Below are 1153433 nucleotides of genomic sequence, written 5' to 3'. Positions count from 1 at the left end.
TTTAAAGCAGCCTACGCGGTCTTTGCCGACCTTAATGGCCACTTTGTCGCAGTTTGCGGCGGCTTCCAGTTTTGTGGTGAATACCGCAAAAAATCACAGCTCTACGCGATCGGGGAAGAGTCCGATTGGGAGGGGTCCAACGCCCGGCGATAGGACTCCCCTGGGTGGAAGATACACTTCGTTATCTCGGGATCTGGATTGGACGGGACCAGTCTTCCTTCTTCCAACACAATATGGGTAGGATAATCCAGGGTCTGAAGGGGAGTATCGCCTTTTTAGAATACCCTTAAGCTCTCCGTGATAGGGAAGATCGCCCTAATCAAAATGATGGTCCTCCCGCGCTGTCTGTATACAATGCAAGGGTCCTTCTATGAGCTGCCGCACCAGGTTTTCCGAGACCTGGATTCCTTACAAGTTCTCCTATTATGGAACGGAACGGGAAGCGGTGTAGGGTGAGTCTAGAGGTCCTAAAGCGTAGATGGGGCGCTGGGGGTTTGGAAGTCCCGCACCTGGAACTTTATTATTTTGCAATACAATTACAACATGCGATCGCATGGCTGGATACGGACCCCTCCTGGGAGAGGTCCCTGATGGCCGGTACATATGGGAACCGACAGTTCGGAGCGCTGCTCTGGCAGCAGGGAGGGCGACGAGACTTGGGCCCTCCGCTAGCGCGGTTGGTGGCCTCGATATGGGACTGAGTAGTACGGTGCTTGATCCGCAACAGACCGTTTGCCCCCGACATGGATCTTTGGTTACTGCCACCCTTTGGCCAAATTGAACAGGTCATGTCCATGGACAAGTGGAAGGAGGGGGGCTGCCTGATGTTGGCTGACCTCTACCCAGACAGTAGATTTATTACCTACCAGGAGGCAGTGCCCTCCTTTGAGTTGGGTCCGGGACAATTCCTTCACTACGCTAAACTAGCGGCGACAGCGTCGTTTCCAGAGGCTCCAAAGCACACCCGCACTCGTTACTATGTCGGCGATGGCGGGGGGCCGTAAGTTTATGACTCACTTATACAGGGCACTGCGGGAGGACAAAAAGTTGCGGCCTTTGGCGGTGGAGGACAAATGGCAGCAGGATGTCTGCAGGAGATTACCTCCAGAGAGTGGGAAAAATACATGAAAGTGTGAGGAAGGTGTCAATGAGCAACCGCTTTAAGCAAATCCAGTATATCATACACATGACGTACCTCTCGCCCAAACGGCTTCAAGCCATTGATAGCGACAGAGACTCTCAGAGACTCTCACTGCCCAAGATATCGTAGTGCACAGACCATGTGTCCAAGTATACATGGTCTGGGCATGTCCCGTGCTCCAGTCGTACTGGGGTTTAGTTTTGGAGGTTCTGGCAAGGGTGATGGGGTGACTAGTGGACATGGACGCGCGTGCTTGCCTCCTGTGCTTGCTCCCCCGGGATCCCAAATGAAAAGTAAGCAGACAATTCCTAATGTTAGGCCTGGTCACAGTCCGGCGTCGTATTGCAATCCACTGGTTGTCCCCACAGGACCCGACGTTGTTGAAATGGAGGGCAGACCTCCGGGAATGGGCATTGGCTGAGGAAGGACACATGCGCAACACTAGGAGGGATGGCAAACTACCTGAGGTCCTGTTGGCTTGGAGGGTGATGCTCCAAGAATTGGTGGGACGGGACACTCAATCAACACAGGACAGCTCGGAGTCGGAGCTCATAGAGCGGAGAGAGGCTCCGGATGAAGGGACACAGGGCGACTCACCATAGGGGATACGAGACCCGGACCTTCACACCTTCTATCCTTTGTTTTTAACGGACCCGGCAGCAGGGGGGGTGAGGGGGTGGATGTGGGGGGACGGGGTTGGGGGGGAGTTTCCACATAGTTGTATAAGGTTTCAGATCACATGGAGGCGAACAACAAGACTTTGAACAGTAACGGCGTCTGTGGTGGAGGGAAGACTTCTTCAATGACAACTGAGCAGCACAAGATGTCAGTCCATGACAAAACGTGCGAAGAAGGCGGACTGATAAGTCTATATGCGGCGAGGGGTTGCCTGCTTCTTGTACTGCGGTAATACTGACTGTGATGTATTGGTATAAGTTTTGTCAACCTACTGCAATTGATGTAGACAGCATGCACTGGAGATTATAAATGTTGTTGCTTCTGAGGCGATATGTTTAACCTGAAAAACCAATAAAAACATTTACAAAAAAAAAAAATTGTGTTTTGCTCATTAAAACACAGAGTTCAAGTGCTATTTGACCTAAAGTGTGTTTTTATATACTTGCAAATACATTCTTTTTATGGATAATTACATTGTTTAGCCTCAGTCTTGGGGGCTGCATTGGTGTGAGAAAAAATGGTATATGTACATACATATATGTGGAGCTAGATATATATGATTTCCATATAAAATGGGTATATTATTTCCGGGGTCCCTGCACTTGGGCAGGAATATTCAGTGCTTATGACTATTGATGAGGATCCCCTGGAAGACAACCTCACTAGATGAAGGGAGGGATAATAACAATTGTAGCTAAAAGTGTACATTGTGGCTTTTAGATACGGTGATTCCTATACAATCCACGGTTTGATATTGTGATGTATATTTCATGTTTGAAAACATTAACAAAGATATATGGGATAAAGTATCCTCTTATGATTCTCAAATGGTGATGGAATGCACACCGTATTTTCTATTTCTTTACTTGTCGATTTACTTATCAACTGCTCAGTGGTGAAGTTATAGAGTGCTGGCTCGATTTATGCTCTGTCCTGGTCGCACAGCGTAGAATTACCATACCAAGTTGTTGAGTCCCAAACTCATGCCACTACTGCTAATCAAATATCAGATTTTAATAATTCAACATCCATGCACCGAAATTTGTTTGTCTCATTTAATCCGTTTTGATCCAAAATTACTTTGATTCTTTTTCGTAAACAATGTGAATCCATACTATAGATGCTGAAGAAATGCCAATCCAGGCCTTATCTGTAGGCCATTAGTATTTACATTGAACCCTTGGAAATTGTACATACATAAACCCAATGCATTTCGGGTTTTGTAGCCCTGCCTCAGGGGTCTGAAAAGTGAACAAAGCCCATCAGTCATCATACTTCGAGACGAATAAAAAAGATATAAGAAATATATAAAAAAATATTTTTTTTCAACGAGTACCACGTGTGACTCTACCCTAAAATATGAAATAGATCAAAATTATATAAACAATATTCTATGCTCTTAATATGTCCTTCTCTCATTCTGTGACTCCAGCGTGAAAAATGAATTACAAATGGGATTACCTTTCCTAACAAAAATATATGTGCTCCCTGTGTACACTCATGCTCTCGTTAAATCTGTGGCTACCCCTTTTATTAGAACAATTAACTCACTCTGATATCCATGTGCAATTAGAATCTAAGGTGTAAACCGCTACATTCGGTAAAGTGACTTATAGTTGCGTGTTCACCCACTTGTTGTGCCCGTAGTAAACTGATTTTCAAGTACCATTTATCTGACCCCTCAAGTGAAAGCAATTTAAATCATAAACCTCCCACATGATTACTGTGACCGGTACCTCCTTATAAACAGAGAAAAAATTGAAACTTTCTACAACCATAATACACAAATTAGTTCAACACGTACTTTTTGTTTGAAAAGTAAATAGTAAAATAAAAACATAATGATCGTAAGCAAAATGTCCTTTGTTTTCTCCTATTTTGAATCTGATGTGCTTGAGATGACAGAACGATTCCCAAGTAACCTCCTTATCCTTCACTTTCCTTTTTCACTTTAGGGGCAAACCATTGGGAAGGACAGTCAATTTATGATTCTCAAATTGTGATGTAATTCACACCATATTTTCTATTTCTTTACTTGTCGATTTACTTATTATCAGTGGCGAAGTTATACCCTGCTGGCGCGATTTGTGCATGATCCTGGTCACAAAGCGTAGAATTACTATACCGAGTTGGTGAGCCATCACCCTCTCAAAATCGAGCCGCTACTGCTAATCAAATGTCAAGTTTTGAATCTGCGGGAGTCACAGGAGAGAAGGACATATTAAAAGCATAGAATATTTTTTATACATTTTTATATACATCATATTTTAGTGTAAAGGCACACGTGGAACTCGTTGAAAATTTTAGTTTTTCACATTTCTTATATCTTTTTCATTCAAAGTATGATAACTGATGGGCTGCGTTCACATTTCAGTCCTCTGACAAAGGGCTACAAATGCTGAAATGCATTGGGTTTACGTGTGTACAATTTCCAAGGATTCAATGTGAATACTAATGGGCTACAGATAAGGCCTGTATTGGCATTTCTTCAGCATCTAAAGTATGGATTCACATTGTTTACGAAAAATCATTGAAGTCATTTTGGATAAAATTTTGATTAAAATGGATGAAATGAGACACAAATTTCTGTCTATGGATGTTGAATTATTTAAATTTGACATTGATTAGCAGTAGCGGCTCGAGATTGGGAGGGTGACACCTCACCAACTCGGTATGATAAAGTATCCTTCTCCAAACAGTATAAGGATTTTGCAATTGGAACCCCTGGCTACAATTCTAAGGGCCCGGGGAGCTGAATGGGGGATTCCACTAGTAGATGGCCTACACACAGTGTCATTGTACGCGGACGACCTATTGCTGTATGTCAGAGACATAACTGACATCCCTGCCTCCCTAACTGACGTCTTTCGGACCTTCGAAGAGATGTCAGGATTGCGGGTCAACTGGTCCAAATCGGGGGCTTTTTCCTTTAGCCCGGACACGCCCGAGTGCGATGTGCGCCTGGGCGGGGGCAGGCTGCAGTGGCATCCCACTATGTTCCGCTACCTGGGGATACGAATATACCGGACTCCAACAGATATCCTGGAGGGGAACCTCCTGAGGGCCATTGCCTCAGTTTGAGCGCAGATCAAATTCTGGAACACCCTGCCCCTCAACGTACCGAGCCGTGTAGCTCTCACTAAAATGATAGTACTGCCTAGGCTGTTGTACTATTTTGCCAACATACCCACGTACGTACCGAATAGAATATTTCGTGATCTGGAGATTATGCTGCGTAACCTCATCTGGAATGCGGGCAGGCCCCGCATGGCGCTGACGAAACTTTACATGCCCACGGACTCGGGCGGCCAGGCGGTTCCTAACATGGAACTGTATTACCTCTCAGCACAGATGCAATGGGTGACGGGATGGCTCAGCGGCAAACATCTCGAAGACACTGCCTCAGATACTGCTGCCTGGACACACACGCAAATCTGCAGGCTGTTTCACCCGATGACCCGCACCCCCTGTCCCACACAGTTACACCTAGCTGTGGCGCGCAGATGTTTCCTGCGGTGTCTGCGACTCACACGGGCAACGACGCCATATGCTCCGGCACTACCCATTCTGGGCACTCCGGGACCAACGGACGCGCTGACTACGGCCCGCCTGGCTAGCTGGACGCAGGCAGGAGTCGACACACTAGGAGACCTGTATACTGACGGTACACTACTCACCTTTGCGGAACTGGCTGACAATACGGAAATCCCAGCTGGCCAGTTCTTGCTACACGCAACTCTCTTACGCACGCTTACGACTTCTTGGGGCGACATGACTGAAGAACTGCCGATGCACAGCTTCATACAATATCTCCATGTTATGGGTAATGGCTCACATGTCATCCATTGGCTGGCGCAGGCTCTACAGACACACACACAACCATCCACGTTGCCGCTACGGGAAAAGTGGGCGACAGATAGGGGACAGGCCTGGACTGATAGAGAATGGGCCATGATCTTAGCCGGACCGACATATATCCCACGCAACCCCCGCTTCAAAGTTATCCAATTCTACATCTTGCATCGTGCTTACCTCACACCCGACAAGATAAATAGATACTGTGCAACCACTGACGCCGCTTGCTCACTCTGCTCTCTGATTGATGCAGACTTACTGCACATGCTGTGGCACTGCCCTGACATACACACGTACTGGGAAGAGGTCACTACACTACTTGCACGCAGCACTGGTGAGCAATTACCCCACACATGGGAGACGTGCATCCTGGGGCTGTACAAGCGCACGAAATCTACTAAAGTACGGACGCGCTTCTGGGAAATGGGGCTTATAACGGCCAAACGCTTGATTACCAAGCACTGGAAAGCTACAACCCCCCCCCCACGCTCGGCACTGGCGCGCTTCCTTTACCAATTGGGCACGAGCGGAGAGCACAGTGCTCCTACGGGAGGAAACGGCGGGGCTTCGCAAGTTCCCTATCACCCAACTATGGGACGATCTCCTCAAAGCTTTCCAGCGCACCTGCCAGGACCAAGGGATCACATGAGACTACAGGCTCCATAGTCCTTACAATACACAACACCCCTGGGAACGGAAGCGGCTCTGCTGCCCCCCTCTCCCCCGCCCCCTCACCACTTTAGACCTCACATCCTACACTAATAGATGCAGATATACACTGCTCTCGGCCCTGCACCAGACGCCCACGCAGCGCTACACGCCCACAGCTGCCCCAGCCCCAATCTGCCTGCGCCGACTGCTGACGCTGCCGGGGAGCTGCCTCCCCCCCTCTTCCTCCCCCCATAGGAGGACGACCACCACGCCAACTACTGGTGCGACCACCCCGAGCTGCGCTGCTCTGCCCCCTGACTATACCACACGGGCAGCGCCTGCCAGCCCCGGCTTGAGTGCAACAACCAACCCCCCCCCACCGCCTCGACACGCGCTTCACGCTGCTGGATGACCTGCTGCGCCCCGCCCCGCAACTGCTGCCACAAGTGAGACCCCGAGATGATCTCTCCCTTTCTCCCCCCTCCCCTCTCCCTCTACCCTAGGTTTTCCCTGCCATTGTATAGGCTTTGGGAACAGTTTGTTCGCTGGTCAAGTTCCCCGACCAGACCTACCTCTTCACTACATTGTGGACACTAGATACGCTATGTTCCTCACAGGAAGCGGTATTTTATCGACCTCATGCACTCCTCATTTGCAGAGCCACGATGACGCTCGCGCGCTGAGCGAGACGCGGACTTGCACTCACCCTCGCCCGTGTTAGTTACTGGCACGCGGCGCGGAGTATTAACCACCAACGCGCCATCCGCAACCACCCTTTACCAACATAGGGAAGACACGCAGGCAACACAATGCTGGCCATCTGAACCTTGAACCGGAACGGCTGCAGGCTGACCCTGCCACGCACACTCGCCTACTACTGTGCCTCAGTGAGCTATACCAGTACACGCCTTACCTATTCACAGACAGCATTATGGATACGGAACTGGTGAAACACCTATTGCTAATCCCCCCCCCCCCTACCACCGGCTAATTACAACTGCCTATTCAGATACTTGTGGGGACTTAGGGAGATAGATAACGTGGCACTAATGCTGGGTGAACACTGTATGGCTACTCATGACAAAATAAGACAAAATCACAAGAGCTGCCGTTTATGCAATTAGTTAACAGATGACTGTGTTTGCCTTTGCAAGAGATTCGCCGCCGGACCCCCGGGTTGCCGGCTAAATGGCTGTGTCACACAATTGAAGGTTTACCTGCTTGTTTACTGTTCAGCTAGCCCCAGTGAGCCGATGAAACTGCTTTATATGTTGTACATCTTCTACATAATAAAGGTCTTCTAAAAACCAAAAAAAAATAAGGATTTTGCAAGTCTGAGATGACTTGCAATCCTTATCATATACTGCAGAGGTTCCTTATAATATATGATCACACCATCACCTTTCCCACAAACCACTTACATCCTTGGTCTGTAACTCTGGCATATGGAAGAGAGATCATGTTTGCAAACATGAAGAATAAAAATAGAATCTCAAGTGCAAAATTAAACGCTTCAAAAAAGCTGTTACCTAAGTAGTGGAAAAAATGAACATGTTACCATATGCTCCACAGTGTGCCTTGTTACATTTGCATTATATTTACCTGTTTTGGAAAGCAGAGAGGATGAAGATTTGATATATCTCTTGGTGTCATTTATAGGAAAGTATACTTTCACAAATTCTTTGGTAAAAAGTTTTTATTTTTTTATTTTACATATTCTCTCACTTAAAAAAGAAAATCAACCGGACCGTACAAACCCAACTGTCACCACAACCAGGTTATAAAAATATAACTATATTAGACATGATGGGGTATATTAAAAACATATTTATATTTGAATGTAGCTATGTGCAAAAGTAAAATAAATCACTAGTATTGTGGGTGTACACCTGTATCCCCTAAAGAGTAATACCTAAACCTGTAGCCTGTAAAGAAAAAAGTCTAAATGCAAACAGAGTGAACTGGATAATAAGGCATATATACATTGAACATTATCATAGCAAGCAAGCCCAGACTCAGTAAAAAGTTTCATTCCCACCTTTGCCTATATCAGTGCTAATGTAGAAATGGGGGAAAAAAAATGTTAGCCCCTATTTTTAGTACGCTATCATCAAATTCATTATGAAGGCCTACATGTTTGCGCTCACTAATGATATTTTGTTTCATTGAATTAAATATTTGCATTTTGTGAATAGTTGTGCAGTTTAGGATTCAGTCTATGTTCAAGTCCACAGTTATTTATTTATTTTAAACTTCATTTTTCTGGTTTTTACACAGAGATACAACAATAATGATACAGTGCAGATAGTGTAGACAGCGATGATGGAGCGTCACCGTGGTAGAGCAGGCAAAACACATGCGCATACAACAATATCAATGGGGAATGTGATGCAGGCAGCAATAAAAATATACAAAATACAGCAACACACTATAGCACAATAACTAAACAAAAATTGAAAATGAAGCACCAAGACTACAGTGCAAGGGGTAATACCAGACAACGGGAGAAATCAGGTTAACATAAAAAAAACCCGTGCAGAGGCTTTCATACATATATAGAAAGACTTTCACTCCACCCCCTCTGGGGCAAAGCTAGCCACAACCTGCGTGTCTTGTGATGTCTTGTACCTGATTATGTAATCTTTGTAGGGGCCCCAAATGTTCACCGGCTGGGATGAACTGGGGAGCAAGTTACAGAACTCCTCACACTGAACATTACAAAATGCCAAGCTTCTCAGCCAGGATTTAAGAGTGGGAATACGCCTCCCAGGGCAGCCAATTTTCGAACCTTCCAAGGGAAATTAACAACATAACCCAGAAGTGCAATCTCCGGAGTGGGCAGAAGTTGAATGGACAGTATGTCCCCTAACATAGAGTGAACGCTCGTCCAGTATTGATGAATTCTAGGACATATCCAGGTAAGGTGGGCAAAGTCGGCAAAGGGTGATAAACATTTCTGACAGTGGTGTGGCCTGGAATTGTCTATTCTATGGGAGTGGGCGGGAGTGAAGTACATCCTTCGGAGAAACTTAAAATGGAGTAGTTTTGTCTGCTGTTCAGGGAAATCTCCCCGGTGGCCCTGCAACACTGCTTCCATTGGTCGTTGGAGATAGGTTTGCCCAGATCGACCTCCCAGGCCGCCCGCACCCTGGAATCGTCAACTGGCCGGATTGCGCTACATTGCCTATATAGTTTGGAAATTAAATGGGCCCCAGCCGGGCTCTGTATCAGAAGCGACAGGGGAGAGACAGGCTCAGGGGCAGAGGAAAAAGACGGGAACGTAGCACGAAGAGCGGACCGCACCCGGGACAGGACAAAGGAATCCATAAAGGTACGCTCGCTGAAGCGGACCTCCTCCGACATCGAAAAAGCATGCCCGTCGGGAAATAAATCCCCGAACGTACGGACTTGAAATTTCTCCAAGGTGCGTTGAACTAGGGCCTCCCCAGTGATCGGGAGCAAGGAAGAATTGGGCAGAGGTAGGTCAGGCGAGTACAATAAATCAAACCCCAACAATCGACGTAGTCTGTCCCAGGCACAGCACGTGGTGGAGACCGTTTGGACATCTCGTGGGTCCCGAGGGCAGCCCGAGGGCAGAAGGGTCAGGAGCTGGCACGGGAGAACCAGATCAGCCTCTGGTTTTAGATATGGAATGCGAGCGTCCGGGTGGAACCAGGCATAGGCGTAGCAACACTGTGCCACCAAGTAGTAGAGATGAAAGTCCGGCACTTCAAACCCACCTCTGTCATATGGCAGAGTAAGAACTTTCCAACTGACTCGGGGAGTCTTGTCCCTCCATATTAACCGCAGCAACAGGGAGCGCAACTGTAAAAAGAATGTCTTGGTGAGAGGGATGGGAAGGTTGTTAAAAAGGTACAGGAACCGGGGCAGAATGACCATCTTAACAATGGCAACCCTGCCAGCCATGGACAGCGGGAGACGTAACCATTCCGTGACCTGTGATTCTAACGAGCTAATAGTTCTGCCATAGTTAAGCCTAATCATCGTGGCAGTGTCAAGGTGAATGTAAACTCCGAGATATTTGACCGCATCGGTGCACCATTCAAGCGGAAACTCACATGGCCAGGCTGTGGTGCCAGCAGTAAGAGGGAAAATAACGGATTTATGCCAATTAATACTAAGCCCAGAGAACCTTCCGAACCGCACAATCTCTAAAATCAGGGGCTCAAGGTTCATATGAGGCATACTGACATAGAGAACGGTGTCATCCGCGTACAAGGAGATCAGAAGAGGGCCTGTTCCGAAACTGCAAGCTGCTGTGCAAATGTTTCTCATGGAATTGGCGAACTAAAGGGTCCATGGCAAGAATGAAAAGGAGCGGAGATAAAGGGCATCCCTGTCTCGTCATGCGAGACAGGGGGAAAGGATCGGAAAGAGTACCATTGAGGCGCAGCCTGGCAGTTGGTTTAGTGTATAACAGCGTCACCGTGGCGACAAAGCATTCAGGCATGCCCATGCGGCGCATGACCGACAGGAAGAAGGGCCAGTAAGTCCACAGTTATTAACAATTAATCCAATAATCAATTTAGGCTGCACTTCAGAGTTGTTGGGCATAGGTGGGGTTCACGGAGACGTAAGACAAGAATCATATTCAAACCAGTTCACATTGTTTCCAATTTCACGCTTGTTCCTTTTTAACAACTCCAGATAGACAAGTTGTACGCTATAAAAATACATGATGAAATTATATTTCTTTAAAAATCAAAAGCACTGAGATATAGCAAATTGGTGTAATTTTACTAAACATAGAGTTAATGCCTGCATCTGGCGAATCTGTTCTATGAACAGGTCCTAAAATAACAAAAGTAATTGTTTGGCTAAAGTACTAAACAATATTCACCTACAAATGTGTAAATCAATTTAGTCAGTGATTTAGTTTAGCATTGTTGCTGTCCAAACAGTCGCCGTTTCTAGACCCCAAAAAAATTAATTGCCCTTTACTTGCAGTAGATTAAAAACAATTGCAATGGTTGGTAATTTGTACATGAGACGTATTCAATAAATCGCTTTAAAAAATGCAGTTTGGACCCAAATAACATAACTATGTTTATCTCAAGCTTAGCCTACAGTTCGTCTGCTTATCAAATGATTAGCAGTTATGCTTACCATGATGTCAACTACAAAATGCTTCTTTTTAAATGGCTCTCCTCACCCAAAATGTAGAAAAAATCTAATGGAGGATGGGAATATGTGTATATCTAATGACAGACACTTGCGCTGAGTATAAATGTGCAATAATTGCATATGACTGGACTCTGTCTGGAGTGCGATTGTGGACAAACAAAAAAAGAACAGTGAGCTTGAATAATTACCAGTGGCTGAGATTAATTAGGCATGTGACTCACTGCACTTTAGTTTTTTTAAGTTTGGAAATATGAAGATAGCGAGTCATGCTGCAAATTGGGTTTGTGATAAAAGTCTATTTCATTTATATGTACAATATCAAGGCCATCATTCTGAGTTTCTCAGATTTGGCCAGTAACAGAATTTACTACCTGAATTAGTTGTCCAAGATGGGTTGTAATTTCTGCATGCCGTATCACCATACCCTCTGGCTTTTCCAACGACATATTTGTAAGCAACACTGATTTATTTTCAATAATCCCCCATTCTAGAGGGGAAAACTCTTAATGGTTTGGCAAATTTCACATAATGCAATTAGTGTTTTACCAGAGGTGTTTGGAATTGTGTAAGAGGTGCAATTTAACATAAAGGGATATGAAAAAGGAAACCAGAAACCCTATCCCTGTGTAATGCACAGAAGGGAAGTTACACTCCCTGTAAGAGGGCCAGCCCTTAGCGTGTGCTTCCTGGGCCCAGGCCACCGCCCCTCCTCCCCCATCCCAGGCACGCAACGCCCATTGGGCTCAAAGGGCTTCGTCACCCCCCCCCCCTGCTGTGTGAGGCAGCCCAGGCTGAGACAGCTTGCCGGGCACAAACACAGCAGCACCCGAGTACTTCACAGGTCTTTAAAAGACCATTTGCATGTTAATGAGGTTCTGTCGTTTGTTTCACCCCTTCTTAGAGCCCCTGCATCTCCACACTTCCTACTGCTGGACGAATTAGCCCCCACCCGGAATTTTTTCTTAGCCCCCCTGAAATTTGGCTCTTGTTGCGCCCTCTGCCCCACCCCATAGGGGTGTAGAAGCTGACTGCAGAAGGCCCACTCCAGCCAGGGGCCCAGAGATACTTCAAGAGGAGGAGTGCCAAGTGTGGCTTCGCCCAGGAGTCTACCAAAGGCCAGCTGTGCATAACAGGGACCTTTATCACCCTGAATCCAGGCCTCAGCAGCGGGTGAGTGTCAGGCGGCCTCTGGTCCGGCCTCGGTTGGTGCCAGGACGTACAATCAAAGGGTCCATCGATCTGGTACCGCGGTGCCTGCCCCCAGGTGCCTCACACGCGGCTACTGACGTCAGATCGCTGGGTCAATACTACTGCATTACACAGAACAAGGAAACCATGTGGAGGCCAAATATGCAATAACCTCTCTTGAACAGCGTCAAATGAGGTAAAACCACGAGCAGCATCCATCTGGCAGGAACTGCTTGGGATAAATTTACGTAAATTAAACAGTGATCATTGTCAGGCAGTATTTTTGAGCGGCGTTTATACCTATTTATTGTCGTCAGCCAAAGAGACACAAGCCCCCTCCCAACACCACAGCATGCACCTCAAACAGCCGCCTGCCCATCCTGGAGAGGCGCTCCCACCAGGGAATGTCCGCCCCTACTCTGGGACAAGCAGGAGGCACAACACGGGCTAAACAGGGACACAGCTGCAGACTTCATAGGTTCATGAAAAGGCGCCAAGAAGCGCACAGGGCCACCTGCACGCTCGCCGATCATAAAATCGATGCTTTCTATTACAAATATTACTTAATCGTGCCACGCTCCCTTCCGCCAATACAGAAAAGGGGGGCCAGGTGGGATTAAGAGCTATAAACTGCATCCAGAGAGCACCAGAGCAGACAGGGACAGAGAGACCCTCCTAAGGCGTCCAAAGCCCTCATCATTAACCCAGGCCAGATGCTCTTCCCATCAGGCAGACACCGCACCTGGCTCCTTATAAACATTAGCACTGGTTGCTATCATACAGCTTAATATCACACAAGCGCCTCGGAGCCGATGCAAGCTGGATGGAGGAGCCACTGGTGTCTCACCCTGCTGCCACACACAATTAACCCTACTCAAGTATGTGACAGGCCCCAAGGTTCAGTCACCCCCGGGCCCCGATCACCCCATCACTGGGGGAAAGTGGAGGTGCTCCACTGGGAGTGGGGCCCCACCACGGTGAAGGATGCAAACTCGCGCTTTCCTCCTTGGTCTGCGGTGCAGCCAACGCGGGCACAAAGGCACTGCATGTTCAATCACTGACAAAGCTGGGGGTAGAGTAGCCATCTTGCATGAACCCCCCCTTCCCAAACTGCCCAGCCCAAAGCACCCCATGGCCGCTGGCACAGTGTTCGCGGCTGGGGCTCCTGGTACTGTCAGCCAGGCCCGCCCGGCAGTGACACGCACTGCCTCCTCTGAGAGCCATCAGGGTAGATGTCGCCCTCTGTGGCATGAATGATGGACAGCTGTACCTCCCACTGCAGCCTGGCGCATGGTGTGGGCGCCAAGAGGAGGAGGCTGAACGTGAGGCGTTCGTTCCCCCACTGTACCTGATTAAGAAGACCCCCTGGGTGGCCTGCCTGGTACCTCCACCCCGAGGAAGTCTTGCAATAGAGGGGCTGCTGGAGGTGCGTGGTGCGAAGAGGAGGGTGGGAAGGGAGGCGGGGAGGGAAGAAGGAAGGCGCGAGTCTGGAATGTAAAGATAAACAAGGAGGCACTGCTCGCTCCGGCAGGAAAAACGCTGTGGGATGCGAGGAATGCAGCTGACACCCTGCTCGCTCCCGACAGCAAAAGGCTGTGGGAGTGACCAGTAAACAAAGAGGCGGGACATGCGCCCGCCTTCATTATTGAAAGCCAATCGCAAAGGCCAATCCAATATGTGGGAGGAGTCAGACCCACAAGAAGAAGTTAAGAGTGATTACAAGAAGCCTCCCCATAGAGCAGCGAATGCGCGCTGCGCTATGCTCGACACCTAAAATTTACCCACCTAAATGCTATGTTTACCAAATTATCATAGCCTTTGTATTGTGAATTTTAATGAAGATAGGTTTCCCAACTTTGCTGTTTTAATATTAGTACAAGGGTAGTCGTCCTACCCCAGGAAGTGCTGCAAGAGTAATAAAGAACACATTATGTTTAGTAATTTGCTTTCTCTAGTGTCAGTATATTCTCCAAATGCACATGCATTAGATTACCATAAAGAATGCATATAAATCAAGATCATCCCTATTCAACTATTTAGTTTCGCTACTGTTTCAGAGTGGAGTGGGTGGGCGGTACATTTGCAAAATTGCTGCTGTTGGAATATGTCCCGTTCTTCCATCCCTGCTCAGAGGCTTTTGTCATCTGGTTTGTTTGACCACCACACTGCCTTTACCACCAAATCCGAGAACCCGCGGGCTATAATGTAATGCAGAGATAAGGACGGACGTGCACATTGTGCAATTCTGCTTTTGCCTTTTTTTTTTTTTTTAGATGTGGCCGCTTCATGGAAGCATGTCAGTTATTCCTTCTGAATTACATCCTACTAGGATGAACTCTCTTATCAAAATGATTTTGAATCACCCTAATTCCTAATACATAGGTGTGTCCTCTTACCAAACCTGCGGAGTTCAAATTTTGGTCAGACAGTTTGTTATAGCCTGATCTACTCTTCTTGAGTCAAAGAAGTGCTTGTAGGTTTCTTAAAAGCCAGAAATGCTCCTTTCTCAGTGTCTCCCTGTGTGATCAAATGTTTCCTACGTTAAAAGATCCTGGCTGCTCTTTTTTTCTCCCAGCTTCTAGATTTCCTATAAATTCCTCTACAATCATCTTACTCCTTTGAGCACAATAAAAAGCTTTTCTCCTACTTAGGGTCTTGGGTGTATACACATTAGAAGGAAATACAGTAGGCAATATATGTATTTTTCATTACCTTCCAAAATTTATTTTTGGAAACAATTTAGATGAAATTTAAAATGGGCCTTTCTAGTCAGGCACTTGTGGAATAGGAGAAGAAACCAAATGTGACTGAACTGAAAACCTAGCAAATGTTCAAATAATTCTATGGGGCACCTTCAACAAATACATTTGAGGACCTGAAGCAGTTGGCAGTATGTAGGGATCTTCCAGCAACAGTGTAGAACTGATCTGAACAGCTGCCAAGAGAATATGGTGTCTCTCAAAGCTGTTGGGGCCCCCACCTGGCCGCTGATCCCTTATTAGGACGGAGAGCTAAAAAGTGACAAGAGATTTGTGTTTTCAGAGCTCCTGGCTCGGAAGTTATGCTTAAGCATGCAGCCCTGGAGAGTAACTCATACTGGTGATATCTGAGCTTCTTCCATATATTTTTAGCTGTGGATATACCTTCCAACTAACATCTTACAGCCCCTTGTGTGAAATGCAAACATTTATGAGGAATAAAAGTGACCTGCATATCAGGTGACTTCATTACCACATAAAAATGAGTCTCCAAATAAAACACAAGAATCGTTTCGATAGATTTCTTCCTGAAAGGTTGATTTCAGCGATGGGTACATTCATTCATTTGGTTGTTACTCAGAAGATGTTTGTTCCATGCTTCCAGCAGAGTATTCAAAACTTCACTTGCCCAGTATCTCATCCAACATTTGCTCTTTTTGGAGCAGGTTTGCCTTTTCTCTTTCTAGGGCTTCTTTCTTGTCCTTTATTTCTGTTTAAAACAAAAATATTGGGTAGTAAACTGCACATTGCATTACTGTAACAGCCTCTCCCTGACACCAACTCTTATGAAAAGTTACAGTTGAAGTAGTTAAAGAAACTCCACTGTCATTAATACATTTAGTAAGGTAAAATACATTTCGTTAGAATAATTCTTTATGATTCCACAAACATTTCATTCCCGCCATTAATGTTAGGATTTTAATTTTTTTAATCATACCCAACAGCAATACAATAAATACTTTACATGGCTTTATCTATCTTGAAGGATCGAATTCATTAGAAAATTAGATATTTTCATGATATTTCTGCATCTATTTTCATCTTACCTAAATATCAACGTGAATATTTAGAAGCATGCTTACTTGTTCTGTACGGTAGGTAGCACCGAGCAGTGCAAAAGGCAAGCAGCCTCTGAACTTTCAGATGAAGCCTGTCCACATTATCATCACACAGAGATGGATAGGAGACTATAGCTACTAACCATGCTGTGAGGTACAGTGTGGCTGAATATATACGTATGAAATGCATATTAAAGTGAACATGTGCACAGTAACTGGCACCCCACACATAATACTCCTGTAAAAGGCAGGAGCAACTGTACTTTCAGCATTGGAAATCAAAGGGAAAACAACTATATTTCATAGCTGAGCTTGACACACCTTTGCCATACAAATGTACACATTTTCCAAACTTGCTCAAGCACATTGTCAGGATTAAGTCTATTGAACGACGAGGGCCATCGAAATCTATAATTTGCATTGATTGTCCATGAAAAGTGCTCACAATTTTCGGCTATCATGCTCCTTTGACTGTTTAACCATAATACAATTAATATCTCATCCAATGTCAAAATACAGAATTCGACTTTGCTATGCTGGAATCCTCTTTTCTCTGCTTTCAGCATAGATTATCTAGGCAGACTTTTTTTTACAGCATAGTTCTCAACAGTGGTATTTGTCTCATTTATATTCATCCTTTTTTTTTTAGTTTTTTGGGGAATATTATTTTTTCTGTCAAAATAAGGAGCATATCCAAGACAATATCTGATGTACATCCTTTTCAATTACAGTAGAACTATTTTTTATGATCTGGCTTGACAGCACAGCTGTCACCAGACAATTATGTGAGAAACACTAGAGAGGGATTTTGACTTTGCCCACTTGCCAGGAGTACATACTTTGATTGGGCAGAAGTTAAGAGCGTCCACAAAAAAAGGTGCTCGCCTTCCACACAGCTGTGATCATTTTGTTGATTTATCCAGCTGTCTGAGCTTGAACTTTTAGGGGAACACACATGACATTGTAAAGCTAATAAAGTGTCTTGGGTAACTAGAAAATGTTTGGCGTTTTTCTTTGGTAGCAGCACAGATGGGCAGTCATTAACCTACATGGATGTTCAGGGCGGGCTTGAAAGTTCAACTGTCACTTGACCTTTTAATCTTAACCAGTATTATTCTACAATTCTTTGCTTCCTAACAAATATATATCCATTCCCATGTTGTTTACTTGTTATGCTTTAATTTACCATACATGCAGACCTATTGGAACTGCCAATGCTTCTTTACTGTGGAAATCAGTTTTGTGTGTTCCCATCAGATGAGTTAGAACTTGTACTTTTTCTTTCAATACATAGTTGTATATTATCATTCACCTGCAATTTCAATTTCTCTTACACTCAAATGGGCGACGTTCAATGTTGTAGTTCGTTGATATGAAGTCCCTGCTCCTCTTGTTGTGCCAATGGACGGGTAGATGAAAAAGTGTTATGTTATTTTAATTTGTATCGGGCACAGATACTCGTAAGTGTCCCAGCGCGGAGCAGAAAGGGGCAACCATCAGAGTGTTAGGCAAAGAGATAGGTTTTCAAGTTCTTCTTGAAGATCAGAGGGACCTGGATATTCCTAAGTGTGAGAGGGAGAGCGTTCCAGGCACCAGCAGTTTTTCGCGCTAAAGAGCTGCCTCCAAGCCTCTGACATTGGAAGCGGGGTACCAGAGCGAGGCGCTGGGACAGTGAGCGCAGATAACCCGCTTGGGTGTAGAAAGCTTAGTGTTTCTGCAAGTAGATGGGACCAAGCCCATGGAGAGCGCGATGGGCCATGACCAAGGATTTTAATGTAACCCATTCAACCACCGGGAGCCAGTGCAGAGAGCGCAGGTGAGCTCTCATGCTAGTCCTAGACGGAATTCCCAGGAGGGGGCTGGCTGCCGCATTCTGGACCACCTGGAGTTTTTTCAACCGATGGCCCGGAATACCCACATACAGGACATTAGCGTAGTCCAGTCAAGACAGAATAAGGGCGCAAATGACGGACTCCTTCACCTTCCTAGGCAGGAGAGGGAGGAATTTTCTCAAAGATTTCAAAAGACCAAAGCACGTCCTGCAAGTTTCTTAATCTGTGTGGCGAAGGAGAAATTTTCCTCAAACCACACCCCCAGGTTCTTAGCTGGCTTCCCTGTAGAAGTGAGGCTGGGGACCTCGGGGGGGGGGGGTGGGGGGGGGGGGTGGGGGGGGGGGGGTCTGGGGGAAACTTTCCATAGAGGAGAATTTCGGATTTATCTTCATTGCACTTGAGTTGTGCAGCGGCTAGCCCATGAAAAATAGAGGACAGACAGTGTTGCGCAGAGGAGACCGAGTCCACATTCTTATCCCAAGTGAAGAGGAGTTGGGTGTCATCAGCGTAGGCCATGACCTTAGCCCCAAGTTCCTCTGTTAGGTACACCAGAGGTGTAACATAGATGTTAAAAAGTAGGGGGCTAAGGGAGGACTCCTGCAGAACTCCTGTAGTCACTACCTGGGAAGAAGAAAAGGACGGTGGAAGCCATATTTGTTGAACCCGTCCTTCCTAGAAGGATCTGAGCCATCCCCACACCGCACCCGACACCCCAATCTCTGTTAACTGCGATAGGAGGAGGGAGGAGGGAGTGGGGGATAGTGTCGAACGCCGCCGTCTGGTCAAGCAAAATTAACGCTGCTTTCCCGCCAGCGTCCAGGCCTTCCTAATTGACTCTGAAACCTCCACCAGGGCAGGCTCGGTGCTGTGGGAGGCTCTAAACCCTGACTGAGCTGGAAGCAGCAAGCCCTCTCTCTCTACAAACTCCGTGAGTTGTCTGTTCACCACCTTCTCGCATACCTTGGCCAAGCTAGGTAGCAGGGAAATGGGCCGGTAATTCGTTAGGATAAGTGGGTCGAGGGACGGCTTTTTTAACAGAGGCAACATCTTGGCCTGTTTCCAGGCCTCTGGTACGCAGGCAGCCAAAAGAGACACTTTGATGATACCATTAACCTCGTTATTAATGGTCTCGGCAACAGCTGCCAACATTCTAGCCGGGCAGGGATCCGCGGGGGAGCCCGGCTTCAGGCCTGTGAGAATTTTAATGCCACTGTTCGGATCTTGGCCAACTCTAGGAGGCTGTAGGGAAGCTGGTAGTTGTCAGGGATTGCATTAGGCTTCAATAGAAACAGTGCAATGAAGTCATGACTGTAATCCCCTATAAGGCACATTCAGCTTTGATTGCGGTCACATGGATATATGCTATTGATACTGCCCTTGTCCGAAAAGGAGATTTCAAGAATTACTATCTTGTTTGTTGTACACCCCCCATCTAAATATGATCTCCAAAAAATTCATGACTTACTCTTGACATAGGATGTGGAGTGGATGTGGAGTATACATTTTTTCATAAACTTGAGAGTCAGAATGGTAACTAGCCAGTAATTAGACTGCAGAGGACGTTTTTATAAGGAATTTAGTCTTCCCTTTTTTGCTTCCTTAGGCAGAAAAACAGTTTCAAATAAGACTGAACAGTCTATGATATGTGAGGGAGAAAAATGATGAGGATCCTTAAATAGCCATATAGACACTGGGACAAAGGACAAAACTGTGAGTTTACAGGGCCCATCAACTCAGCCAGTTCACATGCTTTTATAGGTTTAAATGTGAAAAATAATATCCTAGAGCAGAAATTCATAAACTGTGTGCTGCAGCACCCTGGTGCACTGTCAAAACTAGCCAAGGGTGTCGCAATTTTCTAGTAGGTACAAAAGTTGCAATCTTAACTTACTACTGTGAAGATATGTTATGTTATTTAGCACTTATATAGCGTGCAACATTTACAAGTGTGACATCATGACACTTTAACTGTCCAGTACAATTACTAACAGCTCTGTATGACTGATAGGAGAGGTATCTTTGTTTGTAAGGGACCCATGTGGGAAGAGCTATGTAAGACAAGTTGGGCGAGGTGCATGACTCAATCATCTTTGTAGATACGAGATCCAGAAGGCGGCTTAAGAGGGGCCCATACAAGAAATATTTGTATTTCTGTTAAGTGAACCAAGTATTTTTGTGTACCCTAACCTAAATCTCCCTGGGCCACCAGGACCACTTGAAATAGAATGGACTGGTACATATGCTATCAAATAATTTAACCATTGAGAAGTTTTGGGTGGTTTAACAATAATCATACAGAACCAGACAAGCTTACCTTGTTTTACTTCTCTAGCAATATTTTGAAGACATCCTGTAGCTCTCAGGACATGAAATGCTTGCTCACAGTCTGAAAATAAAAAAGTTCTTATTAATAGGTATACATTCACATACTATTATAAAACCATGAACAGATATTGTCTCCACGAATTGCCCTCTCTTAACTTATTCCTTTATTTCCCGCTCTTTCCTCCCAATTTCCTTTTCCTCCACCCATTTCATTACTGTTTTCTCCTGACCTTTCTTTCCATATTTCTTTTAATCTTTCTTTCATTCTACTTTTTCTACCCTTATTTTTTCCCTTCTATTACATTTTTCTTTTTCACCTTTCTTTCTTCTCCCCCTTTTCCGTCTCTTTCAGCTTTATTTTTTTTGCTTACCTCCTTAATTAACCCCTTTAATTTTTTTATCTCGTCTTTATTTCTTCTATCTTTTTTAATGTTTTACTTTTCTTTCTTCTCTTCTTTTTTATCATTTTTCTTTCTTGTCCCTTTTCTCTCTCATTTTGTTTGGTTTTTCATCCACTTTTCTGTGCTCCTCCCATTTTTAGCTTGATTTTTTCTTCGGTTTTGCTTTCTTTCTTATTTACTTTCTTTAATGTTTTGTTCTCTTTCTTTTTTTGTTCTTTTTCTTTCTACTTTTCTGTCATCTCCTTTTTGGTCTATCTTCTCGCTCTTTTTTTCTGCTCCCCCTTGTTTCACCACATCTTTATTTCTTGTACTTTCCACTTAACTTTTTCTTTATATCTTTTTTGGATTTCAGGCCAATTGACATTATTCTTACTCCATCACTATACTAGCTTCATATGACAACCTACAGAAGGGGGCCTACAAAAGGTATTAATCAACATCCTAATGAGACCAGTCTGTCCAGCCCATTGTACCTAGTGATAACTTCGGCTATGGCTGCTGAAGTGGGGAGTTCACAAAGCCAGAGCCTAGTAGCCTTTATTTGTACTAATCACTAACATTATTGATGTATTGTTAATTCAGTTTTGCAAAAGAAAGATCCTAAGAAGCACAGGAAAAGCAGAAACTGAATCACACAAAAAAGAGAATCTTCATGATTAAACTGCCATTTAACCTCACATTAATTATGTAGGGAATCCAGGGAGTAGTCGAAGGTTTTAAATTGGTTATGTTACAGGCTGTTATACATTGCCGCCAATGCCATATTGTAAACCTTGTAGAGCTTTTGGAAATGATATGGGACAATACAAATTGTAATCCAGATCCTATTGTCCCTGGGATTTTTAGGGGCCCTCACTTAATGGGTGCCCCTTGTATTTGACAGGCTGTGGATTATCCTAATAAACGTCTCAATGGAAGAGGCAAGTTATGTGATCTTCAACCAACCTATGCATCATACAGAGGATGTTAGTGTTACTTAATAGCATTCACCTACTTTCTTCCAAGAGTACAGTAAGTTGCACCCTTGAGGCTGATTTGTGATCCATAATTCGTAAAGTGCTGCTAAAACGTAGTGATGGGATGTTGCTGTTGCCCTGGTAAAGGCAAGGCTTTGAGGCTTGTAGAATATTAATTGTAGATCTCTCAAATCTTTTTTTGTAGTCATTCTCTACACAGTCTAGCAAACCGGGCTGGCTTTAGGGCAGGACGACTGGTGCAGTCGCACCTGAAGCTGAGTGCAGGGGTCCTGTGTTTAGAAATGACATATGGGTTTAAAAGCACCTGCTGCAGAATTCCTTGTGTGCTCACCAGTTTTCAAGCAACAATAAAAATGTCAACATAACTCTAGCTTTACATGTTTCTGCAGGAGAGACATCAGAGTTTTGTCTAGTGGCAATTTTGACTCATCATAAAGTAGCACAAGAGCATCATATGCCTGCTGGAAGAATATGTACCATGCAGATATCAGAACTATATTTGATGTGGATAGCTCAGTGGGTTACTACTTTTGTCACAAAGATCCTTTTATTACTTGCATTTCATAAATTACAATCCTGATATAGCACAGTAACCTAAGAACTGTAATCAAAAAGCTGCATGCAAACTGCAAGAAATAGGTTAAAAACATTATGAGGGTTATTAGGATGGCAGTTGGAAAGCCTCCGACCTTTGATGACCTCCATCATCAGTTTAAATTCCGAGTGGCTGATTATGAATCAGCTGACTGGAATTGTAACCGGGCGGTCATTTCGGCCAGCTTCCAACGGGCTCAAGGAGCCCATCAGCCAGTCGGAAGCCAGCCCGTAAACCCAAAGGGCGACCTTTTCCCCCTTGGGATAGCAATGCACCGTTTTAGGCAGGATTTCCATGATGGCCTTTCCTACATTGAAACCCTATCGGAAAGCGTGTCTGAAGGCCCCTAGCAGGTCCCCCTTGTGTGTGCTGCCTCCGGTTGAGGGCAAAGGGGGCACCTATGGTGCCCCCTGTTATTTCCTGCACCCCGTGGCAGGCACTTTAAGATTAACACCACCTCCCATTTCCCTATGGGAGCATGTACTACGGCCGGTTTACGGCCCTAACACATCCTCCAATATGGAAACATTGAAATGCGACCGAACAGGCGGCTGGAACCGCCGACCAGAGGTCGGTCAGTCCCGTTTTCAAGATGGTGTCAGGCGGACGCAAGTTCGCCTAACATCGTAATCAGCCCTATATTTTTCCACAGTCTTTCATAAACCTCATATTGCTAAACAGGGTTAGTTTGGGAAGATATACATTCTTATTAGTAAAGCAAGCCCTAACTACTGTGGCAAGCTCTTTTATTTCTTAGTGCTTCGCCATGTCAAATATTGTTAAAATATATTGTCTACATTTAGGTTCATGCCCCATCGAGCCACTCAGCATAACACTAGGATGTTACACAATGTAATTGCACTAGCTGATGGGCTGCCTGGAGCACATGCCTCCAACTAGCAGGTTTTTGACTCAGTGGGGTGGGAATATCTATTCACCCTTATGACCAAAATGAATTATGGCGCTATAAATTCATTGGCTGGTTTTGAGTGCTGTACATAGGTAACACAGGTGAAAATAGGAACCTCGGCATCAGACATGTTCCCTGTGCAGAGGGACACCCGGCAGTGGAGACATGGGTGATTGAGCCCTTGGCTTAATTGCTCAGGATAGATACCCAAATGCTGGCCTTTGAGTGGACAGCTGAAACATTGACAGTGTGGCCCTACACACAGATGATGTTCTGATATTTCTTGCTGAGCAGCTAGACTTGGGCTCCTGGGACCTTCAGCATTAAGCATCTTGGGGAAATACTCAAGACTTTCTATTAACAAGGCCCAATCCTCTCTTGCCCCATCAATTGTATAGGCGGCAGATGTGAGAAGTTGGCCTGATATATGATGCTCACTAGTTCTAGTGATCACCTTGTATCAGTCCAAACAACCCTTATGGTGATTGGTTGTAAGTCAACCTTATAGACCAGCTATCCTAATGGTAGCATGGACAAAGCAGTCTTCGGCTAAACTCTTTTGGCATGTGAAGCCAGCTGTTTTACCACAATATAACCCCTTGAATACCAGATGAAAGGACACCACACAGGTTGTTATGAAAATAAGCAGTATATTTATTAATAACAACACCTCTGAACTCTTTATGAGGTCAGAGGGCTAAGCACATGACAATCTCTTACAAAAAATACTACAAGTTGCACAAAATTACAATGGTGCCCTAGGGGCACGACAAACCATATACTAAGTAAGTGGAATGTGAAAGTCGATAATAGGAATGGAGCTGTCCAGAGGCTGTAGGATCGATGGGACCACGCTACACTAACTTCAGGTAAGTAATAGGAGGCCCACGGAACGCGTGTGCAGAGTGTGAACTCACACACGAGATGCGTAACAACGTCTATGGACAGTACAGTTCAAGTTAAAGGTGAGTACGGACAATCCTGACTAGGTAGGACTAAAACGACTGTGGAACTGGACACTAGGACAGTTAAACTACCCTTGAGCACCGAAATGCTCTTGTTACCTCACCCACGGGCCGCGGTTGCATAGGTGTCAAAGTGCGTCGGGTTCTCGCGTTGAAGTCAATGGAGCCTGAAAGAAAAGATGCTGCAGGCGACCAGGAGGAAGATGTCCGGTGCAATCCAAGGGTGACTTGTTGAAGAAGGAGACCTGAAAGCATAGGGGACAATGTTCACAGTCACTAGCCAGTGACTGGAGTGGAACCAGGAAGGAACCAGATGTCGTCGTCGCGATCAGGTGAAGAGTGGACGCTTGACTCTGCAGCCACGTGGACCAGGAGGTGTCTTCGACGACCAGGATGGAGGCACGAGCTGTTCCACACAGGCTCTCGTTGTCGGCGGTGTTGGATCCGGAATCGGCGTCAACAGGCCTTGGCAAAGGCAACCCACGCGGTGAGTGAAGAAAGCGTCTGGTGCGGACTAGGAGAGTCCAGGGTGCCCCTCTTTTGGAAGGGAGCAAGGGCCAGTCTGGAGCAACCAGACCAGCAGCAAAGATTCAAAGGTTCGTCGTCTAGGAGGCCACTAGCCAGCAGGCAAGTGACCAGACAACGCGTCGAGCAGCAGACAAGGGCCCCACGCAGATCTCGTGGAGGCTGGAGGGCTGATCTTCGGTGCAGGAGCTGCTCGGGGTTGGGGCTTCTCAGTCCCCAAAGCACTTGGTCGAGTTTACCTCGGGAGTCGTGCTGGAAGCGAAGTGCAGGTTCGTTCAAGATGGCCGGTCCCACGTGTCTCGTCGCACCCACGGGTCTCAGCTTTGCTGCAGATGTGAGTTGAGGTCGGAGAGGTCTGGGAATCCGGGTCTCGTCAGGCTCTGAAGTCTGGATCCTCAAGGGAAGACGACAAAGTGAAGCCGCTGGACGCTTGATGGTGCCTGCAGTTGCAGGGTGGACACTCCTTGCCCACAAGGGAGATTCTTCAGTCTTCTGTGGAGCAGAACGTCGAAGGCCAGAGTTTCTTCTTGTTGAATAGTTCAGGATAATCTAATTTGGAATGGGACCAGCTCCTACCTTTATTCTCCTAAAGCGGGCTGCACTACTGACTAGGTCCCTCCCCTGGGTGGGACCAGGAAGGGGGTGGTTACACCCCCTATCCTTTGTCCGGTTTCCCGCCAGAGCTGGGGCTGGGATGCCCCAGCAACTGGTTTGAACTGGTGTATGCACAGGGCACCTTGTGTGCCCCAGGTATGTCTCATTCCTTTCAGGCCTCCCTACCTCAATACACAAAATCCTGTCTGGGGTGGTGCTAGCACCTCCCAAGGCAGGAAACCCTTTGTCCAAGCCACCCTCGCTGGAAGGACTCCCAGCAGCAGGAGGTCAGACTTGTGTCTGTGGTGGCAGCATCCATTTTGTGATGCTGAGGCTCGAGTTAACTTTAACCGGGGTTCACAGTTACATACATGTCGTGTCCCTCTAGAAAGGGTGGAATGCTACCCCCGTCGCCAGAATTGGCGAGGGGGTAGTATTCCAAATCGTAGGACACCTTACTCGACATGTTTTGATAATGTTATACCAGAGTTAGCATTTAACCGCGAGGATTATAATGCACTTAAGAGTATATGGTATAGCGTTATCATGGAACAGCTATTAGGACTTGGTTCCGCAAGCTGCAAACGGGCTCAGCTCATGCCAGAGCACCATCTCACATAATTCCAAGCACTCTGCCTTCAGGATTGATAAGGCCTTCCATAGGAGTGACTGATAGGAATATATGTGTCCATTTTAGGGTTAGATATAGGTATACTATATCTACAGCAAAGGGTGTTTACACCACCTTGCCCCAGCTGTCATGCAGCCAGTTGTGTCAGATTTAGATGGCCAGCCAGGGGTGGCATAATACATGCTTCAGCCCCTGGTAGGCCCTGGGTACACCTATGCCCTGAGTACAGGGACTGATAAGGTGGCCCAGTACCAATTGGTAAATGCACCTAAAGTACATGGTTGTCAATTTAGAGAGAGAACAGCTAGGCTGTGGGTCTGATTAGCAGGCCCACAGCCAGGGAAAGTCGTAAACCGGTGAAGCAAAAAGCAAAAATCTGGGGTGACCATAGAATTGCAGACCCCACTCTCCTACAGCAGACATCAAAACAGAAATCTTAGATCCCACGTAGACCAACTACAGAGAGACGTGAGCCTTTAAAAAGCACTTATCCTTTTTGGAATGCTTGGCTATTTGCAAGATGGTGTCCCTGCTGTATCAGCTCCAAAATTACCCACGCCCCATCACATCATCTTTTTTTACAATGCTGCAAGCCTCATTCATTGCTTTCCTGTTCAGAATTTCCAAACTCTGGAATGTCATGTTGTGTGAAAGTGTCATCTTTCTTGCATGGTATGCCCCCCTTTTTGCTGAGTTGCTGATGTACTTTGACTGAATGAGCCCTGGGTTTCTGCCAATCAGGTACCCAGGGCCTGTGTTCCTTCCCTAAAACTGCATTGAAGCCTAAACCCAATTGGCATCTCTGGCCACATGTCAGCCCCTGGTAAATGGCACCCTAGGTACCCTGGGCACTGTGACCAGAGAGGACCCTTAAGGGCTGCAGCACTTATTGGGCCACCCTTAGGGGCCCAGTACCCTGACACACACACACACACACACACACTGCCATTGCAGGCTGAGTGTCTTGGTGCAGAACTAAACAGAGTCGACATGGCACACATCCCTGTGTACCATGCCCACAAACATACTGCCCTGGCACCCCTCTAGCTGGGTGCACTATGCCAGTGGTGTGGGCACAGGTGCATGAGCCCTGTGCCCCTACAGTACCCAGGGCCATTCCTGGGCACTGTAAGTGCAGTGATGCCATTAAGAGTATATGGTGCTGGGAGGTTGTCATTACGAACTCCACAGCACCATGATGGCTACCCTGAAGACTGAGAAGTTTGGTATCAAACTTCACAGCACATTAAACCCGCACTGATGCCAGTGTGGGATTTAATGCCAAATGCACGACAGAGGGCATCTTCCAGATGCCCCCTGAAACCTAACTAACTCCCAGTGTCCTGACTGCGTGGCTACCGAGGCTGCCACCACCAGACATGTTTCTGGACCCCTGGGTCGAGGGCTTGCCGCTCTCGGGGCCTGAAACAATGCACATCCTGGGACGAGGTGCCAAGCCTCCTTCCACTTGCTGTACACTCAGCAACTGGCCCCCACCGGTTCTGACCCCCACTCTGGCAGGAAGACAGGCGGGAAACCCTAAGTGAGGAAAGGGGGCGTGCCAGCCTCTGCCAACCCCACCCCTCAGGTGGGAGAGGCGAGGTGAAGCACAACATCAGGCTCCCGCCATCTTGAGGATGGGGAGCCCTACCCAATCAGAGCTAGGCTCCTGCCCCCTCCCACTGGAGAGTGGCAGGATAGGGGGTGTACTCACCCCAGGACAGGGACCCATTGGTCCCTGCCCTTACCCTACCTGTAACGCCCCTAAATTTAGTATTTACAGGCACCCTGAACCTTCCTTCCTCAGATCCCGATTTTGAAACAAGAAGAAGAACAAGAAGAAAGAAGACATGCCGTGCAGCTGCTAACAAGAGGATGACATCAACTGACTTGGCCCTAGCTCTACAGGCCTGTCGATCCTTGAACCTGCACCTGCTAAAACCCCGGCGTCTCCTGTGGTCAGCAACCTCGAAAACCCTGGAGGACCTGACTGCCTTGCTCATCTAGAGACCGGGACTCCCACGATCAGTAGTTCTGCTCAAACAGCATCAACCCCTGGTGCCAGCCAGGAACCGCAAATCCAGCACACTCTGCACCCGTCGAGCCCGGCCCGTGTCCGTGTGAACAATGACCCTGAGGACGTCCCCCAGGCGATTGTGACCACCGATCCCGTGCCCAAAGACCCTCCTCGACACTCCGGACGTCGCCTGCAACCGTACAACAAGGGACCCCTCCAACCACGACCAGCTGAGGGTAAGATTTCCCGATGCCAAAAGACACCCCTGCACCTGGTGCCCAACGGCCCCCTGTGCCCAACTCCTAGGTGTCTACCTATCCTCCAAGATCCCAACTTACCTCTCGAAGTGGTGGTCGCACCTGAAGAATCTCCGTCCCCGAGCCTGCAGCCTTTGTTCAACTTCCAGTCCTCCCATTGAAATACATTGGACGCCCGAAGGTCTAAAAGCACCCTGCACCCAGCCGCCCGAGTGCCACTGGGAGTGCAGCATCTACCCCACTCTACTTCCCCAAGCGCCCTGCGTAAGTGACCAGGAGCTCAGCTCCCACAGCCACGTGGCCTGCCTGCTAGCAGCCACCAACCGAAGGCCCCCTATCCTCCATAGGATAAGATTGGGCCTACTCACTCTGCACCCGGCTGCCCCTGTGCTGCTGAGGGTGTAACAACTGTACTTACCTGACACTGGGAGACCCCTGAGTCTACCCCCGGAACCTTAACTCTGCCAGCCAAGTACTTACCCAAAGACACCGATAACTTGATTTTCTCCATAGGGTAATATTGGCTGGGTTTCACTCAGAATTTCTTCTGTCAAGTTTTGCAACATTAAAAAATTCACTAAAAATCAGCCGATCAACGAAAACAAAATTACTCACCTGTTATCAGCAGAGATGCCAGTGCTGTATCTGAGCCCAGCACTGACCCTGAAAAGTAATTATAACCGTGATTTACTGTTTACTCAATTTTCCTCCATAGGAATACATTGCCTGGTTTTTGCCAGAATTTCTTCTGTCGATTTTCAAAACTTACAAATATTCCTTAAAAATCGCCTGTGTAACAAAAACGATTTCTCTCAACTGTTTAAAGGAAATGCAACAGGGCTGAATCCAGGATCCAGCCCTGAGTAAGAAAAACATTCGTAAAGTGATTTTATTGCATTTACTTAAAACTTTCCATTGAGCTCAATGTTATTTTGTGTTTAACTTTTGTTGCATATTGCAACAACTGTAACTATTGCATTCTAAAAGTCTATTGCTATTTGAAAGTATTCCCTTACAACGTCTCACTCTGAAAAGTAACTATGATACCTACTGTGGTTCTAAAATAAGCAACTATATATTTTTATATACAAGACAATTGGCCTAGAGTTCAGTTCTTGAGTGTGTGAGGCCATCTGCTGACTGAGTGTGTACAACAAATGCTTTACACTGTCCTCTGATACTGCCTTACTGCTCGACCAAGCTACCACTTTAAAGAGTAAGGTTATAACTAACTTTAGCCTCTGCCATACCTCTGGGGACTGTGGACTCTATGATCTTGATACAAGTTGTTTTGTTATCGACAGCTCCGTCACACTCTCTCTCCCTTCAGAACGCGACTAGACGCCTTTCCATAGTACAGTCGACTGGAAGCCAAGATTCTTCTGACGAACCAGACAGACCTTACTATCCAAAGTATAGAAGTCCCTGGTGATTAATACCCCTGATATTCTGGCTGCCTCCAAGAGGCGCGGGAGGGGGATCTAGTCCCGCTGACCGACAATGACTGGCAGGATGCTTGTGTCTCCCCTAGGGAGGCTGTAATCACCTCTCAGTTTAGGGCTATCCAGTTGATATTCCTACATCGGGCTTACTATATGAGGGAACAACTTGTGATAATGGATATTCTTCACACAGCAGACTGTCTGAGACACTGCAGTCAACTGGCAGACTTCCTCCACAATACTTGGTCCTGTGGGGCATTCGCCCCTTTTTGGAACGGTGTACTTGACCGTCTGGGAGAGGGGCTGGGCTGGTGGACCCCTAGAGAACCCAAGGTTATTTTCCTTCACATACCCATAGTCTAAGATGGCAATAGATATCAATTGACCCTCCTGTAGCTAGGTCTTGTGGTAGCTAAAAGTGGTAGAGCCATGGCAAGGAAGGCCATAGACCCCATCCCTGGAGCACTGGAAACAGGGTTTGGAACGCATGATCTACAAGTCGAGGGCTTGCCTCCAAAAACTGTTTCGAACCTACAAAAAGGCCACACTAGTCTCTAGAGGATGAGATATGAAACTTTAAAGAGTGATTTTGTATGCGGGGGTTGGTCTGGAGCCAGTTAGGGACTCTACACCTTGATGAAGGCCAAACATGACTTCACCTCTAAAAGCCTGGCTCTACACACTTGAGTACTGCCTGCCCAATGGGATGATTTTTTATTTTCATTCTGTTAATTTCTGTGAGAGCTTTGTGTATTTTCTATTTCGCATATCTGAAAAATCCCCCATCCCAAAAAAATTCATAAAAAATATATATTGCTTACTAGTATGGATTACATGATTCTTACCCCTTGTAATCCTCATTGTCTTTCGGATCCTTTCCTATAGACTCATTTACACATGTTTGAGTCTTTGTCTCAATATAAAGTGTATGTGATGTAAATTGCTCATGACGCCCCACACGGGTATGAGTAGCACTATAAAACAAGTCAAATGCATGTCAGAGAGGGGCTATGGAGAGATGAGGGCACTGCTAAAGGGTAGTAGTGGGGATTAGAGATATAAGATAAGAGATTACTGGGATGGGGGCAAGGGTTGTCAAAAAAGATTGTCGCTACTAAGGTCAGCCCTACTAGCAACCATTTGTCATTGTGGTGTTAGAGAAGACTTTCCCAAGAGGTCTACCCTGACCTCTGGAAAACTAATTTGTCTTCTTATAGTCTGATTTCAACATTTCTGCTTGTCATCACCTCCTGTACAACCTCAGCTACATAAGATTTTTTTTTTAAATTCCACCTAAGGTATAAAGCCTACATTGTTCCACTTAAAAATCAACTTTTCTCAATTTGAATTCCAACCACGAGAAAAACCTCAAACCCCAGTTAAATCACTAGCAACAAGCTCAGAGCGCCCACAACCATTTGAGCAACTGATCATTTGTTTTGAAAGAACCCTGCTATTTTAAGTTAATGTCATAAAGTCCTTCTCTTAGCACTAAGGAATAGATCTGTAAAGCGCTCCATTAAGTCCAGAGGGGCTTTCTGAAAGTGGCTGTGGGGGCCGAAGAATGTGTTGCTTAAAAAGAGGTTGCCACCGACTTTCTTAAACTCAGTAAATACATATGTTCACTTTTGTTCCTGAGGGGGTTGAGCCTCTCTAAATAAAGGGCCCTTTAAAGGGGTCTGTATTTTTTCTCATGCCTCTCCTTAGTTGATTTGAGAAATAGAATGTTGGTTCCAAGACTTTGGAGCCTAGAGTTACTAGAGATTTTTCAAAAGGTTTTATCTGTAACGTTTAAAAAATGACAGATGTCCGTGTCAAGCTTCTTCACAGCCTTTTCATGACCTCATGAAACTTGACAATGTCACCCACTGCAGAGATCCTTGACAGTTTGGACTAAGGTCAGACAAGGATATGCTCTCCAATGCTTAACAGTGCCATGGGTGATCCTTGCACTCAGCTCTAGCTCAACATTGACAGCGAAAGGACCTCAACACAAAAAAAGCTGAGCAGAAAAGCCATTGATGCCAAAGGAGAGCTCAACATTGAGAGGTGCCTCGGCATCCAATCAAATCCTCTCCTGGAAGGTTCTTTCCTTTTCCCAAGAAAGCCAAATGTAGTTCTCCGGCAATCTTGCTGCCAGTCTTTTAGTCACTCACCCTTCTTATTGGTGTGAGGATAAAAGTTAAACCACATAATCTGTATTCATCAGTATGAAGCTTCTTACTACTAACTCTTATGAAAGAAAAGTAGACTAGTACTTGAAAAAGACAGCTACAAAAATACCCTACTTTGACAAAAACTAAACTCCATACTCTCCAGAAAAATTGCCAATCAGGCAGTTTATGCCCTAAAAATTGGAGATACGTCAAAAACATGCTTCATACAGGTTTATATGACAGAAAATAGTGCCAACAAGGCACAGTTGTGTTAAGGGTCTCTTGCTCCACAGAAAGGAAACATGATTTGCCTAGCTGAAACTGCCGCAAAGTGGGAACAGTGGAGCTTCTAGAGTCCTTAGTAAAGAGGAATGTGATACTGATTACTTTTTTCCCTTTTTTTGATGGGATCCTACAGTGGAGGGTTTCAGTAATATGTATTTTACATTGCAAAAAGTTAATTATACTTACTTCTATTTAACAAGAAAAAGGGAAATGACCCATCTTATAGGCATATTAACTTGATCAGTTCAGAAAAAGAACAACAAATCTATGGAAATAGAAAATGTTTCGAAGATCCTGAGCATGCATACATTTTCTAATGTTTCTAAGCATCAAAGAAGATCTGATGATAAAGTAACATCAAAGTCATGTTACCCTTCGGAAAAGCTAAGAAAATATACTTGATTCACATAGCAGCCCAAACCATCCGGCGGAGTAACCCTGTAGTTTACCCACGCACATTTATCTATATCATGGCCAGAAAAGGAAACTAGTGGATGGAAAACTGATATTTATAATGTCAGCACTCATAGCTTCCTATAGCCATTTTCTACCAGACTTATAGATCACAAAGCATTCAGTTGTTACAATCCGCACTATGCATAAATATTTAGTCGATCAGAGGTGTAAACAATTAAAATACTGTTTACTTTACCTTCATCTGATGCAGTTTGATGCAGAATGTTCTGTACATTGGATTCCACGGATTCTTTCATTTTTTTGAGCAACGCTTCCATGCAGTTCTCTTTTTTACATAAATCCCAGAAATCTCTTCCTTTTATCACTGCAGTGGAACATTAAAATTATGAGATCTGTATCAGTCAAAATACACCTTTTAATAGTTGTTGAAAGACCCATGTTCAAAATAAGCCTTCAGAGACCTTTTAAACACTACAATGCAGCATGCTTCGAATTCAACAACCAAGCAAGTCAAATGGCAAGATATGTTTCTAGGAGCTAGCAAACTTGGTGGCTGATCATTTAATTGAAGACAACAGCCTAAAGTTTCATTTCCAATCAGGAACAATCAGTGACACATCTTGTATGCGTTTTCCAAGTTCCAAAACTACTAAACGTAAATAATGCAAAATAAACAGTACTCTCCATAAAACAATCTGCTGAAATAAATAAATAAGTCTATCTCTTTAGCTAGAGAACCATCAGACCCATGAGCCCAAACATATTTACAAACATCCTCCTCACATTGCTTCGCATGCTATCATTCAGTGCAGTACAATCGTTACCTCTTACTCGAAGGGTTCCCCAATTCAGAATTCTACATTTACCCAAAACGTAAGAAGCAAGGACTTAATGGGGGAGGAGCCAAGATGGCAATCGAGACAGACTCGTGGTGAAGTAACTCCACAGCTGCCGAGTGCCGCCATGTATCCTAGCCGTGCGTAACACTCCCTCCAGGGCACAGTGGACCGGGGATCACCCGCCCCTCACCCAGGACGAAATGAGTCTGTCAGGACAGAGCTGCTGCCCCTTGAACAGGCGTCTGAGGCAGCCCCGGCTGAGAAGCTGAACCCAAGGCCTGTTGGGCCAAATCAATTGGTCTGGGCCCGTTGAGAGGCAGAAGGGGCCAGGCCCAGTTACAACTGGAGGCTCCCCTGTGGATTGAATCGGCATGGCTGGGCTACCTCCATGGGGCGACATGCAGGTCACCACAGGTCTATTGAGATTTAAAGGCCCGGCATGGGAGCAATGATACCTGGAGGTCCCGAGAACAGTTGACTGTGAAGTTCTCCTGACCACGCAGCCAGGACTACTGAGTGAGCAGGGCAGCACGTGGGCGATATTGTGACCTTGGCGTGGGACCTATTGACCCAAAGAGGGAGCCCCCACTGAGCCTGTAAGGCCCACCGAGCCTGGATGAATTATTTGAGATTAGGCCCGTCCTCTGTGACCAAGGAGGCAGAACTGTGGAGACAATGGTACCTAGGGTGTGCCACTCAATTCAGAGGTAGGCCGGGTGGGGGCCCAGGTGCAGATTGTGTGGAGGCAGACAACGATATCCCACCTTTGTATAGGTTTTAACCCTGGGAAGGTTGGCGTTTGCATCCTCGCCTTGAGGCTGCGGCACATGGCATTAGTAGTTACGCAGAAGTTAGATTTTACTACTGCTCCCCTAGTGGTGTGCACAGAAATATGGTCATGCATGGCAGGGTGGGGCAAGCAGGCCGGCGACTGGATGACCACACAAGCCCGTTTAGCGAGTGAAACATGCAATGGTGTACATGAGCTGCTCCCGCAAACTGGACAATTTGAAATCTGCTGGAAGATATCCGAGATGTTAAGGCCTCCTTGAAACCAAAAATAGATGCAATGGCAATAGACATCGGCCTAGTACGGGCTGATCATTCTAAGCTGAAAGACTGCATTGAGAGTTCCGAATCTACGCTCACCACAATCGCTTCATCTAAGAGACAGCCTTCAAAAACAGGTCGGTCCCTTAAAGAAGAGGTAACTTCCTTAAGGGCAAACAGAAGAAGGATGGTCGAGGTGCAATAACATACATGTAGTGGGCCTCCCGGAGGGTGTGGAGGGGCCTAGTATGGAACTGCTTTTAGAAAACTGGCTGCTTGCAGAGATTTTAAATGGAATTAGGTCTACCTTCTTTTCAATTGAACAGGCACACAGGGTACCAGGCAGGCGGCCCCTACCCGAAGGCCCATCAAGACCGGTGGTGGTGCATCTTTTCACTATCGAGACAGTGATCATATGCTGAGAGTGGCCCGAACCAAAGTGCTGTGGCAGATTCAAAATGAGACTGTCAACATTTACTTCGACTATACATCTGAAATGCAAAGACGCAGAGAATCCTTCCTGGCTGTAAAAAGAAAATGAAAACTTGAACTTAAATATACACGTATGTAACCGGCCAAACGTCGGGTCTCCGATGCCACGGGGACGCATTTCACACCAAAATCTGATTGGGAATTGCTCGAAACCAAGGGTGTTCTGCACTTGGATTCTGGCGACACATCGAAGCATGAATGGAACTCTAGGCGATCTGGAAGACAACAACACCGGGTACTACAGGGCAGACCCACAAAGGAACAGACAATGAGGCAGAGAGCGCAGATGATTGCCGAACTGACATGCTGTACTAGTTGAGTTGAAACAAACAGGAAGCGCTACCTGGTCCCCTAAAGGATCCATGGATGAGCCGCATGTGGATATTGCGCTGGAGTTCACCGATGGTCCAGATTTCATCCTAATGTATATCCGCCATTCGTTGAAACCTTTCCTCATTTTTGCAAATAAGCTGTTCCTTAATCTTTCCCTCCCTCTTCTTCCCTTCAACAGATTTTTGGGTTCCAGGCTCTGCCTCGCCAGTTCTCATGCTTGGAAGAATGGTGCTGTCTCCTAAGTGCTCTGACATTTCTGGTGAGGTTTGTTCTGTCTTCCTGGAGACTTGAGGTGAGCTGCAGTTTTGGGAGTATGAGAAAATCTCTTTCACAAATGTAATTATCATCAAGCTCTTCTCAAAACTGAATAGAAGAGAAGTTCCTCAGCGCTCAGTAGGGCAGTGTCGGACTCTTCAGAATTAAGAAAAAGACAACATGAACTATGTTGGGAAAAAATTGACTTTTGGGCATAAATACAAAGGCTATTATTCAATAACTTAGCAATTGATCCTTGATACAGAAGAGGAGCTAAGGCCTTCCGATAATTGGGTATGTGGTGCGGCAAATTGTTATATAAAAGAAAAGTGAATAATAAATGAAGATTGTTTGAAACTGTTAATTGCAATTTATGTATGCTTCTATTATGTGTACTCAAGCTTATTTCTCAGGACAGAAAAAAAGCAGAAGGGGAACACAACTAAAGCTAATCGTATTAGCAGAACAGATCATATAAGATCAGGAAGCAGTCTCTTCTCTTTTCCATTACCAGGTCCCCTCTCCCAGTGTTTTGTTGATTGATCCTAGAATAATGTTTTTGATTCAATCTTCACGTAAAGAATGGCATTGGGAGAAAGCATCCATCTGCTCCTGGGGAAAACCTTGGTATAAAGCTTGGTTTGCAAAACGTACCACTACCTAACTGGACCTTATTATTTGTACCCATTAATTGTGAAATCTCATTCCAATAAACTTTTTTCAATTGTCTCAAGTTGCTCTTCTAAGATTGCCAGCCTTCCCCACACCTAACTAACATGTTTTTTTCACTCACATTTGGGTACCTAATGAACTATTGCGCTTGTTATACTTATTTCTTCTCTGTAGGATAATTATTATTCCAGGTGTTATGGGAACTTGCAATTTGGATTTCTAGTCAGAAAATAATTGTCACCAATACTCTGTGGAAGTCTTTTCTGAACAGCATGGCATGTTTTTGCCATATGCTATTTCCCGTTTTTCCAAGAAATACGAATATATTTTCTTTAGCTTTCTTTATGCACCCAGCACTTCGGGGTGTGCTTTATTTAAAACCCATGCCAAAGCAGACGCGCAACGGGCGTGCCGCTGGCACGCCAATGGCAAGCCCGTCTACGCCCGACCAGGGCCAGAACCCCTGCTCGTTTTTCCTCGCAACCTCTGCTTACTTACTCCTTTCAAGCCCTTTCTAGTCTTAAACCCACCCCTAATACTGGTTGCCAGGTCCTTGCTCCTGATTCTAGCGTCAGGTATTGCTCTTATTGCTTGTTTGACAATATCCTCCCCACTCACTCTGGGCCTGACCCCCACCTTCCTTCTGATGGGGAGGTCCTCCACACCTCCGTAGTTGACAAATCTGTCCTAAGTCCTCCCAAGGTTTTTCGCTGTTTCAGTCTTAACTGTCACTCCCTTTCCAAGCATCAGTTGCACCTATTTCACTTCCGGGTTGACATGGATCCAGATGTGTTTTTGTTTTAACTGAGACCTGGCTTCACGATGGGTCAATGCCGGATGTAATTGCAGTGCTACCACAGAACTTTGCACTACTAGGCATCAATAGACCTCTGAAAACTGGTGCAGGTATTGCCATTGTTTTTTAAAAACTCTATAATTGCAAAATTGAGGCCCTCGCGATCCCTAATTGTGAAGCCCTGTCTTTTTCTTTTCTGCTCTCCCATAAGTTCACCTTTTTGGTGCCCTTATTTACAGCTTCCCTGGGCCTCCTAACAATTGGGGCTCTCTGCTGACCGAAATACTTAACCTCCCATGTTCTCCGTGTGGCTAATTTCTCAGTGCTTGGGGACTTGAACTTTCATTTCGATGATCCTAGTACTAAATCAGTCCGAACTCTCTTAGATGATCTGACCACCCTAAATCTCTCACTTATCCATTCCTTACCCACTCATGTAGCAGGGCATATTATGGACCCTATTTTTTGGAATCTCCCCACACTGTCCCCTGAACCTCCTATTCAGCTTGGCTGGTCTGACCACCTTGCTATTCCTTTTTTCATTGATTCCTCTTTGGCTCTCTTGCCTTGTTGCTCTGTCTTGCCACAAAAATCACAGAATTGGTCGCAACTCGATATGAAAGCACTTAATGAGCAGCTTTTTAAGTCCACCCCCTGCATTACATCTCATCTGCACTCGGATCAGCTCCTTGTAGATCACTAGTTGTCAGAGGCTATCAATTTTATTCTTCCTCTTTCCACCAAATCTCAACCTAGAGTTCTTACCCCCACTCCGTGGTTTACTGAATCTCTTATACTTGAAGAAAAAAACAATGTAAAGTTTTGGAGAGACTGTGGAGAAAGTACTACGCACCAGAGGCCAAAGTCAACTATCAGGAGGCGCTAAAAAAATACCATGCACTATGCAGATCAACCCATGCCTCCTTCTACACGGATAAAATTATGACCGCTAAAAACTGCCAGAAAACCCTATTTAAAGTTGTGACAGAACTCTGTGCTCCTAGCACGTTCTTGCCATCCCCCTCCCTTTCATTATATCACTGCAACAAACTTGTGTTGTTTTTCTACAATAAAAGCGTCTATCCACCGCAAGTTTGAGCTGGACTCCTTCCCTCAGGACAACTTCATCTTTCCTACCTCTCAACTTTTTGAACAGGTCAGGAATGTTCTCCCTGACCTTTCCTCGGCTAAGTCCTGTCAAGTTAATGCCTGGCTCCCACTTGATTTTGATCACTCTGAAAAATCTTCTGGGTAACATCAAGTCTGGCTCCCCACTAGACCCACTCCCTCCATCTAAGCTCAATCTTTCGAATGAGTCTGCCCTTGAGGTGATTCTTAATCTCCTTAACTCCACCTTAAATCTTGGGCAGCTGCCCCGTAACTGGAAGCATGCTCTTGTGCTCCCTTTGCTGAAAACGAATGGCTTGGATCCCCTCTACTGGTCAAAGTACAGGCCTATATCTCTTCGTTTCACCTTTTCCAAAATATTGGAAAAACACATTAATTCTCAAGTTTCTGCACATGGGACAGGGCATATGCTATTTCATACATCTCAGTCTAGCTTCCGCCCTGATCACAGTACGGAATCAGCTTTGCTGGAGGTCACGGAAGACCTTAGGCAGCAGCTTGACTGTGGGGGTACAGCAGCACCCATCCTGCTGGATTTGAGCGCGGCCTTCGATACGGTCTCTCACTCTATTCTGGCGGAGCACCTCAAGCCCTGCAGTGGCTGATCTCCTTCTCAAAGGATTGCTCCTTTCAAGTTTTCTCTCATACCGCTAAATCTAACTCTGTTGCCTTAACATCCGGAGTACCGCTGGGCTCGATCCTGAGTCCTCTGCTTTTTAATCTTTATGTTCTCCCCTTGGCGGACATTGAAGAAAACTCTGGGTTGACCATCTTTTCATATGCAGATGATACGCAGATCATTTTTTCTCTGTCACCTGCTCAACACCAGGATCCTTCACTACTCAAACTTGGCCTGCAGAAAATCTCCTAGTAAATGTCCAGAAATGCTTTAAGACTCAACGGTTCTAAGACGGAGGTTATCATCCTGAGGAACAATCTCGAGCTCTGGCGAGCCAGCCATTGGCCTGTCTCTCTGGGACCTTTGCCGGCTCCGGTCCCCAAGGTTAAGAACTTGAGCTTCACCATCAACAGGAAGCTTTCGCTCGCTGCCCAAGTCTCGGGAGTCACCACTGCCTGCTTCGCGACTCTCAAGTTGCTAAAGAAAATCCTCTGGCTCAGAGATCTCCAGACTTGATTGATCTCCAGACTTGATTACCGTAATGTACGGGAAACCCTGATGGGTAGCATGCCTTATTATACATAATTTTGATGCGCCATACACTGATGCAGCCAATGGGGCTCCAATTACTATTAAATGAGATCTTGTTCATTGTTTGAATTGTGACTTTCTGATATTGATTAATTGTACGTCTCCAGGGCTGACAACTGGCATATTGTGGAGCAAGAATTTACAATTTTAAATATTAGAGTGCATGTCCACACGATGCACTGAGCTCCTCTTTTTTTATGCTTTGGATTTTTTCCACTTTGTTGTGTAAAAAAGTATTTTCATTTACATGGTGTTCTTGGTCTTTCTTTTCCCTTTTACAGTTTGTGATTTATCATGGCTTCGCTGATTCTGGATGGATTAATTGCAAGTAATTTTGGACTAAATGATTAGCTGTTTGGAACATTTTTTATGTTGCTCATTATTGTCCAGATTCCATAGGGACTGAAGGGACAGCAAATGTTTAGTGTAATTAACACCCTACACATACGCATAGGTTGTTGGCTGATATCCTGAAGCGTGGCAGACTCGTGAAAGACACAAAGGTTTTGACGAGGAGACCATATAACCACTACCCAATTATTTTACTCCTAGAGTCCAGAACTGCTCTAACACTGGGGAATTGGCAATACAGGTCAGACTCACTAATTGACTTGACTTTCAAGACAGATAACTGGATACTCATCTCTAAATATTTTCAATGTGGGGTTGCTTTGTATCTGTCATTAAGACAAAATGGGATGAGTTCATGGTCTACATGATGGGTCTGAGTATTTCTAATGAAGCAGGAGTATTGATAGCAATCTGAGGCCAATTAGACTCTCCTGAGACCAAAATGTCAGATTTAGTGTTGAGGTGCGAATCAACGCATAGGGCAGCAAACTGCCAGAGATCAGCGACACTCTATAAGAAAGCCATGAAACTGCAGAACTGGAAATAGAATATTGGAGGAAGTGCACAGATGAGACAGTTTGACAAAGGGTACAGATCTAGTAAAACTCTGGCCTGGACCCTAAACAAAGCCTAACGGGCAGATTGTAATAACACATAAGCACCCCTGATGAAAAGATGGATTTCATCGCCAAATATATCATGTGCACTTTTGTCTTATACTACCGACAAACCTGTGTGCTCAGATTAATGGGATCAGATGCAAAGCTAACTAGTAACTACAGGATGTAGCACTGGTACTGCTAGATGATGAAGTCCAAGAACTGCTGAAAAACCCCCATCCCTGGAAGAGATCAAACAAGCAGTCAAGGCATAAGCTAGTGGTAAAGCACTTGGAATGGATGGCTTAACTGGAACATTCTGTACAGAATATAGATGTAATATACCCAATTTACTGGCGATGTACATAGACCCGCTCCAGTCAGGGGAGCTCCATCCTACTGTCAGGAAAGCAGTCATAACTATGCTAATTACAACGGCGGACTCCAATTGCCGCACTTTCCTCAACGTGATCCCCTAGTAGTAGATTATTTATATGATGGAAGTCGGTGTGCACACTCAGCTTCTGCACCCACCGTTGTAGGATGCCACCTGCCAGGCAGAAATACAGAACTTTGAGAACAATGGAGTGGTGCACTCCCAAGTCAATATCGCGTCAATAAAGTAGCTTAACCAGTGTCTTCATTGCAAAAATATATCAATCTTTATTTTCAACAATCCATGGGATGTGCAAAAACATCAGCCAGCGCGTTTCGTTCAAAGATTGAACTTCGTCAGGGCAAGCGTAGTGGAAAAATTAAATGATGAATATTAGGTAGGAAAAAGGGGGTTCAACGGGCCCAACCTGGTCCAGACCCTGTTCTGGAATAATATCAATGCCACTCAGTCTTATGGCTGCAAATGTTGCGTGAGCCTCCTTGATAAGGGCCAATGGAGTATTCCTGCAGTATCAATAACGGCGTCTCGGCTCACGGAACATTAGCTTACTGGATCAGTCTAATATTATACCAAAGCGGTCCACAAAGCATACTCCTGGTGCATTTTTTGCTGTGTTGTACCTTATTGGCCCATTGATCTTATTGGCCACTCTCTTCCTGGAATGTGAGAAAGCATTTGATTCCTTAGGACTTTCTTTTTCAAGAGTCTGCTCTCTTACGTGATTGGAGATTGCATACTTAGATGATCCAGTTACTATAAGGTGCCCTAACTGCCCAGGTACTAGTAACTGGATGGCTATCTGAGACAATCATGCCCTAACTGGCCAGGTACTAGTGACTGGATGGCTATCTGAGACAATCATGGTGGGCCGTGGACCAGACAGGGCTGCCCCTGACTTTTTTTGCCTCTGCAATGGAGCCACTGGCATGTGCAATTAGAGAATTCCATTCTCCTGAAGACATGAATGTCAGTAGTAAAGCACAAACAGTTTCACATGACCCAGGTGATAACATACTATATACTAATCTAGAGGCAGATACAGGGCCAATAACACTCTTTATTGCATGTTGTGAGGACTTGCTACCGAAATTAACCTTTTAAACAACAACTGGGATATCTCTTACTCTTTTTTCAGTGAGATGGGTCTTTAATGTGAGCTCCCACTACAGTCGTGACTGGATTAAATTAAATGTATAGGTATACCGATAAGTAGAGACGCTGGGGTGTATGAGTCACTAGAACTACAGGAGAACATTGGATAAACTACAAACCCAGATTTCCTTGTCTGTCTCAAAGATGGGGTACATAGTTACTAGTAAGATGGTAGCTCTGCAGAAGTTTCTGTATTTGTTTTTACATTTACCATAGGCTGAGAAGGACACTTTTATGCTTGTTATGGTCATGGAGGCGGGCTCAACTTAGATGGGAACCCTCACTATGCATCTAGAGAAAGGTGGCATAGCATTGCCAGACCTCTACATTTACTATCTGACAGTGCAGGCTCGATTTGCAGCGTACTGGTTTCTCGTTCCTTTGCATTGTAAGCATGTCGTGATAGAACAAAGACTTTTGGATACTGGCTCACTGTTTATATTCTCTACACACAAATTACCCGGCATAGTGTTGACTGGCTCAACTCACTGGGTTGCAATACATATATTCCTCAATGTTACCCCTTACCAATAACTCTAGTATTCCACTCACATTTGAAAAATCATAGAAACAGATCTTGATCAAGATCAGCCTGCTGACATTAGGAGATCAATTCCCAAAAAGGCACCTACATAACCATTCAAAGTTGAAAAGAGGGGGGGGAGAGGCACCTCATTAGTTGCAGCACTCTGTTGCACTACCGAAGCAGAGGTTTCCCCAATCCCTATATAAATGTGAGGTGCAGAAAAAGTTAATCATGGGCGATAACAGAAGACGTATTGTATCATATCTGTATTAGGAGGGCAATAAGACCGGATTACGATATATACTGGCAGCTAAACATCAATGGGGAACTTATCTGGGGACATATCTGATGGATGAACATTGGGTTGTGTGCAATTAAATAAATGAAGTAAATCAGTATGCATCTAGGCACTGACTAATTATTTTTCATGCTGCTCCCAATTTTAGTCTATGTTTTACTGCATTTTCTGTATTTTGATTTATGTTCGAGTTCGTCTTTATTAGATTCATGTACCACTTATTTTATAGATAGATGCAGCAACTCAGATTTTCACTTTTGGAGTTCCAGTGGATTTGACCACCGCTCTCTATCTCCTTTTGGTAACTGGCCCTTGTCTCTTTTTGGTACTTGGCCCGCTGGCTTACAATGGCACAGCAAAACACACAAGATGATGGACGGAATGTTGCACAATGGCAAAACATTCACCCCCAGTCACAGATCTGGATTTAATCCATCGTTAGTTTGCTTACCAAGCCACCCCAGTTCAGACATGGTCATATGCAAATCAGTCTTGACCCTGTGCCTCATGGGAAAAGTCCAGACCGAGCTGCCAAACCATTTCTTCCCTGGACTGGAATCAAGCATCCTAGGACCGGTTTCTGGCTATCAGCCGTCTTCAGCCAGGATAGCTTGACTCCAGTGGCTTAGTGAGCACGGGACCCACGTCTGGGCATACCCTTCCCACACAGGGTGAACAGCAAAAAAAACAAGATGATGGACGGAATGTTGCACAATGGCAAAACATTCACCCCCAGTCACAGATCTGGGTTTAATCCATCGTTATTTTGCTCACCAAGCCACCCCAGTTCAGACATGGCCATATGCAAATCAGTCTTGACCCGGTGCCTCATGGGAACAGTCCAGACCGAACTGCCAAGCCATTTCTTCCCTGGACCGGAACCAAGCATCCTAGGACCGGTTTCTGGCTATCAGCCGTCTTCAGCCAGGATAGCTTGACTCCAGTGGCTTAGTGAGCACAGGACCCACGTCTGGGCATACCCTTCCACATAGGGTGAACAGCAAAACACACAAGATAATGGACGGAATGTTGCACAATGGCAAAACATTCACCCCCAGTCACAGATCTGGGTTTAATTCATCGTTATTTTGCTCACCAAGTCACCCCAGTTCAGACATGGCCATATGCAAATCAGTCTTGACCCTGTGCCTCATGGGAAATGTCCAGACCGAACTGCCAAGCCATTTCTACCCTGGACCGGAATCGAGCATCCTAGGACCGGTTTCTGGCTTCAGCCGTCTTCAGCCAGGATAGCTTGACTCGAGTGGCTTAGTGAGCACGGGACCCACGTCTGGGCATACCCTTCCCACATAGGGTGAACAGCAAAACACACAAGTTGATGGATGGAATGTTGCACAATGGCAAAACATTCACCCCCAGTCACTGATCAAGTTTTAATCCATCGTTATTTTGCTCACCAAGCCACCCCAGTTCAGACATGGCCATATGCAAATCAGTCTTGACCCTGTGCCTCATGGGAACAGTCCAGACCGAACTGCCAAGCCATTTCTTCCCTGGACCGGAATCAAGCATCCTAGGACCGGTTTCTGGCTATCAGCCATCTTCAGCCAGGATAGCTTGACTCCAGTGGCTTAGTAAGCACGGGACCCACGTCTGGGCATACAATGGCACAGCAGTTACATTTCTGTTCTTGATGTGCCAACTTGGTCCTATTTAGTACCCATAATCCTCGCCGTCCACTTGGGCATGATTTGCTTTCCCACAAAGGGTAGATTTTGTATACTGACTTCAAGATATATATATATATCTTGTTATATCTTGTCACAGAGGATCCTCATCCTACTGAAGGAAAATAATGTGCTTTTAATGACAAACAATTTCTGAACTTACTGAAAGGGAATGGTTGCTCGCAACAAGGTGACTACATGCCCCATCAGACACTGCAGCAGCACGAGTTGGGAGGGGCTGTTGCAGGGACATGTGGTGATAATAAAAACCGAGGAAGGAGTAATTTTGAGGCTCAGTGTTGTTTGTAAGCAGCCCAGGAAGAAGGGGCCGAAGTGCCCTGAAACGCGTCGGCAAAATCAATTAAAGGAGGTGAATCGCGGCGAGCCGCAACATACGCCGGCTGTCTGGGGTGATGTCGTGTGCCCTGTCAAAGCTCAGGGCATCTTGGTGATTTATATTGAATATGCTACTTACCAGTATGCATCTGTTCTTGGCATGTAGGGCTGCTAACATTCATATCTTATGCATAGATCGCCGCCTAGTGTTGGGTCCTGATGATTGCACATTGTTGTCCTGGAAGAGTCTTCGAAGTATCACGAGATAGGTGGCTCCTCCCCTGGACTACAGTGCGCATGGGCATCGACTCCATCCCCAGATTGTTTTTAGCCATTGTGGTAGAGATGGAGTGAAATAGTGTAAAGGATGTCCATGCTAATGATGAATGCAAGAGAGTATCTGCAGCCGCTACGGGCACCGGGGAGGAGGGCGGGCGATATGAATGTTAGCAGCCCTGCATGCCAAGAACAGATGCATACTGGTAAGTAGCATATTCAGTTCGAGGCATGTGGGCTGCTAAATTCATATCTTATGCATAGAATACACAGCAGTCCCTCCATTAAGGGCAGTTGCCCATGCCAGCTGCAGAAGCTTGAAAAAGTGTCTTGAGAACAGCCTGTCCTACAGCTGCCTGCTGTTTGAAATGCACATCTACACAGTAATGTTTGGTAAATGTGTGTGGTGTAGACCATGTGGCTGCTCTACAAATGTCTTCCAAGGGAATGTTCCCCAGGAAAGCCATGGAGGCCCCCAATTTGCGTGTGGAGTGCGCCTTTGGGGGTATTGTTAAAGTACGTTTAGCCTTTTGATAACAGATTTGAATGCACTTAACAATCCATCTGGCTATTCCTGCTTTGGAAATGGGGTTGCCTTTGTGCTGTGCTGAGAAGGCAACAAAAAGTTGTTGTGTCTTCCTAAAGTGTTGTGTTCTGTCAATGTAGTACATTAACGCACTCCTAACGTCTAACGTATGAAGCATTCTTTCTGCTACTGTTTGTGGGTTTTGGAAGAATGCAGGCAGGTCAATAGTTTGGTTGATATGAAACTGTGACACCACCTTAGGAAGGAATTTGGGGTTAGTGCGGAGCACTACCCTGTTGGAATGTATTTGGACGAATGGCTCTTGGATTGTGAGCGCCTGCAGCTCACTAACACGTCTGAGCGATGTGATAGCAATGAGAAAAGCCACTTTCCATGTTAGAAACTGAATTTCGCAGGAGTGCAGTGGCTCAAAAGGTGGGCCCATCAGCCTAGTGAGGACCACATTGAGGTTCCACACTGGAGCTCGTGGTGTTCTTGGAGGAATGACTCGCTTCAGTCCCTCTAGGAAGGCTTTAATGGCAGGCACCCTGAAAACAGAGAGGTGTTGCCTATTCTGGAGATAAGCCGCTATGGCGGATAAATGTATCCAAATGGAAGCGTACGCTAGATTGCATTTGTAAAGATGTAACAAATAGCAGATGATGTTAGGAATGGATGCATCTAGCGGGTTGATATTGTTGTCTGTACAGTAAATGACAAACCGCTTCTATTTTGCTGCATAGCAAGCTCTGGTCGTGGGCTTCCTTGCCTCCCGGATGATGTCCATGCATTCTGGAGGCAGGTTGAGGTAGCCAAATTCTAAGACTTCAGGAGCCAGATCGCCAGATTGAGCTGTTGCGGATCTGGATGCTGAATGTCGCCATGGTTCTGCGTCAAGAGCCTGGACGTGAGATGCAGCCTTTGATGCGGTACCATGGAAAGTTCTAGAAACGTGGTGTACCATGGTTGGCGTGCCCCTGTTGGAGCAACCAGGATGAGAGTCATCGAGTGTTGCTTTAGCTTTCTTGCCACCAGCAGAATGAGAGGCGCTGGGGGAAAAGCGTACGCAAATTTGCCTGACCAGTTCATCCATATCGCATTCCCCTGCGATTCCGGGTGAGGGAACCTGGCGACAAAGCGTTGGCATTTTGCGTTTTCCCTTGTGGCAAACAGGTCTATCTCTGGATGACCCCACTGCTGGAAGTACGGGTGGAGTACTGATGGATGTATCTCCCACTCGTGCATTTGATGGCTGTATCTGCTGAGCAGTTCCGCCATCTGATTGTCCTTGCCTGGGAGGTGTTCCGCCATGAGAAAAATGTTCCTCTGAATGGCCCACTTCCACATGCTCTGAGCCAGATGAGACAGCTGTGGTGAGTGAGTACCTCCCTGTTTTTGGATGTAGTACATGGCTGTCATGTTGTCCGTCCGGATCAACACGACTTTGTTGCACAAATGTACTGTGAAGGACTTTATCGCCATGAAGATTGCCATCAATTCCAGGTAGTTGATGTGCAACTTCTGCTGCTGGGTGGACCACAGTCCCTGCACAGTGTAGTGGAGCACATGAGCTCCCCACCCTTGGAGAGATGCGTCCGTTGTTAGGATTATCTGTGGCACTGGCTCTTGGAACTGTCGTCCCTTGCAAAGGTTGTGTGGATTCCACCAATGCAGAGAGTTGTATGCCCGACCGGTCACCAACACTAGGTCTGTCAGTTGTCCCCGAGCCTGTGTCCACTGATTTGCCAAGCATTCTTGGAGCAGACGCATGTGCAACCTCGCGTGCGGGACTATGAAGATGCAGGAGGCCATCATGCCTATCAACTGCATGAACACTCTCACTGGCAGGGAGTGTTGCGGTTTGAACTTTTGGATCAGCAACTGAATGCTGTTGATTCTGACTGGGTTTGGCTGAGCCATAGCAGTCAGGGTGTTTATTGTTGCGCCCAGATACTGCCGCACATGGTGTGGTTGAAGGTGCGACTTTGGGTAGTTGAGCGAGAACCCCAGACTGTGAAGGAGTTGAATAGTGTGGGACATGTCTGCGGCGCACTGTTGTTCCGACTTTGCTTGAACAAGCCAGTCGTCTAGGTACGGGTAGACATGTATATTCTGTCTCCTGAGGTGCGCCGCCACTGTCGCCAGACACTTTGTAAACACTCTGGGGGCAGTAGTCACCCCGAAGGGTAGGACTTTGAACTGATAGTGCCTGTTTTGAATGGTGAACCTGAGGTATTTTCTGTGAGATGGGTGGTGTGGGATGTGGAAATAAGCATCCTTGAGGTCCAAGGTTGCTAGGAAGTCCCCTTGATTGAGCAGGGGAAGAATTTGTTGCAGTGTCAGCATGTGAAAGTGTTCTGACAGTATGTACATGTTGAGGGGGCGTAGATCCAGAATAGGTCTGAGGGATCCGTCCTTTTTTGGGATGAGGAAGTACAGGGAATAGACTCCCGTGCCTTCCTCTTCCACTGGTACGAGCTCGATTGCGCCTTTTTGCAGCATCACCAGGACTTCCTGCTGCAATAAGTGCAAGTGCTCTGCCGACATAGGCCGGTGTCTTGGGGGAATGTTGGGAGGAGTGGATGTTAACTCCAAACAGTAACCGTACTGGATAAGTTTTCTCACCCACCTGTCTGGGGTGATGGATGTCCAGACTGGCAGGAACTGCTGGAGTCTCCCCCCGACAGGTGTTGTATGGTCGGGGGGCAGTGACAGAGAGTCACTGTTTGTTGGCGGCAGAGGAACGGGAGTTGTTGTTCCCTCTGCCTCTGCCCTTGGCACTGTTACCTCTGTAACCCCCTCTACCCTGCTTGGGGTACGAGGATTGTGCACCAGCCTTTGTGAATTGTGTTTGTTGACCCAAGTGTCCTCTGGTAACACCACGTGCTCCTGAGCGACGAAAAGTGCTGCCCCTGAATTGTTGTGACTGAAGCGCCCCCATGGACTTAGCAGTCTCGTTGTCCTTCTTAATCTTTTCAAGGGTGGTGTCTACATCTGGACCAAACAGTCTGTCAGGATTGACGGGCTGGTTGAGTATTGTAGTTTGAATGTCAGGCTTAAATCCAGATATACGAAGCCAAGCTTGTCGCCTTAACATGACGCTAGTGTTAATTCCCCTTGCCGCTGTATCTGCCACATCAAGTGCACACTTTATTGCAGCGTTTGAGATAAGCTTTCCCTCTTGTATGAGCATTTCGGCTGCTTCCTTAAACTCATCACCCTAAATCTCTCACTTATCCATTCCTTACCCACTCATGTAGCAGGGCATATTATGGACCCTATTTTTTGGAATCTCCCCCACTGTCCACTGAACCTCCTATTCAGCTTGGCTGGTCTGACCACCTTGCTATTCCTTTTTTCATTGATTCCTCTTTGGCTCTCTTGCCTTGTTGCTCTGTCTTGCCACAAAAATCACAGAATTGGTCGCAACTCGATATGAAAGCACTTAATGAGCAGCTTTTTAAGTCCACCCCCTGCATTACATCTCATCTGCACTCGGATCAGCTCCTTGTAGATCACTAGTTGTCAGAGGCTATCAATTTTATTCTTCCTCTTTCCACAAAATCTCAACCTAGAGTTCTTACCCCCACTCCGTGGTTTACTGAATCTCTTATACTTGAAGAAAAAAACAATGTAAAGTTTTGGAGAGACTGTGGAGAAAGTACTACGCACCAGAGGCCAAAGTCAACTATCAGGAGGCGCTAAAAAAATACCATGCACTATGCAGATCAACCCGTGCCTCCTTCTACACGGATAAAATTATGACCGCTAAAAACTGCCAGAAAACCCTATTTAAAGTTGTGACAGAACTCTGTGCTCCTAGCACGTTATTGCCATCCCCCTCCCTTTCATTATATCACTGCAACAAACTTGCGTTGTTTTTCTACAATAAAAGCGTCTATCCACCGCAAGTTTGAGCTGGACTCCTTCCCTCAGGACAACTTCATCTTTCCTACCTCTCAACTTTTTGAACAGGTCAAGAATGTTCTCCCTGACCTTTCCTCGGCTAAGTCCTGTCAAGTTAATGCCTGGCTCCCACTTGATTTTGATCACTCTGAAAAATCTTCTGGGTAACATCAAGTCTGGCTCCCCACTAGACCCACTCCCTCCATCTAAGCTCAATCTTTCGAATGAGTCTGCCCTTGAGGTGATTCTTAAACTCCTTAACTCCACCTTAAATCTTGGGCAGCTGCCCCGTAACTGGAAGCATGCTCTTGTGCTCCCTTTGCTGAAAACGAATGGCTTGGATCCCCTCTACTGGTCAAAGTACAGGCCTATATCTCTTAGTTTCACCTTTTCCAAAATATTGGAAAAACACATTAATTCTCAACTTTCTGCACATGGGACAGGGCATATGCTATTTCATACATCTCAGTCTAGCTTCCGCCCTGATCACAGTACGGAATCAGCTTTGCTGGAGGTCACGGAAGACCTTAGGCAGCAGCTTGACTGTGGGGGTACAGCAGCACCCATCCTGCTGGATTTGAGCGCGGCCTTCGATACGGTCTCTCACTCTATTCTGGCGGAGCACCTCAAGCCCTGCAGTGGCTGATCTCCTTCTCAAAGGATTGCTCCTTTCAAGTTTTCTCTCATACCGCTAAATCTAACTCTGTTGCCTTAACATCCAGAGTACCGCTGGGCTCGATCCTGAGTCCTCTGCTTTTTAATCTTTATGTTCTCCCCTTGGCGGACATTGAAGAAAACTCTGGGTTGACCATCTTTTCATATGCAGATGATACGCAGATCATTTTTTCTCTGTCACCTGCTCAACACCAGGATCCTTCACTACTCAAACTTGGCCTGCAGAAAATCTCCTAGTAAATGTCCAGAAATGCTTTAAGACTCAACGGTTCTAAGACGGAGGTTATCATCCTGAGGAACAATCTCGAGCTCTGGCGAGCCAGCCATTGGCCTGTCTCTCTGGGACCTTTGCCGGCTCCGGTCCCCAAGGTTAAGAACTTGAGCTTCACCATCAACAGGAAGCTTTCGCTCGCTGCCCAAGTCTCAGGAGTCACCACTGCCTGCTTCGCGACTCTCAAGTTGCTAAAGAAAATCCTCTGGCTCAGAGATCTCCAGACTTGATTGATCTCCAGACTTGATTACCGTAATGTACGGGAAACCCTGATGGGTAGCATGCCTTATTATACATAATTTTGATGCGCCATACACTGATGCAGCCAATGGGGCTCCAATTACTATTAAATGAGATCTTGTTCATTGTTTGAATTGTGACTTTCTGATATTGATTAATTGTACATCTCCAGGGCTGACAACTGGCATATTGTGGAGCAAGAATTTACAATTTTAAATATTAGAGTGCATGTCCACACGATGCACTGAGCTCCTCTTTTTTTATGCTTTGGATTTTTTCCACTTTGTTGTGTAAAAAAGTATTTTCATTTACATGGTGTTCTTGGTCTTTCTTTTCCCTTTTACAGTTTGTGAGTTATCATGGCTTCGCTGATTCTGGATGGATTAATTGCAAGTAATTTTGGACTAAATGATTAGCTGTTTGGAACATTTTTTATGTTGCTCATTATTGTCCAGATTCCATAGGGACTGAAGGGACAGCAAATGTTTAGTGTAATTAACACCCTACACATACTCATAGGTTGTTGGCTGATATCCTGAAGCGTGGCAGACTCGTGAAAGACACAAAGGTTTTGACGAGGAGACCATATAACCACTACCCAATTATTTTACTCCTAGAGTCCAGAACTGCTCTAACACTGGGGAATTGGCAATACAGGTCAGACTCACTAATTGACTTGACTTTCAAGACAGATAACTGGATACTCATCTCTAAATATTTTCAATGTGGGGTTGCTTTGTATCTGTCATTAAGACAAAATGGGATGAGTTCATGGTCTACATGATGGGTCTGAGTATTTCTAATGAAGCAGGAGTATTGATAGCAATCTGAGGCCAATTAGACTCTCCTGAGACCAAAATGTCAGATTTAGTGTTGAGGTGCGAATCAACGCATAGGGCAGCAAACTGCCAGAGATCAGCGACACTCTATAAGAAAGCCATGAAACTGCAGAACTGGAAATAGAATATTGGAGGAAGTGCACAGATGAGACAGTTTGACAAAGGGTACAGATCTAGTAAAACTCTGGCCTGGACCCTAAACAAAGCCTAACGGGCAGATTGTAATAACACATAAGCACCCCTGATGAAAAGATGGATTTCATCGCCAAATATATCATGTGCACTTTTGTCTTATACTACCGACAAACCTGTGTGCTCAGATTAATGGGATCAGATGCAAAGCTAACTAGTAACTACAGGATGTAGCACTGGTACTGCTAGATGATGAAGTCCAAGAACTGCTGAAAAACCCCCATCCCTGGAAGAGATCAAACAAGCAGTCAAGGCATAAGCTAGTGGTAAAGCACTTGGAATGGATGGCTTAACTGGAACATTCTGTACAGAATATAGATGTAATATACCCAATTTACTGGCGATGTACATAGACCCGCTCCAGTCAGGGGAGCTCCATCCTACTGTCAGGAAAGCAGTCATAACTATGCTAATTACAACGGCGGACTCCAATTGCCGCACTTTCCTCAACGTGATCCCCTAGTAGTAGATTATTTATATGATGGAAGTCGGTGTGCACACTCAGCTTCTGCACCCACCGTTGTAGGATGCCACCTGCCAGGCAGAAATACAGAACTTTGAGAACAATGGAGTGGTGCACTCCCAAGTCAATATCGCGTCAATAAAGTAGCTTAACCAGTGTCTTCATTGCAAAAATATATCAATCTTTATTTTCAACAATCCATGGGATGTGCAAAAACATCAGCCAACGCGTTTCGTTCAAAGATTGAACTTCGTCAGGGCAAGCGCAGTGGAAGAATTAAATGATGAATATTAGGTAGGATGTGAGAAGTTGGCCTGATGTGCAGTGCTCACTATTCTAGTGATCACTATATATCAGTCCAAACAACCCTTATTGATGATTGGTTGTAAGTCAACCTTATAGACCAGCTATCCTAGTAGCATGGATACGAGCAGTCTAAGGCTAAGACTCTAGAGGGCGTGTTAAGCCAGCTGTTTTACCATCACATTACCCCTTGAACACCCAGTGAAAGGACACCACACAAGTGTTGTGAAAATAAACAGTGTATTTATTAGAATCACAACAACCCTGTACTCTTTATGAGGACAGGGTGCTAGGCACACAACAAAACTCTTACGAAAATACTTAAGTTAGCACAGTATATACAAATGCCCGAGGGGCACGGAAAACCATATACTCTAAAAGTGGAATGCGAAATTACTAGCAGGTAAGTACAGTACTAATAGGCTTTGGAATCGCTAGGACTTGACTAGGGAATCGTTAGATTACTTGTAGGAGACCTAGGGGACTCGGGTGCAGAGTGTGCACTCTCACGCGGGATGCGGGACAAAGTCTATGGAAGCTAGTAAAGGCAAAGTTAGTGTTCACGGGCGAACCCGACCTGGTAGGGAGAAAACGACAGTGGATCCTGACCCTTGGATAGTGAGGCTATGCTGGGACACCGAAGTGCCGAAGTTACCTAGCCCAGGGGCTGCAGCTGCATAGGTCTCAAAAGACGTAGGGAATCCTCGTTGCCGGACCAGGAGCCTGGAAGAAAGATGCTGGCAGGCGACCAGTGAAGATTGTTCGAGTTGATCCAAGCCTGGATCTGGAAGAAGGATGACACCTGAAAGCAGAGGGGACCAAGTTCGTGACTACTAGCCAGTAGTCAGTGGGCACCAGGAGGGCACCGGATGGTAGTCACCTCGACTAGGTGAGTGGGCGACGCTGGCTCTGCAGATCTCACGGACCAGGAGGCGTTGTCGGCGACCAGGATGGAGAGGCGAGCTGTCCCACGATGGATGAAGCTGTCGGCGTCGAAGTTACCCAGGATTGGGCAACAAGCCTTGGCTAATTCAAGCCCACGCGGTGGACTCAAAATGGCGTCTTGAGTGGACCAGGAGGGTCCGGGGTGCTCCTCTTCGGGAAGGGAGCAAGGGCCAGTCTGGAGCAACCAGACCAGCAGCAGTGATGTCGTCGGGCGTCGTTCAGAAGGCCACAAGCCAGCGGGCTAGTAGCCAAACAACGCGGTGAGCAGCAGAAAGCAGAAGGGCCCCACGCCGATCGTGGAGATGCTGGGGGGCTGCTCTTCGGTGCTGGAGCTGCTCAGGGTCGGGGCTTCTCGGACCCCAAAGCACTCACCAGGAAATTACTCGGCGGGCTTGCTGTGCAGAAGTCGTGCAGTCTTGAAGATGGCCGGTCCCTCGAGGTCTCGTCGCACCCACGGTTCTCAGCTTGGCTGTAGAGGTGGGTAGAGGTCAGAGGTGCCAGGGAAGCCGGTTCTCGTCGAGCTGGGCAGTCGGATTCCGGAGGAAGGACGTGCAGCAGACCGCAGTGTTCTTGATGGTGCCTGCGGATGCAGGGTGACTACTCCTTAGCCACAAGGGAGAATCTTGAAGAAGGAAATCTTGAAGTCCTTTCGTAGAAAGTCGTGTCTTGATTCCAAAGATGATCTGATTTGGAAGGGGGCCAGTCCCTACCTTTATCTGGGAAAAGGGGGCTGGCACGCGACTAGGTCCTGCCCTAGGGGTGGGACCAGGAGGGGGGTGGTTACACCCACTTCCTTGGCGGGCTTTTCCCCAGCACAGGGTCTGGAGTGTCCCTGGAACTGGTTCAAGCCAGCCTATGCACAGTGAGCACCGGGGTGCCACGTGCAGTCACCTTCCTCTGAAGCCCTGCCTACCTACAATACACAAAATCCTGTCTGGGACGGTGCTGGCACCGCCTCTGGCAGGAAACCCTTTGTCCTTATCTCCTGCTCTGGGAGGACTCCCAGCAGCAGGAGGGCAGACTTGTGTCTCGGTGGCAGCATCCATTTTGTGGATGCTAAGGCTCTGTCTGACTTTAACCGGGGTTAGGGGTTACATACATGCCGTGTCCCTCTAGAAGGGTGGAATGCTAACCCCGTCGCCAGAATAGGCGAGGGGTTAGTATTCCAATTCGTATGACACCTTACTCGACATGTTTTGATAAAGCGATACCAGAGTTGGCATATAACCGCGAGGATTATAATGCACTTAAGAGTATATGGTATGCGATATCATGGAAACGGCTAAGGGATAGATCCCGAAAGCCGCAGACAGGCTCAGCTCATGCCAGAGCACCATCTCACACGATTCCAAGCACTCTGCCTTCAGGATTGTTAAGGCCTGCCATAGGAGTGACTGATAGGAGATCTGTGTGTCCATTTTAGGGTTAGATATAGGCATACTATATCTAAAGCAAAGGGTGAGTACACCACCTTGCCCCAGCTGTCGTGCAGCCAGTTGTGTCAGTTTAGTTAGTCAGTCCAGGGGTGGCACAATACATGCTTCAGCCCCTGGGAGACTTCTGGGTGCACCTCAGCCCTGGGTACAGGGACTTGGAGAGGGCCCAGGGCCAATTCAGTACCTGAGTACAATTTGGATAGAGAGAACAGCTAGGCTGTGGGTCTGATTAGCAGGCCCACAGCCAGGGAAAGTCGTAAACCAGTGCAGCAAAAAGCAAAAATCTGGGTGATTATAGGATTGCAGACCCTACTCTCCTACATAGGAAAAAGGGGGTTCAACGAGCCCAACCTGGTCCAGACCCTGTTCTGGAATAATATCGATGCCACTCAGTCTTATGGCTGCAAATGTTGCGTGGGCCTCCTTGATAAGGGCCAATGGAGTATTCCTGCAGTATCAATAACGGCGTTTCGGCTCACGGAACATTAGCTTACTGGATCAGTCTAATATTATACCAAAGCGGTCCACAAAGCATACTCCTGGTGCATTTTTTGCTGTGTTGTACCTTATTGGCCCATTGATCTTATTGGCCACTCTCTTCCTGGAATGTGAGAAAGCATTTGATTCCTTAGGACTTTCTTTTTCAAGAGTCTGCTCTCTTACGTGATTGGAGATTGCATACTTAGATGATCCAGTTACTATAAGGTGCCCTAACTGCCCAGGTACTAGTAACTGGATGGCTATCTGAGACAATCATGCCCTAACTGGCCAGGTACCAGTGACTGGATGGCTATCTGAGACAATCATGGTGGGCCGTGGACCAGACAGGGCTGCCCCTGACTTTTTTTGCCTCTGCAATGGAGCCACTGGCATGTGCAATTAGAGAATTCCATTCTCCTGAAGACATGAATGTCAGTAGTAAAGCACAAACAGTTTCACATGACCCAGGTGATAACATACTATATACTAATCTAGAGGCAGATACACGGCCAATAACACTCTTTATTGCATGTTGTGTGGACTTGCTACCGAAATTAACCTTTTAAACAACAACTGGGATATCTCTTACTCTTTTTTCAGTGAGATGGGTCTTTAATGTGAGCTCTCACTACAGTCGTGACTGGATTAAATTAAATGTATAGGTATACCGATAAGTAGAGACGCTGGGGTGTATGAGTCACTAGAACTACAGGAGAACATTGGATAAACTACAAACCCAGATTTCCTTGTCTGTCTCAAAGATGGGGTACATAGTTACTAGTAAGATGGTAGCTCTGCAGAAGTTTCTGTATTTGTTTTTACATTTACCATAGGCTGAGAAGGACACTTTTATGCTTGTTATGGTCATGGAGGCGGGCTCAACTTAGATGGGAACCCTCACTATGCATCTAGAGAAAAGTGGCATAGCATTGCCAGACCTCTACATTTACTATCTGACAGTGCAGGCTCGATTTGCAGCGTACTGGTTTCTCGTTCCTTTGCATTGTAAGCATGTCGTGATAGAACAAAGACTTTTGGATACTGGCTCACTGTTTATATTCTCTACACACAAATTACCCGGCATAGTGTTGACTGGCTCAACTCACTGGGTTGCAATACATATATTCCTCAATGTTACCCCTTACCAATAACTCTAGTATTCCACTCACATTTGAAAAATCATAGAAACAGATCTTGATCAAGATCAGCCTGCTGACATTAGGAGATCAATTCCCAAAAAGGCACCTACATAACCATTCAAAGTTGAAAAGAGGGGGGGGAGAGGCACCTCATTAGTTGCAGCACTCTGTTGCACTACCGAAGCAGAGGTTTCCCCAATCCCTATATAAATGTGAGGTGCAGAAAAAGTTAATCATGGGCGATAACAGAAGACGTATTGTATCATATCTGTATTAGGAGGGCAATAAGACCGGATTACGATATATATACTGGCAGCTAAACATCAATGGGGAACTTATCTGGGGACATATCTGATGGATGAACATTGGGTTGTGTGCAATTAAATAAATGAAGTAAATCAGTATGCATCTAGGCACTGACTAATTATTTTTCATGCTGCTCCCAATTTTAGTCTATGTTTTACTGCATTTTCTGTATTTTGATTTATGTTCGAGTTCGTCTTTATTAGATTCATGTACCACTTATTTTATAGATAGATGCAGCAACTCAGATTTTCACTTTTGGAGTTCCAGTGGATTTGACCACCGCTCTCTATCTCCTTTTGGTAACTGGCCCTTGTCTCTTTTTGGTACTTGGCCCGCTGGCTTACAATGGCACAGCAAAACACACAAGATGATGGACGGAATGTTGCACAATGGCAAAACATTCACCCCCAGTCACAGATCTGGATTTAATCCATCGTTAGTTTGCTCACCAAGCCACCCCAGTTCAGACATGGTCATATGCAAATCAGTCTTGACCCTGTGCCTCATGGGAAAAGTCCAGACCGAGCTGCCAAACCATTTCTTCCCTGGACTGGAATCAAGCATCCTAGGACCGGTTTCTGGCTATCAGCCGTCTTCAGCCAGGATAGCTTGACTCCAGTGGCTTAGTGAGCACGGCACCCACGTCTGGGCATACCCTTCCCACACAGGGTGAACAGCAAAACACACAAGATGATGGACGGAATGTTGCACAATGGCAAAACATTCACCCCCAGTCACAGATCTGGGTTTAATCCATCGTTATTTTGCTCACCAAGCCACCCCAGTTCAGACATGGCCATATGCAAATCAGTCTTGACCCTGTGCCTCATGGGAACAGTCCAGACCGAACTGCCAAGCCATTTCTTCCCTGGACCGGAATCAAGCATCCTAGGACCGGTTTCTGGCTATCAGCCGTCTTCAGCCAGGATAGCTTGACTCCAGTGGCTTAGTGAGCACAGGACCCACGTCTGGGCATACCCTTCCACATAGGGTGAACAGCAAAACACACAAGATAATGGACGGAATGTTGCACAATGGCAAAACATTCACCCCCAGTCACAGATCTGGATTTAATTCATCGTTATTTTGCTCACCAAGTCACCCCAGTTCAGACATGGCCATATGCAAATCAGTCTTGACCCTGTGCCTCATGGGAAATGTCCAGACCGAACTGCCAAGCCATTTCTACCCTGGACCGGAATCGAGCATCCTAGGACCGGTTTCTGGCTTCAGCCGTCTTCAGCCGTCTTCAGCCAGGATAGCTTGACTGGAGTGGCTTAGTGAGCACGGGACCCACGTCTGGGCATACCCTTCCCACATAGGGTGAACAGCAAAACACACAAGTTGATGGATGGAATGTTGCACAATGGCAAAACATTCACCCCCAGTCACTGATCAAGTTTTAATCCATCGTTATTTTGCTCACCAAGCCACCCCAGTTCAGACATGGCCATATGCAAATCAGTCTTGACCCTGTGCCTCATGAGAACAGTCCAGACCGAACTGCCAAGCCATTTCTTCCCTGGACCGGAATCAAGCATCCTAGGACCGGTTTCTGGCTATCAGCCATCTTCAGCCAGGATAGCTTGACTCCAGTGGCTTAGTAAGCACGGGACCCACGTCTGGGCATACAATGGCACAGCAGTTACATTTCTGTTCTTGATGTGCCAACTTGGTCCTATTTAGTACCCATAATCCTCGCCGTCCACTTGGGCATGATTTGCTTTCCCACAAAGGGTAGATTTTGTATACTGACTTCAAGATATATATATATATCTTGTTATATCTCGTCACAGAGGATCCTCATCCTACTGAAGGAAAATAATGTGCTTTTAATGACAAACAATTTCTGAACTTACTGAAAGGGAATGGTTGCTCGCAACAAGGTGACTACATGCCCCATCAGACACTGCAGCAGCACGAGTTGGGAGGGGCTGTTGCAGGGACATGTGGTGATAATAAAAACCGAGGAAGGAGTAATTGTGAGGCTCAGTGTTGTTTGTAAGCAGCCCAGGAAGAAGGGGCCGAAGTGCCCTGAAACGCATCGGCAAAATCAATTAAAGGAGGTGAATCGCGGCGAGCCGCAACATACGCCGGCTGTCTGGGGTGATGTCGTGTGCCCTGTCAAAGCTCAGGGCATCTTGGTGATTCATATTGAATATGCTACTTACCAGTATGCATCTGTTCTTGGCATGTAGGGCTGCTAACATTCATATCTTATGCATAGATCGCCGCCTAGTGTTGGGTCCGGATGATTGCACATTGTTGTCCTGGAAGAGTCTTCGAAGTATCACGAGATAGGTGGCTCCTCCCCTGGACTACAGTGTGCATGGGCATCGACTCCATCCCCAGATTGTTTTTAGCCATTGTGGTAGAGATGGAGTGAAATAGTGTAAAGGATGTCCATGCTAATGATGAATGCAAGAGAGTATCTGCAGCCGCTACGGGCACCGGGGAGGAGGGCGGGCGATATGAATGTTAGCAGCCCTACATGCCAAGAACAGATGCATACTGGTAAGTAGCATATTCAGTTCGAGGCATGTGGGCTGCTAAATTCATATCTTATGCATAGAATACACAGCAGTCCCTCCATTAAGGGCGGTTGCCCGTGCCAGCTGCAGAAGCTTGAAAAAGTGTCTTGAGAACAGCCTGTCCTACAGCTGCCTGCTGTTTGGAATGCACATCTACACAGTAATGTTTGGTAAATGTGTGTGGTGTAGACCATGTGGCTGCTCTACAAATGTCTTCCAAGGGAATGTTCCCCAGGAAAGCCATGGAGGCCCCCAATTTGCGTGTGGAGTGCGCCTTTGGGGGTATTGTTAAAGTACGTTTAGCCTTTTGATAACAGATTTGAATGCACTTAACAATCCATCTGGCTATTCCTGCTTTGGAAATGGGGTTGCCTTTGTGCTGTGCTGAGAAGGCAACAAAAAGTTGTTGTGTCTTCCTAAAGTGTTGTGTTCTGTCAATGTAGTACATTTACGCCCTCCTAACGTCTAACGTATGAAGCATTCTTTCTGCTACTGTTTGTGGGTTTTGGAAGAATGCAGGCAGGTCAATAGTTTGGTTGATATGAAACTGTGACACCACCTTAGGAAGGAATTTGGGTTTAGTGCGGAGCACTACCCTGTTGGAATGTATTTGGATGAATGGCTCTTGGATTGTGAGCGCCTGCAGCTCACTAACACGTCTGAGCGATGTGATAGCAATGAGAAAAGCCACTTTCCATGTTAGAAACTGAATTTCGCAGGAGTGCAGTGGCTCAAAAGGTGGGCCCATCAGCCTAGTGAGGACCACATTGAGGTTCCACACTGGAGCTCGTGGTGTTCTTGGAGGAATGACTCGCTTCAGTCCCTCTAGGAAGGCTTTAATGGCAGGCACCCTGAAAACAGAGAGGTGTTGCCTATTCTGGAGATAAGCCGCTATGGCGGATAAATGTATCCGAATGGAAGCGTACGCTAGATTGCATTTGTAAAGATGTAACAAATAGCAGATGATGTTAGGAATGGATGCATCTAGCGGGTTGATATTGTTGTCTGTACAGTAAATGACAAACCGCTTCCATTTTGCTTCATAGCAAGCTCTGGTCGTGGGCTTCCTTGCCTCCCGGATGATGTCCATGCATTCTGGAGGCAGGTTGAGGTAGCCAAATTCTAAGACTTCAGGAGCCAGATCGCCAGATTGAGCTGTTGCGGATCTGGATGCTGAATGTCGCCATGGTTCTGCGTCAAGAGCCTGGACGTGAGATGCAGCCTTTGATGCGGTACCATGGAAAGTTCTAGAAACGTGGTGTACCATGGTTGGCGTGCCCATGTTGGAGCAACCAGGATGAGAGTCATCGAGTGTTGCTTTAGCTTTCTTGCCACCAGCGGAATGAGAGGCGCTGGGGGAAAAGCGTACGCAAATTTGCCTGACCAGTTCATCCATATCGCATTCCCCTGCGATTCCGGGTGAGGGAACCTTGCGACAAAGCGTTGGCCTTTTTGCGTTTTCCCTTGTGGCAAACAGGTCTATCTCTGGATGACCCCACTGCTGGAAGTACGGGTGGAGTACTGATGGATGTATCTCCCACTTGTGCATTTGATGGCTGTATCTGCTGAGCAGTTCCGCCATCTGATTGTCCTTGCCTGGGAGGTGTTCCGCCATGAGAAAAATGTTCCTCTGAATGGCCCACTTCCACATGCTCTGAGCCAGATGAGACAGCTGTGGTGAGTGAGTACCTCCCTGTTTTTGGATGTAGTACATGGCTGTCATGTTGTCCGTCCGGATCAACACGACTTTGTTGCACAAATGTACTGTGAAGGACTTTATCGCCATGAAGATTGCCATCAATTCCAGGTAGTTGATGTGCAACTTCTGCTGCTGGGTGGACCACAGTCCCTGCACAGTGTAGTGAAGCACATGAGCTCCCCACCCTTTGAGAGATGCGTCCGTTGTTAGGATTATCTGTGGCACTGGCTCTTGGAACTGTCGTCCCTTGCAAAGGTTGTGTGGATTCCACCAATGCAGAGAGTTGTATGCCCGACCGGTCACCAACACTAGGTCTGTCAGTTGTCCCCGAGCCTGTGTCCACTGATTTGCCAAGCATTCTTGGAGCGGACGCATGTGCAACCTCGCGTGCGGGACTATGAAGATGCAGGAGGCCATCATGCCTATCAACTGCATGAACACTCTCACTGGCAGGGAGTGTTGCGGTCTGAACTTTTGGATCAGCGACTGAATGCTGTTGATTCTGACTGGGTTTGGCTGAGCCATAGCAGTCAGGGTGTTTATTGTTGCGCCCAGATACTGCCGCACATGGTGTGTTTGAAGGTGCGACTTTGGGTAGTTGAGCGAGAACCCCAGACTGTGAAGGAGTTGAATAGTGTGGGACATGTCTGCGGCGCACTGTTGTTCCGACTTTGCTTGAACAAGCCAGTCGTCTAGGTACGGGTAGACATGTATATTCTGTCTCCTGAGGTGCGCCACCACTGTCGCCAGACACTTTGTAAACACTCTGGGGGCAGTAGTCACCCCGAAGGGTAGGACTTTGAACTGATAGTGCCTGTTTTGAATGGTGAACCTGAGGTATTTTCTGTGAGATGGGTGGTGTGGGATGTGGAAATAAGCATCCTTGAGGTCCAAGGTTGCTAGGAAGTCCCCTTGATTGAGCAGGGGAAGAATTTGTTGCAGTGTCAGCATGTGAAAGTGTTCTGACAGTATGTACATGTTGAGGGGGCGTAGATCCAGAATAGGTCTGAGGGATCCGTCCTTTTTTGGGATGAGGAAGTACAGGGAATAGACTCCCGTGCCTTCCTCTTCCACTGGTACGAGCTCGATTGCGCCTTTTTGCAGCATCACCAGGACTTCCTGCTGCAATAAGTGCAAGTGCTCTGCCGACATAGGCCGGTGTCTTGAAGGAATGTTGGGAGGAGTGGATGTTAACTCCAAACAGTAACCGTACTGGATAAGTTTTCTCACCCACCTGTCTGGGGTGATGGATGTCCAGACTGGCAGGAACTGCTGGAGTCTCCCCCCGACAGGTGTTGTATGGTCGGGGGGCAGTGACAGAGAGTCACTGTTTGTTGGCGGCAGAGGAACGGGAGTTGTTGTTCCCTCTGCCTCTGCCCTTGGCACTGTTACCTCTGTAACCCCCTCTACCCTGCTTGGGGTACGAGGATTGTGCACCAGCCTTTGTGAATTGTGTTTGTTGACCCAAGTGTCCTCTGGTAACACCACGTGCTCCTGAGCGACGAAAAGTGCTGCCCCTGAATTGTTGTGACTGAAGCGCCCCCATGGACTTAGCAGTCTCGTTGTCCTTCTTAATCTTTTCAAGGGTGGTGTCTACATCTGGACCAAACAGTCTGTCAGGATTGACGGGCTGGTTGAGTATTGTAGTTTGAATGTCAGGCTTAAATCTAGATATACGAAGCCAAGCTTGTCGCCTTAACATGACGCTAGTGTTAATTCCCCTTGCCGCTGTATCTGCCACATCAAGTGCACACTTTATTGCAGCGTTTGAGATAAGCTTTCCCTCTTGTATGAGCATTTCGGCTGCTTCCTTAAACTCATCAGGTAGGTGTTGAAGGAGCTGTTCTAGGGTGTCGTAATGCGCCCTATCGTAGCGTGCCAATAGTGCCTGTGTGTTTGCTATCCCTCTTGCCGGATGCCTCAAGCACTTTCGACTCCTTGTCTGGGGGAGGAGCTTCACCCGTCGTTTGGGAGTTTGCCCTCTTGCGGGCATTGGCGACCACCAACGAGTCCAGAGGCAACTGTCCTCGAATATATGCAGGATCTCCAGGTGCTGGCCTGTATTTTTTCTCGATACGTGGGTTGACCACTCTTGCCCTGGTAGGTTCTTTAAAGATCTCTGGGGCATGTTTAAGGACACCTTTGAGCATAGGAAGTATTTTAACTGTTCTTTCTGAGACAGAGAAAGTGTCGAACAAAAAATCTTCCTCCACCGGGTCAGCATGCATGTCCACATCATGATTTGCTGCTGCCCGCTCTATTAAAGCATTAAATGCTGCAGAATCCTCTGTTGGAGATGTACGTGTCCCAAAACCTTGTGGATCTTGTACCACCTGATGTCCACCTTGGTCCCCAGTGTCGTCATATGAGTCCTGCTGAACATCAGGGTCATTGTCAACTGGGAAATTGTATTGGTCATCTTGTTCACCATCCTCTCCTCCTGATTGGTTGGGTGAAGGAGATGGACTTCTTCTTGGTGGTGGCAGAATAGGTTCAACAAGGGCAGGAATGTCCTGTGCCGGCCTCTTCTTCTTTAGTGGAATAACATAGGATTCCAGTGGTTGGGAAGTGATTTTCCTCTTGTAGAGGGTTAATTTCCCTGTCTGGGCATCGATGTAATGCTCAGATTGTTCTTCTGAGGCTTGATGTTGATCCGAGCGTCCCTTTTGCGTCGAAGGATCCGACGTGTTAGGGATTTTCGGCACCGATCTCGGTGCAAATGCTTTCGGTGCCACCCTAGGTGGCAGAGTGTAGAGAAGCTTGGTCGAGGTCTTTGGAGGCGAAGCCGTTGACGACAAAGTCTTCTCCCGAATACGTTTGAGGGAGTCGGTCACCTGCTTTGTGAAGGAGGCCGAGGGTTTGGTAACCGACGGCCGATGTTCGGTGGCGTCGGAGTCCCTCGGTGTGGACGAGATTTGCGTCGACGAATCTTCGGCTGCAACGTGTCGCGGCTCCGTTGGAGGCTTTGGCGCCGACGCCGGTGCTGCCGTAGTGCCTGCGGCCTTCGGGACGCGGCTTTTAGTCGACTTTGATTCGACTGCGCGTTTACTTGATGGCGCCGTAGGAGCGTCCGAAGGCGTGTCAACAGTCTTAGATGTCCGTGCCGGAGCAACCGTGCTCGACACTTGATGGACGTCCTTCTTTGAGGATGGCTCCTTGTGCACCTTTTGCGACGCTGTCGACTCGACAGCCTTCTTTGACTTCGGTGGGCCTGAGGGCGACGGAGTCGATGAAGGAGCAGGCTTCGATACTTTGTGTTGGACGCCGGCCATTTTAGGTGTTGTCGAATCCGAAGGTTTCGGTTTCGATTTTGGCTGGACGTCGGCCATCTTTGGTGCCGTCGAATGCGAAGGTTTTGGTTTCGGTTTCGATATCTGAGATGGCGGCTCCGCATGAGTGTCCGTGGCCGGGCCAGAAGGCGGGGCCGGGGATAGCGGTGCAGGGTCGTGGGTAAGGCCGAGTGGCGATCCCGTGACCTGAGCCTGAGAAAAGTAGACTTCGGGGCATAGCTCTTCCTCTGAGCTATCTTCCGCGGCCCCATAAACTTCTTCGTCGTCCCCTACCTCCTCGACGTCTTCAAGGTCTTGGCCCTGTCCTTCGACATGTTCCTCGGGATCGGCCTGGACCTCCGTCGATGGTGGTGAAATCTGTAGATGATGGCTAACGCCTTCTTCCGCGGGGTCGTCGAATATGTCGTTGGGTGCCGGCGCCGCTCGCTGGGCCTCGAGGCGCGCCGCGCGCCGATGCTTGAGCGTCTTCTTGGACCAGAACTTTGAGCAGGCCATGCAGTTTTCTTCGTTGTGGTCCGGTGATAGGCATTTATTACAGACCGGATGCACATCGATATGTGGATATTTGGATCCACAGACGGGGCAGAACTTGAACGGGCTCCGCTCCATGTTAAGTTCGTCGGGTCTTGCTGCGACGAGAGGGCCTTGATCGAAGAGTTACTCGACTCCGTAGATGCCCGGCTCAGAGAGTCGGACGACGGCCGAGACCGTACGCAAACAATACCGACGCAGGTAAAGAAGGCCTTTTGGCCTTAAGAACAAAGTTTTTTCGGTTCCGACACGGAGACGTCGAAACCACATCCGAACCCAATGGCGGAAAAAAACAATCTGGGGAAGGAGTCGATGCCCATGCGCACTGTAGTCCAGGGGAGGAGCCACCTATCTCGTGATACTTCGAAGACTCTTCCAGGACAACAATGTGCAATCATCCGGACCCAACACTAGGCGGCGATCTATGCGTAAGATATGAATTTAGCAGCCCACATGCTTCGAACCTATATTTATATATATGTGTGTGTGTGTGCGTGCATATATATTTTTTCCACATGACATTCATTTCATTTGTTGACCATTCATATAAATCTTGATTATTATTATTGAGACTGAACCATTTCTAATATTGACACAACACTGGGACACCCACCCCCCCCCACCTCCCCAGCACCCTTTTTTGGTTGTCATCCCATTACAGTGTATATTTCGTATGTTGTCACTGTTGATGCTTGGCAATTTTGCTTACTTATCATGGATCCTACATTTTCAGCTTTCTGGTTACTCATCCCACATGCATGGTGCTCTTTTGCTACATGTGTATATTGTAAGCTGTTATCTGAGTCATACAAAGTATCCTTTGCATTACCTATTGTCTCCAGTGGACTGAACTAAGAGAAACGCCCTGAGTTTCAATTACTTGCACACATTGCATTAAGTACTACATACTTAATTGTGCTCTATTTTATGTGAATTGAATATGGATATTCTTGTTAGATTGTTTTCATGTATTTGAAATATTGCAATCATATATAACCACGTATTCAGCGCACTCCAGGATGGGGTCAATGTGGAGTTGAATGCAATTTGAGGCTCAGTCCTTTTCATTTGTTTGACAAGTGGTTACGGGAACTGCCTATATTTTGGTGATGGTGCCGAAACACGCCAGGTAACTGTTCTTTCGTATGCCACCTATTAAATTTGTGTTTGCACTGCAATCCCTTGAGTGCTTAACATTTGGACTGTGCCTTGGCTGCCATGTTTGATGTACATCAGTAATTAAAAAAAATAATAATAATGGAAAATTAATGTAAAACCAATATGGGCAGTGTAAAACCTTTAGGAGCCCTATTCCTAAAGAAAGTTCTAAAGCGCACCCGCAGATCTAAGAGCTTATATTGTGGCAGATTTGGAAATTTCAGGAATTCACAAGAAATTATAGATGTAGGCATGGAAACCAGCTATTGTTGCAGGCATATGCCTATCAAATTTGATTCCATTTTCATATAATAAAATATACATGTGTAATCTGCCAAGCAACTGCAGATTTGCTTGCTAAAACATTTTTTTTTCTCCGGTGCGAAAATATATTCCCCCACAGAAACTTACTTTCCATCCTGGAAAAAAGTGCTACTCCTGCACTTGGAAAGGGAGTCATTCCGATCTTTGCCTGATTTGGAAGCCTTTTGACAGGAGTTGGCAAAACATGTAAGTTTGTGGAGGTACACGAATTCAAAAGAAATTCATGCCTGGAAATAACCACATCCCCATGAGATTTATTCAGCATTCCACCATTCACTTCTTTGTTTGTGATTATCTTTTCACAGCATCCGTAGCCATGAACCTGAGTTCATCCACAGACTGCCACACAAGTTTCACTTCGAGACCTAATGCGTTTATTTTTTTAATGATCGGTTTATAAACACCTAAAATCTAGCCTGGATAGTTCCGTTACCTGCTGCACCACTCCTTGCCTATCTCCTGCATCGTGCACAACAGTAACATGTAATGTTTATGCCGGTACTGCCAAATTGTGCTCAATTAGTCTGATATTTAGTTTATGCACCTTGACCCCTTTCTGTTCTCTCTAAGTCACCTTATTAGTAACCTTATCCTACACATGAGAGGACTTATTCCCAGAGCAATACCCTGTGCTAGATTACTGATGGGAAACTCACCTGTACTCACAGTAGCTCATCAGCAACATATTAACAATATATCATGCATGGGCCAATGTCTGCCACTGTGATTCGTTGCATGCTGCTACCAGGGGCCAAGCCCACGTCAAATTGTCCGTTACAGTGGCGCGCACATGCATGAAAGGCATACACAGGATGTCGCGGATGACTCCACTTTATTCATGATCGCTACACAGCGCTGACCCTACAAATATGGACAGAACATTCAATCACGGAAGCGGGTTCACTGTTTGCAAATGGTCACCTGCTTCATTTGCAGAGCTGACGGTCGACACCGACCTTCCCAGAGGACAGTTTCTTATGTATGGACAGCTGGAGGCTGACTGCTGCCGTACCTGGCACATGACCGATACCGAGCAGTCTACACACCCCGTCCTTCATGCTATCCTGCAGATGGGCCCTAGGCGTCACGTAGTGACTTGGATATATAAGGCACTCCGAGAATTTAGTGTAATAACACTCGTCCCCCCTCCGGAAAAAATGGAAGACTGAAGTTCAGAGGCAACTCCATGCCAAAGAATGGGCGCAGGGTCAAGACTGATTTGCATATGGCTGGGTCCAAACTGGAATGGCATGTTGAGCAAAAAAACGATGGATTTAGGCCCAGATCTCTGTACTGGGGTGAATGTATGACATTGTTCTGCATTCTGTCCATCAATTGTCCTTTTTGCAATTGTCACCCTGAGTGGGACGGGTATGCTCAGACGTGAGTCCCGTGCTCGCCATACCACTGGAGTCAAGCTATCCTGCTTGATGAGGGCTGAACGCCCGAAACTGGTCCTAGGATGCAGGAAGGCCACCTTATAGCACGTAACACGCAGGGCATTATGTAAATTTCAACTGCTAACAATGTTGTCCTTTCACATGTGTGCAATGACAAAAAAATAAAAAGAATATACAAAAAAACAGCAATATATCATGCATTATATATGTCACAAAGAGAAGCAGTCCCTGCTCTTCGCTGTGGGCCAATCACTGCACAGGACAGGTGTAAGAAAACAGCTGTGAAAGTTTACTTCAAAATGCCTCAGTGGAAGTTAAAACTTTCTAAATTTAACCTCATAATAATATAGAAAGGTGCTGTAAAATTAACATAGATAATGCATATCGAAATAGCAGATAGAAAATGTGCTTTTATTAAACATGCAAAAAGTAAAAATGGTGCCTAATTTTGCAGAAATCTCCCATTTCTATTGTTCCTTCACTGCTAGGCCTCAATATTTTCTGGATTTTTTTCCTATCCTTTTAAGATAAATAAATGCCTTTTGTAAAATGATGATTTAACATTATAACTGAACTGTACAACTTAACATATTCATGAAATGTGCGGTTTCCTGCAAAATGTATTTCTTTCCTTACTCACACCATATGACTTCATTGTATTTGAGATAGTTTCCTATGCCATATGCTTATAATGACCAACTATGTTATTAAAAGAAATGCTCATTGTAGGTTTGGATTTCATGATCTAACCATGACATGCTAGATATTAATGTTTCATGTCCTAGAGCAGACCACACAATGGGACACTTAACAGCTAACAGAGTAGGATTGCAAAGGTTCTCTTGAGAACCTTCCTAGATGTATCATTTAGTAATACGCTGTAGCCACATTCGAATAACTACGTCGACATGGACGTTTACCGTGGGAATTGAGGGAGAAGGTGACAGACCATCTGAGGATCCTTGCTCATTGGCTATAGATGACATAACCAAGTTAAGGCATTCTATGCACCCCTACCCTGCAATGTCCCTTAGCACTTTGTTTTACTAACCTGAATTGCCATAGGCTACTGCTAACAGGGATTACTTTGTTTTCCTTACGATTTTTACAAGACTTTCTATCTTACGCCGATCATAGCTACTGCTGTGATTAATTCCTTTTATCTGTTTTAACAGTTGCTATTGCAGCTGTTAGGGAACTCAGCTGAGTTTCCAGAACTACTTTTCATGAGGAGTTCAACCATTTCATAGTTATCAGCCTTTTGCTCCAAAAAGTTTACTTGCTCTTTTCCAAAAAGAACTCTCTATGGGTTCTTGCTAGGATATGTTAGGTCCTTTAGATTAGAATAAGGACTAATTTCTTTATGGAACACGCCCTTACTTTGTATGCTTGTTCTAACCAATTGTTCTGGATATTTTTTGTAAATGGATTTATTTTACTAATCAGAATAAAAAGACAAAAATACAGACTAATCTCTTAATGAGAAAATAACCCTTTAAAACTTCACCAAACGTCTTATTGTTGACTGAACATCTAATGTTGAAGACAAAGTTTCTTTTAGAGATGTGTTTGGGCTGTGCTCCATTCTAGTTCAGTGGCAAAGATACATTAACCCAAAGAGGCGTGGAAATTGGAGGTTCGCTTAGTAAATGTGAAGTGGAGCTACTTCTAAAGTTTTTATGCGAGTTCTGCACTTGCACCTCTTTGAACAATATGTCTTCAAAGTATTTTGCAGCACAACTGTTTCAATTACACTGGACATCAATCTAACATGGCCAGTGACCATTCCTAAACAAAGGTGAATTAGTCAGACCAGCTTCTGTACTTCTTCAGTGCAAGATGGTCACTCACCAAGCAGACACCTCTGTTTCTCCCCTTAGGGTGTGTAGGAATACTTTATTGCTCAATCCAGTCTCCATGCCATTTGTAGTAATGGAGAAATACTAAATAATTCATCACTCAGGAAGGACATATCTCTATTCCCATGGAGAACCCCAACCAACCCCTTGGGATACAACTGGAAGCATGACCATCCGCTCCATCACGGCAGATGGTGTAAGCAAACAGCACACTGATGTTGGTCTCACACAGCAACCCCCAACGGGGGCTACAGGCTTCTAAACAACCGCACCGGTACATGTAAGAATCTGCCGCAAGATATGGCTTCCAGCAGAGGCCACAGCAGACCCTTAAGCCGTCTATGCCACCCAGACAGAGTCTGTGGTGGTGACAACTGATTCCTCACCTTTTTATGAACAATATCCAGAATCAATTTAGGGAAAAAGAGGAGGCCAAGGATCTGTAAAGTCTAGCAGAAGACTAGTAGCTTAGCTCATAATATGGTGGCCGTATTCTAGTCATTAACATTCGTAGCTCCCAAATTGACATCTCCAGAGGCAAAGTCCTCTCCCCTACACAAATATCTGCACAAAAGCAGATATTAGTTGTCTTGTGAAGTTTAATTGTTTTTAGAATCATGTTAAGTTTTGGCAAGCTGCCCAAACAAAGTAGCTTTCATGAAATTACCCCATTCTTTATAACTGAAAGCTTTTTCATAAAATGAAATTATATACTCCCAAAAACAGGGATGCACAGAACCTTGAAGCCAAGCAATTCATGCCCAGCTCAAATAATGTAACTTTTTTTCCCAGATCTATGCCTTGCCACCAATCGCCTTCCATTTCACTGTAACAAAGATATTTTCTTTATGGCATATCGCACAACAAAAACACTTTCTGAACATTATACTGTTCTTCGTCCCGATTGTGTATCCTAGCAAGTGGAAGCTGTGGCAGATTACTGTGTGCACAGTCCCTTAAGATAATATCTGCTTACTTATGAACTTGTGTGTTGTGCTGTAAGGTGTTCTCTTGCATCTGAAACTAGGTTAATGCTTCATAAATAAACAAACCAGTCTTACTATTTGTTTGTCCATCAACATCACTGGGATGTTTTATCTGCGAATAACATTGAGAGAGGAGCTTGATCCACTGCGGGCTACTGTCCTTAACCTATAGAAGAATGGAAAGAAAGAACACATTAGAGCATTTCGTCAATCTCTTTATTTTTTATTTATTAAATATAAAGATAATAAATGATGGGCACTGAATACAATGGATGAATATGTGCAAAAATAATGTAATAAAAGTAACAAGGTCTAAATACCTTGTATATGCATACAAATAAGTTGCATACGCTGGTGTGTTGAAAACTTAATGAAAATCATTTAAATGATGGCAAAAGACATGAGGATAAGTTCCACATGAAGCAATGCTGAGTTAATTAAAAGATGAAGATTTATTTTAATACCAACAGAATCAAGTGAGAATGATTGCAAGGATTTGACCAAAACGTTATTTTAAAGGATCTATAATGGCGCTATACTCGCGGATAATTAAAGCCTGTGCCTTTATATTTTTTGTTCTTTAACATTTAAGTAAATACTTTAAAAAAGTAATTCTGAAAACATTTGAACACTTTGATGTTCATCATCCATTCTCGTTCCCTTTTGCTTTCTAATATACACGGAATTGCTCCTTTTTCTCTTCTTTTTGTTACTTTCATTTTGTCAGACAACATAAAATACAAAGGTAGTATTTTTAATTTACAGATTTTTTCCAGTTATCAGCAGATCAGAAGGGTACATGGTCTCACGTGAAGTCTGTCACAATGTACACACTAAGGAGGACTTCAGGACCATCTTAATCTGTAACCTAATAAATAACAGACCATGAAAGAATATTATGAAATACCAAAAAGATTTCCAAACAACCCAATATTGTGGGAATTGTTGTCTGCTATAGGCAATATCGTAGTAATCGCTACCAAGTGCCTCTATTTCTTTTCGTGTAGTTTATTTTTAAGGTTTTATTAGTTGTATCGTGCAGTGAATATTCTTTCTGCAAGTGGCATCCATGTACATTAATAAAACTCCTTCCGCATGCTGAGAGAACAAATAGTGTGAAACCACAGATCTGAGGAATATCAATATGTAATATCAATCCTCAACGTGTTCCAAGAGTCTGTGTGGAATTTAGCGAAAACGTCCACAAGTCTTTGCCATAAATTGCTATATAAACAAGCATTTGCAATGCACTAGGTCTCGCATTAATTAAGTTTGAGCTATTGGCATTGCTAAATATTGCAACACCAATTGCAACAAAAGTCTATAAATTGTAGGCCAAAAAAATGTGTATTTATTTTTGTAGCAATGGTGGCATGCTGCGCTTTAGATGAATATGTTTAAAAGTATAGTGCGCCATACTGCGATTGCTACAATAGTTAATTGTGGATGCATTAACAATTGGTGTGTGCACTGATGGCTGGTATGTGTGTGTGCCTGTAGAAATTGTGCACTGATGGCTGGTGGTATGTGTGCCCGGTGAAAGTGTGCACTGCCGGCTGGTGGTGTGTGTTCCCGGTGGAAGCGTGCACTGACGGCTGGTGGTGTGTGTGCCTGGTGAAAGTGTGCACTGAGAGCTGGTGGTGTTTGCCTGATGAAAGCGTGCACTGAGGGCTGGTGGTGTGTGTGCGCCTGGTGAAAGCGTGCACTGTTGGCTGGTGGTGTGTGTGTGCCTGGTGAAAGCGTGCACTGACGGCTGGTGGTGTTTGTGCCCGGTGAAATTGCGCACTGACGGCTGGTGGTGTGTGTGCCCGGTGAAAGCGTGCACTGATGACTGATGGTGTCTGTGCCTGGTGAAAGTGTGCACTGACGGTGTGGTTGTGTGTGGTTCTATGTGTGGTTGTGTATGTGGTTGTGTGTGTGGTTGTGTGTGTGTGGTTGTATGTATGGTTGTATGTGTGGTTGTGTGTGCGGTTTTCTGTTTGTGATTATATGTGTGGTTGTGTGTGTGTGGTTGTATGTGTGGTTGTGAATGTGTGGTTGTGTGTGTGTGTGGTTGTGTGTGTGTGTGGTTGTGTGTGTGTGGTTGTGTGTGTGGTTGCGTGTGTGTGGTTGTGTGTGTGTGGGTGTGTGTGTGTGTGTGGTTGTGTGTGTGTGGTTGTGTGTGTGTGGTTGTGTGTGTGGTTGTGTGTGTGTGGTTGTGTGTGTGTGTGTGTGTGGTTGTGTGTGTGTATGTGTGGTTGTGTCTGTTGTGTTTGTGGTTGTGTGAGTGGTTGTATGTGGTTGGTTGTGTGTGGTTGGTTGTGTGTGGTTGGTTGTGTGTGTGGTCGTGTGTGTGGTTGTGTGCGTGGTTGTGTGCGTGGTTGTGTGCGTGGTTGTGTGAGTGTGGTTGTATGTGTTGTGTTTGTGGTTATGTGAGTGGTTGTGTGTGGTTGGTTGTGTGTGGTTGGGTGTGTGTGTGGTCGTGTGTGTGGTTGTGTGTGTGCAGTTGTGTGTGTGGTTGTGTGTGTGGTTATGTGTGTGTGGTTGTGTGAGTGTGGTTGTGTGTGTGGTTGTGTGTGTGGCTGTGTGTGGTTGTGTGTGTATATGTGGGTGGTTGTGTGTGTGTGTGGTTGGGTGGTTGTGTGTGGTTGTATGTGTGGTTGTGTGTGATTGTGGTTGTGTGTGGTTGTGGTTGTTTGTGGTTGTGGTTGTTTGTGGTTGTGTGTGGTAGTGGTTGTGTGTGTGGTTGTGTGTGTGTGGGTGTGTGTGGTTGGTTGTGTGTGTGCTTGTGTGTGTGCTTGTGGTTGTGTGTGTGTGGGTGTGTGTGTGGTTGTGTGTGTGTGGCTGTGTGTGTTTGTGGTTGTGTGTGGTTGGCTGTGTGTGTTTGTGGTTGTGTGTGGTTGGTTGTGTGTGTGGTTGTGTGTGTGCTTGTGGTTGTGTGTAGTTGAGTGTGTGGTTGCGTGTGTGGTTGTGTGTGTGTGGTTGTGTGTGTGTGTGGTTGTGTGTGTGTGTGTGGTTGTGTGTGTGTGGTTGTGTGTGTGTGGTTGTGTGTGTGTGGTTGTGTGTGTGGTTGTGTGTGGTTGTGTGTGTGTGTGGTTGTGTGTGTGTGGTTTTGGTTGGGTGGTTGTGTGTGGTTGTGTGTGTGTGTGGTTGTGTGTGTGTGGTTGTGCATGAGGTTGTGTGAGTGTGTGATTGTGTGTGTGGTTGTGTGTGTGTGGTTGTGTGTGTGTGTGGTTGGTTGGTTGGTTGGTTGTGTGTGTGGTTGTGTGTGTGTGTGTGTGGTTGTGTGTGTGTGGTTGTGTGTGTGGTTGTGTGTGGTTGGTTGTGTGTGTGGTCGTGTGAGTGCTTGTGGTTGTGTGTGTAGTTGTGTGTGTGGTTGTGTTATGGTTGTGTGTGTGTGTGGTTGGGTGTGTTGTGTTTGTGGTTGTGTGTGTGGGTGTGTATTGTATTGTATCAAATATTTTTATAGCGCAAAGCTGTCACCCTATGTGTATCCTGGCACTTGAACTTCAGATAGTTTGACATTTGATCAGATCCACATTGGCAACAAAAGGTCTAAATAGCCCCCCTAGGGAATAGCCAGGTTTTCACAAGCTTTCTAAAACAGGTTAACGAATTAGCCTGCCTAATGGACTGGGGAAGGTCATTCCAGAGTCGTACGGCGGCCATGCCAAAGGTTCTGCCCCCCATCCTAATTCTCTTAAACCAGTAGTCATTACCAAGTTTACATTGGAAGAGCGGAGTTGCCTTTCCAGATTGTACCAAGTGAATCTCACCCGTAGTGGAATAGGGCCCACGCCATGTGCTGCTTTGTACACAATACACAGGGATTTAAAGCAGATTCTCTCTTTAATAGGCAACTAGTGTAGATCTTTCAGGGCTCCGGTCGTAGAGGTCCTGTGTTGCCTATTCAAAGCCTATTTTGCTGCTATAGACTGGACTCTCTGTAATCTCTGTACGATGTACTGCGGTGCTCCCAAATACCGAGTGTTACAGTAGTCCAGTCTGCTAAGAATTACAGTCTGTACCACAAGTAAAGTGTCCTTAGGCAAAAGTGGGAGGATCTGTCGTAACATCCGCAGCAACAAAAAGCATACATTTTGCACAGTTTTAGCTGGAAGCAGGGGTTCATCCTCTGGTGTGAGCTTAAACTCTGGCATTAACGATTGATGCACATTAGAGGATGGGCAGAAGAGCACCTTGGTTTTCCGCCCATTAAATTGCATCGAATTTTTCCTGAGCCAGCCTACTGTCTGGCGCATACACTCTTGAAACTTTTCCATCGACACCGCCTGTTTCCCTTTCAAGGAAAACACCAGTTGAGTGTCATCCACATAGTTAACCAGGTTGATGTCGTAAATCTTGATCAAAGAGAGTAAGGGGCACAAGTAGATATAAAAAAGGATGGGACTTATCGCCGATCCCAGCGGAACCCCATACACTACTAGAGACTGACTTGACTCATATGGAGGCAGAGACACTACCTGTTGCCTCCCAGTTAGATAGGAATGTATCCACTGCAGAGCTCGTCATTTTATCCCCGTAGTTTTTATTCTCCAACAGTACTGTATGGTATGCGGCCGACATATCTAGTAATACCAGGACAGATGATTCTCCCTTGTCTGCTCGCATCCGAAGATTATCCATAACAGTGACCAAGACAGTCTCAGTACTGTGGCCCGGGCGGAAGCCAAATTGATCCTTGTCTAATAGGAGATTATCCTCTAAATATCCGGACAAGGTTTTGCTGACTATTTTCTCCAGAATTTTAACCGTGTATGGTAGGAGGGATATAGGTCTAAAGTTGGCTGGAACCAGGGAATCAAGGGAGGGTTTCTTAAGCAAAGGAGTGATTATCGCCTTCTTCCATATTTCCGGGACCACTCCCTCTACCAAAGATTGGTTGCAAATAAGCGCAACCAAGGGAGGGTCTCCTTTCCAGATGTTTTCCAAATTCTATGAGGCAGGGGATCCCAGGGGGAACCTGAGGTGATACTTTGAGTCAAATCATTAAACCGGTCCTCAGAGGAGGCCTGAAAGTTTTCCAGACAGGAGACGGCTATTGGCTCTTCTCCTGATCTTCCAGTCCTATTGTCATCCCAGTTGTTAATATTATTGGGGCCTAACTCACCCACAGTTTTACAGATTTTTTCTTCAAAATGTACGGCAATCGTATCACAGAGTTTCTGTGAAGCGACCACCTTTTTGCTTGTACATGTTGGATGTGAGAGATTCATCACAATACTAAAGAGTGATTTGGTACAGTTCGGGGCATGCAGAATAGAATTGGCGAAGAAATCTGCTTTGGCCTTGGCTATCTCTTCCTCATATCTGGCTTGAGCTTACTTCAGTTCCTTTCTGTCTCTATCTCCTCCATTTTCTCTCCGCCTTCTTACAGCTAAGTCGTAATATTTCATTCCCTCACTAAACCATAGAGCAGAGGCTTTCTTCCTGTTTTTGAGTCTCTTGATTTGCACTAAATTATCCAGGGAACTACCTATAAAATTACAGTAATCCTGATAGTTTTTCTCGACGGAGTTGGAGGAAACAAACAGATTTTGATTCGGTGGTATCAAATATATCTTATTTTTAGCTAGCTTAGCACACTCTCTTCCCTGTCGGTAAGTAGTCCGACAGTTATTGCTAATCTCCGGTCAGGGTATAAAAATATGAAAGTGAACTAAGAAATGATCCGACCAGCTTTGGGGCAGTTTGTCCATTATCTTGGTATCTGTCTGATTGGCAAATAAGAGATCCAGCACATGTCCTCCCTGATGTGTCGGCTTTTGTACCAGTTGGCACAGATTACAGTTCTCACACGTTTGGCTCAGCTCTCTCAAGTGATTGCCTAGAGTCCCATTATCCCATAAGTTGAAATCCCCTAATATAATCATTCTGGAATGAGCTAGGGAGAGGTCAGTAATGATGTCGAAAAGTACTTAATACTGAGTATCTGATCCAGGGCGTCTATAGCAGACCATACCCGTGACCAACCTCCCCTTAGTCTCCTGCAATGAAAAGCCCAATATTTCTATCCCCATCACCATCTCTATCTCTAGGGGTGTAAAATCCCATTCTTCCTTGTATATCACCCGAACTCCTCCTCCTCTCCCCACCACTCTAGGTTTGTGAAAGATTTTAAACCCTTCCGGGCAGGCAAGGTCCAGTTCTACCAAAGAATCTGTGCAAGTCCAAGTCTCTGTGAGGAATAGGACGTCTAAGTCCAGGTCCTCCAACATACTTGAGATCTCTGTGTGGTGTTTTATCAAGGCTCTACAGTTCAGCAGCCTGCAATTTAGGATACTCTTATCATTCCGCGAGATTACTGGATGTTTGGACACCCCCGCCCTCCCTCTTACCAATACTAAGCAAGCTCTCCCTAGAGTAAATTATCCTACCTTGCTCTAGATTGAATTAGGCAGCTTAACTGGCACTTGGCACGGCCGGTACGCGGACGGGCGCAGACGGGCTTGCCTCTGGCGCGCCATCGGCACGCCCGCTGCGCGGTTGCATTTGGCAGTTTTAAATAGGCCTACGAGCGCAGGTGCGTAGCTCAGCACTAGCGCGTGACCCCGAATGGCGCCGCATAACGTGAGAAGAGCGTATCCCCTCACTCAAGATGGCGACCAAGGATTTATGGCAACACAAGCTTCTCACTAAAACAGCGAGTGAAGTAATACAATTTTAAGTGCGGGTGTGCGGAACGAGACAGTTAAAAAAGGTATGTAAATCCCAAAATAAAAATAAAGTCAGTAAGCTATTTCCAATATTTTGTTTTTTTGTAAAGCATCAACAGAGCAAGATACAAGCTGCGTTAATGTAGCAATCCGCGTCCAACTATCTTCAATTCTATGTGCGGTTGTGTGTGTGGTTGTGTGAGTGTGGTTGTGTGTGTTGTGTTTGTGGGTGTGTGTGGTTGTGTATGTGTGGTTATGTGTGTGTGTGGTTGTGTGTGGTTGTGTGTGTGTGTTGTTGTGTGTGTGGTTAGGTGTATGTGTGTGGTTGTGTGTTTATGTGTGTGTGGTTGTGTGTGTGGTTGTGTGTATGTGCGGGTGTGGTTGTGGTTGTGTGTGGTTGTGTGTGTGGTTGTGTGTGAGGTTGTGTGTGAGGTTGTGGTTGTGTGTTTGTTTGTGTGTGGTTGTGTGTTTATGTGGGTGGTTGTATGTGTGTGTGGTTGTATGTGTGGTTGTGTGTGGTGTGTGTTTGTGTGTGGTTCTGTGTGTGGTTGTGTGTGTGGTTGTGGTTCTGTATGTGGGCTTGTGGTTGTGTGTGTGGTTGTGTGTGGTTGTGTGCAGTTGTGTGTGGTTGTGTGTGTGGGGTTGTGTGTGCTGTGTTTGTGGTTGTGTGTGTGGTTGTGTGTGGTTGGGTGTGTGTGCTTGTCGTTGTGTGTGTGGTTGTGTGTGTGTGTGGTTGTGTGTGTGTGTGTGAGTGGTTGAGTGTGGTTGTGTGAGTGTGGCTGTGTGTGTGATTAAGTGTGTGTGTTTGTGTGTGTGATTGTGTGTGTGATTGTGTGTGGTTGTGTGTGTGATTGTGTGTGGTTGTGTGTGTGGTTGTGTGTGGTTGTGGGTGTTTGTGTGTGTGGTTGTGTGTGTGTGTGTGTGTGTGTGTTGTGTTTGTGTGTGTGTGGTTGTGTATGTGTGTGTGGTTGTGTATGTGTGTGTGGTTGTGTGTGTGTGGTTAAGTGTATGTGTGTGTGGTTGTGTGTGTTTATGTGTGTGTGCGTTTTTTTTTCTTCTGTCCTCATATATGCCACCAGTATATACTCTAGATGGGAACCCCGTATGCCTTTCACATTGTCAAAGTTGATACCACCCTGGACTCAATGTGTAGCAGTCAGGGGTCACCCAGAGCTAGGCTGTTTCCTTGTCCAACTCTCCTGTCCTATGATGGAATACCTCGGACCTGGGGAGGACAGGGCCGACACAAACCTCTGGCATAATCATCGGACCGTTATATCGACAACCAGGCCACCAGTTCCGACCACACATTGTCTGTATTCTCTACTTGGCACGCCATGTCCATCTTACTGACTTCTATGATGTTTCGTAAACAATCAGTAAACCTGGGAGGGGCCGCTGACTTCCATTCTTTACAGATCTCTCTCCTTGCTATAACCATCACATAGAATATGAATTGTGAGGAATAGTTATTAACGTTGTAGCCAGGTGGTAAGCCAAACAAAACTAACCTCGAGAGCATGTAATAGTGGTTGTTAAAACCTTCCCCAGGAAGTCCACGATCTCCTTCCAGTATTCAAGAATCTTTGGACATTCTAAGAATATATGTATGTCGTCGGCTGCCAGGAGTTTACAGCGAGGGCAACAATAACTCCCAAGTGTGACCCTGGACAGTTTAGCAGGGGTCCAGTACACCCGATAGACCGTGTACAGATGGTTTCTCCTTAGATTGGCTGGTTTTATTAGGCTCTGGGACAAAGAGAAAGAATCTGTCCAGATCTTACTAGTTACTTCGGGACTATCTGATATCAAATTACCCCAAAGACTCGCCAGCTCACAGTTTAACATTCTGTTGCCCCCATTAATGCCCTATACCAAAATGAAACCTCTTGTTTCCACCCTCCTCCCCTGCAGACAGAATCAAGGATCTCAGGGTCCCTCTCTCGCTGTAACGTCTGTCTTGACCACCAGACGGAGAGTTGGTAAAACTTAAATCTCGTTAAAGATCCATTTGTCAATGACACTAAGGAATCCCAATCCATAAGACCAGAGTTGCCCCAGAGGTCTCCCCATCTCCTCACGCCTGCTGTTTTTAAAGGCTGGGACAGCTGGTCCTGAAGGCACTCCGAAGTGCCCGGGGAGTCCCAAACTGGGGCAATAGTATGGTAATATGGGATTCCCAGAGCTCTCCGGACATATACCCAGTTCCTAAGGGCAGCCTGCAGGATCTTCAGGCGGACTTTTTTATAAAATTTCTGGTCGCCGAATTTGAATAAAAAAAACTCCTGTCCCTGTGGTAAATCGTGGAGCAATGCCTGGAATAGGCGGCCCTGCGAAGTTGAGTCCAATTTATTGGCCAATAATCAAATTTTTTTTTAAATGAAAGGCATGACAATACATGAGTAGGTCTGGTAAGGCTAGACCCCCGATTTTTAACCCCCTCCTTAGCTTTTTCCAGGCTATCCTGGGAGATTTACATGCCCAGATGAAGGAGCCGATCTTACCTTGAAGGCTCTTAATCTCTTTCTGTGGAAATGATAGGGCGATGGAGTTATACAGAAACGCTAATTTGGGGAGTATAGACATTTTAATGAGGTTAACTCGTCCGTAAATATTTAATGGCAGACTACCCCATCTTGTTAATGTTTTTGTAATTTCTTTTGCTACTGTCTGCCAACTAATTTTCGGTATATTTTTCAGTTCATGGGTTAAATTAATTCCCATGTACCTCATTTTATATTTTACATTTTGTATAGGCGTAGTGTTATTCCAATCCATTATTTCGGTCTTCTCCCTATTTATTTGATATCCCGAAAGCCTTCCAAATTCCTCAGCTAGATGAAACAGCCTAGGTATGGCGTCCGCGTGATTGGAGGTATATAAAAGAAGGTCGTCTGCATACAGAGCGGCCTTAAGCTCTAGGTCTGCTATTTTAAAAAGTTGAATTTCATGATCAGCCCTAATAAAACAAACAAAAGGCTCAATATAAATGTCAAACAAAAGAAGGGATAGGGGCAAGCCCTGTCTCGCGCCGTGAGATATTTGGAACCAATCGGACAGGCCGTTATTAACCAAGACTTTGGCTCTAGGACCCTGATATAAAGATTTAATTCCCTCTATAAAGATTGGAGGAAACCCAAACCCAGCCATAGTAGCCCACAGGTATTTCCAGTTTACCTGGTCAAAGGTCTTGGCCGTGTCTATCGCAATTAAAGCTAACGGCAGCCCTCTGTCTTCAGCATAATCTATGGCTCCAATCGCCTGGAAGGTCAGCTCATTCAGCTGCCTCCCCGGGATAAACCCTCTTTGATCCGGGTGAATTATAGATTTTATAATTTTGGCAAGCCTAGTTGCCAGGATTCCCGAGTAAAGTTTCAGATCTGAATTCAAAAGAGAGATGGGCCTATAGGACTCGATTTTTTTTGGGTCCTTATTGGGTTTTGTGATAAGAGTAATCGTAGCTTCAGCCCAGGTAGGGGGGATGCTGTGACCGTGAATCAATAAATGGTTAAAAAGTAAAGTAAGCACAGGTACCAATTGCTCTGAATAATCAGTATATACTTCGCTTGGTAACCCGTCTGGGCCCGCTGCTTTCCCCCCGCTTTATTCTCTTAAGTTGAGATATTACTTCCCCCTTCCATGATCTCACTCTCTAAATACTTCCTGTCTATTTCTGAGATTTGGGGTAAATTTCTCTGACTTAACCAAGACTGAGCTTCCTCTATCTCAACACTCTCATCTTCCGTATATAGACCTTGCATAAACCCTCTCGCTTCCTCCCTGATGTCCCCATCCTCCATAATTGATATAGCTGTCTCCCTTTGTGTTAAAACTTTAATATTGTTCCTAGATCTTTCCTCTCTAGCTTTCCAAGCGAGAAGGGCCCCACATTTCTTCCCATACTCAAAATTCTTCAGCTTACTGGTTTCCCATTTTTTCCTAATGTTCTTTTCATCACTGACTTTAAGAGATAGTTGTAGTTCGAAAAGCTCCTTTTCCAGTTCAGAAATCTTCTCTCTACCTGAAACAATGGCCACTTGTAATTCAGAGTCTTTTTCAATAATTGCTTTCAAATCATCCTGCTTTTTTTTTTAATAATCTTTCTATTGTAAGCCATTAGAGAACTCAACACGCCTCGTAAAAAAGCCTTATATGATTCCCACACAATCTGAATGGTGGAGGAGCCAATGTTGATATTTAGGAATTTGATTGTTTTTTCCCTCACTTCTACCTTTACTCGATCCTCTAAAAGCAGTGTCCTCTCTAGTGTCCATCTAGTAACCGGAAGTGTAGAACTTAATGAAAAGACCATTTCAACAACCGCATGATCTGATATCCCTACTGGGATATGGGAAAGAGAGGTTATGTCTGTGAGCAAATGTTGGTCTACCAGGAAGTAATCTATTCTCGAGTAGTGTTTATATTTCTTACTATAAAATGTGAACCCCCTAGTAGGACCAAATTTAGCCCTCCAGACATCCAACAAATGAAAGTCTTTCATCATAGATCCGAGGACAGAAAGTGATTTAGTAGGGGCATGGTATTTAGCCTTTGAGGTCCTATCCAAATTAAAATAAAAAATAAGATTAAAATCCCCCCCCAAGATCACAGGACCTGGGGTCTCTAGTAGACCTGCTGTCAATTTCAAAAGAGGACCAGGATTGTCGTAATTTGGGCCGTAATATACTGCGCATGTGTAGTGGATGCTATGAATGGAAAGGGCCGCCACAATCCATCTACCAGTTTGATCTGTTTCAGTCTTTATCAGCCATATCCCCCTATTTGCCCTAACAATTATCGCAACCCCCCTAGTTGCCCCCTTCTGTCTGGAACACACTATTTCCTGCACCCACCCCAGGTTCTCGAAGAGTGGCTTACATACGTTCAACTCAAGGTGTGTCTCTTGTATTAACATAAGGTGGGCATCGGTGTTTCTTAAAAATTCACAGACCCTAGATTGTTTCCTCCTTTCACCCATTCCATTCACATTCCAGGAGAGGGTGTTAATACTTATTGACCTACTCATGACCATAGTCTGCGTTTTCTCTCATCCTGGGCTTGTGATTTTTCCTATATATGAGGACTATTTTATTTTGCTTTTTCGCCCACCACCCAACACACCACCCCTATCCCTCCCCTGAGGAACCCCCCCCCCCGACATACCTGACGATGAAAACCACCTTTAGGACTCCGGGAGAGCTGCCTTTGAGTCTACATACATCAGCTGGATATTTTATTATTGCTCCGACTATAAGAAAATTTAGTGAATAAGTGTAAAAGTGCTACGTGACAAATTAGGGTTTAAGTGCTACGTGATTATAAGTTATTATTTTAGAGCTATTTATTTTGCTTTTACTGTTCCTTTCTTTTCCCCCTTTTTCCTATTAGTTACGTAGGCTCCATGTCCCACGTACCCCTGTGTGTCCCAGTATGGCCTGTTTTACCTCCAATATTTTATACCTTCTTTAATCCATGCCTCACCCCCCTCTAATTCCGTGTTCACCGGGTTCAATTTCCCCCTACTCTGTCACTTTTGACTCATCAAAGTTAAAAGATCATCCACATCCGTGGTCTGGGTACAGTTGTACATTTTATTGTTCCACATGATCTTTAGAAGAGCAGGGAATTTCATTTGTACTTGGGCTCCAAATGAGGAGGAAGAACAGTCCAGAGGCAGTGGGAGCTAGGTACCAGAATGCCAGAATTAAGATAATTTGGAGCCCAGGTACAAATGAAATTCCCTGCTCTTCTAAAGATCGTTTGTGTGCGGTTGTGTGTGTGGTTGTGTGTATGTGCGGTTGTGGGTGTGGTTGTGGTTGTATGTGTGGTTGTGTGTGTGTGATTGTGTGTGTGTGTGGTTGTGTGTGTGGGCTTGTGGTTGTGTGTGTGTGGTTGTGTGCGGTTGTGTGTGTGGTTATGTGGTTGTGTGTGGTTGTGTGTGTTGTGTTTGTGGTTGTGTGTCTGGTTGTGTGTGGTTGGTTGTGTGTGTGCTTGTCTGTGTGCTTGTGGTTGTGTGTGTGGGGTTGGGTGTGTGTGGTGGTGTGTGTGGTGGTGTGTGTGGTGGTGTGTGTGGTTGTGTGCATGGTTGTGTGCATGGTTGTGTGTGTGAGTGAGTGGTTGTGTGTGTGTGGTTGTGTGTGTGTGGTTGTGTGTGTGTGGTTGTGTGTGTGTGGTTGTGTGCGGTTGTGTGTGTGTGGTTGTGTGTGTGTGGTTGTGTGTGTTGTGTTTGTGGTTGTGTGTGGTTGTGGGTGTGTGTTTGTGGTTGGTTGTGTGTGTTTGTGTGTGTGGTTGTTGTGTGTGTGGTTGTTGTGTGTGGTTGTGTGTGTGGGTGTGTGTGTGGGTGTGTGGTTGTGTGTGTGGTTGTGTGTGTTTATGTGTGTGTGGTTGTGTGTATGTGCGGTTGTGGGTGTGGTTGTGTCTGCGGTGTTGCGTTTGTGGTTGTGTGTGTGGTTGCGGTTGTGTGTGGTTGTGGTTGTGTTTATGTGGTTGTGTGTGTATGGATGTTTGTGTGTGGTTGTGTGTGTTTATGTGGGTGGTTGTGTGTGTGGTTGTGTGTGTGGTTGTATGTGTGGTTGTGTGTGGTGTGTGGTTCTGTGTGGTTCTGTGTGTGGGCTTGTGGTTGTGGTGTGGTTGTGTGTGGTTGTGTGTGGTTGTGTGTGTGTGGTTGTGTGTGTTGTGTTTGTGGTTGTGTGTGTGGTTGGGTGTGTGTGCTTGTGAGTGTGCTTGTGGTTGTGTATGTGGTTGGGTGTGTGTGCGTGTGTGTGGTTGTGTGCGGTTGTGTGGTTGTGTGTGTGGTTGTGTGTGTGTGTGGTTGTGTGTGTTGTGTTTGTGTATGTGTGTGTGTGGTTGGTTGGTGTGTGTGGTTGTGGGTGTTTGGTTGTGTGTGGTTAAGTGGTTGTGTGTGGTTGTGTGTGTGGCTGTGTGTGTTTATGTATGTGTGTGGTCGTGTGTATGGTTGTGTGTGTGGTTGGTTGTGTGTATGTGCAGTTGTGGATGTGGTTGTGTCTGTGGTCGTGTCTGTGTGGTTGTGTGTGTGTAATTGTGGTTGTGTGTTGTGTGTGGTGTGTGGTGTGTGTTTGTGTGTGGTTGTCTTTGGATGTGTGTGTGGTTGTGTGTGTGGTTGTGTGCGTGATTGGTTGTGTGTGTGGTTGAGTGGTTGTGTGTGTGTGGTTGTGTGTGTGTGGTTGTGTGCGGTTGTGGTTGTGTGTGTGTGGTTGTGTGTGTTGTGGTTGTGGGTGTGTGTGGTTGTGTGTGTGTTTGTGGTTGTGTGTGTGTTTGTGTGTGTGTGTGTGTGTGGTTGTGTGTGTGGAGTTGTGGTTGTGTGTGGTTGTGGATGTGTGTGTGTGTGTGGTTGTGTTTGTGGTTGTGTGTGTGGTTGGTTGTGTGTGTGCTTGTGTGTGTGCTTGTGGTTGTGTGTGTGTGTGGTTGTGTGTGTAGTTGTATGTGTGGTTGTATGTGTGGTTGTGGTTGTGTGTGTGGTTGTGTGTGTGGTTGTGTGTGGTTGTGTGTGGTTGTGTGTGTGGTGGGAGGGAGCAGTTTAACTGCGGCATAGTCTTGTGGGCAAAAAAAGCAGCAAAAGGCAGCCATAAATTAGAAGAGGCAAAAACAGAGAAAGAATGGTGCAAAAGAAGCTGTAAAAAAAGACAAAAAAAGGAGGCAGAGTGCAAAACAATAAGAGTGTGAATGAAAGTAGTTTGCATGAAGAATGAGAGAAAAAAAGAGACAAAAGGTGCAAAAAAAAGTGTGTAAAATGGCAAAAGAAAGACAAATACAAAAATGGGCAGAGAAAGGTAGAAAGTGAAAGGAGGCAAAAAATAAAGAAACGTGCAAAGGGACCAAGATATGAGAGCAAAAGAAGTGAAGGGGGAGAAGCAGGCGGGAGGTTGGTGGGCCTCAGCAGGTCAGGTGGGGTCAGAAATGGCCGAGCCAAGAGGTAAGGCGGTGGGGTAGGGACAGGCAGCGCCTTCTCAATCAGTCGCAAAATTCAGCGATAAACAAGTACCAAACGTGGAGGCGGAGCCAGGGTAATTTGAACATTGTGCTGCCATAAATCGTGGGCCTTAAAATGACCAAAAGTACTTTTAAGACCCTTATTTTTCAGTGCGTATTTTGCTTTTTACTGAATTGTTTATGTAGAGATGTTGCTAAAATTTACATTTATGAAAAGACAGCTGTCTGTGGAAGCTTAGCAATCAACACTGGTAGATTTTTCAAACCCATAAAAAGCACACTGTCTTGATGGTAGATGAAGAAAGCCAGGTCCATCCACCACCTGCCAATTTCGCTTCCTTTACGCAAAATTAATTGAATGAACACCCCTCGTTCCCCTTGTTCCTAGGCAGTGTTTTCTTTTTACATTCTGCACAGGTTTCAAGCCCTTCAGATATATGCAATGCACATTAGAGTTGTGCTGTTTTCGTTCTTTGCACATTTACAATCTGTAGTTCGGTGTCTCGTGGTCTCTTACATGCACATCTTTCATTCTAAGCCTCATCGCCTCAGTTGAATGAGCGAGCATTATTTAGGGGCTGGATTTGTTTGCACCTACAAGAAGCTCTAAGAAGTCTTTAGAAGGGTATGGGGTAGAGAGACAGTATGATGACAATCCTGCAGGAGTCTGCCAGCCGGCTGTGCAAAATTCAGCAGCGCCTCTAGGCGTTGCAATGCACGGACTTCACACAGAATTTGGCATCACGTTCAAACTCTCAGGACGGCCAAAGGAATCAATAAAATAGTATAGTACACAATAAAATATTTCTTAGCACATAATTAAATTAGAAGCTCAAAAGAACTCTTTCGGCATCTCTGTCAAGTGTGAATGAACAGCACCATAAACCTCTAAGAAACGAGACCAGAGCGGGTAGGAATGCGTACAGTGTAATTTCTGTAAGACTTTCCGAAAGTGACCCTAATCAGGACATAACTAAACCTTTCATGTCTATTTTACAACATCTAGACAGCAAAAGACAGGGATCCAATGATGAAAGTGGAGGTGACACCGAAGTTGCAGGAAGCAACAATATAATTTATGGGTGCATTACCTCGGCTGTTTAATCGGGTGTGATCTTGGGCATGACAGCCTTCAGCGAGCAAAGCCAGAAACGGCGGGGGAGCGGATTCCTTTGAAGTGTTTGAAGTCTGATGCCGGCTGCAAGCAAACCAGCATGAGTGCAGAGAAAGGCTCACAGGCTGCCAAATGGTGTGCGATGTGCCCGCACACATGCACTGTAGGCAATCCGCCTGGAAAAGCCTTTGGGAGTACTTTTGAAAGTCCCCACTTAATATCTCCCCAAAGCATCGATAATCCGATGGCTTAGGCGAGACCTAAAAAGAATACTGTAGATAACTTTACGGATCCTTTAAAAAATCTTTTCAAGATTCTGCCATATCTATTCCACACTAATTCTTGTTATTTTAGGTCAATATTGAACAGATGCAGTGACATATGGTATGTCTAGCTTCTTTTTGTACATAGCAGTACTGTGTGAATACCCCACTGTGCTTTGTGCGAAGTTAAAGCACATTAAGGCAATATCACATTTTCTGGACAAACCATATCCTCTGAAGGACTGCAGTTAAAATATGTCAACTCAGATTGTCAAACACATTTCTGTATCTATAAGGATTACCATAGCATTCCTCTTTTCTTTCTATTTCCTCTGAACTGTAATGTCGGCAAGTTGGATGTTTTAATGGGCAAAACTACTAGATCTTTTTCAATAATTCCTTTGATGCTCATTCTCAATCTAGTCTATTTAGTCAGAAGACTGACCGCTAAATCTAGCAATTAAATTGCAGTGTAATTGCTATAAATATATGGGTCTATCATTTGGTGCAACTGTAATATTAGATTTCTTCATCCTTCTGCGGAAGTGTTTGTTATCTAAGTTGTTGTTAAACATATTACTAAACATTGGGGATATTTCTGTACCAAATGTACATGCGGTAATTCCTGCTGTTTAACTTTGTATTACTTCTTTAATCTATTCTTCTGTATTATTTGCATTTAGAGAGGCATTTTCATGTCACTAATAGTCAATAATGTAATCTTCTTCAAACATTACCTACTTTCCCCACTCCTGCTTTACACAATTTACTATAGAACCCCATGATTTTTTCTAAAGCTTTTTTCTAATCTCTGCATTCTTCCATATCAAATGTCCTATCTTTGTCACTAAGACACATTACAGTTCAATTCCTAACTTGCAAAACTAGCTGTCCAAACTTCTCTCCAGAGTCCAAGTATTTTTAATGAAGGTCTACAGTAACATGTAAACAGTTCTTGAATAACAGCTGTGCAATTTTGAACAGAAGGGAAAATGCTGTTCTATTGGATTATTTAGTTTACAAATGTCTTTCAAACCTTTTAGGCTAATTTTTATTAACAGACTTGCAATAATGGTTTATGTACTTCTCATCTCTTTTCCTATTCACCAAGAAAGGTTCCAGTGCTAAATTAAAGTCTGCAGCTACAAACATTTACTTTCACTCCAACAAAGTACAAGCTTCCTACATAATTCTTCAGATGAACTCTTCAAATTATGGACTGGACAATAAGCGTTGCATATTAAGAAAATGCTGTCATCAACCATGTCAAGAATGTGTCTCTATTTGTCTCAATATTTAATGTTTTCTAAATACAATATTCAAACTTTTCGAAATGTTGAAAAGCTAATTTGTAGTTCATCCACCCACAATTTTTTCAATGTTTCTGCCTTAGCTCATTCAAATAGGTTTCTTGTAAAACATCAATATCTAGCTTACATTTTTTGATATGATCTAGTACCTTTCTTTTTTTTACTGGATTATTCAGCCCATTGGCACTTCAGGTGATTACGTTTACGTGTTTATCTACTTTTGAAGACTTCATCATTGTGAGTTTATCATTCATTTTAGTTAAAGTGCAACTTTTAATACAGACAAAACCAAGTAACAATGTGTGAAAGGGACACTATCTTTACAGTCCACATAGGAGTAGGATTTCTGCCACAACGTTTACACACAAGGTCAAATATTAAATAGGACTATCAACTATTATAAAGCTACATATACATTTTAATCTAATCTTGTTTCCCCATAATATTCAGGAATCACCTTAGAAAATATTTGGACTCAAACTATGATCCTGCTGATAAATAATAATAACAATTAGAATAGTAATTATGATATAGTAATATAATGTATTAAATGTATATGCACAAAATGTAATGCATAAAATAAAACATTAGCTAAGCTCAAAAATAAAAATACATTATTTTAATTGTGCGCTTATTGTTCTAGTGAAACGTAAAGGTCACTGCCAGAGCCCTTCTAAATATTACCTGAATCTACAATTAAAATATTCAAAGATGTTCTTCAAAAGAGAACTCTTAGCCCAGATATATTTCTATATGTCACCTGTTAGTTCAAAAGCCTCACTGACAGTAAAAAGTTCATATATACTCTCAGTAAGTAAAGTGCTATGGTGCCAATGAGAAAAACATGCTACTCAATCAGAAGTTAAGTATATTTTTAAATTCTATAAATGATCCTGTATCTTGTATCATCACCGTATTCATTCTGTCATTCATGTTATCACCAAGTGTGACTTCTGTAAATGTTCTGATAGTTCCTTAATAGTGTTGTCACATTTGAATGCATGCACAACACACTAGAAACTCTACAGAGGTAAATCATGATCAGCAAATACCTACTGCATATCCAGTATACTAATTAATGTCAAATTTGTATATCTTTATAGGTAGGCACTGCTGACATCCAAATTTATTTTTTGTAACACCGGTTTCCTATACCAAAGTTACAAGCTCAAATGCTAGTGAGTCTGTATTCAGTATCAAAAAGAGCTTAATCTTTCAATATCATCACAAGTCGAAGCTAGTGTGGATATCTTAAGATAACAAGTCAAAGTTAGCATATTTTGAGGCACATATTTCTCAGCAAAATGCTTGCTATGTACAAGATCCACCTGAAACAGCCGTCAAGTGAAATAACCTTAAAACCCGAGGATTGTTCATCAAGTGATACATATCAAATATAAATTTGTCAATTATATTACATCTAGCAGCATGTATCAATATATTTCTGCTCAACTAACAAAGGCTCAACTAACAAAGGCTACAACAGATAAGTCTCTACTCCCTCTTAAACTGTTATGTGGTCCCAAGATGCTGATTGGTATTGTTATCCTCAGGTTGTCTAATATGACCAGATATTTGAAAGTCATAGTATTAGCTCTGGTCTTGAAGAAAATGTATTTTCTTGTGTGTAAAAATCAATAAAGCAGAAAAACATCCAGGCACAATGTAGAGTGTCTAGAATACGGGGGAATCTACCCTGCTCACCTGATAAACAATACTTGTTTTAACTTGCAAGTTTTAAAGATAAATTGAGGTAGTGCAGGCCTTAACATATTAAGTCAATGAGCTCCAAGATGTTTTGCATATTAGCCAGCTCAATGATAAGCATCCGAAGAACCTTCAGAACAAGCATCAAAACTTCCTGTTTGGTGCCCCCTGGGTCTACACCCGCTCCATTAAATTTGCAGTAACGTTCAGTGGTCTAGTCATCTTCTCTACATTCCCCCTGCATGGACTAGACCAGTACTTAATACAAGTCAGTTGTCTATTTTCAGAAGATGATCTGGTGAAAAAAATTCAAGCTCCCGCTCTGTGTTTTTTTCTTTTTTTTTTTAGCAGCAGCATTCCTTCCTTTGCACCACTAGCCATATAGGCTAGTAATTTCCAAACTCTCTTCTGTATAACAATGTAGAAAGCATAGTGCAAAACAAGTATTATCACTCAAATCCTTTTATCTGTAGGTTAAACAGCAGTTTTTAACAAGGGGTCCACAAAGCTTTCTCAGGAGGTCTGTGACTGAGTAGAAAATTGAATAATTTTAACAGATTAATGAAGTTTATATAAATAAAGAAGCAAAACGTAAAAATAAAAGGTTTTAAATGTTCTGTTAATGTGTTGGAATTTAAAATAGGGGGCTAAAAGTTAGGTGGTTGTCCACAAGATTGATTCGCGGGAGCATTGCAAGTGCTTGAAACAGAATACAATATGAACGATTGGTGGCCTTAATTGAATTTAGAAAACCTCTAACCTGCCCATTTAAGTTAATTTGTTGTCTTTGTTTGTTAATCAAATAAAATATGTAATCATTAGTGCATTTGATGAATGCATGTCTGTATTTTTTGTGTATTCTTTTGCGGTTCAGATCATCAAAATTGGTTACACTGGGGTCCACCGGTGCCACTAATGATTCAGTGGTGGTGTCTGAATTGCAATGATGATTCAGTGGGGGGTCCTCAGATTCCAATAATGATTATGTGGGGGTCCACAGAAGTCAAAACGTTACGAACCATTGGCCTAGAACATCCATGTACATATTTATTGTGTTTCAAAAGAACGGGACTTATGAACATGCCCAACATAAATGAACTGCTGTGCCCTACTCACTAAGGCCTCTCCAGGGATCATTGCTGGAAGTTCTGTAGTCACATAATAACAATGATAGATAGATCTGTATTGTGTAATTGAAAGAGACATACAGCTATTTGATTTGGACTGTCGCTCTACTGTTGTAGGGGAAACTGGTGAAAAACAAACAAAGTGAAACCCTTTCAGTCAAACTGTTTTCCCAGTATTTTTACACCGTGAATGGCATTCAGAAGGCTGAATAGTTCTTCCTAAATGTGTCCCTTTTTAAGTGGGTGACCGTAGAAGCGCATGGAGTTCCAGCGAAATTGCTAATAAAGGGATGAATGAAGGCAGCCCTATCTTGTCTCAGGAGCATAATAACTTCACTGTGGAGTTATGCCGGGTGACCATAATCAAGCACATATAGCAATTGTCACAACCTATGCTCTCAGTGTGTACTCCATAAGGACCCATTCCCTCTGAAAATGCCTTTTTGTAATAGGACTGATTAATTTCTGCGACATCTGGCAATATCAATCAAGTGGAACATGTTTTGTGGAATTGCTAACCTGACACCATCTGATATAGGCAGCTTGGTAAAGATGTACTAAGGAGGGCTTCTGGCGGTCCAGTTTGGATGCCAAAATGTTCATACAGTGCGCATCCACATTGAGCAGAGAGAGCCGTGTGTTTGAAATGTACAGCGTCATGTTCCGCTGTTAAAACTCTTTTTTGTCATCCTGATTTTCCGTGACATATGTTTATATTTGCCTGGCCTTTAGATTAACAACTAGGATTTTACCCACTTTGTTGACCCTTTGTAGTACTTCATGTCTAATTTCTATAGGAGGTAGTCCTACCTGCCTGTTTATAATGTTTACATTCGTATTGTAATAACATTTTCCCATAATCTCTGGGGTTAGAATGGTCTATCCTTGGCTTCTGCTGCACAGAGTTCTGCTTAAGGTTTAGAAGCACAGCTGCCCCCAGTTTGTGTTGAACTGCTTCAGCAATTAAGTATTCCCTTCTGAAACCTCAGGCCATCCCACTTGATACCCTGATCCACTATCCTACTACTGTTGGTTTCTAGATACAGGCAGTGTTTTGTAACTCTGAGCCATTTAGTTCTGATGCAACTCTCCACCTTTTTTTAAAGTGTAAGTCCCACAATAATGTGCACATAAGTGGGCCATGGAGAGATGGTGTGATGGACTCTCATCAACATCTCTAATATTATTAGTCAGCAGTTTGTCCCTAAGGATGAGATAAATTCTTGCATAACTCGTACCTGCAGGCGAACACTGTGGGTAATCAACTTGCAACAGACGTCTGTGGTGCTATGTGTCAAGAAATCACTTTTCCTCAAAACATTTTCTTCTCTCTGTCAAAAAAGCAGCAAGTCCTTAAAATCTGTGGTGCAAATATCTTTTTCTTTGTCCCATTAATGGATTGAGGTCCCATCACATAATGAGCGGACCTGCAGCTAGATTTCCTATTTTTGGAGTGTAATGCTTAGGAACTCTTCCTAGAGCTGATTTGGGACATATCTCAAGATGAGCATAAGAGGAGAGCCTTGGAGTCTGCCATTTACAAATACTCATCAGCCCTCTTTCTCCTTTTAAAAGCCTTCCACTATGTACTGTACCACATCTTCTGCAACGTGTTGTGTCATCCACTTACTCGAATTTGTTTGTGCTTAAATCATTGGACATTACTACTACTCCAGGACTAGGCTTTCTGATCAAGATGACAACAGAGCAGCAGCAAAAACAGCAGGGCTTCTGTTGCTGAGGAGCCCTACAATCTTGCCGGGATCTCATGGTTTGGGATGTGTGGAGCAAGGTAGTGCTGAAGTTAGGTAAACAACGTTTACCATGAAACATTTTCCCCGCAAGGAATCACAACGTGTTTGTTACAACGACCGCGTTGTGATTACGCATACCATTACTCCGCAAGCCGAAACAACGACTTGCGGAGGGGGTGGTGTTGGATTTAAAATCCAACACCTTTCCTAGTGTCCGCACAGACTGGAGTTGGAATAGTAAATTATACTATTCCAACATCCAGCACCCCCCCTCCGCAAGTCTTTGTTCCGACTTGCGGAGTAATGGTATGCGGAATCACAACGTGGTCGTAACGACCGCATTGTGATTCCCTGCGGGGAAAAAAACTGCAGGATATCGACATAGATTCCTGAAGTTAGCGTGCATCCAAGGCAACTAATGGTGACCTGTGAAATGCCTTCCACTGTGCATCTGTGACACGCTGTAAATCAAAGATGGCAGTGGGATCTAATGAGTGGCAGCTGTTGGGTTATCTCCTTTTTCAGCATGGATTACTGCTGAACGCATCTTGCAGGGGTTTCGTTGATAGGGCGCAGGGATTCAGAGTCAAAAACCAGAGGAGCGATGGTACCAGCATGTGCTCTTCTGCCTATGTGTCTTTCACAGTGGAGTAGCTGTATGGAGAGAGGTGGCCATTTCCACCTTACCACTGCCTGTGTGGCTTCCTCGAGTTACGATCTGTAAACTATTGTAAAGCAGGGGAGGACCTTCACCTGCAGGTAAGAGAACTCTTCTTTTTTGTCTGGGCTGGGAATCAATACAACTAAGATGTCTTTTACTAGCAAAAGATGCTTAAAAGAGACGCAAATGGCTGAGTTTGAGCCACTAAGAGAGTCCACTCACAGGCAGACATGTAGGGATGAGAAGCAAGGTGGTTCGTCCATCGCATCCACCACCGAGTGTTGGTTTGCTGGACATGTTACAGAAGATCGACAGAAATACAATCAAGCTGTACTGTTACATTGATGTGCTACAGATACTAGTGAAAGTATTTGATATAACAGTTACTCTTTTGGAGACAACAGCTCCCAAATGCTCAGTGGAGATGAATACACACAGCTACAGCCGACAGGGAGCGGAGACCGCAATAAAGCAACAGGGCAATTCGAACAGCATATCAGGAGCGATAGGGCGGGCAAATGGGGGGCCGCGGAAGCAGATATCATATGTGCAGAAGAGGTGCAGGGAACACGCAAACACCCCATCTCCCTGGAATACAGTTTAAACAGGAGACGGCCCCGGACGACGCTTCGGAGCCATCCCCCTGTCCTGCGCACGCCTCCCCACAATGCCCTGACTCCCCCCCGCTGCCCACCCGACACTAACGTCCCACCCCCCCGAGCTATGACAGATTGCCCTCATGCCTCTTCAGTGACGTGGCCCACTGCTTCTGGTCGGACTGCATGCCCCTACGCCCTCGACCCATCGAATCCATAGACCCCCAGTCAGCCGGCATCGCATTATCCCCCCGCTCACGCATCTAGGTAGAGTTATCCCCATGGTTCCACGTTTAGTGTTCAGTCGGTGGTTTGTCACCGACGCACATGTTACCTTTGTTTTTAACTATACTTGACACGCTTGTGAAGGTTTGCATGGACACACACGGGGTCGACATTCCCACTCACCCCCCCGCCCGCATGTTGCCCGGGGACGACTCGGATGCGTTCCTGTCTTGATACCATCCAGTCCCTGAGCCACATTTCCGAGCGTCCTAAGGTGCAACTTGATTCATCTTTTCATTTTCTGGGGCGGGCGAGCATATTCAGTCTACAGTTAATCTCTCATGCTGAATTCTGTATGACCCTACTTTGTGTGTAAACTTGTGTACATGACTGATGAACCCCCCCCCCTTTTTATGGGGGGCTTATACCTGTAAAACTTCAAAAAAAATATTCAAACAAAAATCAGGAGCAATAGGGCAATATGATGCACCACCTGCACTGTGACATTAAGATAAGTGATAAAAGAACAGATCTGCAAGTAGATATATGTACTTCAGGGGAGGAGGGTGATCGCACGTGAATCTACTGCACTGCGCGCTATGAACAGATGCTTATAGGGTACGTTTTTTCATCATAGCATGTGTAGCTGTAGATACACATGCACTGCACAGACTGTAAAGCAGTACCGCCTACAAGCGGTGGCTAGCGTGTGGATGATGCAGATGTATGAAACAAAGTATTTAGGACTGTCGAGCGAACCATAGTCTAACAGTGGGCTAAGATATCCACATAATAGCGCTTAGTGAATGTGTGGGGGGGTTGATCAAGTGACTGCTTCACATATGTTAGTTAATGGAATGTTACCAATCGAGGCTATGGCTGCTGCTTTCTTGTGTATAGAGTGAGCCCTGGGGGTATCAGGGAGAGCTCTCTATGTTTAATGGTAGCAGGGTTGGAGGCCTTCAACTATCCATCTGGCAATTGTTGCCTTAGAAATAGGCTGGCCTTAGTGAGGTTTTGTGAATCCTACAAACAAGTGATTGGACCTGCGGAAGGGTTTGGCCTGCCGGTCTAATTTGTAAGTGGGCATGAAGGGCTCCGTCCACTACTGAGTCTGGATGAGGGAAAATGTTTGCCAGGTCTTGTCTGAGGTGGAAAGAGGAAACCATTTTAGGAAGGAACTTTGGGTCAGTTCTGGGACCAACCCTTTCCCTGTAAACCTGAATCAAGGATTCTTAGAGTGTGAGGGCCTCCAGCTCACTAATGTGTCTGATGGAGGTTAAAGATACGAGGAAAGCTACTTTCCATGAGAGGAACTGCAAAGAGCAAGAATTCAATGGCTCAAAGAAGGGCAGACCCATAAGCCTGCTAAGGACCACGTTGTGGTTCCATTCAGGATCAGGAGGGATTCGGGAAGGGATGACTCTCTTGAGGCCCTCCATAAAGGCTTTGATTACTAGGATGCGAAAGAGGAAGGAGTGTCTCCTGTTTTGCATGTGTGTGGATATAGTAGCTAGTTTTGTAGGCGAGGCCTGAATTTTGCAGATGGAGAAGATAGTGCATAATGTCCGGGATACTAGGCTTAAGAGGGTCCAGGTGATTGGGGATGCAATAATGGCACCTTTTCCACTTTTCAGCATAGCAGACCTCCGTGGCAGGCCTACAAGATTCATGCAGGTAATCCATGCATTCCTGCTGGAGACATAAGTAGCCAAACTCTATGATGTTTTGAATGAAAGCCTTGAGAGTGAGGCGTATGGCCAGCAGCTCAAGATAGTTCATGTTCTGCCCTCTGTGATTGGGATGGCACACCTCTGTATTGTCATATGGTCAAGATGTGTTAACCAGCTAGCGAGAGAGGCACCCATGGTAATGGTGACTTATAAAATGGGGTTTCAGAAAGGCCAGCACTGCAACAGGTTTTTTTTCTTTTACCCAAACGTTTTATTGCCATTTTGGTAACCGCATTACATCAGTATCTTGGAGTGTCATTTACAACAATAACCGTTTACATGCAACTTTGGTTCAATATAACAAGCAACATATTTCTGTCGTAACATTTCTTCTACCCCCTCCTCCCCCCACCTTCCGATCATTGGTTAGCTTACTTCTGAGTACACGGTCTTCTACCCATTGCAATGATGTATCTATGTATTAAAGCCCACTCAAGTCCTATGTACCTTTCTCCAGTCCCCCTCACTTCGGGGTTTGTCTAGTAGCATATCCCACCTCTGCTGGATTCTAAGAGTCTCTTCTGGTAGATCATCTCTAAATGCTCTGTGTAGATGGGAGACCAGTCACCTCCCCCGCCATATACAGCATAACTTTCAGGGTGCTAGTAGTGGAGGGTTCCTCTGGGAACCCCGGCCAGAGTTCACGTCCGACACTAGAAATGTTCCCATATTACAGGAACTGGCCTGGTACTAGGTTGAAGGTTTCCTGTGCTTCTTCCCGGGTCACAAACTTTCTGTCTATATAAAGGTCCACTAGAGTCTGGTAGCTGCAATATCTCCGGCGGCGGACTGACATGGAGTCTGCGATACTGGCGAATAGGCGTAATTCCCACAGGTGCATATCAGGAGCGATAGGGGCATGCTGCACCACCAGTCTCACCACATTCTCCCACACTACTGCTACACGTCTTACAACATATAGACATTCGTTGGGAGCACACCCCCCTCCCCCCCAAAATCAACAGCTCCGTTATTGTGTGGTCACCGTGAGTTCCCGCCAACAGACGCTTCTCCCAGATTCTCTTGCTGTCCAGCCAGTGGACCGCATGCTGCAAGTGAGAGGCCATGAAACAGAACTCCAAACGGGGTACCTCCAGCCCTCCCTTTCCCATGTCCTCTGCAATGTTGACAATAGCACCCTTCTACGCTTTTTTTCCCCCACAAAAGGTCTATCAGCAGACTTTCCAGAAAGTGGAAGTAAGATCACAGGATTATGTAGAATGAATGTTGTGGCAAAACAATCATTTTAGTAATCGCAATGCGCCCCATGAGCTACAGTAGTAACTCTGTCCAAAAGCAAATTGACACCCCCAAATGCTTCCACCACCCGGCCAATGTTAAGTTCAAGGTAGGCAGCAGCTGTGTTTGCCAGGCGGATGCCTAGATATCGTGTCCTCTCTTCCGCCCATGGCAATTCAATTTGTGGTCGCTCCTCCTCCGGTACTGCAGCCAGTTTACCAATAGGAAATACCCTGCATTTCCCGGGGCTAATACGAAGTCCCGAGACCTCCCCAAATTTTTGCAACTCCATCATAAGTACAGGTATGGAGCTCTCTGGGCGAGTCAGATAAATCAATGCATTGTCGGCATAGAGTGAGACTATAAGATTGGTCTCCCCCAGCTTCACCCCCAGGTGTCCATTGCAGTCCTCATCTGGGCCACCAGGGGCTCCACGGCTATTGCAAATAGTAGGGGAGAGCGTAGAGGAGAGAGCAGGCAACACTGGCAGGTGCCCCGCTCAAGCGCGAAGTGTCCCGACACCACCCTACCTGCCACATATAGGAATATTCTACGGAATCGAACGCGTGTTCGATATGCCACAGTGCTATGGCGCAGCCAGTCTCCAAGATAGCTGGGGCATGCCACACATGTGCCAACTGACGCAAATTATGAGACGTACTCCTTTTCGGTATGAAACCCACTTTATCCGAATGAATCAGCTGTGGTATCTTGTGTTCCGCCAGTATCCTGCTGAGTATTTTCACATCAATAAATATTGGCCTGAAAGAACGGGCCTGTAAGAATTAGGCAATTTGGGATCCTTGTCCTTTTTCAGAATCATGGCCACCAGCGTTTTTTTCTCATAGAGGGTGGTAGAAAACCCATTTCCAGCACCTCATTATAGACTTCCAAAAGTCTATCCGTCAATAAGGGGGCAAATTGTCTATAAAACTTGTCCGGGAGTCTGTCGGATCCTGGACTTTTAGCCGCTTTTAGTTGACCTAAAGCCCGGCTTAATTCCTCTTTGATAATCGGGGCCCACAAGGACTCCATTTTCTCAAGTTCCAACCGAGGAAGCTCAATTAAGCTTAGGTATGCCAGAATTGCCTCTAGGTCTGGGCTGAATTGCTCCACATTTACTGCCCGTACGTGGCTTGCTAGCATGTCTGCAATCGCCCGCTGTATATACACCATCGCCCCGTTAGCGGCCCGGATCTGCATAATTGGCAGCACCGAAGCCTCTTGCCTCACAAGTCGAGACAGCAATGCCCCAGTTCTGTCTCCATCTCTGTGCAGCCGTTGCCTATAAGCCGTGTGCACGTGCTTTTCTAGTCGGCCAAGGTCAGTCAGAAGGGCCTCCTTCAATTTCTGGGGAGCCGTGCCAACCTCGGGCTCTAGCCTACTTAGGGTGGCCTCATGCATAGCCACATCTCACTCCAACTGATACCGGACCCCGTATGATGTTTTGATACAGATTTCTCTCATGACCACCTTCATGGCCTCTCATTCTGTTGCACGACAGGAGGTCGATTCCCAGTTCTCCTGAAGGTACTCAATTGTGTGGCTACAAACTGAGATCTGTTAAGGCTTAAGTATTTAGAAGCCACAGGGGTATCTCCGATCTAACCCCTCTCCCCCTAATTTCATCATGACTGGGGAGTGAGCTGATGGATATCTAGGAGGGTACGTCGTGACCCCCCCACACTCCATCCAAGATCTGCAGAGAGATACCAATTGTCTAGTCTAGTGGAGGTTCCTGTGGCGGGCATGTAACACGAGAACTGCCTAATGGCAGGATTATGTTCTCGCCATACATCCCGAAGATGCATATCCTGTAGCAAATCTTTTAGTGCCCCAGTCATTTTAGGCTTAGTGTGTGCTCTCAGAGGTTCACGATCCAGAGTGCCATCAATGACACAGTTATTATCTCCTGCCAGCAGGATTGGTGCCCCCAGGTATAGTGTAGCCGCCTCCACAAGATCAGGAAAAAAGGAACCACTATCTTCATTAGGGGTGCATACATTAATAATGCACACTTCAGTGCCTTCTAATCTCCTGTGTAGGATCATATATCTCCCTTCTGTATCAACCACATAGTGTAGGTGCTGAAAGGGAACCTCGGGTGCCACCCATAGCAGAACTCCCCTAGCAAACCCAGAATATGGGGTGACATACATTTGCCCTCTCCATCGTTTCCTTAGGCATGCTATAGTGTCTCCCTAGATGTGGGTTTCCTGGGACAGGCTATAGCTACTTTCTACCTCTTCAAGTATGCCAATATATGCCTATGTTTTTTCAAAGGCTGCAATGCCTCAGACATTTCATGTTATCAGCTTACTCATGGTGGTCGCCATACGGTGCATATTTCTCTCCACCATGTACTCATTGTTGCAAATTCTGTCAACTGTGGCTTGCGAAGGAAGGACCCCTAAAACATCCAGAAACGTTACCAACTCCCCCACTCCTTGGGCAATATCATATTTACCTCCCCTCAATAACATAACAAGGTGAAGGCATGTAGATGTCACCCCATGTCCCCAAAGAGAACCCCTGAAACTGTAATCCTTATAAAAAGGAGAAACCCACTACCATAAGTAGCGCCTCCCACCCACCATTCCCAACAATAGTGGCTGGCTAGCCGTGAGGTGCGAAAGCTGGCCTCCAGCTCCCTAACCAGATACCTGCCTCTGGAGGGCAAGCCTCCGCCAGCTTGTTCAGTTTGTGTGATAGAACTCCCAAGCATATATGTCCTGTTTCTCCTCGCCGCCACTTACCTGTTCCTTTCTTACAAAATATTCAATTTTAGCCGTCACCACTGCTTCAGGCAAGGTGTCTCTCGTTTCTCTACCCCCACCACATCTAGCTGTCTGTATCCTCACTAGGATTACTGTTCAGGGGTCGACCTGGTGATGTAGCGCCTGAGTCCAGCACAGTGTCCAAAGCCTGTAGCATTCCGTCTGGACAAACCCTGATACAACCAGGGTTCTTGTTTCTGTTGCTGTCCTGTTAGGGAGCTTGTTGGCGTTGGATTCTGGGTTGCCTGCCCGATCCCGTTTTCCGGGGTGTCACTGTGGAGGGCACCAAGCAAGCACCCATGGAACCCCTAGCATCCAGCCATTCACTCGCCTCCACCACGAAAAGTAAAACAGTGCCTTTCCTTTGTTCTCAACCCTCAGATATTCCGGAAAGTGGAGACTGTACTAGAAGTTTAGATCCCGCAGATGCCGTTTTACTGCCAGAAAGGATCGGTGTTTTTCCTGCACTACCTATGTGTAATCCGGGTAGATGGAAATCTGGTGCCCTTCATATGTCAGTAGGCCTTGGTTGCGGGTAAGTTTCAGGATGGCATCGCGGTTGCGGAAATTTAGAAATTGTGCAATGAGAGCCCTGGTTGGCGCCCCTCCCCATGGATTTGGGACTAGGGTCCTGTGCGCCCGCTCCACTGTAAAAAACTTGTAGAGCTTCTTGGGGACAAGCACAGCGACCAGCCAGTACTCCAGAAAGATGTCCTCAGCCGGCCCTTTTGCTTTTTCAGAGAAGCCAACAAAGCGGAGGTTATTCCTATGTGACCTTCCCTCTGCATCTTCTGCGCGGTCATCGAGGCACACCACCCACTTTTGAAGGTCGACAACTGTCTCCCGTAGAGTGTGAAGCTCCGTCTGCAGAATATCCATCTTATGTTCAGTGGTGGTCACCCTGTCTGAGACCTTCCTTAGATCGCATTGAAGCAGGTTGGTGTCTATGGCGATGGCATCAATTTTATGGGCCATGGCGTCCCTCGTGGTGTGAATAGCAGTCAGCACATTCGCTATGGAGGGGGCTCAATTGTCGGTTTGCACCATCCTGTCTTTGCACCCGGTCAGGGCCATCGCCTGCGCCTCTGGTCTAGTGGGAGTGGGAGCGCATAGTTGGAGATTTTATTTGTCTGTGCTGCCCTGCTACTTTTTTCTTTCACCATTTTAGAACTGTGGCCCCCTTGTTCCTCTTCTGTTACTTTCATTACGTCATCAGGCAGGAGCAGGATCTAGTTTCCACGCAATGAGACCACTTTTACGCTCCCTCTGGGCCTTGGCTGGACCACCCCATCCGGCTTCAAGTCGCCAAGATAGCTGACGGTTTCGTCTATCCCTTCATTGCTCCCCATCTCACACGTGCAGCCTGGACTGCAAGGTAAGGTCAGGTCTATGGTGTATTCCAGGATGCTCATATCGCCTTGTCAGTGCGTGTAATCTTCTTCTGGGAATTTCCACTACTACTGGCAGTGTACCCTCACCCAGTCAGATGTGCTCGCATCTAGGTTCAGACTATACAGTCCCACACTTGTGGAAATCCCTCTGTGGGAGACCACAGCTTATGGTGAATCACTCCGGCTCGGTCGGTTTCCTTTCGTTAGAGCGAGCCCACTCCAGGCAACACTGCTTACCTCCCCAATGACAGGCCCCACGGTTGGTTTAATTTCGTTAGTGCGAGCCCACTCCAGGCAATGCTGCTCACCTCCCCAATGACGGGCCCCACCTCGAAACTGCGAGATGACTCGTTTCCACTGTGTTGTGCGGCAGCTTTACACGGGGCCGGGATCACACCCCTCTCCTGTGTCACCAGTCGCTTTCAGCCGACCTGCCTCCTTTCACCGGCACTGTCACTCGCCGATCCAGCCGCCATTCACCTTGCGGGCCTCTTTCTGTATCAGCAATCTGGCCATCTGTCCTGGCCGAAGTCCGCCCTTGTTGGCCGCGTTTCTGCTGCGCTGTGTTGTGACTCTGCGTGTGGCCAATATCACACATCTGCATGCAGCCAGATGCTCTCTACTGCTCCGTCTCCTTTCACCAACACAGTCACCCACCAGAGCAAGCTACCATTCACCTCGCGGACCTCACTCAGCACAGGGAATATGGGCACCCGTCTCGACTAGCCGCCCCTCTTCTCTAAGCCCCAACGGCTTTTCATGGCAACGGCGCCCAGCCAGCTGATAGAGACAGTGGAGGCGAGGAACTCCCAGAGTCTTGTCGTGTCATGTATCGCTGTTCTGTACACTCCGGATAATTCAGGATAATGCGTTGGCGAGAGCTCTAGGAAGGCACGTCTACACTACCATTTTCAGCACTGCAACAGGTTGTTGCTGTTTCACCACTGCAGACAGTGATAGGTGTTGGCCTTTACCACCAGTAGATTTTCCCAGTGACCTACTGCTTGTGATCATTGAGCCAAGAGGCATTTATGTAAAGGGTGCATGTGGAGCCTGGCGAGGGGTACTATGGTGATGCAAGAGGCTATCATCCCTAGGAGATGCATGACACAGTTTTGACTGTGAATTGACAATTGGACTAAAAAATAGGTAGCAGCTGCTGTAATACCAACACCCTCTGCTGGCTGGGGTAGGCATTGCCTGTGACTGAGTTGAGTGTGGACCCCAGGAAGGGTTGTACCTACAGGGGTTGCAGGTGAAACTCAGTGACATTCATAGTGAATCTCAGGCCGCGAAGCAGGTATATTGCAACTTTGGTGTGAGCTAGGCATTATTGCTTGCTTGCACTCTTGATCAGCCAATCTTTGGGGTAAGGGAAAACATGGATGCTCCCCTCCTTAGATGAGGGCTCCACTATTTATAGCCAATTTGTGAAGACCTTTTGGAGCAGTTGTAAGCCCAAAGGAAGGCAACATGAATTGGTATTAATGACTACTTACTACAAATGGAGGTAACGCTGGTCGGATGGATGGATGAGGATGTGAAAGTAGGCATCCTTCAGGTCTAGCTGTTTCTATTTCTTGATACCCTCTGCCGACTCTATCCTTTGTCAGTCAATTATTTCATGCTATCTCTAGTATGTCTCAAGTTTCACTTTTGCCATACTTGTGAAGGCCCAAAATGGAGAATTCTCCATCCAAAGATTTTTTGTGATGCAAACAATCATTAAAAGAAACACTGCTACACATTCTAATTTTAGGAACGACGTGTTTTGTCTCATCAAAAAGTGCACCCTTGCCAGGGGAAGTTCCTTTGTGCATCTATCTGGTGTTGCCTCTTTTTCCGGACTATTCTGACTGTTTTGACACTTGAGACTTCCAAAATAGAGATGAATAGGCCTTACACTTAAAACTTTAAGCTTGATGGAGGAACCCCAAATCTTCAGATGTGTTCTTCAGACACTAATTGACAGATTTCCTCTCAGAAAGTTTGTGCAGGGTCAGAGCTGCTCATGATCTAAAGAGCTCTCATTTACACTTTTCCTTAAACAAATGACCTCACCAGACTCTGAAAAATCCTTCTATGTTTCCTATAATAATGTTTTTGAGGTATGCGTTCAAAGTATTTCTCCAGGAAACTCTCTGAGACTGTTTCATCTCTTGGGATTATAAAATGTATTAGCTCTGGAACTGGACACACTTGAGTCAATCATCTTGGTATTGCCTTGATAAAGTAACTACTGTAGGGATCTTTCCTAATTTTCTTCTGATGCTGAAATATTGCAAAGCATATAACAAATAATTTTTTATCATTTAGGACTTAAAATGCATCTTACAGGCCAGTGGAAACCCACCTAGAACATTTTCAAGCCACATAGACCCACCTAGAACACTTTCAGTTCCCTGCAGCAGGCAATATTTGTCAAAAGTGGACTGCCAACATAGTGAAAGTTCTTGTGGCTAAAATGCAATGTAGGCTGGGCCACAATACAATAAGAGGTATAGTTGGCCCACCATAACCCCGACGCACAAGGATTGTCTACCTGTGCATTGTGGACATTTACACATTTGTTCCTGTTTGTCATTGTAATGGTGGTCATGAAGAAGAAAAATCAGAACTAGAAAGCCAGCAGTAATTGAAAAGGCCATCAGAAATTAACTCTGGTGATCTTGTAGCAGAACAGCCGCCTACTAAGGGTTTACAAAGGTGGGGCCAGCTGAGGCTTTGTTTTTGCAACACTTAGAGTGTCCCTGAAGTTAAATGTTATATTGAATTGTATGGCAAACTAATCACCCATGAGGGTATCTAGTCGCTGGAGCAGGTGTGTAGGCCAAGGTGTTTGGATGTTGGGTTGGTGGTTAGGTGTCACACCCCGCAGAGTTAGCTTGAAATCAGCTTATTGCTAAATTCAAGAAGTGAGAAGGAGGCCCTGATGTGTTGGGGGAGGTTGTTTCAGGTCTTGGGTGCGATTGAGTAGAATGCTCCGACTCCTGTTCTGCTTTTGTGAATGCAGGGGTGTGTGCTAGTGAGAGACTGGCTGAATCAAGGTGTCTGGTGAGCTGGTGAAACTGCAGGCGGTTGTTTAGGTATGCAGGACTGATGTTGTGCAGTGCCTTAAATGCGTTCATAATGAGTTTGAATTAGCTGAGCTTGTGGCTGGGAAGCCAGTGGAGCTTTGTTAGATGTGGTGAGATATGGGTGCGCCGTGGGAGGTCAGGGATGAGTCTTGCTGCGTTGTTTTGGATGGCCTGGAGATAGTAAATGAGATGGTTGGAGATCCCAGCATAGAGCGTAATACGATATTCTGATCTGCTTCCATGACGGTGCTGGAGTTCTGGGGTAGCCATTTGAATAGGTTGCGAAAAGTGCATAGAATGTGGAAACAGGAGAAGCGGACCACGTTAATCTGCGCTGTGATTTTGAATTTATCCTCCAGGATGATTCCAAAGTTTCTGCAGTGGTCAGCCGATATGTGTGTTAGTCCAAGCTCTGATGGCAAACAGGAGGAGTCCCATTGAGAGTTCTTGTTACTGAAGATCAGCACTTCCGTCTTGTCCCAATTAAATTTTAGGCAGTTAGATCTTATCCAGTCTGCTACGTTGATCATGCAGTTGGTTCTGGTGGTGTTGGGTGTCATTGGTGTAGGATATGATGGTGATGCCTTGGGATCTAATGATGATGATGGTGAGCAGAGTCATGTAGATGTTGAACAGGATTGGGCTGAGTGATGAGCTTTGAGGGACTCCACAGATCAGATTCTTGGATTCAGATGTGTAGGGTGGTTGTCTGACTCGCTGTGTTCTTCTTGTGAGGCAGGAGCCTATCCATTTGAGCGCTGGTCCTGGATGCCTATGTCGTGTAGTCGTTTGACAAGGATGTGGTGGGAGACTTTGTTGAAGGCTGCGGAGAGGTCGAGTAAAATGATGGCTGCAGTTTCCCCACAGTCCAATATAGTGTGGATGTTGTCTATGGCCATAAGTGCTGCTTCTGTGCTGCGGTTGCTCAAGAATCCTGATTGCATGTGGTCCAGCACGCCTTTTCCATCATTTTGACTGGGTAAGGGAAAAGAGAGATGGGACAAAGGTTGTTCAGTTCTCTTAGGTCGGCCAAGGGTTTTTGAGGAAAGAATGGACTGCAGTTTGTTTACAGTCTTGTGGAAAGGTGGTGGTTGTGTGTGAGGGTGTTGCTGATTGATGCTCCTTCCAAGCTGTATAGGTGGTGGGGCCCCAGAGCGTACAGTTTATATGATTGCTGCAGTGGCTTCTTCAGGGAGAGTTTTCTATTATGTCAGGTGTCAGTCTCGGATGGTGGCGGTCAGGTTGGTGATGAGATCTTTGGTATCTGATTGTTGTTTGAAGTTGCTGTAGATCGTTTCTATTTTGCAGTGGAAGTGCGGTGGGGACACAAGAGGTGTGTGAAGTGGAGCATCCAGGATAAACAAAATATGTCCTGTTACTATCAACCTCTAAATGATGCCCTTAGTTATCTTTGAGGCCTATTATGCACATCTTAGTCACGTATTATTCTCTCTTGTGAATCAAAAACATTCACCTGCTGAGTCTTCCAATACACCTGCTTTGAAAAGTTCAAATGCTGGTATCTATCCTCACCTGATGAAACTCACTCTTTCAATCAAAAAGTAGATTGCTCCATCCCCCAAACGGCACATCCAGCCTCTCCTCCCCTGGATAAAATCCTGTTCAGGGGAGGAATTAATTAGGGTAGAGGATGTCGCCTAACGGCTAGAGCGGTCAAACTCTGAGCTGGGGAACCAGGTTTGAGTCTCGGCAGGGATGCTCAACATCCTGTGATTCTGGGCAAATCACTTTACCTCACCGTGCCCAACAAAAATGAATGTGTCCGTCTGTAACGCAAATGTTGCTCATGTAAAGCGCTCCGATACCTTCAGGTCTAGTTCGCGCTATATAAAACTCACCAAAAAAAGTGCGGGTGCCTTCATTCTTTGGACCACCACCATATCTGGGTGATGATAGCGATGGGACGTATAATTCCTTTGCATATTAGCAACACTAAGTTGATGTGCCCTGTATTGTAACACCGCATGCACGACCTGGCCAACTACATGTCAGACCCATGCACTGAAGTGTTACTTACAGAAACGGCCCTCAGGGAGGTAAGGGAACTTTTACTCAAGCACTGATGTACAGACATCTGGCAGGGTTGAAACAGTGAGGCCACAGCTGCAACCTCAAAACATGTTGGGATGCTGAGGTCGAAATATACCAATTCCACAAACAGCAAACCTTCTGACCAAATACCATGTACAAATTCAGGAAAGGGTAGATGGACCACACAGAAGGAAGGTGGGACAAAGGCTTTTTTGTTTTATAAAAGTTATTAGAACATTGGAATGCCGGGAGCTCCATTGAAAACAAAGGAGTAGCTCAGAGGTTATAATGGCTGGTATAAGCCCGGAGCTCCAACATTTCAATGATTCTTTGTTCACAGCTGTGGCTGTGAACAAAGGCTTCAGGGAGCCTGAGAGGATTTCAATCCCCTCGCGCTCCCTGAAGCCTTTGTTTTATTTGTTAGAACATTCTTCCCTCTAGTGGCAGAATGTTCTAATAGCCTTATAGCCTTTCGTAGCTGTGCTATACAGGCTATTAAAGTTCGCTCCCTTGTTAAATGCCCGAGCCGAATGCTGGAGCGGGCCTTTAATAGTCGGTATAGCCCGCTATGGCGGGCTATAAGGCTTTAATAAAACAAGACTAAAGGAAATAGAACAGAAAGACTCAAATGCCAACTCTTCATACTACTGTGCATACTAAGACCAACAGACAGTTAACTTTCTCTTGAAACTGTCAATTAATGAAGGAGAGTGGTTGCTCTGTTATATTTTCTGAGCTCCTGTCTAGTATGAATTGTCTCCCACATATAAAATCAGCAACCCACATTAAGGGTCACACTTTGGACCAGGTTTGGACCTCCAACCTGGACATATCTGCCCCCCTCATCTCACCCTGCTTATTGTCAGACCATTTTATAATCTCCTTTTCTCTTACGGCTACCCTCTGCCCTAGCAGAACTTTGGAGGGCAACCTCTCGGCCCGGAATTGGAATAGGGCCGATCTCAGTAACTTTGTCACCTTACTCAGAACCTCCGACCCCCCCAATTTCGGCTCCATTGACACCCAAGCTTCTGCCCTCACACACTGGTTGGAATCAGCCAGTGACATTGTGGCTCAGCTTAAACAGATTAAGCTTAAGCGCCTTCACGACGCTCAAAGGTGGTTCACTGAGGACCTCAAAGCCCTGAAGCTGGGTCTTAGGCAGGCCGAGCGCCGCTGGCGATGCGGCTATGCTCCCGACATGAAGCTGCGGTTTACGACCCTGCTCAAAGAGTACAAAGCAGCGGTCTTACAAGCTAAGACGTCTTATTTTTCAAAAAAGATTGTTGACTCCGCCACCAAAACCAAAGATATTTTTTCCATCGTGGAGGAGCTGTCAAACCCAGATAGGGTCACTATTAAACCTCTCCCTTCCCGTGCACTTTGTGACTCCTTAAATCAGTTCTTTGTGGAAAAAATCGCCAATATTAAAAACAGCATTCTGTCTCTGGCCCCGCTTCATCCCCTTAGGCCTGACTCCTCCCCGCCCTCTCCCAACCCCAAGCAGCTGACTCAGATTCCTCCAATCTCGGAGATGGAGTTTCTAGCTCTCCTAAATAAGGTTGCCTCTGGATCCCCTACCGACTGTTGCCCTCCCTTGATCCTCCGTGAGGCTTTCACAGCCTGCCCCTCCCCCCCTTTGGCGCTGTTGAACAATTCTCTCTCCTCTGGCATAGTCCCTAGGTCATTCAAAATCGCTGAGGTTGTGCCCATCCTCAAAAAACCTACGGCAGACCCTACGGTCATGAGTAATTTTTGTCCCATCTCCCTCCTTCCCTACCTCAGCAAAGTTCTTGAGTCTCACGTCACTAACATCTTGAGCACTTTTATCGAAGACTCTCACTTTCTCGATTCCCAACAAGCCGGCTTTAGACCCGCTCATTCCACGGAATCTGTTATACTCTCAGTCATGGAGGAACTGCGGAGAGGGGGGGACTCTAACATCAGTCAGGTTCTGGTGCTCCTGGATTTGTCGGCCGCCTTCGACACGGTCGACCATGATATCTTGGTCGGCCGTGTCGGGGAGGCTGGCATCCGGGGCACCGCCCTTGACTGGGTTTGCTCCTTTTTGAGCAACCGCCGCCAGGCGGTCCGTCTCTCTCAGTTTTCTGCTGACGGGGTCGGGCTGACTTGCGGCGTCCCACAGGGCTCCTTCTTATCCCCTCTTCTTTTTAATTTATACCTGACTCCCCTTAGTCGATCCTTACGAGGTAGCTGTGTCACCGCGTTCAATTACGCGGATGACATCCAGCTGGACTTCGATATTAACTCCGCGGACCAGTCCATCGACAACTTTCGGTCTACCCTCTGTCACATCAGTGACTGGATGGGGGTGAATCACCTGAAACTCAACCCCGACAAGACAGTTGGTGCTTGTCGGGGGGGCTGCCAATCCATGGAAATCCACCTTTTGGCCCACGAGGTTGGGTCCTCCCCCAAATCCTGTCAACACAGTAAAAAGGTCTTGGGGTTATCATCAGTAATGACCTTACGATGCAGCCCCAGATCAACGCGGTAGTTTCCTCCAGTTTTTTCCAGTTAAAGAAAATCCGAAAGATTGCCCGCTTCCTGACCACTGAGGCCCTTACCCTGGTCCTGTTGGCTTTAGTCATCTCTAGGATAGACTACGCCAACTCCCTTTACGTTGGTATACCGGCATACCAACTGAAGAGGCTACAACTTGTCCAGAACCAGGCCGCACGGCTCATTTATCATCAGCCCAAACACCAACATGTCCGTCCTTTGTTAAAATCCCTCCACTGGCTCCCTGTCTCTAAGCGCTGCAAATTTAAACTAGGTTGTATTATTTTTAAGTCCCTTGCTAGTATAGGCCCTTCTTTTATTTCCTCACTACTGCACCCATACGTCCCCTCCCGCAATCTCCGTTCCTCCCATTTGGCCTTACTTCAGGTCCCGACCTTTAAACGCAAAAAACAGGGAGGACTGAGGTTCTCATTTCTTGCCCCCCTTCTTTGGAACGCACTCCCTTTGGGCCTAAGACTTGCCTCTCCTTATACCCGTTTTAGGTCCCTTCTTAAAACCCACCTGTTTTGTAATGCCTACAATTAACGCTCTTCGCCCTACGGAATGTCTGTCTCCTTATGCTTTAGCGCCAAGAAACCGTTGGGTGTTAGTCGCGCTTTATACATTTTTTTACATTACATTACAAGGAGTTCAAAGAGACACATTTGGAGAAAAGGCCTAAACACAAATAATCAAAAAGATGAGATACTTGAAATGTTTATCAGAACTAGTGGGAACCAAAAGTTGGCTTTTATGATTCAATTTAGGCCATTATTTTTATATAGTCTTACCGTGGAAGGTACAGCACTGTATTCTCCAAGGTTATTTTGTGCAGGCCCTGCAGAAAAAAAAAATATTTATTAACACACACACACCTGCCCCGATTAAGGGATTCTTGCCAATGCCAATACTGCAGCTAAACAGGCAGCACTCGAGTCATCTCTATGGTCTACGAATGATCAGTCGCATTCTCATGGTTAATAGTTTGAGCTAGCAGGGTTTTAATGGGGAACTTTGGAGGAACTAATATTTATTTTTTAAAACAATTAAATCAGTACTTAATGTACTTCCCTAGGATTATTATCTTTCATGCCAGTGAGGATAGCAATGCACTCTCCAACTGTTTCAGTGTGGCATTTGCACCCACCATATGTTTTAAATATTTTCAGTCTGGTACCATGCACCCCCACTATTCATGATGACAGCAAGCAAATGTGCAGATACCCCTAGTATGATAGCCACGGTGCACTCTATTCACGACAGCCGGTGAATGTGCGAAGGGCACTAGCCACAGAGCATTTTAAGGCTATTTTAAGCATCATAAGGTCTAATAAAAAGAAATTATCAGAAATAGCATATTTCTCTACAACTCCACATTATAATAATGTACATGATGCTCAACATAATGTGTAGCTATTCATAGCATCTCAATTTAAAGATAAACTCTTATCAAGACACCTCAAGAGTTCTTAGTCGCGACCACGCTCCTATGTTGTGTACCATTAACCTGAGATAAGAATTTGAAATGGGAAAGCTACCACAGCTAAGAAAAGAAGACAATCATGTATTCTCTAATACCAGTCTAGTGACTACCTACACCAGATGGAGTACCCAAAATATTACATGTCAGATCCTTAGTTATTTTAGAAGTCACAGTGCACAGGATTTTTACATTAGGATTTTCAGGCATAAGGACTGGAAACTGTGACTGCTAATTTAACGTTAAAGTAAGTCAGCACAAGGCCTCTGCAGCCCACTCAGTTGGAAATGAGGCACCCCATAAACGACCACTACATCAAGGTATGCCCCAGTTCTGCTGATCAAAAATCTGCTGCATCAATAAAGCACGCCGTGTTTGGAGCCAGGAAGGCGGAGAGGGTGCTGGTAAATGCTTGCAATACTACAGACCTCAAAATATTGGTTGACACCCTGCATAATGAAGACAGATAAAACACATCACTACGACAATAAAGCAGGATGCCCCTACCGCTGCCAGTTTTTTGTATGCTGAATAGTGCAGAAGCAGAATGCTATATTAACTGGTTTTTCCGACCATGATCCAGGAAAATACTTGCCCTGTAGTACATGGTATCCACCATTACAAGAAAAAGTCTCAAATGTCAGCATGAAAATGATGGTCAACATGCAAATTCTCCTGCTCTTACACCCCTGCATGAATCCCAAGTGTGTTCTTGCTTCGTGCTCTCACTGCCCTATAGAAAAGGGTGGGTGAGTGGCTAAACTGATACTTTAGGATCTAACTTCTAATCATGGCTTTGGCACTTGACCAACTATTGTTTGTCACATTAGGTCTTTTACTTGAGCTTTTAGTATTCCTACCATACTCTTCATATTTTAGGTCCATCCTTTTACTAACGCTACCGGGTCTGTCACCATCCTCACGGCGGGTCATAACAGTCCTACACCTGCATCAAATCTTGCCAATCTTTACTTTCAGGATGTTTCTGGCATCTAGCACTGTCTGCAGAATCTCCACACTCTTGCCTTCAAAGCTGCAGAGCCACTTGCATTTTTCTTGTTTTCATACCAAATCTGCAGGTATATCTAGGAGCATCGATGAAGGTATTCAGCAAGGACTGGCACTGAAATATGTAAGCGCAGCAAAAAGGGGCCAGGTGCTTAGAGGGCCCACCTAGATACCTAGAGGTCACATTCATCAGTATGTCAAAGGGTATTTGACTCCCTTCTCTCGCAAGGTAAAGCCACTGGAGGAGTAAGCTGCAGGTTAATACGTTCATCAACACAGTCTTAAGCCAGGATCCAAGATGAAACCAGAGGAGAGATGGCAGAAGGCCCTATTTAAGCACAGGAGGATAGGAACTTGCCTGCTGCTTCAGAATCTGCAGTTTATTCCTACAGATAAATATATTAGGATTTAGGGGGAAAACCGTCTTATGAACTAACCGCTCCCATTCAGATTTGTTGGTAGACGGCAACATCTCTGCTTTGGTCAGAATTGTTATTGAGCTGTTTTTCGCTATTCAGTGCATGAAAGAGTGAGTGTAATGGTTGTGCCAGCAGAATTGTATCTGTGCGTCTAATTCGTCTGTTTCGAGGTGTGGTTGTCTTTTATAATTCTAACCATAGCTCAGGTTAGTAGAAGAGTCCATTTATTATTGCTCTTTGTACCTTTTGGTATTGAGTTGTCAATGTGTATGAATGTCAGGTTTGTTATTGAAGATGTGTTTTGTTTAGGTTAAATTTATCTGTATTCACTTTAAACATTAAGGAAGTTTGTGAAGATGCTTATTCTGCCTATGTTGATAGTGAAATACACAAGTTGGAAGGATATCAGATCATTGCATTGTCCAACAGTGTCACTGTGTAGACCGCTGAGGATTACACAGAGTTCAAGATATCTTAAAAGTGTAATTTACAAACCACAGAAAAAAGACGACTATGGCGCATAGGGGAAGTGTGTTTTCACCTCCTTATCTGCTTGCATTATCAACACCCACTTATTTGCAGCTTTTTGGAAGGTGAGAAAACAGAATGTGTTAGGTGAGAGCCTATAATAGTTTATGACTTGAGGGATCATCCAGGTTTCTGTCATAATGAGAAGGTTGTAGTTGTAATCATGGTTGTTGTGGGCATGTGTGTACTTACAATTGTGGAACAGGCATTTGAAGGATGTGGTGAGTGTCACTTCTTTGGTGGTTGCAATGTGTAGCTATTGACTTGCACTAAGAATTCGTGGCAATGTTCTTTTGCCGGGTGTTTTTGTTTTGGAAAGCCGTGCTACCGTCAAAATTAGGCAATGATGTAGGGGAGAGAATAAACCTTCATTATGAGCCCATCCATAGAGGTTTGTGTTCTAATTTCTACTCATTTTGGGTTCTGCCACCAAACGCTGGTCTTCTGAATGTCCTGAGTGCTAGGATCTTCTTCGGCTTTAGATCAGTGAACCCTCATCAGCAGCTTTTACTTTTATTTCCTATGTCACGTCTACCTTCTGTCTGGCCAATGTTTTAAATGCCTGTCCTATTTCTAGCTGTTGTGTTATTTTACCATGCACTGCGATAGCTGCTTGGTCCTTCTAAATGTGATAAGGGGTATGAAATTTCTGAAGCTTATAATCTAAGATAATGTGTATACACATCCATCCACACACAAAAAACATTAGTGGAAGGGATATAAGAGGGGTGGGAGAAGGCTCTAACATTAAACAGGAAAGGTGCAGGGGTTGGGGGGGATGGGTGAGAAATGGGAAGACCCCCTCGAAAAGTCTTTTTTTTACTGTGGGATCCATGGTTCCAAACCTGGATCCAGGATCTCTAGAAACCTCCAGGGTCCCGCGTATCTGAGTTAAAGATGAAGCCTCATTTTGGATCCATGGATTCCTTTCACATTTTTAAAGAAACACTTAAAAAAGAAGCCCACTTCAGCTCAGGAAATTTAACACTGGATGTGGCCTTACTCCCATTATTGCAGTGCAAGGCAGAAGACCAGTTATGGTGGGTTCTTGGGCTCTTTTTGGCAAGGGCAGTTTGTGGTCTGCAGGGTACGTGGTTACAGGGACAGAGTACATGACATGGTCAATAACCATCCTACACCAAGATCCACTGCACACGGCTGAAGGTTGTGCCAGTGGTTCTGGGGAGACAACTGATGGGTGTTTCTGGGGCTCCAGATAGTGGGTGCAGGGAATGGATGATGACACACAGGTCCTGCTGTGCACAGTGGAAGGTCATATGCAATATGTGCGGGGTGCACACTGACTTGGTGGACAACATAGCTGAAGCCCAAACTCTGCATCCTGCGGTGCTACAGACATCTACTGGCCATCTGAAGCAAACTCTGAATCACACCGTCACTCGAGTGACACAGTCCAATGTGCACTGCCTTTCCCCTGCTCTGGGGACTGTGTGCACGATTTTGCTTTTGGACATGCCTGTATGTACAGAATATGTACCTTTTTTCAGAACAATGCAAATGTTTATTTATTTCTTACTTTCAGCCAGTTCCACGTGAACATTAGTAAGATTAGTAAGCAGGCAAAACTAAAAACAAATAAAATCATAAGCATACTTACGAATGTCAAATTTTGAACTTGATGATTCACTTGAGTCCGAATAATCTATTCTTTTCCTACAGTGGCAGAACAAAATAACATGAGCCTTTGCATCTCATTTGATGATGATAAATATCACTGTACTCGGACTCCTGAGTGTCCATTATATTAACAAAAAGGTGAAATACAACATATGTGTGTTTCATAGCAGTGTATGCATTTTGGACGTTTTCCTTAAAATGGTCAGTTCTGAGAGACATGCAATTCATCGCGCAGCGCAGTGACGCAGCTGTTGGTCAGGCGGTGCTTCGACATTTGCTCCAATAAGGTGAGCCTCTTTAAATGTCGGTGTTTGTGTAACTTGCATTATATATATCTAACTGACTGATCCTACTAGTTACTTGTACTAGTTATTGTTCGTGCATTAATGTCTCATCTCAGTGTCATGTTTAATGATCTTTATGCTTAGCTATGTTATGCATGTAGTAATACATTTTATATACACATGTATATTTCTAGGTTTCATTCTGAAATGTATTTCTCAGGTAATGTATATTATTTCTACCCAACTTCCACTAAGGATAGAGATATCTCTGAGACACTGCTTGCTATTCTGATTCAAGAAGAAAAGGTTGAGAGATACCAGACAATAATCTATTCTACTTTCGTAGCCTGGTAAACTAAAGGTAGGGTCCCCATTGAGATCAGAGTTAGTTCTCCCATTTGTGGCTCTCAAATCATGCTGCATAGTAAGACCTAACAACTAGGCACCACTCTTGGACAACCTAGCGAGGGGGAGATCTAGTTGTGGTATTTGCCACTCTCTGTCCCACTCATCAGTCAAATCTGAGGGGATCGGGGCAAGCGGTTCAAACATACAGTTGAAGTCACCTGCTACTAATGAAGGGGTGCTGTATGAATAGTGAGACAAAGCGAGGTCAAGGGTACACAGTGTATTGGTCTCCGCCCTGGCCCGCAGCACTCTATTATATACATTAAATATCCTCGTTTTCTGTCCACTATGAAAAAGTAAGCTCCAGCACTAAAATTTCTTCGGAGTCAACATTTAAGAGTTTAACTTTGACCCCTAGTTTGTTTTATACCCATACCGCTAGCCCTCCCGAGGGTCTGCCCAGCTCTTTTCTCGTGGCATTAGTAGCGTAAGCACAAAAGCCAATTCTATGTGGACAATGCAGACTCCAAGTTTTCTGGTATAAAATTACATCGAAGGAGCCTACAAAAGAACACCAATCCGGATCAGCCAGTAGCTGTGAAATCCCAGCTACATTCCACACAAGAACCCTCAATGGGCAGTTAAAAGAATCCTCCCTACCACATCCCCAGAAATTGGGGCAATCACACCCTCACTTTCGTCCACAGAGACGGGTTCACAAATTATCACTGAGCCAACAGCGGGGTCAGGTGGTGCAGGGGTATTAATTATTGAGGGGCTAAATGGTGGTGTCACTAAGGCACTTACAAGCCCACCCTTGTTTACTGATTTTGTCTGCTTCTCTAAGAGTGGTCAACTCTTCCCTCTCCAATCGCCCCTATAAAAGATGGGCAGTTCTAATGGGACTGGTCAGCAAGAGGTCAATGGTGGCATAGTAAAGGTTCCAGAACAGGACGAAAGCAGAGGCCTGACGGCGTACTAGCTGGGGATCTGTATCTAATGGAGATACGGGTAGGTGCTTGAGAGATTATGTGTGAATCAATTGACAACATTCCAGAGAAAATGCCCTTGTCGTAAAAGCTATCCTCAATCATGTCCCAACTTGATTTCTGCATGGGAACTCTTTTTACCAATTGTATATCGTCTCTAATGATTGAATAACAATGTCGAGTAGACATAAACCAATAGATGACCTGGTCTTGAGATAGTCTTGGTCTATCTCACGGAAGTTTTGGGACTTCCGTGAGATAGATCACCGCTTGATTGTGCCATGCCCAGGATCTCATATAAACACCATCCCTTACTATCTCCTTATCTTGTGCCCTTTCATAGTCTTGCTTAAACACGTTTTTTTAATCTAGAACAACTACTCCTCTGTCAATCCCGCTACCTTGGACAAATCCTGATGTATTCCTCAAAATTAAGCTGGGAGTATCATTAGAACTACCGTACTCAGTGGTGTGTGTCAATAAATGAGTACATCTAGTTTGTGTGGGATCTTGGGTTGAGTTTGCATTTGCCAAGCTACTTACTTCAACTCCCCTGGAGGCCAAATTTGTTGGTTGTTTCATGGTTTCTGATAGGGCCAGGTTCTCACCATTTATCCTCGCCAGCAAGCTGGCTACCTTCACTCTTAGGAGTAATTACTTCATCTTTCAGTGACTTAATTTGATCTTTTAATAACCGGATTTCAACAGCAGAGATTGAGAATGACTTTTCGGGGTCACTACCACCCGCCCCTATCCCATTTTCCTCAGTTGCAAGTACATCAAATCTATTATGGCATTCAATGTGTACAGTCGGTATTATACTAGGCGCTCTTTTTGAAACATTACAGAGTGGAGTAATAGATATGCTAGGCTCCGCTTCAGAGGGTCCAATAACTGCAGCCTTGATGCGCCTTTTGTTATGCTTTTTAAACATTTAAAGATATCTGTTGGCTAATTTTTTTGCTAGAGGAGGTTCAGGAGAGGTGCCTATCAAAGAGCCTGGGGCATTCGGCGGGCTAGTGGGACTATCGGCAGAGAGATGGAGTGTAATGAGCTGGAACAAGCTATGTCGTGGCACTCGGTTAGGATAGTCTCAATCCTGTCCAATGACTTGTGGCAGACCACACTAGAGGGCCTCTTATTATGTGATTCTGGGCCCTGAGCTTTTCTTTTACCCACCTTTAAACGTGTGACTAATAACTTTCAATATCACTAAGGGCACCAGAGATGCTAATTCAAAAACCAAAGGGAGCACCCTCCACCGCAAAGTTCCCAGAGAGGTACTGTTAAGTCACAGTCACAGGTTTGGAGATAACACAAGGAGATTTTCAAAGAGCACGTGGCCACTGTTACAGTCAGTATAATAGGTATATCAGGAGAAGTTTGTGGTGGTCACTTACAGGTTTGGCGACAGCGACTAAAACGGCCTAGGAGAATGGCCCTGTCACTGATGGGCGCAGCCTGGGCATGCCTGGACGCGTCCCGCCACTGCCTTTATGTGCCTACGGGCGCAGGGATGACGTGGCAACGGTCGCCAGGGCTGCTGGGGCTTGTGGTCCTGGGCCTGGCCAGTTGACTGCCCTCTCCTCCGCACTCCGAGAACAGGCTACCTCTCCCTTGTCACAGCACCCAGTGCGTGGGAAATCAGACTGCATGCAGTTTCAGTTTTGCTCTAGCATTAGCAGCGTTTTTGCATAACATAGCATCAGTTAGGGATCTCTTTCCCTTATTATTTCCCCCGTATAGGAGTACCTCCAAGAAGAGAAACAGGTTCCCAATACTGGCCCGCACAAAGGTCCGGGATCTTCAGGCAAACACTCCACAACAGTATTTGTCTTATTCCATGCAACTCGCAAAGTCAGGCCTCAAACACTTATCCATCCAGATCCACCTAACAGCAATGCTGAGACACCCCAGTCAACTTAAAAAGTCAACCTTCTTTTCATGTGCAGTGGTGAATAACATCATGAGAGGACAATAAAAACATGTGTAACCGTTTAAAGGCTCTAAAGCTCATTGGGAACTAACCATTAAACTGTCAGCCCTTCTCAGAGCACCTTTCAAGGCCATTTACAAAGCTTCCATCCAGTACTTATCATACATAGTAGAGAATTTCAAGCAAGTGAAACATTTCAGTGTTTCTTCGAAGACAATGGGTCCCTCAGAACAAACCAAAGGGTCATTCCTAAAGGGCCAACCTCCTTTCATTTAACCTTGATGAGGGACAGAGCTGGAAACTAAATCTTCCAATGCAATAGTTTTCCTTAATAGATTAGAAAGATCCGGATTAATCACAAGTTTTAATGCTTTTGATTCCATTTCATATTGTTCATCTAGAAATGTGACTTAAACAAAAAGACAGCCAAAACATGTTTTGCCCCTTTCTGCGCGCAGGCCTTGTGCTTTCTTAAGCCGTGAAAGGTTGGTAAGTAAGGTAGTTGATAAATCACTTAATAGGACAATTATTAGGACAATAAGTTTACGCACCGTGTACACTGTTCTGAAAATGTTAAAGTTACTCTTGGTCCAAACTGAACCTGAGATAACAGGGTGGGTAGAAACACTTGGAACTAGAAACACAGAGCGGGCCAGTCCGAATCATGTTTCCACTGCCTCTAGTGACCTGAAAAGCAGAATTTAGAGATGGAAAAATCTGATTTCTTCTTCTATTTCTTACAAGTATCACCTGCTCCACCGCTTGAAATATGATCGTGCCTGCTGGCAGTTTTTACAGGTGGGTCCAGAGATCTGAGCTCTAGTTTTCTGTCTCTCCTCTGCCCCCTCTCTGCAGGTTCTGGGTGAACAACAGCATTTTTTCACACATTCCTCAGAAAGTTTAGCTTTTCCTGGATTTTAAGGAATGCCTAGAGTTAAATAGGCACGTCACACAATCAGACCAGCTCTCCGTGTCATTTGATAATAAAAACAATGGCTAGACCTTGTCAAACAGGGTCTAAACAGATGGACTGAGGTTTGTATTACCAAATGTCATTCCAAGTCCAGCTAGTCCACTAGAGGAATGGCATTGACACCCGCTTGATGGATATATATAAGGTAGTACGGAGGAGGGCAACACATTCCTTATCAAAGCACTACTATTTTGATTTTCAGAGAAGATGAGATTGTTGACGTTAGACAACAGACAGAAACTGGTTTAGTTCAAGTGTCAAACAAAGGGAATGCTGATTTAGGCACACAGACCAAAAGAAAACAATGGAAATTTTAGGCGTGTAGAACCCCAAATGTATATTTATCTAAGATGTGTAGAACCGACAAAATATTCAAGTACAGCAATTACTTTATTATTGAAAAGCACACATTTTATAGTATGCCTGCTTCATCCATGAATATCATGCCTCATGGTCGCAAATTCTCATAACACACAGATCCAAGATAGGTGAAATTTGATGATGTGTCCTTATATGAAATAGTAGTAGCTTTTCAAAATGTTGGGTACCCAGATAGAACTGTTGCTTAAATTCTACCATAAATAAACTGGAGGTTAAAAGAATTTGCCTTTAGCAAGTACTGAAAATCTCTACCTCACACCACATTTACATCACTGAAAAATTGTTGTGTGAATGAGATTAAAGGAAATTTAAAAGTGTGGTCTGGATTCTTTCTGAGGCTAGGAACATGTTTTCACTTGTGTGTGTATCTGTGCCCCAGGGAGGAAACAGGCCCTGTTTGGATTTCATCTTAGGCTAAAGAAAATCCAAAATAGAGGCAGGCTCCTTTCTGGGGCATAGATACACAGTTCTTACGTTTCCCAATGCTTCTCTTGAACAAAGAAGCACTGGGAAAAGACTTGGGAGTTGTTTGAAATTGAATCAGAAAGTGGGAAGAGGGAGGGGGTGAACTAGGAACAGTTCTAGTCCATTCCTTTACAGACCACACCTTGTGGTTCGCTTTTTCTGGTGGTGGCGTGAATGGGTGGGTGGTAATGACTAAGGAGTCCCTCCAAGGCCCATCCCATATGTGTGACATCACTAGTGATGTCACACATATATAGACTGACTGGTAGTGAGCACTGAGCTACTACATTAAGGAGTTTAATAGTACCCAGAAAGGATCAAGCACTGGCAAAGTTTGTCCCCCTACCCTCAAAGCCATGAAGAGTTTGTCCCTCCCCCATTAGTCCGGCAATTTTCTTTTTTTTTTTAAAACAGCTTCTTGGGGCCAGGGGAGGCATATTACTTGCCCTAAACATCTATATAGGTCCCACGGGTGCCCCCAGAGACACTCTTTAATTATATATATATATATATATATATATATATATATATATATATATATATATATATATATATATATATATATATATATATATATATATATATATATATAGACAGACAGATAGATTGATATACCATTAAAGAGTGTCTATAGGATATGTCCATAGGCTGCCAACCGGTTGCAGGATGCACCTTGTTTTATGAGCAGCCAACACACCTTTTGTCTCGCCAATGACACTGGTCAATTATTTTCACCCCAGAACTTTGACAGCAATACTTTGCATCACTTATAATTTAGAAACTGCAATGTCCTAAAGGACTACTGCATTACTCAATGTTTGCCAGTACACAGGACAATGTGATCTGTGCTTGTGGTGATTTTGGTAAAAAGGGGATAATTGTTCCTAGCAGATCGTGTGTAATAAAACAAAAGGAGGATACCGCTTCGGGGATGGAAGGCCACCTAGAAGACGGGGCAAACAGAGTCATGGTTGGGTATTTCTTTTAAGAGCTAAGCCGCACTGATGATCCATTTCACAAAACTGCTGCTCATCCACTGCAGGATGGTAGAAAGAAAGTTTCATACTCTGAACAATTACTGTGATGCATTCTGATCAAAATGCACAACCAGTTGGCCCTCATCTGCATATGATATTGTTGAGCGGCCAAGTCTTCCAAGAATTAGGTCACTATCATGGGCATCCCTGCTTCTCCAAGCCTAGTTTATGGTTTAAATATTTTATTTATTTTATGACAGGGTAAACAAGATCACCACCTACAACCATTGGACGGTGGGAAGTGATCAAAGGTATGAATACTTTATAGAGAGAAAAGAAAGAGAAAAGAAAAGTATCCAAAGAGATGGAAAAGAAGGGGTCAGATCAGAGGTCTAGGTACGGTCTGAATCCCGACCGAGTGAGCCTCTAGCCAGTGGGAGGCCTCCCCATCTACATGGGCTTGTTCCTCTCCGGGGGGAGTCACAGTGAGGGAGTCTGAGGACTTGCAGATATCTTGGGCAAGTGAGTTCTACAAATTCGGAAGTTAAATATGTAACAGTGGAGCCCCATGCCTTATCAAATCTGGGTAATGTGTGAGAGAGCCCTGCTGTAATTCTCTCCAAGCCCACTACCTCCCAAACCCTAGTTGCCAGTTCAACTTCATTGGGATATCCTCCATTCCCCACCTAGACAACAACACTTGCTTGACGGCACCTAATACTAAGGTGATCGCTCTACCCCGACACGATCTAGGGGGATATGTAAGGGGATTGGAGAGACCCAATAGGGAATCTGGGTATTTTGGTGTGGTGGATATCACCGATGTCTGGTAAAATGGAGTCCCAGAAGTTCTGTATCTTAGAGCAATGCCAGAGGATGTTTATTAGTGTGCCAAGCTGTCTGCATCTGCGCTGACAGCTATCATAGCCCCCTGCCTTCCATCGTGCAATTCAGACAGGGGTATGGTACCAATAGTGCGCTATCTTTAAAAACATTTCCTTACCAGCAGTGCTGCAGGTGGAGGCTCTGGCCCTATGGATAATGTACCGCCATTCCTTTGGGGAAAATTCCCATTCTAATTCAGATTCCCACCTCCGATGAGCCGGAGATTTAGTATTGTTCGTGGGCTTGTTCAAAAAGGTGTGAATGTCTGACAGTAAATGTTTGTCTGAAGTGCGGGTGATAAACTAGGTCTCGAATTTAGTGAGGGGGCGACCTGAATGGGGATGCACCTGGGGTTGGGTAACCTAGTGGCGCAGCACCAGGTACTGCCAGTATGCATCTTTGGGGATCCCAAAGCCCGACACCAATTTGGGGAAGTCCATGACACCTCGCTCATCGAAAAGGTCACCTATTCTCTTGTAATTGGCCTCTTGCCAGTTCAAGTAAACATTCCCTTTGCTAGCTGGGGGAAAGTCAGGGTTGCCGATGAAGGCGGTCAGGGGTGACATAGAGGATGATAACCAGCACTTCTCCTGCACTCTGTCCCAAACCACGAGGGGAGACCTCAAAACTGGGGAGACATACACCGCGACTGGTCAGTGTTGTTTGGGGAGCCAGGAGACCTTTAAAATATGCATGCCCGCGATAGCACGGTCAATAAAGCACCAGTGCTTTTTTTTCCGATTCCAGTTTGTACCACTAAGTCATGTAGCGTAATTGCACTGCCTCAAAGTATCGCCCCAAGTATGGGACCTTAAGTCCCCCGTCTTCCTGCTTCAGGTACATCAGGAGGAGAGCCATGCATGCCTTCTTCCCTCCCCATATGAAGCCCCCCATGAGTTGCTGGAGTTGAGCCACTGGTTTAGGTGGAGGCTGGAGTGGGAGCGTCTGCTTTATATATAGGATACAGGGTAGGAGAGTCATTTTGATAGCAGACAGCTTACCCAGCCACAACATCGTATTCTTCCCCTAAGTGAGGAGCTCCTTTTCTACCTTAGCTAGGAGCTCGGAGTAGTTCACCCGGACTATTTTCTCGACAGTGGGGAATATCCATAATTCCAGGAAAGTAATGCCCCCGGGAGGCCCAAATGAACGGGAAGGAGTAGTTTCTTACCTGTAACTCCAGTTCTCTTGTAGGGGTATTTCCGTGATAGTCATAATCATGTGAATTGTCCCGCCCATGTGAGGAAAAAAATAGCTAATGTAACTTTAAATTGAGCAATTTAACGAGTTTTACACATAGAAACCACCCTTCACAAAGCTTCTTTTTTCTAATATAGAGATGAAAAGGAATGGATAGAGTAGCCTCCATAGGCTGCCATTATATGCCTGCAAATGGATACTGTGCCTTTAAGAGTCTCCAGAGACCCCCAGTATCCCATGATGCACAGCCAGAGGCATTTACTTTCAGTTCTTTTTTGAAGGTGTAAAGAAGCAGAGCCTGCTGAGTCTTGGGGACATCTGTGTCTGCAACCGGGGAGGAGGGCGGATTGCTTATGACTATCACAGAAATACCCCTACAAGAGAACTGGAGTTACAGGTAAGAAACCACTCCTTCTCTTGTAGGGGATTTCCGTGTATAGTAATAATCATGTGAATAGACTAGCAAGCCCATCCCCAAAGCAACTCACCAGCGGTGGCAGAACAGAGAACAACCGCACTATTGTGCAAATAGATTTCGAAGTGAAGCCTGCCCAACCTGAGCATCTGCCCTAGCATCAGTGTCTAGGCAGTAGCGCTTAGTAAATGTATGGACTGACTTCCAAGTGGCAACCTTACAGATTTCTGAAATAAGTATGTTACGAAGTAAAGCAGCAGTAGCTGCTTTACCTCTAGTAGAGTAATACCTAGGCTAACTAATCAAAGGCTTGTTGGCTTTCTGATAACACAGCTGAATACAGGAAACAATCCACCTAGAAATGGATTGTTTGGAGGTTGCTAGACCAGTTCGGACCGAGCCATAGTTTACAAACAACTGGTCTGATCTACGGATCTCCTTGGTCTTGTCCAAATAGAATTTCAAGACCCTCCTAACATCAAGGGAATGAAGCGACCTCTCAGTAGGAGAAGAGGGATTCTGAAAAAAATGTAGGCAGTGTAATAGTTTGGTTCACATGAAACTCTGAAACAACTTTAGGGAGGAACGTTGTGTCCTCAAAACTATCTTAGAGAAATGAAAGACTGTATAAGGCTCTTTACAACATAATGCCTGAAGTTCGCTAACCCTGCGGGCAGAAGTTATGGCCACATGAAAAGCTGTCTTCCAAGACAGATGCAGCAGAGAAGCCTTATATCTGGGTTCAAACGGTTCCTCATCAGTCGTGAAAGGATCACAACACTTTCTTCAATCCTTCAAGAAGATGTCTGATGACTGGGATTTCAAAAAAGGAAGTTTGTGAAGGACATTTCCTATAAGCAGTTAAAGCTGCCAGGTGAACTTTGATCGAATGAAACTGAAGGCCAGATTGAGCCAAATGTAGTAAGTAATGAAGGATGACATCTTCCTTACAGGAGGTAGGATCCATGTCCTTCGAGGCACACCAGATGCAAAATCTCTTCCATTTATCTGCATATGACGTGCGTGTAGATGGTCGTTTGGCATCCTTCAATATCTCCATACAGTCCTGAGGGAGATTCAAATGTCCGCACTGTACTAACTCTGGAGCCATGCCGCCAAATTCAACGACGATAAATTGGGGTGCACCATCTGTCCGCCGAACTTCGTCAGAAGGTCCCGTCGGCATGGAAGATGGAGATGTGGCAGGAGAGACCTGTGGAGTAGGGCCACTATACTGTCTGTATCAGGGGAATTGGTGGAAAAGCATAGAGAAAGCCACCTGATCAGTTGATCCATAGGGCATGCCCCAGAGTCCCTGGTTCCTAAAACCTGTAGGCGAAGTTGCGGCATTTGCATTTTTCTGCGGTAGCGAACAGATCGACTTTCGGAGTACCCCATCTTTCGAAGATGTGTCGCACCACTTTGTCGTTTAAGACACACTCGTGATTTTCACGAGTCTGCTGAGCGCATCTGCCTGAGCATTCTGAACACCGGGCAGGTGAGTTGCTGTGAGGGTCAAGTTCCTGACCAACAGCCAGTTCCAGATGGACTGGGCTTCCCGAGACAGCACTCGAGATCTTGAGCCCCCCTGCTTGTTGAGGTAGAACATCGTTGTTGTATTTTCCGTCTGAACAAGCAGGGAACTGTAGTGAAACGACGGATGGAAGGCTTTCAGCGCCAAATGGACTGCTCGAAGCTCCAGACAGTTGATGTGGTACTTGGTCTCTTTTGGGGACCACGTGCCTTGTACATGAAGGTGGTCGGAAAGTGCACCCCAGCCGTGGAGAGAAGCATCCGTCACTATGGTTTGCTTTGGTATCTCCTTGTGGAAGGGAAACCCCCGGAGGAGATTGACGAAGACCACCCCCATCGGATGGACTGGAGAGCCTGCTGCGACAGCTGAATTCTGTCTTCCCAATCCCCCAGTGTCTGGTACCACTGATCCTCCAGACATTCTTGCAGAGGTCTCATATGGAGGAGTCCATTCGGAGTGAGGAAGATACAGGAGGCCATGGAGCCTAAGAGAGACGATACCTTCCTCACCATCGGGGAGGGCATGGTCATGAGAGCTTGAGCCTTCCGAAGGATCGATAAGCGTCTCTCCTCTGAAGGACACACGTTTGCGGTGCGTGTAGCGATGGTGGCTCCCAGGTACTGTAGACATTGGACAGGAGCCGATACAGTCTTCGTGAGGTTGATGTAGAGCCCCAAACAAAGTAGGAGATTGGAAGTCCGGTTGAAATGCTGTTGCGCTTCCTGAAAAGTAGCTGCCTTGATCAACCAGTCGTCCAGATACGGGTAGACGAACACCTTGTTCTTCCTTAGATGTGCAGCCACCATGGCCATGCATTTGGAAAATGTCAGAGGAGGACTGATTATGGTTGTTGCCCACGGTGAAACGCAGGAACTTGCGGGTTTCTCGCTATGGGCATGTGAAAATAAGCATCTTGCAGATCTATTGCGCATAGCCAATCTCCCCGATGAAGTTGAGGGTAGATTTGATGAAACTTTTCTCTGCGAACCCATTTGTTGCCCTGTTGCAAGTCCAGGATGGGTCTGAACTCGTTCTTGTCTTTCTTGCGGACCAGAAAGAACAGAGAGTACAGTCCTGTTCCTCCTTGAGCCCGAGGAACCGGTTCTATCGCCCTTTTTTGTAACAGGCTGTTGGCCTCCTTCTGCAACTCGCGGAGTATGTAACGTGATCGAGTTGGAGGAATCGACAAGGGAGGACTTGTAAAACGTAGCGAATATCCACTGCAAACAATATTCAGCACCCAATTGTCCGGAGTTATTTTCTGCCACTCTGCCAGATGGTTTTGAATACTTCCCCCCACCGGAGTGGATAACGGACGAGGGGGAAGAAACCTTTCAGGGCTTGGAACCAGCAGGAGCCTTGTTCCCTTGTCCAGACTGCTGGTTGGATCGTCCCCACTGTTAGCATTTCTGAAACGGCTGAAAAGACCTCTGAAACTGCAGTTGTTGGTTGGACTCGGATCCCTGAGACAGCTGAAACCTCTGAGAGGAATAACACCGCTGGAAAGGTCGGAAGGTCTTTCTCTGTCCCTTAGGTTTTTCTAAACCTACAGCCTTCAAAGTCTCCATTTCAGTCTTCTTGCGGGCCATCTCGTCGTCCGCATGGGAGCCAAAGAGAGTCGTGCCAGAGAACAGGAGATTTGAAATGCGTTGGTGCGCCTCCTTGCTTCAGAGAAGTAAGGCGAAGCCAAGCATGTCGCAGTAGAGCAATTCCGTGGCAATACCCGTGGGCTGCCAGGAGCGAAGTATCCGCTGCAGCGCTGATTACCTGATTCGAGGCCATGAGGCCCTCGTTCTATCTCAAGGCAGGAACCATACCTATCGGACTGAGAGTTCGAAACATCCCAGGTCTCTTTGTTGAGATTAGACAGTTCCTGGAAAAGTGGGCCCTTATCTCTAACCGCTGCTCCAGGGACTGGATGATGCTCATCATCGAAACCGCCCGGGAGGTCATAGACATCCTCAATAAAGAAATCGAGGAGCTGGAGGACTAACTTAAACAAGAGAATACGGTCGACCTGGGAAAGAAAAAACTAGAGGAAATTGAGGCCGAATTGGACTCGTTTTCAGACTATCTATTGAAGAAAAAAAACTGAGAAATTCAGGAACGGACATCCGTTTTTTCTCCCAGGAACGGGCTTATCCCTATCTAGCGAGCAACTTTTACAGTTCCTCAGAAGGCCTTAACCCAGCAGGTGCCCCTCCCCGATGGGGGAATAGACGTGTGACGACCTTTTCGGACACCACTGATTCGGAGGGTAAAGGCCCTGGCGGTTATGACCCTAATTATGATCCTAATGTCAACTATCAGAACAGGCAGGAACAGTTTGATAGACCATCCAGACCTAACCATTTTTTAGGGAACTTCAGACCAAGAGCCCGGAATCTACAACAGGGCAATCAGCATCAACATCAGGGTCAGGGCCAACCCCAGATATATGTTCAAACCCGACAACATCAGTACAGGTTAAGGTAAAAAGCATTCCTGTCTTCAACCTGTCTAATATAGAGGTGGAACCGGAGACGGTAGAACTTCAATCTAGGGGTTTGTCCTTTGTCCCTACAACAAATGTTAGTAAGTTTGAGTTCCTTAAGGACTTATATCTTTTCTTTCGAAAGATCAGATTAAGAAAATTCTTTCAATTACGGCCCCCTATTGAAGCCTCTGAAAATAAATCTGGGCTCAAGCCCCCCTCCAACTTCACCCCCTCGTTGGAGGAAGTTGGAAATGAGTTTGGCATTTTTGAGAAGGTAGTCACCGGTAAACTAACCAAAATTCTAAAATATGTCCCCAAGGCCCCTGACAATTTGTCTAGGAATGAAGAGAAGACCCTTGAGTCCCTGAAAAGGAACAACTCCCTTACCATCAAACCCTGTGACAAGGGCAGGGGAATTGTCATATTTGACACCCCTACCTACATCAACAAAATGAATCTACTTCTATCATCCACAGACTACTATGAAAAAATCCTGAGAGACCCTGAACCGGCCCTCAAACGCCGTATTCTCCACATGGTGGAAGAGGCTGTTGAAAAAGGTCACATCTGTGAGAAAGAGGCAGAATTTCTTACTCCCATCTACACGAGGATGCCCATCATATACGGTGTGCCCAAGACCCGCAAAGATCTCTCTGACCCCCCCTTGAGGCCCATCGTGTCCACGATAGGATCAGCAACTGAACCTTTGTCCAAATACGTTGACCTCTTCTTAAAACCCTTGGTCACGTCATTGGACTCTTTTGTAAAGGACACGGGCCACTTTATATCTAAAGTGGAGGGCACACCCTACCATGACGACAGGGAACTCTTGGTCACCCTTGACCTGGAGTCTTTATACTCCAATATCCAGCAGGAGGAAGCGATCAAAGTAATGCAGGACATCCTTACATCTAGACCTGAGATCACTAATGCACCCTTTATCATTGAATGTTTAAAGGTGGTTTTGTTTGAGAATTACTTCGAATTCAATAACAGTTTCTTTCATCAGATTCGAGGTGTCAGCATGGGTGCGGCCTGCGCACCCAGTATAGCATGCCTGTATATGGAAACCTTTGAGCGGGTCCATATATACAACGAGATGGCCCCCTTCCATGAAAATGTCCAGGCTTGGTCCCGGTTTATTGACGACATCTTTTTCATATGGAAGGGGGACCAGGAAACCCTGCTTGAGTTTATCATGTGGCTAAATTCAGCCGTCCGACATCTTAAATTCACCTCGCACTCCAGCATTGAGATGATTGAATTTCTTGATATTTGGGTGGAACACCTTAACTGGAAGATCTATGTCTCCCTCTTTACGAAGCCCACCGCTCGAAACACCCTTTTGCTATACAGTAGCTTTCACCCGCGCTGTCAGAGGGACAGCATCCCCTTCAGTCAATTTCTCCGCATCTGGAGAAATTGTACTGATATGAAGGATTTTTTACTCCAGGGCGACATCTTGAAGGAGAAGTTGATATTACGAGGCTATCCTTACAGGCTTGTAAAGGACTCCTTCAAACGCGCCAGGTATTATAATCGGGAGGCCATGTTTGAACAAAGAGACAAAGATCCCTCTGAGAAGATTGTATGTATCACCAAACACTCCAATCTTAACAACAAACTCTGACAAGCTATCAACTCCAGCTGGCACCTCCTCAACCTGAACCAGGATCAGGACCATCTGCCTAAACCCATATTTGCATTCAGGAGAAATAAAAACCTGAAAAACCACCTAGTGAGAGGCAGACTATTTTAACCCATGGCCATGTCCCAAAGCTCCATCTTAGGTAACAAACCTGTCATGGGTAACCATAGGTGTGGCAATTGCCAAGCGTGCCCCAATGCCATAATAGGGACCTCCATTACCACCCCGGAGCGCTCCATCTCCCTCACTGTAATGACAAACTGTTGCTCCTCGAATCTAATTTATGTCATCATCTGTCCATGTAACCTCACGTATGTTGGAGAGACGGGACGAGAAATTCGCACCAGTATCGGAGAGCATAAATCTAATATCAGGACAGGAAAAGTGGGTGCCCCCATCGTAGCCCATTGGCTATCGAATCGCCATTCTGAAAGGGACTTGAAATGGTCAGTACTTGAAAAAATTCATGTGCGTCAGGGATCTGACCCTACATCCACACGTAGAAAAAGAGAGGTCTTTTGGATCTTTTATCTCCAAAGTGTGGAGAAGGGCCTCAATGAGGAATGCCCCTGGGCCAATGCTCTGCTGTAACCTGGATTTTCTTGCCCTTTCCCTCTATCTCTTTCACCCCCCCCCCCCGATTTTATCCCCCCCTGAATTCATGGCACCTTCCCTTCTCCATTTTCCCTTGTTCATCCTTTATGGTCATTTTTATCTCTTATTTTGTTATCCTCCCCTTGCTCTGCAGTAATTGTAACTGCTGCCTTTGGAACCAAAAGAAACTGACATTTTTTTAAAGAAATGTTTCCTTTTCTTTATTCCGCCCCTTTTTTATTCACCTTATTCCTTGCTTTCCCTCCGTCTCCTGGGACCTAGTATTTATATCTTCCCAGTCGGCTCTTTATATATATATATTCATCCAGACCATACGTCTAAGATGGCGGACTGGTCGATTTTGGAACTCTAGTCCTTTCTTTATGACACTTGCAGGGTGCTCACTCGGCTTCCACACGTGATTACGTCACGTGGTTTCCCTCCCGAGTCCCGATCCCTTTAAATCACCCGGCCCTCAGCTCCCGCCATCTCTCCGGCCTTTGCCCGAGGAATCTGAGCACACTTTGCTCCGGGGAGAATTACGGCCCTCCTGTTGGTATCCTTCCTACGTTTCTACGGTAAGGGCGATATTGCCACCCTTCTGCTATTCCTGGTTCAATGTTCCCCGAGACCTAGGGCGTCGGTATCCCCCGCTGGCTCTCCCGCCTAGACACTCCATTTATGCCTCACTGCCAGTGTGTTGTTGTCTTATCACCCCGTGAGCTTTTTCCTATTGTTGAAGTTCTTCCTCCCCTGTACGTCGGACCGAGGAATGTTTATAGCATTACCCTGCATATGTCCAGAGGTGTTTTGATTCCCAGGCATATTGCCCCCTGAATTGGACGCACAGCGCTACTGTGGTTTCTATGCGCTGCTTATCCTGCCGGACTGTAATATCAGACTCCTTGGCAGTTCCCGCCCGTTAACAGCACGCCGCTTTGCTAACACCCTGCAAATGTGTGAAACCACCCCTAGTTTAATTAAAAAAATATACATCCGGCGATTCCAGCTTGAGGCGGGAATCTTCCTATATATTCCATCCATGGTACTATTGTTTCATTAATTGTTTCTTACCCCTACCTAGGTTACTTGGACCCTGTAGCCTTTAGGAAAATATTTTTATCAAAACGCTGGATTTGCTGAGCGTGTCCAACAGTGAAAAGATGCCAAGTACATAGAGGAGCCCGGATATGGATCTCATCTAGGTATGAAGCTAATGTCCTGACATTTTGTCTCACTCTATTTCCTGAAACGCATTAATTAAGTATCTGAATCTCTTATTCATATCATCTTCTACCCTGTAGTTCCCTGTTGAAACTCTCCTCCTGTGAGTGTGACTTATTCTAATTCCGACCCGCTCATGCCCTGAGTCGGTCACCAGGGACGCCTTCATAAGAGAGGTATCAAATCTCCTCCGGTGTGCCCCACCTTTTGCACCTTAACTACCACGCTTGGGCTAACCCGAACCAGAAATTAAAAGAATTTCTTTTTTGACACTGTGCATGCTGGTGTATCTAAATCTTGGGATGTTGGTATATTCTCTCTCCTTTTTCACAGCACTTATCAACCTGATATCATTTTCACATGGAGAGGTCATGTCCTCTCTTGGATAGACTGACCTGCTCGCTCGGCCCTAATCACGTTTCTCCCCAGGAAGTCTCTTTTTAATGTTCAGTTATTAATTCAAGTCTGTCTGTTACCGCACTAGATGATTCTTGACTTGTAAAATGTATATACTTACTCTGTTTTTCAGACGTTTTTTCTCCCTGTGCCCCCTATCTACTCCTGCCCTGATGAAGTTGGCATTTTTACTATCTGAAGACCAACCGAACCACTTGGGAAAATATTACAACTGTTCCCAATTGATCACTAATTAGAACATTTCTGCGGAGTGTTTTATGAATGTATTAGATACACCAGTGTTGATGTGAGAAGTATGCATGTGTATGTTTGCTGGTATGAGAATGTAGTGTGTCTTGCGGGCTATGTTGAGGATTCAATAATAATGTTTGTATATATTTTAAGTATGTTATTTCGTTTGTAGAACAGTTATAAATCATCTGCTACCAACCCATGTTGATCAAGTGTATGATTTGGAAAGCACTATCTTGAAAAATAATAAAATATTTATATTTCTAATTTTCTACTTTCTGGTTCAAGAATCTCTTTTGCGGTTCTAGGCTGATATAAATTTACTTGGACCTCTATTGAGGCCACCCTCTATTTTATAGGCAGGTATTTTTCCCCCCTGACCTGAGCCCTCGTTTACTATCTCTTGAAAATCTTCCCGGTGGTCTCTGGGTAGGAGATCCACAAATTGTTGAAGACACTCCCACAGGGATCTATCATAACGGCCCAGCAAGGCAGTAGCGCTTGCCACCTTCACGGATGTTGCTGCGGTGTTGCAAACTTTTCTCCCCACCGAATCCAGCTTACGGCTCTCCTTATCCGGTGGCACCGTGGAAGTCGGAGGTGTAGCATGCTGTTTCCATGCCGCCACCACTATGACAGAGTCCAGGGTGGGGTCCAGTCGGAAGAAGGCAGGATCCGACTCCGGTGGACGATAATTCTTCTGTACCCTGGAAGGCGCAGACTTTATAGAAGCTGGTGTCAAAAACAGCTCCATAGCCAGTTCCTCTAAACCCAGCAACAACAGGAGCAATGGACGCGATGATTGCCTCTGCTGTAAAGTTTCAAATATCACCGATGTCGACGGCACAGGAGTAGACAGGGGACTGTTCAGCTTTGAAGCCCGTCTGACCAGAACTGCCTGGAAGGTGGAGATATCATCAACAGGAGGCACCCTCTGAGGGGGAGAGTCCGTGAGAGCAGGCAAGTACCTCCCCGAACTCGTGGAAGACATAGCCCTGGTATGCCGGGATCGAGATATATCATATCGATGACGACAGGATCTTGTGGAAGACCGGTGGCGTCTATGGGAGCGATGTCTCGATTGAGAGGGTGTTCTTGGTCTTCGAGGTTCCGCAGGACACGTGGGCCCGTCTGACCAGAACCGCCTGGAAGGTGGAGATATCAACAGGAGACACCCTCTGAGGGGGAGAGTCCGTGAGAGCAGGCGAGTACTCCCCGTACTCATGGAAGACATATCCCTGGCATGCCGGGATCGAGATATATCATATCGATGACGACAGGATCTTGTGGAAGACCGGTGGCGTCTATGGGAGCGATGTCTCGATTGAGAGGGTGTTCTTGATCTTCGAGGTTCCGCAGGACGCGTGGGCTGACGAATCATGGGCCCAGGCTGAGGAGGAGGCGGTGGCGGAGGAGTCGGAGGTGGAGGACTTAGCGGTGTCGGAGGTATAGACGAGGAGCAGGAGGCATCCTAGATGGTGAGTAGGTACGCAAGTTCTCCGAACTTGGAGAAGAGACCAACCTCCTCCGCTTACGGGCAGAGCGTGAAGCAGGGGCCCTGGAATCAACATCAGACATCCTCCGCGATGTCAATCCACGGCTCGATGGTGAGGGTTGACACCGTCTGGAGCGCGAACTCCCTGCGGCGACGATAAGCTCACCACAGAGCGAGGCCCAGAACGGGACCTCGACGTCAAACGTCGGTATCCCCTCGACGTCGACCTTCTTATCGTCTTCAATCCTCCCCTCGACGTCGACCATCTCATAGACGTCGATCTTCTCCTCGACGTCGATGGTGATCGGCGGTGACGCTTCGACGGCGATCGCCGCTGCTTGTGAGACTCCGATTGACGGCGATGATGTCTCGACGGCGATTTTCTTTGAGGCGACGTCGAACGCGGGGAAACCCGCGACGGCGATCTGGTCCGAGACCTCGCTGTTCTTCTCCTTGACGTTTATCGTCTACGTCGCTTGGACCCAGAGCCCTGGATCGACGGAGAGCATATCATCGTTGTAGGAGAGTAGGGTCTGCAATCCTATGATCACCCAGATTTTTTGCTTTTTGCTTCACTGGTTTACGACTTTCCCTGGCTGTGGGCCTGCTAATCAGACCCACAGCCTAGCTGTTCTCTCTAATCCAAATTGTCCCAGGTACTGAATTGGCACTGGGCCCTCTCAAGTCCCTGTACCCAGGGCTGAGGTGCACCCAGAAGTCTCCCAGGGGCTGCAGCATGCATTATGCCACCCCTGGGCTGACTAACTAAATCAGACACAACTGGCTGCTTGACAGCTGGGGCAGAGTGGTGAACCCGCCCTCTGCTGTAGATATAGTATTCCTATATCTAAACCTAAATGGACACACAGATCTCCTATCAGTCACTCCTATGGCAGGCCTTAACAATCCTGAAGGCAGAGTGCTTGGAATCGTGTGAGATAGTGCTCTGGCATGAGCTGAGCCTGTCTGCGGCTTTCGGGATCCATCCCTTAGCCGTTTCCATGATATCGCATACCATATACTCTTAAGTGCATTATAATCCTCGCGGTTATATGCCAACTCTGGTATCGCTTTATCAAAACATGTCGAGTAAGGTGTCATACGAATTGGAATACTAACCCCTCGCCAATTCTGGCGACGGGGTTAGCATTCCACCCTTCTAGAGGGACACGACATGTATGTAACCTGTAACCCCGGTTAAAGTCAGACTTAGCCTTAGCTCCACAAAATGGATGCTGCCACCGAGACACAAGTCTGCCCTCCTGCTGCTGGGAGTCCTCCCAGAGCAGGAGGCAAGGACAAAGGGTTTCCTGTCAGGGGCGGTGCCAGCACCGTCCCAGACAGGATTTTGTGTATCCTAGGTAGGCAGGGCTTTAGAGGAAGGTGACTGCAAGTGGCACCCCGGTGCTCACTGTGCATAGGCCGGCTGAAACCAGTTCCAGGGGCACTCCAGCCCCTGGCCTGGGGAAAGGCCGCCAAAGGAGAGGGGTGTAACCACCCCCCTCCTAGTCCCACCCATAGGGCAGGACTTAGTCGCGTGCCAGCCCCCTTTTTCGGGATAAAGGTAGGAACTGGCCCCCTTCCAAATTAGATCATCTTTAAATCCTGAAACTACTTTCCACGAAAGGAACTCAAGACTTCTTCCCAAGATTCTCCCTTGTGACTAAGGAGTAGTCACCCTGCAGCAGCAGGCACCAACCAAGCATCGCGGTTTGTTGCCAGTCTCTCCTTCGGATCAAGACTGCCCCAGCACGACGAGAACCGGCTTCCCTGGCACCTCTGACCTCAACCTGCATCATCAGCCCAGCTGAGATCCGTGGGTGTGACGAGACCTCGAGGGACCAGCCATCTTCAGAACGGCACGACGCTTGTCCAGCACGACGCCTGAGTGACCCTCGACTGAGTGCCTTGGGGTAAGAGAAGCCCCGACCCTGAGCAGCTCCAGCACCGAAGTTCAGCCCCCCTGCATCCACGAGATCTGCGTGGGGCCCTTCTGCTTTTTGCTGCTCACCGCGTTGTCCAGGTCGCTTGCCCGTTGGCTAGTGGCCCTCTCACGACGCTCCACGACGACAACTACTGCTGGTCTGGTTGCTCCAGACTAGCCCTTGCTCCCCTCCAAAAGAGGAGCACCCTGGACCCTCCTGGTCCACTCAAGACGCCATTTTAGGTCCACCGCGTGGGCCTTGCATTTGCCAAGACTTGTTGCCCAATCCTGGGTCCAGCGACGTCGACAGCAAGAACCTTCGTGGGACAGCTCGCACCTCCATCCTGGTCGCCGACAACGCCTCCTGGTCCGAGAGACTGCAGAGCCCAGCAGCGCCCACTCACCTGACTGCGGTGACTTCGGCCGGTGCCATCCTGGTGCCCACTTAATCACTGGCTAGTGATTCAGAACTTGGTCCCCTCTGCTTTCAGGTCTCCTTCTTCCCTGATCCAGGCTTGGATCCTCACGAACTTCTTCACTGGTCGCCTGCCAGCAACTCCTTTCTTCAGGCTCCTGGTTCATCAACGGAGAAACCCGACGACATTTGAACCCTATGCAGCCGCAGCCCCTGGGCTAGGTAAACCGAGTACTCCGGTGCTCCAGCATAGGCCCACTCTCTAAGTGTCTAGATCCACTTTCGTTTTTGTCCTACCTAGTCGGGTTCGCCCGAATACACTAACTTTGCATTTACTAGGATCCATAGACTTTGTTCCGCATTACGCGTGAGAGTTCCCACTCTGCACACGACGTCCCTAGGTCTCCTGCTAGCAATCTAAAGGTTCAGTAGTCCAGTCCTAGCGATCCCAAAGCCTATGAGAGTAGTACTTACCTGCTAGTAATTTCGCATTCCACTTTTGTAGTATATGGTTTTTCGTGCCCCTCGGGCATTTGTGTAAATTGTGCGACTTAAAGTATTTTCTTAAGAGTTTTGTTGTGTGCTTAGCTCCCTGACTCATAAAGAGTTCAGGGTAGTCTTGTTATAAATAAATATCTGTTTATTTTCATAACAACTTGTGTAGTGTCCTTTCAATGGGTGTTCAAGGGGTAATGTGATGGTAAAACAGCTGGCTTAACACGCCCTCTAGAGTCTTAGCCTTAGACTGCTCGTATCCATGCTACTAGGATAGCTGGTCTATAAGGTTGACTTACAACCAATCATCAATAAGGGTTGTTTGGACTGATACAAAGTGCTCACTAGAATAGTGAACATTATATATCAGGCCAACTTCTCACATTGGTGAGCAGCGGTTGGGATTTGAGCTTGCTGTTGTTTTACCACACATATCCTAAGAATATCTTGTGAAAGATCACATAAGTACTAAAGGTACATATAACTTAGCTTAGAATACTCTGAGTTCTACTGAACCAGCTGTTGTAGCTCCTAGGGCCTAGCACACCCTAAACTACAACTCTAGCAAGGGATCAGTAGGTAAACAAATAGTGTAGGTAAGTGCACCACTTACACCTCACTAGAAAAGCATGTCTACCCATGGAGAGTCTTCAGAGACTCCCCTTGTGGTTATTGACCCTCCACAGGTCACTTCAAGATATGCAGCTCTCAGTTTCCAGGAGATGAGACAAGTGTGTACCTCCAGGAAACTGAAACAGGTGTCTAACCCCACCATTCCCTTTCTGATAGGTCTCTTAGAGTCATATGATGCGAGAAAGATTTCTCAGCTAGATGGGAATATGCCAGCCTTAGAGGGTACCACTGGGGATCCAGACCTCCACAACACTGTAAATGCAGTTGGGGAGGAGGATCCTGAGGAACTCTCTGGGGACGAGGTAGACAAAGGTCTTGAGGTAGTCAGAAGGCTAACTAGGGCCAACATAGACTTGCTTGGGCTAGGATCTGGGGGACCCCCAGTACTGACCCTGAGTAGGCCTACCATTGGAGTTAGGAGAGATAGATCTCTTTCTAGGGACTCCAATAGATCCCTGCACTCTAATGCCTCTTCTCAGAGGAGAAGGAACTCTCCCCAGAGGAGATTGACTTCCCCTCAGAGAATAGAGCATGAAGCCAGAATGAGACAAGCTGCTCTGAGGATTGAAAGGGAAGAACTTGCCCTGGCCAAAGAAAAGCTTGCATTTGCTAGAGAGCAGCAGATGAGTGGGTTAGCTCCCACTGGTGGCAGCAATCTCCCAAGAGATAGAGAGAAGGGTTAGACACTAAACACCTGACAAAAATAGTGCCCCCCTTTAAGCAAGGGGATGACATCCAGAAATGGATGGCTGCTTTGGAGAGGGCCTGCACTGTGCAGGGCATTCCCCAGAGTCAGTGGGCAGCTATACTGTGGCTCTCCTTTGATGGCAAAGGTAGAGATAAGCTCCTCACTACAAGAGTGGAGGATGCTAACAATTACCAGGTCCTGAAGAATACACTGGTTGATGGGTTTGGTTTAACCACTGAGCAGTAGAGGTTGCTGTTCAGAGACACCCAGAAAACTCAGTCTCAGGACTGGTCTGACTTTGTGGATAGTGCCACTAAGGCTTTGGAGGGCTGGTTGCTGGGTAGCAAGGTTACTGATTACACAGGATTGTATAATCTGATGATGAGAGAACAAATTTTAAATAACTGTCAGAACCAGTTGTTGCACCAGCACCTTGTTGATTCAGATCTGACCTCTCCCCAAGAATTGGGAAAGAAGGCAGACAAATGGGTCAGAACAAGGATCAAGCAGAACCAGAACCAGAACCAGGGTGGTCAGAAGAAAGCAGACCAGAAGGGTAACACTAAGAGTGAACAAAATGACCAGAAGTCTTCAACAGGTCCCCAACAAACCAAAGAGGGTGGGGGTCAGGCTTCACAGCAGAAAGAGAAGACTCAAGAAGGCCAGTCAAAAAGGTGGTGCCAGTACTGTAAAAGTAAGTCTCACTGGTTTAGTGAGTGCACCAAAAGAGGAGGGCAAACCTCTACCACTCCAGCCCCTAAGGCAACTGCACCCCCTAGTACAGTCAGTAGTGGTAGTGCACCTCCCAAGGGATTAGTTGGGTTAACCTTGGGAACTGAGGAGTCTGACAACTTAGTTGGCACACTCACTCAGGCTGTCCTTGTCTGTACAGGGGATATGGATATGTCCCCTGATGTAAGTCCCAATACTTTGGGCAAATACAGGCAGACACCTTTAATAAATGGCAAAATGGCTAAGGCCTATAGGGACACTTGTGCCAGTGTCACCATGGTGACACCTAACTTTGTGGACCCTGGACAGATCATGGCAGGTACAGATTTCCTGGTGACCAATGCCAGCAACGTCACTACCAGTCATAGTATGGCGATTGTTGCTTTCTCCTGGGGAGGGGTAAGTGGCCAAAAGAAAGTTGTGGTTAGTTCAGACCTCCCAGTGGATTGTTTGTTGGGCAATGATTTGGAGTCATCCCTATGGTCAGAAGTGGAGCAGAGGACTCACATGGAAATGTTAGGCTTGCCAGCACATGTGCTTGCTGTGACTAGGTCACAGGCCAGAAAATGCCCCACTGAACAGGTGCTGGATCCTGGAAGAAAGGACCAGACACCTTCCAAGAAGAAGAGCAGTAAGGGTAAGGCTTTGCCTTCCCCCTTGCCCCAGGTTGAGGATCAAGTCTCTGAGGAGGCTGATCTGAGAGAGCTGAGGGAAACTGAGCCTAAAGAGCTTGAACTTGAACAAGTTGAGTTTCTGGGCTCAGGGGGACCCTCCAGAGAAGACCTGGGGAAGGCACAGTTAGACTGCCCTTCCCTTGAACCCCTCAGACAGCAGGCTGCTGCTGAGGCTACAGGGAATGCCACAGGTGCCCACAGGGTATACTGGGAAGATGGACTCCTGTACTCTGAGTCAAGAGACCCCAAGCCTGGTGCAACCAGGAGGCTGGTCATCCCCTTGTCTCTGAGAGGTTTCCTTTTCACCTTGGCCCATGAGATTCCCCTTGCAGGTCACTTAGGTCAGACAAAGACTTGGGACAGACTTGTCTCACACTTTCACTGGCCCCACATGAATGAGAATACCAAGGAGTTTTGTCGCTCCTGTGTCACTTGCCAAGCCAGTGGTAAGTCAGGTGGCACAACAAAGGCCCCCCTCATACCACTGCCTGTGGTGGGGGTTCCCTTTGAAAGAGTGGGGATTAACATTGTTGGTCCAATGGAACCCCAGACAGCATCAGGGCACAAGTTTATACTGGTGGTGGTGGACCATGCCACCAGGTACCCTGAAGCTATTCCACTTAGGACCACTACAGCCCCTGTAGTGGCAAGAGCCCTAGTTGGAGTGTTCTCCAGAGTGGGCTTCCCTAAGGAGGTTGTTTCTGACAGAGGTGCAAACTTCATGTCAGGATATCTGACTGCAATGTGGAAGGAGTGTGGTGTGAACTACAAGTTCACCACACCCTATCACCCACAATGCAATGGGCTTGTTGAGAGATTCAACAGGACCCTCAAAGGGATGATTCATGGACTACCTGAAACTCTTAGGAGAAGATGGGATGTCCTGATCCCCTGCCTCTTGTTTGCTTACAGAGAGGTCCCACAGAAAGGGGTTGGCTACAGCCCTTTTGAACTTCTGTATGGGCATCCTGTAAGGGGACCCCTGTGTTTGGTGAAGGAAGGATGGGAGAGACCTCTCAAAAAGCCTGCAACCAACATAGTGGACTATGTACTTGGTCTCCGCTCCAGGATGGCTGAATACATGGAGAAGGCATCTAAAAACCTAGAGGCCAGCCAAGAACTCCAAAAAGCTTGGCATGACCAAAAGGCTGTCCTGACTGTATACCAGCCTGGACAGAAGGTGTGGGTACTGGAGCCAGTGGCCCCAGCAGCCCTCAAAGACAAATGGTCTGGGCCCCACACCATCATTGAGCAAAAGGGAGAGGTCACCTACCTGGTGGACCTTGGAACCCCCAGGAGCCCCCTCAGGGAGCTCCATGTGAACAGGCTCAAGGCATATGTCGACAGGAAGGACATGAGCTTGCTCATGGCCACAGATGAGGGACAGGAGGAAGAGAGTGACCCTCTCCCAGACCTGCTCACTCAGAATCCTGATGATGGATCAGTAGATGGTGTTGTCTTTTGTGGCAGCCTCTCTGAACATCAGCAACAGGATTGCAGGCAAGTTCTGCAATCCTTCAGACATATGTTCTCTCTGACACCCAGCCAAACTGATTGGTGTACCCATGAGGTTGACACTGGAGACAGTCTGCCTGTCAAGAGTAACATCTACAGACAGCCTGATCATGTCAGAGACTGCATCAAAACAGAAGTGCAGAAAATGTTGGAATTGGGAGTCATTAAGCCCTCAGATAGCCCTTGGGCTAGCCCAGTAGTTCTAGTGCCAAAGCCTCACACCCAGGGTGGTAAGAGAGAGATGAGGTTTTGCGTAGACTACAGAGGCCTCAATGCAGTCACTAAGACTGATGCCCACCCAATACCAAGGGCAGATGAACTTATAGATAGATTGGCTTCTGCCAACTACTTAAGCACATTTGACCTGACAGCTGGGTACTGGCAAATCAGGTTAGCTGAGGAAGCCAGGCCCAAGACAGCATTTTCTACCCCTGGTGGTCATTATCAGTTTGTGGTAATGCCCTTTGGGTTGAAGAATGCCCCTGCCACCTTCCAAAGGTTGGTGAATCAAGTTCTCACTGGGATGGATGACTCCTGTGCAGCATATCTGGACGATATTGCTGTCTTTAGCTCCACCTGGGAGGATCACCTGGTCCACCTGAGGAAAGTGTTAGAGGCCCTGCAGAAGGCAGGCCTCACTATCAAGGCCACTAAGTGCCAGATAGGGCAGACACAGGTTGTATACCTGGGCCACCTTGTAGGTGGAGGCCAGGTTCAGCCATTGGAGAGTAAGATACAGGCCATCAAGGACTGGGCTCCTCCAATCACCCAGACTCAGGTTCGAGCTTTCTTGGGCCTGACTGGGTACTATAGGAAATTTGTCAGAAATTATGGGTCCATAGTGACCCCTCTTAATGACCTGACAAGCAAGAAGATGCCAAAGAAAGTTCAGTGGACAGAAAGCTGTCAGAAAGCATTCGATGACCTAAAGCAGGCCATGTGCAGAGCACCTATCCTAAAGAGTCCAGACTTCTCCAAACCATTCATTGTCCAAACAGATGCTTCTGAGTTGGGTGTGGGAGCTGTTCTATCTCAGCTGAATTTTGATGGCAACGACCAGCCAATTGCTTTCATTAGCAGAAGGCTGACCCCCAGAGAGAAAAAATGGTCAGCTATTGAGAGGGAGGCCTTTGCTGTGGTATGGGCCCTGAAGAAGTTGAGGTCCTACTTGTTTGGAACTCACTTCACAGTTCAGACCGACCATAAGCCCCTCTTATGGCTAAGTCAGATGAAGGGTGAAAACCCCAAACTACTTAGGTGGTCCATTTCCCTACAGGGGATGGATTTTACAGTGGAGCACAGACCTGGTACTGATCATGGCAATGCTGATGGGCTCTCCAGGTATTTCCACTTAGAGCAAGAAGACTCACCTGGTCAAGGTTAGTTTATTGTCCCAAAGTTTGGGGGGGGTCATGTAGGAGAGTAGGGTCTGCAATCCTATGATCACCCAGATTTTTTGCTTTTTGCTTCACTGGTTTACGACTTTCCCTGGCTGTGGGCCTGCTAATCAGACCCACAGCCTAGCTGTTCTCTCTAATCCAAATTGTACCCAGGTACTGAATTGGCACTGGGCCCTCTCAAGTCCCTGTACCCAGGGCTGAGGTGCACCCAGAAGTCTCCCAGGGGCTGCAGCATGCATTATGCCACCCCTGGGCTGACTAACTAAATCAGACACAACTGGCTGCTTGACAGCTGGGGCAGAGTGGTGTACCCGCCCTCTGCTGTAGATATAGTATTCCTATATCTAAACCTAAATGGACACACAGATCTCCTATCAGTCACTCCTATGGCAGGCCTTAACAATCCTGAAGGCAGAGTGCTTGGAATCGTGTGAGATAGTGCTCTGGCATGAGCTGAGCCTGTCTGCGGCTTTCGGGATCCATCCCTTAGCCGTTTCCATGATATCGCATACCATATACTCTTAAGTGCATTATAATCCTCGCGGTTATATGCCAACTCTGGTATCTCTTTATCAAAACATGTCGAGTAAGGTGTCATACGAATTGGAATACTAACCCTTCGCCAATTCTGGCGACGGGGTTAGCATTCCACCCTTCTAGAGGGACACGACATGTATGTAACCTGTAACCCCGGTTAAAGTCAGACTTAGCCTTAGCTCCACAAAATGGATGCTGCCACCGAGACACAAGTCTGCCCTCCTGCTGCTGGGAGTCCTCCCAGAGCAGGAGGCAAGGACAAAGGGTTTCCTGTCAGGGGCGGTGCCAGCACCGTCCCAGACAGGATTTTGTGTATCCTAGGTAGGCAGGGCTTTAGAGGAAGGTGACTGCAAGTGGCACCCCGGTGCTCACTGTGCTTAGGCCGGCTGAAACCAGTTCCAGGGGCACTCCAGCCCCTGGCCTGGGGAAAGCCCGCCAAAGGAGAGGGGTGTAACCACCCCCCTCCTAGTCCCACCCATAGGGCAGGACTTAGTCGCGTGCCAGCCCCCTTTTTCAGGATAAAGGTAGGAACTGGCCCCCCTTCCAAATTAGATCATCTTTGAATCCTGAAACTACTTTCCACGAAAGGAACTCAAGACTTCTTCCCAAGATTCTCCCTTGTGACTAAGGAGTAGTCACCCTGCAGCAGCAGGCACCAACCAAGCATCGCGGTTTGTTGCCAGTCTCTCCTTCGGATCAAGACTGCCCCAGCACGACGAGAACCGGCTTCCCTGGCACCTCTGACCTCAACCTGCATCATCAGCCCAGCTGTGATCCGTGGGTGTGACGAGACCTCGAGGGACCGGCCATCTTCAGAACTGCACGACGCTTGTCCAGCACGACGCCTGAGTGACCCTCGACTGAGTGCCTTGGGGTAAGAGAAGCCCCGACCCTGAGCAGCTCCAGCACCGAAGTTCAGCCCCCCTGCATCCACGAGATCTGCGTGGGGCCCTTCTGCTTTTTGCTGCTCACCGCGTTGTCCAGGTCGCTTGCCCGTTGGCTAGTGGCCCTCTCACGACGCTCCACGACGACAACTACTGCTGGTCTGGTTGCTCCAGACTAGCCCTTGCTCCCCTCCAAAAGAGGAGCACCCTGGACCCTCCTGGTCCACTCAAGACGCCATTTTAGGTCCACCGCGTGGGCCTTGCATTTGCAAAGACTTGTTGCCCAATCCTGGGCCCAGCGACGTCGACAGCAAGAACCTTTGTGGGACAGCTCGCACCTCCATCCTGGTCGCCGACAACGCCTCCTGGTCCGAGAGACTGCAGAGCCCAGCAGCGCCCACTCACCTGACTGCGGTGACTTCGGCCGGTGCCATCCTGGTGCCCACTTAATCACTGGCTAGTGATTCAGAACTTGGTCCCCTCTGCTTTCAGGTCTCCTTCTTCCCTGATCCAGGCTTGGATCCTCACGAACTTCTTCACTGGTCGCCTGCCAGCAACTCCTTTCTTCAGGCTCCTGGTTCATCAACGGAGAAACCCGACGACATTTGAACCCTATGCAGCCGCAGCCCCTGGGCTAGGTAAACCGAGTACTCCGGTGCTCCAGCGTAGGCCCACTCTCTAAGTGTCTAGATCCACTTTCGTTTTTGTCCTACCTAGTCGGGTTCGCCCGAAAACACTAACTTTGCATTTACTAGGATCCATAGACTTTGTTCCGCATTACGCGTGAGAGTTCCCACTCTGCACACGACGTCCCTAGGTCTCCTGCTAGCAATCTAAAGGTTCAGTAGTCCAGTCCTAGCGATCCCAAAGCCTATGAGAGTAGTACTTACCTGCTAGTAATTTCGCATTCCACTTTTGTAGTATATGGTTTTTCTTCCCCCTCGGGCATTTGTGTAAATTGTGCGACTTAAAGTATTTTCTTAAGAGTTTTGTTGTGTGCTTAGCTCCCTGACTCATAAAGAGTTCAGGGTAGTCTTGTTATAAATAAATATCTGTTTATTTTCATAACAACTTGTGTAGTGTCCTTTCAATGGGTGTTCAAGGGGTAATGTGATGGTAAAACAGCTGGCTTAACACGCCCTCTAGAGTCTTAGCCTTAGACTGTTCGTATCCATGCTACTAGGATAGCTGGTCTATAAGGTTGACTTACAACCAATCATCAATAAGGGTTGTTTGGACTGATACAAAGTGCTCACTAGAATAGTGAACATTATATATCAGGCCAACTTCTCACAATCGTCATACCTGCTCTCAACGTCGTCGGCCATCTTCTACAACGAACAGACCGGCGTCGTTTTTCTGCCGTTTTACAACTGGGAAGTCCCCCAGAGGTCGAAGCATGGGTCTTGGTAGAGGACGTACCAACTCCTTGCCCAGAGGCTGAAGAAGCTGCCTTCTGTCTTCTCTGCCTCAACCCTCTGAGACGAATCTTCTCCCTGTCACGCAGGGTGCGCCTGGAAAAGGTCTTACAAATAGAACAGGAGTCAGGCAAACACAGAATACACACTCTGTGTGCATCAGATTTGGCCTTCTTCCTATCACAGTCAGTCCACTTGTCAAATAGAGATGCATTTTGACAAGAAAACTGCAGTAATTCTGCAAAAAAACTACAGCAGAAGGTAGATAAAGGCCAAAGACGTACGGTGAAACTGCAAGAATCCAAATATAACACTAAGATTGAATTTAATACCAAAAAACGTAGAGCTCAATGCTCCAGAGTCCTGCTATCAGGAGCCGGAAAAAAGAACTGAAAGTAAATGCCTCTGGCTGTGCATCATGGGATACCGGGGGTCTCTGGAGACTCTTAAAGGCACGGTATCCATTTGCAAACATATAATGGCAGCCTATGGGGGCTTCTCTATACATTCCTTTTAATCTCTATCATGAGAAAAAAGGAGCTTTGTGAAGGAGAGTTTTCTATGTGTAAAACTCAGTAAATTGCTAAATTTAAAAAGTTAAACTGGCAATTTTTTTCTCATATGGGCAGGACTATTCACATGATTATGACTATATACGGAAATCCCCTACAAGAGAACTGCGTCGCCAGTTGTTGCTGGTCTGCCTTGGGAAGGGTTAGGCTAAGGGCCTGTGTCTTCCGAATGTTGATTTGAAACCCCGAGACCGAACTAAAAGCCTCTATCTCGGGTAAAAGGGGGGCATGGAGAGCGACGGTTGAGTGAGAAAAAGCACCACTCATCTGTGTAAAGCGAAATCTTGTGTTCTCTGTCTCCCATCCGAATCCCGGTGATAGAGGGGTGCTGCCTGATTCTTTTGGCGAACGGCTCCATATGGAGCGCAAAGAGAAGGGGTGAGAGTGGGCACCCCTGTCTAGTCCACCTCCCAATCCTGAAGGGATGGGAAGCAATCCCATTTACTCGGATACGCGCCTCGGGGTCTCTGTATATGCAGTTCCCCCAACGTAAATATCGCTCCCCAATGCCGAATCTATACAGGATCTGTCTCAAGTAGGGACAGTGGACCCGGTCGAACACCTTCTCAGCGTCAACCGACAGGAGTATTGCAGGTAACTGCGGGCGCTGGGTCTTATCCAGGAGGTGGCATAGTCGCCAGGTCCGGTCACTGCAGTTACGTTCCGGGATAAATCCCGACTGATCCGGATCCACCAGCCCTTGCATATGGGGAGCAAGACGGGCTGCTAAGATACTGGTAAAAATCTTCAAATCTACGTTTAGAAGGGATATAGGATGATACCATGCGTAGTCCAGCGGGTCCTTTCCCGGTTTGGGAATCACAACCACCTCCACCATTTACATCGATGGGGCTAAACTCCCAGTGTCACTGAAGGTGTTGAACAGTCGGATAAGGAGAGGGGTGAGATCCAACTCAAAGACTTTAAAAATCTGACAAAAATCCGTCCTCTACCAAGGCTCTCCCAGAGGTGGGTCTCTGTATGGGGCGCAATACCTCCTCAGGTCCAACCAGGCAGCGTCTGGGGATGGGAGGGAGGACACCGGTGCCCCCCCCCCCCTGGCACGTGTAGGTCTCGGCCGCTGACAAATCTAATTGATCAGCTGTGTAAAGAGCAGTGTAGGAGGGCTTGAATTTGACCGCAATGTACTTGTCTAACCGGAGGGTTTCTCTGTGATCGTTCCTAATTGTTGCAATGCGGCGAGTATTTGTCTGGGTTCAAAGCAGATGTGCTAAAAGCTTCCCAGCTTTGTTACCCCTCTTGTAGTAGCACTGCCTAGTGCACGAAAGGTCATATTCAGCCCAATCAAGATTTGGGCTCTAAGTTGCTTCCTTGCTGTATTAAGTTGCCTCCGCATCTGGACCGCCCATGTCTGGCGGTGAACCTCCTCCAGCTCCCTGATCTGGGCCGCCAGGTGCTCCAGCTTAACACTCCTCTCTTTATTCAACCCTGCCGCAGTAGCTTTGAACCCACCCCGTATGACCACCTTCAGTGCATCCCACACCAAGGGGCAGCGACTGAATCGTTGTCATTGGTGGCTAATTAGTCTTGTATAGTGGCCCGTATCTCAGTGACATTAGAGTCGTATGTGAGGAGTTTATGGCTCAGTCTCCATACTCTCTGGTGAGGAGATCCCCCGCGGAGAAGCAGCGTAAGGGAAATAGGGGAATGATCCAAAAGTGCTGCTGTCCTGATCACAACGTCCCCTATGGCCCTCGTGACTCTGGGGGAAGTTCAGAACAGGTCAATACATGCATAAGTTTGGTGCGCCGTGGAAAAGATGGTGTATTCCCGAGCCGTTGGGAATCGGTGTCTCCAGGCGTCTGTCAACCTCACCTCCCCCAATCTATGTATCATGAAGTCTGAGAGAGACCCAGAGTGACCCACTCGGTGAGCTGATCTGTCCTTCTGAGAGTCTGGAGCTGAATTGAAGTCCTCCCCCATCACCAGATCCCCATCCGGTCCGGAGACCCGAGGATATTATTGAGCGAGTCCCGAAAGAAGGTTTCCTGCTGTTCATTGGGACTGTAAACAGAAGCTATAGTGTATGTGTGATTTCCCAGTGCCACCCTCATGCTAGCATCATGCCTGGTGTTTCTGCCTAGACGCCCAATACGGTCCCCTGGAACTGAGTTGCCAGAAGGATGGCCACCCCCGCCTTTTTCCCGGCCACAGATGAGAAGTACTGTCTATCGAACCATTTCGATCTGAGTCGCTTCCAGTCGGCACGTAAGAGACGCGTCTCTTGTAAGAGGCAGATATCGCACTTAGCGCCTCTCAGCATTGCAAAGAGCGCCCGTCTTTTAACGGGTGTGTTCAGTCCCCTGACATTAAAACTCATTATTAGGACCTTAAGGACCTTCAAAAGGGGATATGTAGGCATAAGCTATGGCAAGTCTTAGGTGGGTGACAACAGACCTGGACAGACGCCCCCTCCTATCTCCACCCCTCAGCAGGATCCAACTGGTGGACCTTCCACCCCAGCAAGGATCCTTCTCTCCCCCATCCCCGTGCCATCCCACAGGGCTGAGCTCTGTGTGCATTTGGTCGTGAACCCCTTAAGGGCTTAAAGGCATGCATTGGTTGGTTGTAGTACCCACGGGGAAGGGCCCAGCAAAATACGCAGGATGTTGAAGCGTATCCCCCCGCCCCACACTCGCTATCGAGGTTGTGGTTCAGGGCCCCCCAGATCTTGCGGTGGAATGTATAATCCATTGGATAGTGATGTGCCGCTATCTATGTAAGTGGAGACCTCTGATGTCAAGGTGATAGAATGAAGAGTAGGAAAAATGAAAAATAGACAGAGCAAAGAAAACAAATTAAACCGATGATCCGCCATCCGGGGGCGTGGACCGCACCATCGCGCATGGGTCCATGTGTCCAGTAGTCGGTCATTGCCTCCAAAGGGTTGGGCTCCCCCTCTAAGGCCGAAGTCGCTTGCCCCAAGGCCAATTAGACAGATTTCTCGGTCCGAGTGTCTCAGAGAGGTGCACGAGTGGGTTCACTCGATCCGGGGACCGCCAGTCCTCTTGCAGTTCTGTATCTGCCGCAGCAGATCTTACCTTTTTTCTGGCCTTCCTGTACAGAGGGTTTTGTGTTTTTCTCCCTTCTGGGACCTTGTCTTCGGTTTGTTTTAGGTGGTAACTTAGAGGCAGGGTCCTCCTCAAGCGACTCGGAGCCTCCTTCATCATTCAGTTTGATTCTGAGGGCTTCCTGTGCTTCTTTGAGTGATCGCACCACTCGTAGCTCTTTGTTCCAGACAAAAGATAGTCGAAACAGGTGGACTCATCTGTAGCGGATCCCATGGTCTCGTAGATAAGACGTGAAATGGCACACCTTTAATGCGTATATTGGACTGCCTAGAGCGGTTTTCAAGATCCTCCAACTTGAGAGAGAGCTCCTCATTGCTTTCATGCAGGTTTATCAACTCCCGGTTTCAATTAATTTGTATAAGAATATTGTTACTGCAACAGGGGTCAGGCATACCCAGCTAATAATCCACAAATCTAAACCAACATACACCACTCATCTCCCTACCAGTTCAGATTTAGCTCCTTAGTTGTACCTTTACCTGACCAAACGTTTCACTATCATAACGAGAAACCATCAGCCTCATTTCTCATAAGACACTTACACCTTGTTGTCATCCACTGTGTATTTGTATCTATTTAGCATACCCAGAACTCTCAGTCTCTTTGGGCCCCTGAGCTCACTATAGTCCTGGTTATGGTAGGTGATTATCAGATCCCACAATTTGCTAAACAGCCATTCCCTAAAAGGAAAGGATCACTTGCTTGCTTAGCAGCCATTAAAAGATGCAAGATCCCCTTTCCCCATATCAAGTGGAGTAGGTAGGGTTTGCAAAACAGCCTGCCTCCTTGGGCATCTCTCCACTTAACTTCCCATCACCTATATGATGCTGTTGTAACCTTCCTAGTTTCCCTCCCCGTCACACACCCCTCTACCCTCTTCCCTCTTGGTATGGCCCGCTCTGCCTCTGAGAGCGGAGCGCAAGATAGAATGTTGATTAGAGAGTCTGCCGCCAAGCTGGGAGCACCTGTTATATTCATTATTAATAAAACTCGTTTTGAACCCTCATCGAGTAGTGGTCGTTTACTACATTTTATGGCGACGAGGATGGGATGCTGAGCCAGGGTCAGTGTGGTGCCTCCCCCCTGGATAAATTTGAGGCTTGAGCGGAGATAAGTTTACAAGGAAGACTCACCAAGAGAAGGAATGAAATTCGGCTAAATGAGTTGCCGGTAATGAGCGTGCGACAAGAAGTGAAACTGTCGAAGTCGATGTGAGGTGACGACTCTTGGCAGTTGTGTTCCGCTTCTGGTTCTGAGGAAGTGCCCCTTAGCAACATGCTTAGTCCCCTCCGGGGTTTGTGAGGACTGACATGCTGTCTAAGAAAAGCAGGGAACTCTCGTGAGAAGAAGACGGAGCGGGTCTTGGCACGAATAAACACAGAGTTGTCGACGGGAAGTCCGGTCCTGTAAACGTGTGTAAGAAGGAGGACCTCGCAGCCTAAACCATTTCCGGTGTGAATTTTGAAGTAAAGACGGAAAGGTGGAAGTATTCCCTGCGGTTCCCGAGGGAGTTGCACTAGTTCATGAGGTGAGCCCTTTGAAGCTGCGTGAGGAGACGGGAGCGGTTCAGTATTGAAATAATTCTTACACGGAAAGAAACAGATTTGAGGTGAGCGCCAAGTGTTTGAGGCATGAGTGAGTTACAGCTTGGGAAAGCCACTAACCCTAACCTTCAGAAGTAAGGGTGGCGAGTAAATTAAAAGTCTCAGGGAATCCGGAACTATTCTTATCCTATTTGGGAGGAAGATTGACCGTGAGGAACCAAGCTGTACTGCATAATTGTGTTGAGCCTTCGAAACACTGAGAGAAGCGTTTAACGGAACTTATTGTGTCAAAGACCAATTAAACTGTACGGTAGCAGTGCACTGTAGGTATGAAGAAATATATTAGGGACAGAAAGTTTAGCGAGCTTGAGTTCCAGTGACTGAAGTATCACCGTGGCAGCTCTTTTAGTGACATATTATCTGAGATTATTGAGGAAGGGAGCAAAGGAAAACTGTGCCAGGGGCAGTGGCTGTCGCCTTCTTTGTCCGAATTCATGTCTGTCACGGACGAAAGAAGTAAAAGAAATATTATTGGAGCCAATAAGGTGATGTGACAAAACTGTGAAAGTGGAAAACTAGCACCTCCAGTGCATTACTCAGACGCAGTGAATCTGTATCCATACTAGTGTATTGGCATAAGAAAATCTGTCAAGGAGGTTGGGGATAAAATTCGGGTGTCGTGCCGGGCACCTCGCTTCCTACCAGCCCATTAGCTTTGAAGGGAGTTGCGGTTCGATTCTAGGATCAGATTGAGTTCGTGTGTCTGACCGGGCACAGGTGGCGCTGAGGTGAAGAGCGCGAAGGTGAGGACGACGTGTGGGAGGCGATCGCATTAAGGGCAAGCGGCTGAATTGGTGAAAGAACCGGACGCATGCTGCACACTGCTCATCTACTGGTCTAAGTTGAAGGATTCATAGCTTGCAGCGCGTGAGTGAGAGAGAAATTCCACACTCTGTGAGTACCTCAGCGCGAGGCAGTGCGCATTTCAGTCACGCCTCCTCACTGTTCACGAGCCACTGTCAAATTGGGCGTGTGGAGATTCAAAAGAACTGAGGGAGCTTTGCGAACCTCAAGGCTCCGTGAAGCAAACCCAACCGCAGCAGTGTGTAGAAGAAGCGTGTGGAAACTTCGGATCTGAGGCAGCGCTTAGAAACAGGGTGTGGAGACTTCCGATTTCAAACCCATGAGTTTCGAGAAGTGATTGAGTTGCAGCAGCGGGGAGAAGCTGCGTGAGGAATCCTCAAGAAGGGGCATAAAGTGCAAGAAATTCTGGTTGTGGAGTTAATACAGAGGTGAGGCTGCGCGCCTCGTGAGGGACACTTATCTCATTGCAATCAGTGACGGTGGATGTACACCCACAAACGGCGTGAGCAAAACATATGAAGTGATCGAAAAGAGCCTTTAAGGGAATAGTAAGCGGTTTAGGAAACGAGACCTCCAGAGTAAGGAACCCCAGTCGCCACAGCCTGCACATTTCTTTTATCTTATGGCAGAATCAATACAGTCGTGAAGCAGCACGATGTGAGAGGAGCAAGTATTGTTGCAAAAGTGAATAAAGATTTTCTAGGGTCCCAAACCCACTTCGACGTGAGCAAAGCAGATTTTGAGATTACAGAAAGTCAAGCAATAAAACAGTAAGCGAATTTGGAGAGTGACTTTTAAAGTAGAAGCCCTGTGAGTCCTGTGCACATCTCTTGTGACTGTCCTGGGGACGCTAGTGTGTCCCACTGAGCTCTCTACATCTTTCTGAGTAGGAGGATAAACGTGGTCACGTGTGTGCTAAAAAATACTGTGACGCATTCAACATGGAGTGGGGCCAGAAGCACAATTTTCTGCCACCAGTGCCGTTTATGGAGAAGGATGATGGGAAAATTGCAGAATGGGGTGAAAGGAAAGAATATTTTGAAAATTACATTACAGTTCTTGAGGAAGAGGCAGTATCCTTTGTACCTAAGGAAAAGGTTGAAGTTTTGCTTTACAGTTTAGGAACTGGAGGGCGGAAAAGGTGCCTCAATATGGAAAAAACATTCGTGAAAGGGACAGTTTGTAATATTTATAAGGACATCTTGAGAGTGTTGGATGAATATTATGCACAGGCATCTTTGGAAAAAGCACAAAGGGAAGAAGTCTACAAGGAAGTTATGAGTAGCAACGAGGAGCGAAAGCTACGCAAAATAAACCAGGGGTGTACTATTTGCATTGAAGGAGTGATGACAGATATGTTATTAGATTCAGGATCGCCTCATAGTGGGGTAAGCAAGAGTGACTGGAATAAAAAATTTACCAAGAAATGTGGAAACGAATTGAAAGAGGCCAACTCATCCCTGGAGACATATACAGGGGAGGACATTGATGTAATAGGATACTTAGTTATGGAGTTAATGTACAAGGGAAAGTATACTAGAAGTACCATATATGTTACAGAAAGAGGACCCACCGTGCTAGGGTGGAAGGACCAGAAGAAATTGGAAATATCCCTCCATGGGAAAAGAAGGGGACAAATGAAGGAGGAAGCACTGAAACGAAACATGAGTGTAACCAAGGGTTGCGCATTGGTTGCCCTCAAGCCGCCCTCTAAGGGGGCTGGTGGTTGTGAAGGTGCAGCAAGTTTTGGAGAACGTGTAGAAAATACAGCCATGTGCGAACTGATAGAAAAACGTGGGTGTGATGAACGTGTGGAAACTACAGCCAAGTGCAAACTGAGGAAAAAACGAGAATCTTACCAAGGTTTGGTAGATGAGAGGGAAATACGTAAGAAACACGAGGAAAAAAATGGTGAAGGGATAGTTAGTGAAGAAGGAGATTTCGAAAGAAAAGGAGTAGGTGTCAGGTCCACAGTTAAAGAGTGGGAAAGGTTAATAGGTAAGAAGAACATATCCAATTGCAAAGAGACAGGTTCAAGAACCACGTCGCGCGAAATCAAGACAAAAATGAGAGAGGAGTACGTGGCCAAATATGTACAAGGAAGAGAAGAAGACGCTAGTGGGATTGGACCGAAAAATGAGAGAAAAGATAAATACATAGCAAAATACTACAGTGGGAAGTTGGAGAGAGAAAGCAAGGAGTTGCATAAAATAATGAAAGGGTTCCCACATATGGTTCAGTCAGGTCAGAAGGGCTCACTATATGATTGTAGGAGTGAGCACCAGTTTAGGGTCCCAGAAATCCCTACTGAGTTCCCCTATGGTAGGTGTGTGAAGAAACAAGAGGATGGACTCAAGGCTGAAGAGGCCCATGCGGATCAAAGGGAGCAGATTGACAAAAAAAAAATCCGATAAAGCCTGGGAGTCGGGTAAGGGCCAAGGGAAAAAAGACAAAAGGAGTCCCAGACCAGCCACCATAGATGACGTGGTAAGAAAGACATAGTGTACCTGATGGATTGGCCGTTCTGGATCCTGGCCCAAGTACTGCTCGTAATAGTAAATTTGAATTACACCTCCATCTTCATCCTCCCCTGAGGATGTTTGGAAAGTCTAGTAGGAGAAGAGTGGGACTCGCTGCCATAGGTTCGTCATTTAGACTGCCGAAGAGTAAAGAGGGGTGGCACAGGAGGAGTCCTAGTATTGCGAAGATCCTGCCACCCCAAACAACTCTTCCCCTTTGTGACCACAGCCAGCTTTTGGGGCAGGACCATGTGGAACTGGACGCTTCCGTCCAAGCCCCTTGCTGGGCCCATTGGAGATGATTGTGGGTCACGGTTATTCTGTTACGGTTGCCCCTCCCCTATTCAGATACACCTCTTGGGGATTTATTTCTGGGGTCTGGGGTGGTAGGCACACCTTTTCCTCCATAGTTGCTTGTTTGGAGTCACCTAGCGGGGGCTCGTGTTCCTCACTTTTCCCTATCTCATGTTGTGTTCCTTTCCCCACCTCCCTTTTCTCTCCCTCGTGCCTCTGCTTTCGCGGTCCAGCCCGCAATCTCTCTCTCTCTCTCTCTCTCTCTCTCTCTCTCTCCCTCTCCATTCTCTTTCGCCACTCTCCCCTGCCTTTCCCCGGGGAGTTCTGTCCCTCATTCCCTTCTGTTCCCTTTAGGGGGGAAGGTGTGTTGTAACCTTCCTAGTTTCCCTCCCCGTCACACACCCCTCTACCCTCTTCCCTCTTGGTATGGCCCGCTCTGCCTCTGAGAGCGGAGCGCAAGATAGAATGTTGATTAGAGAGTCTGCCGCCAAGCTGGGAGCACCTGTTATATTCATTATTAATAAAACTCGTTTTGAACCCTCATCGAGTAGTGGTCGTTTACTACAGATGCTCTCTAGAATAGCCACCAAAAACGGATCCAGCTTTAGGCTGCTTCGATAAAATGTAGGATAGTACCCACACAGCATATCTTTGACTTTGTAAAATCTACTGTGTGCAATCTGGCTGGTGTGTAGCAACATCTATTGATAATTTTGTACATAGGATCCTTTGCCTATATGTGCCTTGCATAGTTGTTGGCTCAGTGGAACATTGCCTCCCACTGCTTAATGTCTAAGATGTTATTAAACTCTTTTGCCCATTGTATTTGGTAAGGACATTTGGTAAATGTTTGCCGTGAGTTAATGACTCTATGGATTTTAGAGAGTAAGTGTTCAGACGAGAAGAGCAACTGGAAAAAGCTGTGAGCTCTCTTGTTCCTCCCCTTTTCACAACTGGCTGGAGAGCCCAGTGCTTCACTTGCGGTTAGTGAAAACATTTGATTTTGGGGATCCCAAATTCTGTCTTGACATCCTTCACATGACCTAATTTTACCCTTACTTGAACAGGTCCTACATCCTAAATTGTCGGTGGTCCCTTCAGATCTGAAACCTGTGTCTGTCTAATCCAGGGAGTAAAGTCATTGTTGCTGAACAGTGGTTAAGGGGGAAAAAGGGGGACCGGTGGGGAAGAGAATCCCTCCCTACAGGTCAAGTAATATCACACTTTCAGACTGAACCTACTGATTGGAGATAAGGATTATGTTACGTACCCTGTAAGCATCTGTTCTTGGCATGTAGTGCTGTAGATTCCAATGCTTTGCATTAGTCCGCCATCTAGTGTTGGACTTGGATGATTACAAGTTGTTTTTGTTTCAAGAAGTTTTCTTCAGTTTTCTTCGAGTCACAAGGCTGTGTGACTCCTACTCTTGGTAATACTGCACATGGTCACCAACGCCATCTTCAGAATGTTTTGCAGTGGGTAGATGATAATGTAAGTATGCTATATATGTAAGCAATGAGATGTCCATGTGTTAGTATAAATAAAATTATATGACCGGCAACCTACACAAGATTTATTGGGGAGGCGAGTTGGCAAATGTGAATCTACAGCACTACATGTCACAAACAGATGCTTACAGGGTAAGTAAGATAATCCGTTAAAGGCATGTGTGCTGTAGATACACATGCTTTGCATAGACTGTAAAGCAGTCCCTCTCCCTAGGCAGTGGGGGTTACAGTTGTTTGAAAAAGAGTTGTTAGTACTGCTTGTCCAACATTTGCTTGTTGGCATGTGAATACATCCACACAATGTTTTGTGAAAGTGTGTGGAGTAGACAATGTTGCTGCTTTGCAAAGATCAGCAATAGGAATATTCACATAAAAAGACATAGAGGCTCCTATTTTTCTAGGCGAGTGAGATTTAGGAGGAACAACTAAGTATTTCAGCTTTTGCATAACGTTTGGATGCATTTCACAATCCATCTTGAAATGAGTGATTTAGAAATTGCCTTTCCCATACCAGGAGGACCGTAGGCAACAAACAATTGTTTGGTTTTTCTGAATTATTTTTTCCTGTCGCTATAATACATTGGGGCTCTTTTAACATCCAAAGTATGGAATGCCCTCTCTGCAACTGTCTCTAGTTGCGGAAAAAACAGGTAATTCAATGAATTGATTAATATGGAAGGTGGAAACTTTGGGTTTGTTTTAAGTACTACTCTGTCTCAATGTATCTTAAAGAAAGGCTCTTCAAGAGTTAATGCCTGAATTTCACTTACCCTTATAAGTGAGGTGAAAGCTATCAAAAAGTCAAGTTTCCATGAGAGGTACTGCATTTGACATGAATTGAGTGGCTCAAAAGCAGGACCCATAAGTCTTGTTAGGATAACGTTTACATTCCATGCTGGAGCAGGTGGAAGTCTAGGAGGAATTATTCTTTTAAGTCCCTCCATAAAAGCTATAATAACAGGTATTTTAAACATTGTTAATAGTAGTCTATTTTGCAAATACGCTGCAATAGCTGCCAGATGTAATCATATAGAAGTGTATGCCAACCCTGTGCTTTGTAAATGCAATAGGTAAGAAATAAGTATTTGTACCTTTGCCTAAAGAGGGTTGATGTCTATTTTCCACTCCCAAAAGATTAATTTGCCTGCGTTCAGACAGGCCCTGGCAAAAACTCGCCCAAAATCTAAGCCGCTTCTGGTCGATGCAGTCTGCGAATTTAATGAGTGGGTACGGCAGGCGGCTACTGCCTCCACGAAGCAAACCACGCTGACCAGAGCCAGACGCTCCCCCTCTCAACCTTGGTTCTCCCCTGAACTGAGGGAGCTGAAACTGGGGTGCAAAAAACTTGAACGAGCGTGGAGACGTGTATATAGCCCTGAGGCTAAATCCGCCCTACGGCTCGCCCAAAAAGATTACTATGCAGCCATTAAGGTAGCTAAGGGGAACTACTATGCAGGGCGCATCGCCAAGGCAGATAACAACAGCAAAGAGATCTTTGCTATTGTCAAAAGCTTTGTGGCACCTGTTGCTGAGGCTGTCTCCCGCCCGCCCTCGACGCAATGGTGTGAGGAGTTGTCCACCTTCTTTATCACCAAAATAGCGAGGATCCAGCAAGACCTTTTAGCGGCTCTTCCCGCGACTGCTCTGCAGCTGGCATGTGTCCCTCCCTATGCCCATGTTCTGGACAGCAATTTATGAACTTTGCGCAAATTACGGAGGGTGTTACTCTCCCCCTACTCCAGTCCCTGAAATCCGGCTCTCCAGCCGATCCGTGTCCAGCCCGGGTGCTTTCGGAGGTAGCAGAAACAGTCTGCACTGAGATCACGCAGATAGTGAATCTCTCCCTGGCTGCGGGCGAGGTTCCTCTTGTTTGGAAACAGGCCAAACTTCTGCCGCTTTTGAAAAAACCGGGACTGGACTGGTCGGCTCCTGGGAATTACCGTCCAATCTCCCTTTTACCGGCACTCACGAAAATCTGTGAGAAGGTGGTATTTCAACAATTGGAGAGCTTTGTTGAAACCTCCAACGCCCTCCACCCTGCTCAATCGGGCTTTAGGGCTGCATACAGCACCGAGACGGCCCTGTTGGAGATGAGCGAGGCCATTCGGGACTGTTTAGACGGAGGTGGCAGAGCGGTCCTAATTTTATTGGACCTCTCTGCCGCGTTCGATACCGTCCCTCATGAGCTTCTCCTTGGCCGGCTGTCTGCCATAGGCATTGGGGGGGTTGTGTTAGACTGGCTGTCCTCTTTTCTTTCTGATAGGACCCAGCAGGTCTGGATGCCTCCCCATGCCTCTGAGCCCAAACCTCTGCTTACAGGGGTCCCGCAGGGATCCACTCTTAGCCCCTTACTGTTCATTGTTTACATCACCCCCCTGGTCTATCTAGCGGAACAGTTTGGGGCTAAGATCATAGGGTATGCAGATGATACCCAACTGCTGTTCACTTGGCCAGATGATAACCTGGATACGTCTACAGTCCATCTGTGTTTGTCCTCTGTATTTCGCTGGTTAACGCAGGCCCAGTTGAAATGCAATGAGGGCAAATCCGAAGTGCTTTTTTATGGCTCTTTTCCCCCCTCGTTTATGAGCACTCTGTGGCCTTCTAACATTCCCAGTCCGAAAGAGATGGGGAGACCTGCCAAAAATCTTGGCATCTGGTTCGCAGAGGATCTCAGATTCGAGTACCACATTAAAAAGCTTACTGGCACTTGCTTTGCCACTCTAAGAATGCTCCGCAAATTTTTTCCCCTGCTCCCGAGGGATGCTAGGGAGTCTGTTGCTCGGGCGCTCATACTGGCTAGGTTGGACTATGCAAATGCACTGTTCAGTGGCATTCCCTCATATCTGGTGAAACGCCTGCAAATTATCCAGAATGCGGCTGTCCGTCTATTATTTAATATCCCCAGATGGAAGAGTGTCCGCGCTGAGATGCGCACACTCCACTGGCTTCCTGTTGCACAGCGCATCTTGTTTAAATCTCTGGTGCTGGCGTTCCGTGCTACTCATGATCAGGGTCCCCTGTATCTGAGAAAAAGATTCACTAACTATGCCCCTGCACGCGCCCTGAGATCCTCCACTTTGTTTAAATTGTCCCTTCCCCGCTTTAAACGTGCCAGACTTGGCGGCCAGTCGATTTCTGTGGTTGTGGCTCGCGCCTGGAACGCTCTTCCTCTCCATCTGCGCTCCATGCCAACAGTAGCTGCCTTCAAAAAACACCTGAAAACTCATTTATTCAAGAGTGCAATCTAAGATGCTTTTCTCCGTGCTCTGTTGTCTGCCTTTCCTTTTCCCGCGCCAGGATACTCCCCAGTAACGGAGCGCGCTATAAAATGGTTTATACATACATACATACATACATGTCTTATTTGTGACAGAAGATAACAACCCTTTTCCACTTTCCTGCATAACATTGCCTTGTGGTATGTTTGCGAGCCTCTTTAGAATGTCCAACCATTCTTGAGGTAAATTTAAGTATCCAAATTCTAAGACCTCATGAGCAAAATTTCAAGATTCATTTCTTTGGGTTTCGGATGTCTTAGTGTTCCTAGATTTTGTGTGAGAAGTTCCGGGTTGAGGTGAAGCTTCTTGTGTAGCACTAGGAATAGGAGTGTTGAAAACCATGGTTGTCAAGCCCATGTTGAAGCTATTAATAGCATGGTGAGACATGTTAGCCTGAGTTTTCTCACCACTAATGGAATTAGTGGGAGAGGTGGAAAATTGTACGCAAATATCTCTGACCAGTTCATCCATAGAGCATTGCCTCTGGATTGATGGTGTGGATACCGGCTTGCGAAATGTGGGCATTTCGCGTTTTCTTTTGTTGCAAATAGATCTACTTCTGGAAACCCCCACTTGTGAAAGTATGGTTGCAGAACTATAGGGTGAAGTTCCCATTCGTGGACTTGTTGTTGCGTCCTACTTAGAAAGTCCACAATCCGATTGCTTTTCCCTGGGACAAGTTCTGCTAGAAAGTGAATGAATTCGTACTTCTATAGCGCACTTATACCCTGAGGTGTCTTGGCGCTGTACGCATATCGCTGTGGAACCCTTCCTGGCTTTTCCCTGTGAAATGCCCACTTCTGGGCACCCCCAAGGTGAAGCCAGGCATCCTAGCGCTGTTGGGGCCGTTGTGGAGATCAAGCAAGCTATTCCCCAGAGTTGCAGAGTGGGACCCATTAGAATAGGCACCGAGGCGAGAATTATCAGGTCCGAGGAAATTGAGCCCAAGACCCGCCAAGGCGGGAATTGAACCCTGGTCCCGGGCCAGACCTCTGCATCAGGGTCTGCCGCTCTAACCATTGAGCCACACTTCTCCATGAATATTGTGATGTATTGCTACTCTCCATATTTTCTGTGCTGAGATAATTGGAGAGTGTGTGTCCCCCCTTGTTTTTGTAGATAATACATAGTTGTCATGTTGTCTGTTCGAATTAGGACAACTTTGTGTTGCAGGTGAGGTAGAAAAGCTTTGATTGCTAGATGAACAGATTGCAGCTCTAGGTGATTGATATGTAGATTCTTGTGTTTGGAAACCCATATTCTCTGAATAGTAAGGTTGTGGAGATGTCCACCCCAACCTGTTAGGGAAGCGTCTGTTAGAATTATTTGTGGGACTGGGCCCTGAAATGGCCGCTACTTGGATAGATTTTGTGGATTCCACCATTGCAGACAGTGATGAGCGCGACTGTCTACCAACACTAGATTGTGAAGTTTACCCAGTGACTTAGTCCATTGGTAAGAGAGACATTGTTGTAGAGGTCTCATATTTAGTATGGTGTGTGGAAGAAAACAAGTTACTTACCTGTAACTTTGGTTCCCCAGTATTGGTAACTTTCATAGATTCCCATGCTTTGTATCATTCCCCGTCGTCGGAATGGGAGTCTCGGTAACAAAAATACCATAGCTGTAGGTACAAAAGACCAAGGACAAAGGGCTAGGCCTCATTCTCTTTTGTAGCATATCACCATCTTTGTGTAAAAGAGACCAAACTTAGGCCTCAGCCAATCAGAAGTGCCTCACCCCTTAGAACCTTCCTGAAGGAACCTCAGTGCCTCAGATTTTCGTAGCCGTTGTGTACTTAGACACCATATCTGTTGTAGGCTGAGCTGTCCTCGGGGAAGTGTGTGGGCGCATGGGAATCTATGAAAGTTACCAATACTGGGGAACCAAAGTTACAGGTAAGTAACTTGTTTTCTTACCCCAGTATTGGAACTTTCATAGATTCCCATGCTTTGTATCAGAGTAGCAAGCAGTTAGCAACAAAACCATATTTTGCATCATCACATTATAGCAATAGGCAACATGACAAAGATACAAAATGTGAAATACGGAAGGTGGGAAAGAAAGGAAAGCTCACCAATCATTGGAAGAGGTTCCTCAGGACAGCCTGTCCTACTGCCGCATCATCTTGTTGTAAGGACTCCAAGCAGTAATGCCTGGTAAAGGTGTGAACGCTGCTCCAGGTAGCAGCTCTGCAAATGTCTTTAATCTGCACCCCCGCAAAGAGGGCTGTTGGAAGAAGCCACAGATCTCGTAGAATGTGCTTGAATCTTTCCAGTCAGAGGTTTTCCTGCAGCAGTGTGACAATGCAGAATGGCACTCGTGATCCATCTTGAAACACCTTGTTTGGATAGTGGAAGGCCCTTGCTTGGACCCCCTAAGGCAACAAATAACTGTGAGGTTTTTCGAAAACCCTTAGTACGCTCCAAATAGAATTTCAAGCACCGTTGCACATCTAGCGAATGCAATGCTCTTTCTGCTGGTGTAGCCGGTTGAGGAAAGAACGCCTTCAGAATGACCGGCTCATTCAAGTGGAAGTCCGAGGGAACTTTAGGCATAAACCTCGGATTAGTTCTCATGATTACAGTGTTTCTCTTGAATTGAAGGAAAGGTTCTTGGATAGTCAAGGCCTGCAATTCTCCAACATGCCTAGCCGACGTGAGAGCGAGGAGGAGAGCCAATTTCCATGAAAGGTATTTCATGTCAGAATGATGGATTGGTTCAAATGGGCCCTTCATGAGTTGAGAAAGGACTAGATTCAGCTGCCATGTCGGAGGAGGCGATCTCACTGGTGGATAGACTCTGAACAAGCCCTTTAGAAATTGCTTGACAATTCTGGAAGACCACAAGGAGGGCCCAGACCCAGTCCTTCTGAACCTTGATATTGCCGCCAAGTGGACCCTAATCGATGAATGGGCTAGTCCCGACTTAGCCAAGGACAGCAGATAAGGAAGGATCTGATGAGGCTTGGAAGCGAAAGGATCAATGCTTTCTTTCCTGCACCAGCAACAAAATCTTTTCCACTTAAGACGGTAAGTCCTGTTCGTAGAAGGAGCCCTTGCCTGGGAAAGGACCTCCTTAATCTCTCTTGATATGGGTAGGTTCATAAACTCTCGCTGCTCAGGAGCCATGCAGTCAGGTGTAATGACTGTGGATCTGGGTGCCAAACTTGTCCTTCGGACATCGTGAGGAGATCTGGTAGAACCTCCAAAGGAAGAGGAGGGGCTATCGACAGCAGATGGAGTTCCATGAACCAGAACTGCCTCGGCCAAGCAGGGGCTATCAGGATCATCCTGCACGGCTCCACCTTGGTCTTCCTGATGAGCCGTGGGATCAGAGGTATGGGAGGAAAAGCGTAGACAAATGTCCTCGACCATGCTATCGAAAGCGCACTCCCCAGAGAACCTCGATGGGGAAGCCTGCTTGCATAAGACCGGCATTTCTTGTTGGTCGGAGTGGCAAAAAGATCGATCTCCGGTCTGCCCCACTGGCTGAAGACCTCCTCCAAAACTCTCTGATTCAATTCCCATTCGTGGCTGACTGAGGATGACCTGCTCAGTCTGTCAGCGTTTTCGTTTAGGACCCCTGGCAAGTGTTCTGCCTTCAGCGATATCCTCTGAAGGATCGCCCATTCCCAGATCTGCTGAGCTTCTTGCGACAATGGACGAGATCTGGTTCCTCCTTCCTTGTTCACATAGTGCATGGCCGTGGTGTTGTCTGTCCTGATAAGCACTTGTGAACCTTCCAGGCGAGGAAGAAAAGCTTGCAGAGCCAGTCGTATCGCCCTTAGCTCTAACAGGTTGATGTGGAGACGTTTCTCCTGGGGCGACCAATGACCACTGACATGCAGGTCTTGCATCACTGCTCCCCAACCCTCCAATGACGCGTCCGTAGTTACCACTTGTGGAGACGGGTCGCTTACGAAGGATAGACCTTGGGACAAGTTGTCTTGATCTGTCCACCATAAGGCCGCTTCCTTCATCATTGGAGTGACCGTCACTCTGTCCTCGAATGAACCGTGGACCTGTTTCCACTGGTTGTCTAGTTGCTCCTGCAGAGGACGCATTCTTAGTCTGCAATGGGGAATTAGTGGGATACACGATGAAATTACTCCCAGTAGAGGCTTGTAGCGGCGTACTGAAAGACACTTTTTTGCTTGTAAGTCCTGGGCCAAGGTCTGTAATTTCTCCCTCCTTTCCGGAGTAGGGAAGGCTCTTGAGAGCTTTGAATCCAAGATGGCTCCCAGGAAGCGAGCCTTTCTGGACGGAACCAGGGAAGACTTTTCGTTGTTCAGAGTGAGTACCAGATTCTGAAACAAATTGGTACAAGCTTGAACAGCCTCCAGCGCTGCCTCCCTGGACGGAGCTTTGAGTAACCAGTCGTCCAGGTAGGGGAAGACTTGAAAATGGTTCGTTCACAGGAAAGCTGCTACTGGCGCCAGCACCTTTGTAAAAATTCTTGGGGCTGAGCGGAGTCCAAAGGGTAAAACCCTGAACTGAAAATGGCTCTTGGCTACTGTGAATCGCAGAAACCTTCTGTGTGCTGGGTGAATCGGAACGTGGAAATACGCATCCTCGAGATCGAGCGTGGCCATGAAATTCCCCGGGCTGATAAGCTTCAAGATGTCCTGGAGAGAGACCATCCGGAAAGACAGGGAAATGAGATAGGTGTTTATCTCCCCGAGGTCTACAATGGGGCGCCACTTCTCTAGCGTCTTCCTCACCAGGAAGAACCTGGAATAAAATCCTTGCCCCCTTCAGTTTGAGGGGACCGGCTCTATTGCTCCCTTCCGGAGCATCTGTTGGACCTCGAGCCGCAGGAGACGCTGGTGTTTCGATGGAATGGCTGCGGGGGTCTTGGGTGGAGGGACCTGTGTGAATTCCAAGGTATGCCCTTTCCGAATGATGTTGAGCACCAAACAGGTCCGATGTTATCCTGGACCAGTTCTGAAGGTATTTGGTGACCCTGCCTCCAACTGATGATCTCTTGAAGGAGGGTCCAGTAGGAAGAACCAGGAGGCCGCTATTGGCGCTTGGACGAATCCCGTCCTCGTCCAGCCTGTTTTCCCTTATTGTTGGCCTGGAGTATGTTTGTAGACTGGCCCTGCCGCTGTTGATAAGGCTGACGGTATTGCTGGGAACCTGAGCCTGTGGTGGAATAGCGTTGTTGTTGAAAGGATCCTCTGTAGTTACTACCTCTACCTCTGGATCCCTTAAAAGGAGACTTTCGGTATTGAAGGGTCCCCAAGGACCTGGCAGTCTCTGTGTCCTTTTTTATTTCTTGAAGAGTGTCGTCAATGAGTTTGCCGAATAATGCCTCACCATCAAAGGGAAGATCCAGGACCTTGTTTTGGATCTCAGGCCGAAACCAAGTAGCCTTGAGCCATCCTTGGCGACGGAGGACTGCCGCCCCAGCCAAGGAACGGAACGCCGTTGTCGCAATGTCCATTGCACAGTCAATGATTTCCATCGACGTCGCTTCTCCCTCTTGCAAGATCTTCTTTGCCTCAGATGTAGACTCCGGAGGCAGCTGGTCAAGGTACGGGGTGACATCACACCAAAGCTGGCGGCCGTATCTACCCAAGATCGCCAGGGCATTAGCCGCTCGCACCAGAAAACTCGCCATCGACGAGAATCTCTTACCCGCATTATCCAACCTCCGCCCTTCCTTGTCCGGAGGAGTTGTTAAGGGAGCAGAGGGGTTACGGGATTTTCTCTGCGCTGCCTGCGAGATAACAGAGTCTGGTCTTGGATGACCCGTTAAGGCCGCCGGACCATCGTCGGGTGCCTTGTATTTCTTATCCAGACGCGGTAGCACAGGGACCACCGTCGCCGGGTTCTTCATAGCCTTTAGGCCCTCCTTCCACAAATGATCCACAGTAGGAATGGACCTAGTAGTTGATTTCCTAAAAGGTTCCTTGAAATCATATAGGAAACAATCTGTAGTAACCTTAGGCATGGCTAATTTGAATCTGCCAGCAGCTCTTTCCATCAGCTGATGGAAGCCCCCAATGTCCGCTGGCGGAGAATCCGCCGGATCCGGGACTGGTGATGAGGGATCTGGAATGATATATTCATCATATTCTGTATTTGAAATAGAGTCATGATCCGACTGCTGATCCTCATCCGAGGAATCATCATGGGCCTCTTGTAGCCCGGAGGAATCCTATTGGAAGGTTGTTTGAGGCCGAGGAGAAACTTGAGCCGGAAAATTAGGCGGCACTGATCAGGCCGAAATCCCTGTAGGCGTAGCAGGCGTTGTCGGAACCGGAATAGGCCTATTCGCCTTAGATTTATAGTCCTGCAGCATCTTATGCAGATCTTGAACAAAAGAAGATGGCACTGTAACCATATCCTGCCCAGAATGGTGTTGCGACTGGGCCGTCTGATGATGACCAACTTCCTTGTGGCCGTATTCGCCCTCAGAATCAGTCTCCTGGCATTTGACTAGAAGTTGGGAGGGACTATTGGCATAGCTATACGAGTCCTGGTCATCCTCCTCTGACTCCCCTTCTTGAAAAAGCATGGTTGGCAGTAGGGGAGACACACTCCTCGGAGAAGTCATCTGTGGCGTGATTCGTGTCACAGAAATGGTAATTCTCTTTTCAGAGGACAATATCGTCAACAGTTCTGTCGTCGACAATTGTAAACGCGTCGACGAGATCGGGGTCGAAGTTGTCGACGATGAAACCGTCGACGCGCCAGCTGTTGTTACTGTCAAAGTCGTCGTCGTCGACGCCCTCGTTGACGAGACCGTCGACGTCATCGTCGTCACCATCGTCGTCGGCGACACTGTAACTGTCGTCGTCGGCACCTTCGTCGTCGGCACCTTTGTCGTCGGCGCCTTCGTCGGCGGCGTCTTCGTCGTCTGTAAATTCTCTGTCGACGGTGACGAAACTGCCGTCGACGAAACCCCTGTCGACGGGATCGTCGACGACATTAATCTCGATTTCGATTTTTCCGTCGACGGAACTTCCGCCGTCGACGTCTTCGTCGTCGAGGACTTGGAACTCCTCTCAGAAGACTGGGATGAAGGTTTTTTGAAGGCTGAGGCAGTCTTCTCACCTTTAGAAGGCGTAGCAGGTCCTACCCTCTCCTTATCACCTCGGTGAGGAGATTTGCTGGGACCTGGGCTCTCAGACTCACTGGGGGTCTTTTTTGAGGCCTTTAAAGATCTTTCCACAGAAGAAGGGGAACCCCTACCCCTCTTAACTGACCTTCTTGAAAAAGACATCGACGCTGCATCCTCACTGTCACTAGAGACAGTCTCCTTCCTGGAGTTCAGCTTCTGGAGCCATGTCAAGAGTCTACCCTCACGGTCCCGGAGGGTCTTGGTCGAAATGGTGCGACAGATCTTACAGTCCGCAGCCTGGTGGTCAGGATAGAGGCAATAAATGCAGTCTTTGTGCTTATCCTCCACAAAAAGCTTTTTCCTGCCACAGGTGGAACATGGCTTGAAAAGGGGTTTTTTCTTCTCCATTTCTGACATCCTGGAAGGCAGCTAACAATCCTGAAGTGAATCTGAAAGATTCTGAAGAAAAAATCCTGAAGTAAATCCTTTGAAGAGTAGAAGTTGAGCAGAGCTCAAAGGAGACTCCCTAAGCACAACGTGCGGTAGAAAATCTGAGTCACTGAGGTTCCTTCAGGAAGGTTCTAAGGGGTGAGGCACTTCTGATTGGCTGAGGCCTAAGTTTGGTCTCTTTTACACAAAGAGGGTGATATGCTACAAAAGAGAATGAGGCCTTGGCCTTTTTCCTTGGTCTTTTGTACCTACAGCTATGGTATTTTTGTTACCGAGACTCCCATCCCGACGACGGGGAATGATACAAAGCATGGGAATCTATGAAAGTTCCAATACTGGGGTAACTATGTGAATACATGATGCCATCATGCCGAAAAGTCTAAGAAATGTTTTGGCAGGAATTTAATTTCCTGTTTGAAACTGTTGAGTTAGTCTTACTATGTTCTGTATTCTGTCTGCATTTGGGTACACCAATGCTAAATCGGTGTTGATCATGGCCCCTAGATACAACTGACTGACTGGTGGCTCGTTGTAAAAGGGATTTTTGAAGGTTGCAAAGGTTGAAAATGTTTGCTTTGATTAACCAGTCATCTAGATATGGGAAGACATGAAAGTTTTGTCTGCACAAATGTGCTGCGACCACTACTAGACGCTTTGTAAATACTCTTGGTGCAGTGGTAATCCCAAAGGGGAGAACTTTGAATTGATAATGACTTCCTTGAAATTGAAATCTGAGGTATTTCCTGTGTGCAGGATGAATGGTTATAAATGCATCCTTTAGATCTAGAGCTGCTATGAAATCCCCTTTTTGTAATAAAGAATGACCTCCTGAAGAGAGACCACATGGAAGTGTTCTAATATGATATAATGATTCAATGGCCCGAGATCTGGAATGGGGCATAGTGACCCATCTCTTTTGGGAATAAGGAAGTATAGAGACTATACTCTTGTTTCTTGAAACGGTTAACTGGTTCTATTGGTCCTTTATGAAATAGAGCTGTTATTTCTTGTTGTAGGAGCATTTAATGTTATGGGGATAGTTTGTGGAAGAGGTGTGGTGCAGCGGCCAGGGTGCCTGACTCCGGACCACAGGGTTCACAGTTTGATCCCCGACTCCGGCGGCAGGTTAGCCCAGCACCATGTGACTCTGGGCAATAGCTTGCTTAATCTTCCCGAGGGCCCCCAGCGCCGGGACACCTTCCGTCGGAGGTAGCTGTGCGCTTTACAAATGCTGGCATTTACATTTTGTGTTTGTGAAGTTAAATATTTGGAGGAGTTGTTATGAGCTCCAGACAGTAACCATATTGAATAATATCCAACACCCATTGGTCTGTTATTGATTTCCAAGTGTTGAGACAACCCCCGACTTGTGTCAAGTGGTCTGGGGGGAATGTAAGGAAGTTATTGTTTATTGTTGTTGGCATTTGAGGAATTGAACATTGATTCCTCTGCCTCTTCCCTTAAAAGTGTTGCCTCTATAAGAACCCCTGTAAAATGTCTTTGAGGTAGAGGGCTGTCCTCGATTTTTGTATGGTGACCCACTGGTTTAGGTGGTAGCTGGTCTTTCACCTTCTTTGTAATTGTTGTACGAAAAGAACTACGGTATGTGCTAGTTTGAAGAGCCTCCATTGATTTTGCTACCTTTTTCATTTTCTCAAGGGTTGTATCCACCAGAGGTCCAAAAAGATGCTCTTTGTCAAAAGGTATATCTAATAGCCTGCTGTACATCAGGCTTAAAACCTGAGACTCATAACCATGCATGTCTACGCAAGAGAACACTAGTGTTGATACCTCTGCAGCGAAGTCCGCTGCACCTAGTGCACATTTAATAGAATTATTGGTGATGAGTTTGCCCTCATTAACTATTTCCTGACCCTTTTTCTGTGCTCTTCTGGGGGGCGTTGGAAGAGCCCCTCCATTTCGCCCCAGTGGGCTCTGCCATACCTTGCTACTAGAGCTTGGCTGTTGGCTATACACGAATGATTCGCTGATTGTGCAGCAACTCGTTTTCCAGAGGCGTCTTATTAGTTTGGACTCCTTTTCATGAGGTGGGGCATCTCCTGATGTTTGGGAGTTAGCCCTTTTTCTTGCATTTGAGACTACAAAAGAATGAAGGCGTTAGTTGACCTTTAATCAAGATGGGCTCTTATGGTGCTGCTCTATACTTTTTGTCAATGCGTGGTGTTATTATTCTCACTTTGGTTGGGTCTTTAAAAATGTTGTCTGCTTGACGTGTCATACCCTTGACTAATGGTACGTATTGTGCTCCTCTCTGTGAACTAGATAAAGTCTCAAATTGAAAATCTTACTCTATTGAATCTGTGAGGCTGCTATTAGATCTTGATAAGCAGAGTCATCATCAGGTGGTGATGGGCAGGTGGGATACAATTCACAGCCTCAGCGTCTGTTTGAGGCTCAATGTCATAATCATTCAAAGTATCCCCTGGTTGTGTGTTTTCTGGGATGTCCTGATCTTCTTCACCTATTAATTGAGGGGACATAGTACCTTCCTCAGACAAATGTGGAGAGTGAGGTGGTGGAGGTGGTGTAGGTAAAGTTGGAATGGGAATGTGCAATGGACTAGTTGCAGCATCCTTTTTTTTTTCTTCTTCACAGGTTGAACAGAAATGTCCAGGGCCTACTCAAAAAACAATTGCTTCTTAGAAGTAAGTGTGTTCTCTTATGGGTTGGACAACTATTTTCTTGGTCCCGGGCTGAAATTGAAGTCTTTTTTGTTTAAGATCAAGCCGTTCTTGAAATTGTTCGAGGATTAGCTCTGGTGGGGATTTCGCTAGAGATATGTTCGGATCCAAAATGGACAGTCTCTCTTTCAGTGCTGAGACCGAAGATTGAGATGCTGTGGCCCGGGTGTGGAGGGGGCCCCTGCTGCAGGATGAATTTTTGGAGTCGAGCCGGAGGGTGGGGCTTCCGAATAAGTTTTTTGTTGCGCGCCATGGCTTTTTTGCAGTGGCGGCCCGTGAGCAGTTTTTTCAGTGGAAACCAATGATTTGGGCTTAGGATCAGGGGTAGAAGAACATAATGTCCAATGCTTCTGTGCCTGCTGAAGAATGGTGGGGCCCTCATCAGATTGGGACTCGGAGTCGGAACCATGGATGGAAAGGGATTCCTCCTGTGCCACTGAAGCTTCTTCCTCATCCTCTTGTCGACGAAGATGTCAGGGATTTCGTCAGTTTGCTTGTGCTGCATTTCCTGTTGTTGAGCACATCGGTCCCAAAGAGTCATTTTAGATCAAAAAGACTTGCAGGCCTCAACACTGTCCTCTTGATGATCGGGCGAGAGACATAGATTGTAAATAGGCAGATCAACCTGCAGGAATGTGCGGAGGACTTTGAACCCAGGTCCAGAAGAAATAACATTTTTATACAGGGGGTCCCGACAGCCGCAGAAGGCTCGGATCTGGAGTATGTTCAGGCCTTGTTCCACCTGATTTTGGGCTCCCCGATGGAGGATGAAATCAAACTCGATGGATGCCACTGAATGGGGCCACCACGTGCAGCGAAGCAACATCCAGCTGACATCCTGGTCTGTGTCCTAAATCAATCCTACGTAAAGCTTGTGATGCCCAGCTGTTGCAGTTTCAGAACCATACACCCTATCTGTATCAGGCTCTATCAGCGATCACTCTACAAAAAAGAAGGGACTTTCGCCCAGTCACAGCTCATCTGAGGAACACTGGCACTTCTTACTCTTGGGGCCACCCCTTCTGCCTTATATTCCAGCTACAGGGTAAGACTTACCAGCTACCTTCTTTGGCAAAGGCTTGCAAAGTCCTAAACATTGATCTCACAAAACAAGGGTCGCAATCTGCTCCAGCATGAGACTGACCGGCTCGACTGAACTGACACAGGACGCACCACAAATCAACCCCTACGGGCCATCGCCCCGACTTGGACACCATTGCATGGGAGCAGGCAACTGTGCTTCGCTCCTTGTTGGAAGACGGAATGGATAAGTCTGGATCTTTCCTCTAGGGAGTTTTAAACGATGGTCTGAAGACGGCGGGGCGGGTACATAATCGAGGAGGGCTTCGTTGAAGGATACGCCTAATGTTGTCACCCCCACCTTTATGATTCCACATTTGATGAACTATTTACCTATATGCTATGATTATTTTTTATTGCTGGGGTTTCTTAGGGTGTCTTCCTTCTAACACGCATGTAAACACACATGAAAGATACCTGGGGTGGTAGTCGTTACCCTACATTGCGAGCTGGCACACCGATTCCCCTCCACTGGCCTGGTTAAGGGGGCAGCCTGATCCTAGCGACTGTCTCCCACTTAGTTATTATAAAGATTAAATTGTTAAGCCTCAATGTTTGAGGCCTAAACAACCCCACGAAGAGATCAGCCATCCTATCACGGCTTGAAAATGCAAGAGGGGACATTTGTCTCCTACAGGAGACACACTTGCTACCCAAAGATGTCCATAGGATGCAAACCAGGCGATTCCCACTGCAATACTGGTCTTCCGGTACCATTAAGAAAGTTGGGTAGCCATTCTCTTCTCTAAACACTTCCCTGGGACGGTGTTAAACACAGTAGTGGAGGTTAAGGGCTGTCTCTTGGACTTTCGGCTGCGTGTGAGCACCTATCATTTCACACTTCCTACCGTCTATGCGCCTAACGAGCGCCAAGAGCCCTTCTTGATTGACTGTCTGGCTAAGGTCCTCCAGTCCCCAGATGCGGCTGTGGTGGTTGGAGGTAATCTCAATTTTGTGATTGACTCTGGAATGGGTCGCTCTGGGCAGAGATCCGGCCACAATGGAGCTTTCTCGCCAGAGGGTCTTTATTGGCTCTCTAATTGTGGTTTGTGCTAATTATAGCATTTGCGCCACCTGGGGGATAGGAACTGTACCTTTTTTCCGCTGCTCACAAGATGTATGCCCAAATCGATCATTTTCTGGCCTCACCTTCTTTGCTAGATCATGTGGTTGACACTACTATTGAGCCCTGCTCCCTCTCCGATCCTGTGTCTATAACTCTGCCGCTTCGCATGCCTCCCTCCGCCTCTCAGCCCCTGGGTTGGCGGCTTTGTGACACCATGCTTCAGTCCCCCATAACAGTGTTTGCAATCTGCAAGGTTCTTCAGGATTATCTAACCCTTAACGACAATGGAGCGACTTCACTAGCCTCGATGTGAGAGTCCCTGAAGCTGGTTACCCAAGGAGAGCTCATTGCTCCTGCAGCCACTGAGAATCATATGTGGCGTGATAAAAGGATGGCTCTTGAAAAGAGGGTCTCTGAACTAGAGGCCATCCATAAGAGATCAGGTGACCCTAGGTGTGGAGAGAGTTGGAGAAGGAACGGTTACAGTTACGACGATTAGACCTGAATATGCTATGCTGCGCCTTAAGCATAGATTCTAGCAGGGCAATAACCTGGGAGGTCGTATGTTAGTACACCGACTTCTCAGCAAACAATATGCGGGATCAGTACAGACAATCACTGTGGATTCCGGGAGCAAGGTCAGGGATGCTGAGAGTACTCCTGCAGCTTTTCAGGAACTTTACACAGCCAGGGCTCGAAAAATCATAAAAATTGCACTAGACTAGCAGGTCTAGTAACCTACAAAATCTCCTCGACATAACTGAAATGCACTTGACCTCTGGCTCTGAAAGCTGAGCAAATGTGATATCTTAACAAGATTTAAAAGCATTTTTATTGCTCATTTACTTTGTGCACAATAAAGATGCCCTTAAATCTTGCTATCTTGTCACATTTATTCTGCTTTCAGAGGCAGAGGTCAAGTGTCAGTTTGTCTTCCTACCCGCCAGAAAGGGCGAGTAGGACCTAAAAATAGCTCCTCCTGAATGAATCGGACTCTCAAATGCTTGCGGTCGAGTGGATTTTTCGAGCCCTGACAGCATTGTACTCTTCAGCGGGTGGCCCGTCTGCTGACTGCCAGGATTATCTTAATGGTGCAGTCCTCACTCTCCTTCCTCCCGGCCAAAGCCATAGGTAGGCCCATTCGCTTGGAGGAGGTGATCACGGCTATTGCCTAACTGAAACCCTTGAAATCCCCCATCTCGGACCGTTTTAGTGCCGCATTTTACAAAACCTTCTGCTCCGACCTGGCGCCTTTGCTCACACAACTTTTTAATTCCTTCTCTGACTTGTGTACTCTTTCAGAGTCTATGCTTGAGACGTCCATTTCGGTGATCCCCAAACCTGGTAAGGATCCAACTCAATATGGGTCTTAAAGACCCATCTTGCTGCTGACCATAGATGCGAAACTCTTCGCAAGCTTCTTGACAACGCCTTAATCCCCTTATGCCTGGGCTTATTGATCCAGATCAATCGGGCTTCATCCCGTCTCCCCAATGCGGAGATCACACCAAACGTATTTGTCATCTCATAGACAAAGCACACCAGTCACGCAAAGAGGCAATTCTGCTTTCTATCGATGCAGAGAAAGCTTTCGACCAGGTCCATTGGCCATATCTTTTTCAGACCTTGAAAAGATTCGGCGTTGGTGAGAGGTTTGGGAATTGGGTTCAGTGTATCTATAGCGCTCCCTGTGCGGCAGTCAAGGTTAACAGAGCCAAGTCCATTGCTTTCCCATTGAACAGAGCACCTGTCAGGGCTGCCCACTCTCCACGGTCTTTTTTGCACTTTACATGGAGCCACTGGCACAAAGGTTGAGAGCTAACCCAGCAGCATCTGGCATCAACTTTGGCTCTGGACGCCATTTGGTCAGCTTAAATGCCAATGACGTTATTTTTTCAGTCACACAGCCCATAAGTTCGCTTCTGGCTATCGAAGCGAAGCTCCAGACATTTTGGTTCAATTTCGGGATTTTGGGTTAACATGCAAAAGTCCCAAATTTTGAATCTTACAGCAACAGAGAAACAGAGTGCATTCTGAAACTGTGTTTTGGTTTTCAATGGGTGACCGAGGACTTTCCTTAACTCAGCCTCCCCCTGGCATGAACACTACCGAGGACTGTGGTGGCAAACCAGGGTTATCTGATCACCCAGATCGGCAAGGGCTTATCGATATGCACCCGTTACCCCTTTCATGGCTTAGTCGGATCGCAGTGGCCAAAATGTCCATCCGCCCCTTATCCTCTATATATTTCAAACTCTTCCATTAGCCCCGCCGCTCGGTGCAATTCGCTCACTTCAACTTGATATCCACAACTTCATAAGGGTGGGAAGAAACCTAAACCCCAGAAACATTTGATGTACTGAGCGAGCCAGGAGGGAGGACTGGTGGTGCCCTTGCTGTCGCAGTACTACCAAGCTACCCAGCTCCGCTACCTCATCAAGTGGAATAGGCCCCTATCTGAGAAGCATTGGGTATTGATGGACCAGGTGGTGGCTGGCAACCACATTTGGAAGAAGATGTGGCTGCCTTTCTGACAGAGGGCTTGGGGACTCTTTTCATCTCCTATGAGGTGTCGACCCTGAAAGTGTAGGATAGAGTGGCAGTTAAAGCTGGCCTTACCACTTTTCCTTTGCCCATGACTCCCTTTTATACTAACCCAGACTTTCCCCCTGTAATGGAACAGGGTAGCTTTCGTAGATGGGTGGACGGGGGCTGTAAGCACCTTAGTGGTTTATTTGATCTGGAGGATCTAATCTCCCTCGACCAACTTAAACTTGACTACTCCCTGTTGGAAACAGATCGTTTCTCGTTTCTACAACTACACCATTGGATGCTGGGACCCAACGTGCGCCCGAGTGCGAGTCGCCCAATGATGCAGTTTGAAAAATGGTTGTTTCTTAAAACAGATAAGCCGTTGGTCTCAGTGATTTACGCTTATTTGGGCGAGACAGGGCCCCAGCCGCGGACCCCGGGTCAGAGGCAGTGGGAGGATATTTTCTATAGAGTCCATCACACACGATGATAAACAACAAAACGGCATATAAGATAGTCACCTATTGGTACTATACGCGGAGCTGCGTCCAGAGGTGGAATAAGGGCCAATCTGGAGACTGCTGGAGAGGCTGCGGGAATCCCGGGACCCTGCTTCATCTCCTATGGCACTGTCACAAATTAACCAGGTATTTGGGAACGAGTCCTGGATGATATCAAAATTGCTTTCAACAGTGCCATCCAACAATTCCCAGCTTACACTATCTTGGGTCTGCCGAATGTGTTGACATTCCCCCTGTGTTCCCTTCAAGGGAGGCAGATGGCCCTCGCACTGAACGGAGATCATCGTGTAATACTCTCATCCTAGGGTACAGAGAAAACACCGGATCATACAGCATGGTTGTACACACTGTGGCTCCTCTTGGGGATGGAGAAGTTGTACATGGCACCTCCCTATATTTCAATTATTTCTAAAGAATTTAGGGAGTTGTCCTGCCCACTCCATCTCGGCATCCTGCCTTTGATTCCAGAGTCTTCTCCCTCTGAGCGCTGATGGGTCCTGGTTAAACTGGCCTTGGTGGGGTCTCGGATTGAGGACTCTTAGAACCTCTGCTAGTCTCCCCCTCTAGTAGCAGCTTGGAAGGAACGTGGGTTGGGGGTGGGGTTACTTGTTTTTCCTTTTGTTTTTGTTTCATCACTCTATTCAAATCTCAGTTGCCCTCATGCTAAACACTTTTACGGTTGACAGTGATCCACAATGTTGAGTAAACACGGCCGGCACGGCTGGGTTGTAGGCGGCTTGCTTGTGTTAATTTGTGGACAATAATCTGATTCATTAAATGACCGCGCTGCTCCAGTTGGATTGTAGGGGACAAGCTGTGTTCTTTATGTGTAGACGGTTAATAAACCGAATTGATCCTAAATTATTATCTGAAATACAAAATAGAATGTAAGTTAGCTGGGAGGTGCTGTTGAACTCAAGTCTCTGATCTTAAGCCTATGCCCTCAACTTCATTTCCATACTTTGTTTCTGTTTCAGAAGGAAAAATGAAGAGCCTGAAACCAAATTATTCTTACAAGCAAGCCACTCTCTTCTAGGGAAGAATGATATTCTTCTTTATGTCCCAGAACCTAAAAAATGACAGAATAGATGTCAGAAAGGAAGATGGCGGATTTGACTCCGCGCTAGAGGACACCTCCTTAGCACTCCTTACGGCTCCCTGGGCAATCGCTGATACCCCCACCCCCTCCTCTTAACAAACGTACTCATGGCCACAATCTAAACAATATTTTTGAAGCAAGCAAGTAAAGCAGTGGCACTTACAGTCAATGTGCCGGATCGGGCTGTGGGAGTGTATGTTCGTTGGGCGAGCGGCACAGTGGTTTTTGTTACGGCTACCGCTGCCCTCTGATTTCAGGAACTTTACTTCGGCCCAAAGTTACAAGCGGCGATTGGCAGCAGTGCAAGAAGGAGGAATGGCCCCGCAGCACACTGCAAGAGTGTGTGGTCGCATAGAGATACCCGCTGAATCTGGTGATGGAGGTGGTGGTGTCGGCGGTGCAGGGACCGTGGATCCGCTGCCTGCCTCCGATGTAGCACTTGGCTCTGGCTCAGATTCCCAGCTGGGAAAACAGATCCTCTGGTTACTACGCTCTGGCAGATCAGCCGGCTTGCTCCGATCCTATGGGTCAGAGACCTCCATCCCGGGTCTTGAGATGGCAGAGGTGCTCAGTGCAGCAGTCCAGGAGGGCTGGGAAGGTGAGGATAGTGCTGCTACCTGCAAAGCTGTGCTACAGCCGCTCTCAGTCTCAGAAGCCTGCAAAGCAAGTGAATTGGTTGTCAGGGCTCAGACCAATATGGCTAAGAATATGGAAATATGGAGAACAGGGAGAACTGGGAGAAAGACACTACTGTGAGTGGGGAAACTCACTGTGACTGTGGGACCAGCCCCTCTAATACTCCAACATTGCATGTACTCGGATTTGATGACCCCGAGGAAGTTGTTGAAAGTTCGACTCAGCCGCAGTATGGGTCAATTAGTGCAGGTGCAGGGGATAGAAACTTTTCAAGCAATGGCATACCTGAGACACTGGAATACCTGAAATTAGGCCCTATGGACTCTCGGATCAACGATGCCCCAAATACTGAACCACCCTTGGACACTGTGGAATCCAAATTCACGTAATGTGTGGGAAATGCACAGATCAATCGTCAGGTAGGGGATACAAATCAGCGAACCAGCCTGATTAGTTGCACAGTTGAGGCAAGGGAGCCCAACACTCCGAAATGTAGTACCTCAGTTGGGGGGAAAGGCACAAAGGCGAAAGGCCCAAAAAGCACCCGAGTAACTAAAGGAGGCAAAGGCCAGGATGGTGGCGCTAAACCTCAAGTTACTGCTGCTTTGGGATGGCTTAAGGAGTCTGAGGCAAATAGCACAAAGATTAGTACTGGTCCTGGGATCAGCCCCTTGCGGAAATGGGTGGCTTCCAAAGACGAAGTTGAGGCTATTATCTCAAAGGTATCTAATCCCGGTAATACGGAGACTGTAATAACGGGAGCTGGAGTTGAAGCTGAACATTCAGTATCTGCATCTAATTACGGTGTTCCATCAATTCATACTGAAGGTCCTGATGGTCCCGATGGGGAAGCAGGCAGCTTAAGCAGAGGATCTCATAGCCCCCCAGTTTTACCAGGTCTCCAGCACCGGTAACAACATCAGTATCTGCGATTCCCTCTTTATCTTTGGACCAGGTTTGTAGTTCAGTATCGTCACCCTTGGCCTCATTAGGACTGGGAAACCTTTTTAAAGGGCCTGTAACCGGCGGACTGTGAGGAGCCATCACTGTCTATAATAGTGCAGGCGTTAGTTACTCAGAGAGCAGAGGCTCAAGAATACTATCTACAGGCCAAGACAGACAGTAGAGAGCTAAAACAAGCACTGATTGACGTCACCTCCAAGGTCACTCAGCTTTCCTCTGAGGTCACTGATTTACAGGAACGTGCTGCAGCAGTGAAGAGGTTAATACGCACACCATGAACCTAACCAAGGCACATAAATCTCAAATGACGCTCATGCAGGCTAAGATTGAAGATCTGGAGCATCGTCATCGGTGCCAGAACTTAAGGATCTTTGTCATACCAGAAGGAAGGGAAGGCTCTGACCCTCGGGCCTGCATTATTAGCCTCTTTCAGCAAGCATTTCCGGACTTAGCGGACTGGGAAATGGACATGCAGGTCCAGCACGCGCATAGAGTGCCCTTGACTATTCCTCAGGGGAGCCAAGTTAAGTCAAGTTACTCACGGCCAAAATTGGTATTTTTGGGCAACTTCTTGCTGCGTCAGGCAATCTTTTTAAAGGCACTGCCATCTGCTCCTGTTAAGCTGCACAATATTTCTATGTTGGCACGGTCTGACTTATGCAAATCTACAATGGACAAACCTGGAGGCTGCTGCAAATATGTCAAATGTCAAAGGTTCTTATATAGCGCCTTATCACCGAAAGGTCTCAAGGCGCTTGCTTTGGGAACCCATCCTGGCTTTTTCCCTGTGAGACAACCCCTACTGGGCATCCCCCAGGAGAAAGCCAGGCATCCCGCCGCGGGGGGTCGTAGTGGAGATTAAGCAAGCTATTGCCCAGAGTTACAGAGTGTGAACCCGTAATTCGAGTAGGCACCGAAGCGAGAATTATCGAGTCCGTGGACATTTGGGCTCAAGACCCTGCCGTGTCGGGAATTGAACCCTGGTCCCAGGTCTGACCTCTGCTTCAGGGTCTGCCTCCTCTAACCAGTGAGCCACACTTCTCCACAAAACCTTATAAAGGGCCTGTAACCGGCGGACTGTGAGGAGCCATCACTGTCTATAATATTGCAGGCGTTAGTATTCTCGAGCCTCTGCTCTCTGAGTAACTATCTACAGGCCAAGACAGACAGTAGAGAGATAAAACAAGCACTGATTGACGTCACCTCCAAGGTCACTCAGCTTTCCTCTGAGGTCACTGATTTACAGGAACGTGCTGCAGCAGTGAAGAGGTTAATACGCACACCATGAACCTAACCAAGGCACATGAATCTAAAATGACTAATTGACTCTTTCTAGACAGTTTGTTCACAAGTGTTTTTGCAGGAGCCAGCTCGTCTTAAGATCATTAAAGATGGCCAGTCGCATTTTTCTTCACTGAGCAGGATGCCAAACAAGCATTAGCTAAATGGCAGTCTGATTCTAGAAAATGATTGCATAAGTAAAGGTGGCATGTCTTGGGCAATAGAGACGAGTACCTCTGTGCTAGCTCTGGGCAACCATTTTTTCTCTTTTATTTTTTTCTAGTTATGGCCACTTTTCACATTCACTGGGGAGGAAGGGGGTGGGGGTTGGCGGAACTCTGGGGTGTAAGGGGGCTTCTTCTTAGCGATGTCAGTCAGGGAAAGCAGAGGAAAGGGGTGATTCCTTTTCGCGGGTACGGGGGGCTTAGAAAGGGCGGGCGATACGCAGAGAATGGTAGCCGTCCGTCGTTGGTCGACCTGGTGGAGCGGCAGGAGGGGGAGGGGATTAGATAGCCACATTTTAGTTTGAATATCACTAGTAGAGCAAAAGGGAAAGGATTACGGAACAAGGGGGAAAGTGACCGAATCGAGTTTTCAGATATGGTTTAATGTCTGATTTTAAATATATGTGTTGGAACATAGCAGGGCTCAAGCATGCCATTAAGCGCTGGCTAGTAATGGAGGAACTTTGTGTATTTAAACCTCATATATTGGGCCTTACTGGGACACATTTCGCATTTAAGGATAGATCACAACTAAAACAGCCTGGTTTTGATTTACTAGTTTGTACCACACAGGCGGTCTCTATTTGAGGGGTAGCCATATTAAAATCTAAGAATTGTAGAGCAACAGTTTTACGTACACTAGCCGACTCTAAAGGGAGATGGGCAATTGTTCAATTGTTGAGTTTTATGTGTGGTTTACGGTCCTAATACCGATTGCCCCGAGGTTATCTATAATTTATGCTCTGAACCATTGGAGTGGGCTGCGAGTTGATAGTTATGGGGGATTTTAATTGTATTATTGATAAGAAGATCGACACTACTAACACTGCAACTCGGGATAGAATGGGCAGGACTAGAGCTGCTATCCTAGAGCTTCTCCATATACATCAACTGGAGGATGCTTGGAGGAGATTATGTCCAACTATTCTTGGGTACGTGTTTTATTCATCCTCGCATAAGGAATATGCTACTTACCAGTATGCATCTGTTCTTGGCATAGAGGGCTGCAGAGTGGTACATTTATGAATAGGTCACCATCTGGTGTTGGGCTCGGATGATTGCACTTGTTTTTCTCTTGGAGAAGTCTTTTGTCGTCACGAGACAGACGACTCCTCCTTCGGGTGCTAGTGCGCATGGGCATCGGCTCCATGCTTAGATTGTTTTGCCATAGTAGGGTTAGATGGAGTAGTATAATAGAATACAGAAAGAGTTGCCCATGTAAGTGTATCTAAATAAGATAGTGTTGGAACAGACACAGGTTTCCGGGGAGGCAGGGAGGGCATGTACCACTCTGCAGCCCTCTATGCCAAGAACAGATGCATACTGGTAAGTAGCATATTCCGTTCGAGGCATATGGGCTGCAGATGGTACATTTATGAATAGATTATACAGCAGTTACCTCCCTAGCGGTGGTCACCAGTGTCTGTTGTAACAGTTTGAAATAAAGTTTTTAATACAGCTTGGCCCACCCTGGCTTGTTGTGTTGCCTGCACATCGACACAGTAGTGTTTTGTGAAGGTATGTGGTGTAGACCAAGTTGCTGCTTTGCATATGTCATCCAGGGGAATGTTTCCTAAGAATGCCATAGATGCCCCTAGTTTACGTGTAGAATGAGCTCTAGGAGGAACAGTTAATGTTCTCTTTCTTTTATGTAACATAGTTGTATACATTTTACAATCCACCTGGCAATGCCTGCTTTAGAGATAGGATTGCCCTTATGTGTTGGGGAAAACGCTACAAATAGTTGTTTGGTTTTCCTGAATGTTTGTGTTCTTTCTATGTAATACAATATTGCCTTTTTGACATCTAATGTATGTAGGGCCCTCTCTGCTACCGTCTGTGGTTTTGGGAAAAAGACTGGCAGTTCCACTGGCTGATTGATGTGGAATGCTGAAATTACTTTAGGCAAGAATGTTGGGTTTGTTCTAAGAGCCACCTTATTCTGGTGTAACTGTAGGAATGGTTCTTGTATTGTCAATGCCTGTAACTCACTCACTCTCCTGAGTGAGGTAATGGCTATAAGGAAGGCCACCTTCCATGTAAGGAATTGTATTTCACACCTATGCATAGGTTCGAAAGGTGGTCCCATTAGTCTGGTGAGTACTATGTTGAGATTCCAGACCGGGGAAGGTGGTAATCTTGGTGGAATGACTCTTTTGAGGCCTTCCATGAAGGCTTTAATTGCTGGCACTCTAAATAGGGATAGATGTTGCCTGTTTGGCAGGTATGCTGCTATAGCTGCAAGATGTACTTTATTGGAGGTGTAAGCAAGGTTACATTGCTGTAAGTGTAGTAAGTAGCAAATAATATTTTTTGTTGATGCGTCCAGAGGGTTGATGTTGTTACTGTTACAGTATACAGCAAACCTTTTCCACTTTGCCGCATAGCATGCTCTGGTGGTGGGACGTCTCGCTTGCTTAATGATTTCCATGCAGTTTGGAGGTAAATCTAAGTATCCAAATTCTAGGACCTCAGGAGCCAGATCGCCAGGTTCAGTTGTTTGGGATCTGGGTGCATTATTACTCCATGGTTCTGTGTAAGGTGCATGGGTAAAATTCTTAATTTTTGATGTGGCACCTGTGAGAGTTGCAGGAGCGTAGTGAACCACGGCTGTCGTGCCCACGTGGGTGCTACTAGTATCATGGTCATTGAATGTTGTTGCAGTTTTCAAACCACTAATGGAATTAGTGGGAGAGGGGGTAAAGCGTATGCAAATTTGTTGGACCAATTTATCCATAATGCATTGCCCTGCGACAGGTGGTGTGGGTACCTGGATGCGAAGCTTTGGCATTTTGCGTTCTGATGAGTGGCAAAGAGATCTATCTCTGGTTGTTCCCATCTTTGAAAGAATGGCTGCAGTATTTGTTCGTGCAGTTCCCATTCGTGTATTTGTTCTGACTGTCTGCTTAAGATGTCTGCTATCTGATTTTGAACTCCTGGTAGGTGTTCGGCTAACAGATAGATGTTTTGAGGAATGGTCCATCTCCAAATTTCCTGCGCTAGTCTGGATAGTTGGAGACAGTGCGTCCCCCCCTGTTTTTGAATATAATACATTGCTGTCATGTTGTCTGTTCTGATCAGGACTGCTTTGTTGAGAATGTGCATTTGAAAGGCTTTTAATGCTAGAAACACTGCTAGTAGTTCTAGATGATTGATGTGCAGTTTTTTCTCCTGCACACTCCATCTTCCCTGTACTGTATATTTCTCCATATGCGCTCCCCATCCGGTGAGCGATGCATCCGCTGTTAGTATCACTTGTGGAATTGGTTCTAGGAACGACCACCCCTTGGAAATGTTTGTTGTGTTCCACCACTTCAGAGAGCGGTGTGTGCGGTCGTCTACCAACACCAGATCTGTAATCTGACCTTGAGCCGGATTCCACTGTGTTGCTAAACATTCTTGCAGCGGACACATTTGTAGTCTGGCATATGGTATTAGCAGTATGCAAGATGACATCATCCCTAATAGTTGCATGAACACTCGTGCTGTTAGTGAGTGTTGTGGTTGAAATCTTTGAATCAATGAGATCATTGTTTGAATCCTGACTAGATTGGGGTATACTTTGGCTTTGTTTGTGTCTATAGTAGCCCCTAGATATTGTTGAACCTTGTTTGGTTGCAGGTGGGATTTTGTGTAGTTCACCGTAAACCTTAGCTGGTGCAGCAACTGAATTGTCTTTTGTGTGTTTTGAAGACATTCTTCTTGTGACTTGGCCTTTATTAGCCAGTCGTCCAAGTAAGGGAAGACATGTATTTGTTGTCTTCTTAGGTGAGCTGCAACCACTGCTAGGCATTTTGTGAACACCCTTGGTGCTGTTGTTACCCCAAACGGAAGGACTTTGAATTAATAATGTTGTCCTTCTACAACAAACCTGAGGTATTTCCTGTGGGCTTTGTGAATTGGGATATGAAAGTAAGCGTCTTTTAGATCCAGTGTAGAAAGAAAGTCCCCTTTCTTCAGTAAAGGAAGTACTTGTTGGAGCGTGACCATGTGGAAATGTTCCGAATTTATGTATGCATTGAGAGGTCTGAGGTCTAGTATTGGCCTTAGAGACCCGTCTTTTTTGGGAATTAGGAAGTATAGAGGGTATACCCCTGTTCCCTGTTGATGTTGTGGAACCCTCTCTACGGCATGCTTTTGTAGTAGTGATAATACTTCCTGTTTTAACAGTGTTAGATGATCTTGACTCATTGGACGCTGTTTGGGGGGGATGTTTGGTGGGGTAGCTGTGAGTTCTAGGCAATAACCATGTTGGATAATTTGTCTCACCCACCTGTCTGATGTGATGTTTTCCCAGACAGGTAGGAACTGTGATAGGCGTCCCCCGACCGGTGTTATATGGTCTGGGGGGAGCTGTATGAAGTCACTGTTTTGGGGTAGGAGAGTTGCGGTTGTTGTTATATCCGCGGCCTCTACCTTTGTTGTTGTTACCTCTGTAACTGCCTCTAGAATTACCTTTGGGTGATGTTGGTGTAAAAGAGGTTGATTGCTGGCTTGTGCCTGTATTCTTTGATCCGCCTCTATAGGTGGACCTACGAAAGGAACCCCTTTGAGTTGGCTGTTGCAATGCTCCCATTGACTTAGCTGTTTCTGTATCTTTCTTCATCTTTTCTAATGCCTCATCTGTGCCTGAGCCGAAAAGTGTTTTCCCATCAAAAGGCTGATTCAATAAGGATGTTTGTACCTCTTGTTTGAACCCTGAGACTCTGAGCCATGCATGTCTTCTTAACATGATACTGGTGTTTATGGTTCTTGCTGCAGTGTCTGCTGCGTCTAAGGCGCACTTAATGGAAGTGTTAGTTATTATCTTCCCTTCTTGTATGAGTTGATCTGCCTTTTTTTGATGTTCTTTAGGGAGATGTGTAATGAGTTTTTCTAACTCATCATAATGAGCTCTATCATAACGTGCAAGTAGCGCTTGTGTATTAGTTATGCGCCAGCTGTTTGCCGCTTGGGATGCTACTCTTTTGCCAGAGGCATCTATTAACTTGGACTCCTTGTCAGGAGGAGGAGCTTCTCCTGTAGTTAATGAGTTTGCTCTTTTACGAGCGTTTGTGACTACTAGCGAGTCTAGAGGTATTTGTCCCTTCATAAATATTGGTTCCTTTGGGGCTGCCTTATATTTTTGATCAATTCTTGGGTTTAGTACTCTAGCCCTCACAGGGTCTTTGAATATCTCTGCTGTGTGATTGAGGAGACCCTTAAGCATTGGTAGTGTACCCAATGTTCTTTGTGCAGCAGGTAGTGTTTCCAAAAGGAAATCCTCTATTTGAGGTTCCGCATGTAAATCTACCTTGTGATATTTTGCTGCCCTATTAATTAACTGTGCAAAACCTGTATTATCATCAGGTGGTGAAGGTTTTGAGGGATACAGTTCAGGGTCGTTGTCATTATCTGACACTACATTATAATCTTCCCATGGGTCTGCGTCTTCTGGGACAGTGTCGTCATCATCCCTAGGAAGTTCCCCTTCCCCTGTGTCACTTTCTACATCTGTTTGAGGTGTAGATGGGCGTGATGTAAAAGGAATAGCTGGCAGAGTGTGAGGAAGAGGAGAAAATGATGTATCTCTAGGTTGTGGGGAGAAGGGAGGAGTTGTATTCGTCCCCATTGTTCTCTTCTTAGGAGGAGGAGCTTTGTCTTCCAACTGTTCATTCTTCCTCTTCTTAGGTAGTTTTGTCACCACCTTGCCAGTTTGCGGATCAATAAACAAAGTCTTTTGTTTTGGATCTGTTTGATGCTCCTGTGTCGGTACCGAAGTTTTTGGTTCCGAAAGGTGCTTTTGCTTCTGACTGTCAATTTGTGTTTTCGGCACCGAAAGTTTGTTCGAGTCCGATATTTTCGGTGTCGAGGGAGTCTTCGACGTCGAAGCCTGTTTCGGTTTCGACATGGAATGCTTCGACTTCGAGCTTTCCTTGGTATGGAGCTTCGGTGTCGATGTCGAGGTGGACCGCTTCTCGGATCCAACATGGTGGGAGGCCGAGTGTTTGGGTTTCGTTGCCGAGCCCGAAGGCGGGGCGTCGGAAACATTTTTCGGTTGTCTGACCGGGCTCGAAGGCGGGGTCGACACCGAGCGGGGTCGGTTTTTTGGTAAAGGGACGTCGTCACTCACGGTTTGATGAACGTCGATTTCTTCGACGTCAGACTCGTCCGCTTCCGACCCAGACTCGTCCTCCTCTTCTTCTTCCTCTTCGGGGTGCTGGGCCTCGAACAGCTCCGGGATTGCCTCGGACTGCATTCTCGATGCCTCGTGTCTTCGGGCTCGACAGTTTCTAATCGTCGACTTGGAGGAGAATGCCGCGTAGGCTTCACAGTCCCTGGATTCGTGTTCAGGTGATAAACAGAGGTTGCACACCTCGTGTAGGTCCTTGTGTGGGAATTTAGCACCACACGTTGGACATTTTTTTAATGGAGTCCTTTCCATGGACTCCGGGCTGGACTACGTCGAGATAGGCCTCCAGGTCTCGTCGACGTAGAAGTTGGAAATGTTGTTGTTGACGTCGAAGCGCGTTGTAATGGAAATGTACTCGCGCTCGATAACAATACCGTCGAATTGGAAAGGGAATACGAGCTGAAATATAACTCTTTTCTCGAAGTCGATCCGGAGCGCTTCGATCCTCATCCGAACCCGATGGCGGAAAAAAACAATCTAAGGATGGAGCCGATGCCCATGCGCACTAGCACCCAAAGGAGGAGTCATCGGTCTCGTGACGACAAAAGACTTCTCCAAGAGAAAAACAAGTGCAATCATCCGAGCCCAACACCAGATGGCGATCTATTCATAAATGTACCATATGCAGCCCATATGCCTCGAACACAATATTCCCGAATAGACATGATTTTTATTAATAGAACTATGTTGGGAAAAGTGTCTATAGAGGTCTGTCCTAAAATTACATCGGACCCACGGCACGTACTGTGATGGCAACGACCCAGGATATGGTATGGACCGCTGGCTCCTCCCGGGAGGAAACTTTGAGGCGGCACTATATTCCAGGCCTGGTAGATATCCACTGACTGGTCCCACCCTTCACACGGTGCAGATATGGCACCTAGTCCAGCGGAAGCTGGGTTGGGCAAACACACTCACTGGAGCCACCCCACTATGGGTGTCGTAGAGATTGGGTAACCTGGGCAATACTAAGGGGTTCCGAAATTGGGATCTGATAGGAATATCCCATATTCGGGATTTATGGGGTCGGGAAGGGGTAGTCTCCTTTGCCACCCTCCAACAATCGTACGAACTTGCACAGTCAGAATATTTTCGCTACTTACAGATTCGTCATTCCCTCCAGGCTAATATCCCGCCAGGGACTCCTCTCCGCTTGAGGACAGATTACTGGATGGCCACCTACCGGAGCACGCCATCTCCCTAACATACAAAAAGCTCATATGCAACTCCCCGGATCTTTTGCTGGGCCTCAAAGTAAAGTGGGAGCAAGATGGATTATTGATCGACGAGGAGGAATGGAGCTATGCACTCGCCTCCCCCAAGGAGGTTGCCATTTCCTCGCGCCTCAGGTTGATACAACTCAAGATACTGCATCGGATTTATATTTCGGGGACCATGCTGCAGCTCATGGGACGTAGTGATGACGGGCTCTGTAGGAGGGGGTGCGGGGACTTGGGTACGTTTTTCCACATCCTATGGGACTGGCCAGTGATTCAGGCATACTGGCGCCACGTACATCAATGTATGCGTGAGACATGGTAGGTGGAGCTCCGAGTTGAGCCGAAGAAAAGCTTGCTCAATATCTGGGAGTCGACTGACCTCTCTCCCCGCGGGAGATTGTGGGTGACGTTGGGATTCACCATAGCTAAGAGAAACATTGCCAGACTGGGGGGGGCGGTGTCGCAGCCGAGACTTTCCTCTTGGAAGACTGATATGGATTGGTGCATGCTGCAGGAAAAAACTGTGTATACAGCGAGGGGGTGTCCCCGCAAGTGGTGTGAGGTGTGGTCCAATTGGAATGAGTACAGAGGGCACATTTGTGAGCCCCCAAGGATAGCCCCTGTTGACGACCCACTTGAAGTGACGATGCACTAACCAATATATTGGAGAAATGTAACACGTGCGCAACTGATTCTTGTCATTTTCTTCATTGGTACGACTAAATACTGCTATGTATCATGCTGCTGCTCTCCACCACTGTTATGTTGGGATTTTACCTTAATAAAAATAATTAAAAAAAATAAAAAATTACATCGGACCACAATCTGGTGATGCTAAATGTGCAGATTCAGTGGGGGATAAAGAACCATTTTGGGAATTTTCATTTCCCAGACATCTCCTTAGTAATTTAGATTTTGTGAAATGTATGCGGGGTACATTAGGAGAATATCTAGAGAACAATAGGGGCACTGCGTCCACTGCAGTGGTATGGAATTGTTTGAAGCCTATGTAAGAGGGACCACGTTACAGTATATTTTAATGCAGAATCGTCAGTCTACCAGGGAGGTGGAGAAGGAACATAGGTTTTTATTAGATTAGGAGCAGCAACATGCAAGAGCTATTGCTCTAAAAGACGCAGCGGAACAGCCAATATACCAGGGACTGGTAGAAATAAGAGCTAAGCATAATCGGGGGTTAATGGATAAAGGAGCTGCCAATTACCACAAGTATAAATCCAAGCAATACGAATATGGGGAAAGGGTTGGCCGCTTGTTATCCACTCAGATAACTGACCAAAGGGCCAGATCTTGTATTAAAACAATAAAGGGGGGAGATGGTCTATTCTACACTCGATCAGTAGATATAGTTGAGCAATTTAGACTCTTTTACGCTGATTTATATGGCGAATCAGCATCCTTTAGCAAACAAACAGTTCTGGATTATATACAGGAGTGTGCGCTACCTGTTCTGAATCTAGTGGACTATGAGTCTCTGCAAAAAGATATTGAACTCGGGGAGGTTGAGGAAGCAATTAGCACCCTACCAGCAGGAAAAGCTGTTGGTGAGGAAACTATCCCATTGGAATTCTATACATTTTTTAAAGATATTGTGGCACCTGTCTTTACTACATTATTTAGGCAACTATCCCATTGGAATTCTATACACTTTTTAAAGATATTGTGGCACCTGTTTTACTACATTTTTAACAATATTATTCAAGGGGAAGAAGTCCCTTCCTCTTGGAATATTACTCATATTATAGTATTTCCTAAAAAGGGGAAATCGTTAGAGGACAAGGGTTCGTACTGCTCTATATCATTGATCAATGCCGATGCTAAAATTTTCTCTAAAATCCTTGCCTCTCGGTTGGCTCCCATCATCCACCAGTTTGTCTCAGAACAACAGCACGGGTTTGTCCCAGGTAGAGATATGGCAGCTCACATTAATAGAGCTATTGCTGCATTCGACGTCTCCGGTTAATTAAATCAGCGGATAGGGATTTTGATGTTTGATGCCGAGAAGGCCTTTGATAGAGTTGCTTGGGGAGCACAATGGCCGACTATGTCATCATTTGGCCTTGGTCAAAGGTTTATCTCGGCGGTTCAGAAACTGTATAACAACCCAACAGCAGCAGTAAAGATGAATGGCCTCTTCAGCCCATTTTTCTGTTTGAAGGGGTACGCGGCAGGGCTGTCCGCTATCCCCATTATTGTTTGTGCTCTATATTGAACCTTTTATAAGGCATTTATTGCAAAACGTCAGGATATCTGCAGTGTTTCTTAGTGGTTTGGAGCTAAATCTAACTACGTATGCGGACGACATCAAAAATTTTTCCTCTAGCCCATCAGAAGCCCTAGGCGAAATCATTCAAGAGGCACAGCGTTTTGGCTTTTTTTCTGGCTACAAATTAAACTTGAATAAGACCCAGACAATTCTAAATTATCAACCTGAAATGGCTCCACTATTATTAGGGATTACAACAGCATCATATCTGGGAGTCTGTCTTAGTAGCAGAGTGGACAATGTGGTCTCTCTGAACTATGAACCACTGCTTAAAACTGTTACAGCAAAATTACGCAGCTGGCACCGGCTCCCTCTTAGAATATACGGGAGGTGCAATAGAGTGAAAAGGAATATTCTCCTAAAATATTTGTATTTATACCGTACAATCCTTTAAGGGTTCCATAGACATTTTTTAAGCGTCTAGATAGTGTTGTAGGCAGTTTTATTTGGGTTTATAGACGTACACGGAGAGCTCTTCGGTATATTAAATTACCATACAAACAAGGGGGCTTTAAGCTTTCAAATTTCAATCTCTATTTTTGGGCAGCATTTGTTGGTCGAAATCAAAGCTTACTTAGTGGGCCTGACACTGGCACTGCTTGGCTCTCATATCAACTGGCATGTGGACCAAATACTGGGTTCCTGCTTTACAAAACGGCAGACTCTAACTTCTACAAACGGGTTAGGTTTAAGATAATTAGAGACATCACTAGGATATGGCAAGATATCTGTAAGGAATACTCTTTGCCAGTGCTACACTCATATACGATGCTGTGGGGCAATCCCATCCTGCCAGAGATATTTCACGATCATATTGGTAGATGCTGGCAGTGCAAGGGTATTTCTCAACTTGGTCAGCTTTATGACGGACAAGGATTTCGATTTTTTTTAGCCTTCAAAGATGAGTTTGGGCTGCTACAGAGCACATTCTTTAAGTATCTACAAGTATGGGACTATTTCTTACGGGATCAGAGGATATTAGAGATGGCAAGTCCCTCGGAAGTACTATCCGTACTCTTTCAGACTCCAGGCCGAGGAACTATTGGTATTCTTTATCAGACACTGCTAGCAGCTGCTAGCGATGACGGGATACAGGTATCAGTGAAACTAAGTCAGATTCTCCAAGCCGATATAACTAATGAGGAAATACAGGACTCACTGGATACTATAGATACAGATGTAATATCTGTTAATTTGAAACTCCAACAACACAGGATAGTATTTATGCTGTATTATACTCCTGAGCTTATTTCCAACAGGGCTATGACTCCATCATTTGGCCAAATCATTATGTCCAAAATGCCAAATGTATGCTGCAGATCTAATGCATATGTTGTCACTTGTCCAAGGATGAATTTATTCGGACAGAGGTAACTTCCGTACTTACAATATTAGCTGGCCATGATGTCCAGATTGCAGAGAAGGAAGTAGTTTTAGGGGTCATACAAGACATGGGCAGTTATATGAGACCATTAGTTTGAATTGCTATAGCATGTGCCCGTTTATGTATAGCTCGAGTATGGATTCAAAATACGAGTCCAAGTATTAATGAATTTTGGGTTTTATTTAGATAATCTATTACGTTTGTGCTTTGTATGGTCTACTCTTTAATATGGGGGGGGTTCGCACCTTTTGTTGTTATAATGTATTATACTTATGGCTAGGAAAATAAAAAAATGAAAATAGAAAAAATAACTTAAAAAATGACATTTCCATCTACCCACTTTTCAGTTATTTTAAATCTGTAAACATGACTTACCTCTTAAACGTGTTTATTCTGGACAGAAGGAGGTGACTGTAGTGATGTAGCCTGTCCGCCCTGTCCGAGAAATACAGCCATAAAAGAGGAGACCAGGAGTCGTTTTTTTAAACAGAGAACCTGGTAGGTTCCAATGTAGGCTTTTACTTGCTCATGACCAAATCCACATTTTTTGTTAAGCAAGTGGATCAATGAAAGAAATTGAGGTCTGCTACCTCCAAGGTGTGCGCTTCCTCAAGAAATACACTTCTTTGTGTTTCTGTGTACTAAACTCAAAAGGATCAATCAAAAGTAATCCATCCAGTCCTAGAGTTCTTAATACAGCTGGTCTCAACTACATATTTGCTTTTTTTTTAAACCACAGCAGAAGAGCTGGCAAAGCAGCCACATTAGGGCATTAGAGGACATGTCTTATATTTCATAATTTAGGCCAAAATGCCTAATAGCATAAATTCAACTTAATTAGTTATTACACTACAAAACCATGAAGATCTTGCAATATGACTCTATAACATGAAAGAAAGCTTACCGTTTTGATTCAGGCGTATGACCTATGCCCAAAACTCTGTCAGGATCCTGCAAAAACCAGCAATTGACAAGTATATTAATGTATGTGTTTTGATCACTGAATGGCTATCCAATCCCTTTTCATGCATGCCCTATTTGTATCTCTGATAAAATGAGGAGATTCCTAGCATTACACACTGTGAACGTTTCTACCGTAACACTCTGACCTATATAAACAGTCAGATAAGGTAAGGAAGAAAGGTAACATTGTTTTATTGCAAAGAAGACAGTTTATGTCAATGATAATTTTAAAAAAGCACACAAGCACACGCAAACACACTGGTACATCTTATTAAATCTTTATTTGCAGGATTAATTAAAATCTTTAAAAGCAAATACATAACAGATCACTATAACTTCTGTAGTCTAAAATACAAATCATTGAGAAGTGCATGATCTTTAGAAAGTATGTTATGCGTTGTACATGAGAAAGCTCTGCACTTTTTTATAATATAAACTCATAATTTGTTGTAAAGTGTATATTATAAAGGGCTTTTTAGCTAGATACCATTAAAATTAACATAAAATAAGTTTTGACCATAAGGAGTTCTCTATGACTAATGAATACATGAAATTGCAATCTGCCATGTATTAGCACACGTGTAGACGGGATCTCTACAACTTTTACAAATAAAACAACAGTTCACCATAAAGTGCATGATATAAAGGGCTATATACCTGGGAGCTATTAAGATGAACTAATTCATAATCTTTGACCACAAAAGTGATTTAAGACAGGGCCAGTATAGATGATCATTATATGCTAGCTTTTACTTGGAGTTGGGTAGAGTGCTGAAAAAAGTGTGAATTGTGCTTAGATAGATTTTCAGTAGGTGCCCCTGAAACGATGAGACGGGATAGGGGCTAGATAAAGCTCGTAGTTCCTAGCAGCCCGGCGTGTCTATAGACCCTTCATGTTGATGGTCTTAACTACCAAACCCTGCAACAGTGGGGCGGAATAGAGGCCTAACCACCCACCCATTACATCATCCCTTTCAGTATCTTCACTTAGCTAGTGGGGTTATCCTCAGAATGAGTTGCAAATGTCTCTTTGTCAAGGACTTTGAAGATGTCCATAAATGGCACCATTCGAATGTTCAGGATTATGTTCTGGGGATCAAGTAATTTTATTAAAGCCGATCTGCACGATCTAATCCCTTCTGTCTTTAACTCCCTCCTTAGCATGGTCCTTAGCATGTAGAATGCATAGAATGTGCAACAGCGATTCATTTGACTGATGGCAAAGGTGGCCTTCCATGTCCCCCTGATGATCTTTCTCCTGCTATGTTGGTAAAAAAATCCAGTGTGGGGATCTTCTCCAGCGTCAGTGACAGAAATTTCTGTTTAACCTTCCAAGAGTAAGTAGCTTCTAGAAGGCGTGAGGCCTTTTTTGAACATTGTAAGAGTTCAACACCAGCCATCTGTGTGAACGTTTGGCAGCTACTCCTTTGTCCTCGATCGGGCTTTGCAGCTTCTTGGATTTATTTAGCGTCCTTTTGAATACTTGATTGGTTGTAGCAAAGGCCCATAATACACCCAGCCCTAGTTTCTTTATACTATCATCAAGGCATTTTTTGTAGACATCATTTCCCCTTTGGAGGTTACTTTTAGACCATAACAAAACAACAAATAGGGGAATATTGAGGTAGTGGATAGAATCCGCCTCCAGTACAAAGTTCATAAACACAAAGATTCTATCCTTAGATATTTTTATATTTTTATTAATTATAATTGCTCACGTTATGTGCACAGAGGTGGGTGCTGTTACTCCAGGAGGTGTCCAGGAGAAACACTAATGTGTTTTTAAAATACCCCTCACACACTATGAATCCCATAGTGTCATGCTTCATCATGGGGGTCTTCCCGTCCCTCTACGGGGCGGGGCGTGCTGCGACCGACGAATACGTGGGAGCACTATTTATTGTGATAGGCTATGTGTGGTGTGATAGTGGGAGTGGTAGGGAGTGTGATGACTAGTGAAATAAACTTAAAACATTTCCTGGCTAGTAGAAAAAATATATTTTATTCGCTTCTCCAGCTGGAAAAGTTAAAAAGGGGTTAGGTAGGGTGTAATTAATAGGCCCTCCCTGGTCGACATGTTTCGTAAGCAGTCCCCCCTGCGTTACTCATCAGGACCATATGCGATCCCTACTACACTCAGAAAAATCTAATTATATGTAATATGCCTATTGTCCTAAAAGCAGATTGCAAAAATAGGCTAATCTATTTAACAAGGTGTTGATAATTCGCCCCTACTAAAATTGGCAACTAGGCCATATAGTTCCTTATTTAAACTGGCCTCCGGCGGTCAGCACGGAGGCCAGTGTGTAGGAGAGGACAGATCTCAGGTCATTGTTTACGATTGGAGATACCCTCCCCTCCGAGGCGAGCTCATGAGGCCAGTTTAAATAAGGAACTATATGGCCTAGTTCCTGCCCTTACTTGCTTGCTTTTGTTCCCTCTTTGTCTGGTGTATCAGTAAAGGGGCTATGTCCAAATGCTGAGGAAGAGTACTAGCGACGTCCTATTACGGGCTGTATGTTGTGACCGCTCCATCCCTGCACCCGCTAGCTCTTTGCTTGGCGAGTCTACTCTTCCTTCCCTTTTAAAGGGGGAGGCTTGATATAACATAGGTCTACTGGTTATATGGTGTTTGATATGAGGCAAGAGGTGAGCTAAAACATGGGCCCTTTGATGCGAAGTTAGTTTTTAATTCTTCCAGCATTCCCTCGAACATCACCGGGAGCTGTACCAGCTTGTCGATTACCTCCTCACAGGAAGATATGGTGAAACCATTGTTCTTATTTACTTGCACCCGTGTAATTAGGGCGTTTAGTTTTTTGACCTTTTCATCAATGCCCGATACAAAGACTGCCACTGTGTTGAGTAGATCCACTTGAATGTCCATTTTATTGGTGTAGTGATTGAGGGCCTCCACTGTCGTTTGCATGGAGATGAATATGGCTGCCCACAATTTGTTGCAGTCTGCCATCCTTTGTGCGGTGCCGTTATGTTCTTCTGGCTCTGTCCTACCCTTTTGGTGCAGAGTCAGCAGCATTGCGCAGTCTTCCTCCAATATCTGCATGGGGTAAAAATTGCTAGTTCAGTGACTGCCAACCGGCAGATAGGGCCCGCAGTTTTACTGATCTTGAACAATGGTAAAGAGCAGTAGGTGGGCTCGGGACATCCCGAGCTTTCTGGGCTGGGTTTGCAACACTGCGCTTGCACGTTTGTTTCTACCAGAGCACCTGGAACAGCGTTGCCAGTCCTCTATCCTCTCCATTCCCTTAGCAATATGGCTGCATGTCTCTACTGGAGTCACCTCTTTTGTGTTCAGCCATGGCAGTGGGTTACTGATAATTTAGTATGACTACACTGGCTGACAGGGGAATTCAAGAGGTCTTTTCACTTGGGGACACTATTCTTTCCACCCGTTGTGGCAGCAAATGCAGAGTAGCTACATGCTCTTAGGTTGACAACGGGTCACTCTCCTCACCAGGCTGACTGTCACTTATGCCAGTTGCGTCAGCTGTAACTATAACCATGCCGGCTCTCAAAGTTTGGAAAAAGTCTGTTATCTTTTTCGGCCGGTCGACATTGTCAGGCCATTAGACCATTCGAGATTTTGACTGGTTTCCAGGATTTCTTTGTCCGAGGGACTCCCAGAGCTCCCTGCTAGACTGTCCCTTTCTGAACCCGAGTCACAATTATCTAGTGAGGGGACTTTTAATGTTGCACCTCTGAATCGCCTTTTTTGCTGCTGCACCCCTTATATTTGGCACCTGCTTCCTTTTGTGGGCCTGAGGCCTGCTCTCTCATTTTGCGAGCCCTTGTCCTGTTTGCACTGCGCAAGCATATTAGATAAAGGAGCTGCTCCGGATAGCGGGTGCACACTTCCTTTGTCTGCAGTAGATGCGGTAGCTGTCTACAGTAAAACGGGGGATTTGATCTTTGGCTTTCTTATATACCTCTGGGCTTTCCAGGCCCTTGGGTGTCACTTGTCTCTTTACAGGGAAGGGGCATGAGCATGCTTAAGTCACTATCCTCCCAAGTGAAAGTCAGTAGTGTTGGTTAATTAGGGGCCTTTAATTTTAGCTTTTGTTATGTTTTCCGGGCCACCAGGCCTGTGGAGCGCCACATCACCCCCCCTGGATATCACTTACTTCTTACAGGGGGGGGGGGGCACAAGCACACTTGGTTGGTGTCTCACCTCCTCCAAATGTCGCTTAATTCCTTACTTGCTTCCTCTTATTTAGCATGGGTGTGCTGAAGAATATGGCGGTTGGTGGATGATGGACTGGAACACTCGCCCAGGGAGGGTAGGGGGTAGGTTGCCTCAACTGTACAACCTGAGGAGCAGACCTCCTCCAGGCGCACCAGCTACTCCTTGTTAGAAATCCTGACTGCCACAAGCTAATCGATATCAGGCCACAGTGCCAGTGGAAGCCCGGGGAGGCTCGGGGGGCTTTTGGGTGGGTCGAGGCTGTTATTGCTGGCTGACTGGGTGTTGAAATGTGGCCAGCAGATCTCAGCAGAGAGGTTCCGAGGAAGGAGCGAGTACAGTGCGGGAAAGAAAGGACGGTGGCTCTAGCTGTGTGGCGGGGGATTGGAGGGTATCCCCTGTGCTCCCCTTGCTCGTCCACTATTCACTACCCTCCGCCGTCCTCCGCAACTCGCAGTCTGTCACTCTCAGTCACTACACCGCCGACCGCCACCAAGCTGCTGAAACGCCATTCTCCCATCCGCTGCTGCCGCAGCTCCCCTCACGTCTTCCTCGTCACGTCGCACTGACTCCTTCTTCTACTTCTCCTCAATTTGCTTCCGCTGCCGTATACACTGAATATAATGTGTGAATCTAGTACAACATAATCTTGGTGTAAGAAACATAGAATTTATGCAAACACAGTATCTGAAACGGGATCAAGGAATGAACCACATTAAGGATAAAACGGTTTTATCATTCTATTCCGTGATGAATGTGGTTGATAAAAATCATTCTCTTTGATACTAGCCACATAAATGTTACTACTCTACTCACTGCAGAATTAATTTTGCCTCTCTAACAGTAATCAATTTCTGCAGGGATAGATCTAACACCGGCCATATTGAACATAGTACAGAAAATGTAAATTCCTGCCATGCTGAACTTCACATAACACAGCAAAAGTAAAGTCTGTAAGGGGAATAACTTTCAAAACATAATGCATATGCACACTGTATGATTGATTGTCTCTTTATTCATCCCACATAGGCTGCACAGATACACTGAAGGATAACCATAACATATCCCCTCAAATTGGAGAATAAAATATTTGAAAGTAAAGAAAGTCCACTTTTACCCTAACTGTAATTTTTTTATAACACTGATTTATTGATGTTCCTGAGACAGAACAAATGTGAAAATCGTTTCTAAAACAATAGGCATCATTGTACAGCTCAACAATAAGCCTCTCAAATGATACTGAACAATCATTTACAGAAATGAAGTGTGTCTCATCTAGACCCCTGCAGTAAAGGAATAATTCAGAAACATACTCCACAGTTTACTATGTTTTTGGGGAAATCCCATTATTTATAGAAGTATTCCTCTGCCCTGGCGCACCAGTCCATACCATGCAACTACTCTCATACAGGGGTAGCCCTCTCAGGGCGCTAATGCTGTGCAATATCCTATTTAACAATTCGAAGTCCCAAAGCCACAAGGAGTCTAATGGTGCAGGCCACCCATTCATCTATCAGTCCCAGGATTGCTATCTTGGGATCGGCTACGACCGTCCTGCCTACCACCTCAGTAAGAATAGACGGAATGTGTTTCCAGAACTGTTTTATGTTTGGACAGGTCCAAACTGTATGATAGAAGGTGCCCTGCTCAACTTTACACTGGAGGTAAGATGGATCAAGGACAGTTTTCATTTTCCTAAACCTAGATCAGCCATGGACTCGAGGGGCCAGCTCTGCTTCCACCCAATCGGCATCATAACGGGCAGACAGTCTGGGCCCACGTGTCGCACAGTGTCTCCAAGAGGTCATAAGAGTTAACTACCACTGCACGGGATAATCTAGGGATCGCCCTACCCACTGTGACTGATAGTGCAATTTGTGCCTCTAAAGGATTATATTCTGAAGGGTTAGTGTGGTCTTCTCAGCATGTAATGCAATTGAAAGCTTCGATAGAATTGTGTATGATACATATTGTACGTCCCCACCAAATAAGAATAGGGTCTAATATTACCTCCCTCCCAAATGTCTCCTGCGCCTTGAGATGTTAATAGGGTGCAATAATGCATCCCTAACGGAGTCTTCCGTCCCTTCGGACTGAAAGCATGCAATGGTCGTTCCACTACTACAAAAGCTAACGCTGACCCGGCGCTCCCCTCAAACTATCGCCCAATCTCTCTGCTTCCTGCCCTCTGAAAAATTTTGGAGAGACACATTAACAGCCAACTATCTAAGTTCATCGAAACAAACTGGCTTCTTCTTCCCTCCCAATCCGGCTTTAGAAACGGCTATTCCACTGAGACCACACTTTTAGGCGTCACAGAAATGCTCCAACAGAATTTGGATGCAGGTGACACGATGGCTCTGGTGTTACTAGATTTAAGCGCTGCCTTTGATACGGTTTCTCTGAGCTGGCTTATTTCCTTTCTCACTAACCACATCTTTCAAGGTCTTCTTATCCACAGCCAACTCTAAGATCTATTCTTCACCATATGGGGTGCCACAGGGATCTATTCTCAGCCCCCTGTTATTCAACATTTATGTTAGACCCCTGGCAGCTATTATAGAGGAATCTGGGTTGTCGCTAAGCTCTTATGCTGACGACACCCAGATCATCTTCTCCCTCTCAGCTGGTAAGACCACAGAGCATTCTGCCCTTAGGACAGGGCTCAGCAAAGTGGCGTCTTGGATGCACGCTAACCTCTTAAAACTTAATGGTGAAAAAACTGAGGTTTTGGTTCTTGGCAAAGATAGAGGCCTCTGGGGTTCCCAACATTGGCCCACAGAAATGGGTCCTTTCCCACAACCTTCCACTCAGGTTCGCAACCTTGGCTTCATTATCGACGATTCTCTATCTATGCGTCAACAAGCTACCAAGGTTGCTGCAACATGCTTCACCATTCTGAAATGGTTGAGGAAGATTGTGTGGATGTTACCTGGCCCTACCCAGAGAACCGTAGTTCAGGCCCTTGTTACATCTAGGCTGGATTATGGCAACATCCTCTACCTGGGAGCTAATAAAGATGTAACACGCAAGCTGCAGCAAGTACACAACTCTGCTGCTAGATTACTGTGTCGGGCTCCCAGAACCACCTCGATCTCCAGTCTGCTGGGGAATCTACACTGGCTCTCGGTTGAGAAACGGGGTAGGTTCAAGGCCCTGACATACATGTTTCGTGTCAAGCACGACAGAGCCCCTCGCTACTTGCAACATTTAGCTTGTCCCTTGTGTTCTGACTTGCCCAATAGTTTACCTAAAAGTCAGCTCGACTAGACCCCCCTCATGTTGGAAGGACACACATCCTGAATGAGGTTTTACTTACCAGCCCATAGAAACCTTAATATAGCTGTCTGAAGTGTTTCGAAAAAGGAGGATGTAATTTCGAATGGGAAATTTCGGAGGATGTAAAGTAGCAATGGGATGGAGCTCATCTTGAATGAAGTCATTCTACCCACCACATTAAACGGTAAGGATCTCCAAGACTCCATGTGCCTGTTTGAATGGTTAATTAATGTGTCTACATTCAAATTCTATGCCTGCTGACTACCAGTTATCACATGTGTGCCTAAATATTTAAAGTGGTACAAAAGGGGGTGGTGATGGACGGAGCATCTGAACCAATCAAACACTCACACCCAGTCAAAAGATCTGGGTTTGATCCATCACCGTTCTTTAGCCCACTCTGCCACCCCAGTTCAGACATGGCTATATGCAAATCAGTCTGACCCTGTGCCTCATGGGAACAGTCCAGCCAGAACTGCCAAGCCATGCCTTCCCTGGACCGGAAACAAGCTTCCGAGGACCGGTTTCTGGCATTCCAGCCGTCTTCAGCCCAGCTTGCTTGAATCCAGTGGCAAAGTGAGCAAGGGAATCACGTCTGAGCATACCCTGCCACACTTATGGCGGCCAAAGCGGTACAAAAGGGGGTGGTGATGGACGGAGCATCTGAACCAATCAAACACTCACACCCAGTCAAAAGATCTGGGTTTGATCCATCACCGTTCTTTAGCCCACTCTGCCACCCCAGTTCAGACATGGCTATATGCAAATCAGTCCTACCCTGTGCCTCATGGGAACAGTCCAGCCCGAACTGCCAAGCAATGCCTTCCCTGGACTGGAAACAAGCTTCTGAGGACCGGTTTCTGGCATTCCAGCCGTCTTCAGCCCGGCTTGCTTGAATCCAGTGGCAAAGTGAGCAAGGGACTCACGCCTGAGCATACCCTGCCACACTAATGGCGGCCAAAGCAGTACAAAAGGGGGTGGTGATGGTCGGAGCATCTGAACCAATCAAACACTCTCACCCAGTCAAAAGATCTGGGTTTGATCCATCACCGTTCTTTAGCCCACTCTGCCACCCCAGTTCAGACATGGCTATATGCAAATCAGTCTGACCCTGTGCCTCATGGGAACAGTCCAGCCCGAACTGCCAAGCCATGCCTTCCCTGGACCAAAAACAAGCTTCCGAGGACCGGTTTCTGGCATTCCAGCCGTCTTCAGCCCGGCTTGCTTGAATCCAGTGGCAAAGTATTTAAAGTGGCCTGAGGCTCAATGGAAATCTATCAGCGACCTAATCTCCGTACGGGCTGCAGGCACTGGGAAACAGATTGGCAATTGTCCCGTTATGGGCAGGCTGAAGGCCCGACATAGATTTGCAGTATTTGTATTATTCGGGGCATATATTGTAGAGGGTCACTGGTGGAAATTAAAAGGTCATCAGCATATAATAATATATCTTCCTGTCTTGCTGTGGCCCATTAGAATCCCTGTAATTGTTGTGTCCCGTCGGATCCATTCCATCAGGGGCTCTACTGTCAGGGTGAAAAGGAGGGGTGAGAGAGGACATTCTTGTCTGGTGCCCCTCTCAATGATAAATGGTGCAGATGGCGCTCCATTGAGCCTGACCCTTGCCCATGGATCTGTAAACATACTGCCAAAAGCAGCCCAAAGTTAGCCATTTCTAAAAGGGGAAATAGAAAGTGCCAGTGCATAGAGTCAAAGGCCTTCTCAAAATCAATGGAGACCAGGGCACGCTGTGTCTCATGGTCTATAAAACAGTAGAATCTTTTCCACTCTAAAGTATTATGTCCTTCTGACAAATAGTAGCCTAATTGTCTGAAGGAAGTTCCTACAATTTTCCAGGATAGGGAGTGCTCTAAACTAAACTGTTCAGGACTAAAGCAGTTAGGTGTAGCTATGAAGACCTGACCACCCTCCTCTGTCAGCAGGGTTGGATTAACTCTGTATCTGAATGGTCAGTCCATTGATAGAACTTAAACTTCTGAGTACAAGAGCTATCGTGTTCAGGCTGGGTCAATGACTACCAACTTGCATCCTTCCTTCTTCATGTTGGACAGCAACCTGAGACTAAGGTGAACTGGAGGAACAGCACAAGTAAAGATTCATGATGATTTCCTACATGTCACCCCACCAAGTGGCAGGTTGCAAGTCCTGTTAGCAAAGGTCTGGCACTTCTTGCTTGTGTTCTTTTTGAACAGCTCCAGCAGTAGAGTTCCCCACTTGTTGAAGACGTGGTGAAGCCGTTGTGTGCCCAATTGAAATAAGTTGTATGTATTTTCAACCCTGAAAAGGTTATCTGCCAGGGTGATGCCAAAGTTTGGCAAGTACTCTATCAAGATGGAGGTCTTATTCTGAATTGCCTGATGCCTAAATGAGTCAGGTAGATGGCTCCCTGTTATAGAACCTTTAAGAGTAACCGCCTTCTCCATGACTGCCCTTGATGTCTAGACCACAGTTTTAAAGCTCACACCACCTCCACTATGTTGCTCAAAGACCTTCGGTCTGTCACCATTTTCTAATTGACTGTTCAGTGAGGAATGAGTGGAATAAACAGGACATTATCCTTAATAGGAATCTGTGCTGGCCTACGGTGCATGCCGCTTCAGGGTTCTACGTTGCTTCTCTGCCCTAAACTGATTTGAGACATGCCTCTAGAAACATGCTTTGACAGGATGCTCACTATGTCTTTTCTTCATTCAAAGACATACCAAGTCCATGCCTTAGAGTGAGGATTGTAGTTGCTTTCCTCAATCACTCTGTCGCCTGTACATTCAGCAACAATGTCTTTGTTAGGCACTCTGTGATAGCTGAGGTGTCTGGGGTGTGCTGCCACACTGGCTTAACATTCCGTAAACACTGCTGCAACCTACTTGAGCTCAAACAGCAGCATCCAGAACTTGTGCTGTTAGCCTCTGATCCTAAAACAAATAAACCTCAGGTACTTGGTATGGATGAGTGTGTGGAAATGGGCATCCTGTAACTAGAAACTCCAATTTGAACAGGAGGAAAATTATGCCCTTTGAGGGTAACCATTGTCAATGGTTTCTCTTTTGGACACTTGTTCAACTGATACAGATCTATAATGGGTCTCGAGCTTCTAAATTTCAACTTTTCCTGGAAATATTTTCCTTTTTGGGTGAGCTTGTACTTATTTATTAATAAAATCCAATTAAGTGCCAATCTGAACAATTAAACAATATGTAGAACCTATCTGTCTGTAATAATCACATTTATATTTAGGGGTTGCAGGATTCTTCACCATACTAGCTTGGTAAAAGTAGGGGAGACAGTAAGAAGAGAGTTGTTCTTTTGGAGACTCCAGGGTTCTGGTCGGTAAGATCTGTGCCTCCCGGCAGATCTGGTTGCCCGACCTTCCTATTGTAAGCACTAGTACTAGTTGGATACTCTTGGTATGTTGGCTAGATTCATAGAAGTAGTATGATCCTCTGCTCATTGATGGAGTTCTTTCCCTGCCTCTTGAATGGACCAGCTTATTTTGGCTAGAAAGTGGATCCATCCATCTGGCCATCTCTATGTTCATTTTAAATAAACTAAAACACTATGTTAGTGTATTTGCTCTACAGTGACTTTCTGTCAAAATATAAATCAACAGTCCGTGCATGAGCAGTTTTCCTGCATTATCAATTCTGCACCCAGAATTCCTCATACCAGGGGTGCCAGTAATTCCGGTATGCAGAATTATACAGCCACATGTTTACAGTCGAATCAGGATTGCGAAGTTCGGATAACAAAGACTTTTTGATTTAGGACATTTTTGTCGGCTTCCAGAGACTAAGCTTAAACAAAATGAGCTGATCCTCAGTTTCCTAAATGGTCATTGGGGAAACTACAACAAAGGGAAGACAATGGATACCAGATTTAATTTAAAAAAATCTAGAATCTTTGTTCTACTGACAAACTGTTCAGTGACAACTGCCTCTGTACGGGGGTGGTGAGGTGGGGGGCAAAAGAGGGAGCCATGGTAAAAATAAATAAACGTACCTTTTTCGCTGCCACCGCACGTCTCTCCTCCCTCCTCGCTCTCTGCCACCGGAAGCACCCAGGCTCTCCCAGACCATCACAACGCTGCAGCAGCTGAATTGTGATTGGTCTGAGCGGCCTGTTTGGCCGCTCAGGCAGTACCTGGGAGGCAGGGCATGTTCTCCACTGGGCATGACTGCCACAGAGGGGAGACATCCGTTACATCGCGGTCTTCACACCGCATTACCTTTACAACGCAGGCATTACAACGCAAGTCATTACAACAACTTGTGCTGGATGGCGCTCTAAGCTAAGGAATAGAATGATTTACTATTCCAACACCTTCCCTACTGTAACATAGGTTGGAGTTGGAATAGTAAATCATACTATTCCTAAGTCCAGCACCCTCCAGCGCAAGTCGTTGTAACGACTTGTGTTGTAATGCCTGCGTTGTAAAGGTATTGCGATGTGAAGACCGCGATGTAACGTCACATATTCCCCCAGAGAGCCGGCCAAGCCATCATGTGCACTTAGGGAGTGCAAACCACTCCTGCTCCCGCTGAAGGCGGTGAGCCCTGCCCGGCCCCACCCAATCTGGCTGGAGTCCCACAAAGAAAAATACAATTATAATAACTTCTTGTTATTATCGTTTTATTTGTATTTTGCACTGCTCAACGAGCAATGGGGCGATGCTCCTCCGCCTTAGCGGAGGAGATGGCGCTGGGTGACTGCTATCTGTAAAGAAAGCTAGCCTGAGAAAACAGAGCCAATTGTTTCAGAGAAGAGATGGGATATCCTGATCCTTCTTCCCTCATCACAGTGTGACACTGTGGGCAACTTCCACCTTACTTTGTTTAGGTTTGTATCTGAGCCCCAGAAGGTGCTAGCTCCTTCTGCCTTGTTCTGCTGTCCATCATTTAAGATGCTCTTCATTTGCCAAGTGTCCAGGTATATGTGACTTGGGACATTGATTAGCAGCATTAACCTTCATGAAAACTACCAAATAACCATACACTGTCCCATAGTTCAGAAACAAACGGGCTCACAACTGCACAGTGAATTATCGGTATTATGTAACCATTACTTCATTCAGTTAGAAGGATAACAGAGCAGGGTCAAATACTTGAATATTTTGATTGCAATGTTCATATGTGCAAATGTGCGTCATATCATGCAGAGGAGTGGAAGTGAAAAGGTGGAGCAGTGACATACAGGTGTGATCGAGCTAAGTTCAATTTCTTTATATATGTGTATTTGTACGATTACGTACTAAAGTAACGTGGTTCAAAAAGTAATGCTTCGTACATTCGAATTACAATAGTGTAGCCGTGCAATAGACCATGAACACCATAGCCAATCGACGGGAACATTATAAATTCATAATAGCCTTAAATGTTAAACATAGTTACCTCTGATTTTAATGCATTACTTTGGACACTCGACAGGCCTGCGGCAGCAGCATTTCCACTGAAATCCAGAGGACGACAACTACCATTTGTTTCTTTTTCTAAAATACAGTAAAAGAAACCATCACAACTTTAATAGTACCAACCATTTTTTACCCTTAAATTCATTTTTCTATTTCAGTGATGTCATTTAGCATGTCATAAGTGATGTAATAAGTGAGATCATAAGCAGTCCATGGCAAGTTACAGTTAGTTCACAAAAAGGACTTTGCAAGAAAAATCCAAAACTATAAATTTGTTTTGCAGAAATTGCCCACCACAGAAAGAGTTCACGAAGTTGTGAAGATTGCTAATTTAAACACTCCTAGTAAAAAGGAGAAAAGAACAAAATGAATCCGTTAGCTGCAAAGTCTGGATTACTGCATAAGGGTTGCGAGGACAAAGTAAAAGTTATGTTTAGGTAATCAATCATTCAAGTTTGCAAAAATTATGAAGTCTTTTGCTTGGTTAAAAATACAAGATCTAATTATTCTTAAAATGATAGCTTGAGTTAGACGTGTGAATGAGCACGTATATATTTTGTGAACATTAGTTCACAATGTAGTTAATGAGGCACAATTTGGTGCTGTATATTTTACATACCAGCCACATTATTTATAAAAAGTAATATTCTGGACCAGACCCTGGCGGGATGAGGAATGGCCACTATCTTTTCTTTCTGTTGATTCTCAGAGCCGTAAACTGTTCTCGTGGCCACTTAAAACAACACCTGCACTGTAAGTGGGGCAGAACTGATGGGGAGGCAGGGGAAGTTACCAAACTAATAAATAGAGTGCCTGGTGGTTACACAGGAATAGGAATGGTAGGTGTGCAGGGTGCTCCCTGAAAGTGAGGAGTATACAAAAAATGTGGACGCAGCCATATGCAAAATATTCTTGACTCTGCTCCATTGGTGACAGTCCAGCCCAAGCATCCAGTACAGGTCCTCCCCGAACCGAAACACAAGCAATCCAGGGTCAAGACTGATTTGTGTATGGTTGGGTCCAAACTGATGTGGCAGGGTGTTCAAAATATCAATAAACCGGGACGCGGGCCAAGTAGTTACCTGTGGGTGAGATTAAATCAAGCATTCCATTCATCCCTTTTTTGTATACTTCACTAGTACATGGCACCAGTGGAGTGTTGATGCATCCAGGACTGTGACCGCGCTGGTGAGAGAAGTGGGCAAAGATGATCTTGATCGCTTTTAATCCTCCACCACAGTGGGGAGTGGGAACGCCTCCTGGAATGACATACAGGCCATGGCATTAAGGACCTTCATGGAGACGAGCAAGGAGGTACACCTTGGTTGGATCAGCAGTGGCAGCGGATCCCAGGGAGGATCTTTTCCTGGGTGACAGCAGTTCACTACAGGAGCCTTGTGCCATGACTGACAAAGGCCAGAAGCAAGAAAAACTTTCAATGCAACTCACTGAAAAGGGGTATCGGATCAAGAAGTCTGCACCTTATCCTATGTATTGTGGTTAGTAGGTTGATTGTGGGTGCTAGTTAGCCTGAAGTCAAATACCCCTAGACTTCCTTATAATTTCACACCGACAAAATGCTACAGCACCCCACACAATGTAATTTTCACAATGACGTAGCCTACGTTTCTCCTTTTTTATACTGGAAGATCATAAATAAAAGCAAGAAAAAGAACCTCAAGTCCTACTGCAGTTTTTCTTCATAACACTGTATTTAATGTCATTGTGAAAATTACATTGTGTGGGGTGCTGTAGCATTTTGTCGGCAAGAAAAACTTTCAGCCGGGCTCTAGAAGAATGGAGGTGAGAAAGCTAAAGAAATTGACATGACCGCTAGGGACCTGAGAGAGGGCCAGGGGGAAGATGAGGGCAGCTCTGAATGCTAGTCTCAGGAAATTGGATATGACGTAGAAGAACGCGGCTGCTGGGGAAACCCAGCTGCAGCAGGTACCATGCAAAGTGAGAGGGATGGAAATTACCATAACAAGCATTTGCAATGCAATAGGTCTCGCATTTGCAAGGGCTTAAGCTAGTGGCATTGTAAATGCCAATGCATTTAATTTATGGTTTGAAAACCAACACATAAATAAAAGTCATTGCCAATTACAATGTCAATAGCTCAAAGTCTCGTAAATGCGAGACTTACTGCATTCCAAATGCTTGTTTTATATTGCATGCACATGCCACATGGTGCAAACAAAAACAACAGATATCATGCTGAGACATACAAATGGTGGCTATATTCTTCCAATAAAAATGTTTAATTACAATAAAAATAATTCACCATTGGAAATAATTGTATTAATACGGTACAGGTGCTTCTTAGCGGACAAGTGTATTATGAGCGTGCATTGAAACCATATTTTAACTTTAAAGCACAGAACAGGAAAAGAGGATTCTTAATGATGCACAGAAAAAGAACTATTGGTTTTGAACCTTTCTGAAAATATAGGTTTTAATACACGAGACTAAAAAATAAAAATGATAAAGAATGGAGGCAGGGCTTTAAGTGGGCCAGGCCATGAGCACCAGCAGTTGCTTCGGTGAATAAAAAACATCGTAACTCTGCAGCAGTACCACCCTTTACTGCCTTTAATGTTACTTCAAAGACACTGGTTATAGTTCTTTCAAAGTCTCATCTTTTTAGAACTGAAGCATTTTCAAAATTATATACAACAAAGCAATAGTTGTGTTTTTTATTTTTAATCTTATGCTCCTAACATTGACAAAGCCAATAGTCCTGGCTTGTTGTAGGTGAAATGTTACTCGTTGTATTATATATGTGTATGCAATGACAGAACCAGCAAAATACAAGTCAGGTGGCACACTATGCTAAGCACAGATTTTTAGCTATGTGTTTTATGTGTTTTAGCTGTGTTTAAAGCCACGCCCTAATTACATCGGCACGCCCCTTTGAGAGACCCCCTAGTTTTGTCATCCCACTTATAGCCCTGTATGGAGGGAAGCAGTTTAAAGTAATTTATTGGCGCATCTACCTGGTTCTAAAGCATACATCTTTTTTGGCAGATGTGGACGTGTTGAGGCAACAGTGCAAGAGAGCCAAGGACTCAAGTGAGCTGACCATGAATTACCCCATGTTGCCCGCTGTGTTGGTAGAAGCAAAATTGTATTTGACACTTGAATAGAGCAATGAATAAAGAGGGATGTTCCGAAGCCACTCTATGGGGTCGATTCGAATTCGGGAAACTAAGCCGTACGACGATTCGAATTCGTAGCCCTTTCCGTACGGATCGTACAAATCGTACAAATCCGTCCGAATCGCGAAGTACAATCGGTAGGAAAAAAATAAGTCTGAATCTTTGCGTACCGTACAAAAAGCAAGGGTAAATCTGTACGACATGGACCCTCACAGTGAACCGTACGAATCGTAAACATGCCGTACAACCCGCCAAATACGATCCGGACCGGGGAATGAGTACGCGATTTGTACGGTAAACGTCGTGTATGAGCAATTCGTACGGAGAGCCACACAATCATATACGCACCGTACCCCTAAAATCAAGGGGTGTATGCACGTGGTGTACGCACCGTACCCCTATGATCCTGGGGTGTACGAACCGTACCCCAACGATCCTGGGGTGTACGAATCATACCCCTACGATCCTGGGGTGTACGAACCATACCCCTACGGTCCTGGGGTGTACGAACCGTACCCCTACGATCCTGGGGTGTACAAACCGTACCCGGGGGGGTCCGTTTCGTACGCACTTTGAGTTGAATTCTGCTTTTCCGGATGTGTTGAGCTCCCGTAGAAAAAGAGTCGTACGGAGTGTTGACTGGACAAATCATACTTGCTGGGTCAGAAAATGTTGCTTCGATCCGTACGGACATCGCGTACTGCATGTTCCAAATGCCATTTGGACGGATTATTGAGTTGTACGGGCTTTGGTACGATTCGGGCGGAGAACTGCTTTGGGTACACATCGTACTACATCGTACGTACGGGGACGTTCGAGGATACGATTCATACTGGAAAAATGCTCCGTACGGCTATTTGTACGGGATTTTACCGATTCGGAATCGGCCCCTATATGTCTGGTAGTATTTTTTTATTCATTCATTTTTTATTTAATTATACGAAGCTGGCTATCTCTGGGCTAGGACGAAAAAGGGTATGTATGAATACAAAAACCCAAGAAATACTGCAAGAGGCCTCTTGGTTAAATCCCTTGAAGAGAAACGGCACACCAACACACGCATCCGTCAAAACGAAGGCCGTATATTTCGATTTATCTACAACTGCAAATTATTCATAAGCTGTAAAGCAACAGTTGTCTCCAGATTTTCCTGCTTCAGCATCCTTAGAATCTCCGCCTGCCCCTCAAACCTTAACACCGCAACCTCCTACCCTAGTCATCACCTCCCCACGTGACGGAAACAATTAGGCTGTATGTCTAGCAATAATAACACTTGTCCCAAATGCGCAATACAATCTCCCGTTCTGTGAAAGGAAAGTTGACGAGCCAGCTTGAAAAAAACTGGAGCACGCGAGGAGGTGCGGCGGAAAGCTCTTTCCTTTAAACAGTTCATTTGGGATCGGTACAGTGCAGGCTCTGGTTGGTTCTAGGTTGGATTATGCTAATGTCCTCTACCTGGGCCTGCCAGAGTATCTGCTGCAGCGGCTCCAAGTTGCGCAGAATGCTGCTGCGAGGGCCATTTATGGCCTAAATAGGCGAGCCAGTGCTGCGGGCCTCCTGCAGACCTTACATTGGCTTCCTATCCGCAAACGGATCGCCTTTAAGGCACTAACCTTGGCCTACAAGGCCCTCCATGCTGTAGGAGCAAAGTATCTCCAAAGGAGACTTGCCTTTTACCACCCGGCCCGCTCTCTCAGATCAGAATCTCTGTTTCTGGCGGCGGTGCCGCGCGTAAAGAGAGCTCGCACTGGAGGCCGCTCCTTTGGACTGCTGGCGCCACAGTTGTGGAACACCCTGCCGCTGTCACTCCGTGCAGCCACCAGTTTACTAGCATTTAGGAAAGGTCTAAAAACTTGGCTGTTTGCCCTATAGGCTGTTTTTTTCCCCTTTTTTCTGTTATGCCTTATACTCTGTTTTTATCATTGTGTTGTGTTATTCTGCTGTAGGTCTCATTTTTAAAGCGCCGGGACACTCTTTTTGAGTAGCCGTGCGCTATACAAAAATAAATATAACATAACATAACATAACATAACTGAGGGCCTTTCTTACTAACGTAATGCACTCTGTTCCAGACATGTGAAAACAATGCGAAGGAACATTTGAGCAAGCGTGGGAGGTTATGCATGCCTCATCTTAAACACCACGGGAACGTGTCAGAGGCGATACGGGACTATATCCTTGAGGCTGGCAGAGGCGATACGACATGCGTGTGCACATCGCCTGTCCAGGCGCGCACATGGTTTGTCTCCCCAGTAGTCTTGCCAAGACAAAGCAGCGCATGCGCTGGGTTCGCTAGGCGAGACCTAAAAAGGTGGAGACCATGGACCATGAGCTGGAGGAAGAGCTGAAGATGCATGAAGAATATATTGGTTGGAGTGTTACTAACCATGCACAGCAGGGTTGAAACTCTGGAGAATCATAAGACCTGGACCCATATCAAAGTACAGGGGCACTCAGCAGTTCCCCCACATACGCATGCGAAGGAGGCAATGGTCGGAAATACTTGTGTCTTCTAATCACAAGGGGATCAGCTTTTGCAGAAGACATACTGGCTTCCCTCCAGAAGACAATGCCCCCGGATGGAAAAGGCTGTGGTACTATCATCTTAGTTTTGAAAGATCCAAACTTGGGGTATTCTGAGTAACCTTGAAGTGTTACCAACAGCTCAATGAGAAACACATCCTTTTGTCCCCCTCACACTGCTCAGTGACCCATGATACTGCAGGAGGTGAGGCTGCAATTGTTAGAATTAGGTGCCAGTGCATCTTTGTCCCGACAGAGGCCCTTGTGTATTACTGAAGGAAATTAAGAAAGGCTGTAATTGAAATGGATGTAGTGTGATACGGTGAGCGAGGAGGATCACGTTTTAATGATAGCTGCATGCTTGACTCCTGGGAGTGTTTTTTCTCTGGTGGTTTCTTCATTATGGACATCAAGTTTCATACCTTTTCCCTCTTTGTTCTCCTTACTTGCCTATCGGTTTGTTGTCCCTTTCCCAGCTATTGCCCTACTGTTATCACAGATACACAAACATAATGGCTTTTTGATATGTTGTATCATTAGTCAGATTCAGTGGTGTTGTAAAAGCAGGTAATGAATATGTGCTTCCGGAGCATAGGTTTCTATTTGGTGTGACCTGATGTAAACGCTTAACCTAACCAGAATTAAAACCAGCATTAGCATAGCCAATAGGTCTTGCTTTTGGGACCTTATAAGTATTTATTATGCAGCACAATATCCTTGGTGAAACAACATTAACTGTTGCATGGCTAAGCACTTATAAGGTCCCAAAGGCAAAACCTATTGGCTATGCCAATGTTTGTTAAATAATGGCATAATGGTGAGATCAATAAAAGTGGACAGAGTTATCTTATTTTATACTTCTTTGAAGGCAAGCCGATAACAATGAATTTTAACTTTAAATTATATTTTGTTGTTGATTTATTGTTTTTAATTTGTATTGTTGTCTGTATATTTTTATATGTGTGTTTTAATGGTTATGGACCGTCTTTAACTGAAATATATTTAAGTAAACTTTAAAAATCTGTGGGCATTCAAGTGCCAAAAGGAAGTAACTTCAGTACAACAGTATTGTGGCCATCGGAAACCATTGATAAATAACAGTATGAATATAGGATACTGCCTAGTCCGCCCTAGTTGCCCGAGGTCCCCATGAGAAGCGTGACCATAACTTATTGGATAAACTACTGTCTGAGGCCTGGGCCTGTGAGTGGAGTTAGCCAGTTTCGTAACATGTACTGGTTGGAATCGATGTTTCCAAAGCTCGTTGGGCCTTTCTGTGAGAAAAAAAGATCCCAGGACTGCATTTGTAATATGCTTTCCATTCCGAGTCCATCCCTGGCGGTCCCGTATAGTGTGGAAGGAAGTAGGTTTTACAGCGTGGCATGGGTACTGTGGACAACATTTATTTTTGGGATTCTGAGAAGCAGATTTCACCCCTGGGTGAGCGTAAACCGAGACATGGGGAGGCAGAGCTCCACTGAGACAGCAGGAAGGAAAAATGCCCATGGGTTATTATGGCAGTGTGAACGAATCCGCATGTATTTTGATGTTATGCTAAAAGACAAACGCGTGCGCCATGAAGTGTGTAGTGTAGGATAAGCAACAAAGACACAAAAAAAACACAAACACAGATACAAACATGTACACACATAGAAACTAATAAGCATCAGACACAAACAAGCACCCACAAAGACACACTATACCAAAATGCAATTAAACCCGCATATCAAAGACCATGCACACACTTAAGAGCAGGGAAGAAATTAAATAACACATCAATCAAGTGCGGTTAATTAACAACATGCATACTTACAAAGTGCAGGCAAATTCGTGCCATGGCGGAGTGGGGAGACCCCCGAAGGTGGAGGGAGGAGGTCGGGCAGAGCAGCAAATACTGGGAAGGAGGAGACATTATTGAAGAGGCGTTGCCGCCTCATTCAGGGAAACATTCCGTTTGTGCGAAGTGGGAAGGGGAAAGTAAATAGAGCTTTCAGGAGCACACCAAGAGCCATCTCTCTCACGGGCATGGAGCACACCACGTCGTGCATAAGAAAAGAAAGGTGGCACATGCTTTATGCCTGATGATACCGCAAGCCCGGGAGATGTGTGCGCGCGCAAAAAAGAAATTAAGAAAAACCACGCAAGTGGTGAGCGAGTTGTGTGCGCAAAAAGGAAATTTTTTAAAAAGCACGAAAGTGGTGCGCGCGCAGCAGCAGCAAAAGTGAAAGTGATCGGGCTCCAGATGGCGCCTCGGGCACTGAAAGCTGGCGGCTGCGTGCGTGCACACGTGCATACCCGCAAGCGCTAGGCCATCAAAAGCCTGTGGTAGCGCTTTTAAAAGCCCACTTACTAAATGTCTCGCCGAGCAGCACATGTGCTGGTTCAGGCGAGACCTAAAAAATTAATCATAAAAGACAGTATTCTAAAAATGAATCAGATGGACTTTTCTTTATATTTCTAAGCAAGGGGTATGAGCAAAAGTACATGAAAAAAAGACAACTGAGTATGGGAAGTGTAGGCAATTGAAAAGTTAAACATAGAATGGCCAATACCTAAAACTAGTGGGAAAGGAAAATGCACAATATAAAACTCATTAACAATGAAATAATCGGTGAATTACTAGGTTTTCCCAAATATCCCACTAACTCAGATGTACAAAACCCAAGAGGGAGACCATACACAAATAGAAGGATCAGGGCCTAGTACACTACGCAATGGCATTCGCCCAATCTGAACATGTAGGATCCAGTATGCATCTCCATAAGCTGTGAACGGTGTCCATAAGAGTCCTATGACTGGTCAGGCTACGAATAAGGTATCACTTGTCATCAAGAGTGGAACAAGAGGAGTGGGCCGTCCCTTATTTCTCCCACCCATGCGTATACTTTATAGACAGACAGCCAATCAGGACACAAAGGGTTACCCAAGAAGGAACACCCAAATTCAGGTAAACCCCAATACCTCTTATATAAGTTTCATAAAAATGTAGGGCAAACCACCACCCACCAACCGAGGAACGAATGATCTCTATGTTAATTGAGATATCATTTTATTTATTTATTCATTGCTAAATAGAGACTAGCACATGCATACAGTACTAACACACCCATTAATTCACTCAATGTGCACAAAAATACGTGGCTGATTTTTTTTGTGATAAATATTTTTATTGGCATTTTCTGTATTTACGTACATCATAGCAGTAATAATGGCATTGGTAGACATGAGAAATCTCATATTCACTTTGCATCTTGGCATGAGGGTAGGGAACATCGTGGCCTATGATCTCTCGCGTAGCCTCAGTTGATGATGGGTCTAAGGGACAAGTGGTGGGGTAGTGTCAGCACCCACGCGAGGCAGTCTTTGCTGTACGCTGGGATGTGAGGCGTGCTCTCTCTGCTAGCACTATATCATAGGGGTGGTGATATGCCAGTGGTAATATAAGCTTAAACAAACTTGGGGTCAGAACTGGGGTACACTGTGTCGTACATTGCTACAGTTTGGGGGTAATCGCCTGGTTGATGCATTGTGGCATTGCGGCTGGTTTGGCATGCGCAGGGGGGGGAAGAGTGCTGGAGGTCACCTCCATGGAAACATAGTTATGGTCCGCTCGCGGCTGCCATTTGCGACCTGCCGGGTGACTCGGCCCTCCGCGAGTCTCCCCAGGCGGCCGCAGGGGCCACGAGCGCCCCCGGAGAACCGGTAGACTGGGATCCCGGTGTCGTCAGTGTTTCTTGTGTGAAGGAGTGGAGTAACATGGCCCAAGTCATAGAAATGGGATGTTTACGAATTCTCTTAACCTCTTCTGTGCGGAGTATTCCCTCTTCAGCTGCGCCCCATTTCTTGACAGCACCCACCCATGCCGCACAAAAATACATGGCTGATATATACACACGAAGCAAGGTAAAAACGCTCCTTGACTGCAAAAATTACTTTCACATTAGGGAACACAAGTAACTCTACTACGCTCAACAGCGACACTGGGTAACTGATCCAGCAATAAAAGAGGCAGTAACATGCAAGACCACCCCCAAGGAGCATCTCATCAAATACCGGTAGCGCAACGGGGCCCACGCACAGTGCCCAACCAGCGCACATCAAAGCCCGGCACACCAGCAGACACGTTGGGGGCCGAGCCAAGCAGCACCTCCTCACCTCCAAGAATCGCAGCAGTCGGGCCTCCGCCAAGTCTCCACACAGCCCGGGCCTTAGGGAGAGCTCGCACAGGCAGCTTTCATTATGTTGCTTCTGTGCAGGACGGCAGAGTCGCATCTGCACCGCAGTCGCTGTTACAGATTGCAGGGTCAGGCCACCTGGTCTCAGCGTCTTTGGGAGTTCACGGTGGCGGCCACAGTCTCTCGCTTCCAATCCGTAGGTCACACTGATCGCCCGTCCAGTACAGCTAGTTTATGGGAATCTGTGGGACTCGTGCAGCTCCACCCCAGCGCTGCACTCCCAGGGCTGCCTCACGGGTCCCCATGTGAGTCCGCCATTTTCTCAGAGACGCGGCAAACCAGCTCAGATTTTGCTGCGTCCCAGATTCTCTCGCTACTTTCCTCCGGGTCAGTAGGTGCAGGGGTGATTTGCCTTCCTCTGTGTGTCTTTTGAGACCTCGATGTCTGCGGCAGGCTCGGCTTGTTGTCGTATTGACTTCCCCAGCCAGCAGAGCTATGCTAGAGTGCGGCCATCTTGCAGTGGGCTCAACAACGCCCCCCAACAAAGCATAATGTCTCTGAATTTTCACTGAACATCTGGATATAAATATTTGTAACTTATAAATCTCCAGTTTATGTAAAAATTGTCAATAGCACTACTTTAAAACTCTTTAATGTCAGCATGTGCACAGAAATCCATAAGTGAATAATGTAATGTAAAAATAAGGTTTCGTTTTTCTCACATATTTTGGCAACAGGACTTTGATTTAAGCCACAACCTATTTGTAATGTACGTCAGCAACTCACACTAGTTGCACCCATTCTCTACCATGTTTAAATTAAGTACTGTTCCCTATTAAAATGTTTCTAGTAGTTAAACTGTGCACCATATAAATTATTAAATCAGACTTATCTCCAATACTACATTATTTATATTTCATGGCTGTACCCATGTACAGTCAATGTAGGCTCTAAATATTTGTGGGCCTTTACTAATTACTTTCTTTTCTAAAATGATAGAGCGGTTTACAGAGTAATTTGAGGGGCAATAGCTTGGGTGATGTCATTAATTATGTCATTTAACATGTCATGATGATTTGCATTGTCATAAGCAGTGCATGGTTAGGTCACTGGACTATAACTGGCCAATTTCAGTGTTTTGCTTTTTTTTTTTAGTTTTTAAGCATTAGTCTTTAACTCATTTCAACACCTAACTAGAACGTTACTTTTACCTTTGTGTTTTTGTTAGTGTATTTCGTGGGTTTTTTTCAAATGTAAACTACTGCATCTAACTATAACGTCACTTTAACCTTTTTATTCCAGTGAATTTATGTTTTGTTTTTAATGTTAGAGAAGATCATATTACCCTATTACCATACCTATCTGTTTACTCTATTTAACCATTTTCTAATGTTTTTGGAGCATTTTCAGCCAACACCTCCACTGCACACAGCCTTCTGCAGTTCACAACAAAGGCTTGGGACAGGCCCACCCCCCTGCTGCTGGCCAACTCTCTGCAGTCTGCCCTCAATGGCTAGCTTGCTGCCATTGCCCCTTCTGACCTCCTACTTGCTCTCCCTTATTCCATCTGCGCACCTCTGCCGTCCCTCCTTTATCATGCTCATTCTGGAAGCTAGGTAATCCTTGGATGTTTATGGACATGGAGCAATTCGCAAGCTCCTTCAGAGCCTTTGTGGTCTTTTCTTGCCCTCTGTGCTAAAACGCCACCTTTATTTTTCTCAGTGGATTTCCCTTCTGGGTATTTCAGAGACCACAATCTCCTTTGTGCATGCCAGCATGGAGCGAGGAATAAGGAGGATTGAGGGCATGCAAATGCTCCTCGCGTAGCGACGCTGTCCTCCGCCTATTGTGTTTCCCCGTGTCTATTCAAAGTATTGCAATCAACGGAACCTGGTGATGGCTTTCCTCACAAGTCATTATATACATTTCTCCTCATTAGGCCCTTAAAAGGGCTGCAACAATTTTTGAACAGGGCACCGACCTAGGGGCTGCAGGTCACACCCTTCACTAACAACATACTGGGTCTATTAGTGTATTTAGTGTACACAAGTTGCACTTCTGAAGCCTGCTTAGAGTCTCCAATCTTAGCCTCTTCTCATTAGAGAACATTAATAGTGACGTCAGGTCCATGAAGGAAAAATTCTACCCTCAGGAATATGAGGGCTACGATGTATATGAGGGCCCCCCCTCTGACTTTCACACTGAGGAGCAACTAGTGGAAGCACTAGATAACTCAGTTGAGGACAATGTGAATAGAGATCTGATCCTAGCGCTCTTTACAAGACCCCTAATACGCAATACCAGCTGGGAACTGGGTAAAGAGACCCCAGCTTCATTTCTGGAGGTAAAATGGGTGCATAATTCCACTTAGCAAGGCCCCACTCTGAACGCTAGAGAGAATCTGGACCCCGGCTATGGGGCTTCTGATCCCCCCAGTCCTTTGGGGTTTCCCCCGAAAAGGGATCTAGTGCACAATGATGACTTCTCGCAAACTTCCAGATCAGACCTCTCCCATGAAGGAGCTTCAGCCCTCAGCACACAAACGTAAGAGAAAGACCCAGTGTCGTACGGTTTCCAATTTCTTGGCCGACTTGCATCCGATTAATAATTTCCTGCCCCAGTTGGCCAAACAAGGGTTAAAATACCGGTCCGTCAACAATTTCCGCTACAGTATATCAGAAGGGCATCACCCAGTGGATGGTAAGCCAGTAGGTGAGAATCCTTTAGTTTGCAAACTCCTACAAGGTATTAGGCTTGTGCAGCTTCCCAAGCCTAAATACGCGGTCCTATCCAATGCAGATGCAGCTCTTAGATTCCCAAGAGCCCGGCTTGTGAATGAGGATCTGCCCAGGAAACAGCTGTCAGCAAAACTGAAGGCCCTTTTGTGTCTCATTTCATGCCGAAGACTGTCGGCTGTGAAAACCCTGGACTTACCAGGTAGAGTTTTTTCACCTTCAGGGGTGACCTTTAAGATCTCTAATTGAAATAAGACACGCTGACGATGTGTGAGTTATCCAGCTTTCCCAGACAATCATTATTATTATTATTATTTAAAATCTTATATAGCGCGCAGTTACCCTTGGGCATCCCAGCGCTTTTCCAGACAAGATCAGATGTTACTGGGGGACAGAATTAACGCACTAAACGGGGAACAAAAAGGTTTTAAGACCTTTGCGGAAACGCAGTGTGCAAGACTCGGCGCGTAGTTTTAGAGGAAGCGAGTTCCAAATCTTTGCTGTATTAAATGAAAATCTTCTCCCACCCGTGCGGGCCTTTTTGACTCTCGGGACTAGCAAGAGATGTTTCCGATCAGATCGAAGCGTTCTGCTTGCTTTGTATGGAATAACTAGGTTTTTTAAAATAAGGGGACCTTTCCCTGAGAGGATTTTATGGGCCGTGCAAAGTGCCTTAAAGGTCACTCTCTCCCGTACTGGGAGCCAATGCAGCGCCTTTAATGCCGGTTTCGCTGATTGCGTCCTCGGGATATCCATAAGCAGCCTTGCCGCTGCATTTTGGACCTGCTGAAGGGTCTTGAAGGTGGATTCAGGGGCGCCCAAAAAAATGGCGTTACTATAATCGAGTCTAGATGTTATAAGACCCTGAATCAACAGCTTCCTCGATGTTAACGGTAGGAGAGGGAAAATTTTTCGAGCCGACCGAAGCAGGGCATAGCACACTCCTGCAGTTTTCTTAGCTTGGGTGCGAAATGACAAGTCTGGTTCTAGCCAGACTCCCAGGCTCTTCATTACTTCTTTGGGGGCTGGGAAAACACCCATACATCTCGGCCAGTGAATCGAAGGGAAAAGGGGAGTTTTGCTCCCCAGCAGCAATATTTCCGTCTTCGAACCGTTCAGCTTAAGGGAGGATTCTTCCATCCAAATATGAACATCCGACAGGCAGGAGTTCAAAGTGTCCGGGTTGTCGGCCAGATGGGATAAAGAAACCACCAGATGCGTATCGTCAGCATAGCTGACGATTTTGATGTCATATGGGGACACTACATCCTCCAGGGGGGCCATGTAAACATTAAATAATGTAGGGCTCAAAGAAGAGCCCTGTGGCACTCCACACTGGAGGGGAATTGACTTGGAACTCTCACAGCCATCCCGAACCTGGTAAGATCGTCCGGAAAGGAAAGATCTCAGCCACTGCAGGGCCACCCCTGACAATCATAAGTTGTGTGTGCTAAGATGTTTAAAGGCCTATGAGGATTGCACTACAGAGTTGTGCCAGACTACAGGGGGGGCAGTTACACATTGTATTGAAAAAACCCGTCAGTCCAGTGATGTCAGATATCCTAGCTAGGTGGGTTAGATGGTTGCTGAGTGAAGCAAGAATAGAAAACAACATTGTTTGTTGTTCATTCGGTTAGAAGAGCTATGGCATTCAAGTCATACTCACATAGTTCCCGTTTAGAGGCTATCATGGCAGTGGCTGACTGGTACTCTGATTCTACCTTTAAAATGTTCAAACATAAACGAACTCTAGCTGTGGCTTTTGTTGTAATGGGACAGCTTTGAACAGGCATAATCTGAGCCTCTGGTCGGACATAGAATTAAACTTTTGCTGAGTACTAGTCGGTAGTAGTGGTCCCTATTTGGGAAATCACTGCACCGCTTTTGGTATTACATGTTTGTAAGGTTGACGTTGTGTTTTGTGAAATGTTTAATCAGGCGTTCCTATGCTCAATAATGGCCGACCCGTTCATTATCCTTAAATATGGCAGTGTGGATACACTTTATCGCTCTTGACTCGTATACAAGTACATACTTATATCATGGCTTGACAACGCTTCATCACATGGAATGTGAGAGGCCTGCGTACTCCCTCTCAAAGATATGAGGTGTACACATGTCTCAAGCGACACAACGTCCAGATAGCTCTTCTACAGGAATCCCATTTAACACACTTGGAGACAACTAGACTGCATCATAGGTGGAGGAGACACATCATTGCCATTCATTATTCCACATTTGCATGAGGGGTACTGATCTGGATACCCCCGGGCACTCTCCTCCTAATAGAGGAGGAGGAGATGGATGTGGAGGGGACTAGATGGTAGATGTATGCTGCTAGGAAACATATGCACCAAAGATGGAACAGGGGCCCTTCTGGAGTATGCTGTCAACAGTACTCTCCAGGATTGTGTGATATGCCCTGGGTGATAGGAGGGGATGTTAATAACATACTGGATACAACCCTTGATCGAACATTCCCACCACTGAGGGGCACAGCAGCGGCTAGTGGGGCCTCGTTGTTAAGGAACTGGGAAGACGGTACGGGGCAGGTGGAGACTTGGAGACACCGTAATCCAGCCACACAGGTGTACTCCTTTTACTCCACTCCACATACCCTACATGTCCGCGTCGACAGGATCGTATGCACGGCCAACTTGCTACCATATGTGTTGCAGGTGGAGTATCTGGGATGCACGCACTTGGACATAACTCCCACTGCATAACATTAGAATGGGACACACAGCTCAACTACATAACAGTATAATGGGACAAACAGTGCATTTCAACTCCAACATGGCACCTGCAACCTGCCAAGCTGCGAATCTCTCCGCACTGCAGCTGAGGATTATTTTCTACATAACACAGGCACGGCGACGTCTGCCCTGAAAGAATGGGATGTATTCAATGTGACATTGAGAGGTGACTGCATGGGATTGGGCTGTGGTATGCGGAGGCAAGTGGAACGGGAGATCCAAGTACTGGAGCTCGTATTATTGTCACTAGAAACACGTTTGTCAACTGAAGTCTCCAGCTCCCAGGACAGGTCGGAAGCAAGAGCTAAACATACTCAATTGATAGAGGTTGAGGTGCCTCAACTATGCAGCACACTCTGCAAAAACGCACACCCTGGCTGATTGATCCGGGTCCCTACTGGCATGGCTATCAGGCAAGAGCAACCAAACTGTCCCATTACGGCACTACACTCCCCAGAAGGGTTGATAAAATATACTCAACACAAAATACATAAAGAGCTACTTCTTCATTTCACCTTGCTATATCGGGCAACAATGGAGGCCTGTGATTTGGAACTAAATGGTTTTTTAGATGAACTCTCCTTTCCTAGGCTTACTCCTGACCAGCTCAGGGAAGGTGGCGGTACCTGATGGCTCTTCCTCAGAGGTCTACAAAGCTTATGCGGACCTTCCGGCCCCCACTCTCAAGAAGGTCTACTAAGAGGCACTACACCGGTCTCAGTTACTGAACTCTATGTGCGAAGCCACTCTGGTCACCCTCCTGAAACCAGATCGAGATCCCACCCAGCTAGGCTCCTATCGTCCACTTGCACTACTGAAGGTGGATTACAAGGTATTGGCCTGCGTCCTAGCGGGCGGTTGGTACCATTAGTACCTTATTTAATATATGAGGACCAGAATGGGTCCATCCCGGACCGATCCACGTCTCTCAATCTGCGTCGGCTGTACAGGGTTATGTGGTATGCACCACAGACCTGGCCCAGCTCTGAACGTATAGTGCCAGATTTAGAGAAGGCATTTGACATGCTGGAGTGGCCCTTCATCTTTAATGTTCTGCCCCGGTATGATTTGGGACCATATTGTATCATGCTGATAAAACTACTTTACAACAACCCAGTGGTAAGGGTCAGGACTGGACGTATGATGTCATAGCCTATACCAGTGGGCAGAGTTACTAGACAAGGCTGTTCCTTCTCCCCCTCCTCTTTTCATTGGCCATCGAACCACTGGCCCTGGCAATGCGAGCATCTGCAATGTACTGAGGCATTCCTGAGGGAAGAGACATACACGCGATCTCCCTGTACGCGGACGACCTTCTTTTATATACAGGAGATGTTGGAAGGGTCCCAGATGTTATAGCCGATACACTCAGTCGTTTTATACGCTACTTGGGACAGTGGGTCAGTTGGGATAAATCATGTCTGTTTCCATTTGACACTAACGCACCTGACCCAAGGCTCAATAATAATGAAACCCTGGTTACTTGGCAGCAGTCCATGTTCCGCTACCTGGGTATCAGGATAGATCACAGTTACCAGGACCTCCTGGATGGCAACCTCACCAGGGCACTCACATCTTCGTCATCGCAGATGAACGTTTGAAAAACGCTTTCTCTCTCAGTGGTGGGATGGATTTCACTCATCAAGATGGTGGCTCTCCCTAGTCTCCTTTACTATTTTACAAATCTACTCCTGTACCTGCCGCCATCCTTTTTTCGGCCAATCGAGTGCAGGATCCGTAACCTTATTTGGAACACCTTGCACTGTAGAGTAGCACTCGCGAAGTTGTATTTACCGGCGGGTCAAGAGGGGTTGGCAGAACCTAACCTAGAGCACTGTTATCTAGTCTCTCAGCTACAATGTGTGGCCTGCTGGGTGGAAGGTAGATACTTGGCAGATACTACGGTACATGAGATTCCAAATACGGTGGACACAATCCTCGCTATGTTATACCAATGTGGCAGGGAGGATGGCTCACTCCCTCTGCTTCTGCAGGTAGCTCACTGCTGTTTCGCAGAGCTCTCTTCCCCACTAGACAAATAGGTCCCTACGCTCCAGCGATTCCATTGTTTGGAACACCCAGAGGAAACAGAATTACTTTTCCGCCAGAGTTGGCAGACTGGAATAAAGTGGGTATACACCCCTTTAGAGACCTTTACTTAGGTGGAGCGATCAGGCCATTTAATGACTTAGTGAGAGAGGAGGGAATGCCTTCAGGACATTTCCTTATGCATGCCTCATGGATCAGTCTGTTGCAAAGTAGATGGGGGGATATAATGCAAGAACTAAAAACAAATTTATACTCCAGTACATCCGTGTTATGGGAAACGGCAGTCACCTCACCCGCTGGTTTGCAGATGCACTGCGGCAACACAAAGCAATAGATTTGACCCCTTGCGTACAAAATGGGAATCTAATCTAGGTCGTTTGTGTACGGACACAGAATGGAATACAGTACTAGCTAACCCTACATATGTTCCTTGCAATGCTATGTTTAAGCTAATACACTACTATATAGAACACCAAGCATATCTCACCCTAGAGAAAATCAATTGTTACTTTAAAAGACATGATGCACAGAGCCCCCGGTGTTCCCATTCTGATGCCGATATCGTACACGTTAGGGTCATGTCCTAAACTACAACAATATTGGAAAGAGGTAACAACACATTTATCTGAATGTACAAGTAAACTCTCAAACACTTGGGAAATATGTATACTGGGGTTATTCCAGACAGACAAAACACACAGAGTCACGAGTCGGTTTTTAGATCAACTTCTTGTAGCGGCTAAAAGACTCATAACAAAACATTGGAAATCTCATGATTCACAGCCATTACTGGCCTGGTCCCGCTCTACTCTCTATTGGGCGAGGGCTAAGGGTGTGTCCCTTCGCAGGGAAGACATCCTGGGGCTACGCACATTTCCTATCTCGGATAGTTGCTACTCGATTCTTGAAGCGCTTCAAGCAAATTTACACCCTGATCTGGAATCGAACAATTCGTAGCATGTGGAACTGGCAAATAGTTGTATCAGGAGGTTAATTCTCTACTGCTCTGGGTTGAGGGGGTTGTTTTGGGCCAAGCGGTAATACATGAACAGAAGAATGTAATATTCAGGGAATGTTGGTCATGTAATAATACAGATGTATATAACACTTGGCTCGGGAAAGAAGCCGTATGATGTGTAAGGGTGTTATGTACATTTGTGCTTTGCACTCAGACGGTACAGTGTTTTCTGTTATGTCTAACTGCTAAAACAATAAACAGATCAAACAAAAAAATAACATCCCTGTAACCTTTGGGTTTTTGTTCAGTAAAAAATTATATATATATATATATATATATATATATATATATATATATATATATATATATACATATACATATACATATACATACATACATAAAATGAGTATGGGATACAGCATTAATTGGTGGCAAAACTAGTTTTTTTGGAATGTTACTTTCTTCTACTACTCCGTCTAAGCAATGCATGGACCTAGGAGGGGCCCCAAGAGGAGGCTTCTGGTCCAGGAAGTGGTGCGCCCGCCCAGTCATGAAGCAGCAGGAGAGAAGCATGAGCTCTACCCAGGAGCAGAGCCAGTGCTCAAGAAACTCGCCTGGGTCTGCCCTTCTGAGCCCTCTGGAAAACCAATAAAACAAATGTTATTGCACCTTGCCCTGTTTTCGGGGTCTTCAGTACAACCCTGTTTTTTTTTTGTCGTGGATCCAGCGCCCACCTCTGATGATAAATGCTTCATGGTATCTCCCAGGTAGCAGATCCTCTACTTCACTTCAGAGACCCTCTCGGCCATCTGTTGCAAATCCTGTCTGAGAAGGGAGACGTCAGACCTAACCTCTCTGATTTTCACCTCCAGCTGTGCCTTAGAGTCCTGAATGGCCTGAAGGATAAAGGCTGTGTTGTTTTCTTTTTGCTGTGTGTCCTGGCTTCCTCCCTCGCCCCTCTTGCCCCTCCAAAGGGAGCAGCATATTTGTCCAGTTTCACCTACGATGATGGGGCTTTATCCCGGCCCATTACGGTGTGGGGCGCTGCAGCCAGGCAGTGGGGGGTTCCACAAGTGGGCGGCAAATCAGCCAATCTGTCGAATCAAGACCCCAGCCCCCCGGGCCCTCAATCCAGATGGAGCTCCCGGGGCCAACACGCTTGCTCCAAGGGTAGGCCCAGACAGTACAGTTGGGCCCGATTCCCGGGGACCCTCCATCGATTGCTTCGGGCAGGAGGCTGAGAACGCGATCAGGGCCCTGATTTAGGATCACAGAGACCGACTCTCACCTCCAGGTAAGTACACTCCGTTGGGCCGAGGGGGAAGACGTGGGGTACAGGAGCAGGCAAAGGGGCTGACAACACCCAACAGTCTGGTGACAGCACTCCAGATTGCAAAGGGGGAAAGGATCTTCAGGCAGGGGGCCCGTGCACATTTCCCGCACAACCAGCTCTGCGATCGGAGAACCCAGAGCCCTCTGTACCAGCCGCCGACAGGCCTGGGACCACGCCGTGTTCCCCGCGCCACACTCCGCAGACCATGAAATCCCCTATCCGACAAGGCCCAGGTGTTGTGAGGCCGGGAAAATCCTAGTCGGCAGCCAGGTCAGGAAATCATCGCTGGTGTCCACCTGCCCCCAGGGCCACTGGGTGTCCTCCTCCTCCACCCCTGGCTCCAGGCAAAGCAGCCAACTGTGGCACCCAATCTGGGCACCCAGCAACTCCTCACAGGCCAGGGGGAAGGACGCTCAGCACTAGGCCGCCATCTTAATGAGGGGCCTAGAGTGGAGACCGCAACCGGTACACTCTACAGCACTGGGTCCCCGCTCCTGCATCAACCCACAGGATCGAGGTGGGTCCAGAAGACCAAGCTGCGACTCTGCCAACAGGATGGGGCATGCCAGCACCCAAACAACGCAATCTCCTGGCAGCAGCGGACAGAGCCTAGCAAGATGCGTCCGCCATGTTGGCCGTGCAGGCCATGCCCCAGCAAAAATGATTTAACATTATTTCCGATGGGGTATTATTTTAAATTATTGGTGCCATTATTTTCTATGAGAGGGTGTTGCAATAACACTGATTGACCAGGTGTGGTGCTGGACGTACTCCTGCTCTAAGACAAAGAACAATTACTACTGTTTTGGCCATGTTTTACTGTAGCGAGTTAAGAAGTACAGTTTGTAAATAGGAATGGGCTTACTGTTTTGTGAGCGGGCTCATTTCCTCCCCTAAACTGCTCCCAAACCCTCCTTCAACCCCTTCTTACTCTTCTCTCAACCCCTCCAATTTAGTAGTAAGCATTCCCATTCTCTAGCCACTCTCCCCTGTCCTCTCACATTTACTACTAGAACGTATTTGTCTCTGGACAGAGATCTCTGCAATCAGGGTAGAGGCCCCAGCAGATAAAAGATATGTGAGGGCAAGGCATAGACCTCTACAGGTAGGTTAGAGAATAGCATTGTGTAGTATGTAAATGCCACTATTGTAGTACTATTAACGTACTACCAAATGCAGTGTGTGAATAGGCCAATGGGTGTACACACCAAACAAATATTCAGCCTTTGATACTAGTGGAACATCAGGATTTACTGTGGAGTAAAGTGGCAAATAACATCGGCTATTTTGTGTTGCCATATGAAGATTGCCATTAAATGGGTTGTAGTATATTTTGTTAAGGAATGTATACATACATACATACAAAATTATAAATTTGTTGTTTCTCAGAACTAGGCATGAATCCTGAACAGCTAGTATCAGATAACGGTATACAGTTAAGGTCTGAAGAAATGTAAATATGCCAGAGCAAGAGGAATATTAAGCATAAATGGAAAGCCTTGTGCAACCCATCAGCCAATGAGCTTGTGGAAAGAATCAAGAGGATCATTAAGGATAGCTTATAATTGATCAATGCAAATTGTTTGTCCTGATAAGATGTAATGGGTGAAATATTAGGGCGTAGCCACAAAGGGCAATCTACATATGTAGCTCTCTGCATATGTAGATTTATGCCTATGTCTGGGTGGAACTCTTCATCCATATGCAATTAAATAACTCCTAAAAAAGATTTCTGCACAGTAGAAGAACATTTCTCCACACCTTATATGGGAGGTTGAGACAGAAAGACTCAATTTATAATTGTAAAGTTACTTCCAGTAAGTAAATTTCTACGCAGTGGTGGCAGAGATCTAAGCCTACACTATGCAGAGCGAGCAGTGGAATTCTATGTCAGGAGCGGAGGCTTCTGATTAGGCTGTCAACTTTCTCCTTTATTGTACTCCAGCAGCCATTAAAAGGTATCAACAATCTCAACAAAACCACATTTCCCATAAGCATCAGGGAAAATGGAAATAGAAAATGTCCCAGCAACTGTCCAATCCCGGACCAGGGCTCCTGATATCCTCCTCTGCTGGCGCTCTATCCTCCTCTTTCTTCGCTGCTCCAGCAGCATGCAGATGAGTGTTTTTTCCTTGCTTATTTTCTTTGATTGATTATTTGTCTTTAGCGATCTATTTTTGGTCTTCGCAGGGTCGCGTGAGTTCGCGCTGATGTGTTATCCCTGAGGGGGGTTGCGGCGGTGACTCTGTGTGTGAGCCGCGGGGGCGGTTTCCGCTCCTTTCGCGGCTGTGGTGACAGGCTCTGTGCACGGGCGGCCTCCCGCCGCTAGGGGACCGCGCGTCCTTCGCTGCCGCTCTGAGGAGCTCAACCTCCCGTCGGGTGCGCGTCGTTGAGCTCCGCTTAGTACACACGTCAGTAAAGCGGCTCAACTGACGCGCACCGCGGGGGAAGACCTGTGTATTGTCTTTGTGTTCGGGGCATCGCTGAGGCTTCATTTGTGACTGACAGAGCCCCTGCCTGGAGCCTGAACACCCGCGAGGCAGGTAGGATATTTGGCGCGTTGTGGGACCGGCCCAGGCAGGCTTCAGCCTAGTACCTCATAAGAGAGGTTGTTGGGTCCCTCTTTCATTCTTACTGACCCTGCTACGGCGGGAAGAGATTCTACCTGTGGACACTGTCCTACCATACCCCCTAATACACCTTGCTGTCTGCTGTGGCAGCGGCAGTATGGAATACGACGAATACTATGAGGAGGTGGAGCAGCAGGTCATGTACCTGCCGGTAGATGACCACTTCTGCCAAGTGATGGATTCCTCCATTTTGAAGGCCGTGACACGGGTCGTGGAACCCCTGGAAAAGTAGATAGATCAACTTCAGGCGCAATGCCAGCCTCTCGGGCAAGGGGCAGTCCCTGCGGGGCTACCGAGCTCCATTTCCCCAGACCAACCTTCGACGAGTGCCACTGACCCCAAACGCAAACGCTCTGCGGACGCGGCGGTGGATCCAGATGCCTTCTCGCGCCTAAAAAGGCGTTGTTCGACGCGAAAACCGCGGCGACTCCCGCGGCCTCACAGGACACCCCACCGGGTGCCGCGGGAGATGGTCCAGACACTGCGACCATTGTTGACCCAGATGAGTCACCCCAAACCTCGGATGGGGATGGGGAGCCGGACCACTCGTGGCCAGCAGCTGATCCCGCCCAGGCGCCCAGTTCTGACCCTAACTCAGACATGCTCAACCCGGATGAACTCCTCCACCCACGCTCATCGCACTGGGTTCCCGCCCCTCAGGTGGCGGCGTACATGGCGGCCAGGCTTCGCAAGCCGTTGGATCAGGAGGTGCGTAGCTGCCTTCGGGCAGAATGCCCGCGTCCGGACTTGGAGGGTAAGGTCGCGGTTACCCCAGAAATTGACCCCAAAATGTCTACCTTCCTCAAAAAGTTTGTGAAGGACCCCAAGAAGGGTATAGACCGTTCTTGGAGGGCCTGCCAAGATAAGCTCTTGGACACGGCGGGGCCTTTGGCGAAAATCCTGGACATGGCCGAAGATGCCAAGGCCTCAGGGTCTCTGATCTCCCCGGAGATTCTTTCTGGCTCGGCACAAAGTGCGATTATATTTCTAGGGAATGCGAATGTGGCTATTTCCACTGAGCGGCGAAGATCTATTTTAATCAAGATAGACCCGAAGTTGGGAGAACTGGCCACCTCTGAGGCAGGCACGATGGCGGAAGGTAACCTCTTCGGTGACCCGTTCGTCCGGGAACTGGGTAAATTCGTCAATACCTTTAATTCCCTGGACAAAGCCCAGGCGTCCGTGAAGCGAATCTTCACACCCCGTGTTTTTGGCGCAGCCAGTCGAGGAAGGGGCCGTTCGTCTGGCAGACCCTATAACAGAGGCTCCTTCAAGCAAGGCGACTCCCACAGGGGGCAATACCAAGACCCTGTGAAGTTCGGAAACTTCTACCAAACCAGAGGTTATCCCCGCCACCGCGGTGGAAGAGGAAGAGGAGACGGCGGCTACAATAAGCACTAAGGTGAGACTTCAGAATGTCATGGGCCTGAAAGTGGGGGGCAGACTCCAGTTTTTTCTTCAGGCGTGGTCTTCGCTCACCTCCGACGCATGGGTCTTGCAGATCGTCGGAGGGTTTCAAATAAGAGTTTTCGGGACTCCTCAGGCAGCCCGTTTGCCCCAGACCTATCAATTTCACACCAGACCAATGCTCACTGATAGACAGAGACGTCGTGGATCTACTACAGAAAGGGGCTATTGTGCGGGCAGAACTGCACCCGCGAGGTTTTCTCAGCAATCTGTTTCTCGTGGAAAAACAGGACGGGGGCTATCGCCCAGTGATAAATCTCAGGGAATTCAATGGCTGGCTTATATACCGCCATTTCAAGATGGAGGGTATTCACCTCCTGCGGGATCTGCTTTTGGAGGGGGGCTGGATGGTCCGGCTGGACCTGAAGGATGCCTACCTCACGATTCCCATCTTTCCTCCCCACAGGCGCTTTCTTCAGTTCAGTTGGGGTCCACAGGGGTACGAGTTTGCCTCCCTTCCTTTCGGACTGTCATCCGCTCCGTGGTGTTTTACCAAGGTGCTCAAACCGGTGGTGGAGCGCTTGCGCACGGAGGGCATTCGTCTTATCATTTATCTGGACGACATGCTCCTCCTGCATCAATGTCCGCGAACTTTGCTGGTCCATCTTCAGAGGACGGTCAACCTTTTGGAATACTTGGGATTCATAATCAACCAGGCAAAGTCGGACCTTCTCCCGTCACGGAGAATGCAGTTTCTGGGTTTCATGATAGACTCAGTGGATGCCACCTTATCCCTGCCTTCTCGGAAGTTGTCCAAGATCAGGCACGAATTGAGACGGACTCTGACACGCCCAACGATCCTGCTGCGGCACTTGGCCAGGGTGGTAGGTCTCCTGTCGTCCTCCATTCAGGCGATATTCCCGGGGCCCCTTCATTACAGGGCCCTTCAATGCCTCAAGGCTTTTCACCTCCGCAAAGGCCTTACCTATTCCCAGGTCGTTCCCCTCACGGAAGAGGCGAGAACAGAGATTCGATGGTGGATCGAGCATATGGATGCTTGGAACGGACGAGCGATCTTCGGCTCCAAGCCGGACTTGGTGATAGAATCCGACGCCAGCGGCCTGGGCTGGGGAGCACGTTGTGGCGCAGTGTCTACAGGCGGAGTATGGTCGTCCGCAGAGAAGGACCTTCACATCAATTGTCTGGAGTTGATGGCGGGTTCCTTTGCGGTGATGTGTTGGACGAAGGACAGGATCCAGTGCTGTATCCTTCTAAAAATGGACAATGTAGCGGCGGTGCGCTACATCAACCATCTTGGAGGCACCAGGTCCAGGGCCTTGTCCGACCTTGCCAGGACTTTATGGGAATACTGCCTTTCCAACGAAATATCCCTGTCGGCGGAGCACCTTCCCGGCTCAGCCAACCGGGTGGCGGACTGGTGGTCCCGTCACTGGAGGGACACCAGTCTATGGCAACTTCGCCTCGACGTGTTCAGGGCGATTGCGGACAGATTGGGTCCGTTCTCAGTGGACCTTTTTGCCTCCAGGCTGGACGCACAGCTGAGGCGCTACTTCAGTTGGCGTCCGGACCCGGAGGCGACGGCGGTTGATGCATTTTTACAAGACTGGAGCAGAGAGAGGGGCTATGCGTTTCCCCCCTTTGCGATGATCATGAGGGTGTCCACCCAGGTGAGGAGACAACGGGCGGATCTGGTGGTGATCACCCCGACCTGGAGATCGCAAGCCTGGTTTCCAGTTCTGATGGAACTTTCCTGGGATTTTCCAATCCCTCTACCCCACGTTCCAGATCTCCTCAGGAATCCTCAAGGGGATCCTCACCAACTCTTATCCACGGGCCACCTACGTTTGATGGCCTGGAGGGTTGCAGGCAACACTGGAAGGTCCCGGGACTTTCGGAAGACGCTGCCACGCTGTTGGCCACATCTTGGGCAGACAGTACCAACAAGAGGTACCGATCAGCATGGTCTCGGTGGAGTGGTTGGTGTCTGCGACAGCAGATTGATCCAATGGGGGCAGACATTGTCCATGTCCTTAATTTCTTAGCCTCTCTGGCGAAGGAAGGTTTAGCGTACAGGTCAATCAATACCTTTAGATCGGCTATCTCGGCGGGTCACATCCCGCTGGATAGCCACCCTATAGGGGAGCATCCTCTGGTCTGTAAACTGCTGCCGGGGATTCGGTTATCAGTTCCTCCGGAACCCCGCTATTCAGTTTTATGGGATGTAAATAAGGTTCTTAACTTGTTTCGGGAGTGGTCGTCCAATAAATACGTGTCGACTAAACAGATCTCAGCGAAGTTGGCAATGTTGCTCTGTCTGATATCGTGCCGCAGAGTCTCAGATGTAAGAACACTAGATCTTACGGGTCGTGTCTTGACCCCGGATGGGGTTACATTCCATATTTCTAGACGAACCAAAGGGGACTCCCGGTCTATCTCGTATCCTGCATTCCCGGAGGCCCCGAAATTATGTGTGGTTAGGGCACTGAAGGCCGATGAAGTGGCGACGATTGATATACGCCCATGGGGTGTCAAACAGCTGTTTATTGCTCTTACTAAACCACATGGGCGGTTTCATCCCCTACTATTGCGCGATGGGTGCGATGGGTTATGCAGGAAGCTGGTATAGATATTTCCCAGTTTGGAGCCCATTCTGTGAGAGGAGCAATGGCTTCCAAGGCTTTTTCCCTGGGGGCTCGTCTGGAAGACATTCTGAAAGCCGCAGACTGGTCTTCAGACTCCACCTTCAAGAGATTTTACTTTAAGCCGGTAGTCTCTCTGGCTTCACTGGTGGTGAACAAGCTTTGAACTAGCCTAATCAGAAGCCTCCGCTCCTGACATAGAATGAAAAATGTCCTAGCTAACGTACAGGAAAGTTTCAATTCTATTAAGGAGGCGGAGGCGAGGATTAGCCCACCCTGTCTTCATTCGAACCCTCCCAGAATTGCCACGTTGGGACGGTAAGTAAAATCTTTATGATGCAGTTTCTCTACTGGGCTGTTGTAGGCCATGACGTTCTAATGTCGACTGTCTTGCTCAATGATGATGCTATGTTCCTTAGTTGATTACTTTGCACAGTGATACTGACTAATGTGATCAGACGCTCTTTTCCTGATACCTTACCTAGTCTGCTTGTACCGTAGGTTCTGAGACGGGCAAACAGGACTAACGGATGAAGATCTGTGGCAGTGTCGCAGGAAGAAAGAGGAGGATAGAGCGCCAGCAGAGGAGGATATCAGGAGCCCTGGTCCGGGATTGGACAGTTGCTGGGACATTTTCTATTTCCATTTTCCCTGATGCTTATGGGAAATGTAGTTTTGTTGAGATTGTTGATACCTTTTAATGGCTACTGGAGTACAATAAAGGAGAAAGTTGACAGCCTAATCCTCGCCTCCGCCTCCTTAATAGAATTGAAACTTTCCTGTACGTTAGCTAGGAAATTTTTCATTGAGTGGTGAAATAGCGTACACCTAAGCAAAATCACACAGACCTGAAAAACATTAACTCTGGGAGCATATAAACGCAGTCCATTACAATGGGTGCAAGGGAAAAACCAAGACATGTAAATTAATTGAAAGTTACAGATGACAACAAAGACAAACGGAACATTACATTGGTGTCTTAACTACACTTGACGGTCACTGCCACCTCTGAAAGGCCCCTAGACAGTGCCTGTTGATCAGCAAAGCACTGTCTCCTGGAAGCAGCAATGGGGACATACCAATGGGTTGGGTGAGTTAACACAAAAGGGCTCAGTTGTGTGGAGACGAATGTCAACCTCACCCACATATTTTCTCAGTAGGCACTCTTTGGAGAAGGAGAGATGGCAGGTGATACAACTTCAGGCCTGATAGTAGAGGGGCCTGTTTCTAGGACAATACAGCTGTATTCCCCCATTATCAGTATTTTTCTGGCAAGTGGGGTCAAATTCGGCCTCCTCCAGAATAGTGTCCCAGCCTCCCCCTGGAGGCTGTACATGTGCGGAGTTCTCCACACTCATTGCTGAGAAGTCTGCACAAAAAAGATAGGAGTGGCGTAGGTAGAAAGCTCCGTCTATACCTTTTCAAATAGCATCTGTATGTGTATTACTATTACAGAAGTACTACTTTACCTGCTCTACAATGCTTTTGTGAATATGCCCAATCTGCACAAAGAGGACTGTGGAACATTGTGACTGGTCACAGTCAATCTGAATTAATGAGGGAAGGAAGGAAGTATTTCGGGTGTGAAACAATGATTAAATAGAAAATTTTGATTTTAGAAAAATAAGGGAATGTGCAGAAAGAAAGCAAAGATAATACAAGTGATGCTTTGATGTAAGTTAGGGTGCATTGTAGTTGAATGCGAAACGGATATATGAGAGAGAGTAAAGAAACCCAGAGAGGTCCAAAGGAAACTTCGATGTATTTTAAACCCAAGGTTGTTGGTAGGGTGGGTTTAATTACTGTCAAATTAGAAGATGTATGTATTTGGAACAAGGGAAGGTTGCTGGACATTCAGTTAGAGAGTAAAGGAGATGAAGCAATAGTTACTGATGAGGCTGGTGCGAAGAAAGATAAAACAATGCTTAGAAAGATACACATAGAGTACATGCATTTGAGAAAAATGCTAGTCAAATCACAATTAGTCATGAAAAGTTCACAGCTATGCCCAGCCCATGATCACTTTCATTCTTTACAAGTCAAATAAGGACCTTATCAACTACCTACAAATCAATTCTGAAATGTGAAGTTCGGATTATTTATTCATTAACATGGAGACTTACTCATAATAAAGACTTTAAACAAATAACAATATGTCTATAGCACACATCAGAAACAGAGTTGTCTACTGGCAATATAAACTGTGAACCAACCTCAATTTTATTCATTTTACTACCATTGATAGGATGAAGCTGAGTTGGTCCTGCTTGAATTCATAATTGAGACTAGAAGATTACAAACATATTTCTGCTATGGAGGTCTCAACTCACAACTCATTGAGGTTTTCTTCCGGAAAACTCAGACACGACTACACAACTAGGTAAAGGTGGTCAAATTTTTCATACACAGGAGAACCATTTCCAGGTTATGAATAATGAAATGTTGGACTTCAACAACATCCCTCATATCTTACCTTGGGGAGTACTTGACTTTGGTCTTTTAAGCATGTTCCTAAAAATTGATGGGAAAAAAATAAAAAAAAACAGTTTTACTATCACAACAAAATAAAAATGCATGTCTCGAGCACCCTGGGGAAAGATGACATGTTTGCATTGAACCACGGTAAATGTATGTGGGGATCACTGGGTGGAGTAGGATTGAGGGATAAGGGTGAGAGAGAAACGCTGAGGGATGAAGTGGAGGGAAAGGGAACGTATTTTCTGGATGGGGAAGGATTGTAAGCTCCTCTCTTCAGGAACAAACACAGGAAATGAGGCTTGGCTGCTGCTAATGAGATTTTTTTTCAGTCTGAATTACTGTGCAAACAAATCTGGAATGGTTCTCCCAGATTCTGAAAAAACGGGTGTGGAAAAACAAAGCCACTTGGAATTAGGTGGAGTGGAATTCATTGAGATAATTCCACTTCGCCAGAATCAGTCCAAATGTGTCATTCCTGATTGCATTGGTCAATTGATGCCAAAGCTGGTACAAGATTGACCTGAATCTGCCAATTTTACCCTTCAAAAATTGAACACTGTCCGATATGAATCTTTCATTTCATACCAGGACATGTTCCAGAAATGCTGTGTCATTACATTTTTAAAAAAATTGAAAGACACTTCAACAAAGTTTTGCTGAACTCTGCTTTGAAAAGGATGTAATTGAAAAGTATGTAGCTGAACATGTTTGACGGAAAATTGGTGTGAATACAAGAAAACTTCCGCTTTTTTTCTAATGTTTCAGAAATGCCTTGAAAACTGACCCCTTACTTCATACAAGCGACTTACCCTAATCTTTGCCACAGCACAAATCTGATCTAACCTCAACTTTTTTTCTAACCCATCGACTGACAATAAAGTAACCCTGATCCTAGACTTAACCTCGACCCTTACCTGTTTCTAATATAAATGCAGACCTGAATCCAACAAGCCCTAATTGTATGTGTGATTTAATTCTAAAGCAACTCTTCACCATAACCCTAACCCCAACATTAACACATGCTCATCACCCCTTATACATATTTTAACTTAACATCACCACTGACCTTTGCAGTAGCACAAGAAAAATGTGGGTTGATGTAAGAGCATTTTCTGCAGTATGTCAAGTTGACGCAAACAACAATGGAAACCAAGTTTCCATCTGCCCTGTAGGGGACAGAAACCTTGGCCATTCTGTTAAGTCTATTGTAGAGAGGAAAACTGGAGCACAATCTGTACGAGGCCCCGACAGTAAATAAAGCACTAAGGGCCCGATGTAGGTAGCCCTTTACCGATCGGAATCGGCCGAAAATACCGATTTTCGGCCGTTTCCGATCGGTAAAGGGCTATCGAGATGTAGGGGCACATTTTCGGTAATTTTACAGAATCGTTATCATTTCCAAATCGGTAAAGTTACCCAATCGGTAATATTTACCGATTCGGTAATGATGACGATTCGGTAGAACTACCGAAAATGCAATGTAGGTAGCCAATGTTCCATCAGCACATGGCCTACAGAATCGGTATTTTACCATGGAATACAAATCCATGGTAATAAACCGATTCCTGTGTACATGCACATCTGTGCATGTACACATGTGCCATGTGACAGACAGACGTGCCCTTAGGGCATGTCTGTGTGCCACATTGCACACATGCCCGTTTTGGGGGTGCTAGAGGGTGTCAAAGTGACACCCCCTGCACCCTTGTGAATTCTTTAATTACCGATTCGGTAAATACCGAATCGGTAATGCCTAATCATTCCTATGGGCTTCAAAGCCCATAGGAATGAATGGGCATTACCGATTCGGTATTTACCGAATCGGTAATTAAAGAATTGTTAAGGATTCGGTAACGAATCCAGATGTTGGGACCTACATCCCATTTACCGATTTTTGAATACCGATTCGGTAGGATTCGGTATTTCAAAATCGGTAAATGGGATTTACCTACATCGGGCCCTAAGACCTCTAAAATGTTAAACTTGGTCAAAAGTAGATTTCTGAGCAGGATTGGAAAATAGCTTGCTTGCAAATTTAAAAAAATCTTGAACACTAGGTCTGAATAGAACTTACCCAACACCATTGATGTTAGGGAGAAGCTACCTGGGGAGGCTGTCCTCTTGTACGAGATGCAGCCAGTGAAGGCTAACTTTCTCCATTTGGCCTAGTCTTGTCAGTTAGTAGAGAGATTCCGATCAGCTGTGATGGCCAAACTGTACCCCACAACAGGCAGCATACCCACACTCACAGTTAAACAGTGTCTTTGAGGTGTTTCTCTCACGCCAAAGAAGGGCAGAAGGGGATGTGTGCTATGTCTGTTAAGTGACGCTTTGCAATTTAATGGTTATTACCCCATGGACGTCAAAGAGAGACTTGGGAGAAGGACACGATTGAGTCCACAATAGCAGTGTATGCCAAGGTGAAGCTCGCAAGAACAGACAACAACTTAAGGGAGGATCTGGTGGATGGACAGTGGTGATACAGACGCTGATGCATCCTCTGGATACCAGGCTGCCCTACGAAAAAATACCAGGCTGCACTACAAAAACACAAAAAAAGAATACCACTTGTTTGTACAGAAAGTAGAAGACAGAAAGGTACTAGACATTGACAGATTTGCACTAATGCACAATATCATTTGTGAAACAACATAGGGCCTCATTACAATGCAGTTCAGACTGCAACTGACAGCTTGTCGGTTGCAGTCCGAACCGCATCTACTGCTGCGGTCCGATCGACGCATTAGGATGCGTGCGGTCGGAGGCAGCAGTCGGAGGGTCCGACCAACCGCCTTCTGACAGGCTCATGGAGCCTGTTTGTTGGTCGTAAACTCCTCATAATCCCTTAAGAACGGCATTTCCGCCATCAGGATTATGATGTCGTCTTCCAACAACCTTTCCATGTAGGCCTTTCCAACATGGAAAGGCTGTTGGAAAGCGACTTTGGGGGCCCCAAGCAGAGCCCCCCTCCCCTGGCATGTGGCCCTAACATCCCTGCCACATAGTGCAGGGATGTTTAAAAACTCATTTTTCAATGGGAGCTTGTACTACGGGCGGTTTTGGACCGCCGCACAAGCTCCCATTGAAAAATTTAAGTTTGCAACCGTACCATGTACGGTCACATTCTAATTGCAACCTCGGAACCGCCAACCTGAGGGCAGTCGGTTCCCAATCCATCAGGGAGTAAATGTGGTCTAGAACATGCTGTACCAGAGGACCGACTACCTGCAAAAACACATATGAAAGGTGGAGTTGAAGGAACAAATGGAATATATACCTGGTAAATGTGATGGCCTTTTCTGTTCTGTGAGAAGTTGGCCTGGTATATGATGCCCACAGTTCTGTGGGCACCCTGTATCAGTCCAAACAATCCCTTATGGTGGTGGTTGTAAGTCTTAGACAAGCTATCCTAGGGGTAGCATGGATTGAGCAGCCTTAAAGGCTTAACTCCAAAGGACATGTGAAGCCAGCTGTTTTACCATATACAATCCTGTAATATCAAATGAAAGGACACCACACAAGTTATATATTATCAAAATATATGTATTTATTCTTAGAATAATCCCCACTACTCTTTATGAGCAATGAAGCACAAGCGTTTAAATAAAAGCACAGTTAAACATATACAAGTTGCACGTTTTTGGACGCGGCCGGTGGCCACTCAAACCATATATCAAAAAAGTGGTATAAGAATCACTAATCGATTAGGGGTAAGGCCTAGGGCCTTGGGAATCGCTTGGACTACAGTGGACTAACAGCAGTTAGGACGGGAGTAGCCCGCGGGATTCAGGAGCAGTGCGGGAAGCACGGCTTTCACCAATGTAAAGTCAATGGTGCGTAAAAGTTACAATGTTATTGCAAAAGGAGTCTTCCGACTGGACTAGGACTACCAAACTTTAGAGTTAGGCACTAGAGGTGTGTACCAGTGTAAAAACACCGGCGATAGTAAGTTACCTCACCCACAGGAAGCGGGTGCATAGGTGCCAAAGTGTGTCGGGTTTCGTCACGCAGTTCGATGGTGCCTGAAGATGAAGATGCAGCAGGCATCCAGAAGAGAAGTGTCCGGTGCGATCCAAGGGTGGATCGAAGTTGAAGGGTACCTGGAAGCAGAGGGGACAGAGTCTGGGTCACTAGCCAGTGACCAGGAAGGAACCAGGAAGGAACCAGGCAATGTCGGGCGCAGTCAGGTCGTTGTCGGGTGCCTTGTCTCCGCTGCCACGTGGACTCTGGGGCACCGAGGATGTCCTGGAGTGAATCACGAGCTGTCCCACGAAGGCTCTCGCTGTTGGCGGTGTCGACTTCACGATCGGAATCAACAAGCCTTGGCAAAGGCAACCCACGCAGGATTCGAAGAAGGCTTAACACTCGGACCAGCAAGGTCTGAGCGGGTGCTCCTTTTCAGGGGAGCGAGTGCCAACCTGGAGCAACCAGATCAGCTGTTCAAAGTTAAAGGTTCGTCGGTTCAGGGGCCACTAGCCAACGGGCAAGCGACCGGACCAACGCGTCGAGCAGGAAAATGCAGAAGGGCCCCATGCAGCGCTCGTCGAGTGTAGAGGGGTGAGCTTCGGTGCAAAAGCTGCTCGGGGCTGGAGCTTCTCACGCTCCAATGCACAGCTTCGAGGGAGCCTCGGATGCTGCACGGTCAGCTCTTCGTAGTTACTTCAAGATGGCCGCTCCCACTCTTCAGGTCGCCTCCACGGGTCCCAGCTCTGCATGGACTGTGGATCGGGCTGTTGGAAGTCGGGATAGCTGGCTCTTGTCGATCTCTGTCGCACGAGTTCCAGCGGGAACTGCAACAAAGCAAACGTCGAGGTGCTGGATGGTGCCTGTTTGCACAGGGTGGTCACTCCTTGACCACAAGGGAGATTCTTCAGTCTTCTACGTCGAGTAGGATGTCGAAGGGTCCAGAGTTTCGTTTCATAAGTTTCAGTCAGGATAATCTGATGTGCATTGGCACTGCTCCCACCTATATTCCAAATCTGGGGGCTGGATTACCTGCTAGGTCCCTCCTATGGGTGGGACCCATGAAGGGGGTGGTTACACCCCTTTCCTTTGTCCAGTTTGCCGCCAGGACTGGGGCTGGATGGCCCCAGAACCGGTTTGACTGGAATCTGCCCAGGGACACCTTGTGTGCCCCAGGCAGTGTCTAGTTTCATTCAACCCTCCCTGCTACAATCCACTATCTCCTGTCTGGGGTGGTGTGACACCTCCCTGTGACAGGAGATCCTTTGATCAAGCCTCCTCTGTCGAGTATCGGTCATCAGCAGGAGGCCAGACTCGTGTCTGTGGCAGCAGCATCCATTTTTTGATGCTGGGGCTCTGGTTAGGATTAACCGCATTTGCAGTAAGTAACATGTCGTCTCCCTCTAGAAAGGTGGAATGCTACCCCCGTCGCCAGAACTGGCGAGGGGGTAGTATTCCAAAGTGTATGACACCAAACACGACATGTTTTGATAAAGCCAAACCAAAGTTAGCATTAACCGCGAGGATTATAATGCACTTAAGAGTATATGGTATGGCAGTATCACTAGAACAGCTATAAGGAAATGGTTCCGAAAGCTGCAGACAGGCTCAGCTCATGCTAGAGCACCATCTCACATAAAACCAAGCACTCTGCCTCCAGGATTGTTAAGGCCTGCCATAGGAGTGACTGATAGGCATATATGTGTCTAGATATAGGTTTAGATATAGGTATACTATATCTAAGCAAGGGGTGTTTACACCACCTTGCCCCAGCTGAGTGATCAGCCAGTTGTGTCAATTTAAGAGCCAGCCAGGGGTGGCAAAAGCTATGCTTCAGCCCCTGGTAGGCCTTGGATGCCCCTATGCCCTGGGCACCTATTGTGCACTGTACAGGGGCTGACAAGGAGTCCAGTACCAATTTGGTTATGCAGCTAGGGTGCATGGAGTCCATTTTAAGAGAGAGCAGATAGCCTGGGGCCCTGATTAGCAGGATCCCAGGCCAACTAAGTCGAAAACCAGCTAAACACTAGGCAAAAAGTTTGGGGTAACCATAGTCAGGCATCCACCCTCCTACATGTTCCTTTTAGTGAGGTATGTCTCACTGGACAGTATGACTGATATACTTTAGAGAATGATCTCACCAAAGAGTTCTGACAGCCCTTTTGATCTTGTTATTCAGAAACGTCTTATGATCAATAAACTTACACTGAACCTTATATAATCTAAATCCTGATCCTAACCTTAACTTTGACCCTTACTACATAATGACTCTAAACTTGCCCTCAACCCTGCTCCTAACTCGAACCTCCAACCTATCCATCACCTTGTTATCTTAACTTTAATAACATGTAGTTACCAGACTTCGTTATTCAACCAGACACAACATTTGCTTTTTTCATCTACTGTAAACTGTTAGAAATGGGATTTCCGGTTGGCTAAGGCTGGCACCAAAACCAGGCTGAAACCACCATTCTAGTCAGGGCAAGAGAGTTACACGCCAAGATAACCCCTGCTCACCCCCTTAGTAGCGTGACACGAGCAGTAAGGCTTACCCCGGAGGCAATGTAATTTAAGTATTTGCGCACACACCAACCAGCAACAATATCCAAGGCCCCCCACAAAAGGAACTCCAAGCAAGGTTATATAAAAATAGCCTTTGTATTATACCAAACACATTAGATAATGAAGACACACTTTACAATGTGCCATAGGCACGGGCAAAATTTACAGGGGATTATATACATGGGACAGGGCCACATGGACCACTGCCAGGAATAAGCACTTTTAGAACTAGCACTTGTTAGAAATAGCACTTTGTAGGAATAGAATACTTGTAGGAATAGCGCTTAGAACATAGAACATATAATAACTGGCGGCGGGTACGGACCGTACCTTCCGTTCTGGTTGCGCGGGACAATGCGGGTGATCTCCTCAGCAGGCCGGAGTGGGCGGGAGGCGGCCGGTACGCTACAAGCGTGCGGGCGTTTCTCGCCTCCCAAAGGGGGCTCTGGGCTTTTCCAGCGGCTGGGGCGACCCAAAGGTGTGCGGCTCAGAGAGGAGGGGGGCAGGGTGCGGGCGGCCCAGCGAAGCGGACGCGGCTCAGAAGAGAGCGGCGTGGCTCGAGGCGGGGGCAGCCAGGCACGGGCTGCAAAGGGGGGCGAGCGAGGCACAATTCAGGCGTGGCTCCAGCGGCACAAGGAGGTCAGACAAGTCTCAGCAACTTGGCAGGGATGGCACAATAGAGTCCACTGGTCCTGGGACTCTGTTCAGGGGGCGAGCTCAGTATCAAGCCCTTGGAGATAGTTTTAAGCACCAAATAGCAAATGTAGCACACAACCAGTAATCACTGGCAAAGGGTAAGTACCACCTACGCAATCCTAAACACCTTAGGCAAACATCACACAGGGAACCATGAACACACTAGTATAACCCATACTAGATAAAACAACCTCCTAAGCATAAACATATGTCAAGAGGTATCAGAACATGGTGCGCAAAAATTCTACACACAGTACATTTCCTAGCACCCTAAGAAGCACATAAATCACATTTAGCGCAGAAATCACCTTTAGCACATAACTCACATCAAAGTCCAGGTTGCGCCACTGCGCCAAATACCGAAACGTAGCAGCTGCCCACTACTTGCTGGGCAGCTGGGGACAAGAACAGGGCCTAAACGCTGCAGCTGGCACTAAGTGCTGCACAGCTGGGGAGGTTAAAGTAGGGGCGAAGGAGTGCGCCTCACTCCTGAGTCCAGAGAACACATGTCCCTAGAGAGAAAACCTAAACGTAGCAGCTGCCCACTACTTGCTGGGCAGCTGGGAATAAAAGTGCGGCATGGGCTCTCACTAGCCCGTAGAACAAATGTTGGCAAATGTAAGAGCCAAGGGGCTCTAGAAATAAAGCATGTCCCTAGGAGCACTCTGGCGCTATATAAAGAACTGTGCGCCAACTAGGGAAAGAACTGGCCCCCAAATACTGTAAGGCGCGCTGGCGCTAGCAATAAATATGCCCACGAGGTTGGAGCGGCCCGCTGCCATCCGGGGCCGCTCTAAAGGGGAAACTTGGTCCTGGGCCTCGAAAACCACCACCCGGGGCAAGAGCACGGGCCCCGGAGGACCCCACGGGGCTCCTTAATTAACTGTGGCCAGAAGGAAAGAGGACTTGCCCCCAGATTGGAGGAGCCACATGGGGCTCTAGGGATAAACCGGCCCCCAACGTGCACTCACCGGGACTTTGCAGGACCTCTGCAGGCGCCGTCTCCTCGTCGGGGACTGCTTGCGGGACTCGGCCTCCGGGGCTCCCCTTCGCTCACGGGAGCCCCGTCACACACAATGCCTCGTCAGGTACGAGACGCATCTTCACCCGGTCCCCCATCTCGGGACCGGGACGTTAGGCAGTGCCCGCGGGACGCTGTGCAGCTTCTCCCCAGCCGTGGGGAAACACGGAAATGACGCGCCCTTCCGGCCCGGCTGCAGGTCCCGCCTCTGTCACGGGCAGGAGTGCCTGGCTTCCGGGGCGGCCGAACGGGGCCGCGGCGGTGATCTTCTCTGCGCACAAAACGAGGGGTAGGCTCCCGATGGAATCATTAAATAAAAAGGAAGGCGTAGGGTAGCACCTGCGCCTAAATAATTAAATAAACGGGTTGGCACCCATAGGCAACAACGAAGGAACAACTGCAGGGTAGGCTCCTGCTCGAGTAGAACACACAATCCACGGACATAATGCAGGGTGGGCTCCTGCAACAAAAATAAAGCGCTCCTTTAGGGGAAATAAAGCGCTCACTAGGCTAGTATCTTTAAGGTAAAATGCAGCCTCTCCATGCTGCCAAAGGTCCTAGAGAGTCAAAGGGAAAAAGTCAAAAGGGGTTCCAGGGCAAAGCAAAGTCCCCAATCATCCCAGGAAAGGCAGAGGGGTCCCAAAGAGACCTCCAGGCATCCAGGGGCTGGGCAGAGCCCAGGGAGGCAAGCCTTCCCCATGGCTCCAGCAGCAGCACGCCCCTGGTAGTTTCAAGTCCGCAAACAAGAACATTTTACAAGAGGTCACAGCCTCTTTTTATACAGAGAAATCCTTTGTTGTCAAAGGTGCAGGCAAGGGGCGAACCAGATGCAACTGGTTCCTGAGCACTTTGCTTTGCTCAGCCCCTCTGCCTATTCACAGGATGGGTTAGGGACCTCAGACACACCACAGGGGGTGGAGCCAGCATTGTGGAGGGAAAGCCCAGCCCTATTCAGGTCCCAGGTGCACTCCTCCCCAGCCATCAACATGCCCCCGGGGCAGACCCATCCTGACTCCTGGAGCCAGGCACACCAGCAAGCTCCAGCCAATCACAAGCCAGACAGTCACTGCACAGACAGGCCAACTGCTAGAAGTGGCACTTCCACACTAGACACATGAATGCCGCACACATCATCGCGCAGCATTCAATCTCACGAGTTCGCACATACCAAACTCAACCTTGCGCTCCCCACGCATCAGGAATTACTATGGACACACACATTCTCCATGCATTCCTATGGGAGGGCAGGCCAATCTCACACACGCACTCAGAGAGCGCACGCACTTTACACTGCGCCACAGTGCTAAAGTGCGCAAAGACCAGAAATCATTATAATTATGTAACACTAAAAGGCAAAATGTTCAGGGGTGAACCTGCCAGAAGGGCCAAGTCCAACATAAACCTACTGCAACACCAAGAACTGCATAATCCTATTAAACTGCCCTTGCATCTTACATTACATTGGAATGACCAGGATCACAGATGTTCAGTGTAAACGTATCACCACCAAGATGTCGGCCCATTTTGTTAACAACAATCACGCCCCAGAAGACTTGAAATGGACCACCTTGGAAGCCAATGATCACTGAGACCAACAATCATTATTTACGAAAGAACAACTAAGTGTTTTCCGTCTCAGGAGCCATATACAGGGTTTGAATGACAACATCCCGTGGCTTGATTGCAATAGATTTTTGTGATGGGAAAGCACACACTAATAATATTCCATACAACCAGATTTGACTCGCCCCACAGAAAGTGCAACTACCGCATTAAAGATGGGGAGTATTCAGGTCTGACGAGAGACTCTGCGTACGAGATTGTGAGCATTGTTACCATTAGGGATGCTGGGCGCATGCAAGTACTGACAGTGTACTGTGGGATCCTTTCTCACTAGCGGCTCCTTTTTGATTGTTGCTCCAGATCAACCGCACTAGTTATGGGGTCCTCTGCATCAGCCTAAGGCACACGTAGGCCTACTATTGGGGGTAAGAGATGCCGGCAAGCCTTTTTTTAGGAATTCTTAATGTCAGCATTAATGTCTGATTACACGAGAAACAATGTATTGTGTGTTGTGTTTTGTTCTACATGTTACTATATGGTGGTCTGTCTTGATACACCATAAGTGATACACTCTCCTTTTGTTAATTCACGGAGGTGACACCAAGATACGTGGATACAGGTGGCACCCTCTGGTAAAAAATTACTTGTAATGCTTATAGACTAAAGCATGATACTGCACTATACAACAAAATGTAGAGGCAAGTCTCTTATTATGATTGTGTCTTATCCAGGACACAAAATAATGTATTATATATTATATATATATTATATATGGAATATGCTACTTACCAGTATGCATCTGTTCTTGGCATGTAGGGCTGCTGACATTCATATCTGTGCATAGATCGCCACCTAGTGTTGGGTCCGGATGATTGCACATTGTTGTCCTGGAAGAGTCTTCGAAGTATCACGAGATAGGTGGCTCCTCCCTCGGACTACAGTGCGCATGGGCATCCTCTCCATCCTCAGATTGTTTTTCGCAATTGTGGCAGAGATGGAGTATAGTACAGTAAGAGATGTCCATGCAAAGAGTGAATGCTACAGCTGCGACAGGCACCGGGGAGGCGGGTGGACGATATGAATGTCAGCAGCCCTACATGCTAAGAACAGATGCATACTGGTAAGTAGCATATTCCGTTCGAGGAATGTGGGCTGCTGAATTCATATCTGTGCATAGAATGTATAGCAGTATCTCCCCTAGCGGTGGCTGCCTGTGTCAGCTGCAGCAGTCTGAAAAAGAGTTTTGAGAACAGCCTGTCCTACAGCAGCTAGCTGTTTGGAATGTACATCTACACAATAGTGCTTGGTAAATGTATGTATGGTTGACCATGTGGCTGCTCTACCAATTTCGTGTAAAGGAATATTTCCTAGGAAAGCCATGGATGCCCCTAGTTTGCGTGTAGAATGCGCTCTAGGGGGCACTGTTAAGGTGCGTTTTGCCCATTAAATAACATATCTGAATGCACTTAACGATCCATCTGGCTATACCTGATTTTGAAATAGGGTTCCCTTTGTGTTGCGGTGAGAAAGCAACAAACAACTGTTTTGTCTTTCGAAATGCCTTAGTTCTATCTTTATAGGATAGCAGAGCTCTCTTGACATCTAGAGTATGCAAGGCCCTTTCAGCTACTGTCTGTGGATTTTGAAAGAACACTGGCAGTTCTATTGTTTGATTTATATGAAAATGGGATACCACTTTTGGCATGAATTTAGGGTTTGTTCTGAGAACTACTCTATTTGCATGTACTTGAATGAATGGCTCTTGAATAGTTAGGGCTTGCAGCTCACTAACTCTTCTAAGTGAAGTAATGGCAATAAGGAAAGCCACCTTCCAAGTAAGAAATTGTAGTTCGCATGAGTGTAGTTGTTCAAAAGGTGGTCCCATAAGTCTGGTTAAAACAATGTTTAGATTCCAGACTGGTGAAGGTGGGTGTTTTGGTGGAATTACTCGTTTGAGTCCCTCCATAAATGCTTTAATTGCTGGCACTCTAAATAGTGAAAGGTGTTGCCTGTTTTGGAGATATGCTGCTAACGCAGCTAAATGTATCCTGATGGATGAGTAGGCTAAATTGCAACGTTGTAGGTGCAAGAGATAGCAAATGATGTTTTGTGTAGAAGCATCTAATGGGTTTATGTCGTTTTTACTGCAGTAAATGACGAAACGTTTCCACTTAACTGCATAACATGCCCTGGTAGTGGGTCTACTTGCCTCTTTGATAATATTCATACAGTCTGGATGCAAGTTCAGGTATCCAAACTCTAGGATTTCAGGAGCCTGATCGCCAGGTTCTGCTGTTGCGGGTCTGGGTGTTGAATTTCGCCATGGTTCTGAGTTAGAAGACTGGGTGTGAGTTGCAGTCTTTGATGAGGCACCACTGACCGTTCTAGGAACGTTGTGTACCATGGTTGCCTCGCCCATGTGGGAGCAACTAGGATTAGTGTCAGCGAATGTTGGCGCATTTTGCGTGCCACTAGCGGTATTAATGGAGCTGGGGGAAAAGCGTACGCAAATTTGCCTGACCAGTTCATCCATATCGCATTGCCCTGCGACTGTGGATGTGGGAACCTGGCGGCAAAGTACTGGCATTTTGCGTTTTCGCTTGTGGCAAACAGATCCATCTCCGGGTGTCCCCACTGCCGGAAGAATGGTTGGAGCACATTGGGGTGAATCTCCCATTCGTGCATCTGTTGACTGTGCCTGCTGAGCAGGTCGGCTATTTGATTGTCCTTCCCTGGGAGGTGTTCTGCCATGAGAAACATGTTCCTCTGAATGGCCCATTTCCACACGCTTTGAGCCAGGTGCGACAGCTGTGGGGAGTGTGTCCCTCCCTGTTTTTGAATATAATACATAGCTGTCATGTTGTCCATCCGGATCAACACAGTCTTGTTGCATAAGTGTTTCTTGAACGCTTTTAGGGCTAGAAAGATCGCCATCAACTCTAGAAGGTTGATGTGCATCTTTTTCTGTTATATAGTCCATAGTCCATGGACTGTGTAATGCAGGACATGGGCTCCCCAGCCTAGCAGGGATGCGTCCGCTGTAATCACTATTTGTGGGACAGGCTCCTGGAACAGTCGTCCTTTGCAAAGGTTTTGTGGATTCCACCAATGCAGAGAGTTGTATGCACGACTGGTCACCAACACTAGGTCCTTTAATTGTCCCTGAGCCTAGTTCCAATGCCTTGCTAGGCACTCCTGTAGCGGACGCATGTGTAGTCTGGCATGAGGGATTATGAATATGCACGAGGCCATAATGCCTATTAGTTGCATAAACACTCAAGCTGGCAAGGAGTGTTGTGGTCTGAACCTTTGGATTAACATTTGCATTCCATTGATTCGCGCTGCGTTTGGATATGCCTTTGCTGCTAGTGTATCTATTGTTGCTCCCAGGTACTGTTGGACGTGGGAGGGTTGCAGGTGTGACTTTGGGTAGTTTAGCGAGAAGCCTAGACTGTGCAGGAGATGAATGATCTTTGACATGTGGCTGGCACATTGCTGGGCCGATGGCGCGTGTATTAGCCAATCGTCCAGATATGGGTACACATGAATGTGTTGTCTCCTGAAATGTGCTGCCACTGTTGCTAGGCATTTGGTGAACACCCGTGGAGCTGTTGTTACACCAAATGGTAGGACTTTGAACTGGTAGTGCTCTCCTTGAATAGTAAACCTCAGATACTTTCTGTGAGCAGGGTGTATTGGTATATGAAAGTATGCTTCTTTGAGGTCTAGAGTTGCTAGGAAGTCTCCCTGGCGAAGCAGTGGTAAGACTTGTTGGAGAGTGAGCATATGAAAATGCTCTGATAAAATGTACAGGTTGAGGGGCCTGAGATCCAATATTGGTCTGAGAGAACCGTCCTTTTTTGGAATGAGGAAGTATAGTGAGTATACTCCTGTTCCTTGATGTTGGAGTGGGACTGGTTCTATGGCCCCCTTTTGCAGCATACTGATGACCTCTTGCTGCAGTAATGTTATATGTTCCTGTGACATTGGACGGTGTACGGGTGGTATGTTGGGTGGTGTTGATGTGAGTTCTAGGCAATAGCGATGTTGGATAATTTGCCTGACCCACTTGTCTGTAGTGATGTTTAACCAGACTGGCAGGAATTGTTGTAGTCTTCCCCCGGCCGGTGTTATATGGTCTGGGGGTAGTGCCAAGAAGTCACTGTTTGGTGTTAGTGGAGGATCTATTGGCATTGCCTCCACAACCTCTGCCCTTGTTATTATTTCCTCTGTATCCACCCCTGTTTGTGTTTTCATTGTAGGTGGATTGCGTATAAGTTTTGTATGTGGAGGATTGCTGCGATGTGTTACCTCGCGCTCCTCCTCTATAATTGGAGCGACGAAAGGAGCCTCTGTGTTGTTGGGACTGAAGAGCTCCCATGGACTTTGCAGTCTCAGTGTCCTTTTTCATTTTGTCCAGAATTGAGACAACTGCTGGAACAAACAAAAAGTCTGGATTTATAGACTGGTTAAGAATTGTGGCCTGTACTTCATTCTTAAATCCAGATATGCGAAGCCATGTGTGCCTCCTAAGCAGTAAGCTTGTGTTGATAGATCTGGCAGCTGTATCTGCCGCGTTTAGAGCACACTTAACGGAGGCATTGGTGATGAGCTTTCCCTCCTGTATAAGTTCATCTGCCTGCTCCTTGTAAGGCTCAGGTAAGTGTTGGAGAAGTCCCACAAAACTATCATAGTGCGCCCTGTCATATCTGGCCAGCAAGGCCTGAGTATTGGCTATTCTCCATGTGTTTGCAGCTTGAGCTGCTACTCTTTTGCCTGATGCTTCTAAAATCTTCGACTCATTGTCAGGAGGAGGAGCCTTTCCAGTAGTTTGTGAATTAGCACGCTTTCGTGCGTTGGATACTACCAATGAGTCTAAAGGCAGTTGTCCCCTGATGTAAGTAGGGTCCAGCCCTATACTTCTTCTCTATTCTAGGGTTGATGACACGTGCCCAAGCAGTGTCTTTGAAGATGTCATTTGCGTGCTTTAGGACGCCCTTTAACATGGGGAGTGTTTTGACACTTCTTTCTGATGTTGCCAGCGTATCAAATAGAAAATCTTCTTCTATAGCATCTGAGTGCATGTCTACATTATGGTAGCTTGCTGCTCTATCTATTAAAGAGTTACAAGCCACTGTGTCTTCTGTGGGTGATGGCTTAGCTGGGTATACAGTAGGGTCTGTAATGGGTAGAGCCCTCTCAGTGTCTGGCTCACCCCCCCCCACCCCATGGCTGTGAATTGGGGTCTACATATGGGTTTTGTGGATATCCGAAACCCACATCTGCATCCTGATCTTCATCTGGGTTGTAGTCAGAGCATGCAGGTGAGTATGGGGCATATGGACTAGTAGGCATAGATGGAGAGATAGGTTGGAAAAAAATAGGAGAGGTTGCACAGTCTCTCTTCTTTTTGAGTGGAATTCTAGAAAAGGCTTCAGCAGGCACTGGTCTTTTCTTTTTTGTATAAACAGTCACTTTCCCAGTATTTGGGTCAATATATAGCTTGGACTGATCTTCTGTGGAGGGGTCTGGATGGATGATCTCCTCTTCCACAGTCTTTTGCCTTGGCGCCGTAGGTTTAGGTTTGCCCTTTTTCGGTTCGATGCCTTTAATCGGTTCGACCGCTCTTGGTGCCTGGATCGGTTTTTGAGGCTTTCCAACAGGTTTTGTCGGTCCGACGTCTTTTACAGGTTTCACCACTTTTTTCGGACCGAGCGGTTTGGTCGGTTTGGTAACTTCTTTAGGTTGTAGAGGTGTCCTCGGAGCCTGCGGCTTTGGCTCGATGCCCTTCTTCGGATCGATGGGCTTCGGCTCGACCGCTTTGGTTTGGTCTCCCTTAGGTTTCGCTTTCGGTTCGACGACCGCCTTGGGCGTAGCCCTTTTGCCTTCGTCGACAGGCTTCCTTCCTTTTTCGACAGTCGAACTCGATTTGGTCGATTCGACGGCCTTTGGCTTCGAAGGAGTATATGGAATGGTGGCCTTCGGGTGGGCGCCCTTTGGCTTTATCACCTTCGGTTCGATGACGTTCGGTCCGAAGACTGTCGTGACGATGAGTTTCGGTTTCGATGGAACCGGCCTTTTGATTACGTGTCTCAGAAGGCTCTTTTTGTATGTTCTTAGCCGGGCGGTATGGCGGGGCTATAGAACCAGTAGTAAGATCTTGGCAAAGGCCTGTTGGCGATGCCTCGACCTGAGTCTCTGATATAGGTGTAGTGTCTGTATGGGGCGGTGTACTCACGGTTCGCCCCTCGTTGTAATCGGAGTCGTCTTCGACAGCTACGATGTCTTGACCGTATTCTTCGACATCGACGATTTGTTCTTCCTCGTCGATGTAATATTCGGAGTCGTGCTCGGAGTATTGATCTTCCTCTTGATCCGAGTCTTCGGCGTCAACTAGTTCTTCCTCATCGTCGAAGATATTCTCGGGCTCCGGTACCGACCTCTGCATTTCTTGCCTTGCCGCCCGCCGATTCTGGATCGTCTTTTTGGACCGGAACTGGGCACAAGCTAGGCAATTATCTTCATTATGATCTGGAGATAAACATTTGTTGCACACGGGATGCTTATCTGTGTGCGGGAACTTTGAGCTGCACTGCGGGCAGTATTTGAATGGACTTCGTTCCATCGACCGTCGGTCCACGTGGCGTCGAGAAGGCCTAACGGCCCGATTCGACGACCGGAGTGCAAGCAAATGGTGAAGAAAGGTTATCGGTACCGATAGAAAACAATACCGACGAATCCGAAGGCCTTTTGGCCTTTTTGAAAAGTTTGTTTCGATTCCGAACTTGGAGTGCTGGAAAGTACATCCGAACCCAATGGCGGAAAAAAACAATGAGGATGGAGAGGATGCCCATGCGCACTGTAGTCCGAGGGAGGAGCCACCTATCTCGCGATACTTCAAAGACTCTTCAAGGACAACAATGTGCAATCATCCGGACCCAACACTAGGCGGCGATCTATGCACAGATATGAATTCAGCATCCCACATGCCTCAAACATATAATTTATAACAAATTATCTCTTTTTTCTCCTCTCTTTTTATCTCCAGGTTGGATTAAGCAACATGATAGGGTGAGCATACCACAGGTACTCTTTTGACCATTTGCTAACCACTAGTTATGTCATAAATTAATACACTTTAACACCTTCTCCGATTTACAGCAGGGTCCACACCTTAATTTCTGGTCCTGAAGAAACACCACAGATTGTTCCTGGACCGCAAGGGCGTGAAACATGTAGATCTGATTAAATATAAACCACCAGGTTATATTACTTCACTCACCAGACAGTCGTGTTTCATAATTCCGCGTCAACTGTCTTCATTTAACTTCTTTTAACCCTACCAAAAGGACCCCTGAATAAACTCATCACCGGGCACCCTTAGGGTAATTTTAGATCACTGAGACACTTACTTAAAAGCTCTGCACACCCGCATGCATCGTCACGGCTGTTTTATTATGAAGATCCCCAATAAAGAGCCCTGTTGCAGGGCCCGTGGGGCATTGCAGCGCTGGCCTCATGAGGAGCAAAAAGCCTGATGTTGAAGCATGACATCCACGTGGGTGTGTGAGGGCATCACATACTATTAAGGAAGATTCCCCCTCACCTTTTTCTAAATCATTTGAACTCCTCAATCCTATCCTGATAGGAACAAGTACCCCCTTTTGTTGTTACACATGTTAATCTTTCTGAGGAGCATAAGTACTGGACCTTGATCGCGCTTGTTGTCTCTCTCTCTCTCTCTATATGATACATGACAATAATGGTTAGAAAGTTATAGTGATTTTGGGAAGCATAGAGAAACTTAAGGGGGAGTGGGTCAGTATGCAGTGCATCTTGGGGACTCAGACAATGCTTAGCAAACATGAAGAATGCAGACAGAGATTGGAGAAGTGGGAACTTGAAACTTAAGAAAGTCTGCCCTCTCTGCAGTGATCTAGTTAGAGAGGAAGGTTGAGGTGTTGGACAATATCTTGGATGCCTTGTGCCTGGAAGTTCAAGGGGGTCCCTCATCTGGAAGAGCAGGAAGACATCAGGGAAGCGATACAGCACGTTTTAGAATCAGTAGTGAGGGGGACAAATGCGTGGCCATGCAGGATGTGCTGATAAGAAGGCAGGATAGGAAAACCATAGACACTGGAAAGAGCTATAGTTGAACTGTGATATTCACTATTGAGGGAGAAGATTACACATGCAGCCTGCAAGAATTGAAACTTGCCTAAGGGGGAAACAAAGTATGGATTTACCAGACCTGAGTAGAACCACACAACACTAGAGGGTAAAGCTTTAGTTGATTAAAATGGAGTTGTTGGCCTTGGGCTGCAGTGCTTCGCCATTCTCCGCAAGATTTCGTGTGAAGAACAAAGGCAGACACAATGCTGACACAATGCTATTACAGACCCTGAAGCAGCAAGAGACTTTCTGGGGAGCAATAATTAGAACAGGGGACTTGAATGATAACAGATATAGTGAAGTCTTCTTGAAGAGGGCCCCAGTGTAGCAGCTAGGAGAAAGAGACTAAAATTGTTCTTCACGTCAAGTCCATGTTGCTTAATTGTTCTTCTCCTTCCCCTTCTTTATCTTCTTTTGAGTGCTCAGCATGATTCTTTTAGACGTTTGTTTGGATTGGTTAACATGTCAAGTGTCTACCTACTGAGGTGTGCTACATAATGCACAGATCTGTGTTATGTAGTTGATACAATATGTGGAATGCAAGGTTGTTACATAACAAACATTAGAGAAATGTAAGCCTAAATTTATGGAATAGGATGCAGAACCAGCCTACACCAAGATTGCTGCGGCTCTTTAAAAGCATCGGCACTGCTCTCCAGTGACGGCTATATAATGTTGTTAGAAGTTGGTGCTGTACTAGCATTGGACAGCAGAAACAGCAGGCAGCAAGGGGACTCATTGTGGTAAATGGAGATCCGCACAGGTTCCATATTTTCCTGGGGTTGCTTATCCTCCTTCAATGCCACCATGGAATAATGCAACTGAGGCAGCATACGGTGTTTACTATTTGAACGTTGAAAGTGAAGCCCCTGTTGTACCACCATTGTGTGACTACCTCCATGCCCGAAGTAGTGTAGCAGCAAGCAGAGCCAGAGAGGTAGACACAGTAGGGTGGCAGAAAGACCCTGAATGACGTTGCAGTTTGTACCTTTACTTAGTGAAGACAAGCCACAGAACAGGCTCTTCAGGGGAAGACAACACTGAGGTGAGGAACAATAGTTGCATTAGTGGTGTTGATATAGCTCTGGTGGGAGGGTGGCACGAGTGGATCCCAAGGAGTCAAGCCAAAATAACAAGCACATTTACACCAAAAACCTGGACTTCCAAAGCTACAAGTGAGAGTAACCAGGGGGATCTGCCTCTGCTGAGGCAATTCCGCCTAAGAATGAATACAGGATAATAGCTGTCCTTACAGATTACAACAATACTCCCAACTGATTGGAAGCAAAATATCCTCACTGGAAATGTTCACTGAAAGCCAGATCTCCATTTCTGAACAGGTAGTGAGACATCTTGAGGAGTGAGATGTGTTTCTGGAATATGAGAAAGAGGTGGTGAAAATATATACACAAAGCACAAGGCAGTCTGAACAAATGCCTAACTTGCACTTTTGTGTATCTGGAAACCTAGGCTGACGTGTTAGAGGATGCAGCGAGGGGCTCTTTCCTGCGAATTCAGGGGGTGGCACGACAAGCTGGCTCAGAAGATCTCATAGGCACAATCCAAAGAGCCATGCAGAATAACTCTTGTCTGGTTCCTCAATCCAGCAGTTTACAAATGTTCTCGTGGGTGGCAAACAGATCTATCTGTGGATGCCCCCACCTTTGGAAGAATGGTTGGAGAACTTGTGGGTGCAGCTCCCATTCGTGAATCTGTTGTGACTGACGACTCAACAGATCTGCTATCTGATTGTGAATTCCTGGAAGGTGTTCTACTGTCATGTGTATGTTTTGAGGGATGGCCCATCTCCAAATGTTCTGTGCAAGTTGGGACAGTTGCAGAGAGTATGTCCCCCTCTGTTTTTGTACATAATACTTGGCTGTCATATTGTCCGTCCGGATTACAACAGCTTTGTTTTGTACTTGTACTTGGAATGTTTTGAGTGCTAGGAAAATTGATAGCAGCTCTAAATGGTTGATATGGAACTGTTTCTATTGTTTATTCCATTGGCCTTGTGTGGTATAATGCAAGAGATGGGCTCCCCATCCTGTGAGGGATGCATCTGTCGTGAGCACTATTTGTGGAATAGGGTCTAGGAACGGCCGTCCCTTTGTCAAGTTTTTGGTGTTCCACCACTGCAGAGAGCGATATGTACGGCTGTCCACCAACACCAGGTCTGTGAGCTGACCTTGAGCCTGATTCCACTGTTGTGCTAGACATTCTTGTAGTGGGCGCATTTGCAGTCTTGCGTGAGGGACTATGAAGATGCAAGACGCCATCATGCCTATTAGTTTCATGAACACTCTGGCTTGAAGAGTGTTGGCATTGAAAAAGGGAAACTAAGTTCTGAATTCTTTGAATCCTGGCTTGCCTGGGATACGCTAGAGCTACTGATATGTTTATGGTAGCTCCTAGATATTGATGAACGTGCGAAGGCTCTAGGTGCGACTTGGTGTAGTTTATTGTAAACCCTAAGTCGTGTAGTGTTTGAATCGTTTGTTTTGTGTGTTGTACACACTGGTTGAACGATGTTGCTTTTATGAGCCAGTCGTCGAGGTAGGGGAAGACATGTATCTGTTGTCTTCCGAGATGTGCTGCTACTGCTGCTAAGCACTTTGTAAACACTTGTGGTGCTGTTGTGACCCCGAATGGAAGGACTTTGAACTGATAGTGTTGTCCTTGTATGACAAATCTTAGATACTTCCTGTGAGCAGGATGTATAAGCACATGAAAGTAGGTGTCCTTTAGGTCTAGTGTTGAAAGAAAATCTCCCTGTTGTAGCAATGGGAGTACTTGTTGTAAAGTGATCATGTGAAAATGATCGGATTGTATATAATGATTGAGGGGCCTGAGGTCGAGAATTGGTCTCAGTGTCCCGTCCTTTTTGGGGATTAAGAAGTACAGTGAGTAGACTCCTGTTCCTTGTTTTTGTAGAGGAACTACTTGAATAGCATCTTTTTCTAGAAGTGCTAGAATTTCCTGTTGAAGCAGAGTTATGTGTTCTGCGGACATTGGGTGCTGTCTGGGTGTTATGTTTGGGGGGTTGCTGTGAGTTCTAGGCAGTAGCCATGTTGGATAATCTGTCTTACCCACTTGTCTGTTGTGATGGAATTCCAGACAGGTAGGAACTGTGATAGTCTGCCCCCCACAGTAGCGGAATGCTGTAGGGGAGGCAGAGGGAAGTCACTGTTTGGGAGTGGAAGAGGAGCGGTTGTTGTTATTACCTCTACCTCTTCCCTTGCTGTTATTACCTCTGTATCCTCCTCTAAACAAATAGTTTTCTTACCTGTCGGTGTAGTTTTGCAGCTTGAAGATCTTTCTGGATTCACTATGCTGTGCATTATTCCGCGGTCTTGTGGTTGGGTCCGGATTCGTAGTCTTTTCTTTGTTTTTTTTTGTTTTTTTTCTTCGTAGCCCAGGTGGGCGTCGGTGTCACACCTCCTTGGGTGCATTTCCGGTGACGTCGGCATGCTTCCTGCGGAAGCTCCCACTCTTGGGCGCCATCTTCGGGTTCTTTTTTTCCGTGTTTCTTTCGTTTCCGAAGTAATGGCAATGTTCTATTTAGGTGATATTTTACCGCTTTGTACTTATAAGTCATTTTTTTTTAAAACCTTTTTTTTAAATTTATTTTTTTATATCCACCTCTTCTCTCTCCAGCCTCATCTTTCTGGCGGAGGTGGGTGGGTTCGCTAATGAATCCAGAAAGATCTTCAAGCTGCAAAACTACACCGACTGGTAAGAAAACTATTCGTTTTGCAGCGTGAATCTTTCTGGATTCACTATGCTGTGCATAGATTTTGTAGCGGTTTCTCATCTCTCTCTGTGGCGGCTGGGTGGAAGATGAGCGTTGGTTATTGAATATGTTTTGAAGCACCTTTTCCGACTTGTGCTTCCTTGTTCATCTGTATATCCACACAGTAGTGCTTCGTGAACGTGTGCACCGAAGCCCATGTTGCCGCCAGGCAAATGTCTTGTATGGGCATGTTAGCCAGGAAAGCTATTGTAGCCCCCCTTTTTCCTAGTGGAGTGGGCACGTGTCCCCTCTGCTAGCTCCTGTCGTGCACGTTTGTGGCAGAGTTGAATTGTCTGTGCGATCCATCGTGCAATAGTCTTTTTGGTTACTGCCTTTCCCATGAAACTGTTGGCGAATGACACAAAGAACTGTTTTGTTTTCCTGTGTCCCTTCGTCCTCTAAATGTAGTGCATGACTGCCCTTCTGGCGTCCAGGGTGTGCAGAGCTCGCTCTGCGCTAGTTGTTGGTTTTTGGAAAAAACTCGGTATCTGTATAGACTGGTTCATGTGAAATTTGGATACCACCTTCGGCATGAAGTGTGGGTCAGTCCTCATCACAACCCTATCATTGTGTATTTGTATGTAGGGTTCTTGTAGCGTCAGAGCCTGAAGCTCGCTTACTCTGCGTAAGGACGTTATTGCAACCAGGAAAGCTGTTTTCATAGTTAGCATATTTAGGGAGGCCTTGTGAAGTGGTTCAAAGGGCTCTTTCATGTGTTCCGTTAGGACTATGTTCAAGTTCCATGCAGGTGGCGGCACCCGCTTGAGTGGTGCGATCCTTTTCGCTCCTTCTAGGAATCTCTTCACCACCTGTGATGTGAAGAAACTCCTGCACGTTTCTCCCCTTGTGTAGGCGACTATCGCTGCCAAGTGAACTCTTAACGAGGATGAGCTACGGTTCTTCTCCAGCAAGTGTGTCAGGTACTTTAGCACTGTGGAGTCCTTCTTCATTTTAGTGTGAAGTCTTTCTTTTCTGCACCACATTGTGAATCTTTTCCATTTCGCAACGTAGCACTTCCGAGTGCTGGGCCTCCGTGCCTCCCGAAGGACCCTCAGGGTGCTTTCTGGCAGTCTCAAATGTGCGAACTCTATGTCCTCAGGAGCCACGCTACTAGGCTCAGGCTCTCTGGCTCTGGGTGTAGCACCTCTCCGTTCTGCATGGAGAGTAGGTCTTTCCTCTTGCCGAATCTGTGGGGTGCACACTGTGTCATCTCCATGATCTGCGAGTACCATGTCTGTCTGGCCCACTGTGGCGCGACCAGTATCAGGGTCAAGTTGCTCGCTCTGCACTTGCTCAGCACTCTGTGCATCAGTGGTATCGGGGGAAAGGCGTAAGCAAATGTCCCGGACCAATCTATCCATAGGGCATTCCCCAGTGACCCCTCCTCGGGCTGTCTGGATGCGAAGTTTTGGCATTTTGCATTCCGGCGTGTGGCAAACAGGTCCACTGATGGTGTTCCCCATCTGTCGAACAGCCACCTTGTCTCTTGAGCATTGAGCTCCCACTCGTGGGATGCCGATGTCTGTCTGCTGAGCCAATCTGCTTGTATGTTGTCCTTCCCTGGTAGATGTATGGCTAGCAGGTCTATCTTGAGAGGGATGGCCCATCTCCATATCTCCTGCACCAGCGTTGAAAGCGGGGCTGACTGTGTGCCCCCCTGCTTGTTGATGTAGAACATCGCGGTGGTGTTGTCTGTTTGTAGCAACACCTTGTGCTTGTACAGTCTTGTTTGGAAAGCTTTCAGTGCAAGGAAGATTGTCTTCAATTCTAGGTAATTGATGTGCTTTGTCGCATCTGCTGGCGTCCACAGTCCCCTCACCTTGAGCTCCTCCATGTGAGCGCCCCATCCCTTCAGGGATGCGTCTGTGGTGATGGTCACTGTTGGCGTTGGGGGCGTTAGAGGCTTTCCCCTTGTTATGTTCTCCATGGTCCACCATGTCATCTCCTTCTGCACTGCGTGCGTTACAACCACTAGATCCTCTCAACTGCCTGTAGCTTGTGACCATTGCTCCTGTAGCCATTCTTGAATGGGTCTCATGTGGAGACGTACATTCGGTACCAGGTGGATGCATGATGCCATCATCCCCATGATCTTGCTCGCAGTCCTCACTGTCCGAGCTTGTCCCTTCCGGTAGAGGCGAGTTTCCTTCACCAGCGCCCTCGCCCTCTTCTCGCTGGGGAACACCTTGCCCTGTAAGGTGTTGATCTGTGCTCCCAGGAAGATCTTCACTTGTTCCGGCTCTATTGATGATTTCTTCCAATGGATGGAGAACCTCAGGCTTATGAGCGTGCTCGTCACTGTGTGTGCGTGCTGCTTGCATTTCTGGTATGAGTTTGCTTTCACCAGCCAGTCGTCCAGGTAGGGGTATATGTGTATTCCCTGCCTTCGTAGGTGCGCTGCGACTGCTGCGAGGCACTTTGTGAAGACCCTTGGTGCTGATTTTAGCCCGAAGGCTAGTGTCGTGAACTGGTAGTGGCTTTCTCCGATGGTGAACCTGAGCATATGCTTGTGCTTTCTGTTCATTGGGATGTGCAGGTAGGCGTCCTTGAGGTCTATCGTGACCATGAAGTCCCCGATCTGCAATTGCGGGAGCACCTCTTGCAGGGAGGTCATTTTGAATTTTTGCGTTCTTATGAATTTGTTCAGGAACCTTCGGTCCAGAATGGGTCTCATTGTCTCGTCTACTTTTGGTACCAGGAAGTACGTTGAGTATATTCCTTTGTTTCTTTCCTTGAAGGGTACCCGTTTTATGGCCTGCTTCCGCAGGAGTTCCTTTGCTTCTTCCTGAAGACACTCTAGCTGCTTGCCTGCTAGTGGTTTTCTTTTTGGTTTTCTGCTTGTTGGCCTCCCCTCCAACTCTATGCAGTATCCGAATTGGATGATGTTGAGGATCCATTTGTCTGATGTGATTTCTCTCCATTCTTGGAGGTAAAATCTTAATCTTCCTCCAACTGGTGTTATGTGGTCGTAGCTGTCTAGCCTGTCGTGACCCCTTTGTACGTGTTGCCCCCTGGGATCTTTTCTGTGGGTGGGCACACAGAGTTTTTTGAAGTCACTTAGAGGCGGGCTGCTGTCCCCCTCTTCTATTCTGTCCACATCCATTTCCTCTCCCTCGAAAGGACTGGCCTCTTTGTTGGTATTGCCAGGACTGCTTCTGCTGACCCTGCTGAGCCTGCGAGTCTGCCTGGTGCGTTTGTTGGAAAGCCTGGTGTGATGTACCTGGCTGGTTTCCACCTCTCCCGCCAGGCCTCCGTGACGGGGTGCCCCTCTTGTTGCCTCTGAACTGCAATGCTCCCATGGACCTTGCTGTTTCGTTATCCTTTTTTAGTTGACTGAGCTTTTCATCAACTGTTGTTCCGAAAAGCGTGTCGCCGTTGAACGGTGTGTTCAGGATGCTGTGTTGCACCTCTGGTTTGAAACCTGAAATCCTGAGCCAGGCGTGTCTTCTTTCAGTGACACCCATCATCATGAGTCTGCTGGAGGTGTCTGCTCCATCCAGGGCCGTCTTAAGGTAAGAATTTGCCGCGTTCTTGACTTCTTCAACCAGCTTTTCGGCCTTCTGTCTGGCATCCTGGGGCAGGTCCTTCACCAACTGCCCCAGCTCCTCCATGATCTGGTACATGTGCCTGTTTATCAGGGCGTTGGAATTAGCCATGCACCAGTGGGTCGCGGCGTTCCGTTCGATCCTTCTGCCCACCAGATCCATCCTCTTGCTCTCCTTATCCGGTGGTGGTCCAGAAGTAGTGGGTACATTAGCCCTCTTCCTTGCTGTGGCCGTGATAATGGAGTCTGCGGAGACCGTCCCCTGAATGTAGGGTGGGTCTTTTGAGGAATGTTTGTATTTCTTCTCTGTTCTGGGAGTTACTGCCTTGCATGTTGCGGGCTCCCTGAATGCTTCCTTCCCTTGAGCCAAGACGCTGTCGAGCATTGGCAGGTACTGGCTCCTTGTTTGTGTGGGGAGCAATGTCTCTAGAAGGAAGTCTGCTTTCTGCTTCTCTTCGTCGAGCTTGAGTTTGAATGCCGCTGCGGCAGACCTTATCACCGAGTTGTAGGCCCCGATGTCGTCCGGCGGCGAGGGCCTCGAGGGATATGTGTCGACCGCCTCCTCTGGGCTGTCGGTGTCGACATCTAGGTAATCCACCTCCTGTAAGTCAGAGGGGGCCGACTCTGCGTCCGTCCTGCTGTCCTCTTCCTCCCCATAGTTGTAACTATCGTAGGGATTCTCGTCCTCTTCCTGGTCGTCGACCACCTCGACGTCCGGGTCTTGTTCCTCGGCGACCTCGTCTTCCTCCTCGACCACCTCCACCACTGGTGGCTTGGTCTTGTGTGGGATCCTGAAGGTTTTCATCTTTGCGTCGAATTCTTTCTTCCGCTGCAAGATGTTTTCCATTTCGGCCTCGAGGCGCCTTCTCTTTTTCTCCATCTCGGCTGCGTGTTCTGCGTCGGATGGTTCGGCCGCTCTTTTCGGCGGTTGGCTCGGCGCCGTGCTTTTCGGTGCCGAAGTTTTCGACGTCGAACCGGATTTTGGGTCTCTGGTCGGCATCGGTAGTTTAGGGTCCTTCTCCCTCGGCGTCGATCGATCCTTTTCGGGGACGATTTTCGACGACTTCTGCTGTTCAACAGCTCTCGGCGCCGGGCACTCCTTCTCAGAGGATCCGCTGGGCCTGTGAGTACTCGCTGACGCCAGGTGTTTTGGCGTCGGCGCTTTCGGGGCCTTGCCCTCATTTTTTCGAGACTCAGAGTCTCTCGGGTTCTTGGGGGCCGGAGAGTCTCCTACCTTATCAGAAGTCTTCGTGTAATCGGTCTCTACGACCGTGTAGCTGTCGGCTTCGGCGGCAGCGTTGTCCTCTTCCTCGGAAGACATCCCCAGATCGTAGAGGGACGGAGTCGGGGCCTTCCCCTGCAGGGTGGCGTGCGCTACCCTCTGTCTCTCTCTCACACAAAGGGTCTTCGGGGCGAAGGCGGAGCAGGCGTTGCAGTCCTCGCTTTCGTGATTTACCGGTAGACAAAGGTTGCATACCGGGTGCTGGTCCTTCTGAGCGTACTTGTGGTGGCAGTTACGGCAGAACTTGAACGGCGTGTTGTCCATCATAGAGCGCTCAGGGCCTCCCTGGTCGCGTGTTCGTCGAAGATCTCGTTGAATTCTCCTTCTCCTTTGCTGACTCCTCGTCGATGAAGTCTCCTGGAGTCTTCTGATGACCTTTCTTTGCAATTTCTGTATTTTTCTTTCTTCTTTCTCCAAAAATGTCTGGAGCCCAAACGGGAACGATCCAGACCCGACCGCGGAAAAAAAGAATCTGAAGATGGCGTCCTAGAGTGGGAGCTTCCGCAGGAAGCATGCCGACGTCACCGGAAATGCATCCTAGGAGGTGTGACGCCGACGCCCACCTGGACTACGAAGAAAAAAAAGAAAGAAAAAAAAAAAAGACTACCAATCCGGACCCAACCACAAGACCGCGGAATAATGCACAGCATAGTGAATCCAGAAAGATTCATGCTGCAAAAGTAGCCTTTATTAGAGGAGGTTTGTGTGTGTGTCTTAAAAGATGATGTGTTATCTGTGCCGGTTTGCTTTGAGCCTCCTATATAAGAGGAGCGGCGAAAAGAACCTCTAGTTTGGGTGGATTGTAATGCACCCATAGACTTAGCAGTGTCTGTGTCCTTTTTCATCTTTTCCAGTGTATTATCTACTTCTGGCCCGAACAGTTGGTTCTGATTGAAGGGCTGGTTCAGGATGGTAGTTTGTACTTCTGGTTTGAAACCTGAAATACGTAACCATGCATGACGTCTGAGAATAACACTAGTGTTGACTGCTCTGGATGCTGTGTCAGCTACATTTAGTGCGCATTTAATTGAGGCATTAGATATTAATTTGCCTTCCTGTAAGAGCTCTGCTGCCAGATCTTTGTGTTGATCTGGTAGGTATTCCATTAACTTTTCTAGTTGGTCGTAATGAGCCCTGTTGTATCGTGAGAGTAAGGCTTGTGTGTTTGCTATGCGCCATATGTTTGTTGCTTGTGCAGCAATTAGTTTCCCTGACGCATCAATAATCTTGGATTCTTTGTCAGGTGGGGGGGGTGTCACCAGAAGTCTGAGAATTGGCTCTTTTACGTGCATTTGACAGTACCAAAGAGTCTAATGGAAGATGTCCCTTAATGTATACTGGATCAGCTGGTGCTGGTCTATACTTTTTCTCTATTCTGGGATTTAGCACCCTACACCTTACTGGATCTTTAAAAATGTCTGGAGCATGTTTAATGACTCCCTTGATCATTGGTAATATTTGAGTAGACCTTTGTGACTGTTCAAAAGTGTCTAATAACAAATCCTCCTCAATGGCATCAGAGTGCATAGAAACCCCATGATAAAGTGCAGCTCTGTTTAATAAACGATTAAACCCAATACTATCCTCTGGAGGGGAGGGTTTTGTTGGGTAGTACTGAGGATCAGGGATGTCTGGTGCATTGTGCGGTGCAAAATTATATGCATCGTCTTCCTTGGGATATTCTGGGTTGATATCCTCATCTAAAGGGTATGTATGTGGCTCTGTTACATCATCCCCCCCCAAATCATACTCCTCGTCAGTGTGGTGTGATGATGCAGGAGATTGAACAGGAGAGGTTATAGGTTCAATATATGGAGTAATAGGAGAGGAAGAAGGTGAAGGAGAGGAAGGGTGCATTAGAGAAGTTGCACAGTCCTTTTTGGCAGGAACCACCGGTGTAAGTGGTGTGTCTGCTGGCCTTTTTTATAAGGAATTGCTTCCACATGTCCAGTTCTTGGATTAAAATTGACTTTTTTCTGTTTAGGATCTGGTCTAAACAGATCTTCCTCTTCTATAATCTATAATCGGCGTCGATTTCTTTGGTGCCGATAGAGGTTGTTTAGTGTTTTTTGCCTTAGGCGGAGTAATTGAGTCCTGTGGCAATCTTTTCGGTGCCGAAGGTTGTTTAGGTTTATCTGGAGTCTTTGGTACCGATATTGGAGGTTTCGGCGTGGAGACAGGTTTTGCTGGGTCTGCGACGCCGGAATCTGGCTTCCCTTCTTTGTTTTTGGAACCGGAAGGTTTCGGAGTGGAAGCTTTCGGGTCCGGTACTGTCTATGGCTTCGGCACCGATGTGTCTTTTGGTTCGGGTGCCGAAGGGTCTTTGTCTTTGGGCACCGAAGGGCGTTTTGGCTTCGGTGTCGATGAGTCCTTCGGCGTCGAAGGATGTTTCGGTGCCAATGGAGGAGGTGGAATTGGCACATGTAATTTTTTCGGCGCCGAGGCACCGGAAGGCGTAGTTTGTTTCCTCGGAGCCGAGCCAGAAGGCGGGGCGTTAGAGGGTAAATTTCGGTCTCGACTGGGCCCCATGGGCGGAGTGCCGACCGTTGCCTTTTGTTTGGGTAGTGTGTGTCGTGCAGGGGCAGAGGTACTCACGGGTTGTCGAGATGGAATCGAATCGTCCGAGTCCTCTGCCCCCGATATGATCTGTAGATCAGGCGAGTCTTCCTCGGAGACGTCCTCTTCGATGATCTCCTCCTCAAAGATGGCCTCAGGTGCTGGTGCTGGTGCTGCTCGCCTCATCTCGTGTCGACGGGCCCTCCGATCCCGAATGGTCTTCTTCGATCGGAAGGAGGCACAGGCTGTGCAGGTCGACTTGTCGTGTTCTGGCGAGAGACAGAGGTTGCAAACCTCGTGATGGTCGCTATGAGGGAATTTTGCTCGACATACCGGGCATCTCTTGAATGGAGTTCTGTCCATGAGGCGTAGGCCGTACGGCGCCGATAGGACCAACGGCCCGCGTCGACTCACCGGGATGTAGCTGGTGATGTTGAGAAGTCTATTTGATGTCAAAGAAGTTTTATCTAAAGTTTCACGCTTCGAAAACTGCAGAAAAGTGTTTTCTAGCCGGAGCGGAAAACTTTCATCCGAACCCAGTGGCGGAAAAAAAAAATCTGAGGATGGAGTCGATGACCATGCGCAGTATTGTCCAAGGGAGGAGTCACATATCTCGTGACTACAAAGACTTCTTCCAAGAAGACAACAACAACCTGCAATCAACCGAGCCCAACACCAGGTGGCGATCTATTGCTAAATGTACAATCTGCAGCTCATATGCCTCCAACACCCTGTTTTTTTGTTTGGCAACGGGGTGAGGAAGGAGCATTCATTGCGTCCTCTGACAGAACTAATCTTTAACTTCCATTCCCTACTCTCTCTGGATCCACACCTGCACACATTTATCACCTGCTTAGAGCAGGTAGTACATATGTGTGTTGAACCCTTCAGAATAGGTAATAAAGTGTGGAATACCAAACAGTACTTCTGTGTCGGCACAATTATTCTTCATTCTGAGGGGTTGAACTCTTAATAAGGAGAATTCCATGCAAGAGATACCAACCAGTAACAGAAAATGCAGCCGCTGCTAGTCTCCACCAGTGGCAGCTGCCACCGAGTTGCAGGAGTGAGGCGGGGGGAATAGAAAAACTAATTTAAAAAATGACTTACCTTGTTGCTGAACTTGCTTAGAGCATGAAACAAACCCAGGCTCCTCTAAGCCAATCACAATGCTGCAATGCAGTGTTATTAGTCTGAGCACAGTGGTTCGGTACTTAGACAGGAAGTGGGAGCATGTGCACGTTCCTCACCAGTCTGTGTATTACAGCCTGATGGGGGAACATGCAAAGTGAGCATGACTGTTTGACCGGCCCAACGTGGACAGACAAACAATCATGCGCACTTAAGTGCCTACCACTCCTCTCCTTGCTGGCTGTGACGACAGCCAAGCCAAGCCCCGCCACACACAACTGCCTGACAACAGAAAAATAAAATGATAATAACGTAATGTTATTATCATTTTATTTAGATTTTTTTCACTGCTCAAAATGCAGTGGGGCGGCCGCTGGTCTCCACATGGTATTCCACTTAACTTGTAATGAGGAACTTAGAATTATTGATGAGTCCAACTAGATAGATTTTCCAGTCATCAAGCACAGGTATGGGAATGGATTCCAGGTCAGAATAGAGTTAAATGTTGCACATGAATCATTATCAGTGCTACCTTCTGTATTGCATGGAAAGTACGGGCAGTTCTATAACTCTTATACAAGTCAAAACACCGAAGTTCTATAAAACGAATGAGTTTGGATTAAAATGACGTGAAGAATGAGAGTGATGACGAATAAAAGTGAAAGTCATTGTTTCGCCACCCTCAGCTGAGGTGGAGTTTTACTGCATGGAAGAGCGCCTGCAATTAACTGTTAATGGCTATTCCTGAGCCCCAGTGTGCAAACTACACCTGAGAAGCTGGTGTGAAAGCACTATATTTGCCAAAGTACAATACTTATGTAGAACATCAATTCTAATGGAGTCATGGAATTCAGGCTGCCTAAACTCACCAGAGGGTGAAAGGATCAGGCTATCTTGTAATGGTCACCATTGCTCAGGAACCTCACATGACAAGCAGAACTGAGGCAGGAATTAATCATTCTATACTGGAAAAGAGGGACAGGTATAAAAGGGAGGGCAACGCTAATAATCTAACATTGCTAGTTACTGCTGTTGAGTACTCCATCCAAGCATCTCAATCACTAGCTTCAATTGGTAACATAAATATTTAAATATAGAAAGGGAGAATTCCATGTTTTACCTTTTCGGTGTATTCAAAACCTAAGGAAAAAAAATACACATGTCAATAGAGTAAAAGGCCCAGTAAGAAATCAAATAGCAAACCAATAAATTAGGAAAACAATTCTGTAATGGCAATTTTGGAATTCTATTTATTGACAACTTCCAAAGAAAAATATCTGCAAACTATTCAGAATGCAACAATGCAACTTGCGAAAACTTTTTTTATGTTTCTTTTTATTTAAAATATAAACAAGCAAGGCAAAAAACATGTTATACAAAGTACCAGTGCAAACGAGGAAGGAAAAGATAGTACAACAAAATCAGCAATCGTTATAAGGAAAGGGAGGGGGGACAGGGGCCAATTCAATAGACATACAATGAAATAGTCAGAACGTGGGGTCAGGGGGAGAGTGGGACATCAGTGTCATCGACTGCAGGCGGTGTACATATGTCCATACGATAACTATTCCAAGATCCCCACACTCTAAGCCACTTCCGGGGTACTTGCGAAAACTTGAAGGTGTATTTGCAGCTCCACTTGCTGACCATCTAGAAACCCATTAGGTTTAACACTGAGCATATGGCACATCGGATTTACTGCAATGCTGGCCCCGCACTTCACAACAAAAATGTGTAAAGTATGCCCCCTTATGTTCTCCGAGTTCCCAATATCAAGCCCTGTTTGTAGCCCCTAGAAAGAGCTAAAAGGGTTGAAGGCAGAACTCCCAGAACTCTGCAACAGTACCCCTTCAGACACGCGTTTTACGCCCACTCTGCTCAATTTAGGAAGAGACTAAAAACCTGGCTCTTCGTGCATTAAGTAAAGTCAAAGTAGCATATCCTTCCCCATCAAAGGGCTACAGCTGTGTTTTCAGATCTGCGAGGTAACGTCGCTGACAGCCGGGAGAGATCAGGGCTGCCGAACACTGAGTGATCTACCAGGGGATGAGATTCTAACCTATCACGAGCCTCTGGGCTGTCGGGCGATTCTTGCAATTTGCCCAGCAGCAACCAACCCCAATATTGCTTTAATTCTTCCTACAAATTCTCGTTTCCAGAACTAAAAGCCACAAAGGACTCAAAATACCCTGTTATTATAATTATGGAAACACTACTGAAGAAAGGTACAATATATCAAAAGGAATTATTTCTAACAGTGTGTTATGTGTAATCCAATATGTAATAATCAAAGCAACGCCTTTAATTAAAAATACAAAAAAATAACATTTGAATATGGTTCAATATTTAGCTTAATTACACAAGTAAAGATAATTAATCCAGGCACCATTTACAAAACTAGGGGCAACTATCACAGAATGAGCTGGGATAAGCGGTATTCAGCAATGTTTCGTTTGAAAAACTTTATTCGATTCAAGTGAATCATAAAGTACATAGTTAAAATGATCAAACTAAGCTTAAAAACATTCAATGCAGCATTTTAGACAGAAAATGTATCTATACAGTATATACAATTTCGAAACATAATATTCTACAAGATCCACCATCTTCTATATCAATCTAAGGATATCTGGATACATTTTAACCTATATTTACTTGGAGCCCCTTTTTCCCTATTTACCTATCGGGAGTCATATCTTTTCCTGATTAAAATAGCAGTTCTAATAAAATGTAACACAGCGCAAGTGACGGCATTGGACAAAGATCGTAAATGATTGAAACCATCCTGGTATGAGCAAGGGGAAATCTGGTCAGAAGGAAGCGTGATTGTGTATCAGTACCAAAAGATAGCTAGAATTGTTGGAGGTTTAGCAACCCAAGGGTTGAAGTTTCATCATCCATGTTAGATGTTCTTAGCTCGTTATAATAGACATTTTTAATAATTAATTTTATATTGGATTGTATACCATCAGGGTTTTCATAATAATTTCCCAGGCCAATCTTATTAAAAGCATTTTGAACATAGCAAAGCCAGGGAATGGACGATACATTTTCCAAGCTTAAATAGTCCCTTATAATCGCTCTGGTAAATGATAATTCCTCCGAAGACCACACTTTCCCCCATAAGATCAAGGGGAAATTTTAACTCTATCTTCAACATAATCCGATCCCAGTTCAGAGTGACAAAATGTTGTGGGAGAACTGATGGGGACCATCAACAATCTTTTTATAAACTTATTTTCCAAAATTTGTAACTGGCTGGTTTTTTGACTTCCCCATATTCCTGCCCCATAGGTTGTGACTGACTGGCATTTTGATTCATATAGTATAAGAATTTCTGCCACCGGCTTATGTCCAAATTTGGATGCAATGCGAAACAAGCCCTCTATAATTCTACTGGTCCGTTGTGCCCTAGTCACAATCGAGTGGTCAAAAAGTCAATTTATTGTTATAAACATTCCCTAAATATGTAAAAGAGGGCATCTTTTCCAATGCTTCTTCAATTTACCACGCATTTTCGAGTTTTTGTGTTTTTTGGGCCACAGTCCATGATAAAGGACTTACTAAAATTCACTTTAATATCCAATGCCGTCATGACATCAGTAAAAGCAATCAGGGCTTTTTGAAGGCTGTTAGCTGTTAAAGTCATCAGTACAGTGTTGTCAGCATATGACAACAAGGGAACCAACTTGCCTCCTATAATCGGATAGTCCAGGTGCTGGTCTATTAAGAATTTCTCCACCCCTTTTGTGTATAAAAGAAATAAAAAGGGGGCCAAAATACATCCCTGTCGTACACCCTCTGTGGACACAATAGGCCTAGTTTTCTCTCCTCCTGGTCCATAACATATAGAAACAGTGGTAGATAAATGCATCCTACGTAGGAGGGTAATAAGTGCTTCCTCTTTTCCATAAGAAGCCACAGCTTCCCCCTATTAACTGTGTCAAATGCACTGGATAAGTTCATGAAGGCCAAGTGGATTGATCCTCTCTTGGCATTTATGTACTTACCCATGACTAAGGACAGATTGAGGCATTGCTCATTCGTGCCCATTCCCTTCCTAAAGCCGTATTGTGAATGGGATATCAGGCCAGAATCATTAACCCACGACTCAACACGGGCAAGAATTACCCACCCAGGACTTTGCATGTTGCATCAATTAAGGAGATAGGCCTGTAACAAACAGGATCATTCCTGCTACCCTTCTTGTATATCGGGACCACCACGGACTCTTTCCATGAGACTGGAATGCGGGCCACTATTATTGATTTAAAAACATTTGCCAGCAACGGTGCCCAGAATAGTGGGTTACCTTCAAACATATCCAAAGGGACACCGTCTGGCCCTGGGGTTTTTGCAGAAATGCCCTTCGACAGTGCATCTTCAACCTCACAAACAGAAAGGAATAAGCTAAGTTGGTTAGCAGTTACGGAATTAACAACTATGTCTTATTTTTGGTCTTGCAATGATACACCTTTAGGATTAAATATCTTTGAAAAATGAGCTATCCAGACATCCCTGGGAATTAACGATTCCATGTTCCTAGCCTCATTTGTAAAAAGGGGGCGATTTATAACTTCCCAGAAGCCTCTAGAGTCCTTGAGGGCACTGGCTCTCTCCAGATCGGCCCATGCGAGTCTTCTTAACTTGTCCTTTCTCTGCCCGATTACTTGTTTATAGATTTGTCTTGCTTTCCTAATTAAATCCCCGGCACGGGGGGCCATATGCAAAGCCTTTTTAGGTCTTTTTGGGCCTTCGAGCACGCAGCATTAAACCATTTTATGTCCTGCGATTCTTTTCTCTTCACAGAACTAGTCAGATTGTTAGCCACGTCTTTACAAATGTCTTCAAAGCTCTGAATGACCACCTCCGGACTAAGAGCATCAGATAAGCATGTCATAACCTTGTCGATATTAGAACGCACGATGTTCTTTTCGAATTGAACAGGATTTATTTTACTCCATTTTAATCTCACCCCCTGGTTAGAATTATAATTCAAAGGGTAATCATCACTATTACTCTTTAAAGCCTTTATTTGCAAGCTGGCAACTAGAGGGTTGTGATCACTTGTGGGGTTGGGTTCCACCATAAAGTTATCTACAAAGTGGGAAAATGTCCTTGAAATCAATATGAAATCTATAGTATTTACCCTACCCCCTCCTTGGAATGTTGGATACTGTTTAAGTGGAGTGCAAACCAAAGTATCAGCAAAACATAGGTTGTTAATTACGATAATATCGTTTAGGGCATCACTCTGCACAGTGTGTTTAACATGGGAGAGTGATTGATTTTCAGTGTCAAGCACCCCACAAACCAAGTGCCTACTATACTGACATACGGTACAATTAAAGTCCCCCAGCCAAATTATACAAACAGGAAAGCATTTAACCACGGCCTTATTAATCCCCACTTTTAGAGTATTAATGACCCCACAATCATTTTGATCAAAGATGTTATAATACCAATTGATCAATAATAGTGGAACATCAGTTAGATTTGAGATCAAGATAATCAGAAATCAAGGCGAATCAAAAATATTCTCTCTCTTTATCGATCCATATTTTACAGAGATCAAGGTCACTAAGCCCCCCTTTGCCCTCCCTACATCAGATGGAATTGCCTGAACATTAAATGAACAGAAACCATCAATAACAACCTCATCTCTGCTCCATGTTTCTTTTAGGCAGATAATGTCAAACGTCTTAACATATGATAGCCAGGCCTCATCTAAGATTCTTGATCTAATGCCCGCGATGTTCCACGAGACCATTCTTAATACATGGGCATTTTGGGTATGTACATCTGCCTCTCCAACCCCAGCGACCACATTGGGCTGTATTGCTAACAAAATACTTGATTCCCCAATGGCCCTCTCACCAACTTCTAGGGCGATTGTGATGGATAATCTAAACTATCTACTTGGTCACTTACATATGAACAAGCCGCCCTACCATTAAAGGGATCGGGAGCTATCTTTGGATTACTATTTGTAATTTCCAATTTCTCTAGACCACTCATGTTTGGTGCCAGTCAGTCTATATCTCCAAGACCACTCAATGGCTCATATCGATTTGGGTGATACCATGGAGGGTACATAAGGTGTTGATTAGTTTGTCTGGGACTCACCCTTTCTAGATCAGTCCCCAGATCTCTCGGTGGCTGGTAAAAAAAACACAATGGTAGAATAGAGACTCCCCTTGAGCACAGGGACCAGGTGTTAGACCTTTCTAAAATAATTTTAACTAAGCCCGGGGATCTAAAAGATAGAACAATACAGTCCCCTGGTAGTTTCTTAGTGGATTCCCCAAACCACCCTATCCGACGTACCATTTTAAATTCTGTAAACAGTGAATCATCCATCCCAATCTTCTCACTCTAAAAATGAAGTGACTTATTTTTCAGTGAGGACCAGAGCTCAACTGAGCCAGAACATTGGCTAATATTACATGGATCCATATTAATGGAGGAACATTGGCTAATATTACAGTATAGGAGGTAGCTTCAGGAGGTAAATGGAGGTTTGTGTGTACACCCTCAAGGATTTTTTGCTTACCTCCTATTAAACTTGGGATGTGATGTCTTTCGTTCCCTGAATGGTTACTACTTGGAACGTTTGCTGGCCGGGCGTGAGTGAGGGCTAAGTCCTTTACATGTAAAGGATCCTCCAATCTATGTTGTGACAGCCCCCCCCCCCCACCCCCCAATTCACATAACAGACTATCCTGGTTGTCAGTAGCATTAGCAGGTATATTTTTATCCATATTCCCATTCATAACATTACTCTTCCCCAGGTTACATTTAGCCCTATTACGGTTGCTAATTGTCGTAAATCTTTCAAAGTCAAACAATCTAATTTTGATAGCTGACAACCTTTGAATCAGTGGATCTAGAAGGACTGCTACCATAGTTTCAAGCTTTTTCTAAAAGTCAAACTCTACAGTAGTTGACCCACCCGGAACAGTCTCAACGTTGGCTAAATTTGTCTCATGGGTGAGCTCTTTATCAGTAGACTTATTCCTGCGAAGCTTGGGTGATGGTAGATGTTGTTTGCCAAGGCTTGGCCCTTTCTTTTCTTTGTGGGTGATGCAAAACTGTTCACGTGATTGGTTTTAGATTTGGCTTTTTTGACCCAGAGTAACCACATTTGGCTTGATCGATGATCTAGGAGTATCAGCGTTATTCCGTGTTGTATGGACTTCTATAATTTCAGAATTTTGATTTGTTATGGGTAGTCTGTTGTTTTGGGATGCAGGGTCTTCCAGGGTTGAACATGAGACGGGGCAACAGGAGCTAGGGCCATAGGGTTGGTTCTGTTATCAATATTTATCACAGGTTCAAGGGAAAGTCTCCGCTCAGTTAGTTCTATTTGGTGCATAAGTACCGACTCTGACCTTAGTAAGAATGTGTCCAATGTCGCCACAACCCCCTGCCCAGTTCCTAGCCTAAGCTTACTCATAATGTCCTGACCTTACAGACTATAATGCTATTTATTTATGGCACTGTACCTTTATAATTATGTGTAGAGAACAAGGACCCCCTGAGAAAGTGGATACTACAAGTCCTAGGTCAGGGATAAATAGCGTGTGAAATAACAACCATGGCACTTGAACTAAGAATTCTTTCCAATCAATTAAATAAATTTAAAGAAGAAGTAATAGGTCTGTACTCAAAATTTATTATTGACCTTATCTAAAAACAAAAATCACAAAACATACATAATAACCATCAATTTAGACATTATCAAAATATTCATAAAATCCACAATACATAATCAATATACATTGAAAAATAACGAATCACAGTTTAAAAAGTGGCATAACAGATAGTTCTCTACGCGCGTTTTGGCGACCAGCGCCTTCTTCTGGAGTAGCCACGTATGACTCAATTAAGGTAGTAGACAGCGACCTGATTTCATAAAGCCTCAACATAAAGGCATAAAATTCTTACGTTCTTGCACGAACTTAGTTGCAAAATAACCCCAAGGGTAAATTATTATCTGATAATGCTTGAGGGGATGGAACAGGATAAGCTGAATTAATATCGCCAGACAGCTTCCTGTTTCTATGTTGCTAAAAATATCTAATCTGGACACTCACACGGATTCTGGTCTAAACATGTTTAAAATCCTGCCTCGCTTCCCAGTTTGTTTAGTTGATTGCGTGTTTAGATACTTAAATTGATATAAATGCTGCACGAATTGCAACAAAGAAGTCTTCTTGATATGTAGAGCCTTCCAAAGTGAACGTGGTTAAGATCGATAGAAACTGGGAGCGAGGCACGGGATTCCAAGGCTTCTGTTAATACTGTCAAGATTTGATATTTTTAGCAACATAGAAACAGGAAGCTGTCTGGCGATATTAATTCAGCTTATCCTGTTCCATCCCCTCAAGCATTATCAGATAATAATTTACCCTTGGGGTTATTTTGCAACTAAGTTCGTGCAAGAACGTAAGAATTTTATGCCTTTATGTTGAGGCTTTATGAAATCAGGTCGCTGTCTACTACCTTAATTGAGTCATACGTGGCTACTCCAGAAGAAGGCGCTGGTCGCCGAAACGCGCGTAGAGAACTATCTGTTATGCCACTTTTTAAACCGTGATTCGTAATTTTTCAATGTATATTGATTATGTATTGTTGATTTTATGAATATTTTGATAATGTCTAAATTGATGGTTATTATGTATGTTTTGTGATTTTTTTTTTTAGATAAGGTCAATAATAAATTTTGAGTACAGACCTATTACTTCTTCTTTAAATGTATTTAATTGATTGGAAAGAATTCTTAGTTCAAGTGCCATGGTTGTTATTTCACACACTGTACCTTTATAATACCTGTCTCAGGGAGGCCGTTGCCAATATAAGATGTTGATGATATGGCATAGCCTAGTCTCGGACGGGCTCAGAAGGGGCCGCCCTGTGTCCGGGCCTGGTCCGGGAACAGTCCAAGCGCGTGTCCCGCGTGTCTGCGGTGGTTTTTGTAGCGCCTCCAGGCGCCGTTAGGATTGCTGTCAGCTGTATGCCCCGAGCCTTGAGCGTGAGGCAGGCTAGAAGATGTGGTCCTCTGGGACCAGGCAGAAAGCAAAGGCAAGCAGGAGCGGCAGAAAAGTAACCCGTGCTGCAGGCGTCTGCTGTGGTTTTTGTAGCGCCTCCAGGCGCAGTTGGGATTGCGGTCAGCTGTGTGCCTCGAGCCTCGAGCGTGAGGCAGGCTGGAAGATGTGGTCCTCCGGGACCAGGCAGAAAGCAAAGGCAAGCAGGAGCGGCAGCAATGATTAACAAAGGTTGGGGTCATGAAGGAGAAGTCCTATTTTTGTACAGTGCACAATGCAAATCGATTTACTTCTAGACCCTTTGCCTGAAATTATGAGACACATTTTGTGTTGGTAGGAATGTGCCACACTTACAGCAGCTCAACATATGTGAAAAAGTACTCAACATCTCCTTCCACTGTTCATCAAACCCAAACAGAATTATGAGTAGTTAGTTCCGACTCCCGTCCTTGCCCTCTCGGTTGAGACTGCTGAAAATGGTGCATATAGTTTAGGTTTCATCTAAAAGGAAATCAACCACGGAGAGCTGCAGTGAGACCCTAAACACATTTAGTAGATGTTGCAGTACTGAGTATTGCACATTTCAGCTCCTTTCCTTCACACCTCCAGGATGCCAATCAGAGGTGCAATGAGGGAATGGAGTGCTTCTTCACAGATTTTGGCATCTCCTAAAGTCTTACCCAAAGGCTTCTTTTTCTCTGGCCTACGAGAAGGATTGATACTCAAAAGCAAGAGAGCAGAGACGGTAGGGGGTATAATAAAAATATCCACAAATAGAGCAAAATAAAGTTTGCTGAACATCTTGAGGCGTATGAAGTAGACCTGCAAGGGCTTCAACCAGCACTGACCACAGCCTATCTTAATTTTTTCAAATGACGTAAACCTTACAATCACACCCTCAACAACACTCTTGTATAACCAATATACTACCATCCTCACCATGCCCATCCAATGCTTAGTCTCCCTTTTCCACCTCAGTTTGCCTCTTATTTCTCTTCCAAGATCGTAAACATTAGCATTATCCTCACTACTCTTCTACGAACCCAGTCCGCTTTCTACTTGACTCCCGTGGTTCTCATTGATATCTTAATCCTTCTTCTGTCTTCCAGGCGGATAACCGCTATACTTGAACCTGCCGAACCTCTTACGCCCCTTGCAATCACTTCAGTCCTTTAAAACTGTTAAACCCCTTGCTCTCTCATTTAAAATCCTGTCTTACTTGACCTCAATTTTAACCAATTTCTTACCTTAAATAAATACCCCCCCCCCAACTTCAATGCTTCATATAAACAGTGATTTTAGCCCTTTAAAAAACCCTACCATTTCAAAACTGCAAAACTTACATCCAGTTTAACAAATTATTTCTTTCCCATAATATTGCAACGGCTTGTAACAAACGAAGTAACCTCATTTATTACAACTACCAACTTAATAAGGAATATGCTACTTACCAGTATGCATCTGTTCTTGGCATGTAGGGCTGCTGATATGCATATCTTGTGCATGGATCGCCGCCTAGTGTTGGGTCCGGATGATTGCACATTGTTGTCCTGGAAGAGTCTTCGAAGTATCACGAGATAGGTGGCTCCTCCCCCGGACTACAGTGCGCATGTGCATCCTATCCATCCTCAGATTGTTTTTAGCCATTGTGGCAGGGATGGAGAATGATACAGTAAGTGATGTCCATGCTAGAGATTAATTCTGAGTGCTACAGCTGCGACAGGCACAGGGGAGGAGGGAGGGCGATATGAATATCGGCAGCCCTACATGCCAAGAACAGATGCATACTGGTAAGTAGCATATTCCGTTCGAGGCATGTGGGCTGCTGAATTCATATCTTGTGCATAGAATGTATAGCAGTCTCCCCCTAGCGGCGGTTGCCCGTGCCAGCTGCAGCAGTCTGAAAAAGAGTTTTGAGTACAGCCTGCCCTACAGCTGCTTGCTGTTTGGAGTGTACATCTACACAGTAGTGTTTCGTGAATGTATGTATGGTAGTCCATGTGGCTGCCCTACATATGTCTTCTAAAGGAATGTTTCCCAGGAAAGCCATGGATGCCCCTAACTTGCGTGTGGAATGCGCTCTTGGGGGAATTGTTAATGTGCGCTTAGCCTTTTGATAACAGATTTGTATGCACTTAACAATCCATCTGGCTATACCTGATTTGGAAATGGGGTTGCCTTTGTGCTGTGGTGAAAAGGCAACAAACAGTTGTTTAGTTTTTCTGAAAAGTTTTGTCCTGTCTATATAGTACAGGAGAGCTCTCTTAACGTCTAGGGTATGCACACCTCGTTCTGCCACTGAATCTGGATTTGGGAAGAACACTGGCAGTTGTATAGCTTGATTGATATGAAACTGGGATACCACCTTTTTTTGCATGAATTTGTATTAATGGTTCCTGAATAGTTAGGGCCTGCAGCTCACTAACTCTTCTAAGCGATGTAATTGCTACTAGAAAAGCCACCTTCCACGTTAGGAATTGTATCTCACACGAGTGTAGAGGTTCAAAAGGTGGCCCCATTAGTCTGGTGAGAACCACGTTGAGGTTCCAGACAGGCGAAGGTGGGTGTTTTGGAGGAATGACTCGTTTGAGTCCCTCCAGGAAAGCTTTAATAGCAGGAACTCTGAAAAGTGAAAGGTGCTGTCTGTTTTGAAGATAAGCTGCCACCGCAGCTAAATGTATACGGATGGAACTGTAAGCCAGATTGCATCTGTGTAAATGTAACAAGTAACATATGATGTTTTGAGTAGATGCATCCAGCGGATTTATGTCATTATTTTTGCAATAGATGACAAATCGTTTCCACTTTGCCGCATAGCACGCTCTGGTTGTAGGTCTTCTAGCCTCTTTGATTATATTTATACAGTCAGGAGGCAGGTTTAGGTACCCAAACTCTATGACTTCAGGAGCCATATCGCAAGGTTCAACTGTTGCGGATCTGGGTGCTGAATGTCGCCATAGCTCTGCGTTAAAAGACTGGGTGTTAATCGCAGCCTTTAATGAGGCACCACGGAAAGTTCTAGGAACGTGGTGTACCATGGTTGCCGCACCCACGTTGGAGCAACTAGGATGAGAGTCATTGAGTGTTGACGCAGTTAGCGTGCCACTAGTGGTATGAGCGGGGCTGGGGGAAAAGCGTACGCAAACTTGCCTGACCAGTTCATCCATATCGCATTGCCCTGAGACTGCGGATGTGGAAACCTGGCGGCGAAGCTTTGGCATTTTGCGTTTTCCTTTGTGGCGAAGAGGTCTATTTCTGGGTGACCCCACTGCTGGAAGTACGGGTGCAGCACATAGGGATGTATCTCCCACTCGTGCATCTGGTGGCTGTGTCTGCTGAGCAGATCCGCCATCTGGTTGTCCTTGCCTGGGAGGTGTTCCGCCATGAGGAAGATGTTTCTCTGAATGGCCCACTTCCACATGCTTTGCGCTAGATGGGACAACTGTGGAGAGTGTGTTCCTCCCTGCATCTGAATGTAGTACATGGCAGTCATGTTGTCCATCCGGACTAACACAACCTTGTTGCACAAATGTACCTTGAACGCCTTCATTGCCATAAAGATTGCCATCAGTTCTAGCAGGTTGATGTGCATCCTTTCCTGTTGTGTCGTCCATAGTCCCTGCACTGTGTAATGGAGGACATGCGCTCCCCATCCTAGGAGAGATGCGTCTGTCGTCAGCACTATTTGTGGTACAGGCTCCTGGAACGGTCGTCCCTTGCAAAGGTTTTGTGGGTTCACCAATGCAGAGAGCTGTATGCACGACCGGTCACCAACACTAGGTCCTTCAACTGGCCCTGAGCCTGGTTCCACTGTAGTGCTAGACACTCTTGAAGCGGACGCATGTGCAGTCGTGCGTGAGGGACTATGAAAATGCAGGAGGCCATCATGCCTATCAACTGCATGAACACTCTTGCAGGGAGCGAGTGTTGGGGTCTGAATTTGTAATGTATTTACTATGGGAACTGTATCGATATTCCTGTTTCTGACCTTTGTCCGGTTAATAAATCACTAGTGGCCATACAACGGCACAGAAACCCGTTTTCTGATTAGGTCATAGCGCATGCTATCACATTAGGCAAGCACTATCCCTCCAGCCCCCCTAGAAAGCATACAGAGTTCTCAAAACAAATCAAACCTCCAGCAACCTGGGAAATCCCCCGCAGCTATTGTTTTGATTTAGCCAAGAACTCCAGTAAAGAATGTAAAAACGACCAGTTCTTATGACATCCTTATTGACGTATTTATGTCCATCCTTACGTCAATCTCGGCACCTTTCAGGTATAAATAATACCGACATTGCCCTAAGCAAACACACGGTGGTGACGAGATTGGAGCAGCGCGACTTGCCGAGGAGCCCAGCTGATGCAGAAAAAGCCCACGGACGCTGCCCCTCCCTTTTGACGCGCTGAGAGAGAGACGCTGCCTTTTCTCTTGCCGAGAAATCCAGCTCCGGCGTTTCCAGCCGCCCTCGCAGGCAGCTGGGATATCAAGTCCTGAGATAGAGATACCAGCCCTCCAGCCTTCTAAATCCCAGGTACTGAACTGAATAACCCCTTACAGAGAATTATTGAGTCAGACCCTTGGCAAAGCAAACTTAACTTAAACTGCTACTTATCTACTCCCGCCCACGTATTAGGCTTAGGTCAGGTACACTGGGGTAGGCCTAGTTAGAAGCACCAGTTGAGTACGATTAGTCAATGTATATATGTATGTATCTATTTTATCCATTTTAAAGTATCATATGGCTAAGAAACCATATCAATGCTTTTACAGTATTATTTTATAATTCTGCTTTTACTGTATGCACTGTACTTAACTATAAGTATTGCAATAATAGCCATTCATTTCTCTTGTATGAGAAAAGAGACTGATCAATAAATAACACCTTTTTATTGAACACGCCCGTCTCTTCCTTTTCTCTACAATCTGGTGAAACTAAGTATGCACGTACTGACTGAGTAAAATAGTTGTCTTTTGTTTTCACACGACTCTAGAGATATACTCTTGATTAGGGGGAGCAAAGTTGTCATGTTCTATGGTTGTCAGAAACTAAATCCCTTCTTGTCTATCCAGGGAGGTTAAACTCCTCCTTGCCTATTCGAGAAAGTTTCTAGTGAACTCTGAGCTAGCTGGCACACATAACTTTAAGTCTAATATCGTCAGTAGAAGACCTAGTTAACCACAGTCCTACGTCTATACTATTGAAGATATTATTCCAATGCGCAGAGCCTATTGGGATAATAGGAACTACACTACATGGCGCCCAACGGTTTGGATAGGCGATAAATCTAACGTAAGACATTAAAGTAACTCAGTCGTGCTTTTTCACACAGACCCTTTTTTCCCATAATACTCCAAAGACGTCTGGAGTGGGTGAAAGGTTAAATCCGCCAAACTTCGTAGGAGGAGACTCCTATGTATGGTTCTTGGTTTATTCAACGTTGAAGGATACACTGTTCCAAAATATTGTGCATCTAATCTTTGTTTCCGTAGAAACCTGACCTGCAAATAAACAAAATAACCTTCCTGTCAGTAAAATGTCAGACAGTGAAGAAGGAAGGGAGACAGCTAGAGTAGCAGCTCAACTCCTAGCGGATGACAATAGTCTCCTACAGCAAGACCCGGAGGCAATACTAATCCCGGTCAACATAAGAAAAACTATAACTTTAAAACTTATAGAAAATGGACTGACACCGAGAGGTGGTACAGTAATATTCGTAATTGAGGCACACGAATATCGGCAGACAGAGGTATTCTACTCATGGATAAACTTTCCAGCAGCAAACACTGTAACAAAGGAGTTCCACTACTACAAAATAGAGGAACCTCCGAATGAGTACACTCCTTTCGAGGAAGTGGAGATATCACTCAAATACCAAGAGCACCTGCTCTGGTTTAATGGCGCCCTAAAACATAATAATCACATCACCAGGCTCGGTCCACTAGGTAGACCAGGAGCAAAGTGGCCGGTCCTAGCCGGATACACACCACATCCAGACATTGAAGAAATGTCTGCACCAGATCTTTTAGCACAGCTAAAACAACTAATTAAAATACATAGACAATTAGTCCAATATGTAATGCGGACTTCAACAGTCCAACCAGCTATTAAAATTCCACAGCTGACCTCTCATCAGGGAAACACAAATAAAATTACACCACAGAACATACAGTCCTGTCTAGGTAAAGTACCCGCAAAACGGGAACAAATTCCATTCTGGTTAGCACAAAAAATCACTCAAATAGAGGCGGTATTTCCAGATACCACCCCTGTTGAGAAACACAGAATTCTGACTGTCTTCCAATGGGAATCGCACCACATGTGGAGGACTGTGACACTTGGGGTACAGTCTTTGCTTCCGTTTACACAAAAACACATGGTGTTCCATCCATGTCAGTAATACCAGATGTGCTAAAACAAATTCAAGATGAATATGGTCCAGAACCGGCCCTAACTCTGGGTATGAAATTATTGAAAGACTTCAAGCAGGTCTCGGCAATATTACTAGCCAATATAAAGGGAGAAGCAGCAAATGTGGCGATCCGCCAGAGGTTGAAAGAGACAGATATAGCAGACCAACCATTTGAAATTGCCAGAATCATGGAAAAATCCTATGAAGAACTAGGAAGAGATAGTTTGGGTGGAATACCGGTGAAACCCCAACTAATAAAAAATCCTGAAAAGGTATTTATTCAAAATAATCTAAACACTCAAAAAAAGAGCTGGGATGGAAATAAACAATCCACTCCAAAGGAAAAAAGATTCCAAACCAGAGGAAGGTCTCCTCGGCGGAGAGAAAGATCTCCGGACCAAGGACACAAGTCTCCCCAAAGGGAGCCCTCTGGGAAAAAATACAACCTTAGAAATAGGGATAATATAAAGAAACCTGATAGATATCAAGATATTGATACACGTCCCTCTCGATCTTTTCAGACTTCCTCGCAGAAATCGGAAAGAAGAGGATGATCAGAACACAGGGAAGAGCACGTCAAGTCCAAAGACAAGGAACCTGCTCATCAAAATAAAAAATTACAATTTCCAAAGAAGAAGGTAGCCAGTATTAAAGTAATCAACCATGCCAAGAATACTGAGGACACAGCTGAAAAACGGAGAATGGGCTCAGACAATGCTAGACAGCGCAGCAGAAGTGAGCATAGCTCGCAAGATCCTGATGAATCATCTGGAGACAGTGGACACGAATGAATACATTCAGGTGGAAACTGCAGATACCAGAGTTAGCAAACCTCATAAAATATATGAAATGACATTGCGTATAGAGGGGGATAAGACTAGGAAAATAAGGGGTCTATTTTGGGATAATCTCTCCAAGGGCTATGACATCCTTCTAGCTGAAAAAGACTGGCCACCAGAGTTTGTCAGGGAGTGCCCTCATGGCGAAGAAATAATTATGCCTGCCTTCTCAAATCATATTCCAATACATAAAAAATATACACTTGCAAGAAAGTGGGCAGTAGCCCAAGCTCCTGCATTATATAAAAACCATGTGGGGTGGGATGAGGACTCTCCTCCTCACAAAATCCAGTTAAAATCACAACCTACTGCACAGAGGCAGTACCCAATTAAGCAAGAAGCTAAAAAACAGGTAAAAGAGATCCTAGATCAACTTGAATACCAGGGGGTGATTGAAACTTGCACCTCACAAATGAACAATCCTTTGTTTCCTGTCTCCAAACCAGATGATTCATATCGTCTTGTTTTGGACTACAGACACTTGAACTCATGTTGCAAAACTTTTGCAGTGCAAAACTCACACAGTGCAGCACTAATGAATAACATAGTGCGCAAAAAACACAAAACAACATTAGACATCTCTAATGGATTCTTTTGTCAAAATATAGCACCAGAAAGCAGATATTTGACCGCGTTCTCAATAAACGGCTCGCAAAAAAAATTCTGTCGTTTACCACAGGGGTTCAAGAACAGCCCAGGATTATTCTCAGCGAGAGTAACAGAGTTACTACAAATATTTGATGATGAGGCATTATCTTATGTCGATGACATCTATCTAACAGATGATGACTTGGATACTCACTTGAAAAGAGTAAACACCATAATACTTGGGTTCGCAGCAGAGGGTTACAAATTCAACTTTAAAAAGTCAAGAATTGCCCATCTAACTGTCCTGTTTTTAGAATATGAACTATCAAGTGAAGGCAAAAGCCTGGCTGACAATTTCCTAGAGAAATGTGCTGTAATCCAAGCACCCAGAACACTAAAAAACTTACAATCAATTCTAGGTTTCCTAAATTTCGGAAGAACTTACATTATAAATTATGCAGAGAGGGTCAAACCCCTCTATGATCTAATAAAACCAGATTTTAAAAGAATCAACTGGACTCAAAAACACACAGAAATTTTGAGATCTTTACAAACAGACATGTTAGTTAAAACAAAACTACAAACACGCGACAACACACGCAACCTTGTGATTCGAGTCATCCCAGGAAGATGCGGATTCACATACCTGACCTCTAATGAGGGAGAAAAGGTACCAATTGCATACAAATCACACTTGTACACAGAAGCTGAAAAAACGTTCAGCATTAAGGAAAACATTGTTCATGCGGTTCAAACGGCTATAGCAAGAGAAAAATACCAAGCTGACGGTAGACGTATTACAGTCAGAACAGCAGAATCAGCTTTTGAGGCATTAACAAGCCCATGTAATTTACCTACTATGGCATTAAATCCAGAATGGATACAATGGGTAAATTCTATTGCTACAGACAAAGTGAAATACTATTTTGATCCAGAAATGAAAAAATTAAAACATCTTGAATATGAGAGAAAATACCCTCTGCCAATCGACATTCTGCCCTTACAACAATACGCCTGTGTAATCTATACAGACGGACATGCTCAACCCTCAGTTTGGGGAGAGCAAGCATACAACGCCACATGCGAAATTGTAAAAGACGTGTGGCGCGGAGGTAAACTGAGACCTCTATTTACGAAAACACACTCAGTGGAAAATAATTCAGAACAACAAACTGAAATAATAGCGTTAAAAATGGCGCTAGATAATGCCGATCGCGAATTCCCGACACTTATAGTGTGCGATTCGTATTACTGCGTAAAATCATACAATAACGATTTACAGAAATGGATTCAAAACGGTTACAAAGATGACACAGGTGCCACAATAAAGCAGAAAGCGCTTTGAGAACAAGTAGTTCTTTTACAGAAAGAACTACCAAAAACTCACGTGATACACTCACTGAGTCATCAGCGTGATGGCGTTCACGTTGCAGGGAATTCATTGGCTGAGACAGCCATAGCGGTAGCAACTAAATCGGCTTCCGTAGCTACAAAAAAGCGTTCAGTAAAATACATTGACGGTGAAACAGTGCTGGCGGTAAAAATGTCATCAAAAGGTGACTGCTCAGCGCTACCGATCAACTATCCACTCAATTATACATACATAATCGATGCAAACTCCGTTCCTTTTGCTCGAATCCCTGGAGTGGGGGATAGAGTAATTCCAAACATGGACAGGAGAGGCTTGTTAATAGCAGACGCACATATGGGTGAGGGTCTTAGACACCTTAAGCTTAAAGATTCTCTGGAAGAATTACAATCAATGTACTGGTGGCCAGGCATGAGCCTGCATCATCACACTTTTGTAAAAAACTGCCCAGACTGCAAAAGAGATCGCAGTGGCGACCGAGACGGTATATTACCATGCGTTTCGCTCCAGATTGGATCAAAACAATAAAAAATAAAACCCAATATGAATAATGCGTCACATTAACATGTAAAGACTATTTTCACTTATAATGTAGACCCCAACTCTCGGCTGACGTCTGAACTGTTATAAAAGATTTGCGAGTCTATAATGGCATATACGCTAGAAGCATGCTACGTTCTGACCAATATCTTTCCTTTAGCTCTCGAGCTTATGGGGGGTGCCTGGCCAGAATGAGCATTGCATTGCGGGACTCTTCTCACTTCCTTCCTGAGGGAAACGGGATGGTGTAAAGAAAAAACCAAGGCATAGAGCAATCTGTAATGGAGAAGGTATTAGGTTCGGGAGATGGGTGGGTCAAACATTTAATAGGTGTCCAACGTAGTCTTAATAATCTGCCAAGAAATTCTCTGAGAGGTCTCAGTCCGTACGAACTATTGTTTGGGACTAGAATGTTAGTCCAGGACCTTGATAGTCAGACTTCAGTGGTTAAAGAAAAATGCTTTGATATCAAAGATCGTTTGGCTATTTTGCAGGACTTAAATGAAACAAGAAAAGACCTGAGCAACATAAAGTTGAAACAACAGCCAACAACCACTGAAGAGAAACCACCTGTCCCAGCAAGGCCTGTCTGGATTCCAAAGATCGGGGATCTGGTCAGAGAGAAGATCGCGGTAAAGAAGGAATTTGGGCCTTCTTACAGAAAAGCAGTTCCTGTCTTGTCTGTCAACGGGACAAGATCAGTAGTACTACCGCCCCTTGCTGGTAAAAAGGAGAACCGAGTTGTATCCATCGACCTGGTTAAACCACAATCATGTGGCCGATAACAAGTAGTAGGCCAAGTGGACTCCCAAGAAGTAGCAGAACACCAAAGTTTGCTACAACCACAGAGGTTCAAACTGAAAGACTAATCACACCTGATAAACCTACAGTGATTCAACAAGGGCTATACAACAAAGCAATGGAACTTAAACCTCTTAAAACCCAAATCAAAGCTTTACATCAAGAAATTCTATTCTACAGTGATGTAACCACAGACTATTCAGTTGAAACAAAACAAATTCCTAAAGCAAAAAGGAACACAGAAGCAATTGGAACAATTGACAGAACAGCATCCGGCTACTTCATCAACTTCGATGATTTTTCTGAGGATCCAAGTGAACCAGAAGTACAGCAGACAACAAAAACTTTTAAAGACAAAGCAAAGGAACTTTTTCATCAACTCAAAGAAACCTATCTGATTTCTCCATGGATTGAAATTTGGGTGGCACTAGGGGCATTTGTCCTCATACTTTGGCTCATCATGGTACTATGCTTGGGACATTTCATTGAGGGAAAATATGCTAAAATGGACACAGCAAGCCAGAATATCAACTTGGTCCTTAAACCTCACACGTCTTCACACGTCGAGAAAAGAGAACTTTCTTCAGTAAACTTCACAGCCAATCCTATACCCGGCGGGGTAGCATGGGACAATACTGAATACGAAATATATGGCCCCGTTGAGATCCTGAAGTATCCACACCAATTTAAGATTTCATTGAGTGACTTTGTAAAACCAAGCACATTTGCTGATGATTGGGACTTTGAAAGTATTAATGATATGATGTCTGATCTAGTGATGTCAGCTAAATTTACAGAACATGATTATTTGCAAGGTTCATCTAATTATGATGAGATGTTTTGCTACAACCACTATGGTAACCATTATCTGCATAAATCTTCTCAACCTAGAAATGTTTTAAATTATAACCAATGGGAACATTGTGCAACTCCACCAAAAGGCAGTTCAAAAACATTTTATGATAAATATTCATACTTTTCAGGGTTTAACACAAGTAATGCAGAAACATTCTATTTCAAATTGTTAAATAAGACAGGAGTGAAAACCATGCTTACAAACACAAAATTGATATATTCGGACTCATTTTTTGAAAAAATGAATACATTTGGTTTTGATTTCAGGAACAATAACATTGATACGAAAACGATCTGGGGGACAAAAGATTGGCAAGTGCAAGGTGTAGAATCATTATTTAGAGCCTGCATGATCCCAGAACAAATTATATTTTTGAATGACACGATTCAACAGACTACCTGTCTTGGCCTAGCCAAAATCAAAGACTTAAATAAACCGTCTATTCCAAAGCCAACAACGGACAGTAATAGCACTACGGATGTTGAGATAGACGTAACCCATATTTTAAACCAAAACAGAACACATCCTGATTGGAAACAATGGTTGATCTGGCCCACAGACACAAATAACTGTCAAGACAGATTCCTGAACAAAATACAGGGGTTCACATTGACCAGGCCAGACCCTAGATACTCCCAGAGACAACATCCAGGGATTGTAACTACTTACAGTGTGGGGAAACTCTGCCTTCAATGGCTACATACATCCACACTGGCAGAAATTAAGCAACGCCTAACTTTACTTAAAGAAGGTGCTGACTTGCGTGATTTCATTATGGGACCACGCAAACAGCGTCAAAAACGTTTCATAGCGGCCTCTATATATGCAGCTTATAACGAAGCTTGGAAAGAAACTCAAATTGAGACAGCAGAAAAAATACGGGAAATTGACCGTATTAATTTGGAAAAATCACTTTCTGTTGTGGACAATGGGTTAATGACTGTCTTCCAGAATATATTCACTGGACAGTATTGTGTCTTCAGCAATCGATATAATAGAGCAAGACTTACTGATGTTACAACACGGTCAGTCTCAATTACGTTCTATTGTACAGCTTGGCTGGACGTTACAAAATCTGCGTTCAGGCTATGTGCCTTGGCGTTTAATCAACACAACGTCACTATTTAATATCTTTAACCTTACTGATAAACAAATCAGTTTGGCACAGAAGGGTGCTGACTATACAATTCTGAGCATTGAAAAACTTGAGAGATTACCATTGACAATGTCAGAACGACCTGTCATTGAATGGATAATACATGGGATAATAAATATTCCGATAACAACTTTCCAGTTTCAATACTGCCAAAAATATATACAGGCAGGCCAGTATGAAAGGTTGGGTAAAGGATACATTAAGTCAACATGGGACTTGCCCTATACACACACGTGTCAGTAATAAAGGACAGAATGTATTTCTTAGTGGCAATAATTGTGCAAAATCACTAAGTGGTATACTTCTGTGTGAGGGTATAAGTTTGCATGGGGCCTGTGAAGGGACTTCAAATAACCTTTCATGTCACCAGTTAGGCACACCTGCAACACAAATAGAACCATTCTTTAGAAGACTTTCGAACGGGAGTTACATTCTAATTGTAGATCACAGATGTTGCAGCCTGCTGCCAGGAAAACCTTATCTCGTAAGCGTGACTACCAGGGTCATGTGCTGTGAAAGGGTATTGTTCCCGAATGATGCTCCAGACAGGGAGGCAAGGTTATGGCCCAGTTTGAAAATCTCTTCTATTCGAATTGATACTTTAAGCAGAATGAAGACTGTGCTCCTACAGACGCCAACCCAGTTGACGTCATCAAAAGAAACGTATGATCTCCAAGTTGCAAGGACAACGGCAGAGATTCATTCACTGTTATCAACAAATAGCCCCCTACACTTCGCAGAAATACTAAACGAAATCTTAAATATTTCTGATACAAGTGGTATCGCAAGTGTATTTAAGACAGTTTTTTCAGGAGCTTTGACCCCATTCAAAGCCATCCTGGGTATTTTTCCTAACTTCGTCCATTCCATCTTTGGCGGACTTCCTCTCCTGTTGGGACTAGTAGCAGGCGTCCTATTTTTGCTACTTTTGCTTCGCTATGGCAAACCGTGTCACAGACATGACTCCAGCAACAATGGAAGAAACGATCCTAGCTATCCGCTACCGGGACCGCATACCTAAAGTCCTTGGATTAGCACGGCTACGAGATTTAAATATGACCTGGTTTCTTTCATTCAGACACTTGTGGCAGAATTGTGTTATGCCTGTATTAAGGTGCATGCTATGCGGCGAAGAATGCGTGTTGGACACCTGTCTCACACTACAATCAGAAGTACCATTGGATGCAGAGACTTTGTTGAGTCCAGTTAAGGCTCATGCATTGTGCTGTCCCCAGCGGCTACCTATCCTGATGACGGCATTCGTGGAGACTTCACCACTACGATTGAAGGGTAGTGAAGTACAAGATGAAAGCAGCATCGATCAGGTACGACCTTCTGTCAGCTATGCTGATCAAACCATCACTGAAAGCAATCATGCTCATGACTGCATGGTAGCGTCATTTTCCAACCTAGTCGAACTCTCACCAGAAGCTGTTGACTGTTTTTTCGAACATCTTAATGATATGATGTTTTCACCAGAACAAAAGGAATGACTTTAAGCAACGTGCACACAGCGTTCCCTGAACTCTGAATTTGGCCTTCTAACTTTGATAACAAAGCCACTAAGAATTTTTTCCAGTTTTTTGCAAGAAAAGTAGAACTTTTTTTCCAAAACCAAAATATTTACATTTTTTTTTTGGGCACTTATCTTCTGCTTAAAGTAAAACTATTCTTAGAGAACAGAAAACCTCTATTTTTAGGTAACTCTAGAAAACGTTACCTCGACCTCTAGGTTGTTTACAAGTAGAATTATATTTTATGTGATGAAGTGGTCTCGCAATTTTTCTTCTGTATTAAGAGCCATTTCATGTGTTATTTTCGCAAATCATTCATGCTGATATAATAATATGCATCCTCTTTGAATGATTACACTGCTTAAATGCATACAGTAGCTATACTGATTTTCATGTATTGCGCAAAACCATTTTTTAGGTACAAATTAATGTATTTTGGGGTGGTTTCGTGTACACTTACACTATTAAGTTATGTTTACTATGCTTAGGTTAGTAAATATGGACATAGATTCCGTGGAGTGGGTGTAATGTATTTACTATGGGAACTGTATCGATATTCCTGTTTCTGACCCTTGTCCGGTTAATAAATCACTAGTGGCCATACAACGGCACAGAAACCCGTTTTCTGATTAGGTCATAGCGCATGCTATCACATTAGGCAAGCACTATCCCTCCAGCCCCCCTAGAAAGCATACCGAGTTCTCAAAACAAATCAAACCTCCAGCAACCTGGGAAATCCCCCGCAGCTATTGTTTTGATTTAGCCAAGAACTCCAGTAAAGAATGTAAAAACGACCAGTTCTTATGACATCCTTATTGACGTATTTATGTCCATCCTTACGTCAATCTCGGCACCTTTCAGGTATAAATAATACCGACATTGCCCTAAGCAAACACAAGGTGGTGACGAGATTGGAGCAGCGTGACTTGCCGAGGAGCCCAGCTGATGCAGAAAAAGCCCACGGACGCTGCCCCTCCCTTTTGACGCGCTGAGAGAGAGACGCTGCCTTTTCTCTTGCCGAGAAATCCAGCTCCGGCGTTTCCAGCCGCCCTCGCAGGCAGCTGGGATATCAAGTCCTGAGCTAGAGATACCAGCCCTCCAGCCTTCTAAATCCCAGGTACTGAACTGAATAACCCCTTACAGAGAATTCTTGAGTCAGACCCTTGGCAAAGCAAACTTAACTTAAACTGCTACTTATCTACTCCCGCCCACGTATTAGGCTTAGGTCAGGTACACTGGGGTAGGCCTAGTTAGAAGCACCAGTTGAGTACGATTAGTCAATGTATATAAGTATGTATCTATTTTATCCATTTTAAAGTATCATATGGCTAAGAAACCATATCAATGCTTTTACAGTATTATTTTATAATTCTGCTTTTACTGTATGCACTGTACTTAACTATAAGTATTGCAATAATAGCGATTCATTTCTCTTGTATGAGAAAAGAGACTGATCAATAAATAACACCTTTTTATTGAACACGCCCGTCTCTTCCTTTTCTCTACAATCTGGTGAAACTAAGTATGCACGTACTGACTGAGTAAAATAGTTGTCTTTTGTTTTCACACGACTCTAGAGATATACTCTTGATTAGGGGGAGCAAAGTTGTCATGTTCTATGGTTGTCAGAAACTAAATCCCTTCTTGTCTATCCAGGGAGGTTAAACTCCTCCTTGCCTATTCGAGAAAGTTTCTAGTGAACTCTGAGCTAGCTGGCACACATAACTTTAAGTCTAATATCGTCAGTAGAAGACCTAGTTAACCTCAGTCCTACGTCTATACTATTGAAGATATTATTCCAATGCGCAGAGCCTATTGGGATAATAGGAACTACACTACAAATTGTTGAATCAGTAATAGAATGTTGTTGATTCTTGCTGAGTTTGGCTGCGCCTTTGATGCCAGAGTGTCTTTTGTTGCCCCCAAGTACTGTCAGTTGCCATTTCTGTCAAAAGTGTTGGAACAGCACGTGCTAAAATCTCTGTCATCCCTCCTGGAATCTCACCATCTTCTCCAGGAGCGGCAAGCTGGCTTTCGTGCCCACCATAGCACAGAACTGGTAATGTTGTCTGTGCTGGACGAGCTTAGATGCATGGCTGACAGTAAAAAGCCAAGCGCCCTGATATTACTAGACCTTTCAGCGGCGTTTGATACTGTCAGCCATGCATTGCTTTTGGGCAGACTGGCTCGGTTTGGGATAGGAGAGCAAGCCCTTGAATGGCTAACAGCCTTCTTATCTGGAAGGACGCAGAGAATCCAGGTAGCAGATCAGGTCTCCGATGAGGGTGTTTTATCTTGTGGAGTCCCGCAGGGCTCTGCGCTCTCTCCACTCCTATTCAACTTGTGCTTACAGCCACTGATAGAGTCCCTGGCAAATATGAACTGTAAAGTGTAAAGTGTAAAGCTGTTGCTGAGTATCGATAATACACCATCGGCTCAGTCTATGGCCCAAGACATATTACGATTTACAGTAAACTGGATGTCGTCCAATTTGTTGAAAATCAACCCAGACAAAACGGAGGTTCTCGTAGTTTCAACCTTGACCTCCCCCTGAAATGATTTGTTTTGGCCACAAGAACTCGGACCCACTCCAAAACCGTGTCCTAGCGTTAAGAGCCTCGGCATGAAAATCGATCAGGAACTCTCGATGGCTAACCAAGTGTCCGCTGTAGTTGGTTCTTGTACCAACTTAATCAGGAAACTGCGGAAGCTTGTTCCCTTACTCTCACGGAATATGCTGCGAACCATTGTCTCAGCTACAATAGTGTCGAGAATCGACTATGGCAATGCGCTATACCTTGGCCTCCCAAAAAATCTATCCAACCGTCTTCAGGTCACCCTGAATGACGCAGCGCGCCTGATATTTGGAGTGCCAAGGCGGACTCATGCCTCCCCTTTGCTCTATGGGCTTCATTGGTTGCCTGTGGTGCAAAGAGTTGAATTTAAGAGCATGTGCATTTGCCACAAAGCAATCCACGGACAGGCGCCAGCTTATATAAAAGAGAGACTGGAAATATACGAACCTAAGCGCGCCCTGCGATCCTCCGGTTCTTTCCTGCTGTCCTGCCCACGCTTTAAACTGGCAACTAAAGGAGGCAGATCCTTTTCAGTTCAGGCCCCGATTATCTGGAATAAGTTACCGGAGGTGCTTCGCAGAGAGTCCAACCTTCTCCACTTCAGGAAGTCCTTGAAGACTCTACTCTTCAAAGACGCATTTACTTCCTAGTATCTGGTTACTAGCTCTAGAATCTCTCACACACTTATCCTTCTTCTTGTTGCTGCACTTGGTTAGTAGCGCTTTGAGACCTGTCGGTGAGTTGGCGCGATATAAAACCCAGTACAAATACAAAATACAAATTGTACGTGGGCTGGCTGGAGATGAGACTTTGGATAGTTTAATGAGAATCCCAGGCTGTGTAGGAGGTGAATTGTGCGGGACATGTGGCTGGCACATTGCTAGGCTGACTTTGCTTGGATGAGCCAGTCGTCCAGATAGGGGTAGACGTGAATATGGTTTCTCCGCAGGTGTGCCGCCACTGTCGCTAGGCACTTGGTAAACACTCTGGGGGCTGTGGTCACCCCGAAAGGCAGTACCTTGAATTGGTAGTGTTGATTTTGGATGGTGAACCTGAGATACTTCCTGTGTGCTGGATGTATTGGTATGTGGAAATACGCATTCTTTAGCTCTAGTGTTGCGAGGAAGTCTCCCTGACTGAGTAATGGCAGAACCTGTTGTAAAGTGAGCATGTGAAAATGATCTGACAAGATGTATTGGTTTAGGGGCCTGAGGTCTAGTATTGGCCTGAGAGACCCGTCCTTTTTGGGGATTAAGAAGTACAGCGAGTACACCCCTGTGCCTTGTTCTTGTACAGGGACGAGGTCTATGGCCCCTTTTTGCAGCATGCTGATGACCTCTTGCTGCAATAAGTCTATGTGCTCTGCTGACATAGGACGGTGTTTTGGGGGTATGTTGGGTAGAGTGGAGGCGAGCTCTAGACAATAGCCGTACTGAATAAGTTGTCTCACCCACCTGTCTGTAGTAATGCTTTCCCAGACTGGCAGGAACTGTTGTAATCGCCCCCCGACCGGTGTTATATGGTCCGGGGGCAGTGACAAGGCGTCACTGTTTAGTATTGGTGGAGGATCTGGTGTTGTTATTCCCTCGTCCTCTGCCTTTGCTGCTGTTGCCATGGTATCCACCTCTATTATTTTTATTGTAGGTGGATTGCGTGCTCCCTTTATTATATGGGGTTTGTTGTGATACCTGTCCTGGTGTAGCTCCCCTGTTATTGGAGCGACGAAAGGAACCTCCTCTAAATTGTTGGGACTGCAAGGCACCCATGGACTTGGCTTTCTCTGTGTCTTTTTTAATCTTTTCTAAGATTGTGTCCACATCAGGACCAAAAAGAAAATCTGGGTTCACAGGCTGGTTGAGTAATGTGGACTGAATCTCAGGTTTGAATCCAGAGATGCGCAGCCAGGCATGCCTCCTGAGCATGACGCTTGTGTTGATGGCCCTGGCTGCAGTGTCTACTGCGTCTAGCGCACACTTAATGGATGCGTTGGATAGGAGTTTACCCTCCTGGATTAGCATTTCTGCTCCCTCTTTGTAGGCCTCAGGCAAATGTTGTAACAGCTGCTCTAGAGTGTCATAATGTGCCCTATCGTATCTGGCTAATAGGGCCTGTGTGTTAGAGATCCTCCAGATATTAGCTGCCTGAGCAGCCACCCTTTTCCCAGAAGCTTCAAGTACTTTGGATTCTTTGTCTGGAGGAGGAGCATCACCCGTAGTTTGCGTGTTGGCGCGCTTACGAGCGTTGGAGACCACCAGGGAGTCTAACAGCAGCTGTCCCCGAATATATGTAGGGTCCACAGGTGCCGGTCTGTATTTCCTTTCAATCCTGGGGTTAATAACCCTTGCTCTAGTGGTTTCTTTGAAAATGTCCGCTGTGTGTTTAAGGACACCCTTTAGCATTGGCAAAGTTTTAACACATCTTTCTGAAGTGGAGAAAGTGTTAAACAGGAAGTCCTCATCGACAGGGTCAGCATGCATGTCCACATCATGATTCAGTGCTGCCCTTTCAATTAAAGCATTGAACGCAGCAGTATCTTCAGTGGGCGAAGTTTTCGCAGGATAAGAGGGAGTATCGGGAATAGGTTGTGATTCCCCTTGGTCTGCAGGGTCTGTCCAGGCTTGAGTTTGGTCATCCTGATCAGTGTCCACAGGGTAATGATATTGTTCCTCAACATCATACCCTATATCCTCAGTAGTGGGTGTGGGTGAATATGCCGAAGTATCTTGGCCATAGTACCTCACAGATTCGAAAAGGACAGGTGATGTTGCAGAATCCCTTTTTTTAAGTGGAATTTATTATGATTCCAAGGTATTTTCTGACCCGATTTTCCTCTGATAAATAGTAAGTTTACTAGATTGTGAGTCGATATGCAATTTGGACTGGTCATCATATGAAGGTTCCTGGTACAGAACGTCCTCTTCCACAGGAGGACTCCTTTTCCTTAAAGACACCTGTGTGGGGGTTTCGATCCCAGGTTTCGGATCGAGCGCCTTGGGGCGTGCAGTCGGTGGTAGTCCGAATTTTATGGGCGGTATAGTGTCTTTAGACAGACCGACCTTTGTAGGCGTCAGCGTCGATGTAGGCCCGACCAACATCGCTTTTTCGGCAATACGTTTTTGGGAGTGCGTCGTCTTCGGAGCCTGTGGCGTCGGAGGCGCGCTCTTGTGCCTCGACTCGACGTGGTCCTTTGATGCGCCTTTGACCTTCGACTCGAGGCCTTTGACAAGCTGTGGTCTGTTGACCCGATGCTTTGGATTGAGACCTTTGATACTCAAGTCCTTTTTTTATGTCGCTGTCCATTGACGTCGACTTCTTCGGCTCGACGTGCTTAGTTTTAATGGCGGATGTCATCACAACGATCTTTATTTCGACACTCTTTACTTTTGACCCTGCAGGGTCGTCGACGCCCGATGTTCCTGTCGACTCCGATGGGTTCGAGGTTTTCGACCCGAAGGCTGTTTTGAGTACTTTCGGTTTAGTTATTGGGTCGATGACTTTCGTTTTTAGTAATGGAACCGATGGCACATGTAATGTTTTCTTAGCCGGGCCTTGACGCGGGGCTATAGAATGTTCTCCACGATCTTGGCTAAGGCCTTCCGGCGATGCCTCGACCTGAGCCTTCGAAAGTCTCTGAGTGTCTGTTTCGGGCCCAGTACCCTCGTTTGGGCCTGGTTCATCGCTGGAGTTGTCATCAACGGCTCCGATGGGGGATACGTCGTCTCTTACCTCGACGACGTTTTCAAATTGGACGTTGTATTAGTCTTCTTCATAATAGTCGGAGCCGTGCTCCGAACCGGGATCCGACTGCTGTTCTGGATCCTCTGTGTCGACGATCTCATTGTCGTCTTCATCAAAGATATTCACCGGGTCAGGCGCCGGCTTCGACATTGTCTGCCTCGCTGCGCGACAGAGTCTTAGCGTCTTCTTTGATCGGAATCGAGCACAAGCTAGACAGCCGGTTTCGTCGTGCGACGGTGATAAGCACTTGTTGCACACCCCGTGTACGTCGATGTGCGGGTACTTGGAGTTACAGAGGGGGCATCGTTTGGACGGGCTCCGTTCCATCGACGCTCAGGCCTTCGGCGTTGAAAAGGCCACGCGGCACTCTTCGACGTCCTGCTCAAGAAATACTGAACAAAAACTCGGCACCGATCGAAACAATACCGACGACCCCGAAGGCCTTCTGGCCTTTAAAAAGTTTTCCGAACTTGAGTAAAGAAAAGTACATCCGAACCCAATGGCGGAAAAAAACAATCTGAGGATGGATAGGATGCCCATGCGCACTGTAGTCCGGGGGAGGAGCCACCTATCTCGTGATACTTCGAAGACTCTTCCAGGACAACAATGTGCAATCATCCGGACCGAACACTAGGCGGCGATCTATGCACAAGATTTGAATTCAGCAGCCCACATGCGTCGAACATTATCTTCGAAATAGGCTCTAAGTTCTTCCTTCCAAGGAAACAGTCATCTCTCTATTAGCCAATTTCATCATCGGGACTAACCATTTGCCACCACTCCTGCATACTTATTAGGCCTGCACTATTGTACATCATTTGATTCCACCTAACTACTCTCCTTTGCAATCAGCACCATCACTCTCGGTGTCACAGAGCACTTGAATTGTTTCTGGCTCTCTAATCAATCTTTCTCTGTAATCAGTGGTATCTTCACCAACCTTTCCATTTGTCAGAAGTCCACGAGGTTCTTTTTTTTTAGGTCATTATCTTTTCTTTTTACAAGGCCATGTCCTTAGGTGACATAATCTTAGTGTTTGTATTCTCCTATCACCTCTAAGCGGATTACATGAGAATCTTCTATTCTTTTCACATATTAAACTCCTCACTGTCAGTTGGGGATGTATGACTACTTTTCAGCCACCCCCCACCGAATGCCAGTCAGTTACCTATGTTAAACTGATCGAAGTTGAAAATTACTTATTTTATTTATTTCCTTACAAACACAGCACCCACATGTCTTCCTGTCAACTTAAAGTTAATGGCTACAATTTAATTGAGAGTCCTGCTCTCTCTCTGTAGATGGGAGGCACACAAACACTTCAATCAGAGAGAATGAGGGTGCCATACTCCATTCGGGGGGCATATGGCAGACAGAGGCTACTGGGCCCCAACCATGGTGCCACCTGTGTCCTGAGGCCCCCCCTAATATGCTCTGGAAACATAGCTAAGTACACCCTTTCCGCACCTGAATCTAAGGGTAGCGAAGGCAAGAAGTTAAAGGCTTCTCAGTGAGGTAGTGTGGGAAACAAGAGACCACAACTCAACAGTCAACCAACAGACACAATAATGTATTGTCCAGTTTAGTGCTTATCTTATGAATTAAAGAAGAAAGTACTCCAATTACACAGCACAATGTAAATCTACAAACGGATCAATAAGGGAAATCCTATGAAGGGCTGTTATCCTGTTTGTGATCTTCCTTGAGGCGCAACACCCTTCAGTATCCACCTCATGCTGATTGAGAGAGACTAGGGCATCATTAATCCTTATCATAATATTGGACAAAGCACTGATTACGCACATGTGCAGTACTCTCAAATCATCCTCCAGGCACAGATGAGCTCAACATTTCAGTTCGAGTTCACCTCATAGTGGTTCTCACTGAAAGTCTTACGTTTGTTTCTGCAGACCTTGAAGGGGCCCCAATTAACAGCAATATTTAAACAAAAGGCCACAGTGGGCAGTCAGGAGGGCGGGACCGTAGGGGGCACAGCGGCTGGGGAAACTAACGGAACAGAAGGCAAAAGGGGCATATAAAACAAGGAAAAAAACGAGTAGGACAGAGGGCAGAAGGGCACAAAAACGATTGGGACAGAGGGCAGAAGGGCACAAAAACGAGTGGGACAGAGGGCAGAAGGGCACAAAAACGAGTAGGACAGAGGGCAGAAGGGCACAAAAACGAGTGGGACAGAGAGCAGATGGGCACAAAAACGAGCGGGGCAGAAGGGCACAGAAACGAGCGGGACAGAGGGCAGAAGGGCACAAAAACGAGTGGGACAGAGGGAAGAAGGGCACAAAAACGAGTGGGACAGAGGGAAGAAGGGCACAAAAACGAGTGGGACAGAGGGCAGATAGGCACAAAAAAGAGTGGCACAGAGGGCAGACGGGCACAAAAAACTAATGGCACAGAGGCAAAATACAGAATACAGAAATATAGGGGCAGCTAAGAACAGAAGGCAGAACGGGGAGAGAGGCACGGGGCAGCGAGGGGAACAGAAGGGAAAACTGGGCAGAGACACGGGCAGCGAGGGGTACAGAAGGAAAGACCGGGCAGAGAGAGCACAGGGACAGCGAGGGGAACAGAGGGAAGAAAAAGGGGCACGGACCACGTACAGGCAGCGGGGAAGACAGACAACAGTAGTCAGAGACACAACAATGAAAATACAGGCAATACAATAAATTTGCAAACTGCCTTTAAGACCCTTATTTCGGCTCTGTATGTGTGAAAATGCACCATCTTTTCACTTTTTAAAGTAAACGTTTTGAGTGGGAATCAACGCCACAGTGTAGAGGCTTACCGAGACGAGCAGAGCGCAGCACGCAGAGCCATCGGGCAAAGCCGTGAGGGCAACGGCAGTGTAGCGGGGCACCCAGCATTGGACTTCAGCCCCCAGCAGCACCAGGGGCGACGCGCCCGTGACGCAGGAGGGAGCGCCAGGAGGCGCTGAAAGGGAGACGCCGCCGGGAGCCTCGTGGAATCAACGCCACAGTGTAGAGGCTTACCGAGACGAGCAGAGCGCAGCACGCAGAGCCATCGAGCAAAGCCGTGAGGGCAACGGCAGTGTAGCGGGGCACCCAGCATTGGACTTCAGCCCCCAGCAGCACCAGGGGCGACGCGCCCGTGACGCAGGAGGGAGCGCCAGGAGGCGCTGAAAGGGAGACGCCGCCGGGAGCCTCGTGGAATCAACGCCACAGTGTAGAGGCTTACCGAGACGAGCAGAGCGCAGCACGCAGAGCCATCGGGCAAAGCCATGAGGGCAACGGCAGTGTAGCGGGGCACCCAGCATTGGACTTCAGCCCCCAGCAGCACCAGGGGCGACGCGCCCGTGACGCAGGAGGGAGCGCCAGGAGGCGCTGAAAGGGAGACGCCGCCGGGAGCCTCGTGGAATCAACGCCACAGTGTAGAGGCTTACCGAGACGAGCAGAGCGCAGCACGCAGAGCCATCGGGCAAAGCCGTGAGGGCAACGGCAGTGTAGCGGGGCACCCAGCATTGGACTTCAGCCCCCAGCAGCACCAGGGGCGACGCGCCCGTGATGCAGGAGGGAGCGCCAGGAGGCGCTGAAAGGGAAACGCCCCCTCTCGCCTCGCGAGTCGCGCGCGGGAAGCGCCCGGGAGAAGCCCGGGACAAGGGCGGGACAGTCTTAGACAGTCCTAGACTGGCTGGGACTGGACTGGGCTACCTCCCTTTATGGCTGCATCCAAGTAAGAAATAATCTTATTGTTTACCTAGTACTACGGGTGTTTGCAAAGTGGAGTCATATACCTTCTCTGGGTCATACAAATAGAGTAACTCTTCTTGCTGCCTAGAGATACTTTAGCTTTAGACCATTTCCTTGTTTGATTGCTACTGTGACTCCAGTTGCCACAACAGCACTGTGAAGTAGGGGTTTACGTGTATCACTTGTTTCTTGCCCAAGGAAATTAATTACGTGAATTTTTCATGTAAAAAAATATGTCCAAAAAACAGCCTCCACCGAATACTAAGACTATAGAAAATTATATGGTCCAAGTAGTGAGCAAAATCAATGACAAAAGGAGACAGTCACTAGGCTTAAGTCAGTCTCCGGATTTACATCCACTAAGCCCGACTCAAAGCAGCCACCAGTCAAACTCCATAGCTCCGGATGTTTCTACCGACCTGATAGATCTCATGGCCCATTCTAATCCAAATATGGATCAACAGAATACCCTCATACTAGATAATGAAGTAGATTTAGTATCTCCAGATCTAGAAGCTATTTCCGACTCTGAGCATGTGACCTTGGATCACAAACCCGATGAACTTTCATCTCCTGAACAGGAAACCCGACCTGCGAGAAGACATAGAAGAGTTCAGGAAAAACGGTCGGGTTTACGATCAGGAAATAGGAAAAAAAAAGCATCACCCACAGGGAAAAACAAGGCAAAACTCACTGAAGAAGGAGAAAACAATATCCTTGAAAAAAGCGATCAGGATAATAGCTATAATGAGGACGATCTGTTGCAGAAAATAGCTGACATCATTGATTCAAAAATTAAAACCATCATCAAGCCGCTAGTTGCCAAGATTGACAAACTAAATGCGGAACTAAAAAGAATGGGTGCTCTCCAGTCAAAGACCGTGGATGGGGTTGACAATTTATCTATTCTGGTGTCACAAATGGGAAAGCAAGCTGAGATCAAGGAGAGGAGTACCTCAGAGAAAGAGATTGGCTCGACACTCCCTGAATGTCCAGTCCAAAATGGGACAAATTCTACTAACCAGCCCGTGACAAAAGATGGTGTACCACTGACTATAAATATTCCGACAGTAACACGTCAGGATCTAGATCCCCTTCAATTTATCGAAGAAGCTTCGCCAGTGGTATTGGTGTTGGCCAATGTGCCTCCGCCAACGGACACTCAAATGGAATCACCAGCATCTTTGTCTAGCAAGGCACTGCACTGGTTAACAACCAACATGCAAATGGGCCCAGGAGGCAAACATCAGCTTGCATGTGAAATTAAGTCCGTGAAAAGGGTTGCTTGGATTGGGAATCGGCCCAAAAGGTTTAAAGGAGATTGTGTCATAGTGACTTTTTGCCACGCAGCCGTTTTACCCAATGTCTTAAATCATATCTTTCCCCCACAAAGAAGAGCCGGGTCTGTTGTTCCCCTTACTTTAAAATTCTTTTATGGGGAGCAACAGAATGTAACATTTCCAAAAACTCCTGGCCCGTTGTGGGAAACTGTGAGAAATAATAGAGGACCAAGGGCTCCTCTTAATGAATGGGGTGTGGTCCTAGGAAATAGATATGAAGCTCTATCAGGGCTAAATGCCTGTGATTGACTGGGTAGAAGTAAATTTGATATTGATTATCCTATTCCCAATGGAGGATGTGCAGGGGGGGAATTGGAAGCTCAGATTAATTCTGTAACAACTGATCTATTGTTAAATGCTAGCAGTATACAGGGTGTTTTAGGTGATACATGCAATGATTATCAACTTACTGGTCGCTTTGATTGTACCGATGGAAGTGATTTACATGTAAATGTATCCCCAGAGAGGGCTGTAAATGTGGATAATGTAGGTGTAAACTATCTCACCCAGGAACAAAGGGCTAGCCTACCTATTAGCATTGAATCCACCAACGACAAGGCCTTTGGCCAATATATTCTAACGTCCTGGAAAGTTGCAGGTTTGAGAAGTAAGATACCATCACAGGACTGGCAAACTTTCCTGGATTCAAAGGATGTTATCCTTCTCCAGGAAACTTGGCAATTAGATCCAGATCCGGTTGAAGGAAACCTACATTTTTATGTCCCGGCTACACCTAGTCAAAGGGGAAGACCTAAAGGTGGTTTAGTGACATGGGTAAAACAAAATAGTGACTATTCAGTTGTTCAATTGGTTACTAATAGCCCTGATATACTGTTGGTCAAGTTACAGCGACCATCCTGCAAGGACCTTTATATTTTTAACATTTATTCAAGGGGTTTACCAGGTGGTAAACCCACGGAGGCGGTTGATTTATTAGATTCCCTTCTAAAACAACATTGCCTAAACGCAAATGTTATTGTTGGAGGTGATTTTAATTGTTGTTTTGAACCCTTAGATAACCACGATGTAGATCTCATGATAGAAGAGGACTACATCTGGGATATCCCTCAGCTTTCCTTACCACCAATTAAAAAATGGTCTGAGGCTGCACTGCAGCTAAAAATTCTGTGTGTTGAGTCTGGGTTGCGGGCCACCAATGGAAGAGTGGTCTCTGATAAACAGGGTGCCACCACCTTTTCTAATGGAAATTCACAAAGTCGTATTGACTACATTTTAATTAACAAAGAGAATTGGGCCAGTGTTGTTGATATGTGGATAGAGCCTAGAGGGGAAAGCGACCATGATCCACTAATTCTGACATTTAAATTGTTTGGAGTATTGGAAAAAGACGTTTTGAGGGAAAATGTTCAAATAAACCTCTCAAATGACAACAGACGCATTAGATGGTCAACTTGTGCAGCCAATGAGGAAAGCATAATTGCTATGAGGGACTTAACAACCCAGGCCATCAAAGAAGTAAAGAGTATAACCATTATGGACACTCAGATATCTGAAGTCAGTAGGATCCATGATGACTTTTTTAATAGGTTAAACATTTTTTTGGTTAAAACAGTTACTAAGAAGCAACGTAGGCCAGTAAGAAAGGAAGACCAGTGGTACGACAAATCCTGCAGGGGTGCTTACAAGGCATTGTCTGATGCTGTGAAGACAAAAGATATAAATAAAATAAGGGATGCACGTGTTATGTATAAAAAGGTCCAAATAAGTGCAAAAAGGGACTGGGAGGAAGGCTACTGGAGGGATCTGCTTAAAGCAAGTGAGGAAAGATCTATGACGCCCTTTTGGAACATTGTAAAATGGGGAAGGGGGCCATAAGAGGAGAACCCATGAATCATGTGTCACCAGAAGCATGGGTATCCCATTATGTGACCCAGTTCGCTGCTGAGGACACTGATGGAGAGGAGTGTGTGGCCCCTGTAGATATCTTGGAGAGTCACCTAAACTTCAGTAAAGCTGATGTCCTAAAAACTCTAAATAATATACCTAAAGCCAGAGCACCGGGCCTAGATTCTGTTCCAGCAGACCTTTTTATGCACGATAAAGACCTATGGGCCACGTACATTCACTTGCTAGCAAATGGTATCGCGAAGGGCTCGCCTATTCCTGAGACCTGGAAGGGAGCCGAGATTATCCCCATCTATAAAAAGGGGGCATGCTCGGATCCAGGCAACTATAGGCCCATTAGCCTGATCGCATGTATACAGAAAGTTCTGGCAAGACTCTTACTCCAGCGAATCCATGGGTGGATAGATGAACAGGACATTCTGTCACCCCTGCAGGCAGGCTTTCGTAGCCATACAAGTAACATAGATCAAGTGTTTAGATTTGTTTTAATCTACTGGCGTGTAGTTTTACTTGGGGGGGGGATGCTTTTTGCTACCTTCGTCGATTTAAAATCGGCTTTTGATCTGGTCCCCCGCCACAAGTTGTGGAATACTCTCCAAAATCAGGGTATCCCCAATGAAATTCTGTCCTTATTAATGAGAATGCACGAAAATAATTTTGCACAAGTGCGATGGAACCAACAGGGCAGCGTCACTGATAAATTCCCTATTGCGAAGGGAGTACGCCAAGGATGCGTGCTCGCTCCAACGCTTTTCTCGCTATACATCAACAGGGTGATCAGATACTTCGAACACCAACCAACAGATGCCCCTAAGCTGGCAGGTAGACTGATCCCCCTGTTGATGTTTGCGGATGATACCCTGCTGATATCTAAGACACAACAGGGACTTCAGAGGGCCATTGGAGTTTTTGAATCATTCTGTGCAGATCATGGTCTTGTAATTAATACAAGTAAAACAAAATTTATGGTTTTGCATAAACGGCGACACATTAGAGGGAAGGTTACTATGGACGGGGTTCAGCTTGAACAGACCCAGGTTTTCAAGTACCTTGAAATTAACTTGTCCTATAATTTAGATTGGAAACATCACACTAATGAGCTAGCGACAAGACATGCTCAATTAACCGGAGCCCTTACTAAGGAATTGTTTACATCTCAGACTAAACCAATCAGACCGGTTTTAAAAATTTATAATGCCAAGGTAGGGGCAGCAGTTCTATATGGAGCTGAACTCTGGGGGCCCAGTAATCTTACAAAACTGACGGTAGCACAGAATAGATTCCTCCGTAACATTACTGGGTTACCAATGTCAACACCCTTGATACCCTTAAAATATGATCTGGGATTCCATAGCTTTGAGGATATGGCTAGATACAGATCTGTAGCCTACTGGAGAAGGCTTTGGGTAACCCCAGAACTCTCTCAGTATGCCCAAGGTTTTTTAGAGATTTGAACCCTGGATAAAGGTTGTAAAATAGTCTGGTTGAGAGATGTAAGAAGTATATATAGGGCGATGGGATTATCCCAATTGTGGGACGATCCGGTAAACAATGCATTTCCACCAAAAAAGGCACTTCGAGATTTATATTGGAGCATGATAGAGACAAAGTGTTTTAGAAACCGTATCGATCGATCTTTTACTAACGATTTTCTAGAACTTAAGCATGCACCGGCCCTAGAACTTTACTGGGACTGGATTACTGTTCCAGGGGACCGGAAAAGGTACCACCAATTGAGGGTGGGGACTTTACCTTTAAATGCCCTAACCGAGAAATGGCATAAGAGCCAAACCTCAAGGTGCCCTTTCTGCTCTGATCAAAATGAAAATATTGGACATGTGTTATTTGCTTGCCCCGAATATAGTGTCCCCAGACGGTCATGGCTAAAACCGATCTGTGCCCAGCTAGGCTTAAGAACTGCAAATGAGGCTGTTAGGGTTTTAAGAACTAATACATCTCAGCCTGTCGTCATAGCCATGTCGAAATTTTTGCACTGGATATGGATTATTCGGTCACGCAAAATGAGTCTGGAGTAATTATGGGATAGCCATTGTCTGCTGCTATTTAAATCCGCACTTTATTCTAATAAGTGATCAATTATGTACTTTGCACTAGTAACTGTTAATTTGTATTTTGGTATTGATGAATTCGTTTTTAAACCTGCTTTTATAAATGTCTTTTTAAAATAGGCTTAATTTATGAATATGTAAAAATGTAAATAGGATGAGTTAGGGTGTTATTTATTCTATTTTTATTGTATATTTTTATTCTTATTTTTGTATGACGAAATAATTCATTGTGGATCCTGTTCCTTTGAGGGACAGTGGGTGGGGTATCAAAAACAACCATTTTTTTTAAATTGTAAAATGTCTTTCATGATTGAAAAAATATCGAATAAAGACTATTTTGAACTTGAGTGCCATTTGGGGCCGCAGACACGCACGGTTTGGTTCCTGGCACACATAGCCATGGTTGCAGCGCATAGAGACCCTCCACTGCCGCACACAGAGGAAAAAAATTAGAGGGACCATTGCTTAGCGCCCAAAAACCCTTACCACCCAAAAACCCATAGCCACCCTAAACCCTAAAATTTCCCTCGCCACCCAAAATCACAAACCTATCATAAACCCTAAAAATTCAGGTACCATCCAAAAACCCAAACCCACCCTAAAACCTAAAAATTCCTACAACGCAAAAATCCATAAGCTCTTTCCTACCCTAAAACCCTAAAAAAATGCCCATAATATATAGACACACACATATATATACTTATACACACACACATATCTAAACAACTCTTAACACACTTAAAACCTTTAATATTTACATATAATTACCTTTAAAACATTTACAAGGACTATGCTTTTACCAATCATGCCTTTATAATGAAATTCTTCGTAACGGCATGCGTGGTACAAGCATACTTGTAATATCCTGTGTGGTTATGTCACCTGCGTGATAAGCCTGTGTGGTAAAGGCATGTGGGGTTTCGACTGGGTGGTAAAGGCTGTTTCCCCGATCCATGTATGGCGCCGTGAGGGGACAACTGAACTGAGAGACACAAACTGCAACCAGAAGCACTCCTGCACCTGCTATCCGAAGCAACACAATGCTTGGAGTTCTAGTGCTCCTCACCCTTCATCAGCTTCTGTGAACTGCAATTCTCCTGCATCTACAACTCACAGTGCCCATGCCAATGAAATGCACCGTCATCAGAATGCAGCCGCTCATGCTGCTCAGTGGTATAGCCAGTGACTAAAGAAGTGGGTAGCATACCAGTTATTCCATCACTAGATGGGTCTGGCTGGTCTCTTCACAGCAACCCTGCTCAGTTGGTTCACTGTGTGGGTATGTCTGGAGGGGGCAGCCAGTGGGTGTGAAGCTATCAACCATAAGGAGCCTTCTGCCCATTTCTAGGCTATAAGGAAAGGTCTCTACAAGCAAAATACTGTATGCAAATTCTGGAGTTGTACAAACAGTGGAAACGCTCCTTCTGCAGGGTGTCCACCCATCCAGCCATGGATTTCAACAGAGGTGTGTCCCTTCTGGATCCTTGCTGGCATGTAGTGCGGCCATAGAGAGGTCTGGTACCTACTATGTATGTGGGAACAGAGCATATGCCTGGTTACCCAAGGATTAATATGGATTATGCTATCCCAACTATGTTGTTTCTGCCATAAAACATCTTTTCACACAGCCTCTGGTACCATGGACAGACAGCCCAGTGACTGCCCAATTCTTTGCTATCCTGATCCCATGCTATGGAACGGGAGTATCTATCTTTGAGACAGGCCAAGTTGCTTAAGTATTGGAGAAAGTAACACGCTCAAGTGAAATCACCTTAAGACTGATCTCTGACAAACTAGTGGCTCATTAAACTTTGATTTTACAGAGCAGAATTTCTCTCTTTTGAGTCTTGGCTGCCAAAGGTGGAGTTTGTTCTATTTTAGGTACAGATTGTTGTACATTTATGTCAAAAGTCTGCCTAGGCATACCTGAGCAAACTGATCATGGCATTCAATGGTGTTTGGTCATGGTTAATAGGCATTTTTAGAGGCTGGGGTATTTACATTTTAAGAGTTTTGTGGGTTATGTATGCTGCACTCCTACTGATCTATATATCTGTCTGAGTCTCCATTGTTCTTGACATCAGCCAAGCATGGGCAAGGCTATAATCAGCATCTTATCCTTTGAAGATACTAAATGAAGAAGATTTGGATTGCAAATCTCTTTATGGACCTTTGGAGTGTTATGAATCTGAACAGGAAGTATCTATTGACATGCCTTAACCCCTTCTATGCGCATGACGAGCTGAGCTCGTCATGAGTTGCGCCGCTCGCATGCTCATGACGAGCTCAGCTCGTCATGTAACGCGGCTTTTCGTAAATAGCCGCACTGAGCAAAAATCGCGGCCGCACGCATGCGGTTAAGCACTGTGAAAATAAAATAGTCCAAGACAGCAGGATTTTGAAATAATAGGTTTATCTTTAGCATCATTGTAACCTGCTTCTGTCATGCTTTTCTGTTCATGCTAATAAATATTTAAAAGGCAGTTTCTGACATTTTGAGCCTCTCTTTCACATCTTGGCAACCAAAACAAGAAATTGTTGATTAGAATGCTCAGCCAAAATGTTAATATTCTTGTTGCAAACTGAATGCCGCCATCTTACTTTTTCATGGTTTCAGACTTCAGACACCTTTCTGCACAACGGTCTGCCCTTTCATTGAATCTATCACATATTCCCCACTGCAGACTTATGTAACAATATAAATATGTTTCTTGCCACTGCTCAAGGTGCATGCTCAAATTTAGTTTGCTGGGGATCCCTGTGCCCAGCTGAACATGCGATTCACAGGCCATGATTGTTTCTTTTTGATAACAAACCCTATCAGATTTCGATTAACAGGTAAGCAGATTTTCTTTAACAATGCCACTGCAGAATGCCACATGTAAAGGGGCTACCCAATATCCTTTGGGAACCTGGGCAAAGGTAAATCAAACAAAGAAAGGTTCCTTTGGGTTTATTTAAAGAAATTGTCTAGTCAAAGCCAGAGGCAAAAAGAATTTGCCTCAGTTGACCTATGCAGATTTGCACTATAGATTACCACAATATCTGTGCTAATTTCCTATTCAATGCACAAGTGCATTGCAAAATTTGGAACAGAAACACCAGGACAGGTAAGAGGGGTTGAAACCAAAGTAATAATACATTCACTTTTTACAAATACACAAATCACATCAATTATGACAGTGCTAAAGTGAACAAAAATGAAGTAACATTATAACACAATGAGCAAACCATGTCTGTCCATACGTATTTGAGGTCTTGTACTTTGGAGACACTGAGTATTTAAAGTCTCTCCCTGGATCCACCTCAAGCTAGAATAATTGCTGATGCTTCAACCCCAGATAGAGGAATGTGAGAGGGGTCATCATCAGGAAGTGGCTGGGGACAGTGAAGAAATTACTACTCTTATTTGAGGGAATACCTTTTTGAAAGAGGAATGAATCTCTTGGAGTATGCATAAGGGCTACATAGCATGCAGTTCCCAATTGAGGGGCATGTAGGTGTAGAAAATTCAAAGACAACCTCGTCAACAGGAGCTAAAAGTAATTTCAGGGTCGAGAAGCCGTACTGAAGTCACACAATATTTTGGAAAAGTATTGTAGTTGGAAGGGAGGGTCAACACACAAGAGTCTGAGGCACCTGAGGTAGGAGGGTGAGCCCAGACATACATACTGATTGCAATTTGCAACCAATATTTTTGCATCTGGAAATATTTTTGCAAACCGACCTATGTACAAATAGGTTACAAATAAAAGATTCGGAGTGGGATGCAATTTAGCTTACCTCATTGAAATGAAAAATTAAATGAAAAAGCATTTATATAGCGCAATGGCTACCCCGAGGCATCCCAGCGCTGCAGACGAAACGCTGACAAACAGAGAAAGGCCAATAGTTAAACGCAGTTGTTAAAGAACAGTGTTTTTAGAAGTTTACGAAAGGCCAGCAGATTAGGTTCCGCCTGTATGCGTGGTGGGAGAGCGTTCCATAACTTGACGGAGTTATAGGAAAAGGAGCGCCCACAATATCTAGCTCTCTTTATTCTTGGGAGTAGGGCGAGGGAAGAGGGTGCCGAGCGGAGGTTCCTGCTAGGTTTACACGGAATTATCATAGATCGGCTGATTGCTGGGCCATTCCTCCAGAAGGTCTTATGAGCAATACACACAGCTTTAAATTGGATTCTCTCCTTAACAGGCAGCCAGTGAAGGCTCCTCAGAGCCGGTTTTGCAGATTGCCGATGCGGGTTCTGGAGGAGCAGGCGAGCTGCACAGTTTTGAATGATCTGGAGCTTGTGTGTAGTGGATTGAGGGGCTCCTAAATAAAGGGCGTTCCCATAGTCCAAGCAGGACAGAATGAGAGCCTGGATCTTGATTCTTTTTCCCTGAAATGGGCCTGAGGCCTCTTTTCGTGGCCAAATAATTTGAGTAAGCTGCAGTGTAGCCTATTCCGATCCGTGTCCGGCTGGTGTGAGCAACTAGGCGAGACGTCCAACGAGACGTACACTGCGGCTTACTCAAATCATCACAAAACCTTGAAGATACTTTGGCCCTTGACCTCACTACCTGACCTGGGATCTCTCTAATAATGAAATACAGGGGGTTCCTTTGGGCCAGAGGCCTCTTTTCGTTCAAAAGACGTCCTCACATGGATGCTCCATGCCGACCACGTTCTATCGGTTTTGACTTCCTTGGCAAACATATTCCACATTTACTTATTGCCCTGAAGAAGCCCATGTTTGGAAGAAACGCGGTGGCTGTTTCTAAAGATGCACACCAAGTATATTTGAAATAAAGACATACAAAGACATCAACAAACGACTATTTCTGGTTTATCAAGTTGTACACCTTGCATCGTATTTGCCACTCGTGTCTACTGCCTCTCATCTATCTTCTGTGTATGTTTCTATTTGTGGTCAAGTGGCAGCTGACCATTTGAGGCGGGCAATACATATATACCACGTGGCTGACCTAGGTAGTTCAGTTGTCTATAACCCGGCTGCTTTCTCATATGCAGATTGTAGTGCGAAGTAACAAGGATTGTGGTACATCAGTGACCTTACCGGATGACTGGTGAAAGGAGTATGGATTCTGTGGGGTTAGCTAGATACCACCCCAACATCATAGATGGGATTGGCCTTACAAAGAAGACAGTTGTAAAGCATGCACTATGCCAAGAAAGGGGGCAGACAACAACACACAGAGCAGTATTTGTCATAATGCAGCAATGAAAGGCAAGAAAGGAGAAAATCAGTCATCACATAAAGAGATTTTTAAGCATTCTGCTGTACCTCGTAAGATCGAAAAAATACACAATCATGAAGCCTAGATGAGTCCTAACAGCAGAAAACCAACACACAAAATCAGACTGGGGAAGATCACACCATCAATATTTACATAGAAATGTCTTGAAATAAATCAGAAGTCAAAACAGCGCTAGCCAAATAGATCCGAAGAGAGACTTCCAAATATCTGTAAGGAGATCAGACGGATACAGGACAGAGTAATGGATCTGAAAAGCATGCTACAGAAACTGATAGTATCACTGATAACAAGCTACCTTTTTAGCAATCATTGGCAGTTAGTAGGAAATGGTGTTTGACTCAATAAATGCAGTATTTCTACCTCCTGCCCTCAAGATCACTTGTGATGGATAGAAGCTTTTTGAATGATTAGCAGTGGAGTTAGTAGCTGCTGCAACCAGTTGTTGACATATAACTGTAAACTGTTTTAATCATTGTATTTTTAACTACTGACTGGGTTACTTTTATCTCTCTGGGTTTCCATTGTTGCGCCTTTGTTATTAAAGACAGAACTGAGGTAGAACTATTGGTGATGCATTTACCACAGTTTTCAGATTGTTTAGTACTAAACATAGTATTATATCAATCTGACTAGCATGCTACTTTCTCAACAGACATGGCTAAATTTAGGTTTTCAATTGACCAAAGACTATCACAGTGGTACTAAAGTGGGAAATTTTAATTTCTGGGTAGGTGAAGCTACAGTTACTCCATGCACGCCCAAGATTATTGCAATTTATTAAATTATATGGCCTTTCCAAAGGGTTATTACATTCCCATAAAATGTGGGATACACTCCAAAGTTTGCCTTTGTCTCGCCTAAGTTGATTTCATACCCTGAGGTGATTTATATTTCATGGACGGATCATGTGGCGATTGAATTTTCTATCATGGCTTCCCTAAGAACAACTTCTTCCTCACCACAGGCTGCAAGATGAGGAAAAATTGATTTGGATAAATTGGGGTTTGCTTTTGATTCAGCCTTCTACATAATTTGTTATCCAATGTTGTGCATAGTCAATATCAGCAGTATCTCTTGATAAAAACAGATGAGAAAGTATCTCTTTCAACAACGTGTACCCGACTTGCGTGTGAAACCTTGTACCACCCGAGGAACTGCAGAATCACGACAGCATTTCTGTGCTTTGGTGTGTGACTTGAGAGTGACCTCTAGGGACGACATCAGGTACTGCAGGTCTGTGAATGTTTTGCCAGTAAACTAACATTGACATTTTGCTTCATCCTATCACATTACACAACATGGGGTTGTGGGCTTTAATAAGAACCTGCTATTACTGGTAAGAAGTATACTGTCAATAAAAAATAAGGTTGAATTCAGTTGAATTAAACAGTGACTGCTAGTATGTATGTATGTATGTATACTAGAAAGTCATCGAAATGTTTCATAGTAATCAAAACAATTTTTGAAAGTTTTCCTCGTCATCACAAATCAGCTATGGCATATTTGTTTATCGAATAGATAATGAACACAATGTATTAGGGTAGCATCATCATCATAATCTTTTATTCGATTGCCACATATTATTGCAACCATAAAAAGTACAGAGAAAAAAGCATTACAATTATACATGTTTAAAAAACCGTATAAAGAATTAATCAATCATGTTTAAAAAGAGAATAAAAACATAAGCTAAAATGTAGGTTACTCATAGTGACATCGATATTTGATGCAGGATTTAAAAAAATTAGCTACATGCTTTGCTGTGGTAGGAGAGTTCAGACATTGCAAGTTTGAAAAAGCAAGACGACAGGTTCTTAGGCCGCTTGATCTTAGTAAGGGCATAATCCAGACCTTCCTTGGGAAAACATAAAATTTGCAAAAAAAATAAAATATGTATTGTTGATTGGGAAGAAACATCATCACAAGGACAAGGAATAATAACAGGGGACCAGTTTTGGACATTTGGAAAGGTTACAAGCCGGAAAAAGGAATTAAAACGGAATCTTGTAAGGAGGTACTTTTCATAATTGTTCAGAGGGAAGGTCAGATATGGTTGTATGCCCAAATGAGTCTGTACGGCGATAACTTGTGAGTTTGTGGGTTTTGCCAATTCTGTTGCACTTCGAAGGGCTCTAAAATGGGACAAACACAGCTTTTTGAGATCTTTTCTTGAGATATCACTCATGCTCGTTGGGTCGTTGAAGAAATTGGTGCGATCCATATCCCTATAAATCACAATTGGAGCCCAGAGGGAAAACAGGCAGGGTCGCCCTCCACTCAAAAGTCATAGTACAATCAACAAGACCCTGTCCAGGGGCGTCAATATGAGTCAGTAAGGGAGAGAAACAGTCATATAGTACTGATAACCACTCCAGCATCACACAATTAGTGTGGAAGTGCTTTAACTGCTATGCGCCAAAATACACAAAAGACCACTTTTCCTTGACAGGAAGACAACGAACACCCAGTCGTGTGACCCAACTAGGTCTAACACACACCTCCACCTTCAAAGTATGGAGTCACATTCTCCTCAGGAAAAAATGTGTGAAGGCCAAGTGACACCTCACGGAAACACCACCAACGGGGTAACTGGTATGTAATTTCCAGACAAGCCCCTGTCTCATCATCGGTAGTCACTTGGTCCTCAAAGAAAAAAGGGAAAGAGTTTCCAAACACAAACAACACAAATATGTGACAAATTGTGAGAAGCAGAGACATTCTGCTAGTGACAAACATATAACATAAAAAAGATCGCGATCCATATCCCGACAAAGGTTCCTGATATATTCTAGCCAAGGTATTTTTTCCCAATTGGCAAGGGCTATACAGTCTGAGATTATAGAACGCGTTAGGTGGCACTCCTCTTTTGTCCAGATACGGTGCCACAGAAGCATAGGTTGGCAGCGGATTGTGTCTGTAATAACATCCATGCCTAATTCAGTTAACGAGGCATAGGTTGGGGCACTTTGGTTTAGGGCCAACAGATATTTAACAAACTCATTCTCGATCGTTTGGAGTGAATTTATCGGACCATAGCCCCATACCCCTGCACCGTACGTTGCCACACTGTGGCATTTAGCATAATATATTGCAAGTAGTTCAGGTGGTGCAGGTTTCCCTAGTTTCCTTGAAAAGGAAACTAGGGCTGCCTTCGCTCTCGTGAAAAGCAGTTTTTTGCTAGTCACGGCCTGCCGCCAACTCAGAGAATCGTCGACTGGGATGCCCAGATAGGGATAGACACGAGTTCTTTCAAGTTTGGTTTTATCAACAAAGATGGATTTAGGGTTTCTTATTTTCGGGCCAAGGTTTTTTATATTGATCTTGAGGCCAAGGGAATCCATATAAAGACAATATTTGTTGAGCTGTGCTTGTAGTTGAATCAGTGTTCTGGCAAAAATGACTGAGTCGTCGGCATATAGCAGCGTGGGTATGGGGCGATGTTTGATTTGTGGAAGATCCTGGCTCCCTTCTAATATGGCTGCCTCCAAGCCGTTTGTGTACAAATTGAACAAGAAGGGAGCCAGTACACAGCCCTGTCTGACTCCTTTCGTAATTTTGAACGAGGAGGTGAGTTCTCCGCTGGTTCCGTATCTGACTTTTGCAGTTGCGTCAGAGTAAAGTTCACGCAAAAAGGCTATCAGAGGAGGATCAACGCCCATTTCTTCCAGAATGGCCCAGAGTTTCGAATGCTGTACGCAGTCAAATGCAGCACTGAGACCGACATATACTAAAAATAGATGGCCTTTTTTTGCTTTCACGTACTTCCCTATCAAGAGAGCAAGGTTCAGGGCTTGTTCTACAGTCCCAAGACCCTCCTGAAACCCATATTGGAGGTCGGTCAAGGTGTTGTTGGTATGTGCCCACTCTTGAAGACGCTCCAGCAGCAAACGTCCCGCTACCTTACCCAGAGAGTCCAGGAGGGAAATGGGTCTGTAGCAGACCCGGTCGTTCCTGTCACCTTTTTTGAAGATGGGAAGGAGGATGGATGTAGACCAGGAGTCAATAAGGCCCAAGGTTGTTGTCGCGGTCAGAACCTGGGTGAGTAACGGGGACCATAACTCGATGTTGTGGGTAAAAATGTCCACCGGCACCCCGTCTGGACCGGGGGCCTTGCCTGGTTTCGACGTTTTTAGGGCCCTAATCACCTCTCCATGTTCAAAGTGGATGTTTAATGGAAAGATATTTAAGTTCATTGTAGAGACGGTGATAGGGCTTTCCTCGGTTGGATTAGTTGTGGTTTCTCCGAAAATTCTTGAGAAGGGAGATACCCATTCTTCTGCTGTTATTGCAACGTCGAGATGTTGGGTAGACGACGAATTTGACAAAAAGGGAGATTTTACCACATGCCAGAAGGATCCACTGTCCCTTGATCGACAGCTAAGGTGAAGTTGCGACCACAGATTGGCTTTGATGTCTTTTGTTCGCTTGACTCTTTCTGCCTTATAGAGTTTTTTTAATCTTGCTATCTCCAGGCGATCCCTCGGGATGGTCTGGAGAGCTGTCTTAAGGTTTGAAAGAGCTTTCCGACACCCGGAGTTAAACCAGCCCTCAGACGTTGGTTTCCGGGCGGTGGTACGCGTTAGTTCCTCTTTTATCGTTCCCAGAATCCTGCCAAAGCTGGCCAACACCGTTTGAGGGGATGAGCAGGGATCTAGGCAATCGTTGACAGAGCCGATAGCTTTTTAAAGAACTTTCTGAGTTACTGAATCGGGATCTATTTTGGCCCATTTCACAGTAAACCCGTTCAGTTTGTCCATACTTAGTGATTCCTGAGTTAAAAGGCTTCTAGCATTTGTGTGAAGTGACACTGTTTGTAATTGCAGTGTAATTCTGTTTGGGTAGTGATCGCTAGAGCTTTCTGTGCCTGTAGAAAATTTTACCAGTTGGCCCTTTAGATTCTGTGAGCAAAGGATGAAGTCGATTGTGCTAGACAGACCCCTACCGTGAAATGTTGTGGAAAAGTCGACTTGGGGGTGAACCAGCTGGTTCGCATATTCTAATTCCAACGTGGCAAGACTCTCATTCAGAGAGTTGCCATTGGAGCTATGAACAAAATGGGCCAAGGGGAGATCAAACTCGTCGTTCAGTCCACAGATTCCATTTCTATGGTTAGGGCAGAGTGGACTATTGAAATCGCCTCCCCATATGATGTAAAGAGGGAGAGACGATGGTTTGTTCAGCTGTAACTTTAGACAGATGATAATTTCATTCATTGTCTGCTCACAGTCTGTGGGTGCATGATTATTGTATAAGTTTACCAAAAGGAAAATAAATCTGTGGTCAATTTGGATGCTTAGAAGTTGGTAACACGTTTCTTCTTTTAGAATAGTAATTTGTGTAGAGGGTAAGATGTTAGTTATATAAACAGTTAAACCACCCTTAGGTCTTCCAAGCAGACCTTGGGTTGCTGCAACGAAGAAAGTTTTGAAACCAACTAGGTGAACGGGGACCGTTGCCAAGGTCTCCTGGAGACAAAGGATATGATTCTGGTTAGTCATATCCGCCCAAGATTGTAAGCTGGTCTTGGAACGAAGGCCAGCAATATTCCAATATAGGACGGATAGGCACAGATCGTTGGATAGAAGGGGGTTACCCACTTGGTTTTGTAGGGGGACCATGGTTACATTATCGGTCGAGGTTGATTGAGTAGGGTGTGTCCGGGTCACTGTAGGTGAGGGAGACCTGGAGCCCTCATTCGAGAGAGGAATCTGACCAAGAGGGATTTCAAAGTCCACCGCAGCAGGATCTGTACGGGCAGCGGGGCTGAGTACAGGTAGTGGGAGTTGGGGACTGTTAGTATTTGGGAGTGGCAGGGTTCTATATGATGGTAACTTTGCCGACACTTTCATTGTGGGCGGTGGAGAGATAGGTGACCTCCAAAGCTGAGTCTTATACTTTGGGGTAATTGACGGTCAATCGACCATTTCTAAACAGTCATACCTATTTCTTGTAGGGAGACCTTGCCAACCCGCCAGAGGAACCTGTTCTCTGTTGGAAAGCCAAGGCTGGGATTGCCATTTTCTGCTAATATTTCTCTGGGTAAGCCAGGGACCCTCATAGTCCCAGGGCCTCTCCAGTGAATGCTCCCAATTTGAAGCCATTGGATTTAGGTTGTTATATTGATTGATATGTTTCGGAGGGTAAAAAAAGGAAAGACGACAGGCGTCGATCCCCCCGCTCTTTGCTAGAGCTGGCCATGAGCAAATGTGGTCAACAGTAATTGGGTCTTCGCAATTAACTATTATGCAATCTCCCTGTAAGCTCTTAGGTTCTGTGCCTATCCACGATACTCTACGCACTGTGGATATTCTGCTAGTGTAGGCAGATTGTGTGGGTCTGTTGATATTAAGCCACTGTAGAACCTTGTTCTGGAGGGACCAAGATGGTTCCTTCATAGTTTCCGGGAGTTCCGGGACCCCTGTGAGAATGACGGTAAAGGGGGACGCTTCTCGTGGGAGGTGGAACGGGCGTCTGGACTTATACCCCCTTTTCCCGTCACCTAGTGCATTTAACAGGGCGGGCCAGGGAAATAAAGATGGAATTGGTCTCTGGGGTTGTGGCTGAACAGGACCTTTATCAGGAATTTGCTGGGTTGTTACAGGTTGGGGGGGAACTAGTTGTGGTAGGGAGTTGATCGGGGTTGTATCTGTTAGCGCACTGCCGGGGTTAGGATTGGGGGGGGACGGAAGTGTTAGGCTTCTTGGCGTTTAATTGTGTAGTATTAGGTGTTAGGGCGTTTACGGTTTTAGGTTCGCAGACATTTTTTAAACCGCCTTGAGCGTTGGAGCTTGAGGAGATTGCCTTGGTAGCCCCTATATTAGGTTGATTTATGGTAAGCTGGCTAGATGGTTTTTGAATCAACTTTGCCAGTTGTTTTTCAATAGCCATAATGCTACGTTCTAGGGGTTGGAGATGGTGTTTTAGGATTTCCCTAAAGCTAGCCAGGAGTTGTGTGTTTGTACTGCAGAGACGACAGGGTTCCCCACCGTTATCTCCAGTCATATGGGGTAAATTTATGTGTTGATCTGGAGCGTTTGATAAACCCTGCATATTTGAGGGGTTTGGTCTTTCTGAGTTGATGGGAGGAATCTTGGTGTTTTTTTGTTTGTCTTTTTTCTTCTTAGGAACGGCACCCTCCTTAACCCCCGTGTGCTGTGGACCTGTGCTTGGTTCCTGGGACTGTAATAGCTGAAGGTCAGGTGTAATTTCTAGATTTCCTAGGGTGTCTGTGTCTAGTGAGAGATTAGAGACAGAAAGATCTATTGATCTTGGGATTGAAAGAATCTCTGCTGAGACAATTGGCTGTGATTGCAGTGATTGTGTTAATACTGGTGATTGTGTTAACACGGGTAAATCTGGTGACTGATTGGGGGGAGATCGGGCTAGAGCTATGGGTCCCAATGACGACCTTCTAGCAATAGCGAGGTCGTATGAGACTCTTCGCTCTAGAAGAGATATACTTTGGTTGATAACTTCGTTAGTCCGTGTGATGAAACGATCTATAGGGCCTGTAGGTAGAGCATTGGCCTTGGCTGTCTTGCTTCTAGTCTCTCGGGTCATGATGGTTGAAACTAAGGCTCTGCTTAGAGGGATACACAGGTTCTACCATCAACAATAGCAGTTGAATTAGATTAAAGTACCTGATCCGTCGAGGTGAATATTGCTAGAAGAGGCACCACGGGGGGTGGACCAGCCCAGCCTAGATCGGTCTAGAACGGGCTAAAACGGGCCCGCCCTTGGCCCGGGCTTCGCCCGGCGCACTCCCGCGCGCTCCCGCGACGCGGATGACGACGGCAATTTGAAGCGCCTCCTGGCGCGTGCCTGCCGTGTCCGCCGCTATGCCCTCTGGGAAAGGTAGTCCCCCGCTCGGCGGCCGCTTGGTTGGAATCGCGGCAGCGGGGGGACTACAGGGCAGGACCAGCGTCAGGAGAGCAAAGTTGTGGCCAGAGTCTTTGGAGGAGGCAGCGAATGATTTTACAGCGGAGCGCCTGCTCCAACGCTGTGAAGAATGAAAGGCGGAACCCTTAGGGTAGCAAAAGTGCACATGTCAATTTCAATATTGAAGTCACACTGCCTCAGCTTTGTGAAGGACATTTGAAGCAATTGCATCTGACTCGAGAGCGACACCTAAATATGACTTGAGGTACACTGGGATGCCTCCGGGTAGCCATGCGCTATAAAAGAGCTATTTTCATTTCATTTAATTCACACGTTTGTGAATATCTTGCCAGCCTCAAGAAAAATCTATAATCATATTGTGCATATGAATAAAATAATATTTTATTAAATATCTTTATTTATTGGTTTGCTCAACGGACATTGACATTTGGTTTCTTCCTACCGAAGCATTAGGTAGTTACTTTAATAAAAATAATATTTTAATGGCACACATGTATAGTGCTACTCAAAAATCAGTTTGTTAAAAGTAAGGTTGAAAGCACTTGAAAATAACAGTGACTGCTAGTATCTATATATACAAGTATGTCATCACAAGTGTTCCCAAACTATAAAGACATTGGTTAAAAGTTGTAATATTGACTAATCATCATAACTAGGGTTGGCATATTTACTTATCCTACAGATACTTAACAGCTACTTTACAGATGTCAGCTATGGTTATGTTCCCAGAAAGGTATACCTGCCTTAGATATGGAATCACTTTATGAGGCTGTGCAAAGGAAACAAAAAGCTGCTGAGCTCTACAGAGGACTTTGTCCTATCTATGTAATACACATGAGCACGCCTTACGTCACTTTTATGAAGATCTCTTTCTCCTACCAAATTAGGAATGGTGAAGAAGATGCAATGGGCAATGCCCTGAAGATGTGGGTGTGAAAACCTGGAGGCAAAAGTTTGGGTGTGATGTGGGTGTGAAAACCTGAAGATACAGTTTGGCCATTTTGTGTTTTCGTGGGTGATGAAAAAGTCTATGTTCAGAGTCCCCCACCGACGAAAGTAAGGGAATAGGACTTGTAGGTAGAGTTTCCACTCATGGACTTGTTACTGCGTTCTGCTACGCGGTTCTGCACATTTGTTGTCCACCCCCAGAATGTACCCCGGTAGGAGATATACTCAGTGGTGGATGGTCCATTACCAAATTGGCTGGGCATGTCCTGACAACAGAGGAGAGTGTGTTCCGCCTTGTTTCTGTAGAGAAAACACGCTGGTCAGGTTGTCAGTTAGAACAAGTACCATCTTGCCTTCAATGTCTTGAAGAAAAACTTTCAGGGCTAGGTGATTGCCTGAAAAGTTCCAGATGGTCGATGTGGAGACCCTGCCGATGAGGTGGCCACAGGCCATCGATTGTCATGTCGTTGAGATGCGCCCTCCCACCCTGGGAGCGATGCATCCATGGTGACAGTCACTTGCGGAACTGGGTCTGTGAAGGGCCTGCCACACCAAAGGTTGTATCTATTCCACCACGGCAGAGAATAATGGGTGCTGGTCCCGATCAACACTAGATCTTCCCAGTGACCCTCGGCCTGTGACCATTCTGCTGAGAGGATATATATGAAATCTTGAGTGAGGGACCATGGCTATGCATGAGGCCATCATATCTAAAAGGCACATCACTGTTGGAACTGTGAAAGAACGGACTGCTTGAGAAAGAGGCAGTAACTGCCGGAACGACACCACCCTTTGCTCGCTTGGGTAGCCCATAGGAATGAATGGCTAGGTATTCCTTAATAACGAATCTCAATTACCGATTCGTTATTAAGGAATATTAAGAAATTGCTAATATTTTAGTGATTCCTACCTACATTCAATTAAGCGAGTCCTTAATAGGGATTCGGTCAAAATCTCTATTAAGGACTCGCTAAATTGAAGGGTGTTCTGGACTGAGGGTGTGTGTGCAGAGTGGGATATTTGTGGGGTTCAGAAAACCTCAAGGCAGCAGCCGTTCTCGATGATGGATAGAACCCACCAGTCTGTGGTGATCTCATCCCAGTGGAGAAGAAATCCCTGGAGCCTCCCCCGACAGTCATAGTGTCATCAGGGGGGATGCAGAGCAAGTCAATCCTTGTGTGGCAGGGTATGCTCAGACGTGAGTCCCTTGCTCACTTTGCCACTGGATTCAAGCAAGCCGGGCTGAAGACGGCTGGAATGCCAGAAACCGGTCCTCGGAAGCTTGTTTCCGGTCCAGGGAAGACATGGCTTGGCAGTTCGGGCTGGACTGTTCCCATGAGGCACAGGGTCAGACTGATTTGCATATAGCCATGTCTGAACTGGGGTGGCTGAGTGGGCTAAAGAACGGTGATGGATTAAACCCAGATCTTTTGACTGGGTGTGAGTGTTTGATTGATTCAGATGCTCCGTCCATCACCACCCCCTTTTGTACAGCAAGTCAATCCTTGGGGCAAAAGGTTCCCTTTGAGGGTGTGCCTCAGCCTCGACCCTTGGAGTTGTTACCCATGGAGGTGCCCTGTACAAATCTCCTACCTGCCTTTTGGTGGTACGTCTGCTGCTGGCATTGATATAAGTGCCTTTGGTCAGGGTAAGTAGACTTGGACCCACCCCTTGTCTGCTGTCAAGGAGCCCCTTGCTGAAGTAATCTGATGGACACCCATGGCCTCTGAAGCACAGGTGTCCTTTATCTTTTCCATCTCATCATTCTGGAGACAGAACAGATGTTCTCAATCGAAACGCAGGTGGAGGAGCTGTTGCTGGCCTCTGGCGTGAAGCCCAAAGTGGCGGAGGAGGATGAAAGAGGTGTTCATTCTTCTGGTAGCTAGATCAGCTGAGCCCAATGCACAACAAATGGTGGCTTGGAATATGGCTTTTCCTCCTCAACAACTGTTCTCTCCTCTTTTGATATCAGTCAAGGAGATTTTGGAGTAAGGCCTCCATCTCTTCCCACTGGGCCCTGTCGTAGCAAGACCGGAGGCTACAGAATTGGAGATGCGTCAGTGTGTGGCAGCACCAACCACTACTCTCTTGCCAGCCGCATCAATGAGCTTATTCTTCTCATCAGGCCTGATGCCTGTGTCTTGGGCTGCTGCTCTCTACCAAGCGGGGGAGCCAGCCGTGAGGACATGACCCCTGATATAGAGGGGGTCAGAAGATGTGTACACCACCTGAGATTTTACAGGATTCCTAAAACTCTCTGGGACAGATTTTACCATCCCTTCAGCATCTGGAGAAACTGGAGGGAATGCTCGGTTCTAAAGAGTTTTCCATCAAAAAGTCAATTTCCTCTAGGATGACATACATGTCCACCTTGTGGTAGGCGGCTTTTCGTTGAGGACACCGTGGTATGCAGTATTGTCGTATGGTGTGGAACCCCTAACCGGGACATGGTCATGGTCAGGGTCCCTTGGTGGGTCTAAGTCCTAGTCCTTCCAAGGATTGTCTGTAGGGTGTGGGCAGACTCGTGCTGAAGTCCTTTGCTGGAGAGCAAGGGCTAGGGCCACCTGTGTCTGAATAAGACTTCAGTGACCCATGGGAAGAAATCGTCGGAGGTGATGGAGTAGAAGGTGGTGGAGAAGGAGGTGGCAGTGGCAGAGAAGAAGGTGGAGGTGGTGGTGCAGGACATGGGGGAGGAGTGTCTGGTTCTGAAGTGTCCTTGAAGGTAAGTCTTCACTTTTCAGTCAAAGTCTGCCCAGTGGCAGAGAACATTCCTGGGCGTAGGTGAAAGATGATCCAACTCTGCGTTTCATGAAGCTCCTGTTGAAGCTTTTCAAAGAAGGGCCTCTCCTCTGATTCAGCTGTCCACCGTCTCGGAGCCAATGTTTTTTTCAGTGTTGACATGTGGTCTCAGACTTGAGGGTAGATGAGGGTCAACAGGCTTAGCTGGAACCCGCTTTGGCTCAGACACCTTAATTTGGTGGTGACCAGAGCCTAAGGGCGGTGGCTCAAAGGGTCACGATGCCCGTCCCTGGTGGGTGTGGGAAGGCAGTGATCTGCTTCAACGTGCGGCCATTTCACATGTACGCAGATGACACCCAATTACATCTCAAACTACAATCCCCCAATGACATTTTACTCCTGAACTCAACGATCAGAAGCACCCAATCCTGGCTTGCCAATAATCATCTCAAACTCAACGCTCTGAAAACAGAGTTCCTTCTGATCTCACCCCCCGCGAAGATCTCTACCACTCAAACATGGCTTAAACAGCTAACTGCACTCAATGTCCTACCCACCATCATGGACTCAGCAAAATCTATAGGCATAACTCTCAACTCCAATGTCAACATGCAGCATCATATCAGCAAGGCTACTAAGGGAGCGAACTTCCAAATCAATACCCTGAGGAAACTCAAACCCTTCTTACCAGCCAAAGACTTCCAAACTGCAGTACAAGCACTAGTAATTCCGCGAATTGAATACGGCAGCATCGCCCTCTGCGGTCTCCCGTTAACCACCACTGCACCCCTAAGAGCCTCTCTAATCCCTGCAGCGAGACTCCTCACTGGGTCAAAAAAACACTCGCATATCTCCCCTGACTTGAAATCCTTGAACTGGCTGCCTTTTGAAGCCAGAATACATCTGAAAATCGCATGCTCGACACACAAGGCTGTACACCTGAGCTCTCCCGGATACCTCACCCAGAAACTGTCAATCTCTGGCGGCTCTAGATACACCAGAGGCACAAACAATCTCCTGTTAAAACCTCGAAGATTCCGGAAGGAAAAGACGTATAAACGCTCTTTCTCAGGAATGGCACCCAGGATCTGGAACTCACTCCCTCCTGAAATCAGGCTCATCCCCTCCGTCACACTTTTTAAGAAGGAAGTAAAAGCTATTCTCATGGCCAAATACACTTGATCTATTAACATGAATCTGCAAAGTCTCTGCACCGATCTGTATTCTTCTCCTCGACCTCTACGACTATGTCTTTTTCCTGTATTATTCTGCTCGATCCCTACGATTATGTGTTTTTCATGTATTATTCTGATTGATCCCTACGACCATGTGCTTTAACTGTATTATTGATTCACTTACCTGACCATCTACAAGCAGTATTGATTTACCTGTGCTTTTATGTTCCCTCACGTACCTACCCATCCCACTTACTACCTATAATGTCCATATACTTAAGGACCTGTTACTCATTCTTTTGTTGGTATTCCCTACTTTGTAAAGCGCTCTGATATCTGCAAAGATCTTGTTCGCGCTATATAAAACTTTCAAAATAAATAAAATAAATTCTTTTACAAGACATCCTACTTTTGATAAAGCGTTAAGTTATCCTTACAACATACAACTTCCAAGACCTTCCTAAAGCATGTTGCTCAGGTAACTAGAGCACTACGTACATCTTGATAACAATTGATATTTGCAGTGGTATTTGAAACAGTCATATATTAGCAAACTAGTAGGCAGTGGATGAAAACAATTCAAAGATTATCTAGAATGTTCTAATCAATGACTAGGCCTGGTTGCTCTAGTTATTTGCAGCATAACATACAAACACAAGGGCATAAATGTCATACAAACTATGGGCCTTATTCACAAAGTTTTTGATACAAGTTACTTTTGCTGTATTCCTGGCTTAGTGATGAAGGAGTAGACCAGTGGCCCTCCTGACTTGCTCACTGAATTAAGTAAACCAGGAGTACTTCAAGAGCAAGTCACATCTATTCAAAGCAAAATCTTTATTGATCAGACCCATAGTTTTTTAGATGTTGATCTTCAAAACTGAATCCTAAGAGAAGTACCTGTGTTGAAGGAGCTGGTGGCTGCTCTCCCAGATTACTCTGAACCTCCTTAATGTTACTGCTCTGTAAAAACAGAAATACAGTAATGAATAATTTGCATTTTGAAAGCAGTAATAAATAAGATTAGCCTTGATAAAACTATCTTTAGTAATGGCAAAAAGTTTATGAACTTTAGGCACCCGGTTAAATGTCCTACCAAAGATAATAAACATTAAATAAAAAAGGAAGGATCTATCTGAAATCATATGCAACGTCACAGCAAAATAGTGTTACGCCTGAAACCATTTTGTGCTGTAAAATTTAACAGGCCAATGTAGAACTTGGCTGGTGGAAATTCTGCTTGCGTTTACAGCAGATTTACCACCACAGTAGGTACAGTGAATAATTATTTTGATTTAGAGTTCCTCGCCTATAAGATGCCACGTACGTGGATTTGCCTGAAGATGTTTGTTAAAAATGGCACACTTCAAAAGGAGTGTACAGGCATTGTGCAAATTGCCGCAAGAATTTTCTAATAATATCTAGTGTCACAAATTAATGTCTGGCGTCACTTAACACTAGACATTACCACAGAAGCAGAAAATCTCTCAAAAACTGTACACTGGCAGTACCATATGCCACATTCCATGATCTTATTTTAGGGAGCCCTGCATTTAAGAATAGCCGTACTTGAGGAGCTTCGCGCGCACCCAAGATGGTCGCGTGAGCACAGGGCTCCCAGACCCTCGCCACCCTCCATCAACTATCCTGTACTTTATCCTGGTTCGGACGACAGGTGTTTACTGGCGCAGTTCTACTGATCATTTATCTGTTCCCAAAAACTTTTTGGGACTTCGGGGTCCAGAGCTACAGATCGCCGCAGTTTTCTGGCCTGCTCCAAGGTGACGCCCCGAGCTATCTTATCTGGCCTGCCGTCCAGTAAGTGAACAACAACGGATTGCCTGACTTGTATGGGCTGGCGACCGCTTTTGGTTTCGATTCCTGTCCGGAGATCAACCTGACTTTGTTAGCTACGTAGACGGCCGGACGTGCCTATACTTTTGGTCTATCCGCTTCTGATGCCGATCTGTCGTGGCTTTCAGTTTTGAGACTGGCACCATCTTCGCTCTTTTGGTCCTGCATTTGCCACCGCAGTCACCATTTTCACCCGACAACAGGCGACCCGCACGGGTCCAGGATCTAAGATGGCCACCAAGCCAGAGAGCGAGAGGCGCAAGACTAAACCGGGCGTTCGAGGGAGTGCTTTGCAAACGAACATTATGGACCGGTACACCCTTACTAAAGGATCGCCGGGCGCAGCATCTAAACCCTCGACGGCAATGCCGGAGGACTCATCGATTGAGGAAGAGCCCTCGTTGCGAGATCTCATGGGCGCCATTACCGGTATGAAGGCTTCATTGGGGCAACAATATGAGGCCTTGACTCTCAAACTGGATACTGTGTCGATTGATGTCAATCTGATCAGGGCGGATTTGGCGAAGACAAACGAAAAGGTCAAATCCCTGGATCTCAAGACCACTAGCCTGGTCACTGACGTCTCTGACTTACAGGCTGAAGTCGGGAATCTGCGGAAAGCTAATGACTATTTCTCTGGGCGCCTAGAGGACTATGAAAGCCGTGCCAGGCGCAATAACATCCGCCTGATTGGGGTCCCGGAATCATCGACTGCTGCCTCGACGGACTTATTGGTGGAAGACCTGGTGCTGAATCACTTGGCGCCAAGGGTCTCAGCAAGTTTTTCGCTGTCGAGCGTGCACATAGGATCCCCGGCGGTACACCTAAATCGGGTGCTAACCCTCGACCCATCATTGCGAGGATCTTTCATTTCCGGGACAGAGACGCTATCCTGCAGGCTTCGAGGCAGTCTGGTCCCATTGCCTTTGAGAACTCAACTGTCAGCTTCTATCCGGACTTTACACAACAGGTCCAGAAACAGAGGCTGGGGTTCCAAGGGGTCAAGAAGAGACTCCGGGAAAGGTCTATGAAGTATGCCATGCTCTTCCCGGCCCGTTTGCGGGTGGTTCATAGGGATCGTACTTTTTTCTTTGACCATCCTGGGGTCGTGAGTGACTGGCTTGACTCGCTGCCTACGGATCAAGAACCTTTTGAGGACTCTGGCAGATCGGATCGGGCGGACGGTGGCCCGACGGAGCAGGAGTAGATGTTGACTTTGACCCCGTACCCTTCATGTTGGCTTTGAACTATGCCATGCTGTGTCATTAATGCTTGCAAGTAATAGTCCTTTTGGGGGTGGGTGGGGGGTGAGCGGGTCCTTTCTCCTCCTGGGTTTTCTTTTCGTAGATTAGTTGGGTGGTTGGGCGACAGGCACACTGCAGTTTATGGGGCTTTTTGGTCTTCAGCAGGGGTGCGGGGTGGGGGGTATAGTTGTTTTGGCATTGTTGGGGGGACTGGGTTGTTGGTTTGAATTTTATTGTTATTTGCAAGGCGAAGAAAAGGCAAACTCCTGTTTTATGCAGTTGCTTTGGGTGTGGGGCGGGGGAGGGGCTGAATTCGGGGATGGGGGTAGGGGACTTCAGATATTGTGTTGGAACGTGAACGGGTTGGGGGATGGGATCAAGAGGAGGGTGGTGCTGCAATTGCTGAAACGTTTGTCTCCTGATGTTGTCTTACTGCAGGAGACTCATTTGCTCGGCAACAAGTGCTACGCTCTGAATAGGCGTGGTTATCGCCTTGTGGCACACTCGGGTTTCACTTCGGGCTCCAGAGGGGCGGGCATTCTGGTTCGGACCTCCCTCCCCTTGGCCATTGATGATGTCATACTGGATGATAAGGGACGATACGCCGCCATTGTGGGGCGCTGGGAAGGGAAGGTTCTTATTCTGCTTTCCGTGTACGTGCCCCCGGGCCTCCAAGCCACCACATTCGCTGATCTGAGTGGACTTATCCTGGGTCTCCCCGAGGGTCTGCTTTTGGTTGGGGTGATTTTAATGCGGTGGTCTCGGGGATGTGTGACCGTCACCCTCCCAGGGAACTGCCGAAGGCCCAGACTTGGTTGAGTGACTTCCTCGAGACGCTGGGGCTCACTGATTGCTGGCGCTTGCTTCACCCGGGGCAGTTGCAATATACCTATCATTCTGGTGCTCATGGTAGTCTCTCGAGGTTAGATCATATATTGCTGCCCTCGGCCCATGCATCCCTCATACGGGAAGTTAAGCATCTGGCAAGGGGTATCTCGGACCATTCTCCGCTTTGGCTGGTGGTTGATTCACGGCAGGGTTCGGCGGGCCGAGTGGCTCCGATTAACCCCTGGTACTTGAAGGACCCCAGGGTCAGGGCTGAGCTGGTTAAAACACACGATTGTTATTTTGCGGACAATGTGGGCTCTGTTTCCTCCCCAAGTTTGCTTTGGGAAGCTTACAAGACTGTCATTCGTGGCCAGGCCCTCTCGTTGATTGGTAGCGTGAAGTTGGCCAACCGTGCTGAGATGGTTCGCCTTGAGGGGGAGGTCACAGCCCTGGAGGGGTGCTTGGAATCTGAGGTCACCGCTGAGGGGTTACATCTATTGGAGTTGAAACAACATGAATACAGGGCTCTGGTTACGGAAGCTGCTAAGGAAATGGGAAGGGAACAGCACGGCCGCCTGTATGACGTGGGCGATAAGGCTGGGAAATTACTTGCTTGGCTGGATAAGAGGGAGAATGCAAGTCGTGTCATCCCTGTGATTGTTGCGGAGAATGGAGAGTGTTGTACTGACCCTGCTGATATTGTCACATGTTTTGCCGATTACTTCCGCGAGGTGTATTCCCAGGTGTCTGATCGATCTGAGCAGGATTCCCACCTGCTATTGCGGGATATTGCACTTCCCCGATTGTCTGACATTGATAGGGATGCTCTGGATGCGCCGCCTACTGTGGACGAGATTGCCGCTGCTGTCCGTTCGGTCCGATCCGGCAAGGCTTCGGGCCCTAATGGGCTCCCCATTGAGCTATATAAACTACGCCCGGACACGCTAGCTCCACATCTGCGCTCTATGTTTCTCGAGTCTTTGGAGGTGGGTTCTCTCCCACCAGACCAGAGACTGGCCACTATAATCGTCATCCACAAAGATGGTAAACCTCGGGATCGCTGTGCCTCTTTTAGACTTATTTCGTTGATTAATGCGGAGCCTAAAATTTTGGCCAGGCTGCTGGCGACACGTTTGGCGACTGTCATTGGGGACCTGGTTCACCCTGACCAATCCGGCTTTATACCGCAACGCAACACGGCGCTTAACCTCCGAAGGTTGCATGGCGTCTTGGCACGAGCCGAGACGCTACGTGAGCCCGCCATCTTGGCGTCCTTGGACGCTACGATGGCGTTTGATACGATTGAATGGCCGTATTTGTGGGCGGTTCTCACCAAGTTTGGTTTCGGTCCAGAGTTTGTTCGGTGGGTCAAATTGCTTTACTCCGGTCCCATGGCTCAGGTGGTGGTCAATGGTCGGGTCTCTGCACCCTTTGCACTAGGCAGGGGAACGCGACAGGGCTGTCCCCTGTCCCCCTTGTTGTTTGCTCTCGCCTTGGAACCGCTGACGGCCTGGTTGAGGTGGGAGCCGTCCCTGAAGGGCATTAGATGGAATTCGGGGTTTGAAGACCATGTATCTCTCTATGCTGATGATATTCTGCTGTATCTCACATCTCCCCGTAAATCCCTCATTGTACTGTTCGATGTCTTAACGTCCTTTCGCAAAAACTCGGGTCTCGTCATCAATTGGTCGAAGTCCTGTGTATACGTCCTGTCGGGAGACGCCCCTCTTCTGCCGAGTGGTTGTCCTATCGCGATTGTGAGAGATGGCTTTAAATACCTAGGCATTTTTATCACTCTGAAACCTGAACTGCGGTTTGACCGGAACTTGCTGCCCCCTCTTCAGCGCCTTCGGGCAGATGTTGTCGCTTGGGGGAAACTCCCTCTCTCTCCCCTAGGTAGGGCGGCATTGTTTAAGATGATGTCACTGCCCCGCTTCCTCTATGCATTGCAAAACACACTTGACGCTGTCCCGGCTAAATATTTCCGTGAGGTTGAGAGTTTACAGAGACAACTGGTGTGGGGGGGTAGGCCCCGGATCGCCATCGCTAAACTGTCGCTCCCGTGGTACGACGGTGGAATTGCTTTGCCTGATATCCGTCGCTATTATTGGGCGTCTCAATTGGGGGCAATAAATCACTGCATGTATGGCCCTTTGCCGAATCCGGCCTTCGAGATGGACAAATGGTTGTTACCGGGGGGTGACTATAATAGAGCCCTCTACTCGAGAATCACCCCTCGAAACGTAACGGGCCCCACTAGGACGGCTGTCCAGGTGTGGAGACATGCTTCCATGGCGCTTGGGTGGACTGATAAATTGACTCGTGCCACCCCACTGTATGCATCCGATAGACTTGGCTCTCTCTGGCAGTCGAAGGGGTTTGATAGGTGGGACTTGATAGGTATCAGCAGGATTGATGATGTTTGGACTAAGGGGAGAATGAGGACGTTTGAGGAATTGAAAACCGAGTACGCTCTGAGCGATCGCGAGTTTTTTCGCTATGCGCAGGTCCGCCATGCGGTGCTCTCGGTCTTCCCTTCGGGTGTGGAGATTCTGGAGTCGTCCTCGCTTGAGGATAGGGTACTAGACGGACATGCTCCTGATAGTACGATTTCGCTTATTTATAAAAAACTGATCAACTCCAGGTCTGATCTCCTGTTTCGCCTTAGAGAGGTCTGGATTGGTGATGGGCTGGAGCTGGACGATGAGGACTGGCAGGCGGCGATCTCCTCCCCTAAAGAGGTGGCCATCCAGGCGCGCCTTAGATTTGTGCAACTTAAAATCCTGCATAGAGTGTATGTGACTGGTCCCCGTTTGGTACACATGGGCTTTTCTGTGGATGGTTTGTGTCGGCGTGGATGCGGTCTCCTGGGCACCTTTTTACATATCATTTGGGAGTGCCCTGAGATAGTGCGATTCTGGACCAGTGTGCACGAGGTGATGAGTGAGGTCACGGGGGTGCGATCGATGCCAGAGGCTAGGAGATGCTTGCTGAATGTATGGGAACCGAACGACTACTCCGTATCGCAGCTTCGATGGGTGACCTTGGGCAATATGATCGCCAAAAGAGACATTGCGCAACTGTGGGGCGCTCAGGGACCACCTGGGATTCGGAGGTGGAAACAAAACATGGACTGGTGCATGTTCAGGGAAAAAACTGTATATACTTCCCGAGGTACCCCCCGAAAATGGGGGAAGATATGGACTCAGTGGAACACTTACCGTGGCGATATATGTACCCCCCCTCTCCCTGACCCAGATGTTGAGCCTACGTCCCCGTAACCCGAGGGTTCCTCCACTTCTTACTGTGTATTGGATACATTTTGTTCCTTCTGCCCCCCCCCCATGCGAGACTCTTTCTTGATGGAAAATACGCTCATTGGTTGACCTTCCCCGCTCCCGCACCATGTAATGCAACGTTGTTTATATTGCTGTCTTCTCTTTTTCTTTATTCCTTGCAAGTTGTTTGTATTTATAAAATTAATAAAAAGTTTCAAAAAAAAAAAAAAGAATAGCCGTACTTACTTTTGAGCCCTCTTCATGTTTTCAGAGGTGAAGAACTAATTAGCATGGCAGATTTTTTTCTTGAGCTGTGTCAGATTAGGCTGCACTGAGTTCAGCAAACTGCTAGTTTGTGGCAATGACAGCAGTGTTTGCACCATGGAATTTCCAAGATTACCACAGCTCCAAATCTGTGTTTTTTCCGCTTATAGCGGAACCACTATTCACTATTTTCCAATTAATTTTCTGCTACCTTTTCTCCTCTAACTCAATCACAGAGTTGCGTGTTAGGATTATGCTGGAATTACTGCGTAACCCTTATGGATAAAAGGCCTTTTATTAGTTGTTTTGCTTCTATTTCCAAGAACTATACAACTTTTCTGTTCACCTTTACAATTCTATATGGCATCAGGAAATGAAAGCGAGATGTATGGTGACATTTACAGACAGTATTCACATTTTGAGCTTTTGCAATACATTTCAATGATGGATGCAATAGATGAATTAGAAGCATACTCCTTCTCTTAGAAATGTTCGGCTGAAATCTTGGGCAGCAACTACGTGCTTTGTGGACTGTACACTGGCAATCAAAACTTAGGCACGGGACCTCACGCCTAGGGCTGCCACAACTCCTCAGAGCTCCTCAGAGCTCCGCAGTGATGGAGAATCGCTCAGCAACCCCTCTCTCCCCTCAGGCCCAGATGGGAGAGCGCCCGGTTCAGGTCACCGCAAGCCCAGCGATCCGCTCTGCAGGCTGCCATCTCTCCGTGTAGGTGGGGTTTCTAAGGTGGCATGTAGTCACTCAGTAGTCAATGAGGAGGATGGGTATCCAAGCTTCCCAGACCCAGGAGATACCCAGCAAAGGTGGCACCACACTCGGCAAAGCCCCCTCAGACCACCAAGCTCGGCAGAGCTGCCTCAGACCACAGAGTCAATCTGCTACCAACAAACATCAATCAATCAGGGATTTATAGAGCGCACTACTCACCCGTGGGGGTCTCAAGGCGCTAGGGGGGAGTTTGGGCAGCTCTGAGGTCATCCAAAGAGCCAGGTCTTGAGGTCCTTTCTGAATATTTCCACTGTCAGTGCGAAAGGTGTTAGGCGAATCCGGGAGGCCAGACACTGACACTATGCAACAGGGATAACAATAGAGGTAGATGGCCTACTACACGTCGGATAACTAGCAAATTAAGAACCATGGCCATCTTAGCCACACGCCTCCTCAGTTTCCTGTTACTTTTCTTGTTTATTAGCACAGTGTCAAGAGAGTTTTCAGATAAACAAGACCAATTATACTGAATATGACAGGGTACCAAGAGGAAGGATGAACCTTTAATCCAGTAGAAGTTAACAGCATTCAGTGACCCAAAGTGAACACATGTAGGTTTGCACAATGGGCAATCCAGAAATCAACAGACCCACTGCAGGTGACAGCATGATCAATCAATCAGGGGTTTGTATAGCACGGCTACTCACCCATGAGGGTCTCAAGGCGCATCTCCCTCACAGCCTGCAGACTGCTCTATGGGTCTAAAAACCCAAAGTCCAAGCACTGTTTTCATACCTCTCCTTCCAACTTTGAACATCCACACTCCATACCTGGCTCATTGCCTCTGTGCAACCCTCTGCACACTTGTCCCTTCCAGTCTGTATATCCCTCTAGCCAGTCGGCACACACCTCCTCATACCTAACTAAGGAGTATGGAACTTATTTAGAATTTGGTGGAAAGGATATTCCATCAATAACGTGGCAGATATCGGTCTGCCATCTTACCAGTGCAATGGGCTATAAAGGACTTGTAAAACGGCTGACAGGATATTCGCCACATTTGTGATGAAATATCCTGTCTGCCAAACTCTAAATAAAGCCCTTAGGGCCATCCTCCTGGACCTCTCTGCAGCGTTCAACACTGTCTGCCACCGCACCCTAGTGCAGCGCCTCAGCAACATCGGAATCCGTGAGAAGGCATTCTAATTTTAGCACGGAGTCGGCTCTGCTGGAGGTCACTGATGCCATCAGGGAAGTACTCGATTTGGGGGGAAAGGCCGTGTTAGTCATGCTTGACTTGTCGGCGGCTTTCGACACCGTTCCTCATGATGCCCTCCTTGTAAGACTCTGGGAGTGTGGCCTTCGAGGAACGGTGTGGAATTGGCTAAAATCATTTCTGGCCGACCGCCGACAAACGATCTGGGCGCCTCCTTTTTCCGCTGATATGACTCCGCTAGAGGTGGGAGTCCCGCAGGGCTCCATTCTTAGCCCTATGCTGTTTAACATCTTTATGGCCCCTCTGGCGGAAGTCGCGGAATCTTTTGGCGCCCGGATCGTGTCTTATGCGGATGACACCCAACTCCTGTTCACATGTGACAGGGGTGGGTCATTTGATGGCATAAAGATCAGGGATTGCCTTGGTGCGGTGTTTGAGTGGTTCAGAGGTCATGGCTTAAAATGCAACTCTGACAAGTCAGAGTTGCTTTTTTTCGGTTGCGCACCGGAACATGACTGGAAATCTTGGTGGCCACAGGATATGTTTCCTCCTGACAAGGTTGCTGTGAAGGCCAAGAATTTGGGAGTGGTAGTGGACTGTGATTTATCCTTTGGACCCCACATCTTGTCCATTGTTGGGAAATGCTTCGGCATCTTACGGATGCTGAGGAAATTTCTCCCTCTACTATCACTCAACCACAGGAAAACAGTCGTTCAGGCGTTAATCGGGTCGCGACTGGACTATGCAAACGCTCTTTTTTTGGGTCTACCAAAATATCTCATGACCCGTTTGCAAGTAGTCCAGAATTCGGCAGCCCGTGCTATCTTTGGACTCCCGAGGAGAGCTGGCGCCACTGCCTTATTGAACACTCTTCATTGGCTACCTATCTCCAAGCGAGTCCTTTTTAAATGCCTGACTGTGGCCTTTAAGGCCTTACATGGTATTGGCCCCAAATATATTGGGAAACGTATCTCCCGGTATGTGCCAAGCAGGAATCTCAGGTCATCTGGTCTGTCTTTGCTTACTGTTCCTGTAATTCGTCGTGCACGATTGGGAGGTCGATCTTTCCGCTATCTGACGCCCAAGGCATGGAACGAATTACCATTGTCCCTGAGATCGGCTCCCTGTCTTCTGACTTTTAGAAAGGATCTCAAGACATGGCTTTTTAGGAAATAGTCTCTTTTTCTGTTCTTTTCTGTTGTGTGGTTGCTTTCTAGGCTGTCTTTCTTTGCCAAAGCGCCGGGATGCTCCTCTGGAGTCACCGTGCGCTATAAAAGAAATAAAGTAACATAACATAACATAACAAGGCACTGGAGTGGATCATCTCGTTCCTCGCCGGAACAACCCAGAGAGTCCGCCTCCCCCCGTTCAGATCCGAGGCCACCGAAGTCATCTGTGGCGTACCACAAGGATCATCACTCAGCCCCACACTCTTCAACGTCTACATGAGCGCCCTCGAAGCCATCGCACGCCAACACAACCTCAACATCATCTCCTACGCCGACGACACCCACTGATCCTCTCCCTCACCAACGACCCCGCCACCACCAGAACCAGCCTACACGAAGGGATGAAAGACGTCGCCGAGTGGATGAAAGACAGCCGCCTGAAACTGAACTCAGACAAGACGGAAGTCCTCATCCTGGGATCATCGCCCTCCACCTGGGACGACTCCTGGTGGCCCCCTGCCCTGGGCACCACTCCCAAGCCAACGGAACACGCACGCAACCTGGGCTTCATCCTGGACTCCTCCCTCTCGATGACCAGACAAGTCGACGCGTCTCATCATCGTGCTTCAACACCCTGCGCATGCTCCGAAAGATCTTCGAATGGATCCCCACCGAAACCAGGAAAACGGTCACCCAGGCACTCGTCACCAGCCGACTGGACTATGGAAACACCCTCTACGCCGGGACCACAGCCAAACTTCAGAAAAGACTCCAAAGCATCCAGAACGCCTTCGCACGACTCGTCCTGGACATCCCCCGACACAGCCACATCTCCGGCCACCTGAGAAACCTGCACTGGCTCCCCGTCAGCAAGAGGATCACGTTCAGACTCCTCACCCACGCACACAAGGCTCTCCACGACCTGGTCCCCAAGTACCTCAACAACCGCCTGACCTTCTACACGCCCACCCGCCAGCTACGATCGACGAGCCAAGCCCTCGCCGCCGTTCCACGCATCCGCAGAACCACCGCCGGAGGAAGATCCTTCTCCTACCTGGCTGCCAAGACATGGAACTCCCTCCCCATCCACCTTCGACTAACCCAGGACCATCTCTCCTTCAGGAAGCAACTCAAGACCTGGCTTTTCGAGCAGTAAACGTACCCCTCTCCCCCAGCGCCTTGAGACCCTTCCGGGTGAGTAGCGCGCTATACAAATGCCAAGATAGATAGATAGATAGATGTACAAAGCTTTTTTGCGGTCTCAAACGGCCGGATTGGCAGAATCGGGAAGTTTGCAACCACAAAATAGCTTTTTACAATGTACAAAAAGCAAATTGCAATTAGCTTGTTACTAAATATTGATTCGGTATTTGGAAGGGACGTCCGTTCAAATACTGAAGTGGTATGGTATGTATTATTTTTTGTGACCAAGGGGCGTGGCCACGCAAAATGGTAGACAGGATGCATTCCTGAGAGGTCCGTATAGAACTCAATTGATCGTGCATAATCCTGTCGCCTCATCGACGGATCAGCAGCTTCTGGATTCTTTGACGGGGCATGTCTGCACTCTGGATTTGAGCTCCAGGTTGGCGCCATTGCTCCTGGGCGGAGGATTCCCTCGGAGCGCAACAGGCCCCTGGTTGTTGGCGGCAGTCTGGGTGGGCTCACGCAGCTCCATGTGCTGGTGCCAGGTTAGGTAGGTGATGCTGCCGGTGGCCGCAATTGGGATACCTTGCGCTCTCTACCTGTCCCGAGCGGGTGAATATACAGCAGCAGCCGTGACTCGGTCTCCCTCCGCTCTCCATCAAATTTGTTTGTTGTCGGACAGCCTGCACTGCTCTGAACACATGGGTTGTGGCATAGTGGCTCCTTTGTATCCAGTTTGGCTACCCGAGAACCGAGCTCCTGGGACCTGCCTGGAGGGGCTGTGGGGCATTTCATCACTTAGTTTTGGCCTGCCTGGGGGTCCTTGCATTCTTCCCCGATCTGGTCTGGGAGCTCCATCGGGGCTCCCTACGTTGCTCCTGGATTGGTGAGTGCTGGCCCTGGGTGAACCTGCAGGGACTTGCATTCCTATGTGAATGTGGCTCAGAGTGGCCCCCCTCCTTTCGTCTGTAACTTGGTCGCTACTTGTGGGGCCCGTGTTTGACATCAGAGGGCCTCCGTTAGTACTCCTGCATTCTGCTGTCTCCCCCTTGGGGTTGCGCCGGGTCTTCTGGGGTGCCCCCACATAGACTGCGTCTTTGTTTGGACCCAGTTCCTGTATGCACGCCCACATTGGGCAACAAGGGAGTCTCAGGGGTACCCCCTGGATGGTAGCTGCCGGAGTGCGTTGCAGGAGGGTGCCTTGGTGAGGCCATGATGGTGGTGGCTGGTGCCTGTGTTGAACCTTGGTGTGGGGACAGGCGCAGGTGAGGCAGGAGGTGCGGTAGATCTGGGTGATTCTGCCCCAGCCCGCCAAGGGAATTGGATGTTTGGGATTGGGATCCCCTTGGCTTCTCACATGGGGAGGAACAAGCAATCCGGGCCGCCGCAGGGGAACTCTATACACCCCAGTGTCCTCCTCGCAACGGCAGAGTGGTGACTCGGTGACCTGGTACTGGACTTGTCAGTCGAGGAGCCTTTGTGTGCTGAGCTTCTTGCGGCTATCCAGAATTCCTGCGTGGAGTTGGATGGTAAAACTGAGACAGTAGCTCTTGAGGTAGCCCTCCTCCTTACCAATCTACAAAAGGTGTCAGACAAGGTCCAGAATGTTGAGGGATCCATTGCTGAACTTCAATCGAATGTGGCTTTACTCATGAAGCAGGTGGCTGCTGTCACATCCAAAACCGGGGCCTTGGAGGTGGGGGCGGAGGATACGGAGGGGAAGTACTGCCATAATAATGTTCACCTCCTGGGGTCCCCTGAGTGGGCGGAGGGGCAGGGGGGGTGCTGGGAGACTGAGAACTTTGTGGAACATTGGATCTGGGACATGCTATGGCCTCCTGTGATGTCTTCATTCTTTGCTGTTCAGAGGGGTCACCAGATGCTGGTCCCCCCTCACACGGCTGGGGGCGCTGTCACAAGCCATCATAGAGCGTATCCTGAATTATAAGGAAAGAGACTGTATCCTGCACGCTGCCCAGGAGACTGGCAACGCTCATTTTGAAAATCAAAAACTCTAAATCTATCCAGATTATACTCAAAATTGCTTGGGAATTGGAAAAGCTTCTTGGAGGTTAAGGGTAAGCTGAGATCCATGAGCCTCAGGTACATGCTGCTATACCCTGCCAGACGGTGGGTGATCTTGGAGGGCAAATCTTTTTTCGACTCGCCAGAGGACATTTGGTGGTGGCTGGAGATGTGTGACAAGGTCCCATGGGACAAAGTGGGCTCGTGGAGATCTGGACCCGTACTGACAGAGGGTCACGTAGTCTGAGTTGGAGATCACAAGGGGAGTATGTGGCTGTTGAGGCTTGAGGCCCTGACAGACAGGGTCCTGTGAAGATTGTTATACAAGATAATAGCACCATGGCGCTGTCCCCCTGAGGATGCGTAGGGACCGGATGGAGGACCTGTTGGCCCAGGCACTGGCCATGGTATCAGGGGACTCTGCTACCCGAAGGGGGTGTGAGACCCTGTGTTGTTCTTATGTTTATCCCTCTTTTTTCCTCTGGGGTGTGGGGGGTTGAAGGTATCCTGATGGGGTGTAGATGGAGTCATGCTAGACTGTTTGTATCTTATGCTGGTTTTGTTTTTGATGTGTCGATTTTCGAACCCACTAGGAATCACTAACAAAACTCAAAAGAGTTTCAAACATTAGGAATACTGATTTCCTAACTGAGATTCCGAGAGAATCACAATTAGGAAATCGGTATTCCTAATGTTAGTACATCTGGCCCTAAGTCCCTTTAAGATCTCCTAACACTTGCAAGTCTTTCATGGATTCCTCACTCAAGCCTTCTTCCCAATTTCTTTGGTTTAACCAATTCGCCACTTCTCCATCGTATTTATCTATTGCCTTGGTAATACACATGGACTATACATTGATGGCATGGTCATTGACCTATGCAGACAGCAGCGTATTCAGTACATGACCACCAAGCTTCTGCTACACCTTCGTAGCCATGATCACATCATTCCCACCCTTCCAGAAATTCACTGGTTCCTGGTTATTAGGTGTATCTCCTTCACAGCCCTCTGCATCATGATCCCAGTAAACCATGGTGTTGGCAAATTGTGACAAACTCTGTCCCTACCAACGAAGAAGGTTGCTCAGATCAAGAATGTCACAGCTTCTGATCATTCCAGATTCAGAAGGCGTTGCTTCCGTAGACACGGTTAAGCTTTAGGATTCTGTCAGCAATAAACTTCAAAGACCTTCTGTTGTGATCCTTTGAACCAGAACCATCAGAAATCACCTTCCACCAGTAAACCAAGTTCTAATATACAAACCCAGATCAAAGATGGACATGGGAAGTAGCAGCAAAGGTGGATCCATATACCACACACTTTTCTGTGTCACTGACATGTCCAAGCACAAGAGCAATTCCATAGACACATGACTGGAGCATCCCTCATTGATCATAACCAAGGCTGCATGCATAGGTCACACCATAAAAACATACAATTTACCAAGGATGCATACGACATAGGGTTGCCACACACCCAACATGTACTGGACAATGCTTCAGAGTCACATCAAAGGTATGAATGTGCTATATAAATGATAAAATACAACAAAACAGCGTAATAAGACCACACAATGTTATCACGACTAATGAACAACACAATATCAACACAAAATAATGCAATACAAACACAACCATGCAAAAAACAATACATGATATTTCAACATTCTTCAGAACACTAAGAGGCCCGATTACTCCATCACCCTGACGGAGGTGGCGCCCTCCAAATTTAGAAGTGTCCGCCGGCCCACAGGATATTTCTGGGATTGGCAGGAACCCCAGTCATTGCGGTTTCTGTTACAAAAAAACGGTGAAAGTGATGGACAGCTCAGTCAACATGATGGAGCAATACGGCAAATGTACATTATTTTGTTGTTTTCAAAAAGAAATTCCTAAAGGGTTATTTTTTTATTAAAAAAACAAGGCCCCCGCACCATGGGAGCTTTCTCCCATTGCGAAAGGGGCATTGAGCACTTGTCAATGCCCCTTACTGCCATTTTTTTCGTGGCTGTGACAGACTTTGAAAATCGTTTGTATGTCCACCCATGTAAATTAGGTTTGCGGACATGCCGATCCTACCACTCTCTCGCAATTACAGCAGAGTTCCCTCTTCGCTAACATTTAAATCAGGCTCTCAGTACAGAAGCAGAAACCTCCTGACTCTGGTACAACAGTTTTTGTCAAACGCTTCCCCTCCTCTGGAAATTGGGATACTCATCCACCTTCCTATGAGAGGAAAGTAATTTCTCACTTTCCCAAGTGGAACCGTGGAGGCTTTCTCGCCACTCCAGTGGTTCCAGGTCCCAGCGACTGCTTTCCATCTTCATTCTTTTTCTTGGCTTCCACAAGAGTTCATTGTCAAGGGATCACAAGAAACTGACTGTGAGTGCCCTTTCTGGTCTGTCTTCCCCCTTATTGCATCTAGGCCGTCATTTTTCATTACTTGTAGTCTTTTGTCATCTGCTACCTACATGCAGGTCTGCTTTACCTTCTTTAATTCTACCTCTATCTTCACCTACCTCATCTTTACATCTCTCAGTTAGCTTCTGTTTCATGCTCTACCCACGCTTTGCTTGACCAATCCTCTGGCACCCAGTGCCACATACAATAGTGTCCCTAGTTCAAAGTAACATCACTACATTTTAAACTTGCCTCTCTGCATTTGCTCCAGATAGAACGTAACTGTAACTTTTCTCCTCCAGTATCTCTGTTCTGGGCCTTCTCCCTTGTTCTGCCGTTCGCTGTAAATTGAGTCTCGATTGCTTGTCCACTCTCTATCCCACTGCCAGATGTGTTGCATTTTTCATGTTTCTTCAATATTGTTTAAGTGCTCTGGCTGGTGCCTGCATGCTGATCCACTATGGCACTCTCCTTGCCTCTTTGCATGAAAAGTTGACTGGAAGAGCAGTGGAAGGCATGCTCAGCGGTACCCTGATCTAATCCCTTCATTGTCTCCCCCACATGAAAAGCTATGAAAGGGGCTAGGAGGTGGGGTCAGTGTCGCAAACCCTACATACATTGTTGCATCATTCAAATGTCACTGCAATGGACGCCATTTTATTGTTCCTTACAATTTTGACTGAAAATAAGAAGGTCAAGATTAAGATTTCAGAGGAGAGAATACCACTTGCATGTACACATTTACTTTGACAGAGTCTTAGATGCATGTACTCACCTCCACATGCCCGAAGGATGTATCACTTTCAATGTCATCATCACAGGTACCATCATCATCAGCACCATCTAAACTAATTTCTTCGTCTGTACTAATGAGGACCCCTTTGGAGTCATCAGCATTCTCATCTGCTAGACAATATAAAATAGTTTTTTTCATTACTTGGTTAAACAACGGTGTACAGTGGGACTTTTATCTAACAATGTAACATGCTATTCCAGTTTCTCATGGATGCAACACAGTCTGAAATGCTTTGCATTTTCTCCTACCATAGTCCATACATAAGGCAGGTAACATTATAATTCTACATAGTACTATTCAGTGGTCATTACCACCATGTACAATATATAAAGACTCAGAACTATAGTAATACTGCATCATTTAGCTATCTGGATTATCACTCTACTGTCCTCTATTCAACACAGACATAACTACTTTGAGATTTTCTATCCCCGTGACCAGGCAACTCTTTAATATCCTCTGTCGACACGTGCTTCTGTCGTCATGTTTCTATTACTTGCTCTTGTCACCTTTGCCCCCTCTTTCTTACATTTGCTGGGGCTTAGTACCTCACTGCAAGCAGAGGGTCTCAACCCAATGTATTTGGAGACTATTTTGTTTCCGATAGTCCTCTTTTTCAGAAACTGGCACAGTGTTCTTTCTTCAAGACTGCAGAGGTTGTAGAATTTCTACTTCCTATATGTATGTGCTCTGAAGTGCTGGAATTTATGCTAAGTAAGTATCAATGTATTTATTAATTATGTACTAATCCAGAAGAATTGGAGGGTACATTTAACCAAGCTAAAATATATTTCAACTAAGGAGTACACAGATATAATCAACTTAACTACTTCCTGAAGACAAGTGGACTGAAGAGGGAAAAGGTTTTGAATGCATATGTTTTCTATTCCATTTTGAAAAACAAAAGAATAGGGGTCAGTTTAGACTTCATTGGTATTAATAGAGCACAGACATATGTAGTAGGTAAAGGAGCACTGTACAGAGTAGACATGCGGGGACTAATCAGGAAGATTAACTATAGGAGAGGATTCTTTCACTTATAGGAGCACTCGGGTGAATGATGTCATTACCAACCACAAACTCAAGAAGTAATCATCAAACAAAAAAGTCTCCTGAAATGTCTATTTTCGGTGATTGTTTGTGATGCATATCTGAGAAAAGAGAACTTTTTTATGTATGGCTTCCAATGGATACTATTAGTATGAATAATCTGACAGAAAGCCAGTTATTCACTGCTCCATACTGATCATGTTACAAAGAGGAGGGGGTCCCAGTGTGGACAGAGAACAATTTACACAATATACAAAATTCAATGAATTAATCCAAAAAACAACCGTTAGATCCACAGAGTTTTATTCACTGAGGGATCAAATGTAATGAATACACCAAGCAAATAATCAACTGTATTCAAGGTTATACAGTGCCCCGGGAGGGAGGAAGGAAGTGATAAAGGTGAGGATAAGGTAGTGGCGGGATTGTGTGACAGTAAAATCAAACATTTGAAAATACGTTTGGCTATAATTCATATAGCAGCAACGGCCAAAATGCTAATGGTGACCATGATTTAGAGAGACATATTCCACATGGTATAATAAATCTACACAGTTCTGGCGTGGAATTGCCACAGAAAGAAAAACAGTCGACGTTTCGACCCTCTTGTCAGTGCAGGAAAGGTTGAAATCCTTGCTGGCGGGTCTTCATCAGGACCAAAGGATTGGGGCAGGTAACCACAGGGTTAGAAGTCCTCCATGGGGTCAGTGATTTATTGTGGCGTCGTCAAGGTCGGGCGGCACCGGTCGCTGGACAAAGCACTCGCTCGGTGCTGGTCACGTATGAGACGTCATGGGAGTTAAATCCACTGTTAGTTAGGGTTGATTTAATCGGAGCGCTCAGTGTTGAAAGGTGTAAAAAAAAAAAAAAATCATGGACCAGTGTCCTCAGCGGCTCAGACATCTCTTTTTTATGGAGGAACCCCTTTTGCAGAACCTGTGGGTCAATATCAACGAGGAGAAATCAGAGTATTCGCCCACCCAAAAGATAACTTTTTTGGGGTTGTCATAGACTTGATTGGAGTGACCCTGAAGCTTCCCAAAAGGAAGGTGAGGTATATCAAAAGAACACAAGAAGGTTCTGAAGAGATCCACAATATCTCTACGACAGCTAGCCACCTGTCTGTACTCTTCGCTTCATTCATTTGGGCCATCTTTGTGGTGGAGCCACTCCACTATCTAGGGCTCCCAAGTTTGTAGGCTAAGGAGGGGTTTGATATATTCACAACACGTGGTATTCACAATAGATGCCATGGAGAAAATATATTAACGCCTACAGCACATCCAGACTTGGAAAGGGAGAGTGATCTTCAGATCACCTCCCGACCTATTGATAGGAGTCAGGTGCCAGCAGAACAGGCTATCGGGCAATATGGTGAGAACCATCTACGTACAGCAAGAAAGTGGTCAGAATAGATAGGCTTTCATATCAATTATCTGGCACATCTTTTGGGGTCATCTGTGGCACGTTCCTGAAGATGGACACCATCTCAGCAGTACATTACAAAAAGTACTGGGGACAAAAAAAGGTTGAAAGGTTTTTTTGTAACTGGCAAAGGATTTTGGGATTTCATGTCCAACTGACCTGTTCGCCTCTCGGCAGGATCATCTGCATCCAAGATAATTCAGCTGGAGGAAGCAGCAGCAACAAATGATATTTTTGCAGGACTGGGGCACAGAGAACAAACAAATATGCTTTCCCACTGTTTGCCATGACAGCTAGAGTGGTGGCCCAGTTGAGGAGGCAGATGGCAAGCTTGTTTCTCATCACTTCGACATTGCACGTGTTATTTTCCAGTTCTGATAGGATTTTCATGGGATTTACTGATCCTCCTCCTCACCATCAAAGTATTCTGAGGGATCCGCTATGGTGCTTACAACATCTGGTGCAAGAGCAATCTCACTAGCTTATAGACAATCCCAGGTCAAGGATCTTGGCAGCAATGTGTGGGACAGGGTGTGTCAGTATGCTAGGCGTCAACTGCAGAAAAACACATAAAAGCAGGAGATGGGACTTTTAAACAAGTATTTTAAACAAGTAATCTTCAAAGACACTGAAGAGAAATGAATGTCTTCTGAAGGATGAATTTGGTCAAACAAAATTGGCAAGCAATAAGCCCTCCACGGAAATGGAACAGCTATTACTGTTAAAAGATATGAGGTACAGAAATGTACAACCCCTGATGAAGAATTGGACAAAAGATGCAAGGAATGTTATCATCTGTCCCCTGCTACTAACAACTAAGAAGGAAGGGAAAGAATTGTTGAGAAACAAAACATACAGATCGTTAACCGATATACTAGGAAACAGTATTGTAAAGATTAACGATTTGCAGATTGTAAAATACCATCAAACCTGCACCGATAGCAACACCAGTTGCATCTTAGTCGATGCAGGAACTGGAAGTACACATCTATTTGAATATATATGCACAAGACCATGCCACTAACAAACCCCTTCTCAACCACCACAATTGTGCTTGACCAAAATTTAAGGCAGGGAAAACGAGAATAAACATTTGCAAAAATGTAAAGATCTATCAACTATCACGAAATGCCCCCAATAAGAGGCAAGACAATACATTTCAAAGCAGCAATAACACAGATCACCTATTTAAGAATGATGAGTCAAACAAGAAATCGAAACCATGCAAATACGCGGATTGCAATAAGTTAGCGGAGGCTGGGTCAGCAAGAACCTTAGATGGCCACAGAGAAGAGGAGCGCATAGCGCAGGAGAATATATTTATCATTCCACACACCATGCGCTCAACAAACCACATTAAATGAGACTGTCAATGTACAAGCCACACTACCCGGGTATTTGAACACAGAGGAACAGAACAGCTCAACCACTTCCTGGAATGCAGCAGGAATTCCTCAAAAATGGGCGATAGGAACTTTCGAAATTACTTAACATCCCATGATGTAATAATACTTCAAGAAACATGGTCCTCAGCACTGTGGCTCCTAACTGGATATATTAACAATTCAAAATGCGCAATCGAGTTGGAGAAAACAAAAAAAAAGCAGTATTCTGCAGGAGTTGTGCAGCACTAACAAATGTACTACAACTAAGAATGAGACAATGGCCATGAAAATCTTCAAGTTGTCGCCATCAGACTGTTGGATACAACTATCCTAAAAATAATAAATAGCTATTCACACCAGGAAAAGATGGTTGGTTTGACACATCCGTTAGCATTAGGGATGCACTACTTGTGCCATGTCATTCAAAAGTTAACACTTTAATTTGTGGTGATTCCAACTGTAAGATGAGAGAATGGGAGAATGATTTTGAATCACTAATAGAATTTGAAAAAAGCATGCAGCATCCCGTAAATTAGATATGGATTTTCAAATAAATATTCTAAAGGTAAACATCTGCTCCACTTCTGTTCAATTGAAGGTCTTATTACAGTCCACAATTCCTACGAAAATGAAGATTTTAATGAGCGTACCTATAATGCTCTTAGAGCATGATCTGTAATCAATTATATCTTGATTAAGTTCACCCATTGGCCAGGTTTGAAAACATGAGGATCCAAAGGAAACTGGAAAGCAATGTAACCCCATACGTCAGGATATACAAATAACATGTCCTTAGAGTCCAGAGAATTTCAAAACCCCAAATGCACAGAGATTTCGGTGGCCAAATCAGAATAAGATGGAATACAAACTTTGGATCCAATACTGAGCAATGGAAAACAGAACTATCCACAGTTGGCCTTCAAAGGCAGATACTGAAAGGTCCAATTGACATTGTTATATGTCCATTTTATGATTCATTAGTGAAATAATTTCTCAAATTGTTTCAAGAACGTGTACTTTATAAAAACCCTGTGCACAGCGAAATTCATTTCAAAAACAGAAAGTAGCAGGAGCTAGAAAAAGCTGTCTTTTTGGCATAATTTTGGGGAAGGCCTAGGAGCAAGAAAAAAAGTTATTTAGTAAAGCACTACACAAGAAGCATGAGTAACACATTTTACCCCCATCTTCAATACCATAGATTGATTGATTGATTGTGGGTTTCTAAAGCGCTAGAGTCGACTCCCGAAGGAGTATCTCTGCGCTGTAGACCGCTGGGGAACCCGTCCTGGCTTTCCCTGTGAGACGGTCCCTACTGGGTATCTCCAAGGTGAAACCAGGCATCCCCGGCGTATGTGGGGGGCCATTGTGGAGATGAGGCAAGCTAATGCCCAGAGTTGCCGAGTGTGATCCCTAGTTAGAGTAGGCAGCGAGGCGAGAATTATCGAGTCCGTTGACCCTTGTACAAGACCCTGCCGCGTCGGGAATTGAACCCTGGTCCCGGGCCGTCCTCTGCTCCCGGGTCTGCCGCCTCTAACCAGTGAGCCACACCTACAAGATGACCTTGTACAAGAAACACCACTCCAGATCACTAATGTGGGAGTCATGTTTAGGGAACAAACTGCTTCCCTGTTAGACGTCATTTCAAAAGACAGAGTGAAGGAAGCAATATAAGTCCTCCAAAAAGGAAAGGCACCAGGACCCAACATGAGATTAATTCAAGCATTCCATCCATCACCTTGTTGTTTTCGCATTTGAGACCCTAAGTGTGCCAGGTATGGCCAGACGTGGGTGCTGAGCTCACTGTGCGACTGGAACCAAGCTATACCTGGCTGAAGAGCTGAAGAGCCTTAAAAAGGGTGAAACCGGTGCTAGGTTGCTTGTGTTCGGGTTCCGGGAGGACCTAGCCTTGCAGTTCAGGCTGGAATGTTCCCATGAAGAATAGGGTTGAGGCTCATTTGTATATGGCTGGGTCCAAGTTGAAATGGCATGGTGGGCAAAAAAGATGGATTGAGATGAGGCCCAGGCGAATGCCAGAGGCTGAGCTTAATTCAAGCATTCCATCCATCCCCTTGCTGTTTTTGCATTTTTAATAAGTCTGGCAGGAAATCGAAGATTTTTAGGTTTCATGTGGAAGAACTTTCTTTAGAACCTAATGAGCTTTTAAGTAAGACATTTGCCATTTTTAATGCATTAAATAGGATAATCATCATCATTGTAGTGCATTTATAACATTTTAACTATTTATTTTTCTTTCGAAATGCTTGCCTAAAGGCAGCTATGTTTTTGAATTGTTGGCTGAAAGCACATTCAATACATTCAAATTCAATTCAAATTCAGTAGGAATGCTTGAACAGATAGCACGGTCAAACAATACACATCAGCTTGGGGAAGATGGGCCTCTTGGTGTCTTGGTGTCTTGAATGGGATCTGGTTCCTGTGGAGTCCAATATTGTCCATATCCTGAATTTCCTTTCAGAAATGGCATCAGAGGGCAGAACTTTCAGGTCGATAAACTCTTTCAGATCAGCCATTTCAGCAGAGTGTATTTTTGAGTATAGCTTGTCAGTAGAGGAACATCCGATGGTTTGTAGTTTAGAAAGAGGGGTCAGGTTGACAACGCCCCCAGGGCTGTGATACTCTCGCTTCGGGGATGTTAAAGCATAGAACCTGTTATCTGATATGTTGAGAAAGCAAAAGACACACAATTGATGGACGGAATGCAGAACAAATCAAAATATTCCCCCTAGTCAAGAGTCAAAGTCAAAAAGTCTTATATAGCGCACAAATCACCGTTAGGTCTCAAGGTGCTTGCAGACGATTCCACTACCTGGGTCCTAGTTCATTTCATTAGAGAACAGCCATGTTTTTAATTCTCTACGAAACGAAGGTAGTCAGAGATGGTAAACACACATTACAACGCATTTTTTACAACGCACTACCATTACAACGGGACTTTTACAACGCAAATACTATTACAACGCATGTATTTACAACGCAGTTTTTTACAACGCAGGTACTTTTACAACGCATACCATTACAACGTAAGTATAAGTAAGTATATAATTATATTTAAAATGTTATATGTTAGTTTTTTTTTAAAGGGGTATTTTTAGGGTTCAGGGTCAGTTTTGGGATTTTGGGTAAAAGGGTATTTTTAGGGTTCAGGGTCAGTTTTGGGTTTTTGGGTAAAGGGGTATTTTTAGGGTTCATGGTCAGTTTTCAGTTTTTGGGTAAAGGGGTATTTTTAGGGTTCAGGGTCAGTTTTCAGTTTTTGGGTAAATGGGTATTTTTAGGGTTTAGGGTCAGTTTTCAGTTTTTGGGTAAAGGGGTATTTTTAGGGTTTAGGGTCAGTTTTCAGTTTTTGGGTAAAGGGGTATTTTTAGGGTTCAGGGTCAGTTTTCAGTTTTTGGGTAAAGGGGTATTTTTAGGGTTTAGGGTCAGTTTTCAGTTTTTGGGTAAAGGGGTATTTTTAGGGTTCAGGGTCAGTTTTCAGTTTTTGGGTAAAGGGGTATTTTTAGGGTTCAGGGTCAGTTTTCAGTTTTTGGGTAAAGGGGTATTTTTAGGGTATAGGGTCAGTTTTCAGTTTTTGGGTAAAGGGGTATTTTTAGGGTTTAGGGTCAGTTTTGGGAATTTTAGATAAAGGGGTACAAGAAAAAATAAAATAAAATTAAATATAAATTAAATTAATAAAATTAAATTAATTTAAATTAAATTAAATTAAATACAATTACATTAAATATAAATAATTTTAAATAATATACAATTAAAATAATTATATATACTTACCAATACTTACGTTGTAATGGTATGCGTTGTAAAGGTACCTGCGTTGTAAAAAACTGCGTTGTAAATACATGCGTTGTAATAGTATTTGCGTTGTAAAAGTCCCGTTGTAATGGTAGGCGTTGTAAAAGTATGCGTTTTAACATCATATATCCGTCAGAGATGGATAGAAGGTGAACCGGAAGCATATTCCACAGATGGGGGGCATGATAAGAAAAAGAGCGGCCTCCATTACGCGCAGTACGGATCCGCAGAGGAATAGAGAGAGGTTTTTAACATTTTTCCTTTGTAGATAAGATAAGTGTTCATAATTTAAACACCAGATACTTAGTTAGATCACGCTGACGTAGACAGTTGCTCCTTTAAGATAATCTCTTTATCTAGGTCCTGAAGAATCGCCAGTCACTGTACACAGGCGAGAAACATGTCCTACACAGGCGACTATAACCTAACATTGGATGTCTCAACCGGATGTACAGCCCGCCGGGTACTGTTGTTGCCTAGATTCTCTAACCATTAGGTAGATGACGCGCAACACAGGTATAGCACACGGAGCATTTTTCCTTTGTAGATAAAATAAGTGTTCATAATTTAAACACCAGATACTTAGTTAGATCACGCTGACATAGACAGTTGCTCCTTTAAGATAATCTCTTTATTTAGGTCCTGAAGAATCGCCAGTCACTGTACACAGGCGAGAAACATGTCGACCGATCAGAGCACACACTAAACTGAGGCTCGGAATAGGAAACATTATATTCCAGCGAGTACTGATTAGAAATGCGTTTTTTTTTTTTAAACTCTTTTTATTGTACATAAAGAAAACGAACAAACAAGGCAAAAAGGAGCAGTACAATACAGGTGCGTTCATGTGTAGGAGGGAAAAGGCAATACAATTGTTATGCAAGTCAATTAATGAAAATTAGAGGGGGGGACAGAGATAGGGGAAAAGACTCAAGATTGTAAAACATGAAAATTACAACAAATAATGGAATGTCGGATCAGGGAGAATGTGGAACGTCAGGAACATCAGGAAGGGGTGGTGTGCATATATCTCCTCTGTAGGAGTTCCATTGACTCCAAATTTTACCCCATTTTTTGGGCCTACCTCACGCCACATATACCGTCTTCTCTCTAAATATACACCAATCCATGTTCTCCTTCCACACCGAGACCGTAGGCGGACGATGAGCGCCCCACAACTGTGCTATGTCTCTTTTGGCAATCATGTTGCCCAGGGTCGCCCATCGCGTCTGAGCCACGTCATAATCATTCGGTTCCCACACATTCAACAGACATCGCCTAGCTTCGGGTTGCAGCGCGACTCCGTAACCTCACTCATAACCGCATGCACTCTATTCCAAAACGCAGCAACGTCTGGACACTCCCAAATTATGTGAAGGAAAGTGGCAAGTTGACCACAACCACGGTTACACAACCCATCTACAGAATAACCCATTCGAATCAGCCGCGGGCCAGTCACATAAACACGGTGCAAAATCTTGAGCTGGACCAGCCGAAGACGGGCTGGTATCGTCATCTAATATTAAGCCATCTTTGGTCCAGGTCTCCCTTAGAAGCTTTAACAGGTCCGACCGATCATTAATTAATTTCTTATAGATCAAAGAAATCGTGCTGTCTGGCACATATCCGTCAAGTATTCGATCCTCCAACGGGGAGGATTCTGGAATATCAGCCCCGATGGGAAAGACAGAACTCAACGCATGACGAATCTGTAAATAGCGAAAAAATTCCCGATCACTCAACTCATATTCCGCCTTTAAGGCCTCGAAAGTCTTGATCCTATCCTTAACCCAAAGATCACCCACTCTACTGATACCAATCATATCCCATTTCTCAAATCCTTTCCTCCTCCACAAACTTCCCAATCTGCAAGAATCATACAACAGGGTCGCTCGGGTTAGTCTATCGCTCCACCCCATTGCCGCAGTTGCACAATTCCACAGCTGCACAGCTATCTTGGTAGGGCCAGTGAGCTTCCGAACTGTCGATCTAGAATAGAGCGCCCTGCTATAGTTCCCACCCGGTAACAGCCACCTATCCATCTCAAATGCGGGATTTAAACCCGGACCATACATACCGTGATTGATCGCACTCAGTTGAGAGGCCCAGTAGTAGCGCCTGATATCTGGAAGAGCAACACCACCGTCATACCAGGGAAGCATAAGTTTAGGGAGGGCGATACGGGAACGCCCATCCCATATCAACTGTCTTTGTAGACTCTCCACCTCCCGGAAGTATTTTGCCGGAATTGCGTCAAACGTATTCTGGAGCGCGTATAAAAACCGCGGTAAGGACATCATTTTAAAAAGGGCCGCTCGCCCGAGGGGGGACCGAGGAAGGCCGCGCCAGCCCACCACGTCAGATCGCAGTCATTGTAGCGGAGGGAGTAAATTACGGTCATACCTGACCACGGGGTCCAAAGTGATAAAAACTCCCAAATATTTGAAACCAGCCTGTGTAACCTGAATGGGACAACCACGCGGCAATACAGGGGCGCCACCCGCGAGTACGTATATACAGGATTTAGACCAATTGATCACGAGGCCAGAATTGTGTCCGAAGGAAGTAAGCACATCAAACAGCACATTCAGTGACTTTTGGGGCGAAGTGAGGTACAAAAAATATCATCCGCATAAAGCGATATGCGATCTTCAAATTCTGGGGTCCATTGTATACCTCTCATCGATGGTTCCCAGCGCAACCATGCAGCCAGAGGCTCCAAGGCAAGGGCAAAGAGCAATGGAGATAACGGACATCCCTGTCGAGTACCCCTTCCCAGAACGAAGGGGTTGGACACCCGACCATTGACCACCACCTGCGCCAACGGTTCCTCAAATTTCGCAAGAGAGGCCCATAAATACGACCACTCCACAGTGTCAAAAGCCATTGTGGCGTCAAGGGAGACCACGATGACCGACTCCCGAAGATACGGGGCTCTCGCGAGAGCGCCATGCAAGCGTCTCAAATTCAGTGCTGTATTGTGGCGTGGGATGAACCCGGACTGGTCCGGATGAATCAAGTCACTAATCACATTTATCAGACGGTTTGCTAATACCTTGGCGAGGATCTTTGGCTCCGCATTAAGAAGCGATATGGGCCTATAGGACGCACAACAATCCTGTGGCTTCCCCTCTTTGTGAATCACTACTATCGAAGCAAGACGTTGATCGCAAGGAAGGGAGCCATTATCTCTCGATTCCAAGAACATATCGCGAAGATAAGGTGCAATTCTATCCAGACGCAGCTTGTAGAGCTCAATAGGAAGACCATTGGGGCCCATAGCTTTCCCCGATCGAAGAGAGCGTATGGCAAGAGCTATCTCATCCACGGAAAGTGGCGCATCCATCAGCTCCCTACCTGAGTCCGATAGGCACGGCAGCAAAATATCCTGTAACAACTGATGAGAGTCTTCCTCGGGCCTATCAGAAACTGGAGAATAAACCTCCCGAAAATTATCAGCAAAGCACTCAACTATCTCAACCGGGTCGGTCACACGCATACCATCAGGTCTCTAAATCAACGGAACCACACGACTCGCTCTTTCCTTTCTATCCAACCATGCAATCAGTTTCCCAGCCTTATCTCCCACATCATATAGCCGCCCCTGACGCTCCCTACTCATGAGTTTAGCGGCATCGGTCACCAAAGCCCTGTAGTCAGACTGTTTGAGACCGAGGACATGAAGTCTATCACGGGTAACCCCCAGCTCCAACTCTCCCTCGAGTTCGGGAATGTCAGCCTCAAGTCGGACCACTGCCTCATTTCTGCTTTTCTTGGCACCAGCAATCAAGGATAATGCATGCCCACGAAGGACCGTCTTAAACGCCTCCCACAATGAAACAGAAGAAGACACTGATCCCTCATTCTCAAGGAAGTAGTGATCTAGAGATTTGACAAGTTCAGCACGGGTCTTAGGGTTCTGGAGATACCAGGGGTTTATCGGAGCCACACGACCCCCAGTGCCCGAATTAGCGTCCATATGAAGCCATACGGGAGAGTGGTCCAAAATTCCCCTAGCCAAGTGTCTAATCTCCTTAATCAATGAGGCCTGGGCTGCCGGCATCAAGACATAGTCCAACCTGGAAAGGCTACCGTGGGCACCGGAATGGAAGGTAAACTGTGCCCGACCCGGATGCATCACCCTCCAACAGTCAATCAATCCCAGCGTTTCCAGAAAGCCACTCAACCATGACTGGGATCTCGCGAGATCCCCCCGGGGGGATGGCGATCCTCCACACCAGAAACAGAATTAAAGTCTCCACCCACCACCAACATACAGTCAGGAAGTCCCAAAACCACCCTTCCCAAATCAGCAAAGGTCGGGGACTGCAAACCAGGGGGGACATACACAGAAAGCAACGTGATGGTCTTCCCCTCCCACCTACCAGTGAGAGCAGCGTAGCGCCCTCTATCATCACATATGACATTGTCAATCTCAAGGGGAAGAGAGTTTCGAACTAGAATACCCAACCCCCTGGAACCGGAGGTGAAACCAGCATGGACAGCAAGGTGGTACCCCCGCCTATTCATAGCATGACAAGTATTCCCAATCAGATGTGTTTCCTGCAATAACACTACATCAGGGGAAAGGCGTTTTAAGTATTGCAACACAACACCCCGTTTTATCCTATCCCCCAATCCGTTAACATTCCAACATAGAAGTCTCAACCCCTTACCCCCACACTCGAAACGGTAGCAGAACCCTCCAAACCCACAGCACAGCACCTGGATCAAAAAGTAAATCAATACGTTGCCTTGAGAAAGAACTAAAACACACCCCAAACACTCCCCACCCTCCCCCAACAATCTCCCAAAACGAACTCCCCCCACCCTGCACCCCTGCGTTAGACTCAGAAGCCACCCCAACTTGCAGTGTGCCTGTCGCCCTAAAATGAAACTAGTCTACAAAAAGAAACCCATAGGAGGAAAGAGTCCCATCCCCTCGCCACCTCCAGATACACACATAAATCATGTAAACACAGTAGACATCAAACCACAGTAACATATCGTAAACAGTGTCCGAGATCGGGGAGTATCCGCTCATTCCTGCACAGGTTGGCCGCCCTCAGCTCCACCGGAATGTTCTGTGCGATCACGTCGCTCAGGCAAGGCATCAAGCCAGTCACTCACTCTTTCAGGGCAATCAAAGAAAAATGTCCGGTTCTCATATTCAATACGTAGTCGGGCCGGGAAAAGCATTGCATACTTCAGTCCCATGTCTCTCAGTCTCCGTTTCACTCCTTGGAACTCCATCCTTTGTTTCTGAACAGATTGAGTAAAGTCCGGGTAGAAGCTCACAGTGGTATTCTCAAACTTTACCGGGCCACCCGTCCGCGATGTCTGCAGGATAGCGTCTCAATCCCTGAAGTAGAAGATTCTAGCAATAATCGGGCGCGGAGGGGCACCGGGTTGCGGCTGACCACCCGGAACCCTGTGGGCACGTTCCACTGCAAAGAATTTGCTGAGGCCTTCGGGAGCAAGATGGGTGAGGATGAGGTCCTCAACAAGGAGATCCATGGAAGAGGCTGTGGAACTTTCCGGAACACCAATGATGCGCACATTATTGCGTCTCGTCCGGCTCTCAAAATCCTCCAGTCGACGGGCAAAGAGGTCATTAGAGGACCTGAGATTACGAACTTCCGTTTGTAGGTCAGAGACATCCGTAGTGAGGCTGGAAGTCTTTAAATCCAACGATTTTACTTTTTCGTTGGTCTTTGATAAGTCCATTCTGATAATGTTGACGTCAATGGCCACTGTGTCAAGCTTGAGGGCAAGGGCCTCGTACTGCTGATCCATAGAAGTCTTCATACCAGTAATGGCGCCCATGACGTCTTGTAGTGTAAGATCAGCCAACATGGCGGGGTCCTCGGTCAATTCACCCCGATTCCTATTTGCCCCTCCGGGTGACACCTTAGGCTGGGTATAGCGGTCCATAACGTTCGTTTGAATAGCACCCCCTCGGAGAGGGGTCTTGGTTTTGCGTTTCTCGCTGTCGGGTTTGCCCGCCATGTCGGGCGGTAAGCCCCCAAGAAGCGCCCTGGACCTGGTGAAAATGGTTTGTGCGTTTTCCACCGAAATCACTAAAAGCAAATCTAGCGGGCATATGGCGAAACCACATACACGCTGGTGTATTGAGGCAGGATAGAGATGCGAGAGGGTAAAGACCCAAAAACGAAACCGAAAGTCAACTCGAGGCAGCAACCAAGACCCCGCAAGCCGTTGTTGTTGAATTACAGCCTGGGTACGTGGACCACTCGAGGCCCGGAGGAGTTCGTGGGGTAGGCCACCAAAGTTCAAGATGTCGTAGTTACGGTTCCCGGAGTCCAAATCGATTTCTGAAAACAGCTAGTATGTCAGCTGGGTTGTGTCTGCAATAGCCCGTCGACGTTGGCAGGATAATATTCAGGATAATTGCGGGAGGTGGCGAGGGTCTCGGGAGCCCTGGGCTCACGCGGCCATCACGGATGCGCGCGTAGCTCCTCCCAGAAATTCGTTTTTAATTAGAGCAGGGGACCCCCAGAATAAACTTGATCCTGGTACTCCTAGCTTTATTTTAATTCACATACCACGTCTACTCTATTCTGGCCCCACACCCTCACTTCACCCGACGGCAGTTGGATAGAAGATCTCCGCCAAAGTGCCCCTCTTTGAGGTGTCGCCCGTTGGGTATTGCACCACCGACCCAACGAGGAGCAGCCCAGATGATGAAGCATGACACCTGCAAGGGTGTGTGAGGGCATTACATCCAACAATATGGATGCCCAACTGTAGGACCCAACGAGACACTACAACATCCACTTACACCGGCGTGACACGTACATTCCTTAGTTTGAGGAACAGCTCAGCTTCTCTTGTATTACATACAGGTTTTAAACTAGACCTCAAGGTTCTGGCAGGCTGGTATTTTTTCAGTTTTTTTCCAAGATAGCCAGGGCCATTGCCATAGAAACTTTTATGTGATAGGCACAACATTTTATACTGCCCTCTCTTCCTAATTGGAAGCCAATGAAGGAGTTTCAAATTGGGACCGGATGGTGATCCAGGGGGCAGGTCCAGAATTAATCTGGCTGCTGTATTCTGCAAAATCTGTAGTTTGGAGAAAAGATCTTCGTTTATTGAGGCCAATAGGGCATTACCATAGTCCATGCGACTTACGATAAGGCCCTGCACCAGTAGCTTACGAGTTTCAATTGGTAGCCACTTAAAGATTTTACGTAATTTCCGTAACGTGGCATAGCAGGTGCCCAATACTCGGTTCACATGGGCTTTCATAGAAAGCTTATTGTCGATGGTAATTCCCAAATTGCAGACGGTTTGTTTTGGAGATGGACAAGGGCCGAGTGACTGGGGCCACCAGCTGCTTGACCAATAATCTTCGGCCCTACCGAACAGAATGATCTCGGTTTTACTGGTGTTTAACTGTAGTTTATTTTGACCCATCCAGCTGTCAATGGGGGTCATACAGTTTTGAAACCGGATCATAGTGTCAGCAGGATCAGGGCCAAATGTGATCAGCAGCTGGGTGTCGTCTGCATACGAGACCGTCTCAAACCCATAGTATCTAATTATCTTGGCCAATGGGGTGACATACAAATTAAAAAGCATAGGGCTCAAGATAGATCCCTGGGGCACTCCAATACATACTGGTCTACTACACGCAGCCAGTGAACCAAGATGCACAGTAGTAGAGCAATCCTTAAGATAACTATTAGACCAGTCCAAGGCCTTCCCTCGGACTCCCATCTCCCAGAGCCGCTGTAACAAGATGTCATGGGAGATGGTGTCGAAAGCGGCCGACAGGTCTAAAAGAACCAGCATAGCTGATTCTTTTACATCCAAGGCCTGCCTGATGTTATCCACCATTTCAACTACCGTTGTTTCAGTACTATATGCCGCTCGAAACCCTGATTGCGAAGAATCAAGAAGCTTATAGCTTTCTAGGTAACTTGTTAGTTGTTTATTTACCAGGGCCTCGAGGACTTTCCCGAAATAGGGCAGCAGTGAAATGGGGCGGTAGTTGCCTGGTTCACTGGCATCTAGAGTGGGCTTTTTTAGGATGGGTCTAACTTGCGCTATTTTCCAATTCCTTGGTACAACAGCATGTTCCAGAGACATATTAAAAATATCAGTTAGCCTTGGTGTCAACCATGAGGCTACTTTGCTATAGACCCGGGGGGGCAGGGGATCAGCAGGAGAGCCAGACTTAATCTTACCAATAACTTCTGATACCTGTTCACAAGTTACTGGGTGGAAGTTGGTCAGCAAAGGTGCCAGAGAATGGTTCTTCGTAGCTGAAAGCATGGGAGTGTTGTTTGCTTGTGGAAGGGATCTGTAGATAGCTTTTACGTTTTCGTAAAAAATAAAAGATTTTGTCGACCCAGTCCTGCGTAGGAACGAGGGAGGGTTGGATAGCTTGCGGAGTAGTGAACTCTTTCAAGATTTTATATAGTTCCTTGCTAGAATTGGCAGCTTTCTCGATCCTCTCAGTTAGATACAACTTTTTTACCAGTTTAATGTTATTTAAATATAAACAATGGCTTTCTTTATATTTAATTTGATCACTGGCAGTTTGTGTCTTCCTCCAGAGACGTTCTGCCATCCTATTGGACAGTTTCTCAATTTTCAGAGCTGAAGTAAACCAAGGAGATGGCTTACTCTTGGTCTTGACTCTTGACACCGGCGCTACTATATTCAAAGTAGATGTTATGGCATGTTCAAAGGCCATTGTAACTTTGTCTATGCTATCGGAATCAGACAGGGCTGTGGTGTTAAAATGGGTAGAAAAAGAGGCAGGGATGACCTTCCGCAAGGTCTAATGACGGCATTATCCTTAACACGACTGACCGTAGGATCGTCCATGAAAAGACTAAAGTTTAATAAATAATGGTCGGTCCAGAGAAGCTGTAGAGGCTGATCAACTAGAAGTTTAGTTGAATTTGTGAATAGAAGGTCAAGGGTATTGTCAGCCAGATGGGTCGGACCAACTACCAATTGCTCCAGTCCTAGTGTCTGCAATGATGTTATCAGTTGGTCAGTATCAGGGTCCAGCAATAGATCAGCTCTCTGATAAGATTACATTTTTTGCGCCCAAAACAAAAGCCGCAATAAGTTCTATTAATCCATCCACAAAGTTAACTTTGTGTCCTAGATGTCTATAAACTAAGGCTCCGGTCCACGTTTTGGATAACTGCATTGTAAGTTTAAAAATTAAGATTTCTGCTTTGTCTAGATTCAGATAATCAACAATAATAGCGTCTAATTTATCTGTCGTGGCAACTGCTTTTCCCCCTCCTCTTCTAGCTGCTCTATCTAACCTTATTAGCTTATATGGCGATGAAAAGGCAATAGCTATATCAGGAGACGACTGATCGTTAAGCCATGTTTCAGTTATGAAACAAATGTCTGCCTCCCCCTGATCTAGGAGTGTCCATAATTCCAAGGCATGCTTGGGGCTGGACCAGGCATTAAGGTAAATAGCCTTCAATTGTTTGGAAATATCGACTACAGCCCTTTCTCTTTTTGAACTGAGGAAGGATACTATAGGTGAAACCTGTTCTGAGGGGGAGGGAGGCACCTTTTTACATGTTGCAGACAGGGCTGCTCCAGTATAAGGAGGCTTATTGAAAAGTCTAAGCTCCGTACTTGAATAGTTGATTCTGGACAGAATGAAGGATGCTTCCCGAGCTTACCAGAAAATAAACGGACAGGGGGCTTGGCGGCGGTCTGGCGCGGATGGGCGCAGACGGGCTTGCCTTTGGCACACTTTCGGCGCGCTACTGCGCGCGTCCGCGCCCTCAACTGTGTTTAAGTAGCTGAGGGGAAGGTGTCGCAGCTAGACCGCCAACCGTTCCACAATGTCGAAGGACCGGAAGTGAGGGTCCCGAACTGCACCAGAGGTCCAACCGCAACAAACAGCACAAGCCGCGGCGGAACGGGGACCAGGACCACGAGAGAGGCAGGTCACAAAAAGAAAGAAGCCCTCACTACAGAGCAAAGTATTTAAAAAGGCAAAATAGTCAATCGCACAATGGATAAAAACAAGCGTGATCGCGCAATGTAAATAAAATTAGCACAGACACAAACAATGCCCATTTATATAAATTAAAATTCCGATCATATCAAACCAAAGACCAGCAGGGAGAGTGGTCTAGATGGAATCCGCGCCCTCAGCTGTGTTTAAGTAGCTGAGGGGAGGGAAGGCGTCGCAGCTACACCGCCAACCGTCCCACAATGTCGAAGGACCGGGTGATCTGGGTTAAATCCATCATACGTTTGCTCACCATGCCACTCCAGTTTAGATCTGGCCGTATGCAAATCAGTCTTGACCCTGTGCCTCATGGGAACAGTCCAGCCCGAACTGCCAAGCCAGATCCTCCCTGGACCGGCAACAAGCATCCTAGGACCGGTTTCTGGGTTTCACCTCTCTTCAGCCTGGATAGCTTGAATCCAGAAGCGCAGTGAGCCTGGAACCCACGTCTGGATATACCCGGCGCACTTAGGGTGAGAAAGCAAAAGACACACAATTGATGGCCTGGCAGTTTGGGCTGGACTGTTCCCATTGGGCTCTGGGTCAAGACTCATTTGCATATGGCTGGGTCCAAACTGGAATGGCCTGGTGTGCAAAAAAACAATGGATTTAGGCCCAGATCTCTGGACTGGGGTGAATGTATGACATTGTTCTGCATTCTGTCCATCAATTGTTTTTGCATCTGGTATGTTGGCCATGCTTTTATGCCTGATCTTGAGTAGAAGAGTGCCGAATGTCTGAGCTTTAAACAGCTCAGGTAGGATGTTTACACCAAGTGGAGACATGTTTACTGTGTCTAAATGTACAAAAGACAACACCAAGGTGATTTAATATCTGGAGTTCAGATCCACCTAAATTGTGCGTGGTGCAATGTATCAAGGCGTATAAGGCTATGGCATATACATTCAGACCCCAGGGGTCCAACAAATGTAGATTGCCTTGAAGAAACCTTTTTTTACCAGTTTCCTCACTAATATTAGTTAGATGGGTCTCCAGGTTTGGAGCACATCCTGCAAGAGGGGTGTAGCTTCCAAAGCCTTCACCTTGGGTGCTCGCCTGGAATACATTCAGAAGGCTACAGAACGGTTGTCTCATTCAACCTTTAACACGTTTATTTTAAGTTGGTTGGAGATATGGCTTCCCTTGTGGTGAGTAAGGTTTGAACTAGCATAATCCTTGCCTCCAACCCTAACACAGAATAAAAAAATTCCTAGCTAGCATGAAGGAAAGTTGCAGTTCTTTTAGGGACATGGAGGCAAGGGTTATACCTCCTGGCAGACTCATGGTGGGAACGCATTCAGACAGGGTGATCCACCCGATGGAATTCAAGCATACATTTTGTTTTGCTAAGCAATAATATGTGGACTATCACTTCATGCTATATTGAGGATGATGTGATTACTGTGGTTGGAATTGATGACACAATACACTTGGAAGAATGGATAGAATTCCTGTTTCTCGGGAACATAGCAGAAGCAAGAGTAACTCCGAGGTGTGGAAAAAGATAATTAGGTAGGAAGAATCTAGAGGGAGAGGAGCTAATGTTACATGGACTAAAATAGCCTGCGATTGCTTGTTTTGAACCACAAGATATTCCTAGTGCTCATGAAAAATGTGTATAGTGTTCATTAATGTTAATGTTTTGGCTGCTGGTGAATAGTAAAGTGAATTAGGCGCCATAATCCTCGCTTCCCTGTTCTTAAAAGAATTGGAGCTTTAGTTCACACTAGCTAGGAATTTCTTCATTATCTCAATACAACATTCTAAATCATAACCATGAGGAGCGGCCAGGACACCACTGAAACATTTGAGCAATATGTGACTCTGTTAGAGGTATACAGTGCTTCAAAAATTACATATACCTTTCAAGGAGTATGAAAAGCAGAATATATAAATAGCAATACAATACTTACCATTTGAAACTCTGTCCGGTCTATGGCGAGCACAGAATATTCTGCAAGAAAAAAGCAAGCCTCTTTCATTTAATGAAGGATTTAAAAAAGCAATTGTGCCAAATCACATGGTGAGAATTTAAAGTAAACATTGCTATTAAAAGAGTAAGAGAAGAATACCAATGATTCTAGGAAAAAGGAGTTGGACATGCATATGACGTAAGCACAGGATGGAAGCAAAGAGAGAAGAGACTAAGGGCCAGATGTAGGTAGCCACATACCGGTCGGTAACGGCCGAATTCGGCCGTTACCGACCGGTATTTGGCTTTTGAGATGTAGGTGGGTAGTTATTTACAGAATCGGTATATTTACTGATTCGGTAAATTTACCACTTCAGTATTTTACCGAATCGGTAAACATACCGATTCTGTAAATCCATATGTAGGTGACACTGCTAAGAGTGCCACAGGCCCTTAAGAGTCGGTATTTTACCACCCAATCCTATTGGGTGGTAAAATACCAAATCCAGGTGTGCATACACATCTGTGCATGCACACCTGTGCAATGTGACACACAGACATGCCCTTAGGGCATGTATGTGTGCCACATGTCACACTAGCCCGTACTTGGGGTGCTAGAGGGTGTCAAAGTGACACCCCCTGCACCCTTGCAGGATTCGGTATTTACCGATTCTGTAAATACCGATTCTGTATTTCCCATTGATTCCTATGGGCTTCAAGGCCCATAGGAATCAATGGGAAATACAGAATCGGTATTTACAGAATCGGTAAATACCGACTCTTACAGATTCGGTAATTTTTTACCTACATCTGCCTCCTTCCAATTTGCCGACTCTTAAATACCGATTCGGTATGAGTCGGTATTTAAGAGTCGGTAAATCGGAATTACCTACATCTGGCCCTAAAGGCCTTATTTAAGTTTTGGCAGCAAGGCTTCCAAACCACCCTTGTGGTGGAGGCAGTCCCTCCAATGCAGTACTGGCAGCTGAGGTGCTAAAACTATATCTGTCGACTATTCAGGTGGGCATTTTGTCCCCTGCACCAGATCCTGTAGGCATCACAGGAGTCTCTTTAGGTGAAAAAACAATGACTGAAGTTGTACAGTGACATGACAGAATTTCTGGTACACATGTGATGATTCATGGAGCTAGAGGACTGAAAGTGGGTGTTCATCTCCAGGAAAGACACACTTGATGTTCATCACTATGTCTACCTAAGAATGGAGGGTCACTTTTTTAATGAGGATAAATCTGCTTGAAGGAATAAAATGTGTCTAGTCTAACTTGAAGGCATAACAGACCCCATTCCTGTCGCCACCATGTCCACCTACTGACCTCAGTGGCCTCATGTACACCATTTCTCCAACAATAAAGAACCCATTTCTAAAGGGATAGAGCCTTGAAAGACAAGGTAAAAGAAAGGATTGGAAGTAGAGACTTTCAGCAGATCTCTAGCCAGCATGTTCAAGAATTGAAGATAATGAGTGTCTCTCCCAGAGTAATAACATTCATGTACTAGGAGTCCCCAAATATACTGAAAGTGTAATATGCAATTTTTGTAGAGAAGTTCATTTGAGATCCCATTCTCAAGGCTGCTCTATCACAGTCCTTCCTAGTAAAACAAGCTCAACAATCCTTCACTACCCTCCTTTTGGGAATTCTAACAGATGTAGACTCCCAAGGCACAAACTTGTACTAGCCATCTTGGGGCTGGTAGTAGCCAAATGGGATATAGCTAAATATTGGGGGGCCCTGCAAATTCCTACTCTTAACGAATGGAGGGCTAGACTTGACTTGTATATGGTTGCGGAACACGTGACATATAAGGCTCGGGGCTGTCCTAGGAAGTTCCGGAAAATATAGGCCCCATGGATAAAATACTACGATCTGGAGGTGGAGGGAGAAACAGAGGGTGGAAGTCCGCTGTTCGAAGGACCGGGGGGAAGAGCCTTGAAATATGTACTGTTTATTCGTACTGTTTGTAACCATGAGAAATGAAACTCAATGTAAATGTGACTAATTCCTTCCATCCCGTCTAACCTGTGCAGAGAACCCCGTCGCAATCTTAGTTGTAGTAACACTAACAAACTCACCTTTGTGAAGATCTCCCAGTCGTCCCCCCCCCCAAATCCACCCAGTCTTAAATGTATACTACTTAACTGCTGGTCAGCCAGTAAACATGTCACCGATATCTTCGACCTCATCCAACACAACGATTTAGATCTTATCATCCTTACTGAAACTTGGCTAACTCCAGCTTCCACTCCCATCTTAGACCTCCTAGTATCCCCCATTCATGACATAACTAGGCTTCACAGAGATCTGAAACTAGGTGGGTGACTACCATGTATTCACAGAAATACACTTTCGGTTTCTCAATCAGACTCCTTGACGCCTACCTCCTGTGAATACCTCTGTCTCACTATATCAAGTATGAACCTACCTGTCTGCAAACTTCACACCTTCTACCATCCCCGGGCGACAATCTCCCTTTCACTGAGCAACTAATGGAAATCATCTCTAGTAATGTCGACTCAGCTGTATCACAAATCTTCCTTGGTGATTTCAACCTTCCTTGGTCTAACACAAATGACCCCGCTGTATCTTGCATTAAATCTTTCTTAACTGATCAATATCTTACTCAGCACTGTATCCAACCAACTCATAACAAAGGTGAAACGTTACACCTCATTATTTCTAAAGAGCAGACTATCTCCATAGAGTCCATCAGCCCTTGTGACTGGTCCGACCACCAATGCATCCTTTACATCAACAGGGAAGTATTGATGAGAAAGGTTCAACCTTTAAAATCTAAGATCTGGAAAAGGGACATAAGAGCTATAAACTCAGTCGAACTATCTGCCCACTGTAAATCTGCCCTCTCCTCTCAAGCCGATATATTTGAGGTACAATCACTCACCGACGCCTACAATTCAACCATCTCCAACATCATGGAGAGTATCCACTCCAACTAAAAAATGCCTCAACAAAAATATCCAAACCTTGGTATAATGAAAACCTAAACTCAGAATGCCGCAACCTTAGGGTATTTGAACGGTCATGGCGAGTCAATCCCTCCTCGGACCAACTAAAACTCCTTAGAGATGCCAGGAGCCGATACAACAAACAAATCAGGAGTACGAAGGCGACCTACTTCAGACACCAACTCGATCAAGCGGCAAACCGCCCCAAGAAACTCTTTGAATTGGTCAAACAACAATCAGTTGTTGGGTCTAGCCAATCTGATCCTGGTGGCAACCCACCTTCTTGCGATGATCTTGCTGCTTTCTTCACGGAGAAATCTCGAACCATCTCCATTGACCTCGCCTCTAAGAGGCTTTACTTCCTTATCCCATTACTACCTCACCCATTGACTCCTCTGTGAGGTTTAAATCGACCTCCACGAATCCCAAGAACAATGCATCATGGTGCACCTTTAGCGAATATGATATCTTCAAGATTCTTCAGAATATCAACCCTTCCAAACACTTCAGCGACCTGCTGCCCCCTTCTATTTTCAAAGAAATCAAGAATGCTCTGATCCCCACAGGGACTAGGATTGTAAATGCTTCCCTAGCACAAGGCATGATCCCAGAATGCCTAAAAGCAGCTCAGGTAACACCCATACTAAAACAATCTAATACTGACAAATCTGATCTCATAACTTCCACCACATTTCCAACATCCCCACCTTAGCGAAACTATTAGAAAAATGTGTGCAATCTCAACTCTGTGCCCACATAGAGATCTACCAACGCCTAGACCAGCTTTAGGAAGTGGCACAGCACCGAATTGGCTCTCACTCACGTTTTTGATGACAAATTATGCTCGACCAAAATGAATCCTGCCTCCTGATCCTCCTCGACCTTATCCTCCGCATTTGACACGGTTAATCATGACAACCTGCTATCCATCCTGCAAAATAGAATGGGTTTTTCTGATCAGGTGTTACTATGGTTGTCATCCTTCCTTCAGCACAGAACTCAAAGAGTCAAGGCAAACCACTTTCTCTCCCAGCCCTCTCCCGTAATCATGGGGGTCCCCCAAGGATCCGCTCTATCTCCTATCCTCTTCAATCTTTTCTTGGAACCTCTTGCTCATTCTCTAAATTCCATGAACATTCTCTTCCACATGTATGCGGACGACACGCAATTATATTTGAAAATCTCATCCTCGGAAAACATCATCTCACTTAACACTACCTTAATGTTTACTCAAAACTGGTTAACAGAGAATCATCTACTGCTCAACACCTCTAAAACGGAATTCCTGCTCATCTGCCCCCCGGATCTTATTCCCAAGTTAGACCTCTGGCTGAGCCATCTCACTGCTTTCAACTGTACGCCTCTTATCCTAGACGCAGCCAAGGGTCTCAGCATAACTATGGACAAGCACCTGAACATGAAAGGTCACATCAGCAATGTATGCAAAGGAGCCAACCACTTGATGAGAACTTGATGAGAACTCTAAGAAACATCAAACCTTTCCTTCCCCCAAATGATTTCAAGCAAGTGGTTCAAACGCTTGTCTTGCCGAGGTTAGACTACAGCAGTGCTACCCTCTGTGGCCTTCCCAAATATGCTCTGGCTCCACTAAGGGCTGCACTTAACTCAGCTGCTAGATTGGTTATGGATTCCCTTCATATATCCCCAGTCCTAAAATCCCTCAATTGGCTGCCCATCGAAGCACAAATTCAATTAAAGATTGCTGTTCTCACACACAAAGCCCTTCACCTAAATTCTCTTACGTATTGTGGTAAATAAATAAATAATACCCTATTTTTGACTAGACATATATCATAACAGATAGCTCAATAAATAAGAGTCAAGAATCGAGGTAGTAGGAGTTTTGCAGGTTTAATACAGCATAAGGACAGGAACAGGACAACCTGCATAGGAATAGGCTGACAGGGCCCAGCAGCTGCTGGGGCTGGATCTGGGATGAGCGCGCCAACTTTTAATAACAATACATGAGCATATATACATAACGTGAACACATAGCATTACATTGCAGTAGGCGTAGCAGTGGGTGGAGCAGAAGGCGTGACGCGTAGCAGTCGCGAAAGATAAGGGTGAGAAGAAGGTGTAACAGGGCGTATACATAGACATGTGATGCAAACGTAAAAGAATATGTCATGTATGGGGCGGAAACCATGGAGGGGGCTACCTGAGGAGCCGGGACCTCTAACCTGGTGGTGCGCGCAAACTAGCAATGACGTATTACTAGGAGAAGCTGGGGGCTATGAACTCTGTGCTAGGAGCAGAGACTGAAGTCTGGAGGGTCGGAGCGACATGTACCTAAACAGTATCTAGTATCTGATGTTTAGAGAACATGTTGATATAAACTATAAGTCAAGAGAGGAAAGGCTAACTTGATTCTAAGACTGGACCATGCATTATTCTACATGTAGTGCGTGATGAAGAATATTAAATGACCATTAGATGCAGTATTTCTCTAACGTGGAGACGTGAAGGCTAGACAATGACGGAAACTATTGATGCAGTTCAGTAGCTTAGGAATGCAGAGAAGGAGGACTGAACTGATAACTGGAATCATAACATATTCTTGGCAGACTCAGAGACTGAGCCAGGCTGGGCCGGGCACTGCGAGGCAGGAAGTAAGTGAAGGGTCGAGGATACAGGTGGGGGCTGTATCCCTCCTCAGCGAGGCTTCAGGAGACAGGAGCTGAATCTGGTGTCCGGGCCCTTTTGAGGCCTAGAAACGGGGACTTTATAATGGAATAACGTGCACACTGAGAAACGTGGCAACGTAGCTTTACATAGGCCTGATATTCGTAGTATTCACGAGGACTGGAAACTGGCATACTAGAGGTGGACACAACTGTAATTGCGTCATTAATCGGACATGGGGAGTACATATGCATATTTAATCATGCACACATAACATATGATGGATGACACGTAGGGACACAGAACATGGCAAAATTTACTTTTCCACATTCCCTCCTTGTCACTACGTTTCCATCAGGAAACATCAATATTCATGATACCATCTATCATTTCATACAGTATCATTTGCTCATCTCGAATTCTCTTAGAACGGGATTTAGAACGGGACTTGGGACTAGGAGTTATACTAGGAATACAGGATGTAGCACACATGCCGCAAATCGCAGGGCCACATTGTATACAGAGGCAGCAGCTGAATATGATCGCTACTGCAATACCTAGAAAGGACAAGACTTTCCATCCCCAGGCGGAAATTATATTCCAGAACCAACCGGACCATGTCCAGGTGCCTGGATCTTGGTGTAACAGATGGGCAATTTTATGGAGTCTGGTTATAGCGGAATAGACAGACGGCGCGTTATTTGGAATAAAAATGCAGCAACTGGATCCGATGACTCTACAAGCCCCGCCCCTATCGGCCAGTATGACGTCAGGGACGAGACGATTCTGTAAAACGACAAATCTCATAGCAGATTGCTCTTCGGTTAGGTTACCTAGAGCAGAGGCAGTCTCATTTACTACAGCTTCAAGGGTTCTGGTTAATCTACGGATTAACTTACTATTCTGGATAGGGCCTATAAAAAAGAAGAAACCTCTATTGAAATCTGCATATTGTTCTAGAGCAGTCTCAGTATAATCGACAATCGGGGACTCGATCTCCCTTCTAGGTCTAATGTGTACTAGATGTGTGTTTCTATGATAATCAGGTGGGGCTAGGAAAACAGGTGGCAGTAGGAAGGCAATGTAACAGGTTCCCTCCCAATCGAGGGGCAGACGAACATATGCGGTTTGACCACAAATAAAATATGAATGACGTGAAGCTTTGAAAATAGATTTCCCACTGTCACTATACTTGACAATAGTAGTACAATCACTATGTCCTATATGTACGGAACCATTATTTCGGACACATAATTCGCCTTTGACTGGTAGTACTGAAATAGCGGGTAAGTCTGGAGTAGTATCAGACTGAACATTCAGGACCATAAAATTCGACGAATAATTACCTAAATTGTACACTTCATTTTCTAGATCTAACCCGGTTCTGTGGGGAAGACCTTGCTTGTCTGGGAAACATGTACTGTTAAGAAAAGACATATCTGTTGAGGATGACGTTAACGTGGACCATGCTCCACACGAACCATTATGTGAAAATGGATAAGGAAAGAGTGGCAGAACTCCCTTCGGTGTCTGGAAAGGGGGGAGTCGACCACACACCCAACAATTAGTGGCATTGCTGGTCTGGTGTGAGTAATGTAACATACGGATAAATGAGTTATTACGCATAGCGAGGCGGTAGGACAGCTCGTGAGGAGGCAGATCACTAAACGTGTGCTCTGCTGTAGCATTAGCAGACTTATTTACATGTGAAACTGGGAAACATAGGTAGAATGCATAACTGGTGCAGGAAATCATAAGGCTGGAAAACAATATGAAACATAGAAAAACGATACATCGAATTGAGTTTTGACTAACTCTCTCACTATGGGGGTCTATTTTATACATGTCAGAAACAGTCTAACCGTTTCACCTAGGGGAGGACTTAGACAATCAAACTGGCTGACTCATTTTACTAGACCTTAGTTTCTGTTTATACTCCTGCTGCGGAGTTTTCTCTAACAGGGGAGGGGTTGTAGCAATGTCTTTTGCGGGACAGTCCTTGAGAACAATATTCTGGCAATCCTTTGAATCCTGGGAAATGTTCTTTAAGGCAGGTTTCAGTCCTTTAAAAAGTTTAACATGAGAAAGGTGCACCCAGCCCTTGCGTCCTTCCAACTTCACGGCTGTACGGGTGGTGAGGAGGACCTGTCGGGGCTCTTTCCAACGAGGCTCCAGCGGACTTGATCTGTCAAAGTTGCGGACCATCACCATGGATCCTGGAACGATTTCATGCGGTGCCACCTCGGTATTGTCTGGAAATGCGGCAGCAACCTGTGAACGACATGAGTTGAGGGCAGACATCAAGGAAGCTAGGTAATCTGTCAGCATATTACTTGAAACATCGGTAATACTTCGGGGTCTAGGAGTACCCCACATATTAGGGGGGCGGCCGAAGACGACCTCGTACGGGGACAGACCTGATCTGGAATGTGCGACCATGCGCATGTAAAATAGAGCAACTGGCAGAGCTACTAGCCAGTCCACACCTTTTTCTTGACAAACTTTGGCGATGCGGATTTTCAGAGTCTGGTTATGTCTCTCAACGAGACCGGCTGCTTCAGGATGGCGTACACAATGGAACTTCCACTGGTACCCTAACAAAAGGGAAACGTGCTTCATTCATTCTGAGGAGAATGGCTGGCCGTTGTCAGAATATACGACTCTAGGGAGTCCATAACGAGGGAAGAATTCACGAACCAACTGCTTGGCAGTGGTCGCGGCTGTGTAATCTGGGACTGGATATGCTTCTGTCCACCTGGACAAAGCGCATACAACTACAAGGACATACTTGAAACCTCGACATCGCTCCATCTGAATGTAATCCATCTGGAGGACTTCAAAAGGGTGGTCAGGGGGCTGGAATCCACCTTGTTCCACCGGGACACTTTTACCTGGATTAAACTGACAACATATCATACAGGTACGGACTTTCTGCTTAGCTGCAGCTCGTAAATGCTTGTTGAACCAAATGTTCTGGATACTGTCTAACATGGCTTTTTCCCCTAAATGTGCTGGACTATGTGCGGTATTAATAATGACTTGAACCATAGAGTCGGGGAGAAACCATGTGGCTCTACCCTTTGTTAACCATCCTTGATCTGTCTGGACCCCTCCTTGTTCGGACCATTTCTTGATTTCATCGGGAGTAGCATGTAACTGGATATCTATGACATCTTGAGTAGGGTCCTTAACTGTCATGCATGTAGTCGGATCTGGAGTATGTGTCTGATTAACTTGAATGTCTGGAGTCTGTGCTGTAAGCTTGGCTGTGCGATCTGCTAGATCGTTACCCTGGGAAATGATGTCAGTGACCTTCGTATGTGCTTTGCACTTCATGATAGCGATAGATGTCGGTAAGTGTATGGCATCTAACAGAGCTTGAATAAGGAGACCATGCTGAATCTTGGTTCCATGAGAAGTCATGAAACCTCTCTCCTGCCAGAGCACTCCAAAGTCGTGTACGACTCCGAATGCGTAGCGTGAATCTGTGTAAACATTAACTTTCAGGTTCTTGGCGTGTATGCAGGCTTGTGTCAGAGCAACTAGCTCTGCTGCTTGAGCGGACAGCGTGTCAATACGGTGTGTCTTAATAACGTCAGTGTCAGTAGTCACTGCATACGCGGCGACTAGATCTCCTGTACTTGTTCTCATGCATGAACCATCCACATAAAGTGTCAGGTCAGGGTCTGGTAATGGAATATCTGTCAGATCTTGCCTTGGTTTTGTCGTAATGTTAACTACTTCCACACAGTCATGTGTGTCAGGATTTGAATTAGCGGATGGTAACAGTGTAGCAGGGTTCAGGACGTTGCAGCGCCTGATTTCTATGTGTGGCTGGAACAGTGTCAATTCATAACCTGTTAGACGTGCAATTGTCAAGTGCTGGGTCTGTGTTCGGTTCAGAAGAACTTCCACGGAGTGTGGGACTTGTACTGTCAAGGTATGTCCTAAGACTATGGAATCACTTTGTCTGATAGCTAGTGCTGTGGCTGCAACTGACTTGAGGCACGCAGGCAACGCCTGGGCGACTGGATCTAATGTGCTCGAAAAATAAGCACAGGGCTTGTTTTGTCCTGCTTGATCTTGTGTAAGAACAGATAATGCTGTACCTTCACGTTCTGTGACGAAAAGTGTAAAAGGTTTACTGTAGTTCGGTGTGGCTAGAACTGGAGCCTGGCATAAAGCTTTCTTTAACTAGTTGAAACTAAATGTATGTTCAGATGTCCAAGGGAGGACAGTCGGTGCGGCTGCCTCCTGTGTCGTTAACTGTATCAGTGGCTTGGCTAGAAATGCATACTGAGGAATCCATTGTCTACAATAAGAAGTAAGGCCGATAAAGGCACGTACCTCCTTCTGGGTCTTGGGCTGAGGAAGACTCGCTATTAACTGGATACGGTCTGGTGTCAACTGCCTACCCCTCTTGGACAGTAAGTGTCCTAAGTAGACCACTTGCTGGACACAGAATTGAAGCTTCGAAGGGGACACCTTGTGCCCCATCTCGGCTAGGAAATACAGAACTGTGAGGGATGCTCGTTCGCAAGCACGTTCAGAACGGGCTGTGATCAGTAGATCATCGACATACTGGAGCAGGGCAGTGTCAGTTGGCATGTGAATGTTGTCTAGTTGTCTCTTAAGTGCTTGACTGTAAATACTAGGACTTTCTGTGAAACCTTGAGGAGCGCGTGTGAACATATAGCTCCTTCCATTTAAACAGAATCCGAAAAGAAACTGGCTGTCTGGATGAATTGGAACACTAAAAAATGCGTTCTTGAGGTCGATTACAGTAAAGAACATGGCTTCGGAATCAATAGCTGTCAATAGGGAAGAGATGTCTGGAACAACTGGGTACTGCGGAATAATACACTTATTAAGCTCTCGTAGGTCGATCACTAATCGATATACTGGGGGTGCATTTGGATCAGTACGTTTCATGACTGGAATGATCGGAGAATTGCATACGTTGGAGTCAGTTTCTACAACTACTCCTTGAGCGATGAGCTCGTCAATAATTTTGGATAAGGCTGCTACAGCCTCAGGTGGCAATCTGTACTGTCTGATTCGTGGTAACACTACACCTGGTTTGAGAGTCACACGATGGGGTGTGATTTGCATATAACCTACATCAGTTGGACCTTGCGCCCATAAATGCTGTGGAACATTAGACAGTCTTGAATCAAAATCTCGTAATACATAGTGACCCTTAAAGTCACGTAGGAACAGACGTATTCCCTCTGGGGAACAACATATAACTGCACCTAACTCTTTCAGTGTTTTAATGCCTAATAGATTTTCTGGACATGACTTAGTAAGTAACAGATCAGTAGTACGGGACAATGGACCTACTTCTAGAGTAACTGGCTTTGAGATCTCATTTACGATAGGCTTTCCTGAAAATCCAAGGGAAACATTTCTAGAGCCTGAGAGCGGAGCCCCTGGAACTTCGGCGTGACTAATTGTGGTCCTACTTGCCCCTGTATCAATCAAAAACTTTCTGTCTTTCCCTAATACTTGACTATGAACATAGGGACCTTCTTGATCTACAGGTATCTCGATGAGAGGCAAGCCTACCTCCCTCTCTAGGCTGTTTCATGAATATGGCTGATACTCTGGATACTCAGACTGTGCATACTGGTACATCTGCGATGTAACATGCTGTGTTGCAGCGATAGGCTGCGGTACTGTAACTGTCTGTTGTGCATTCTGTGGCTGAGGAGTCTGTGAAACTTGCTCTTGTCTAGGCGGACGTGGTCTTTCCTTAGTCTTACCAGTAGCTATGTTGTGTTTCAGAACTGCACACTCATTTATAAAATGACCTGGCTGTTTACAATAATTGCAGTTCCCTTTAACGGGAGCTGCAGGATGACTGGCTTGATTCGGACCCCTCTTCTGACTGTCTTGAGGAACGGATTGTGCAACTAATACTTTCATTTTCATGTCTTTCATACGTTTTCTCTCGTGTTCTTGTTCTTCCCTGATTCTATTCTGGTGGTACTGAAGCATCTGCAACATCTGGGACGGGGTATTAGCTTGCCAGGTACTTTCGACTTTCAGAACTCGATTTTTAACTTGTAGACTTGAATTCTCGACTAATTTAGTAACAAAGAGATGAGGGTATGACTCGCTACTTGTCTTGAGGCCACTATTGATGCTAAAACATTTTTCAAACCTAGAATAAAAATCACTAATGTCCTCATCTTGCTTCTGTTTACAGGCTGAGATTGCATCCCAGTCTTCTTTTCTAGTTGTCAATAATCTGGGTAAAACTTGAATCAATAATTCTGGTAATTCTTTACATTTCTCTCCTAGACCAGTACCTGGTACACGTGACTTATCTTCTGCTTCTAGAACTGCCCAATCTATCTTTTTCTCTCCCACCTCCCATTCTTTTTCCTTTAGCTTTTCATACACCCCTGCGGGCAACAGGACCTTTAACATTTTAATGATATCTGGGTAAGTGTATTCTCCCATACGGAGCATGTCTTTTAATTCTCTATGGAACCCTGCTGGATCTTTGTCATGACAGGGAATTAATTTCTTCATCTCGAGGAGTTCCATCTTTGTAATCGGGGTGTAAACAAACACTCGTTGCATTTCACCGTCCTCTGTCTTAACTGGATGCACTTCTCGTAACGGGTTCTGTCTCTCCATGTAAAATGGTTTACTTTCTGGGGGTGAGACATGAACAAAATGCGGGTTCAGAAACGTTCTATATTTGTGGCGCTGTTCTAGAATAACACTAATCAGATCGGTACCTAGACCTCTCCATCTATACTGGAGTAACTCGTTCAGGATATCATGTAACGGACCTGGATCAGAGTGCTGACCCTCATACAGAGTAATGAGGTACTGGATCATATACATACCCACCAGTCGCTGTTCGGCTGGGGGCAATTTCAGAAACATTTGTGCCACTATTTCGTCTGGAAAAGTGGTAGAATCAGTAATCCATCGGACTGCTGATCGGGCTAGTTCTTGTTCATGCATGGTACTTAACTCACTGTAACCGATTCGTGATTTCAGAATGTGATCGGTAGCTTGAAATACTTGTTCTAGGGAACCTTGTTCTGGTGCTGAATGATGGAAAATTGACTTGTGTTCTAGGCGTAAATGGCGATCTGGAAATCTAGATTTTCCTACATACGCTATCCTGGCGGTATTCTCGTCGTCTTCCTCTTCAGGATCAGAGTTACTTTCTTTCTCGCTTACTTGTGCTGCTTTACGTTGTTCGTGTATCTTTATTATTTCTCTACGGATTTTCTTGTACATACTCTCCATGGCACTAATGGTATTGTGCTTACCCTCGGCTATATTATCACTCCACTTTGTCAGGATTTTCATTTCGGCCTGATCTTTAGACGGGTAATCTTGTTCTCTTATTAGACAGTTAATTAAAAACTTTAATATCATACGCTGGATCTCAGCTTTCCTTTGAGACATGGCATCACTAATACTTTCTGGATCATCCCCTGTACGGATGAAACGATATATTCTGTCTAGATCTTCTTTCATATTGGGTAGGGTGACTAGATACTCGGTCACCCTCCTTACGCGTACTGAATATAAAACCATATTATTCTCGCCTGGGACTGGGTCATAGGCACATTCGCTAAGGGCTTGCCTGATTTCTGCAACAGACTTATTACTCTTGGGAGTACGCTGTGATGCTTGAGCATGTAATTCGAGCGCTTGCGTGGCGGCGGGGTTTGAGGAGGACCTCCTCCTGCGGCCCCTAGACTAGAATCGTCGACTGATATTCTTCGTGGCGGAGCGGGAAATTGAAATGCTGGCTGGACCGGGGGTACCGTAGCAGGTACTGCATGGGGTGCCCCGGTGTCTGGAGGAGCAGGATGTGCCTGATTTACAGGGACTGGCGGAGCGCGAACAGGATCTGCATATTCAGGGACTGTGTCGTCCAGATAGGACGAAATAAAAATATCAGCTGCGGTCGGTTTGTGACGTAGCTTGGTCGGAACTAATGGTGGCGGGAAATTACTGGATGCCTCCGGGGTCGCTTTTGGCAAGCCCTCGGCAAGAAGAGGATACATACCCTTAATAAGGGCATTCCTCTGTCTGTCTCTCTGTTCAGTTTTGACTTGTTCACCTATCTCGATTAATTCTTTTTCTTGGGCTCGCTCTTGGGATTCTCTACTTAATTCTGACTTTCTGATTTCTTTTTCGGTTCTTTTATGAGCTTCTTTGCGCCATAACTCAATGGCATCTTTCTGTGATTGTCTGGCTTTCTTTTTCCATAATGCCTCTTCTACTCGCATGATGCATGCGGCATCCCATGTACCCGATACGGGCCATCTATACTTTTCTTCTAACTGTTTGGTATACTCTACCCATAAGTCTAGATACAATATGGCACTTATGCCATGTTTCTGATACATAAAGTGACCTGGACTGTCCCTGGGCGGGACGGGAACTGCTGCTTCCAGCAGACCCTTTCTAGTTTTTAACTGACGTAATTTCGAAAAGAGCGGCATGACTGAACTGTAATCTAGACACAATACAATACACAATGAACACGATACTTATTCCCCATTCATACCACGACATTTAAAATACATGAAAAACATTTAAAAAATAACAGTTCGAACAGAATACTACCTGGAAATACTGAGAACAGAACACATAAATTTTCTCGAGAACAGAAACTGACTAGAACAGGAACTAGATGCACTGCTGAAACAGTACGAAACTTACCGGTCTCATAAAGAGACACGTCAGGACCCGCATCCACCGAAGTGGACACTTCGTTTGTGGGACTGTGTACCACCAACCCACAGACCAGAGTCAATTAAATTGACCCTGTCTAGATACCACCCCAGTAACGGTACTCACCGGGCAGCAAGAACGGAGGGCCTCGGACTGGACTGGACTGCTACGACGACGGACGACGAACTTCGGACTTCGGACTTCAGTTACGGGTGGACCTCCGGATACCTCGGACCTTGGACTCTTAGCTTGGGCTCTGGTCGGGACTCGCCGCGTTCCTCCACCGTCTCGTCTGGATGCTGGACCGCCTCCTCCGTCTCCTCCGTGGGCCTGAGGGATACTTGAGCAGAAATATCTGCCACTGCGCAGAAGAGTTCCGTCACGACTGCAGAGGGTCAGGGGGTCGGCGTGGCTTCACCGACGCGTGGGGAAAGGGCAAGTCCCTGTTCGGGCGCCATTATGTGGTAAATAAATAAATAATACCCTATTTTTGACTAGACATATATCATAACAGATAGCTCAATAAATAAGAGTCAAGATTCGAGGTAGTAGGAGTTTTGCAGGTTTAATACAGCATAAGGACAGGAACAGGACAACCTGCATAGGAATAGGCTGACAGGGCCCAGCAGCTGCTGGGGCTGGATCTGGGATGAGCGCGCCAACTTTTAATAACAATACATGAGCATATATACATAACGTGAACACATAGCATTACATTGCAGTAGGCGTAGCAGTGGGTGGAGCAGAAGGCGTGACGCGTAGCAGTCGCGAAAGATAAGGGTGAGAAGAAGGTGTAACAGGGCGTATACATAGACATGTGATGCAAACGTAAAAGAATATGTCATGTATGGGGCGGAACTCATGGAGGGGGCTACCTGAGGAGCCGGGACCTCTAACCTGGTGGTGCGCGCAAACTAGCAATGACGTATTACTAGGAGAAGCTGGGGGCTATGAACTCTGTGCTAGGAGCAGAGACTGAAGTCTGGAGGGTCGGAGCGACATGTACCTAAACAGTATCTAGTATCTGATGTTTAGAGAACATGTTGATATAAACTATAAGTCAAGAGAGGAAAGGCTAACTTGATTCTAAGACTGGACCATGCATTATTCTACATGTAGTGCGTGATGAAGAATATTAAATGACCATTAGATGCAGTATTTCTCTAACGTGGAGACGTGAAGGCTAGACAATGACGGAAACTATTGATGCAGTTCAGTAGCTTAGGAATGCAGAGAAGGAGGACTGAACTGATAACTGGAATCATAACATATTCTTGGCAGACTCAGAGACTGAGCCAGGCTGGGCCGGGCACTGCGAGGCAGGAAGTAAGTTAAGGGTCGAGGATACAGGTGGGGGCTGTATCCCTCCTCAGCGAGGCTTCAGGAGACAGGAGCTGAATCTGGTGTCCGGGCCCTTTTGAGGCCTAGAAACGGGGACTTTATAATGGAATAACGTGCACACTGAGAAACGTGGCAACGTAGCTTTACATAGGCCTGATATTCGTAGTATTCACGAGGACTGGAAACTGGCATACTAGAGGTGGACACAACTGTAATTGCGTCATTAATCGGACATGGGGAGTACATATGCATATTTAATCATGCACACATAACATATGATGGATGACACGTAGGGACACAGAACATGGCAAAATTTACTTTTCCACAGTATCTTGCTAAAAAAAACGTACCTTATCCTATGGAGCAAGAGCCTCAAGAAGTGCCTCTTCCCTCCTCCTGAAACCACATATCCTTAAGAAAAAGAGAAGTTGCCACTGTGCTTTCTCCGGAACCACCCCTAAGATTTGGAACGCTCTCCCACCGGAAATTCGCAGAATCTCCTCATTGACGGAGTTCAAAGTGGAAGCCAAAAGATTCCTAATGAACAATGAATATGCTACTTACCAGTATGCATCTGTTCTTGGCATGTAGGGCTGCTAACATTCATATCTTAGCATTAGATCGCCGCCTAGTGTTGGGCTCGGATGATTGCACATTGTTGTCCTGGAAGAGTCTTCGAAGTATCCTGAGATAGGTGGCTCCTCCCCTGGACTACAGTGCGCATGGGCATCGGCTCCATCCCCAGATTGTTTTTCGCCATTGTGGCAGAAGATGGAGTGAAAAGTGTAAAGGATGTCCATGCTAATGAGTAAATACAATAGTATATCTGCAGCTGCGACAGGCACCGGGGAGGAGGGCGGGCGATATGAATGTTAGCAGCCCTACATGCCAAGAACAGATGCATACTGGTAAGTAGCATATTCAGTTCGAGGCATGTGGGCTGCTAAATTCATATCTTAGCATAGAATACATAGCAGTCCCTCCATCAGCGGCGGTTGCCCGTGCCAGCTGCAGAAACCTGAAAAAGTGTTTTGAGAACAGCCTGTCCTACAGCAGCTTGCTGTTTGGAATGCACATCAACACAGTAGTGTTTTGTGAAGGTGTGTGGTGTGACCCACGTGGCTGCTCTGCAAATGTCCTCTAAAGGAATGTTCCCCAGGAAAGCCATGGATGCCCCCAGTTTGCGTGTGGAGTGCGCTCTGGGGGGTATTGTTAAAGTGCGCTTTGCTTTTTGATAACATATCTGGATGCACTTAACAATCCACCTGGCTATCCCTGCCTTGGAGATTGGGTTGCCTTTGTGTTGTGGTGCGAAGGCAACAAAGAGTTGTTTTGTCTTTCGAAAGTGTTGTGTTCTGTCTATGTAGTACATCAACGCCCTTCGTACATCTAATGTATGGAGCATCCTTTCCGCCACCGTTTGCGGGTTTTGAAAGAATGCTGGTAAGTCAATGGTCTGGTTTAGATGAAACTGTGACACCACCTTAGGAAGGAATTTAGGGTTAGTGCGTAGCACTACCCTATTTGGGTGAATTTGAATGAATGGCTCTTGTATTGTGAGCGCTTGCAGCTCACTGACACGCCTCAGAGACGTAATAGCTATAAGAAAAGCCACTTTCCACGTAAGGAATTGGAGCTCACATGAGTGCAGTGGCTCAAATGGTGGTCCCATCAGTCTGGTGAGAACGACGTTGAGGTTCCACACCGGAGCTGGTGGTGTCCTTGGGGGAATGACTCTTTTCAGACCTTCAAGGAAGGCTTTAATGGCGGGCACTCTGAAGACAGAGAGGTGCTGCCTGTTCTGAAGATAAGCCGCTATGGCGGATAGATGTATCCGAATGGAAGTGTACGCCAGATTGCACCTGTAGAGATGCAACAGATAGCAGATGATGTTGGGGATAGATGCATCTAGTGGGTTGATGTCATTAGATGTACAGTAGATGACAAAACGCTTCCACTTAGCAGCATAGCATGCTCTAGTAGTTGGTTTCCTCGCCTCCTTGATGATGCTCATGCATTCTGGAGGTAGGTTAAGGTACCCAAACTCTAGGACTTCAGGAGCCAGATCGCCAGGTTGAGCTGTTGCGGATCTGGATGCTGAATTTCTCCATGGTTCTGCGTCAAAAGACTGGGCGTGAGGCGCAGTCTTTGATGCGGTACCACTGAGAGTTCGAGGAACGTGGTGTACCAAGCCTGGCGCGCCCACGTTGGAGCAACTAGGATGAGGGTCATCTCGTGTTGCCTTAGCTTTCTTGCGACCAGCGGTATTAGGGGGGCTGGCGGAAAAGCGTACGCAAATTTGCCTGACCAGTTCATCCATATCGCATTTCCCTGCGACTGTGGGTGAGGGAACCTGGCGGCAAAGTGTTGGCATTTTGCGTTCTCTTTTGTGGCAAACAGGTCTATCTCCGGATGACCCCACTGCTGGAAGTACGGGCGGAGGACAGATGGGTGTAACTCCCACTCGTGCATTTGATGGCTGTACCTGCTGAGCAGATCCGCCATCTGATTGTCCTTCCCTGGGAGGTGTTCTGCCATGAGGAAAATGTTCCTCTGAATGGCCCACTTCCACATGCTCTGAGCCAGGTGAGACAGCTGTGGCGAGTGGGTGCCTCCCTGCTTTTGGATGTAGTACATCGCGGTCATGTTGTCCGTCCGGACTAGCACGACCTTGTTGCACAGATGTACAATGAAGGACTTGAGCGCCATGAAGATTGCCCTCAGTTCCAGATAGTTGATGTGCATCTTCTGTTGTTGCGTTGTCCATAGTCCCTGCACCGTGAAGTCGAGCACATGAGCTCCCCATCCCTGGAGAGATGCGTCCGTTGTCAGGACAATCTGCGGCACAGGCTCTTGGAACAGTCGGCCCTTGCAAAGGTTGTGTGGAGTCCACCAATGCAGAGAGTCGTATGCCCGACTGGTAACCAACACTAGGTCTGTCAATTGGCCACGAGCCTGTGTCCACTGATTCGCTAAGCACTCCTGGAGCGGGCGCATGTGTAGACGTGCGTGAGGGACTATGAAGATGCAGGAGGCCATCATGCCTATCAACTGCATGAACACTCTCGCTGGCAGCGAGTGTTGTGGCCTGAACCTTTGGATCAGGGCCTGCATGCTGTCTATCCTGACTTGGTTTGGCTGAGCCATGGCCGTCAGGGTGTTGATCGCTGCACCTAGGAACTGCCGGACATGTGCCGGCTGAAGGTGCGATTTTGGGTAGTTTAGGGAGAAACCCAGATCGTGAAGAAGGTGAATTGTAGTTGACATGTCCGCGGCGCACTGCTGCTCTGACTTGGCTTGTACGAGCCAGTCGTCTAGGTAGGGGTAGACATGGATGTTCTGCCTCCTGAGGTGCGCCGCTACTGTCGCCAGACACTTGGTGAACACCCTCGGGGCTGTTGTGACTCCGAAGGGTAGGACCTTGAACTGGTAGTGTTTTCCTTGAATAGTGAACCTGAGGTATTTTCTGTGTGACGGGTGTAGTGGAATATGGAAATACGCATCCTTGAGATCCAAGGTTGCTAAGAAGTCCCCTTGGTTTAGCAAGGGAAGAATCTGTTGCAGCGTAAGCATGTGGAAATGTTCTGATAGTATGTACAGGTTGAGGGGGCGTAGATCTAGAATGGGTCTGAGAGATCCGTCCTTCTTTGGAATAAGGAAGTACAGGGAATATACCCCTGTTCCTTCCTCTCCCACCGGCACTTGCTCGATTGCTCCCTTTTGCAGCATCACCACTACTTCCTGCTGCAATAAGAGCAAGTGCTCTGCGGACATAGGCCTTTGCCTTGGCGGGATGTTGGGTGGAGTGGACTTTAATTCTAGGCAATAACCATACTGGACTAGTTGTCGCACCCACCTGTCTGTGGTGATGTTTTTCCAGACGGGCAGGAACTGCTGCAGTCTCCCCCCGACAGGTGTTAGGTGGTCGGGGGGCAGTGACAGAGAGTCACTGTTTGCTTGGAGTAGAGGAGCGGGGGTTGTTGTTTCCTCTGCCGCGACCTCTGTTGCTGTTATTCCTGTAACCTCCCTTGTTCTGTTTTGTGAAAGAGGATTGTGCCCCACCTTTTGAGAACTGGGATTGTTGACCCATTTGTCCTCTGGTGACCCCACGTGCGCCTGAGCGACGAAAATTGCTGCCACGAAACTGTTGTGACTGCAGGGCCCCCATGGATTTAGCAGTTTCCGTGTCCTTCTTTATTTTCTCTAGGGTGGTGTCAACATCTGGACCAAACAGACTATCAGGATTGACCGGCTGATTAAGAATTGTTGTCTGAATATCCGGTTTAAAGCCTGAGATGCGTAGCCACGCCTGTCGTCTTAGCATAACACTAGTGTTGACAGCCCTAGCAGCTGTATCTGCAGCGTCAAGCGCACACTTGATGGCTGCGTTTGAGATGAGCTTCCCCTCGTTAATGAGCAGTTGTGTGACTTCCTGGAACTGTGGAGGCAGGTGTTGTACAACCTGTTCTAGGGTGTCGTAGTGCGCCCTATCGTAACGCGCCAGGAGCGCTTGTGTATTGGCGATGCGCCAAAAGTTTGCTGCCTGTGCAGCTACTCTTTTGCCCCCTGCCTCTAGCACTTTGGACTCTTTATCCGGGGGAGGAGCTTCACCCGTTGTCTGGGAGTTGGCACGTTTCCTGGCATTGGCAACCACAAGAGAGTCCAGTGGCAATTGTCCCCGGATGTAGGCGGGGTCCGCAGGTGCAGGCCTATACTTCTTTTCAATGCGAGGGTTGACCACTCTCGCTCTTGTAGGCTCCTTAAAAATGTCCCCAGCATGTTTGAGGACACCTTTTAGCATAGGAAGTGTTTTTACTGTCCTTTCAGAGATGGCAAAGGTGTCGAAAAGGAAGTCTTCCTCAACCGGGTCGGCATGCATGTCCACATCATGATTGGCTGCCGCCCTTTCAAGTAGTGCATGAAAGCCTGCTGAGTCCTCAGTCGGGGATGCACGTGCATTAAAGAGCTGCGGGTCCTGGCCCACACCTTGGGTGTTCTGGTCACCAGTGTCATCGTATGAATCCGGTTGTACATCAGGTTCATCGATAGGGAAATTGTACTGCTCATCCTCATCATACCCCTCACCCACAGAGTGCTCTGGGGAGGGAGTAGGGCTCCGTCTTGGAGGAGGCTGGATTGGTTCCGTGAGGCCTGAGGCGTCAAGGGGCACCCTCTTTTTCTTCAGTGGGATGATGTAGGAGTCCACTGGCTCCGAAGTGATTTTCCTTTTATAGAGGGTCAGCTTGCCTGTTGCAGCGTCGATGAAATGCTCTGAATCGTCTTCCGATTCGAGTACCCGACGTGGAAGAGGGTCAGCCGGCGAAGAAACTTGTTTCGGAGCCGATTTTGTTGAAAACGCTTTCGGCGCCTCCTTAGGTGGCAAGAGAAAGAGGAGTTTTCCAGAAGGCTTTGCCGGAGTGTCCTTTTGCGGCTGCGGCGATGGTATCGGAGCCGACGGGGCAAAGGCTTTCTCCCTGATTCTCTGCAGTGACTCCGCAATGAGGGACGGTTCACTCCCCGTGGGTTTCGTCGCCGACAAGGATGCTTTGATCGGTCCCTCGGATCCGACGTCTTTGTGGGCCTTGTGCGCTTTGGGCGCGGAACCCGTCTTCGGCACCGCCGATTCTTGAGGCTGGGGCGCAGACTTCTTGTGCGTAGCCTCTTTGGAGCCGACCTTGGCGGGCTTGGACGGCGTCGTAGCCGCTGATCCGTGCCGACCATCTTTCTTGGAGGACCCCTCCTCGGGCGTCGGTTTCGATTTTGCAGCATCGGAATCGACAGACTTCTTCGGCTTCTGCGGACCGGAGGTCGACGGAGCCGATGGGGTGACGGGCACCGTTTTCTTCACCGGCACGGCAGCCATCTTAGGGACACTCGAGTCCTTAGGTTTCAGTTTCGTTTTCGGGTCGGCCATTTTAGGTGTCGTCGATCCCGACGGTTTCAGTTTCGTTTTCGAAACAGTGTGCCCAGCAAGTGAGTCCGTAGCCGGGCCTGAAGGCGGGGCAGTGGCTTGCGGCAACGGGTCCTGGGTAAGGCCGACAGGCGATCCCGTGTCCCGGTCGGTATCTTCGTAACCTTCGGGGCAGAGCTCGTCCCCCGAGCTGTCTGCCGCGGCCCCATAAATCTCATCGTCGTCTCCTACCTCTTCGACGTATTCGAGGTCTTGACCCGCGACTCCGTCGTCGTCTCCCGGATCCGCTTCGACCTCCGTCTCCGGTGGGGAGATTTGTAGATGGTGACCCTGGACCTCTTCGTCCTGGTCGCCGAAGATGTTCTCCGGATCCGGGGCCGCTTGCCTAGCTTCCAAGCGCACCGCGCGCCGAAGCTTGAGAGTTTTCTTTGATCGGAACTGTGCACAGGCCTTGCACTTTCCGTCGTCGTGGTCAGGCGAAAGGCACTTGTTACAGACGGGGTGTAGATCAATGTGTGGGTACTTGGACCCACAGAGCGGGCAGTACTTAAACGGGCTCCGCTCCATGTCCGAAAAGGCTTGCAGTCGTGTCGCGATGAGAAGGCCTCAAAGTTTAGAGAGCGAAGAAAACTCCGCCTATTCCGGCTCCAAGAGACGGAAGACTCGAGACCGTGCGCAGACAATACCGACGCAAGAAAATCGAGGCCTTTTGGCCGCTAAAAGTTAGTTTTACTTGGTTCCGACAGTAAGACGTCGAGACCACATCCGAACCCAATGGCGGAAAAAAACAATCTGGGGATGGAGCCGATGCCCATGCGCACTGTAGTCCAGGGGAGGAGCCACCTATCTCAGGATACTTCGAAGACTCTTCCAGGACAACAATGTGCAATCATCCGAGCCCAACACTAGGCGGCGATCTAATGCTAAGATATGAATTTAGCAGCCCACATGCCTCGAACATCCAAACCCTAATAGGGTTAGTCCCACAGGCCAGTTGACATTGCACTTACTGACTTTGTTCTTACTTTTGATACAGCTCCCCCTTGAACATTGTGTTTCACCCTTGTTACCCGCCTACACTTGTTTTATTGTATTACCCGCCTAATTGTATTTTGTAATGTATTTTCTTTCTCTCCCTTACTCTTATGGATATTGCCTACAGATATTTTTTTTTGTCCTTCCTCCCATCATATTCTAAAGTGCTCTGTTATCCCTCAGGATCTTGTTTGCGATATGAAAAATTGTATAAATAAATAAACTGTGATCCTATTTCTTTTTGCGCCCAGGCTGCTCAACCCCATTTGCAGATTCAATTCAGACAGTCATTTCGTTTCTATAACTGCCCTACACTGCCAATATGGAATGCCCTGCACTGTGTATTGTGTATTTATGCTTTGTTTGATGTTTAGTTTTAGTATAAAAAACGAAATTAAAATATTTATTTAAAAAAAAAAAAAAAACTGTTGCAGGTAACCCCCTAATTAAATGTATTATCATAACAATATTGAACTACGGAGACAGCAAAACCATATTAAAAGCATCTTCAGATGCCAATGTGGTCATGTTAAATAACCTTCGGACCCACTGTTATGCAAAGTTAGCTGTTCACAAACAGAAGAGGAACTTTAACACAGTGAACACAGCATTGAGAAACTGACAGGTTAAATATGTAAAGCTCCACCCTGCAAAACAGAAAGTTATTCTCAGAGACAAGGCACGATTCTCCACAGAGCAGAGGGTGTAGCTTTCCTGTTGAGCAGCGATATTCTCACTGCTGGTTTGTGTGAGGAAAAGGAGAGTTAGAACTGGAAGGGCCATTCAGATCCCTCACGCATGAGTTTTAACGTAGAATGTCAGAACAACATACATGAATTATTGTATTCACAAACTCCAAAAAAGATCGGTCAGGTGTCATTGGGGATTAGTATTTTTTCACACTTGCTCCTGCTAAGAGCGCAAAACTAGTTTTGCCTGTGGCTCTGGCTTCACACCTGTGGTGTAAGATCTTCTGGGCTTCTCTCCCTTCATCATTCCATGAGTCCACAGATTATGATTGGTGCGTTGATATTTTAAGTACATACAGCTCTACCTCCTCCTCCAATATTTCAACATGGAGATACATACTAAAGTGACAGCTTTTGCCATCGGACAGATTTTCTACTGTGTGATGGGATATAATTGCAGAATGATCAGTGTACCAATTGCAAGGGTGAACAGGTCAGATACAATCAAACTACAACGGATTCATATATCTTTCATCCGAGTTCTCAAAATGGCCCGGCCAAAGAATTTTGTTCAAAATCAAATCAAATTCAGCTTTATTCGATTTTACAAACTTGAAAATCATAAAAGCACAGATTAAAAAGGTAATTTCATTTTGCTATAGTTTCACATTTAAAACATCACAATTCTATAGGCAACATAGGTAACATGGTGATAGGTAATCACATTGTGTTTCTCAATTTAATGACACACTTTAAAAAAGAGGAAACTGCCAATAAAATCAGTTGATTTTCTAAAAGCTGTAGCTTCAAAAACGCTATTTTACATTGTCTTAAGCCCATTTCCCTCAGAATCGGTTTTAAAAAGATTTTCCTAGGTCGTGTATAAAATTTACAAAATAGGACACTGTGTAACGTTGTTTGAATAGAATATCATCGCACGGGCATTGGGTAGATTTCTTGACCAGTCATTAACATTTGGAAACGTTATCAATCTGTGAAAAACCCCAAAACGGAAACGGGTTAGGAGCATCCGACAGAAACTTCCCTGAGTCTGAATCAGATAACGTTGTATACCCCGATATGTTAACATTAGTTGGTTCTCCATAACAGTTTATTTTCTCTTTCTTTAAGCCAACGTTTGTTTTCCAGGTAAGTCTGGCAAACAGCTTTCAAAGATTTCTAGAGATTGTTTCCATGATCTCTGGCGCATCATAATATTCGGGGTGGCCAATGTCAATCGCCATTTTTTTTTATATAACTGAGCCATGGAACTTTAGCCACCTTCTCCAATTTAAGACAATCTTCAATTGCATCACGATTACAACCAGTCTCAGTTGATGCCCATATCTTATGCCAGAGTAAAAACGGATTTAAATTAATAATATCAGAAATGTAAGGGAGACCAAGTTCCACATGGCAGTTAAAAGTGGCAGTAGAACCAGGAACCGCCAGCAGATAACGTATAAACGCGTTTTCACAAAGTTGAATCTGGTCAGCCTCTACAAACCCCCAGATACCTACACCATAAGTTGCTGTGGACATAGATTTTGCTTTGTAAATAGCTAGTAACTCAGGGACAGGTCAACAGCCTAGTTTCCTTGAGAAATTAGTAACTGCACCAAGGGCTCTAATGAACATCAGTTTTCTTCCCTGCATTGCTGCAGTCCAGGGCCCATACTGATCAAACGTAATACCCAAATAGGAAAACTTATCTGTACTTCCTACACTACTGTTGTTAATAAAGATAACACATTTTTTCCTTGTTTTTTCCCACAACTCATAGTAAAAGTTTTACTAGTATTAACTTTTAAACCCCTGTCATGCATAAAAATTAACAAAGTTGGTGACTGTTTGTTGTAACCCCACCTGCGTCCGCGACATAATAACTGCGTCGTCCGCATAGAGTAAAATGGAAACTGGGGTATTCTAAATATTTGGGTAGTCCTGTCGATGCTCGGTCAAATATTTACCCAGGCTCTTTATATATAAAGAGAAGAAGAAAGGTGCAAGTATACAACCTTGCCTCACTCCCTTTTTTTATACGAAATTTGGCTGAGCATTCCCCCTGCCTTCCATAACGGATCCTGGCACCTGCCTCACTGTACAGTTCTTTGATAAATAAAAGCAAGGATGGGTCAATTTCCATGTCTTTAAGAACTCTCCACAATATTTCATGATTTACACAATCAAACGCTGAACTTAAGTCAACGAATGACAGAAAAAGTTTTCCCTCCTTAGCAACCGTGTATTTACTTATAATCAACATTAAATTCAGACCTTGCTCAACCGTGCCCAGCCCCGCTCGGAAGCCATATTGTAGGTTTGATAGGAGACCTGTCTCTTCGGCCCAAGATTGTAGTCTGTTAAGAATTCCCCTCCCCACGACTTTCAGAAGGGAGTCTAGCAGGGAGATTGGGCGGTCGCAACTTGGTTCGTTTCTGTCTTTCTTTTTAAAAATGGGGATCACTATAGCATCCGACCATGTGGAAATAAAACCATAATGACTACATCTATTTAAAAAATTAGTAAGTAGAGAGGCCCATAATTCAATATTACTTTTATAAACGTCCACGGGGACGCCATCCGGTCCTGGCGCTTTACCAGAGGCACTCTCTTATAAGGCCCTAGTGACCTCCTCTATAGAGATGCTAATATCTATGGGGAATACTTCCTTCTGCACTCTGTCGTTGGTGATCGCTACCAATGAGGCTATCTCATTTTGTCCCGTAGGATCCTCATTATAAAGGCCCGCAAAGAATTCGACCCACTTATCCTCAGTGATAGCGATATCTATCTTATCAGTATCCATCAGTATGAAGAATGGGGCATTCACTGATTTCCAGAAGGCGTAGTTATCTTTTCTAACACATGCCTCGTGTAACGTCTCCCATGCTTCTATCTTCAATTGAATCTTTCTCCTTTTTAAGGCCTGTCTTATTTCCTCTCTAGATCTATTTGGGCTGTGCAATGCCTTCTTCAAGAGGGTATGGGCCTTGCTACAATCTTTGTCAAACCATCCCTGTGGCTTATGCAAACCCTGTTTCTGCTCCCTCGTCAGTAACGTTCGAGCCTCGCCTGAGATATTGCAAAAAGCATTTAAAACCTCTTTATCCTCATTACCCTCGGCCAAACAAATTTCAAAATCATCCCAAGTACTGTTCATCAAATTATGTATAAAGGCCACGGGATCCACTTTTGCCCACTTTAGGAAGTACCCTTTACTACTAGCAAGATTGATCTTAAAATCATAGTTTGACTGCTCTTGACTATTAGTTTTATCTGTCCTCTCCAATTCAAGAGCCATGCTAACTGGATAATGATCACTCATTAAAAAATCATGTGTTGTGAAGGACAGAACTTTACGTTGATATCTACTTGAAACTAGGATGTAGTCAATTATAGAGTTACATCCCCTACCGTTAAACGTAGGCTTAAAGGCTACAGTTATTAATAATAATAATAAGAGATTTGTAGAGCGCCTGGTTACACCAGCTGGTGTGTCCCCGCGCTATGGTGAAAGGCGACCGCACAGAGCTAGACAGCGAATGCAGAGATTAGTAGTGACCTAACTCCACACGAAAAAGGTGAGTTTTCAGGTCCTTCCTGAACTTGGTTTCCGCTGCCTCCAGCCTAAGACTCGGTGGCAGTTTATTCCAGTGTTGAGGGGCCAGGCCAGGCCAGGCGACGAAACGATCTGACACTCATCCTGGACTTCGAAATCTTAGGTACAGTCAACAGACCCGATCCACAAGATCTCAGTTGCCTAGTGGGCAGATAGTAAGAGACCAAGTCTGCCAGGTATGCCGGGCTCTTACCTTGGAAGATGCGATGGCACACACAGAGTGCCTTAAACATCACCCTCTCTCTAATAGGGAGCCAGTGAAGCAACACCAGAGCCTTCTTCGAAGACTCCCTTCTAGGTAGCATGAGGACCAACCTCGCCGCGGCATTCTGCACACATTGGAGCCTATTTAAACACGCCCCCGTCGCACCCAGATACAGCAAATTGCCGTAATCCAGCCGGGAAGTTACCAGGGCGTGCATCATAGTCTTCCTGGCCGGCACTGGCAGCAGGTCCAAGGTCTTACGGAGGCCTTTTAAGACCCCAAAGCAGGTACCTGCCACCCGTCTGGACTGATACTCAAAAGAGAGTTTAGGATCAAGCCACATGCCCAGGTTCTTCACCTGATTGCTCGGTATGGGGGTGGGACCCAAAGTCTGAGGCCACCACGCCGACGACCAAACTGATGGAGTGTGGCCTACAATCAGCACCTCGGTCTTGTTACCGTTCAGCTTCAGGCAATTGTCAGACATCCAGGATGCCAATTCCTGCAGACATGCCGTGAAGTTGGGGGCTGCCGAGTCCAGATCCTGCGTAAGGGACACCACCAGTTGTGTGTCGTCTGCGTATGACACCACCCTGATCCCGAACCGCTCTGCGATGTTAATATGGGGGGCCACATAGAGATTAAAGAGGGTTGGACTCAAGGCCGAGCCTTGCGGAACCCCTTGACGTAGCCTAATGCTCTTAGAGTAGTGGGAGCCCTGTCTCACCTGAAATCTACGCTCGGCCAGGAAGGAACCCAACCACTTCAAGGCAAGACCCGAGACACCACCCGCCTCTAGACACTGTAGCAAGGTGTTGTGTGCCACAGTGTCAAAGGCGGCGCTAAGGTCTAACAGGATCAGGGCCACTGTCTGCCCAGCATCCACCCTCTGCCTGATTATTTCGACGGCATATAACAATGCCGTCTCGGTGGAATGACCAGCCCGAAAGCCCGATTGAGAAGAATGAAGAAGATGGAATTTCCCCACATGCGTCGTCAGTTGGTTATTCACTACCTTCTCCGCCACTTTAGCAAAGTAGGGAAGAAGAGAAATAGGACGCAGATTATCGAGTCGTTCAGGGCGGATATGAGGTTTTTTGGGTAGAGGCAAGACCGCTGCCTCTTTCCAGCAATTGGGTACCACGCCAGTCCCAAAAGAGATCTCCAAAAGGTGTCTGACATATGGTTCCAGGGCGGAGATACTCTCCTTGAGAACTTTAGGGGCCGCAGGATCCCTAGGAGAGCCTGACTTCACATTTGAGCATATTTGAATGAGTGTCTCAGGAGGTGGGGCCAGGAGGTTGCTCAAACCTTCCCCCTCCCACACACCTCTCACACACAGTCCGATGCCTCTGCCTTCCCTAGCTTCATCATGGAAGGAGGAGTAGATTTTGTCTACCTTATTAGAGAAAAAGTCAGCTATCCGATTGCAAGCCTCCACAGTACCCAAGACAGAGGGAGTGCGATTATCCAGAGAGGAGATTTCCTTATAAATCTTGAACAGTTCTTTGGCCGGGTTCTCCGCTGCCCCAATTCTCTCTTGATAATAGCAAGCCTTCGCTTTCCTAATAAGCCCATGATATGTGTGCAGCCTAGCATGGTATTCTTTCCCCTCCTGTTCCGAGAGAGCCTTTCTCCAACTTCTCTCCAGCCGTTTACATTCTTTTTTGGCGAGGCGAAGTTCATCATTGAACCAGGGAGCAGATTTTTGAGCCCTGCCCTGCATTTTTCTCCTTACCCAAGGAACTGTGCTATCCAGAGCTTGCGTTAAGCGCCTATTTAGGTTGGTGCAGGCGCTTTCGATGTCCATACCTCCCGGGGAGCCTCCCTCAATGAGGACGCTGTTGAATTGCGCCCAGGAGAAGCCCACCCAGTTCCGGGTTTTTACTGCCGACGATAGTTTCGTCTGGGCAGTCGGCTCAGGTATATGTATGTTAAAGTGGATCAAGAAGTGTTCAGACCACGGGACAGGAAGAGGGACCTTTGCTGCAATGTCCTGCCAGTTGGCAAAAATGGGGTCAAGGGTATGACCCCCCTGGTGGGTGGGGCGGTCCGAGACGATCCTTAATTGAAGCGTCAGTAATTCTTGACATAACGCGTCAACCGCACCACTCCTGGGCTCCTCAAAATGAAGGTTGAGGTCGCCCAGGACTAGAAATCTGTTGTGGCGTAGTGATCTCTGGGTGAGGCTTTCGATCAGACTAATCCTGTCGAATTGTCTGTCTTTTTACGTTCCTGCCCGTTGCCTCCGCTCTCAAGGTCTGGCCCTTGCGGTGGTTCCCAGATTCAGGCTTAGCCGCATGGGAGGCCGTTCGTTTAGGGTAATGGCTGCGTCAGCATGGAACTCCCTGCCTGTTGAAATCCGCTTGTTGGAGGACCTGCTGACCTTCCGGAAGGCGATAAAAACCTTCCTGTTTTAGCTGTTTCTTAGTCCCTGTTTTTGTTTTAGCTGTTTATTAGCCTTTTTCTGCCTCCCGTTGTGTTACGGGCTACCTTGTCTCTGCGCCAGGACGCTCCTTGGCTGGAGTATCTGTGCGCACAATAAATAGACGTAACATAACATAACTAGGCAAAAACCGTGTAGACGAACCAGGGGTCTGTAGACCAGGAGGCCCATCACTGTGAGATTAGCGTTCACTCGGATCGCGAAAGCCCCCTTCTCACTATAAGTAATGTCAATTGACTCTAGTGTGCATTGGAGGGTATGTTTGAAAATGAGCGCTATTGGCAACTGCCAGTTGTCTGATCCATCCTAGTAATAGCATACTCGCTTGGAAGCGCCTCTACAATCTCTGCCTCAGAGCCTGTGTCTAGCCAGGTCTCGGTGAGGAAAAGTACATCCGGCTGGCAGTCTATCAAAAGATCAAAAACTTCCAAGCTATGCTTCCATAAGGAGCGGCAGTTTAGCAGGCAGCAGTTCAGGTAGTTGTGACCAACTTCCGCGGGAGACGCGTCCCATAGGCAGTGCCTGCATCTCCAGCCGTATTACCCCCCCCACTGTACTATGCCTACATACCTCCGGTATTGGCCCACAGAGGTCGAGAAGTTCCTGGGCACTGTACCGTATAGATGTTAAAGTACACAATTAATTTGCATAACCCAGGTCAGACTGAAACGAGATTTCATTTAACAGGTCCCCCAATACACAGTGAGAAAAATGGGCAGATTGATCTTCTTTCTCTTTACCTAGACCACATATACCCCATTGGTTATGCTGGCACAAAAAAACAGTTAAAATCACCACCCCAAATAATACATATATCACCAGACATTTTGTCGTCCAAGCTACCCAAGATATTACATAGATTCTTGAGCACACTCATAGTCTGAGGTTTGGGAATGTTCTTATCAAAATTAATTAACACTGAACCATGTCCTCCTATCTTGTTTATTAATAAAATTTGATAGTAGTTACACTCACTTATAAGTTTAGTATTACATACCCCTGCCGTATTAGAAATATATGTACACAGGCCCCCTTTACTACGCCCGTGCTCACTGCTAGCTGCCGGTGTAAAAAAGGATCTGAAGCCAATAATGTGATGTTCCTTGTCTGACCAGGTTTCTTGTAGACAAATTATAGAGAAATGTTCTACAAAGGTTAACCACTCAGGGTTATTAACTTTGGTGGACAGGCCCGTGATGTTCCAATAAAGAATTTCACAAGCCTCATTGGTATATACCTTAGCTTGTCCCCCTCCTAGCTCACGAGGGCACATATTTCCACTAGGAATTTCCCCAATCATATTCGATGATACTACGACATCAGGTCTGGATTCAGAATTACCAACAGAGTTGGAATGATTATTAGTCGGCTCCATGCCCTCAGTAAGATACACCGAGAACAGATTTCAAACTATTCCACTCTCTCGAGGAGGAGCTTGACCACTCCCCAACCCTCGTAAGGGGACACCCACTGGCGAAGAAAGTTCCATCCTCACCTGGTCAACTCCTCTGTGTGTTGAGTTCTTGGTCAATCTATATATTCCAGAGTGGATAACAGAGCCCTGCAGTCCTTGGGTAAGAGTCTCTTCTACTGTGTGGATTCGCTCCTCAATGGCCCCCCCATCGCACCGGTCAAATAAGTCAATAATGATTGTTGTCCTCCCAGCGTTCCTGCTGTGCTCGGTGTAAGGCCCAACATTCTTTTACCCATGACTTTTTATAAATCTCACTTACGGTCTAGTCACAATAGGGTAAAGGAACAAAAAATCCCCCAACAGACCTAGAAATCACTAGATAGTGGCACACCCACCTTAGAGGGGTGTCCCAACCCGGCCTCTGTCGGTCACTGATGGGCTAAGACTGGCCCGTCTTGGCCCGGTCTTGGCCCGGTCTTGGCCCGGGCTGAGCCCAGGCACGCCCCGCGCTCGTCCAGCACTGAGAGTCCGCAAGCAGGCTTTTGTGACGGTTCTCCCTCTCCAGGGGTCGTCCCCAAAGTGCAGCGTGCGTCAGGGCTCAGGGACCAGGGATAGCAGCAAAGTTTTCAGCAGCCTTCGGTCTCCCGTGCTGCGGGAACGCAAGCTGGCTTTTGGGGCGTCTCTCCCCCTCCAGGGGTCGTCCCCAAAGTGCAGTGTGCATCAGGGACCAGGGATAGCAGCGAAGTTTTTAGCAGCCTTTACCAGCCTTCGGTCACCGGCCAAAGACTTTTATCGTTCTGAAGCACTTTGGGCCAATAAGATCATTACTTCTGGAGCAAGCACACTTACTGTACATGCACTAAATCCATGTGCATAACTTATGATATTATGGAATATGTGCAACCAGAAGGCTTTTCTTTGCATCACAATAACTCAAAAGACAAACTTACTCATTATGTTTCCACTTCAGTAACACTGCCCGCTGAATAGTAACTGAAATTTTCCAAAACTAAAGAAACCTGCTAGTATGACAGTGCTTAAGAACTTAAGAGCTCTTTTGCGTAAGAAAATACATAATGAAATAAAAAAAAAGCATGCAAACTACTGTAGAAGGCATAGCGATTAAGTGTTAATGGCAGGTAAAGATAGTTTAGTAAAAATGGAAAAAAAATTATTTCATACTCACTTGTATATTCCATTCTTTTCATCCTCAATCGCTGAGGCATCGCATTTCAATGCACACAAATAGTGATAGGACTTCTTGCAACTGGAAACATCACAGCCTACTGTAGCTCCTGACTGTTTACACAAATTACATCTCTGAAAATTAGACAAAGATATGGATCAATAAGAGGTGTACTGGGCTGTGTGTGCCACCTAGTTGCCACAATCCTGCAAACAGATTGTCTTATGTTCTATTGCATTGCATTGTGGCATTTCGATAATGTTATCCGACCTCTTGTCAAGGCTCCAAAGCGTTCATCAACAGGTCAAGTAGGTATTTACTCAATCATTTAGAACATCATTAAGGAACAAGCATCTACAATGCAACGGTCTGGCCTTTGCAAAAGTTAGAGCTATTGGAATTGTAAATGACAACATTTTTATTTATGTGTTGGTTTTGAAAACAGATAAATAAATGGCATTGTCATTTACAATGCCAATAGCTTAATCTCTCGCAAATGCCACACACAAACACAGAGCCCCCCACACACAGAGCTACACACAAACACAGAGCCACACACACACAGAGCCACACACACACAGAGCCCCCCACACACAGAGCCACACACACACACACACAGAGGCCCCCAAACACACACACAGAGCCCCCCACACACACACACACAGAGCCCCCCACACACACACACAAAGAGCCCCACACACACACACACAAAGAGCCCCACACACACACAGAGCCACACACACACACACACACACACACAGAGCCACAGACACAGGAAGACTTGCGGCTAAATAAAATGTAGCTCTCCTACGCTCAACACAGACCTACTTCTTTCCCTAAAAAAAATAAAACGAAATAAACGCTAGTAAGTGAGATCTGGGTATAGTGTGCAAGTTGCTGGCATAAATACAGACAGAGCCGTCTCAGCCTTTCACCCGGACGTGGTCAGTTGATAAAATCTGTGCCTAATTTGTTTAATTGCAATATCCGTGAAAAGGCGTGCTGTGCATTGCTGGATGGCTTGACACAATTTAGTGATGGGTGAAGACGACACGATCCCCTTAGGTGTCACAACGTTACACCTCTCCTGTTAGAAATCGGAAAATAGGAGTTCTTAATTTGCAACCAGCTTTGGGCGAGTCCACAGTAAGGAGTTTCTCTGCTATTATCATTAAACAGTCGAAAGAAACACTTCATAGATGTTACATTAACCGTCCGAAATAGAAATGCCACTTCATGTGGTGTGAGCACCCACACACAGTTCCTGCTTCCTCATGTTGTCTCTATTGCCCCCACCCTCCTCCCAGGTCTGCCTTCACCCAGATAGAAGAGTGGAGAGGTGGGGGGTGTTCGGTGCCTTGCGTGGAGCAGGTGAACCCTGGGCCCACCGAGTGGCCCCAGAGCCTGTGTGTTCCAGGGAGTGCACTGTGGAATGCGGCCCGGGCTCTCCTGCCTCCCAGCTCTGCGTTCCTTCTCGGTGGCGGCATGTCTTCCGCCTCCCCTTCCAGGACTTGTCGGGGCAAATCTGGTTCGCATTCTGCACACCGGCTCGCGGCGAGGCATCTCCCTGCCCCTCTTCCGGGTTTCCTCAAGCACCGAAGAGTGTCGGTCGGGCAGCGCACGGCGAATATGCAAAGTACCATTTTTTGCCTGCACGGCTTCCGTACCGAAGAAGCCTCCCGGAGGAAGGATGCCTCCCAGGCTCGCCGCCTCTCGTGTTAGTGAGCTGCTCGGATCAGAATTTCTTTACCTCACTCTGTTTGTCATTGGGCATTGCTCTTGCCGGAAGTCCTCCCTGAATCCTGGATGGGTGCAGGAGTACACCCAGAGTTCACGTTTTATTTGGAAGCGTTCCGCCGCTGCTCTTTTGATTGAAGTCTCTGGCTGGGAAAGAGCTTGGCGAGAGGTAATCGTTTTCATTGAAATTTGTGCAAGCTGATGAAGTGAAACAGAATGCGGAGCCCGGCGTCCACATCAAAACAGAAGACGCGCGTCGCAGGCTTTGTAGTTGTAGGAATTTGATGCAGACGCATGCCTGAACAATATGGATTGCTAACTTTTAGAACAATGTTGACTCCCTTCTAATGTAAAAAAAAGAAAAGCACCAAAATTAGTAAATCTGGATCACATGTTTGCTCTCCTACCACAGGGCGATGAAAAACAAACCTTCTAAGCACCTGCAAAATGTCTTGTGGAATGCGGCCCGGGAGTCCAAGGTCAGAGCGGGAACAAAAACCAGCCCTGGCAAAAAAAACAGCCCCGTCCTTTTCAGACTGGGGGGCGTGTTTTTGACTGTTGTTTACATCTTCTCCAATGGCTGGCCACCGTTTAGGAGGCCAGCCAATGGAGAAGAGGGGAGAAAGAAAGTAAAAAAACACGCCCCCCAATCGCAAAAGGACGGGCTTAGATGGAAAAAAGAACGTCACTGGGACCTCTTCTCCAATGGCTGGCTGCCGTTTAGGAGGCCAGCCAATGGAGAAGAGGGGCGGGGCTTAACCTCGCTACTCCAAATCATTTAATCTCGCCAGCGAGACTGTGCATGTGCGCAGTCTACCCTAGCCGAGACCTAAAAAGGTGTTGGCTGAAGCATCATCTATTATTGTGAAGTTTTGGTGCTCTGCGTGAGGCCCAGAATGTGTGGTCTAGACTTGACATGGCAGAATAATTCCATCATTATGACAAATTTCCGAAATTACAAACACATGCTAAATGTTACAAGGACGAAATATATGTTCTATGAAAATAGAATGTTTTCATTGAAAAGGAATGCCGCGCCTAGTATTGAATCCTGGGACTGGAAAAAAACTTGTTAGTAGTGAAGAGGAAGACTGAAAGGAAGAAAGAACATGAGGGTAAAATTAAGGTGAGTAGGGAAAACGGGGTGGGAATCGATGACTGGAATGGTAAGGATGGGCAGGGGGTCACTAGAAGGGAATTTAAAAACACAAGGATGAAGCCAGAAGTGGAGCGTACAAAGGAGTTACATTGAAAAGGGAAGGTGGAAAAGATTACAAGGGCTGTCAGGGAACCCTGGCACCCCTCTCCTAAAGTAGGAAAAAAACAAATAAGCGTTGGACTTAACACCTTAGGAGCTCGTAAACAAACCTCCCCAGTGCTGCGCTGTCCATTATCCAGTGCTGAACTGGACGTCCAGCGGTCGCACGCAGCACTGGGGAGGTAGTGCCCGTGACGACCGTTGGCCGACGGCAGCACCTAAAGGGTTAAAGGTGGAGAAACCACCTATTAAACAAAAAAACACAAACCAACCTGAAGAAAATAATTTTCTTCAATTCGTGTTTTACCGGGTTGGTTTATTAACCGGCTGAATGCCATTGTTGAAAAGCAATGCGTCAGAAATGCTTCGGCAAAAAAAGATTTGTCACCAGTGTCTTTAGAGTGGTTTTGCGTGAAGAACGCATACTAGTCAAAGCATTTTACTCTTGAAGCAGAATGCCAAGAAGCGGGGGATAGCGTTGCAGGCAGTATACACAAACTAGAATGAATGGAGGTCAGCTGTGAGAGTTTGAGAGGCTCCAAGTCTCAATGGAGTCTGATGCTGTGGATCATTATTCTCTGTGCAAGGTCCACCAGGCTTGAGTATCTGGACAGCACAGAGCTGTCCCAAATGTTTTTTTGGGTTGGAAAAAAATGAAAATCTAGATATATACCTACAAGTAGCTCTCATCACAAGGACTGTCCATGCAGCTTCTGCAAGGATCTGAAGTCCATCAGCTTTTCTATAGAATCCTATTTCCTCTCGATCACATTTTGTTATGTACAAAAATACCATTTACAGAGAGGATCCCTCTACAGTTTCTCCAGCAGTGTCAACTGAATTTCCAAATGTATGCAGATCACACCCAAGTCCATTTCCAGCTTGTTATTACACCTGGGAACCCTAATGACACCTTCTGCTTGACCATATACTCTACAATTTCACTAGATGAAGGACATTGTCCTCTGCATGAATGGATCTAACAAGGAGATTTTAGTATTGGGTGAAAATGAACACATCTGACTACCCTTTGTTTGGCCACAGCCTTGGAACCACAAAATCAAGCCTTCTCAAAGTAAAGAACCTGAGGGTAGTTTTTGACTCGGGAGTCGCTACTCAGATCAACATAGTGGTTCAAGGCTTTAAGCCTGCAGCACTTCAAATAATCCCACTATTCCAAACCGAGCCAATGAGCTCCCTTGTAATAGATTACTCTAACATCATCTACATTGGACACAAGAACAAAACTCAGCACCAGGTTACAATTTCTGAAACAGAATATGTTTAATACCTATCCACATAAAACCATATTACATCTGCCCTTCAGACACTCCACTGACTCCCAATAACACTATATCAAGTATCAGGTTCAAGGTTTACTGGTCCACACAGAATGCCCACTGGGACAAATGCCCAGAATGCTTGCAGAAACTGCCACTTTACTAAGTCTCACCCAGAAATATATAATCAGGGTTTGGCATTGCAGTGTTCCACCAATCAGGACCCCTTGCGCTGTCTTGTGAGTCCAACGCACAGAGCCAGTAAGACATGGATTCGAGAAGAGTGGAGAGACCCGAAACACCAAGGAGCCCCAATCGAAGCCCGCAAGAACATGGAGGTCTGAGCGGCAAGGAATCTCAGGGTAAATGTATATGTTAACATCACAGTTAACACTTAAGCCCTTATTGAGCCAGTCACATGTCTTTTCCTGAGCCTGAGCTTTCTCTCACAAGAAAACCCATCATGGGAGCTTGATAGGGGCTGCAGATATCAGCCTCGCTCCTCCATCATAGTTCCTCCCAATCTTACCCCCTGCTGCATATCTACACTTAAACCACAGTTACTCTGTTTGGAGGAGACCCACTTAACACTGCAAGAATCTAATAAATTGCATAGCCTAGGCTACAAGAAACTCACCAGATCTGGCTGTAATGTGCCATAGTGGGGTTGCTTCATTAGCCAGAAGTAAATACTGGTATGCAAGAATTGTCAAAGTCGATAAATCAGGCAAGTGGATCCTTGCTCAAATTAGGGAGGATACATTTCCATTCTCCATTCACCATTTGTATCCTATATGCTCTGAATAAAGATGATCCCTCAATAGTATTTCCCGTTATTAGAGCTGAGCCAGTGGTGCTGCCCAATCTTTATTTGTGGGTACTTTATTTTGACACTCGAACCTGGCTTTGACTCAACATCTTTGTTGCAGTGAGCATATGATCGCATGAAGAAGTTGCGGTCTGCACTAAAACAAGTTATTGATTCATGTGCCCTCTCCGACGTTTGGTGGGTGTGCCAGGGACTACTGCTGGGATTTACATTTCATTCAGCCTCATATCACTTGTTGTCCAGTATTGACATATTTCTTGCTACCAGTATTATAGCCCCGGCCCTTGCTATAAAACTGAATCGGCTGATCGTCTCAGACCATACTGCCACACCATTGTATATTAAATCTTGTCATATCCCTATTTCAGTCCCAGGTCATGTATGTTACTGGATGCCTTATATACTGCCTCATGTCAGATTGGTTGGGAGGATTTATTAGCTTTAACGAGGGCTGGCCCCCTCAACGGTTGTATAGGATGCATTGAAAGTCATTGTCCGAGGTCAGACTCTTTGCTATGTTGTACAGTGAGATGAAGCAGAGAAAACATTGGAGGCTCAACTTCGTACTAATCTCCTTCAAGTAGATGTTGAATACTTCTATTGAAACGGCAGTCAATAAGAGTCTGGATAACATTAAAACAGCTTACTACCACCCATGTTACTTAAAACAATAATGTGGGATAGGGCCTACTGAAAATGGCAGACTAAACAGGTCTCCTGCTCTGAGAACAGTGAAGAAATATGACATTTGCTATTATTTCAGCTTAGAGACAGCATAGCAAGAACTCAATTTCAAGCATTTAAAATTGTCTGGACAGATAATGGCAAGTACTGCGATCACTCGGTCAGCTTTTCCGAAATTGTATTTAACTTTATATCAAGAGGATTGCTCTCCCTCACAAGATTTGATCGATGGCCATCTGCAGGTGATGAGCTTACCTCAACCAACAGCCTTTCAGCGTGATATGTTGGATGTACCAGTTACTTTGAGGGAGATTAGGAAAGTACTTTTTCAGCTGGCTTCTAGTAAAGCGTTAGGACAAGAGTCTATTCCAACTGAATTTTATAAAGTATTTTCTGAAATTATTGTTCCTATTTTTGATGAGTTCGTTAATCATCTTTTTTCATGCTCGGTACCAGCATACTGAGGGAGACGTATATTGTAGTGTTTTAAGAAAAAAGAGAAAGGGCCCCTCTATTGTGGCATGTATTGGCTTCAATCCAACACGGGTCACAATATTTCATATTAATTTAGCCATCTTAGCTTAGGAGGCTGCGGTAGACCTTAGGGAGTCCACCAGGATGATCCTGTTGGATGTGTAAAAAGCATTTACAGGGTCTCCTATGGCTTTCTATGGACTGTCATGGCACGTACGGGTCTTGGTACTTATTTAAATAACCTGTATCAAGACCCTGTATATCACATTTATGATGTGGGTAGCTTGCATGGGTAGTCTTCCAGACAGGATTGTGATTAATCAATCAATCAATCAATCATATCATTTGTAAAGCGCACTACTCACCCGTGAGGGTCTCAAGGCGCTGGGGTGGGTAATACTGCTACTGCTCGAAAAGCCAGGTCTTGAGGAGTTTTCTGAAGGTCAGCAGGTCTTGGTTCTGCAGTAGGTGGATGGGGAGGGTGTTCCAGGTCATGGCGGCGAGGTGGGAGAACGTTCTGCCGCCTGAGGTCGCTCTTCGGAAGCGGGGGACTGTAGCGAGGGCGAGGTCGGCGGAGAGGAGCTGGAGGGTGGGGGTGTAGAAGTTGAGCTGTCTGTTGAGGTACGTTGGTCCGGTGTTGTGGAGTGCCTTGTGTGCATGGGTGAGGAGCTTGAAGGTTATCCTCTTGTCGACCGGGAGCCAGTGCAGGTCTCTCAGGTGGGGTGTGATATGGCTGCGGCGAGGGATGTCGAGGATCAGGCGTGCAGAGGCGTTCTGGATGCGTTGGAGCCGTCTCAGGAGTTTGGCCGAGGCTCCTGCGTAGAGGGCGTTTCCATAGTCCAACCTGCTGCTGACAAGGGCCCGGGTGACTGTTCTTCTCGTTTCAGTGGGGATCCACTTGTAGATCCTACGGAGCATGCGGAGGGTGTTCAAACAGGAGGAGGAGACGGCGTTGACCTGTTTAGTCATGGAGAGGGTGGAGTCGAGGATGACCCCTAGGTTGCGTGCGTGGTCGGTGGGTGTTGGAGCGGATCCCGGAGCGGATCCCAGTGCGGTCGGCCACCAGGAGTCGTCCCAGGCCGAAGGGTTGGATCCGAGGATGAGGACCTCCGTCTTGTCCGAGTTCAGCTTCAGTCGGCTGTTCCCCATCAAGGGACCAGACAGGGCTGCCATCTCTCTCCAATACTTTTATCACTTTATTTAAAGCCCTATTTTCAAGTATTAAAGTCCTTAAATACGATACCCTCAATGTGGGTCAATGCATTCAATGCTAAATTTCTTGTGTATGTGGATGATACAGCCATTTTAATAATCATCTCCGCTGATATCGTCTCTACTATCGAATGTGCTGCTGGCCAGTTTGGGGAGTTATCCGGTTATAAGCTAAAGATTGAGAAAACCCAGATTATTGCAAATCTAATTCCAGAAATCACAGATCCTCACTATCTTAGATCTGCTATCTACCTAGGGGACTGAATATCTTTCAGTATGAAGGATATAGTCAGTCCTAATTAGGTTGTGTTATACCTTGAATCGCGGCACTGCAGAACTAGGATAGACGTCACTTGGGACTAACCAGGAGATGCAGTTTAAATAAAATGGCTATTTTGCAACATTTTCTTTATTTGTTTAGATCCATACTGCTTTACCCACTAAAGCTTTTCTTTAAAAAGGTCGAGTCAAACTGGGAGAAATTAATTTGGCAGTATAAAAAAAACACTTCGATGTGTCATTAGCTATTTACAACTTACCCCCAAATGGGTGGGTGGATTGGCACTTCGTCACTTTGGCTTCACTTTTTCTCTCCTCCTTCGTTCTTAGACTTTCAGCCATTAGGGCCTCATGCAAATGGTGTTTTGTAGATCTGTTTCCAGACTGTCATATTTTGTGTCGCATGCCGACTCGCATCCAAGGTCTGATTGTCATTGGGTTTTTTTAAAGTTTTAAAACACACACTGTTTTGGATTTAAAAAAAACTGGCTAGTCATTAGAGCCTGGTTAATCAATATACTTCCCTAGGGTGCAATCCTTACATGCAGTTGTTCAAAAACAATAACTATATAAGGTCCTGGGAGGCATGGAGGACTTAAACAGGTTGGTCAGTTCTACTGAAATGGCATCCTCATGTTATTTGAGAAATTACAGAACTCATGTGGCATGCTTAGGTAGGATTTCTTAAGGTATTTAATGCTGAAGGACTTTCTCAAGCATTTTTCTACCAATGAGGTTTCTTTGGCGCATAATTGGTTTCTTGGTCGCTTCTGTTGTATTACTAAATGAGGTTCTATAGGGGTTTTTAATCAAATCCTTCTGAGTAATAGCAATGTTAACATCATATTTAGTACTTGGAGAGCAAGTGGTCTATGAATCTGGGTCGCCCTGTGTCTCTTTTGAGGATATTAGGCTAAGTAATATGCTCGCTCAATATACTCTTAATGTATCTCGTTTGAAAGCTCAATCATTGAAGGGTCTAAATAATCTGTATTACACACAAGCAGATTGTTTAAAAGGGGCTTCAGTAAGACTTCTAATTGCTTTGGATGTAACGGGCCAGGAGCTGATGTCCAAGCTTATTACCATTTTGGAGTGCCACATTTATTCAACTCAATATTCTGCCACAGATGGCTACACAGCAACCCGCCCGATTATAAAGAATGCAGGCAGGAATGTATCCTTTCTTGCAGCTTGGAATTACTATTATTTATATTAACCCTAGCAGACGCAAACTGATGAAAATATGGGCACCAGCTAGGGAACAGTTCTCCTTCGTTATTCTTAGCTACTCCCGTGAGATTTGGTCAAAATTACCTGGTGTATTATGGCTACTTTACTTTTTCAATAGAGGTATGACAAATTAATATTTATGGTTTGTAACTTATTCTGGATACGTATATGTTGGCTAAGCATGTGATACTTCTGTTTGATACTTTCCTAATTGAAACAAAACATTACAAAATCAGAATGGCATAGCTCACCAGTGCTCTGGAAAATGTAGAACACATTCCTCTATTGGCCACGTCCTCTGCAGGATGCTGTGGATTAGCCTGAATAAATACCCTGCACATATCACAACTAAGGTCCAATATATACTCTATTTTTATGCTTTCCCAGTGCGATGAAAACATGTAGAGATTGTACATCACAAGATTGAGGACATAAATATCAACCTGCACAAATATCACTCCATCATATCATCTACCACAGAATTATCAAGGAAAACATACATACTGAAAGGCAGATTCACTGTTACTGGAATCCCAAATCTACTTTTGTTAGTGGTGTAGGACAAGTCGATATTGTGGCGTTCATATTTGTGCAGGTCAATATTAAAAATTCAATCTTGTTACTTCCCATCTATTGGGAATCTTTCACATATTTGTATTAGGCCATGCTCATGGGATGATTTCTCTACACAGATCCACTTCCCATCTCCCGATACAGGGATTCACTTCTCTCTCAGTGGCAAAGGCTTTACTTACCCGATATTGCTTTCTTTGAGAATAGTTAGAGGCTTAGTGTTCCAAAGAAGGACACCTTTCTATAACCTTGTCCGGCCTAAACGCAATTGACTGACTAAATGGGGGTTCAATTCAGAATACCTTCACCACCCCGGTAGGAGCCGGATGCAGGGAGTTCAATTCTATCCCTAGCTTCCCCCATATAGAAGGATCAAAGAGCGAGAGACCCATTGCCCACCAGGCACGGGCCCTCGCCTGTACCTTAGACAGTTAAGCCCCCGGGGAAGGGTCCAATTTGAAGGTCCTCGACTTTCTTTCCTGGAATATAGCAGGGTTTCAGAAGAAACTACTCCTCCCTGAGTGGAATGAGTTCATCGAAAAGTTCGATGTGTGCCTATTCCAGGAAACTTGGATCCTAACACCTCTATACAAACCTGGCTTTACCACGTATTTTATTCCAGCAATAAGTTCAGGCAACGGTTGTCCCTCTGGGGAATTGCACACCTGGATTAAAATCTCGCTAAATTGGTCGATCGTTACACACACCTCCTCGTCACGAGACATTCTTCATCTGACCCTTAGTGGGCCAGCTAATAGCACAACTGTTGAGCTATTTAATATATATGCTAGAGGTTCTCCTGGCGCCCAAACATCAGCAACCATAGCAGCACTGGAGTGGGAGTTATCCAGCACTCCGCCTCATTCAACCACCATAGTAGCCGGGGACTTCAACTGCACATTTGAACCTCTGAGCGGGGAGAACCTCTTGGGAACAAATGAAGAAGATGCTAAATGGGCTATTCCGACACTTAATATAGCTCCTATCAAGAAGTGGTCACAGAGGGCCATCCAAATTAATGCCCTGACACTGGACTACAATTTAAGGGCGGTAAACGGAAGGACATGCTCGGACCAGAACGGGGCAAATACTTTTAACAGGATAAGCTCTCCGTCCCGAATAGATTACATACTTGCAGATGTGCGATTATGGGGGGGCCTCCTGGACATGGTTGTTAAACATTCTCTGGCTAGCGACCATAATACTTTATGTATGCAAATCAATAACGACAGGTCGCCCTCCGTGACAAAGGCACCAACTCTTTTTCTAATGTCGACAAGAGAGGTAACCCCCTCCAACTGCAATAGAAGCCTTAAATGGCACAAATTATCTCAGCAAGAATGTAAACTCCAAAGCATTAGGGAACTTCTTGATTTAAAGATTAAGGAGCTTGAAACGATCCATTGTGAAGCGGAGAACTTACCTTCTTTTCCTCTGTTTTATCGAGAAACTCTAGATAAGATTGGCTCCTTTTTTATTATAGATGGGAACAGGGCACGAAAGAGATGTTCAGCAAGGCCCCAAACCCATGGTACTCATCGGCGTGTAGGGAGAAGAGGCAGGCCTTAGCGCTAGCTGTTAGAAAGAAAGTCTCCCTGGCAATCAGAGCGGCAAGAAAGGCATATACCAGGGCATTAGAGGAGGCAAAACGCATTTGGGATGAGGCACACTGGCAGGAGCTTAAACACGCCTCCAAACAAAAGAACCCTACCCTATTCTGGGAGCTAATTAATAGTGGGAATAGAACGGGATCTGACCCAATCCCGAACCACATTACAGGGCAACAATGGCAGGATCACTTCTCCAACCTTTATTCTGGAGACAAAGCCCCCCTGTGCTCCCAGACTGAGACTCACATAACTGCCCCTGGTGCCTCCTTGCTACCTGACTGTTTTGATCTATATGAGGTTCAAGTTCAAGTTCAAGTTCAAAAATGTATATAGCGCACTACTCACCCACAGGGTCTCAAGGCGCTTGAGGAGGCGGGAGTACTTACTTATCGAATATCCAAGTTTTTAATTGCTTTCTGAAGGAGAGGTGGTTCTGGGTCAGGCGGAGGTGGGTGGGGAGGGAATTCCAGGTCTTGGCCGCTAAGTAGGAGAAGGATCTTCCCCCCATGGTGGATCTGTGGATGCGTGGAATGGTGGCGAGGGCTAGGTTGGATGATCGTAGTTGGCGGGTGGGGGTGTAGAAGGACAGTCTCGTGTTGAGGCATTCGGGTCCTAGGTCATAGAGGGCTTTGTGTGCGTGGGTGAGGAGACGGAACGTTATTCTCTTGTTGACGGGGAGCCAGTGGAGATCTTTCAGGTGACCGGAAATGTGAGCTTGACGAGGGATGTCCAATATGAGTCTGGCTGATGCGTTTTGGATGCGTTGAAGTTTTTTCTGTAGTTTGGCTGTGGTACCGGCGTAAAGGGTGTTACCGTAATCCAGTCGGCTGGTGACAAGTGCGTGGGTGACCGTCTTTCTTGTTTCAGTGGGGATCCAGCGGAAGACTTTTTTGAGCATGCGTAGGATGTTGAAGCAGGATGATGAGACGGTATTGGCTTGTCTGGTCATCGAGAGGGAGGAGTCCAGGATGAAGCCTAGGTTACGTGCGTGATCCGTTGGTATGGGTGCGGTTCCCAGGGCTGGTGGCCACCAAGAGTCATCCCAGGCCAAGGGGGATGATCCTAAGATGAGGACTTCCGTTTTGTCCGAGTTCAGTTTTAAACGGCTGTTCTTCATCCACTCGGCTACTTCTTTCATTCCTTCGTGTAGGTTGGTTTTGGCGGTGTTTGGGTCTTTGGTGAGGGAGAGGATCAGCTGGGTGTCGTCTGCGTAGGAGATGATGTTGAGGTTGTGTTGGCGCGCGATGGATGCGAGGGGACTCATGTATACATTGAAGAGGGTGGGACTGAGTGATGATCCTTGTGGTACGCCGCAGATGACTTCGTTGGCCTCGGATTTGAAGGGGGGGAGGCGAACTCTCTGGGTTCTTCCGACGAGGAACGAGATGATCCAGTCCAATGCTTTCCCTTGTATTCCGATGTTGCTGAGGCGTTGAATGAGGGTGTTATGACAGACTGTGTCGAAGGCTGCGGAGAGGTCAAGTAAGATGAGGGCAACTGTTTCTCCATTGTCCAGTAGTGTTCGGATGTCGTCTGTTGCTGCGATGAGGGCCGTTTCGGTGCTGTGTTTGGCTCGGAAGCCGGATTGTGAAGGGTCGAGGGATTTGTTGGATTCGAGGAAGGCGGCGAGCTGACTATTGACGGCTTTCTCAATGACTTTGGCGGGGAAAGGGAGGAGCGAGATGGGGCGGTAGTTCTTAAGATCAGTGGGGTCTGCTGTGGGTTTCTTCAGAAGGGCGCTGAGTTCGGCATGTTTTCAGATTTCCGGGAAGGTAGCGGAGTTGAAGGAACAGTTGATGACATCGCGGAGGTGGGGTGCGATGATGGAGTCAGCTTTGTTGAAAATGTGGTGGGGGCATGGGTCGGTTGGCGATCCAGAGTGGATGGAGTTCATCAGGCGGATGGTGTCTTCAGTGGTGATTGTGTTCCAAGCGTAAAGGATGTTAGAGGGCGGTGTTGGATCGGAAATGGGTGGAGTGGACATGTCTTCGGCCTGGTAGTCAAAGCTGTTATGTATTACGGCGATTTTATTGTGGAAGAATGAGGATAGAGAGTCGCAGAGGTCTTGGGAGGGAGAAATATCGTTAGTGCCGGCGGTGGGGTTAGTAAATTCTTTGACGATGTTGAATAGTTCTTTGCTGTTTTGGGCATTGTTGTCAAGTCGATCTTTGAATGCTGATTTCTTGGTGGATCAGATTAGTTGGTGGTGTTTGCGGGTGGCGTTCTTGAAGGTGGCTAGGTTGTCAGTGGTTGTTTTTTTATTCCAGGTTTTCTCGAGAGTACCACAGAGCTTCTTGGATTTCTTAAGGTCCTCGTTGAACCAGGGGGCTTTTTTGCTACCTTGCTTGATTAGATGGTTTTTCAGGGGTGCAAGTTCGTCTGCGCTATGGGTGATCCATTGGGTGAGGTTAGTGGCTGCTTGGTTAGGGTCCGTTCATTTGGTGGGGGGATTTTGGTGAAGCGATGTGAAGAGTTGTTCGGTGGTGATTTTGTTCCAATTTCTTCGAGGAATAGGTAGTGGGGGGTTGTGGGTCGTGGATTTTTTGTAGTTGAAGTGAACGCAACTGTGGTCTGTCCAATGGAGAGCTGTGGTGTGATTGAAGGAAATGTGCTTGCTGGAGGTGAAGATAGGGTTGAGCGTGTGTCCGGCGTGGTGAGTGGGGGTGTCTACCAGTTGTTTGAGTCCTAGATTGGCCAGGTTATCCAGAAGGGTGGTGGTGTTGTTGTCGTTTTTCTTTTCCAGGTGGAAGTTGAGGTCTCCCAGTAGAATATAGTCCTTGGAGGGGAGGGCGTGTGGGCTGATGAAGTCAGTGATGTCTTCGCTGAATTGTGTGCGGGGTCCTTGGGGTCTGTAGATGAGGGTGCCCCTGAGTGTGGTTTTGGGGTCGGTGTGGATCTGGAAGTGAAGGTGTTCGGCGGAAGCGAGGTTATCATCGGAACTGGTCGTAATGCGGATGGTGTTCTTATGGACGATGGCGATGCCTCCTCCTGTTTGGTTGGTGCGATCCTTTCGGATGATCTTGTAGGCTTCTGGGATGGCTATGGCGATGTCGGGCGCTGATGAGGCGTTCATCCATGTTTCTGTAAGGAAGGCGACATCCGGCGATGTAGTGTCGAGTAGGTCCCAGAGTTCAATGGAGTGTCTGTGGACTGAGCGGGTGTTGATCAGGATGCACTTTAGGTGGTTAGTGTCGGAGCTTTGTTTGGAGTTTGTGGATTTGGTGTGGGTTCTGATGCAGTCGAGCTTGCAGGAGTGGCAGGTAAAGGGTCCATGGGTGTGACCTGGGGCGGCTTGGTAGCAGTCTAGTTGTCGGCTGGGGTTAAGGGCTGTGAGGGTTGCAGCGTCATAAGTAATGCGGGTGGATTGGGAAATGCGGGGGCCAGGGGGTCTGGCGCTGGGCGCGGTCTAGGCGCGGACGGGCGTAGACGGGCTTACCTTTGGCGCACCTTCGGCGCGCATGGGGCGCGCATGGGGCGCGCATGGGGCGCGTGAACGCTGCGCGTAAAGGCATCTGTCATATGTAGGTTGTGGAGGGGGGAGGGGCGAGGGAGGGGCAGCTGGGAGGCGGGATCGGGGTGGAGGTCCGGGCAGGGAGGCACCACAACAAAGCACAAAATGGCAGCAGGCCAAAAGCGAAACTGGATTGGGGGCACAACCTGAAGTGAACGCTATGCACTAATGGAACTATTCAACTAAAGGCAGCCAAGCACAATAAAAATCTACTGACTGCGCGATTTCTGAATATAGCGCTACGATAATTATTTAAACAAAACAGCAGACAGGCACTAATGCGCGTTTAGGAGCTATGGCGCTAGGATAAATTAATTAAAAACAAACAGGCAACAATGATGTAGGAGCAATGCGAGAAGCGCTACGATCCCACAACAGTAATAGCGCTACAATAGTTTAGTTGAAAGCAAACAGGCAAGGCAATGCGAGTAAGCGCTACGATACCACAACAGTAATAGCGCTATGATAAATTAATTTAAAGTAAACGTGCAAGGCAATGCGAGTAAGCGCAACGATACCACAGCAGTCAGTGCGGGGAGCTGCGTGGGGAGCGACCGCTTATGAAGACTTCAGGACGGTGAGGTGGTCCTAGCAATAAGCTGCATCTCTCCTGGTAAGGCTGCCAGACCTGACTGTTAATGAATTTGATAGATGGGGGGTCTGGTGTCCCTGAGTCATGGAAAGGTGCGGAGGTTGTACTAATTTACAAAAGGGAAAATAAGGCGGTCCCTGCCAACTACAGGCCGATTTGTTTAATCGATGTGATTCTGAAGGTGGTTGGTAGGGTCCTCCTTATGAGGCTGAGGTCCTGGATGGAGGACGGGAATATCCTCTCCAAGCTGGCTTTAGACAGAAGGTGGGCACGATAGACCAGGTCTTCAGATTTTTCATGATTCACTGGAAAGCAGTGGTGATTGGGAAAGGTAGTTTGTTTATGGCGTTCATGGATCTGAAGACCGCATTCGATCTCGTGCCACGCGCCAAGCTTTGGCAGGTCCTGCATGAACTGGGCATCTCCCCTCAGATTCTCAATTTTATAAAACGTCTCCATGAGGACAATTTGCCAGAATAAGGTGGGGCTCTCAGGGGCAGCTGACGGAGAGGGCCGTGGTGAACAGGGGGGTGCGCCAGGGTTGCGTCCTGGCCCCAACCCTGTTCTCTTTATTTATGAACGGGGTGGTAGATCATCTTGAAGTGGTACCAGCTGACGCTCCAGTTCTGGCCGGGGAGAAAACCCCCACCCTCCTGTTCGCCGACGATACCCTCCTGATTTCCAAAACACCGGGCGGCCTTCAGAAACTTTTAAACAGATTTAGCCTTTTTTGCGACTCTCGGGGGTTGACAATAAATACAAGCAAAACAAAGTTAATGATAATCAACCCACCGAAACGTTTCAGAAACGGCATTACCCTTAATGATGTTCCACTTGACACCGTTGAGCCTTTTGACTATCTGGGAATCCGGGTCCTAAAAGGGATGAAATGGAGTTCCCACATGGCCAAGATGCTCCTTAGCCACAAACGGGTGTCCGGGGCTAACATAAGAGAGCAGCATCTGTCTGTAAGAAGTCCAGTTGCTCCGGACCTTGTGGTCTATGATGGTAAAGCGCTACCCTCGGCCTTATACGGACCGAGTTATAAGGCTTCGAGAACACCACTGAACTGGCAAGATCCAAAAATAAGTTCTTTAGGGATCTCGTCTCTCTTCCAACCTCCACCCCTCTGAAGCCCCTTTACCAGGATTTGGGAAGATGTTCCATCAAGGATATTGTACGTCTGCGCCCCCTACTCTTTTAGGCATGCATAAGAAGGACCCCTGAGCTGTCCAATTATGCTGCTGCCCTTGGCGAATTGATAATAGCTGACATAGGAAATAGGATCAAATGGATCACCAACCTCAGACAGCTTTTAATTGATATTGGGTTTGGGGAGGCTTGAGCTAGTCAGACTCCGCCATCCAAGCAGGACCTAAAAAGCGCCTACTGGCAATGGGTACAGGCAGAAGAGATGCATAAACCCATTTGCAAATTAGAATCCTTTCTTGATTTCATTGAAAGGGATAGGGCACTCTATCTGAAAATGAGAATAGGGACTCTTCCGCTAAACGAGGTGACAGCAACCTGGAACCGGCACAATTCTCCATCTGTTCCCTGCCCAGGCTGTGCAGCCCCAAATGAGTCCATTGCCTATTTCTTCTTTGCGTGCCCGTACAGGATGGCTAGAGCCAAGTGGCTCAAACCAGTCTGTAAAATGCTTGGCTCCAAGAACTACTGGGAGGCATTGCGCATCTTAAAAACTGACACCTCCTCCCTTACTTTGGATGTGGTGTGGCTAAATTTTTGGGTTGTGCATGGCTAACAAGAACAAAGCTCTTAGAGAGAAATAGCAGCCCGGCAGCCCATGCACATGTCACTTGATGTACTTACTTTGATCATTGTTTTCTACGTTTTCTATGGAACTTTTTTTTTTTTCACAACAAATTTTATTGGTAGGAATAAGCAAGCAATTTGCGTGGCTCCCCACAATCAGGAGAACACCACCAAGCATCAATTCTCCATTTTAGTACAGAACCAAGTGGCCAGCTAAGCAATCCAGAAAAGACAGATATATAGGAACATTATCATGCCTTCCCCCACCTTTTCAAACCCAAACTACCCATTCCTCCCAACTCCCTCCCAACATCCCACCCCACCCCTTAGCACGTGTGTATTAATCGCCGCTGTGTCACATCATGGAATAAGATTTGTAGCACAATGCAAGAACTAGCCAACAACACAAGTCTAGAGGTCTTCTTCCAGTGCCGCTGGAGGGTCAAGAGTCAACCCCCTATACTCGGCCCACTTCTTCCATATCTTGAAATGTTTGCGGGGGCAACCGCGTGCTTCAAAGATCGGCCGTTACAGGCCCATGCAAAAGTCCAGTTCGGCCCTCCATGCACCCAGGGGGGGGGGCCTCACATCCTTCCAGGCTCGGGCCAAGTCCCTTTTGGCCACTACCAGACCCAGAAGCAGCAAGTGCCGTTTATATACATTACCACCAACTCCCTCTAAAACGTGGAGCAGGCCTAGGCGATGGGTGCGAGGAAGAGTCCAACCCAATACCTCCGACAGGCAGTCCCACACACCGCTCCAGAAGCCCACCAACCTCGGGCATGACCATAATGTATGAAGCAAACTGCCCACGGCATCTCCACAGCGCAAACACTCCGGGGACTCAATCAGGCCAGCCTTCCACAATCGTTCACGGGTGAAGTAGGCCCTATGGAGAATTTTGAACTGAATGAGCCTAAGCCGCATAGCAATGGCTGCTCCCCTAGGGGACTCCAGAGCCTCCCTCCAGTCATCTTCATCGAGGGGGCCAACATCAGCTTCCCAAATCGCCTTTAACGGAAGAAGGGTGGAGGAGCAATGAGTGACCAAAGTCTGATAGATGCGAGAGACCTTTTTCTCTCCCAGATCCCCCATAAAGACCTTCGCCTCGATGGGACTAAAGTCGGGGAGGGAATCCAAGTTGGCGATGCTGGGCCACAATGCATGGCGCAGTTGTAAATACCGAAAGAATTGGGATTGGGGCATATCGAACTCAGCTCTAAGTGCCTGAAAGGACTTGAGCGTCGTACCGGACATCACATTCCCCAGTCGCGAAATCCCTATCGCATCCCAGCCATCGAATCCCGTCAACGCCGACAACTCAGGCAATAGCCCGTTACGCCATAGCGGCGTCTCCGCGGTCAGGCGACCCCACCAGCCCACACGGCGCAAGGCCTGTCTCCATATGGCAAAAACAAGGCATGTCACTCTCGGCAGATCCCGCCGCAAGCGGGCCGAGTAAAGCACTGTGTGGAGTGGGTTGTCGCCCATCAAGGAGCGTTCCAGGGCATAAGCCGGATCCCCCCTGTCGCTGTACCACCAGTCGTTCAGGATAAGCAGATGTGCGGCCTGGTAATAGGACAACAGGTCCGAGGTGGCCAGGCCACCACAATAGGTGGACAAGAAGCACGTACGAAGTGCCACTCTGGCCGTCCCCCCAGCCCACAGAAAACGGCCTAAGATCGAATTAACCTGTCGGAACCACTGGGGTGTAATCGGATACGGATGGTTCTGCAACTGGTACAGGAGACGTGGAAGCGCCACCATCTTAAAAATGGCGGACCTGCCAAATATCGAGAGGGGCATCCGAGACCAAGTTTTGACATCCGACTGTACTCGATCCCAAACTGGGACGACATTACGCTCCCAAGCAACGTCGGCCGATCTCGACAGGAATACTCCCAAATATTGCAGGCCGTGTGTAACCACTTGTAGTTCCAGCGCCCAAGGATCCGCCACATCACTTCCATCCAGCACCCAGAGGATAGATTTACGCAGGTTCAGAAAGAGACCTGAGACCTCTCCAATTCTATGGAACTTTTTAACCTAATTTTAATTGTAAATATATGATGTACAGTCGTTCTTATCTATTACATTGCATTATATGTTTTATATAAATGAATTTATGATGTATATGCTTTTATGATGAATTTGATCGAATACATTTTATTACTACTAAATAACCTTGTTTGTTTGGGATAACAATGTTAGACTATGTCTAGTGAAGTCCTATTAAGGTCTTAGCTGTATAAATGAAAAATATATATTTGCACTTATTTGAATCTAGAAGGATAGTTTGACTATCTAGTTGGCTCGGATAACATAACCTGACATTTAATGAACATTACATTTGGAGTCAACAGGAAGGAAAACTTAATGACTTATGTTGTTTAAAATACGTTTCACAATTATCCCACAGCAACTACTGTGAAGTGGAAAGGGGAAAATACCTTCATTGTGAGCTTTTGTGGAAGTAATGTAATTTCTTTAAGTGGAATACATATGCATTCTTGCTCAATGCAATGTACCCCACTGGAGCATTTCAACTAATTTATGAGCGCTTTTAATGGGCAGTGAAATTGATTTATGTTGCTTAGGATCAGCTAGACACCTGAATATGTGGGCCTGGATTTGGTAGAATACGGAACTATGGGTGAGGGGTGAATCTTAAGGAGTATAAATTTAAAAAGCAAGGAAGAAAGATTGTTTTTGAGCAGTTAATTTGCTTAGCTAATATATCTTCAATTTGCCCCGTCTGGGCAAATCAATAAAGTTGTGAGCAAATTTGGGAAGATGGATTTATAAAATATTTATATGACCTATTTTTATTAAACTCTTCTGATGTTTAGCATATTAACTTATAGACTGGGTCATGTAGTCGATGTATCAAAGGGGTTTACTCGTTCTGGGTCTATGGGAAAATGTTTTAGTACATATTAGTCACAGTTCTTAATGTATAATGGTAAATGTAAAGCCAACTACATTAATGAATGTAATTAGTTTTTCAAGTAAACAAGAGATGGTACCCACAGACTCCTCGCTGAGCACCTCAAATATTTTTTTAAAGTGCAATTTTAGATACATCCTGTATTTTCTTTAAACAATACAGTTTTCTAACTTTTGTGAGCCTATACAGACACATTACAGAAGCTATGAGGAATCTTTTGCGCATCACTTTATTTTTATAATTAGCACTTGTATAGCACATGCCACTCTAAGTCGGCTAGTAATAATACACTGGCCTTGCCACTTACAGCAATAGCGAAAAATCAAATAGATAACTAAAAATTTTTAATTCACATATAAAACCTTTTGGGTTGAGACGTAATACATCCTACATCTAATTCAGAACTCTTCCTCGAAATTGGAAAGGAGGTTGGATACAATCAAGGGAAAGCAACCAATATCACAAAGAATATGCATGAAATAGCAGATGCCTACTTCTGCAAATATTGTTGTGTTAAAGCAGAACAGCGGTGAGGTAATTAAGTGGAACACCACTGAATAACAGCTTGAATGCGTTATGGGTTAACACGTGTCTATTTCAGTTTATTTGTAACAACAAACTGAGTTCTTCTGCATTAAGTGGGAAGAGCTCACATCATTAACACTAACACCTTCATTAGATCAGCCACTTCTTACTGGGCAGTCTTTGAAATTAGAAAAATGTAGATGGCATGTCCAAAGATCAGCACAAGACTGGAATCAAATACATGTTAAAATGGAAAAACAGCGGACTATAAATTCTCTGTGGTTTGATCAATAAGTTCATATTTATCAAGATAGTTTGGAAAGGAATAGGCATGCAAAGTATACAATCAGATACTTTTGGTATGATTAGGTTATTCCATCCTTCAATCTTTTCAGACCCTAAAGACATTTCAAGCAATTTTATTAGAGGAAACATGGAAGCATGGGTGAAAATACTCATTGCTCCTTTGTATACTAACCTCTATCGGTTTGGGGCAAACTTCACACCATGGAATGGTTCTGTACCATGGCCAATACTCAAAGGAGAGACAGTATCAATACAAAGGTAGGAGTAGGACAAAGTATCAATACCTAAAATTATAGAACAGGGGTGTGGAATTCTTATCACCCAAAGTACAGGACATATTGTTTGGGGTTAAGGATAACTGTTGCATATTTATTTTTTCTAAATCACACAAGCTATAAAAACAGCACTTAGCAAATGTAGAATACTAAATCTGACTTTTAACAGGATTTGGGAACGTTTTGCAACAAGTGATAGTATTACAGTGCTGTCACTGTAGTATTACAGTGCTGTCACTGTTCCACACAGAGACAGGAACTTGAAACAGTATGTGTGCTTATGTATTACACTGCAGCCTCCGATAAGGTATAGTCCAGATCTTTGACAAAAATGAACCATTGATCACAGCTTTCTGAACTACACAGTAACTGGTGCTAAGAGGCAAATTGGATAACGTGATTGGCATTTTAATACATCAAAGGCCTCATGTAGGTAAATGGTATTTACCGATTCGTTAATACCGAATTTTACTGATTCGGTATTTACAAATCGGTAAATGCTATGTAGGTATTTTTACCGAAATACTTACCGAATCGGTAACATTCGATAATCACCGGATCGGTATTTACCGATTCGGTAATTGCCATTGATTCCTATGGGCCTTGAGGCCCATAGGAACCAATGGCAATTACCGAATCGGTATAAAATTACCGATTTTACAAGGGCGACAGGGTGTCACTTTGACACCCTGTTGCACCCCGGATTCAGGCTTGTGTGCCATGTGCCCTAAGGGCATGTATGTGTGTCACATGGCACAGGTGTACATTCACAGATGTGCATGTACACAGGAATTCATTATTTACCATCAATTAGTATTTGATGGTAAATAACGAATTATTAAGGGCCTGTGGCACTGTTTTCAGTGCCATCTACATCCCATATTACCGAATCTGTAAATTTACTGATTCGGTAATTTACAGAATCGGTAAATTGACCGATTCGGTAATTTACAGAATCTGTAAATTTACCGATTCGGTAAATTTACAGATTCGGTAATATTTTGGCCCCCTACATCTGAAACTACATCTGAAGCCCACTAACATATGGCCCTAAATGGCTTAAAACAATGTTATGGCCATACTATTATTTTCCCTTACACGACAAACCTTGCAACAAATTTAGGTAGCATTTATATCCGCTCTCCCAACCAACTGGGTGAAATAAAGATTAACTACAGCTGATTATTTGGCACTATGGTCATCAACAACACTAATTGGTTCACTTGGATTGCTAAACAACCTGCACATACACAACACAGAAACCTTCACTATTGTATATTTGCCTGTAATGAAAAACAAGCATTTTTGTCAAAATGAACAAATAAATATATTTCCAACAACAACGCTCCAATAGAAACATTTGGGAGCACACAGAGGATTCCAAAGACCTTCTATTGTGCGAGTACAGTGTTTTAAAATTCATAATTAGAAGTTGTCAAAATAAAACAATGAAGAGGGGGGCGTGGCTTGGCGCCCGACGCGTATGGCGGTGTCCGGGTGAAGCTCTTCGGGCTGTCCGGTGAACGGCATCTCTCCTGACTCGCTCAGCTCTTGCACAGTCTTCGTTCTGCGATGTGAGGACGTCGGATCATCTCTCCTCCATCCCTGTTTCTTGGCGGCTTCGCTGGAGTGCGACAATGCCGATTTCCGACTGATGTGAGTTGCGCAGCTACACGTCGCGATGCGACCGCCATTTTGATTTCTCACCGGCTGAGCTTTGTCGCAGTATCAAGGACTGCCTTTGGATTTCTGTGGGGATTCCTTCTTCAATCCTCCTATTCCTTTCTTCCTTTCAGGTATGCTGCAGTTTACGCTCATTTTTCAATAATTCCCTGCCTTTTTTGACTGACTTTCATTCGGCGGCCATTTTACCTCTTTGACGACCTCCAAAAGTTATTAACGCCGACTTCAGTTCTCTCAAGGCTATATATGGGTAAACCTAAAGGCAATACATCCGCTGCGCCTACCAAGCATATTTTCATTAAAAATTCGAAGATTTTCACCGAGTTTTCTCGGTCTCATTCTACCTTATCTTCCCTCTCTGAAGACAAGATGGCGGCGTCTGAGTCTCTACCAGCTCCCTCTGGGAAATCTCTTACAAAACGCCCCAGGCAAAACCCCCCTTCGCCTCCGAAATCATCATCTCCTGTTTCCATGGAGTTATTGTTGGAGGAAATCCGGGCTTTGCGCCCTTTTATGGAAGATACTAATGCGAAACTCCAAGTGCTCACTGATTCCTGGTCACAGCTTGACAGCAGGGTTACGGATGTAGAGCAATCCCTTTCATCTCTTGCGAATAACTGTGCGAAGATATCTCCTCTACATTCTCAAGTTACTACCCTTCAGCGTCAGGTGGAGCAGCTTGAAAATCGTAATAGGCGAAATAACCTTCGTATCTACGGCCTTGAGGAAGGACAAGAGGGGACAGATCCTATTGGTTTCTTCAAATCCTTCATCCCCAAAGTTCTTCATATGCCAGAGGATACCCGGTTGAACATTCAAAGAGCACATAGACTAGGTCGTCCTCCGTCCTCCACCTCCCCTTCTCAGAAACCTAGAGGGGTGATCCTGTATTTCCTGGAATACACGGACCTTTTGAAAGTTCTTTCAGCGGCAAAATCCTCTCAGCGCATTACCTGGTCCGGTTCTACATTATTCTTTGCACAGGATTACGCCCAGGTCACTGCTGCCAGGAGGAAGGCCTTTTTGGACTTACGACCTGCTCTTCGGGACATGGGTGCTCGTTATGGCCTTTTTCATCCGTGCCTCTTTAAAGTTACTTATAATAACAAGACTACAACGTTTGAGGACCCTCTTCGCCTTCGCAGTTTCATCAACGCTCACCATGCTGATCCTATGGAATCCTCCTCCTCCTCGTCTGCTGGCTGAATTTATATTCCCTACTCCTTGTTGTTTATCTTCTTGTCCTGCCACATGTTTTTCCCATCTTGTCGTATCTGTACTAACTGTCTCATGTTCTTTCTCCACAGTTATTCCATCCCCTTGAAATGATGCCTCCCGGCCCTCCGTCCTGTTTTCCCCGGTACTACCGTCACTCCGTCTGGTTCCTCCTTCCCCATTGTTTCTTTTGAATCCGTCATTCGTAGGTATGTTACGATTCTATGTTATTATTTGGTCACTGTGTCTTCTTTTTTTCTTTCTTTCTCCTTATTCTCTCTTCTGCTCCTTACATCTTCCTTCCACTTTTTACTTGCTTTTTTCTTCACCTCTTTACTCCTTTTTCTTCTTGACTTTATCCTATTTTTTCCCTTTCCTTTCTTTCATATTTTTCTCTCAATACAGCTTTCCTTTTTGCACTTTGTATTGCATTGTTTGCATTATTTTCTTTGATCATACTATTACCGTTTATCGTTCAGAGTTACATCATGGAATGTTAAAGGTTTAAATAGTCCAATTAAAAGACAGCGTGTTTTAGCTCATTTGGCTAAGTTAAAAACTGATGTTGCCATGTTACAAGAAACGCACCTTAATGATACTGAATCGTCTAAATTGAAAAGACTCTGGGTTGGTCATACTTTTTCCTCTCCCTCTTTGGGAAAAAAAAATGGTGTAGTTATACTTATTCATAAAAAATTTGCCGTTACTGATTCTCATTTTGAAATTGATAGTGATGGACGTTTTGTTTTATTAAGAATGAAGGTTGATAATGTACCTCTTGTTATTTTTAATGTTTATGCTCCAGTTACTGTTGATCATACCTTCTGGCCCTCTATCTCAGATAAATTAATTTCCCTCACTGATAATTATATTATTTTTGGTGGTGACTGCAACCAGATTCATGATCCCTTCCTTGACAGACACTCCCCAGTTACTTTTGTCCGATCCAAAATGCATAACCAATTTACTTCCGCTGTTCGTCGTAATTCCCTCACAGATATTTGGAGGCTCTGTCATCCTGATCTCCAAGAATACAGTTATTTCTCCCCTCCTCACAAAACTCAATCTCGTATCGATTACCTTTTCCTTAGTAAATCCCTTACCCAATGTGTCCTTAATTCTGAAATTGGTTCTATTCTCATATCTGATCATGCCCCTGTCCTTGTAGATTTTGACCTGATTCCCTTCTCACCCTCACCAGGCAGATGGCGTTTCAATAACTCTCTTTTAGCTGATCCCAAATTCACAGACCAGTTCGGTGCTTTCCTTTCTGACTTTTTCCTTACTAACTCTACCTCTGACTCTTCCCCTGCCATGATTTGGGATTCCTTTAAGGCTACGGCTAGAGGTTTTATAATTAATTTTGTTTCTAAAAAACGAAAAGGTTTCGAACGTCAAACCTCCCTCCTTTTAACAACGATCAAAAAATTGGAATATTCCTACTATCAGGCTCCTTCCGATTCTTCTCTTAAAGACCTTATTTCTGCGAAAGTTGCCTTTAATAAAGCTTCCACGGATGCCGCTTCCTCCTACCTTTTAAAATGTAATGCCCGCTATTATGGCGGTCAGAACAAGATGGGTAAACTTTTGGCCAATTATCTCAAAACACGAAAAGAGAGAACTCGGATTACGTCCATCACTGACTCGGAAGGAATTTCACACTTTAAAGATGAAGATATTTTACACAATTTTGTTTCCTTCTATAAGCAACTTTATACCCCCGAACAACCCACTCTTCCTGATGATTTAACTTCTTATTTCCATTCTCTTACCCCTCCTTCCTCTGCCCATGTTGACTTTTCCCTGCTTGAATCTGACGTTACTTTAGCAGAAATCTCTCATGCAGTCTCCATTCTCCGTCGTGGGAAAGCCCCTGGCCCTGATGGGTTTACTATCGAATTTTATAATCATTTCTCCAAACAACTCTTACCCCATTTGCATTCTCTTTTTAATTCCTTTATCTCTGATGGCTTTTCTCAAGGTACTTTTCAAGAGGCTATGATCTGCCTTATTCCTAAAGACGGGAGTACAAGGGGAGCTTGGCCCTAGTGGACAAGTGGGGAGGCTGGGCCTAGTAATACAGTCAGAAAAAGGAGTGCCTCTCCACAACTCAGTTACACCCCTATTCATGGGCCATTGAAAACGCAAACTGTCGTTTCCAACAAGGTACTTTTATTTATACCATTCAATTAAATGCTTATATTCAATTTGTCGAACAAAACATATTAAATGCAGACAAGACCTGTGTTAAACATAAGTTCAAACCAAAATGGGACTTTTGAATACACTACAATGTCAGCACACAATATATAAAAAACAATGTATGAAAAAACAGTGTATGAAAGAACAGACAGTGACATTTAAGCATACATCACACTAAATAGTGAATACGTTTTAACATTTGATTAAAGCAAAGCAGAAAAATGAAGAAAGAAAGAATAAAAGTTGAAAGAAGAGACGCGAAAAATGAATTCGAGAATCTTATAACACCAGTGGTAGCTGGTGTATGAATTGTCTTTTTCACATTAGCCGACGCGTTTCGAATCCTGGGAATTACTATCCGGATTCTCTTCAGGGCATGGTTATTCTGTCGCTATTTGAAGGAGGCTAAATCAGTGAACGTATGGCAGTGCAGGTTGTAGAGGGGTCCAAGGAAATGGAACTACCGTCATCTATTTGGAGATCGATGTTGGCGGTTGTCTCTAAGTTGAGTGCAGGTTCTTCGTCGCACTTTAATAAGTGAACTGGCCTGTGGCGCTTTAGATCAAAGTTGAGTCGGGGAAGTCCTAGTTGCTAGGAGGCATTGTTAATCGTAACCGGCGTGTTAGATTTCACACGGGGTCCGTTCCCGCTTCGTGTCTCTCGTTCTTGGCTCCCTGCGTTCTGGTGAATCCACAAGATTCACCAGAACGCAGGGAGCCAAGAACGAGAGACACGAAGCGGGAACGGACCCCGTGTGAAATCTAACACGCCGGTTACGATTAACAATGCCTCCTAGCAACTAGGACTTCCCCGACTCAACTTTGATCTAAAGCGCCACAGGCCAGTTCACTTATTAAAGTGCGACGAAGAACCTGCACTCAACTTAGAGACAACCGCCAACATCGATCTCCAAATAGATGACGGTAGTTCCATTTCCTTGGACCCCTCTACAACCTGCACTGCCATACGTTCACTGATTTAGCCTCCTTCAAATAGCGACAGAATAACCATGCCCTGAAGAGAATCCGGATAGTAATTCCCAGGATTCGAAACGCGTCGGCTAATGTGAAAAAGACAATTCATACACCAGCTACCACTGGTGTTATAAGATTCTCGAATTCATTTTTCGCGTCTCTTCTTTCAACTTTTATTCTTTCTTTCTTCATTTTTCTGCTTTGCTTTAATCAAATGTTAAAACGTATTCACTATTTAGTGTGATGTATGCTTAAATGTCACTGTCTGTTCTTTCATACACTGTTTTTTCATACATTGTTTTTTATATATTGTGTGCTGACATTGTAGTGTATTCAAAAGTCCCATTTTGGTTTGAACTTATGTTTAACACAGGTCTTGTCTGCATTTAATATGTTTTGTTCGACAAATTGAATATAAGCATTTAATTGAATGGTATAAATAAAAGTACCTTGTTGGAAACGACAGTTTGCGTTTTCAATGGCCCATGAATAGGGGTGTAACTGAGTTGTGGAGAGGCACTCCTTTTTCTGACTTTATTCCTAAAGACGGCAAAGACCCTACTTTATGCAAGAACTACAGGCCCATATCTCTTGTAAATACGGATTACAAAATCTTTGCCAAACTGCTTGCCCTCCGCTTAGATCCCGTTTTACCGGAACTCATTGGTCCGGAGCAATCTGGCTTTATCAAAGGTCGCTTATCGTCAGACAACTCGAGGGTTTTCTTTAACGTCCTTACTAAAGCTTCCACTCTCCCATGTCCTTTAGCTGCCATTGCTCTTGACGCCGAAAAGGCGTTTGATCGTATTAGTTGGGATTTTATGTTCCGTGCTCTTTCCTGGATTGGCTTTCCCCCAAAATTGATTTCCCTCATTGCTCTACTATATTCCGGCCCCAAAGCTTCTATTTTCGCTAATGGTAAGATTTCTGATTATTTTTCCCTCTCCAGAGGAGTTCGCCAAGGTTGTCCTCTATCTCCCTTATTGTTTATTGTAGCACTCGAACCCTTTTTAACAAAAATCAGACAAGATGCTTCTATTACTGGCTTCACCCTTGGCCCTACCCAAATCAAATTGTCAGTCTACGCTGATGATATCCTTTTGTACTGTTCCAATCCTGAATCTACTATCCCCTCTTTTCTTCGTCAAGTTCATGCTTTCTCCTTAGTCTCTGGCTATCGCCTTAACCGTGACAAATGTGAAATCCTTCCCCTTAATGTCTCTTGTTTACGACATTATTTTGATCAAACTGGTTTCTCCTGGCAACCCTCAAAAATTAAATACCTAGGCCTTTGGTTTTCCCCTTCCATCTCAGACACTCTAAAATTCATCTTTGATTCTATCACTAAGAAACTCTCAGACTCTATTACCAAATGGAACCCGCTATTTCTATCTTGGTGGGGACGACTGAACTCAATTAAGATGATGCTAGCACCTCTTATTTTATACTCCCTCTCTATGATCCCTGTTCACATTCCTAACTACTATTTTAAACGCTTAGACTCTCTTCTCTCTAAATTTCTCTGGCAAAACAAACCCCCTCGAATCGCGCTCTCCTCTCTCAAGAAGGAGAAATCTCAAGGAGGAGTGAAATTCCCTAGTTTTGCAACTTATCATCATTCCTTCTCCCTGAAGCAGACTCTTCGTTGGGTTTCTACTGATCTTCCTACTTATCCGCCGACTTGGTTATCCTTGGAAAAGTCCTTCATCTCTCCTTTTGACTTTTCTGAACTTCTTGCTTTTTCAGCTCATACTTCCTCTCTACGTTCTCCTATTATTACGCACTCGTGTCATGTTCTTTCCCCTCTTCTTCCCTCTACTTATCCGTCCTCTGCTTCCTTATCTCATCAACCCATCTGGCATAATAAACAGCTCCGTATTAAAAACCGCTCCTTCTGCTGGAAATCCTGGCATTCTAAAGGAATAAAATGGGTTTCGCAATTGCTTTGTGATGGTACTCCCTTATCTTTCCCTGAGTTACAAACTCGTTATCTTCTTCCCAACTCCTTTCACAAACAGTATACTCTGCTCCTCCCAGCACTTTTCTCCTTCCTTCAATCTCTCCCAGCTTCTTCTGACTTTCCTCCACTTTACCCTCACTTATCTCCTCTCTTAACTTCTTCTCCCTCTGCCTCTCGTATCTACTCATGCCTCTTAACGCCTTTGGAGCGACCTAAAACCCGCACTGAACTGGCCTGGGAACAAGACTTATCTGTCACGTGGTCTATTTCCTTGTGGGATAGGCTGTGGATCAAGATTCACAAAACTTCTCGCGCTGCCAATACAACACAAACCCTTTATTTTATCTACCAAAGGCTATTGTTTTCCCCTTCTAAATTAGCGTCCTTCTCTCCTGACCTATCTCCGGCGTGTTGGTCCTGCCCTTCCTCTTCAGCTGATTTATCCCATATGTTGTTCCATTGTCCCAACGTTACCTCATTCTGGCATGGAATTTGGTCACGTATCTCCGCTATTTTCCATTTCCAGACCCCCTTCTCTCCATCCGTTGCTTTCCTTGGATCTCTGTCCCCAGACTTACCTCACTCCCCCTCCCATTACAAGTTACTTGATCTCTTTCTAGCTGTAGCTTTCCACTTAATTACTTCCAATTGGAAAGACGCCTCCAATCTTTCTTATTCTGCCTGGTGGAATGCTATTTGCTTTAATCATCGTTTAGACACCAACTATGTATCCCCAGTCTCCCTTGCTATCAAGCGTGATCTTCTGTGGATTCCACTCACTACTTACCTTTCCTCCACTTCTCCCTCTTATCCTCCTCCAATCATTGCGGCCCCTCTCTCCATACCTGATGCAGTTCGTAAGCCACCTTGAACTATGTATTGTTGTCTTTTTGCATACTCCTGGTCCGATTTTTTTACTATCTCAACTGTTATTTACATGATTGTTTTCTTGTTACTAGTTTGCATTCAATGTAATCTGTGCTTTTGATATTGTAACCAAGTTGATTTTCTTATTTACTCTCATCCTCCCCCTCTTTTTAATTTTTCCCTCTCTCCTTCCTTTTTTCACGAACGAGAGTATATTGTTTATTGATTCCGCTTTGCAATTTCTTTTTGCATTACGTATTATTGCATTCCTATATTGTATTTCTCCGTACAGCATTTCATCCTGTATTTTCTGTTGGTTTCAATAAACTTGAACTTAAAAAAAAAAAAAAAAACAATGAAGAATACACAAAAACTAACAGCCTTAAAATGCCAAATGTAATATATATAGGGAGGGAAATAGCACAGATCTTGAATGCCTTTAAAGGATAGGCGCTTCCAATTTTGTTGTACGTCTCTGTCACAGTTGATAATGTTAACTCAATGATTTCAGAAGTAAATATGCTTGTAAACTTCTAAACACGGCCCGGGGCCCGCATGCAACCCTCTTGAACTTTACATGCGGCACCCGGGTCAACAGCAACACTGGGCGGCTGTTTCCTCGACATTAATAGGTTTTAAATAAACCGGCAAGCATGTATTTAGTAAAAGTATGTAATTTAAGTGAAAAAGGAAGTAACCAGGGTGTCAAGCACCTCTTAACTTTAGAAACACCTACATTTTTAGAGATATCTTGCAGCAAAATAGTTAAAGTACGATTAAGGCTCTTCAACATTCAAAAAGTGTGTTTGGTCTATCCGGTGAATTAAGCACCAAATCAGTTATTATGGAAACTTTTTGGGTAGCCTGGGTTCGTATTATTCATGAACAGGAGCATAGTTTATTAAATCAAACACAGGAGAAGGTTTTGTACAGTGCACACCCTCAAGTCATGTATTTTGACATCCTCTTATATGTGATAATGAAGAAAGAGGAGGGAGAGAAAAATTAAATAATTGCCTTGGACATATATCTGATCTGATGTTTTTAGTTTTGGACCCAGCATCAAACTAATCTAGCATGTGCACATAAGCCCAGCCCTTTCCCTGACTATGAGAATGTGGAGGACTTGTCATGTGATCTGGAAGGGTGCACCAAGCATGCCCTCATTTACTGCGAATGAACTACAGCCCTGTTGTGCAGTTAGCATGTGGAGTTCTGCTGGCAGAATACAATGTATTGAGAATTATTAGTGAGACAAGGCCTGTTCATATGAGCCAGGGAAGCAGAGGTCAACTGGCCCACTCATGAAAAGTTTGGATTCTACGCACTTACCCAGTGCTTAGAGTGAACATTCTGATTGGATGTTAAGCAAGATGATGTGTGCGGCCTGCGAGGTCCACTCATGGAGTATGCGAGACAGAGTAATGGATGCCAGTGGGATCCATGTTGGATACCCTTGGCCTTGCATACGCTGAAGGTGCTCCCATTTCTGCCGCTGGAGGGACATGACCTAGTCACTAAAAAGGAGGAAGAGACAGGTTTCCTTTAGATATACTTTATTAGCAAGGAGCTGTGGGCCAGGCAACCTGAACACTGCCTTTTGGTGATTTTCAGAAATGAGAGGTGAGATTAGAGACTCTGTGAAAGAAAGAGGAAGCCTTTTAGTGAGGCCTGCCCTTTTGTCTTTCCCAATTACTTCTTCAGTTGTGCTAATGGCAGCCAGGTGCAGAAACCTCATACATCTTTGCTTTGTGACTCTGTTGTCGGTGGCCCAGAATGGAGGTGACCCTGCAGTGGGAATGTCTGAAAAACAGCCTGGAAAGAACGCTTGAAAGGAGAACCACCCTTCCCTGGTTCTACAGTTTAAGACAGTAAATCCATAACTACAATCTGCCAGTTGTGTATACAAGTGGCGTATAAACGTGGGACACCAATTACCAGCATGTCTACTTTTTCACCCTAATCTAGGAATGTCACACCCATAGATACAACTCCAATATTCAGCTTCTTTGCAAGTATACTGGGCATAAAAACATTGAACGTTTTTCAGATTTTTTTTACTAGTTATCTTTACTGTGCCATATCTATCTTTAACCCTAAATAATTAGATAGTTCTATTTTTTCAGCCAATGAGCCTGCGGTTTACTGCACTTAGCCCCATTACCGCAGTAGTCAGCATCAAGCCAGAGTAAAGAAAATTAAACAGACATTCACCAAACCTTTTATACCTGAAAGACACAAAGATGACCACTGGGCTGGCATCATCTTTGAATCTGGCAGACGCTACTCCATCAGAGTGGCAGAGGTAATCTCCTTTGGCACTCTGACGGCTGAAGTACCATCCACCAAACCCAAAATCCGGCCATATATCCTCAAGAGGGAATTGTTCAATTTACCACAGAGATGATTTTTCTAGTTTTCATAGGAGCTTGATAACTAATTCCTCTGAGTGCAGTCTGACAGGTAAGTGCTCCATCTCTGCATATGTTTTGTTCCAGAGGTTTTTTAATTGGTTAATAGAAAATCTGCTCTGAAATATGCACATGAATACTTACAATTAACAAAACAAATCAAGGCCCCAAACCTTGCTCTAGCATACTGTTGGTTTACAGAGAATCTATTTCCAAACTAAATACAAATACAGAGCTTTCTGATTATGTTGGTATAAACAAAAGTACTTGACAAGGATCCCTATGTTGCCTATAGTTTTCTATCTGGCATTGGAATCGCTGGGCACATAGATTGGGTTAAACTGTAGCATTACGGGGATAAAGGCTTCATCCAGGGAAAATTATTAATGTTCATTGATGATGTGTTACTTGTTACTAACATTAGCGATCCAACACAATCACTAAACCCCCTACTATCTCGCTTGTATAGCAATTTAGGCCTCTACCCATGTTAATTGGATACATTCCAGATTAATGCCTATTTCTGAAAGAGTTGAATAAGTAGGAATACAATTACCTTCCATTTCTCCTCATACCATAAGATGATACCAATGCTCAACACATGAGAACAGGAGTTGGACAGATGCTTCTAAATTGCATTTTCATATTCGGGAATGATGCACTTTCCAGTCGAGAGGGCTGAATCAGCCAGCAGGGAGATAGATACCAGGGTCCTTTTTAGAAGTAGCGAGTTAACATACTTAGAAAGCCAGCACTTTGGAATTACCAGTACTGTGGGAATCAGTAATTGTTTAAGATACTCTCTTCATTACAAGTTTTTTCCACGGGAAAAAAATGTATAATAACTGTGGATATTAATGTTTACACAGACAGAAATTTCGGCAGTTCTTTCCCTAAATACTGATCCTATCCTAAGTCACATTTCTGTAAGTTCTACCTAGCAAAATGAGAATGAAGGAATTCTTTATGCGAACCTTTTTTTGAACAAGCCTCATATTCCAGAGTTGAGTGGAAACTATTGTTTACACCCAAATCAGATTTCCTCACAGCTTGTAATGAGTGGCTGGGTGGTATTTTTATTTTCAGGTGAACAAGATTATAATAATTCTTCAAATCAAAGACTACATATTTCACTCACCAGACGGCTTCCTCTTTTTATTTCTTTTTTCACATCCTCTAAGAGAAATCCTCCAAACGAATCAAAATCCGGTGTGCACTGACTGACAAGAGGCGGTGAAAATAACTGAGACATAAAAAATTATTTGTTTAAAATATGATTTCATATTTTTGTGTTATACTTTTTTGTGTTCAACAGAATACTTAACAAAATTATGCAGTTGCCACTTTATGTATATAAAGCAACCCTAAATAAAAAAAGAAAATGTTACTTGCCTGCAACAAACTTTTAGTGTTTCAGACACTTCTATATTCACATGCAGTGATTTTTTTGTCTACTGTAGTTGGGCTCGCCATATCGTGTTTATTGAATACCAAAGTTTTGGATATTGAACATAGACTTGGTCAGAATTGCAAGTGGTAACACCCATCCAAAACCCACAATTCCCACATTGCAACATCAAGTTCTTATTGCAATCCTCGATGTCATTTTGTATTTAGTGAGGCGATGAATGTAAAGCTAAGAAGTATAGGGGAAAAACGAAACCAGAAAGCTAGCCCATCTGTTCATCAGGAAGGTGGGAGGATCACATCTGAATGTGTAATTGACTCAAAATACAAAACTAGTTGCAGGTACGTAAACTTTTACCTTCCTTCAACATTAATCTATCCCCGACTCATTTGATGAGTAGCACTAAATACCAAAGAGATTAGATCTAATTATCTTTCCCATCAGTCACAGTTTCACTTATGCTTAGTAGAGGCACGCTGTCAGGTTACTTTTAGAAGCTTTGAATAATTGGATTCTGCAATTTTCCACAGGTTTATTTTAGAAGTACATTTATTTACATTATATTTGTAAGACTTATTTGTTTCTCATAAGTATCATGTGAGACGGTAGAGTATTTTAGCTCTCTTATCAGCCAATATGTGTTACACTTATGGGGGTTAGATAATACATGCTAGGCGTATCTATCTCATCCTTGGCAAAAGAAGTTTATTAGGTCTCGCGCCTAGCAATGCAGTGCGCAGTACTGTCCGTGCAGCGCGAGAGATTTAGTAGGTGAAAAATGGGGCTTGAGAGAATGAACTCGGAATCGCACACGCTCGTGCGTGTGCTTATCCTTTTGTGCCACGCAATTGGACTTTGCATGCTTCTTGTTAACAAACAGAGCACGCAATAGGACAAAGGTGGGCGCATTGATCCACCCATGGTCTATTGGTGTCTGTTACGTGCACCATGGCATGTGGTTTCAATTATCGTGCCCAGACACGGGCGCGATAATTGAAACCACATGCAGGTTTTGGCGCATCTTTCAACTGATGCAATTATCCAGAGGCTGATCTCTTCATGTTTTCGCTGATTACCCAATTATTTGATTAATTTCATTACGAGGAAATCTTTAAGAAGATTAGTACAGTTTGTAGAAGCTACTTTATCAACCTACTGCTTGTATTATATTTGGAACGGACCCTTACAAGCAAACCCCAGTTCAATACTATGCACTTCAGATCATCTTTATGGGTATCGGGCACCATCTTCTTGCCAGGGAATGGGCCGACAATGTCCACCATAACCAGTGCAATGATCCTGGGAAATTCTAGTGCAATGATCCTGGGAAATTCTATTTGTTTTTTCATGAACAAAATGTTAAAATCTAAAAATAACTTTGTTAATTTTATAGGAAGTAGTTCCCATTACTTACTAAAGGTGCTGCATATTGTGGTAAAATGTTGAATGCAGTGCAAAGGTATTTATTTTACTCCCGGTCAGTAATCAATATTTTGTTTGGAATTGAATGCAAGATCTTTTATTGATAATCAATCAATATTAAATATATCTTCCTTATTACAAATCCCATACACTTTATTTTGTGTATGCAGCACGCCCCAGCAGGATTCACGAATAAGAACTGAACAAATTCATGGGGTCACAGCCCCTCTACTTATACCAACATTTCCTTAGTCTGTAGGGTATGGGGGAACTCGATGCAACTGGTTATGGGGGGATTTGGAGCACTTTGTTTTGCAAGCTCCTCTTCCCCTTTGTCAGATGGGGGCTCGGTGATCAGACGCACCACAGGGGGCAGAGCCAGCATTGTACAGGACAGGCACACTCCTATTAAGAGTCAGGGGATTACTCCTCCCACTACTCCCAGCACATATGTCCTATTCAGCCCAGCACTGACTCACCCTGCCCCTTCTGGAGCCACACACACCTCCCAGCCCCTGTCACTCACAAGCCAGACATGCAATTCACATCAGGCAGGCAGACACATAGCACACAGAAATGCCAACTTCTAAAAGTGGCATTCCCCAAATAGTCACAATAAATCTGCACACACCATTGCGCAGCATTTATTCTCACAATTTCATTCATACTAAATTTGACCATGTTGCTCCTCCCCTACCATGAATTACCACTGACACACACTGTGCAGGGAATCCCCAATGCATTCCTATGGGAGGGCAGGCCAATCTCACTAATGTACACAGAGAACGCACACACTTTACACTGGACCACAGTGCTAAAGTAACCAGGGGCCTAAAACCACCAACACCAGTCACAGAAAAAGGCGAAAAGTTTAGGGGTGAACTTGCCAAGTAAGGGCAAAGTCCAACAGTCCAGCTCATGTTGGCGCATCTTCAGTAGCAAAGCAGCTTATTCAAGTTACATTGTGCAGGGATTCATCAAATGGCACCAAAGTTATTGTCAAAACAAAAAATGCTTTTCCTATGGAAACAAGGTCCTTATTATAACCACATACTGGCGACTGCCAGTATATATATATATATATATATATATATATATATATATATATATATATATATATATACACACATACATACACACACACACACACAAACACACACTGTAGTAGAGTTAGGATTACCAGAGATTGGAATTCCTCCGATTTTTAACCTTTTATAACCTAGCACCCACTTAAGGATTCTCCACAAACATTTTAAGAACTATTCTTCCTTCTATATTGAAGGATGATAAAAACTTTTGCCGCAATTGATCAATGGGGTTCAGAGAAAAAAGGGGGTCCAAAAACAGCTTTTGGCCCCCAATGCATTTTACATTGACTTTTTACATTGGATCTAGCAGCAAAACTGGTGGATGGACTTACATGAAATTTGACAGGATTAAACATGATGGTATGCAGATGATCCTTTTAGGTATTACAGGTAAGTAGAGCAAGTACATTTTAAGTAATAAGTAAGGCCCCCAGTTTTCCGTGTTTACTGATTTTACAGGTAAATACAGACAGAAAACAAGGTGTTTCTTGTCTGTGTTTATTTTAAGAGTGGAAAAATACTGAAAATGGTGCTTCTTTTGAGTGACGGTCCATGCTGTCTTTCATGAATCACTGGCCAACAGCAGAGCACATAGGGGCGTGGCCACAGCGGCGACTAAGATGGCCGCATCGGTGAGGCGTGGCTAGCCAGGCAGCGAGATGGCCGCTCTGTGAGCGAGCTCCGCCGGCTGTGGCATTTATCCTGAACTAATCCTTTTTCGGACGGACCTCAGGGCACCAAAGTACCTGCCTCGTGGTGCACTTGAACTGCAGCACCATCGGACCCAGTTTCGGCGGCGGGATTGCTGCTACGGTGCTCCGCCGCCGGATACAAAGCTGACCGGGCCTTGCTGGGGCGGGCCCCCGCCCTTACGATCCGTGTCGTGTCCGATGATCCGCTTAAAGACTCGCCGCTGGATCTACATAGCCCGCACTTGGAGAGTGATCGACGCTAAATCGGCAGGAGATTGGGCTGAGGTGAGAGCTGCTGCTGACTGCGGTGGTGGCCTGGACCGCGAGGTGGTGGAGAAGACGCGGAGGGAGGCGCTAGCGGCAGGCGACGACGGGAGGCAGTCCACGCGGCGCGGGCACACGGCTGTGACCGGGGCGGACACGGCGGCTGAGGAGGGGCAGTATTGGCCGCATCCCCTCACGTATTTGAGGACAGGAGAACGTCCCATGCTGCCGGAGATCTAGGCAAGGCCTTACCCTAAAACGTGGGTCACTCATTGCAGGCCTGTCGGTGCGGAGGCCCTGTGAGGGGAGCAACGAGGGGCGCAGCTGCGACATCTGAATGTGATGGTGCAGGGCCGGGGGGCTAGGACTCAGGCCCTGGCGGAGACTGAGTAGCTGAGTTAGGAGGGTGCCATTTTGTGTGGTGTGGCGCAGCCTGTGCCCTCCTGCGTCATATGCTGCGCCTCTGTTGCGGACGCTATCCGCCTTGGAGAGCTACATACGGAGACACGAGTGGAAGCTGCATAGACCCCAAGAGATCCGCAGACGGCTGCGAGCTACCTGTTCCCCCGGCCCCCCTGTTTCGGGCTGCCTGCCAGGATAGGCCTGCTCCTGTCAGTGGTGCTGTCGGGCGCCATTTTGAGAGGCGGAAAATCCACTTTCAGCACCTGGAAGATAAGACTGGCTGGTACGCTCTGACTGTACTTACCTGGGGGGACATTCGCCCGCTGTTGCCCCGCTCCGAGCTGAACGCATCCTGCCTGGACCGATACCGCTAACCCAAGGACAGCCCGCCCTGTGAGAAACTTGCCTAGGTGGGTTTGCACTTCTGCAGCAGAGATTGAAAGCCGGACACTCGACAGCCCAAGATCAACTTTGAGAATCGGCGGGGGACGAAGCAGACTGGCACTGAACAAGGTGACGTGGATGAGGCGAGTGGGGGTTCGGCGGATGGCGAAACTGGTGCTGACCTGCTGCAATTGATGTTAGAAATGAGTTCAAGTCTGCAAAGCATGGATGCCAAGCTGGACACCCTGACGTCGCAACTGGAGAAAGTGAAATCCCAGGTCTCCACACACGAAACCCGGCTGGACTGCCTGGAAAATCGTCATACGGAACAACATGAATTCCAGCAAGAAACCAGAGCGCATATTTCCAGTATGGATAAGCTGCTGGCTGTTATACAAGCGAAGAACGATGATCTAGAGGCACGTTCTCAGAGGAGCAACGTCCGCATTACAAGCATTCCGGAGACGACGGCCATTTCCAAAATGGAAGTGTATATCTCAGATCTCCTGCATGAGCTGTTTGACCCCCATCTTTCACCTGTCTTCGTTGTGGAACGAGCCCACCGAGCACTGGGCCCAAAACCACCCCGGCCGATTTTGGCCAAATTGCTGAACTTTCAGGACAGAGATACAGTGCTGAAGCTGGCAAGGGAAAAGGGTAAAATCACGCATAAAGGTAACCATATTTCGTTCTACCCTGACTTTACGCCCACAGTGCAAGCTGCACGACGCGAATTCTTGCCAGCAAAGAAGCTGCTAATGGAAGCTGCAATCCCCTATTCACTACTGTACCCGGCTAAGCTCAAAGTATCCAATGATGGCACGTCACACTTCTTCGCTGATGCCAAATCAGCACTTAAATTTGCTAAACATGTTTGTAGCTCCAAAGCCAAAAAGTCTAATGTAGGGCGGGACAGAACTGATGGCCAGCTAAGTGACAATGATTGATCTATTACCCATCTGCAGACTGTCTGATCTATGTCGCATAATGTTCCTCATTGTCGCTGTTCTCGACTGTTGCAGTGTTTGATTTGCTTGTTTCATAGCTCCCTGCTCTGTCTGAGGTGCAGGCCGCGTGTATGGACTCTTCTTACCCCGCCCTGCTGTGCCACATGTGTATTACTTTTGATGCTGTGCCGCTTACAGATATCTTCATGGATAAGACTGTGGTGGCCATATGCTAAATTATCTTGTTGTTAATACTGCTTGCTGTAATTTATGCTGTCGCTTACAACTGGCCAGGCACGGTTTTACTTTACTTAATTGTTACATTCGTTGACGAAGGTGGACGATTGGAAGTATGTAATGGCAGTGCACCATTTCCATTTGTTTCATTATTACATGGTTCCTGAGATGGGTCCACTACACTGATCCCAGCCACCCTGTGAACACAGGGGTGTATGCTGGAGCTCCCACGCCTCCAAGGGGAAGTCCCATATGTTTTGGTTCCACCACTCTGGAGTGGTTTTCGTAAGGGTATGTCTCCGCCCAATTGGGGGGTTGGAGCGGGTGGGGGTTGGGTGGGAGGGGTATGTTTGGTTTTATTGGTCCGGTCTTCACTGTTGTCCTAACACATCATGGTATATACTTGGGTCACCACTATTGATACATGGTTCATCCTGGGGATCCATTGCACACCTCACTGAACCTCCCCATGGGAGCGATTAAGATCCTTACTTGGAATGTGAGAGGGATGAATGACTGTAGAAAGGCGCGCTTGGTGCATGTATACTTAACGAGGCACAACATTGACATTTGCTTTCTTCAGGAAACATACCTGAATACAACCCCTTCCCCGAGACTTAAACACAGTAGATGGACACATATTCACTCAGCGATATACTCCAGCTATGCACGCGAAGTCGCTATACTGCTGCGTAGAGGATCGGATTGGAAAGAACACGAGGAACACTTGGATCCTGAAGGTCGCTATGTTCTCTTACAAGGGTCGCTGTGAGTTAAAAAAGTGTTTCTGGCTGCAATATGTGGTCCGAATGTTGACTCCCCGGAGTTCTTCCGCGAGGTTTGGGCGAAGATTTCGACAATGAATTGCGATAATATCATATGGGGAGGGGACTTCAACGCTGTGCTGAACGATACACTAGATAGGAAGGGAACTGCTAGGCCGTTACACCCACGCACTGGTGCAGCACTGCATGACCTGATGTCAGAGGGTGCCCTATTAGATATTTGGCGTATTCGACACCCTGGTTTGCTTGAGGGGACGTGTATATCAAATGCGCATGCTGCCTGGTCTAGGCTAGATTTTTGGCTTGTCTCCTCTACCATTGCTGCATGGGCGCTGGAGGTGGGCCATCTGGCCCGGTCCCTGTAGGATCATGCTCCCGCTCTGATAGTTGTCTCTCTTCCTGACTCACCACCCCGGGCCTTTAGCTGGAGGCTTCCACCACCTGCCTTACTGGATGAGGCATTTAAAGAAGAAATTCGTACTGACATTGTAGACTATTTTACTCTTAATGCTGGGTCGGTATCTACTGAGGCCACTTTGTGGGATGCCTTTAAGGTGGTGATCTGGGGTTAATGCATAGCTAGACAGGCCGGGGTGTTAAAGGCGGTGAGAAGTACCCTAACCCGCATTGAAGGTCAGATTCGAGAACTGAAGAAGCAGTTCGGTGCTGACCAAACCCCCCAGGTTGCGGCTGAATTGAAAGACAAACTTATAGAATATTCAGATGAAGCCAACCGTGAGGTAACATTTTTGGGGAAGCATGCTGAGGCCCGGCGATATGGTGAAGGAGATAGGCCGGGAAAAACGCCACCTTTCATACACATGATCAATAATCAGGATGGGGACGCAGTAATAGGCCAGGCTGAAGTTCTGAATGAATTTCGTGACTTTTATGCGCAATTATATACAGCCAAGCACACTGGGAACCCTGAGGGTCTTCAAGCCTTCTTGGACTCGCTTGCACTGGTGTGGTTCAACGATGCTCACCGTAGATATATGGACCTCTCTGTTTCAGTTGAGGACATAAAACAGGTCATTAAGAGCCTCCCGCTGAATAAAGCACCAGGCCCAGACGGTCTCACCACTGCATTCTAAAAAGCATATGCTGAGGAACTTGTGCCTAGGTTGTATGAAGTGTATGGTGAGGCGCTAGAAGCCGGTGTACTTCCAGACTCCATGAGAGAAGCCCTAATAATCACTCTACTGAAGCCCGACAAGGACGAAGTGTTATTAGACTCTTATCGTCCTCGGTCACTTATTAATGTAGACGTGAAAATGTATACAAAACTGGTGGCAAATAGATTACAACCGCTTCTCCCTATGGTGGTCCTGCCGGACCAATCTGGGTTTATACCTGGTAGATGTACTATGCATAACATTAGAACGATATTTGCGGTCCTGCACTATCTCCACCCTAGTGTAAAAGCTGCCGCCATTTTCCTAGATGCAACAAAAGCCTTTGACACCCTTGAATGGCCCTATCTATTCAAGGTGCTCGCAAGAATGGGTTTCAGCCACATGTTCATAAACCAAATTCGACTCCTTTATACCGCCCCGAAGGTGAGAGTGCAAGTCAATGGCATGATATCGGAATCCTTTCCTATTACCCGTGGCACAAGGCAAGGGTGCCCACTCTCGCCCCTACTATTTGCCATTGCCATGGAACCACTGGCTGCCAAGATTCGCCAACACCACACTGATAGAGGTATAGGATTCAGCTCAAGAAGTTTACTTATTTCAATGTATGCTGACGATGTAACTTTGTATATTTCGAACCCCTCTGAAAACCTTGACCCTGTCCTCAGGGAATTCATCAAATTCGGAGGACTATCAGGTGTGTCCATTAACTGGACGAAGTCCGTCATCTTTCCCTTGACAGAAGGCACACCCGAGGTGAAATCGGAATATCCATTGCGCTGGGAGCCGGAGGAGGTCAAATACTTAGGCATATGGATCTGCAGAAATATACAAGATATTTGGGGCATGATCTTTGGGAGGGCAGTGAACTGGCTTGAAGGTAGGGTGGAGATCTGGTCCCGACTGCCTCTTTCGGTGGCGGGTAAGGTGGCACTATCTAAGATGGTGGTATTCCCAACATTTTTGTATCTGTTCGCAAATATCCCGATCCCCCAAACGCAACATTTTTTAAGTGCCTCCGCACACTGCTGCTGACCTTGGTGTGGTCAGGTGGGCAGGTCAGAGTGTCATGGGCCCTCTTGCCATTGCGGCAAGGGGGTCTGGGCACCCCGGACATGCGGCTCTATGCGCTCTCTGCACAGGCTCAATTTTTACATTTTTGGGTTCACCGTACGCCATACCAACCGCATGTGGCGTTGGAAATAGATTCAGTCGCCCCAACTTCGTTGGACATCGCCCTTTATAAAAAATCGAAGCGCCCTAGAGCTGATGTAGACACTGCTGATATGCTAAGGTGGACTTGGAGAGAGTTGCAGAATAGAGCCCGCCTCCCACTGTTGTTTGCTCCTGCAATCCCCTTGAGGGGAAACCCAATGCTGGCCTGCTTGGAGGATGGTGGGGGGTGTTGGAACTGAATGGATCACAACTGAGAACATTTGCGGATTTGTACCCAGAAGGGCAGTTCCGCCCTCCACCTGTGGGAGACGGAGATGGTGAAGTGTCCTTTAGAGAAAGGTTTGAGTACCACAGACTGAAACTGGCTTGTACTGCACTGTCAATGTATTTTCCCGAGGCCCCTCCAACATTAGCTGCACTGCAGGATATACTGGCAAGGGCATCGCCACGGAAGTTGGTCACTAGATTGTACACTGCTATGTAGGAGCAGGCTCCAGTTGTGACACCTAGATCGTTTCAGTTGTGGAATATGGACTTAGACCCCCAGCTTTCGGATAAACAATGGGAGTTCTGTTGCAAACAACTACTTGAGCTATCCCCGAATTATAGATTGCGGCTAGTGCATTTCAAGTTTTTACATAGATATTATAGGACACCGACTAGTCTACGCCGCATGAATCTGAGACCTGACACACGATGTTGGCGATGCGGGTACGAACCTGCTAATTTTATACACATGGCATGGAACTGCCCCCAGCTGCTGGAGTACTGGCATGTGATTTTTGATGCTGTCAATCAGATACTGGGCAGAGCAGATACCCCAGCCCCGCATCAAGGGCTATTAGATTTTGTGTGGGAAAGTGCACCCAATGTGAGGAAGCTATATGCACTCCTGTTATTGTATGCTAAGAGACAGGTAGCTTTGTGTTGGGGGAGGAAAAATGCTCCTACATTTAAAGCGTGGCTGGCGGATGTGGCATATGGTCAGGTACAACTGGAAACATACTGGGAACTAATGCCAGCCACCTCTAGACCCAGGGATATTTGGGAGCCGTTTCTATCTTGGGCCAGGGTGGACTCCCCTGCTACTGGGGGCTCTATGGGATCACCATAAAAACTGAATAGATAAGATGTTTGACACTAAGGGGTGCACAAATAGATGTGTCAACGCGCTGCGACTGTACTCCGCTTATGCTTCTATACTGTATGTAAGATACTTGATCGATACCTTTAATGATATGAAATTCGGCTGTGTTGTTCATCCCTGAGGAAGCGAACTGTCTTAAAGTATGTAACCCTTGCTACTGCTGATGCCTTGATTGTCTAATTTGCTAATGGCCGATTTGTCGCTCAAGGTGTGTGACCTTTGGTGTAACTTGCTTTATTGCTTTATAATTTCTTTTTCCTTTTCTTACTGTGATGGATGGGGTGGGGGTCTGGACCGGACCCTGTTCTTTTTGGTTCTATTATAAATATCTGATCCTATGACCTGTTGAAGCTCATGTGTAGAACATCTGGCAATATATGTCTGTACAACTATGTGAGCTCAATAAAGACAAGTTAAAAAAAAAAGTGTGCTACTTGAACGCAAAATAATACCCTTGTTTGAGACACTGTTTGTTACAAATATCACTGTCAGCATTATATTATTAATAAAGCATTTTAAATGAAAAAAAAAAAAAAAAAAAAAAAAGATGTCCACCTCAGCCTGAAGCTCCGCCGGTCGTGCTTTGAAAAATACATTTTCCGCGATGCTTTGACGTCCCAAGATGCAGCAAACAACTTTCATCTGCTCCTGTTTAATGAAGTGGTGACCTGATGCCTCGATCGGCGCGATATTGGCAGGATGTCCCGGCGCAGAGCGGGACTGCGCAAGAGGCGGGCGCGGCCCTCTGCTGACGAAGACCCGGCAGACTGCTGGGTAGGTGAGTGCAGCCTTGGTGGGGCTCTGGCGCTGCCGACAGCTCCTACCCTGATACCTCAGCGGGCTATCCCCCCGTCCCTCCCGCTGCGGCTCCCGATTTGGTCTGACTACCCGCGGGGCGCTCCTGGGATTCCTCTGGCCTAGTGGGCGTCTCGGCACCGTAACCTCGATTGCTGCGTGCGGTGGGCGGCGAGACGGGCTAGTGAGGAGGCCCCTACGCTCATGCCTGGGGCGGTGGCGGCGCTGGGCCCTGCCGGGCTTCCTTGCTCCCTCTCCTTGCCCTCCCTGCGGGCCGGCTGTCCTCTGCTACCTGCGGCTGCCGGCTATGGGTGGATGCACGTGGACGTGTGGATGGTGGCTAACAATCTCCGCCCCACCGGGACTCCATTGAGGACGCCAGCTACCCCTGGATGCCTGGGGCTCCCCCACTGTCTACCAATCGTCACGGACATACCTACAGGTGCGGGTGGGCACCGCTGACCGCTCTGCATCTCACCACATCCGCAGAGGCGCTTTTTCACTCTTAGGCCTTCTTTGCCGCAACACTCGGCCCGCGTTGGGCCCAGATCGCACTGCTGCGTGGCCGGCTGGCTTCCTCCCCTGTGTGGTGCCTGGGTCCTGCCTCTGGGCCGACCGTGCCGATCTGGCGCCTTCATTGGTTTCCCCGCCCGCCATCCTCCATCTACCTGGCAGTGGCGCATTGGCCTCCTACCGCCACCCACCACATGCACTCCATGGCACTTTCCACATTGGCTGACCATCTCTTCTGCGCGCCTCCTTCGCCCTCCTGCCCTCTGGTTGTCGTGGGATCGCGTCCCGGCTGATCGCCATCATTCCACTCTCCATATACTGTGCCATGGAGAAGAAGGACCCAAACCAACGTAAGTTACAATTTGACAAGGCTCCCGGCCCCACCTCAGACACCCCGTTGGCCCTGCTGACGGGGCCATGGGATCAACCGACTCAGTGACTTCTGCCTCGCTTACTGCGGCCATGCTTGCCGAAATGAGAGACGGGTTCAAGTCCCTTGATAATAGATTTGACGTTCTTGACAAGAGACTGGCTGATATGGGTTCTAAGATTAGGGGGCACGATCGTCGGCTGGATGTGGTGGAAGCCAGGGTATCGGACATTGAAGATGGCGCTTCGTCCTCGCTGAAGCGCATAGATAGGTTGGAAAAGATCCTTAAAGACGTGGCCATAAAGAATGAGGACTTAGAAGCTCGCAGCCGCCAGAATAATATCCGTATCATTGGTGTTGCAGAGACGACCTCCACTGGGCGTATGGACGTCTTTGTGGAAAAACTTCTCATAGAGCTGTTTGGTAGAGGCACGTTCACAGAAGGCTTAGTGGTTGAGCGCGTACATAAATCGTTGGGGCCCCATCCCAGACCTGGTCTCCCCCCACGTCCCTTCATTGCTCGAGTCATGAACTTTTGAGATAGGGATGCCCCTCTACGTTTAGCTCGTGACATGGGGGGACGTCCAGTGGCAAGGTAATAAACGGGCTTATTTCCCTGACTTTACCATCTTAGTTCAGGACGCTCTGCGCAAATATTCAACGGAGTTAAAGCTACCCTGAAAAACCTGGGCCTCAGATATGGCATGCTGTACCCGGCTCGTCTGAAGGTTGATGTGGATGGCAGGTTTCGCATCTTTGATTCTCCCACGGAAGCGCAGGACTTTTGCAGAGACTACAGAAGGGGCGGCTTGGGGGCGCTGGCGCGCCGCAAAATGGCTCCCCCCCGCAGGGGGATTCTCAGGACAGCATCGAGCTCTTCTCAGATCCTGTGACTGGTTACTACACTTACATCTGTGTTTCGCTGTGTTTTATGCATTCATGTTGTCTGCTCTATTTCCTGACATCATATTGCTCTTTGCCCGACCGGCGTGGCGTTGCCATGCCCTATGGTGAATACTAGTGTTTTTCTGTTCTGTATGGTTTTTTTGCGATGTGCCCATTTGTTTTCTATTATAACTGCTATGTTAACAATGCACTCGTGGATGGCTAAAAAAGTTAGGGGTTGCCTCTTTGGTGGTCGAAAGGAGGCTGGGTGGTGGGTGAGGTATTTGTTTTATTTCATTGTTCATTTTACCATCATTGCTCAATTTGTGCGTTTGTGGCAGGGAATTTGCATACAGTACTACTTTAACGTGATTAAGGTTTTCCAATGGTTCAGATTCAGTGCTCAGTTTCTTTGTTTGTGGCGGAGGTTTCACATGCCTTGCGACTCGAATCTGATTAGCTTCTTCCAATGGTTCGGCTAGGACATCAGCCTGGTCCTTCCGGGCTCTCTCTCATGTGTTGGAATGTCCGTGGTTGCAACAATACTAAAAAACAGAGACAAGTCCTCAACTATATTCTCAGACACAACATTGATATTGTATTTATGCAAGAGGCCCACCTGTCCAGTTCTGACCACATCCCAGTCACCAGGGGCTGGGGCTCCCACAGATTATTCTCCAATTACAGCAGGTATGCTAGGGGTGTTGCCATATTAATTCATAAACGTGTCCCCTTTGCCCTGCACAAGACCTTGACTGATGTTGAGGGTCGAACTTTGATTGTCACAGGTACCCTTTTGGGAAATCAGGTTTCATTTATCGGGGTTTACGGTCCTAATGTAGACTCCCCATCTTTTTTCCATGAACTACATGTGCAACTTCTCACACTTGATCCTGGACTGTTGATAATGGGGGGAGATTTCAACTTACTGTTAGATCTGATCAAAGACAGCACTTCCACCTCCCCTGATACTAAGCCCTGCTCCAGGCAGGCCCTTTCCGACATATGCACCCACTTTTCCTTGATAGATGTTGAGAACAAACTACATCCGCATCGTCCGGACTTCACCCACTATTCAGGGTTCCATCATACATGGACTAGAATAGATTACTGGCTAGTTTCCCCGGGTATTGCAGGTTGGGTGGATGGGCTACTTACTCTCCCCGTATGCTTTCGGACCACTCTCCGATCGTCCTCAAGCTGAATGTTCCCAGACCGGGTAGCTACGAACGTCAATGGCGCTTTCCCGGCAAAGCATTATTAGATCCGGTTTTTAATGAGGAAGTCAGACAAGCCATTGAGGACTATTTTGACACCTGGGCGGTTCTATGGGAAGGATTCAAGGTCTACATCAGGGGCGTATGTATCGCAAAACATGCTGGAGTGCTGAGAGATTTGCGCTCTACTCTTAACCGCATTGAAACTGACATCGCCACTTTAGACTGGGAGCTGGTGGTCACCGCATCCAATACCGGAGAGGCTAGGCACCTGGCGCTGATGCTTGAATTTAGAGACACGGCGGACCGTGAGCTGCTGTTCCTGAGTAGGGCAACTGCGGCGCGTCGTTATGGTTAAGGCGAGCGGCCTGGTAGGTTATTGGCTCAGACTCTATGCCCCCCCCCCTCGAGACTCATCCTACATCACTGAACTCATTGGCCCACATAACACGTTGCTACATTCTACCCCGGACATTTGCGCTTCCTTTCTTTCCTACTATAAGGAGCTATATACGTCCAGAATCTCTGGGGATCTGCGGGACCAAGGGGACTATCAGTCAGAGATTACCATGGTCTATTTAGAAAGATATATGCAGGATTTTTCGGCTGTTCCCATTACTCAGGACAGCATACTAGAGGCTATCGATGCATTACGGGGCGCCTCTGCTCCTGGCCTTGACGGCGTCTCCGCCGAGTTTTTAAAGCATACAAAGATATCTTGGTTCCACGCTTGTTAGAGGTATATGCTGAGGCTCTAGAAGTGGGCCGCCTTCCTCCGACATTCTGAGAGGCGGTCATTATTCTCCGTCCCAATCCCGGCAGAGACCCTAAACTGTGTAGTTCTTATAGGCCGTTGTCTTTATTGAACCTTGATTATAAAATACTTGCCAAGGTTATTGCGATTCGTCTGTCCTTATTAATGGAATTCATAATTTCTCCGGCGCAGTCGGGTTTTGTGCCACATCTGTCCACTTCCCTCAATTTGAGGACCTTGTTTACTGTCCTGCATAGGATCGACCCCGCCACCCCTGCTGCCGCCATCCTTCTTGATGCGGAGAAGGCATTAGATTCCCTTGAGTGGCCTTTTTTCTTGTCCATCATGAGACGTATGTGTATGCCCGAATGTTTTGTCTCCACAGTGGCCTTGCTATATACCGAGCCGACTGCTAGATTACGTCTGAACTGCACTATTTCCAACCCTTTCACCTTGTCCCGTGGCACGCGACAGGGATGCCCCCTATCCCCACTGATTTTTATTTTGGCGATGGACCACCTGGTTCGCCACTTCCAAGAAAAGCACCTGCATCGTGGTCTTCAGTTCCGCACTGGCCCCCTCTTAATCTCGCTTTATGCAGATGATACTATATTGTATGTTAGGATGCCCCAGTTTAACCTCGAGCCTCTCATCTTAGAAATCATTCGATTCTGTAAATTCTCCGGGCTAAACATCAACTGGCACAAGTCAGTCACCTTTCCACTCACAACCAGCAGTACTACCTGGACATGTTCATTTCCGCTTGAATGGAGCCGGACAAGGTCAAATATCTTGGGATCCATGTCCATCTTGACACCACTGCCATGATTAGGCTGAACTATGGTAGGGCCATCAGTTCGCTTGAATCTCAGATAGTTCGATGGCTGCGTCTTCCTCGGTCTATGGCTGGGAGAGTCGCCATAATTAAGATGGCTGTCCTCCCGCGGTTCTTGTATCTTTTTAATAACATCCCCATCCCTCTCACCAAAACCTTCTTTACGCAGCTACCTTCCTTATTATTACGCCTCGTTTGGGGGGATAAGACTCCTTGGGTTAGCTGGCGGATTCTGATACTGCCGTATAGCAGGGGGGGCTTTGGAGACCCAGATTTTTATCTCTACTATTTGATTGCACAATGCTGTTACGCACACGCCTGGTTCCATCCGAACGCTCGCATCACATATTTGAAACCGGAGGCAGATTTGGTGCTCCATCGACAACTTTCCACTATTTTGCCTACCGGGTTCCCTTGAGACCCCCATGATATTCAAACGGTTTTGACCACGTGCTGGGCTTGGGACAGACTACGCAGACTACTTGGCCTTGACCAGCTGTACTCCCCGGCATTACCCTTACCTAATGCTTCTTGGTTTCCAATCACTGGTGAGACACTGATTCATCGCACGTTGGAAAAATTACACATTCGCACGATAGGTGACCTATTCCCCGAGGGCCATGCCTTCTCTGTGGTTGAGGATACCCGATTCTCTGAATGCTCGTTTATGGACATGTTTGTTTTGACACTTATACGAACCATGCTTCGGGCCACGTTCCCTTCCTTCCTGATGGCTCCTGAACCGACCCCTCCATTGACACTGCTTATCCAACATCCTACTGTCGCACATCTGGTCTCTAAATTATATAGACTATGTTGCGACTCCATTCCTGTTTCTGATATCAAGGTGCGTGCTGCATGGAAGGTGGATTTGGGTAGGCCCATTACTGATGACCAGTGGGAGCAATGCTGTAGGGGAACAAAGGAAATCTCTTTAAACAGCAGACACAAACTCCTGCATTTTTAGTTTGTTCACAGATTTTACCACACACCGGCACATTCTCACAGAATTGACCCCAGCAGGCCCCACCACTGCCTGAATGTGGGACTCCATTTGCTGATTTCGCTCACCTTTCTTGGACATGCCCTAAGATACAGCAATACTGGTCCTTGATACACACTACTCTGGGTGACATACTCTTCATGCAACCTGTTCCCACCACTGAGATTGCATTGCTAGGTTACACTGCCAATTTCCCTCGGTCAGTACGGAAGCTTGCTGCGCTGGGCTTCTTGTTGGCCAAAAGGGAGGTTGCTCTGTTGTGGGGCAGCAGGAGATCCCCAAAATTGAAGGCTTGGCTTGGCAGTTTGGCATTCTGTAATGTTAGCTGCGAAGAGTATTCCACTGATTCCTAGCTTGTCCCAGCCAGTGGACATTTGGAGCCCATACAGGGAATACATTGCCAAGAAAAGATCCGATCGACTGTCGCAAACGGTTGACAAAATTGTTCCTGAGGGGGGTCGGCTAGGTGTGGGTTTGGGCACATTTGTTTGCTTTTTTCATGCTCATCTCTCGACATGTTGCCACTGATGGGGTTGTGTTGCTTGGGTCGTCTCCGCTCCCTTGGGGATAGTGGTCTTATAACAATGCATATCTCTGTTTTGTCCGCATTTGCCTTGCCATTAACATATGCCTGCAATGTACGCCCATTTATGTCACAGGCTGCTATTGTTTCTAATCGATTTGACGTGTATGCTCCTTGTACTGATGCTGTTTTTATGCTCCGCACTGTGCTGATCATTTTACTCCTGTACGCTAAACTTGAGAAAAATAAAGTTAAAAAAAGAGCTGAGCAGATAGACAGCATGGGGATTTAAAAACAGGATAAGATTTCCTTAAAACAAGCAAATGTTAAAATATATATGAAGTATAATGGTACTTATTTACCTGTGAATGTAGTGTTTAGTAATATTTGGCTGCTTAATTTGCTAAAAATGAGACCAGCATCAAAGTATGAATGCAAGTTCATCAGTTAAAAAAATGTGGAAATATACCATTTTGCTACGTCTTTTTTTTCCAAAACAGAAAATAAATATGGATAAATATCAATAAGACGGACAAAAAATAAACATGGATAAATACAGATGGAAATGTTACAAAAAAAAAAAAGAAATTGCGGGGAAGCAAGATGGCACCTGATTGACGGCCGCTGTGATCGCTCCTTTGCTGCCAAAAGGCTTAATGGCTGAGATTCAGATGCTGGTTCGATACAGCTGAACTATTTTTGGTTTAAACTTCCCCTCACGGCTCACCCGTTGCTGTTAGATGATTTCGACCCCCTCGCGGCGGCCGAAGAACTCTTCTCAGTGGTATTGGCCGCAGCCCGAGGCGGGCTGAGCGAGCTTCGGAGCATTGCGCTCGAAAACAGGCACAGACAGAGAGGAGGGGCCATGATCACCGAGGCTGAGACGCCTGCAGGGGCCGAGCGGCTCACGACAGTGCGGCGCACCAAAACGGCAGAGGCTGCCAGTATGCCTCCAAAGGCGACTCACAGTGGACGAGGGAAGGGTCCCAATTCTGTAGAACAAGGAGATAACACCAGGATAGCGCTATCAAAAAGAACTAGATTGGTGGCACTTGGAGGCTTGAGCAGTAATACCCAGGTAAAGGACACCGGGACCCATGTGGACACTGTAGTGGAAGCAGAGTTAATATGGATCCCACCCTGAAATGAGACTATTCAGCTACCAGGAGTGTTTATCCAGATAATATTGGACAGGGGGGAGTAGAGGAGGAGGACGCTGCATCTTCTTTAAAGATGATATTTGACTCAATTAAACAACTTCAAGAGGATACCCAAATGGACGGAAAGAAGAACAGACTGGCAACAAAGAAACTCCAGGGGGCGGTTAGAAAAATGGCTAAGGCGTGCACAGACACGAACATTAGACTGACGCAGGTGGAAGACCGTACAAGTATTTTAGAAGACAACCAGGCGAGAGCCCAAGCACAGACGGGGACATATGATAAACAATTTACAGACCTACAATGGAAAAAGGAGGATTTTGAAAACCGACAAAGGCGTAATAACCTCTGGATTCTTGGTATTGAAGAAGGCATAAAAGGCAAATGGCCTGCTACACTCCACCCAGTCGGGTTTCCGTGCCCTCTACTCCACTGAGTCAGCACTCCTCTTGTCAACTGAAAGCCTGAGGAAACATGCGGATGAGGGGCAAACAGCGGCACTGATCCTGCTTGACCTGAGTGCCGCGTTCGACACCATGGCTCACCACACCCTGCTACGGTGTCTAAAGAGGGGAGGAGTGGTGGGCAAAGCATGGGAGTGGCTGGAATCATTTCTTGCAGATCGTAGTTTCCAAGTGGCACAGGGTCCCTTACGATCTAACAAAATTGATCTAAAACAGGGAGTACCCCAGGGATCTAGTCTCAGCCCGACTCTCTTCAATCTGTATGTAGCTCCGGTTGCAGATATCACTGACAGATTTGGGGTACAAGTAGTATCTTATGCGGATGACACGCAATTGGTGGTGACACTGACACAACCTAAGGAGCAGAGTGCCACCAATTTTAATGCGTGTATGCAGGAACTCGCCACGTGGATGGCCGAGAACTGCCTTAAATTGAACGGAAATAAAACGGAGGTACTGATCGTGGGCAGGGCCCCCTCAGTATGGACCTCGGCATGGTGGCCTTCGATGCTGGGTAATCTACCCATTCCCAGCAATCCAGTAAAAAACCTTGGTATCTGGCTGGACAATAAAATCTCGTTCGAGCACCAGACCAAACAAGTGGCAGGCACTTGTTTTGGAATGCTGAGGATCCTTAGAAAAACCCTGAATCTCCTACCACAGTCGGTTAGACAGACTCTAATCCATGCTGTAATTACATCTAGACTGGATTATGGAAATGTCTTGTACTTGGGAGCCAGTGCTAAGTGCTTACAGAGGTTGCAGCGCTTTCAAAAAGCGGCGGCCCGCCTGATTCTGATGCTCCCTAAGAGAGCGTCAGCTAAGAAAGCCCCTACAACCTTGCATTGGCTGCCAATCAAGGAACGGGTGGTTTTTAAAGCACTGTGTGTAGGACACCGGATCCTACAGAGGAAGGGCCCTACGTACCTTCACAATATGCTTGAACCTTACCTCCCGACGCGCCAACTGAGATCTAGTGGAACCGGGCAAGTCCAGATACCTAAGTTCACTAAAGCTAGAATGGGGGGGAAGATCCTTCAGAGTCATGGCTGCCACCCACTGGAACAAACTCCCACAGAGACTACGACTTGAAACTTCTGAAACGGGCTTCCGCAAAGAGCTTAAAACCAGCTTGTTTCCCACTAGCTAACTTACGCGCCAGGGGCCTCCCAGAACTCTGCTCTTCAGTCCGTCACTCAGTTTGTTCTGTCAGCGCGGGGACACACTAGCTAGTGTAACCAGGCGCTTTATAAGCTTCATATAAATAAATAAATAAATAAAATGTGAGGGCCTATATCCTAAGGCTGATGAAGGGAGCCTTCCCAGAGCTCCTCCACTGGAACTGGGAGGTAGAGATACAACATGTCCACCGCTTTCCTTTGATGCGAAGAAGTACTCCGTAACTGGGTAGAGATGGGTCAGCAATGCAGAGAGCAATTTTTGTTTATTTTGGGAATTTCTTGCTCCGCGAGGAGGTCTACTCCAAGGCTCGTCCGAATGCTAAACGGACCTTTGAGAATCAGTCTTTCTTCATGAAGCCAGACTATTGTCACGCCACTGTGGAAAGACGCTGGCGCTTGAGAGAGTTGAGCGAGCCTTGCCAAGCTATGGGTCTACAAGTTTATCTGATGAATCCCGCGAGGCGAAAGATCATTTATAAGACCACTCCAAGAGTTTTCACCTCTGAAATTCAAGCTAAAGCGTTTATGGACTCCCTAAAATCTTAAAGAAGGGCTTAATGTGATGTTTTATATGGTGTAAGCACAGGGAAGGATTAAGGTTATTTTTTTTGAGTTACTGATTCCTTGTTACGACAATGTAAGGGGGAGTTTACGGGTGGGCACGAGGGGGGATAAAACAGTGATGAATAATGGTACATCCAGTGATATATTAGATGGGGAGGCAGCAAAGGGGGGTCGACTTTCAGGCTCCATCACAGAGACCTTAAGTCTGCTTGCTTCAATTTATAGGTGGGGGGAGGAGGGTGGGGGATGTTTGTGGTCAGGGAGGGCAAGAGGGGATTAAGAGGGGGGTGTTGGGGAAAATGGGGAAAAAAATCACCATCTGGTAAGGAAAATAGCATTGGGACACATGCATCTGAAATAATGGAAGCTGGAACCATAGGATGCGGATAGTAACTATTAATGTATGTAGGTTAAATGATGCTGCAAAGCGAAGGACGGTAAAGAATATCTTAATTCCCTGCGGGTGGATATTGTCTGCTTACAGGAGACGCATATTGAGGGGTCTCGTAAGTTTCTCCTGGATCAGCTGGGGTTTCAATTAATAGCATGTACCTCACAGAAGGGACTAGGACCTGGGGAGTGAAGATACTTGTCCAAGAAAATGTGATATCAACGAAAAAACTTCTTTCAGACACTTATGGCCGGTGGGCTATAGTGGAGTGTCAAGCACAAGGGTTTAATTTTACGCTCTGCACAATTTATGGCCCAACAGTACATGATCCAGAAATGCATAATCATGTAAACACGCAACTAGCTAATTGGCCTCTTCCTATCATTATGTGTGGGTACTTTAATATTAATGGTCTAAATGGGCTATGGAGGGAGGATCTAACTAAATTTGTAGGCTGGAAAAAGAAAAGCCATAGGGCTTTAGTTCAACTGATGGACGATAATGGGCTTATAGATGTCTGGGAGCAACAAAATTCCCCGGGGGTTGGCAGCACATACCACTCTGCATCACATAGGGCTATAGCACGGTCTGATCACAACCCCCTGGTGCTAGAGGTTCTAAACTCGGTTAGGAAATCACAGGTAACGAGTTGGTCGTTCGAACGAGCTTTACTGCAGGATGTAAATTATGTTGTACATATGGAGAAATGGCTTAAGGATTTTCTTGAGGTCAACAGGGGGAGCGCTCAGTTTGGAATAGTATGGGATGCCTTGAAGGCTGGTATTAGGGGAGAAACCATGAGCAATTCCTTGAGACGGAATAAGCTGGAAAAAGCCGAGATGGAGGTAAAACAAAGACTTATTATGGATCTAGAGGAAGAATTGGTCCGAGCAATTGGCTCCAACTTTAATATTGATGAGATTGTACAGAAACTTACATTAGCAAATGCTGCGGCCAGGGAGATCATGGCTGCTAAAGCAGCAGGTAAATTCTTGGCCTGGACACAAGTCCATCATGAGTTCAGCGAACAAGCGGGTCGTATTCTAGCTGTAAAGACCAGACAGACAGCAACTAGGGGGGATATCTCTGAGGTTATATCAGAAGCTGGGGTAATTGCTACCACTCAAAAAGATATCTGCAATATATTTCAAGATTATTATCAAAATTTGTATAGCGAGGATATTGTGGTGAACAGCAAAGAGATAAAGGACTACCTAGAGCTGGCTCCAGTGGAGAGATTCTCTCTTGACGACTCTACAGCCATGGAGGGTAGTTTTTTGGATGATAAGATTCAGGGGGCAATTAAAGATCTGCCTGCTGGTAAGGCAGTTGGGCCAGATTTAATTCCATTAGAATTTTATAAGAAATGTTTACCACTTTTAAGGGAAGATTTGTGTTAATGTAAAGCGCCAAGTTCAGAGCGGACAATTTCCCCCCAGTCATGGGGAGAAGCCATCATGATCATTTTTTTAAAGAAAGGTAAATCACTTAAAGATCCAGGCTCGTATAGCCCAATCAGCCTTATGAACAGTGATACGAAGATTTATTCTAAAACTCTAGCTAACCGCCTTAGTTCTATTATAGGGAAGGTGATCTCGCCCAGGCAACATGGGTTCATCCCAGTGAGGGGTACGGCAGAACATATTAGGAGAGTCTGTACTCTGTTCGACGGCACCGCAGCCACACGGGACCCTATGGCGCTTATACTGCTTGATGCGGAGAAAGCGTTTGCTAGGGTCTCGAGCGGCTTTCTCTGCTCTGCAGATACAGGTCCACCGCTTTCCTTTGATGCGAAGAAGTACTCTTAACTGGGTAGAGACGGGTCAGCAATGCAGAGAGCAATTTTTGTTTATTTTGGGAATTTCTTGCTCCGCGAGGAGGTCTACTCCAAGGCTCGTCCGAATGCTAAACGGACCTTTGGGAATAAGTCCTTCTTCACAAAGCCAGACTATTGTCACGCCACTGTGGAAAGACGCTGGCGCTTGAGAGAGTTGAGCGAGCCTTGCCAAGCTATGGGTCTACAAGTTTATTTGATGAATCCCGCGAGGCTAAAGATCATTTATAAGAACACTCCAAGAGTTTTCACCTCTGAAATTCAAGCTAAGGCGTATATGGACTCCCTAAAATCTTAAAGAAGGGCTTAATGTGATGTTTTATATGGAGTAAGCACAGGGAAGGACTAAGGTTATTTTTTTTGAGTTACTGATTCCTTGTTACGATAATGTAAGGGGGAGTTTACGGGTGGGCACGAGGGGGGATAAACAGTGATGAATAATGGTGCATCCAGTGATAAATTAGATGGGGAGGCAGCAAAGGGGGGGTCGACTTTCAGGCTCCATCACAGAGACCTTAAGTCTGCTTGCTTCAATTTATAGGTGGGGGAGGAGGGTGGGGGATGTTTGTGGTGAGGGAGGGCAAGTGGGAATTAAGAGGGGGGTTGTTGTAACTTAGAAGTGGTTTCTCCCTCCCGGCCGTTCCCCCCTCCCCTCTTTCCCATTATGGTTCTGCCCAAGCTGTCAGCCTGGAGGCAGCCTTGGAATGTTGGTAAAACGATATGCCGCCCAGCTGGGAGCACCTGATGATTATCACTAATTAAACCTACTTAACTTTGCTACCGTGTAGTGTATCTTTACTACACTTTTTGGCGACGAGGGTCAAGGAGCTGAGCCAGGGTCAGCGTGGTGCACCCCCCTGGAGCAATTTATACTGGGACGGCAGAGCAGAAAACGAAGGTCAACTTACCCCTTTGTGAGAAACTTTGACGGGATCACAGCAGTGTTTACTCGCAGCATCGCATCACCACCACCAGGATTACTTACTGGTAAACGGAGATTAGAAGAAGTAAGCGGAAAAACAGGAAAGACCACAGTATGTGCCGCAAGCTGAGCGGAGAGCCGGTTGTGGCAGCGTGGGGTGCCGTGAGTGATTCCAGTTCACCCGTTGGAAGGTCCGACCATCGCTTTTTAAGGGACTTGAGTAAGGCGAGCTGCGGTATGCTGTGAGACGCTCACGCTGGCTAGGGCAGGGGATCCGTTATTGTGCGGAGAAGCCGGTGGCGAGTTGGTGCGAACAAACGGCAGCAAGCAGCGTCGGCTAAGGGGAACACAGTGTGGCCTTGTGAGAGCCGTGCGACTTGCTGTGGTAAAGGATTTGTTCCCGCTGATGTGAGGTGTGGCCGTGGGTGAGCTTGAAAGGAGTAACGGCAGCTTTCAGCGCTAGTGAGGAGGGGCCGTGCGGGGCCATCTGAGCAGTTCCAGAGTGACGCGCTTTCACCTCAGTCTCCATTTCGTTTAAGACAGGATTAGTCAGAAGCAGTGTTTCTCTCTCCCTCTGAATCTTCATGGCGGTTCGGGGGTGGGGGGGAAAAAGGCACTGTGCGAGGAGCTCCTAAGCGCAGTGGGTCTGTTTTCACCTCGGCGAGCATCAGGGAGGTGACGACGTTCTCCACAGGAAGTTTCCGCCCAGAACGAAGGACAGTGAAAAAACGAAGAGACTGAAAGAGGACTCGTGTTGTTTCCTCACCAAAGTGATAAGAAGGCCAGTACAAAGTTCTTGCCTTGGTATTCTCGTTTGTGTGGGAGGTGGTTACACACTTTCACTCATATTTAGATTCAGTGCCCATATAAAATTTTACCAATTGATCTTAAGTAGAGAAACTATTTCCTTATTTCCCCTGCCTCAGGTTTAATTCATTCATTCTTTAGTACAGTATCTGAAGTTTATCTGGTGAATGGCCATGGCAGGCGCAGGAATGAGCCAGCCCCCACCTTTCCTAAATGAGCTGGGGGAGCCGGAGATACCATGGAAAAGATGGGAAGGGATTTTCAAGTCCTATCTCATAGCGATAGGAGGTGGTAATTATAACAATGTAAGGAAACAACACATTTTGTTACACAATTTGGGCATACATGGGAGAAAGGTGTTCGAGGACATAACGGGTAGGCAAGTAGATGATGAACAAGAGGAAGTTGAAGGGGTAAATGTCTATGAGTATACCTTAATGAAACTGGAGGAACATTTTAAAATTAAACTAAACGTAGTGTTGGAGAGGCACAAATTCTACAAAAGGGCCCAAAAGAAAGATGAAAAGGTCACAAATTATGTAGCAGTTCTGAAGGGTTTATCTGCTACGTGTGAATTTGGGGCATTGACTGACTCTATGATAAGAGACCAGATTGTGAGGTGCACAAATGATTCAAGGATACAAGAGGAACTCCTTACTAGGAATCCTGACCTGGGAGAGGCACTGAGTATAGCCAAAGGGTTAGAGCACACTGCCATGTGTATGAAAGAGATGAAAATACATGAGGGAGCCATAAGGGAAAAAGTTGAGAGCAAAGGGGCACACGATGGGGAGACTATTTGTAAAGTAGGAGATAAAGCCAAGGTTAATCAGCGCAACAACCCTCAGGGATTATTTTGTTACAAATGTGGTAGCCCAAGTCACCTAGCAAACGACTGGAAGTGTCCTGCTAGGGATACTCTGTGTAGGAAGTGCAACAAAAGGGGGCATTTCTCTAAAGTGTGTAAGAATTTCAACACAAAAGTACATATGGTGGAAAATGTAGAAATTGAGGACGAGAGAGAGAAAACTTATATATTCCAGGTGGGGGATGATGAGGAAAATGAATGTAATGATTATCCAAAATGTGAAATTACTTTGGATGGGGAAAAAATTGTTGTTTTTGCTGATTCATGCTCTCCATACACACTTATAGACAAGAGGGAGTTCGAGGAGAGGTTTGCAGGACGAGGAGTAGTGCTTGAGGAAGCCGACATAAATCCAGTAGGATACTTCAAGGAGCGTATACCGCTAGAGGGTATGACAAAGATGAGAACAACCTTTAAAGATAGGCACACGGTAGGAAAAGTGTATGTCTCCATGAGAGGTTCTAATCTATTGGGTTGGAAACATCAGAAGGAACTAGGCATCTAGCTAGACCCAAACAACAAGGAACAAGTGCTGTTAGTAGAACCCCCTAGTGTAGCAGAAGACCTCACCCAGGAGTTCAAGGAGGTCTTTAGTGAAAAGCTGGGGGTGCTAAAGAACTATATGCACAGAATAACACTCAAGGAGGGGGCCGTGCCAGCTATACACAAAACACGTTCCATTCCCTTACGAATGAAAGAGCCTTTGAAAATGGAGTTGGACAAATTGGTCAGCCAAGGGGTGATCAAGGAAATAGAGACCTCTTCATGGTTGGCTCCGGTCGTTCTCACGACCAAGGATGGAGGAAAGAACATAAGGTTGTGTGTAGACCTGAGAGACTTGAATGCAAACATCCTGATAGACCGGTACCCCCTCCCGAGAATTGGAGAGATGTTGCGCACTATACAGGGGGCCAGGTTCTTTAGTGTGCTGGATTTGTCTTCGGCCTACTACCAGATAGAGCTACACCCCGAGTCACAGTTGCTGACAGCCTTCACTACACCGTTTGGCAATTTCAAATTTTTAAGGATGCCTTTTGGCTTGGCGTCGGCGGCAGCGGCCTTCCAGCGTGTGATGCAGCACATCCTAAGAGAATGCAGAAAAACAATGTGCTTCCAGGATGACATACTAATCTATGGCTCAAATGAGGAGGAACATTGCGAGAACCTAAAAAGAGTGTTAAGGAGGCTGAAGGAAGTAGGATTCACCACCAGGTTAAGCAAATGCAAATTGGGTGTGAGCTCAGTGGATTACTTGGGCCATACCATATCCAAAGATGGGATTAAACCAAAATGTGATTTGGTCAATGCCGTCAGAGATGCACCCACACCTACTAACAAAGAGGAATTGTTGTCGTTCCTGGGTCTGGCAGAATACATGGCGAAGTTCATTAAAGACTTTGCTATCAGAACTCATGCCATGAGAGAATTGGTGAAGAAAGACAGCATTTTCGGATGGGGTGAGAAGCAAGAAATGGCGTTCAGAGACATAAAAAATGCCATTATTCAGGCACCCTTCATTGGCAAATTTGATCAGGAAAAAGAAATAATAATAACCACCGATGCCAGCAACAGGGGAATAGGAGCAACCCTATCGCAGAGAGAAGAGAAGCAAGTAAATGTAATTGCTTTCGCATCAAGAACTCTTACTTCCCCGGAAGCAAATTATTCCACAGTGGAAAAGGAGGCACTTGCTGTATACTGGGCCATCAAACACTTCAAATTCTACGTGTGGGGAGTACCATTCGAGGTGCACACGGACCACAATCCGTTGGTTCCTCTGTTCACCAGGAAGAATATGGAGGAAATGACCCAGCGCATTGCTAAGTGGGTCTTGGGCATTCAGGGATATAACTTTCGAGCAGTATACATACCTGGACAACAGAACAGAGTAGAGGATTTCCTCTCAAGAGCTCCAGTCCACAGCGAAACAGATGAGAAAAAGGTGGAGGACACCATCTTGGAGATAAGTGTAGCAGCTGTGACGAAGGAAGATTGGGAGAATCATATGGAAAAAGATGAGACATTGAAGAAGGTGAAGAAGTACATTGTCACGGGGTGGCCACAGAGGTGCAAAGAGCTGGAAAGGGAAATCCAGCCGTATTGGAATGTAAAAGATGATCTCTCAGTAGAAGCGAACCTTGTCATGAAGTTGTGAAAACTGGTTCCGCCGGAAGGAGTGAGGCAGCAAGTCATCACCTTAGCCCATGAAGGTCATCTTGGCAGAAGCTTGTGCAAATCTAGATTAAGGGCAGACTATTGGTTCCCGGAGATGGATCGAGAAATGGAGGAGAAGGTGCGAGATTGTTACGCATGCAGCATCAGTGACAAGTCCAAAGTAACCAAGCATTCACCTTTGATTCCAGTGGAAGTACCTTTGGCTCCGTGGAAAAAACTGGGAATTGATATCACGGGTCCCATTCATGGTAGAGGCTCACATGATTTGTATCTATTGGTTCTGATAGACTACTATTCCAACTGGATGACTCACAAAATTGTAGTGAACATCAACACAAAGTCCTTGATACGTTTCTTGAAAGAAGTGTTCTCGAGAGAAGGGATCCCCGCAACGTTAATCACGGACAATGGGGTCCCGCTGATCTCGGAGGAAATGAAGGAATTCTTGAAAGACTGTTCTATTTCTCACGTCCGCACGCCGTTGTACTGTCCCAAGGCTAACGGAAAAGTGGAAAGGGCGAACCGCTTACTGAAGGAGAGCATCAAGCTGGCCGGGAAGTCGGGGAAAAATATGGAAGATGCCGTAATGGAAACTTTATGGGCCTACCATACCACCCCCAACTCCACCACAGGACACACCCCTTTCGAGCTAATGAGAGGAAGAAAGGCGGGATCAAAGCTGTCCCCACAGTGGATGCGGAGTGAAAGTCATATAGAAGTAGATCTGAAGGACATGCAGAGGAGAATTGAAGACAAACAAGACAAGTACAAAGAGTGGTACGACAGGAAGTGGGGAGCAAAAGAAAAGAACCTCAGTAGAGGACAGCTGGTGTACATCAGGAGGCCAGACAGAGTAGGGAGAAGTGAGGACAGGTTCTACGCCCCAGAGAGGATAAGGGAGGTCAAGAGCAATGTGGTAGTGATGCAGGATGGAAAAGTGTGGAGTCAAGATAGGGTGGTCCCGGTCACTACCAAGAGAGATGTGTTAGGGGAGGATATAGCAGAGTCTGGCGAAAGAAGGGTGGAACTGGGGCAGCGAAGGGAAAGTCACAGGAAAAGGACTACCCCGTCATGGCACAGGCAGTATAGCATGAGGTGAGCCCCCATGTTAGAGCAAGTTAGCCTTGCAGCAGTTACCTAGGCCTTGACCTAGGGACCAGTCCGCTCCGCGGACCTAATGTTTCTGTATTTCACTGTTTTCCCCAGTCAGTCTCTTTCCTTTCCTTTACTGTTCCCTTAGGGAGGAAGATGTGTTGTAACTTAGAAGTGGTTTCTCCCTCCCGGACGTTACCCCCTCCCCTCTTTCCCATTATGGTTCTGCCCAAGCTGTCAGCCTGGAGGCAGCCTTGGAATGTTGGTAAAACGATATGCCGCCCAGCTGGGAGCACCTGATGATTATCACTAATTAAACCTACTTAACTTTGCTACCGTGTAGTGTGCCTTTACTACAGGGGTGTTGGGGAAAATGGGGAAATAAATCACCATCTGGTAAGGAAAATAGCATTGGGACACATGCATCTGAAATAATGGAAGCTGGAACCATAGGATGTGGATAGTAACTATTAATGTATGTGGGTTAAATGATGCTGCAAAGCGAAGGACGGTAAAGAATATCTTAAGTCCCTGCGGGTGGATATTGTCAGCTTACAGGGGACGCATATTGAGGGGTCTCGTAAGTTTCTCCTGGATCAGCTGGGGTTTCAATTAATAGCATGTACCTCACACAAGGGACTAGGACCCGGGGAGTGAAGATACTTGTCCAAGAAAATGTGATATCAATGAAAAAATTTCTTTCAGACACTTATGGCCGGTGGGCTATAGTGGAGTGTCAAGCACAAGGGTTTAATTTTACGCTCTGCACAATTTATGGCCCAACAGCCATATAGCACGGTCTGATCACAACCCCCAGGTGTTAGAGGTTCTAAACTCGGTTAGGAAATCACAGGTAACGAGTTGGTCGTTCGAACGAGCTTTACTGCAGGATGTAAATTATGTTGTACATATGGAGAAATGGCGTAAGGATTTTCTTGAGGTCAACCGGGGGAGCGCTCAGTTTGGAATAATATGGGATGCCTATGGTGCTTATACTGCTTGATGCGGAGAAAGCGTTTGCTAGGGTCTCGAGCGGCTTTCTCTGGTCTGCATTGGAGAACCTAAATATTGGCAAGGGGTGCATAAAGGCAATACAAGCGCTGTATAGGAACCCGAAGATCCTACTCCGAGCAATGGGAGAATAGAGAGATCCAATTAATATCAGGCGAGGAACTAGGCAGGGGTGCCCCTGTTCTCCTCTTCTCTTTGCCTTTTACAATGAACCTTTTATTAGGAGAATTGAGCTGAACAGATGTATCCTACCAATACAACTTATTGGTTTTGAGACAAAGATCTTTGGCTATGCAGATGATTTGGCAATTACATCCGCAAATCCTTCTACAGCCTTGGATGAAATAGAACGCGAGGCGGAATGCTTCGGGCAGTTTCTGGTTATAGGCTGAATCGTGGGAAGACGCAAATTGTGGTTAATGACAATATCGGTCTGGCAGATCCAAGAGTTACAGAATCAGCCATGTACTTAGGGGTCATCATTACGTCAGACTTAACTAAAATAGTTGAAAAGAATTTAGCTCCTGTAATTCAAAAATCAAAGAGATCTTGACAGGATGAACAATCTACATTTGACAATTGTGGGGCGTTGCAACATTATTAAAATGTTATTCCTCCCAAAAAGTTTTATATTTGTTTAGGATGATTCCCTTGAAACTTGGTAATAATTGGTTCAAGGAAATGGAGAGTGTCGTTAACTGCTTCATCTGGGCTCATGGGAAGACAAGAAGGGCACTTAAATTTATGTCCCTCCCCAAGGACAGAGGGGGCTGGGCGGTACCGGACTTAAGGGCATATTATTGGGCCTTGGTCTTGCAATATATTCGTGGCCTTTTGGGCGGCTAGGTTACTGATCGGTGGAGGGGTGGTGATGGTATACCAGATGTATACGAGTTACTTTTAAACGGTGAGGCCCATAACTGGCTTCTAAGGTTTAGCGAGGCAAGTTATTATAAAAAAGTCACATTTAAGACTCTGGGAGCCACAAATAAGGTCTGGACCTCTATCCGGAAGAAACTGGGATTGGGTAGAATGAACTATTATACCCCCTTATTCAGGAATCCCTCCCTACCTGAGGTTTTCCATGACGGTGTAATGAGACGATGGGACGAGTTGAGAGTAAAAACAATTGGGGATATTATGGATCTTGATGGCATAATTACTTTTGAAAGAGCACAAAGTTTGAATAATTTGGAGCGTAGAGAATTTTTTACATTTTTGCAGATCAGGTCGGCCTTGGGAAGGAAAAGAGGGGGGAATAGAGCGTTTGGGAGAGATGCTGTTATGGAACGATTGCAAGATCCGGAGGGGTGTTCAATTACACAGATCTATGGTGAATTTAATCAATCTCAGAATGATGATCTGGAAAAAACTTCAGAAAAGTGGCGGAGGAAGTTGAATGTTGAAGGGAACGAGTTTAAAGTCTCGCTTAAACTGGGGTGTATGATTCTAAAGGTGGCCAACGTTCAAGCCCAACACTTTAAAACTATTTTTGAACTATATTTTACTCCAGCAAGAATAGCTCAATGGGGCGGGACTAGTGGCACTCGCTGCCCGCGTTGTCATAGCATGGAGGCTGACACGATTTATATGTTCGCCTCGTGTCCTATGCTGGACCCCCTGAAAAAGGCGATTGAGCTTTTTATGGGACAGACTCTGGGCATCCGGATAAGGCTAACCAATGAACTAGTGGTTTTGGGGATGACCAGTGACGGAGTCCAGTTAGCTCATGTGAGTTTGTATTTCTAGCAATGGCAGTTGTTAAGATTTGAGTGGCATCTGCATGGAAGGATCCTAATCCTCCTACTTTTCAACAATGGGTGTCACGACTTTTAACCATATATAGTTCGGAAAAGGGGCTATACGAAAAAAAAAAGGCTGGAAAGCAAGGCAGCTAGGGAAACGGATGTGGGCTCCTATAATAGATTGGAAAATTAGATTGGAGGGACCCTAGCTATAATAATTGAATCATGAATGAATTGTTTTATTCTTTTCCCTCCCATTAATGTCTAAAATGCACTCAGTATCTATTGCCAGCTATATATGATTAAGAAAGATTTGCATGGAATTGTATGTTTTTTCTTCTGTTTTTCTCCTTTTTTATATTCGTTTTTTGTGTAACAATGAATTAAATAACTGATGGTGATTAATAAAAAAAAAGGAAATGTTAAAAAAATAGATATCATAAAAGCAGGAGCCCTAGATATAAGTAGGGTTTCCAGTTTTATGGTATTTATTTTTTTGACATTTCTGTCTGTATTTATCCATATTTCTTTTTTGCTAATTCTATCTGTATTTATGCATATTTATTTTGGGCTTTGTGAAAAAAATTAAACTGAAATTAGTATATTTTCACATTTATTTAACTGATAAATATGCAGAGCTGTGGCATTATAAACTGTTATAGCATCATACGGAACGGCAGGTTTGGCAGAGAAAATGTTTAATTTCAACAACTCTGGGAGATAACATTAGACAGCCTACTGAAGGGCATACCAACGGTAAGGTAAACAATGGACTAAAGAACTTTTAATTCCAGCATACATTTCAAATGCTCCTTACTTGAAAGGCCCACCGGCATGGACGTCATTTGGGGGTAGCCATGGGTCACAGCAGTGACTTCTAGCTTGCTCCCTGCTACTCCTGGTACTACCTTTGCGACCCCTGGCCTCAGAGAAGGCAAACCGTTTGCCCCCTGAGGCCAGGTGTCGCAAAGAAAGTACCAGGAGTAGCAGGGAGCAAGCTAGAGGTTAGAGCTGCAACCCCTGGCTACCTCCAAATGACGTCCATGCCCACCACAGGGCAACACTGTGATTTTGCAAGTCTGATGAGAGTTCTGCAGAAATGTTGATGATTGGCAACATGTGAACATGGACTTGAGAAGTCCGAAACGTGTTTGGAAAACCCAATGTGTCCGATGTAACTCAACGGATTTGTTTCAGCCGTAATCAATAATTAAAGTAACCTGCATGGGAAGTGCGTCTGCGGACAGTGTTTGATGCAAGATTATATATATATATATATATATATATATATATATATATATATACACAAAAAAGGAGAGAACTCTGGGTAGTTTTCAAAGGGTTTTGTTTTGAGATATATTATATATATATATATATATATATATATATATATATATATATATATATTCTCCAACTCCCTTCAACAAGGGAAACAAGTTCGCACTCACAGAAAGGTTTTTAGTCCCAGTTTTTCCGTTTTATTTGTCAATGTTTTTCAGCATTCCAATTTACAAAAACCAACGCGTTTCGCAACCCACCGGTCGCTTGATCACGGTAAGTTTCACAACAAATGGCGACTCCCTCTATATTTTCAAAAGGAGGCGCCACCCCCATCATGCTGATGACCTCACTTCCTGTGTATACACAGGAAGTGTCTTGGGAAATGTATTTTTTTTTATTTTATTTTTTTAAAACATTGTTTACAGTTTTTATGCAAAAACGATCTGTGTATATTTAATACATTTTTCATCACTAATAAAGCGATTTAGCCCCAACACATATTAGTTTTGTTCGCATGTCAGCATTTTTGAAAATTATATAAACAAAACAAGTTTTGTGAAGTTTTGCCTGATCATGCCCTCCAGTGGGCTAATTTAAATAAAGATGAGGGGAGTGTCATCTAATTCATATCTTTCAGGGTGTGATTTATATCCCAAAACCTATTGGGCTAAGTATTTTAAACCCTTAAACACACGTTATCTGTATCCATTCGTGTGAAAAAATGTATTAAATATACACAGATCGTTTTTGCATAAAAACTGTAAACAATGTTTTAAAAAAAAAAAAAAAAAAAACTACATTTCCCAAGACACTTCCTGTGTATACACAGGAAGTGAGGTCATCAGCATGATGGGGGTGGCGCCTCCTTTTGAAAATATAGAGGGAGTCGCCATTTGTTGTGAAACTTACCGTGATCAAGCGACCGGTGGGTTGCGAAACGCGTTGGTTTTTGTAAATTGGAATGCTGAAAAACATTGACAAATAAAACGGAAAAACTGGGACTAAAAACCTTTCTGTGAGTGCGAACTTGTTTCCCTTGTTGAAGGGAGTTGGAGAATATAATTGAAGCAGGGCTCTGCTTGGAAGTTCGGCACCGGTGATGGGAGCGCCAGGGGATTACAAACAACTTTGAGCCAAATTGAAGAATTTACTCAGTAATCCCGGTGAACGCCAAACCTGAGAACAAACGGCTGAAAGTGACAGACGTCGCACAAGGAAACGCACGCGAACTGGCGGATCGACATCGGAAGGTGGAGGTAAGCACAGGGAGTGTTGCGCAGTACTTGGACTATGTCCGAAATAGCCGAATGACACAAACGAGGCTTGGCTACATTGCGAACTAACTGTCCACTTTAAAGTACTGGAATTAATATACCGCATTTCTGTGTATGAGACACAATAGCGGACAAAACCTTCAGGAGTAACTTTAATATATGTGGATTTCTCGCACAATAAGGCTTCCCAGGAAAACTCATTCATATTTAAAATATTTGGAGTTATGTCATTTCTGTCAATATAGAAAATATTTGCGTCCCAAAATACAATCACGAATTGCTTCTTTTTGAAAAACTAAACGGAAAAATGGACAAACGAGATGCTGAAAGGACAGAATTATTGGACTCTCGTTTCTTCGAACAAAAGGCTACAGATACCAATAAAAGCAAAAATAAAAATGGTAATTCAAAAACAGATACCAAAAGTAAACTCAGATTGTGGGAGAAGCTGAGCAAAAAGGAAATTAACAAATGGTGGGAATTGATCACCTTGAAGAAATATGTGGAGGTCCAAAGAGTACCTAGGGGCTTAAGGATCTCCCTGATGCCTAGTCAACAAGACGTATCGGATGAATTATTACAAGAATGGGGGGAATTTGTGTTGGAATCCTCTTTAGGATTGATGAAAATCCTTATCAAACATCTGGAAATTACTTTGACTAAAGTAAAGGAAGAACTGGCCGAGCTGGAAAAAGAATTAGCGATACTAGAATTAACTTTGGAACAAACCAAGTTAAAGGAGGATCTAGATAAATATGTTAAACACGAGGAAGTGGTAAGAAATAGAAAGCAATCGAAATTCCAACGTGACGAGGAAGACTACGCAAATGGGTGCATTTTCACATATGCAAGAAAATACGATGTATTCAAAAAACATGGAGGCATAGGACAAGCTACTCAAAGTGCTTCAAGTGCCACATCCCTCACATCAACTGGAACTAGTGAAGAGGGAACAGATATCACCAACCAATCTAACAAAGATTTTTTAGGGGATATGAGACTGGTACTTCAACAGAGAACGTGGGAATTCAGCCAGTCTCAAGGAACAAGAGGAAGAGGTCGAGGGCGCAAATGGGTGCCCAGATCAGGAACATCGTCATCAAAAAAACAACGAGAAGAGGACAAAGGAAAAAATGGCTCAGAAAAGGTGGGAACAGAGACAAGAGCAATGAGGCAGAAGAAACAGAAATAACAACCACAATGGAAGGAGAATTGGTGATTATGAACCTGTCTGACCGAATTATGGATAAAAATGAAATATCCCTCTTAAAGAAAGGAATTACATTCTGCCCAACGGAATCGATGAACTTGGCATAAACAAGGATTGATATTTACAAATATATTCGTAAAATCAAATTAGCAAAAACCTTTGAGGAAAATGAGAAAATGGCAAAATATGCAAAAACAAAAGTAAGATCACGACTGGAAACAATAGAAGAAGGACAAGGACTAACTACAGCCGATTTACCTGCCTTGGTAATTATAACGAATCTAGATTCGAATATCGAAGAAGACACAATTTCGGCATCCGCAGTGGCACCACAAAAAGGAGCAGGCTTAACTGGGATGAGAGTTCCCTCCAAGTTCTACCCACAGTTACCCCAAGGTAATAAAATTGATTTGTTTCAAGAAGCTGTAATCAAAGACATTTATAAAATCAAAGGACTGAAATATAAAGATAATTTGACAAAAGAAGAAAGGACTGCCCTAAAAAATCTTGCAGAGGACAAATCAATCACAATAAAAACTGCCGATAAGGGAGGAAACATTGTTGTTTTAAACACAAAGGACTATGTATCAGAGGCACACTCGCAATTGGATAATACTAAGTATTATAGAAAATTGGACACTAACCCAACCAAAATCTTCAAAGAAAAATTAGATCTAAAATTGAAAATCTGGAATAATCAAAATCTAATTGATCTTGATGAAATGAAATTCTTGAGCACGGAACATCCTAAAACAGCTACAATCTATTTTTTACCTAAAGTGCACAAGAACCCACTAAGACCACCAGGAAGACCAATTGTTTCATCAAAAGAATCATTATTGGAACCAATGGCTAACTATTTGGATTTCTTTTTGAACCCCTTTGTCACCAATCTGAGTTCATATCTTAGAGATACAACAGACCTCCTTAAACACCTGGAAGACCTACCTTGGCAACCTAATTTCCTATTGGTTACAATGGACGTTGTATCTTTATATACAAACATCGACAACGACATTGGCTTAAATGCATGTGCTTTCTTTCTCAAAGAACGTGATATCCAATTCCAAAAACACAATCAGATGTTGATAGACATGGTTGGAATGTGTTTAACACAGAATGTTTTTTTGTTTGGGGATGAAATTTATCAACAGATCCATGGATGTGCCATGGGCTTCTCCTTTAGTCCTGCATATGCCTGCCTCACCATGGGGTGGTGGGAACAACAAGTGGCGTGGCACACGGATAATGATTTTTTTGTGGAAAAAATTGCAAAATGGACAAGGTACATCGATGACCTTCTAATAATATGGGAAGGCACAGCCCAAGAGTTTGACACCTACTTTCAAATCCTCAATTCCTCAACTTCCAATTTGAGATTTACATACAAGATCAGCAAAGATAAAGCACTCTTCCTGGACACAGAAATACACCAGAGTAGAAACAACTCTTCACAGGAAGGAAACTGCGACAAATTCAATCTTACACTTTGACAGTTTTCACAAACCATCAGTGAAAGAAAATATCCCATATGGGGAATTTCTCAGATTGAGAAGAATATGTTCAGAGGACAGTGAATGGCAAACAAAAAGTGAAGCAATGTGCCAAAGATTCAAAAAACGAGGTTACAACAATCAAATAATAAAGAAAGGATGGCAAAGAGCTAACTCAAAAAAGCGTGGAGATGCACTAACCACAGATCGGGAAAAAGGAAAAACCAACAATGAGGACATAAAAGTGGAAGACAGAAAAGTAAGATTAATTTTGGACTATACGAGAGAATCCAAACAGATTACAAATATTCTGAGGAAGAACTGGAAACTATTACAGATGGATACAACGATTGGAAAAATAATGGGTAATCATCCTTTGATTACGTACCGAAGAGCGAGAAATTTGAAAGACAGACTGACACAAAGTCATTTTCAAGATCACACCAAAAGGAAACAAGCATTTGCAATGCAATAGGTCTCGCAGCATTCAAGTTTGAGTTATTGGCATTGTATATGACAATGTGTTGCATGAATTCTTTTCCAAACTCTGTATTGGCTGGTGGTGTTTGTGCCCGGTGAAAGCGTGCACTGACGGATGGTGGTGTTTGTGCCCGGTGAAAGCGTGCACGAACAACTTATGGCGTCTGTGCCTGGTGAAAGTGTGCACTGACGGCTGGTGGTGTTTGTGCCTGGTGAAAGGGTGCACTGGTGGCTGGTGGTGTTTGTGCCCGGTGAAAGCGTGCACTGACGGCTGTTGGTGTTTGTGCCTGGTGAAAGGGTGCACTGGCGGCTGTTGGTGTTTGTGCCCGGTGAAAGCGTGCACTGACGGCTGGTGGTGTTTGTGCCTGGTGAAAGCGTGCACTGATGACTTATGGTGTCTGTGCCTGTTGAAAGTGTGTACTGACGGCCGGTGGTGGGTATGCCTGATGAAACCATGTACTGATGGCTAGTGGTGTGTGTGTGCCTGTTGAAAGTGTGCACTGATGGCTGATGGTGTGTGTGCATGGTGGAAAAGCGTGCACTGACATGTTTAGAAGTAAAGTGCGCCATACTGCGATTGCTACAATAGTTAATTGTGGATGTGCTAACCATTGATGCGTGCACTGATGGCTGGTGGTGTGTGTGTGCTTGTAGAAAATGTGCACTGATGGCTAATGGTGTGTGTGCCTGGTGGAAGTGTGCACTGCCAGCTAGTGGCGTGTGTGCCCGGTGAAAGCGTGCATTGACGGCTGATGGGGTGTGCCTGGTGAAAGTGTGCACTGACGGTTGGTGGTGTGTGTGTGCGCCTGGTGAAAGCGTGCACCGACGTCTGGTTCTGTGTGCGTGTGGTGGAAGCGTGCATTGATCGCTGGTGTTGTTTAAATAGCAACATACTTGGGTCCAGCATATAGAGCACTCTTTTTAAACAGGCATTAAGAGTGAGACAGCACACAATGATCCAATGGTAATTACTAGTTGAAGGCAAATCGCATATAGAACATTAGGAACACTGCAATTCTTTACATTGATTCAGACGGTCCTTGCTGCATTCAGGACATTATCAAAAATCAGTCTGTTTCGTGAGAAGTAATACCTTACATCCTAAACAGCTGTTTTAACAGAATGTTCCCGACTTTAAAAAGAGAGATGACTAAAACATTGGCAGGGAGGCAGCATCCTGAATTTAGGTTGTATGAATGTTACTTTATTGTTTGACTGAAAGAAAAAAGCTCAACTATAATAAACTCCTAGCCAACGCTGCAACACCATTCTGCCAGCTAAGCAAGCCGAGTAAGAAGGGATGTGCGGACTTCACCCGAAGGTGTCAGAGCGAATTCACAATAGAAACAGAACTGATACATGAGAACATTACTAGTGAACAAAATACAAAGGCAAACGTTACATTACATGAGGCAAAAGTGACAATGATAACAAACCGTGCCTTACACAGTGTGTAAGGCACTTTTTGTTATCTTAGTCTAAGCCCGCCTGATTCTATGAAATGGCGGCGGGACGCGGGACAGGCCTTTATCCTTTTCTTTCACTTTCCGTTCCGCACTTCCGCCGCCGCGTATGCGCGTGCCGCGTGCGTGGGGGGCGTGGGCAGCAGGGCTGGCTGCTGCTGAGTGGTGGTGAGCAATGCCAGGCAGCCCCAGGGCACGCACAACATCATGCGGGCCAATAAGCAGTAAGCCCCTGTGCGTGGCATATGGGGCGCGGCAGGTGGCGCGCATAGCCAAAGAAGAAAAGAGAAGAACAACGAAAACTACGAACTTAACTGCCTTCCAAGTCCAAGACAAAGCAGCCAGGCGGCCAGGCCCGCCCACGCTGAGCTGCCCTGTCCGATTTCCGAATCCGAGTCCGAAGACCAAAGTAAGTCACTCAGAGTCTGTCACTCCGTCTCCGTCACCGACCGGCGGGGCAGGGCTGCTGCTGGCTGCCTGCCTCCAGGCCTGCTGCGTGCACTAATTAGTTGCTTTCCTGTCGCGCATTTGCCTGCTTCTTATTTATGTCCCAACTTGTCACTCGTGTTTGTCCCTCCTATAGAACATGCTTTCTCGCTTCTGTACTTCTTTGCTCCCGGGGCCGCACTCAGTGTTGCTCTCTGTTCTTGCCTGTGTGCCGCTTCCCTCCATATTGGGTTCGCCCTTGCACTCAACCAGCCCCCCAACCCCTGTTGCTTCCTCGCCTGCTCCATTTGCCCTCGGCTGCTGCTGAAGCAAGCAAGCAGGCAAGCCTATATTATAATAGTTACAGTGCGCAACGCACGCCAGGGACGGATGGTAACGGGCCCCGGCCTATAAACATTAATTATGGTGCCGTGGTGCGCACGCCCTACCGGCCTGGCCTGAGCCTTTTTAAAATTAATTAAATAGTTGGTAGTGGTACGCACTGGAGCCGGGCCGGGTCTTCATAATTAAAATCGTGCACGGGAGTGGCGGCGCGCAGAGTAGTGCTATTTTTATTTTGTATAGTGGTCATTTTCCTGCAGTTTTGCTCTTTTAGACTACTGTAAATAAAATGCGCTTTTATCAGCCAACGTAACGGTGTTCAATGCATTGGTCTTGTTAAGATGAATAGCTAAAATACTAGATTGTTATTCCATCATGTTTTTAAATGTTCAGCATCACATGCTTACTTTCGTGAGCTTTCTATGTACTTATGACATATGCATCATCGTTATAGTTGCTTCAGTCAAGGAAAAAATGCGTGTCTCTGCATCAGATGTTTGGTGATTAGCAGCTGTCCTAAGCAGGTGTTACAAAAGGAACCTTACATTATTAATCTAGTATGTTTGCACTCCGGAATTTTTCAAGCTAGCTCAGTTGGTTGATGCACCTGTTACAATGATGCAACTGCAACCTAATGGCCACTAGTTTGGAATCAAAGCAAGTTCGGCTCAGCATTTCATCCTTCTCATGCTGAGAAGATGAGCACCATGCCTCGAAATTGTTTGAACACCTTCTGGGGCCTAATCCATTTTTAAAATAAAACGTGTTCTAGCATCACTTCGTAATGGACATACACAGGTGATATTCACGTGGCTCCTTGCTCGTAGTGGGGAGTAGAATCAGGCCAAGCCCCTCTCCTGTGATAACAAAAACAACACTCGCAGGCAACAAAATACACATAAATGAGAGAGCTGGACCAAAAGCAGCAGAGTGCGGATCATCCTTCTCTTGCTCTGTCAGGGTAAGCTGCTGTCTGCTGAGCTACAAATGGGATCACATCTGAAAAGAACCCACCCGAGAGAGGAAGTGTAAACAAACACAGCGCGGTGTAATTTAGATTGATTATTGCAGTGGATTCTCGTGGATCGAAGCGCTCTCTTGTAGTGGGCTCAGGTGCACCAATTATCCCTAGACACCTGCGACTGACCTCTGTCTTTTGGGGTCATGAGACGATGAGAGAGAGGCAATGTGACCTGTCATCACTCAAAGATCTCTAAGCAGTTGCAAGACCTGGCATCCTTGACGTGTTTTCCTCTGTCTTTTTGCTCTACCACCTGTATTTTTGATGTTATGCTGGACTTCTTTTTTGCTGTTTTATGTACTCCGTACACTTTACCACTGCTAATCAGTGCTCAAGTGCAAATGCTACCTCTGTCATTTTTAATTCTGCTGGGTTCTCCATAATTTGCATATTTGATTTACTGGTAAGTCCCTAGTAAAGTGCACTGTGTGTGCCCAAGGCCTGTAAATCAAATGCATCTAGTGCGCCTGCAGCAGTGATTGTGCCAACCATATAAGCACCCCTGTAAACGTGTCTCCAGCCTACCATTGCAGTGCCTTTGAGTACAGTTTTAAACTGCCAAGTCGACCTGGCAAGTGCAGTCTCTTGCCAGGCCCTAAGCCTCCCTTTTACTACATGTTGGACACCCCTAAGGTAGGCCCAAGACACTCCCAGGGGCAGGGTGCAGTGTATGTTAAAGGTGGGACATGTGTAGGTATGTATTACATGTCATGATAGTGAAATACTGCTAATTTCGTTCTTCACTATTGTCAGGACTAGCTCGCCAATAGGATATTATTGGAGCTGCCTTGTATGTTTGCTGACTGGGAACACATTTTAAACCTAGATTGAGGACAGATTCCTCATCCCTTGTCAATACTTTCGTGGATAAATTGACTACTGTCGATGGTGGGATTTCTATTATTTGTAAAAGTTTCTGCGCGCGGGGCGCTGTAGAGTGCGGGGCGCTGTAGAGTGCGGGGCGCTGCGTTGCACTGTAGAGTGCGGGACGCTGCGGTGCGCTGTAGAGTGCGGGGCGCTGTAGAGTGCGGGGCACTGCGGGGCGCTGTAGAGTGCGGGGCGCTGTAGAGTGCAGGGCGCTGTAGAGTGCGCTGTAGAGTGCGGGGCGCTGTAGAGTGCGGGGCGCTGTAGAGTGCGGGGCGCTGTAGAGTGCGTGGCGCTGTAGAGTGCGGGGCGCTGCGGGGCGCTGTAGAGCGCGGGGCGCTGTAGAGTGCATGGCGCTGCGGGGCGCTGAGAGCGTGGTGCGCTGTAGAGTGCGTGCGCTGTAGAGCGCAGGGCGCTGTAGAGTGCGGGGCGCTGTAGAGTATGGGGCGCTGCGGTGCGCTGTAGAGTGCGGTGAGCTGCGGGGCGCTGTAGAGTGCGGGGCGCTGTAGAGTGCGGGGCGCTGTAGAGTGCGGGGCGCTGTAGAGTGCAGGGCGCTGCGGGGCGCTGTAGAGTGCAGGGCGCTGCGGGGCGCTGTAGAGTGCAGGGCGCTGCGTGGCGCTGTGGAGTGCGTGGCGCTGTAGAATGCGGGGCGCTGTAGAGTGCGGGCGCTGTAGAGTGCGGGGCGCTGTAGAGTGCGGGGCGCAGTGCGTGGCGCTGTGGAGTGCGTGGCGCTGTAGAGTGCGGGGCGCTGTAGAGTGCGGGGCGCTGTAGAGTGCGTGGCGCTGTAGAGTGCGGGGCGCTGTAGAGTGCGGGCGCTGTAGAGTGCGGGGCGCTGTAGAGTGCGGGGCGCTGTAGAGTGCGGGGCGCTGTAGAGTGTGGGGCGCTGTAGAGTGTGGGGCGCTGTAGAGTGTGGGGCGCTGTAGAGTGCGGGGCGCTGTAGAGTGCGGGGCGCTGTAGAGTGCGGGGCGCTGTAGAGTGCGCTGTAGAGTGCGGTGCGCTGTAGAGTGCGCTGTAGAGTGCGGTGCGCTGTAGAGTGCGGGGCGCTGTAGAGTGCGGGCGCTGTGGGGCGCTGTAGAGTGCAGGGCGCTGCAGAGCGTGGGGCGCTGTAGAGTGCGGGGCGCTGTAGAGTGCTGTAGAGTGCATTGCGCTGTAGAGCGCGTTGCGCTGTAGAGCGCGTTGCGCTGTAGAGTGCGGGGCGCTGTAGAGTATGGGGCGCTGCGGTGCGCTGTAGAGTGCGCTGCGGTGCGCTGCGGGCGCTGTAGAGTGCAGTGCGCTGTAGAGCACGGTGTAGAGTGCGGAGCGCTGTAGAGTGCGGGGTGCTGTAGAGTGCGGGGTGCTGTAGAGTGCGGGGCGCTGTAGAGTGCGGGGCGCTGTAGAGTGCGGGGCGCTGTAGAGCGCTGTCGAGTGCGGGGCGCTGTAGAATGCGGGGCGCTGTCGAGTGCGAGGCGCTGTAGAGTGCGGGGCGCTGTAGAGTGCGGGGCGCTGTAGAGTGCGGGGCGCTGTAGAGTGCGGGGCGCTGCGGGGCGCTGCGGGGCGCTGTAGAGTGCGGGGCGCTGTCGAGCCCGGGGCGCTGTAGAGTGCAGGGCGCTGCGGGGCGCTGTAGAGTGCGGGGCGCTGTAGAGTGCGGTGCGCTGTAGAGTGCGGGGCGCTGTAGAGTGCGGGGCGCTGTAGAGTGCGGGGCGCTGTAGAGTGCGGGGCGCTGTAGAATGCGGGGCGCTGCGGGGCGCTGTAGAGTGCAGGGCGATGTAGAGTGCGGGGCGCTGTAGAGTGCTGTAGAGTGCGTTGCGCTGTAGAGTGTGTTGCGCTGTAGAGCGCGTTGCCCTGTAGAGTGCGGGGCGCTGTAGAGTATGGGGCGCTGTGGTGCGCTGTAGGCTGCGGTGCGGGCGCTGTAGAGTGCAGTGCGCTGTAGAGCGCGGTGTAGAGTGCGGAGCGCTGTAGAGTGCGGGGCGCTGTAGAGTGCGGGGCGCTGTAGAGTGCGGGGCGCTGTAGAGTGCGGGGCGCTGTAGAGTGCGGGGCGCTGTAGAGCGCTGTCGAGTGCGGGGCGCTGTAGAATGCGGGGCGCTGTAGAATGCGGGGCGCTGTAGAGTGCGGGGCGCTGTAGAGTGCGGGGCGCTGTAGAGTGCGGGGCGCTGTAGAGTGTGGGGCGCTGTAGAGCACGGGGCGTTGTAGAGCGCGGGGCGCTGTCGAGCCCGGGGCGCTGTAGAGTGCAGGGCGCTGCGGGGCGCTGTAGTGCGTGGGGCGCTGTAGAGCGCGGGGCGCTGTAGAGTGCGGGGTGCTGTAGAGTGCTCCACTCTGCACTCTGAAGCTCCACTCTGAAGCTCAGCTCCACTCCGAAGCTCCACTCCGAATCTGCACTCTGAATCTGCACTCTGAATCTGCACTCTGAATCTGCACTCTGAATCTGCACTCTGAAGCTCCACTCTGAAGCTCCACTCTGAATCTGCACTCTGAAGCTCCACTCTGAAGCTCCACTCTGAAGCTCCACTCTGAAGCTCCACTCTGAAGCTCCACTCTGAAGCTCCACTCTCCACTCTGAATCTCCACTCTGAATCTCCACTCTGAAGCTCCACTCCACTCTGAAGCTCCACTCCGAATCTGCACTCTGCACTCCGAAGCTCCACTCTGAAGCTCCACTCTGAAGCTCCACTCTGAAGCTCCACTCTGAAGCTCCACTCTGAAGCTCCACTCTGAAGCTCCACTCTGCACTCCGAAGCTCCACTCTGAAGCTCCACTCTGAAGCTCCACTCTGAAGCTCCACTCTGAAGCTCCACTCTGAAGCTCCACTCTGCACTCTGAAGCTCCACTCTGAAGCTCCACTCTGCACTCTGAAGCTCCACTCTGAAGCTCCACTCTGAAGCTCCACTCTGAAGCTCCACTCTGAAGCTCCACTCTGAAGCTCCACTCTGCACTCTGAAGCTCCACTCTGAAGCTCCACTCTGAAGCTCCACTCTGAAGCTCCACTCTGCACTCTGAAGCTCCACTCTGAAGCTCCACTCTGCACTCTGAAGCTCCACTCTGAAGCTCCACTCTGCACTCTGAAGCTCCACTCTGAAGCTCCACTCCACTCTGAAGCTCCACTCCGAAGCTCCACTCCGAAGCTCCACTCTGAAGCTCCACTCTGAAGCTCCACTCTGAATCTGCACTCTGAAGCTCCACTCTGAAGCTCCACTCTGAAGCTCCACTCTGAAGCTCCACTCTGAAGCTCCACTCTGAAGCTCCACTCTGAAGCTCCACTCTGAAGCTCCACTCTGAAGCTCCACTCTGAAGCTCCACTCTGAAGCTCCACTCTGCACTCTGAAGCTCCGCTCTGAAGCTCCGCTCTGAAGCTCCACTCTGAAGCTCCACTCTGAAGCTCCACTCTGAAGCTCCACTCTGAAGCTCCACTCTGAAGCTCCACTCTGCACTCTGAAGCTCCACTCTGAAGCTCCACTCTGCACTCTGAAGCTCCACTCTGAAGCTCCACTCTGCACTCTGAAGCTCCACTCTGAAGCTCCACTCTGCACTCTGAAGCTCCACTCTGAAGCTCAGCTCCACTCCGAAGCTCCACTCCGAATCTGCACTCTGAATCTGCACTCTGAATCTGCACTCTGAATCTGCACTCTGAATCTCCACTCTGAATCTCCACTCTGAAGCTCCACTCTGAAGCTCCACTCTGAAGCTCCACTCTGAAGCTCCACTCTGAAGCTCCACTCTGAAGCTCCACTCTGAAGCTCCACTCTCCACTCTGAATCTCCACTCTGAATCTCCACTCTCCACTCTGAAGCTCCACTCTGAAGCTCCACTCTGAAGCTCCACTCCACTCTGAAGCTCCACTCCGAATCTGCACTCTGCACTCCGAAGCTCCACTCTGAAGCTCCACTCTGAAGCTCCACTCTGAAGCTCCACTCTGAAGCTCCACTCTGAAGCTCCACTCTGCACTCTGAAGCTCCACTCTGAAGCTCCACTCTGAAGCTCCACTCTGAAGCTCCACTCTGAAGCTCCACTCTGAAGCTCCACTCTGAAGCTCCACTCTGCACTCTGAAGCTCCACTCTGAAGCTCCACTCTGAAGCTCCACTCTGAAGCTCCACTCTGAAGCTCCACTCTGAAGCTCCACTCTGCACTCTGAAGCTCCACTCTGCACTCTGAAGCTCCACTCTGAAGCTCCACTCTGCACTCTGAAGCTCCACTCTGCACTCTGAAGCTCCACTCTGAAGCTCCACTCTGAAGCTCCACTCTGAAGCTCCACTCTGAAGCTCCACTCTGAAGCTCCACTCTGAAGCTCCACTCTGAAGCTCCACTCTGAAGCTCCACTCTGCACTCTGAAGCTCCACTCTGAAGCTCCACTCTGAAGCTCCACTCTGAAGCTCCACTCTGAAGCTCCACTCTGAAGCTCCACTCTGAAGCTCCACTCTGAAGCTCCACTCTGAAGCTCCACTCTGCACTCTGAAGCTCCACTCTGAAGCTCCACTCTGCACTCTGAAGCTCCACTCGGAAGCTCCACTCTGCACTCTGAAGCTCCACTCGGAAGCTCCACTCGGAAGCTCCACTCGGAAGCTCCACTCGGAAGCTCCACTCGGAAGCTCCACTCGGAAGGGGCAAAGATCGGAGCATCACGGAACTAAAACAAATATAAACAAGGGCTGTGAGTTACTCTGCGCATGCGCGGGGGCAAGCCTGTTCATTCCAAGCCAGCCTCAGCCAGCCTCGGGAAAAACGAAAGTAATAAAAAAGCGAAACTGACACTGCCACTGCAGACAATGCTGCGCGCTCCCGAGGTGAAATCCGGCACTGAAAACGCTCGTAACACTTTGGTGTCCACTCTCCTAAAAACGGATCACATTAGTTGTCGAGCTGACAGCATTCATGCTTCGCATGAATGCTAACGTCAGCTCGACCTAAAAAGGCATCCAATGGCTCAAGACCAAGGGATTTATTAAATGCCAACATTGCAAAGTTTGCCAAATTGCAGTAAACAAAAAAGAAGTAATGTTACCGAACAAAAAAATGTGGCGAATAAACCAACTAATTGATTGTGTTAGCACACATGTTGTATATGTATTGAAATGCCCGTGCCCTTTGAAATATATTGGGAGCACCAAAAATGAATTCAAAAAACGCATCCTGGAGCATATTAGAGCAACAACAAACAAAGATCGTAGTAACGCAATGGCGAAGCACATGGAAGTGGCACATAAGAGCGACTGGAAACTCTTAAAAACATACGCACTGGAATGCATTCTACCACATGAGAGAGGGGGTGACCAGGAAAAAGAATTGAGACGTAGGGAATCAAGACATATCCTGAATTTCCGAACAATGACCCCGTGGGGACTTAACCAGAGCGAAGAACTCTATGTTCATTTATAAACATTACTCTATTATTATAGCAAACTGCATAACTTGGACTGTCAGGTGGAGGGAGGGGTGTTTAAGGTTAAGTTGAATAATTAATTAATTTTTTGCCTTTTGTGAATAGATAACGAAAGTCTTTTTGGAGTGAACAAAGTAATCTCTTTTTATAGTTAGGAAAAACTGCAAAAAAAACAAAAATAATCACGATCTGTGTAAATTAACATTTATTGAAAATTACCCAATAGAGAATGATATTACTTATTGTATGAATATGGGATGGTGAGATTTTGCATATTATTGGATGGGTCAAATTTTGATATGAATTAAGGTCATAAATATCTGGGAATGGTCACTAATCCATAATTCTGAATTTCTATATACCCACTGGAGGGTTAGAATGGATACAGATAACGTGTGTTTAAGGGTTTAAAATACTTAGCCCAATAGGTTTTGGGATATAAATCACACCCTGAAAGATATGAATTAGATGACACTCCCCTCATCTTTATTTAAATTAGCCCACTGGAGGGCATGATCAGGCAAAACTTCACAAAACTTGTTTTGTTTATATAATTTTCAAAAATGCTGACATGCGAACAAAACTAATATGTGTTGGGGCTAAATCGCTTTATTAGTGATGAAAAAATGTATTAAATATACACAGATCGTTTTTGCATAAAAACTGTAAACAATGTTTTAAAAAAAAAAAAAAAAAAAATACATTTCCCAAGACACTTCCTGTGTATACACAGGAAGTGAGGTCATCAGCATGATGGGGGTGGCGCCTCCTTTTGAAAATATAGAGGGAGTCGCCATTTGTTGTGAAACTTACCGTGATCAAGCGACCGGTGGGTTGCGAAACGCGTTGGTTTTTGTAAATTGGAATGCTGAAAAACATTGACAAATAAAACGGAAAAACTGGGACTAAAAACCTTTCTGTGAGTGCGAACTTGTTTCCCTTGTTGAAGGGAGTTGGAGAATATAATTGAAGCAGGGCTCTGCTTGGAAGTTCGGCACCGGTGATGGGAGCGCCAGGGGATTACAAACAACTTTGAGCCAAATTGAAGAATATATATATATATATATATATATATATATATATATATATATCTTTTTTTTTTACGCAAAAAATGAAGCGCCGCACTCAGGAATCGTGGATAACTTGTTTATTCAGCATACTCCCACAATCAGTCTGTCACACCGACGCGTTTCGGGCACACGCCCTTTCTCACGGTGGGTGGCACTACTTTTGCCTCTGTTTTTAAAGGGCTATGCAAGTCAAAAACTGTCCCATGGAATTCTGGGATCAGTAGTTCCTATACATGTTTATCACAAAGTGACACCTTACGTGACATGAATCAACATGATTTTTTACACAGTTAAGACACATTATTATGATACACCTGCGCTGTAGTTATCTCATCATTTAGGTATAGTACCCATTTCTGGCAGTTATATTTGATAGATCATTGGTGCAGTAGTATCTGAGCCGATTTGCAGTGTCATTTTCAATTAGAATTACAAACCTCATTTCTAGGTATAGTACCTATCATTTTTTTAACATATTTATTTACTACACACTGATATCATCGACCTTGTGTCAACCCATTAGCTCAACAATAGTTAATACATATGTAGGTGGTTCATTTTGTTTACTCCCAGGGGGTAAACAGTGATTTTAAATGCTCCTTATTTCAAGTTCTTGGTTACAAATGTACAAAGAGTTCCTCATCAAGATTCATCCCTTGCGGGGGTTCTTAGTTTTCATGCGAATAATGTACTTGGATTCTAGCTGACGTAATCCCCGGGGGATTCCAGCTGTGCCTTAAAGAAAAGAATGCTCGAGCACATAAGAGCGGTCAAAAATAGAGATATGACATACGCTACAGCGAAATACTTGCTCGAATGCCAAGGCGGAGATTGGAAGAAAATGTGTTTCTTTGGAATAGACAATATGGAACAAAATGAGAGACTGGGGGATCGAAAACTCAAATTACGTCAGCTAGAATCCAAGTACATTATTCGCATGAAAACTAAGACCCCGAAAGGGATGAATCTTGATGAGGAACTCTTTGTACATTTGTAACCAAGAACTTGAAATAAGGAGCATTTAAAATCACTGTTTACCCCCTGGGAGTAAACAAAATGAACCACCTACATATGTATTAACTATTGTTGAGCTAATGGATTGACACAAGGTCGATGACATCAGTGTGCAGTAAATAAATATGTTAAAAATGATAGGTACTATACCTAGAAATTAGGTTTGTAATTGTAATTGAAAATGACACTGCAAATCGGCTCAGATACTACTGCACCAATGATCTATCAAATGTAAATGTAAATGTAAATGTAAAATGTAAATGTAGGTGTACTTATATAGCGCAAACATGTCACCCAAAGGGCATCCTGGCGCTTGCTTAGGGAACCCGTCCTGGTATTCCCCTGTGAGAAACCCCGGCAGGGTGTCCACAAGGTGAAAGTCAGGCATCCCGCCGCGAGGGGCCGTTGTGGAGATTAAGCAAACTATTGCCCAGAGTCGCAGAGTGTGAACCCGTGAGTCGAGGAGGCACCGGGGCGAGAATTATCGAGTCCGTGGAATTTTTAGCCCAAGACCCACCGAGGCGGGGAATTGAACCCTGGTCCAGGACCGATCTCAGCTTCCGGGTCTGCCGCCTCTAACCCCTGAGCCACACTTCTCCATCAAATATAACTGCTAGAAATGGGTACTATACCTAAATGATGAGATAACTACAGCGCAGGTGTATCATAAGAATGTGTCTTAACTGTGTAAAAAATCATGTTGATTCATGTCACGTAAGGTCTCACTTTGTGATAAACATGTATAGGAACTACTGATCCCAGAATTCCATGGGACAGTTTTTGAATTGCATAGCCCTTTAAAAACAGAGGCAAAAGTAGTGCCACCCACCGTGAGAAAGGGCGTGTGCCCGAAACGCGTCGGTGTGACAGACTGATTGTGGGAGTTTGCTGAATAAACAAGTTAGCCACGATTCCTGAGTGCGGCGCTTCATTTTTTGCGTAAAAAAGATTACCGGACCTGCGGTTGATCCCTCGCACGCACCCGCTGTTGAGCGCTCCAGTTTAAATCACCATTGCTTATATAGTCAGTGCACATTTTGAAAATCTGCATTCAGGCAGTTATGATATGTGAAGCTACCAACTAAGAGATTTGTGCAAAGATTGGGACAAAAATAGTAGATTTTAAAAAATGTTATAATGCACATTTTTTGTTTTAAATCACTCTATGACGCAATATAATTTTGGTAAACAGATTTGATTTGTTTCACACATTGTATCATTTTCTCCTGTTATGTTGTGTTCAAATTGATTACAACGAGAAATGCCGTCTGTTTGTTCATCTACAATCTAGCACCCATTTCTATGGTCATGTTCAATGTCACGTGATGTCCGACAGGAGGTATGGCCCTTAGGAAGGGTCAGGGAAAAAAAGCATATAAAAATAACAGGCTGACTGGTTTAACGGTGTGTGAACAAGAGTACATGGTACTCGAAACGCGTCATCTGAAAAGGTTTAAATAAACATCCTGCCTGACAACGCTGGGTCTGCTCTCTTCTTTCGCTGCGCCGACGGCGTGGAGGTTCGAGGATTTTGCTGTGCATATATATATATATATATATATATATATATATATATATATATGAGAATCAGCTCCTTACAGTTCCGCTTAGCGCGCCACACCAGCAACGAAGGAGACGGACCAGCCGGGTACAGCAAGATGGTAACTTTATTCACAGAGAACAGCTACGCTACATATATATATATGGTTTTGCATGACATGCGTGGTAAAGGCACAACGGCCCAGACATGCTACTTAAACACAATGTTTTATAAAAGACAGAAACCTGTGTTAAAAAAAGAATACAGATGATCTATATGTTTTTTTTAAATTATCTTTCTTCATTTTAATGATCAGCCAAGGATCATTACGACAGCTATAGAACCCGTCTAAAAGTGATTTCTTATGTGCCAAAGACAAATAAGTAGAGCTAGAAATTGGTATCAACCCTGAACACAGAAGGATTACATGGCAAAATCACTGACACAGGACTGCACCCACCCGCGGAGTTATAAGACAAGCTAAACATACGAAAGATACAAAACACCAGTAAGTGTTTTAGTGGCGGTGCACTTTTTTTTCAAGTTTTGAAAACACAAGGGAAAAAAAAGATACTGTGGATCTCCCATGTTACAATGTAATTGAGGATGCGGCCTAACGGCTAGAGCTGTCGACCTTGAAGCTGGGGGATCAGAATCCAGTCTTGGCAGGGATGCTCAACACCCTGTGATTCTGGGCAAATGACTCAATTTCTTTGTGCCTAACAAAATGAATGTGTCACTCTGTAACATAACTGGTGCTCATGTAAAACGCACTGATACCTTCGGGTCGAGTTCGCGATATATAAAATAAATAAATAAGCCTAGTATGGAATTTTGGGGGGTGTAGTCATGGTTTTCTAATGGCAAGCACTAGAACGTAAATTACAAAACATTTGAAGGAGGAGCTAGTGAAGAAATACATATGGAATCGTAAGGAAATTATTTGGATTGAATTTAAAAGGAAAAAACAGAGCCCTTTTTCAAGTCTTGATTTGCCATTTTAAATTATGTCATTTTTGTCTAAAGTGAGTTGAATAATGTATTGTGAATAATGATCTACGAAATAAACCTATTGCCTTGTGTATTGGGATCAGGTAACCTTGGCCTGAAGTACCATCAATTGCTGACCACAGCTCTTCGACGCCTGCCACAATGCTACATGAACGAGGCCAGGGACATCTGAAGGATTTTGGGGGCCCGGGCGAACATATTTTAGGGGCCTCGGTTCGGAACAGCTTTGTATTTATGATCCAATTTCAGCTCTTAAATGCCGTCATTGGCTAGGTCACTGACTGCGCAAAGGCGCACTTGTCCAAATTCTAAAGTTGATACACCTAATATTCCGGGATAGTAACGCGCATTTTCAATATTGAAACACAGCAGCAGCTCACTGATATTACTGCAAATAATGTCTGTGACACCCACTTATTTCTCATACCCGAGGTCCTGTTTTGATCTAAGAGAAGAAACTCTGTTTATGGATGTTGCATGAAACACAAACAAATGTCACTACAAAATGTCAGTAACAGAGACTCTCGCACATCACATTAAAAATACATTAAAGGGAAAGAGTATTTAAAACCATGTGTTTAAGAATTATTCCAGGGCAAGTGTATATGCAGAACAGGACTGGCACTATCGGAGGGCCCCTGAACGCCTGGGGCCCTGGGCCAGAGCCCACTTTGCCCATGCCTTAAAACGTCTCTCGAGGCAAGGGCCAGGAAGCGAAGCAGGGAATGCCTTCCAACATTGTGCAGTCCATTGTGTGCTTCGTGTTTTGAGAGAATGTGCTATTTTAACCAATGTGTTCAAAAGGTGTTGGCATGCCGGGAGCTGATAAGCAGGGAGTGTCCGGGACATCTGGTCACTCTAGTTCAGGTTAATGCAGCACCCGCCTCCTGCGCGCCCCGCACACCTCCAGCTCTTACCATGCAGTTGAAGTGGGCCGCCACCTCGTCGTCGGGGGTCTTGTACAGCACGCCACTAACCGGGGTCTGCTCGCGCTGGTGGCAGAAGCCGCAGGCGCCCTTTACTTTCTCCTTTGGCGGCCGCGGGGCCATGGTGCTACCTCAGGAGCACGGCTGACGGAGGCAGGTATGCAGCCAGGTGGAGCATAAAACACTATGCGGGATCTGACACCTCAGTGCGCAGCCATCTGCGCTGTGAGTCGGCTATTTCTGTCAAAAGCTCCCAAGTGTTTTAGCTGCAGGCACAGTTTCGTTTCCAAGGCAGAACCCAGATGCGCGGGAGAGCGAGCCACGCCCCCTGCCGAGCCCAGTCCCTCAGATTTAGGTTTCGGTTTTGAAGTAGGCGGGATGAAGCCGCGGCGCGTTCACATCTGCGATTCTGTCCCACAAAGGGCCGTGGTATTGATAGCTGACGCTTACGAACGCCACTTCGCTTGTTGCTTTAGGTTTGCATACATGCCAATGGCACTCCCATTTCTTGAAGTAAAAAAATTGCATTATTTTGTCGGTCTTCCGCTCGGATTACCTCGCCCTCAATGCATGTCAACGGGAGATGTACATTCTCCCGATTATTTTTTCTAGAAATATCCAACTTTCCTCGTCTGAAATATTGGCATGCTTGCATTCGGATGTTGCTTTATATGTGGACGTTCTCTCTGCCCCCTTGCTTCTCATATCAGTTAAATAGGGCCATTAATTCCGTTAAAAAGTAACAACAATTATTACATTGTATCCTCAATGGTACACCCAACAGGGCTACTCGGTAACCTGTGCTGAGGGGAAAATGGGAGCACCAGAAACCCTAGTTTTGAAGCATACGCCCTAGGCCTTGCTGTGGACCGCCGCAGTCAATAACACACTCGCCCAATTGGCATCGGTGCAGGACCGACCCTGTTGCATGCTGACGTCATGGCTCCTACGGGAGTTCAGTACAGCCCATACAAAGTTAGATAGCAAGGACCGTACCTACTTGGGCACAAACTAAGTCTTTGACTGGGTACCAGTTTGGGCCTCTGTCCGTATTGGTGACTCCACCTACTCGGCAGAGCTGCAGGCCCGTGGGGTAGTAATACCCATGACCTTGCTCCGCTGGTGTGGATCAATGAAATTCCCACTCACTGTCAGTATTTTGGTCCAGCGCCACTCTTCAGTTTCCACATAAAACTCTCCACTCTGCCATTGACTTGGGGCCACTGGTGAGTTGTTTTCTGGTGGTGTTGGATCTCCAACGTCAACAGGCATTCACAAAACTCTGTTCCCCAAAATGCGGGATCATTGTCCATTCGGATGGCCTCCGGGAGGCCATAGGCTGCGAAGGTCTTCTCCAGTAAGTGCTTGACATGAGAGAACACAGTCATTGCCACCAGCTCCACCACAGGGTATTTAAATCGATTGTTGACCATGGGGAACATCCCGTTCGAGAATCTCCCAAAGTCCAAACTGACTTTCTCCCATGCAGCCGTTGGCAAGTCCTCCAGGTCGATTACTCGTCCTTCTAGGGATTTGGGGATGATGATGCGATTCCCTCGCATTATAACGCCATCTGCCATGGAACTCAATTCATCCCGTATCATCCACAGATACCACAGCCTGGTCTTCTCTTTGGTGTAATCAACAACAAAAACACTTCCCCCACTTGATTACTGTGTTTTCCTTGGTTCTTACACCTCCATGTAAAAAAAAAAATTCAGGGACCCTCGCATGTGGTGTATTGTGCTTCTCTTTGGTGTGCCATTCTTTAGCATCCTGTAGGAAAATATTTCAGGAATTGTTGCTGAGGGCCTCCACTACAGTCCAGAGGCAATCATCAGCCAGCATGGCTTGCCAAATGTCCTCGATCGCCATCGCCCGGGGGCAGGCTGTTAGTACCACAATTCCTGCAAATTCCTTGGCTTCCTCTCTGTCCACCACATGCGATCGTGGGCCCAATCAGGGTATTGCCAGGATAAGAAGCCCTCTGAGTTGCTGGCCCCCGGTCTATATACTACACAGAACAAGTACGCCCACCATTCGATCTGCGAGTTGCATAGGGGGCTGTCCCTGCAAACAAACTCATCAGCAGCTTGTGGTCGATAATTACTTTGAATTCACGTCCGTATATGTTCAGGCGAAAGTGGTGACAGGCCCATTTAATCACCAAATCCTCTCATTCAATCTGGCACTGAGTGCACTGCTTGTGAATGTTAGAGGTGCCCACACCCCTGGTACTTGCTCCTGCATTAGCACGTCGCCTAGGCCTTCAGGGCTCGCATCCACTACTATTAGAAATGGGGTTTCTGGTTGGCTAGAGTATGCACCTAAGCCAGGCAGAACCCACCACTGAAGTCATGGTAAGGGAGGTACACTATGCCAATGCACTTTATATTGGCCTACCAGGATACCAGCTCAAGAAACTCCAGGTAATACAGAACGCTGCGGCCAGAGCTCTGATGGGCATCCCGGGCAGGTCCAGCGTAAAACATAATTTGCGGGATCTGCACTGGCTTCCTGTGGCCCAAAGAGTCAAATTTAAGGCTCTCACGATGGCCCTCTCAGCCCTTTATGGATTAGGGCCCCTCTATTTGAGGAAGCAATTTAGTTTTTATACTCCACGAAGGCATCTGCGTTCCGCTTCACAGTGCTTAGCTACCATCCCTCGCTTTCGGCGGGTAAGAATTGGAGGTAGCTCTTTATCCTTCAAAGCGACCAAAGCTTGGAATTCTCTCCCCCTTGAACTGCACAGGATTCACAACCCCTGCATGTTCAAGAAAAGACAAAAGACCCTGCTGTTTATTTAATCGGTAATCTCCCCCAGCTGCTTAATGTTTTCAATATTGGCTTTTTGCACCGGGATACTCATGAGTAGCAGCGCGTGCTATAAATCACTGTAACATAACATAACACACCCAAGATAACCCCGGCTCACCTCCTTGGTAGCTTGACACAAGCAGTCAGCCTTATCCCAGAGGCAATGTGTAAAGCATTTGTGCAACACATACAAACCAGTGACACGATAAATACACCAGAAAAGAGACGCCACACAATATTATATAAAAATACGTTTATACAAATAATCACTTTGCCAACCAGGCAATTGTCATAACATCACAATTAGTACAATAAAACAAAGGATTATATGTTGCACACGTCATAAAACACCCTGGCTGCGCATACATGGCAGATCCTGAAATAATACTTGTGATCCTGACACTGCAAGGTAAAAACGACACATATCATAATATCAGGAAAATAAATGCAGCAGTTAGGTTACTAAAAAACATAACACATAACAGACTCAAAAATACCTGTGCCTCTATTAGGCTCTTTACAGTAAATATTCAATGCAAATCAGGCAGACGTGGAACGTAGGCCACAGGAACACCTGCATGCCTACTACAGGTAATGTGGTTATTCTCAGCAGATTCCTAAATGCAGCAATCTTCCTACTGGGGAGCCTCCATTGAGAACTCAACTCGGGATTGCCACTAACGAAAACAAGTGCCCCCAATGGTCCCTTTTCCCACGGGAGTAGGGGAGCACCCACCTCGTAGATTATAGCAGGGAAGGCCTACCTTGGTCCCCTCCATGTGCATATCTGCAACAGGGCAGATGCCCCTGGTCAGTACAGCAAGCAAATAAGTCAAAAAGCCATTCTTCCTGGCAGCATAACAGTTTCTTCTGGCAATGGGCAGTCTGTAGAGCCAGCAGCATCTGATTACAAGTCCCATGCAGTGTCTAGAAATGTGGAGTCAGAGCCCCTGTACTTATACTCAAAATGTCTTTGGTGTGGAGGTAACTTCAAAATTAAATCTTAGAAGTGCACAACACCCCCCAGTCAATCCCAGACCTGGCTCCAGACATCCATAGGAGGTAAACAAGTCCTTTGTGTGAGCGCAGGGCCCAGTCTATACAAATGTAGGTGCACCCTACTTCCCTCTCAGCCAGCCCAGGGAGACCATTCAATATGCAGCTGAATGCAGATGCACCCTGTTACACCCAACCCTTCCTGTGTGATGGCTGTCTGAAAAGTATGCACACAGCCCAGCTGTCACTCTACCCTAGATGTTTATTGGAGTCGGGCTGCAAAGCACAAAGAGTCATAAGCACATAGAAATGCTCACTTTCTAAAAGTGGCATTTCTGCAATAGTAATAAAAAATCCACTTACACCAATAAGCAGGATTTATCACCACTATTCCAAACACACCAAACATGGCAAAGCTATTCCTTCCAGACCAGAAATTACCACTGAAAAACATATCAGGGAAGGAATTCCCAATGCAAACCTAAGAGAGGAGTAGCACTCACTGTAGTGAAAAACGAAATAGGGTGTTAGTCACTACCAGGACATGCCACACAATAAAGGCTCATGCCCTACCTTTTACCTACACAGCACCCTGCCCAAAGGGCTACGTAGGGCCTACCTTAGGGGTGACTTATATATAGTAAGAGAGGAGTTTCAGGCTTGGCAGGTAACTTTAAAAGCCAAACCACTGTGGCAGTAAACTGCGCATGTTGGCCCTGCAGTGGCAGAAGCCAGTGACAGGTTTGAAAGGCTACTTCTGGGGATGGTGCAAGCAGTGCTGCAGGCCCACCAGTAGCATTTAATTTACAGGCCCTGGGTATATGTGATACAATAGTACAAGGGACTTACAAGTAAATTAAATATGCCAAACACGTACAAGCTAGGAGAGGATGTGGCCTAAGGGGTAAAGTGGTCGGCCTCGAAACTGGGGAATTGGTTTCGGTCTTGGTAGGGACGCTCAACATCCTGTGATTCTTGGCAAATCATTTAATCTCCCGGTGCCTAACAAAAAAATAATATATTTTTTTGATAATCAATTTTATTATTGAAGTTTTCAACACAAAAAAAATCCATTCGTATCAAGTCACATAGTCCATTAAAATACCCCCCCCCATGACATCACAGAGCATATCAGCCTTAGCAGAATAAGTCGCTGGTACCCACCGAGCACATTGATGTATCAAGGCCATCACGATGGTAGTAAGCCAAACCATTTGCCCCATACTTTATGAAACAGCTCTGGACAACCCCGGGCCTCAAAAACGGCTTCCTCCTGTTACCCGCACCAATCCACTCCCCTCCTCCACCTCCGCAGAGCCGGTGCCTCCATCCGAGACCATTTGGCTTCAATGTCTCATTTCGCCACCGCCAGTGCCGTTCCCATGAAGCGCTTATCAGCTCGGGAGCCGTGCAGTCCATCAAACACTCCTAGAAGCAGATGTCTCGGGTCATGAGGAACCACCCAACCCACGCACTCGTAAGTTCTCTCTCCACCCCTCTCCAGAATGGTTCCAAGACCGGGCACAACCACACCATATGGTAGAAGTCGGCCGGAGTGCCAGCGCACCGGGCACAGGCCCGGGAGGATCTTGCACCTGCACAAAAGAGACGGGCCGGCATCAAATAGGCCGCGTGGAGGAAGTAAAGCTGGACCAGGCGTAATTTTGAAGACGTGGTTAGGGTTTTGGGAGCCATAAGGGCATCACACCAATCAGCTTCATCTAAGGGCCCCACCCAACCCTCCCAGCGCTCTCTAAGGGGATCCAAGGATGTGGGGGAGTTATTAATCAAGGCTCGGTATATTCGGGACACCCCTCCTCTCCCCAGATCTCCCATCATGACTTGGGCCTCCAGGGGACTAAACTCTGGAAGGGAAGTAGGTATGGGGAGGTGAGTGTGGAGGGCGTGGCAGAGTTGTAAGTATTTGTAAAACTGGAAGTGTAGGAGTGAGTGTCGTTGCTGTAGGTCAGAGAAGGAACGTATGTGGTCTCTCACCCACACGTCCCCTAGTAGGGTTATTCCCACCAGGTCCCAGCGGCGGAACCCCTCCAGGGAAGCGGTCTCTCCCAACCAGGTGCCGCACCAGAGGGGCGTTTGTCTAGTCAGTTTCCGATCCCAGCGCACCAGACGGAGTGCGGCACGCCAAGCCAGAAGGACCGATCTGGTGATGGAGGGCATGTCTTGTGGCACCGGGGAGCCTTAGAGGAAGCCCTGCAGTTGTGTGAAATCGAGGACAGTGAGTTCTACCCGGTAGGCAGGGTCAGACCAGCCACCCGCGAACCAGTCGTGGATCACAATGAGTTTGGTGGCCAGGTAATAGGAATAAAGGTTGGTGACTCCCATACCACCGTCAAAGGGGGGAACTTGGCAGTGGGACATGGACAACCGTGAGCGTCCCCTCCCCCATAGAAATCGGATGAGCATGCTATCCAGTTCCCGGAACCAGCCGCTTGTGAGGGGGATCGAGGTGTTTTGTAAAATATAGAGGAAGCGGGGAAGGATCATCATTTTAAAAAGGGCGCTTCGTCCCAGCGGGTTAAGGGGAAGGGACTGCCAATTTCGAAGATCGGTTTTCATCCGGGTGACTAGGGGGGTGATGTTGAGTGTCCACTCTAGTTCAGGCAGGAGGGTCACCCACACACCCAGATACTTGAATGACAGCCTACGGAGGGGGATCACCGCCTGCCAGTCAAAGCAGGCCAGCGAGGAGCGGAGGGGGACCAGTGTGGACTTTGTCAGGTTGAGGCGGAGACCAGAGACCTGCTCAAAGGTTGAAAGGGCTCTCAGGGACCTAGGGCCGGAGCGTTCCGGGTCGGCCAAATAGAGCAGCATGTCATCCGCATATAAGGCAATTTTGTCCACTTGGCTCTGATCCCATTGCCAGCCTCGGATCAAGGGGTCTTGTCGTATTAGCGCCACCAGGGGCTGCATCGCTAGCGTGAATAGGAGGGGGGAGAGAGGGCAGCCCTGGCGGGTGCCCCTCCGGATTGGGAACGGTTCGGAGAGTCTGCCGTTAACTAGCACACGGGCTCTAAAAAAATAATAATTAATGTGACCGCCTGTAACACAACTGGTGGTCATGTACAACACTCTGATACCTTCAGGTTGAGTTTGAGCTATATAAAACTCTCCCCCCCCAAAAAATACCAAGTATAAAGGAGAGTACGGGACCCTGCAAAACGCCCTGATTCACGACCTGGGTACCCCGTTGCTTTGGTTTGGAGACTTTAACTGCATACTTGACCCCGGGTTAGATAGATTCTCACCCGGGCAGGTACAAAACCCTGTATGACTACACAGCTTAAAGAGGTCATGGAAAACGTGGGCACAGTGGACGTCTGGCGCCTCAGACACCCGGCACAGAAGGTGTACACGTGCTTCTCCCTCACACATGGTACATATGGTCACCCAGATAGAGTCTTAGTAGCGAATGCCGAGCCCACCATGACAGTGGATATAACGCATCAAGCCCGTTTCCTGTCAGACCACTCCCCAGTGGCTTGCATGGTTCAATGGGAGTCTTGAGTTGTCCGCCCTCGGACTTGGAGGTTCCTAGAGGATATCCTCCGGGACCAGGTGGGAAAGGACCACGTGGGCAAAGCCATCGAAGACTATGTCGACATTAATTGGGGGGAGGGCAGCGTGTCCTTGGCCACCAAGTGGGAGGCCCTGAAGGCAGTGGGGAGGGGCGCTTGCATGAGACTCACTTATGGTGTCCGTAAACAGCTCCTCCAGGATCTCCAAAAGGCGGAAGATGCCCTCCTGACCGCCTAACATGTGGTGGACCCTAACGAACTCCAGAGGCTGGAGGAACAGAATGCCAGGACGCAGCTTCATGATACCCTAGATAGACTCGACAAATACACCCTGGGCCAATATCGGCAACGCCTCCACAGGGAGGGAGATAAGTCTGGGAGGCTACTGGCCTGGATTCTGAGATGGGAGCAGACCCCCGAGCGCATTGTCTCCCTTCGGGACCGTGACGGAGAGTTGGTCTATTCTGAGCAGGCCCTCCTGAGGGTTCTCCACTCCCATTTACGGCAAGTATACTCCGCGGACTCGGATATTTCTGAGGCCTCCTATCTCCCCTATTTACAGGGGTTGCCTGTGTCGACCCTTTCGGATTCGGATCGGGAGGAGCTGGACGCAGGCCTGACATTGCCTGAGGTTTATGGGGAGCTGGCCCACTTGCCGCGTGCCAAATCGCCGGGTAGCGACGGGTTTCCCCCGGAATTTTATCACAAATTTTGGGATAATTTAGCTCTGCTCCTTCTGCAGGTCTACCTGGAGGCGTTCGAAAGAGGAGACCTCCCACAGAGCATGGCTCAAGGGGAAATCGGTGTGATCCTTAAACCTGGGGGGGACAAGCACGACCCCTCCTCCTATCGGCCGATCACCATGATAAACATGGATATCAAAATTCTCACAAAACTATTGGCCATTCGGCTGCACCCCACATGGCGCACTTAGTACACCAAGACCAATGCGGATGTATCCCCGGGCGAAACACGGCCATGAACCTGAGACGGTTGGCCCACATTCAACACGAGGTACATAACAGGGAAGAACAGACGGTCTTGGTCTCCAAAGATATCGCCAAGGCGTTCAATACCGTCGACTGGGGCTACCTGCAGGAGGTCCTCTGGACATTGGGCGTAGGGCCCAACTTCGCCCGCTGGATTAGAATCCTCTATAGCTCCCCTAGGGCCCGGGTGCGTCTGGGTGGTGCGAGGTCGGAGGAGTGGTGGCTGGGTCGGGGCACGAGACAGGGGTGCCCCCTCTCGTCGCTACTCTTCACTCTGGCTATAGAGCCATTGGCTGTCAAGATCCGTACTGAGTTGCAGCATTGGGGTATTCAGGTGGAGGACACCTGCAATGTCCTGTCATTATACACGGATGACGCTTTGTTTTATTTAACGACCCCCAGGGAGGCGCTCCCAAGGTTGCTCCACCTCCTGGATCGTTTCGGTGAGGTGTCGGGCTTGCGCCTAAATCGTATTAAGTCCCTAATTTTCCTGTTATCCGGCTTTGACATGGTGCCTCAGGAGGACTTACCGGAGCTTGGACTAAGATGGTAGCAGACCAGTTTCCGTTACCTGGGAATACATGTGGCCTCGACGGAGGAACAGTCCCTCGCCCGTAATATTAAAAAAAAAAAAGAAAAAGTAAAAAGGAGAGAGCACATGCACCTTAGCACTGAATAGCAGAGGTAAAGTGCCCAAAGTCCTAAAGCCAACCAAAATAGGTAAGAAAAAGTACAGGAAGAAGGCAAAAAGTTTGGGGATAACACTGCAAAAAGGGCCAGGTTATACATCTACCACCTCAGTTGCCTTGTCCAGGTTGAAATATGCCATTGTGGCATCCGCCAAGAGAGCATCCTTCATACTGTCCAGTATCTCTTGTTACTACAGGCCCCTTAGCCATCTCGTTCCTGCTTTTGTGAGTGCCCAGAGCGACTTTGACAAAGTGGCCAAATTGGGCGGAAAATAGCCACAATACGCCATGTAACGATTGTCCAGATGTAGTACCAGCTGAGGCCACCCAGCATTCAAATACAATTTTGAAAACCATTTTGCACCATTTAGGTATGCTATTATGTCATCCATTGTGGGGGCAATATGAAGTTCTCTGCGGATGGCCCGTTTGGGAAGTCACATGTCTATGAAGAGACGAATCGCCCTTGGTTGCTTGGGTTTCTCTGTTATCACCATGGGTGACACCCACGGTGTGGTCCGGAGACCTTTTCGATTACATCCATCCACTCTAACTTGGCCAACTCAGCTTTGACCTGAGTGCACCAGTAAAATGTTGCCTGGATTGTCTTGTTAATGTGCAGTTTGACTGGGGTATTACAAAAGGAGAGGGACAGAGGGCTTTTTTATGAGGTCCAGCGTACTAGCCCTATCAATGTTATGTGCAAAGAGAGGTAGGAGTTCCTCTACATGCAGCTCCTAACCCAGGCACCCAGAAGGAGGGAAACCCTCTTTTCGGAACTAGAACCCTCACACACCCAGCAAGCTAGGTGTCATGCTTCATCATATGGGTTTTCTCCTCATCGGGTCGGCGCTGCACTACCCGACGGGCACCCATAAAGGGGCCCTTTATCGGAGATCTTTTGTTCCTGCCGTGGGTGTGCGGGCCCTAATATGCGTGTAGATGTTCCAAATTAGGGATGTTAAAACAAGAAGGGAATCCTGAGAGCAATGTTATTCTAGGTGGATCCCTACCTGGCTAGCAATAGTGAGGAGAGGCGACTAACAAGCTATCAAAGGTCAAGAGGCGCACTACTCCTTGATGGTCGACATGTTTCACGCCAATTAGTCCAATGGATCTGGTGGCGTTTCTTCAGGACCGTGAAAAGTGACTATCTACAATGTATGGGGTGTGTAAAGTGCCCCATGTATTAACGTGCAAGGGTAAAGTGGAGGAAATTACCTACCACTGAAGAGTGTACTGAATACTACACTCAATTCCTGGGACGAACCTAGTAGGTTTCAAGATTATGCCCCATCTGTTACAGCATGATGTAAAGACATCTATAATAGGATGTCACCCTCCGTTGGAAGCCGCACCGAGTGACCTACCCGTTCCTGCTGTAACCGGGATGACTGGGGCCCCCTCCCATATCTGAGCCCTCGAACAACTCTGGGAATTACTTGAGGAGGTGATGTACCTGTAGGTAATGGATTTCCCTGGCAAACAAAACTAGCCCCAAGCCCTCGGCTGTGTGACATCCAATCAACGCCCCTTCTCCTTGCACCATCACATGGAATACATTTTTTATTCCATGTGATGGTGCAAGGTGCAACCTCTCTTTCTCTATATCTGATTGTTGCATCCATTGTTCCTAATAGGAGCAGTGGCTCCCAGCCCCCATATCCATAGATCTTGGTGCAGGAGGGCAGTTGCACCACTCTGTATGCCCTCAAGACTCACACAGATTTGTTAACCCTTCACTGTGACCTTCCAGCTCTGCAGGCACCACATATATACCCAAGCCTTTGTAAGGAGCCTGCATCTAGCGCATAATTGAACACAACGGGCTAGTTCATTACACCCATGACTATGCACACTACCCCAGTATCCAAGTTGATGTCCAAAAATGGCACATTGATAAACATCTAAAATCGTAATTAACTCAGACTACCTGGTTTTCAATATGTGCCTTTAATTTCTTGTCCAAGATAAAAACGACCCTCCAAATAGCTCTCTGTTTCTCTACATAAAAAATATATATATATGTGTGATCAAGGCCTGTTCAGGCCGAAACGTGTCATGGTGGTATAACTGTTGAATAAATCAAAAATGTAACAGCCAATTCGAGTCTGTATTAGCTCTTCCTGGACAACGGGGATTTAAATGAGCAAAGGCTAAAGGAATATATATATATATATATATATATATTCACTGAAAAAACCATAGGTTAGAGACCATATATAGTTAGCTGGACATTTTATTGACATAAAACCAATGAAATTCCATATATAGTTAGTTGCACTAACTATACATCGCGCACCCGCAATCCACTGCTGATGATGTCACATATTACATCATTCATGACATGGTCAGTGACATCACTGATGACATCACTGATGACATCTCAAATGACATCACTGATGACATCACTGATGACATCTCAAATGACATCACTGATGACATCATCTAGTGTCTGTGTGTTTTTGTAAAGTTTAAATATGTTTTACATATTGAAGAATGAGTGGATGTATGGAAGACTGAGTGTGTGTGTGGCTGGCTGGGAGGGTGTGACTCTGTGCATATCAATGTGTACTTGTATCAGTGATTGTATAAGAGAGTAAGTATGTGTTAGTATATGTGTGAAAAGTATGGTGTTCTGTGTTTAACTGTATAGATGAGGAAATCGAAGTGTGATTGATTCTTCACAGGACTGACTAGGTGTATGAGTGCATATGATAGTGTTGTAATAATGAGTGACTGTATGTATGAGTGATTGTATGGGTGAATGAGTGAATGTGTGTGTAGACGTAGGAATCAGTGAGTGCGTATGTAGTAACTGGTATTGGTGTGTCATGATGTCATCAGTGATGTCATTTGAGATGTCATCAGTGATGTCATTTGAGATGTCATCAGTGATGTCATCAGTGATGTCACTGAAGTATGGTGTTCTGTGTTTAACTGTATTGATGAGGAAATGGAAGTGTGATTGATTCTTTACAGGACTGACTAGGTGTGTGAGTAACTCCATAGATGAGTGGCAGTGTGTGAGTGTCTGCATAGGTGTATGAGTGCATATGATAGTGTTGTAATAATGAGTGACTGTATGTATGAGTGATTGTATGGGTGAATGAGTGAATGTGTGTGTAGACGTAGGAATCAGTGAGTGCGTATATAGTAACTGGTATTGGTGTGTCATGATGTCATCAGTGATGTCATTTGAGATGTCATTAGTGATGTCATCAGTGATGTCATTTGAGATGTCATCAGTGATGTCATCAGTGATGTCACTGACCATGTCATGAATGATGTAATATGTGACATCATCAGCAGTGGATTGCGGGTGCGCGATATATAGTTAGTGCAACTAACTATATATGGAATTTCATTGGTTTTATGTCAATAAAATGTCCAGCTAACTATATATGGTCTCTAACCTATGGTTTTTTCAGTGAATTTTCAAGGTTTTGTAAATGCAAATTCCTAACTATATATGGTCTATAACCTATGTTTTTTTCAGTGAATTTCATTGGTTTTTTAAAAGCTAATATCTATAGCTGTAAAATATATTCTTTATTACGTGACGTATCACGTAGCCACGTGAGACGCCTCATGACGCGTCGCATAACCGTGACGTATCGGCTCTGCAGCGCAAACAAAACCCGTAACGTAAGCGTGCCGGAGCACGCTTACAGATATATATTTTTTTTTAACCTTAATTAGACAAAATCCACACGTGCACATATCTTGAGGCCTTGCAAAGGCACATCAAACAAACAGTCCCTACAATTTTGCCAAGTTTGCTGGAAATCTATTCCCTTAATTTTTTTTTTACTGTTTCTCTTGGTTTTCCCCTTGTTACGCTTACCGGGACGCTACCCGGTACGCGAACCGGACGCTCCAAAAACACAAGATGGCGGACTCCCGTTACGCTGCCGCTTAGCTGCCCGGTTCGCGTACCGGGAAGCGCCTCTTCCGCGAAAAATCGCGGGGGACTTTAATATCCCCCTCATCAATCCTAGGGGGTCAGGAGGGGTTTACCTTGCCCCCTTTCCTTCATTTCCCCCTTCTTTTTTCACCACATCTTGTCTCTCGAACCTACCGAGAGACAAGATGGCGGCCGCTCTGGACTGTTTAGAATGTTGACAGACACCGGAGAGCCAATCAGCTTCGCGAAGTTCCGTTACGCGTCAGGTACGCGAACCGGGGCGCTAACCGGAGCGCTGTCACAGATATATATATTTTTTTAAACGTTAATTTCTCAAAATCCACTGGAGCACCTATATTGAGACATAGCAAAGGCACGTCGGGCAAACCATATCTACAATTTTGTCAAGTTTCATGTAAATCTATTCAGCCGTTCGAGCTAAAAGTGAGTCCAACCGCCCTATGGAAAAATGAATGGGAAAAACGCGTTTTGGGACCCCCCTTTTTTCTCTCCCCCCCCTTGACGAAACCCCCCCAAATTTTCAGGGGCTGCTCAGAAACAAAATGTGCCATTTTCCTGAAAATTTCAGCCAATTCCGTCCACAAACGCCAAAGTTATTAGACATAGAATTTTCAGAAATCCCATAGAGAAAAAATTCTAACTATATATACCCACTGGCTATCGCCAGTAGGTAATATACATATATAAACATATATAATCTGCATATCTATATAAATATAAATGCATGCATACATATACATATATGCATACATATGCATGTTATTTACATGAAAGTTTTAAAAACACTAATAAAAGCAAAGCTAAAAAGCCACCTCATTACAAACAGAATGGCTTTAACTTAAACGAGGGCGAGATCTATTGCATTTTCAATGCTTGTTTACTTTGGTTCTATCAAGAAGGCATTCAGATGTGTCACACATTTGCCATAAATTCGGAATGTTAGCACTCTAGTTGCTCATTAGATCACTGTAGTAAAGCTAGTGCTCACCAGGGAAGTCTGCTGCTAATCATGGTTTGCAGCCATTTTCCCGCATTTTTTATCCCGCAGACTTTCAGTCCGCATACCATTATCCCGCAAGGTCATTGACCTCGCATACCATTATCCCGCATTTTTTTAAAACGCATGTGCATTTATCGCGCATGCCTTTACAAAGAATTACGTTTTAAAGGCATGTATGGTAAATGCATTTGCGTTGTGAAAACCACGATGACGAGAGAGGTAAGTGGGTTTGTGTTAATTTTTTCGTGGGTTAGTGATTGTGTAGTGTAGTGTAGTGTTGTGTAGTGTAGTGTTGTGTTAGTGTAGTGTAGAGTTGTGGTGGTTGTTTAGTGTAGGGTCATGCTGGGGGTAGTGTTTTAGGGTTTAGGGTTGTGTTGTAGTGTTTGCGTAGTGTAGGGTCATGCTGGGGGTAGTGTTTTAGGGTTTAGGGTAGTGTTGTAGTGTTTGCGTAGTGTAGGGTCATGCTGGGGGTAGTGTTTTAGGGTTTAGGGTTGTGTTGTAGTGTTTGCGTAGTGTAGGGTCATGCTGGGGCTAGTGTTTTAGGGTTTAGGGTAGTGTTGTAGTGTTTGCGTAGTCTAGGGTCATGCTGGGCGTAGTGTTTTAGGGTTTAGGATAGTGTTGTAGTGTTTGCGTAGTGTAGGGTCATGCTGGGGGTAGTGTTTTAGGGTTTTGGGTAGTGTTGTAGTGTTTGCGTAGTGTAGGATGATGCTGGGGTGTAGTATTTTAGGGTTTAGGGTAGTGTTGTAGTGTTTGCGTAGTGTAGGGTCATGCTGGGGGTAGGGTTTTAGGGTTTTGGGTAGTGTTGTAGTGTTTGCGTAGTGTAGGGTCATGCTGGGGGTAGTGTTTTAGGGTTTTGGGTAGTGTTGTAGTGTTTGCGTAGTGTAGGGTCATGCTGGGGTGTAGTGTTTTAGGGTTTTGGGTAGTGTTGTAGTGTTTGCGTAGTGTAGGGTCATGCTGGGGTGTAGTGTTTTAGGGTTTTGGGTAGTGTTGTAGTGTTTGCGTAGTGTAGGGTCATGCTGGGGGTAGTGTTTTAGGGTTTTGGGTAGTGTTGTAGTGTTTGCGTAGTGTAGGGTCATGCTGGGGGTAGTGTTTTAGGGTTTTGGGTAGTGTTGTAGCGTTTGCGTAGTGTAGGGTCATGCTGGGGGGTAGTGTTTTAGGGTTTTGGGTAGTGTTGTAGCGTTTGCGTAGTGTAGGGTCATGCTGGGGGTAGTGTTTTAGGGTTTTGGGTAGTGTTGTAGTGTTTGCGTAGTGTAGGGTCATGCTGGGGGTAGTGTTTTAGGGTTTTGGGTAGTGTTGTAGTGTTTGCGTAGTGTAGGGTCATGCTGGGGGTAGTGTTTTAGGGTTTAGGGTAGTGTTGTAGTGTTTGCGTAGTGTAGGGTCATGCTGGGGGTAGTGTTTTAGGGTTTAGGGTAGTGTTGTAGTGTTTGCGTAGTGTAGGGTCATGCTGGGGGTAGTGTTTTAGGGTTTAGGGTAGTGTTGTAGTGTTTGCGTAGTGTAGGGTCATGCTGGGGGTAGTGTTTTAGGGTTTAGGGTAGTGTTGTAGTGTTTGCGTAGTGTAGGGTCATGCTGGGGTGTAGTGTTTTAGGGTTTTGGGTAGTGTTGTAGTGTTTGCGTAGTGTAGGGTCATGCTGGGGGTAGTGTTTTAGGGTTTAGGGTAGTGTTGTAGTGTTTGCGTAGTGTAAGGGTCATGCTGGGGTGTAGTGTTTTAGGGTTTTGGGTAGTGTTGTAGTGTTTGCGTAGTGTAGGGTCATGTTGGGGGTAGTGTTTTAGGGTTTAGGGTAGTGTTGTAGTGTTTGCGTAGTGTAGGGTCATGCTGGGGGTAGTGTTTTAGGGTTTAGGGTTGTGTTGTAGTGTTTGCGTAGTGTAGGGTCATGCTGGGGGTAGTGTTTTAGGGTTTAGGGTTGTGTTGTAGTGTTTGTGTAGTGTAGGGTCATGCTGGGGGTAGTGTTTTAGGGTTTAGGGTAGTGTTGTAGTGTTTGCGTAGTGTAGAATCATGCTGGGGTGTAGTGTTTTAGGGTTTTGGGTAGTGTTGTAGTGTTTGCGTAGTGTAGGGTCATGCTGGGGGTAGTGTTTTAGGGTTTAGGGTAGTGTTGTAGTGTTTGTGTAGTGTAGGGTCATGCTGGGGGTAGTGTTTTAGGGTTTAGGGTAGTGTTGTACTGTTTGTGTAGTGTAGGGTCATGCTGGGGGTAGTGTTTTAGGGTTTAGGGTAGTTTAGTTGTTTAGTGTATGCTAAAGGCATATTCGTTCTAAAAGTTTTAGTTATTTTAATTTGCGGCCTAATAGTACATGCGGGATTTTTTTTGCGGACTGATGGTATGCGGGATTTCGTCATATATTCGCTAATCATACTTTCTATGGCAAAATGAACCCCCTCATTTTGTTCCTTTTTAAATTATATGTTTTAAGAGTTACCACTTTATTCCAATCAAGATGGCTTCAGGTGTGCCATACCTTTGTAATAAGTAGGACTGTTAGCACTCTAGTTGTTCTTTAGACCACTCTGGGACATTCTGTCATTGGGCTATAGTTGGGCTACATCTGGCTGATATTTGGGCTACATTTGTTTTTTTTTGTCTCTGGTGGCCATCTTTGGGCTACATTGGGCTACATTGGGCTACATTGGGCTACATTTGGGCTCCAACATATATATAGCCCAATGTAGCCCAATATATATTTTTCAAAGTTAATTTTCGTAAAAACCACTGGAGCCTATATCTTGAGACATAGCAAAGGCACATCGGGCTACCAGTCCCTACAATTTTGCCAAGTTTGGTGTAAATCCATTCAGCCGTTCAGGCTAAAAGTGAGGCCAACCGCCCTATGGAAAATTGCATGGGAAAAACACGTTTTGGGACCCCCCTTTTTTCTCGGCCCCCCCTTGACGAAGCCCCCCCAAATTTTCAGGGGCTGCTCAGAAACAAAATGTTCCATTTTCCTGAAAATGTCAGCCAATTCTGTCCTCAAACGCCAAAGTTATTCGACATAGAATTTTCAAAAATCGCATAGGAAAAAAATCCTAACTATATATACCTACTGGCTATCGCCAGTAGGTAATATATATATATATATATATATATATATATATATATATATTACCTACTGGCGGTCGCCAGTAGGTATATATAGTTAGGATTGTTTCTCTATGGGATTTTTGAAAATTCTATGTCTAATAACTTTGGCGTTTGTGGACGGAATTGGCTGAAATTTTCAGGAAAATGGAACATTTTGTTTCTGAGCAGCCCTTGAAAATTTGGGGGGTGTTCGTCAAGGGGGGGCTGAGAAAAAAGGGGGGTCCCAAAACATGTTTTTAACATTGAGTTTTCCATAGGGCGGTTGGCCTCACTTTTAGCCCGAACGGCTGAATGGATTTGCATGAAACTTGGCAAAATTGTAGGGACTGGTAGCCCGATGTGCCTTTTGTAGGTCTCAATATATGTGCTACAGTGGATTTTGAGAAATTAACGTTTAAAAAAAGATATATATCTGTAACAGCGGACCGGGCAGCGCTCCAGGACGCGTACTTTTCGCGCAACGGAGCTTTGTGAAGCGAAGCTGATTGGTTCTCCGGCGTCTGTCAACATTCCAAACAGTCCGTAGCGGCCGCCATCTTGTCTCTCGGTAGGATCGAGAGACAAGAGGAGGCCAAAGCGAAGGGGCAAATGACCATAAGGGGGAATAGTAGATCCTCGCTGACCCCGTAGGTTTGATGTGGAGGTTTTAAAAGTGCCCCGCGGGGCAAAAAAAAAAATAATAATAATAATCGAACGGCTGAATGGATTTGCACGAAACTTGGCAAAATTGTAGGGACTGGTAGCCCGATGTGCCTTTGCTAGGTCTCAATATATGTGCTTCAGTGGATTTTGAGAAATTAACGTTCAAAAAAAGATATATATCTGTAACAGCGCACCGCTTCGCGTACTTTTCGCGTTACGGAGCTTTGCGAAGCGAAGCTGATTGGCTCTCCGGTGTCTGTAAACATTCCAAACAGTACGTAGCGGCCGCCATCTTGTCTCTCGGTAGGATCGACAGACAAGAGGAGGCCAAAGCGAAGGGGCAAATGACCATAAGGGGGCATAGTAGATCCTCGCTGACCTCCTAAGTTTGATGTGGAGGTTTTAAAAGGGCCCCGCGGGGCAAAAAAAAAAAATAATAATAATAATCGAACGGCTGAATGGATTTGCACGAAACTTGGTAAAATATTAGGGACTGGTAGCCCGATGTGCCTTTGCTAGGTCTCAATATATGTGCTTCAGTGCATTTTGAGAAATTAACGTTCAAAAACAAGATATATATCTGTAACAGCGCTCCGCTTCGCGGAGATAAAATTATATCTGTATTACCTAGCTGTTGCTAACACCAGTTAGCGACAGCTAGTAGGAGATAGCGACCATCTTGGGCCCCACTTTGCATGTGAGTGATGTTTATCACTAATGACATGCAAAGTGGGCATGCCAAGATGTTAGCGACTGGAAACAGTCGCTAACATCGCTATCTCCTATTATCAACTTTTGGAAATATTCGAGATAAGCGCGAATATCTCCAAAAAGTAACAGCTGCCCTGAGCAGTTCTTAGCCATGTTATCCAATGGGAGGTGGATAACATGGCTAAGAGCATTAGCTCGGTAATGCATGAATATCGCGGAGTTTTCAGCGATATTAATGCATTGCGGTCGTTTTTTATCGTATTTGCGATAAACCTTGATAATAGCAAGGTTTATCTGCGATAATTTCTGACGGTAAAAAAATCTTTGCAATGCATCGTTAGGGATAAATATCGTTTAACTTTGGTAATATGCCCCAACGTCTGTTAACGTTCGATTCGAAGGAAATCAGGAAGTGTTGAAAAACATTGTCTGCGCCATCTTGTCTTTTTTCAAATGCCACACTTTTGTCGTGCACGGCAGCCATTTTAGATGCCTTGACCAGACCCACTCTGTGCACGCTGTCGATCCTTAGCATGGCTCCCCACCCTCGCAAGCATCTCACCCAGGCAGTGGTCACCCCCGCTGTCTGTGTTATGCATGGGTAATAAACCTCCCCCCATCTGCGCTGCTCTTCCCTGAGAATCACACCCTGTGCCCGCCCGACACCTCCCTTTCGCCCTATTCACTACCGCACCCTCTGACACTCCTTTTCCTCTGTGTCCGATTGTCCAGGCCGGTCCTAGGCTATCAGCTAGCCCTGCAGATGTAGTTTATGGCCACAGCTGTAAAGAATCACCCCTCTTCAAAGGAGTTATAGTAGATCAAGGTCCACACTCGATGAGATCCGTCACAGCAGAAGCGTTGCTATTATCTGAAAACCATCCTGTATTGTGATTGGGGAGGGGACCGAGCGTGAAGCGGAAGATTCCAGGGATGACTCTTTGTACATCAAAGTTTTTACAATTATGTGTCACATTAAAAATATATAGCACTCCGACAAAGTAGTAAGATTATAAAACTTTAATAATTTATAAATATATACAAGAAAACAAAAATAGTAATAACATATAAACATTTTTAGGGAAAAACAACGAAGTAGCGGTCGGCTGTGCGAATAGTCCCAACGCAGCACAACGTCCAGATTTCCGGCGTGGGGCGTCGCGGGGGGTGGGTCATCAGTAGCAAACTGTTGTGCGAATAGTTCCAAGGCAGCAGAACGCGCCGAAATCTAGATGACACGAAAGTGATGTCTAGTAAGTTGCCACCCAGCAAATAACGGCGTGGGGCGTCGCGGGGGGTGGGTCATCAGTAGCAAACTGTTGTGCGAATAGTTCCAAGGCAGCAGAACGATGGCACCAAGGTGATGTCCAGTAAGTTGCCGCACTGGTTTTGGTATCCTATAATGCTGCTCCGAATAACGGCGTGGGGCGCCCCGGGGGAGGCGGCGTGAACGGGCCTCTCCAGGTGGAGTCTCATCTGTTGTAGTGGGGCGCCCCTTTACCGTTTCAGTTGCCATTCCGTCCGTTTTTGGTCCACTGTGTCAAAAGCCGCAATTCAGCTGAGTTGCGCCCACTCTTGCGGTGCAGCGATAGGCGGCTGTCACAGGACTCTCAAAATGGCGGCAGGCTCTTTCCTTTTTGGGCCTGGTGCACTGAAATGGCCCTGGGACACCTTGGAAATCGGACGCTTGTCTGCTAGGTCTTGGACCCCATTCTCGAAAGCGTCCCCTCCGCCTTGAGAATTCATCAAAAGTTTTGGGGGCCCCGACTCCTGCAGGCTTCTGGTGGGGAGCAGCTGCCATGATTGCTCGCGGAATGACCACGACGGAGCTACGAGATGGTGGTGCTCTCATGCTGACGCCAGTTTAGTCTGAAACATCCAAAAACAAGGTGGGGCTTTCATCGTTTGGGGAAAAAAAAAAGTTTTCATCCAATGAAAAGTGTTGTTTTTAGGTCATATGATCAAGCCTTCCATCATTAGGAAACCAAAAGTAAAATGAACCAATGAAAAGTTTTATAAACAAGTCACATGACCTGTTATGCGGCATAGGGTATAAAATGCGGAGAAAATACGTTGGCACGTCAGGCGGCGTCAGTAGCGGACCGATGTGCGAATAGGCCGAAGGCAATACAACGCGTCAAGATCCGGATGGCACCGAGGTGGTGTCCAGCAAGTTGCAGCACTGGTGTGGCCATCCTACAATGCTGAAAGTCGGCGTGGGGCGCCCCGTTGGCCTGTGAGTTTGCGTCAGTAGCGGACCAATGTGCGAATAGGCCGAAGGCAGCACAACGCGCCAAGATCCGGATGGCACCGAGGTGGTGTCTAGTAAGTTGCCGCACTGGTGTGGCCATCCTACAATGTTGAAAGTCGGCGTGGGGCGCCCCGTTGGCCTGTGAGATGGCGTCAGTAGCGGACCGATGTGCGAATGGGGCCAAAGGCAGCGCAACAATATTTTCTGACTGACACCACAAGGCGCTGAGATGCCAAGATCCGGATGGCACCGAGGTGGTGTCTAGCAAGTTGTGGCACTGGTGTGGCCATCCTACAATGGTAAAAGTCGGCGTGGGGCGCCCTGTTGGCCTGTGAGATGGTGTCAGTAGCGGACTGATGTGCGAATGGGGCCAAAGGCAGCGCAACAATATTTTCTACAATATTTTCGGAGTAGAAGACACCACAAGGCGCTGAGATGCCAAGATCCGGATGGCACCGAGGTGATGTCTAAGTTGCGGACTGATGTGCGAATGGGGCCAAAGGCAGCGTAACAATATTTTGTGTATGGAAGATACCACTAGGCGTTGAGATGCCAAGATTCGGATGGCACCGAGGTGATGTCTAGCAAGTTGCTGTACTGGTGTGGTCATCCTACAATGCTGAAACTCGGCGTGGGTCGCCCCATTAGCCTGTGAGATGGCGTCAGTAGCGGACCGATGTGCGAATAGGCCAAAGGCAGCACAACGCGCCAAGATCCGGATGTCACCGTGGTGGTTTCATAGTTGAGAGGCACTTCATCTGCAGTGGGGCGCCGAGATCCGGATGGCACCGAGGTGATGTCTAGCAAGTTGCTGTACTGGTGTGGTCATTCTACAATGCTGAAAGTCGGCGTGGGGCGCCCCATTAGCCTGTGAGATGGCGTCAGTAGCGGACTGATGTGCGAATGGGGCCAAAGGCAGCGCAACAATATTTTCTGAAGAGAAGACACCAAAAGGTGCTGACATTCCAAGATCCGGATGGCACCGAGGTGGTGTCTAGCAAGCTATGCAGTTGAGTTGTGTGCGCACTTGCGGAGAATAGGTCGAAGGCAGCATAACAATGTTTTCTGAATAGAAGACACCACAAGGCGTTGAGATTCGGTTACCACCGAGGTGATGTCTAGCAAGTTGCCGCACTGGTGTGGCCATCCTACAATACTGCTCCGAATAACGGCGTGGGGTGCCCGAAGGGGGGGGGAGCCGGCGTGAATGGGCCTTCCTAGGTGGAGGCTCGTCTGCTGTAGTGGGGCGCCCCTTTACCGTTTCAGTTGCCATTCAGCTGAGTTTTGGCTACTCTTGATGCTACAGCGACAGGCGGCTGCAAGAGGACTCTCAAAATGGCGGCCTGTTCTTTGGATTTGGGCCTGGTCCACTAAAATGGCCCTGGGACACCTTAGAACTCGGACGCTCGATTTTTTTTTCCTTTCCTGTACATGCAAAAAAAGGTAAATGCCCGGTACGTTACACGCTTCATCTGCCACGATGAACTCTCCAGAGGAACCGAAAAAATATATAGTTGTGGTAACTATAACATGCATCGTCATATGGAGAGGTGGCACCAATTAATTATAGTGCTGCATAAAAGAGAGATTTGGAGGAGAACCCCTGACCTGCTAGTACATTCATCAAAGAAGTGGCACTGAGAGCTTCAGAGGCAAGGGAAACGGTCCCAAATATTTAGAAGAACTTTGGAAAGATTAAAATGACATGTTTAGATTGTGGTAAATTAATTTCATGTGGACAGATGAGTGTTACTCTAATAAATACAGCATATGAACATCATCATAGTCGATGGTTGGTAGAGACATTTTGACTATATCCTGGACCTGCCCGTCCTCGCCCAAAATGGCGCCGGAATAAATGGGACTCGTAACTCCTTGTTGTGTACTGGTTGCAGAACCTTGAAATCACGAGATACGTATGCAGTTTTGAAGCACATGGCGGGCGGGGACGAGAATTGATTGAATATTTCGACATCCCTATTGATATTAAGTTCTGATGTGTTATTGATTACTGTACTGTTGAAAGTTCGAATTAACGTCACCCATGGTACTTGCCCGCAAATGTATATCTAGATAATTTTATTGTAACTGGCCCTGTCGTATTTTAATTATAAAATGTACGTCCACCGATTCCGTAACTGTTAGACACCTTAGTTCTTGCAACCTAATGGCCCGCTCGTTACGTTCCTCTACAGTGTAAATGTCTATTCATCATATACGATTACAGTTTGCTCTGTGGCAGGCCCACGTGGTTATAGGCAAGTATTTGTATAATGAAATTTTCACAATAAAGGTTTTTAAAAGAAAACATGGTAGTAGTATATACATTGGTAAAGTTTTTAATAATAGTGACTGTTTTAGAATCATTAAAAGGCAAGTGAAATAAAGCAGACCAATTACATGAAGGGTAAAAGGTATAATACGAAGGAACGCAGTAAAGATAAATGGTCAAGGGCTGTTGTGTTTTCTATTCCTGCAACATAAAGTGATCGATAAGAATCTCATATTCAGGCGTATCGGCGACTAAGACAGCAGGTCGACCCTCTTTTGCTCAACGGCTCCGTCATGGGACGAAGAAACGCTCTTTTTCTCGAAAAAAGAATATATTTTACTTGCAGGACAGTTGTAAAATTTCCGGGAAAGTACATTAGCCTGGAACATTATAACATATATTTAAGAAAAAATAATGTTCGGAAGTAATGAAAAGCGTAATTTTTAGGTCATATGACCAAGCCTTTCATCATTACAATAAGAAAAGTAAAATGAACCAATGAAAAGTTTTATTAACAAGTCACATGACTTGTTATGCTTACGTTACGCGCTGCGCGCCCCGGATGACTTCCGGATGCGCTAACGCGGCGCGTCATATGACGCATTACGCGACAACGCAGGTACAGAATATAGTCAAAATGTCTCCACCAACCAGCGGTCGGAACACAACCCCTTTCAGCAGGCTAAATAGTTCTGTTAAATGACAACAGAAGGGACAGGCAACAAGAACCATCAGTCAAAGAGGGGAGGGCTAGTTCTTCTCTACCGGGTTACATTGGGGCGCTACCGGAACTGATCGAATTGGTAGTCTACAGTGTTTCTGGATGTTTCAGACTGAAGCTGGGGTTAGCATGAGAGCAGCACCATTTTGTAGCTCCGTCGTGGTCATTCCGCAACCAATCATGGCAGCCGTTCTTTATCGTTATTTTGGGCGGGGTGGGTGGCGGAGCCGAGCTGTTTTGCAGCCATCATTGTGTGGAGTTCAGTTCATCTCACTAGTTTTGTATTTGTCATGAGGGGTTGTTCCTAATGTTTCTATTTTAGCGAGGTCAAAAAGAGATCCCATTAGTGGCCTACTGATTTTGCTCGATTCCTTTTCTTTTTTTTTACACGATTTTTCGTTATCTGCAAAGACTAAACAGAGTATTGCGACTCTGTGTTTGTTTGTAAATAGAGAATGAACCAAAGAGAACTAATTCTAAAACAGTAAATACTTGGATAACAATCAATCAAATGGAGAGAGAAGCAGGCACGACGGATTACAACGGGGGCAAAGGCCTGCGTTAACTACCTTTCACTATCTGCAAAGAGAGAGTACTCCTAATAGAAATGAGGGGGAGGGGGGCACCATTCAAAGCAGATCAGTGTGCATAAACGCGAAAATGTTTTCACTTACCACGTACTTGACATTCGACAGCTTATGATATTTGCTATTAAAAAACCATTGAAATTCACTGAAAAAACCATAGGTTATAGACCATATATAGTTAGGAATTAGCATTTACAAAACCTTGAAAATTCACTGAAAAAACCATAGGTTATAGACCATATATAGTTAGGAATTAGCATTTAAAAAACCTTATTTTACTCACACAAAACCATTGAAATTCCATATATAGTTAGTTGCACTAACTATATATCGCGCACCCGCAATCCACTGCTGATCATGTCACATATTACATCATTCATGACATGGTCAGTGACATCACTGATGACATCTCAAATGACATCGTTCTTGTGCTAATACGATAAACCTCTTCAGACTCTAATATAACCTTAGATACACTCAGTGTATACAGACACTCACACACTGCCACTCATCCATGGAGTTACTCACACACCCAGTCAGTCATGCAAAGAAACAATCTCACCTCCATTTCTTCAACTATACAGTTAAACACACCTTACTTATTGAAACATATACTAACACATATTTACTCTCTTATACAATCCCTGATACAAGTTCACAATGATCGATACAACCACTCACTCATTCAGTGGCTCTCATGCACAGTTATTTATATATGCCAACTCTCACATGTACTGTGTTTTACATATGTACTTACTATGACATGTAGCATTGAGATATCCATTCACTCATGCACACAGTCAACTGCCTATGTAGCTGTTTCCACATGCACTCTTGAACTCATACACCTAGTGAATAAACTGCTCACACATCTATGCATAGAGTCACACACCTTCCAGCCACCCCCACACAAACTCAATCTCCCATATAAATACTTGGGCAACCAATTAATAACACATATAGCCTCTCGTATAGCTAATGATCAACACATGCAGCAGTTTACAGAGCAACAGACATAATGATGCACAAATTAAGACAGTTTAGTCACTAACCCATGCATTCAGTGAGACACATTTAATCACTCACTCATACAGTCAGTCACGCACCTACTAAATCCTTCATCCAGACACTTATACATCCACTCATTCTTCAATATGTAAGACATATTTTAACTTTACAGAAACATACAGTCACTGGATGTTGTCATCAGTGATGTCATCAGTGATGTCATTTGAGATGTCATCAGTGATGTCATCAGTGATGTCACTGACCATGTCATGAATGATGTAATATGTGACATGATCAGCAGTGGATTGCGGGTGCGCGATATATAGTTAGTGCAACTAACTATATATGGAATTTCAATGGTTTTGTGTGAGTAAAATAAGGTTTTTTAAATGCTAATTCCTAACTATATATGGTCTATAACCTATGGTTTTTTCAGTGAATATATATATATATATATATACATATATGTATATATATATATATATATATATATATATATTTTTTTTTTTTTTTTAACGCTCACTGTGTCACTTTCACCCAAACAGTGCACTTCCTTATGGCGGGTGCCGGTTGCGGTCGTGACTGACCGATTTTCAATCGAAGCTCGTTTCTCTTCCAATATCCAAGGAAAAAGATACTGCACTCAAGGTAGAGGGGCTCACTTTAGACTTTATTCGGCAGAGCGAGAAACAACAAACGTTTCGCGTAGAGCCTTCTTCCATGTTACCCATTGCATCATGAGACAGTGTATATAAAGTATTGTTGACAAAAGGAGGGGCTACGAAACAGAAAAGGGACACAAATTCCTCTCACGAAGTCAGCGCCATTTTGAAGAGGACAAAAGTCAATGTTTTTCTTAATAAAACATATTATAGACTAAAAACACAAATAATAAAGCCCTCAGACAAAGGCGGGAACGTTGTTGTCCAGACAAGATTAAAGTATTGGACTGAGGCACAACGACAACTATCGGATGTGAAATACTATGAAAAAAACACAGAAAAGGTGTATCAGAATAGTATTAAACTATACGATCAACTCATCAACAAATGCTATCCGTGTTCCATGTTAGGAGCAGAAGAACATCTTTTTCTTCGCATTAACCATCCAGTGATCCCCACCTTTTATCACATTCCGAAATTGCACAAAAACATTGTAGACCCACCTGGAAGACCCATAATATCCTCAATGGGCAGTTTAACAGAACACTTGTCGAAATTCATTGACTATTTTTTATTTCCCTTGGTTTCACAATTAGACTCATACACAAAAGATACTAAACACTTTCTCAATAAGATATCCTCCTTGAAATGGGATCCAAGCTACCTTTTAATTGTATTGGACATTACAAGCCTCTATACTTGTATAGATTACAATTTGGGTTTAAAAGCTGTACAATTTTATCTTGGGAAACGCCAGTTACAATTCGCTCTACACAATCAAATGTGTACGCCGAAACGTTTGTTGTTTCTCGCTCTGCCGAATAAAGTCTAAAGTGAGCCCCCCTACCTTGAGTGCGGTATCTTTTTCCTTGGATATTGGAAGAGAAACGAGCTTCGATATATATATATATATATATATATATATATATATATAAATACATTGAGGAAGGGCCCTGCATAGCCCCCTCCCCAGGCGATTTACAGCCCTGGAGACTGTCACCTTTGCGGGACAAAACTAATAAATTCAATAGTAGTTGAGTGGGTCCACAAGGAGCCCTGTCCAGTGCCATTTACGGCCCTGGGACCACCCCCGATGACTAGCTACCTATGTCCCAAGGAGCCAACCCTTGGGACATAGTAGTTTGCGGTCTCTTGGTGGGAGCTTTGACAGCTCCCACCAAGTGAGAACAAACAGTAAATCCACTCCCAGCAGGTGGGAGCAGGAAAACTGAGAGCAGACTTTTCATCTGTTTTCATGCCCCCTTCATAGTAAGAGGAAAAAAGTGGGTTTTCGTCCATGCGACGCCAGGTTAGGACGTATACTGAAATAAAAGAGAGACAACCTGGCTGTCAGGTTCTAGGCCGCTATTTATTTATGCCGACTCAAGCTAAGACTGAACCGTTCTTAAGCTCTGAATGCCAATAATCACATTCTTTTTAACATTTACAAGACATTTACAACAACATTTTCAATCATGTCTGAGTGAGGTACACTTCAAAGGACTTTATAATCACAACTTTTGTAATATTAAAGAATAACATACAAAAAATGTACACAAAAGTCAGAATTTTAAACAAATTAAATTGCAACAAGAAAAGTTACACCAGCTGAATATTCAAAACTGTTGATTATACAACGCAATTCCAAAGAAAAGCCCTATAACTTGGCCTGTTGTCAAGGAACTGCGGCCACATTAGGTAAATATTTATGTCTCTGTGGGGTAAATTAATTTCAGAAACCTTCATCAGAGCTCAGGAATGTCTTTTGTGGCATGAAGGATGGAAAATGCCGACGCGTTTCCAATCCCAGTATTCAAGCAGGGATTTTCATCAGGGCTACAGGCACGGTGTAACCTGAATTCTTAAGGGTAATTTGTAATGTGTCTTGAATATGGAAATTGTCATGTGTCCAGAACAGGCTATTTTTAGTTGGAGAGTGTTGAAAGGAAGCTTTCCTGTGGGTCCACCTTTTGTTTCTTCAGTTGTAATACACGACGCTAATGCTGCGTGTTTAACTGCAACTTAATCACACAAGCGCCCAAAGGTGCTGCTCTCCCAGTCTGGCCCTTTCAAAAAACGGATGCTATCAATTTAGTTCCTACTTGCCATCCATGCGTGAGTGCTCTGTTTCAAAGAGTCCAACCGTCTTCTCAATCAGTTGAAAAGGAGCAAAGGCTAAAGGAATATATATATATATATATATATATATAAATATATATATATATATATATATATATATATATATATATATATATATATATATATATATATATATATCAACAAACACATGGCAACTTCGGTACACACACGGGGCATTAGTGGGCTTAATCGTATCCGCAGACGCGTTTCTGGCTTCTGCCTTCATCAGTGCGGAAAAGCCATCGATGATTGGCCACAGTCTTTTAAACAGTCCTGCCATTTGATAGGTGTATCCTTGGCCAATGAACGGCCAGCAATGGGGCGTCTTCACTCCCGTTGTTTCTTGCCAATCGCAATGTTCATGGCGCACCCATCGCCGAAATCAAATGACATCTGCACTTGCTGTGGTCCTGTGTCCCCTCGCCTGCCGCTCCACACCTGTGAGTGCCCCACGTTTTAGAGAGACACTCCTGCTTTGTATAAGCAACGACCTCACTCGGTCGACAGTATCTGTTAGCGGCGTTTCTGGCAGCCCAAATTAATAGAAAGACACCATTCCACCCAGGGCCAGCCGAACACACGGCGGGTGCAACCGAAAAGCGGAGGTGGAACCGCTTTAAAGATCAACAAACACATGGCAACTTCGGTACACACACGGGGCATTAGTGGGCTTAATCGTATCCGCAGACGCGTTTCTGGCTTCTGCCTTCATCAGTGCGGAAAAGCCATCGATGATTGGCCACAGTCTTTTAAACAGTCCTGCCATTTGATAGGTGTATCCTTGGCCAATGAACGGCCAGCAATGGGGCGTCTTCACTCCCGTTGTTTCTTGCCAATCGCAATGTTCATGGCGCACCCATCGCCGAAACCAAATGACATCTGCACTTGCTGTGGTCCTGTGTCCCCTCGCCTGCCGCTCCACACCTGTGAGTGCCCCACGTTTTAGAGAGACACTCCTGCTTTGTATAAGCAACGACCTCACTCGGTCGACAGTATCTGTTAGCGGCGTTTCTGGCAGCCCAAATTAATAGAAAGACACCATTCCACCCAGGGCCAGCCGAACACACGGCGGGTGCAACCGAAAAGCGGAGGTGGAACCGCTTTAAAGATCAACAAACACATGGCAACTTCGGTACACACACGGGGCATTAGTGGGCTTAATCGTATCCGCAGACGCGTTTCTGGCTTCTGCCTTCATCAGTGCGGAAAAGCCATCGATGATTGGCCACAGTCTTTTAAACAGTCCTGCCATTTGATAGGTGTATCCTTGGCCAATGAACGGCCAGCAATGGGGCGTCTTCACTCCCGTTGTTTCTTGCCAATCGCAATGTTCATGGCGCACCCATCGCCGAAATCAAATGACATCTGCACTTGCTGTGGTCCTGTGTCCCCTCGCCTGCCGCTCCACACCTGTGAGTGCCCCACGTTTTAGAGAGACACTCCTGCTTTGTATAAGCAACGACCTCACTCGGTCGACAGTATCTGTTAGCGGCGTTTCTGGCAGCCCAAATTAATAGAAAGACACCATTCCACCCAGGGCCAGCCGAACACAAGGCGGGTGCAACCGAAAAGCGGAGGTGGAACCGCTTTAAAGATCAACAAACACATGGCAACTTCGGTACACACACGGGGCATTAGTGGGCTTAATCGTATCCGCAGACGCGTTTCTGGCTTCTGCCTTCATCAGTGCGGAAAAGCCATCGATGATTGGCCACAGTCTTTTAAACAGTCCTGCCATTTGATAGGTGTATCCTTGGCCAATGAACGGCCAGCAATGGGGCGTCTTCACTCCCGTTGTTTCTTGCCAATCGCAATGTTCATGGCGCACCCATCGCCGAAATCAAATGACATCTGCACTTGCTGTGGTCCTGTGTCCCCTCGCCTGCCGCTCCACACCTGTGAGTGCCCCACGTTTTAGAGAGACACTCCTGCTTTGTATAAGCAACGACCTCACTCGGTCGACAGTATCTGTTAGCGGCGTTTCTGGCAGCCCAAATTAATAGAAAGACACCATTCCACCCAGGGCCAGCCGAACACACGGCGGGTGCAACCGAAAAGCGGAGGTGGAACCGCTTTAAAGATCAACAAACACATGGCAACTTCGGTATACACACGGGGCATTAGTGGGCTTAATCGTATCCGCAGACGCGTTTCTGGCTTCTGCCTTCATCAGTGCGGAAAAGCCATCGATGATTGGCCACAGTCTTTTAAACAGTCCTGCCATTTGATAGGCTTCTATTTCACGTGTGTGCATAATCATCAGGTCTACTTAGGTTATGCAGCCTCCACCAGGAGGATTTTACCCAAGGTTGGTGCAGTAGTGAGCCAGAGATAAAAAGACCAGAGATCAGGAGAACAAAACTTTAATAGGTCTGATTTCGGGTCTGGTAAACTCAATAGTTGTGCATCCGATTTTACTTGTTTAGGAGTTACAGTTGCACTTTGAGTAACGAAGGAGTTAAAAGATTGGTCGACATGTTTCTGCCTCTATTGCCTTACTACTAGGACTTACGGGCATTCTTCAGGACCGTGAAATGACGTGCAAAAAAATATCATACAGTGTAAAAGGTGAGAAGAAAAGGTTATTGACCTGTTTCTAAGTCTTGGAGGTCTTATGGTACCTGTAATGAGTAAACACATAGTTGTAACACACACACACGGTCTTAGTGAGCTGATAACGCCGTAATCATAGGGGGCGCCATGTGGCATGCAAATGTTGTTTACGCTTGCGTTTACCTCGCGCATTGCTAATGCACACTTCCTTCAGCCGGTAGAGGTATTGGAGCGGGCTAAAGGCGGGGGTTAAACAAGAGGAAGCATTAATGTAAGAGCGGCTGGTTGGTACTTGCGGTTTAGTAGACCGGGTGAAGGGTATCTCCTTGCTACCTGTTTCGCCTCGTCCTCAGCTCGCTATTGTGCGCGCTGCTCTGCTCTTACCGAACCGGAAGTGGTTCCTGTCCCTTCCGGGTTACTTTTCTGGAGCGGCCTTGTGGGCGGTGCTAGCGTTCCCTGCGCATTCCTATTGGGCTATTGGTGTTTACTGTTACGTGATTGTGAATAAACACAGACAGTGTGCCTCTTTTCTCATTCCGGTGATTTTGATGAAAGTTTCACGGTTCAAAAAACAAATAAATTGATAGGCAGCCTTGCAAAATTACTGCACACCGGGGCGATGTTTTTATGACGAATCATATGTTTTTCAATCGAGTGATATATGCACAGTCTTTTTTGTTTACATGACGGGAGACTTGTAAAAGATCTTATTGCAATATTCATTGTTGCGCGTGGTCATTACTTTCGATAGTGCAGATCTCCACAGCATATTACTTGTTGGGATCTTTTTCTTTCGGAGTCTGTATGATATCAGAGGTTGTCATTTATTCCTGACATTGTTCTTGTTGTAATTTTTCGGCAGGTGGTAAATTAGTTCGCATTGGAAGAAGTACCAATAACTTTTCTCTCTATGTGATAAACTGTAATTTGCAATATTCAGATGGCCCTTTTATTTTCTCTAGGTGAGTCTCGCTGGGTCAGTCTACTTATTCCTAGAGTACAGAGTGGGGGCCCTATTTTCTTGCCACCGTGAGCCAGGGTATGTTGTCATTCAGCCCTTCGGTATCTGTCTTCAGTCTATGAACCCATCTCTGCTCCTTTTCAAAAAGGATTCTTTCGGCATTGTGGTCTTTATTTGGTAAGGTTTCCAGGATCACCCATTGCAAATCGAGTGTTGTGTGGCCCTTCTCCAAATAATGGGTGGCCATTTTTGTGGTGCTCTTTTTGCACTTCACATTGCTCTTGTGTTCGCATAGTCTCTGTTTTGCTTTCCTGCACGTCATACCGATGTAGTTCATCTTACATGGGCATGTAATCATGTAGATCACGTGGGTGGTATTACAGTTCGTATGGCTGTTCAGAGTCCATTTGAAATTTGGCAGGAGTTGCAGTTCTTTTGTTGCTGTTGTGAGGTTGCAAACTGAGCATGAGCCACATGGATAGTGTCCTTTCACGTGCGGATTGCCCCATGGGTTGAGATTTTCTCTCGGTTTTTTGGGGGGAGGTCTTGTATGGACCAAGATATCCTTAAGGTTTCTGCTCCTCTTATTTGCAAATCGTGGTTTCTGCCAGGTCAGATCTCCCGATGTCAATATGCGCCAATTCTTATTGACCATCTTTTTGAGATTGTTTGTCATAGGGCTGTACGTGGTGACACATGTAAGTATCTCTTCCACGGGTTCTCTTGGTGTGATCTCAAGGAGTGCCTCTCTGTTTTGATTTCTTGCACGTTTCTTGCAATTATTGATGATCTTTTTCGGGTAGTCTCTCCTCTCCAATTTCTTACAGAGGTCATTCGCTTGTTCTTTGTATTCTCCAGGATTGCTGCAATTGCGCCGAAGCCTGAGGAACTGGCTGTAAGGTAAGTTCTCTCGTAGCGGGCGTGGGTGAAAACTGTTAAAGGATAACAGGCTATTTTTTGCAGTCGTTTTGAAGAATGTTCGGGTGTGGAGAGTGTTCTCTGCAGCATAGACAGTTATGTCCAGGAAATCGATGCTCCTGTTGTTAGCACAGTGAGTGAACTGTAGGCATTCGTCCCTTTGGTTCAGCCATGTGTGGAACGCTGATAGAGTCTGATGGTCTCCTTCCCAGATTACAAAAATATCATCAATGTATCGTTTCCAAAAACGTATACAATGATGGTAGGGGTTGTTGGTTTCATTCAGAATGTGGGTCTCCTCGAAGGAGCTCACGTACAGCCCTGCCACGCTCGGGGCAAATGTACTGCCCATCGATGTCCCATGGCACTGTAGGTATAGTGTCTCTCTGTATTGGAAAAAGTTTTCCATTAGGGCCAACCGGCAACATTCTAGAACAAAGTGCCTAGGGGTTTTGTGTGGCCATGCGATGTTGAATAGTATATCCTCTAGGGTTGCCATGGTTTTCTCCTGGGGGAGGCTGGTGTATAGACTTTCAACATCGAAACCCACCAGGAGCATGGTCTCTGGTGAGTACTCGATGTTTTTTAGTTGGTTCAAGAGATCCCTCGTGTCCCTTAAGTAAGTGGGAGTGCTTTGAACCAGTGGCCGCAGATATTGGTCGGCGAACTGGGAAAGGGGTTCGAGGATCGAACCAATCCCCGACACTATCGGGCGTCCTGGTGGTGGTATTCGTACTTTGTGTGTTTTAGGGAGGGAATAGAAGTAGGGGGTTCTTGGTGTAGTGGTTCTCAGGTAATCCCCCTCTTTTTTGGAGATCCAGTTGTTGGTCTCCCCTTCTTCTATCATCATGGCTATTGTTGTTTGTAGTCTTGGTGTCGGGTCTGTTGATAGGATTTTGTAGAATTTGTCATTTGACAGAAGGTCCATACACTGTTGGTTGTACCCTATACTGGTTAGAAGGACTACCCCTCCGCCTTTATCGGCTGGCTTGATGACTATGTTGTTGTCACTCGTCAATGCATTCAACGCTAGTTGTTCCGATCTTGTAATGTTCTGGAATGGTTTCCTTGTTTCCCGAGCCAGATCGTCAATCCCTTTGAAAATGGCTTGCTCAAAGGTCTGAATTTCAATTGGGACCTGAGAGTTGAGGGGGCAGAAGGAAGACTTCTTTTTTAGGGATGTGTCTCCTTCTTCTTTTCTGGGTCCCTCTCCTTTGAAAAAAGCTTTCAGTTTCAATTTTCGACAGAATTCCGCCATTTCGCACTTGGTTTTGAAGACGTCCAGTTTCGGTGTGGGGACATATCCCAATCCCTTGTTGAGTACGCTTTCCTCATCTTTTGTTAAGGCTCGGTCTGTGAGGTTCACGATGAGGGATTCGTTGATGTTCCTGTTTGGGCCTTGGTTACGCTCCTTGTTTGTACCTGTCTCGTCTGGTCGGACCAGGTCACTCCTCTTCTCCGAGTTCTCTCGGACGTGCGGCCATTCCCTAAAAAAGGGAATGCGTGGTTGGAAATTTTGTCCACCATGAGGTTGCATCTAATGATTCATCATCTGTGGGCCTTGGAAGTATGGGTTCATCCAACCTTGAAAATGGGGATTGAACGGCTGGAAGGGCATCCCTTGGTTGTCCATTTGGAAGAAAGGTGGGCGCCAGGAGTTGCCTCCACGGCGGTTACCTCTTTTCCTTTGTTGGTTCTGTCTTGGGTTGTAGTTGTGGCCTCCTTGGTCAGAATTATTACTTGATGTACTACTATATGACCCATTATTGGAAGCATTGTCATCTGCCTTGTAGTCCTTACTGCTGTAGGGATGTACTTTCTCCAAGGAGAACTTTTTAAGTTCCTTGGCCAATTTCTGTAGCTTAGTCTGTACCAGGTACTCATGTGAATCACTCATTTCTTTATTGATTTCATCTAATTTTGTTTTATATATGGCGATGTCGACTGTGTTGTTCAGATTTGTTTCTAGGATACGGATTTTTATTGTCAATTCATCTGCCAGTCTTGAAGCTGTTTTAATAATCAGTACCAGGTAGTCTCTTGTGCATTTCCATGAAATTGCGGACCAGTCTTTTCTAAAAGCTAGATCTTTCAGGAAAATCCTTGGAGCTGTGGTGACCCAGAGGCCTCTGGGTGCCGCATTCACTCTTAAGTACTCCGTCATAATTATGCCGTGTACGGCGGTCCTGACTCTTTCTTTTTTTATTTCCGTCAGTTCATCCCATTCAGTTGAGCTGGACAGGGTTGCTGAGAGGTCACTGTTCGTGAACGGTGGTGGTCTTGCGAGTATTGCATCAATCTCTTCAATGGAATAACTTAATCCTAAGTTCTCTGCCATCTTGGAATGTCTTCGGCAGTCAACAGGATTTCTTGATCCGATTTGTGTAGAGACTCCCACAGCTGTGCGCTGCTAATAATCTTCTAATCAGAGGTGGGGGAGATGGAATATTGATCCATTCATTTTCCAAAGGATATCTTGTAATCAAGGGGGAAAGGATCACTTGTCCTGATCAACCTTAGGTCTGCAGGATGGTTGGCGGGGGGAATTCTGTCCCAATATAAAGACCCTCATGCACGTGATGGGTATGGTGGTGTCTGAGAGCGGTATATCTTGATTCTCCGCTTCTATTTCACGTGTGTGCATAATCATCAGGTCTACTTAGGTTATGCAGCCTCCACCAGGAGGATTTTACCCAAGGTTGGTGCAGTAGTGAGCCAGAGATAAAAAGACCAGAGATCAGGAGAACAAAACTTTAATAGGTCTGATTTCGGGTCTGGTAAACTCAATAGTTGTGCATCCGATTTTACTTGTTTAGGAGTTACAGTTGCACTTTGAGTAACGAAGGAGTTAAAAGATTGGTCGACATGTTTCTGCCTCTATTGCCTTACTACTAGGACTTACGGGCATTCTTCAGGACCGTGAAATGACGTGCAAAAAAATATCATACAGTGTAAAAGGTGAGAAGAAAAGGTTATTGACCTGTTTCTAAGTCTTGGAGGTCTTATGGTACCTGTAATGAGTAAACACATAGTTGTAACACACACACACGGGGTCGGGGGGGGGGAGACACACACCCACAGCAGTTTCTGCTGTCATTTTACAATAAACAACTAAAAAATGGCAATACTTTTAGACCGTTCGCGTCCATTTGAGTGTCAACTCTCGCATCCTCTCCATGCTCAGGCACCGTCCTATAGCATGCTTCCAGAGTGGCAGTGCTGGACTATCATAGTATCGTGAGTGTATTCGTTTGTGAACTCTCGTGACAATAATGGTCGTGAGTTTGTCGTTTCTATCAGGGCGGGTGATTAAATCAGCCGACATATATATTCGTGACATGCAAGGCATACTCCGCGTCTTAGTGAGCTGATAACGCCGTAATCATAGGGGGCGCCATGTGGCATGCAAATGTTGTTTACGCTTGCGTTTACCTCGCGCATTGCTAATGCACACTTCCTTCAGCCGGTAGAGGTATTGGAGCGGGCTAAAGGCGGGGGTTAAATCGGATGCACAACTATTGAGTTTACCAGACCCGAAATCAGACCTATTAAAGTTTTGTTCTCCTGATCTCTGGTCTTTTTATCTCTGGCTCACTACTGCACCAACCTTGGGTAAAATCCTCCTGGTGGAGGCTGCATAACCTAAGTAGACCTGATGATTATGCACACACGTGAAATAGAAGCGGAGAATCAAGATATACCGCTCTCAGACACCACCATACCCATCACGTGCATGAGGGTCTTTATATTGGGACAGAATTCCCCCCGCCAACCATCCTGCAGACCTAAGGTTGATCAGGACAAGTGATCCTTTCCCCCTTGATTACAAGATATCCTTTGGAAAATGAATGGATCAATATTCCATCTCCCCCACCTCTGATTAGAATATTAATTTGGGCTGCCAGAAACGCCGCTAACAGATACTGTCGACCGAGTGAGGTCGTTGCTTATACAAAGCAGGAGTGTCTCTCTAAAACGTGGGGCACTCACAGGTGTGGAGCGGCAGGCGAGGGGACACAGGACCACAGCAAGTGCAGATGTAATTTGATTTCGGCGATGGGTGCGCCATGAACATTGCGATTGGCAAGAAACAACGGGAGTGAAGACGCCCCATTGCTGGCCGTTCATTGGCCAAGGATACACCTATCAAATGGCAGGACTGTTTAAAAGACTGTGGCCAATCATCGATGGCTTTTCCGCACTGATGAAGGCAGAAGCCAGAAACGCGTCTGCGGATACGATTAAGCCCACTAATGCCCCGTGTGTGTACCGAAGTTGCCATGTGTTTGTTGATCTTTAAAGCGGTTCCACCTCCGCTTTTCGGTTGCACCCGCCGTGTGTTCGGCTGGCCCTGGGTGGAATGGTGTCTTTCTATTAATTTGGGCTGCCAGAAACGCCGCTAACAGATACTGTCGACCGAGTGAGGTCGTTGCTTATACAAAGCAGGAGTGTCTCTCTAAAACGTGGGGCACTCACAGGTGTGGAGCGGCAGGCGAGGGGACACAGGACCACAGCAAGTGCAGATGTCATTTGATTTCGGCGATGGGTGCGCCATGAACATTGCGATTGGCAAGAAACAACGGGAGTGAAGACGCCCCATTGCTGGCCGTTCATTGGCCAAGGATACACCTATCAAATGGCAGGACTCTTTAAAAGACTGTGGCCAATCATCGATGGCTTTTCCGCACTGATGAAGGCAGAAGCCAGAAACGCGTCTGCGGATACGATTAAGCCCACTAATGCCCCGTGTGTGTACCGAAGTTGCCATGTGTTTGTTGATCTTTAAAGCGGTTCCACCTCCGCTTTTCGGTTGCACCCGCCGTGTGTTCGGCTGGCCCTGGGTGGAATGGTGTCTTTCTATTAATTTGGGCTGCCAGAAACGCCGCTAACAGATACTGTCGACCGAGTGAGGTCGTTGCTTATACAAAGCAGGAGTGTCTCTCTAAAACGTGGGGCACTCACAGGTGTGGAGCGGCAGGCGAGGGGACACAGGACCACAGCAAGTGCAGATGTCATTTGATTTCGGCGATGGGTGCGCCATGAACATTGCGATTGGCAAGAAACAACGGGAGTGAAGACGCCCCATTGCTGGCCGTTCATTGGCCAAGGATACACCTATCAAATGGCAGGACTCTTTAAAAGACTGTGGCCAATCATCGATGGCTTTTCCGCACTGATGAAGGCAGAAGCCAGAAACGCGTCTGCGGATACGATTAAGCCCACTAATGCCCCGTGTGTGTACCGAAGTTGCCATGTGTTTGTTGATCTTTAAAGCGGTTCCACCTCCGCTTTTCGGTTGCACCCGCCGTGTGTTCGGCTGGCCCTGGGTGGAATGGTGTCTTTCTATTAATTTGGGCTGCCAGAAACGCCGCTAACAGATACTGTCGACCGAGTGAGGTCGTTGCTTATACAAGGCAGGAGTGTCTCTCTAAAACGTGGGGCACTCACAGGTGTGGAGCGGCAGGCGAGGGGACACAGGACCACAGCAAGTGCAGATGTCATTTGATTTCGGCGATGGGTGCGCCATGAACATTGCGATTGGCAAGAAACAACGGGAGTGAAGACGCCCCATTGCTGGCCGTTCATTGGCCAAGGATACACCTATCAAATGGCAGGACTGTTTAAAAGACTGTGGCCAATCATCGATGGCTTTTCCGCACTGATGAAGGCAGAAGCCAGAAACGCGTCTGCGGATACGATTAAGCCCACTAATGCCCCGTGTGTGTACCGAAGTTGCCATGTGTTTGTTGATCTTTAAAGCGGTTCCACCTCCGCTTTTCGGTTGCACCCGCCGTGTGTTCGGCTGGCCCTGGGTGGAATGGTGTCTTTCTATTAATTTGGGCTGCCAGAAACGCCGCTAACAGATACTGTCGACCGAGTGAGGTCGTTGCTTATACAAAGCAGGAGTGTCTCTCTAAAACATGGGGCACTCACAGGTGTGGAGCGGCAGGCGAGGGGACACAGGACCACAGCAAGTGCAGATGTCATTTGATTTCGGCGATGGGTGCGCCATGAACATTGCGATTGGCAAGAAACAACGGGAGTGAAGACGCCCCATTGCTGGCCGTTCATTGGCCAAGGATACACCTATCAAATGGCAGGACTGTTTAAAAGACTGTGGCCAATCATCGATGGCTTTTCCGCACTGATGAAGGCAGAAGCCAGAAACGCGTCTGCGGATACGATTAAGCCCACTAATGCCCCGTGTGTGTACCGAAGTTGCCATGTGTTTGTTGATCTTTAAAGCGGTTCCACCTCCGCTTTTCGGTTGCACCCGCCGTGTGTTCGGCTGGCCCTGGGTGGAATGGTGTCTTTCTATTAATTTGGGCTGCCAGAAACGCCGCTAACAGATACGGTCGACCGAGTGAGGTCGTTGCTTATACAAAGCAGGAGTGTCTCTCTAAAACGTGGGGCACTCACAGGTGTGGAGCGGCAGGCGAGGGGACACAGGACCACAGCAAGTGCAGATGTCATTTGATTTCGGCGATGGGTGCGCCATGAACATTGCGATTGGCAAGAAACAACGGGAGTGAAGACGCCCCATTGCTGGCCGTTCATTGGCCAAGGATACACCTATCAAATGGCAGGACTGTTTAAAAGACTGTGGCCAATCATCGATGGCTTTTCCACACTGATGAAGGCAGAAGCCAGAAACGCGTCTGCGGATACGATTAAGCCCACTAATGCCCCGTGTGTGTACCGAAGTCGCCATGTGTTTGTTGATCTTTAAAGCGGTTCCACCTCCGCTTTTCGGTTGCACCCGCCGTGTGTTCGGCTGGCCCTGGGTGGAATGGTGTCTTTCTATTAATTTGGGCTGCCAGAAACGCCGCTAACAGATACTGTCGACCGAGTGAGGTCGTTGCTTATACAAGGCAGGAGTGTCTCTCTAAAACGTGGGGCACTCACAGGTGTGGAGCGGCAGGCGAGGGGACACAGGACCACAGCAAGTGCAGATGTCATTTGATTTCGGCGATGGGTGCGCCATGAACATTGCGATTGGCAAGAAACAACGGGAGTGAAGACGCCCCATTGCTGGCCGTTCATTGGCCAAGGATACACCTATCAAATGGCAGGACTGTTTAAAAGACTGTGGCCAATCATCGATGGCTTTTCCGCACTGATGAAGGCAGAAGCCAGAAACGCGTCTGCGGATACGATTAAGCCCACTAATGCCCCGTGTGTGTACCGAAGTTGCCATGTGTTTGTTGATCTTTAAAGCGGTTCCACCTCCGCTTTTCGGTTGCACCCGCCGTGTGTTCGGCTGGCCCTGGGTGGAATGGTGTCTTTCTATTAATTTGGGCTGCCAGAAACGCCGCTAACAGATACTGTCGACCGAGTGAGGTCGTTGCTTATACAAAGCAGGAGTGTCTCTCTAAAACGTGGGGCACTCACAGGTGTGGAGCGGCAGGCGAGGGGACACAGGACCACAGCAAGTGCAGATGTCATTTGATTTCGGCGATGGGTGCGCCATGAACATTGCGATTGGCAAGAAACAACGGGAGTGAAGACGCCCCATTGCTGGCCGTTCATTGGCCAAGGATACACCTATCAAATGGCAGGACTGTTTAAAAGACTGTGGCCAATCATCGATGGCTTTTCCGCACTGATGAAGGCAGAAGCCGGAAACGCGTCTGCGGATACGATTAAGCCCACTAATGCCCCGTGTGTGTACCGAAGTTGCCATGTGTTTGTTGATCTTTAAAGCGGTTCCACCTCCGCTTTTCGGTTGCACCCGCCGTGTGTTCGGCTGGCCCTGGGTGGAATGGTGTCTTTCTATTAATTTGGGCTGCCAGAAACGCCGCTAACAGATACTGTCGACCGAGTGAGGTCGTTGCTTATACAAAGCAGGAGTGTCTCTCTAAAACGTGGGGCACTCACAGGTGTGGAGCGGCAGGCGAGGGGACACAGGACCACAGCAAGTGCAGATGTCATTTGATTTCGGCGATGGGTGCGCCATGAACATTGCGATTGGCAAGAAACAACGGGAGTGAAGACGCCCCATTGCTGGCCGTTCATTGGCCAAGGATACACCTATCAAATGGCAGGACTGTTTAAAAGACTGTGGCCAATCATCGATGGCTTTTCCGCACTGATGAAGGCAGAAGCCAGAAACGCGTCTGCGGATACGATTAAGCCCACTAATGCCCCGTGTGTGTACCGAAGTCGCCATGTGTTTGTTGATCTTTAAAGCGGTTCCACCTCCGCTTTTCGGTTGCACCCGCCGTGTGTTCGTCTGGCCCTGGGTGGAATGGTGTCTTTCTATTAATTTGGGCTGCCAGAAACGCCGCTAACAGATACTGTCGACCGAGTGAGGTCGTTGCTTATACAAAGCAGGAGTGTCTCTCTAAAACGTGGGGCACTCACAGGTGTGGAGCGGCAGGCGAGGGGACACAGGACCACAGCAAGTGCAGATGTCATTTGATTTCGGCGATGGGTGCGCCATGAACATTGCGATTGGCAAGAAACAACGGGAGTGAAGACGCCCCATTGCTGGCCGTTCATTGGCCAAGGATACACCTATCAAATGGCAGGACTGTTTAAAAGACTGTGGCCAATCATCGATGGCTTTTCCGCACTGATGAAGGCAGAAGCCAGAAACGCGTCTGCGGATACGATTAAGCCCACTAATGCCCCGTGTGTGTACCGAAGTTGCCATGTGTTTGTTGATCTTTAAAGCGGTTCCACCTCCGCTTTTCGGTTGCACCCGCCGTGTGTTCGGCTGGCCCTGGGTGGAATGGTGTCTTTCTATTAATTTGGGCTGCCAGAAACGCCGCTAACAGATACTGTCGACCGAGTGAGGTCGTTGCTTATACAAAGCAGGAGTGTCTCTCTAAAACGTGGGGCACTCACAGGTGTGGAGCGGCAGGCGAGGGGACACAGGACCACAGCAAGTGCAGATGTCATTTGATTTCGGCGATGGGTGCGCCATGAACATTGCGATTGGCAAGAAACAACGGGAGTGAAGACGCCCCATTGCTGGCCGTTCATTGGCCAAGGATACACCTATCAAATGGCAGGACTGTTTAAAAGACTGTGGCCAATCATCGATGGCTTTTCCGCACTGATGAAGGCAGAAGCCAGAAACGCGTCTGCGGATACGATTAAGCCCACTAATGCCCCGTGTGTGTACCGAAGTTGCCATCTGTTTGTTGATCTTTAAAGCGGTTCCACCTCCGCTTTTCGGTTGCACCCGCCGTGTGTTCGGCTGGCCCTGGGTGGAATGGTGTCTTTCTATTAATTTGGGCTGCCAGAAACGCCGCTAACAGATACTGTCGACCGAGTGAGGTCGTTGCTTATACAAAGCAGGAGTGTCTCTCTAAAACGTGGGGCACTCACAGGTGTGGAGCGGCAGGCGAGGGGACACAGGACCACAGCAAGTGCAGATGTCATTTGATTTCGGCGATGGGTGCGCCATGAACATTGCGATTGGCAAGAAACAACGGGAGTGAAGACGCCCCATTGCTGGCCGTTCATTGGCCAAGGATACACCTATCAAATGGCAGGACTGTTTAAAAGACTGTGGCCAATCATCGATGGCTTTTCCGCACTGATGAAGGCAGAAGCCAGAAACGCGTCTGCGGATACGATTAACCCAATAATGCCCCGTGTGTGTACCGAAGTCGCCATGTGTTTGTTGATCTTTAAAGCGGTTCCACCTCCGCTTTTCGGTTGCACCCGCCGTGTGTTCGGCTGGCCCTGGGTGGAATGGTGTCTTTCTATTAATTTGGGCTGCCAGAAACGCCGCTAACAGATACTGTCGACCGAGTGAGGTCGTTGCTTATACAAAGCAGGAGTGTCTCTCTAAAACGTGGGGCACTCACAGGTGTGGAGCGGCAGGCGAGGGGACACAGGACCACAGCAAGTGCAGATGTCATTTGATTTCGGCGATGGGTGCGCCATGAACATTGCGATTGGCAAGAAACAACGGGAGTGAAGACGCCCCATTGCTGGCCGTTCATTGGCCAAGGATACACCTATCAAATGGCAGGACTGTTTAAAAGACTGTGGCCAATCATCGATGGCTTTTCCGCACTGATGAAGGCAGAAGCCAGAAACGCGTCTGCGGATACGATTAAGCCCACTAATGCCCCGTGTGTGTACCGAAGTTGCCATGTGTTTGTTGATCTTTAAAGCGGTTCCACCTCCGCTTTTCGGTTGCACCCGCCGTGTGTTCGGCTGGCCCTGGGTGGAATGGTGTCTTTCTATTAATTTGGGCTGCCAGAAACGCCGCTAACAGATACTGTCGACCGAGTGAGGTCGTTGCTTATACAAAGCAGGAGTGTCTCTCTAAAACGTGGGGCACTCACAGGTGTGGAGCGGCAGGCGAGGGGACACAGGACCACAGCAAGTGCAGATGTCATTTGATTTCGGCGATGGGTGCGCCATGAACATTGCGATTGGCAAGAAACAACGGGAGTGAAGACGCCCCATTGCTGGCCGTTCATTGGCCAAGGATACACCTATCAAATGGCAGGACTGTTTAAAAGACTGTGGCCAATCATCGATGGCTTTTCCGCACTGATGAAGGCAGAAGCCAGAAACGCGTCTGCGGATACGATTAAGCCCACTAATGCCCCGTGTGTGTACCGAAGTTGCCATGTGTTTGTTGATCTTTAAAGCGGTTCCATCTCCGCTTTTCGGTTGCACCCGCCGTGTGTTCGGCTGGCCCTGGGTGGAATGGTGTCTTTCTATTAATTTGGGCTGCCAGAAACGCAGCTAACAGATACTGTCGACCGAGTGAGGTCGTTGCTTATACAAAGCAGGAGTGTCTCTCTAAAACGTGGGGCACTCACAGGTGTGGAGCGGCAGGCGAGGGGACACAGGACCACAGCAAGTGCAGATGTCATTTGATTTCGGCGATGGGTGCGCCATGAACATTGCGATTGGCAAGAAACAACGGGAGTGAAGACGCCCCATTGCTGGCCGTTCATTGGCCAAGGATACACCTATCAAATGGCAGGACTGTTTAAAAGACTGTGGCCAATCATCGATGGCTTTTCCGCACTGATGAAGGCAGAAGCCAGAAACGCGTCTGCGGATACGATTAAGCCCACTAATGCCCCGTGTGTGTACCGAAGTTGCCATGTGTTTGTTGATCTTTAAAGCGGTTCCACCTCCGCTTTTCGGTTGCACCCGCCGTGTGTTCGGCTGGCCCTGGGTGGAATGGTGTCTTTCTATTAATTTGGGCTTGTAATCAAGGGGGAAAGGATCACTTGTCCTGATCAACCTTAGGTCTGCAGGATGGTTGGCGGGGGGAATTCTGTCCCAATATAAAGACCGTCATGCACGTGATGGGTATGGTGGTGTCTGAGAGCGGTATATCTTGATTCTCCGCTTCTATTTCACGTGTGTGCATAATCATCAGGTCTACTTAGGTTATGCAGCCTCCACCAGGAGGATTTTACCCAAGGTTGGTGCAGTAGTGAGCCAGAGATAAAAAGACCAGAGATCAGGAGAACAAAACTTTAATAGGTCTGATTTCGGGTCTGGTAAACTCAATAGTTGTGCATCCGATTTTACTTGTTTAGGAGTTACAGTTGCACTTTGAGTAACGAAGGAGTTAAAAGATTGGTCGACATGTTTCTGCCTCTATTGCCTTACTACTAGGACTTACGGGCATTCTTCAGGACCGTGAAATGACGTGCAAAAAAATATCATACAGTGTAAAAGGTGAGAAGAAAAGGTTATTGACCTGTTTCTAAGTCTTGGAGGTCTTATGGTACCTGTAATGAGTAAACACATAGTTGTAACACACACACACGGGGTCGGGGGGGGGGGGGAGACACACACCCACAGCAGTTTCTGCTGTCATTTTACAATAAACAACTAAAAAATGGCAATACTTTTAGACCGTTCGCGTCCATTTGAGTGTCAACTCTCGCATCCTCTCCATGCTCAGGCACCGTCCTATAGCATGCTTCCAGAGTGGCAGTGCTGGACTATCATAGTATCGTGAGTGTATTCGTTTGTGAACTCTCGTGACAATAATGGTCGTGAGTTTGTCGTTTCTATCAGGGCGGGTGATTAAATCAGCCGACATATATATTCGTGACATGCAAGGCATACTCCGCGTCTTAGTGAGCTGATAACGCCGTAATCATAGGGGGCGCCATGTGGCATGCAAATGTTGTTTACGCTTGCGTTTACCTCGCGCATTGCTAATGCACACTTCCTTCAGCCGGTAGAGGTATTGGAGCGGGCTAAAGGCGGGGGTTAAACAAGAGGAAGCATTAATGTAAGAGCGGCTGGTTGGTACTTGCGGTTTAGTAGACCGGGTGAAGGGTATCTCCTTGCTACCTGTTTCGCCTCGTCCTCAGCTCGCTATTGTGCGCGCTGCTCTGCTCTTACCGAACCGGAAGTGGTTCCTGTCCCTTCCGGGTTACTTTTCTGGAGCGGCCTTGTGGGCGGTGCTAGCGTTCCCTGCGCATTCCTATTGGGCTATTGGTGTTTACTGTTACGTGATTGTGAATAAACACAGACAGTGTGCCTCTTTTCTCATTCCGGTGATTTTGATGAAAGTTTCACGGTTCAAAAAACAAATAAATTGATAGGCAGCCTTGCAAAATTACTGCACACCGGGGCGATGTTTTTATGACGAATCATATGTTTTTCAATCGAGTGATATATGCACAGTCTTTTTTGTTTACATGACGGGAGACTTGTAAAAGATCTTATTGCAATATTCATTGTTGCGCGTGGTCATTACTTTCGATAGTGCAGATCTCCACAGCATATTACTTGTTGGGATCTTTTTCTTTCGGAGTCTGTATGATATCAGAGGTTGTCATTTATTCCTGACATTGTTCTTGTTGTAATTTTTCGGCAGGTGGTAAATTAGTTCGCATTGGAAGAAGTACCAATAACTTTTCTCTCTATGTGATAAACTGTAATTTGCAATATTCAGATGGCCCTTTTATTTTCTCTAGGTGAGTCTCGCTGGGTCAGTCTACTTATTCCTAGAGTACAGAGTGGGGGCCCTATTTTCTTGCCACCGTGAGCCAGGGTATGTTGTCATTCAGCCCTTCGGTATCTGTCTTCAGTCTATGAACCCATCTCTGCTCCTTTTCAAAAAGGATTCTTTCGGCATTGTGGTCTTTATTTGGTAAGGTTTCCAGGATCACCCATTGCAAATCGAGTGTTGTGTGGCCCTTCTCCAAATAATGGGTGGCCATTTTTGTGGTGCTCTTTTTGCACTTCACATTGCTCTTGTGTTCGCATAGTCTCTGTTTTGCTTTCCTGCACGTCATACCGATGTAGTTCATCTTACATGGGCATGTAATCATGTAGATCACGTGGGTGGTATTACAGTTCGTATGGCTGTTCAGAGTCCATTTGAAATTTGGCAGGAGTTGCAGTTCTTTTGTTGCTGTTGTGAGGTTGCAAACTGAGCATGAGCCACATGGATAGTGTCCTTTCACGTGCGGATTGCCCCATGGGTTGAGATTTTCTCTCGGTTTTTTGGGGGGAGGTCTTGTATGGACCAAGATATCCTTAAGGTTTCTGCTCCTCTTATTTGCAAATCGTGGTTTCTGCCAGGTCAGATCTCCCGATGTCAATATGCGCCAATTCTTATTGACCATCTTTTTTAGATTGTTTGTCATAGGGCTGTACGTGGTGACACATGTAAGTATCTCTTCCACGGGTTCTCTTGGTGTGATCTCAAGGAGTGCCTCTCTGTTTTGATTTCTTGCACGTTTCTTGCAATTATTGATGATCTTTTTCGGGTAGTCTCTCCTCTCCAATTTCTTACAGAGGTCATTCGCTTGTTCTTTGTATTCTCCAGGATTGCTGCAATTGCGCCGAAGCCTGAGGAACTGGCTGTAAGGTAAGTTCTCTCGTAGCGGGCGTGGGTGAAAACTGTTAAAGGATAACAGGCTATTTTTTGCAGTCGTTTTGAAGAATGTTCGGGTGTGGAGAGTGTTCTCTGCAGCATAGACAGTTATGTCCAGGAAATCGATGCTCCTGTTGTTAGCACAGTGAGTGAACTGTAGGCATTCGTCCCTTTGGTTCAGCCATGTGTGGAACGCTGATAGAGTCTGATGGTCTCCTTCCCAGATTACAAAAATATCATCAATGTATCGTTTCCAAAAACGTATACAATGATGGTAGGGGTTGTTGGTTTCATTCAGAATGTGGGTCTCCTCGAAGGAGCTCACGTACAGCCCTGCCACGCTCGGGGCAAATGTACTGCCCATCGATGTCCCATGGCACTGTAGGTATAGTGTCTCTCTGTATTGGAAAAAGTTTTCCATTAGGGCCAACCGGCAACATTCTAGAACAAAGTGCCTAGGGGTTTTGTGTGGCCATGCGATGTTGAATAGTATATCCTCTAGGGTTGCCATGGTTTTCTCCTGGGGGAGGCTGGTGTATAGACTTTCAACATCGAAACCCACCAGGAGCATGGTCTCTGGTGAGTACTCGATGTTTTTTAGTTGGTTCAAGAGATCCCTCGTGTCCCTTAAGTAAGTGGGAGTGCTTTGAACCAGTGGCCGCAGATATTGGTCGGCGAACTGGGAAAGGGGTTCGAGGATCGAACCAATCCCCGACACTATCGGGCGTCCTGGTGGTGGTATTCGTCCTTTGTGTGTTTTAGGGAGGGAATAGAAGTAGGGGGTTCTTGGTGTAGTGGTTCTCAGGTAATCCCCCTCTTTTTTGGAGATCCAGTTGTTGGTCTCCCCTTCTTCTATCATCATGGCTATTGTTGTTTGTAGTCTTGGTGTCGGGTCTGTTGATAGGATTTTGTAGAATTTGTCATTTGACAGAAGGTCCATACACTGTTGGTTGTACCCTATACTGGTTAGAAGGACTACCCCTCCGCCTTTATCGGCTGGCTTGATGACTATGTTGTTGTCACTCGTCAATGCATTCAACGCTAGTTGTTCCGATCTTGTAATGTTCTGGAATGGTTTCCTTGTTTCCCGAGCCAGATCGTCAATCCCTTTGAAAATGGCTTGCTCAAAGGTCTGAATTTCAATTGGGACCTGAGAGTTGAGGGGGCAGAAGGAAGACTTCTTTTTTAGGGATGTGTCTCCTTCTTCTTTTCTGGGTCCCTCTCCTTTGAAAAAAGCTTTCAGTTTCAATTTTCGACAGAATTCCGCCATTTCGCACTTGGTTTTGAAGACGTCCAGTTTCGGTGTGGGGACATATCCCAATCCCTTGTTGAGTACGCTTTCCTCATCTTTTGTTAAGGCTCGGTCTGTGAGGTTCACGATGAGGGATTCGTTGATGTTCCTGTTTGGGCCTTGGTTACGCTCCTTGTTTGTACCTGTCTCGTCTGGTCGGACCAGGTCACTCCTCTTCTCCGAGTTCTCTCGGACGTGCGGCCATTCCCTAAAAAAGGGAATGCGTGGTTGGAAATTTTGTCCACCATGAGGTTGCATCTGATGATTCATCATCTGTGGGCCTTGGAAGTATGGGTTCATCCAACCTTGAAAATGGGGATTGAACGGCTGGAAGGGCATCCCTTGGTTGTCCATTTGGAAGAAAGGTGGGCGCCAGGAGTTGCCTCCACGGCGGTTACCTCTTTTCCTTTGTTGGTTCTGTCTTGGGTTGTAGTTGTGGCCTCCTTGGTCAGAATTATTACTTGATGTACTACTATATGACCCATTATTGGAAGCATTGTCATCTGCCTTGTAGTCCTTACTGCTGTAGGGATGTACTTTCTCCAAGGAGAACTTTTTAAGTTCCTTGGCCAATTTCTGTAGCTTAGTCTGTACCAGGTACTCATGTGAATCACTCATTTCTTTATTGATTTCATCTAATTTTGTTTTATATATGGCGATGTCGACTGTGTTGTTCAGATTTGTTTCTAGGATACGGATTTTTATTGTCAATTCATCTGCCAGTCTTGAAGCTGTTTTAATAATCAGTGCCAGGTAGTCTCTTGTGCATTTCCATGAAATTGCGGACCAGTCTTTTCTAAAAGCTAGATCTTTCAGGAAAATCCTTGGAGCTGTGGTGACCCAGAGGCCTCTGGGTGCCGCATTCACTCTTAAGTACTCCGTCATAATTATGCCGTGTACGGCGGTCCTGACTCTTTCTTTTTTTATTTCCGTCAGTTCATCCCATTCAGTTGAGCTGGACAGGGTTGCTGAGAGGTCACTGTTCGTGAACGGTGGTGGTCTTGCGAGTATTGCATCAATCTCTTCAATGGAATAACTTAATCCTAAGTTCTCTGCCATCTTGGAATGTCTTCGGCAGTCAACAGGATTTCTTGATCCGATTTGTGTAGAGACTCCCACAGCTGTGCGCTGCTAATAATCTTCTAATCAGAGGTGGGGGAGATGGAATATTGATCCATTCATTTTACAAAGGATATCTTGTAATCAAGGGGGAAAGGATCACTTGTCCTGATCAACCTTAGGTCTGCAGGATGGTTGGCGGGGGGAATTCTGTCCCAATATAAAGACCCTCATGCACGTGATGGGTATGGTGGTGTCTGAGAGCGGTATATCTTGATTCTCCGCTTCTATTTCACGTGTGTGCATAATCATCAGGTCTACTTAGGTTATGCAGCCTCCACCAGGAGGATTTTACCCAAGGTTGGTGCAGTAGTGAGCCAGAGATAAAAAGACCAGAGATCAGGAGAACAAAACTTTAATAGGTCTGATTTCGGGTCTGGTAAACTCAATAGTTGTGCATCCGATTTTACTTGTTTAGGAGTTACAGTTGCACTTTGAGTAACGAAGGAGTTAAAAGATTGGTCGACATGTTTCTGCCTCTATTGCCTTACTACTAGGACTTACGGGCATTCTTCAGGACCGTGAAATGACGTGCAAAAAAATATCATACAGTGTAAAAGGTGAGAAGAAAAGGTTATTGACCTGTTTCTAAGTCTTGGAGGTCTTATGGTACCTGTAATGAGTAAACACATAGTTGTAACACACACACACGGGGTCGGGGGGGGGGAGACACACACCCACAGCAGTTTCTGCTGTCATTTTACAATAAACAACTAAAAAATGGCAATACTTTTAGACCGTTCGCGTCCATTTGAGTGTCAACTCTCGCATCCTCTCCATGCTCAGGCACCGTCCTATAGCATGCTTCCAGAGTGGCAGTGCTGGACTATCATAGTATCGTGAGTGTATTCGTTTGTGAACTCTCGTGACAATAATGGTCGTGAGTTTGTCGTTTCTATCAGGGCGGGTGATTAAATCAGCCGACATATATATTCGTGACATGCAAGGCATACTCCGCGTCTTAGTGAGCTGATAACGCCGTAATCATAGGGGGCGCCATGTGGCATGCAAATGTTGTTTACGCTTGCGTTTACCTCTCGCATTGCTAATGCACACTTCCTTCAGCCGGTAGAGGTATTGGAGCGGGCTAAAGGCGGGGGTTAAATCGGATGCACAACTATTGAGTTTACCAGACCCGAAATCAGACCTATTAAAGTTTTGTTCTCCTGATCTCTGGTCTTTTTATCTCTGGCTCACTACTGCACCAACCTTGGGTAAAATCCTCCTGGTGGAGGCTGCATAACCTAAGTAGACCTGATGATTATGCACACACGTGAAATAAAAGCGGAGAATCAAGATATACCGCTCTCAGACACCACCATACCCATCACGTGCATGAGGGTCTTTATATTGGGACAGAATTCCCCCCGCCAACCATCCTGCAGACCTAAGGTTGATCAGGACAAGTGATCCTTTCCCCCTTGATTACAAGATATCCTTTGGAAAATGAATGGATCAATATTCCATCTCCCCCACCTCTGATTAGAATATTAATTTGGGCTGCCAGAAACGCCGCTAACAGATACTGTCGACCGAGTGAGGTCGTTGCTTATACAAAGCAGGAGTGTCTCTCTAAAACGTGGGGCACTCACAGGTGTGGAGCGGCAGGCGAGGGGACACAGGACCACAGCAAGTGCAGATGTCATTTGATTTCGGCGATGGGTGCGCCATGAACATTGCGATTGGCAAGAAACAACGGGAGTGAAGACGCCCCATTGCTGGCCGTTCATTGGCCAAGGATACACCTATCAAATGGCAGGACTGTTTAAAAGACTGTGGCCAATCATCGATGGCTTTTCCGCACTGATGAAGGCAGAAGCCAGAAACGCGTCTGCGGATACGATTAAGCCCACTAATGCCCCGTGTGTGTACCGAAGTTGCCATGTGTTTGTTGATCTTTAAAGCGGTTCCACCTCCGCTTTTCGGTTGCACCCGCCGTGTGTTCGGCTGGCCCTGGGTGGAATGGTGTCTTTCTATTAATTTGGGCTGCCAGAAACGCCGCTAACAGATACTGTCGACCGAGTGAGGTCGTTGCTTATACAAAGCAGGAGTGTCTCTCTAAAACGTGGGGCACTCACAGGTGTGGAGCGGCAGGCGAGGGGACACAGGACCACAGCAAGTGCAGATGTCATTTGATTTCGGCGATGGGTGCGCCATGAACATTGCGATTGGCAAGAAACAACAGGAGTGAAGACGCCCCATTGCTGGCCGTTCATTGGCCAAGGATACACCTATCAAATGGCAGGACTGTTTAAAAGACTGTGGCCAATCATCGATGGCTTTTCCGCACTGATGAAGGCAGAAGCCAGAAACGCGTCTGCGGATACGATTAAGCCCACTAATGCACCGTTTGTGTACCGAAGTTGCCATGTGTTTGTTGATCTTTAAAGCGGTTCCACCTCCGCTTTTCGGTTGCACCCGCCGTGTGTTCGGCTGGCCCTGGGTGGAATGGTGTCTTTCTATATATATATATATATATATATATATATATATATATATATATATATATATATATATATATATATATATATATATATATATATATATATATATATATATATATATATATATATATATATATATATATATATATATATATATATATATCCAAACGCTTGGCGAAATCAGCCCGCGGGCCTCAGCGGGGTTTCGCCTTACCCCAATAAATCCAACAAAACGTTGTCCTAATATCTTTCCAAAAGACAACAAGCTGAGGCCCAGATGCATTAAAGGTGAATATTTATTAGCGATCACACCCAACGCGTTTCGCAGCCGCAGCCGCTTGATCACGAGAATCGTGATCAAGCGGCTGCGGCTGCGAAACGCGTTGGGTGTGATCGCTAATAAATATTCACCTTGAATGCATCTGGGCCTCAGCTTGTTGTCTTTTGGAAAGATATTAGGACGACGTTTTGTTGGATATATATATATATATATATATATATATATATATACATAAATTGAGGAAGGGGCCTGCATAGCCCCCTTCCCCAGGAGATTTACGGCCCTGGAGACGGTCACCTTTGCGGGACAAGATCAATAAATTCAATAGTAGTTGAGTGGGTCCACAAGGAGCCCTGTCCAGTGCCATTTCACGCCCCCTTCATAGTAAGGCCAGGCGGGGAGGTGGGGTCCCCGGGGCCAAATTCAGCCTGAGAAGGGGGTTGCGTTCCACCTCCCCTATTATGAATTAAATAGGCCTCCGGGGATGGGATCTCTGTGGCAATAATGGCCTAAGCAGGGGGACTGTGTGCCCCCTCTCCTTTTTAATATACAGTAGCCGCCCTGTGAGGGCTCCAGGGCACCCACTATGTACTGGGCATTTTGGTCTAAGGAGGTGAGCTGCTTGCCTCCCTCCCACTTCATAATAAGGCGAGACCCGTCAGATGGCATCCCCAAGGCCGAAATAGGCCCAGTGAGGGTGGACGTGCGGCCCCCTATCCATTTATTAATTGAATAGGCTCTAGGGTATGGGGTTTCCTGGGCCAATATTGGCCTGGTGAGGGGGGCTGGGTGCCCTCCTTCCCCTTTTCTTAATATGGCTGAGCCCTCGCAGGTACAGTCCCTGGGGCCAGAAATGAGCCCGGGAGGAGGGGTTTGCATGCGCTCTCCACATTTAAGTGGGGTTGGCTGCAGGTGGGGGCAGCCAGGCCCTGTGGCCAACCCCAGATCCATTAAAAGAATCTGTTCTTGACAAACGCATGTCCACTGTTTTAGAAAGATTACAAAAGTTTGGTGTTGCAGCAAATCGTGGTAAATGTGAATTTGCTAAAGATTCAATAGAGTATCTAGGTCATGTAATCTCAGAAAAAGGGGTTGAACCTAGACCAGGTTTGGTTGATGCTATAACTAAGGCTCCTATACCAAAAACAGAAGAGAATGTGGGTTCATTTTTAGGACTCTGTGAATTTTATTCAAAGTTTATTCACCATTTTTCAGCAAAAACTGTCACATTAAGAGAATTTTTGAAGAAAGAAAAAAAATGTTATGGGAAGATTAATGTCAAGAGGAGTTTGAGGGTTTAAAAAAAGAAATCATCTCAGCTGGTGTCCTTGCACTGTTTGACTCCTCACAAGAATGTATCATTACTGTAGACGCAAGTAATGATGGTCCGGGTGCAACCATTGCTCAGATGAAAGGGAAAAATGAAGTAACTATTGGGTTTGCTTCTAGATCTTTGAGGTCTAATGAAAAAAAAAATCAGTCATTGAAAAGGAACTTTTGAGTTGTTGTTGGGCTGTTGAAAGATTCAAATTTTTTTTGGGGGGAGAAAATTTGTGCTCAAGACGGACCACAAACCTTAAGTCAGTATTTTGAGTGGAACTACTATCAAGGACCACACTTCTAGAATAGCAAGATTGAGCTCTAAACTCCTACAGTATAACTTCACTATTGAATACATACCAGGTGGTAAAAACATAAGAGCGGATTACTTATCTCGTTCACCTTTGCGTTTTACCGATTACCCAGAAAATTGTGATGAAAATGATGAAGAATGTTTGATTGCAAGTGTTGATATATGTCATGACACTACTTTCAGTGAACAGGAATGGTTTTCTGAATCCTTGAAAGATACTGAATTGGAAAATGTTAGGAAGTATGTTATGTCTGGTTGGCCTAAGGACAAAATACTACCTCAGAATTTACAACCTTATTTCAAAGTAGCAGATGAGTTGTCAATTGAAGATAAAGGGATGCTGGTACGGGGAGACAAATTCATTCCTCCTGTCTGAGGGAAAGAATCATTATGTATGGTCAAAGCATAACTAAAAGGGAAATTAGAGACAGTTATTGGTGGCCCATTATGGATTCTGCCATTGTAGCCAGTGTTCGGGGATGTGTTGTCTGTGCCACTAGTGACAAAGGCCATAAAACCGAAGCAGTTCCTCTACAGCCCGTTAAATTACCAAACACTGTTTGGTCCAAGCTTGCCATAGACTTTATTGGTCCTTTTGGTACCCTTCCACGGAAGCGAAGGTTTGCTATCGTAGTTGATTACTACAGCAAATGGTGGGAGGTAGAGTTTGTAGAGGAACCTAACACTCTTAGTGTTATCAAGTTTTTGAAAAATTTATTTTTAAGAGAAGGCTTTCCTAAAGAAATTGTCTCGGACAATGGTGTCCAGTTCGTGTCAAAAGAGATGAAGAGTTTTCTTGACAACAATGCCATCAAACACAAGTGGTAAGCTTTATATCACCCACAGGCCAATGGTCTTGTAGAAAAATGAATCATACATTAGTTGAGTGCATTCAGGGGGGCATTCAGAATAAGTTTGATATTTGTAAATACGTTGAAGAAATGTTGTGGTCACATAGATGTTGCCCAAATGTTGTTTCAGGCATTTCACCATTCGAAGTTTTGCGAGGACGACCACCTGCCTCTAGATTATGTCCTGCTTGGTTAAGAGAATGTCAGCAAAAAAATTATCACATGCTAAATATGGACAAAGTTGTGAGACCTAAAGTGGAAGAGTTTCAAGGTAAGATGAAAAGTCAATATGACACTCTCCACAGAGTCAAACCAGTAGAAAATAGACTACGTGTAGGAGACTGGGTTTGTGTCAAGAATCCTAATCATGTTCCTAAGAGAATGTCGAAATTTAAACCTTCTGTCAGAATTGAGGTTATGACCAGGTATGCAGTGAGAACCAGCAGAAATGAATGGTGGAATAAGGGAAGAGTGGTGAAGGTGCATACTCATGATGTTCTTCCCCACGATCCTGGTGTTTCATCCAAGTCGTCTTTGCTTTCTCTTGCTTTTCCTTCTTCATCTTTCTCTTCTGATATTCATGTCACTGAACCAAAGTGTTATATCCATCCAGAATCTGAACTTAGGAGTAGTAGACGGAATATTGTCAGACCTTTAAGGTTTTGTGATTGATGTTCATTCTTAGTTCATTTCTACCACATACTAATGTAATGTATGTATTGGTGGATTTATCACTGTAAATTTATGTGTTCATGCCATGCTTATTTATTTCTATTTGTTCTCTTTTCATTTATGTAAAAGAAGGGAGATATTGTGGTGATCTTGGTTTGGTTATATCCTAACGTTTTGTCATTGGAATCTAGAATGACATGTGGATTGCTGGTTTAGAGATTCTATGTGAAAACAGTTACTCTGAGACTGCTGCAGCTGTCGTTAATAAACACACATCTTGAAGTATTTAAGTCTTCTGGGATTTACTACATTATACTTCATGACAGAAACAGAAATTCATTGCAAAAATCAGAGGTTACAGTTAGGAAATAGAATTTATTAAAACCTTAAAAATTCACTAAAAATAAGGTTACACGGAAGTTATAGGTAGGTTCAGAATTTACAGACACAAAACCATAGAAATACAGCATTGTGACAGGATATTTTAAACACTTGTAAAGCGCATAAATACCCAGGGGCATCATGGCACTGCAGCTAAAGGTCAGATTGGGCCATTACTGATTAATGAATAAACAGCTTTTAAAGATTTTCTGAAGGATAACAGATTTGTCGCAGATTTAAGACTTAAGGGTAGCCTGTTCTATTTTATGGCCATGCAGATAATAAAACTTGCCACCCCAAGATGATCGTTTGAAGTTAGGAAATTTAAAATTTTGGGCTGAACTGGATTGTAGCGTTCTACTGGGAAGGTACCAATTAAAAGTCACCCTTCAGATAGTCTGGTCCCATACCATGAAGCGCTTTGTAGACATTGCACAGGGCCTTAAAGTTAATACTCTGCTTAAAGTTATCACAAGTAACTATAACTCTTGCCCTAAGGTAACTAGAACTTGCGCCTTTGCCGTGCACTGCTAATTACCCCACATATTACATCAGTCATGACATCATTGATAATATCACTGCAACATTTGCAATAAAATTATTGATGAGAAAACTGTGCATGGTGAAAGCATGATTTATAGTTACCTTAGGGCACACGTTACAGTTACTTGAGATAACTTTAACTATAACTGGTGAAGTTCTATGGTTTTGTGTCTGTAAATTCTGAACCTAACTCCAACGTCCCTGTAACCACTAGGCAGTTATAGGTAGGTCTACTTTTCCAAAGAGAGAGCGTTTTTTTGGTTTGCTAACAACTTTGGCCCGTTTGACGAATCATCACAAACTGTCCAAATAATTAATGTATCTACCTTAGCTCCTTCCTGGAAAGTTTCGGGGTGATCCATCAAAGGTGGGGAGACGGGGTAAGAAATAAGAAGAATCCCAAAACGCATTTTCCGTAGACTTCTTTAGACAAGGCTACAGCAAAAACTGCTGAACGGTATTACACCAAATTTCGCAAGAAGCTAGACTTTGGTCCACAGATTGTGCTGTTTGTGATTTGGTGTAAATTCGTGAAGAACAATGTGGACTAACCCACTAATTAATCTACATGCAAAGATGACTCAGTGTTATACACTGGAATACAGAAAAAAACAATGTTTTTTAAGAAGAACCCTCATCCACCAACCTAGATGGTGGCATGCTTCATCATTGGGTTCCCAGCTGGGCTTCCGAGTGCAACCCAGCTGTGCTTAGACACCTGAGTTACAGCGGAGTGTTTTTTTGTTGGTTATGAGGGGTGCTCAAAGGGGTGTTTTAAAAATGCCTCTGGGATCCCCCACTGATAGTGTTTATTACTTGGATCCTGGGGCACGGTTAAAAACAAAGCGGGTATACGATTAGCTGTGCTTTTTCTTTTTGATATATAATACTGCTCTACTATGGTGGACATGGTCATTTGGTGCTGCTTGCTGTCGAGTGGTGGGTGTTCTCCTGTTTATGCATTTCATAGGAATGGATTGGGACGTGAGTCACATGCTCCTACGGGGGCGCAGCGTTCTATCTGAGCTGATTATTTACTGTTGTCCTCCTGCACTGACGATGGTCTTCTTTGTGATGCTGAGTGCCTCCGGTACACACGAACTGACAATGTCATCATGAATGCATTTGAACCTGTGGCCTTTGTGCTTCCCGATTGCCTTTCTTACTCACTCTTCCTCACTCGAGGTTGCTATTAACCAAGATCCCAAGGTTTTGGGGGGAGGGGGGGTAGTTATTTGTTGGTTAGTTTGTCTAAGACACATGAACAAAAGACTGGTAGGAGAACCTGAATTGGTGCTACAAGTACTGGCTATATTCCTTTCTCATTGCTACGCCGCCGGACCTATGGCTGTCGGCTGAAGTGCTGTGTTACTACGATTGATAAAAGTGTAGTACTCATATTTGCGGCCGGCCCAATGAGGTTGTAGGCCAGACGCTGTGTTCTGGTAAAATGACACAATAAAGGTTTTCCAAACTAAAAAAAAACCACAAAAAAAACAAAGCGGGTATATTGTGAAGATGATATTGGTTTTTGTTATCCCTATTGACTGAGCAACATGTTTCAGCCTTGTATGTAATAAGTAGGCTTTCTTCAGGACCATTGAGAAGTGAAGTGTGGCAAAGGCGTACGTGGCCACGTGAATTATTCAGCACACTTGCTAAGGTGTGCTGTGCATGCAGTGGTGTAGCCGTACTTACGGTAAAATACCAACTATGGATCCCAGAGGGGGCAGACTCCTGTAGTCACACATTCGTCAAGGCTATCCGCCTTCCTTCTTTACCTATTCTGGTCCTGATGGGATCCTGATGGTTATGTAAATTCGTTCAGCAGTTTTTGTAGATATTAAGTGTTACAAATAATTGTATATTATGGCAGTTGGGCTTGCAAGAGTTTTGCAAATGTCCAGCGAAAGTGCAGATTAAAAAATGGAGGCCTTTGATTGGTTGAGTGGATTGTTTTTTCTGTGAGCCTTCACACTCTCGCGAGAGCAAGAGGCTCCGCTGAGTCCCACAAGAGAGTGCTCCGATTGGCTAGCTGTTAGAATTTTAGAAATTAAATGGCTGCCATTACTGTTTACTGTGTAGAATTGGAGGTGTTTCGAAACTAAGCAAAAAATAAATAAAGGGGGCAGCAGAAAGGCATGCTGTACCCCTAGATTTAAAGAAGAGGTGTCTAAGGGATAACTACTGTGAAGACAATTATATATATAGTTTTTAACAAATGTTTAGGATCTTGCAGGAGTGTGAATCATAAAAAGGAGTAGATGAGTTCTCAATACACTCTACTAGTAGGAATGCATATTGTGGTCCTTCTTTTTGAGAAGAAGTGTATAACAGATGACCACTATGATGAGTAGAAGGTTCATTCTTTAAAAAATAAATGTTACAATCTCGCGGGACTCTCGTAGTACTGTGAAAAGTAGAAAGGAGTATTTGATGTTTGAATTCACTGTGGTAGGTACACTTGTTACTGTGAACTAACACGAAAAATTGGAGGGTCTATGAGACAAGAGGCTGAGTCTGTGAGGTCCCTATTGAAATACCACACTGTTGGATTGCACAAGACCAGTCCAAGTGGTCACATGACACTAGCTGTGTAGTCGATATCCTATCCGACCACCCACTTGGCGGAGCCTCGTCATATAGGACAACTAGAACCAGGGTAGTGCGTCAAGGCCCAGATGAATTGGCCACACAATCCACAATTCTGGTTCAAACGGTGAAAGTGTCCATGCCACTACATGGTACTGGTCGTGTGCAGTGCAAACAAAAAAGTGAATAAGTGATGTTTAAAATGGCGTTCCAGGCAAAAAAAATTTCTTTATTGATATTCACCAGGACGTCAGGTTAAAAACAGGTGTAGAACAGTGTGAAAAAAATCACTGTTTGCTTAGCTATGTTGTAAAAGCGGCCAACATGTTTCTGCCAACTGGTGTAACTACACCGGCATTCTTCAGGGCCATATAGATAAGCTGTTGCTACTGCATGGAAACATGCTAATGTTTTCCTATAAAGTGGAGAAGACAGACCTAGAATCCTCAAAGACTGTCAAACTACTGGTGTGGTCACATTGACCATCCTACCGTATCCCCTTGTGCAAATATCTTGATGGAGGATACACTCCCAGCAGTATGTGGGAGTCAAACCTCACCTCACCCGGTAACGGCTCGGAGAATGAGGCCCCGCTCTCTCCGTCGGTACCTCTCGGCTGAATGCGAAGCCGAAGGGGTCCCCTTCGGCTTCGCATTCAGCCATCAAGATATTTGCACAAGGGGATACGGTAGGATGGTCAATGTGACCACACCAGTAGTTTGACAGTCTTTGAGGATTCTAGGTCTGTCTTCTCCACTTTATAGGAAAACATTAGCATGTTTCCATGCAGTAGCAACAGCTTATCTATATGGCCCTGAAGAATGCCGGTGTAGTTACATCAGTTGGCAGAAACATGTTGGCCGCTTTTACAACATAGCTAAGCAAACAGTGATTTTTTTCACACTGTTCTACACCTGTTTTTAACCTGACGTCCTGGTGAATATCAATAAAGAATTTTTTTTTGCCTGGAACGCCATTTTAAACATCACTTATTCACTTTTTTGTTTGCACTGCACACGACCAGTACCATGTAGTGGCATGGACACTTTCACCGTTTGAACCAGAATTGTGGATTGTGTGGCCAATTCATCTGGGCCTTGACGCACTACCCTGGTTCTAGTTGTCCTATATGACGAGGCTCCGCCAAGTGGGTGGTCGGATAGGATATCGACTACACAGCTAGTGTCATGTGACCACTTGGACTGGTCTTGTGCAATCCAACAGTGTGGTATTTCAATAGGGACCTCACAGACTCAGCCTCTTGTCTCATAGACCCTCCAATTTTTCGTGTTAGTTCTTAGTCTAAGTAGGGGTGTTTGAATTTGGAGGGTCTATAAATATTAATCCCCTTGACCCTTCCTAATTTGTTGTTCCTCACACTTGTTACTGTAGCAAGGAGTCTTACTGGAGATGGTGTTTATCAGAGTCTACCATTGGCACCCATTGGCTTGGGAAGAGTTGTGCTGAGTAGAGTTAGGGTCTTCCCACACCCTACTATGCACATCCATCATCTGAGAGAGAGGGGTCTGGAAGGAGAGGCCTCCCCACTAAGATCAGAGTGAGTAAACCGAACGCTACTGGAGAGGTCCGGTTGACGCTGAGTAACTGGCACTAAGATATTGGCATAAGTGGACGCATACACGATTTCCCCAACTGGTGGATATAGGTATGCCATAAGGGGGCAACCACCTGGTATCAAGCTGTTAATTCACAGTGTGGCGAGGACTGACCCCTAGCCCTGAAGAAGTTGCCGATAAGTATTAATTTGTTATGTTATGTTATGTTATTAAGATATTTGTTAAGCGCACTATCACCGATTGGTTTCTTGGCGCTAAGATTGACAGTAACATAGACGTGGATGAGGAAAAGAGAATTATTGCAGTGCTTGTCTGAAGAGCCAGGTCTTCAGGCTTTCCCGAAAGAGAGGAGGTCTTGGCAGTTCCGAATCTCCAGAGGGAAGGTGTTCCATAAACAAGGGGCGAGTGTTGCAAACCTGCGACCTCCAGCGCGCTTAAGTTTAAAAGAAGGCGTCTGGAGGAGGCCCTGATGGAGTGAGCGTAGGTTGCGGGATGGTGTGTATCTAGTGATTAGTAGGTCGATGAATTTGGGGCTTTTACAGTGCAAAGATTTAAATATCATACACCCGGTTTTGAATGCACAGCGCTGGGTGACTGGAAGCCAATGCAATTGCCTGAGTAGGGGAGAAGCTGCCTGTCGCCTCGGTTGATTCAAAATGAGCCTCGCGTCATAATTCTGTACCATCTGGAGACGTTTAGATAGGTAGTTGGGAAGACCTAGATAGATGGCATTCGCATAGTCCAGATGGGATAAAACAGTGGCAATCACGACCTGGGTGATTGCCTCGGGCGTGAGAAGACGCCGAACCTTCCGGATTTTTTTTAACTGGAAAAAGCACTTGGAGACCACCTGGCCCACTTGTGCCTTTAATGAGAGATCACAGTCCACGATGACTCCAAGTGTTTCGGCCGACAGGGAAGGTATCGGGGCTTGACCTAAGTCCGGGGGCCAATAGTGAGGGCCCCAGTACTTGACCTTGACGCTGTCCCCAGTAAGAACCAGCTCGGTTTTCCCTGGGTTCAGTTTCAGCTGGTTTTGGTCCATCCAAGATTTTATGAACCTCATGGTTGACTGGAAATGCAGGATAGAGTTTTCAGTGTTGTCTATAGTGAAAAGTAGCTGTAAGTCATCGGCATAGTTGTAGACCCTCACCTGTTCGTCTCTAAGAGTCTGGATCAGAGGGAGTATGTATAGGTTGAATAGGTGGGGTGACAGGGAAGAGCCCTGTGGCACTCCGCAAGTAATGGATTGCCTGGTGCCAGTTAAATCTCCGAGACGTAGTGCCTGCGTGCGGTTTTCCAGGAAAGAGCTCAAGCAGCCAGCCGCCGTGCCCCGTATGCCGGCCTGTCCGACACGGTCGATCAAGATGTTGTGGTCGACCGTGTCAAACGCGGCCGACAGATCCAGGAGCACCAAGGCCTGTGGGGAGCGTCGGTCAACACAATCTCGCAGCGTGTCTAGAACTGTGGTGACTACTGCCTCTGTGGAGTGTGCCGGCCGAAAACCAGCCTGGTGGGGATCGAAACAGGAAGAATCCTCAAGGAAATTAGAAAGGCATTTGGCCACATAGGCCTCCAAGACCTTAGCCAGATAGGGCAATAAGGAGATGGGCCGGTAATTAGCCTTACAAGCTGGGTCAGCCCCGGGTTTTTTCAGAAGCGGTATGACCGTGGCTTCTTTAAACGATGAGGGAACTATACCGGAGGTCAAAGAGTCATTCAGGAGTGTGAGGGCAGGGGCCGGATAGGTGGAAAAACACTCTTTCAAGATGTGGGGCGGGCAGCAGTCTGAGGGGGCGCCGGATTTTACTCTTGTCAGTAGTTCCCAGAACTGGTTCTGAGTTATGGGCGAGAACCTACTGAGGGTGCCAGGGCTTGGTTTGATTGTCATACCAGTAGTGAGTGGGAACGCCGGTTGAGGAATGCTGGTTTTAATCTCTGTTATTTTGTCGCAAAAATAGGAGTTGAGTGTGTCGCAGAGGGACTGGGTGGGAGTTATCTTAGGGCGGACATTGTCAAGGTTCGTCAATTCATTCAGGATAGAGAAAATATCATTAGATCTGTTTGAGGATTCTAGAATTTGGGATGAAAAGTAAGCCGTCTTTGCAGCGGAAATGGCACTCATGTAGTCCTTCCTGGCCTTAGTGTAAATAGTTTTTAGCTCAGGGTCATATTGACGGCGCCATTGACGTTCTAACTGCCGTAGAGCCAATTTACTAGTTTTCAAGTCAGAGGAGAACCATCTATTGGCATCAGCTCGTCGTGACAGTCTGATTTTTTTGTAAGGGGCATGAAGATCGCTGGCCGCTTGTAGCCAGCCAGTGAGAGTGGATACTGAGGAATTGATCTCACTCTGAGGGAGGGGGGTGGTATTAGCTAGTGTTTGTAGAAAGGCAGTTTTGTTCAATGCGTTCCAGTTCCTAGCTAGCCCGCCAGCGACTGGCGCAGCAGCTCTAGCGGGGACGATGCAAAATTTGAATTTAAGAATAAGGTGATCTGACCAAAGGCATGGCAGAATACTCGGTGTTGTTACACATGTGGTGTTAGACCATACCTGGTCTAGGATATGACCCTTTATTAGGTAATGAAACATGTTGGCTTCATATAAGAAAGACGAAGTACGACAGTAGGTCTTTATTTTTAATGTGAGCAAACACACAGCAGTGAATAAAGTTGGAAATAGTGCTAGTGATTGTTTAGCTCGTTTTTAGTGGGAAAGAGCCAGATAATTGATTTTGGTTGCTCTCACTCTGCGGTCAGGTTTTTTCACTAATTTACTTGGGCAACCTTGTTTCACATTGATCTCAGTGGGGAGGCCACAGATGATAAGTGGAACACACTAACGAGTACCTATCAGTAGTTCCCTGGCAGATGTTTCCGTGAGGTGCCTTCCCACTTTCCACACACTTTTTTGGTGGTTGGGTGTTAGGAAATTGTGGCCAGTAAAGATACATAGGATATGTTCTGGAGAGATAGATACAGATTATAGTGTTTTTAAAGGAATGGGATAGGAACACCCTGAGAGTACAGCAGAGTGTCGCTAGTACTTTAAGTATTCTCGCCATTAAGGGGTGCGGGGGATGTTCATGATGTTTTATCATGAAAATATAGAGCAGGTTCGGAGTGTAATCTTTAGTACCTTCAGATCTTGAATATTTGTAGCAAATACTGCTTTTTGACAACTGTTTCATAGAATTACACTGTTCTGAGTAGATTCTTTTCAGGTGGTGTATTTCTCATGGAAATGTCACTGTTTGCAAACATTGTGCTAGGAATGGACTCCCTCCATAGCCTAAAAATGTTCACAGTACTCAGGTCTCTACTGATATCAACTTAGTTTCTTTTTGTAGCTTCAGTGTTTGTCAGAAGTTTGATACAGATAAAAGCTGTCCTATGTAGGGCACGTTTTGGAATTGGCATTCACTATTTGGCTTTCTCTGAACAGTTCTGTACAGATTCAACACCATACTCAATGATGGCTTGCCATGTATCTGTGGTTTATTTATTTTATTTTATGCATTTTTATATAGCGCAGACTGTACCCGAAGGTGTCAGAGCACTTCACAATAGGAACAGTAGCGTTACATGAGGAGAAAATTACAAGTGGGCATGTTACAAAAGCAAACGTTACGTTACATGAGGCAAACGTGAACTATGCTAGCTGTAAAGGGTATGGTATAGGGTTATTGTTGCACAAAATGCACACTTTCTACAGCTAAGGGAGTGGTATCTGTTATAATAGTAATAATGGCTGTGACCTCGGTCACAGGCCTGCACTCTCCCCGACAGCTCCTGCTCTACGTCGCTGCCGCTGAGCCCCTTGCCTTGGGTGTCCGAGGCTGCTGCCTCTGAGTATTGAGCATTTTGGGTATTAGCGTTTTCTGCCTACTGTGCATCTGTTATTAGGTCTCGCCTGTCGATGCGCATGCGCATCGAGCTTGCGAGCCTATTGCGGCGTAAACAACTTTTAACTAAGCAGCAAGGAATCGTGCCGATTCCTTGCAGTGCCCGTGACTTTTAAGCTCAATGCGCATGTGCATTGAGCTTAAAAGCGCGTGCACAGCCGCAATCACCGTCAGCCGCATTCCTCCGACACCTTTTGAAGTGAAGCTTAGCTTCACTTCAAAGGCCCGGCTTCTTAACACCCACATGCCGCTCTCCCCGCTCCGCCTCCTCCCCTGCCCGCCTTGTGCATTTCTTTCTCGGCCTTTAGTCGTCACTCTCCCTCAGAGCCTCCTCTCCACCCCCTCCCCTGCTGCTCTTTCACGCCCCCTCCCCTGCTGCTCTTTCACGCCCTCTCCCCTGCTGCTCTTTCACATCATTTTGAGCGCAAGTGAAAATAGGGCTGGAAATTTTGTTGCAGGGCTCGTTTTCATTGCTCATCATTGCGCACCTTTTTATTAGCTCAGCAACGAGCCCCACAGTTTCTTTTCAGCATTCAAGGACTCTGGCATGGGAAGCCTCAAGAACAGCGTGCGATGGCAACTCCTCCCGGTCTGGCCTTTGCACCCTATTGTGGAATTTGCGTCCCACCGAAGCCCGCCTCACCGGCTCTTCCAGCAGGCTGCTTCATGTAAAATCCCCCCCTTGCTCTACTTGTAATCACTTGACTGTAAGGGACGTCTGCAAATAGCAGTACACAACACAGTAAAACCAACATGCAGGGATTGGCAATTTAATTAAACTCACAATCTCGGATGTGCAGCTTGGGGCACTGCATGGTCTTTTGTTATGAGAAGCCTCGAGAACAGAACGCGGTAGCCCTTTCACCCAATCTGGGCATCGCAGCCTAGTCATGGAATTTGCGACCTGCTGAAGTTCCACCCAACGGCTCCTCATGCTGGCTGCTTCACAGGAACAAGCCTCTGCTCTATTTACAATCACTTGTTTATTTACATGACTGCCACGGGAAAATAAAGACGCCGATCAAAGGGGGTGAATAGAGAGGACCCTATTCCATTTACTGCTTGTTCTGAACGCCAGTTTCACTTTCGCGGTTGCGTCACTTTCACGGCCGCGCAGCCAATGCTTGTTTTTGTGAGCTTGGGAACTGAAGACACTGATTGCTTGATATTTTGATTTTATTTGTATTATGTTATTTATAGTATGTGCCTTTCCTTCCAGCTATCCGCTGCAGAAAGCCTGCATTCTTCCTTGTTTTAGCATTCTCCATTGTGTATCTCTCCTCTCGTGCTGCTGCTTGTTCCCGTGTGCGCCTCCCCACCCCATTCCATGTTGCACTTGCCCGTATACTTCTCCATGTTGCTTCCACCCTCCCCTGTCGTTCTGTGCCCCCCTGCCCTCCCGTGTGTTGCTTCCTTGTGTCACCCTCCACTTGTTGAATCCATGTCCCCCGCCTTCCCTGTGCTACTTGCGTGCCCGTCTGCCCTGCCCATGTTGCTTCAGTGACCACACCAGCCCCCATATTGAGTCTGATCCCCCTGTTGCTTCACCCCATTACTTCTGCTCCTGTTGCTTCCTCTCCATTTACACCCAATTAAAAAAAGTGTTTTGTTTTTAGTTATTGATTTGAATTTCTACAGTAACTAAAAAAAAAATATTTTTGTAGAGAGGATGCAGACTGCTATGTAAAAGTTTTTTGTTTTACTTCAGCCATGCTGCACAGCTTCAATGATGCTGCACAGTGTGGTATTCAACCATTGCCAAAGCCAATAAGTCACAACGATGATACCTATTGACTTTGCCAGTGTTTGTTGCAGTTGCCTTTATACAATGTTTAGGTTACAGTGTAGCATTGTAACTTTGAACAAGGAGTGCTTGGTTAGGTTGTGATTTAACCTCGTCGCATTCAAAACACAATACTCCCAATAAAATTTGTGCGCTTTTAGTTAAAAGCATGAAAATGTAACCAGCCATAAAAGAGAAGGCTCCGAGATAGGTTAGCGAAATATCACAGGAACATCAAAAGTGCTGAGGGGGCCAACAAGCATATACATGCTCTACAGCACCCACCCAACGACCAGGAAAGCACTTTTTATACTTTAATTTTTAATATGCTGGTCCTTAGTACACAAGTGGCATACAATAGTTTACTTGCACCTGCATCCTTCAGACTACAACTCCCTTTCAGGACTAGTTACATTTGCGTCTCTAACTGGATCTGCCCTTAACAGTACCAGTGTATACTTTCTGTCCATCTGTGGATTCCTTTGGCGTTTTACACCCCAGCACACTGCCCTCCAAGAAGCCTCGCTCCTCAATGAAGGGCTGAATGCCAGGGGTTGTGGCAGTGGCGGCTGGTGGATTTTGGAAGTTGTTTTGCTGGGCAAACGCCTCAGAGTTCAAAAGCACTCCATAGCACCCAGCTTCAGGCTTTGCCAACCCCTGGGCCGTGTACCTTCACAGGCTTTCAAATCATCCGTGAGCACATACCCTTAAACACGAGCTCAGGCATGCAAGCTAACATACACAGACACAGTCGCAGGCACGCACCCACACAGAGACAGTCATACAGACATACTCGTGCACTCCCCAGCACACAGATAAATACACACGGGCTGTTAAACACAATACGCATTAGCATAGCCAATAGGTCTCGCCTTTGGGACCTTATAAGTGTTTAACCATGCAACAGTTAATGTTGTTGCACCAAGGATATTGTGCTGCATAGCTAAATACTTATAAGATCCCAAAAGCGAGACCTATTGGCTATGCCAATGCAACGCCACTCAGCCACGCAACGCCACTCAGCCACGCAACGCCACTCAGCCACGCAACGCCACACACACACGCAACGCCACTCAGCCACGCAACGCCACTCACACACGCAACGCCACTCACACACGCAACGCCACTCACACACGCAACGCCACTCATCCACGCAACGCCACTCATCCATTTGCAAAACGAAAAATGTCAAACTCTTCTATTGCGAGACCTATTGCATTTTCAATGCTTGTTTTTCTGTTGTCACTATTGGTAATTATTTTCCTCCGACCTGCTCTTTAGCCCGGTCACGCTGTCCCCTTATCCCCCTTCTCGCCACTGCTGTCCCAGCTCCTCCCCTCTACCTGCGCCCGTTTCCCGCCTCCCAGCTAAGCGTCCCTCCCTATTTAATGCAGACCGCTGCGGGGGAGCGCTCATAAGACCTGGACCTCGGCCACAGGCCTGCACTCTCCCCGACAGCTCCTGCTCTACGTCGCCGCCATTGAGCCCCCTGCCGTGGTTGTTCAAGGCTGCTGCCTCTGAGTAGTGCGCATTTTGTATTAGCGTTTTCTGCCTACTTTGCATCTGTTATTTTTCTGTTGTCACTGTTGGTAATTATTTGGTAATCATTTTCCTCCGTACTGCTCTTTAGCCCCCTCGCGCCGTCCCCTTCTCCTGCTTCCCACCACCGCTGTCCCGACCCCTCCCCTCCCCTCATACTTCCACTTGAAGATCAAGGCACTCTACGATAATTTCAATGAACCCACGCCGGACAACACCCCCCCCATTGCTGCAGATCAGCCAACATCATGACCTGGAATCCCGCTACCATCGAACACATCACCACCACCATGCAGAAAACCCACTCGGGAGGCTCTATGGACCCCTGCCCACCGCACATATTCCACAGGGCCGCTGCCGCCATTGCACCCGAACTGGGATGGACCATCAACTCCTCCTTCATGTCCGGCACCTTCCCAGACGACTAGAAGTGGGCGAAGGTAAAACCCCTCATCAAGAAACCCATGTCTGACCCAAAGGACCTTAAAAACTACCGGCTCATCTCTCTCCTCCCTTTCACGGCCAAAGTCACAGAGAGACTTGTAAGTGCCAAGCTGATCACCTTCATCGAAGAAAACTCCATCCTAGGCGCCTCGGAGTCTGGATTCCGCAGCAACCTCAGCACCGAGACAGCTCTCCTCGCCACCACTGACGACATCCTCCTGCTACTCGACATGGGACACACAGTGGCCCTCATCATTCTGGACCTCTCCGCAGCCTTCAACACCATTTCTCATCGCACCCTGGCAACCAGACTTCGCGATGCAGGGATACAAGGAGCCGTCCTCGACTGGATCCGATCCTTTCTCTCCAGCAGAACCCAGAGGATCAGACTCCATCCCTTCGTCTCCGAACCCACCGATATCAGCTGCGGAGAACCCCAAGGCTCATCACTCAGCCCCACGCTCTTCAACATCTACATGGCCCCCTCGCCGCCATCGTCCAGACAGCATGGGGTCAGCATTGTATCTTATGCCGACGACATCCAGCTCATCCTCTCACTCACGTAGAATCCCAAAGACACCAGACTCTGCTTCCAGGAAGGAATGAAGAACGTGGCAGCTTGGATGAAAGACAGCTGCTTGAAGCTCAACTCAGAGAAGACCGAGGTCCTCATCCTCGGATCCTGCAATTCCGCCTGGGACAACATCTGGTGGCCCTCCGCCCTCGGGAATCCACCCACCCCTACTGACCACGCACGCAACCTCAGCATCACCCTCGACTCTTCCCTCTCCATGAACCGCCAGATCAACGCCGTTGCCTCCACTAGCTTCAACTGCCTGTGCATCCTCCCCAAGACCTTCAAGTGGATCTCCCCCGACTGCAGAAAGACCGTCACCCACGCACTGATAACCAGCAGACTGGACTAGCAACGCCCTATACACTGGAATCAACAGAACTCTACTGCACAGACTCCAGACCATCCAGAACGCTGCTGCCAGACTCATCCTTGGAACTCTGCGTCACGAACACATGACCCAACACCTATGAGACCTCCACTGGCTCCCCATCGAGAAAAGGGTCACTTTCATGCTCCTCACCCACGCATAAAAATCCTTCTATAACATCGGACCCAAATACCTCAACGAGAGAGTATCCTTCCACGTATCCAAGAGGAACCTCTGCTCCGCTGACCTCGCCCTGGCAGATGTCCCCTGCATCTGCATCTGCAGAACAGGCCGGAGAGCCTTCTCCTACATCGCAGCCAAGACTTGGAACAAGCTCCCCGTGAACATCAGACACTCTCCTACACTGCACACCTTCAGGAAGGACCTCAAGTCCTGGCTCTTTGACTGATCCGGAGCTGCCCACCCCAGCTCTTTGAGACTCTCACGGGTGAGTAATGCACTATATAAACCCTTGATTGATTGATTTTCCTTAGCTTTTTTATACTTACTGTCTGGCTTCGAATACCATGTTAATTTATAGACCAACTTGCCGGAAAGCAAAGTTTGGATGACGTCATCAATTATGTCATTTGAGATGTCTTACTTCACAAAAAAGGAACCTAGCTATGTTTAGAAGGTTGACATTCCACTGGAGAAAAAAAATAGTTTTCTTGTGAAACCCTCACACACCAGGGTTACCCCTTAGTGGTATGCTTCATCATCGGGTCCATCCCATTCTGCTGCAGGACGAGGTGGGCTGCGACTTACAGATTATGTGGGAGCACTTTCTGTTTAATGATAAAGCCCAAAGATGGGCACCTCGAGAGAGATAAAGGAGCCAGCCCTGGGGGGTGGTAATCCTCGGGCCATTTGTAGCACCAGGAAAGGGGCCGCATGGCCCTTCCTCCTTCTCTGTGCACTAGCCAGCCCTAGGGAGGTGATAGTCGCTGGGGCCATATATGGCCAAGGAGGGCTGCCATGTGGTTCCCCTCCCATTTAAAAAACTTACGTTGGCACCGGGGAGGTGGTGATCGCCAGGGCCTGGGGGATCTGCGAAGTCCCCCTATAAATCTTTGTTTTTTGCCTTAGGGAGGTGGTGGTATCCCCGGGGCTTGTACCAGCCCATGGAGGAGGGTCCATATGGCCCCTCTCTAATATTTACATACAGCCCTGGAAAGGAGGTGGTCCCTGGGCTCAAAAAGCCTTAGGAGGGTGGCCACATCCGCCCCTTCCTTAAAGAAAAATGTCCCCGGGACCTTGCCCACCCATGGGCTCTTTTTAAAACAAGCACTTTTTTTTCCCTCAATTTTTGCAGTCAAGATTTTATTGAAAAAAATATATTTTAAAAAGTGCTTTTTTCCCTGGCCGGATCCCTCGGGGACCATGAGGTCCAGAGCTGGGGGTATCCGTGTATTCCTATACTGCCCCCTTTTATTTTTTTCACTTTTGTTGTGTGACTCGCCTGAAGCCGAGTCACAAAATGTCTACAGTACCAACACTTCCTGGTTGAAGTGTTGCCAGCCAATCAGATCTCAGCACAAGATCGGGAGGGTTTGAGAAGCCTCCAACATTTCTTTCGATAAGTCTTAAAGTACTGAACAGATTTACACCAAATATAAAAAGTATGATCTAAGGAACACAATCCACCTTTCAGCCAAATGTAGTGTTATTCCGTCCAGCAGTTTGGGCTGTAGTCGTGTTTAAAACTCATATAGGAATTCACATGGGATACACACTTTTTTTTACCCCCTTCTTTTTCTCAAACCCACTTAACGGATCACTCAGAAACTTTAAATCCACAACAAGAATCACTGGGGCAGTGGTTTGGGAACATTTCATTAAGATTAATCGAATGGCACCAAAGATATAGGCAAGTCACAAAATGGTCCTAACTATAACTACCTACTGTCACCTACACACTCTCTCGCTCACTGACCAGTGACTGGAAGTTGTAGTTGAGCCAAGCTCAACTTCACGGCATAGACAGGCAAAGCAAGTAGTAAGACGTGCAAAGTGAAAGCAGATGACGTGCTGATCAATCAGAAGCATGCAAGTTAGAGCGCCATTGGAATCAACAAATGGTAAGTAAAGGTAAATATTGGGCAAGTTCTAAGCACCCTTTAAGATTTTTTTTAATACAAGAGATTTCACAAGCACAGCACAATCGCTGTGCAAGCGACAGCTAACTAAGCTCATGCAGCCACGCTTGTGTCCTTTCTTTGCCTCGCTCTCCTGCTGAAACGGTGGAAAAACACCAACACTCCATGTTGACTCTGTAAAAAACATCAGGAAATGCTGGTCCATCTATTGTGTTCCTGCCCCAGATTTGTCCGACGAGCAACGAGAAGGTACTTCCTCTGGTGATCGCGCTCCTTCCAGCTTTGTCTATTTGAAGGCGCCCTACACCGCTCGTGTGAGCTCATGGAGCAATAACGATTACATTCTAAAGTTCTTAAGATATACAAGTGGTATATTTGTTTGCTCCCATAACAGGGAACAAAGGACAGTGTTTGTGACTATCAGGCATATGTACATTTATTCTATCACCCATTGAGGTGTTACAGGGATTGTTTTTTTTGGTCCTGAGGAAGAAAGCCAAGGGGATGGCTTCTGAAATATATCGACCTTGTAGGAGGTGACTCAGTATAGTGCACCATCTACACCTCCCCACTTTTACTATTCTCAGCCAGGGAAGACAATAAAGTATTTTTGTTCCACTTGTCAGAGAATTTTTAACCATCTCACATTTTCTTTTCACGATCCCACGCACTACACACACTCACCAATCACTGAATAAAGTGCTCCTGCGTCTACATAAGTCATAGCACGCCCCGTCCCGTAGAGGGGCGGGAAGACCCCAATGATGAAGCATGACACTGAATCAGGTTTCAGTGTGTCAAGGGTATTTTACAATTTTTTGAAACATTGCCCTTCCCACAAATTGAGAGAAGGAGCTCTGATCCTTTTGCACCATTTTTCCAGTAGGACTAAACACTTCAAATAAAAATAAAAATAGCAGCACACACATGGGTGCATATATATTCACATAATACATGGTAGAATCCCTATGTTGGATAAATATATAGACATACACTGGGCCAACCTGACTCAGCTGAGTCTGTCTAAATGGCGGTCCAGCTTCCTGGAATGGGCGCCAGCAGACGAGTACTGACTCCGGAAATTTTGCACTAATAATAATGCAGACAGAGATCTTGGGAATTGGGCTGCCACACTGGAGGAGGATGATGCAGCCTCTGCTGTGATAGCGGACACTGGGAATTAACTATTTGAGCTATTGACCCTCCCACACCCACACTCCCCTGCTCCCTCTACTGCTGGGGGTTCACTTAAGAGAGGGGTAATTGGATCTAGCGGTCAAACCTGCATAGAAAGTCTTACCAAGGCAGGGCCATAGTTCAGATGGATAATCTGCTCTTTGTCCCAGTGGAGGATATTTGGTGGAGTCTAGAGACCACCTGAAGGGGTGCTCGCACGATGGGGGAGTGGTGGCTTCTGTTAGAGGAAAATTCAGATTTTGCCCATTTAATATGAAGGCCCAAATAGCTGCCAAATCAGACTATCTCCCACACTAAGGGCTCCAGGTTATCTGAGGGTTGGTGAATGATCAACAGAACAACGTTGGCTTGCATTGACACCAGGAGGGGCCCGGATTTAAATTGAAGGCCCGGTGCATATGTTGCTCCTAACGTTGGTGAATTAGGGGATCCATGGCTATAATAAAAAAAGAGGGGGGAGAGTGGGCAGTCTTGCCTGGTGCCTCGGGATATGGAAAAGGGTTCAGAGAGGGAGCCATTAACCCGAAGACGGGCAGTGGGGTTAGAACATAGCAGGGAAACTGGGGCAGTGAATCTGTGAGGGAGGCCGAGCTTGTGCAACGTCGCATGAAGGAAGGGCCATTCAAGAGAATCGAAAGCCTTATCCGCATCCAAAAGAGCAAGCACTGTGGGGGTATGTGGTGATACTCAATTCAAGATGGAGAATATGGCTCGAAGGTTGAGGGTAGTGGACCTATGTTGTATGAACCCAGTTTGGATTGGGAACAATATTTGGTCAAGCAGGAGCAATAACCTGTTGGTCATTGCTTAGGCCAATATTTTATGTCAAAGTTAAAAGTAGGAAATAAAGGCCTGTAGGATGTGCATTGGGTGGGGTCCTTTCCTAGTTTAAGCATTAAGGAGATTGTTGCTCCCCGCATTGTGGGGGGTGGGGAGTCATCTAGGAATTCACATGGGATACACACTTTTTTTTACCCCCTTCTTTTTCTCAGACCCACTTAATGGATCACTCAGAAACTTTAAATCCACAACAAGAATCACTGGGGCAGTGGTTTGGGAACATTTCATTAAGATTAATCGAATGGCACCAAAGATATAGGCAAGTCACAAAATGGTCCTAACTATAACTACCTACTGTCACCTACACACTCTCTCGCTCACTGACCAGTGACTGGAAGTTGTACTTCATGGCATAGACAGGCAAAGCAAGTAGTAAGACATGCAAAGTGAAAGCAGATGACGTGCTGATCAATCAGAAGCATGCAAGTTAGAGCGCCATTGGAATCAACAAATGGTAAGTAAAGGTAAATATTGGGCAAGTTCTAAGCACCCTTTAAGATTTTTTTTAATACAAGAGATTTCACAAGCACAGCACAATCGCTGTGCAAGCGACAGCTAACTAGGCTCATGCAGCCACGCTTGTGTCCTTTCTTTGCCTCGCTCTCCTGCTGAAACGGTGGAAAAACACCAACACTCCATGTTGACTCTGTAAAAAACATCAGGAAATGCTGGTCCATCTATTGTGTTCCTGCCCCAGATTTGTCCGACGAGCAACGAGAAGGTACTTCCTCTGGTGATCGCGCTCCTTCCAGCTTTGTCTATTTGAAGGCGCCCTACACCGCTCGTGTCATTGCTTAGGCTAATATTTTATGTCAAAGTTGAAAGTAGGAAATAAAGGCCTGTAGGATGTGCATTGGGTGGGGTCCTTTCCTAGTTTAAGCATTAAGGAGATTGCTGCTCCCCGCATTGGAACTGTGGTTTCCTCTGGATTTTTCCAACTGAGGAAAATTAGGAAAATTGCACACTTCCTCACCCATTCCGCCCTAATTCAGGTGGTCATGGCCCTAGTCCTTTCCCACATCGACTTCTCAAACAGTCTATACCTTGGCCTACCAGTAGGCCAACTTCGAAGACTGCAGTACTTACAGAACCAGGCCGCCAGGCTGATCTGTAATGTACCCAAATGGGAATCGATCAAAACAGGCTTAGAGACCTTGCACTGGCTACCTGTGGCCCAAAGAGCCGAATTTAAAGTTGGGTGTATCATCTTCAAGGCTTTGCAAGGTAAGGGACCTCTTTTCATTAGACAGCTGATTGGAAGATATGCCCCCTCACGTAGTCTAAGATCAGCCCACAAAGACCTACTTGAGGTACCACGCTTCAAGAAAAAATGACAAGGAGGCAGCAGTTTCCAGTTTTTAGCAGCTACCCTTTGGAACTCTCTGCCATTAGTTCTCAGACAGAGTAAGGACCTCCTTGCCTTTAGAAAGGCATTTAAGACTCATCTCTTCACACAGGCGTATCTGAAATAAAGATTCTTGCACACTTACCTCTTGTTATGTTATCTCTTTCCAGCGCCAAGAAGCTTTCGGGCGTATGCGCGCTCTACAAATTTTTAATAACATAACATAATAACATTGTGGGGGGTGGGGGGAGTATCCCATTAGTTAAGAATTCAGGGTAGATTTCTAAAAGGTGCGGAATCAAGACAAACCTATATGCCTTATAAAAGGTGCCTGAATGGCCATTGAGGCCAGGGGGCCGGTTTGGGTGCGCAAAAGTTCAAGCCAGCTGACAGAATTCAAGATGACACGTGGGCATGTCAAAGCCAATAGTAATAACTTCATAATACTTCCCAATGTACAACACAATGCATATTTGTGCACCATTGCCTATAGCAACACACACTTCATCTCCCAATGTACAACATAATGCACATTTGAGCACCACTGCTTATAACACTGCACTACGAGACCAAGAAGTACATTCCACAACTCTCTCTCGTTTTCAAATACACATCCCATACGTTCTGTTCCTGGTAAGGCTGTTCTATTCTGTGAAAGCTCTCCCAATTTAAAACCTCAAAGAGACATGAAAGAAACCTTCAAGGCACTGTGAGCTAGCTGGTCTATAGGCCAACAGATCCTGCAAGGGTGTCCAGAATCAGTCTTGACACCAAGCCCTTAGTTTATGTTGCCCGAACAACGTGCATGTCCTACAGATTGGTAGGAACTACACAACAACAGAGACACCCCATGTTGAAAGAGGCCACCTAATCTTATAATGACCCTTTCATGAGTGATGGATGAAAGATCTTTTACCAGTGGAAAATGGGAGTTTTCATCAACAATGACCATTAGATGATGTCCATTCTCAAGAGGAAAAAAGAAATCAACAGCAATTCTCTCCCAAGCATGGTTAGGCAATTCTGACATGTTTAACGGGTGCTGAGTAAGGTATGATGAGAGAGTTGCACAAGTCTTTAACTTTCTTTCAACCCTTTTGTGGAGATGAGGAAAACAGACTCTGAGACTGATTTAGATCATGGCGGCCAGGTTATTCTGTCACAACAGTGATGGATATCCCGTGTGCGGAAATATAAATCACATAGGATATAATGCATTTAGAGGATGGGATAGCCCTCACCGATGTGACCGAGTAAACCATCTCCAAGATCTAAATCAGGCCCTCTATCTCGAAGAGCTCTTTTTGAGGCAACTATTCCTTACTGGCCCTCATGAGCTACTTCAATTATTTGTTCTTGTAGACTTTCTGGAATGATAATTTGTGTTTCTCACAAGATGAGCAAAGAGAATGAACAAATCCCTAATAATACCACTAAATCAGGTGTTACTTGTGTACCTTTATAACTCATAAGACCCTTACAAATATAAACCACATTATAAATTCCTCAAAATATACCAATAAACAAAGTGATTATATCAAATTTATACATTTTATTACATACAGTACAAGAGATAATTTACTGATAACAGTGCCACTTGACAGATTTTTAAAAAAATGTGTTAATACACATCAATACTAATAAAATGCAGTTTATCCAAAAGCACATAAAAGGACAATTTCACAAAAGACAGATTAAAAACAAGTTGTCGACGCAGCGTTTCGGTTTTTGTATTTACACCTTCATCAGGACAAGGTTCTATTCAGTAAAGAAAACATAAAATTAGATACAACAATCACATACTTCTTTTTACATGGATATTTCCCTATCTGCATTGCTTCAATATTTATTATAATGTAATAATAAGAACATCTCTTAATCTAAACAGTATATCAGGGCACATTGTTTCAAGGGTTTCCGGGTTTTCTGAGTTATGCAAGGTCACAAACAGTAGTTGAGAATCTTATGAGCTACATACTGTAGCTCCACTGTCATGTTACTGGATGTATTTATTAAATATACATACCTCACAAATAAAATAACTTTTCATAATATTTGTAATACGTTCCTCTATTATCAATTCGAGGGGCGTTTCATTAGCCTTCTGGACACCTTCTTCTATTTGGGTCTAAATTTTCATGGGGCAAGATAGAATTACCTCTTGCGATACAGATACCTTGAGGAGAGAAGAACCATAAAATGTTTCTCAGTATTTACACCTTCATCAGGACAAGGTTCTATTCAGTAAAGAAAACATAAAATTAGATACAACAATCACATACTTCTTTTTACATGGATATTTCCCTATCTGCATTGCTTCAATATTTATTATAATGTAATAATAAGAACATCTCTTAATCTAAACAGTATATCAGGGCACATTGTTTCAAGGGTTTCCGGGTTTTCTGAGTTATGCAAGGTCACAAACAGTAGTTGAGAATCTTATGAGCTACATACTGTAGCTCCACTGTCATGTTACTGGATGTATTTATTAAATATACATACCTCACAAATAAAATAACTTTTCATAATATTTGTAATACGTTCCTCTATTATCAATTCGAGGGGCGTTTCATTAGCCTTCTGGACACCTTCTTCTATTTGGGTCTAAATTTTCATGGGGCAAGATAGAATTACCTCTTGCGATACAGATACCTTGAGGAGAGAAGAACCATAAAATGTTTCTCAGTATTATTTTTAAAATAGTTATTCACGCTCAGCCTTTATTACTAGGAGAAAGCCTTTATTTAATTAAACAATCAATACTGTGCGTTTACCTAAAGTTTTCGATGAGATCTTTTGTTTAGAGGTCAAGGGAGCCACCGTTTTTTTCAGATTTCGAAGTTCTCTCTAAAAATTAATTTCAGAAATACATTGTGCTCTCAGTTATTTAATAAACAGGGAATTAATCATCTAGAACTCAGAGTGCTGGGATCCACTTACCCTTAAAAGCAGGGAGTCAGCCTAGGGAACTGCGTATGACTGGATTTGACAATGCTTTTGTTGTGTCCCTCAATCGTTCACTAGAGCGGTCTTTCTCAATTCACCAACTCTAAAACGAAAGCATGTATAGTAGCATGTATTTGTCATGTGGCACACTATTCTCAAGCTTAAATATACACTCACGATATATCCCGCCTTCTAATCTGCCATTGACAAATGTTACTAGTCGCAATATTGTATTTTCTTAAGCTGATTAGATTGATAAATCATATATTAGTAGCCCTTGTGTGATAATTTTATTTACATCAGAGGTTTTCGTTATCCATATGGTGATTATCATAGGCCTGATTTTTATTACTGAAAAATGGCCCTGAAGTCATAAACGAAGGATTATGCCAATATATTAGACTTTACCCACTATCGCCATACCGCATTGGTGGGACCGTCGGGGGTTAGTAACTACTCGAGAGCTATCATCGCCCCCTCTAGAGCAGTTCCCTAGGCTGACTCCCTGCTTTTAAGGGTAAGTGGATCCCAGCTCTCTGAGTTCTAGATGATTAATTCCCTGTTTATTAAATAACTGAGAGCACAATGTATTTCTGAAATTAATTTTTAGAGAGAACTTCGAAATCTGAAAAAAACGGTGGCTCCCTTGACCTCTAAACAAAAGATCTCATCGAAAACTTTAGGTAAACGCACAGTATTGATTGTTTAATTAAATAAAGGATTTCTCCTAGTAATAAAGGCTGAGCGTGAATAACTATTTTAAAAATAATACTGAGAAAATTTTGATGGTTCTTCTCTCATCAAGGTATCTGTATCGCAAGAGGTAATTCTATCTTGCCCCATGAAAATTTAGACCCAAATAGAAGAAGGTGTCCAGAAGGTTAATGAAACGCCCCTCGAATTGATAATAGAGGAACGTATTACAAATATTACGAACATTTATTTTATTAGTGAGGTATGTATAATTAATAAATACATCCAGTAACATGACAGTGGAGCTACAGTATGTAGCTCATAAGATTCTCAACTACTGTTTGTGACCTTGCATAACTCAGAAAACCCGGAAACCCTTGAAACAATGTGCCCTGATATACTGTTTAGATTAAGAGATGTTATTATTATTACATTATAATAAATATTGAAGCAATGCAGATAGGGAAATATCCATGTAAAAAGAAGTATGTGATTGTTGTATCTAATTTTATGTTTTCTTTACTGAATAGAACCTTGTCCTGATGAAGGTGTAAATACAAAAACCGAAATGCTGCGTCGACAACTTGTTTTTAATCTGTCTTTTGTGAAATTGTCCTTTTATTTGCTTTTGGATAAACTGCATTTTATTAGTATTGATGTGTATTAACACATTTTTTTAAAAATCTGTCAAGTGGCACTGTTATCAGTAAATTATCTCTTGTACTGTATGTAATAAAATGTATACATTTGATATAATCACTTTGTTTATTGATATATTTTGAGGAATTTATAATGTGGTTTATATTTCTAAGGGTCTTATGAGTTATAAAGGTACACGAGTAACACCTGATTTAGTGGTATTATTAGCGATTTGTTCATTCTCTTTGCTTATCGCTCCTTGTCCCTTTATTGGATCTGTGAGGAGACCTCCCTTTTTGTTGTATAATCTCACAAGATGAGGCCTTCCTGAGTTACAGTTTTTCTCTAAAATTTCTGAATTTTAAGTACTCACTGTCATTGGTGAGTGATCGAGAGCGCTGGTTCCAAGATTGGTGAACAAGAATGTCTTTCCATATCAGCATGTCACTATCTTGGCTCGTAGCATTGACAATTTATTCTAATATTATAATTGGCGTATTCACATATATGCCTGGTCAGCAAGAAATTATTGTATATACATGGTTATTATATCCAGATAGTGTGCGCCTCCGAATAGTGTCTTATTATTTTATGGTGATATGTATGTGGGAATTGCCAGATAAAAGGAGGCAGTCCTTTTTAGAACACGAGCCTTCACTCACGTGGAGGTGACACGCTTTATCATAGGGTTCCCTCCTTACACCCGGACTGCACAGTCTTGGGTGTGGCCATCGACTCCCCAAAGGGATTTGCAGAGGTGTTTTGAGATTAGCGATGTAATGGTTAGTGAGGGACAGGGTGCAAAATGTGGAAGTGGATGTAAGTAAAATTATCTCCAGGGGGCTGAGTGAACTTTATTCAGTGGACCACTGGGACAAATCAAGAGGACTAGGGGTCTGCTAAACAAATATACCCAGTTGCTGGTCAACATACTTCTGCCCATTTAGGACCCCTATCGGGTTCGGGGGCATTCATCAGGACCAAAAAGGTAGTTATGCAGTCACTCTTTGTAAAGTTATGAAATATGTAAATGAAAATATACTGGCCACCATGAGTTCAGGGGTGGTCCGGATAGAGATGACCCGTTTGAATTCAGGGTAAACCGTCTATCTGAAAATAATAGTTAGAAACAGTAAAGGAATGAATTTACACAACGTCAAGTATCACAACGACATACAATTTTTCAGGGCAACTTCACTCCATTAGTGCTCAATGTACATTCATGCTCAACAACAGTTGGGCGATCTTGTGAGTGTCATACCTCTATTATGTGGACTATAGTATTGTAAATGGATGTCCTTACCTAATGTTCGGTAGAGTGTGATCCACTCTAGCCACTGGGTACGTGTCACGGCGCACAGCTGGAATTAAAAATAATATCCAGGACTCTGGGATCCAACATATTCATATAACCTGTGTGTCAATATTCTGGTCCCCTAAATATCATGTGGGATACAGGTCGGGACAGCTTTGCTAGATATAAGGAGTATTGAGGTACAGGGTCACTCAGTGTGGGAAGGGAGGTACACACCAATCTAGTGTTTGAGTGGGAATGTACGATTCAAAAGGAGATCGAACCAGTGCAATAGACATTCCCCGAGGGTCGGGAGAGATCAAGCATGTGCATGATTAGCATTATTGGCAAGAATGCTGTAAAACCAAATTCAATTTATTCTAATGACAAGGTGTGCTTGATTTTAGAATGAAACTTATGGGGGCTTCAGCTGTCTTAGGTGGGGTTCCTGGGAATTGTATTGGTACATTTGAAGAAATAATCAGCGGGATTTGTATCTTTGCCTGGACGGTGAACAATTGTGTAGTTGGATTCTGGTAATTTTGGACCACAATGCTCAATACAAGGAGGCATCTTGGCTTTAGGATTGCCAAATATTGTCAATAGTGCTTGCTGATTGGTCACTACTGTGAAAGGCTTTCCATATAAGAACACATGGAAATTTTCATACGCCCACACCCCTGCCATGTTTTCTTTCTCAGGTTGTGAATAAGCACGTTCAGTTTGTGACAAGATTTTACTGGGGTAAGCCACAATATGCGTTTGGGCTTTTGACTGTCTATTGTGCAGTGCAAGAAGCACGCCCAACTCAACAGAGCTAGCATCAATGACAATCTCTGCATGAAGCTAGGGATCAAAGTAGGCTATTTCAGTGGCATTTTCAATTACTTGCTTGATTCTCTTCAAACTTTCCTCGCACTCACATGACCGATGATACACCACATTCTTTTTCGTCAATTCTTGTAACAGTGCACTGACCGCGCCAAAAGTCTTGATCATATCTGGAACAGTAGCTGGCCATCCCAAGGAATGAACGTAACATAGAAATGTCCTGTGGGAAATTAGCAGTTGACAGGTCCTGCACTTTGGCATGATAAGGTGTCATACCCCATTAGAAAAGATATGGACAAAGAATTCCAGTTATGAAATTCAAACTTGTCAGCATTCAAAGTCAAACCAGCATCATTTATTAAATGACATACTAACATGCAAGCTTTGTCATGCTCCCTCTGAGTAGCTACGTAGACTAATATGTCATTACTATAGTTGAAGGCATTTAAAACAGGCTGTATGATATATTGAATGATGTCTTGGAAAAGTTCTGCAACAGAGGACACACCAAACACTCAGACGCTTATAGCAAAACAGACCAACGTGTGTAGAAAAGGTTATACTGCACCTGCAATTCTCTTCAAGTTCCAACTGGGGATATCCTTTGTTTAAGCAGAGTCAGGAGAAAAACTTGACACCATCAAATTGAGTTATCATATCAACAAGGTACGGTCCTGGATGTCGTTCTCTCTCAATTGCATTGTTGGCCTGATGCATGTCAACGCAAATGCATACAGCTCCTTCACTGTCCCGTTTAGGCACTGCCACTATGGGAGCAACCCATGGCTTTGGGCCCATGGAGTGTTTCCATAATATCGTGTTTGAGCAACAAATGAAGTCCTCTTTCACCAGCTTTTTGCAAGTGAAATGCAATTAGTCTGTGTCTTTGGGTTATAGGATGAACACCCTCGTTTATATGTTATATATTTGTATGTAGCTGTACTTTCATAGTTTTAAGTTTTCAAAATCCACAAAATAATGAAGGAAATGTACTTAGTAATTCATGATGAGCATTCACATTTTAGTTCACTGATATTAGTACAAATTCCACAGCGGTGTTGAAACTGAGCAGGCAGGCACTTGAATCTGTACTATGAAGTACATGAATAGGCGCATGCAGCCTGTTTTCTTGTGTTTCATCGTAGCTACAAGCGAGTCTTGACTTTATAAAGGTATCAACGCAGCCCATGTATATATACTTGAGTTTTTGATTGAATAAGTTGTGGTAACGGAGACAATTCACAATAGTTCTCCTCAGGTACAATGTTGATCGATGCACTGCTATCAATAATAAAAGGTATCGAACACCCCTTTATCTTGAGGGTAATCTTTCGTCATTGTTTGTAGGTCTTTGGTGCATTTTCATGTCGATCATTCTTCGTCTGTGTTTTTTTCACATTTGAATAGTCCCAAATGTGCATGCCTCTCTGACATTGAACAGCTATCATTGTCACTTTCACCTTAAACAGACACTGGGGAACTCTTTGATGATGATTTTGATAACGATCAACTTTGTTTGGTGTCGATTTGCCTCAGTTGGTGTGACTACTTAGCCTTTTGGGAGATCGTCGAGTGTCGTTGATGCAAAGCTCAGTCACCCATTTTCTCTTCACGCTGTGACGCACTTGCTTTTCCCTTTGCATTGCACCCCATCACAAAATGGTTTGCTTTTCTACAGCCGTTGCAAACCTGTCCTATGGCGGGACATCTACTGTCTTGTGGAAACAACAATCCACATCTGAAGCATGTTCTCTTTTTCTGTGGAGACATCAGTTTGCATCCCTCAGCTTTATGCTGTAGCTTACTGTGCTTCATGTTCATGAAATACATACTCTGAGCACCTTCGGCCTCCTTGTCAGCTGCTTGTCGATTAGGCGCCCTCCTTATCAGCTGCTTGTCGATTAGCGCGCTCTTTAGCGCCGGCATCCGTTAAGGACTTGCTCTAATCTTGGAGTTTCCTTCAGCATTTGTCGTCAAAAAGAATCTGACAGACATCCATCTATCACTATGAGGCATGTAACTTTCTCATCATTAAATTCTATGAACTTACAGTGCTTGACGAGGAGATCCAGTCTCTCAACAAATTCATCAACGGCTTCACCTATTCTCTGGTGTTCCAGACTGAAGATGTATTGTTCATAATCTACATTTTGCACTGGATTGAACTTGACATTCAAGGCTGCTTTAATGTGATTTTATTTCACTTCACCATCTTGTGGTAACTTTCTTATGGCCTCTTTTACCCCTTCACTAGCCATGTTCTTCAGATACTTGATATTCTTTTTGTCATCTGTTTCCTTGAAGGAGTCTATGAAACCCTCAAAAGGCTCTAAACAAAGCAGTCCATCTATTTCCAATAATGTATTTTTTGGCAGTAGCAAATGCGGGTGGCGGTTTTAAAAAGGCAGCAGCAGTATAACTACTGATGGACAGCAGTGGTCTCTCTAGCGCTTCTTGGTGACCTTGCTCATGTAAACCATATCCACAGCTTTGTGACATTTTGACTTCAGGGTCAACCTTGACAGTTGGAGGAGCTTTGATCTTGCCCTTGCTCTCCATTGGAGCTCTTTATTTTATTGTCGATTGGTAAAGTTGTTCTGAGCCCCCACTCTGCAGATTTTGGTGGTGGGCAGCTTCTTTTATGGACAGCACTGCACACACAATAATAATAATAAACAATCTTTACTCGGCAGTACCCCCGCCATAAAACAGAATGTGCATTCAAAGCAATAACAAATTCAATAAAACATATTTCATCATGCAATTAATACACATATAAATATGATTCAACAAGAATCTAAACAATCCTGTTTCTAGCTGTTACTATAAGGAGTGTATCAAGTCAACCCTTAATCGTCACATAAAATTCCCTGTAGCATAAAATTAATCATAACAGCCATTATGTAAACTCAGTTATATCATACTTCCACTATATTTTAATTCTGTTATCTACCAAGCCCATTCCGTATCCCTCCTGCACTCAGTCGAATCTAGATTTTCTTGATCTAATCATTGCTTTTAATAAATGCTTAACGACACACAGTGTAGAAGCACTTTGCCTAAGTTGCAGGTGCAAAAGAGCAACTCGTGCCTGTCTAAATCGCATTTCTTTTAAATAAGGTTTAAGAAATTGTCGTCTAGGATGGGTAAAATATTTAAGTAAAAAGATAAAGTGTAAATGATCCTGTGGAGACCTATTGTCGCAGCCACAGGGCCCTCTATCCTCTGTTCGTACTATAAAACCAGGAGGAGAGGCAACTAAGTGATGAACCACATTCAGTCTGAAATGCGTGATTAGAAAACGCTCATGGGGGCATGTTAAAATGCCAAGGTAGGGTTCCATGCCTGGCACTGATTTAACTAGAGCATGGGCTCTTGCCATAGACTTATAAAACGTCTTTCTTTCGCGCTCATCGCTACATGATTTGAAAAATAGGTCTTTGATTAACTTTTTGTCCACCTTCTTTACTGACTCATGATAAAAAAAATCTGGTCTTCCCAGGGCACTAAAGAACAAGTTACTTACCTTCAGTAACGATATATCTGTAGGAAACATTAGTTAGTTATAACTCCCTTCCCTTAGAATTACCCCCAGGCGTCACACTGGATCCGGAACGTTTTTTCGTCAGCAGTACCTCTGCGGGTCGGAAGGTGGCGTTGGTCGGCTCCGCGTCCATCGTCGGCGTCGTGGTCGCCGGGATGACGTCTCGTCAGCTACTTAGACACCACCCTTGCGCACTGACGTAAGTTCTGTACTCGACTTTCAGCGGCAGAAACGCAGAGCCATGCAAGGCACTGACCACTGGTGCACAAAACCTGGGCCCTGAAAGGATGTCCTTAACCCTAGAAATCAGTTCGCAGAACGGGGAGAATGGGTGGGGCGGTAAGGAATCTATAACTAACTAATGTTTCTTACAGACATAACGTTACGGAAGTAACTTGATCATCTGAAAGAAACACGTTAGTAATAGATTCCTTACCTTAGAATAGATACCCCAGCAGTACTAACCCCTGTAGTGGGTCTGTGAACCAAGATCACACCAGAAAGTCCTGTAGAACAGAACGGCCAAAGAAGCTGTCTCTCCGGAATTAGCTGTCCAGGCAGTAGTGTTTCGTAAATATGTGCAGCGATCCCCACATGGCCGCCTGACAGATGTCATTTAGAGGAACTCTTCTTCCCAAGGCAGTAGTGGCTGCCGTCGCCCTGGTGGGATAGGCACGTAGCCCGACCGGAGGCTCCTTTTTAGCGAGAGAATAGCATGCCTTAATACACAAAACGACCCATTGAGAAATGGTGCGTTTGTGTATGGCCCGACCTCTCTGTTTTTTTTTTATATCAACTGTTTTTATGGAGATATACCACAAACAGTACAGCAATGCCTTCAAGGCCCAGCATATCTTCAGGTATACAATCAGGTATACAATCAGCATGAATGAATACACTACACAGACTACACAATGACTCGTTATTCTGACAATTCTTCAACAACGGTAAATGTGTCATGCATTTTGGCCACACTACGTCGCAACTCCACTGTAGGTGACAGGCAAATCTCCCCCCTATGTTTTTCATGCTGCCTATTTACAATCCTATAAATACATCCTTTTCGGCAATCATGGCTCTATCCATGTCAATTGCCCAATCTCTAATTCGTGGCACCTACCTCAACCCCCACTTCTGTGGCCCGACCTTTCTTGGCGCCCATGTAGCCAACAAAGAGTTGGTCATCCACCCGGAACTGTTTTGTGCGATCCAGATAGAAAGATAGCGTACATTTTGGGTCTAGATGGTGGAGCCTCTCTGCCTCCTTCGAAGGATGCGAGGGTAGAAAGAAGGTCTGCAAAATAATGGTCTGTCCGATGTGGAAGGCAGTGACCACCTTAGGAAGGAAGATGGATGGGTCCTGAGAACCACCTTGTCTGGATGGACAGACAGGAAAGGAGGTTTGGAAGAAAGGCCCTGGTGCTCACTCACCCTTGTAGCAGAAGTGATGGCTACCAGGAAAGCAGTGTTAAGAGTCAAGAGTCTTAAAGGACAGTTATGAACCAGCTCAAAGGGAGCACACATTAAATAGGTAAGAACAAGATTCAAGTCCCACTGAGGCATAGCAAAGGGGATTGGAGTAAAGAGATGCGTTAAGCCTTTTAAGAAACAGTTAACTACCGGGGACTTGAAAAGAGAAGGTTGATCTGGCAGCCGAAGGAAGGCAGAGATGGCTGAAAGATAGCCCTTGATAGTGCCCACAGCAGAGCCCTGCCGGGCTAAAGAAAGAAGGAACAAGAGAATTTCAGAAAGAAGGACAGAAAGGGGATCCAGAGCCTTTGCTGTGCACCATGCCACAAACTTGTTCCACCGGCAGGCGTATACCATCTTAGTGGAGGGACGCCTGGCTGCCAAGATTACGTAACAGTCTTGAGGAGGCAGGTTGAAAGACGTGTACTGCCTCCGCTCAATATCCACGCAAGGAGGTGGAGACTGTACAGGTTCGGGTGGAGGACCGTCTCCTGCTGCTGCAACAGAAGATCCCCCCAAAGAGGCAGTTGGATCGGAGGACCGATTGCCATGTTCAGCAGCTCGGGATACCAGATTCTTCGTGGCCAATCCGGAGCCACCAGAATTACTTGGGCCCGGTCGCACCTGATCTTCTTCAGCACTTTGGGCAGAAGTGGTATAGGCGGAAAGGCGTACAACAGACCGCAGCTCCTCTCGCGACGAAAAGCATCACCTAGCGAGTGCCGCCTTGGAAAGTCCAATGCGCAGAATTGCTGATATTGCGCGTTCTCTTCAGTGGCGAATAGATCTAACCAAGGCTCTACCCGCTGTCAAAACAGACCTTACACCACCTCCAAGTGAAGACGCTATTCATGATCCATGATGCACCTGCGGCTGAGTTTGTCCGCCCTGGCGTTCAGGGAACCTGCCAGGTGTTGATCAACCAGGGATATGCCCTGATGTTCCAGCAATGTCTAGAGGCGAAGGCCGTCCTGACATATGGTCCACGACCCCAACCCGCCCTGTTTGATGCAGTACCACATGGCGGGGGTGTTGTCCGTCAACACTTGCACTACTCTTCCCCGGACAGAGAGAAGAAATGTTTTCAGTGCAAGACGAATCGCCCAGAGCTCCAGAAGGTTGATGTGAAGCCTGGACTCCGACAGAGACCAGAGGCCTCTGATCTCCGCCTCTCCCATGTGGCCGCCTCATCCCAGAAGGGATGCATCTGTCACCACTGTGTGTCCTGGTTGGGGAAGGGAGAGAGATCTGCCATTGACCCAATCCTGGTTTGTGAGCCACCACTGTCGTTGTTGAGCAGTGCTCTCCGAGATCTGGATGCAATCGGACAGATTCCTCTGATGTTGCGCTCACTGGAACTTCAGGTCCCACTGCAGAGCCAGCATATGCCACCTGGCATGATCGACCAACAGGATGCAGGAGGCCATGAGGCCTAGCAGCCTCAGAGTCATTCTGACCGAAACCTGGAATAGAGACTGAAAGATTGGAATCATAGCCGGAATATCCCAGACTCGCTGTTTGGGTGGATAAACCCGAAACCGCGTCGTGTCCAGAACCGCTCCAATGAAAAGGAGTTTCTGAGTGGGGGCCAGGTGTGACTTCAGCACATTGTTTCAGAACCCCAGCGAATGCAGGAGGTCGGCCGTAGTCGGGAGGTGGGAGACGACTGCCTGTGGCGAGCCCACCTTCAACAGCCAGTCGTCGAGATAGGGGAAGACTGAAACCCCTGATCTGCGCAGATGAGCTGCGACTACCGCAATCACTTTCGTGAACACCCGAGAGGCACTGGAAAGGCCAAAGGGGAGCACGGTAAAGTGAAAATGCTCGTGGCCGACAATGAACAGTAAGTAACGCCGGTGGGTCGGCATGACTGGGATATGAAAATAAGCATCCTGCGAGTCCAACGCTACCGTCCAGTCTTCCGGGTCGAGGGCAGACAAGACCTGAGCCAGAATCAACACCATGAACTTCTCCTTCTGGAGGATACGGTTGACTTCCCTGAGATCCAAGATAGGACGCTGGCCCTTGCCCTTCTTGGGAACCAGAAAGTAGTGGGAGTAACAACCACAACCTACTTCTGGGACAGGGACGCACTCAATAGCTCCCTTGGCCAAGAGAGACAAAACTTCCTGAGGGAGAAGGGCCAGGTGATCCTCCGACATGCCGTGGTATTGCGGTGGCATGGCTGGAGGGGTATTCTCGAAGGGGAGGGAGTAGCCCCATAGGACTATTTGCAAAACCCACCTGCCCGACATGATGGTGCGCCACTGGCGTTTGATGGGCCTGAAAGGTCAGACTAGGAGGGTGTGGACGCTGTTGGTGGACTAGCCCGCCCGCTGGCCCCCTGAACCACAGCGTTGGTTCCCACATACCCGGCCGCGTGAAGGTTGGGTAACTTGCTGCGGGCCTGTGGCTCTGGCCGGGAAGTAGCGGCACCCCTTCCGTAGCCATGAAAGGGGCAAACAGCAGACTGCGCAGGCCGGGTGGAGAGGCCCAAGGACTTGGCCATAGCCTGTGAGTCCTTGAAGCGCTCTAGGGCATTCTCTGCTTTGTCGCCAAAAAGGAGACGGTCATCAAAGGGCATGTCCATCAAGGTGTTCTGGACATCCCCTGAAAAACAAGTTGACTTCATCCAGGCGTAGAGACGAAGTGCTAAAGACGTTGAAATGGTCCTGCCCAGAGAGTCGGCGGTATCCAGCCCACAACGTATCGCAAACTTTGCTGCATCCCTCCCGGCAGCGACATTCTGGGAGAGCACTGCCCGGGCCTCCTCCGGACACTGAGGCAGCACTTGTGGTACCGTATCCTACGCCGAGTGGGAATAACGGCCCAAGAGACATGCAGTGTTTACGGACCGCAGTCCTAAGCTAGCGGAAGAGACAATTTTCTTTCCAAGATGGTCCAGCTTCTTGGATTCCCTTTCTAGTAGGGAAGGCGCTTTTGGAAGTGGAGGCTTGGACCACGAGTTCTCCGGGGTGGGGTGTTGGGAAAGGAAAGTGGGGTTGCCCGGAGGCAGGCGGTAGCGTTGGGCAATTATCCTGTCCACAGGAGCCCCCGTGTTGGGCCTGGACCATGTGCCCATAAGGATGTCGGTGAGGTCCTCATTAAACGGTAGCAAGGGCCCCAAAGAGTTCACAGCCGGTTGAAGCACCTCAGGAGGTTAGTCCTGACTGCCACCGTAGTAAGCTCGAGGTTGAGAGCCTCTGCCGCCCTACGCAACACCACTGCGTACGACGCTCCCTCCTCCATAGCCACGGTAGGAGGAGACAACATGCCAAGGTCAGGCGAGGTGTCCAAACCACTGGCATCCCCCAGTTCCACTCTCCATTCCTGCTCACTGTCCTGGTCAGCTAGAGGGTCACCTGACCCCTCCCAGTCCTCCTCCTCAGTATCTGGGTGCCATTCTGGTTGAAAAGGGGCCCCAGGAGTGAACAGGGGCATAAAAACCCCTCTCGGGATCCAGCGTTAGACAATGCCGGTCCGGCTCTGGGTCCACGTCGGGATGGAGGCCAGGGTTGACGCCGGCCGAGGGGGCAATCTGCATCAAACACAGTAGTGGTGCTGGAGGAAGCGGCGCCGTTGGAGGCGTAATCAGGTCAACCGGCGCCGATCCGGATCCAGGCCTGGATCCAAGGGGGCCCTGCGGCGCCAGGGACGGAGCCGCTGGCGGAGAAGGCATAGGACCCCCAACCGAGTCCACGGGGCTCAAAGGTGCACCAGCGGGTTCAGGCCGCCCAAAGATGGCATGCATCACCTCGTAGAACATACGAAGCTGGGCGGGAGTTTCTCCGGGTCCCGGAAAGGGAGGGAAATACGGAGTCGACTCTTCGGGACCCGCGTGCGGAGCCAAGGAGGGGCACCACCCATGTGCCTCGTCGGTATGGCCGACCGTCAAGGAGAAGTTGAAGAGCGACAATGCTTCTTTGACTTCTATTTATGCTTCAACTTACCCGACCCAGAGTGCGAAGACTTCGAAGACTTGGAACAGGAATGATGGTGGCTCCGCGACCAGTCCCTGAACCTCCCTCGCGACCAGGACCTCCAACTGCCGACTGCCTGTGCTCAAGCAGCTTTCAGGACTGCTACCGCAAAGCCTTCTGCGTCATCAACCGGCAGTCGGAGCACGACTTGGGGTCGTGGTCGCGCTCCAGGCAAAAAAGACACATGTGGTGCGGATCCGTCACCGACATCATCCGATGAGAGGAACCGCATGCCTTGAAGCTGCGCATCCCTCATGCACCTTAGGAGTCAATGTCGAGAAAGAGACAAAAAAATGACTGAGGTACCGCTCTTCCTGGATCTGCACTGGCTGGCGCAAAAAAAGAAAGAACTGACGTCAGCGCGCGAGGGCGACATCCAAGTAGGTACAGCGACGTAATCCCGGCAACCATGACGCCGACAACGGACGCAGAGTAGACCGACTCCACCTTCCGACGCGCAGAGGTACTGCTGACGAAAAAACTTTCCTGATCCAGTCTGACGCCTGGGGGTAATTCTAAAGTAAGGAATCTATAACAAACGTGTCTCTTTCAGATTGATTCTTTAATGTATTTAAGCCAGGGGATTTTCAGGGCATGGTCCAAGGAATGATAGTCCAAAAAAAGTGCTTGATTAAAAGAAGCCTCTTTGTTGGACCATACATTCACACAACAGAGCAGGGGCTTAACTGCAACTAGATCTTAAATATATTTAACCCCCAGCTCCTCATGTACAGCGGAAGATGATCCCTGTGGCAATTTTAAAATCCATCTTAAAAATGTATTTTGGATGATTTGAAGCTGGTCACCTGCCTTATAGCCCCAAATTTCACACCCGTACAAGGCTTTGGAAATACAAAATGACTGATATCACCCCCGGAGACCATGTCCCTAACCTATGGGTGTAATTTGCAATAGCTTTTTCACAACCACAGCCTTTTCCTCCCTTAAGTTGTTCCAATTCAGTTTAACGTCGAATAAAACATCTATATAGGGCGTGGCTAAGGCGGCGATGTAACCGGGCGCACCTCGAGTGAGCTCCGTCGCCCCGTTGCCTGATTAAGCAATCATTAGCGTTGTTCGGGGGGCTTTTTGAGAGACCCTGATACCTGTCAGGCCCCTGAAAGAGAGGCGATCTCCGCAGCGACCGCTCCGGGGCAGGAGTCACTGCCGGGGGCAAACGAAGACTTGGAAGTCCGGCTGCCGGTGCACCACCGCCATCTTCCCTTCGCGCCTTGGTCTCGCTTCTCTGGCGGGCGGTGCATAGCGCTGGGGGAGAATTGGAAACGCTGCCGTACCCCCTGCGGCGGACCCCGGCTGTGGTTGACGCACCGCGGGAACAGCGGACAGCGGCGACGGAGCTGCCGACAGCGGGGAGATCCCCGGGCGGGGGCGTGGTGATAGCCCGGCTGCTGGCCTAACGCAAGGACCCGGCTTTGATGTAGCCGCGAGGCCGCGCCAGGAGTGAGACAGCTGCCGGCTGCATAACTGCGGGACTGCTGCCTGCCGAGGGGCTGCCCCAGTGAACTGTGCCCAGCGGACCCCCTCCGACCTGCCGCCTGGTGTCTCGGCAGCACCCTCAGCTACTGCGCCGGGACTCGGCGCACTGGAAGCATTGCCCGCCATTTTGCACTCCCTGACGGGGCCTCGTCCGCCATCTTGGCTCCCCCTGCCGGCACCTGCACCCTGAGCACCCGACCTTGCTGTTCGTGGGGACCCCTGGTGAGTGCCTAGCCCCGCCGATCCTGCAAGAGCACCCACGCTGGCCCTACATCCCTGCTCCCCAGCCTCCGAGCGGGTTCTGGAGCACTCGCCGCTGCCTGGGAGGACAAGAGGGCGGCTCGGGCGCTTCTCCCCTCGCTGGCGGGTTGGTCGGGGCCCGCTCACCGGACCAGTGCTGCGGGAGTGTGTGGCCCGGGCCCCTTAACTGGAGAAGACTTTGCGGGCGGCTGGCTGGGCGACCCGCTCTGCCTGTTGGTGCCTGTACCCTCGCGGCCTAGTGGACCGGCCTGAAGCGGGGGTGAGAAGACCCTGCAAAAGCGTGAGTACCCCTCCATTTATTCAGGGGACCTGGGGGGCCTCACGAGCTACCCAGCTGCCCTCCAGGGGAAGTGACAGAGGTGGGGCAGCAGGTTGCGCCCCAGCCACTCCTGAGAGGCGCCGTCACATGTGGAGGGGGCGAACGACACAGCGTCCCTGACTCGGGGCGAGGGCTGACCCCCCATAGCGGCTCTCCTAAGTACTGTTGCCACCCTAGGACTCCCTGAAGATACGGGCCTAAAAACACCACTCCCTGGGCAACACAGGACTGCGCTGGAGGAGGCGCTCGAAAAAGGGGAGGACGACTGGTGGTGTCCTAACCTGCCACCGCCCTGCTGCAGCACTAGGGGGAACTTGTGCCAACAGCGACGGGCGACGCATCGGGTGGCTGGGCGCTGCGTCCCGGACGAAATATGACCCGTGGAAGAGGGGGCAGGACGGACCAGGCGACGGCTTCCAAGGGCACTTTGGTGGTTGCCATGTGGGGCAAGGCAGGAGCGTCAGCGCCAACTGAAGAAGTGCCTCCACCGGTTGCTGACTCCCCTCCGGTGACTCAAGCCTTCATGTCCTCTTTCATGGCAGACCTGAAGTCTGAGATAGGATCCTTGAGATCGGAGGTGCAATCGTGCATTAAAGAATTGCGTAAGGATGTCACAGAGCTGGGGGACAGGGTCGACGGACTCGAGAAGCTGGTGGACACGCGCACTGAAGATATGGAGCAGCTGTGGCGGAGGGTGGCAACCCTGGAGGAGCAAAATATCGAACTCCAGATCAAGCAGGAAGACCTTGAAAATAGGGGGCGCCGCAACAACCTCCGCATACGGGGTGTGCCACTTGGGGAGGAAGGGACGGACGCCATGGCCTATGTGGCGCAACTCCTACACGAGGTGTGGGGCAACAAGGAAGCCCCCCTGCCGCTCTTGGACCGTGCTCATCGAATCTTCGGTGCAGGAGGCAAGACGGGTCTCCTCCCGGACATTGTAACCCGAGTGCACTACTTCACGGAGAAGGAGGCCATTTTGAAAGCGGCGAGGGACAAGCAGGACCTACGTTACGGAGGCCACAAGATCCAAATATTCCAAGACTTGGCCCCCAACACGTTGCACAGAAGGAAAGTCTTCCGCCCGGTGACGGAGAAGCTGCGGGTCCTCGAAATACCCTACCAGTGGGGACACCCCTTTGCCCTCATCTTTCGTTGGGAAGACAAGCGTAGAGTCATCCGCTCCTACAACGAGGCGGCACAGTTGCTTAGACTCTCGGAATCCCCAGAGCGCAGCCCCGCCCGCTCCAAACGCCCGGAAAGACGCCCGGCCCGACCCGACTGGACCACGGTGACCCGACGCCGCCGATCTCCCCCGACAGATGAAGGCTCCATGTCTCAGGCCAAACAGAACATCATAGAGCACATCCGCTCCCTTGAAGACGACCGCGAGGGACGAACCTCGGAGCCCCGCACACCGTGAACTACATCAAACCGACCCCGGACCCTCGGCACTCCAAGGCCAACGGGAAGAACGTTGCCACATCCCCTACTAATACACTGGACATCTCTTGAGACTTTGAGCCCCCTACAGAGCGTCTAGACGACCCCTACACATCTGCGGCCCCTCTGAGACTAAGTACCCGGACGTAGTAGGCAGCGTGCACCCCTAGCACCGGAGCCCGCCGCGTCAATGAGTGGGGCCAGCCGGACGCTGAGGGTGGCCCTGATGAGGCAATAACGAGAGAGGGACTGTTCTGAAACGCAATGGGAAACAGCTGCTTTCCTGCGGATGCCCACGAGGGTCGACTCCGGCGGGCAGACGGTTCGGGAATGGTCTCTCCACCGCTGGGACCTGACGCTGCTGAGCCGGCCGCTACGACGCAACTGTCCTTATACTGACTTTGCGTTACTTACCCCCGAATCCACCCTGAGCAGCGGGGCGGACGGGCCTCGGGGCAACCGAGACTCATCTTTTTGACAAAGACGCCCCACTCTTTGTCCCCTAGGAAGTGACATTCCTGAGTTCATCCAAACCCCGGAACTTGGGACATTGTACTACGGCCACGTTGGCCTGTTGTGGTTATGTACCCTCTCTGTATTCTCTCTTTTCCTGCCTGTTCTATTCTTCCTACTTCCCACTCGAGCTTTCCCTTTACTTGGTTCCCTTTCCTTCTGTGTAGTGTGGCGGCCTGGGAGCTATTGATAGTGCCTGCGCAATCGCGGTGGGCGGGAGAGGCTAGCCCCCTTTGCTCACCGGGGTGGGGGATGCTGGGTGATGAGGCGGCTCCAACCCCCTTAGTGTCATGGCGATGAATATTCCTAAACCCCCTCAAAGTCTTGACACTTAATGTCAAAGGACTCAACTCCCCCAATAAGCGGAATCAGGTATGGCGCTACCTCCTTCACCACTCCCCTGACATTGTCTTCCTTCAGGAGACACACCTCATGCGGGGGGACACTGGACGCATGGCACATCCTAGGTACCCCACACAATTCTGGGCGTCGGCTGACACTAAAACGGCGGGGGTGGTCATTTTATGCAGAGCTGGCTTTAGGCGGGGATCCACAAAACCCTACAAGAGTGGAGACGGACGCTTCCTCCGGGCCACAGTGCAGATGGGAGGGGCGCAGTTCACTCTAGGCAATGTATATGCACCTAACCAGTCGCAAGATAAGTATCTCCAGGCACTCCTACGGGAACAGTTTCAGACCGGCGCACCGCGCACAATCTTAGGCGGGGACTTCAACCTAGTGTGGGACCCAGACATAGATCGTGGGGACACCGCATTTAGCGGTGCGGGCGCAATGTCGGCCACGCTGAAAGAACAGATTACGGACTTAGGACTCGTGGATGCGTGGCGATATCATAATCCAGGGGTCCGTGACTATACCTTCTACTCGCACTCCCACCAAACGTACTCGCGCATCGACCACCTCTTCACTTCTCTGGACCTGGCGCGGGACACGTTGAAAGTCGCCATATCAGATATCTCGCTATCGGACCACGCGCATGTGGAACTGCTGCTGCAAGACCCACTAGCGCACACCCCCCGGGAGCGACGATGGACTCTCCCACCGAGCGTCCTCCGAGACCCGGAGGACGTCGACAACATTCGGGAAGCCATAGACTCGTACTTCGTTCTCAATGATATCCCGGAAACACCATTCCCGGTGGTGTGGGATGCCTTCAAGGCCACCATACGGGGTCACATCACTTCCCTGGCGATAGCGAGAAGGCGGGCGGCCTATAAACTGGAGGCTGACCTAGCAAGCGTGATCAAACAGGCGGAGGCGCAGGACAGAGACCGGCCCTCGCTGGCGTCCAGGAGGAAGTTGGCGAACCTCAGGGGGCAACTTCGCCTCCTACGCACCAACAAGGCAGAGCATTCTCTTCTAGCACTGAAACAAAAATACTACGAAGGGGGGGACAAGGTGGGAGGACAGCTGGCAGGACGACTGAGGGCACGGGCAGCTAGAGCCCATATCGCTAATCTACAACATCAGGATGGTACTCGTGCCGTCACTGAGCGAGCCAAACAGGACGCCTTTGTGGCCTACTATACTTCCCTATACGCGGAGGAACCTACATCAGTGGAGGCGCGGGCAGCCGTCCTCGCTGACTTTGAAGGGACCCCACTGTCACCAATCTGTGCAGCGGAGCTGGAAGAGCCTATACTAGAAGATGAGATCTCTGCGGCTCTTAAAGATCTCCCCACGGGGAAAACCCTGGGGCCTGATGGCTTGCCGCTATCCTTCTACCGAGTCTTTCAGACCCAGCTTCGCCCTCAGTTGCTGAGACTGTTTCACTCCTTCTCGGGCACGGTGGGTCCGTCCCCAGACATGGGGATGGCGGAGATCGCATTGATACCGAAACCAGGGAAGGATCCTGCGCTATGTGCCTCCTATCGCCCCATCGCCCTCCTGAACACCGACCTGCAGATCTTTGACCGGGTGGACTGGGTCTTCTTGAAGGAGGTCCTCCAGAAGCTAGGCCTGGGCCCCAGAATGACAGCGAGTATCATGGCCCCATACCTAGGACCGCAGGCCAGGATCAGGGTAAATGGCCAGTTAACGCCACCGCTGGCGATACATCGAGGCACGAGGCAGGGTTGTCCACTCTCGCCGCGCCTGTTCGCCCTGGCAGTGGAGCCCCTTGCGGCGCTGATAAGACGCGATCCCAGAATACGTGGAATAGCCCATGGGGGGAGAGACAATAAGGTGGCGCTCTTCGCGGACGACCTGATCCTCACCCTCACGCACCCTCGCGAATCTCTACCAGCGGTCCACGAGGTCCTCTGTTTATACGAACGGGCGTCGGGCCTCAAAATAAACCATACTAAATCTTGGGCACTCAACCTCACTGTGCCTGCGGAGGACGTCCTCTCCCTAAAGAAGGTTGTGCCCTATCAATGGGCGGAGAACCACATCAGATACTTGGGCCTTGCCCTTACCCCCCACTTAGACTCTTGGTCCTCGGTGAACTGGACGGAGTGTCGCAAAACGGTGCTGGAGGACCTTCGGAAATGGAAACCCCTGATGATATCCTGGCTGGGGCGCCTTAACGCGGTTAAAATGTCGATCCTCCCTAGAATTCTCTACGTCTTCCAATGTCTGCCCACCCCTATACCGCTCCACTGCATTCGGAGCCTCCAGCGCGAGATCACGTCCTTTATCTGGGGTGGGAAACGCCCCCGGTTCTCGCAGAAGGTACTCATGGAACCAAGGGACAGAGGAGGCCTGGCATGTCCCAACTTGGTGCACTATTACTGGGCAGCACACCTCCGCTTCGTGGTGGAATGGGGCGCGCGTGAAAGCGATAAGCACTGGTTCCACATGGACCGGGCGGTCACCGGACGTACCATATGGGACCTACCCTGGCTCCCGCGGGCGGCACGCTCCAGAAGTGCATATCTTGCAGTCCCTACAAAAACTGTGCTGGACATCTGGGATAGCATAGCCGTGACCAGAGGTCTGACCACGTTCCCATCCCCGCACACCCCGATAGCGGGGAATCCGCAGTTCCCCCCGGCTCACCGGACTCGGGCGTTTGATAAATGGACTCAAGGGGACAGCAGAGTAGTTTGAGACCTCTATCTTGAGGGCTTGCCCAAAACTTGGAAAGACTGCAGGGAGGAATTTAGGGTACCGCTACAGGCTAGCCTGCAACATGCTCAGCTACGCCACTGGACTGCAAGCGACGACATGTACCAAGCGGCTACCCGAGCATACACGCCCTTTGAGAAGTTGGCGCGCTCCCTCGGGGGACTGAAGAAGCTGATCTCGCAAATATATTACATACTGCAGCACCCTACATCGACGCCTGCGCATCCCTATCAGAGGCAATGGCAATTAGCGTCGGGCGCGGTCATTGACCTCTCCCAATGGAACAGACTGTGGCGGGATATACCCAAGGTATATCGCAGCATCCCACAGAGGGAAAACGCTTACAAACTACTTACGCAATGGTACTACACCCCTCTACGCCTTAGCAAGATGTTCCCCAACGCCTCCCCGACGTGCTGGAGATGTGACTCTGCGACTGGTGACTTTGTGCATATATGGTGGACGTGTCCGACCCTGACTGTTTTCTGGAAGGAGGTGCTTAGCTATATGAAAGGGGTGTTGGGGTTCCCTTTGCCCGAAGAAGTGAGCACGATCCTACTTGGCATACGCCCCGCTGCGCTCAAGGCACTCACCCGTGGCGACTGGATCCTCACACTCCAAATGCTAGGTACCGCTAAACAACTCATCGCCTTATACTGGAAGCGAGCAGAGGCGCCACCCATAGCTTCCTGGTTTGTGCGCCTTTGGCAGATCCTAGCGATGGAGCTACTTACGGCACGGCTACAGGCGCGGGATACACGCTTCAAGGCGGTCTGGGAGCCCTTGGTGCGACACCTCTGCTCTATAGAATATGCGCGACATATGCCCACTAGACTCCGCGCTCTGCACCTATTCGAGGACGCAATTGTCCCTACAGACCCGGCCAGGCTGCACCCTTGACCACCATACACATTACAGATGCTGCTGCTAACACACACGCCCCCCTGCAGGCTATCCTCCGCCATGCCGCCCGTGCCCACCATCCTATCCCCCCCTCTCTGCCTACTCTTAGGCTCCTCCGTCTCTCCTACTTCCTTTTTTCCTGCTTGCCACTCTGGCTCTCGTCTCTCCGCGAGATAGTTGCGCCCCGTTGGGCAGTTAGAGACAGTTGGGCTAGTTGCCCTCCACATACCCTACTTGCTAAAGCGGATACACCCTTGCACACGACAAGCCTCTAACCAATGCATCCCTAAGCCACGCGGCCGGCCCTCCTGTGAGGGTTGTAGGCAAGGCGCTGTGTTAAAGCTTATTTCCCGGCCACACTGGCACTGAACAACGAGAGATACACCTTACGCGGCCGGCCTCGACATGAGGTTGTAGGCTTAACGCTGTGTTCAAAATAAAACAGATTTGAACTAAAACATCTAAATATGTAAAAGTCAGGACTTTAGCTAGGCAAGCTGTGCCAGCCTAGTAGGATTTTGTGCTCGTCCCCCTTCAGCCCATTTCCATAAATCCAGCGTATTCATGAAGGAGACAACCCCTTCAATTAAAGCTTGCAATGCCATGGGAGTTTGTGCAATATGCACTGCGTCATCCACATATAGCAGGATGGGTACTGATCTAGTGCCTACTCTCGGGGTGTCAGCATGTAGTGCAGTCAGGTGGGATTCTAACCCATTAATATACAGTGTAAATAAAAAGGGGGCAAGAATGCACCCTTGTCGCACTCCTCTTGAACAACAAAAATTATTGGTAATTCCCCCCTCCTGTGTATAATGGACTACAGCTGAGGTATTTGCATATAAGGACATTAAAACATTTATAATTGCACACTCTATGCCTATCTCATCTAATAGAACCCCCAGTTTGCAACGATTCACTCTGTCAAACGCAGCAGTAAGGTCCATAAACCCCAAATAAATAGAACCTGCTTTGGCGATTGTGTACTTTGAAATTAACAGGTAGAGATTCAGGCATTGACCAACTGTTGATTTCCCTGTCCTGAAATCATATTGAACGTCTGAGATGACTCCATTACTCTCTGCCCACTTTGATAACCTGTTTAATAAAACCCTACCCATAACCTTTACTGTGGCGTTTATCAGGGATATGGGATGGTAGCACTGTGGATTGTCCCTGTAATAGCGAAAGACCAAGACTGATGCATTACTGTTTGTGCTGCTGTGTTTAAAACTCAAGTCTCAATCGAGACTCGGGCGTCTAAATTATTCTGCAGCAGATCGGGAGGGATCCCATCTGGGCCATGGGCCTTGTTCCGTAACAGTGCCTCAATAACTATTTTAACCTCATCCAAGCGGAAGTTAATCTGGTCGTCACATTCAAGAAACACCAAGTCAACAGTATCTTGTTCACTTTTTTTGTGAATATAGACCATCTGAAAGTGTGCCATCCATTGCTCCTGGGTTATATGATGAACCATTCCTGGTTTATCTGGCTCAGAAAAACAAGGGTTATTGCTAGCCTTCCAAAAAAGGATACTGTCCTTTAGTTCACTTGCTTGAACTAGCTCTTCCCAGGCTTGTTTTTGCAATGATGACCTCCTCTCTTTTAGAGTGCATTTTTCTTATTTGTACGGCAAATGGCTACGCTATCTTTATTACGCAGTGACTCTTTCAGTGCTACTTTTAGATTCCTTAACGCCTTAGAACACCCCTTATAAAACCATCTAGGATTATCCGAAAAAAGCCAGAACTGCCGGCACTCTTAACAAACTTGCTACTGTCTGTGCAATGGCAACACAAGAACTAATTATGTCCACGTCTAGGGGCAATGCTTCAAGGCACTTCATGATCTCTTTATGTTTTGATTTAAAAAGGGAGATGTTAAGAGCAATAGTATCCACTTGCGACCACCGAAGTCGCCTCCCCATTTCTGTCGATATCCATGCGAGTGTTGTGCCCCCAAACCCTTAACCATTGGGTTATGATCACAAAAGGGGCTATCCAAAATCTGAGAGGGCTGTATAATATGATTCAATTACGATGATAAGATAAAATCAATAATTGTTGCGTGGCCCCTTCCTTTATACAACGGTGGATGAATACTGCTAGGGGGCCTAGGTGCATTTTGTAAAGTGAACATCAAATCATACGTATTTAATAGGGCATTTAAGTTGTGGCCATCTGGGTAGTGCTCCAGGTGCCATACATCTGGGGCCTGACAGATCGCAGTGTCCCTGGAACTTGGTGTCAGGGACTGTCCGGGACTATGTGGGGAACACAGTCAGGGACTTGGGCAAGGACTGGGAACTGGGTAGAAAACGTACACAGGAAGAGGAGTACAGCGCTGCCCAGGATCATACAAGAGTCAGAGGAGAAAAAGGGAAAGCCTGTACAAATGAACAAGATGGGTAAGACTTAGAAAGGAAGGGCACTCACAAAGCAATTTAGCATTCAGACTAACTACACCCAGGACGGACGTGCAAATGTAAATGTAAATGTGGGATACTTGTAAAGCGCACTGTTACTCTACCCGAGTGTCCTGGCGCTGTAGACCGCTGGGGAACCCGTCCTGGTTTTCCCTGTGAGATGGTCCCTTTCTGGGTATCTCCAGGGTGAAACCAGGCATCCCTGGCGTCTGTGGGGGGCCGTTGTAGAGATGAGGCTAGCTTAATGCCCAGAGTTACTGAGTGTGTTCCCTGGTTAGAGTAGGCACTGAGGCGAGAATTATCGAGTCCATTGACCTTGGTCCAAGACCCTGCCGCGTCGGGAATTGAACCCTGGTCCCAGGCCGTTCTCTGCTTATAGGTCTGCCGCATCTAACCAGTGAGCCACACCTCTCCACCATGCAAGACATATATATAATACAACATTAACAATAAAGGGGTGTGGGGTAAAGCACTCAGGAGCTCCACATGGTAAGACTGAAGCTCAGTAAGTTTCTTACCCACAATTGCTGTTACAGATACTGACTGCAAATACCCACATGTAGGATATGGATACAAAGGCATGGTCTGTGGAGCTTATACCTATGGTGATGTTATACATGTAACTCAAAGACAATACTCACAGTGAACAAGAAACACCACCTAGGTAGTCAGCTGTGCCCACGGATCCTGGCGATCAAACAGGAACGCGCAAGGCAGTAACAGCAAGAGGGTAGAATTAAACACAAGCACAATAGACAAGGAGCTAGCAAGGAGGAGTGCTTAACAGGAAAGGAAGGAAATGACCGAGCACACCTGGCAGAAAGCAGGTAACAAACATACAAGGTAACAGAAGTAAGACAGCAGAATAGAAAGACAGCAAACTAGAGCTGGAACCAAGGAAATGGGAAGTAAGGCAGGGACTGGAAACGGATATACAGAAGGGGAGGCTACAAGGGTATATTAGAATAGTGCAGGTTAAGGAATCAAGAAAACAAAGAAGCATAGAAGGCAGTATTGGGGCAGGAACAAGAAGTGAGGTAAGGCTCAGGAGTCAAGGCAGCACTGCAGGCAGTGCTGGTTCAGGAACAGGGAATTACTAAAGCTTCAAGGTGTCAAGGCAGCACTGCAGGCAGTGCTAGTTCAAGGAAACAGGACATAGCTACAGCTCAGGAAACAAGGAGTCAAGAGAGCACTGCAAGCAGTGCAAATCAGGAACAAGAAATAGCTAAGCCCAGGAACAAGAACAAAGAATAACTATAGCTCTGGAACTCAGGAAACAAGGTAGCACTGCAGGCAGTGCTAATTCAGGCACAAGGAATAGCTATAGCTCAGGAACTCAGGAACCAAGGTAGCACTGCAGGCACTGCTAATTCAGGCACAAGGAATAGCTATAGCTCAGGAACTCAGGAAACAAGGTAGCACTGTAGGCAGTGCTAATTCAGGCACAAGGATTAGCTATAGCTCAGGAGTCAAGGAACAAGGATTAACTATAGCTCAGGAATCAGGACGTATGCCTATTCCAGGAAACCTGGCTCCTGTCTGCCCCATTTAGGGTAGGATTTGCGTCCTATCATACACCGGCAGTGCAGGGTCTCAGGGGAAGACCATCAGGAGGATTGTGCATTTGGGTAGCAGTGCACCTGGGGTGTTCAATTAAGATAGTTGATACATATAGTCCAGACATCCTTTGTATTCTTCTCACACTTAAGGATGCCTCGGTGGTGGCCGTGATTAATATTTATTTACGCCCGATTCCACTCAAGCTAGGATTATCAACTCTAGAGGCCCTGGAGGTATTACTCTCATCCTTTCCCTCCTCCTACAACAAGGTGATCGGTGCAGATTTTAACTGTCACTTTGAGCCACTCCGGGGATCCCCCCCGGTTACGACGAGATTTGGTCAATCTCTGAATGCAACATGTATCCAGTAAAGCGATTATCGCCATTGGTCCTTGCAATCAATAATTTGGTTGTATCTAATTCCCTTAGGGCATGCAATGGTAGATTGTTACCAGACACACCGGGTGCTCACACTTTTAACAGACCAGACAGAAGCACCACAATAGACTACATCGTGGTCAACGTGGAATACTGGGCAAAAGTAAAAACGTTTAGGGTAATCCCCAGGGTCGAGAGTGACCATAATCTCCTAACGCTGGAACTGGCCATCCATTTAGGGGCACATAATACACAGATTGCAGGGGAACCCTCACATAATGAGAACTACCTGCAAACGGCGGGAGGTAGACAAATTCGCTGGGCGAAGGTGGCATTAGCCCCGGATACGCTAGCGGAAATCTGTAATCATGTAGCTGGGGCCCTATTAGCGGCCAGTGACATGACAGGGTCTAATTTAGATCCATCAAGGCCTTGACAAATTACCTGGTGACCTCTTTCGTTCCCAGCCCAAAATCTGGGCACCGTACCTTGTAGTTCTGTTCAACGCGGTCCTCTGGGGTTCCAAGCTACCGGAAACCTGGTTGGGAGCTGAGGTCGTCCCCATTTATAAGAAGGGCTGCCCGTTAGTTCCATCTAACTATAGGCCCATTAGTCTTCTAGATACTACTCAAAAACTAATGGGCCGGATCCTACTGGACAGAATACTGGGGTGGATGGAGGAAGACGAAATACTGTCCACCCTCCAAGCCGGATTTAGATCTGGCATCTCGACCCTGGACCAAATTTTTAGGCTGCAGGTCCTTTTCTGGAAAACTGCAAGAGTAGAGGGTGGCAGCCTCTACCTTGTCTTTGTAGACCTGCGGGATGCTTTCGACCTTGTGTCTAGGGAGAGATTATGGAATGTGCTGGAAGAACTAGGCCTCCCGTCCTACTTATTAGATGTTTTGATTCGATTCCATGCAGGGAATTAGGCCCAGGTGAGGTGCGGGAGGAACGGAGAACTTTCGGCCCGCTTCCCCGTAACCAGGGGTGTACGCCAGGGTTGTGCCCTGGCCCCTACACTCTTTAGCCTTTATGTTAACGGCTTGGTGGATGAATTAGGTGGTGTCAGGGATAGTGATGCCCCGTGGTTGGCTACTAGCCGGGTGCCCGCTTTGATGTTCGCGGATGACACCTTGTTGTTGTCCCGAACATCAACGGGCATCCAGCGGGTTTTGGACGGGGTTGCAACCTTTTGTGCCTCGAGGGGATTGGAGGTAAACTTGGAGAAAACCAAGTTTATGATCTTCAATCCTCCGAGGCACATCCGCCCGAACCCTGTACTGAATGGCACCCCACTCGAACGGGTGAAAACCTTTGTTTACCTTGGTGTCACGTTGACCGAAGACTTTGACTGGGGTCGCCAGGTATCTAGATCTGCCCTGAGACTTTCACAGATCATAGGGGGTATTGGCAAATTCCACAAAACATCACAATTTAAACCAGCTGCCCCTGTTCTTGAGATCTATAGAACCCAGGCAAGGTCAGCAGCTATGTATGGTGCAGAACTTTGGGGACACAAGAATGCACTGAGTCTACTAAATGTTGAGCAGGCCTTTATGAGAAATCTGGTGGGCCTACCCCAAAGCATTCCTCTCATACCGTTGCGGCTAGACTTGGGCCTCGAGTCCATTAAAGAATTGATAGCCGCACGACCCCTGCTCTACTGGAGAAGGCTCTGGTCCGTACCGGAGCTTGTAGATTACAGAGCGGAATTCTCTGTAGTATGGGGGCAGATAAAGAACAAAAATATTCCCTGGTTATCTCACATCAAGGCCCTCTCCTACCAAATTGGCTTGCCTCAACTGTGGGAGTCCCCTGAGGAGAGTTGCCCGAGGTTGCAGAGGTCAGAGTTGTTGGCCTCTCTGAGATAATACAGCTTTAGTGTGTTACATTGTTCGACAACTCTGGGTAGGCTGTCCACTGAATTCTTGCAGGTGAAAATTGCACCCAAGAGGGAGGAATTTTTAGATTTAGTGCAGCCTCCCCTTGCAAGGAAATTATACACCCAACTAAGACATGGCTGCCTGCCCATTAGGGCACTGACTTCTAAATGGGCTGATTCAGAGGAGGGAACCTGCCCAGCTTGCAACAATAGTATAGAAGATATTGCGCATGTTTTGTTCTGCCCGGCGTATAGTAAAATACGGAAATGCTGGTTGACACCGTTGTGCAGAAACTTGGGACTTAAACAATGCGTACAGGCTTGCAGAGTTTTAACATATGACACCTCCCCTCCTATTGTTTTTTCGGTTTCTCGCTTCCTACATGGTATGTGGCGCAGAAGGACTACTTTTGTTATAAGGAATTAACTGGGGCAATAGCCCTCTTTTTAGGTCTCGCCTAGACGAAAGCAAAGCGAAGCTTTGCTGTCTAGGGCGAGACAACTTATGTTGTTACTTCTGGGGGAATGTGGACAGCAAAGTGCCACGCGCTTTTTCTTGCCGAGATTGTACCTCGTGAGCACGCACGTCGCCGTGCCTCATATTCCCATGCACAAAGAAAGCCTCACTCACGTATGCGCACATACACACACTGCATACACACACGCACCCCCCCTTAAACAGACACACGCGCACACAGACAGACAGACGCACGAACAGACACACTGAAACAGACACACGCGCGTACACCCCACCCCCACTCACCCCTCCTCTCCCTCAACACACTCACCGGTTCTGGCGGTGCTCGGCGGCGGTTCTGCCTCTCGGGCGGCGGTAGCGCTTTGCGGGGCTCTCTCACCACATGAGAGCCCCGCCTTCCCCATGCGCCCGGCCGCTCTTCACCCGGTCCCCCATCTCGGGACCGGGACTCAATCAGGAGCCTTCGTGGCTCCTCGGGCAGCTCTCTCTCTCTCTCGCCGCGATGGGGCGGGACTTCCGGTTGGGGCCGCGATGGGATTGGCCGGCTGCCCAACCGCTTTCGGGTCGTCGCAGGCAGCGCGGCGGCCCGGCGGGGACTTGAACAAACTCCTGGGCTGCGGTGGTGAATTAAATGCACACGAGGGGTGGGCTCCCTCCCTAATTTAAATATGCCGCGAGGAATGGACTCGCTCGTTTTGTTTGTTGCTTTTTTTTGTTTCATTTTGTGTGTGTTTAATTTCCTTCTTTTTGATGCGCCCGCTGCCAGAGTGCTGACGCATCACTTTTTTTCTGGCCGGGGAAACAAGACCATTGTCCCCGCCAGAGTGAACTGGAGCCAAGTCAGTCCTTGAAATCAACTGGCAGAGACTCCTGGAGAGAAATCTGGCCGACCCCTCGCTTTACGTGCCAAGATTATATAGGCAAGTCACGTGACCCGCTGGGCAGGGGGGCTACCAATTTGCTCTCTAAGTAGGTCGTTGCAAAGTGCGTAAAGAAAAAAATAATTATAGTACCCTAAAATGATGTCTGTGCTCATCAGCTATGGTGGTTAAAGAGAGGCATTTAATAAAAAGTTTTATTCTCAAAATAGATTTAAATTTTTTGGCGAAATACGTTTTATTATACCTGAACCGTTAGACTCAATCTTCAAGCAAAACATGCATTTCTAGTAAAGTATTATAATAAAGAAAAACAAAATGATGTCATGGTGGTGCTGCAATCACCTCAGTATTTTGCAAATTAGTTTTAAACTGCATAATTTTGTGATAAGGATACCAGGGGGAGGTGGGGTGATAAGAGGAGTACAAGAATGTCATGCAGTAGATATAATTTGACAAAAATATTGTGTCCTGAAATGGTTTGCAAAAATATGGCCCGTTGAAGTTAATATTATAATAGGAAATAGAGATAGGCGACTTCACGCTTTGAGCGGAGGCTCCGCTGGCCCCGGTGTAATCCAACGGCATCCTGCACTTCTGTGGTGTTGTCTCCCGACTGAGGGATTAACGTTGACTTGTCCTCCGCCTCTCGCACACAGCACGGACACCGTAGACCTCTAGCGCCCTGACGCTCTCCTCTAGGCGCTGCCCTGAGCTTGACACTGTCTTCATAGCGTCGTCACCAGGCCGTGTGGAGGACGGGGGGGGGGCACCAGAGGTGAAGTACTCGTGTGCAGCTGCAAGAAGACGGACGCCAGACCACAGCAGCTCAAAAACTGTCTGTGAGTGTGCCCGGGAAGCTGTCTCGCCCGGGAAGCTGTCTCACCCGGGCAGCTGTCTCACCCGGGCACACACACAGACAGGTTTTCTTTAGCGTGGTTTTAAGTACTCCCACCTGTAGCATGGTTTAAAGCGCTCTCACCAGTAGCGTACTTTTATGCACTCTCCCCTATAGCGTGGTTTTAATCGCTCTCCCCTGTAGCATGGTTGTAAGCGCTCTCGCATGTAGCGTGGTTTTAAGCGCTTCACCTGTAGCATAGTTTCAAGTACTCTCACCTGTAGCGTGGTTTTAAGCGCTCTCCCCTGTAGCATAGTTTCAAGTACTCTCGCCTGTAGCGTGGTTGTAATCTCTCTCATGACTAAGCTGGGCCTGAAGTTCACAATCACGACACATGTGCAGACATCGACAGAAAACAACTAAAAACTCATCACTTCTGGGTGTGAAAGAACACGTCTGTCATTGAAAAGTTCCTGTTCTGTATTCAGCGTTTTGCTCTCTCCATATCTCGCCCTTTTCAGCTCATTGTAAGGCGCCTTGACACCTTATGATGCAAAGGCGCTACGGAAACCGTTAAATAAAATTAATGAATATGATATACTTTCACTGTAATGTAGAACATGACAGCCCCCACAAAATGTGTTTAGTTTCATCTTTAAATTTTACCACACAAATTTAATAGTAATTTTGGACAACATCATTATACCATATAAAACAAGCATTTGCAATGCAGTAGGTCTCGCATTTACCCAAGTTTAAGCTATTGCCTTTGTAAATGACAATGTCTTCTATTTATGTTTTATAAACCAAAATAAAAGGCATAGCCATTTACAATGCCAATAGCTCAAAATCGTGTAACTGCGAGACCTATTGCATTGCAAATGCTTGTTTGATAACTTACTGTTTAATAATTTTTTTAACTGTTTTTACCAATGGTTGTTATAAGGAAATAACTGGGGCATACCCCTCTTTTTGATAACTTACTGTTTAATAACCTCTTAAACTGTTTTTACCAATGGAATTTATTACTGTGCTTGTATGTATTTTATTTGCACTTTTATGGTCAACGACCGAAATAAAGTTAACAAAATGAAAAAATAAAATGAACGAAACAAGGTAGCACTGCAAGCAGTGCTAATTCAGGAGAAGAGAAACTGCTGTAGTTCAGGAACAATGAATACTAAGGCTATGGGGTCAGGGTAGCACTGCAGGCAGTGCTAATTCAGGAACAGGGAAAACAGCAGCAGATCAGGAACAAGGCATAATTAAAGCTCAGGAAACAAGAATAGCAAAAGCTCAGGGAGCACTGGAAACAAGGATTGGTCTCACTGGTAAACAGCTACAATGACCAACCTTTGCCTGAAGGGAGCTGGGGCTTAAAAGAGCTCACAGTAATCACATGCAGCTGGTGTGAGCAGGCTAGCAGCAGCCAGCCACAGGTGAGCTGAATTCCTCCACCCATCCTTGGCCTGCAGGGGTGGAGACAAAGCAGTGAGTAGGGAATTCTGGGTAATGGAGTTTCAGGCATGAGTAGGCTGGTTTTAAGTCTAAGCAGGCTGGCTTTCACAAAACCCGGCATGGATTGGGAATGGATGTCAATTCCCAAATAGTGTCCAAATGGCTGGAAGTCAAGATATGCATGCAGGGGAGTGTCAGGAAGCATATTAGAACACTGGAGAGTCCCACAGTTCAGCCCCCTGGTGGTGGACACGAGAACACAGGGAGCGAATCGTGACACTTGGTCCGATGCCGGGGCACAGATGACAATTAAAGTCGCCAAGCAACACAAGATTTTCCGGCGGGAAATCATCGGCCTGTAGCTACTCTAGGAACCCAGAAAGCTCTGTCAAACTTGAGGGACCTTAAGTCTTGTTTTTAACATTGTAAAAGTTTATTAATGTGAATCATAGGCTTCTCCCCACCACTATCTTAAGCCCTTGTACCACTCAAGAATCACTTTTCAACAATTTTATAAATACCCTGAAGTCAAGTACAATAAAAATAATTAAACCCTCTTTTGCACGGCCAGAAGGTTTTATCGCTCAATAGAGCTGAAATATCATTCTTGTGAAGATCACTAGGCATAGTGACCTGATTTAGTATTTCTGTTGGAGTAGTCTGCTTTGTGCTATGTGCTGCACCCTCTGCCAGTCAATCCAAGCTGTTTAGATCTGACAATGGGGCACATAAATTTGAAGATGCTATTATCCCCTCACAAACATGATCTCTCCCATCTCAGCCAATGATGGGGTCCTTTGGTGGGGTATTTGGTGGAGGCCTGTAGAAGAAACCTAAATGTAGAGGTTTGATCTCGGAGGCATAGAAAGGGAACTCAGCAGTGTCTCTTAGGATGTTATGCGTCAGTACTGGGTATCTAAAGGTAACGATCACAACATCCCCCCCTAAGTGATTTCTTCAAGCGACCAATCCAGGCAACCCTTCTTGCCATCAAAATGTTATTGTGGTCTGAAACATTGAACCAAACGTGTGTCCCTAGCCAGTGCGCCACCTTGTTGATCAAGTTATCTGTGGTTTCACTATTGTTAGTTCCCAGTCCTTGGACCCCAACCAAGACCACAGTATAAGGGCAGCATTCTGGGGGCAAATCAAATATCGGCAGGCCTACAGTGTTTAAGATATCTCGCTTGGCAGTGCTCTGCTTGTACTCATCTGTTTTAGTATATTGCTGCCCCCTTCCTCCGGCACCCCTTATTAGACTACCATTTTAGAGACATATTGTCAAATATAATACACCAATTGATTTAATTTTATGTTTATCCGCTGACGAATTATGTAATGAATATACTGCAGGAAATGTAATAAAATCAATAAAATTGTGTTAAAAAAAAATAAATCAGACTACCCATTTGGGGAGTGGAATTACCCTGTGGCCTCCTACACGGATCAGTCACGTGGGTCAGTGGCCCTTTCTCTACCGGGAGCTTATTACGTGCTCCATCATTTATATCGCCAGCAACCTGAGATTTCACAATTGGGGGAGGGGGTATTGTGGGGACGGTTTTCAACAGACACTCTACTTTTTAAATTGATTCATTAGCGACTCATAAAACTGTGTCCAATTTGTCCCAAAGCTGCAACATTCAATCAACCATCACATCTGTGAGAGTTCTTTTCAAAGTATTCCAAAAATACCCCATGTCTATTTACAGCACTGCGGGGCTAGTTTGTATCAGTGGCGACTCTCTTCTCCGTGAGGGCTCATTTTTTTTTCTTTCTTGTTTTTCGCAATCTTTTAGGTGCCTAAAAGGCGGTGGAGTCGCCCCTTCTTTATTGGTGACCACATGGGAGCTAGGACACCCCTCTCCCCCTTTCTACTAGGACGCCACTTGCTTGGGCATGAGAATTGTCAGAGTTACTAGCCCGGTGGATCCCATCTGCCGTATCATCTGCTTCATTCAGTGTGAGTGCCGGGGCCAGAAGAACAGCAGATCTCATGGAGAGTCTCCTCTCTGCTTTGTCAATCTCTTTTGAAATGACTCCACCTGCTTTTGCCAGAAAAGAGTAAATGGTAGCCCTCTTGTCACTATTAAGATGGTCAGTGTGCACAGCCTTTCTCTTTCCCATAATTGGTATAAACAGGGAAATCCTGATTATAGCAGTTTAAAATAGGCCACCTCCCCCCCACCAGTATTTGCATAGTTTTATGGAACCAAGAATTACACTGACCCGCCACTCTGCAAACAAAATCTTCTTTGCGATGCACTCCAAGGCTACTATGTCCCTGGCGCTGCAGTAGTCCCAAGATCACCAACCAAGAGAGTAGGCCCAGCCTGGCCTCGATCAGTCGTGGACGGGTGCTGCTAGTCCCCCTGCATGCTTTTAAGCGCCTCCTGGTGCGAACAGATGACCAGCAATGCCTCCTGGTGCTGTGCCTGCTGGTTGATGTATGCGGGGGTGAGCGACAAACCTCCCGGCAGTGCAGAAGTGGATTCCTGCGGTGCGAGATCCCCCGCATGCTTTTAAACACCTCCTGGTTCAAACAGATGGCCAGCAACTCCTCCTGGTGCTGCGCCTGCATGTTGGTGTATGCGGCGGTGAGCGAGCAACCTCCCGGCGGTTCAGAAGCGGACTCACACTTAAGCCTGGCCTTCTCTCTGGGGCCACTCCAGAGCAGACAGTGGTTTAATGAATTTCTTTAGTTGTTTCAGTAAATAAGTCTTTTTGTATTCGAATGAGTTGATAAGCAGATGATGTTGTGATATTCAATTGGCTTTGTACTTAAATGTTTATTGGGAACCACCTGGTTGATCTCTTCTTCATAGCACATCAGATTACAGCTTAACTTGCACTGGATTGTCACAATATGCAGTGTAATACCTGGTTGCCATTAGCATTATCAGCCCCTATGACACATAGCATTAAATTGTGCAGTGGCGCCGTACCTCTGTTTGCGGTCTTTTTATTCAATTCTTGGTCAGCAATGTGTAGCTTTTCAATTATGCTTTCTTTGTTCATGTAAGCTTTACACAGGCCGGCATTGTGCTGATACTCCACAGGTGCCAGGGTTGATTCTGTACTTCGCCTGCAGCACACGTGGCACACACAAGCAGTTTACTGGACCACAGCAAACTCTCTAGAAGAGCGCTGTCAATTTACGGGTTACTGATCCCACCCTCGTTGCCAGTTGTAGCGTCTTGTTCAGCTCGGGTACTCCACAATGAAAACGCCACACACAGAGAGTAGTTTTACATAACTTTCTTCTCCAGCGTGTAAGCAAGAACTCAACGTTTTAAACCTACATTCACTTCATTACCCGTCAACGTTTACGTCACAGGTCTTCAGAGTCCATCAGGAACCAAAAGAGTTCCATCAGTCTTTATTTACATGACACTACAGTTTTGAGCCCCCAAATGAGGACAACAGTGTCAACTAAAAATATGTAGTCAATTCATAAGCACACTTAAGGAGATCTGGTCTACTTTATTCCACAAACAGCAAGTCTCGGCTCTCAGCCTGGTACTCTGCTATAATGACATCACCGCAGTGTTGAGTAATAATGTTGTCATCATTGCTGTAAAGAAAGTATTCTCTTCATTTTGATGTGGGAAAGAAACCACTTAATTCAAACAGATTCACACTGTCCATCTGCAGAGAACTGTCTTCTTTTTTTGCTGTAGCCTAGACAGCGCTTGCGCTATCTGGGAGATGTGCTGTATTTACTTTGGGTGGTCTTTGGAGCATTGCTCCAGGACATGTCTGCTTCCGCTTTTGCTTAGGGACTACTTTCTTTTAATAGAAATTGACTCTATTTAACTGTCTTTATAGAAAACGACCAGCAGAGATCAGTAAAATATCAGAATCGCTTTTTGCTTAGGGACTCTCTTTTATTTTTCTAGTAACTGCCTCAATTTACCGGTCTTGATAGAAAACGACCACCAGAGGTCAGTAAAATACCATAGTCGCTTTACCCAGGATAATGTGCTTCATAGCTAAAAACGTATAAGGTCCCAAAGACGATACCCGTTGAATTGAAAATGCTTGTTTATGTTTGAATCTATTAGTTGGGAGTAACCAAAAACGAGATACATCATCACAGATAGTTTGTTTACATTTCCAGTATAGAACATATCTTGTACAAGAAATCTCAAAATACATGTTTTCCTTTTCTTGTATCTTCTCCGATTTACTTTTTTCAGTATCCTCTGTTTGTCTGTTCTATATATGGGGCATCCAGGGCCACTAGGAGATGAGATGAATAATCAAAGGGATGCTAAAGTCTAGAACCTCTTAAATCAAACACAAATAATTCCCTTGACTTGGCTGAAGACCACCCATCCGACTACATGCCAACTTAATTGGGATTTACAACCATCTGAGCATACCTGTGTCTTTGCAGCAGTTCCTTTGTTTCATTAGCGCTATCCTTTTAGCCTAAGCTGTAAGGATCTTCTTTGGTACATGCAGTTTGACAGGCAGCTTTTTAAACCTACATCCATGCAAACAACCCTTTCTTTCTGCAATAAGATCAGTAAGTGGTACTAGTTATGCTTGGACTGGATGAAGGAGCAGAAGCTTTTGTAGCCCTATTTGTCCTGTTCCTTCAAATTCCTTCTTGAGGAGCATCCCAGGTCATTACCAAGCAGTGGCAAGAGTATCTCAAAGTAGTGCTAGTATTATATCCAATTGGCCCTGCAACTGGTGTAGTAGCAGTTCCTGGACTTAACCAAAAGTAGAGTTTCCTGGAGGATGCTTAATTTGCCAGTTTTATAGGATGGGTTTTGCAAGTCCACCTAGCATGTGTCCTCAGTAGCGATTGGTGTATACACTTCACTCCAAAGTGGCTGATGCGGTTACCCCTGAACACTTACTCACGCTATCTCAAATCAAACTGAGGAGTCTTCCACATGTTACAGGCCCCACTCCATCCTGGTATGTGTGGGGAGAAAGCGATCCTATGGTCAGTAGCCCTCGCAGACTCCTCCCCTCACTTCCTTCCCACAATCCTCTTCCGCTCTCTGGGGATACATTTGTTGCCCCAGTGTAACTGTTATCAATGCTCTACCACAAAGGTGTCTCTGACTGACTCTGTCCACTCTATAGTTATGCCGATGCCCTCAAATAAAGGCTCCAAAACCTACAGGACGCAACAATGAATTGACTAGCTCCCTCATCATTGGCTGACAGTTTCAGCAGCACTATAGCTAAAATGAGAGACTAAAAGTTTTCATGTTCATTGCTACAAACCACTTCATACTAGCTTCCGGGTTCTGGCCTTGGCCTACATTTCACCCACCACCCTTTGTAAACTCTAGCACAACCACTAATCAAACTAGCTGAGAGCCGCTCCAAGACAAACAGTGCCCTCATAGCAAAGATAAATGCCCAGCTATTTTTAGTTGCTGAGCTGATCACGGACTAAATGCATGGAGAAACAACAGAAATGGTTAGAGTATGCAAGGCAGGTTGGACTTTTTAGGGCTCGATCTGTAGGCAGCTTAAGGTGTCTCTCATTGAATACTTGTCTGCAATATAATATACAGAGAGTGGGCATGGTTGAGCCCCTTGCTCATGACTGGATGGCTTCTTATCGAGCGGATTTCCCTGCTCCTTAATAAATGTTTATACTCGCTGTTCTTGTTGCACACTTCGAGCGTAGCTTCTTTAAAAATATGATTGGCTGACTTGTATTTGTCCACTTCAATGAGAGGGGACTATTTTTTAAAAGCTCCTTTAGCACTCCATGGGAGAACGTGATTTTCCTTGCTTTCTTCCCTGTCTCCTTCGCACCCCCTTACATGCTCTCTCTTCTCCGTCACATGCTCTCAATTTATTAGCTTTGTTTTTAGATCTCGCCTGCGCAGCGCACATGCGCTGCTTAGGAGGGCCTTTAGCCGTCACTCTGCTCATTTTCAAGCACACACTCGTGCTTGTGGCGGCATCCACCTTGCGGGAGCGAGCAGCAGCGCGCCACAAGCACGTGTGCAGTGCTTGAAAATGAGCAGACGGCTCTCCAAGCGCGCGCCACACGCGGGCTCACCTTGTCGACTGAGTCACGCACGCTGTTTATAGCGCGTTCGCTTTCACTTTCTCCCTGCTGCTCTGACTGAGACCTCTTCTCACTGCCTGCAGTGCGCTACTTAAAAAATAACTTGTTTTTTTATCTTTCACTCCCCTTTCGACTTCTTCACTCGAATTTCTCGCTTTCATCTCCTCGTCTTTCTTTCCTTTCCTCTGGCCCGCTTCTCTCTCCTTCTCTTTTTCTCGTTCTTTCCATGATGCGGTAGTACTACCCAACCCTGCGTGCGCTGCGAGGTGAGGCCGGATGTACTGTCTCTGGGAACGCCTGCGGCCGTGGTCGGATCAGGAGGGTTGCTAACCCGCTCGAGCACCAGTGTCAGCGCCGTCCTCTAGAGCAGGGCTGCCGCAGCCACCATGCAGGCCATGAAGTGTGTGGTGGTCGGGGACGGGTGAGTGATGGCTGACTCCGCGTCCTGCGTACATGGACGCGACCCTCCTAACCACTAAGAGTCCCATTAGGTCTGAGACCCTCCCAAGCCACACCTTTCTTGTGCGTGCAGCACCTTCTGCCTGTGCCCCTGACCAAACCGTTATTTCACCCCATCCTTCTTTAGAGCCGCATATTCACACATTCTTGTCTATCACACTGTATGCCTTGGCTAGTATATTTTCCTGTGCTTCGTTTCTTGTGTTTTTCTCTCCTCTAGCCCTTTTTTGCACTTTATAACAAGCTTATTAATTCAATTCAAATCTTTATTTCGGTTAAACAAACCATAAAAGAGTCTTTGACATAAAAAACAACATGGTCAGCGACTAGCTGCCGCCTCCCCCCCAATCCGGCACCCAACACCAAGGAACGTGGACACGAGACGTGTTTACTCTTTGGAAGGCGGGCGCTAGTCGCCCGGCCGTATTTATTAAAGTATGAAATTAAAAAGGGTTTTAATTGCATAATCAACGATGAAATACAAAAATCAGCAGGACATTCAGTTATACAATCGTTATCAACAAGTTTGAGAGCCTGACCTTAACAAAACTCTAATACAAGTTGTTCCTAGCTTAACTAAACATCCTATCTTGATTTTTGTACATTTCTGGCCATATGGCAGGGTCACTACCGGTGTCAGGTCCTACAAGCTGCGCCTTCCCCTTAGAAGTGCGCATGCGCAGTGTTACCCCGGGAATTGCCCGGTCTACGCCCCAAACTCCATTTACCCACTAAAGGAGGGCCCTTACTCTGCGCCGGTGGCGTCATGAGTCCACGCGCGCGGGGTGGCTACCAGCCTAAGGAAAGCGTGAACTACTCCTACCCGCGCTCCTTTGCATATTACCTTGCCCCTGGAGTACTGGGAGTGGCCCGCAGGCTCCTCCCCCTGGGCGGGAACCTCCATAGGATGATGCCCGCCCCCTCAGACCTCAAATATGTGCTCACCGATAATGACCTTACCGCATGCCCCCATACCTAATAAATACGACGACCTATGGAAAAAAGTCTAAAGGACAACTACACTGGCTAATAAATAACAGTATCCACGCATAGCTAAAGGGGAAAAAAGCCCTAACGACACATGGCATAAAATTACAATTCAGTTCACGCATGTTGCTCATAATCACAATATCTACGTATATCTACAAAGGGAAAAAAGGCCTAACGACACATATCTTCAAATATAGTTCACTTCACACATCATTTTTCTACAAAGGGAAAAAGGTCCTGACAACAGATCACAAAATACCACAACAACCTACTCTCTCCCGCGGTCTATACCTATGAAACTTACCATTAGACCGGACATAACGCTGCTTAAGCTTTGTACCAAGGGATGGTGGGTGGGAAACAAAGAAGCCCCGAACGCGGGGCACAACGTTCAGCGAGGGAGCGTCCAGGGACAAGGGAGTCTCCTGGGCGCTCCCTACTTCTTATTCCCGAGGGGCCGGGTGGCCCCTCCTCACGCCCGCCCCCCCCGACCCGGAACCAGTCCATTGATTCCGGGTCAGGAGGGGCGCCGGCCAATCGGCGGTGGGCCGCGCCCCCAGGGCACGCCCCCACCGTCGAAGGACCCGCGGGGAGAGGGGGTGAGGCGGTCGCCGCGCCGCCATGCGTGCGGGGGGGCCGAGGGCCCCCCCTTTTCACATGGTCAGCGACTAGCTGCCGCCTCCCCCCCAATCCGGCACCCAACACCAAGGAACGTGGACACGAGACGTGTTTACTCTTTGGAAGGCGGGCGCTAGTCGCCCGGCCGTATTTATTAAAGTATGAAATTAAAAAGGGTTTTAATTGCATAATCAACGATGAAATACAAAAATCAGCAGGACATTCAGTTATACAATCGTTATCAACAAGTTTGAGAGCCTGACCTTAACAAAACTCTAATACAAGTTGTTCCTAGCTTAACTAAACATCCTATCTTGATTTTTGTACATTTCTGGCCATATGGCAGGGTCACTACCGGTGTCAGGTCCTACAAGCTGCGCCTTCCCCTTAGAAGTGCGCATGCGCAGTGTTACCCCGGGAATTGCCCGGTCTACGCCCCAAACTCCATTTACCCACTAAAGGAGGGCCCTTACTCTGCGCCGGTGGCGTCATGAGTCCACGCGCGCGGGGTGGCTACCAGCCTAAGGAAAGCGTGAACTACTCCTACCCGCGCTCCTTTGCATATTACCTTGCCCCTGGAGTACTGGGAGTGGCCCGCAGGCTCCTCCCCCTGGGCGGGAACCTCCATAGGATGATGCCCGCCCCCTCAGACCTCAAATATGTGCTCACCGATAATGACCTTACCGCCACGGGCCAGTATTGTTAACCGACGATCTGGCCTCCCCCTCTAGCCCCTATCTAAGGACACATCCTCCTACCCCAGCCCTCCAGCCAAGCCCAGATATTGTCAGCCCATAGGACATTACCCTCTTCTGTCAGATGAACCCCGTCTTTCAAGTAATACTTTTGACCCCAGATGCACCCATGAGGTATTGACTGTAACACGGGAGTTCGGAACAACCTATCCAGCCGTGTGTTGATCCTCTTTACCGAGTGATTCAACGCCCTGACTGAATCGCCCCCCCGCCACTGAAGTCGAGGTATTAGTTGTGACCATACTAGCGTGCACCCGGGGCAGGTCCTAGCTATCCAACCCGCTGTTGAGATAATCTCCTCAATCAAGGTGCGCCTGCCCAGTGTTGCCAAATCGTTCTCCCCAAGGTGAAGTATCACCACTGACGGTGGAGCCCGCTGGCGTGCTAACAGCCCTTGGAAGAATCCCCTAAACTCGTGAAGACACAACCCTCCTCTGCCAAAGAACGTGATATTCAACCCTAGTTGTGCCGCCCTTTCCTTCTTGACACCTGACAGGAAGACACATTCCGCTCGCTTCACATATGAATGACCAACAATCCAGACATTGCTCTTTGTTGTTTCCTGGTCGCCGCTCCGTGCCGATGAATATTGGCGGTGCCCGACGACAAATTCCTCCCCTGCGTAACAGGTCTGAGAAACTGTAAGAGAGCGGAAAAGAGACCAAGCGTGAGTGACAGGTAATCATAGCATGTCAATCCGAACATAACGTTTATAGCAGTCTGACGACCACCTCCCAATTGTCTTCACTCTTTCCACTGGGAGGCCCCCCGCCACCGCCTCAGTTGCTGCCCCAATCCTGAAGGAATGAGATCCAAAATCTCTAGGATCAAGACCCGCTCTTGTAACCCCTAATTCGAACACTCTCCTGAATTGATACCTGGTTAAGGGGCTCCCGTCGGCGTGACAGAGCAACGCCCTGCCTGCTGAACCGACCAATAACCCCATGAGTGACTCCACGTGCCTCACCGGGCAGCACGGGTTGGCGGGGGCCCGTTGCAGAACTATGGTGTGACCCCTAGCTTCTTGATCGGTCTTTGATTTCTGGATAATCACCCACATGGTGTCACCCCTTATCGTCACCCCAGCCTTCTGCAAGCCACCTAGTATGTCAGCCTTAGATCCTGCCACAAGTTCACTAATTCTCAGTGCCCCATAAAATGCCAGGGAGAATGCCGCCCTAAAAAGAAGCACTTCCCACTCTGAGTTACAAACAAACTCCAGCGTGCCCAGTAAGGCTGTTAGCCGGGCCAACCCCATGGGCTTCCTCTTATCCTTCTGGTGTCCCTGAATACGGCGCCATCCCCTTAAAGCCTTGCGTATCATAAAGGTATTGGTGGGATCCCGGAAGCCCCTAGCTTGAGCGAAGAATGACACTGCTGCCCTATGTCTGGTTGCCGCTGCTACTGAGCGCCCCTCTTTGTGCATCCATTCTAAATAGGCTGCAAACCCATCCTCCTTCGCCCAAAGCACTTCCCACTGTGGCCCCAAAAAAGAACAATAAGACAGAAACGCCCCTTCGTAAGCCGTCTTGGTCCTGGGGGCTAGGCTAGCGACCACGAGGTCTTGTAATCTGGGGCACCAATCTGCCAAAGTACTGCTGGGAAGTGTGCTGGCGAGGGGTCTGCTGTGGGGAGATGTTCCCTGAAAACCTGCATTTTGAAGCGAGAAAGGGCGTCAGCAGCATTGTTTAAAACACCAGGGACATGTTTGGCTCTAAAATTAGCATTCAGTTTAAGGCAACGCAGAACAATTTCTTTGATCAAACGAAGTATGAAAGGACACCGTGCCCCCTGCTGATTGATACATTCCACCACTGTCATGTTGTCTGACCAAAACACCACTGATCGGTTACATAGGTGTTCGGGCCAAACCATCAGTGCCACCCATATTGGAAAAAGTTCCAGGAAGCCAATGTTGCCGAGCAAACCCCATGTGTTCCATTCTTCTGGCCATTGTTGAGCGACCCACCTATTCCCTAGGATGGCACCAAAGCCCACACTACCGGCCGCATCGGTCCATAGTCCCAACTCCGCTGATGTAGTGAGCGGGCCGGGCCAGACCACCCTACCGTTAAAATCCTCCAGAAATGCCATCCAAATAAGCATATCCTGGCGAATTTCAGACGATAGGCGCGTGCGGTGGTGCTTTTCCCTCAGCCCCTGCATCGCGTGCGCGATGGAGCGAGAGAAGGGGCGAGCCATTGGGATGATTCTTAGTGCGAAATTCAGTTGCCCTACCACCTCCTGTAATTGCTGCAAAGTGACCTTCTCCTTGCGGAGGCATAACCGTAGCGACGTCTTGAATTTGTGCACCTTGTCCTTAGGTAGTCTAAAACATTTCTCCATCGAGTCAATCTCGATGCCCAGAAATTCCAAGCAGGTGGTCGGGCCCACCGTCTTCCCAGGCGCAAGCGGGACCCCAAAAGCCCGCATGAGCACGCAAAATTCCTGCAATGCTAGTGCGCACTCCTGAGAACCCGCTGTACCGAGGAAGAGGAAATCATCTAAGTAATGCATGACCCTCTGATGGCCTGTCACCTGTCTCATGGCCCATTCAAGAAATGAACTAAACATCTCGAAGTAGGCGCAAGAAATAGAGCAACCCATAGGCATGCATTTGTCCATGTAGAACCTATCCCTAAAGGTGAAACCTAAAAGATGTTGATCTGCCGGGTGGACTGGGAGGAGGCGGAAGGCGGACTCTATGTCTGATTTCGCCATCAGCGCCCCGGGTCCCGTGGCCTGTAATAAGGTCACAGCCTGATCAAAAGAGGCGTACTTAACACTACAGATACCTTCGTCAATGGCATCATTCAGTGAGGCCCCCTTTGGCGCTGATAGGTTATGAATCAATCTGAATTGCCCCTTCTCTTTCTTGGGGACAACTCCCAGTGGGGAACACACAAAGTTGTGTACTGGCACTGCAGAATAAGGGCCAGATATCCTGCCTAAGGAAAGCTCCTTGTCAATTTTGGCAGCCACAACAGCCGGATTCTGTGTGACTGATAATTGATTTCTACAGTGCGCACTGCCTGTGTATCCCCCGGCCGGGATCCTAAAACCTTTAGAAAAACCTTCCTGGAGTAGGGTGGCCGCTTTGTGGTCAGGGTATCTGTTCAAGAATGGAATCATTGCCACCACATCCACTGGAGTGGGGGGGCGTGACGTGTCTGACTTATAGTGGCTTTCCCCTACCCCTCTGTCCCGTGTTACCTTGCTTGGACCTACAGGTAGATTCTGGATGAGAGGGGTGCCCACAGGAGGCACATGCATGCCTAAACTTACACGCGGCCCTTGTGCAGGTACGCTTATTAAAATCCCAGCACACTCCTTTCTTCTCTGGCCCACCTGCCCTAAATTTCCCAGGTACTTCACTCGTTTGGGGGGGCCGAAAGGGCTGCTGCGGTCTAGTGAACACCCTGCCCGCACCGAACTGAGGGGGAGGTGCAGTGTCAGAGAACTGTTTGTGCCAGGCCATGGAATCTACCGAGTCCCATGGTAATGCTCTATTGAATTCCAATGCCTTCCTAAAATTTACATCATAACCCTTCCATGCTTCCCCAGAATACTGCTGACTCCACCCCACAATCCTGCTCGAGTAGCAAGCCAATGCAGCCTGCAGATCTGGAGGACGCTCAGCCTTAACTGCAGTGAAAACGGCCCATGCTTGCATCCAATTATTGAGATTTTCCTCAACCCTGAATCTAGTGCACTGCGCCCTCCATTCACTTGGGAGCATCCACTCTTTCAGTGCTTTCGCCTGCTCCATTTCCCTATTATCCAATAATAAAGAATAAATGTACACGTATTTGTCAGCCCAAATCATTTCCTTAACAGCTAAAGACACATGTTGAGCTAGATTTTCGCTCCTGGAAGGTACTACACCGTCCCCCAAGAGCGGCAATGCCACTTCCTTACCAAGCGCGGGCACCGGGGGCGGCTGCCCTTGTACTCCGTCCAGCTGGGGAACACTTGGACCTGCAAGGGGAGAAGAAATTGGCAATGCAACACTGTCGGCGATCGGTGCCGATCTGATTTTTTCTACGAACCTTGCCGCCTCTGCCGCATGGTCTGCAGAATTCGGGAAGGCTCCTCCTTTTTGGAGCCATGGCATCATGGCCGTTAACTGAGATAACAATTCGGGTGGCATTGAATCTACGTTACCCCCCGGGACAACAGGTACCACTGGGGTTATGCCCAGTGGTCCTGGCACAGCTGGCAGAGCGGGCGTCGGGTGCGGCCCGCCTGTACCCGGGATTGTGGGCACCGGTGCGGAAGCAGCCCCAGCGTCTACTGGTTGACCTGTCGGCACCGGCACCCCAGGGGCAATGGGTGTAGGCACATGCGGGGGTGGGACCACCGCGGGCGGTGCGGCGGGTAACGTATCCCCTGGGCCTGGGGTGGGTACCGCCTCCTTGGGTCTTTTGGACCTAGGTTTCCCTTGCGGGGTGACAAATTCCCCTCTTGGCACTGGTGCCACCCTCTTGCGGACCGGTCTCCCGGACGGGCCCTGTGCCTCGCCATCTCTATCCTCCAGCCGGGCTTCCCGCTCCTTAATTTGTCCCAGCTGTTGTCTAATGTCACTCATCTCCCGCATCATAGCCCGCATCATAGCCTCCATGTTGGACCCCCTTTTTCCACCCCTTGGACCTGGCATGATGCTAACCCCCCCCAAAAACACCCGCTGCCTACTTAATTCCCAACAGGTCAGTTGTGTGTACCTTTCAGATGGAGGGTCACCAGGGGGCTTTCAGCACCATGCAACGGCGACCGCAACACTAGCGGCTTGTCCGCTTATGTAAGGGGTGAGTAAACCTAATGTAGACCCACCCGGCGGCCACCAGGAGCTATGAATGCTAGCCCCCCGTACCCCTCTTACCGACCCCTCCTGTATCCTTGTCGACGACGGTGGTCTGCGGTCACAGCCCTCACCACGTTGTGTGCACCGTCTGCTGAAATGTGCCAATAATGTAGTTAAGGTTGCCTGGAATTGAAAACAAGTATTAATACCGTGTAATAAAGCAGTTGGAAACCCACCTTAAATACAGCGGACGGTTGAACCCTCCCTTGTAACCTCACAGTTGCTGTGCGGCACTAAAAACTCCTTGTATCAATGGCCTTAAATTATACTTATGCAACCGACCGGTACACTCCTGAGCCCCTTTATTGTGCGCTTTTGTGCAACTACTCGAACAACAAGTTATTGACTAATTAATACCCCACAATAGTGACCAACACTTGAAGCAATGCCACGTTTGTATGCTTGAACAACAATTCACATACCAGTTAATACCATATAGTAGTGAAAACACTTTCAATAAATGTCACCTTGCTTTTATACCATTCGTGGACTGACAATTACCACATTAAATACTGTGCAGTAGTAAACAATTACGTGCTCGAGTATCCTCTGCTCTTGTTCAATTTCAAAATTGCCCCACCCCGGCCTTATTAGCCGTTCGCTGGAGTGCGCGCCAATTTCCCGGCGCAATTCGCTCCCACTCTCGCTATGCTTCCAAACTTAGCTCCCTCCGGCCTTATTTTGCCGTTTAAAGTGATTGTGCAGTCCAGTAATCTTTTGTACAGCGTGTAATTCCTCGGTAGGACACTGTGTTGGGCCGTCCCCGATTACCGGAGCACCCCCCCGACCCTAGCGCGGTATGTAGCAGCCGGCCCGCTGCTCGACCCAGCCCTTCGCGCCCCCAATTACCTTGTCTGGTCGCCGAGGACACTACCCGGTGACGCACAGTTAATTGTAACGCGGACCCCTTCTCGGCAGTTGCCGCCTCACGTCCTCTTGCAGACGACGATCTCCTGACGCGGCTGGCTCCACGCGGCTGGCCTCGATAACCCCTGATAACCTGGAACGATAAAAGGGAAAAAACACCGGCCGCTCCCCGTTCGCCTGATGAACGCGACCACGCCGTGCAGCCGAGAAACAGAATCCAGTAGCGGTTTCCTCCACCTGCGATCACCAGGCAAAATACCCCACCGGCGACGCAGCTCGTGTAGCACACCAACCCGGCGACGCGGCTCGTTCAGGACACCGAACCGCACTCTCCACCGCTCCCGATCTCCTCACGATGGTCAAAACAGCGAACCTGAAAAAGGGAAGCAGAATTTTTAACAAAACAAAGAAGCCCCGAACGCGGGGCACAACGTTCAGCGAGGGAGCGTCCAGGGACAAGGGAGTCTCCTGGGCGCTCCCTACTTCTTATTCCCGAGGGGCCGGGTGGCCCCTCCTCACGCCCGCCCCCCCCGACCCGGAACCAGTCCATTGATTCCGGGTCAGGAGGGGCGCCGGCCAATCGGCGGTGGGCCGCGCCCCCAGGGCACGCCCCCACCGTCGAAGGACCCGCGGGGAGAGGGGGTGAGGCGGTCGCCGCGCCGCCATGCGTGCGGGGGGGCCGAGGGCCCCCCCTTTTCATATAATTCTCTAAACACAAGTGGTACCAATAATATCAATTTCAGTTTCCAATTAATGGCGGGCCATAAAAAAGGGTCATGATAAACAATGCAGCGTTTTTCTGGGGGGAGCTTAGCAAAACCAGACAATTGGAATTCCTAATCCACTATTACAATCAGTAGGTCCCTAGGTCGCTAAATGCATGGAAAATACACTGTTTAAAATTTGGAACAAATATAAATATTAATAAATATTAATAAATACCAGGTGCTAATATTAGTTAATATTATTAACAATGATAAAAACATGTTACGGGGCAAATAAAAAATGTTTTAAAAGGTATTTTATCCATTTCATATAGCAAAATTTAGATGTGCAAATGATTCAATATCTTATCCACCACTAGATCAAAACCATATCAACATCGATATAATTTTTTGTGTAAGATGCCTTACCCCGTCCCCTAAGCTATTACAGTTTCAGGCCTCGTTTTCTTCGTACTATTGCTACAGCAAAAAGATATCGGCTTAAGCTAAATACAATGGTCTGTGTAGTATCAGCTTTAAACACTCTTTCTGCTTCCTCAATACATCTGAATCCTAGGTAGCGACAAATGGGTTTTAGCCACTTCTTCCTACTATGTTGGTATGCTGGACAAAGAAATATGACATGAGCCTCATCCTCCCTTGTGCCCATGTCGCACAGCTCGCATTTTTCAAGCAAATCATCTCCTATACGACCCTTGTTACATGCCCACTTTGCTGTATTAGCTTTAATGTGTAGAATGCCATAATGGAACTTTAAATACAGGATTTTTGCCATAGCTGGCAATATTTCGTCCACAAGACTTTCAAAGCTACTTTCACTTTTTACTTCAAGAAATTTGAGGGTCAATACTCCAGTTTTTGAATTATGTATTGTGGAGTTTAGGACAGAATCCCAGAACCTTTCCCGCAGTAGCTTTTTACAATTTGGGGTCAAGGATCCTGGGTCTGTCCAATAATGGCATAACCCCAATTTGAAGAACCAGTTCTCAATATGGACCAACCACAGCAGCCGGGTTGTATTCCTTATTGCCATAATTTCTTTTAATGCTTCTCTGTAGTCAATTAATTTGTCCGTTGCCCACAGACGAATCCAATATAATAATGGACGTAAGAAGGCATGGTCATCAGAGCGATGTATATTTAGATCAAGGAAGAATGGGGTAAGAGGTGTGCGGCGTGGTACTGCTAATAATAGTCTAAAAAAATATTTTCGTGCACTGAAAAGGCATTTTTAGCAGCATGACCCCATCATTCTGCACCATAAAGTGTGGCAGATTGAGCCTTGTACTTAAACAGCTCAAATGCGGGGGATTCGGCTCTAGAATAACTATTTTTGTGCCTTCTGGCTATGGGTGCTAAGTTTTGCATCAGAATTGTTTTGGATTTATCAATTTGTGGATTCCAATTCATTTTTACATCCAAAGTAATACCCAGATAGTTAAAACTCTGCACATGCTCGATTGTTTCATCATTAACAGTGATTATTTTTTTTTAACTCTTATGGGGACTAATTGCCATGAACTTTGTTTTGGACGAGTTAATTTTCAACTTCTTATACACACAATAGGATTGGAATTTGTCAAGCAAATTCTGCAATCCTCTTGGGGTCTGGGAGATTAAAATAGTGTTGTCAGCAAATAACAGAGCCGGCACTGCTTGGCCACCCAGCTTGGGAGAGTCATGCTCGCAGCCCAAGAGGGTGGCCGGTATGTCATTTACATACAAAGAAAAAAGAGTCAGCGCCAGCACGCAGCCTTGCCTTACGCCTCTCTTTATATCCATGCGCTCCGATAGTTCCCCATTGGGACCCCACCTTATCCTTGCATAGTTGGCCTCGTGGAGCCTAACAATGTGTTCGATTATTTCAGCAGGGACACCCTGATTCCTTAATCTTATCCACAGCTTGTCCCTGGGAACAAGATCGAAGGCCGCTCTGAGGTCAACGAAAGCCACGTAGAGGTGGGAGTTCCTTACGTTTATCTATTTCCAAATTAAACATAAAAATCTAAAAACGTGATCGACGGTGCTAATCTTCTCTCTAAAACCAGCCTGGTACTTAGTTAAAATAGAGTTTTCTAGTTAAAATAGAGTTTTCTTGAATCCAATCATTCAGCTTACTTAAAACTTGACGAGCATAAACTTTTCGAAGAACGTCAATCAGACTGATCGGTCTATAGTGTGCTGGGTTCAGTCTGTCCCCTTTTTAAAAAACTGGTCCCAATTTCAGCACCCCTCCATGTCTCAGGGATTGGCGCTCCTCTTGCAATTTCATTGCTAAGTAAATTAATGTACGGGGCCCATAACATTTTCTCGTATTTCCAGAGGTCCCCCGGAATCTTGTCCGGACCTGGTGCTTTCCCTGATTTAATAGCATTAATGGATGATGAAGTATCTGCCATACTGAACGATAAGGGTGTCCCACTTGCATTTACTCCTACATCTTCTTCATTAACCATATAATCATTTCCATCGTAAGAATATAGTGTGGAGAAATGTGGGACCCAGACGTTTGCTTCTAGAAACAGGTCCCTAGATGGCGTACCCTCTTACTTTCCCCTGGCTATAAGACTCCAAAATGTGGATTGATCTTTTAATTTACATGATTCCAACAGTTCTGACCATACTTTTTCATCCCACCCTTTTTAGCCCTTGCTAACGTTTTTTTGTATTCCCTCCTTTTTTCTTTTACAGCTACTATATCTTCCCCTTTTACAGCTTCTATCAGTTCTGATTTGGCATGGCGGCACGTTTTGTCATACCATGTCCCATTTTTCAGTGACAAGCTTATTAACAAAAAACGATCCGCTTACGCCAATACCAAGCATATCTCCTCCAAGGTTTTAGTGCGGTGGCCTTTGAGGTCTTGTTCGCTCTGGACGATGTGCCTGAGGGTTCCTTAAGAGTATCGCGGCCTTATTTTTGTTGGTTTGTTATGGGTTTTTGCAGTAAAACATTCAAGGGATGTTTTTGTACTGGATAGGACACGTATTGTATATTTGTTTATTTATCAGTACTTGTTAAGCATGGCCCATCACCCCTGGGAGTATCCTGGCGATGGGGTTGAAGTAAAATTATACTATTTAGAAATACTCTTCGGTATATATATAGGTTTGCTGTTAACTTCATTTCTGCATCAATCCATGTAGAGCAGATCGAAGAGGGTAAACCCATGTAGCATCAATAACACCTTTACACTAAACCGCACGTTTGAGGTTATTAAGGGAAGTGCTCGCCATCGCTGAATTAGGTGCCGCTCAATGGTGCATCCTGTCCATCCTACACCTTGGGTCGTACTGGGTGCATCAAGCCTTTCCTGAAATGTGTACCACCGGGTCACTCTTTGTTTTAAGTGGTGGGGAAAAATGAGCGTCAGTAAGCCACTCTGTAATGGGCCATCACTAGCTTCTTTTGTCATTTATATTCTGGCTGGGAAAAAAAGTAACAATTTAACAGCAATGTTTAAATATGTCTGGTGTTAAGTAACTCATATTTAAGTATTGCCAGTTTAAATAGACTATTTGTGAAAAAACTGAGGGGACCTGATGAATTTTATTTCTTTACAGTGGGGGTGCAGCATTAAAAAGTTTGAAGACCACTTCTCCTAAGGTGAGCTGACAAATTCCTTTTGATTCCTCCTCAGAGCATAAGAAAAAAGGCCAGGGAAGAGCATTTGCATGAATTGCCAAATAATTATAAAATGTCCCCCTCATGGATTTATGGTTAATCCTCGAGCTCATCCTTTTCGGAAGAAATTAGAATTCTTTTTTTTTTTTTTAACAATTTTGTTTGTATTTCCTTTAATGCTTAATTGCCTACTTGGCTTTAGCCCTCTATAAGAATGACGATGATGAGGCCAAACAGAGAAAGACTGCAGGGGCGGCCTTAGGCATGTGCAAGCTGTGCACCTGCACAGGGCCGCCAAACCCCAGGAGCCGCCACGCCAATATACATCCTTAATATAATAATCCTCTGAGGACGGATACAAATTTGCGTGGCGGCCCCTGGCAGGGATTTGGCGGCCTCCGGCTCTGTTCCACTTCCAAACACCCTGACCCTCCCCTCTTCACTGGCCTCGGCGCATGCGTTCCTCCGGGCGCCCCCTACCTACGCTCCCTGCCCAGGGCCGCCATGAGCCTAGAGCCGCCCCGATTAGACTGCATGCATTCCAGTGCACAGTGGTCTCCAGTCCAGTGTCTTCTCCTACCCTATTACATTACATATGCTCTTGGTTCCTTTTGGGGGTGTGCAGTGAACCCCTTCCGCTCACATAAGGATCTAGGCACAATAGTTAGTCAACCAATCCAAACACCAAAGCCTCAAACAACTCAAATGTGCCAGCCCCCAGTGAAGAACTTCATCAGGTTAATCCAGAATCTTAATCCCAGTCGTAGCTTTCCAATATAAGAGAACATACATGCTAACAAAGGTGCTGGAACCATTTTTAGAGTGGGGTTGCTGCCATTAATGTTGCATGACTGAAGTCATGAGGATTGTAAAAATCCAAGCGTCACAAAAAGTGTAGCAACTGACCCACGTCCACTCAGCAGGACCGTGGGCGGTGGTGCATTTTGGCGCACACTGTTGTAAATATATCACTGAATCATGGTGTGGTAGAGCACTGTCTATTTCAGACACCACACTGACCATTAATTCTGCACAGACTGATAAAACTATGTAGCGCACAAATTATGATATGAGGGGGATCTGGTTTCAGCAAATATTTATCATTTGCGCATCACAACATAAAGTGTCTAGATTTGTTTAAATCTCACATAATAAGGAGACCATCACACTTTCGAATTACAAAAAAATCAGATTCAGTTGTGCCTTAAGAATTGCTGATGTTTTTTTAAACATTTGTTCAGTTAATTTACAAGTATTTACATGTTGTTGAGCGTTAGAAAAAAATGGACACCCTACAGCTTTTTCTTTCACAGCCCCGTATACCCCAGCAAGATTGTGGCACAGTTCACTTCACAGTTCGAGAGAAAGAAAAGTAAACCCCGTTCTCCCTGTTAAAAGAAAAAGCAGCAGATTTTCAGAAGACATAGCCTGACATTGACCTCTTTTTAAATGTTAAAGGCATCTCTATTACTCACTCACCTTTTGAATTCCTGTATGATTATTTTGGGGGACTGCAGAACCTCCCCCCGTACCTCTACTTCCAGCATCTATACCTAGTAAGGGCATTCAGTAAGCTTGGCTGGGGGATGTGTGGAAAAACATAAAATAATGAAAAAATAAAACGGATGAAAAAATAATTGACTAGAAATAATACAACGTACGTCAGTTTTTTTGCACACAAAGGTATATATTAAAAAGGATTATTTTGAACATTAGGTTTTAAAAAATGAACACAAATCGGTTCTTCTAAATGGAGTACAAAAATATCTTGATATGTGCCTATACTTCTTGTCACAGTTTACGCCGATATTCTTTCGCTTGCTCAAAGATGTATACGCTTATTTTGCACATCATATTTTTTTTTTAAAATTGGCAATTCTGTACATTATGAGAATGTCTTTTTGCTGATATGTGAAAGGTCTTGTGCACTGGTCAATTTCCTATTCATTTGCCCGCTCCGTGAATGTTCGTTTTTTTCAAACTATTCTTCTTCTGCACTTTGAAACACCGCAGAGGCAAGGGATTTCACGTTCAGGCAAACTACCGACTTCATAATTGTAGTCCCAAGTTAGTTCTGTTCCTGCTTTCACGTACCTGAAATACAAGTACTTGAGTAAGACATCTTCCAGGACTTATTCCAAAACAAACACATAGCAATAAAAATCTGTAACCAATAGATTTAACCTGAAAAGATAAAACATCGAAATAATGAACAGAAGAGGGTGTGGCATGTAACCAGACAACCTGGAAAAGAGGATGTAGCTTTGCAACTGTATAACCTGACTCTGTAGCTCCGAGTAGCTTTAGGCTAAACATTTTTTCTCAATCTCACACACCTAATATATCTAGTAAACTGTTCATGTTGATGATTTCTTCATCACTGTTCAGACCGCAGGTCACTAGTGTCATGTGTAATTTGGCCCAATCACAGCAGAAGGGTCCTACCATCAACTAGTGAACCTATGATCTCCTGCTGTGATCAGCAGGTTCAACGCTGCAGTGTGACAGGTGTCCACAGTACTCACGCCTACCCACTAGTGCCAAACAGTGACCGGACCTACTCCAAAACTGTCCAAAATTTCACTGTGAGTATAAAAATCAAAGAGACACCAACTGGCGTATAGCAGCAATTATTAAAGGCAAAGGCAGCGCAGTGGCTTGGAGATCTGCAGGAACAGCAAGGCTGAATGTGGTAATACAGAGTTGGGCAGTGGTCTTCAGAACTATGTGAGGCAGGCAGCCCATACCGGTGATGCCACAGTTGTAGGCAGTAAGGAGAAATCCCAGTTGAGTAGTCCAGCACAGCAAGAGTGGAGGCACAGGAGGAGGAGTCCAGAAGTGCATGAATGAGGAAACACAGATTCAATTTAGATCCAATTAAGAAGACTCCTCAGACGAGTACTTTTGTATCTATACCTGCTACGCCTTAGTTTTACAGCGAGGCCTACCACAGTCTGTGCGTCCTAGGATCCTACAAATGCCTATGGGGCACCAGCTCAATAAGCAACAGCAAAGTCAAAGGTCAAGTTGGGGTGCAATTTTTTCTTTATGCAAGCATATGCATGGAAAATGAAAAGAAAACAAGGTGCTGGCTAAAGTTCGTAGCCATAAGCTTGCACTAAAAAAAACTGCATCGGATGGACATTTTGGAAGGCTATTCTGGACAGTACACAGTGTACAAAACCACTCCAAGATAACCGTCACATTTAGAATCAACTTGGTGGTATCTTCTATTGATATTGTATATAGTTTATTGCTGTTTTACCAACCCAAAATAGCCACCATGCAGATACAAAATGTGGTAGCCATCTTGAAATGGCAAAACAATGATCCAGCATGCAGAATACTGTCTCAACATGGTTGCACAGTTCAAAATTAGCAGTCGTGCCGGTTGTATTGACTGCAGAGAAGTAGAGCACTCTAAAAAAGAAGTACCTGGCCAGAATGCTGATGGGTGCTCTAAAAAGAAAAAAAAGGAATTCCTTGTAACAGGTATAAGGGCAGTTGAATGTTGTCTCAAAACAAAAGGAATAAACAGGCAAATAGCAGGTGCCCCAAAAAATAAAGGAGTGGCTCACCAGGCCTGTACAGAATAGCATTCTCATTTTAAGGTAGATGCACAAGGGATGAGGCAAAATACTGTTACTCACAGGGAAATAGTGGTCTGACACGTTAAGCAATGGCTTAAACTGGCTGACCCATTGTCTATGCTGTACATAGTCCTGTGGGCAGAAGCAAAATGAGAATGGCACTTTAACAGTTCAATGACTTAAAAGGGCTAACCAACCAAACCCCTCTCACCGTGTATATCTGCATTTATTTAGTATCTTATCAATGTTTTCTTAACTAAAGGCTGGCAGTGTATTAATGGGGTGATCCAGGAGTTGCTGATATCATTTACCATTTTTTTGCTGCCTAAGATGTTGAGCTCTTTATGCGCCCGTAAGTCAGTTGGGTATCTTTGAATTATGAATATCTGATCTGGACAGTCTACCTCTCTGCAATTGGGCTCTATACGCTGTGTAATTGATAGATGAAACCCTGCTGTACCAGATGACGTTGTATATGCCATATCTATGATATAATGTGACAGTGGATTGTTTAAGTTCACAAGTATTGCTCCTACTTAGGGCAAATCAAAAACTTGGCGTCGAAACGGCCCAACAGCCCGCGTCGACGACCGGATCGAGATGGAAAGTTTGATCGAGTCAAGGAGTACCGACCAACGAGAACAATACCGTCGAGGTAGAAGGCCTTTTGGCCTTAGAAAGTAGTTTAGTTTCAGTTCCGAAGTTGGAGTAGAGGAATAACATCCGAACCCAATGGCGGAAAAAACAATATAAGAATGGAGAAGATGCCCATGCGCACTGTAGTCCAGGGGAGGAGTCACCTATCTCGTGATACTTCGAAGACTCTTCCAGGACAACAAGGTGCAATCATCCGGACCCAACACTAGGCGGCAATCTATGCTAAGATATGAATTCAGCAGCCCACATGCCTCGAACATAAAGTTTTTAAAATAAATCGCCAGGGTGTTACACTGCGAAGATCAAAATACACACATTACCCCATAAAGGTCTCCAAATTTCAGAACACACCAACACGCTGCAGGCAAAGTCAAAATCCTTTTAGGAACTTGAATAAAGGACTGAGAAAATATCAGGTAACAGATAAATTAGTTTAAGGAGAAACACGATGTTCATTTATTTGAATTTCCCATAGTGGCTAGAAATGGGCGTGCAAGGATAAAACCTGAAGACCAAGAGGAGAAAAAACGAGAGCCAATGATAAGGTGTGCAAGTGGCAGCATGGAGGATCAAGGTGAGGACAAGCTGGTGTAACATTAACACGATGCAGAAGCCTGGGGAACAGCAAGACTACTGATGGCTGGAGTTCTCAATTTGTTGGAGAGCAGATTTTGATAACAGTGAGGAGTGTGTGTCTAATCTTGAGTTGGGTAGACTGGCCATACAACACTGCTCTTGGTGTGTGTTCAGCTGCACACATGTCAATGTGCTAGTTAGTGTGCCAGAGCACAAATCACAAATTTGTAGATAGCACACATTAGAGAGTTGTTTACGATTTCAAATTTGGGTTTGTGGAGCAACAGGTGTAAGGGGGTGTGGTGAAGGTTTATTTTCACGTTGGACTTTGCAGTGAAGTGTGGGGAGGTTGGAGGAAAGGATGTAGGGACCGGGGAAACTCAACTGGATGCCAATCATTATCCCAACCTAATTTAAGGGGAAGTTGATTGTTGAATGGCAGCCAGACTCTTCTTCAGTATGCATGAACTCAAAAGCCAGATTAATTGTTGCAGGAAACATAACGGAGTATTTGTAAAGCGCACGTTCACCCTTAGGCATCTTGGCGCTAAATAACAGATGTTTATTGTTACCCAACTCAATGGTACTAATTTTATCGACCTCTGATGGATGAAAGGATGAGTGGACCCGCCGGGATTTGAACCTGTGACCATGAGGTCGAACGGAGGCCACTGCAGTGGACGCTTTAGTCCACTGAGCCACCAGACCCTGCATAACTGATGTGGCTGTATCTTTAGTTCTTCTGGAGAGCCGCCGATAGCCTAATGATGCACTATAGTTTCATGAAAGGTATGAAATAATGGGGAACTGATCACAAGATTCTGATTTCTAAGCAGGAGTATGGGGATATGCTTCTACAGATGGAGATTAAAGAAATGCGGTTGAGAAATCCTGGAACGTGAAAGTTTAATGTCAGTCCTAGTGGAGTCTGACAAGAAGATATTTTAAAACAAAAAAACACTTTAGTGGGAGGACTTTATGTACATTATTTTTTTTACAAAAACAAGTAGACTTATTTTCAAGACATTGATAGCCTGTGCCGACTCGGCATGTGGATAGCAGCGGGAGAAGAGCAGATATGATTTTTGTTAAAATGTCGAAATTGTTTGAGGAGCAAAGATGATAATTCAACAAAGACTGGTGGAAATACTAGAACCAGAATAAAGGTGATATCTATGTTTCAGGTATGATGACAAGTTCTAGGATATAGGAGTAGCTTTCTTGGAGGATACTGTGGTGAAGTTAAAAGATAAAGTTCGGAAGGAGGGGTGGGTTAAGCTATCTGGTGCAGAGACGGTTTGGTATAAATGAATGTTTCTCAGGAGTTTTTATGCTGTAGAAAAAAAATGTCTGTGGATGTGAAAGACATTTACTATATCAGTTGCTCACTCAAACAAGAACAAGCATTGGCATAGCCAATAGGTCTCGCTTTTTTTTGGGACCTTATAAGTATTTAGCTATGCAGCACAATATCCTTGGAGCAACAACATAAACTGTTGCATGGTTAAACATTTATAAGGTCCCAAAGGCGAGAACTACTGGCTATACCAATCAATCAATCAGAGTACTTGTAGAGCGCGCTTCTTACCCATGAGGGTCTCAAGGCGTTGAGGGGATGGGGGTGCTGCAACTGCTCGAAGAGCCAGGTCTTGAGGAGTCTTCTGAAGGCCAGTAGGTCTTGGGTCTGCCGTATGTGGGAGGGAGGGTGTTCCAGGTCTTGGCGGCGAGGTGGGAGAAGGATCTGCCGCCGGAGGTCGCTCGTTGGATGCGGGGGATAGCGGTGAGGGCGAGGCTGACGGAGCGGAGCTGGCACGTGGGGGTGTAGAAGCGGAGTCTTCTGTTAAGGTAGGCTGGTCCAGCATTGTGGAGTGCTTTGTGTGCGTGGGAAATGTGTGTTTTGTCATTGGATCCGGATATATAATACAATAAGTAACATTCCATCTACAACAAGCCAGAACTATTTGCTTTGTCAATGGTTATTAGATGCATAAGATATATAATCAACAACTATGACTTTGTTGTATATGATATTGAAAGTGTTTCAGATCTGAAATGATAAGACTTTGAAATAACTTTAACGAGTCTCTTTGAAGTTACATCAGAGGCAGCGAAGGGTGGTACTGCTGCAGAGTTAAGATGTTTTTTTTCAGAGTGAGGGCAAAAATGGATAGCCAATAGGGACCCTCCTCAACACCTACTTTTTAGAACTTCTGGTGCTGAGCACCGGCCAGACCCAGTCCACTTAAAGCCTAGCATCTACCTATGGCAAGGCACATTTTAATTTATGCCCGCTTAGTTCGCTGAATATGGGGATTTTTCATACTTCCAGTAGACCTCGAAGTTCTCCAAGTCCTCCTGAGGCCGGCCGGCTGGCCTAGTTAACTTTTAACAATTCCTGAAGCCAGTAGTTCCTCATAATGTGAATAGGTCATTAAGCTGATCATTACGGTGGCTTGATGCTGACACCTGAGAGGTGGCAGCGAAAAAGAAATTTCCCGCTGCTTGACCAGTCAGCTACTTCCTCTGCACCTGGAAATCTCCCTCTGTTGCTTCTGGAAGCAGGAAATGGAGTAGGAATACTGTGACTCAAAAAAGGCTGTCTGCGGCTGCAACCTCCAACCAGGGGCGTTGTGAACCCCTCACTTTAGCAGCTGCAGAGGGGGTGGGATTCTTAATGGACCTCTTCTGTCTACAACTCAGCAAAAGTTCACAATTAAAGAGAAGAAACACAGGTTAATAGAAAAGGGAAAGAAGAGTGAAAGGAAGGAAAGGTGAGATGAAGAAACGATGAAAGAAAGCTATGACATGACAAGTGATAGAACGGATGAGCAGGTGGATGAATGAATAGGTTGATGGATAGGTGAATAGAGAAGTGGATGGATGGGTGAAAAGATGGCAGAGTGAATGGAAGTCTGAGAGAATGGCAAAACGGAACAATTGTTATGTTATGTTATGTTATGTGCATTTTGTAAAGCGCGCTGACACCGAAGCTTCCTGGCGCTGATAGACAGAATAGATGAGGGGGGAGCAGAGATGGCGAGATCTAACCAGAGGTGGGGAAGAGGTGGGTTTTCAACATTTTCCTAAAGTTCAGGAGGGATTGATGGATGAAAGCCTTTACTGATAGATGTCTAAGTGAAAGGATGAATGTATGGGTGGATGGATATATGGGTGGATGTATGCATAGATGGCAGATGTGTGAATAGATGGAATGGTGAAAAACTGAATAATGGCTGTATAGATGGCAGGACATAAAGGTGAAACGATGGATATCAGCGGGTGGATGGAAGGTTGAAAGGATGAATCGATGAACAGATGATTGAATGGAAGTGACAAGGAAGTACTTCAGGGAAGGTTTGAGCTCCCTTCCTACACGTGCTTGATGCCTTCAGAGGTTTTGTTCAAAGTTGGGGGTATTTGTATTTTCTGGCTACTCCCTTGCTCCCAGCCATCCATCGCAGATGATAGATTCTTTGGATGATAGATGCTGTTGGAAGTGAAATTTTTAAGTTGCGAGTCATTCAGCTCTGCAAACTTTACGCAGCCCGCCCCTTAGCCCTTCTACAGTGACTGTCTTGTCACTTAAGAGTAGATAGGAGAGGACTTTTTGTTCCTCACACTGCCTTTATGACCCCTGGATATCAGGGTTACCAGAGAGAAAGCCAGGTAAATAGGTCAGCTGGGGAACCAAAAAAGCCTGACAAAAATGCTCAAACCAATCCCACTGCCTTCGTCTACTCTGCAGGCTCTCTTTTTCCATCCACCCACTACTTTCTCTTCTCTCTCCTCCCTGCCTGATCACTTTCCCTCTACCTCCCGCCTCTCTCTCGCTTGAAGCCTCTAGGTGCCTGTTATAAGAAACCTCTGGCAGTTGGAGAAAGTGACAGAGACTTCAGGAGTGGGGGCTTTCAAGGCCTCCAAGAGGAGAGGTTGTGACTAACAGCCAGAGCTGCTGTCTGTGGCACTGGGGAGCCAAGTTTGAGTCTCAGCGCCTGGCACAACATTCTGTGATTCTTGGCAAATCACGTAATCTCCCCGTGCCTACCAAAAGTGAATGTGTCATTGTGTAAGGTAACTGAGGCTCATCTAAAGCACTCAGCTCCCTTCGGGACCAGTTCCCGCTATATAAAACTGCAAAAAAAAAAACAAAAAACAAGGGGGCTCCAGCTCAGTGGGGGAAATGCCCGGTGGAATAAAAGGCTTGTCCGTCTCTGGCTGCCCCACGCTGACGTCCATAGACGTTCTCGGAAATATATGTTTTTAACTCATTGAATCCGCACTCGCCCTTCCGCCTCCCCCGCAGTTAGATCGCTTTATCCTGCGGCTTAGAGTTGAGGAACACGTCTCACCTCCATCTAGCTTTGGATATTAGGGCAAAAGGGTCCTGTTCTATTTCAAACACAACTGTGCTAACACCGACGGATTACCACCGTTTATGCAATTTACATTCCGAATTCATAGACCTGGCAAAAAAGGGATTAGCGCGTTTTATTTCAGGTTTGGGGAGGATCTTGTCATTAGCGGTTGATACTTTCATCATCTGTTAAACCTGCGGAGTGTGCGGGGCAAGGAGGTGCTAAGGCGCTATCAGCGATCCGCAGCCGGCGCTTTATCAGCTCGGTAGCGCGCAGCTCACCGGCTGCGGGCGCCGGCCTATCCAGACAGGAAAGGGGGGCCTCTCAGCCCCCCCGCACGTATGGCAGGGCGCCAGCCCCCCTTTCCCTGCACCCTCGGTGGTGAGGCGTGCCCCTCTGCCGCGGAGCGCCCCCACCACCGATTGGTGCCGGCTCCCGCGTTGACCCGGAAGCAATGTAATTGCTTCCGGGTCAAAGGGGGGGAGCCAGAGGGGGTGGACCAGTTGTAACTGGTCTGCCCCCACAGGGGTTAAAAGGCCAGGAGAGAGCGGGAGGTGCCCTCTTGTCCCCGGCTCCCCAGGCTTGCACCGTGCCCTCCAAGGGGCAGAATAATCTTTCCCACCCACCAGCCCCTGAAGCAGACTCTTGGGTTTGTGTGTTGATTGGTCTTACCAATTTAGGTTCATTTTCACTGTAACTGTTTGTTAGTGTGATTTTTTTCCTTAGGCCTTTTTTCCCGTTTACAGGCTGTAGAATTAAGTTATGCTCATTGTTGCACAGTAACGTTTTGTGTTCACTCTTTTTTCCTTAGGCCTATTTCCGTTTACAGGTAACATAATTGTCGTATTTATTGATAGTCCTTGGTCAGGCGGTAAGGTCATGATCGGTGAGCAGTCAATTTAAGGTCCTTAGGGGGCGTCACCATTCTTGAATGGGGTCGCCCAGGGGAGGGGCCAGTGGTCTCTCCTACAACTCCAGGGGCGGTACATCCACTTGGTTGGATGGGTGCGGGGGAGGGGGGAGTCACGCTTTCTTTGGGCTGGTTAGCCACCCCGCACGTGCACTATGACGTCATTAAACGGCGCAGAGTGCAAGGGCCCCCCTTTTGGTTAATGGAGTTTTATTTATTTATTTTGAAAGTTTTATAGAGAGCGACCCAGACCTTTGCGGATATCAGAGCGTTTTACAAGCAGTGAAAATTATACAACACAATACAAAAAAATCTATGTATATCAAGCAGTGAGAGTTATACAACACAATACAAAATACAAATATGTGTGTACATAGTGTGCATAAATACAACAAACGAGAGAGGTAGATCAAAACTGAATCCTACGTTGTGCATAGTAGGAGACAGAGAAAGGTGCGGGCCAAGAGAGCCTAAGTGTCATGTAGATTGTCTGTTTGCATCTATATAAGTCATGTCCTTCAGTGAAGCTCATGTGAACTTTTCCATGAGAATTGCCTTTACTTCCTTTTTGAACAGTGCAGTAGACGTGGTAAGTCTGGTTTCTGGGGGTAGTACGTTCCAAATCCTAGGAGCCATCCCTGAGAAGGAGCGTTTGTAAGTTTTCGCCTTATTAAATCTGTGTGTTTTAAGTATTGGGCTTTCTGCACTTCTTGTGGATCTCTTGCCTCCAGAGATAGACAGTTTCCGAGAGAGATAGCTGGGTGCTTCATGGTGAATGGCTTTGTGGGTCAAGCATGCTATTTTTAGGTGAATTATGGCTTCCCATGGTAGCCAGTTCAAAGCTTTTAGGGCAGGGGAGATGTGGGACCTTTTTTTTGAGCCCGTGATGAGCCTGACTGCCGCGTTGATGGTGGCTCTTAGTGGTGCTGTTGTAGCTTTGGGGAGACCACAAAGAGAGACACTTCCGTATTCGATCCTGGGGATAGCTAGAGCTTGAACTGCCGTCTTGAAGTCGTTTTTTGGTAGGAAGGGTTTAAGTTTCCTTAGAATATTAATCTGGAAATTTGCTCCTTTTGTTGCGTTGGCAATGTGTTTATGCATGTTGAGGTTGCCATCAAGGGTTATACCCAGAGATTTAGCGGAGTCAATAATTGTAGGTTGCACGTTTAATGCCGTGAGGTGTTTGAACCAATCCTGAAGGAGGGGAATTTTAGAGGGTGGAGCTCTAAGTAGGAATTCAGTTTTGAGTGCGTTAAGCTTGAGGTGGTTCTCAGCTAGCCATGTTTGGGTGTTCAACAGCGTTTGGTTGAGTAGTTTGACATCTTCAGGAGAATGAATCTTCAGATAGAGTTGTGTATCATCTAAAGTCCATGTGAAATTGAACGTTGGATGCTTGCAGCCGGATAGTAAGAGGTTCCATGAATAGATTGAATAGTGTAGGGGATAGTGCAGACCCTTGTGGGACTCCAAGAGTTACTGGTACAGGTTTGGAGAAGGAGTTATTGACCTTGAATTTTTTGTCCGGTTTTGCAGAAAGGAGGTAAACCAATTGAGCACTGAGCCTGATAGACCCATTCTGAGGTTCAGCAGTTCAATCAGGTTCTCATGTTTGACTGTATCGAAGGCAGAGGAGAGATCTAGTAAGATGAGTAGGCATGATCCATTCTGGTCGAGTATTTGTAACGCATCGACGATAATGTGAGTCATGGCTGTTTCGGTGCTATGCCCTGCTCTGAAGCCAGATTGGTGATTGTCAAGGAGGTCGAAGAGGTCAATGTGTTTTGTCAATTGTTGGAGAACGCATTTTTCCAAGAGTTTGGCTAGGGTAGGGATGTTCGAAATAGGGTGATAGTTGTTAAGGTCCATTGGGTCAGCTGTGTTTTTTTTTTAGGATGGGTGTGACTTGACCAATTTTGAGGACGTCAGGAATGCTGCCTTGATGTAGAGAGCTGTTGATGATCCTGGTCCAGAGCGGCAGAATCAGAGGGGTTAGATCTTTAACTGCGTTAGCAGGGAGAGGATCAGTGGTATGATTGGCCGGCTTGAGGGTGCTAAGGATCTTGCCTACAGCTTCTTCAGTGTATGAGTCGAAGGAGGACCAGGTTGCCTCATTTTTTAGTTGAAGTTTTGAGGATGTTTGTTGTGGCGGAGGAGAGGGACGGATTGTTATAAGAGGGCAAGCCTGTAGGACTGTGAGGTCATTGAGAAGCTCCCTCTTGACGTTTTCTGTTTTTAGGTTAAAGAAAGCAGAGAATTCGTCACAAGTGGGTTGGGTGCCTGAGGTATCTTGTAGTTGTTTAGGTTCATCTCTAGATTGTGATTTGATTAATTCAAACAATTTTTGGGGTCGATTTCTTGCTTGATCTAGTTGGTGAGAGAAAAATTCGGCTTTAGTGCGTTTGATATTTCTGTAATAGTCTTTTCTCTTACTCCTTAGAATTTTCAGGTGTTTGGCAGATGGGACTGATCTCCAGATACGTTCTGAAGTTCTAAGAGAGCGTCTGTCATCGTTCAGAAGGTCATTGAACCAGGGTTTGGAGTTTTTAGAAGGAACTCTCTTTAGTTGCAGAGGAACGGCTTCATTGATAACCATAGCCATTGCGTTAAAGGTAATGTTTGGTGAGGTCATTTACGGAGGCGAGGTCATCCGGAGGCTCCGTATGGGGGTAACTGGGAGGGGGGGGAAGTACCCTCTCGGTAAACGGGCCCTCTGCGCATGCGCACTCATACGTGAGGGCGTAGCTGGTTAATAAGGACTTGACACCGGTTAGCGACCTTGCCGTAGGCCCAAAACTAGGATATGCAGAAAAATCATAAGTAGGATGTTAGATTTGGTTAGGAAACACGCTGTATTAGACATTTGTTAAGGTTAGCCCTTTGATACCTGTCTACATTGATTGTAACCTAATGTCGAATTTTTCTGCATAAAATACTTGTGTAAATATTGTTTATTTCAAATTTTTAATTTGTTTTCATGTTTTAATAAATACGGCCGGGGGGTCCCTCCGCCTTCCAAAGAAAACTCCTCTCATGTCCAATTGCTTTAATTGTTTAATTGTGGTGGTGCACAAGACAGGGAGGGGGTGGTCGGTAGTCCCTGACCATATGGATTAGCCTGTTAATCACACCCGGCCATTCCTACTGTGTGATGATTTGGGGGAAATGTCACCGAGATCAGAGTAATTTCTCGGCTAATCGTGTAACGGTTTCATTACCTCACCTGACAATCACAGGGTGCCCGGCCGGCCCGGGATGGGCCAGTTGGGCCTGAGGGCATTGGGAAGGAAGATAGGAGGAAATATTTAGAGGGCTGTGTGATGCTGGCCATATGAGCAAATCCTTGAAGCGGCACATCTCTGGTACACCTCCTGCCCCTCCCTTCCTGGGCCCCTCAAGCGCCATGAGCCAAGATTAATCTTTCAATCGTACAGCAGATAGAACGCTGCCCACTCCTTGCCAATCTTAATATTTTTTGTTTTATCTATTGTTTATAACACTAAAGCACGGCACTCTATTCTCTTTGACGTAGTCCTTACAGCAGATGTACCTGTTTTTTTTTGTTTTCCTCTCTAACCGAGTTTCACTTTCTCTGAAATTCATAGAATTATTGGTTCTTCGTAGACTAGAACTACTGATGGAGAGTCTTAGAAACCATGGTTTTGAAAAGTGAATTTGTAATCCAGTTCTTTCCAATCAGCGCCGCTGTGTCCAGAGGTTTTATTATTGTTTTATTAATATGTCGCTTAATAAATTGTGTAAATGCAAACGTACATACAAGAATATGAGTGTGGATCAAACAAGCGCACAGTTAAGGATCGCTGCTACAACAAAGAAGACCGGACAGCAGGCACCGCCGCTCCGTGGAGTTCTCCCCGAGGCAGCGCAGCAGCAAAGGGAGAACCCGAGGAAGGAGGAAGGAGGACGGAGTCAGCAAGGCGGCTGGTAGAAGGAGCGGTGCTCGTCTGAGGCAGAGCACCGAGCAAGATGCCTTGTCGGGTCATAGCATGAGGGCCCAGGAGAGAGAAGGCCGTTTGTGAGTGGTCAGCCGAGCAAGCACTCGTCGGATCGCCCGGCATTGCCTGGAGACCGAAGCCACGCCGTGGTGCGAGTTGGAGCCGCGTGGACTCCAACCTGCTGATGGCCTGCCTAGAAAGAGGAAGCGGAGGTACTCCGCCGTGGCCCCACATTGCTTCATCCGAGTGAAGGCGATTTGTTTAGCTGAGGAGACCGGAGGAAGCTGCGTGTGACAGGGGCTGTTCTGCCGTGCCCGGGGACACATCACAGCTGCACTACACTCAAGCGCAGCTGCAAGTGTGATTTCTGCCTCCGGGGGACCCAAGCAAGGTCTCCCCACCAATGGTGGAAGGGCGTGTCTGCCCCAGTCCTGAGAAATACCTTGGTGGGGGGGGGGCATGACGAGCTTAGCTCGTCATGAGCCACGGTTCTTGTGTGCTCATGACGAGCTGCGCTCTTCATGACCACACCTGTTTCATTAGAACGCTCGCACAGGAGGGGAATTAGCCCAGCATGCGAGCGTTCTAACGGTCATGACGAGTTGAGCTCGTCATGAGCACACGAGAACCGTGGTTCATGACGAGCTGAGCTCGTCATGAGCGTGGGAGGGGTTAAAATCAGATGGCCCCTGCACGCGCTGCTGGATCCCGATACCAAAACGCTCTGGGAGTGAACATTTCCCAAAAAGCTGGGACCTCCACGTGCCTTTGGCCAATTGCGTGCTGCAGCCAGATGCAAAGGCCAATGGCTTGTGAGCACCACATGCACGAGCTTCTACTGAAGCTGAAGTGATTCCAAGAGGTCGATTTTCCTATGCAGCGTATGCGCTGACATAGGCTCGACCTGAAAAAGTAAGACATTCATATTCTGTTAGAGTCTACTTTTTCACTCAGCAAAACCAATCTTCTTAAGAAACTCCAGATCAATTCTCAATTTGAAGAGCATCTTACAGGCCAGCCTCCCACACAGTGAGGGAGGTATGCAAAAAAATGCTTTACCTGGATGACTCCAGAGATTAGGAGAATACAGACTTTGAAAGAGAAAGAAATTATAGGAATGGTTAGATTTGAATGTAGGGTCGGGATTGGTTTGGCAACTAATGCAAGTTGGCTCAAAATTAGGAGAAGAAGGATGAAGGAAGCACCAGAGGGGCCCCCTAGCGGGTTAACACTACATAAATTGATATGTTAACATCAGGGGCACTGGAATTATGCGGCAAGAGAGGGCCAAATTATGCGGCAGGTTTGAATAAATTATACGGCAAAAAAAAAACAGATTATGCAGCATAACGTGGCACATTTTATAATACTACTACTTCATTATTTCATAATTTTTAAACTTGTAACATTGTATGGGCATTGGTTGCACCTCATTAGTATCAGTTTAACACCCAAATATAGCAATAAGCAACATAAAGATGATCAGTCCAGCTTTTCAAAGGGCCTTCCACTGCACGGCAGCACATGTCGCTGCATTTTTGGGAACTTTTAAACCGTTTGAGCTGAAAAAAAACCTTTTTTTGTTAAATTCGGCAGATTATGTGGCAGATGATTAATTATGCTGCAAATCTATACTTATGCGAAAATCGCAGCGGCAGCACAATCTCTTAATTTCAATGGCCCTGGCTAACATGGAATAACATACATGGAGATCCTGTATTGAGCAGCTTTGGTGACAAGGTTAGAGGCATCCACACTTCAGACCCCTAGCTCCTTTCCACTTCATTCTTGAAGTGATGCATCTGCGACCGTTCAGGTATTCTACAATGAGATGCAGGCAGTACGTCTTGCGACATGTTAGAGTGGCAGCAGCAACACTGTAGTTATAGTTAGGGTTACCAGAAATAGGAATTCCTCGGATTTGTCACCATCATTAACTTTGTGTTTTTTTGACGAATCTCCACAGAACTTTCCAAACCTAGTCCTGCTTCTACATTGACGAGTATGGGAAGTTTTGCAGTGACTGGTCAAGGGGGAACAAAGATAAGAGGGAGTCCCAAAACACGTTTGGGCACCAATGCATTTTTCCATAGACTTTGGACTGGCGTGGAGCAGCCATATGCCCAGTCGGATTTCACTGAAATATGGCAGGATTAACCATTATGGTGTGCAGATGTCCCTTTTGGGTACTACAGGTAAGTATAAATAAGTTATAAGGAATTTTAAATTAGTGATATCTGTTGTTGGGGTACTTTTGCGACATTTCGTGGTATTTTGCAGCGGTACACAGCGATGACAAGCCATTATGTGATTGGCTAATGACTGCCTTTACAAAAGTTAAAGGCAGCCATGTTGTTTTTAGATACACTTTGGCTGTGTTCTGCATTTCGCCCTTAGATATAGGTAAGCATTAGGTTTGATATTTGTCCCTACCTATTACCACTGTATTAAAGTGGTAATAGGTAGGGAAAAATACTTAATACTTATACGTTTTTGTATATTTAAATAAAAAAAAAAGTCTTGAGTACTGCGGTACTACCTTGGGAGTACAACGGTACTTAAAATAAATAAATATGTTAAAAAAACTTCAAAATACACTGTACTACACTATATTTTTACAGATATAGTGTACTACAATGTATTTAAATTTTTAAAAATATTTAATTGTTCACAAAAAATGTCTACGGAGTAAAGCGGTAATACCTCCAAATTACTGTGCTACTTAAACTTATTTTTTTTAATGCAGTTCACCCTGAATTGCTGGTAAAATGTACAGAAAATTATAAATAAATTTCTCGAACTATTATTACTTTTATTAAGTGGTAATAGGTAGGGATAAAATATAAAACCTACTACTTACCCATAAAAGTATCCTGAAAACTACATGGCAACCTTTTACGTTTTGTAAAGGCAGACATTCAGATACTGCCTCCTTATCGGCATGTATTGAGGCACAATATATTACTAAGTATTTTAACACGTATAATTTTTAACAGTACTTACACCTCCTACTAAAAATTCTAATTTACACCTCATAATCTATATTCCTGGCACATTAGATGTACATCTGTTCACACACTTTCATGCTACGTCTGTTTCAAGTACCATTCTCCACTCTACGCCACTCGACTCTACGCTATTACACTATATGCCACTCAACTCTACATCACTAGACTATATACCACTGCACTCTATGCTAATCCACTGTATGCCACTCCACTCTACGCTGATCCACTGAACGCCACTCAAGTCTACCACACTCCACTCTGCACCACAATACTATAAACCACTTTACTGTACACTATAACACCCTAACGCCACTCCATTCAATGACACTACAGTGTACACCACTACACTGTACGCTCCTCCACGCTAAACTGTTCCACTGTACGCTACTCCACTCTATGCTATTCCTTTCTATGCAACTCCACTCTAAGTATACACTACTGCACTGTACACTACTCCAGTCTACACCACTTTAGTATACGCCACTCCAAACTATAACACTTCACTGTACAGTATTACAGTCTACGCCACTCCACTGTATGCTACTGCAGTCTGTCCTATTCCCCTGTACAACACTCCACTGTAAGCCACTGTACTGTAGTCCACTATATGTCATTCGACTCCACTGTACACCACTATGCTCTACTCTACACCACTCCACTGTACGCTATATGGCACTTCCACCCTACGCCATTCCAATATGTGCAGTTACACTCAACACCACTACCCTGTACCCCACTACACTCTCCGCCACTCCATTGTGCAGCATTCGATTATACACAACTCTACTGTACGCTATTCATCTGGAATGATATATATGCTGGACATAATATTATTGTGCCTATGTGCATAGCCGCGTTGTCATATGTTCGTTTACATATGGAAATGTATCTCCTTCCCACGGATTACCGGTCTAATAACAACCGGTGTAGGTTCTCAACTGTGAACTAGGGGGGGTCTAACTGGGATGGTTTTCGTGAGATCTGACGATTTCGCTCAGGCTGGGCACTATGAAAACGTGACATCATGCCAATAGTTACCTTTGGTTTCTTATGCTCAGGGTGGCTATGTCTGTCACTACGCTTCTACCTTGCTAACTTATCATATGGCTAAATTATCACAAAACATTATTTGTTTATGGCGCCTTGGGAATTTACATTTGTCTCTGTGGTCGGGATCTGAGTCTGTGCAGCTAGTGAGGCTTGAGATGATGCATTCAAGTTATTTTGTGTTGTCTGAAGTGGTTTAAGAATAAAGTCCACTCCATGGATATGTGGTGTATGTGCAGTCCCCTCAATTCCTCACTCTTGATTGCCTCCTCTTCTGTACTACACTCCACTCTATGCTTTTCCAGTGTACACCACTCCACTCTACGCCAATTCACTGTATTCTATTTCACTGTATGGCACTCACTATATGGTACTACGCTGTACGCCACTCCAGTTTACAACACTCCACCCCCACTGTATAGTACTGTATTGTATGCTACTCCACTGTATTCCACTAGACTCTATGCTATTTCACTGCATGCCACTACACTCTGCCCCACAGCAGTGTATGTCACTCCACTATATGCTATTCCACAGTACCTCACTTCACTCTCCGGCACTCCACTATATGCTATTCCACTGTATGCCACTCCACTCTACACCAATCCACTGTATGCTATTTCCCTGTATGGCACTCCACTGAATACTACTACACTGTACACCACTCCAATTTACAACACTCCACTCCAGTTCACTCAACACCATTGTACTGTATGCCACTCCATTATATGCAGCTACTAGACTTTATGCTAGTCCACTGCACACCACTCCCATGTATGCCACTCCACTATATGCTATTCTAGTGTATGCCACTACGCTCTCCAACACTCCACTCTATGCCACTCCACTGTATGCTACTGCAGACTACACTACACCACGCTAATCTACTATATGCCACTCAACTCTATATTACTTCAATATGTGCCAATGTACTCCATGTTATTCTACTCCACACCACTCCACTGTATGCCACTTTACTCTACGCTACTAGTCAATGCAATTGCGCTTTACGACACTCCACTCTACGTCACTCCATTCTACGACACCTTATTGTACCCCACTCCTGTGTACAACCTTACATTGTACGCTACTCCACTCTATGATATTCCATCGCACGCAACTCCACTCTATAACACTGCACTCTATGCTATTCCACTTCATTCTATGCCACTCCTCTGTATGCAATTCCACTCAACACCACTACATTGTACCTCACTCCACTCTACGCAATTCGATTATACACAACTCTACTGTTCGCTATTCCAGACTACGCAACTCCACTCTACACAACTCCGCCCCACTGTACGCTATTCCACTGTACGCCAATACACTCTACCACACTCTACAGTACACCACTCCACTGTATGCTATTCCACTCGATGCCACTACATTGTACCCCACTCCAGTCTACACCACTCCACTCTATTGTCCGCTATTCCACTGCACATTATTTCACTGTATGGGACTCCACTGTACACTACTACACTGTACACCACTCCACACCATTTCATTCTACTACACTCCAGACCACTCCCTTCTGTGCTTTTGCACTGTATTCCACTCTACTCTATTCCACTGTATGCTATTTCACTGTTCACATTCTACTGTACGCTACTACACTGTACGCCACTCCTCCCCACTCCGTTCTACACTGTTGTATAATACGCCACTACACTTTCTGCCACTAGAAGGAAAAATACATTACTTGTATTCCTAGTTCTGGATCATAGGTATCCTCACTGAAGTCATAAAGACAGAATATTTTCTTGCATCTGCCAAGATCGGAGGAATTCATCTTCAAATCTTGAGAACATTATTTTCAGTAGAACGTAAAAATTCAGCTGTCATATTGTAGAATTACCTCCAATAAGGCATGACAGGCATGCTTTCGGATTGAGATTGTATGTCTTAAGAAGTATTAAGCAACGTAAATAGACTACATGGCAGCACCTGACTACAAGGCAACCATGAGTATAAATAGAAACAACCTTGAGTATAAATAGAAACATTTCCTTTGAGCATCTGCAGAGACAGAAAATGAAGTGAAAAAGGGGCCTGGCAGGTCAAGAGTTCACTCAGTGTAAGAAAACAATACACTGTCACTTTAAGGAGCCAGAAGCTTCCCTTCACAGCATGCACTGTACTGACAGTTTGCCTCACAGTATCAGTTCTTTTTGAACTGCCTTACAATTTGTAGAAAGTATGATAGATATATATCAATTGTATTGTCAACCGGGGAGGAGAGAGGGTTGTTTGTGACTTCAGTGAGGATGCCTAGCATGCAGAACTAGGAATACAAATAACTTTTCCTTCTACATAGTAGCATCCTCACTGATAGTCATAAACACAGAATAGAATAGGAAGTATATCCCTAACTCGCTGATGTCAATACAATGCAATATGAAATATAACACTAATCTTGAATGTAGATCCTAGAAGAAAGGTATTCCCCTTAGTAGATTGTCCCTTTTATACCACCAAATCAGAGACTGAGCTGCCTGTGTTGTAATGGAAAGTTTGTCTTCCTGTTGTTCTCCCACTGAGACCATTGGTCCTCGAGGCACTGCTGTAATGGTCTAATTCTGAGTTGTGTATTCAGCACTAGGTAAAATGCAAGAAGCCATGGACCCTAGAAAGTATGAAACATGTCGGGCTTTTGGACAAGACATCTGATGTAATAGGGGACATTTCCGGTAAATGGTAGATACTCTCCTCCAAAGGTTACCCTTCTCCTTTGGTTGTGTCTAGGGTGACGCTTGCTAGGTGAAGAGATTGACTTATTGTGCTTGATATGTAAACCTAGTTTTGTTAAAAGAGTGATCAACAGATTGAAATCTACAAGTGCTTGATGATAAGAATGTGCCTTTATCAGCCAATCGTCTAGATAAGTGCGATGCAGACTTTAGGCCAAATGGTAGGACTTTGTACTGTAATGAGACTCCACTACTAAGAATCGTAAGAATTTTCTGTGTTTCTTCGCAATGGGAAAGAGTAAATGTGTGTTTTGGAAATCCACAGTACACATCCAGTGCTCTTTCATCAACTGAGGGTAGATTTGATACAGGTCTATGTTGTATCCTGATGTTATGGATTGCCTCTACCATGTTTCCCTGTCCCTGGCTGCTCAGCCTGTGTGAGTGTTCTGAATGGAATGTTTGGTGTGTGGGCTATGAGTGGAATGCTTGGGTGACTGAATGAGAGATGACAGTTGATGGATGGGGCTGAGCAGCTAGCAGGCTGCGCCCGTTGGGAGTTTTAATAGAGTGAAGTAGTGTGGCTCACTGGTTAGAGGCGGCAGACCCGAGAGCAGAGGACGGCCCGGGACCAGGGTTCGATTCCCGGCGCGGCAGGTTTCGGGACCAGGGTCAGCGGACTCGATAATTCTCTCGCCTCGGTGCCCACTCTGATCAGCGTTCACACTCGGCAACTCTGGGCATTAGCTTGCCTCATCTTCACTAACGGCCCCACCAGACCGCCGGGGATGCCTGGTCTCACCCTGGAGATACCCATTAAGGGACCATCTCTCAGGGAAGCCAGGAAGGGTTTCGCAGCGGTCAAAGCGCCTTGGGACCCTATGGGTAAGTAGTGCGCTATATAAATGCCTATACATACATACATACATAATATGACTTATACTTGGACTTGTTTACCTGTGTACCTGCTTACGTGATACCTCAATAAACCTACATTGACATCATCACTCCATTGAGGTCTCCTGATCACTACACTTAACCCTCCTGATTTTTTGTCTTTTGATGAATTTGTTTGCATGCCTTAGGTCGGGTCAAGGCCAGTATTCCAATTGTTAGTCTTTCTTGGGCATCAAAAAAATAACTGGAATAGATACCTTTTCCTCTTTGCGAAAAAGGAACTGGTTCTATTGCTCATTTTTGGAGTAAGTATAGCGCTTCCTTTTTGCAATAACAGCAATTGAGATGCTTTGGTGCTGATTTTAGAGGTATGGTAGGAGGGGGATGTTTGAACTGAATGGCATATCCGCTTTGAATAATTGTATAACCTATTTGATTATTACTGTCTGCTCTGATAAGTGATGCGTGACACTCCCTCCTACTGGAGTTGGATGCAGAAGAGAGGGAGTGAGAAGGCTGGCCTAGTATTGGAGTAGAACTGACGGTGTGTTTGGTGTTGCTGTTACTGTCCTCTGCCTCGGTTATTCCTAGACTGGAATTGATGTTACATATTGTTGTTGGCAACCTTGAGATTGTCAATGGAAAGACCATTGAGGGGATGGAACCTTCTATCTGGGTTGAATTCTGTAGTCCCTGCGATTGTAATGGGGATGGTATAATCTTTTTCTCTACTACAAGTTCACTGCTATTAGAGGGCCTGCTTCCTTTTTCATTCTTTCCATTTTATCATCTGTGTGTGGAACCAAAAAGAACAGCACTGGCGAAAGGGAGGTTCATGATTATTGTGGGGGCATCTGGTTTAAGAGAAGTCAGCCTGAGCCATGATGAACTGCAGAGAGATATTGCGTTACAGAATTGAGTCACTGCCAAGTACGCCTCAGCTATGGCTGCAATGATGGATTGGTTTGAAACTGTTTGGCCTTCTTGTACGATTTCCATTAAATCCTGTCTTTTGGTTGATCATTTTCAAATGTAGTCAATGAATCTCATCAGGCCTGAGCATAACTGCCCATTAGTGTAGACGCATTGGAGTTTTTAAATGGAACCGCTGCAGTTACATATTTTTCTCCACACTGCGTCCAATCTTTTGCTTTCCTTTTCAGGAGGGACTGAAAACTCTGAATCCAAAGGATGTTTCTTCCTTACTGCAGACATGATAACAGAATCAGGCTTAGAGTCTTGCCTTAGATAAATAGGGTCTTGTTCTGCAGCTATGTATTTCTTATACAGATGAGGAGTTGCCCCTTTAACCGCGATTGGAGAAATACATTTCCATTCCACAAGCTCTGCAAACCCTGGAACCAAGGATAAAGTGAGTCTTGGCGAATATATTGGTTGTAATGTTTCCATAGTTACAGAAATTGAGGCTTGTGGCATCTGCAACTGGACGTTCAGCTCGTTAGCACCTCTGACCAACACATCCCGAAAAGCTAAAACCTGATTAATCAGAGACGTTCTTGAAGGTGGCACTGCTGAAGAAGTGGGAGTAGAGGTAGAGTAAGAGTCACAGGAATAACTTTCTAGTAGGAGACGGAGAACGAGAAGGGGCTCTTCATCTTTTATGTCTTCTTGATGTTGAATGTCTTGGAGTATAAAATGGTCGATGGTCTTCAGTATGAGGAGAAACTGTTGGTGTAAGCCTCTGTTCTGGAGCTACAGGACAAGGTATTGTACTAATAGGTAAAATAAGTCTTGGAGGCAAATCAAGAGGAGGAAGGTGTTCTCGAACAGGATCTTCCTGAGGGAATACTAAGGTTGGTCTAGTCCCTCTGTCATCATTTAGTTGGATAGAGTCAGAAACTGAAACAATTGGAATTTCTGATTGCATCAATGGCGATCTTCTTTACGTCGAGTGACTCGACGGCAATCTTGACGTAGATATCCTGAAAGCTAATCTTCTCAACGTTGAAAGGTGCTGTGTCGGTGTTGAATGCTCCGCCATAGACAATATCACAGTGGACAGCTGTGGTGCCGGAACAGGCAATGACGTGAACGTAAAAGTAGTGGTACTTGAGGATTGTGCTCCCCGACAGCGTGCAAGTCGTGCTGAGGGCTGTCTCAAAGTTGACTGGTGTCTTGAATGGTGAGAATGCCCAGAATGATGGAGATGTTTTTTATGTTTTCTCTCACTGGATCTTCCTTTATGGGAGTCTTTAGCGTGAGAGGTTCTTGTTGCAGAAGAAAGAGCCCCTCCTCCTTTTTTTCTTTTTTTCCTTCCGACGTCCGTTCTCCAGTTTTCCTCTCAAGCAGATCCCCTCTCAATTTTTCAGGGCTCTGTTAGACACATTTTAGACACATTTTGGCAAAACTCACACTCCTTAACAGAATGAGTGGCAGGCAGAATGCAGGAATGAAGAGGCCTTTTTTCATCCACATGCAGGGCATAAAGTGTTAAGGCATTCTTAAGAAAAGAATCACAACCCTTGGTTGAAAAATAGTTTAAAATGTAATAAAACTTCAAAGATGTCGAAGGAGGTAAGAAATTTTAACTTTTGGACTGCAAAGTTAAAAAATAAACTGGGCAAAGTAAATCAGAAAGTGTTCCTGAGCATGATCCGGGAAAAAAGAACTGATGGTGTGAGGCAAACTGCCAGTACCATGCATGGTTGGAAGGGAAGCTTCTGGCTCAGTGTATTTTTTCTTACACTCCGTGATCTCCTGACCTGCCAGGTCCCTTTTTTTTTACTTCATTTTCTGTCTCTGCAGGTTCTCAAAGCAAATGTTTCTATTTAAACTCATGGTTGCCATGTAGTCAGGTGCAGCTATGTGGTCTTTTTACACTGCTTAATACTTTTTAATACATAAAATCTCAGTCAAAAAAGCAGGCCTGGGGGGTGGGGGGGGCGGGGGGGGGGGGGGAGCTTTGCTTGCAACCAAGATGGCCGCGTGAGCTCCCGGCTCCGCCAACCTCCCTTTTCAGCCGGATGATCCTGGCACATATCCTGATTTTACGCCCGACCTCCGTGTGGATGAATAGTTGCAGAGCTTAGGTTTAACGTATTTTATTCAGCACGACACATAAAGACAGACAGATGATACAAAAGACATAGCAGGGCGCAGTGCCAGAGTTCAAAAGCGGCAGCAACAAGTAACACCCTGTGAAGTCCGATCACTCAGTAGCATAGTACAAATGTCGCCTCAATGTGCCATGACATTTCCAACAAAACCCCCCCCCCCAACTGCCCCCCCAACTCCCAACCACCCCCACCCCCCCCCCCCCACCCCTCGTCCAGTGCACAGTTCCTAAATCGTGACACACATCAAAGCCTCAGTATCAACGACGACCAGTCCATAGGGAGATCATGAAACAGAGCCCTCCGGAATCGGGAGCCTGAGAAGGCGGAGATACTTGGGACAGGTGAGCTCCCGAAATTCAGTAAGCAACAGGGAGTGAAAGGGCTGCCAGAGTTCTCTAAACTGATCCACATCCCTCGCCACTGTAAGAGACATTTTCTCCATACCCAACACGTGCCACAATCTGTGAAGCCAGCCAGTGATAGACGGGATCGTGGCCGTGTGCCAGTGTATTAAAATGTTCTGGACTGCGGAACCCAGGGCTATCGCAATCTGTCTGCCCCTGCGAGATCGAAGGGGGTACATTAGATCGTTCGGAAGCCCCAACAGAGTGTAGGCAGGGAAGCGGGGCAATTCAATTTCGAAGCTAGAATCAATTTCATCCAGCACTTCCCTCCAGTAAGGCTCCAGAAGCGGGCAGTCCCAAAGTATGTGAGTGAGAGTACCTCGGAGCCCACATCCTCTCCAGCATGTATCATCCTTACTGCGATCAAACTCTCGCACTCGTTCAGGCGTGTAATACCAGTAGGTAGAAACTTTCGTTAGTGTATCCGTGAGCCCCATGTGATAAGCGGAATGCCTCGCTCTGTATGATATGTGTTCCCATTCTTTATGGCTTAGTGTCCTCCCCAACTCCCGTTCCCATCGCTCCCTCCCGGGGTGATAAAGGTGTGTCGCTGGTGGCTGCAGTAGTTTATACAAATCAGAGATCAGTTTGGAGTCCGAAGTCCGCGTCATGAGCCAATGTTCATAGGGGAGAAAAGGCCGGTCGGCCGCTCCTCTCACCTGCGGCTGAAGAGCCCAGTGGCGAGCCTGCAGATAATGAAGTTGCTCCGTCTCCGGAAGCGAAAACTCCTGACGGAGTTGGAGGAAGGGGTGAACCCCTTCCGGGCCATATAGATGACATAAGGCCCTACATCCCGCCTGACGCCATTCCGTAAAAGCCCCCTTTTCCATCCCCGGGGTAAAGTCCGGGTTGTCCACCAGCGGGGTGAGTGGAGACGGAAACGTGGTAAGACCGCGCAGAACGCCAGTAGCGTCCCATACCCGCAGAGGCACTCTCGTGACAAAGGAGGCGTAGAGGTTTTTAGGCCGGTGTGGGCGACGCAGGAAAGGGATCTCCTGCAAGGGCCTCCCCGCTACCGACTGATCCTGAAAAAGCCAATGCTTATCAGATTCCCATTTACTCCACTCTACTAGGTAGCGCAATTGAGCAGCTTGAAAGTATTTGCGGAAGTCAGGGATACCCAACCCACCAGCCTCTGGGGCCAGCAACGAGAGGGCTCGACGCATCCTAGGCTTCTTACCCTGCCAGACAAACCGAGATACGTCCGCCTGGAGCTGCGAGATCCATCCCACCGGTGGCTGGAGCGGCAGAGCCCGAAAAAGGTATAGTACCTGAGGCAACACCGTCATTTTGACAGCAGCTATCCTGCCAAGCCAGGAAAGAATGCCTCGGTTCCACCGGCTCAACTCCTCCCTAATCTTAGCACCTAGAATCCGGTAGTTTGCTGAGACCATGGCCGGCAAGGTAGGGGCAATCTGGATCCCCAGATACGGCACCGCTCCCGAGGACCAGAGCATAGGGAACCGTTGCTGCAGATACAACCTAGTGTCCGGTTCGAGGGAGACATCCAGCGCCACCGATTTCCCCATGTTCATCTTGAACCCGGACACGATGCCAAAAGAGGCCAGTTCCTCCATACTCGCAGGCAGGGCCACGCGAGGCCGGTCAATGGTCAAAATAACATCGTCAGCGTAGAGGCTAATAGCGTGGTCAAAGCCCCCCATTCGTATGCCAGTCACCATTGGGTTATCCCGCATCCGCTGGGCTAATGGCTCCATGTACAGCGCGAAAAGCAGAGGCGAGAGCGGGCAGCCCTGCCTGGTGCCCCGTTCAATGCTAAAGGAGGCTGAGGCACACCCATTGACCCGGACCACCGCTGACGGGCGATTGTAGCAATTGAGAATCATGGAGCGGAATTTCTCTCCGATACCTGCTTTGAGCAGCACCCGTTCCAAGTAAGGCCAGTGGACGCGGTCAAATGCCTTCTCCGCATCCACTGCTAACAGCATCCGCTCCCCAGGAAGCCGAGATGCTTTCTCCAGCAAATGTACTACACGTTTCGTATTGTCCACCGTTTGACGTCCGGGGACAAAACCCGCTTGATCGGGATCGACCAGTCCGGGTAGGTGGAGTGCCAGTCTAGCTGCTAGAATCCCTGTATATAACTTCAGGTCAATATCCAAAAGGGAGATCGGCCTATACGATCCGCACTTTGTCGGATCCTTACCGGGCTTAGGGATTACCGAGATGGTGGCTCGGAGCAGATCAGGTGGAATGGCCCCATGTTCCGCAAAGGAGTTGAACAGACGTGTCAGGACGGGAGCCAGCGTAGTGCAGAACGTTTTGTAAAATAGTGCAATGTAGCCGTCCGGCCCTGGTGCCTTACCATGCTTGAGCCTGGCAATAGCGGAGATCACCTCCTCAACCCGGATATCTCTGTCTAAGTGGTCCGCCTGTACCGGCTCTAGGGAGGGCAAGTCAACCGAGCCCAAATATGCATCCAGGGCCTCCTCACTCGGGGGAGTCCCTGAATAAAGATCTTCATAAAACCCGCGGAAGACAGCCGCAATCTGCGCGTCATCAGTCTCCCCGATGGGTCAGTGATGCCTTTGACAAGCTGAGATTGCCTCGCCGCTCGGAGCCTATTTGCCAATAACCGGCCACACCGGTCCCCACCGGTGTAAAAGGTGTGCCGCAGCCGTAACGCTGCATACTCGGCCCGGTCGAAATCCAGGGCTGTCAGAAGCTTTCGGGCCTCCTTGAGCTGCCGCCAAATTCGGGGAGCCCCCGTCCTGCGGTGGATCTGTTCCAGCTCTCTCACCCGATCTGTAAGTTCCTCCCGCTTGGCCTGCCGCGCCCTATTCTCCGCCGATGAGATCGCAATGAATTCCCCTCTGACAACCGCCTTCAAGGCCGCCCACTGCGTAGCCCGACTAGTGTCAGTGTTGTCATTATGAGACTGAAATTCTTTAATCACCGTCTCAATGCGAGCCACTACCTCCTTCCTGTGCAACAGCGTGTCACGAAGGCGCCATGTCCGAGGGCGAGGGGCCGTCGGAGGCATATCAAGCAGAACCTCAACCGGAGCATGGTCCGACAGGGAGATCACCCCCATCTCCGCTCCCGAGACCAGCGTCTTTACTGGGGATGTAACCAAAAGGTAGTCCAACCGTGCATACGTCTTGTGCGCGTGGGAGAAATATGAATAATCCCTATCATTCGGGTGTAGCTGTCTCCATAAGTCAAGGAGGTCCACCTCCGCGAGCTGGGCTCTGCGGTCCGCAGAGAGTTCCCCGACCTGGGGGGAGCGCCGCGCCGACCTATCTAGTGCGGAGTCAAAGACAATATTAAAGTCCCCCCCGAGTATGATATGCCTATCTTGCGTAGCAGAGACCTCTTCGATCGCAGCCTGCAGAAAGCGGTCCTGCCGCTCATTGGGACCGTATAAGGACCCGATTGTAAACGGAAGACCCCCTATCCCAAACCGATAAGCCAGCAGTCGACCCTTTTGTTCAGTGAATTTGTGAAGAATTTCCCCTTTGAAGTGGCGCGCCACCAGAATCGCCACCCCGGCCGTTTTAGTGGTGCAAGAGGAAAAAAATTGTGTAGGAAACTTGTGGGACTTGAGTCTGTGTGTGTCCTGTGAAAGCAAGTGCGTCTCCTGTAAGAGACAAATGTCTGCCTGTGTGTTCTCTAAGAGCGAGAGGACTGCCCGCCTCTTGACAGGATTATTCAAACCCCGAACATTCAGGGTCACCACCTTACATGTGGTGGGAGGCATGGACAACAGCGGAGCAAAAAGCAGCAAGGTCCCCCGTCAGCCAAAGTGGGAGGACAAAGGCCAAGCACGGCACAGGGCGCCGTAGAGCATAAAGCAACACACAGGGGCATGAGAAGCAGTCCGCGCCATGCAAACCAGTGACCACACCATCCTGCCACCTACCCACCGCCCTCGAAATGCATCGCACCAAATGCCCCCCGCCCCTCCAAGTCACACAGAAGCCACGAAGACAAGCCAAGCCATAGGCGCTGTAGCTCAGAGGAAGCAACCCAAAAAGTACGGACACTGCCAGAGCAACCAGAAACCTCAGGGTGCACTGGACGACCCCCCTTCCCCATTGCCAACTCCCGGATCCCCCCCTCCTTCCCCAACCCCCCCAACTCCCCTGAACCCCCTCAACTGAACCCCGGTCTCCCCACCCATCCTCCTTCATCCTGTCCCCTCCCACAACTGAGACCAGATCAACAACTTCAAACACCCCTCCCTCCTCCCCCCCAAAAAACTGTAGATCCATTGTCCCAGTCCGGTCCTTATCGGACAAGCCTGCGGAAAGTCAGAAAAAGTGGACGTCCAGCCACCACGCACCCCTCCGCTCCCCCCACCCCCCCCAGAACCCTCAAACCTGCAGCTCCATCATATCGATGTCGATCTCCCCCCGGAGTTCACTTAAGCTGTGAGCGCCACCTCCGATGCATTGGCAGTTCCATGTTCGTCCTGCACTGCAAGGCCCGACTCTGCCCGGGCCGTGGGAGAACCCGGCTCCGTCATGGGAGCAGTCGATCGTCGGCCGGGGATTGTCTGCCATCCGTCCCTGGTGATACGGCTCCTGTGCGGCGTGTGAGCTCTGTCCTCAGTGGCAGTAATCCCCAACACACCACACGTATCCTGAAGCGAACGCAGCTGGTGCAAGGTCCCATTCCACCTAAAGATGAGCCGGAAGGGATGTCCCCAGGAATACTGAATGCCATGCTCCCTGAGAAAGTCGGTCGCAATTTTAAAAGCTTTGCGCTTCTGCAGAGTGGACGCCGCCAGGTCCTGATAGAGCGCTACCCGGTGGCCTCTGAACTCCAGGGATGGTCTCCTCCGAGCTTCCCTCAGGATTCGTTCCTTCAAGGGGTAGTCCGGCAAGAAAGCCAAGATGTCGGGCGGAGGCGCAGAGTTCCGGCGTTGCAGGCCCACCCTGTGTGCTCTGTCAATTCGGATAGTGAAATCAGCCGGCTCCCCCAGCACCTCTCTGAACAGCTCGCCGAGGTAGGCCGCCACATCCTCCCCCTCTTCTCGGGACGGAATGCCCCGAACGCGGATGTTGTTTCTCCTGGAGCGATTTTCGAGGTCCTCCGTGTGCGATTGCAGGTCAAGGTGCTGTTCCCGGAGTTGGATGACCTCCTGCTGCAATTGCGTGATTTCCTCGTCCCTGGCACGGCCCGCGTCTTCCACCGTGGATACTCTGTCCCCCAAACCGTCCACTTCCCTCCGTATCTCTCGGACCTCACCTGCGACCTCCTGTTTGAGCGTCTGAAAGTCGTCCCTCAATGAGCTGAAGAGGGACTCCAGGAAGGACCTCGTGACCGGGGGTTCTCCTCCATTCGCTCCCTGGGCGGTACTCGGGTGGGGTGGGGACGGCTGACCTCGGTCTTGTCTCGCAGCGCTCCGGTGCAACATCTCCGGCAACGTGCGATCTCCCTTCCGATTCCCTTTGTTATTCGACATGCTAGCCACCGCAACGTCCCTCTTGGAAGCTCTGCAATTCACCCTGGAAGCAACGTAGGAGCCGGGCTGATGATCTGCCACTCCGTCCCCAAATGGCCTATGGGGCCGGGATGCCCCACTGATCAGCGATCTGCTGGCCACTGTCCAGTCCCCTAGCTCCACTCCGTCTGGCAGCGCACCCTCCTCACACGCCACAAGCCCCGCGGCCTCGGGCTCGGCGTCACCAGTGCCAATGTGGGATCTCCCTCCAGGCTGGGTCTCAACGGGCCTTCGGGGACCACGTGGGGGCTGCGACAACGCCCAGTCTATCTCCACCTTGTCCCACAGTCAGACCCAAGATGCCACCAAGGGGGTCCGGTCCAGTGCCAGGCCGGTGGTCAGGTGCAGTGGAAGCCCGAGACTCGATAGCCCTGCCCCCAGGCCCCCGCGGTTCCAGGGGATGTCGATTGTAACTCTCCTCCCCAGGGGCCCTCCGTCGCCGGACTCACCGCAGGGTCTCCGTCGGTCAGGGGATCCGCTCCAAGCCCCACAGTCTCGACCGGCAGGCCGGCAGCACACTGCTACGCAGCGCCCTCGAGGCCCGGGGCACAGGCCAAAAGCCCCGACCTCGCGTAGCAGGGGGCCCCCCGAGACCGGCTCCTCCTTTCCGGCTCCTCCGCTCCAGCTGATCCACGCTCCGGGAGGGCGCCGCTGGGCTAGGCAGGACCATCCAGGCCCGGCCGGTAAAACCCACAGTCCGTCACCGCTCGCCTAGAGTCCGCTAGGGTAGGCGAGGCCCAGGACTCAGGCCCGAGCCCCGGCCCTGCGTGAAGACCGATGCCGGCCCGACGTCGGACTCTCTGCGGCCCCGGATCAGGCAACCCCGGTGCCGACCCCCACAGCAACGAGGAGCGCAGCGGTCCGGGATAGGCGGGCAATGCAGGAACGCAGCTGCTATCACCAGGGCCGGGCGGGGTCCGCCTCTCCGCCGGGCCGTGTGCTGGGCCCCACTCGGTCTCCACAGCGGTGCCGCCTCCGGAGGCCGTCCCACGTTCCGGGGTCCGCCAGCAAACGTTTGATTGCTCCTCCGTGGCACCACTCCCCTGCACCCTGAATCGCGGTGTCCCGGGGGGAGAATCCGTGCCTTCAGAGCAGGATCAGGGTTCAGGGACGGCGGAGCTCACGGTGAGTGCGACCACTCAGTCCGCCATCTTGGCCACGCCCCCGTTGCAGAGCTTAAAGGTGCAATCCCGAGAATTTTAACGGCTTGATTGACGAAGTTATACCGTGGTCTAATTCCCGGCCTAGTACAGCTTGTGAGTCCAGTACTGGCCCTGCCGGGTTTCAGTTGAACAACATCGGCCATGGGACTCGACTTGGGTGCGGTACCCCGCAGTGAAGGTTATCCTTGTCCGATACTGATGGCGGTCGTTTGGTCTGGTTAACAGCGTACGAGTGGTGACTGGACACGCTGGTGGCTGTGGGCGGGGGTACCCGTCCCGGAGTCCCGGTTGCCGCCCCCGGGATGCGGTGGGTTGGGGTCCTCACTCGCAGTAGCGGATTACAGATTGCTGTAGTTTAATCGTTAAGTCGCCCTCTGCAACTGTCCGCTCCGCTCTTGCTTGTTCCCCCGGAGAAACTCGGGTCTCCAGGGAAGAGACCATGTTTGAAACCGAGTGTGCGGAGACGGGCCAGACGGAGTGTGAGCCTTCGCTGAAGACTGTACTGACCGCCATCGGCGCACTACATTCGCACGTGGACGCCATTGTCTGCAAAATGATAGCTGGTGCAGTTGAGACGGGGCGAGTGGGACCGGACTCTGATCTATTGCATGGCCCGGCACGAGCTGAGTTTTCCATGGAGTACATTGAGACAGAGGCACCATGCAGAAGGACGTATTGACGCCCGTGGTCAGTGCGCGGCCACATACTTGCGAACTGGGAACTTTGAATGGATTGCTACAACCGATACTGCTGTCGTCTGAGGTGGAACCGCTTGTTTCCCCATTCCTGGGGACTTTGACAAGCTACCTGTGGTTTGAAACTTTGTCTTTTCCCTGCCGGGCAATCTTACTACGTATACGGAGGAAACAACATTGCGACCTGAGGTTGGTGAGGGAGAGTATGTGTGCGGTTGGGGCTCTCAAAGACTTGCTATTTTTGACCCATTCCAGACTGAACTTTTTTGAACTCTTTTCAAATTTTGATTCTCCTGAGAATGCGGGTGTTCTACCAGACGGAGTTCGCAAGAAAGATCGTAAGGGCCAAGGATGAGATTGACTGTTTCGACCTGATATTATGACTTCAATGGATTTGCTAATATACTGCTTGTGGGAGGTTGGGTGGTGCCTGTAACTTCCCCTATTTTGTTTTGCCTGCGTATCCTGATGTTTTTTTCGACTGTACTGTAGGGGTTGTTTACTTCTGGCAGGGGGAGGGGAATCCGGGAGCCTGTATGATGATTTCCTCCTCCATTTTACTACTTTTAGTATTAGTTAGTTGGGGCGACAGGCACACTGCTAGTTGGGGTTAGGCGATAGCCATATGCAGGGGTGCAGGGGTGCAGGTTGGGGTTTATTGTATTGTCTTTGCTTTCGTTTTTATGTCTTTGAATCCTATTCATATCCTGACAATGGGTGCCTTCCTAAATGGTTATCCTGCTCGGAGGGCGGACGGGCCCAGGGGGTTGTAATGTTTACAGGGTTCTTACAATGCATGGCCTCTTAATTGCTGAGTGCTGGGTGCGGACGCCGTTTTGTCCACTGCTCTTCTTACTAAATTCTCCTGCCACTCGAAAGTGATTCAAATACGATACTCCTGTTACCTATGGGTGGTGGACTTTTGAATAATGTCGTTTAGACCGGATTTGAACTTATTGCATTTTGTACGGCTGCACTCCAGTATTATTTCATGCTTCAGCCTCTACCTTAGGGTTTACCCGTCTATTTCTCGCCATATGTATGTATACTTGTTGTTCATTCCGTGAAGTAAGACACCTGTTGTTGATTTTTCCTGTGTTCTTAATTAATAGAAAGAAATATATTTAAAAAAAAAGCAGGCCTGTCATGCCTTACTGGAGGTAACTCTACAATATGAGAACTGAGGAATTACCTCCTACTGAAAATAATTTTCTCAAGATTTGAAGATAGTGTTCCAGGATCCCAGCAGAAGCATGGGAATATTCTGCGTTTCTTACTATCACTGAGGATCCTACATTGCAGAATCTAAGCTATTCCACTGCATACCACTCCACTTTTCACCAGTCCAGTGTATACCACTGCACTATACGCTATTCCCGTGCACGCCACTATACTCTCTGGCACTTCACTCTACGCTATTCCACTGTATGCCACTACAGTCTACAGTTTACGCTGTTACACTGTTCGCCACAACACTCTACCAAAACTCCACTCTGTGCCACTCCACTGTACGCTACGGCAGTGTACACCACTACACTAGATACTACTCCACACTACGCTATTCCACTATAGAACACTCCACTCCACTCTACGCCACTCCACTCCACTCAACAGCACTACCCTGCATGCCACTCCACTCTACACTACTCCACTGTATACCACTCTGTGCCAATCTACTCCATGCTAATTTACTGTATGGCACTGCCTGCCACTCCATACTACTCCACTGTATGCCTCCTAAGTCAATGCCACTCCACTCTGTTCCACTGTATGCTACTCCATGCCACGCCAAACCACTGTACTGTATCTCACTGTAGCATTAACCTTTGTTTTTTTTCATTGCGATATATATATATATATATATATATATATATATATATATATATATACATAATGGGCATAGGATTCTTGCTTGTGCAGCTGCCTTCAGAAGGTCTCTTCTTTTTTTAAAGCACACTTTATTGATTTTTTTGTCTTTTTTCAAGGTTACAGAAACAGAGATATGCATAGTGAAATGTGCAGTACATTGTAGGTAACGCCTTACGTTATATACCATACAATCTATATTCTATAATCATCATTTGACATTACACTACTTGGTACAGGATATATTACATGTGCCTTCACACAGTGGTACCTTATAAATGAGGTCGCATATGAGTGAAATTATAATAACAGAACTACATAACATTTCTTCAGTGGTTGAAGTTGTATTTGGGAAAAGGTGAACTGTCCTTTTCTCATATTCACGCGTCTTTCTCTCACAGCCCCTTGGTCCATATACAGCATTTTTCTATTTCGTTACTGCCACAATGGTAGGTCTTTTTCTTCTCAGTTTTGGGCGTACTGAGCCTGTATGGTTGCAGAGATGACTTTTCATAGTAGTTTGGGATTTTCCAGCAAGCAGCCCTTTACAAATCCTCCTTCCCTGTTTTCGATACTTCAGAATATGGGAGTTCATTGCTCATTGCGTGCATTGTTTGTACTCACGGGGTCACACTCTGCGACTCTGGGCAATAGCTTGCTTAATCTCCACTATGCCCCTCGCGGCGGGATGCCTGGCTTTCACCTTGTGGATACCCTGCTGGGGTATCTCACAGGGGAATACCAGGACGGGTTCCCTAAGCAAGCGCTTAGATACCGGGTCGGTGATTTGCGCTATATAAATACATTTACATTTACACATTTACATTTACATTCTTGATGCACTTGTCCCACTGTTCACTTTGGCAATGAAATTTCAATGTGGTTAAGATCTCTATTGTGCTTTGCAGGTGTTTGAACTTAATGTTTGCCTGTGTTTCCTCTTCAAGCAGGTTCAACCTGTTCTCCAGCAATGCTACAGTTTCATTCAGTTTATTGAAAAGTTATTTTGAGAAGAGCAGTAGTATACTCAAATTTCACTAACATATCCTGTATATTTGATCTTGATGGTGAGAGTTCTTAGGGTATTTTTGGAGAACTTCAGGTGGCATCCCCCTTCACAATTTCTGCATGTGTTCCTTTTAGAAACAAAAAACAATCTTCTTTAGGTTTCTCTTACTTTTCTGGGTGTGGTCTGACATTGCAGTGATATTCTGCAGCTTTTGCAGTGTTAAAGAGCAAGCCAGAAAGTTGGGACCTTTATCCTATTCACCTCCTCTCTAGATGAAGATGGCCCATGTTAACCAACACAGCATGTGTACACAAATATAGTTGCCACCTCCTGCCTATGCTATTACTGGATTTTCTAAAGTAAGCAATGTTCCCTTGGGCTACCTCAAGGTGTTCTGGTGTCAACTACTGCTTTCCTCATCCCCAGAAGCCCAACATCGATGTTCATATCCTGGCACCTGCCCTTCAGCAATATCTGAACTCTACCCCTGTATAGCTTTCAGTGATACATTTATATCTTCCTATTGTGTATGTTGATTGCTGCCTCATAATTGTCCTCCTTGACCACGATGAGCTACCGTCCCACTCTGAAGAGTTCACAGCCCCAGGAGAGATGCCTTGAGGGATAGACAGCAACTCTGTGTACACAGTAGTCTCAGGCTGTCAACAGCTGAAAAAACAGCAGTACAACATAAGACCGAACCAAACAATCTGCCTATATATTAGCACTATGTGATAAGACCAAAACCCCTTGGAAAACAAACTCGAGGGAAAATAAGTTATGTGCCAGAGACACTGGAGCTCCAGATTCAATAGGTGATCTGTCGTAGAGCATGTAATAATGCACAATCTGTTTCTATCAAATTCAAAATTTGTTTCCGAACAATCGCTTTCTGTAAAATTCAAAATCTACCTGCACCCCTTTTCGGGAGTGTTAGATTCTAATCAGTCATGTCAGACAAGATACAGAAGCCCAGAAATGTCAAAATCACCTGGAAGAATTTTAGAGGAAGTAACAGGATGTAACAAATTAGAAAACTGAGGAGGGAGTGCAGCAGGAACAAAAATTCAATGAGGGGAGTGAAACCGTACGAAAAGAACACAAAGGACAAAATAAGAAAGGTGTAGGAGTCCAGAGGCTGGATGTTAACTGGCTATCAGCAAAGCAACCTGCAATGTTGCAATGGTATGAGCAACACTACTACGTTTGACCACTTGGCCACAATTGACTGTGTTCTGTAGAAAGAGTCCCAAAGGGCAGTTTTTTTGTATGGGCATCTTAAAGGTCTGTCTAAACATTTCTGTTCATGAAAGTACACCTTGAAAGACCAAAACGTTGCTACAGGGTCACCAAGATTCGCGAAAACACACTTACAATGATGCAATAATAGCCAGGCTTCACTAGAGGAGTTCAAGGGAAACACCAACTGAAGAGCAAGCACAGTCTAGGTACTGACACAGGTCGCAGTTGAGGAAGTGCATTGGCCTGAAACATTCCTACCCTCTCACCGAACCTGCCCCCAACCTTCAGTTTTGGACAATGGTTGCTGGCTTCTGGGGAAGCACACTAGAAATGTAGCTCATTAATTACACAGGCTTAACCGCATATAAGCTTGAGCAGGTAGCGATAAGGGCTAGTTTACCTTTGGTACAATAAAAAAAAGCCTTTATAGATTCTACAATGCTTGAAAGACCTTTTAATTACCTTCTCTGTTGCACATGACACACAAAAAGAAAACGGGGATCTTTTTGAAAGAATGGTGAGTCCAGCCATAAATAATATAAATAATGCTCTCCTGTAATGTCCTTCTGCAAGGCGGCCTGGTTGCCTTACCCACTTCACTCTAATGGATCTTCTGATATTGGAGGTCTTGACAGGCATTAAGATTGTTGTGGTGTGTGCACCCCCTTGCCTGTAAGACTGCTGAACAAGGATGAGACTGGTGTGCTAAGGCATTCGAGGGGTAGCTTGAGAAGTGGGTCTTAGTGAGAGACTGCCAAGGGGCATCTCCTAAGACTGGCCTTGCCCTCTGGACTGTAGCCATAGACTGTATTCAGCTGCCAGAAGAGGCCCCAGATTGTAATATAGGAGCACTTGTTCAGCTACTTGACACCCTTTTCAGAGTACCCCTTTACTACAGACTGTTGAAAGCAACAGCCAGATGTCTACCCCCCCCCCACCCCTTTTGAACATTTGAATGTCGCAGCCTGCCCTCAATGTGTAATTGTGTGGCAGTGGTAGTGTAGTCTTGCGATCTGGGTGCACACTGGGACAGCAGAAAACAGAGAAGCTGCTCAGTGCACAATATGGAAGCTCTTTTTGGACCTCAGTCGATCATGAGTTACGAGTAGCAAGCAGAAGCCTTCATAGTAACTCCCAACCTTGAGTTAATTTTTAACTAAAAACTGCAATAAATACGTGTTGCGTTGTCCTTTTAAAGTTAAGGAAAGGCTATGTTTCAAGTCCCAGGATGCCTGTTTCTGGTCCAGGGAAAACCTGGCTTGGAAGTTCGGGCTGAACTGTTCCCATGAGACACGGGGTCAAGACTGATTTGCATATAGCTGGGTGTGACCTGGGGGGGAAACATCCTTTACAACGAAACTTTTACAACGCACTACCATTACGACGCAACTTTTACAACGCAAACTATTACAACGCATAGCGCTTGGGGGCGCTCTAGGATAGGGAATAGGTTAATTTACTATCCAATAACCTTCCCTAGTGTCCACGGGGACTGGAGTTGGAATAGTAAATTAAACTATTCACTATCCAGCGCCCAAAAGCATTATGCGTTGTAATGGTATGCGTTGTAAAACTTGCGATGTAAAGGTAGGCGTTGTAAAAGTATGCGTTGTAACGTCATACATCTGACCTGGGGTGGTGCAGTGAGCTAAAGAAATTGATGGATTCAACCCAGATCTGTGACTGGGAGTGAGTGTCTGAAAAGTTTCAGCGCTGCGTCCATCCTCTCCTTTTGTTTGCCCTAAGTTGGCAGGTAGGCCCAGACGTGGGTCCCTTTCTCAGTTTGACACCGGATTCAAGCTAGCCTGGCCGATGAGTGGTGTTACCCCGAAACCGCTCCCAGGATGCTTGTTTCCTATCCAGGGAAGACGTGGCTTGGCAGTTCAGGCTGGACTGTTCCCATGAGGAACAGGGTCAAGACTGTTTTGCATATGGCTGGGTCTGAACTGGAGTGGCGAAGTGAGCTAATGAAGGATGATGGATTCGGCCCAGATCTGTGACTGGGGGTGATTATCTGAAAAGTTTCAGCGCTCCGTCCATTATCTACTTATGTTTGATTTATTTACATTATTGTTATGCTGCAGACAGCATAGCCTGATAATGAGCAGTGCTCCACTCAGATTTATGACCCATGTGGGTCACAGCGGTTACGAACTGAAGCCCTGAGGTATTCAACTCTTAAATAAAAGCGTTTCTCATCACAATATTGGAGCATGAGAACAGCATGGTGTTTCTGAATGCTTTTAATTGGGTTACAATTTAAATGAAGAGTTAACAATGATTAAGTTAACTCTTCATTTTAATTTCTCCCTTTTCAAAGTGTCACATTTACAAACAGCAGGCATCTTGCTCCCAGTGCCTGGTAGACACAGTACCATATGTATAACTGAAAAATAACGCCTCTTTTTTTTTTATAAATGGGAAAAATTGAAAGTGCAAAAGTGTTTTCCTTATTACGAACATTTTGGCAGAACATTTTTCTGCACTTTAAATTTCTCACTTTTAAAACAAGCATTTGCAATACAAAAGGTCTGCATTTACGAGAGTTTGATCTATTGGCATTGTAAATGACAATGCCTTGCATATGTGTTTTTTAAAAAAACAGATAAATAAAAGGCATTGTCATTTGCAATGCCAATAGCTTGAACTCTCGCAAATGCGAGACCTATTGCATTGCAAATGCGTTAGGAGAGAGCGTGTCCTGCCTTTTTCTGCCAACAAGAGCAGGCAGGACAAAGCTCTTTGAGAAAATAGTGCTCGGAGGCTGTAATTAAAGCCTACCAAGCAAAAACACAAGTAAAAGGGGGTGTCCTCATGGGAGATTACAAAATGGAAAAGGGTGATACTAATGAAGGACTACTAAGCCTATTGACTAATGAAAAGCCACAGTTTACAATGTACAATGACACAAGCCAATGAAAAAACTGGTGAGTGGGCAGAGCTTCACATCCATAACTTCATAAGGCATGCCTTGCAGAGCAGTGTATGCACTGCCCAGGCTCGACCTAAACACAGGGTTGTATGTTTGTGTTGTACATGTAACAGTGTCCCATATAGCAAAAGATATGTCCTGTGCCATTCATTCACATACATGTACATGTTCATACGTCCCCAAAGACCATGCACTTACTGATGCACATGGCAACCCTATCATCGTAACCCTAGTCACAGTATTTTGTTCAAACCATAGTAACGCGCTCCATGGACATTAGGTTTAAAGTTAATGAAGCGGGCAATGGGGTGTCTGGTAACAATGTGCAAGTAACTTGGCCTTCAGTTGCTCAGGACGATTTTCACCAATTAGAAGTAGCTCTCATTTTAGAAAAGGTTTGAGACCCCTGCACTATAGAGAGAGAGGCTCTCCTCCTAGAGTCCCGTGGAGTGACCTAAAGGTATTGAAACAGTGCATGCAATGTAATGGAACAATTATAGGATAATTGATATTAGTACCCTAAACGTTCAATACAGAGATGGAATGGTTTCTTACCTGTAATCCTAGTTCTCTCTCAGGGGAATCTCCATTGAAATCATAAGCACTGAATAGTCCCGCTCACTTGCAGGTACCCCGAAGCAGTTCTCTCAAAGTCACATTTACTTTGCCTAACTTCAGAAAGGCAGCAGGCACATGTGACACAAATGATATTTTGCAGCCTTAAAACAGGTTAAATTAACAATTACATTGAATTACTTTAAAATTTGGAAGAAAAAAGGCTTAAGTCTTTAAAAGTCAATAGAAAGATTAAAAAGTGACCTTTCGAAAACGTCCTTCACAAACTGCTTTTACTTCTTTTTAAAGGAAGACAAGGGGAAATATATGGCAATGTAGCTGTAGACGCGGCAGCAATGAAAACAATGACAATATGAAACCACCTTAAAGGGCACTTTGTCCTCTAGTGTCCCATCATGCCCTGCAGGTGGCAGTTTACTCAGTTCTTTTTGACGAACCAATGAGCAGTACACAGTTATGCTTATTTTATCTCTTCCATCAGGCAAGAGGGAGGGTAGATTATGTTTTCAATGGAAATTCCCCTGAGGCAGAAATAGGGTTACAGGTAAGAAAATATCCCTTCTCTCTTGGAGGATCTCCACTGGCAATCATAAGCACTGCATAGATTAGCAACCTCATCTCTAATAATTTAGAGAGGGAGGAGATAAAGGGGATTAGTATAATTAAGCAAAAACATTTCTCAGAGAGGCTTGCCTGACTTGGGTATCTGCCCTCACATCCAAATCAAGACAATAGTGTCTTGCAAAGGTATGAACTGATCTCCAAGTTGCAACTTTGCAAATCTCAGCAGTTGTAATGTTTAAGTAATACAGCAGTAGCTGCTTTGCCTCTAGTGGAATGGGCTCTAAAACTTCCAGGCAGGGTTCTGTTGGCCATTTGATATCAAAGGATTATGCACAAGACAATCCATCTAGATAAGGGTTGTTTCTAAGTGGTTAAACCTGTCCACATAGGACAATAGTCCACAAAAGGTTGCTTTGACTTCCTTAAAGCTTTCGTCCCATCTAGGCAGAACTTAAACACCCTCCTAACATCAAGAGTATCATCCTCCTAACATAAAGAGTATGAAGAGATCTCCCAGCAGGAGAAGAGGGATTCTGAAAAAGGTAGGCAAAATAGTCTGATTGACATGAATATTTAAGGCTACTTTAGGGAGTTATTTAGGAAGGGTCCTTATCTCTACCCTGTTAGTATCAAAAATAGTGTAAGCCTCATAGGAACGTAGGGCCTGTATCTTGCTAACTCTATGAGCAGAAGTTATGGTGACTTAGAAGGAAGCCTTCCAGGATAGGTGTTGGAGAGAGGTCTTAGGAATAGGTTTAAAGGGAGGTCCCATAACACAAGAACGAACAATATTTAACTCCCATTGAGGAGAAGGTCTCCTGAGAGGAGGATATATTTTGTTAATGCCCTCTAGAAAATTCTTGACCAAAGGTTTTTTGAAAAAGGGCATTTGTGAAGGATATTTTTGGTAAGCTGTGATTGCTATGAGATGCACTCTAATAGAGGGGAACTGTAATGTAGCATTAGCCAAATGGAAGAGGTATGGAAGAACAGCCTATTCTTGACAAGTGAGATGACTGAAGTTGTTCTGAGAGCACCAGATGCAAAATCTCTTCCACTTGAAAGAATAGTAAGATCTAGTAGAGGGTCATTTGGCTTCTCACAACAGATACATATATTCCGGAGGGAGATTGAGGTGACTATACAACATGACACCCCATCCGAAATCGTCAGAACCCATGATCTCAACACCATATCCTACGCGGACAACACACAGCTCATTCTCTTGCTCTCAGAAGACCCCTCCACCACTAGGACCAACTTCCAGAACTGCATGACGAGCACCGTCGACTAGATGAAGACCAACTGACTGAAGCTCAACATAGACAAGGCGGGAGTGCTGATTTGTGGAACGACAACTGGTGGCCCTCCAAACTTGAACCCATACCGATACAGACAGAACATGGCTGTAACCTTGGCACCATCCTGGACAGCACACTCATCATCAAATACCAGATCAATGCATACGCCTCCGCCTGCTTCCACACTCTCCGCATGGTCCGAAAGATATTCAGATGGCTCCCCATCAGCATCAGGAAGACCATCACTGAAGCCCTAGTCACCTGCCGCCTGGGCCACAGCAATGCGCTCTGTGCAGGATTCACCACCCAACTGCTGCAGAGGCTCCAGACAATACAGAACTCAGCTGCCAGACTCATCCTTGACCTCCACAAATGGAACCACATTACCCCCACCTCAGGAACTTAAACTGGCTACCCATCAAGAAAAGATGCCAATTCAAGATGCTGACACACGCTTAGCAGGGCCTCCCTCATCCTGGCACACAGTCCCGGCATCCACAGAAGCTACAGTGGAGGACGTTCCTTCTTTTAACGCGCAGCTAAGTCCTGGAACAACCTTCTCCTTCACATCATCTTCTCTCCTGGAATGCAGAAAGGGACTCAAGACCTGGCTTTTCAACTGATCCCAGGAAGAACCTAGTGCATAGATACCCTTTCGGGTGATTAGCTGCACTCTACGAATCAGAGTTGATTGATGAGTTCAAGAGCCAAACAGCTAAGTTCAATGACTGAAGGTTGGGGAATTAAATCTGACCTCTGAACCTCTGAAGAAGGTCCGGTCTGCATGGCAGCCTCCTGTGTGTATATTCGGAAAGGTGAAGTGCATCCGTGAACCACGGCTCCGGAGTAATGAGAATAAATATGGTCTTCGAGGATGACAGCTTAATGATCATTGTTGACAGGAGGGGAATCGGAGGAAAGTCATTAAGAAAGTTGCCTGATCCATAGGATATTCCCCAGTGTACCTGGTTGGTAAAACCTTGATGAGCAGCTTGAGCATTTTTGATTTTCTCCGTCTGCGAAAAGATTTATTTGGAGAAAACCATAGTTTCAAAAGATGTTGTGAAGTACGGAGTTGTTTAATACGCTTTCACGATTTGTTTGAATGATTCTTCTGAGAGTGTCTATTTAAGTCTCTGAATTCCTGCTAGATGGATTACTACAACCTTGAGATTCCTGAGTATTAGAGATTTCCAGATTGCTAGCGCTTCCAAGGACAGAATTCTGGATCTTGTTCCTCCCTGCTTATTCACATAATGCCTGGTTGTTGTATTATCAGCCTGAACAAGGAGAGACTTCGTCCTGAATGATGGGAGAAAAGCTTTCAGGGCTGGATGTATTATCCTCAGCTGCAGACGGTTGATGTGGCACTGTTCCTTCTGAGACCCTATGCATTGTATCTATAGATGGCCCATAAGAGCACCCAACCGGTTAGGAAGGCTTCCGTCACTATGGTATGGGTTGGTACATCTTGATGAAAATTCATTTCTCTGACTAGATTTTCTGAGCGGCACTACCACCTACTTGATTGTTTGGCATGAGTGGTCAGTATCACCCTGTCCTCTCATTTTCCTGAAAGTTGATCCAATTGATGGTCTAGACATTGTTGGAGAGGCCGCTGAGACGTGCATGTGGAACCATAAAAATGCATGATGTCATCAATCCCTGGAGAGAGGAGACTTGTCTTGCCATTGGATGGACTATTGTCTTCAGATTGTGACATTTCTGAAGGATAATTATCTCTCCTCCAAAGGAAAGACTTTTGTATGTACTGTGTCTAGGACTGCATCTAAGTAGTTTAGAGATTTAACTAACTGGTATAAAGATTGATTTGTCATGACTAACATGCAGACCAAGCCAATTGAGAGTTATGATAGCTAGATGATAAAGTTGACTTGCTTGTTGGGATGAAGATGTCTTGATGAGCCACTCATCTAGGTATGGATAGATGAACATTGTCATTTTCCTCAGGTGAGCTACAACTGCCATTCATTTGGAGAAAGTTTGTGGTGCAGCTTTGCAACCAAAAGGAACAACCTTGTATTGGTAATGGCCCCTTTCTACAGTGTACCTCAGGAATTTTCAATGTTTTTTGTCTATCGGGTTGTAAAAATAGGTATCTTCTAGATCAATTGAACATAACCAGTGCCTCTGATGGTAGATTTGATGAAGAGCCAACATTCAGAAATGTTCTTTGCAAATTCACTTGTTTGCTTTCTTTAGATCTAAAGAACAAGTTACTTACCTTCGGTAACGCTTTTTCTGGTAGATACTATATCTGCCTGTGGATTCCTCACCTTGTGAATATCCCCCTTGCGTCAGCAACGTTCGGAAATTTTCTTCGTAGTACGCCGACGTGGGCGACGTCACAGGAGCACGGCATCGCGCGCGACTCCGTCTGACGTCACCGACCCCATATCAGGCCCACACCGGCGTGATGACGTCAGTCCTGCCCTTTTTTCCGTGCCTTCGAGGCTCACGGACGGACCAACGATAGCAAATATGCAAATATACAATGTACACAGTACATATAGAACAAAATCAATACAATAGTATAAACCATATATACAGAAAGACCAGGTATAGCAGAGTGGACAACGGGGAGGCGGGTGGGTCAGTGAGGAATCCACAGGCAGATATAGTATCTACCAGAAAAAGTGTTACCGAAGGTAAGTAACTTGTTCTTCTGATAGATACATCTGCCGTGTGGATTCCTCACCTTGTGAATAGATTCCCACAGCAGTCCCCACTCCCGGAGGAGGGTGTCCACTCTGCTACACCAGGAAATCTTGGAGGACAGAGCGCGCGAAGTGGCCATCCCTCCTCACCTCGGTATCCAAGCAGTAATGCTTCGCGAAAGTGTGGAGGGAGGCCCAAGTCGCGGCCCTGCAAATATCATCAACAGGTACACCCCTGGACAAAGCAGATGTTGCAGACTTTGCTCTAGTTGAATGTGCTCTAATACCCTCAGGAGGGTCCTTACCCGCAAGGGAGTAGCAGATCTTTATGCACAGGATTATCCACCTGGAAAGAGTGCGCTTGTGCACCGCTCTGCCCTTCTTGCAGCCAGCAAAGCCAACAAACAGCTGGTCATCCATCCGGAAGTCCTTAGTCCTGTCCAGATAGAAAGACACCGCCCTCTTAGGGTCCAGGCGATGCAGTCTCTCTTCCTCCTTAGACGGGTGAGGGGGAGGATAGAAGGTAGGAAGGGTAATGGACTGCCCAAGATGGAAAGGAGTCACCACCTTAGGCAGAAAAGCAGCCCTGGTCCTAAGAACCATCCTTTCGGCATGAATGGTCAGGAATGGGGGTTTGGAACTTAGAGCTTGAAGCTCACTTACCCTCCTTGCCGAGGTGATTGCAACGAGGAAGATAGTTTTAAAAGAGAGAAGCCTCAATGGACACTTGTGCAAGGGCTCGAAGGGAGAACCCATTAAGAAGGTCAGCACAAGATTCAAATCCCAGTGAGGAACAATAAAAGGGGTAGGAGGGAACATATTTATGAGACCCCTCAAGAATCTCAAAACCACCGGAGATTTAAAGAGAGATGGCTGATCCGGCAAACATAGAAACGCCGATAAGGCTGAAAGATACCCCTTGACCGTGGCTACAGCCAAACCTTGCTGCGCCAGATACAGGGCAAATTGCAAAATATTAGACAAATGAGCCTTCAAAGGGTCAATACCTCTCTCCCTGCACCAAGAAACAAATTTTGACCACCTGTAGGAGTAAATAGACTTAGTGGTGTCACGCCTGGTAGAGAGAATGACATCCACTACCTCGTGAGGGAGAGAAAAAGAACTCAAGTTGCCCCGCTCAATCTCCAGGCATGAAGGTGTAATGTCTGGAGGTGGGGGTGTAGAACCTGCCCCTCCATCTGAGAGAGGAGGTCTGCCCTGTGAGGGAGACGGAGCGGCGGGTGAGAGGAGAGGTGGAGTAGGTCCGAATACCACACCCTTCTTGGCCAATCCGGAGCGACCAATATGACTTGGGCCCGGTCTTGACGAATTTTCCTCAGAACCCGAGGAATCAAAGGTATGGGAGGAAACGCGTAAAGGAGTTGATCTCCCCAACTCAACTGAAACGCGTCCCCCAATGCTCCTTGCATCGGATACTGGAGACTGCAGAATGACAGGCAGTGCGCATTCTCGCGAGTTGTGAATAGATCCACCCGAGGAGTCCCCCACATCTGAAAGATGTCGTGAACAACCTCCGGGTGAAGCCTCCACTCGTGGTCGGCAGAGAACTGCCGACGAGACTGTCTGCACGAACGTTCAGAACTCCGGCCAGATGATTTGCCACCAGACAAATCTGATGGTCCTGAACCCAGGACCAGAGACGCAGAGCCTCTCTGCAGAGACACTGCGACCCTACTCCTCCCTGCTTGTTGATGTACCACATCGCAATCGTGTTGTCCGTCAGGACTTGGACTGACCGACCGCGAAGGGAAGGGAGGAAGGCCTTGAGCGCCAAACGTATCGCCCTCAATTCCAGAAGGTTGATGTGAAACAACCTTTCCTCCGGAGACCAAAGACCTTTGACCTCCAGGTCTCCCAGATGAGCACCCCACCCGAGAGTGGATGCATCCGTTATCACTGTGGCCACTGATGGAGGCAGTTGAAAAGGCTTTCCTTGCGACAGATTGCCTTCCACGCCCCACCAAGACAGATCCGCTGCAGCTTCTCTGGAGATCTTCACTGACTCCCTGAGATCTCCGTTGTGCTGATACCACTGCCTGCGGAGGCACCACTGGAGTGCCCTCATGTGCCAGCGTGCATGACTGACCAACAGAATGCAAGAAGCCATCAGACCGAGCAGACGAAGGACCTTCAGGACCGGAACAACCGCTCCAGGAAGAGGAGACTTGACGTCCACGTCCACGACCCTTCTGTCTACCTCTATAGGACTTATACAGAGGGTTCTGCTGCTGCTGCTGTTGCTGTTGGCCCTGCTTGAAGGGACAAAAAGAAGATCTACCGAATCCTCTGAATTTTCTAGTCGTAGACCCTCTCATCTGCAGACCCAAAGATCTTGCGGTGGCACGGCTGTCTTTAAACCTTTCCAAGGCCACATCAGCCTTCTTACCAAAAAGGCCAGTTCCTTCAAAAGGTAAGTCCAGCAATGTAGACTGCACATCCGCCGAGAAATCCGAAGACTTTAACCATGCGGCTCTCCTGGTCGCAATGGATGAACCCATAATTCTAGCAACAGAATCCACAGTGTCCATGCCGCTCTGAATGACCATGCGGGCAGCAGCCTGAGTGTCAGAGACCACTTCATTAAAGTTCTTCCTATCCTCCTCAGGAAGTTTTGATGACAATTGCTTCACTGAGTCCATTAGTGCATGCACATATCTACCTAAAAGGCAAGTAGCATTTGATGACTTAAGAGCCATGCTCCCAGAAGAGAAAGTCTTCTTCGCAGACTGATCTAATTTCTTAGACTCTTTAACAGCTGGCACTTGAGGGAAAGAGCCTGCAGCCCTATTAGAGCAAGCCGCCTGTACCACAAGACTTTCTGGTGATGGATGCGTAGAAAGAAATGCAGGGTCATCAGGAGCCACCCTATAGCGCCTCGCAATAACTCTTGAAACTGCAGGAGCAGATAATGGCCTCTTCCAAATCTCCTTTATTGGATCCGCCAAGGCATCAGTAAATGGCAGTGTAGGCTCAACAATTGAAGAGGGAGAATGCAAGACTTCAGTGAGGATGTTGGGCTTGTATTCCACTGTGGGCAGCTTTAAGTTAAGAAGATCAGCAGCCTTCCTAATAACCACGTGATAGGGTGCCACATCCCTAGACGGAGCATCAGAAGTCGAAGGCAGACCCCACTCAGGAGAGAGTTCCAGACCACTAGCCTCCCGAAGTTCATCGAAATCATCATCATGATCAGGAAGCTCGCCTTCTTCCACATCAGAACTTTCATCATCTCTTTGCTCGAGAAGACGCTGAGCTCTTCGCCTCGACCACTCCAATCGAATCGAAGTCGACGGATCCGGTAACGACTCCGACGGAGCCGGTTCCGACGTCGATCGAGGAGCCGGAGCAGTAGGACGAGAATCATGAACAGGTGTGGTACCTCGATCTCGACTACGAGGTCGATCCGGAGTCGGCGAAGCCGCATGCGGAGTCGAAGACCTCGGTGGAGCCGTACCGAGCCAAGGTGGAAGAGGCGCCGGCATGAAAGGCATAAATGGAGCTGGGGCGTACGACTGAGGAATACCCAGATTGTACGATAATGGACCCATGGGACCAACAGGCGCTCCAGCGGGGTACATTGCCCTAGAATATACTCCAAACATCGCATTGAGAAAATGCGAGGGATCCTGACCGGGACCAGGAAAGGGAGGGTACGGACCTACCGGATGTTCCAATGGAGGCCGTTCCGACACATTCTCACTCTGACCTTCTGGGTCCACAGGAATCTCCATTGGAGCCGGATCTTGAGGAATCACCTCTTCTTCCTCTTCATGCTCCGAAGGATGCGAGGATACCGGATCCGGATCCGGCTCCGGCTCCGGAGTCGGAGAACCTTCTTTTGACAAGGCAGGCGAAGGAGAGACAAAGTCTTTACGGTGTTTGTGAGACTTTTTCTTTGAGTCAGAGGATTCCTTCTCCGAATGATGTTTTTAACTGTGCTTCCTCCTCTTATGCTTTCTTCTCGAGGAGCTCGAAGCGTGACCGGAAGCCGACTTAGATCTAGACCTAGATCTTTCTCTGGATCTTGACTTCGCTTTAGATCTCGACTCCTCTCCAGATCTCGAACTCGCTCTGGATCTCGACGCCGATCCCGACTTCGATCGAGACCTTTGCTTCGACTTCGATCTTCGTGACGTCGATCTCGAATATCTTCCAGTATCCTGTTTTACTTTAGCCAAAAGTAGTTTAGCTTCACGCTCCCGAAGCGCCTTTGGATTCATTTTAAAACAGGAATTGCAGTTTTTGACGTCGTGACTCGAACCAAGACACCACAAACAATCCTTATGTGGGTCAGTGATAGACATCATGCGGGCACAAGACCTATATTGTTTAAAGCCTGTTTTCCTCGACGACATCTTCGGTGAAGAATCAAGTCGCAAAAGAGAAACAGTGACAAATAATTAACAGCTAGATACTAAGTATCGCAGAAGATCCCAAAAACCGTTAGCGTCGAAGACGCGGAAAAAAGGGAACTGACGTCAACACGCCGGCGTGGGCCTGATATGGGGTCGGTGACGTCAGACGGAGTCGCGCGCGATGCCGTGCTCCTGTGACGTCGCCCACAGCGGCGTACTACGAAGAAAATTTCCGAACGTTGCTGACGCAACGGGGATATTCACAAGGTGAGGAATCCACACGGCAGATGTATCTATCAGAAATGGGTCTGTACTTGTTTTTTGGTCCTTTGTTTTTCGCTAAGAAGTAACAAGAATAAATTCCCATTCCTCTTAAGTGAGAGAGGACCTTTTCCACTGAATGTTTCTGAAAGAGGGTGGAGATTTCTATTTGCATTTTTTCCTTATGGAAAAAGGATGGTTTCTGTGGTGGAATGGATAGTAGAGGACACCTGAGCATCCATGTTCTACAATATTCAGAACCCAATTGTTGGTGGTTATTTACATGCCACTCTTGTAGATAAGATGTTATACTTCACCCTACTGGAGTGGGTAACGGAGGTGTTAGGGATCGTCAATGGCAACGCAGACATTGATATGTGTTCAGGGTCGGGCTTCCCTTAATATCATGTATTTTTGAGACGCTCCCTAACTCACGTAAAGGGACGCATCTCAGTGCAAGTCGTTGCTTGGCTTACTGTTCCTTTAATGTCCACACCCCCTTCTTGCTTCCTGATTGTGCTTCGTGTGGCGTCCTTGCTTCGGAGACTTCTCTCGCTTTCCTGAGAATTTAGATTCTGCGGTGCTTCGGCTTGCAAAGTCCTTTTGGTCTGGTATTTGACCGCATTTTCTTGTTTGATTTTCTACCTCGCATTACTTTACCTCTGACACGGAGCTCAGTGACCCTTTCTTCTGCCCTGTACCGAAGGAATTCCAGCCCACGTCGGTGAGGCCGTTCCAATTTATTTTCCCAGCCGGGCATTTCTCCTCCCAGCCGGCTTCGAGTGTGTGACTGTTCCGCTCTGCCATTTCCCCCCCAGAGCCGAACGGCACACCTATTGAGTGTGTGTCTGCTCCGCTCTCTTAGCCCCGAGAGAGCCGTCCGGAACACCTCAAATCTCCAATTCCCTGTTTTCCCTGTCTTTATTGTTTTGCCAATGGCTCTTAAGGAATTATTCTGGCTGTCTCTAGGGAGGTGTTTTCTACTCTATGATTTCCCTTGGGTTTTTACTTCCGCTTACTCTTCCTGGGTGTGTTTGGTGAGTGAGTATACCCTCTCTTTTAAGTCCCTCATTTTTGTGCCCTGAATTGAAGACTTCAGCCTGAGTTTCTTCTCTTTGGACAACAATTATTCAAGGTTTGGAAGGACTATCCAAGGGGTAAGTGGAGCATGCGAACTGAACACATGTCCATGTTAATGTTAAATTAGAATAGTGTGTTTTAAATACTGCATATTATTGTTACTACAACCCCTGTTTTATTACAGTACCTTTTGCACCAGACAAACCTGCCTCGCCTGTGCTGTCATCCACGTATGAGGAGAGTGGTGGACACTCCTTGGTTTTCCCCCCCATACCTTTAGAGAACAGCTACTCAGAGTGTGTTTTCATATTGCATTCTGGGTGCTGTTTTTTTAAAGTTAGGGGTATTTGTCTTCGCTCCTGTGGAACCTGGCTTACGACCGGTTGAGACCCGACAGAAAGCCAAGCCCACAAATTTTTTCCACCCCAGCGAAGATGAATCCCGATAATGCCAATATACCCTTAGAGCAGGGTTTTCACAACAGCCTTCAAAATCCCACAGTTGAAGAGTTAGCTGTAGCTCTAGTAGACCTTCAAGCAGAAGTAGGGAGGTTAAGAAGTGAAAACCAAAGATTACAATCTGAAGTTATGCAGTTGAAATCACAAGACACAATAGATTCTAGAGAATCAGGTACCATTCCAAAGACCAGGAAGAACTATATCCAACCAGCTAGTTTTTCTATGCCTTCTTCCCCATCAGGAGCTGGTTCGAGAGGAGAGAGTGATATACCCCCTGTTCATGTCACAGTTCTTACCCCCAGTCCTGTTCCTCTTGCCATGCCAGAAAGGTTTTCAGGAGGCAGTGCAAATTTCAGTGTTTTTATGAATCAATGCCAATTGCAGTTTTTGTGCAAGGCTTCTGCATTTCCAGACGACGCAGCCAAAGTTGCCTTTGTCATATCTTAATTGGCAGGCAATGCCACTGAATGGGCGGTTCCTCTAGTGGAAAACAATGATCCTTTGTTATATAATTTTACCTTGTTTCAAGAAAAAATGAAGAGTCTGTTTGCTGAGACACACTGGCACGAGGATAAAAGAACATCCTTATTCTATAGAGGACTCTGTGATGAATTAAAAGACCTATTATCTCAGATTGTGAACTCCCCAGAAGATTGTCCTTCTTTTATTGAATTGACAGTTAAATTAGATCATAGACTGCATGAAAGAAAAGGAGAAAAATCTCGTCTTGGTCCTCCCAAATATGCCATGTTACGTACTGAGAAAAAAGAACCCAAAGATAGTTCAGAGCCTATGAAAATTGGGGGTTTGAGAGGCCCCCTGTCATTAGAGGAAAAGGATAAAAGAAGAAAAAACAATCTTTGTTTGTATTGTGGAAAAGGGGGGCATTATGCTAAAGATTGCCCCGTTCACCCTCGGGTATTTACCAAAAATGCGGCTAGTGGTTCCTTGGTTCAGGAAAACTAGAAGGCTTGAAGAAAGAAGAGATCGATTCTTCAAGTATCCAGATAAATCAGATCTCACATTCTAAGAACATCCTGCAAAAGGTAGTGAAACACTTTACCCTGAATATCACCTTGATATATTCCTCTCAGAGTAGACATAATATGTCCATTTTGTTAGACTCGGGAGCCACAGGTAACTTTTTTGATATTCAGTTAGCTCAAAGGATTGGACTGCCATTTTTCAAAAGGATCATCCAGAACCCATAAAGCAGTTGATGGCTCTGAACTATCATCTGGTTTAATAACGTACCAAACCCTGCCTTTGATTTTGGTATTTAGTAATGGACACTCCGAACAAATTATCTTTGATCTTATTGATGCCCCAAATTTTGGGGCTATTTTAGGAGTTTCTTGGCTACAGGTCCATAATCCACAGATTGATTGGGCTGCTAGAACCGTGACCTTGAAATCTTCATATTGTCTGCTTCATTGTTATCAAGAAGCTAGTGAAGGAATCAATCCATTATACTGTGCCTTGCAGACAGCAGCGGCAGCCTCTTGTGTTCCAGAAATATATGCAGAATTTTAATCTGTTTTCAATTAAGTAGAAGCCACTAAGCTGCCACCCCATCGCAGTTACGATTGCCTTATTGATTTGGTCCCTGGTGCAGAACTACCCAGTAGTCGTGTATATGCTCTTACCCCCTCTGAGACTGAGTATTTGAAGCCCTATTTGGATGACATGTTACAGAAAGGGTTTATCCGGCACTCCACCTCCCCTGTATCATCTCCTTTGTTTTTTATAGACAAAAGGGAAGGAGGTCTAAGGGCTTGCCTGGATTATCGTGCCTTAAACAAAGTTACTATAAAAAACAAATATCCACTCCCCCTCATCCCTGTCCTTTTGGATCAGATTAGAGGGGGCAAGATCTTTACAAAAACAGACCTCTGGGGAGCATACCATCTTATTAGAATTAAACAGGGGGATGAGTGGAAAACTGCATTTCGAACACAATTTGGGTTATATGAGTATTGTGTCATGCCATTTGGCCTTTGTAACGTTACCGCTGCCTTTCAATACTTTATGAATGACATATTAAGGGAATACTTGGACATCTTTGTAAAAGTATACATAGATGATATTCTCATATATTCCCAAAATGAACAAGACCATATTGTTCACGGAAAAAAAATACTGAGCAAACTGCAGGAGAACCATTTGTTTGCGAAACTGGATAAAAGTACCTTTCATACAACTCAAATTGACTTTTTGGGGTTCATAATCACGCCCGAAGGTATTCAAATGGATCCCCAAAAAATCAAGGCACTGATTCAATGGCCTAGTCCCACTACTGTAAAAGAAATCCAGTCCTTTCTAGGATTTGCAAATTTTTATAGAAGATTTATTGACCATTTCTCTGAGTTAATCACTCCCATAACTAGGCTACTAAAAAGGGAGTATCCTTCGTTTGGACTGAGGAAGCATAACACGCCTTTTGCTTATTAAAGAACAAATTTACCTCTGCTCCCATTATCAAACATGCAGATAATACACAGCCATTTTTTGTTGAAGCAGACGCTTCACAATACGCCGTGGGGGCAGTACTATCCCAAAGAGATAAATATTCGGGGCAATTGCATCCTATAGCCTACTTTTCCAAAACCCTGTTGCCAGCGGAACACAATTACACCATCGGAGAAAGGGAATTGTTAGCTATTAAACTCGCCTTTCAAGAGTGGAGACATCACCTACTAGGTTCTCCCCATGTCATTACTATCTTTTCTGACCACAAAAATCTCCAGTTCTTCAGATCAGAACGAGCTCTCACTCCAAGACAGATGCGATGGGTATCTTTTTTTTAGTGAATATGATTTTATCATCACCTATCGGCCAGGACCTCAACATGGTAAAGCTGATGCTTTATCAAGACTCGGGTATCCTACATCTGTGTCAAAAGAAAACCCTCTCCCTCTTATTTCTGAGCATAAGATCATAGGGGTTGAGGACCATAACAGTTAAAGTTTTTTAGATGAACTTAGAGAGCAATATGCTTGTATTCCCCAGGATGAGTGGAAAAAAGGTCCATTGAATACCATTAAGGAAGGGCTATATTTCCATGAAAATAAGTTATACGTGCCTACTCTGTCCTTGCAACAAGACATCATGGATTGGTGTTATGCTAGTTCTTTAGCAGGACATCCGGGAAGAACCAAGACTATCAATATTTGTCAACGATGGTTCTGGTGGGAAAATATGATGAGCGATGTCTTCGCTTTTGTTCAAGCATGTTCAACCTGTGCACGGCAAAAGGCATCTCACTGTGCACCTACTGGCTTATTAAAGACTATAGCTATTCCACTTTCTCTATGGCATTCCATTAGCATGGACTTCATTACAGATCTTCCCTGTTGCCAAGGTTATGACACCATCTATGTGGTTGTAGACATGTTATTCAAGATGGCTCATTTTATTCCCTTGAAAAAGATACCATCTTCTAAAGACCTAGTTCACATTTCTTAGAACACGTAGTACGCTTGCATGGTTTGCCCTCTGTTATTATTTCAGACTGAGGCCCTCAATTCGTGCCCAAATTCTGGCAGGGGATGTGTTCAGTCCTAGGGATTGACCATAGACTTTCAACAGCCTCCCATCCACAGACAGATGGTCAAACTGAGAGGACCAATCAAACGCTAGAGCAGTATTTACGTTGTTTATTAACTAGCCTCTCACCCACATGGGTTCAGGTTCTTCCCTTAGCAGAATTTGCCTATAATAACATCAAACATTCTTCTATCGGAGTTTCTCCTTTCTTTTTTAACTATGCATTGCATCCACGGATGTTGCCCATACTATTCCCTACAAAAGTGGAAGATATTCCTGCAATTGAAGAACATCATAAGAACATCAAGGTAGTCTGGGAATTTGCTAAAGGAGAATTAACTAAAGCCAAAGAAGCGAAGAAGACACAGGCAGATAAACACAGAAGGGTAGAACCCACATACATAGTAGGAGAGAAAGTTTGGTTATCCACAAGAAATCTAAGATTAGAAGGTCCTAAAAATTACACCCCTGGTTCATAGGTCCTTTTCCCATACAAAGAATTATAACTCTTGTTACATTGAAACTGCAGTTACCCTCACATATGGAAATTCACCCTGTATTTCATTGTTCCTTAATCAAAAAATACACCCCCCCTCAAAAACCTGAAATACCACCACCCCCTTTAATCATCAACGGAGAAGAAGAATATGAAGTACATAAAATACTAGACTCTCGTCAACGCATGGGTAAACTACAATATCTCATAGATTGGGTCGGTTATCCCCCTGAAGACAGGTCTTGGGAATCCTCAGAAAACATTCATGCTACTAGATTGATTAGAAGGTTTCACACTCTCCATCCAACTAAACCACGACCAGTGAGAAGACCTTTTGGGGGGGGGCAGTACTGTTAGGGATCGTCAATGGCAACGCAGACATTGATATGTGTTCAGGGTCGGGCTTCCCTTAATATCATGTACTTTTGAGATGTTCCCTAACTCATGTAAAGGGACGCGTCTCAGTGCAAGCCGTTGCTTGGCTTACTGTTCTTGTAATGTCCACGCCCCCTTCTTGCTTCTGGATTGTGCTTCGTGTGGCGTCCTTGCTTCGGAGACTTCTCTCGCTTTCCTGAGAGTTTAGATTCTGCGGTGCTTCGGCTTGCAAAGCCCTTTTGGTCTGGTATTTGGCCGCACTTTCTTGTTTGACTTTCTACCTCGCATTACTTTACCTCTGGCACGGAGCTCCGTGACCTTTTCTTCTGCCCTGTACCCAAGGAATTCCAGCCTGCCTGTATAATCCCACGTGGGTGAGGCCGTTCCGATTTATTTTCCCAGCCGGGCATTTCTCCTCCCTGCCCGCTTTGAGTGTGTGACTGTTCCGCACTGCTATTTCCCCCCCCTGAGCCGGGCGGCACACCTCTTGAGCTGTGTGTCTGCTCCGCTCTCTTAGCCCCGAGAGAGCGGGCCGGAACACCTCAAATCTCCAATTCCCTGTTTTCCCTTTCTTTATTGTTTTGCCAGTCGCTCTGCAGGAATTATTCTGGCTCTCTCTAGGGAGGTGTTTTCTACTCTATGATTTCCCTTGGGTTGTTACTTCCACTTACTCTTCCTGGGTGTGTTTGGTGAGTGAGTTTACCCTCTCTCTTAAGTCCCGCATTTTTGTGCCCTGAATTGAAGACTTCAGCCTGAGTTTCTTCTCTTTGGACAACAATTATTCAAGGTTTGGAAGGACTATCCATGGGGTGAGTGGAGCATGCGAACTGAACACATGTCCTTGTCAATGTTAAATTAGAATAGTGTGTTTTAAATACTGCATATTATTGTTACTACAACCCCTGTTTTCTTACAGTACCTGTTGCACCAGACAAACCTCCCTCGCCCGTGCTGTCATCCACTTATGGGGAGAGTGGTGGACACTCCTTGGTTTTCCCCCCCATACTTTTAGAGAACAGCTACTCGGAGTGTGTTTTCATATTGCATTCTGGGTGGTGTTTTTTTAAAGTTGGGGGTATTTGTCTTCGCTCCTGTGGAACCTGGCTTACGACCGGTTGAGACCCGACAGGAGGCGAGTACTAATAGTTTGCTACTGGTTGGTTTAGGGATCTGGGCAGATGATTGCTGACCACCTCTGCACCTTGACTGATGGCGCTGTTGCTGATGCCTGTGTAGCTGTTGAGACGGGTGTTGCCCTTTAGGCCAATGAGGGGTTTGAAACCTCTGGTGGAAGCACCGACGATCTTAGGGTCTATATGAATGTCTCCTACATTATCGTCTTTTCTCTAATCCAACAGATTGTAGGGTGTCAAACTCAGATTTCATTTGAGACATCTCATTGCCAGCACAGGAGCCAAATAAGGTGTTTCTTGAAAACTACAGGTTCAGAATTCGGTGTTGGGCTTCAGGTTTCAAGCCTGTGAGTCTCAGCCAGCAAAACCACCAAAGTGCTATGCTATGACAGTAGCCATGCGCTGCAAAAGTGGAGGAATCCGCTGCAGCACTGATGACCTGGTGTGACACCATTATGTCTTCATTGACAATTTCTTGGAAATCCTGACGTTTATCTCTGGGAAGATCTTCAAAAAAATTTTTAACGTAGTCCCACAGGGACCTTTCATAATGCCCTAGGAGAGCAGTAGAGCTAGAAGCTTTCATAGAAACTGCAGTTGTTTCCACAGACTTTTCTGCCCATTGAATAACATTGTTTGCTTTCCTTTCCAGGAAGTACAAGGACTGTGAGTCTATTGATCAGAGTTTTGCTAAAGGCATGTTGGCTATATCGGAGTGGATGACGAACCACTGTCTGCATTTAAAAGTGTCCAAGACAGAAATCTTGCTGTTTGGGTCAGCCCAGAGTTTCTGGTCCCCTAGGTGGTGGCCTATAACATTGGGTTCTGCCCCCACTCCTACTTTGGTGGCAAAAAAACCTGGGAGTAAGCTTAGATGTATTGTTTTCCATGAAGGACCACGTGATGACTACGGCAGGGACTTGCTACCAAACCCTAAGCCTTTTGCGCAGAGTGTTTCGATGGTTGCTTCTCTCTGTACGAAGAACCCAGATTCAGGCATTGATCATTGGCCGCTGGGATTATTGAAATGATTTGCTGGCATCCGCAAAGGAGTTCCTATTAAACAGACTGCAGATTGTACAAAATGTGCCGGCTCGCCTGGCCCTTAAAAAACCATCTCGCACCTCTTCAGGTCCACTGTTACAACAACTTCACTGGCTCCCCATCCGCCAGAGAATTCATTTTAAGCTTTGTGGTCTCATCCATAAAGCCTTTTATGGTGCGAGCCCCAGTTACCTGTCAGACAAGTTTAAAGTCTTCTCTCTGAATCGCCTTCTTAGATCGGAAGGTAAAGGGTTGCTGGTGATCTCCTGGTTTAAGAAGTTTAGAAAAGGAGGCAAAACCATAGTCCATCTAGCCTCCAAATTTTGGAACACCTTGCCCGAGGACCTGCGCAAATGCTCTAATTTGCTCTGTTTCAGGAAACTCCTGAAAACTGCATTATTTAGAGCTTAATCCTGTCTGCCCATGTTTCATCTGACTTTCCGGTTACTATAGCGCGGAGATATCCCTACAGGGGTGATTCATGCGCTCTACAAATCCCATACAAACATACATACATACAATAGAGGAAGGAGCCATGGCATGTCGTTTCTGAGCAGCTGTGACAATGACAGAGGCTGGAATAAGACCTGAGTAAAGAGAAGATGGATCCTGATTCGGTAATCTGTATTTTTTCTGTAGGTGCGACAGTGCAGCCTTTGGAGCAGACAGTGTCAAAAAAAGTTCCATAGCCGGTTCTAAGAGACCTGGAGCCAACTGTAGTAGTGGTCTAACTGCAGATCTTTGATGAAGTGTCTTGAAAATTACGGACATGGGTATGGTAATAGTCAGTAAGTCAATATTTAATTTATTAACACCTCTTGGAAGGTGTTGATATTGTATGGAAGGTGTAGGATATTGTAGGGAAAGTGTTGAAATCGTATATCAATATTTAATTTGTTAGCACCTCCTGGAATGTGGTGATATCGTCGACAGGAGATATTTTCGCTAGAGGAGAATTTGTTAAAGTTGGCGAATATAGTCATGAAGATGATGTGGCAAGACCAGACCATTAGGATCTCGATCTGGATATAGAATATCTTCTCCGTCGTACGCGTGAACGTCTTTGTGATCTTGTACGAAGACGACAGTGGGATCTTGATCTTGACCTATGGCTGCGAGATCCCCAGATTCCAGCGTCAGTCTCCCTGGCCGCGGCGCCACACCTCTCCCTAGAGTAGGAGTGGCTGGTGGTATTAGCAGCGTAAGGATCACTGGAATCACTGGTTGAATAGGAGGAGGCAACAAATGTGGAGGAGGAGTGGATTGTGCTGGTGCCTGCAGAGCTGTTGGCTAATCCGGAATGGTCACTGGAGAAGTTGGCCTGCATGTAGCATTGGCTTGGGAGTACTTTGAGTCAGACTCTGATATAAGTTTATGCACTTTCATCGGTGAATGCCACTCTGCTCTTGGCCAGAGAAGGTGAATGGTCTCGACGTCGAAACATGTCTCAATGTTGACAAACTCACCGTAGTATGGTGTCTCGACATTGACGGTGCTCTCCTCCTTGATGTCGTATGTGTTATCGACGTAAAACCAGCTCCTGATAGCGAGCAAGTACGTTATGTAGTTATTTTCTATGTCGATGTTCTTGATGTCAAATGGGAGCATGGAGAACCTTTTGGATCTCCCTCTGTATGAGGCCTCAGAGCATGGCAAAGGGGCAATAGTTGAGGGAACAGTCTCTCCTCGCCTTTCAGAAGTATTTCTGGCGAGAGAATCTTGCCTTCTGCGGAGCTGCACTTGGCCATAGAGGCGAATCTCTTCTCTCCCCCGTCAAAGTGCACCTGGAAAGGGTCTTGCGGTGGCGACACGTCTTGGGGTCATGACAGTCAGGCAAACATAGCATACAGATCCTCTGCTGGTTTGTTTTTGCCATTTTTCAGCCACATTCCGGGCAGTTCACAAAAAAAGATGCCAATTTGTGAAAAATCTGATATATTTCTTGTCAGAAAAACACAATTTCTGCACCCAAAAGAATGTTGAGTGAAAAACTTTAGAAAGCAACGGATGAAAACATTTGAGAGAAGAAAAGCCTTAAAAAGACTGCTCCACGATTCTGTCAGCAGGAGCCAGAAAAAAGAACTGAGTAAACTACCACCTGCAGGACATGATGCGACATTGTAGGTCAAGTTGCCCATAAAGGTGCAGTTTTCAACGCTACAGCCTTTACACTACATTGCCATATATTTCTTCAAAGTAATTCAATATAATTGGCAATATAGCCTGATTTAAGGCTGCGACATTTAACATTTGTGTCACACATGCCTCCTGGCCTTTACAAAGTAAGTCAAAATAAATGTGATGTGAGGGGGCGTGGCCAACTGCCGAACATGGAGGCAGCTTGAAGCGGGAGCTCCTCCAGGCAATCCAGCCCGCAGCGACTATCCGTCATTGATCCGTTTTTTCAGCCCGCTCGAAGGAGCGACATCGGCTCAGGAACCCAAGCGGCAAGCTCCGTTCCGACCCTGGTGGAGACTGGACACCGGGTTCAGCTGCCGTTGGAGGCGGCGATCTGGGGCCTGTACCAGCCTTGAAACACCGACCCACAGTGCCTGGTGGACCCGGCCGGAAGTGTACACACCCCGGCCGGGCGCGGAGGAGTCGGCCGGCCGAGACTGCGTTCTGTCCTGTGGGGTGTCCGCCTGCACCGCTCTCAGCGAGCGTGTACCCTGTGAAGCCGAGGAGATTCTCTGGACTGGGACGACATCTGGAGGAGCGGGGGCGGCCGGCAAGACTGGAAATCATCCTGCCGGCGGAGAGTGAGACGGACCGGAGGGCCGGAGGAACTGATACTGCGGCGAGGTGAGGCGGGCTGCTTTGAGGGCGCTACCCTCATCTTGCGCGACCCTTACTTGGAGCCTCGCCCCGCTTTCAAGGGGGGGCGCGTCTGACCCCCGTCCCCTACAGGAGAGGAACCGTCGTGGGACACCCAGACCCTACGGGAGGTCCTGCAATGGCGCTGACACAGTGAAATACGGACCGAGTCCGGCACACTCTGCTGAGGGGCCCCCCCCTGCGCGAACCAACCAACAACGCTACATACCACCACAAATTGCCAACACTGAAGGGACTGTAGGGGGCTGATTCAACCAAGCAAAAGGCCGCATTGGACCTACAGTAGGCCGGTGTGCTGCTCTTCGCGGCGGCCGACTGCGCAGCGTCTAGGCCCTGTGAGGCGTGCAAAGCGCCATCTTAGACCTGAAGGCACCCACAGTGACTTGCCGGCCGCCCGAGGCCAGGGAACAACGCGTGGGCTGCAAACTGCCCTGCCGGCACACTTCGACCGCTCACATCCTTGCCCAGCCAGCATGGCCGGTAAGGGCACAAGAAGTACGTCCACACAAGCGAAGCTGGACAAATTCGCTTACGGCCAGCATGGACAGGCCCAGACTGGTGGCCGCCACTCGACTGGAGCAACCCCGGACGCGGGGGCCCCTCCCAAGGTAACCCTGGACGACGTTATGAGGACCCTCACCGAGGTCAAAACGACGGTGGGTTCCATTTCATCAGAGGTCACTCTGCTCCGGGCGGACTTCAAAAAAATGGCGGAGAGAGTGACGCAGGTGGAGGTAACTACGAAATCGCTCGTCGAGGACACCTCGGACCTGCAGGTGGCCATGGAACGCATGGAGAGAGTCACGAAACAGTTGCAAGAAAAGCTCGATGATCAGGAAGGGCGTTCCCGGAGGAACAACGTTCGCATCCTGGGCCTGCCGGAATCGGAAGGCAAAGCTGCTATGGACCTGTATGTTGAGGACCTGATCAAATCCCAGCTAAAACCTAAAGGTCTGTCCCACTTCTTTTCTGTTGAAAGAGCGCACCGAGTTCCTGGTGGAACTCCGAAACCGGGGGCCACTCCGCGACCTGTGCTGGCCAGATTATTCAATTATAGGGACCGGGACGCCATCCTCCAGGCGGCGAGGGTCTCCCCGCCTATCAAAATTCAGAACTCCACTTTGGCTTTCTTTCCGGATTACACGGCGGAGGTGGCTAGGCGCAGGAAGTCATTCACGGATGTGAAGACAGCACTACGAGACAAAGGCCTGCAATATTCCATGCTTTTCCCTGCCAAACTGCGCGTCGTGGCCGAAGGGAAGACATGGTTTTTCGACATACCGGAGGTAGCTAGAGACTGGCTTGATGGATGGAGGCAGGTGGGCCGGCCACACCGCCCGCAGGGGGACCAGAGGCGCCGACGCAGCGGAGAACCGGCAGATCGACCGTCGAGGAGCCCCGCGAACGAAGAGGGCGCGACAGCACTGGACTCGGATCTCGAAAGGGACCCCTTTGACTCTGGACAACCTGTAAAGGACTGATTTGTCTGGGCAGCCAGCTGGACAATGCATTCTGAGCCTTGGGAACTTGATGCTGATGGAGCTGAGTAGGGCGGGCATCGGCTGGTGCCTGTAGGGGGCTCACCTACCCCACGAGCAAGTAAGGTGAACGGGGATGGGACTATGCACTCTGCCGAGTTGGGGATGCGGGCGGGTTCGAGTCCGTGGTGCAGAGTAGCAGGGAGGGGGTGGGGGGGTTGGATTGTTCTGTTCTGGTTCTTATTGTTAGTCATCGTCTATTCACTGTGGCACATGGTCCGAACACAAGCTGTGCACTCGAGACTCCCTAACGCGCGTCCATATGTAGATGTCCCGCTTCGACTCCACATGTCCATTACACTGACCATAGCCTCCTATGGCCCAACAAGCTAGCGATACGCCCGCAGACTCTGGCCTGCCACTGACTGTGGTGTCTCCCTTAAAACTGCTCTCATGGAATGTAAGGGGTCTGGGGGACAAGATTAAGCGAGGATTGGTTCTCCAGACCATCAAACGCCACGGACCTGACTTGGTGATGTTGCAGGAAATGCACCTTGCTGGGTCTACATGCAAAGCACTCAATAGGCGGGGATATGCCATGGAGGTACATGCAGAGTTCACCACGGGATCCAGGGGCACCGGGATACTCCTTAAGAAGAACTCCCCCTTTATGGTGGAAAGCCGCATGAGGGATGATCAGGGTCGTTTTGCGGCGATCTTTGGCCAGTGGGAAGGGAGGCCCCTTAACATAGTGTCGGTGTACATCCCACCAGCGCTACACTCTACGGCCCTGCCGGCGCTGGGTCAATTCCTACTCGACCTCCCAGAAGGTGACATGATCATTGGGGGGGACTTTAACGCCATATCTGACCCGCTGTTGGACACCTTTCCAGTACGGGAACGCTTGAGAGGGACGGCCACGCTCCCTAGCTTTCTGACGGCACTGGGCCTCGCTGATGTTTGGCGTCAATTAAATCCCACAGCAACTCAGTACACGCACTACTCAGCTGCACACAACAGCCTTTCACGCATTGATTACCTTTTCTTTTTAGGGTTGGGGCTGGGCACGGTGGACAAATTAGAGATACTGCCTAGAGGTGTATCTGATCACTCCCCCTTGTCCCTACACATCACGACTAGAGAGAGGAAACGCGCCAGGATCTATCCAATCTACCCCAATTATTTGCAGATCCCGGGTGTTCGGAAACAGCTTAAGTTGGCCTCCTCACACTACTTTACAGAGAATACAGGCACAGTCGCTTCACCCTCGGTGCTTTGGGAGGCGTACAAAACTGTTTTGCGCGGCGCAGCGATAGCGGCCATTTCAGGGCATAAACGAGACTCCCGACACGAACTCACGCAGTTGGAATTGGCGCTACAGGCCGCGACTGCAACACACATGGCCGATCCCACCCCTGCCAATGCTCATGCGTTGCACCTCAGTCAACAAAAGTACCTATCTCATCTTACAACAGTGACCAAGGGACACTTGGCAACCACAGCGCACAGGATATATGACCTGGGCGATAAAGCCGGGAAGATGCTGGCGTGGCTGGATAAAAAGAGTGGATGTAATAAAGGCATTCAGAGGCTGCACGCACAGGACAGCCGGCTGCAGACACACCCTGAGCAGATAGTTCGCACTCTGGCAAGACATTATCACGACATATACACACCGACACGGGAGGTCACGGAAGGGGAGGCGTTAGCATCACTTAGTAACATAGCAGTCCCCGAGCTTTCACAGGAAGCGCAACGGGAACTGGACACTGACCTGACCGCAGATGAAATCCAACTGGCAATACTGTCGTTACGATCGGGGAAGGCGCTGGGTCCCAACGGAATACCCGTGGAATGGTACAAAGCGTCGGCTCCCCTGTTGAGCAAACCCCTGCTCGATATGTATGTGGACAGTTTGGCCAAGGCGGAACTCCCTCTGGACCAACGCATAGCCACGATAGTAGCCATTCCTAAGCCTGACAAGCCGCTGACGGCGTGCTCCTCGTACCGACCTATCTCCCTGCTCAACGTGGAAGCAAAGATCCTTGCGAAACTCTTGGCCTGTCGCCTGATTAAGCATCTACAGACCCTGATACACCCCGATCAATCGGGTTTCATGCCGCACAGAAGTACGGCATTGAATTTGCGGAGAGTCCATGGAGTCCTGGCGCGAGCGCATCTCCTCTCGGACCAGGCAGTCATATTGTCCCTGGATGCCAAGATGGCGTTTGATCTGGTGGAGTGGGAGTATCTCTTTGCAGTCCTTGCTCGTATGGGCTTCGGCCCAAAATTTGTAGCATGGATACGGCTACTATATAGGTCACCCATGGCACAAGTGGTGGCGAACGGCCACATTTCGCAAACCTTCCCCCTGGGGCGTGGGACCCGGCAGGGGTGCCCGCTGTCACCCTTGCTCTTTGCGCTGGTACTGGAGCCTCTGGCTATTCTGCTCAGGGCAACGCCACTGTTTCGGGGCATCGCCTGGGAGGACGGCTGGGAGGATAGAGTATCCTTGTATGCAGATGACATGCTGATCTACATGACTGATCCCAATGAAGGTATTCCTGCCCTACTGGCTCTGTGCGATGAGCACGGGAAGGCGTCCGGCTACACCCTGAATTGGTCCAAATCCGTAATATTCGTCATTCGGGGCCAGCCACCCTTGTTGAGGCCTGACTGCCCCCTGCAATTAGCGGACGGCTCCTTTAAATACCTTGGTATTGTCATCACCGCAAATGCGGCGGACTTCTACACGGCGAACCTGATGCCGCCTCTGACACGTTTACGTGCGGACGTTAAATATTGGGCTACCCTTCCGCTGACCCTCCTAGGGCGGGCAGCGTTATTTAAAATGATGGCACTTCCTAGGTTTCTCTACGTGTTGGAAAACGCCCCCCACGTGGTGGCTCCGCGCTACTTCCGCCAGGTGGCCGCGCAGGTATCTGCCCTGCTGTGGAACAACGGCCCAGCCCGTATAGCGCATGCAAAATTGGTTCAGGGCTGGTACGATGGAGGGATCGCCCTTCCCAACCTTCAATTGTATTATTGGGCATCCCAACTTAAGGTGATTAATTGCTGGATCCATGTTCCGCGGGATGACCCCGCTTATAGAGCGGACTGGTCGCAGTTAGGAACGGATAGCATGCTGTCAGTATTATACAACCACTCACAGGTTCGTACGTTGCTTGGCCCAACGTTGCATACGGCTACCCTGTGGCATGCGGCACAATCTCGTATGGGATGGAAGGGGAGGATCACTAAAATGACACCGCTGTGGGACGCGAAGTCTCTGGGAAACTTGAGATCCAGCAAAGGTTTTGCACGCTGGGATCAAATAGGGATCTCGGTGGTGGGGGACCTCTGGGAGCGGGACTCGGTAGTTGCTTTTTCACAGCTGCAGCAACAGTATGATATGGGCCCCACTGAAACGTTCAGGTATGTGCAGATTCGTCACGCCCTCCTTCAAGCCATTCCGCCTGACACCACACTTCCAGAATCATCACCTTTGGAAGACAGGTTATTGACGGAATTTATGGAACAGAGGGCGACCTCTCTTACGTACAAGAAACTGGTTAACAATCTGGCAATCCCCACGCAGAAACTTAGAGAGAGGTGGGTTGAGGATGTAGGAGACATGGATGACACTGAGTGGAATGAGGCGCTGGCGTCACCAAGGGAAGTGGGCATATCGGCTAGGTTCAGATTAGTCCAACTCAAGATCTTACACCGCACCTATTACACCAGAACACTTCTACACAGGATACAGAGGGCGCCACACCCCTTCTGTCTAAGAGGCTGTGGGGAGGAGGGTACATTACTCCATACACTCTGGGACTGCCCATTGATCCGGGAAGTCTGGAGACAAATCATGCGCACGATATCCCAAGTCCTTGGGGTGTCACTTCTCCCTGAACCCCGTAAGTGCCTATTGAACGTTTGGGACCCTACAGACCTGAGCAGGTATGGAAAGTTGTGGGTCACGTTAGCTGTGACAGTAGCGAAAAGAGACATTGCACAGAAGTGGGGAGCCCCAGACGTGCCTACGGTACATGGCTGGATTCGAAATATGGACATACTGCTGGTGAAGGAGAGGGCGGTGTATGTGTTGCGGGCTTGTCCCCGTAAATGGAATAAAGTGTGGTTGCCTTGGAACAAGTACAGGGGGGAGCCATATGCACCCTTGCCAGAGGACGAAGATATGGAGTCGATGATGAAGATGAATAGGTGGGAGGGACTGATATGTGCTACTGTGAGTTGTGGTGGGATGGGGCGGGACCTGGAAGACACTAATGAACACATATACGGACTATGTGCAATAGGTGGGGACTTGTCTGTGCATGGCTACAACGTTCTCGTGAGATGATGACACTTGTTAGGTTTTCACAGTTGAGATTTTAGTTCTATTTGCCGACTTTGCCAAGCATTCAGGGCTGTAGGCTAAATGGCCGAATTGCGCACTGGACCGGCACGAAAAGTTTTGTCGGATACGCATGACTGTTGAGCTATACTGTTTATTCCGTTTTCGTCTGTACTTGTATGGTTATCGCAAACGTTTGCAAATGATGAGACTTCGCCGTCTCCTGATTTGCTTTAAGGAATAATGAAGAACTATAAATCAATGATGTGAATGTACATGTTTTTCTATGCCTTATTGAAAATAAAATGTTTAAAAAAAAAAAAAAAATGTGATGTTGAAATAACTGCTCTGGAGGCCCCCCACGTAGGCAGTACTATTCAGTGCCTATGGTTATCAACGGAGATCCCCTGAGACAGAATTACTATTTTGCAATTCTGCTATGGACATTCTGGTGGAGATTTATCACGGGCACGATGCATTCACCTTCCTTTGGACTGGCTAGATATGTATTACTGGTGCCTGGAGGTAGAGAGTGGGGACATGATTGCTTCATTGGGACTGTATGTGAATTGCTGATGAAATCTAATGCTCACAAACCTTTACCTCTACAATGGATTATTTGATGTGACCTGTTGTGTTGAAGGAGGGCCCCGTCGGTCCAATGTAGGTTAAGCAACGAGGGTCTGAAACAGAAATCTATACCACATCCACGATGGAGCGGTGATTGTCTGGTCAGTCGTAAGCAATGGGTGCCAGAATCCTCTTCCATATCTAAAACAGCAAAGGTGGGCTATGATTTTCCCTAACAACTCTGAGGCTGTTCAGCAGAAATGGAGTTCTATCACACCTGTCAAGAAGAAACTTAGGGAAGGCAACTATCATACATGATTCTTTTTCCAGCAAAACTCAAGATGATCACTTTCGAGAGTCAATGACTGATCAGTTACTGGCATACAGGTTCATGGTTTGGGCAGCTTGTCAGCTGAAGGAGTAAGATAAGCTAGAACTGACTATCCCTAAAGTATTGCAGATGAGGTTGGCTTTAAGTACTGGCAGGAGAGTGATTCAACTCCTATACAAATCTATGGTGATGATGAAGAATCACACATTAAAACATATCCATGCCCAGTGGTCTGCGAATATGAGGCAGGACGTTTGAGTTGTGGAGTGGAGTAGTGGCATGCACTGACTGTGACGTAATTGAAAAAAATCAGACACTAATGTGTTACATTCCCTTTTGTAAAGAAACAAAAGAACACTAAAATATACTTTCTTCAATTCTACATGCCAGCAAGCTATGATTTGTTCATCTCCCTGTTGTCCATGATAGCTATGAAACACGCCTTTGCTGAGCTATCATTTTTGACATAAAAAGAGAAAGAATTCCCTTTAACATCCAATATTGATTTGCGCCTCTCCTTCTCGCTTAAGGCCCATTTCTGTTACCATAGTTTGTAAGAAACCAAAAAGCAACATGTAGCGAGTTCTGAAAACAAGAAATAAATAACTATTAAAAAGCAACACAGATGAGCATTCTGCCAAAGCAGACACCAAATTCTGCCCTGACTCAGTGTATACCAATGCAGCAAACAAAGACAAATGCATTTATCTCAGGCACATTGGTACAAAAAGTTGTTCTTAGATACATATCTCTCAGCAAAAGTAATGAAAAAATGGAATGATCATACTGTAACTAATGGAATTAATACACCTTGGCATTTTAGAAAAAAATAACTATTATGCAGCCTTTCTCAACATAATACTAAAGAAAGATAATGTATGCAATGTGATATATGTTCTGTTGCAAGGCTTTTATTGGTTATGATATTTTTTGCTTTAAAATGAAAAACAACATCAACAACTCATTTTTTACCTGCTTGTGAAAAATGCCACCCACGGACGATCTGGATCATGGGTATCCACAAAAACGTTCTGTACAAAAAGATTTGGATAACAACTATGCTGTGTAGACAAAAACAACACAATTAAAAATGTAATAATTGTTCTCACCAGATCTGCAAAAGCTACTGTATGTTAATAAGATTAGAGTGACACTGTATACAAAAGTAATTTTTTTTAAAAAAAGGTTGTTTTCCGTCCAGTGCCAAACAGCAATACCCAACTCGGCATATGCTTGAAGTACCAAATGCTAAGCGAGCAAAGAAATGCACAAGATATTCCTTTCAGCTCAGCACAATTCACACCCACTTACACTCACCTAAAGGATGTGTGCAACAAGAAGAATTACAGAAATGAAAAAACAAGTTACTTACCTGTACGCTGTGGTTCTCCAGTATTCATTAATTCACATGCTTGCATCATCCCTGTCGTTGCACCTGGGACTGTCCACCGTCTGGTCTGTTTTTTGCAGGGGTGCTATGCTGTGGGGTGTAGGGGGGTTTGGGCGGGGGGCACTCCAGGAAGTGCGCTAGTTACAGGGGACAGAGGAGTTTGGGAGAGTTCTTGGGGATCCATTGGGGTAGGGGGCTGCCAGCATCCAGCTGGGTGTTGGTAGGTTGCTGCTCCGCAACAGGTACTTCACTGTTTCTGAGGTATGGGGGCGGGGGAGGGGGGTTGGGAGTTTTCACAGTTCCAAGGGGTTGAGGGGGGAGGTGGAGGGTTGGGGGGGCAGGTGGGTGAGTTCCGGGGGGGGATTTGGGGTAAACAATTGCACGACAGTTCCGGTACCTCCTATTTATCTGTATCTCTTTTGGTGTGGCCCGCTGTGGGGCGCTCTCCTTTCCTGTGCTCCTAATGGTGACTGCTGAGACAAAGGCCCTGAGCCGTGGGGCCTCCTTGCGTGTTCTGAGCTGGAATGTGAGGGGTATGTTGGATAAGATTAAAAGGGGGGCAGTCCTGCGGCAGGCGAAGAGAGAACATGCGGACATATTGTGTCTACAGGAAACCCACTTATTGGGTAATAAGATATTATGCTTACAGCGCTTTGGTTATCAGCAGGTCTACCATGCAGGCTTTGTCAGAGGGTCCCGGGGGTAGCCATTTTGATACACCGCAGGCTCTCATACGTTCACTCCACCCAGTGGGTAGATACGCAGGGCAGGTACATTTTCATCAGGGGGAGGGTGGGAGAGGAGCCCCTGGTGCTGGGAAGCGTATATGCCCCTCCCCCGCTGCAATGGTCCCTAGTGGAGAAGTTGTTCACGATCTGGGCGGATATCCCCGAGTCTCCGGCTATAGTGGGTGGCGACTGGAACGATATCATGGATGGCCGATTGGATAGGTGTAGGCCCGGAGATGGGCAGTTGACTCCCGGGGGCACTAAATTAGGGAACTTGGTAGGGGGCCTGGATTGGGTGGACACCTGGAGTATACCTATGTCTCAGCAGTACACAAATCCTTTTCTAGGTTGGATTACATATTTGTCCCCGTTCGGTTATTGGGAGGGTGGAGTCGGTGACAATTCAGCCCAGGGGGCTCTCAGACCACTCCCCAGTTGTCATGGACTTTGCTCTGGATAGGGGGCGGCAGCCCTTCCGATGGCGCCTGTCCACGTGGCATCTCCAAAACGAGGAATACCAGAGACATATGAGGGAAGCCATAGCACTCTATTGGGCAGAGAACGCCGGACCTGGCATGAGGGCTGGCACTCTGTGGGAGGCTATGAAGCCCACACTCTGGGGAATAGATATTGCTTGGTGTGCGGCAGAGCGCAGACGAAAGAAATCAGAATTGCTTCAGGCGGCAGCGGAAGTTGAGGCCCTAGAAAGCCGCTGCAGTATCAGTGGTGATAGTCATGCGGTGGGGCAGCTCCTGCTGGCACAACAATCTTATGTGTCGCGGTTGCTGGATGAGGCGCGGCAGGTATGGCTGGCGACGCGTAGCAGAGTATATCAGCGGGGGGACAAATCTGGGACAATGTTACACCGCATCTGCCAGAATACATTTCAGGCGCAGGCCCTCCCGGGACTTCTGGATACGGCTGGAGACCCGATCACAGACCCGCGGGCGCTGGCGGAGAGCTTTGCGACGTACTACGCGGCCCTATACGCCCCAAAAGAGTGTATACCGGCCTACATGGTAGACAAATTCATTGCAGATTTGCCGCCCCGGGCGGTGACAGATGAAGTGCGGGACAGACTGGAGCTCCCCCTCACAGCAGAAGAGCTGGGACAGGCGCTGGGGGAACTTAACACGGGGAAAGCCCCTGGGCCCAATGGGTTCCCTAGTGAATTCTTTAGGTACTATCACCTACAGCTCGGCGCCCACTATGGAGCAGCCCTTGAGGAGGCGAGGGAGAGGGGCACACTCCCTGCAGATTGGCGGCATGCGGAGATTTTGGTCTTTCAGAAACCTGGCAGACCTCTGGAACGACACGAGTCGTACTGTCCTATATCGCTCTTAAACGTTAAGGCTAAAATCCTGGCCAAGGCATTGGCTAACCGTCTCCTGCCCCATATCATGGAGCTTGTGCATCCGGACCAGGCCGGCTTCATGCCGGGTAGGGCCACCAGACATAACATACGTAGAGCACATGTAGCTGTGGCGGCTGTTCAGAATGCTGGTGTCCAGGCGGCGCTCCTCCTCGCAGATATTGATCGAGCCTTCGATTCCCTAAGCTGGACCTACTTATTTGCGTTGCTGCCCCGACTTAACCTGGAGCCCCACTTTTTGTCTTATTTGAGACTTTGACGGCGTCGGTTAGAGTAGCGGGGGCGACTTCCACCAAGTTTTCAATTGCGCGTGGTACGCGTCAGGGGTGCCCCCTCTCCCCCTACCTCTTTGCCCTGGCAATGAAACCACTGGCGGCCTGGGTGCGAATTGATGCACAGCTCCACGGCTTCGATTGGAGTCGGTGCCTGACAGATAAAATCGCCCTGTATGCCGATGATGTCTTATTCTTTCTTACACGGCTGGACAGATCGGGACCACGTCTCTTAGAAATCACGCAGATCTTTGGCGAGACGTCGGGTCTCTACTTAAATCCGCGAAAATCAACTTTGTGGGTCCTGGGGGAAGGTCCAGGTGTCGGGGACTGGGCTTCCACGCTGCAGATGGCCGAGGACGGAATCAAATACCTGGAGGTGTTTATCTCCACGAGTCCTGAGTTGTCCTGGGAGCGGAACATGTTGCCGGTTTGGGACAGGGTCCGCTCGGAGATGAAGACGTGGTCCGGGATGCCCCTCACCATATACGGCCGGTCAGCCATCTTCAAAATGGTGGCTCTCCCCCGTCTTCTTTAGCAACTGCAAAACTATCCATACCCGGTTATGCCTCAGTGGTTCCGCCAAGTGGATTCTACGCTGGGGCGGTATTTGTGGGCCGGGGGGATGGTGCGGGTAGCGCTGCGCACCTGCTTTTTGTCCACCTATGATGGAGGATTGGCGACTTCCGATGTGTTGTCCTACTACCAGGCTTCCCATTTGCTAGTCCTCAATGAATGGTGGTATGGAGATAGAGGAGATCCGGCATATGCCCTAAAGAGACATCTCATGGGCTCTAACACGCTGCACACAATCCTATATGCGGCACGGTTGCAGAGAGGACTACCGCCGGCCACTCAGGTGGTGTTTCAGGTTTGGAGGCAGGCTCTGCGTCGTATGGGATGGTGGGACAGACTAACGCGTGAGACCCCGCTGTGGAGAAATGGCCGCTTACCGGCACTTGCGTCCCTCCAAGGGTTTGGCGGGTGGGATGCCATAGGCATCTCGTCCCTGGGAGATGTGATGTCTGGTACGACACTCAAATCCTTTCAGGATCTGCGAGGGGAGTATGGTATGCCCAACTCCCAATTTTCCCGGTACCTACAGTTCCGCCATGCCATTTCCCCGAGTATCGCTGATCTGGATTCCTTGCCAGAGTTCAGCCCCCTAGAGGCCAAGGTCTTTATGGGAGATATAGGAGATAAAAAGATATCCCGCATCTACCGCACATTAGTTATACACTGCTTGCCACCCCTTCAGAAACTTCAGGAGTCCTGGGAGCGGGATGTGGGGGGCGCTGGAGGAGGAGGACTGGAGAGAGGCGCTGGAGGCCCCGAGAGGTGCTGCCATAGCAATACGGCTGAGACTGATCCAATTTAAATACCTACACAGGGTTTACTTCACAAGAGAAAGATTGTGGCGGGCAGGCCTCATAGCATCACCGGACTGTCTCAGGTGCGGGGTAGAGGTGGGGACAATGATCCATACAGTGTGGAGCTGTGGTATGCTGCTTAGATTCTGGACGGGTGTGTGGAATTGCCTGGATGAGGTGCTGGGATGGGAACTCCCTCGTACCCCACAACTTGGGTTGCTGCATATTTTGGACGGGGTGGGGGGTAACATTTATAAGAGACATCTCCTACTGTTGGGTATCACCCTAGCCAAAAGAGACATAGCGCAGGCATGGAAGGACCCCCGCCCTCCCTCGGTCCTGGTGTGGAAGAAGGGCCTTGACTTCCGTATGGGGCTAGAACTACCGATATTTGAGGCTCGTGGGTGCCCGCGAAAACACTACAAGATATGGAAGAGGTGGGCGGAATATCAGGGTCTTTGGTTGGAACCCCCAGTGGAACGGGAAAGGGACCAGGAGTTGTGATAGGAGATCCTGAGGCGGAGATACACACACGCTACTGGTATGTAGTTATAATTGGAGACTTTGGAACATGCTGTCGTGCACTCGGGCTGGGTGGGATCCGGGAGGGGGGGTGTTGGGTTGGGGTTCGGGGGAGGGAAGGGTGAGTTCATTTTGTTGTACCAATTGATACTAAAAGATTGTGTAGATTGCCGATCTGAAATGAGCCATTTTATTGTGCAGTTGACCTCGGTGTGCGAGGGGCTGCTTACTCTGTGCAATCTCTCAATAACATTTGTTTAAAAAAAAAAAAAGCATTTACAATGCAATGGTCTCGGCATTGTTAAAGTTAGAGCTATTGGCATTGCTCATGACATTATTTTTATTTATGTTTTTGTTTTTAAAACATATAAATAAATGGCATTGTCATTTACAATGCCAATAGCTTATTCTCTCGCAAATGCCCTATTGCATTTGCACCCACACACAGAGCCACCCACACGAAGCCACCCATACACACACACAGAGCCACCCACACAGAGCCACCCATACAGAGCCACCCACACAGAGCCACCCAGACAGTCATTCACATAGAGCCACCCACACACACAGAGCTACCCACACAGAGCCACCTACACACACACAGAGCCACCCTCACACAGACCCACGTACACACACACACAGAGCCACCCTCACACAGACCCACCTACAAAAAAGCTACCCACACAGAGCCAAACACACAGAGGCCAACACACACACACAGACAGAGCCACACACACACACACAGAGCCACACACACATACACACACACATAGACAGAGCCACACACACACACAGAGCCACACACACACACACACACACAGACAGAGCCACAGACAGACACACACACAGAGCCACACAGACCCACATACAGAGCCACACACACCCACACACACAGCCACACACAGAGCCACACACACACACAGCCACACACACACAGAGCCACACACAAAGCCACAGAGACACACACACACCCTCACCCCGGGGACTCTCCTTATTTACAAATGGGTTATTCGAGGCCCCCACCAACTCCCAGAGTTCACCCGTTGCTTCCCTCAGTCCAGGTCAGCCACACGCCCATCTCTGCCCAGTAACGCCCCAGGGAACAGAGGCAAGAAAAGTGATCACAACCAGGGAACAGAGGCAAGAAAAGCGATCACAACCAGGGAAACTGATCACAACCAGGGAACAGAGGCAAGAAAAGCGATCACAACCAGAGAACAGAGGCAAGAAAAGCGAGCACAACCAGGGAACATAGGCAAGAAAAGCGAGCACAACCAGTTAACAGAGGCAAGAAAAGCGAGCACAACCAGGGAACAGAGGCAAGAAAAGCGAGCACAACCAGGGAACATAGGCAAGAAAAGCGAGCACAACCAGTTAACAGAGGCAAGAAAAGCGAGCACAACCAGTTAACAGAGGCAAGAAAAGCGAGCACAACCAGGGAACAGAGGCAAGAAAACAATCACAAGCAGGGAACAGAGTCAAGAAAACGATCACGAGCAGGGAACAGAGGCACTAAAAACAATCACAAGCAGGCAACAGAGGCACTAAAAACTAGCACACGCAGGGAACAGAGGCACTAAAAACGATCACAAGCAGGGAACAGAGGCACTAAAAACGATAACAACCAGGGAACAGAGGCACAAAAAACGATCACAAGCAGGCTGCTGCCCCTAAGACCCTTTCCTGATCGGCGCTGGAGTGAACTCACCGGGTGCAGAGGTGAAGTGTGCAGGCTGCGGCGAGAACCAACCACCAATAACTCTCCTGTCGGGAACTGCCTGATCGAAGTCCCTGGCCTGGGGGCCTTCGGAGACAGTGCAGAGCAGGGTAGGGCTGTGCTGAGCCCTCCGGCGGCCGAAGGTGAGGAGCACTGTGCTGGGTGTGGCGGCGGGAGGACTTGCAAGTGGCTCCCACCCTCCACCCGGACCGCGCACTGAGCGGCGGTGCAAAATCCAAATTGAGCCCCTGTCTCTGCGGCCTGCTGTGGGAGAGGCGAGTCGGACGCGAGCTCTTCTGGAGCGGGCCGCGGGAGCCGCTGCGCCGCACTGGGGGCCTTTGGAGAGAGTGCAGAGCAGGGTAGGGCCCACACACACACACACACACACACACACACACACACACAGAGCCAAACACACACACAGAGCCAAACACACAGAGCTACACACACACAGAGCCACACACACACACACACACACACAGAGCCACACACACATACGCCTATATAGCTTGAATCAGCCTTTCTGCTCCAGTGCGGGCCCGACAGCTGCGGCGCTCACCTGCGCATTATTCACGAACGGGCAGGGCCTGCCAACTGCCCCCCCCCCCCCGAACCCCATGGCCAGCGGTTGACACCAGCTAAAAGAGCCTGAACAGCCTGCCTGCCGAGAGCTCAGTCCATCCCTGGAAAACGGGCTCGGCAACTCCGAGGGCAGGCGGGGGACTCCGGGAGGCACGGGCTCCAGGGAGCGGGGCGCTGTGTGTGGGCGGAGGCTCCGAGGCACCATGGGCGATTCACATATTTCTGTAAAGCAGGCCTTGTCTCTTGGCTCCATTGTGTAAGAGCCTGTTCTGTGTCGCACTTACCCGGGGCACCGCCGGTTCCAATCCCTCGCCCCATAGGATCAGGTCTGCATTCAGTCGGGCTGCCGGACTCTGCCCCTCTGAGTATGTACCACTGCTGGGGGGGCCCGCTCAAGGATGCCGACTCTGCCGCCTCAACTGGCAATAGGCGTCCTCCCAGCCGCAGGGAGAGCAGAGAAGGCCAGGGAGCTGCTGTTGTGACGTTGGGAGGTTCCGCCTCTCCTCGGCCTGGTGCCTCATTTGACCTACTCTCTGCCCCCAGCCCCAGATCTCTCACTCAAAGCCACCCTCCCGGTGAACCAAGGGATCAGTCTGCGGGGCTCCGCTTTTACCAAGTCGATCCCAGTCTCCGCAGGGTGGCGGGTGGAGAGCGAGCCCACGGCAGGGGTTTCTGTGAGTCTCGGTCTGGTCTCCTGTCTGCTTCACTACTGACCCGGATCACACCACCGCCATCTTGTCACTGGCCAGCCACGGCCGGCAGCAGGAGTCTGTAAGCCCAGTCCTTTTCGGATTGGGGGGCGTGTTTTTCTTTAGAGAAAGAAACAAAAAAAACACGCCCCTCAATCCGAAAAGGAGGGGGCTTACAGCGATAAGAGATCGTCACAGAGACCTCTTCTTCAATGGCTGGCCGCCGTTAAGGAGGCCAGCCAATGGAGAAGAGGAGCGGGTTTAAGCCTCGCTACTCTGAGACATAAGATCTCGCCAGCGAGACTGCGCATGCGCAGCCTACGCTCGCCGAGACCTAACGAACCAAACTTCCGTCGATCATGGCACAGTACAACCAAGAGCACTCCCCTCAGGGGCCACCACATCTTATATTTCTTAGCACAATGGTGAATCAATTCCGGATTTTCTCCAGTATTGTAGACATTGTGTATGCCTTTGTATAAACAAGAATATTGTCAGAGGCTGGGGAGAAATTAGAATTCAATAAGCTCACCTTAAAGGAAGAGATGGTTTAGAACCACTTGTCCTATTGTAGCATCAATGTAAATCTTTAATCAAGACAATAGTGTCGGGTAAACATATAAGACGTTATTCTTTGCAGCAGTTCTTCACATCTGCACAGAGGTACACTCACAAATAAAGCAGTAGAATTGTAATGCTTCTTGTGGAATGCGCCCTTACAGTGCCTTGTAAAGGATGGCTTGCCTTTTGGTGGCAAAAGACTACAGAAGCTTAAACCCAGTGTGCCACAGTTTGGAGATGGCAAAAAGAAGTTGATCAGATTTTCTGAAGTTCTGTATGTTTTCAATGTAGAACGAGACAATGACGTATGTCAAGTGTATGCAGAGTTCTTGCCCCTGAGCATCACTCATTCATTATGATGACATTCTGACAGCACCGTGGGAATAAAGTGTGACTTTGCCCATAGAAGGATCCATCTCCAGGTTGAAGGTACAGTTCTTTGATTGTAAAGACTTGAATCTTACTTACACATCTTGCTGATGTGAGAGCAAGTAATATAGCTGACTTTCAGGACAAACATTTTATATATGCCTTATGACTAGGATCAAAAGGATGTTTCATTAGGTGTGAAAAGATGGTATTAAGCTACCCTAGAATCTGAGGTTTTCCAATGGATGAAAAACCCTAAAAAGGCACTTCACAAACTCCTTAACAATTCTGTACACGTAAGGAAGATAGACTGGTTGATCTTCTGAATCAAGAGATTGCTGACAAATAACCTTTAATTGATGAGTGAAATAGATCTGAATGTGCCAGGTGAAGTAAATACCGAAAAGTCGCCTCCAATGGTAATGAGCAGAGCACCAAAGACAACATCGTTTTAATGTAAGTCTTGTTTGTGGAATCTGCTCTGGCAAGTATCTCTCTGCAGTCTTCTGAGACATCTATGACATTGTATTCACTGTGTTAAGAAGCCAGGCTGATACAGTGAGTTATTTCGCATTCGGATGTACCACTAGACCCCTGTGCATCGATAAGAGACTAGTTATCGTAGTGAGGGGAATGAGTACTAATTCTGAGTGGAGAAGTAGCTCTGGGTACCAGTATTGTCTGAGTCATGTTGGAGCTATCAGAAAGAGAAGGCATTGATTCTAGTTTCATTTTGCTTATGACTCTCAGTACCACTAAGATCTGATGAAAAGCAAAGAAAATGGTCACTTTAAGCTATTTAAGCTCAGCTTAGATTTGTACTGCTTACTTAATATGACATCATAAGACACCTGCCTCGACGACAGGGATGATTCAAGCATGAGAATCTGTGAAAGAACGAATACTGGAGAATAGTATGTTACTTTGTGATTTAGTCAGACTGGGTCAGATACAATACGTTAATTAGAGTAGAACATTTACAAACACAACAGTCATTGCTGGTAAAATAACGGTATATTTCTTGTGTGTTAGTGTATAGATACTCAGACGTGATCATGGTGGGGCAGATGCAAACAGTAAATACAGAAACTACAGCTGAAGTATTTAATGGGTGCAACAAAAATCATATTCTGAGTTTTCAAACTGTAATCAATGCATCACATGCTAAATGTAGTGCTTACCTCACCTATTTCTGTATATATTGGTATTTACCTGCAATTTTGTCCTGGTAAACTTCAGTGGTTTGACCTGCCTAACTTTACTGCAAGCAATGAGGTATTGACTGTTATGTGATACAGTTGTATGCTGCAATATACACATATAAGAATAAGTATACTCCCGATAATCAAACATGAGTTTATTTCCATAAGCAATGAAGGTGAAGGGATGGGTGCTTGAAAAAAAACCCCATCCACAATTTCATTACTAGAATTTATTGCTTGTTTAGGGGCCAGAATTGGAAATTCCTCAATAAAGGTTGCTTCCAGGCTGGTTACACTGGTGGGTTCGCTCTACTGCAACACTGTGTAATGATAACAGCTTGCCTGTGTAGCAGTTCAGTGTACACTTGCCCCTCATAAGTTGCTGTGTGACTGAGGGCGTGCAGCATTCCAGGCAGAAGTGGGCCACACTCTGAAGGGGGCGTGGTCTTCCAGCTAGTCTTTTTAGATTCTGCTTTTGCAGTAGCATCCTATTGCTGGTTTCCTCTTCCTGGGGTGGTTATTATTATTTTCTAGTACATATATAAAGAAAGGAATGAAGTCAAAGTATTTTTCATCAGGCTCTATGACCCCTTTTGAGTATTTTGGTTCCTTTCCAAGCCTCTATTCAGTATACTCTTTCCAGGGGACTTTCACTGGATGCTCTTGGCCATGTCCTGCTTTGGGTAGGCTGTTTAGCGCCTGGAAGATAATCAATATTCTGCTCTTAAATTGCCTTTCCTTTTTGTTTTTTTCCTGCCTTTGGCCACCTTCCCTGAAAGTGACCCTTTCAATTAGGCACCCTGCTTCCACCACATGCATTATATCGGGGTAAGGGAAATGGGCTACAGAAGTTAGTCATCCATATGTCATTGTAACTTGCTAAGATGTTTAGAATACCTACTAAGTCCTGCACTTGACACTGAATGACGTGTTTCCTTTGGACACGTTGACAAGAAATGTTAACACTGCTGTCCACAGATAAGTACCCTGTTGATACAAAGATGGAGTATGCTACCTACAAGATGTACACAGCTTTAAAGTTACCTTATTAAATTTACCTTATGGACAGGAACATATGCCATGCAAGTCCTAGTGCCTCCTCAAAGACTTTCCAACACTGTATGCCACTCACCAAGATGTTTAAGATTGTGCAGAACAGAATTGATAAGCAAGAAAGAAGCTCAGATATGCTGCTTGATGCCTCCTTTGATGAGCAGGAAACAGCAGCCTAGAACCAGGTTCCTCAACCCTGGCCTACTTTCAGAGCTGTTCTATGTACAATGTGCGCAGAGGGTGTGAAATAGAATTGTATAATTCCAGAAGATTCAGGTACCTTGGAAACACCTTATCCAAAATATGAAGTCTATAGATAAGCTCTCCATAAGAGAAATAGTCGGGTGAGTAAATGGAGAGCAGATGTAGGTCTGTTACTCTTAGCTTCTGAGGACAAAAGATTTTTCCTACAGAGAATACCATGGTCTTTGCAGACACTGTTGATGTTAGCTGTACTTTGGGTCAGATTTCACCTGGATTCTCTGGCAAGAATAAACCGGCAAATCTCAGAGACTGCGTTTCCATCTCTTTGAAACATTGGTTCCTATCTCTTTTTTTGTTATATATTTTTAATCGTTTTTAGCGGATTACACACATTTGGCATAGTCAATCAATTACAAAGTGTGTAACATTCTGTTCACACCTTTTCACAAGTTTCTGGGTAAACGAACAAACAGTTCATGAATGATGTCCAATAAGTTATACATTAGAGCGAAGTTATAATTGTGTCAAGTTTGGCTGCCCTGCTGGAGGGCTTGCTGTAATGATTGGAATAAAATATGAGATTAAGGGGAGTGCTTTATTTCAGGAATATACTAACCTCTGGACAGTTTCAGTGAGTGGTATATTACCTGCTAAGCAGGGTGTAAAGAAGGCAAAAGGCTGCCCAGATTTCATTTTAATTGTTACTTTCGCTGCACAAAATATTGGATAACCAGCTGAAGGAGCTCGTAGCCTTGATTGATGGGGTGAGTTTACATTTTCCAAACGCTCCTATCTAGATGATGGGAGATTTTAATGCTAAAATCCAATTTAACTCAGTAAAGGATGAGTTTCAAAGGGAGAAAGAAAATATCCTGGGAATCCTGCATCAGCATTTGGAATATCATCAGGGTGATGGGAGAGGGAGGAAACGTGGTCTGCTGCTTGACAGCTTAAATGTAATAATTATGAATGGCAGATGTGTCTGTATAGATGTAGCATCTGGGAATTTGGAGACATTTCTGAAGAAGTGTGGAGAGAATGTGAATGTGTGGAAGATCTGTGGCAAACTATGAAGAAATATATACTAGATGGGTCGCCAAGGAAGATGAATATTAGTTCTGAAGTAATACCCATGTTCAATGTAGCAGTTGAATTGTAGATGGAAAGAAATGTAATGTATAAAGGAAGTAAGTGTGTTCTCCCTAAAGGAATACAAGTTGATTCTTAAACTGGTACATAAAAGTCACATAGGAATGTCTGCTATGCGACGTCTTAATTAATCATTTTTGGTGGACTTGCATGGATTGGGTCATTGATTGCACAGTCATAGAATGCAAAGTATGCGCTTCCAGTGAAAAGATGTTAAAGGTGAATACTCCCCCGTTGAAATATGTTGAGTGGCCTTAAGAACCATGGGAAAAACTTGCTTTTGATATCTAAGGGCCATTTAATTTCTTCCCAATTGATTCTCGTTATGCTTTAGTCAAAGTCGATTATCATTCTAAATGGTCAGAAGTAAAATGTATTTCCCAAGCTACCACTGGTGCAGGGATAGAGTTCTTCAAAGAGGTGTTTGCACGTGAGGGATAGTCTTCCACATTGGTCACTGACAATGAGGTACAGCTTACGTCAACAGAAATTGAAGCCTTTCTTAGGCATGGTAGCATAAAACATGTGGGCAATCTGGTACTAGTGTTCCCTACTAGGGAGTAACCGCACAACAAAACATAAATAGGTGTGAGATGACCATAAAATAAGGGCACACTAGAGCCAAAATTGCTGTAAGTACATCGGAGGTGCTCTAGCAACCAGTCCCACTTATTGCCAAGAAGTGGTAATAGCAGATCGAAAACGAGCTGCCGTTGAAAGTATCAAAAAAGAAGGTCAGCGACGCACACCCCAATTACAATTATATAAAGTTTTGGCAATCACAATAGTGTGAGATCAAGATACACCAAAGTTCAACAAATACACCAGATAGTCAATAACATAAATTGATCCCAAAGTTCATCAGGATAAGATGACCAAATCACTATGTTTGGATGTATAATTTTCTTTATTCCTCGTTCATATTCAGCAGCAATTTACGTCTGAATATGAACGAGGAATAAAGAAAATTATACATCCAAACATCGTGATTTGGTCATCTTGTCCTGATGAACTTTGGGATCACTTTATGTCATTGACTATCTGGTGTATTTGTTGAACTTTGGTGTATCTTGATCTCACACTATTGTGATTGCCAAGACTTTATATAATTGTAAATGGGGGGTGCTTTGCTGACCTTCTTTTTTGATACTAACATAAAACGTGTTGATTTTATTGTATGAACCACATGAAAAGGGTCACATTGAGAGGTTCAACCGTGAGCTGAAAGGGTATGTTGTAGAAGCAATTAAACAAAGAAGTGATTAGAAGAACTGTTTTAGGGAAAGGTTGGGGTTATATCGCATTATCCCGAACACAGTCACTGAAGTTAGCCCTTTCAAATTGTTAAAAGGAAGGGATCGGGCATCTAGATTGTGTCTGTAGTGGTTCAAGGAAAAGAGCAGAAAAGAGGGAGAAGAGGGTAGTGGGGGGAAAGAAAATGCAGTGAGAGCGAGGAGAAAGAAAGATAACGCTAACATTTGATATGTGGCCAAATTGAATACAAAACTACATGAATTCAAAGTATGTGATTGGCTGAGAATTTTAAGGCCAGGACTCATCAGTAAGGGTACAGCCAGATTTGGAAAAGCAATGAAGATTCCTAAAGTATTCACTAACAGTGTAATCACTCAAGATGGTAAATCTTGGAATGTCAGGAGAGTAGCAAGGTGCCCTGATGAATAGAATACTGGAGCTGCTGAAGATGACATGGAAGACATTTTTCTTGCAAGAGTAAACAACTATGGCCAAAGGTGTGATCACAATGGCATGTGTGGTAATCGCTCACAATTGCTTAGTAATAGTGAAGGTACTGTTACTTCAAGAGTTAAAAGGTGCAAGTCGTTTCAGACATTCTCCCAGATGGTTGCTTGATTTTGTTAGATACATTTCTATTATCTTAAGGTTCAGCTTTTTGTATTTTAGTGCATCACATTTTGTATCATGGGATATTTTCTTATTGCCTCTCAGCTGTTCCTTTGTTAAATGTGGGGGGATATGTAACATTCTTATTATCTATTCTATGCATGCACAGGTTAATTCTCTTTCACTGTGATTCTGTGCATGTGCTATTTGTTTTTTTCTTATTACGTTATAAGTTCTTGTGCAGATTCTTTTTAAAAAAAATCTTTTTATTATTTTAAAACCAAGAAAAGAAATAGACACATCCGGCGCCATACATTCATAAACAATAACAAATTGGACAGATACTTTGACAGGATAGATTAGGAGCAACAAAAGAGTCACTGGTGCGCCTGCGTTGATAAGACCAAAACAGATATTGCAACAATACAATCGAGAAATAGTTTAAGCACAGGCCATCTAATCCCGCACACACCATATAATCAGGATAATAGAAGAAGCGTGGCCACCGGACATTGGAATTTAAAAGAAAACAGGATATGTCACCAATTATACTAAAAAGGGAGAGACAAAGAAAGACTAAGGAAGAGAAACCAAGAGAAGGAAACACAAAGAAAATAATAAACCCATCCCCCGACCCTGCACCCCTGCATATGGCTGTCGCCTAACCCCAACTAGCAGCATGCCTGTCGCCCCAACTAACTAAGTTCCGAAGATGGAAAAGAGAAGAAATGGGGGAGGGTATATCCGTATGGGCTCCCAGCCCCCTTCCCCCCCTGCCAGAGACAGGCACCCCCTATAGTAAAAATACGAGTGTATCAGAGACTCGTATATTAGGGGAGCCGTAATACACTGCCCAGCCTCCCGTAAGTCCAACAGTTGCAGATCGAACACCCCTTGGAGCCGGATGTATGACGACTCAACGCAAACAAACACAACGCACACCATTACATCGCACGGATTCACCACGCAAACCATTACATCGGACTCCGCATTCACACGCATGCAAAATACGTTTTCATCGCACACTACGACCACGCATTCTATCACACCGCACAATTCTCCCTAACAGCCAGCTAAACACAGTACAATGCCCTGACACTTCCCTCAACTAATCTGAATACATTGTCGAGTACCTGAAGTACCAGGGTGGTCAGTGGTCACAGCAGGAACAAGGGTGGCCACATGAGCCGTATTTTACCCATGTGAGGAGCCGCAGGGGCTTGGAACTTTATGAGCGTCTCTTCGGGGCAGCGGATGGGCAATAAAGAATTGTAAAAACTGACGTTCACATTCAGATGCTCACTGGAGTGCAAACTAACAAAATTTGTATATTTGGGAACATCGGTGCAGAAGGGAACAAGGTTTCAACATAAGTGGGAACACTACATGTCCAAAAATGCAATACTTACTGCACTCACCTGAGGGGCCGCGCGGGAGGGTAATGCTATGCGTAGGTGGTTCTCAGCCTGTGACCAAGGAACAGGAGGTCTGAAACGCGTAAGGCACGACAAATGAAAATGAATCACTATGCAGGGGTGCCAATACAAATATTCTGCTGCGGAGTGCGTCTTTAATGCTTTTGGAAGTTTTGGTTTTGATTATATTAACGAGTCTGTCCTGCCATGAAGATAGCACCATCCCATTACTGCGTGAGGAGCCGCAGGGGCATGGAACTTTCCGAGCGGATGGCCAGTAAATAATTGTAAAAACTGGCGTTGAGATTCAGAGGCCCGCTGAGTGCAAATAACAATAATTGTAATTTTGGGAACATCGGCGGAGAATGAAGCAAGGTTTCAACATAAGGGGGAATACTACATGTCCCAAAATGCAATTTTAATTACACTCACCTGCGAGGCACAAAGAAGAGCAAGAAGATGTGCTTCATTGTACCCCCCTGTACAATGAAGCAAATCTTCTTGCTCTGCAAAAGTGGTTCTCAGCCTGTGACCATGGGTCATGAGGGCTGATACGCTTCAGGCATGATAAATGAAACTGACTTTTCCGGTGTGTGCCAATAAAAATAATCTGCTGCGGAGTGCATCTTAAATGCTTTGGGCATTGAGTTTTGAATATATTAATGCGGCCATCCTGCTGTGAAGATTTGTTGCAAGGTCGGGATTCGAACTCACGAGATTCCCCTTGATAAAGATCTCGTTTAGCTCTTGACGCTATCATAATCTATTTATAAGAAGGTGGTATTTAGAGACCCAACTTGTCTTCTTTGAATCTGAAGAATTCCAAAACTACTACAGACTGTTTCCTGCTCACGCTCCCGGCCTCTGGGCACAAGTATCCGTCCGATGCTTGGGTAACTAGAGCCTGGAAAACGTGGTTTTATAGCGCTTACGGAGATCGGTGTGCTTTATTACTGAATATTTAAATTGTAAATTCATCACAGAATCGAAGAGTTGGACCCGTGGGGGCCGTGTGCATCCATCCGATGCTTGTGCTACTAGAGCGAAGAAACATGTTTTTATAGCGCTTCATGATGTGTCCTTATATCACTGAATATGTTCATTATAGCTTCCTACTAGAACTGGCGCGTTGGAACCCAGCTCCGTATCTGTGTTTAACGCCCGTGTGCACAAGAAGCCAGAAATATGAATGTTTTTCATAGCGCCTTGTATATGTGTATGAGAGCTGTATTTTTGTAGCGCCTCGTTATTTAAGTTATAATTAATTTCAGAACCGAAGCGCTGGAGCCCCTCCCGGCGAAATATGTTTGAAACTGATATGAGCAGAAATGTATTTCTATTTATGGGACATTCCAGGCGTTCTCCAGTACCAGGAAGAATCCATTAATCCCTGACTTCCTGATAATTAAAGGTGGCCAGCTGCACATCTCCATCTGTGCACAGGCTGTGAGAGCGCATTTATTTATTTATTTTATTTATTTAAACACTTGTTAAGCGCAGCGAAGGCCCGTGGGCATCTTGGCGCTAAGTTTTTGCTGAGATCTACCTTAGAGGGGGATGTGATTACTGATCAAATAGCCACGTTTTAAGATGCTTTCGGAAAGACCACAGAGAGGGGCTGCTCTTTATAGATAGTGGCAAGGTGTTCCAGAGCTTGGGTGCTGAAACGAGAAATCTTCTGTCGCCCCATGAAACCAGTTTGGTACGAGGTATTTCCAACTGGAGAAGGTCAGAGGACCTCAGGGATCTGGTGGGCCGATAGGGAACAAGTTGTTGCGTAAGAAAAGCTGGTCCCTGGTTATGCAACGCCTTATAAACAATACACAGAGCTTTGAATTTGGATCTATTCCTGATGGAGAGCCAGTGAAGTTCTCTGATGGTTCCTGAGACTGATTGAAACTTGGGGATATCACCCAGCAGTCTGACAGCCGCATTTTGGATGGTTTGCAGCTTATTGAGAACTTTTTCTTGGGAATTCAAAAATAAGGCATTACAATAGTCCAAAGTGGACAGGACCAAGGACGTAATCAGGGTTTTACCAGCAGAGACAGGAAGGAAGGGAAGGATTTTTTTAATGATTCGTAACTTATAAAAAGCAGAGGAGGCAATCTGGTTTGCATGTGGGAAAAACGTGAGACGATCGTCAAACATGACACCTAGATTCCTCACTTTGCTGACAGGGATGGGGGAGGACCCATAGACTGTGGCCACCAGCGGGAGGACCATTCTGGGGTTAAACTTCCAAAGATGACCACCTCGGACTTATCCGAATTCAATTTGAGGCAATTGGATGCCATCCAGTTCCCTATGGCCTGCATGCCCAGATTGAAATTCTTGGCGATTTTTTGGCCGTCATTTCTGATGGCCAGAACCAACTGAGTGTCGTCGGCGTAAGATGTAAGGCTCATCCCATGGGCACGAATGGTTTTGGCAAGGTCCGACACATATATATTAAAGAGTGTCGGACTCAGGGATGAGCCTTGAGGTACACCGCACGGCAGGGACAGGGTGGTGGACTGAAAAGGCCCTATAGTGACTACCTGAGTTCTCTCGGCAAGGAAGGAAGCCAGGAGAGTCCTAGCCCTGTGTCCAATCCCCAGTGCTTCGACACGGTCGATCAAGATGGCATGATCGACCGTGTCGAATGCCGCTGATAGGTCCAGCAGTATCAAAACTGCTGTACCACCCGCGTCGCGAATGGTTCTGATATCCTCTGTAGCCTTGATCAGGGCCGTCTCTGTCCCATGATTTAGGCGAAAACCAAACTGGGAGTCATCCAGTAAATTATGGGTTTCTATAAAGGCTGATAGTTGAATATTTAGGGCCTTCTCGACCACTTTAGCCAAAATAGGCAGATTGGCAATCGGTCGGTAATTTTTGAGTTCGTTCCTATCCAGGTTATGTTTTTTTAGTAGCGGCTTTAGTAGCGTCTTTTTTAGATCGGAGGGGTAAACACCTGTATTAATCATGGTGTTACAAATGGTTGTAATAGCTGGAAGCAGTACTTCTGAGACTGGGAGCAGTACTTTAAAAGGGCATGGATCAAGGGCAGAGCCTGATTTGATGGATGACACAATGTCCCTGACCTGATTAATAGAGACCTCGTTAAACTGGGGGGGAATGGGCCAGCTACGGAGGAGCTCACCATCTCAGGAACAATGTTTTGTTGTGTTTCTACACAGTTGGCAAAGACAGCGTAAATATCATTGACTTTGTTATAGAAATAATTAGCCAATGCATCACAAAATGATTGGGAAGAGGGGGGTTGTAGATTAGGTAAGCATCCAGCCAACTGTTTAGTGGTCTCAAACAAAGCCTTGCTTGAGTTTTTTGAGAGTTCAATTTTTTCTGAGAAGAACTTCTTCTTAGCATCTAAGATCATATTTTTATATACAATGACCGATTGCTTGTATGTTGTTTTAACCTCTTCGGAATAGTGTCTGCGCCAATTCCTCTCATTCCTCCGGCACAGCTGCTTTTGTGTCCTTAAAGTATCCGAGTACCAGGGGGCAGAGGGGGATGATCTGTTTCGGGAGCATTGTTTTGACTGAACCAATAGAGTGGTCGCGGAAGCGACCCACTCATTATATTGGGAAATAGCCATTTTAGCATCATTAGACAGAGATGGACTGGTTTTAATCAAAAGTGATTGTAAGCTATTGCTGTCAATATTTTTCCAATCCAGAAAGGCCTGGCGATGGTTGTCATTTTCCATAGCTATTCCTGGGGCATAATTGATTAGGTTGACCATTATAACAAAATGATCTGACCAAATGATGGGGAAGATGGCTGAGATCTGTAAATCATTTAGGTTAGTAAAGATGCCATCTAATGTGTGGCCTCCTTCATGGGTAGGGACTTTCACTAGCTGGGAAAATCCGAATGTTGTTAGACATGCCTGAAGGGCGGCCGTATCATTGTCTTCAATTTTGTCAAAATTAAAATTAAAATCACCTAATATAGTAAATGAACCATCCAGGGCAGCTGTTTCCAGAATGTGACCAATATCGGAGATAAATGCTGACCTTTGCCCTGGGGGACGGTAAAGAAGGATGCCTTTAAAATTTACAGAGGGAGTGAGTCTGATGGAGAATTGGAGAGCCTCACAGGAAAGAAGCGATATCTCGTTAGTTCTGACTGCATAAGTCTCCCGGGCAATTATGGCTATCCCTCCCCCTCTCTTGCGTTGTCTGTCCAGTCTATGGATAGAGAACCCATGTGGAACAGCAATAACTAGATCCGGATCGGAAGCATTGTCCAACCAGGTTTCTGTTAAAAACAGTAAATCTAATTGTTTATCTTCCATAAGCTCAGCTATTTCATGTTGATGCTTACCTAATGAGCGAACATTAATGAGGGCCATAGAGCAGGTACAAGGAGTTTTAATTGGCTTCCTGCGAGGGAGGTCATGGCCATTAGATATTATGGTGGCACAGTTCGGACAACATTGGCAGGCATTGTACCTCAGTGACAGACAGGCAGGATTGTTTGCTATGGGTGGCCTTCAACCCGGGAAAACATTAACAATCACAGGATGATACAAAGAAGTAACACATTTGGCGGACAATGCATCAATCCATACAGCCATCCATTCATTATACGGTCCGCCATCATGCACCCATTCATGCATCCGCCGCCATGCACCCATCCACACTTCCCAATCATGCATCCATTCAGCCATCCACCCACCCAGCACCCATCCATGCATCCATCCATCCATACACCCATCCATGCATCCACCACCCACCCAGCACCCATCCATGCATCCATCCATACACCCATCAATGCATCCATCCATACAGCCATCCATTTATTATACGGTCCGCCATCCTGCACCCACCCCTTCATCCATCCGCCGCCATGCACCCATCCACGCTTCCCCATCCATGCATCCATCCAGCCATCCACCCACCCAGCACCCATCCATGCATCCATCCATACACCCATCCATGCATCCACCACCCATCCATGCATCCATCCATACACCCATCCATGCATCCATCCATACAGCCATCCATTCATTATACGGTCCGCCGCCATGCACCCATCCACGCTTCCCCATCCATGCATCCATCCAGCCATCCACCCACCCAACACTCATCCCTGCACCCATCCACCCATCCAGTATAACATCCAGCATCAACCATCCTTCCACCCATTCTTAATTCATGCATTCATCCACCCACGCCATTATAACATACATAAAAAGTGAAGGTAGCGCTGCACTTGTAAGTGTGGCGACTTGATAGGACGCTCGAACTATGGTTGTCAGCACCAAAGTCGGCAGAGCTACCGCCAGACCACATCCTCGCCGTGTCATCGATGCGTTATTTCTGAGATACATCAAATAATAACAACTTGCACCATTTTTTAAAGTTGCAGGTCGTTTTTAAAGTTACATCATTATCATAACAACTTGCATCATTTGTTAAAGTTATTCGCCCGTTTGTGATCGCCCGTTTTTAAAGTTGCATCATTATCATAACAACTTGCATAATTTTTTTAACTTATTCGCCCGTTTGTGTTCTGTTTTTTTTTTTGCCATGTAATCCTTACATCGCATGCGTTGTCATTGCATGCGATGTTAATGCCATCGCGCCGTAGTGCATGCGGAGTAATAGGCTGCGATATGAACGCCCATGCGATGTAAACATCGCGGTGCGATAGCGCCGCGATGTATTTACATCGATGTATTGGGTGTTTCCCCTTGGAGCCAAACCAACCGCCCCGGTCAATCGATCTCAGCCTTGACCCCTCCGAACCATCACGCGAACCCCTCCCAGCAAGACTAACATGCCAACAAGAGAATCAAAGAGGAAAAGGAAGCTAACAAAAAGCAGTCCGTTACTACTCGTAGTCTGTGAGTCCACGAGAACTTCAGCCGCACAAAAAAGCTCCCTCCTGGATGGATAGTTCCAATGTAGTTTTCCCCACAATCGTACAGTCGCCAAGGAGGGAAAGGATGAGAACAAAGTGAAAGAACAGTCAACAATAAAAGTCTCCGGGAGGGGAACGTCAATCGATACATCCAAAGTCAGCGATGATGGAAGGGTTAGCCACATGTTCATGACCTCGGGAATACAGTTCTCCAGAGCACCAACCGAGGGTTTCAACACTTGTTTCCTCACGGGGTCCTCGCACAGAATCAAAATGGCCATTGCTTCAATCGCAGCCGGTTGCAGTTCCTGCAGTGGGGCAGGGTCCGGTTCCACAAACACCATCTCAGATAGGCCTGTATTCATTTTGTGTATCAGAGCGACCATATGCGAATGAAATGCCCCGATCGCTGTCAATACTGACATCAGCGATGGCTCACGCTCCGTTCGGTCCATTATCTCTCGCCCGGTACCAATCATAATCACCTCCCCGGTGAATCTGGGGGAACAAACAGGATCACAAACGGGCGTCGTCGGAGGGTGACTGTTCGTTATATGCGACAGTAATCCGCCTGTCGACACCGCAGACGAAGGCCCCGACTCACCGAACCCCGGCGGGGGCCGGGATGGGGACCCCCCACCCACAGTCGATATCGTGCTAAGTCACTCCTCCCTCGATGTTAAGTAGTCAAACGATCGCCGACAATTCCGGGCGAAAAAGAAACCTCCAATGCGATAGACCGGACCCTGCTTGAATCACTCGGCCGATGTTGTTGAACTGCAACCCGGCTATGCAGATACTCGAGGCCCCGGCTCTCCCTCTGGACTAGGCCACAAACTTAGACTCGACGCAACTCCGTCAAACAAGCTGATCAAAATTTCAGGATTACACCATCGGAGTGCGGAACAGTTCCTCTATATGGGGATAGGGCGTAAAAACAGGATAATGGACAGGATCATCTGGCAGGATACGGAGGTCTGCGGAGCCGGGAGCCTAAGCAGCCATCTTGTTTGCCAGCGTAGCTCCTCCTCCTTGTGCAGATTCTTGACATGATTCTAGGGCTACATCAGTTGCATCTGGAGTGGTCCTGTGTGCAGATGTTTTGCTGTGCTGCCGTAATAAACTACAAGAAAAGCAAACCTTATTTTCATGGATTATTTGCAATACTTACTAAAACTGATAATTCAACTACATGAGGCTCATGAACCAGGGTAGAATTGGGGGAAATTGAGCATTTTCAAGAATAACTGATGGAGGCGGAGGAGGGGCACGAACCCTTGTCGCACCAGTGGCTCAGAAGACTGAAGCACCTCATTGCAACTATTTCCATACTCATCTCTTTTGGTTTCCTCGCATTAACGTTGATGGTTGTCTCACGTACATTGGTCCTTGATGGTTCCCTTCACCTGGAGCCATGTCCCGAAGGTTGGATGTACTCCAGAAAGATCTGCTTCTTCTTCTCGGATGTTGCAAAGCCGTGGGGTGCCTGCGACGCCAACTGCTCGTCACACGATGCTTCTCTTGCTGTTATCCCCAATGAAGAGACCTTGAATTTCATATTAAGCTGCGTTGATACTCAGACCTATTGGATTGGACTTCGCAAGAGGGGAGACACGCTTTCCTGGGTGAACTGAGAAAGCTACACAGGGACATTGCTTGGAGCAGAGGCGTCCGCGTAGTGCGCCTTCGTCCAGTCACCCACCATCTCGCTTTCCCGGTGTGGCCTGCCAAGAAATGGGATCTGTACAAAGGAGCCCTACAAATCCTAGGGAGCAAGGAGGCACCGACACCCATCATCAAAACCAAATCAAGAACTCCCTGAAAAACACGTGCATATGTTCCCTTTCTCCTTCCTTCATTCATCACTCTGTCCTTGGAGGCCAGAAATCTTGTGATTACCCTTCACAGGTTCTGTGTCCTAAAGAAGCATCGTCTCATTTGCCACTCCAGGACGCCTCTGATGTCCACCTTCATTGTTAGTGATTTCCTGCCCATGCTTAGATTTCTGCTTCATCACATCCACTTTTCTGCCCAATATTTGCGAAATTGATAAAATGAGGAAACACAATGTACAATGTGGTTGCAACTGAAAAAGTCAAAGTAAAGGACATGCAAATTCTGCAAAAAAAAAAAAAAAATCGCGAATAACTGATACCCCTAACGGACTGAGGCAGGAGTGCATATTGGCCCCGCCTTTGTTTTCCATACACATAGTGGATGCTGTGGTAAAATTAGGTGCGTTCAATCATTTCCGCCAAAACTTGGTAATGAGGCCTTCCCAGTAATGTTTTATGCTGATGATAAGGTTTTGTTGGATCAGATGCCGGTTGGCCTGCAAAGACAACTGGATGCATTTGCTGAGTATAGCAGGTCAAATATTTTTAAAATAAATAAATTAAACGCGGCTAAGACTAAGGTAAGGGTTTTTACAAAGGGAAGCACACAGAAGAGAAGGTCTAAATGGTTGTTAAATGGCGTCCCAGTAGAAGAGGTAAAAGAATATCGCTATCTTGGCCTTTCCAGATATAATCTTAATTTAATACTACATATAGATACACAGGAGGGACGATTAAGGCCCTTTTTTTAACATTTTTTAGACATGCTTTAGACAGACATTGACAGATCTGTGGTCATTAATTTGGCTAGGGCTCCAGAGATTCTAGACAATGTGAGTGAGAGTACGTAAATCTTAGCCTGGTCAAGCGGGCCTTAAGCGTGGAGCAAATGAGTTAGGTCAATCATCAATATGATTCATAAACTGATAAACATAGTGTATATTAGGAGGGCACAGGTCCTTTTTACAAGGAGAGTGGCTACTCTGTCTCTCGTCCACTTTTGTCACACACTACAGATGTGAAGTGGATATCACACAATCACTGAAGATTGGCTGTCAAGTTCGGTCTGTCATGTGGACTGTTGTAACACTGGTGCAGGTTAGAACAAATCACATGTTCTGAATTTCGGCTGTGTCTGGTTTTTGTCATAAAAAACATGTTAGTTGTTTTGAGTGCATCCACGTTTAATGTAATAACGGGGATGTGTATGATGCCACCATCAATGTCTGTTAATGCCACCAGGCATTATTCCATCTTTTTGAAAAAGAAAGTACTGACGTCAGCGCGTGAGGGCGGCGTCTAGGTAGCTACCGCGTCGTCATCCCGGCGACCACGACGTCAAAGACGAACGGTGAGCCGGCCAATGCCACCTTTCGATGCGCTGAGGTATTGCGGACGAAAAATTATTCGGATCCAGTTTGACTCCTGTGGGTAATTCTAAGGTAAGGAATCTATAAATAATTGTCTCTTTCAGATACCCAGGCCTGAGGAAGGTTGCTGAGTGAGCCGGGGGGCGACCGGCCCAAACCTGGGCCCCCACCATCTACATCTGGAGTCACTAGAGTCGTCTTTTGGGGCCTGGTGGAGTCAAACTGTAGTGTAATCCCAGCGCTTCGAATAGGGCGCCATGACAGAGCTGTCGATGGAGCCTGAGCCTACGCCACACCGACACCTGTGAGTACTGGCTGTGTACTTTATTCGCCAGCGATATCGCGCCAGAGATGGCTCTACCAGTCGTAAGCCCCGCTGGGGCCCCTTTTAGTCGGGTATGCAGCTGCTTCTAGCGCAGGGACACACCAGTTGGTGTAACCAGGCGCTTTATAAATTATTTAATTATTATTACTAAGTGTACTACCCCCCTCTCCCCATAAGACCAGGCCGCCTGCCTCCTTCCCTTCCCCACTCCCTCACACACTAAGGGACTTCACCTGAGTGGTGCAGAAAGGCTATTTGTGAAACAGAGACCGACAGTAGTGGAGCCCAGAGGGAAAGCTACACATTGGGGGGCAAGCATAACCTCTCCGGCGAGATCGAGCTGGGGTTGGGGAAAAGAGAGGGAGAACTTGGGGCAATCCCTAAACGGCCTACCTGGCCCTCCATCCACAGAGGGCCCCCCACCACATTACCCAAGACAATTCAAGTACTCCAGTGGGATGGCCATACCGGAAGGCGACTGTGGACCAGGCCTGTAGACTTAGAGGCGAACGCGCTCACCCCCTCTCTGGGACTAGAGAGGTGGGGGCTTAATCGACACTGCCCTTGGAGATGTGTTCTGTCCTGTTGCAACGTACCTCGGGACACCACGCCCTGGGGTGGTGGGCATGAGGATTTGCTTTTTGAGTTCAAGGGACTGAGTTAACCAGGTGGGAGGGGTGGGCTACATACCTCTCTGTTTCCCTGAGTAGTTCTAGTTTTGCAAGGGGGTTTTCCCTCGTGGGGGCTCATGTGGGGTGGGGTGGGCAGTGGATGGGATGCTGAGTTCGAGATTCAGTAAGAAGATCATTGCTTCAAGGGGGGAGGCCCTAGACTTTTTTGCCAAGGTACAGCCTAGTGGAAACCATGCACACATTGCATATTCACTAGTAGAGTTATGACATGTAATCAGTTCTTAGATACCAAAATCCTGTCAATCCTGTCCTGGAACGTAAATGGTCTATGGGACAGAGTCAAAAGAGACCTGGTGGCCCAATACACCAAACGGATACATCCTGATGTGGTTCTTTTACAAGGAACCCATCTCCAAGGGACGCACTATAGATTCTTGGGAAGTGGGGCCTACACCACACTCACACATGTAGGATACACATCAGGATCTAGAGGGGTGGCCATATCGGTGAGAAAGAACCCTCCCTTCCAGGTGGGGAGACAATGATTGGACCCGTCCGGGAGATCCTGGGAGTGAGGGGGATTTGGGGTCAAACAGATGTTACTCTTCTCAATGTGTATGAATCCCCCAGGCTTCAGACCCCTTCCCCACCGATGAAACTAACGAATTTTGATGGAGCTCAACTCTTTGTTACACATAATAGGGGTGATTTCAATGATATCATGGCAGTAGAACTGGACCGGATAGGGTCAATTGGTACGGCCACACTAACTACCCCCCTCTCGCGGTTTGCAACTGCTCTTGGCCTCTCTGACCTCTGGCGGCGTGCACACCCTAGCGAGAGGAGATATTCTTACTTCTCTGGGGCCCACAGAGCCTTCTCTCAGTTAGATTACATATTTGCTCTGACCGAGGAAGCAGGTGACATACAGCAAGCTGAATATCTCGCCAGAGTACTTTCTGACCATTCCCCACTACTGGTGAAACTTGGTGGGTGGGGCCGTAAGGGGGGTTTTACTATCTGAGGACTTAATGCATCCGAGTGGACAGAGAACTTTATTATAAGGAGAATAAAGGCTCAGTCTCCTCAAAAGTAATGCTATGGGGAGCATTTAAGGCGGTCCTCCAAGGCACCGCACAAAACCTAATTGCCCAGAAGAAACGAAGGACGTTTGGCTCCCTAGAGCAGCTAGTGGGTAAGCTTCTGGAGCTTGAGAGTGACCTGGGCCGACTTTGTGCCCTTCTGTGCTCTGAGAGTTGGAAATCCTGAGAGCCGAATACCATGCTCTAGCACAAGAGGGGGCCAAGGAGCAGATGCTTGCCATGCTTCATAGACTATATGATGCCGGGGATAAAGCTGGGAAGCACTTAACTTGGCTGGGTAGGAAGCAAGCGGAAGCCAAATGGGTGCACCATATAGGGGGACCTGGAGGGGGGATTGTTACAACATGGAGAAAGCCATTGCAGAGGCCTTCGCTCATTACAAGGAACTATATAGGGCCAGGTCTCTGCATGACACTACTTACATCGTGCAGTTCTTGGCATCTGTTGCCATCCCCGTACTAGATGGGGAGGCGCTGATGCAGTGGAAGCTGACATCATGTTAGCGGAGGTACAGGCTGACATAGCCAAGTTCAAATCCAATAAGACTCAAAGTCCAAATGGAATACCCACAGATTTTTTTTTTTAAAGCTACAGGAACCTACTGGGGACCCATCTACTGAACATGTTCCAGAAAGCAGGTAGGCAGGGTACTCATTAGCCAGACCTTCGGCGGGCGATAATAGTGGTGATCCACTTAGAAGGCAAGACCAGGAACCAATGTGATTCTTGCAAGCCCAGAAACCAATGTGATTCTTACCATCCCATCACCCTATCGAGGTCAAGGTATTGGCTTCTATACAGGTCACCAGGCTCCTGCAAATGATTACCCCCATGATCCATAGGGGCCAAATAGGCTTCATGCAAGGCAGAGCCACTTGTTACAATCTACGACGAGCACACAACTGGTTGAACAAAACACGTTCTTGGTTGGAGGCATGCGTTTTTTTAATCAATGGATGCAGAAAAAGCGGTTGATGCAGTGCATTGGCCTTTTCTGGAAACAAATCTAGTGCGGGTTGGATTCGGTCCCAAGAATCAAAGTGGGTAAATCTACTCTAGGCGTGACAGCAGCTGTAAGGGTGAACGGGACACTGTTCTCAGATTTTCCCATCTGCCATGGCACACATCAGGGGTCTTCCTATCTCCTATACAGTTTGCTCTCACCATAGATTCATTGGGATGCATGGTGCGGGCCCACCCGAAGATTTGTGGCTTTAATCTTATGGACAAGGAGGTGGCTGAGGAGAACATTTCACTTCACGTGGCTGATAACCTTCTTTATATCACTAAACCGTCCCACACCCTCCCATTGCTCTTCCAGCTGTAGAATCAACTTCTGCGGGTCGATGCTCTATCTTCCAAGCGGAGAGATGGACAGGTCCCTGGTCTCCCATCGCTTAATGTGACTGGCAGAAGGCTTCAAGTTACTGGGAAACTTAATGATGCTAGAAAAGGAACTTTGCCTTGACAGGAACCTGGGGTGGGTGGCAAAGGCATGTCGGGAAGAGTTGGAGAGGACTTCCCCTAACATTAAAGGGTCACGCAGTCATGTTTGGAATGATAACACTCCCATAACTACTGTATGTGTTACAGAATACTTTCTACATGGTCCCACAAATGGTCTTTGCCACACTGGACGGTGACCTGCGCAAACCTATTGTGGGATGTGAAACACTCCAGAATTGCCCTGAAAACGCTGCAGCGAAACCCATACAACAGGGGGCTGGCTCTTCCTGACCTGGAAGCCTACTATTGGGCTGTCCATCTTATCAATATTAATGATTGGCTATTTCTCCCGCGTGACACCACTACATTTAGACAGGAACAGGAGTAGTGGAAAAAAAGTCCTGCCCTACTACCTCTAGGGGGGCAAAGGGGAATAAAGACTCTTCCAGGCCACCTAGGTTGCCCTAGTGGCCTGGGGGAAAGCTACAAACGCATGGGTTGCCACCGTAAACGAAAACTGGAAACACCCTTATGGGAGGGACTCTGGCTCCCAGAGATGCAGAAACTGAAGGGCCTTGAGGTTTGGGATTTAATTGGAATCTCCAAGATAGGGGACCTGTTGGAAAGTGGTGACAATGTTGTTCTCTGCACTGTGGCAGGAATTCAAGATGAATGGGAAGGAGTAGTTTCTTACCTGTAACTCCATTAACGATGAAAGAAGACACCTAAGATCCATGGAAAGATCCTGGAGGTCCAACCCCTCCTCACTCAACCGGGACCAGCTCAAGGCAGCCCGCAAAAGCTACTATAACCATATCAAGAACAAAAAGTTGTCCTTCTTCTGTGCGGCCCTTGATAATGCCAAAAACCGCCCCAAAGAACTTTTCAACATCATCAAGAACCAAATCTCCATTCCGGTAACAGGAGACATGGTGGCGTCCAAATCCCTATGTGACGACTTTGCCAGCTTCTTCATTGAAAAAATTGCCAAAATTGACCGATCACTCGGCTCGTTGCCCTCCTCCCACCCCGCTACAACTTCCCATTTAAGACCAACAATCTCATCCACTCGCTGGTCCTCCTTCCAACCTATCCAGGTTGAACTGATAAGCAATCTCATAGCCACCGCCAAACCCTCAACCCACTCCCTTGATCAGCTTCCCCCGAGATTGACCAAAGACTTGAAGCTCACTCTAGCCCCTATCTGGGCCAAGATCATCAACAGCTCTCTGAGCGAGGGCTCCATCCCGGACTGCCTTAAAATAGGTCAAGTCACGCCTCTACTAAAAAAAACGGGCCTTGACCTACAGGATATGAACAACTTCAGACCAGTCTCGAACCTTCCACTCTTATCCAAAATCTTGGAAAGATGTGTGCTGTCGCAACTATCCCAGCACTTAGAGAACACGAAGCTTCTCGACCCATATCAATCAGGGTTCAGGAAAGGCTGCAGTACTGAAACCGCAATCCTTAACGTCCTGGACGATCTACACATGTCGCTCGACTCCAACAAATGCAGCCTTCTCATCCTCTTAGACCTATCGGCTGCATTTGACACAGTTGATCATGCCCTATTAATCAATGTCCTAAAGGAGAGAGCAGGCCTCGAAAAGACTGTCCTAAAATGGTTCTCCTCCTTTCTCAACAACCGCACACAAAGAATCAAAATTAAAAGCTGCGAATCAGACATTCTTCCCATCAGCAGAGGAGTCCCTCAAGGGTCAGTACTCTCTCCTCAACTCTTCAACATCTACATGGAGCCCCTCACCTCAATTCTAAGGAAAGCTAACATCCCCTTCCACCTTTATGCGGACGACACGCAACTCTATCTTGAAACTACTTCGATCTCGGACATCCACAGACTGAACCACACACTTACCGAAGTTCAGCTCTGGCTCTCTTCCAACCACCTCAAACTCAATGAAGAAAAAACTGAAGTGCTCCTCATCTCTAACAAAGAAGAAAACCCCCAAATTCTTGAATGTCTCAAAGCCTTAAACGCCCTGAATGTTCCTCTTGTTCCATCGAACTCCATAAAATCACTAGGGATCACCCTTGACCCCAAACTGGATATGAAAGAACACGTCTCAAAAACTGCCAAAAGTGCCTTCCTAAACCTGAAATTGCTCTACAAATTAAAACCATTTCTCCCCACAAAAGACTTGAAACAGGCCACGCAGGCTCTGGTTCTCTCCAGAATGGACTACGGCATTGCCACTCTGACTGGAACAGCCAAATCGGACCTGCGACCTCTGACCTCTACCCTAAATGCCGCTGCAAGAATGATCACGGGAACAAAGAAATATGAACACATCACCCCAGCACTTAAGGATCTGATGTGGCTCCCTCTTGACCAACGCGCCAGCTTCCGCACAGCCTGCCTCACACATAAAGCCCTGCATACAGGCAAACCGGAATACCTGGCCAACAAGCTCAAAAGGGCCGGTCAGTCTAGAAACCTCAGAAGCTCCAACACGCTCCTACTCATTCCTCTGAAATCCCAGAAACTTTCAACATCCAGCAAATCCTTTGCGGGCAATGCTCCCAAGATATGGAACTCCATCCCCCCACACATCAGAAGGACCGCATCCTTCCCGAAATTCAAGAAGTTACTCAAAGTCCTCTTCCTCGATCGTTCCGGAACCAACTAGAACTTAACCTAGACTTTATAGTTCCATGTTTTTATTCACCCCAGAGCTGATTGACTTGCCTATGACTCTCCGCCCTGTTTCACGCCTGGCGGCTATTGTACAGATTGTACTCACTCCTGTGCTCATTGCCTTGTTTTTTGTCCGCAACGCCTTTTCCCTTGCTGTGAAGCGCTCTGATACCCTCGGGTCCAGCTAGCGCTATACAAAACTTTAATAAATAAATAAATAAAGTTCTGTGGTAGGGGTATCTCTGTTATAGTCATAATCTAGTGAATAGTCCCACTCATGTGCGGGGACCCCGGAGCAATCAAAAATAATCTCTTAAGCTGTCTTTATGTGCAGTCCTGCATGACACTTAAGAGAGAATTTAAAGACAAATAATGCAGCCTATACTTATCAGGCTACACTGTCCAGTACTTCAACTAGATATTCCACCAAAATTAAATTCAGCACAGCCTGCAAAGTTTCTCTCATAGAAAAACATCCCCTTTTACCAAGAAAGCCTCTGGAAGATAGAGAGGAAGGACAGACAAGCCCCATAGGTTGCCATTATGTGGCTCAAAAAGGGATACTGTGCCTTCAAGGAAACTTTCCAGAACTCTCAGAATCCCAGAATGCACAGCAGGTCCCCTCCACTTTCAGTTCTTTTTGGAGGCGTATAAAGCTAGACCTGTAGCATTCAGTACATGAACATCTTTCTCCACCAGGGAGGAGGGCGGGCGCTTATGACTATAACAGAGATACCCCTACTACAGAACTGGAGTTACAGGTAAGAAACTACTCCTTCTGTAGTAGGGGATCTCTGTGTATAGTCATAAGTCAATAGAATGGCAAGCCATCCCCAACACCAAAGCGGCGGTGGAGAAGAAGACATAGAACCCCACTACTGTGCGAAAAGATTTCGCAGCAAAGCCTGCCCAACCTGAGCATCTGCCTTGGCATCAGAGTCCAAACAGTAATGCCTAGCAAAGGTATGGAGCGACTTCCAAGTGGCAGCCCTGCAGATCCCTGCAATGGGAACATTACGGAGCAAAGCTGTCGTGGCCGCTTTGCCCCTGGTGGAATGAGCCTTAGGTTTACCCCCTAAGGTCTTATTAGCCTTTTGATAACACAATTGTATACAGGACACAATCCACCACGAGATGGACTGTTTAGAGGTAGCAAGACCAGTCCTGACTGACCCATAGTTGATAAACAATTGGTCTGACCTACGAATATCCTTGGTTTTATCCAGATAAAATTTCAACACCCTTCTGACATCCAGGGAATGAAGAGATCTTTCCGCTGGAGTGGAAGGATTCTGAAAAAATGTAGGTAACGTTATAGTCTGGTTAACATGGAAATCAAAAATAACCTCAGGAAGAAACTTAGGGTGAGTACGCATTACAACCTTAGCAGCATGAAATACAGTATAAGGTTCTTGGCAACACAACGCCTGAATTTCACTCACCCTGCTGGCCGATGTAATGGCCACGAAGAACGCCGCCTTCCAGGACAGGTGCTGTAGCGAAGCCTTATGAATAGGTTCAAAAGGTTGCTTCATCAATCTGGACAGCACCACATTCAATTCCCATGAAGGCGAAGGAAGACGAACAGGAGGAAACACTTTCTTCAAGCCTTCCAAAAAATCCTTTATCACAGGAATTTGGAAAAAGGAAGTCTGTGAAGGGCATTTCCTGTAGGCAGTCAGCGCAGCTAGATGGACCTTAATGGAATGGAAGTTAAGGCCAGACTGGGCCAAATGCAAAAGGTATGGAAGGATGACATCTTCCTTACATGTCGTCGGATCATAGTTCTCGGACTTGCACCAGATGCAGAATCTCTTCCACTTGTAAGCATAAGAAGTCCTAGTGGAAGGTCTCTTAGCCTCCTTCAGTATGTCCATACAATCCGCAGGGAGATTCAAATGGCCATATTGCACTATCTCAGGAGCCATGCCGCCAAACTCAAAGACGAGAGGTTGGGGTGTACCATCTGTCCCCCGAACTTCGTGAGAAGGTCCGGCCGGCACGGCAGCCGTATGTGAGGAAGAAGAGACCGGTGAAGCTGGTCCGTGAACCACCACTATCTGGGCCTTTCCGGGGCAATTATGATCATCCGCGCCCTGGACTGGGACAGGTTGATGAGCACTGCCGGAATCAGGGGAATGGACGGAAATGCGTACGGAAAGCTGTTCGACCAGTTGATCATTAGTGCATTCCCCAGCGTCCCCTGCTGGTAATACCTGGATGCGAAGTCTCGGCATTTGCTGTTTTCGGCAGTGGCAAACAGATCCACGTCTGGAGTTCCCCACCTGGCGAAGACTTCTCCTAGTACTTCGTCGTTTAAGACCCATTCGTGGTTTTCCTGAAGCAGTCTGCTCAGCGCGTCCGCCTGAACATTCTGCACACATGGCAGATGGTTAGCCGTTATCGTCAGTCCTCTGGCCAGCAGCCAGTGCCAGATCGCCTGCGCCTCCTGCGACAGAGTGCGCGATCTCGAACCCCCCTGCTTGTTGAGGTAATACATCGTGGTCGTATTGTCCGTCTGTACAAGCAGAGAGTTGGTCTGAAAGGACGGATGGAAGGCCTTCAGTGCCAAGAGAACCGTTCTGAGTTCCAGGAAATTGATATGATACGCGGGCTCCGTCGGGGACCACGTTCTTTGTATCTGTAACTCTCCGGAATGCGCTCCCCAGCCGTGGAGAGAAGCATCCATCACGATACTCTGAGTGGGAATGTCCTTGTGGAAGGGAATCCCTTTGAGGAGGTTCTCCGCTGAACACCACTATTTCAGAGACTGTAGAGCATGCAGAGACAGTCGTATCTTGTCGTCCCAGTTCCCTCGCCTCTGGTCCCACTGATCCTCCAGACACTCCTGCAGCGGTCTCATGTGCAGCCGTGCGTGTGGCGTGAGGAAGCTATAGGAGGCCTTCGACCCCAGTAGAGAAGACACCGTCCTCACTGTTGTAGATGGACCGGTCATAAGAGCCTGAGCCTTCCGAAGGAGTGAGAAAGGTCTCTCCTCCGAAGGAGACACGCTTGCTGACAGCGTATTGATGGAGGCTCCCAAGTACTGGAGGTACTGGACCGGAGTCGGGACAGACTTGGACATGTTGATGTGCAACCCCAGCTTGTTCAAGAGAACGGACGTCGTCTGTAAGTGCGATTGAGCTTCCGTGAAGGACGATGCCTTGATCAACCAATCGTCCAGTTACGGGTAGACAAACACCTTGTTCTTTCTCAGGTGTGCCGCTACCACTGCCATGCATTTTGAAAAGGTCCTGGGCGCAGACTTCAGCACGAACGGTAGTACTGTGTATTGATAATGATTGGCGCCGACTTGGAATCGCAGGAACTTCCGGTGTTTCTGTGCAATGGGCACATGGAAGTATGCATCCTGTAGGTCTATCGCGCACAGCCAGTCTCCCCTTTGCAGTTGAGGGTAAATCTGGTGCAAAGACAGCATGCAAAACATTTCCCTGCGAATCCATTTGTTTGCTTGCCGCAAATCCAGAATGGGCCTGGACTCGTTCTTGTCTTTCTTGCGTACCAGAAAGAACCGTGAGTAAAGACCTCTTCCCCTTTGAGACAGAGGGACGTCTTCTATCGCCCTTTTTCTTAACAGGGTATTGGCCTTCGCCTGAAGCTCGCGCAGCTGAAACTGCGAGCAAACCGGTGGAATTGCTGGAGGCGGGCTGATGAACCAAAGACTGTATCCATTGCAAACAATATTCAGCACCCACTTGTCCTGAGTAATTTTTCTCCACTCTGCCAGGTAGTATTGGACACTTCCCCCCCACCGGAGTGGGTAACGGAGGACGGGGAAGTAACAGCTCATGGCCTAGACCCGGCTGGGCCCTTGGTCGCATTGGCAGATTGGTGCCCACCCCGGCCCTTCTGACGTTTTTGGAAGGGCCTCCTCTGGAACTGCCGTTGTTGTTGCTGTCCAGTTTGCTGGCCTCGCCCCCTGCCCTGCTCCCCGTACCGGGCGGTAGGTCTTCTTTTGTTCCTTGGGCTTCTCCAACCCGACAGCCATCAGGGTTTCAGCCTCAGCCTTCATCCGGGCCATTTCATCGTCAGCGTGCTTTCCAAAGAGGGTCTCGCCCGAAAAGGGTAAGTTGGCCACCCTCTGTTGGGCCTCAGGTTTCAAGGACGTAAGCCGCAACCAGACATGACATCTCTGGTTGACTCCATGGCAGTACCCGTGGGCTGCCAGGAGCGATGAATCCGCAGCTGCGCTGATCAGTTGATTAGAGGCCATCAGCCCTTCGTTCAGGATCTCCATGAAATCCTCCCTCTTCTCCTTGGGAAGGAGGTCAGCGAACTGTTGAAGGGACTCCCACAGAGCCCGATCGCACCTTCCCAACAACGCCAAGGCACTCGCGGCCTTCATGGAGGTGGCAGACGTCCCGCAGATCTTTCTGCCTGCCGAATCCATCCAGCGGTTCTCCTTGTCTGGAGGCACTGTAGATAATGGGGTGGTGGCATGTTGTTTCCGCGCCGCCGTCACTATCACCGAATCCGGTGCTGGATCCACCCTGAGAATGCTGGGTCAGAGTCAGGAGCCCTGTACTTCTTTTGGAGCCTGGAGGGGGCTGATTTCATAGTCGCAGGAGTGAGGAACAATTCCATGGCGGGCTCCTCCAATCCCGGAACTAACGGCAACAGAGGTCGAGACAATTGCTTCTTATGAAGGGTCTCAAAAATGACTGAGGTCGTCGGCGTGGGCACAGTAAGTGTTATGCCCAGCTTGTTCGCCCCTCTTAGCAGTACATCCTGGAAGGATATAATGTCGTCCACAGGCGACACCCTCGTCCGAGGGGACCCCGACAGGGTAGGCGAGTAGCTCCTGGCACTGGACGAATCCGTACGAGATCTAGACCTGCCCCTCCTGTGGCGCCGTCTAGATCTAGTAGACGAACGACGGCGACTCCTGGATCTCCCTCTCCGTCCGGAGCAGGATCTAGACCTCCTCGGCCTTAGTCGTTCCGCAGGTCTCAGCGGCGGAAGTTGTGGCTGCCTGACCGGAAGCCTTGGAAGAAGAGGCCCTGCAGGCGGAGTCGGAAAGCGCGGCAACGAGGTTGACCTCGGTGGAGCAGGCGGCCGCCCATGAGGTGGCGGAAGTGGATTCGGTGGCAGCCCATGAGGCGGCGGAGGAGGAGGATGATGAGGAGGAGGTGGCGGTGGAGGTGGCGTCAAAATCCGAGGGGGCGGATCCTTTGGCAACGTAGGCGGTGGTGAAGGCGACCTCGGTTTAGGGGGCGAGTACACCACAGAGTACACAGAGCCCGGAGACTTCTCTCTCCTCTTCTTCCTAGCCTGACTTGACTGGGGAGACCGAGAGGCCGTGCCCCCTGTCAGTGAACGACGTCGCCGCCGTGCCCCCGATGATCTGGAGGAGCTTCTGGCGTCAGAACGTCTCCTGGAGGACGAAGCCTTCCTCTTAGGCGCCGAGCACCTCTTCGGCGTCGACGAACGCCTTCTCGACGCCTACGAACGGCGTCTCGACGTCGATGATCTATGTCTCGACGTCGGACTTCTCCTACTCAACGTCGAAGATCCCCGTGACCTCCACGCTCTTCGTCTCGACGTCGATGATCTTCTTGACGATCTCCTCTTCGCCGTCGAACGCCTAGTCGACGTCGACGGCGAGCGCCGTCGTGACTTCTCTCGATGTCGATGACTCGACAACGACAATGAATCTGTACCCGACATCGACCACGACGTCAGTCCCCTCGACGTCGAACGTAGACGCCGCTTCGACCCAGAGCCCTGGGGAGACGGGGAACAGACTGTGGTCATTCCTCTTGACGCCGAGGCCATCGACGTCGACGGAGACCGGTGGCGTTTTCTGGCCTTCTTCTCACTGGGGAGCCCCCTAGAGGCCTCAGCACGGGCAGATGAAGCAGATCCAGCATGCCTAGACCCACCTTGACCTTGATGTTTTCTTTGCTCCAGTCCTTGGAGCCTGATCTTCTGTCTGTCCTTCAGGGCCCTGGAGGTGAAAGTCTGGCAGATCTCACACTCCTCAGGAACATGTGCAGAAGGGAGACACAGGATACACACCTCGTGTGGATCAGACTTGGCCTTCTTCTTAGAGCACTCAGGGCATTTATCAAATAAGGCAGGCATATTTGATAAATGAGGGCTCAGAATTACCAGAAAAACACCAGTAATTAAAGAAGGCTCAAAAACACGTCGAGTGAACACACTCTAACACTTTAAAAGTGCAAAAAAATAGAAATAAACCCTAAAAAGGGAGAGCTCAATGCCCCAGGGTCCTGCTAGCAGGAGCCGGAAAAAAGAACTGAAAGTGGAGGGGATCTGCTGTGCATTCTGGGATACTGAGAGTTCTGGAAAGTTTCCTTAAAGGCACAGTATCCCTTTTTGAGCCACATAATGGCAGCCTATGGGGCTTGTCTGTCCACCCCTTCCTCTCGATCTTCCAGAGGCTTTCTTGGTAAAAGGGGAAGTTTTTCTATGAGAGAAACTTGGCAGGCTGTGCTGAATTTAATTTTGGTGGAATATCTAGTTGAAGTAATGGACAGTGTAGCCTGATAAGTATAGGCTGCATTATTTGTCTTTAAATTCTCTCTTAAGTGTCTATGCAGGACTGCACATAAAGACAGCTTAAGAGATTATTTTTGATTGCTCCGGGGTCCCCGCACATGAGCGGGACTATTCACTAGATTATGACTATACACAGAGATCCCCTACTACAGAACCAATTTCTGAAATATGCGCAGCTCCCCCATGCCTGGCAGGCTGAAGGAATCCCTGGGGAAGCTATCCCGGAGTTTGCTTCGCTGGAGGGTCGGCTCTTCACCGAGGATCTTGGTAGAGGCACGGCTTCCCTGACTAACAAAACTCTGAATAATAACATGCCAGACAACTTATATAAGCTGAGAGGAAAATGGGTGGAGCACCTGGGGGACCTGGAAAACATCGACTGGGAGGCTGTCCTGATGGCGATTAAAGAGAAGCTATGCTTAATTCAATATAAAATCCTTGACAGGGTGTACTATGACAGAAGAATATTGAATGTGATGGTAAGGGCACAAAAGCTGCACTGTCTGGGCGTGGGAGAGGGTACCTTCTTACAAACTATTTGGGAATGTCCACACATTCAGAATTACTGGAAAGTGATTACCGGAGAACGTGGCAAGGTCTTGGGTGAATCTATCTCACTCAAACCCAAGTTTATCCTCTTAGTGATCCCCAATGATGCTGATCTACCATTGTCTGGGCTTTTGTTTTGTAGTTTGGGCCTAGTAGTTGCGAAAAGGGATACGGCTCGATACTGGGGAGCCGGGGAAAGCCCGATCCTACAGGAGTTGAAAAAGGCATGAACATGTACATGTTGGTGGAAAAGGTTATGTATGACAGTAGGGGCTGCCCCTGTACGTTTTGCAAGGTTTGGGGTGATTAGCTATCCTAATGCTCCCCGGATCTGCTGGACGAAGATGGGCAGTAACACCAAGCAACGTCATAGTGGTTTGGTGTGCCAGGGAATGTATAGAGACTTTGTGAAAGACTGTGCGTTTTCCTTATTTGTGGAATGATGCCAGCTGATAGTTGACTTCGCTTGGGGTGGTGATTGGGGGTTATCGTTTATTGTTTGTGTCAGTGTTTATACCCTTTTTATTCTGGCAATGTAATTTCCATATGTAACATGGTATTCTTATGTGACACTGCCGCATTATTTAAGAGGTAAAAGGGCAAAATGTACTTGAGGCAACGTGTGATCCAACAACAATAACACCTAAGGTCCTCCTTAGTAGACTCGTTCCGTTTAAAACACTATTTAATCCTTTAACTCACAAGTGTGCATGACTACTTGATCTCTGATAAGTTGTTCCCGTAAATGACCACATTTGCAATCCCCAGATAATTTCCTAAATGAGGTAACGTATTCATCAATACTCGGATTCACTTCTTGTTTCTTTTGAAAAAACATATATCTTACAATTCCAATACGAACTTTCGTTGAGAAATAGTTATCAAAATCTCTCAAAGCCTCATCAAAAACATTAACTTTCCACTCCCCAACACTCTGGTCATCTGCTCATTAACTTTTAAGCCTTTCGGTTCCACCAAATGTAAGAATATCCTTTTCTTCCATTCTGGAAACATGTTCCCTCTTCAGCAATTGTTTCTAAAAGTTTGTGGAAATATGCCTTCCATTCAACGCATTTCATGCATGGATTTCCTCCTGCAGGCCAAAATGCTTGTGGGGGTTGGAGTGAACAGTTCTGTGTCACCATGCTTGTAATAGGCTAATACAATTGTCACAACTACAGGACACAGTGTCCTTTCTTCACCCCTGGTAATGAGACTAATTCACTGAACCCTGTCGGTGAATCTCCAAATAATTGAAAAAACTGCAAAATGAGGCGTCTTACTCTTACTAGTTGCTTGACTGCAACCGCTTGTCAAGCAACAAATCCCACAATGTGTCAATTATGAAGCCCAAACTTTGACCACTCGTAATGTACCAATATAAATATCCAATGAAGATGAATCAAGAGGGTGGCACACTTATCCTCATTGCGTGACCTCGCACTGTGACCTCTTGCCGCTGTGCCTAGTTTACGCAGCGTTCTAACACTGTATGATACGCGTGATGATGTGGCAACTCTCCAAGCTTGACGTAGTTCCTGGCAGCTTGCAGGGCGCATAAGATGCCGCGCAGAGTAGAACTAACCAAAGAACGTCCACAGCGGTTTTGGGAGATGCACCCAACTGTGTCCAACTACTGTAAAGAACTGTCAGAGGTAAGGCAGTGTATCTTCCTTAAACACGTCACTTTTCCGCAAGGTGCACTTTCCAGCTACCAGTCATCCGATCCACTACTGCAATGTACAGATTCCAAAATTAGTTGTATAATAAATCCACTGCACAGATTCGATTATTTTTCCATCCTTGTTTCTCATATCAAATGCATAAATCCATGTTCCTTATGTTGTGGGTTCGCTGGTGTTCCAGCCAACCAGTCGCCAAATTTGTAATGGGATGTCCACAAGTAAAAGTATAAAATAAGATACTTTATTCCAGTACACCAAATACAGCACTAGCAGTAAAGGCTGTAACCTGCCTTCAAGCAACTCCTCCCAAAGTTCTACAACCCGCAGGAATCTAGAACATCAAGCTCCAAGAAATGTCAACACACTGACAAATATAAAAGAGAACAACATTTGCAAAACATAACAGTGGGTAGTTGGGTTTATTGAGATGTGCAGTATTATAGGTAACAGAAGGCAGCCTAACCTTTAGCCTCACTTCAAGAGAGAACAGTGCAAGCTTTTGAATACCAGGGTGATCTGATGAAATTCCCATTGTAGAAAATGAGTCTACAACTGCAGAGTGAATAATGGGCTTGATATGGGCAAGATGAGATGCCTGTGGATAACGGAGTGCCATAGTCAATCTTAGCGAGAACGAAAGGTTGTACAACGAATCCAAATGTGTTCGGCCAAAGAAAGACTTATGGTTTTTTATAGCATGTAACGTAGCACCAGCTTTTAAGGCAGTTTGCTCGATGTGATGAACCATGGAGAAGTTTGAATCTAGCTATATTCTAAGCGATTTTGCCACTGTTAAGAAAATCTGAGTAAAACTCATCACAGCCGAGTTCTGTCACCCAGCTTTAAGGAATCCTTGTGTCATGAAGGTGTTTGATTAGGTTAAACTACGTTCACATCATGTTTACCTTCAGGTAGTTATTGTGCATACAGTTTTATATTAGTTGAAGATGCAGCTTCATGGTACATATTGTGAGAAGTTGGCCTGGTATATGATGTTCACTATTCTAGTGAACACCTTGCACCGGTCCAAACAACCCTTATGGTGATGGTTGTAAATCAACCTTATAGATCAGCTATCCTAGTGGTAGCGTGGACAGAACAGTCTTAGGCTAAAAGACTCTTGAGGGCGTGTAAAGCCAGCTGTTTTACCATATGTAACCCCTTGAATATCAAATGAAAGGACACCACACAGGATATATATACAATATATATGTATTTATTTACTAACACACTCCTCTGAACTCTTTATGAGATCAGAGGCAAAAGCACATAACAAGTTACTCTTAGAAATACTTTAAATAGCACAATTTAAAGTTAGGCCCTAGGGGCGCGTAAAACCATATACTAAGTAAGTGGTATAAGAACCACGACTCGGGGAAAGGAAAGGCCTAGGGCCTAGAGAATCGCTGGGGCTACACTATCTGACCCTTAGGTTAGGAGTAGGAGGCCCACAGGCGGCGCGTGCAGTGTCAGTACACTCACGGGAGAGTCAATAGAAAGTTAATGGGAACTTAAAAGGTAAGTAATTGAAGATTTAGGACACTTCCGGTCTAACTAGGAATGTACAACTAACAAAACTAGACACTAGGATAATCAATCCCTACAGGAGCACCGAAGTACTCGCGTTACCTCACCCACGGGCTGCGGGTGCATAGGTGTCAAAGTGTGTCAGGGTTTTCTCGTTGATTCCTATGGAGCCTTGGAAGAAGATGCTGCAGGCGACCAGGAGGAAGATGTCCGGGTGGATTCAAGGGTGGATCGGAGTTGAAGAAGACCTGAAAGCAGAGGGGACAGAGTCTAGGTCACTAGCCAGTGACCGGGTGGAACCAGGAAGGAACCAGATGTCGTCGAGGAGCAATCAGGTGCTGTCGTGAAGCTTGTCGTTGCAGTCACGCGGACCAGGAGGCGTCGAGGACGACCAGGTGCGAGAGGAGCTGTCCCACGAAGGTTCTCGCAGATGGAGGGGTCGACTTCAAGATCGGAGCCAACAAGCCTAAGCAAAGGCAACCCACGCAGGATACACAAAGAGCTTCTGGTGCAGACCAGGAGGGTCTGGGGTACTTCACCTTTTCAGGGAAGCAAGTGCCAGTCTGGAGCAACCAGACCAGCGATGGATTTTCAAAAGGATCGTCGTCACAGGGCTACTAGCCAACTGGCCAGCAACCGGGACAACGCGTCGAGCAGAACACAAGCAGAAGGGCCCCACGCAAATCTCGTGGAGTGTGGAGGGCTGGTCTTCGTTGCAGGTGGAGCTCGGTGTCAGGGTGTCTCAGTCCCCTGTGCACAGCTTCGAGGATGCCTCAGGAGCTGCGCTGTTAGCAAGTTGAAGACTTTCCAAGTTGCCTGGGTCCCCGGGTTCCGACGCCTTCAACAGGGCTCAGCTGTGCTGGAGTCGTGCAGTGGGGTCAGAGAGGTCCGGGAGTCGAGGTCTTGTCAGGCTCTGTGCTCGGGTTCCGGCGGGAACGGGGACAAAGCAAGCCGTCGAGTTGCTGGATGGTGCCTGGTTGCCCAGGGTGGTCACTCCTTGGCCACAAGGGAGATTCTTCAGTCTTCAGCTCAGGTGAATGTCGAAGGGACCAGAGTTTTGTTTCAAGTCGATATCAGGATTAATCTAAAGTCTCCTGGGTCAGCTCCTACCTTTATACAACTAAAGGGGGCTGGTTTACTCAATAGGTCCCTCCTATGGGTGGGACCAGTAAGGGGGGTGGTTACACCCCCTTTCCTTTGTCCAGTTTCACGCCAGAGCTGGGGCTGGAGTGCCCCAGCACCGGTTTGAACTGGACTATGCATGGAGCACCTAGTGTGCCCCAGGCAGTGTCTCATTCTATTCAGCCCTCCCTGTCCCAATACACAAAGTCCTGTCTGGGGTGGTGCTCGCACCTCTCCAGGCAGGAAACCTATTGTCCAAACCTCCGTGACTGGAAGGACTCCCAGCAGCAGGAGGTCAGACTTGTGTCTGTGGCAGCAGCGACCATTTTGTGACGCTGGGGCTCTGGTTGACTTTAACCGGGATAGTCAGCAACAACATGTCTTCTCCCTCTAGAAGGGTGGAATGCTAACCCCGTCGCTAGAATTGGCGAGGGGGTAGTATTCCAAAGCGTATTACACCTTAAACGACATGTTTAGATAAAGCCAAACCAAAGTTAGCATTCAACCGCGAGGATTATAATGCACTTAAGAGTATATGGTATGGCGATATCATAGAACAGCTATAAGGACATGGTTCCGCAAGCTGCAGACAGGCTCAGCTCATGCTAGAGCACCATCTCACACATAACCAAGCACTCTGCCTCCAGGATTGTTAAGGCCTGCCATAGGAGTGACTTATAGGTTACTGTGTGTCTATATTTAAGGGTAGATATAGGAATACTATACCTGAGCAAGGGGTGATTACACAACCTTGCCCCCAGCTGAGTCATCAGCCAGTTGTGTCAGTTTGAGTGGCCAGCCAGGAGTGGCATAATACATGCTGCAGTCCCTGGTAGGAATTGGTTACACCTATGCCCCGAGTACCTAGGGTACACTTCTACAGGGGCTGATAAGGTGAACCAATTCCCAATTGTGGATGTACCTAGAGTACATGGTGTGAATTTAGAGAGAGTGCATCTGGGCTGTGGGTCTGATTAGCAGGCCCACAGCCACATCTAAGTCGAAAACCAGTAAAGCAAAAGCAAAAAGTGGGGGTGACCATAGGAAGCAGACCCTACTCTCCTACACATATAGGCTGCACGGAAGTTACCTGTAGGAAAATCTGGGTATCCTCAGCACATCTTCAGTCACTCATGACTCTCCTGTCAAGATTTTCAATGGCTCCATGTAACGAATACAGGTGTAGAGCGTGTCAGGCTTAAGGAGTCATTCTAGTTCATAGTAATGGGAATCAAAATGTGATTGGACCAATCTACCTTAATAGGATGTTGACGCTGTACTAGAGTTGAGCCATGGATAACCAAGTTAATAGATTTTCCTTCTTAATTGAAATGCGTTTCAGTAGAACTACAATGTAGTGTCAGGAGATTATTAGAGTTGATGTCAAAATTCTCTTGGTAGATTTTCTGGGTGTTCACTCATTCTTGCTGTTATTTATTTATGGCATTTTTGTGAGATCTAGGAGGATGAGATAGCACCATGACAACCTGTTTGCTTCTGAATTTTGCAATATTTTTTTCTCCTCGTTCCTAGATATGTCCCTATTTCACTAGTCTATGATGCTCAGTTATATCTCTGAGTGAGGGGCTTCAATTGACACATGAGCAGCAACAGCGACCTGGTAACAAAAATACTTTTGTCATTACCTTAGTTTGTGTTTAAAATAGTTAACCTATCTTTCATGGTGGCGCATCTGGTTTTGGTTTTTGAACTCTTTAAAGTCAAGCAAGAGCTGATCTTATTTCCAGGAAAGAAAGTTGCTGCTTATGCAAAATTTCTGAATTTGAATTCCTTGAATTAGTGGATTGGCTCGTTGAATAGACTTTGGAGAGAGACGCCCTGATACACTTCTGGGGGCCAGAAATCGAGTTGGAGAGCCGGAGATCTAGCAGAGAGCGGTGTTCTGTGGCTCTATTCAATCAGTTAGCCGCTTCTCAGCTGCGGCTTTCCCGCAGTGTACCGGAGGCTTTCCCGACCGCCCACGCTACACCACGCCATAGGTTGCACCCTACTGGAAAGCTTGATGGCCACTTGCTTGCCTGTTGCTTGTGTGCCTGACCACTTGATTGAGAGCAGAGTATGAGTCCTGTTTCGAATAAATGAGATTGCAGGCGGCGTTCAGTCAGAAGTGTAAACGCAGCCTTTAAACCTTTAACTCAATGACAGAGCTGAAAGGCGCTGTGTGGCTATACAGGACTCAGCTGCACCTCTTCTTCTCTCATGCTGTCCTCCTCTTTGCAGCTGGTTGTCGAGGTGGTCGAGGCCCAGGCAATGAAGACACCGGTGACCGACATCAGTCAGTCGCAATCGGCGCAGGGTTTGAACCCGGGCATCCCTACCGGCACCGTCGGAGTCGTACAGACTTCGAAATAGATCAAAAATGATCGAAAAAGTTTAGTCGAAAATTGACTAAGGGTACCACTTTTTCCGGATCGGCGCTTGCTGGCGCGGAAAAAAGAAGAACTGACGTCAGCACGCGAGGGCGACGTCTAAGTACTCCGGCGACGTCATTCCGGCACCCACGACGCCGAACGCGGAGCCGCAGACAACGCCTACCGACGCGCAAGGGTACTGCTACGCAAAAATTTCCGGATCCAGTCTGACGCCTGGGGATATTCTAAGGTAAGGAATCTAATACTAACCTGTTTCTTTCAGATTCAAAATTACTTCATGCAACTCGTAGGATGGCCAACCAGGAGGTGGAACAGACTGTCTGTCACCCCTCATTGAGTCATTGTACAGTAATATGTGGGTAAAAGTTAAACTATCAGCCAACTGGGGGACCTCTGAAAAAATCTACACAAGCAAAGGATTAAAACAAGGCTGTATTCTTGACCCTATACTTCTTAATCTATACATGGCAGATATGCAAAGTAATTTAGTCGCCCCTAGGATCTGCCTGCCTCGCCGAGGATAGTACAAATCGTACAATATGCAGATGATATGGTTGTATTAGATGGCATCCAAATTGCCCTTAAGAGGTCACTTGATGTGCTTGAATGATATCGTGTAGAAAATGCCAACATCATTAAACTAACAAACACAAAAACTATGATCTTAACTTGACATATGATAAAAAAAGGGCACCTGCTTTATTGGAGGCTCATGTATAGGAAAAGTAGAAGGTTTTAAATACCTCGGCATGACGCTTAATGAAATAGGTAGTAGGAAAGCTCAGTTAGATTCTCTGAAAACGACAGCGAAGGACTGGTTGTGCAGGATCGGCCAACTTCAGAGGAATCTCACATGCCAAAATACCAATGCCCTACTAACGGTGGTTGCAAGTAAGCTGATGCCAACAATATCGTATGACGCAATGATGTTTAAGGACCGACTCCATGAATGGTTACAAAAACAACAATGAATCGGTTAACTAGATTGCACATGCCAAGCTCAAATTAGACTGGAATTTAAACCAATAAAGCAGGAATTGGCCATGAGGGCAACATTTGTCTTGTACTGTTAAAAATTTTAAAATGCGCCAAGCGGTACGATGAAACAACCCCACTGGGCGAAATTCTAGGAGACTGGCTCAGTGTGGGGATAATTTTTGGCAACGTCTATTAAGGCATGGTGCAGAGGACCTAATATGCAACAATATATCATATGAAATGACATCAAAACTATTAATGAAATCTGCAAAGATAATCTCAGCTGAGTAGGACATCAGGGAGCTAAGTGTGACATCTTATGATAGTTGGGCAGTCAATGTTTACATCCTTGAGTATTTGAGTCTGCCTCTTTCCAACTACTCAAAACACTCGCTAATTAGATTGCGCTTTGGCCTTATTCCAATAAGGTGCTACTGGTATGGCCGAAAGAAGGATAAAAATAATACGCAATGCAGACGGTGTGGCCAAGCAGTGCAGACGTGATCTGTATATGTGAAGTCTTAAGACCCCTGAGGCCTGTATGGCTTTGTCCAATGTTTGGAACCTTAAATGTGAGGACTTGTATGGCAGCTGTTTTAAATTGCTTAAAAAGTGAATCAAGACAGTTATCAGGGAGCTTCTAAAAGTTTATGAAAGAAGCAATCCGCAATCCATAAGGCCCATTAATGATCTCAAAAGGAATACAATTAAATTTGTACATGCACCTACGCGGAACGCTTTTTGGCCCCTGTGTGTTAGTTATGATGGATCAATATGTATCAATAGTAATGGCAAGATGACCCACAGGGCATGGTGATGATACTGGTTTGGCTCGTTAGAACAATGGAGCAAGTAGCACTTTTTTCGCAAGGAGCACTTTGATCTGGGAGATTCATGATGGATTCTTTTTTTGTTTTAGTCTATATGTGTGCCGAGACAATGATTTTAATTAATCGAACGCCAATAAAATTCTATTCTATGTTACAAAATGCTCAATTGTATTTCCTGTAAAGAGACAAGACGTTGCCAATGCAATTACTATGGGATTCAACAAATTTGGTATGGGAGTTTATCTGAAAGAGTGTTATCCATTAGTAGGTGAAATTCCTTTTCCCCCTTTTGTAAAGGGCAATATCTTATTACAAGCAGTATTTGATTTTCCAGGGGTAATAAATGAAAAACTAGGGAATATCAGAAATGTTGTGCAAACAGGGCTGTTTAAAAGCACATCTTCCATCAAGTGGGAATCCTCCAGCCTTTTGACATTTTAGTATTACTAGGTTCAGACACTTGGCATGGTAGGCCCACAAAGATTCAATTAAACAGTGAAGCTAGGTTCACAATAGAGGTTTACAAGTTGGTTGCTCCCAAGACCCCTAACACAAGTGCATACTTACATTAAGGAAACGGCCCACGTTCCCTTCTAGTGACGCATCCAACATGTATGTATTCTGATCTTCAATTGAATTGTCCGAGGAAAAAGCTGAGCTTGCTGGAGGTTGAGAATAAGCCAAACGTTCTTCACAAATTGAAGAGTCTTGTTTTTTGTCTATAGTGGGATCCGAAAGGGACTCACATTCAAGGTGTCTATTCACTGCAAAACTGATTACACTTTTGTTATCCAACATGGAAGTCCTCTCACACTTGTCATGTTCTATCCCCCGAAGAGACTGTCTTTTTCCTTTACTTGGAGGAATCTGTGATGGCAAACACTCTGAAATTCCATCAGAATCGTCATCCTCCACCTCAGTTACTTGCTCTTCAGAGTTTGAGGCTGGCAATAAATTTTTAAGATGGTTAAGTAATAGCATACGTGTCCTAATCAAATACATGTTAAACACATTCACTCTCTGAAAAGAAAAATAGTTATTGAAATAGTCATAACTCTACTTTAACATACCTTCGTTGTCTTGTTGTATGTTAGGCTCAAGATGCATAAATCCCTTACAAACATACCTAGCGATTTAGTCAATTATTTCAGTGCAAACCTTATCAGAATTTAAAAGAATAACTCAATGCAAACTTAACATTGATAATTAACAACCAATCAACAGATCACTTAAGTGAATCATCTTTCTTAAGCAAGTTGAAGTGTTTACAAACGAAGTGACTGATTTGAAAAAAAGCAGTAGAGGAGCAACATTATGGGAGGTTTAATACTTACTTTTTTCAACAAAAAAGGGTTAAGCATGTAAATTTAATCAAAAAAGAGGTCGGGAATTTTGTGGAACCTGCAAGTCCTTCTGTATCACGTATAGGCCATCACAACAGTCTGTCAAAAAACATATTTACCGTCAGTAATGATATTTCTGGTGGATACTATTATCTTCCCACAGATTCCTCACCTTAAGAATAAACTCTGGATGCCAGACTGGATCAGAAAAACCTTTCTCCCAGCAACAGCTCTCCGGTGCGGCTATCGGACTCCAGCTGTGGCTCCACCCACTCAGCATGTGAGGTCATCGGATTCTGTATGGGTCTTTATAGTGTACTAACGTCAGTTGCCAGCATTTTTGCTATGACCAACTAAGGAATGCAAAATGAAACTGATAGTATTGCAGACTTCTCACCTTAAAATGATGTGGGAAAACAAAACTCCCCTTCCCACAGAAGGTGGGACTGAGTAGCACTGAGTTATCGTGGCATACATACAACACAGCCCTAGTGAAATATCCCTCACTGCATGCCTGAGCTGTTAAGCAGTTATGTTTAGCAAGGATATGCACAAAAGACCAAGTTGTCACCTTAAAAATATAATTTACTCAAATGCCGCTGTAAAGCACAGTAAATGCCACCATGGCCTTTATGGAGTGTACACAATTGAGCTGAAGGATCGTTCTTTCTTGGCCAAGGTGTACTCCATCTTTATAAAAAAGGATGACCCAACATGAAATCGTACGCCTGATCACGGCTTAGCGCTTCTTGGCTTCAGCAAAGCCCAAAGTTCTATAAATTATTGTCAATGTAGTAGGAGACCCAATCCAATCTGAGTAATCTCTACACTGCCTTGGTAGCATGCAGAGGAAAGAAAGATGGTAGTTGTAGGAAAGTAGGTGTCTGTTGCAGTAACCCCCGCCCCCACTTTTTGCCAGATTTCTGATGCACTTTGACTTGATGCGCCCTGGGTCCCGGCAAATCAGGTTCCTAGGGCCTGTGTTCTTTCCCAAACCTGTACAATTGTACCCACAATTGGCACGCCCTCTGGCCACATTTAAGTCCCTTGTAAAAGGTAACATGGGTACCAAGGACACTGTGACGAGGGAAGATCTCCATGGGCTGCAGCACATATTGTGCCACCCTTAGCGGTCCTGTACCTTAACATACACACACTGCCATTGCGGGCTGCATGTTTATGTTTGGGTGCAGAGAAAAGTGATGAGATGACATGGCACACATATCTGTGTGCCATGCCTGCAACCCACTGCCTATGGTATAGATAAGTCACCCATCCCGCTAACAGGATGCACTATACCACTGGTGAGAGTACAGTTGAATGAGCACGGTACCCCTACAGTGTCTAAATCAATTCTTAGACATTGTAAATGCAGTAAAGCCATAAAGAGTATATGGTCCAGGAGTGTGTCTCTACGAACTCCACTGCAGCATAATGGCTTTACTGAATTCTGGGAAGTTTGGTAGAAAACTTCTCAGCATAATAAACCCACACTGATGCCAATGTTGGATTTATTATGCAATGCACTCAGAGGGTATCTCAGAGATGCCCGTGAAAGACAACCAGTCTCTGGTGTGTTCCCTGACAGGTAAACACCAGCCTGCCCCCACGAGACACATTTCTTGACCCCTGGGGTGGGAGCCTTAGCTCTCTGAACCCAGAAACAAAGCCTTTCCTTGGCAGAGGTGTTCACACCTTTTCCCAGGTCCGGAAGAGTCATCTGTGGCAGGGGAGCTTGAAAGGCCTTGCCGCCTTTGCAATGCGTCCCCCAGCCTCTCCTGCCATCAGGAGCAGGCTCCCTTCTTGTCTAACTCCCTTTTCGGCAGGAACACAAGCGGGAAAAATTAGAACAGCCCAGAAGGTGTGCATACCTCTGCCAACCCCATTCCTCAGGTATGTTAGACGAGGTGAAGCCCACTCTTCAGTGCCCTCTCCAATCAGCATTAGGCATTGTGCCCACCCCCTCATGTGGGGTGAGCACACCAAGGGTGTTGTCACCCTAAGGTCAGTAGCAGATTGGCTACCAACCCAAGACCCCTAAAAAGCCTGCTAAATACAGTATTTAGGGAGCAGCCCAAACCCCAGATGGCAGATTCGAGGAAGAAAGAAGGAGGACCGAAGAGCTGTGCTGACCCAGGAAGGAGAAGAGGACACCAACTGCCTTGGCCCCCCTCTACCGGCCTGTCCGATTCACGACCTGCCTACAGCAAGAACCACAGCGAGTCCAGTAGCCAGCAACCCTCAGAGCCCAGAGGACCTGCCCTGCGACTTGCCACTCTCTCTTCCATGAGGTCAGAATTGCTCAACCAAAGACTCACCTCCAGAATCCAGATTCTATAGACTCTGTGATTCTGCACCCGACGCCCACGGGCCGAGTTCCAGTGGCCCAGCAGCCCAAGGAGGTCTCGCCAGCGGTCCTGACCTGAGATCCCCCTCAAGAGTCTCGATGACGCCTGCAGCCTCAACCTGAAGGATCCCCACAACCGGAGCTGGTAAGAAAATCCCAACCCCCTACAACCTTGGGTGGCCCAACCGACCATGTCCAGGCATCCCCCAAGGTCCCAATTTTCCTCTCCAGCCAGTGGTCGCCTTCAGGAAGACCGAAGGTCTCCATTGGAAAGAACAGGGTTCCTGGCGCCCGTTTTGCACCCTGTACCTGGTCACCCAAGTGCCGCTGGTGGTGCAGCTCCTGTGCTGGTCGCTGGTACCTGCTGTGCGAACCTCAAATCCAGGACCTTGGCTCCCACAGCTGAGTGGCCTGCTCGTCAGCAGACCCTAACCGAAGGCCCCTTTAGCCCAATTGACGAACATTGGGCCCCTGCACTCTGCACCCGGTCGCTCCAGTGTTGCTGGTGGTGCAACTGTAGTGCCCCCCAGGCCTTGGGGGACCTTGGTCCTAACCTCCATAGCTCACCCTCATGAGTCGAGTACTTACCTCCAAAACCAATAACCACTTTTATCCTGTAGGAATCCAAGTTATAGGATTTTGAGCTTAAACTGGTTTTATGTGTGGAACTGCTAATGTATGGAGAAAAGTGAACTCAATTGCAAAGTATAAAAAGTCGTACTTACCTTGTATGTACAACACTTCAGGTGTGGTATCTGGGCATACCACCCACGATATGCAAAGTAATCCAAAGTAACTCAAAAGTAATCTAAAAGTATTTACTGTATGATACAAACTGCATTTAAAAGGGATACAAATCTGTAACAGTTGTAATTTCAAGCACACCTGCATTACCTTGAAAAGTCTTACATCTTGAAAGTATCTATTACTCACCTGTGCCAAGTCCTGCTTGGTTCTAAAATACAACATAACTATATATTTATTATACTTCCCTAATTGGTCTGGATTCTGTCTCTGAGTGTGTGGATACAATAAATGCTTAACACTCCCTCTGGATAAGCCTATCTGCTCGCCCACATCACCACAAAGAGAGCTGTTAGTACTCATCTAATTTAGTCTCTGCTATTCCTCTGGGATCTCCCTCGACTCTGTGCACACTATACCTTACTTTGGTATAGTATATACAGAGCCATCTTCCTACAGTAGTGTTACACATTGGCACATGTGGAAGGCAGAAATAGGATTAGGCAGAAACAATTACCAGGGCCAGTCTGTCTGGGTAAAGGACAATGAATGGAGGTCACACCACCAGTGTAGCTGTAACTCGGTGACCCTGCTGGCTGAAGTGACTGCCACTACAAATGTAGGTTCAGGAGTAACCAGGCAAATTGAACAACTGTGGATTTGTTCAAACAGTGAAGCCATGAGAAAGATTAAAATCAAATTGTATATCTCACGGCAGAACATTATAAACAATAAAGGGAATGAGAGGAAATAAATGCAACAAGCCTTTGAAGAATCCCACCACCAAGAGTGACTTGAAAAAAGAGAGTTGGTCAAGAAACCGAAAGCAGAAAGAGCAGCCAAATATCCCTTCACGGTAGGGAATGCCATCGTTGTTGAGTAAGGTAGAGAGTAATGCGAAGAACATCAGAAAGGCAAGCCTTAGAGGTGCTCATGTATGGACACTCACACCAGGAAACACAAATTTGAACCAGTGGCTCAGACACACCGACTAGGCAGCTGCTTTCTGGACACAGCAAACACAACAAGATTATGGACTGAGTGCTGAAACTTTTCAAACACTCACCCCAGTCACAGATCTAGGTTTAATCCATTGTTCTTTTGCTCACTAGGCCACCCCAGTTTGGACCCAGCCATATGCAAATCAGTCTTGACCCTGTTTCTCATGGGAACAGTCCAGCCCGAACTGCTAGGCCAGGTCCTCCCTGGACCGGAAACAAGCATCCTAGGGACCAGTTTCGGGGTATTATCCCTCATCAGCCAGGCTTGTTTTCAGACACCAGAAAAACATCTGCTACTTCTGGAAGCAAGCAAAAGGTCTCCGACATTGCTCAATCTCGACATGTCCAAATAAGGTTTTTGAAGATTGGGGTGTAGAACCCAAGCAGTGTACAGGGACAGCAGATCTATTCTACGAGGGAAGGAAGAGGGAGCCGACTGCTGAGAATCAACAGATCAGCACATCAAACTATTTTTGCCCCTGGAGAGTTCAGAATCAGCTGCGCATGATCTTCTTAAACCATCTGTAGAACCTTTAAGAGCAGAGGGATTGGAGGTAACATGTAAGGCAGACGCTGCAATAAGCTGAACGTGAAGGAGTCTCCCAGGGAACCATTTATCGGAAAATGCAGGGCAGAAGAGCCCTGTGGTAAAGAGATCTGCAAAGGGATATATCAATCTGATGATGATCATGACTATCACTTTGGGATTAAGCTCTCATTCATGGTCCTCTAATGTGAAGTGACTTATGGTATCTGGCCTCACTTTCACAGTGCTCGTCAGATGGGCTGCCAAGAGAAAATGACTCCTGCAGAAGCCATTGCCACAGATGTAAGGTTTCGGAACATATGGTCCAAGAATGCACACTACCCCCTCTGTTCCTATAATTGATGATGGTGGTGTGGCCCAAAAGGATCAAGTAACACTACCCAAAAAAGGTTGGGAGATAAGCCTTATGGGCACGACACAGTGTCTGCAACTCCAGCACAATAATGTGCAGCCATAGCTGGTAAGTGGCCCACTGTGCTGTCTTCTCCCATAGATGAAGTCCCAGGTCAACAAGGACTTCATGACATCGGTGAACTGCGTCTGCAGACGTACAAAAGTATGTCCAACGTGAGGGTAGAGGGGCACATCCACCGATGCAGATTCAAGAAGACATGATGGAAGATCTCTGAATCAGCCCCTGATGGTGGAGCTACTGTCTTTCTAGGCACCACCACAGGGCACAATACGACAACAGACTGGGGAACTACAGAACTGGGATCAAAGGGATCCTATCTTTAATATTGCCAATTTACTTAGAAGAAGGAAAGGCTCTCAAGCAAATCGTGTCCAACCCCACACCAACAAACCACACCCTCTGAGTGGGAATGAAGTGGGAATTCTGAAGTTTCTGAAGATAAGCCTCAACCATGGCATTCATATTGAAGATGACTCATGGAGCAGTCATAAGACCAAAGGATAGTACCAAGAATTGATAGTGCAGTGACCCCACTGTGAGACACAGGTAACATCTGTGAGCAGAAAGGACTGGGAGATGAAAACAGGTGTCAGAGATACAGGGCCAATATCTATTTCCACATATTGAGGACCAAAAGGGCATGGCTGTAAGACATGATTTTGAACTCCCGCGAAGCAAAGATTTTAAGAGCGTGAGGTCCAAAAAGCATGTCAGACTCCTTTACTTCATGGGACCAAAGAGGGAAAGAATAAGTTACTTACCTGTAATCCTAGTTCTCTTCCAGGGGTATACTCATAAGCACTGAATAGTCCCGCCCACGTGCGGGGACCCCAGAGTAATAACAAATAATATGCATATATTTACAAATATATTTAAAAATACCCATATATATAGATAATATGCATCTATATACATATGCAGCCTGAAAACATATTACTAGGCTCACACTGCCACAGTTGCATTGTAGATCTTTTACATTTGAGAAAATAAAGAAACATACATCATGATATTTTCATGATACAGATAAAGAAAACTGCTTTCAGTTTGTTTTGAAAAACACAGCCTTTATTTTCAAAGGTAAAACGGCAAGATCACAGAGGCAGATTAGCCTAGAGAGGCTGCATATAGAATTGGAAAAACTGGCGCCGTGCCTTTAAGACCTCCAGGAACCCCCAGGATCCCATCATGCACCACAGGTGAAAGTTAGGTCAGTTCTTTTGGACGGCGTGTAACAGTGTAAACATAGCATGGGTAACAGATACATATATATGTCCATGGTATTCGTCCGGGGAAGAGGGAGGGTTGCTGATGACTGATGAGTATACCCCTGGAAGAGAACTAGGATTACAGGTAAGTAATTTATCCTTCTCTTCCAGGGGATACTCATCAATAGTCATATACATTGAGTAGAGTAGCAAGCCCATACCAGACATCATAACTTGTTTACAGAACATATATTACCCAAACAAATTTCTCAAGGATGCTTGACCAAATTGAGCATCTGCTTGAGTGCCAGAATCAAGGCAGTAATGGAGTGCGAAAGTGTGAACCGAATGCCAAGTGGCTGCTTTACAAATTTCCTGAATAGGTATATTTCTAAGCATCGCTACCGTAGCTGCTTTTCCCCTTGTGGAATGAGCTCTCGGCTTGCCCAGGAGTTGTTTGTGTGCCAGCTGATAGGATAACATGATACATGACACAATTTATCTAGCAAAGGACCTTTTAGAGGCAGGAAAACCAGTGTCAAATGGACCATATTTAACAAACAACCTGTCTGCCTTTCGTACACTCTTTCTTTTATCTAGATAACATTTTAACACTCTTTTTAGATCTAGAGAGTGCAACGTTCTCTCAGCAGGAAGGAAAGGGTTTGCAAAGAAAGTAGGAAGAGTGATTGACTGGTTGATGTGAAACTCCGAGACTACCTTAGGAAGGAACCTTGGGTGAGTTCTGAGCACCACTCTGTTCGCATGAAAAACGAGAATAAGGCTCCGAAGAGCACAAGGGTTGTATCTCGCTCACCCTGCGAGCAGATGTGATTGCCACGAGAAAGGCAGTCTTCCATTAAAGATGTTATAGGGAGGCTTAGTGGATAGGCTCGAATAGGGGACCCATTAAGCTCCCAGGAAGGAGATGGAGACCTAACTGGTGGGTATACCTTTTTTAGACCCTCCAGGAAATCCTTAACAACTGGCATCTGAAAGAAAGAAGCCTGAGTAGGAGACTTTCCATATGCTGTTATCACCGCCTGGTGAACTTTTATAGAGGAATAGTGCAAACCAGCTTCGGCCAAAATAAGTAAGTATGGTAATAGTACCTGTTCCTGACCTCAAATAGGGTCATGACCCTCGGCAGTACACCACATGTAAAAACGCTTCCACTTAAAAGCGTAAGACTTTCTTGTAGAAGGTCTCTGAGCCTCCTTCAAGATCTGCATGCAGTCTTGAGAGAGACCTAAATGTCAATATTGGATGAACTCAGGAGCTATACTGCTAACCTCAGGGACGGCAGGTTGGGATGGAACACCTTGCCGACAGCTCTGGTCAGCAGATTCGGATGACACTGTAACCTCCTGTGTGGTACTTTGGACAGATGAAGAAAGTCTGGGTACCACCATTGGCGAGGCCAGTCTGGCGCAACCAGGATCATCTTTGCTTTGGATTCGTACAGTTTCCTGATCACCAGGGGAATGAGGGGGACTTGTGCAAAGGCGTAGAGTAATGTCTCTGACCAGTCTATCAACAGAGCATTCCCCCTGGTGCCTATTTGTGGGTATCTGGAGGTGAAGACGTAGCATTTTGCGTCCTCGAAAAGATCTATGTCTGGTGTTCCCCAGCTGTGAAAGATGTCTTGCGCTACTTCTTGTTTTAGCACCCAGTTGTGCGCTTCTGCAAAATGGCTGCTTAGGCCGTACGCCTGGACGTTGAGGACGCCTGGTATGAATGAATGAATGGGTTTTTTATATAGCGCAACGTTCACTCCAGAGAGCATCTTGGCGCTTAGCGAAAAAGAACAGAGACAACTGGTGATTCAATACAGAGGATGTGGCGATGAAGAGGGTATCTTAGATCAGAGATAGCGCTAAGTGATCGGGGAAGGCGAAGATCCAAGTTTTGAGGAGGCTCCTAAAAGTTAGTTCAGTTTGTGTGTGCCTCAACTGAGAGGGTAGGGTGTTCCAGGCTTTTGTCCCTAGTACCGCCATAGTCTTCCCTTCCCGTGTGGTCAGTTTGAAGTTGGGGAGAGTTAATAGGTTTTCTGATGTTGACCTCAGGGTGCGTTTGGTTATGTAAGGCTTGATGTTTGATCTTAAATATTCTGGGCCCGTTTTGTTGAAGGCTTTGTAAGTGGTTGTAAGGACCTTAATGAGAATCCTTTTGTGAACCGGTAGCCAGTGGAGCTTTTTGAGTGCTGCAGCTGGGGGACGTCCCTGGGGAGCTTCAGTACCAGTCTTGCCACCGAGTTCTGGACAATTTGTAGTCTTTTCACAACTGAGTTTTTAGTTCCTGCATATAGACTGTTGCAGTAGTCCAAGCGAGACAGGATGAGGCCGAAAATGTCTGCAAAGAAATTTTTAAAGTGGTTCAAGATTTTACTTCTCCTGCTGTTTGTATTCCTAGTCATACTCATACTGACTCTTGGATACAACAACTAGCTACCTTTTTTGTTAGTAAGATTACGACTATTCAAGCCTCTCTCTCCTTCTCTTGTCCACGACCGGATTTGAGTCATCTAACTGCATCATCTTTTGTGGAGGGTCAAGGCCCTTTCCTCTTTGAATTCCCTCACATGGGTCTAAGTACATCTTTGAAGCTTTTGTCAGGTCTGAAATCTGGCTCTCCTTTAGACCCATGTCCGGCCAAATATTTGGGGAAAGTGGCATCTGCCTTAAACACCTTGGTAAACCCTCTTTTGAATTCCTCCCTGTCCACAGGTGTGGTGCCTCAGGCATGGAAGCACGCCATGATCCTACCACTGCTCAAGAAACCTACCTTGGACCCCCTCATCCATGCCAACTACAGGCCAATCTCCCTTCTCCCTGCTCTGGCGAAAGTGGCCGAGAGATACGTGCACAGGACAATTTCCAGTTTCATCGAAGGAAACGACCTGTTGCACGCCTCGCAATCCGGTTTCCGTGCTAATTTTAGCACGGAGACGGCTTTACTCGAGGTCACTGATGCCATCAGGGAAGTGCTCGATTCTGGGGGAAAGGCCATGTTAGTCATGCTTGACTTGTCGGCGGCATTCAACACCGTTCCTCACGAAGGCCTCCTTGTAAGACTCTGGGAATGTGGCCTTCGCGGAACGGTGTGGAACTGGCTTAAATCTTTCTGGCCGACCGCCGGCAAACGATCTGGGCGCCCCCTTTCTCCGCTGACATGGCTCCGCTAGAGGTGGGAGTCCCTCAGGGCTCCATTCTCAGCCCCATGCTTTTTAACATCTTTATGGCCCATCTGGCGACAGTCGCTGAGTCGTTTGGCGCCCAGATCGCGTCATACGCTGACGACACCCAGCTCCTGTTCACATGTGATAGGGGCGGGTTGTTTAATGGCATACAGATTAGGGATTGTCTTGGTGCGGTCTTTGAGTGGTTTAGGTGTCATGGCTTAAAGTGCAACTCCGATAAGTCGGAGCTCCTCTTTTTTGGTTGCACTCCCGAACCCAATTGGAAATCTTGGTGGCCACAAGATATGTTTCCCCCCGATAATGTGTCTTTTAAGGCCTAAAATCTGGGAGTGATAGTGGATTGTGAACTATCTTTTGGGCCTCACATCTCGTGTCTTTCAGGAAAATGCTTTGGCATTCTGCGGATGTTGAGGAAATTTCTTCCCTTAGTATCACTCAAACATAGGAAAACAATCGTCCAGGCCTTGATTGGCTCTCGACTGGACTACGCAAACGTTCTTTTTTTGGGTCTACCGAAATATCTTTTGACCCGTTTGCAAGTAGTTCAGAACTCGGCAGCCCGAGCCATCTATGGACTCCCGAGGAGAGCTGGTGCCACTGTTTTATTGAACACCTTACACTGGCTACCTATCTCAAAGAGAATTCTTTTCAAGAGCCTGACCGTGGCCTTTAAAGCTCTACATGGCACAGGCCCCAAGTATATTGGGAAACGTCTTTCCCGGTACTTACCTAGCAGAACCCTGAGGTCATCTTGTTTGTCCATGATGACAGTTCCTGCAATTCGGCGTGCGAGAATGGGAGGTCGGTCTTTTCGCTACCTAGCACCAAAGGCTTGGAACGATCTACCATTGTCCCTGAGACAGGCTCCTAGTCTTCTTGCTTTCAGGAAAGACCTGAAAACGTGGCTCTACACGAAATAGATTTATTTTCCATTTGTCTCTGCTTTTTGCTGTTGTGTGGTTGTTTTTATTTGCTGATATTCTTCGCCAAAGCGCCGGGATGCTCCAAATGGAGTAGCCGTGCGCTATAGAAGAAATAAATTAACATAACATAACATTAGGGCCACTGCAACAGTCTTCCTAGCAGCGAGTCGAAGTAGGTCGAAGAATTTCCAGAGGGTTTTGATGATTTGGAAACACATGCCTGCAGTTGCAAGCACATGCTTGTGAAAGGAAAGTATGGGGTCGAATTTTATTCCTAGATTTTTGGCTGAATCTGCTGTTGTGGGTGGAGCATCCGAGTCTACGGGCCACCATTGCTGAGGACTGAAAACATTTGATTTTCCGAACAGCATGATTTCGGTTTTGGCGCTATTACATTTAAGGTGGTTATGTTTTATCCAATTCATCACTGCTGTGAGGCAGTGATGAAACATTTCCTCCACCGCTGAAGAGTTTTTGTCCAGCGTGAGAATAAGTTGGGTGTCATCAGCATAAGCAATTGACTCAATGTCGAAGGTGGCTATCAAGGAGAGAAGTGGTGTCATATAAAGGTTAAACAGGGTGGGGTTCAGGGAAGAGCCCTGGGGGACCCCCAGATGACAACCATTTCTCCCCTGATTTTTAGCTGCCCAATGTGATGATCTGGTGTCCTTTATCTAGAAAAGTTGTGATCCAGGCCAAAGCCTTGTCTTTTATTCCGCTGCAATCTAGTCTGTCTACTAGGATATTATGTGATATGGTATCAAACGCCGCTGACAGGTCCAACAGAATCAGCACTGCCTCCTTGCCTTGATCAAGGGCAAACTTTAATGTGTCTGTGGTAAGGAGCAGCACTGATTCTGTTGAGTGTCCAGGCCTGAAACCAGATTGCCTCGGATGCAGGGTATTAGTATATTGCAGGAAGTCATTAAGTTGAATATTCACTAGTTTTTCTGCAATTTTGCTAAGGCATGGCAGAAGTGAGATGGGTCTGAGGTTTGATAACCTAGTGGGGTCAGGAAGCTTCTGTTTTTGGGGCTGTTTTACTGTAGCAATAGGTGAACTGCGGAGATCTTCATGCCTCGTGCTAGAAGCCCCTTCCAAATCGCTTCTGCTTCCGGCAACAGGGGTCTGCACATGGTGCCCCCCCTGCTTGTTCAGGTAACACATCGTTGTTGTATTGTCCGTCTGAATAAGCAGAGCAGTCGATTTGATGGAAGGGAAAAACGCCTTGAGAGCCAGATTAACCACCCTGAGCTCCAGCATGTTTATGTGGTATAGCTGTTCTCTTTCTGACCAACGTCCTTGTATCTGCAGGGACCCCATTTGAGCGCCCCATCCCTGAAGGGACGCATCCGGCGCCTACTCAACTCACGGGGTCACACTCTGCGACTCTGGGCAATAGCTTGCTTAATCTCCACTATGGCCCCTCGCGGCGGGATGCCTGGCTTTCACCTTGTGGATACCCTGCCGGGGAATACCAGCACGGGTTCCCTAAGCAAGCGCTTAGATACCGGGTCGGTGATTTGCGCTATATAAATACATGTACATTTACATTTACATCCATCACCAGAATCTGTTTGGGAAGCACCTCGTGAAAAGGAGGTCCTATCAGGAGATGAGACCGTCGCATCCACCAACTGATGGAGAGCCGGACAGATAGAGGTATGGTTACAGTGTCTTCCCAGCGATTGGAGATCTGAGACCATTGATCCTCCAGAGTCTATTGTAGAGGTCTCATGTGGAGTTTGGCATCAGAAAAATGCATGAGGCCATCGACCCCGGTAGAAATGAAACCGGTCGGGCCGTGGGATGAGGCCTCTTCAAGAAGGTCTGACACTTGCGGAGAATGGATGATGGTCTCTCCTCCGAAGGAAACGCTCTTGCGTTTACCGTGTCCAGAGTCGCGTCCAGGTAATGTATCCTCTATGTTGGATTGAGGATGGATTTTTTTTAATTGACGTGCAGACCCAGCTGATGCAGTTGCTGACTGCAGTAAGTGAGGTTTTGCTGCAGAAGAGTTGGACACACTTTTGAGAAGCCAGTCGTCTAGGTAAGGGTAGACGAAGATTTGTTTCCGTACCAAGAATGCAGCTACTACTGCCATGCACTTTGAAAAAGTGCGAGGAGCTGATTTCAGTCCGAAAGGCAGGACCCTGAATTGGAAGTGGCCTGACTGAATGCGTTATCTCAGAAAGTTCTGATACTTTCGAGCGATTGGAATGTGGAAATAGGCATCTTGAAGATCTATAGAACACATCCAGTCCCCTTGATGTAAGTGCGGGATTATTTGATGTAATGCCACCTTTCTGAACCTCTCTCAGAATGAATTTTTCGAGAAGCTTGCGATCTAGTATTGGCCTGAACTCCTTGTTTGGACCTTTTTCTGGGACCAAAAAATATCGGGAGTAAATCCCCTGTCGACGTTGGTGCCATGGAACCTCCTCGATGGCCTCCTTTAGGAGTAGAGCGGATACCTTTTCTCTCAGAAGATTTATGCGATGGATGACAGTTTTTCGAGGAGGAATAGCAGGTGGAGGGGACTTGAACCTGAGGGAGTACCCATTCTTTACAATATTGAGCACCCACTTGTCTAGTGTGATTTTTTTTTTAAGTTTCAAAAACCTTTATTGAGAATTTGCATATTACATCAATGAAGAAGTTGACATCAATCAAATGCAGTCGTAATGCTCATATATCTTAATCTTTACCTAGCAAGTCTTTGCAAATTACTAACATTCCCCCCCTCTGTCCAACCCTTTAACAAATAACCCTTTCAGCCCTATTTGAGACGGCACAACATTATATTGCAGAGAACAGCTACACACATGAAGGTACTCAGGATGATGAGATCACTCGTACACTACGTGAATGAAGAGGGTACTGTCTCATTAATGTGTGAATAAAGAGCTCTAGGCACTCCCAACACAATACCCTCATCCATTCATCCCTCCCATACTGCAAGGCAAAAGTGCATCAACTCCATCCAGTGTGGCCCTTGGTCGTGCTGCGTTCATATCCCCATCCAAGCTACCTCCCCCTCCACCTCCCGGTCTTCATCCATGTCTGACCCATGTCCTAGAAGATAAGCAGTCAGTGGCCCCCAGATTTCTTTCGGCCGCGGTTTTATAGGTAAGGGTTCAGCATAGTAGTGCAAATGTTCTTGCCAAGTGGACAAGGCATATATCCAGTCCTTGAACTTAGAAGCCCGACCCCTTCCTCAACTGCAGGCCACCTGGCGCTTCGCAAGTAACAGACCCACTGCCAGATACTTTTTGTGAACTGTGTTTATATCTTGGGTTAGGCCAGGAGGGCCGCCAGCGGGGTCGGTGGTATCTGCACTCCTATCATGGTCGACATGCCGTTGAAAACCTGTACCCAGTAGTTTGCACCTGCGGGCATTGCCATGCCAAATACAGGAAATCCGCCTCTTCCCTCCCACACCTTGCACATTTGTCGTCCTCCCGTAGGAGGAACTTGCGTAGTTTGACCATGGTGTGGTACATTCTATGCAAAAATTTAAAATGCATTAGTCGTAACCTACTGCTAGCTGTGACTGCCTCTGTCTGCATGCAACTGATTTCCCATTGCTCATCTGTCAGAGGGACCTCTAAATCGTTATCCCATTCCATCCTGGCACGTGGGATCTGTGAGGGTGGCGCATTTTGTACGTGCTGATACAACAGAGACGTGACGGGCTTAGGGGCATCAGTTTGCAATAATGCGTGTAGAGGTGTGAGTGTCCGGCTCTGCAGGAAATGCTGTGGTCGCAGCTTTAACGCTTTGTCTGAGTCGTATATACATGAATGTGTCCATGGTAGTAGGCGTGTGCGCACCAAATAATTGTTCCCTGGTACGTAACTGTCCCCTGATATAAAGATCCCCCCCAGGTTCTGTAGTGGAGACTGTCAAAGCAGTCTACGACATATCCCCTCATACGTGTTCTGCAATAGGGGATTACGCAGCAAAGTCATCCTAGGGGAGTACATCATGGGGGCCTCCAATCTATGAGCAATCCGTCGCCATGCAGTGATGGTACAGTCCACGGTGGACAGGTCACGCTCCCGCTCCTTCACTGCCGTGAACAGGTATCCCTCTGGAGGTGTCGGGCCATGTAACCATCCTCAACCGCCAGATGTGGCATGAACGGGGGTGGATGAAACCAATAAAATGCAAAGTGCGCCTGGGCACAGTGGTAATAATATTAAAAATTAGGGACATCATACCCTCCCTGGTGATGTGGTAACAAATGTAGCAAGGTTGAGCCGTGCCCGTTTCCCTCCCTAAATGAATCGCCTGAGCTGCGTCTTAAGCGTGTTGAAAAAAAACCTCCCAGGGTGATACAGTATGTTAATAAATAGATATAGAAATGTTGGTTATAGTACCATCTTAATAAGGGATATCCTCCCTGCCATCGAGAGTGGTAGTCGTATCCATTTGGTTATACTATCTGTCACCTTATCAATGGCCGCTCCGTAGTTTGCACGCATTAGTGCGTCCTTATTACTGGTGAGGTGTATACCTAGATATTTTAATTCGTCACTCTCCCATACCAAGGGGTAGTCCAGTTGGTGTGGGGTGGTCTTATTAGTCAGGGGAAATATCATGGATTTAGCCCAGTTTATTTGTATGCCTGAGATGGCCCTGAATTTAGTTGTCTCTCGCAGCACTGGGTTGAGGTTTTCCTGGGGTTTTTGATATATAAAGTCATATCATCCGAATATAGGGAAATGAGCAGCTGCCTAGCCGGGTAAATCAGTGCCCTCTCTTTGTGGTGTTGCGTTAGTTTTGCAGCTAGGGGTTCAATTGCCAAGGCAAATAAAATTGGAGACAGCAGGCAGCCTTGCCTTGTGCCTCTGGAAATAGCGAAGTCGGAAGATCTGGCTCTGTTGAGCAGCACTGTGGCTACTGGCTGCTTATACAGCAATTGCACCCAGTTTAAAAATGTAAGGGGCTTCCCCATATATCCCAGAGTTCCTATCAGGTAATCCCACTCCACCGAATCAAACGCCTTAGTGCCATCCAGGAAGAGCGCTACCGCCGAGCAGTCGGGGTCTATGTCCTGCATCACTGCTAAGAGGGTCCTCAGATTATGTGACGTGGCTCGGTTTGGGATAAATCCCACCTGATCCAGCAGCACCAGCTGTTCCATCAGGAGTCTGAGACGGGCAGCCAGAACCTTTGAAAGGATTTTAGTGTTGCAGTTCAGCAATGAGAGGGGGCGGTACGATTCACAATAGAGCGGGGATTTGCCAGGCTTCAGTAAAGAAGGTATCTGGGCCTCACGCATGGTTTTCGGCAGGCACCCCATCTCCATCGCCGTGTTGAAGACCTCTTTCAGAATGGGGGCTAATAGTGGCGCATAAGACTTATAGAATTCTATTGGCAGGCCGTCCGACCCCGGTACTCGCCCTGATTTCATGTGCATTGTTGCCTCGGTAATCTCGTCTACCTCTAAGTCCAGATACAAAATTTTACGCGGAGTATCTCCCAGCCAAGCCAGTGCTGTGTCCTCGAAGTATTGTCGCAAATCAAGTGGGGCCCCCTTGGGCAGGTGTAGAGTGTACGGTAATAGTCTATGAACGTGTTTAATTGCTTTGAGAGGTTCTTATGTACTGTGCCCTGTGCGTCCTGTATCTCTGCTATGTACTTAGAAAACTTGGGAGGGCGTACCACATTTGCTAAAACCTTCCCTGGGCGGTCCCCTTCTCCATAAACCCTTGCCATGTGGTGTTTCCCTCGAAATTTGCATTCTCTATCGTCAGTATCCCCATACTCTGTAATTTTATCCCGCAGTTTGGCTCTAGTTACGCTTTCATCAATGCCTGAGGCAAGATCTCTTTCAAGAGCTTTGATTTCCCCTTCTAGTCTGTGTAGATCTCTGCGTATGTCTTTGAGTATGCCCCCATCCTTCGATATGCACCAGCCCCTGGCTGTGACCTTAAACGCCTCCCAAACAGTTGTGAGACTCGATACCGAAGCCACATTTCGCTAAAAAAATTTATTGAATTTCCTGTTCTATTTCCGCTCTAAAGAGAGTGTATTGAAGATGCAGGGGATTAAGACGCCAGTTAACATAGGGGGCCTGATTCACCGGGTCCTGCAAAACCATTACCACGGGAGAGTGGTCAGAATACGTACGGGCGAGATAAGTCACTTTTTCCAGCCAGTGTGCCATTCCTACGGATACAATCAGGTAGTCCAGTCTAGCCCATGTCGAGTGAACCGCAGACTGGTGCGTGCCCTCCCACTTCGTAGGATTCTTATATCTCCATGTATCAAGTAAATAGTTAGCGTCAATTATTTCCTTTAGTGTTTTTTGCATGTTTGTGTAATGCACAGGGGAAACCCGAGAACTATCCATCTGTGGTCTCACTATTGTGTTGAAATCGCCACCCCAAATGACATAAGTGGTGCCTATCATTTGGAGTTTACTCCATAATAGAAGTAGAGCATGTGGCTCGTCGGTGTTAGGGCCATAGTAATTGGCAATCGTCACATCATGTGAATCCAGCCGCCCCCAGATCAGACAAAACCTCCCGTTGGCGTCAGTTTCCGACCCTCCCATCACAAAATTCACCCCTTGTCTGATGAGAATGGCCACACCTCTAGAATACCCGGAGTATGATGCAAAACAGCGATGTGATGCCCATTTCGCAGAAACTGGGGTGAGGTCTCTGGATTAAAGTGTGTTTCTTGCAGTAGAGCAATCTTGATGTGGTGCCTGTCTAAGTACCCTAGTACCTGTCTCTTTTTCCTAGGATTATTCAGGACCGTACATTCCAGGATATTACAGTTCGTTTATCGATATCGTGTGTGGTGTCCGCCATTCCCTCGTCTCACGTGATTGAAACTTAAACATATACTGTTACCATTAGTTTGCTGAGTAAAAAACATTTCACCCGAACTAGGGCAACCACCCCCACCCATTCCGGCTTCCCCAACTCGCTGGGCATACATACCCTACCTACCATTTAGAAACGTCAGTCAATCAGTTACCAATCCTCAATATAGGAAACTTGGTGGAGCGCCCTCGTGAGAAAGTCACTAGGGGCTCACGACTTGCCCACTCCCCACCTCTATTCCACCCACACGCCACTCCGCTTCGGTAGGCAGGTAGCTGTAGCAGGGTGGAGGTGAGTGTCTGGGCGGAGCAAGTTACAATGCATTATCAAATTCAATACTTCACCAGTTTAGAACAATTCGCAAGGGGTAGACAGTCAGTGGTATCCTCATGTACGTCGGTAGGAGCCTTCCTTTTCAGCCTGGGTTCGACATTGGTGATTGGGATCTGGAGCATCTGCGGGCCTCCCCCTCCGTAAATGCTGCTCGACGATTTTGCTTGAGATAGTCCTCCGCTTGCTGTGCATTCTGGAAGAAATTCTGCTTCCCACGATCTGTTATCCTCAGTTTCGCCGGGTACATCATGGCGTACGGGATCTCTTGTGCCTGCAATTTTTTCTTTACCGCTGCAATTTTGCGCTGTGCCTCTTGCACTGTCTGTGTGAAATCTGGGAAGAACGCCAAGGTGGTTTTTTCGTAGAGGACCGGTTTCTTCTCCCGGGCAAGACGCAAGACCGTGTCCCTGTCTCGGTAGTTCAGAAAACGCACTCATGGGGCTCGGCGGTGCTCCTGGGGGCGGGCGTGTGGCTAATGATCTGTGTGCACATTCCACTGTCAGGTGCGCAGAGAAGGAGTCTCTCCCAAACAGTTTAACAACAAGTTTTTCAATGAAGTCTCCGATGCGGCCTGTATTGGTCGATTCGGCCAGGCCAAGGATGCGGACGTTGTTCCTTCTGGAACAGGCTTCTAAGTCCTCATTCTTATCCGCTATTATCTTAAGCAGTCTGTCCATTTGTAGAACATGCTCTCTATTTGCCGTGGCTCCATCCTCCAGCTCAGATACCCTGGTTTCTGCTTCTTTGATCTGTTGATCATGCTGGTCCAGTTTAGTTACCACCGAATCCATCCTTGCGTTCATAGTGTCCATTTTCGCATCAATAGATGACAGGCTCTGTTTCACGCCAAGTAGCAATGTTTTCCAATCTTCTTCCTGGTTGTCTGCGGTATCCGAGTCCGTCTGTTCCATTGAGTTAGACCTTGGCGTCTTGTGCGATTCAAATGGTATTTTCGTTTGTTTGGCATCGGTACGCCCCATGAATGCCCGTTACTGACTAGGAAGTGAAAGGGGGGACGTTATGGCCTCGTGTCGCCTTCCACTCTGCGTCCCGAAGCGGTCTCCTCCAGCACCAGTTATGTGGGATCCTCAATATGTTAACCTGTCCAGGCAGTGTGCGCAATTATCATGCGTAACTCTCAATCCCTGGATTTAGTCACACCCAGTTGAGGTTGTGAACCTTCTGGCCACTTGCTGTGTCAGGCCAGGGCCCACCCCTGTGGCCAGGTGCAGCTGAGTGCTATAATGTTGACCGCGCCTCTTGTTTTTGGAAGCTGCAATGTTGGGCTGGTTACTGTTGTGGTGAGGTGTCGTGTCACTCCGGTTCACTTGCTATATTTCCTTGGGTTTCTAGGAACTCTAGATTGCTCCCAGCATTCACACCATCTTCCTTCAGCTGCCAGCATTCGCGCTAATACTTCTGCCGATCTCTGCCCAATTCTGTCAGCCCGGTCTCTTACTCCATACTTAGTGCCCTGAAATGGCCGCCCTCCAGTGTCAACCACGTGTACTCCTCAATGCTGCAGACCGATCATGCAGACCATGTCATAAGTCACTCCAAGGGCAGTGCGCACAGCTTTCTTTTCTTGGGAGTAGACACCTAGGGTTGGGGGTTCACATGAACAGGAATCAACTTATGTGTCGTCCCGATCTCGCCCACGTCCTCAGCCGTGCCCGATAGTTAAAATGGCGGCTATCTCTCCTGGCGGCGGTAACAATAATGGCGCGTTATGTGGTGCGCTTATGAGGTGATGTGCGCCTTATGCACGATCACCCTGGATCCGTGTGGAACAAGGGGGGTTCCCAGTGTGTGTCGCTGCCAGTTCCCAACCAGCCCCCACGCCGGCGTCTCACCTTCAATCGGGACTCGCGTTATGTCTCTGCACAGTCTCTGGGCGGTGTTCCCCCGGTGTAGCTCCCTTCCCATCGGCCACTGTTTTGTCGCAGCTTCAGTGTGGCGGTCCCGTCACTTCCCTGCCCCGTAGACGCTCACCTCGGGGGAACGTGGCTGTACGCTGGCTCAAGGAACTCCGTCATAGCAGCGCAGCGCAGTAATTTTCCGCACCGGCGCTGTCTTGAGGGCCCGGCCTGCAGTCGTCTGCTCGGCCACGGACTTTCCTAATTGTTGCCGCCGCCTCTCAGCTCCAGACCTTCACCTCTGCCCTCAGCACAGGAGTTCTCCAATCCTCCGCTCTTGAACGATCTGCTCCAACCGCACGAAAATCTCACAGCAGAAGTCAGTGACAGCTCCGGTATTCTTTGATATACATATATGGCCTTATATGCATTACAGGATGGGGGTTATAAATATTTTTCCGCCCTGCTGGGCAGGAGCCTCACTGGTGTGCAGCCATCTTGGTCAGGCACCACCTAGCCCCCCCCCCCTGTCCAGTGTGATTATTGGTCCACTCTTCCAGATAGAAAATGACACTTCTTCCCCCACCGGAGTGGGTAACGGAGTCAGGGGAAGCAAGCACTCACTGCTCCTGTTGTTGCTTGGCAGCAGGTGTAGACTGTCTGGAGATCCCTCCTAGTCCTCTGCCAGGACGAAGCTGGTTGGACTGTGATCTTCCCTGATGTTGCTGGGAGGACCACTGAGGGGTTTGAACCCTCTGTTGGTATTGGCGTCGATCGTAGGTGCGGTAATGTCGCCTGAAATCCTTCCTCTTCTCGAGCCCAACCGCCTTAACCGTATCCAGTTTGGTCTTTATCCCGGACATTTCATCATCAGCATGAGAGCCGAAGAGCGATGTCCCATGAAAGGAAGATTGAGAATACGATGTTGAGCATCTGGCTTCAAACCCCGTCAATCTCAGCCAGGCAGAGTGATGGGCACAAATTCCATGTGAGTATCCATGGGCAGCTCAGAGGCATCAGCTGCTGCACTGATGACCTGATTGTCCACCAGACCCCCTTCATGAAGGACCTCCAGGAAGTCCTGTCCGTCGACCTTTGGCAGCTTCTCTGTGAGGCGTGAGAGAGAGTCCCACAGAGAATGGTCATACCAACCCAGTAAGGCCGAGGCTCTGGCTACCTTCATATAGGATGCTGAGGTGTTGCACATCCTCTTGCCGACGGAATCCATGGCCTTACTGTCTTTATCCGGGGGTACTGCAGATGAAGCTGCCCCCGTCTGGTTCTTCTGTGTTGCTGACACAATAACTGAGTCCGGAGGAGGGTCAGCTCTGAAAAAAAGCAGGTCCTACTCAGGAGCCTTGTATTTTTTTGTGATCCGCGATGGGGCCGCCCCCACCGACGCTGGAGTCAGGAATTTCTATAGAGCAGGCCAGGCACCAGGGGAAGCAAATGTCTAGTTGAAGACCTGTGATGGAGTGTTTCAAAGATGACTGACGTCGCAGGAGTAGATACAGGCATCTCAATAAGAAGCTTCGCAGCCCCTCTACACAAGACCTCATTGAAGGTTACAATATCATAAATGGGCAATATTCTACTCGGAAGAGAGGAAGAAAGAGTAGGAGAGTAGTCTGCCGTTGATGGTCTGGAGTCTGAGGACCACAAAGAAGATCTGTGGCTTCGTCTCCTAGGAGAGCGGTGGCGAGATCTGGATGCCTGACTCCAAAGAGTACCTGATGTGCGCCTTCTCAAAGACGGAGATCTTTGCTGAGTGGCACCTCGCTCATGTCTCTCAGAGGAGTGCACCGATTGTATTATAGGAGATCTGGATCTACTAGGAGTATGTGTAAGTCTTGTGATCTTTCGAATCGTCCGCTCCCTTATGTCCCTCAGCCATCTCAGGGAGGTTAGTTGCAGGGGCTGGAACCGGTGCTGATGAGGTTTCAGGAGTGATTTGCACTAGCTGAAGTCCAGGAGAGGAAGAGACTCTCTTGGATGTCATGACATGAAAATCCTTCCACGTTAAGCGGTCTCTCGACATCGCCCTAGGTCTCTCGGGAGGAGGAGACCTGTGACTGGAATGCGATCTCCTCGACGGCGATCTCCTCAAAGGCGATCTGGACCGTAATCTGAGAGGTCTCGACGTCGATCTACTCAACGGCGACCTGACACTCTTAACGGCGGACTTCAACGTTGATGTGTCGACGTCGAGCCAAAGCCGCCTGCCGTCGTAGGCGAGCCAGACCTGGACAGTCTATGCGTTGGCAACGACGTCGGCCTATGAAGGAACTTCTCACCAGAAGTCGTTAGCTTCAACGGCGAAGGACGCCTCGACAGCGTGGGAGATCAGCATTTTATTTCTCAGATTTCTCCTTGCACTCCAGCCTTGATTGAGAGGGCTTCTTTGGGGAACGCTCTTCTCTGCCACTTCCTGCACCCTTTCCTCTACCCTGCATAGAGTGCAGTTTAATCTTCTCCCTTTTTCTAATGATTCTTTTTGAAAACTTTCTGCAGTAGTAACACTGGTCTGCTTGTGAGATGAAGGTAGACAAGCAATACAGACCGAGTGAGGGTCTGATTTAGCCATCTTTTTTCCACAGGCCGGGCACTTATTAAATAAGGTCGTCATTATGACAGGAAAAACCAGCCAAAAATCAGAAAAATAACTGGATGTAGTAAGCCAAATACTAAAGACGTTGAGTGAAACAAAAAAATTTCCACTTTAGACCAGAAATTAGTGATGAAAAACCACTAACTGACAAGCTCAATGCTCCAGGATCCTCACAGAAGGAGCTGGAAAAAATGAACTGACCTAACTGTAACCCGTGGTGCATGATAGGAGCCTGGGTGTTCCTGGAGGTCTTAAGGGTACGACGCCAGTTTTTCCAATTGTTCTATATGCAGCCTCTCTAGGCTAATCTGCCTCTATGATCTTGCCTTTTTACCTTTGAAAATAAAGGTTGTGTTTTTCAAAGTAAACTGAAAGCAGTTTTCTTTGCTGTATCATGAAAATATCATGATGTATGTTTCTTTATTTTCTCAAATGTAAAAGATCTACAATGCAATTGTGGCAGTGTGAGCCTAGTAATATGTTTTCAGGCTATATATATATATATATATATATTTATTCACTGAAAAAACCATAGGTTTCAGGCCTTATATAGTTAGGAATCAGCATTTAAAAAACCTTTGAAATTCACTGAAAAAACCATAGGTTTCAGGCCTTATATAGTTAGGAATTAGCATTTAAAAAAACCTTTGAAATTCACTGAAAAAACCATAGGTTTCAGGAGTTATATAGTTAGGAATTAGTTTTCAAAAAACCTTTGAAATTCACTGAAAAAAACATAGGTTTCAGGCCTTATATAGTTAGGAATCAGCATTTAAAAAACCTTTGAAATTCACTGAAAAACCATAGGTTTCAGGCCTTATATAGTTAGGAATTAGCATTTAAAAAAAACCTTTGAAATTCACTGAAAAAAAACATAGGTTTCAAGAGTTATATAGTTAGGAATTAGTTTTTAAAAAACCTTAGAAATTCACTCAAAAAACTATACGGCGGGGACCCCGGAGCAATAATAAATAATATGCATATATCTAAATTACCTACTGGCGGTCGCCAGTAGGTATATATAGTTAGGATTTTTTCTCTATGGGATTTCTGAAAATTCTATGTCTAATAACTTTGGCGTTTGTGGCCGGAATTGGCTGAAATTTTCAGGAAAATGGAACATTTTGTTTCTGAGCAGCCCCTGAAAATTTGGGGGGGTTTCGTCAAGGGGGGGCCGAGAAAAAAGGGGGGTCCCAAAACGTGTTTTTAACATTGAGTTTTCCATAGGGCGGTTGGCCTCACTTTTAGCCCGAACGGCTGAATGGATTTGCACGAAACTTGGCAAAATTGTAGGGACTGGTAGCCCGATGTGCCTTTGCTAGGTCTCAATATATGTGCTCCAGTGGATTTTGAGAAATTAACGTTCAAAAAAAGATATATATCTGTAACAGCGGACCGGGCAGCGCTCCAGTTCGCGTACTTTTCGCGTTACGGAGCTTTGTGAAGCGAAGCTGATTGGTTCTCCGGCATCTGTAAACATTCCAAACAGTCCGTAGCGGCCGCCATCTTGTCTCTCGGTAGGATCGAGAGACAAGAGGAGGCCAAAGCGAAGGGGCAAATGACCATAAGGGGGCATAGTAGATCCTCGCTGACCCCCTAGGTTTGATGTGGAGGTTTTAAAAGGGCCCCGCGGGGCAAAAAAAAAAAAATAATAATAATAATCGAACGGCTGAATGGATTTGTACGAAACTTGGCAAAATATTAGGGACTGGTAGCCCGATGTGCCTTTGCTAGGTTTCAATATATGTGCTCCAGTGGATTTTGAGAAATTAACGTTCAAAAAAAGATATATATCTGTAACAGCGCTCCGCTTCGCGTACTTTTCGCGTTACGGAGCTTTGCGAAGGTGATTGGTTCTCCGGCGTCTGTAAACATTCCAAACAGTCCGTAGCGGTCGCCATCTTGTCTCTCGGTAGGATCGAGAGACAAGAGGAGGCCAAAGCGAAGGGGCAAATGACCATAAGGGGGCATAGTAGATCCTCCCTGACCTCTTAGGTTTGATGTACCATTTTGCCAAGTTTGGTGTAATTCCGTTCAGCCATTCAGGCTGTAGACGTATCTAAATGTCCTATGGAAAATTGCATGGGGAAAACACATTTGAAAGTGTTGAAATTTAGAACCAATTAAAATGTTACTTTGGTTTTGTATTTGTGTGTGATGAAAGTTAATTGGTTATGTATATATCTAAAATGAGAGGAAACCACAGCCATTTTGTGATACTACTGTCTGAGGTACAATTTTGAGGAATTTTTGGTGCTCAATTTCTGGTGTTTGGTTTACACAGTACTAACACTTCTCCTACTTTTAAAAAGGTGAGTTGTTAATTTGTAAGGGGAACTATGTTGTACACTTTAAGATAATTTGAAAAATGTTTTCTGTTATTTATTTACAGTCCTTCTGTTATACTAAATACTAAAAACGATAAATGAAAGTGATTATTTTTTTCTGCAATTTACAGCAAGCAATTTCAAAATAAAATGGCTCACAATGAAGAGACCGTGGCAATTTCTTTTGAATTATCCACTACATTTATTGAAATTGACAGCACCAATAATGAAGTATTCTCACAAGGAGGAGATGACTTGAATGATTTTTTGGATCAATCTCTTGATGGCGAATTTATCGAATGTTTGGAGACCATAGAGTTGCATCATTGCAGACTTTTCATGAGGAGATTCCAGATGAGATGATTGAAGAGGAAATTCCTGATGAGGACATGTTACTAGTTCTTTCAAATTTTGAAAATTCAGAAGAATAAATTTATATTTAGAAATACAAAAATTGTTTGAGACATTATTCATTTTTATTTTTAATTTATGAGGTTGTAGCGAAGTGATTGTAGTATAAAATGAGACTTATAGTATAGAGTGGAACATTTTTATGTTACATGGTAAGTTTACTCATATTTACTTCCCTTCTCCCACTATATTATCTCCAATGTGTATTTGACATCTCTTCTTCATCTCCGGCCTCCTTTCTCTCACTGTCTGTCTCTGATGCATCTTATCGCTGCCATTTTGTGTAATTACAGAAGAGAGTAAAATAAAATAGTTCGGAACGTGAAAAGGGGGCAAAGTAGAGTACCCCTCACCCCCTAGGCCTTCTCAGGCGGTCCCAAAAGGATCAGTTTCTGCTTTCCTGAGAGATTATGGTATGAGTTCCATATACCACAATAACTTGCATTACAACATGCAAGATATCTATCTCCTATTACCAACTTTTGGAGATATTCGCGCTAAGCGCGAATATCTCCAAAAACTAACACCTGCCCTGAGCAGTTCTTAGCCATGTTATCCAATGGGAGGTGGATAACATGGCTAAGAGCATTAGCTCGGTAATGCATGAATATCGCTGACTTTTTAGCGATATTCATGCATTGTGGCCGTTTTTTATCGCATTTGCGATAAACCTTGATAATAGCAAGGTTTATCTTCGATAATTTCTGACGATGCTTAGCGGCAAAAAATTCGTTGCTAAGCATCGTTAGCGATAAATATCGCTTAACTTTGGCAATATGCACCAACGTCTGTTAACGTTCGATTCGAAGGAAATGAGGAAGTGTTGAAAAACATTGTCTGCGCCATCTTGCCTTTTTTTAAATGCCACACTTTTGTTGTGCACGGCAGCCATTTTAGATGCCTTGACCAGACCCACTCTCTGCACGCTGTCGATTCGTAGCATGGCTCCCCACCCTCGCAAGCATCTTCCCCAGGCACTGCTCACCCCCGCTCTCTGTCTTATGCATGGGCAATAAACCTCCCCCCATCTGCGCTGCTCTTCCCTGAGAATCACACTCTGTGCCCGCCCGACACCTCCCTTTCGCCCTATTCACTACCGCACCCTCTGACACTCCTCTTCCTCTGTGTCCGATTGTCCAGGCCGGTCCTAGGCTATCAGCTAGCCCTGCAGATGTAGTTTATGGCCCCAGCTGTAAAGAATCACCCCTCTTCAAAGGAGTTATAGTAGATCAAGGCCCACACCCGATGAGATCCGTCACACCACACGTGTTCATACTATCTGAAAACCATCCTGTATTGTGATTGGGGAGGGGACCGAGCCTGAAGCGGAAGATTCCAGGGATGACTCTTTGTACATCAAAGTTTTTACAATTATGTGTCACATTAAAAATATATAGCACTCCAACAAAGTAGTAGGAATATAAAACTTTAATAACTTATAAATATATACAACAAAACAAAAACAGTAAAAACATTCAAACAACGAAGAGACCGTGGCAATTTCTTTTGAATTATCCACTACATTTATTGAAATTGACAGCACCAATAATGAAATATTCTCACAAGGAGGAGATGACTTGAATGATTTTTTTGATCAATGTCTTGATGGCGAATTTATCGAATGTTTGGAGACCATAGAGTTACAAGAATCATCATTGCAGACTTTTCATGAGGAAATTCCTGATGAGATGATTGAAGAGGAAATTCCTGATGAGGACATGTTACTAGTTCTTTCAAATTATGAAAATTCAGAAGATGTTGCCTGGGTGCCGCACTGATTTGGGTATCCGGCGTGGGGCGTCCCGGGGGGGTGGGTTGTCAGTAGCGGTCTGTTGTGCGAATAGTTCCAAGGCAGCAGAACGCGCTGAAATCTGGATGTCACGAAGGTGATGTCTAGTAAGTTGCCGCCCAGCAAATAACGGCGTGGGGCGCCGCGGGGGGGGAGAGGCAGTCCAAAGTTCCGTTAAAAGGGCAAAGGAAAGGATCGGTGGTTTGAACCATCAGTCAAAAAGGGGAGGGGGTGCAACAATTTTTCCTACCGGGTCACACTGTGCTTTCACCGGAACTGAGGTCTGCAGGATTCTAGTCATTCAAACTGAGGCTGGCGCCAGCATGGAAGCGCCGACGTCCCGCGGCTACAGTTTCGTCACTCCACGGGCGATCATGGCAGTCATTCCCCATCGGGGGTGTCTGCGGGGGTCGGGGACTCCCGCGGCTCCTCTAGAATCTTCAAGGTTGTGGAGGACTACGGTGGTGGAGTCAACCAGTGACCGGGCCATTTCTTTATGCTGGGCCCGCTCTTGCCAGGTCGACCGCCATTTTGAGAGTTCGGTAGCTACTGGCGATCGCGGGGTCAAATGAGCGGACGGGCTCCACCCTGCCGGGCGAGACGTTGCAGCATCGCCACAGTGGAAGAACCCTTTTCCGGGCGCCTGGAGCGCTGAGGGTGCAGCTGGGAAGCCTCCACCTGGGGAGGCGGGAGAGGCCTGTTCGCACCGTCTCTCCCTCCCAGTGCACCCCACGGCGTCTCGCTTGAGATTTGTTATGGCCAGACCAGGCGATGAGGACGAGAGGGGGGGGGGGGCGGTCGGAGGCATGTGCAAGACATCCCCCCCCCAGGGTTGTTGCAGCAATTATTCAAGAAAGAAGAAATGTCCCGTCCGTCTTTGGGCCGGACCTCCGGTGGATGGCGGCCGGACGCCCTTTGCTCTGGCCCCATGAACGGGTTCCTTGGCTCATCGGCTGCAGCCGGATCCCGCCGGCCCCAGCCCCCGGCCGTTGGTGGCCGGACCGGGAGAGAGTGTGGAGGGACAACCTGCAACTCTCAAGGGCCACCGCGGCCGGACTGGGAGAGAGAGGGGAGGGTCGAGGACACGGACATTCCCCCCCCTGAAACTCTCCAGTGTTGTCAATCCCCCTGGCCGGGTCCCGCTGGCCTCGGCCTCTCCTCCGGCTACACCCTACGTGATGATCTCCTGGCCGAGGCGTGGCAGCAGGACCCGCCTTATATGTGTTGCTTCCGGCTGGGCGTAGCCGAAAACCTGTTGCCCTTTGGAAGTTTCTAGAATGGGGCGGATGTCTGCTGACTTCTATCTTTCCCAGTTTGCCGTTATTTGGCCGTGGCAGGCGGTGGGACAGACACGTTTTGGGGCAGTGAGGGGCGATGTTTTCAGGTTTCTTATTACGGGCTTACTTCTAACGTTTCTTGTTTCTAGGACAATAATAGGTTTTATCATTACGTATTGTTATCGTTTCTTTGTTTGTTATTTAATAAAAAGTTCATCAGTGGCCTACTGATTTTCGTTTTCCTATTCTTTTCTTTCCAGGTTGTTTCATGCTAAAGTTTCTGTTAACAGGATACAGTGATCACTTCGTTATTATTGCATATGTCCTTTTCACTAGGGGTGCTCTCTGGTCGGGCCAGATGACCTATCTCTAGTAAATGGTCCGGGTGAAACAGGTGCATCAATCAGTGGGGAGTAGATAGGCATGACAGATTACAACGGGGGAGAAAGGTCCGCATTACGTACCCTTTCACTACTTGCAAAGATTTTCCTACGTTTATTTGCAAACAGGGAATACTTCAAAAAAGAACTAATTCCCAAACAGTCAATGTTCGGACAATCAATCAATCAATGAGGAATGAAATAGGTACGACGTGTTAAAGGCTTGCGTTACCTACCCTTCACTATCTGCAAAGGGAGAGAGAATATTCCTATTCTTCCTCGTTTGCAGGCAGAGAAGATCCTTAAGAGAACCAACTTCGAACAATTCAATGCTCGATTCAAACAATCAACAAGGGGTACTGTGAACACAAATGAACACCGCTTATGTACATACACATTGCTATTTTCAACAGGTTGTTCCTAATGTTTCTATTTTAGCGAGGTCAAAAAGAGATCCCATTAGTGGCCTACTGATTTTGCTCGATTCCTTTTGTTTTTTTACACGATTTTTCGCTATCTGCAAAGACTAAACAGAGTATTGCGACTCTGTGCTTGTTTGTAAATAGAGAATGAACCAAAGAGAACAATCAATCAAATGGAGAGAGAAGCAGACACGACGGATTACAACGGGGGCAAAGGCCTGCGTTAACTACCCTTCACTATCTGCAAAGAGAGAGTACTCCTAATAGAAATGAGGGGTGGGGGGCAGCATTCAAAGCAGATCAGTGTGCATAAACACGAAAATGTTTTTACTTACCACGTACTTGACATTCGACAGCTTATGATATTTGCTATTAAAAAACCATTGAAATTCACTGAAAAAACCATAGGTTATAGACCATATATAGTTAGGAATTAGCATTTACAAAACCTTGAAAATTCACTGAAAAAACCATAGGTTATAGACCATATATAGTTAGGAATTAGCATTTACAAAACCTTGAAAATTCACTGAAAAAACCATAGGTTATAGACCATATATCGTTAGGAATTAGCATTTAAAAAACCTTATTTTACTCACACAAAACCATTGAAATTCCATATATAGTTAGTTGCACTAACTATATATCGCGCACCCGCAATCCACTGCTGATGATGTCACATATTACATCATTCATGACATGGTCAGTGACATCACTGATGACATCACTGATGACATCTCAAATGACATCACTGATGACATCACTGATGACAACATCCAGTGACTGTATGTTTCTGTAAAGTTAAAATGTGTCTTACATATTGAAGAATGAGTGGAAGTATAAGTGTCTGGACAAAGGATTTAGTAGGTGCATGACTGAATGTATGAGTGAGTGATTAAATGTGTCTCACTGAGTGCATGGGTTAGTGACTAAAGTGTCTTAATTTGTGCATCATTATGTCTGTTGTTCTGTAAACTGCTGCATGTGTTGATCAGTAGCTATATGATTAACTATATGGGTTACTGATTGATTGTCCAAGTATTTGTATGGGAGACTGAGTGTGTGTGTGGCTGGCTGGGAGGTGTGTGACTCTGTGCAGATCAATGTGTACTTGTATCAATGATTGTATAAAAAGGTAAGTATGTGTTAGTATATGTTTGAAAATGTAAGGTGCTCTATGTTTAACTGTATAGACAAGAAAATGGAAGTGTCATTGATTCTTTACAGGACTGACTAGGTGTGTGAGTAACTCCATGGATGAGTGGGAGACTGTGAGTGTCTGTATAGGTGTATGAGTGCATATGATAGTGTTGTAAAGATGAGTGATTGTATGTATGAATGATTGTATGGGTGAATGAGTGAAGGTGTGTGTAGACGTAGGAATCAGTGAGTGCGTATGTAGTAACTAGTATTGGTGTGTCAATGGTTTCAAAAATTATATTCTGTATTTAACACTGGGTGAAACAGGTTATATTAAAATGTGAGGAGATGCATTGTATTGTCACATGAATGATATCATCAGTGATGTGGTCATTGATGTCAAATGAGATGTCATTTGAGATGTCATCAGTGATGTCATTTGAGATGTCATCAGTGATGTCATCAGTGATGTCACTGACCATGTCATGAATGATGTAATATGTGACATCATCAGCAGTGGATTGCGGGTGCGCGATATATAGTTAGTGCAACTAACTATATATGGAATTTCAATGGTTTTGTGTGAGTAAAATAAGGTTTTTTAAATACTAATTCCTAACGATATATGGTCTATAACCTATGGTTTTTTCAGTGAATTTTCAAGGTTTTGTAAATGCTAATTCCTAACTATATATGGTCTATAACCTATGGTTTTTTCAGTGAATTTTCAAGGTTTTGTAAATGCTAATTCCTAACTATATATGGTCTATAACCTATGGTTTTTTCAGTGAATATATATATATATATATATATATATATATATATATATATCAATGCTCGAAGGTGTCCACCTTTGAGTAGCACGCGAACAGCAGCTTGGTTTATGTATAGGTGAGGACGGGGATCCACTCGTAGACACCGCTCCGTACGGGATCTGCCCGACGCGTTTCGAAGCTCCATATGCTTCTCTTCAGGGGCTTTAACGGAAGCGGTGTGCGCAACCGCCGACCCACTTCTCCATTTTATATGTAACACACCCACCGATGGGAGGCTCAAATGAGACTGTGCATTCTGGGAAGTGTGGTCCACCTTTGAGTAGCACGCGAACAGCAGCTTGGTTTATGTATAGGTGAGGCCGTCCAGCCGCGGAGTATGCACCACCCCGGTACCCTGGGGGTCACGAAAGTGAAGCAGCAGTCGTACTTGGAATCGAGGACGGGCCCACTTGTGGAGTCCAAACAGGACTTGATTGTGTGCTTCCCGGACCACACTTCCCAGAATGCACAGTCTCATTTGAGCCTCCCATCGGTGGGTGTGTTATATATAAAATGGCGAAGTGGGTCGCGGTTGCGCACACCGCTTCCGTTAAAGCCCCTGAAGAGAAGCATATGGAGCTTCGAAACGCGTCGGGCAGATCCCGTACGGAACGGCGTCTACGAGTGGATCCCCGTCCTCACCTATACATAAACCAAGCTGCTGTTCGCGTGCTACTCAAAGGTGGACACCTTCGAGCATTGATATATATATATATATATATATATTTAGATATATGCATATTATTTATTATTGCTCCGGGGTCCCCGCACGAGGGCGCGACCATTCAGTGCTTATGACTATTGACGAGTATCCCCTGGAAGAGAAGTGAGTAAAATCATATGTCTACTTCCTCAAAGGACTTCTTTTTGTAACAGGGCAAGAAGTTCCACCTCCCAGATCAAGGCATGCCCTGGAAAGCACTTCCTTCCCCAGCTAACAGAAGCTGGTAGTTAAGAGAGGAGAATCAAAGTGGTTTTGAAGAGGCGGATACAGCGGAAGACGGTGGAGACTGGATTTCCTGCTGCAAAAGAGCCTTAGCTCGACCTCTGTCACAAGCTGATGTGGGGACAGTACAGGCTGTGAAGTCTGCTTTTTCTGCTGGGTTTGACTCCTGGAATAGCCCTAGAAACAACAGTACTGTTGGTGAAATTCTTGGAATAGGGAAGCAAAGTCCAGCAACCAATTCTTGGTGAGGGTGTATTTAAATATTTTTAGGCCTCCTTTGATCTTTTTGCTCGATAGCCTCCAACCATTTATGGGCATGATCATTACAGCTGTCTGGAAATTGCCAGAGAGCTGATGGAATGCAATCTGGTATACATTCGTAGTGAGACCCATGGAATCAAGTTTTTTGGTCTCGGTCCGGAGGAGAGAACATGGGATTGGAAAGCACATGTCAATAAGCCAAGCAATCTATCTGAGCGGAATAAGCAGGGTACATTTCCTCCGGGGAGGCCTATGATCTCAGGTATAGGCAACCCCACGGAGAACATCTCAGAATATATCGATGTTTTCTTACAGCTGCTAGTTCGCAACCTGCCCTCATATTTGGGGGACACTAGTGATCTTCTGAACAAACTGGAGGATATAGAGTGGGTGGAAGACTTTAAATCTGTTACACTGGATGTCTGCTCTCTGTACACCAGAATACCCTTGGAGAAGGGGATACAATCTCTGTCAGCCACTTTAATCTCACTTTTTGAACACAGAGATATTACTAGATTTAACACGTTTCATTTTGGAGAAAAATGTTTTTCTACATCATGGAAATTGGTATAGACAGGCTAGGGGCGTCGCTATGGGTTCAAATTTTCCCCCATCATATGCAAACCTGTACATGGGCATTTTTGAACAACAACAGCTATGGGCAGGCGGCCCACCAAAAGTTACCAAACATATCATTTACTAGGGACGCTACACAGATGACATTTTTTGTTATCTGGGCTGGTAATGACACACGGTTAGACATATTACTACAGCAGCTCAACAACAATACATATAATCTACAGTTTACCCATCAGACAAATAAGAAGGAAATAGACTTCCTTGATGTAATGGTCTATGTTAGAGAAAAAAAGATAGTGTCAAGACTCTTCAGAAAACCAACAATGTGCAACTCTATTTTGCACTAGACTAGTGCTCACCTACATCCCCAGATTAATTCAATCCCTTTAGGGGCAAATACACTACTTAGAAGAAACTGTATTGAGGATTCCATCTTTCTGAAGGAACTCCAACAGCTGGAGGAACAATTCATCAATAAAGGCTATTTGCCTAGAATACTTAACCAAGCACAAATTAAGATACTTACTACACCACATCAGTCATTACTGAATGGCAAGAACGGTAAAAACAGTAAACCTAATGTCAGGGGGCTTGCATATATTACTAAATACAGTGCACAGAGTTATGATTTACAAAATCCTTTATAAGCATTGGTATCTACTTAGATTGGATCCAACAGTGACAAAATATATCTCAACCAAACCCAAGATTCTTCACAGTAGGGGAACAACTTTGAGGAACATATTATGCCCAAGTTACCTACCACCCAAGAGACAGGATATGTCCTGGCAGCCAGACAAACCGAAGTGATTTTACAATTGTACACAATGTAATGTCTGTCAATTTGCTTTAAACAAATTGACAAATTTTGAATACAACACCCCCACTAGACATCATATACAACAATTTATGAACTGTAACACTAGATTCGTTGTATACTGCATCATATGCCAGTGCAGCCTCATATATATATATATATATATATATATATATATATATATATATGTATATATATATATATATGTATATATATATATATATATATATATATATATATATATATATATATATATATATATATGTATATATATATATGTAATGTTCACATCCTCCAGCAAACCACCGGGACACCGTGACAGCGGTGCATCGCAGGGGCAGAGGTACCCGTGACCAAGGCGAGTTTTCGCCGAAACGCGTTGGGGTTTTTGTTCCATTGCCTGATTGACATGCTGCAATGAAGTAATACATTTTCCTTGGACTGCATATTGGATCTGGTGTGATAATTTCACTCGGTGTGGAGTGCATCAGCGTGGCATCCTGCCACGCGCTGTGAGACTGAATATATATATATATATATATATATATATATTTATTTATATATATATATATATATTCCAAGCAAAGCGATCCTTCAGCATTCAGAGCGCTCCACAGTGTGTGCTAGCCCCAAGGCTGGATCCAAGCCCAATTTTAATCTGAAAGTCACAAAAATGGGCAGCACAACCGGATACTTTTCAGGAAGCTTTATTGCTTATCACACAACACCCCACCGACGCGTTTCAGCCTCACGGCTTTTCTCACGGTCAGTAAGTCCCTTCTTACTTTTCAGTTATATACTGCCCCAACCTAGCCTTCAGGTGGCATTGTGGGATACGTAGTTTTTACTGATAATTTTTTAAAAACATTATTTAGCACTGGAAAAAGGACAAGTGTGTAACTACAAGTGCTTATTAAGTACAAAGCATAAACTTGTGCATTTAAACTGGCATGCTATGGCAATATAGTGCTCAAAACATTATAAATCAGTAATCAGGGTATAGTACCCAATAGTACTTGATATTATATTCAGTTCAGCGCATTGTTCATTCTACTCCAGATGTATATGGAGATCTTCCCCAAAATTCATTCCTCTTGGGTGTTTTGTTCGGAACCGGACAATGAGACGAGATTCCATTTGACGGAGCAGTCGAGTTGTATCTCCTCCTCGTTCTGGTTTAGTCAGCATTTTGAGTCCGTAATAGGTCATTGCTCGCCAATCCCCATTTTGACAACTGTTCAAATGTTTCGCAGTAGCATACAGCATATTAGAGTTTTTTACAGCACGGATATGTTCAAGTATCCTTTTCTTGAGCATACAGGTTGTACAACCTATGTATTTCATTCCACATCTGCACTCGATGACATAAACCACATTTTTTGACGTACATGTGATAAATTGCTTGATGGGCACGCTTTTTCCTTCCGGATCCACCACACTTTTCATTGTTTTCCCTATTTTACACGCTTTGCATGACATACAGGGTTTGAAGCCTATATTTTGTTCCGTCCACCATTTGGATTGTTGTTTGGTTTGGAAGAAGCTTTTCACCAATAGGTTTTGTAAGGATGTGTTTTTTTTGTACGTGATGGAAGGATGTTCCCCAGCCATTGTGCCTATGTCTGCATCACTGGTTATCAAATGCCAATATTTCTTCATCTTTTTGGCAATTATTCCGCTCTCCTTGCTGTATGTTGTTATGAATCTCGGCGGATCTTTATCCTGGGGGGGTTTCGGTTTCTCAATTAAGATTTGTGCCCTACTGAGTTTGTCCACTTTGTTTTTACAATTTTTCAGGACATAATTTTTATATCCTCTTGATTGGAATCTCGTCGTACATTCTTCAATCTTTTTCTCTGCATCTTGTGGGTTAGAGCAGTTTCTTTTCAAACGTACAAATTCTCCGTAAGGAATACTTCTGACTAATGGTTTGGGATGAAAGCTTGTGCCGTGCAGCACACTATTAGTAGCAGTTTTCTTACGGAACAATGTGGTTTCAATTTTACCATTCGAGATGTAGACCTTGGTGTCGAGAAACTCAATTTCTCTCTTGTTTGTGACACAGGTGAATTGTAGACCAATTTCATTTCTGTTTAATCTGGTGAAATATTTGTGAAAAAGTTCATCACTCCCTTTCCAGATTAAAAAAAGGTCATCGATGTACCTGACCCATAGGATTATTCGATCTAAATCCTCCTGATAGTTGTCATTCCAAGCTGTTACTTTTTCCCACCATCCCATGGTGACATTTGCAAAGTTGGGGGAAAATGAAATCCCCATGGCTGTACCACATTCTTGTCTATATAAATCGTTGTTGAAAAGAAACACATTATTTTTCAAACATATCTCTATCATGTTTAAAAGCATTGAAGTATGTTCGAGTTCCTTGACACTCCGTTGTTGTAGGAAATATTTACAGGCTTGTATTCCTACGTCATGTCTGATCGATGTATACAATGACACAACGTCAATTGTCACTAAAAGGTACTCCGGATCCCAGGTTACATTCATTAATGTTCTCAAGAAATCTCCGGTATCTTTTAGATATGATGGCATGCTCTGTGCGATAGGTGCAAGGAAGGTGTCCACATACCTAGAGACATTCTCATAAATTGAGTTGCAGGAAGAGACAATCGGTCTCCCTGGTGGATTGATCAATGTCTTATGGACCTTGGGTAAAAAGTAGATGCATGGCGTGATGGGATGCTCCGTTGTCATGAATTTCTTTTCATCTTCATTAATTAACCCTTTTATATAGTATCCATGTAGTAAGTCTTTTAGATCTGATGTCATTTTGGGAATTGGATTTGAGTTAAGTTTACTGTAATGTTCAGTGATATTGAGCTGTCTCTCAGCCTCTTTGATGTATTCACTGGTGTCCATAATCACGATGTGTACCTTTTAGTGACAATTGACGTTGTGTCATTGTATACATCGATCAGACATGACGTAGGAATACAAGCCTGTAAATATTTCCTACAACAACGGAGTGTCAAGGAACTCGAACATACTTCAATGCTTTTAAACATGATAGAGATATGTTTGAAAAATAATGTGTTTCTTTTCAACAACGATTTATATAGACAAGAATGTGGTACAGCCATGGGGATTTCATTTTCCCCCAACTTTGCAAATGTCACCATGGGATGGTGGGAAAAAGTAACAGCTTGAAATGACAACTATCAGGAGGATTTAGATCGAATAATCCTATGGGTCAGGTACATCGATGACCTTTTTTTAATCTGGAAAGGGAGTAATGAACTTTTTCAAAAATATTTCACCAGATTAAACAGAAATGAAATTGGTCTACAATTCACCTGTGTCACAAACAAGAGAGAAATTGAGTTTCTCGACACCAAGGTCTACATCTCGAATGGTAAAATTGAAACCACATTGTTCCGTAAGAAAACTGCTACTAATAGTGTGCTGCACGGCACAAGCTTTCATCCCAAACCATTAGTCAGAAGTATTCCTTACAGAGAATTCGTACGTTTGAAAAGAAACTGCTCTAACCCACAAGATGCAGAGAAAAAGATTGAAGAATGTACGACGAGATTCCAATCAAGAGGATATAAAAATTATGTCCTGAAAAATTGTAAAAACAAAGTGGACAAACTCAGTAGGGCACAAATCTTAATTGAGAAACCGAAACCCCCCCAGGATAAAGATCCGCCGAGATTCATAACAACATACAGCAAGGAGAGCGGAATAACTGCCAAAAAGATGAAGAAATATTGGCATTTGATAACCAGTGATGCAGACATAGGCACAATGGCTGGGGAACATCCTTCCATCACGTACAAAAAAAACACATCCTTACAAAACCTATTGGTGAAAAGCTTCTTCCAAACCAAACAACAATCCAAATGGTGGACGGAACAAAATATAGGCTTCAAACCCTGTATGTCATGCAAAGCGTGTAAAATAGGGAAAAGAATGAAAAGTGTGGTGGATCCGGAAGGAAAAAGCGTGCCCATCAAGCAATTTATCACATGTACGTCAAAAAATGTGGTTTATGTCATCGAGTGCAGATGTGGAATGAAATACATAGGTTGTACAACCTGTATGCTCAAGAAAAGGATACTTGAACATATCCGTGCTGTAAAAAACTCTAATATGCTGTATGCTACTGCGAAACATTTGAACAGTTGTCAAAATGGGGATTGGCGAGCAATGACCTATTACGGACTCAAAATGCTGACTAAACCAGAACGAGGAGGAGATACAACTCGACTGCTCCGTCAAATGGAATCTCGTCTCATTGTCCGGTTCCGAACAAAACACCCAAGAGGAATGAATTTTGGGGAAGATCTCCAGATACATCTGGAGTAGAATGAACAATGCGCTGAACTGAATATAATATCAAGTACTATTGGGTACTATACCCTGATTACTGATTTATAATGTTTTGAGCACTATATTGCCATAGCATGCCAGTTTAAATGCACAAGTTTATGCTTTGTACTTAATAAGCACTTGTAGTTACACACTTGTCCTTTTTCCAGTGCTAAATAATGTTTTTAAAAAATTATCAGTAAAAACTACGTATCCCACAATGCCACCTGAAGGCTAGGTTGGGGCAGTATATAACTGAAAAGTAAGAAGGGACTTACTGACCGTGAGAAAAGCCGTGAGGCTGAAACGCGTCGGTGGGGTGTTGTGTGATAAGCAATAAAGCTTCCTGAAAAGTATCCGGTTGTGCTGCCCATTTTTGTGACTTTCATATATATATATATGAAGCACCTCAGACTTTTAAAATAACGAATCCAAGGACATATCAGGGCCATAAGGAACAATAATTGTAACTATCCATTTGCCACACAAACACAGCTCACCCCACATTGGAGATTACCAATATCAGGCTTCATGGCATAGCACTAGCACAGGCCAATCCTGGGGGTGAGGGGGACAGACAGAGTCTTAGCCCTTAGACTGATGGAAACCAAATGGATTCTGAGATGACGTGCAGTAGAAAGGGGCTTTGACATTGGCAGAAAAGTACATGTTTTTCCATCACAGTAATATACTAATAATCAATACACGTGTCCCCACTAGAATAACACATTAACAATTTATCATTTCTTTTCACGCTGTCTAAACTTTTGTTTCAATACACAATATGTGATTATGTAGTTATTGCATGCCATGAGCATTTAATGCATTACATTCCTCGGGAGCAACTGTTTATGTTGTCATCGTATGATTAAGTTATGTTTTGTGCTGTTCTTGTTTTTTCTTCTTCTCCATACTAAGAGGCGGCTATACTTTTCTGTGCTGTGAGGTAGTGATCACAATTGTAACACAACCTGTACATTGCTATCAAGTACATATGGTTGATTACTTACTGGGCAACAACTTGCAACCTGTACAATGTTATCATCATCAAACCTTTTATTTCGGCTGAACGCCATAAAACGTTACACAGATAACACATAAAATTCAATATCATTAAAAACATCACAAGGTTTCCTTTTCACAATAAGTAAAAAATCAGCTATAAGTTAGGATGAATAATTATAGAATAAAACAGTTCTTGTCACCACAATATATAGTATATACTTTTTCCTGGATGAACTGTGTTATCCTATTATGTAAATATCCATCATAGAAGTAAAAATTCATATAGGAGTAGAACAATTAGATAGACAAGGCTTGTAAATGGCTTAATCCCCAAAATCTATATTAGACGTATAAAAGAGGGGAGAAAGTAGGACGCTGAATAGGCCTTCTGGGACTTTTTCTACAGGCCAACTATCATAGATGGAGAGTTATCTATAGCTGCCTTTCTTTGAAACCAGACACAGGGCAAGTTGCACAAGACTACTAAGGCTAGTAGTTCCCTAGTGTCTCTCTTGAGAAGCCATACTGCTTCCCTACAGTGTCCCTACAGTGTCTCATTCCCACAGATCTGAGTGTCGCTATCAGCTATTTCTTACCCGCATTCCTGTATTGGTGGCAGAAAAACATAAAGTGCTCTACTCATTCCACAATGTTGGGCTAATTAGTATTTTGAGAGTGCCTTATCCCATTTTACGGTGTGGGTTCTAAGAAGCAATATACTACACCTAAATTGGACATATAAACATTTGGAACGATACGGATACATTCAGTCCATATAAGGCTCAAGACTGGGTACACATTTGTGGCGGAGGAACTATCCTGGTATACTTTCCATGTTTGCAGCAAAGTTGCCTCCCAGAACAGATTCTTTACTTCCTGTGCATCACTTTTAATGATCAGCTCTAGTCCGTGTCTTTGTTCGCCCCCCCCCCCCCTCTTGACTCCCGCGTCGGGCCTCGCGCTTCCTTTTCCTCGCTGGCTGTGGACGAGGCATCATGAAGGCATCGGGGAACGTAAGGGCGCTTTTATTTTGATGGTGTTGCGCATGCTAAGGGTCGAGTAGTGTGTCTTTGAGTGTGGACCAACTTTTATGCTGACCGGAGTGTTCTCTCAGGTGCCGGGGAGGGAAGGCGTCAGACCACGGTGTGTGCACGAGAAGTTTGCAGCATGGCGGCGCACCATGAGCGGGCCAAGCGCGAGCGCTTCCTGTGCGTTCTGAGACCAGGCAGGCTGGAGAAGGAGCAATGGCGGAGAAGAGCTGCGAGATGAACGGGCCGGTGGCGTCAGTGTGCCGGCGCTGCGCCGGGCCTCCACCGGGGGACAGGGGGCCGCTCCCTGGCAGCGTCTCTAAGTGGGTGCGCCTCAACGTTGGTGGCACCTACTTCCTCACCACCCGACAGACACTGTGCAGGGATCCTAAGTCCTTCCTGTACCGCCTGTGCCAGGCCGACCCCGACCTAGACTCCGACAAGGTAAGCCGTGTAGCTAGTCAACTGGAGGAGTGGGCGGAGGGAGGGCACATAAGGACAACTGCTGGCGCTGGGCTCTGGGACCCCTTGGAGATGGGCCTAGTGAGGGCACAGTTTGAAACAGTGGGTACGGCACTAAGGAAGGAGGTCGCGACTTCTTGCGGAATATTGTTTGGATGCCGTTATAGTAGACATGCAGAAGATAATTCGTAAAGTAGCGGTATATTGATGGAGAAAGGGAGCCTGATAAGGGCACTCAGTGTTTCAGATTTAGCGGAGATGGGGGGGACCGTGGCTCGCTCGGATATGCTGGCGGTTGTGGTGCCTCAGTGGACTGACTTAAGGAAAAGTTCTCTGGACTAGATGTCGCTATTGTAAGTAGGGGGTGACAGTTGCATTCGCCTCAAAGGCGTTTGGAAGTGTTGCACTGTATTGAGATTGGCAGTCAGTAAATCGCAAGGGGTTTGTGGAGATTAAGATTTATGTCGCCAACAATGGCTAAAAACTCGGGCTGTTTACGCGTTGTCACAAGTGTTGTCCAGTTTTAACGCCTCTACAGAGATCTCACATTCAAACGATCTAAAACATTCACGGAGGTAGCGTCCCTAGGATCACAGTGACATCCGTGTTGAGTTGTTGCACATATTTTGGACGCTCGATGTTGATAAACTGGCAGCTCTGAGGGCTGCGGAGAACCTGAAACCCAAATCTGATTGTGAATTCAGAGGCATATTTGAGAGACCCTTATGTTACAAGTGATGAGGGCGTGGTTAGTTGCCTGTGCAATACTTGGTTGGCGGAAAGCACACAGATGTTAATGTACAGCGTGGGTGCACTTTATTTTCAGTTTTCTATAACTTCATCTCACTCAAGCAAATTTGTATATGCTGCATGGCAACTGCTGGTATTCTGTAGTGAGATTTGGTCATGAAAGAAATTTGCTTCAACCAGTTACCAAATCAAATGGTACACAGATGAGCCACATCGCACTTTAAACCTGTGAGGAGGATGGACTCGTGTGGTACCCTGCCTCCAAGGCCATCTATTGTTTCATGGAACCCTAGGGTGGGTTGGGTGATCATGTATACCTAGGTTGAACCATTGATAACACCCGCTCCTTTGCGTGGTCTGTCTGATCACTTTCAATTGTCTGCTACCTGCCCGATGCTCAATACATTCTTCCAATAACCGGCAGTGTGTTGGTCTGCGTTGTTGTGCTCACGCAGTTTGCCACCGTCGCAACAATGGCGACAATGAAGCCTGAACTGTACAGGACCCTAAAGAACTATCTTTTTAAAAAAGGACGAAAGACATTTTTACTAATTGGCATTAGTAAAAGTGTTGCTTTCATGTGTGCTCGACCCACACCAGTATATTTCCGCCGGCATTACCGTGAGTAAGAAAGGAAAAGTAGCATCGTTTGCTCGTGTTAGAGAATAGCATTAAATTGGTACTGGTTGAACCATGGAATTTCGTTCACACAATGTTAAAATATTGTCCCTTTAGTACCCAGGTGGCTGTGATGTTGTTTTTCCGCGAATATACTTTTCCAGAAGCTCATACGATCAAACTTGAACCGTGTTAGTGTTAATGCAACTGTTGAATGGTGCTAGCAAACTTAAAAGTAAAACTTTTAGTGCAATGGTAGTGTGCTTATTTGACAAACAGCAGGGCTGAATAAGTCGGATTAGGCTAGTATGAACTAGACTAAAATATTGCCCAACATCACAAGCGCAACTTTGTGTCTAGATTGTTAACCCGAAAAAGCGAACGGATTAAGAAAAAAATAGATTTGTGTGCTTACTTTTCATTACAGATGCCAGAACAGTAGGAATTAACCCTTGTTATATGAATAACAGGGTAAAAAGGTTATGATGGATCCTGAAGGAAATTGCACCTGTAGTTTAGGTACGAGATGTTGCTTCGAGTGGTCAGTCCTGATGCTATCTTTTGGAAGCGTCTAACATTTTCTACTTTGTGAACAGAATGTGCCTGTCTCACTTATTTATGTTTGTGTGTGTTTTTTTTTCTTCAGAATTTTGGTAATTGTATGCATTAACTGATTTTGCGCGAGCCATTTGTGGACTCGCACCTACTGGAACCCTTGCCTCACTTTATTTCTTGACTAGTGTTGGTCGCCTTGATTTATCTCCTCGCAAGAGCTCGTATCACCCATAAGGATTCGTCCTATGCCATCACCGTATCCAGCAGCGTCTATGGATAGGCTGTGACACATCCAGTGCTTGCGTTTGTCTGAGCCCAAGAGCATCCTTGGTTCTAAAATGTTCTGATGCATGTTTATGGGGGCTAAGATTCAATGAAAACAGGCTGGCAGCGTTCGTGAGTAATGTTTTCATTATCTGGCAAAGGCATTTTGCCAAGTTCCTCACTATTGGACAGCGTTATAGATTACTCTCATACAGCCTTTTTTTCAAAATATTTTTTTCATTTACCAGCTTTGCTTTATGCATCCCAGCGTTTTTACTAAACCTCGACGGAGTTTCTGCACGCATTAGTTTTAAACAAGTTAATATTTCACTTGCTCAGTTGGTGCACCAGATGTGTGTGTGTATGTGTATATATATATATATATATATATATATATATATATATATATATATATATATATATATATATTGTGTTTTGAGGCGTTTGACATTTTTTGTCATGTGCTTGGTGGTTTACTTTATAGGCCAATACCTATACTTCTGTATATATTTTGCCTTTTCAACAGTGCCCCACAGCTGTACGTTTCCTAAACTTGTGTAAATGCTGTTTAGAGTGAAAACGTTTCATTATTAGTATCTCTGATTCTCTGAAGATACTTGCATCCGAGAGTTGTCTCCCTTGCTTGCCCCAGCGCAGCGTGTGGGGGGGCTCTGTGTGGGGGGGGCTCTGTGTGGGTGTGTGAGGGGGGGCTCTGTGTGGGGGGGCTCTGTGTGGGTGTGTGTGGGGGGCTCTGTGGGTGTGTGTGGGGGGCTCTGTGTGTGTGGGGGGGGCTCTGTGTGTGGGGGCTCTATGTGGGTGTGTGTGTGTGGCATTTGCGAGAGATTAAGCTATTGGCATTGTAAATGACAATGCCATTTATTTATCTGTTTTCCAAACCAACACATGAATAAAAATGTTGTCATTTACAATGCAAATAGCTCTAGCTTTTGCAAAGGCGAAACCGTTGCATTGTAAATGCTTGTTATAGATGGGTATAATAGGCGCTCCAGGTCATGAAGGGGGAATAGGATTATTTTTTAGGATGCTGTTAAATGCAGCATTCAGGTATGGTACCCAGATGCCTGGTTGGGGCAAGAAGCGATCACCCAGTATACCATCCATCCCCGTCGCCTTTTCTTTTTTTACTTGTTATACTGCTAGATGAGTTTCAGCTAAGGTAAATAGAGATGACCTTTTGACGTAGCAAGTCCACTGCTCTCTGCGGTGATTACATTTCCCATATCGGTACTATTAGCCCCAATGGGGGTAATTGCTAGGTTGTTATGTTCCCGATTGCCCTTATACAGACCACTGAAGTGTGAGACCCATGTTGCAGGTTTTATAGCCAATTCTAAATGATTGGCACTAGAAGAATTAACAGATATCAATTTCCAAAAAGTCTTATGGTCTCCCTTTTCTAGTGCTTCGGCCATTATCAACCACTGATCCTCCTCTCACTCCCGTTTGGGTTTACATTACGTGGTTTTATACCTATTTCTGACCTCTGAAATGTCGGTCTTAGGCCCACCTTGATAGCTCTTAGCAGTAGGGATTTTTCCAAACTGCAGGATTTTATATACCAGGAGGGGGTATTCCTCTGGAAAGCACCTCTTGTCTGCTACATCACAAAGCATGATCTTAGTATGCCCACAAGTTCACAATGGATAGAGACAAAGTTGATACTGCCTAAATTTGTGAGGTCTACCTGAGAGAGTTTGTGCACGAAAAGGCACTCTGCATGACCCACAGAGCTCTACACAACATGGGTCCAAGTAAAGTCAGAAACCTGTTGACCCTCTACGTCCCAAACAGGAGCCTGAGATCCGGATTCGAACGACTGATAAAAACTGCAAGAATCAGGAGAGCCAGGTGGGGAGGCCGATCCTTCACTCACCTGGTACCCACATTGTGGAACTCTTTGCCACACGAATCTCAACTCCTGACAAAGGAAGCAGCATTCCAGAAGTCGATCAAAACATGGCTGTTCAATCAGTACCACTAACCTACCTCTAGCCTTTGTTTAGCATTGGTCTCTTAGCGCTGGGAAGCCCTTGGGTAGCTACGCGCTCTACTAATCACTTAAATAAATAAATACAAATAAATAACCATGTCATGCTCTTGGTATCACAGTCACCATGACTGCCCATCTAATATTCTTTGCTTGTGGGGACAATTGGGGACATGGACACTACAGGTTCTAATTTTACATTGGTAAACGCAATCGTAGAGAAGGTTACGCTTAGTGGCTGGTGATCACTATCTGGTCTGGGACCCCCTTCATATGGTATAGGTCTGGCCATAGCTCGCTGTCCAGTAGTATATAGTACTAGTAAATAGTCTATTCGTAAAGTGCTCCAGCCTCTTTTAACCCCTTCGGCGCTGATGACGAGCTCAGCTCGTCATCAGTTGCGCCGCTCGCACGCTGATGACGAGCTGAGCTCGTCATCTAACGCGGCTTTTTAGAAAAAGCAGCGTAGCTGAAAATCGCCGCAGCGCGCATGCGGTTAAAGGTAGGACGAGGAGGGCAATCAGATTTTGTATTCCCATTGGCAACTCTCATGCCATGATCTTAATATTAGGTCCACAATTTGGGTGCCCACTTTAGTTTTTATCCTTTTCTAAAGGTCGAATGAGGGAGTCATGGGTGTTCTTATAGCTATCACATTGTTAGTTTATGGGGGATTACACCCAGCACTTGATGGTATTCAAGTGTTAATGTCGCCCGCTACAATCATTAGGGCTTTCCGATTGAACTGCCTCATCAAGGCATCTAACCTATCCACTGTTAAGGATTGGACGTTTGGGAGAACTGTCCTACTATAGATATTCACCATGTCTATATATCTTGGGCCTGTTTGGGTCGAGATTTTGATTTCATGGGCTAGTAAGTCCATAGAGTTGGATGGAACTGATCGAATAATGGGGAACAAATCCAGATGTAACCAAATTAGCAGCCCACCTGAGGGTCGACCAGCCAGGGAGAGGATTGCACTTTAGCTGAAGGTTCGAAAACCAGGTCGGTATGTTAAGTTAAATGCCCATGTTTCTTGAAGAAGTATAATATGATGTCAGTCAACAAACGAGCTTCACTCAGGGTCTTGAAGTTTGTCATAAAATACATATGGTTGATGTCTTTAACGAACTATGTAGATCTGACTTATCATAATACAGTTTTTTAAATGTCAAGTAATTATGAGCACCAATCAAGTGCAAAAATGTTTTGCCTGTTAACGTATGTTCCAACGGGGGTTTTGGGGTCTATCCTTTCCACTATTTTCCATGCTTCATTTTATTCATTGACAACAGCACAACATGGGTGCCATTTTAGGAGAAAACAAACAAACAAACACACACACACGCGTCCCCTTTCTACTGCTTTCTCGTATCGGACAGGTTTATAAACGGGACGTGTGCTGACTGATTCGGCCACTACACTTGCCAGAAAAGGACAGGCAGAGTACAGGTTAGTCTTCCTGAGTTTAAGTTTACTATCTTTTATGAGTTTTTCTTTAGGGTCAACCGACATAGCTTTTGGCTTATGGTGTACACAGTACGATTAACACGTGGGGTACACCTATCCTGTACTGTTTCCATGAACATGCTGGGAAGGCGGCGTTGAAGCTCGTCTTTCCTTTCTCTCTTTTTCATGCCTAACAGGGACAATGCCCTAGGGGATCGTTTTGGCCACTTTACAGGTTAGAGAGGTACTACACACGTGAATCAGGTCAGTCTTCCTAAGTCAGTGTTTCTTATCATTCTTGAACCCATTTTTAGTCCAAACCACAATGACTATTGACTTGTAGCATAACCCTTTCTCTTAACTAGAGAGGCACATTCACTCTTTTACTATTTTGTTAAATACGCTGAAAAGGCATCGATGATGCTTGCTTCTCTTTCAGTTTTTGTTCTTTTGATTACAAGGACACGTCTAGGTTTTCACTCTACACCGAGCGTACCTGACACCGACGAAGCTCTCGCAGTATTTCGAGGGGGCTTCCTCGCTTTGCCCCAGATGTGGGACCGCGGATGCGGACTTCGCCCACATGTTCTGGACTTGCACCAAGCTAGCGGATTACTGGGAGGCGGTAATGTCTTGCCTGAATGCTGTCACGGACCGGCAGATCGATCTTGACATGGGCGTATGCCTTTTGTTGTGGTTCCCTCACACCCCACGCAACCGAGTTACCAGCAAATTTTGCGACCTGGGTTTAATACTGGCTAAGCGGGAGATCTCCATGCATTGGAAGTCAATTCAAGGCCCCAGCTACCTGCGCTGGAAGACCACACTAGAGCGCTGGGCGAAAGCGGAGAGTACATTGCGGCTGCGACAGGCTAGGAGTCTTGACAATGACAATGCGCTGGAGGTGGCCAGGGCGTGGGAGGCCCTGGTGGTAGTGCTCCAATTGCCGGATGGCGACCAGAGCGAGGATGAGGGGGGGACCCCGAGGTGAGGGCACCGAACTTGGGATTCTCTACACTCCCCAAGGTGCACACACTAATTACACTCACTGCTGACTGATCTGGGGGGCGGGACTCTCCGTTGAGGGGGGCCTCTTACCCTCCACTGTGGGCCTTATTCAGGACGAGTGCTGTTAACACGTCATCGACTGGAAGGGGAGAGCACGACACACTGGCTACGGGGGGGGGGAATATGGGAGAGGGGGGGATTAGTTGGGGACTGTTCATCATAAAAGATGTCTTGTTGGAGCTGTGCCGTTTTATCGCATCGTTACCTGATGCCTGACTTGCTTTATCCTGTAATGTATCTTTCCACCTGATTGCCAATAAAAACCGTTTTTGCAAAAAAAAAGGACACGTCTAGGTCCTGAACATTTGTGATATATCCACACTAAGTTTTGATTATATTCTTTATCCATGAATGAAGTTCTTGTCCAATTGTATATGACATTTGTATAAACTGGTGTTGCCCAGTTTGAGTAAAATATGATTTACTGCTAGTCATGTACACTTGGCAACACTATAAGTACCTCGTTACATATGTAGCCCAACAACTCATATTATAGACTCAATGTGTGTTATGGGGCACAGTTATTTTCATCATATTTTCCTTTGTTTACCTTTTTGTTTAGCCTACTTGGAGCCCTTTTTTCTTTTGACTTGGATCGGAGTACACATTCTGCAAAACAGAATACCATTTCTCTTGCCTTAAGTGGACGATTTGGGTTCTGGTATGTAAGTGTCTTTCTTGAGTTTTTTCAAGACCTCATGGGGTTTTTGGTTACAGTGACTCTGTACTTTACTTACTAGATTTGCTTTTTTCTTTGTTTTTTATAAATCAGCCATGACTTTTAATGTGAGGCTGCTACATGAATTGCCTCCTGAAATTGAATATTCTTATCTATGTTTCGCAACTGACAACCTTTGAACTTTTTGGGGGGATGACAATATTATACTATTTCGTGTTCTATTCTATCAGATGGTGGAACGTTTCTTCACTATTCTCTAGACTTTAATCTGGAGTAATATATGTAAAGGCTCTCTTCACTGCACGATTCTGTACTATGCATGTGACACGCCTATGATTCACGATCTTGGGTTTGGCTTCTTCTTGCTATGGCTTTCTTTTGACGTTCTTTACGGACACTTTCACAGTTGTATCTATGTGAGGCTAACTTTTTAAAGTACTACAATTAATGACTATGCGCCAATGGGGACTCATCCTATACTTTACAGTCAATGTCTTTGATCAAGATTTATATGTTCCTCAATATATGTTTATTACAGTATACAGCCTTGAAAAAGTCACCCTGTGACGAAACACGTGTCGGCTGTTACCAAAGTATTGGAAACTGGATAGATGTAACCTGTTCATCATTAGGCTGTCATCAGTGTTTTGAGAACTAGATGGAAGTATCCTGTTCATCAATGTATTGAAAATTTTATAAAAAGACCTCAGAAAGAAGACTAACTGAAAATACTGGTACTAAGCTTCCTCCTTACTCAAGAAAATCTCTTGCTCTACAGACATTTACTTATTGGGTGGATACTACTTACTTTGTTTATACTTTAAGTGGAGTGCTGGGGTATTCCTTTTCGATACAATCGATCTGAACTGTCGGTCCCAAAAAGGCTTTCTCTGAAGAAGCCAATATGAGTTTGAACAGCATCTGGATTAAAAGGCTTAAGAATATCAGGGCACACTGAAGATGGCTCCAGGATTTCAGGCATGATGTTCAATTTTGGTTTTGAAGTCGCTAATTCAATACAAGCGCCTCCACTAATTCAAATACTATGCACATAACTGAACATACTGCCTCCAAAGGAGGGTCAGAAGGGGAGGAAATATCACCTTCTGTCAAGATTAAGAGCATTTTGAAGGTCTAGGTAAAGTCCAAGAACCAAGTGATACGGAGGGTGTCATTGTCCAAATCATCTTCCTTCATGTACTCTTAAAATCTGCATGTGTATTCATCAGATTTAGAGTTGAAGACCTTCTCAATTGAAGCAAATTTCCTGGCTCTAGAATGACACTCTGCCTAGGGCTAGTCACGGAAGGAGGATCAACTTTTTAGGAGGAGCTCAGAGGCTCAAAGGGTGGTGTGGGAAACGGTGCCATTATCATTTCCGAAGGCAAACTGGTCTGGCCCTTGAAGGCTTTGTCGCAACAGTCTATGGGGGAACAGCCAGATGGCATACCGTTTGGAGCAAACAAAATCATCAAACCAACAGTATTGGTCTCACATTTGTAGATTGACCTAGAGGGTTTTCAATATTAGGCTAGCTTCAGGGTTTAGCGGATGGGTAACTCCATTACAAATGTGATGGATATCCTGGCTGCCTTATTAAAATTATAGCATTTGTAACAGGGTGGACAGGATATCTATCACATTCGAGTCCCGTCTACCAAACTAGAAAACAGGCCCCTATTTTTACTTGTAAAAGACAAACCAATAGTCTTGATCCTGTGTTAATACTTTGTTCTTTTGTTACTAATGGATGCTTTCTTCTTCTCTGCACATACTAGTTCTTCAAGTGAGGCCACTGATCCATTATCTCATGCAGAAAACTCTCAATATGTGGAGGGTTGGTAGATGGAGCCATAAAATGAGATTTTATGTTTTTGTAAACTGGATTTGGCACTCAAGATTTTAAGGCAGAAATGGGCTTCGAGGAACTGCACTGCTGAGTCTCTAAGTGTTCTCAAGAGCAGGGCCATATCCTCAAGGAAGAAGAGGACAATTCCTACTTGTGGCATTTTTGGGTTATTACAGGAGGACCCCTTGGTGTGTAGTTCCCTGTCAAGGAGACGGTTTTGGGGTGTCCTTAGGGGCCATCACCAAGAACAACTTGGCCTCTCACTCCCGGATGGCCTTTGAGTACATGGAAGTGGAGACGTTTCAGGCCAAGAGGTCATGGTTGGGCCCGAGACACCACATGCAGCTGTCATGGGATGAGTGAAAACATATCATTTCAACACTGCCAATAAGAATTGAGCCATGAGACATTAGAGGGTGACAACCTGGTCACGTTTGAGACCGATAAGACATTTTTTGGGTAGACTCAGAAGAACTCTGGACCTGCGTCAGTTAGGAGTGGGAAACAGGAACTGACACCAGCACATCATACGACACAATATTTAGCCCGATGTGTGGGCCGAGCCACAGCTTGACAAACTGTTTATCATCTGCCAACATTAGAAAGCTACTGCTGGGGTAAGGTTTTCAGCATCCAGCCTAGTGCATGGAGGATATTTATATGGCAAGGAATCTGCAGGAAGAAACATCTGTCAGAAATCTTAACATGCACTAATTCACACACCACACTTTACTATTATCTCTCTGCCTTCTATAACGTTGACATTATTGATTATTTGATTGTGTTTGCTTCATGAATAGATTTCAAGTTCCTTGAATTGTAATTTATTTAATTATTTATATATAAATATGGACACTTTATATAGCGCTGGATGTGGCCTTGTGGATACTTCAAAGTTCTGCATTTCAAAATAAAAGTCCATCACTTTGGAGTAAGAGAAGTCCAATATTTTACAGGCATGAGTCTATTCACCATTTCTCACTCATTGCTAAGAATGAGTAATAATCTAGTAATAATCTAGTCAATGGCAAGCCTCACAAACTCCAGTTTCTTCAGGACCTGGCGAGGTGAGGCCACCCCAAGTAAATTTTGGGTGAGTGATTACATAATGAACATTAACTGAGCAATGACTCTGTGGCTGCTATATGTCTCATTACATATATGTTGTTTTCATATCTACACAATTGATATATGTGTCTGTCTTTACTATTTTTTGTGTTTTAGGAGCGGATTAATTTTTTACACACCATGACTTCATTTCCTACCACAAAGTATACACACGTATGGTAGGTTTATTGCTTTTGCATGGGATATACTTGGTACTTTTTATTATTTTTCACAGTTGCAGTAGTGTTACAACAGGTCCTGAAGAAAGCCTTTTAGGCTGAAACATGTCGACCAACTAACTCATCTTTGGATGGTAATATTTGGTTTCATCCATCCACACTCTGCTTTTAACCTTGTCAACATGGTGACCGCCAGAATAAAATTAGTCATTAGGCACCATGCTAGTCAATTTTAAATCACCACTTTCTATTTAGCACACACTTTCTTTGAGCACTGCAACTTTTTCATCTCCCACAGCTCATGATACACTGCTGTCTGGCTTTCCATCACTGGTGGATCCAATTCTAGAGTTCCCTCACACTCTCCCACGGTGAGGTACCTAGTGGATACCAGTTTGTATTCTAAAATCCCAGATGAGGATGCTCCGCCAATGGGTGGGCTGATGGGTTTACTTTTCCTATTTCTTGTTCTTCCCCCTTTTCCACACTTATAGTTCATACATACACTCTTCCAATAGAAAACAGACCCTTTCTAGCCAATATAGACAGATAGCACCCCTTTGTGTTTCTTACTAGTTAGATTAGGGGTAGGGTGCATATAGGTCTTTAATCTCTTTTTCCCCTCAGACCCTCTATTCACTGTTGTTTTTTGTAAATACAAACACTCCCCATAGACTGGTCTATTGCAAATTCATTAATACTTTCTTGTTTGACAGGTTGGATAAGTTGCACGGAGTAACACTACTAATGGGCCAACTACCGCAGGTAAATGTATGTATAGACCTGGCAAACTACAGTGAACGATTGGCCACCCAATGTGGTGTTGTTGTAAAGAACAGAGGACAGGTGCTTTGGACAGATGGGAGGTTATGCTGGTAGGCAGCTGCCTCTGGCATTTATGGGAGGGGCTAAAATAGCACTTTGGACAACAAAGTATGGGATTATTCTGGAGTAGATAATCCTGAAGACTTTATTGAATTCTCGCATTATTGCTATAAAAACGAATGGGTCATTACTAAAAAATAAAATAAAAAAATACCTGTGAAAATTCAGTAAAGCTTTTCATTTAAACCCAATAGTCTAAGACCTCATAAAGGTTCCAGGGGAATCAACATTCATGATATACCTTGAGAGTGAGGCAGACTGTGTAGAAATGTCAAATAGAGTGAAGAAATTACATTCTGATACTTCTATTTCCTGTTGTGAGAGAAAGGCATTTCAAATCTTGGTCCCCAGGGCCTCAGTGAGGCTCGGGGAAGGGGAATGCATACTCTTCTCCTCCCCTTTCAAATGGTGCTGGGACCCAGGGATGGGGTCCCTGGGCCATGATCTGCCCAGGGAGGGGGACTTTGCCCTCCATCCCCAATTATAAAAAGTTTCCCTTGGAGAATGGGGTCCCCGGGGCATCAAAGGAGCAGGGTCGTGTTCCACCCTCCTCTTTGTTGTACACGGCAACCTTTTTTGAAAACATATCTTTTTTTTGTCATCAAGGTGGGGTAGAGGCCCTCTGGGAGCCATCCATGAGAGCTAGGTATCCCTATCCTTCCCCCTTTATATCTTTAAAAAAACAAAAGATTCTCAGGGCAGGGGACCCAGTCCCCAGGTACTGTAATGGCTGCATGGAACATTTTATCTCATGTTGCAGGCAGTCAATCAGAGCACTCGCTCCTGCGAGAGCGAATTGGCCAAGCTCCTTAGGCCAATCAGAAAACACTATTTCTCAAAATTGGGTTTGAGGGTCTCTCGCGAGAGTCCCTCAAATCCAACCGTCCAGATATACAAATATATTTGATCCTTAATTTCTTTAAAACCACTCAACGGATTTACAACAAATCACCAAAAGCACGCTTTCTGGACCAAGATGTAGCTTCCTGCCAAATCTGGTGTAATTTAGTTTAGCAATTTATGCCATTTGCATTCCAAAATAAGTCTAAGGAAAATGCATGGGTAATTTGAGTTTTGGTACCCTCCCCCCCTTTCCTCAACACCGCTTGAAAGATCATCCCAAAACATTCTACGAAGAAACTTGCCAAAAAAGAGCACTTTTGTGGGAAAGTTTTGGGAATCAGGCTAAAAAGTCCGGGAAAGGAGAAAAAACATAGCAATTGGTTTGTTAACACTGACTCCAGTTCTTATTCCCCATTGGTTAGACGCTAACCCATATTGGGTCAGCATCCCATCATCCCAGTAGAACCCAATACCCATAGCGTATGAACATAGTGGTGAGTGCATACCAATGCAGTCCCTTACATTGCATTAGGGCCACATCATTGTACGCCCTGAATTCTGTCAAAGAAGAAAAGTTGAGAAAATGTGTTTAAAAAATGTCAAATAATTCTCTGCAGCAAAAATAAAGTGGAAGAGGCCGTCTCCTGAAGTGGACGAGGTCAAAACTTAAGACAACAATGCAAGACACTTCACTGAGACTGGCAGAGTGTAAAGGAACAGATAAATGACGTACAAATTCACGAATCATGAGAAGCAGTAATTATGCTGTCCAAAATAGTGTGTCTATAGTACTGAGGATTTTCTAATTAATTGTTAACATTACCAATACTGAGTAGAAAAAAACAAAATGAAAGATGACAATAGAGAAAGGCAATGGTATTTCAACATGTATGTATACAAAATGTTATGCCCACCTACATTTGTCTTTAGCTGCCACTTTGGTTAGTTTAGCTTTTGAATGCTTGATTGGATAACTTTCCTCTTCTGAGCTAATAACATTCTTTGATGCGGCTGCTCTCTGAAACATACAATACACAGAAAAGGACTAACTATGTAAGTTTATCATATAAATTCACAACATCTTCAATCACACGCATATGCACCACCATCGGGCATAAAGATTCATAAACCGACTAGAACCAATGAAAAGTGCAAGAACAAGCTCTGGTCAGGGTCAACAGAAGTGATAGTACCACACTCATGGTGCATCTATTTTTATTTCATAAGTCTGACCATCAGAGTTCTGCAACATGCCTGTAAAGTAAGTTTTTTAAAAACTTATTTCACAGGGCTCCGTCAACATTACATGAGGGCACAACAGGGACCGCAGTTCAGCATTTACCTTTTGAAAAAAGGCTTCTGGAATTGGAAAGGGAGTATTGTGCAAAATATATAGCAGTTGTGGTAGTGTCATCATTTTAAATACGGTAGCACAGCCCATTAATGAGAGTGGAAGTGTCCGCCAGTGTTGGCGATCCCTACTGAATCTGTCCAATTAAACGGACAGGCTTTGCGCATAGAAGATCTGGCCCTCCTGGTCATATACACCACCCGGTATTTAAACCCAGTCATCTCAATTGGGAGCTTGCATCTAGACATCAAGCAAGGTATTTCCCCACCAGTGGGAACAGCAGGGACTTGTCCCAGTTTATAGGATATCCAGAACAATTCCCAAATATGCGGAAGCTCTCCAAGATTCTATCAATGGATTGCATCAAACTTGTGACATATAACAGAAAATCGTCGCATATAGTAAGATTTGTTCATTTCACTCCTCACCCACTGGTATACTCCATATTAGGGTATCTTGATGTACCCAGGCCGCCAATGGTTCAAGGGCCATGGCAAAGAGCATAGGGGACAATGTGTACCCCTTACCCGTCTCTTTCCAAATGGGGAACGCCGGGGCAACGTGCCATTAACTCGCACTTGAGCCAATCGCTGAGCATATAGGAGTTCAACCAATCCAACTAATTTAGGCCCAAAGCCAAGACGTTTTAGGAAAGCAAAGAGATAGGGCCATTCCATGCTATCAAATGCCATTTTTGCATCCAGGGACAGAAAGGCCGCCGGGCCAGTTAAAGCAGACTCTGTTACATGTAGAATCCCAAACAACCTCTGCAGGTTCAGTCTAGTCCCTTTATGAGGCATAAATCCGGACTGATCCGGATGAATATGTGAGGTGATCACTTTGCGTAAGCACAGGTATAATGCCTTGGCAAAAACTTTGGCCTCGCAGTTAAGCAGTGAAATAGATTTTGGATGACCCACAATCTGTTGGGAGACTTATCCTCTTAGGGAAGCACCGCGATCAATGCAGTTCTTTGATCTACGGATAGGGTGGCATCTGTCCTGGCCCCTTGAAATATATTCAAATGTTCTTCTGCTATTTTATCTAACATACATTTAAATAATTCAACAGGCAGGCCACTCTGCCCCACCGCTTTCCCATAAGGTAGGGCGCACGCCGCTGTGCTGCCAGCTGCGCTTATTTCTTCTACCGTCACGTCACCTTCTAACATTTCTTTGTCTCCTGCCGCACACTGGGTGTGGGCTACATCCCTTAAAAAATCCAAAGAATCTGTCTCTGCTATCTCGGATGTATATGTCTATAGTGTCTCATAATAGGTTGCGAACGCCTCAGCCATCTCATTTTCAGTGGTGTGCCACTTCACGTCCCCATCCACTATGTCTGGGACCCATCTACTACTCGCATCTCTTTTATCGAGCCACGTCAGCAGTTTATTGGCCTTATCTTCCTCACGATGCTGGCTGGCGAGAACCTGAGCCCTGGTGCTATCCTCCAGTAACACCAGCAATCCCTGCTGGCACAATCTTTAAATGATGTCCCAGCCCGGGCAAAGCCGTCGCCCCCCCTCGCGATACAAGACTCCAAGCGAGTGATATCACTCTCCAACATCAGGCTCTTCAGCCTCTTCTCTTTCCTAATCACTCCCACCTGGGCTTGGGCATGGCCCCTGATCACCGTTTTAAACGCCTCCCACAGTGTTAACAGCAAGCTCACTGACCCCAGGTTTTACATAAAAAATAACTCTGTCCGTTTCCTCATACTTAGTTTAAATTTCTTATCCTTAAGGAACCACAGGTCGATCTTAGTAGGTAAAACATAATCTCTCACCGGACCTTCTAGTATTGCCTCAACTGGGGAGTGATAGGATACTCCATGTACTACAAGTAAGGCCTTCTTAAAATCCCCCAGGCAGTGAGTCTGTGTGACCATATAGTCAAACGGGTGAGGCTCCCATAAGCCGCTGACGTGGTGAATTGTTCGATTTCAGGGTGTTGATAATGCCATATATCAGTCAAACCCATCACCAGCAAAAAGTCCTGTAGAGGGAGGGCCTAAACCCTCCCAGAAGAGCTCTTTTCCTAACATCTAATTCAATGGGACCACATCATTCATGTCACCTCCCAAAATCAATCTACCCTCGGAGAGCTCCAGAAGCAGCAAGCCCAACAGATCAAATGTAGGGGCCTGTAGCTGGGGCGGAACTTAAACCGAGCAGAGATTAATAGTCTACCCATCCCATTGGGCACTCACCGCCACAAATCAACCCAGAGGATCACTCTATATTTTCGTTTGGGTAAAAGGCAGCGCGCTCTTTCACAGTACTCCCACACCCCTGGACCCTGTAGTGTAACCCGCATGTGCTACCAATGTGTATCCAAATCTGTCAAATGCTTTACAATGATTCCCCGGCAAGTTTGTTTCTTGTAATAAGATAACATCCAGGGCATCCCTCTTAATGAATTGCAAAACCCCTCTTCTCTTTATCATGGAGGCCATTGACATTTCAATACCATACTTTTAACAGTTGCGCTTGAGTCCTAGACATAAGTAACCAATGGCACATTCTCCCCTTCGGATCCTCTCAGAGTAGACAGTGAGTGACTGCCTCCCCTTGTATCTATCCTTTTGTGAGACATTGGCTCCACACACACCACAACTGAGCACATACATTCCAAAATGTGACACTGCAATTAGAACTCAACTTTCCCCAAATATAACACTCTTCTCCCCTGCTAGATGAGTCCTGCATTCCTCAATTGCCACACTGGCAGAGCGCCTGTCGCCTTGACAATAACGTTCACTTAAAATAAGAGGGGGTGTCTCAGCTTCGCCACGGCAACCTGTAAAGAAAAATATACATGGCATATACCGGTTTTACGGTTCTATACTGGAATTCCAAGTTGCCCTTGAGTCAATTAGTGTATTTTGAGATGTACCAGGAGTCTCTACATGCATCTGTGTGCAGAGGCGGCTGGCATGTAAAGAGGGTAGAGGGGCAAGGAGGAAGCAAAGTAAGTTAACAAATAAAAAAATATATACTTCCCTTCGAACCTGGCGTGACGTCCTCCTCGCTCGGGTCCAGGAAAGCAAGCAGGATCCAAAGCAGCGGGACCAGGAAGCTTCAGTAACCCTCTCTCGCAGCTCACGATGTTAATGTTAATGTTGCTTTTAAAGCGCAATCAATCATCCTGGATAGGATATCACGGCGCTATGATTTCTGTGGTAAGCAGTGGGTTAATACTGGAGTTATATAGAGTTAATCATGTTTAGGAAAAATAATGATTTTCAGTTTTTTTCTGAAAGTCGGGTGGCAGTCCGTGAGTCTGAGATCCTTGGGCAGGTCGTTCCATCTGGTTGCTGCCAGGTGGGAGAAAGCACGTCCTCCCATCCTGGCTCTTTTCACTCGGGTTGTTGTTGCTCTTGCTGCTGATTGAGAGCGGAGGTTCCTAGTGGGTGCATAAAACTTGATCTTATTTTTTAAGATATGGGGGCCGGTGTTATACAATGCTCTGTGTGTTATGCACATCATTTTGAAAGTGGCTCTTTGTCTCATTGGGAGCCAATGGAGCTCTTTTAGGCAGATCTTGGCTGGGTCGTATTTTCTTCTGTTGCAGATTGCCTTTGCCGCTGCATTCTGTACTAGTTGCAGTTTTGTAAAGAGGTAGTCTGCCATACCCACAAACAAGGAGTTTCCGTAGTCCAGCCTGCTCATCAGCAGTGACTGGACTAGAATCTTTCTACATTCAATGGGGATCCAGGGAAAGACTCTTTTGAGCATTTTCAGTAATGCGAAACCTTTCCCGCAAATTATTGACACATGATTTTTCATAGACAGGGTGTTATCAATAACGACTCCTAGGTTCCTTGCTGTCAATGTTGGATTGGGGGGGTACCCAGGGCAGTGGGCCACCAGCACAATGCGGTCTCTAACCCAGCTGTCTTAAGACAGCTGGGATAGAGAGGTTTACACTACGCATGTCTAGCTGGCCGTTGCAAGATGGCTGGCTAAAAAGACATGCGTTATTTAAACCTAAGTGCCCTGCCTATCACTGCTTTCTCCTGTTGCCTGGCTAGCAGCAGCAGAAACTAGAAAGCCCCGCCCCCCCATCCTGACATCCGGCTCAGGATGGGGTTTAAAAACTAAAATAATGCTAAATTAAGTTTATTACCATTTTATTTTTCCATATTTGAGGTCAATTTGGTTAGTTGGACGACACTCCTCCGCCTTAACAGAGAAGCCGCCCGGTCTCTGCGTAGATACATCCTGCTTTCAATTCTCGCCAAGTCTCTTGCCCAAGCCCTATAAGATCTACCTTCAGGACAGGCTTATGTATACAGTAGTTCAATACCCCATCACCTCGTCACACTGTCTTTGAAGTATCCCCCTCATTTTGCCTTTCCTGTGGCTCCTCCACCGCCTTGTCTCAGTCTGGCCCGCTGCCGCCCCACCTCGGTCCCTTCCATCCGTTCTGGCCAGCCACACGCCATCCCTCAGCCATTCCAAGGCTTCCTCCTGGTATGTGAAGTGCCAGGTCATGCCCTTTGCTATCACTCGAAGCTCTGCCGGGAAGAGCATCATGTGTTTGAAATCATGTTCTTTGAGTTCTCTCTTTACTGCTTCAAAGCTACGTCGCTGGCCCTGGAGTATAAAGTCGGGGAAGAAGCGAATCAGGGCATTTTCATAATGGGGATCTCTCCTTGCTGCTTGAAGAATTGCACCCTTGTCACAATATTTAAACATCTTGCCAGAGAACAATTTGGACAATCTTTTAGTTCACAGAGTGTTCAGTATAAAAAATCCTCCAGGAAGAGATCTACACTGGGACTATCCACTCCATCTGGCACCCCCACAACCCTGATTATTTCTCCTTGTCCTTTCTTCTTGGTCTTCGAGATGTGTTGCCATAGTTGTGGCCTGCTGTGTTAAGGACTGAACTTGTGTCTCTAAATGCTTTGTTGTGGACTGAAATTGGAGTATCAGGACCTTCGCCGTTGTTACTTTTTCACTGAGTTTTTGAAGTTCTGCCCTGATCAGATTGACCTCTATTGTCATTCGGTCTATTTTGGGCTCTAGAGTGCCCTTCACATATTTTATCACCGCATCATTGCCTCTAACAAGCGTTCTAGAGCTGCGCCTCCCTCTGTTGCTACTGAAGCTTTCGGGGCCGCATAGTTGGGCATTTTATTCATCTGGGGAGCCCCAAGTCCCCTTTGGTTTCACCATTCTGATGGGGTTCAACTTTCTGAACTTTTTCCGTCGACACTTCTTCCGACTTAGGCCTGGTGAATTTCTGCCTAACGCTTGTTTCAAAGCCCGCCGGGCATCTCACAGACTCTGAAATTCACCACCGCAACCCAGGCCCGGGCTCAGCCACACAACATACCTCACTTTTGTGTTAGGGCCTCAAAGTCTACCTGCTCTTCGGTGAACTCTGGGCCTGTGGTAGTACTAGGCCCCAATTCCTACAGGCCGCGGCATCACATTCTCACGGGGCCCCCCAGAGCTGACAGTAGCAAGATGCGGCAAGTGTGACAATCACCACAGAATTGGGCTCAGCAAAACTACAAATCTCTCCTCTGCGTCAGGTCCAGAGGTCTGCCAGCCCTGGCAACACTTCGGACCTATGGTCATACTAGGCCCTTATTCCTCCAGGCCAAGGCGCCACAGTCTCACACGGCCTTCAGCGCGGCCAGCAAGAGGCCTCAGGTGCGATAATCACTTCGATACCCAGCCTCCTGCTCAATCAGTGCAGTTCTCCGCGGGCTGGTTTCACTCCCATTCAGCTTGTCAGCCCTTCATGTTGCCAATGCAGTCATCACAGTCCACGGGGCCTCCTCGCCTGCCTCCGCACTTTTACCCAGGTAGGCCCGGTTCTCCCACTGCCAGCCAACGAGGTCACCTCACAGCTGTTCACCGGTGCCTGGGCTCTCCAGAATTATCAGTCCAACAATCTGCGGCTCATAGCCAAGCACAGCCCCTCCGCAGTTCTGCGGTCACACAGCTACACGCCCCACAGGCCCTTAAACTCTGTGGCCCACCGATCTCACCTCTGCACTTGGAGAAACGAAGGAGTATTATCGGGGGGGGGGGGGAGGGGATGATTGTAACAAAGCCCTGGGTGAAGTCTCACCACACGTCTGGTGTTGTGGGTTCTCGCAATAGCAGATATTGTCCAGATCGAACGGCAAAGTAGCTTACAGAGCATAGCTCAGCTGGTATGTGGCCATCTTTGGCAGAGGCCAAGCCACGCCACCTCAAGTTTTTAATCAATATTTTTAGGTTGCGCCTAGGCAGCACTTGCGCTGTCTCTTTAAAAACCTGCCGTATTCAGGATATGGGCTGGAAGCCCCTCCCATCTTTTCTAAGCCCCTGCATCTTTTTTAATAACTCCTCTTACTGTCCTTGGGCTTTTCGTTGGTGAAATTGCCGACTAGTCCCTCCTTTTCAAATTTTGTAACCTCCCATACGGACTGCCCCTTTTACATGGGCTTTTACGCTGCATGTTATGTTAACACTTGTAAGCACTCTTGTTTTTAGCTGTTCTCAAGAAGTGCTGGTGCTCAACTGTCCTCGAGCAGTGTTGGCGCTCAGGTGATGACTGCCTTTCCTTTCTCGTTTTTGCTGTCCTCGAGCAGCACAATGGCTGTCTTTCCTCCTTTATTGCATTTCCTCCAAAGCAGCCTTTATTTATTTAATAACACCGGCGCTTTCAAACCACTCCCACCTCCCAACACAACATGCCCGCACCTTTATTTATTTAATAACACTGGCGCTTTCAGACCCACAGCTATCCTGGCCAGCGGAGGGCGTGACCGGGGCAATATTGCCAACACTGAGGACCAGGATTCTGGTTTGACGGCAGGGGAGTGTGCCTGAGGGGGGACCCCCGTGGAATTACACACAACATAACTGTTGTTGGCCTAACGGGACTCCAAAAAACAGCATAGGAAGGCCGTTGGACATGGGGAAAGACAGGCCCCTTGGAGGCGCCCAAACAAACAAAAAAATGCAATATATGGTTCCGGGTCTGGCGGTGGCAGACCGCCACAGAACAGACCCAGACCAAGGAACTCATCATGACGCAGCAGCCCGAGACAAGGCCGACATACTGGATGCAATTCATGACTCCAGAATGGCGCTGGAAACCAAAATGGACGGAATGGCCATGGACATCAACCACCTGCATCTCGATCTCAGAAAGGTGGCGGATAGGGTTACCACTACCGAAGGTGCCCTGAATGCTTTGCAGACAGAGGTCTGTCAGCTAAGGGAAACGGGGACGGCCCTTCGGAGAGGAACAATCTCCGCTTTTTGGGATTCCCGGAAAAGGCGGAAGGGCCGGCGGCGGACCTATTCCTGGAAAACTAGATTTGCACAACATTTCCAAACCTTCGACTTTCCAAAATGTTCACTGTAGCGATGGCCCATAGGTCTCTTGGGCCGTCGCCGAAATCAGGAGCCCTGCCCAGAGCCATGATCGCTAGATTGTTCAACTTTAGAGACAGGGACGTGATCTTGCAACATATCCTACTAATGGACCGCCTACATTCGAAAACCAGGATATCCACATCTTCCCTGACTACACGAAAAAGGTGCAGGGCATGCGTAATGGCTTCCTGGGTGTAAACCGTCGGATGCGGTAACTCAACATTAAATATAGCTTAATGTTTCCGGCCAGCTTCGAGTACAGTATGAAGGCAAGGTGCATTTCTTTGATAACCCGGCGGAGGCAACGGACTGGATGGACTCGCTGGGCTTGGCCAGTCAAGACCAAAACCACGGCTGGCAGGAACAGAGGAGGCAGAGTGGTTGACAGCGGAACCGACAAAGACGCGATGAGGAACAACGGTCGAGAATCCAGTGGCTGACGGATGGAGGACGTATCATGGTGGGACCAGATGGCACACTCCTCACAGAGCGGGAGGCGATTCAAACACAAAACCAGTTCTTTCTGCTATGCTTGGTACAAGAAACACAATCGGAACTGGGGGGTGCCACCTGCCCGATGGGTGAGGGCCTGGCGATGGCTGACTGGCGGAGTAGGAGCTGTGATCGAGGGGGTCTGGGTCATGGACACTGTGAGTACATGCTCTGCACCGAAGGGCACTGGACTTAATTGAGGGACTTGAGTGGGAGGGCCAGGAGCCCGGACACATGGGTGGGGGGGGATTGGGAGAAACGTTTTTGAGGAGGTCACACTATATCGCTACTGTACCCTTTTGGAATGGCCGGCTGTAGTGTGCTGAGGTGACCCGGCTAGACCATTGGTTGGGCGGGGCCACACGGTGCCAGTCAGTCGGTTACATTTTGGTGGTTGAAAAGGGGGTTTCTTAACTTGGGAACTTAAGGGCTTTGATAATAGTTACTACAAGTTGGGTGGGGTGAATTAGGGGGCGGGTAGTACTTTGGGGCAGGGTTCTGAGTCCTCAGACCCCAATTGGGTTGTGAGAATGAAGTGCTACTGCCTGTTTGCTAGGGGTTTACACTTTGGTTCTGTTGGGGATGATGCCGGGTCTGGTGTTTGTTGTACGGGTAGAGGTCCGAGAAGATCATATTATGGGAGGTCATGCTACAAAGCGGTAGTGGGTCCTCTACAGGACTATTGGGCGCTACGCCATGCACAGCTGCGGACTCATGCAAGGTGACACACAGAGGTATAAACTACTGACGTGGAATGTTCGGGGGCTGAATAATAGGGTCAAAAGGATCCGGGTGGCAACCTATCTTAGGCGCTATGGGATAAGTATAGCTCTGCTTCAGGAGACGCACTTATGGGGAGATTGTCTTAAATATGTTCAACGAAGATGAAGGGGTCAGCTTTTCGCTACCTCCTACTCAGGGTTTGCCAGGGGCGCGCGCTTATATGGGTGGAACCTGGGGTTCCCTTTAAGGCTTTGCACACAAAACAAGATCCTGAGAGGAGGTTTGTGACGGTGGAAGGGACGCTGAATGAGCGTAGTGTATGCGTAGTTAATATCTATGCCCCGAATAGTGATGATGGGGGGGTTTTAAATCGAGTCTTGGGGCAGTTGGATCTAGATCCAGACACGGAATTGATTATGGCAGGAGATTTTAATTGTGCCCTTGATGGGGAATTAGATAGGCACCCCCCAAAATTAGATGCCAAACCCAAAACCAGAGAAGCGATGGGCCCGATGCTTAAAAACGAGGGCTTATTAGATATATGGCGACACCTTAATCCAGATCGTCGGGTGTACTCGTGTCACACACCTGCTGCCAATACCTATAATAGACCAGATTACTTCTTTATCCAGCGGGCAGCGGCGCATCGGATAGCGGAGACGCAATATCTGGCCCGCTATTTGTCCGACCACTCCCCACTACTAATAACGTATTCGCTGGGCCGACCACGGTCCAAGATACCGCTATTGAGGCTCAACACTGAAGCTTTTGGGGACCCAACCTATAAGGACGCATATCGAACGGGCTGGAAGTCTATTTTGAGACAAACTGGGGCTCTGCTAGTACCAGGCCGATCGAATGGGATGCAATGAAGGTGGTGGTACGGGGGGTATGCATGTCTACTGAGTTGGGGGTTAAAAAAGTGCTGGAACGAGATCTACGCTGGCATGAGGATCACTTGGCGGCTCTGGAGAAGGAGCTTCCCACGAATGAGGAGGGGTCGCCTCAATGGGAGGACATGCGACGGAAGATTGGGGACATATGGGTCTCATTGGGCAAATTAAATAAAAATGTGAGCAGGCGTCGCTGGTATACAGAAGGGGATAAGGCGGGTCGGTTATTGGCGCTAAAAAATTACCTTGGCCGGGTGGTCAATACGCAACACGAGATTAACAAAACATTATGGACCCACTTATGTAGAATAAACTCTGAGCCCGACGCCCCTGTGCCCCCGAGGTGGTGGAGACTTTTCTGGCAGGGTTGGAACTGCCCTTTATGGACAAGGAGAGTCAGGAGGCTTTAGGAGCCTCCTTTAGAGGGGAGGAGATACAGGCTGCGATCGCCCATCTGAAAACTGCTAAGTCCCCTGGGATGGATGGCATGGCGGCGGAACTGTATAAGGAATATGGAGGGGTCCTGTTCCCTAAATTATTGGAAATCATGGAGGAGGCCAACGAGTGTGGACAGCTCCCAGATTCCATGAGGGAAGCGTTGATAGTAATGATCCCCAAACCGGGAAAGGATCCCCTGCTCCCCAGTTCCTATAGACCAATTTCAATGTTGAATGTGGACCTTAAAATTATCAGCCAGGTGTTGGCCAATAGGCTCCTTCCATATCTACGGCAACTGGTTCATGAAGACCAGTCCGGATTTATACCGGGCAGGAACACGCTGCGGAATATTCGTCGCCTCGCCCATGTTATGCAATCATTGGAGGGACAGGCCCAACAGAGCACCTTAGAGTTCCTAGATATCGAACAAGCGTTCGACTCAATCAGGTGGGACTATCTATGGCAGGTACTTCTAAAAATGGGCCTGGGTGAGGGTTTCGTCAACTGGGTAAAATTGCTCTATGCCCATCTGGTGGCGAGGGTTCGCAAAGGACGGTATGTGTCGGATATAATACCCATAGCAAGGGGAACGCGGTAAGAGTGCCCGCTCGACCCCTTGCTATTCGCCATGGCAATGGAGACATTGTTCTGCCACCTCCGCGGGGTACTTGAGGGACAGGGCATACGGATTGGGGGTTCGGAGCATGTCGTATCCCTGTATGCCGACGATGCGCTCACATACCTGACTCGGCTGACCCAATCCTTACCAACCATGATCGCTGCACTAGGCCGGTTTGCTGCCGCCTCTGGGCTTTCTGTCAACAAAACGAAATCTCAGCTTTGCGTGATTGGATCGGAGAGTGACTGGGAGGTAGCCCAGTGTCCGGTGATGGAACTTCCTTGGGCAGGGGACACACTCCGATATCTGGTGATATGGATCGGCAGGACTGAGGTAATATTTTATCAACATAACATGGGGAGGATTATCCGTGGCCTACTGGGCAGTATTGCCTTTTGTAACACACTTAACCTCTCCCTAATGGGAAAGATCGCCTTGATAAAGATGGTGGTCCTGCCTCGATGCCTCTATACAATGCTTGGCTCCTTTTTTGAACTCCTGCACAGAGTATTCAAGGAGCTGGATGCACTCCTGGTCCTATTATTGTGGAATGGGAAGAGATTCCGGGTAAGTCTTGAGATCATGAAGCATAGGTGGGGCAAAGGGGGGCTAGAGGTCCCAGGTTGAGAACTTTACTATTTTGCGGCGCAATTGCAACATGCCCTAGCATGGCTGGACATGGACCCCTCATGGGAGAGGTCAATACTAGAGGACACTTATGGGGATCGACAGCTAAGAGAGCTTCTCTGGCGGGCGGGGGGCAGAGTCCTCCATTGGTGAGACTCGTAGCGGCAATATGGAACCGGGTGGTACGACGCCTGATTCGGGGTCGGCTGTTTGCCTCGGAGGCGGACTTCTGGCTCATGCCTCCCTTTGCTCACATAGACCAGGTTATGTCCACGGATAAATGGAAAGATGGGTGCTGCCTGATGCTATCCGACTTTTACCCGGACAATAAATTAATTACGTATCAAGAGACGGTGAGTAATTTTTAGCTGGGATCGGGGCAGTTTTTGCAGTATGCTAAGATAGCGTCAACGGCACAGCACCTATGGCCCTCGTTCCCAGAAGCCCCAGAGCACACTCACACCCTGGCCACTATGGGGTAAAAGTTTGTTACTCACCTCTACAGGGCATTAAGAGAGGATAAGAAGGATAGCCCCTTAAAAATAGAAGATAATTGGCAGCAGGTGTGTCCGTAGGAGATTACACCTCTAGACTGGGAAAAGATACACAAAGGGGTCCGGAAGGTATCAGTGTGCAATCGCTTTAAACAAATTCAATATAACATAATACATATGACCTATCTCTCACCCAAACGGCTTCAGGCCATTGATAATTCCAGAGACCCACACTGCCCCAGATGTTTTAGTGCTCCGGCGGATTTCCCGCACCTGGTGTGGACGTGCCCAACGATCCAGAAATATTGGCGGACGGTCCTAGAGGACCTGACCAGGATAACGGGATGGGTAATTGACCTGGACCCGGGCGCTTGCCTGTTAGGCTTGATTCCGCGAGATCCTAGGCGCAAGACTAGTAGGTGGTTCCTGGTTCTAGGCCTCGTTATAGCCAAAAGGCGTATTGCGATCCATTGGCTAACCCAACAGGGGCCACTAGTGGCGAAGTGGAGAACAGATCTGAGGGAGTGGGCACTGGCAGAAGAAGTGCATATGCGTAACACCAGGAGAGATAACAAACTACCTGAAGGGCTGCTGGCGTGGGGAGTGATGATCCAAGAGATAGCGGGACACACCGCACAATCCACACAAGCAAGTTCAGAGCTGACGCCTTCTGCAGGGGGACGGCCCCAAGTTCCAGGAGGCAGACACAAGGGGACCCAGTACAGACAATACAATGCATAGACCTCAAGTTATCCAGACCTGGCGGGGGGACTGGGGGGCGTTGGGAGGGTTTGGATGGGAAGGTGTTCAGGGGGGGGATTCAAAGGGGGTTGGAAGGGGAGGGGGAGTTAAGTTGCGGTTAAGTTCTGATGACGTTCATAAAAATGAAAAGGAACATGGGAAAGGAGGACTCCTCCACTGGCACGATCTGTGGTCTAATTCCTGAATTGTATTATTACGAAAACGTGCTCCACCTCGGCTGAGGCGGAAGAGAGCAATGTTGATCATTGTATATTGTCTGCGGATATGGAGGAACACCTAATAAAGAAATTTAAAAAGGGGAAAAAAAAGTTGGTAGTAACCCATGCGCAAATGGGTAGGGGACCCCTTCCCTTATGTGAATGTTTGTAAAAATATTTTTAAGACCAGGCAGTGGTCCCAGAGACCACTGCTTACTCTTAAAAAATGAAAACAAAACTTTTCTTTTTCTAAGGCATCCCGTTTTCCTTTAAGGAAAAAAGGCAGCATTTCAAAAAAACTAAAAAAATTGCTTTATTGAAAAGTAATGAGACATGGTGGTCTGCTGATGTCAGCAAGCCACCATCCCTGTGATTTTTGCGATTCCCAGTGGGTCGCAAAGAGGGTACTACTGCATGAATATTAATGAGTTGGGTCTAGTTGTGAACCACCAGGAATCGCAAAATGTGTTAAACACACATTTGTATATGGGTGTTTGCGATGGCCAAATAGTTAATCGCAAAAAGGTGTTAATTTGGTCATCACAAACCATTACCTATGAACATCTGGCACCTTGTCTCATAGATAATACCTTTAAGGGAGTCATATCATTCAAAGCAAATCATCAAGCAGACCTCTGATTAACTAAGAGGGTGAGAAAAAACAAAGCAAACCAAAAGTACTTCTAACAAAAAAAAAATTGCAGCATGGACCAGGGACACAAGAGTGCTCGGCAAAGGTGTGCAATGACGACCATGCAGCTTTTTAACATTCTATTGTCATACTCTTAGACCTCTCTGCTGTTACTTCAACCAAGCTCCAAGTAGGCGCCCACTCAAGTCGCTGTCCTAAGCCCTCTCCTTTTCTTTCTTCACACCGCCCCTCTCGGAAGCATCATCTTTTCACTTGGCTTCTTTTATCACCTTTTAGCTGATGACACCCAAATCATCTTTTCCTTTCTAACTTTTATACCCAGTCTTCAAACTGCCTCACTGTTACAGAACATTGGATGGCATTACAGTCTTATATGCTGAACTCCTCTAGAAAGGAAGTTGTCTAGTTTACTGTCAGGATCGGACAGGGATACATAATAGGTCACTGCACCAAAATAAAAGTGCCCCCCATTAGTGAATGCGAAATATATAAAAGTGGCCTCTGCTTGCAAATACAGGCAGTTTTGAACTTATAAAGACACTCTGCTTACATGTTTTGCAAGGTAGGGGAGACTGCAGGCAATGTTTGTTTTAATGTCAGGGAAATCAACAGTAAAAACTTGCCCATCAGCCCATAAAACATCGGGCACTGCCTGGTAGCCCTGTTTTCTGCCTCCACAGCACACTCCCCTTTTACCAGTCCCACCTGCTTCCCTTCAGGCTTTGCCGAACACATCACATGCCAGAAACCTAGGTGTTGTATATTGCACATCCATGAAGATGCTGACGCTCAACTGCAAAACAACCACAAAGTGCATGCCTCCAACAAATCAACATAAGTCAGCACTGCTCCCTTCTAACGTTCAACGCTACCAAAGCACTCAAACTCATTGGTACTTTGCAAAGTTGACGACTACAACAGCCTGCTGTCTTCATTCCGAAAACAAGGAGGCTGGCTAAACGCCAAGAACATACTAATCATGTTATTGCCCAAATCTAAAACCATTTACTAGTCCCCTCCTACCTTTCTGATAAAATATCATCAAATTCACCATCTTGTAACCTTAGATAAGCCAACAAAACCTTGCTAGCATCAACCAAGCTACTCTTTGCCTGCCTCCTGCAAGTTCCATGTATTCTGCCTGATGGGGACTTTCCACCCAAACTCAATAACACCAGACATCAATGGTTACCAATCCTTTGACAACCTCTAAACGACATGAAAACACATCTGCAGCAAGGCAAGGTTACCTCGACTAATGCTCCATCTGCCAGTAAATCTAGGCACAGACCAGCAGGTAAGTGTAAGTCCTGGATCTAGTTAAGACAGCCTATGTCATATGGAAGTTGTCTGTTTTTGTACACTGTCATGTATTCCATATTTCCCACTTCCAGCGTTAATTTTGTATACTACCAATTTCCATGCTATCTTGTGTACCAAACCTGATGCTTTAGAAAACATTTCTGGTTGCCACATTCCCTGATATAATAAATAAATAAATACATATTTCCTAAAAATGAAATCTTCCTAGAGTCTTTGCTGGTGGTTTTCATCCCAGTGACTAGACTGTCTGGTATTTGGTCACTGTTCACTTTTGCTAAATTGCCGAATAAAACAGGAAAGATACGGCACGAGGAAGGATACCGGTTGCTTCCTAACAACTCTAAGGTTTGGATCCTGCTTGAAAGACTGCCTGATTTTAGGGCAGATATTTCCTGCAATACATTACATAAAATAAGCAGGAAAACAGACACCCTCTGCTACAGAGGATGTGGGGAGGAGGGGTCGTTCTTTCATATTGTGTGGGAGTGTCAAAGAATCCAAACCTACTGGGAAGCCATGGTTGCTTGTATGACAGAGGTAATGGGAATGGAATGAACACCGGCCCCAAAATGGTGTTTATCGAATGTGTGGGAGGACACTGACTTGGGGAAATCAGAACGGATCTGGGTTGGCATGGGTCTGATGGTAGCGAAGCGTAACGCTGTTCGCAGATGTGGATCGAGTGAACTGCCTACCCTAAGAGAATGAAAATGAGATATGGACTGCTGAATGGTAGCAGAGAAAGCAGTCTATGTTGGTAGGGGATGTCCCAAAAATGGGGGGAAATTTGGGATAAATACAACGAGTACAGAAGGTATCCCTCCACGCCCCCCCTTGGGGGAGTTAGATCCACCCACCCTTAGTACAGTTGCCCCGGAATGAAAAACGGAAACAGTAATGGGGATGTGCCCTAAGATTTCAAGTATAAACAAAAGAGTGAATCCTACCGGACGTTGTGAGAAGTGAAATGATCATGTACGCAAATAACTGTATTACTATAATATGTTATTTATTTGCTTGAACTTAATTAAAAAGAACTATTGAAAAAAGATTGGCTGACTTTAAACATCATTTCTCAAGACATAATTAGTGAGGAAAGTCAGTTTCTCCTCTGCCAGAAGTTGTTAAAATAGAAAAAACAGCAACTTAATGTGTTTTCCCAAAATGTTGCCACTATCTAGGGTAGAATTGAAAATGGTGTTCTAAAACCACGGACGCATCATGGAGGTCAGACACTCAACAAGCAGAAGTGATTGTGAAATAAAATAAAATTCTGTTTGACAGCACCTCCCAACAAATATGAGTGCCTGCGTCAAAAAAGAATAATTGCAAGAAGTATTATGACCAGGTTCAAATGTCAGAAAAAGAGATAACATTAATGTGAGCTAATTCATGTCTTAGTTCTTTCTACAATTGTTCTGCTGCTGAAAGAGCCAAATAAGACCACGTGTAGTTTTCTTCTTAAACTAAGGGGTGAAATTTGGATGGCACCCAGGAGGAAGCTGCTACTTGGAGCATATATTTCCTTCACTGGGGCGCAAGATAGCAGTTTAGGGTAGGCTAGTTAGTGGCTGGCCAGTGAGAGCCCTGGGTATGGATGCGCTTCGGCAGTGAAAGGTGCATTGGCAGTGTTACAATCACCAAAACCTTTGAATAACCTTATTCTTGGGGGCAAGAGCAGCAACCTTTCTTGATTTTAGGAGAGCTTTAAATAATGATATATAATGCTTGTTTTTCCTGGCGGGAGGGAATAGAGCAAGAAACAAAATTGGGGGGTGTGCGGCGCAAGCATGAACTCCGGGGCAACTTGGACAACAAGCAAGAGTGCAGACGCAGTGCAAGAAACGCAGGAGGTTGGCGGAGTTTACTGTGCAGGCAATATTGCTGGAGTTGGTGGGGTAGAGGCAAGCAACAATGGGACAACAACAACAATGGGGAAGAAACACAGGGCAAGCAATAACAACAGAGCAAGAAACAACTAGGCAACAACAACAATGGAGCAACAACAACAATGATGCAACAACAATGGAGCGGAATGGGAGGGGGAGACAGCCTGCAAACACATGTACTCCTATTTAGTGTTACAACTAAAAGAAAAACAAATTGCGACCGAAAGCACGCAATTCTGGTCAGGACTCTGGACACCGAAAGGAAGCAGTACGTGGGCCATGCTCCAGTCCAGGAGAGGGATAAACATATGAAGTGGAAGTGAAGTCGGAATGCGCTGACCAAAGAGAAGTAAAGAAATGAGAGTAATGAAGAAGCCAACTAATGGTAAGTAATGGGCGGTCTCCAAGCCCCCGCAAGCTAACAAAATGTCTTGCAACTGACAGCGCATGCGCTGTCTCAGGCAAGAGCTAAAGAAGACTAGAGCTAGAAGAAGTGATCTCTATAGGAGAGATTACTGCCTTGGGAAAAAAACAGAATTAATTGATATTTATCTGAGTTGAATTCATCCATCCTGCTCTGCTCAATGGGTGGAGATAAAGGAGTTTACTGTGATTAAAACCTGCACAACAGAACTTTTGATCAGACTAGAACTGATACAGCAATAAAATGTGGGCCATGAAAAGAAAAGGCTTCCTTATATTGCCTAAAGAAGATTCAATCTGTTATTATCAGTTCTGGGGTGACTCTGAACAGATTGTGGAACTCAGAAACACTGCCTTGATGTACTGTATCAGCAGCAGCCATGTTCTTGCTCAATGCTAAACCACTATCATTCAAGATGTGCTAGCTCTATTTATTTATTTATTGGTTTTATGTAAGGCTAGCTAGACTCAAAGGTATCAGAGCGCTTTACATATCATTCTGGGTCGTTACATAGAAGAACATAAAAAATCGACCGATCAACAACATAAAGGTATTATCCAAATAAATGTGTTAATTAAATATACGTTGCAGGCGCGGGGCGTGGCCGGACGAGCAGCGAGATGGCCGCTTAACAGGCGAGCTCCGCCGGCTGCAATCAAAATCCTTTTATAATCCTACTATTTCTAAACAAACGCACACCTAACCAGTGCACAATGGTGGCGGATGACCCAGGGCGCAATTGACAGCAAAAACGGCACCCTTGAGCGCTCGGAACATCCTTGTGCGGTCCCCGACTATTTGGCCGACTGAGATTCACGGCAAGTCCCGGGGACGCTGGAGGTCAGAGCGGACGCGGCGCGCTACCTGAGGGCGTGGCCCCGCAGGCCTGACCGAGTGTGACGCATCTCACTGCAAGGCGATCCTGGTCGTGGACGTCTGGAGGTGGTGTAAGGCTCCGGAGTAGCGGACACCACTTAACACGCAATTAGGCATATATATGAGCCGGCTGAACCTCCGGGCGACCGCAAAATCTAGACTTTTAAAATCGGCAGCGTATGCGGTCGCCATCTTGGATTGGGCTTGGTCGTCGTGACTGGCTCAATGCGGAGGTCTGTTCCTCACTATTCTGAGCTATAGGCGGGAAAATTGGTACACCCACCGACCGCTGCCACACTGGGTCACCGTGGGTCTGGACCTACGGCCGAATACCTTGGAGCGTCCTTGCTTGCTGTGCCGCGCACACTGCAGGTGCGAGGGCGGACTGCGGGGGTGAGCTGGCTGGCTGTGGAAACCTGAGGGGTTGCTGCGTGATCGCACTACTCCGTTCTAGCTGCTGACTGCCGACTGCCATAGCCGGTACTCCCCGTGTGACTTGCTACGCCCTGATCCTTGTGAGGCCTATTTACTGGTCACTACATTTTGTGCGCCGGAGCCCTGGCGATCCATGTCCCATCCTATCGCTGAGTGGCCGTGAGGGCAGGGCCCGTTGTCTGCATATCCTTAGGATCTTGGTGCCCGCTGTCGGAATTGAAGTACCATCATTTGTTGAGTTTGCTTGTTGCTACCTGTGGCATATGCTCAATTCCGATGAGGTGAACTGATACGCTCAGCACCGCAGTTGAGTTAGATAACAAGCGCTTGGCCATTGGGAAAGGCAACCCTCGCCAACCGAGGCTCACGTTTGAGCAAAAGAAAAATTCCAAACAGGCTGAGCAGGACACCGGGGCTGCTGGGGGGACACCACAAGAAGTCCCTCAGGACATCGATGTGACTGCACTAATGCTAGAGGTGCGCTCCAGCCTGAAAAGCATAGATGCAAAACTGGATAACATGACGGCCCAGCTAGACAATGTGAGATCACAGGTGGCTACACACGAAACGCGCCTAGATAGCCTGGAGAACAGGCACACGGAATGCTGTGAGTTTCAGCAAAGCATAAAGGCTCACATCACCAACTTGGAAAAGACAATCGAGACGCTCTGCGCCAAAGCTGATGACCTTGAGGCGCGCTCTCGAAGATGCAACGTTCGTATCACGGGCATTCCGGAGACCACGGCGATGGGGAAAATGGAGTTCTTTGTAACCGATCTTCTGCACAAACTATTCGACCCCAACCTCTCCCCGGTCTTTACTGTGGAGCGGGCGCACAGGACATTGGGGAAAAAGCCGCCCTTGGGTACTCCGCCAAGAGCGATCCTAGCCAAACTGCTCAACTACCAAGACCGGGACTTAATACTACGTTTGGCACGGGAGAAAGGGAGGATAACACACAAAGGGAACAACATATTCTTCTTTCCGGACTTTACGCCACTGGTGCAGGCTGCACGCAAGGAATTCCTGCCTGTCAAGAAACTGCTGCTCCAGGCGCAGGTCCCATACTCTCATGTACCCTGCCAAACTAAGGGTCGTGCCCGATGGCACGACGCACCACTTTCTGGATGCAGGATCCGCCTTGAAATTTGCGAAGCACATATGCCACCTCAGATCCAAGAGGAAGACTCAAACTGGGGCCGAGGCCGAAAGCCAATTGAGTGACATTGAGTGAACCTCAAGGCCCCCGTTGCTGCTAGGGGGTAAAGTTTGCTTAGAATGATGTTGGTGTCATTGTCCTGGTGTTTCCGAAAACGCCTCCAAGCTCCTTTTATGGTATTATATGATGCTACAGTCGTCTGGTTGCAAGCTTGTGTTATGATCTTATCCTACTTTGTTCGTTATAGAAATAGTCTACCTAATGCAGCCACCCTGTGTGAGCAGGGGTGTACGCTTGAGATGCCACGCCTCCAAGGGGTGTCTCCCACAATTAAAATGTTTCATTGTTTGTGCGCCTTAGGCGTATTAGGGGGGTTACTGACACAACCTGATTGGGGGGTTGGTGTGGGTGGGGGGTGGTTTTGGGTAAAGGGATGTTTGGTATATCGTCAACTATATAGAGATCGACATGTTTTTTGTGACTTACTTATGCTTGGTGGGGATCGGGCGGTGCACGGGCACACAGGAGACTAGCATAGACAATGGGTGTGACTAAATTATTAACATGGAATATAAGGGGCCTAAACGACAGCAGGAAGTCCAGACTCATGCACAGTTACTTGCTTAGGCACAATATTGATATTTGCTTCTTGCAAGAAACACACATCAACTCCACGTGCTCGCCCAGACTTAGACACTCAAGGTGGGGATCCGTATACTCGGCTATATATTCCAACTATGCAAGAGGAGTAACTATCCTCTTACGCCGTGGTATGGATTGGAGAGAACACTCTGCACTTATTGATGCTGAAGGCAGATATGTCGTACTACATGGCCCTGCTCGGCAAGAACGTGATAATGGTAGCTGTATATGGTCCAAACACTGACGACCCGGAGTTCTTCAGGGAGGTGTGGGCACGGGTCAATGTTCTGGACTGCTCCACAGTTATATGGGGCGGTGACTTCAGCGTGGTCCTGGAAGACACCTTAGATAGAAAAGGCACATCCAGGCAATTACATCCTCATGCTAGCCAGGCTCTGAAAGACATAATTAATGAGGGCTCACTTATAGATATATGGAGGTCCCGCAATGCTGGTGCTAGAGTGGGCACATGCATGTCTACATACCATGCGGCCTGGTCCAGACTGGACTACTGGTTGATTTCTCCAGTCGTGGCCACCTGGACTGTCAAAGTTGACATTTTGGCCCGTTCCTTGTCTGATCATGCTTCCTGTCTCTTGGAGCTGGACATTCCAGGAGTCCCCAATAGAGCCTTCACCTGGCGTCTCCCGCCGGATGCACTCCAAGATGCTGCATTTACGGAGGAGATTAGGCGAGATATTGTCGATTACTTCGCCACTAACACGGGTTCGGTCACCACTGAGGCAGTTCTCTGGGACGCCTTTAAGTTAGTTATACGCGGTCAGTGCATTGCACGTAGGGCAGGGGTTTTAAAAGCTATTAGGAATTCCTTGGCGGTGGCTGAGTGTGAACTCAAGGCTCTTGAACAGTCCTTCTGTATAGACCCGACGCCTGCATTGGCGTCCCAGATTAAAACCAAACTACTGGATTTTGCCGAGGAAGCACAACGTGAGCTGAAATTCCTTGGGAAACAAGCTGAAGCTCGCAGATACGGGGAGGGAGACAGACCCAGCCGCACACTGGCCAGGATGATCAACTCCACCCCTCCACTCACACATGTGCACACGATAATGAACAATACAGGGGAACTGACAACAGGCCAGCAAGAAATATTGCAATCCTTCACCACTTACTATTCTAAGTTATATGAGTCCACGCATGCTTTGTCGAAAGATGCCCTTGAGGCCTTTTTGGAATCCATTGCACTTGTATGGTTCAACAATGCACACAGGCAATATATGGACCGTCCCGTGACAGTGCAGGAAATCGCCACTACCATAAAGGCTCTGCCGCTTAATAAAGCGCCGGATTCTGATGGACTCACGGCAGCCTTTTATAAGACATATGTAGAGGAGCTCGCTCCGCGCTTACATGATGTTTTTGTAGAGGCACAGGAGGTAGGAGTGCTGCCAGATTCGATGAGGGAGGCCCTTATTATTACATTGCTGAAACCTGGCAAAGATGACAAGAATATGGACTCCAACAGGCCCCTCTCATTAATTAATGTGGATGTCAAAATATACGCGAAGATAATAGCGGACCGCCTTCAACCCTTGCTCCCGATAGTGGCCCTCCCGGACCAATCGGGATTCATACCTGGCCGTGCTACCACTCACAACCTAAGAACGGTTTTCTCAGCAATGCATTACTTACACCCTGATACACAAGCGGCTGTGGTGTTTCTCGACGCCACAAAAGCATTCGATTCACTTGAGTGGTCATATCTATTCGCTATTTTGGAGCGTATGGGGTTCAGCCCGCTGTTTGTAAATCTGATCCGCCTACTATATACCGCCCCCAGAGCCAGGATTAGAATTAACGGCATGGTGTCTGACTCATTTCTAATCTCCAGAGGCACTAGACAGGGGTGTCCGCTGTCCCCGCTATTGTTCGCCATTGCTATGGAACCACTAGCTGACAGGATTAGGCAACATCATACTGCTAGGGGCATTGGATTCAGCACTCGGAGTTTACTTATCTCCCTATACGCTGACGATGTTACTCTGTATGTCAACAACCCGAATGAGAACCTTAACCCACTACTGCGAGAATTTGTTAGGTTTGGGGGGCTGTCTGGCGTTTCCATAAATTGGTCCAAGTCAGTTATATTCCCTCTAACAGACTGCACCTCCGAGGTACACTCGGACTACCCTCTAAGATGTGAAGCGGACGAGGTAAAATACCTGGGTATTTGGATTAGCCGGAAAGTCCAAGAGATCTGGAATCTAAATTTTGGCAGAGCGGTGTCCTGGCTGGAGGGCAAGGTGGCGATATGGTCTAAACTCCCCCTCTCTTTAGCGGGTAGAATTGCACTAATAAAAATGATTGTGCTGCCTAAATTTCTCTATCTGTTCACAAACATACCGATTCCACTGACACAACACTTTTTCACATGTCTGCGCTCTCACTTGTTGACATTGGTTTGGGCTGGGAGTCAGGCTAGACTATCATGGGCGTTGCTAACCCTACCACTTAGACAGGGCGGATTGGGAGCTCCAGACATGCACTTATACGCACTCTGCGCGCAGGCCCAATACCTACACTTTTAGGCTTACCCCACGCCTTACCAACCTCATGTGGCAGTGGAGATTGACATGGTTGCTCCGCTCCCCCTGAGCGTGGCCCTCTACCGCAAGGCTCCCAGGCCGTCACAAGAAATAGACTCAGCCAATATGCTCCGCTGGACTTGGCGTGAAATGCTAAAACGAGCTGCCATACCTCTGTTATATGCACCTGCTATACCCCTTAAACATAATCCTATGCTCCCATGCCTGGAAGACGGCGGAGGCGAGTTAACCATCACTGGTACCACCTTGCGCACTTTCGCGGACATATACCCTGATGGCGCATTTCTGGATCTGCCGGCCGCAGATGGAGAAAACCCGCTGTCATTTAGAGACAAATTCACCCATCATAAGCTCAAATCTGCATGCAAGGCACTGTGGGACCAGTTCCCTGAAGAGCCACCACACCTACAGGCGCTACAAAATATATATGATAGGGATTCCCGAAAGAAGATTGTGTCAAGTCTATATAACTGAATGCAAGAACAATCCCCCATAGTGGTGCCCAAGTCACAGCAACTATGGAGCAATGAACTGGAGATGCCCCTGACTGATGAACAGTGGTCGTTCTGCTGTAGGCAGCTTTTGGAACTCTCCCCAAATTACAAACTCCGACTTATACACTTCAAATTCCTCCACAGATTCTACCGCACCCCGCTGTCTCTCCATCGCATGGGCATTAGGGACGACGACAGAAGTTGGAAATGTGGAGAGGAGGGTGCTTCCTTTTTACACGTAGCTTGGCACTGCCCGGCTTTATTTGATTACTGGTCTGAAATTTTTGTTGTTATCAATCAAATCCTGAACAGAGAGGATGCCCCTTCTCCACTCCTGGGTGTTCTGGGTTGGGTTGCAAAGATTGAGCCCAAAGGTCTGAAGCTACATGCATTGCTGCTGCTGTATGCCAAGAGGCGTGTGGCCATGAACTGGGGGCGTAAAACCAAGCCCAAATTTAATGACTGGCTGGCAGATGTTACATATGGTCACACGCAGCTGGGAGCCTATTGGGACCTAATGCCAACTACTTCACGTCCTAGAGACATTTGGGAGCCGTTCTTGCAGTGGTCACGCGACAGGTCGGTCTCCCCCGTGACTACACCTGTGAGCCCAACTGGGCGATCCCGAAATGATGTTGTGTGTCTGACCTAAAATTGATTGTATGCATGTGTCCAAATGCAAACTGTGTAGTTGACAAGATGCGGAAGGCCCGAGGGTGCTTCACTTCCCGCCCCGGCGAGTTACAGATTGTGGAAGGTATGGTCACCCACTTGTCCTTGTCTATACTGTTATAGATTTGTCCGGATGCTGCTCACTGACCCTATAGAGCATGTTTACTCATCATACTTTCATTACTTAAATGCTGTAATGTCTGATCTGATTTATAACTCAACTGACGAATACCTGTTTTCTGGTTAGTTATGTAAAAACTAAAAATTATTTTACAAAAAAAAAAACTAAAAATTGTATCCTTTTGTAATGGGCAGCAGCAACGACATACCGGTTGATTCGTCTGATGTACACGTATTATCACAAGATGTAAATGCTGCAATTTTCCTATGCAATTTCTAATAAATACAGTTTAAAAAATATATATATACGTTGCAGGCAAGAACGTTTCAGGATATTAAAAACAGGATTAAGGCGAAGGACAAAGAGGAAGCTGAAAACACATCAGAATCAGACGCCTGCCTATAATGTCTGAAAGGACTGTGGGACTTAATTGGGAGCAAAACTTAGTTATAATGAGTATTAAAGTATTTGTTACACAGAAGGAATTCAAGGCACGTTTGGAGCACGGAAAGCATGGGTTGCAGCGGAGGCCACTAGGGAGTGCATTCCAGATCCTAGGAGCATTGCCAGAGAATGAGCGAGTCTGTGGGGATTTGTTTTTCAGTTTGGGAGGGATGAGAAGAAGTGAGTTGGAGCCCCACTGCAGTGTATGAAGGGTTTTGTGGGTGATGCAAGAAGTCTTGAAGATATATTTACATTTGATGGGAAGCCAATTGAGGTTATTTAAAGCCGAAGTAATGTGCTCAAATCATTGAATAACTGTTAGTAGCTGAGCAGCCATGTTGAGAACTGTTGTAAGGGGGGGTAAGGTGGGTTTTTAGAGTTCCTGTGAGGATGGCGTTGCCATAATCCAGTTTTGAGAGGACAAGAGACTGCACTACCGTCTTAAAAACATCAGGCGGAATAAACGGTTTGATTTTCTTGATATTTTTGAGTGTACAGCGAACCTTTGGCCGAGTTGTTGATATGGTCTTTCATTGCCAGATTTTTGTCTAGAGTGAGGACTTTACGACGAAGTTGATTGTGTAAGATCGCAATTGAGGGTGTCCAGGTTAGTGAGTCAATCTTGGATTTTAAGAGGGTTGTTTTTCGGGAAAAAAAATAATATTTCTGTTTTGTTGAGGTTCAACTTTAAGTGGTTGGTGTTAAGCCAAGATTGTACATTGATTAGTGTTTAATTCAAATGAAAGACGTCACTCTGTGAATAAGCGTTGTAGTAAAGATGGGTGTCATCGGCATAAAGGTAATATTTTACAGCTGCTTGGTTCAAGATAAGAGTAAGGAGTTCCATGAAGAGATCGAAAAGAGAAGAGGAGAGAATTGAGCCTTGGGGAACATCGAGGGGAACTGGTCTTAATTTTGAGAGACAGTTGTTGATTCTTATTTGTTGCGAGCAATGTTGCAGTTATGAAGTGAACCAGCTAAGGACTGTGCCATTGATACCACTACGGTTCTTGAGGGTCTCAATTAATGCAGGGTGGTTAACAGTATCCAAAGATGTGGATAAGTCAAGTAGGATTAGGAGGCAAGTATCACCTTCATACAAGGATCTGCGAATATCATCTGCAATATTTAACATAGCAGTTTCTGTGCTACATCCTTTCCTGAATCCTGACTGGAAGGTGTCAAGAAGATGGAATTGCTCAATATGGTGGTTGAGTTGTAGAAGGATGCATTTCTCCATTGTTTTGGCTAGGAACGGGAGGTTAGTGATAGTTCGGAGGTTATTGAAGTCATTGGGTCAGCCCCTGGTTTTTTCACAGTATGGGTGAGATTTGGCCAAGTTGGAAGGAGTTAGGTACAAGACCTGAGGAGAAAGAGGAGTTGATGATTTTAGTCCAGAACGGGGTGATGATATGGTTGAGGTTTTGTACTAATGTGGATGAAAGGGGGTCATTTGAGTGGGAAGCAGGCTTCAAGTTTGCAATTATATTGTAGACTTGACTCTCTGTCATGGGTTTGAAGTCAGACGATTAGGCATTATTTTTCATTTGACGGAGATCAGAGTTGACAATAGTTTTTCTTGGGTCCATTTGTTCAAAAGTAAAGTCTGGGGTGGGAGCAACCATTGGGGAAAGTGAGTCAATGGGGTGGGGTGTTACGGAAGACGGATTTTCGACTAGATAAATGGACTGCTCAATTTTTGCTACTTTGTCAGTAAAGAAGTGGGCAATTTCTTCACAACGTTCGTAAATGGATGTTATTTCGTGGGAGAAGGTAAGGGTAGTTTGCCGTATAATCATGTTGAAGAGCTCCATTGGTCTGTTCTTAGCTAGGTCAAGTTGGTTAAGGAAAAAGGAGGCTTTTTCTCTAAAGATTTGTTTCTTATAAGAAAGCCGTGCAGATCTTAGGAGTGCGAGGTGTGTTGTAGAGGGGTACTGTCTTCATATTTTTTCTGATAGTCTTAGCTGTCTCCTTTCATTATTGAGGTCGGTTTTTAACGAGGATTCCGATTGTAATTTTCTAGATTGTTTTAGTTTGAGCCGTGCCACTTGGTCCAGAACATCAATCATCGCAGTATTGTAGTGGGAGGTGAGGTCCTCAGCAGTGGGATTGAGCGGTTGATGTAGTTGGGTCCGGACCCTGGCTTCCAATTCAGTCATAGAGATTGGTTTGATATTCTTAGCCCAATGCATAGGTTTAATGGAAGGGGCTGTGTGAGATCTAAGGTGGGTCTTGATCTTAAACAGTATGAGGTGGTGACCGGACCAATCGATAGGTGTGATGGATTGAAGTGAGATCAGCTCTTTTTTGCTGATTAAAGCCTCAAGGGTGGCGCCTTCTCAATGTGTTGGTTCATTTCAGAATTGTTTGAGGTCATTAAGTTCAAGAAGGTTAGTAAGGGAGCGGACCAAGGTGTCTTCTGGGGTTTTCCATTGAGTATTGAAGTCGCCCAAGAAAACGCTGTCAGAAATGGAGAACTGAGTTGATAGATCAGTAAATTCCTCTGAGAAGAGGGAGCGATCGCCAGGAGGGTGGTAGATGTGAAGCTTGATGGGGGAAGGTGCCTTTAGCTGCAAGTCGGGCTCGGAGGTATTCGAAAATAGAGTATTTTTCGGTTGTTAAGGGAGTGAGGGGATACCTTCTTTATAGATGAATGCCAGCCCACCACCTACTCTCTGTGGTCTATCCTGTCTCAAGATGGTGTAGCCGGACCAAGCCTCTGACATGTAAAGATTGTCTGACATTGTAGGCAAGAATTATAACATATCTTACCCAGCTCTGAAAGTTTACACTCTTCTACCCATTTTGAAACTGTGAGTGTGCTAACCCACAATTTCAGTCTCTGCGTCGGTTCGCTTTCGTCAAATGATCTCCAATGGAGCCCTGTGTGTGAAAACGTAAGTTTGCTTTCTATACGCGTTTTCTTTTAGCTTTATGTTCACGGGATGGAAGGGGATCCTCTTGTCACCCAATAGTATGACTCAGATACTTTTCTTTTTGTTAATAAACATTTTCAGACTTCTAAGATGCTGCATGAGCATAGAATTTCTTTCACAAGAGTTAAATTGAATAAACATTGGAGACATATAAGAACTAGATACAAAATTATCCCCAGTCATGAAGAGTAAATGATTGGCTATGTCCTAGTTATCTGAAAAGAACTGAAACCCCCAGGGCATGTAATACATGCTCCATGTTTTGTTTTGAGGAACACAAAACTGTCACCTTTACAGTTAAGAATAAAGGGAAACAATACACAATCTCTGTGTTTATGAATTGAAAGACCTTCTTCATTGTGCATTAACTGAGATTCACAAGTAATATGACAGACATCAAGAGAATGACGCACTGAATAATAAAAACGGAAGCAGAATACAACAGCTGCAATTAAAAGTGCCATTAAGTAATAACCTGTGTCTAAATAGTTTAAAGAAGTCCACACGTGTAATGTCCAAGCCAAAACCCAAACATTACACTGGAAGAATCCAAAAGGGTAATATACCTTACCGCAAAAATGTTTGTTTATAGAAGATAAATAGATATCATCCACTACAATAATTTATTAACCATGATTTATAATTTTTATTGGAGACTGGAAAGTTCTGGCATTGAATGAATTAACACTACTCTCTTACTTTAACAGACAGGGTATACATCTGAAAGTGTAAGAATATTTCAAATGGCATGGTATGCAAAGAGATACTTACTGCGATGGAGATTCATAGGAAGCTGTACATTCGTTCTTGAACGGATGCTCCAAAAATACATATATTTGCTCTACAAAAGGTTATATACAAAAGATGTGATTCTCATGCTTTTCTATAGAAGCATATTTAGCATCTTATGAACGTATGGTATGGACCCATGCAAAGAACCGTTTGCAGTGATGAGACATACTTGAGGGAAAACTACACGTTTTTAAGCCTCTTGGCTAATGTAGGTAAATCAAGAATACCGAATCCTTAATACCGAATTTTACCGAATCGGTATTAAGAATTCGGTAAACGCGATGTAGATAAAAAAATCGGTAAACATTACCGATTCGTTAAAATTCGGTAATAAATACCGAATGTGAACGAATCGGTAAAAAATTTAAATACCGAAATACAAATACCGATTCGGAGATACAGAATACATTACCGATTCGGTAAATACCGAATCGGTAATTCAAAAATTCGTAATTCGTTGAATCATCCAATCCTGTGTCACCCAATTACCTCCCAAACAGGAAGTGGCCACACCCAGGCAGCTGCACAGGACCTGGAGCTCACTGTGAGGCAGGCAGGCAGGTGAGCAGAGGAGCCAGCAGCAACAGAGCCTCACAGCTACAAACAAGAAAAAAAAACAAGATAACAAGCATTGAAATGGCAAGCCAGGACAGGGAGAAGGAGGGAAGTGATAGGAAAAGAAAACTGAAGATCAGTGACAAGGAGCTGGAAGTACTGATCCAGGATGTCAGCCAAGACCATCACAGGCTTTTTGGAGCGCAGTCCCACCAAGTGCCCGAGTCACAGAAGAGGCAAATCTGGAGTGGCATTCGGGACAAAATCAATGCCATAGGTGTGACCCAGCGCACCATAGAGGACATCAGGAAGAGGTGGTACGACCTCAGGAAGACAGCAAAAGTAAGGATGGCAGAGAGACAGAGGCAGGCTGCCAAAAAAGGTGGAGGCAAGAACCGAGCCCCAGCACCAACACCACTGGAACAGATGGTGGAGTCCACCATCCAGCCGGAGAGTGTGAGTGGCGTTGGAGACGCAGACAGCTCCGCCAGAGCAGCAAAGAAACAAGGTAAGAAGCATGCCCAGCATGCTGTGCTACCCCCTCCCCAACCCCAATCCCCATAGTGGCATAGGGGCTCCCACTCCACTCCATGTCTTACTGATTACCTGCAATGCATTATGGGAGATGCAGTCAGAGGGAACTAATGTATAGGACAGTCAGGCTAGCAAACACAATAGCATGGTAAAGTAATTGGCTACGCCAGGACAATCACTGTTCTCTGTAGGCATGATGTTTAATGTAATTCTATTGCAGACAGAGCAGTGAGTATATCTACATTTGTGTCATTACAGGCGAGTCATCTCGCAGTGCTGCAGAGGGCAGCAGAGCAAAGTCAGCCAGGCCAAAGGGGAGGCAACATGAGGATGACAGCATGCCTGCAGGGACCACAAGCTCGGCGCCATCACAGCCATCAAATCCTCCACCACAGCCATCACCACAGCGCCAGGGAAGGCCGCCATCCCCTCTCACCCAGTCCCCACTGCGCCGATCACCAACACCACCACCACCACAGTCAGGCAGGAGGCATGCCGTGGCCACCCTCCAGCAGATGGAGGAGTCGTCAGAGGAGGGCACAGTGGGCGAACAAAGTCCAATCCATGAGGGAGCCTACAGGGAGAGGGCTGGTACTCCATCCGAGGGCGCCCACAGTTCATCCCGCCGCCGCAGGGCAAGGCCGGACAGTCTTGAAGCATCCGAACAGGGTGAAAGTGTGTTTGCTGAACTTGAAGGCAACATGCTGAAGGTCCAGCGCCAGCAATGGAGGGAGATGAAATCAATGCACAGGGAGGTGGCACACATCAACAAGCACATGCACAGGATGGAAAAGGGCATCAGTGCAATGGGAGACAACTTGTGTGCGGGAATGGAGAGAGTAGCAACCTCTGTTGACAACCTCTGCAGCCAGCTGGAGCAGGACCGTCTTGGCAGGCGCAGGGAGAGGCAGAGGCTCCAGGCCTATACAAAGTCCGTGAACCGGCTGGCCACTGCAACATCACTGATGTGTCGCAGGTCCATCGCCATGCAGGAGGAGATGGCGCATTGCAGCAGGGATGTGGCCAGGGGGATGGTGTCTATGACCTCAGCTTTAGAGCTCCTGCAGAATGCAAAGGCGGCCACAATGGAAGGGGGGGAGGGGGGACAGTGAGGAGGCTACCAGCCGTGGTAGCATTACGCCCTCACCCACCGAGTGCAGGAGGCGCAGTGAACGCCACGAGGCTGCACAGGAACAGTCCGACACAACAGACAGTGTTGCTAGGGGACGTGCACGTGCAGCGCGTGGACGCAGGAAGTAGAGACCTATGCCTATTGCCATACATAAGATGGGTGATGTAACCCATGTCCGATTGGACACTGATCACAATACTGGAGGTGTGCTTAATAAACACCTTAACATGTAACTGTTACTGGCTCTGTCTCGTTACTCACTCAGAAATAGTTTGACGTTATCTCTGCCCTTCTCTGTCTCCCATCATGTTCATTTGCAACACCAGCTGCGCGGGGCTCTGGCTGAGGGTTGTCCTCGTCCTCGTCCTCTGAGTCAGTTATTTCCACGGCTGTTCCTTTGTTTGTGGCCAGATTGTGTAGCATTGCACATGTAGCAATTATCTTGCAATATTTGATGGGGCTGTACAGACGTGCACCTCCATTTTTGTGGAGGCAACGGAATCTGCTTTTAAGCAATCCAAATGTGCGTTCCACCACGTTGCGTGTGCTCCTATGTGCCACATTGTATCTCCTCTCCCTTGGAGTGGTTTGGTTGAGATATGGTGTGAGTAGATAAGGCCGGAGGGCATATGCGCTGTCACCTATGTACAGAATAAAGTGCCATTAATTTGTGTGACCAACAGCTTGAGCCAGGGTGTACATCAGGGTGTGTCACATTGACTTACCTAGTAGGTATCAGTCTCCAAATTCACCACCAAGCAGACGTGTATGGATGCCACTGTTCCGGAAGATGTACGAGTCGTAGCTACTCCCGGGGAATTTGGCCACGATGTCAGTTATAATGTACTTGGCATTATATATCACCTGCACATTGATGGAGTGGGTGGATTTGCGGTTTCTGTAGATGTATTCACTTGCTGCAGGTGGGCAGATGGGTATATGGGTCCCATCGACGCAGCCAATTACGTGTGGGAACTGCGCAAGTTGGTAGTACTCCAGCTTGGTCCTCTGCAGCTCCGCCTGTGTACTGGGGATGGAAATGTAATGTACCATTCTGTCCATCATGGCATCCAGGAAGGTGTTGAAGAAACGGGATAGACAGCTCTGTGACACACCACCCACTGCGGCTATCACACCCTGGAAACTTCCTGATGCAAGGAGGTGCAGGTAACAGAGTACCTGGACATGGGTGGGGATTGCTTGCGCCCTTGGTGTCTGATGCTCCAGATAGGGTTTTAGGTCCCGTATTAGGTCAAGGATGGTGTGTGGGTGCAGTCTGAACCTTTCATGGATTTCAGGTTCAGTCAATTGGAACAATGTGATGCGTAGTCTGTACACCCGCTCTTCCCTTCTCCAGATCCTCACTTCTGCTGCTCTCAAGCGTAGCCGCCTTGCTATGAGGTAGAGGCCCGCCATTGTGTTCACACAGATGCATTTTGGGCCTGTTTTTATGCACAGCACCTGATTACCACCTGCTCAGGAAAAGTGGTAAATACCGATTCGTTATTACCGAATTTCGTCATATTCGGTAATAACGAGGTTTGCTACATCGTATTTTTGGGGTTTTTACCGAATCGTTATTTCCGATTCGGTATTCATTGTTTCGGTATTCTCCGATCGGTAAATAAGGAATCGGTAATAATTTACCGATTCGTTATTATCGATTCAATTCGGTATTACGTACATCTCACATGGCTAAATACCGGTCGGTAACGCCGAAATCAACCCGTTTTCGGTTTTACCGACCGGTATTTGGCCATCTAGATATGGCCCCTGGTGTTCAAAGAACAACTCCGTTTTGTAACTTTTGAACAATTAAAAAAAAGGTAAAAATAAAAAACTGGAAGCAACAAATCAAATATTCTCCACAAAAGCATAGGAAAACTAGAGAAACAGGGGCCAGGGTGTTGGCGGGTATTCCTGGGGCACTATACCTATTGACGACATTGGCAAGAGCAAGTACTGTTGTAAATAATACCGGAAAGCTCTTAGGGCTGGGTGAAACCCCCCCATTCATACAACACAAAAAAGAAAAATGAATCTACCAGAAATGGATGTATTTTTTAGCCCTTTTTTTGCACTGTGAGGTTATGTTGTACATTTTAAAAAACGGACTACCTAGTTTTAAATCCTTCACTATTGGCTATTTGCATAAAAAAATAAGCTATGCGTCTAAAAAACACAATGAAGTATGCTTGAATAAATTTAACATTCCTAAAAAAAAAAGAAAAAAAAAAGAAACAGCCAATAAGGACCGGGTAGCAGCAGATTAGAAAAAAACATGGCTATAATTGAATCAACAGAATTGGATTGTGCCAACCAATCTAACGGTTACTACCTTTAGGTGTTTCCTGCGACTTTGAAGAATAGCTGTTTTTGTTTTTGGTCTTTTAACTGCTGGATGCCTCATACTTCTTTGATTAAAGCCGTATTTCCGAAATCTGCATTGAAGACATTAAAGGTGCATATGAGTTTACACTATTTGAATAAATAAACATACCTTAGCTGTCATTCTCATTCGTTAAACCACCTGTAAAGGCAAACTCCAGATCTTCCTTACTTTGATGTTTGTCACGTGAAGGAAAAAACTATGTAGCTGTCCCATAGATTTTATGAATCCATACCTTAAGTTTTCTAAACACTAACCCTCCAGATTTCGACGGACTACATGCATGACTTACAAGCTATGTGCTATTTATATATCTGGGAGAGTAAAGTAGAGAGGATCACAAGACGCCAATGCAACCTACGACCGAGACATGGGAGGTTTGGGAATTCTCAATCTTTGTAACTATTATTTCACTGCCCATTTGCAACTTGTTTTACAGAAAGGGAAACCGATAAAGGTTGGTGTGTGATTGACCATACCCTGACAGCGGGCCCAGTGTGGGAAATCCCTTGGCAGACAAAGGTAAACAAACCAATACCCTCCATAAATCACCCATCACAAGGACCAACTTAGAGACCTGGGACAAGATAGTGGTCAAACAGGGGCTAACTTCTTTTCCATCACCTTTTACCTCTCTTTCTAGGGAAATAAAAAGTGTACTCCTGAACTTAACAAGGCCACCTCTCACAACGGGCTCAGGGATATGTTTGATCACAACACCCTTAAAATACTCGAGTAGCTCAGGGAAGAATATGTACTCCCAGAAACTGATTATGTACTATATCTCCAACTGTGTCTCGGGATGCACGATCTTAGAAGTTAACAAGTAGCTACCAAAAAGAACCCTGAGCCCTTTCTAAAAATACTTAATAAGTTGTAGAAGTAAAACCATGAGACTTCCAAAATCTATAAGATAACACACTAAATCTCAAATGAGAAGACCAGAAATTTGTGTTCCAACGAGCTTGGAAAAATTACACTTAACCAGAAACAATGGAGTAAAATTCTAATTCGGACAAACAAATTTACTTCCCATGCAGTCGGTAGGAAATACTGCTTAAAATCCTGTACCGCTGGCACTGTACCCAACAAGACTGCCACAAATGAAAAGGAAAGAAAGGGCAGTCAATGGTGTTGAAGTGGTTGTGAGGAGTATGTAACACTGAAGCACATCCTTTGGTCCTGCCCAAACCTTAAACATTTCTAGATTTCCACATTGACAATTATATAACATTTCACATGTTCAAAACTGGTTACATGTCCGGAAGTGATACTGTTGAGCCATCCAGCTACATTTACCTATTATACGGCAGCCACCGCCAGCTCATCTCCCATTTACTACTGGTGCCAAGTATACCATTTTAGCTTTTTGGGGCCAAAGGATGCTTTCCTTCAAAACATGGATTAAAAAACTTTGATGGACTGTCGGAATGGAAAAATTGCTGAGTGCTTACAGGGTGAGGAAAAAAGTTCATCAAACACTGGACCCAGCTTATTGGCTACATTAGCAAAGCCTTCAAGGTTCTTTCTGGCCCCAAGAAGGTACCTGTGCTCAAGATTCTAGACCACTTAAACTGGGTGATTATTATTCCATGGTCTTAGAAAAGCACAATGCGAAGTCATCCCCAAGACTGGAATACCTCAAAAGGCTGCCGTAAAGGCTTATTGAGCTGACACAGCATGATTGGTGGGTGAATGGGGCGGCAGGAAGATGGGCATCATTGTGGGAGGGCATGTAAGTGGGAGGGAGGTGAGATTTCCTGATGCTTCCGTTTAGAATTGATCTAATAATGTTGCAGTAGCCATACATTTAAATACCAATAAAAACATATTTGACGTGGGGAACGTATAAATATGATCCCCCCAAATATATGCATCCCTCCATCCAATGAAAGTGAGGTTGTAGGCAGTAAGTCTGACCCTCCCTCAATATATGCATTTTTTGCAATGAATATACTTGGTACCTGGAGTTAGTGTTAAATCTGACCTACATAAGTTAATGTATGTTCACTATTTAAGTGGTTTTGGAGTTTGATTAAAGATGATTACCCCCCCACCCCAAAAAAAATCCCCATTGAAAGTGGGATCGGAGTTTAAACAGTAAATCTCATCCCCACAATTATAACAAACTTTTCGTATTGAAAGTGGTTTTGGAGTTAGAATATTCAATCTATCTTCCCCAGAGATACAAATCTTCACAATTAATTTTTTTTTTTTTGTCTTTGGGTTGTTCAGATTTTTTTTTTGAAAATCTTTATTAACATGAAGGCATATGTCATACATACATTATTTCGCATAAGTTGTATTTTTGCAGGTTGTACAGGCATATATTTGTAGAGCAGTAGTATTAGTTTGCATAGTGAAATACGTTCAGTGCAGGCTCAGGAAATACATGTATGATCGACTACAATGGACCTGTGTACATCGTCTTGAGGCCAGTGTTAGTGCCTCACTCTTCACAAGTTTCAACTATATAGCCCTCAATCCACAAGCGGTACTCAGCTGAATAGTTATTGAAACAAAAGAAAACAGAAAATCTAACTCTAGTCATCCCATTCCCATCGTTATGCACACAGCCAGAACCACTCATCAGTCACATTGCTTGTATTTTTGTTTTTTGCAACCGTTCCAGAGGAATACAGCATGTTTTTGGTATAGGCAATCCAGCAACTAAGCCATCATCGCTTCAATCGTCCTCCCCCTCTGAATCTATGTCATCATCTTCCGGCAGTGGGTCACAGATGTCCCCTCTATAGATGTTCCATGGCAACCAGACCTTGTTCCATTTACGGGGGCAGGCCCTGAGTACATACACCGCCCTCTCCGTCACCATAAGCATGTCCATGTTTTTGGTCCATCTAGCCAATGTAGGCAGTTCCATAGCACCCCATTTCTGCGCAATGTCTCGTTTGGCCACTGTCATGGCCAGTGTAGCCCAGAGCAGGCCATACCTGCCTAGGTCATTAGGGTCCCAGATGTTCAACAAGCATTTACGGGGTTCGGGTACAATAGAGATCTTAAGGGTCTGGGAGACAGTGCGCATAATTTGCCGCCAGAACTCCTGTATCTTTGGGCAGTCCCACAGCGTATGAAACAACGTCCCCTCCTCCCCACAGCCTCGAAGACAGAAGGGGTGTGGTGCTCTATGAATCCTGTGGAGAAGCGTCCTAGTGTAATAAATGCGGTGCAGGATTTTGAGTTGTACCAATCTGAATTTCGCCGAAATGCCTACCTCTTTCGGTGACGCAAGCGCTTCATTCCACTCTGACTCATCTATCTGCCCTATCTCTTCTACCCATTTCTCCTTAAGTTTCAGTGTGGGGTCTTCCAGATTGTTGACCAGCTTTTTGTATGTGAGAGAAGTGGCACTCTGTGACATGAAGTCTGTCAATAGTCTATCCTCTAATGGCGAGGACTCTGGCACTTCAGTGTCGGCCGGTATTGCTCGCAGCAGGGCGTGACGTATCTGCATGTATCTGAATGTCTCATTGGGGTGGAGATTGTATTGTAGTCTGAGTTGTGAGAATGCAATCACCGTGCCCTTGTCCCACAAGTCCCCTACCGTGGAGATCCCTATGTGGTCCCATTGGGTGAATCCCTTGCATGTTCTGAGGTTTCCTAATGATTTTGTGTCCCATAGCGGTGTCATTTTGGTGAGTTTCCCTTTCCAACCCAGTTTCGTATGTGCCATGTGCCACAGGGTAGCCGTATGTTGTGTCGGACCTATCAGGTTCTTAACCTGTGACGTATTGTACAGGACGGAAAGCATGCCGTCCGTACCCAGCTGAGACCAGTCCGCCTTGTAGGCTGGATCTTCCCGCGGGGCGTGGATCCACTGATTGATAATTTTAAGTTGGGCCGCCCAGTAATAGAGCTGAACGTTCGGCAGGGCAATTCCACCCTCGTACCAACTTTTGACCAATTTATCATGCGCTATTCGCGCCGGGCCGTTGTTCCATAGTAGGCTGGTAACCAATGCTGCAATACGCTGGAAATATCGCGGAGTCACTACATACGGGGTATTTTCTAACACATAGAGGAATCTGGGGAGGGCCATCATTTTATATAAGGCAGCCCGTCCAAGAAGGGTCAATGGCAGGGTTGCCCAGTGTCTGATATCCGCCCGTAGGCGATCCATTGGCGGCTGTAAGTTTTTGTCAAAGAAGTCAGTGGCATTATTTGTGATAACAATACCTAAGTATTTAAAGGAGGTAGTAGTCAATGTCAGGGGGCAGTCCTCATGTAACTGCGGTCTCGGGCCCCTGAGGACGTATACCACCGATTTGGACCAGTTTATGGTATAACCTGACATTTCCCCATGTGTATTGCAGAGATGTAACAGGGCAGGGATCCCATTGCTCGGGTCAACCATGTATATGAGCATGTCATCCGCATACAGGGAGATTCTATCTTCCCAGCCAGTCTCCCATGTGATGCCACGAATCAGCGGCGTAGTTCTAATCAGGATTGCCAAGGGTTCTAGTACCAGGGCAAAGAGCAGAGGCGACAATGGACACCCCTGTCTCGTTCCACGTCCCAACAGGAATGTCGGTGAAATGTGGCCATTTGCTGCTACTTGCGCCACTGGTGACGTGTACAGTAGCCGAACCCATGCTGTAAATTTCGGGCCGAAGCCCATACGCGTAAGCACTGCAAACAGATATTTCCATTCTACTAAATCGAACGCCATTCTGGCATCAAGGGAGAGGATCACAGCCTGTTCGGAAAGAAGGTGTGCACGCGCCAACACTCCATGGACCCTCCTGAGATTCAGTGCCGTGCTCCTATGGGGCATAAAGCCAGACTGGTCCGGGTGTATCAGTGTATGCAGATGTTGCGTCAGACGGTTGGCCAGTAGTTTCGCCAGAATTTTGGCTTCCACATTAAGCAAGGATATTGGGCGGTATGAGGTGCAGTCGGTAGGTGGCTTGTTTGGTTTCGGTATGGCCACTATCGTGGCCGTGCTTTGGTCGAGCGGCAGTTCCCCCCTGTGCAGGCTGTCAGTGTACATGTGGAGTAGTGGTTTACTTAGTTCCGCGGCCATCGTTTTGTACCATTCTACAGGCAATCCGTTGGGACCTAGCGCCTTGCCGGACTGCAATGCCTGTATGGCCAATTGAATTTCTTCCTCTGACAGGTCAAGGTCGAGTTCTAGTTGTGCCTCTTGCGGAAGTCTGGGGACGGTAATATTGTCTAGTGAGGTCGCCGCTGCTCGCGCCGTAACGACACGCTCCGGGGTGTATATCTTTTGGAAGTGGCGTGCCAGGGTGTGTACAATGTGTTCAGGGTGTGTCTGTAGTTGCCCGTCTTGTGTGTATAGCCTCTGTATGCCTCTGGTGCTCCCTCCTCTTCTATCCAGCCACGCTAGCATTTTCCCTGCCTTGTCACCCACATCATATATCCTATGTGCTGTACCCGCCATGTAGCCTTGTTCTGTCGATTTAAGATGTGCCTGGTATTGTTGCTGTCGCAATTGTAGCAAATGTAAGGTGCTTGGAGTGGGGTCAGACATGTGCCCAGTGTTAGCAGTATGGAGTGCCAATTCCAGTTCAGTAAGCACCCGTCGGGATTCCTTCTTGTGTCCCGATATAGTAGCTATCGCGGCACCTCGGAGGACCGTTTTGTACGCTTCCCACAGGACTGAGGGCGAAGCGACCGATCCAGTGTTTTCCTGAAAATATTGCGTGGTCACTAATTTGAGTCGTTTCTTGATCTTGGGGAGTTTCAAATAGTTAGGGTAGACAGGATATATTCTAGCGCGCTTCTTCTCTCTGGTGGTGAGTGATAGGGAGACTGGCGAATGGTCAGATATGCCTCTAGGCAGGATTTCCATCTTGTCTATTGAGCCCATGTCTCTCCCCACAAACAAGAAGTAGTCTATTCGCGAAAGGCTATTATGTGTAGCGGAGTAGTATGTGTACTGGGCCGCTCCCGGATGTAGTTGCCGCCATATGTCTAGAATGCCCATTGCTTCCAGAAAGGCCGGAAGCGTGGAACTCCCCCTGGGGCGCTCTCTTACGGGAAAAGTGTCTAGCGCGGGATCGATTATCGCGTTAAAGTCCCCCCCTATGAATGTGTCACCCTCCGGGAGGTCCAGGAGGAAATTACCAAGTGCCGGTAGTGCTGTAGAGTGGAGTGCTGGGGGAACGTACACGGAGACAACATTAAGAGGCCTCCCCTCCCATTGGCCATGTATCGCAGCAAAGCGACCCTGATCATCTGTCTTGCAGCCTCCCAACAGAAAGGGCGATGTTTTTTTCATAAGGATGCCAGTGCCCCTGGAGCCCGTAGTGAACGCTGCATGCGCCGCCATCACATATCCTCGTCTATCTAGCGCTTTACATGTTGTCCCCGCCAGGTGTGTCTCCTGGAGCAGCACAAGGTCCGGGCCCTGTCGTTTAATAGCCTGTAGTACTAGTCCCCTTTTAATTTTATCCCCTAGGCCTCTGACGTTCCAAGTGAGCATGCGCAGGGGGGGTATCATGGTCGTGCTAGGGGAGACCTCGTCTGGCGTGGTGTTCAGTCTACGTGACATTGGTTCGCAGGAGCAGTGCATAGGTGACCTGCTGCTTACTCCCCCTCAGGCACGGTGCTGTGCGGGTGTGTATCTGAAGTGGTCGGCAGCCGGCGTGTGTGCGTTTCTCAGGACATGAGTGATGACCATTAACAGTAACATTAACATTACAACTCCCTCTCCCTCCCCCCTCCCTGCTCCCCTGCCCCATGGTCCATATCCCTACCCATTTCCCCAACTTGGCAGAGTGCTTTACCCCATTCCTAACCACCTTACTTGCTCGTGGGGTTGGTGAGTCCCCTACAGGCACCGGCCAATGCCCACCCTACTCAGCTTCACCAGCTCCAGGAACCCTCATGACGGCCCCGTTCAGACTCTTAGACAATCCGCCTCTCCAACTGGGCCGGTTGTCCGGAGCCAAGCGGGTCCCGTTCCAAATCAGAGTCCAACTCCGCAGAGCCATCTTGGGTCGCAGGAGGGCAGGTCGGTACGTCCGCATGTCCGTTGTTACGATGGTCTGCCCGTTCCCTGTGCGGGCGTCGATGTGTCTCTACCTGCCTCCAGCCATCAATCCAGTCTTGTGCCACTTCTGGCTTGTCAAAAAACCAGGTCTTCCCGTCCGCCACAATCCTCAGTTTAGCGGGGAATAACATTGAGTATGGCAGGCCCTTGTCTCGGAGTACTTTTTTGACGTCAGTAAAGGATTTCCGGCGCCTGGCCACTTCTGCTGTGTAGTCCGGAAAAAAGGCCAACGTTGCGTTTTGTAGCTTGACAGGGGGCGAAACCCTCGCAGCCTGTAGGATCGCATCTCGGTCTCTGAAATTAAAAAGTCTTGCCAACACCGGTCGTGGCGCAGCCCCAGGTTTGGGTGTCCCACCAGGAACCCTGTGAGCCCTTTCGACCGAGAAGAAGTGAGATAGTCCCCTAGGTTGCAGTTTATTCTTGATGAGGTCCTCGACGTACAGGTCCATCGCTCTCTTCCCCTCCGTCTCCGGCAGGCCAAGAATGCGTATGTTGTTCCTTCGGGAACGCCCTTCTTGGTCGTCCAACTTGTCCTGTAGTACCCTGGTGAGTTTTTCCATCCGTTCCATTGCCACCTGCAGTTCCGAAGTGTCTTCCATCAACGATTTTGTCACCACTTCAACTTGAGAGACTCTTTCGGTCATTTTTTGGAAGTCTGCACGTAGTAGCGTAACTTCGGACGAGATGGAGCCCACTGTCATCTTTACCTCTGAGAGCGTCTTCATAATGCCCTCCAGTGTCACCCTCTTGGTTCCGTCCGAGTCAGGAGGAGAGCCTGCGGAGCTCCTTCCAGTATTGTGGGAGTTCCCATGTTGGCTATAGGCAAACTTATCCAGTTTGGCTTGCGTCGAAGTACTCCTGGTTCCTTTGCCCGCCATGAGTGGAGGCGTAACCCACTTCAGGGCGCACCGCTGGGCACCTGACGCCTGGGTCTAGGGGTTATGTCCAAATTCGTCAAGTGGACGACGATGCCCTGTCCCTGAGTGGGGACACGTGTATGAGGCTGTTGTTTTGCAGCAGTAGTCTTGTAGCAGTTCTCAGTGCTAGCGAACGGTATGGCGCCGGCTGGGTCCACTGGTTGGTTAAATGCGGGGGGTGGACGCCGTCGGATCGGTGCGCAGTTAACCAGACGGTGGGTCCCGCGTTGACAGGCTCCGTAGCAGACCCTCCGCACCGGAGTATGTACCCCGTGTCAGCAATGCGCCACTACTGTGTCCCGGGAGGGCGATGGGAGGCAACCTGGGGTCCGACCAGAGCGTCAGTCGTTATACCGCTCCCGGGCGAGGCATGTGTCTCTGATGGTACCACTTGCGTTGCTGATGATGCTCGCAGTCAGCTCGCCAGTGACAGGCTCACTTACTGTCCTCAGTGCGCGCCGTCCCAGCAAGGGGGGGCTCTAGACCTCCCAGGATCTCAGGCTCTTTCTCCGGGCGCTCGCAGTGCTGTTAGTGCGCAGTCAATATGGCGTCTCACTCTGGCGCAGTTTGTTTTCAGTTATTCGCACCAGCGCAGACCACCCAAGAAGTCGCAGCTCCGTCACACAGCCCCCGGTGGTTGCTCCTGGTGAGTCCCGTCACATCAGGTTCCCCGGGAAGGCAATCCTTACTTGTTTAGGCAGACCTCCAGGGGAGCGGCTGTTGGGTCCGAGGTCAGGCCGGCCAGAGCGCACCTCCGTCGGGGGCAGCAAGCACGCCAGGCCGGTGCTCTCACGCCGATATAGGCCCAGGGACGCCGGTGTCTAACACTGCGGTTTCCGGCCTCCGCTGCCCTCCGGAGCCGGACCTAGCGCTACCGCTTTGGTCCCGGTGCTGGTTCCGCCGCTTCAGGCGGGCGGTGCGTCGGATAAACGTGCCGGATTATGTTAAAGGCCGATTTGCCTCAGGGAGCTCCCTTCTCAAGCGGCCGCCATGCTCGGCTGCTAGCCACGCCCCCAATTTTCACAATTTTAAGTGGGTTTTGAGTCATAATGTTAGATCTGATCTTCTTCCAAAAATGTTTTTCTAGTGTACATGGAATTGGAGTAAGAATAGTATATTTGTCCTCCCCATTTAGAACCACTTTCCATAATGAAAGTGGGTTTGGAGTTAGTATAGGTAATCTGACACCCCTAAAATATGCAGTTTCTTCAATGACAGCGGAGCTGGAGTTAGAATAGTACTTGTGGCCCCCTCTAAATCTATGCACTTTCCTCCAATGTACATGGCTTTGGAGTTAAAATGGTTTGTCTGACCCTCCAGCCCACTGAAAATATGCACTGTCCTTAATTAAACTAAATCTGGAGTTAAAATGGTGTCTGATCCCCCTAATTACATGCAATTTCCCAAATGAAAAGAGGACTGGAGTTAGAATAGTAAATCTGACCTCCCCAATTACATGCATGTGCCTCAATGGAAGTGGGATTGGGATTAACAGTAAATCTGACATCTCATCCCAAAATTTGGCTTTCCACAACAAAAGTGGAGTTAGAGTTAGAATAGGAATTGGTGTTAGAATAGTAAATCTGCCTCCCTAAAATATGTGCACTCTCCCCCAATAAAAGCGGAAATGGAGTTAGAGCAGCAAATCTGACCCCCCCCCACACACACACTCTCACATTAAAGGCACTTTCCATAACTAAGGTGGATTTGGAGTTAGAGTAGTATATTGGATCCTGCAAAATATATGTACTTTATCTGTTTTAGGTGAAATTAAGTTTAAACTGAAAATCTGCCCTCTTTCAAAAAACATTGTTCCCAATGAAAGTAGGTTTGGAGTTAGGATAGTAAACCTAACCCCCACCACCTCCCAAAAATATGCAATCACACCAATCATAGTGGAATTGTAGTTAGAATAGTAAATCCAACTCCATGCACCCTGTAACCCAAGCATCGAAGTCCTATATGTAAACAAATAATTCATTTATAATCGACATATTCAAATACATTTTTTCCCAATGAATTAAAATGTAGATTAAATAATAAACTTTTTTCATGAACATAAATATAACATTTAAAATAAGTATTTTAAAAATATTTAAAAGTGATTTTTAACATACTGTAAAACATGTATAATTTTTGACACTATTAAATATTGCAAACTGCATGAAAAATGCTTATTAAAAAACAAAGCTGGGGGCGTGGTTGAGGCGTCAAGATGGCGGTCGCACTCTAAGAGTGCTCCGGACCCCCTCTGTCATCCGCCTTCCATCAGACCCCGTACACACCTGCTGCGGCTCCCTGGCTGTCCTGCCCTGCTCCGGTTACCTCCCGAGGGGCTGCCCGATCTCTCTGTGCTCCAGTGGACGGCCCTCCTTCCTGAGGCCTGCGGTGCCCAAGATGGCGGCCTCGTTCCTGGGCCTGCAGATTCCGCTCGGGGGCTCTGAAGCACGGATTGCCCCGGCTTCGTATGTCCGCCCGCGACGGCGGAACGAGAGATGTCTGTGGCCCAGAGCGGTGGTGGACGGCCTCGACGGTTCCTGGAGGCAGAACCAGAGAGACATCGAGGGTCGGGCACGGCTCATGTGAGCTGCGGGCGTTGCCTGAGGCCCAGCGCTAGGAGCGGTCTCTGGTCCGGCGGCGGCCCGGTGAGTGGGCCCCCTGTTGATTGTGCCGGCTGCCTGGGGTTTGGGCTTCCCTCCGGCCTTCATCAGGTCTTTTTTTTCAGCCCCGGGAGGCGAAGGACCCGCGCCGGCATGAGGCGACGTCGCAGCGGACCCCCTGTCGAGCGAGGCTCCGGCTCTCGGCCTGGGATGGCTCCGTGGACGGCTACGACCTGTGTGCATCACGGGCGCTGCTTTAGGCCCGGCGCTGGAAGTGGTCTACGGTGCAGGTGGTGGCCCGAACCCCTGATGGCGAACCGGTGAGTGGGGCCCCTAATCATTGTGGCGGCGTGCTAGCTGCTGTGTGGGGGGGGTCGGCCACCACGTCGGGTGGCGGGCTGTGCCGCGCTGCCCCCCCACCCCAGTTTGTCGGTGTGGAGACTGCTGGTGTGGCCGAGAGAACGACCGTGGTGACAGAGAGCTGGACATCCCTTATGTTGTTGTGACGCCTGCCCCTCTGCTTGGGGGGTGGTGGATGACCTGGCTCCACGATCTGACCTGCGGCCTGGCGGGTCCCACGCCTTCCCCGGGCGGCTGTTGCTGTCCTGCTCCCTGGGACTGGAGGCCCTGTGCGGACTGAGGTGTAACCTGCCGCCCCGCACTTGTGCGGAACCTTTGCTGTGTGCCCTCTTGCCTGCTGTTGTGTGCCTCGAGACACGCGGGGCTGGAGGTGTGCGGCGCTACGGCCTTCATTGGGCTACGTGGGGCAGCTGGCCCGTGACTGTCTTGCAGTTTCTGGGGGTGAGTTGCGGGAACCGCGGCGCAGCGTGGCCCCCTCATTACCTGCACTGCTACCTGAGCTTGCGAGGCGCACCGACTCCCATAGCCACGGGGGCTCCTCGACCTGCCCCAGGCTCGCTGTGAGGGCCTGCACCTCCCCGCTGTCTGCGGGTCGGGGGCTACGCTGTGGTTGGTGTGGGGTCGTATCGGCCACCGCGTCGGGTGGCACACGCTTGCTGGCCCCCCCTCTCTTCTTCTTCGGGGCCATGGGCAGGAACCGTAACACTCAGACCCCCATCCCCCCGACTCAAACAAAGATGGACCAATTCACCATCTCCGGCCGAGATCCCGGGCTGGGCCTCCGCCTGCCCCTGGGGCCACCGAGGGAGACCTCTCCACTATCCTGCAGGCGATAAGCACGTCCCAGGCCTCGGTGGAAAGCAAGTGGTGGACGTGGCCCTGATTCGGCAAGACCTCCGGAATGCCACGACACGTATTGCGGAAACGGAATCCCGTAGCTCCACGGTGGAGGACGACGTGGGCGCCCTCAAGTCCCAGGTGGACCGCCTTCAGACGCAGACTTCGGTGCTGCACGCAGGGCCGAGGATGATCCCGAAGACAGGGCAACCGCCGGGGAGGAAGTTCCCACTCACCGGGGGTGCAGTCCCGGCGGTCCCAGACTCAGCCCACGAATCAGAGAGCCTCTTCCTCCACCTTGGCCTCCTCTTTGATTGATATGGGGAGTATCCCCGGGTCGGACATGAATCTGCGAAATGCCTTATCGGACTCAGACCTGTCTTGGAGCCCCGTGATCTGTGTCTCTGGTGGCGAGGAGGGGGTGTAACCGACGCTGCAGTCTTGACAATTTACATTTCACTTGCCACGACTTTCCACAGCGGGTTTGCACTTAACCCTATGAGCGGGGTCTTACCTGGCCCCACTCGATGGCCCGATCGGAGGTCCACCTTTCCAATGCAGCGCCGGGACTGCTTCATCATGTTCATCTTATGCTTATCGCATTTTGCATTTTGTCTTTTCAGCTGTTAGCATTCATCCGTATACATAGAGGGGGGGTCCACTTTAGCCACGCTCCTGTTTGTTTGGTTTTTTGCTAACCGTTTTAGATTAGTGCATCGCCTCTTAGAGGGGTTGACTGAGGTTGGGGGCTTCATGGATGCTTCCACTTCAGAAGTGTAGGGTGGGGGGAGTTGGGGGGGCCAGGGTTGGGGGGGGAGACCCCGTTGTCTCCCAACAGTTCGTTATTTTTAGCCACCTACAAACCGCTGTTTGTGCCGCCTACGGGCCGCTGGTTGCAGTTCTCCTTAGTAGCCTTCTCTCACGGGCAGGTCCACAGCTGACACGCAGCTCAATGCCTTCACCAGTTTGTTATTTTTGGATGCCTACGGGCTGCCATCAGGAACGGCTGCTGGCGGTTGTTCCCCCTTCTCTCTTTGGGTCTTCACCATTGACGAACTGATCACCATTTCCATTGCCCCCTCCCTGAGCCTACATTAGGTGGATACCCTCCTCCGGCTGGGTGTGGTCCCCTGTGGTTATCCGTCCCTCCCCATCCCATCCCTTCCGATGAAATACACTCTCATTAGGCCTATCCACATCCTTTCCTGGAATGTCAATAGCCTCTTAGACCGCATCAAACGTATGGCTGCCCTCCGCGCTGCCCACCGCCACACACCGGACATCCTCTTCCTCCAAGAGACACACCTCCTGGGTACACAATGTAACTTCCTAGCCCTTTATGGCTTTGACAGGGTCTGGCACTTCGGCTTCAAACGGGGCTCCCGGGGGGTGGCTATCTTACTTAGGGAAGGCCTTCCCTTTACCCTGGCTGCCGCCGTGACAGATGTACAGGGCCGGTATGTGGTGGTCTCAGGTACTATGGAAGGATGCCCCCTAAACCTCCTGAGCCTTTACATTCCCCCTGCCCTCTGGCCTCCAACACTCCGCCACCTTACGCAAGTGATTTCCTCCCTCCCACAGGGTCTTACGGTGGTTGGGGAAGACTTTAATGCCGTTCTGCAGCCCCTGCGTGATACGATGGGGACCCCGTCCGAGGCCCGTGTCACCTCCGCTAAATCCCTGTGAGGCTGGACCTCGGCCCTGGGTCTCTTTGACGTGTGGCGGGTTTGGAACCCCTGCGCGGATCAGTACACCCATACGTCTGTGTCCCACCATACTCATTCCCGCATTGACCTTCTCCTGATGCCGGCCACCAACTGCCAGCTAGTCTCTGGCGCCGCGATCCTGCCCAGAGGGATTTCAGATCATTCTCCTGTCTCCCTCCGGCTGGGGTTTTCCCAGACGGGTCCACGAGCGGTCTGGCGGCTGAACGCCTGGTTCTTGCAGGACTCGGAGTTAGTGGAATCACTCGGCCAGGAACTCAGTCACTATTTTTCCACCAATGTGGGCTCGGTTCCCTCACCGGGGACCCTGTGGGAGGCAGGCAAGGCCGTTGTCCGAGGAGTGGCCAGGCAATTGATCCACGCGAAGCGATCGGAACAAACGGCTCAGCTCGCACAGCTGGAATCCAGAGCAACACAGCTGGAAGCTGCCCAACTCTCTGGCGGGAGGGAAGATTCTTCCCGGCAACTGGCAGCGGTTCGCGAAGAGATCCGCAGAATCTCGCTGGAATTGGAAAAAATGCTCTGGCGCTCGTTGGTAGCTCGTGTTTATGGATGGGGGGATAAGAACGGCAAGCTCCTCCACAACCTTGTGTCTTATCCCAAAGTCAACCGTATTGTTCCTGAGGTCCGCTCAAACGATGGAACCCCCCAAGTGACTTCCGCGGCCATAGCACAAACTTTTCCTACCTTTTATGCGCACCTCTACGCTGATCGACCCTCGGGCGCTCCTCTGGCCGCTCTGATGGACGAAACAGGTACCGACTGCCTTCTATCTCTCAAGAGGCTGCGGACACTCTGGACCACCCCTTCACCCTGGAGGACGTCCAGGACGCCATCTCCCTCCTACACCCCGGTAAAACGCCTGGTCCCGACGGGGACCCTCAGGAGTACTACGCGGATTTTTGAGATATTTTGGCCCCCCGCCTGTTGGATCTTTTCCGCCATGTGGCAGAGACTGGCACATTCCCACCTGAGTCGGATTTGGCCACGATAGTGGTGATTCCGAAGACGCAGCCGCCGTTCCTGAGTTGTGCGGACTACCGCCCGATCTCGCTGATCAACACGGAGATTAAACTCTTCGCCACCGTCTTGGCTCAGAGACTCCGACCTCTCCTGCAAGACCTGGTCCACCCCGACCAATGCGGGTTCATGCCTGCATTCGTCGCCTCCACCTGGCCCTGGCCCACCGTGATCGGCTAACCCCATATCTAGCCCTCCTTTTCATAGACTTCGAAAAAAGGCCTTCGACGCGGTGAATTGGGACTACCTGCAGGATGTGCTGGACAGGATGGGTTTCGGTCCCTCGTTCCGCTATCTCATCAAAGTTCTCTACACCAACCCCCGAGCCCGTGTGCTCATTAACGGAGAGCTCGCCGAGGCCTTCCCGATCCGAAGGGGCAAGCGTCAGGGGTGCCCTTTCTCGCCACTCCTGTTCGCATTGGCAATGGAGCCCCAGGCGGCGCTCATCCGACAGGACCCACTTATTCGGGGCTGGGCCTGGGACTCGAGCCAAGTGGACAAGATAGCCCTATATGCGGACGACGTGCTGCTATATCTGGCGGATCCCGAAAGTTCTGGCCCCAGGTGCTTGAAGGTCCTCTCGGATTTCGAGGAGGTCTCTGGACTTCATCTCAACGTGGCAAAGTCCACTCTGGTCCCACTGCATCCCTCCAGAGAGTGCTACCACTGGCAGTCGGTTATCCCCCTTAGGAGGCACTCGGTCAAATACCTTGGCGTCTGGGTAGCTCTTCTACCGGAGCTTGAGTGGGCCCTGAACGTCACGCCCTTGGTCGTCAGGATGAAGGCAGGCCTCAAGAAATGGCAGACCCTTCCCCTGAACCCCCTAGGCAGAAGTGCGCTTTTAAAAATGATGGTCCTCCCCAGTTTCCTTTACATACTGCAGAGCATCACGGTCCACCTTCCGGGTAGTTGGTTCCGCGAGCTTGACGGCGTCCTCACCTGGTTTCTCTGTGGAGGCGGGAGACCATGCGTATCCCTGGCACACTGTCGCATTCCCCCCTTTGACGGGGTTATGGGGGTGACCAATCGTCACCTCTACTACCTGGCCACGAAACTTCTCGTCATCCACGATTGGTATGGGGCGGCTGGTCAGACCATGCCTATCGTGTGGAACTCACTGCGTTGGACTTTACACAGGTCCAGGCGCTTCTGTATGGTAGTCCAGTGCCACAGGCGAAGACCCCGGTCACCAGGACGATGTTTCTGGCCCTGAGGCACGTGGGGTGGGACCGGAAACTCACTCGACAGATGCCACTCTGGCATGGGTCCTGGATGCGGGAGGTCTCGTCCCTGCAGGGGGTCCGCAGGTGGGACCTCATTGGAGTTTCAATGCTCGGAGTTGTCTGAGTGGGGGACCATATTCGTTCCTTCGTAGACCTACAGCAACGCCACGCTCTTCCTCACTCCCAACTCTATCGGTACTTGCAACTAAGACACGCCCTCTACACGCATGTCTCGCCTCCTGTCTCCCTTCCAGAGTTCAGCCCATTGGAGGCTCAGGTGATGATGGGAAACCTGGGCAGAGGGGAAGTGTCCCGCATATATCGATCCCTGGTGAATAATGGTCCAGCTTCCCTAGATCGGCTCACTGCCCGCTGGGAGGGTTGGCTGGGCCCCCTAGAAGAGGCAGGCTGGAGAGATGCCCTCATGGCGCCCAAAACCTTGACCACGTCCTCCAAGTTGCGCCTGGTCCAATTATACTAACTCCATGCGACATACCTCACCCCGGCACGTCTATTCCAGGCCCGATTGAAGCCCTCTCCAGCATGTCCGCGATGTGCCTCAGCCCCTGCCGATTTCTATCACATGGTGTGGCGTTGTCCAGTGCTGGCGCCGTTTTGGAAGGGGGTGGAGCTGGAGCTTACGCAGGCCTTGGGATGGGAGGTTCCGCACGATCCAATGCGTATGCTGTTGGGGGTCTTTGAATGCCTGGATGGCTCTAGGATGGACAAGCGCCTCTTGGTGAAAGCTGTGGCAGTGGCCAAGAGGGACCTAGCAGCGCATTGGTCACTGGCTAAGGCACCTACTGTGCAGAGATGGAGGAAGGTAGTGGACTGGTGTGGGATCCAGGAGGAGGCCCTATTTGAAGCTCGGGGATGTCCTGTCTTAATTAACAAAGTGTGGGGTAAATGGTTTAATATGCTGCCACCATGATGATCTGTCTTCCTTTTAATCTAGGTCACACTGTAACCACCGTATAGACTGCTGTGTTAGACTCTGATGGACCGACCCTATTTTTGTCATCAATCATCCCTGTCATGTTAGCTTTAGTGTTTATTGAAATGACACCAATGAATTTTCTCTGTTCTTATAAAACTAATAAAGTTTATTATCAAAAAAAAAAAAAGCCGCATTTTTGTATGCATTTCAGTAAATAATAAACTTAGTTTGCAGCAGTGGTCAACAAGGATGGTGGTTCCAGGGATTCTGTTCTGCATGTCAGGTAACATAACTCTCTTTTAAAAATTAACTTTTGCTAATAGGGTTAGTGGGTTCGTTGACGAGGTTAGTATGGGTTATAGAATTTAGAGCTAGTAGTTTTATTAGTTGGAGTTAGTAATATCTCCTTTTTTTATTGTATGTAGGTTAAAAGAAAAGGCAGAGGGAATTGAATGTTTTTCAGTAGTGTTTTACTTTTAGTCTCAGTAGTGTTTTACTTTTAGTCTATAAGTAAGATGTAGGTCGTGTGTAGGTGTTGTTTTTGTGGTTTAGAATAACTTTGGTTTGTGGGTGGGAATGTAAGTTTTTCTATTTTAAAAAAGACTTTACGACGAGTTTAATTTTGTTTCAAGAAAATGGTGTCATCATTTTTCAGTTTTCCTTCAGCATTTCTTTTTTTAACTAATTTTTCTAGTTTTGGAGAGATTGCATGATCTTGATGCAGTTTTTAAATTAACACCTACTTTTTTAGAAGGATTATACTTTTTCATTTTTGGGGTAGGAGATCTTTGAATGGATTTCCATATGTGGATTGGGGTTGGATTTCTTGTCCCAGGCCGTGTCAGCAACTAAACTGAGTATATTTTTCCTTTCGTTTACTTTTATTGAAAAGGTTGAGTAGGAATCTATTTTAGTTTGTAATCAAATGTATTTCCATCAATCAATCAGTATTTGTATAGCACTGCTTAACACCCATGAGGGTATCCAGGCACTGGGAGGGGGGTGAGAGGCGCTGCTGCTGTGGGTCGTCAGTCGAATAGTTAGGTTCAAGGCTGTTTCTGAATTCCTGCAGGTTGGTGGGTGTCAGGAGGAGGAGGGGAGGCCGTTCCAGGTCTTTGCGGCCGGGTAGGGGAAGGCGAGGCCGCCACTCCTGTTTCTGTGGATGCAGGGATTGTGGGCAAGGGAGAGGGAGGCGGAACACAGTTGCCTGACAAATTGGTGGAAATGTACCCTGTAGTTAAGAAAGGCAGGTCCTTGGTTGTGCAGGGCCTTGAATGTATGGGTTAGCTAATAGACCTGGCACCTTCTGTTGATGGGGAGCCATTGTAGTTTTTTGAGCTGAAGGGTGATGTGGGCTCCTCTAGGTAGGTCAAGGATGAGCCTGGATTAAATATGTAAAATGATGTGTGATTCATGTTTACTTTCAATAGTGTTATTTACACATGACATTCTCTATTTTGTATTATGATTTTTTTGTTGTTGTAGGAAGTGTGTAAGGATTTTTTTATTGAACTATTCTTTATATATTATGTTTTTAATTTGTTGCATATTGTTGATATATGAATTTACCTAATGTATATGTTTATGCTTTTTCAATAATTTATGTTATTGTACTTCATCCTGTTATTACATTGCAACATATTTCCAAGATTTATCATTAATAGATTGTAATAAAATAGATTTCAATTTATTTTATTAAAAAAATATTCATAAACCCTCACAGTTTCATCTCTGGTCTGGTAACGTAGGTTGTTGGTTGTTTTTTTGTATTTTTGGTGGAGCAGGTCACATGGCTTCTGAGTAGTATAGAACGTTGTTGTTTTCAAAAAGTTGAACTTTTTCAGTTAACATTTCATGAATTTTAAATAGTTTGTTTGGAAAGTTTAGGGAGTGATTTTAGGGATAGGGGCTGTTTTGGCATAATGTCTGGAAATTGTGCTAAAATGTCAATAAACGGATACTGGGTAGAGCAGGCCCTTAAAAGTGTGCCATGCAAGTGGCTATTCCACACTTTCACTGCATTCTGCTTATTGTTTTACGGTGCTATTGTAGACATTCCGACATGGTATATGGAATCTGAGTTGGCGCCTGTGCCTTGAACAGTACATGCAACAAACCTAGTCTATAAGGTAATGTAGAGAAGAAGTTAGGTTTTTCTTCATTAGTTCTGCAGAATTGAGAGTCTAGGAGTAGACTATAGTGCTTAGCTACCGCATAAGGTACAAATGTTAAGGCAGTAGTTTTGTATTTCAAAATCAACATGATTTGGTTGCATAGTTGATGCTCAGAGTGGACTATTGTAGATACCTCAATAGGGCCTTACTAAAATGAAAAATGAAAAATGAAAATTGTATTGCTGCTTCTGGGTATACTTTAAATACTGTATGCATCATAGTTTCAAGGTCCATTACATTTGTTCTATGGGCATAACTGTTATTTTCTTATCATTGTTAGTTGTTCATGATGCATCCTACTTTGTTTATGCGATAGAAGTACATAGATGATTAGAATGATAGCATATTTTTGTTGTCCAGGGATTGTGTACATATCTAGCTAAAGGATGGTAGGTAGAATTTAGATGTGCCACCAATTAACCAGTTACATTGTGCGTCAAGGATGGTATATTGTCACACGTGCTGAACAAAATAAAATAAACAATTCTTTAACGTGAGCTTCGGTAGGGTGGAATGAAATGTCTATTTCTTCAAAAACTTTTAGTGTGGACATAGCTTGTCTTTCTGTTCTTTGAGTTCAGGTTAATATTCTTTTTTAATTAGGTCTAGCGGGCATCTGCCCTAATACCTGTTCCAGGGTATTAGGTATATAATCTCAAAGTATTGTCCCTGTTGGAGCAGCAAAACTAGCAGATGCTTCTTTTAAATCTTGGATAATATTTCAGATCTGTACTTAGGGCATATTACATGGGTGGTTGTGCCCTCTAGTATTTTCTATGCTTCTATTTTATAGCTGTTGCACAGCGGTACCATTTGCTTGATGTTGGGTACATTTCCAAGGGGTTGGATTGTCGGTTGAGAATTCCGTATTACAGGTATAACTTATATATGTTAGTAAAGGTATGTCTTTGTGTGAAATCATGTAGGTTGCTACAGTAGACATTGTGAAATCTGTGAATGATATAAATATAAGAAACATAATTTTATATTTTAAGCATAGTGCATCATAATTCATATATTTTATTTCAAAGCAAGATATATTAACCTCTGCTAATAGAAGTTGGTTTAGTTGAGCAAGGTGACACTCCAATGTTCTGGAGCTGTTGAACTCAGACAGAATGGAGGGCAGATGCACAGAAGTTGGATTGTTTTCCTTTTCCTCTATGTAAATCATTATTAATTGGTAGCATGTTTCTATTTGTCAATTGCTTTGCATTTGAATTTATTGGTTCATGTTTAATTCTTTTTTGGTATTACCTTTTATGCAAGATGCTATTGCCTGGTGGAAAATATCCATCTGACAATGAGGGATCCTAAACACCCAAACAGGCTACTGAAAAGAGGCAAGATAGAGGTGCCATTCCTGGTTTGGATTTCCTACTACGTCTGTGGATTCCAGACATCCAACAGGCTTACTGGCCTACGGAGGCCCAATAATGATCACAGTGCACACCGCCTGAGTGAGGGGACAAAGGACCTAGGAATGTTTACCCACCGATTTAACACCAGACTAGCTTGCTGAACTAGAGGCTCCACAAGGGTCACATTTCACTACCAAGAAGCACTTGTCTAAAGGCATATGTGACCAGTGGGCATGGCAAATCCTGTTTTCCCTTTTACACACAAATAAAAAATGTGGCAAACCCACCTTTATTTATTTCCTGTAATTAGACTGCAATGTCATGATCTATGTATCACTAAGTGGTTTCTGCTATGGCACCTCTAACAAGCCCAGCTTACTTTCCCCTATACCTTCTCTAACAAGCCCAGAGCTGCAGCCACCCTACTACTGTCTCTGGACAGGTATTCCTAAGACTACTGTAACAAATCTTCTCTCAATGACATACCTTCATTGCAGGGTATCTGCCACCAACATTTTTTTTCAAGTATTAATTTATGAACCACAGCAAGCTTCCCAATGTAAACGATAATCAAAGAACTCAACACCAAAAGCATTGACAACATTGTGAGACACAAGAGACCGAATCACACACTTACAACCCTCTCAATTTACTCTGCTTTCTTCTTACATTGCAGTCTCCTTTTCATCATTCATAGTCTGAGGCAGAAGTCCAGGTTTCTCGGCTGTGCCATTACTGCAATCCTCTACATATGGGACGAGCTCTATCTCTGAATCTGAACTGGAAGCTTCAATTTGAATTTTCTTTGGAAGTGCCGCCAACCCTGCATGTGCTACCGCTTCGTTATCTTTCAAAGAAGCACCCAATTCTACATCTTCACAAGTAGCATCCACCTTCACATTCCTGGTTAATATCTGGCCTACAAGAGGGGAATAAAAAGCAAACATCGACCATGATTTTACAGACTCTCATTCTATTCCTCAGAGATTCAGATATAAAAATGTCAACAATTATTACAATAATGAGACATTTTAACCCCTCGTCTGCGCCGCCGATTTTGCGGAAGTGCGGCACTTCCGCAAAACGGGTGGGGCCGCGTCGGCCATTTGCCGACGGCAGCACCAGCGAGGTAGTGCAGCCGTCAGCCAATGGCCAACGGCAGCATGGAAGGGGTTAAACTCTAGCAATGCTTAATTGAAACACATCTACCTAAAACATCTTGGGCCTTAATATGGACTCTCTTTTTTTCTCCAGCTTCTAAGGTGATTTATTCCAGAGTTAAAACGTTAGCAGACAAACTATAGAAAGTATAAACAATTTACAATTGTGGCAAGAGAGATCTGGCAACAGTTTACAACATATTTTAACCTTGTATTTATTCCAATTTAATCAGAAATATAATGTTTATTTAATGGTGTATTTATTTACACTGAACTGTGTTAATAAGTAAACTATTACAAATAATTAAGGAAAACAAATAATACAGTCATGCTGTCGAGATTATATTACTAATTAACTGCTAATGAAAGCTTTAAACATATGTTAGGATTATATACCTCTGCAGCCATTAGGAAGAAAGGTACATTTAAAATGTTCATAAGGAGATAGCTCTAAATGTCTGACCATATACGGAAAACAAGACAACAAACCCATTGGGTTTCCAGATACTACTGTTTCAAACAAACTTTCAAAAAACGTTTTTACTAAATGTGAATGAATGTTCTATCTTTGTTACAAAACGTTAAACATATGTTCTTGATTACAGTTCGATTTGATGTTTCGGATAATCTGATGGTATATTTCCAGTTGCCAAAATCATTTTTTTGCTACTGTCAATCCACTGAGAACTCAACATTTTGCATACTTTAATGGCAAGAATGTAAGTGAAAGAAATATTAAATGCTCTACTTATGCAGCTTTACATTAAAGATGGTTGCCAGCTGGATTCTTGATTCAATATTTTACACTTTTCTAAGCCTTTGTTAAATGTGCCTAATTAACTTTTAACTAAATTTAGCATTTAGTGGTTGTCCACTCAGCCGTTGCCATTTTTATGTAGGTGGAGTTTGTTCACATTCAGAAGTGTCCAGTATATATAAAATAAAACTCTGCTGGTTAAACACCATTTGGAAGATCAGGCTGGTGATGCTTGTAACTGGTAAGCGATTTATCCACCTGGTAAGACATAATTATGTGGTTAACTCGAATACTCAGTTCATTTCCATCTTAGCTAGGACAGCACAAATTAAAATTATGTTTTTTCAGACATAAGAAACGATACATTTTTTCACAGCAGATGTATGGCTCACTCTATAATGTGTTATCACAATATGAAGACAGATGCTGGAACACATTTGTGCCTGTCTATTTTAAAGCAGTTCCATGATTCACCTGAAGTAAGTTAGCTATTTTGTTGGTATAAGAGAGGTACCACATATTGACCTCACAGTAACACATTGGTCTAGACTAGAGCATACTGGTCAAACTGAGGCAGTAGAAAGTTGATATAGTGAGACATTTGTAATACTCTCATGCAGGATATGTAAAGATTTTCAGCTACTGAAAAAACAAGACATCGTCTTGATCTTCTCTAATTGATGCCGGCTGTAGGTTCAGAGGATTGAGCTTGAACCTCAGATACTCCAATGTGGGTGGGTTCTTTATTGAGCAGCGTTTTATGTATGCTTCAAAGGACTTGCATTTGAGAAGAAACTTGAGAGGTAACTGGTGAAATCTCTCAAGTCAGATATGGAGAGGTCAAGCAGATTGGAAGAAGATGAGTATGATCATAATGTTTTGAACACGCTGAAGCTTTGATGGAGTCAGTTGCAGGAAACAATGAAGATGTTGAAATAGCCCAGAGGGAGCGTGGCCAGCCAGCTAACATGGCGGTCGTGATCTGATAACGCTCGGTTGCACGACCCGTAATTATCCTGGCGTTCAACTGATAGAAGGGCCTCCTGCGATCGCAACCAGACCAGTGGGAGCGGTGGGGTAAAGCAGTGGGGAGCCTGGAAGGCGCAGGCGAGGAGGCAGAGGTCTGGCTGGAGCGCGGTGACGAAAGGCGCAAAAGTGCCCCGGGACCTAACGGCTACCGGAGAAGCCTGAACAGCGCTGGGGCACCCCTAAAGGTGCCGCGACCTGCCCCTGTACTGCCCTGAAGGTCTGTGACGCCCTGGAGGTGGGGTGCTTGCGAGGGTTGACGGGCCCGTAATTACCAGACGCCCGCGAGGAGGAGCGCCGCCCGTATAGAAGGCGCGCTCGCGCGGGCGGTGGGGCACAAGCGAGGAGGCCCTGACCTGCGGTCCACAGACGGCGCTGAGGGACCCGGGAGCCTGAGAGTGGTGAAAGAGCAGAGACTGGCAGAGCGGGACCCTGGCCGAGGCGGCGAGCCTGGTGCTTGCGAAGGAGGTGCTGCGGATCGGGCCCTGTACCGCCTAAGCACAGAGGCCTGAAAAGTGCTGCGGGGCCCCGCCTCATCGGCCAATGTGACTGTCTGCTCATCAAGGTGAGGAGTGAGGCCTGGGGCGAACGAGAGGCCGCGACGGTGCTGCGGTGTTAAGGGGGACGGCCCGGCCTGTGGCCCGTGATGGAGTGACTTGGGGCTTGAGAGAGGTGCAGGTGGCGGCAAAAAGTGTGGGGGGCTCCCGGAGGCATCAGCTTTCCCTACAATCATGAACCATAAGGCCGGCACGCCACGGTAAGCCCCGAGCCCGGGTACTGCACTGGCTAGCTGCGGAGTTGAGGCCTAGGAGGAACTGTGCAAAGAGAGGGGGGGGGCCCTGAAACTGGTGCTGTCCTGAGACCCGCGGAGCTGACTCGCTTGGCAGGCAGTGCGGTGGCGCCCATGGTGTGAGGCCCGGCAGGAGTTCCGGGCTGGGACATTCCTACAAAGTGCAGGCCCTTACGTTGTGTGAGAGGGGTGAGGAGTGTGGCGCAAGAGGAGACCCCACTTGCCCGTGAGTAGGAGGGAAATCGCACTGCACCTGAGGGCACTGCCGAGGTGCGAGCCTCCGGTGAGGGGCTTGGACACCTACTGTGACCGGAAATACCTGGCGGTGCTGGTAGAAACTGCGGCTGGCGTCGCAGGGATTTGGGCGCCATCTTGGGCGCGGAGCCATCTTGAACGGGACTGAAGCCGAGGTGGTGTGCCCTCGGAGTTGGAGTTGCATGAGTGCGGGGAGGACCAGCGTGGCCGACGCGACTGGCTCCCTGACAGAGACGGAGGCCATCCAGGTGGGTGTCCCTCATTTGAGGACGGCGCCACTACGGGACAGTCGCGATAGACCTTCTCCTCAGCACGGAAGATAAGGAGGGTCCGGGCTCTGGAGGAATGCAGCTGACCAGGCTCACCCAACTCAACGACTGTGGGTGCCAACTAGTCATGGGCAGGCTGCAGGACAAAGCACAAAATGGGCAGCCGCGAAGGCTGACAGTCTGGGACCTTCACTGGGACGCCAGAGTGGAAGCATGGAGCCCCAACCGGCGACTCTTGCGGCCAAAATGGACAAGGTGCTGGCAGCGGTGGAACGGATTGGCACCACCCTGGAGCAAACAAAGGAATCCCTAGAGTCAAGGATCGACAAAGTCATGTCGGACTTTACCTTCCTCCATGCTGATCACCGTAAGCTAGCGGAGCCGTTCGCCCTGCAGAACTAGACACTCCTGGAGATCCAACCTGTGGTGCAAAATCACACCATAGCGCTCCAAGATATGATTGACTGGGTCCATCCACTGGAAGACCGCATAGAGGATGCGGAAGGACGCTCTCGACGCAACAATGTTCGCGTGGTGGGCCTTCCGGAGGGCAGAAATCTGGAGCAATACGTCGAGACCTGGTTGCGGGACCTCTTGCCCCGGGGAGGGGGGGGGCGGGTGCTGTCGCCGCAGTTTGTGGTTGAGAGGGCGCACAGAGTGCCAGCGAAGAAACCTAAGCCGGGAGCCCGACCCCGCCCGTTCCTTTTCAAGCTCCTTAACTATCGCGACAGGGACGTGGTGCTCCGCGAAACCAGGACGCTGGGCGACCTCACGGTGGGAAATGGTCAGGTGATGTTCTTCCCGGACTACACAGCAGCGGTTCAGAAGCGGAGGAGCACCTACATGGCAGTGAAGCGTCATCTGAGGGAGCTGGAGTTGCCTTAATCCCTGTTGTTTCCGTCCCGCCTCAGAGTGGTCTCGAAGGAGGGGACCCGCTTCTTCGATGCCCCGTCTGACGTATGGGACTGGTTAGAAGAGACTGGGCAGTGGAAAGGACCGAGGCCCTCAGGCCCGGAAGACGGTGGCTGGCAGGAGAGGAGATCGAGAAGGCGCAGGCCGAGAGGGACCCGTCGAGACGCAGGGCCTGGACCAGTTGCACCCAGCCCGGAGAAGCTGAGGCTGGAACGTCAGGAAGCTCTGGAGGCCGTGGCGACCCTGGGAACAGCGAGCAGCCATGGCCGCATGGAGGCTCACGGAAACAGCGACCCGGGAACCAGTGGGTCATCATCCACATCCACAGTGTTCTCTGAGGACCTGAGTATGCCAGTGGTGACGCCTCCGACGGCCGACCAGATCATGTGATTGAACGATGCTGAGTTGTACCTCTCCATGACTCACAAATATGTGTATACCGCACACTGCTCTTCATTCCTCTCACCAAAAACACCTTCCCTCCCTGTATGTTCACATGCATGCTACTGAAATATGCTATGTGCTAGCGGCGCTTTTGTCATCTGCTGTTAACTGTGCGCACGCATGCGAGATGCCTTGCTAGTCAGGGGATAGGGCGCACTGCGCAGGGATCGCGATTGCCAGTCTATATCGCTGTGTGTCCCACACCGCTCCTGCGAGACTGACTAGCCTATGACCCATCACACACTTCTTACAAGGACGGGAGGCCCGAGAAAGGGTCGTAGAGCAGACCCAAGGCTGACACACCACACACCCCACTAGCCACTCCACTGGACAAGCTCTTTAGCATAAATGTTCCGCTCAAAGTTTGGACGTATGCCCTTTCGGGGATTTGCCCCTTCAGTTGCATTGTTTGAGATTGTTACTATGTTTAAGTTGCAGCACACCGACACAACCCCCCTGAACACGACTCTGGCCCACCCAAAGCGACCCCATTGTTCTGCGCTGCGATGACTTACCCAGCCACATGACACACACTAATGTCGTGACCTGGAACATTCGTGGCATGCATACACCATTGAAACGCTACTCCGTCTTCTCCTACCTGCAGAGACACGCTGTGGGAATCGCCCTTCTGCAAGAGACCCACATGACCCAGACAGAGCTTTACAAATTGCGTAGGCGCTGGAGGGGCGCATTTACGGCACAGGCTTCTTGGCGCACACGTGAGGAACCCTGGTCTGGGTGAGGGCGGGCACCCCTTTCATATGTGAAGAGGCAAAGGTGGACCAAGAGGGTAGGTAATCTCTAGTGTGGGGGAAACTGAACGGTCAGGAGATATTACTAGGATCCCTATACACCCCGAATGTAGATCAGCCATCCTTTCTAGCGCAGATGTCCCAGGTCCTCCACCCCTATGCTGGGCTCTCTTGGCTGCTTGGTGGGGATTTTAACATGGTATTAGACGTGCGCCTGGACAGGTCATTCCCCCCACTGCGAGCCGCGGCGGTAGCATCCAATGCGCAGGAGTTCAGGGACTGGCTTTCACACTGGGCGCTGCAAGACCTGTGGCGCACATTGCACCCAGAAGACGGACTCTACTCTTATTATTCCACAGTTCACGACTTACATGTCCGGTTGGACAGGATAGTGGGTTCCCAGCCCCTGCTCCCACTCATTGCACAATCAGAATACTTGGGGAGAACACACTCTGATCAAAATCCCTTGTGGATCCAAATCAGCTGGGAGGTGCAACGCCCACCCGTCCCTACGTGGAGGTTACAGCCTACTGCGCTAGAGGACTCAGAGTTTCGCTTGTCTTTGGGCACGGCCATCCTCGCGTACTTTGATGCCAATGAAGGGACAGCTAGCAATGCCATGGTGGAATGGGATGCACACAAGGTGGCTGTCCGGGGGCACTGCATGGGAGCCACATGGAACATACGCAAGGCGCTTTCTGCCTCCCTGACGCGCCTGGAGTCTGAACTACTGCGATATGAGCGGGAGGGAGAAGGGGGAGGTAGGCACGCATGCAAGCTAGGAGACCTCCGCACTCAGCACGCAGAGCTTCTGGAGAAGCTGAGGTGCCACAACTATGCTGCGCACACGGCCAGAACGCACGCCAAGGCAGACAGAGCGGGCCGATTGTTGGCCTGGTTAATTAAGCAAGAAGGGCGGGGCACCCCGATAGGAGCTCTCCGCACTGCGGGGGGGGGGGGGGGGGAGTTGGTGTACACACAGCGTGACATACATCGTGCCCTCACAGACCACTACGCGCAGCTATACAGGGCTCAGGGTATAGGCTCAGGGCACACCTAAGAGGGGTTCTTGGACTCTGTCCAATTGCCCACGGCCTCTGAGGGACAGATGGAGACGCTTAATGCGCCTCTCTCGCTGGAGGAAGTAGGGGAAGCAATCCAGTCCATGGCAGCTGGGAAAACTCCAGGGCCGAACGGCCTACCCGCCGAATATTATAAAGCGTACCGGGAAACTCTGACGCCGTTGCTGCATAAGTTATACACCACAGCGGTGGAGGAAGGGTCGCTGCCACCCTCTATGCTAGAGACGTTCCTGGTATCCCTGCCTAAGCCGGACAGAGACCCCACGGCCCTGGGTTCATATCGGCCTCTGGCGATGCTCACCGTGGACTACAAGGTCCTCGCTAAGGTGCTAGCGGAAAGATTGGCGCAGGTGGTCCCCCATTTAATCCACACAGAGCAGAACGGGTTTGTCCCAGCGAGGTCCACGTCATTGAACCTCCGGAGATACTTTAGAGTGGCGGCGGAGGCCGCGTGGGAGTGGCCCAGGGCAGGTTGCCTTATGTTAGATCTGGAGAAGGCGTTTGATTGCCTAGAATGGGGTTACTTATCGGCAGTTTTAGTGAGATACAGGCTAGACATGGGATTCCTGTAACATGGTCGGCTTGCTATACAAGAACCCCGTGGCTCGGGTGCGATTGGGCCCCTACATTTCAGAGCCGGTGGCGGTGAGCCGGGGCACCCGGCAGGGGTGTCCTCTGGCCCCGCTACTGTTCGCGCTAGCAATCGAGCCCCTGGCTGTAGCTATTTGAGAGGCCCTGGGCGATGGTATCCCGATGGGAGACACAACCCACCAGGTGTCGCTCTATGTTGACGACTTCATGGTGTTTGTGCGGGACGTGAGACGCTTACCCATGCAGCTGGCACAGCTACTGCACACCTTTGCTGACGTCTCAGGGCTCCGGGTAAACGTGGGTAAATCCTGCCTTTATGCTTTCAGGAAAGGAACTGAAGACCCGGGATACCATCTGGAGGGTGCAAGGGTCCAATGGAAAGAGGACACCTTTCGTTATCTGGGGGTACAAATTTACCGTAGCCCAGCTGACTTGTTCGACGGGAACCTTGGGAGGGCGATTGCGGTCATTAGATCGCAGGTACGCTTATGGAGTACGCTCCCGCTGACCACCACTGGTAGAGTGGCACTTGCTAAAATGGTCAAGCTTCCCACCTCCTGTACTACTTTGTCAACCTACCGTTATTTATTCCGGCTTCCTTCTTTGCCATGCTCAACAAGTTATCGCGGGACTTCGTCTGGGGCACCTCTAGGCACCGACTGGCGCTGGCAAAGTTGTTCTTGCCGACGGATCGGGGGGGTATGGCTGCCCCTTGTTTTGAGCACTACTATCTGGCCGCACAGTTGCAATGGGTTGCTCGTTGGCTGGCGGATAGAGCTAGAGAAGACACAGCCACGGCAATGCTGCCATACTCCCTAGAGTGTATCACCAAACTCTTCCACCCCATGGCAAAGGTCGAACGCCAGGGCCCGCTCCTCTTGGAGGTGGCATGCAGGTGCTATCGAAGAGCCTTATACCTTACCCGCGGCACGTCCCTTATGCGCCCGCCATACCCATGGAGGGCTCGCCTAGTGGTGAGGGGGTGCTCACGTCCTCCATGCTCGCGGAGTGGTTTGAGGCGGACATTCACACGCTTGGCGACTTATACAGGGACGGGGAGCTCACGGCATATGTGACGTTGGTGACCGAGGAAGGGCTTCCCCCTGGGGGGTTCTTGATGCACAGATCCCTGATAGCACAACTGGCGGCTAGATGGGGTGATTTAGCTACGGAGCCCGGGCAGCATTTAACAATGCAGTACTTCCACGTCATGGGGAGGGGCAGACATCTGGTCTGATGGTTTGCGGCATCACTACGGGAGCATGCAGCACTTAGTCTGGACCCCCTTAGAGGCAAGTGGGAGCTAGATCTAGGGCGGTCACTAACGGATAAGAAATGGGAAAGGGTGCTTAAAAGCCCAGTCCAAATCCCAAGAAACATGCGATTCCGCCAGATTCAGCTCTTCATTGTCCATAGAGCCTACCTCACGCCTGAGTTGATCAACAAGTACTTCTGTCATGCAGACGCACTTTGCCCCAGGTGTGGTGAGCAGGGGGCAGGATTCTTACACATGGTTTGGAGTTGCCCGGGGCTGGGTACCTATTGGCAAGCAGTCAGCGAGATGTTGCGGAACTGCACGGGTCGAACCATACCCTTTGAAAGGCCTTAGTACATCCTCCATCACTTCAAGAGATCCCCCAAAGACAAGGTTGCGTCCCGCTTTATAGACCTGGGGCTAGTAGTGGCAAAGTGCCTCCTCACAAGGAGGTGGAAGGCACACGACCCGCCATGCGCACAGGCATGGATTTACTCATTCCAGGCGTGGGCCAGGGCAGAGTGGACCGCAATACGCAGGGAGGAAACGATGGGGCTCAGGAAGGAACCCATAGCAGCACATTGGGAGTGCATGCTTGGTGCATTACAACAAACTGACAGGGAGGGGAACGCAGGAGATATGGAAGGGATGGAAAACACACGTGAGGGCGGATGCATGCCACAAGTAGTTCTCCAAACGGGATAGTCTGGCATGTTCAATTCCTGCTCCTCTGAGACATAAAGATAGGCACACCAGGGTAGGCGTTGTTGAGGAGCGTTCGCAAAAATGGGCGGGGGCAGAGGGTCGGGGCGGGGAAGTGGGAGGAGGGGGGGACAGACAGGGAGTTGGAATCTTTGTGAGGTTTCCGCTGCCAAAGTTAATGTTTACCGTTTCATATATATAACATCTGTTTCCAAGCTCAAGATGACAGGCCAGTCCTGAACTGTACGGACCATTGAGCGGCCTGCATTCCGATCTTCGGAAGGCCTCGGAGTCTACGCACCGGCAGGCGAGTTGTAGTTCAGACTACTCTAAACGAACTTCTGATGTATCATCTAATACAAAGCTGGTATACTTTTTTCACAATATATCAAATGCTAATGTGCCTATGAGAGTTGTATGTCTGCCATCAATTTCTATGAGTGAAGTTTATAATGTAATCCGTGACTCCTAAATAACAATAAAAACAGATTTGACAACAAAAAAAAAGATGTTGAAATAGCCCAATTGTATACTGTCCAATATCACAGAACCTATAAGTCTGCAAGAGAAACAGAGTCATATTCTGCAAGAGAAACAGAGTCATATTCCTTACCCAACGGACATCATAAATGCAGGAGTTGATAAAACTTTTCATTTGGAACCTTGGGCGAGATTATCAGTGCAAACATTACCTAGGCTAGAGATGAAGTTAACCAGTGATGGGGTTGCCCAATGTTCCTGGAGGTTGGGATGGCTACATCGCAGGGTTAGTAGTATTAAAAGCGAGAATGTCAGTTTTGTGACATTCAGAGCAACCAAACTGTGGTGGACCTAACTAAGCACAGCTCTGAGGCAGTTGACAATGTATCCAGGAGTGTAAGCAGCAAGTAATCAGTTTTTCTCCTTACCTTATTTTAGCTCATCAGAGGCAGTATGTCGTCTGCCTGCATAAGGAACTCTTGCTAAAAGCGCTGGATAATCTTGGCATATAGATGTATGCAGGCACTAAAGAAAAGAGGGGACCAAAGTCTCCACAATCCAATATCAGGGATCTGATACACACGGGCCAAACCTACTGGGTATGGCTGATGAGGAATGATTGCAACAACTGTAGACAGGAGTTTAACACACCACTTCGGTAACACAAGTGACACGTAAACAAAAAAAAGACAGCTAATGATTAACCTTTCAAACTTTTCTTGGAAGGAATCCCTGTCCTTAATGACAGGTGATTACAACCTGTGCATGAGCCTGAAACCTGGAAGTCGGACATCTACAACAAACCTGGGTAGTTATTAAGAAAACAATTTCAGGCATTCAAATTGGCAGTAATTCCCAAAACCCTGTTTTTAATATGCTAGACCCATTTAATTTATTGAGTGTTTGAATTAATCTAAAATAATAATTTCCTGATTCCTAGTAGCTTACACAAGCCAAAAGCCATCTTGTACAATTTTGGAGTAGAGCAGCTCCTAAAGGCAGTCAGTAATTTTTACTTCCATTGTCATTGGAATCTGGTTTACATGGTCTAAATTCTTTCAGTCCTTTTCAGCAGCTGTGGGTAAGGTAGCTAGAAGGAGATGATCTCATGACTAGGTCTTATTAAAGTATTAAAGTGAGAGACCATTGCAATGCGTAGGTGAGGTAAATGGAAGGGGGTGATCTGATGAGCAAACACTGCTTGTAACTCAATTCAGGGAAAACACAGCTGATATTGTTTGGGAAGCTCTCTCCCCCTGGTCCCCAACTTGATGGCCAGATGAGCTTGCCACCCCCCCCCCACATCCCTGTATCCAAAGGCAAACACCTGGTCATTATTATTGACGACACTGGCTCCCTGTTCGCAGCCGGGTAAAATTCAAAGCCCTTTGCCAGGCACACAAAGATCTCTACCACACAGGACCAATATTCCTAAGGCATGCCTTTTAGTGGTACATCCCCAACAGACCACTATGTTCTGCAGGATCTAATACTCTTGTGATCCCTAAAGTCAGAAAAGCCAACTGAGGAGGTAGAGGCTTTGTTGTCAGCACATCCAAACTGTGGAACAGCCTTAAGTCACACATCAGTCATTCCATCCCTCCTCGCATTTAAGAAGGTGATCAAGACCTGGCTTTTAAACTACTAAGTAGCGCCAACTTCTGCGTGTTCATGTTCATCTAGCGCCAAGACAAGGTATTTGCGCGCTTTACAAATCCCTTAACGGTAACATAACATGACTAGATTGGTAGGAAGTGAGAGACATTTGTAATGAATAGAATCACAGAGGTGGTTGTTGAAGACAGAATTGTCAACCAGAGTAAGAGGAGAGGGGCAAAAGCTCTGTCGGTAACCTCAGCTATGTTAAGGACTGAAATAGGACTAAATTATTATAATTATAATCTACCTATCAGGAGCCTTGTCAAGAACAAAAGTGAAATGGGAACCAAGCTAACACTCAGTAAACATGCTAGAATTATTCTTTGGGGTTGAGTGGTCTCACGAGCAATAAAAGGATATTTAATGCAAATTTTGAGAGTCGACTGCTGGCGCCCCAGAAGCCAGGTCAATGAGTTTTGTAATCCTGCTGTCATTTTGCCATGTATCACTTTTTTATTAACACCTTTATTTTTCATTTTTTAAAGAACAACAGACATCAGTATGGGTAATATAGTGCACAATACATGACAGGTGATGTTCAAACACGCCACTCAGACAACAAACTCTCTGGCAGCTTTTCTCCATCTCTCCTTTTGCCTGGCGACACACCAAACAGGCGATGTAAACACCCTAACTTTGCTTCGGGGAAGCCTCCCCAATCTGGATTTGCGTCATTACTATCACTCACATCTGTGTCATTGCGGTCAGTAGACTCCGTGGCTCCGCACGGGTCCAAAAAGGCATCACACACATCTCTCCATACCAGAATGTCAACCTCCAATTTATCATCACGCCGACTCAGCTTCATATGCACCTCCTCAGCCAGTGCCCACGCCTGTCTATCTCTGTGTTACTGTTCGACCGTGGGGAAATGCGGACTCATCCAAGTGATGGTCACTCTGCGCCTGGCCAGGACAAACATCAGTTGCAAGATCGTGTAGGATATTTTATGACCCATCGGTCTCTTAACAAAAGTGTAATGGAATAAGGTCAATTCGTAGGTATGTGGTCCCCTGGAGGTCCATCACTACTTGTACCCAGAAGTCCTGCACCATCCAGTATTTCAAAGCCAGGTGCATAAAGTCCTCACCGCCGATGCTGCAACGTGAACAGCTGTCTGGCCAGCTGAGGGATATGTGGTGGAGACTCTTGGGTGTCATATAAGTTGTATGGAGGTAGTTGTAGTGTACTAGCTTAAAGCAGGCTTTACACAACACTGTGTGTGAGTCCACCAGGGAATACAAGTCTGACTCCCATACAGCACGCTCCCTGGGCGGTGGATCAGCCATGTCCTCCCTCATCGCCTCACATTAATGTGTAATCAGATGTCCACCCGCGCCGCAGGACAATAGGACGTCCATGGTACGCGTGGGCTGGGGTGCAGCCAGGAATGAAGACAAGTCAATTTGGCCACCTCAGTCGGACCCGCATGATGAAGGAAATGTCCCAGCCCTACTCTTCACAGGTTTGTTCAAATATTATGAAAAACTCACCTGGATACAGGTCCCCACAGTGCACATCCACCTTCCCTACAGGCCTGAAAGAACATATTGTCCATCATCTGCCGAACCTGCACCAGAATCCACAGTGGGAGTTCTTGATGAAAGGGGGCGCTGCAGAACCACCTCTACATAGCGCTGCGAAATGTGCTTAGCCACGTATCTTTAACGGAGAGAAAATATTAGGTAACAAGGAGGTTATCTTTATTGGTAGTGGATGTAGCATAGATAAAACAAAGAAGGAAGAAGTGATGCAAAGGAGGTTGTAATGATAGCAATGCAATTGCCTAAGCAACATGGCAAGAATGCTGCAGGAGTGCGCAGGACCAATTTGTCATGAAGGAAGAGTAGAGTGGTTGGACTGACACCTGTAATTTACCAACTTTCTGAGCAGACAAAATAGCAATTAGGAAAACTGGCTATAATGTCAACAATCTCAAAGAACAATTGTGCTTCCTCTTGAATAGCAGTCACCAAAACATGTGGACCGAATTAAGATGCCAAGGGCTAAGCAAACCTAAACTAAACCATCAAAGGATATTTAAACAATAAGGGTTGGTTTGCAATCCAAAAAACCACAGAAAGACAATAGAGGGGCATGGCCTGACAAACCAACAAGCTTGGGTGTGCTCCCATAGAGCTCCAACAAGGTTTACACTAATCCTCTTTTGGTCCTATGCAATCAACACCACCAATACCTTGTTTCTGCACCATAGAACAATTTCCAGAGAATGTCACTTTAGCAACTATTCCGGCTGCAAACATGTGAACAAGAGCTGCATTTGGGATTAGGAAAAGGCCCATCCGAGGATTGGCCTATGACTTTTCTTGCCTTGAGGAGGGTGGGACCTCAAGTACCGAGACCTACAGAAAGGCTATAGAGATGTGCAAGTAACCATGACTGGCTAGGAAGTAAAGAATTGAGCAGGATTAGAATAACAAACAAGTTGGAAGCACCCACTGGCCTATGGTAGGGGATCTCCAGATCAGCTGCGTATGAACAAAGCACTTGCACAGCCTTTATAAAATAGTTACCATTCAGGGAAGTCGCTACTCCCATAGCTTCCACTAGGCTTATGAATATGTAAGGAAATAATGAATCCTACATTTTTCCCTTCTGAAGGCTGTTTGATGATCTCTGCAATTCTTAGCATTAATTGGAGGTGAGGCTGTAAATACGTGTATGCAAACATACACTGCATTTATTTTTTTAATGTATACACACTACTTACCTTATGTTGTTCACCATGCAGTGTGCATCCATCTACCTTGGCAATGATGAAGGCCTGGTTTCTTAAAACCTTTCTCCTACTGGTCGAAATGTCATTTCTAGAAATTCAAATGCTTGGATGTTGCAATTTATGATGTCAAGACTTTAATTTGGATGGTTGTCCTAGCTTACACTACATTGCATTTGTTGAAGCCAGGCATTCTTTCACAGTTGTTTTTCAAGTCTGTACAGTTTATTCAACTTCCATGAGTCCTGCGCTGCTGCACTTTCTTCTTTTTTGGATCACCAAAATTGCAAATGTAACTACCTTATCTGATGTTAGAGACAACACACATTTCATTAAGGGTAAGAAACCTGAATTTAGCTTGTACTTAGTCTTTTTTAATTGACAATAAGAGGGCTTTAAATATGTTTTCACTAAGGGAAAAGTCATTTATTGAACCTATCCAACAGAATCATTGTTGTATATAAAGTATTAGGAGCTATGATTCTGAGGAATAACGGGGTAACCCACCATCTTATCGCTTTGATCAGCCTATCAGCTACATAAATCATAGATCTTCAAAGGTGTGGCACTACCACCACCACTAAAACACTGAAAAAGGGCCAACGGGCTAATTTTTGACCAGAAGATAGCACAGCAAATTGAAAGTTTCTATCTCCAGAAGAAATGTGGGAATGCATCTGCTTCTTGTGATCTAAATGTAAAAGTAGACCTATTGTAAGTCCAGGGACACTAACCAATCTGGTTGATCCAAAGATTGTTTCATCTGAGCCAACCTAAAAATGTATTTATCAGTCTGAAGTCTGAGACTGGCTTCATACTGCTCTCCTTATTGGGGACCAAGAACTAAGAAGAGTAACACACACATCCCCTCTCTCCCGCAGAGGCCCACTCTAGACCCCTTTCTGCAGCAACGACTGTACCGCTTTCATCAAGATGTGGCCATGAGAGTCGGTGGGGGATTGATTGAGGCAGAGGAACAAAGGGCAACGTTCCCAGAAATAGAACATAACCCTGTGATTTATTTAAAGCGAGCATTAATGCAAATTTATGCTCTTGCACTGACTGATAAAATTTCACCCACCCCCAATTATGTGTTTTTGACATTAACTTAATATGTTTTTGTTGGTATTGTTACAGTACAGGAGAAAGAGTAAGACTGTTATTAGGTGGGATGTCTGCTTCTGACGTCACCCATACCTTGCTGGAAAAACACTGGGGTGCCGAGCCTGGCTGTGACGGCTGTCTTTGTCTACAGTGTGCCTCTCTTGTAACCACAAAATATGTGCTATGTCAGAAAAGTTGGTGAGCTGGCGACACCAACGCTAAAGATCTCACTATGCCTCTAGTCTGCTTAAAAAGCTCAAAGGAGGAGTCAACATTTTAACAAAAGAGCCTTTCACCATATAATATAGGAACAATGGTCGCACATACAATTAGATGTGTATGCTGGTGCTCAGCTTTCATTAGCAATCGCGCAATTTCTATTCACAAGGAAAGCATTACAACTAGATTGATGCAGGCGATCCAAATTGATTTTGGGCTAACACTGTGTTCACTTCGCGTGAGCTATCATCCCTGGAGAATACAAAAGGAAATCTCCAGACACATCTCACACCCGGGAGGTAATTATTGAATTTTGTATGCATCCTGCTTGAAGTGTTATAACAAGACTAACAATCGCGTTGCAGTCCATGGACCTCTGTTGGATCCCTCTCACATAGAATCTTCCAACAAGCATTGGAGGCTTTATTTTATTCTTTGAGATTTCAAGTCCTATGATTTGTGAATCCATTCCTGAATGTACTGTTTCTCATTTGTTGCATGAGTACTACCTGATGGGAGTTTCCCATTTCTCGTCCTGATGACAACCCTGTACAAATAACCTCAAGGGGTCAAAACGTTGATACTATAGTAGTGTATTGTACTGTTTATAAAATTCAGAAACCTGCAACTCTATGCTAGAGTTCAGATCAAACAACTGTGCACCCTCCACATTCACTATTTATGTACATATTGTTAGCACTAGCACACTTCTTACTCACTTTCACTGCTACGTTGCATCATTTGGAAACACCTCTCTTTAATTTTAGATGTATATGTTAACACAGTTAAAGGATTTTTTCTTCTAAGACCCCATATGTGGAGTAATAAAATTAAATATATTCTTGCTAGTAAAATGTATCTATTGATGGTTATTCACTAGGTTTCAGTGGAAGTTGAGTTAACACTTTTTCCTTCAGGGACCATTGTTTCCTAGATTGCTGTACTACCCAAGTCCCAGGGTTACTGGGTTGCCCCTTGTTTTACGAATATTTCAGCATATAGGGGCATGCCCAGCACTTGACCCAAAATAAATGAGCAAAATGTATGCATGCATTTCTATGTATAAATGAATCTGTATTTACAGAGTGTCCCATAGTATCAATTGTACCCAGACTTTTCTTTGCAACATCTTAGTAATCCCTATACATTTGCGAAAACCCTTCACGTGGTGCAGAGGGCCAACACTCGCCATTTCAGCAACTGTCCACAAAACGTGGCTATAGCTAGCCATAAAGAGGTATTAGCAGCATGCAGTTCCTGAGTGCCTGACACAAAATATTTCCTTCCCATCACATCTAAATACTTAAACACCCCATATGGGATGCAATCATGAAAGCTTTAGCTTTCAATATGGACACAGAAACGTGAACCATCAGTCTTTTCAGGGACAGCTGGGCAAAGAGAAAAATTTAATCTGGTGGTGCAGATCAATGTTGTCTGGCAACTCTTCATTTGCAATCGGGACCGAGAACACCTTAACCCACAATGCCTCAATAGGGTCCTACAACACCTTATGGAAAGGGAGCAAAAGCCCTGACACTGAAATAGCAGGCAAAATTAGGATGTTCCTACATTTGCACAGCCTGTATAATCATTGCTATGAAATAACTACTCTCTTCTCCTCGTGGTACTCCATTTCCCCTTCTGGGGAAGGATCTTGTCAACTGGCATTCTATAGGTTGACAGAAAAGTCTGTGAGTACTCAGGAGGCAACACTTTATTTCCCTAATGTTATCGTCTTCATCATCCTGGTACCGCAAAAGAACAAGCTACTTGCCTTCGATAATGTCTTTGTTATGGGCTGTCTATCGAACTGCAGCTTCCTCACATTATAACAGACCTTGAAAAATGCACTCGCCCGCTCTCTAGGGTAAGCCACAATTTTCAGGGTGAGCCAGGTTTCCTGCCTACTGGCCCGACCTGGCAGCTAATTGGATGCAGCACAGGCTCTGCTGGCTTGGTGTTAACAAATAAACCCTTTGTTACGCTGGTAATGTTGCATTAGATGACCCTGTTAGGAGAGATCAGAGGAATCTAAAAATAAATGAGGCACTGCTGAATACAAAGGCTTTAATGGGGTACACTGTTTTCAAGGGAGCCGCTCAATCTCTAGGACTGACACAGAGTGACACGCCTGCAGGCCCTCCACGTGATGCTCATTGTTAAATCTAGGTAAATGGAAAGTCTGCAACCGAAAATCTTTTTTTTTTTAAACTCTTCTGTGTACACTGATAACTTTTTCATTTTTTATTGTCATTTTGTTCTCTGTCTCCATGTCTGGGACATATGCTTTTGCACAACCCACCCCTATGATGCTGCATTTTGAACTTCCTGCTAACATTTAATCAGGCAAGGGCTTTATATTATTGGCTATGCTTGGCTCCCCCCGCCCTGACAATAATGCCACTAGGGAATTAGGAAGAAAGTTAGTTATCATGTGCACTCAAAAAGACCTAGATTCTTTTTTATTTATATTGAGAAACATTATAGTCTACTACATAAAACAGAGTAGTCTTTGTACAGAGCATATTCTGAACTTGTGTATTTGAAGAAAGAGTACAATGAATTTAAACGAAGCACAGTGAAATAAAATATTTGCCTAGCATCACAGTTAGGTCGAGGGGAGAAGCCAAGATTGATCCCAGGTTTTCTAGTTTCACATTTTTCAATTCAGTTATTAGATGGGCATCTCCTTCTCTCTCCTTTTTTACAGCAAATGTTAACGCTTTATATTTCATCCTTGATGCATTAGTCTAAGTGGCAGGCAAGGGTTCTTCTACCTCTAAGTCAGATGAGGTCTTTAGTTAGGTGTACCAGCAAGCATAAGATCACTCCCATTTTGTGATCTGGTCCGTTTGTGGATCCCATGGGAAAGCTTTGTGAAAGAGAAAGATTTTTGTTGTAATCAGACAGAGACTATTGGAATGAGGTGCACTAGAGTGGAGTGAAGACGCAACATAGGTCTCAGCAGAAATGGATTTTGTTCAACCAGATTAAACAGGGGCACTAATTACTGTGATGTCGAGACGGACGTCAGTGGAGAAACAACTGACGTGGATTTTAGCGCCAGAGTGGAATTCAGCTCTGGAGTTGGTAAAGAACCTGAGGTGGGTTTGAGGGGCTCAGCTGGCGCCAAGGGCAGACCAACCAGTGGTAACCAGACTGGGCTCCCTGCAGATCCTTGGGGCCCATAGGTGAGCCAGAGAGTGCCAACAATATACAGCATGGCCTCCTTCAAGGCATCAACCTGCTACAGCGTTGCTGATGACCCAGGGATCTTGGGGTGCAAGGGGATCAGTTGTGAAATCAGCACCATGAAGCAGGTGAGAAACAAGATTGGTTGGCTTCTTGACACTTTCCCTCCTAACCTTTCTTTGGACAGAACGTGGTGGGATCGGGTAGAGTCTCACTTCAACTTCTTGTGCTTGTTCTTTGATTTACTAAACAACCTCAACCACGAAGATCTGTTGGGGAGCAGCCTTTAGAGAGGGAATAAGTTATCACTCTTGACTTGCAGCAAGATTTCCTTTAGTGATCGATGACGTACAGCTTCACTTCAGAGTCTTGGATCATCCTTAGGTGCATGAGGGCCCATCCTTTGCATGTCTTGGAGTTTTGCCCCAAGCCCAAGCCCCAGAGGCAGACTTTGTGCAGGTTTGTCACCGACATATGCTTCCGACATTCTGAACCCTGTAGTCTTCAGTGTAGACATCGTTCCCTAGCACAATGGAAGGATTTCAGAAAGAATTCAGTAACAAATTAAATGGAGAACTTAAATCCCTGTAGGAAGGCGCGTAAAGAAAGGAGTTGACATCATCAAACAGGGGTGGCACTTATACGTGGCTCTGCTCTGCCACTTCTGGAGTGGAAGAGAGTCAATGAGGTGCCACATGGAGCCACCCAGCAGCCTGCGGGATCACAACTGACAACAATTCCAGATCGAGTCTGGGGCGTTGGGAATATGTTAAAAGTGAGGAATCTGCAGTTTGTGTCCATCAGAAACAGCATGTCCAGTGTATCGGACACTTAGCCAAAGATAGTTGCCAAATATGCTAATTTCTTGGCCAGAGGATGATGCTTTGCAAAAAGTTGATCCAGGTGGGGGAGAGGGGTCCAGGATGGTGAACAGGTGAGGCGCGTTGCTCGGCTCCTCTGGCTGCCCGCCACGACAAAAGTTTGCCTCTGTTACAAGACCCGACACAGCACCGGATGAGTGAAGGGAGCCCTTCTAGGACGGGTGGCAAAGTGTGGAACTAGCAGACTCCCTTTGGCACTGCATGAGGATGCAGAAGGCTAGAGGCTTGGGAACAATGCTGAGGAGACCACTTGGCACAAAATGACAGATGTCGCACTGTAGAGCTCTTCCTGTGCAGGACATCAGGAGGATTCTCCGTGGCTGCTGCCAGCTAGAATCTGCGCGGCCCGCTTGTGTGTGATCTTCAGCGTGCGGTGGAGTGGTGACAACCATGCCCAGGGTTCTTGAGGAGTGAGCAGAGGCATCATACCGACAGGAGCCCTGGTCCAGGAGGGGTGAGAGATTACAGCGAGCAGCGGAAGTCAATCTTGGGTCGGAAGCAGGACCCCTACCAGTGCCACTATTGAGACAGGGATGTTCAAGCTAAGATAGCCATAGTGCCAGGCGGACACTAACCTCAGCACACGCTACAGGTTGGGGGGGCCCCGGCAGGTTTGATGTCCAGCAGCCTGGGGTCTACATGCACTCTAGCTGAGCAGGTGTCTGGAGGATGCCATTTTTGCAACCTGCCGCACTCTCCCATCTCTGAGACACAGACCGGCCAGGTGCCCAGCCATAAAAGCCCCCCCACCCCAACAGCAAGCCGTAGGACAAATATAGAGGACACGTCGGAAGGCTCCACAGACAAGGATTAGAGCCGGCAGCCCCTCTTCTTAGCACATATCAGGTGGGAGTGAACTGGCTCTGAAGGTGGTTGCCCAGTATAGCGTCAGTCCGAGGGAAGCAGGACCGCACCTTGAAAGATGTGCTCACCCGCCCAAAGGTGCCAACGAGGACAGCTATCACTCCCCACAAGCTATGACAACAACGAAGGGAAGTAAGGGGGAGGCCCTGCTAAGGAGGTATTTTATGGAGATGCTCTTCACTTCACTGTGTGAGGACATTCAGTCGGTCAAGTGCAAGCTTGCTCAGGATCTCAGGGATGTGAAGCGCAATCTTGCAGAGGTGGGTGATATGGGATGTACGCTAGTGGTTAATGAGATGGCGAGAGGCAGAGAACTGGAAACCTCTGAGGCAGGAGGTCCTGCCTCTAAAGGAGCAGTAGGCACACCTACAGGCCCATGCGGAGGACCTTGAGAAATGCTTCCACAGGAATGGCATTCAGATCCAAGTAGCGCTGCAGGGGGCGATGTGTTCAGACATATCAGACTATGTTGTGGCTCTCTTTCACTAGATTTTAGACATCAGAAGAGCCCCGAATACAGCTGGACCAGGTCCACAGGGTAAACTGCGCAATTGGAAGAGGTCTACAGCCCCCAGACATCCTTGTGTGTCCACCACTTTCAGCTCAAAGAAGAAATCTTATGCAAGGCGTGAGACACCCACCCTGTCCAATTACCGGGCAACAAGCTTACACTGTACCGAGATCTTTCCGCTCTTCCAGGTTTGCAGGGATTTGCACCCCATAACAGAATTCTTCCGCAGCAAAGGAATCTCCTACAGCTAGGGCCATCTGCTCCGCTTAACCTTGCATTCTGGGGACACTGTGCACCACCTGAAAACGTTAACGGAGGTGTGGCGCATGCTGAACCTTCCAAGTGAGGCACAGTGCAGTTCCCCACACAAATTCTCCACGACTGGAGAGAGGCGAAAGCACCAATGGCAGAGAACTGGGAAGTTATCCCTAGGCCTTCGTCGAGACCCTGAGATTTACGCATTAGAGCTGCAAGCAGTCATTGACAGTCTTGCAGGAGATTTAGAGAGACTGACCACAAACTGAGAATAGATTGGCACTTACAGATGCTGACGGAGTACCAGAAACACTGCAGCGGTATGCTGCCTGTAATGGAAGTGGGAGGCAGCAGAGGAGCCGGAGTGCGCACGATCCATCAACGATTGCAATGTGTCCCGACCTCAGTCTGGATCCATTAATGGGACCACCTAGGAGTCTGGCAATATACGCTGGACTCTGTTGTTTTATTATTTCTCTACTATTATTGTTTGTTTTCTGGTTGGGGTTTTAGAAGGGGTTAGTACTCACACCTTCATACAAATCCCCCCTGGGACCGGGACCGCAACACTTGTGCGCTGGCCCCTCCCTGAGTCCCTGATCATAGCATCCAACCACTATCCGGACAGCAGGGAATAGCAAATGTATTCACCCGCCAACCCCTACTCTGACCTAAAGATCATCAGCCTCAACATTCGAGGCCTCAAAAATCCAGTTAAGCAGAAGATAATGCTGTCCTTCCCAGGTGACAGTGGAGGGGATATCTGCCTTCTTCAGGAGACCCACCTATTGGCTCACCTTTGCCCCCACCAGTATCTTTTCTCAAACTCAACCAAGACAGGGGGGTGGCGATCTTGTTTCCAAGCTCCTTTAATGGAATAGTTAGGGGTAAAGTAGCTGAGATTCGAGGGCACTTGAGGTTCAGGTAGGGAGGCTTTCACTTACAGTCGATTCAGCATTTGCTCCTAATGAGAATCAGGTGCAATTACTGAAGGGAGTGGTGTGGTACTCCCTGGATCAGGCAGTGCTAATGGGAGGGGATCTCAACCTGGTAATGAGCAACAGCCTCAACGGATCACCGCAACTATATGGCCAGGCCGGGGCTCTCCCCCAGAAGGGGGTGTAATGGCTGAGGTAAGCGGGCTTTTGAGGCTTGTGGAGGTTAGCCCACCTGCACACTAGAGATTAACCCTACTATTCCCCTGCCAACAAAACATACACCTGCATAGATTATTTATTGGGCAAACGAATCATACAACAACAAAAAACATTGTAATATAACCTGGGGCTCTGTCTGACCATGTTTCCCTGAGCCTCGTAGTGCGGCTTGACTACTTGCGACAGTAGTCAGGCTCATGGAGGCTCTGAGACAGCTTATTACATCGACCAGATACTGCTGACAAGGTTGCACGCCCTATCTCTGGTTTTTGCTAACCAACGATACTAGTGACTCCACAATTTCCACCCTGTGGGAGAAGCTCAAGGCAGTAGCGAGAGGGGAATTCATCGGTCCCTCTGTGGCCAACAACAGATTGCGTGCAGACACAGGAAATAATCTGGAGGTCCAGATGCAGGAATTAGAGTCCCTCTACAAACAAACGCACTCCCCCCGAAAAAATCTGGCGGTAGCTTGAATCAGTGTGGGCTTAATTGTGTGGCTTAGACGAGGATAGAGCGGAACACGCCCTGCTTCGGCTAAAAAGTACATTCTACATAAACCTGGACAAATGTGGAATGCTATTTGCGCATAAGCTTCAGGCTGAACACCAGCCAGAGAGGGCCCAGATGCTTGCTGCCCCTGATGGTGTTGATCTCCAATGATGGCCATATAGCAAAAACATTTTGTGACTTTTACCACCCCTATATGAGGTGCAAGACTTGCAGGAGGCAGATATCATGGCCCATCTACAGAGGGCCCACACTACCTACTTGATTTCTCAACAGGTCTATACACAAGATCACCCCATCCACCTGGAGGAAGTTCTATCCGCAGTGGCATGACTGAAGATGCATAAGTCTCTGGGTCCTGATGGCTTCACTGCCCTGTTTTATTAGATCTTCTGCATTACACTGGTCACAATCCTCACCAGACTTTTAAATTATTTTGCAGACACAAGTACCCTTCCCCGATCTATGTTGGAGGCCTCGATCTAAATTATCCCGAAGCCTGTGAAGGATGTGGGCCAATGTGGCAACAACCGGCCCTTCTTGCTTATAAACGTAGATGCCAAACTCTCTACTGGCATTCTGGTTGCCCGACTCAATTCCCCTCATGACTGGTTTGGTAGATCCTGATCAATCAGGGTTTATCCCCCTGTTGGAACCGGAGGTCTCTGGTTGGCACAGGTATGCACTTGTGACAAGCAAGGACCCTCAGCTCCACGTCAGGGCAAGGGAACTACTCCTTTGAATAACCCCTGCTCACCCTCTAGGTAGTGTGGCGCGAGCAGACAAGGCTAATCCTCAGAGCGATAGTAAGTTAAGCATTTATGATCACACACAGTAAACCCACTGACCCACCACAAATGGACACCAGTCGTGTAGTTGTATCAGAAATACGTATACTTTATATAAAAGATAGATTCAAGCAGGATTATCACAAGACCATGTAACGTTTAGCGATTCGAGACCACCAGATTATGATAGGCAAGATTTAGTCTTTGAATGTTCGTTGTTCAGCAAGGTACGATGACAGGGAAATAAGAACGTTGCGATATGAACTCGGGACGGAGTTCAAGTGTACCTTGCTTGTGGAAGTCCGAGGCGTTTCAGGCGCGGCTGGTGAGGGCGGACTCCAGACGAGGCCAGCGGTTCTCCAGAGGATCTCTCCGGCTCAGGTCCCCCTCGAGGCGCGAGGTGGAGGAGCAGGACTGTGGAGGGTAGTGGCGATCCGGGGTCGATGCAGCTCACGGGGCGAGGCGCCGTTCAGGCCTGCGGGGCGTACTACTTCTTAGCACGCCGGGTCGTACTCGTGGATCTGTGAGGGGCGTCACGTTCTATGGCAGACGAGTGCAACACCAGGCTTCCGGTACCACTGAACGGGGAGGCCTTTCTTGAGGTGCGACACGGGTCTTGGTATGCAGGAGGGCAAAGCGAGACAGTCGGGTATGTTACGACGTACGGACCGTCCGAGGCTATTGAATGCGCTCCGTGCAGATTCTGGCGGGAGAAGATGAGAGGTGCACAACGCGCTCCGTTAGCGGCGAGGTGACAGGAGAGCAGGCGGCCCGGCACTGAAGCGGAGAGCGACTCAGGGATGAGCGGGCTCTCTATGGCGGAGCGACCAGGCGCCGAGCTGTCACGACCTGGGAGGGGGCGAAGGCACCCGAGTCACGACTCCGGCGAGGGAATAAGAACTAAGGCCCAACAGCAGACGGGCACAAGCAGATAGAACCCAATGGTCCTGGGGTTCCGTTCAGGGGGTAAGCTCTCGATCAAGCCCTTGGAGATCGTTTCAGGCACAAGTCTACAAAGTCCTTTCTGGTCCTTTCCTCTCCGTTCTCAGCAAGGCACCACTGCAGGGCAGTCTTACAGGATTCAGACCGGTTTCCGTCCTTCAGCTTCTCTTGGTCCTTCTAGTCAGGCAGAGGTTTGTCGTGGTCAAAACTGGATCTTAGAAAGATGGAGCAGGCAGCTCCCAACAAAGGAAAATCCACCAGGCGTCCAGGGGCTGGGCAGGGCCCAGGGAGGCAAGCCTTCCCCTGGGCCCAAGCAGCAGCACGCCCCTGGTAGTTTCAAGTTGGTAAACAAGAACAAGAACATTTTGTAAGGAGACACAGCCCCTTTTTACACACTGAATCCCTTTGTCTAAAGGTGCAGGGTAGGGGAGAAACCAGTCGCAGCTGGTTTTGGAGTACTTCGTTTTCCCCAGCCACCCTTTCCATTCACCAGGCAGGCTAGGGTCATTAGACGCACCACAAGGGGCGGAGCCAGCATTGTGTGGGAAAAGCCCAGCCCTATTCAGGACCCAAGTGCACCCCCTCCCTCACATCAGCATGCTAATCCCAACACTCACCACCGGGCGGACCCATCCAGACATCCTGGAGCCAGGCTCACCTGCCAGCTCCAGCCAATCACGCGCCACCATACTCACTGCACATGCATACCCACGTCTAGAAGTGGCACTTCCCCACTAGACACATACACATCGCATACATCATCGCGCAGCATTCAATCTCACGAGTTCACACATACCAAACTCGAGCCTGCACTCCTCACGCATCCGGAACTAACATGGACACATACATTCCCCATGCATTCCTATGGGAGGGCAGGCCTATCTTACCGCACGCACGCACTTTACCCTGGGACACGGTGGTAAAGTGCGCAGAGACCAAGAATCACAGACACCATGTCACAATTAAAAACAAAAAGTTTGGGGGTGAACCTGCCAGAAGGGCCAAGTCCAACACCCCCACAGGCAGTGCTGAGACAACACCAATTCTTAACATCATAGACAAAGCCATGAGGTTGCTGAGAGAGGTAATGCTCTTGGATGTTGATGCCAAAAAAGCATTTGATAGGGTGCATATCTGGATGCGACCCAGAGCCACTTTGGTTTTCAGAACAGGTTCCGTAGATAGCGATCCAACCGCGCCTGTAATAGCAAACTGCATGCTCTCGGCCTGCTTCCAGATTTTCAGGGGAATGTGATAGGGATGTCCGCTGTCTCTCCTTTCATTTGCTCTTTATTGGGAGCCCCTGGCACAAAGGGTTTGTGAGGACACAAGTATCAGGGGTAAGGTTAGGTGGCTCGATGCATACCCTGAGTCTGTATGTGGATGATGTGTTGGTAGTGCTTGACTATCCCCTACATTGCCTGCTGCCCCTAGTCGAGGAAATAGGGAGCTTTCGTAGGGCATCAAGCTTTCGGCTCAATCTCCAAAAGTCCTACGCACTTAACCTTTCCACTGCACTTCACACTCAGGAGCAGCTGGCTGTCTTCCATGCCCTGACAAGGCCCTGTTCCTCCATTCTTTACCTCGATACACACATTGCTCTGGCGCTTTCAGACACGATGAACCTCAATGTTCAGGTTCTGTGGCATGAGTGTCTGCGGCGAGACGCACTGCGGGTCCCGGACTGCCGCGGAGTCTGCATATGGATCCTGACTGGAAGCTGGCCAATTGAATATAAAACAGGCTGGGCGCGCAGTTGAGACGTGCTTGTGCGCCGGGGCTGGCGGCAATCCGGTCACAATATTGAGTAAATGCGACAGGCGCGCCTGAATGGCATGGAGGTGTGAGCCACCACCGACCACTGAAGATTGAGAGGCCTGTGTGCCTGAATCCTAGCGGGGAGAGTCACACGGCCCACAGAGGAGACACCGAGACAGGTGCCCTTGCTGGTGAGCGCGGATCGATCACCTCTGGCGAGGTTGCTATGCATGGAGCGGCTCCTCTAAGCTGTCGGGAACTTGGTAGGCGGCCTACAGACATAGGTCCCTGCGGATCCAGGCATTCAGACAATTGGTAAATCACCACATTAAAACCAATCCCCAACTAACTGAGCTACATCTGGTCCGTCACCCCTACAGCTGCATAGTACGCTGTGAACACCCTGCATGTAGTGAAAGAGTGGGAGGCCCAGTGGGGCTGAAGATCTGCAGGTTCTGGGGCGGAGGTGTCTTCTTGCGGCTCGTGTGCTACATTTACAGACGGGAGGCCTGAGCTGCAAACGGCAGAACGAAACTCAACACCAAGAGTGGGCAGACACCCTTCGGACTCGGGTACGTCCACACACATCACTGGATCAATTCTACCAAACAACAGAAAAATGGAGAAACATGAAGCCAGGCAATCAAAGCTCCCCTTGGAGAGCAAAAGGCTCACCAGACAGACCGATAACGAGGCGGACACAGATTATGAGCAGGGCACAAGGAAAGGCGCGGAGGGTGGCACAGACGATCTCCGCACGCTATTGGACATGAAATCAAGCTTAAAAAACACAAAAAATTACATATAATCACCTCCCAGCTGGATCAAGTAAAAAAACAAGTTGAAACACACAAGACCCGATGGGACCACCTGGACAACCGCTCCACCTAGGTGCACGAGTTCCAACTGGAGACCAAGGAGCAACTACTGTAAATGGACAAACTACTTAATGTAATCAGGGACAAAAACAAAGACTTGAAAGCCTGTTCCTGGAGGAACAACCTCTGCATTACAGGTATACCAGAGACAATGGTCATTTCGAAGATGGAAACTTTTGTGTAAGAACTACTGCGTGAGCTGCTCGGCCCTGTTCTCTCAACAATGTTCATAGTAGAGAGGACTCACCGCTGGCTGGGTCCCAGACCCCCAGTGGGGGTCACACCAAGACACTTTATGGGTAAATTCCTCGTTTTTAACTCTGCCTCTATCCACCACAGAGCCCCCGATTACCTACCAACTACTGCCTCTCTTTGGATCACCTAGTCGACCCACCTAGAAACCTGAGACATTGTTCTTGAGAAATTGTAAATGTAAACATATGTGTCCATACTCCTTACGTATCCACCACCCCGCCCCTTCCCATTAGTAATATACTCTGTAACTCGTAACCTTTGTTCAACTTTATGATTCATGTAAAGCGCTCTGATACCCTAACGGTTCAAGTTCGCACTCTATAAAACACAAAAATAAAATAAAATAAATCATAGCGAGACTGTTGAATTATCGCGACAGGGATACCATACTGCGCCAAGCCAGAGACAAGGGAAGAATACAGCACAAGGGAAATTACATCTCCCTATACCCGGATTTTACCCCTGGGGCCCAGGCTGCAAGACGCGAATTAGTACCAATCAAACGCATTTACGGCAAGCTGAAATACCCTAAGCCCTACTGTACCCGGCCAAACTGAAGGTAACCCACAAGGGAAGTATGCATCACTTCACGCATGCCAAGTCAGCCATGAAATTCGCCAAACACGTGGCAGGCTGGCGACGTGTGGCTGCTGCGTCGGCTGGTGACCCCTCTGCAGCTGGCCTAAGTGACAATGACTGAAATGAAGCGAGTAGATCTGCCAGGTACTATGTATGCAAACACATAACCATGATGGGAGGGGGGTGCCTGGCATTGTCTGCCTACATCAGGTGAGATGTGCTGGAGGGGGGTGGTTACGGATTGGGCCTGGTCCCGTTTTACTGTTACTTAGCTCTCCTATACACGAGTGGCCACCCCGCCACCAGGCAGAGTTGTAAGCTGGTGTAGTCATGCCCCCCAGGGAGATCTCCCACCTGTTAGTCCCAGACATGCTACTGGGAAGAACTTAGAGTTGGTTTAAATGGGAGGGATACTCTGCACAACCTGTTTGGGGGGTTGATGTGGGAGGGGGTAGGGTAGAGATAGTTCCGTTAGTTAATCAGGTCAGTGCATCACTCTACAAGCGGAGCACAAGAAACATAGAGACTGCAGAGACCCGACACCACAAGATGCAGCCAACACCGTTACTCAAACTGCAGCAGAGACATCAAGGCAATCGCTTAGGCATAAAGACACACTGCATCATAATCTCTTAGCCCATCAAGGCATTAATCTACTTAAAAAGTCATGACAACCTATAACCTACTTACCTGGAATATAAGAGGGCTGAATAACCACCGTAAGACTAGACTCATATCCTACTATCTGGCAAGACATGATATCGATATAGGCTTCCTTCAGGAAACACACCTAAATAGCACTACACACACGCTGGGTTAAGTGGTAAATGATGGGGTGCTATATACTCGTTCATATATTCCAATTTTGCTCGAGGAGTAGCTGTACCAGTAAAACAGGGATTAACCTGGACAAATACGACAACACATATTGATCCGGAGGGAAGATATGTGATATTGGGAGGTAAACTAGGCACAGTAGACTTTACTCTAGTAGCGGTATATGGTCCCAATGTGGACACACCTGACTTTTTCCACACGGTCTGGGCAAAAATCAACATGATAGGACATGACATGGTCATATGGGGCGGCGACTTTAATGCCTTGATGGACGATACACTAGATAGGAAAGAAGGCGCTCGAAAACTACACCCTAGATCAAACAAAGCTCTTAAAGCTATACCATCAGATGGAGGATTAATAGATATTTCGAGGCAGAGACACCCAGCCATAACAGAGGGCACGTGCATAACAGCTCACCACAACGCTTGGTCTAGATTGGAATACTGGCTGGTCTCCCAGGATATAGCTGCATGGACAAAAGAAGTAAAACACCTACCCAGGACACTACCAGACCATGACCCGGTCCAATTACAGTTGTCCATACCAGGCTGGCCATCACAAATGCCAAATTGGAGACTTTACCCTAACGCACTCACAGACATGGTCTTAAGGAGGGTATTAGATGCAACATAGAAGAGTATTTTTTCATGAATAGGGGTATCAGGAAACTTTGTGGGAGGCCTTCAAGGTGGTGGTGCGAGGGAAATGTATATCTAGACAGGCTGGTGTTCTAAAAACCATCAGGCAATCTCTGGAGAAGCTCGACACCAAGATCAGGGATCCAGAATTGCAATATTATAGAACAAACAATACCAACCTCCTATGCGAAATTAGGAACATCATTTCAGAATACGAGGAAGAAGCACAGAGGGAAGTGAAATTCCTAGGTAATTATGCCCAGGTCAGAAGGTATGGCGAGGGAGATAGACCAAGCAAGACCCTAGCTAATATGCTGCGTACATCTCATAGCGCTGCCTTTGTCCCTGAAAAACTAAATGACGACGGAGAACTGACCAGGGGCCCCAAAGAAGTACTCGACCAATTTACAACATTCTACACCACCCTTTACACCTCCTCCTCATGCAAAACTGCCTCTGAGCTCCAGACCTATCTGGAGTCCCCAGAATTTCTATAGCTGGTAAGGGCCCACAGGTCATACCTAGACTAACCCTTCAATAAGGAGGATATCAAGGCTGTGATAAACAGCTTGTCCCTGGACAAGGCCCCGGGTTCAAATGGGTTGACAGAAGCCTTTTACAGAAGCTATGTGGACCTGTTGGCACCCCAGCTGATGACGCTATACAAAGAAGCTCTTGAGATGCGACTACTATCCCCCCAATGAGAGAAGCAGCCATTCTATCACTTCTAGAACTGGGAAAACCGCCAGACGAGAGAGACTCATACTGTCCTCTCTCCCTGTTAAACATAGACACCAAAATCTATGCTAAATTTCTAGCCAATAAATTGCAACCCCTAATGCCATTAATTGCCCGACCGACCAATCTAGGTTCATCACAGGCAGGTCCACCGCACACAATCTCCGCACTTTCTTTGAAGTTCTACATTATTTGAACCCCCAATCGCAGTCGCTTGCATCTCTCCTAGATGCCACCAAGGCCTTCGATTCACAAGAATGGCCATACTTGTTCACAATATTAGACAGAATGGGATTCAGTCAGGCCTACATCAGACAGATTAAATTGTTACACACTTCTCCAACGGCCAGATTAAGGATAAATGGACTGGTTTTGTCACAGCTGCAAATTACACGCAGGACTTGGCAGGTATGTCCCCTTTCCCCCCTGCTTTTTGCTATAGCTATTATGGAACCACTAGCTGCGAGAATTCGCCAACACCACGCGGCTCAAGGCCTGGGGTTCACAACTAGAGGTCTAATTATGTCCCTTTAAGCAGACGACATAACACTGTACCTTAATAATCCTGCGGATAACTTAAACCTGGTGTTAGGAGAACTTATTACATTTGGGGGATTGTCCGGAATTCAGATCAACTGGGCTAAGTCTGTTCTGTTCCCACTAACAGACACCACTGTTCCTTGTTTGCTAGACTACCCAATTGAATGGGCGGATGGCCCAGTATGCTATTTGGGAATCTGTCTGAGTCGTAATGTACAAAAATTATGGGACACTATGGAAGAGCTGTGTCGTGGTTAGCGGGCAAGATAAAACTATGTGCTAGGCTACCGCTGAGCTAGTAGGAAGAACTGCAATTGCAAAAATGATTGTGCTACCCAAATTTCTATACTTGTTTATTAACCTCCCACTCCCACAGGCCTTCTTCAGAGTACTGCATTCTCTGCTGATTTCGCTGGTATGGGCAGGAAAACATCCTCGGGTGTCCTGGGAACTAATGACTCTTTCGCTGGAACAGGGTGGTTAGGTGCCCCAGATACATACCTATATGCTCACTGTGCCCAAGCCCAGTTCTTACACTACTGGGTTTTTTCCACACCAATCTGACCACATGTGGCTGTGAAAATCGACAGGGTAGCGCCGCTCCCCCTCCAGGCTGCAATATATCAACCTTACAAGCGTCCTTGGGGTGAAATTAACCCTGTAGAATCACTGCGCTGGGACTAGGAGGGGCTCAGAAAGAGTTTCAAACTGGAGCTACTATATTCCCCCTCGATGCCACTTGCGAATAACCCACAGCTGTCCCCTCTGGCGGACAAGAGTAGTGTGGCGCTGGCGTGCAAGATGGGAATGATTACTTTTGCAGACCTCTACACGGAGGGCACTTTCCAGCCCCGACACTTTCCACACAAAACTACACGCAACCTAGCTTTTCAGAAAAGCTCCTATACTTTCAGGTGCGAGCGGCCTGCCGGCAGGTGCACCCCACATCCCCATGCCCCCCACCCGAGTTGCACGCACTTGAACACATGCTGACCAAATCTTCGCCTTGCAGGCTCATCACACGCTTATATAGTAACATGCAGGCAAAATCTCAGATAACAGAACCAAAGGCACTAGCCGAGTGGAATACTGAACTTCAGCCCCCCTTATAGGTGGAGCAGTGGTGCTTATGCTGTAGCCAACTACGCAAGCTATCACCTAATCATAAGTTAAGGCTGATTAATTTTAAATTTCTTCACAGATTTGATCGAACCCCCATGCAGCTACACTGCAAGTGTCTGAGACCTGACCCCAATTGCTGGAGGTGCTGCGCTGCATCAGTAACGTTTATTCACCCACCGTGGTACTGCCCCTCCAATGAGACATACTAGGTAGAAATAATTTCTAACATTGGAAAAATCCTAAGGATCTCAGACGAATCCTCACCTCTGGTGGGTGTACTATGATTTGTGAAAGAGACCCCGCCCGACACCCGTAAACTGCATGCCATGCTACTGCTATTGGCCAAGAGCAGGTGGCCATACACTAGGGTAAGCCAGCCGCGCCTGCGGTCAAAATATGGTTGCAGGATGTCGCATCCTGCCAAATATAGAATATGGGGACCGGTGTATGATTGGCTAAGACTCAACCAACCCAGTGCTATCGATTCAATAAATCCTATAAGCAATGACACAGGTGTCTAATTTGCTAGATGTCTACAGGATTGATGATTAAGTGGTGACAAATATAATCACAGGTCACGTCCAGCATGCACAAATGTAGTGTGACACTATGTGATAACGGAGGTATATGTGCTCTTAGAGTAGAATCGCTGATATTGAACAACATTGTAATGTACTTGACCTGAAATTACTGTTATTGTTATTTTTGGTGAAATTGATCCTTATGCTTTTGATTACATGCAATATTCTGTATAAAGCCATGTACGTTAAGAAATGCCAATAAAAAACAAAACAAAAAAAATAAAAGAATAATGATTAGGTTCTGCTGCGTCAGATCAAGGCAGACCTCGCCCAGTGGAGGCTGTACCGCTTGTCCTGGCTTGGGCGGATAGCTGCCCTCAAGATGACTTCTCTCCTCAAAGCACTCTTTTTGTTCCAGGTCATACCTCTGACGTTTCCAGTGGACATGCTTAAGACCCTTCAGGCTGAATTCAAACGTTTTGCCTGGGATGGGAAATGCTGGCGCTTGCACCTCAATTTGGAATATTGATCCCCAGCTAAGGGTGGGGGGCCTTGGAGTGCCCAACTTGACTCCGTATTAACAAGATGTAGAGCTCCATTTCTAACTAGAATGGAAGCACCCCGAAACCGAGAGGCATTTCTTCTTTATGAACTTGGCTCAGAAGACCTGGCTTCCCAATAGTATCTTATGGTGTAGCAAATTGCAGAGGAGTCGATCTGAGAATATCCAACATGGCATGATTAAAGCGCCTACTTATGGGATACTCACAGAGAAGATAAAAGGTTGCTCTTAACTACTATATCAACAAAATAGCTCCAAGAGACATCTGGACTCTTCCGGCATTGGGAAACGGCAGTGTTGGGCATCAGATTTTCTAAAGAGGGGACCTTTACTGGAGGGCTCATCATGATGAGAGTTTGTCAAAAACAGATTTACCTACCTCTTTGACGGCCTTTTTAGTGCATCTGTACACACCTACCATTGGTGTTCGCGTCTTGATTCAACTGTATCACATGTAGGCAATGTGTGGGTCTGAGATGGTCATCTGCTTCATATAGGTTGGACAGGGCTTTAGGGAAAACAATAAGAGAGTGGGGGTTTTTCACTCACATGTGAGGTGAGAACTCCTAGTCCCCTGTAAAGATTATGAACAAAACAAATGGAGGAGTGCCCCCTGAAGGTGAGACAGAGAAAGTCTCTGCGCCTGAAGCTTAAGGCTTAATCAAGCACTTTTGCCCAACCTTAACATAGGACATAGCATGTCCTTTTAGAAGACCCCTCACTCACCAACCTAGTTGGTGACATGCTTCATCATCGGGTCCCACCCCGAAGGCCGAGTGCCAACAGGGTGTGCTACGACACCTGATTACAGTGGAGCGGGTATTTTCTCTTTTTATATGTGCAGTGATAAAAGAGGGGTAAGTGAATTAAAAAGGGCCAGATCTACTCACTTCAAGACTTTATTCCTGAGTGACTGGACACCTTGGTAAAAGAACTGTAACACCTTTGTCTAATTAAGTAGACTTCGGTGTTCGAGACGTGTAGTGTTGATAAAAATAGCGACGTGTGCTATGTGAATAAAATATAGGTCTTAGGTCTACATGTTTCAACCTCTTATGATTGTGGGTTTTCGTCAGGACCAAAAGGAAAAAAGAGAGAAGGACCTGGGTGGTACGCACACGCTAAGGAGCGCCCTGCCCTCGATCCGTGATGAATGGGAACACAAAGTTGTGTCCCTATACAAAATGTAGTCTTCTCCCCACTCTGGAAGAAAAACTCATAAAGCGGTAAGAATCCGCCTCATGGGCGTTCGTGGTCCAAAGGCGATACTCGCGTAATTTGCGGCTTCTGTTCCTCGGACTGGTAACCTACTTGGTTCCATAGACGATACGCCCCGTGGTAATCCCTCACCCTCAATGCGGGAGCGTTAAAATAGTTTGGTGCTCCGCTTCCTGGACAGGGCTTTAACCTAACATCTTAGATAGTGACAAGAGACACGTCAAGGTGAAGATTATCCTGACAAAGTAGGGGCCCAATAGAGAAAAAAAAACTTTGAACATCATTGCAACAATGTCGGGAGGTGCATATCCGCGTCTGAAGAATAAAGAAAATAGACCTGATCTCACGACATGGGAGGATGCTTCATACGGATCCATGTCACCATGTCAGGAGACAGATCTGCAGCTAGGGCCGCTGTCCCATCACCTAGTGTTAGTAAGAAGTTATTGCTAGGAAAATGTTCTCTGGATTCAGTGTGAAGCCGGGAATATATTCAAAGGTGAGAAATCAGAAGGAAAAGGTGTTCATCAGAAAAGTTACACACAAGGCCGGAGTTCTAATAAGAGAGGTCTGAAAACCCCTGACAAGCAAACACGTATCATAGAAGAGTTGTGCTGCTCGGTTTAAGGCAAAATCTTAAATCACTAGCCTATTAGGTACTTGCTACTTTTTGTCCTCATGTTTCTAAGCAGACTATCTGGCTGTCCAAATGACATGGGACAGCCAGATAGACCGGGCAGCGTTTGGCAAATTGGCAAATAAGACGGCAAAGAAGAAGTCCTTCTTAGAAGATAAAATAACAACCTCGAAACGTAGACATGGGTGGACCGTGATTAACTCCTACATATTAACAAAGCCGCAGGCCTACTTAGTAACTCACTTCAGTGTGGAACTAAAAAAAAGTTTCACCAATTACCGCTTGGGAATGCATGATTCAAAAGATCTACAACCGTCCTGGAAAAGCAACCAACAAGCGTCTCACTGTCGATTATGCGGTTTTTGTGACGAAACATTAACTCACCTTCTTTGTGCATGCCCCGCAGTTAAAGAACTAAGAAGGGGGCTTTTAAAACCGATTTTTAATCAATCAAAGATTTGCACGTGCAGGCAAGCAGTGATACGTTGGTTGGAAGGCTCCTCTAGAATGTTGGCGTGCCGGGGGGTAAAGTATCTGGCAAAAGTAAGAGAACTTTTAAGGCAAGCCGATTTAGAGGAGATTGATAAAGTACGAACAAGGACGGCAGGGACTGCAAATACGGCTCTCCTTCACTAGCTCAAATAGAACAAGGACCGGGATCCTATCCCACAAGAAAATAGGAACAATACAGAAAAACGGTGGCAGACCAAAGTCTACCGGAAAGTTTGGCACTTTATCTGGTTATTTTACCTTAAACAATTTATCTTGGGATAATTTTGGTCATTGAAGCGCCTGGGGAAGTTGTGAAGAATAGAATTTCGCAAATTGTTTAAACAGTTACCCAATATTTCTTTAAGAGCTTTATTAATGTTATTAAGATTTTAATACTGCCAAGCTCATTGTCGATAAATGATATTTTATGGATGATTAAGTTTAATACTCTTTTAAAGTGTAAATTGTAACGATTTTAAGTAATCATATACAATAAACTTTTTTGGACTTGACTAAGCAGACTAGATCAGATCAGCCTTCCTGTACATTTGTTACTGTAATATTTATTAAAACCACTGGGTGATCTGTATTAGGACAATAAAAGTATCAATCTGGCACAAGCCAGATAGGTTCTGCAGGCATAATAGTATATGAGGTCTCCCTATTCAGAGAAGCCTGTGCTCAGCACACAACTTTTATGCAACTGCATGATGGCCTCAGACGTTAGTCCTGGCAAATGGGCATTATATTGCAGGGAGCAGTCATTTTTATTGCCCGCTCACCGAATTGTGCACTGGATTCCAGTAATTCTGCTTCACACTACTGATCTGCCACACACTATCCACCCATTCACCAGTCAGGACTCACTCCGGTGTTTGCCCCATTGTTCATTAATGTGACTGCATGAAAGAAGACCTTCGTATGAGGAGCCTGGAAATATGATTACGTTTACTTTAAGAGGACCATGGTCAAAATGTTACTAAAATATGCACATTGTGAAGTAAGCCTTGGAAGAGCAACTGCATTCAAAGTAGAGAGTGACTATGAACTGTCTTGGTCTGCACTTAGCAGGCAATAACTATCCTTTTTTTAATCAAGCAGAAAGATTTTCAGCATAGAGTTTTGTCCCATTGGCATATGCGATCCATTCACTTCACTTCTGGTACACAATAAAGTACAACCACACCTGTTTGTGATTTGCTATGGAAAAAAGTACACCTGAAGCAGTTTGTACATATCATTTTGGGTGTTAATCAGTACAAAGCCTACACATCCTTTACACATCTGGGGCCAAATGTACAAATATTTTGTACATCTGGCCTCAGGAGTTGTTTTTAGGCATTAAATCCAACTGAATCCCCCCAAAATCTTCACAAAAATGCACTACACTCAGAAGGCATGCAATTTTGTTTTACCTGCATAAGTACAAACAAATGTACCACTGTCAATGTCATCTACACATCGGACGCCCCAGCCTTTGTCTTCCGTTTTAAACACTTGGAGTCGCAGTTGAAGGCCATGCTGCACTACTCTGTTTTGGCATGTGAGATGGTCACATGTACAAGACATACTGCATTCAAAAATGCTGTTAATGAAAACATACATACATGAAATTACTTGAAAGAAATCGAGGAAAATAAGTTACAAATAATTGCACTATATAAAACTGAGAAAACAAAAAAATATATCATCAACATACATGGGGGAAACAAATTTTCTCAAGACAAACTCACATATGTGTTGATCGTCTTCAAGGGTTAAACCATTTCTATTCCAATTTACGCAACTCGCTATGAAAGTGACACATCTTTAACAACGCAACTTTTCATGCTCCAGCCACGTGAAAATAACGTTAGTACCTTATTTTCCGATTTCAAGGAGCTTTCCATGCATGATGACAGTTTTGGAATTTATAAGTGAGAAATACTTAATTGAGACAATACATGAACAAGCATTTACAATGCAATAGGTCTCGCAGCATTAAAGTTTGAGTTATTGGCATTGTGTATGACAATGCGTTGCATACAATTTTTAGCAAACTTTGAATTGGTGAGCAGTGAGAGTGTGTGCAAGAGTATGCTGTTCTTGAAAGCAGTGTGGCAGAAAGTGCAGGAATTTGGGTGACCTGAGCAATGTGGATGATGCACCTCACGCACGGGGCTGACGCAGTTATTAGTCACACAGCTCTGATGATGCACCTTAGGCACAGGCTCACAGCTGTTATTATTCACACAACTCTGATGATGCACCTCACGCACGGGGCTGACGCAGTTATTATTCACACAGCTCTGATGATGCACCTCAGGCACGGGCTCACAGCTGTTATTATTCTGCACCTCAGGCACGGGCTCACAACTGTTATTATTCACACAGCTCTGATGATGCACCTCAGGCACGGGCTCACAGCTGTTATTATTCTGCACCTCAGGCACGGGCTCACAACTGTTATTATTCACACAGCTCTGATGATGCACCTCAGGCACGGGCTCACAGCTGTTATTATTCACACAGCTCTGATGATGCCTCGTAGTTCAATACTGAGGCTTTCTTGTGTCTGATGGTCCAGGTTGTCTCCTTTCTCGGTTGGACTCTGTAGGCCACGCTTCACTGCGAGGCTGCGCAATACAGAGTGACACAATCTAACAGTTTCATGTGCCTTGTCATAGGTACTTGTAACAAACTATGTGTCCTGCGCACCTGTAGATCATCATTGTGGCTCTTGTCCCGCGTGCGGTTTGTTGTCCTGGCGGCGCCTTCAGAGAGCTTTGTTGGGAGGGGTCCTCGCAGGCCGAACGCACAACAGAGTTTAGGTAAGAAACCGGGGGGGGGGGGTCTTGGGAGAAAACATGGCGTCTGCCACCATCTAGCTGCCTGTCAGCACAAGCTGCTTCATTGTTAATGAAGACACCTGGCTTGCTTGCAATAAAATCGTATAAATAAATGCTGCTGGGGTGAACGGGCCGTAGAAAGCGTGGGGCTTGGGGTGTACTACTCCTCTGCCCCCCATTTGTGACACACAGTTCCATTAGCTCACCCTTCCAACTTCAAATGTAACCCAATGCCTCCTCCCTTTTCAGTCTGTCCTCTCCCTGCCCCATCTCTCCCAGACCCACAAGATTTAAAGTCTAAGTGACTAAGTCTACATACAGCATAGGAGGTGAATTGAAAATATTCAGCAAACACCATAAAGTCAACATGAGAAATACAGAGTAAACTCTAACAGACAGCTAATATAGTCTGGGAATGCTGCCTCTCACTAGTGACTAGACCATCCTCCAGCACACAGCGAAGCGCTACGGCCCAAGGCACTATAAGAACATCACTCTCGCCACTTTTGCATGACACCAAAACGTTTCCTACATAGGCTCACAGCAAGTTTAGCACCCTCCAACAAAGCACTCTCCGTGGTGTATCTGATAAAGCGCTTCAGCACCCCACAGTAGGGTATAAGGCACTATATCAATGCATACTCCATACTACCGCTATATCATCCACGTCTTCTGAGGGAATGCCCGTCGGTGTCCCATCCTGTCTTGTCCCTTAGAGTTGTGTCCCCTCCACTGCCCCACCTGTGCCCGCTCTCTCCACTGTCCCTATCACAGCCCTCAGCATTGTCATGCCCTGGTGGCTTCTACCCCCAAGCCCGCGCTCTTAGTGTTACGCACATACATTACTAAACAAAGGAGGTCATCGTGATCTACAATATAGGAACTAATTTTAACTTTACCACGCAGCAAGGCCTGTGCTGCAATGACCGGCTCTGTCATCGTCCCTTCTGTGTCATAAAGGATTTTTGGCAGGTTCTGGGTCTGAGCTTTATGAGTGAACTTCGGTGCACTCAAACATCTAATGCAGCCAGTCCAGAGCAACGGACAAAAGGGATGTCCTGGCAGCGCAAGGGAATTCCAGAAATATGTGGAAGGGAAGTAACCTCCACACCGCCTGAGCAGTCCGGGAGGAGGGAGGGTCGGGAGAGCGCGCGAGTCACGCGCATGCGCGCTAAAGCCCGACCAAAGGCCAACCTGTGCCGCCACATGAGCGTCCATCGTGGGCCCCGACCACGAGGGACAGCGGAAACCTGCCCGGCCAAGGGTGCCGAGCGGTAATGTAGATTCCCGGGCCGAGGGGCACAGCCGCTCCCACAACGCCCGGAGAAGATGCCCCACCCCCCCCCTCCATGCCCGGGGACCGGGGAAGGGAGCAGGGTGCCAGACAGCTCCAGTGGGCGGAAGGAGCCAAGGCAGCCGCTGCAGCTGGGCATCCAGGAAGACACGCCGGAGGGGTGGTGTCCGACCCGCCCTCCGCGCCGGGAGCTGCAGGCCGGAGACACCGGCAGCCCCCCCCGGAACAGGCAAGGCTGCAGGCGGCACGAGGGGCCAGAGAGGCACACCAGGTAGGTGCCGGGCCCCGAGGCCCAACATAAGGAAGGTGGCAGCCGGACCGGACAAGGGAGGCGCACATGAATAAAGGGCAGGGCCACGAGCAACAGGCCCCAAACCCCCTCCCCACCAGTAACACGCGGATAACGAACCAGGCCGCACTGCATAGAGCCGACACCAACTCGCGCTGCACCAGCAAGGAAGCGCAACCCCCCCTCCCCTGGAGGACAACTCAACCTTGCTGCCCCGCACTCCCCAAAAAAAAGGCTCGCGCTGAGGGACACAGTCGGGGCACCGGCCCTGCAGAAAAGGCAGGACGCATGACTAAAGTAGCCACAAAATTACCCAGCAATCCGGGGGCGGGAGGGACCTGGAGGCACAACTCACCGCCAAAAACAGCGCACGGGCAGTCACCAGCTCGGGGTCCGGGCGGGGGAGGGCGAGGGTTAGCGCGCCGCAGCGACCAGGAACAAACCAGCCTGTTATGAGAGAAAATCCTAGAACACAACTTAGGTGAGCGTCTGTATAAAGTTATATGGAAAGTATTAGTAGAAGTGTCCTGGAGAATAGAAATATCGCAAGAAAGTGCGACGGCAGGGGGGGTCTCTGTATGTATGTGTGCGTGCGTGCATGGACGCTCGTGTGTGTGTCTTTGTGTGTGCGCATGCGTGTGTGTTGGAGCTTCCCAGCGTGCATGGGTGCTCATGTGTGTGTTTCTGTGTGTGCACATGCGTGTGTGTTGGAGCTTCCCAGGAGACAGGAGATGGCCACAGCGAGCGCGTTCTCGTGCGCGTGGCCCGTTCAAAACGCTTTCTTGGAGAGGAGATGCGCGCGGCCAGGTCCTGTCTCCTGGAAAGCTAAGTCGCTAACAATAGGTCTCTAGTGAGACAGCGCTTCGCGCTGTAAACGCCACGAGACCTAAAAACTGAAGAGCTAGGAGATAGAAATGCTGCAGTTTCAGTAGCAGGAAACGGGTAGGAGGGCAGAGAATTCCTCACATTCATACAAAATACTGACTTAGAGGTCTGTAGACAATATCTGAAATGAAAAGCTGTAGTGAGTCCTTCTCTGACAGATGGTAGATAAGCAGAGAATAGTTTCAAGTTCCTGGCTGTAGTGAGACTAATGATCCTCATCAAAAAACCCTCCTCATGGGGGCAGGGGGAGTGGATAGTAAGACAATGTGATCTTGCAGACCTTTGCTGGCATCCCTTAAAATCTGACATTTACCTTGCGCACTGGAGTAGAAGGAAAGATCACCAATGGGAAAAAACATACACAAACTCAAAAATATGGACAAGAGCCCCTTTCTGAGCTTCGTCCCTACAGAAAACAGGGCACTGGCCTGAAAGTCACCATGCAGGAAGCATGGTGTTGCAGGGATCGGGAGTGGAAGCTGTTGCAGACAAACACTGTGGATCTAGAGTGAAGAGGGCAGTGACACAGTGGTGTAACCTAGTTGGTGGCAAGAGTGGCAATCAAGTGAAGACCTGGAACATTTACAGGTAAACCCTGTTCTCCAAAGGGCTTTACAGAGTTCCAGGGAAGAGCTTACATCCTGACTCTCTCTGCTAATGATCACAAAGCACTTGTAAATATAATAAATGGAATCAAAAACACTGATAAAGTAATGAAAGGGGGTAAAGGCACAGAGGCAATTGTCCTCACAGATGAGTTCTTTGCTAAGTATGCAGCCCTGTTAACAATGCACTTGTTAGAGCTGTATACCGGGTCCAAACCAAACACAGCCTACGCATGAGTGCACAAGCACTGGTGGTGGTTAGATGTTACTGGCAACACAAAATCCTGAACTTATCCGGCATTAGCGCGACATGCAGGCTTGACGGGCCACATTCTAGTGCTGCGAACGGATCCGCTATCTTCGACGCCCTCCGGCCTACGAGGTGTGTGGGAGCCGCAAAGATAGTGCAGAGGCGGCGTGCTGAATAGGCCGTACATCCACGGACCCGGGCATATTCATAGCCGGCTGGAAGTGGATCCTGGCTGGGTGCAGGAGCCAGCGTTGGTCGGCCGGAGCACCGCAGCGGCGCCGACGCATCCTGATGACAGCGGCTGCCGGCGGCAGGTGAGGCGCACCTATTGCACCCCTATGCAGGAGGCGGCGGCTGTAACGCCGGGAGAGACCATACAGCGTACCTGGCAGTCTGTCCAGTGCACCGGGACCGGCGGACTCCTCCGCGGTGCTTCCCCCTTGACGTAACGAGGTTGGAGTTTGCGGGGGAGAGATGGGGAGTGTAGCGATCCTGTTCTCCTGATGGTTGACTCCTGTGCACTCTCCCCGTCTCTTCCTGCGCATCGGAGTCTGGCTGGCCCCGGAACTTCCATTGAGACCTGACCACATAGACGTCCTAGTCCGGACCGGATAGCTGGGGCGCTTCTCAACCACTCTCCCGGCTACTGCACGCACACTCTCAATGCCTGGCAGCTGCGTTGCTCTTCAATGCCCTGACTGCCCAATATTGCCTGAGATCCCACCTGAGAGGTTGCTATATTACTCCCAGCGCGCACCATCCGGTGAGAGTGCTTGAGAGACAGGGTCGGGGGGGCCCAAGGACACGACGATAACTTTGCTGGTGGCTCAAGGTACCTGGGGGTGGAAACCCAGGCTGTGCGGCTGCACCTGGGGGGAACGCGATTACCTGTGCTTGGTGCTCACCGCTTGCGACGCCCATACCCGCCACGTGCTAAATCAGTGCTGGTTCGCTCTGTGTCAGCTCGCAGGGATCTGGTGAGAGCATCTGAGTTCAGCTGCTATGGGTAGAACTGACAAAACTCAGCAGAAATTGTCTTTTGGACAGTGCAAGACCGAGGACCGTGCACATTCAGCGGATGATAGAGACCCAGACCATGACCTGGACCAGGGTTCACAGGATGGTGACATCAAGGCCATGCTAGCATTGATGGAGAAAGGCCTACAAAACTCGCTAATGGTATTGGGCATGAAGATTGATTCCCTCTCCTACTGCATGGATAGGATGTCTGAACGTCGCATCACAGAGGTGGAAGAAGCGCAGACGGACATTGATATGGGCTGCAATATGATGGAAAAGTTGCTACAGTTACTGCAGGACAAGGCTGAAGACATAGAGGCGAGGTCTCGTAGAAGTAACCTGCGGATAACGGGCCTGCCGGAGTCAATACCTACAGGCAATATGGAACAGTTTGTGGAGCAATTGCTGACCACGCTGTGTTCGTGGTCGCGCATCGCTCCTTGGGCCCACGGCCGGTTCCAGGAGCACCTCCACGGCCAATAATAGCTAAATTACTTAACTACTGCGACTGGGAAACAGCGTTGAGAGTCACCAGAGAGAAGCAGACTTTACACTACGAGGGATCTACGATCGCTCTGTTTCCCGATTTCACAGCAAGGGTTCAAGAGGCACGTCGTCAGTTTGCCCCTCTAAAGAAACAGTTAAAAGGCAAGAACATTGACTATGCAATGCTGTATCCGGCTCGCCTCCGAATCAATTGGCAAGGAAAGTCGTTAATTTTCAAGGACCCAAAAATTCTGCAAAAGGTAATAAAAGACTAGTCCAGAGGGCAGCGTCACAGCCCGGAAAAGGCTACTCGGTTCGGAGCAGAAGGAAGATCACTGGAGGAGCAAGACTGAACGCCAGATCGACAACCCTTCAGATAAGACATGTGTGCATGTGGGGGCTGATGTTTGGAAAATTGACTACAAACTAATGGGAGGCTACTCGGAGTCCCCATGGGGTTTGAGGCATTGCACAGTTCTAATAGTGGACTTATTTTCTCAACAAGTAGGTTCTTCCTGAGCATGTCCAATGGGTGGGTACGGCTGCCCGATAGGTAATATAGCCACGTTGGCTGCAGGTTGAGTATTGTTCGTGCTAATGCTTACAATAGTTATGTTGCAGTGCGGAGGGGGATGTACACTAATACTGGTTAGATTTGTAACATACTGTTGGCAACCTCCGCCTGCGCGTGTATCACACACTGGGGAAATTGTCACTGATACAAGTTGATGAGAGGGATAGTAGGAGGTGAGCTTACCCCGACTTCAACTAGCAGTATGAAGGTTTGGAACGGAGCGGCATGTTGGGTAATTTTTCGTCGGGTCCTAGTTGGGAGGGCCTCGATGTGGGTGGGAGGGAGTTGGGACACAGACACTGCGTTGCGCATACTATGGGCACTTTTGCTCCTCACAAGGTTTTATTGTACACTGCTACACTGAGCAATGGCTACACTGAGTGACCCTGCGACTCGACTAACGGCAGAAGGGCAGGCCTCCGGTATGGACACACTTAGTATTCTTACATGGAATGTCCGTGGACTGAATCATTATAGGAAAATCCGCAAAGTTCTATATTATCTGAAGAGGCATTCCATAGATGTGGCGTTACTGCAAGAAAGGCATCTACCACTAGACTCCCCTATGTTACGCTATAGAAGCCTGCTTGGGTACACCCACGCGGCTGGCTTAACCACCCATGCGCGCGGGGTCCTTACATGGGTTAATCCCAAATCAGCTCTTACCATCACCCCGTTCGCTACTGACACTGAAGGCAGATATGTTCTTACTAAGTGTAGTGGGAAGGGCCTGGACCTACTTCTGGTTAATATATACAGCCTGAATTTTAGATAATCCGGGATTTTTTACTGCGTTAGCACATAAGATGAGTTTTCACTGTGGGTTTCCAGAGCTATGTGGGGGAGGGACGTTAACCTAATTCAACAACCCAGCATGGATAGGTCTCGAGGCCCAGTGAGACGCTTCACACCCGCTGCTAGGGAGCTTGAAAGTCTGTTGGTTAGGTTTGATCTGAATGACATGTGGCAATGGACGCACCCACATAAGGGGGGCTACACCCATTACTCTGCATATCATAATATACATACCCGTATAGATTATTTGCTCGCAACCAGCTCGCTATGCGATAAGGTGCATTCATGTCAGGTGTTGCCACGTACACTCTCCATTCACTCACCGGTTTTATTGGTGCTTGACACGCCTCACAGGCGCATTCCCCCATTCACCTGGCGGTTCCCTCCCTATTCGTTATTAGACGCAGTCTTCAAAGAAGAACTTGCTGAGGCCATTAAGGTATTTTTTGACAAAAACGTGGGCTCTGTAGATGACTATCAAATTATTTGGGAAACCTTAAAGGTCTACATCAGAGGGGTTACCATATCAAAACATTCGGGGGTTCTCCGATCCATACGCAATAGATTGACTGACCTGGAGGGGAAAATTAAGATCACTGAACACCGTCTAATGTCGGACATGGATAGTGAGGCCGAAGGGGAGCTGGTGGAACTGCTGAAGAAATTAAACATTTAAGCAATTATGCCACAGCTAGGACATACGGTGAGAGTGAGAAACCGGGAGCGGTATTAGCACAGCTTCTTAGGAAAAGAAAGAAAGCGATGCATGTGGTGGGGATCAGGTCGGCCGAGGGTACGATCTTGTATGAGGTAGCGAATAGATTCCGGCATTATATTCCACTTGTGACGCAGCCCCAGAAGAAGATATAAACAATTATCTGACACATATACAACTACCGTGGCTATCTAACACACACAGGGAGTTTCTTATGAGACCCATAGAGATAAAATACTGCTGGCCTTGTCCACTATGCGAGCGGGGAGCGCACCTGGATCAGATGGCCTAATGGCTACATTTTATAGGACATTTATTGACTTACTGCTCCCACAACTAGTTACGCTTTTTGACGATATGTGCATCACCGGGACTATGCCACCCACTATGTCAGAAGCTGTGATAGTAGCACTGCTTAAGCCCGGTAAACCAGCGGAGGAATGTACCTCATATCGTACTCTGTCCCTGCTTAATGTCGACACAAAGTTGTTCACAAAAATACTCGCTAATCGGCTGGTTCCCCTTGTAACGACTCTGGTGGCACCGGAGCAGGCGGGGTTTGTGCCCGGCAGGAATTTAACTTATATACGTACTGTTTTCGGAGTCCTACAACACACTAAACCGGAAACCCCAGCAGCAGCAGTCTTTTTAGAAATAGAAAAGGCGTTTGACTCCGTCGATTAGGCTTTCATGTCACAAGTGCTAACCAGGATTGGAATAGGGCCTGTATTTCTCCAGCTATTAGGCATTCTTTATAGGAAACCGACAGCCCGGATCAAAATAGGCAATATAGTCACAGATCCAATTCACGTTTCCGGAGGTACGTGTCAGGGCTGCCCATTATCACCACTACTTTATGCCTAGGTGGCAGAACCCCTGGCATGTGCGCTACGGGAGTATCACCAACACAGGGGAATCGGTTTTCCGCACTATAAAATTATAGTTTCCACATACGTGGATGATGCCCTTCTTTATGTTAGACACCCTGAAACCAACCTCTCAGCGGTGCTCCGCGAGGTGGTGCGCTTTGGAGCATTATCTGGCCTCCATCTAAACTGGCCGAAATTCATCATCTTCCCACTTACAACGTGCACTCCTCAGTTCGACCTGGAATACCCACTCTTGTGGGCCACAGACGCAGTAAGGTATTTGGGTATCAAGATACACACTGACTCTGACGCAATATTTAGGGAAAACTACGGGGTGGCCTTCAGCAAACTGGAAGACCATGTTGAAAGGTGGATTAAACTCCCTTTATCCCTATTAGGCAGGATATCCATTATGAAAATGGTGGTATTGCCACGTCTCCATTTTTTTATTTGCTAACATTCCCATGGTGCTCCCCCGAGTTTTCTTTGATTGTCTCACGACATTGATGGTTCGATTAGCATGGGCTGGTAAACAACCATGCATTAAGTGGAAAATACTGGTATTACCATATTCTATGGGAGGTGTGGGACCTCTTGACTTTGATCTCTATTATAGAACTGCCCAATGCGCACATGCTCATTATTGGATACATGGTTCCCCAGATATACCGCACCTTAGAATTGAATCGGAAGTGGCAGCACCGCTCTCTCTGCCAGCTATGTTATTTCAGGCTACAGATCGGAGAGGTAGATTTTCCATATCAGTTTTTGAAACGTACTACTTTGCAACCTATTGTTATCACCCTCATCAACATATTCCACATAATCTCCTTGAGAACAATCAATTAGACTCAGGTACACTATCAGCTGCTTTGTCAATGCATTGTTTGGCTATGGTATGAAATTAACAGAAAAGCTGGACTTGACACATTGCAATCTTCTGCTATCCTGCTATAGATTATCAGATTCTCCCTCTTAGTAAAGGGAAGCTAGTTGCGCATAATTTCACTGACTGGAGATTCACACTGACATGTATTCCTGATAGGCACATGCTTAACCCCCACCCATTTTGTTGAGGGCCATGTCACAACATTACTAATAATACTTAACTCTTTCAGACTAAGACAGCATGCCAATTACTTCACATTCCTTGATAAACCATAATTCACTCCACTCAGAGCTGTAATTTTTACCTCTGCCATATGCAGATGGGTTACTGGACTTTACATACTTTTCACCTCCAGTGGTCCTGCTTCCCTACAACCAGGGCTGCATGGTACAAAGTTCTGATGATCATGTTAGGTGATGCCTGCCGGACGTTTTGTCGTACACAAACCTCATTTGCCTCTATAAATCACATGCATAACCTTCTGCATTTCTAATTTCTGAAATGTAAGTATTACAAAACTGTGCTCCTGCATAAATTTTACAATCGCTCTGTCCCCTTCAGTGTCATATGTAAATGTGATCCAGCCAACGTTTTTTACCTGGCATGACCATGGCCAGGCATTTAGGAGATCTGGAATTACTTATTTGATTCTATTACGTATACCATATCAGCACCTCTTGGTCTGGCCACTCTGGTGGCACGGTTGGGGAATGTGATAGATGTCCCAAAATACTGTTGCAGATGAACATCTGTATTGCTCCTTCCAGACAAGAAGTGTGCATTAATGTCTAGGTTGAGAGGCCCAATACCTAGGAAGGCTGAATACAGTTGAAATATATACTTCGCATCAACATTGTAGGCCATGTGGTATCTGGGGCCCACTGTTCACTTACCTTTCAGGTCTGTCCTCACCATCCCTTGGTAAGCTAACATTGATCTCGCTGTCAACTGATTAAAAGTCAAGTATCTCGTCAGGCTGAGATTATGCCTCTTCCAGGATTTTGTTTTGCCCCCATACAGCATCTACTGCCTTACACTATGCTCAGTACTATTTTGTGTGACAACTCGGATCTTAAACTCAATTCAGTGTTGTAACTCGTGTTTCTACACACCATACTCCCTGATCACTGAACTTACTTCTTAAATATCAAGAAAGACAATTTAAAAATGAATGTAGCTTTGAAATACATATGTTGGTAAAAAAAAAGGCCAGGAAACAATACACTTACGAGTATGAACAATCCTGAAAAGGTTATGGGAAGCAGATAAAGTAGTATATAAATCCAAATGTAGATATTTAGCGATAATGGGGGACAGAAGACCTGCAACCCTCTGAAAATAAGGTTGAGGTGGGAGGGAGCGAAAGCAGGCACAAGAAGAAGAACCGACATCCCACAAAATAACACATGGTGGCCCAGGCCTTTCAAATCTTTAGAGACATGAAGAGGTGCCCCAATTATATTATGATGTAAATTGTTACAGCAGGACACAGAGACAGCCTTGGTACAATAAGACCAGAAAAATGTATGAAAACATTAGAGCAATACAGATTCCATATCAGGAGCAGAGGCGTCACAACTGTTGGACGGAGTGGGTCAAAAAAGTTTCTCAACACGTTTCTCAACAAAGAAAAAATGTGCTAATGTGAAAACATGCATAGCAATAACAATATGCCCAACACTCATTTTTACAAATGTTTAAAATAGGATACTACAGGCTAGCCTTAGGGAGAGCTAAGAAGGTACAACAACAGACAAATTCCATAGTACGATTACCATGAACGACACACAAGGGAAATACAACAAGATATTTAATCACTATTATGAACCACTCCTACGAAACAAAAAAAACGCAGGCACTCTCTTGAATATTAGAGACAGATAGGAGGGTGAGATGGGGAAGAACATCTGAACAAAAGGCAAGGAAATGGGCCCTTTAATCAGCGTATGAAACCACATGTTCCACGTTATGGAAAATAGTGTAGTGAGTGCTTCTTTAGAGTCCCAGCTCAAATGGAACAGTGGTTGAAAGCCCAGGGAAACTTTTAGAGAGGCGATGGTCTAAAAGGAAAGGAATGCCCTGGCTTATTTCTGGCCATGCCCCAAAATTGGGCTGTTCAGATCGAAGCTATACAAAGAATTCAATAGCGATTTGGGAAAGGATCTGTAGAATTATCCCTTATCCTTTTTTATCTGCACCCAACAGAAATGTGACCTACCAAATAAAGAGAAATATTTCTAAAGAATTGTTATCACTTCTGCAAATAAATGCACAACAATTAACAGGAAATCATAAAAGACTCGCACAATAACTCTATGGAAGAGGAAGGTAAGAGAGCAGAGAGAAACAGAGGAATGTTCACAAGATTTACTAAAATGATAGCCGGTTTAATGAACTAGGGGCTATATTCCACTCCCACTGAAAATAAGATGGCAGTCATTGCTGTTTTCTGAAAAACACTGAACAACCAATGAATGAGCAATAAAAAAAAGCTTGTCTCTACATCAAGGGTAACAGACATCTCTGACTACCCCATGTAGCGAATCATTCAAATACAGTATGACTTCAGTGGCTTCTCCCTCTCCCCAATCCCCACTGCAAGTTGTATTCCCATTTGTTTCTCTCCTGTTGTTGATGCTCTACAAGAAGTGGTCCTGTCACAGAGATGTAAGCAGAAAACCTAACTAGTGACCTGTGGGCTGAAGAGAAGTAAGTCTTACAAGATGCTGATCCCAGCCCTGTTATGAATTGCTTTGTCATTTCACTTGAGAGTACCTGCATCATCTGTAAAGTGGCAAGCCTGACATTAGTTTTATCCATGAACACATTGTTTAAATATGCTGTTATGTTTTGTGGTTCTGAATATGTGAATAGAAATCATAATGATAATGAAAAATACATAAATGCATATTTTTGTTTGTGATCAAACTCAAAAACAAGCATCTGCAGACAGGAACTGCAAGTCCATGCAGGCCTTAATCATTTAGGATGGAGGGAATTCCAGCTTTGTGCCCTCAGACTTCCGTGATCTATATTCTGATATCAATAATCCGATTGCGGACCAGGAAGCATCTAAGTGATGCCAAAAAAGTATTTTTTTAAATTCACACTCCACGGTCCATCTTGGAAAAGGCTTTAAAGAAATTTTTACAACAAAACTGTATAGTACCCACTCACATACTATTGTTATACCCGCAACGAAAATAAATGCACACGGTACAGGCAAGCGTATGCCTTTTCTACACCACTTGGCATTTTAAGAAGACTTAATAACAACATACGTTTTCCAACAGTCTGTTCACAACTATGTGAATTTAGAAGCAGAAAACTGAACAGTATTCAAATGTTGAATACAAATAAATAATCCACTTTGTACAGTTAAGGAAAGCTTGCAAGGAAGGAGAAATTTCAAAGGACGCAAATTATATTGTCTCCGAATCAGAATAATGAAAGGATCTTGTGAAACTGATCAACTTCATGCACGGGAAATTTATTTGAAAAACCTGAAAGTGAAAACCGTTACAGATGGATAGATAAATGTATTATTTGTTGGCATTCAATAAGCCATGCTAAATGTGTCAAATATATCTATGGTACATCAAGCCTGATCTATCACAAATGCCTGGTGGAAAATCATTAGAAAGTTATACAGAAGACCACAAAATCAGATTCAAAGGGAAATGGCAAAACATACAGTTGAAAGTATAACACTTCTGAAGAAGCAAATATATAAAAGCCATCAACATAAAGAAAAAGCACATCCACCATCAGTCGCGGATGAAACAGTTAAAAGATGTGAATTAATAAATACACAAACTACCTTAGCCATAGATGCAAAACCACACATTATTTGAACAGAATTTATGTGGGCGAGAACAGGGCAGTGAAGTAAAGTAAAATCTTTACATTTCCAATTATGTTTCAGGACAAGAAGCAAGGATAATACTTTCTCCCTTTCCTTTATTTCAACCACATTTGGCTCCAGGCTGTGGGGCTCAAGTAAGTGTGAGCCTCAGAAGTTTATATGGTCACGTCAGCTTTGCATTGTGAATACAGTGTGTGGCCGGCAGAGGAGAATGTCAGCGCAATAGTGCGTCTGTCACAGGAAGAAGCATACTGTAATTTTACAGCACCCTGTACCAAGATACCTTTATCTAAGACACAAACAGAGAGAGAAGTATCATATATTCAGAGGGGGCTACTGTGTCCAATGATTTTGCTTAGTATTTGAGACCCACAGCTCAGGTAGCTTTTTGCATTATGTCTATGCAGGGCTTCATTACCTAAACAAAATGCAGAGAGCAAATGACGGGTTCCTCAATGAGGATAAGGAAGAGACCACCCCTGGGACCAGGATATATCTGAGCCCGTTAGTCCCTCACTTAAAAAGGGGAGTGAATGACACCCTACTACTTTTTAGGAAGCAACGCCTGGGATTGTTTGGGTTCCTTCTGGGAAATACAGGGTAGATTCTTCCATGGGAAAAGTCAAACGAAAAAGGGAACAGCCCAGCATGGAAGATTTATTCGGCACGCTAAGGTAGGTCCTTCATGGCAGGCCTCACACCAAACATGGTACCCTGGAAATGCCAGCAAAGGACAGGTCCAGCAATATTGTTGTTGTCCCAAATCCACCCCACCACCAGTAAACTACATACTGTCAGATGATGGGACAGACACAAATGGAAATTCCAACCAAGGCAGGAACAAAGGCAGACCATAGCACCCAGCCCGCGATCAAATGAAACACAAGTCAGATGAGCCAGCTCAACCCACAGTCAAGTGACCATCAGACATGTTCAATCCAGATGATATCATATCATGTTCACTCAGCAGAATGGACACTGGTTGAAAAAGTTGCCCATTATGTGTCAAGTCGCCCAAGGAAGCTCTTGGACAAAGACATTTGTGATCGCTTGAAGACTGAGGGCCCATTACCTACCTTTGAGGGGAAAGTTGCTAATGACACCTGAGATCAGTAGTATGATTCAAACTTTTCAAGCCAAATTTGTGGTGTTCATGCAAGATAAACTGTTTGCCAATGCTGATCCTATGTTCAAGATATTAGACATGGTGGAAGCAGACAGAGAATCTGGTACACTGATCTTCCCAAAGATATTGTCAAGTTGGACCCATCCTTCTAGGCAACATGAAATGTGTCATCTCGACCAAGAGGCACAGGTTGCTCCTTCTAGAGGTCCTCCCAAAGTTAGGAGACCTCCTCATCAGAAGCTTGCCTGGTGGCCTATGGGGCCTTTTTAGAGAACTGTTCTGAAAAGAGCTAGGGAAGTTCTGTAGAATTTTGCCTCACAAGAAAATCCTCAGGCCTTAATTAAGGACAATTTGGCCCAAGATTTTTGAAGGGACCGGGTGAGACGGAGGGCGATTGGCCAGCCACGCACTATACCATGGCCCTCAATGGGGAAATATATGCAGAGAAGAACAGTGACAGGACCAATAACAAATCAGCAGATGTTTTGGATCAAGAGGGACGGATAGAGCTCACGGTGCAAGACTGTCCGTAAGGTGAATTGGCAATTACACTGTTGGATATTCCAGTTAATTTGATCTATTCGTCCCTCCGAACAGGCAGTACTCAGGCAGATGTTAAAAACGATGTACCAGATCATACAAGAACTGAGGATAGAGCTACTAAAGACTAAGATCTCCCTCCGCTAGCTGGCCAGGTTTGTAAGTTCCTGGTCTCCGCTATATAGGCCTACATTCCGGGCCCCTCTCCACTATGGGGTCCTACAATGGCTAAAAGCATCACAAGTCAGAAAAAGCATGCGTCGCTTATCCGACATGAGCCAGAGAGGTAACATTACTTTGTCGCATGCAACTGAAGAGTGATATTTTTTTAATCGACTTATCTGGTCATAGTCATCAAATCGGATGCCAGCAGATCTGGCCGAGGTGCCAGATGTGGAGAGTTAACTACAGGCGATCAGTAATCAGGAGAAGAATTGAGGTTGCATATCAACTGCATGGGGACACTAGATGGCTCACTGGAAGACAAGTGCTGGGCCATGTACAAAGTGGACAACATCTTCATGGGCAGGTACATACTCCGAATGTATGACGGAATCTCGCATGCTTTAGCATGCATGCCTCCACAACGCCGGCATTAGAACAAACACATTGTTACAATGCATTTCTTTAGAATGCAAGCCGTTACAACTACTTACCTTAGGGAGGAGCTGGACTTTGGATTAGTATCATTTACTATTGCAACTCCAGTCTGCACAACAGTAGGGAAGATGTTGGACTTAAAATCCCACACCACTCCACTAGGGCAAACCCCCCTAAAGCAAGACTTTGTAACAACTTGTGTGCTAAACTAATGCATGGTAACAACGCATTTGTTCTATTGCCAGCGTTGTAAAGTCACAGCATGATTCCGGCTTCGTTTTAAAGGATGTTTCCCACATACATCACTTTAGAGGAAACAGATCAAAGTTCTTGACGGAATTGTCAAGGACATCTGGCACTTCTGCCAAGTAGCAGAAACAGTGGAGTGAGTACCAACCAGGGAGAAGAGAAACTTTTCTTGACGATAGCTAGGACATTTATAATGCTATTGTCTGTCCTGCCTTACAAAAAATGTGTTCAACAATGGGTGATAAAAGTACTTTGCTCATAACCATAGCAGTTTGACGGTTAAAAATGTATACATGGGGCATGGCCGGGCAAGATGGCCAATCGGACGTGAATCGTCTTGGCTCCCCACCTACGCTGGCAGCTTGAGTGTCCAGCGACCTCCAATGCGCACCACACTCGCCCTTCATGTGCCTTAGCACTCCCAGATCTACCAGTGGAGCAGAGGGGGCCCTGTAATGCCGAATTACAGTGTTGGGGAGCCCATTTGAGCCTCACCGATGCAGCTAACGAGACCACCCAAAATGGCGACCGCCAAAGAAAATCGGCGGTGCGGATCGGTGGCGGACACTGTGGAGAAGCGTGGCTCAATGGTTAGATCGGCAGACCCTGATGCTGAGGTCTGGCCCGGGACCAGGGTTCAATTCCCGCCTCAGCGGCTCTTGGACTCAATCTCCCTGGACCTGATAATTCTCGCCTCGGTGCCTAGTCTAATCATGGGTCCCACTCTGTGACTCTGGGCAATAGCTTGCTTAATCTCCACAACGGCCCCAGCAGCGCTTGGATGCCTGGCTTCACCTTGGGGGTGCCCAGGAGTGGACATTTCACATGGAAAAGCCAGGAAGGGTTTCACAGCGGTATGAGTGCAGCGCCGGGACGACCCGTCGCGTGGGCATCCGTGCGCTTTACAAATACAATACATTTACATTTACTTCTCCGTGCGGGGCCAGTGGCATCTCTTCCAGCCCCTCACGACCCTGCGGACACCCTGCATCTTCAGATTACCTAAGTGGGTTGCCTAAGCGGTGAGTGAGATCGACCCCTGCAGGGCACGACGGATGACCGGAGAGCTCCAGAGCCCAGCGAGGGGAGAAGCGTGAGGAAGAAAATTTGGTAAACCACCGAGCGCCCCACATCTATCGAGCGCAATCACACCCACACCTACCAGCGGTGTCGGGGGGACCCCAGGTTGCCGATATTTCACTTTGATGAGCCACTCTGAACCCCGCCAATGCAGCCTCTAGCCCATTCAAAATGGCAGCCACTTAGGGTGTATTGACAGCGGCGGCCGGCAACAGCGGGCAAGCGGCATTGTCCCAACTTAGCTACAACCCTGCGAGCACCCTTTTCCACAGACCTCCATAGCAGTGAGTGCACCCAGCAGCTGCACAGCGTCAAGGGCGGGCGGGAGTCCACCCGACCAACGCGAACAGGGGACACACGAAGGGAATGCTGATACCCCCAGAAGAGGCGGATCCACTACAGAGCACCAATGGAGGTGATACATGAGACGCCATCACAGAGATGTGCCCCTGCAGCTTTCAGGCGCGGCATCACTGCTCTTCATGAACTGCTCTACTCCTGCCTGACTTTAAGATGGCGGATGCCTGAGGGTCCGGTCGCTGTAACGCGAGAACCGCTAACGGTTTCCTGCACTATGTAACTCCAGGTCTTGTACTGTTAACGTAGCGCTATTTCACTGCTGACCTCCCCCCCCCTTGGAACAGGGAGGCCTCCTGCTGTGGCTCTACACCGCTGAAGGCTCCCCTCATTTCGCTATTGCACCGCTGCGCCACTTGACTGGAACAGAAGTACCTGAGGGACCTTGATACCATCAATTTATATTGACATTGTCCGCCGCGGCCTGTAATGTAACCCCTGGCCCCCATAGCAAACGCTCCAACCCATTTCAGACGAGGCGCCGGGGAGCCTGCATCTATGCCACCGAAGAAGGCACCACCACCACCCAAGGTTACCAGCTTCTTCCACCCCTCAGATAAACGGCAGCTCCCTGACCAGGGAGAATCCATGACCGACATGGCCCTCACCAAAGACGAACTGTTGTCCTCCCTACGTGACTTTAAGACTGAGCTATGCGCCGAGCTAAATCAAGACATGAAGGCCTCTATTGATCAGCTCCTAACAGACCTCTCCACCCGTCTGACTTCACTACAGCAAGAAGTGGATTCGGTGGGCACATGGGTGGTGGACCTGGAAACACACACCCAGGAGTTGGAACAGCACACAAAGGAAACACGCGAACAGCTGCAGGACCTTCAACAGCAACTCTCTCTGGCTCAATCAACTGAAAGCTGAAGATCTTGAAAACAGGGCTGGGCGTGACAATTTACGAATCCGGGACCTAGCGGAGGGCGCGGAGGGGCCAGACCTGGAGGAATTCCTTGAGGGCCTCTTCGCCAAGATCCTTAGCCTGCACCAGCTTAAGATCAAAATGGAACGCGCTCATCGGGTGGGAGGACCGACTGGGAACAAGAAGCACCGGTCACGAGATGGGTTAGTCAAATTTCACTCTTTTAAAGTCAAAGAAGCAATCCTACAGGAGGCCAGGAAGAAGGGAGACGTCTTGTTCCAGGGACACAAATGCACTCTCTATCAGGACTTAGCTCCCGCGACATTGGCCTGACGACACCCATTTCGCCCTCTAACAGCAAAACTAGGAGAAACTCATGTGAAATATAAATGGACCTAACCATTTGGCCTGAGCTTCGAGTATGACAATAAACCCCGCCACATCACAGAGCTCGATGAGGGTCTCCGTTTGTTACGCCTCCCCCATCCTGGAGGAGACCACCCTCCGGGGCCGCCTAGGAGGGAGGGACGGTAACAACGCAAGAAGATCCCAGTGGGCCACGAGCCCGAGGGGTGCACACAAGTGATGGCAGAGGTGACACTTACCGATTTACGTTGGCGTAACAATTGGGGATTCGCGCCTTTATGTCATAGGACCAGCATATGGCAATCCTCAACGTGGTGGCTCGGAGTCTAGAGACTTTACGCATTGCCGCTGGGTGAATTTGCGCGCTCCTTAGGGAATATATGAAGATGTCGACACTTCTTTTTTTGAACACTCAGGATAGGGGTGGGGAGGGACTTCGGCCCGATCTCCACCGACTAGCCAGAAGGGGCGACACTATCTTCCATCAGGACATTACATCTACCTGACTCTTACTGATGTTGACACTTTTGGGGTTTTTCATTTTGATTTATTTTGGGAAGGGGGTTGTTTTTCTGTTTGAATGGTGGTGGGTGGCAGTCGGGCACTCGGCATTCATCTATACATGTTGGAGATGCCAACGTTTGTTAGAGCGTACAAGAAGATTAGAGAGGTGGGATGTACCCTACACTAACGATCCGAGCAGGAGACAAGCTTTGGGGTGGAATGGCCAGGAGTACAGAGGGAGGGGAGAGTCATAATACCATGGTAATTACCGTAGCCTCGCGGAGCGTTAAGGGGTTAAAAGTGTCGCTTAAACGTCAGAAGGTTTGGAAATATATTACGGATCACCACTTTGACGTTGTGGCCCTTCAAGAGACACACTTAAAAAGGGACGAAGAGATGAGGCTCAGGCACAAACAATACCCCCTTATCTACAGGGCCTCAGCGGGGACAAAGCAACGAGGAGTGGCCCTACATTTTCACACGATGACCAAATTTCAACCAGAGGCGGTTCATGCTGACAAGGATGGACGCTTCGTTATGGTTAAGGGTAAACTGATGGGCACACTATGCACATTCATCACAGCATACGCCACCAACACTGGCCAACCGGCCTTCTTAACTGCCCTTTTAAAACAAATCGGAGAGTTTGCGGAAAGTTTGCAGAAGGCCCGATAATACTCATGGGTGATTATAATCTCACTTGGCAGGCAGACCTCGACAGTTCACATACTCACAGAGCTGCGACAAATTCTTTCCCCACTGCGGTGAAACAGACAATACACGACCTTGGTCTCCGAGACGCTTGGCGCACACTTTATCCTGCAACTAAGGATTATACCTTTTTTTCTCATGTACACCGCACCTACTCCAGGTTAGACTATATTTTTACGAGTCAGAGTCTGTTGGGTTCCCTTCAGGAAGCGAAGATTTTCCCGCTCTCAATCTCAGACCATTGCCTGGGCGCAATCTGCCTTACCTGGAGCACCACATCGCCCAAATCTGCTAAATGGTACTTCCTGGCCTCCCTCACTAGAGATAGGCTGCTGTGGGACTCTCTGAGATCCTCCATCACAGAATTTTTTGATCTTAACCCCCCACATTTTCAACAAATGGGATGCATTTAAGGCAATAATTAGGGGCAAATGCCTTGAGCTTAATGCTACACTTAACAAACAGAGAACCAAGGAAAGAGTGTCTCTAGAGGCAGAATTAGACCTAGTAGAGAAGGAACACAAGAATGCCCCTACCAGGGTCAAGCAGCGCAAACTCACCACCCTACGAGGTCAACTTAAAGCGATCTACAATAACAGAGCAGAGTATACCCTTTTGCAACTTCACCAAATATCCTACACACAGGGAAATAAAATCTGAACCCACCTGGCAAGAAAACTCAGGGAAAAACTGGAGCGGGAGTTCATTGGGAACATACAGAATAACAAGGGTAGATTAGAGACTACGGACACAGGAATGGCCAATACTTTAAAAAAAATTCTACGAACAGCTCTATGCAGGAGAAAACCTAGACCCCATGGCACAACATGATTATTTGCAGGCATTGAATCTTCCACAAGTCACTCAGAGCCACAACGATGCCCTTATGGCCCCTATCACATGCGCCGAGGTATGTAAGGCAATTAAGTCGCTAAAGTCCAATAAAGCGCCGGGTCCTGACGGCCTCACAGCTCTTTTTTTATAAAACATACGCGGCCGATCTTATCCCACTAAGGTAACTCTTCAATAAAATGGCTGACGAGGTACAGGTCACCCCCACAATGACAGAGGCGGTCATCACGGTTATACCAGAGCCCGGTAAAAAGACCAATTTATGCACCTCCTATCACCCTATTGCTCTCCTAAATCTAGACGCCAAACTATACTCGGCCATACTCTGAACGACCTGCTACCAGACCTCATCCACCCGAACAATCGGGTTTTATAAAAGGCAGGTAAACCCACGATAACATTCGGGGGACGATCCACCTGATTGAGAAGGCGACCAAGCGCAATATACTGGCGGGGTGGGTTGGACTGGACGCGGAAAAGGCATCGATAGAGTGGCCATTCTTTTTTATTACTCTTAAACGCTTTGGCTTTGCAGATAAATGTATAATATGCTCAAGGCCAATTATGTCAAGACCAGCTCTCGGGTGCAGGTGAACGGTACACCATCAGACATCGTTCCCCTTACTAGAGGGACAAGACAGGGGGGGTGCCCGCTGTCACCCCCTGCTGTTTGCCCTGAGTATCGAGCCACTCACAATTTTTTGTAAACAGATTTTATTCATTTATCACAGTTACATAGTGGTCAATACCCTGAGGATATAATGCGCAGTAATTTACAGTCAGATGCATCATGAGCATCTATAATGCCATCGTCGCATTCATTTCTTCCTCGTCGATGTCTACACCTCCGCCCACTTTCCTGTGATTGTCCATCTAGCCGACATTGCATATGATATTTGCGATCTACGACTCCGTCTAGTTTATTGAAACCTTGCTGCTCCAGCCGGTAGCATATTCTAGGTCATCTCAGCATTCAATGGAGTAACAAAATACCAACTCCCCCCTACCCTCCTCCCACCAACAGCCCTTCCCGCCCCCGTCAGACATGTCGCTCTACCCTGTCCCCCTGCGTGTCGCGTCCCTCTCACATCGAGCCACTCGCAATGTACAAACACGAAAACCCCGCGATAATGGGGCTTCCCTTCGCAGGGGTTGACCACAAACTGTCGCTGTTTACAGACGATATTCTTTTATGCCTAAAGGAAGCAGCGTCCTCCCTCCCGGACCTAGACTTGGAATCGACTAGATTTGAACGAGTGGCGGGCTTCAAAATTAATGTGGATAAATCCCTTATTCTTAACCTAACAATACCAATACACTAGGTGGAGGCATTGATGCCACATTCTTCTTTCCAGTGGGCGAAGCGCTCCCTTCAATACCTGGGAGTATAGCTGACTGACGGTGCCAGGTCTATATAAGGCCAATTTCCTCCCCCTCCTCGGCCAACTTCAGAGCGATCTACAAAGAAGGAAGCCAATGTTCATTTCAATGTGCATAAGCGCAATTAAAATGACTGTGCTTCCGAAGTTCCGATATCTCTTTCAAGCCTACCTATACAACTTGATAGAGAACTTCTCCCTAAACTGCGATCCCTAATTACTCATTTCGTCTGGCAGGAAGGCCGAGCATGCCTACCGCTTCACTTGTTACGGCGACCGAGGGATGAGGGGGGTGAGGGATAACCCGATCTGGGCCCCTACTACAAGGCCACACAACTTCGGGTAGAGACGAATAGTCCAAACGGGCCTTGGAAAAACATTAGTTACATGTGGATAGGGCCATTGCGGGGAGGTCGATTTGGGATTTATTATGGAAACCCAAAAAGGACAGGCCAGCTGACGCCTATATTAGCACCCCCACATACACTGTTCTGAAGACATAGGACTCTGTTTCGGGAGGGCCTGAATGGACTACGTTCCCATCACCACACACCCCAATACACTTCAACCCGGCATTCCCGCCAGTTCTTAGGGAGGGGCCCTTCGACACCCGGAAGGAGGGGGGCTGCCTCATGCTACAAGATTTCTTTCACAATTATGACATCCTGACTTTCGAGACATGCAGTAGAGAGTTTCATCTAGGCCCAAAGGAACATTATGACCACATTCAACTTAAGCACTGGGCTCTCACACTTCATATTCATGATACTGCTACGCGGGAGAAAATTACATTCGAAAAATGTGTTCAAACATTATATATCTCTATAAATGGGCCATCTCTTTTTTTTATATAAGGTTCTACTAGCTTTCACCCCACACCCAGATCAAGATATATGGCTATGTGGGAGGGGATAACTTAGAGGGACATAACCGAAAGGAAATGGGCCAGGATATGGTCAGATACAGCCAAATTCAACCACTCACTGGAACTGCGGGAGGCTCACCTAAAAACTATGACAGACTGGTACCTATACCCCACCAAGCTCAAAAAAATATTCCCAAATACCTCTGACATGTGCTGGAGGGGCTGCAGCCTCCTTGATGACTTTCAGCATATTTGGTGGGACTGTCCCGTGCTAGACAAGGCCATTTTCTGGTCCTGCTTTGGAGCAGCCAAAATGGCCACCGCAGCGGCTTGGAAGAAGACAGCGGCCCCCACCCTGTCAATGTGGCAAGCTCGGCTCTGGAGAATACTCCGTCTAGAGAGGATGACGGATATCTTCAGAGACGACTATAAAAATGTTGAATATAAATGGGGCCCTCTAGTTTCCTATCTAACTCATGGGCTCCCCCTAGCTGTATGCCCACCTTCCGTTAGGGATATGCATCTTTTTCAGTTTTAGGTCATACATCACCACCACTTTTGCACTATTATGTGAGACATACCCAACTAGCTTTAAGGTGACGATGACAACCACCCATATGCCAGCATACACCTCCGCTCCGATCTGGCCCACCTTCCCACTACATTGCACATCTGACACCACCACCATTCCACCTCTTTTGTTGCTTTTGGGGGGATGGAGAGGGTTTTCGTTACTTAGAATTATATTACCCTCCACATAGGTAGGGTTCCACTTGACGGCGGCCACAAACACAATGCTGGACTGAATCCCTCCGCCACAGCTGTAGAATGCCTGCTGTGCCTTCATAATACTGGAAATTGTATCCGCACTGTCACATTTTTTTAAATTTTTTTTTCACAACAGATTTTATTGATTGATTAGGCAAGGGATAATTACAGTTTTCCACAATCAGGAAGGCACTGTCAAGTGGCAAAGCACAGTTCAATATACGTACAACCCAATCAATTGAAAGAGAAAAGGAAAAAGAAAAGGGAAAAGAAACACCCCCCCCAGCCACCCCAACTACCTAGTGTCCCATCTACCCACCCCTTATCCCACCCTAACCCAATGCACGTGATCACAACAGCTCCAACAATTGATCACATTACAGCAATCATCGAGTGTCACTCTAGGCCTGGAGGTCCTCTACTGTAGGCAAACCATCGTCCGGGGCAGCCGGAGGCTCCAGAGTCAAACCCCTGTAGTCTGCCCACCGTTTCCAGATTTTAAAGTGTTTCCGTGGGCACCCCCTGGCCTCAAACACGGGTTGTTCCAATCCCATATAGTAGTCAAGACCTGTCTTCCAGACCCCGAGTGGCGGAGCCTGGTCACTCTTCCATGCCCTCGCCAGGTCCCGCTTAGCCACCACCAGACCCAACAGCAGAAGGTGACGTTTGTAAATGTTTCCGCCCACGTTCTCCAACACATGTAGAAGACCCAACCGGGGAGATCCCACCCCAGCACTTCCGACAGACAGCTCCAAACCCCGTGCCAGAACCGGGTCAGACCAACACATGACCACACCGTGTGCAACAGCGTACCTCTCTCAGTCCCACAACGCAGGCACTCTGGGGATGCAATCAGGCCCGCCCTACACAGTCTCTCCCGGGTATAGTATGCCCTGTGTAGGTATTTGAACTGGATCAGTCGGAGACGTACTGCAATTGCCGCCCCACGTGGTGACTCCAAGGCCTCCCTCCAATCGTCCTCATCTAAGGGACCAACATCTTTTTCCCAGGAGTCCTTGAGCGGGAGCAAAGAGGCGGCGCAATGAGTGACCAGGGTTTGATAAATTCGGGACACCTTCTTGTCACCCAGGTCTCCCATAAAGATTTTAGCTTCCACCGGACTGAATTCCGGCAGTCGTTCGAGTCCGACCAGGCTCGGAGCAAGCGCGTGGCGGAATTGTAGGTATTTAAAGGATTGGGATTTAGGCATGTGAAATTCCAAGCTAAGGTCCTGAACGCACTTTCACATTTTACACTTGGAGGAATACAGGGGGTCCAGGGGGTCGTGTTCTGTGTTAACGCCACCAATTTTAGAACATGTTGGGCATATACTCTACTACCTAAGGAAACACCAGAGTCTCGTTTTACTAGTCTGGAGTGTATTCCAACGCTACATATAATTAAGCTTGACAAAGACCAGATTTAGTTTTGCAGATAATACAAGAACTATGCCAGGTCTGATTATGTTGGCGGATCTATTGAGTGACTCTGGAACTACGAATTAGTGGCATATAAGCAATATCCGCCGCTTCTGGGAAATTGTATTATCCTGCTTGTTTCTCATTGCTGTGCAAAAACATTTAATAAAAACAAATTTGAAAAAAAAATGTATACATAAAAAACAATACAACATTACATATGATTAAAAGGAGACAAGCCAAATTTGCTAAGTACCCTATGAGGCTAGAAACAGGAACTGGAAATCTGGCATTCAACAGAAATATTAGAGCCTACTTAAATGCCTACATTTTAGACAGCGGATGGAAGAGTGCAAGGGGCCCAAGATTTCTGGCAGCTGATGGGGGTTTTCACACAAGGTGATATATAGTGCAGGCAAACAATAGTAGTCAATGCCCCCAACATAAGTCTCATTAACAGAGTCCATACTAACCACCCATTGAGGATGCTCCTGACAGTCCTTCACTGGTGAGATAACAAGCTTTTTGATGTTCAAGGAGAAGTATGTCACTTTGTTACATACCATATTTGAACTACTGGACTATTATCCACTACTGCTAACAATGTAAAGTATACAAATAAAAATGCTATAATGTACATTACAAACAGTTGGAAAGACATGGCACAAATAAACGTATGTTCTTACCCTGTGGGGAAACTTGTGTGCAACCTTTTATAGTGATAACCCGGTGGTTGTTTTTTACGTGACCTAGGAGAAAGGAGTCCGGAGGCTTTTGTGGTAAGCTGTAGACATGCGCACACTGATCTGAAAATCAGGCAAGAAACCAATTACATTTAAGGAAGGTGTAGAAAATACATTGCAATCTTCTCTTTGAAAATTAGATAGGCTTCAGCTTTATCAACATCACTTAGCCGATGCATTAGGCAATCAATTAGAAATGTTGGTGGTTAACAGTCAGTTTTTCCAATTTACTGCTGGTTTCCTCAAAGCCTGTATGCCTGCATTTTGCTTTTACTCTGGTATACTATGCCCTGTGCTCTGAAGTGTTAGTGGTGTTTTCCTCGAGCATAATTTGGGGTTTCTGCTCTGATTTTTACATGAGACTTCTTATATTGTTTGACTATGACGAGCAAAATCACAGGATGCTTTAACAGTTTCACTTTCCTCCCAATATTTCCTTACTTTCGGTGGGAATAACACATGCATAAGCAGCTGGTTCACTTTTGGGGATGATCATGAGGAAACGTTGAATATCAGAACACTGTTTCATCACAGGTGGGATCAGGAGGAAGAAATGAGTTACTTACCTGTAACTGCAGTTATCCAGTATTGGTGTCTTTCATAGATTCACATGCCTGAATCATTCCCCGTTGTCGACACGGGAGTCTCCGGTACATAGAAAAGTAATGTCTTATAGACATACATAGAGAATAGTAGGCCTAAAGGCCTCACCTTAGTAACATATCCATGTCCTTTTGTAAAAAGGACCAAACTCTAAACAAGAGCCAATCAGCTATCACCTCCCTCTAGAACCTTCCTGGCAGGAGCCTCAGTCCCTCAGATTTTCGTACGCACTAAGCTAAGTAGGCGTGACACTAGGAGAGTTAGGTGAGTCCTTCCAGGGGAGGCGGGAGGGTTGCATGTGAATCTATGAAAGACACCAATACTGTAGAACTGCAGTTACAGGCAAGTAACTCATTTCTTATCCAGTATTATGGGTGTCTTTCATAGATTCACATGCCTGAATCAGAGTAGCAAGCAATGCAGAGTGCACATTTCTGATGGAACAGCATATACAAGTCCTCAGATAAGACACATCATGCGAGCATGAACCATCATTAGACCTCCACAATAAGTATTACTAAAGAAATGTGCACACCAGAGTAGGATGGAGGGACGGAGGAAGGCTCACCTTACTGGAAAAGATGGCGTAACACTGATTGTCTCACTGCTGCATCATTCATCAGCTCCGTATCCAGGCAGTAGTGCCTAGTGAAGGTATGCGGCGACTTTCATGTTGCCGCCCTGCAAATGTCAATAACTGGCACCCCTGCAAAGAGAGCTATAGAAGTGGACATAGTTCCCGTGGAGTGCCCTCTCACTTTGGAATGCAATGGCTGTCCAGCTTGGTCATGACAGAAAGCAATGGCTGCAGAAATCCATCTGGAGAGGCTCTGCTTGGCAAGCGGTAGACCTTTCCTAGGTCTGCTGTAAGCTACGAATAGCTGGTTAGATTTCCTGAATGTTTTCGTTTTGTCAGTGTAAACTTCAAGCATCGCTTGAGATCCAAAAAAAGCAGCAATCTCTCAGCTGCCGTGCTTGGGTTTGGAAAGAAGGAACGCAGAAGCACAGGTTCGTTTAGGTGGAAGTCCGACGGGACTTTTGAGATAAACCTAGGATTGGTTCTCAGGATTACTCTGTCGTTATTAAACTGTAGAAAAAGATCCTGGATTGAAAATGCCTGCAGCTCACTGACCCCCCTTGCAGACGTGAGCGTCAGGAGGAGTGCTGATTTCCACGAGGCATACTTTAGGTCAGCTCTGTGTACTGGTCTGAACGGATGTTTCATGAGCTGGTTAAGAAGCACATTGAGATGCCAGGTAGGTGGCAACATCCTTACTGGCGGGAAAGATCTGTATAATCGTTTTAGAAATTGCTTAATCAGCCCGCTTGACCAGAGCGATAGACTCGTTGAAGTTCTTTATAACGAGATATTGCTGCTAAGTGTACTTTAATGGAGGAGGGGGCTAGGCCCGACTGTGCCAGATGTAATAGATAAGGTAATATTTGCTCCAGTGATGTGGAGAAAGGCCGAATTCCGTGATCTGTACACCAAACACAAAAGCGCTTCCATTTCAGGGAATACGTCTTGGTCGGGCTATCCGCCCTTGCTCTGGCAAGAATGTCTACAGTCTTGTGGAATATTCAGATTGTGGAACTCTCTGAACTCAGGAGCCAGGCGACTAACCTGAGAGACTTCAGATCCGGATGTTGAACTTTATTGTTGGTCATTGTAAGCAGAGATAGATACTGCCGCAGGTGGACCGGCGGCTCCAGGGATAGACGTTGGAGCTCTGTGAACCAATGTTGCCTCGGCCGAGTTGGGGCTATTAAAATTAGAGTACAAGGCTCCACCTAAATTTTCCTGAGGACTATGGGAAGCATCGGGAATGGCGAAAAGGCGTACGCAACGACGTTGCGCCATGCGATGGGAGATGCATTCCCTAGAGACCCTGACTGGGGATGCCAACTTGCCAAGTGTGGGCATCTGGCGTTCATTGTCGTCGCAAATAGATCGATTTGCGGCGTGCCGCATCTGGAGAAGATCTGGTCGATAATTTGTTGATCTAGCTCCCACTCTTGTGACGATGTTTTCTGCCTGCTCAACACGTCGGTGAGCACATTGTCCGTGCCTGGGACATATTCCGCTCTTAGGGTTATATTGTGGAGTATGAGCCAATTCCAGATTATTTTTTGCAACTCGCGTGAGTGTCAGCGAGCGGGTCCCTCCCTCTTTGTTGAGGTAGTGCTTAGTCGTGGTGTTGTCTGTCCGGATAAGCACCAGGGAATGTTTTATTCTTGGCAGGAAAGCTTGAAGGGCCAGGAAGACTGCCCGCAGTTCGAGCAGATTGATACGTAGTTTCTTCTCCATAGGAGACCACTACCCGCTTATCTGTAGCTGTTGCAGAAAAGCTCCCCAGCCTTCCAAGGAGGTGCATGTTGTGACAACATTAGGAGCAGCCGGAAGCAGGAATGACAAGTCTTGAGATAGGTTTTGAGATGACATCCACCATTGCAGGGCTCCGACCAACTGAGGATTCACTTTTATGTGGTCGACGAATGACCCTGTGCATTGGACCCACTGCTTTGAGAGCGCCTCCTGTAGATTCCTCATTCATAGTCGACAGTGAGGAATCAGGAGGATACACGCTGACATCATCCCCAGGAGGGATTTGAAGAGACGGACTGTCAAGACATTCTTCGAGGCTACTATAGCAGCTAGTGCAAGGGGCTTGTTCATCCTCTCTCTGGCTGGGAAAGCTTTTGCTGACCGTGTGTCCAGGGTTGCACCTAGGAAACTGATGCACTGAGAAGGTTGTAGGACCGATTTTTCCTGATTGAGGGTGAGACCCAAGCAATCGAAAAGCTTTAAACAGGTGTTGGAAGACCTGGACGCGTCTTCTAAGGATGGAGCCCTGACCCGCCAGTCATTCAGATACGGAAAGACTTGGTGATGGCACTGTCTGAGATATGCCGCCACCAGAGTACGACATTTCGTGAATATGCGCGAAGGGCAGAACGCGAAACTGCAAGTGTCTGCCCGCTACTGCAAATCGCAAGTACCTTTTTGTGATTCCTGTGAATTGGGATATGGAAGTAAGCGTCCTGTATGTCTAGGGACGCCCTAAAATCCCGCTGTTACAGTAGTTGCAAGACCTCCTGGATCGTTACCATGCGAAACGACTCTGGCCTGAAGGGCAGGAAGACTTGTATGAATAATTTCCTCTGTAGGAAGACTGTCATCTTCCTCTATGTCTACTAAAGGACTGGTTCCTATACTGAAGAGTGCCCAAAGCTCTCGCAGTGTCTGCTTCGTCAATTTTTTGTGCCAAATAGTAACTGGCTAACATATGGCATGTCCAAAATCTTTGTTTGCACCTCAGGACGGAAAGAGGCTGCCTTTAGCCATCTTTGGAGCCGCAAGCCTGCTGCTCCAGCCAACTGGCGGAACCCTGTCATAGCGACATCCATCGCGCAGTCTATAGTTTCTGACGCCGATGCTTCACCATCTAGCAGAATCCTCTTTACTTCCTCTGTGGATGAATCTGGCAAGTCCGACAGCTATGGGGTTATGTGTGCTCACAATTGCCTATTATAGCGTCCCAAGAGCGCTAGGGCGTTCGCGGCCTTTACCGTCATTGCCGATATTGAGGAAAACCTGTTCCCAATGTTGTCCACTCTTCTTACCTCCTTATCAGGAGAAAGCAACAAAGGGGCCAAAGGATTCCTGGAGGTCTTCTTGGCCGCCTGTGTCACCACGGAGTCCGGCTTAGGATGTCCTGTTAAACACGCCGGTGCTGTATCTGGCGTCCGATACTTCTTATCCAACTGAGGGATCACTGGTGATACAGAGGAGGGGTTCTGCATGACCTTTACCCCTACTGACTATAGGTAATGGATAATCGGTATTGACCTTACTGCCTTCTTGAGAGGTTCTGTGAAGTCATACAAGAAGCAGACCTGTTCTTGAGAGACCATTGAGATCCTAAAACGTTGAGCAGCCCTCTCTACCACATTATAAGAGATTCCAGAATTGTCGGAATTTTCCTCATCGACGAGTCCGTCGACGAGATCGGCGTCATAGACTATGCCGTCGTAGACGAGCAGTCATAGACGAGGCCGTCGTAGGCGACGTCATAGACGATACGTCGTAGACGAGGCCGTCGACGACGAGCCATCGTAGAGGAGCAATCGTAGATGAGGCCATCGTAGACGAGGCCATGGTAGACGAGGTCATCGAAGACGAGGATATTGTAGACTAGGCCATCGTCGACGCCGTAGACAGGCTGTCGTAGATGAGAAGTCATAGACGAGGCCGTCGATGACGATGCCGTCGTAGATGAGCCATCGAAGACGAGCCCTCGTAGATGAGGCCATCGTAGACGAGGCCATCGTAGATGAGGCCATCGCAGACGAGGCCATCGTAGATGAGGCCGTCGTAGACGAGCAGTCGTAGACGAGTCATCGTCGACGAGCCGTCGTCGACGAGCCGCCGTAGACAAGTCATCGTCGACGAGCCGTCGTAGACGAGTCCATCGTAGACGAGTCCATCGTAGACGAGGCCATCGTAGACGAGTCCATCGTAGATGAGGCCGTCGTAGACGAGCAGTCATAGACTAGGCCGTCGTCGTCGACGAGCCATAGGCGACGAGCCATAGGCGACGAGCCATCGTCGACGAGCCATCGTAGACGAGCCGTGGACGGACCGAGGCCATCGTAGATGAGGCCATCGAAGACGAGGACATCATAGACGAAGAGGCAGTAGTAGGCAATGATGATGGTTTCTTCATCGACGATCCTGTTGACGATGTTGGCTTCTTAGTCTTTCCCTCAGGAGGTATAGAAGACGCCTTACTGAAGGGTCCTATGACCAGAGGAGGTGATTTTGACGGCTCAGAAGTCGCCTTTTTTACATGATTTTTCTCCAAAAGCAAGTCCTTTAATCTCCTTTTCCACAGAGTGAGGAGATTTTAAAAGACCCATGAGTGGTCTTTTTGAGGGCCTTCTCAGGATGTTCCCCTGAGGAATGAGTCTGAGGAGATTCTCTTCTCTTTTGAGGTCTCCTAGACGTTGAGGATAACGCCTCATCACGGTCACTGGAGAAAATAAAAAACCTTCTTTCTGGTCTTAGTGTTTGACACCAAATTAAAAATCGCCCTTCACGACCTCTCAAAAACTTACTTGAGAAAGTGCGACATACCTTGCAGTCTTTGGCCTGCGGTATAGAAAGTAAATGCGGTCCGTGCGAGCAGAGCAACCTCTAGAAACAAGTTGCACAGGCTCTTAAAAAATCTTTTCTTCTCCTTACCAGACCTTCTTTAAAGAATGTAATTGAAGATAATCCATAGTAGAAAAGAATCCTTGACAAAAAAGTCATTTAATGAAGTGAAAAAACACAGAATCTGAGCAGAGCTCAGAGAAGACTCCCTTAGCACAACGTGCGGTAGAAAATCTGAGGGACTGAGGCTCCTGCCAGGAAGGTTCCAGAGGGAGGTGATAGCTGATTGGCTCTTGTTTAGAGTTTGGTCCTTTTTACAAAAGGACATGGATATGTTACTAAGGTGAGGCCTTTAGGCCTACTATTCTCTATGTATGTCTATAAGACATTACTTTTCTATGTACCGGAGACTCCCGTCTCGACGACGGGGAATGATTCAGGCATGTGAATCAATGAAAGACACCCATAATACTGGATAAAATGATTCTGCTGACCGTAGTGGGAGGGCTTCTGACCGTATGAACTGTTCTGAACAATGCAGGAAACATCCAGAATGCATGCGTCAGTATGCTGTGAAATATACAATATTTTAACTAGACTTGTATATGTGCAAATGTTATTATATTTATAATTTATTAATGCTCATTTAGATCGATTTTTATTTGGGGTTTTATGTAATTTTTCCATATAGGAGGAACCCATGATATTATATTACTCTTCCACAAATCTGTCTACGGAAGGAGATCTGGTACTTTCTGCGTGGGTGTCTTCTTTTACATAGATATAGATGCATCATATGGAATGTGCCTATTGGACTAGGCCTGAAGACTCTGGCAGTTAGCTTTGTATTGGTCTTCTGAGCTGAACGCTCATCTTCATTAATAAATACTTGATTGTATCCAGTAGTGCCTGGATTATTTTAAAAAGAAATTGTGTTCCTCTTCTTGCTCCTGAGCGAGATGTTTGATCTGATTTCTCAATATCTGACAGCAATTCTCAGAGGAGCTATGGTTAATATGCATTTTAACCATGGGAATGCCTTCTACCTTGGGATGACCAACTATAAAAAACCCAAATGCATTAAAAAGAAACAGGTATTCACCTCTCCTTAGGGCTACACAAAAAAGAACATGTTAAAAGTCGTATAAACCTTACACTGGTTTCCAATCGAGTTAAAATATAATATACATGTACCTGCAATTCATTCTAAAACAGCTATGTAACTGCTCCTGAGTAAGTTATGTTACGTGAATTTGTAGAGCGTAGATCATCACATGTAGGGGCATCCATGTGCTGAGTAGGGCAGAGGAGGAGATAATGCCTGTTTCACCTGAAAGAGCCATTCCTTGATGTTCCTTTAGACGTTCATGAGGGAGAGGCATGTTCTGAGGTGTTTCAGGAGGTCGCTCCAGGTTTTGGGGGTGTCAGTGTAGGGTATGGGCTGGGATTCTGTGTAGAGAGCATTTCCGTGATAAAGTCTACTTGTGATAAGAGCCTGGGTGACTGTTTGTCTTGTGTTCAGGGGGATACACTTCAAAATCTTGCAAAGCATTCGTAGGATGTGGAAGCATGATAAGGAGACGGCGTTGATCTGTCTGCTCATGGAGAGGCTGGTTTTCAGGATGATCCCAAAGTTCTTTGCATGGTCCGCACGGATAGGGATTCTGAGTTCGGAGGGCCACCAAGGGGTATCCTGGGAGAGTGGTTGTTGCAGAAACACATGACAGAGGTAGTATAGAAGTGCTCCGGATCCTTGGGTGGGATCGTTCACACATCCCACAACATCCTACAACATCCTAAACCATGCATACAGAAAATAAAGACAACGAGCTGATCATTATACAAGGAAATCCAATTACATACTTGGTCGACAGAAAATATATATGTACACAGCAGTTCTATATTCTAATTAACACTCCGCCTCAGAGCTACTCTCGGAGGACGCATTGTCATCGTCTTGAAACATACCCAGCAATTGGGCCCACAGCATAATGGCCTAAGCAGCCCCCTCATCTGCGCATAATTAACTCATATGTTGCTCCTCTGCCACCCCCTATTCCAACAGGTCTCTCAACCAAGATATAAGTAGCGGGGTCCTCGTGCCCATCCACCCAATGACCACGCGTCTCTTTGTCAATAATAAGGCCAACTGGGCCAGGTTTATAAGGGATCTTGCATCCCTTTGGTTGGACCACCACTCCACATAAACAGGTGAGCGGTGTTCGTGGAAAACGGACCCCAGTGACCTGCTCTATACGCGGCACCAACAGTTCCCAATAATCCCAAACCTGTGCGCAATCCCATGCTAAGTATATGAACGTGGCCCTACCTCCCATTTTCCTGCACATGTAACTTCTCTAGTGGGGTCAAATTTGTTGAGACAATAAGGGGGGACGTAAGTACGATGAAGGACATGAAAATGCATGAGTTTAAACCTGTTGTATAGGGCCTCAGGCACTCGCCCATATCGAATCTCAGAGGGGTGCACTCAAATCTGTCTTCCAGAACCCACGTGCAAGAAATTGCAGAAATTGCATGTCACTCCTGAGAGCTTTGCAAAAGTGGGTAATTAAGTGGCGTCCCTCTCCCCACCCAATAAGGCCATCCAGGATACCAGAGGAAGGGGTCGCTGCAGGAAAATCTGCCCAGAGTTCCTTCGCCACAATCTCTAATTTCACACAGTACAAAAAGTGGCTAGTCTTATCTCAAAAGTGTCTTGTGCATCTTTTAAAGAGATGAAGATATCCCCCATGGTAAATATTATCCGTCACTAGACAGTCCCCCTCCCGCACCTACTCCATAGACATGGTTGTGTCAATATTTCAGAAAGAGCCAGATCCCACAATTTTAACTCTCTACTAAAGGGGAATCTACGAATTACTTTTTGGACCACCCTCGCCCATATATCCACCATGTGCTTAAGCAGATATGGTACTATTGTCTCCGATCTGCACCTTGTATCATCAACTGGAGTAGAGTGTTGCATTCAAAATCAGTCCCCAGGAGCCATTTCTCCCCATTATCCGATTCTGTAAGCCATCTAGCTGCATGCTGAAGATAGGCTGCGTAGTACTAGAACTGCACATCAGGGACCTCCTACCCCCATCCTCTAAATCCTTCTTCAGTGTTGCAACTGCTACACTATGTCGCTTACCCACCCAAAGGAGAGTCACCAGCAGGCTGTCCAGCCTACATAAAAACCAATCGCTCAGCGGGAACAGAGTTCTGCACAAGGTACAGAAAGCGGGGGAGAAAAAACATTTTTGCTATGGCTGTCCTGCCCATAACTGAAGGAGAAAGCCTATTCCAAAATGTTATGGAGTTCTCCAAAACCGTCAGCACCACATCCACATTCTTGCATGGATGCTGGGCCTCAGTAGTTGTAATCCAGATCCCTAAATACTGAAACACACCCAATTCCCACCAGAGACTGACGCCTGGGAGCTGGTTCCTTTATATCCTATGTATAACCACCAAATCCCCAGGGAAGACCTGGGGAAGGAAACCAGAGGCACGGGGTACTAGGAGCAGGCAGCCTCCAACATATAATGTTCAACACAAATGGGGCCGCTCCCAGTTAGGGAATCGAGGTGCTACAGTGTTAGTTTGTGAATGCAGGAATCTCACAAAAAGTGAAGGACTGGTCTTACACACCACCTGGTGTCATGTTTCATCAATAACCAGTCCTCGCCCTCTAAAAACTTGGTTTGATAGAGGGCGGGCATACACCCGACGAAAGAGAACAGTGGGAGTAAAAGGCCATTATAGATGTCAAAGCAACTTTAATATAACTGGCATCTATATGGTAATTAAAATAATTGGTCGGTGTGTTGGGGTTCTATTGTCCACCCACTGTGGGGAGTGTGGTCGACATGTTTGTGCCAGTTGGCTCAAAACCACTGTTCCACTGTGTGGGGTGATCTAGTTCATGCTCCACAGTTGTGCGGCTTATGCACCTAGATGTGTACTCCTCAATCCTCGTCGAGGAGGTGATGAGTACACATCTAGGTGCAGAGGTGGAAGGCGCACCATGGAACACGCTTGACCACAGGAGTCTTCCTCCCTCACCCTCCTATGGGGCAATTTGGTCCCTTGTTTAGGGCTTGAACGAACACTGTGTGGGGTGATGTAGATCACCCCACACAGTGGAACCCTCTCACAAAGCCTGGTAAGAGTGGAGCTCACTTTCTTTCCTTTAGGTCCTGATGAATGCCATGGACCCTTTTGGGCCAACTGGCAGAAACATGTCGACCACTCTCACCATGGTGGGGGGACAATAGAATCCCTAACACACCAACCACTTATTTTTAATTACCATATAGATGCCAGTTATATTAAAGTTGATTTGATATCTATAATGGGTATTTAATCCCACTGTCTTCTTTAAGGGCCCCCACTTAGTTTAGAAGTGCATTCCTGTCGTCAGGTGTATGCCCGCCCTCTATCAAAGCAAGTTTTTAGAGGGCGATGACTGGTCAATGATGCAGCATGACACCAGGTGGTGTGTGAGACCAGTCCTTCACTTTTTATGAGAAGCCTGCACTCACAAACTAACACTGTAGCACTTCGGTTCCCTAACTGGGAGCGGCCCCATTTGTGTTGAACCCTTTATATCCTAACCAGACCACCCAAAGAAAACAATAGTGACTCACCGATAGTGACCCAAGACACCACCAAAGGTATTCAATAAATGCATCAGGCTTGCAATAGATTGCCCAGACGCACACATATACCAATGCATCATCTGCATACAGCGAAACAATGGGGTAGTATACCCCACTTTAATCCGCCAGGGTTCCAGCTCTGCACGCAATAACATGGCAAGATGCTCATTTGCTAAAGCAAACAAAAGGGGAGAAAGAGGGCAGCCCTGACGAGTGTCCCATCCCACTGGCCAGGCTTCAGAGAGTTCACCCCCCACCCTGATACATATAGAAGGTTCAGTGTATAGTAATTGAATCCATGCACAAAAATTGGGTTCAAACCCATGCCATGCAGGACCACCATTAAACAGGCCCACACCACAGAGCCAAACGCCCTTTCAAGATCTAGGGAGACTGAGGCCTTCTGCCCCTTCTCCATCCAAAGTGTCATGAAGAACATGAGCCAGCCTACGGAGGGTGTGAATGGTGCTACGTGCTGGCATGAAGCCATATTAGTTCTCATGGACCAGATCTCGGACCACTCCACACAGCCTAATAGCTAGGGTTTTGCACAATACTTTAAGATTGATATTAGGCATGGTGAGGGGCCTGTTTGCGGAGGGGTCCGCAGGATCCCCCCTAAGTTCCAGCATTAGGCACACCACTCCCTCTCTCATGGTCAGTGGTAGAAGACGTTTCTCTTTCACCTCCAGGAAGACCTCCAAAAGTTTCTCCTTGAGGGTGGAAGAGTAAGTGCAATAGAACTCGACTGGGAATCCATCACCACCCGGTGCTTTGGACTGGTTTAGAGCCATCATGGCAGCACCCACCTCCTCCAATTAGAAATCCGTCTCCAATTCTTGTACAGCCTCCCTCTTCAGCCGGGGGAGTCCCACCCTCTCCATCCTCCCCTCAACATCCTGAAGGTCAGCTCTATAGACCAGCTTAAAGTGGGCAAGCAGGGCAGACATAATTGCAGTTGACCCGGGATTGCAATTAACCTAGCGCATTCCGAATGGATAATATGGGGGGTATCTCTGTTTCCCGCCGTAAGACCCAAGCCAGCTGCTTATCAGATGTATCCCTTTCCCTATGCAACATCTGAAGATAGGACTTAAGTGCAGTTTTGTCTTGCGTATTCCAAAGGGAAATTAGCTCTCTATATGTCGCCAGAGTCGCTTTCTGCACTTCTGCTTTCTGCACTTCCTGTTTATGGAAGTTGGCTAGTTGGCCCTCCTGGATCGTCAAATCTGCTAAGAGTCATCTGCGCACACCACAAACAGTGCCTATGCACTCCCCCCTAACTACCGCCTTTAATGCCTCCCACTCTAGGGCCCTGGTATATATGGTCACCCCAATTCTCAAGTATATCATTCTCTGGAGCAATCCCTAAGTCTGCCCTACAAGTGGCATCGGTAAGGAGATCAGAGGGCTTACATCAGTAGCAAAACCCAGTCAACTTCCTGCCCCAGTCCAGAGATAGCAAAATCAGGGCATGATCCGAGAGGAACCTGACCATGCGCATCACTGCGCCTATCCAGGAATGAGACACACCTCCTGACACGTATATTCTCAGCTGCAACATCTGCCATCCATCGAAGAGACCTAAATTCTGCACTGCTCTCCTCAGCGAGCCCACCTTCAGTGGTTTGGTACCCTTCCTGGGCGGACAACGATCCCTTGTGCCATTCAAAAGACAATTAAAGTCCTCCGCCTAGAATATGAGGGAGCCCACGCAATCTGCCAACATGTTCTGCATTTCCTTCAAAAAATTGTTGGTCATCAATATTGGGGGCATATAAATTTAAGAGTGTGATCTCTTTCCCCATTAAAGACGACCTGAAGATGAACGTACCTCCCCATAACATCTGCCTCGCTGTAGGTATGCTTAAAGGGGACCGCAGGAGCAACCTAAATAACTACCTCCTGGCATAGGATGAATAGGAGTCAGAGAGCAGTTGACCCATCCATTTTCTTTGCAACTTCTGGGTCTCCTCAGTCCCTAGATGGGGCTCTTGCAGACAGACTAAGTGAATTTTATGGCATCTAAGAAAAGAGTGTGATGTATTCCTATGGGTACTGTATCGATCCCCCTATTCCTGACCCTAGTTTGGTTAATAAATTAACTAGCAGCCATCTAACGGCACAGAAACCCGTTATCTGATCAAGCCACACCACGGCACAGAAGCGCGTTATCTGATTAAGTCATAACGCATGCCATCTAATTAGGCAAGCGATATTCCTCCAGCCCCCTGATAGGCATACGGAGTTCTCAAAACAAATCAAACCTACAGCGACCTGGGAAAATCCCCGCAGCCATTGTTTTGATTTCATCGAGAACGTCAGTAAAGAATGTGCGAACGAGCCCGTTCGTATGACATCCTTATTGACGTATTTATGTCCATCCTTACGTCAATCTTGGCACCTTTCAGGTATAAATATTACCGACATTGCCTTAAGCAAACACACGCGGTGGTGACGAGATTGGAGCAGCGAGACGTGCCGAGGAGCCCAGCTGAGAGCGAAGCCCACAGACGCTGCCCCGCCTTCCTGACGCGCTGAGAAGGAAACGCTGCTTTTCTCCTGCCCAGAAATCCAGCTCCGGCGCTTCCAAGCTGCCCTCGCAGGCAGCTGGAATATCAAGACCTGGGATAAGAGATACCAGCCCTCCAACCTTCTAGATCCCAGGTACAGAACTGAATAACCCCTTGCAGAGAATTCTTGAGTCAGACCCTTGGCAAAACAAACTTAACTTAAACTGCTACTTATCTACTCCCGCCCACGTATTAGGCTTAGGTCAGGTACACTGGAGTAGGCGTGGTTAGAAACACCAGTTGAGTACGATTAGTCAAATGTATATATGTATGTATCTATTTTATCCATTTTAAAGTATCATATGGCTCAGAAACCATATCAATGCTTTTACAGTATTATTTTATAATTCTGTCTTTACTGTATGCACTTTACTTAACTATAAGTATTGCAATAATAGCGATCCATTTCTCTTGTACGAGAAAAGAGACTGATCAATGAATAACATCTTTTATTGAACACGCCCGTCTCTTCCTTTTCTCTACAATCTGGTGAAACTAAGAATGCACTGAACTGACTGAGTAAAATAAGTTGTCTTTTGTTTTTACACGACTCTAGAGATACACTCTTGATTAGGGGAGAGCAAAGTTGTCATGTTCTATGGTTGTCAGAAACTAAATCCCTTCTTGTCTATCCAGGGAGGTTCAGATCCTCCTTGACTATTCGAGAAAAATTCTAGTGAACTCTGAGCTAGCTGGCAAACACAAAACTTTAAGTCTAATATCGTCGGTAGAAGACCTAGTTAACCTCTGCCCTAGGTCTATACTATTGAAGATATTATTCCAATGCGCAGAGCCTATTGGGATAATAGGAACTACACTACAAGAGTGGTCCCTATAGTGTTTGGAATATCCTCTGAGCCCACGGAAATTCAATGTGACAATATGGATTCTTTCAGCAATAGGTATAGTATGTCCCCACCTCAAACCCTGCCCCCACTCCTACCTCCCAGCATGTCCAGCTTAAAGACCACCGGAACCGAAAGTATTTGGACTGTTGTGATAAAAGCACTGCCAAAACCGCTAACAAACGACCCCAAACAGAGGGATTCATGAACAACCCCTTCTCCCCGGAAATGCAGCATAACAACATTTCACACTGCGAATCCAATATCGTCTTGCTGTCAGGACTCATTGCATAACTCTACCCCCCCCAACCGCTGCCTAACACAATGGTGGAGAGGCTACTCACTAGGACTCGATCGGCACACAGGAAATCTTGCCTTCAGATGTAAAACCTAAACATGAAACCTAAACAAAACGCTCTGCCACAACAATGATTATGATGTAACCCAATAAATCCTCATTTATGCACTCTCCCCTCACTCTTTTTTTTAATACTTTTTTTAATGCTTTTATTTGCACTTTCAACCAACAGTAGCACCACTGACAAATCACAGGTGGTTAACCCCTCATCCAAGCATTCCCTCCTCCCCCCACCCTCCATCCACAAGTACAATATCATAAGCATCAGTTTCACAAGATGTATCCAGGTCTTACCGGGCACAGGTCTGTCTCCCACCATTATCTCCCAACTGTTCTCCATATTCGGCTCAATCCCACAACCCTCTTTCATCTGCGCCCAACCCTCCTCCCTCCGGACCCCATGGGCGACAATCTGGCCCAGACCCCCATCAAGACCATGGTATCTCCTCCATTTACCCCATACTCTATGGAATTTTTTGGGGAAACCTCTAGCTTTGTATGTTACTCTTTCGGCCGCCATGTACATATCCATCCCCCTTCTCCATTCCCCCATCAGGTGCCCCCCACATTCGCGCCACATCCCGCTTCGCGACCACCAGGGCCAGCATCGCAAAGATCAGATACGCACGACTCAAATCTATTTCAGTAGTTATCCCAAGTAAAACAAATTTTGGGTCCAGTGGGAGCTCCACCTCTAGCACCTCACTCAATTCCATCAGTATGTGTGACCAATAAGTATGGATAAGAGGACAGTCCCAGATTACGTGGTAGAAGGTCCCCTGTGGGTGTCCCCATCTAAGACAGCAGGAGTCAGCCGCTCGACCCATGCGGTGCAGTTTGGCTCTATCGTAATATACCCTATGTAGTATCTTATATTGTATGAGTCGCAATCGGGACTTAATCGCAACTTCTCTGTGATGCATCAAGGCGGCCTCCCAATCCACCGTGTCTATCTTAGCCAAGTCCTGTTCCCACGTCGTTTTCATTTTCCCCAATCTATCCGGTGTGTTATTATTCAGGGTCTTATACGTCAGGGATACAAGTTTATTGGGAACTTGTTCTTGCAAAATATGACCCTCCAGTGGTGCATATTCTGGCAACGTAGTGGCAAGCGCCGTCTCAGCCCGCCATGCATGTCTCAATTGTGCATATTTGAGAAACTGGGTAGGTTGTAGGCCATACTCCGCCGCCAGAGACCCATAAGGTTTGAATTCCCCTTTCGCTACTAGGTCCCTCCGCACGGAAATCCCAATATCGTCCCAACCTCTAAACCCTGTGAGTTTGTGAAACTCCTTTAGCCATGTACAGGTCCAGATCGGTGTCTGCTTGGTGGGTCTATGTGACCACCCCATCATCTTTGTCACCCTGTCCCAGACCTCTATGGTTATCTGCGTGGCCGGAAGTAATCGCCTCCTCCCAGTCCCCCCATATAAGTAGTGAAGACTAGAACGGCGCGCCATAGAGTCCCTTTCCAGCCTATACCTCGGGTGATCTACAGGTGCATCTAGCCAGTCGTTTATTGGTGCCAGGTGTTCTGCCCAAAAATAGGCTTCAATATCTGGCAACAAAATCCCCCCAATATACTGATTTCTCTGTAGCGTATCTAGGGCTATTCTTGGCTGTTTACGTAACCATAGCAGAGAGCGGAGTTCCGCATGTATCGCCTTGAACGTTTGTCTAGGGAGGGGGAAATACTCATTTTGCAACGCATATAGGAAGCGGGGAGTGTGATCATCTTAAACATAGCCGCCCGGCCTAGGATCGTGAGAGGGAGGTCCTTCCATCGAAGAGCATCCTCTGTAAAATTCGTAATCACCCGTTGGATGTTTTTTTGATAGGAGACATGTCGGTCCGTGGTCAGGTAAATTCCCAGGTACGTGAACCCCACCTGGGTGACCTGAAGGGCAGTGGGGGCCACCACTCCCCTCCGCGGGGGCTATACAGGACCGATTTGTGCCAGTTAATTGTTTACCCCGAGAAGGAACCATACCTACCCAAGAGTTTAAACAATGCAGGGACTGTGGTGGCCGGATGTGCCACGTACAAAAGGATATCATCCGCGTACAGCGAAATTTTCTCCTCCTACATGTCGGCCTGTGAGATCTGAAATCTCCGTATCTCGTCCGTCTGCCGGACTTCACATGCCACCACTTCAATAGAGAGGGCGAATAGGAGTGGGGATAGGGGGCATCCCTGTCGAGTCCCCCGCCGGATAGGGAAGTCTTCAGACAGGATACTGTTCACCTTCACCCTAGCCCTAGGATCTGCATAAAGTAGTCCCATCCCCTTCTTAAAGTTGGGGCCAATACCAAATTTGATCATCGCCGCCTCCAAGAAGGGCCAGAGCACAGAGCCAAACGCTTTTTCAGCGTCCAGAGAGAGGAACATATGTGGCTCCTCCCGTCCCCTGACCTCCATCAGCCAGCTAGGCGTTCTACGGAGATTCTGCCTAGTCGCTCTGTCCGGCAGGAATCTAGTCTGGTCTTGTGGACCAGGCTCGAAATCACCTGACGCAGGTGAAGGGCCGAGATCGTCGCTAAGAGCTTAGCCTCCACATTTAGGAGGGAAATTGGCCTATAAGGCGCACATTCCTCTGGAGGTTTGCCTTGTTTGTTTATAGGTACGATTGTGGCCATCCCCAGGTCCAACGGGTGAAGACCTTCCTGGGTCGCGTCTTTAAAGAGTGCCTGGAGGTGGGGTGTCAAAAGATCCACACCTTTTTTAAAGAATTCCGCCGGGAGTCCGTTCGGACCCGGCGAATTCCCCGGCCGGAGCCTGGCTATTCCTTCTCTGATTTCCGCTGTCGTTATTTCGGGTTCAAGGGACTCCTTGTCCGCTAAGACCGAGGTATGGACAGCGGACAGGTATTCCATGATTTCCTCCAGCCCACCCAACTCCCTGGCTCTATAGAAGTCCCGAAAGTAAGAAGCAAACGTCTGAACGATCTGGGCATAAGCCCTCTGTAGCTGCCCCCGGCTATCCAACACCTCCTCAATCCACCTGGCATACCTTTCCCTACGGCTCAGCCAGGCCAACAGTTTCCCAGACTTATCCCCGACGTCATATACCCTATGTAGGGTCGCAAGCGCCTGAGCCCTGGCTTCGTTCGTCGCTAAGTCTTTATAGTGTTGTTGTGTATCCTGAAGGCGCCGTAGCATCTGGGGATCGCGTCCCGATACATACGTCCGTTCTAGGGCAAGTATTTGGGTTTCCAGGGTATTAAGCTCCTCCTGGTCTTTCCGTGTCCCCCAGGATATATACGATTCTGCGCCCTGTCACGGAGTACAGTCTTATAGGCTTCCCATACAATCACTCCGGACTGCACCGAGCCCACGTTTTCAGCAAAGTACACCTTTGTGTCAGCCCTAAGACCCTGTACTATCTCAGTGTTCTGTAAATCCCATAGTCAGCCTCCAACCCCCACCGCTGGCCCGAGGCCTCCCACCCAGCCGAACAAAAAGGGGCGAATGGTCCGAGAGACCCCTTGCCAGATATTCTGCCTCGTCGTCTGACCCAAGTACATGTCTAGGGAGGAAGACATAATGGAGTCTGGAGTGTACCCCGTGTGCTCCGGAGTAATACGAGTATCTTCTGGTGGTTGGGTGCAATCGTCGCCATACGTCTGTCAGACCCAGTGTGTTCATAGCCCTGGCCAATGGCGTGGTAGAGGAGCCGTCCTCACAGGTCCCTCTGCTGTCCATGGGGTGGACATAACGTCAATCAAGTCCCCACCTATGATGTGTAACGTGTCCGGTGTATCCATCAGGACTCCGGCCATTGCGGAGAGAGTCCTTGATGACCAGACAAGTCAACGCCATCTCATCTTCATGCTTCAACATCCTACGCATGCTCAAAAAAATCTTCCGCTGGATCCCCACCGAAACAAGAAAGACGGTCACCCATGCACTGGTCACAAGCCGACTGGACTACGGAAACACTCTTTACGCCGGAACCACAGCCAAACTACAGAAAAAACTCCAACGCATCCAAAACGCCTCAGCTAGACTCATACTGGACATCCCCCGTCAAGCTCACATTTCCGGTCACATGAAAGACCTCCACTGGCTCCCCGTCAACAAGAGAATAACGTTCCGTCTCCTCACCCACGCACACAAAGCCCTCTACGACCTAGGGCCCGAATGCCTCAACACGCGACTGTCCTTCTACACCCCCACCCGCCAACTACGATCGTCCAATCAAGCCCTCGCCGCAATTCCGCGCATCCACAGATCCACCATGGGGGGGAAGATCCTTCTCCTACTTAGCGGCCAAACCCTGGAATTCTCTCCCCACCCACCTCCCCCTTGTACAGAACCACCTCTCCTTCAGAAAGCAACTAAAAACTTGGATATTCGATAAGTAAATTACCCCCCCTCCCCCAAGCGCCTTGAGACCCTCTGGGTGAGTAGTGCGCTATACAAATCTTTGAACTTGAACTTGAACTTGAGTCCTTGCTTGGAGTCTCGGGGGGGCATAGACCAATGCTATCGTGACTCTTCGTCGTCCTCATGTTCCCGATAACCCCACATAAGTCCCCTGGGGATCCGTTCAGGTTCGGGTCACCACAAAGGGCAGTGATTTTTTTGAATCAGGACTGCCACTCCCCGGGAGTCCGCCATGTACCCTGCATGTGCCAACACCTTATACGTCCCACTTGCCAGAAACCCGCACTTCGTTCCTTTAAGGTGGGTCTTCTGGAGGAGGACTACATATGGTTGCAACCTTTTAATATGTGCCGTTACCAGTCCCCTCTTAATTTTTGTTTCCCAAAACATTCACATTCCACGTGAGGACTTTATAGGAGCCGGCTACCAATCCACCTTCAGGGGTTCTATTCGCCTACATGGGGGCCACGGGGTGTTATGTATCCAGTAAATTCCTGGTGGGGGGTGGACAGTGTATGCTCTCACCTGTGTGATTCTGTTGTCAGTGTGCCAATCAAACGTGCAAAAACATAGAACCCGAAACATTTCTAACCAAAAAAACAATCCCAATCCCCCCTCACCCCTCTTCACCCCTTCCCCCCCCCCCACCCACCCCCACCCTGGACTCCTCCTCACCATCACGTCAGGAAGCAGCCTTCAAGGCAGGCGGAGGTCTGTCGCCCTCCCTTGCCCAACTTACCCCACAGGTGCAACCTCCTGCAGATTCCCCAACACCATCAAGGCAAAGTCCCCTGAGTAATAGGTCAGAGACAATAGTGCAGGGAAGAAAAGAATAAAGAATGGGGGAAAATAGCTTCGAGAGCAACAAAGAAAAGCAAGAAAGATGGGGAAAAAAGGAGAGAGAGAAGGGGAATGCGTGTCCAGCATGCCCGCACCGGCAGAAGTAACTCTAACCACAGTCATCCCTGCAGACCCCTGCTCAAAAATTGGAGTCCGGGGGTTCATGCTGCGATAGTCCCGCCTCAGTCATCGTCGCCTGTTCCAGTGCCAGTATTTCCGCCGCCAAAGGGTGCATCGACGGGCCCAGCACTTCTTCCCCTTTGGATGAGGAGTGTCCACTTTCAGTTCCTGCGCCCTTCTCCATCTCATTATCCAGTTGAGTCGTCTTCATCTGCTAGTGCCCTTCGGGGCATATAGGGTGGCTTCCGGGGTACAGCCCCTAATCATCTGCCGGGGCCGAAGCATACGCTGCTTATCCAGGGGCCGGCCTCCCGTCGTGCCAGAGGGCGCCCTCCCACCAGTCCGTGCCTCCGGGTGTCTCGGAAGGGGGCGCTCCTCCAGCCACTGCCATGCCTCCTCCGCCATCTGGAAGAAGTGGGATTTGCCCCAGACCAGGACCTTCAATTTCGCAGGGTAGAGGAGCATGTATTGTATCTTACCTTCTCTCAGTTTCGCGTAAACGGAGTCAAAGGTGCGCGTTTGCTTTTGCACATCCCTACTGTAGTCCGGGAAAATCATGATGCGGGTATTTTCGTATCATATATCCCCTAGTATTCCGAGTCTCTCTAAGGATCATGTCCCTATCCAGGAAGTTAAGGAAGCGCGCTATAACGGGCCTAGGCTGCGCACCCGCCGGCGGATGGCCCAGCAATGCTCGAAGGGCTCTTTCTATGACGAAACAGGATGAAAACTTGTCTACCGGAAAGGTGTCCCGCAGCCAGGCGTAGAGAAACTCCGGCATATTTGTCCCTTCAATTCCTTCTCTAAAACACACAAAGCGAAGATTGTTCCGTCGGGCTCTGTTTTCCGCATCATCAACCCTCCACCGCAGATCCTTATGGGAGGATTGGAGTTCCTGCATGTTCTTGCGGAGATCAGGGACCAAGTCTTCCGCCTCGCCCAGCCGTGTTTCTGCCTCCGTGACCCTTCCCGCCAGATTCCTGAGGTCCTGTCGCAAGAGTGCCACTTCCGATCCCACAGCGCCAATCTGGACTTCCAGCGCTGACCTGGACGCCTGGATCACCTGGAGGAGGGTATCGTCACCAAACGAGCGCCCTGGCGCTCCCCCTGGGGGAGGGGGGGGGGACCTTCGTGTACTGGTCCATCTTACCCCGGCGTGGCTGTTTAGGGTCTTTGTCCTTACGCATGTTGTGCTCTTGCAGGCTCCGATGTTAGGCAGTCTCCACTCCCACGTGACGCAGTCCAGGTCATCCGCCACCCGCAGTGCGTGCGCTGCTCTCCCATTGTGTCCGCAAGTAGGTACCTCCTCAGGGGGCGCTGTATCCCAGGGCAAAAGAAGGGGGTCCAGGCACGGTCTGGCCAATGGCCAGGCACGTGTGTCGGAAGGCGGGGGGGAAGACCGCCTATCTGGTTCACCAATCCTCCATCCAGCCCCCCCTCACCTGCTCGGAGGCTCGGCTTCTTGGCGGCCTCTCTCAACCCCCGCAGTCCATGCGGCACCTCAGGCGTCCCGCTCAAGGATGTCCAGAGCCTCAGCACTTCCACAGATGGGCGGCGGGGGTCCTTCTCAGCCTCGGCCCGCCAGTCAAGTTGCCGGGGTCATCCGCTCTGCCTGTGCCCTGGACTTGTGACGGTGGCTGGCAGCAGCAGTCCCACCTTCAATGCGGCACCAGTGGCTCGGGGGCGCTGCAGGCCAACCCCTACGTCGCTTCCTCTTCCTGTGCACCGGGGCCGGTGATAGCGTACCAAGGGGGGATGTAGGCAGGGAAGGAATCGCACTCCTAGTCCCAGTCTCGATGTGGGCACACGTCTCTCTCACCCCCCGCGCTCCTCACCCCCTCTCCAGCGCCACTTTGCAGATCTGGTGCCCCCTTCAGGGCCAGTTCATGAACACGTGTGGGGGGGGGGGGGGGTGGAGGGTAACCCTCCGCAGCCCTCCACTGCCCAGCCGCACCCCGCGTGGCCGACGACCTAAGATCTCCTCGCTGCCTCAGATCGCTCCTCCGCACGTCCTCACAGCCCCGGGGAACCGCTCGCCAGTCTGCGGCCCCTCCACTGCAGCCCCGCCTTGCGCCTCACCGCTCCAACGGAATGCGGGCCTGCCCCCAGCACACGCGGGCCGACAGCGGCCGCAGGCCTCCACCTCACCTCGCAGTCGAGCCCGATCCCCTGGCTCCACTTGCGGCCCCGGCAGAAGCTTTCGGTCTCGGCAGAAGGGGGAGGGGGAAAGGGGTCCCTCCGCAGGTCTGTCGCAGTTCGTGTGGTCTCGCGGCACCTTCTGAAGCCGGTAGCCCACTCAAGCACCTCAGTCGCTAGTCCAGCGGGGCGGTTCACCACAGTGCAGCCCCAGTTATCAGCGGCCTCTCCCCGCCAATACTCCGGGCCAGGCGCGGCTTCTCCGATCCTCAGCCGCTGCCAGGCGCCATCTTGGGGATCCCCAGCTCACCCGGGCTCACCCAATTTCTGACTCCTTGGGGTCAAATCTCAGCGCATTCCTCCCTCTGGCAGGCACAGGCAGCGACGGGGAACCTCTGCTGTCATGTACTGTGTTCTCCGGGTCTGCTGGGCACCGGAATCATACGTCGGATCAAGCTTTCTGCCGGAGCTCGACGGAAGCGCGTCTCACTCGGCCATGCTGTTGGCCACGCCCCCACTCTCCCCTCACTCTTAAACAACATTATGTGACAGAAGAAACTAGATAAGTCATTCCTGGAATGGAAAAAAATAAAAGTGTTATACAAACGATACATAAAGCACAATAGCATCATCAGGATCCACCCTCGGCTTCAGACTGGGTCAGCAGCAAAGTCTTCTCCTGCATCAACGAAGCCACACCTGAAAAGGGCCTTCGATCCAGGCAGACCAGTGCCATGGTGCTGCCGTCTTGTATCTCCACTCTAAAAGGATCTGCCCTCCATGGGACCAGCGGAAGTCAGTGTCTGGCCTCTCTCCCATTCTCCAGTTGGAGCCCTCCAGGACTGAGTTCCAAAACGTCCAGGAGCCAGGGCGTGCCCTGAGCACATTATCCCAGACCTCCAGCCACTGCCTTACATCCTCAGAAGTATCAAAAAAGTGAGATTTGCCCCCCGAAAGCACTCTCAGCCTAGATGGGTATAACAACATGAGACGGAGGCCTATCAAGTGACGCTTGGCCATAACCTCCAGGAATGTCTTCCAGGAGCCCTGGACTTTGTTAGTGTAATCTGGGTAAGTGGAGATCCTCTGGTACTCGTATTTGGCAGTATCAGTGTCTCTGGCCGCTCTAAGGATACAGTCCCTACCTTTGTAGTTTAAAATGCGGGCAATGATGGCTCACTGGGGTCCAGGCTACGGCGAAGCCACCAGTGTGTGGTGCGCCCCCTCAATGATGAAGATGAGGAATAGCCTACTGGGCTTCAGGGTACCCTTTATCCAAGCCTCAACAAACTGCTCAGAGTTTGCTCCCTCAGCCCGCTCGTGGAATCAGAGTAGGCGCACATTGTTCGGCGGGAGTGCCCATCCGCATCTTCCACTCTAGCCTCCAGGGCCCCAAAGCAAGACTTACAGCTGTAACTTGCTTTCTCAAGGTGGCCACCTCTGTTTGCAGTTCTTCGATAAAGCCCTCTGCTAAATGCACCTTATCAGAGACTTTGCGGAGGTCAGTGCGCAAGAGATTGACCCAGAGAGCCACAGTCTCTATTTTGTTTTCCACGGCTACCCTAGAGCCCCACATGGCCTCTAGTAAATTGTCCCTTGAAGGTACTCCCACCATCCGGGCAGCATCCTTATCAGCCCGTCCAGGAGTGTGCTGCATAGCACATTGTGAGGCCGGGGCCGGGGTCGCTTAATGCGCCACGGTGTTCCCCTGGGTGACCCGCCTGCCTATTTCTCCCCATGAGTCGTTGACGACTAGGACCACAATGCGCACTCACGCCCTTTACAACTCTAAAGCAGCAGCCTTAGGGTGTCCCCTACTAACCCAAGAGGGGCATAGTAGGACAATGATCAGCAGGTGATCGCACCCCAATAGTGTAGGACCAATCTCTCACGGGGCAAGCATGCAGTCTATCCCCAGGGCTTAGTAGCAGTCCCGGCCACACACATCCTACCTCAATCACTGGCGGGCCTAGGGACCATGATGCTGTTGCATGTTCTCACCTCTCGTCCTCAGAGGGCCTGCATGGGGTCACACAGTCTTTCCCACCGGGACAGCAACCACAGAGACCCCCAGAGCGTCTAAGCTCCAAGCAATGACTCACAATGTCTTGGTTTGCCCTCAATTGCTGTAAGCTGCAAGGGAATCCTCACGGGGCAGTCCCAAGTGCTGGACCAGGCCCAATCAACTTCCGTAGTAGGCGGCCTGCCAACACAACCCCAGCCGGTCATAGCAATGCTGGTGTGCAGCTCCTTTGATTTCTGCTCAGGGCACTCAGCGCCGCCGCAATCACAATGCCACCACACCCGCTGAGCCTGTTGGGCCGATCCATGCTGAAGCTTGCCCTCCCTTGGCATTGGATCACCGGCTCCAGCAAGGACACACGGGCGGCACAAACTGAGCGATGGAGGTGCATCCCCAGTACCCCTGGTCCAAGTCAGGGCACGCGACAGCATCAGAGCAATATGCAGCCCTCCACAGCAGGCCACAAGCCAGGCTGAGGCGCAAGTCTCGGGTGCAGGCCTTGGTCCCACAATCTTTCGCCAGCCTCCTCTGCAATCAAACTGTCAGCACCAGCAGCCAAAGCTCTCCCGGCCTGCAGGGTTTCCTGACAGAGGCTTCCAGGGCCCCCGCCAATCACTGCCACAGGAATGTCCTCAGGGGCCGCCAATCCAAAGTTCAGGTTGCAGCAGTGGGGGAGAGGTGCCCGCCACAAAGGCAGGAGCCAGAGATAGTTATTTAAGCCAGGATTCTGAAGGATTTGGCTGGGTTGGAGTGGAGCCTCTTAAGAATGCGTCTGGTCGGCAATCAGGTGTGGCCACGCCACTTTTCTCCATTACTTTAGCTGGAAAATGCGGGAGCGAGATGTGTCTGTAGATGCTTAGGGTGTTGGGATCTGCTAATGGTTTCTTCAATAGCGCGCAGACTTCTGCATTTTTCCAGCAAGACGGGAAGGTGGCGGTGGTTATGGAGGGGTTGATCATAGCAGTGCGCGAGAGGGAGATGCTGGTTCTTCCAGGGTGTATACAAAGTGTGGGCATGGATCTGAGGGGGCTCCTGAGTGATGGGTTTTATCAGGGTGGTGGTTTCTTTGTTGGAGAGCGGCTTCCACCTGCTTAGCTGCTGTTTGGTGATGAAGGTGGTGTACGACTGGTATGGGGAGTTTGTATTGGTATGATGTGGGTCAAACATAATGTAGATCTTGGCAATCTTCTGCTGGAAAACGTTTGAGAGGTTATTGCAGAGTGCTTGGGATGGGATGATGATGATGATGTTGGCAACTGCAGGACTGGATAACTCCTTGACAATGATTAAGCCATCTCCAACAACTGTAAAGAACTCTTCGAGTCTGAGAGTTAGGGCCTTTTACTTTGCGTCTTGTAGTTGTTGGAGGTAGAGGTTGAGGACGGCTTTGTAGGTGAATCTTGCAATGGTGTTTAGGACTCCCTGAGTTTGTTTGTGTGCCAGCTGGGTCGTTTGTAGTTTTGTCTACAAACTATGTTCCACCAGCTCCGAACTTTCACTCTGGCTAGTGCTAAAAAATATGAGAGGAAAAAGTCTTTAGAATCTTCATCCCATTGGACACCACAAATAAGCTCAACAAGAATGCACCTCTGAAGCAATCTACCACCGATTTCAACACGATTTAAATATCCTCACGCTGAAACAGAAGCTTAAGACCTACCTATTTTAATTCAGGTCTCGCTTGCGATGTAGAATACAAAGGTTTCCCTAAGGCTTGTATTATCAGACATTCCTGGTCATATTTTGTGCTATTTAAATCTATTGCCTGAATACACCACAATATTTAGTCCACTTTTTACCATATGATTTCCCATACTTGCCTACCACATGCTTCTTTCTGCCTCCTACAGCGCACCTGTCTGTTTTCTCTTGTGTTTTATAGATTGTAAATATCGGGCACTTGACTTTTGTCATGTCCTTCAAGTGAGGCGTAAAGACTATTGTCTCGAATGATAAACCTTTTTTTAATGTCTGGACGGACGAGCCTGTGCCATAATTTTAAACACAACCCCATAATTATTTTTGCGATCTTTAAAGGATCTGATTTCACCTCAGTCGCATAAGATACTCACTCTTCTCTCAGGTATCTGGAATGTGGTAAACCCAAATTTTCTGGCAGTATCAGACTCTTCTGTTACCTGGTAAACAGATTTTTCAATAATGTCATTACTCAAAGACCCCCTGCTTCTACAATGGTCTACAACAGTTGGCCTGCGGCATATTGACCTACTACCTTTCAGAGGTCACTACTTGTTATTCCACTAGTACCCTTAGCAGAGGTGACTACAAAAATCTGGGGCTGCTGCAGTAGGTTATACCACTTGGTTTTGGGTAACTACAATATATTCTTATTCCAGTTGCAGGAACAGATGGCAGATGTGGAGGAACGATACATATTGTTGCATGGTATATTGGATGGCCATGAGGTGTGCCTGATGAATATTTATGCTCCTAACATTGAAGACAGTGATTTTTTTAGCGAGCTGGAAACAGTGTTGCTCCCATATGCGGGATCCCCAACTGTTTGGCCGGGGGATTTTAACTGTGTGTTGGATGGGCAACACACAGGCACCTGGCACGGATGGGTACGAAGCTGCGTATGGTAGCTGGTCTGCTGGAGGTTAGGCACAGGTTTCTATTGGTTGATATATGGCTGGAACTGCACCCCACGACGCAGGAGTATTCTTGTTATTCCCCAATGCATGGCACTCATAGCATACTCAACAGGTTCCACCTTATGGGTGAGGGAGTTCTTGACATTGTGATAATCTCTCATCAGGTGAAGTTTCTTTCCGACCACGCTCCTTTATTCTTGGAGTGCGGGTTGTGGGGACGATGTCCCGCTATACTTTTGTGGAGGTTCAGTCCTGAGTCTTTAGGGGACCCAGAATACACCACAGATAGGCAGGAAATACTCCAGGGCTTTTTAAACTCCAAATGGGGATGAGCGAGAGCATGTGGGGTGGAATGGGGGACATTGAAGGTCATTAGAGAGGTGAGGTTAGGTAAACATACGATATCAGGAAAAAACTGGAGTGGGAACTGGGGGAGAGAGGAGGCGAAGCTTGTGGGACTGCAGTGACAGGAGCAAGGACGAGAGGGTGACGAGGCAGCGCTCACAACAGCACATAGAGCGGTGGCAAGGGTTTGACACAGACTAGACTGTCTCTAGTCTAGGCAACATCTACATAGAGAGGGAGATCAGTTGAGTCGCATGTTGGCAATTTTTGCTCTCCAGGCGCCAGATGGTGCATTGGACATGGGTCCGTTTGCTATCACAGGGCTATTATGCGCTCATCTTGCCAGGATCTATACTGCGCCGCCGAGGGTGGAATCTGTGGGGGTTACCGGATTCCTAGGGCGGATGACCCGTCCTCGAATGACAACGGCACACGGGGAGGGTTTGGGTGAGGCTATACCTCTGGAGGAATTGAAAGAGGCGCTTTGTAGTATGGCCAGAGGGAAGTGCCCGGGGCTCGACAGACTGCCGGTTGAGTATTATCAGGCGCATGTCGCCACCCTACTGCCGGCGCTGTTGGAAACCCTCTTGGAAGCCCGCGAACTGGGAGTGCCATCGTCGCATATTAGGGAAGCAGTAATCCATATGCTTCCAAAACCAGGCAAGGACCCTGTGGATACGGGGTCATATAGGCCCCTGTCCATGCTGAACGTGGACGTAAAGCTCCTTGCAAAGGTTTTAGTCCTTCGGTTGGGGTGAGTTATTATACATTTGGTGAGGAAGGATCAGTGTGGTTTCTATCTAAGAGACCAGTTAATGGCCTAGAGTATACTGGTCGGGAATGGTCATTATGTTGGGTCATTGTACTCGGATTACATGTTGGTGTATGTGAAGGAACGGGAGCAATCGTTCCCTTCCTCCTGGGATTGCTATAGCATTTTGGTGAGGGTTCGGGCTCCATGTTATTTGCCACAAAACGGATCTCTACCCCCTAGCTCACTTGGTGCACAGAGAAGGAGCGGACCGTCCAAATGTGGGTCTAACTTGGGAAACACACAGTTTCCGGTATATTGGGCTTCAGATAACGCATGATAGTCATCTCCAATATGCATTGAATATGGGGGAAATTTTGGACGGGCTTGTGCACTCAATTCGGTTCTGGACCACGCTGTGGCTACCTCTGTCGGTGATGGGCAGGGTGGCCCTGAGCAAAATGGTTCTCCTTCCCCGTTGTCACTACTCGTAGCAAAACTCCATTTGTAAACTGCCCCTGGCGATGTTTCACCGTATAGATCAGCCATTAGTGGACTTGGTATGGGCAGGCAAGAGATGCAGAGTGCGACTTTAAATACTCAAGCTGGATCTCAGCAAGGGTGGATTAGGCTCCCCGATCTGCAGCTGTATTATTTGGCAGGCCTCTTACAGTATTCAGCGATGTGGTGTGATGATGACCCTAACTAGGAAAAGTGTTTGATATTGGGATCCGTTGAGACTGGGCAACTCCCCAAGTTACTGATGTGTGGTAGTGGGCTGCCGTGGGATGCTCCTTTCTGCATTACCACACTGGCCAGGGCATTGGAGCTGGCAGTTAGGTAAGCTATTAAGAGTGTGCCGTATGCCCCACTTTTACTGTTTTGGTGGTTGCGCCCTCTTTTGCACATTCGGGAGTCTATGAATGTCAAGGGTTGGATAATGAGGGGCAGTCGGACGGTGGGAGACTTTCACTTAAACAGCTCTTTTAGGACTCTGGGGGATATGGGAACACATTACGTGGTCGATGAGCGACAGTATTTACAGTATGTGAGTATTTCAAACACAGTTCATGAGACCTGGCCTAACTTCCCTGGGGAACCAGCGCAGTCCCACGTACTCGGAGTGATCCTGGACCCGAGCTCCTTTAAAGGTATTTTATCCCCATTGAATGTAAACCTGAAGGCGATAGGAGGACGGTGACTGGGAAACGCAGGAGGTGTGAGCCCAGGAATTGGAGTCTCCCCTAACGGATGTAGAGTGGTGCAGGCCCACCGGTGTGTAGCAATACACTGGGCCAGTACCATTCCCCAGACGATCGTGAAATGGAGGGCCAATCTGTTGGAGTGGGCAGTGGCTGAGTAGTGTAGACTTCGGCGAGTGCGCACTGATGAACATGCGGAACGGGACCTTGAGTGGAGGTAGAGTATGTCAGATAAATTAGGGGATAGTGATGAAGAACAGGATGAAGGGGAGAACTCAGATGGATCTATTTCTCTGCACTCTGGTGAAACTAAGTATGCACGATTGACTGAGTGAAATAGCTGTCTATTGTTTTCACACTACTCTAGAGATATACTCTTTATTCTGAGGGAGCAAAGTTGTCATGTTTATGCGGTTGTCAGAAGCTAATCCCTTCTTGTCTAATCAGGACAGTTAACTCCTTCCTGTTCATTCGAGAAAGTTTCTAGTGACCTCTGAGCTAGCTGGCAAACCTAATTAAGTCTAATATAGTCAGTAGAGACCAAGATGACCTCAGTCCTACGTCTAAACTACTGTTTATATTATTCCAATGCGCAGAGCCTATTGGGAATATAGGAACTACACTACATGGCGCCCAACGTGGGGCAAGGCGATAATCTAACGTAAGATACTAGAGTAACTCAGTCGTGCTTTTTCACACAGACCCCTTTTCCCGTAAAAACTCCAATAGACGTCTGGAGTGGGTAAAAGGTTAATATCCGCCGAAACTTAGTAGGAAGAGATTCCTATGTATTAGTTTTTGGTTTAGTCAACGTTGAAGGATACAGTGTTCCAAAATATTGTGCACCTACTCTTTGTTTCCTTGAAACTTAATCTGCAACAAAAAGCTCTCTGTTAGTAAAAATGACGGAAAGTGACGAAGAAAGGGAGAGAGCTAAAATAGCAGCTCAACTTCTAGCGGATGACACAAGTCTCCGAGATGAAGACCCGAATGCTATAATCATACCGGTCAATGTAAGAAGAACTATAACTCTTAAACTTATAGAAAATGGACTATCATCGAGAGGTGGTACAGTCATATTTGTGGTAGAGGCCCATGAATATCGGCAGACAGAGGTACTCTATTCATGGATACATTTTCCAGCAGCACACGCTGTAACACAAGATTTCCACTATTACAAAATAGAGGAACCTCCGGATGAATACGCTCCTTTCGAGGACGTTGAAATACCACTAACTTACCAAGAGCACCTGCTCTGGTTTAATGGCGCCCTAACACATCAAAATCACATTACCAGGCTGGGTCCACTAGGTAGACCAGGAGCCACATGGCCGGTTCTAGCTAGCTACACACCACATCCAGACATTGAAAAAATGTCAGACCGGGAACTTTTAGCTCAGCTATAACTACTAATTAAAATACATAGACAATTGGTCCAATATGTCATGCGGACTTCAACAGTCCAACCAGCAATAAAAATTCCACAGCAAACCCCTCACCAGGGGAACACAAATAAAATCACACCACAGGATATACAATCAGCCATTGGCAAAATACCCACAAAACGGGAACAAATTCCATTCTGGTTAGCACAAAAAATCACTCAGATAGAGGCAGTATTTCCTGATACTACATCTCATGAGAAACACAGAATTCTGACTATCTGCCTTCCAATGGGGATCGCACCACATGTGGAGGACTGTGACACTTGGGGCACACTCTTTGCTTCTATTTACACAAAAACCATGGCGAATATACCAGACGTACTAAGACAGATTCAAAATGAATACGTCCAGAACCTGCTTTAACTCTAGGTATGAAATTACTGAAAGACTTCAAGCAGGTCTCGGCTATAGTATTAGCCAACATAAAAGGAGAAGCAGCATCTGTGGCGATCCGCCTGAAATTGAAAGAAACAGACATAGCAGAACGACCTTTTGAACTTGCCAGAATCATAGAAAAATCCTATGAAGACCTAGGTAAAGATAGTTTGGGTGGGAAACCAGTAAAACCCCAACTAACTGAAAATCCTGAAAAAACATTAATTAAAAATAATCTGAACACTCCAAAAAAGAGTTGTGAGGGTAATAAACAATCCACTCCCAGAGAAAAACGGTTTCAGTCCAGAGGAAGGTCTCCTCAAAGGAGAGATAGATCTCTAGAACGAGGAGGCAAGTCTCCACAGAGGGAGCCCTCTGAGATAAGATAGAACCTTAGAGATAGGGATAAATTGAGAAAACCTGACAGATATCAAGATATTGATACACGTCCCTCTCGATCTTTTCAGACTTTCTCACAGAAATCGGAAAGAAGAGGACGGTCAGAACACAAAGAAGAGCACGTCAAGTCCAAAGACAAGGAACCTGCTCATCAAAGTTAAAAATTACAATATCCAAAAAAGAAGGTAGCTAGTATTAAAATAAAACATGCCGAGGATTCTGAGGACACAACTGAAAAACGGAGAGTGGGCCCAGACAATGCTAGACAGCGCAGCAGAAGTAACCATAGCTCGCAAGATCCTGATGAATCTTCTGGAGACAGTGGACACGAATGAATACATTCAAGTGGAAACTGCAGACACCAGAGTTAGCAAACCCCATAAATTATACGAAATAACATTACGTATAGAGGGGGACAAAACTAGGAAAATAAAGGGTCTCTTTTGGGATAACCTTTCGAAAGGCTATGACATCCTGTTAGCTGAGAAAGACTGGCCACCAGAGTTTGTCAGGGAGTGCCCACATGGCGAAGAAATGATTATGCCTGCCTTCTCAAATCACATTCCAATTCATAAAAAATACACATTTGCAAGAAAATGGGCAGTGGCCCAAGCTCCTGCATTACATAAAAATCATGTAGGATGGGATGAGGATTCTCCTCACCATAAAATCCAGTTAAAAAATCAACCTACTGCCCAAAGGCAGTATCCTGTTAAACAAGAAGCTAAAAAACAAGTCAGGGAGATCTTAGATCAACTTGAATATCAGGGGGTAATTGAAACATGCACCTCACAAATGAACAATCCTTTGTTTCCTGTCTCCAAGCCAGACGATTCATATCGTCTAGTTTTGTCCTACAGACACCTAAACTCCTGTTGCAAAACATTTGCAGTACAAAACTCACACAGTGCAGCACTAATGAATAACATCGTGCGCAAAAAATATAAAACGACATTAGATATCTCTAATGGATTCTTTTGTCAAAACATTGCACCTGAAAGCAGGTATTTGACCGCTTTCTCAACAATGGGGTCGCAAAAACAATTCTGTCGACTCCCACAGGGATTCAAGAATAGCCCAGCATTATTCTCAGCAAGGGTAACAGAGGTACTACAAATATATGATGATGAGGCATTATCCTATGTTGAAGACATCTATCTTACAGATGATGACCTGGAGACACACTTGAAAAGAGTGAACACCATAATGCTTGGGTTGCTTGGGTTCGCAGCTGAAGGGTATAAATTCAACTTTAAAACGTCACGAATTGCTCATCTAACTGTCCTGTTTTTAGGATATGAATTATCAAGTGAAGGCAAAAGCCTAGCAGACAACTTCTTAGAGAAGTGTGCTGTACTCCAAGCTCCAAAAGCGCTGAAGAACTTACAATCAATACTAGGTTTCCTGAATTTCGGAAGAACATATATTCTAAATTATGCAGAGAGGGTTAAACCTCTCTATGAATTAATAAAACCTGATTTCAAACCAATCAATTGGACTCAGAAACACACAGAAATGTTAAGATCATTACAAACAGACATGTTAACTAAAACAAAACTGCAAAAACGCGCAAATGAACGCAACCTTGTAATCCGAGTCATCCCAGGAAGATGCGGATTCACGTACCTGACCTCTAATGAGGGAGAAACGGTACCAATAGCTTACAAATCACACTTGTACACACAAGCTGAAATGAAATTCAGTTCTACTGAAAAAATTCTAACTGCGGTTCAAACTGCTGTAGCAAAAGAAAGAGCCCTAGCACTAGGTAAACGAATAATAATCGTTACACCAGTACCTGCCCTAGAAGCAGTAACAAGAGCAAGCATTCCAAATGCTAAAGCACTACATCCGAGATGGATACAATGGGTTAATTCTCTTGCTGCATCAGACGTAGTATACGAATTTGATCCTAATTTAAAAACACAAGAATTTCTCCAATATGAATATGAATGTCCTCTGCCGACCGAAATCCTGCCTCTGGAACATTACGGCTGTTTAATATATACAGACGGATCAGCACAACCCGCAGTTGGGGGTAAACAAGCATATAGTGCTGCGTGCTCGATTGTTAAAGGTCGTTGGCACGAAGGAAAATTTAGACCACTAATCACTAAAACTCAATCTCTAGGAGATTGTACAGCTCAGCGAGCTGAACTACTGGCTTTTAAGATGGCGCTTGAAAATACCGATCGCGAATTCCCCACACTCATAGTGTGCGACTCATATTACTGCATTCAATCTTACAATGAATACTTGCAGAACTGGGTTCAAAACGGCTTCAAAGATGCATAAGGTGGCACAATCAAGCATAAAATGCTTTGGGAACAAGTAGTTCTTTTACAGAAAGAACTACAAAAGACTCACGTGATACATACACTGAGTCATCAACGTGATGGCGTTCACGTTGCGGGGAATTCATTGGCTGATGAGGCCGCGAAGTCAGCTGTGCAAACGGCTTCCGTAGCTGCTATCACCCGGTCAAAAACAAAAATAGACAGCGATATAATGCAAGCTGTCAGTGCTTCAGTAAAAGATGATAGAAAAATACTCCCGAAAGGATTTCCAGTAAAGTACTCATACATAACTGATGCGAATAATGTTCCTTTTGCTCGAATCCCTGGAGTGGGGGATAGGGCAATTCCAAACATGGAACACAGGTTAGGACTAATTTTAGCGGCACACGAAGGGCTCGCTTCTGCACATGCTGGTGTTTCCGCCACAGTATCATTATTAAAACAGAGATATTGGTGGCCGCGGATGAGAAAACAAACTAGGAACTATGTTCTAGAATGTGAAATCTGCCAAAGAATGAAAGTATCTACAGTGTCATGATAACTATTCATAAAACTTAGTGCATATAATGGTCCAAAGTATGGCTTATTCATTTTACAGATCAAGCTCAGGAAAGTTCAAAGATAACACAGGAATTCAGTCCTATCATTTAACCCGTGAGGTTTTAAACTATTTAGATGAAAAATCCAGTAGTTCTCTCGTTTCAATAAATTCTTTTTGTTGATAGGACCCTCTTTGTGAGTCACTGTTTCAAGTATACATGCACGCAATTGGCTTATGTGATGGTGTTTCTCTTTGAAATGGGTAGCCACAGACAGTTTTACACTTTCCAACCTGATATTACTCTTATGCTCTGTTAATCGTGTTTTCAACTTCCTTTCAGTGTGGCCCACATATACTGACCCACATGGGCATTTTAACAAATATATCACGTTTGTTGTATTACATGTTCCATTGACTCTTAATGGGATGGTATGCCCTTTCATGGGATGGGTAATGGAATTCCCCTTCATTATATTATGGCAGCTACTGCAATTCATATACGGTACTGTACCTCGATACCTTGTCCTGGGTTCACTTTCAGTGGGGTGTGTCAACATTTCTCCCAAGTTTTTGCCTCTGGTGAAGGCAAACAAAGGTTCATGTGTAAAAATACTCTTGAAATCCTCTTCCAATTTGAGCATCTGCCAATGGCGTCTTATAGTTGCTTTGAATTGGTGACTCACTGTTGAGAACTTACTAACACATGTAATCCTTTCCGTGGTTCTTCTGTCTTTGATACTTAATAGATCTGCTCGTGTGTGCTTCTGAGCTCTGTTTAGCGCTGAGTCAATGGTGTGTGTGGGGTATCCTCTGTCACTAAATCTTTGAGCCATATCTTCTAACTGTTCTTGACATTTTTGAGAGTCAGAGACCACTCTCTTCACCCTTAAGAATTGTGTGTAAGGCAGATGTGTTTTTAATGATTGGGGGTGGTGGCTGTCATATTAGTTCGATACTCCCTAGGAGGAGGGAGATATCCTGGAGCACGGATTAAATCAGTTAAAACTTAGGCGGTGCACGTCCCACCACTTACAGTTAATTTCTTGAATCCCCCTACGGGAAGGAGCACGCCCAACAATCACCATGCAATATGATGACGTCACACTCTCTACTGACATTAGAGCGGAAACATTTGCGTATACCACAGAAGCAAGTGAAAGGATTTATTCACTTATTGGAATAGAATCGACAGAACAAACGTTCGTAAAAAAATAAAGAGCAACAAATAAAGCATCTATTGTATCTAAATAGGAAAGAGATTAACTAGCGATTACACGCCAGTACCATGGTAAAGTACCATAAAGCTCAACGAATCCCCAGAGGCCTTCGAATCTCCCTGCGGCCGTCCCTATGCAAGAATTCAAAACCATTTACTGATCGCTGGTATGCGATCCTGAACAAATGCAGCTTGGATCTAATCCTCCTCATCATTGAAGAGTTATCTAAGATACTAGTGGAACTGAAAGCCGACATAGACAAAACCACTGAAGAGTTAAGTAAGTCAATATCAGAAGAAGAACTAAAAAAGATTCTTGAGGATATCAATAACCAACTCATCAGGCACACTCAAGAGGTCAATGAACGTAAATTAAGAAAGTATAAAAGGGATACGCTTGACTATAAATTGCAGGAAGTGTACACTTGGGCAGAAGTATATGCCAGGAGACGCCAAACCAAAACTTAGACTTCTCAAACTGATTCATCATCAACCGATGATGATAGACGCACCACTCAAGAAGACACAAGAAGAAGGCCATCAGTACAAAAAAGTCAAGCTGGACCATCTACAGCGGGCCCTTTTTAGGTCGAGCGTAGCGAAGGGACCTCTTGTATACTTTAGTATACTGAATATGTGGACAGAGTAAGACGCGCGCATTTTCCGTCTCGGATTTGGCCTCGTGAGCGCGCGTTTGCTGCTGGCATGAGCTGTAAGCGTGTACGGCGGCGTCAGCAGCGTCTGTTCTCGCGTGCTCCTTTTCTTTTACATGGAATTGTATACATGTGCTTGCTGCTTTCACTCAGTGATTCATTAGCTAGTGTAGTGGCTAAGCTATGAGGAACACGCATTTTTTCCAGTGAGTGTTCGTCTGTATTGGCAGGTGGACAGATTAGCACCAGAATGAGGGTGTTACCCGCAGACACCGTTCAACACCGACACATCAACAGTCAGTCAGTCAGCGGGGCACCCGCACATCACATCACATCACCACAGGGTGGCGGATGAATGACAGAGGGTGTTTCACAAAGGGTCGCGCTCTCACACCTTTTAGCTCGCCCTACAGCTCGCTCTTTGTGTGCCCGAGGGCCGTGGGAAGAATATGACACCCGACCTCCAGTCACAAGATCGTGTTTCCATGCGTAGACAGGGTATAGGAACTCAAATAGCAGGCAGATGTGAATGCGCCGCTCATCAACACAGTGTTTGAAGTCGCGGTTTCTGCACCCCTCGTTTCATTGCTTCTTTTCAGACATGTAAGGACTTGTTCGCTGAGCTTCTCTTTAACACAAAAAAGTGAAATGAATGTAAACAATAACAAATGAAAAGCAATTGATCTCAATGAAAACGTCTCTAAAGGCACAAAAACAGCGCATTGTTTGCTGAAAAGAATAAAATAAAATAAATTGATCGCATTATTTGCTGAAAAAGGATAAAATAAAAGAAATGCAAGGACGTAAAATAAAATGGAAGGGACAGGCAACGCTGTACAGAATTTTTTTAATCACCTTTTTGCTTGACTCTTATTTTTCTGTTGCATTTTATGTGTGAACATATACATACACATGACGTTGTGGGCAAAATATGGACACTCATGAGTTGCTCACCGAAACTTTTAAACGAGGTGTGTAATAAGCATTAAGAAATGTTCTTTCTCTATGGCAGACACGCTGGTGAAAATAGCAGCAAAATGGCCACATTCGACTTAAAAAAGGGAAGCAGCTTTGAAAAAGGACGTCTTAAGACTTAGGAAATAGGCGAGATCGTGTCACAGTTGCCCGACGGTGACGCAATGAGAGTGTGTATTCATGTCACAATAGTAGGACGATGATGCAACAAACACACCCGTATTGCTCGAAGTTCGTGTTTCATAATTGCCAACTGGTTTACAGCCGACAGGTTGCAAACTGTAAAACAACAAATGCCTCTGGGGACAACTGACAGTTTCCCCTATGTTATGAGATTTAGTAACACCTGAAGGAAAATTAAATTAGTGTTCCCCAGGGCATGCGTGGAAGTAAAAATTCTCAATCTTACAACAATACCATAATCTTCATATCACACTCCCCTCTAGCTTAACATATACCCTTTTTTGCTATGACCTTTCAGAACCTTTAAGACCTTTCAGAACGTAAACGTAAACGCCCCAAGATGGGAATAATGTTTCTGTCACCACTAATCATCGATTTGACAAGTTGCTGGATAGAAACACAAGCAAACACATACATTGTCTCCGAAATTATAAATCCTAAGAGTGCTTTAAAATATTATAGCAGGAAGAAACAATGTGTGCGTGCTGCTTTATAGCATATTTATGTTTTTTATTGTATTTTGAGGTGCAATTTTTATCTGTGTTTGTACATTATTTATGTTATTTCTATAGAGTGGTGCTAATTCATTTTACTGCTATGTTGTACGTATGAATGCAGTCCAAGCTGCTAGTTTGCGACATTGGTCGTTGCCTTAAAGGTTCAAGGAGTTCCACAGCTGGCATTTGGTTACTGTTTTTGCCTGATGCCAAACATGACCTACCTCCTAGGGTTGGATTTAGAGTTGACAGACGTCAAATCCATCCTATTTAGGGTATTGGTGTCAATGCAAGCTAAATATGGCAAATGGGACATGCACCGCTTTTTGGTAGATGTCACACATCATCCAAACTCTACACCAGGCCCTTAACTACTTAATCAACTGGTGTGGTATATATATTATGTAAAGACTATAATTGTATATCACCAACACCAGAAGGTATACAGTTATTAAAGACATCAACAAAGAACTGTTTGGTCCATGTGTTACTAACTGATTTACTCTCTCATCACTAACATTAATATACTCAGTGGTATATGTAGCATACAAAAAAACTATATTCCTTCTTGGCATAAAAAAATAATGGTACTCAGTATGTCTTATTTTATCAAAGTGCAATGCGAAGCCTCACACTTCTACCCTCGTCAGGCCCCCTATGAAACTACAACTCTGTGCTCATCTGCTCTATCCTCGCTATATCTCCATCAAAGTACACCTCCGCACCTTGTACTTTACTCCATCATGCTCCTTATTAAAATACAGCTCCGTGTGCTCTATCCCCCGTCAACTCTGCCATCAAACTGCAATGCTAAGCCTCACAGTTCTACTCTTTGCATCATTCCTATTAAGGTAGCAACCCGTGCCTCTCCGCTCTAGTCACCTCTAATCTACTATCAAACTACAATCCTTTTCTGTCTGCTCTATTGTTAGTATACCTCCTATCAGGCTACAACCCCGTAGCTGCAGTTTTACTTTTAACACCACTCTTATTAGAACTACACCACTCTGCCCTTCGCATTATTCTATCAGGCCTCCTATCAAACAATAACATAAAAGCTGTATATTATGTTGCTGCAGGCATTCTTAATGTTTAGGTATTAGTGCGTTCTCTTCTTACAAACACAGTGGTTAACTTGTGAACGCGCTCATAAAGATTAATATGTATTCAAGGTGCAATTTTGGCTGCTTTATTGAGTCTTAAACATTCAACCTTCAACATCACTCAGCGCCACAGCATCAATCTGTGCAACCATTCAACAACAACTGGTTCAAAAATGTTCTGTCAATGTTTCAAACTTTATTACAAATGTCACAAAAAAGATGTTAATATTTCACTTCTGTACTTGGTTTTTGGTCACAATAAAATAAACCGAACATAATCTTCACAAAAGTTCTTTGGAAAAGTTTAAGCTATTGCGATTATAAATTACAATAACTTTTCTTTAAGTATTAATTATTAAAATAAATTAGAAGCCATTGTTATTTGTAATATCAATACATCTAAGTCACGTAAATACAACACATATTGCATTACAAATGCTATAGGTGTCACATTTGCGAAAATTAGAAGTATTGGCATTGTAAATGACAAAGCTATTAATTTCGCTATTTTCAAAACCAACGCATAAATAAAAAAATGGTCATTTACAATACCAATAGCTCAAACTTTCCTAATGCGAGACCTATTGCATTGCAAATGCTTGTTTAGAAAGAGGCCCCACAGAAACGGTAGACCCCGGAGGGGACTCAGAAAGAACAAAAGAGACAAATCAACCTCAGACAAGAAACATGACAGCCAAGAAGGACAAACCCAAGAAGCAACAACAACAGACTTGAAAAACTTGGTTATTAACATTTCTGATGAAAAATTCAATAACATCCAAATGGAAACACTCCAGAAAGGTATGTCGTTTGTACCTACCACACGAACCAACAAGTTGGAGTTGGAAATAAGTTTGTTCAAACTCACTCGGAAAATTAGACTACGTCATTTTTTTGATAATGTTATAACAGAACCCGCACAACAATCTACAGATCAGTTAAAAGGCTTAAAGACCACCAGTACATTCATGCCTCCAGTGAGTCACAAAACTATTGACCTATTTGAAAGTTTATGCAAACAAGATATAGCAAAAATCAACACGAACAAAAAGAGCTGCAAGAAAAACATGACCAACAAAGAATTCGGCATAATAAAAGCGGTTGCCAAGAATGAAAAGTAGTCTGCCAGAAGGCAGACAAAGGAGGGGCGTTGGTGATTCTGAACAAGTCATATTATGAAACAGAAATCAAGTCACATATAGAAGACTCGTTATTGTACATGGAAATGGAGGTGAATCCCACTGAAGAAATTCGCAGGATATTAAACATCATCCTAAAAAGAGCGGAAGAAAAAGGAACCATCACTGAGAAAACGAGAAAATACCTTACCCAAGATAGTCCTAAGAGTCCAACCATATATATGGTACCCAAAGTGCATAAGGACCAGCATAAGCCACCGTGCCGCCCCATCGTATCAACTAAAGGTAGTCTCCATGAGCCAGTGGGAAAATTCATTGACCGGTATTTACAGACCTTGGTATTGAAAACCAAATCATACATCAGAGACACCACTGACTTTTTATTGAAATTGAAGGACCTGGTCACACAGGAAAACATCATTATGGCCACCATTGACGTTAAGTCACTATATACATCTATCCCTCATAAGGAAGGGCTTGAAGCCATTGAAGTGGCGCTATTAAACAGCACATATGAACAGGAACTACAAATTTTCATTATGGAACTGATGGAATTTACATTATTGAACAGCTATTTTGAACATGGAAATCGTTGGTTTATGCAACTAAATGGAACGTCTATGGGCAATTGCGCCGCTCCGGCGTATGCAAACCTATTTATGTCCTCATTTGAACATCAACATATCTTTGATCGCATGAATGGGCAACACAACTTTTGATGTATGTACGATTCATCGATGACATTTTTTAGTTTGGAGAAACGACAAACAATCATTGATCAATGAGCTGGAACTATTAAACACTAGGAATGAACGAATAAAGTTTACTTGGCAAATCAGCATGGATTTACTCCAATTCCTAGACGTTGAAATCCACCGAATCAACAATCAATTCAGCACAAGTCTATACCGTAAAACCACGGATAGAAATAATCTTTTGAAGTATGACAGCCACCACCCCCAATCATTAAAAACACATCTGCCTTACACACAATTCTTAAGGGAGAAGAGAGTGGTCTCTGACTCTCAAAAATGTCAAGAACAGTTAGAAGATATGGCTCAAAGATTTAGTGACAGAGGATACCCCACACACACCATTGACTCAGCGCTAAACAGAGCTCAGAAGCACACACGAGCAGATCTATTCAGTATCAAAGACAGAAGAACCACGGAAAGGATTACATGTGTTAGTAAGTTCTCAACAGTGAGTCACCAATTCAAAGCAACTATAAGACGCCATTGGCAGATGCTCTAATTGGAAGAGGATTTCAAGGGTATTTTTACACATGAACCTTTGTTTGCCTTCACCAGAGGCAAAAACTTGGGAGAAATGTTGACACACCCCACTGAAAGTGAACCCAGGACAAGGTATCGAGGTACAGTACCGTGTATGAATTGCAGTAGCTGCCATAATATAATGAAGGGGAATTCCATTACCCATCCCATGAAAGGGCATACCATCCCATTAAGAGTCAATGGAACATGTGATACAACGAACGTGATATATTTGTTAAAATGCCCATGTGGGTCAGTATATGTGGGCCACACTGAAAGGAAGTTGAAAACACGATTAACAGAGCATAAGAGTAATATCAGGTTGGAAAGTGTAAAATCGTCTGTGGCTACCCATTTCAAAGAGAAACACCATCACATAAGCCAATTGCGTGCATGTATACTTGAAACAGTGACTCACAAAGAGGGTCCTATCAACAAGAAGAATTTATTGAAACGAGAGAACTACTGGATTTTTCATCTAAATAGTTTAAAACCTCACGGGTTAAATGATAGGACTGAATTCCTGTGTTATCTTTGAACTTTCCTGAGCTTGATCTGTAAAATGAATAAGCCATACTTTGGACCATTATATGCACTAAGTTTTATGAATAGTTATCATGACACTGGCGCTTTAACATGTGGTAGATACCACGCAGATCATAAATTGTTCTTACTCATGATTTGTTTATTCTAAGTACATTGTGAACTCTGTGCGTGTGAAACAATTATAAGTTTCTTAATACATTTTGATAAAAAACACTATGCGGAGTTAACAAGCATGCGCAGATAAGGTGAGGGATCGCGCATGCGCCAAATAGGCATCCCGTTTATTTTTGACCAGTCCAGGCTTCCGTGCACAACAACCCGCGAAAACGCGTAAGCGAAGGATTACTAAACTGGAGATAAGAAGCCGACTATTTGCAACCTAACAGCAGTTTTATGCGCGAAGGATTATTTTTAGATGCCAGTAGGTAACAAGCGAACCAGCGGCTTTGAAAGACATTGGGCAGCCAGTAGCACGTTATGATTTCTGTACACGCAGTTAAACACGTTAACTATCCTCTTTCAGAGAAATAGGTATATGTACTAATCGACATGTTTTAAGAGCCCAATAGTAAGAGAGTAGAGATATCTGCTTGTAACAACCGCTGTTGACGTCTAAACTCGTAATGAAGGTAGGGTTTCAGATTAGTATTAATGCATTTGTTTTTGTTTAGCACACTCAGTGTTTTAAGATTGTTTCACGATTGACTATTATGAATTGAATAGTATCAATGATGCTTTATTTGTATGATTTATAGATTTCCCTGATGAAGGTGCAAGTGGCACCGAAATGCATTGGAAATGAACGTTGAATCTGGTAAAAAAGACACTATATGAACTCATGAAAACATTATGAAAAACCATTTTTTGGGAATACTTGTTGAAATAATGCAATAAAACTCACAAAGAAAGCGGACACACAGAAAAACATGTCTCACCTCTTGTGTTTGAACATATGCTGAGTTTTCAGCCCCCTCTCCTGCCCGGGGTGATAGGATTATGGCTTAATAGTCCTACTACATTTGGATTAGTTCGATACTCCCTAGGAGGAGGGAGATATCCTGGAGCACGGATTAAATCAGTTAAAACTTAGGCGGTGCACGTCCCATCACTTACAGTTAAAATGTTAAATAAGACAGGAATTAAAACAATGTTGACAAATACTAAATTGATTTATTCTGAAAAATGTTATGATAAAATGTCTACATTTGGTTTTGAATTTTGGAAAAACAACATTGAAACAAAAACCATCTGGGGTACAAAAGACTGGCAGGTACAAGGTCTAGAAGCATTATTTAGAGCCTGCATGATCCCAGAACAGATAATATTCCTGAATGACACCATTCAGCAAACAACCTGTCTTGGTTTAGCCAAGATAAAAGACTTAAACAAACCGTCTATTCCAAAGCCCATACCGGATAGTAATAGCACTACAGATGTGGAGATAGACGTATCCCATATTTTACACCAAAAAAAGAACAAATCCTGATTGGAAAAAATGGTTGATCTGGCCCACAGACACAAATAACTGTCAAGATAGATTCCTGAACAAAACACAGGGGTTAAAACAGAACAGGCCAGACCCAAGATATTCCCAGAGACAACATCCAGGGATAGTTACAACATACAGTGTAGGGAAACTATGACTTGAGTGGCTACAGAAATCCACACTGGCTGAAATTAAGCAAACCTTGACTTTACTTAAAGACGGTGCTGACTTGCGAGATTTCATACTGGGGCCTCTCAAACAGCGTCAAAAACGTTTCATATACGCCGGTATATACGCTGCTTAAAACGAGGCTTGGAAAGTAACACAAATTGAAACTGCTGAAAAAATACGAGAAATTGATCTTATTAATTTGGAAAAATCAATTTCTGTAGTGGACAATGGGTTAACGACTCTGTCCTCCAGAATATATTCACTGGACAGCATTGTATCATCTGCCATTGATATAATAGAGCATGACTTGCTAATGTTACAACATGGTCAGTCCCAATTGCGTTCTATTGTACAGCTAGGCTGGACGTTACAAAATCTGAGTTCAGGCTACGTGCCATGGCGTTTAATCAACACAACATCATTATTTTCTATCTTTAACCTTACTGATAAACAAATCAGTTTGGCACAAAAAGGAGCAGACTATACGATTCTGAGCATTGAAAAACTTGAGAGATTACCATTGACAATGTCAGAGAGACCTGTCATTGAATGGATAATACACGGAACAATTACAATTACAATAACAACTTTCCAGTTTAAGTATTGCCAAAAATATATACCAGCAGGCCTGTATGAAAGGTTGGGTAAAGGATACATCAAGTCAACATGGAATTTCCTTATACACACAAATGTTATAATGAAGCTAAAAAGAAGTATTCCTTAGTGGTAACAATTGTAAAAAATCACTAAGCGGTACACTTCTGTGTCAAGGTATTAACTTGCATGGAGCCTGCGAAGGTTCATCAAATAACCTTTCATGTCACCTGCATGGCACTCCGGCAACACATATAGAGCCATTTTTCAGACAGCTTTCCAACGGCAGCTACATTCTAATAAGTGACCACAGCTGTTGTGGCATGGTGCCAGGAAAAGCCTATCTCGTGAGCGTTACTTCCATGGTCACTTGCTGTATGCAAGTATTGTATCCAAACAGCAATCCAGACATGGAGGCGGCAATATGGCCTTCTTTGAATATCTCTTCTATTCGAATTGATACTTTAAGCAGAATGAAGTCTATTCTTTTATGAGGGGGCCTGGCCGAGCGAGCTGCGAGATGGCCGCCTAAAAAGCGAGCTCCGCCGGCTGCCTTAGCAATCCTTCATTTATCCTGCTATTTCGTAAAAGTGCGCACTCCTCGCAGATGTGCAACGGCTGCTGAGGTGCTGTATCGGACCCGCCTGCAACATTGGCGCTGAACTGGGCCGGCAACGTCCAGAACGAGCATCCGCCGCCCCCGCCGCGGGAGACGTCTGTCGGAGCTAGAGGCCGCGGTGGGAGACGGCGCATCAATAGAGGACGCGGCGCGGGAGGCCGGACGCGCGGGCGGACGCGGGGTGGCAGGGTCCTGACGTATCCTGGATGCTGTCGTCGGCTGGGCTGTGCGGTGAGTGCCTGCGGTGCCCCTGATGCGGGGGGGGGGCCCTGACCGGTCGAAAAACGGCGCTGGCGGGCGCCATCTTAAATGAGGCTGGTGCGCTGCTGCTGAGGTCGCTGCCGATCGGGCCCGCCTTGTACATAGCCCCTTGGGTGTGCGGTCGGCGCTCGCCCCCTCCCCCCGCCCCCGATATCCTACACGTCGAGGGCTCCTGGGCCGTGTGGGCGCCCCGGCTGGGGTGTCGCATGCCGGTGAACGCGAGAGATAACGCTCTGATTTGCTAGCTGGGGTGCAGTGTGGGACGCCCCAGAGAATCATTGTAGCGCCGGTCGCTGGCCGCCTGGGCCCTCTCGCCACCGCCCGTGCCTCGCCTGGCGCTGACCGCCCTCCCTGCTGGTGAATTGAGGCCTCCGCCGCCTGCGCTAGTGGACACGTGCTGGCCACCCACAAACCTGCAGCTGGCCCTAGCCCTGACATCCTGGGTTCATCGGCCTGAGGGCACTGTGCCCTCATTCAAGCTTACACTCCTGCGAGAGGCAGATTCTATTTGTACTGATCTACCCAGCCTACTGCTCATAGGCGCTGGTCTGCTGTACATCGACAATGGGGAAAGGAGATACTCGCCAACCCAGGCTCACATTCGAGCAGCAAAAAAAAACGGCCAAACAGGCGGACCAAGAGGCTGCGACGTCCGGGGGGCAGACTGCGGACCCTCAGCAAGATATTGACGTGCCTGCTCTGCTTCTGGAGGTGCGATCCAGCTTGAAGGGCATAGACGCAAAACTTGACAGCATGGCTGCTCAGCTGGACGGAGTGAGAGCGCAGGTGGCCACCCACGAGACGCGCATTGATGTGCTTGAAAACAGGCACACGGAGTGCTGTGAATTTCAGCAGGACACCAAGACACACATCAGCAACTTGGAGAAAAAAATAGACGCCCTAAGCGCCAAGGCAGACGATCTTGAGGCGAGGTCCAGGAGATGCAATGTCCGCATCACGGGCATTCCAGAGACGACAGCGATGGGCAAAATGGAAACTTTCGTAACTGAACTACTGCACGAACTTTTTGATCCCAATCTGTCCCCGGTTTTCACTGTGGAAAGGGCCCACAGGACACTGGGGAAAAAGGCGCCTCTGGGGGCCCCGCCGCGACCGATTCTGGCCAAGCTATTACACTACCAGGACAGAGACAACGTGCTACGGCTGGCCCGTGAAAAGGGGAAGATATCGCACAAGGGAAACGTCATATGCTTCTACCCCGACTTCACGCCCCTGGTGCAGGCGGCGCGCAAAGAATTTCTACCTGCTAAGAAGATTCTGCTCCAAGCACAGATCCCTTACTCTCTTATGTATCCGGCGAAGCTCAGAGTGGTGCATGAAGGAACGACCGATCACTTCCTCGACGCTGGCTCCGCTTTGAAATTTGCAAAGCACATCTGCAAGCCCAGATCGGGGAGGAGGTCGGACGTTGGGACTGACTCAGTGAACCAGCTAAGTGACAATGATTGAATGGCAAACCTGTAGCGTCCTGTGGAGATTGTCAGTAGTAACCTATTTGACTGTCTATGTAGTCTTGAGCTCACGGGCTCAATTATAATCTCAAGTTGTATTTTCCACTTAGCCGATTGCGTCTGCAAGGGCAGATGCGTACTGTTTTCTTAATCTGTTTTTCCATTTGCAGAAATAGCTCATTTACTGCAGCCACCCTGTGCAAACAGGGGTGTATGCTCGGGATGCCATGCCTCCGAGGGGTGTCTCCCACGAACCTGTTAATCTTCTGTTTTTGCGCCTGTTTGGTGTTTCTATCTGGCGCGCAAGTTTTTTTTTTGACACAACCTGATTGGGGGGTTGATGTGGGTGGAGGGTGGGGTTGGGTCGGGTGTTTTTTGGTGTACTACTGGGCACATTACAATGTGTGCATAATGTTGCTTTTCGGAATGCGTGGGGCAGGTCGGGTGGTGAGTGAGTGCCAACTGTTTTTACATTTTAAATGGAAGTAACTCGGCTCCTGACATGGAACATTAGAGGCCTGGGCGACCACAGAAAATCAAGGCTCATGCACAGCTACCTCACTAGACACAACATAGATATCTGTTTTCTACAAGAAACACATATCAATTCATTCTGCTCCCCCAGACTTAAGCACTCCAGATGGGGCTTGTCATACTCAGCCATTTACTCTAACTATGCCAGGGGGGTAGCCATCCTACTGCGCCGTGGTGTGGATTGGAGGACAACATCGATAGTGCTGGATGATGTCGGGAGGTATGTGGTTCTACATGGGGTCTTGCAGGGCAAGGAGGTGGTGCTAGTTGCCGTATATGGCCCGAATGTGGATGACCCGGAATTTTTCAGGGAGGTCTGGGCAAAGATAGATGTCACTGGCTGTTCAACTGTCATTTGGGGAGGCGACTTCAATGTTGTACTGGACGGGTCAATGGACAGACAGGGCGCTTCAAGACCCATGCACCCACATGCTCGTCAGGCCCTGGCGGATATCATGTGTGATGGTTTGTTGCTGGATGTGTGGAGAGCTAGAAATGGAAGTGCTCGGGTAGGCACCTGTATATCTGCACATCATGCGGCCTGGTCCAGGTTAGATTTTTGGTTAGTCTCGGCGGATGTCGCCACTTGGACCACGCGAGTGGACATACTGGCCAGATCCCTGTCTGACCACTCCCCTTGCCTACTAGAACTGACAATCCCTGGTAATCTGCGTGGCGCCTTCTCCTGGCGCCTCCCGCCGGATGCGTTCCTCGATGCGGCTTTCACTGAAGAAATCCGGCAGGACATAGTAGAGTATTTTGACACTAACACTGGCACTGTCGGGACAGATGCTGTGTTGTGGGATGCATTCAAGGTGGTTATTCGGGGGCAATGCATTGCGCGCAGGGCGGGGTTCTTGAAGGCAATCAGAGATACACTGGCAAGGATAGAATGTACATTGCAACTCCTAGAACGTGACTTCTGCACGTCTCCTACACCCACACTAGCGGGCCAGATTAAAGACAAACTGCTCGAATTCAATGATGAAGCGCAGCGTGAGCTCAAATTTCTGGGGAAACATGCCGAAGCCCGCAGATATGGGGAGGGGGACAGACCGAGCCGCACGCTTGCCAGGTTGATTCGTCCAATCCCCACGCCAACGAAGGTACACACTATCATTGATCATACGGGGAGGGCACTGACAGATCAGCGGGAGATACTGCAGACCTTCACTGAGTATTACGCCACCTTGTACAAATCCACCCACACTACCTCAGACGAAGCGCTTGAGGCCTTTTTAGAATCCATAGCGTTAGTGTGGTTCAATAATGCGCACAGACAGTACATGGATCAACCAGTAACGGTGAAGGAGATCGCTGACACCATTAAAGCGCTGCCCCAAAACAAAGCGCCTGGTCCGGATGGACTCACGGCCGCCTTCTATAAAACGTACGCAGAGGAATTGGCCCCCCGCTTGCACGCCGTCTTTGTGGAGGCGCAGGAAGTGGGGATACTGCCGGACTCGATGAGGGAGGCTTTGATTGTCACGCTCCTCAAGCCTGACAAGGATGATAAATATGTGGACTCTTACCGTCCCTTGTCCCTCATAAATGTGGATGTGAAGATCTATGCTAAGATTATAGCTGATCGCCTGCAGCCTCTGCTGCCCTATGTGGCACTGCCGGATCAGTCGGGCTTTATACCAGGACGATCCACCACGCACAATTTGAGAACGGTCTTCTCTGCATTGCATTATCTTCACCCCGACACCCAAGCGGCCGTGGTGTTCCTGGATGCGACGAAGGCCTTTGACTCTTTGGAGTGGTCATTCCTTTTCACCATTTTAACGAGAATGGGTTTCAGCCCCCTTTTTGTTAACCTAATCCGCTTATTATATACCGCCCCCAGAGCCAGAGTGCGGCTGAATGGTATGATCTCTGAGGCTTTCCCGATCTCCAGGGGCACCAGGCAGGGATGTCCGTTATCCCCCCTCTTATTTGCCATCGCTATGGAGCCGTTAGCTGCTCGTATTCGCCAACACCACACGGCGAGGGGTATTTCCTTCAGTTCCCGTAGCCTCCTAATCTCCATGTACGCTGATGATGTCACTCTGTATGTACATAAACCATCTGAGAACTTGAACCCATTACTCCGTGAGTTCGTCAGGTTTGGCGGCCTTTCCGGCGTCTCCATAAACTGGTCTAAATCTGTCGTATTCCCCCTCACCGACAACACCGTAGAAGTACACTCTGATTACCCCCTCAGATGGGAAGCTGATGAGGTGAAATACCTGGGTGTCTGGGTGAGCAGAAACTTGCAGGAACTCTGGAACCTGAACTTTGGCAGGGCGATTGTGTGGCTTGAGGGCAGGGTGGCGATCTGGTCCAAACTGCCTCTCTCCCTGGCAGGCAGAATTGCACTGACAAAAATGATTGTATTGCCCAAATTCCTCTATCTTTTTGCTAATGTGCCGATCCCCTTGACACAACAATTTTTCACACGATTGCGATCCAGCCTCCTTACCCTTGCTTGGGCTGGAGGCCAGGCTAGAGTTTCATGGGCACTGTTGACACTTCCGCTGCGACAGGGTGGACTGGGCGCGCCGGACATGCATTTGTATGCACTCTGTGCACAGGCCCAATATTTGCATTTTTGGATATACCCGGCCCCTTACCAGCCTCATGTGGCGGTGGAGGCAGACATGGTTTCTCCGCTCCCTCTCAATGTGGCACTCTATTATAAAGCGCCGAGACCTGCCCAGGATGTCAACACGGCGGACATGCTTCGCTGGTCCTGGAGGGAGTTGCTAAAGCGATCCTCCATTCCCCTGCTGTATGCCCCCGCGATGCCTCTGCGGCGTAACCCCATGATCCCTTGCTTGGAGTCCAATAGTGGAGATGTCTCCCTGGCTGGCACCGTCCTGCGCACGTTTTCGGACATTTACCCAGATGGCAAGTTCCTGGAGATGCCTCCGGCAACACTGGAGAACCCCATGACATTCACTGATAAATTTACATACCACAAGCTCAAGGCTGCATGCAGGGCGCTGAGGATTTTTTTCCGGAGGAGCCGCCACAATTAGCTGCACTACAGGCCATGCTCGCCAGGGCGTCCCGCAAAAAGCTTGTGACCAGACTCTATAACTCAATGCAGGAACAATCCCCCTTGATAGTACCCAGATCGCAACAACTGTGGGGAGATGACCTTGGGGAGCCGCTAACGGATGATCAATGGGAATTCTATTGTAGGCAGCTGTTGTCACTATCCCCTAACTATAAACTCAGGCTGGTGCATTTCAAGTTCCTGCACAGATACTACCGCACTCCCACTTCCCTTCATCGCATGGGTCTCAGAGAAGATGATAGATGCTGGAGATGTGGGGCGGCAGGGTCTTCCTTCTTACATGTAGCTTGGCAATGTCCGGCACTCTCTGAGTATTGGATTGAAATTTTCAGAGCAATAAACCAAATTCTTGGGAGGGGCGACGACCCGTCGCCACTGCTAGGCATCCTTGGCTGGGTTGCGGACACAGCACCTGCGTGCCGTACCCTTCATGCGCTCCTACTACTATACGCAAAGAGGCGAGTGGCTGTCACATGGGGGCGTAGATCCGGCCCGAGACTGAAAGACTGGTTGTCTGATGTGACTTATGGCCATGCTCAGCTGGGGTCCTACTGGGAGCTGATGCCTGCTGCTGCACGACCGAGGGACATTTGGGAACCTTTCCTGCAATGGTCACGCAGCGGTCAGTCTCCACCTGTGACATCTCCTGCCAGCCCGGTTGGGCGCCCATGACTCGCTGGATGATTGTCCTGCCTGGTTTTCCCTGTCTGCCTGTCCCACCCTGGTACACTGTGATGTGAATGAATGCCGCATACGCTGGTGATGGCTGCCTAGCCTCATGCCCTTGATTTGTCAAATACGCCTAGACCTCCGCCCACATTGTCATTGCTGCTGGGACTCCCATTTGCTTGCCATCCCAACCACGCATTGGAATAGAGATGTATTTATTTGCTTTTATACTCACACACTTATGGAAATGTTTTCCTGATGTCTGCCCTGATGTACACCTATGTTACCGTTGGAAATGTTCAACAAAATGAAAAATGATGTCTCCTTTAATGTTTTATCGCTAGAAAGTACTGTAACATTTGTTTGAGCTCGACTGCACATTATTTGTGCTTTTCAAGATGTAACAGCTGCTTTCTCAATCTGCTTGCATTCAATAAATTTTTTTTTTTTTTTAAAGTCTATTCTTTTACAGACAACTGTGCCTTTAACCTCGTCCAAAGAGACGTATGATATGCAAGTTGCAAGGACTGCGGCAGAGATACATACCCTATTATCAACAAATTGCCCCATGCATTTCGTAGAAATGTTAGGTCAAATTTTAAATATGTCTGATACCAGTGGCATCGTACATGTATTTAAGACAATTTTTTCGGGACTGTTAGCACCATTTGAAACAGTTCTGGGCATTTTCCCGAATTTTGTGCATTCGTTATTCGGCGGCCTGCCTCTTCTTTTGGGACTCGTAGCAGGAATTTTATTTTTGATCCTTCTGCTCCGATATGGCAAGCCAAGCCACAGACAAAACTCCAGCTACGATGGAAGAAACGATCCTAGCAATACGCTACCGAGACCGAATCACTTGAGTCCTCGGATTAGCCCTGATATGAGATCTGAATACAACTTGGTTTCTTTCATTCAGACCAATCTGGCAAGATTGCATCTTACCTGTGCTTCGATGTCTGCTATGCGGAGAAGAATGCGTGTTGGACGTCTGTCTTACACTACCATCAGCAGTACCTATGGATATCGATACTTTGCTTGGTTCGGTAACGGCTCATGCAACGTGTTGTCCCCAGCGGCTACCTATTCTGATGACGGCATTCGTTGAGACTTCACCATTACGACTAGGTGGCGGTGAAGTACGAGATGAAAGCAGCACCACACAGGTACAACCTTCTGTGAGCATTGCTGATCCCGACATCGATGATAGCAATGATTCTCACATATGCACTACTGCAGCTTTTTCAAACTTGGTTGAACTTTCACCTACTGTTGTAGACCAATTTTTCGCAACCCTGTCTGATATGATGTTCTCTCCTAACAACGAGAATAACTTTTAAAACAACGAGCACACAGCGTTCCCTGAACTCTGAATTCGGCCTTCAGTTTTGATAAATAACACTACTGAAAACAATTGGAACTATTTTTTCCCCTGTAAGCGAAATAATTTTTTCCATTTCCAAAATATTTACCTTTTTTCTGGCACAAGGTACTCTGCTTAAAGTAGAACTATTCTTAGAGAACAGAGCTTCTATTTTTAGAGACACTAGAGACAATATTTTACCTCAGCCTCTAGCACATGTACAGTATTGTATAAATATGTGATGAAATGGTCTCGACCTTCTTTTCTGTATTTAAGAGCCATTTCATAAATGTAATTTTCGCAATTCATTCAGTCGATATTTATATATGCATTATCTGAATGATACCACTGCTTGAAAAACGTACAGTATAAATACTCATTTTCCTGTATATACCATACACCATTTCAAATGCAATTTATGTATTTTGGGGTGGGTTGGAAAACACATGCATCGTTATATGTTTAGTATTGCTTAGCATTTAGTAATGATGGACATTAATACGTGGAGTGGGTGTTGTGAATCTATCTAGGACCCTAATTAAATATCCCCGATTCATGCCCTTATGTGGTTATAACAAAACATATCCTTATAAAGGCATAAGAATCATGTCCATATTTAGTCATAGCCAATGCAGTCCAAATACGGCAAGGCTACTCCCATAGACTCCTAGAAAGTACAACGCGTTCTTTAAACAAACCAAGCCTCCAGAAGCCCGGGAATTCCCCCTGCTTTTGTTTTGATTTGCACAAGAACTCCTGGAGTCCAGAAGAACTGTAGGTTCTTAGTGACATCTTATGTCCAACCTTACGTCAAACCCGGCACCTTCCAGGTGTAAATATACCAACGTTGCCTTAAGCAAACACACGGTGGTTTGGAGCAGAGCAGCTATCTACTTGCCCGACGCGCAGCTGATGCGAGAGCCGAAGGAAGCCGACCCTCCCATTTGACGCACTGAGAGAGACGCTGTCTTTTCTCCTGCCGAGAAATTCCAGCTCCGGTGTTTCCAGTCACCCTTGCGGGTTGCTGGGAGATCGAGTCCTGAGAAAGAGATACAAGACCTCCTTCATTCTAGAACCAAGGTACGGAGCTGATAAAAACCTTAAGAGAATTCTTGATTCAGATTCTTGGCAAAAACCAACTTAACTTAAACTGCAACTTACTTACTCCTTCCCACGTCTTAGGCTTAGGTCAGGTACACCAGGGTAAGCGTATCTAAGAAGCACCAGTTGAGTACGTTAGTCAATGTTTTTATGTATGTATATATTTTATCAGTTTTAAAGAATCATATGGCTAATAAACCATATCAATGTTTTTACAGTATTATTTCATAATACTACTTTTACTGTACGCACTTTACTTCATGATAAGTATTGCAATTGTGGCAACTCATTTCTCTTGCATGAAAAAGAAGACTGCTCAATAAATAACACCTTTTATTGAAAACCCCCGTCTCTCTATTTCTCTGCACTCTGGTGAAACTAAGTATGCACGATTGACTGAGTGAAATAGCGGTCTATTGTTTTCACACGACTCTAGAGATATACTCTTTATTCTGAGGGAGTAAAGTTGTCATGTTTATGCGGTTGTCAGAAGCTAATCCCTTCTTGTCTAATCAGGAAAGTTAACTCCTTCCTGTTCATTGGATAAAGTTTCTAGTGACCTCTGAGCTAGCTGGCAAACCTAATTAAGTCTAATATAGTCAGTAGAGACCTAGATGACCTCAGTCCTACGTCTAAACTACTGTTTATATTATTCCAATGCGCAGAGCCTATTGGGAATATAGGAACTACACTACACCACAGACCAAATCCAACTGATCATGGACATAGAAGACACTACAGCTCTCATTCTAATCAACTTAATTGCAGGTTTCAAACACCATCTCCTACCCAATCCTCAATCGACACTTCCACAAAACCGGCATACAAGTCCGATGCTTGCTGTTTCTGCTCCTTCCTCACCGGATGCAGCCTGTCGGTCAGCCTGGCTCCCTACACCTCAACTACTGCCAACTGAGTCTGTGAAGTATTCTAAGAATCAGCTCTCAGGCCTTCACTGTTCAACGCTTACATGGCACCACTTGCCAACAACATCAGATCCATGGGAATAAACATTATCTCCTATGCTGATGACAAGCACAAGCTCATCCTTTCCCTCATGCCGAAACAACCAGCACCTGAACCAACTTCAACTCCAACATGTCCGAAGCTGACAACTGGTTGAAGACCAAATGTCTGAAACTCAACACAGATGTGGTACTCTTTGGCAGGAACACCTCTATATGTAACTCTACCTGTTGGGCAGCGGATCTCGAACCAATACACTGCATGATCAGTCAGCCAACAAACTGGGTACAGTGGTGGAAATCCAGCTGTAGGTGACCAACCAGGTTAACATGGCTGCCTCTCCTTGTTTATACACCCTAAAGATACTAAAATAAATCTTCAAATGTTTCCCATTAACACACGCAGAACCCAGACCCGTATCCACACCAAACTAGACTACAGCAACGCACTCTATGTAGGCATCATCACCCAACTGACCAGAAGACTTCAGGGCATACAAAAAACAGCAGCCATATTCAGGCTTCCACCCGCACCTCAAAAACGTTCACTTGCTCCCCATCCACAAGCTCACAGTATTAGCTCCTCACACACACAATCATAATTCTGCGCAATCTAGGTCCCTCTTACTGTGGAAACTAGCAGAAATCGCTGTTAGCATGAGATGAAGTAATTTTGGTTGTGGCAGCCATTTTAGTTAGCCATGTGTTAGCCATGTGCTTCTTTCGTCTTCACTATTGCCTGCCCTTGTATTTCGCTTGAGTCATCAACTATAATTAACTTCTTCAGTACTGAGCCAGAGCCTTGCGTATGCCCAGAAAGGCCTATAGCTGCCAGAATGCATCTGTCTTCGTTTGTAAATGTCAGGCTGTTTTTACTGATGTAAGGAGAAATGTCTCCCCTCCCACTTTGCTGACCAAGAGATATTTGTATGCCCATATTAGTCAATAACTTTTCTTGTATGTGCCAGTACCTCCCCTTGGTCTCATGCTGACAATGCAACTAATGCATATATAAGCACCATGGTTTCTGTACTCCTTGTAGTGCCTCATACATTGCCTGAGGGTTCTGTATCGATGTAGTCCCCACTCATGACTGATAATAATAAAATATTTGTTTGCTATTACAGCTTCCGTGCCAATCTCTATTTTGTTAGTCCAAGACTTCAGGACAAAGAAGAGAGAACCCCTGCACCGGTGGGCCATTGAAAAGGCTCACTCCCACGTTACCTCAAAAGCTGCATCAATTTCCACAACTCAACCTAAACCTCTGCTCGGCCAGCCTCCTGCTTGCACACATCCCACGTACCTGCAGAGCCAGAGCCAGCTATCACACCTTCTTGTACCCCGCTCTTACCCAGATTTAAGGCTTGTTCTGGACCGTATTCATTTTGAATCTGTCTCAGAACATCTGGTATTACCGCCATAGACGGGACACCATGTATTTTTGTGTAGATTGAAGCAAAGACTGTACCCCAAGTGTCACAGTCCTCTACGTGTGGTCCATCATCCCCTTTTGTATCGCAATCCCCATTGGTAAACAGATTGTTAGAATCCTGTGTTTCTCATGAGGTGTACTATCAGGGAATACTGCCTCTATTTGAGTAATTTTCTGGGCTAACCAGAATGGAATGTGGTCCCTCTTTGCGGGCAACTTTCCGATTACTGACTGTATAGTCGTTGGTGTAATTTTGTTTGTGTTCCCTTGATGAGGGGTGTGCTGTGGAATCCTTATAGTACTGTTAAAGTCCGCATGACATATTGAACCAATTGCCTATGTATTTTAATTAGCTGTTTTAGCTGAGCTAATAGTTCTGGACCTGTCATTCTTTCAATGTGAGGATGTGGTGTATAGCTGACTAGTACCGGTCATGTTGCTCCTGGTCTCCCTAATGGACCGAGCCTGGTAATGTGATTTTGATGTTGTAGGGAGCCATTAAACCAGAGCTGATACCCTTGGTAAGTTAGGGGAATTTCAACGTCCTTGAAAGGAACATATTCCGCTGGAGGTTCCTCAACTTTGTAGTAGTGGAACTCGTGTGTTACTGGATTTGCTGCAGGAAACAGAATCCATGAATAGAATTGAATAAGCTACTTACCAGTATGCATCTGTTCTTGGCATGTAGGGCTGCTGACATTCATATCTATAGCATAGATCGCCGCCTAGTGTTGGGTCCGGATGATTGCACATTGTTGTCCTGGAAGAGTCTTCGAAGTATCACGAGACAGGTGGCTCCTCCCCTGGACTACAGTGCGCATGGGCATCGACTCCATCCCCAGATTGTTTTTAGCCATTGTGGCGAAGATGGAGTGTAACAGTGTGAGTGATGACCATGCTAAGAGTAAGTGTAAATTCTGCAGCCGCTACAGGCGCCGCGGAGGAGGGTGGGCGATATGAATGTCAGCAGCCCTACATGCCAAGAACAGATGCATACTGGTAAGTAGCATATTCAGTTTGAGGCATGTGGGCTGCTGAATTCATATCTATAGCATAGAATATACAGCAGTCCCTCCATTAGCGGCGGCCGCCTGTGCCAGCTGCAGACGTTTGAAAAAGTGTTTTTAGAACAGCCTGCCCTACAGCTGCTTGGAGTGCACATCTACACAGTAGTGTTTCGTAAATGTGTGTGGGGTAGACCATGTGGCTGCTCTACAAATGTCTTCTAAAGGGATATTTCCAAGGAAAGACATGGAGGCCCCCAACTTGCGGGTGGAGTGGGCTCTTGGGGGGATCGTTAAAGTGCGCTTAGCCTTTTGATAGCAAATTTGAATACACTTAACGATCCACCTGGCTATACCTGCTTTGGAAATGGGGTTGCCCTTGTGTTGTGCGGAAAAGGCAACAAAGAGTTGTTTCGTCTTCCTAAAATCTTTGGTCCTATCAATGTAGTACATCAAAGCCCGTTTGACGTCAAGAGTGTGGAGCATTCTTTCTGCCACTGTCTCAGGATTTTGGAAGAACACAGGCAGTTCAATAGTCTGATTGACATGGAACTGTGAAACCACCATTGGAAGAAATTTAGGGTTAGTGCGCAGCATCACCCGGTTGGAGTGAATTTGTATGAATGGCTCTTGTACAGTGAGCACCTGGAGCTCACTAACACGTCGCAGTGACGTAATGGCTATCAGGAAAGCCACTTTCCATGTTAGGAACTGAATCTCGCATGAATGCAGAGGCTCAAAAGGTGGGCCCATCAGACGGGTGAGGACCACGTTAAGATTCCATTCAGGAGCAGGTGGGGTCCTGGGTGGAATGACTCGTTTGAGCCCTTCTAGAAAAGCTTTAATGGCAGGCACTCTGAAAAGGGAGAGATGCTTCCTGTTTTGGAGATAAGCCGCTATGGCGGATAAATGTATTCGAATGGAAGCATATACCAGATTGCATTTGTAAAGATGTAACAGATAACAAATGATGTTGTGCGTGGACGCGTCAAGCGGGTCAATCTCGTGGTCTACGCAATAAATGACAAACCGCTTCCATTTTGCTGCGTAGCATGCTCTGGTGGTGGGCTTTCGTGCCTCCCGTATGATATCCATGCAGTCAGGAGGCAAGTTGAGGTAGCCAAACTCTAAGACCTCAGGAGCCAGATCGCCAGGTTGAGCTGTTGCGGATCTGGGTGCTGAATGTCGCCATGGCTCTGCGTCAAAAGTCTGGGTGTGAGGTGCAGCCTTTGATGCGGTACCACGGAAAGTTCTAGAAACGTGGTGTACCATGGTTGGCGTGCCCACGTTGGAGCAACCAGGATGAGCGTCATCGAGTGTTGCTTTAGCTTTCGTGCCACCAGCGGTATTAGAGGTGCTGGGGGAAAAGCGTACGCAAATTTGCCTGACCAGTTCATCCATATGACATTGCCCTGCGACTGTGGGTGCGGGAACCTGGCGGCAAAGCTTTGGCATTTGGCGTTTTCCCGTGTGGCAAACAGGTCTATCTCTGGATGACCCCACTGCTGGAAGTACGGGTGGAGCACCGATGGATGTATCTCCCACTCGTGCATTTGGTGGCTGCACCTGCTGAGCAGATCCGCCATCTGATTGTCCTTGCCTGGGAGGTGTTCCGCCATGAGGAAGATGTTCCTCTGAATGGCCCACTTCCACATGCTCTGAGCCAGATGAGACAACTGTGGAGAGTGTGTACCTCCTTGCTTCTGAATGTAGTACATGGCTGTCATGTTGTCCGTCCGGATCAACACGACTTTGTTGCACAGATGTACCTTGAATGCCTTCTTTGCCATGAAGATTGCCATCAGCTCTAGGAGGTTGATGTGCATCTTCTTTTGCTGCGTCGTCCATAGTCCCTGCACTGTGTAGTGGAGTACATGAGCTCCCCAACCCTGGAGAGAAGCGTCTGTCGTTAGGATGATCTGTGGAACAGGCTCCTGGAACAGTCGGCCCTTGCAAAGGTTGTGTGGATTCCACCAATGCAGAGAGTTGTATGCACGACCGGTCACCAACACTAGGTTTTTTAACTGTCCGTGAGCCTGATTCCACTGACGTGCCAAGCACTCTTGAAGCGGACGCATATGTAGTCTCGCGTGCGGGACAATGAAGATGCAGGAGGCCATCATGCCCATCAACTGCATGAACACTCGTGCTGGAAGCGAGTGTTGCGGTCTGAATTTCTGTATCAGCGATTGAATGCTGTTGATCCTCACAGAATTTGGCTGCGCTGTGGCCGCCAGAGTATCTATTGTCGCGCCCAGATACTGCCGCACATGGGCTGGCTGAAGGTGTAACTTTGGATAATTCAGTGAGAATCCCAGATCGTGAAGAAGGTGAATGGTGTGGGACATGTTGGCAGCGGACGGCTGGGCCGACTTTGCTTTGACAAGCCAGTCGTCCAGATAAGGGTAGACGTGAACGTTTTGTCTCCTGAGGTGCGCAGCCACTGTTGCCAGGCACTTTGTGAACACCCTGGGCGCTGTGGTCACTCCGAAAGGGAGGACTTTGAATTGGTAATGCTGATTCTGAATGGTGAATCTGAGGTATTTTCTGTGTGACGGATGTAGTGGAATGTGAAAATATGCATCTTTTAGATCTAATGTTGCGAGGAAATCCCCCTGATTGAGCAACGGAAGAACCTGCTGCAGCGTGAGCATATGGAAGTGTTCTGAGAGAACGTACTGGTTTAGGGGCCTGAGGTCCAATATGGGTCGGAGGGACCCGTCTTTCTTTGGGATCAAGAAGTACAGGGAGTACACTCCCGAGCCTCTTTGTTCCACTGGTACGAGCTCGATTGCCCCTTTTTGCAGCATGACGAGCACCTCTTGCTGCAATAAGTGCAAATGCTCGGTGGACATAGGACGGTGTTTTGGGGGAATGTTGGGTGGATTGGATGTTAACTCCAGACAATAACCGTACTGGATAAGCTTTCTGACCCACCTCTCTGTGGTGATGGATTTCCAGACTGGCAGGAACTGTTGGAGTCTCCCCCCGACAGGTGTTGTATGGTCGGGGGGGCAGTGACAAGGCGTCACTGTTTGTTGGCGGCGGAGGATCGGGAGTTGTTGTTTCCACGACCTCTGCCCTTGGCCCTGTTTCCGCGATAGCCACCTCTACCCTGTTTGTTGTATGAGGTTTGCGCACCACCTTTAGTGTACTGTGTTTGCTGGGACAGCTGGCCTCTGGAAACACCTCTATTGCTTGAGCGACGAAAAGTACCACCCCTGAACTGCTGGGACTGGAGAGCCCCCATAGACTTTGCAGTCTTGGTGTCTTTTTTGATTTTTTCCAGGGTGGTGTCCACCTCAGGCCCAAATAAGTGATCAGGGTTTACAGGCTGATTTAGGATGGTGGTTTGTATCTCCGGCTTGAACTCGGAGATTCTGAGCCAGGCCTGACGCCGCAACATTACACTTGTGTTAATGGCCCTGGCCGCGGTGTCCGCTGCGTCCAGTGCACACTTAATAGAAGCATTTGAGATGAGCTTCCCTTCTTGAATGAGCATCTCCGCTGCCTCCTTATATTCATCTAGTAAGTGTTGTAACAGGGTTTCAAGTGTATCATAATGTGCCCTGTCATATCTGGCCAAGAGGGCCTGCGTGTTAGAAATGCGCCAGATATTGGCCGCTTGAGCCGCCACCCTCTTCCCTGATGCTTCTAGCACCTTAGATTCCTTGTCAGGGGGAGGAGCATCACCAGTAGTTTGTGAATTTGCCCTCTTCCGGGCATTAGAGACAACTAGAGAGTCCAACGGCAACTGGCCTTTGATGTAGGTAGGGTCATCAGGTGCCGGCTTGTACTTTTTTTCAATTCTGGGGTTTACAACCCTGGCACGTGTGGGTTCTTTAAAAATGTCTGCAGCATGTTTTAAGACACCCTTCAGCATTGGCAGAGTCTTTACGGTCTTTTCAGAGGTGGAAAATGTGTCAAACAGAAAGTCCACTTCAATAGGGTCAGCATGGAGCTGGACGTCATGATTCTTGGCTGCCCTCTCAATAAGTGCATTAAATGCCGCAGAATCCTCAGTAGGGGAGGTTTTGACAGTATACACTTGAGTGTCCGGGGCAGTTTGTGGATCCCCTGTGTCCGCAGCATCTGCCCATGTGTCATGCTGATCTTCAGGATCAGTATCGGCAGGGTAGTTGTATTCATCATAGTCACCTTCTCCAGCCTCCACATCCGAATAATTGGGCGAGATTGGAGCAGTGTCCTGAGCACGTGGATTAATCAGTTCCACAAGAACTGGGGAAGCTGTGGAATCCTTTTTCTTCTTCAAAGGAATTGTGTAGGACTCCATAGGCTGTGCTGGCGTGATTCTTCGCTTGTAAATGGAAAGTTTACCGGTGTCAGCGTCGATAAATTGTTCCGACTGCTCCTCCAGTAGGGGTTGTCGATGCTTTGTGCCTACAACTGCAGGGGTAGGCTTCGGCCCCGTGGACACCTTCATGGACGCCTCGACGACCGTCCTAGGCGCGAACGCCTTCGGCGCCACTTTCGGCGGCAGCGTGAACTGAATCGGCGCCGTCGACTTTTGCGGTTTGGCGGCAGGCTTCGGCGTGGAAGTATCCTTGTCCTTAATGCGCTGCAACGAGTCCGACACTTGCTTCGTGAAGGATGCGGACGGTTTCGCCGACTCAACAGGTGCTATCGAGCCACTACCATGTGCGGACTCGAGGGTCGTAGTTCTTTTGGCCTTGTCCTGCCGACGTGCAGGATCGACAGCTTTTGTAGCTCCGAGTCCCTTGTTTGTGCCGACGGCCTTCGGCGCCGACGACTTCGGGTCGGCGGCCTTGACAAGCGCTTTCGGTGCCCCAGTCTTCGGCTCGACGCCCTTGAGCGACTTCACCGGTTCGACAACCTTCTTTGGCTTCGTATGCACCGACAGGTCTGAAGACGTGGAGCCGACCAAGGCGACAGGCGCTTTCTGTTTCGACAGAGCCTCTATCACTTTCGGTTTTGTCGAGACCGAAGCTTTCTCTTTCGGTTTCGATTTGACCAATGGCGGCTCCGTAGAAGTGTCCGTAGCCGGGCCCGGAGGCGAGACCGTGGATCTTGGTGCAAGATCTTGGGTAAGGCCATGTGGCGATCCCTCGAGCTGAGCCTTAGCTATTGTCCGAACGGGGCATACCTCTTCGCTTGAGCTATCTTCCGTGGCCCCATAGGCCTCATTGTCGTCTCCTACCTCGTCGACGACGTCTTCTGTATCGAGCATTTCGACGTCTGCGTCGTAGCTGGAGTCGATCTCTGCCGCTGGATTTGAAATAGGCTCTCGAACTTCCTGCTCGTCTGCCTCTTCTCCCTCGGTATCGAAAATGTTCACCAGGTCAGGTGCCGCCTGCTGGGCATCCTGGCGCGCCACGCGCCGAAGTCGAATCGTCTTCTTGGAGCGAAAACGAGAACACGCCATACAGTTGGCTTCATCGGGATCCGGCGACAGGCACTTGTTGCACACCGGGTGGACATCGATGTGGGGATACTTCGAGGTGCACACGGGGCACCTTTTGAACGGGCTCCGTTCCATGATGCGTCGTCGAATAAGGGTTGTTGCGTCGACTGGGCCTCGAGCACCGAAGAGCCACGCGACTCCTCAGGATGTCCGACTCGGGAACTGAGCCGGAACAGAGCTGGGCACCGAACGCAAGACAATACCGACGATATAGGAAAAGCCTGTGGACCGAAAAGAAAGTTTCTATCGAATCCGAACTTGAGTGATCAAATATGCATCCGAACCCAATGGCGGAAAAAAACAATCTGGGGATGGAGTCGATGCCCATGCGCACTGTAGTCCAGGGGAGGAGCCACCTATCTCGTGATACTTCGAAGACTCTTCCAGGACAACAATGTGCAATCATCCGGACCCAACACTAGGCGGCGATCTAAGCTATAGATATGAATTCAGCAGCCCACATGCCTCGAACACCTCTGTCTGCCGATATTCATGTGCCTCTATCACAAATATTACTTTACCACCTCTCGATGATACTCCATTTTCTATAAGTTTTATAGTGATTGTTTTCCTTATATTTACCGGGATGAGTATAGCATTCGGGTCATTTTGTTGGAGATTTGTGTCGTCTAAAACTATCTGAGCTGCTGCTGCAGCTCTCTCCCTTTTGTCGTCACTATCCGTCATTTTGTTGACCGAAAGTGTGCAGAGCAAGTTTCAAGGAAACAAAGATTAGGTGCACAATATTTTGGAACACTGTATCCTTCAACGTTGAACAAACCAAAAACTAATACATAGGATTTTCCTCCTACTCAGTTTTGGCGAATAGTATCTCCTTTTACCCACTCCAGACGTCTATTGGAGTATTTTACGGGAAAAAGGGGTCTGTGTGAAAAGCACGACTGAGTTACTCTAGTACTAGTATCTAGCGTTAAATTATCGCCTTACCAAACCATGGGCGCCATGTAGTGTAATTCCTATATTCCCAATAGGCTCTGCGCATTGGAATAATATATCCTATAGATTTGACGTAGGACTGAGGTCTACTAGGTCTCTATCGAATATACTAGACTTAATTGTGAGTGCCAGCTAACTCAGAGGTCACTAGAAACTTTCTCGAATTCACAAGAAGGGATTCGTTTCTGAAAACCGCTTAAAACATGACAACTTTGTTTCCTAAGAATAAGAAATGTATCTCTAGAGTCGCGGAAACAATAGATAGTTATTTCACTCAGTCAATCGTGCATGCTTCGTTTCACCAGAGGTGCAGAGAAAATAGAGAGACAGGCGTTTTCAATTAAATGTATTTATTCAACAGTCTTCTTTCTCAAGCATAATAAATGAACTGCAGCAATCGTAATATTTGTCGTAAAGTACAAAGCGTACAATACGAGGAGTATTATAAAATAATACTGTAAAAACATGATATGGTTCTAAGCCATATAATATATAAAATGCATACCTTGATAAATAATGACTAAAAGTACTCAACTGGTGTTTCTAAAATACGCCTACCCCGGTGTACCTAACCTAGGTCTAGTACAAGGGAAGAAGTAAGTGAGGTGTAGCTTAGTTTCAGTATTCTTTTGCCAATAATCTAATCCAAGGATTCTCTTAGGGTCTAATCAGCTCCGTACCTTGGTTTAGAATGAAGGAGGTCTGGTATCTCTCTCTCAGGACTCGATTTCCCAGCAACCCACAAGGGTAGCCTGGAAACACTGGAGCTGGATTTCTCGGCCAGACAAAATACAGCGTCTCTCTCAGTGCGTCTGCTGGAGGGCCGGCTTCCTTCGGCACTTGCTGCGGCGAGCTGTGTCGTGTAGGTAGATAGTCGAACTGCTCCTAACCACTGTGTGTTTGTTTGGACAAGTGTGGGCATATTTATACCTTGAAGGTGCCGAGTTTGACGTAAGATTGGACATAATAACGTCATTAAAGACTTAAATCTCTGAAAACTCCCTGAGTTCGTGGATAAATCAATATTCATGCAGTGGGAGGTCCCTGACTGCTGAAGGTGGGTTTTTCCAAGAAATCGTTGTAGATTTTCGGAACTAGTGGAAGTAGCCAAGCCGTATTAGGACTACTTGAGTTATGTCTTAATATGGTTATGATTTCAATGCCTATATAAGGATACGGTATTTTATACCTATAAAAGGGCATGAATCGGGAAAATTACACTAGGGTCCTAAAACGCTATACAACAACACAACATAATAGAATTACGTTTTCAGCAGAAAGGATATCCATTGCCGTTGTGACGGAGTAACCCTTCTGCCGAAATCTAAATCAGGCCCTAAGTCAGAAATTAAAATCTTTGTCCAGGATAATCCTGGTTGGTGTATCTGGCCTGCACTCTATCACTGTCAGCATCAAATTGCACCTGGGCCCTGGTCTACTGCGAACACTGACTATCATTGGTGCTTTGTGACACAATTTCTACTTAAAACTTTAACAATTGATAATGCAAATTCTTTGCTATTTTGTTTATTAAATGTTACTCCGTTTCTAATTCTGTTAGGGATTTGTATTGTTTTGCATTTTTACTTTATTACCGTTTTGGTACTTCATAAATATTTTTCATATTGCCCTAAGTTGAGCCTGTCTGCTCAGTGCTATAGCTAGCAGAGGGTTGAGCTCAGGGTAATTAAGTGACTTGGAGGGTTCACTGTTCTCCAAAACAGCCTGAACTTTCTGAAGCAAAATAGACAAATGGTCTCCTGGAAGCAGCTCGGATTAGGGTGGTAGATACGGCGGATCGGAAAGGAATGACAGGACATAGCCTCATTGGACTATCTGTAGGACCCACCTGGTGGATGTTATGGCTTGCCATCAGTGGAGTAAAGGACTCATCCTGCCTCCCACAGGGTGGATATATGCTGCTACAGGCAAACTAAATCGGTTTGGAAGCTGCTGCCAGAGGGTCTGAAGATTGGGAGGCTCGCTGTCCCTGTGGGCTTGGATGTTTGCTGGAACCCCTACTCCTTACCCTTTAAAAAAGACTGGGGAGCCTGTTTGTTGGATGGTGGGCCTTGATGCAGTCTCAAGAAAAAATTCCCAACGATGTAACAAAAAGGTCAAAATTATTGGCTATACTGCCTTGCAGGTGTAGAAATGCTAAAAGAACGATTGAGGGCGTACTCAGCCTTCTTACCAAAGAGGCGAAACCCATCAAAAGATATATCCACTAGTGATGCTTGAACGTCACCCATGAAGCTCATGGATTTCATCCACGAGTGGGGACGGACACCACGCTAGTGCCGACCGATTTATATTAACAGTTGGTTATGTCCAGGCCAGATCAGATTACATACTTGGCACCATCCTGGCAATCTTAAATGGGCTGTGCCATGTTGGCATGGAACTCTTCAGAGACTGCCGGTAAGATCTCAGCCCCATAATGCAAACAGCTGACGCTGACTGATCGGATTTTTTGAGTCCATTGGGGAGGGGAGGTCTACTAGTAAAGGAATCGGGATTAACGCTGCTAGCGGGGGCTTTACTATCAAGCTCTCAGGAGTAGAGCGTTGTTATAGGAGGGTAGGGTCCACGAGAGGGGCTTGGGTGGGGGTTAACTAGCCCCATGTAAGGTGAAGTGCCCAGCCCACTGGCCTTATGTAGGGCCATATAAAAATGTATTATCATATTGTGGGAAAACTTCATCACCACCATCACCATCCAGACCAAAAGCTGGATCTGATCAGAGTAGGCCTGAACATTTGTTGGAGCACTGGGGAAGGCGCCTAGGCCTGTTAGAGTGTATGGGGGCCAGGCACCTGCTCAGACAGAGAGTGGCAAGGGGCTGAGACAAGGCCCACTTGGACTTCTTGAGCATTTTTCTTTACTTTGACAAACCCTAACATTTGGACCTGCCACAGGACTGACTCAGAGACAGAGGAAATGGGTCTGTGTCCTGGAACTCAAGTGAGTGAAACCCATGCGCTAATTCCTGCAGTACTCATTAATGTACAGCTTTGTTTCGCGTTCCAAATGTGGACGCAAAACGGCACACTCCTCACAACACTTGGCCTGATTTTAAACACTAGAGATGCACCTCTTGGGGATCTTTCACAAACATTTATTTGCAATAGGCCCTACAAGGCTTATAACCTGCAGTTTTAGCAGGGGAATTGTTCGCTTGCAAACTGGATTTAAAGGAGAAAAACGTTTAACTGACGAGAAAAGGGAGCTCGCTACGGATTCTCATATGACGATGCAGAAAAAAAGTAACTGATGTCAATGTGCCGGACTGGGTGCCAATTTGAGGCTTAAGCCGTCAGTTCTAGTCCAGAGCAGAGTCAAAGCAGAGCCGCACGGCACCACTTAAGAGCAGAGTGGCGAAGTTGAAAAATCTTCCGGATCCAGTTTGGTGCATGGGGTGCCCTAAAGGTGAGGAATCTGTGGTTAGAAGTATCCATCAAGAAACAAATTTATTTTATTTAACTGGTATGAACTGGGTCATCCACAGATTATGTCAGCAAATAGGTTTGTCATGGGCTCAACCACTCTCATTGTTACTACATTACTTTTTCTTTACTGTAAGGTTCTCACTGACAGGAAGGTTACACGGATAGCGGCAACAGCAATTGGAAAAAACTGTCCAGGTCCCTTTCTTCATCATGAATGAATCAGTGTGTCCATTTGTACAAATGTGTTCAAGAATTTTGCGAGTATTTCTAAACAGACATTTTAACTCTCAAAATGGCATATGCTGTTTTACGAACACAATGAAGACAGGACCAACTAAGTCTGAAGAAAATGTTTGCCACAGCTGCTCAAAGAAAGTTTATGGAAAGTATCTATTGACCTACTACAATGAATTGTTAAACCAGGTACATTGAAAGGGAACCTCTTTTTCATGCTACACAGGTTACAAGCTCCACTCACAATAATGAATCCCTGAAAAATTAACCAAACTGGATCCAGCTTCAATAATCAAATACTACAAGTAAGGCAAGGAAGAGGCTGTAGACATACATATGTTTGCTAGATATCCATGTCCCATACTTTGGGGTTGCAGTCAGTACCATAAAACGAGGGTCCAGGGACAGATGACAGATGACTTAGTCAGGGAAGTGAACATTGGATTTTTGGGCATTTCTGAAGATAAAATGGTACTTAACATACAAAACCAGCTACTGCTTTGTATGGTTTTGCTTGCAATAGTAATAGTATGTACCTACTGGAAGAAGGATATCTCCCTTTATCTGGAACACCAAATCGCCCAGAATTGCTTCGAAAAAGCTACGGAGAAACTTAAATAGGGGGGTTTAGCCTTACCAGATTTACTCAATTACTGCCATGCGTTCCACTTAAAGAATTTTAGTATACTGGCCAATAGGCATGTTCAGTCCTCATTGGACCTACTGTTTCAGGCTTTAGTCCATGATATTCCCCAAGGACAGGAGTTTTTACTCTTTAAATTCGGGGACCACAATTTTTACAAAAAAGTCAGGCTGAAGGTCCTGGGGGCTGCATTAAAAAATTGGATCTATGTCAGGAAGAGTCTTAAAATCCCATACTATACATGCCAGGCTCCTATCTGGGACTCCCCAGGCACCCCGGTTTGTCTTAGGGATCATCTCTCTCAGCCACTGAAATCAGCAGGGATTCAATCTTGGGGTGATCTCCAGAAGGACTCACAGTTGTTGAGCTGGGAATCTCTTTCCAACATAACAGGTGGCATGCTCACTAGATTTAAATATTACCAACTGTCGGGGTGGTGGGCAAACCAGTCTTGGGATCATGAAGAAATGAGTGTAAGATTCAACTCGGTCTCTAGAAAGGGACGCTGGAAATGGGAAATCTCTTTCTGGTACTGGGCCATGTTGGAAGATGAAAGACTGGTGGCATCTGAAACCCAGGATCTCTGGGGCAATGTCTTTGGCCCCGATATGCATAACTTAGGTGACATCTGGGGGGACTCTTTCACTATGTTGCGGGCAGTAGTAAAACCAGCTGCCCTCAAGAGAAACCATCTCTATACGGCCTATAGGGTTTATTGGACCCCAGGGAAACTAGCTAAGGCGATAGGGTCAGAATATCACTGCCCTAGATGCAAGTATTTGGTGGCCGATGACCTCCACATGTTTGTAGACTGTCCTAAGAACATCAGCTATTGGCTTGAGGTGAAAATGTTTCTTGAAGATGTTCTCCAACAACAGGTGGTGGTTAACCCCAGGACAATCTTCTTCGGTTTGACGACAGACTACTGCCTGAAAGATCTAGCATCTAAATTAATCTTTTATGTTGTAATCCTGGCGAGGAGAGAGATCTGTAGAGCCTGGAAATCCGCAAACCCTCCAACGTTTGCAGAATGCCTGTCACATATAATTTTTATCAGTGAATCAGACATAGCCTGTGATAATAGGAGCCTGGATAAGATATGGTCGGTCCTTGTGGCCTGGCGCAACAAGTAAAAGCGGTCCCATGATTTTGCCCGGGCACTGTTGGTCCTTTTTCTCCTAAGTAACACATGGCTATGGAGCTGTGGTGAACAGGAGTGGACTAAGGAAACAATTCTGACTTGAGGGAACCCCATCTCATTATCATTACTGGCCCAATACTAGGGTTGGAATGAGCTAGCCAGATGAGAAGAGTTGGAGGAATCCCTTCAAGAATGCCCAATCTGGTGTATGAGGACTAAAAAAATAAAAAAATAAAAATTAAGGATATCTCCTGTGGTATCATAAATGAGTGAAAATGATGTTCAGAGTAACAGTACTGCCTCAAATGAGGATGCTTGGAAGTCTTCATGTTCTTTGGACACAGTTTCATAGACGTTAACAATATGAATTTATGTGATCACTCTATTTATTCTGCGCCATTTGGTGGGCCTCTGGGTACAGAGGGGTTCTGGAGTATTTTGCACAAAACAGCTACCCTTTCTGTTTCTGGGGACAGGCAAGGTTTCCAGACATTGCCCCGTGGATACTCTGTGATTAGTTACCACCAAGGGTTGTAGTTGCAACATGCATATACATGCTCAAGAACTTGTAAGAAGCTTGTTAATACTCAATTTTGCCCTAAAAATGTAAATTCCAGGATAATAAATACCATGAGGTATCATTGTTACTGCATCCAGATATTACAGTTGCATTATTCTACCCAAACAAAGGATGATCTATGTGTACTCTGGCAATGCTTCAGTGCATAAAAGATATGCTTTCATCTGCTCATCCTGGCTGTCCAACCTACTTTATATCATATATCATAACAAACATAGAGTCTTTTTCTTTACTCTTGCATTGAAACCAACATCTTAGATAAAGTACCTGTTTATACTCACATGTCTCTGCAACCATCTGTGCAGCTGCATGAATCTTTGAACATGCTGGAGAAGTTCTCCATGTAGTAGGCAGGTGGCCATGGTGCTTTTTTGTATGTGAAATAGGGGAGCTTGGCGCTGTCAATTTCATTGCAGAAGGAAACTGGCACGGGCTCTGCCCCTCTGCTGATGTCGTGCTCATGGGCAAGGACTTCCCTCTTTGGATAACTCCTATCCAGCTGGACGTAGGTGTTGAAAGAAAAATAATTTACAAATAAAGAGCTGCACTTCGTTTCAAACAGGTACTTTTGGACTTCCTCAAAGTTCCTTAGACTTCTTCCACAGGGTGTTTGGTAATAGACGTGGGGTGCACTGGATCGGTCGCTAGATCTTGCATGCCATCTCTGAAAGTGACACAGGACTGGTATCTTTAGAACATTCTGTCCTTTGAATAGAAAGCGGGATCTTTCTGAAAGGCATGATGTCCTGCAGAGACAGTGGCTCTGGAAAGACCTCCGTGCAGGTGATGCTTTCATGGAACAACTATCTTCACCGGACCATTCAGGTGATGGAGATACAGTAGCAGCCATATTGTCGGATGTCCTGTAATGAAATAACTTCCTAGAATGAGAGTAAATTAATGAACAATTTTAGGAGGCAGTTAGCCAAAATACAATGAATTGAAAATGCACTTTCACAAAAGCAATACAATAAACACAATCAGTAAGATAAAATGTATTACAAATTGTAACACAGAGAACTCAGGAAAGGCATGCTAACTCTAGCCAGAAGAAGAGTGGGCTAGATAAAACTACAAAGTGGCAAAGAGAAGCAAGGTCCTGAAGAGTATTGGGCTTGATGGATGTTTCGATGTGGAAGGGGAAAAAGGTGGTACTTTATAATGAGCAAACGCACAGTACAGCTTATTTACTCCTGCGTATTATCAACAGTGAAGATAATCTACAGTAGTAGGTGTGGAAGAGCAGGAATAAGATGAGCAATCTACAATTTGAATGTATTTCAAATATCTCCACCTTCGGATTTTGTCATTTTCAAATAATTAAGAGATTTACATACAAGGAAGACTGAATTCTAGCAAACGTCAACTTTCTCAAGTTTTGTGAATTGGACTGGAAGAGTTTCAATTCTGTACGAGACAAACTGTGAACTACCACTTTAGACTTTCACCAAGGTAAGAGGTGCAAACATCATGAGACCTATCATGAATCACTGAAAATAAAGTATTAAACATGCTCTCCCTGGCTAGAAACCACTGGTGGAGCACCCACTGAGAAGGCAGGCCATCTCTCTGTAAACTACACCAACAAGCAGCAGGCAGCAGAACTGTGTAGTGGTCCAATTTTGAGGCAAGAGCAATACACTTATCTGTTAATCAAACAAGATTGTTAACTGCTAAATGCTAGTGACACAATGATTCCCTAGCACAAAAGGACACCTACATTTAGAAGGATCGCGGAATAAGAGAAGAGAGTGGGTTGTCTGCGTTTACATTCTCCCGGAATGAATAACACTATCACATATGGCAAACGTATCACATATGAGGCTAGCTCAAAAGCCTCTGCGATCTCGGTAATTGGGGAGAAACAAGGTTTTCTTTTAGTTTTTTGGCGCATATAATATTTTATAACGTTGAGGACACACCCATTTTTCCCCAAGTGTGTAACTACAAGGCTCCCCTCGTTAACTCCTCCATGGTGCTTGTGTGTCCTATAGTGAGAGTAAGAATATGTGTGGATGGAAAAGCATGAATTTATAAACACGTGTGATCACCGACTGCATTGAATTGCAATGAGTACCCACCACTTTGTCATGTATACAGTGTACACTTTGTTGGCACAATATACAAATTTTATTATTTTTGTCTAAGAGTCATTAAATTATCATTTTTATATGTTTTTTATTTTCTTTGTGTGTAAGAGGAATTTATCAATACTAAATGGTTTGCGTATCTTCACTCGCCAGCAGAAACATAACTGGTATTGAATGCATGTATGCTGGTAATGTGTGTATGTAGTCAGAGATTATCGTAGGGAAACACAGGTATCCTATTCCCGACGAAAGCCCTTGCCCCCCTTCAGGGCCAAAGATAGGGCTGAAACTGGTTGACTACTTGGATGTAGGAGCAATAAACTCTCCTGCACTTCCTATATGTTTTTAAGTCTTTCATTACCACCCAACTTTTAAAGAGAAAAAGCCCTAGGGTAGGGGAGCGAGATTTTAATCCTCTCGTCTGGATCCTCAACCTAATTTACGCGCAAGTATCCTCGACGCAGCCAAGGACCGGCCTGCCATTAGAGGAATGTTTGGCAAGCGCGGGATGACCACTGATTGACAACCAGGGGGTTGTATGATGTCATCCCGTATATTTTTATTAAAACCGCAGGGTCCTGAGCACTGACAATAAGGGACTTAGTTAAGTCTTCAGTAATAGGGTATTTACCCACACGGAGGACGCATGGGCTTTTGAATTAGCCTCAAATGTAATGCGTTTGCCTTATGTGGTAGTGTGACACAAGGATTCTGCCTCTTTCCTCTATAAGTGGTGTAAAGCGATTGAAGATTATTCATTTGAGCAATGTACAGCTAAGAATCAGTTAGACTTGACTCAGTATAGGTGAAACTCAATAAGAACATGGCTAAACTGTATTAATCTAAGGTGATATCAAATGACCACCTTACTATGTTTGCTTGTGTCCCACATATCTGGTTTTCTGTTGATTTAAAAAAAATATTTGTATGTGTTTATTATAGTCTGCTGCAGCAGGCAATACAGTCCATTAAAGGCCCTCTCCTGCATTACTGTCCCGAGCATGGGAAATAGCTAGGAAGCAGGATTTTAATAGTCATTAAAACCCACTGGGCAGGTTATAGCACTGTTTGAACATTCTGCCCTAGGACGCAGGATGTTCAAATACAAAAAGAGAAACTTCTTTGGAGACATCTGAGCCTTTCTTTCATAGCTCCTACTGTGTATGTGACAATTACTGCTGCAAGGATGGCCACAGCAGTAACTGTCAAGCATGGAAAGCAAGAGCGGTGAAAGGAGGGTGAATTCAGCCCCCGATTCTCTCTTAGCCCTACCAAGCTGTGCTTCTTCACTTGGCAGGGCCAAGAGAGATAGAAATTGAGGAGAATTCCCTCACCCCTCCTTCCACGGCTACTGTGGAACTATAGACCACAAAAGGAGGGAAGGAGGAAGGCTCTTTGTTTTCCTTCACCCACAGCCTCTGCTTCTCATTCGCCTAAGCAGTTCATGTATCCTACAGAAACAGGCGAGAGGGACAGTCGGAGGATGTCGATTAGGACATCCAAAAGTTGACAACTGACCTGCCGCAGTGTTTATACCTCATTGCTACTCCACTGTTTTGAATGAAGCTGTCAACATTCCAATGTTCTAATCTGAATTATAATCCCTTTTCTTTTTTGCAAAACTTTGATCTGATTTTTTGCAAACTGAAGAATGTATGACCAGTCGCATCCTTCATTAAAAAAGAGGAACATTCATATATAAAGATTAGGAGAAGAGTGACAATGATCAACGTCAACTGCATACTGTCTGGTACGCTTCTATAATCATAGTTTTGCAGAAAAAACGATTGGTGTGATATGCAACTGAAAACTACTAAAGGTAATCTTCAGTATATCTTTATTCACCGCAAAAAAAAAAAAAACACCCAACAAAAACATGAAATACACCAGTTATGGCATGCAATGTGCATCTTAACTAACGCCATAACCATCTTTAGGTTGAGCCTGGGCAGCGCATGCGCTGGTCTGCGAGCCATGCTGTATTGGAGTATGGAATAGAAGCCCTGCCCACTCTCCGCCCATATTTGTCATTGGCTTGTGTCATTGTCCTTCGCAAATGCTGGCTTCTATTTCATTAATAGGTTTGTTAGTTCTGCCTTAGTACCGCCTTGTCTTCATTCATAACCTCCCATGAGGACTGGCCCTTTTACTTCGGTTGTTACACAGTGAGTCTTTTTTAGTCTGTGAGCACTATTTTCTGCAGGAACTACATGCTTTCCTGCAACATTCAGCATGCCATGCAAGTTTTCACTTTCTAAGCAGCTCTGGACAATGGCGCCGCTTCCTTGAATAGGTCTCTCATTTACAAGAGTTTGAGCTATTGGCATTGTACATGACAATTCCTTTTATTTATGTGTTAATTATCAAAACATATGAATAAAAGGCATTGTTACTTACAATGCCAATAGCTTAAACTCTCGTAAATGCGGGACCAATTGCATTGCAAATGCTTGTTTGCCATGGTAATCAGCTTTTTTTTTCCTGTGCCATCATTAAAGGGGTGTTCTGAGCATAGCAGGCGGAGCGAGTTATTATGTACATTGACTCTGCATAGCATAATGGGAGAATTTCAGGGCTTTTCAGGTTTATGTTAACTGAATCGTAACTAATCTAAGTGTGCCTTTTTTGGAAATATTCTGGGGTTTTGTTCTGCTTCACCTGCCCTGTTCCAATTTTCCATCAAAATCACGATTTTCCTGAGGCAACATTCATATTTTTTTCTCTTTTTTATTCCGTTTCCATGTCTCTCAATTTTTTGCCAAGGATTTTTTTTGTTTGCAGTAGCAACACAATTGTAATGTTGATGCTTCGGACTTCTACCAGCCATTAAAAGCCCGGAGCACTCCATTGCCTTCAATGGAGCACTCAACATTCCAATGTTCTAATATAGCCTTAGAGCCCGACTTAGCGGGCTCTTCTGGCCATTAAAGGCCCGCCCTAGCGTTCGGCGAGGGCCTTTTACAAGGGAGAGGGATTTTAATGGCCGGTAGAGCCAGCTAGGAGGGCTCTGAGGCTATTAGAACATTCCACCCCTAGAGGGCAGAATGTTCTAATTACTAAAAACAAAGGCCTCTCTCCCCTCGGGCTCTGAGAGGCCTTTGTTCACAGCAGCAGCTATGAACAAACAACATTGGAATGTTGCTCTGCGGGCTTCTACCGCCCTGTAGAAGCCCGGAGCACTCTATTGTCTGCAATGGAGTGCTCAACATTCTAATGTTCTAATTATTATTAGTCCTTGTAAGTGTGCATGTCCAAGTATGTTATGTCTCCACTTCAGTCTATTCAGAATACCTGTATTTGTTTCTCTTTGTATCTATCCTCAACCTCTCTATATTTATGTAAACTGAATTTTTATCTGTTTCTGTTCACTAAAAATGTTGCTTTGTGTTCACAGTTTTTACATATTACCATTCCCTAGCTCCGTCTTACCGGTTTCCTCTGATATTCCCTTATGTTCCCTCTCTGTGTTTGCGCTCTGGGGAGTATGTGCCTTCTGTCAGTTCCCTGTCCACCTGGTGCTTCGTCTAGGTTTCATTGTCTACAAGTATGACCTGCTCCTAATTTATGGACATGTGAAAAATTGTTGATGAAGCGTCTGTTGTCCTCCTGTTTTTGATGTTACTTTGACTGCCCTCCTCACCAGTTACCTCTTTTTATACTACTGTAATATTTGTACAGTACTTTGGACAAAACCGTGAAAATGAATTACATTTCTGCACATAAGTCAACTATCTGAACTTTTATTACAGCAACACCACCCTCCCACATACGCATCTCCCCACCTTCCAATCTGCCCTGTGTAACACACAAATGGAGGGCAACCTTGTCACCTCATTCTAATACCCTAAACCCAATCTCAGACACGCACAAGTAAACGCCCCACTCACTGACAGCCTAAATACCCCACTGACCGCCCCAGACACATCACACCATCCAGGATAATAATGAAACAGTGTACTCCATCTGCCAAATCCCCTTTCCTTCCCATTTCACGTCCTTCTTACTGCCAAATCAGTCTGTTTGGTCCTCAATACCAACTCAGTATCTAAACACAGCTCCGACATACACTACGTACTAGTCCCAGAAAACAATTAATTTCTATTTGTAACAAAGTTGTCTTTCGGAGGAATGCTCCCTATCATGCATGATGCCTAGGAACTAGCCTACCAGAGCAGGAGGTCGTATGAGTAAAACATATATTCCTAAAGCATGTAAAATTTCATAGTTGGGCGCAAATCAATCCTACACCGTTAACATGTGCATTGGAAAGCATGCATTTGCCCATTTGGGTACCTTATCGCTAAATAATGGACGGTTACTGTAGCCAACTTAATAGTATTCATTATTTCCACCGCGGTGGGTAAAAGGCTGAGCGGGCCCGCTGGATTTAAACCTACAATTGGGAACACGGATACCTGCAGTGGATGTATTGGTCCATTGCGCCACCAGACCTTGCACTTTTCAATGCTCAACACTACAGAGTGATTTCTGTTAATGTACAAGGCCCCCTCATAAAATCAATTCAGGCTCTCCCAGCAGAAATCTTCACACGCTCCAAATTACCAACCAAGGTGACTTCAACACATAGGACAAGAATCGGGCCATTTGCTACAGCAAAAATACTTTTTCAAATGTACAAAAGCACATATTGCGATTTGGTAACATTAACGAATCGCAATTTGTGTTAGCCATTCAGTATTTGGAAAGGGTATGTTTAGTACGTCCCTTCCAAATACCGAATCGGCATAGTGTATATATTACTGTTTTGCGACTGAATTCTGGTCACAAAACAGTAATTCTTGATCACCAGTTAAAAACTGGTGGCAACCCATTCGCAAAAGGGCAAGGGTCTCCTGGGGACCCCTTCCCCTTTCAGAATGTTAAAAACAAAATTGTAAGCGCAGGCAGTGGTTCTTGAGCAGGCAGTGGTCCACCGAACCACTGCCTGTTCTTATAAAAACGAAACTTCTAAGTTAGTTTTTTTCTTTTTAGACTTATCCTGTTTTCCTTTATGGAAAACGGGCTGAAATTAAAAAAATAAATCAATAAATAACTACAGTTTGCTTTATTAAAAAAGCAATCACAGACATTGTGGTCTGCTGACCTCAGCAGGCCAGCATTCCTCTGATGGCTGCAAATCCTAATGGCTCGCAAATTGCGACAAGCCTCATTAATATTCATGGAGGTAGGCCGGTTTTCTTACATCAGAAATTGGGATTTTATAATTGGGATTTGGTTAGAATCGCAATTAGGACATTGCAATTCTAGATTTCTGTACATATTTACATCTTACCAACAAATTCACATCAAAGATTAACTTGGAATATCTTGGTCGAACAGTTGGAAAAAGGCCCACAGCCCTTAATAATACATACCTTAGCCACCATTTTCGCTACTACCTCACAGATTTACTACATTGGGGTGCCCACCCTGTGAATCACCTGCCCATCAATCTATCCCACTAACTACATAACCACATGCAAATACACACCTCAATAACAACTCTGGAATGAACCTGGAAAGGAACAGACATTTCGGTCCTCGAAGTCAGTCTCACTCAAAGACCTATATACTTCCCCACAATGATTTCAAATCTCTTACACTTAAAGGTTAACAGACAATACAGCACCTAAGTTCTCCCATAAGCTCCCAAAGGGCTCTCTTACATGTCTTAGGAAAATTAAAAGAAGCAATTGGTGTCTTGTGTGGAAGTGGCACTCCCCATACTAGGCAGAGGGCTTACTGGTGTTCCAAAGACAATTCAGATGCTACTTGCCAGCCACATGCATCACAAATGAGGCACACTACATAAACAGAGCAGCGTCTGCTATTCTCCCTCCAAAGTGTTCTCGAAAAACATCTCCTCATTCTACAATGAAAATCCCGCCACTGATCAGGAGCGATGCAACACACTGGTGAAACACTTAAAATTCTAAGGGTATGGCCAAGAAGGCGACGCAACCCAAACATCCGACATCATCCTGGGTGCAGTCGATACCAACTGCCACTAATTAATGGCGGCGAGGGTTAAGGAGTCCTACCCACCCTTCCCCAGAGTTATCCTGTCCCGGAAGTAAACACCAACAGCTACAGCTTAGGAGGCGGCTGTGGCTCCCGGTCAGGTGTGAACAGAGGAGGGCTGGCCCTAGTGAGGGCCACCTAGGTCTGGTGTTGGCGGTGCCAAGTGTGCCACAGTGGATGATAAGGAGATTGAGGCAGCAGCTGACCCCTTCCTCCTGAAGTGCTGGGGCCCACCGAGTGATCCAGGCAGCCCAGTATGTAGGACTACGGCGACCCTACGGCAGGGACAAGAGATCTGAAAGCAGAGGTGGCTCCTTGGAGCAAGGGTGCGATGCTCCAAAAAGACTTCCTCCCTCTCCCCCGGTAGATGGTGAAAAAAAGACTGGGGGGAGGCAGGTTCCCTGTTTGAAGATGGCCAGTGTGTGCCTTCCTGCGGCTTCAGTTCTTCTCCATGCATCCGCTCACGGCAGAACAAAAAAACAGCAGAAGATGGGTGCACTACATGCCTCTCTGCGCACTTCGGTGACCTAGCACAATGATGGGCAAAGACAAACAGAAATCGCAGCCTGCTCAGAACACAAGCTGTAAACCTGGCACTTTACTCCTCAGAAGCCTGCAAACTCATGTGTGGAGTGCCTCAAGAATCATCATTCAATCCTTTAGTGTCTTGTGAGTTAGAGATGATGGGGCCCCTTTGGTTTTTGAAGGACTTCATATAACAGTGACCTAAATGCCTGGGTCTGGGTTGACAGAATTCACGAGGTAGAATGTTCAGTTAACGGTTACATGCGGAGGAATAAGGACGTTTGATACCAAGCTCCATGTGCGAGGCTTTGCAGTGGTCCAGCAAACCGCCTGTGCGTGCCACATACGCCTCAGTCAAAATGAAGATCGACGGTTAGCATACGTGGAGTCAAGCGCCAATCCAGTCATCGCAAAGCTTTCCAATAAGATGAAGGCCTTATAGAAAAATGTGTGTATTATTAGCCAGGAACCTGCTGGTGAGGCTGTGAAAGAGTTACTGCATCACAACGCAACACAAAGCCATATAGCCCTACGGAACAATAACGCTAAAGGCAGCAAGAAACAGGTACAGAGAAATGCTAAAGACAGAAATAACGAAGTACAAAGAAGAGCTAAAAAAGAATATCAAAATACAGAGAGTATATTTATACTTTCCAAAACCTGAGTAAAGAGCCATCCGACCTCAGCAGCAGGCAAAGCGACCCAAGTGAAAGCGCAGGGGTTGTATCCTTGAAACGACCACCACAGAAGGTGCTAGGTGCGTTCCGCACAACTTAAAGGTCATCAAGAAGCTAGAAGGCTCCAATGGCCACACAATATCAGATCGTAGATGACAACACAAATGTCAATACACAGCTAGTGTTTGACGAAGGTGCCGGTCCAAGTGAGCAGCCAACATCATCAAAGCGAGCTCCGCTCTCAACAGCAGGAAGTTCCACAGGTTATGATACCGCCGCCTTCCTGAAACCACCGCTTCCCTTTGATAACGCCAAAAAGCAGACTATTGGTGCCAGATGGACTGCCTGGATCCAAACTTTTGATGATTTCATCGATGCACTGGAAAAAGCAGATAACAAAAATATCATCAAGTACTTCAAAAATATTGCAGGTGAAGGAGTAAAGGAAGTAATAAAGAAAATACTTCATGCTGATGAAGTCTCACACCATCAAATTAAAGAGGTGCTAAATATCAAGTTCAATCCAATGCCGAATGTCGATTACGAAAGATACATTTTCAACCAAGAAAGGCAGAAAGCTGGTGAAACAATCAACGAGATGATACCCTCATCAAGCTCTGTAAGCTTATTGAATTCAATGATGAAGAAGCCATATGTCTCAGACTCCTAGATAGTTGCCTTTCCAATTCATTCAGACAATGAATGCTGAGAGAAACGATCAGTCTGGAGCGAGTACTCATAGCTGCAGTTGCCGAAGAACCTGCCGGTCTGACAAGCTGCTGACATGGAGGCTGGAGGAGTCCAGAGTGAGTCAGCACTGAACATGAAAAGTAAGCAGAGACACATGGTCGAGGGTCACAAAGTGATGTCTCCAAAGACAAAGAAACTGTGCTTTAGATGCAGATTTTCTCTTCCACATGAAGATAAATATCCCGCTATTGGACAAGTATGCAAGGGTTGTGGGAAATTGAACCATTTTGTAACAATTTTCAAAGTGAAGGAAACAAGAATTGTGTCACGTCTGGAAAACAAAATGGACGCCCAAATGTTCCAGAAGCAACATTCTACTCATGCCCACAAGGCCAAGCAGCCACATCAGTTGAGGCAAATGGAAACAAAATAAAGTCGATCGTCGTCTACATCTTTATTTCAAGTTCTTCAACGTCATGGTCAAGCGACCGTGAAGAAGATCGATGTGCGATGTTAACTAAAGAGAAATATTTGCATGTTGGATTGGCCGCTTACCAGGAAGAATACAAGTCAAAGAAAGTTGTGAAGTCACAACATTCATTTAGACACTGTCCTAAAATCACACTAAAGGTGAATGGTTATTCCCAACTTTTTATCAGACAGTGGTGTGTTGAGCGTTCATGCCTGAGGAGAAGTACAACAAACTGTCTCCAGTGCCCCGTATCACACCAACAGAGACTAAAGTGTATACATGGGCTGTATCAATCCCATTGAAAAATCAAAGTTCATTTGTAGCAACCATGAAGCACAAAAAGACGAATGTACAAGTACCAATGCATGTACTTCAAGGTACGTCAGCAAGTGCTTGTTTACTCAGTTTCAGTACTGCTGCTGAAATGGGACTGTTATCTGTACACTATCAAATAAATGTTAATCAAGAAATAGTGAGTCGGCTTCCATCGTTGTTTCATGGATTAGGAAAACTTAACACAATTAAAGTGCAACTGTATATTAATGAGGACATTTGTCCTGTTGCTCAGTGACATTGTCAAATTGCATTTCATTTACAGGAAGGTGTTGAAAAAGAAATTGAGACGTTACTAAAGTAGGATATCATTGAGCGATCTACTGATCCGACGCCATGGGTTTTTCCCATAGTGGTAGTGCCAAAAAAGGACAGTGAAGGAGCTGTACACATCTGGGTTGATATGCGTCAAGCTAAGAAGGGAATTGAAAGAGAATGACATCCAGGTACCCACACTACTGATACGATTACACAACTGAATTGTGCCAAAGTCATCTCTCGCCTTGATCCGAACAAAGGATATCATCAATTGGAACTAGAAGAAACTTGCAGTTACAATACTATCTTTTCTACCCATATTGATTTGTTCAGATATAAAAGATATTAAAGATTATGTTTTGATGTGTCTTTAGCTGCAGAACTGTTTCAAGATGTGATTCGCCGAATAATACATCCTATCACGCATGCTTTCAATTACAGTGAGGACATATTGGTCTATGTTCCACACGAAAGGAACACGATAAAGCTCTTACACAAGTATGCTGTTTACTTGCTGATATAGGTCTCAATTTGAATGCAGAGAAGTATAAGTTCCACAAACCAAAACTAAAATTCGAATGGGGGAATGAGTTTAGACTGGCTAAAGTACAGGCTTTGTCAGCCACCTGTCCCCCACAAATGTTACCATGTTACGCTCTTTTCATAGCAAGGCCAGCTACTGTTGTAGGTAAATCCGTGATTTTGCCACAGTAACTGTTTCCCATGAAGAGACTCAATGAAAAGAAATGCTTAATTTCAATGGTCACATGAATGTGAACCAAGCTTAAAAGAATGTACACAAGCAATTGAGAATGCCACTGACATGGCCTACTTTGATCCAAAGTTACATACAGGAGTTGTTGTTGATGCAAGCCCAGTAGGGGTGGGCACGATTATTGCCCAACACAATGGACATCCAAATGCTCTGAGGCATATTGTGGCTTATGCTAGGAGACGTTTGTCACAAACTGAACATGCATATTCACTACCGGAAAAGAAAGCCTAGCTGTGGTGTGGGCTTTTGAACATTTTCACGTTTCTATATGGAAAGCATTTCACTCTTGTCACAGATCATCAAGCATTGTTTACCATTTTTGGCAATCCCAAAGCCAAGATGCCCTCTTGCATTGAGAGGTGGGGGTTGCGACTAAAGGAATAGGACTACACTATTGTGCACTGACCACGGAAAGATTAAAACGCTGCTGCCTACAAGGTTTCTATTATCAATAATAAACACTACAGAAGAAATCCTTTTACCTTTCCGTTCCCAATACATTAAATGTGAAGACATTTTTAGAAAACTCTGTCCTAAAGAAGGTGAAAGAGATACATCTATATACCTATAACAATGTATTAAGAAAATGAGATGTTTTTAAACCAACATGTGACCATAATGTTTTTATTGTAATAAATGTTTTTGATACTGTGACAGTAGCTTGTCCAATTGTTTTTAAGCGACTTTGTATTTGATTGATTGTTTTATGTATTTGAGATAAACTTAATTTTGAACGGCACTGCACAGTTACTTGTTCAGCAAATGATCCATACACTTATTGCATTTTGATTAGGGACTCACTTTGTTTTTCTTTATTGCACTACCCTGCCCCTTTTCTTAGTATCAGGGTTCCTCCCTCTCTTTACACATACTTTTCACAAGTGCCAGTATAGTGTCATAGTACCAAAATGGCTGAAGCCTACAATAACTTCATCGTAAAGTCCAGTACGCTAGCTGCTATATCAGTGGAAAAAATCATTGCTGCCACGAGCGCAGACAGGTATATGCTAATACTTTAAAACATTGCACACTAATCCTGGAAATAGCACACTCTACCTCTTACAAATGACAGAGAATATCGGAACATGAAAGATGAACTTTTCGTTACCCAAGAAGTTATCGTCTTACGAGGTTTGAGAATTGTCATACTGTAGAGTCTGCAACAGCAATTTATTGATGTGGCACATGAGGTACACTGTGAAATTGTCACCACTAAGACAAGCTCTTCAAGACCGAGTTTGATTTCCTCAACTTGGGGAAAGGGTTGAAAGGGAATTAAAGGCCTGTCATTTGTGCATCTGTTTATCTCCCTAAACAACCTAGCATCCACTGACTGCTTTTGAGATTCCACCAATGTTCAGGCTCTCAGTAGTTAGTTGGGCTTTCAGAGGGCTAAGCTCCTGAAGTGCCATCAGCCGCCCCTGGAATGTATTACGGGCATGCCATAGTTGGAGGCCTCTAAAAATGTAAATTTATGAAGATCATACTCTTATTGTAGTTCAGCGGAGGGCTTCTGAATGGTTTGGATACTTTCTATCTAATTTCCATGGTACTGGCTGAATGGTGTATCATTCCACCTACTAAAATGCATTGAAAATGCGCAAAGAACTATTTTGCATCTGAAAACTGCTATGAGGCATCACACTTTTAGTCACTTCCAATTCTTAATCACACAGTCTAAAATTGAAGGCTTTTTATGCACTTGATAGGACTAGAGTTTCAGCCTGACCTCGGTAGCTGCCTTTTACTGGTTTTCTTTTTATAAATGAGGACTGACTGACAACAAAACGACCACCCCAGTCTTGCAACATCAACAACAAAAGTTGTGTTCTCAGAAGACTTAGGGACAGACATTCCGATCTCAAACAGAAAATTCACCAGCAACGCTGCAGCTTTACATTTCAAAAACCCAGTGGCCCCAAGCTATGGTTGCCTCTGCGTTTTGTACTTCTGGAGCAGGGCATTCACTTCCCATATTCAGCTCCTGTGGCTTCTATTCTATGCTGCCACTGCTTTCCCCCCCCCCCCCCTCTGTTGCCAGACTGCTCATTTGACCACAATGCGACTCATCCGACATGCTGCCTGAACTGAGCAGCATTTGCTAGTAAATAAAAATTCACACATTTTTGGACATTAACTTTTCTCAAAAGTCGAAGATGTTTTTAGCCAATCAAAGGTAAGCCAACTGGTAGATTGACATATATTTGCATAGGTCGCAGTAATACACACATGGAAAAAACTTGACAAAACAGGATGCTACAAAATTATATGTTTTGTGTTTTTCCCCTTTTGATGTGAATGTCTTTTTCAGATTTCAGGTTTTTGTATCTTTACATTCGCTAAGAAAGAGGATCTTTGGGCGTGGTTTCAAAATGTCAGATTTGAACAATTGCTAGACACTTTCTGAAACAGTGATGGCTGGGAAGTTGACAGAAAAATATGGCTAAGCATGAATTGCGAAGAATGCATGAAGGCGCTAATGTTTAGTGATGTTAAGTATTCATTATGAGATAGAATGAGATGGGGAAGGAAACAGTGGGGGGGAATAGAGATCAACGCTGAAAACAATTTTCTATGGATGGTCTCCCCATATGTTGGAACAAGATTAAAAGGGCTGGAGTCCTACTGACTAGACCCTTCTAAATAAGTGCAAGTAGTGATGGGAGGCTTGGCTGATCGGGCTACTGACCAGGTGAACTACAAGCCAGACAGGGTTATAAGAGGCAAACCTCTGATCTAATCCATAGGCTAATTCAACCAGAAGGGAATAGTGCTTGAAATAAAAAGAGAAGGGTTTGGTAACAGTCCAAAAATGAAGGTAGAAGATCCCTATCTATTAAGAGCTAAGTGGGAAAATAATTATGATCAAGTGTAAATAAAAAACAAATAACATTAGAAATAAAAAGGAATTTTATTTGCAACGTTAGGCATTCTATTTGTATCTAGAACGTGTATTTGACTTGGGCAGGTTAAGGATTGCCAACAGTATTGTTAGTAAGGATGAACCAAATCTCAAAAAATCACTTAAAGTTTATGCAAGATTAGGATAGTGCTTAATCCTTAGGTGATTAGGAGGTGATCTTAAAGACGAAACAAATGGCTGAGGAAGGGTCTAAGGGGAACCTAAATTTTTTAAGACCAGAAAGACAGACTACACCTCCATTCTACATATAGAAAAAACATAGAGACTGTCACTGGTCTATACTAAAACAAGGGCGAAACAGAGAGACTATGGGGTCGATTCCGATCCGGTAAAATCCCCGTCCGTACGATTCGTATCCGTAGCCGTTTCCGTACGACTCGTACGGACGCCGTACGACCGGACGATTCCGATCCCGATCGTCCGACCCGGTCGCGATTCGTACGGTACACGTCGATTCGTACGGAAAAGCGCACGATCACCTACACACCGTACGGCACGTACCCCGCATGATCGCAGGGGTACGCGCCGTACCCCTGTGATCATGCGGGGTACGTGCCGTACACCCAGCGTACATGGGGTACGTGCCGTACACCCACCGTACATGGGGTACGGTGCGTACCCCATGTACGCTGGGTGTACGGCACGTACCCCGCATGATCACAGGGGTACGGAGCGTACCCCTGCGATCATGCGGGGTACGTGCCGTACCCGGGGGGGGCGTTCCGTACCTGTTTCGGCGCGAACTCTGCGTTTATGACTGTTTTCGGCTCCCGTAGGAAAAGGGTCGTACGGTGCGTACCCGACACGAATCGTACTTGCTGGGTCGTAAAAACCAGCCGCGAACAGTAGTGATGTCGTGTACAGCAGGTTCCGAGTGAGACTCGTACGGAGATTTGAGTCGTACGGAGTCCTGTACGACTCGTACGGAGTTCGGCTCCTGGTACGGATCGTACTTCGTCGTACGTACGGGACGTTTACGGGTACGATTCGTACGGGGAAAAAACGCTCCGTACGACGAATCGGAGCGCATTTTACCGGATCGGAATCGACCCCTATGTGTCTACCTGCGATGTGTGTATTAGAAAAAGAAAATGAATCCCATCAGCCCACCCATATGGCAGAGCATCATCATCTGGGATTGCTGTGTATGAATGGTTCGGATGAGGAGACACACCTGTTGGTATTGTGTGTTTCTCCAATCCTCCAGAACCACCAGTGATGGATACTGCCCGAAAGGCCAATCGTGGTTGTAGTGGTGTGGGATGTTGATTTGCAGTGAAAAAGATGTGAAAACAAACATCAAAAGTGCAGAGTAAAATTAACTACCATGATATAAGGGAGAACTTTTATTAGGGAAAAATCATGGTGTCAATATTAAAATTAAGTGTATGACAGTTTGAAATTATAACTGCCAGTCAAAGATGGTATTTGGTCAACATGTTTCTGCCATTGTAGGGAAATGTCACCTACCAGGCTTTCATCAGGACCTTACGTACACTACTGCAATAAGGCAAATCCTCAGATATAATGGCATAAGATGAGAATGTCGTATCTCGCCCCCAATAATCAAACTATACTGGCATTGGGAAAGACGCAACTTATATGTAACCGGCTTCTGAAGATCTTAATCAGACATTCGGACAAAGAAAAGGCCGATGGACATGTGAATATAGATCTATGAATATAGATCCAAAGCATTTGTCACGTGCCGTATGTTTAAGACACAACTACGTTTATTGGAAGCGTATAGAGCTCATAATGATGCACGTCAAGCCATAAGTATGTAAGTTTTAACACTAACTGACCCAGAAGGAGTAGCAGTATTTTCATAACATCCTTAAACAAAAGGTCCCTATAGATGACAAAATTAACAGCAGCTGCTTAATCAAGTACCAGCATTGTAATGTAGGGCAAAGATTCTCTCGGTAAGCCCATGGGTTGGAAAAGGTTCACCTATCAGTGTAGAACTTACCCATACTTTATGTCAACATACCAGGAATACAAAGAGTCCACTATATAATATATATACAGTATATCTATGAGATAAATGTATGATCTAGACTAAATTGATACCCACGGGATATTGTCATTGAGGCCCTCTGTATCACTCCTCAGTTTGTATATCCACTTCTGTTCTCTGAGGAAGAGGTACCGTGAGACGTCTCGCACATGGGGAGGCACAAACGGCTGTTCTAAAACGGTCCAATTAGGAATCCCATATACATATTGTTTATTTTTTCACAAATATAGAGCGGGCCTCCACTTCCTGAGCAGTGGCCAGGAGAGGTGAGGCTTTCTCCCACGATTCATTGGGTGAGTAAACAAAAAATTTGTAAAATTAATACAACTATCTTTTTGAAGTCTGACTTTTGAGCTATTTGCAACATGTGGCGCAATGTATGATTGTGTCTGTGCCTTACCTGTTTGTTACTTGTACGTATGTTTGTGTATTTCATCTTTTAGGAAAGAATCCTAATGAGTGGTGAACCAGACATCCCACGTAGGAGAATCTCCACATACGGTAGGGTGTTTGGTATCATATGGTATGTGTAAATATAATTTTTGTTGCACATTTACTTTATTGCAGTAGTGTACGTAAAGTCCTGATGAAAGCCTGGTAGGTGAGATTTCCCTACAATGGCAGAAACATGTTGACCAAATACCATCTTTGACTGGCAGTTATAATTTCAAACTGTCCTACACTTAATTTTAATATTGACACCATGATTTTTCCCTAATAAAAGTTCTCCCTTATATCATGGTAGTTAATTTTACTCTGCACTTTTGATGTTTGTTTTCACATCTTTTTCACTGCAATCAACATCCCACACCACTACAACCACGATTGGCCTTTCGGTCAGTATCCATCACTGGTGGTTCTGGAGGATTGGAGAAACACACAATACCAACAGGTGTGTCTCCTCATCCGAACCATTCATACACAGCAATCCCAGGTGATGATGCTCTGCCATATGGGTGGGCTGATGGGATTCATTTTCTTTTTCTAATACACACATCGTAGGTAGACACATAGTCTTTCTGTTTCGCCCTTGTTTTAGTATAGACCAGTGACAGTCTCTATGTTTTTTTCTATATGGTGATCTTAAAGATACAGGCCCTGACCTAAAAAGGCTGATTCAAGTATCACAATATTTGGGACTTTTGCTAATCTTAAACATGATTCACTTGCAATCCAATTGTTGTCATGTGGATTACCATGTGGAAAGCAAGATGGAGACCTCCACTGTCAGCTAAACAAGACTCAGTTTAATAATAAAAAGGAGCATTGGACCGCCACAACACAATGGGACTGGGATAGTCTCTGCAGGATTCCATCTAGTCATGTCCTACAATTGAAACGCGAAACTTTGGCTAACCTTTACACACGCATCAACGTTCGGAGGAGCCAAGAGGGTGATTCAGAAATAAAATCTGAAATTCCCCAAGAACTTGTATTGAATTGAACTGGATGCAGGTTTGAGTGGGAGAGGATGTAGCATTACAGCCAGAGCTGTCGACTTTGGAACTGGGGGACCATGCTTGAGTGGGGGAAAGCTAAAAAACATTAGCCTCCTGCCGAAATCGAAGGTGTTTGCATGTATGTATTTAATAGTAACGCTATGCAATCTTGTCATTCTTGCTAACCTACTGTGTGTCATAATCCCTGAAGAAAGCTTTGAAAAGATACCTGTAATGTGCACACCCCAATTTTAGCATAGCTTCATCAGTTGTACATACTGTTCTCTGACAAGAATAAAAACACATCAGGTCTATTTATTTAGACTGGGTGTCTTATGATCCACGGTACAGTTATATGAAACTCTGCTGGGTGAGGTTGAGGCTACATAAATAAAGCAAGCTATAAATAAATAAAAATAGGATTTGAAAAACATTGCCAAAGTTCTGCGATAAAAAGAAAATTACAGCTCTGCATGGCCAGGAGTTGATCATGGCTCTGAATCAAGAGGCGTTAATCAACAGTGAGGACACGACCTCACGTCACCTGCATTGATATAAAGTAGAGAACAAAAAAGAATTGCTCAAATGGGACACCAAAGCCCTTCTCAAGTCCGCTAAAGGGCAGGCTAGATCCTTCCCCCGTGTGGAGTTAAGGGCCACTGCTGGATGGACCTAACTGCTGGTCAACAGCCTGGAACCCCATTCCCTACTCTTAAAAAACACATACACTGCAACTGAGAAATGACGGCTTGAGAACAACAGCATTGACAGGGTGTGAAAGAAAGCTTTAACACCGAGCCGACAAATCACTGCTGCTCCCTCTCAGCAAGTGGCAGCGGGGCTGACCTGCAGGCGGAAGTGGTGTGCCCTTACCCTGCTCCAGAGGGCGGAAATGGTGTTCACTTACCTTGCTCCAGAGGGCGGAAGTGGTGTTTCCTTACCTTGATCCAGATGGCGGAAGTGGTGTTCACTTACCTTGCTCCAGAGGGCGGAAGTGGTGTTCATTTACCCTGCTCCAGAGGGCGGGAATGGTGTTCACTTACCTTACTCCAGAGGGCGGGAATGGCGTTCCCTTACCTTGCTCCAGAGGGCCGTCTCCTAGGCGATGGAGTTCGGATAGGAGTCTCTGGTCACAGGTTCATGTTCCGAGCAGTACCCTGCCTGCAGGCTGGCTGGCGCAGTGATAAAAAAAGTCAACATTTCTACAAGGCTCGTGTGGTGTACCAAGATAAGACCACACCACTCCCAATGCCGTTATAAAAGAAGGATTTCAAGGCAGGGTGTTCTATACACAGAACAGTTTGATTGCAATGTTACACAACCGTAATGTAAGAATATTTTCCTCAAACGATTTCGAGAACTTTCTACCCATATCTCTGCAGTCCCTAACCCGATGGCAGTTTCAAATAGCAGGTGTGATTGGGTGGTGCCGACAGACGAGGCAGGGCAGGAAGTGCGAAGGAATGGCATTAATGAGGTCAGCCGTGCTCCGTCTCGGGTTTTATTAATTTTCCACTCAGTCACTCGTGACACGATGTTCAAAAACCAGCAGGGAGAAGTGAAGATCATGGACAACAAGCCACCGAAAACTTTAGCAGTCATTGCCCAGGGGTTATTATGAGATCCTTCGGGGGTTATGAGGTAACTACGAACCTGTCTTGTTCCTACCAAAAATGTAAGCATTCTCTGGGATAATCTATTGGGGGGGGGGGGGAGGGAGGGGGCATGGTGGAGACAAGGAATGGTTAGTGGGAACCGGACACAGAGTTATGGATTTCCGCTTTTTCCACATTACTCGGGAAAGTCTCAGGATTCAGGGCGTTATCCCTGTTAATTCTACACACTCGGATTATTATCTCATTATCGTTGTCTCCAGAGGTGCAGAATTAACAACCCCAGACTCACTAATATTGAGGACTTCGGACTGTATCCCTGCACTAAATGTGTCAGGTCCGCATACCGCATTAGCATTTAAAAAAATACCTTTATTCGGGGTTCAAATGATTCAAATAATCGTTCAAGCGCTATACACAACGAAAAGGGGTGGTGGATTAATCGGGAAACAGTGTATTGCTATAAGAACTGAAAGTGAAAAAAATACTGTACAGCGAGGAACAATAGAAGAGATTTTACCACTTACTCGGGGATAATATTAAAATACAACGCTTGCAAATGACACTCTAACCCGACCGAAAATATCTATAAAATATGTGGTAATAGAAGGTTAAATATCTATAAAATATGTGGTAATAGAAGGTTACAAGTTCGAGGACGAAGCTGCTAAACTCAGGAAACGAAGGTCTGGTGCTAGCTGTGTGTTTTCTTTCAGATAAAATCTAATCTGATTGCTAACTTCTAGATCAATAGGGCAGACAATGCCCTGAGTGTATCTGCATTTTGTGCAGCAGATGAAAATTCATGCAGGTCTTCGACAAACGCGAAGGAATATTCCTTGACATTCTGAATGTTGATTATATTGAACAAAACTACTGAAGTGTTCCCAAGTCAACTAAAATGGGCGTTAGGGTTACCAAAATGTACGATACTAACTCTGCAGTCCATTCCCAAACGATTTGTACTCTGCTTGGCCAGCTTTTAATTCGTTCTATTTTACTACTCCAAGTGTATTCACAGCAGCGTCTGATCAGCTGTGTAAATTCAGAATAAGTCTACCTTCTAGCCTGTGCTGAATCTCTAGTATATAAGCTGGCAAAATAACTACTCTGGTTCGAAATAAAACAGTCCCAGTGATTCTTCTGACAGAGTAGGCAAATACCTTCTTGTCTCGAAATGGTGACATTGTCTGTCATTGGTCTCAGCTCTTTCTTTCGCCACATAATAGAAAGGGCCAGAATGTGGGGCACTAAGGAGATTCCAGTGGTTCATTTATTTCAGAATATACCCTTTTTGTGCATGGCCATGATCTGGGTGTGCACACCACACACACCCAGTGACAAATAAAACTGCTGTCATTGCCAAGTCAGTCCTTGTGAATTAAATGTCCCTCCCTTAACTAGATCATGCATGTTCGACAATCAGTCCTGCAAGAATGTGAATTGTGAAACACTGACTTGCTCCTTCCAGTGGTCCTCAGGCTATGTCATTTAAAAATTTAGATATTTATGTAAGGTGACCCACTGACTCACAGCATATTGGGACCTGAAAGGTTTTTGAAGCCAGGACGGTGTGTAAAAACATAGCCCTCGGGTATAGCATGGACATGTTCACCATAAACTTGCAGTTCGAAGAAGCTTACGTGGCCAGCAAAAGACAAATAGTCATGTACTAACCAGACTACCCAATACACGCGGACAGATTTGCAAGTTCCGCTAAGGAACCAGTAAAAGTAAATAAATGAAAATCAACCGGGATGGTCTCTATCCAGCCACCATGTCAGATATGGTCAGAAAGGAGAATGATAAAACAAGGAAGAAACATACAGAGAGCAATGTTGGACCACTGCCCACCACTGAACCATAAGGAACAGAGCGTTCCAGGAGTGCACCCCCACCATGGGCGAACCACCCAAGGAATCCTCTGCAGAAGAGCCAGGAAGCAAGTATGAAGGTATTGCGATGAATCTTGGACTGTTAGCCAATGGGAAAGAAGTGGCAGAGTCTGGAATGAGGGAGTAATCCCAAGGTATAAAAAGAGACCTGTCCACTTTAATGGTGATCTTCTTCATCATATTTCCTCACATGCTTCAAAAGAACAAGTACACCTTTTCAACACCTACACCAATTAAGTTATGATCACTGAAGTGGGCCGCCAAACTAGTGCTCCATTACTGCAGAAATAAAGAGAAAGAACTAATGAAAATTTGACCTTTCAAGTCTGGCCTGAATAACAGAATAAAACCTCCTGTGAGACACTCCAGAGACTTCTACAGATGTATTCTGTAGGAAGAAGTTACGTACTAGACGTTAAAAGGAGCTCGCATTATACGTGCCCCAATGTGTCAATCCTGCAGGTACAGAAATCAACAACAAATTGAAAAATAAAGATGCTCCAAGTCACTCAGGAGGACACAGTTGAGTGAAAAAGATGATTCATTCCTTTAAACAAGAACATAACCACGGACCAAACAAAGGTAGGTCAGTTTGATTCCACCCATCTATCTTGAACTGTCCCATGCCCACATTCCAATTGTAAACCAGCTCCACATTCACCCGTATCTAGACCATAAGCCTACTTATTCAGGAATATAAACACAACTTCCTCCCCTCCCCAAAAAAAACCGAATCTACCAAAAAGTCTCCTCCAGAAATGTCCGGAGATCCACCTAATAAAAAGATACTAAATGTATTTTCAACCCAAACAATTACGAATGACAGTAACACACAATAAACACAATTCACGCACAGACTGACCAGCACTAAAACATAGCAAAATCGCAACATTTACGAGATACCTGCCTCAGACACTCTACGTAGAGCATGTCAGGTATTGAAACATAGGGAATGGGATGGGTGAAAGCCGAACGGTTGAGTTCAACAGACATACCGCTTTCAGACTGCGGTATGCTCGTCCACACCTGTGTAAAGGAATAAATATTATTTTTTACTCACCAGTATCTGCCTGCGATACTTGTAGCAGTGGAAACGAGCATGAGATACAGGAGCAGACAGTAAATCAAATCGCAAGGCATGGCCATAGCCCCACTCCATTTTTCATGGTTTGCTTTGAAAGTCATTGTCAACATGAGCTAGAGTTGGCACCATCGTCATCTGCACCGAGTGTTGTCTTTTCGTTGTGTTTGCACATGTTCGAGTGATTAAAACAAGTAATTGCACAAGCTCAATTTTTTAAATGATTTGAAATAGCAAGAATGTTCAAAATTTGAAAAGGAATTAATCGAGCTACCAGGCTTTTCTCATAGTAAAATAAGATCTGGGGGTCATGGTGGGACCATTACCGCATTAGGGAAAGGACATTCAACTGCCTAAAGTTTAGATGGGCGTACTCCCCAGTTTGGGTGCGCTTATGACTTGGTTTATGAGAATATGCCTATTTACAATATAGACGTGTCTCAGGTATCTTTGCCGTATATTGCTATATAAAATCAATAAAAATATTTTAAAAGATTCATAAAGGGAAATTGTTGACCTTTGCCGAACTCCAACAGAAATATGACCTGGCCCAATCCGAGGCATTCAGATACCTCCAGATTGCACACGCTGTCACGACCACTATACCAGACCTCTCCTCCCTTCCAAAGGCCTCTCCCCTGGAGGATAGGCTACTTTCGGAGCCACTCCAGACGAAGGTAATATCGTGCACATATCGTAAACTATGCAATAATATGCCTGACTCCTTCCAGACCATGCGGGACAGGTGGCAGGAGGATGTGGGAGACTTAGATGACGAGGACTGGAGATCGGCACTAATGTCCCCTAGGCAAACGGCTATAAATCACCGCTTCAGATTGATCCAATTGAAAATTCTGCATAGAACATACATGTCAGCCCCCCTTCTAGCTAAACTGGGAAGACGCCCTGATGAGATGTGTCTCTGCGCCTGTGGCCGCCCCGGCACCTTTTACCACGTCCTCTGGGAATGTCCAATTATTCAATGGTTCTGGGACAGGGCGGTTCGTAAAATGTCTGATGCGTTGGGGAAGCCTATTCCTCTCTCCCCTAAGGAAGCCCTTCTTAATATATGGGGTGCTACAGACCTCACTGAGATGGAGCTTCAATGGGTGGCCCTAGGTTTTCTGTTGGTGAAACGTGCAGTGGCAATGCACTGGGGTGCCCCCCGGAGGCCTCTCCTGGTGGGTTGGGTGGCAGAGATGGACAGATGCATGCTGGCAGAAAAATCTATATTTAAAGTCAAAGGTTGCCCCAAGAAGTCGGATAAAAAATTATGACACTGGAATGTTTATAGAGGTGAGATTTGTGTCTCCCCCTCGGTGGAAATGGCAATGGACAGAGCTGGATCGACTTGATGTAATGGTCTTTGAAGTAATTTTCTGTGTATACTTGATTTATTGATTACTGATTTTGCTGCGTAAATTTGCTGGATGATGACTGATTTGATTTTTGTTTTCTTCAATAAAATATTTTATAAAAAAATATATATATTTTAAAAAAGAAAGAAGAAGAGAATTTGTGGTGTCAGTTGATGCAGGCAGTTGCGAAATCGGGGTGGGGGGTTGATCCAACTTGCCAAGGTGTAAGAGTCTATATAGCAATATGCATAAAGAATTTTGAGAGAGGAGGAGGTTAATTATACAGTGATTAAAAAGATAGTTGCTGGCGTGTACCTCGCCAGCTGAACATTGTCAAATTTGTTCTAAGAAAGGACCCAAAACTGTTAGTCAATATGTTGTCTCCAGGGGAGGGAAGAATGCTTACTGCACAATCTTGAAGACTGGCCTCTAAATATCATGCTTGTCAGTTTGTGATGTAGTGTGTCCCTGGTTAGGGTAATGTCCTTGCTGACTGTTTATCATCTCTACCTTCTTTGAGGTATTATGGAATGCTTATGGTTGATGAGGATGAATGTGAGGTAACATTTACCATGGAGGGTGTTGGTGCAAATAAGAGGGGTAAGAAGACATCTGTTATTTCAAAGATGTAAAAAGCAAATGATTAAAGATGTTTTATGTAGACTGGATTTGAAACATGCAGTTACGGGTTTGCAAATTGAGTGGTGACCTTGAAGCCTTTTTGTTTTTGTTTTTAAGTACGGGACGAGTAGATGGTAAATGAGACTATTTGTGTTGGGGGAGTGTGAGGGGGAACAAGATTGTTCCACAACTAGGATTAAGGAAGACACTGTTTATTTAGGGGCATGAATGGCATGTAGAAATGCCTGGCACAAGAAGAATAATTAGAGAACACTAATGGTGGCCTGGGATTAATTGGCTAATAGACGGTTGGTACAGCAATGACAAATCGCCCTAAAAGTGCGTTGATCCTCCGCCGGTTAGGTTTCCTAAGGAAACATGAGAAATTTGGGAATTGATATTATGGGGCTGTAGTTCCTGGAAGATGCATTTACATTGGTTCTAAAGTGACTTCAAGTATAGTTATTTAATTCCTAGAGGATATATTTTGTAGGAAATGCCTACGTAAAGATTTGGTTTCGGACAATGGGCCTCAATGTGTAAGTGGACAATTAAAAGTAGGGGTTCAGCAAGGCAATGAGAGTTGAGAGTGGGGAACTCTGGAACATTAACATGCTTTCTAATCGGTGGAAGCCAATGACCAGGAAGGAAAATATTCCCAAGAATGGTAGTAATGTTTATTTGTATTTGGCAGATGAAAAATTGCTTGAAGAGGTTGAAATTTGGGTGGAAGAGCGTGTTGAGCTGATGGATCCCTGTGGTGTCCAGGGGATGCAATGTCCACAATCTTTCCATGCTCAGCCAAACCATGGGCTCACCATTCCAAGAACATAATAAATGCATGATGAAAATTCTTGCTACATATTTGATGGTAAATATTTTGTTTATGAACTCATAATAAACACTATGTGGCTACCAAACACCCTGTTGACAATTACATAGAAGGTACATATTTTCAATGGCACTTGTCAAACTTGGGATGACACTACCTCAAAGACCAGCTGTGACACTGTGATATCTGGAAGTTGTTGGACAACTCTCATATCATCAAATTAAAGGCTAATGATAATCTTTACACACAATAGCAACAGCAATATTCCTAATGTATAGGCTTCAATATATTGACAACTATCATGAACACGCGTTATAGTCGGTTTGGGCCGTGTTCTGTCAGTATAGCACCCACCACATTTAAATATTTAGGTATTCAAATCAACAGAGAACCACAGGACATGTTAGAGGGTAACCCGGGGCGAGCAACTGAGCACCAAAAACACAAATCGCATTCTGGACTTCGTTACCACTTTCAGTGGCAGGCAGAATAGCAATCTCGAAGATGGTGATGCTCCCCAGATTACTGTATTAATTCACCAATTTACCAATTATAATCCCATCAGGTATATTTAAATACTAAACACAATGCTAACTGAACTGGTCTGGGCTAAAGGTAGAAGACGTGTGGGACTCACTAAATTACAACAGAGTACTGAACAAGGGGGCTTGGGAGTTTCTGACTTTAGTGACTATTGCTATGCAAGTCAACTCCAGTGGCTTTCTTACTGGACGTCACTTACATGAGATTGTTATGACACGGTCTGCAGGGGACATAGGTGCATTACACACACTGATATTACCAAATAGTAAAACCCCACAATCAATACCACCATTAGTCAAAGTAGCTATATCTTACTGGAAAAAAGCGACACATTATACCGGGGGACAACGCCCGTACACCCCTAATATTCCGCTCCCGGGAATTCCTAGGCCAACGGGGGGATACTCACTAATAGACGTCTGGCTAAATGGATAGATGAAGGTGTAAATACAGTGGGAATGCTATATATAGATGGTGTGTATATGTATCATAGTACATTTGTGAGAGAACAAGGGGTTCCTAATACACTATATATACTGCACCTCAGTATTAGGAGATATGTGAGAAATACTTGGTCTCCTGAAGGCGAGGAGCCCCCAACACATGCACTCGTTCATATGTTGTACCTTATGGGTAATGGAGGACACCTTGTAAAATGGCTATAAAGCAGTATTAGGTTATAAGCTGCGGTTTTGTTACAGGAACTTAAAACGAAATGGTCTGAAGATATCGGACGTAATATATCTGATAAAGAATGGGAGAAAATTCTGAAATGCCCCAAGAAAATGTCAAGGAACCCTGAATTCAAGCTAATTCAATACATGATAGTACACAAGGCATACCTGACTCCACACAGGTTGAGCAAAATGTTTCCCGACACAGCGGATGACTGCCCTAGATGCCATATACAGCCGGCCAGGCTACTGCATATGCTCTGGGCATGTCCGAAATTGACATCCTTCTGGGCGACAGTTTACAAAATTATCAATGAGTTGGCACCAGGGGTCAGGAAGGACACTGTAGAATACTGCATACTAGGCATAAGTAAACTAAAAAAATCGCAAGGAACCCAGGCTAGGTTTGCCAATCTATTATTAGTACTGGCGAAAAGGGTAATCACAATGCACTGGAAGTCTGTACAACCCCAGACGGCGTTATCATGGCACAGCGAATTAGTGCGATGAGGAAAGGCCGAAAGTATGCAAATACGAAGAGAATAGAATAGAGGGCTTAGGAAGCACCAAATTTCTATGGAATGGGATACGCTGTTGGAACAATTTATTTCTGCTGTACAGTCTTTGCACTAAACATTAATTATGTTTGATCTGTTGTCAATATCTGGACCCCAGTGAATAACGAGCCCCGTGGCAATCCTAGTAGATCATGTTTATAAATACGGCAAACTAAATTGTAAAGTATATGCAGAGCATTATGTCTTGGATGATAGTATTATTACAAAATAATGTAGGATTGAGTCTGGTGGGGAGGGAGGGAGACTTGGATAGTTGCTACTATCAGGGACAGGGGTGGGTTTGAATAGTTGAACATTATTATATATATATATATATATATATATATATATATATATATATATATATATATATATATATATATATATATATATATATATATATACATACACACACACACACTGTGCATTCTGGTACACTGTAAATCTGTGGTGTTTATAACCACAAAACCAATAAAATATGCTATAAAAAATGAACACGTGTTATAGGCCAGAAGCACTCTATAGCTTTTTTTAAAAACTACAGCAAAATGACCGTAAAGGTTTCTCTCTACGGGCCTGATCTTCTCCATTTGTCAGCCAAAGTTCACAGTAAGATTGAAAAACCTTCAATTTCAGTAGAGTCGAAGTGGAGATGAAAAAATAAAGAATCATGTAGCAGAGTATATAAGTTAGTGCTAAGTGTATGCTCCACACAACTTTACCCATGTCGTTAAAATAAAATAGCACCCAAAATGTAGAGAAGACTATGCCAGCTCTTTAAAGGGTGAGTTTCTTCAAGCAGCTTGAAGAACTTCAACCTTATTCCATAGCAGTCGGGTAATTCAGTCCTTGCGGCCATATAGAGGAGATACAAGAGCTGAAAATGGTGGCTATGAAAATTAGATGTCTTTGCTATGGCTTCTGTGTGTATCTGTGAACCACAGAAAAGAAAGGGAAATGTGTTAAGGAACCGCACTAACTGATCAGGAGATTGTCCACAACAAAGCCGGTCTACCAATTCAAGTTGGCTACTTCTGACATTTTTAGTTTATTCTGGTTATAGAAATAGACAATCTTGAGAACATCCCACTCGTGAGGCACTACAATCGTCTACGCACTTTTGCATCCAAATGATTTACTTCTACAAGATGTAATAAAAAAATTAAACACTATCCTCAAATGTCCTTCCCCAAATGTGCATGAAAAGCTAGCACAGAAAATGAAAGATGGCCCTTTAATTCTTTGATATGAAACAGTGGATTTCTCAATGTACCACCAATATCACCTGCACATTTGGGTGGAGAGGCTATGAGTACAAAGACTAGGCTCCTGGAGCTCACCAAGCTCCCCACTGGCCGCCACAATCAACAACCATCCTAGGACACAGCTGAAAGTACCATCTAGTTAGCACAGAAAGTTGTCAAGGGTGAATGTTAAGGGCGTCTGCATAGCTTAACAGAGTGAAGACAGAGAAGCATTGGCCCGGGTCCAGGCCCAAGATGGAAATGAGTTCTAGCTGAGCACTGTGCATACCAGGATAAACAACTTGAGGGTGTGTGGCCTGTCTGGAGGGAAGGTGGTTGGTTCTGACTGGTGATGGCAATGATGTGGCATCCCCGATGGGGATTAGCCCTACCAAGCACAGAGGCTGGCAGGTGGAAGACTGCAGCCACAGACCAAATAGCTGTACCTGCGCAGGTGGGAATACTCTGCTCAGCGTGACCCAGGAATATTTGGCACGCCTCAGTGTGAGGAGAAGGCTGGGATTAGCCGGGGCACCTTTATGGCCTTGAAGGCAACGATAATGATCCAAGACCACTAGAGAATGATAGTGCTAGGCTGAGCCTAATGTCATGCCAGCCAAGGCGAGCAGCACTGGTGCCCAGCTCCACCAGCACCTTCTTGATGTCTGGAGGGAAAAAGAATGAGATAAACACAAAGGTGAGTGACTGTTGAAGAGGGGTTATTTAACTATACTGCAACATACAGAAATACCTGGCAGAGGAGAGAGTTACAAGAAAGATTAACATCTGCTTCCCCCACCAATTGTCACCGTGAAACTGAGCCAACACTTGCAGCCATTTCCCAAGCACTGGGCTAAACACATCAGAGGCCCCATTTTGGGGCCTTCCGGTTCAGCAAAGTGGGACAAGAAAGATGTTACTCCGCATAAACAACTAGGTGAATTAGTCTGATGTCATCTCTGCGGGAGGAACTTCACGGACAGTAAGTCTTGCAGAGAGGATGGCTGCATTAATTAGCTTTGTCTGCAACATCATCCTGATAGTGTACAAACACAGAAAGACAGCAGCACTCAGCCTGGCATTGGAGTGCAAATTGGCATTGGTGGCAAAATAGGCAGCCATAGCTATCACATGGCCGATAGTCCTGTCTCCCTGCTCCCAAAAATGGGCAAAGAAAGAATGGCAGTCACCACTTGGGACAGGCAAGCCACATTCATCTACCAAGGGGACCAATTCATTGAACAAGACACCTCTCAGGAAAAGAGTAATGAAACCCAACAGCAGCCATGGTGGAATAAATTGGACAAAATACTGGTGGTTACCATCTCCACTAGGGAAGTACTAGGAATGAACGCCCCCCAGGTTCTGCGATTGCAAATCTATTACACTTTCTAGACAGAGATGTCATCTTACAGAGAGCCTGAAGTCTCATCAAACTAAGGGTGAACAATAACGAGGTGCTAATCTTTTCAGACTATGTGACTGTGGTGCCAACAGGCAACCTTCTTGAAAGTGGAACACCCCAAGGGAAGGCGGGGGTTCAATTCATGCGGATTTTCCCTACCAAACTGAAGATTCTTGAAGACAATAAGACACTCGTTTTTCTAATCTGAAGAAGCTGTGGGGCTGGACTGAAAGGCAATAGGCTGCTGGGTTTGGTGCAAGATCAGCTGCTCCTCCACCAACAAAATGAAGCAAGAAAATGGCATTCAAAGAGAGAGAAATCACTAGGAGCCAAGCCAAGGCAGAAAGAGAGAGGTCAGTGGAACTATGTGCACAAACCAAGTGGGGGGATCCCCCACAGCTATAGAGAGACATCGCCAATCAAGAGTAGTGCACTGAACAATCTCAGCAGGACAACAATACACTCCCCAGCATAAGACCATGGATAGCGGATAGTCTATAACTCTGTTTTTACCACTAGCATACTAGGATTATGTTTAAAATAGCTGTGAACCACTACCCAACAACTTTGGCAAGAGTATATGCTTAGGCCCATATGTACGACAGGATTTAGCATTTCTGACAAGTCTGAATCGCTATTTCAGGCCATTAAGAAATGCAACTGCCTTTCGGTATGTATGAAAGCCATATGCAGAGTCACCAAATGAGATTTCTGGCTTGTAGAAATTGCATTTTAGGAATGTCAAAATTGGAAATCACAAATATGGATTTCCTATTTGCGATTCGGTAACCGCATATACAGCAGATTTGCCTAATTGCAACTAGTCGCAAATAGGGCATTTAAGAAATGCAATTACCATTGAATTGGATCCGATGATAACCAGGTGCAAACATTTAAAAAGGCACCCAAAATGATTTAAATAAGGTCACTCTCTGGTTAAACATTAAGGGGCGGAATGTCAGTTCCTCTTTCAGGGGGTGCACTGATAGAAGGCTTCAGTAAGGGTGCGATGTTTTTGATCAGTCCCAGGACACATTATGTCTGCCACATTTTGACAGTACGAGTTAGGACCCAGTGGGTATGAATGTAGGGGTTTGGAATGAGTAAGTTAGAAGCTAAAAGACACACATACACACCTCCCCTAGCTACTCTCACTCTCACCTCAAGTGTTTAGGGTCTCACTGGGATCAGTACAAGTGCCAGTGGTTCCCACGGTTCGCCATTACTACGCTGTTTGTTGTGGTTCCACTAGAAGGGAAGGGGATCAAGCTTGGCCATGGGGCCAGGCTGAGTGCCTGCTGAGAAGCATCCTTCCTGGTCCCATAAATAAAGGCTGAGCACGCCCGTACAGGATGGCCAGAGACGAACAGTTTTGTTGGTTGTAAGAGGGTGGGGGGCGGATGGAGGGTTTTAGATTGATGATCTTTTCTTACCATTGTACAGTGAATGTCGAAAACGATTTGAGAAGGGTACCTATGTAATGTTTTTTCTACACACTATATGACGATTAATGTGGTAAGAAATGGAGATCTGAGCTGGGGAGAAAACATAAAATCCGTCTGTAACACGCATAATAATTACTGTACTGTTGAGATCGATGTTTACCAGCTGTGAATAAAGAATTATAAAAAAAAAAGTAAAGGCTGAGCAGAGCTCACAGACAGCTGTCCCTCAAGGCCCCATTAAGGAGCTGAGAATTAGCGATTAGTGACAGAGGGAAAGGAGAGAAGCAGGAGGACTCCCACTCCTTCTGTGGAGAAGCACTCCTGAACGGAGCTACGGCAGGCCCAAGAAATATACATGGACCAATCTGCTTTCACGCCTTAATGAGAGGTCTGGCTTCAGTTCTCAAGTTCAGCCTCCTCTGCTCGTCAGGTCAAACTGCTTCCAAAACATGCTCCACCTTACTTATTGGAGTATACATTGAAGCAAAGGAAAAGGAGCCCTGTGCTTCACTTCATCCACCCAATGACTGGGAAGGGCCGGGTCAGTGTGGAAGAGACAAGGCGCAGCATAGAGACTCCAGCAAACTCACAGCCACAGCATTGTGGGATCACAAGGCCTGCCACACGGATAACCTAGACACAAGCAACTCATACCAGTTGAATATAAAAAGTACATGGGAACCCAAAGCTCAAACACACAGGGTGCATACATGCACAACAGGGACACAAGCAACTAGTTTCTGTTGCATTTTGTCAACAGTGTTTGGGATCGCACCGTCACAAGGAACACATGTTGTGGTCTTTAGCGTGGTACCCCCTCCACATGCATATGGAACCATTGTATCTCAATGGTTTTTTTTTTTAAACTTTATTTTCCAGTTTTTGCATATGAAAAAAGATTGATCATTACAGCGCAGAGTACAGCATTGGTGTTAACCAGTTCGGCGCTGATGACGAGCTCAGCTCGTCATCAGTTGCGCCGCTCGCACGCCGATGACGAGCTGAGCTCGTCATGTAACGCGGCTTTTTAAAAAAAGCCGCGCAGCGCGAAAAAAGTCGCCGCACGCATGCGGTTAATAAAGCACATGCATAGCAAGCGTAATGTAAAATAAATACATGTAACAATGAAAATAGATGGTGCAGTATGGTAAGATGTCGAGGATATACAGCCAATGAAAGCAATAAGTTGGTTCGCAATATTAGGAGACAATAATCACAACAGCGATCAAGTATTACAAATAGGAACACATTGATATCAGCAGTAGGCAAAAAATTAGATCATCAATCCAACACCCCTCTAAGAACTGACGTCTAGCCAATTCCTTCGGGAGTAATGCCGCTCGCTACTTGCAACTCCCGTTCAGATTGCTTCTTGGTTATGTAGCCCCTGTATGGGCCCCAGATATCTACAGGACGTGAGGAGCTACGAATCAGGGTGGAGTATTCTTCACTGTTCAGAATGCAAAAAGCCAAACTCCGGAGCCATGCCTGCAGGGAAGGGGTTTTCTTACTGCCCCACAATAGAGCAATCTCCCGCTTGGCCAAGAGGAAGCCCAGAGCCGCCAGCTCCCTGATCTTCTTAGGGAAGTTGGCCACATAGCCAACAGTGCGATCTCAGGTGGGGGTAATAGCTGCAATGACAACATGTCTCCCAGTGTGGAGTGTACGAGGGACCAATACTGGTGTAATTTGGGGCCTGTCCAGGCTAGGTGTGCAAAATCGGCAAATGGAGCAAGACATTTCAAACCATGACGAGGCCTGTTGTAGTCTATTCTATGGGAACGAGCGGGGGTGTGATACATTCTACGAAGGAATTTAAAATGAAGTAACTTGTGCCTACTATTCAGCAGACCCCCTTGGTAGCTCTACAGCACTGTTCCCATTGGTCGTCAGTAATGGGCCTACCCAAATCTACCTCCCAGGCCGCCCGCACCCAAGCGTCGTATATGGGTCTGGATGCCCCACACTGCTTATATAATTTCGAGACCAAGTGTACGCCAGTAGGGCTTTGTATCAGCAGAGTCAGTGGCGGAGTTGGTTCGGGGGCCGAGGGAAATGAAGGGAAAGTGGCACGAAGCATGGAGTGCATACGTTTCATGAAGAAAGTGTCCATAAAGGAACGCTCTGCGAATCGGGCCTCCTCCGACACGAGAAGATGTGGCCATCAGGGAATAGGTCGCCTATCGTATGAATGTGAAATTTCTCCCATGTACGCTGGACCAAGACTTCGCCAGTAATTGGAAGCAAAGAAGGGTTAGGTAGGGGCAGTTCAGGAGAGTAGAGCAACTCGAGTCCAAGCAATCTGCGCAGCTTGTCCCACGCCCAACATGTGGTAGAGACAGTTTGAATGTCTTGGGGGTCTTGAGGGAATCCCTTAGGTAGGATATTAGAAAGGAGGTGAGGTAGCACCAGATCTTCCTCCGGTTTAGAATATGAGACGCATGCGTCCGGGTGAAACCAGACATGTGCGTAACAACATTGTGCTATGAGGTAATATAAAAAGAAATCAGGAACCCCAAAGCCCCCCCTCTCATACGGTAGGGTCCAGATCTGCCAGCGAACCCGTGGTGTCTTGTTTCCCCAGATAAGGCGCAATAACAATGTACGCAACCGTGTAAAACAGGTCTTAGTAAGAGGTATGGGGATATTGTTAAAAAGGTATAAAAACCGGCGGAGGACTACCATTTTAATTATGGCAACTCTACCTGCCATTGATAACGGCAGCTGCAGCCACTTCGCGATTTGTGATTGCAGGGAGCTAACAGCCCTGCCGTAGTTAAGTCTGATCATTGTGGTGGTATCTAGATGGACATAGATAGACCCCAAGATATTTAACTGCGTCATTGCACCATTCAAATGGGAACTCACAAGACCAGGCAGTCGCGCCAGCCGTTAGTGGAAAGATAACCGACTTATGCCAGTTTATGCTGAGCCCAGAGAATTTGCCAAACCGATCAATTTCCAATATCAAGGGCTCCAGATTCAGATGGGGCATCCTAACATATAAAATAGTATCATCCGCATAAAGCAAGACTAAAAGGGGGCCAGTGCGGAACTGGAGGCCACGGTGTAAATGTTTTTCCTGAAAATGGCGCACTAAAGGGTCCATGGCTAGAATAAATAGCAGTGGAGACAAGGCGCATCGGGTCAGAGAGGGTACCGTTGAGGCGTAATCTGGCGGTGGGTTCAGCGTACAGAAGCGCCACCGTAGAAACAAAACATTCAGGCATACCCATGCGCCTCATGACAGACAGAAAAAAAGGCCACTCGAGTGAATCAAATGCTTTTTCGACATCCAAGAGGACTGCGGCAGCCGGCGTGGCAGGGTCGATCCTATGTAGTAGCGTGAATAAGGTACGGAGATTCAGGGAAGTGGACCTGTGAGGAACAAAGCCAGACTGTGCCGGTGCAATGATGGACTCCATTAGTGCAATCGTATTGCAATAACCTTGGCCAGTATTTTATAATCGAGGTTTAATAATGATAACGGCCTATAGGAGCCACATAATTTGGGGTCCCTTCCGGGTTTAGGAAGGAGAATAATGACCGCTTCTCTGAACGTTGGAGGAAGTGTGCCTACCTCAAGCGACTCTGCATAAACCTCAACCAGTCTTGGAACTAAGATGTCTTTGTATGCCTTATAGAAATCGGCAGAAAAGCGGTCTAGACCAGGCGCAGAAGAGCCCAGCAGTGCATCGATGGCTTCAAATATGCTGTCCTGGGAAATGGGAACAGATAAAAAGTCTGCACATATCGTTCTAAGTATACCAGTGCGATTTCGGACAAGTATTCCCCCTGTTCACGCAGCTCCCCAGTGATTCTGGAAGTATATAAAGTTTTGTAATATGAAAGGAAATAATCGCAGATTTCCGGGGTAGAATGTAGCAGGTCATCATGCGGACCGGCAATTGCCGTAATGTATGAAGAGTCACGAGGAGGTCGTAGAGTGTGCGATAATATCTTACCAGGCCTTTCACCCTCGTCATATTGTCGCGCGGAGTGTTGTTTATTAAGGAATAGTAACTCGCGCTCAGCCGTGTCCCTAAATTCAAGCAGCAGGGCCAGGCGTTTTGCCTCACCCGTACTGGAGGCCGAGACAAATAGCTCACGGTCCAAGGCAGCAATGTCATTCTCAATGCGATTCAGCATGGAGCGGAGATCTCGCAGGACACCGGCATGTTTGGCAATACAGACTCCTCTAATATAGGCCTTAAACCCCTCCAAAGGACTGTCCAGGTGTCGACCGTCCTGGTGTTAAGTTCAAAATACTCCTCAATTGCCGGCCTAACCTCCTCGCAGAAAACTTGTTCCAGTAGTGCGTTTCCGGGGAAGTGCCACTGTCGTTCGTAGCCAACCAGCCTGGGGATGTTCAGTCGGAGTACGACAGGAGAATGATCTGATGTGTGCGGGGAAGGGTAAGTATACCATCCAGCCAGCCCACCACCCCGGGGGACACCAACCAATAATCTATCCTGGTCCACATGTTATGAAACCCCGATTAGTGTGTAAAGTCAGGAAGGGGTCTTTCTGTTGAAGCTTTGCATTATGAAGAATTAAGAAAAGAGAACTACTACAATACAAAGAAATCAAAAAAATCGACAGTTTTCTGTGTTTTTTTGCACTTTTGTTATTTTGCAAAACTTTATTGATTTGTTATTTACAATGCAACACTGTTTGAAGGTTTCTTGATGAGTAGCATTGGATTACTTGTTTGAATGTTGATAACCAACATGCCGTAATTAACGGATGACTTCAGCACAAATATGTTTTAAGTTTTTCTAGATGCAATAGGATTGTACAGAGCACCTAATAGGGCTTGTGAACAGTGCACCTTGGGTTTTTCAAACAGAGTCTGTTTGAATTTGCATGATTAATCTATACGCCTGACAGGGGCTAGTCAGGATTTCCAGGGTAGCACCAATTATCTGAAATTGATGCGGTTTTTGAAAATTTACCTAATAGTTTAGACACACAGATACAAAACTAAAGGTGTGCAGGTTAAACATTTTTGTTTTGGAGTCTACATTGGAGCCATAAACCCCTACTAGCGAAATCTTGTGCCCCATCAGTGACCCAGTAACGATCAGTGTTTGACCGTCGTCGTCAACCAAGGTTTTTTGCAGTGAAAAAGGGACTCGTTTGTGTACTAAAATTGCAACCCCCCCTGGCATAACGACTGTAATTGGAAAAATATCTATGGGAGCCCCAACTAGTCGCTATAGGAGTGTGATCAGAATTAGACAGATGCGTCTCTTGTAGAAACACTATGTCGATGTGGTGTCTGACGACATAGTTGAGGACCTGCCTACGCTTCCTAGTATTATTTCATCCTCTGACATTCCATGACATCAAAGATAGCCCGGAAGGACCGGGCTGTTGTCCTAGCTGAACCATTGAGGAATTAGCACCACAACTGCACCACAATGCATGTCTCGCACATGCCGCAAACTAGCACCTTGATCAATAATACAGCAATAACCATTGAAACTGAACAAATCACCCCCCCCCCCCCCCACCCACCACCCAGCCTCCTGCTAACCCCATAGGCATACCCCGTTGTTGCGAACCAAATGCTTGTGCAATGAAAACAGTATCATTATTGTAGGAGTCGAAGAAGGACATAGCAAAAAAAAACTATTAGAGAAAGACATTGTGGTATTCACCCTAGGGCGTGGCAACGCCATGCCGGTCGGGCAATATAAAGAATGATAACATCATGTAGGAGAAAAATGTGTGCATGAATTAAACTTAGCAGAGCAGAGCAATAAATGCATAAAATCGGTCAACCAGTCCCGGGATGAGAGAACAGCTCAACACTGTCCTGCGAGCCACCCTGTGATGGAGAGGCCGGGTGCGGCACAACAGGTGTCCCAGAATGGTTTTTCTTATAGTTCTGACAGAACTCCTGTGCCTCCATCGGGGTGTCAAATATGCGAGGCCTACCATCCACATCTACCTTTAATCTCGCCGGATATAGCATGCCGTATTTGAGCCCCACGTTCTTGAAGGCAGCCTTGACTCCATGGTATTTACGCCGCGCCTCCTGAACCATGATGGTAAAGTCAGGGAAGAAAGCCAACTTGCTGCCCTGCCACTGGACGTCTCCCATGTCGCGGGCTGAGCGTAGAGCAGCATCCCTGTCCCTGAAGTTCATGAGCCTGGCAATGATGGATAGCGGGAAGAGGCCCGGCCGAGGTCGGGGCCCCATCGATCGATGAGCGCATTCAACTACAAAGCCCTGCATGAAGGTTTCCCTGCCAAACAGCTCCACAAGCAGCTGTTCCACAAGGGTGTCCATACGACCAGTGACAGTCGTCTCCGGAACGCCGATGATTCGGATATTATTCCAGCGGCTGCAAGCCTCTAAATCTTCGTTCTTGATAGCTAAGTCTTTGAGGATCTTTTCCACTCTGTCCAGTCGTTTCAGGGAGGCTGGCGCACCGTCCTCAACGTCTGAGACCCTCGCCTCCACGACGTCCAGCCGTCGGTCATGTGCTTGGATCTTGGTTCCCATGTCAGCCAATATTTTGTCCAGGTCGTCAAATTGACCATCCAATGCCTTAAAGCCGGCTCTCATCTCGGCTAACATGGCCTTCGCAAGGGATGCAGGGTCCCCGGTGTCGTTTGTGCCCGCAGCCCCACCAGGCAGATCAGGAGGGACATCCGATGCAGGGCCAGCAGCCTTATCAAACTGCAACATGCGCTGCTTAGGGTCCTTCTTCCACATTTCAAGAGGAGAGGAAAGGGACGCGGCCGTGGCCCAGCAGTCCTACAGCCGCGGCAATTCCAGAGGGCAAAAGATGAAGAGCGAGCACGTGGGTGACTCACAGCCAAAGCGCCAAGTAGCAGACTCAATGAATGGCGGACAAATCAACGCGGCAGCAATCACAACACCAGGCAGCAAATGGAGGGCAGACAGGCTCCCACATGGGAATGGGGGTGAGGTCACACAGGGTCTGTATTATGTGCAGGGTAGAGCTCCAGGGAGATTGCAGATCGCAGTCGTCGCGGAGCGCCAGCCAGGCACACAGCGCAAGGCGGGACGTGCAGGTCTCAGGACACTGGCGCGTAGTCTGGCTTCAATGGGGCGCTGGTACTACGAGCCCCCCAGCAAAAAGTAGTGCTCCCAATGGACACCAGTCCGCAGTGTGAGGTCAAGGGCACAGGGCTTTACGTGCCCCCGGGACCATAATGCCAGGGATCGAGAAGGGTTCTGAGGCGCAAACACGCTTGTGCGTGTTCATCCCAGGGTAGGTCGCTGTCCGCTCCGGCCACCTTGAATCCAGGAGGGGCTGAGGGGGGAGCCAGAGCGCCCAACGGGGACCAGCGCCGCCGCAGCTCTAGAACGATAATCTGGGGCCTCCTCGCAAGCCCGCCTCCCTCCCCGCCGAGACCAGAACGCCAGGCCCCGGCGCGGACACGCCCACAAGGCCCGGAAGGCCGCGAGAGCGTCGCGACCCAGCCAAAGCCGCAGCAGAGGGGGCGGGGGGAGGGAAGCCGGCAGAAAGGAGCGTGGGGGGAGTGCAGGGAAGCGCCGGGCAACCATCAGGGCAAAAGCTCACCGCCCCCGCGGATGTTGTCTCCTCCGCCGGGGAAGGCCGCTTGGTCGCGCCAGGACTTCACGCCAGCCCGTCCCGCGCCTGCCTCGGGGATCCTAGCAGCCCGCGTCCGGCATCAGGATGATCCCCATAGTCTCCGGGGGTTGCAGGTGGGTGTTTGCTGTTGTTTGGCTGCTCCTACATCGAGCAAATCGAGGATTAGTGTGCCTTGCTGGGAGAGCTTCAGGCAAAGGCGGCCATCTTGGTCGCCTCCATGGCCACTCCCCCCACTGTATCTCAATGTTACTGTAACAACTTCGATGACAATGGCTGTTGTTGGTGACATCCTACGTGATGTCCCTGGTGATTTCAGCAATGATGTCCTTTCTCATGTCATGTGTGATAATGGGTGTGTAGTAATGAGCAGTGCATTGAGGCTGTATATGTAACCATTTGAAACTTTAGGGTTTTCGACTGCAACAATAACGTTAGTTTTTTTTAGAGCACGTTAGTATGTGATCCATTAACATCTCTTTTGCCACCCTTCTGTACAGTAAATGTGTTAGGTTTTGTAATTATATCGTTTGTTCCATGCCTGACATACACAATGGCAATGTCCTTTAGCCAGGACCTGTATCTCTGCTCACAGAATCCACAATGGATGCAAAGTATTACCTTTGACCCTGTCCTGTGCTCATCGCCCCTGCATTAAGTGCCCACTGGGCAGGTACTGGGTAAAGAAGGACTTAGGCCCAAATGTGTATATTTAGCGAGTTCCTATGGAAAAAAAATAATAATACATTTCTTTTTTTTTTTAAATCGCACTGCAATTTCCTAATTTGCGATTTCCTAATAGCAAATGTGAATCCATAGGAATCACTATTAGGAAATTGTAGGTTACATACATTCCATTTTGCAATTCCCGAATAGCGATTTCTACGGATTCACTATTCGAGAATCGGAATTTCGTACATATGGGCCATAGACTCATGACAAGGTTATTATTGCTTGAGAGTAACTGAGGGAGATCACAATCTCAGAGAAGTCAGTCACCCCCTCAATAGTCCACAATCTATGTCAGTGGAGTAGATACCTCTATTCATCCAATGATTTCGGAGGGAGTGTGGTTTCTGCTCTCTTTTAGGAGATGGGAAATGGAGCACTGTTAGTGTGGTAAAGGGCTCACTCTTTACAGAGGTTTCATGGAGCTGGGACTTACAGCAGGGGAGTGGCAAAAACTCTGCAGAATTATAAATTAAGAGCGGAATGGAGTAGCATGTGTGGGGGTAGGGTATGATTCATGAACAAGAGGCATACCACAAGATATTATCTGATAACCTGGGACATCAGGGGAATGGGAATAAGAAAGGAGTGCTACAAAAGGCACTCCTTTCCCAGGAATAGGTGTACCTCATCTCTTGATGCTGGAAGCGGCAAACTTACGCTTTACATGAAGGGGACTGCTATTTGCAACAGGATTCCCATTGTATGCAACGGGGGCTCTGGTTTGAGTAAGGCCCAGAATACTAATCACACCGTCCTACTTGGACATAGTCTGATCTGTATTGATCGGGAAGACTTGATGGAAGGTACTTAGCACTGGAAAGTATACATGCCCCCAACTCTGACCATGCTGCCAACTAGATGGCATTAACTAAAGGTGGCTCATTGGCATCACACCCCAATGATCTTAGCAGGGAATTACAACTGTGTGCTAAAAACTGTATTAGATTAATCACATACTCCAGTATCAGAATTTCCACTGGAAAGGAGCACCAAATGGCTGAATCTCGGCATAGCACACTGGGGACATCTCGAGGTATGGAGGCGGTTACATGTTTGACTGGATTGTGAGTTGAGCTCCTGTAGCATACAACATGCTTTCATTTGTTTAGAATACCTTGGCAGGACATGATCGGATCACAACCCTTGTTACTGACCCTGAACTGGGGAGACAAGGATGAGTAGACCCTCCTGGAGAGTAATGGAAACCTGCCAGAGACCATTTCTTCAGGAATTTCTTAAGGGATGCCATTCAAAGGTTCTTCATCAAGTCTCCAACATTCTAATAGAGTGGGAAACTAAGAATAGTTATTAGGGGACACTGTATTAGGCAGGGGTTACTAAAACTTTAGAAGGGGAATAGAATACTCTGAACAAATCACTAAGAATATTTGAATAGCAAGCAATCAGGGACTAGACAGTCTGAGAAGGAGAAATATAGCACAAGACTTGAGAAACTTGCCTGAATTATAGGGAATATTTGGAGAGAACTTATTATAAAAGGGACAACGTAGAATGCCTACTCACCTGGCTGGTTAAGCCATGGCAGAGGGCCTTGCTGATGGCTGAACTAAAAGATGACAGCGGGGGCGGGGGGTCCATATTTCCCCAGAAGGGAATAAGTAAAATGTTCCTACTGTAATATATGAACTACAAGGCCATCAACTTGTACCTCAGCCCAGTATCCATTACAGGAGTTTAACAGGATCAACTGAAAGTTCTGAGCCACCCAATACCAGAGGAGGAAGTGATGGAAGCCATTCAGGATGTGGCCTGGGCGAAAACCCTACGATGTTGTTGCTTGCCAATATATTTTTTATCACATCTACCCTGAAATACTTGCCCCACATTTAGTCCAAATGTACACTACCACTCAAGATGGGGTACTGAAGCAAGTCTACCTTTTCTGTATGGTCACCCAGATCTTTTGTCTTTTTTTGGACGCTATTTTTGTTTGACTTGTATCCCTGCTAAACAGGAGTAAAGCACTGATTCTGCCCCTTTCAACATGGTTTAATTAGTTTATCCCTGACCGACAGAATTAACCTGCCTAGAAGTCCCTAGTATATGGTGTAAAAATGCACTGAAGTCCTGAAATTTAAATGCCACTTATTGACTGCAACAACTACTATGTCATTCACAGAGTGGGCCTGTAAACATGCTTCAGGAATACCATATGTAAGAGACTAAAGTACGGCACCGCACTCTACGCCGGAGTCACCCAGAAACAGCTCAAGAAACTACAAAACGTCCAAAATGTCACAGCCAGACTGGTCCTCGACATCCCCTGCCGCAGCCACATCACGCAACACCTCTGATAACTCCACTGGCTCCCAGTCAACAAGAGAGTCACTGTCAAGCTACTCACTTATGCCTATAAGGCTGTACACGACGGACCAGCATACCTGAACCACCGCCTCACATCCACGTACCCGCCAGACAACTCCGATCCTCCCAACTCACCCTCGCCTCCGTTCCCAGGAGCGAGAAGATCAGAACTGGAGGAAGGTCGTTCTCCTACCTCGCCCCCAAGACCTGGAACACCCTGCCCCTCCACCTCAGGCAATCCGCGTCGCTGACCCAATTCAGGAAGGACCTCAAGACCTGGCTCTTCAATTGATCCTCCACCCAGTCCGACAGCAGCCCCACCTTCCCCGACACCTTGAGACCATCACGGGTGAGTAGCTGTGCGTATTTCAAGCCCTTAATTGATTGATTGATTGATTGACCAAATATAGCCTGACTAATGCAGCCTAAAACCTTGAGCCGAACCGGTCCACAAAAAACCTTTTAACAGGCCGGAAACTGTGTTTTAAAATATTAATAAGTCACCCTGTGTACACCTTTTTTTTCCCCACAAGGTAAGTGCCTGATATTTAAAAGTGGAGCACGCGCAAAATTGGCAAGTTCTTCCGGTGACTAGACACAAACAGCTATTTTCACTGGCACACCAGTAGATAAATCTTATAAAATGTCAAAGCATAGGTTATAAACTTTAACCTGCAACTTTTGACAGGAAATGGTTATTTAAGTAATTCAAAGCCTATTTGTTATATTTTTTAATAATCAAATTTTAACGGTAAAAGTTAGATTTTTAATAAATATTTAGGAAAAATATCTTTTATAAAGTTACAATTTACCTGCCTAATCCACCAGTAGGCAAATAGCTTCAACCTTATATCAGTTGGTCTGCCAATTATTGATCTTAGTGGTGTGTGAAATCTGCTCCCATAGCAGAACAAATGGCCTGAGTGTGTTATCTTCCCCATGCAGAAAGACAAGTTAGGCTGGATCCAGGAACTTTATTAACTTGAAAAGCCTTTCACAAGCAAATGTAGGGTGAATCCTGGGGAAGGCAAACCTTTGTTACCCCAGTCAGGCTGGCTCTAAACTTCGTGGGACGGAAATTGGCCCCAGATCTACTTTTGAGTGGAGGCAAAGGAGTGGGCTACTCAAATCAAATCAAAATCAAATCAAGAGTGGGCTACTCATTTCTCTAGGCTCAACTCTGGGTGGGCATACAGGTTCTGCACCAGGGAGAAAGGGTTTTACCATCTTGGATTTTTAGAGTGGGATTGTTTGCAACAGAGAAAAAAGGAACAGCTGAAAAGGGTGAGCAGGCTGCCACTAGAAATATTTACCCAATTGATTAGGAAGGAGACAAGAATCACTCCAACCACCAGCTAGTGCCAACCATAAATGTGGCACCCCAATGTACCCTCCTTATAACACTTTCTGGAGCTGTGGAAGCTCAGAAGAGGACTGAACCCTACTTGTTGTAACCTGCAAGGAGCTCCGAAGGACAGGACCGACTCCCTTCTCTACCTAGGACAAGGAAGTGGATTCCAAGCATCAATGTACTGACTACCTATATGGCTACAGGGACACAACAAGCTGGAAAAACAGTTTTTCCTGGATGACCAGTTGCCTGTCACAAGTGGACCTGCACTGGACCTGGGACAAGGCCTTTGCTGAACCAAGCCCTGAAGTTCTAAAATCCTCCCTGAAGCAAGAGAACCTTAGGTGAAAAGCTAAAAAGGGGCTTAACCACTGCAAAGGTTTGGAACTTGGAAAAATAATCTGACTTTCAGCTCCCAGAGGACCGGGACTGACCTCCAGACCATATCCAACAAAGGCTTGAATTTGCTTGACTGAAGAAACAGGTTTGTTCCGCTTGGAGCTTTTCCACAACAGCAAATCCATTTCAACGGGCTCTCAGCAAGAAGGCATCCAACCACGCTGGGCCCTCTTCAGCCTGCCGCCTTGACCCACTGAGAAATTTCAAACTCTATTTCAGAGCCTAATTACCAAGGTAGAAATGCTGACCAAGTGAAGGCACCTACAGTATCTGACTGACACGATGATGGCCATGGGCGCAAAATTTGACTTTTCCCATTAAGAGCTTTCCCCGTCAAAATGAACTGCTTTAGTGTGACCTTGCTCAATGTCTATAAGATGATGGTGAGACCTAGCCGGATACAGCCTACGGCCTTTCCCTGCTGAGAGATTCTGATTTCCATTTTGCAGTCCAAAGGTAAAATCCTTGATTGGGCTTCCCTGCTTGGTGTATCAGACCTTGAGATCCAATGCAGTCAGCCTCAAGTGTGCTTATGTCCCGATCTACCATCGCCATAGATTAGCATTGCTGCATAGTGCTTTTTGGCTCAATTTTCTGTTAAATCTTTAAAAAAACATACCTTTGGTTCCCTCTTTTGGATTTATGTTGTTGTGGCATCATTTTGTTTCTAAAAATTACTCTATTTTCCATGTTTAGTTTGGGATTTTAATAATTTGGTGTTTTGACCTTATTACTGCTTTGGTACTGCATAAATACTGTACACATTGCCATAAGTTAAGTCTTTTTGCTCCATGCCAAATCTACCCAGGGGTTGAACTCCAGTAATTTAGTGACTTTTGGGATTCACCCGAATGGGATAATGTTTTTATTCCTTGAGGTGGGTGATCACCAATCCCAAATAACAGTCCACTTTCTTACCGGGCCAACTTCCTCTCACACAACTATGGGGCCTTAATTATTTCCCTACCGAAGCTCAGGTGAACCGTAAGGATACAGCTTCATATAGGCCACATTTCATGCTAAACTCAGATTAAAAGATGCTTAGTTAACTCTTATCCAAAAGGGTAAACTCCCTTGCTGCCAACGCTGGTCCACACTGATGAGAAAGAGTTCATACTGAGAAAGAACACCATGATGCGCAGTAGAGAGATTTTCAGAGCTTTGAGGAAACACCATAAGACAATGAGCACCCGATAGTGATGTTGATCAACGTAGAGAAGACTTTTCACATGCTCAGCTGGCAGTATCTACCGGTTGTGCTCGAAAAGATGGGCATAGGAGACTACATGCTCAACTGGATATCCCTATTATATTCCAAGCGCTCTGCCGGGATCCACATGGGCTACTTAATTTCATCTTAATTTGACATCTATAGGGGCGAGCTTCAAGGGTGTCGCATATGCCCAATGTTGTTCACTGTGGTGACAGAATCTCTAGTCAAAGTGATGAGAATACAGGGGATGGCAAGAGGGAAACCCCTGACAGATCACATAATATAATTTCGCTCTACATAAAGGACATCTTATAGTTTTAATGCAATGATGACTAGGTTAGACAATATGATAGGCAATTTGCTGAAATTGGACAAATGTCGGGTCTTCACGTAAACTGGCAAAAGACCTGTGTATTTCTAATCAGGCCAGATGACACAGCTGAATCTGATTCTTTTAGAGACCAGGACATAACCTTGCAACAACATATTTTCAGGTATTTATGGGTGCAGGTCTTCCACACAGGCGAAGGTTTGATAGATAGAAATCTGAAAAATTGGGTGATGGATCTAACACAATGTGAGGAATTTTGAAAAGTATCATTAATGTTGGACACAGACCTTTTTGCGCTATATCAAGTGATTATGGTCACCCCCTGCTCTCCAATGTATTACGTCACCACTCTGCCAGTTTGGATTCCTAAAGCATTTTTCCTAGAATTAGAAACATTATCAACCATCAAACAGGCAGGCACAAGGTAGCAGTAAATAAGATAAAAAATATCTGAGAGTCAGGCTTCAGATATTGAACTTTATTATCTCTCTGTACATATACAATGAATAGTACGATGGGTGAATGGGGCCCAGGTGTTGGAAATCAGTCTTCCTGAGGAGAGCGTACAAGACCGGAAAAGAAGTTATCGACAAGAGGGAAATCAAACGTTTGACAAGGGGTGACTTAAGTTATCGCAAACTGCTTTAAAGTGTTGGAGTAGATGTCTCTATAGAACTTGGTCACTTTCAGTTTATGCTCGGGGACTTCCACTAGTTGGGACTTCCCAGGTTACAAGGCTACTATATGGCTGCACAGCTGGGAGCCTGGCCTATGATGGAATTGGCAACAGTGTGGGACTGCTAAAACTCGGATACTCTGAGACACTTACAAGTGTTGATTGAAGCTGATGGTGTCCCACCAGGACATTTTCTGCAATACAGAGCTATAAGAAACACATTTCAATGCAAATGGGGCAAAAAAGATAATGAACTTCAAACTCATAAAGTGCAACTACTATACACAATAAGGCAGGGTTAGGGATTGGGGACCTGGTTTTGTAGGGATCTCCAAAACATGCCAAAAGCAGACCTGCATGAACTGCAGACCAACACAAGACACACTCACTTGAAGTACACAAAAATCAACTTCCTAAACAGCACATATCAAACCCCCTGTAAGATAAGCAAGATGTATGAATCAGAGCCCAAGATTTGCCTTAGGTCTTCCCACAACAACAACGGTTTTCAGCATGTGGGTACTTTCAAGTGTTGGATTGTGGGAGCCAAACTCTAATAATTTACTGAACCCTAATTTACACACCCTCATTTTTACCTCGTGCAGTTGGACTCTGCTGTTCTTGTTAATCTAGTGTCAAGAAACACCACCTTCCCCAACATTTATCCCACTGATTAGCAAAGTAGACATCAACTAGAAACAGGGACAACTCAATAACTGAAAAAAATAAGTTTTAAAGGTTTATTGGAAGATTCTTAATATAAGCAATACAGAAAAATCCATAAATTGCCATGAAGGCTCAGATACAGAATACAAAACTATAAGGGCACGAAATAGACCAGACAGTGACCTTATAACTTGCAACATTTCGGGACAGGTATGGGAGGCCCATTTCTCCAAACTTTATTCCTGTCACAATGGTCCCAATGAGAGAGGGTTTGTTCAATCCTCTCCTCATATTAACTATATGCCTCTCTCTAGCGACCTTGACTTTACGTTAAAGGAAGTGGAATATGCTATAAACTCTATCATTCCACAAAAAGCTGCTGGACCAGATGTTATTCCCGGGGACCTGCTAAAATCTGATGGTGTTAAATGGGGCAAACTTATCCATTCCCTCCTTGTTGCTATTTGTAGGGGCGCCATTCCTTCATCATGGAAGGGGGCGGAGGTGGTCCCCATTCACAAGAAAGGCCCAAGGGATGATCCATCCAACTATAGGCCGATTAGCTTGCTAGATGTCAGCCAAAAAGTTGTCGGTAAAGTTCTTTTACTCAGGATACTCAACTGGGTAGAAGAAAACAAAATTCTTACCGATTTCCAGGCCGGTTTTAGAGTAGGTACTGGAACGATAGAGCAAGCATTTAGGCTTATGATGATATATTGGAAGGTGGTAGTGATAGGCAAGGGCAGTCTTTATCTCGCATTTATCGATTTAAAGACTGCCTTTGACCTTGTCCCTAGAGACTCATTATGGAAGGTTCTGGCTAACATGGGGCTGCCACAGTATTTATTATCCTTACTGGTCAGGCTCCATCAGGACAGCTTTGCCCAAATTAGGTGGGGTTCTGGAGGGGAGAAAACGGGCTGTATTCCGGTCGAGAGAGGGGTCCGCCAGGGATGTGTTCTGGCTCCCACCCTTTTTTCTTTGTATATCAATGGAGTGGTTGAGCATCTACTTAAATTTCCATCTGACGAACCATCCCTGGCTGGTGAACGCATACCGACCCTCCTCTTCGCGGATGATACGCTCTTAATCTCCAAAACTCCTATGGGACTACAGAAACTCCTGGACAATTTCCAATCCTTTTGTACTGATCGGGGCCTGGTAATTAATACCAATAAAACAAAGTACCTGGTCCTCAATCCCCCTAAACAACAGGTGCGTCCCCCTATCCTAAATGCTGAGCCCTTGGAAAGGGTAAAGGTATTTGATTACCTAGGGATACGCCTTTCAGACAAAATGGATTGGACGCCCCATCTAGATAAGATGTTGCTGAGCCATAAAAGGATCACAGGTGCCCTCTTGAGGGAGCAACGTTCCAGTTCATTCAAACCAATAGGAACAGTCCTCGAGATCTACGCTGCCAAAGGTGTCAGCTCTGCCCTTTATGGAGCTGAACTCTGGGGCTCTGCATCTACTGAAGCTCTGCAAAGATCTGAGAATAATTTCTGTAGACAAATAATGTCCCTCCCCCAAAGTACCCCACTTTTATCTTTATTTATGGACCTTGGCTGCACCCAGATCGGCGAAATTGCGAAATTCCGCCCTCTTCTGTTGTGGGCCCGTATTTGGCGGGTAGAAGAACTTAGTGGCTACGCCAGAGGTCTTGAAGAAATAATGGCATCACCAAACTGGGCCAGAATCAAATGGTTAAAAGATATGAAAATTCTATTGTCCAACTTGGGCCTACTTGATTCTTGGCTAAGCAGAAGCTCACCCCCAAAACAAACACTCAAAAAGCTCTATTGGGATTGGATTTGCTCCCAAAGACACTCCAGCACGTCCCTTGGTAGGCTTACAGAGGATTTTTTGATGTTTAAAGATTGTCCCAGGCGAGAACCCTACTTGGACATAATCGGGAAACCTTTTGCCCGGTCTCTGTATTTTAGATTTAGAACGGGTACTTTGCCACTGAATACCTTTACCAAAACATGGAAATCTTGTATAGGCAAAACTGATTTATGTCCATCATGCCTAGCCCATCCAGAGACATTAGCCCATTTCTTATTTGTCTGTAAGGAATACGCTAATCCAAGAAGGGTGTGGTTGAAGAACCTATGCCGTCAGCTGGGAACCAGGAGTCATGTTGTGGCAATTAGGATACTTGTTTCGGATAGCTATGTACCCTATGTGTGTGCCCTAGCCAAATTTTTATTCTGGGCTTGGGCTATTCGAGCCAGAAAGCTAAAACACTCTGTTTAATTCTTTTTTAAAGAATATTTATTCTACTAATGTCTTAAATTCTTGTTATTAACTGGCTATGTGTTACTGAGCAAACCCTTTTCTCTTAATCGGGCCAGGAATATAGAATTCTTCTTCTTTTAAGAAAATGTAATAATGTAAATTGTAAAAATTATTATTATTGTCTCGCTTTTATGATAACGAATTTTTATCGAAATAAAGCTTTTTGACTTTGACTTTGAATACAAATCAGAACACAAAATCCCTATTTAAGCACTTAAATCACTTCAGATTCTAAGTGTCAAGCTCATAAAGAGTACTGACAGAATTCTAAGGGAATAAAAGAAAGTCTCACGTAAATCGGACAGGCTCTCGGCACGAAAATGAGAGGTTTTCGCTGAACCTTCAAAATTAGGGTTTTTATACACATTTTATGCATAATCAATTAGCAAAACTGCAGATTCAGCATGACATGGTATTAATAAGCTAGCACTGGCAAATCAAAAGCAACTTACTGGGGAAGTGGCCTGGCTGCCTAAGAAGGCAGTCGTAGGATAATTCGACTCTGAGCTCCCTGCCAGCAATCATCCTACATCCTGCCCGCTACTGCCTCTAATTACCCTTCCCTTTGCCCTCTGGAGGGGTCAGAACTGGCGGACACTCAGCTGTCAGATGAAGGGCTGCGCTGAAGCACATGAAGCACCACGGGAGACAAGCGGCCTACCAGCATCCTGGAGGAGAGGTGCCAGGATTGGGCCGCGATCGGACAAGGAGGCTGGGTGGATCGCACCCATCCAAGCCGACAAGGAGAGAGACGGACCATGCCCCTACATCGCATCAGTTGGACTTCAAAGGCAGGCCGAGGATGTAGGCCCCAGACGGTCTGGTTCCCGGGCACTCGCTTGATTGTGTGGCGCGACCCGTGCCTGGTGGAGGTGCGGGCCTGGTTGCACCAGTCAGCCACACGATAGTGGGAGTCAGCGAGAAGGCATTGGCCTTCTAGGGGCTGGCGCAGACGTGTTTGGACCGGACTCGGCTCTCGGACACCATTTCTGCGACCAGGGTGGATGGCCCACTGGTCAAGGCGCTGCTGCCTGTTGTGCGGCTTGGGGTCCCCCTGGAGAGGGGGGACCCTTTGAGGACTGCACCTCGATTGTCCGTCTTGTGGTCACTCCCTGCTGCTTCAGAGTGGGGAGAGCTGTGGTGGGCCCTATCTCTAACGACCCTCACTACTGTTTCTTGCTGGGGGCCCTTGGAGACCAAGTGGACGGGCAAACATGCTGCCTCTGAGGTCCTGGAGGGCTGGCGGGTCTGGATTGAATGGGGTCGCTGGGAGCAGCAAGCTCCCCAGCCATTACAACTGTCATTATGGCCAGACAAAAAATGCCCCAGGCCAGCAAGGAAGGTACTATGGAGAAGTTTGCTCAAGCTACCAAAAAGACAACAAGGGGTCTCCATGGTCAGGGGAGGGGCCGGACTCTACTGGGTCAGATACTACAATTATCCTTGCCGACATTACTCAATCCTGCGATGCTCTGGATGCCAAAATTTGGGTAGTTGGCACGGATGTTACACTACTCCGGCAGGAATTGCACAAAGCTGTGGACAGAATAGTTGAGGCAGAGGTGCGGGTCTCAGAAGTGAAAGAAACTATGGCTGACATGCAAAGGACAATCCCTAGACTCACATCACCATCTAAATAAATTGCCATACATGTAGAGGATGCAGATGGGAAAGTCCACAGGAACAATCCGTGCTTTGTGGGATTCCCTGAGGGCTGTGAGGGGTTCTCCCCTCAAGGATTCTTGGATCACTGGCTGAACTCCCTCCTATCAACAGAGGTCCTCTCAAACTGCTTTATTATTGAGAGGGTCCATCAGGTGCTGTCCCAGTGGCCACCCCGGGGTCTCTCCCTCACCCTATAATTGATGGAATATTGAACTATGTGGATAGAAATGCAATCCTTCATAACGCTCGCAAGCAAGCTGCAATGTTTCAATCCCACAAAATCCTGATATTTCTAGATTATACAAAATGGTTCAAGACCAACGAAAATCTTTCATTGCTGCAAAAAAATTGAGGGATTTGAACATCAAATACATGATTTTGGACTCTACCAAACTTAAGGTCCTTTAATCGAGAAAGAACCCTCTTCTTCAACTCCATAGACGAATACTTCCAGTGGATGGATGAGAAGATATTGCTACAGCCGCATATGCCAAGGGGGCTCACGCCTTCCCCTCCTCATAGGGTTTTGCGGTCGACCGTGTGGAAATCTACAATCCAGAGACGTAGCAGGCACCGCTCCTGTTCATCATGGTGGAACAGATTGGACCATTTGATGACCAACCAAAGGTAGACGCAGCGGGAGTCGCTGCTGGAGGATTCGGGGGCCCCATGGAGGCCTTTTCCTCCTCGGTCAAGCACCAGGAGGAACAGAGATCGTCTTGCCCTTATTGTTACCGGTGGCACTACTACGCCACTTATCGCCAGGAGCTCTACCTCGAATGGTAGTGGTTAAATTATCTTAGGTGGCATATCTGGGCCTGTTCTTCGCTTTGTTAATCGGCAGGAGGTCATCGACACAACACTCAAATGCAGCAACTCCTCTTACTGCCAGAGACTCTCAGCCCGAGTGTTATAGACGACACACCTATGGATTGAGATCTCTGGTGTTAGTTTATGTTAGGATGGGTTTCATTGGGACGTGAGGCCCTGTTGGTGCTGCTGGTCTCGTGGTTCCGCGACAGATGCTTCATGATTTTGTAGAGTAGAGGGGGAAGGAAATGTTGGCTTTACTTTCATTTGCTATTTAGTTTGTGGCATGATAAATGCTCTCTGTGGGTGGTGACACAGCCTCTCCCAACATCCCCACACACATCCCCTCTGGATGACCACTAGAGAACAAAGATTAAAAGAACAGCAGTTCCTGGCACAGCTTAACAACAGCAGGCAGACATCCTATTTCTCCAGGAGACCCATCTGGTAGGGAACAAAACTCCCTTCTATGGTTTAAAGGTTTTCCACGCTGGATTTGTGAGGGGCTCTAGAGGGGTGGCAATACAGCTAAAAAGGCATTTCCAAGATGAAGTCACTAAATCATGGTCTGAACCTCAGGGTAGGTATGTGGCAATCACCAGTCTCCTACATGGTGCACAATTGTCTCTATTAATGTCTACGCCCCACTTCCTCTAACTGCATCCTTCCTGGAACTGGCTACGAAACCAATGGGCGAGCTCCCAATAGGCCCATTGATAGGGAGGTGACTGGAACGATGTGGTGGATGGAACACTCGACAGGCTTCAGGTCCGAGGGAGCAGGGGCGACAGGGGGAGCGAACACTTTCTCTTTACTATAGTCCATTCTAGAGGCGTCGGGCCTTGTGGAATGCCTGGTGCCTCTTTCACCAATGTGAGAGGGGATACACTTTTTATTCTGGGGTCTATTCCTTTTCATCCCGCCAAGTTTATTTCTACCTTCACAATTTGGAAATGCAAAGAATTCAGGATATTCAAATCCTCCAGCAGAGCATCTCAGATCACTCCCCATAATGCTTAGTTTATTAGCAGTGCCTTGCAGGTACCCTCTGTGGTGGAGACTGTTGACATGGAGTCTCAGAGCTTACCTCACACATAGGGGTTACAATAGACCACTACTTCACGCGGAACTGGGCATAGTAGAGTCCCTGGGTGTTTTATGGGTAGGCTCTCCTAGTGACAATTGGGGGGAAATAATCAGCTATATGACTACAAAAGAGCACAAGAAACACCAGATGACATGTGACCTGGAACCCCAATTTCAACAGCTGGAGAAACAATATGCCTATGATCCCAATCCGAGGCGGAGCAATGCAATTGACCTGGCTCAGGAGCAGCTGTGTAGCTTTCTTCTTAATGAGGCCAAGGCAATTTGGCTGGTGTTGCAATGATGCATCTACTAGTGGGGCAACAAAACAGGCCGACTCATACACTACCTCTGTTCTAACTTCTCATATCATGGACCGGTCCCCTATTTGACCAATTGGACGGGACAAAAACTTACATGGGACACCGACATTGATCAACATTTAGAACAATACTATGCGGTAGTATACGCTTGCAGTGATACTGTATCTGAATCACTGATATATAACTTTACAACTGACTTACCCCTCCAGAAAGGCACTCGCTTGTGGAGAACCTGACTAGCGGAGAGCTCGCCACCGCTTTGGGTCGGCTACATACTGGTAGAACACTAGGATCCACAGCATACCGAGCAAAGTCTTTAAATTATTCATGCATAAGTTCAGTGAGCCTCTGGAAGAAGTTATCAGAGATGCAGCTGAACGCGGTACACTTCCCCCTAATTTCTGTAGGGCTGCAATAGCAGAAATCCCCAAACCTGGAAAACAGACCCATTTCTCTTCTAAATATTGAAGTCAAGATAATTGCCAAAAGTGCACTATGGCAAAGCAATCCTCTCAACTAATAGGGGAAAAAGGGGGGCATGAGGAGATTTAAATTGCTCCGTAGCACATTCCCCCGGTCATAACATATGTACAACAAAAAATGTGGCATTCAAAAATAAGCCTCTGCCAAACAATTACAGATCAGGGCTAGCATATGTCCAGAGGTTACCACCTTAGAGTCCATCTAAGACATCCCAAATAAGGATATTGGAACCCTCACCTACTTGCATGTGCTTTATCATCAGGTCCAGTGCTTATGCTAGGCAGGTGTTGCAATGCCTAGTGAATCCCTACTATCTTCAAAGAAGGCGAAAAGGCACTTTTTGTAGGAGATTTTTTCAGGGCAAAAGTGATGTGACGGGTGAGTGTGAACAGTTTAAATTCGTGCAAGTAAAACTGGCAAAAGAATCCCTAGAGTACATGCTTTATTGACAGGAATCCCAGCCAAGGTTAAAAATAATTAAGAGGACCAATAGAGCATAGTTAATTTGGTGGTCCATCTGTGTCAGACTACATGTTTCACGCCTGGTCAGGTAAACTTGTGTTTCGTCAGGACAAATTCCGCTTTTCACCCTACGCTGAGGTGGTACCAACCCTGTTGGTTACCCTCACAAATGTAGCCACCAGTAAATAGGTCACCTGTGCCTAGCCCCACCACCATAAGACAAAATACACTATCAGTACAACATATAGAGGATACATATCAAAATGAGGATGCTTTTGAAAGTCATTTAGGATGTATCGTGGGTGGATTTATGGGAAACAAAGAAAGCAGGCATATTTGTTACGGCTGCTGAGGAGATTAACTCGCGTTTGAGTAAGAAGAATTTCAGAAAACGTCTCAAAAGCTTGTATGAAGGAACTAAAATTAGGGCAAAAGGGTGTGCCCAAAGGATGCATCAGTAATATTAAAGGTATCCAGGGTACAAGAGGATCCAGAATCCTAAAACTTGTGGAGGCCATTCCTTTCATTGTCCGCTAAGAACGTTCGTTGAGGGATTTGCCCAGGACTGAATCAACCATAGAATCAAACATATACATGTTGGGAGACTTTTAATGAATTTGCTTTAGTCCAATCAACCTTGGTGACAACCATCATTTAACCATTCCGTTATGAACAAATGTGGTCTGGGATAGGCCAATATTTCAGGTGGCCTTGGTAGAGGCTAAATCAATATTGGAATGATAAGGTGCCACTGGGTGTCGACAACTCTCACTTGTTCAAGTCTTAATAAAGCAACTCCTATAGGATAGTATCAGTATTCCATGCTTTTGGGAGTGGTGGACAAAGCTGACCATGTCTATGGACGGGGTGAACTATGAAGAACTGATCTCATTCAGCATTTTTCCTGAATTCAGCATGGTTGGCCTTAGTATTTTGATTGTATGGGTACCGCTATGCAGTGGTTTGAATCATTTTTGCCCGAGTGACCATATCACTAACATTGACAGCCCATTATTTTACCTTGCTACTGTTCCCTTGTTAGGTTTCAGAAGACTCATTCCGTCTTGACTAATCTATTCGATATTTATTTGCAGTCATCCGTTCTCACTAAATAAATCCTTCAAACTCATTCCATGTCCAGTGCAAATGACACTTTAGTGATACTTCAATTTGACCAACACTGTACTAATGTCACTGTATTCCTCTGGGCGTGGAAACTATGCAGTAAGAATCTGTCCATAGATGGTCAAATAAAGGAGTTGACCCATAACCTTAATTGGTATCTTCTTCCAGTAAAAGTTAATAAACTCTATTCGGCTACCAGTCCTCTGTGCTGAAGGATATATTGGCTTCCGGGGGATTTCTGCCCCATATGGTAGAATTACGCCTTTATTAGGCCATTTTGGGAGGAGGTCTTGGCGGCAATGAAAGAAGTAATGAACGACCCTGTACCTTCATAGATATACTTAGTCTTGTCATCCTGTGCGCCCTACTTATAGGCAATCAAGTGAAAACAGAAACACTTGTGAAGTGGAACTGCTGGGGAATGGCTAAAATACCATTTGCATCTCAGTGTTGCCTCAAGGCCAGGAGGTGCATGCATGGAGGCACTTGGTGTGCCTCCATGTATGCATGCACCCCCAGTTCCTGCACGGCATGTATTTAAGAGTCCATGAGGTGCAGGACTTTGCTTTGGCGTTCTCTTTGCAGTGCCTATCTAATGCTCACCGCCTGGGACTGCCAAAGGACCGCCCGCCAGACCAAGAGAAAACTCGTAATCTAGGAAGCGGTCAGCTAACAGGTTTGGCGGTGTGGGAGCAAGACACTGGCCTGGTGGCCCGCTTCCACACTGCTAAACTCATAATCCGGCCCCAAGTATTTTGGTTGCTCATCAAAACCTGTGAATACATTCATCGGAAAATGATCGATCATAACAAATTGAAAGAGTGTACATAAAAAGAAGAATGTCCTGTGGGTCATGGCAAAAAATTTGATTTCACGCCAAGATGGAGCAAAATACCGATTTTATATAGAGAGCCATCAAAGTAAAGACTGTAAATCCTCTAGAAGAAAATGCTGACCTTGGGTATGGACGCTTCTCACAACTTGCTGGCAAGTTAGAAAGAGCAGCAGTTAAAGTATGAAGAACTGACTGACTCTTGGCATTGAGTTGAAAGGCCATGGTAATATTTAGAGAACTTTATTTTTATGTTCATGGACAAACTAGTTATTCATGCTTTAAACATTGCCACCCATCCGTGGATGAACCTGCATTTTTGACTATGCATGTGACCAAGATGCTCGGTTGAGGTAGACCCAAGCAATACACATTGGGAGGGAGGTGGAGGAGGGAGAGCAGACATGCACATGAGACAGCATCTCCCGGAAGCGTAGACTTTTGGAATTGTAAACTCGCCTCCCAAAACCTTTAACCATTGTGCATTCCCATTCGCTACCCCGTTGACTGAGGCCAAAGGTTTCCTAGAGGCTGAATAAATGAAAATGGAGCATTACATGGCAGCGGACACTTGTGCTTGCTGTTTAGAAAAGAGAGTGTTGTGCATATGCACCAGTTGGTGTCTGTAAATGATACAGTTGAATAAAACGAGTATGGCAAAAAAGTCAGATGAGGACAGGTGGATGGGCAAGCTGTACTTTTGTTGAAGCTGGTTGATGAAAACACATTTTGAAAGGCATGTGCAGATTTACAACTTTACATTGATATTTGCACTATCCTGAAGTCACCAACCATAAGCCAAAAGCATATTCTTATCAGTCTCCATAATACAACATGCCAAGTGTACTTAGACACTCCTTTATTTAAACTTTCTGAAGAAAATATTATTATTACAGAATTAAAGAACATTTACAAGGAATGCGCATTAGCTGAGGAGGTGCATCTCAAAATGTCTAGGAGAGATGGGAAGATTGTTGAGGACTTAGAGGTTTGGGTGAATAGAGTGAATGCTCATCTGGTCAGCACAAGCCCTGATAATGTCTCCCCACCGCAGAACTCGCAGTCTGATGTGGATGATCAAAGTATGAAGAGACTGTGTGGGTCGTGGGGAGTGGATACCCCCTGTAATCTGTGCAGGAGCCCCAGCAATTTGCCAGGCAAATACAGGGAACAGCTGTTGAATATATGTATCTATGATATAATCGAAATGTTTACATGGAGGCACATATTATTGTGATATTATATTTTGGAACCTGGGGACGTTCTTAATCATTTTTTCACACAATGTTATAAAGTCCTAGATACCTCAATTCTGATCTGACAACAACGTGTTAACGGGTAGACTAGTCTATTGTAAAATGTAAGGTTTATACCCACAAAACTGAACTCTCTTCTGAGTATTGGTCTTCTTGTGTTGCATGTAAATGCGGTTTATTTTTCTGCAGGTCTTCTTCCCCATCATCTATGTGAAAAACATACACATTAATAATTGAAGAAAATAAGGAAAAGACATCGTCATGTTGTCTATATAGATTTATATATAGTCTACTAAGTGTGTAGTCTAAATTACATTTTACAGTACTATTCTGTTTTAAAGGGCTACACTTCATCTGTTTTTTAAAAATATATATTTCAGAGGCACCAAAGATACAAGTAGGTCAACCTGGAATGGAGTCTTTTGTTAGTACTGGAGAGGCAACAAAATAAACTTGATCTGTCAATATCCTGACCTCATTACAGAAACTTTTTTTTTTTTTTTTAAATGGTCTGTTCATACTCAGTTACCAATTTGTTTTTTACTTTATGTGAAAAACTGGTCTATGCCAGATTCTCCACCCCAGCCAAAAGTACAATGTTGCTGTAACTATGCTTTTCTATTTTAGTCCTACACCTACAATAGCTGATAAAACCCCACCAAAAGCGAAACAGTCCATACCAAGGTAAACATGTATACATTGGTAAACACCTGCACAAACAACCACATTCTAAAATGTCTTTCAAATAAAGAAAAGTGAGCGAGAATGGTCATTTATATTTCTTCCTGAAGGGTCAAAACAAAATAATTTTGTTATACAAGGTAGCAGCAAGAAAGAGTGTTCTAAGAATATTCGGTTAGAATGTTGTGGTTTAGGGATGTCAATAGAATACTGATGCTTCTTACTTTTTCTTTCTACCAGTTTTATGCGTTTGGATTAAAGGTGTACGTTTCATAGGCATGTTTTCTATCTGATCAAATCATTTTATAAACTACATAGAACCAGGAAATAATAAAATCATATTTGATCTTTTGGCAGTGTTTAATTCTTTCACTGATTTGTGTAACGGCTGGGTCATAAGAATCTTGGCCGATATGCACTATCCCATTTACCCATTAGAATCGCTAAAACCCTTTAATACATCAGCCCCCTTTTCTAACAAGTCAGTATTGATCACAGGGAACTGCCGAAGACACCAGGCAATAAACATTCAATACATGGAGTAGATACCTGTGAAAAGAGTGCTGTCACCATGCATATGATATAATGGAAAAAACATGAAAAATGCTTTCCACACATCAATAAACTTTATAGCTGCAAGGTGACCCAATGTCATGCTTGAAACCTTCAGCTAATTCTGGCTGTTTACCCAACTGCAGTTTTTTGACTCATGGTGAAAATGTTATCAGCAAAATGAAAATCCCAGAATAGAATGTGGTAGCTGTCAAAAGGTCAGGACTGATTTAAAGTGAGACAATTGCCATAGGGACATTTGGCAGCTATGAATGTTCACATGACAGCAGTGCCACCTTCATGTAGTCCGGCAAAAGAGTGCAGAAAAGCAGTCACAAGCATGTTTAATGAATCTACTTTGAGGTTCCTCAGAATACAGATCTACAAATTAATCCGGTGTAACTCAAAATTTAAAAGGTTTCACAAGGTATTACTTTGATCACCACTACAATGTTATGATATTTAGTAAGGAGTAGGTGACTAACTCCCAAGTTTGTCCAGGAACTTGATAATTAAAACGTATGAATATAACACTTTTACTGTTCTAATCTATTAATAGCCCTGTAAAACAGAGAGGGTCCTTCCTGACAGACTGATGTGGGGGGCGTGGCGAAGATGGCTGGGAGGTAGGACGTGTTTCCCTGTCCCTCCGGCGCCGCCTGCCATAAGCCTTGTATATCTCCCCTCCTGATGCCCATCCGCGCTGGACATTGTGCGTGGCAGACTTTGCTGACCATTTAGCGCCGGCGGTGTGCTCATCTCGGCGATTTGTGGCGGGTTTCTGGGTCTGTCTGGGCCAACCGGCCCCGGCCTTGCTGCGGCCCGGCGTGCCTAGAGAAAAACTGCTGCTGCCGCCATAGATTTCCGCCATAGATTCCTGACCCGCAGTGTCCCCGGCTGCTTGGTGGGATGCCTTGTGGCTTATTGAGGGCTGTGACGTGGCCGGCTGGCCGAAAGCAAGGCCAGCGGAACTGTCGGGATCGGGCCGAGTCGGGGCCAGCTCTGTGGCCGCCATCTTGTGGAATTGGGGAGGACGGCCTGGCTGAGACCTGTAGGAGCCGGGAACATGGAGGGTCCAGCGATACTTGGCGCAGGTGGCCCTTTCAGCGAAGCAGCAGCGGGCGGACTCCCGGTGAACGTATGATTGCTCCCGCACCGTTGCTGTCCAGGACTGCGGCGCCCGGGGCTCAAGAGTGCTGCGGTGAGGAGCGGACGGGCTGCGGAGGCCCGGGAGCTCTGAAGTGAGGTGAGGAGGGGCGGCGGGCTTCTGGCAGTGGGTCTCGGTCCGTGTGTCGGCAGACGGTATGGCACTTCCCCGCTGGATGTGGTGAGGGGGCATTGCTGGCTACGCGTGGGCCGCATTCCTATTTGCAGCGGTTCCCGCGTTACACCCCCCCCCCCCCACTTAGCAGGGAGACTTTGCTACGGGGAATTGGACTTCTGCTATTTGCTGGGTACTGGCCTCAGCTGTGGTGGCCATGTGGCGTGACCCCTAGTGGCGGTAGGGCCTGAGCGGGTGTGGGGGCCCCCCCAGTGTGGCCATTAACTGGGCTCTGTGGTGGAGCTGGGGTCTGCATTGCTGGGAGCATTGGGCCTGCCCTCGGCCCGCGAGTTGGCGGTTCTCTGCCCCTATACTGTACTTTGCCTCGCCTTTGGGATCCGGGGCGCACGCCATTACTGTGCACTGTGCTGAGTGGAGCCTGGCAGCCCGCAACGCTGCATGCGCGGTGGGGGTGAGGGGGGGAGGGGGAGGCAGGTAGTGGATGACTTTCACCTGCTCCCCGGTGGATCTGGTCGGTCCGTGTGTCGGGGGACGGTGTGGTGTAGTGTGGAGGTGTAGTGGCAGCGCCGAAGGCGGGGGACTCAGCTTTGCGCACTGTAGGGTGCTTCCTGTCTGTGCGAGTGGGGGGACTCAGCTTTGAGCACTGTAGGGTGCTTCCTGTCTGTGTGAGTGCGGGGGCCCCCCCTTCTGATATCTGACCTTTCTTGAGTCCTGGGAGCAGGCTTTCTCTTGCTAGCCACGTTGGCCGTGAGGTGTTGCTGGCCTGGGGCTCGCTGACTGGAGCTTAGGTTCTGGCTCTGCCACAGATGGACCCCATCTGAGTCCCTCACGGGGCCGACGCTGTACGCCCTTCCTTACGTTTTACACCGGCTGTTCCTACGGGGGGGATCTCCTGAGAGTGTTCGGTGTCGCTTGGTGGTGCGTGACTGCGCATAGGTTCTTGCCTGAGGTGCCATGTCTTCCTTCAGGAATAGGAGGGACAAGCCCGTGAAGGCTCTCCTGCAGAAGCCGACGGTTCAATCCGCCTCTCAGCATGAATCTAAATCGCCGCAACTGGAGGACAATGATACCCGGCGACCAAAGCTTTTATGATTGAGCTGTTCTCGGCCATTAAGGAAGACATCCTGGAGCTTCGTTCCCAACTCTCTTCTGACCTGAGAGAAGTCCGGCGGGACGCGGATGCCATTGGAGAGCGAGTGGCGACATTGGAAGAGCACGACTTAGGAAGGGAGGACGATCTTCGCCAGCTCCAGCAGGATGTGATTCGCCTCACGGAGCAGAATTTTGATCTCCAGGCCCACGCTGAGGACTTAGAAAATCGGTCCAGGCATAATAACATCACAATCCGGGCGGTTCCTTGTAAAAGGAGAAGGTGATAACCTCCGCAAGTACGTCTGCAATCTCTTTCGCCAGACCCTGGGTGAAGACGGGGATCAGGGAATACCGTTGGATCGGGTGCACCGTGTGGGCCTGCTGCGTGGACCTAATGCTCCCGCTCCAGACATACTTGTCTGTGTCCATGACTTCAAACTTAAGGAGCAAATTCTTCGCAAGGCCAGGGATCTCAACCCTCTGCAGTTCCATGGTCATCAGCCTGCACTCTTTCAGGATTTGGCGGCCTCCACCTTGATCAAACATAGGGACTTTAAGCCCATCACTAACCATCTTCGGGAGCAAGGCATCCCCTACTCATGGGGCCATCCACTTTGCCTCATCTTCAAGCACAAAGGCAAGTTCCTGCAGGTCGGCTCTTTGGATGTCGCTTACGATGTATTGGGACTGGAGCGGCCTTCTCCTCAGCCTGGGAACAACGGATCTCCTTCGAGGCGACGCAGGCGCTCCACCGATTGGCAGCGCGTTGGGAGATCACCCCCCCCTCAAAACCGGACACATCCACTAAAATGTTGGAGAGGGGGGCGGCACTTACTTCGGTGGCGCAGGTGACGGATAATACAGGCATCCCTTGATCTACCTATGATTAGCATCAGTTGGGCTCATGTTTTGGCGCCGGAGGTGGGGAGCAGTCTGGCGAGGAGTTGGGTCATCAATTGCCCTTTGTTAGGTGGACTTACTTAATACCAGGCACGTGACTTGATCTAGGATGGAGCCATGTCCCCCCTACACGTTTGACTCACAGGACTGACTGTTGTCACTGTATTCAACTTTTGGATTCTCTTCTTTTTTATGTTCTATTGCACTATGTGTTAGGGAATTGTGTTTTGTGAGTATTTTGGGGTTGTTTTCGGGGTTCCACAACAGATCTCAGGCAGGTAAGGGCAGGTCTCTGGCCCAAGGTTCTTGACTCCTTATTACACTAATACTATTGAGATTGGGCAGCTAGATGTCTTTTTCTCCTCCCTGGGCTGCTATGGGTAGGGATCTAAAAATTGTAAGTCTAAATGTTAGAGGGTTAAATAGCCCAGTTAAGCGCTCTGCAATACTTTCACTCTTGGAAAATGCTGAGGGCGATATATGCCTGCTTCAGGAAACCCACCTGTTCTCCAAAGATACTAAGCGGATGAAGGATAAGCGCTTTTCGCTGCAACTATGGTCCTCAGGCCCGGCTAAGAAACATGGGGTGGCAATTCTTTTTAGTGCGCGCGCACACTGCAAAGTACTCTCTCATGTAGTTGGCATTAAAGGCAGGTTCCTGGCGGTCCGCATTCAATGCGGAGATGCACAGATGACAGTAGGGTCATTATATGCCCCGAACGAGCGACAAGAATCCTTCCTGCGCTTGGCCCTTTCTGAAGTTCTTGCATCTATGGATGGGGCGATATTGGTGGGTGGTGACCTGAACATATTGATGGATCCAGGGATGGATAGGTCAGAGCAACGATCGCATCAGACAGGTGTCTTGTCACAGAGTGGGAAACAATGGTTGATTGACGGTGGGTTGAATGATGTGTGGCACGCCCAGCATCCTAATGAGCGCGACTGCACCTACTATTCCGTGGCGCACAAAACCTATGCTCGCTTAGACCACTTCTTAGCCACAACCTCTCTCCTCCCCTACTTGCACGCAGCAAATATTATCCCTCGGTCCTTGTCGGATCATGCCCTCATTTCGGTTCTGTTTACCTCTCATGGCAAGCGCCCACCTCCGCCTGGCCGGCGTCTACGTGACTCCCTGCTGCACTCTGAGTCAGTCATTACTCGAATCAGGGACACTATAGTTAACTACCTTGCGGACAACGATCGGGAGGACACACCTCTTGCGTCGGTATCGGAAGCCCTGAAATTAGTGGCGCGGGGTGAGTTCATCGCGATTGCGGCATCCTTTGCGCGGTTGCGCACAGAAAAGCGTGCAGAGCTGGAGAGGGAGGTGGGAGCCCTAGAAGCAGTACACAAGCGGACGGGAGCCCCAAGAGTGTGGAGGGAACTGGAAAAAAAGTGGTGCATGCTGAAACACTTAGACGTAGATAGGGCTGAACATACCCTACTGTGCTAGCGACATAAGTTTTACCTTAGCGGGGATAAGGGAGGGAGGATGTTGGCGCATAGGCTAAGGGCACGAACACAGCAGTCAGCTATCCAATCCATCCGGGATTCTCAGGCGGTGGAGCACACCTCAGACACCCTTATTGTTGACACCTTCCGTCAGTTCTATCAGCGCCTGTACACAGGGGGGGGACACTAGCCCGCGAGGTACAGAGAACTATCTAAATTCTTGTGGTCTTACTCCTCTGCTTAAATCTTTGGCTGACACTTTAGATGCAGACGTTCGCATAGAGGAGGTCATATCCGCTATAGCACATTTGAAAGTGGCCAAGTCTCCGGGTCCGGACGGCTTCTCCGCTTTGTTTTATAGGACCTTCTGCGTGGAGCTGGCTCCTCTTTTAACAAGACTTTTTAATTCCTTCTTTGATGCTGGGGAGGTGACTCCCTCAATGTCAGAGGCTGCAATTACGGTTATCCTTAAACCCGGGAAGGATCCTAAAGAATGCGGGTCCTACTGACCAATTTCCCTCCTGAACATTGATGCAAAGCTTTTCGCGAGTATCCTGGCAGCGTGACTTAGCCCTTTGATGGATTGCCTTATTGATCCGGACCAGTCCGGCTTCATTCTGACGCAGCAAGGAGGGGACAACACCAAATGGCTCCTCCACCTTATAGACTTAATCCACCGATCTGGCGCTCCGGCCTTTTTGCTCTCAATCGATGCGGAGAAGGCCTTTGACCGAGTCGATTGGGAGTACCTCTTTGCAGTCTTACGGGCTTTTGGATTTGGCGGTAACTTTGTCCGATGGGTCCAGTGTCTTTACGCAGCCCCTAAGGCAGCGGTGCGAGTGAACAGGTGTAAATCGGTCCTCTTCCCCATATCTAGGGGAACGCGTCAGGGGTGTCCCTTGTCCCCGCTGCTTTTCGCGCTCTATATGGAGACTTTCGCCCAACGCATACGGTCAAATCTAGATATTGTAGGCATCAAATTTGGTGCTGATACGCACAAAATTAGTATGTATGCGGACAATGTCATGCTGTCGCTCACATAACCCCATTCCACGTTGCGGTGTCTGGCAGGAGAGCTCCTTGCGTTTGGAAAGATCGCAGGGTTTAAGGTAAACTTTTAGAAATCGCAGATTCTCAACATTTCTATCCCTGATCATGAGATCCAGGACCTGCAGCAGGATTTCGCCTTCCAGTGGGTGCACACCGACATTACGTACTTGGGCGTTCGGTTGGCGTCATCTATTGCTAAAATGATCACCCTCAACTATAAATTGTTGATGGATCGAACTACCAAGGCATTGTCTGATTGGTCCCGTCTCAACCTGGCATAGTATGGACGGTTGGCGGCAGTGAAAAGGACTGTGCTCCCGCGTATCCTTTATCTGTTTCAGATGCTCCCAGTGTGCACTCCACCAGGCACCCTGCGGAAGTTACAGGGGCTCCTTAACAAATTATTGTGGGGCAATAAAAAGTTGCGGCTTGCATTATCACTTGTCACTGCACCGAAAGCTGGGGGGGGGATGGGCTTCCTGCTAGTGGGGGCTCATTATCAAACTTCCTGTCTCCGCTATATCACGGAATGAACAGACCTTTGTCCAGCAAACACTGGAACTTTATGGATCAAACGGTGGCTAGTTGTAACATCTGGCGTGAACTTTGGTTTCCGCGCAAACACAGGGCGTGGGGCCTATACTCCTCTCCGGTGACCTTGCCGACTCTTAAAGTATGGGACCAGTTAGCGCAACACAGAAGCTGGACTACGTTTCCTTCCCCCATGACTCCTATCGTGGACAACCCCGATTTTCCGCCAGGGGGCGCGTCTCCAGTCTTTCACCGTTGGAGGTAGGAGGGCTGTAAAAGGGTGGGTTCCGCATTTGATTTAGATGGCTTGATACCCTACCCTCAACTGTGTAAGGATTATTACGATCTGCCAGAGTTGGACGCTTTCCATTACTCACACCTTACACACTGGGTGACCCAACCCTGCAATTAGGCTCTAATATCCCACCCCTTGACCACTTTTGAAAAGTGGCTGGTCTGCAAAAACTATGACCATAAGCTCATATCTGAATTGTATGTGATGATCATGGCGCGCCCCAAGAAGCAGCGTCGAAGGCGCAGGTCCGCTTGGAGACTGAATTAGGGCGCCCTTTAACGCACAAAGATGGGAGGCACACCGGGCACACCACACTGCCTCCAATACTGCGGGTGCAGAATCTGCCTATAAGGTGGTCACTTATTGGTATTATACCCCATCGCGCATTAAATCATGGGATGGATCTAAGTCAGGCCTCTGCTGGTGGGGGTGTGGTCTTCCTGACACCTTGGTACATTTGCTGTGGCATTGCCCGAAACTGGTACGATACTGGTCTGCGGTTCTTGATGATCTGGATGCTGCATTTCAGATTACATTCCCACGGGCACCTGAAAACACGTTGTTGGGACTCCCCCATCCTAAGTCTTTCCCTTTGCGCTCGTTGAGGGGCAAGCAGATAGCCCTAGCATTGCTGGCAGCGTGACAGGTTCTTCTAGTGCACTGGGGTTCCTCGGCAACCCCTGACCCACAGGACTGGATTCAGAGGCTTTGGCACCTTTTGTCAATGGAGCATCTCTCGCTTAGAAGTGATGGGAAGGGTTCGGAATATGCGAAGCTGTGGGCCCCATTCCTGCAACTCCTTACCAAAGAAATGAGGGAAGTCACGTGCCCAAAATACCTACAAATACTGGAACTCATTCCTCTGGAGCCGCCAGGGGCCACAAAAATTTTGCCGTAACGTCCCTGGTCTGTGACCGGTAGTTACGGGGCGGTAGGAGTATTGAGTAGAGACTGATGTGGAGAGGGATGGGGGGGGATTGGGGGTTGGATGGTTTGGGTGTTTGTCTATTTTCATGTTCCTTTTGTTTTATAAAAGTGGTATCTTAGCCAGTTGCCTAGGCTATACGCTGTTGTCTGCATATTTTCGCGGGGTCGCCCTCCGGGCTGTAGACCTACGTGCTGTGTGTTGACCATAACATAACGCTCTGCCGGCACTGGATGTAGGCAGCTAAACTGTGTATCCAGACCCTCTACCACGCAATAAAATATGATTGATTCTAAATTAAATATGTGCTTTACAACAACATGTTTTATCAATACTGGAAAACACAGTTTGAGTCTATTCTGGGAGTTAGGCAGCTAACTAAATACTGATAAGCAGGGATTTCAAAAAGTTCGGAAAACACTGAGAAAACACCACTGAGATACACAAAAAATAAACACTGAATACAGTACAGCCTAGCTTTTACACAGAATGGGAAGTAACAAACAAGGTCAAGTGCATTCAACATCTGGATGCATCTGCCTGCATTAGGGCTGCCACAAAGTTTGAGAGCATCATCTGCACCTTGAACACTCTCACCTACATTTGTTAGTGGCTAGTGATTTCTTACAGAGGGTGGTCAAAGTATACATCCCGCTGTACACCAGCTATTATGCCACAGCACATTCATTGAGTGATGCAATTGCCACTGCTTTAAGTCTATGTGTCGGGGAACACCCGCCTGATTTTTGGTGGGAAGTAGGCAGCTTTTCTGTCTCCTCCCGATTCCCCCACAAGAGTCACCATTTTGAAAGAAGTTTCAGGGAGATTTGGTAACAGGCCAAAGGCACATAGGATGTTGTACCAAAGGGCTTGTTAAACGTGGGCCACACAATATAGGTAGTCCCCTGACTTGGTGATATCAACAAGTTCTGTAAGGCTGAACGGTTATTCACACACACAATCTGCTACAAAAGCGGTGATATACCTGGGCTGGGTGGGCTAAGGGGGGGGGGGGGGGGGGGGGAATGCAGTAAAAAGGAACATAGGCTATGGATGTAACAGTTGTTTTTTTAGCATTAGGTACTTAACAAGGACAAGAAATTTCTCTCAAGGTGAATTTTGATGTACGTAAGATCTTGTCAATTAATGTTAACGGTATGTTGAACAGACAAAAGTATGGGGCCCTCTTGAAGTGGGTAATCTCATTGAATCCTCAGGTGGTCTACTTTCAAGAGACACACCTGAAAACGAATGACCCTAAATTGTTTATTCCGAGATATTTTAGTCAAGGTGTTTTTTCATCTGCAGGGGTTGCCCAGAGAGGGGTCGCAATTTATTTCTCTAGGAATCTACCCTGGGAGTTTATCCAGATCAAAAGGGACTCCAAAGGGAGGTGGCTTTGGGTTTCAGTTAAACTTCATGGGAAAGCTCTAAATTTTGTGAACTATTACGGCCCTATTCTTGATGATGTTTCTGCTCTGAAAGAAATTCATGAGGCTTTAAGAGGTGTCCCAGGACAGATTATTTGTGGAGGGGATTTTAATTTTATCCAAGATCTGAAAAGGGACACTTCAAATAAAAATAAAAAACAGCTGAAGCCCAGAACTAAAGGCTCTCTCGAAGCATTCGTATGTGAATACCAACTACGGGATCCTTGGCGCTCCAGGAATGTAGAGAGGGAGCTGTTTACATGTTATTCTCATCGATTCCGGACTGCATCCAGAATAGATTTTATCTTGATATCGAGATCTCTGCAGATCTAAAAAAATCAGATTGGATGCAATCCTTTTTCCGATCATGGCAGAATCGAATTAGATCTTGTTTTGGGAGGGGTCGATTGGGAGCGCCCAAGATGGCAGCTGGATCGTACTTTGCTTCAAGACCAAACCTGGGTATCAGGATTTAGATCATGGATTGTGGAATATTTTGAAATAAATGAAGATTCAGCTGAACCCTTCTCAGTCTGGGGCGGGTTTAAAGCAGCAGCACGGGGTAAGATAATTGCTTTCACAAGCGCCCAGGCGAAGGAGAGGAAGCTAAAAATAGCTAAATTACAATCTGCTGTCGAGGAGCAGTATGTATTACAGCTCCAGCTTCAGCCAAATCAATTGGAACAAGCGAAAGCATGTTTAAGGGACTTTTATATTCTCGAAGAAATAAATAGTTCAAAAGCCTTCCAGCAGAAAATTTACGAAGACAGCCAGTTGGTTGGGAAATTACTAGCCAACTCTGCAAGAAAAAAACAGGAATCTTCACATATAGTGAAAATTCAGGACCCTCCGAGTGGGATTGAAGAGGTAGAAAGTGAGAAGATCTCCGGGATTTTCCTGGACCACTTTAAGAGAATTTATTCCACAAACTATCAGGTAGAGGAAGAAAGGATTCACGAGTATTTCGCGAATATAGAGATTCCTAAAATCTCAGAACTTCGGAAGACTCAAATAGGTAGTGAATTAACTGTTTCGGAAATTCGTAAAAGTGTCAAGGCAACTGCTGGGGCCAAGGCCTGTGGCCAGGACGGGTACCCTATTGAATTTTATAAGGTATTTCTTGCAGGACTAGAACAACCCCTAAAAAAATTATTTAACCATGTCAAGTTAGGTGGTCACGTTCCTGGGGTTTTTAAAGAATCCACAATTATATGCTTTGTAAAAAAAGATAAAAATAAGGATGATGTAAATTCATACAGGCCAATCAGCCTTTTGAACTCAGACTACAAAATTTTCATGAAGATATGGGCAGAAAGATTTGTTCTGGCAGCCCAGGAAGTAAACCATCATGATCAGACTGGGTTTATTGCAGGACGCTATATGGCCACAAATACGGAATATCTAATTCAGGCATTGGACTATCTGAATGCCAATTTGGTGCCAGCTTGCATTTTAATGGTCGATGCCCAAAAAGGCATACGACTTGGTGAATTGGGAAGCCCTGTTTTATTCTCTCGGCCAATTTGGATTCCCGGCGCAAATAGTTAAGATGCTACATAATATATATGCTGGAGCATCTGCTCAGGTAATAATTAATGCGAAACAGGCCGGGAGGATTAATATAACCAGGGGCACTAGGCAGGGCTGTCCCTTATCTCCCTTGCTTTTTACCTTTTTTATTGAGCCCTTGGTGGCAAGGATTAGGGATAATGCGGCTATTTTGCCCCCTATCATCGGCATGTCTAAACTAAAACTATTTGCCGACGACATTATCCTTTATCTAGCTCCTGAAAAGAAGGCAGTTGCGAACTTATTGAAAGAGTTTAAAGCTTATGAAAAGATCGGGGGATAAAAGATAAATGCTAAAAAAACTGAAGTCCTTGCTTTAAATACAGATATAGGGTTTCTCCCTAGTTTCTTGCAGGTCCAAGCTGCAAGAAAGGACCCAATTAGATATCTGGATATTTTTGTAACTGCAGAGTATGATAGGCTTTTTGGCCTGAATTACATCAGAATGAAAAATAAAATTAAGCACCTGTTAGATAAATGGCTTTTGCTTCCATTGTCAGTGATTGGCAGGGTGTCAATGGTTAAAATGTCAGTCCTGCCTTTACTTATATTTTTGTTTACTAATGTACCGCTAAAAATTAATTTGGGGTTTTTTAAAGAGTTAGAAACAATGTTAAGAGGATTTATCTGGGGCAATAAAATCCCAAGAACTAAGCTCCCGGCGGTACAACTCTCAATAGATCAGGGAGGGTTAGCGTTACCCTACCTAAAGACATATTATGAAGCTGCTTTTTTTGACATAGTGGCAGGTCTTTTGAGGGTTTATCAGACTAGAGATAATTTTTTCTTGGAGAAAATGGTACAAGAAGCAGGTTCCCAAATCCCAATTTTTTTAAAGACCACAAAGCTTCCTAAAAAATCGAGGTATAAGACGTTGAAAGAATATACAACGCGTTTGCTGCTGCTTTTTAAAAAACATGGTTCTGATGGTTCCCAGTATCTAAGTTTGTCTGAATGTAGCAAAATAGGCCTTCCATTAAGTTTGTCTAAGATTAAAAAATGGGAAGTGTGTGGGTTTCGGGAGTTGAGAGACTTGCTAGTCCAAAATAGGGTTATTAGCTGGCAAGAGGTGGTAACTAGAACGAACAATCTAAGGCGACCGTCTTTTTTTGAATATCTACAGGTTATTTATTTTATCAAAAAGGATGTAAGTGGCCTGTTGAATGCCCCTAATAACATACTAAATACCCTTTACGGAAGGAAGAGCAGCGGGATAGGGCAGTGGTATAAATTGCTCCACTGCTCGGGTCAATCCCCATTGATTGATAAACATTTGAATAAAGTAAGTCTCTCAACCCAGTGCATTTTCTCTTTGAAAGATTGGGAGGCTCTGTTTACTGGGAAAAAAATCTTTGCGCGCTGCTAACTATAAGTGGATGGCCTTTTTGTCCCGTTGGCTAGCTTAGTATACGCCTGAGGCTATGGAAAGAATGTTTCCTGGAACAGAAAATAAGTGTTTTAGATGCTTAGCACATGGTCAGGGAGGATGGTATCACATCTTTTTTGCCTGCCCGATGCTGGAGTCTTTCTGGAAAGAGATATTTGCGGAAATAGAATTGGCCATTGGAAAATCATTTTCGCCTATGGTAGAAGCGGCCTTGTTTGGTATAAGCAAGGATAGGAGCATGTTTAACAAATCTGAAGAGGTATTTATATTTATATCATGTGCGGTCGCTCGCTCTTTATTACTACAAAATTGGAAATCAAGGGAAATTCCATCACTGATAAAATTGTTCAATAAGATGAGGAGAACCTGTCTTTTTGAAAAAGCATACGCGGGCAGAGTATGTTCTACTAGGAGGTTTGAAAGGAATTGGAAGTATTTTGGGGATTTGGAACAATTAAAGGGGGGGATGAGTTGAAAAAGAAGGATGGAGATAAGGAAAGGGTTTTTACATTCGACTGCACTAGCACTTTCTAGATTTCACTTTATTATAGCTTTTTGCACTTGCAGTAGCACTTTATTGCAGGTTTTATACTTCTTTGCAGTGCCACTTTATAGATTGCGGATTTTGCACAGACCCTTCTAGATAAAATTGTTGATTGTATTCCCTTTCTGTGTTTGATGAATTTTTTCGCCTCCTCCTAATTTTTGTGTCTCATGTCTGATATATATATATTTTTTTTTTAAGCCTTTTAAATTATTGAAATGATTATTGAAAATGAAAAGATGTTCTGTACCATTGATTATCCATTGCTATGTTCAATAAAAATAAAAAAAATTAAAAACCAAAAGCGGTGATATACTGTGTGCCTAATGATAATAAAAGTATACTGAGTCAGATTTACTATAGGGAGAACCACTGAAACACCACAAAATGTCTGGTTTTTTTTGTTTGTTTGTTTTTTAAAACAAAGGAGGCAAGAAGGAACACTGCTGCAGTGTACAAATACTTTAGAGATGAGTAAACAATAGTCCGGGAACAGCAAATTTAAAGAAACAAATGTTACTATAACAAGCGAAGTGTGCAACATGACCTATTGGGAATAACAGCAAAGGCAACAGCCCCACAGAATGGTAGGGCCAAACAACACAATATCCATTTCAAACCTGTTAAGTTCAAAATTAAACATGAAATAATGCTCTTGAGTGTCTTGTCACACCGTTTATTTGTGAGCAACTAAACAAGTTTCGCCAGCATATCAGTCACTATTTGCAATACATTGCTCCCTCACTTGGAAATCAGTTTTAATATATTAAAAATACCAGCATGTTTTAAGCTAATGCAGGTAAAAAATAGGAATCTATAATAAATGGTGATACCTGCATAAAATAAGATATTACACAAAACAGATCAATATTTGATGGGATTGCAGGTAGGTCAACACCAACATGTAAATAACACATTCCATGCTAATCTGATTGAACCTTTCTACCTTAATTTGTTTTTTTCTAACTTTTAGCCATTATCTTCACATACTTCAGGCCTCCATCTTAAGACTGCATCTACAATGTAAAGTGACCAATCCACAGAACCCCTTTTGATGCGTTCTCTTCCTTGTGCTCGTTTCTCCAGTATATAATGAAGAATAAATAAAAGTTCTGTCTTCTTTGCAAAGGCTGCAAAGTGTGTGTGATACACATGGCACTGGGTTGGCAAAACAGAGTTGCTAGTGTTCTATATAATGGCAGGGTCAGTGTTTCAAAAGATTTTGAGGCTATTCCCTTGTGCTACTGACAACACTGGAAAGAGACTTGATTCAGTCATGGATGACTATAGTAAAATGGACTGCGTTCCGCCAGATGGGACTTAAGAGCACTCTGCTGACAGTAGAAGAGATCAAGCTGCACACGTTTATTTGGAAGAGCCAGCAGGCAACAAGTTATAACTGTCTTTGCAGCTTCTAGCCCACCAGTCAGTGCTGGACAAAGAGAGTGGATGTGGTTTTCAAAGCTGAAGAACATCCTACACATAGAACTTCCTGGCCTCACACTGATCGGCAGAGGTGGTTAAAAAAAAGTGTTCTCTGGCAGAAATGTAATTTTGATAGGCTATCTTTCCCGTACGAGTAGGAAAACATAGCAAAAATATTATTTACATCCTAAAGAATCTCTTAGAATATAGCCTCTCTACATCGAAATGATGTGAAGCCTCAAGAAATGGGCTCAGTTTCGTTATGAAATTGGTTGCCAGAGGACATTTTTGTTCGACTTTCATCACATGGAAAATTCCAGAAAATGTCAATGGGGATTGTGATCCTATATATGTATCGATCAGGCTCATCGGATTGTAGGATGCTAAATGAACAAGTTACTTACCTTCTGTAACCCCTTATCTGGTAGAGACAATATCTAGCCGCAGATTCCTTCCCCTTGCATTTCCCCAGCCATCAGACTGAATCTTTTTTGTGTCGCCAGCATCGTCCGAGCAGGAAGGAACATCTGCGTCACCTATACAGGCGACAATTTGGCACGCTGATGCCAGTTACTTTACTTTTTTTTTTTTTTTTTAAAACCTTTATTATACGTATAGCAGTTACAATCATGGGCAAGCAAATCAATAAAGCCATAAGCATGCAACATTACGTCTTCCAAGAGCCCCATCGCAGCTCAGGATAAAGTCCGTATCAGAACGATACCAGGATAAATGAGGTTTCTTTTTTTTATTTTTTATAAATCTTTATTTTTCATAAATTCAAAAATTACAGAAACAGTATTACGTTCAGGACCCTTCGTCACATCAATGTGGTGAATCAGCAATAAAATCATATGCATCAAATCACATTCTTACATAGTATTATTATCCTTCTATTATGCACACTTATGAACCATAATCTACTAAGACTCTCTGCCTTCATCACCCCTTCACACCCTAGTCAGGTGTCCTTACAATGTCCGTCCGGATTCGGTATAATAATCTATTCGTGGCAGATTTAACTTACAATAAAAAAGGAGAGAAAAACATTAAAACCCAACGTAGGTCATCACTCGGCAGATGGTCATTCCTGCCCATATTCATTTGTTAGCCAGTACACATGTATAGCACCATATCAAAGATAACACCACATACCCGCACCACCCCATCATCAACCCGAGACAATATGAGTGCCCACCCTTACTAATCCTCCTCCTCCTCTGAGTCCAAGTCCTCATGTTCCGGTAGGGGTTCACACGGTTCTCCCCTGTACTTATTCCAGGGCGTCCACACCTTATTCCACTTACGCGGGCAGGCCCGCAGCAGGTATACCGCTCTTTCCTTCACCATGAGGAGGTCCACATTTCTGACCCATCCAGCTACTGTAGGTAGTTCCGGGGCACCCCACTTCTGCGCAATGTCCCTCTTGGCCACTGTCACCGCCAGTGTGACCCACAGCTGGTTATACCTGCCCAGGTCAGTAGGGTCCCAAATGTTCAATAGGCACTTACGGGGTTCAGGCAGGACCGAGATTTCAACAGCCTGGGAGATTGTGCGCATAATTTGCTTCCAGAAGTCCTGGACTAGGGGGCAGTCCCATAACGTGTGGAGCAGAGTTCCCTCCTCCCCGCAGCCCCTGAGGCAGAAGGGGTGTGTTTCCCTCTGTATTCTGTGAAGAAGTGTTCTGGTGTAATATGTGCGGTGTAATATCTTGAGTTGCACTAGTCTGAACCTAGCCGAAATGCCTACTTCCCTTGGTGACGCAAGCGCCTCGTTCCACTCCGTATCATCCACTTCGCCTATTTCCCCCATCCATCTCTCTCTAAGTTTCTGTGTGGGGTCTGGCAGGTTGTTGACCAGTTTTTTATACGTGAGAGAGGTCGCCCCTTGTTCCATAAAGTCTGTCAACAGTCTGTCCTCCAATGGCGACGACTCTGGGAGTGCGGTGTCAGGTGGAATTGCCTGTAGGAGTACGTGTCGGATCTGCACATATCTAAATGTTTCAGTGGAGCTCATACCATATTGTTGTTGGAGTTGTGAAAATGTAACCACCCCGTCTTTGTCCCACAGATCCCCAACTACGGAAATCCCAATGTGGTCCCATTGCGCAAAACCTTTACAGGATCTCAGGCTACCCAGTGCTTTCGTGTCCCACAGTGGCGTCATCTTGGTGAGTTTCCCCTTCCAACCCAACCGAGACTGCGCTGTATGCCATAGGGCTGCCGTATGAAACGTCGGTCCGAGTAGGTTCTTAACTTGTGGGAAATTGTATAGCACTGAAAGCATGCTGTCCGTCCCCAGCTGTGACCAATCCGCCTTGTACGCGGGGTCTACCCGCGGGACGTGGATCCACTGATTAATTATCTTAAGCTGGGACGCCCAGTAGTACAGCTGGAGGTTGGGCAACGCGATCCCCCCTTCATACCAGCTTTTTACCAATTTATCATGCACTATGCGGGCTGGGCCGTTGTTCCACAGCAAGCTGGATATTAGCGCAGCGACCTGTTTGAAGTACCGCGGCGCCACCACATAGGGGGTATTTTCAAGCACATAGAGAAATCTGGGGAGAGCCATCATCTTATATAGTGCCGCGCGCCCAAGGAGGGTCAGCGGTAGAGTAGCCCAGTATTTAACGTCTGTACGTAGGCGTGCCAGAGGCGGCAGCAAGTTTGCGTTATGAAATTCCGCGGCGTCAGTAGTGATGTAAATACCCAGGTATTTAAAGGAGGTGGTCGCTAATTGTAGGGGACAGTCGTCCCGCAATAGTGGGGCCGGGCCTTTAAGTATGTATATAACCGATTTGGACCAATTCAGGGTGTATCCTGACGCCTTGCCGTGCTCATCACACAGAGCCAACAGGGCAGGGATCCCCTCGTTAGGATTAGCCATATATATCAGCATGTCATCCGCATACAGGGAGACTTTATCCTCCCAACCTTCCTCCCAGGTGATGCCCCGAAACAGTGGTGTCGCTCTGAGCAGGATGGCTAATGGCTCTAATACCAAAGCAAAGAGCAGGGGCGAGAGCGGACATCCCTGTCTAGTTCCGCGTCCCAGTGGGAATGGTGGCGAAATGTGTCCATTCGCAACCACTTGTGCCACCGGTGATGCGTATAACAGCCGCACCCATGCAAGATATTTCGGGCCGAAGCCCATTCTAGCAAGAACAGCAAACAGATACTCCCACTCCACCAGGTCGAAAGCCATTTTGGCGTCTAGGGATAAAATTACAGCCTGGTCTGAGAGAAGATGTGCCCGCGCCAACACCCCATGTATCCTCCGCAGATTCATCGCCGTGCTTCTATGGGGCATGAAACCCGACTGATCGGGGTGTATCAGGGCGTGTAGGTGTTGTGTCAGGCGATTGGCCAGAAGTTTCGCCAGGATCTTCACTTCAACGTTGAGCAAAGAAATGGGTCGGTACGATGTGCACACATTTGGTGGTTTGGCTGGTTTAGGAATGGCCACTATTGTGGCCGTGCGCTGATCAAGAGGGAGTTCCGCCCTCTCCACACCTTCAGCATACATATCCAGCAGGGGTTTGGCCAACACGGAGGCTGTCGCCTTGTACCATTCAATGGGTAGCCCGTTAGGCCCCAGGGCTTTGCCGGATTGCAACGTCTGTATTGTCAGCTGGATTTCGTCCTCCGTCAGGTCCGAATCCAAGTCTAGTTGTGCTTCCTGTGAAAGCACAGGGATAGCAATGTGTTCGAGCGATGCCATCGCCTCCCGTTCCGTGACGGTCCGCACCGGGGTGTATACCTCCTGATAGTGACGTGCTAGGGTGCGCACTATTTGTTCAGGGTGTGTCTGTAGCTGTCCGTCATGTGTATAAAGTCCCTGAATCCCTCTGGTAGTGCCGCCTCGTTTGTCCAACCAGGCCAGCATCTTCCCAGCCTTGTCCCCCACGTCGTATATTCTGTGTGCGGTGTTTGCTAGATGCCCCTTAGTGATCACTGTGAGGTGAGTCTGGTGTTGCTGCTGTCGGAGTTGTAGCGTATGCAAGGTGTCAGGGGTGAGGTCCGACATGTGAGCGGTGTGTGCGGTGTGAAGTGCCAACTCCAATTCTGCGAGTTCCCTTCTGGAATCGCTTTTGTGCCCTGTGATTGCTGCTATGGCCACTCCACGTAGGACTGTTTTATATGCCTCCCACAGCACCGAGGGCGAGGAAACAGATCCCACATTTTCGCTAAAGTATTGTGTCGTGGCTAATTTGAGTTTCTTCCTGGTGCCAGGGACCGACAAATAGTTGGGGTATATCGGGTACAGTATGGCGCGCTTCTTCTCTTTGGTAGTAAGGTGGAGGGACATGGGGGAATGATCAGATATTCCTCTGGGCAGAATCTCCAGTTTGTCTACCAACCCCATTCCCATCCCTAAGAAGAAGAAATAATCAATGCGCGAAAGGCTGTTATGTGTAGCTGAGTAATGCGTGTATTGAGTCGCCGTGGGGTTCAACTGACGCCAAACATCTGTGAGGCCCAGTGCGCTCAGAAAACCAGGAAGCGCTGTCGCCCCTCTCGGGCGGCCTCGCATGGGAAAGGTGTCCAACGAGGGGTCCGTTATTGCATTGAAGTCCCCCCCAATTACCGTATCCCCCTCGGGGAGGTCAAGGAGAAACTGTCCAAGCGCAGGCAGTGCTGTAGAATGGAGAGCCGGGGGGATGTACACAGATACAACATTGAGGGGCCTCCCCTCCCATTGGCCAGATATCGCCGCAAACCGCCCCTGATCATCCGCCTTGCGGCTGTCAACCATAAAGGATGAGTTCTTTTTAAGTAATATTCCAGTGCCCCTAGACCCCGTAGTAAATTCCGCGTGCACTGCCATGGCATAACCACGTCTGTCAAGCGCTTTACATGTAGTCCCTGCCATGTGTGTTTCCTGAAGCATCACTAACTCAGGCCCATAGCGCTTGATGGTTTGGAGGACCAGACCTCTTTTAATTTTGTCCCCCAGCCCTCTAACGTTCCACGTAAGCAGTTTCAGGGGGGGCACTAGTGTCATTGCAGGAGCGCCCTCAGCGGGAGCATTTAGTTCCTGTCGTGTCATCTAGATTCGTGTCAAGTGTGACTGAAGTGTGGCAGTGCGGTGCTGCGTATAAGCAATAACGTGTGCTGGGGTGCCATGAGTGTATGGCCTGTGATAGGACCGTGGTCCACAAGAAAGTAGTGATGACTATAAACAAAAACCTTAACAGTACAACTTCCCCCCCCCCACCCCCTCCCTGCTCCCCTGCACCTCGGACGACAACCCGCCCGCATCTCCAACTTGGCAGAGTGCTTAATCCCATCCCTCTCTATCTTACTTGCTCGTGGGGTTGGTGAGTCCCCTACAGGCACCGGCCGAATCCCGCCCTACTCGGCTTTATCGGCTTCAAGGTCCCAAAGGCTGCAAGCGTGTTGTCCCCTACGCAGCATATTGTAATCAATCCCTGACAGGCTGTCCTGAATCGAGGGGGTCCCTCTCGAGATCAGAGTCCAGTCTCGCGGCTCCTTCCTCGTGTGTGGGGCTACTGGGTTGGTGCTCCGCTGGTCGTCCGCTGCGGTGGCTCTGGCGTTCTCTGTGCTGGCGCTGAGGCTGGCCCACCTGTCTCCATCCGTCAAGCCATTCCCGTGCCACCTCCGGCGTATCAAAAAACCACGCTTTTCCTTCGGCCACAATCCGCAATTTGGCGGGGAAAAGCATTGAATAAGGCAGGCCCTTGTCGCGCAGTGTCTTTTTTACTTCAGTGAACGATTTCCGGCGCCTAGCCACCTCTGCCGTGTAGTCCGGAAAGAAGGCCAAAGTCGCGTTCTGAATCTTAACCGGTGGTGAGACCCTCGCCGCTTGCAGAATGGTGTCCCTGTCTCTAAAATTAAACAGTCTAGCTAGCACTGGCCGTGGTGCAGCTCCTTGCTTGGCCGGTCCTCCAGGCACCCGGTGTGCCCTTTCAACAGAGAAAAAGTTCGACAATCCCTTAGGTTGTAACTTGGTTTTGATGAGGTCCTCGACGTAGAGATCCATGGCCCCCTTCCCCTCTGTTTCCGGAAGGCCTAGGATGCGGACGTTATTTCTTCGGGAGCGCCCTTCCTGATCGTCCAACTTATCCTGCAGTTGCCTAGTGACTTTCTCCATCCTCTCCATTGCTACTTGCAGGTCGGAGGTGTCCTCAATGAGCGATTTCGTAACTACTTCCACTTGAGACACCCTTTCTGACATTTTCTTAAAGTCCGCCCTCAGCAGATTAACCTCAGAGGAGATTGAGCCCACCGTCGTTTGTACCTCGGTGAGGGTTTTCATGATGTCTTCTAGGGTGATCTTTTTTGTTCCGTCTGTGTCTGGAGGCGCACCTGCGGAGTGGCGTCCGCCACCCTGAGAGTGTCCATGCTGGCTGTACGCAAATTTGTCGAGTTTTGCCTGCGTTGACGTACTCCTCGTACCCTTGCCCGCCATGGCGTTGTGCTCGTGGATGATTAGCCCGTTTTCTGCGGCAATGGCAGTTCCACGCGTCAATTGGCTGTGCGACCCCCGGTCCACAGGCTGTGTGTAGCCGAGTGGGTGCCCCACTGGTTCCAAGTGCCCTGCCCCACACTCACAGGGTCCAGGCGCGTCTCAGCCGGTCGCGGCGATGGTCAGTTCGCTGGTTTCAGTGCTGTGTGTGGGCGGTCCCCCACGGGTCTACTCCGGCCTCTCGCGTTCACCACAGCAGAACTTGTCACGGTGCCTCGGTGTGACGCTGGCGGGTCCCCTGCGGGGAGCACCCCGCGGTTTGTGGCAGAACCCCCTCGCGCAGCCGACCAGCAGCGCTATGTTGCCTCTCAGTGGTCCTGACCCACCACGGACGCCTCTCCAGCAATCACCCCCTGCGCCAGGATCCAGGGTCCACCCAGTATTTTGGAGTGAGTAGCGGTGCTGCGGGAGGTCGGCAGGGCCTCCGGTGCACTCCTCCTTACCCTACGTGAGCGCTGCGGCCAACCGTCTGTTCCGCCCAATATGGCGCCGTCCGGGTCTCAGGGCTATCTCCGTCCGCGCAGGCACCCGCTCTGTGTTTTAGTTTGGGCGGTGTAGGCAGCCAGTCCAAGACGTTGCAGCCCCTCTCGCTCCCACGGTGGTCAGCGCCGACCAAGCTGAGCGCCGGAGCACTTTTCAGTTCGGGGCTCCGCACGGGCCGGACGGAGCCACCGCTCCCAAGCCGAGCAGGACGCACTTCCGCCCGGATCCGCCAGTCACGCCAGGTCGGTGCGGCCAGGCAGTCACAGGCCCCAACACGTCGCTGCTGAACGGATCACTTCTCGGCAGCCGAAAATCACCGGGGTCAGAGCAAACAGAGCCGCTTGGTTCCCCAAGCCGATGCCGCTTCTTCGGGCGGGCGATAAGTCGGATAAATGTACGGATATTTAGCGCGGGCCGCTATGCCTCAAGGAGCTCCCTCTTCAAGCTGCCTCCATGCTCGGCAGTTGGCCACGCCCCCACTTTACTTTTTTTTTAATAACAAATTGTATTGAGTTTTGGGGTACATAACAGGCGACGCCCAATGCATATATTTCGGCTACAGTATATATGCGATGATACCAATTATATCTAAACAATTGTATCGCCTGTGAACATACAGGCCAACAACTAAACTTGGCACAAGTTACAACATGTATCACCATAAGAAATGTTGAAATTAACATATGTAGGTGACAGAAGTGACACTTCATACAACAGTAGGGTCTACCTTGATTTTATTGCCTGGTTTAAAGAAGGTTCTAAGGATGGCAGGGAGGCAGGTCAATACCCCGGTATATTGCCCAGCAGGACCATATTTTCTTGTGTTTTTGTGGACAGCCGGCGTATGGTACACGACAATCTCGTCCCCAATGAAACTGCCATTACCTTCCTCCAGTCCCTCTCCCACTGACGGCGGGAGGTCCCCTTCCACGTTTGGGCAATATCCTACTTGGCAAGTGTGAGGCCGAAAAGTAGTAAGTGTTGTTTGTAATGATTTCCTCCTATCCCCTCAGTACTGTGAAGAAAGAAAGGCTTATGTTCGAATAAAAGACGCCAGGACAGGACCTGACCCAAACAGGAACATATCTTACGCCAAAATGGTTGCAATGCCCTACAGCTCCAGACCGTGTGCAAGAAGGTCCCCTCTGATTTCCCGCATCTGAAACATGTGGGGTACTGAATAGCGCCCATCCTTAACAGGCGGGAGCGGGTATAATATCCTCTATGAAGGAATTTAAAATGGATTACGCGGTATCTCATAGCTACAGTGGCACCCAGTGGAATGGCTAAGGCTTCAGTCTAGTCATCAACTGTAAGGTCAGGAATATCGGCTTCCCAAGCTTCTCAGATTTTATGTATTGTAGTTTGGGTGTGAGTAGTCAGTGTCTGATAAATCTGCAGAATCTTGTGCGCGCCAAGGTCCCTAATCAGTAAGCGTCCCTCTAATGGGTGAAAATCTTGAGAGCGGATCAAAGGAGTTAAGGCATGTCTCAGGTCCAGGTATTTAAAAAACTGTGTCCGGAGAAGATGGTATTCTGTTTGGAACTGTTGGAAGGATTTGAGTGTGGATTCCTGTAATAGGTCTCCCAGGGTAAAGATTCCGATAAGGTCCCACGCTCGGAAGTCGGGGAGCTCCGCGACAGGGGTTGTCTGTGTCTCTGTGTCAAGCGCTCGTCCCAGCCCATTTTCTTCACTGTATAGCGCCAGAGCTGTATAACGACTCTACAGGTAGTCAAGGTTTTCCCCGCTGTAGCGAAAGCTCAGGAGGGGGGGGGGGGGATTTCCATCGCGAGTCTTTCCACAGCAAACGCTGGGTCTGTATGTGAGCTGTACCACCACTCATTTATGTTCAGCAGGTGAGATGCCGTATAGTAGAATATATATATATATATATATATATATAAACAAAATCCAGACTATGCCGCACGCCAGCAGGATACCTCGCGTCGCTTGCTGCAAACTGGACACAGACCCGTAAATTCGTGCTTTAGGATGTTTTTATTGCCCTTATGTCAAGATGCGTTTCGCAGCCAGTAGCCGCTTGCTCACTCGACAAAATGAAGTTGCAGGGCTCGACAAATCCGAAAAATGGTACTAGTCCTGCAGGTCTAGTACCATGGAAAATCCCCTCGACCTGACTGCTACCCACTTGACCTCCGTCTCTGAAAACGGAGCAAAAGTGACAAGATAACAAGATTTAAAGGCATCTTTATTGCTCATTCCCTTTGTGAGCAATAAAAATGCCTTTAAATCGTGTTATCTTGTCACTTTTGCTCTGTTTTCAAAGACAGAGGACAAAAGTTAGTTTGACTTCCTACTCGCCAGAAAGGGCGAGTAGGACCTAAAAATAGCTCGTCCTCATCCATTCTCCCTCGCACATGCGAGCGGGCAAGTGGATTTGTCGAGCCCTGAGTTGCATAGAGGGTACTTTTAAAGTGACAGTGATTGTAAAACCAATAACCACGTGATCAGCTCCATAATAGAGCTAGAAGGCATACTCCACGTGATCAGCTCCATAATAGAGCTAGAAGGCATACTGAGTAATCTATGCAAGATTGAAAGAAATACATGTGAAATGCATAATCATACTTTTGTAACATAATGTAACCATCGCACTTGAATAGTGTGTACATAAAATAAATCAATGTTCTTTCATTGTTTACATGCATTATTACCAAATACAATGCCTCGCATCAAAATAAATACTCCTATATTGACCACAGGGGCTAAAATTTCAATTGTGCAAAGATGTGCAAAGTGCAATACAAAAAAACAACTTTCTATTAAACTAGCAGAAGTTGAATAAATATCAATGTCCAATACAAAGTTCATCATTTTTTGGGGTTATAGCAACTTGTGATAATGTGGATGAATCCTTCTATTGAAATGGTAAAACCAATACCTCACCGCGGATCCCCGCTTGTGAAAGTTAGGTTTATGGAGAGTTGCAATAAGATATTTTGGTATTTATCTCAAGCCTATACAAAGGAGGGTGATTCCGAACCAACAGAATATAACTGGATATTAAACATTATAGTTGGACTTTATGAATGACACTTGAAATCACAATAAATAATTTCTCAGAGAATTAATTCATACAATAGCATGTATAAAGTGCAGTAGTACATACAAAAAACTGATATATTTACACACTGACTGTAGATAATTTCATATCTGTTATTATTACCATTTAATATTGAAGATTCCCTAATAATAAATATTGATTATCAAATATAAAACATTAAATATTAAATATTGAATACTAAATATAGGATTAATAATAAATATCCATTAAAATTTAATATATTGGCACTAAAACTATCTTTTTGTGCAATTATCAAAATTAAATAACTAAAAGCACCTATGGGGATAATGAGATCTATGGATAGATGAATTTAATACGTGATAAGAGGGTCATAAATAATTGGTATCATTGAAGGATATATCTTGTCTCCAACTTCCTGAGTTTACCCTCCCGATCGCCACCTCTTCTGTTTGGTGGAACTGCATCGATCAGGAAGTAGCTGAGGCTCTTGTTATTAGATTGATGACATTCTTTAAAATGCCTCGCTACTGGGTAGGAGTTATCGGCATTATTAATTGCTCTAAGATGTTGGAGAATTCGGACATGGGCCTTGAGTTTAGTGCTACCAACGTAGCGTAGGCCACAAGTACAGGATAGAACATAGACGGTGTATTCTGTTTTGCAGGTTAATAATTTCGATATTTTGTAGGATTTTTGGCTAAAGGGAGTTTTATAAGTAATGGTGTTAACCCCATGGGTACATGCTTTGCATGTTTTACACCGAAAAAATCCCTTATGAGTTTGTAGCCACGAGGTGTTGGCAATAATTTCTGGATTCGGAGTAACCAACCAGTCCCTCATGGATGGAGCCCTACTGTGCGCAATGGACACCCTCTGTGGAAGCAGGGGTCCTATTACCGGGCCATTGAGGACTATTGGCCAGCTAGTTTGCACAATTTTGTCAATTTCTTTATGTTGACTGCTAAATCCCATTTTCAAGCGATAAACGCGGATATTTGGTTTTTCGCCTTCTGAGATGGTATTCAAAAGGGGTCATCTCTTTTTTTACCGACAAGGAGAGAGTTGCGGTCCAGTGTTTGTGTTTTAGATACGGCCCATTCCAAAATTGTAGGAGAATAACTACGATTTAAAAATCACTGCCTGCTCTGTTCTTGGGCCACTGATAATTCGCTGTTGGTACTACAGATGCGCTTAAGCCTGAGCATTTTGCCATACGGGATGCTATTTACCAAGTGGCGTGGGTGGGCACTCGTTGCGTGTAGCATGGAGTTGCCCGCGGTCTTCTTGCGGTATAATCTCGTTTGTAGTTTGTTGTTCTGTATGTACACCTGAGTGTCTAAAAAGTTTACACTTGTATCACTAATAGTTGCTGTGAAGTGTAGATTTAGTGTATTTTGGTTGATTTGAACAACAAATTGTTCCGCTTCATTTTTAGTACCCTGCCACACAATAAATAAATCATCTATAAAGCGTAGCCAAACTTTGACCTTATTCACCATGACTTCTGCATGTTGCGCCTTGAGGACCAGCTCCTCCCACCTGCCCATATGAAGGCAGGCGTAGCTGGGGGAGAAGCTGGCCCCCATTGCCACTCCCTGGATTTGTTGGAACAGTAAGTTGTTGAACATAAACATCTTATTGTGCAAACAAAAATGAATCATAGCTATCAACATTTCGCTATGCAGTCGATATATTGTTGGTCTTTTGTCCAGATAAAATTGGATCGCCTTGATACCATCATCATGTAAAATACTTGTGTAAAGTGATGATACGTCAAGTGCAATGAGCAACAACTCAGGACTCCATACTATATCTTTGAAGTTTACCAATGAAGTCGCTTGTGTCACGCACATATGACGGTAACGTTTTTACAAATCCTTGTAAAAAAAAAGTCAACATACACAGAAGTATTTTCTAGTAAACTGTCTCGGGCAGTGATAATTGGGCGACCTGGAGGTTTCTTGGAGTCTTTGTGAATCTTATGAAAAAAAAACATAGATGGTATAGTAGGATTATCCTTTCTCAAATATTTATATTCCTCCTCACTAATCAAGTTTTTGTTTCGCCACATTGACAGTTTGGTATAGTAAGTCTGGTAAGTTGCCTTCAACGCTGTTATATTTGTCCGTGCATAGCAGTTCCTGTCATTAAGTTGACTGAATGCCTCTGTTTCATAGTCCTGCTGTGCCCACAAAACGATATTACCGCCTTTGTCACTATTTCTTATTACAATGTCTTTGTTACTCTTCAATTTTGTCAATTGATAAAACTTCATATCTTGATTACGATAGTGTTTAATAGTCATGTTGGTTTTCTTATTCAATTTCTTAATTCTGTTGGTTACCACTTCGTGGAATGTATCAATTGAATCATGTATGGCAATGGGCGTGAATATATATATATATATATATATATATATATATATATATATATATATATATATATATATATTATATTATATATTATATATAAGCAGCAGCTACCCCGCCACAGTACACGACTGTGTGCAGATTCTCAGTGCGACGCGAACAGTGCCTCCTCCCCATAAGAAGCAGTGGAGGAGTGCATTAACCTGGGCAATCCATGTACATGGGATGTTGTAAGGGAAATTTTGTAGTCGGCATAAGATATGCGGTAGGGAGACCATTTAAAAAAATAGCTGAGTGCCTGAACAGAGACAGTGGCAGAGGGGACCATTCCATCGTCTCTTGCCGGGTACACGAGAATAGTGGATTAATAATATGCAACCAGGATATCTTGGGACTTGGCGAAATGAAGACCCCAAGTTATTTAAAGCCCCCCGTCGCGTGAGACAATTGCGAAGCCCAGGAGCCGCGCCCCTGGTCTCCGTAAACTGGGAATAACACCAACTTCGCTGGATTGGTTCCGAGGCCGGAGGGCTCCCCGAACACCCGAAAAATCTGGAGAATCCGCTGGCCCGAGAATCCAGGATCTGTTAAGAATAATCACACATCATCTGCGTATAGCGCGATTCTATCAGACCTGTCCAGTGACCAGTCATACCTTTGTATTAATGGGCTATGCCACACGCATGCAGATAAAGCCTCTATTGCGAGTGCGAACATTTATGGAGACAGGGGGCAGCCCTGTCTCGTACCCTGACATATTGGGAAATGCGCCAACTGGAATCCATCGACCCGCAACAAGGCAGAGAGCTCAGTGCATAACAATTGTATATAAGACAGGAAACGCAGACCATAGTTAAGAGATCGAAGATGCTGAAATAGATAGGTCCAGCTTAGGGAGTCAAACGCCTTGTCTTTGTCGACTAATAGGAGGGCTGTGGGGCGGCCCAGCCTGGGGCTTTTGCAATGGCATTGTGGACTCGCCTAATGTTATGCTGGGTAGATCGGTGCGGCATGAAGAATATGGAAGAATAAGCTCGCGAATACACGTGCAGAGGTGGTCAGCAAGGACAAAATTCAAGAGGGAGATAGGGTGGTAGGAAGAAGGTTCTTCTGGAGGCGTCCCGGTTTCACTATCTTGGCGTCAATCAGGAGGTAAGATGTGCTGCTCCAGAGCCTCATGGAGTGCAATGTCAGTTACTTTTTACGAATTTCCACAACAGAAGCGCGAAGCCATGAAGTGCACTGACACTACTGTGTCCAAACTAGGGCCCTGAAAGAAATAAACCCTGACCGTAGAAATCTGTCCACAGAGCAGGGAGGATGGGTTGGTGAGGAATGTGCAGCTAGATATTGTCTCTACCAGATAAGGTGTTACTGAAGGCAAGTAACTTGTTCATCTGACAGAGGCATCTAGCCGCAGATTGCTTACCCCTGAATAGATACCCAAGCAATACTATCCCCAGAGGTGGGTCTGAAGAAAAATGTAGACTAGGAACTCCTGCAGGAGCAAACGGGTAAAGTGCAAGTCTAGACAGTAATGTTTGGTAAAAGTGTGCAGAGAAACCCATGTTGCTGCCCGACAGATATCCAGGAATGGGACTCCAAGGGCTAACACAGTGGTTGCAGCCTTAGCTCCGGTGGAATGGGCTCTTAAGTCTTCAGGAGGCTGCTTCTTGGCCAGTGCGTAGCAGATCTTGATGCATAGAGCAACTCATCGAGAGATGGTCCGTTTCTGCACCGCCCGACCTTTCTTCACACAAACATTTCCCACGAAGAGCTGGCCGTCCACCCGGTACTCTCTTGTGCGGTCAAGGTAGAATGAAAAACGCTTGTTTTGGGGCCAGATGGTGGAGTCGTTCCTCTTCTTTAGAGGGATGTGGAGAAGCATAAAAAGTGGGCAAGGTGACCGAGAGGCCCACCTGAAATGGTGTACCCACTTTTAGCAAGAAAGAAGCCCTTCTGCGAAGCACCAGAGGCTTGGATGAGAAAGCCTGCAGCTCACTCACCCTCCTGGCCAATGTGATCACCAAAAGAAGGCTCGGAAGGGAGCATACATCAGAAATGTGAGGACAAAATTAAGGTTCACTGAGGCATAATGAAAGGGGAGGTGGGAACATATGTACAAGACCTTTGAGAAATCTATTTATAATGGGAGATTTAAATAATGAGGGTTTGTCTGTTGCAGGAATTCTGCTCAGGGACATAACTATGCTTAAAACAAGAGACACAAAGGAAGTTTATAATATTTATTTAAACTATTGTGCTCTATGATGCAGTATTTATGCCACAATTAGAAAACAAACACATATAAAAAATGTTGCTAGCATGTTTAACAAACCATATATCATTCAAAGCCCTGTCATGTTATAAGACATATTAGCCTAAACCTTCCCCTACTTCCTAATACATCTAAACGATTATATATCAAAGATCTCTGGGATTAGTGGCGGAATGTGCACCTTAGCATACACAGATAGACGCTCTACATCTCAGCTGGAACAACATTCCCTGTCCAAGAACCCTCACTCAGTGTGTATTTTCTTAAACTCTTGTGCTCAGTTATATGACAAAACATGTGTGACACAAACAGCAGCAGCGTTCCCGTGTTATGTCTAGGTGCTAGTGTATAACCAGAGAGAATAATAAGGGCCATTGTTGTTTGAACTTTTCTAGCGTCTAGCAGTCTAAATCCAAAGTAAGGAACAAAACTCAAAAACGTATGCTGGTTCCGTGTGAAAGTACAATGTGGCACAAAAGAAAGTGTGCTTATATAGCAACATGTACAAAAGAAATGCGGTGTACAACATGCACAACTAGGCTAACATTGGGAAACTACACTGGACCATGCAGGAAACACACAACAGGTCAGGCAGCCTCAAGAATGCCGGTAGGCAGAAAGATACCTTTTCAAAGTGCCAAGAGCAGAGCCCTGTTGAGCAAGGGTCAAAATAACAAGTACAATAACAAAAAGGGAGGCAAAAAGAGGGTCAATAGACTTTTCTGTACAATATGATGCAAACCTTTCCCATCAGCAGGCTTATACCGTCTTGGTGGAGGAAGGTTGAAAGTTATCAACTGACGGCGTTCAATCTCCACGCAAGGAGGAAGAGAGTTAACAGGTTTGGATGACTTGGGCCCAGTCGTTCCTGATCTTCTTGAGAACTCTGGGCAGGAGTGGTATGGATGGAAAGGCATACAGGAGGCCTGAGCCCCACTCAAGATGAAAAACGGCTCCAAGCGAGATGCTTGGTAACTCCAGCGCACAAAACTGTTGACATTGCGCATTCTCGGAGGAGGCGAACAATCTAACCAAGGCTCCCCCACTGTTGAAAGAGACCTTGCACCATCTCTTAGTAGAGACGCCATTTATGATCCATTAAGCATCGACGGCTGAGTTTGTTTGCCCTGGCGTTCAGGGAACCTGCCAGGTGTTGAACCACCAGGGAACTGCCCTGCTGTTCCAGCCATGTCCAGAGACGCAGGGCCTCTTGGCAAAGGGTTCACAACCACATGGAGGTGGTGTTGTCCATGAACATGTGCACCAGCCTTCCCTTGATGGAGGGTAGAAAGGAGTTCAGTGCCAATCAAATCACCCAGAGCTCCAACAGGTTGATGTGGAGTCCGGATTCCACCAGAGTCCTCTAATCTCCACCTCACCCAGATGGCCGCCCCATCCCAGGAGTGATGCATCATTCACTACTGTGAGATCTGGTTGGGGAAGGCAGAGGAGTCTGCCTCTGACCCAGTTTCAGTTTGTTAACTACCACTGCAGGCCCTTTGCAGTTCCCTCCGAGATCTGGACCATGTAGAAGAAATTTCCCTGATGCTACATCAACTGGAATTTCAGGTCCCACTGCAGAGCCCGCATATGCCGTCTGGCATGTGTCACTAGCAGGATGCAGGAGACCATGAACCCCAACAGCCTCAGTCAGTCTCACCGAAATCCAGGCTAGAAACTGAAACATTGGTTGTATAGCCTGAATATCCTGGACTCGCCGCTCGAGAGGATAAGCCCGAAATAGCATTCTGTTCAGAACAGATCAGATGAAAGGGAGCATCTCAGCGGGAGTCAGGTGTGACTTCAGCATTTTCATAGTAAACCTCAGCGAATGCAGGAGGTCCGACGTAGTTTGGAGGTGGGAAATGACAGGCTGGGCGAGCTCGCTTTTAGCAGCTAGTCATCGAAATAGGGGAAGACTGGCACCCCTGATCTCCGCAAAAGAGCTGCGACTACTGCCATCACCTTGATGAACACCCGAGGGGCACTGGTAAGGATAAAAGCAAGCACGGTGAACTGAAAATGCTTTTGGCATATCATAAACTGCAGGTAACGCCGATGGGCAGGCAGGACAGAGATGTGAAAATAGGCATCCTGCAAGTCCAACGCTACTATCCAGTCTCCTGGGTCCAGGGCAGACAAGACCAAGCTAATGTGATCATCTTAAATTTCTCCTTTTTGAGCAAGTGGTTGAGGGCTTGGAGATCTAGGATAGGACGAATGCCCTTGTCTATTTTCAGGACTAGAAAGCAGCAGATATAGCAATCACAGCCTCCTTCTGTCACCAGAACCCTCTCTATGTCTCCCTTGGTGAAGAAAGCAATGACTTCCTCTCGGAGAAGTAACAGATGATACTCTGTCAGCCGGTTGTAAGATGGAGTTATGGAGGGAGGGGTAATCTCGAAGTGGAGGGAGTAGCCCCTGTGGGCGATCTACAGAACACACCTAATCTGCCATCACCTCCTGCCAGGGCCGGAGGTGAAGGCAGATCCTGCCACCAACTGGATGCCCATGATCTAAAAGGGCCACATTAGGAAGGTTTAGAGGCTGCAGCTGCTGGGTAGGGGTGAAGGCTGGACCAGACCACTAGCTACGTGGCCCACGAGGTCGGTAGGAACCACGCCCTCTTCCACGTAGAGGATGGGAAGCTTGCGCAGCTTTGATGGGTGGCTGGGATAGAGCTGGCGCGGTTGCAAGTCTCTTCCATGGCTACAAAAGGAGCAATTAGGCAGATTTGGAAGGTGGGGCAGCCAAGAGGCCCAAAGACTTGGCTGTAGCCAGCTAGTCCTTAAAGAGCTCCAGCGCCGAGTCTGCAGCGTCTCTGAAGAGACGGGTGCCATTGAAGGGCATGTCCATGAGGGAAGCCTGAACATCCCCCGAAAAGCCAGAAGTTACCACCTAGGCGTGGCGTCTGAGGGCCACCGTCACCCATACCGCTCTGCCCAGCTAGTTGGTCGTGTTCAACCACAGCGCATAGTGAACTTCACTGCGTATCTCCAGTCTGTAACGGCTTGTGAAAGAATGGCCCGTGCATCCTACGGAACCTGTGGCAGCACTTGCGCAACCATTTCCCATATTGACTGGGAATAGCGGCCCAATAAGCATGTAGTGTTCAGTGACTTCAATGCAAGGATGCCGAAAGAAAACATTTTCTTTTTCAAGATGTACAGCCTCTTGGATTTCCTGTCCGGGGGAAAGGCAGGGAACATGTCATGCGATGTAGAAGCTTGGGGCACCAAGCTCTCTGGGGTAGGGTGTTGGGTGAGGAAGTTTGGGTCCCCTAGAGCAGTGTGGTGGCAACAGACAATTGTCCTGTTCACAGGAGCCCCTGTGTTGGGTTTGGACTAGGTCCCCAGAAGGAAGTTGGTGAGGGCCTCATCGAACAGGAGTAGAGGTTCAGAGGCGGAGACTCCCGGTTGCAACACCACTGTCAAAATGTTAGTCTTGACTGCCACAGGGGGCAAACTAAGGTCAAGGACCTCAGCCGTCCTCCGCACGACCACTGTATATGTAGCACCCTCCTCAGTAGCCATAGTAGTGTGGTAAATAAATAAATAATACCCTATTTTTGACTAGACATATATCATAACAGATAGCTCAATAAATAAGAGTCAAGATTCGAGGTAGTAGGAGTTTTTTGCAGGTTTAATACAGCATAAGGACAGGAACAGGACAACCTGCATAGGAATAGGATGACAGGGCCCAGCAGCTGCTGGGGCTGGATCTGGGATGAGCGCGCTGACTTTTAATAACAATACATGAGCATATATACATAACGCAAACACATAGCATTACATTGCAGTAGGCGTAGCAGTGGGTGGAGCAGAAGGCGTGACGTGTAGCAGTCGCGAAAGATAAGGGCGAAAGTAGGTGTAACTGGGCGTATACATGGACATGTGATGCAAACGTAACAGGATATGTCATGAATGGGGCGGAAACCATGGAGGGGGCTACCTAAGGAGCCGGGACCTCTAACCTGATGGTGCGCGCAAACTGGCAATGACGTATCACTAGGAGAAGCTGGGGGCTATGAACTCTGTGCTAGGAGCAGAGACTGAAGTCTGGAGAGTCGGAGCGACATGTACCTAAACAGTATCTAGTATCTGATGTTTAGAGAACATGTTGATATAAACTAGAAGTTAGGAGGGGAAAGGCTAACTTGATTCTAAGACTGGACCATGCATTATTCTACATGTAGTGCGTGATGAAGAATATGAAGAATATGAAATGACCATTAAATGCAGTATTTCTCTAACGTGGAGACGTGAAGGCTAGACAATGACGGAAACTATTGATGCAGTTCAGTAGCTTAGGAATGCAGAGAAGGAGGACTGAACTGATAACTGGAACTATAACATATTCTTGGCAGACTCAGAGACTGAGCCAGGCTGGACCGGGCACTGCGAGGCAGGAAGTAAGTGAAGGGTCGAGGATACAGGTGGGGGCTGTATCCCTCCTCAGCGAGGCTTCAGGAGACAGGAGCTGAATCTGGTGTCCGGGCCCTTTTGAGGCCTAGAAACGGGGACTTTATAATGGAATAACGTGCACACTGAGAAACGTGGCAACGTAGCTTTACATAGGCCTGATATTCGTATTATTCACGAGGACTGGAAACTGGCATACTAGAGGTGGACACAACTGTAATTGCGTCATTAATCGGACATGGGGAATGCATATGCATATTTAATCATGCACACATAACATATTATGGATGACACGTAGGGACACAGAACATGGCAAAATTTACTTTTCCACATTCCCTCCTTGTCACTACGTTTCCATCAGGAAACATCAATTTTCATGATACCGTCTATTATTTCATACAGTATCATTTGCTCATCTTGAATTATCCTGGAACGGGATTTAGAACTGGGCTTGGGACTAGGAATACAAGAGGTAGCACAAATGCCGCAAATCGCAGGGCCACATTGTATACAGAGGCAGCAGCTGAATATGATCGCTACTGCTATACCTAGGAAGGACAATATTTTCCATCCCCATGCGGAAATTATATTCCAGAACCAACCGGACCATGTCCAGGTGCCTGGATCTTGGTGTATCAGATGGGCAATTTTATGGAGTCTGGTTATAGCTGAATAAACAGACGGCGCGTTATTTGGAATGAAAATACAGCAACTAGATCCGATGACTCTACAGGCCCCGCCCCTATCGGCCAGTATGACGTCAAGGACGAGACGATTCTGTAAAACGACAAATCTCATAGCAGATTGCTCTTCAGTTAAGTTACCTAGAGCAGAGGCAGTCTCATTTATTACAGCTTCAAGGGTTCTGGTTAACCTACGGATCAGTTTACTATTCTGGATAGGTCCTATAAAGAAAAAGAAACCTCTGTTGAAATCTGTATACTGTTCTAGAGCAGTTTCAGTATAATCGACAATTGGGGACTCCCTTCTATGTCTAATGTGTACTAGATGTGTATTTCTATGATAATCAGGTGGGGCTAGGAAAACTGGTGGCAGTAGGAAGGCAATGTAACAGGTTCCCTCCCAATCGAGGGGCAGACGAACATATGCAGTTTGACCACAAATAAAATAAGAATGACGTGAAGCTTTGAAAATAGATTTCCCACTGTCACTATACTTGACAATAGTAGTACAATCACTATGTCCTACATGTACAGAACCATTATTTCGGACACATAATTCGCCTTTGACTGGTAGTACTGAAATAGCAGGTAAGTCTGGAGTAGTATCAGACTGAACATTCAAGACCATGAAATTCGACGAATAATTACCTAAATTATACACTTCATTTTCTAGATCTAAACCTGTTCGGTGAGGGAGACCTTGCTTGTCTGGGAAACATGTACTGTTAAGGAAAAACATATCTGTTGAGGATGACGTTAACGTGGACCATGCTCCACACGAACCATTATGTGAAAATGGATAAGGAAAAAGTGGCAGAACTCCCTTCGGTGTCTGGAAAGGGGGGAGTCGACCACACACCCAACAATTAGTGGCATTGCTAGTCTGGTGTGAGTAATGTAACATGCGGATAAAGGAGTTATTTCGCATAGCGAGGCGGTAGGAGAGTTCATGAGGGGGCAGATCACTAAACGTGTGCTCTACTGTAGCATTAGCAGACTTATTTACATGTGAAACTGGGAGATACAGGAAAAATGCATAACTGGTGCAGGAAATCATAAGGCTGGAAAACAATATGAAACATAGAAAAACGATACATCGGATTGAGTTTTGACTAACTCTCTCACTATGGGGGTCTATTTTATACATGTCAGAAACAGTCTAACCGTTTCACCTAGGGGAGGACTTAGACAATCAAACTGGCTGACTTATTTTACTAGACCGTAGTTTCTGTTTATACTCCTGTTGCGGAGTTTTCTCTAACAGGGGGGGTTTTGAATCAATGTCATTTGCGGGACAGTCCTTGAGAACAATATTCTGGCAATCCTTTGAATCCTGGGAAATGTTCTTTAAGGCGGGTTTCAGTCCATTAAAAAGTTTGACATGAGAAAGGTGTACCCAGCCTTTGCGTCCTTCCAACTTCACGGCTGTACGGGTAGTGAGGAGGACCTGTCGGGGCTCTTTCCAACGAGGCTCCAGCGGACTTGATCTGTCAAAGTTGCGGACCATCACCATGGATCCTGGGACGATTTCATGCGGTGCCACCTCGGTATTGTCTGGAAATGCGGCGGCAACCTGTGAACGACATGAGTTGAGGGCAGACATCAAGGAAGCTAGGTAATCTGTCAGCATATTACTTGAAACATCGGTAATACTTCGGGGTCTAGGAGTACCCCACATATTAGGGGGGCGGCCGAAAACGACCTCATACGGGGACAGACCTGATCTGGAATGTGCGACCATGCGCATATAAAATAAAGCGACTGGCAGGGCTACTAGCCAGTCCACACCTTTTTCTTTACATACTTTGGCAATTCGGATTTTCAGAGTCTGGTTATGTCTCTCTACGAGACCGGCTGCTTCAGGATGGCGTACACAATGGAACTTCCACTGGTACCCTAACAAAAGGGAAACATGCTTCATGAGTTCAGATGAGAATGGCTGGCCGTTATCAGAATATACGACTCTAGGGAGTCCATAACGGGGGAAGAACTCACGAACCAACTGCTTGGCAGTGGTCGCGGCTGTGTAATCTGGGACTGGATATGCTTCTGTCCACCTGGACAAAGCGCATACAACTACAAGGACATACTTGAAACCTCGACATCGCTCCATCTGAATATAATCCATCTGGAGGACTTCAAAAGGGTGGTCAGGGGGCTGGAATCCACCTTGTTCCACCGGGACACTTTTACCTGGATTAAACTGACAACATATCATACAGGTACGGACTTTCTGCTTAGCTGCAGCTCGTAAATGCTTGTTGAACCAAATGTTCTGGATACTGTCTAACATGGCTTTTTCCCCTAAATGTGCTGGACTATGTGCGGTATTAATAATGACTTGAACCATAGAGTCGGGGAGAAACCATGTGGCTCTACCCTTCGTTACCCATCCCTGATCTGTCTGGACCCCTCCTTGTTCGGACCATTTCTTGATTTCTTCGGGAGTAGCATGTAACTGGATATCTATGACATCTTGAGTAGGGTCCTTAACTGTCATGCATGTAGTCGGATCTGGAGTATGTGTCTGATTAACTTGAATGTCTGGAGTCTGTGCTGTAAGCTTGGCTGTGCGATCTGCTAGATCGTTACCCTGGGAAATAATGTCAGTGACCTTCGTATGTGCTTTGCACTTCATGATAGCGATAGATGTCGGTAAGTGTATGGCATCTAACAGAGCTTGAATAAGGAGACCATGCTGAATCTTGGTTCCATGAGAAGTCATGAAACCTCTCTCCTGCCAGAGCACTCCGAAGTCGTGTACAACTCCAAATGCGTAGCGTGAATCTGTGTAAACATTAACTTTCAGGTTCTTGGCGTGTATGCAGGCTTGTGTCAGAGCAACTAGCTCTGCTGCTTGAGTGGACAGAGTGTCAATACGGTGTGTCTCAATAACCTCGGTGTCAGTAGTCACTGCATACGCGGCTACTAGTTCTCCTGTACTAGTTCTCATACATGAACCATCCACATAAAGTGTCAGGTCGGGGTCTGGTAACGGAGTATCTGTCAGATCTTGTCTTGGCTTTGTCGTAATGTTAACTACTTCCACACAGTCATGTGGGTCAGGATTCGAAGTAACTGATGGTAACAGTGTAGCAGGATTTAAAATGTTGCAGCGTCTGATTTCTATGTGTGGCTGGAACAGTGTCAATTCATAACCTGTTAAACGTGCAATTGTCAAGTGCTGAGTTTGTGTTCGGTTCAGAAGAACTTCCACAGAATGTGGAACTTGTACTGTCAGAGAGTGTCCTAAAACTATGGAATCACTTTGTCTGATGGCTAGTGCTGTGGCTGCAACTGACTTGAGGCACGCAGGCAAAGCCTGGGCTACAGGATCTAATGTGCTCGAAAAATAAGCACAGGGCTTGTATTGTCCTGCTTGATCTTGTGTGAGAACAGATAATGCTGTACCTTCACGTTCTGTGACGAAAAGTGTAAAAGGCTTACTGTAGTTCGGTGTCGCTAGAACTGGAGCTTGGCATAAAGCTTTCTTTAACTCGTTGAAACTAAGTGTATGTTCAGATGTCCAAGGGAGAACAGTCGATGCGGCTGCCTCCTGTGTCGTTAACTGTATCAGTGGCTTGGCTAGAAATGCATACTGGGGAATCCATTGTCTACAATAAGAAGTGAGGCCGATAAAGGCACGTACCTCCTTCTGGGTCTTGGGCTGAGGAAGACTCGCTATTAACTGGATACGGTCTGGTGTCAACTGCCTACCCCTCTTGGACAGTAAGTGTCCTAAGTATACCACTTGCTGGACACAGAATTGAAGTTTAGAAGGGGACACCTTGTGCCCCATCTCGGCTAGGAAATACAAAACTGTCAGGGATGCTCGCTCGCAAGCACGTTCAGAACGGGCTGTGATCAGTAGATCGACATACTGGAGCAGGGCAGTGTCAGTTGGCATGTGAATGTTGTCTAGTTGTCTCTTGAGTGCTTGACTGTAAATACTAGGACTTTCTGTGAAACCTTGAGGAGCTCGTGTGAACATATAGCTCCTTCCATTTAAACAAAATCCGAAAAGGAACTGGCTGTCTGGATGAATAGGGACACTGAAAAATGCGTTCTTGAGGTCTATGACAGTGAAGAACGTGGCTTCGGAATCAATGGCGGTTAATAGGGAAGAGATGTCTGGGACAACTGGGTACTGTGGAATAATACATTTATTGAGCTCTCGTAGGTCGATCACTAATCGATATACTGGGGGTGCATTTGGATCAGTACGTTTCATGACTGGAATGATCGGAGAATTGCATACGTTGGAGTCAGTTTCTACAACCACTCCTTGAGCGATGAGCTCGTCAATAATTTTGGATAAGGCTGCTACAGCCTCGGGTGGCAATCTGTACTGTCTGATTCGTGGTAACACTACACCTGGTTTGAGAGTCACACGATAAGGTGTGATTTGCATATAACCTACATCAGTTGGACCTTGCGCCCATAAATGCTGCGGAACATTAGACAATCTTGGATCAAAATCTCGTAACACATAGTGACCCTTAAAGTCACGTAGGAACAAACGTATTCCCTCTGGGGAACAACATATAACTGCACCTAACTCTTTCAGTGTTTTAATGCCTAATAGATTTTCTGGACATGACTTAGTAAGTAACAGATCAGTAGTACGGGACAATGGACCTACTTCTAGAGTAACTGGCTTTGAAATCTCATTTACGATAGGTTTTCCTGAAAATCCAAGGGAAACATTTCTTGAGCCTGAGAGCGGAGCCCCTGGAACTTCGGCGTGACTAATGGTGGTCCTACTTGCCCCTGTATCAATCAAAAACTTTCTGTCTTTCCCTAATACTTGACTGTGAACATAGGGACCTTCTTGATCTACAGGTATCTCGATGAGAGGCAAGCCTACCTCCCTCTCTAGGCTGTTTCATGAATACTGCTGGTACTCTGGATACTCAGACTGTGCATACTGGTACATCTGCTGTGTGACATGCTGGGTTGCAGCAATAGGCTGCGGTACTGTAACTGTCTGTTGTGCATTCTGTGGCTGAGGAGTCTGTGAAACTTGCTCTTGTCTAGGCGGACGTGGTCTTTCTTTTGTTTTACCGGTAGCTATGTTGTGTTTCAGAACTGCACACTCGTTTATAAAATGACCTGGCTGTTTACAATAGTTGCAGTTCCCTTTAACGGGAGCTGCAGGATGACTGGCTTGATTCGGACCCCTCTTCTGACTGTCTTGAGGAACGGATTGTGCAACTAATACTTTCATTTTCGTGTCTTTCATACGTTTTCTCTCGTGTTCTTGCTCTTCCCTGATTCTATTCTGGTGGTACTGGAGCATCTGGAGCATCTGGGACGGGGTATTAGCTTACCAGGTACTTTCGACTTTCAAAACTCGATTTTTAACTTGTGGACTTGAATTCTCGACTAATTTAGTAACAAAAAGGTGAGGGTATGACTCACTACTTGTCTTGAGGCCACTATTGATGCTAAAGCATTTTTCAAACCTAGAATAAAAATCACTAATATCTTCCTCTTGTTTCTGTTTACAGGCTGAGATTGCATCCCAGTCTTCTTTTCTAGTTGTCAATAATCTGGGTAGAACTTGAATCAATAATTCTGGTAATTCTTTACATTTCTCTCCTAGACCAGTACCTGGTACTCGTGCCTTGTCTTCAGCTTCTAGAACTGCCCAATCGATCTTTTTCTCTCCCACCTCCCATTCTTTTTCCTTTAGCTTTTCATACACCCCTGCGGGCAACAGGACCTTTAACATTTTAATGATATCTGGGTAAGTGTATTCTCCCATACGGAGCATGTCTTTTAATTCTCTATGGAACCCTGCTGGATCTTTGTCATGACAGGGAATTAATTTCTTCATTTCGAGGAGTTCCATCTTTGTAATCGGGGTGTAAACAAACACTCGTTGCATTTCACCGTCCTCTGTCTTAACTGGATGCACTTCTCGTAACGGGTTCTGTCTTTCCATGTAAAATGGTTTACTTTCTGGGGGTGAGACATGAACAAAATGCGGGTTCAGAAACGTTCTATATTTGTGGCGCTGTTCTAGAATGACACTAATTAAGTCGGTACCTAGACCTCTCCATCTATACTGGAGTAACTCGTTCAGGACATCGTGTAACGGACCTGGATCAGAGTGCTGACCCTCATACAGAGTAATGAGGTGCTGGATCATATACATACCCACCAGTCGTTGTTCGGCTGGGGGCATTTTCAGAAACATTTGTGCCACTATTTCGTCTGGAAAAGTGATAGAATCAGTAATCCATCGGACTGCTGATCGGGCTAGTTCTTGTTCATGCATGGTACTTAACTCACTGTAACCGATTCGTGATTTCAGAATGTGATCGGTAGCTTGGAATACTTGTTCTAGGGAACGTTGTTCTGGTGTTGAATGATGGAAAATTGACTTGTGTTCTAGGCGTAAATGGCGATCTGGAAATCTAGATTTTCCTACATACGCTATTCTGGCGGGATTCTCGTCCTCTACCTCTTCAGTATCAGAGTTACTTTCTTTCTCGCTTACTTGTGCTGCTTTACGTTGTTCGTGTATCTTTATTATTTCTCTACGGATTTTCTTGTACATACTCTCCATGGCACTAATGGTATTGTGCTTACCCTCGGCTATATTATCACTCCACTTTGTCAGGGTTTTCATTTCTGCCGGATCTTTAGACGGGTAATCTTGTTCTCTTATTAGACAGTTAATTAAAAACTTTAAATATCATACGCTGGATCTCAGCTTTCCTTTGAGACATGGCATCACTAATACTTTCTGGATCATCCCCAGTACGGATGAAACGATATATTCTGTCTAGATCTTCTTTCATATCGGGTAGGGTGACTAGATACTCGGTCACCCTCCTTACGCGTACTGAATATAAAACCATATTATTCTCGCCTGGGACTGGGTCATAGGCACATTCGCCAAGGGCTTGCCTGATTTCTGCAACAGACTTATTACTCTTGGGAGTACGCTGTGATGCTTGAGCATGTAATTCGAGTGCTGATAAACGCTTGCGTGGCGGCGGGGTTTGAGGAGGACCTCCTCCTGCGGCCCCTAGACTAGAATCGTCGACTGATATTCTTCGTGGCGGAGCGGGAAATTGAAATGCTGGCTGGACCGGGGGTACCGTAGCAGGTACTGCATGGGGTGCCCCGGTGTCTGGAGAAGCAGGATGTGCCTGATTTACTGGGACTGGCGGAGCGCGAACAGGATTTGCATATTCAGGGACTGTGTCGTCCAGATAGGACGAAATGAAAATATCAGCTGCGGTCTGTTTGTGACGTAGCTTGGTCGGAACTAATGGTGGCGGGAAATTACTGGATGCCTCTGGGGTCGCTTTTGGCAAGCCCTCGGCAAGAAGAGGGTACATACCCTTAATAAGGACATTCCTCTGTCTGTCTCTCTGTTCAGTTTTGACTTGTTCACCTATCTCGATTAATTCTTTTTCTTGGGCTCGCTCTTGGGATTCTCTACTTAATTCTGATTTTCTGATTTCTTTTTCGGTTCTTTTATGAGCTTCTTTGCGCCATAACTCGATGGCATCTTTCTGTGACTGTCTGGCTTTCTTTTTCCATAATGCCTCTTCTACTCTCATGATGCACTCAGCATCCCATGTACCCGATACGGGCCATCTATACTTTTCTTCTAACTGTTTGGTGTACTCTACCCATAAATCTAGATACAATATGGCACTTATGCCATGTTTCTGATACATAAAGTGACCTGGACTGTCCCTGGGCGGGACGGGAACTGCTGCTTCCAGCAGACCCTTTCTAGTTTTTAACTGACGTAACTTGGAAAATATGGGCATGACTGAACTGTAATCTAGACACAATACAATACACAATGAACACGATACTTATTCCCCATTCATACCACGACATTAAAATACATGAAAAACATTTAAAATAATCAGTTCGAACAGAATACTACCTGGAATACTGAGAACAGAAACACAAGAATTTCTCGAGAACAGAAACTGACTAGAACAGAAACTAGATGCACTGCTGAAACAGTACGAAACTTACCGGTCTCATAAAGAGACACGTCAGGACCCGCATCCACCGAAGTGGGCACTTCGTTTGTGGGACTGTGTACCACCAACCCACAGACCAGAGTCAATTTAAATTGACCCTGTCTAGATACCACCCCAGTAACGGTACTCACCGGGCAGCAAGAACGGAGGGCCTCGGACTGGACTGGACTGCTACGACGACGGACGACGAACTTCGGACTTCGGACTTCAGTTACGGGTGGACCTCCGGATACCTCGGACCTTGGACTCTTGGCTTGGGCTCTGGTCGGGACTCGCCGCGTTCCTCCACCGTCTCGTCTGGATGCTGGACCGCCTCCTCCGTCTCCTCCGTGGGCCTGAGGGATACTTGAGCAGAAATATCTGCCACTGCGCAGAAGAGTTCCGTCACGACTGCAGAGGGTCAGGGGGTCGGCGTGGCTTCACCGACGCGTGGGGAAAGGGCAAGTTCCTGTTCGGGCGCCATTATGTGGTAAATAAATAAATAATACCCTATTTTTGACTAGACATATATCATAACAGATAGCTCAATAAATAAGAGTCAAGATTCGAGGTAGTAGGAGTTTTTTGCAGGTTTAATACAGCATAAGGACAGGAACAGGACAACCTGCATAGGAATAGGATGACAGGGCCCAGCAGCTGCTGGGGCTGGATCTGGGATGAGCGCGCTGACTTTTAATAACAATACATGAGCATATATACATAACGCAAACACATAGCATTACATTGCAGTAGGCGTAGCAGTGGGTGGAGCAGAAGGCGTGACGTGTAGCAGTCGCGAAAGATAAGGGCGAAAGTAGGTGTAACTGGGCGTATACATGGACATGTGATGCAAACGTAACAGGATATGTCATGAATGGGGCGGAAACCATGGAGGGGGCTACCTAAGGAGCCGGGACCTCTAACCTGATGGTGCGCGCAAACTGGCAATAACGTATCACTAGGAGAAGCTGGGGGCTATGAACTCTGTGCTAGGAGCAGAGACTGAAGTCTGGAGAGTCGGAGCGACATGTACCTAAACAGTATCTAGTATCTGATGTTTAGAGAACATGTTGATATAAACTAGAAGTTAGGAGGGGAAAGGCTAACTTGATTCTAAGACTGGACCATGCATTATTCTACATGTAGTGCGTGATGAAGAATATGAAGAATATGAAATGACCATTAAATGCAGTATTTCTCTAACGTGGAGACGTGAAGGCTAGACAATGACGGAAACTATTGCTGCAGTTCAGTAGCTTAGGAATGCAGAGAAGGAGGACTGAACTGATAACTGGAACTATAACATATTCTTGGCAGACTCAGAGACTGAGCCAGGCTGGACCGGGCACTGCGAGGCAGGAAGTAAGTGAAGGGTCGAGGATACAGGTGGGGGCTGTATCCCTCCTCAGCGAGGCTTCAGGAGACAGGAGCTGAATCTTATGTCCGGGCCCTTTTGAGGCCTAGAAACGGGGACTTTATAATGGAATAACGTGCACACTGAGAAACGTGGCAACGTAGCTTTACATAGGCCTGATATTCGTATTATTCACAAGGACTGGAAACTGGCATACTAGAGGTGGACACAACTGTAATTGCGTCATTAATCGGACATGGGGAATGCATATGCATATTTAATCATGCACACATAACATATTATGGATGACACGTAGGGACACAGAACATGGCAAAATTTACTTTTCCACAGTAGGGGGGAGAAAAAATGCAAAATCTGGAGACATGCCCAGTCTGCTGGCATTGCTCAGTTCCTCACAACACTCCACATCCTGCTCATACTGGAATTCTAAAGGGTCCAGTGACCCCTCCCTTTCCTATCCTAGGCGTAGCCCTTCAGAATAGGGCTAAACCTCAGACCTACGACAGGGGGGTCCTGCGGGCGCCGGAATCTGCGTTGGTCGACGCAGCTCCATATCATCGGTGTAAGAAAGTGGCTCTTTATATACTGGACCAAAGTAAAATACAGTGTGCATAGAGTCCCCAGTCCCCAGAGGTATGGCAGAGGCTAAAGTTAAATAGGACATTACTCTCTAAAGTGGTAGCTTGGTCGAGCAGTAAGGCAGTATCAGAGGACAGTGTAAAGCATTTGTTGTACACACTCAGTCAGCAAATGGTCTCACACACTCAAGAACTGAACTCTAGGCCAATGTTTTGTATAAAAATATGCAGTTATTTTATTTTAGAACTAACCAGGTATCAAAATATACTTTCTCAGAATGAGTTACTTTAGGTAAATACTTTTCAATAGGCAATAGACTTTTTAAGTACAGTAGTTACAGTTGTTGCAATGGGCAACACAATTTCAAACACAATGCAACATTGAGCTCAATAGGAATTTCTAACTAAATGCAATTGATTACTTTATGGATTACTTTTTTAACCACAGGACTGGATCCTAGATTCAGTCCTGGGACATCTCCTGTAAACTTTATTAATTTATTTATTTTGAAAGTTTTATATAGCGCGAACAAGATCTTTGCAGATATCAGAGCGCTTTACAAAGCCGGGAATGCCAGCAAGAGAGTGGGGTTACACATAATAAGTGGGAATGGTAGGTATGTGAGGGAGCAAAGTAGTACAGCACATCAATAATACAAATATAACAGTTAAATGTGTGCATAGATAGTCAGTAGCGTCAATAATACAGGTGAAATAAATAGTATAGAGTTCGAACAGAGTAATACAGGTCGGTGTAGAGTCTTTCCAGATCCACGCTAATAGGTCAGGTGTATTTGGCCATAAAAATAGCTTTTACTTCTTTCTTAAAAAGTGTGAAGGAGGAGATGAGCCTGGTTTCAGGAGGGAGTGAGTTCCAGATCCTGGGTGCCATTCCTGAGAACGAGCGTTTATAAGTTTTTACCTTCCGGAATCTTCGAGGTTTTAGCAGAAGATTGTTTGTGCCTCTAGTGTTTCTAGAGCCGCCGGAGATTGACAGCTTTTGAGTGAGGTATCCGGGAGAGCTCAGATGTAGAGCCTTGTGTGTCATGCAGGCGATTTTCAAATGTATTCTGGCTTCAAAAGGCAGCCAGTCCAGTGTTTTCAAGTCAGGGGTGATGTGCGAGTGTTTTTTTGATCCAGTGATGAGTCTGGCTGCAGCGTTTAGGGAGGCTCTTAGGGGTGCAGTGCTGGTTAACGGGAGACCGCAGAGGGCGGTGCTGCCGTATTCAATTCGCGGGATTACTAGTGCTTGTACTGCAGTTTGGAAGTCTTTGGCTGGTAGGAAGGGTTTGAGTTTCCTCAGGGTATTGATTTGGAAGTTTGCTCCCTTAGTAGCCTTGCTGATATGATGCTGCATGTTGAGGTTGGAGTCGAGGGTTATGCCTAGGGATTTCGCTGAGTCCACTATGATGGGTTGGACATTGAGTGCAGTTAACTGTTTAAGCCAAGTTTGCGTGGTGGGGATCTTCGCGGGAGGTGTGATCAGCAGGAATTCTGTTTTCAGAGCATTGAGTTTGAGATGATTATCAGCAAGCCAGGATTGGGTGCTTCTGATCGTTGAGTTCAGTAGTAAGATGTCATTGGGGGATTGTAATTTGAGATATAGTTGGGTGTCAACAGTTGAGTAAAAGCGTTTTGGTTACAGTAGTGAATTTTGAGGAATATTATTGTATTTTAAAAGTTGAAACATTTTCACATAGAATCACCAATGTTATCTTATGGGAGGAAATTCACTTAGCAGGTAAGTAGTGTTATCGTTACTTTTTCTTACTCTGTGTTGGATCCTGGATCCAGCACTGGTGCATCTCCTGTAAACAATTGAAAGAATGCGTTTAAATCATAAAGGCGATTTTTAAGGAATACTTGTAGTTTTTGAAAATCGACACTTAGAAACTTTTCTGGTGAAAACCAGACAATGGATTCCTATAGAAGGAAATTCAAGTTACTGGTAAGTACGGTTAAAATTACTTTTCAAGGTCAGAGCTGGGCTAAAAGATGCAGCACTGGGTTCTCTCCTGGGAACATGTGAGTAAATCGGAATTGGTTGTTCAGCTGATTTTAGATGAATATTTTAAAGTTCCAAAACACCACACCTAGAAGAATTTCCAAGTGAAACCAGTCAATGCTACCCTATGGAAGGGAAGTGAGTTATCGGCTTTTGGGTAAGTACTCGACTGGCAGAGTTAAGGTGCTGGGCATAGACTCAGGGGTCTCCCAGGGTCAGGTAGGTACAGTTGGTACACCCTCAGTGGCACAGGGGCAGCCAGGTGCAGAGAGAGTTGGGCCCAGTGATAGCCTAAGGGTGGCAGAGGGCCTTCGGTTGGTGGCTTCTGGCAACCAGGCCAAGCGGCTGTGGGAGCTGGGCTCCTGGTCACTTGCTCAGGGCAAATGGTGGAGTAGATTAGGACCAAGGTTGCACTGCCAGGGGCACTCGGGCGGCTGGGTGCAGGGTGCTTTTGAGCCGCCGGGCGCTCAATGTTATTCAATGGAGAACTTAAAGATGAACAAAGGCTGCAGGCTCGGGGACGGAGATTCTTCAGGGGCGACCAACACTTTGAGGGGTAAGTTGGGATCTTGGAGGATAGGTAGGCACCCCGGAGTTGGGCACGGGGGGCCGTGGGGCGCCGGGTGTCTTTTGACATCGGAAAATCTTGGTCACGGTTGGAGGGGTCCCTGGTTGTGAGGCTGCAGGTGTCCTCTGGGTCATCGAGGAGGGTCCTTGGGCACTGGATCTCAGGTCACAATCGCCGGGGGGACGTCCTCAGGGTCTTTGTCCACTCAGGCACAGGCCAGGCTCGGTGGGTGCAGAGTGTGCTGCATTCGCGGTTCCTGGCTGGCACCATGGGTGTTGCTTTTTGAGCAGAACCACTGCTCGTGGGAGTCCCAGTCTTGGTAGAGTCTCAAGGCAGTCAGGTCCTCCAGGGTTTGTGAGGTTGCTGACCACGGAAGGTGCCGGAGTTTCGCAGGAGCAGGTTCAAGGGTCAACAGGCCGGTAGGGCTAGGGCCAAGTCAGTTGGTGTCGTCCTCTTGTGAGCAGCTGCACAGCAGGTCTTCTGGTTTCTTGATCTTCTTGCTTGTTTCGAATGTGGATCTGAGGAAGGAAGGTTCAGGATGCCCCAAAATACTAAATTTAGGGGCGTTACTGGTAGGGTAAGGGCAGGGACTAATGGGTCCCTGTCCTGGGGTAAGTACACCCCCTATTCTGCTCCTCTCCTGTAAGTGGAGGGTATGAGCCTATCTCTGATTGGGCAGGGCTCCCATCCTCAAGATGGCCGGAGCCCGGAGTTGTGCTTCGCCTCGCCTCTCCCACCTGAGGGGTGGAGTTGGCACAGGCTGGAACACCCCCTTAGAACTGACTGGTGGGGGCAGTTGCTGGGTACAGCAAGTGGTCTGGAGAAGTTCACAAAGGCGGCATGCCTTTAAAGCTTCCCCTGCCCATCCTGGGGGAGGAGACCTAGCACCTCGCCCAGGACGTGCATTGTTGCAGGCCCAGGAGAGCGGATGGCTCTCTACCCAGGGGTCCAGCAACATGTCTGCTGTGTGGCAGCCTAGGCAGCCTCTCAGACAAGACGTGGATTGTAGGTTAGGTTCAGGGGACAACTCTAAGTTGCCATCTGTCGTGCATTTGGCATTAAATCCCACACTGGCATTAGTGTGGGTTTAATGTGTTGAAAAGTTTTATATCAAACTTCTCAGTCTTCAGTGAAGCCATCATGGTGCTGTGGAGTTCGTAATGACAATCTCCCAGCACCATATACTCTTAATGACAGCACTGCACTTACAGTGCCCAGGAATGCCCCTAGGTACTGTAGGGGCACAGGGTTCATGCACCTGTGCCCACACCACTGGTATAGTGCTCCCAGCTAGAGGGGTGAGTGATGGATGCCAGGGGCACACAGGGATGTGTGCCATGTCGACTCTTTGTTTAGGTCTGCACCAAGACACTCAGCCTGCAGTGGGGGGGGGGGGGGGGGTGTGTATGTGTGTGTAGGGCCCCTAAGGGTGGCACAATAAGTGCTGCAGCCCTTAGGGGTATTCTCTGGTCATAATGCCCTGGGTACCTAGGGTACCATTTACCAGGGGCTGACAGGTGGCCAGAGATTCCAATTGGGTTTTAGTTTCAACACAGTTTTAGGGACGGAACACAGGTCCTGGGCACCTGGTTGGCAGGAGCCCAGGGCACACTCAGTCAAACCACACCAGCAATTCAGCAAAAAGTGGGGGCATACCATCCAAGAAAGATGCCACTTTCTCACAATCGGGGATTAGAATGGGGTTGGCGCTGGGAGCATCAGCACTTGGGCCGGCACCGGGAAATGTCGTAGTGGCACGACTGGCGCTGGTCTGGATCTATGACCAAATCCATTTGGGACTATCGGAGCCGGGGCCAGAGCTGTCAGTGTGACAGTAGATGCCCCCTCTGACCCTGCAGGGCCTAAAGGCACCCCGGAGGGGTCAGGCCACTCAAAAATGAGGCGCAGGGTCTCATAAAATTCCTTGATTTTTGTGGGGGTCGCACCGGCTCCTGGAAAACTGGGGAGGCGCAGAGTCAGCCCAGGCGCAGGTTCCGAAGAACCAGGCCTCGAACACAGATGTTCCTTTGTCGAGCCAGACGACGGATGTGGAGAAGTCGAAGCTTGTGTTTTTTGTGCCTCTTACCTGAGCGGCCCGACTATTTGGAGTGGGATGAAGAGGACTTCAGACTCCTGGAATGGTCAAGAGACCTTCCTCTTGAGCGGGAACGTGAATTCTTCAAGGTTGCATGCCGGGTCGCTAGCAGCTTCAAGGACTGCTCCCTCAAAGCCTTTGTGCCATGGCCCGGCAGTCGGAGCACGACTTGGAGTCGTGGTCGTGCTCCAAGCACCACAAACACACACGGTGGGGGTCCGTTGACCGGCATGGCACTGTGACTTGCGCCACAGGCTTTAAAACATGTCTTTCTCAATGAAAACAGGAAAAGATGTAGCTCTTCTCGCAGAACAGCACTGGCTGGCGCAGAAAGAAAAGAACTGAAGTTACCAAGCCGAGGTGGTGCCTATATAGGTGACGCAGACGTCGCCTGCAGTGCGGGCGGAATTGATCGATGTCACCTACCGGCACACAGGGGTACTGCTCACGAAAAATCTTACATATCCACTCTGATGCCTGGGGAAATTAAACAGAAAGAAATCTGCAGCTAGAAGTCTCTATCAGATATTAGTACTGGCACTATCAGTATCTCCTAATAGAATTAATTTAGATCGGGTGTCTCCCCACCTTGTAACTTGCCAAATGCTAGTAAGTAGCTTACAAATCTGAAGCCCAGCAGGTCATTCACAGGTTCTGAAGCTGAGCAGCATCACCTATTGCACACTGCAGAGAAAGCGCCATTTAGCTCAAGGTTTGAAAAGCCAGACAATGGAGGAGGGATATAAACAGATGGACACACACAGTGAAGGACAGCACAGGAAATGGAAAAGCCACATGATAACTGATCATGTTTCAGGATGTGCATGGCCAGTGGGAAAAAGACAAAGGCAGAGAGAGCAAAAGAGAGAGAGAGAAAAAGATAGAGTCTATTGTGTGTGCACTGCCAGGGATAGGCCCAGAAAGAAGGATGCCAGTGTGCATGCTTCTGACCATATCTGCATTCATATGTGCGCATGTCTGTGAACGTGCACGTACTAGTATCTCTCCCTAGCAGACACTTTTCTTCACTGGAGATGGTAATTCCTGCCTTCTGAACCCATCTGTGGTATCTGATATTTGGGTACCATATCGGACACAATATTTGCCTTTACTAGAATAATGGTGAAACTCCTAGCATTTACATATTGTGATCATCCTTGGACTAACCATAGCAAACTTGTTGAAAATGGTTATCTGATATTTGGAGACCAAAAGTGCAGGAAAAGTTAATATTCTGCTTAAAAAATTAGTTCGATTTCTCCATCTGTCCCCGTGGGATCACATATGAAATTCCTTGAAAGCACTTTACTAACTACCAACAAATTGCCTACAAGGCATTTTCCATTGCATATCGTTCCATATTGAGTCAACCATATAAAACAAGTAAAACACCTGCAACAGAAGCTGAAATCCTACAGCCTAGTCACATTGGTCGCTCTAAGAGCAAATGAGGATGGAGAGCATACACTTTTGCTAATCCCAACTGAGAGGCTTCACTTTGTCAGCACAAAATGACATGGGTGACTTCTTTGCTAATACAAGCTTGAGAAAAATGTGATGCACACGTCTAATTCTGGAATGCTACTATACAATGGCTGGTGCCTGCCATCACTGCATGCTGCAATTACGAACAGATAATACCAGAATTCTCCATAATGGACCGTTTAAAGACACTGGTAACCCACCAATCACCTGCCAAATTAAACCTTATTGGTTCAATAGTGTGTCTATGGATGGATGTGTGCGCCTAACAGATCGAATACATCTTTCTGTGGTCCTAGTTTACTTTCCCACAGTGACAAATTCGCTGCAATACAATCATATGACGCTGGCCCTCATTGATAAAACCCAATTCTTTCCATCTAGCCCTTCCCGATCACACCCTGATCTTCTCAAAGAAAATACTATCCGCCCATGCATCACCCATCCTCACAGGAGGTCTAACTTGCGAAGCAATGGGTCAAGGAAAGAGGCCACACCAGTGCCTGCTGGGCACTGTACACATGCCTGTGACAAAGAGAAATAATTGCCACACATCCCCAATCCAATATTTACTAATGAGATTAAGATATTCAATTTTAAATATGTAATTTTATGTAGATAACATTTTACGGTATGATACCAGAATATTGTAGCTTTAAATGTCCAGGCAAAAATTTTGCAATAAAAATCGACAACTAATATATCATTAAGGTAAGTCTCTATATATCTTCAAACGGTATAGACATGGAGTTCCAAATAGTAAATGCATACTTACCGATATATTCCCACCTTGAAGGTATTTTGGATGTGAATATATTTGCTATGATATTTTTGTAGAATGATAATATTTCCTGGCTAAGAACCCTTCCTAGCCAAACTAAGAAGTATTCCCAGTATGGATACACATTTTTTTTTAATTGGATGTGTTTCAGTTAAAGACCACATATTGCAATGCTGAAGAGAGAGACAAATAATGGTGGATAACTCAATTGTGAAACAGTATCAATTTTATGATTCAATAGTAAATCACTGAAAATATAAAGACAAGCAACACTCCTATCACATTAAATACTATAGTAATACAGTGTCAAAGGCTGCAATCTGTTTTTTGCTTTAAACAGTTTAATTGGTTTTACTGCAAAACAATAAAGTGTGGAGCAGGTGTGTGAGCAGAGTATATAGCGATACATACTCACCGTAAAAATAACATTTATTATGGCTCTAGCTATCTAAAGCAGATCTATCTATTCTAGCGGCAGAGAGCGGTCCCTCGATTTCGATCAAGTGCCCAACTAGGTTAGGTCACATAGTCCTATGACCAAGCAGAGGTACTGTCTCAGTTCCTGAATTAAGAAACGCCTCAATTAGTAAGCCACATTCTTACAGGTCCTGGGTCAGCTCATCATCTGTATGAAACAAGCATATTCTTTTCTCCTTCGCTAGCACCCATTCACAAGGTCTTTTTCCTATTTCACAAGGCAAGGTACCCTTCGCTGGGTCCTACGTATTGCATCGAGTCTCCTATCCAGGATCAGCCTCAGTACCACAAATGTATATTTCAGTTTCAACTTTTCAGGGGTGGGGTGTAGTCCAAAGAGACAAGGTTCCAGGGTTTTGTGCATAGGTTTCTCACAACTCGCTGTAATTGTCCTATCACAGTGTCCCAATGTCCCATTACATTCACACAGTTCCCAACCATATGAAGCAGATCGGTTCTAGGGACGATGCATCAGTGGCATGTGTCGGGTCGAATTGTTTTGTTAATAGTTTTTTATTTTAAGTACCTTCAGGGTGAAATGTGTTGTATGAGATGGTTCCACTGGAAAAGTTTGAGCCTGGCATTGCTAGAGGTTGGGTTGGTGTATCCCAGTACGGTCTCCCAATTCTTGTTCGTCTGAGGGTCGGATAAGCCATTATTCCATTTGTATTTGATATCCCGATGCATCTGATTTCACTTGTCGTTGAGTGCTCTGCAGGTGGAAGAAATTGGCCAGCCACCCTCAAACAGTCTCAGCTGCCTAGCTAACCTCTGGAAACTATGGGATAGCATCCCAATTTTTCTATTTAGTTGTGAGTAAAAGAGGAAGTTCACCCTAATGACTGCAGCATGTCTTCTTCTGAGCGATGGAGACAAAGACGGCAATACATAATTTCAGATCACAAAATCTGTAAAATGGACGACCCAGAACTGAAAGGCGTGATCCCTGCCCCACAGACAAGATTCAGAGCATCACAATTTCACATGATGATGCAGTATATTCACGCATTTCATTTTTTTTGGTTTTGAACCAACAATTGGCTTTACTAGACATATGTATCTTTTTTTCAATAAACTTTTAGATATTTTCAGGATCATCAATTTATAAGTGCAATTAAATGCATTTTTCTTGCTAGGTATGCCGCTCTCAAAAAATCTCCCCTTCCTCCTACCAGAAGAACAGTGTTCTTTATTATTTCTTCGCATATTTTATCATATAAAAATTCCACATAGGTAAATTGCGAGCTTCTCACCCCTAAAGGTATCCAGGCGCTGGGGAGCCGCAGAGGAAATTTAGTGAGCTATTGCCCTGAGTTACATGATGCGGAGATGCCCCCCCGCACCGGGGATCGAACCGTGAGGACTGCGCTCCAGAGTCAGCCAATGTGGCGCTGCGCCACACCTCTCCCATATGATGAGAGTATAAACTGTTATACATCTTAAAATAATCACAAGAAAAATAAGAGTGCTCATACCACTTGATAGCGTTGCAGTAGTGCTTAAGCCAGCCGCCTTCACAAAAGCCATTGCTTTTAAATAATCTGTAACATAAAAATACCCAATAAATGAGGTGCAAGAAACACAAAGTAAAAATATTAATCCAATAGACACACTTTGTAAACTGCAGTTCAGTAGCTCTGTGTACCTGTGGCATTTCTGTCAACTTATCTGTGACATGAGGGTGAGAATCGGCCAGTGTGGGTTATTAGCCAACAGTTTTAAGCACGCAGAGTCTATAAATCCCAGCATGCGTTATGGTGATGGCTAAAAAACAGGCCCAACTCCTGAAACCTCCTCACTGAGGGCACAAGTAATTAAACACAGAGGGTCTGGGATCACTATTGTAATGGAGAACAATCGAAGCTTGACCACGCAGTCCTCTATTTATTTACAAGCTCCTTTTCAAACTCTCCTCCTCAGTTCACTGTCCCTTCATGCTTTTCCTAACCATTGAATAACTTTCCCATTAGCACCCCACTACCCAATCTTACCCAACCTTGCTCTCAACTTTACAGTCTGCTCTCTCAGCTACCTTACTCTAAGGGCTGCATGTTTGAGGGTGGCCAGTACAGTAGCACTCGCCCACTTTCTTTAGCTTCTCTTGCTCATTCTTTAATTACCTTCAGCCTGTGCTGTTGTCAGGTTTCCACACTGTGGATAATAGGTGTATCTCGCTAACACGGGCCTACCCATAACTTTAACAATCTCATTCTTACAGGAGACAGGACTGTGGCAATTCTCTTTCCAACCTTTGTGTAGGATCCTAATCCAAATAGTGGTTTTTTGGTGCAAATCCTGGTAAAACAAGACACTGAAAACCAATTATGCCAAAAGCGGAGACACAGAAAGTCTCCAATTAGTTGAAAAGGAATTTTTGAAAGCCTTAGTGAAAGTCTGTAACTGGAGATTTGTCTTAAAAGTAAAAGGAACAAAGAAAGAGGATTCAGAGTTTTAAAGCTCGATCGCAAAAAGAGGAACCCTTCCCCGCCCCCCAAAGCATCCAGGTTTTTCCCTGCAGCAGAAACGGATTTGTTAATTTTAGGGTTGGAGAGTCATGCTTCGAGCATCTTCATTGAAATATTTTTGTGGGTCACGCACAGGACCTTGAATTTCATTCTCCGATTCACCAGTACCCAATGAACACTGTATTGCAGCTCTGAGATGACAGCCTTTTGAGTGATCACAAAATTTCTGAACACTATACACTTTGGTCATTTTATCCAACGATAGATCAGTATAGACTGGAATACAGTATTGTAATCGGGCCAATATGCAGGCAGATACTATAGATAATGTGTCTCCAACAGATTGACCACAAGTTAATAGCTGTCTGCAGTCTTTCACTGAGGAGTATGCAGATCATGAATAGGACCTTTTTAGATGGAAACAACGAGTCCAGTTCATGGAATGGGGGTGTGAACAAGTTGGTGAGAAATCTTTGGTTAGAGTATTCATCAAAACCACCAAAAAGACAGGTAAAGAAAGTAAGTAACTTGTTCTTCTGCTGGTCCTCTAACCACAAATTCCTCACCTTGGGAATCGATACCATAGCAGTACCTCCCAAGGTATGGGATCTGTGAACTGGTTAAGACCACAATGTCCTCCAGGAGCAAGTGGGCTAAATGCACCTCTCAACAGACCAGATTGTCAATATAATTGTGCTTTGTGAACATATGAACAGACGCCCACGTAGCCATCTGACAAATGACCAGAACAGGCACTCTGCATGACAATGTAGTGGTAGAAGCTTTGGCGGAGTGAGCTCATAATCCTTCTGGGGGCTCTTCTTAGACTGATGTAGATGCAGAAAACAATCCTTTAGGATATGTCAATTTTTTCACTGCCTTGCTATCCCCTGCTCCAGAGAACCCTACAAAGAGCTGATCGTACACTCGATGTTTTTGTGAGTGATCTACATAAAAGTGCAATTACATTTTTGGGGCCAAACAACGTAGGCTCTTTGTCATTAGGAGGGATGAGGAGGAACAAAGAATGTTGAAGGGAAGATAGCCTGCCTGACATAAAATTGAGTGACCACTTTCGTCAGGAAGGATATTTAGGTCTTCACCACTAACTTATCTGGGAAGCATGTTGTGTAAGGTAGATTGACAGAAAGAGCCTGCAGCTTGCTTTCATAACTAGCCGACGTTATGCAGATTTGTAGAGCACACTATTGCCCGGGAGGGTGTCCTGTCACTGAGCAGATGTAAGCCAATTACCTAGTGGGATTACTATAAAGGCCATGTCTTTAGCTTCTTGCAAAATTATGTTATATTATGTGTAGCAGCAGATTGTTCAAAGTGTTAGGAACGATGTAGGAGAAAGGCTCAACCGCCGAATCAGAGTTTCCACATGTATGGGATGTGTTCAAGTAGCAGTCCGGACACGGGAGGTGTCTAGAAGGTTTGTGAAGGCAGATGCGATTGTTGAGGTATGCTGGGCCAGTGTAATGTAGTGCCTTTAGGTTTAAAGCATGTTTTATTAGTTTTAGACATATTAAATCATAGACAGTACATAATTCCTCACCTACTTCCACTGGCCAGTGAAGATCAGTAAGGAATAGAAAAAGACAGATAGGAAAAAATAGGAAAACAGCAATAAGGAGGGGGGTCCAGGGCGCTTATAGTATAATAGTATAGTAATGAGCAAGTCACTTTATTCGTACAAGTGACACATATCCCTTGTTATGTGTAACGGTTCAGAGTCCGTGCAGGGTCAGATATCAGGGTGGGAAGGCCAATTAATCTGTGGGATGGTCTATCGAGGTAAGGCACAGTACGCACAGAGAGACTGGGCATGTCAAATCTCTGCATTCCTCTGCGAGGAATTTTACACAGGGTCCCCAAGTCTTATCAAATTGAGGCAAAACGATTCTCAGAGACTGGTGTTTGTTTTTTCATGCCCAGCAAATCCCAGAGCTTTTGGAGCCAATCTACGTGAGGTGGCATTTTGTTTGTGCCCCATCGAGCGAGGAAGGCTTGTTTGGCAGCGCATAGAGCTAATGTCATCACCCAGCCCCTCCCAGATTTCATAGGATAGGTTCATGGACTGGGGAGACCCAAGAGTACATAGCTCAGAGATCTGGGGAATGTAGTATCATACATTTTGTCAATAGTATCTAATATGTCTCGCCAATAGGTGTATATACCGGGGCAGTGCCACAAGAGATGTGTCAAAGTCCCCATGGCCCCACACCCCCTGCAGCACATGGAATAACCGCCACACTTCCATTGTGCGCACGGCTTGGGAGTATAGTACCAGAAGTGCACCGGTTGAAGCAGTGTCCTCTTATCAGTGGCACTACGGCCCGGGGCATTAGACTGCTTTAGATTGTCTGACCATTCTTTGGGTGTGAAAGTCCGTTTATATTCTTTTTCAGATTGTGCTGACGATTTTATGTAAGTTTGTGGTGTGTTAAGAAAGGTGTAAATATATGACAGAAGACGCTTATCCAAGTTTTGGGTGAGAATCTATTTTTTCAAAATGCAAATTAGGTCAACTAGATGTGGCCTTATTGACAGGTGTATAACTCCGTGTCTAACTGAGAAATATAGCCAAGCCACCGTTGAGGACAAACCATAGTTGCTCTGGATTTGGTAAAAATCCATTATCCACATCTGACCAAAAAAAAAATCACCTATTTTTTTATAGTTTGCCTGCTGCAATGCCAAGTAGGCTGTGCCCTGGGAGGTTGGTGGAAAATCTGTGGGTTTCCTAATGTCGGGGTTTGTGTTGAAATAAGAGTGGATAATTTCTTCAACATTTGTACCCTATCCCAAGTGCCCATCATAGCTCGATGTACTGCCTTTGAAGTGCGGGTGAAGAGTTTGATTGGTGCTCATTTGAGTATGATGAGCTAGTAGAGCTAATTTAGGTGTTGTGTAATCTGAATGCGGCATGGATGGTCAAGAATGATTCTAGCAGCTGAGTTCTGAATAGTCTGCAGCCTTCGGTGAGTTTTTTGCCGATCCATTGAGGATGTTCCAGAAGGCCAGTGTGCTTATGACAAGGGTGTGCATGACAGTTTTTCCAGATGCTGATTGGGAGTCAATGAAAATCTTTCTCAGCATCTTCGAGGTATGGAATCATGAGGTGGTGACTGCGTTGACTTGGGCGGTCATGTCTAGTTTACTGTTGATGACAAAAATAAGGTTCTAGGCATGTGTAGTCGGTGTCGATCCGAGCTTTGTGGCCACCAGGTGAAGTGCTCATTAGCTTCAGATAGTCTTCATTCAGTGGGTGATTTCAGTCATGCAAGCATTAAACTCAATCTGTGTACTGGGTGTCTTGTCCATGAGAAAGAAAGAATGAGCTGTATGTCGTAGGCATAGAAGAGGACACTAATGCTATGAGACCGGATGCTGCTGGATAGTGAGATCATGAATGCGTTGAAGAGCTTCCGGCCCAGGAAGGATCCTGGCGGGACTTTGCAGATGAGGTCACCAGAGTCCAAGGAGTATGGTGCCAGACTCACTGACTCGGTCCTTCCAGTCAGGAAGGGGCAGATCCATCAGAGTATATGTCCTAGGATTCTGATGCTTTATAGCCGTTGGATGACGATGGGCTGGGAAACCATGTCAAACACTGTGGAGAAACTCAGAAGGAAGACAGTCGCAGGGTCTGCTCCATTTAGGGTCATGTGGATTTCATCTGTGGCAGCGATGAGGGCAGTTTCCATGCAGTGGTTAAGCCTGAAACCAGACTGAGTAGTGTGAAGGTGTTAGTGGTCTTTGAGGTAATCAGTCAGGCGTCTGTTAATGACTTTCTCGAAGACCTTAGCAGGGAATGGAAGCAGAGAGATCACTCTGCGGTTGGTGAGCCTTGAAGAGTCCGCGCAGGGTTTCTTCCTCTAATGGAGGACTGCTGCATGTTTCCAAGAATCTAGGAAGATCGCAGAAGGGGTGGCGACATTATGAATGGGTATGAGCATTGCACTGATGGGTTGTAGTCGTTCAGAGTAGGTGTGTTGGGGGAAGGGATCCAATGGGGCCCCTGAGTGGACGAACTTCATGGTGACAGCAGTTTCTTCTGGTGTTATGATGGGCCATGTGGTTAGCATTGGTTCTTTGGATAAGATCGTGAGGCATTTGCAAGGTCTATCGGATCATGCTGAGGGTTGAAGTTACTGTGAATGGCAGTGATTTTGTTCCTCAAGAATTGAAAGAAATCATTATAGAGGTACTCCGTGAAGTGATCAAGTTGGAGGCGCCTGCTGGTGAGGTAAAATCCATCGCAATGGTAAAGATTTCTTCTTTTTGTTGATGCTGGCATCAATGCACTCCACCAACGCCGCACGTTTGGTGGTCTGGATCATTTGGTGGTAGTGTCTCAAAGTGGATTTGAAAGTAATCCTGTCAGTATTGGCCTGGCTAAGTTTCCATTCGCGCTCCAGTTGTTTTCAGTGGTATTTTAGCAGTCGAAGTTCTTCCATGTACCAACTGGCCTGGGATCTAGTGCTTGATTTGATGGGGGTCAAGGATTGGCGCAGGAGGTGATCCAATTGTTGAAATTCTTGACGGCTTTGAGGAGGCTGTTGCTGAGTTCGGGTCAGTGGGTGCTGAAAGCGGTGTTCCAGGCTGCTCCAGTTTTGGTGGACTCATCTGGCGGTGGGGTCTCTGCATTCGACTGGGATGGGGATGCTGAACTTGATGAGGGCGTGATCTGTCCAAGAGGTTAGTGTGGGTTCTTCGACTTGGCAGTTGCTGAAGAAGGGCGAAAATAGGGTCCAGAAGGTGTCCACAGACATGGGTAGGTCTCTCTACTTGTTAGGTGAAGCCCAGTCTTCCAGAGTCTGATTAATGCTTTTGGAGTCCTTTTGTTATAGCAATGAGAAAGACGTTTCAATGTCTGAAGGCTTACTGGACAACTTTACATTGCTTAAAAGAGGGTGCACCTCAAAAAAGTTAGAGTTGGTGGAAACAAGTGTTGCAAATCTATGAAAAATCTCATCACAAGAGGTGATTTAAATAAAGAGGGCATGACCAAAGCACGTCCTTGCTGAACCAGGGACTAAAACAACAAAACTTCAGACAACTTCGCTTGCAATGGGCCAATTTGTCATGTGCAACTCGAAGCCAAAAACCTGTCTCAACAACTGGCATACACTGATTTTGAAGAGGGAAGCCTCACTGCCAAGATGACACCAACAACCTCAGGAGGAAGGTCACAAGAGCTCAACTGCAGCTGCTTAACCTCCAAGCATGGAGATGCACTGCCTCAAAGCAAGAAGGACTGGAATAGAGGATGGGGCTGGAAGTGAAACCAGCACCAAAGCTGGTGCTGAACCCAATGTGGGTTTGAGGGCCACAGACTGCACCAACAGTGACCCCGCAAGCAGAAGCCCAACAGGACGTTTAACACAAAGCGAGAAACACTGGGAGTTTCATATCATGGGGTGGGCTCAGGGGTGAAGGTCTGTGCAGTTTTTAGAAGCTGCCTAGATAGATTCTGCAAAACAATCTCAATGCAGACCACTGGGATCTTAAAGGGGCTGGGTCATTAGAAACTATTTCTGAATTTACAGTGGACTGTCACCACCGAGCATGAATATCAACCATTTGATGGAAGAATTTTGCAGTCTGTGAATCTATATTAGAGCCATGCTACAGAGATGGAGTTGTGAGATAAATTGCAACATGTAATGGATGTCTTTAGTGGCAGGTAATTCTAATGAGTAGGAGGAACACCTTAGAAGTTTGTCTTAAAAAAGGTATCTAGCAGGTTGCCACTAAGAGAAGACAACGGAAAATGTTAGGTCCATTGTTAGGATTGCTTCAGATCTAATTCAAGTGGTGCGTTCTATACACTTTATGTCATTATACGATGCAATTCCGTGTGGCAGAACAAAACAAACATTTATCGTTGGCACTTCTTATATATCGCTAATCAAGCATTTTGTGTGCATGATTGCATATCATCCAGTTATTTTCACGTGCAGCTCTGACCTTCGATTGTTGCCAATCCGGATTTAATCTTCTGTTTCAGACAAAGTAGTAAGTTTTGCATCTGTTCAAATATAAAATCCACTTTCCCACTGGCTTCCAGCGTCATCCAATACTTCTGTGCATTTTCTGAAAATGAAAAGGGAATTTTACTGACATTTCATTCAATCTCTTAAGCTAAAAATATTATGATTAAAATGTAGAAGTACTCTCCTTATCAAAGGGAAGAAAACTAGTCAAAACCAAGTTTCACATCAGCTAAATTAACTAATCAAAAGATACTCCTAGGAAACTCAAGTTACTGCTCCGTTCCTCTTAACCGAACAGCAAATAAAGCTGAATGTTTTTTTACAACACAGTTTATCTGTAGCAAAATATTTACAGCACTAATGAATTCTCAGACTTCTACAAATCTGTTACAAAATGTGCTTCATTATGCATACAATAAAGATAGAACAATACCATAAACTTTCTTTTCACTAAGTCTGAGTACATAACGGGTTGTATTTCTACCAGATAAAGGAAGTGTCTTAGCATCCGGGGGGTAGCAGATCATGCCTCGTATCACCAAGAAAGACCTTTGTTAAGGTCATGGATAAAGTATGTGGGTAAAATGTGTGCAAATTTTTGCTGATGGTGGGTTCTGGCCCATATTTGTGTTAACCACGATTAACATTTCATCATCGGACCCTGAACCAGAGAAAGAGAGATAAAGGCAGAAATTAGAGAGTGTGGAACAAAATGAGATGACTCTTTGTGGATGGCTGGATGTGTGGCTACTTGTCTCAAGCAGCCTTGGAGAAAAGCCTCTTTAAGACAGGGGCCTCTATACAAATATGAACGTGTTTTGTATAGCTATCTTCAAATATACCCTTATGAATTATAAAAATCAATGTTTCATGTCACCTATTTCTTCGTGGATAGTTGGTCCGACCCCCTCCAGTGACCCTTTCCGCTCCCACGTTTCCTGCCTCCCAGCTGTCCATGCCCCCCCTCCCAGCACTACTTAATGGCGGTTGCTGCGCAGTGAAAGTGCAGTCCACTGACCTACTAGACTTGCTCCCTTCGCGGTGCAGCTCCGCCTGGTAGCTGATAATGCCCCCGTTGCTGCTGCGGACTCCCTGGTCAGGAGCTCCTGCCTGTGCCTCATCCCTGGTGGTCTAGTGGTAGAGAGTTACTGCTCTGCTGCTGTGCTACCCCCCTGTCTCTCTTTTCTGCTTTCTGCCTTTTCCCTACTGTTGCCTCTTCTCTTTTTTTGGGGCACCCTCGCCCCTGCGATCCCCCGCGAATATATATAATACATCGCATGCAGTTACAACGACTGCGTAGAAACAACGCGAACCAGTACATCGCAAGTTGTTACAACAACTTGCTGTTGGGGACGTGCTGGACTTAGGAACAGAATTATTTACTATTCCTATTCCAGTTTGCGCGACAGCAGGGAAGGTGTGGATTGTAAAACCAACACCAGCACGCCCCCACACAGCAAGTTGTTGAAACAACTTGCGATGTAATGGCACGCGTGGTAACAACGGGGTCGCGTTGTAATGGTACCGCATTGTGGAGACAGCGTTGTAAACGCTGTTTCCATCCACTGCGGTCCCACGTCCCTCCAGTGACCCTTCCCACATTTTTAGCCTCCCAGCGGTCCAGCCCACCCCGCAGCACTACTTAATGATGGCCACTGTTGCACCAAAGGCAAGCCCTTCTGTGCCCATCCACACTTTGACAACGGGCAGCACCTGGGCCCCCCGGTTCTCGGACCTTCCACCGCTATGACGCCAGCACTCTCCTCGCCCTCAACTCAGGACACCACGCCGCCTGCCACCTCGCATCGCCAAAGGAGACCCAAGAACCCTTCTCGCGCTGAAGCTGCAGCCACACCTTCACCAACACCAACATGCCAGATCTTCTTGCTGCAAAGCCAACCAACAGCACAGTTGACCGGCTCAACTGCATGCTGCTCAACGTACAATCTCTCCACAAACACGCCACAGAAATCTGGGACCTCCCGGACGCCGCCTCTCCCGACATCGCCTTCTTAACGGAAACCTGGACCAACCCCTGGACTGGACATCGCCAGCCCCGACAGCTACAAAATCACCCGCAAGTACCGCCCTGAGTGACCAGGGAGGAGGAATTGCCATCGTCCACAAGAACACCCTCTGACTGACCACTCACTCAAATGACCCAACAACAACAATGGAATACCTCAACTTCCAGACCCAGACCAACCCCAAACCACCCTCCGTGGCACCCACTTCTACAGGCCTTCAAGCCGCCCTTCTCCAACACCATCATAGACCTTATCCCACCCCAGGCTCTCGCATCCACTAATTACATCCTACTCGGAAACCTCAACTTCCACATGGATAATCCCAGTGACCAGAATACCGCCTCCCTACTGGAGAACCTTGCTAACATCAGACTCAAGCAGCTTGTCACCACACCGACCCACATAGCCGGACACAAGATCGACCCAGTCTTCTCCACCAGCGGGGACATCACTTACAGCTACACCACCAAACTCCTCTGGACCGACCACAACTGCTTGCATTTCGTCTTCGCCACTCCCACCGTACACCACCGCCTTCAACGTAGTTGGAACAAGGCCACCAAAGAACTTCTTGCTGACTTCCTCAGCACAACCACTCCTCCAACACCAACAGATGCAAACACCGCAGCATGCAACCTTCACCAATGGATCACCAACCGCGCTAACACTCTGACACCCCACAAGAGGACACCAGACAAGCAACACTGCAAAAAAGTCAGCTGGTTCACTCCCACCCTCCAGGAGTCCAGACGCATCTGCAGACGACTCGAGAAGAGATGGAGGAACAACTAAACACCAGAAACCCACGCAAGCTTCAAATCGGCCATTATCGCACACCACCTTCACCTCAAAACCACAAAGAAAACGTCCTTCCAAGACAGTATGAACGCCAACGCACACAACAGCAAAGAACTATTCGCCATTGTCAATGAGTTCGCCAGACACAACAGCAAGTCCACAGACGTCCCACCGACCCATGACCTCTGTAAAAAACTCGGCAACTTCTTCCACCACAACATCAGGCAGATCTATGACAGCTTCAACACCGAAGAAACTGCCACAACTCTCGCCACCACTGCACGCAACCATGCCGCACCCCACAGATCGAGCTCAACTGGACTCCGCTCATCACAGACGACCCACTCAAGACTATGAAGAGCATCCACTCAGGAGCCCCATCAGACCATTGCCCGTACCAGATCTTCCATAGAGCAGAGAACTCCATCACCCCGAGCTTCCCTGCACCATCACCTGCTCCATCGAAACCACCACCTTCCCCGATGACTGGCAGCATGCCAAGATCAACCCCCTGCTGATGAAGCCGTCCGCCAAACCGACAGACCTCAAGAATTTCAGACCAATCTTCCGCCTTCCCTTACCAGCCAAGGTCATCGAGAAGGCCATCAACGCCTCGCACTCCGAGCTCACTGAAGAGAACCACGTCCTGCACACCTTCCAATCTGGCGAAATCACAGCCCTCATCCTACAGGTCCTCTCGCCGCCTTCAACACTGTCTCCCACCGCACCCTAATCACAAGACTTCCCGACGCCGACATCCACAACAAGGCACTGGACTGGATCCTCTCCTTCCTTACCGGCTGAACACAGCGAGTCAGACTACTCAGTTTCTCTCAGAACATACAGAGATCAGCTACGGCGTGCCCCAGGGCTCCTCCCTGAGCCAAACCCACTTCAACATCTACAGGGCCTCGTGGCCATTGTCAGGAACCACAGACTCAACATAGTCTCCTACGCTGACAACACCCAGCTGATCCTCTCCCTCACCAACGAACCCACAGCCACCAGAATCAACTATCACAGTGGCATGAAGGCCGTTGCTACCTGGATGAAAGACAGCTGGCTCAAGCTCAATTTGGACAAGACCGAAGTACTCATCCTGGGAACCGTCCCCTCAGCCTGTGTCGACTCCTGGTGGCTCGCGGCCCTAGAAACACCTCTCACCGCTACGGACCCCGCACACAACCGCGGCATTATACTGGACTCCTCCCTCACAATAAACTACCAAATCAACGCAGTCTTCTCATCCTGCTTCCACACGCTCCGCCTGCTTTGAAAGACTTTCAGTTTGATCCCCACAAAATTCAGAAAGACGTTCACCCACGCACTCATCACCAGCAGACTTGACTACAGCAACGCACTCTACTCCTGCGGCACCCGGAAACAGCTCCTGAAACTACAGAACGTTCAAAACGCCGCAGCCAGACTTGTCCTCAACATCCCCCGCCACAGCCACAGAACACCTCCGACATATTCCACTGGCTGCCAATCAACAAGAGAATCAACTTCAAGCACTTCACACGAGCCTACAAAGCTCTCCATAATGCAGGGCCAAAATATTTGAACCACAGCCTTGCACTCCACATGCTTTGAAAGACTTTCAGTTTGATCCCCACAAAATTCAGAAAGACGGTCACCCACGCACTCATCACCAGCAGACTTGACTACAGCAACGCACTCTACTCCTGCGGCACCCGGAAACAGCTCCTGAAACTACAGAACGTCCAAAACGCCACAGCCAGACTTGTCCTCAACATCCCCCGCCACAGCCACAGAACACCTCCGACAATTCCACTGGCTGCCAATCAACAAGAGAATCAACTTCAAGCACTTCACACGAGCCTACAAAGCTCTCCATAATGCAGGCACAAATATTTGAACCACAGCCTCGCACTCCACATGCCCGCCAGACAACTTTGCTCCGCCCAACTTGCCCTGGCCTACGTCCCACAGATCCACAAGGCCAGAATCAGAGGGAGATCCTTCTCCTACCTGTCCGACAAGACCTGGAACACCCTGCCCCTCCCCCTCCAGCAATCCCAGTTGTTGACCCAATTCAGGAAGGACCTCAAGACCTGGCTCTTCGGCTGAACCTCCACGCCCAGACGGTTCAGCAGCCCACTCCCCTATGCCTTGAGCCCCTCACAAGTAAGTAGCCACGCTGTTTAAACTCCTGACTGATTGACTGAGATACAGTACCATATTAGTCCTACTGAACTGTTGCCTTCTCAAGTTTTGTGCCAAGAGTCCTGTTTGCGTTGGAGAGGGTCACGAGGAGCAAGGAGAGCATCAAGGGAGGTTGTATTAGTGTGGTGCGAAGAGCAGTCTGGGTGTCGTGGCCGGGCGGGCTGGCAGTCCTTGTGAGTGGTCGATGCTGCAGTACGAAAATAAGGGCTGGCGGCGGCTCGTGTTAATTATCAGAGTGAACGGGTCCGTTCACAGTCGCAAAGAGCCCAAATGCTTAATTCAAGATTGCTGGTCCACAACAAGGGTCCAGGATCTGAGGGGCACCACTTGGTTCAGGAGCTGGTTGGGGAGACTTTTATGTCCCTGAGGCTCAGATCAGGAGGCCAACAGGCTAGCCCTTGGAGTCATTCTGGGGTCGTGGGTTCAAGATGAAGTTGCACGTCCAGTTCTTCTTCCTCAGGCAAGAGGGCAGCAAGCAGCTGGTCAGCGCAGCAGGGAAGCAGTTCCTTTAGAGCAGCAGTCCTACAAAGTGGCAGTCCGTGTATCAGCACAACAGTCTTTTCTGGCAGAGTATCCACATGCCCTGAAATAAATACTCATGTGGTGGTGTTTGAGGTTCAGTATTAATATACAGTTGTGCCTTTGAAGTGGGGCGAAGATTCTAGAGGTAGGCCTTTAAAGTACACAGATGGCTCTCTCCAGACGGACTACAGCGGGTATGTAACCCTTAGTGTGGAGACAGAACACAGCCTATTCAAGGGTAAGTGGGGTTAAGCAAAAAACATAGGGGAGAGTGAAGAGGGGTGAGGGTAGAACCGTCCTCTTATTACAATTTGTCAACAAAAGGATCCTACTGCTGCATTATATTATTTCCTTTATTGTCTGAAGGATTACAATTATAATGACGGTGTAGAAAAAGTGTTTAGACCCCTGCAGTTATTCAAAGAAGGGGGGAAAACACTCAGTGTTTTAAAATACCCCTCACACACTGAAAATTAATTCAGTGTCATGCTTCATCATCATGGTCTCCCGTCCCTCTACGGGGCGGGCGTGCTACGACCTACGTAGATGCGGGAGCACTTTAATCTGTGAGAGAAACTATGTATAGTGCATAAAGTTACCTGGCAACTGGGAAAAATATATTTTATTGCCTTTCCTAGCTGGAAACATTAGAAATGGGGAAACGTAGAGGGTATACTATTATGAGTAGCCTTCTACTGGGTCAACATGTTTCGAAAGCCATCCCTTTGGCTTTCTTCTTCAGGACCGTGCGCGATCCATACTCCAATCTTATATTTAACAATGTACATGTGCCTAACAGTGTTTAGTACAGTACTGCGTGCTTAAAATTGGCATGCAAAAAGACATACCTAATTAGTATTTATCAATGATATTAATTCAATGGAGTTATTGCCTCATGAGCTGTCACGGAAGGGGAGGGTGCCTGTAGTCAGACAATTGTCAAGGCTGCACACTCTCCCGGGTATTACCTTCCCAGACTCGTCTGATAGACGTAGGAGGGGTTGCGGACTCCTGGGCGATTTCCAACATATCTGATGCGACTGCCCTTCTGGGAGGAAATCTTAGCTCAACTTAAATCCATGTTGGGATACCCTTTACCGACCTCCATGGAAGGAGTTCTCCTAGGTATTCGAGACCCCGCGCTACAACACCAGACCAAGGCTGACAAAGCCATCATGTGGATGCGTATAGGTGCAGAGAAAGTAACACTAGCAGCAGCATGGAAGAGGAAGACAGCCCCTACCCTCTCAGTCTGGCATGCGCAACTCGGGAAACTCCTCTGTCTGGAAAGAATGGCGGACATATTCTGTGACGACTATTAAAGCTTTCAGTATAAGTGGGGCCCTTTGGTTGCTTTCCTTACACGGGCCCTACCGCTGGCGGTGTGCCCAGACTAGTAGAGACATGCATCTCTTTCAGTTCTAACATCTTACATTCCTGCCCATCCATACATCCAGGCCCCATCAGTAGAGTCGTCACCACACACCTTGTTCATGGGAGGACCTAGGGGGATTTTTGGGTTCATTGTTTTGTCTTTTCTGTTTTATTTGTTTTATTTTTGGAGCACCTTCCCGGTTGTAGAGGACATGACACTAGAGACTGTGAATCTGAATGGTGTAAGAAGGGACTCATTAGCCTTTGAAATATTTGAAACTGTACAAATCATTATAGAATGTCTCCTTTCCACAGTTTGGCACAGTGGCATACGGAATGTGGTCCTCAGCCTTGAGTTCATGTGCTCTGTTGTATTGTACGATATGACTTTGACGCTCCTGTTATCGTAACGCAACTAATGTTTACCTAACAAAATGCCAACAAACACGTTTTACAAAAAAAAGACAACGCCTACGATTATTAAGCAAATTATTACACAATTGCCGATGTCTGTGCTTTTAATAGATTATCATATTGGCTACTTAAGGGAAATTCAGTGTTGCCAAACATCTATGTAAAGTTTCTGGAGTGATTCAGATGTGGGAGCAAAAAAGAATGAGACTGAAGATTATGGAGCTTTAATTTTCAGCAAGCGGACGAGTACAATAAAGATAAACTCCCTGTAACTTAGAGAGGGAAATGGAAAAAGGGTAGAAGGGGTAGTATTGGGTGCAATCAATTGTAAGGGGTGACCGAAAAGAGCTTAAAGTTAATGTTACCCTTTAGAGGGATAATGATAGTACATCAAAATTATTATATATTTTTTTCTTATTTTTCCCATGTTCTTAATTAATGGTCATGTGTATGTCGCAAGGAATTACATGTGATTGCCCCATTACTTGTAGTAGGACTAGTCTTGTGTCATTCTACTCTGTATTAATGTTGCCCAGTATAACAAGTAACTACATTATACAAGCTCTACTCTGCAATACAATGAGATGACCTAAGAAGCAACGTAGGTGTCAACAGTAATTTGTACATTATGTATGGTTCCACCCTTGTTGTCAGACGGTGGTCATTCACGGAATCCTGTAATCTATAAGCCAAGCTCCTAAATTGTTTACATCTGTGAATTTCTCAGGAGTCAGTGTACTCCATGCTGGAGCATATCCTGGTTTGTTAAAGCTAGTAGTGCCATTCGGCATCCCTGTTTAAGGCACGTTCTACTGTCTCAAATCAAATAAGTAGGGCACTTTCTTCTTGGTGTAGTTTGAGTTCGGCATCTCCCCTACGTTGATTAAATTTGACTTTCAGTAGACCACAGAAGGAAAAGTTTCTATGATGCGGATTAAATGTTTGGAAATGTTCAACTAGTGGTTGTTTCATGTCTTCGTTATGAATGTTACGATAATGTTCCTTTATCCGTGTTTTAAGCTGTCTAGTAGTACTTCCAATACAGTGTAAGTTGCAGGGGCAGGTTATCAGATAAACTACATTGCTACTTTCGCTGTTTATAAAATCTCTTAAGGTGAAGAGTTTTCCATTGATTCTTGGTTCTTTTGTTTTCGATATTCCCAATTTGCAGACTGAACAATTCTGGCAGGTGTAAAAGCCTTTTTGAAGTTAAAGGAAGGTAGATGGTCATTTTTTATCATCAAGGAATGAGGGGGCTAGTTTATCATTCAGATGTGATGCCCGTTTAAAGCTCAATTGTGGGAAAGTAGAGATGGCGTCAAGTAGGGTTGTGTTCTCTGTTAGGAGGGACCAATGTTTTTTAAGAGTTTTGCATATGTATTGGTGTCCATTACTGTATGTGGTAATGAAGCAGGTTGTTTGTCTGACCATTCTGCTTTTAACTTCATGTAAGATTGAATTTCTGTTTAATGTCAAAAATTGATGTTGAGTTATTAATAGTTTACTGGTGTCATAACCTCTTTAGCTCAAAAGTTTGGTAATCTTCTTGGTTTGTTGGCCATTCTCCGTTTGTTTGGTGCAGTTTCTTCATGCTCGTCTGTATTGAGTTAGTTGTGGTCTGTTTTAGATGAATCAATGTTTGGATAATATTGCAATCCACGCAGATTGTGAGGTCAAGGAATTCTATTTTTCTCTGTGAAATGGTGTATGTTACCTCAAAGCCCCATTTGTTAGGTAAAAAGCGGTCAATAAAATGTTTTAGGAGTATTTCACATCCTTGTCAGATTAGAAGGATGAAGTCAATATATCAACTCCATAAAACTATGTTTTCTATCAGATGTTCCTGGTTTTCATTCTATAGCCGTGTCTCTCTACTGCCCCCATTAGGAGACGGGCACAGGGTGGGGCAAATTTTGCTTCCATCACAGTTCCCTGCAATTGTAAAAAGAGATCCCCTCAAAATAGGAAAAAAAAAATTTGAGACAAAATTCTAACATCTCTAGGATCATTTGGTTTCTCTCCAGGTAATGTGCAGATTTTGTTGCAAGTTGTTTTTTGACTGCTTCTATTCCGTCTTGATGTTTTATTGACGTATAAAGGCTGACTATGTCGAATGATGCTAGTAAGTAGTCAGTTTTCCATTCAATGTCCTGTAATTTCATTAGGATGTCCTTTTTGTCCCTAAGTTGGCAAGGCTTTCATGAAGGGCTAGAGTTCATCTTCAATACGTTTGCCTAGGTTATAGCAAACTGAGTTCATGCCAGCAATTATTGGTCTTCCATTTGGCAGATTGTCCAGTGTATGAATTTTGGGAAGTAGATATAGGGTTGGTGTTGTAGGATGTTTGATCCAGAGAAATGGTTTTTCTTCCCATGTGATAAGGCCTGTGCTGCGCTATTTATGGATTAGAGCTTGTAGGCAGCTCTGTAATTCCTTGGTTGGATTTTTGGGCAGTTTTTGGTAACAGCTGTTTCTATCATTTAGCGGTCTGTAGGCTTCATACCAATAATCCTCTTTTTGTAGAATGACAACATTGCCACCCTGGTCGGCTTCTTTGAGGATTATATTGCTGTCCTGACTTAGTTCTTGTAATGGTCGTTTTTGTGTATGTGTAATATTGGCAGGAAGGTATTTCTTCTTACATTGGTACTTTTCATATTCCTTAGTGATGTACCTTATTACTGCTGTAAAAAAACACATCAATAGTGTTCGCTGGTGAAAGTTGTGGCATTAACTTGGCGGACGGTTTGAAAGGTTTCATATGCAAAGTGTCAATCCCAACTTTCAGTGCTGGGTCCAAGATTTCGGTTGATTGTTCTGTGACACCTTCTTCTGATAGGTTGGTCAGGGGGTGTATTTTCTCCAAGTCTTGAACTGACAGAGCACTAGTGTGGGGCTGTAGAGCACGCGAGGATCTGTAGTCTTTCTTATTGGCAAAAAGAGTGTAGTTTCAATATTCTGGTGAATTTAAATAGATCTATTTTGGTCTGTACAAAGTCACAGTGTGCTGTAGGACAGAATGAGAGTCCTTTATTTAGTATTGGAGTATGTGCCTCTGACAACTCTTGAGTTGAAAGATTAAATAGTAATTGGTTTTCCTGGGGTGGTTCTTGTTCTGTTCTTTGCTTTGTGCTAGTGTTTGAACCCGTGTTATATTATCTTCTTGTGCTTTTGTATTTTGAGGTCTGGTGCGATTGTCCAGTGCGTTCCCATTACCTCATCGTGAAAATTTACTGTAGGGTGTTTATTTCTGCTAGTTGTTCCCTCATCCACGGATTCTACCTCTGATGAGAGGATGTTCTCTGATGAGCTTGCTTTAACTGTAGCTGTTGTAGTAGTTTTGATGTTGTCATATGTTTGGGCAAATGTATTATCAAAATTGGGCAGAAAAGTTGGCGGGCGAAGATGGCGGTCGCAGCCTCGTAGAGCTCCCGTCGGCCCGGACTTCATCCTTCCATTTATCCTGGCCCCCGAGCCCGCTGTTGCTACCCAGTGCCTGGCGCTGATTAGGTGGAGTCCCCTGCCTGCTCCGGTGCCTCGACCTGGTGCTGTACTCGATCCTGGGACCGCGGAGAGGCGACGGAGACGTGCGGCCCTGTGACCGGCTGGAGACCGGGGCCCTTGAGTTTCGGGACGCCCGGGGCGGTCGCGGGCTGGAGTGAGGTGGCGACATCCACGGCGCCGCTCTTGGCCCTGACTTGCTGCTGTGTTCGCCCGCAGGCCGCTGAGGCGCCGCTTATCCCTGCTCTTTGTGTGGACACTCTCTTCTCCCCTTTTTGGTGGTTCGCCGTGAGGCCCAGTGACCGGCCGGAGACCGGGGACCTCGATTCTCGAGACGCCCGACATCAGTTGTGGGCTCGCGGGTGGTAGAGGTGCTGACGGCGCTGCGCTTGGCCCGGCTCTGTGGCTGCAGTTACTCACGGGCCGCGAGCCTCCCCTGCGTCCTGAACAGCTGCTGGTGGTGCCGAAGGGTGATTGAGGCCTGGTCCGCCTTGGTGAAGCCGGGGCCTCGATTTTCGCGACCCCGGGCCTGTGTTGGCCTGCCCGCCTTCTTCTTGGGGCCTCTGACGTCGGTGATCCACCCCGGGGCCTGGAGCCTCCAGCACGAGTGGTGGTGCCTGGGGATTCTTACAACTAGCTGGGAGTAGTGCCCGCCCTGCCTCGTGTGCGGTCCCGGCGAGCCCACGACCGGCCATGACCAGAGGTGGCGGACAGACTAAGCAGGGCCCCATCGATAAGTTCACGGGGCCTAGTGGTGGCTCTGGGGCGGCTGGTGGCAGCGGTGGCCCTGGGCCGGACAAAGCAGCGATCCTGGCGGCCATCACCCAATCCCGGGACATGCTCGATGCCAAGATTGGGGCGGTAGGAGCGGATGTTACACTGCTGCGCCAAGACCTTCGCAATGCAGTGGAGAGGATCGCTGGGGCCGAAACCCGCATCACGGTGACTGAGACGGACATAGGCGCCCTGAAGAAGAGGCTGGCGGAGGTGGAGGGTGTCCAGAAGACGCTGGCGGCCCGAGTGGAGGACGCCGAGGGGCGCGCAAGGCGGAACAACCTCCGCTTCGTCGGCTTTCCGGAGCGATGCGAGAAGGACGACATGGCGCGGTTCTTGACCCAGTGGTTGGAGGGCTGGCTCCCCGAAGGGACACTGTCCACGTGCTTTGTTATCGAGAGGGCACACAGGGCCCTGACTCAGCGGCCGCCGGAGGGTGAGCGCCCTAGACCAGTCATCGCCCGGCTGCTCAATTATCATGACCGCGATGCCGTCCTGCGGGAGGCGAGGAACAAAGGCTCGCTCACCTTTGAAAATCATAACATCATGATCTTTCCCGACTACACGAGGATGGTGCAGCAGCAGAGACAATCCTTCGTGGCTGCTAAGGCCAAGCTGCGGGGCCTGAGGCTCCAGTACTCTCTCCTGTATCCGGCCCGCCTACGAGTGGTGCACCAGTCCCGGACGCATTTCTTCGACTCCCCCGAGGAGGTGTTTCGCTGGACCGATGAGACGGTACGACTTCGTCCACATGCCCAGCCGGGGCTGAACCCGGGCGGGTCCCGGGGATCATCGCCGGAGCAGGTGCCTCGCCCAAATCCGAAGGGCCGTCACCGACGGTCCCGCTCTAGGAAGAGGTCGGCCTCTGCCAGTACGTTGCAGACGGATGGTGCAGGGGACTCGGAGCACTCCGAGGCTGGCAGCTGAACATTGCTGGGTCTGGACCTTACTTACTGAATGCTGCGCTGCCCTACATTGGCTGGTGAGACTGTTCTAACGTGACTTTCCTATGCCAGTCTATTCCCAATTGAGAACTCCTGTTATCTTTTTGGGTACATGGTGGGACTCGGGGGGTGCCTTCTATGGGCCTCTGACCCCCGCGGTTGAGTGTGTGGGGAGGGGGGTGGTGAGTGTGTATTGGTTGGGATGTTGGGATCCATTGGTATGGCGGGCCCTGGGTTCTCGGTTCTGGGCCCGGGTCTCTCCATGCCGCGACAGATACTTCAATGTTCTCTGAGGTATTGGGGTGGGGGGAGTGGGGCGGGGGGGGAAGTTCTTTTCTTGCTGATGCTTTGGGGGGTTTGGGTCTGGGGGGGGTTGCTGAGTGTTTGGGCTGGGTGGGTGGGACCGCACGTGTGTGTAGCTTTTGCCTTTGTCGCTTTGTGTAATGCGCCGGGGTGGGACGGCGGGCTGGATACAGGACGCTGTGATGATGATGGCTAATAATATGACTGTGTCTCCTCAAAAGACCCTGCGCGTTGTGACATGGAATGTAAGGGGTATGCTGGATAAAATCAAACGTGGGGCTGTGCTGCGTTGGGGGAAACGGGAGTTGGTGGATGTTCTGCTGCTCCAGGAGACTCATATGCTGGGTTCCAAGGCCCTGAGCCTCCAGAGGTTCGGCTTTCAGCAAGTGTACCATGCAGGCTTTACGAGAGGCTCCCGGGGGGTGGCTATTCTGGTGCACCGCAGGGTGGCTTATGTCCATGAGAAGCAATGGCTTGATCCCCAGGGCCGTTACATTTTCGTTAAGGGTATGTTAGGTACGGAGCCAGTGGTGTTTGGTAGTGTGTATGCCCCCCCCCCTCTGCAGTGGGCCTTATCTGAGCGGCTGTTTGCGCTGTGGGATGAGATTCCGGAGGTGCTGACTATGGTGGGAGGCGATTGGAACGAGGTTATGGATGTGGGCTTGGATCGCCGAAGGCGAGTGCCTGTTACACCGGATCCCCCCCCTGCTGTTGCTTCCACCAGACTCTGTGCGACTGTGAGTAGCCTGGGCTGGGTTGATGTGTGGCGACACCTTCATCCCGCTGTGCGTGAATTTACGTATGTGTCGGCGGTGCATGGGTCCTTTTCGAGACTTGACTATCTGTTTGTGCCGGGTGCCTGTCTGAGTCGAGTCAGTGATGCTGCGATACTCCCTCGGGGCCTGTCCGATCACTCCCCCGTCCTAGCTACCCTGACCCTCCCTTCCAAGAGGCAGCCGTTTCGTTGGCGGATGTCGTCCTGGCAGCTGCAGCGACCCGACTATGTGCATCATCTGCGTGGGGCGATTGATCATTTCTGGCGCGAGAATCTCATGGGGGGTGCGGACGCTATGGTGGTGTGGGAGGCGCTGAAGCCCACCATTCGGGGCATTGACATAGCTTGGTGCGTGGCTGCTCGGCGACAACATCGGGAGGCTATTGTGGCTGCCGCGGCCCGCGTGGAGGAGCTGGAGCAGCGTGGCCGGCTTGGGGGTGACGATGGCGTGGTGAGGCAGCTCCTGCAGGCCCAACAGTTGTACGCCTCCGTCCTTTATGAGGAAGCCCGGCAGGCGTGGCTCGCCACGCGCAGCAGAGTGTATCAGTGGGGCGACAAGTCCTGTACCATGCTGCATAGGTTGTGCCAGGCGACCTTTCAGCCCCTGGCGTTGCCGGGTCTTGCGGCGGGAGACGGGTCGATCATGACCGATCCGGACTTGCTGGCGGCTAGCTTTGCCAGTTATTACGAGGCACAATACGCCCCTCGTGATCCTTTGGAGACGGACGTGATATCTACATATCTTGACGATCTCATGCCACGGGCCGTCTCGGATGCGACCAGGACCGCCCTGGACGTCCCGCTCACGGCTGAGGAACTGGGGGAAGCCCTTGGTCAGTTGAATGCTGGTAAGGCGCCCGGCCCGAGTGGCTACCCAAGCGAATTCTTTAAAAAATTTCACGTCCAGCTGGGACCCCACTATCGCCGCGCCCTGGAGGCGGCAAGGGATCGGGGAGAACTGCCGCCGGACTGGCGTCATGCCGAGATTGTGGTCTTCTTGAAGCCGGGCAGGGCGCCGGACAGACACGATTCGTACAGGCCGATCTCTCTACTTAACGTCGAGGCCAAAATTCTGGCTAAGGCCCTGGCTAACCGCCTCTTGCCCCACGTTACTGACCTGGTCCACCCCGACCAGGCCGGATTCATGCCTCGCAGGGCCACCCGGCATAATATCCGACGGGCACAGGCCGCGGTGGATGCCATGAGTGCTAGGGATGAGCAGGCGGCACTCTTTCTGGCGGATATGGACCGAGCCTTTGACTCGGTGAGTTGGGCGTATTTGTTCGCACTGTTGGCTCGCCTCAACCTGGGGCCGGTCTTCTTGTCGTACGTTCGCCTCCTATACACCAACGTGACAGCCTCGGTTCGCGTGGCCGGAGCTACCTCTGGGCGCTTCCATATAGGTCGCGGTACCCGGCAGGGTTGCCCCCTGTCCCCGTACCTGTTCGCCCTCGCCATGGAACCTCTGGCGTCGAGAGTGCGAGTAGATACCCGGTTGCGTGGCTTTGTTTGGAATGCAGACCTGGCGGATAGGATTGCGCTGTATGCTGATGACGTCCTCCTCTTCTTGACTGATCTGCGGCGGTCGGGTCCCCGGGTTCTGGAGCTCATGCGGGCGTTCGGTGAGGTCTCGGGTCTCCATCTTAACGTGAATAAATCAACCCTGTGGGTGCTGGGTGGCGGAGTGGTTGCTGACCCTTGGGCGGCTGAATTGCGAGTGGCGACGGATGGCCTGAAATATCTGGGCGTTTTTCTCTCAGAGTCGCGGGCCGTGGCCTGGGCGCGTGGCGTATTGCCGGTGTGGGAGAGGGTACAGGCTGATGTTAAGACCTGGTCTAGAATGCCGCTCACTATTTTCGGGAGATCGGCCATCTTTAAGATGGTAGCGCTGCCGCGGCTCCTGTACCAACTCCAGAATTTCCCTCATCCCATTGGCCTGGAGTGGTTCCGCCAGGTTAATTCAGCATTGGGCCGCTTCCTGTGGGATGGTGGTGCGGCCAGAGTGGCTCTGAAGACGTGCTTTTTATCCACCTACAGTGGTGGCTTGGCCACCTCGGACCTCCTCTCCTATTACCAAGCTTCACAATTACTTATCCTCAATGAATGGTGGTATTGTGATAGGAGTGATCCGGCTTATGCCCTAGAACGATTGCTTATGGGCGATCGCACGCTCCACACCCTCCTTTATTCGGCCCGCCTACGCCGTGGGTTGCCATCAGTCACAAGAGTGGTCTTTGCGGTATGGAGGCAGTCATTGCGCCGAATGGGATGGTGGGGCAGACTGACGGCTGAGACGCCGCTCTGGCATAATGGTCTACTCCCGGAACTGGCGACCCTGACCGGATTTGAGGGTTGGGAGAACATTGGGATCACGCAGCTGGGCCAGGTCATGTCCGGCACCGCTCTTAAGTCCTTCGAGGAGCTCCGCGCGGAGTTCCTCATGCCTCAGTCCCAGTTCTTCCGTTACCTCCAGCTACGGCATGCCCTCGCCCCGAGCATCGCTGGCCTCGACTCTTTGCCGGAGTTCAGCCCTGTCGAGGCTAAAGTATTTATGGGAGACCTGGGGGACAAGAAGGTCTCTAGGATCTACCAGACACTTGTGATTCATTGCTCCTCCACCCTACACTCCCTTCGGGAGGCGTGGGAAGTAGATGTAGGCCCCCTTGATGAGGACGACTGGAGGGAGGCGCTGGAATCCCCGCGCGGAACCGCTATAGCTGTCCGGCTGCGGCTGATTCAATTTAAATACTTGCACCGCGCTTACTATACGCGTGAACGGTTGTGGAAGGCTGGCTTGATTGCTTCACCGGAGTGCCTGCGCTGTGGGGCGGTGCCTGGCTCCTTGTTGCATACGGTATGGTCGTGTGGCCGGCTGACTGGGTTCTGGAGGGGTGTGTGGAGTTGCCTGGCTGAGGTCCTGGGCTGGGACCTTCCACGTACCCATCGGCTGGGTCTGCTACATATTATGGAAGGGATTGGGGGCAACGTCTACAAACGTCATTTGTTGCTCTTGGGGTTGGTTGTGGCCAAGCGGGACCTGGCCCGGGCATGGAAGTCGGTGAGGGCTCCCCCCCTGTCTGCTTGGAGGGCTGGGTTGGATTATTTTATGGGTCTGGAGAGGCCGATCTTTGAGGCGAGGGGCTGCCCACGCAAGCACTACAAAATTTGGAGGCGTTGGGCTGACTATCGTGGCCTGTTCTTGGACCCCCCGGCAGAGCAGGAGGAGGACACTTGATCGCAGTGACATTTCTGGCCCGAAGCGGCGAGGCCCTGGAGGCATTACACCTACTTTCTTTTTCAGTTGCGGCTATACACGTGTGGTAGGGGGGGTTGGGGGGGGTATCTGGAGTGGGGAGGGGGGGCAGAGTTGTGGGCTAGGGTGGGTTGCTGGGGAGTTCGTATACTGAGCATATTCTGAGCCTGTTTTATCATTTTGCTGCTTCTGGAACTGCTATATTGATATTGTTGTGGTGATCTTCGGGTGTGGAGACGCCACATTCTTGGTGCTCATTTGCTCAATAAAATTGGTTGTGAAAAAAAAAAAATTGGGCAGAAAAAACTGAAAATATAGCAAGTACAAAAAGGAAACTTCTGCTGTATCTGCAGTTGAAGACCAAATGCTGTCAGCAAGAACTGTTTGTTACCTTTCAGCAGTACGCACAGCACCAAAACCCTAAAAGGCTTCTATCCATCTCTAGCATCAGACAATCACTTAGCTTTAAAAAGTGAAATTAATCAGTGCAAACAAGAATTATAGTGGCCTCAGTGGCACCACATTATTAATTCACACTTAAACATTCCCAAAAAAAGAGTCCTTCCTGTTCCACTGATCCAGCTTCACAATCACCCTGATGAAAGGAAACAGACAAACAAATGCCTTCAAAATAGTACCTGCCTTTTGGGTAGGTCCAATGGAACTGGACACTTCCCATCAGTCTACTCGCAAAGAGGTTCTCCACAAGCAGCTTTCCTCATGGCTTCTATACAATAATCCAAGATGGTCGAATTCAAAGGAAGCACATTCGGTCAGAACTATAGTCCCGAGATAAAATGCAGTCTAGATTTGCAAAATGTAAAGTGATCCTGGTGCAAGGGTGCACCCACAGCAGAGACAATTTTCTGCAAATAATTATGGACAGTCAGATCATCAACTGATGAAGAGTCAGAAGACACGAGTCCCTGAGAAGTGACAGCATAAGGAACCACATTCTCGAGAGTCAAGGGAAGAGATCCTTCTCCCTACTCTTCCACATTTCGAGGGATTCTCCAGCACAACATATTTGTAGCAATAAGGTTGCTAGACTTTTAGAGGCACCTAGGGACAGAATGGTTAAGCACTGCACACGAGGTACCCGCAGGTCCATGACAGCATGTTGCAATCATAGACCCAGGTACCCCTAAATTCAAGAAGAATCCCTTGAACTCCCAAACTGTCTCCTCCTCAAGTGCTTGCATTAAAGCACTGTCAGACACACTTGGGAATTATCAGTACCACTGCAGAACAGATCCTGGGCATTCAGTGTTTGACAGAACACAGAACTGGAAGGACTCCATTTGGGCCAAGAAAGGCAAAGGATCTGGGATAAATGGATCTTTCCACAGCATTGAGATTTCAGGTTGTGTGACAGCAATTGCAGTGAGTAATCGCCAGTGGAATACTAAGATATCAGACCATAGCTCCCAGTCGTTGCCAGTCTCATCACATTTTTAACATCAGAAGGAAACTTTTGCCATGTGAAAATATTATCTTAATTTTACTCAATGATCACAGCCCTCAATATTAACGGAATCCTAAAAAAAAAAAGATATAGAAGAAAATATTTGAGTTTTGAACTCTGTAGAAGACTCTTAACTCTACCAAAATGACTTTTGTGAGAGTAGATAATACATGCAACGTTTGGACTTATGCTTGATGTATCATTTAATCCCATTACTTCCTGCTGCTAATAAGAGGCCCTCAATTAATATATCTGTTGGTTCCTGTACTCTGTCTTCTGTAATTGAGACCCTTATTCTGTAATTATAGATCAATGGTAGTTTGAATTTATGGTTCTCGACATAATACTTTAAACAATAAGAACACAAAATAATATAACTTTGTGAATCCTCCACTCTATGGGAGTATTAAGGAACTCAAAAAATGGTTTTAATGACCAATAGGAGAACTTCATTAGCTGGCACTAGACACAAAATAGTAGAGGAGGCTGGAGCAGGTGTAACATGGCAGAATTTTATGATGTTGGCAATTTAAGAACATAGATCCAAGGACTTGTAATATACAGCATCCATCTCGCATAGATCAAGATCTTGGACAGGCCACACCTTATACCATCTGTTATGCATAAAATATATCTAGTTCGCCTTGGCAGTGATCCCCACATGTGGTGCTAGTGAGGCGGATCAGTTTCACAAGGTCTGAAAGTGTATGGTAGTAGCTATGGTTTGGAAACAGGTAGTAGCCCAGTTAATAAAAGTCACAGTAACACTTATAACACATATTCCTATGCAATGCCGGATGGGTGTCCACACAAACCCTAAGAAAGTAAGAATGTGTTTCAAACATATCACACTAAGCACATTAGCGAAAAGACGAATAGCGATACAATGGTTACAAGACATGGATCCAATATATGACTCATGGTGAGGTGATGTGAATAAATGGGTTACTGCTAAAGAAGTATGTATGACTGGAATGTTAGCAAATCTGAAGCGAAGTGATTATCTGATTAAATAGAGAGAATCAAGAAGCATTCTAGCTGAATCGCACTTTTACGATGAGGGGCATGGAAAATGCATATTGTACAATTTTAAAAGAGAAGCCCAGGGATTCCATTATGGCAGAGTCCAGTTAGTCCGTTTGTAGGTTCCGTAACCACTTCTGGCAGAAAAGTTATTGCCCAGTACCAAGATGAACCCCTCTCCCAAGCCACAACCTAACATATTTAGACAGAGGATGGTGCCAAACCAAGGGGTGTGAGAGCGCAGATTTCCTTTACAGAATCATCAAACACCAAGCACAAAAGTGAAAGAATGGAAGCAGCGGCATCTTCATAATAGCGGTCATCGATGAAGGACAAGGGGACGGTGTGTCGTTGGGCTGGGAAAAAGCCCAAGTGAGCTGCGAAAGGCAAGGAGCGTTGGTGCATAAGCAGAGGGAGGACGAACACACTAAAGCGATGAACAGGAAGCAACACTGTTGTAACACCCAATAGTAGATGGCAAGGCAGCAGGCAGAGAAGTCTGTACACAAGGCAAGGAGATGCCATCTGAAATTTTAAAAAGTGTGAGGACTATGGAAGGAATTCTGGTATATGGACTGAGACTTCTGAAGAGCAAGTAAGGGTGGGCCTGGACGCTTTGCAGCAAGTAGTACTCTAAGTGAGTGGCCCCCAACTCAGATGGGGCGACGGATATATGCTATGTACAAAAATACTATTTGGCCAAGAGTCTTGTACAACTAATTCCCCAATGTAGAGAACAAATGTGTATGGTGTCCTTGAAACGTGTTGGACGATTACTTTGTCATATTTTTTATAAATGTTATCACTGATGGAAAACTTAATAAAAGTAGTTTAATAAAAGTAGTTTAAAAAGAAAAGTGGATGGTAAGCAGCAGGTCCCTGAAATTAGATTGAATATGCAGCTGCTGGAGAACTTTAAAGATCAGCCTATGGATGGAAAACAAAGAGCTGAAATGAAATCCCATCTACATCAGAGAAACTAAACCCATTGATATTCAAAATAGCAAAGTGAGGAGTAAGAGAGCAAACAAAGAATTAATTGAGACAGGATACAGCCACAACCCATACATACTTAATGGGAGTCCAACACCAGAGGCCTCCAGATATTCTATCTGGTGACCTAAAAGAAGGACCTCTTGAGCAGCAGTTGATACTGGAGCAGGGGCTGGCATCCTTAGTAGTAATAGCAGGTCCCATGAAAAAACAAGTTTTACTGAGGTGTCCTGAAGTCCAAATTCAATATGCTATTGAGAGAATCGAAAAAGGCATCATCCATGATATCACAGAGACCCAGAAAGAGGTCCAGACAATTCAGGAGCATAAACAAATAAACAAGACTGCATAGAAAGATCTCATCAAGTGACCAGAAGATCAAAAACAGCAATTACTAGAATAAAGGGCATACCTCCTGACCTAAACGGAAAGGGGGAGAACCTGGATAATCCCTGCTGAGAGAGGACTATATGCATCATATGCGTTCCAGTAGGGGTAGAAGGATGGATGCAGTCGGATATATGGCTGTGTTTTTCAAAACCATCATAGGAGCGGACAATGAGAATGCAATTACATTGGAATTGGCAGATAAGGTGGGATGATGAGAACAAGAAGCTGATCAATTGAACTTACTATAAGATTAAATTACGTTCGCATTCAGGACTTCATGTCCCAGCATATACCAAAACTTACATTGAATACACGCCCACTGGGGGGCGGAATCATTAAAAGCTGTAAAGGAAAAGGAGTGCGAGGCTCATGTGTTTTCATTATTGGCAGCCCGAGAAGAAGGAGATGTTTCCTCGAAACGCGTTGGCATTTGAAATAATTAAGAGCAAGAAGGCAGACTTTTTGGTAGCAGAAAATACCTCTGATGAAGGGCGCATGCCTGAAACGCGTTAGGTCTCTGCTGACGCTGAGTGACCTGGTCTCTTCCTTGACCTGATACAAGCCGGATGGAGAGTGAGCCCCGAGCTGTGAGCACAGTGTGATTTGGATATTAAACGGCCTGCACGGTCGGGGGGCGCACCACCGCGGACTCTTGTGGTCCCGCTGCTGATGTCTTTTCCAGCGCCGCAGGTCTGTCTGCCATATGGCTGAATGGAGGATGAGTTTTAAAGGACACCCATTATTTTAGTTTATTTTACCGAAAGACTGAACCCGGCTCACTGGAGCATGATTATGCAGGACTTCCGTTCCCATAATGCAACTTGAATGTTTACTCACCTGAGTGTGATTGAATTTCTAATAAAAGGAGGGACAAACAACGTAAGCCTGATGGGAACAGTCTTTTTGGTAGCAGAAAATACCTCTGACGAAGGGCGCATGCCTGAAACGCGTTAGGTCTCTGCTGACGCTGAGTGACCTGGTCTCTTCCTTGACCTGATACAAGTCGGATGGAGAGGGAGCCCCGAGCTGTGAGCACAGTGTGATTTGGATATATATATATAGATAGATATATATATAGATAGATATATATATATATTTAATTTTTAATGTGCATACAATATATTATTTTCCAAATGCTAGACCTGGCAAATATAGTGAACTTGCATAATTATTTTGACAAACTTCTAGTAAGGAGTTTTCAGTCAGTATGTTTTGCCTTTATTGAGGGAAGTCTTTACATGGAGGTTTCTGTGCTCAGCAGTATGACCAGCCAGAAGTAGAAAACAATGCATCTCAGTGAAGTTAATGAAAGCAACCCTTAGGAGATAGAACCAACTGAGCTCAATACAGAGAGCTGTCAATATAAGGAGGGAAAGAAGATCATGGAGGTCGAGGGTGGAATTGGGTCTCAAGTTACAGAAGGTGCTTGGAAGGATACTTGAATATTCCTGAGAAATGTGCAGCCATGAGAGGGATTAGACAAGATACAAGGGGGATGCGATGGGAGGGGGGGGGGCATATTGACATATATTGTAATGTATGGCTATGCATTGTTCATTTTACAAAATGAAAAAAGATTTTCAAAAAAACCTTTAGAACCAACAGAATGACAATGACAGAGCTATATTTATGGGCTGAAGCAAAATGTGATTAATATGGCCTCAAAACAGTGGCTCACCTAAAGCAACCAAGTGCTTAAAAGGACTGTCCCAAAGCCCACTCTGTGTTGTTTCCAGACAAAATGTGGCAGACCAAAAACAAGAATGTGTTAGCATAAAAAGGAGAAGGCAAATAGATTAAAATGGAATAAAATGAACTCTGTCCTCTCATTTAAGGAGATATTTGAGCAAGTGATCCTATTACCAACTTGCAAAATGAATACCTTCAATAAGCTGTCTTTTGTTGCTTTGATCTTCTCCGTCTTTCAAACCAGTGCTTAGTTCATTTCTGCTTCGATCCATCTCAAAGGTGCTTGAATTCATTCTCCTGTGTGAAAAAAGATATTCTCATTCCTGTATTGCTTAAACTGTGTTAGGTATTCCATTTTATTTTTACCTTAATGCGAAACAAAAAGAGGGTATAACACTTACACTAAAATACTCATGCACACATACTAAATAGGGAGGATGGAACATTTGCCAGTGTTTGGGGGATGTCCTGCTTTTGTCTGAATCTAAATAACCCCCAAGACTTTCTGGCATGTAGCTAGAATTAAGACAAACGTTCTATGCAAAAAAATTCAATAATGCAATCAAAATGTCTTCCAATTTTCAAAATGCTTAAAATCATGTCTTTCATGACACAAATAGACACTTAATTAGCTCTAAAAAGATTTGATGTCCCGATTGGCAAATGGATTAATCTAGTCACTAAGAAAATACTTGGTGTCGAGCGCAAACATACTCTTTGTCTGTTTTCGCATAGGAAGACCTGCTGGAGTGTATTCTTTGGTATGACCCTTCCAATCAGGATTTTTGAACATTTTAAATTGATTTTCTACTTGCATTGTAACAATATAGCAACATGCACATGACACACCAGGCAGTATTTGTGTTAATGAGCGTAGGATGTGTAGACAGTAGCGTATCAATCTTAGTTCACACTTCATATACAATGTTGTCACCTTAATATATCGTTGTGTTTCCACAAAACACTGATCTACTAGCCTTTAATTAATACTTACAGCCAAGGACACGGACATCCAATTCTTAGGCCCATGTAAGCGTAAAACAGAAAGAGATTATTAGCCCTCTCATAAACCAAAGCTGTTTCACTATGCAGTGTCTCCTTGCGTATCCACGATAAGAAGGTATGCCCTCAGGGTACCATAGATGTCTTTGAGTGTGAAGGTCGGAGGCAAATGTTCAGAATAAAACTTGAGGTACAAATAACACTGGATAAAGGCCTGCAACCTCTGTGGCGGGGCACTCTTCCTCTATCCCCAGCGACAGGCCACTTTTTCTTTTTGCTAACAAAAGTGCCAAAGCAGTGAATTTTCTGACAGAATTAGGAATCTCCTTCACCCATCTCAGCAAACCCATTTTGGGGTCATGTAGCACCACAATGTCTATCAAATCGGAATGAGTTGTCCTAACTTTGCACCAGTATGGCTGAAACCCACCATAGGACCAGGACAGATGATGAAAGCCAGCCTATGGTGACCCATATCTGGCACCATTAGAATCTTTCCTTAGTTCGCAGTTCAACAAGTTCTTGGAACCATAATACACCCTATGTAGGAGCTTACAGTGGATAATACAGAGTCTGCTACTGAAAGAAAGCATGCTAGTTTGAGCACAGCAGAAATTCCAAACTACTTCTGTGACCTCTTTGCCAGATTTTTCTGATTATTTTAGACTGTTGGTGGAGAAGGCAACCCGGACCTCTTCCTGCATGGAGCCGGATAAAAGGGATATCAGTGGTCTGAGCGATTTAGAATGGATTGATCTAGCCAATGCTTTTAATGTAGGAGGTACTAGTGGGAATTTAGGGAACTCTGCTCTGCATGACCATCTGAGGCTATAATATTGATCAACATCAAAAGGTGTGTGGGGAATTCTGCCTGCGATGGGCTCAAGTGTGAGGAAGCTGCCACCTGTAAATAAATCTGCCCACTTCAGTAGACCTAACAGGTATAACTGGGCTCTTACATGATTTGTGCATGTTATACTGGCAGTAAGACAATGGGAGCAAGTGGTAGTAGTAGTAGATGAAGTCAAGCCCAGCCCTCGCCTTGAGCTTGTCCATTTCAGAGAGTGGCGGTAACAGTGTCTGTAATGAATATTGGGGCATTTACCCACCTGCGGTTTAAGGAGAACAGAGGCTGCGGTGTCATCTCTGACCACCAGCTAATGTATGAAGGGCAGTGATTCATAGCCTGAGGTTGGGTGGACCCCTGGGGGTCTGCCACACCAACTCAGGGGGTCCACAACAGTCTACAAATGTGTATACTTTTAGTAGTTAACAAAGCAAAACTGAAAACTGAAAATTTTAAAACTCTGTAAATGTGAAGGAGTTTGAAACTGGAGGCTAAAAATTAAATTAGTATCCTTAGCTTGATTCGTGGGAAGAGCCCAAGCACAGCAAAAAGCAGTATGTTTAGTGGCCTCAACTGATGCACTAGGATGTTCTGACAAGAAGAGAGGATGCATTACAAGGAAAAAAGGTAAAGCAATATGGTGGAGCCCAGCATATGGTTTTGTCTTTTGGAAATCAGCCTGAATTCGGAAAAGCTCCAACCTTCCCATTCAAATTAAATTTGTAATTTTCATTGGTGTAAAATAGATTTGCTTGATATGTAGTTTCTGCAGTTTTGTGTACTTTTGGATGTAGTTTCCCCGCCCCTTGTCACAATTTCCCAGGGCTACATTACCCTTGAGTTAGTGATTCGGTTAATGTCAATTTAATATGCCACTTTTCCTATGCCAGGGTCTGTAGTTGTTGGCTGCCCGGTATGTGCAATGCCCAGTGTGGGTTCCACATTCACCCTGGTATGACCCTAGTCCAAAAGCTCCAGCCATGTGAAAAAAAGTTGCAAACACTGGCCTGTTACCAAAAGTGATCATGAAATCCCCTTTTAATATGGTTGACTCTTCTGGTCTACCAAGGAAGCCATACCAAGTCAAGTGTTTTGCTTTTGCATGTCTTGCATATATTAAGAACTAGCACTTATGGAGAACTGTCTCTGAGCTTCTTTGAACAAGAGGAACCCATGGATGTCAGATTTTTAGACCGCTGCCCTCAATTCGTGTTCTATTTTAGTAACCCTTAGCTTTCTGAGCTGCGGCAGTCCCAACAGAAGCACGTCTTGTTGACAAAGGGCCTTATTTTCTATGCAGTCCAAACTCACAAGTCCCATCAGATGAATCAAGTAAGGCATTTCAGCAGGTAGGCTCCTACCTCCCAGAAAGAGATTTTCCGATGTCATCTATCCATAAATCCTTCTTAGCTAAAGCTTCTCAGGAAGCTGTGCTTCAGCATGCCAACCCGTTGCGTATTGAATTTGGGTATCTATATGGTATAATTCATATTCAAGTAATCCCAGTCAGCCCTGTTCATTTAGTAGCTTGGGAATATCTCATTTCATCCTCCTACGGAGTGGTGCCAAAATCAATGGTGCCATCACCTGCCCTACTTTGCAAAACAACCTTTTGGAAGAAAGTCACAAGGATTCCTATAAAATATGCCAACAGTATGGGAGGATCACCATTTTTTCCAGCGCAATGTGGCTTATCCGAGACCAAGGTACCATAACATTACATAATATAACATAACAGAACATGCAATTGAGGCTATCTATCACTCTATCCATGTTAAGGACAATAAAAGCTTCAGTATTGTGGGCTATACCAGTTACCTGTAGTGAGGAAACCTTACCGGAATCATTTGGTTTTCCAAATGTCTAGGCATCTATATAATTTTAGCTCTTAAAAAAGGCAGTTTGGCATCTGTATACAAGGATACCACGTATTATGTTTTCCCAGCTTGCTTCTCATCCCCTTTATGGTTTGTCTCATAGAACATGCAAGCGGCTCCATGAAATGTAAAATGGGAACAGCAGGCGTCTGTGTTGGGCTACCTACTGTAGGGTACTCTTTGAGTGCCCAATGCTCTGACGTTTCACTCTCAGTTCTTGCTCATCTCATTAAAAAGAATTGTAATTCAAATGGTGCAGGACCGACATCATAAACTGGTAACTCAAATTAGCAAATCGTCCTCTACATAAAGAGAAGCTACAGTCTAGTGCCTTTGTTGCAGATGCTGCACATGCATGGGATGAGAAAGTCTGGGTTTCACAGTTGTGTTTCTGAGGGGAATAAAATCAGATTGATTTTAGTGAACCAGACTAGTTATGCCCCCTTTCCTCCCCCCAGCAGCCTAGACGCCCTGGCATTATTAAGGATCTTGGCAGCCATATTGATGAATGAATAAATGGATGAATAACACTTTTAAAAGCACAAACTGCTACCCCAACAAGGGGAGTCCTAGTGCTAAAAAGAATGAAGAACAGAGAGCAACATCAATTAAATTAACTAAGCTTGAAAAGCCAGGTCTCAAGCTCTCCATTGATCTTGTGGCAATTTATTGCAGGTACCTGCGATAAAGAGAAGCAGTATTGGAGATCGCATTTCTTTCTATAGCACTACAAAAATGTGAAATTCTTTATATCTTTTTCTCAGACGTTCCCTTTGACAAAAGAAGCATATCTAGAGGACAGTCAAAGATGTAAAGACTTTCATATTTCTGTAGTCCTACAAAAAAACAGCAACTTCCAGAACGGCTTCTCTTAACCACAGGTACCTGCAGGAGATAAGCACAAAATGAGCAGAGAGCTGAAGGAGGCTTATATAAGTAGAACATTCCCCTGAGCCTTCTTTGTCACCTTTTAGGCCAACATAGAGACTTAAAGGTGCATCTTTGTTGCACCAGAAGCCAAAGTAGGATAGGGAGACGATGACAAACAGGCTCCATGTGAGAACGATTACAATTCATTCATGCAGCAGCATTCTGTAATATTTAAAGTATATTAATAAAACACGTTTGGAGGCCAAGATATAGAGAGTTTCTGTAATCCAAACAGAAGGCAAATTAAATCATGACTTATTCCGTTCTGACCTGACACAGAAAGAAACTGGAGAACTGTGTGGACTGAACATAAGAGATCAAAGCATTTTGATGCCACTGCAGAGATAGGAGGTGTTAAGGATAGACTACAGACAAAGAACACACCTAGATAATCCAAACAATAATGTGTAGGACTTGTAATTGGTGAGGTCTCTGTCATTTTGGCACCACAGTTATAATTACAACTTTCAGTGACTTTGGAAACACTTCAGCTTCATCTGGAATACACATCTAAAAGGGTGTCTATCAATATCTCTGCACAATTGTGATAAAACCTCACTGGAAGCTTGCTGCTACTTCGGGGTTTTCCCCTCTATACATCTTGTAAAGAAGCTAGAATGTTTTCCCAGAGTAGCAGGTCTTAAGGCACATTCTTCTACTCTTGTATTAGGACGGGCAGCAATGCTGCTTACAGGCAATCACATTTCTTAGCAATGCATGGCTGAGGTGGCTGAGAATATAGCAGATTTTAATATTTTTGATGCAACATCCCTTCTAATGATGTCAATGGTCAGTACTGTCAGCCTAAAGAATTCCCTCTGAATGAGCCATGTGAGTATCCAACACAGTAGGTTGCCTTCCTGTATAGTCTATGTCTGAAGATGATGTGAGCAAATGTATCCAATGAATCAAACTTCTTCCCGAGGCCTCATTTCTCCAGAACACTTCAGTACACTTGCCCCTCCCTTCTGGTTGGGACAGTGGCTCCCCTTCCAAAATCTTGTTATTATTATCCAATTGAACTATGTTCTTCTAAATATCTAAAGGACATCTGCCTGGTTCAGAGATATTATAAACAGATATAATCAATTGCACCACCTCCATATCTAAGTGCTCCCCCCAGTGATGGAAAACTTGGGAATCAATGCTCTCCCAACTCAATATAATGAGACGATCACTGATATCATAAATGAGTTGGAGAACCTTAAAGAACAATACTCAAAGCAAATTGTCCTTCCCCTGGTATGCAAAGTAACTAAATGAGCAAAAATGAAAGCTCAGAGTAACTGAACGAAGGTACAGTTCAAGAGCCTCCCTCTGAGTTGTGGGTCTCTCCAACACATTGTTCCTTATGGTTCTTTAGAGGTCCCCTTTATCTAGAGCACTTTTAGGCAATTCTGGCAGATCATACCTTTGTGGCACACATCTCACTGAGGATATTAGTCATGTTGCTAAAATCTATGTGGATCTTTAGGCATCGATGACCTATTAACATTTTAAACGGAACCTGTTAAAGCACAGTGTCTAATCATCTTTCACCCTTTTTGAAACAGCCCAGTGCAGTTTTGGATGGATGAAAAAAAAGCTTGACGAAAAGCCTACCATTATTTACAAATCCATCTGCTTTCTCCTACATAATGGCCTCAGTCTTCAAAGACATAACTAATACTGAAAAAGACCTAATGCTTGCTCAGTCTGAGAATCATACCATTTCCAAAGGAACAAGACCTCAAAGACGTGATACAATCACTATATTCTTTGTAGATCTTTAGGCATGGACGACCTGTCGACATTTTAAACTTAACCTGTTAAAAACCTACTGCCTATTGATCTTTCTTTATTTTTTTATATAGCACAATGTAATCTTGGATGGATGAAACAAATACTCTTGAATGTAAACCTACCATTATTTACAAATCCCTCTGCTTTATCCTACATAAACACCTCAATCTTCAAAGACCTAAATAATACTGAAAAATACCCACTACCAGCTTAGACTTTGAGAATCACACCATTTCTAATGGAACAAAACATCAAAGACGTGGTCCACTCATGATGGGTTTAGGCCCAGATATCTGTACTGGGGTGAATGTATGAAATTGTTCTGCATTCTGTCCATCAATTGTTCTTTTTGTATTTGTCACCCAGAGTGGGACGGGTATGCCTAGTCGTGGGTCCCGTGCTCTCCATGCCACTGGAGTCAAGCTATCCTGTCTGAGGAGGGCTGAAACCCCGAAACCGGTACTAGGGTGCTTGTTTCCAGGCCAGGGCAGACCTGGCCTGGCAGTTCGGGCTGGACTGTTCCCATTGGGCACACGGTCAAGACTGATTTGCATATGGCTGGGTCCAAATTGGAATGGCTTGGTGAGCAAAAAAACGATGGATTTAGGCCCAGATCTCTGTACTGGCGTGAATGTATGACATTGTTCTGCATTCTGTCCATCAATTGTTCTTTTTGCATAGACCATGAACATGCCTTTCTTAGCGCAATCCCTAATACCTTTAGCTCTATAAAAAGCTACAATGTCTCACAACGCAAAAGATTTTCCCACACAATACCTGTGATCAGTAACCTAAATTGGTTTCCCAGCTACAGAAAATGCCAACATAAACAGGCCTGCATAATTCACAAAAGCCTCTGCTCTGAAACGCCAGACTACCTGGCTTAAAAATATTTGGTGAATCTCTATATCTCAAAACACCCTAAATTTTTTCAGGCGGATTCCCCAAGATGTAGAATTGTATTCCTCCCACTATTTGCACCATTTTGCCTGTCCCATTCACATTGTTAAAATAAAAACTAAATGTCAGTCTTTTTTGAGGATATAAACATGATGGAACAGTGGATTCTGCCTACTCCTCTCAAGAGTGTTGTAATGAAGACCATAGCAGCTGAGATAACCAGCATGAGGTCCACCAGGAATATATAAAAGGACTGCACTGACATCCAAACACAGATGGGTGATAGACTATCCCTGGATTGTAGAAGAAACTGGACTGCAGATGGAATTGCAAACTGACTCACAGCTGCAACGAGCCAACAGCAAGGATAAGAGAAAAAAGTATTGGTGGCACATCCTAGGAAATTGTGGGATGGAACAAAACCGACACTTTGCAATACAACGGTATAAAGGAGTTATCAAAGTAGAGATACACAGGTAAATGGAGGCCTGTCCTAAGGTGCAAGGATGATGAACCGAGGCTCGGAGGACCAGGATGATGGCAGTGAAATGAAGGGCGAACAGACCTTGCAGAGGACTGAGGAAAGTAGTAGCAGATACTTCACAGCATGATGCTAAATGTGAGCGTTATGAGGTACTGTTTAAAAACTGAAGAATGATAGAATCCAACATGAGGCAGAAACACCACCCAGCATCACCATCAGCACCTCTTAAAAATAACAACTGAGAATCAAAGAATGACTGGTGCAGGAGATATTCAGGAAGAACGAGGTAGACTAAGTGTGGACAGACCCTCACAGCCTTCACAGCGTTTCCGGAGCTTGAAAAACACAAATATATGTAATAGGGTACTCTCTGCAAGACCCTTGTAGTAATCCAACACTATAAACATCTGATTGTGGTTGTGCCAAACCAGGTTTCCTTGACACTGCCAACTCTAGCACTGGGGAAAATTCAAGATTATTCTCTAGCAGGCTCATGGATAAATACAATTCCGGCAACCCAGCCTTACCACGCAGTGACTTCAAGCCCCTGCAGTGCACATTGCCACTTAAATTCCAATTCGGTCATACAAGGACATAGCCAGTGTGCCACTAAGTATTGCCTCAGTCTCAGTTACTAAGTGCAGCAGTGGTGAGGGTAGGTGGCAGTAGAGGGCTTAGTGGGCTTGCGCAACCAAATTATACAATTTAAAATCCGGTACGGAGTAACCGCCTTTACTGCATGGCAGAACCAGAGTGGACAATTTAATTCGCAGTATTTTCTATCCCTATATCAGACATGCCAATTGTCCAGTCAGCATCACGAAGAAATGCTTTGGTAACAGTATAGCAATATTGGGGAAAAGGGTACAAAATATGTGCAATACGAACTTTTTATCAGAGATACATGGCCTGCCATAGTCAGTGGCAACTTACCCACTTCCCCACTTCCCAACCTGCATAGTCTGTTTTGGGATTGCAGGCTCATAAAGATCACATATTGTGGCTTCTCTGAAACTGTGTGTGTATATCCCCATGTATTTAATTTGGTCCATGCACCAGCCGAATGGGTCTTCCAAAGTGCATGGTCTGGTAAGAGGTGTTAGTGGAAATATTTTAGATTTACCCCAAACTATGTTTACCCTTGAAATAGTGACAAACCATATAATTTCATGACTCACTAGAGGGAGATTATCCTCTAGATGTTTAATAAACAGTATCACATTGTCTGCATGTAAGGATATTGTCAGTCAAGCCTTCATAACTGCTAGGATACACTGCTAGTGCATTTCAGTGATCATACAGGTCAGAGGTTCCAAGGCTAAAGGAAACACCAATGGCAACAGTGGAGGCCCCTGTCTAATGCCTTGCCATATACCAAATGGGCAGCAAACAGTCATTAATCTGTACTGTTACACCTGGGTCCGTTTGTAATAGTCTGACCAATTTTTATTTTTTTTAAACTCTTTTTATTGTTAACTTTGCACACAGTTGATCACAACAGTTGTTGAAATACCACATCACATCATCACTTTTACACATCATCTTTTACTGCCGAGCAATTGTACAATGACAGCCTACAATTTGTTATGTCCTCCGGCTGAGTATCCGGCTTGGGGATTCCCCTTCTCGAGTACAACTGGGGTGCATATTTGCCTCAGTGAGTGTTCCACTTGCTCCAGATTGATCCCGTTTCCTGGGAGTCTGATCAATTTTGAAAAGGGGAGATCTAAACCAATTCTCCCAAGTAGACAATGCATATACTCCCATCTCAAAGAATCAAACACATTCCCAGCATCTAAGAAAACTACTATGTTGGCCAACTCAGACCTCTTTTGCTACATAACAGCAAAAAGGGTACGTTTGTTATACAATGTCTTTCTACCAGAAATAAGTCCCGACTGATCAGGAAAGACCAAGCCACGCATCAAGGTTTAGTCTATTGTGACAACGAAGGCCAGAATTTTAAGATCGATATTAAGGAGGGACAACAGCTTTTATGACCAAGTAAATAATTGATCTTCCCCAGGCTTGGTCAATGTTATTAATACTGCTTTACAACATGTCTCAGGGAGAGTCTCCCTCTGTAGTGCTTCAATATACATGGCCAGGTGGGGAGCAAGTAAATCCTAATATGACTTATAAGATTCGGCAGTTAACCCATCTGACCCAGGCGCTTTACACATTTCAAGTACATTAATAGCTGCCTTCACCTCCAATAATTCTAGAGGAGCCCATAAACCTTCTCGATCAGCCTTCTCCAACCTTGCAAACATTATTTCCTCCATGTAGTGACTCGTGTGAACCTGATCTATAGGCCCCTGTGATGCATAGCATTTTCCATAATATGCAGTAAAAGTCTCCAGTATATCTAGCAGGTCTTTGGTCAATGGCCACTGACCATTTTGCACCACTGAGTCTCAGTTTTGCTGGGTATGTCATCTAAGGAGCCTTGACCTGACCATACTTCCTATGTTGAGCATGTTTCCCAAGCTATGTCAGTTCTCCTTCTGCTGAGGCATGAAAACTCTTGCATACCTCTTTTCAGTTCTGCCAATATCTGTACATCATGTGGGGTTGACTGAAACACACTCTCAAAGCCTGAGATCGTACGTTCTTGACTGCGTAGTTGGGTCTGAAATTGACCCAAGTACGCAGCTCATTTTGATATAGCGTCTCCCTCAGCACAACATTTATGAACTCTCAAAAAGTAGCCCCAGTGGAAACACTGCCTGTATTATTTGTAAATATTTGGTAACTGCAATGGTCATTTTATGCTTGAATACTGTATCTGAGTGCTTCAGACAGAAACAGCCCTAGCCTCTGCATAGCAACCTCAGCTGGGACGACCATCGGCGGTACTATGGAGGAATGATCCGATAATGTATGTAGGGGGTGTTGCACATCTCAACACCAACCTGAAAGTGGGAGGGAGCTGAGCCAGTAATCTAATTTTTTGTAAAAGTTGTCCAACGCTGCATAGTGTGTGTACGTAACAGTGTGTTCAAGCAGAGCCCTCGATACATCCATCAGCTCCAACTCAGCAATAGTGAACTTCAAAGTCTGGAGTGACAGGGAGGCATAGTCTAGATCTGAATTGGATCGGTCCTCCACCGGGTGCAATGCCATGTTATAATTGCCTCCCCATATTATATTACCCGCCTCTATGCTTTTACAAAAGCTGTATATATCTCATATAAAGTAGTGGGTGTATCTGTGTTTGGGACATACAAGTTTATCAGCATGACAGCATTCATCCAACGACCCAGCACTATAACATATCTCCCATGGTGATCTGCAATTGTCAGGCTCATACTGTAATTAACAGCAGCCCGTTGGGAGTAGGCACTGCAGGACACAAATAATCTATAGGCCCTTCCATACAGATGCCAATACAGATATTTTAGCCAGTGAAGAGGAGTCTCCTGAAGCGCAGTAACAAGTATACAAGCATACAATGTCTGTCTAATAGGGCCAGTAGTTTCCATTATTTTTGTGGGGTGGCCAATCCCCAGGTATTTCATGGTATGTTTTGAATCCCACTAACCTGATTATCCATCATCACGGCCTACAAAATTTAAGCCCTCAGAGCACAGTGTGTGAAGAACCCAGCATAGCGTTTATCTGCATACGATCGAACCTGGCCGGTTCAACAACTTCACACCTTATCCTGCAACCCCAAAAATGGCCAGTGCGGGCCCAGATCTCATCATATAACCAACAAACAACAGTAATAAACCCAAAACAAATACTGGGTATATACACCAAGGGTTGGTAGTAAAAAGCCACCCACCCCGCGTCAGTCAGCAACTCATTCGCTAAGTTAATTATTGTGCACTTATTTCGTTTAGAAGTATAATTTACAGTGGTGTAGACATTATTGTTCTGATATCAACCCCACCCATGTTACATGTATGAAAGCAGGAAAAGGATATTGCTCAACATGAGGATAATGACTTCTGGCATATCGATAATTGTGTATAATCAAAGGGAGGAGGCAGAGTAAGGATCCTTTCAGTCTCCGTAGTATAATCTCTTAATCAAGGGGGGGGGGGAAGGATCACTGGTCCTGCTTAAACCGTGGTTTGCAGGTCGAAGTTGGTATCTCCCAAATTATGGCCCTCATACACGTGTATGTTGGAAACTTCTCTGAGCGGTATATACTGTGTCCCCGCTTTTCTTTACACGTGCGTGCGTAATCATTGGGTCATTTTTTGTTTGTGCACCCTCCACCAGGAGGTCTTACCTTAGGTTTAAGGCAGTAGTGATCGTGAAAATAGTGGGGGGTAGGTAGTGGTTTTAAAAAGTCCGGACAGCCAGATAAGGAAATTTAATAATTCTGGATTCGGACTATTATTAAAAAATTGGTTGTGCACCTTCTGAATATAGTTAGGAATTCGAGTGCACGTCTTTTAACAAATTTAAAATGAGGTCAACATGTTTCAGCCTTAGGTAGTCATAAGATCAGTAGGCTTTCGTCAGGACCAACAGGGGTGAATAGTGGAAAAAAGTGCGAAGAATAAAGGTATATTGACCTGAATCTTCCTGTGATTTAAGGCTTCATTGTACCTGTAAATAAATAGACATACATACACACAACAAACAGGGAGATAGGGTGTAGGAGACATATAGTTATGTACAATAGTACTATTGTGAAATCAATAGATTTCAACAAGGAACTAGAAAATGGCAATACTTTTCATTGAACCACACTAATTTCAGGCGTCAACTCTTCCATTATCATGCTTCGGTGAGCGGTAGTGATTAGATTTATACTGTAGTGGGGTGCCCATAACTCTAAAATTGTACTTGTATTGTGCGTGGTCTATAGTGAGATAGTCATAGCACAGGTCATCTCGTGATAGTGACGCTATATATTTGAATATCTGATTCAATTCGTGAGGCAATAGCTATGCCTATTGCGATTAAATGATCTACATTATTTCTCATTAGGTTGGTAAATAAAGATGATTGCATTACTTATTTACTTGTCTAGGATCATAGGGTGGTAATGCTGTAATGCGCAATTCTAAGCGCGATGCGTTAGCTCTGGGTGCTCGTGATATTGTGATTCGCCCGGTATTTTTGCGTACCTTATTAAGAGTAGGAAATTGCCTCTTCGGGGAGTTAGGCTGGGCGAGAGAGGTCTCACTGCAAGGTTTGTGAAGAGGAAGAGGGAGTTAGGAAAAAGGGGGGTTTGTACCTGCGATTCTCGTTTCTTCAGAGAGCGCGGTCTTGGTGGTTACCTTAGTCCCTTCTGCTCTGTCCTTCGCAGCTTGTGCTGACTCTGCCTTTCGTCACCCGGAATCAGAAAGGTTCTGGTTCCGGGTGGATTTGTACTCCAAAGCGATGGTAAAGGAAGAAATACTTCCAAAGAATTGGCACGATGTGAGGGTACAAATCCACTAATTCTATATTTAATGTCTAAGTTAAAACATTAATATTTGTAATGACTCTGATTCAGCCTGTTGTTAATACGAATTATAGTACGAACTGGTCACGGGAAATAAGGGGGTGGGGGGGGGGAAGGGGAATACCGACAGTGGGTACAGTCCTATGGCGAAATTTGAGTTAGATTTAAGATATTTCTTAGAGCTATGAAACTCATTTGGTTTATGTATTTAGTAGTCCATTTGGAAAATGCTTATCTGTGGCTTGTGCTTTTAGTCCACGGGGTTAGGGCACATGGAGACTTTTATGTGAAGTAGAGTATCGGAAATTTCATCTGTTCAGAGATACCCAAGGTATGGAATCGTTAAGACCTAGGATATCTGTTTTGAGTCTATGGACCCAACGTTGTTCCTTCTCGAATAGGATTTTGGTAGCATTTCTGTCTACTGTGTCCAGAGTTTCTAAGATTACCCAGTGCAAATCATCTGCTGTGTGGTTTTGTTCTTTATAGTGGGACGACATTTTGGTAGTAACTTTTTTGCAGTTTACATTGCTCCGATGTTCGCAAAGGCGTTGTTTTGCCTTGCGACATGTCATCCCTATGTACCTCATGTCACACGGACAAGTGATCATGTAGATGACATGACTGGTGTTGCAATTGGTGTGTGTTCTTAATTTCCAAAGGAAATTAGGGAGTAGCTGCAGTTCCTTTGTTGGTTTTGTGGTTGCACAGACTACACAGGTGCCACATGGGTAGTGTCCAGTTACTGGGGGATTGTTCCAAAGTGCTGGTTGTTGTTTCTTTTTCTTTGGTGGCGGTCTTGTGTGGACCAGTAGATCCTTGATATTCCTGCTTCTTTTGTTTGCAAATCTTGGTTTTGGCCAGGTCAGAGTATTGGATGTAATAATTCTCCAATTGCGATTGATTATCTTCTTCACCTGGTTAGTGATCGGACTGTAAGTAGTTACGCAGGTGGTTCTGTCATCAGTCTGTTTAGGGCAGCTCTCAAGTAGAGATTCTCTTGGTTGATTTCTTGCGCGTTTTTTGCAAGAGTTGATTATTTTCCTGGGGTAATCTCTGACTGTGAGTTTCTCACTTAGGTCGGTTGCTTGTGTTTTGTAGTCTGCAAGGGAGCTGCAGTTTCTCTTTAGTCGTAGGAACTGGCTGTAGGGAAGGTTTTCTCTTAGGGGTCGGGGGTGGAAGCTGTTGAAGGATAGTAGACTGTTTTTAGCTGTTGCTTTGAAAAACGTTTTCGTTAGTAAGGTGTTGCCCTCAGAGAAGATGGTAATGTCTAGGAAATCTAGACTTTGTGCACTTGCAGTGTAGGTAAATTTTAGGCAATCATCTCGATTGTTCAGCCATGTGTGAAAGTCTTTAAGAGATGTCGTGTCTCCTTGCCAAATTAGCAGGATATCGTCTGTATACCTTTTCCAAAAGAATATTTGACGAACGAAGGGATTGTTTTCATTATGTATGTGGGTCTGTTCAAAAGTACTCACATACAGACCTGCCACGCTTGGCGCAAATGTGCTGCCCATAGATGTGCCATGTTGCTGAAGGTAGAGGGTATCTTTATACTGGAAACATTTTTCGGTGAGGGCTAGCCTGCAACATTCCAGTATAAAATGTCTTGGAGTTTTGTAGGACCAATCGGTGTTGAAAAGTATTGTCTCGAGAGTTTCTAGAGTCTTTTGTTGCGGTAGGCTGGTATAAAGACTCTCAACGTCTAAACCTACTAGAAGCATGGTATTCTCCGAATATTCAAAATTGAGTAACATGTTAATCAAATCACGTGTATCTTTCAAGTAGGTAGGTGTTTTTTGGACTAATGGTCTTAGATACTGGTCCGCAAATTCCGATAGTGGCTGTAAAATGGAATTGATTCCAGAGACAATTGGTCTTCCAGGTGGGGGAATTCTCCCTTGTTGTGTTTTGGGCAGGGAGTAAAAGTACGGTATAACTGGTGCTCTTGTCACCAGATAATCAGCTTCTTTTTTGGATAGCCAATTGTTTGCTTCTGCTTCTTCGACCATCAAGGTTATTGTTCTCTGAAGGCGTGCTGTTGGGTCGGTCGTTATTATCTGGTAGAATTTGGTGTCTGCCAGTAAGTCCATACATTGTCTGTCATATCCTTCTGCTGTTAAGAGGACTGTGCCTCCACGCTTGTCCGCTGGCTTTATGACTATGTCTTTGTTGTTCTTTAGTTCAGTCAGCACCCGGTTTTCTGCTTTGGTTAGATTCTGAAAGGGTTTTGGAAGTTGCTGATTCAAATCGTCCACTTCTTTCATTATGGCTTGCTCGAACGTACATATTTCGATAGGTATTTGCGAGTTTAATGGGCAGAAAGTCGATTTGTTTCTGAGGGTCGTGTCTCCTTCTTGTTGAGATCGATGATCTTCCTTGAAAAAAGCTTTCAATTTTAAGGTGCGACAGAAGTCGGCAAGTTCGCATTTCGTCTTAAAAATGTCTGGTTTTGGAGTTGGTACGTAGCCTAGTCCTTTATTCAAGACACTTTTTTGGTCTTCCGTTAGTGTAAGTTCAGTCAGGTTTACGATAAGGTCGTTGGACCCTGTCCTGTGTTGGCTTTGGTGACACTTCTGGTTTGGACCTGTCGTGTCTGGTCGGACCAGGTCACTCCTTTTTGCCTGGACCTGCGATTGTTCTGGCCATTCCCTAAAAAAGGACGGCTTTGTTGATAATTCTGCGCACCTTGAGGTTGCATTTGGTGGGTCATGGGTATTGGAAAGTAGGGGTTGGGCCACCCTTGGAACTGAGGATTAAATGGGTGGAATGGTATTCCTTGTCCATTGTCTTGAAAAAATGGAGGGCGCCAGTAGTTACTGCGGCCTCTCCGTTGTCCTCTCTTATTTCTGAAGTTTCCTCGCCCACGGGTGGTGGTATCATCTCCGCTCTGATCTGAACTGTTGTCCGATGAGATACTGTTGGAGTCATTATTTTCATTGGGTTTATAATCCTTGCTGCTGTAAGGATGGATGCGTTCTAGTGAGAACCTTTTTAATTCTTTAGCAAGTTTCTGCAGTTTTGTTTGGGTTAAATATTCCTGGCTCTCTTTCATTTCTTTATTGATTTCGTCTAAACGGGTTTTGTAGATAGTTATATTGATGGTGTTGTTCATTTTTGTTTCCAGGATTTCAATCTTGACTGTGAGTTCATTTGTTAGTCTGGTTGCAGTCTTAATTATTAGCACCAGATAGTCTCTCGTGCATTTCCAGGATATGGAGGACCAATCTTTGCGAAATGCTAAATCTTTTAAGAAAATCCGTGGTGCATTTGTAACCCATAAACCTTTTGGGGCAGCATTGACTCGGAGATACTCAGTCATTATTATTCCATGTACAGCCGTGCGGACTTGTTCTCTCTTTACTTCACTTAGCTCGTCCCATTCCGCCGTAGAAGACAGAGTCTGGTTGAGGTCACCTTCCATGAGTAGGGGTGGTCTTGCCAAAATTTCATCTATATCCTCAGTTGTATAACTGAGTCCAAAACTGCCTGCCATGATGTCGATGTATCTTTAGGCAGTTTGTTGTCAAAGGGCTCTTTTAGATTCCTATGAAGAAATCTCCCACAGCTGTGCGCTGCTCGACATGTATAATCAAAGGGAGGAGGCAGAGTAAGGATCCTTTCAGTCTCCGTAGTATAATCTCTTAATCAAGGGGGGGGGGGGGGGGGGAAAGGATCACTGGTCCTGCTTAAACCGTGGTTTGCAGGTCGAAGGTTGGTATCTCCCAAATTATGGCCCTCATACACGTGTATGTTGGAAACTTCTCTGAGCGGTATATACTGTGTCCCCGCTTTTCTTTACACATGCGTGCGTAATCATTGGGTCATTTTTTGTTTGTGCACCCTCCACCAGGAGGTCTTACCTTAGGTTAGAAAATAGTGGGGGGTAGGTAGTGGTTTTAAAAAGTCCGGACAGCCAGATAAGGAAATTTAATAATTCTGGATTCGGACTATTATTAAAAAATTGGTCAGGACAATGAAGCCTTAAATCACAGGAAGATTCAGGTCAATATACCTTTATTCTTCACACTTTTTTCCACTATTCACCCCTGTTGGTCCTGACGAAAGCCTACTGATCTTATGACTACCTAAGGCTGAAACATGTTGACCTCATTTTAAATTTGTTAAAAGACGTGCACTCGAATTCCTAACTATATTCAGAAGGTGCACAACCAATTTTTTAATAATAGTCCGAATCCAGAATTATTACATTTCCTTATCTGGCTGTCCGGACTTTTTAAAACCACTACCTACCCCCCACTATTTTCACGATCACTACTGCCTTAAACCTAAGGTAAGACCTCCTGGTGGGGGGTGCACAAACAAAAAATGACCCAATGATTACGCACGCACGTGTAAAGAAAAGCGGGGACACAGTATATACCGCTCAGAGAAGTTTCCAACATACACGTGTATGAGGGCCATAATTTGGGAGATACCAACCTTCGACCTGCAAACCACGGTTTAAGCAGGACCAGTGATCCTTTCCCCCCCCCTTGATTAAGAGATTATACTACGGAGACTGAAAGGATCCTTACTCTGCCTCCTCCCTTTGATTATACATGTCGAGCAGCGCACAGCTGTGGGAGATTTCTTCATAGGAATCTAAAAGAGCCCTTTGACAACAAACTGCCTAAAGATACATCGACATCATGGCAGGCAGTTTTGGACTCAGTTATACAACTGAGGATATAGATGAAATTTTGGCAAGACCACCCCTACTCATGGAAGGTGACCTCAACCAGACTCTGTCTTCTACGGCGGAATGGGACGAGCTAAGTGAAGTAAAGAGAGAACAAGTCCGCACGGCTGTACATGGAATAATAATGACTGAGTATCTCCGAGTCAATGCTGCCCCAAAAGGTTTATGGGTTACAAATGCACCACGGATTTTCTTAAAAGATTTAGCATTTCGCAAAGATTGGTCCTCCATATCCTGGAAATGCACGAGAGACTATCTGGTGCTAATAATTAAGACTGCAACCAGACTAACAAATGAACTCACAGTCAAGATTGAAATCCTGGAAACAAAAATGAACAACACCATCAATATAACTATCTACAAAACCCGTTTAGACGAAATCAATAAAGAAATAAAAGAGAGCCAGGAATATTTAACTCAAACAAAACTGCAGAAACTTGCTAAAGAATTAAAAAGGTTCTCACTAGAACGCATCCATCCTTACAGCAGCAAGGATTATAAACCCAATGAAAATAATGACTCCAACAGTATCTCATCGGACAACAGTTCAGATCAGAGCGGAGATGATACCACCACCCGTGGGCGAGGAAACTTTAGAAATAAGAGAGGACAACGGAGAGGCCGCAGTAACTACTGGCGCCCTCCATTTTTTCAAGACAATGGACAAGGAATACCATTCCACCCATTTAATCCTCAGTTCCAAGGGTGGCCCAACCCCTACTTTCCAATACCCATGACCCACCAAATGCAACCTCAAGGTGCGCAGAATTATCAACAAAGCCGTCCTTTTTTAGGGAATGGCCAGAACAATCGCAGGTCCAGGCAAAAAGGAGTGACCTGGTCCGACCAGACACGACAGGTCCAAACCAGAAGTGTCACCAAAGCCAACACAGGACAGGGTCCAACGACCTTATCGTAAACTTGACTGAACTTACACTAACGGAAGACCAAAAAAGTGTCTTGAATAAAGGACTAGGCTACGTACCAACTCCAAAACCAGACATTTTTAAGACGAAATGCGAACTTGCCGACTTCTGTCGCACCTTAAAATTGAAAGCTTTTTTCAAGGAAGATCATCGATCTCAACAAGAAGGAGACACGACCCTCAGAAACAAATCGACTTTCTGCCCATTAAACTCGCAAATACCTATCGAAATATGTACGTTCGAGCAAGCCATAATGAAAGAAGTGGACGATTTGAATCAGCAACTTCCAAAACCCTTTCAGAATCTAACCAAAGCAGAAAACCGGGTGCTGACTGAACTAAAGAACAACAAAGACATAGTCATAAAGCCAGCGGACAAGCGTGGAGGCACAGTCCTCTTAACAGCAGAAGGATATGACAGACAATGTATGGACTTACTGGCAGACACCAAATTCTACCAGATAATAACGACCGACCCAACAGCACGCCTTCAGAGAACAATAACCTTGATGGTCGAAGAAGCAGAAGCAAACAATTGGCTATCCAAAAAAGAAGCTGATTATCTGGTGACAAGAGCACCAGTTATACCGTACTTTTACTCCCTGCCCAAAACACAACAAGGGAGAATTCCCCCACCTGGAAGACCAATTGTCTCTGGAATCAATTCCATTTTACAGCCACTATCGGAATTTGCGGACCAGTATCTAAGACCATTAGTCCAAAAAACACCTACCTACTTGAAAGATACACGTGATTTGATTAACATGTTACTCAATTTTGAATATTCGGAGAATACCATGCTTCTAGTAGGTTTAGACGTTGAGAGTCTTTATACCAGCCTACCGCAACAAAAGACTCTAGAAACTCTCGAGACAATACTTTTCAACACCGATTGGTCCTACAAAACTCCAAGACATTTTATACTGGAATGTTGCAGGCTAGCCCTCACCGAAAAATGTTTCCAGTATAAAGATACCCTCTACCTTCAGCAACATGGCACATCTATGGGCAGCACATTTGCGCCAAGCGTGGCAGGTCTGTATGTGAGTACTTTTGAACAGACCCACATACATAATGAAAACAATCCCTTCGTTCGTCAAATATTCTTTTGGAAAAGGTATACAGACGATATCCTGCTAATTTGGCAAGGAGACACGACATCTCTTAAAGACTTTCACACATGGCTTAACAATCGAGATGATTGCCTAAAATTTACCTACACTGCAAGTGCACAAAGTCTAGATTTCCTAGACATTACCATCTTCTCTGAGGGCAACACCTTACTAACGAAAACGTTTTTCAAAGCAACAGCTAAAAACAGTCTACTATCCTTCAACAGCTTCCACCCCCGACCCCTAAGAGAAAACCTTCCCTACAGCCAGTTCCTACGACTAAAGAGAAACTGCAGCTCCCTTGCAGACTACAAAACACAAGCAACCGACCTAAGTGAGAAACTCACAGTCAGAGATTACCCCAGGAAAATAATCAACTCTTGCAAAAAACGCGCAAGAAATCAACCAAGAGAATCTCTACTTGAGAGCTGCCCTAAACAGACTGATGACAGAACCACCTGCGTAACTACTTACAGTCCGATCACTAACCAGGTGAAGAAGATAATCAATCGCAATTGGAGAATTATTACATCCAATACTCTGACCTGGCCAAAACCAAGATTTGCAAACAAAAGAAGCAGGAATATCAAGGATCTACTGGTCCACACAAGACCGCCACCAAAGAAAAAGAAACAACAACCAGCACTTTGGAACAATCCCCCAGTAACTGGACACTACCCATGTGGCACCTGTGTAGTCTGTGCAACCACAAAACCAACAAAGGAACTGCAGCTACTCCCTAATTTCCTTTGGAAATTAAGAACACACACCAATTGCAACACCAGTCATGTCATCTACATGATCACTTGTCCGTGTGACATGAGGTACATAGGGATGACATGTCGCAAGGCAAAACAACGCCTTTGCGAACATCGGAGCAATGTAAACTGCAAAAAAGTTACTACCAAAATGTCGTCCCACTATAAAGAACAAAACCACACAGCAGATGATTTGCACTGGGTAATCTTAGAAACTCTGGACACAGTAGACAGAAATGCTACCAAAATCCTATTCGAGAAGGAACAACGTTGGGTCCATAGACTCAAAACAGATATCCTAGGTCTTAATGATTCCATACCTTGGGTATCTCTGAACAGATGAAATTTCCGATACTCTACTTCACATAAAAGTCTCCATGTGCCCTAACCCCGTGGACTAAAAGCACAAGCCACAGATAAGCATTTTCCAAATGGACTACTAAATACATAAACCAAATGCGTTTCATAGCTCTAAGAAATATCTTAAATCTAACTCAAATTTCGCCATAGGACTGTACCCACTGTCGGTATTCCCCTTTCCCCCTCCCCCCCCCACCCCCTTATTTCCCGTGACCAGTTCGTACTATAATTCGTATTAACAACGGGATGAATCAGAGTCATTATAAATATTAATGTTTTAACTTAGACATTAAATATAGAATTAGTGGATTTGTACCCTCACATCGTGCCAATTCTTTGGAAGTATTTCTTCCTTTACCATCGCTTTGGAGTACAAATCCACCCGGAACCAGAACCTTTCTGATTCCGGGTGACGAAAGGCAGAGTCAGCACAAGCTGCGAAGGACAGAGCAGAAGGGACTAAGGTAACCACCAAGACCGCGCTCTCTGAAGAAACGAGAATCGCAGGTACAAACCCCCCTTTTTCCTAACTCCCTCTTCCTCTTCACAAACCTTGCAGTGAGACCTCTCTCGCCCAGCCTAACTCCCCGAAGAGGCAATTTCCTACTTTTAATAAGGTACGCAAAAATACCGGGCGAATCACAATATCACGAGCACCCAGAGGTAACGCATCGCGCTTAGAATTGCGCATTGCAGCATTACCACCCTATGATCCTAGACAAGTAAATAAGTAATGCAATCATCTTTATTTACCAACCTAATGAGAAATAATGTAGATCATTTAATCGCAATAGGCATAGCTATTGCCTCACGAATTGAATCAGATATTCAAATATATAGCGTCACTATCACGAGATGACCTGTGCTAAGACTATCTCACTATAGACCACGCACAATACAAGTACAATTTTAGAGTTATGGGCACCCCACTACAGTATAAATCTAATCACTACCGCTCACCGAAGCATGATAATGGAAGAGTTGACGCCTGAAATTAGTGTGGTTCAATGAAAAGTATTGCCATTTTCTAGTTCCTTGTTGAAATCTATTGATTTCACAATAGTACTATTGTACATAACTATATGTCTCCTACACCCTATCTCCCTGTTTGTTGTGTGTATGTATGTCTATTTATTTACAGGTACAATGAAGCCTTAAATCACAGGAAGATTCAGGTCAATATACCTTTATTCTTCGCACTTTTTTCCACTATTCACCCCTGTTGGTCCTGACGAAAGCCTACTGATCTTATGACTACCTAAGGCTGAAACATGTTGACCTCATTTTAAATTTGTTAAAAGACGTGCACTCGAATTCCTAACTATATTCAGAAGGTGCACAACCAATTTTTTAATAATAGTCCGAATCCAGAATTATTAAATTTCCTTATCTGGCTGTCCGGACTTTTTAAAACCACTACCTACCCCCCACTATTTTCACGATCACTACTGCCTTAAACCTAAGGTAAGACCTCCTGGTGGAGGGTGCACAAACAAAAAATGACCCAATGATTACGCACGCACGTGTAAAGAAAAGCGGGGACACAGTATGTACCGCTCAGAGAAGTTTCCAACATACACGTGTATGAGGGCCATAATTTGGGAGATACCAACCTTCGACCTGCATATCGATAATTGTGCGGTCGCCATAAACAATAGTACCAGCAGTAGGCTTCCAATGAAGTAATTATTCATGGTCACTATATTCAGATGGGGCATTTGATGCAGCCCCTGTCTCACTTGTGACTTGTTAGTATTATATGCGTCTGGTCGAGCGTTTTGTAATCTATTATTTGTAGACTTTAACAGCATCCTCTGGTGTAGCAAAACCGCGGATCTTAATCTTCCATCCAATCTGCAATTTAGCCGGGTACACCATGGAGTACTGAACATCCTGATGTTGTAGTCTTTGCCTTATGTTCACAAATATCTTCCTTGCTTGCTGAACGATTTTCGTAAAAAAGAGAGACTGGGTCCCTGAAATGGTATTACACATTTATTTGTAGCTAGTCTCCAGATGGAATCATGATCTTTAGTTAGGGAGTTTCATGATGATTGGGCAGAGAGGCCCCACCTGATGGAGGCCTGGGACCAAGGGATCTATGCACCCTTTTAACTGTGAATAAGTCAGTCCACACAACAACTCTAGAATTAAATTGTTCGTGTACCTTTTTATGTTAGTAATTCCCGTTTATTCTGTCAAGCCAGCCACTCCGATGTTACATCTAAGAGATCTGGTTTCCAGTTAGTTTTTATTCTGAACTAGGGTAAGCGTTTTTTCCAGTGCTTTTATTTTTCTCCCCATAGATTTGTAGTCCTCTTTATCCTTATTAATCAGCTGTTCAGGTGTTATATCTATAGTCTGCACTGCTGTTGCAGGGTGACTTCAAACCTTTAAAAAAATAAAAAGACACAGACATCTCTTTGGCAATGCAAGACAGCTCTTTATTGTAGCGACAGGGAAATCAACCCTCCTGCTTCAGCAGAGTTCCCCCAAAAAGTTTAAAACAAGAAAAAAAAAAAGAAAAGGGGCACAGTAGGAAAACCCTGACTACCTAACCCTGGGGTCCACATGACACCCCCCCCCCCCCCACGGGTAAATAAATGCTTTTTTTTTTAATTTAAACAATTTGCATCTAAATTGCGACATTCGTGAACCCACAAGGGGAAAGAAGCCAAGCGAGGTCTCCCGTGCTTTTTGCCTGTATAGCCCCAGGTGGCCCAGGTTCCGGAGCATAGATATGAAAAGGAGGGGGTGCACAAGCGGCCCTCTCCTGTGGCTCTTTTAAACCCTGGCGACCACAACGTCCCCAAGGCTATATGTCAATGTGGGGGGGGGAGGGGGAAATCACAGCTTTTAGCTGTTTGCTTTTGCTTGGCTGAAGCTAGCTGCCGCCAAGCGAGAGCAAACATAACTGCGCTTCCAGCAAGCGAGAGCTGTGCAACTGCTATTGCTTGCTGGAAGAAGACTGTATCGGTTTCCTGGCCCGCTGCCATGTGGCCTTCAGGCTCCACGCAAGATGCCCAACGATACACCCTGGGTGGGGCCAGGCACCCAGGTACTAGCGGTCTGGCCCCAGAGGATGGATTCCCAGTTTGGCTGTAGGTGACCAGGGAGAGGGCGCACGTGGCCCCCCACCCAGTATGTAAAATGGATTTGGCCCCGGGCAGGTAATGGTCCCCGGAGCATCCGTAAGCCCCAGGTGGCCCAGGTTCCGGAGCATAAATATGAAAAGGAGGGGGTGCACAAGCGGCCCTCTCCTGTGGCTCTTTAAAACCCTGGGGACCACAACGTCCCCAAGGCTATATGTCAATATGGGAGGGTGGGGGGAAAAAAATCGCAGCCCCCTCCTTAAGCCAAAAAGTGCCCTGGGGATCGCCAGCCCCCAAGGCCAGCTCCTGCTATCTCCGAAGGTGCCCTACCTCAAGAGATAGCTGTTTGCTTTTGCATGGCTGAAGCTAGCTGCTGCCAAGCGAGAGCAAACATAGCTGCGCTTCCAGCAAGCGAGAGCTGTGCAACTGCTATTGCTTGCTGGAAGCAGAGTGTATTGGTTTCCTGGCCCGCTGCCATGTGGCCTTGAGGCTCCACGCAAGATGCCCAACGATACACCCTGGGTGGGGCCAGGCACCCAGGTACTAGCGGTCTGGCCCTAGAGGATGGATTCCCAGTTTGGCTGTAGGTGACCAGGGAGAGGGCGCACGTGGCCCCCCACCCAGTATGTAAAATGGATTTGGCCCCGGGCAGGTAAGGGTCCCCGGAGCATACGTAAGCCCCAGGCGAACGGGGGCTGTGTGGCCCCCTCCTTTTGTTTCAAAAGAAGCCCTTGGGAGGTGGAGGTTGCCAGTGCTCTTAAGAGCCTCAGGGGTGGGGGAATCATATCCCCCGATGCCCGACCCATGCTGATTTTTATGATGGGCAAGAAGATTTAATGTCTATTTTATCCGACGGACAAGTATACATTAAATCACATAATTAATATAGGAGCTGTGGGCACTCTGGGGCTCACAGCCAATCAAATGCTGGCAAAGAGCCTTTGGAGGCCTCTGATTGGCTAGAAGGCCAAGACTGGGCTCTAACCCATGATTGGGTGGGGGAGTGAAACGTCATGTTTCTGCTTGAGGCAGTTTGTGGCTGCCATGAGACTTACATAAACAAGCATTGAAAATGCAATAGATCTCGCCTTTAATTCAGTTAAAGCCATTTGCTTTGCTAATGGTATTGTATAGCAAAGCAAATAGCTTTAACTTAATCAAAAGCGAGACCTGTTGCATTTTTAATGCTTGTTTCAAATTTACCTCTGTCATGCAAGACAACGAGAACTGTTGATTACTGGGACTTCCGTCCCAGGCGTTTTAGAAGTGCGGACTCTGCTGTTTCTTGCTTGCCCAGGCTCCTGTAGAAGGTGTACGTTTCTAACGTAGTGCAGTGCCTGTCCCACCAGAGTGGAGAAAAACTTGTTGGGTAGGAATAGAAATGGCGTTACATCTGAAGCACTTCCTTAATGGAGACCAATTTTATAGAAAGCGTGCAGATACTCAGGAATCCCCTTGCCTTAGTAATTACCCTTACCTTTTTATCATACATGACAACCCTTCTCTTTTGGTGAGAGTGACCCTCTAGCAGGTCTTAATTTGATAGACTGTTTGGTATTTAACATCTTGTATGGGTGTTATCGAAGACACTCTCTAGTCTCCGGTTCTTTTCTGTCTTCATTGAAGCTGCTGATGGTTGTCCACAGTGTAAAATACGTCCCTTCACTCCGGACGCCAAGTTCCAGGGATGTCGTTATTGCGTCAGAAAGGACTTGGAAGAGTACGTTTGTCAGACACTTTATTTCGGTAACTAGGACCATAAAAGTGATATACACAAAATACATTATTACAGATCGACAATGCTCTCCAAAATGACAAAGTTAAAACAAGATAAAAAGTCTAAAAACCACAGCATGACCCTCCCAAAAGGCAGAATAGGGCAAGCTAATCACATTCCTCCTCACACAGTATCAAGTGCATAACCAACTAAATGTCCCGGACAGTATTATTAAAGTGAAAGTGCAATGAACGGATCTATATTAAACAAAAATAAATAAGAATGGGGCCAGGAAAATCTGATCGCAACAGATCTGCATCGGTGAAAGGAAACATTCAACATATGAAAACCAGTTATCCTGGCTTCATCCAGACTTTCCAGCCTGGGATGATAAAGGGTTCCAGGTTCGCTTAAGGCGGCGTGTCCAGAGAACATAAATGTTTCCTAATCACTCCCATTGCTAATAAGAATCTGCTCAGGCAGAAATTCGTTAGCCTGCTCAGATCAGAGCTGAGGGTCCAAACAGCAAGGGGTAATAATGCCGGAAGCCAAGATTCCGCCAATGGGGTTTCAGCCACTTGCTTCAGGCACGTTTGTACAGCGGGCGATTAAACAACATTAATGGTTTGAAAGAGCAGATTTGAACAACCACAATGCGTTCTGGATGACCTGCAGCCATTACAGTGTTCTGAAGGTCGTTTCTTGCTCCACTTGTTGTGATAGGCGAACACTAGCACTGCGCTGCAGGCACGCTATTGGACACATGTAAAGCAAAGAGTTATCTTTAAATCTGACTTCATAGTTCGTAGACGAGCACTCCAGATGGAAGGCTCACTGCTCATCAGAGACAAGCGCAGTCCCGAAAGTGAAAGAGGATCGCGCCGGAGCATGGGGATCTCTCGGCTTTATGGGGCCATGTGTTTAAACACATGGCCCCAAAAAGATAAGAAAGTGCTTCACGACAGCCGTGAAGCAGGCGACCCAGTCCGGATCACAAGCCAAAGGGCGGCAACCAATAACCCTCATTTCCATTGGCACGCCACCGTTTAGCATAAACGGTGGCGCCAGTCAATGGAAATGAGGGGCCGGGCTTCAAGTCCTCTACTGAAACTCCTCATTAGCAATAAATCTCACAGAGCGAGCTGCGAATGAACGCAGCAACGCTAGGCAAATCCTAAAAACTAGCACTGCCTCAGTGTCAAAAGGTTGGCACCATTGACCATATTATGGATCTGCAACCGTCCAGTAAACTTGGGGAGTTTAGCGGGCATCACTCTGCCATTGAGGAGCAAGCATATTTATAACTCCGGTTTCTATGGGGCACGTAGTGAGTACGTTTACCCTTATTGCCCTATTTATAGTGCTAAAACTCAGGCTTCCACGGGGGCCGGTGTGTTGCACATATATATGAAAAAATACTCACGAAGGGACCGGGAGGTCGAGTTTTCTTCCCTTACGATGAGTAAGCCGTTTGGAGCACCTCACAGGTAGTCCATTTGGTGGTATTGGATTTTCTCTCTCCACAACAGATGATAGCATACCAGATTTCTACAGAATGCAGCAGCATTCATTTTTGGTAGGACGAGAGAAGTCTTTCTTCATATCCCTGCAATAATTTATGTATGCTAATTATATTTGAAGAATGCAGATATCCTTTGAAGGCACATAATCTCCCTTCAGTTATAGTGACCCTCGGAAACAAATCAAAGCTGTTTTTGGTGCAGGTGTGCACATCAAGGTAGCACAGCGATTATTTCTTTCAGTTATGTGAAGTTCGGCACATGCACACTAGGTTTGCAATGCCATTCTTTTACCATGTTTAAGTAATCCTGTTCTGAGAGGACCGTAAGGAATATTGCATTCAGAGCCTCCAGTTGCTAGATGATAATCATGCTTATCTCTTTGTTCTAATTGAAGTAAGCCTTGTTAGGTGTACTCTATGTTCCTTTGGACTAGTCACAATATGTAAGTTACCAGTCAAGCATGTTTCTATTTTATGGTATACCCCTATAAAACTGGCCTTGGGAGAGTCTGAATTTGAGCACAGGTGTCTCTTCTCAAGTTCTCTACTTTGGAGATGAATATTTTGTGGCACCTCTGATGACTCGGTCTGAGGATTGTAAATCCAATGCAACTAAGTAGCACTTTATATTTAGTGCTCATATTTGAATGTGCGGCTTAGTGATGCTCACAAGCCACAACACTACTCTCTCCCATAGGACTGCATCATCCTTGCCTTCCTCGAGGTCTTCCCAATTACTAATAACTCGCTTTCACCACAGCGCTTTGTACACTCCAGTTTTTAATGGCACTCCATTTATCGACCTCTGGATATGGCAGGCAGTCTGCCATACTTCAACTCATGGCACGCAGATCACACCAGTTGTCAGTGCGGAGCCAAAATCCACTAACTCACCTAGCCGGTCCACAGATTCTGCTTTTATCTGTTCATGCTGTCTTTGTGAGGTAAAGGCAAGGACTCATGTCTCTCCCTTTGTGCCCTGGTCTAGTCACTTGCTCTCTCTGTCCTGTTATTATCTGACTTTCTTCATTTCATGTCTTTCCATTTCGTAAGGCAGTCTGGTTTTGCCCACGTTCTCCAGTTCTTCTTTCCAGCCCCCTAACACTTCACATCCCTTTTCATTGAGGTGCCCCATGTCATTCCTTTTCTGTGGCCTTTCCCTCTGCCTCAATCCATTCCTCGCAATGTTTTAAATATAGCCATTTACCACACTTATGTCTGTTTTTAAGAGCTATAATTAACAGATGTTACTAGGGCTCAATTTTATGGGACTCCATTTACTGAACTTGAACAATGGAAAGTGGATTCTTGTCAGGATTTCAACTGCCACCTCCATATCACACCAGTTGTCAGAAGTGAGCCCTGACCCAGTGAGCCATTTTGCCAGTTTGCAAATTTTGCCTTGAAATGGTGCTCGTCTCGCCCACTGTGGCATGATTCAATCTCCTCCTCTTCCATTGTTCCAGGACTTCCTACCCTTTTACACCCTGTACCTGAGTTGTATACCGTTTTTCTCTTGATTCACATTTTATTTCTGCCCCTGATCTCGACACTGCATTTTCCCATTCACCAAGTCACCCCTATCTTCAGGTCTTAGACCTATGGCAGACATCACATTCCTCGAGCCAACCATAGGATATCCTTGTAACTCTCTCAAACTGCCCCATCCTGTCTTCCCTCACACTAGCTTTCATTTTGCCTGTTGGTTATCACTTTCACCAGTGAATAGCTTGAGCTTCCTTTCTCCCTTTATCTTGCTCAACACAGGTATGCTGAATTGTCAGACAGTTGTCCCATGGCCATGCCCTCACTGATGCAGCTAGTAGTTTGCTGGAATAGCCACCCTCATCACTAACCTGCCCAGTGCGGTCCCGTGTTTACTTTGTCTTCCTGGACCATTCCATGTTCTGCTTTTTGCAATTGACCTGCCCCTTATGCTGCTTTTTCCACCTTCCTTTTACCTGGTTGTTTTGCGCAGAAGTATGTCTCTAGCCATGAAGCTTTGCTTGTTCCTGCTGATGGCTAACGTCCTGTATCAGCAGGAAATTACTTGCACTCTGTTTCAATGAAGAATGCGCACTTCTACATGAGATTTTGTTAATGCCAATATTAGTGGGCCTAAACAGATCTTTTATCGTATACATTTGGTCACCTCTGCACTCATCACATTATTAAGCCTATCTGGGTTTCTTCCTCGCTCAACACTCATCATTTAGAGCATGCCAGCATGCCTGTAGGCCCGTGGTTGCTGTAGGGGCAGATTGCAGGGCTCATAGTGTTTAGGAAAGAGAGCGGTTTGGTGAAGATGTATCGACTGTTGACAGTCTTTCTGTTAGCCAAGCACAACTCGCAAACCGTCTTAAGTAATGCAGGTGGCCTGTTGTGAGAGAGTGGATGGCAAGGGATTTAAAGCACTTAACAAAACTACAATAGAGCAATTTGGGGTTGAGATAAGATATTGGAGTGGAAGGGGTATGGAACCTGTAGAGAGTGGAGAAAGGGGCATAGAACATGTAGGGAGCTGGAGGCAAAGAAGCCAAGCATGAAACTTGTATTGTGTGTAGTGGGTGAGGGGGCATGGAACCTGTAGCCTGTAATGAGAGATTGGAGGAAAACACTGTTCAGTCTGTATTGAGAGTAATGGGTAAGGGGATAAAGCTTATAGTGTGAAAGATCACAAGCAATGAGTGATTGATCCTATGATGAGTCTGTGGAAGGGTTATGGATTATAATTAAGAGGAAATGGGACCAGTTTAGCGTCTATGGTGAGAAAAATGTAGAAGCTTATAGGTTGCTGTAAAGAAATGTGTGTGGTTGCTTACAACTGATGGGCAGAAACAGAGGGCAAGTTTACTTAGGAGGCTGTTCCTGATTAATAATGCAAGTGCGCTGCCTCATCTAAATGATTTAGGTAGTAAAGGGGACAAGTGGATTTCATTACAGGACAGGAAGATTCTGTAGCACTTTGTCCCTTGGAAAAATACATTTTTTCAAAAATTCCACACCCCTGCAGCCTAATGGAGGGGGACTCCTAGGCCTCTCGCCTTAATTTCAGTAAAGTCCTGGAAGGAGGAGGTCCCCGGGACTTATAAGACCCTCAGGAGGGTGGCCCCCTATGCCCATTCTGTGCAGGCCCCGAGACCTTGCCCACCAGGGGAGATTTTTAAAATAAGGGCATGCCTGCGCTTTTTCTTTTCTCCTGAGAATAAGTGACCCGTAACAAAAATATATATATTTTTTTGCCAATGGCGGGGTCTCAGGGGAAACCCAGCAGAAAGGCTAGGGGGTCAGTGCATTTCTACTCTGGCTCCTTTCCTTTGTTTGGCGAGGCCGTGCTTGGCACGGTGTTTACTATTTAATGGGGTTTGGGCCGCAGCTAGGCCCTGCATCCAAACCTGCTGCACGCAGTTGGGTGTTTATAAAGGGTGAACTGTAGTCCATAATGACAGTAGCCCTGCCCTTATCCGCAGGTTTTATAACAATCCCGGGATCGGAGCCTAAACATTGAAGGTTCTGCAGTTCATGCTTGGATAGATTGAAGTAGGGCATCCTAAAAGAAGGCCTTAACTTGTCAAACTCATTGATTGCTGCCTTCTCAAAGGTTGCCACGTCTGGTGAGATCAAGTGTAAAGGTGGATTAAAAGTGGATTTGGGTCGAAGGCCTGTGTTAGTCACTTGGCTAAGGTCATCACTCTCCACAATCTCTGCAAATAAAAAGGCCAAACTTATTTTTCTGAACAATCGGGATATTTCTATGCGTGTCACAAAATCATCCCCCAGGTGAGTGGGCACAAAACAAGGCCTTTGTTGAAGACATCTTGTTCCAAAGAAGTCTTGGAGCTGAGAATATTATCTAGGGGCCCACAAGCCCAGAACAAATGTAATCTTGTTTGGGGACTTATATCTGAATGTTTTTGACAAGGAACTTTTTATTATTATTTATGTATATTGTGTTTCTTTTGTCTCAATCTTGCTTTTGTTTACTCCTGCCTATCATTATTGGATTGTATTATTGAAGGATTGTTTTTGCTTTTTACTGACTTGCTGAACAATAAAAAAAATTTAAAAAAAGGAGCTGAGAATAATAATCAGGTTGTCAGGGTGCTCACTGATGGAGAGGGATCCCTCGTCATGCTCTGTGTAATGCTTTGTTTGATCGCGGGATCCTATTGTACTCTCTGGGTGTCCTGCTGGATCCCTGATCTGCACTCTCTTCTTCTGCGTCCTCTTCCACCCCGGCCCTGTTCTAAAAAAGGGTAATTAAGTGCTCCAAAAAGGCATAGGGTGAAACTGGTGTTTAGAATAGTCCCATGGTTGTGGTGGCCACCAGGGGCATGTAGGAAACCAGATTTAAAGGTCTATGGTACCTTCCTATTGATTGTCGGTTCTTTGGCTGATAAGATATTTTATGGTCACTTCAATCCGAATCCTCTGAGGTGCTCCACTCCTCCGAGTTGGAAATCCACTCATCTGTCCCCTATCTCCAGCCTCTCTAGTTGTTGTTCTTGGAGGAAGCTGGTACATAGTCATCCTTGATATATGGATATACTTTCTTATGAGTGAATCTGTCCATATCTTTTTTCAGCTTTATTGATCTTGTATTTAAGAATTCCTTCTCTGGTCTCCACCAGCAATTTCTTGACCTCTTATAGTTTCTTCTTATAGGCTGAAATGTGGGCGGTCACTTTGATCTGAGATTCCAGTTTTGTATCTCATAAAGCAATTGATCCTCTAATTCCTTGGCTGTGTTAATCAATAGAATTAACCAATCACGCGTACACCTCCATGGAATCAAAGACCAATTCTTTTTAAAGGTCTTTTTATCAAGGAACAGACGTGGAGTGTGTGACAATGAGACCCTGTGGAGCTATACTCCCTCCTAAATATTCAGTGAGAATAGCTGCATGCATTGTAGTTCTCAGTTGTTGTTTCTTGAGATTGGATAGTTAGTTCCACTCTTCTGTGTGGTTCGTGGTAACAGCTAATGTTGTGTCTAGGAGACTGGGAGTCTGTAATATGGACTCTACCATGTCTTCATCAAAGGCTAATCTTACACTCTCACAGTAACTGGTGAAGTCCAAGAAGTGGCGATCAGCACACAATCTGAAAAGACCCAAACCGGGGAAATGAGAAGGCAGGAGATAAGACTCCATCAGACATGTTCGACACAGAAGACCTACATCATCGCTGCTTAACCCAAAGGGCTTCTGAGAACAGAGTTGACCAATATGTGGCAGCATGCTTAAAGAAAGTCTCGGACAATGAGTTTTGTAGACACTTTAGGGCAGCACACCAGTGCCTTACCCCAGATGATAATAAGTGGCAGAAAAGCCACATTACTTGCAAAATTTGATATAGACCATAAGTTCCTAGTGATTATGTCAGGATAAACTTTTAGTTATAGCATATAGAATTGTCTCCTGAATGAAGACAACCATCACCCCATACCGTTGTAGATTTGCATCTACTCTGTTCCTCTTTTCAGGTTTATTTAGGCATCTCACATTCCACGTGACAAATTTGTATTTGGTCCCTTTGTCTACCATAGTGCATTCCAGAATCACAACCAAGTCGCTCAGTGTCCGGCATTTGACTGTAACCTAGTGAATCATACCATTCAGTACTGGCCGCCCCTTCCAACGACAATTCTGACTGTAGTAGAATCTGACCAGGTCTCAACTGTATCCCTCCCAAAGGCAGAACCAACAGAACTAACGACTCAACCCGCGGGCAGATGGGTCCCAGATCCCACCCCACAGTCTTTCTCCCCTTAACCAAAACTAAGCCCAAATAACTATCTTAAGCGTAGATACTGTCAGAAACACGGATGCCGCCAGTTCAGTTCAGGAATGGTTCTCACTGACTCAGAGGAGGTGAGGCTCCCAGGCACTGCCAATCCTGGAGTAAATTTTTACATCTTTTAGTTTTTGATCACAGTGGTAAGATATAATCAAAAAAAGAAACAATGACATTGAAACATGTGAGCTGTTACACCTTTCTTGACCTTTCAGCATGCAACAGAGTACGCTGCCGATCATTCAAGAGGGCGTAGACGGAATTCTCTGATTGACTTGGATCGGGTCTTACGAGGAAAACTACATTTCGCAGATGCCTCATGGGAACAGTCCAGCCCGAACTGCCAAGCCATGCCTTCCCTGGACCGGAAACAAGCTTCAGATCTTTTGACTGGGTGTGAGTGTTTGATTGATTCAGATGCTCCGTCCATCACCACCCCCTTTTGTACCGCTTTGGCCGCCATAAGTGTGGCAGGGTATGCTCAGACGTGAGCCCCTTGCTCACTTTGCCACTGGATTCAAGCAAGCCGGGCTGAAGACGGCTGGAATGCCAGACACCGGACCTCGGAAGCTTGTTTTCGGTCCAGGGAATGCATGGCTTGGCAGTTTGGGCTGGACTGTTCCCATGAGGCACAGGGTCAGACTGATTTGCATATAGCCATGTCTGAACTGGGGTGGCAGAGTGGGCTAAAGAACGGTGATGGATCAAACCCAGTTCTTTTGACTGGGTGTGAGTGTTTGATTGGTTCAGATGCTCCGTCATCACCACCCCCTTTTGTACCGCTTTGGCCGCCATAAGTGTGGCAGGGTATGCTCAGACGTGAGTCCCTTGCTCACTTTGCCACTGGATTCAAGCAAGCCGGGCTGAAGACGGCTGGAATGCCAGAAACCTGTCCTCGGAAGCTTGTTTCCGGTCCAGGGAAGGCATGGCTTGGCAGTTCGGGCTGGACTGTTCCCATGAGGCACAGGGTCAGCCGAGTGACTGTGGTGACGCCGGAGGGAGACCCAGAAATCTCCTGATCCACTCGTGCCACGGTTGCGAGACACAGACCTCTCCGGCAGCATGGCGAGAGGCGGCAAGAAGAAGGGCTTCGAAGCCCTGAAGCTGGACGACCCGGGCCACCTGGAGGAGGAAGGAGCGCCGTCATCTGGGGCGGGCGGCTCGACTGGCCAGCGAGATCCGTCCTTGAGCGACATAATGCAGGCGATAGTAGCGTCAAGGGAAGCTCTTGAAAATTGCATGGACACCATCGGCTCCGACCTGACCCTACTGAAGGATGACCACAGGAAATTGAAGGAGAGAGTGGCGACCTCGGAGGTAACCCTGAAAGACTTGCCTGAGGATGTGGCCACTCTGAGAGCGTCGCTGGCGGAGGTGGCGCAGAAGGTCCGAGTGCTGGAGCTTAGGGCCGAAGACAGTGAAGGGCGCTCCAGACGCAACAACCTCCGCCTCGTGGGGGTTCCGGAGAAGGTGGAAGGCCAGGATGCGGTAGCGTACCTGGAGGAATGGCTGCGGACCGAAGTGGCTCTGGAGGGACTTTCCCGGTTTTTCGCCCTGGAGCAGGCGCACAGGGTACCGGCGTGCCCTCCCAAGCCGGGGAGACCGCCGAGACCAATCGTGATGCGCCTCCTGCACTTTCGCGACAGAGATCACATCCTCCGGAGGGTCAGGGACCTGCCGGACTTGAGAATAGATAATAGCAAGGTCATGATCTTCCCGGACTTCACCAGGGACGTACAAAAACAACGGACCTCCTTTTTGGCAGTCAAGCGGAAGCTGAGGTCGCTGCAGCTACCCTACGCTATGTTGTTCCCGGCCCGACTGCGGGTCATCGCTGAAGAACGGTCCCACTTTTTCCACACGCCGCAGGAGGCTTGGTGCTGGTTGGACAACAGGGGGGGGTCGGGCGTGGGCCCTCCCCCGGAGGCTTCACCTGGTGGGCACTCAGCTGAGACGACGTCGCCGCGGAGATCTGGTTCCCCGTCGGGATGGCAGCAGGAGAGGGCTAAGGCGGTACTGGCGGTGGCGGCCATCAGCAAGGGAGACGTCAGCCCTACCAGCGGCACATCGGAGCAATCGAAGGTCGGCGCTCCCAGTCCTGGCTCCAGTAGTGGACATGATCTCTCGGAGACGGAACTGCCGGTGGTGACTCCCCAGACAGCGGATGGCATCTTTGGCTGATGTAGACGGCAAGCAGATGGACGAATCTGTAAGGTACCGGGCCTGGGGTACGGGTGAGAGCTGCCTTTGGACGCTATGCTGTGGGATGCGGAGAACTCCTGATGCTCGCCACTGAAATGTGCGGGGGGAATAGAGCAAGGGGGATTTCTCCTGATGATGCCGGGGGAGGCGGGAGCGGGGGACTCCGGTCCTGCTTGGGTAGGCGCTCTAGCCACATTAGCCCTATTCACTTGAGACACACTTTTGTTACTAGAGTTTGGATGGGGTTTCCAAGTTGGATGTCTGTCCTGGGGTGTGGGAGTTGGGGACGTTTACTTGATCAGTTTGGGGGGGAATGGGGTGGGGTCCCGGACGTGCCAGGGGGGTCGCTGAGAGTGTAATAGGAGTGCAACGAGTTATACAATGGGACCCGATCTAGGCTACAAATGCATCACATGGAATGTTAGGGGAATGCATACTATGCACAGACGTCACAAAATTCACTCCTATTTGATCAGAAGGGGTATTCATATCGCCTTCCTCCAGGAAACACATCTACTAGCTAAGGAAGGGAGGGCGCTACAACGGAGGTGGAGGGGACAGATTTACCACACTGGCTACTCCGCATATGCTAGGGGGGTGGCCATTTGGGTGCGGGCGGGAGTCCCTTTCCAGTGCACCCAGCAACTAATTGACCCAGAAGGGAGATATGTCATGGTGCGGGGCAAATTGGATGGGAGGGACCTTTCCTTGGGTTGCCTGTACGCCCCGAACACTGACCTACCGGCTTTCCTCTCCCTGCTGTCCAACAAGCTGGCCCCGTTTTTGGTGGAGCCTTTGATCCTTGGCGGAGACTTTAACAGCGTAATTGACACTACACTAGACAGATCGCATCCCCCCTTACCTAACGCACCAGCTGGAAAACTGGCACTTGCGCGCTCTGCTTGGCAACGCCAATGGGGTCTGGTCGACTCATGGAGGGCTAACCATCCGACAGACAGAGACTACTCGTTTTTCTCCGCTCTCCACGAGCTCCACGTGCGCATTGACGCCTTCCTGTGCTCTCAGGACGTGCATGCAGAGGTGTGCCACAGTGAGTATCTTACGCGCACGATCTCTGACCATAACCCGCTGCTTGCTCAGTTGCGCTGGTCGCGGTACCGCCCGCGAATCCCAGCCTGGAAGCTGCGCCCGGAGGCACTGGACGACCGGCTCTTTCGCACCACTATAGCCTCGAACATCGAGGCGTACTTCCAGCTCAATGCAGGCTCCGCGAGCTCAACTGCGATTGAATGGGACGCATTCAAGACAGTGGTACGAGGGCAATGTATTGCGGCGGCGTCAGGAGTTAGAAGGACCTTGCTAGATGACATTACGAAGGGGGAAGAGAAGCTGAGGGGACTAGAGAGGGCAAGGCCGGAGCGGCCGGACATGCATGAGGCACTACTTGAGGCGCGGGAGATGGTGACGGCGACGGTGGAGCGTCTCAGGTGTTTTGACTACAAGGCCTACCTCACGCGTGCACACTCGGAGCGCGATAAGTCGGGAGCTCTCTTGGCCTGGCTGGCCAATCCGGCTCGACGGAGCTCGGTCATCCTAGAACTCAGAGACCACTCGGGTGCGGCGCGGTTTGACCAGGGAGGGATAAATGAGATATTCTATGACTACTATACGGAGCTGTACCGCAGCAGGGTCCTACCATCGGCGGAAGACTTTCAGAGCTTCACGGAAGGACTGGACCTGCCGGAACTAGGGGAGGAGGAGGCGAAGCGACTCGGGAGCAAAATCGAGGAGAGGGAGGTGAGAGTAGCCATCAAGGATATGGCACGGAACAAGACGCCGGGCTCCGATGGGCTGCCGACAGAGTTCTACCTGACCTATATTGACCTGCTGGCACCCAAGTTGACGGGCCTTTACAATGAGGCAAAACGACTGGGCAGCCTGCCGACGTCCACTAGCGAAGCGCTCATAGTCCCCCTCTTGAAACCAGGCAAGCAACCGTGGGACCGGACGGCATATCGCCCCCTGTCCATGCTCAACCTGGACTATAAAATTCTGAGTAAAATATTGGCGACACGATTGCTCCCCTATATGTCCAGACTAATCCATGCTGACCAGTCTGGCTTCATCCCGGCCCGCAACACGGCGCTTAACGTGCAGCGGCTCCTGCATGTTTTAGAGGCTGATACCTATGACGGAGATGAGGCGGTGGTGTTTGCTGTAGACATAGAAAAGGCCTTTGACAGCCTGGAGTGGCCTTACCTCTTCCATGTCATGCGTACACTGGGCCTGGGCGAGGGCTTTGTGGATTGGACGGAGCTGCTATACCGGAACGCAACGGCGAGGGTCAGAACTCGGAGAGTTATCTCTGAGTTGTGTGCAGTGGGCAGGGGCACTCGCCAGGGGTGTCCTCTCTCCCCCCTCTTGTTCGCCATGGCCGTTGAACCCCTCGCGGCGCGAGCCCGGTTGGGTCGGGCATATTCGGGGCTGGATGCTTATGGGCAGGTGCACCACATCGCATTATATGCAGATGACCTGCTAATGTTCCTGGCGGACTCCACGGACTCGCTCCGGGGCGCAAAAACCCTCTTTCAATCGTTGAGCAGGGTGTCGGGACTCAGGGTGAACTGGGCGAAGTCCTGCCTGTTCCCGGCCCGCCCGCGGAGGATGTACCCACAGGCCACGGAGGGGGTGACATGGGAGGACCGGGGCCTGCGATATCTAGGGACCTCAATCTTCCATGACAAGAAGGACATTCTTGAGGGCAATATCGGGTCACCGATCAGACATACGTAGGAGAACCTTGATTTTTGGAGCACGCTCCCGCTGTCGCTAATGGGAAGAGTGGCACTCCTTAAGATGGTGACCCTGCCGAGGCTGCTTTATTTCTTCAGGACCCTCCCGATATGGATCCCGGCAAGTTACTTCCGGCGGCTGCGGTCGTTAGTAATTGGTTTCCTGTGGGGAGCGGGCAGGCGTAGGGTGGCTCACGGTACGCTCCTTTCGCCCCCGAGAAGAAGGAGGGCTCGCGGTGCCGGATTACGAGCTATACTACCTTGCGGCCCAGTTGCAATGGCTGACGCAATGGATTGCGAGAGCCAGACAAGGAGAGGATGGAGTGGGGGAGCCGACGGGCCCGGTTCAGGTGCTTTCCCGGATTGTTCTGGGGCTCCCAATGGGAGATTACCACCTCACTCAGGAATTTGCGACGGCCCGGAAATGCTGGAACAGATATCGTCGAAGGGGCCATATTACGATCCCTTACGCCCCTGAGATCCCGCTCAGGCTGTGCGGGGCGCTACCACATGGGGGCTCGTGGCACGGGCTCGGTGGATGGGAGCTGCACGGACTCTCGTCCATGGGGGACCTCTACGAGGACGGCGTCCTGCTGCCCTTTGACCTTCTGAGAGACCGCTTTGATCTGGCGGGGGGAGACTTTCTCCTTCATGCGGCGCTGACGGCGGCGATCCGCAGGCACTGGAAGTCAGGCATCACGGAACCGCCACTGTCCCTGGGCTGCCAATATGTGGTGATGATGGCGGGGACGATCAAGGCAGTCGCGTGCCTATACAGGCGCATGGCCTCGGAGACGGTCACCCCACTGCTAACCCTGAAGTCGAAATGGGAGGCTGACTTATCGACGGAAATACCTGAGGAGGCGTGGAACGGTATAGTGGCCCGGGTCCGCAACGGGACGCGTAACGCTAGATTTCAGCTGGTGCACCTTTATGTCCTACACAGGGCCTACCTGACCCCTGACAAACTACACACATATTTCCCGGCCCACCCGGCGGCCTGTCCGCGCTGTCCGGCGGACTTAGCTGATTTCCGACACATGTTCTGGTCCTGCCCAGCCCTGGGTTCCTTTTGGCGGGAGGTTGTGGACAGCCTGAAGGAGGTTACGGAGAGAGATTTGCAATACACCATGGCGCACTGCATCCTACACTGGTTCCCACACACATCGAGGAACAAGATTACTAGCAAGTTCCTGGACCTTGGGCTGCTCCTAGCGAAGCGGGCCATAACGTCACAATGGAAGGCGAATAAGGGCCCTGCTGTGGAGAAGTGGAAGGCCGAGCTTCTCAAGTGGGCTCGGTGCGAGGGGGAGCTGCGTATGCAAGCTGCACTTAGGTCAGACAATGAGGTGGCTCTGGAGGGGGCAAGGGCGTGGGAGGGGCTGATCTTGGAGTTCGCACTTTTAGACGTAGACGAGGCGGACACCCCAGAGCATAGTCCTGCTCCGGTGAACCGGCCGCCTGCTGAGATGGGGTCCTAGTCCCCCTTCCTAATTCCCCTATTTCCTAGGTGTTGGCTGAATGATGTTAGTTGATTGCTCCAGATAGTCTGTTTCGGGTCTGGATTGATCGAGATGGGTGTGGATGCGCACTGTTGTTCAGCTGGCACGTTTGGGGGGTGGGGGGCAGAGTTAAGGGTGAGAGGGGTAGTTTCAGGGGGGGGAAGAGGGTAAGGCGAGGTTTAGCAGTTTGAACGGGTAAAGGTTGTTAGACAGCAATACAGAAGAATATTTACTGATCCCACTAGGAACTGTGTATGGGGACAAGACAAGGTGGGCTGGAAAGTAGCATTGCCATTTCAAGGACACCCAGATGCTACGGAGGCATACTATATCTTCTTACACGAGTTTTCATTTCCGGTTGCGCCGCTCGACCTCCGGGGTGTGAGCTAAACGGCTGTGTGGAACAAATACAGAAGACTAATGGATATACGGGGCACCGAGGGGATTGATGCTAATGCTTTGTTTGTACCATCTAATTTGCTGCAATAAAAATATATTTACAAAAAAAAAAAAATGAGGCACAGGGTCAGACTGATTTGCATATAGCCATGTCTGAACTGGGGTGGCAGAGTGGGCTAAAGAACGGTGATGGATCAAACCCAGATCTTTTGACTGGGTGTGAGTGTTTGATTGGTTCAGATGCTCCGTCCATCACCACCCCCTTTTGTACCGCGATGGACTATAAAGGGCATGTGTATTTTAATGTCTTATAAATCGGAATAATCATGATGTGGCGGTCCATGTAGAATTATATTTTTTCATTTTCTTAGCAGGGGGTATGGTGTGTACAATTTCGTTCAACCCCCCCCCCCTCCCCCCTGTGATGCAAGATTGTTTTGCATTTGTGGTGGGTAAGAATCAGGCATGATTATGTGTGAATGGTTACCTGATTGTGTAAGTCATAGCTCTAAATGTGTTTTTCATTCATAGACAAATGATTTGAGAAAAGAGAGAGCTTTCAGATGATGAAAGGCACTCTCCTACTGGAGCTATATACAGCTCAGCATTATTTTCTTTTACAGGTCATTAGAGACGTATAAAAAAAAATAGTAATACTTGTGATATCAATAGTATAGTGATACTGATTGCTTTTTTTGTGTTTATTTTATAGGTTTCTCTCCCCGCTGTCCACTTCCTTTCCTTCCCTCGCTTAATCTCCTCTACAGTCTGAGTTAGTATAACTTCAGAGGGTGAGATGATCGAGAGGTGGACCCACTTCAAACCGATTGTGGGAGTTTGGATTAAAACCTTGACAGCTGTGCAGCAATACACCCTGTAATATCCAGCCTTTCTCCCTGTGTAATGTATGCACACTTTAGTGAGTCTGTTGTTACCTGACACATTTTACCAGTTCAATCTCCGGGTCCGAAGTACACCCAATCACCATGCATCTGTGCTATCACTTAGGGTGTCTGGAACAGTCTGGAACTGGAAGAAGGACTTTTGAGTGGCCAAGTCTTCAATCTTGTTCTGCAGGGTTCCATCCCCGCAGACCAGTATGCGGCCACTCCTCACTCCAGTGGATCACTAGGGTTGTCCCTCTGTGCCACCTTCTTCCTGTTGAAGCGTGGCACTCCCCTTCCTTGTGGTTCATGCCATTCTGTGGTCTGCCGTTTGTGAGCCAATCCTAAAGTGTCTAACCAGTCAGCTACCTCCAGGGGGGACTCAAAGAACTGGACCCTGCTCTCATGCTGAACTCTATGTTTGGCTGGATATTGGAGACCATACTTGATGTTATGTTCTCGTAGGAGTTTTATTGACAAGCACAACGTTTTTGCCCAAGTCCTGAACTTTTAAGGTATAATCAGGAAAGATGAGTATAGTCTTGTCCTCGAAATGTCAGGGGCTATGTTTGCGAGCATGCTGAAGTATCACATCACTACCCCTGTAGTTGGACAGGTGTGCAATTAAGGCACGGGGAGCACCCGGTCGAGGCACTGCCGCCAGGGCTCGATGTGCCTGCTCAACTGTAAAATATTTGAGAGGCTTTTAGGTTTGAGCGTATTGGCTATCCAGTCTTTCAAAAATAACACTGCAGAAAGACCCTCCACCTGCTCTGAAAACCCTATGAGGCGATTGTTATTCCGACAGGATTACCCCTCTGATCTTCGATGCGATCAGCCATGTGCGATGCAGCACCCTAGAGCTCTGCCACAGTGGCCTGAAGGGACTTGATTTCTGTTTTCACGGTGGTGATGTCATCCTCAGCGCCTGTGACACGCTCAGCCACTTTCCGGAGACCTATATGCAAATGATTAATTTCAATAGCAATGGAGTCTATGTTGGCTTCAGGGGCACTCCTGATACTCTGTATTGGTATCAGGATCTCAGCGATGGCCGTTGCCTGAGCCCCCGGATCCAGGGTGGCTCCCCCTGCATTGATCCCTGGGCCCAGGATAATGTATCGATTCATTTTATTAGATTGTGCGGGATTAGTATCTTTTTATTTTCCCATCATAGGCTCAGTGTCAATGGCGGATAGTATTCTCGATGTCCCCCACGGAGCAGCCATACAGTGTTGGCAGGACCGTCAGTTCCAATAGCCGAGCAGCCACCCTGGTGCAAGCCTCCACTCATGTTCCAGTGAGAAAAATTTTGATTAAAGCACACCAATCATAGGGCTGGCCCTCCATTTCGGTCCGACGATCACCAGGGGCACCCAGACTCTGCCATCCAAGGAATCGAAGAAAATGCTTGGTGGGGTATTACGTGAGTAACAATGTCCTAGTTCAATTCCTGCACTCCTGCAAGATACAGGGATCAGTGATGCGACCCCACTGCTATAGTACACAAAATCCAGCACCATGTGGGCAGGTGGGGGAAAGGACAATAACAAGAACCTGCCCCAAAGCACTGTCTCTTCGTCCACCACCAGCATCAGCAGTCGCCCTCAGTTTCAAATCACCAGTACTAGCTACTAAGAGGTGATCAGTAGGCCAAACCAGTTCAATAGGGAAGGATTCAGGGGCCCTTCACATCAACATTCAGCACCTGTGGGCCAGGGAGCACCCAGTCCATCACTCGAGAGGCTATGGCTTGTAATGCATCGACAATGACCACGGGTCAGACCTCTCTCTACTAATCACGCACCCATAGGTCGGCAGGAGGCTCAGGTACCCAGACGGTCTCTCTCCGCTGCGACATCTACGGCCTGCTCATGCACCTCGCCAGTGTTTAATTCTAGCAGGGTTTCTCACAGGGAGAGGTAGTTTTCAACCATAGTCCACTTGTACGTTCATCATTGTAGTGTGCCAGTTCCCTGCTAGGCACTTCACTTAGCTCGGTGGGCCTCTCCTGCAACCACCAATCTCCCCAGGCAGCAGGTTTTGCCAGGCTTGGCTCCCAGTAGTATCCTGGGCTTAAGCATGCCAGCTCGTGTCTCTTAGCACCCTGCGGCCCAGGCGTCCAGTGTTCAGTAACCTTAGTGCCCCACGCAATTGTTCAGCAGCGGTCCAGGGCCCCAGCACTCTTTTCCTTCTGCTCACCCACCAGCAGGACACTGCGGTCTCTGAAAGATTTCCATGCAGCAACCACAGCGTTCGTAGGCCTCCCCCTATAGACTTAGGGTATCACGCCATCCTCTGAATCACCGATGTTGCGGGCTCTGGGGATCAACGGTCAGGGAGGCCGCATTCACCCTTTAACTCCCTCCGTACCACCAGACATTTTTAGGAGGCAGCGTTCTTGGTCAGGTGTTGCATAGGCTTGGTGTCTCACCTCAGCTCTCACCTCGTCACAGGGCTTGGTAATTTAACACAGGGCATCATAAACTTTACAGGGCAGGCCTCAACAGCACTCCTTGGCCTCCGCTACTGCCTGCTTCGTGAAGGTCGCCGTGCCTCAAGCCCCTTTTCAGAGGTAAATCTCACTCTTTTTGGCATCCATTAGCCCGACAGATGGCTCTGCTGCATCCCTTTCAAATATAGGAGCAGGAGCCGTTGGATTGAGGGACGCTTTCTCTGTAGGATCTCAGAGAATTATTTCCACCGTGGGTGCTGTGGCATGGCATGTCTATTCAACCATCTTGGCTGGCCAGCCCCCTCCTCTCCCCAGTAGAACATATAGATGTTTGAGTCAATTTGTCATGTGAACAATGACAATAAATCTTGCAAGGGATGCTCAAGCTGCACATCCACAATTAGCTATGCCTGGAACCAGTCCAGCGACCATCAATGTAGTCATGGGTAAAGTTCCCATCAGACGGAAGGAGATTCTGTTCTGGATTGCACAAAAAACAAATCAGCTTGAAGCAATATTTCCCTAAAGGGACCCCAAGAAAATCATAGAATTCTCACAATATGCGTGTCAATGGGGATGATGCCTCCAGTGCAAAAACACATGGTACACCCGTATTAGCTGTTTTTCCAGGTGCTTAAACAGATCAAAAATGAGTAGGTGGCAGACCTTGCCATGGATTTGGGATTGAAACTGATGGGCAACTTTGCCGAAATATCCCCCATTATGTTAAGTAACATCAAGGGGGAAGCAGCAGTGCTGGCTATCTGCCAGAGACTCACGAGTTTAGCTCCGTGAGACCAGAGACTGAAGATGAGACCACCTTCCTTGTTAAGTCGGAAGTTGGCAAGAGGAAGGTGCTCTTCTGTCAGCTCATACGGGACACTTGAACACAAGTTGGATTCAGTCCACGCAACAGCACCTGAATGTGTTCCCAGATGAACAGGTGCAAAAGCAGATGACCCTATCAAAATTGTGTGAGAGAAGTGGCACCCAATCAGCCCTTACCTCGATTTTTAGATAAGTACAGAGGTGGGTGCTTCCTGTCACTGAGAGCTCAGGTAATAAGAATTTATCTTTTACATACAGTGTCCACAGCACAGGTGGTGGCAGGAAAAGGGGTCACTGTCCTCCAGAATAAGAACTTAGGGCCTGATTTATATGTTGGTGGTGAGGATATATTTCACAGCAATGGCGACTGAGTATCCTTAACACCAACATAATGGTCCGTCCACCTTATCTGAATGCGGGAAGACCTTAGGTTTGACTACGTCAGCGACTACTCCGTCACTACAACAGCCAAACCTCTCCGACGGACTAAGGGCTTTCAGAGAAATGGCTATATGTCTGCCCACATATTCAGGATGGGCAGACATATAGCCATTTTTTTGTCCGGCACTGCCAAGCAAACCCTGGCGGAGAGGGATAGTAATATTCTAATAATGGTCCCCCTGCCATGGGACGTAACTCCCATGGCGAGGAGAGCATTAAATTATTTTATTTTCAAAAAGAAAACACCCTTTGAGATTTTCTTTTTGAAAATTGGAAAATAAAACTGTTTGGTGCAAGGCTGCGTCCTGTTGATGCAGCCCTGCATCTAACAGTGAAATGCACTGGCAAAAACCGCCTTGACTGCGGTTCCTGTCAATGCATTATAAATGAGCACCTGCTTGGCAGCCATTTAAATATGTGACGAACGGTCCCTCTGTAATTCAATCTGTCCCTCTGGGAGAATGATGGGCCGTCCGCCAAATCATAAATCAGGCACTTAACTGGACTTCACACCTTTCTTGACACATGGAAATCAAATTACATTAACTGCAAGACACTACTGAGCTGCCTTAACTGGTCTTATAACTCCCTGGTCATAGGATAGAGAAGAACAAGTGTGTAGAAATCTTTTGGCAAAACATGTATTGCCAATGTAAGTTACTCAGTCATTTAGTTTTTTACTCATTCGTAAAACTTTGCAAGGATGACATTTATATGCTGTTGATAGCCCGAAATACACAATTATGCTGTTATTACTACAATATCCAATTCTGCTACTTTTGGTCTTGAAACTTGCATAGGTAAGTTAGCAGGCCCAATTACCCTCCCCTCCTTTCTCCCATGCTTGTTGCTTGCCCCATCTCTCCTGACCCCTCTGACTTCGTTGTTGCTTGCCCTAGGCCCTTCCACCTCCTTCTGCAACCTTGTTGCTTGTCCCAGCCCCTCCTACCTCCTCCCTTGTCCTTGCTGCTTTCCTCTCCCGCCCACTGCCTCCCACTTCATTTTTGCTTGCCCAAGCCTCCCACTCCCTCCAGCGTCCTTCATTCATAACTGTGTAGTGGTAATTAGCCTGCACTGCTAATCACAACACTACGGTCAACCTGCTATGCACTTGCTGCAGCCAATGTGCAGTCGTGGAGTCCGTGGGCAAAATTAAATGCAGGTAAAGCTCGGATTACTTACCGGAAATCCTCATTACACTCAGTCCTACTCGTCCTTGACCGAGTCATAACTAATGAGGTATATTCCACGGACAGGAAACAAAACAGGAAACACTTTTAAGCTCCATCCACCCCACTGCCAGGGGGGATATAATTACAAAGCCAGCAAAATTCACACGGTGAACTAGAGCACAATTCAAACGTTAATGCTTCACAAAAGTAGAATCCAAAGTCCAAGTCCCAGCACAACAAATCTCATACTTGTGCCACATGTTGAATTATGTATGGGCATGTTTTTGATACTCCCGCCCCTCTCATTAGGTGTCCCGGAAGGGTGTCACCCACATATGTTCCGGAGAGTAACCTTTTCTCCCAATTATCCTTATCATTCGACCAGTTAATAGCATGCTGAAGCTGGGAGGCCATATAGTATAATTCCATATGGGGAACCTCCAGTTCCCCTTTCGGCCCCGTCCTCTGCAGCGTCATTAGGCTCACTCTTTTATGTTTTGGACCCCATAATAACTCCATCAACAATGTATTTAAGGTTTTAAAGAAGTGTGTAGGGATCTCGTAAAATGAGTATTGCAACACATACAGACATCTCAGCAGGATGAGCATTTTTGCAAGTGCAATTTTACCCATGAGTGACAGTGGCAGCCCCTGCCAGAAGCGCAGCGAGTTACCCACGCCTTCCACCACCCGTACAACATTCAGACTCAAGCAACTTTCGGGCAAGCCAGCTAGCCAAATCCCCAAGTATTTGGGGATGGATTCTGCCCATGGGAGCCCTAACGCCGGCAGCAACTCTTATTGTATCTTGGGCAGTAGGCCAATCGGTAACAGCACTGATTTTTGGGGATTTGTTTTTAGGCCAGATAATTCACAGAATCCCTGCAATATATCTAATAATTTGGGTATCGATTGGGTTGGTTTTCGGGTGCATATTTAAGTATCATCTGCATACATCGAGACCACCTGGGTAGTGTCTCCCAGTTTAATCCCCCTACCATTTAATTGTTTTCATAAGTACTCCGTAAGCGGCTCCATTACAGCCGCAAAAAGAAGCGCAACAAGGGACACCCCTGTCCGGTACCTCGCTGCAGTGCAAAGACCCGTGAAATCAATCTCCCTACGCACAGCCGGGCCCCAGGGTCTGTATACATCAATTTCAGCCATTTTATGAATCCCTCTCTTATCCCAATCACCTTCAATATCACGCAAATAAAAGACCAATCCACCGATTTGAAGACCTGCTCTATATCGAGCAGCGGCAAAGCGCAATCCTCAGTTTCTATTGGTGTGCAATGCCACAGATGTGCAAGTCGTCTTAAATTATGAGCAGTTCTGCGTTTGGGGATTAATCCGGAGTGAGTTGAGTGTATCAGCAGAGGCACCCCACTCAGGATTTTCAACAGGGCCTCTGTCTTGAAAGGAATTTTCCGGACAAACTTGTTCAAAGGTCGGAGGTTAGTTACAATCCGAAAGCCCCCTGTGACCTTCAGAACAAGAAATATTACAGAATAAGTCCCCTGACCCCATTTTAACCAGGGAACAGGTACAATCGCCTTCTTCAGAAACAGAGACTAAACACCATCCAACAGAGCCTGACAATGAGACACTTCCTTGGGGACCGGAGTCTGCACCCTGCTCGATGCTGGTGAAATCGATCCAGTAACTTCGTTCCAGGACATCCCGGGCCCACTGTTCTGACGTCGAGAGACACCTAGTCACTGAAAAAAGGCACAATTTACCACCAACATTTGATAGCACTCCAGACGGAACAACCTGGAAGTCAGCATAGTAAGGAAAGCTGAATTTCAGGTCCCACCTTAGGAAGGGGTTTCGCCTGAAACCACCGCTGGAACCCTTTCCCAGTGTTTTTCTGTTTCCGGAAACGAGGTTTTTGCAGAGGAGAAGGCTGACAAAGATTTAGCATTGTTATAGAACGAATCCTTACAACGTTGCTGATGCGGAAGGACAAGAAATGCTTCCGTTCTTTGAACACCTTGTGCAGCTTCTCTTCAAGGACTTTCCCAAAATACGAGGACCAGTGAACAGTAAACGTAAACTCATGAAGCACTGAGCCGCATCAGTGTTCCAACCTTTCAGCAATAAGATACGTCGGGCAGCAATGGACGCACCACACGACATGGCTGAAGCATGCACAGAGTCAAAGGCAATATCTGATAGGAACTCAGCCTGACATTCCATGGATTCAAGCAAGTCAGGACAACTGATCCCATCCTGCATGGTGGAAAATAAGGTCTTAAAGTCGGACAAACAAGACTGAGCGACATAAGCCCCATACACCCCAGACCGGATGGCGAGATGTGATCCAGAATAGTCAATCTTCTTATCCATCCCATCTTGGAGGACATTATCATCAGCAATGGAAGGACGTCCCACTAAACTGGCCACAATCGAATCCACATGAACAGTCTCAGGAATGGTATCCTCCATGTTCTGCAAGGGGTAGAGTTTTGACATGAAGCGAGGCATCATAATGTGACATGGATCCTTCCATTCCTTCAACAGGACGTCCATTACAAAAGGATGAATAGGCAGAGACTTAGTTGCCTTCTTCTGAAACTGTGGCAACACCACATCCCTGCAAGTGCTGAAAACCGCCTCATCGGGGGAATCCATATTTTCACTGACATGAGATAGAGTGTCCAGCAACATATCCTTGGAAATATATTTCCCTTTAAGGTCCACTGCACACATGGAGGAACCAACAGAGCCGGAGAAATCACATTAGGGGCAATGACTCCCACCAGAAAGCATATCAGCAGACTTCTTGGAAGACTTCAAATCAGACATGATCGCCAAAATCAGCCTTGTCAAACGCACGTCATCATCCAGCTTGGCCTGCTTCACAGGAGGGGTGGAATACACACTGTACCCTAGAGAGGCTGTAGAAGACACAGGAGAAACATGCCTGCACTTCTGATGATGCTTCACCATAATGCCAAACAGCAACTGAGTCAGTAGCAACAAAGAGAAAAGTTTCCCCCCCCCTTGGATGCAAATTACGGTGTAGAAGCAGTCTACGCCAGTTCCAGCAACTGTAATGACTCAGGCAATTCATTCAGTCATCAGCTGACCCTGAAGAATGAAAGAAATGAAGGGGCGTGGCCAACTGCACTGTGAAAAAAAGGAATTTCCCGGCCACCATGCAACGGAAGGAGCACTCGCTGTACTGGAGAAGCGGGCCTTGGAACAGCCCGCATCCAGCGAGACTGCCCAACCTGCCTCGCCTCCACTCGGGCGGTTCAGGACTCATCGGCCCCTCCGTAGCTCCCCCCTTGCATCCCCATCACAAAGACAGGATCAACAGGGGAGGATGATACCAGCAGCCCCAAGGGAAGCCATTGACTGTGCGCCTCCCTCAAATAACCAAAACAACAGGAACACAGCTCTCGCTGCTGCAAAGAACAGCGGGAGCCAGACCGGCCTAAAATAGGCAGTGGCAGCAGGACCCGAACCCCACCACTCCCAGCCACAGTGGAGTGGATCAGGAACAAGTCAAAACACTCTTCTCGTTCACTTCGCTCCTCCTCTCAATGCTTTATACTGTGCCCAAGTTCAGACTGTCCAGAATGGGCGGCAGGTCTTTTGCCTGCTTAGGGCCCAAGCTATGGAACTCCCTTCCTTTAGATATTCACTCGGAGGTCTGCTATGCTCGTTTCCGTAAAGCCGTTAAGACCTGGCTTTTTAACCAGTAACTGTGTCTCTCTTGTGCCTAATGCTTGCTGCTATTTTCTAGCGCCGGGAAACCCTTTCGGGTAGCTGTCGCACTTTATAAGCTCAATAAATAAATAAATAAATAAATAGATAGTATGCTCAACAACCAGCAGAAATAAATTAAAACCGTACCGCGTCCAAAACGCAGTCGGTCAAACAGACGCCCCAGGGTGGCGGCAACACGAACAGGAAACCACCAAGAAGTAAAGGAGAAGAAACTGAAGACAACCGGGGTCTGACAAGTGTGTCACTTACAGAGTCCAGGAGGCAACGGGACCCAACTGCAGCTGTTCCCTCAAAGGCCCAAAAGCACCCCCAGAGCCCAGCAAAGGAGGAAACGAAAGGGCATCCAGCAACAAGATATGTGCCCAGCAAATACTACAGGATCCCCCGCCATGTAAACTGACAGGAAACAAAACAGATAGTTCTTTCTGCTGGCTATGTAATCATAGCCACGGCCAGGAGGGTGGGTGGAGCTTAAAAGCGTTTCCTGTCAGGGGAATATACCTTATTAGTTATGACTGGGTCGAGGACGAGGGACGTAGAGGTAATAGTGCCATTGGTAGTGAGCAGTGTCGCAAACATCGGACAGTGTTGCAGATAGTGTGCATTGTTGCTCCAAAGGGCGATCATTTTGAAGTGCAACAGGCAAAATGCAGTACTCCAATTACTGTTTAGTACCACAAACAGTTTTAGTGCGCTATAGCATATAGTGCAACAGCAAATATTCAGTACTAGTCTGTGCACAATTCTAATAGTAGTGTGCAGCTAGAAAGCAGCAGTACAGCCAGTGTGCAGTGTTAAAGTCAGACCCCATTGTAGGTCTATGTACAGAGTTACATTCTGCATGCAGTGCTACAATTGTTCTACAGTGGTACAGCAAGTATGCAGTGATACAGTCTGTGCACAGTCCTATAGTCAGGCACAGTCTTAAAGCCAGCCACAGTGCTGGGCCGAATACAGAGTTACAGTCAGGGTGCCGTACTGTAACAAGTGCACCTTATTAATGTGCTGTGTTACAATATACGTGTAGTACCTACGTTGAGGAACAAGCATTAGCAATAGCATTTCACCTATGCAAGATCTATTGGCTTTGTCAATGCTTTTTAGGTCTTGCCTGAGCTAGCGCATGGGCTGCGATGGCGAGACATTTAGTAACTGGGTTTTCAAACTGCTACCCAAAAGGCTTTTGCCAGCCTCCAGCGTGCGGTTACGCGTGTGTGGACGTGCACGGGCCATCTGGCTTTCTGTAATGGCTCATTAAGCCTTACAGCGCGTGAATCCCCTCCCTTCTCCCACTCCCTCCTCATCAGCTTCTCTTATTACAAGCGTCCCACAGCCAATGCTTGTTGGATCCATTTCAAAGGGAAGCAACTAAATGAAAGAAGGAAAGAGAGGTGGGCTGCTCACGTGCATCACTCGTGGGCTTGTTTAAATCGTAGGCAGGGGCTACAAAACACTGAAGGTGAGTTTTACAGCTTTTCTTTTTTATTATTTTGCCTCCGCGTACATTTTTTACTGGCTTCCAAGTAAATATCTTATCTGCTTTAAGGTTTCAAGGTTAACGACTCTCCATGTGAAAGCTGACCTCGTGGACGAGAAGTGTATACAGATGGTGCCAGTTTATGTCTGTGGCAGCAAACCTTGCAGCTCCTACACAAGATGTTGAATGCAAGGCCCACAATGTGGCCTCTTCCCGAACCCAGGTCACACATTTCTTAGTCGGCAGCCACACCGGCTCGATCACTTACTGGAAATCTTCTTTTCTCCAAGTCATTGACATTCCTTGTGTCATTCCCTACAAAATGAGGTTTAAATTTGCCCCCCTACTGGCAGGATTTACCTATCTTACCCCTAACAGAACAAGCATAGCCAATAGGTCTTGCTTTTGGGACCTTATAAGTGTTTAGCCATGCAACAGTTGATGTTGTTGCACCAAGGATATTGTGCTGCATAACTAAATACTTATAAGGTTCCAAAAGCGATACCTATTGGCTATGCCAATGCTTGTTTAGATATGTTGCAAAGCAGCGCATACAGCTGTGCAACGTGGCTTAAAGTTAAGGAAAAAAAGAGCCGTTACCCAGCCAGCGCTTTTTTGCCCTTTGCTTTAAGCTATGGTGCACAGCAATACAAAAATATAGACAAAACCAACAGAATTTTGGCAGAGCACATAAAACTTATTGTCTTTGCCAACGATTATTACTATATCTCACAACAGTTTTTCCGGCGATCTTTGGTCTAGACGTGAATATTGTGTAAGTTGTAATTAGTTGTATTGTTCAGCGGTCTGATACCCGTGTCATGTTCGCGCTACACAATACTCTTTAAAAATAAATTAAAAGAATAAACTTGGTGCATCTTAACTGAAACAAGGCAGCTGCTCCCAGAATAGACTGTGGTGCTAACCGTTTTTGGTAATACCGTTTTAAAACCTACTATACTAAAAATTATATTATGTATGCAGCAGTTCGGGTATTTGGTATATCTGCTGACTTTCAGAGCTATTATCCCAAAATTATCTTTTATCGCAAGGTTTTAAACACTTCTTTTAAGCGATGTACCGAAATGCAGCGGAACTGTAAGACGCAGCTTGCCTGTGATTAAGATAGTAACCCAGAACAGCTTTATTTTGCATTCTGCTCGTTCTAAATTTCTTTGGGAGCAGGATTAGTTAAAAAAATCACTGCATAAATTCTGTCTTCTACATTCACGTTGGACCGAACTCCACCTGCTGCTTATGACTTCCTGCACTATTTTTTGTTTACCATAACTAGCATTTGATGGAACAGAGTGTTGCCATCTTGATCATCCAGCTCTCCAAAAATCCATACACCAGAAGACTAGGACACTGAAGCCTCAAATGAGCCCACACATCGCATTCAACGTAAAAGAAAGAGGGTTGAAGCCTATAGTACTGGGTCTTACCTTCCGCTTTGAAGATCTTCAAATCCGGCTGGCTATCTTTTACTTACAACTAGACCGCGCTAAAAAACATGAGCAGCTCAAACTGACAACAATACACGATAGCGCGGACAAGCAATCGGAAAGCGAATTCACGTTGATTGACAGGCTAGGGGGCGGTACAAGGAGGGTTTTGACGACTGTGTGACCCAACAAACCTTCTGATTGGTTAAAAAGAACTGTTCCGCTCAGGGATAAACAACCCACCCGCCCCTGGCAGAAACGCCCTTTTGCCCCGGAAGAGCAGAAGTTATCTCCAGCCGCACGTGGACCGGCACTCCAGGCTGTGTCGGTGGAGTTATTTGAATAAGTGGTATCTGTGGAGAAGGGACCCGAGTGTAACCGTCAGAAAGAGGAGTATATACCGGTAGAAAATTAACGTAGAAGTCGGGACCAGCAAAGCAAATAGTCAGTTAATTACTGAATGTGCTTTAAGTTGGCATATATTATCCAGTGCTCAGTACCTGCACTTCTTTCATTTGAAATGGAGAGTAACCGCACTTCTCAGCGCAGCTGTAACAAGTTTAAATAGGAGAGTACTGGCACGTCTCAGGAGCACGCAGGTACTCTAAATATTGTTGCATTATTGACTATTTAGCGTAATAAAAAATTAAACAGCAGGATAAGACCAATGCCAGCTGAGGTAAGTAAAACAAAATTGGCAAAACCAATATGTTGCGCCTATGTGAGCTCTATTGGCTTTGTCAATGTTTTTTACTTAGCACAACCTAAAGTTTTTTTTTTAGTGCTTATACGCGGCAAGCATTGATCAAGTCATAGTGTTTTTTTTCTCCTTTAAGCCATGATTGTACCTAAAAACAGCGCAAGGGTAACTTGGGGGTAGGCGGGGAGGGGGCAAGCAACATGAGTGGGGAGGGTGGGAAACAAAGAACAGCAGGAGTATAAGTGGAGTGGTGAGAACTACTAAGACAAAACAGTAAGAGGGACAGCAAGTGAGAGTGGATGACTGACAATGAATGAGTGTGAGAAGTGTGTAGTAACTGCTCCAGGCAACAATTGATTGTAAATCTTCTTTATTCAATAAGAATCAAGATGGTACAATAAGGGTGCTGCTGCTCCTCTGAGAACAACTCTGCTCTACTGACCGAGCATTCTACCCTAGACTCAATACATTCTACTGTGTCATACATTCTACATTCTATACATTACAATCCAACATAACTACTAGGTTGCTACAAAGTGTTAGGGAGTGTGAGTGAGAATAAGTGTGAGGGCGTGATAGTCAGGGAATCTGTAAAGAAGAATGAGTTGGAGTGAATTAGAATAAGTGAAAATAAGAGTTGGTGAAAGTGTGAGTTGGAAAGTGTGAGTGAGTGTAAGGATGAATATCAGTGAAAGTGAGTGTAAATAAATGAGAGAGCCAAATGAAGGATTTTGAATATGAGTGAGTGCAAGTATGAGGGAATGAAAAAATACGAGTGAGTCAGAATATGAATGCATGAGTGCAAACGAGTAAGAGTGTGAATGAGTGAGTGCAAGTGAATGAAAATTAATGATAAGTGAGTATGTGAAAATGAGTGTGAGTGGATGTAAGTGTGCAAGAGTGAGAATAGGGTGTCATGCTTGCAAATCTGCTATTTGCCCTGGAATACTTAAGGTAATTCTTGGCTTAGACACCCATGCCAAAATACTGGCATACTGAACTCCATTCTTAGTGTGACACTCACCTGTGAGACTGGTACTGGGAGTGGTGGTAATTCTTGGCATAATGGGCACCCATCATAAAATACTGGCACTGACATACTCAGAAGAATATCAAACGTTTTAAAAAACTGTGTGCCCTTCATGCTGCATACCTCACCCGACACATCTTTTCCAGGCCCAGATGAGATCCTCCCCAGCGTGCTCGCGATGTGACTCCGCCCCAGCTGATTTCTATCACATGGTATGGTGTTGTCTGGCTTTGGTGCCGTTCTGGAGAGGGGTGGAGCGTGAACTCACGCAGGCCCTGGGATGGGAGGTTCCCCACGACCCGATACGCCTGCTGCTGGGGGTGTTTGACGGCTTGGATGGCTCTAGGGCGGATAATCGCATTTTGGGGACAGGCGTGGCGGTGGCCAAAAGAGACATAGTGGCGCACTGATCCCAGGCTAAGGCACCTACTGTACGGGGATGGAGGAGGGGAGTGGACTGGTGTGGGATCCAGAAGGAAGCCCTATTTGAAGCCCGGGGATGCCCTGAATTATTTAGTAAAGTGTGGGGTAAATGGCTTAATATGCTACTACTATGATGATCTGCCTTCATTTTATTTTATATACAATTGTATTTACTGTATGGACTGCCATGGCCAACCCTGATGGGCCGCCCCTTGTCTTGTCAACTGAATACAGTGTCGTGCCTATCTCAGTGATTAATCATCTGCTGCCAATGAATTTCCATGTTGTTACAAATCCAATAAAGTTGATTATTAAAAAAAACCTGTGTGCCGTGTTACACATGACAGGCAATCACTGACCATGCCAGAGCGCTCATGTTTATTCATAACATCATGCATGTGTTCAATTGTGACGTGGTGGAGAAGCAAACAAACAGGGACAGCGTTGGAAGGGATAGAGGCTTTTATTATCAATAACAGGGTTGTAATATGCAAGTTTGTGCCAGATGGGACAAAACCAGGTTCTTCAGGGTCTTCACGTGGTGTTTGTCTTTGTTTCTCACTCTCTTCCCTCAGAGAGGAGAATGGGGTGGCGCCTCCAACCGTCTGGTGTCAGGTTCTCCCAGTGTAGCTCACAGAGGATCGCCGCCAGTGGTCAACACATAAAAGAAATAAGAAAAGAAAAACACTCCATAAGGAGGGGGTCCTGTCTGCTTAGACTGTGATTGGGGTCAGGGAGTGTAGGGAGTATACACCCAGGACCAGCACCAGTGCTTGGGTCGCTTATGCGCCAGCATGAATGTCTCTCAGGCATTCACCTCCCTCCACCTACGCTGGGTTTTGTGATCACGGCGTCCCTCCCCCACACGGTCCTTATCTACACCCGTTTGGCTAGTACCCTGTTCATGAGTCTCGGGAAGGTGGCAGGTGCACCATGTAGGCCAAAAGGCAGTATTGTGAATTCATACTGTCCTGTGGGGGTTGAGAAGGTGGTTTTTCTTGATCTTGGGCTCTCCGAGGCACCTGCCAATATCCCTTTGTGAGGTCTAGGCTGAAATCGATGCAAAAACGGACTGAACTGTCCGGTTTTGGCACTAATACTATTGGAGATGACCACTCACTTTGGGACGGCTTTATAACGCCCAAGGTGAGCATACTCTCGACCTATTGGCTTATGGCCTTTCTCCGGGCTGCAGGAAGGCAATAGGGCTTTTGTTTTACCACTTGTCCGGGTTGTGTAAGGATGGCGTGTTCTGCCAAAGAAGTCCTGCCCGGAAGGTCTGAAAACAAGGGAAAAAAGGATGTAGGATGTCCTAGAGGGTGTCTTTCTGAGTCTGGGATAGGTCGGGGTTGACAACCAGTTGGTGTAGGGTGGTATAATGGGTAACGAGGGGGACAATGGTGTGCAAGCCCTTTGGAAGAGGGCCCAGCCATTTCTTTTTTTTTTTTTTTGATAAACCCATTTTTATTGTTTTCAGACAAACAATACCAGCCAGTCATCACTTTACAAGGAGAAGAAAGGATCATATTTAGCGGCTCACCTCTTTCACAGGTCGGAGCCGATAGGATACAAAATAAAACACAAATGAACAGTCTCTGCAGGTCTATATCATCCCCCCAACCGTTTTCCCCACACCCTACAGTATTTTTTGGGACAACCGCGTGCCTCATACATGATTTTCTCTTGTGTGGTGCACCAGTGAACCCCTTTGCGCCATAGCCCTACGCACGGGGGATCAGGGTGTTTCCAGGATGCAGCTATGTCCCTCTTGGCCACCACCATCGCCCTAGAGAAGAACAATTTTTCATTTCTGGACTCATCCAACCCATCTGTAATGCCCAAGAGTGCGTGATGTGGGTCATGAGGGACTTCCCACCCCAATATTTCTGTGAGGTCTTCCTCAATGTCCCCCCAGACCCAGCCATTTTTTAAAGAGGTTGATGTGGTACAACTGGGTGCGTTTGGGCGTGATCTGCAGGTGGTAGGATGTCAGGCCCACTTTGGTTACAACCTTGAACAGGCTCTACCAACCGTTTTTGACCTTTTACAATGAGGACGGCGTCGAGGCCAGGGCCCAAGCCCCCACTTTTAACTGTACCCACTTCTTTACCTTGTTGTATAGCAGTTGTTGCTTGGACTGGGCCCGCTCTCGGTTTGCAACAGCCCATTCCCTCAATTTCTGTAGCCGGGTGCGTAGGCTTTGGGTGTACTCAAGGAAGGAACTGCTTTCCTCTTGTGTTTCATGTTCCCAGGCTTCCTTGGTTATCTCCAATAAACTACGCGGCTCCCGGCTATAAAGGAGTTTGACTGGGGAGCAGCCGAGACTGGTTTGAGTCTTGTTTCGGACAACATAGAGTGCTAAAGGGAGTAGTTTGTCCCATTCTTTCCCCTCAGCGCTCAATAACTTTTTTAGGGTCAACTTTAGTGTAGCATTGTAGCGTTCGCACAGTCTGTCGGTTTGGGGGTGATAAACGGACGTGTTAATGTGCGATATGTCAAGGGATTTGCATATCTGGGCCATCAGTTTGGAGATGAAGGGGGTTCCTTGGTCTGTGAGTATCTCACGTGGGAAACCAACACAGGAAAACAGTTCCAACAATTTGTCCCTGATCTTTCGGGTGGTGGGAGTACACAAGGGGAAAGCCTCGGGGTAAGTTGTGGCATAAATTACAATGACCAAGGCATAGAGGTTACCCTGCTTGGTTCTAGGTACTGGCCCTATCAGATCCATGCCAAATCTCTCAAACGGCTTACCTACAATTGGAAGCGGTTGAAGGGGAACAGCAGGGGGGTTGTGTTTTTTTTCTTTTTTGACATACTTTGCATTCGTGACAGAATCTGGTGACATGTGAGAAGATGCCTGCCCAGTATAAATGTTGCAGCAACAGCTGAATGGTCTTTTGTGCACCCCTGTGTCCTGCCAGCAGATGTGAATGCGCAAATAATAATACTTGATCCCAGAAGGCTTGTTGTACAACCAGTTGGGGAGGGTCATCATGCTTTCCTATCCTATACAGGAGGTCTTTGGTGATCTGAAAGAAGGGGAAGACTGAGTGTATAGTGGGTGGTGTCTGTTGTGCCTGACCCCAGGCTGCCCTAAGTGTGGGGTCGTTTTTTTCAGTGAACCTGAAGATCTTGTCCGAAAGCCAGGGAGCTTGGGTGAGGAAGCTTGGGCGAGCAGCGTTAGGGGGTTTAGGGATCAAGACCCTGTCTCTTATCAAAGACAAAAAAAGGGGTTATCCTGCCCTATTATCAGCTGTTCAGGAAGAGTGGGTAAAACCCCAATTCTGGCCTGGAGGGTTTGACAGTTTGGCAGGGAAATAGGCAACTGTATCAATGGTTAGACTCTGATGTCCCCATGAACAGACCAAATGAGGACGTGTTCTCTGGGTAGGACAGGTGTTGGCCCTATCACTGACTGAAGGATGACCATCTGGTGACAGCCGGAATCCAATAATGCATTCGCCCTTACCCCTTTTACCATCACACTCACATAGAAACTGAGTCCCATTTCCTCGGTGTACAAAATCGAGTACGAACCAATGGCCTATGTCCATTGGTTCGTACTGAGGTTCCTTGTGGTGACAGTTCTGAGCGATATGCCCCCATTCCCCGCACTCAAAGTATTGTGGACCTTTAGTAGGGATAGGATCTGGATGAAGGTGGCGGGTCCGCATAGGCTCAGGTACAGGCTTCAAGGGTTTCCTATCAGGTTTTCTAGGACCGCCAGGTGGTCATGAGAGTTTGTCACAGTCCCACGGCAGGGAACGGGGTTGTGCTCTATAGAAAGAGGTAGCCATGTCCACTGCCTACTCCACCGCCAGGTGGGTGTGCTGTTTTAGCCAACGCTGAATGGGGTAGGGAAGGGTTTTGATATACTGCTCTAAATAAATTAGGGACATGATCTCTTCTTTTGTGTTGCTTTCTGGTTTTAACCACTTGTCAGCGGCGATCTTTAGCTTGAAGTACAGAGTCTTTGGGTTGTCCGCCTGTGTTCCCCTGTCATTCGGTACGCTTCGGAGTCCACACCTAAATGGTCTAGTATGATGTCCTTTATTTCCTGATAGGGTGTGTTGCCAATCGCATACGCCACCTGATAGGCGGCCTGTGCTTCTCCGGTGAGGAGTGGGGCCAAGAAAAAAGGCCACTTGGCCTCTGGCCACCCTCAGGCCCTGGCAGCCCTTTCAAAATTCAGTAACAAAATCTCAGGATCCTCCCCCGGCACATACTTCTGCAATGACACGTTTGGCCCGGTTCCGGTGCGAGTCTGTAGCTGAGCGGTTAGCTGTAGGTGGTCGTCTGCCACTTTCTACATATTCTCTGCCTGGTTTGTCATGGAGGCCCTGAGCCATTCCCTGTCGGCTTCGGCAGAGGTAATTTGCTTCTCCTCAGCCCATTCCCGCTTCTCCTGTCCGCGTATCCATTGCTGGATTAGATTCTCCATTCTGGCCAGTTGGGTAGCGTTGAATCCCACTTCTGACACCACGTGTGACGTGGTGGGGAAGCAGACAGGGACAGCATTGTAAGGTCTAGAGGCTTTTATTATCAATAACAGTGTTGTAATATGCAAGTGTGTGTCAGATGGGACAAAACCAGGTACTTCTGGGTCTTCACATGCTGTTTGTCTTCGTTTCTCACTCTCTTCCCTTAGAGAGGAGAAAGGGGTGGGGTGTCCAACCATCTGGTGTCAGGGTATCCCAGTGTAGCTCACAGGGGATCGCCGCCAGTGGTCAACACATAAAAGAAATAAGAAAAGAAAAACTCTCCATAAAGAGGTGGTCCTGCCTGCTTAGACTGTGATTGGGGTCAGGGAGTGTAGGGAGTATACACCCAGGACCATCACCAATGCTTGTGTTGCTTACGCGCAGCTTTCGCACCAGAAAAAGAAGTGGTATTATGGCATTGACAACCCTTTCAAATCATGCATTTAAAAATGTTCTTGTTACAATGACAATGTCATTATAATTTGGACTGGGCCACAGTTAAGCATGGTGATGTTCTATGAAGTGTTGAACCATAGGACTGAGGATTTGAGATTCACAATCATGTGTGATTCAAATAAAGTGAAATTCCTCAACCTTTAGATCTATGCAATGGAAGGCAAATTAGGTGTCCGCTTATACACCAAACCCACAAATCAAATTACTCCATTACATTTCTTGAGTGGGCGTCCATGAACTTTGAAGGAAAACCTTCCTTTTGGTCAATTCCTCCAGATCAGAAGGAACTATACTACTAAAAGGATTTTTTCAAGAATGCAAATATTTTAGTTGACAAAGTGATAATATATATATTCCTAGTGGAAATTAATTATTTAATTGTGGCGTGAGTGTTTTTGGATAAGTCTGACCTCACAGTATCCTTCCTTTTTTTTTTTCAGTATCCAGGTTACATGGGGTTAGATAGTGACTGCCACAGTAGCCATGATGTAGGAAAGATATTGATGGCCATATTTACCTAAACAAACTAAAAATTGTGTCTGTCAATGTAATATTTGCCAACAAATAAAACATTCTCCTCCTATTATCTCCAGTCGTCTTTTAGGGGTAATTTTCCTCAATCATCCGGCCCAATCATATCAGTTAATCAATGTAAATTGATATTAATTGGTATTGATGCATGCTTCAATTTCCTGTGGGTTTGGCCACAAAAAATTGCTGATGTTCAAGGGGTCATAAAAAAGTTGAAATGCTTAGTAGCAATTAATGCAGTTCATAACTTTGGTTATGCAGACAATGGTCCTGCATTTGCCTCAAAGCATTCAGGGATACTATGTGTGATCTGGGAGTATGTCTACAATACTCGCATCCATTTCTCCGGAATTAAATGGGGTAATAAAGTGTACCAACACTGCACTTAAATGCTAAGGCATTAGGTACAGGACTGAGGGGGCTACATAATCTGTATCAATGTTACAGAGCATTAAATTATTTGCCTACATAAGTATTAGGTGGTCACAGTGCATATGAGATGCTCTTTGTCATGTCTATGTATGTGCATGATCTCGTCAGTTCTGGAAAGGATCCTCAGGCCCTGAAGAATGCCCCAGACCCGTTTGGCTACTATGATTGCCCAGAAACATGTTGGCAGATAAGGAATGGGTTTGAGCCATTGTCCTCACTACACCCATTCACAATTGTTTTTAGATATACCTGGTGTACCACTGAATAAAGGTAATATTCTGGCAACACCAAGGTATTTTTAATAAGTACTGGATCTCGTGTTTATCCAGTTAGTCTTATCCAAGAACTCCCTCCTATCAATTAAGTCTTTGAAGAGGTTGGAGGGGCGCTAGGGGGCACACAAGCA

At 46.4% G+C, this 1153433-nt stretch overlaps 2 protein-coding genes and 1 pseudogene across 11 annotated transcripts in view; 1 reads left to right on the top strand and 2 right to left on the bottom strand.

The window, feature by feature from the left end:
• The window catches only part of PHF11 (PHD finger protein 11), a 500916-nt gene extending 28934 nt beyond the window's left edge, over positions 1 to 471982 (bottom strand). Inside the window, exons 1-18 of one of the 8 annotated variants that reach the window (XM_078657352.1) lie at positions 471658 to 471966; positions 419842 to 419946; positions 386291 to 386424; positions 354096 to 354136; positions 334468 to 334595; positions 318443 to 318505; positions 262209 to 262228; positions 230801 to 230838; positions 201924 to 202021; positions 188980 to 189026; positions 188451 to 188510; positions 113910 to 113965; positions 109648 to 109694; positions 70777 to 70867; positions 33040 to 33168; positions 20622 to 20693; positions 16046 to 16126; positions 7543 to 7625 (exon numbers count right to left, since the gene is read on the bottom strand). In XM_078657352.1, coding sequence (XP_078513478.1) covers positions 7558 to 7625; positions 16046 to 16126; positions 20622 to 20693; positions 33040 to 33168; positions 70777 to 70867; positions 109648 to 109694; positions 113910 to 113965; positions 188451 to 188510; positions 188980 to 189026; positions 201924 to 202021; positions 230801 to 230838; positions 262209 to 262228; positions 318443 to 318505; positions 334468 to 334595; positions 354096 to 354136; positions 386291 to 386424; positions 419842 to 419946; positions 471658 to 471789 — 1410 coding nt within the window. In that variant the 5' untranslated portion in view covers positions 471790 to 471966 and the 3' untranslated portion in view covers positions 7543 to 7557. Of the gene's footprint in view, positions 1 to 7542; positions 7626 to 15359; positions 16127 to 20621; positions 20694 to 33039; positions 33169 to 70776; positions 70868 to 109647; positions 109695 to 113909; positions 113966 to 188450; positions 188511 to 188979; positions 189027 to 201923; positions 202022 to 230800; positions 230839 to 262208; positions 262229 to 318442; positions 318506 to 334467; positions 334599 to 354095; positions 354137 to 386290; positions 386425 to 419841; positions 419947 to 471657 lie in introns of those variants that run through there. The other 7 variants (XM_078657350.1, XM_078657356.1, XM_078657353.1 and 4 more) reach the window with 7 other exon arrangements.
• A 127388-nt stretch (positions 471983 to 599370) lies between these two features.
• Positions 599371 to 1145104, bottom strand: SETDB2 (SET domain bifurcated histone lysine methyltransferase 2). 3 transcript variants are annotated; one of them, XM_078657342.1, is made up of 14 exons: positions 1144972 to 1145104; positions 1092650 to 1092753; positions 1069999 to 1070124; positions 1063030 to 1063095; positions 1009419 to 1009503; positions 952460 to 953059; positions 883679 to 883798; positions 857358 to 857527; positions 820534 to 820783; positions 799625 to 799727; positions 766572 to 766671; positions 712607 to 712983; positions 665680 to 665768; positions 599371 to 599798 (listed from the first exon to the last, which is right to left on the bottom strand). In XM_078657342.1, exons 2-14 carry the CDS (start codon positions 1092747 to 1092749, stop codon positions 599681 to 599683), a joined length of 2304 nt encoding a protein of 767 aa, XP_078513468.1. In that variant the 5' UTR covers positions 1092750 to 1092753; positions 1144972 to 1145104; the 3' UTR covers positions 599371 to 599680. The 3 variants fall into 3 exon arrangements, with proteins under 3 accessions (XP_078513468.1, XP_078513469.1, XP_078513470.1); XM_078657343.1 differs by lacking the exons at positions 1092650 to 1092753; positions 1144972 to 1145104 and having other exon boundaries at positions 599547 to 599798; positions 952460 to 953041; positions 1009415 to 1009503; positions 1069999 to 1070069; XM_078657344.1 differs by lacking the exons at positions 1009419 to 1009503; positions 1063030 to 1063095; positions 1069999 to 1070124; positions 1092650 to 1092753; positions 1144972 to 1145104 and adding an exon at positions 971479 to 971615 and having other exon boundaries at positions 599547 to 599798.
• Positions 688293 to 688956, top strand: LOC144773134 (C-type lectin domain family 2 member L-like; annotated as a pseudogene).
• Positions 1145105 to 1153433: the final 8329 nt, after the last annotated feature.

The sequence above is a fragment of the Lissotriton helveticus genome, chromosome 8 (assembly GCF_964261635.1).
Source record: "Lissotriton helveticus chromosome 8, aLisHel1.1, whole genome shotgun sequence".
NCBI classification, from domain to species: domain Eukaryota; kingdom Metazoa; phylum Chordata; class Amphibia; order Caudata; family Salamandridae; genus Lissotriton; species Lissotriton helveticus.
Note: the sequence above shows the minus strand (reverse complement) of the source record. Positions and strands in the feature narration are given on the sequence as shown.

Coding starts and splice junctions, on each gene's coding strand:
- SETDB2 (XM_078657342.1), bottom strand. CDS start 1,092,749: ATGAATTCAAGCACCTTTGAGATGGATCGAAGCAGAAATGAACTAAGC. Junction 665,769..712,606: donor ACGTGGGCCGTTTCCTTAAT/GTAAGTATGCAC, acceptor TTGTCTACACAG/CATAGTTGTTATCCAAATCT. Junction 599,799..665,679: donor GTGGCATTTTTCACAAGCAG/GTAAAAAATGAG, acceptor CTTGTATTTCAG/GTACGTGAAAGCAGGAACAG.